Genomic DNA, 1,153,433 nt, shown 5'->3' with positions numbered 1-1,153,433 from the left:
GAAAGAATTAAAAAAGAATTTAAAACATGGAAATATTTCCTTGTTCTTGGATAGGCAGAATTAATATTGTTAAAATGACCATACTTCCATAATCACTATATAGATTTGATGCAATTCCAATCAAAATCCCAAAGACATTCCTCATAGAAATAGAAAAAGCAGTCAGGAAATTCATCGGGAAAAATAAGAGACCCAGAATAGCTAAAGCAATACTTTAGAAGAGTGAAGCAGATGGCATCACTATACCAGACCTTTAACTATGCTACAGAGCAATAGTAACAAAAATGGAATGGTATTGATGCTAAAATAGACTTGTACACCAATGGTACAGAATTTAGGACACAGAAACAAACACACATAAATATAATTATCTCATATTAGACAAAGGCACTTAAAACGTATATGGAGAAAAGATAGCCTCTTCAACAAATGGTGCTGAGAAAACTGGAAATTCATACACAGCAAAATGAAATTAAACCCCTATCTCTCACCATGTGCAAAACTCAACTCAAAGTGGATCAAGGACCTAGGCATTAAACCAGAGACCCTCTGTCTAATAGAAGAAAAAGTAGGCCCAAATTTTCATCATGTGGGATTAGGCCCTGACTTCTTAATAAGACTCCTATAGCACAAGAAAAAAAATCAAGAATCAATAAATGAGATGGATTTAAACTAAAAAGCTTCTTCTCAGCAAAAGAAACAATGTGAGGTGAATAGAGAGCCTACAGAATAGGAGCAAATTTGTATAACATACACATCAGATAGAGCACTAATCTCTAGGATATATAAAGAACTCAAAAATCTTAACACCAAAAAAACAGATAACCCAATCAATAAATGGGCCAAGGAACTGAACAGACACTTCTCAGAAGATGATATACAATCAATCAATAAATATATGAAAAAAATGTTCAACATCTCTAGCAATTAGAGAAATGCAAATCAAAACTACTCTAAGATTTCATCTCACTCCAGTCAGAATGGCAGCTATTAAGAATACAAACAACAATAAGTGTTGGCGAGGCTGTGGGGAAAAAAAATACACTCATACACTGCTGGTGGGACTGCAAATTGGTGCAACCAATATGGAAAGCAGTATGGAGATTCCTTGGAAAACTTGGAATGGAACCACCATTTGACTTAGCTATCCCACTCCTTGGTTTATATCCAAGGAATTTTAAAACAGCATACTACAGTGATGCAGCAACATCAATGTCTATAGCAGCACTTTTCACAATAGCTAAACTGTGAAACCAACCTAGATGCTCTTTAATAGATGAATGGATAAAGAAAATGTGGTATATATACACAATGGAATATTAATCAGCATTAAAAGAGAATAAAATCATGCATTTGCAGGTAAATGGATGGAGTTGGAGAATATCATGTTAAGCGAAGTAAGTCAATCCCTCCAAAAACCAAAGGCCAATTTTTTTCTCTGATATATGGATGCTGATCTATAATGAGGATGCAGGGGATCATGAAAGGAATGGAGAAGCTTTAGATAGGGCAAAGGGGAGTGAGGGGAAGTGAGGGGGCATGGGGATAAAAAATACAGTGGAATGAGATGGACATCATTACCCTAAGTATATGTATAAAGACACGAATGGTGTGACTCTACTTTGTGTACAACCAGAGACGTGAAAAATTGTGCTGTATATGTGTTCTATGAATTGAAATGCATTCTGCTGTCATGTATAACAAATTAGAATAAATAAATAAATTTTAAAAAAAGATGAATGGGCAGTTTTCCAGATCTTTAAGAATAACTGTCTTCCAAAACTGTGAAGTTCTGTCACAGAGAAGATGATCAGACTTGTCCTAATGGGTTTTAGAGGACAGGATGACATAAGAAAGGCCTATGAAATACTGCACGGTTATATCCCAGCATGTTGTTAGCACTAAAATATCTGTGGAATGAGAGAACCAGAACCTGTAAATACAAGTTTGAGAGTAAGACAAATCATTAAGGCAAAATTTAGTATCATCTTCCAAGGCGCCATCAGTGGAGTGGGTTGTTTTGTGAGGAAGTTCAAAGTGACCATTTAAAGGTAGCATATGGAATAAAAAGTGCCTCCCTAAGGAAAGTGCTTGAAACAGTTTAGATTCTTGGCAATCTTTTAGACTCTTGGCAACTGTAAGAGTCCATTATTTCAATAGAACCTCTGTGAGGGGAAACTGTTAATCATAGATGCCAACCTTAATTTATAGAAAAAATGTGGTTCATCCTTATTAAAATTCTATTATTAGTTTTGTGCAGACATTAGTAATAGCTTTCATTATTTGGTGTGATCAAAAAGGACACAGACACCAAATATGACTTTATTGGGTTGTAGTTGGTCCTTAAACTCCACCCTTAGAAAGTCATCCTTTTAAAAATGTTCCTTTTCTAGGCATCAATGTTAGAAATACAAATATATTTGACTATTATTTTCCATAATCTCTATCTTTTGGGTGCTTTTTAAGAACCCATTCTTAAAAGAGTCAATTACAGAGGGAAGAGTGACAGAGTGTTAGTATTCAGAAGGTAAGAGGGTTCTGGGCCTAGACTCAGCTGATTTTTTTTTTTTTTTTTAAATCGGAGACCTTATTTTGATACCCCAATCTAAATGATATATCCCTCCATAAGACTTTCTCTAATGTCAACTTTCATTCATTTGACATATATTTATTGAATGACTATTATGTGCTAAGTACTATTCTAGGTAACTGGGATACATCAGCAATCCAAAGATAAAAATACCTGCCACAGAAGTGTGGTTCATGGACCAAAACTATCAGCATCATTTAGAAGCTTGAGAAAAATACAGAAAAAAGGGTGACAGCCCAGTCCTACTAAATCATGTTCTGCCTTTTAATGAGGCCCTCAGGTTATTCATAGACATGTTTAAGTTTGGAAACATTCTTCTAGTGTACCTGCTCTTTTATTTCATAGGATTTTCACATCTTTAAGTGGTATATGTGTTTATTTGCTTAAAGCCTGTTTGCCTCACTAGACCACAAGCTGTATGTAGTTATGTAGGTACCTATGGGCCAAAGTGCAAGAGATAGGTGGATATCAATACGGAACTTCATTTGCTATTCAACTCTGCCAAGGCACAGCCTTCTGCTGACTTCTCTTTTCAGCCTCACAAGCTGATTACCTCCTGTTCAAGAGTGCCAGTGGAACCTAGCAAGATAACTAACACTTGTCAATTCTTCTCTACCTTTGCTTTAGTTGCATCATCTCTTTTATTTTTTTTAAACTTGCATAAAAAATTTGGACTAAGAATTGATATTATTAATTCCTAAGGATAAAAAATAAATAAAATACATCATTGATATTGTGATATGTGAGAAATCAGTCCTGTTTCCCACTTCTGCTTTTGTTCTAGCAACCCTCAAATGAGGTGGTTTTCTTTTCTGTTCTGATTTTATATCATAGCTTGGCCCTCTTTTGCATGAATAATAGGAATTGGCAGATGATAAGATTGCCTGAACATTGCAATTTTTGTAATTTATAGTTTATAGCAAAAATTGGCAATAAATGTCTCATAAGCCAAATCATCAGCCTAATAATCTTGCCTCCATTGTCTTAGTCCATTTTCTGATGTTATTACTGAATATCATAGGCCAGATAATGCATAAAGAAGAGAGGCCTATTTAGTTTATGGTTTGGGAAGTTCAAGAGCATGGCACTAGCATCTGATTAGTATCTGGTGAGGTCCTTCCTGATGGGTCATGATATAAAGGAAGGCAACACATGGTGAAATAACACATTTAAGAGAAAGCTAAACTGGTTTTTGTTACAGACACACTATCTAGGCAACCCATTAATCCATGAATGGATTAATTGATTTATGAGGGCAGAACCCTTGTGAACTAATCACCTCTTAATGGTCTCACCTCTTGACAACTCAAAATGGAGATTAAATATCAACATCAGTTTGGGTGGGTGTGTACAAACCACAGCACTTATTTTTAATATTTTTAATATTTTAATATTTTTTAAATGGCTGAAAAAATCAAAACAAGAATATTTCATATTACATGAAAATTATGTGAAATTTCAATTTCAGTGTCCATAAATAGTTTCTTTGGAGCATGGCCATGCAAATTCATTATGCTTTGTCTATGCCTGCTTTCATGCTATAATGCAGAGTCAAGCAACTGAAATAGAGACCATATGGCCACAACTCCAAAATATGACTATTTGGTCCTTCACAAGAAGTTTGCCGACTCCTATTCTCCAGTGATATTGCCCATAGAAATACAATGGGAGTCACATAGGTAGATTTAGATTTTCTAATAGTCACATTTAAAAAGTTTAAAAAAAAAATGAAAACAAAAAAGTTAGTTTTGAGAATATATTTTATTGAGCCCAATATATTTTGAGTTTTTATCATTTCTATGTATATTCAATATTAAGAATTATTAATGAGGTATTTTACATTTGTTTTTTATACCCAGCCTTTGAAATCCGATGTCAATTTTACACATCAGTACAACTGAATTTATATTAGCCATGTTTCACAAGCTGGTATCCACAGTGGCTAATAGCCACCACATTAGAACAATTTTAGCATATACGCATGAATGTTGTATTATTTATCTTAATTTTTAGTTTGGAATAAAAAGTTATTAATAAGATTAAATAAGGTCAATGATAGGAATCTAGCAGAAGAAATAATTATATGTCATGACTTAAAGTAACGCTTTTTTAGGGTATCAAGGAGATAAATTATCATCACTAAATGGAAAATAATACCATAAAGCAAAGTATCTAGACTTCTTTATTCTTAAATTTGCATGACCCAAAAGAGAAACAAAACCTTGATAGACTAGAATTTGTTTACCAGGGAAAGTAGACTTTATTTGTAGATTATCTAATCTATAATTTTTTCTATGATTTTTCTATGAAACTGAATGGGAAAAAAATCCAGAGAAATTTCATCAAAAAAGTGTTATTTTAGCCTATTGCTCGGGGTAACCCATTTAAAGTAGATCACTGAGAAGACTATCTGCTGTTAAAAAAGAAAACTTGTTTGAATTGGACCCCCTAAAAATAGGACCCTAGGGATATTTTAAATTTAGGCAACCCTTTCCAAAGAGAATTATTTTTATTTATTTATTTATTTATTTTATTAGTTACACACAACAGTACAGTGATCTTGACATATCATACATTTGAATCAAATGGGGTATAATTACTCCTTTTTCTGAGTGTACAGTTTGCTGAATCACATTGGTCATACAGTCACATTTATACATACAGCAATACTAGTGTCTATTTTATTCTGCTGTCCTTCCTATCCTCCCTCCCCTCACTTCTTTCCACCCAATCTAATGTGCCGTGAGGGGAAAAAAAGAAAAAAAAAAAAAAGAAGTGAGAATTATTTTTAAAAGAATCATATAAGGCAGTATGGCTGGCTTTCAATGCCTGGAATTTCTATCCTATTTAGCATGCAGAATAGCACTCCACAGCTTTCCAAGTTACTAAAGGAAGGCCTCCGTCTTTAGTCCTTGCCTTCACTTACCATCTGTTCTTTTTCAAAACCACAGTGCCTCAGCTGCACTGTGGAAATTGACAAAGTTAATGACTTCTAGCTCTGTCTCCTCTTTTGAGGCACTAGGTAGCTCCAATTATCATCCACCATCTCAATCTCCCTCCCTATTAAATGGGGATAATGATGATCGAATAAGGGGCATAGTGTAAGCAGGGGTTGGAAGTATTCTCTTTTGTCTGTTTACTTAGATGGAAAGAACATGGTGTTGTTTTAGTGCCATAGAAAAACCCATAAAATGTTCTTTGCTATTTAGCAACTCATATGCTTTTCCTTCTCTCAAAGATCCAACTTTCCTTAATTAAGTTTGGCAACAAATGGGCATTTCCTTCAGGTAAAACCTGCTTCATAACAAAAATAAAAGGAGTTGACAAGGCTCTGGGACAGTTCCCAGTTCAGTTCAGGGCATGAGAGGATAATTCAATGAAAGAGATATAAGGCCTGAGACTCTCAATCTTATGCAGCAACAAAGTATGTTTGGAGCAGACAAAAGTGGGCATCAAACAGGATTTTCCAAAGAAAAATGTACTCATATCTAAAGAAAATGCTAAGTTTTTTGTTTGCTTTTTTGAGTTAGCCTTATCTTGTGCTGACAAAATACATTCTTTTGTATATTATTCTTTATGATTCTTCTCTTCCATGGCCTTGAGCTCTGTAATGATGTATTATTTCTAGAGAGGACAGGGTGGCTTTATGATGGATGAAAGATCCCACAGTGAAAGAGATCCATTATCTGTTACAGTTGAGTTGACTGAAGTGACTCTGCCTGTGGCCAGTTGTCTGGAAGGACACTTTTAAAAAGAATCTGAATATGGCATGATAAGCACTTTATTTCTGGAATGTAGCTGACACTACCACAAGAACCTGAGTAAAACCACGGACCTAGTGTTCAACTAAAATGAGAAATAAGTGATGGACAGGAGAACTGTGACAATTTGGACCTCAGGCTGATTTTAGAATAAAAATAAATAAAACAATAAAATGTGAGCCATAAGAAAACCCCTTTTTTTCTATTCCGACTGTAGAGTTGCTGAATATGTCAAAAAAAGTCCCATTTGGAAATACCTGAGGTTTGCAGCATGATCAATGAGTTAGTGTTCATATGTTTGCAGTACTAATAAGAACTAGAGATAGTCTTCAACTTTTCTATTTTGGTATACAAAATTTAAACGTTGAACATTTGAGTTCAACAAACCTTCACTTAGAAGCAATATTATGATCCTGTCTGAGCCTCCCTTTGCTCAACTTTTATGGGAGTGCTTTGATCTTGATGTGTTCCAAAACTGTGTGGTTCCAGCGTGGGGGCCGCTAGGCACAGGTAACTACTGTGTCCTTGAAATTCAGCTACTGCCACTGAGGGATTTTTAAATTATTTATTTAATTTCAATTCACTTAAAGTTCAATGTAAAAACCAATGCAGTGTCCATGTGTTTTAATATTGATTATTAATTGAAATGAAATACTAAAATGGGTTTATCGTGTTTCTTTCTACTTTATTTTAGCATTTCTACTAGAACCTTTTAAATTACCTATGTCATTCCCATTGTATGTTTTTTGGACAGTGCAGGTTCAGAGAAACAATTTCCATTTTAATATCCTTCTATTTACCTGGACATTTATTTAAAAAATGGCTATGTATGTTCAACAGAAATATTAATTGTCATATACACATACATATTGTCTTGTATATTTTTATATATATAAAATTCCTTTCCCCACTTTAAATAGTTCCCTTAGGAGGAACCACATCCTAGATAAACAGAGGCAAAAATCTCACTTTCCTTAGTGATGTGAGCTCTTCACACTTCCCATTAATCAGTGTCTGCTCTGCAACTCCAGAGAAGGCTTCTTATCTCACATTTCACTTTTCTTCCCTTCCAGAAGGAGCTTTAGATACCTATTTTGAAGTTTAAAGGCCACCTTTAAGAAAGTTGCTAAGTCAAATGGCTCTCTCTTTGTTAAAGGACAAAAAGAGAGAAGTGTTTGCCCAGGTTGTTTAATTTGAGGAGGGTAAATTTTTTAGATTTTAAAAGAAATGAAATATTTGCTTTTTCTTCATTGACAGGGAGGCGCTGGGTGCTGCTAGCTCTTTAAGGGCAGGGCCTCGACCTTTCCTGCTCAGCTCCTGACATTTAAAGGCCAGGGCAATCAAGCCCTGCTCAGAGGTGGGAGCTGCCAGTTCAAGCTTTTGTCGGGCAGCCTCTCCTGGATGCCATGTCTCAAGCTGGGGCTTGAGAGCAGCCCGTCACGTCATCTTAAGATAGCACGCAAGGAAATGCATCCAGACATGTGGCTTTCAAGGGTTTTATGTTCTCAGAATAACCAAGATCAATACTTAGCCTGAGATTGAGCTCATGTGTCAAGGGGTGTGCTTATCAATTCACATACTACTGTAAATAACAATGCCATATTAAACTGCATTTGACTACATGTTAGTTTGGTTTAGGGAACAACCCTCCCCCCTGCTAAATTTCATAATCCATCATCCACATAGGAAGTTTTGTCCTCTTTTGACTCAGAACAGCATAGTATATTTTTGAGGGTGAGACAACCTAGTTTTCTTCTGTATCTTCTCCATGCGTACCAAAAATAAAGCTCTATGGACAGACTTAGGTTTCTGTGGGTGCTCCAGAATGAGGTCTCTTCAGCATCTTCTCATTGTTTTGTTTTCTACCTGGTTTTTGAGTGAGAGGTCTTCTCTTCTGCATCCATTTCTCATTTCATGTCATTGTAATTCCAACCAATTCCCTGAAGGAACCAAGAAATTCTCCTTCACCCTAGCTACCTTTGAAGAACTTCTGAAAGCTAATCACTCAACAGTGAAACAGCACTGATGTACCTGGCTGTTTTTGTATCTTTCATTCCTGTATATTTTATTTTTCTGGAAAGAGAAAAAGTAGGAATTGATTCATTGAACTGAGAGTGTTTCTAATGTACCCTTTCCCTCTATCTTAGGGCTATCATCATTAAGAATATATCTTTTTGCTATACCAAGATGTCTGTACATTCTTCTCATTAGATTCTCTTCTGTTTGCTGCCCCTGCCAAGGGCTTATGTCTGAGGGAGATGAGCACTGACTAGAAGAAGCAATTGTTTTTCACAGGTAAGTCAAAATGACAGATCTTGCAAACAAAAATACTAGGTTGCTACAGGCATGAAAAAAAGGCCTTTTCTCAGCCTGGCCTTAGGTAGGTGCCCCGAATCACAGAGCATTCCCTAGGGATCTTGGAGACTGAGCATCCACCACCTCAAGATAGAACATGCATATGGCATATAACTAAGATTTCCAGTGTCACTCAGTTACAGAAAACATCTGGATATTTTTCTTAATCTGATCTAATTTGCTGATTATTGTCTGACATTTTATAAAACCTGTTAAGCTAGAAAATCTGTCCATATTTGAATGTAACAGAAGACTTCTCTAATTCCAAATCATCCCCAGAAAGTATATCCTGAAGTTCTTTGTGCCATTCTTTACAGGAAACGGATCAGATATGTCAGTTTCCTTCTGAGGTTCCTGGGCTGCTTATTGCTATGGCTATTAGGTCTCTCTGCCTCTCCCCCACCTTCCTGCTATATCTCCTTCTCTCTCCCATTTTTGTCTTTCAGGATTACTAATGCAGTATCATTTCTTATTGATACTACATATTTAGACATATGTAAGGGTTAAGAATTTGACATTATTGATGCCATGATACCTAGTTACCTCCTTTTAGTTTAAACATGATCTATCAAACATGTTCTATGTGTGATAGTAACTGAAACAAAAAATTCTCAGAAGTTACAATGGAAGGCCATTAGCAACTGCTAGCAATGAATAGGGACCCTGAGCTGTTTACCCTGTAAAATCACTTCTGAGTACCAGCACTTCAAGAGCAAAATGAGATGTGACATGGGAAAATTTGGGCTGTGATCCAAAGAACATTTTCCCTGCATTTTATCTTTCTCATTAGACTAGGGAACACTGTTTTTTTTGTTGTTGTTAGGGAAAAAATGATAATATACATGTTTTTAAGAGAAGAGGGAACAATTAAATGTGGTTTCACCGATTATGTTCTTCACTCTTGATTGTGGATGTGAAAAATTCTAAAATTGGCAAATCTCACAGTTTTCAAAAAAGGCAAGGATGAAACTTGGGTGTGGTTATTTTATTTAACAGAATTGGATACAACCTACTTAACAAAGAGAATTTTTAAAGCTAAATCATTTCTGTGTTCTGTTACACAATCACAATAACATCCATTTGTTTATCTATTTACAATTAGTTCCATATGCTATATGATCCTACTAAAAATTTCTCTTATTTATTTATTTATTTTTTGAGATACTGAGGGTCAAATTCAGAGCAGTTCCACTCCTGAGCTATATCCCCAGTAATTTTCTTATATTTTTAAATTCTGAGCAGGGCCTTGCTAAGTTGCTGAGGCTGGCCTCAAACTTGCAATACTCTTACCTGATAGAGTAAGATAGGCTGTGATCACAGGCCTATACCACCATACTTAATAATGACTTAAATAAATTATTTTAGAGTTCTTCATGTAAAAACAATGGAGACCACTCACTTTAAACAAAGCATCACTTTTTTGCAAGGCACTTTGTAAAGGGTCTGCCAGACAGGATATGCAGGTAATTCTGTGTAGAGAACAACTACAACCACAGAATTGTAGAAATTTACCCAAGAAATCAAACCAAACAAACAACAAAGGCCAGGTTTCTTTCCTTTTCTGTGATAAGTGAGCTTTTTATTTATTCTAGGCTCCATGACCAAGGAGCCACTCTCTGGGACACTACCTGATGGAATGAGTTGACAAAACCATAGGGGACATGCAAACCATGCCCTCTTGAAACTTTGGCTTGAAAGTGATACACACCCTTTGTTCACTTTTTATTGGCCTACACAACCCACAAGGCCAGATTTATTAAATAAGATGGTGATGTAGCATCTTTCCACAGAAAGATCTCTGAAGGCGAGATACCAAATATGTATTAACTATAATGTAATTTACCCTAGGGAGTATATATCTCTTTCAGAAAGGAAAGAAAGAACTAGACAATCATTGATGTCTTTATATTTTTGCCAAACCAATTCTTTTTCCCACTTTTTAATTTAAAGGTCTAGTTGCCTCAACTACACACACCAAAAGGAAATTAACATGTTTATGTGTCTAAAATCTAAACCAGAATAAAAGAATATATAGTATCCATAGGCACAGACTAGGAAAAAGACAAGTCAAATGTGAAGGGAGAAATAAATCGGATGATCTCTCCAAAGGTATTAAATGTAGGATCTAATATTATTTGCCAATTTTTCCAAATAAAATATTCACACATCTCTGATATATGAGCTAAAAGGCAGGCATGATTTCCATTATAACAGAATTTTACTATTAAATTCAGCACTAGTAATAGCTGCTGTTTCATAATTGCTTGGTAAGAATTAGCTACTGTAAGCACTAGGTTGGAAGGTGAAGGTCAGTCCTTTGATAAATGGAAAGAGCTACTGACAAGGGATTAAAAATGGATTATTAAAAAAATTTATTTTGAAGAAAAATAAACAGGGAGATAATTTTGTGGAGTTTTCTGATCCTTTGCACAAAATACATAGTTTAGCAATTGTGAAAGTTGCAATGAAGAATTTGTGTACCTGTGTGGAAATTTCTAAATCAATATCACTGATATTTCTGTTTATTATGTCCAATGTTGAGAAATTTTAAAGGGACATATTCACATTTGTAGGATCCAGTTCACATAAATCTGTTTCTTTAGGTGGAAATCACTTTATGTACTTTGGCCTTAATATTCCAGTCCAAAGTAATCTACATGAGTGCTTTCATGGAATACTCCCTCTCCAGTCCTGGATTCATAATTCTTCACCCATTTTGTCTTCTTCTTGGAGTTGGGGCAGTTGTTGATTAATTGAGATCCAGTAATAATTTTTACCACTTAATCTTTGCACCTCATAAATTCAGCACTAGTAATAGTTGCTATTTCATAATTGCTTGGTAAGAATTACCCACTAAGAAGTAGGTTTGAAGGTGAAGGTCAATCCTTAGGTATATGGAAAGAGCTACTGATGAGGGAGAAACTCACTGGTGCTGAGGGTTTGAATAAGAGCCAGAGGAAATTGAAGGGCACATGTGAATTGAGAAGCTGACTCTCCGCGGACTTCATTTTCTTGTTGAAATGTTTGTGCTCCTGTTCATCTTATTATATATTTATGGAGCATGGCTTGTGTGCTTGGTAATTTATAACAATGAATAAGAAACACAAATCACTACTTTTAGAAGCTCACAAACCAAAAGAGAAAATGATGATAGACCTGCAAATATATAAAGTAGTATGAGGAAGACAGTTTCCCCTTTTATTTACTTTTAATTTTTCAAATCTATATTAAATCATTTACTTATAAAATACATGTTGTTCTGCTTTCTTTGTGGCATATCTTCACTGCAGAGTTGTGGAGAGGATAGATAATTATTTCTTTCTCCAAAATGTCCAAGGTTATCAAAGCAGGGCCTTGTCTTGTTATCCTCAATTTTATATTTAGACATTGACTCTCATTAGCTATTCCTTATGGTACTATACCTGAAATGAAATTCTGAATTTTTTTAAACCATCAAACCAGTTTATGCATGTCTAGTATGTTTTGGTTAATTTGTCTTTAATATAATAGATGAACATTTTTCTATCTTGAATGTTTTGTTTTGAATTGTGTTATGTTAGCTTATTTATAAACAGAATTAAATGAGATGTTGTTGAAGTTAAGGTTTAGATTTAAACATTCAAAACTGGTTAAGTAAAGAAGGAGACTACACATGTGAGTACAAGATGTGCACTTCTATTTATAAAATCCAACAAGTTTTGTGGGTACTGCCCTAAGTTTTTATGTGAGAGGGACTTGAGAATTTTTGTCTTGTGGCTATTACTGTTTGAATCCAAATACTTAGTATCAAATTCTGGAATTAAAATAAGTCTCACAGACTAAATATATGAAGAATAACATAGTATTAACACAAGTCTGATTTAGGAGGTTCAATCCATCCCTGGCTCATGAGAAGCTAATGCATATTAAATACTCAACACATATTAGCCATATTCCAGTTGTGTAAACTTGGGTAAAATTTTCCACATCTTTGAGTATATTTTTTTTTGTATCTGTTAAGTTGTAATAATTATACCCACCTCTGAAGGTAGAGCAAGATGGCAGCTCAATAAGGTCCTCAGGTGAGTGTTTCCCTACCGATACAAGTTGAACAGCTATTCACATGACAAACTAACTTTGCAAGTGCTAGGGAATTGGGAGAGAGAACATAAAGCTGCTTTTAGTATAATAAAATGAAAAGTCACTTTGAAGAAGGCAAGAAGGAAAGAGGTGCTTGTGTCACCCCCAAGCAGTCCAGCATGGAGAGATGTGCTACCTGCTTGGTGGTGGGAGAGAGAATTAGGGCCAGTCCTAAGACTTGAAACCTATTACTCTGCCTACCTCACTTAAACCCAGGGCTGGGAAAGGTCTGTGGCCTTTACTCCCAGGCTAAATCCCACAGACTGAGCAGCTACAATGGCATTCACCAGGCAAGTGACTGCTTCTACCACTCCTCCTCCAATCTCAGGTGGCAGAGTGAGGAGTATGACTTGTCCTGCTGAAAACAAAGGCTAGTAATGGATTTTAACTTGGAGCTCAGTGCCATACCAGTCACTGGGACAGCCAATACCTGGTAGAATTTGAAGACTCTGTATACAGGTTCGAGCTCACAGACTGTATGTCCAGACTGGCTCCAGCATCAGATATAGTCCTGGGCACCAGTGGGAGAGACTCATACTTCAGCCTACATCATTTTCAACCTGGGAGTGGGCCTGGGCGTATCTACCCTCCTCCTAAGACTGTATAGGCCCTGTGACTGTGAGATTCAGGTGTGAACCAGCTTAGCAGAGCCCTGGTGACCAAGGGGCTGTCTTCAACATCTATCCCCCAGCCTTGGGTAGCAAATCTGTCACAGAAAGGGCTCTAAAGCTGTCCCGGCACTTGCATTGTGGCCTGCACCACCACCCTAAAGCATGGTCCTTGGTATACCCCAGACACTGTGAGACTGAGATTCAACCCAGTTTAGCCTCAATTTAGGTGGCCAAGGGATTTCCTCACCAGTACTACTCCATCTTTAGCATAGAGTGATGCAAGATCTTATTTGCTAAGGATAGGACAACATAGTAACCAATGACTTTGCACTGGAAATTAGTGCTGGTCTGGTGAAACCTAACCTTGAGAAGATCTTAATCATCCCCATCCCCATGCCTGCCTGTGGAAGGAGCATCTGGAACAGCTCCAGTATCAAAGGAAAATATGCAGATTTAGTTCTTTTGGATGTCTACTCCAGCTGGCATCATGTACAGCTGGTTGCAGTGGTTTTCAGCCAAGTGTCCTATTCAGCAACAGGCATGTTATAGCAGGAGTCCTCAGTCCTACTCCAGTGTTATGCTGGTTTTAATGAGCTCTGTGCTCTGGATGTGACACAGATTGTTGGTATTAGTGGCCACAGGCATGACATAGGAGCCTGGGGCAAATTCATGCAAGGTGAGTCTTTCCAGAGCTGGGCAGAATCCTGCAGTGCCTGACCACAGCACAATAACTGCAGATGAGGCATCTGGAACTACCCCAGGAAGAAGCTTGTGGGACAGACTACTCTAGCTAGGTACTCTTCCTGGATTTTTCTGAACAATACACCTCTGTATTTGGACAAACCTTGGCTTAGATTGCCCTCTTGTATTAATATACTGACAACATATCAATAGCAGACTCCAAGAAAATATAGACCTAGATGCTATTCAGTGCTGAAAGAGTCAAGTATCTTCAGCTCAGAGGAAAATAAGCACTCTTCTTACAATTTCTGAAAGGACAAGATGAACAAAGCAGTTTAGGAGGACTGGAATATATATGTACTGTTTTAATTCTTGATGACTTTGTATGTCAATAAGCACCAAAAGCTGTCAGGAAACCATGTCCTTACCTATAAGTCTAAATAAGTTGCCAGATACTGACCAGATAGTAATAAGTATGGGAGAACTGTCACTCAGAGAATTTAAAGCACCTGTTTTAAGAAAATGAGTTGAAATAAAAAAGAGAGAGAGAAATGTCTCAATACTCTAATAGAAACTTCAAGAAATGGAAGCAATTCAAAAAGCAAAATATTCTTTTTTTGGGTGGGTGTGTGTGGCTGGTACTGGGAGTTGAACCCAGGAGCACTTTACCACTGAGCCATATCCTCAGCCCTTTAGTTTTCTTTTTTTCTTATTTTATTTTTTGAGACAGTGTCTCACTAATTTGGTTAGAGCCTAGTTAAGTTGCTGGTTTTAATTTATTACCCTCCTTCCTCAGCTTCCTGAGTGGCTGGGATGACAGGCATGTGTCACTGTGCCCAGCAAAGAATAAATTATTGACAGTCAGTGAAATTAAAAAGGCAACAGAAGGCATCAATAACAAACAAAGAATCAGTGAGCTTGAAGACAGGCTACTTAAAATGCACAGTTGAAGGAGAAAAAAAAGGAAAAAGAATGAAGACTGAAAAAAAGCTTAAGGGAATTTTGAACAGTATTTAAAGAGCAAAATTTGGGTTATTTGGGTTCAAGAAGACCTTGATAATGCCAAAGCAGTGGAAAAATTATATGAACAAATAATAATAGAGAACTCCCCAAATCTAGAAAAAAAGGTTAAAATATCCAGGTACAAGAAGATCAGAGATCAACAGTCCAATACGATTTAACTAAGTCTGCCTCAAAACATCTTATTACTAACTCTAGTAAATGAAAAATAAAAGAAATGTTTTTAAGGCTATAATATAAAATAAAAATAACACATAGGGTTGCCTGAATTTCCTGACAGTAGAACCTCTCAACAGAAATTTTATAGATCAAGAGAGTGGCATGAGTTTCTCAGAATACTGAAGGAAAAAAGTGTCAACTGAATTTACTATACCCAGCAAATCCATCCTTTAGAAAAGAAGGAAAGATCGTGACCTTCCCAAGGAAACAAAAGCTGAAAGAATATATCTCCACCAGACCTATTCTATAAGAAATGCTAAAGTTCTTCAAACAGAAAGATACGTTAACAAGTATGAAGAAAAGATGTTAAAGTATAAAACTCACTAGTTAGAGTAATTATATAGATAATCAGAATGCTCTAATATTATACCATTGTTCATTAAGAATTCATATCTTTAGTTTGAAGAATTGAAAACAACTAAATTATACTAACTACATTGATATATTAAGAGACAGGCAATACAGAAAGATGTAATATGGAATATTACATCAGCAGAATGATGGACAAAAACCATAAGACAATCTTGATAGTTACAGAAAAGGCATTTGATAAAACTCATTATCCCTTCATAGTAAACATGCTGAACAAATTAGATGTTGAAGGAATGTACCTTATCATTTAAAAGTTTATTTATAATAAGTCAACAGCTGACAATAATATATTGAATGTACAAAATCTGAAATCTTTTTAAGATGTACAATAAAGTAAGGGTTCCCACTTCATCACTTTTATATTTCATAGTTCTGGAAGTCCCAGACAGAGCAATCAGGCAAGGTAAAGAAATAAAAGTCATTCAAATTGGAAATAAAGTCAAACTGTCACTGTTTGCAGAAGACATGATCTTACATAGAGAACCCTCCCAATGCCTCCAAAAACCAGTTAAAATAATTGAATTCAGCAAGATTGAAGGATAAAAAAATCAAAATACAAAAATTAGTAGTACTGCTATATGCCAATAGTAAATTATCTAAGTATCAAGAAAATTATACTATTTATCATAACTACAAACAAATAAAAAACAGAAATAAATTTAACTAAAGAGTAAAAACATTTCTATGTTGAAAACTATAAAACACGGATGAAAGAAATTAAAAATGAAAAAAGTGGAAAGATAATCCATATCTGTGGATTGGGATAGTCAATGTTGTTAAAATGTTCATCTTACCCAAAGCACTTTTCTGAGTCAATATAATTTCTGTCAAAATACCAATAACTTTCTTCACAGAACTAGAAAAAAAATCATAATATTTATATAGAACTGCAAAAAACACTTCATAGCTAAAGCCATCGTAATCAAATAGAACAAAGGCGAGGAATGACACTACTTGACATAAAAACATACTATAAAGATGCAGTAATCAAAATAGAAGTTATTAAAAAAACAGGCACACAGACCAATAGAAGAGTATTGAAGAGAGTCTGGAAGTAAATCCATGTATCTATAGATAACTCATCTTTGACAAAAATGGTAAGAATGTACATGGGATCAATCAGAATCTTTTCAATAAATGGTTCTAGTAAAATGGAATAGTTACAACCAGCAAATGTAATTATACCCTTATCTATTACCAGTTACAAAAAACTCAAAATGGATTAAGGACTTCAATGTAAGACATGAAATAATGAAACAACTGGAAGAAAACATGAGTGAAACAGTTCCAGACATTGTAATGGACAAGGATTTTTTTTTTTTTTTTTTTTTGCACAAGGCCCCAGAAGTATAAGAAACAAAAGCAAAACTAGACAAATGTAACCATATAAGACTATGAATCTTCTGCCCAGCAAAGGAAATAATCATCAGAGTGCAGAGACAATCTACAGAATCGAAGAAATTATTTGTAAGCTGTACCTCTAATAAGGTTAATACTCAGAATATATAAGGAACTCCAAAAATTCATAGCAAAATAATAATAATAAAATGGGAAATAGACTTAGACATTTCTCAAAAGAAGACATACAAATGTCAATAGGCACATGGAAGAACTATCCAACATCACTGATCATGAGGGAAATGCAAATCAAAACTACAAAGATGTCACCTCACCCCCAAACAAAAAGGCTATTGTAAAATAACAAAAGATAAATGATAATAAGGATGTAGAGAAAAGGGAAACACTTGCACACGGTTGGTGGGGATGTAAATTAGTACAGCCATTATGGGAAACAGTATGGAGATTCCTGAACAAGTTAGAAATAGAACTGCCTTATGATCCAGCAATCCTATTTTGGGCTATATAGTCAAAGGAAAGGAAATCTATAAGTTGAAAAAACATCTGCATCCGCATGTTTATTGCTGCACTAACTCTTTCAGCAGAAAATAGAGACCACCTAAGTGAGACAACCTAAGTGTCCATCAGCTCGTGAATGGGTAAAGAAAATGTGATGCAAATAGACACAATGGATTACTACTCAGCCATAATAAGAAGGAAATCTTGTCACTTAGAAGATGGATGGAACTGGAGATCATTGTGTTAAGATAAATAAGGCATAGAAAGAGGAGTTCTGCATGGTTATCAATGAAACTGGAATATAAAAAAATCTGATTTCATAGAAGTTAAGATTAGAGAGATGGTTACCAGAACCCAGGGAGAGTTGAGGGAGGGTAGGGAAATGTTGTCAGTGGGCACTACGTTACAGTTAGATAGGAGTAAAAATTGAATTCTGGTATGCTATTGCAAAGTGGGGTGACTATAGATAAGAATAATGTACTGTACAGTTCACAAAGCTAGAAGGATTTTTAATGTTTTCACCCACAAAAGTTTAAAAATTTGAGGAAATTATTATGCTTAAACCAATTTAAAGATTACCTAGTACAGACCTGTATTGAAATATTACATGGTACCCCCTTAATACATACAATTTTTGTGCTTTCTATCAGTTGAAAATTAATTAAAATAAAATAAAATCTGTCTTTCAAGATTGTTGTATTGACAGTGTCTAATGATGTTTTTCATAGTTCGTATGTACTACATGTATGTTAAGTCCTTTGCCTTTTGTTTTGGGTTGTTGGGTCATTGAATTCCATGATGTTATATTGAAAACTAGATTTAGAATTAGAAGCTCTGATTTGAATTTCAACTCACTCACTAACAAGCTGTATCTTCTTGGGGGAAAAAAACTAACTTCACTTAATATATGGAAATAAATGATAGCATATTTTCAGGCCTGTTTTGTAGTCTAAATAATGGGATTATATATAAATTATAGGCCAAAGAATTTTCCACGAGTATTTTCTGAAATACTCAGTATGAAATGCTACTTGGTTGTTTTTTTGGTTGGTTTGTTTTTGGTAAATAAGGCATGCTTTTACTCAGATGCTACACTTGGATAGGATCTCATATGTCTCATATGTCATAAATACTAGATCTGACCTCACTCATTCATTGTTCCTCTCATTAAGCAAATAATGTTTTAATGTCTGTAACTGTGCCAATCCTAGGTTCCAGCTGGAAGACATTTTTGTAGGTCATGCCTAAGTCTGCCTAACAGAAAACTCCTAGTCTAGCAAGACCTCATGTGGGAAAACTATGCTGTTTGCAAACTCTGGGACAGAAAATTCGGCTCTCTGTGACATTGATAGAATGACTCTTATTTCGAAGAGTCATTCGGTTGTATTCAGGTATATGGTAATTAGAACTCATGTTAATTGATTATCATAGTGATGTTGTCACTTCTCAAATGAGTAGAGAATAAACTTTAAGATAGAAGAGACCTGACGCTCCTCTGAACTAGCTGGACCCTCTGCTCCACATTAGTATTCTAAACTTATAAGTAAGCTATAACTTACCATCTTATCCTTGGTTCTAACTAGTAAGGGTGTATTCTTTGGTTTACTATGATAAAAAAATTATTTGCCAGCTTAATGGTATTAAGAATCTCATTTCTGTGGTTTCTGTATTAATACGGGAGGTCTTGGGCTCTAATGGTAATGTAGAGTTTGGATGGGATCTCATATGTCACGTTGTCATCTCATCTTGAGAATTGTTTCCTGTGTGCAAAATTGAGGTGTTATATACTCTAAGTTTGAATTCCAATTCTTTTCTTTAGCCAGGCGTATGATTTTTTGGGAAAATCTCTTAATATCTTTCAACTTTTGGTTTTTCATCTGTAAAGTGGGAAAAAGTATCAGCGAAAATTGGAATTATTCCTTTTATAAAACAAAAAACAATAAATTAGTTTAAATCTGAACCATCTCTAAATCATTTAAATTCCTTTGATGTTTCACTAGCTTTTGTTCAATTTGTGTTCATATGTTTAACCAATTCTCTATTTTTTAAGGACTCCAAATATCATGTTAAGGTTACTCAAATCTTTCAATTCAAATATCAACATTTTGATTAGTTGAGAATTCTTGTATTTCAGTTGCTTAGAGGACATGCATGGCTTTAGGGAGAAAAATGGCTAACTATGTGTTCTAAATAGAACTTACTAGCCTTGACACAGTGTGACTTATTCTAAGACTATAAAAATCTTTAGATTCTTCTTTCACAAAATAGGGAAAATAATAAGTACAATCTTTCCTTAAAAGTTTATTTTATGTAGAAAATTTCCAAATGATACAAATAGTATAATATCCATTATTATTCAATGTGTCAACCATTCTTAAAAATCATCTAATTGGCATAGGGGCATTAAATTTGGGAAATAAAGAAATAATTTTAAGAGGCAAAACTTTAAAAAAAAGAAAAAAAAATCACAATATAATGAAAGAGACACATAAGTGATAAATAGGATAAGTGATGTAATAAAACCCCTTCTATTAGTTACGGCTCAGTTGTTGCCTCTTCATCGTCATTGCTTCTTCATCTGTGTTCACCTGGCTTTTTTGAATGCCTTTATTATTATTACATGGTTTGAAATTATTATTTAATTTACATTTTTCTTCCTTAATGGTATAATGAAAAAAATAATGCCTTTATTGAACATCTTACTTTTTTTAACGTCTTCTAATATATTTCCAACTTGAAATAAGTGCTGGACCAATTTATTTAGCAGGAAATAAATTCCCTCACTGCAAGAATTTTGGGTTGAGCAAGAGTTTTTAACAGAGAATGTAAAAAGACCTTAATGAATACTCTGAAAAATTTTGTGTATATGGGTACATGGCCGTATTCCTGAAAATAAGATTCATCACTTTCATGAAATTTTCAATTATTCTTGACTACAAAGAGTTCATGTAGGGGGAAAAGCTTTGGAATAAGAATTGCTTGAATCACCTTATGAACTCTGTATGTAAATTGCCTTCTTTATGGAGTCAATGAAGAAATTAAATGACATAGCATATGTAAAGAACTGGTTTTACGGGGCTGAGATTGTGGCTCAGTGGTAGCGCACTCGCCTCGCATGGGCGGACCTGGCTCAATTCTCAACACCACATAAAAATAAAGGCATTGTGTTGTGTCCATCTACACCTAAAAAAATAAATATTAAAAAAAAAAGTTGAAAAAAAGAACTGTTTTTAGAAGATGGCTAATACATGCAGTGTATGGTAATTTTCATTCTTCATTGCTTGAAGACTAAAGTCAAACTTCTTTAGCTTGGGACTCATGAACATGGATGACTTATCTTATTGGACTTCCTTTTCTGTCTTCATTTTCTCATATTCCATTATCTGTTTAGGTGGGATTATTCTCTCTCAGGACCACATCCACATTTTTACTCCCGCAGGCTCTTATTAATGCTATTCATTTTTTCCTAACTTCTTAAATTTACTTCATCTAAATTTTGCCCGAATGTTAAGGCCCAAGTGCTACTGCCCCACTGAAAACTTTTATACCATGCAGAATTATTAATTTTTTACAGCCCTTATTTTCATAGCAGTTTGTACTCTGTAAAATTTATGAATACATTTTATTTATTTATACATACAATTTATGAATACATTTATTTACAAATACATATATTTGTCCTCAAGGCTATAAGCTCTTGAGGACAAATATTATATTTTCTTCAACTTTGTACATTTCTAAAACCCAGAAAATATGAACATATATTTGTGGAATCACTGAACAATTCTAGTCAACCCCCTATCTTCAGATCAGAAATAAATATCCAACATGTGCATATCTATATTTTTCTATATTTCAAACTTACAATAAGCTCTTTGCATGAATGATATAGAAATTCAAATTCAAGAAATAGAGTACATTCCTTTCCTTCAGAAAATACAGTGGTCCCCATGTAAGACCTAAGACAGGGTCTGAGCCTACACATACATAAAATGTCCCAAAATAACTCAATTAAAAAGGTGACATGAGAGCATATTTTATAAAGTTAGTTTACCTTGACTTCAAAGTAATAAAATTCCTGTAAAAATTCCCTACAGTTATCTTCCCCTCTTACTTTTGGTTCATTGAAATACTTCTTTGGTGAAATAACTTTTGTTTCAGAACTGGCTATCCTGACTTCCTAATCAAATTACCACCCATACCCCCACCCCCATCCCATCTGCTCCTATCCCCACCTATCTTTGTTTGCAGTAGCTGAATATTTCAAGAGAAGATTTCCTAGGGAATGCCCTATTGTAGAATATTAAGAAGCAGCATCTTGCCAGTGGGAAGTCGTTTTCTATTCTGACCTCTGAAAATACCACACAGAAAGGACAAAAGTTTGAGATTTTTATGTAATTAAAATAGAGGTCGGTGAAAACATAACCAGTTAATCAGTACACACTTAAAACTATTATCTGATGCTCTTATCAATGTCTCAATTTCAGTGTTGACCTTTTACTTCTATAAAAGGTCTCAGCTTTTGTGTAGCTAAAAACCCAACTTTAACTGCATCCCTACTTTCTAGAGGTTAACATTTGACAAAGAATTACCTGTTATAGTTCTTAATCACCATTATTCTACGTTTATTTTTCCCCCCTTTCCCTTAAAATGTTTTGAGGCAAGAGAAAGGAGAAGGGAGATGAAAAAGAGGACCAAAATTTTGGTGGGGATAGCACTCAATGAACTTAAGGTAGAATAAATTTCTTGCCTGTGATGAAACCAATCAATCTCAGGAACATTGAGAAACTTTATTTATCGATCGTAAAGAACATTGTAGGGGAAAAGATATTAGGCAAGATTAAAGTTATCACACGATGATGGTTCTAGAAATTGACTTCCCTCTCCCAGAGAGATGCTGCACATTGTCTTTATCCGTTTATCAAAACACTGCACAATGAAATGAGGTGTCAGGAAATGGGAAAAAAAAAGCAACAAAACCCCAAACCAAACCTTTTTATGGAAAATAAAACATTTTGGTTATTGCTATAACTCTTTATGTTAAAACAGTGGTTTGCTTAAACGAAGATGAGATTTTGATAAACCTTGGTTTCACCTGCATTAATCAAGTAGTCTTTGCCAGAAAATGTAAGGGCTGGGTTATATTTAGAACCATTTTATCATACATTTCATTCCTTTGCAGCATGCAGTTGCTAATTTTCCTAATAAGGTCACCTTTCAGTAAATGGTGTGTGTTTTTAATTTCATGTGGGGTACTTGCCTAAAAATAAGGCCAATTTGCATGAGCTGAGGATCCTTATTTTATCCCGTGTGTCTTTCTCATTACGCCCAAAGCAGAAGAAAAAAATGCCTTTGGCAGCACTTATTCATATTGATCTCTGATTCTTTTGCTGTACAGTCCAATAAGAGAATGAGATGGTGTAGGAATGAACATTTCCCTGAGTTTCTTGTGGATGGAGATCTTCCAAGGGCGAGATACTCCCCTCCAGTCTTTCTGTGCTGATATACAGCAGGGCAGCATAAGCTTTCATAGAAAAGGGGCTCAATAAACCTTGACTGGTGACTGAAGTCACCTAGCCAGATGAGGAAGTAAAGAACTGCTTTTACCTTCTCAAAGGTGGCCAGAGTGACAAAGGAGGTCTTGTAACCTGAGCTGATGAGGTGGCTGGTTTAGGAAGCAAAGGCTCTTTCACTGGAGAGCTGGCCAAGTGTGTTTCTTGCATTTTAACCTCAGCTATGTCCTAATACTTAGGCTTGGTTATTTTGCCAAGCAGCGGGGGGCTCAGTGATCACTTTCTTTAAATGTTTCTGCTGAGGTCTTCCTCCCCTTGTAATTTTCATCCCCATGTGAGTCCCTTAATAAAAATCTTAAGCCTTTTACCTCAGAACAGCTAAAAACACATATTTCCAGCTGAAGGGTGTTACGGTTTCAAAGACAGTTTCCACTGAAGATAATGAGTGTTCCAGAGTGTTAATTGAAACGGCAGGAGAGAATGGTTGCTTTCCAGATGTCCCAGGGGAGTCCAATGTGCCCAGGTGATGGCATAAATAAACCAGAGAAATGGACTTTAGTTTCTTAAGTCAGATCAAATGCAGAAATCTTAAGGAAGAAAGTACTTTTGGTGCCATAGAAATTCGATAAAAACCATTCATAAGTTAATATAAAATATGTATTTAGCACAGATGAAAGGATTTTTAGCACTTCATTTGTTTAAAATCTGAGTTATAAATACCCTTATTTTGATGCGCAAAGTTTCTTTGATATAAAAATAATTACTTAGTGGTTATTCTCATTTAATTCATACTTTTAATAACTGATAAATAGAAAACTTTTATTGTTCATTCACTCAGGAGTTAAGTATTTATTGAGCATCTATTACAAACTAGATAGAGGTTGCAAAGATAAATCATATAAAACTTGATTGCAACAAATTGACAAATAAATAGAAGATAAAACAAGTCTAGTAATCCCTCTTCTCTTTGGGAGACACATTCCAAGATTCCCAGTGGATGCCTGAAACCATGGATAGTACCAAACACACTATGTGCTATATTTTAATATGCCACAGCATTGCTGTAATACCAGAATTAATGTACTCTTCCATGTTGTATGTTGTGGAGCTGCTGGTACATCACTACCCTTATTCTTTGTGGCCATTACAAAGTGAAACAAGGAATACTTGAACACAAACAGCAATGCCACAACAGTCAATCTCATGGCTACTATGTGATCTATGGGTGGGTTGCGGGTGCAGTTTGGATAATCTGGACAAAGGAGAATGATCCATGGCCCAGGTGGAATGAGGCAGGATGGCATGAGATCACACCATATTACTCATAGAGGCACACAATTGAAAACTTATGAGTTATTTATTTATGGGATTTTTCATTTAATATTTTTAGACTCTAATTGACCATGGGTAACCAAAACTGCAAAAAGTGAAATGGCAAGTCAGGGGAGACTACTGTATATGCAACCCTTTAGTGCATGTACAAAGTGATACATGCAATATATTAACACAAAGTTCAATTTATTTCAATATTCTTGGCCTAGAATTTAATAAAAACTTCTATCGACCTTTTCTTGACTTGTAAATAAAGTTTACTAGATATAATTGGCAATCTGCTATTAGAAAATTTATAATTCTCTCATCCTAAACGTCATTTGTCATTGCACAATATAAAAAAATAGCAAAAATTGAAATGAATCTGTTGTGACCTCATCACAGTAAATGCTTCAATAATCATGCTGGGAGTAATTAGGTTTTGCTTAAAAAAATTGAGGTTTTTCTGTATTGTAATCTTGGGTACTCTAAAAGAGCAAATAACATATTTTACCATTTTTAATTTTAAGACAGATTATAAGCCTACGAGCCTGAGTGATTTTAGTGTTTGGAGGAGATAAATTGTCATCATAAGAACAAAATAATTAGGAGTAATTTTAAGTGACTGGAAACTAAGGAAAACCTTATGTACCATCAATTACCAATATTTCTATTGCTTGTAGGTAACATGGTATTTACTTAGATCCAAAAGAAAAAAATGAAAAAAAAAACAATTTCTTCACCAAAGACAATTAGCACACAGACATTAAACTGGAATGAAATCAGGGCACAGAGGTGACATTTTGATAGAACAGGACATAAAATTAGAAAATAGGGGTCCAAATCGTAGCTGTGGGAGTGGGACAAGCCAAAGCAAAGACTGACATCTACTTCAGTAGCTTTTCCATATCACAGGGCTGGTAGCTTAAGTAAAAGGTGGGCAAGATTACTTTGCAAACATTAATTATGTGGTAATCATCACTATTATTTCTCTGAAATTTATTCAAGTTTAGTATCACATTGTTCTTTATCCCTAAATGGAAATTATATTTTTTTTCATTTTTATAGGAGTAGCAATCACCCGCCATGGATCAGTTTGCCAGTTATCCTCACTAATAAAGTTCAGAAGAAACAATTTTTAGATTTTCATATATTCTATTAGTTTGCTAAGGCTACTGTGACAAAGTGCCACAGAGCGGGATGGCTTAAACACAAGAAATTTGTTTTCTCACAGTTCTCGGGGCTGGAAGTTCAAAGTCCAGGTGTCGGCAGTGTTGGTTTCTTCTGGAGTTTGTGAGGGCTGGATGTGTTCCAGGCTTCCCTCTCTTTGGCTTGTAAATGGTCGTCTTTTCTCTGTCTTCATGCATTCTTCACTCTGTAATATGTCCATATTCAAATTTCCTCTTCTTGTAATGACACTGGCGATGTTGGATCTGGGCTCACTGCAATGACCTTATTTTTATTTTTATTACATTGCTCAAGACTCTGTCTTCAAACAGAGTTACATAATAGAACACTGAGGGTCAGTTCTTCAAGGTATGAATTTGTGAGATTGGAGAAGGGTGAGGTGGGACACAATCCAGCCTATGTTGCATACGATGATATATTGAGTGGGATTTATATGATTTCTGTGGTAAAGGCATACAATGATCAGCAAATGGCATTTCTAAGGCCTAGAAATTGTAATAAAATATATACATACATACTGGTTAAAGGCTGTTGAAGATGCTGTATATTGACTAGCGGTCTATTTTCTTCCAACTATATCGTTTTGTACAGATGATTAAGCATGAAAATCATCTTCAGTGGATTGTGGTGCTGTGTGCAGGAAGCTTACCCTTCATCTTTTAACTATGCACAGAGGTGTAACCCACAGGAAAGGTATCTGTCCTCTGGCTATGCTTAAGAAAAAGGAGGTTAAAGATTTGACAACTCATTAAAATGTCACAGAAAATCATTTTCTAAACCCCAATCTACCATTCCTCTATTTTGGAGTTCAAAACATTCTCAATGAGACACAATCTCTCTATAGCTGTGAATTTTTATTTTTATTTTTAATTCAGTACTTTAGTATTTGATTCTGCTGGTCCCTTAAATTAATGTACAATGGCATAGTTACTGCCTTTATTTTCTTATTCTTTTATTTGTTGTTTGATTTAAATCATGGATATGTGTGGGTAATAGATACTGGAAGTTTTTATTCACTATGTTGCAACATGAAAGAATAACTGTAGGGCTACATGATCCTAAAACTGTTTTTGGCTTAATTGCTTAATACCCTTGAGACTGAGAGAGATACTCCAATATCTTTCAAATGGTAGAATTTATCTATATAAGATGAAAGCAGAAAGAGTAAATTATGACATACAGCTAATACAGAGTTTAAATATCAGAGTCAATAGTAAAAATTAAGTTAGTGCCTAGTGGGTTGAATTCTATATGGCAAAACCAAAAAATGATCTTGATTAACATGTGTCATGCTACTCTTCATTCATTCACTCATTCATTTACTGTATTAGTTCATTTTAGATTACTCAATGAAACATCTGAGGCAGTATACTTTATAAAAAAAAAAGCAGGTTTTACTTGGGCTCACAGTTCCAGAGACCCAATGTCTAGGGTCCTTATCTGTGATGGCTTTCTTCCTGGCAAAGTCTCAATGGCACATATCACCACATGGCAAGAGACAGGGAACATACATGTTTGTCAGTGCCTGTATGTCTCTCTCCCTGTGCTTATAAATCCACCAGGGTTAAATTGTGGGTCTTTACCATGAGCACCACAGTCAGATTAGTTTTCCACTCTCTTAATATCATTAACCTATGACTTTGGGGATTAAACTCCTCCCTGAGTTTTGGGGGAGCAAATCCCATTCTAACCATATCATTTACCAAATGTGTTGTGGTAGGTGTTATTCTATGCTTTCAGAATATATCTGTGCATAGAACAAAGACCTTTGTCCTCATGGATTTTGTAATTTACTAGGAAAGAGATCTGTAGCGGATAATAAACATGTTCACAAAAAGTCCATTTTATAATTATTAGAATGAATGAAAAGCAAGTTAAGGCGAAGATGCTGAGTTGGGGTGAGCCACTGAATTTTAGATAAGTGATCAGGAGATGGCCTCAAAGGCTGTTGTAGATCAGATCATTTTTATAATAGAATAAATATGGCTGGAAATCAATCATGTTCTTATCAATTCATCTTCCATAAAAATAAAATCAGATTTCAAGGTAAGGCATGAAAAGTTGAGCAAAGCACATCTGGTATTTAATTCATTTTATTACGAAGTATGTTTTTTATCCTCTGTTTAATGCATGACTTGGTTCTTGTAGATTTCCTTTATCTTATGAGGCTTGATTTTGAACTGATTAGCTGACTAGTTTACCACCTCTTTCTCGTAATTTGAGAACTGGGTCTCACATTTCACCATTTCTTTAGAGAGGAGAACATCACTGGCCATGCAAAATCATAGGGCACTCTCATCTCTTCCTGGCAACTCTCTGTAGCTTTTGTTCATTTTTTTTTTTTTTGGTCTGGATGCCATGTGCCATAAAAGGAAAAGAAGGCCAAACTTTAAAACAAAAATTATCACTGGTAATGTGCCGCAATGGCTGTGGCTCTTAGCAGTAATGTGCTGTTGAATAACCCCAATACACAATTTTTTAATTTTTTTTAGGTTAATTTGCTATTAGCAGTGCCTATGCCACCAATTCAAGGCTTGTGGCCAGGTCTTAAAAGTAAATCCCTAAGCCCAGGAAATGTTAGCAAAAGGGCAAAATTGTATTCTTAACAAGGGAGGCCATCGAAGATAAAGGATCGCAAAGGAATAGAGGGTAGCTTGAAAATATACAATGCTCTATAAAGCTGGCAAAACATTATGAGACATCTAATTTCAGCTGTCAAAGGGGCTCACATTGATTTTTCTGTTCATTGTATGCACTCTTAAGGTCCTCTAAATGGAGTCTTATTTATTTGGCTCTTATATAAAGCTGTCTTTCTCAGGGGAAAGTTAATAGTATTTTCCAGTAGGAAAATAGGAGCTTAGTTTAGATTGGAATAGTTGAGAACCCATTTTGCTTCTGTTTAGATTCAAGAAAATGAAAAGGCTTAAACTTTCTCAAGGTAAAAAGTCAACAGAAATCAGGGAGTCCCGAATCACTGCTCTAAATGCTGTGAGCTATCTGCGTCCCCCTGTTTTGTGCCTTTGTTAGCAGTATCTGATCCATCTATTTTCAGCCTCCCCAGCTCCAATCCCACAAAACTGTTTCAGAGAAGGAAAAGAATATCATGACTCAGTCAAAAATAGTTCTTTTGTAAAAAGCATTTAAAACTTGGCCAAAAATTAAACCCAGACCCTAACCAAAAGAGAGGCTGTTTAGAAAATGCCATCTATATTTATGTATGACTCTTTTCTGTTTTTTTTTTTTTTTTTCAAAGTAAATGCATCAGAGTTTTGGGTGACCTAATAAATATTTTCACAGTATGGTTAATCAATTTAGTGATAAATTTTAGACTTCTGTGACAATTCACATTTTTAACCTGTCTTTATATATTGAAAACTAAACTATTTACCTTTGAAAACATAAGCCCTGGTATTTTCATTCTTTTTGTACTTACTGTGTGCTCCAAGTTTTCTTAACTCCCCTCCCCCCCTGCCCTTTTTTTTTTTTTTTTTTTTTTAACCAGGACTCAGGGGCACTCAACCACTGAGTCACATCTCCTTTTTTTGTGTTTTATTTACAGACAGGATCTCACTGAGTTGCTTAGTGCCTTGCTGTTGCTGAGGCTGGCTTTGAACGTGGGATCCTCCTACCTCACCTTCCCTAGCTGGTGGGATTATAAGCATGTACCACCAGGCCTGACAACTATATCTTCTTAAGGTGTCACTTAAACTTCAAATGCTTCCTTTTCTATTTATTTTTTAATTGACACATAAGTATACAAATATATGGGGTGCCATGTGATGTTTCAATACATACATATATATATATATATATATATATATATATATATATATATAATATATAATTTATATTATATAATGTTTAAATCAGGGAAAAGATATCTACTTTAAACATTTATAATTTCTTTGTAGCAAAATTATTCAAAAATTTTTCTTGTAGTTTTTTTTAAACAAGCAGTACATTATCATTATCTATTGTGCAACAGAACACCAGAAAGTATTTCTCCTTAAAAACTGTAACTTTGTACCTATTGATTGATTTTTTCCCCTATCTTTTTCTCTCCCATACTCTTCCCAGTCTCTGGTAACTATGATTCTACTCTCAACTTGTGTGAGATCAACAAGTTGATTTAAGATTATATATATAAAATAAAATCATGCAGTATTTTTCTTTCTGTGCCTAGATTATTCCACTTTACCCAAATACCTACAGTTCATCAATGTAAATTACAGAATTCATTTTTTATAGTGGCTGAATATTATCTATTTTTTACATATTTTCCTTATCTAATCATTAGATGATGAACAAGTAGTATGTTTGTATTTCTTGCCTATTATGAGTAGTGCTACAGAAAGCACTGAAATACTGATTTTATTTCCTTTAGTATATACCCCATACTAGGATTGCTGAATCATATGGTAGTCTTATTTTCAATTTTTTTAGAAACCTGCATCCTGTTTTCCATAGTGTCTGCTGGAAGAAATCTTCCATGGATGTCTGTTAGGTCCATTTGTTCTAGGGTACAATTTAACTTGCCTCTTTGTTGTTTTTTAATTTTTTTGCCTGCATGTTCTGCTCATTACTAAAAGTGGGATGTTAAAGTTCCCAACTATTAATGTATTAGAATGTAACTTGAGCTATGCATGTAGCTCAGTGGTACAGTCCTTCTCTCGGTTCAGTGCAAAGCAACACACACACACACACACACACACACACACACACAATAGAGGAATCTCTCTCTCTTGTTAGCGCTATTGATATTTGCTTTATATATTTTTATATATACTTATTATATATATATAAATATATATTACAGATATATAATATATATATATGCCTATCAAGTGCTTTATATTGACACATTTATCATTATATAGTAACCTCCCTTGTCTTTTTTTTTAATGTTTTGATCTAAAGTCCATTTTATCTGATATATGTATGGCTGCTCCTACTCCTGCTTTCTTTCTGATTTCATTTACATTGAATATCTTCTTCCTTCCATTCACTTCAGTTTATTTATGTCTTTAGAGGTAGAGTAGGTTTCTTATAAGTAGCATGTAGTTAGCCTCACCCCCTTAAATCTTTTGAATCACTCTTTGTCTTTTATTTGGAGAATTTAATCCATTTTCATTTAAGGTAATTATTGAAAAGTAAGGCCTTAATATTGGCTTTTTGTTACTTATTTTCAAATGTTTCCTAGTTCCTTTCTTTTTTCCTCCCTCTCTTTTAGTCTTTGTGGTTAAGTGATTTATTGTAGTAGTATGTTTTGATTCTTTGATTATTACTTTTGATGTGCTACTATAGATTTTTGTTGTATGGCCAGAATGAAGCTTAAAAACACTTTTTGTTTCCCTCTCTCTCTCTCTTTCTTTCAAGTTGGGGGTCCAACCCATGCCTTCAACATGCCAGGCAAGCACTCCACCACTGAGCTATATTCCTACACCAGAGAACATCTTTTGATTATATGAAATTACTTTGATAGCAATGTGGCATTGGTCATAAAGATAGGAAAGGAAATAGGGAACAAAAAATAATAAAAATTCTACACTTCACTCCATTCCTTCCTATATTTTGATATTTTACATCTTATTTTATGTCTTATTATATTGACTCTTAACATATCAATATAGTTTTTTAGTCTTCATTGTAAAGATATAAATGACTTATGCATCATATTTATAGTATTAGAACATCCTGAATTTAAATAACCTTTCCAGTGAGTTTTATACTTTATAATTTTTTCTTACCTATTAATATCTCTTTCTTTCAGTTCATAGAATTCTCTTTAGTATTTATGGTAGGACCTGATGATGAATTATGGCTTTTATGGATACAGTATTCTTGGTTGGTGGTTATTTTTCCTTTCACCACTGTAAAAATCTCATTCTACTCCCCATTGGCTTATAAAGTTTCTGCCAGAAAGTTAAGTTAACTGAGGTACATTTTTATGTCAATTGTTTCTTTTCTCTTGCTTCCCTGAGAATCTTTAACATCTCTGAGAGTTTGTAAGATGTTTTGTAAGATGTCTTGGGATAGACTTGATTGAGTCTCACTGGTGATCTTTGGTCTTTCTATACATGGATATTTTTATATTTCTTCAGGTTTTGGAGAGTTTTCTATTATTATCACTTTGGATAAGTTTTCTGCCCCTTTGGCAATCTCAAATTCCTCTTAAACCTCAATAACGCAGACATTCTCTTTATTGCTGCCTCAAATTTCCCATAAGTTTTCTTCATTCTTTCTTTGTTTATTTCCACTCCGTATATTTTTAAATAGTCTATCATCAATTTCATGCTTTCTTTTGTTTGATCTATTCTTCTATTGATGAATTCTATTGCATTCTTAATTTCACTTAGTATATTTTCAGCTCATTTCTGTTTGATTTTTAAAAACTACTTCATTTTCTTTGTTAAATTATTGAATTGTTGTTCTGCTTTTTTTACCCTCAAAGTTAATTGAATCTCCTTCATACAGGTATTTTAAATTCTCTGCCCTGTATAATTTATGTGGTCATTTTGATCTTTATATGGCACTTTGTTTTCTTAGGTAAGGTCATGAATCCCTGAGTTGTTAATACCTGTTGGTATACAAAAAATGTCTGTACATTAATGGATTAGTTATTTATTTCAGTCTTTCTTATCTGTCTCTTTTTCTACCTGTGCTTTCAGAAATTCTAGTCAGATTGCTTATTTTCTCTGAGCCTGTGGTCACTGCCACTATTTCAGCACTAGAGGGCATGTTAAGTCCAGTTTTGCCCACAAGTCCCCATTGGTGTGTTGTCATTGTTTCAACACTAAAGGGTGCCCCAGGCTCAAGTTTGTTTTAAATCTGTAGTTGGTAGGCTGTTCAAATGTACTGAGGGAATGCCTAACCAAAGAAGCCCATTCACACAAGCTTTCATCTTGGGCAGGGGCAAGCCCAGATGCCTATTCCATGTTCCATGGTCACCTGATTGTGGTCAGACACCAGAATTCTGCATTTCTTAATGCCCTAATAATCTAGATCATCTGAAAGTGGTAATAATGATAGCAGTAGACCTCACATAGAAGGACTGTTCCTACTCTCTCTCTCCCACCACTTTCTCTAAGATAATAATCTCTTTCCATGTTGTGTTTGAAGGAAGAATGAGGTAGGCAGACTTGTAGTCATTGGGATAGCTCTGTAGGTGCAATGCTGGGTCACACTCAGTACCCATCCTCTGAGACCCATGAATCAAGATCAAGGCTCATTCTTCTATGGCCTGCCTATTGCTGTGGTATACACATGGCCCAAGCATAGTGCATGCAGCTTTAGATGATATTGGCAAGAATACAAGTCAAGTCAACTAAGGCCATGGGTCTGTATGAGGAGGGTCCAGATTGTCAACTATGTGCATTGGCCTATGACAGGGGTCATTGGACTCTGCCCAGTTTTGGGTTACACTGGCCTAGCACTGAATTTTAATGCAAAGTCATAGAATTCTTTGTCCCACTCTAAGTACATGGAATACTTTTCTGTGCTATGTACCAGGGTAGTGGAAGGAGTGGTAGAGGTAATGCCTTGGTCTCCAGGTCAGTATGGGCCCAGAAGCTCTGTTGCAGGCACTAGCATGATTTCCTAGGTTTTGCCATCACAGACTCATTACTGGGTTCCATGTCTGAGGTTTGATATTAACCTCTTCCTTCCCCAATCATAAGTCATCTCTCTGTATATTGTGTTGCTTGAAGTTGGTGGAAGAATGATGCAGGTACTGTTTTTCTTCCTACCTCCTTCAGTGTGTCTATTCCATGGATATCTTCTTTAATTCTTAAACATTTCTTAATGCCCTAATAATCTAGATCATTTGAAAGTGGTAATAATGATAGCAGTCTTCATCATCATTATAACATAGATAACTTATACCATTATACTTGCTATCAGGATATCTCTAATCTTGGTAACATATGTCAGGAATCAACAACTCCTTTTACCTTCTCCCTCCTCAAAAAAAAAAAAAAATCTCCTTCCTGTGGGATATTTGGAGAGAAAGATATTTATTCCATGTCTCTGCTGAGTCACTCTCCATATGGCCCCTGCTTCTCTGTGTCAACTGATCTAACTGTGCAGCTGGTCAGGCAGCTTTGCTCTGAGCTGAACACTGGTTCCTTTTGCATTATGCCCCACTGTGCCTCTAAAATAAGACTATGGATGGGAACTACCTTTTCCAAAAATTTTTGAATTTTAAATATTTTGTGTTAAAAATTTTAGGGTTTAAGATTTAGCAATGGAGGGATTTATAATAGTGGTATAAAAAGAACAACTTATAATTGTTATTGTAATCAGGATTCTTAACAGATTTTTCATTTTCTCTGTATTAGAAGATTATATAATATATATATTTTGATACATACACAGATATATATTATATTTCTCTATATATCTCAATGACCAATATTCTTTTCTGACCTCTGTTTTTTGGCAGGATTGCTGAGCCTTCTCCATTCCCGTGGTCATGCCCATGGTCCTGCCCATTTCCACAGAAACCTCCTCTGGAATCAGCTGTCTGGAGGAGACTCATAGATGCAGTTTTTCATTATTTAGAGCCTTTTACTATCCCTCCAGATTACATACAGAAGGCCTTAGCATCCATAATTTTATTTTTTAAATTAATTTTTAAAAATGAGGTAGAAGTTTACTGGTTTTTATTTTAAAAGCCTGAGAGTAAGCAAGGTGGCTGGCATGGAAGCTCTAGTATGGGGCTCCTGGGACCCTTCTCTTTTGTTACTTCTCTAGGCTCTAGGATGTGGATTCAAAATCAGTGTTTATAATTTTAAAAGCAACTACCTAAATGATTTAAGAGTATTTGTTTTGGGGTGGGGTTGTAACTCAGTGGTAGAGTGCTTGCCTCATATGTGTGAGGCACTGGGTTTGATTCTCAGCACCACATAAATATAAATAAATAAAATAAAGGTATTGTGTCCATCTACAATTAAAAATATTTTTTAAAAGAGAGTTGTTTTGCCTAAAAATAATTCTGATATTTTCTTATGCCACCTAACTTGAAATCTTGGTAAGTTTAAAATAAATTATTTTTCTTTCAGCTTTATAATAATGCCAACTCTGATCATGAGACATAAAACTACCATAATTATTGTTTCTTGAGATCTTTGAACATGGTAAAGGTCATTCCACGTGCTTTACATATATTTTACATGTTTTGAGTTATTTCATATACAAAACAACTCCATTGTTATTTTATTTAAGTCAGAGTGGTTACTAGAAGATTTATGTTCTAACAGCATACATATCCTAACCACCTTTCCAAATAGCATCCCTAATTTCTCCAGATTTCAACATTAGAAAACTCCAATTTGGGGAATTTTGACATTTTTTCCTAGATGATAGGGGAGCCAAGATTTAAACTTAGATTTTTGTGGACACAGAACCCACATGACTTAATCGCAAGACCTCACTGCACACTAACTTGAATTATTCTGGAAGCACACAATCTGACTTTATTTGTTGTAGTAGCTAGAATAATGTGTTCAGCCCCTAATACTAGAAGCCCATGAATGTACTGAGTTATATGGCAAAAAGGAATTAAGATTATAGATTGAATTAAGGTTGCTAGTCAACTGATGTTAAAAGAGCAAGATTTTTATGGATTATTTGGTGTCTGTCTTCTAAGTATGAAAGAGAAAGACAGCAGGTTCTATGTCAGAGTGATTCTATGTGAGAAAGACAGCAGAGTTTTCTTTAGATGTCATGAAGCCCAGAGGAGGCGAAACAAAAACTGAATTGGAGTTTTTAGTTGAAGTTATTCACACAGGCGGAGGGAATAGGTGGGTAGTCAAGGCAGCAGAGGACAGCAGCATGACCTGGTACACAAAGCACTCACCGTGGAAGGTCACTGGAACAGACAATCTAAGAAAACCCATGATTAGCTTGATCATAAGGAAAATGAGCATCCTGCTAGGAAGGTTGGATTTTTATCTGAAAGGTTATGGGGAATGAATCTGTGAAGGACATTTGAACCTAGAGGAATATGGTCATGAATCTAGGAAGCCAATAGGGAGATGATGTGGTAAAGGGGATCATGTGGCAAATGTAGAGGCAGGCACATGAGTTAAGAGGCTGTTTAGGACCCTATTCAAAGGCTAACAGTAGGTGGATCATGTAGTGGTGGTCCTGAGGGAAGAAAGAGTTAGAAAAATTTGAAAGATATCAAGAAAATAGAATTAACATGTTTGACCAATTAAATGTGGACTATAAGAATGCAAAAGAAATCCTATTGCTGTTTTGGACAAAATGCATGGAAAGAATGCTCACCAGTCTAAGGAATATAGCAGATTTGAGACAGATGTGGTACTAGATTTTGGTCCAGTTTTAGTGACTCTGGATCATTCTGTTGGAAATGCAAGCCACTATCACTTCCTCCTGAATTTCTACTCTGTGTTCCTGTTGGACATCTGTCAGTGGTTTTCAGTACCTAATTTTTGCAAGCTGATAAATGATCTAAGCCTTCCTTTGGCTCATGTTGTGCCAGCCTCTGCCAAGTAATCTGTGATCATCTGCAGACGTCCTTCATTAATTTAAGTTCACTTATGTGGTTTGTTAGCAAATTAACAAAATAATTAAACATTAGAACATCATAAAGACGTGGTGGGAAGTGACAAGGAGACCTGATATTTAATAAAGAAGTGGTGGCACAAATGAAAGATTTGGAAATGGCAGAATGATGCAGCTGAAGCTAATATAATAGAGTGACATCAAAAATCCTAGAAGAGGTCAGTACTACCTTTAGGACAATTGGTGAAAAGTTTTCATTAACTGCTTCAATGTGATGGCTGCACTACAACAAATCTGTGAGAGATTTGATAATATTAGATTTGATAACATTAGGACTTTTAAAAAAAATCTCTACTGTTCCATGCATTGCATTCAATGATACTATTATTTACACATAAAAACATTTCTTAGTCAGATGTGGTGGTGCATGCTTGTAATCCCTGTGGCTCGAGAAGCTGAGTCAGGAGGATGGCAAGTTAAAAGCCAGCCTCAGCAACTTAATGAGGCCCTAAGCAACTTAGCAAGACCTTGCCTCAAAATTAAAGAAAAAAATGGGAGCAGGGCAGAGGGGATAATCCTAGCGATGTGGCTTAAAGGTTACGGGGCCCCTGGATTATATCTTTAGTACCAAAAAAAAAAAGATTAAACTTTTAAATTTGATCTTCCATTGTTTATCATTAATATTTATGATTACTTATCAACATCTAGCACTATCCTAATGTAATGGGAAAATTAAACAAAATATTAGATGGTATCTGTACCCCCAATTTATGAATCTATTAGGAAAATCAAAGTTAACATGCACAGGAAACCATTAAAGTTACAAAGAAACTAAATACAATTCATTATGTATGTTGACAAAGGTTATCTTGTGCTGAAGGCACATCTGTAATCCCAGTGGTTGGGGAGGTTAGTCAGGAAGATTACAAGTTCAAAGCCAGTCTCAGCATCTTAGGGAGGTCCTATGCAACTTAGTCAGATGCTATCTCAAAATAAATGAATAAATAGAGAGAGAGAGAGAAGGAAAAGGCTGGGGATGTGGCTCAGTGGTTAGGTGCCCTTAGGCAGTGCCCACCCCGCAAAAAAAGTTTGCTTATATTTGAGGAACTCATTTATGCTAGGTAAATTTATCTGTAATTGTTTGTTTTACTATGACAACTCGAAAAAAACAAAATACTATTTATTTTAGGGAGACACTACAACTACTTTAAAAACATACATATTCTACGTATTACTTTGATGTTTCTAAAAAGTAAAGACCAACTTCTGTTTAGCTAACTAATCAAAGTATAAAAAGCCACATTTACTAATTGATGATTGTTACATTTATAGTGTTTCCTTTTTGTTTTCATGAAGAATACCCTGTAATAAATGGGAGCATGAGCCAACATGATCCTAAATGTGATTTGGGAGCCATTGAAAATCTGCCTGTATAAACGTTCCCTAGAATAATGACTTCTTGGAAGGGGAAAGAAAGATATTTTAAAAGTCTAGGAGAGCTTGTCTGGCACGTTAGTCTCTGCTCTGCAGAGCAAATCCCTTGAATGCTTTAAAAAAGATTGATTTTTGATGTAAAGGCACATTTAATCATAGCTTTGAAAGTTTGAAAAGTGTCTGTAAAGGTTTCCCTCTCAGTGGACTGGAAATCTATTAGTATATAGCCAAGAGGTCACTGAATAGCAGAAATAAGACTTTTCAAGTGGTCTGATGCAAAATTTGATGGGTCATACCAAAGTACTATATTACTTAAAAGCATAGAACTAAAGCCCCTCCAACAGAAATAAGACTCAAAACTACAATCTCATGAGCATATTGCAGCTGTCATGCTTCCTCCGTGTTGTAGTAAAAAGTTAACCAATTTGTAGACCTTTCAAAAAAATCCGTGAACATATGAAAGCATTACCATCTAGAAAAAAATTTAGTAGCATTGGCCATAATATTCAAGAGTTCTGTATTCTTCCAAAACCCATTTTGAAGTCACCTACGTACATGCCAAAAAAAGGTTTCAATTGTGTTTTCTTCACTGATTTCAAATCTGCTTCACGGTTTTCTTTTTTCTCTTTCTCTTTCCTGTAGTTTAAACTTATATTTAAGATTGTGGATTGTTGCCCAATTATTCAGACTCTGGACCTGCAGTCTACATGTCTTCTTTATAATAAAGCTTCCCATTAGATTTATCAGGGAACATCAACCAGCCAGAGACTACTTCAACCTTCCTTGGAAAAAGGAAGAAAAAAAACTCATTCCTTTCTTTCCTCTTCCTGGCTTGTGCAGTGGTACTCAGTTCTGACAGTGTATCATGTGCATGACTGTAAGGACTGTACCACTTCCAGCTCCAGTGCTTGCCTTAAGCTTCTTCTTTGCTGCTTCTTGAGGACTTGGTGATAGAGAGTTGGGACTCTGTATGGAGAATATGCCAGAAAATGGTACAAAGTTTCTGGGTAACACTGTGAAATCAAATTACTCCAACACCTGCCTACAATTGAACTATGAAATTAGGGAGCAATAAATCTGTTCAAATGAGTGTATTTTGCAGTCTCCTTATAAAAGCAGTTCTGCCTGTACCCAACCAATCATAATGACACTTCTAATATATATGGGCACATATTCTTCCATCTAAAGACAATCATTTCTTTTCTTATTTTTGAACAACTCTCAGTCACCGACATGATTTAGTAATCTCAAATATGGAAATACCCTCTCTGGTATGATTTTCTATATATGAGTCATTATATATGTATCTTTGGCTCTTCTCTAGGTACTGTAATTATAGACAAATTTCCTTATTTCTCTACCTGCCAAACAGGGATGGATTTTGTGAGACAGAGAAGGAAGAAAACATCTGTTTAAAATCTGATCTAAAAAGTAAGCATCTTAGGGCTGGGGATATGACTCAGTGGTCTTTGCCTAAAATGCAAAGACCCCAGGTTCAATTTGTAGCATCACAAACAAAGCAAAAACAAAAACAAACATAAACAAAAGAAAACAAACACACACAAAAAATAAGCGTCTGGTTGAAATATGAGGGAGTGGTGTGTACCAGTACCACATGCTATTGAACACTCAAATAAGATGAATGAGCCCATCACAGGAAGACTGCATATGGATGTAGAAAAGTCCAGAACTGTGGCAAATATAGTAGTTGGATTTCTTTAAAGAATAAGCAGACATAAATCATGACATTAATTCCAGAGGGTTGTGAATATGTGAAAAGAAAAAGAGGAAGATAATATTTAAAAATATAAATAAAAAGTGATTTAATATATACGTGGTAGGATTAAATATAACTTCTTTTACATTAAAAACATAATAGTTTTTATAGCCATGGAAATATTTTCAAAGAAATCATGAGAGATTAGAAATAAAACTGAATTCGTTGTAATCTTATCAATGGTTATATTTTATATTTTGTTTCAGTTTAACGTTTTTTAATATATTCCAAAATTTTACTGTTTAATAAATATTATTTCTATCAATGGAGAAATAATGCTTCAATTTTTAAAATTGGAAAAATTATCAAAACAAAATGATCATGGAATGCTTGGCATAGATGAAGCCTATAGAGACCCTAATATTTAGTGAATACAATACCATTTTTGATTTTTGAGAAACGATGTTGAGAAAGGTGCCTGATTATAGAGCACTGTGAAATAGTGAGAGGAAAAGCAACAGCAAGTTGAAACTCTTTGTTTTAGTCAGCTTTTTCGCTGCTGTGACTAAAAGATCTGATCAGAACAATTTTAGGGGAGGAAAAGTTTATTTAGGGGCTCACGGTTTCAGAGGTCTTAGTCCATAGAAGGCTGACCCCATTCTTCAGGTGAGGTACAACATCAAAGCAGAATAGTGTGGCAGAGGGAAGCAGCTCACATGGTGATCAGAAAGCAGAGAGACTCTACTTGCCAGACACAAATATATATACCCCTAAACCATACCTCCCATGTCCCCCCCTCCTCCAGCCACACCCTACCACTTCAGTGACCACTCTGCCAATCCCGGTCAGGGGATTAATTCACGGATTGTGTTAAGGCTCTCACAACCCAATCATTTCTTCTCTGAACCTTCTTGCATTGTCTCACATGTGAGCTTTTGTGGGACACCTCACATCCAAACAGTTACTCTGTTCTTACAAAGTATTTGGAACTGAAGAAAAAAATATAGGGGCTAGGGAAAGCAGTTTGAACCTAATTGAGATTGAGGGAAGAATTTGATTTAGGATGAAGAGGTAGTCATTTATTATCATAGGCAAAGGCAAGGGCTCAACACAGTATGGCTTCTGTGAGAAGAGAGAAATAATTGCTAAGAAGAAATCTAAGAGGAGGTGGATGCTGACAATTTATCATTGCAGATGGTGCACTGTAGCATTAGCATGAGAGATGCTTTAAAAAATACAAACTGAAGAGTGAGATTGTATGAATTTGGAAAAAAAATTAATACCAGGAATTGAACCCAGGGATGCTTAACCACTGAACTGCATCCCCAACTCTTTTCCTATGTTTTAAGATAGGATCTCACTAGGTTGCTTAGGGTCTTGCTAAATTGTTGAGACTGGCTTTGAACTCATGATCCTCCTGACTTGCTTCCTGAGTCACTGGGATTATAGGCATGAGCAACCACGCCCAGTGGAAAATTTCTGAAGAAGGAAAAATAGTAAACAGTCATCAGATTAATCAGATCATTCCTGTCTTTAGAAGGAGCTAGAAGACAAAGGCAGAAGGTGAAATTAAATGGGAGACAAGGAGAAACAAGAGTAGAACTAGAGGGTAAGGGAATTCCAGAATTGAAATGTGACAGAGAATAAGTATTAAATTTGATGACCATGGTAAGGTTTCTAGAATTGGAACCAGAGGAATAATTTGGTGTAGTAAATAAGGAATAGAACAATAAACACTGGGTGGTTCCTGATGATGCTTTTCAACTGTGTTAAGAAAGTTGAGCTTTAATTCTAAGGGCAAAGAGAATGATAAAGGTATTAACCAAAGGATTAAAATGATGAAAATGGCACTTTAGAAAAAGAAATTACTGTGTTTAAGATATGGAGAATGACTTAGGATAGAAGGAAGAGAAATCTTACAGAAGTTATTGTGGTAATCTAGGAGGGAAATAAGTATCATATAAACGAGGTGGCAGTTCTGGGAATGTTGAGAATGGACACAAGTGAGAGATCCAGAAGAAAGAAGTTCATCCAAATGTTGATTCTGACAACAGTTAAATACATGAGTCTGGTGTTCAGGAAAGAAATCTAAGCAAGAGATAAAAATTTGGCAATCATAAGCATGTATGATAGATAATAACTAAAGCTATAGAAATTGGTAGATAAGCTCATCTAAGGAGAGTGTGTCTAGATCCTGGGACAGAATCCCAGGAAGTGACAACATTTAAGGATTGAAACCAGTGATTCTCAAAGCAAAGAGAAGAATGGAGATGGTGAGAGGGTTTGGAGTTCCCACACATAGGAGGTTCTCAGAACATGAGGACAGAATGCATGGTTTAAAACAAACAGCACATTATCCCTTTCCTTTGATTTCAGCTGTATTTATTTTTAAAATTTCAAATGACATTAATCTTTAAAAATACTAACAAGGAGTAACATGTTTAGGTCTACCAAAGGCAGTATATGAGTATTTAAGAGTAAAGCAATTGGGCAAAATTGACCAGAGAAATTTGGAATGGAGAATGTGGGTTGGAATAAACAGTGGATGGCAGATGATAAGGAAATGTTGTGGGTAGAGCTGGATGGTGAAGACATGGACACATGTCTTCAAAACTGAACTGGAATGTAATCAGGGGATGACTGTTCTTAAAATGAGAAATGTTTGAGAATATAGAACTGCTGAAGTGAAGGACCCAGAAGGTGGAAGGAAATAAGGTATAATCTATAAAGCAAGTCACTGAAAAAAAAGAAAAGGGGTGTCAGAGCACATATCACGTTACTCTTAGGCAAAAATTTTAACACCTCTCCTATTGTAAGTGGAGAGAAGAAAAAGATAAACAGGTTATATGTAGGTTTTAAGTTTGATGAAAAAAAGTTTAGACTTAAGTTTTGATCTTTTAAAATTATTTTTTAGAGATTCTGTCTCACTCCAGAAGGATTTAAATGTTTTCAAAATTTTATGTATGTAAGCATGTGTACATATAAGTATATATGTGAATGTATGTGTCTTGATGAATATTTGTATCTATGAATATATGTATATACTCAAGAATATCTGAATAACAGTGTGACTGTGTGTATTTACATATATATGCATATATATGCATATGTGTGTGTGTGTGTGTATGTATGTATTTATTTTCGTGTGAGAATGTGTGTACATTTCAGGTCTGAGAGTAAAGACTCTGACTCAGGCAGTTTCTAATCCTGTCCTTACCATTTGTGTTTAGTTGTGTTTCTCTGGGAAATTTACCTCACCTCCTCAAACTTAACTTTTCTGTCTGTAAAAATGAAATCACAATAAATGTGCTCTGTATGGTATTTTGAGGATTAAATAAGTTCCACACACAGAAGGCTTTTACACATGATGAAACACTCTCAGGGTTATATAAGATGTTTTGATGTTTTAATTTTTACTAATTCTGCCTTCTATATTTTGATGTTTCCATCCATTAATTTTTGCTTCCTTTTATGCATTTTTACTTTTTTTTTTTTGGTGACTGGTTCATTTTTATAGTAGACAAATATTCTGAAATAAGTATCTTACTTTTAATTCAAATTTTTAAAAGTGTTCATTCTATCAATTTATCTGTCATTCTAATTCTTCATGTTGAACAAATGAAGACAGTAGTGCTTTAGGAGCTATGTCATCACTCTCCTTCCCTGCACAATATATCACCCTTGATCTTACTTGTTTAATTCATTAGTTACTCTGATTCTTTTTAGAAAAATTTTCTCAAATAATGGCCTGGTTTATGAGATCTTGTGCAGCTATTTCCTTCACCTTTGAAGCAACTTGGCTGAATGTGGAAATCATGGGTCATGATTTTTTCCCATCTCCCTCTGTGGGTGTGGTTGGTTCCTTGTGTTCTGGCATTTAGCATTTGAAAGAAGGGCTGTGCCATCTTGTATCTTGTTTTTCTGTGTTTGAATCCTTCTTTGTACTTAACCTTTACCATTGTCACTGAGTTTATTTTTTGTTGTGTGGTTTGTGTTATTAATTTGCTTGGGAAATGACTTGTTTTAATTTCAATATATAAATTATTTTTTAAAAAACAATATTTTTCTAGAATTTTTCATTTGATCATGATTTAAATCCCATCTGTTCTTGTTCCTTTTTGGGAATTCATCTTACATAAGCTGGATCTTCATTTTGCTTGCCATTTTTTTCTCATTTTCTCTGTCAGTATATTCTCTGACCTTTTCCTCTGGATCCTTCAGTTTCTTCTCAGTTTTGTCCTGTAAATCACTAATTAAATTTTCTGCAATGTCAAGTCTGCTAATTATCGATTCAGACTGAAGTGTTTGTTTTTAAATTCAATAAGTGTGTTGTTGATCAACAGTTTTTCCTCCTCTTTGTTATTGGTTCCCATTTCATAATGGTAATGGTTCACTGATTTGTTCTTCTTTTATTCCTTGAGGTGAATTGGGAATCTATTGAATCAGACATTGTTTACCTTTTCTTGTATTAAACCACTTTCTCATGTGATTTTATTGTTCTTTGGGTTAATAAGTTAAAAAAAAAAGAAAACCTCAGTGTACACTGTGTTAGCTTTTTGTCACTGTAACCAAAATACCTGACAAGAGCAATTTAGATGAGGAAAAGCTATGTCATTATGTTGGTTCAGAGGTTCAGTCCATGGTTTGCAAACTGTATTGCTTTGGGCATGAGGTAAAGCTGAGCATAATGGTGGAAGGGCATGGTGCAGGAAAGCTGCTTAAATCATAACAGAGGGGAAGCAGAGAGGGCTTGAGGATCCAGGGATAACATATAATATTCAAGGCATGCCCCAGTGATCCACTTCCTCTAGCCACGCCCCATCAACCTTACCACCCAGTAGTCCATTCAAAGTCTTAATCCATCCAATGCAGTAATCCATGGCTTAGGTCACAGCTCTCATAATCTAATCATTTCAGCTCTGAGAATTCCTGTATTGTCTCACACATGAGCTTTTGGAGATACCTCATATCCAAACTATAACATAACATTTTGTAGAGTCTTATAATTATAAATGGCTTTGGCTTTTCACCCCCACAAATTATTGTAATTCTCTACTCAAATCCTTCATAGAGGGCTCTATCAAGTAGCCAGTGCTTCAATTTGCCTCCTGTAAATTCTAAGAGTGTCTCACTTCTCCCATAAAATTAACATGTCCAAACTAGACTAAAAATTATCTTCTTCCCCTTATGAACTCCCACAATTGTACCATCATTCTGCCAATCATCCAGCATCAATCAGAGTATCTTTTACTATTTCTTTTTTTTGATGTTTCATAAAGAGTGTTCCTACTCTACAGTGATTCAAGTGACATTTCCTTTACATTTGTGCTGTTCTTTCTCATGTTACACAGTTATTACTCTAATGACTATTCTCTTGGTATTGTCCTATTTCTGAGGAACATTGTCAGATTGTTCTTCTTAAAGCTCAAGTCCAGTAATGCATTTCTTTAGAAGTTTTTCTTTTTTAATTCTACAGTATATGTTTAATGCTTTTGGAATGCATTGTAAACATTTTCTTATTCCAATATTATAAAATGGCATTTTCTTAGATACTGTTTTCCTCATGATTTTTGATATTCTATAACTTGGGGACAATATGGGAAAAGTAAAAAAAAAGTAAAATAATTTGTATTGTAATGTATTTGGGAAAAGATAAATTCTCCGACATATTCCTCTCTGATATATATACACCAATGTCTAAAACATGGGATGGAATATAGTATGTAGTAGGTATTTCTTGATCAATGAATGAAAGACTATCAGACTTGGAAGTATTAAATGTGTATAATAGAAAACTGGGTTGGAAAAAAATGAATGAAACTGTATTATAAATTTGTGGGTGCAAGCTCAGGAGTTTAGAAGTTGTCTTATGGGTAGCTGAGAATCAGAGAAAATTTTTGCACAAGAAATTGGATGTTAAAATGAAAGAGCCAAAATTTTAAGAAAGTAGATATCTTTCCATATAAGAAGTTAGGAATGAGAAAGATCATCCTATAGGATCTTACAAACAGGACTTCACAGAAATTGGCTATGTACTAGGATTGCAGCTCTTAAACTCATCAAAGATTATCATGAATATATTCAAGTTCATTAAGCAGAGATTGCAAGGGGGTTGAGAACAAAGCTATTATGTGAATCTCATCTCCACCTGTGACAGGTGCATCAGGGATGCTTTTCCTACATTTCAATTATGAAAGGACAATTTTAACACCATTCAAATATTTTAGCAGGCTCTATAATTTGGGGAGGGTATACAAAATGGTATACATATTTTTTACTCCTATTTTAAAAATTCTCAAAGATAAAAACGGTTAGATGGCTATTATAATAGCCAGAGCAAAGGAGAAACTACTTTTGTTGAACTAAAGAATGATTGAGGTATTTTCCACAGTCATACATAGGTTAGGAATTCAGGATATTTTGTTAGGTCCTGTGTAAAGCATTGCCTACAGGAGCAAGCAGACCTTACTTTCTTGGATGGGGGCTGTGTGGGCTGAGAAGGAATAATTGATCACTCATAATAGAGATGCTTTTCTTGGGTTTAGGGAACAAGAGACTGAGATCACCAGTGATTGAGCAATCTCCTGAGAGCCCATAAAAGCACTAATGAGAGGGAGACTGTTTCAGACAGCTGCCAAACCCACAGAATGCCAGCTTAGGGCACTGTGAGTCAATTAAAATCTGTCCTGTTCTCCACTCTCTGGTGCCCTTCCTGGGTTCTAACTCTGGAGAGGTCAGTGTTTGCAGAACTGGTAGTAGAAGAGCAAAGCCTATCCACGCTCCTTCCTTCACCTACCCTAAGCTCTTCCTCCTACCTTATCTGCTTTACCACCTTCCAGTGGATCTGATGGATACGAGGAAAGGATTAAGTTCTCGTGTTAAATACAGTTGGACTTGATATTTTACTTATAGAACTGAGATGTAATGTTTCATTTAAATTGGCCATATTATAAGAATGACCAAGAGAATCATGATATCATCTGAATTTTCATCCAGTAGAATGGATACAACTAAATATATTAAAGGGACAATGGGACTCTAAAATAAATTTGTTCTATGATTACATCCCATGAGTCATACTTATCCAATGTACCAGTTGCGTAAAGAAATTTTATGAATTTATCTGTTTGAGAAATAGCTTGCATATGCTGAAAGTAATAGTCTGAAGTGAGGGAGATGAGTCATGACAGCTTTCCTCTTTAAGTTATTATCTCATACATTAAGCCATTTCTGATAATTTCACTGCTTATACCAATCTATCAAAGCTGATCATTCATTAATTTTTTTTCCCACAGATATCTATTGAGAACCTACTATTGTTTCGGAAATTTTTATGCTGCTTGGGGTACATCAGGGAATGATATATAAAAATTCCTATCCATATGGGTTTTGTGTTCTAGTTGGCAAAGACTGACAATAAATAACATACATAACACCTGATTAATCTTCATAGTACAGGAGAAGATGAACATAAAGTAATTTAAAAACCAATATAGGGTAAGAGGATTATAATAAGCCTACTTTAGAAGGTAAGATTTGAGTAAAGTACAGTCTGGGAAGAAGTGAGAATTAGCCATGTGAAATTTTAAGAGGAAAGAGACAGTTCCAAAGCCTTCATCCTGGATGAAGTTTGTGGCTGTATTAGGGTTATTCATAGGAGCAGAACCAAGAGGAAATTGAAAAAAAAATATATATATATATATATACACACACACACACTATATATATATAAATACATGTATATATATGTATATTCATGTATATATATTCACAGATTCACAGATACATGTATATATCTATACACACACAAACACACAAGAGAGAGAGAGACAGAGAGAGAGAGAGAGACAGAGAGAGAGAGAGAGAGAGAGAGAGAGAGAGAGAGAGAGAATGTGTGTGTGTGTGTGTGATGGTCCAAATATTAGGTGTCCCACAAAAGCTTATATATGAGATTATGCAACAAGGCTTACAGGTGAAATGATTGGGTTATGAGAGCCTTAAACCAATCAATGAATTAATTCTCTGATGGAATTAACCAACTGGTAACTGAAGGTGGGTAGGATATGGCTGGAAGAGGTAGGTCATTGGGGGTGTGACTTTAGGGTATATATTTTGTTTCTGGCAAGTAGAGTCTCTCTTTGCTTCCTGATCATCATGTGAGCTGCTTCCCTCTGCCACAATCTTCTGCCATATTTTTTCTGCCTCACTGGAGCCCTGACATATTTTTCTGCTTCACCTGGAACCTTGAGGAATGGAGCTGGCTGTCTAGGGACTGAGACCTCTGAAACTCTTAAGCCCCCAAATAAACTTTTCCTCCTCTAAAATTGTTTTTGTCAGGGCTTTTAGTCACAACAATGAAAAAGCTGAGTAAAACAGAAAAAGAATGAATGATGGACTTACAAGATCAGAAGCCGAACAGTTCCACAATGGCCATGTGCAGGCTGGAGGACTGGAGGAACCAGTAGGTACTCAACCCAAGAAGGTGGAGTCTCAGAAGAGGAAGAACCAATGATGCAGCCACAGTCTGGGACTCAAAGCCTTGGACCTACCTAGAGAACTGTTAAAAAGAGCCCACTTCTGGAAGAGTGAAGGAGCCCGAGGAGTCCTATGTCCTCAGGTGATCACAGCAGCAATACAAGTGCCTGCCCAAGAGAAATGGGGCTTTCATCTGTATCAGCTTCCTCCTCTTCTACCCACCTCATCTACCCTTTTTCCATTTAAGTTCCCAGCCCATTAGACTGTGCTAAACACATTTAAGATGAGTCTCCCCCTCAATATGCTGTCCCATATACCAAGCACCTCTGTAAACACCCTCATCAACACGTCCAGGAGTCTCTTAATTGAATCAAGTTGAAAATCCAGATTAACACTCACAAGTCAAAAAGCAGAATGAGGATTAGGGGCCACAGGGAGATGGTGACCCACCTCCTCCAGCCATGCCCTGTCCTATCAGTCCATTCAAACTAGAATGGGCTGATTAGATTATAGCTCTCATATTTCATGGCCTCACCTCTGAATATTTTAGTAGATACCTCACATCCAAACTGTAATAGGTGCTTTGTCAAACAGCAAGCGTTTTTGTGTGAATGAACAAAGTGAGCTGCGGAGAAGAACAGTGGGATATGGGGTCAAAGTACAGCCAGGTTGTGCAGGGCCCAGAAGGTCCTGGCCAGGCCTTTGACATTTATATTGAGGGAGGCAGGAAGCCATTAGAAGGTTGGATCAGAGGAGTGCCATAATTCATCTCATGTTGTAAAAGAATCATTCCTGTGACCTTCTGTAGATTTTTAAAAATGTTCAGATGTTATTTTTCACAGCCTTTTTTTTTTTGCAGTGGGGTTATTGGTATATAAATATCCTTTCCTAACTATAAATTCACAAAGGACAAAGTCTAGACCTCCCTCAGCTCTCTGTCACCTATAGTGAATAAGCGGTACTTTGCTTATAAATTATATTCCAAACACATTTGTCAGACTATGATTTTATGTTTTTTAGCAAATGATATTGATATTAGCTGGTAGTCAAAGAATTGTTCCATCAACTAAAACATTCGATTGTCTCAAATTATTTTTACTCCAAATACTATAAAACTGACTATATGATTGTTTTTTTTTCTACATGTGTAACTATAATATAGAAAGTAGATCATTTTTTCCTTACCTTGTTGTTCTCTACAATAAGAAAATTTCAGGCCTCTCTAATCACAACTGGATCTGATTTTTAAAAAAACGTGTTGCTTCCTCCTTTATTTATGAAATCCTCCATATACCCTGAAGTTCCTCACTGTCTTGTTCACCTTCGAATCCCCAGTGCCTAATGTGCTGTGTGACCTATGCTAAGTAATGCTAGACATTCATTGGATTAAAAAATGAAAATAGTCCCCTATTATAATACTCTTCACAACTATGAAGGATCGCCCCATTAAATGTGACTCATCCCGGTTTATTTCTGTTTCATTGCTGAAGTCAGACTGTAGAGTAAATCATGATCTTTTTCATCACCGTGAAAAAAATAAAAAGCATGAGTAAGATGAGGAAGGAAAGACGAGTAAGGAGAGCAAAAGAAAGGGAAAATGATTGAAAATGTAGCAACTAAAGAGAGAATAAATGGAGGGAAATTCATTGTTTTGAGGCTACTTGTCTTCCACACTCTAAGATCCTCACCTCATCCCCTGCATACAGTTTTCTATATTCCTTTACATCTCCCCATTTTTAATGTTTAAGCTTTGAAATGTGCATTATGAGCTAATCTTTTTTGACTTACTTGACATTGAGTGATGAAAAAAAAAATCCATTTCCCAGTGGGATTTTCATTCTGTAGTAAAGAATAAAAAACTATAGCTGCTTGTCAAGGAACTGGTGAGATTTACCTAGCCTCTTTTACATATTAGGCAGCAAGCATGCAGAACATAACAGCTGAGAGCCTGGTGATTAATGTAGCTGACTGTGGAAATCAACTCCAGTGAACTCACTTTATTGTAGAATGATTCTAGACCAAAACTTAATAGGTACTTTCTGCGTTTTCATTCACTCCGCCTGCTGTATGCAAGATGAGTGCAGGGTTAGATAAATGCTTTATACCATTTGAGATATTCTGATCCAGAGAGCCTCAAGATTTGAACAATTCAGATGCATATGATTTTACAGACAGTCACAGATGGTAAGGCTCCATTGCTGAGGAGATAAAAGGCATACTTCACAAAATCAGGGATTCTAGGTTCATGACCATTAAAATTTATTACATAAAACAAGGCACCACAACCATGATAGTAAGGCAAAATAAAAGGTAGGATTTCCAAACACTGAAGAAATGAAATTTTATCCTGACAACATCTCATACATGCTCGTAAGGTGTCAAAAACATGTTATCTGTCATTCTTTTCAGAATCCCACAGGATAAATCTAGCATCAGCTTTGTCCAGGAGGTAAGGAAGGAATCCTGCCACAAACATGAGAGTAAGGTCAATAGACCTGCATTTCCCCAAAGCCAAGATATAATTTAACCTGTGTAGACTAAATAATCCAGATAGATCATTTGCTCTGTCTTGCATACACTAAAAGTAAGTCATGAAAATTAATAAAACGAATTCTATACCAATGCTTTATTAATTCTGTTGTTGAATCATTTTCCTTTTATAGTATTATACAGTTGTTGCAAAAATTGGGCTGAATAACTTTTGTCTGTATGTTTCTCAAACTCTTACTGGCAACAATTTACCTGTCTTGGCTTTATTAAGATACTGGCTTCTTTCTATCTGTCTTGTTGTTGGACTGGGCTCTGAGTGGAGTGGAAAAGTTCTACATTTATAGTCCATTTCCTAGAAACAACCAATCTGGGTTCCAGGACTGTATTCAAATCCAGACATGAAACAGTGTATCTGCATGCATGTGTACATGTACAGCATTTTCTTTATAGTTGTTGAGATCATTGATGCTGGGTTTCCTGTTTCATTCTACATTTCTCATATCAGATCTCAGTTTATCACACAGCCATGTCTCATGACCTACATTGTAATATCTTTCTGACATCATCTCTATAGTTGTCTCAGATCTGTAAATACTTACAAATATTACTACTGATAATACAGTGTTGGAAGAAAGTAAAAAATTAAACTGTAGATCAAATATTCAGCATTGTATTATTATATTTATGAACACTTGGTAGATATAGGCATTTCTTTCTTTTCTTTTTTTTTTTTTTCTAGGACTTGAAGATTGTCTGCTGAAACAGGAAAATTCCATTCTCATGGTAAAACACTTTAGACATAATCCACTAAAAAAGGAGAGGAGAATATCTTAAATTTATTGAAAGAATTTTTTTATTCTCTTCATGATGCTTAGAAGTTTTGAAGTAAAAGTATATAATTTTGATTGAAGGCTTGAATTTAAGACTGAATTTGCTTCTATGGTCTTAGGTAAATCACTTAACCTTTTGGGGTCTCAGCTCACACTGCTACAAAGGAGCATATCAGATGCTCTTTGGGGTTCTTCCATGTCTAAAACACTGTAACACAAAATAGTTTTTTCATAGCCTGTGCTGGACATTTGTATTGTGTCACTTTATTTTATTTTACTTTTTGGTACCAGAGATTGAACCCAGGAATACTTCCCCAATCCTTTTTTGTCTTTTATTTTGAGGCAGGGTCTCACTAAGTTGCTTAGGGCCTTGCTAAGCTGCTGAGGCTGGTTTTGAACTTGCGATCCTCCTGCCACTTGGGGTTATAGGTGTGTGCCATCATGCTTAGCGTATTATGTCACTTTGAATTAGTTCCCTCATTATATTTCTTGCCTATCCTACATTTCTCTTACAAAATATTTCTCCACTTTGCCCCGTTACATAATTTGCTTTTCTTTGAAGGATAATATGCTCTTGTCAAGTATTTCCCAAATATATTTGAATCTGTTGTCATAAAACGCTATAAACTACCACTTTGGGAAACACTGTCCTCAGTCTTGATCTTCTAGAATTAGAATGTTCCCATTTGACTCTGTCCCACTAGGCCTCTTCTTAACAGAAGATATTTAGTTAACCTATTCATTTCATTTTACTATGGTGGTTACTAATGTTTCTGCCAACAGTTAATTGGTTTTATTTTTTAAATATATGTTTTCTAGAGAAGGGAGGACACTTGCTTTCATAGTTGATATTCTATATAATGTAATGTTCAGGATTTTGATTAGATAAGCTTTAACTCCCCTCATCTTATACAAGAGAGCCTGTTTGTAAATCATCTACATTATCCTTTCATTTTAATTGATGAATATTTTTTGCTATGTAGCTATAATCTTAGAAAATATTACAGTCTCATTTTTGACATTTAAAATATGATTCCATTAAAATTTTCGGCTAATAAAAATCTGTTTTCCTGCCTTCGCAGGGACACAAGAAGACAAACTATACTCTTTAAAAATATATTTATGAGGCAAAATGTGTTGTTTCGATTCATGTATACATTGGATAAGGAACAAATCAGAGTAATTAGTATATCTATAATGTTACTCTTTCATTTCTTTAAGTAAGTATATTCAAAACTCTCTTTTCTTACTGTTTTAAGGTGTAAAATACATTATTGTTAACTATATTCACCCAACAATGCCATAAAATGGGAACAATGTTTCAGTGAAATAGCAGGAGTAAGTTCTGGTGTTCAAACATTTTTAAAATGGCAATTTTTATTCTCTTTCTAAGCATTTCCAGTAGCTGGTATTGTCACCTAACATCTGTGACATGCGGGACTTGAGATTGAGTCTCTCCTCCCACATTTTACATACTACTCCCAAGTTTTCCATCTGTTAGATTCATCTGACATCTATCACAGGGTGCTCCTGTCAGCACCTTCACTACATTATCACTGTACAACTCTTACAAATACTTTCTATCCTATCATTCTCACAACTGTAACAATCTTCCACAAATTTGACTTTCCAGCCTCAACGTAGACACTGTGTCTCCTGACAGAAAGGATTATAATCATCGTGACAACGAGCATGTACATAACATCACCATCAACTCTTTAGCTATAAGACAACCCATATTGATCTGACACTCTATCTTTCTTCCATTATCTCCCCAGTTCCTCAAATCATTCTGAGAGCTACACGTGGCAAGTGACACTGTTGTTTACAGCTTCCTGGGGGTGTAGAGGGATTCAAGGACTCACCTCTCATCCTGCAGACCTGGAACTAGTTAGTTCTGGGATCTGAATGAAGAGTTTTAACTGATCTATTGCTATACTACCAAGTCTCTTGGGAGACAAGCATGATTCATGTAAGAGAATAGATTTCAGGTTCTAAACACTCATGCCATCTCAAAGTGATATGCCACACAACTCCAACCTAATAATGTCTTTATGACTCTGCTCCAATCTGCCAATGGGTCCCCATTTATGTTTCAGATTACTACTCTAAGACTTGTCTTAATCTTCTTTAACTTGCTCCTTGTCTATTTTTATCCTCCCCCATCTAATCACACCCCCTAAGTGTCCTTCACATTCTTCAAACATGCCAGACATAGTCCAACCCCAAGGCCATTATACTAGCTCTTTCCCTTGGCTTGAATCATTCTTCTTCTATAGTCACTCTTCAGATATTCAAATGTCACCTTCTCCATGAAGCCCACCTTCACTAACTACTTTTTAAAAAAAATTATAACAACCCCTCCACCCTTCAATCCTCGTTTTCATGCTTTGTTATTTTCCCATAGCATATGTTGTCTTCAATATACTATGCTATTAACTTATTAGATATATTGACTGTCTATTATCTGTTTCCTTGAACTACAAGGTAAGCTTCTAAGTGGTAGAAATTTTTTGTCTATTTTGTTTGCTGATGTATCCACAGCACTTAATGGGGCTCAGTGCAGGTCATCTTGGTCAATGGACACACATTCTTCCAGTCTCTTTATAGATTTGCAGACACCAACTCTTCTTTGGACATGGGCTTTTGGTTGTTTTCCATCTTTGCTAAGCTGCTGTTTTAATAACCCTGGGGCTCCCTCAATGGGGAAAGTGACCAAACAACAAGCTTACTTACTTTTACAGCTAGAGGGAAATCCAATTTAAAACCCCACCATATTCTATAATAGAATATAGGTTGATAAAAGATCTAGGAAATAATTTAAAAGCTTCCTGGTCAGCATTGCTTTTATCAGCTGTTATATCTCTATACTGTAGCTCTTCCTTTCAGCTTTGAAATTGTGAAATACTTTTCTCTGGCTACAAGTCTGAGGAAAAGAGTGTCTAAATGGCATTTCTCTAAAGATAGAGTGAGCAAGTTAGGGAGAAACTCACTTGCACCTTTCTGATTTTTATGTTTCTCACTAAATGGAAATGATTTCCTGAATTCGTAAGTTAGTTTGCAAATGTCCAGCATTAGACATGTATATATCTACATGTGTGTGTGTGTGTGTTTATGGTAAATTTGTCTTTTTGACCTTCAGTATTTGTTTTAGGACCTCAGTGAGAGTTTTAATTATTTTTATCCCAAGAGGATAAAAATTCTGTTCAGAGAGGTGATGCTTCACTTCTTATTCAGAATACAATGTTCAAGGTCTGCTAACTCATAGAGCAGCATTTCCCATCAACCTGCAGAGTGATTACTTCAAAACAAATGGGAAATATGTTAAGGCCTCTTTGCTGCTGCTTTTAGAGTTGAAAAGGAGAAAAAAAAGATGGCCACTTAGATGTGATCCTAACAAGCTCAATCTAAAAGATCCCTCTCCTTTTCATCAGTTTTTATCTCATTTCCTTAAGATGTCACCTAGAGACAAAGGGAAGTTCATTCAGCCTGCATTGCCGGAAGAGATGTTAATTGAGGGCAATGGTGTTGTGTAGCAATTCACTGGCTCTGTCAGCTGTTTGAATTTGTTGATTTACTTGGAAAATGAGAAATAGGAAGGTGTGCTTGCGGATAAGCACTTGTACTTCTTTGGATTTGTGTTGGGCACTGACGATGGATGTGAGAAAGTCAAAGAAAAAGAACACAAAAGACACAGACATATCTCAGGTAGACTATCTGGTACAGTAAGTGACATGCTAGTTTCCTCTGTCAGATTACATTTTGGTTCTTCTTGAATTTTATCATCAAGTAAATGAAGTGGCAACTTACTCATTCCAGTGTTTCATGAAGCCAAGGACAAATCTCTCCCTTCCTTCTTCCCTTCCTCCCTCTCACCCCCATTTCTTTTCAATGCAAAAAGAACAGGGCCTTCATTTCAAGATGTGTCATCAAATGGAGTATCAGCACGCTGTCAACAATATGCATCAGGTTCTCCTTCAGTCTATTTTATAACCCAACCCATTTTCATGAAAAGTCATATTAAATTAGTTCAACAATAATAAGGACAATGTCCTCAATTTTGAAGTCAGTTGAGTGCTATTGAAACATTTTTGTACAGTGGAGTGAATTAGAAGAGGTGCTGGTTTCACTCCTGAAGCACAACATTGTCTTAGAAAACAAGACTGAGCTACCAAATTAACTTTCTTGTGAGTGTCTTGGTGAGCAATCAGAAGTGGAGGCTGGGGCAGGTAGAGAAGCTTGGGGGGGGGCAGCAATTCTTTCCTATGATGCAAGAAAAAATAGACTGTTTTTTGTTTTCAAGTGAAGGTTGGCAACTTTTCTATATAATATTTTGAGCTTTGGTGTCATATAGTCTCTGTCATAATTATTCAACTCTGTTACAACTGTACTGTGTGGTTGTGTTTTTTTATTTTTTTAGCACTGGGGATTGAACTCAGGGGCACTCAACCACTGAGCCACACCCCCAGCCCTAATTTTGTATTTTATTTAGAGACAAATACTGGGTTGCTTAGTTCCTCACCATTGCTGAGGCTGGCTTTGAATTTGTAATCCTTCTGTCTCTGCCTCCTGAGCTGCTGGGATTACAGGCATGCACCTGGCCTGGTTGTGTTTTGTAGGAGGAAATATTTATTTTCCTCATTTACCCTGGGTTCATGGATCAGGCTTCTATAATAAGATAAAAATTATAAGATAAAGTACACAAATTTACTTAATACAAGTTTTACATGACCTAGGAGTCTCCATAAAGAAATCAAGACACTAATAAGAAAGGGTTAAGTTCACATATTTTTATGTTAGGTTTGATGAAACAGGAAGTAGTTGTAGAGCAACAGGTTTGGACAAAGAGAGCATGATCTCATGGTGACAGAGAAGCTTAGAAAGCCCATTTGGTTGGTTGTCCTTGGTGTCTATGTGTCTTCAGAGATAAAGAAGTCCTTGTTCTCCAGACATAGTGTGGGCACCAGTAGAATGTGAGTCTTGTTACCTGTTGCAGAGGATGGTCAGAAAATCCTCCCTAGGTTTTATGTCTTCCTTTAGAGCAGAGGATACCAGAAGGTTACACTGACCCTGCTGGTCCTGCTGTTTTCTAAAATGCCAATATGCCTCTTTGGGGATAACAATATATAGCAAAGTTTCAATAGAACTTTATTATAGCACTGAAATTTGTACTTCATATAATTCTCTCTCTCTCTCCATATATATATATATATATATATATATATATATATATATATATATATATAAAAATATTTCAGTAATGGAAAGAAAAGCCATTCTTAACCTGTGGGTTGTATACAAATGCATTAGGCCATAGATCACAGTTTGCTAACTCTTGTTTTAAAGCTGTAGCTGATGGATGCCAAGACTAGTGATGGATATCAATACATACATAGCCTGGGCCTAAATTGGACTTTTGAGTTTTAAAAACATCAAATTAATTAAGATTTTTGATTACTATTATGTAATAAATACAAGGGCTAGATTGATAAATGAATATGATCCTAGTCAGAAAGGATTTCTTAATCTTGTAGAAGAGACCTGTACATAAATAGTGAAATATGATTTTCTACCCTATCAAAGGAGGTAATAAAATAGATAGTGAAACTTGGATTCAAGAGTGATTAATTTTAGCTGAGAAGAAGGAAGCACTCTGGGGACACTTCACAGAGTTAATGAGATTGAGTAGGACCTTATAGGACAGGAGTATGAATGAATCAGTTCTGCCTAGTAGACTGATTTATTTATAGCTAGCTATAGTTTCTAATATTCTATAGTTAAGGCAGTCCATGTGGCTATAATATTTGTTTCAGTTTATCTTCCACAATCGAATTATTTTTCTTGGTATGAATTTTAGAGAATAAAATCATTTTTTTCTGATGAAATAAAGTGCAAAAAGCTTTCTAACACCAGATCAAATATTAACTCTCTTTGACAGAAATGAATTAGAACATCAGATAGATAATTGCTGATACTCAATAAAGCACCCAAAACTCTAATGAAAAAAAAATAAGAAAGCTAAATAACATTCCAGAGCAGTCTCTTCATTCATTAAATCACTTCTTTAGTTAAATGCTTATAAATATACCTAAAAGGTGTTTTAGGTAGATTCCAGTGACAGGTTTGGATGATGGAGATGTAGTGGTAAATAGAAAAATTTCCAGATTATGTTCTAGGATAAGACCAATGATAACATGTAATTCTAAGTAAGAATAAAAAGTGTTCTTCAAAGAAAAAGAAAAAGAAAAACAACTGAGGAAACGGGATCAAAGATGACTTAGAGGAGAAGGGTGCACCCTCTGATAGGCCAGACAGAGGTTGCTGTCTGAGAAGTATTTCACCTGGGACTTCACTGAGTGTAAGGAGGTCAGCTATGGGCAAACCTATGGCCTGGGGATTCTGGGCCATGCTTATATTAGATGCAAGTAAAGAAGCTTGGTGGTATCTTCCAGAAACAAGAAGATTGCTGGCCTAATGGAATGTATTTTCTGAAAAAGATTATTAAAAACTGAGGTGGAAGATAATACCAATCTCTAACATTAAGTTCTTTTGATATTATTAATTGCATTTGTTATTCTAATTGCATTAGGATGCTATTGAAGGGTTTCTTGCACTAAAGTGATATCTGATTTATAACATAAAAGCTTTGCTGTTGTGTGGAAATGAAATGTCATTAAGCAAAGGTAGCAACCTATTGCAGGTAACTATCAATTCATATGGTCAGTAGATACATTTTATAGCATTTTTTTGAAGTAAGATGGTAATTATTTTATGCTTCTAAATCATTCTAAAAGTTTTCTTGAATTTTTGGATAGAGAGAATTGGCCAACTTACAAATAAATGTGCCTATTGGCAAGTGGACCAATTTGCACATATGGGCTATTAACATTTATAAGGAGATGGGCTTACATCTATCATAAGTGAAACCTCACTGAAATGTTTATTGATGTTTATCACCAAGATGCTAGTCAATATCTTATTTTAACATACTTTTGTGGGTCATTTTTGGACAAACAACTTTGTTATAGGGCAGGAGGAATATGAAACACCATAAGATAGAATCCTTGCCCCTGAAGAGTGTGGTCTACTTTCTAGGGAGCCCATCTTAAAGAATTAAATTTTAACAGATTTTATGTAACCCATCTGAATGTGCTGCTTTTGTCCATGTGGCTGGCAAATGCCCTGATTTCTTTCCTGATAAATGAGTCACTTAGCTGACCAGCTGTAATTAATGGCCCAATTCCAAAGGCATCTTTCACAGTGATGAGTGTTATTTCCATACTCTCTCTTAAGACCTCTCTCTTGCTGTAGTTAAAGTTAGTTCAACGGCCTTCTTTTGTCACAATTCAGTTTTCTGCATAAGTCCTAGACTTAACGAAATTGACCGGCTTAGTGACTACTGCACTCATGCAATGAATGTCCAGTTAGCATTTGAGTCAAAGTCCCCACAGGCTACGGGATCATAGTTCACTTGTATTGTGTGCTTATAAAAAGTCAAACAACACTATGAGGGAATTACTCTGATTTTCCACTTTGTATGGATGAGGAAACCATTACACAGAAAATATGAATTCCCAAAGTCTCAGAACAATTAAACTGTGGAGCAGATATTGAACCCAGGCAACCTGGATCAACAGCCCATACTGAGCTGTATCCTGCATCTGCCCCGCAGTTGTCCTGAATATGAAAGATTTACAACCTTTGAATTACTAGAACAAAGGGAAACGAATCCCTGTCTACCTCTCTTGCGGAACATCAGCTACACTCCCCCTCTTCATGCTGAAGTCTTCTTTGGACTTGGGCCATGCAAAGGTCCTTGGACACACCTCTCATTTTCAGTGTCTTAGAACCAGGGCTCATGTCAAGATCATGCAACCTGTGCAGACGTACAGAATACTATGCACAGAAGAGACCTGTTCTTGATTGAATGCTGTGCTATTATAGTCCAAAAATTCTTAGTAATTTTACCTTTGAACATATATTTTATAAGATAAGTTCGAAGGGACAAAGGAACATGAGCAGAGAAGAGAAATACAATATGAATGTCCAACTTTGCATAACTTCGCTGTGAGTAGCCAACCATATTAGCAGAAACCAATGACCTAGAAGGAAAGGAAAAGATAGGGTACACATGTGGTTCCTTTTTCTTTCAGTTTTTTCTTTCTCTTCAGTAAACCTGAATGTAGAGACCATTGGTAGAAAGTGTGTGTATCAAGAAGTAAAATAAAAATAGTTGATTAGGCTGTTACAGCCATTCCATTATTCTAGTGAGAGCAAATTATATATGTATGTAGGAGCTATGAAATATAAACTGTGTAATTCATTGACTCTGCACAAACACTCTTATATTTGCATTTAAAATTGGTATTACACAAAATAAAGATGAAATGGTGCAAGTCATCCTCATAATTTACAATTTTAATTTTTCTTAGAACAACATCCCTAGCAAATAATAAACACAAAGACAAATTAAGGGAAAGACCATGGAAGAGAGGAAAAGTCTCATGTTTCCCTAAATTTAATAGCACATCCCCCAAGCTTTTTGAACAAGGGACCCAACCCTGTCTTTTCATTTTGTTCTGGGTTCCATAAATTATGTGTCTGGCTACACTTATTATTACTACATTATTAGTAGTAGTCAGCAAGCCATGGCCATTAGCTAAGAAAACCTCAGATCTATCTCATATGGCACCTCAGCATTCCTTCCCTATTTATTCTGGCAAAACTAGGTGCTTCATTTTCTATAAATTTACAATACTTAGCACCTCCTTATTCATTCCTATTCATTCATTCTACAAACATGTGTTGCATATTATATGCCAGGTGATATTCTAGGTGTATTTTATGGCTTCTTTAATGGCAATATCTTTATATTGTAGTTGGCTCACTTTCCTGCTAAATATAATGTCCTTGTAGATATATACTGTATTTATCAGTCATCCAGCCAAGTGTTTATTCATTTAAAGATACCATTGAGTGCTTACTATATGCCAGAACTGGGCTTATTCATCTGTTTTATCCCCATCATCATGACTGTATAAATAGAAACAGTTGATAAATATTTTGTAGGTAACCAAATGAATGAAATAAACAGGTGCATAAAGGTAGCTGAGTAAAGTCTAATCATTATAATAGACTTGAGTTGAAGAATGAGCCATATAGATATATTTTTATCAGTTGTCATTTATCTATACACTTCTTAATTCACTACTAGAGACTTTACATAGGCTCTGGATGAGTTATGTCAAAGTTTCCATGAGTCATCAAATGGCAAGCCTGGAGTAGCAATGGTAGAATCCTGGTTGGCAATGTCCACCAGCAGAGAAGTCAGCCTTGCTGTTCTTCAGCTTCACTCAGCTAGCCATGGGCAAAGAGCTGACAATATCAAGATACCCAAGATGTTCAGTGTCTAAGAAGAAAGAGCAGTTATTTATTTATTTTTAATTAGCCTTAGGAATTTCTGGAGCATAACTTCAGGTGATAAAATTAACTGTGAAGTGTTGTGGGGCGAATAGTAGTGTGTATAATGGGTCAACACACATGATCAGAACAAGGACAAATTTATTTATTTATTTTGTCTTTTGGGGGATCAAAGTGTCTAACAGTGTATAAAAATAGGCAAAAATCAGAAACATTACTATTACTGTCTTGAATTACAACCCAGAAGAGTGTCTGCCAGTCTTCATGGGAAAATGATCACAGGAAATAGAAAAATAAGCTGTGACAAAAGATAGAGCAAAATGGATGGTGAGCTTACAGTTATGTCCATGCAAGAATGTGGAGCCTCTTATAGGCACTGCTAGAATGATTACCTGGATTCTGAAGTCAGAGAAGAAGTCAACAGGTTTTGAATAGTAGAATTGGGTGATTGTGTTAGCACAAGGATAGAGTTATGGGGTACAGTTTCAGAGCTGAATGAATTGAAGTATGGCAAGAATATTTCAAGAGGAGGGAATAGTAAATATAGTTCAGAAATAGCAAGACACACAAAATGGCTGGAACAGAGGGAGTGAAGGAGAGATTTAGATTTGTAGGAGATAAAAATAATGGAGGTGGTCTAGAGGGACCATATCACAGAGGGGCTCAAAAGTTGTGGTGGGAACTTTTTTATTCTAATTGTAACGGGAAATCATTGAAGTGCTCTGAATAAGGGAGTGACATATTGTTTTCTACCAAAAACAGAGCCACTTGGGTTACTCTGTAGACTTGAAAGTAGAAGCAGAGAGGTCAGTGAGATAGTTAGAGACAATACTGGCATACATCAGGATTTTCAGCATGGGAAATGATGCTAACTTGTAAGATTCAAGACACAGTGCTAAAGAAAACCTGGGAGTGTTTTTAGTCAAATGTGAAATGTAAGAGGAAAAAAAAAGATAATTTTAACTTCAAAGCTTTAGTCAGTTTGGAGAATGTTAGGGCTGGGCTGAGAACACAGCAGCATGATGTAGGGGTAACTTGATGGGAATAGACTCATTTAATAGTTCAATCTTTGATATACTGAGTTTGAAACATTTGTAGAACTCCCAGCAGAGTGACTGTGCGGTTTTCTGATTTGCAGTAACGATGAAACTATGGACATAAGGAGATCAACTAGAACATGTTTATGGGAAAAGAGCACACACACACACACACACACACACACACACCCCTACTCCAACGCACATGAAGAAACAAAATTAATTTAAAATCTATAAATTACAAGATTGGATTCAGTAAAATTAATCCCCATCATAACCCTATAGGGATAGGTAGCATCTCTGTGTTACGGACAGGAAAAAAATGAGACACAGGGAGGTTAAAAACTACCTTGTGATTAATTTGTTGTTCTAAAACTTTTGCTTTTATCATAACACCTAAGTACCTCCTCAAAAATAAAAGAAAAAAGTGATTGTGCTGCATCAGCTGGAGATAAAAGTGGCAACCAAGCAGTATGAACAACTTGCAAGTTTTGGGGAATCTTATCCATTCTTACAGGAATGTATTCAGGGTGTAAGTCTATAATTGGGGACAAAAATGGGTTATTACCCGATTTTCCCCCTGAGTGAAGTAAGCACTTTTCAATCTTATTTTTAACAATAGAGCAATTATCAGCACAAACAAGAAATAAAGGGTATAACATAGATCATGTCGCTTAAAATTAATTCCTTTTCACCTGTATGAAGCTGCTCACATTTTAAAATCCGATATTTGTGATATTATTTGACTATTTCTTCCTCTTCCAGCAGAACCTAGAGGCTTTGCCCACAATCACAACCCCAGCCTGAAGCATAGTGTCTAATATATTTTTGATTCTTAAAAGATATTCATAGAATAAATTAGGGAGTGAACAAAAAACTATGGAAAAATTCACTTGTGTTTCATAGGGCAGCCTATTATTATTATTATTATTATTATTATTTGGTATTGTCCTCCCTTATGTGGGGAAGCCACTTCTGGGAACCCAGGTCAAAGACCAGAAAAATAAGAACAATTAATTTTAATTTGAAGGTTGTGAGGGATAATCTTTCTGCAAACAAATTTAATAAATTCTTTATGAATAATACCTTCTTTATTCTTTAAATAAATGTTTGATTAATATTATGAGCTTGACTTCTGCATTTCTGTGTCTCCCTTGCATGAAAGAAGGTCTGGTTCACAGCCTCACAGGAGACTTTTAGTAAATATTTATTAAATGGACAAATAAGTTCTAATAGGATTATGTATTGATTTAAAGCCTTGAAAAGCACAAAAGCTGTAAGGTGATAATAGGTTTAAAAAAATACCATTGCTATCATGGACTATGTGCCAGTTTTTATATTGTTCCTTGCCTTGTAATGAGAGTTGGCACTTAGATATCTATTATGTATTTCTTTTGGCCTGCCTGGAACCTTCTTTGATATGTGAAATTATCCTAGCCATAAGATAAAGCAAAAGTTTGAATATAAGTTTTTTAGAGAAAGACTATAACTGTGATAGAACAGTGTGGATCTTGCAGATTTTTTATTTTTAGTAAAGTATAAAAAAGGTTTTTCAAAGCCCAGCAATTGCTACTATGTATTTGACCCACTGTTTCAGCCTGCAATTTCAGATGTTGTGCAAACTCCAATAGAATAAAATACCACCAAAAGAACAGTGTTCACTTGCTGAACCTTGCCTCTTGCTGATAGAATATAAAGTGTAATAGCAAAGAAAATTTTAGACTGAGACTTTAGCTTCAAAAGACAAAACATGTGGGTTGCTTCTTAGCAGGAGTGAAATATATACATTTCAATGGGAAAATGGGAAGTCAGAGGTCACAGTTGCTGTAGAACAAATCTCAAGGAGGAATCAATATCAAAATGATCATTAAAGGTACCATGGAGTGCAGAGGGACAGAATAATAACATTTCAGAATGCTGAAAAAAGTGTCAGAGAAATCTTCCTTATCTGCCAGGTAAATATGCCCTTGTTCTATTTTCTTAAACCCCAGATATGAAGTACAGTAGTCAAACATTGTAAAAATTTTTTCAAAAATACTTAAAGGGGGCAGTGCTGGGTTTGTGGCTCAGAGATACAATATTTGCCTGGTATGTGTGAGGCACTAGGTTCGATCCTCAGCACCACATAAAAAAGAAAACAAAGGTATTGTGTCCATTTACAACTAAAAATTATATATATACATACATATATATATACATATATTTAAAAATACTCAAAGTGTTACAGAGATATGGATGCTCTTTCTCTTATCAAGTAAGATGGTCCCAATGTATTCATTGAGGAACATTCTACTGTGGAGAATCAACTTTCATGACTAATGTGGTTGATTTTTATCTTGGGAATTAGACAATTAGGGATAGGAATTAAATCAATCAATAGAGACTCTGGCTTGAACCATTGACCGGTTGGTGGAACCATTCACCATAAGGGAATGAGTTGACAGGAAAATGAATTGATTCCAGTAAAGGGTAAGGACTCTGAGACATATTCTTGTTGAGGTATTTGTCATGTTCATTATTGAATAACAAATAACTAATAAAGACCTGGCCTAGCAGTTGCTCAATATGCATTTGTTAAATGAACGAAAGTCTGAACAGTGTACATGGAACTGTAGTTGGAGAGATCTGGCTAGAGATAGATTTAGGAATTATTGGTACTTAGATAGTAATTCATAAGAATTTAAAAAGAGCACATGTAGAGAGAAGTTAGAGTCAATGAGAGATGCTTAAGCTGATCTGTGGGTTCTTATAGGCAGCATCTTTTTAAATTTTTCTGTACTTCTTCATTGTGGGCAGACACATTTTAGCCTCATCCAAGTGTAGAACTTTCTGGAAATGGTGCTCTTAAGAAAAAGAGGATATGCTAGGATCAGGCTTGTGCAGTGAGGAAGGACAAGAAAGAGAACAAGATAAATTATTGAGCCCCTGTTATTATTGTGCTATTACGGTTTTCATGGCTATCTTGTTTAATTGCCATGTTGGTTCTATGAGGAAAGGAAGGTGCACAAGAAGCTGGGCAGATAGGGGTGGATACTTACTTCTACTTTTATTCTAATTAGTCACACTTCTCTCCTGATGAGGAAGCACCTTGGATTGCTAATTGATAAAATTTTGATTATCACCCTTGGAGGCAGGCATTATGGACCATTTTAACAAATCTTGGAAACAAGACTCAGAGATTACAAGTTCAGTGTCACAGTACTTGTAATTATTTTTGCTGAGATATGAGCCCACCAGACATTTCTATCAACCAAGCCAAAAGTTGCCCTCGGCTTTTCTCCCCAAGCTCTCAGCTTTTGGTTTTCTTTTCTTCAATTCCAGAGAAGAAACTGCAGTGGGCCAGGGACCCTATTTATGGTAGATGGGGTGTCCATTGTGTTTACTTTCTGAGTGAGTGTCCCCTGTAAGAGCCTGTGGTTGTTGCTGGTTAAAACTCTCCATAACAATGCCGTAGGAATTGTTTATTTCGATGCAGACTTGTGGAGCCTTCCTGAATCTAGCTGGTTCAATCACTGAGAGTAGCCTCAGAGTCACTGGAGCTAAAGAATTTGATGAAATCTGCCTTCTACCTTGTTCCGTCTCTTTGTTCTTGCTCTCAAAGAGACAAAAAATGCATTTTAAACAGATATGTCTCTTACAAAAAAGTATCTTCTATATATCAAATAGCTACAAGGTTAACTTTTGTTGGATAGTCTCTTTGAATGAAGTCTGGAAGCAATAAGTTTTAAGTGTGTAGATAATCATGAAAGTGGTCTGTCAGTAAAATTCTGAATAGTGTAGTTAAATGGGATCTGGAATGGCTCTGACAGGGAGTATTCAGAGACAGAGATGACAGCTACTCAAAGGGACTCATTTAGGTAATTTAAATTGCTTACATATTGTGTATAAAACATTGTATCTTCTTTAATAATGAGCAACAAGTTGAAAGACGAGTGGAGTAGGCAAGACTGAAAGGATTCTATTTCCAATGCATCCTTTCATAAGTGCACCTAAACTTTAGATTTTTATATTTAGTAATCTTAAGTGTAAATAAGCAGAATTTTTCAATTTCTTTTTGTTGTAATGGTTCCAATTTGATTAAAATTTCCTTTTTTGCAACTTGTCTTAAACAGCAACTAAGAACATTTTTTTGACAGTTCAAATCAGTAAGAGAAACATTCTGGATTTAGAGAGTTATTTCTCTTGCAAGGGCTCACTGGAATGCCTTTTTAAAAATTTCAACTGAAAAATCAGCTGTAATGGCAATAACAGTATCACAAACTCACAATTTTAATTAACATTGCATTAATTAGCAGCACATAGATTAGAAGCCAAGAAAATATATGCCTATGTGTTTGAGGGTGTATTAGTGCAAGTTTCTCAGTGTTTCAGTAGTTTTAATTATTTCAGAGAGATTTAGCATTCACTCATTAGGATCTTATGAGGGCAGAGACTCTCTGGAGAAAGTGTGAATTAGGTCCTGAAAATATCTCTAAATCAGTGCCAGTTGTGCACATAGTTAACACCAACCCCCTCTCTCCTTCCACACCCCATTATTCAGAGGCCCAATAGATTCTACTTCTCTTGAACTCTTATTATTTTAATTTAGGTTTTCATCTTCTAGTTTGATTCTTCCATCAATCTCTCCTTTCCCCAATTATTCCCTCTCTTACCAGAATTACTTCCATTGCCAATATACTATATTTTGTCTCTGACATTCAACATTCACTTCCCCATTTTTTTTTTCCTAATAAGGACATCAAATTCCCCTAACTACAGTGATGTTTTTGAGATGGTCTTTTGTCCATTACTGACCCATGTCCCTCTGCTTCTCGTTCCTACTCTCCAGGCCCAGAACAGTAATTTGATCAGGGATAGGACTGCCACTCAACTTGGTACAATCAGATTGAATCTTGGGATGTGTAGCAGAGCTGCAGAGAAGAAGCACTCATCCTACATGGAATAGAACCTACTGAGATGTGGCCCTGGAGTGGCTACTAGCTGTCTGACTGCTTGAAAGAAATTACTGAAAACTGACGTTGTTTTCTTTTGGATGAGACTTGGGAGGAGAGTGTCATGTGATCTCTTGGGCAGCTTCTTTGCCCTCAGGTGTAGTTTGAGATAACATCAACATGAAGGGAAGCAGAGGCATCAGGTGAGATGAGCTCTGAGATGCAGTGTGAACTTAATGGTTGTTTTATGAAGTTTCTCACATGAGACAAATTCACTTGAGATTTCTATATCCTGCAACAAAGTGGGTCCTAAAAGATCCATCTTTAGAATCAGGGACGAAATTCTTAGTGGGGCATTCAAATCCCCAATCACTGTCTTAGGGATTGTCTCTCTCACTGTTCTGGAGGTGTGCAGTCCACTGCCCGGGCTGGCAGAACTTCATATTATTCATCCATTCTTGCATACTATTTTGCCTTTGTGTACTTGGTAAACTCCTATTTATCTTTTAACCACCTCAAATGTCACCTTTTCCAGTAATATTTCCTCATATTCCCCAAGGAGGATCTACCTCCTGCTTTCTTTTGATTCCCTAAGGGTTTTGCTCCTATTTCTATTATTGTGTAAATGAAGGAAAAATGCTATCTCTGCTATCTTTTCCATAGTCACTCTTCCAACACTTCTGGTACCAAATAAAGTGCTTGTGTATGGTGGGGGCAGGGAAGGGTTCCACACTAAGCAATTGTGTTCTTAGCTAACAACTATAGTGCCCTGTCATTTACCTCAATTCTGACACTAACTGCCTGGAGTTAGCACAGACCAAACAAGTTCCTGCCCACAAGACTGCCCCCTGCTTTAGGCATCAGAGGTTAAGTCCCATCCCTTCTGTATTTCTGATAGGCTATACATCAGGGCTTCCTCCTTGGGTGGGAGAACTTACTAGAATGGTTCATAGAACTCAGGAAAATACTTACGCTTACACTTAATCATGAAGGAAGCAGCCCAATGTGGCACACACAGAGGGTAAGATAAGGCGGCAAGTGTTCAGGAGATTCTGTGCCCTCTCTAGACCTGCCACTCTTGCACTTCTGTCTGCTCACCAATGCAGAAATTCTTTGAACTACACTGTCTAGGAGTTTTGTGGAGATTTCATGACAAAGTTCTGATGGATCAAATTATTCGCCATTGATCCATTGATAATTAAATGAATCTCTAGTCCCTTTTCCCTCCCCAGTGGTCAAAGGGTAGAGCTAAAGGATTTTTTTTTTTTTTTTTGGTACCAGGGATTGAACTCAGGGGGACTAGACCACTGAGCCACATCATCAGCCCTATTTTGTATTTTATTAGTGACAGGGCCTCACTGAGTTGCTTAGTACCTTGACATTGCGAGGTTGACTCCTGATTCTCCTGTCTCAGCCTCCTGAGTCACTGGGATTACAGGTGTATACCACTATGCCAGGCCTAAAGGTTCTAAGTCTCTATTTACATGGTTAATTCTCTGGCAACCAGTCCCCATCCTTAGGGACTTTCCAACAGTTAGGTTTTTTTTTTTTATTTTTTAACATTAACTCAGATGTGGTTAAGATGCTCTTGTAATAAATATTCTTGAAAAATTTCTCTGTTTTTACTGCTCCAGAGCTATTTCAAGAGCCAGAGACAAAAGTTTAACCTTATTTTAAAAGATGGCACTGTAGCTCTTATTACTTGGAATATTACATGTATTTTATGGCCAGAAATTAGGGATGAACACCAAATATATATTTGTCATAATATCACATTACACTTAAAATTTATCTATTTCTTGATATCCTCCCCAAATTAGAACTTCATTATTGCAAGGGCAACATCGTATTCATTTTCATATCTCTATTTCCTAACAGAGTAACTGGGAAAGTTCAATATGACAGTCTGTGGGAATTTGATGGATAAGTAAATGCATGTTAAAAAATATTCAAAATTATCACACTTTGGTCTTTTGACATTGAGTACTCTATTAATATGCAAACAAGGTCCTGAAGAATGAAATTTAGCAATTTATAACCCTTTGGATTTATTTTTAAAACTTGCCAGATACCTCTGCTGGGTGACTAGAGTTGTGCTACCCTTAACATTGATCATCAGAATCACCAGGGAGGTTAATGCCTACACTAATTCCTGGGCCTTACTCCAATCATTTGGATTCAGTACATCTAGAAGGGAGCCAAGGCATGTCTATGTAAAAAGATACCTTGATGATGTATACAACCAGAGAAGAGAAAAAACTGTGCTCCATTTGTGTAAAATGAATCGAAGAAAATTCTGCTGTCATGTATAACTTATTAGGACAAATAAAAATAAATAAACAAACTGAGAGGCTCAAAAAAATGATTCCTAGATGATTCTAAGAAATGTTGAAAAAATACTGGCATTAAGACATGTAGAAAATGGTAACCTGTGTTAAGTAATGGAAAATCAAAAAAATCTTGAGGCATAAATTGATTTGAGGTTGTGGTGGGTTGTAGATAATCAATGCTTGGCACTTGGAAGAAAATGAGGATTAATGAGGAACAAGGGGAGAGAGGATGAAATAGAACTAATGTTAAAGAGCTTACTTCACATTTTCCATGCATTTTTTAAATTTTACTAACAATAGTCTTTTTTCATATATTTCTAAAATATGACTAATATTTTCTAGTTCAATTTAGAGAAAATAATTTATTTATAATTTTGCTTACCTGCATCTTTCATATATTATAAATTGAATTGGTGACTTATTTGATCATTACATAGAAAATATTAAGGTTATTTTAAGGATTTTTTTCAGCATTAAACTAGAATCTGCATGTGATAAAATCTGCATGGAAGCAATGCTATTGGAACAAGAGGAAATTCACTGACTTTCTGGTATAATCTGTTGATAGCTTCAGACTTGAGAATGTTTTGTGAATTAGGTTAAACATCCTAACAGTTTGAAAAAACTGGGGAATTAACTTGTAAGCTCATTAGTTCTGCAAAAGGCTAATACATAGTACCTAGCCCCTAAAAATACAGTAATCTCTCCCTACCCCATAGCATGTTTATAAGTTTAACGTGTTTATCAAATTTGCACTTAGAACTTTTCTTCCTTTGATTTTCATTTGTGGTTTTTTTTTTTTTTTTTTTTTGCCTTTTAAAAAATGTTTCTAAAATTTCCTGAACACAACTCAGAAATGAGCAAAATTTGGCAAAAACAAATATAGCCTTTTACATCTGTGGTTTCTTAATTTTGAAAGAAATACTGAAATGGTATTCATGGTTGATTTGGTTATCTTTGGCAGAGGGAGGGGAATAGCTACTCTCTCAAATTCAAAAAAAATTTTTATGACTCAGAGTTTGAAGGAGTTAAAAGACAGAAATAGAGTCAGTTAAGCTATGCTGTTAAGCATGAATGGGGGTAGACTATAGGCATCTATAGGCATGATAACTTATGGAATTCACAAATGTGAATTGGGCATAATGAACTCATATAGGCTGAGAGAAATATAGGCTGTTCAAGGAAATAGATGCTATACATAAGATAATTTCCATTTGTACTTGCATTTCTATCCATTTAAGTTATATAAGTGAAATTTCTTAATAAAAGTGTTAAGATAATTGAGAGTGATATTTATCTAACAAGCTTGCTAACAGTACTTTCTGAAGCTGGAATTACTGATTTGTGATAAAATGTATAAAAGTAGTAGGAAAAACCTATAAATTGCAAATTAGGGTAGTTTTAATCCAGGATTTCCTCCTCCCAAATTATGCAATTTAGTATAACTTTCAACTATGTTCTCTGTGTTTTCCAGAAAGCAGTACTTCATTGACCTACAGTTAGCATTAATGGAGGAGTACTATTTTGCTCTGATGGTTTTGCTTTTGAGAGCTCAAACCAAATTTGAAAACGTTCTTTCTCTCCATGTTTCTTTCTCTGTCTCTCTCTTACATTCTCTCCTATGCAAGGAGGCCTGGGTAATCCATCTTTATATTCTTTATTTTTACAGACATCTTTATTTTCTAGCCAAGGGGAAAATAAATCAGTGTATAAATTTAGGAATGAAAAGAGGCCATGCAAAGATGAGGATGTTACTGGCTACTCTTTTTTGATAGCCAATAAAAGGACAACCTTGGCAAGGTAAAAATTTAACACTGATTGAATGTGTTTCCCTGGAACTCTACCTTTGACATGAAGCTCACTGGCCTATATGATAAACTTTAAGTAGCTGGCTTGAATTAGTTGAATCTAAGATGTTAAGTGTTAAACAGTGGCTATTCACAGATGATTATAAATAATTCTCAGAATAACATAGAAATCAGATTATGGTGGGGGGTGGGAGGGAAGGAGAGGCTGTTTCAGTTGAGCAAAACTCTTTGAAAAAGGACATTAGGAAAATACATGTTATTAGGCCCCTCCTACCTATATTACTCAGTGGTTTTATCTGGGTAGTGGGATTTTACATGGGTTTATTTTCTTCCTTTTCATCTTCATATTTTTTTTTAGTTTACTGTTTTGCTTTTTCAAACAAGGGAAAATAAAATTGAAATGAAAATATTTTAAATAAAAATATGTGCTATTTGGCAAGTAGTTATGAACAAATTCTTATGATTAACAAGTTCTATTCTGTTTTTAGAACCCTTTCTTAATTGAAACTACAGAAATGACAGTAGACAGAGATAGGAAGAAAAAAAGCATTATGAGCATTTGAATTGAAAAGGGAATACTCTTTATAAAGATTAAATATAAATGACAAAAGTGAACTCTTTCCCATTCAATTATGACACTAGGAAATAAAGGTTTATTACATTATTTCCTAAATTATATTCAGTGGATAATTTATGTCCTGAAGTTTGGTAATAAGTGTTCATTTAAATAAGGATTCTAAAATTATAGGAATTTGGGAAACTTGAATCTAAACAAAATTAAATAGGCTTGATCCATAGTTTCTCAGAATCATATCATGAGGTAAGTGCCTTGTCCTCAGGAAGAATTGTAATGCACAGTGTGGCCTAAAACCTGTCATTAAGAACTTTTCTTACACAGAATTTCTGTTAACTCAGTACATACAGTTTGGAGGAAAAATATAATGCTCCTACATTCAAACAGGACTTCATGGTTGAAGTCATGATTGGTTGTCTCCAATTTTGCATTTATATGGTTTTGATTCATCTTTTAGAGTTTCTCCAGATGCTCAAACATAAAATTATCTTTCATTTTTTTTAATATCTGGGAGGTAGAAAAGATGTTTTTATCCATTGTATTCTCTCATAAAATACACAAAAAGAATTTGTTTTGTTTATTTTTTAAAAAGTTTTTTGTTCTGGTGATTTAACCCAGAGGGGCTTTACCACTGTGCTGCATCTCCAGTTTTTTATTTTGAGACAGACTCTCTCTAAGTTGCTTAGAGATTCATTAGGTTTCTGAGGTTGGCCTTGAACTTGTAATCCTCCTGTCTCAGCCTCCTGAGCCATTGGGATTAGACCCGACCTGGATTAATTTATTCTTTATTACAAAATTTTCAGGTATACAAAATGTATAAAAAAGAATAAAATGAATACTCATGTAAATACAAGCTTTCAGAAATAAAACATTCAAATAGAGCTTGGTTCCTAGTCCCCTTCTACTTCTTACCTACTATCCCTAGAAGATGGTATCTCTCATTTGAAAACTTCAATATATGACTTTATAATTTTCTACTGAATATTTTATATGAATGACACTTCATGTATCTTACCTCTTTCCCTTTTCCCCTTCAAAGACACATTTGTAAATTCTTCTTTGTTGATGTTTTAAGGCCATCATGATTGAAGTAAAACCTGGAGGGTATAGGTGGCAAACTCACAACCTCTTATTGTGGGATTCTTTGTATTAGGGTTTAAGGCTTACTTTATGGACTGATATATGATTACTTATCATTAATGCCCCATTTGTATTTGATAAAAATATCCATAGTTTCCAATTTTAATGCCATTTTATGTTTTTGAAACTTATATATATACTTTTTAGACATTAGCTCCTATGTTTTGAAATTTTCCACATTGAAGTATGTGTACTTTTTATTTTATGACATTTAAGTCATATTACTAAAAGAATAATTATAAACTAATATAGAATAATTGTATTGCTGGTGAATTAAGATGTTTTATTATTATGGTGTGCTTTAGTTTATATTTAGTATTTTGCTTTAAACTTTAAGTCGTTAGATTGGATGATAACATAGCTATACCTGATTGTCACAAAGTTGGATCTTTAATACTTTTGGATCTTATGTTTTTGGTTTACCCCTTATAAACACAGCATAGCTGAAATATTTTAATCCAATCTTAAAATATTCACTTTTAACTGATAAACATAGTTAGTTAATATTTATTGTATGAGTATACTAACTAATACACTCAGTTCTAATATATTCTTCTAGTTTTCAATTTTTTTAATGTTACAATGCCTTCTATTGAAATATTTGCAATGCTTTTATATTGTAAGTTTTCCTTACTGGTTTAGAAGTTATGTCTCAATTTCTAATTCATTTGTTGTCCAGAAACATTTGACATGCCTATTTGACAAGATTTAAAGTAAATCAGTATCTTTAGGCTCTTTCTGAACAATTGTTATGCTTTGACTAACATTACCTTTTCCAATTCACATATTATTGTTTTTTGATCTTTTAATTTGACCATAAAAATCTTGATTTTATTCTCCAAATTATTATTATTGCGATTGCAAGATGTAGTTATCTCTTGCTTGAATTTACTCATGCATTTATGATATCCTTGATCATCATTAACTTTTTTCTTTTTTTTTTTTTTTTGGTACTGGGGTTGAACTCAGGGGTGCTTTACCACTGAGCTATATCCTCAACTCTTTTAATTTTTATTTTCAGATAGGCTCTTGCTAATTTGCTGGTCTGGCCTTAAATTTATGATCCTCCTGCCTCAGTCTTTCGAGGCAGGAGGATCATAAATGGGATTATAAGTGTGTGCCGCTATACCTGGCTGCTCATTGTTTCTTACATATAACTTTTTCTAGTTTAGTTCTGCTTTCTTTCAAAATTTCCTTTATCAAAGTTCAAATAGTGATAAATAGTCAGGTTTTGTTTTCTGAAAAGTCTTGATTTCACCTCCTTACAGGGTAAAATTTACCTTATGTATTATTAATACATAATTATGGATTGACCATTGTTTTCATGCACAGATGTTTAGCACTCACCATTGTCTCCTGGCTTCTGTGCTTACTATTGAAAATCTGCTTGAATCCTCTTATTTCCATGGTGGGTCTATATAATGACAGAGAGAATTAACACCAGGTTCCTGAGTCATCTTGCACTTGAGAGACTGTGTGTGTGAAGAGGTGGGATGAGTGATGTACAGAGGACTTGAGACATATCACAGCTGTTGTTTCCTTTGTAGGCCTGTTTATTATGACCTATCACTCACTCTCAAGTGACTGATAGGACTTCTTCTGCTCATTTTCAATAACGTGTGCCATCCAGGGACTCTGTGTAGTCTCGAGGCAGCCAGATATTGCATGAAATACATAAGTGCTGTTGCTACCATTTCAACTGTACTTAGGCTCAGATGTCACTACCACATGGAGTAGCCTCTCCTTCTTGGGAGGTAGCTGGAGAGAGGAAAGAAGGCTCAGCACACTAGGAACCTCATGTTGCAGTTAGTAACAGTCTGCTTCCTTCTGTTGCCACTATCCTCCTGATAGTGTTAGTTCTGGTCTACTTACTGTCTACCAGTCACCCCCGCCTAACAAGGTCTTTCTTCAGCCATTACCCACCCATGGCCACTCACTGTCTCTTGTCTTTTATTCTCCTCTTACTGTCAGAAGATACCAACTTTGCATTTCTGGATGGGGTCTACACCTTTAGGGGGGATCCCTACGTGTTTCTTCCCCTGTAGTTTTATCCTTTGTTTACAGTGGAAGGCACATCTTTTCCCATTGTCTGCACTAATTTTTTTTTTTAAATCAATAACGGGCAGGTGTCTTTTTTCAGTGACAATTAAGGGAATGATTTCATGATTTCTGTAATCAAAATCTTATTTTCTTTTATGTTCCATGATGTTTACTGGTGGATCATTATCATTTTAACCATGTGAGTCATGGTTCTTCCCTAGCTGAAATAAACAGCACCATCCTCTCAGTGAAAGACTTTTTGAACACCTGACTGCATAAAATGATATTTGAAAATGACTGGTCAGTTCTCTTTGAACAGGGCAGATGCTTGAGAACTTTATCATGGACATCAAGTCAAATCAGTGCCAAAGTCAAGCAGAGCAACTGATTAAATGGAGGCATTTTATAGGACCTGTATCAATGGATAGAGTAGATATTGATGCAGATTTAAAATCTGAAATTGATTGCTCTGAGAATTAAAAATATATCTTTAAACTTATTTTTTTGTAAGATTTTTATCTCTTTTTTCTCACAGGCTGATGAACACCCAACTGGAATGTTGAGACACATTTGCAAAGTAAAATTGGAATTTCCATGAATTATGCAGAAATCTCTTAACCACACATAGTCTCTGTCACTGCAGCCACTGTCACAGGCCCCCACATTTTGTCTCTCCATCTAAAAAGAGGAGATTCGTGCTGGTAGACATACCACGTCAAATTACAGGGAAGAAATATGCAGAATACTCAGTTCCCTTTGTCCAAAATCAAAACAGTAAAATTGTACATTGCATGTGTTGTTCCATTGAAAATGACTAAATTCTCTTTGATTTTTACAGCAGTTTATGCTCTCTGGAAATTATGGGCTGGCATTTCAAAGTAACATTTTAAAGGAGAAAATGGACATTTTAGAATATTTCTTTCTATACGTTCTACCTCAGAATGGATTGTTAATTTTTTTTTAACAAGTGGTAAAAATTCCTGTAAGTTGGATTCTAACTTTTGAAGGTCGAGTGGATGAACAACATCACGTGCCTTAAGCAGACCTTTCTGTATTTTGTCTCCCAATTGTTTCTTCCCATCATGGCCCAAGAAAGATTGATTTCCTGCTACTGAAAACTTTCCGAAGATGAGAAGTGGTTTCAGTAAGAACAACAGAGAGTAAACAAAGCTAATATGCTGAAAGTGAATGCCAGGAATCCTCGGTAGAACATGCCATGGACAAACTGATTTGTTCCACTTCATTAAGTCACATTGAAGTTGGAGAAGTTTCCAGGACTTTGCTGTATTCATAGAGGTCAAAATAGTATATATTTTTATCAAACAGAATTCTAATTGTTAAAAGATATGACAGTGAATAATGGCAGCATAGAGTGTTTATGGGAGCGTAGGCTTTGCAGTCAAACTGAAACCAATTTTAAATCCCAACTCTGTCATTTACTAGTTGAGGAGGCAAGTTACCTAATGAGTCTTAATTTCTCACATCTGTCTACATCTATTTGTCTGTTATTTGAAGAGTAAGAATTAGATGTTATTATCAGAATTAAATATAATGAAAGAAAGAACTCAGCACAGTGCCTGGCATGCATTATAGTAAATTATCAGTACATCTGACTTCTTTCATTTATTATTTTTACAAGGCAAAAAAAAATTTTACTGAAAAAGGACAAATTCTGATTTCAAACTTTTCTAAATATTCCTAGTAAAGTAATACTATTAGGAAATTAATAGGAAAAGGTTATTAGCCATAAACTTTAAAGAGCTATGGAAAATACTTTAAAATATATTTATATTATCACAACTCTTCTTCATCTACTTCCCTGATTAGTCATAAGCTTGGAACAAGTTTCTCAAAAGTAAGTACTTGTCAGATCTCCTAATGGCCTCCAAGGAGAGAGATGTCAAAAATTCATTTGAATCCTATTTTGGTGTTTAATCCTGCTGAGAGAGTGTCTCTACAATTTGACATTCAGTGGAAGCAATAAATGATGATTATATCATCAGGAAATCAGATCCACACCTAAAAATGTTTCTGTGGACCCTTTCTCTCTCTCTTTTCTTTCTTTGGTTTTGGGGGCTGAAACCAGGGTTGCTGTACCTCTGAGCTCCATTCCTTTACCTTTTTTGTTTGTTTGCTTTTTAATTTTGAGACAGGGTCTCGCTAATTAGCTGAGGCAAGGCTTGACCTGCAATCCTCCTGCCCCAGCCTCCAAAGTTTTTGTGATTATAGGCATGTGCCACTACAAGTGGCTCCTTTCTTATTCATATGTGAAAAGATTCATATGTGCATGGACTTTCACAATAATTTGAATCTTTGGTGGTCTGAAATGGAAACTTCTCATTGAGCAACCATATATATAACAAGAGTGCATGTTGACTTTACCTTTTAGATAAAGTACACCATGTTATTAGACTATCTGTGCCATATCCAAAAATTCTAGAACTTTTTCATGTTTGATTACATATGAATATGGAGAGACTTACCTGAGAAGCATATCTTTGCTTGGATAAAATATTCTACTATTCTAGATACTTTGGTTTCCCTACATTAATCAGGACCCTTTGGTTGTATGAGAAACCATCTTCAACAATATTAATAGAGAAAATGTATTATCATAAAGTATATAAGACAGAGATACCTAATGAACTCAAAGGTAGGATATCACTCATGTCTCCAAAAGAGGGACGGCTGGCTAACCTTTGGAAACCCTGTAGCATACTTCAGTGCATCTGTTGTATTCTTCTACCCCTAAAGGTTGACTATGTCTATTTCTTAGGCCATGTGTTTTTGGAATATGGTTGACTTACTTCTGCTGAGTATATATGTCCCATGTTCAAAAAACTTAAAAATGGCTTACTTTAAGTGAGAATTTCTTATTTTTCAATTCCATATTCTCTGTGGGGAAAAAATATCTCAGAATAGAGAAGCTTGTGTCAAGTGCACAAGTTCAATAAATGTGGACATGGAGATTCAGTTATGCAATATAAATATGATGTACTATTTGCTTCCCCTTCATGTTTTTGAGGACTTAAATTAAGGGGTGATAATGAGTGAGGTGATACTAGAAGGATGTTACTACTCACCTCCCAGTGTCCAAAGACAGGCTCCATGTCTCAGAGCATCATAGGGGACCAGTATTTTTGTCATATTCACTTTCACACCCTCCAGTTGTTCTTCACTATATTTGTTCCTTGGTTTTTTGTCACAATTGTTCCTTCTGAAAAATCTTTGGATTTCTTAAAAGAAATGTGCTTCCCTTCAGAATTAAATGTTATTATTTTGAGTCATATTTCTATAATCTGTTAGTAGTTTATTTATATTTTAATATATAGCCATTCAGTAACTGTAGTAAGATATTAGTTCTATTTTTTTTTTTTTTTGCTGTGCTGTGGATGGGGCCTCAAGCACATGCTGGGCAATGTGCTGTACCACTGAGCCACCTTCCAAGGAATATAATAATATTACCATCTATAAAACCCATAAATGCTATCCCTGGATCAGCTATGAGAATGTTATTCAGTATGCTGTGATGAATACACATATGCTTGGCTTTGACTCACCAGGTGGAAACTTTTAAGCTCTTTGGAAAAAAAAAAACATCCAAAATACATTAAAAACATGTATGTGTGTAGACATGAGTTTGGAAAAGATTAATAGAGCACAGTGGTTTGTGAAAGGCATCAAACCTTCAAGAGCATTGTATCTTCTTTCAAATACATACATTTCTTACAGGAATAGAGGAACATAGCCATATACTCATATCTCCTGTGGTTTTGAGGATCCTGAATTGGTTTTTAAAACACATAAGAATCAATTGAATGGAGCATAATCACTGTCTATTTGAGCATAACTTTATAAGTTTGAGATTTTCATTCTTACTATTATCTTGTGGGACACTATTTTCCTAAATCATGCAGAGTTTCCCACTGTCTACTTCATTTGAGTTCCTTATTTCATAGAAGCTGGCTGACAGTATGCAGCATGAGCTAGTACGATCCCCTTGAGGAACCTTAAAATATATGTTGCTGATCTCCATTCTACTCAATTTTTCAAAGATTGACTCCACTTTTCCACCTTTCTTGCTCTTAGTAAGTCATTTACTACACACACACTACTCTTGATTTGTTTTTACTGGGTGACTATCTGGAAATATCTACTCACTCTCATATTTCTCCAGTGCTCAAGACACATATAAAAAGCATATCAATTTCCCATGGACATTGTATTAGAAAAAATAACTAGTTTCCAAGAGGATTTTAAAATGAATAAAATAATTCTATTTATTTAATTACAATATAGTTCAGGGTGAAGTCCTATAAGGAATTAGAATTTCTACCTAAATTATTATATTCTATTAATACAGTCAGCAATTATAAACACAATATATGAAAATGAATATAATGGCACTTATCAGGATTATGTTAATTAAATTGAAAGAGAACTTCAAAGATTAAAACTTCTACACTATATGGAGAAGTTTTTCCATGCCTCTGAACCTGCAGCTATTCTTCCTATCTTCCTCTTTAATCTGACCTTAGTGGTTAACTTTCCCTACTACCCGCTTGATGAACTTAAATCATGAAGCCAATGGCTGTTAAAACACAAGAAAAATTTCTCTTGTGAGAACCAGTTTTGCCAAATACCACTAAAGATTAGCTGAGCTTCAGATGGCTCCTTTGCTGAAGACCTATAAATTCTGTCCTTCTTTCCAAATGCACGCCTTGACCTATTGAATAATAACTGAAACAAAATGATGCTCTGGTTGATTGTCTTTCAACGAATAGGGTCATGGCTGACAGACACAAGAAGGATGCTTATTAGGAACATCCTAATACTGGAAATTTAAGGTAGAGAGGAAGATTCAGAGGAGTGGGAGGGAAACCAATATAAAATGGTATCCCATAATCTTGTAGAGAAAAGAGTGTCAAAAAGGAGTTGACGACTCTTAAATATTGCAGAGAAGCCAAATAAGAGGAGAACAAAGAAGTGCCCTTTTTGATTTTTATTTATTTTTTAATATATAACTTGCATTTATGCATCTTCAATTCACAATAGCATTATGCAGGGCCAAATAAGTGTTTACTTAGTCTTGGAATCATAAAATGCTAAGGCACCATAGAAAATACCTCAACAACCATAATTTCCCACTTGCATTGGGAATGAAAACCAAGTTTCCAAATTTATAAACAACCATCTGTGGCTTTAGACTGACATGAGTAATTCTAGGGGTTCAAGCATCCATCAACTTAAATGTAATTTATATTTTAAATATAATTGTATTCATCAGACCTAGTAATATACATATTATTTTTAAATGTTTGTACATGCCTATGATTAATGAAGCAAAAAGTATACATTCTTAGTGGTTGTATAATATTCTATGTTTTTAATCATAGTAAATTAAAGTACTTTATTATGTGAGGGAGCTTGTATAAGGTTGTGACCTCAAAATAGAGGTTTATATAATTTAAAATCTATTGAGCTTTACTGATTTCTATTTTACTCTAATATTTCTCTTGACTTCCCTTCCTAAGAGCATGAAGTATTCACATCATTTTTCTATGTGAAGGTGGTTGAATGAAATGTATTCTCAAATTATTATTTATTATATAATATTTGATACATGCAAAATAATTATATCCTATACAGACATGATTTACTCATAAATGGAAAAAAATGTATGGGTTCACTTTGATTCCCACTCACGTTACATCATAGAATTTTCTTTATACAGATATGGGATATCTTTACCTTCCAAGAATCAGGCACATTAAAGAATAGATTTTATGAGTTTTGGCCTTCAAAAATAATAATATCACGTCAGTGATGAGCAATTTTATATATAACTATTCATTTGATTTGTTGAATGTTTCAATGTGAACTATCAAACAATACATGATTTTTCTAGCTACTCAGCAGGCTTTTTTTGAATTGCTATTGCTAAAGTACTCAGAAAAAAGAGTCAGTGACCTTGGGGGCTAGTGGCATTAAGTATGTATTAGAATAGGTTTTTTACCAGGACTTGGTTTTAATAAAGTCTTCAAAAAGAATTTCCTTGTACCCCAGAATAACTCAGAAGTATATTTTATTTTTGTGTGTGATGATGAAATTAAATATCGTCTTCTGTACACTGGGAGCAATAACAAGTTGGCCATAGTTTCTCTTTCTTTGTAGAAACATCTTTTATTTAACTTCTTTTGTTGATTTTCATGATACTTATGTGGAATTTGTTGGGGATTTCTGTCTAAGCCTCTTTTTATACAATTAAAGCTTTACAAGAAAATGAATTCTAATACAAGCAACTTTAAAATGCATTTATGTACCTTGTAATATAAGCAACACATTTCTTTTATTACTGAGTTACCCAAATCCAATTCAGTAACATGAATATTTTATCTAGATATCTGAAAATGTCTATATTAATAGGATTGTCAATCTCATACCATGGGGAAATATATTGGTGGTATCTTCGTTCTGCTGTAAGCACTGGTTGTCAATCAGGTAGAGCAATAAGAATCTCTGGGTAAATCCTACAGCCCCTTGTGACAGAAGAAAGTGGGGGGAATAAGTATAAAATACTCAGCTTTCATTTTTTTTTCTCTTCTAACTCTTTAGAATATCTAGTTCTGATTATTATCTCCTTGAACAAAAGAGCAATGAAGATTCAACTTCTCCAATTTTAGGGCGAGAATAAAGAGGACCTGGGTACCAAGTTGATATAACTTTTGACTAATTGTTCTGTTTTGCTTTGTTCTTAGATAGGGCATGCACATGGTAGATGTTACATAATGATGATTTGATTTTGAGAAGGTTGAACTTGTTTACTATATACTCCATTTCTCCTAAGTTTCTGTGAGGAAGGAGTTAATGGTTTCATTCCCTTGCCTCTCAAAGCAGCTTCCTTTCTTCAAACCTTGGCTAGTTGGTGAAGCCCACCTCTAGAAATTTCCTGTTTTATCTAAAAGTTGAGGCAAAAACTTTCCATTTTATCTCTGATTGCTGTCTTGTTTAAATTTTGGGACAATGTGCTTATTCATGACTTTTAAATACTCTCAGTAGAAGCTCTCTTTCCAATATATCTGGATCTTTAATTTTGTTTTAGTCAATTGGATAAAACCAAGGTGAAATTTCCATATGGAACCTCATGGATTATATATGCTAAAATTTACTTTCATGTGTATGAACTATGTGATATGCTTGATAACCCCCGTGTTTTTTTTTTTTTTTTCCAGAGTAGGTGTTTAACCCAGGGGCAATTAATCACTGGGCCATATCCCCAGCCATTTTAATTTAGAGACGGGGTCTCCCTACATTGTTTAGGTCTTTACTAATTTGCTTAGGGCCTCGATAAATTGCTGAGTCTGGCTTTGAACTTGTGATCTTCTTGCTTCAGCCTCCCAAGCCACTGGTATTACAGGCCTGCACAGCCACTGTGCCTGGTTGGGAATAATTTTTTTCATCTGAAATTTTCTGTACTTTTCAGACAGAACATGGAATAGGTTATTGTTCCTAGTATAGAACTTCACAAAGCTTTTTTCCTTTACTTTTTCTCAATGGGAAGGAAGAGGTCATTGAAATTTTCATAACAAATTGGTTCAATTTAATTGATTAATACTGTTTACAACTGAACTTTTATCCTTGTTGTATTAATCATAAAGGTTTTATTAAAATTCCATGAGGGAACAATATGAATTTTAATATTTATATGAAACATGAATTTAATAAACAAGATTTCAGCTTTTCTGTCTGATTCTTAGTGATCATGTTCCTAATGTAAATAAATGATAAGTATTCTTGTGTCTCAAAGTGAGAAAGTCATGATATCATCATCCTTGATAGGAAATTTTCTCAGATGCTTTCTTAAAATATTCCCTCCACAAAGGATCTGTTCTTTGAGATCCTATGTTCTGTTCAAATTAGCATAGTTTCCTTTTAAACTAAGACAAGGATTTCTTTCAAGTTTAGGAAATTATTATTAGGAAAAAAAAGTACTGTTGATATAGAGAAAATTGTAAGGCAATTTGTGCAACAATTTAAGGAAAAATGTTTCATCAGACTTTAACATTTTGCAAAACCTGTGGCTTTTTGGAAAATCTGTAAATAATGGGAATAGTTGAGTGAAAATAGTCAAATTGAGCTTGTGGAGGCAGCTCCAACCCAAGGGGATATTAAAAAGGGCACATGTACCAAGGTATTTTTTTAGGTAAGAGGAGAAGATTCTTTCTTTTCAATGGATAGCATGTTTGGCCCAGGGCAAGGCAAGAATGTTACTCGATAGGTCTTTTTCCTCATAAACAAAGGTCATGTTGTTTCACTTCTCAAGCAATTTTCTAGGCTGTGTTTTTACTATGTTAGAAGTGGGAAAGAAAGATTTCGAGTGTAACCTTGAAAGCAGGAGAATTATTTTTTGACACTGCATAGAATATTATCATTTTGGTGCTAGGCTTTGAGATCACTGAAGTGGTTGCTTCTTGATGCAGGAGGAAGCAAAATCTCCTATTTGCAGAATTAGGTACTGTTTTCATATCATTTATATAGGATAATAAAAATTCATAAATATTCAGGAAAAATTGACTTTAGTCATGGAGGTTTCATCTTTGGTCTATTGTTACTTTAGCAGAGTATTTTCAGAATGACTTGTGTTATTAACTATTAATTAAATTATTATTAACTATTAATTAAATTAGTTTTTCTCCAGTAGAAATCTCATTCTGTTTTTATATTTTTCTATTCTATCAGTGGAACAATTAATTGAGTTAATCAGCAAGCAATGTCGGAGCCTGTTCTGTATCAGATGAGCGGTAGGTGGGATTCCTAAATCACAGAATTTTAATATACATAAGGGGGTAATACAAAAAAGCCTGAAGATATTGGCAAGCATGTATGAGAGTCTATGCAAATTATGCAAATTCCATCTATTTTTAAGTGCTATATTGTGTGATATAAATGTATGACCATATGTTACAAAACCCAAATCAGGATTTATGTTCCAATAATTTTTTTATCCAGTTATTGGGCATGAAAAACAGTCCGGGGAAGGTAGTTTCAGTGGTGTAGCAAGTGAATTTTGAAAACATTTTAATGGTGTACAGGAATAGCCAACAGATATTTGAAATTAGATTTTCTCTCCAGAATCTGAGATATAAACTTTATTTGGACACTCTAATATAACAAAGAATATTAGTAATTAGAGTACTGTTACTCAGGACTTTCATATTCAGGAATGATGATGAGACTTTTTTCTCAATTTTTACTATGTTAGTAAAAAATTGTCCATTTGTTATGTATCAAAATTTGACAAACTAGTGTTGGAAATAACCCAATATAATTCTATGGACACAGTGATTTTTGATTTCTTCAAGCAGACTGGATTTTGGTAAATAGTGAGAGGATCACTGAAAAGAAGACCTTTCAGCTATGGGAATTACATGGTTCAGGAAACAAAATCCAGAAAAATATGACACATTGGTGGGATGATGAAAGAATGACATCATTTAAGCAAAAGGTACACATTATGGATTAGTGGACACGAGGAATTAATGGCAAAAGGAAGCCAGGATTATAGAAGGATTGCAAAACCAGACGGAGTCTGGGCATGGTGGGTTATCTGGATTTTTTGTGTACTCCCATTGTAGTAAGGCAGAGAGTCAAATATAAGATAGTTGTGACGACTTTATATTACTTTAAAAATTATTATTGGTGATGGGGCATACTGAGTGATGACTATACTTTGTACTGCTCTAAACTTTGAATTTCTTCTTTTAACTGACCATTTAACATATAGAAACAACTTTAACAACTTCTTTCTTCACCTCCTCCTTCCCCCATCCCTATTGCTCTCCATTTGACTGTCTGTTTCTTTATACACACACACGTTTGTATATAAACTTACAAATATGATGGTCAATTAAATGTGGCTGAACATAAAGACATTAGTTAATTACTTTTACAGTGTTTCTTTTATTTTTCTATGATACTGTAATTTCATCATTGATCTTAACATCTAAAAATGGTAATGAATAGTAGAACAGAAAAAAATCCCCACTCCAATTATTGGAAGATGGTTAAGGTAACGAATATATGTTAAGCAAAAATAACTGATAATCGCTGCTTTGGATACTTTCATGTATACAAGGATTCAATTTTCTTGTCAACCACAGAAAGGAAGGCCTGTCCCCATTTTACAGATAAGGATAGTGAAAAGCAAAGTTAATCAACTTCACCAAGAATATGCTGTAGGCACAGAAGCGCAGGTCCATCTGGCTCCCACATCCTTTCTTTAATCTCTTTATAATTGTTTGATCAAACAAAGTATTGCCACCATTGGGTCAGTGGCCTAGAAGATTAAAATTGCATTGATCTTTTGAATTACATACCTTTTTGACATAATTGAGTAAAGTATATCTTTTGTATTAGCTTTCCATTATGGACCAAGAAATAGTCACTCATCAATTGTTTTAATGGGAAACAAAACTGATTAAAGTATTTGCTCATAGAAGCCTTAAGATACATCAGGAATCATGGATTTCATGAAGACTGTTCAGAGTTGACAGATTAAATAAAGTTTTCCTGATAAGTAACAGTGGAAGTTTATTAGACAGATAGTACACTTGATCTCAGCCAACAGGCTGAAGAATGGATAAAGAAAATGTGGTACACATACAGAAGGGAATACTATTTAGCCATAAAAGGATGAAATCCTGTCATTATTGACACAGATGGAACTGGAAATCATTATGTTAAGTGAAGTAAGCCAGGCACAGAAAGATAAGTATGGCATGATATCACTCATATGTGGAATCTACAAATGTTGATCTTATAGAAGTTGAGAGTTGAAAGTAGGTTATTGGAGGCTGGGGAGAGTAGGTGGTAGTAGAGGGGGATGGGGAAAAGCTTGTTAGATAGGAATATAAATTTCTGGTGTGCTATTGCACAGTAAGAAGACTATCAATGATGAAAAAAATACTGTATATTTCAAAATAAAAAAAACTTGGGCTGGGGATGTGGCTCAAGCGGTAGCGCGCTCGCCTGGCATGCGTGCGGCCCAGGTTCGATCCTCAGCACCACATACAAACAAAGATGTTGTGTCTGCCAAAAACTAAAAAAAAAAATAAATAAATATCAAAATAAAAAAACTTAAATATTTTCACCATAAAGAAATGATAGGTGTTTGAAAAGATGGATATGCTTATCCCATTTTAATATTATACAATGTATATTCATATTGAAACATCACCTGGGACCCCATAGGTATGTATGATTTTTATGAGCCACTTAAAAATAAAATTTAAAAAAATGAAAGCAGTGGTTTCAAGTTTTTGTTTTTTAAATTAAAATAAAATGGGCCTTCTTCTCTCCAGTATCTCTGCTATCCACATTCTTAATGCTCACCCTCTCTGTCTGCTATCTGAAACCACAAAAGTCAAATCACATTTTTATCACAGCTGATCTTATAACATGGTACCCTAGTGAATTTTTTTTTACATATATACGTCCTTCACCCACTTTGCCTCTGTCTGCATCAGCTACTCCTAACTGCCTGATCGTTTAATAAGAAAGAAAAAAAGTTAAGCTTTTCACAGCTATTTTTTCTATGTGAAAATTTTCATTCTTGCTTCATTTAGTTACCAATTATTTCTATTGGTTTTGTTAGAGAAATAGACTGAGCAAATGCTGGCTTTCCCACACATGGTAGGCCCTGCCTGAAATACAACACTGATGTAATCCTTACTCTTAACCCCTGCATGCAGTTAGTTTTCTTATTATCCCTTTTGTTTTACTGATGCATCTCCCTAGGCATAAATTGGTAATGTAGCAGAAATTTGAACCCTGAATATAGAGTCCAAACACTTAAGCCCTAAATGGTACCACTCAGCACCAATAAGAAATTTATACTGGTCTGCAGAGTGCTTTCAGTATTAGTAAAATCAGATGGTATTTTCTAACTTTCGGAACCATTACAATTAAGTCAGATAACTTAAGGCAATTACTGTGGTATCTGACAAAAGCCATTTTCTCAAAAAATAGTTGTTTGTTATCACATATTTTATTACTATATAAATCTAATCTAATATAAAATGTAATAAAATGTATTAAATGTAAGTAAAGTATACATTTGTATTATATATAAATCATTACAATCATCTCATCAATTGTGACAGCCTGTCTCCTTCTGTTACAGGTATCTTTAGGACAGAATCTGATTTTATTTACTTTTATGCTCCAAGTGCCTAGGACAGTGTCACACTTAGCAGTTAACATGTTTGTTAGAAATGTACAGATTACTTAATTAGTGTCACATGTTTTGGATGTTTATTTTGAAATTACTTTGTGCTGTCCATATTAAGATTAAGCCTTGTGGAATGGAAGAATTTTATGCCCCTTAAAATTCCATAAGACAGGATATAGCATGTGTTCTATAATAAAGGATGAATAATTATAAATTGGGATCATTAAATTAATTGAGAAATGCTAATATAGTGAGTGCATATAAATAAATATAAATATTATAGTGAGTGCATATAAATCTTCCTGTAGACATTTTCTATTATAGATCTACCTATGAGTGCAAACTTCAGAAACTTTACAGATATAAAGGTTGGATATTTATTTCACAGAGGTTGCAAGGGAGTATGTGTTTTCTCCAGCTGAAATATAAATTGCTATAATGTGTTTCTTTGAGAGTGTTTTAATTCAATAATGTTACTATCAGATGATGGAATATGTTTTAATGTTCTAATACACTTGCATCTTAACATTTAGCACATATAAATACACATGCCAAGTAATGACATCATCACAATCTTATAATAAAGAATTACTGATAATTGTTTAAAGAAGCAACAATCTTTTTAGTTTGTAGGATTTACACTGAAGTCAGTGGAAAAGAACCTATGAAAGAGATTGGTATGTGGTATAACATTGCAACTGGAAGATAAATTTAGAAGCACATGACTTATTTTTTCTTTTCCCTTTTCCTGATTATTTGTCATGGTCTCTTGAATTTCTCTTTAATATGTTCTCCTCTTTCTTTGCATCACTCATCCATTTTCTTAATTATTTTTCTCTCTCTGGTGTTCTATAGTAAATATTTATTCATTTTTAAAAACCTTTAACACATTTATTAATTGCTCACTAAGTGGATGAACTTTGCAGTGAGATGTTCATGAGTTCAAATCTTCACATGACACTAGAGCAGCTGTGGGCTTGCAACTGACTTTTTCTAAGACCCTTATTCTTTCTTTTCCCCCCTCATTACCTCTCAAACATTGTCACCTGAAAAACAAATATGTACAAAAAAGACTTTTACAGAGGATAGCTGAATAATTTTAGTAGTCTGAACAAAACAGAATGATGAGTACTTATCTGTCTTATTAAGTGAACTTTAAAGAACCAACTGCAACCCAGGAAACCCACACAGGAGAATCAATTTCACAGCTAGTAAACATATTTATGGTTAATTACATCTTTTAGTGTGAATCTGTCTATTAGCCCTTAGCCATCAGAACCTGTCCCCAAGTGGTCTACTAATAAATCAATTATGTCCTAAAAATCCTTGTTTCTTCCCTCCTTTTATTTTCTTCCTTCCTAGCTATGTTCAGCCAGGTCAGGGAATAGGATTGTGATTGATACAATTTTAGCATCTCCTTCTTGGCATCATGGACAACATCTCTGAGTATGTAGAGAATATATACTTATTAAAGGCACATCATGGAGAAGATACTATAAAATGTAGAGTTGGGTGAAGAAAGGAGCAGATTAAGATTTTATAACTGTGTAACTTGACATGTGTTTCTATAGCCTTTAGTACAAGGGCTAGTTTCTTGCAAAATGTTGTAGGCCATGGAAAGAAAGGAAGTATAAGAATTCTATAATACCTGTACAGAAAAACACTACAGTCAGAGGTGACAGGCTCTTCAGGAAGATAAGAACTGATCTTCATATCAAGAAAGATCTGGTAATACCAAGTGAGAGTACTTTGTACTCTCCACATTAGGAAGCAGTTAGAACATACTGCCACAGTAGTATCCTGTCTATACAAACTGAGGGAAGGGGAAGTGGGTTGAGAGGATCCGTGAAAGGATGAGTTGTATAGCCTGGAAATACTGTTGCTATTGCTCTTCCTGTCTTTTCTTGAATTGTTACCCTATCTTACCTTGTGCCACCTACTGTTCATCCTTTCCTGTACCCTCTGTGGTGAGGGCCACCACAAACACAGTAGTCTGTAATACAAGCTCGAGGGACAGTTTGTGCCTATGACCTAACACACTTCTGCTGGAATTCTTTCTTCAATGTTTGCATTCTTTGAGTTCTTAAACAAATTACTTCAGCATAAATTCTGTTGGGACAGTTAGCATGTAATAATAACACAGACAAACATTTGTGTAACTTTCCAATTTGTATAACGATTTCTCATTTCTCAAATTACTTACTATAATAGTTCTAGATTATTACTTCTACTTTGCAGATGAGGCAAGAATCTGGAATGAAGTAACTGGTTGAAAGTTATGCAAATAAAACATGGTAGAACCAGAGCAAAAGTAAAGGATATATATCTATATCTCTCTATATAAAGAGAGATATCTATATCTATAGATTAGATATATAATGCATATATAACACAAATAAAATATATTTAACAAAAAACAAAAATAATATTTGTGTGTATATATGTTATATATGTATATAATATATACAATATATAATATATACCTATATACATATATATAATATATACCTACATACATATATAATATATATCAAGAAAGATATATATGTGTATATATGTTATATATGTATATAATATATATGATATATAATATATATATTATATATGTATATAAGTATATATTATATATCATATATATTATATACATATATAACATATATACACACATATATTATTTTTGTTTTTTGTTAAATATATTTATGTCTAGTACAAAATTATATATGTATATATATGTATATATAATTTTGTACTAGACATTGAACCCAGGGGTTGCTTAACCACTGAGCTGCATCCCAGTCCTTTTTTTTTTTTTTTCTGGAGACAGAGTCTCGCAAAGTTGCTTAAGGCCTTGCTAAATTTCTGAGGCTGGCTTTGAACTTGCAATCTTCTTGCCTGAGCCTCTTGAGCCACGGGGATTATAGGCATACACTTACAAATATTTATTTAATATCAGCTGCCAGGCCTGGGTCTAGGCACTGGGATATGACAAAAACAGAATATATATAATTTAGTAAAGACTCACATATCACAGAAGGGAAGAATATTTTGATGAGAAAACTTCTGTTTTCCTAGCTTGGGAGGTTGAGACAGGAGGATCTCAAAGTCAAGAACAGCCTCAGCAACTTAGGCCACAAGGAACTTAGTGAGACCTTGTCTCTAAATTAAAAAAAAAAAAAAAAAAAAAAAAAAAAGTACAGCCACATCAATGTTTATAGCAGCACAATTCACAATAGCTAAATTGTGGAACCAACCCAGATACCCTTTAATAGATGAATGGATAAAGAAACTGTGGTATATATACACAATGGAATATTACTCAGAATTAAAAAAGAATAAAATCATGGCATTTGAAGGTAAATGGATGGAGCTGGAGAATATCATGTTAAGTAAAGTAAGCCAATCCCCAAAAGCCAAAGGCTGACTGTTTTCTCTGATATGTGGATCCTGATCCATAATGGGGGTTGGGGGGGAGGATGGGAGGAATGGAGAAACTTTAGATAGAGCAGCGGGGGGGAGAAAAAGGGAGGGGGCATGGGGGTAGAAAAAATGGTAGATCGAGATGGACATACCCTAAGTACCCTAGAGCAGCTGTGGGCTTGCAACTGACTTTTTCACGAAGGTGTGACTGTACATTGCATACAACCAGAGACATGAAAAATTGTGCTCTATATGTGTACTTATGAATTGAAATGCATTCTGCTGTCATGCATAACAAATTAGAATAAATGAACAAATTTTAAAGAAAATAAAATTCTGGGAATGTTGCTAAGTAGTAAAGCATCCCTGGGTTCATTCTCAGTAACTAAAACAAACAAACAAACAAAAATAATTTTTCCCCCATAAAGGAAGAAAAAAAATAAGATGAGGAAGGAAGGGAAGATGGAAGGAAGAAAAAAATGAGTGTGATTAATGTCAAGGGCAGACAATTTGAAGAAGATAAAACTAGATTTTCAGGTGAAAGTGACAGAAATAGTAGGGAAGTTAAGGAAGTTTGAGGGGAAGAATAGCTCCTCCCTGTTGAGTAACTCAGGAGATAGAACACTTTGTAGAGTCAGTTCTAACAGGGGACTGAAGAAAAGTTGCCATGTTAGTGGAAGAGGGACATACTCCCAATTCCACAGTGTGTGGAAGGAAGTCTTTAAACACAGACCAAAACCTAGAAACAGAATGAGGAGGTCATTGTGTCTAGAGGCCATATTGAAGCAATAGAGCCATAAAAGGTGGTGGTTCTCCCAATGATGTGAACAATAAGACGGGAACGTGCCTCACCTCAGTGGAGACCAGGAAATACAGATGCAGGGTTTGGGTCCAATTTCTTCCCACCCACAGCCAACTCTGAGTTGAATGAGTTGCCTTTAATTAGCACAATTAACTTTTCCCTAACAATGTGAAAATGTGCATGTTATATTTAAAAGGAATAAAAATAATGTTTTGCATTTTCTCAACTAATTGAATCACTACCTTTATTTTTAATAATGAGACACCTTCATATTCAATTTTGGAACAACAAAAACATTTTTTCAATCCACTCATCAATAGGACATGCATATCCACTATCACTAATATTATTCAATATGGTTCTGAAAGTTTTATAAAATGTTAGGCAAGAACTCTACCACTGAGCTATATCCCCAATCTCTGAAAGTTCATGAAAATGTAGTAAAAAGAGAAAGACAGTGAAATAGAAATGAGATCACACATTGTCATTGCAGATAAAATGACTGTATTTATAGGAAAACAAAAATCACCAGCCTGAGTGGAGAGTTTTTTACTCAGGCTGGTGAAGAAGTATACATAGAAAAATCAATATATGCCACAGTATCCAAAGGAACATGATTAAAGACATAAATATAAATAACAAAGTTATTAGATGAAAATATAGAAAAAAATTATGACTTTCAGTTAAGAATTCTTCCTAATTTAACACTAGATATGATTATAAATGAGTTTAAACATAAATGAGTTAATTTTGTGTGAAATTAGTTGTCTATAAATGTTTATTTAATCATATATGCCTATTTAAATCATGGTAGCAGTGTGCCATACAGATAGTTTTATTTACTATAGGCAACCACTCACATTCTGTCACCATAGATGAAGTTCTCATTTTCTAGAATTTTATTTGCATAGAATCATACTGCATGCACCCTTTTAATGTTTGGTCTCATTCATCGAGCATAATGTTTTTATTGCTTAACCATTGTATGTACCAGTTGTCTTTCTATTGCTGAGATGTGTTTCATGGGATAAATTGATCACTGGTTTACTTGCTATGCTAAGCAGAATTCTAAGAACCTCCCTCAATGTCCTTCCTCTAATAAAATCCCTCCCTGTTTGAGTGTAGGTGGAACCTGTGGATGTGGTATCAGTTCTGTAATTATGTTCCATTCTATGGCAAAAGGTATTAATCCAGTGAAGCCAACTGAAACATAGAAGAGGATTTTTTAAAATTTTAAAATTTGTTCTAATGAAGAAGAGGATTTTTAATGACTGGTCCACAGAAGAGTAGTCAGAGATTTAAAACATGAAGTGATTCACTTACCATGGATACCTTTAAAGATGAAGTGGGCAAGTGTCATGGAATGAAGGTAGCCTTTAGGACCTAAGAGCCACCCCAAGTTGAATAGCTAGCCAGGAAGAAGAAACTGCAGTCCTGAAACTACAAGAAACTGAATTTGGCCAGCAATGTGAATAATCTTAGATGCATAGAAATAGGATTTCTGATTACCCTGTAGGTATACTTTTTTTAAAATAAAGATTTGCCAGTTGTTATAAATAAGTGGTTTTACTATTTTATATTCCCATCTGCAATGCAGAAGAGTTCCAGTTCCTCATTTTGAAAATATGTGTGTTTCAGTGTTTGTAATGATAGACTCCCCCCCTTTTTTTGTGCATGTGTGTGTGTGCCGCAGTCTGGCTGGGCACAATCAGGAGCCACTTGTCAAAAGAAACTAACTTTATTTTTTGAACCACACACGCCAAACAAAACAGCCTCTCAGGAAAAACCCTCAGAGCCTCAACTGCCACCACCGGCTTTCCACAAGCCTCTCTCTCCCACACAAGCTTCTCTCCACCTCCCACAATCCTCCTGCTCTTGAGGCCGATTGGCTGGGTCACGTGGGCGGAGCCAAAAAAGTCCCCCAATGAGCAGCTCCGTGGTCTGAAAGGGCAGGGAAACAGCCCAATGAGCATCACCGCAGAGGAGCCAATCAGCTAGATGTTGCTGGGGCCCAGGAGCCAATCAGCTAGATGTTGCTGGGGCCGCTGTGAGCCAATCATCAGCCAGCAGCTGGAAGTTTGCTGGCAGCTGGAAGTTTGCTGGGGCCCCTTTGGCTGTGGCTCTCAACATGTGTGTGTGTGTGTGTGTGTGTGTGTGTGTGTGTGTGTGTGAATGAATATATGATAGGATCATGATGAAACTGAAGAAAAGGCAAAACTTTACCTCTATCCACTCAGGATCTACAGTTGGCCTAAGATTTAGGATGACATAGACAGATTAATAGGAGAAAAGCTTTCCAGAGAAAGTCTAAAAATGTAGAGATTTTCCACATTCATGAGAACCGCAATAGAAAATTGGAGACCCAAATAAGTAGGTAGAGCTAAATGCTCATATGTATGTAAAATTGGACAGAGTAGTAAACATGACAAAACAAAGGGACCTGGGCTAGAGCAGTTAATCATGGGGAAGTGAGAATCAAGATCCAGGACTGTTTATCAAGATTTATTGGTATGGATTTTCCTTCACTTTGGTTCCCAGTCTTCAGTGATAAGAATGTCTTTCTTCCTTTTGGTATAAGGAGGATGTCTTTCACATGAGTTGCCTCTCCTGTTTTTAGGAAGAAAAAGGACGGTCAGAGTGCCCTTCCTACATCTGCTATTTTTTAAGTGTCTTTAACTTAAAATTGTCCCTATGCCAAAATGGAATATTTTGGGCTGGCATATTCTGCCACTCTTCAAAATAATTACTAAAAATTGTTACCTTTTATGTGCTTATTGAATAACTGTATGGCATAGCAAGTTTAATTTGTTGATCCTATATCATTAAGTCATAAGGGCTCCCTTATATAATCTGCATACTTTTCTAAGATATATATTGTAAATATAATTTTCTAATCTTCATTTTTAAAATTTTCATAAAACTTTCAAATGACAGAATTTTAAAATTTTAATAAAGTCAAATTTATTGTTTTTAATACTTAAAGTTAGTATTTTAACATATCCTGCTTCAGAAATGTTTGTCTACCCTGATACTGGGAAGATTTTGTCCTGTGTTTTCTTCAAAAAAATTATAGCTTAGATTTTACATAATACATATTTAGTATTACTCTTCAATTTAGTATTACTCTTCAATTGTGGTAGTTAGGATTCTAAGATATTCCTCAAGATTCCCCATCTCTCTGGTGGGCATATATTTTGTTATTCTTGAATATGTGAATATGATGTACTTTTCTCCTCTTATGAAATCATATATATATATTTATGGCACAGTGAACTTGAAAATAGAAAAAGTATTCAGTGGACATAGCCTGATCACATTAATCCTTTAAAGGCAGAGTTTTCTCTGGTGGAAGATGAGGAATTCACAGTGTGGGAAGTTCTCCTTAGTTGAGAAAGGGGGGACCCTAGAATGAGAACTAGAGATTGGCTTCCAAAAGTTTATGGTATAAACTTCTTCCTACTTTTCTAAGACTCCAAGTGATTAATCAATTTCTCCACTGTCACAGAGCTATTAGAATAAATACTAATTCAGAATTCAAAATCATTTCTTACTGATTTTAATAATGTTTCTTCATTCTACTACATTACCTCCCACATGTTTAATCTCCCAACTCTGATGTATAAGTTGGAACCATGAAGATCTAAACATTCTTAAATTCTTTATAAAAGCACACTATCACACAGTACAGTAAGATACTAAACACATTCAACTCCTTGTTGTACTAATATATCCAGATAGGAATAGCTCCAAGAGGTTCAAATAATTTACTCCTACAGTTTTTGAAACCCACCTATAAAAATCAAGTTTCACTTGATTGAAGTTAGTGATGGCCAAAGACCTATTGGTAGTTCACTGGTATAGTTAGGACTTAAGATTGTATGAAATGTAAAATTAACCTTCAGAGAAAGGCACATTTGGTCTAACTCAGTTTCATTGTTATTTTTTTCCTTATAAGTTTGGAAAATAATTATAATTGTTGTTTAATGGCAAAATCAAAATATTGCTAATGTGTGGTACATACAATTAATATCTTCTAATCTTTTGATTAGTCAAAATTAGTTTAGAAGGGATTCATTAAGCTTTGGTAATAAATTCAGTTTCTGGATCATGCTTTCAGTTTTGAAATATAGGGGAAACATTTCCATCTCTCCTTTGGAAGAAAAACTGCTATCACACTTGAAACTTCTTTGAATATCTTTGTGTTTGCTTATTTCTTTTTTTAGACTAAAATGTACTAAGCTGACATATAAAGCATTTTTAAAAACTTACAGATGTGTGCAATGACTCGAGTATAATTATTTTTATGAAGTATTTCTTGGAATATATGGGTTTTATGGAAAATGTTCTATGGGGTGAGAATATTTTTAAATAACATCTTCAACAGCAACATCTTAAAATTTTATTGGAAATGTACTATAATATGTAGTTTTATTGAAATTAATTACATTTGCAAACACAAATTTGTAAATTTTTCCTATGAAAGTCAAATTCATACTATCTCAAATTGATGCAGTTTGATTAGTCTCTTTGGGAGTATTTCATGGGGCTTAGGTCATACTGAGAAAGAGCTTTCTCTAGGGAGAAAATTAGTTTGACTTACATAGGAAATTTCATAAAGAATAACTTGTTATTCAGACGAAGATTTTATTTAGAAGCAATGCCTTAGAAAACCAGAGTGAGGATTATTTACCAGAAAATGAAATTTTAGGAACTAGTTTATGAAGTTTACGAAGTAAATAAAGATATGTCCTTTCATCCCATCACTTCCTTTACTTCTTTGTCATGTTATCTGATCGTATATTTATGTTGTTAAAAGAATGAAGTCCAAGAATGCAAATGAGATTGCCCGGGATGAAAATGTGTTTTTAATTAAATTTAAACTCTTGGCACAGTTTAATCTCCTTGGATTTGAGTAATCAGCATCCCTTTCTGTCACAATTCTCTTGTGCCATGACAACTGACATGTCTAAAGCATCGTGGTAGTTTTCTTCAAGTCCTTTGAGAATTTTCAGACCTACATAAGAGATCATCTCTCCTATCATCAATAAGAGGTAAGAAAAGACCAGATGCTAAATCTCCATTAGCCTTGTCTTTTAGTGTGTCTGTGCAGTGCAATCCAAACAACAGCTTTAAAGTCAGATATTTGTAAATTTCCCGTTTACTAACTTCATGGACTTGGTTCTCAGTGGTTAAGTTTTCTCATCAATAATAATAAACATGATAATAATAGCTATGTTTAAAAGTCATGATGGAGATTATGTCAAATGACATGTGTAAAGGGACATTTATAAAGCACTTAGCACAATTTCTGGCCCACTGTGATGTACAATAAATGTATTTGCATTATCTTTTTGCATTTCCTTTACTTTCCCTCTCTTAACTTGATACTCTTACTAAGATAAATTTTATACACAGACAATAATCTATACTTGGCCAAATACTTTGTAGGTTTTATCCCCAGTCCTTCAGAATCTACTTTCCATTCTACAAAGAGAAAAAAAAAAGTAATCCAATTTTTTTTTTGAGAGAGAGAGAGAGAGAGAGAGAGAATTTTAATATTTATTTTTTAGTTTTCAGCGGACACAACATCTTTGTTTGTATGTGGTGCTGAGGATCCAACCTGGAGCCGCACACATGCCAGGCGAGCACGCTACCACTTGAGCCACATCCCCAGCCCCAAGTAATCCAATTTTAAACCATGTTAGAAGAAAATGATTTGACGTTCATGTGGGGGAGGAGAAATTCATTAACTTTCTTAAAATGCCTTTATTTCTGAACATAATTTTGAAATACTTAATAGTTTCTTTCAATTTTATTGAGCAAATGCTTCCTGTATTTATGTCAACTCTTTCATTTTTTCCTAGGGCCTTATGATATACAGTGAACTTGCATCATAATGCATTAAAAAAAATCATTTACTTGATAATGTTTTAATGCTAATAAGATTTTTAGATGATTCATACTTAGGTATAAGGACATTCAGTGGAACCCCTGTATAAATAATAAAGTATTTTTTAAATATTTTTTTTTTAGTTATAGATGGGCACAATGTCTTTATTTATTTATTTTTATGTGGTGCTGAGGATCAAACCCAGTGCCTCACACGTGAGAGGCAGGTACTCTACACACTGAGCTATAGCTCTAGCCCGGTAATAAAGTATTTTAATAGAACAAAAGCAGTGGATTTTTCTCTTATCAAGGCAAATTAGTGGGAGAAAGGGTAACTCCTTCATTGAGACCCAGGATTCCCTCAATTTAAGTTACTGGGCTCACCTGAATGCCAAAAAAAAAAAAAAAAAAAAAAAAGGAAACTTGCTCTAGCATATTTCTATTCCATTTGTTAGGAGCCATCTCTACATAGATCTTCTAGAAGCACAAAGATAAATCAATATTACGTTTGTAAACATATTCATTCAAAAATTAAGTATTGACCCTTGACTGTGTGCCAGGTACTGAGGATTGGACCACTGAGGATGCACCAATGTCCCAAACAGACTGTCAACTCTTCTACACCCTTTGGAGTTTCTATTTTGCAGCAAGATATTAGTGAAGTAGGCAATAAGTAATAAGCATAATACATAAAATGTACACTTGCTTGAAGGTGATAAATGTTTAAACAAAAAGAAAAGCAGGTAAGTCAGACCAGACCTAGAAGACTGCATTTAAATACAATTAGAGAACTGTTGCTTAGTTTATCAACGTTTTCAATTGAAAACAATGCAGAAAAAAAATTTAAATATATTAATAGTTCAAAGTATCTTCCAGAGAGTAAAAATCCAGCCAGGAGAAGCCCACAATCATGTTATGTAAATTGTTATAGAAAAGAGATCATCATTACACACAACCAGTACTAATAGTCAGTGATCAGAATCAACACAGTTTGCACCAATAAAGCCAATGACCTGACCATAAACTTCTACCACTGCTACCTCCCTCCTCCACGACCATGATCACTGACTGGTGGATCCTGTAGAGGCCTATGTGACTCATCAAGGTTCTTCTTGTTCCTTGTGACTCTCTCATAAGGGTGTGTCAAAATGGCAGATCTGCCATAGGAGCACAATGAGTCTTGGTATCTAACATAGGATGATAAGTCTCATAGGAAATTCCCCAACATGCAAAAGAAATTTGAATGATTTAATGTAAACCAAACATGACAAATATCCACTACAGCTAGCAAACTCTGATTAGCTTCTGAGCTCTATAATTTCATTTTTGTTTTTCTTTGGTTTGGCTGTCTCCCCCACCCCTAACAGATTCACACTAGTGTAGCTCTGTATCTTCCAATAAAAGGGTTTTATATCATTTTAGTGTTTCAGGGAATATGTATTTTTCTTTCATAAAGGATAAAGATGGAAAATAGGTTGGTATTGATGATGGTAATGGCTTTCATGTTGCTTTTGATAGATAATAAAAGGAAAGAGTTTTTGAAAACTACAAACTGGTTGTAATTTAAACACAAAACCCTAAAGTTTAATATGCTGTAGGAAGTCAGTGCTCTAATTATACCATCCATCTCCTTTTAATATAATAATTTTTCATAGGAATAGATTAAAAATATATATTCCTTCTCCTTTACAACTAGTAAGATAAAAGGATAATTGGTTGAAATATTCTCTCAAAAAGTATATGAAATATTGTAAAATCAGTTGTAGAATTACATGTCTTGAATAGCAACATAGATATTTTAGTTATGATTTACGAACTATGAATTTACATTTATAAGTAATATCTTTCTTTTCTCAAAGACCTTAGTTGTTTTTTTTCTGCATTCCTCAACTTTAATAGCTCTCATCTATAAGGTATTTACCACAAATTCTTCAAAACATACATTATTCATTTAAGTACTTTACATGTATTTATAAAAATTTCAAGTACACATAATTTGTTTCTTTTTTTTTTTACCTCATTTAAGTGAAATGGAACTGAGCCAAAAATAGCGATGAAATCTTTGCTGAAAAAAGTAACATAACATAATTTTCAGTCTAGGGATCACATTAAGAAAGACAGGAAATGAAGTAAAAACCCTGAGTCAGAACTAGAAGAATGAATGTTAGGCAGAATAAGATGGCAGCTGAGAAAAATCCTCCAGTGTTTGTCTCTTCACAACCACAACCAACTGGACAGCTCTTCGTGCACCAGACTACTTTCACAAGAGCTAAAGACATCAGGTAGGAGACCGCAGTGCCTGCGTTTACTATAATGAAACAAAAGGCCCTGTTTAAGAAGGTGGGAGGTACAGAGAGACATCTGCCTCTTGTGGGACAGAGAGGGAATTAAGCTGAGGCCTCATCTTAAAACCTAGTACCAGGTCTGCCACTGTGAAACCAAGTGCTGTGTAAAGTCCCATAGCTTCCACCCCCAGGCCATTGATGGTGGACTATGAACTGAGCAACTAGAACTGCATAAGCCAGGTGGGCTGACTGAAAACCCCACTCCTCCTCCAACTTCAGCAGCAGAACTGGGAGAATGACTCCTACTGCTGGAAAGACAGCAGGAAAGCTAGCACAGGGCTGTCTCAGAGTTTGTAACGGAGGCATGCCAGGGTGAGACCCCATATTCCATAGGAACTGAAGGCCCTGTATGCAGGCCAGTGCTCACAGACTGGGCTGTAGAATTACCCCAGAACCAGGCACAGATCAGACTCATGTTTAGCACTGCCAGCCATGGCTTGAACTTTGGCACGCCCCCTGAGACTCTGTAGGTCCTTGTATCTGTGATACACAGATAGAACCTAGCACAGTATCACTATAAGTGGCCAAGGGTCTGCCTTTACAACCTTATCCCAACCAAAGGTAGCATAGCACAGTGCAAGATTCCATTTTCTGGGAGTAGAACAGGATAGTAAGTATGAGACATTGCCCTGGAACTTGATGTTGGGTTGGTGAAATCAAATATCAAGCAGAGAGCCCCCTCCCCCCACGCCTGCAAGGTAGGCGGAACTGTGACCACCGGCAGAACGGGCCCAGCGGCCCGCGGAGGGGCAGAGCCGCCAACCGCGCCTGCAAGGTAGGCGGACCTGCGACCCACCTGCAGAACAGGCCCAGCGGCCTGCTAAAGGGTAGAGCCACCCCCCCCCCCCCGCCTGCAAGGTAGGCGGACCTGCGACCCACCAGTAGAACAGGCCCAGAGGCCTGTGGAAGGGCAGAGCTGCCCCCCCCCCCGCACCTGCAAGGTAGGCGGAACTGGGACCACCAACAGAACAGGCCAGACCTGCAACCAACAGACAGAACAGGCCCAGCGGCCTGCCGGCGTGGTACGCATATTACCCCAATTGGAGGAGGGGCAGAGCCGCCGCCCCTGCCTGCGAGGGAGACTTTGCAACTATACAAGTGCAATATAAATATATAGGGGGAAAATTCAATAACACAACAGTTTCACCAAGCAGAAAGAAACGCGAACAGTATGAAGAGACAAGGAAAGAAAGGACCACAAGCAATGTCAACTCAACATTAGAAGAGGTAATATCTGCAGCAGATGGAATGTCAGATAAAGAATTCAGGATATACATGCTTCAGATGATCTGGAGTCTCAAGGAAGACATCAGACAGCAAAATCAGATAATGAAAGATCACTTCAACAATGAATTACATGAACAAATCCAAGAAGCAAAAGATCAACTATACAGGGAGATAGAGGTTATAAAAAACAAACAAACAGAAATCCTAGAAATGCAGGAAGCAATAAACCAACTTAACTACTCAATTGAGAATACTACCAGCAGAGTAGAACACTTAGAAGACAGAACATCAGACAATGAAGACAAAGTATTTCAACTTGAATAGACATAGACAGCTCAGCAAGACTGTTAAGAAACCATGAGCAGAACATCCAAGAAATATGGGATAACATAAAGAGACCAAACTTAAGAGTCATTGGGATACAGGAAGGTATAGAGGTCCAAACCAAAGGAATGAGCAATCTATTCAATGAAATAATACGAGAAAACTTCCCAGACTTGAAGAATGAGACAGAATCCCAAATCCTAGAAGCCTACAGGACGCCAAATGTGCAAAATCATAAGAGATCCACACCTAGACACATTATAATGAAGATGCCCAACATACAGAATAAGGAGAGAATTTTAAAAGCTACAAGAGAAAGGAAGCAGATTACATTTAGGGGTAAACCAATCAGGATAACAGCTGATCTTTCAACACAGACTCTGAAAGCTAGAAGATCCTGGAATAACATATTTCAAACACTGAAAGAAAATGGGTTCCAAGCAAGAATTGTGTATCCACCGAAATTAAGCTTCAGGATGGAAGATGAAATTAAAACCTTCCACGATAAACAAAAGTTAAAAGAATTTGCAGCTAGAAAACCATCTCTCCAAAAATTCCTCGGCAAAACATTACAGGAAGAGGAAATGGAAAATAACAATGAAAACCAACAGGGGGAGGTAGGACAGTAAAGGGGGGAAAATAATCAAAGAGGAAAACAAACCATGTTTAGTAACATAAATAAACAAATATGGCTGGAAGAACAACCCATATCTCAATAATAATCCTAAATGTTAATGGCTTAAATTCACCAATTAAGAGACACAGGCTAGTAGAATGGATCACAAAACATGACCCAACAATATGATGCCTACAGGAGACGGATTTGATAGGAAAAGACATAAATAGACTGAAGGTGAAAGATTGGGAGAAATCATATCACTCATATGGACTTCGGAAATAAGCAGTAGTGTCCATACTCATATCAAATAAAATAGATTTCAAGCCAAAGTTAATCAAAAGGGATAAAGAGGGACACTACATACTGCTCAAGGGAACCATACACCAACAAGACATAACAATCATAAATATATATGCCCCAAACAATGGTGCAGCTATGTTCATCAAACAAACTCTTCTCAAGTTCAAGAGTATAATAGACCACCATACAATAATCATGGGAGACTTCAATATACCTCTCTCACCACTGGACAGATCCTCCAAACAAAAGTTGAATAAGGAAACTATAGAACTCAATAACAGAATTAATAACCTAGACTTAATTGACATATATAGAATATACCACCCAACATCAAGCAGTTACACTTTTTTCTCAGCAGCACATGGGTCCTTCTCAAAAATAGATCATATATTATGTCACAGGGCAACTCTTAGACAATATAAAGGAGTAGAGATAATACCATGCATCTTATCTGATCATAATGGAATGAAACTGAAAATCAACGATAAAAGAAGGAAGGAAAAATCATGCATCACTTGGAGAATGAACAATGGGTTACTGAATGATCAATGGGTTATAGAAGACATCAAGGAGGAAATTAAAAAATTCTTAGAGATAAATGAAAACACAGACACAACATATCGGAATCTATGGGACACATTGAAAGCAGTTCTAAGAGGAAAATTCATTGCTTGGAGTTCATCCTTAAAAAAAGAAAAAAACAACAAATAAATGATCTCATACTTCATCTCAAAATCCTAGAAAAAGAAGAGCAAAACAACAGCAAAAGAAGTAGAAGGCAAGAAATAATTAAAATCAGAGCTGAAATTAATGAAATCGAAACAAAAGAAACAATTGAAAAAATTGATAAAACTAAAAGTTGGTTCTTTGAAAAAATAAATAAGATCGACAGACCCTTAGCCATGCTAACAAAGAGAAGAAGAGAGAGAACTCAAATTACTAGCATACAGGATGAAAAAGGCAATATCACAACAGACACTTCAGAAATACAGAAGAAAATCAGAAATTATTTTGAATCCTTATACTCCAATAAAATAGAAGATAGTGAAGGCATCGATAAATTTCTTAAGTCATATGATCTGCCCAGATTGAGTCAGGAGGATATAGACAACCTAAACAGACCAATATCAATGGAGGAAATAGAAGAAACCATCAAAAGACTACCAACTAAGAAAAGCCCAGGACCGGATGGGTATACAGCAGAGTTTTACAAAACCTTTAAAGAGGAACTAATACCAATACTTTTCAAGCTATTTCAGGAAATAGAAAAAGAGGGAGAACTTCCAAATTCATTCTACGAGGCCAACATCACCCTGATACCTAAACCAGACAAAGACACTTCAAAGAAAGAAAACTACAGACCAATATCTCTAATGAACCTAGATGCAAAAATCCTCAATAAAATTCTGGCGACTCGGATACAAAAACATATCAAAAAAATTGTGCACCATGATCAAGTAGGATTCATCCCTGGGATGCAAGGCTGGTTCAATATACGGAAATCAAAATGTTATTCACCATATCAATAGACTTAAAAATAAGAACCATATGATCATCTCGATAGATGCAGAAAAAGCATCTGACAAAGTACAGCATCCTTTTATGTTAAAAACTCTAGAAAAACTAGGGATAACAGGAACATACCTCAATATTGTAAAAGCAATCTATGCTAAGCCTCAGGCTAGCATCATTCTGAATGTAGAAAAATTGAAGGCATTCTATCTAAAATCTGGAACAAGACAGGGATGCCCTCTCTCAACACTTCTGTTCAACATAGTTCTCGAAACACTGGCCAGAGCAATTAGACAGACGAAAGAAATTAAAGGCATAAAAATAGGAAAAGAAGAACTTAAATTATCACTATTTGCAGCTGACATGATTCTATACCTAGCAGACCCAAAAGGGTCTACAAACAAACTATTAGAGCTAATAAATGAATTCAGCAAAGTGGCAGGATATAAAATCAACATGCATAAATCAAAGGCATTCCTGTATATCAGCGACAACTCCTCTGAAATGGAAATGAGGACAACCACTCTATTCACAATATCCTCAAAAAAAAATAAAATACTTGGGAATCAAGAGGTGAAAGACTTATACAATGAAAACTACAGAACCCTAAAGAGAGAAATAGAAGAAGATTTTAGAAGATGGAAAAATATACCCTGTTCATGGATAGGCAGAACTAACATCATCAAAATGGCGATATTACCAAAAGTTCTCTATAGGTTTAATGCAATGCCAATCAAAATCCCAACGGCATTTCTTGTAGAAATAGATAAAGCAATTATGAAATTCATATGGAAAAATAAAAGACCCAGAATAGCAAAAACAACTCTAAGCAGGACGTGTGAATCAGGCGGTATAGTGATACCAGATCTCAAACTATACTACAGAGCAATAGTAACAAAAACAGCATGGTACTGGTACCAAAACAGGCGGGTGGACCAATGGTACAGAATAGAGGACACAGAAACCAATCCACAAAACTACAACTATCTTATATTTGATAAAGGGGCTAAAAGCATGCAATGGAGGAAGGATAGCATCTTCAACAAATGGTGCTGGGAAAACTGGAAATCCATATGCAACAAAATGAAACTGAATCCCTTTCTCTCGCCATTCACAAAAGTTAACTCAAAATGGATCAAGGAGCTTGATATCAAATCAGAGACGCAGGGTCTGATAGAAGAAAAAGTTGGCTACGATCTACATACTGTGGGGTCGGGCTCCAAATTCCTCAATAGGACACCCATAGCACAAGAGTTAATAACTAGAATCAACAAATGGGACTTACTCAAACTAAAAAGTTTTTTCTCAGCAAAAGAAACAATAAGAGAGGTAAATAGGGAGCCTACATCCTGGGAACAAATTTTTACTCCTCACACTTCAGATAGAGCCCTAATATCCAGAATATACAAAGAACTCAAAAAATTAAACAATAAGAAAACGAATAACCCAATCAACAAATGGGCCAAGGACCTGAACAGACACTTCTCAGAGGAGGACATACAATCAATCAATAAGTACATGAAAAAATGCTCACCATCTCTAGCAGTCAGAGAAATGCAAATAAAACCACCCTAAGATACCATCTCACTCCAGTAAGATTGGCAGCCATTATGAAGTCAAACAACAACAAGTGCTGGCAAGAATGTGGGGAAAAGGGTACACTTGTGCACTGATGGTGGGACTGCAAATTGGTGCAGCCAATTTGGAAAGCAGTATGGAGATTTCTTGGAAAGCTGGGAATGGAACCACCATTTGACCCAGCTATTCCCCTTCTCGGTCTATTCCCTAAAAACCTAAAAAGAGCATGCTACAGGGACACTGCTACATCGATGTTCATAGCAGCACAATTCACAATAGCAAGACTGGAACCAACCTAGATGCCCTTCAATAGACGAATGGATAAAAAAAAAAAGTGGCAGTTATACACAATGGAGTATTACTCTGCATTAAAAAATGACAAAATCATAGAATTTGCAGGGTAATGGATGGCAATAGAACATATTATGCTAAGTGAAGCTAGCCAATCCCTAAAAAACAAATGCCAAATGTTTTCTTTGATATAAGGAGAGTAACTAAGAAAAGAGTTGGGAGGAAGAGCATGAGAAGAAGATTAACATTAAACAGGGGTGAGAGGTGGGAGGGAAAATGAAAGAGAAGGGAAATTGCATGGAAATGGAAGGAGACCCTCAGGGTTATACAAAATTACATACAAGAGGAAGTGAGGGGAAAGGGGAGAAAAAAAAACAAGGGGGAGAAATGAATGACAGTAGATGGGGTAGAGAGAGAAGATGGGAGGGGAGGGGAGGGGAGGGGGGATAGTAGAGGATAGGAAAGGCAGCAGAATACAACAGACACTAGTATAGCAATATGTAAAACAGTGGATGTGTAACCGATGTGATGCTGCAATCTGTATATGGGGTAAAAATGGGAGTTCATAACCCACTTGAATCAAAGTGTGAAATATGATTTGTCAAGAACTATGTAATGTTTTGAACAACCAACAATAAAATTAAACAAAACAAAACAAAACAAAAAAAAACAAATACCAAGCAGATTCTAAGGATTCCCATCCCCTTGCCTGACTGAAGACAGAGCCTCTAGATGAGCTCCAGTGCCAGGAGAAAACCTGTGGCCACCAGTCTATTGGACTTCCATTTCAGGTAGCCTCACCTGTGGCCAGTTGCAGCCATCTTGAGCCAGAGACCACCTTAGTAATAGGCAGCCATTGCGGTGTGGGCATTGGTCCTACCCCAGTGTTGAGTTGGTCTTGCAGTTCCTATGTTAAGGGTGTAACAGAGCTTGCAGACATGGGTGACCAAGTGCGTAATGTAGGAATCTGGCGCAGAGTGGGCAGAATCCCATAGTGCCTGACCATAGGCATCTTGGCCTACCACAGCCCCAGGGACACAATACCTTTTCAAGGTACTAGTTTGGAATGATCTTACTCATATGTGGGATATAAAAAGGTTAATCTTATAGAAATTGAGAGTAGCATGGTGGTTACCAGAGGCCAGGGGCTACAGGAACCTGGGACAATGTGGTCAATGGGTACTAAATTACAATTAGGAGAAAGATATTCTGGTGTGTTTTTGCACAATAGAGTGACTACAGATAACAGTAATATGTTCTTTTTATTATTATTATTAAGGTTTTTATTTTTTATTTTTTTAAAATTTTTATTGTTGGTTGTTCAAAACATTACATAGTTCTTGATATACCATATTTCACACTTTGATTCAAGTGGGTTATGAACTCCCATTTTTACCCCATATACAGATTGCAGAATCACATCAGTTACACATCCATTGATTTACATATTACCATACTAGTGTCTGTTGTATTCTGCTGCCTTTCCTATCCTCTACTATCCCCCCTCCCTTCCCCTCCCCTCCCCTCTTCTCTCTCTACCCCATCTACTGTCATTCATTTCTCCCCCTTGTATTATTTTTCCCTTTCCCCTCACTTCCTCTTGTATGTAATTTTGTATAACCCTGAGGGTCTCCTTCCATTTCCATGCAATTTCCCTTCTCTCTCCCTTTCCCTCCCACCTCTCATCCCTGTTTAATGTTAATCTTCTTCTCATGCTCTTCGTCCCTACTCTGTTCTTAGTTACTCTCCTTATATCAAAGAAGACATTTGGCATTTGTTTTTTAGGGATTGGCTAGCTTCACTTAGCATAATCTGCTCCCCTCCATTTCCCTGCAAATTCTATGATTTTGTCATTTTTTAATGCAGAGTAATACTCCATTGTGTATAAATGCCACATTTTTATGCCTTTAATTTCTTTCGTCTGTCTAATTGCTGTGGCCAGTGTTTTGAGAACTATGTTGAACAGAAGTGGTGAGAGAGGGCATTCCTGTCTTGTTCCAGATTTTAGAGGGAATGCCTTCAATTTTTCTCCATTCAGAAGGAAATCAATAAATGTTATTCACCACTTAAATATAAGAACCATATGATCATCTCGATGGATGCGGAAAAAGCATTCGACAAAGTACAGCATCCCTTTATGTTCAAAACTCTAGAAACACTAGGGATAACAGGAACAGTAATATGTTCTACATTTCAAAATGCCAGAAAAGATTTTGAAAGATTTCACCATAAAGAATTGATAAATGTTTGAGGAGACAGATGTGTTTAACCTGATTTCAGCATTATACAATGAATCCATGCATGGAAGCATTGCATAGTACAGCATTCATATGTCCATTGATTTTATGTTTTTATATACCAGTTAAAAGAATGTTTTAAAAAATGACTGGAATATGTGACTGGGTTACAGAACTGCACATAAATCACAATGGCACAAAATGATTACCCTGAAGGATGGAGTGCATATTTGCTTATAAGCAAAGTTTTCAAATTTGTTTCCAAGTCCAAGTAACTTGGGGCCTTCTAATATTCCCTGTAAATAGTCACCCCTTTACTCTCCAAGCTATTCTGTTCATAGCACCTGGCTGTGCAGGAGGATTTAATTCTTATTGTGGCCTTTTGTGAGATTGTAAAGCAAATGGTACTCTCTTCCATGGACTGATTACTTTGTGTTTCTATGCAAGACTGGCAGAAAATTGGGCCACGCATGAGTTCCTTTTAAATTAGTCAGCCCAACTACAACTTACCACAGTTGAAAAGACTTTGTAACTGTTGCCAAGGATATTTGGACAAGCCAGATTTCCACAGCTTCCCACAGGGGAATCCTGACACATTTGTCATTTCCTAAATCAATCAGTGGCCTTGTTGTTTTGCTAACTTTACCAGTGGCAGATCTACTCTCCCCAGAGATACTGAGAGTCTGGATGAAAGGACCTGCGGTCTGCAAAGACATGTGCCACAGCCAGAACCGTCAAGCCACATGAGTTTCCCTGGAGCTAGGAACTTCTAGCTCTAGTCTGATGCACAGAATACATCCTTTATTTGGATTGTAAATAAAGGAATTTTCAGAATTAAGCATCCTTATATGTTTGGTAGTGTCATAGATGCAATGTGCAGAAATTAACCTGATCATTGCCTAATGAATAGGACAGAGAAGGGAGAACCTAGGCTGTCACTCCTTCAACTGTGTCAAACACAGCAACAAAACAAAACAGCACCCATTGATTTTCGACACACTTTATCCCTTTTCAACATTTCCTCGCGTGTACTAGCCCATTTCACTAGAACAACCTGTGAGACTTGAGACAAGGTAGTATGTGGTTGAGCACTGGATGGGGAACCATAAAATGTAGGTCTAAGCCACAATTAAATCTGCATGTTATTAGCATCTGAATCACTTTGTGTACAAGATAATGTGAAGATAAATTAGATGATCAATGAGCAAGGGTTTTGTAAAAGGCTCTACACAAATAAAGCAAAGATATTATCAGTGAGCTTGCATAGTACCATAGTAGGTGAGGCAGAGTACTATGATTTATCCAGCCTAAGACTCTGTCAAGATCCTCAGAATTAAATGAAGAAGGAAACCCCAAGGGTAGGAATGGGGGGAAGCCAGACCAGACCTCTGTGGACAAGTAGGGTGAGGATTTGAACTACTCTTATTTGGGCTTCAAAAGAAAAGATGACCCCTGAAGCTTGGAGGAATCTAGGACATCTGAATTACATAAGCAACTCTTTGAAATGCAGCAATTATTTTTGGTCAGACAACACTGGAGCAAAGTTTTTATAATTCTGTTGTATGTGGAACAAACAGTACCTGTCCAGGTACTGGAAACTGAATGATGGGTGCTTTAATTGTAGAAATGGCAGATAGGAGGTGGCAGTTTTGACATGACTATAGAGTGATGGATGTAAGCAGAAAAAAAGGAGACTATGCAATAATTTTATTTTCAGACCTTACAGCAGTTTGGTTTGAATTTTCTATGAAAATATTAAATGTGTATGCATGCACATACACACATCATGAATACAAAAAAATGCTTACTATAGGGCAAGTCTGGAGAATTTGGATGAAATTGTGACAGCACTATTGAAGCTGCTCTAATTTTAAATTTCCTCTTGCAGCTGCAGCATCCTGCCCTAATCTCTATGAATACAACACATCAATTTAAATAAAAATAGTTATCTGCATCATGCTTCCCTTTACCAGCTGCAGAACTATCATAAGCCTTTGATTTACTCTCTATTAGAGGTATAGAAATAAAGTCATTTAAAATTAAAATAGTAATGTCTCCTTTTCCAGTCCCCAGCTTCCATCAGGTTTAACCTAATATCAGTGAAGCAACTAGTCTTATATTTAATAAACATATAAATCTGGTTCTTTCTGTGAACTAGAGAGAAAACCTCTTTTAAGCAGAGGTCTTTCTTTCTGTTGGTTATGTTTTGTCCTGGAGTTGACTGTATAGTTGACATCCTTTATGGTTGTTCTAGAACACACTTCAGTCTTTTCTTTAGTCCTTGTAAAAGTTTCTTTTCTCTCTTTCTTCTATTTGCCTCTGAGAAATCTGTCCTGATAGCACTTTTATCACTTATCCACCCTGTTGCATAAGAACTACACACAGACAGATATAACTTCAGTGCTTCTCCTTTGTGCTCCCAGAGCACAGCGGCTGCTCTCTAGAGCAACTTATGTTTCACTAGAGTGCAATATGAGCAAAGACCCTGTCAGTATTTCCTGTCATTATATTCCTAGTACAGATCACATAGTAGATGCTTAATAAAAAATAATTGCACACATCAGGAGAGCAATGAGGGCGTTGCCTGTGTTCTTGCTTGTTTCTTCTAGTGCCTTAGACTTTGCCTTGCACAGAGTGGATGCTTACTAAGAGCTGTGTGTTGAAGAAGCACATTGAGTGTATTATAATGGTCTTCTCTTGTCTGTGTTGGCCATAGAGGAAAATGATTCTGAGGGCAGAAGAGAAGACATTCCATTCATTATCTTCCTTGTCATTAGAATAAAGTTAGTAGCACCTGTGAGTGTTAAAAGGCCCATCTCAGTGAGAATCTTGCTCACTATTCTTCATCATCTCTTACCTGTTATCAGATCTCTGCTTGCTCCCAACACCATTGCCTCTGGAGAACTAATACATCAAGCTCTCTTTCTGACATATTTTGCATTTTATTCCTTCTACCAAAAATACCTTTAATATATTCCTTATTTTGCTTATTCAGCCTGCAGGTCTTGCCATAGACTTCTTCTCAGAAGACCATTTCCGGACATACCAGGTTGACATTAAGTGAGTTGTTATGTGCTGCTTTTGCACAATGAACTCACCCAGGATTAGTAGCCACGTTGGATTGTAAGTTATGTGATTTCTAGACTTTTAAACCCTTTTATAATGTATGATTATGAGTTAATCATAAGATAAAGCCCAAATTTATTCCCATGGGAGTTGAAGGTCCTTGGGAATGAAACCACTATTTGCCATTCTAGCCTTATCTCAGTCTTAAGATCTTTGGCCATGATGTTCCTGATACATGAAAAATTCTACCTTTCCTAAAAATTCCTTCTCATCTTTTAGTCCTGGGTCAGACCAGAGAGGGGTTGGTGCTCTCTCTTGCTCTCTCTAACTAGCAACTAGTTAATTCCTAGCTTGAAACTTGTTGCACAAGTGAATGAACTAGCACTGTGCAGCTAGCTACAATGACCAACTCCATCAAGGTGTAAGCCTCGTTTTAGTGAAATCTGTATGTGATTTTTACAGAGCCTCGTGCCCTGAAGATGAATCAGATTTGTGTGCATAATGCAGTGCCTCTCTCTGCTCTCATTAGTCTGTAACAAAGACCCAGAGGTTTGTTGTTGCTGTCTCCTCATATCAATTAAACCCTCAAAAAGGATATGAAGACGTGTAAAAGGAAAATTGTTGTTTAGCACCCTAGAATTGAGAGCACATGAGTTCAATGCCCACATCAATAAATAATCACTGCAAGGTTATATTATTCACCTGAACAAATTGTATAAACGAAGGTGTTCATTGCTTTAATGAAGCTCCAGAGCTATTCCAATTAGGATTTCTGTAGATAGATGTGAAAGGAAAGAAGGATAGAAGTTGGGAGTTAGAGTATCTAAGCAAGAAAAAGATGATGGAGAGACTGAATAATCAATTTCATGTTGCATAACAAATCAGGTCGCAGGAACTGACTTTTTTTTAAATTTTCTACACTGAAACAAGCATACTATAGTGCTTAATGAGCTAGGTCCTCCTAGGGTCCAGGGAATGGCATGTAGAACAGATTAAGAGTTGCTTAGTAAGCCTGCTGTGCAGATACAGGAAATATTAGGAAGCGAAATTAAAATGTTACATGGAAAGCACTGGTGAATCAGTGAAGGGATTTACAAGAAGAGATGAATAATGTGTGATTATTTCGTTTGAGATTTAAGCAGATTGAAGTCAGGGGTAATTAATAATGACTTAAAAAAAGATTTAGAAATATCATTGATACTGTCTACAACAAATCTAAGAAAATGATAATCTTAAATATTCAGATCAACTACATATTAGGTTCCTACTGTGTGTTCAACTTTCTATATTTTATCCCAAAGCTTCCCATAGCCCTGTGAGATTCAAGTAAGTTTTATTATTACCATTTCAAAAATGAGGAAAGTAGTAACTACCATAATGTTCCATTGTGATCCAGATGTCAGAATTGGTATTTGAACACAAGACATTGAATCGAAAAGAGGAGGTAATTCCCTTGCCAGTTAGCATGTATTACTGAATTTATTATTCCAGACAATAAGCCTATTGAGCCAGTGCTATGATCTTCATCTTATGGATGAGAGGACTGAAGCCCAGCAGAGTTCAGCACCTAGTATATGTACATACCCTCTGTCAGTGGTACTCTGCAATTTGAAACCTAGTCTTTTGTGATCTCATACAGGCTTTGTTCTACTGGCTTAGATTTCCTGTGGTAATCCAAAGCCATACTCATTGACTTTGTGGGTAAGGAGGCAAAGAATCATTTCACTTTTATATAATTCAGTTATTTTCAATGGGTAAATAATTAATGTACTTGAAAACTGTCTACATATAATAGAAATTTCTTGAAATCAAGCTTGTAATATGACTTTGTTGTTTGCAACTTATTTTTATGTCATGCTCTTGAAATAAGTCGGTGTCAAGAACTACTGGGTCAAATTGCTGCTCTGCATTGATTTATTTGTTGCAACATAATCTAGCCTGACATGGCTAAAAAACTTTCCTTTTTCCCAACTCTACCACTTTCTAGACATGTAACACTGGGTGAATTCCATAAGCCTTCATGCTTTGGAATCCTTATGGGCAAAATGGAAGTAGTAATAATGCCTAGCTTATATGGAATTTGTGAAATTAAACCGGCTTATTTATGATTGTTAGACCAGTGTTGGTACAAAGTAAAGGCTCTTCTTTAGGTTCAAAACCCATCTTCTCAGATGCTTATGTAAAAAAAAAGATGAAACACTTTTTGTGGTCTAAGAAGTTCACCAGGCTCTTCAAAGTGGTCATTTCAAAGCTTTGGCTGAATTTTTGGACAAGTAAAGGGTAGCCCTGACCTGAGTTGACAGCAGGGGCTTTGCAGAAGTAAATTTCTCTGCATTAGGAAATGAAAAGGCTGATGTTAGTATCATTGCTGAGTTTGAACTTATATGGCTTTTGCCTTTAACATGAAAGAGAAGGAAAGGATGAATTAGTAAAATGGAATTATTAAATCTCAAGTGGCCCAAGGATAAGGAATAGCAATACAGTATTAAAATTTAAAGATGTTTTTATCCCTCTGATACAAACCACATTCATCTCTCACAAATTTCCTGTCACATAGAAAACTTGGATAAATATGAGTATAGTAGAGAGAGGGAACAAAGTGTTGTTGGACTTTAGAAAAGAGAGTGATGACTTCTATGTAGGATTTCCATTACTGGTGGATATGATGGGTAGACATTACTGGCACAGGACATGAGGAGGGAGATAAAAGCAGTACATCAAAGGGTGGGTATAGGAAACATACTTTGTTGTTATTAGAAACTGAGGTACCTAAAAAGAATTAATGGGGATTAAAACTGGAAAAAAAATTTGAGAAATATTGAATATTCCTGGCAAAGACATTTAGTTTGTTCAGTATTCAGGAGACAGCTAGTGGAGAGTTTTGGACTGATACGGGCAGAATTGAGCTTCAATGGAACAATTTCTAGAGATGTACTGCGTATCATGGTGTCTATAGTTAACAACACTGCACTGTATGCTAAAAATTTTTGTAAGAGGGTAGGTCTTATGTTAAGTGTTATTATCACTAATCATAATACTAAATAAAGAGGACAGGAAGAAACCTTTTGAAGTGAAGGGTAGGCATAGGGCATAGATTTTGTTGCTGGTTTCTTGGGAATACAGAGATATCCAAAATCAACAAATTGTATACACTAAATATGCTTAGGTTTTTGTACATTAATCATACCATACCATAATAAAGTGTTTTCTCAAAAGTATAATTGAGTTCCAGTAGAATTTTCTGTGAGCTATCTGTGAACTGTGCGAATTAAAAAATGTTATGGAAGCCATTAGGCAGCAAAGTCTGGTATCTGGGAATGCCCAGCAGCAATTCTGCTGGGTTGAGACTGCCCAATACATGTGACTTCCTACCTATCTCTAAGTTCAGCACCAGATATGGGGTGACCCATTGGAGCCACACAGCCACAGAGCCTCTTGGAGATGGGTGTGGCTTGCCAAGATGCCAATCAATCTGTTTGCTGCAAGACCCCTGCCACACCAAGAAGCAAGACTCCTCCCATTGAAACCTTATCTCTGCCTTTGATGTACTCTCCCTTAAATAAAGAACTGAAGCCACTTTTTATTTGTTGAGTTCTAGCTTCGAACAGGATTGGAGGACCTATCAGGTGCTCTGCTTCCTTTAAATCTAATTTCTGGCTCTGGCTCTTATTTTTTACTAATTATTTCAGACTTTCTTTTTCTCAGGTGGCTCATACCTTCTGAGCAGAAAACTACCTTGGTGGGGTGCTGGCCACCCTACAATAAGGGATCACCTGGAAATAAGGTCTAGAGTGGATAGGAAGTGAGAAAATTCTCTCCTATTGGGGGAAATAGGACAACCTACCAGAAGGTAGCAAGAAGAGGAAGATCAGGTAGGATATAGGAAGGAAATGAGAGTCATAGTGAGGATCAGAAGGATCTGTCACCAGCTAGAAACCAAAATCAGAGAGGAAGAAGTCAAAGGGAACTTAATCCTGGTGTTGGTAATGGGATTAAGAAAGACAGAGAAATGAATGGGATCTGGAAAAGAGAACTAATTTTGGTATATTCTAAATCTGAGGCTTAAGGATAATATCCAAGTAAAGAAATCTAAGATAGAAGGACAGTCTGGACTATCAATTTCTTTTGTGAAGAACACAGAATTTTCTCTCAAAGTTTGTTCTTTGCTTATTATTATATAAGCATGCAGTTCAATATATTCTAAGAATAGGTGTGTTCAGGAAGGGGATGGAAAATTATTTAAAAAATTGTGATGTGATGTTAAATAAGACTAGGAAATACTTAAGAGATGCTTAAAATGCATGTTTTTTACTCCTAAATCATAAGATATTTCTCTTAATCTCTTGGAAGGTAATTTTAATTCATGTTTGAAATTGGAATGGTCAAGGAAGGGATGAAAATATAGTTCTCTGGTAAAGCCCTTGCAAAGCATGCATGCATCCTGAAACCAGCAAAAAAAAAAAAAAAAAAAAAATCGTTAATTAGTATTATGACTCTTCTTATTCTCATCCATTGTATTTTAAGACTATTTATACTCATTTGTAGACACATTTTCATTGTTAAATTACACCTTTCCAAATCTTAATCATTCCTATCATCTCTGGATATGCTTTTACCCTAATCACCTTCAAATTTATATTTTACTCTTGAGTTTGAATTTTAGGAGATGTATTGCCAGGAATTTTCCATTTTATCTTGATATGTTTAAAAGATTTTGACTTCTTTTCTATCCTGTTGTATTTATAACATATTTCAGTGGAGCATTAACCTGATATCTGGTTGAAATAACTTGATTAAAATTTTAATGAAGATCTTAATGATAAAGCACAAAAAAATTTCTTTTAAGTTCTTGTGGTCTTAAAAGATTTGGGGGCAGAAGAAGGCTTATTTAGCAGAAAATGTCTCCCACAAATATCACATGGGGGAGATTTCTTTTCTCATGCAGACATGGCTTTAGGCATATGTAGTTAACTACAGAGATAATTTAGGTTTAGTAATCCAGATGTCTTAGTCAGTTTGAGTTGCTATAACAAAATGCCACAGAACAGATGGCTTATTAATAACAGACATTTATTTATTGCAGTTCTGGAGGCTAGCAGTCAGGATGCCAGTATGGTCAGGTTCTGATGAAAACACTCTTTCAGTTTGCAGACTGCCCCTGCTTGTCTCCTCATGTAGTGTAAAGACAACTGGAGGACTTTCTGGGGATTCTTTTCTAAGGGATCTAATCTCTCCCCAAATTCCCACTTCCTAACAACTTTAATTTGGGGTTAGGATTTGAATATATGAATTTTAGGGGAAAACAACATATTCAGACCAGAATACTGCCCCCCTTCAACATGTAGCTTTGCAATATATATTTTTTTTCTGTGTTAGACAAAAACAGTGGCAATTTTATTTGAAAATTAGTTGTTAAAATATTTATCTAGATATAAAGGAGAAATTTTAGTCCCTTCCCAAATCTATCAATAATTTGCTTTCTTTTGGTCAGAATTCTACTGGAATATACTTGTTTTCTCTGCAGTATTTGAGATAAAGCTGTTCATCTTTTCCCTTTTTTAGAATTTTATTCTCACTTAGTTTCAGAGGCATCTAACACTGGTTGCTTTGTTCCTCTCACACTGAACTACCTGAAGAATACTTGATTTACATTACTAAAGTTTTCAGCTCCTGTGGCTTTATATGCTCTTCTCTACTGATGCACCAATTTTCTTCCTTGGGGTATATATTCTGCCCAACCACCTTGGACTCTTTCATATTTAGTTTGTAACTGTATTTTGTCTAGTCTATGTCTTAGATGGTCTCTTTGTGCTTCTCATTCTTCCTATTGTTGCTGCCATAGATTGGAATTATCATCATTCTCTGGATTATTGAAATCAATGGCTAATTCTTCCTCTTGTCTTTCATTACCTCTCTAGCAATGCCAGAAGTAGAGTCTAAGTCACATAGATGGGCATATACCAATTCCACCAGTGCTTTCTTAGCATGCCACCAAGGCTATGCAAAAACTTCATGACTCATTTCAGGGTGAACCCAAATCCTCTTCCCCTAGCAGCATGCACTCCACTGAGGAGCCTGTCCCTTGGGCATCCTGTCTCTGTTCCTTTGCTCATGATCTTTCACTTCCCCAAGGTATCCTACATTCCCTAACCTGCTTTAAAATGTCATGCTCAATTTTAAAAGGGTACATAAATATCGCCTCCTATAACTTTCCTTGATTCCTTTGTCAGAATCAATTTTTGACTTTATTGGAGTATCCACAGAACTGTGTATATACCTCAATTGTAGAGTTTACCACATTGTTTTTAAGGGATTTTCTTTGTACCTGGCCAATTACAGAGGTTTGGGATCTTCTCATAGGTAGAGGGACCTTATTTCCCTATGATCCAGTGCTAGCTCTCATATTAGAAATGAGTAATTGTTTGTTAGGAAAGCAGAGAAAAAAACAACTTTCTAAAAAACAAGAATGGAGAATCCAAGAGGATTAAAAGCTATTGAACTTGAATTTGGTTCACAGAAATATTATTATGATAAAATATGTTATTAAGACATTTGAGGAAAAAAGACATTTGCACTTGAGAAGGTTGTCCTGTTTTGCTGTGGGGAAAATGAGAGTCAGAATAGACAGATGAGAGTAAAAATTAGGGCAGAATATGAATATTGGCCCTGAATTAAAATAGGCCAATAACAAAACTGAGCTCTACTGAGATTCAGGACATATGGATTGCTCCTAGCTACTCATTGGGCAAGTCCAAACTTTTATATACCCACATCTCTCTTCCCTAAAATATCTTTAGTTTTATTTCTTCTTTGTTCTTCCTTTCTTGTTCAAATTCTTCTTCCATATTAAAAACAAATGTGTGTGAGGTGGGGAGGAGTAAGATTAGGGATGGCAACTAATGATTTTATTGAGACATATCCATGCTTTTCTCAGAAGCATGTTTATCTTAGAGAAAATGATGCTAGCTACACCATTAAGTAAATTCCAAAATCTCAATGTCTGGACACAATGGAGGTTACATTGCCCACATGAATTCAAGTTGGCACTGGGGGTTGAGGGGGAGGGTAAAGTAGAACAGCAAATGTGTACTATGTACAGTGGAAGGGATCTGCTCCAGACAGTCATTCAGGAGTCCAAGCTTCTAGAGACTTTACTTTCTTCAACATAGAACTCAATCACCTAGATCGTCCTAAGTTTGATGTCGTCCAGGAAGTCTAGCCACGTGCCTGGGAGAAAAGGGAACTGGGTATTCAATACATGGTTAATCTCTGCCACCCTAAGTACATGTACCTAGAGCTGACGAGAATAAATCTGATCTGTTTTATTTCTATTCATATACACACATGTGTGTCTATGTGTGTATATACATTTAAAGCAACAAAAGAAATTCTGACAGAATTTTTCTTAAAAAGCATACTAATATCTAATCATATACTTTTTGAATGTCTCCATGTGACATGAATAGGCTATACTTCAGTACATTTATTTTATAGTTTGGAGGCAATGACTGTAATATCACATATATATTGTTTTTCTTTTTTTTCTAAAATAAGAACAGTGAGAACTTTAAATCACACTTGCCTAGGGATTCAAAAGTAAAGCGATTTGTGGGTGGAAGTGATTTACGTGTCATATAAATAATCTTATTTTTGTTTTCAGGCAACTGGGAAAAAGCAATACAGGCATTCTATTGAGTTAATGTAGAAATCCTTATTGTTGGTACATGTATTGCTAGAAAATTGAGGAGTAAATAACAAATTTCTTGGCATTTATACTATATGAGCTGCAATTTCAATAATAATGAGACTTGTTTTATAGAAAAATTGAGTTAAATTTCAAATAAAAAAGACAGTTTTGTCTCAGTCTAATGAAGAATACAGTGTCAGATTAACCCACTTCTATATGTCTACACTGCATTCATTCATAAGACATCCTTGCAATCTTCACACCAGCCTCTCAATTCCTGGCAATAAATATACTATAGCAGAAAGACCCATCATCTAATTTTTCAGTTAAGGAAATACAGCCCCCAAATTATTTTCTTAGGATTAAATACTAACAAGTCCTTAGCTGTGTTTTGTTTTTAAGTATAGTCTCAGGGTTCATTCCATTGGAAAATAATTCCTAGCACGTTTCACATACTTAAATATGGTATATGGGACTTCAGGTTTGTTTTTTGCTGCAACAGAGAAGCAATATGACTCAGGCCTTATGTTACTGTGCTGGTATCTGGTTCCAGAACTGAAAGGTACCCTCCAAGTGGACACATTCATGCCTTTACTATTTGCAATCCTCCCTGCATTCAGTAAGCTAACTTGTGGTTCAATTGTATCCGAAGTAGAAAAGTAATTGCATTCCATGACTGCAGAGGTGAACGTCAATTAGTTGCAAGTGTTCAAAGGCCTCCTGACTGACAGGTTACATTATTCTTGTATGAGGATTTTAAATTACTTCGAAGGCATTTTCGATAATGTCAACAGGTGGGAAAACTTTTGAATGATTTTGCTGCTTATCTTTGCCATCGTTCCATTAAAACTCTAGTTTATCTATAATGTCGAACAAAAGAGCTTGATGCTTGCCTCTCTGGAATCAAAATTTTACTTAATTTTTATTTTTGCTAAAAGGAGTTGGGTAACGAGAGAAAAGAACTTTAAACACTAAGCAAGAGTTTAAAAATTCAAATTGAAGTACAGCAGTATCTCAAATTCTCATGGACATACAAATTCACCTGGAATTTTGTGAAAATTCATATTATGATTCAGTAGATCCAGGCACCACTGGTGATTCTACATTTCTAATTACATCCCAAACAATTCTAATGTTGCAGTTCTATGAACCCAAATTCACAGAGGCATAATATTTTGGTGGTCTGCAAAACTAAAGTTTGTCCACATCTTTGCCTCTGACTTTCTGATTTGTAGAATGAATTCTAAATATGTTGTTTATAAATATGTTTAAAAAAGACATTAGAAGTCTTTGGATCTACTAGTAGCTACTCATTATTGCTGAACCTCAGGCCCCTGGCAATTAAGAAATTCAAGAAGGAAGAACCAGCAGTCCTAGGAATCTGGCCTAAAGAGACTTATTCTTAAATTCTGGAGAATAAATGAAGTAAACAAGAAATTTGGCATCACAATTTGTAGTACCACAAAGATGTGAATCTATCTGAGCACCCCTAGTATTTTGCAGAGTTCCTGGCACTTATTTATTTCTTAGTAAAAGTTGAATGATTTTAAAAGTTCAATAATCTCTGATTGTCAAGAAAATTTGATAACTAAAGGAATGCTACAGTGACTTATATAGGTTGGAATATGTTAATACTTCTGCCATTATGCAAGCTTATTAATAAAGGTGTGCTGCCCAGGACCAGATCATGTGAATGGGTTTGTTGAAGGATTTCCATGATTAGAAATTTTACCTACTCCGGAAATATTTCAAGAAAGAGATTACCAAATGGAAGATAGGATAACTCAATTAGTGTTAAATTAATAAATGGAAGAAAGTAGAGGATGAAACAAGAGTAGATTTTGGATAAAGAAATTCCATGTGAAAAGTATTGGTTCTGACATCAATAGTTACGATTCTCAGAAAAATGCTGAATCTTTTAGAGAAGAACTTGTTTGTTCTACACGAGATAAAACTGAGATACCAGATGGCAGGTAGTTATTAGGTCAGATATAGTCATCTATTGATTATTTCAATAGACATTTAATTAATACTTACTGTTTTCTAGGTAGGATTCTATGTTCTTGGCATACAGCAGGGAACAAGAGTGAAAATCTTGCTCTTTCAGAGCTATAATTCATGTGTGTGTGTGTATGTGTGTGTGTGTTAGTAGAAATTTAAAAATATAAATGAACCATTTCGTTTATAAAGTCTGTCACAGTAAATATTCTAGATTGGAAATCAGAAAAGGAAGAGGAGAACTGGTGTGGGGTGGGAAGAACTGCAATTATAAATCAGTAATCACAGAAGGTTTGTCTGAGAAGACAACATTTAAATAAAAACTAAGGAAAATGAGGGAGTGAGCCATTTGAAAATTCAAGGTATGAGTTCTAAAGTAGGTGGAACTGCAGGGTTTTGAGGTGTGAACAAGGTGAGGAGCTGATGTAACCCTAACAGAGGGAGGTGAGGGAACAATAACAGAAGTTGAAATAAGAGAGGTGGTTGGGGATATGAACAGGAATCAGCAATGGAATTTGAAAGGGAGATGATAGTATGCAAGAAGAAAGAATAAATATAGTAATTCCAAGAAATAAACAAGGGAGAATCCTTTGGTGATTGAAAATTGAAAATAAATGAGAAAATGGAAAGCAAATGAGCCACAACCCCAGCCTGCATTTTTCTTTTCTAAGTAATTTTGCCACTCACATATGAATTTCTAAACTATATAATTTTATTGTTATTGAACTTTATGTAAATTTATTGCAACAGACCAAAAGTTTTTGTACACCCCGTTACTGGATAAAAATGAATTTATATGTTAAAACTATAGATACACAAAGGAGATAATCAGATCAATTATTGGAATTAGTGCTGTTACAAGAAGAGTTCAGAGAGCTAGTGGGCCTTCTTTTACCATGAGAGGATACTGTGTTAGTCAGCTTTTTGTCATTGCAACAAATATCTGAGATAGCTTTAAAGAAGATTTATTTTGGCTCATAGTTTTGAAGGTGTCAGTCTGTGGTTGGCCATATTGCTTTGGCCACTTCATGGTTGGAGTGTGTGTGGAGAAAAAACACTCACCTTATGGCCACAGTACAAGAATATGCAGAGGGGCTTAGGTTCCCACAGTCCTTTAAAAAAAAAAGGCAATGACCTAAAGATCTCCTAATTGTGCCACCCTACAGACCAAGCCTTTAATATAGGAACTTTTGGGGGATATTCAAGATCCAAACTATAGCAGATACCAAAAGAAGTCATCTATCTTCAGTTTCATAGAGGGTTCTCACCAAGCCAACCTTACTGGCGCCCTGAGCTAGGACTTTCCATTCTCTGTAACCATAAGCAATAAATTTCTATTCTTTAGAAGCCAACTAATTTGTAGTTCTTTGTATTATAGTAGCCTAAAATGATAAAGACAGATGTATTTCTTCAGCATTTTAGGGTAAGATTTTCAGCCAAATACATCAAAAATGGCTGTAAAACTAAAGACTGAGACTCCATATTGTCAACATGAATTAGTTGCTTTTTACAGAGAAATCGTTGCTCAGAAAAGATAAACTATAAACCAACAAATAACATTGCTACTGCCTACTTCATAAAACTTTGTAAAACAATTACGAGACAACTGTTTAAAACTTATTTCATAGATCTGCACTTTGTTACACCTATCAATCTGGAAGTATGTTGTCTTAGACTTTATATGATTCCAATAAGTACCTAGACTTAAAGTCTCATTTTGAACTACCTGATCAAAGACCCTAAGAACTTACCTTATGAATCATTCATATGATTTTGCAAAGGTGGTGTTTTCCTTTACTGTAGTAGATTACAGTAAATTAAACTTTTCTTTATTGATAGGAAGCTGGTGATAGTTGGGTAGTTTCTCAAGCTTGGGAATCTCACAGATACACATTCAGGACTTCCTTGCTACAATGATTCAGAAACCTTGACTCAAAGTGTCCTCCATGGAAGTCCTTTGAATCTCTCAGAGATCTTCCTAAACATGAAAATAGGATTAATTTTATAATGAGTCTCGGCACTGATTTCTTTGAGCTCTAAGTGTCTTTACTTCAAGTCCCAAGAAGTAGGATCCCACTGAAGAATCATTTTTTTTTTCTTTTTTTGGTACCAGGCATTGAATTCAGGGGCACTCAACCACTGAGCCACATCCCCAGCCCTATTTTGTATTTTATTAAGAGACAGTGTCTCACTGAGTTTCTTAGTGCTTCCCTTTTGCTGAGGCTGACTTTGAACTCCCTATCCTCCTGTCTCAGCCTCCAGAGCCACTGGGATTACAGGTGTGGGCCACCACACCCAGCTATCATTTGGTTTTTTGATCAGATTTGAAATCTTTAATCCCTGGTGGAAATTTACTTTATGACTACAAATATTATTTGCTTCATTATTTGACAATTTACATCATGCATTTATAAGAAAGATTTCATAGAAGAGGATAAACTTAATAACTATCTTTTCAAATCCTTCTAAGGACCATCCTCAATTGTCTTGCTAATAATGTCTAGTTTGAGGAATCTGTTGACCTCTTCATTGGTAATAGACAATCTGTTGGCTGATTTCTGAAGACATGTTTGTTTTTTTATGGGCACCGTTTTTAAAGACTAATGCAGTTCTCCTGGGACATTCAATTTGAGGTTGTTAATCCATATGAAACTGGTTTTCATGCAGAGTGTGAAGTAAATATTTAATTTCATCCTTCTTCCATATGTATACATAATTTCCCATAATGTTTATAGAAAAGTCTGTCTTTGTCACTGATTTGTAATGCCGTTTTTGTCATATATTGTGTCCATAAATGTGTGGGTTAATTTATTGACTTTCTATTATGTTATTTTCATATATTTGTCTAGCTCAAGACTATGACTGTATTATTTCAGTTATATTTTATAATAATCCTTGAAATATGTTGGTACAGTTATTCCCAGTTTGGTTTCTTTATGAACTCCTTGGCTATTAGAATCCTCTCATTATTTGATACATTACAAATAAGCTTATCAAATTTGACTAAAATTATCAGGAGTTTATTGGGATGGCATATAATCCATAAAATAATACTGAGAAAACTTACATTTTCCAATATCAGGTTTTCTTATCATTAATATGGTTTATCTTTCCATTTATTTAAATCTTCTTTAGCATATCTCAATTAAATTTTGTAATTTTTGACAGAAATACTTCATATGTTAGTGGACATATTTATAGTTATTTTATTTTATGCTTCTGGCTATACTATAAAAATTATCTTTAAAATTCATGCATTAAATAGTTGTTGAGAGTATATAGAAAAGCAATATATTTCTATGCTCTTTTTTCTTGGCCAGCTTACTAATCTCTTATTAATTCTACTGATTTACTTGTAAATTGCTTTGATAATATAGATTACAATCACTACATACACATATAGTCTCTAAACAATAAGAGTTTTTGTTCTTTAATTTCTAATCTTATTTATCTTTTCTTTTCCCCTGCTCTGTGGCTAGGGCTTCTTAAGCAAATGCTAAATAAAAATGTTACTGGTGTCATTCATTGACTGAACCTTATATAAAGGGATCACTCTCAATATTTCACTATTAACTAAATATTTGTTGATGATAAAGTGGAGATACCATTCAGCAATTAAGAACATTCCTATGCATGTTTACAAAGTATTAATTTTTAGATCTTGAATGTGAGCCTTTATCAACAACTTCTCTGCTCATGATTCTGCAAAAAAAAAAAAATCTGGATATTATTCTTCCTACTCTTTTGAAAAAATACAACCAGTCTACTTCACGATTTCTGTTTTCAGAATACCAAGAGTTTGACTCTTTCTCATGATTTCCAGTGGTAACAAGGCACCTAGTTGAAGCCATCATCATCTATTGCCTGATTATTAAAAAAATTTCTGTTTCATTTGGATTTTGACATTTTTAATACCTAAATTATGCAGACCATATGGCTTCTCAGCTCAAAACACTTCAGTTTCTACTCATCTCATTCAGGTTACAAGTCAGAGGCCTCACCATGACCCTCTATGCTCTTCAGGATCTCCGTCTTACACCCTTGCACCATATATAATCTCTCTACCGCATTCTCTTTATTCTTCTCTAAACTCTCTAGACTCTAGTGATATTGCTTCTCAGTTATGGTGTCACGTCCATGTGTGCTTGTTTAATTTTGACTGTGAGTTGTACTGATAGTCCTTTGGACTCTTGTGAATCCTTTGAGGCTCAAGATGAAGTGCATTCTCCAAGGGCCATTTGCATTTTCTTCTGACAAGCTTCTGTAGCACTATTTCTGTACACTTCATTAAGCTACATTTATAATTCAAGAGGTGTTTTGGAGTATCACAGATAATATCACAGAGATCTAAAAGGAGTCATCTGAGGCACTCTCTTTCCCCCATTCTGATCTGCTTGGAGACAAGGTGATTTTTCATAAAGTCTCCCAGAGTGGAGGTAGGAGAAGGTTATTTGTGTTTAACCATTTTGCTCTAAGCGCAGACATTTGGACTTCTAGCTTTCCCATCAACTAGACTGCCTGGCATGACTGGTCATTGTGTTTTATTTTGGTCTGCTTTTCCCCACAGACCATCATAACTAAAGCTAAATTTTGCCAGGTTAGAAAAAGGTTTCAAGGCAAACATGGGCTTCTTGCATATGCTTACTTCTCTTAGTTTCTAACTACCCTTGAATTTACTTTGTTTAAAAACAAAGATTTTTAAACAACGTTAAAATCATTTTAGTTGGAAATAGGCTATTACAAGGAATAGTCCAAATGGCTCATCATACTAATAGAAATAGATTCTAAACATCTCTCTTCAATCATAAGCATAACATAAAACTTTATGAAAGATTACAATATTAAGGGAAAATCATCTAACATAATAATATAGCTATTACTAGTATTTTAATTCATTCCATGCAGTTTTTAATTCATGTAATAAATTCTGATTGTTAAATTTTATTCAAAAAGAGGCATTTTTTATATCACATAGTACCTAAACAAAGTAGTGAAATTTGTTGCTGCATTACTAGTTTCCACATTGTGCTGTTGCTTAGTAATCTAAGGTTTAGAGTCAGTTTTTTTTTTTTTCCTAATTTCTACCACGTTTACTGTGTGATCTAGATTAAGCCATTTCAACTTCCTGTTTTTCATTTATCTCATTTTTAAGATTTGGGTTAACTTCCCCGATTTGCTGTGAGAAGGGTATATGAAATGAGTTACCATATAAATCACTTAGAATAGTATTTGTCACATAAGAGAGCCTTAGTAAATATTTATTATTGTAATTACTTATTATATTGAATAGCCATTTTATTTATTTAAAATTAATAATTATACTTAATCTATTATGCATCATGATATCAACTACTTAATTTAAAATTACTGTTAATGCTGATTTATTTTGGATTATCTTAGTTGCTTTAACTAATATAAGTAATACAATGATGGGCACCATTAAATGTCAACTCTTTTCATATTTCTATTATTTACTTGGAAAAAAAGTCTGAAAATAGAGCTGTACCAGTAAATGCATGTAGGTATATAAAAACAAAAATTTTGCATCAATGAATGGTAAATTCTCTGCCTTTAAGCTTAAGTTGTATAATTTTTAATTTTTTTCTAATAGACAAAGATAAATTATGTGGCATTTGGATTTGTGTCTGATTATTGTATGAATGAACACTTTTCCATATGTTTGTTTATTATTTGCATTTTTTGCTTTTGGAAACAATTTATCTGCCCATTTCTTTTTTGAGATAAATTTTTCCTATTTATTTTTGATCTTCCTAATATAATAAAGAGATTGACTTTTGGTCCCTGTCATGCTTGTTGCAACATTTCCCTATTCTGTTTGGCTTTTAATTCTGGATTTTGTTTGCATGTAGAAATTTGCATTCTTTGTGTCTTTGAATCTATAGATGCTTTCTTAGGGGATTTCTTTTCTTGCTTCTAACCTAAGAAATTTCTTACCCTGAAGATATTTGATCAACATTATTTTTTTCTTCTTTTGCTAAAGTTTAATGTTCATATATAGCCATTTAATTCCATTTCAATTTTTTTGGCATATTGTGCTATATAAAGAACAAAACTGAGTCTTTTCTAGATTACTAACTATATATTACAGATCTATTCATTAAGTGGCTGCCCTTCCATTGCTCTCAGATGCCCCTTCTGTTACTCACTAATTTATTCATTGTGAGGATTTAAAATATGATTTTTGTTTTAGGTTTTCAATTACACCAAAATGTTTGATACTTTCTGTCCGCATAGTATATTTAGGGATAGGGAAGGAATCCCTATTAAGAAATAAATTAACAAAACAGATTTTATGGTAATCAATTGTGCACAATTGTGCTGAAGAACAGCTACCCTCTTTCTTTAATAGCTGCTGTGTGGGAAAAGGTTCAACTCATTTAGTTCATCTCTAATGTTACAGTGAATCTGATTGGAGCATAAGAACTTGAGAGCTATTTAAATGCAGAATTGACCATCTTAGGGAGCAATGAGTTCCCCTTCACCAACAGCTTGAAGAAAGTAGTTAAATGAGGGCCAACTGGGGGATTTTCAGGGAGTCTTTGTTTCATATTAGAAAACTCTAAGGTCTATTTCATCTTTAAAATTCCCTTTAAATTTCTTGAGTTTCTGGGGTTCCTCTGTATGTATTTTTCTTTGTAAGATTTAGAGGATAAGCATATTTTGGTTTAACTTCTGAGTAGCTCTTAAACCATGGAGCAAACCATTTGTTTTATTTGATTCTATTTGAATGACTAAATTTGCATTGATTCTCATCCAGTTTAATGTCTGCACTTACTGTACTCTTTCTTAACAGTGTGTAACAAAGTTCTAGAAAATTAAGTCAATGCCTCTGAGAAACAAACTTACTTAGAAGTTCCCAAGATGGTTTTAGAAGTTGAATAAAACCACCAACTGGACTTCTCCATTGGGGATTTGTGCCATTACTGAGAGAATATAAAACTATTACCTATTTTAAGGAGGATAATGATGATGAATTCATAAAACCATACATAAAGCTGCCTTGAAAGCAAAGTTATGTTGTTCATTCAGATATTAAAGAATAAAACCCTACATATGGAATTATAGAATATTTTAAATAAAAATGTATAAGGATAAATTGAAGATCTAACAAAACATAATCTGGTTCATTTATTTTGTAAAATAAATTGCTCAGACAAGCATGCATTATAATGAATATATGCATTACATTTAAGTAAATGCATTTAGGATTAAAAATTTTGGTTTTCCTTCATCATTTGAAAAACATTCATGGAAATATAACCCATTAATATGCTTATTAGCTTGTTTCCTGTGATAGCCTAAACATTAGTCTGAACTTTTAACAATCAAATAATTTAGCTATTAACTAAATGTATACTGTTAACATTCCCTATAGAGCAAAAGAACACTATTTAAACACTTATCACTAAAGAGGTAAAAAAAAAATCTTTGGTTTCTAGGATGTCTCTTAGGATAAGCTCAGCTCTGGAATTCTGACATCTCTGAAACAAACTATGCATACAGGGTACAGCTAATTGCACATTTTGGTACTTCCCATTCTGCTGCACAGTTATAGACATGACCTGAGCTGTTTGCATAGTACAGATGGTTCACAGTTCCTGGAACAAACACAGAGGAATTTGTAATGAATGATCATCGTTTCGAAAATGTTGCATTTATTTTCTTCTTTGGAGGAATCATTTGTATAATGTGTCCACTAAAGATAATTTTCGTTCTAAAACATATGAATACACATATACAAAGCAGTTTCATACTTTAAAATAGCTACTTTTTTCAGAAAACTTGATACCAGAATTAAGCTAAAAATGAAAATAAATGTATGTTTTAACATAATTGAGTATTTTTCAAGGAAGATGAAGACTTTACTGTTTCTCAGTTTATTTGAATATTTGGTGAGAATGATTATGTTACCCATCACATTGGGTATTGAAATAAACAGAAGACATAAATGTCAACATATATTCTTGTTATTATTGCATAGAGTTTAATTAAATGCGATCTTCTTAAGAGAAATTTGATACACACTTAGAAATTTGTCCTAGTGTTGGGGCTCAGAAACTGATATTTTTATGACACCTTAGAATACTGAGTACTTAATTGAAGGAGATTAGGAGGGCTTCAGAAGTAATATCTGTCTATTCTTCTCTATCCTTCTGTCTCCTGTTAACCTGTCTTACTGAAGATGGGTAACAGAAACCAGAATTTCTCTCCCTGAAGATAGGGCATGAAAACTAGAACTCATTTTCTCCAAACAAACCAGAAGACCTAGACAAGTCTCTGACCAACCTCCTTTGAAAGTAAGTTGCAAGAACCTCTGAGATCCTACGTTATAATCCATGTATATATAACATGTCAAAATGTACTCTACTGTCACGTACATCTAAACAGAACACTCATGCACATATGCATACACACACACGAACCTCTTGTGATAGATGTCTAGTCCTATAAATTGAAAGGGGGAAAGAATACTGCACAGAGAGGCCTAGAAGAACTTGAACAAAGAGGTCTTACTGGGTACCCCCAGTTTATTACCATTAGATCATACCCATTTTTTTGTCTAATAAAAAATTAGTCCATAATTATACACTTTTTTCATCAAATTTAGTAGAATAATCCACAGCTTTCCATGGGTTTGGGGGACTTCATTTCTGAAAATGTCCATGTTATATAATATCAATTGGTTAAATAATTTTTTTTTGTTAGCCTGTCTTTCATTATTAGACATGTCAGCCCAGAACCTTGTAATAGGTGAGAAAAAATATATGACTTTTTTTCACCCACACACCAGATGTAGCAGAGAGATCAGGGTAAAAGAGATAGATAGCATATGCCTAAAAGATAGAAATGAATTCAACCAGTTAAAAGGTCGACTGTAATTTGGAATAGGAGGTGGGTGATTGAGGAACACCAGCTGGGGACAGGTTTAAACACTTATCCACATCGCAGGTTCCCCTTGATAAAAATATTTATCATGTATAGTCTCAACTCCCCACATTGTATTCTTCCAATAGCCAGATAACCTACCACTAGAGAGATAATTAGTTGGTTTGGAAGCTTGTGAAACAAAAGTATCCTAGTAAGAGAGTAAACTATGTGGCTTATTTTCCATTCTTCCCACTCCATATTAATCTTCCAACATTCTAAATCTGTTGAGCCCCTTCATAGTTGTAGGCCTTTAAAAATGCAATTATCTTTGCCTGAAATACACATAGTTTGTCCTTTCCTGCCCACTACAGACTTTGTCTGCTAAACTTATACTTACCTTTCAACACAGATTAAAGCCACTTCCTCTGTGGATCCTTTCCCTACTCTCCCAGTATGGTGAGCTGCTTTTTTCTCTGAGGTCCCCCAATGCTTTCCTTTAGTGTCTTTTATTCATTACCATACTGCCTGTCGTAATTTTTCTATGCTAGATGGTAAACTACCTAAAAACAGACAAAGGTTAGCTTCTGAAGAAATCCATAGACAGTGCAAATAAATGTCATCTTTTTCTTTTCGAGTAGGAACCCTCCAGAATTGTGGCATGACCAAATTTTTATTTTAAGAAGAACATTTAGGCATCATATTGTGTGATTGGAGGTATCCAACGTTGGATTTCTTAAAATATACCACATACTATGTTTCTAACAGATGTTTTTGGTTGAGTTGATAGATAAAATCTTTTTTAAAATCATAACCTGCTAAAAATAGCTCTGAGCTGGAAACACAGCTGAGGGATTAAGGGAGGAAAGTCAGAGATAATCAGACATCTTTAGGAATTCCAGTTCTAGGAAGGTACAGGGAAGCAAGACTGGTAACTTTCAAGTGAGGGGAGAAGTTTCCATGTGGTAGAAATGGCTCTAGGCTTTTGGGAAAAATCAAAAGCCAAGCTGCCTACTTTTCAGCTCTGCCCAGGACAGACTCTGAGGAAAGGGTCTTCAAATTTAAATTGCTACTAATTTTAAGTATAACCCCCTCCAAAATAGTCACCAATGCATACTCTAATAGATCTTAGTGAATCTTATCATTTCCTTCTCTCTTGCTTGTTTTATTCTGCAAGGTTTAGTTAATGTGCCAAGTTCAGGTTTGAAGTTTTCATTCTTCTTACATTGCATTTACCCTTCACATATTATATGCAAAAAATAAGCAAATTGCAAAGTAATTAATTTTTCCACTATTAGTTTAAAAGCATGTATTTGTCATATATGAACTTTTGTCCAGGTCAATTCTACTCTACATCTGACTGTGAAGGGAGAAGAATCATACAAAGATGTGTAAGATGTCTGAACATGATATCTGCATCCTCAGAGCTCAGACTCAAGGAATAGCGGTATTTTCTAGTGTTTTATATGTAAAGAAATATTTTCATGTTGTGTTTCATTTCACCTTCTTCCTACCGCTTATTCCTTATCATTTAACAGATTAGAAAACAAAAGGGAAGAGATAAATGACTTAGTTGAGGTTCTAGGTAGTAAGTGAAAAGGAGTTGGAATTTCTGCAAATAATCACATATCTTTGAAGAACACACCATGCTTTAATATTTATCAATAATCAAATTGATAAAGCTTATCCTCAAGGAGCTCAGTTTATCTTTGGAGACAGGCACATTTCCCATGTTTTCTTGGAGCTCAAGCCAGACATATGTATAAAGCATTTAAAACTATGTAGAAGATGAGCTGTGTTATTGGAAAATGTGAAAACATGCTAAAGGAATTGATTCTGAAGCTGAAGAATAAATAAGTGATAGCTAGATAAATGTTGGGGAGATTGCATTCATGCAGAGAGGCATGTGTGCATGCATACAGAAGTAAGAAGTGGCAGGATGTATCTGGGAGAACTGGTACTGCAGACTCAGTGGAGAAGGAAGAAATGCAAAGGATCAGCTTCTGAAGAAAACCATAGACTATAAAATAAAAGTCATCTTTTTTGTTTTAGAATGGTGCCCCTACAAAATTGTGGCATGACCATATTGTTTTGGGAAGATCATTTAGGCATCATATTGGGTGATTGGAGGGAAGACAAGGTGGGAAAGCAACACAATAAGCCATCACAGTCACCCATAGAAGAAAATAAAACTTAAAATACAAAAATAAATGGAAAGGAAAGAAGATACAAAATTAATATGTTAAATATCTATGAAACTTGCTAAGTGATTTTACAGTTGAGGTGAAGTGGAAAGCATGATCCATGATAATTCTCAGATTTATGGCTTGAAAATCATAATAAATTTGGAAGATCTAAGCAGGTCTGAAAAAAGGATACACTGAGTTTAAGGTGGCATATGTTGGCTGTGAGGTATGTTTGGGACACTCAAGGGGAAATATTTTGTAAACATTGTTGTGGAGGAAGCAGTAGATATTTATAATTATTTTCTGTGACGTTAAAGTCATTGCATTTCAAGTCCTGCTTACTACTTACCAATTCCATATCTTAAAAAAATTATTTAATATCTTAAAATCTTAAGTTTATAACTAGCAAAATGGGTTGAAAATAATTAGCCTAAAAGTTCTTTGAATATTAAGTATAGTGATCACACATGCAATTTATTTTCTGTCTTCCCTACTGAATTGTCTGCTCTTTGAGGACAAGGATTCCTTCTGTCTTGTCAAATACTTTCTCTCAGACACACACTAGAATTGTGCCTGGCTCCATCCATGACATTCAAGGTGTCATTGGTCTAAGGATGCATTTACAGCACAAGCGTGAACATCTGCTCCTTTCATACAGTGCTGCATATAGTAAGCTGTAGGTGTTCCCTCTATTTGGATACATCTCACAACTAACTTCAGTGCTGCTGCTATTAAAACACAAGACAGCCGTGACATCTTTAGATGGGAAAATCTCATTTGTTCCATGCTATTCTGGATTAAAGTTTCTAATTAGGCTCAGAAGGTGACAACACTGTGGGTGTTTGAAGTTGCTTTCTTGCAGCTGAGTATGTCTCCTTTTTACTTGTGTGGCAGAGAAAACTGTGCTTTGCTTTGTTATGACTGCAGGATAGATGATTCTCAGGCTTTCTGACAACAGCTGGTCATTTTCTGTATGCTCAAGATTTGGTGTACATTCAAGTGTTCTTCACTCAGGTGACAGAAGTGTCATAGGGTGATTCTCTGATCACAATCCACATGGTTTTTCTATATATCTGTTATCAGGACCTGTTGAGGAGTTACTTTTTTGTTATCCAAGTAAAAGGGGATGGCACAGAGAGATTAGAAGGAAAAATGGAAGCAGAGAGATTAGAGGGAAATTAAGGAATTTAAATATATAAGGAGCTATTAGGGGTGAGAAAGTTAGAGAATCAGTGAGGACCTGCTCCTATCCTCCAATAATGGTAAGAACTCAATTTCGTTTACATACTCTCTGCTTTTCCTTTTGTGTAACAGTCCTAGTATGATAACTTTTTAAAGTTTTATTCTTTACTATTGGGTTGAATTTGCTGAAGGGGAGGGACCATATCTTTCTTTTGTATTGCAGTATCTTTAACATCTGGTGATTAAATACCATTCATTAAGATGTGGATCACAGAAGAAGCAGGTTGAAGTTGAATGAAGAAAATACAATTATCAGCATATGTAAAGCATTCAGATAGATTTATGTGGTAAAATGTCTGAGATAACAGTCTGGACTCAGAAAGGATTTCTGTGCTGGGCAGTTAGATTATGAAGCTCTGAACATGAAGAAATTAAAACTGTTACAGGCTATGCAATCTTCCATAGACTGTTTTTGCCTCCACCCTACAAATTCAGATGTCAAAGACCTAATTCCACATGTGGTAATATTTGAGATATAGGCTTTGGAAGGTTCTTATGCCATTAGGAAGAAGCCCTCATGATTGAGTTAGTACCCTTATAGAAAGAGACACTAGAGAACCTGCTTCATCTCTCTTACCCCACCCACCAAGTTCATTCATTAACCACCTTAAATCAGGAAAAGTTTCTTCACCAAATACTGAATATATACTAGTATTTTGATATTGAATGCAGAATGGTAAGAAATAAATTCCTGTTATTTTAAGCCATTCAGTCTATGGAATTTTTTGTGGCATTTGGTCCAAACTGACTAAAATACAATTTATATAGAATTTTCAGGGTGAGAGAAGACATTTTAGAATTCTGAAGTATGCGAAGACTTAAGAACAAATAGAAGACCATTTCTCTTTAAAGAAGTTAAATAAACTAATAAATTCAAAGTAACCTGTGGGCTTATTACCAGAGATCTCATCTATTCCCTTGCTAATGGCAGACTCCATGTGGTTTTGGCAATGAAAACAAATTTGTAACAGATACTATGGCTTCTGCCACTGCCTATTTTGAAGTAGCTATTTCCTTTTTTGCCAATTGAGAATACTCCTGTTTTTCTCTCCATAATTGCACAAAATTTATACTGTAAGTAAGGGTTTTTATCAACTTTGTTCCTAAAGAGATATGCTTTGCTCCAGGACAATTCTTTTAAAAATATTCACTTTGCCTTTTAGCTTGAAATTTTCTTCTCCTGCTCTGAAAATTCTGTCAGTTCTAGTGGATTTTTTCCAAGGCCTTACAATAATGAGACAGCTTGTCTATCTCTTGCTAGAAAGAGAGCAGTGTGGAAGCTGACTTAGAAGTGCCTTGTTTGTTCATTGTGTAACTGCTGTGGTCTCTGAAACTTCAGGTTGCAATATCATAGATAGCTTGGCCTCTGAAACTCACTGTTTCTCTGTTTAAATTTTCATACTTGCATTTTTCTACATAAATACATCTCAAATTATTTATTCCAGAAATGGAGTAGTGGGTCACAAGTAGTAATCCACTGCCATGCCAGGCACATCTGAACCAGAACAAAATATCTTCAGTAATCCTGACCTTTTAAACATCCATCATATCCACATCCATGCTCAAAACAAACTCATCACCAAATGTCCTGTGTATGCAGCTGGAGAAACTGATGCAGGGAATAATAAGGTCCATGTCAAAGAGCTAACAAAGCATGGCAAAACCATCAAGGCAAAGATTTATTGGCAACGATCTCCAAAGAGCAATAATCTCTGCCCTGATATGCAGCAGGTGTGCACATCAGACAGGAATTAAGTCATTTTCTGATGCCAGCCGAGGGCCTGGTCCCCACACTGCTAAAAGGGAGAGAGAACTTCCCTTAACTCCCTGGAACATTGCTAGGTTGAATCCAGCCTGCCATTGCAGTTGATAGACCCTGCATTATTTGTAGGACTTTCATTATCATAGGCATACTATGGGGCTTGAGGAAGAGATTATTTAGCTCCTAATGCTGTAAATTTAATTTTCTTTCTGAACACCTGCTAAAGGACTAACTAAATCATTTGCCAGTGTGAAATGCATCACACTGAAAGTTTATGCTATATTTATTCTCATAGAGACATACTCCTTAAGAAGCCTGCCTCAGTCTGTACAGCCAGAAATTAATTTCTTAAAGAAGATTTTACAGCAGTTAAATCTTTCTAGGCTAAAGAGAATTATTGGGTATTTGTAGGTTACACATATGAGTCAGAGTACTGATTAAAATGTAGAAAGTCTTTAGATAGTTGTTCTATGGAACATTTGTCTCCCGTTTTAATTCTCTTAGTTGTGAAATTATCATGTGCAATCATCCCTCTTCTACCTAAGAAGCCCTGGTGGCTTCCTCAATGACAGTTCCACAAATGAGGTTGATAATTAATAGGTAAGGAAACCAACTGTCCTCCTACTACAAAAAGTAGGACAGAATTAGGGCAAGTGCACTTTTAGGAGGAACTTAAGAACTTTATCTCATTTTAAATGTACAATAGAAAATTCCATTGTCTGAAGAAATTGTAAAAAAAAAAAAAGTGAAGGTACTGAATGTAAATCTAATTTCATATTGCCTCTAGAGTTCAACTTAATTTCTTTGCAATACCTATAGCAATAAAATTATGTTTGGAGACTGTTATGATTTGGATGTGAGGTGAACCGCAAAAGCTCATGCATGAGACCATGCAAGAAGTTTAGAGAAGAAATGATTGGGTTATGAGAACTAACCCAATTGGTGAATCAATCCCCTGATGGTGATAGACTGAGCGGTAACTGAAGGTAGGTAGAATGTGGCTGGAGGAAGTAGGTCTCAGAGGCATGCTTTAGGGTATATATTTTGTATCTGGTGAGTGGAGTCTCTCTCTCTCTGCTGCCTGATCATCTTGTGAGCCGCACCCCTTTCCACACTCGTCCTCCATGATGTTCTGCCTCACCTTGAGCCTCAATGAATGGCAGCAGACTGCCTGTGGATATAAACCTCTGAAACTGTGAGCCCCCAAATAAACTTTTCTTCCTCTATAGTTGTTCTGGTTGGGTCTTTTAGTCACAGCAGTGAAAAAGCTGACTAAAATAGAGACTAAAACAAGATAATATATTTCTAAGCTATAAGTGATCTTTAAAGTAGTCATTTTGGGAATATAGACAGTTTGGTGACTATCTCTTTGGGAATACTTGCAGAATCAGATTCACATATGAAATTCAGATTTTATATTATTGCAATGTAGCTATTACCAAGATATGTTATATACATTCACGTATTATAAAATTTGGCAAAATACTATGCTTATTGATTAAAAGTAAATTAGTGATTTAAAAATCTATTATACTTTCCTAGTATCATATTCAGAATGGCCTAAGTCTATACTTTAGCATATTTGTACCTCTTCTTCCCGCTTGCTATTCCTTGAAAAACAGGTTCAAATTACAAATTACAATATTGATTTTTGAGTAGTCAAATCTAAAACAGTGGGACATGGGGCAGGGCAGAGCTTCTGTATGGCAGTGTTCTCAAAGTTCAGTAGAGAGCAGCATCAGCTCTCAGAAATCCAGTTTCCATGGTGCCACCATGTATGGGTGCTGTCCTCTCAAGGATCTCTTAATCTTCTTTAAGGACTGCCTTTCATCAAAACATAATCTTTCATATAATCTAGGAGAGTGTTGTGTAATCGATCATTTTTATTTAAAATTTATAGAGTACTTGAGAATCCAATGGATCTAAGAACAAAGAGAAAGAAGAAATGTGGAAGGTTGGTTCACACCCTGTGATTGTACTCAGGTTGTTTTTCCAGGTAACCCAAAGAAGCAACAATTGTTTTTTGGAAAAAGCTTTGCTACTTATAGTTGCTACTGTAAGTTGAGTGGTAAGAGGGACCTCTTAGAAGATGGTCCTAACATTTTTGAGGAAATAGCAGAAAGCAGCCCTTCAGTGTTTGCTGAGGCTGATGGTAAGTAAGACTGGTCATAAATTAACCAGCAAGCAAAATGAATTATTGATAGATTTAAAATCAATAATCAATAGAGCCTCAACTCAGCATCTCCTATCTGGCAAAGGAACCCTTGCTAGCTACCCAGGATCTGCCAATGTCTGCATTACTAGACAAAATCATGAGTTGCTAGAAGCACATGAAGCCACCATCACCTTATTCAGGTTAGAGGGTTTTAATTTTTTTTTTCTGTTGTTGATGGACCTTTATTTTACTCACTTATTTATATGCAGTGCTGAGAATCAAACGTAATGCCTCACATATGCTAGGCAAGCTCTCTACCACTGAGCCACAATCCTAGCCCAGTTTAGAGTTTTTTATACCATGAAAACTGCTCTAAGATGAGGGCTGAATGCATGAATCATTTTTGTTTAAGTAACTTCAAGCAGAAAGCAGACATTGTTTTAAATGCTCACACAGAGGAAGAAATAGAAATGCCTAGCAGTGGGTCAAATGGCACTGATGTTGAAATATAATTGAGCTTTTACTTTTCAACCAAAGAAAGAAAAGTTTGCTACTTTAGGAAAAATGTTTGGAGTTAAAAATAATAGAAGCAAAAAATACAACATTCATTTAGAAATATCTGCTAATGAAGTACTAGAATTTTATCTTTGTTATATGCCATTTAATTCCTTAGTGAATTTAAGAGGGTTTCAACATTTATTTGATATTTAAATTTATATTTTATTTGTGATTCTTTTATTGTTCTTATCTATTAACATCTTATTTTCAAAACCACTAAAAATTGTTTCTTTTTACAGAAAATAGCTGGGCTCATTTTGGCTTTCTTAGCTCTGTGAAAGCAAATTGAAAATGAATTATGAAGTTGTTTATTCATGAACAACAGAATATGAATATCCCATTCTTTGTTGAAATGACAGCTTTGGTTAATTAAGTATATTGCAGGCATTTGCACTTCTGTGGATAAAGCACAATAGTACTCGGTGCTCAGGAGCAACTTCAAGAGCATCCTTTCCTATTTTTATTAATTATTATTTTGATTTTATAAATTTTTGGGTATATGCAGTATGCTAATTTGATACATGTATACTCTTAAAAGACAGTACTTAAGCCATTAAAAATATTCATTTCTTTTTATTAATGCTCATTCCTTCCTTCTTCCATTTGCTTATCTCTGTGAAATTTTTGCTAATATAAAAACCAAATGACCAGCAATTCTTACCACAAATACTGAGTGAAAATAATTCTCTCAGAAAAGTTGATTATTTTTGAGCTTGCAGTTTCTAATGCGTCCCTGATTTCTTCACCCTTTGCCCTTGAAGCATTCTCTCACTTTCAGTTTATGTCAACAATTCACTCTACCAAATCAATCTCTCTTGTCTTTTCTGTAGCAGTGCTTACTATAGCAGGCACAGTGGGCAAGAGCTTCAAGCTTCAATTTTAATTCCATACGCTCTTTGACCATGTCCTAAGGAAGCTGTGAAATTTCAGTTTCCCATTTTTTTAAGCAAGCATTTGTTGTAAATAAGTCTGGCAGATGGCCACAACACCTGGGACAATTAAGCCCCAGGGACGGATGAGTAGTTTCTAAGACAAGCAGAATTTTCCATCTGCTCAAATGGTACTTTAGGGGCTTAAGCAAACCAGTGTTAGCTGCCTGGGGTGTGTGCCTCATACAAACTTGCTTTTCTGTCTCCTGCATACATCTTGGTTATTCCTCTAAAAATTAGAGAAAGAAGGAAAATAAATATTTATTCAATTTTACAGCTGTCTGACTATGGTAAATGGATAACTTATGTCCACCCGGTTTATCTTTAAGAAACAAGATCTAACAATTTTCATGAAAGTGCACTTATAGAACAAAGAGGGAAGATGGCGGCGAGGGGAGTGCATTACCCCCGTGTGCTGCTTCACTGTGTGGGAGTATGACAAGTCAGGACGGCTAAAGGATATCTTGTTAGGAATTTCCAGCAATAGTGGGGTGCGCCGGAACCTGGAGGAAGGATTTCCGTCGCATGAGGATCGGCTACGGGGACTCAAACGCGAGAGGTTTGTCGCACGGAGGGTAATACTGCTTATTCAGCAAATCGCCCCGCGGCTAGAGTCTGCAAGGCGCGCTGGGATAGAGACGCAGGGTTACAGCGCTGCAGTTTCTGCCAGACGCGCAAGCACCGCACTCAGGGCTGAATTCTGGGTTCGAGACGGGGAAGGAAGCGGTCCATCTCGGTTCTCCACACCGGTCAGACCACAGAGGAGGCCAGCAGCCACCATGTTGGTAAACTGACGTCACCACACCTGTTTTTGACTGACCGCAGCTCATTCAGCCATAGAACAGGTAATTTCAGGCTGCAATTCGCCTGCGGCTTGCAGACAGATTGCTAGGGTTCAGCGCCTGGGGGCTTCTTAAAATCTGATCTTATCGGAGTGAACACGGAGCGCGGGGCGGCCAAGTCCCGGCTCCCGGAACCGTCCCGGAACCGCCCTGGCTCCGGACTGCGGAGCCTGCGGAGGCTGCTTCTTGGACCCTGCTAATATCAGAGCAAACACGAAACACCAAGAAGCCGAATTCCAGCTCCCGGAACTGAGCCCGCGGGGACTGCTTCTTGGAGCTTACACTTATAGGAGCTTACACCGAGCACAGAGCGGCCGAGTTCCGGCTCCCGGAACCGTCCCGGAACCGCCCTGGCTCAGGGCTGCGGAGCCCGCGGAGGCTGCTTCTTGGACCCTGCTACTATCAGAGCATACACCAAACACTAAGCGGCCGAATTCCGGCTCCCGGAACTGAGCCCGCGGGGGCTGCTTCTTGGAGCCTACACTTATAGGAGCTTACACCGAGCACGGAGCGGCCGAGTTCCGGCTCCCGGAACTTCCCTAGACCGGGGCTAGGAGCCCGCGGAAACTGTGTCTCGGTCCGGGTCCTGCTGAGGGCAGGTCAGGACTCACCCATTGCTTGGGTTGCCTGGCAAGGGGAACGAAATGCTGCCATTCGCATAGGATACCAACATGGCAGAGATCTGATGTCAGCAGAAAGCGGTGGAGGAGAGATCTTCATCAATACCAGCGGTGACATAAGCAGTTGGTCTTCTGGTAAGGGGGGTGAGGCTCAGTCACCCGAGTCTCCTCAATTTGTCCTCGAGCCGGAGGGAAGGAGCCGGGCCGCCGCCAGCCCCCGGAGCAGGCCCAGCGGCTCGCCAGCGTGGTGACCGCGTGACCCCAATTGGAGAGGGGGCGGAGCGGAGCCGCCACCCACACCCGCCAGGTGGGCAGACCCACGACCCAGTAGTACATGGGCGTGGTAGGAGGGGCAGGGCAGAGCCGCCCTTCGCGCTTGCAAGGTAAACAGACCTGTGACAGCCTGGCGGGTCAGGCCCAGTGGCCTGCCAGTGTGGTACACACGTCACCCCAACTCGAGTAGGGGCAGAGCAGATCCTTATCCCACGCCCGGATCAGGCCCTGCCGGTGTGGTGGTCACGTGACCCCAATTGGAGTGGGGGTGGAGCGGAACCGCCACCCGTGCCCGCAGGGTGAGCAGACCAGTGATCAACCTGCAGATCAGGCCCAGGGGTCCGCAGGCGTGGTAGGAGGGGCAGGGCAGATCCGCCGCCCGCGCCTTCAAGGTAGGCAGACCTACAACAGACCGGCGGATCAGGCCCAGGAGCCTGCCGGCGGGGTACAAACACCACCCTAATTGGAGTAGTGACAGAGCAGAGTCGCCTCCCTTGCCAGGAACAGACCCAGCATCCTGCAGGCGGGGTAGTCACGACACCCCAATTGGAGTAGGGGCAAAGCAGAGCCTCCACTCGTGCCCGAAAGGTGGGCAGACCTGCGACCGACCAGCAGGACAGGCCCAGTGGCCTGCTGGTACGACAGACACGTCACCCCAATTGGAGTAGGGGCAGAACAGAGCCGCCACCAGCTCCCAGAACAGGCCCAGTGACCTGCCGGCGTGGTAGCCACGACACCCCAATTGGAATAAGGAGAGAGCAGAGCCGCCGCCCGCACCTGCAGGAAAGATACGCAAGCAGTATGAAAAGACAAGGAAAGAAAGGACCACAAGCAATGCAGGTCAACGCAACTTTAGAAGAGGTAACAGCTGCAGCAGATGGAATGTCAGATAAAGAATTCAGGATATACATGCTTCAGATGATCTGGAGTATCAAGGAAGACATTAAACAGCAAAATCAGACAATGAAAGATCACTTTGACAACGAATTACGCAAACAAATCCAGGAAGCAAAGGATCAACTATACAGGGAGATAGAGGTTATAGAAAACAAGCAATCAGAAATCCTAGAAATGCAGGAAGCAATAAACCAACTTAAAAACTCAATGGAGAATACTACCAACAGAGTAGAACACTTAGAAGATAGAACATCAGACAATGAAGACAAAGTATTTCAACTGGAAAAGAACATAGACAGCTCAGCAAGGCTGTTAAGAAACCATGAGCAGAACATCCAAGAAATATGGGATAACATTAAGAGACCAAACTTAAGAGTCATTGGGATACAGGAAGGTACAGAGCTCCAAACCAAAGGAATGAGCAGTCTATTCCATGAAATAATACAAGAAAACTTCCCAGACTTGAAGAATGAGACAGAATCCCAAATCCTAGAAGCCTACAGGACGCCGAATGTGCAAAATCATAAGAGATCCACACCTAGACACATTATAATGAAGATGCCCAACATACAGAATAAGGAGAGAATTTTAAAAGCTACAAGAGAAAGGAAGCAGATTACATTTAGGGGCAAGCCAATCAGGATAACAGCTGATCTTTCAACACAGACTCTGAAAGCTAGAAGATCCTGGAATAACATATTTCAAACACTGAAAGATAATGGGTTCCAACCAAGAATTGTGTATCCAGCGAAATTAAGCTTCAGGATGGAGAATGAAATTAAAACCTTCCACGATAAACAAAAGTTTAAAGAATTCGCAGCTAGAAAACCATCTCTTCAAAACATCCTAGCCAAAGTATTACAGGAAGAGGAAATGGAAAATAACAATGAAAACCAACAGTGGGAGGTAGGACAGTAAAGGGGGGGGGGAATAATCAAAGAGGAAAACAAACAATGTTTAGTAACAGAAATAAACAAATATGGCTGGAAGAACAACCCATATCTCAATAATAACCCTAAATGTTAATGGCTTAAACTCACCAATTAAGAGACACAGGCTAGTAGAATGGATCACAAAACAAGACCCAACAATATGCTGCCTACAGGAGACGCATTTGATAGGAAAAGACATACATAGGCTGAAGGTGAAAGGTTGGGAAAAATCATATCACTCATATGGACTTCGGAAACAAGCAGGCGTGTCCATACTCATATCAAATAAAATAGATTTCAAGCCAAAGTTAATCAAAAGAGATAAAGAGGGACACTACATACTGCTTAAGGGAACCATACACCAACAAGACATAACAATCATAAATATTTATGCCCCAAACAATGGTGCAGCTATGTTCGTCAAACAAACTCTTCTCAAGTTCAAGAGTCTAATAGACCACCACACCATAATCATGGGAGACTTCAACACACCTCTCTCGCCACTGGACAGATCTTCCAAACAAAAGTTGAATAAGGAAACTATAGAACTCAATAACACTATTAATAACCTAGACCTAATTGACATATATAGAATATACCACCCAACATCAAGCAGTTACACTTTTTTCTCAGCAGCACATGGATCCTTCTCAAAAATAGATCATATATTATGTCACAGGGCAACTCTTAGACAATATAAAGGAGTAGAGATATTACCATGCATCTTATCTGATCATAATGGAATGAAACTGAAAATCAACGATAAAAGAAGGAAGGAAAAAGCATACATCAATTGGAGAATGAACAATAGGTTACTGAATGATCAATGGGTTATAGAAGACATCAAGGAGGAAATTAAAAAATTCTTAGAGATAAATGAAAACACAGACACAACATATCGGAATCTATGGGACACATTGAAAGCAGTTCTAAGAGGAAAATTCATTGCTTGGAGTTCATTCCTTAAAAAAAGAAAAAACCAACAAATAAATGATCTCATACTTCATCTCAAAATCCTTGAAAAAGAAGAGCAAAACAACAGCAAAAGAAGTAGAAGGCAAGAAATAATTAAAATCAGAGCTGAAATTAATGAAATCGAAACAAAAGAAACAATTGAAAAAATTGACAAAACTAAAAGTTGGTTCTTTGAAAAAATAAACAAAATCGACAGAACCTTAGCGATGCTAGTGAAGAGAAGAAGAGAGAGAACTCAAATTACTAGCATATGGGATGAAAAAGGCAATATCACAACAGACACTTCAGAAATACAGAAGATAATCAAAAACTATTTTGAATCCTTATACTCCAATAAATTAGAAGATAGTGAAGGCATAGATAAATTTCTTAAGTCATATGATCTGCCCAGATTGAGTCAGGAGGATATAGAAAACCTAAACAGACCAATATCAATTGAGGAGATAGAAGAAACCATCAAAAGACTACCAACTAAGAAAAGCCCAGGTCCCGATGGGTATACAGCAGAATTTTACAAAACCTTTAAAGAAGAACTAATACCAATACTTTTCAAGCTACTTCAGGAAATAGAAAAGGAGGGAGAACTTCCAAATTCATTCTATGAGGCCAACATCACCCTGATACCTAAACCAGACAAAGACACTTCAAAGAAAGAAAACTACAGACCAATATCTCTAATGAACCTAGATGCAAAAATCCTCAATAAAATTCTGGCCACTCGGATACAAAAACATATAAAAAAAATTGTACACCATGATCAAGTAGGATTCATCCCTGGGATGCAAGGCTGGTTCAATATACGGAAATCAATAAATGTTATTCACCACATCAATAGACTTAAAAATAAGAACCATATGATCATCTCGATAGATGCGGAAAAAGCATTTGACAAAGTACAGCATCCCTTTATGTTCAAAACTCTAGAAAAACTAGGGATAACAGGAACATACCTCAATATTGTAAAAGCAATCTATGCTAAGCCTCAGGCTAGCATTATTCTGAATGGAGAAAAACTGAAGGCATTCCCTCTAAAATCTGGAACAAGACAGGGATGCCCTCTCTCTCCACTTCTCTTCAACATAGTTCTCGAAACACTGGCCAGAGCAATTAGACAGACGAAAGAAATTAAAGGCATAAAAATAGGAAAAGAAGAAATTAAATTATCACTATTTGCAGATGATATGATTCTATATCTAGCAGACCCAAAAGGCTCTACAAAGAAACTATTAGAGCTAATAAATGAATTCAGCAAAGTGGCAGGATTTAAAATCAACACGCATAAATCAAAGGCATTCCTGTATATCAGCGACAAATCCTCTGAAATGGAAATGAGGACAACCACTCCATTCAAAATATCTTCAAAAAAAATAAAATACTTGGGAATCAACCTAACAAAAGAGGTGAAAGACTTATACAATGAAAACTACAGAACCCTAAAGAGAGAAATAGAAGAAGATCTTAGAAGATGGAAAAATATACCCTGTTCATGGATAGGCAGAACTAACATCATCAAAATGGCGATATTACCAAAAGTTCTCTATAGGTTTAATGCAATGCCAATCAAAATCCCAATGGCATTTCTTGTAGAAATAGAGAAAGCAATCATGAAATTCATATGGAAAAATAAAAGACCCAGAATAGCAAAAACAATGCTAAGCAAGAAGTGTGAATCAGGCGGTATAGCGATACCAGACTTCAAACTATACTACAGAGCAATAGTAACAAAAACAGCATGGTACTGGTACCAAAACAGGCGTGTGGACCAATGGTACAGAATAGAGGACACAGAAACCAATCCACAAAACTACAACTATCTTATATTTGATAAAGGGGCTAAAAGCATGCAATGGAGGAAGGATAGCATCTTCAACAAATGGTGCTGGGAAAACTGGAAATCCATATGCAACAAAATGAAACTGAATCCCTTTCTCTCGCCATGCACAAAAGTGAATTCAAAATGGATCAAGGAACTTGATATCAAATCAGAGACGCGCCGTCTGATAGAAGAAAAAGTTGGCTACGATCTACAGTCGGTGGGGTCGGGCTGCAAATTCCTCAATAGGACACCCATAGCACAAAAGTTAATAACTAGAATCAACAAATGGGACTTACTCAAACTAAGAAGTTTTTTCTCAGCAAAAGAAACAATAAGAGAGGTAAATAGGGAGCCTACATCCTGGGAACAAATCTTTACTCCTCACACTTCAGATAGAGCCCTAATATCCAGAGTATACAAAGAACTCAAAAAATTAGACAATAAGAGAACAAACAACCCAATCAACAAATGGGCCAAGGACCTGAACAGACACTTCACAGAGGAGGACATACAGTCAATCAACAAGTACATGAAAAAATGCTCAACATCTCTAGCTGTCAGAGAAATGCAAATCAAAACCACCCTAAGATACCATCTCACTCCAGTAAGATTGGCAGCCATTAGGAAGTCAAACAACAACAAGTGCTGGCGAGGATGTGGGGAAAAGGGTACACTTGTACATTGCTGGTGGGACTGCAGATTGGTGCAGCCAATTTGGAAAGCAGTATGGAGATTTCTTGGAAAGCTGGGAATGGAGCCACCATTTGACCCAGCTATTCCCCTTCTTGGTCTATTCCCTAAAGACCTAAAAAGAGCATGCTACAGGGACACTGCTACATCGATGTTCATAGCAGCACAGTTCACAATAGCAAGACTGTGGAACCAACCTAGATGCCCTTCAATAGACGAATGGATAAAAAAAATGTGGCATTTATACACAATGGAGTATTACTCTGCATTAAAAAATGACAAAATCATAGAATTTACAGGGAAATGGATGGCATTAGAGCAGATTATGCTAAGTGAAGCTAGCCAATCCCTAAAAAACAAATGCCAAATGTCTTCTTTGATATAAGGAAAGTAACTAAGAACAGAGTAGGGACGAAGAACAGGAGAAGAAGATTAACATTTAACAGGGATGAGAGGTGGGAGGGAAAGGGAGAGAGAAGGTAAATTGCACGGTAATGGAAGGAGACCCTCAGGGTTATACAGTGGAGCGGGTAGAGAGAGAGGAGGGGAGGGGAGGGGAGAGGTGGGGAGGGGGGAGGGTGGATGATGGGAAAGGCAGCGGAGCACAACAGACACTAGTATGGCAATTTGTAAATCAATGGATGTGTAACTGATGTGAATCTGCAATCTGTGTATGGGGTGAAGGTGGGAGTTCATAACCCACTAGAATCAAAGTGTGGAATATGATATGTCAAGAAATTTGTAATGTTTTGAACAACCCACAATAAAAAATTAAAAAAAAAAAAAAAGAAAAAAAAAGAAAGTGCACTTATATTTTAAATGCATAACGTATTTTGGTTTGTTCTGTTGTAGAATATTGCAAGCCATAATTAAATGCAAAAGAATAAATTAGCCCATTTAAGAGATATTGGTACACTGTGTAACAACAGATTGTGGCTACAACATTCAGAGTCAGTCCTTCCCTTCCAAATGCCCTACCTTCCCTACATGCATACAACCCACTAATTAATTTTGTATGATGGAATCTTAACAAAGCCTGAGGAATATGTTATTTGGAACCTAGCTTATTATCTTGAAGGTTTGTTTCTTCTGATAAAACTATAGGAAATCTTTCATAAATTGAACAGATTTTTTTGTTGTTTGTTTGCTTCTGTTTGAGAATTACAGTAAGTTGGCTAGTACAAGGAAGCTTCCTACATCCCTATAAACTTTAGTCACATTGCCATGGACAGTCATTGCCAAGTTTTCAAAAATGAGTCTGGACTGCTATTCCAATTCACCGCTGTTCCGCCTCCATGGCAGATGGTGTTCGATTATGCAGGGGACACAGCTGAAACTGCACAGTGGAAGTGTCATTCCTCTGCTTAGGTTTTGGATTCCCTTGCTCTGAAGAACTTGTGTGCCCAAGAGTAACAGCCTCCATCTTCTTTACTCTCCAGCAGCCACTAGGATTCATCCTTGTCCTTCATTTCCTCTAGAATTCACCCCGTAGCATGGCTTTGGGGCCACAGCTCTTCCCTTTCTAAACTTTATTTCTTGCAAACATAATGACTTCTTACGTTTTACTGAAAATCCCTGAAAATACATTTTCAGTTCTGAAACTCAGTGCCTTTCTGGCTTCAATATGTGGGCAACCTCATGGGCAACCTCCCTAAACTTTAGCTGGGCTTCAACTTGTCAATGAGGTAAAGTAGCATGAAGAACAAAGACTATGGCTCTTTGATTCAGACTGACCAGACTTGACCTTAGCTGGGTGCTTGCTACCAGTGTAACTTTGGGGTGTATATTTGACCTACATGACTTATAAAATAGAAATAGTGATTCTTCAGAAACCTCATAGCGTTGGAGGCTTAAGTGAAACTGAAAATTTTTTGTTTCATATGTGATACATGACTGTGTTCTTCCCACTGCTAATATTGTGATGGTTGTACATTTCCAATTTTGGAATTGTTTTTAATGTCTTCATTATTTTAGCTTCTAAATCAGGCTGATAAACATGCTTGCTTGATTATGTCCCCCCTGCTTTTTCTTTGTCTATGATAAAAGCTTGGTGCAGATTTTTACATTAAACCAGAAATATTGCTATATTGTACATCCACATGTCTTTATATTTTCCATTTCTTTTAAAGTAATTATATTTTCTTTTAAATTTTGCATATATGAGTGCAAACTTACTTTGTTCCATAGATTGTTGGTCATATCATAAATGGGATTGCTGGGTTCTTTGTGAGGCATTATTAGTTAAAACTCAGGCACTGGAGCCAGACCATTCTAGTGAAAATGCCACCTTGACAACTTATTTACTATATAAGTTTGGTAAGTTGTCGGGAGCCATTCATGGGCTGTGTGTATGAGCTATGTGCATTTGAGTACATGAGGGGACTGGCCTGACATTACTATCTGATTGGGCTGTATAATGAAAATGTGCCTTTCCTCTACCTCTGCCTGTGATTTCACATAGTACCTGAGATGTCAGTCAATCTGCTGAACATAAGACATCACCAAGCAAGACTCCACCCTTTGAAACCCAATCCCTTGCCTTATTTGGGTGGAACTTTCTCCAATGTCTTTCCCTCAATAAATAGAAGGTTTCCCATGTGCTAGCTCTCTTGCTCCTTCCAGTGCTGGAACTTACCCTTGGGGTCACCAAGTGGAGCCATCCTGCCTTAGAAACTCATATTTGTGTACCATGTGGTTTCTTCCTCATTTTCTTAGTTATTGATACAGCCAGCTCCTTTGAACCCAGTTTATATTGCCAGCCCAGCCAGCTGGTGATACTAGGTTATTTAATATCTCTTAATCTTAGCCTCCTCATCTCTGCCAAGGATATAATTAAGTATCTAATATCATAATGCTTCTTAAAAGGAACAAAGCATGTATAATGCACATAAACATGTTTCACTTGTAGAAAGCACTTGTAACTATTACTTATTATTATGTTTCAGCATTTTCCTCCCATTTTGAGCAACCACAAGAATAACCTCTTCATTTTATACCAAAATTAACCCTTCACATTCAAGTTAATCAATTCACACCAAGTATTTTGATACCTGCCTAAATTCACAGTTAGCCTGCACAGGTCTTAGCTTCCAATCAGCATGATTTCTCTACAGTATGAATTCTCTGTCTCATTAAACCCTCATGACTATTTATGCTTTTTTAGTTTGAACTGATGTGTCCTTCAGATTCAGTTTTTTTTTTTTTTTTGCCAAAGTCATTCCTCCTTTTTTTTTTTTTTTTAATTTCCAACATCATGCTTAAACTTTTAAAGAACTTTCTCTTTCTAAGCACCCCGCAATATCTATTCTTGTATTTCTTCCATCTTTGGGACAACTATGTTTTCTTTGGCTATATTGAAAATACCGTTCCTTAATCTTTCTTAAATCCTTCAGCTCCAGCTACACTGGTCCCTTGCTGTTTCTGAAGCAGACCAAGTATTCATCCATCTTAAGGCCAATCCATCTACTTTTCCCTTTAGTTAAAAATAATGCTTCTCTCTAGATATCTACATGGTTTGTGTTCTCATTTCATTCAGATCTCTACAAAGATCTCACTACTGCAGAGATTAGCTCTATCTCACCCTCACATGGTTTCATTCTTCTTTGAGGCATTTGACATAGGAGGCTCTTATGCTTATTTGTTTATTGTTTGTCTGTGAAAGGACAGAGCCCAAGCTCCTAGCACAGTACCGCTTACAGAGTAAACCTCAATAAATATTTATCAAATGGATTAATGAATACATTGTAACTTAACATCCCGACTGCAAATAAAAATTCTAAATACTTAAAACCTAGGGACTATGCCTTGGATTTTGTAATATGTATTGCTATAGAGACTAAAACACATTGGCTCAGTATAAAACCAATCCAAATTCTCAATTATTATCTGAGTGAATTTCAGTAAATTACTCTTTGAGCCTCAACCTCCTTATGTGTAAGATAAGGATAGCAGTACACACTATTATTGTGTTAATTTTATGTGAAAATTATGTGCCCAGCTATTTGGTCAAGATGCTGCTAGGAAGGTATTTATTTTAGATGTCATTATCATTTTATTAGGTAAGTTTTAAGTAGATTACTTTCTACAGTATAAGCGGGGCTTGTGCAATCAGTTGAAGTTCTTTCAGAACAAAAACTAAGGTTTCCTGGAAGCAATTCTGCCTCAAAACTGTGACACAGAAGCTCTTCGAGAATTTCTAGACTATAGATTTCAGACTTAAAACTGTAGAGTTGATCTTACCTAAACTTCTAGCCTGCTGGCCTGCTCTATAAATTCTGAATTTTCCAGTCCCAAAATTTGAGTGAGCCAGTTCCTTAATTTTTTTCTCTCTTCTATTTTGCTATTCCTTTTCTTCCTCTTTCTTTTCATATATACATGTGTGTCTGTACCTGTGTATTTATGACAAAAATGCCATATTGAAGAACACAAACAGCAATTATTATTACATCCTCAGGCTATATCTGCTTACTAAGGATTTCATGAACAAACAAATGAATGAACATCAGAAAACCGATAAAAGATTACTGAAAATTCATACAATTTAATGAAAAATGTATTATTTTTGAATATTGTATAGAGCCAAATGTACAGCATGTTCCATTCCATGTAATGATCTGAGAATGCTTTATATCTATGCAATATTATTTGTTCATCATAAGTATTTCCTTTATGATCACAAAAGTACTGCTTGTGAATGAAAGGAAATTTAATGCTAAATTACTCCATAACTCTTTCAAGGGCTTTGAGATAAGCCTCTTTTCATATATCTGAAAAACCTTAAGAGTGTTTCCAATACTAGTTAGCTAATTGGGGCAATGTTCTTTGGGGAAAGAAAAAACATATTATACAAATGTTAAGTATTTTAGTTCAGATGGAAATGGGAGGTGGAAAGGGATTGCAAAAATATTTGAGCATCTGGAAATTAAGTACACAAATTTTAAAAATATATAAATTCAGATGGTGTTCTAGTGAGAACGTATTATGATCCAAAGAACTAAAAAGACTGCAACAGTGCTGAATTTTAGCAGGTTTGCATGGCTTGTAAAAGTGTTTTGCAGCAAATGAACTCAAAGGCTTCCAGATGCCCTCATATTTGGAGTCTTCCCAGAGGTATCCAGCAGAGCATTAAAAGGTAGACCCTCCTAACAGGTAAGGCAGAACAATCACCAGGACAGTGGGGGGAGTCTTTAGTGCCAAACAAGTACATTTAACAAATCCTCTGCCCTACAGAGACATTTAGGGAATGAATAGAAGGAGGGAAAGATTGAAAGGATCAAAACGAGATGCTGGAACCCAAAGAGCTCACCTTCAGTTTTGCCTAGTTTCCCAGCCAGAGTTCTTCTAAAGGAAATTATATCTTTTAACTCCCTTGGAAATTTTAGTGAGGTGGAAATATCCTAAAATTCTATAGCAATTCTGGCCATCTTCCAGCCTATATTTAAAGACAAGTCTCCAATTCTGTTGCCTCTGTCTTTCAAATATCCTGATTTGGTTGTTGGTTACAAACGTCCTAATGAGGATGTTTTTGTTAATTAGGATTTTATCTAGAATAGAAAAAAAAATCTACTTTTAAATATGCCTACATTATCGACCTACTCACTAGAATAACTAGATCTTCAAGTATTTAAAAATACTTATTTAAAAATTCATTCTTAACAATTTTATATTATATTGAGTCATGTTATTTCAACAGATGCTGAAGTAAGCCTTCTAGTTCCAGGGGAATTTTAGCAACAAAATAGGAGATATGATGGGATTTCAGTTCTTTTCCCAGGGTATGAATTCAAGCCAACTACAAGATATTAGCCCCTAGATGTGTTCAAGCTGTCAGATTGGTTCTTTTTATTTTTCATGAAAATTACACATATTGGAACACCAGTTCATTGGAGAGAGTTAAGGAAAAGAGAGAACAGAATTAAAAGAACCAAAGCCAATTCATGGGCTCTTTCTCTAGAATCCTAGTTCCCTACATGGCATAAAATATCTTGTGGGTATGTTTAGGCAAGCAAAATGATATTTTGGTCTTAGGTTAAATTCCCTGTTTTGAGGAAGAAGAGAATTTTTTTTCCCTAGGGCAATAGATCTTGCAAAAATTAAGCACTATAAGATGAACTACATATCTAAAATCCATAGTAAATATCTTTAGCCCCTGTCTTAAGCATTCAGGAATTATCAGTAAATAACTCATTGTCTCATGGCATAACTAATGCTCATTTGACCTGTGATGAGTCCATAGTTTAGAGAAGATTAGTTGAGAGCATACAGGAACCAGCAGAGTGTTTTAGGAAGAGTCACTGAAGAATCGGTTCTAATCCCAGTGATCTTTAATTTGAGGGATCAAATATCTAAATATTTGCCCAACTCTATCATCATTTTTTACTAAGCTAAATGGAATTTGCTACAAATGACCCTTCTGTTGATATGCATAGGTTTAAAGTGCCTTTAAGCTGGTAACACTACTCAATAAGCTGTGAAACAGAACTCAGCGTGTGTAGTTTTTTTAAAAAAATAAAAATGAAAACAGTTGCTCTCAAACTTTAAGCAAAATAGAGGAATCTTCCTGCTACCTGCATCTTCTAGTTTTATAGCTTCAAGTTATATCATTCTGTACATATCTAGCTTTTTAGAAATTCTTGTCTGTAAGGTGTTAAAAATTTGCTAAAATAAAGTTTTCTATGAAAAATACTTTTTCATTTGTTTGCTTATATTTAATTTTGCTAAATTCCAGGTACATTATTCTCTATATAGCTGATTACTGTGCTTTTTCAAATATTTTCCCATCCAGAAATTATATGTGTGTACACACCTACATACATATATGTACATGTAATAAATGTATGTGTGTACATTAGTGTTTGCCAAATTGGCGGTCACTAAGTCACATGCAAGCTATCATTTTTTATGGATTATTTTATGTTTTAAAATGACAGGCCTAACTTCAGAAACCTGTCACTATAGGACTAGATTATCTGGCATTGGTTCAAATGGCAGCCAACATGTTGGCCACAGGCTTTATTTTCCAAATCTGCTCAGTGAAACCTCACAGCAACAGTGGTCATTACCAATAAGGCTACTAGATATTGTCAGAAAATCTGGAGACCATAAAATCTGCATACTATATGCATAAATTTGAATACAGAATTGTAGAAGTCTTATCCCCAAATAAGAAAACTAAGAGACTTTCTGAAAGCAAGTTCTTAGGTTGATCTCCATTCTCATCCCTGGACATCTGAAATTTATGACTCATTGGGCCATGAGGCTTAGGAGCAGTGGGGTAGGAGTGCTGTGTTCTTAGCAGCTAGCAGGGAACCATTTTCAGATGATGCATACACAGTCAGATCTCTGTTCTCTGCAGCTCTGTTCTCCTACAGAATAAACAAAGTTGAAAATTTAATTTTACATGTTTAATTAATCCAGTAGCTAAATTCAGTTCTGGCTAGTGGTAGAAAAAGAAATGGCCAAGTCTTCCTGACTCCTACTATCTTATAATTTATCTTCTGTCATAACATCTCTCTATGATAATCTATAGGAATAAAGGAAAGAGTTTGGAGACAGCCCACATCATATTAGCAGGTCACCTTCTCTCCACCCTCATAAGAATTGTTTGGGACTCATTCATGGAAAATAATCAGTGACTTGTTATTTGTACTATTCTACTTCTGAACAAAATAATTAAGAAAAATCTATTTTAATATACAATATCCAAACCTAATCATTTCAGTTCATGTACAAAAACAATTTAATAAAACTCTTGAAGATTCACTTCCCCTTGGTTTGAAGGTCACATCTATATAGAAATGTTGAAGTTAAAGTTTTTAAATAACAGTTTTTATTTTTCAATCAGACCAAGTAATATTCACACATACAAAATATAACTCCTAGTCAACAGGATGAGCAAAAATAATGAATTAGTAAGGGATATACAGAGACAGAATCTAGATGAGTGATTAGATAGAGAAGGAAAGAGAGGAGAGATAGATAAGAAGGGACTCAGTAGGGGAATTGGTTTATATGATTCTGAACCTGAGAAGTCCCAAAATGTGTCATCTGCAAGCTGGAGAACATGGAAGCTGGTAGCATGGGTCACTCCAAATCCAAAGGTGTCAGTAGTGAGAAAGGCAGTGGTGTCCCTCAGGAAGGCCTGAGAAATCACCTAGGGTCCTGCTAGTGCAAACCAGAGTCCACAGGTTGCAGAACCTGGAGTTCTGTTGTCCTAGAGCAGGTGAAGAAGGTGTGCCAGCTCCAAAAGAGAAAGCAAATGTGTTTTCCTCTGCTTTGTTTTTTATGTGGGCCATTGGCCAATTGAATTGCATCCACTCCTATTAGGTAAGGGTGGGTCTTCCTTTATCATTCACTGATTGGATTGCCACTGTCTTCTGGAGACAACTCACAGACATACCCAGAAATAATAGGATATCCACTATCTGGGTTTCCCTACTTCCAGTCATGGTGACACTAAAGTTAACCATTACTCATTTCAAGAACTTTTCTAAACAGTGCCATATATTCTCTTTTACTTTTCTAATTGTAAACTTCTTATTTCTTCATTTAACACATTCTTATTGAAAATATGCTATGTTCCAGGTATTGTAAAAAAAACTTTGAGAAATAAAAAAAGTTAGCAAAATCTCCTCCCTAGGTAATTAAAAAATCCAAGTGCTTAAAAGGTACTGTAGAGAGCTATCAATCTGATTTGATACCAGCTTCCTCACAGCTGTTACACATAGTTCATGGGCGGACCTGTACACTTGATGTCAAAAGCCAAAGCAGAAGAATCAGAGAACCTGAATTAGAACTGAGCATCTGCAATGAGCTGTTCCTGGTTCCTATGGCTGCTTCTGAGGAGCCTTTGGGAAGATGCTGAAGAGTTCCCTCACTTGTAAAATAGGGACATAATAATATCTATTGCTTGGAGTTATTCTAAGAATCAAATGAACTGGTATCATGTCAAGTGTCTAATAGAGGGACCTGTGTAGAGTCAGCATTATAAACAGTAGCAATTTTCAAGGGATTAACATAACAGCCAAATAAGGCCTCTCAGTCCGTTTTTAAACAGTTCTAATTGTCACAAAGTTCTGAAATCTGCTTCCCTGCAAATTCCAACCATTGAAACTCATTATGCTCACTGGAGCAGATAAGTTTAATTCCTTCTTCCACACGAACAACCTTCAGAGACCAGAACACAGCTTCTAACTCGTCTTCATTTCTTCCCAGTTGAGCATCAGCATGAACTTTCTTAAGTGTAATGAATACATTAGAATCTTCAAAAAAATTCATGCTGGAGTGCATCAGTATAGGATGGAACATTTTGTACCTAATTCAAATCTTTTTAGTAATAGAAACTAGAAAATAACTTTTCCAAGTTTACTTATAAGATAAATCTTAATAAAATTTCATTCAGACAGTGGTCTCCTAGACCATACCTACCCTGCTTGCTGAATCATGTTCTAAGCACAAATCTATATTCTATTTATCACAATGAATAAAACTTCTTAGCTTCATTAGTGCAGTGGTTCACATATTTTTTGGATTATGGACTCCTTTTTCTCTTTAAAAAATTTTGATGATTCTCAAATACTTTTCTCCTATAAGTTAAATCTGTGTTTATTAACTGTGTTAGAAATGGGAACTGAGATAAATATTAATTTATATAAAGTAACAAAAACTCTATTATATGTTAAGACAAATAGTATATTTTTATGAAAAACAATATACTTTTCAAAATAAAAATAGCAGATTGGCATTGTTTAATATTTTTGTAAATCTCAGGAATACTTAGCTGAAATTAAAGTTAACTGAATTCTCTTCTGTGCTTCTGCATTTAATCAGTTGTGATTTTTTTTGTTATTCATAGTATGTGACAAAAATTGTTGCTTCACAGAGATATGTAGTTGGTATATAAAGGACTATATCAGTCATTTTCAGTTAATTTTGGATATTCATGTTGTCTACTCCACCAAAACTCAACAAATGGTAGTTTCTTACACTGTTGTTGCAATCTGTAATCTGAAATATAAGTGGCATTTTTTACTCTCTTAAGTTAAAGTCCACTGGTCTAACTTGCATCTTCAAGGGAACTTTTGCCCATGTATGATTTTTTTAATATCATGCTTTGGTTATATGGATAGTATTGGTTCATGAATTATATAGATATTCAAAATATTGATGTATTTTATTATATAGTATCAATCATAAAAGTCACATTCATTGATATATCCCAATATTGGGATGTCTTCAATATTAGGAAGCTGTTAAGCTCACAGAACAAGACACAAGTTTTCCAAAATTTTCATTTTCCCTTGAAAATTATTTCTATCCTTGGCAATGTATAATAATTGTCAGTTGTTTTCATTAGGGTGAAACTTTATTTTCAAGAAAATGTCTGCTGAATATAACAGCATTATAAAACTAGTTTGGGTATTATGGGCTTGATCAAAGAATTTGAGGACCCTGGGGACCACAGTGTGGACAGACCACACTTTAACAAGCCTTATTTTGTCCTTCAATAAGGACAAATTGCAGCCTACCTTTTTCCTGTGGATCTAATCTGCTCTGGCCTCTGGTACCTGCCATCTACCAATCCCAAAGTCTAACTTTCCTGAATACCCTGGTCCCCTCTCACATGTCTTTAACTTAAATATTCTATTAAAAAGCACCCCCTCTTTGGGGGTTCAAGATTCATGAAATCTTCCTCCAGTCTCTTCAGGTTTTTTAAGACATATTGACCATTTTCACCATGAGTCTTTACTGAATATACACTATGTATAATTTTGGCACAGGCCTTTCAAAATCCCATTTCTTCACATACTCATCTCTTCCTTTTAGATAGTTACTTAAATACCAATACTCTATATTGTTAAAAATCTGCCAGAAGGGAAAATCCTAGTTCTACCAACTATTAGCTTGTATTCGTTTCTTAACTCCTGTCCACTCTTCTGATGTCTCACCTATTATTTACCTCAGAGAAAAAGTTGTGAAGATGAAATGAGAAGACACATGTATCTGTTCAAAGTATTAAGTATAATTATGTACAATCATTTGTATAATCAATAACATAATAGTTTATAATTATCACTAATGTCATAATAACATACTTAATTATAATTTTTCAAATTATATAATTTGATTTTGCTCAAAACCATAGTAAAACCATATAGGAGAATAATCCCACGAGTGAGAAATTTCCTGTTTTAAAATGAAAATAATTAGATTTGAGTCAATGAAATTCTATAAGGATTTATTTCTTCTCTTGCATTTTCTATTTGGGGCCTACATTTTAGGCAATAATTTATTTTGTCAACTATTATCTTTATGAACTCTTGGTAAGTAAGTACATTAAAGCATGCTTACCAAGCTTGCCAATCATAAACTTTCCTTAGGGCAACTGTCTTCCTAAACTCCTGCTCATAATTGATACTGACTTGTTTGCTTGTTGTAGCATCTGGCCAAGAACATTCAGACAACAGGAAGGCAGCTGATCCAAAGGATGCTTAGTCATGAGTTAGGACCAATGTCATGTTGAATATTAACATTTGGGCTGATCAGTTGGCAAAGTGAGCTAGAAAGACTAGAGTTATAACCTGAAGGTGGAATTTCTAGGTCTTTCACACATGCTTATCTCCATGTCTGCTCACCTCTTACATGCGTGCCCACATACCACATACTCTGCCTGCCACCTTCTCCACAGATATGCCCACAAACCATGACTACTTAATGCAAATGCCTCTGCTGCTGTGCCCAATCACATTTACTTAAGAGCATGAATCTACCAATTCTCTGCATTTTCTCCTATGTTATCTCCCCCTCCCCCCAAAATTATTTTCATGTGCATGCAAGTATGTTATAATTTCTTCCATCTAAAGGAAAAGAACACTTCTCTTGACTGTCCATTTCCCCTCTAGCTACTATCTTATTTCTCTTTTTCCTTCCTGAACCCCCTCCATTTGAGCTTTGATTCTACTATTTCAGCAGGTAAAGTTGGGCCTTCCTTTTCCTTGATCAATGAGAAGTTTATCCCGATAGTCAGGTCCTTTCTCAAAATTCATTGTTGAAATCACCTGTTCTTCCCTTTATCTCACCGATCTTTATGAACTTCTCTTTTCCCCCTCCCCCCTTTTTTTGCTTTAATAAAAGTCTTTTTTCTGCCTATTCTGGTCCCATTAATATATCCATTGAGTGAGTGAGCAAATGGATGCCCAGCCTATAAGGCTTTGCTTTTGTAAAATGCAAAAACTTGAGAGGGGAGGAAATAAACATAGACCAGGAGCAGAGGAAGAATGAGAACATATGTGTGGAGGGTAGAGACAGGAAGGAAGGTGGGAGAGAACAAAGACATCTATGGCTGTCTCTATCAATTCCTGTTCTAGCATGTACATTTTTCCCCATAAACCTGCTTTTCCCTAAGTTTAGTTGAGTCAATCTATCAAATCCCTGGTTCTTGCTACTGGATAAACCCAGTTAAACCTCTCCTTAGACTCCTACATGAAACCACATCTTTAATCTGGAATGTTTGGCATTCCAACTACTACAAATAAGGCATCCACTGGCAAATTTTTGAATAAAAGTATTCCTCACTTTTCCACCATCCCCATCAGTGGGTCTTCTAACAGTTTGGAAGAGCTTCGAAGCAAAAAACTATTCTATATTTTCTAGATAGGAAAGAGAGCTATATGATTGTCTTTCCTTGAGAAACAATTACTTTGATTATTTTTTTCCAGAGCTGGGAGTTAAACCCAGGGCTTTGCATATGCTAGGCAAGTGTTCCACCACTTGGGTTACACCCTAACCCTTCAGAAGCAATTATTTTGAATATCAGCAGAATCAAAAATTATTTTGAAATTGATAATTATTAATTGAGTTTATCACCAATTTCCAGTTGTTAGAAATAAGATTTAAATCAGCTTAGAAAACTTTTAGACCTATAAAGAAAAAAAAATACATAGTTCCAACTTTACTAAAACTTTTTGAATCTAATCGAAATTTTGAATGTGCATGCATGGATATGGCATGGTGGGTCCTGGCATCAGATGTAAATGTGATAGACATCATCATCCAAAGTACATGTATGAAGACACAGATTAGTGTCAACATACTTTATATACAACCAGAGATATGAAAAATTGTGCTGTATACATATAATAAGAATTGTAATGCATTCCACTGTCATTTATTTTTTTTAAAAAATCAATAAAAACAAACCAAAAAAAAAGTTAAAAAACATAAAACAAAAAACTGTAAATGGCTTGAAAAGGGATCAGTGGAATGGAAGGAGGAGACATAGGATTTGGGTGATGGGCTGGAGACTGAACCATAGTGAGTTGAGTTCTAAGCTTTTGTGATTTTGTCAAGCCTGTATCCTGGTGTTGTATATTAATTAAAAAGAATTTAAAAGGAAAATAAGTTTTTTAAAAAAATTTACATGTTGCCAATCATTGATGGGCTTTCTTGGCAAATCCAATCAAAGGCCTTAGAGAAAACAGTCAAAACAAGTATAGCATAGAGATAGTTTTTCGTCAGTTTGAATAACCCCTCTACTCTCTGGCTTTTCCCAGTTCTCACCTTACAATTAGCCACTTTATTACTGCTGAGTGAACTGCCTTATTTATTATGGCTTTCATAAGGCAAAAGAACTCCTTGTTCCCATCATAGTGTGTGTGTGTGTGTGTGTGTGTGTGTCTGTCTGTCTTCTCTTGGAGGCAGAAAGTCATTCTGCATAGCTTTGCATTGCAGTCTTTTTCCTAATTTTGTTGGATAGCTAGCTGTTCATTGCTGTGACCAAAAATCTCTGATGAGAACAACTTAGAGGAGGAAAGATTTATTTTGGCTCAGGGTTTTGGTGGATTCAGTCCATGACTGTCAGTCTTCATTGCTTTGGGCCTGAAGTGAGGCAGAATATCATGGTGGAAAATCATGGTTGATAGCAGCTGCTCAGTTCATGGTACTGGGAAAGCAGAGATAACAAGAGAGGAAGAGGCTGGGAGAAGTTCAAACCCTTCCAGGCCAAACCCATTGACCTACTTCCTACAACTGGGTCCTGCCTCCCAATAGTCCTTTCAACTATCAGTGGTGGTCAGAATTCTCATATCCAATCATTGCCTAAATGCCCACTTCTCAGTTTTGCTGCATGGGGGACCATACCTTAAACACAAAAGCTTTTGGGAATGTTCTAGATGCAAACCACAACACTAGTTAACTTTGAAGAACTCTGTCTCAATTCATCACAAAACAGTTTTTTTTTTCCTCCTCCAGAATAAAAAACATCATTTCTATTTCTTTCTTGATCTCTAAAATAACAACAAAAATGTATCTAAAGAATTCATGTCTCTTATGCTAATTATTTTAGCAATTGGTTGAGCAGAAGATAGATTTTATGCTCCTATTTTTGATCTCTTCAACTGAATCACCTTTTGTATAAATGAGATGCAAGAAAAACATCTGTCTTTGATTTTAACTGAGGGTTACTTTAGAACCAGGTCTAAAGGGATGTGTATGGAATGATTCATGATAAGACTAAAGATATGGAATTTGCTTCTTTTTCTGAGGTTCAAATGTCAAAGCTCAATCAAGATTCTTAAAGGAAATCTTCAGTTGCAGGACTCTATAACGCAATTCTCTCCCTCCAATTCTCTGCAGGTCAGACCTGCCCTAGCTAACTGCTAAATACAAGCTCAGCACATACTACATGAAGAAGAGCCAGAGGGGATATGTTGTTCTGTAAGAGGGTCAAATACATGGTTCAAATCAAAATCTCCGAGCATATTGGTTTCTTAGAAGAGGGAAGTATCTGTACTGAGTACTAGGGATTTCCCAGTGGGACTACACTGTGTTTTATTCTACTTCTGTTATGTAAAAGATTCAGGAACATTGAAACACAATACATAAAAACTACCCACATGGATGCTAACACACACACACACACACACACACACACTCACATTCATTTAATCGTGTTACCATCTGCTATTTTGTGAAAAAAAAAAAAACAACCAAAAAACAAAACTCTTCCATGCTAACAATTAAGTGACCTCTCAGGAGATAAGGTTTGGAGCATCATTTATTAATTTTACTATGAGATGCTCAAGAAACTCACATCTTTCTTACTCTATGGGAAATGTGAGCCAATAGTAGCAATAAAAAAGAAAATGAGATGTTTCTGATTCCCCACTCCTACTTCATTTTTTCTTACTTGTTCTACTTTAGCTCTTAATTATATTTAGCATTTATTATTATATATGCACAATGAAGTTAGACCCATAACTTTCTAAGATATATGATCTTAGGATTTCTTCTGATTTTTCAAGTAAACTATGTAGATGATTTTCTATTTTTTAATCCTGGGAAAATAAATATAGAAAGGCTAATTCATTGTGATTTAATTCAATAAAGAAATTCTTTCAGTGTACACAAGGCCTTAAAAACTTTAAAATGCTATGTTAGTTGCAATTAATATTAGGAGGGTTTAAATTGAGATGTGGTAACTGCTATTTAATAAATTTTAATAGCCCAAGCTACTCTGGAAAATACAGTAATTAGGTTTTGATTATTATTAGTGGTCCTGTTCAGCATTATGAAAGCTGATAAGGAGATTGAACAAAGGGAGGTAGGTACTGAGACTGAGATGTAGAAAAGTTTTGGGATCACATGCCTTGGGGGTGAAAAATAAGGTCAGTGATTTACATTATTGTATACCAGATAGTATACATAAAATATTGATATATTTATTCTTTATAGTGATGGAATATAGCATTGGTACAGAAAATAAATGACTTGTTAAATTTCTCACGAAGGTCAAGTTTTTCTTGAGGCAGATTGGTGGAGGTATAACACTTGGCATTGTCTGGTTGTTCATTCAAGCTTCATTAATTCCACCATTATTTAGTAGAGCTCCTACTGTATATGTTAGATAACATATTAGGCCTTGGAATCTAAGGATGAGCAAGACAAAATCCTTACAACTAAAGAGTCTTAGACATGCTGTGACAGGTGGTCAGCATTGCAGAAGCGATACAATATCGGTAGTACCAATATAGGTAATCACACTACTTAGAGAGATTAGAACTCTCACAACCCTTTACAAGATCTTGTTTCACTGAAAGTATTTGAGTCTCCTGAGTATGATTTTTTTCTCACAAATAACTTCTTGTACTCTCCTCGGAGCCACCTTGCTGAAAGTGCATGAGTTTTCTTTCAGGTTCCCAATCATTTTGAGATATATTTTTAATTTTTAAAAAATGTGTTATAATTTTACATGATAGTAATGTATTACAATATATTACACATATATGGAGTATAACTTCTCATTCTTCATGCTTGTACATGAAGTAGAATTACATTGGTCATGTAATCATATATGCACATAGGATAGTAATGCCTGATTCATTCTACTGTCTTTCCTATTCCCATTCTCCCTCCCTTCCCTTTATTCCCCTTTGTCTAATCCAAAGTACTTCTATTCTTCTCTAATCCTCTCCCCATTAATGGTGAATTAGCACACACATATCAGAGAAAACATTCAGCCTTTGATTTTTTGGATTTAGCTTATTTCACTTAGTTTGATATTCTCCAGTTTCATCAAGTTACTGACAAATGCCATAATTCCATTCTTCTTTATGTCTAAATAATATTCCATTGTGTATATATACCACATTTTCTTTATCCATTTATCTGTTGAGTGGCACCTATGTTGGTTCCATTGTTTAGTTGTTGTGAATTGAGCTGCTATTATCATTGATGTGGCTGCATCAGTGTAGTATGATGATTTTAAGTCCTTTGGGTATAAACCCAAGAGTGGGACAGTTGGGTCAAATGGTGGTTCTATTTCAAGTTTTCTGAGGAATCTCCATACTGCTTCCCAGAGTGGTTGCACCAGTTTGCAGTCCCACCAGCAATGGATGAGTGTACCTATTCCCTACATCCTTGCCAACATTTATTATTACTTGTATTCTTGATAATTGCCATTCTAACTGGAGTGAGATGAAATATCAGTATAGTTTAAATTTGCCATTCTCTAATTGCTAGAGCTGTTGAACATTTTTTCATACATTTGTTGGCTGATTTGTATTTCTTCTTCTGTGAAGTGTCTTTTCAGTTCCTTAGCCCATTTATTGATTGGAGATTAATGCTCTATCTGAGGTACAAGTGACAAAGATTTTCTCCAACTCTGTAGGCTCTCTCTTCACATTCTTGATTATTTCCTATGCTGTAAAGAAGCTTTTTAGAGTGATTCCATCCTAATTATTGATTCTTGATTTTACTTCTTGAGCTTCAAGAGTCTTGTTAAGGAAGTCAGTTCCCAACCCACCATGATTAAGATTTAGTCCTACTTTTTCTTCTGCTAGGTACATGGTCTCTGTTATAATACTTAAGTACTTAATCTACTTTGAGTTGATTTTTGTGCAGGGTGAGAAATAGAGGTCTAATTTCATTTTGCTACATATTGATTTCCAGTTTTCCCAGCACCATTTGTTGAAGAGACTGTTTTTTTCTCCAATATATGTTTTTGGCACCTTTGTCTAGTATGAGATAACTGTATTTATATAGGTTTGTCTCTGTGTCTTCTATTCTGTACCATTGGTCTAAATGTCTGTTTTTGTGCCAATACCATGCTATTTTTGTTGCTATGGGTCTATAGTATAATTTAAGGTCTGGTATTGTGATGCCTTCTGCTTCACTTTTCTTTAATAAGGATTGCTTTGGCTATTCTGGGTCTCTTATTTTTCCAAGTGACTTTCATGACTGCTTTTTCTATTTCTATGAAAAATGCCATTGGGATTTTAACAGGACTTGAATTAAGTCTGTATAGTACTTTTGGTAGCATGGCCATTTTGACAATGTTATTTCTGCCCATCCGAGAGCATAGTGGATCTTTCCAGTGAGATGTATTTTTTAACTGAGTTCCCTCCCTCTGCCTGGGTTGTTGCTATACTATTTTCTTTATGGCTCTCACCACTCATCCTTTTTTTTTTTTTTTTTTTTTTTTAATTTTTTTTTTATTGGTTGTTCAAAACATTATAAAGCTCTTCACATATCATATTTCATACATTAGATTCAAGTTGGTTATGAACTCCCAATTTTACCCCAAATACAGATTGCAGAATCACATCGGTTACACATCCACATTTTTACATAATGCCCTATTAGTAACTGTTGTATTCTGCTACCTTTCCTATCCTCTACCATCCCCCCTCCCTCCCCTCCCATCTTCTCTCTCTACCCCATCCACTGTAATTCATATCTCTCCTTGTTTATTTTCCCATTCCCCTCACAACCTCTTATATGTAATTTTGTATAACAATGAGGGTCTCCCTCCATTACCATGCAATTTCCCTTTTCTCTCCCTTTCCATCCCACCTCATGTATCTGTTTAATGTTAATCTTTTCTTCCTGCTCTTCCTCCCTGCTCTGTTCTTAGTTGCTCTCCTTATATCAAAGAAGACATTTGGTATTTGTTTTTTAGGGATTGGCTAGCTTCACTAAGCATAATCTGCTCTAGTGCCATCCATTTCCCTGCAAATTCTATGATTTTGTCATTTTTTAGTGCTGCGTAATACTCCATGGTGTATAAATGCCACATTTTTTTTATCCATTCATCTATTGAAGGGCATCTGGGTTGGTTCCACAGTCTAGCAATTGTGAATTGTGCTGCTATGAACATCGATGTAGCAGTATCCCTGTAGTACGCTCTTTTAAGGTCTTCAGGGAAAAGTCCAAGAAGGGCAATAGCTGGGTCAAATGGTGGTTCCATTCCCAGCTTTCCCAGGAGTCTCCATACTGTTTTCCAGATTGGCCGCACCAGTTTGCAGTCCCACCAGCAATGTACAAGAGTACCCTTTTCCCCACATCCTCTCCAGCACTTGTTGTTGTTTGACTTCATAATGGCTGCCAATCTTACTGGAGTGAGATGGTATCTTAGGGTGGTTTTGATTTGCATTTCTCTGACTGCTAGAGATGGTGAGCATTTTTTCATGTACTTGTTGATTGATTGTATGTCCTCCTCTGAGAAGTGTCTGTTCAGGTCTTTGGCCCATTTGTTGATTGGGTTATTTGTTTTCTTATTGTTTAATTTTTTGAGTTCTTTGTATACTCTGGATATTAGGGCTCTATCTGAAGTGTGAGGAGTAAAAATTTGTTCCCATGATGTAGGCTCCCTATTTACCTCTTTTATTGTTTCTCTTGCTGAGAGAAAACTTTTCAGTTTAAGTAAGTCCCATTTGTTGATTTTTGTTATCAACTTTTGTGCTATGGGTGTCCTATTAAGGAATTTGGAGCCCGACCCTACAATATGTAGATCGGAGCCAACTTTTTCTTCTATCAGACGCAGAGTCTCTGATTTGATATCTAGCTCCTTGATCCACTTTGAGTTAACTTTTGTGCATGGCGAGAGGAGGGGATTCTGTTTCATTTTGTTGCATATGGATTTCCAGTTTTCCCAGCACCATTTGTTGAAGATGCTATCCTCCCTCCATTGCATGCTTTTAGCTCCTTTATCAAATATAAGATAGTTGTAGCTTTGTGGATTAGTCTCTGTGTCCTCTATTCTGTACCATTGGTCCACCCTCCTGTTTTGGTACCAGTACCATGCTGTTTTTGTTACTATTGCTCTGTAATATAGTTTTAAGTCTGGTATCGCTATACCGCCTGATTCACACTTCCTGCTTAGAATTGCTTTTGCTATTCTGGGTCTTTTATTTTTCCATATGAATTTCATGATTGCTTTATCCATTTCAACAAGAAATGCCGTTGGGATTTTGATTGGCATTGCATTAAACCTATAGAGAACTTTTGGTAATATCGCCATTTTGATGATGTTAGTTCTGCCTATCCATGAACAGGGTATATTTTTCCATCTTCTAAGATCTTCTTCTACTTCTCTTTTTAGGGTTTTGTAGTTTTCATTATATAAATCTTTCACCTCTCTTGTTAGGTTGATTCCCAAGTATTTTATTTTTTTTGAGGATATTGTGAATGGAGTGTTTTTCCTCATTTCCGTTTCAGAAGTTTTGTCGCTGATATACAGAAATGCCTTTGATTTATGCGTGTTGATTTTATATCCTGCCACTTTGCTGAATTCATTTATTAGTTCTAGTAGTTTTTTTGTAGACCCTTTTGGGTCTTCTAGGTATAGAATCATGTCATCTGCAAATAGTGATAATTTAAGTTCTTCCTTTCCTATTTTTATGCCTTTAATTTCTTTCGTCTGTCTAATTGCTCTGGCCAGTGTTTCGAGAACTATATTGAATAGAAGTGGTGATAGAGGGCATCCCTGTCTTGTTCCAGATTTTAGGGGGAATGCCTTCAATTTTTCTCCATTGAGAATGATGCTAGCCTGAGGCTTAGCGTAGATAGCTTTTACAATGTCGAGGTAAGTTCCTGTTATCCCTAGTTTTTCTAATGTTTTGAACATAAAGGGATGCTGTACTTTGTCGAATGCTTTTTCTGCGTCTATTGAGATGATCATATGGTTCTTATTTTTAAGTCTATTGATGTGGTGAATAACATTTATTGATTTCCGTATATTGAACCAGCCTTGCATCCCAGGGATGAATCCAACTTGATCATGGTGCACAATTTTTTTGATGTGCCTTTGTATCCGGTTCGCCAGAATTTTATTGAGGATTTTTGCATCTATGTTCATCAGAGATATTGGTCTGTAGTTTTCTTTCTTTGAGGTGTCTTTGTCTGGTTTCGGAATCAGGGTGATGTTGGCCTCATAGAATGAATTTGGCAGAGCTCCTTCTTTTTCTATTTCCTGAAATAACTTGAAAAGTATTGGTATTAATTCTTCCTTAAAGGTTTTGTAAAACTCCGCTGTATACCCATCCGGTCCTGGGCTTTTCTTGGTTGGAAGTCTTTTGATTGCTTCTTCTATTTCATCTATTGTTATTGGTCTGTTTAAGTTGTGAGTATCCTCCTGACTCAGTCTGGGCAAATCATATGACTTAAGGAATTTATCAATGTCTTCACTATCTTCTATTTTATTGGAATATAGGTTTTCAAAATAATTTCTAATTGTCTTCTGTATTTCTGTAGTGTCTGTTGTGATATTGCCTTTTTCATCCCGTATGTTAGTGATTTGAGTTCTCTCTCTTCTTCTCTTCGTTAGCATGGCTAAGGGTCTGTCGATCTTATTTATTTTTTCAAAGAACCAACTTTTAGTTTTGTTAATTTTTTCAATAGTTTCTTTTGTTTCAATTTCATTGATTTCCGCTCTGATTTTAATTATTTCTTGCCTTCTGCTACATTTGCTGTTGTTTTGCTCTTCCTTTTCTAGGGCTTTGAGATGAAGTGTGAGCTCATTTATTTGTTGGTTTTTCCTTTTTTTGAGGAATGACCTCCAAGCGATGAATTTCCCTCTTAAAACTGCTTTCATTGTGTCCCATAGATTCCGATATGTTGTGTCTGTATTTTCATTTATCTCTAAGAATTTTTTGATTTCTTCCTTTATGTCTTCTGTAACCCATTGATCATTCAGTAACATATTGTTCATTTTCCATGTGATGTAGGATTTTTCCTTCCGTCTTTTATCATTGATTTCCAGTTTCATTCCATTATGATCAGATAAAATGCATGGTATTATCTCCACCCCTGTATATTTACTGAGGGTTGCCCTATGGCATAATATATGGTCTATTTTTGAGGAGGATCCATGTGCTGCTGAGAAAAAAGTATATCCACTTGATGATGGTTGATATATTCTATATATGTCAGTTAAGTCTAGGTTGTTGATTGTGATATTGAGTTCTATAGTTTCTTTATTCAGCTTTTGTTTGGAGGATCTGTCCAATTGTGAGAGAGGTGTGTTGAAGTCACCCATAATTATTGTGTTGTGGTCTATTTGATTCTTGAACTTGAGGAGAATTTGTTTTATGAACGTCGCAGCACCATTATTTGGTGCATAAATATTGATAATTGTTATGTCTTGTTGGTAAATGGTTCCTTTTAACAGTATATAATGTCCTTCCTTATCCCTTTTGATTAATTTAGTCTTGAAGTCAATTTTATTCGATATGAGGATGGCCACCCCTGCTTGCTTACGAGGACCGTGTGCATGGTATATTTTTTCCCAACCTTTCACCTTCAGCCTGTGTATGTCTTTTCCAATCAGATGTGTCTCCTGGAGGCAGCATATTGTTGGATTTGTTTTTTTAATCCATGTTACCAGCCTATGTCGCTTTATTGGAGAGTTTAAGCCATTAATGTTTAGAGTTACTATTGATATATGGTTTGTACTTCCAGCCATGTTTGATTATTTATCTTCTTTTTTTTTTTTTTTTAATTTAGTTTGTTTCTCCATGGTTAGCTTTCCCCCCGCCCTCTGTCTTTATAGAGGCACTTCCCACTGATGGTTTTGGTTATTGTTTTTCATTTCTTCCTCGTGTAGTGTTTTGCTCAAGATGCTTTGCAATGCTGGTTTTCTGGCTGCAAATTCTTTTAGCTTTTGTTTATCATGAAAGATTTTTATTTCGTTATCGTACCTGAAGCTTAATTTTGCTGGATACAGAATTCTTGGTTGGCATCCGTTGTCTTTCAGTGTTTGAAATACGTTGTTCCAGGATCTTCTCGCTTTCAGCGTCTGTGATGAAAAATCCGTTGTTAACCTTATTGGTTTACCCCTGAATGTAATCTGCCTCCTTTCTCTTGTAGCTTTTAGTATTTTCTCTTTGTTCTGTATATTGGATATCTTCATAACAATGTGTCTTGGCGTTGGTCTACTGTGATTTTGTGTGCTCGGTGTCCTGTATGCATCTACAATTTGTATATCCGTTTCCTTTTTTATTTCTGGAAAGTTTTCTGTAATTATTTCTTTCAGCAGGTTACTCATTCCCTTGGTTTGAATCTCTGTACCTTCTTCTATCCCGATGACTCGTAGGTTTGGTTTCTTTATGTTATCCCATATCTCTTGGATGTTTTTCTCGTGGTTTTTAACCAGCCTTTCTGAGTTGGCTAGGCTCTTTTCAAGATGATATATTTTGTCTTCATTATCTGATGTTCTGGCTTCTACTTGCTCCACTCTGTTAGTGATACTCTCAATTGAGTTTTTAATTTGGTTTATCGTTTCCTTCATTTCTAGAATTATTGTTTGGTTTTTTTTTATAATCTCAATCTCCTGATAAAGATGCTTAACTTCTTCTTTTATCTGTCTATGTAATTCATTTTCAAAGTGTTCTTTCACTGTTTGGATTTGCTGTCTCGTATCTTCTTTAAGGTTCCATTCCATCTGTCTAAGGTGTTCCTTGAGTTCTTTATATGACCATTTTTCTGCTGACTCTAGGTCCTCCTGAATATTTAGGCTGTCCTTCATTGTTTGTACTCCTTTTCTTCCTTGCTTTTTTATGCTGCTCATGTTACTTCTTGTTCTGTTTGACTGCTGAGTTACTGTTTACTCTTATAGATTTATTTGATGCTTGAGAGGAAAGATATTAGAAGGGAAGGGAAGAAGTCACTAAAGAGAATGAGAGTAGGGAGGTAGAATTCAAGGAAGGGGGAATAAGAAGATTGAAAAGAAATGAAAAGACAAAAGAAACAAGAATAACAAAGATTAGATAATAAAGAAAGAAAGAAAAGACGGAAAAAAAATTTTAACAAAAATAATAGTGATAATAAAAAATGAAAATTAAAATTAAAAAAATAATAATAATAAAATTAAAAGAATTAAAAAAAATAGAAACATTGAAAAAAAATTAAAGAACAACAACAAATAAAAATTGAAAATGAAAGAAAAAGAAGAAAGAAAAAAAAAAGAAAAAGAAAAGAAAAAAAAATGATAATAATAATAATAATAAATGCAGTCCTAGAGTTCTATTAACTTCTCTTCCAGTAGGTGGAGCTGTGCCCACTGGGCCAAGCTTCTCCTGTCAATAGGTGGGAACCATTCACTGTGCAGCAGCTCTTTCTCCTAGACTGGGCGGGTCTCCAATCCTGAGTGTCTAGGGCCTTGTCTTGTGTTTCCTCAAGCCAGGCCGTGCTCACCTGTGGCGCTCACCACAATACTGTCTACACGCCAGGTCTGCTGCTCCTGGGAGCCCTGTTTTCATGAACACCTGGGCTCACTCTCCCTGTTTGCCTCCCTCAGACCCTAAGTTTGTAGAGCTTGGGGCTGAGATCCCCCAGCGAATTTGCTTGCCCTCCTGTAGCCACGCCCCCGGTAGCTGGTGCAAGAGACCTCAGTTGTCAGCACTGGTGGGAGCGGTAGCCGGGAGTTCCGCGCCGCGAGTCCTGCGCCACTCCTGGTTCCCTCGGTCTGGTTATTGCGTTCACAGGAGAGCTGGGAGTGGCCCTTAAGGTTTCCCCCGCTGTGTGGAGAGAGATGGCTAGGGGATTACACACCTGTCGCGCTGGTTTCACTGCAGTTATCTCCTCCGCCCATGACGCCATTTCTCTGCCATGGTGATATCCCATGCAAATGGTGACCGTTTGTTCCCTTTGCCGGATGACCAATGCAACGGGTGGGTCCTGACTGTCTCTCCCAATCCCCGTTTCAGTCCTGTGGCCACTGCCTATGAAGGCTCGGTTGGCTTTTACCTCTGTAAGTTCCTAAGGGCCGGCCAATTATTTCAGCGGGATCGTTAGTGCTGAGTCACATGAAGCAGGCGAACCGGAGCTTAATTGCCTCCGATTCGGGCTCTGTGTGTGTGTTCTGAGGGGCCCAGCCTGTACACCCCAGATCCACGTCAGCTCAGCATTGCCTAGTGATCCTGAGCAAACAGCATTTAGACAGTTTACGGCTCCCTATGCCCTCACAGTTGAAGATGTCAGAGACTTGATCTCTCTGCGCCTGCCACCATGTTACATCTCCTCAGTAATATTCATGTTGCCCTTACAGCTTCCTGATATAAGCAAGTTCTTGGGATTATACAAACTGCTGCTTCTGTTTCCAGTCCAGATTTCTAGAAATGAAACTCTGGGCCGCGCTGACAAGCGTCCGCGCTTGTCTGCGACCGTAGCAGAGCCGCCCTGGCAAGCGTCCGCGCTTGTCTGCGACCGTAGCAGAGCCGCCCTGGCCTCCGCAGCTCTTCAGCCCGGTGCCAGGCCCCAGGGGCCCAAGCGGCTGCCGCCGCGGCTCTCCGTCCCCCTCCTCCGGAGCACGGGTCCCCTGGCAGGGGGGTGCAGAACGACCCCAGAGCAGGCTCTGCCCGAAGGTGCAGCGGCGAACAGGCCACAGAGACGCTCGAGGCTGCAGTCCAGCCTTCGGAGGACAGGGCTCGGCACGCAGCCCAGCTGCCTGCAACCTCTAGGTGCGGCTGCCGGTCAGTGTATACGGAGCCATCAAGACAGCAAGCAGAAAGCAAATGGCGGCTCCCGCGGAGTGGATTTTCGGCACAGAAACCACAGCCCCGCCAGCAATCCCAATCCACAAACTCTCCCTGTATAAAAAATATTCAAAAAAAAAAAAAAAAAGGGCGGGGCGCACTGAGCTTTCTTTGCCTCGGGTACTTACAATCCACTGCTGATTGCACATTCAGCTTCTCCGCCCGGAGCGAAGCGAAAGAGGAAGCAGATGGGAGCAAAGCGCCCGCGGCTCTGAGCAGCCAAGCGTCTCTTTTTCGATTTCTTTGTTCTTCCTGCTCCTTGGCAAAGTGGTCCACTACAGATTAACGGTGAAAGGAGCTTTAACAGACTGTGCGAAATCTCTATTAAAGCCGCTGCTTTGAGCACCACGCTCAGCACTTCAGCAACCCCCGTACGCAGCAGCCATCTTCCCACTCATCCTTTTATCATAGCCACATTTTGGGTTTCTTTCTACCCTATCTAAACATGCTTCCCCTGTCAGTTTCTGTGTGTATGTATGTGCGTGAGTGTGTGTATACTTTAGTAATACTAGTAGTAGTTGTAGTAGTAGTAGTTTTAGTTGTTTCATGGGCACAACTCATAGTCATATGATTATATATTTATTTATTTATATGTATACTCTTATTACTATTCTGACTTATAAACTTGATGAGAACTGTTGTACAGAAAATTCCAGTACATAGTAGGAGCTCAAAAAATGTAAATGAGAAAAGGCAATGGTTGAGGGAAAAATTCCAGATATGATAACATCTTTCTTGTTTGTTGACACCCAGGTTTTTGATAACTTTCATATACTTCTTTGCTTTACTTCTCCTTGAAAGACAACTTAAGGTAATTATTCTATCTAAAGAAAATGGGGCTAAAATTCCAAAGTAGTGAAAATGCAAATCTAACAACAAAAGTAGGGAAGCTCTCAGAAAGATTTTTCTCTGTGTGTGTGCACAAATACACATGCATAAATAATCTCCACTAAGGGTACATTTTTAAGGATATCAAGTCATAATCATCTTTTTCTAAGCCTTAAGGAACAGCAAATATTTCTGAAAAGATTGCCTGCCATACAATAGGACAGAAAGTACCACAAAATAATGAAACTAGTTAGGTTATAACTCGAGTCACTTTGAAATAAGTAAAAAGAAGAGAACATTTCTACCTGACCTATATCTTTTACCTTCTGAAAATTCCAGTCCATCTTGTATGTGGTCTATCTCAATGCAGGAAATGGGATCCTTAGATTTAAATTACTCTTTAAATAAAGTATAGCAAGGCAAGGTAGAGTGGTAAGAATCCATACTGTTATGCCTGGAAACCCACTTGCAGTTGTGGAAATCTGAATGTAAAACTATACTAAACCCTGTATCTAATAGTGCATCTCGTTTTCAAATCCTGTTATTTTTTATCATAACAGAATTTTGTGGGTATTGCTGAGATAAAGCTAGGTCTTGTCCAAAGGTATAAAAAAATTCAGCAAAAATGATTTTAAATAATAAAGGTAAGATTTTTGGTAGGACAAAGATAAAGTGGTTATTGTAAGGATTTTTCTGTGTATATAAGAATGAAGGAAGGTACTAAAATGCACTTAATAGTTCCAGTGTGTACTTGGTGATTAATATTTAAGCATTTGGCAGGCAAGGAAGGTCAGCTTTCAGGGCAGTGGATCTCACATGAATGAGTACTGGGTGTGCCTAATGATCCTGTTTCCTGTTTTAAACCCCTCTATGGGACAGGAATTCTCCACATGTAGATATCCTATACCTGATGATTACTGGAAACCTCTGAGTGCTTGGCATTGTGTAGCAGAACATCTGAAATATTGATTTGAAAATAAAATCAACATATTTAGGCATTATTTAGTCTAAATCTCTATTTAAACTTTGCAAATGGAATGTTTTGATGGACTAAAATCTTATAAATTCAGAATATTTTCCACCTTTAACAATTCTCTAAAATTTCAGAAAGCATTAAGAGTTGTGAAATTCATACATCCTAGTCACATAGGATATGCTTTTTGGCATTTGGGGTGCAAGCTTAGTCTGTCACTTCACTGTCCTTTATTATGTAAGCCTAAATTTCAGTTTCCTCATGCTTCTGCTTTTTTGTCTTTTATAGTAAATGACTTCATAGTTCTTTATAAAATTCCAATCATCTCACTTGTCCATATAAACCATTTGCTCAGACAAAGCTATTTTCTTTGAGAGCTCACTTCATTCCTGAAAAATTTGCTTGTCTCTCCCTCATAGTTAAAAATAAACTATTGTACTTCTTGGAAAACAAAGCCACTGAAATCCTAACTTGTAAGTCAAATAATAGAACAGAATGACTCTACTGGAATACTAATTTCAGCATACCTAATTAGACAGGGTGCATGGCATTTTGGATAATTGAAACAAACTCCAAATGACAAAGTAGTTGAATTATAGCAAAATTTTGGAGAAAATGTCATACATAATCCTATAAAGAACAAAACTGAATTCCTGGTATGCTTTTATATCAACATAGCTAAGGCACAGGACCAGCAAGTGAACTAAAACCAAAAACGAGTCCTGGTGCTAGTTTTAAAAGTCATCACGTCCCATAAAAAGGGGGAAAAAAAAAGTCAGCATGTGATTGAACTATGCATACAATCGTATAATTTTCAGAAACTTCAAACTAATTGTTTTTCTAGAAATAAAAGTGGCCACTGAATCAGCTTTCCTGGAAACAAAAAGTGGAAGTGTTTAGAAATCTGTTTTCTTATGTTTGTTTAAAAACATAATACTATTTTATGAAAAAAATATCATTGCTTAAGAAGCTAAGAAAATGAAAACAAATAGGTTTTGTCTGTTGGAAAAGCATGGGTTAGATTATACTGAGAATTTCTGGCTTCCAATGAAAAAAATACATACAATGCAGATTCTGTACTTAAAATGGGAAACCTGGTATTAAAGATTTTGCTAAAAGCAGTTGGTTGCCATGGTAACAAGCAGTAAATTCAGATACTAATGGGAAAGAATAGATCATGTAGTGGTATCAGATAGGATCAGAGTAGCAAGAGGGAGTTTTGTTTTCCTTTTAATTTGGGGAAAGAAATGAAGAATGAGGGTGACTGGAAGAGATCATAACCCATCTGAATCCAAATGAACAATTCAAAGTAGTCCATCCTCTGAGGGAGCTTTGAGTAAGATTTGTGAGAGAATCCTACCCTATTACGTAGTGATGGGTGACCTCAGAGCTACTGGCTAGAGAGGGGAAAAAGACAAGGGCTCAATAGTTGGATCACATGCACGGTACTGTATGTTTTGTAGCTAGAGGAAACACATATAATATACCTATATGTATGTTTTATGAATTTTTCTAGTTGAGTTTTATATTTTAATTATATCATACCAGTGGATTAAAATCAATGTAAATTTTTTTGAGAAAGAAAGATATCTTTTACTTTTTTTTCATATTTTTTTTTAGTTGCCAATAAACTTTTATTTATTTATATGTAGTGCTGAGAATCGAACCCAGTGCTTCACACATGTTAGGCAAGCCCTTTACCACAGAGCTACAATCCCAGCCCCTACCTTTTACTTTTAAGACATAATGCGTACATCCCACTTAATAAACAACAATATGTGAAAAATATATGCATCTTAAAAGCTAGAATTGATTTTAGGACAGGAGTTCTATACACACATAATATTATCTAGTGTAAAATATAAATTACAATTCTGATAAACATGAGTAAGTTTTATGTATTATGTCTAACCTTTATTTTCTCTTTCAATTTAATGTGTGGAACAAAACAAAAATCCTACCATTTCCTCTAAGATTCATTCCTCCTTTTCTCCTCTACTTACTCATGACTCCCTACAGATAGTCCGAGGAACTTGTGCTCTCAGGAATCACTGCACCTCCCACCTTCTGAAGCCAGAGAATGTGGCTCTTTATGGAGCAGCTTGCACTTTCCAAAGCACCCTTTACCACAAGAAGGGTGTCCTTCTGTTGCTAAAAGTCCTATTTTTGCATGCAATAAAAGAGAGTTGAGGATTTGTATTGGGCCCATTTTTTTCTCATTATATCACCAGAGTCAACATCTAGACATCTGCAGGGTAATGAAATTCTTGCCTTGTGCAAAGACATGTGGCCATATGTTAAGATTTGTTACAAGGTGTCCCCCCAAAACTCCTGTTAATGCAAGATATGAAATGAGTAGATTATGAGAGCCATAGCCTAATTAGTGGATTAATTCATTTGATGGATTAAAATTTGTAAGAAATACTGGGTGGTAAGGCAGGATGTTCTGCCTTACCTCTGGCCCAGCGTGATGGAGTCAACTGATCATGGACAGAACCTCTGAAAGTGAGCTCAAAATACACTTTTTCTCCTTTAAGTTGTTCTTCTTGGGTTTTTTGGTCACAGTGAGAAAAGCTGACAGACATCATAAATGAGCGTTCAGGTAATGAATTTCTAGTTTATGTGCCAAAGCATGAATTATGTCTTAAGGTTTGTCATTTGAGAGGGAATAAGCTTTTTGAAATTAGTGCAAAGTTACCATATAGGCTAACTAGCAGTGGCTCTGTGGGCCAATGGTCAAAAATAGGGTATGCCTCCTCAGTTTTAGTTTGAAACAGGAATAAAAAGATTTGCATATGGGTGATAGTATATCTAAGAAACCCATTGGAACATGAGCACTTTTAGCACAAACAGTAAAAGCAATAAAATAATAATATCTAAAATTTATCGATCATTTACTATACACATTTTCTGTGTTTTATATAAATTTATCTCATTATCTCATTTAATCCTCAAAATAAACTTGTGATATCTGGGTTTGAATCCTCATAATTCAGATGAAGCTTACAAAGAATACCTTATCCAAGGAAGGACAAATTTTGAGTAAGTACAAGAACCAGGATGCCCTTTTAGATCTGAAGGATATCAGTATCAGTGCCCTTAATGCTTTGTTTTCCTGATGCTTCTAAGTGATGGAACACCACACTCTCAGAAGTTTGGCTTTCAGAACTGCCAATGACTAAAGTTCTATAAGAAATTCATAGACCCAGAAATAATACATCAGTGGATATCTGCCTGAAGGAACAGATATATTAAAGATGGAGTTATATAATATTTATAATATTAAAATACCAGAAATCTTCTCACATATGTGTCCCTTTGTACAAAGTTAATAGCAATACATTTTTCTTAACTAGCCTCATTCTGCTATGTGATAAATACCCAAACTTATTCTACTTATGTAACTGTAGCATTGTACATACAGATCAAACCCTCTACATCCCACTATCTCTTGTAGCCATTGTTTTGCATTAAACTCCTAAGAAGGCAACTGATTTTTTATATATTAATCAAGAATAAAGATAAAAATTTTAAATAATATATAGTTAATGGCAAAGGACCATGATATAGTCATAAAAACAAATGCCAAAAGTTAAAAAAAACAATATTAGGTTAATTCAACATGTGTTTACCCAATCACCTCTTCCACCCTCCCCCCACAAACACAATACAAATTAAAACAAAATATTGTTGAACTAGAAATAAAGCAATATATGTATAGGTCAGTTTCTAGACTTGTTTTCTGACCAATGTTCTTTTTCTTCCTCTAATAAAATGCGGTGTGGATTGTTAGATCTTTTAATATAGCTTGAAATCATCTAGTGTAAGTCTTCCAATTTCGTTCTTTTAAAATTGTTTTAGCACTTCTAGGTCATTTACATTTCCAGATAAAATTTAGAATAAGCTTGTCACTTTTTATAAAAAGCCCTGGGAGCTTGTTTTTGGACTGCATTGAGGGTGGGAAAAGAGTACAGTTTTGTGTATGTGTGTGTGTATTTGGGGAGAACTGATATCTTAATAATGATAATTCTAATTCATAAAAATGGTGTGTATCTTCACTTATTTAATTTTTCTGGCAAATCTTTTATAGATTTAAATATATAATCCTGGCATATATTTTACTGACACATGCTAGGTTTCTGCTGTTTATTGGAATTTATTGCTTATTGTTCACAGTATTTTGCTCCTAGTTGGAAATGCAATTGATTTTTGCACATTGACTTTGTGTCCTGTGACCTTATTAATTTGATTTTTTTCTAGTAGCTTTTTAATGGATGTCCTAGGGTTTTCTTCAAACCTGATAATATTATTGGTGAATTGAGACAGTTTTACTTCTTACATACAGTCTAAAGCTTTTCATATCTATCTCTTGCTTTATTGAGATAGACTGAGTCCTAAGAACAATGTTTAATAGAAATAATGAAAATAAAGCTTCTTGTCTGTTTTTATCTTAGGGCAAAAACATTTAGTGTTTTATATTTAAATATGATTTAGCTCCAGTCTTCCATTAACGCCCTTTCTTCAGATTGAAGTAATTTCTTACATTCTTAATTTACTGACATGTGTATCGTAAACAGGTATTGGATTTCATATAATGATTTTTTTTAGTATATGATCCTCTTTAGAGACTTGTACACTTTCTATTTTTTTAGAATGTTTATATAGTAAATCACATTGATTGGTTTTGTATGTTCAACAACCTTACACTCATGAAATAACCCCTATTTGATCATAAGGTATTATTCTATTCATATTTTGTTGACTTTGATTTGTAATCATTTGTTAAGGGCTTATGCATCTATTTTCAGAGGAATACATTGGCGTCTTGTTTGCCTGTAATGTCTGTCAGATTCTATAATCAGAATATACTGGACTCATGAAACACAGTGGAAGACATTCCATTCTCCTCTATTTTTGCTAGAGTTTGTGTATGATTAACATTTTTTTTCTTAATGTTTTGTAGAAAGTGCCAGTAAAATTATCTAAGCCTGAGGATGTTGTATGTGGGAAAATTTTAAACAGTGCATCTAATGTATTTAAAAGATACAGTGTGGAATGGAATATATATTTATTCTTGAATGTATATGGGTCATTTGTGTCTTTCAATGATTATTCTTTTCATCTAAATTGTCATTCTTATTGGTATAAAGGTGATGATAATTTTCCCTATTGTCTTTTTAATATCTATAGTATTTGTAGGAACAGGCCCTTATTCATTTCTAGTATTCTTTTTTAAATTAATGCATTATAATTATATATAATATTAGGCTTCATTTTGACATAATCATACAAGCATGGAATAAAATTTGCTCTAATTGAGTTCCAAGTTCTTCATCTATTCCTCCCCCTATTCCCTTTCCTTTATTCTACTGGTCTTTCTTCTATTTATTTACAGTTTTTAAAAATTAGTACATTATAAATATATATAAGGATGAAATTTACTGTGATTTATTCATATATGTACGCAGGAAAGTTTGGCCAAATTAAGTCTTAAATTCTAATTTTAAATTTTTTTCCTTTTGTTCCTTATAGTTTGGCTAGAAGTATATCAATGTGATGGTTCATTCATACACACACACACACACACACACACATACACACACACAAAACTTTAGGGAGTTTTTAAAAATATTCATTCTCTTTTCTATTTCATTGCTTCTTTATTAAGGTTTAATATATTCTTATTTTAACTTCTAAATATGGATAAATTATCAATCTCAGAAATTTCATATTTTTCTCATACAAATCTTTACTGCTATAAATTTTTCCTTAGCACTATTTTAGCTGTATTAAACACATTTGATATTTATGTTTTAATTAATTTCAGTTCAAAATATTTTCTGATTTACCTTGTGCTTTTTTATTTGACTGATATTATATTTATCATTATTTTGTTTATTACCCAAACACCTGGAAATTTTACAGTTACTGGATAATAAAATAAAATAAATAGTTTTTGATTCCTCTTCTTTAATTCCATCCACATGATGAGAGAATTCAGTGTATCTGATCTAAATTTACTTAGCTTTTTTAAGGTCCAAAACTTGGTCCATAACATTCAGAGGTGAATATTTTATATGCACTTGAAAAGTACAATCTTCTTGTTTTTAGATACAATGTTCTATAAATATCACACAATATTGAACCAGTCTTTTTCAGGACTTCTTTATACTTATTATTTTCTTCATTCATTGCATAAATTAATGGAATTTTAGAAATTTGTGAATCTATTTCTTCCTCTGTTTTTATCAGCTTTTCTCTGAGCTTTTTGTCAGCGTTCTTATTAGGTGCTTTTTGATTGATTAATGCACATCTCATTATGATGGACTCATAATTATGACTAGTAATTTTTTCTTTTAAAAACTACTTACTCTGATTTTAATATAACTACTGAAGTTTGAAGTCCTTTTTTTACTGGAATTTCATCATATTTCTTTTCTCATTATTTTATTTTTGCGTTTTTACTTAGAATATCATTTTTCCATTAGACAGCAGATAGTTGAGTCCTAGCTTGTGACAATCCTTGGTTTATAGGTGAAGTGTCTAGATTACTTATATTCAATTCCATCATCAAGATGGTTGAGTTTAAATCCACTGTCTTATATTTATATCTTATTTATTCCATCTCTTTTCTGTCTTCTTTCTTTCTTTTATGTCTTAAGGTAGTGTTCCCTTTAATGATTCAATTTTTATTCTCACTTTTGTATTATTGGGTATAGCTCTTTGTTCCATTTTAATTTTTATTGGTTCTGAGGTTTACAACGTATGTCTTTTATTAACCACCCTTTACATTTAAATAAATTATATGACTTCATGTATATTATAAAACTCTGAAATAGTATGATAGATTCACCTATCTTTTGTTATTGCGAACACACTTTTTTTTTGTCTATCTGAATTTGCGATTATATTAATCAATATGTTTACTATTTTCAGTTCTCTTCATTCCTTTGTATAGATTTGAGTTCCCATCTGGCATTATTGTCCTTTGGCCTAAATAAATCATTTTCATTATTCTTGTAATAAAAGTCTGTTGACAATAATGTATTCAGAGTTTATTTATGTGAAAAACTTGTGACTTTAAATTTATGAAAGAGATTTTTCTAGGCATAACATTTTATTTTACCAGTTTTTTTTTTTTTTGCCTTTCAGTGTGTTATTAATGTTTTCTGTTCCCTTCTAGTCTGTATAGTTTCTGAATAGAAGATTGTTGTTCTAATTGCTGGACCTCTCTTTGAATCATTTGTTTTTAGATGTTCTCTTTTAATTATGGACCTTGCTATGGTTTAGTTTTTTTTTAATTAAAAAAATTAATTACAAATGGACACAATACCATTTACTTATTTGTTTGTTTGTTTGTTTATTTTTATGTGGTGCTGAGGATTGAACCCAGTGTCTCATACATGCTGGGCAAGTGCTGTACCACTGAGCTATGACCCCAGCCCTGGTTTAGGTTTTATACTAGTCTGTCATTACATAACAAAATATGAGAAAAGCAGAATACTTTTGAAAAAAGAGATTTATTTACCTCAAAGTTTTGGAGATTCAAGGGCATGATGCAGACATTTACCTGGCTCTAGTGAGGACCTTGAGCCAGATCAAAATGGAGGAAGCACCATGCAAGATACAGAGATCATATAGCCATGCAGGAAGAAAACAGGTGGGCCAGGTAAGGCTCAGGTTTTTAGAACAACTCTTTTGTGAGAATTAACCAGGGATCCATGAGAAGTACTTCAATCTCTTCTAAGGATAGCCCTCAGTCTCCCTTACCTGAAGATTGCCCTCAAGGCCTCACATCTTCAACATCCATGGTATCTCCCAACACTGAGACTGTGGGGACCAAACCTCTGATACATGAGCCTTTGTTGGGGCAAGTGACTTCCAAACCACAGTCTTCCACCCATAGACGACCAAGATTCATGTCTTCCTCACAATGCACAGTGCCCTCATTCCATCCCTGATTGTTTCAAAGTCTCTATGTGTTGCTCCAAAGTACTGTTTTATCGGAGAGTAGGCCAAACTCTCAGCTGTGGGTTCCTGTAAAATCAAGAAACAAATTATAAATATCTGAGATAAAATGGTGGGACCTGGACAGTTTAAATATTCGTATTCCAAAGTGAAAAAGTTGGTGAGTAGAAAGGAGGCATCTGCTGACAGAAAGAGGATAACCCAGCAGGGCACATGTTGAATCTTAACTTTCCAAGTCCAGTATCTTCTGCATGTTGCTTCAAGGAATGGCCTCCCTTTCCTTTTGCTTTGCTTTCCATGGATACTTGACACAGAATATTTCATCCCTCTCTTTGAGAGTCAGGTCTGTAAAATGTCTGCTTTAGAAAAGCCAACCTTTAGCTCTCAGGGCTAAAGAGACAGATATTTATGTAGAACAGCTATATCAGTTACAATGTGGTAATGTCTCTTTCCCTAAAATCCTTCCTCTGGGATCCCTCAGAAATCTTTAAATCAAGAAACTAAAGACTTAAAGCTTGACTCTCAAGGGGCCTTCAAACTGTGTTCTCCCTCCAAGGCCATAGTCAACTATTACTAATTACTGTTCTCCTGATACTGATAGTTGAAGTATTCTGAATATCAGCTGTGGTAATAAGATTTATTATGAGCATCCCGCAAAAATTTTCAAGGAGCAGAATTATTCCAAGGATCGGCATACACACACACACACACACACACAAACACACACACAAAAGCAATATACGTATCCATACACATAAGCAACAAGTAGGAAGGGTGAAAGAACAAACTGAATTAAGAGTGAATCATTAGTTGGAGCAGTAGAAATTCATGGTGGTAAGAAAACCTTACAGCATCGAGTGGGAACACTGATATCAGATGCCTGAGCTACAAAGTCAATGTGGGAAGACTACATCTAGCTGATGGGCATATGCTTTACCTCACATATTTATCATTTGTGTGTTGAGAACACTTTACATTTTACTCTCCTAGCATTTTTCAGGAATATGATATATTCTTAACTACAGTCACCATGTTGTAAAATTGATCTCTTGAACTTAATCTTCTGATATATCTGAAATTGTATATTCTTTGACCAACATCTATCTCCCCAACCACCGTCACCTCTAGTAATCCCTGTTCTACTCTATATTTCTATTGTAAGTCTACTTCAAAGCATCACATTGTACATAGTAAATATACACAACTTTATCTGTCAGCTAAAAAACCTGGGCTTTTTAAAATAAAAACTGTATGCATGCTTTTAGAAAAAGAATAAAGAACTTTCCTGAGGTTCAGATTAAATCATTTAGATATTCTAAATCCTAAAAGGAATAGAATGCCCCCACCCAACAAAACTGAACGTGGAAATATGTGTAAGGAAATTCAGCAAAGGTCTGTCTTATTTCCATGCACAAGAAAATATTTTGATTTTTTTTTTAAAATACTCATTTTGAAGAATATTTTGTCTTCACTTGGCTAAGGTAAAAACTGACTGAATTGTCTAGTTAGTATGAGTATTCAGTAATCCAGCACACACTCTCCTCTACACTCTATTCATTTATTGCATGTTGCCCTTTACTGTGCCTTAAAGAGAAATTTAGAAAGGGAAGACTGGCCAAGCATCTATTTTCTATTATTTGGCAGGAGTTAGATGGATCGATAGGAAAAAGAGTGGTTCTTTTAATTTTACTCTCAAAATAAATCTTTAAGAAAGGTATTATTATCCCCATTTTAAGTTTGAAAAAAAGAGATTCAAAGGGCAAGGAAAATTAACCATTGTAAGTATTTGGGGCTTTGATTTCATTGCATCTGACTTAGTGCAGTGCCATTCCTGTGTATTATATAAACACAGAAGACTTTGGGTGTAGCCTCTTTATAATCTCCTCTAACTATAGGACTATGATGACCAAGTTGCACAAAACAAAGTAAAGCTGAATTGACAAATTGAAAAGTTCACATTTAATTTTTATGATGTTTTATATACAAATGTGGCATAAAAGGCTTTTAAAAATCTTATTGGTACTGTATTGCTTATCCACATCCTTTCGTATAAATATACAGCCTTCTGTATATATATTTCTATGAAATAGTGGGATTCATGGTGATATATATACAGCATGTAGCATAATTTGGTCAATTTCATTACTCAGTATTCCCCCTCTCCCTCCTCCTCCCAGATCCTGATCCCTGATCTCTGTCCTCTATTGGTCTCCCTTCTATTTTTATGAGATTCCCTCCCTTTTAACTTTTTTTTTTATCTCTAGTTTCTACATATGAGGGAAAACATGTGACCCTTGAATTTCTCACTTAATATTACATTAGTGAGTAAGTAAGCTTACACTCTCAATGTTATATTCTCCAGTTCCATCTGTTTTAATGCAAATGACATAATTTTGTTCTTCTTTATGACTGTGTATCTATAACACATTTTCTTTCTCCTTTCATCTGTTGATGGACATGTAGGCTGGGTCCATAATTTGGCTATTGTCGATTGTGCTGCTATCACATTGGTATGCATGCATCATTACTGTATGCTGATTTTAATTCTTTTGGATAAATATTGAGGAGTGGGATAGCTGGTTATATGGTAGTTCTTTACCTGGTCTTTGAAGGAAACTCCATATCATTTCTATAGTGATTGTACCACTTTACAACAGTGTATAAGTATTTCTTCTCCACATCCTTGCCAGCAGTTATTATTTGTAATCTTATTAAACAAGATTTTTTTGGAAATGAAGCATTTTACTTCATTCATTATGGGTTGACCAGTCCTGGTCACATTCAGAATGTGAAATGTGAAAATATTCAGAATACAATTGTTAAATGAATGAATGAATGACTAGTAGGTCTTTATATCCTTTGTAAAATGGTTATGATAGACTGTTCTTTTGATCACTTTTTTTGTAGGCCCACGTATATGAACTCATTTTATCTCACAAATGAGTAAATATTTATTCAGTATGGTTGGAATGAAATGCTTTGCTTAAATCTATTTGAATAATTAATTGGGACAGATTTATAAAACCAAATGATTCTGTTGATAATAATTATATATATATATTATATTATATTATATTATATATATTATATATATTATATTATATAATATATTATATATATTACACTATAAACAGTGAAAATTCTTTAAAAATTCTCTTTAATATATACTTTTACATTAAAACTATTAATGTAGTAATTAATAAAGTGACTAGAATCTTATCAACTCTTCACTTTAGTGAATAAAGATACACCTATATGCTCTATTTCCTCAATTAATATTAAAGTAATTTAAATGTTAAGTACAAATGAGCATAGAATACAAAAAGAGGGAAATGTAATTGCAAAGAGGACTTATTGGCACATTCTGAAAAACTGATGAAGAAACTTCAAAATCTAAGTAGCTATTAAAATTGTTTGTATTGGATCTTGATTGATATTTGATTTTTTCCACTTTCCGTTTTTCTTTTTGTATTGGAGCATAAATTTTTGAGACAAAATTCAATTGCAGTTAATCCTAGCTTATCTGAAAATATTTTATTTACATTTAAAAATTGTCAGCAGTATTCTTCCTGTAACCCTCTCAACTGGGTTCCAACTTAGAAGGTTCTTTCCCAAAGATCAAGACAAGGTACAGAAGTGTTCAAGCACGATCGTGTAGGCAAATGTTTACTAAATTAGTATCTAAAAAAATCCTTTAAAATTGAGATGGTACTATTCTATAAAATAGAAGTGTGCCAGTTGGTTTGAATGAATAATTGTACATTCACAACTTTGAATATTATGTGTCCATTTCCAACATCGAATTGAAACTAACTCCGACAAATTAGAGTGATTTGAAATTTCACAGTCTTTTGCTGAGTGAAAATAATACACAAAGATATTTGATCTTTATTTTGAGCATATTTTTATAAATAAAGTAAAATATCTATTTATGGGTATCTGACTATAAGAACATAGAGAATACAGATCTTAACCATCAGATGGTTTAAACAAATTAGCTAGTGCTTTGGGTTAAGATTGTGGTGAGGGGAAAACATGGAGGATGGAATGAAGGGAAGAATAAAGGAAGAGGAGACAACTATGTAAAAGAAGGTAGCACCGAAATTAATTGAATGTATGATCCGGTTCATGTAATCCTGTGTGTGTTTAAAAGTATATATATATATATATATATATATATATATATATATATATATATGTGTGTGTGTGTGTGTGTGTGTGTGTGTGTGTGTGTGTGTGTGTGTATATAAGAAATAGAGGTACAAAAGATATAGTTGAATCTATATTTATTGAGTAGTTAAAAAAGTGTGAGATATTAGACGTTTAACAGTGGTTGTCTCAGTTTTATTGGAATGGAAATGTGAGGTGACATTTTGTATTGTCTTCACATAATTTTATTTGTCCTATTTCAATCAAGAGAATTAAATATATTCTTACATTCATAGACTCATGTGTACATCTTTCTTTCTATTGAAAGAGTAACTGGAAATGATTTTTATGCATTGTTTTCATGAATAGAATATAAAAAATAGAACACATTGCATTCTCAGTTAATGTGATTTTTATGAAATCAAAGGAAATCTTATTTATATCCTAAAGAACACATTATTATATGAATAGTTTCGGTAGAATCACCTGTAATTTTTTCATTTGTTTGATAGTTTTTTTTTTCAGTTAGATGTACTTTTCAAAGAAACTAATTGGTAACATATCCTTTACCAAGCTTTGAAATGTTCATCAAATGGAAGAACATGAAAATGAGTCATAAAATATTAGTTTTATATTATTGAATGCTCTCTAATTATCTCTGTGTTCACTTCTTTGCTGGAAGCATGTTTTTCTCTTTACATAGTCATTAATTTTCACAAGTATGAATTTAAAACATCTCAAAATTATTTTCCTTTTGGTACTCTACACTCCTCACCAGCAGGGTAGCCTAATTTGATGATGCTGGAGAAGAAACTGAATTAATTAGTTTTGGGATAAATACTATAACAATGTAGTTAGTTGTTGAGATATAAATAAAACCTCAGATAACTGCAATGAAAATGAAAATATCTTCTATCTATAATGTCATTCTTTCTATGAATAGTTATTTCAGACCTGTGGATATCACACCAAAATAAATATGCTGTGGCTAATGTCAACCAAAAATAAAAAGCATATAGGGAGTAATTTTCTTACAAATTAGAGCATAAAAAGTCATTTGATATTCATAGCATCCAGTCTTAATAATTTAAAAAATTACTTTACATTTTATAAGAGTTTTCTAGAATATTCTATTTAACATATATGCTAATTTCTAAAAACAATGTAGTGCATTAAAATAAAATCTTTAAACAAAAGAAAATTAAAAATAAAATTATTCAAGAATTCCAGATATGCTATATTAACTTACTTTTCATCTTTACTCTGTGTATGCTATTATAAAACCAGTTTCCACAAGGATATTCTTCATCTATTTTTATCAACTTGCAAGAAATTTTTTTTCAAAATTAATATGATTCTTTTTTCTTTAAATTTTTTATTCTTTTTTATTTATACATGACAGTAGAATGTACTTTGACATATCATACATATATGGAGTATAATTTCCATTTTTGTGTTTGTACATGATGTGGAGCTTACACTGGCCATATATTTATACATAAATGTAGGAGAGTTATCTCTGATTCATTCTATTGTCTTTCCTATTCCCATTCTCTCTCCCTTCCCTTCATTCTCCTTTGTCTAATACAGTGAACTTCTATCCCCCACCCCACCTCCTGCTTCTTGTGTGTTAGCATTCACATATCAGAGATAACATTTGGCCTTTGCTTTTGGGGATTGGTTTATTTCACTTAGCATGATAGTTTCCAGTTCCATCCATTAACTGGCAAGTGCCATAATTTCATTCTTCTTTTGTCTGAGTAATATTCCATGATTTATATGTACTACATTTTCTTTATCTATTCATCTGTTGAAAGGCACTTAAATTAGTTCCATAGCTTACCTATTGTGAGTTGAGTTGCTATAAAAATTGATGTGGCCATATCACTATAGTATACTGATTTTAAATTATTATTATTTTTTAATTTTAGAGTTACCAACAGTAACTTTTCTGAACAATAAAATATATGCAGTGCTTTGTGCATGGTTCTGTATTAGAAGAGAATCATAAGTACAGGTACACAAGGTAGTCCTAGAAAATAAACCTATGCATCAGTAATAAAAGTGAATGTACAACCAGCCTCAATGGCAGGGAGAAGACTCCCTCACTCTTCTCTTCCAGTGCTTGTTGTTGAGGAGGAAAGGCTTCTAGGTGAAGCAGAATGATTAGGAGCACCTTAATCAAAGAATATATTGGTAAAACCTGTTAACATTAACTCAATGGGAAAGCTCTTTGGCAGGCTTATAATCCAATGCCATCTCATTTTTTTTCTCTGATAAATGGGAACAAATAACGTCTACCTAACAGGGTTGTTGAACTTATTAAACAATATTAATGCATCTACACATTAACATATTATTTTTCCCATCTTAACCAAGCCTTTATACTTTACCTCCACTTCTACAAACTTTCCTATTCCTCTGTAACTCTTTATAGCAAAACCCTTTTAAAAAGATTTCTGTATTTGGTATTTTTAATTCTCCTCCTCCTCCTCCTCCTCCTCCTCCTCCTCCTCCTCCTCCTTCTCCTCCGTCTTCTTCTTTTTTGTAAACTCATTCTAATAAGGCTGCACCTCCTCACAGAAACTGCTCTTACCGTATCTGTAATCATGACCCCATTGTTAAATCCAGTAGTCAATTCTTTGGATGAATGCATGGGTAAAATTCTCAGAAATGTTTCTTTCTCTCCTATCTTTTGCTTGTTCCTTTGCATCTCCCCAGTTTCTTAATTTTGGAATGCCTCCAAACTCTGTTCTTATACCTTTACTTACTCAGATACACTGTTGATGGCCATATCCAGTGACATGCTTTTAAATATAGTTTATACTTTGATAATTTCCAAATTTTCTTTCTATCAAATACTCCCTGAACTCTCTAGACTTATATACCCAGAGTTTTATGGATATTTCTAGTTGAGTATCTAACATATACCTTAAACTTAACCAGACCACAATTAAAGTCCCGAGGTCCCTTCCTACACCTTCTGTACCCAGAGTTCTCCCCGTCTCAGTTAATGATTACACCATTCTTCCAACAACTCAGACCCGAAAGCTTGAAGTCAACTTTGATACATCTTATTGGAAGTCATTTTGGCTCCAACTTAAATTAGAGCCAAAATAGACTTATTAGACTTCCATTGCTACTGCTGATACAAACCACCGTCTTTTTCTCCTGGATTATTTCTATAACTTCCTCAATGTTTTTTTTTCTGATCCTATTTTTATCCCCTTATGTTTCTTTTCAATGCATAAGTATGGAAATTTAATAATAACTACATCAGATCATGCCCTTGATCTGCTCTGATTTCTGCAATGATTATATTGTACTCAAAGTAAAATGGAATATCCTTGAAAATAGTAGACTTCAAATGCCATATGAACTGGCATTACTTTTTGCACTTCCTTTCCCAACGCTGTTTCCCTTTCTCATATGTCTCCAGCTGCCCTGGCTTCCCTCCTGTTTATGGAAAATCTCTGGCACATTCCTGCCTTAAGATCTTTGTACTCCTGCTTCCATTCCCTAGAATGATTTTCCTCCACATATCAGCATAACTTGCTCCTTTCTCTTTCACGTCTTTATTTGCTGCATGCACTCTTTAAAACTGCCAGTTTCGCCACTCCTTCTGGTTTGATTTATTTTAACTGCACCCATCACCTTCTTAGATATTGCACCATTTACTTCTCCAACTAGAACTTAAGCTCCTTTATGGTAAAGGATTCTGCTGTGCTCATTCACGGCTGTATTCTCAAAATAGTGTTTAACACTGAATAAGAGATCAATAAATATTTGTCCATGGAATGAATGAATAAATAGGAAAGCAGTTTGTTCAATATAAAGCCCTATAAAAACAGAGGTTATCATGGTTATTTCTGGTATTATAGGAACCATTATTAAAGTAACCAAGCATCCCACTAACTAAAGGAGCAAGACTATAACTGTCCTTACCTATTACCTTTTTAATGTTGCTATTTGAATACAAACATTTTAAGAGCAAAGATTATAAGAATCAGGCCTAGTCTATATCAAATGATAATGTAGTTCAATTTTGTTTTTAACCATATTGTCTCATTGAGAAGGAACACATCAACAAGAAACTCTAGAAGATTAAAACCATGATTATGAATCAAAATGCAGACTTACCTATGGTTTTGAGGAAGATATGGATGAGTTTACTTAAAAATGTGTCTTATATTGCAACTTTTTGAAAACTAAGCTTTCTTGACAAGAAAAAGCACTGGATATGACAGAGAATTTATGTAGTAATAATGGTGAGGGAGGATGGGGATGCTCAGAAACAACATTCTCATACTCATTGACTTGTCTCTCATCCACTGTTTCACGATTCTAAACTCATTTTTATCAGATAATATGTGCAGAATTTTAAATACTTTGGATGAATGCATGGGTAAAATTTGAGAGACAGGCATCCAGTATATCTTATATGTATTTTTGAAAGCCCTAAACAGTCCTGGAAGAAACTAGCCATACCACAATATTCTGAAATACAGTCTGATAAAATCACTGTTTGAAGAATGGAGCTTGGAAAAAAAAATGATCCACGGTATTTTCTTCTTTCCTACTGTAACCACAGCAACCTGGATTGTGACTCCCTATTTGATGCCTTCCATCAACCACTTAAGCTTTTCATGGGGAAATAAGAAAGGGGAAAATAAGACACGATAGCATCCTTCTCTCCCTCTCTGCTGTTAGTGCCTGAGTTCTGCATTCATGTGTTTCCAGAGCTGGGAATATACCAACACCGCCTTCTCACCATTCTCCCTGAGCCTGTTTTTCCTAAAACAAGAGTGTGAGCTTGCTTTTTCTTCCCTTAAGTCTCTCAATAGCTCCTACATGTTCCAGTAGCTCCTACAACACACACACACACACACACACACACACACACACGTCGGAGTGAATCTCTTCCACAATTCTACTTCTGCAACCTGAAGGGGGTGAGGATGAGGATGGTAATGATGACAGTATCTATCATTTACTGAACACCTTCTTTAGACACTACAAAGATATTTTAGATGCCTGTTTCCTTTTAGGTTTCACAGAAACACTACAAGGTAATTATTATTCTCACCCTTTAACAAATGACACTCAGATATGTTAATTAGCATGTTCAAAGTCACCTTGCTACTTAGTGGTAGGTCAGTGCTATAAGACATGGCTTGTCTGACTTCAAAACTCATGTTTTTCCCTCTGTGATTGTAACTTACAGCTTAGCCATATAAGTCTTCTTAAAGTTCCCCAGATGCCTCTCAAGGTATCTACGTCCCGATGCCTTTGTGCGGTTTGCTCCCCCTATCTGAAACACGGTCTCCCCTTGATCGCTTGGAAAGTCATTACTCACCCATCAAACAACTAAAACACACGATTATCTCTGAAGCCCTTGCTGCTTTCCTTCATGCCTGGAGCCATTTAGGTAATCAACTCCCTCTACTGCCTTCAGTGAATCCTGTGTATAACTCTATTACAATACCTAAATTATCACATTAATGATTAAGGTTTGCATATTTGACTCAGTTTTTGGACTCTAATTTCCCTTAGGACAAGTGTCATGAATTATTCCTTTAAACATTTTAGGTACTTCATAAAAGTAATTTTAAGTAATTCCAAAACATTATAATCCAAGTATAAGAAAGATACTTTGGAAACAATTGCAGTTTGCATGTTTTGTACGTTGCACCACCTGCTGTTGAGAGATATTTATATCTTCTTCATCACGAAAACTCTATTTATTTCTTCAATGAAAGAAGAAAGGACATCTCTGAATCTCGGGGCTCTATGGAAATGGTAGCATTACTAAAGCTGATTCTTTTCTTTTAGATTGTCATCTACCTGCTTTTGCTCATGAGGCTAATGAAAGGCCTCACATCTATTGGTCCCCCTTGTGGTACTTGAGACTCACAGGTCAATCTAGTTTCACTGCGGTAAAAAAAAGCAATGGCACCATTTTGGTTAGCATAGAAATTTCTACATAGATTAGGAGAATGAACAACCATTAGTGAAGGCATCGTGTTGTTCAAAGACGTGATATTTTTTGGATGGTGAAAGGAGAAATCCTGTTAAGTACAAATGTCAATTAGCATGTTCAAAGTCACCTTGCTCTTAGTGGTAGGTCAGTGCTATAAGACATGGCTTGTCTGACTTCAAAGCTCATGTTTTTCCCTCTGTGATCATAACTTGCAGCTTAGCCAGATGAATCTTCTTAAAGTTCCCCAGATATCTATGTCCTGATGCCTTTGTTATATTCTACCATCTACTCCTCGACTGAACGGTCTGTGCTCTTAGGAGCACATCGTGCTTCCGTTTTTGCTGACTTCATTGGTCTCACTTGGTCTAGCATACATTAAACATCTATTTCCAATGTCTTTCTTTCTTTTCTTTTCTTTTTTTTTTTTTTTTAGCAAGAGGAACCTCCAGTTTCTCAATGTCTCAAGGCAGAGACACAAGACATTGTCCTGCTTCTGTTATTTGGAATAGGAAAGGAATAGTAAATGTTGCTAAGAAAGCCAATTGTATGTTTAGTAAACTTTAGACCATGATCTATCTCTATTTTTAGCATCCTAGGTTAAAACATTAACTCCACCCAGTAGTGGGATTGCTGAATCAGATAGTAGTTACAGTTACAACAAAACTATCTTACATTGCAGTTTGAGGACTTTCGGTACTGTTTCCTGTACAGTATACTAGTATACTAGTTTATATTCCCACCAATATTGTATAAAGAACTTAGCTCTTGTCTTTTTGATAATAGCCATTCCAGTTGGAGTGAGGTGATATCTCATTGTGGTTTTGACCTATATTTCCCTAAGGATTAATGATGTTAATCTTCATTTCAAAAGGAAATGAAGTCAAGGAGACTTTTATATCCTCAAGTTTACTGTAGCACAATTTATAATAGCTGAGAAAGGAAAACCCTAAACATCCATCATCACATGAATGAATAAAGAAAATGTGGCACATATACCCAATGGATACTATTAAGCCATAAAAGGATAAAGCACTGTCATTTATGATAATATGGGTGAAACAGAAATTCATTATGTTATGTTGAAATTAGAATCAAAGAAAGATAAATACTGCATGATCTTATATATGTAATCCAAAAGATGTTGATTTTATAGAAGTAAAGAGTAGAATAATGGTTACCAGAAGCTGCAGATTTTAGGGAGAGGAAGGGATGGGCAAAGATTGGTCCATGGGTACCAAGTGGTAAATAGAAGAAGTAAATTCTGGTGTTCTGTTGCACAGTAGGATGACAATAGATAATGAGAATGCATTGCATATTTTTAAAAGCTAGAAGAAAGAATTTTGAGTATTTTCACCACAAAAAGGTGATAAATATTTAAGGAGATAAATATAACTACCCTGATTTAACACTGTAAAACTCATACATGTATCAAAACATCACATGATACCCCATAAATATGTATATCTTATGTATCAATTTAAAAGTTGGTTTAAAAAGAGAATAAACAGTAAATTTTACTCTACAGTTGCTGGGCAAAGGATAAAATATTTACTGCAGAAAATGAATATCATGCTCTAATTCCTGCTGTATACAAGAAAAAAAGGAAAACTATTATTTTAAATTTAGTATTTTTCAAACTATTGAGGAATATCTAGACATGTATGAATTTAAGAAAAATATATATTTACACATATATACACATTTGTAAAACATATAAAAGTTTATAAATACCTACTATAAATCTGGTACAATATCAGCCCCTGTAATTACTAAAATAAATGGAATTAATCTTTTCCTAAAAATATTGAATTCTTGTTGATGAAACAGACATTCACGTAGGTAATTATAATACAATGTACAGACTGCTGGAATATAGTATCTCATTACAGGGCAGATCAGTGCTTCTTGAATAGTCTTAAACAACATAAACTATCTTACATTCCAGTTTGAAACCCATGAATCACATACATACCTATTGTCTAATGGAACTGAGGTCTCCTGTGATGGAGACCCTAGATATTCTTAAAAACCTACTTCTTAAGGAATTTGAATATTCCATGCTTTGGTTGTATCAATATATTATTCACAATAATCCTTCCTCGCTCTGAATTAATTACAGACAGTCATTAGATATTATCAGTACATATATATGTGTGTCATGTGTATGTGAATGTGAACGTATGTGATTTTTGATAACTAGATTTTAAAGAATCCAAAAAAATAAAAATCTATGACTTGGGTTTGTTCTAAATTTAGTCTATGTTCTGTCCCACTAGATAACAGGGATAACTATAGATAAAATTGCTCTATAAAGTATTCTGAAAGTGAAAAACAAAAGAAAGTAGAAATGATAAGGGAAGGAAAAGTTAGAAAAGGAAAGGGAAAGAGAGAATGGAACTTGGCTCCAAAGACTGAATGATGTCCATTACAGTTGCCTGTAGTCACATGTGGCTATTTAAGTTTAAATTTAATAAATTCATTAAATAAAAATTGAGTTCCTCAGCCAAAATATCCACATTCTGAGTCCTTACTATCTATATGTCACTCATAGCTATTGTACTGAAAAATGGACAGCATATCCATTGTCGGAGAAAACTCTATTGGCATTGATCCATATTACACAAGCCAATACTTCTCTTCAGTACTGTGTCTGCAAACTTTGTATAGCCTTCAGATATTTTCAAAGCAGAAGATCTTCTAGGCTATTGTTTCAAGTAGTGTTATAAAGGAAATGGATATTGAAGTTGAGCTTGTGTCGAATTAATGGTCTATTTGTTGTAACTTTTCCCATCCACCTTTTTCACAGTGGAGAACCACATTTTAATAAAGTGGACCTGCTACATAGTCGCATACATACCTTTTCAGGCATATGCCTGTTTGGGTTGGAAAAAGAAGACCCAATGGCCACAAGAGAATTGCTTGTCAATATTTATCATTTATAATCACCAATTATTTATGAGGGATTTAATTGTACAGAATTTAATACATCTCAAATCTAAAGTAAGATTGATGGATTTTTTTACATACATACCAAATTTCATATTCATTTGATTAACATGAGTTACTATGAATACTTAACCCATAAAGAATAATCTGTAAACAAATGAGAGGCAGAAAGTTGCCAATATGGTTGTGATTGTATAAAAGAAAGATTAAACCTTATGAGAATCTTGAATAATAATATGCATTTAGATAGAAATTCACTAAATCACTATTTTTATTTTATGATATACTCAAAGCTAATACCATGTCTGATAGACTCTATAGAAATCAAAACAGTTAAAAGAGGTTGTTTTATTGATAAGAATGAGCTCAAATTTGGATGATAGCAAATGTCAAAATACTCCCAAAGCATTCTAATCTTGAGAAAATAAGAAGATTTAGATATATGTTAATGAAGTCTCCTTTTTATCCAGGAAGTTGTTATAGACCAACTTAAAGCAAAGCAAACTTTTATCCTAACTTATTTAGATGAGTGTTATTTCAAGGATCACCAGTAAATAAGTGACAAAAGAGTTGAGTGTCCTTTCATTGTGAAAGAAAGAAAATAAATTAAAATATAGTATTTTGAAACACTGAATCTGAATGTTAAGAATATGATCCTACTTGCAGTGATAGTTCTGAAATGTGAGGTAGTTAATAAGGTCATCCTAAATCAGATACAGCTTTTAATGTTGAATGTAACTCTTGTAACTTATATGTACAATATTATGTGTTAGAAAAACTAAAAGGGTAAGCTTGTATACTTTAAGTGCTCAGGCTGACTATCTGGATGTTTTAAAGCAACTTTTACCTTGTATTACAGTTCAATGATTTTTATTCAAAAATAATACAGTCTACAGTAAATTTTAAGAGTCATAATAGGTATTCTTTGGGGGCATTATGCAATTTTACTCTCAAGTATTCTGAAGTTTCTGAAGTATTCACAATAATCTACTCTTCTAAACTTACTCCCTTTCTCTGAATTAGAAATAATGGTGGACTTATTTTTCTTTCTTCCTCTATCTCCTCTTTCTCTCTGTTTTCTTCCTTTCTTTTCATGAAGAATTAGTGAACACCAACTCTATGCCCAAACTGTGGTAGATGGAAGATCACTGGCTATAAATGAAAAAAAAAAAAAAGGTGCTCTTTACCTTCTTTGAACTTAGAATGCACAAAGAGATAAATTAAACACAGATACAATTCTCATGTTAAAGTGGAAAATTAATATCACACTAATTCAATTTATACCTGCCAGAGTAATCCACTAATATTCTCTAAATTGGTCATTGTTTGCTCCTTTTTTAACTTATGTTTTTCTTTATAGTTCCTAAGCAGCCACTGTAAGTAGAGACACTTAGACATAAAAGATTAGGAGATTTGGACAAATTCAAAATCAGTCAATACTAGTACCTCTGATGATTGAATATGTTGCAATATGTGGTCCAAAATAGCATTGCCATGTCTTGATAAAGAATGGAAATGGGATCTCATTTGCAATCAAGAGAAAATTCAAGCCAATTTACTTTAAAATAAACAAAAGAGTTAAATTACCTCCCAATAAAGAGTCTAGAGGGAGGGTGTACTTCCCCCTTGGCTCTTCTGCTTCTTCTCTTGCTGGCATTCCTCATACAGCTGTTGCTGGTTTCAAAACAGCACATTATAACCAGAGACGACAGAGACATTTTTAGAAAACTCAGACAATCTGGTAATCCTTGGTAGTATGAATTGGATTGCATGTTTATCCAGAGAATGCAGGGCACAATAGCAAAGTAGGGTGGTCCTTAGAAGTAGAAGTACTCTTGACAGAACAAAAAGAAAAAAAAAACAAAAACGGAGGAGATAATAGAAGTGGGGGAGGCAGCCAATATTGATTCCTTTTAGTATACATTGCAGTGCATTGAACATCACACACCAATGCAGTATAGTCTAGCCTTGAAGGTGTGGACATAAAGGGCAGTACTTCTATAAAAAACTTGCTCTTCTGGTCCTTATCCTATAAGAAAAAAAAGAATAGTTCTAAATATTATATTATACATATTCTAGGGATTGTCTGCCATTTGTCTATTTATTTTTTCTTTATGGTTCCTCAGCAGGCATTTTATGCAGAAAAACCCAGTTATAAAATATTAGATTTACCCAAACTGAAAAACAGTTGATATTAGTGCCTGTAATGATTGAATGCTGTTATATGTGATCCAAAATATCACTGCCATACCTAAATAAAGACTGGAAGTGAATATATACATCTGGTGCCTCACTAACAATAAGTAACCATTGTATATCCATTTCCATAGACTCTGATGTTCTTGTTTGGTTATTAAATAACTGTTTGACTTTGATCAATTTTCTGAATCTCTATGTGTTTCAGTTTCTTTTAATCTCAAAAATTTAAGTTTCTGAGAACCTGCTATATAACTAAAAATGTTGTAGAGCAAATAAATCACGTTAACACACATAAAGCCACATGAATAAATAATAGACTAATAGGAAGTAGTAATATTATAAAATGATGAATAATACAGAAGCTATAAAACTTGGTTATTAAATATTGGGAAAATATATTTGGCACAGGTCAAATAAAATTGAAGACTACAAGTAGTCAGCAAATTTCCTCTAATATTACTCTTACCTTGAAAGTATCTGTTTCCCTTAATCTAACTTTAAAAATATTCATTTGGTAGCTGTAGATAAGTAGGGTGGAATTAAATTCAGCACATTTGAAGAGCAAAATATTCTACTCAAGATGCACGAGAGTGATTTTTATCCATGTATCAGCGAGAGAAACAGAGGGTCAGTGTTCAGTGATCGAGTAGGGCAGGGAGAGTTGGCTAGTTGAAAACTTGTTCCTAGGTCAGATGCCAAGCAGGTCTATTGTGATGTTTGAAAATGTAGTAATTTGTTTTTGATACACCCAGCCTTATCTTTTCTGGCATTAAAGTGTTATCTTCATTTCCCTGAAGGAGCAACAGGGAAATGAAATGCAACAAATACTGTTTATTGCTAGAGTCCTAGAGAATGGTTTGGGATTTGAAGAGTCACTGATATTCTTAACAACTCTACTCTCTCCACCGAACAAAGGAGGAGAAAGCACGGTGACGGTTATAAACAACAATTATGATTTTAATATAAAATTGCCTTACTGAAGTGGTTTGAGTTCTTTAAAGAGATAACATACATTTTGACTGAATAAATCCATAGAGATAAACCAGAGTTCTAAAAATTATTAAAGAAAGACCTGCAGAAAGACTAATTTCATGTGCCTCAGATGACAGTCTTGGATTAGATGGTTAATGTTTTTAAATTGATCTTTGACTAGAACCCTGAGGCATAAATCCAATTAAAATTTATATGGATGTATGCATGGAAATCAAATAGATTTTTCTCCTGTATTTTATCAGAATCAGAAACCCTTGTGGAATTTAAATTTTTTAAAAATGTATGGGGATGAATAGTTTTAGAGTTTTCCAATTACGAACTGCTTAAAATAATTTTGTAATAATAGCATTGTTTTTTACATCTGCTGAATGCTAGTACATCTGGTTATAAATAATTCAGTTATATTTAAAAGTATTCTACTAAAAATTCATATAAAGATAATATTATATCCAAATCAGTCCCTTTTAAGTTACTTTCTCTCAGTTTATTGTTTTTTACTGATCAATGACTTACTGTGCTTTTTTACCCCTCTTAAATGTGAATATAACACTATTAATTTGTTGTTAAAGAAATAATTTCTTTAATGGATCAAAATTAAGAAATTACTCAAAAGTGACCTGTCTGGTCTAAATCAATCTGAAAGCAAATCTCATAAATCAGAGCAAGGTATTCAAACCACAGGTTTCTGTTTTACCATGCATATATATTACCATGCATAAACAAACCTGAAAATAATCTAAGTTATCCTCTCCTCAATTTATGATTCCAGATTATATCATCTGAAAAAGAGGCCCTTCCTTCTCTAATTAGATTGGCATATTGCACACTATCTCTCCTTTCACTTTTAGATGGTTCTAAACTTTGAAATTTTTTCCTATAGAAAGCTGACAGTTGCCCACGAATAGTACTCATTCGTTAATTGTGCATTTTCAGTCTGGTACCAAAAGAAGAGCATCCTGCCTCCTTCAAAAGGTAGAAGTTGGCTCTCATAAAGCCCTAACCTCCCCCAACTTGACGCCTGCTTTTTCAAGTCAAGAAGGTTCCATTCATTGTTCTTTTTGTATTTTATGCAGTGGACCCTCTGGGAAAATCTGTTGAAATGAAATTATTTATTTATAGAGTTTTTAGCAGGATTCTTAAATATAATTATTTAATTGCCATCCTGAAATTTTGCAACTGGAACAACAACAAAAATAATAGCAATAAACATGACTTTAACCCAATTTGAAATGTTTCCAACTTTATTTATTTATATTGAGTCTTAGAAAATTTGTAATTTATTTCTTCAAATTTTTTTTTAAATTTGTTTTTTTAACTGATACAAGATAACATGAGAAAAAATATATATATAGACATATTACTATGTTTTGATATATGGTTACATGGTATAACGTTTAAATCACATTAAATGTATTTATCTCCTCAAACATTTATGATTTCTTTGTGGTGAAAGTTTCAAAATCTTTTCTTCTAGCTTTTTTGAAGTGTACAGCATGTTTTTGTTGTCTATAGTCATCCTACCACACAACAACACGTCTGAACTTCTCACTCCCATCTAGCAGGAAGTTAGCACCCACTGATGGGTCTCTCCCAACCCCTCTCCCAGCCCTATTCCCCAGCTTCTGTTAACCATTCTAGTCCCAACTTCTATAAGATCAACTTTTTAGGTTCCATGTATAAGTGAGACCATGTAGTATTTCTCTTTCTGAGCCTGGTTTGTATCATTTAACAAATAATAGATCTCTAGTTCTATCCATGTTGACACAAATGATAGCATTTTGCCCTTCTTTTGGATGAATATTCTGATTGTATGGGCATCACATTTTCATTATCCATTCATCAGTTGATGGATCCATAGCTTTCCATGCCTTGGTTATTGTGAATAGAGCAGTAATGAGCACAAGAGTGCCGGTGTCCCTTCAAGATACTGACTTCATTTCCTCTAGATAAGTATCCAGTTGTGGGAATGCTGGGTGATATGGTAGTTCTATTTTAATTTGTTTAGAAATCTCTATCTGGTTTTCCATATTGGCCATATAAATTTATATTCCTACCAAGAGTGTTCAGAAATTCCCTTTTCTGAACATATTTGCCAGCATTTGTTATCTTTAGTCTTTTCAATAAGTAGCCATTTGTGCTTGAGCGAGGTGATATCACATTGTGATTTTGGTTTGTGTTTTTCTAATGATTAGTGATATTGAATATGTTTTCATGTACCCTTTGGTCATTTGTATGGATTATTTTATTTTCTTGGCTTTTGGGGAATTGTTCAAAATTTCTTGCCCATTTCCAATGTCCTGAAGTATTTCCCCTGTTTTCTTTGACAGTTTTATAGTTTCTGGTCTTATATTTAAGTCTATAATACATTTTCAGTTTTTTTTGAAGGGTCATAAGAGGGTACTGGTGATTGCACCCAGGACCTGATGCATGCTAAGCAAAGGCTATGCCATTGAGTTATATCTCCAGTCTTCATTTTGAATTGAGTCATGCGACTGGATCGATTGGTGAGATACAAGGGTCTAGTTTCATTTTTCTGCTATTGTTATCCAGTTTTCCCAGCCCTATGTATCGAAAGGGCTATCCTTTCTCCAGTACATGTTTTTATATCTTTGTTGAAAACCAATTGGCTGTAGACAAATAGCTTTACTTCTAGACACTCTCTTCTATCCCATTCACTTATGTGTCTGTTTTTATGACAATACCATTCTGTTTTGATTACTTCAACTTTTTTGCCTGTTTTGAAGTCACATTGCACAATGCTTTCTGCTTTGTTCTTTTTTGCCAAAAATGTTTTTGATTGCTCAAGATTCTTTGTGGTTCTATGTGAACTTTGGATTTTTTTTCTAGTTTTATGAAGAATACTGTTTTTATTTTGATAGGTATTCCATGGAATCTGTAAATTGCTTTCAGTAATATGAACCTATTAACAATACTGATTTTAAAATACATGAAAATGGGTTGTCTTTCCACTTTTTTAAATGTCTTCTTAAATTTCTTTCATCAATGTTTCATAATTTTCATTGTTGAAAATTTTCAACCATCTGGTTAAATTTATTCTAATTGTTATGGCCATTATACATGGGATTGTTTTATTTCTATTTTAGACAGTTCACTGGTGGCACATAGCAATACTACCTATTTTATTTGGGCTTGCATCCTTTTACTTTACTGAATTCATTTATTATTTCTACTAGTTTTGGTGAGGATTTTAGAGTTTTATGTACATAGAATCATGTTATGTGCCAAAAGTGGCAATTTAACTACTTAGTATCTAGTTCAAATGCCTTTTATTTCTTTCTTTTGTCTGATATTCCAGCTAGGACTTCTAGAACTATATTGAGTAAAAGTTGTAAAAATGTGCCTCCTTATTTTATTCTAGCTCTTAAAAAGCTTTCATTTTTTCCTCATTTCATATAATGTTAACTGTTGACTTGTTATAAATGACCTTTATTGTGTTGAGGTTCATTTGTTTCAAGAAATGTCTTAATGTCCTTTTAGATTTCTTTCTTGACACATTCATTCTTCAAATATGAATTATTTAATTTTCATTTATTTGTAAAATTTCCAAAGTTGTTCTTGTCCTTGATTTCTAGTTTTATTGTAGTGTGGCTAGAAAAGATACTCAATATGATTTCAATTTTTGTTCAGGCTTGTTTTGTAGCCTGATATATAATCTTTCCTGAAAAATATTCTATGTGCTGGGGAGAAAAATATCGCATATTAGATGGAATGTTCTGGAGATGTTTATCAGGGTTACATGTTCTAGGGTGCAATTTGACTGTCATTTCTTTGTTGATTCTCTGTCTGAATGATCTTTCCATTGCTGAAAGGGCAGAGGTGTTAAAATTCTGAACTATTATTGTATTGGAGTTTCTCTCTCCCTTTTGGTCTATTATTATTTACTTTATATATTTGGATTCTCTGATATTTGGTTGTATATATATTTATAATTGCTACATCCACTTGCTGATTGACCCCTTATTCACTACAGAATTATCAACCTTGTGTCTCTTAAGTGCTTTTGATTTAAAGCCTATTAGATATCTAAGTATGAAAAACTTCTGTTTGCATGGAGTATCTTATTCTCTTCCTTCAATTTCAGTCTACCTGTACCCTTAGAGGTGAAAGAAATTTCTTGTAAATAGCATATTGTTTGGTCTGGGATTTTTTTTTAAAACCATTCAGTCATCCATGTCTTTTTTTAAAATTTGTTTTAATTAGTTACACATGACAGTACAATGATCTTGACATATCATACATTTGAATCAGATGGGGTATAATTTCTCATTTTTCTGAGTGTACAGGTTGCAGAATCACATTGGTCATGCAGTCACGTATATACATACAGCAATAATAATTTAATCCACTTACATTTAAGTAAGTATTGACAGGCAAGTTATTATTACAACCATATTATAACTTGTTTACTAGTTTTGTATAGTTTTCTTTTCTTTTCTCTTACAATATTCCTTTGTGGTTAAGTAATTTATTTTAATTATATATTTTGATTCCTTGCTTTGCATTTTATAGATTTTTGCTTTCTAGTTACCTTGAGGCTTACAAAAACATATTTTTATTATAGCAGCTATTTTGAAATATAGGAACCTATCACAATTGTAAAGGTAAGAACAGAAACAAAGAACAAGAGAAAATAAACTAAAATTTCTCCATTTATACTTCATATCCCCCACATTTTGAACATTATTTAGGGGGTAGGTACTAGGGATTGAACCCAGGAGTACTTAAACACCAAGCTACATCACCAGCCCATTTTATTTGAGACATGATCTCACAAAGTTGCTTGGAACCTTGCTAAGTTGCCTAAGCTGGCTTTGAACTTGAGATCCTCCTGTCTCAGCCTCCTGAGCCATTGGGATTACAGACATATTCCACTGTACCCAGCCTGCATTCAAAATTTTTTATATCCAATTTTTAAATTTTTATATTGCATATCTTTTATCATATCAATGTAGTAATTATTTTTTAGTCTTCCTTCTACAGATATGGTTTATGCACCCTACTTACAGCATTAGAGATTCTAAATTTGTATAATTATTCTCATGAGTGAGTTTTATACCATATGATATTTTCTCCTTATTCATTAATATTTCTTTCTTTCAGTGTGAAGAGCTTCCTTTAAAGCAGTTCTTTTATAATAGGTTTGGTGGAGGTACAGTCTCTCTGCATTTATTTGTCCAGGAAAGATTTTTTAATCCCAGCATCATTTCTAAAGAATAGTGTTTCTGGGTGTAGTATTCTCAATTTACTGTTGTTGTTTTTGCTTCAGCTTTGTGGAAATCTCATGCCCTTCTCTTCTTCTTTCATAGTCTATAAAGTTTCTGTTGAGAAGTTTACCTTAAGGCAAACTGAGATCCTCCTAAGTATTGTTTCTTTTTTGTTGAAGCCTTGAGAATCTTCTCTTTATCTTTCACCTTTGAGAGCTTGATTATAAGACTTCTTGGAGTAGACTTGGTTAACTTAAATATGATTTTCCTGTACCTGAATATTTAAATCCTTCTCCAGGTTTTGGTGGTTTTCTGTTATTAATTTTTTTAAAAAAACACAAGATTTCTATTCTTAGCATTCTTAAGTCTTTTTTGAACCCAAATAACCCAAATATTTGAACTTCTATGCTGGCCCCCAGTAGCTATTACTTTACTTCATTCCTCTTCATTCATTTTTTTCTTTTTCTTTTTCAAATGTGCATTTTCAAATATCCTGTCTTCAAGCTCATGGATTCTTTATTCTGTTGGATCTATCCTTCTTATGATGCCTTCTGTCACGTTCTTGATTTTATTGAGTATATTTTTCAGCCCAAGAATTTCTGTTTGATCTCTTTAATTTTTTGTATCTTTTTGTTAAATTTCTCGGTTAGAGGATTGAATCATTTATTTGTGTATTCTTTAAGCTCATTGAATTTCCTTAAAACTGGTGTTTTGACTTCTCTGAGAGTTCTCCCATTCTTATTGATATCTGTTCAGTTTCTGGCACCTTATTTTGACTATTAGGTGACGTCATGGTTTCCCTAAAGCTCTTAAAGATTGTTGGTATGTGACAACTTCTGGACATTGAGGACTAGGTATTTATTTTTGTCTTCCATATCCAGCTTTGTTTGTGCTGTATTTCTAGAAATTCTAAGCAGACTGCTTAATTTTTCTTATTCTGTGGTTATTTTCACTGTTTTAATATTGGATGGTGCCCATGTTTCCTAGAAGTCTACTATTGGTATATTGTCACTCTTAGAATACTGATGCTGTATTGTTCAGGAAGAACCAGGAAAGTACTTAATAAGAATAGACTGACCTCCAAGCCTTCCCTTGTTTCCAGGGCAGGCCAAGATGCCTTACCCCAGGTGTACTGTAGCTCTCATCCCAGGTTACAGTCTTTCTCCCATCTTTGGAGGTAGAGTGGAGGTGTGTGTAGTGGATGTCGTTACTGCCTGGCCTGTGATCAGGCACTTTAGGATAATCCTGACACTGGGAAAAATCACCAGCAATAGACTAGCATCAAGCTCCCATGTCATACCTATGGTGAATAATGCTGATAAGCTGTGCCATATCAACCCTATAGTCTTCCAAAAACCAGCATAACTATGGGAGAGAAACAAGGTCTTCCTTGTTATAGGCTGTCTACTGCTGAGGTAAACTTATGGACCACCACTGCTATAACAAGCCTCTGGAGATTCTAGCTTCAATAGAAGTCTTATTACTAGGGCAGGATATATTTCTTTAGCATTGGAGTTGTTTCAGATTCTTCATCTACAGGTAGGCCTAATAGTGGGACATTAGAATTTTCCTAGTGTTAGGTTTCACCAGCCCACCATTAAGTTCCCTGATAAAGTCTTATGCATATTATTTTTGTCCTATCCATAGTGAATGGGGTATGCTTCACCATATGCTTCCCCAGGTTCAGGTAGTATTGGTGAAGTCAGACCCTTGGCCACCTAAGCTGACTCTAAGATGGATCATGCCTGAATCTAAAAGCTGAAGGACAGGCATTGTCTCAAGTATGCACTGAGGCTCATGCTACAACTGGTGATAATACAGGCTGAAAAACAAGTCTGTCCCATGGGGCTTTAGGTCTCTGCTTGGTCCTAGGACAGTTTTAGAGTCTATCTGTGAGCACTTGCCTTGTGAGAGCTGTGCTTCCCAACTTTTGGGGAGAGGGAGTAAAGGGAAGTGAAGAGACTCCCTTGGCCACAAAGGCTGATGCTCTATGGAGTTGTCCCTGAGTCTCACAGCTACTAAGGCCCACACAGTCTCAGAAAGAGGTTGGGTATTCCTTTTGCTCATTCCAAGGCTGGAAATAATGCAGATGAAAACTTCTGACTGTCCTATCAGTACACAGGTCTCTGCCCGATGATGTGACCAGTCTAGAAGTTCAGTTTGTGAGCTCTAGCCTGCATTAAGGGTCCTTCACATTAGTATATGGAATGCTGTGTCTCACTGTGGCTGGAAAGGTACTGGGATCCAAGACAAAGCTCTGTGCTAGCTATAGTGCACCACTACTCAGGAGTAGAGTCTTGCTCCCAGGTCTGCAATCTGAGGTTGAGGGAGGGGTAGTGGAGGCAGTTAGTCGTCTGGTCTACAGAAGTTCCAGCAACTTAGTCTGCAGTTATTGGTCCTGTTGTGGGGGTTCCTGGGCCTTTGACCAGCCATGGGTTTCAACTTGGTAAGCCTAGAATTGGGTTGCAAGTCTAAGGCCTGGACTTATTTCTCTCTCCCTTCACAAAGAGGAACATCTTTCTTCACACAGGGCTGCTTGGAGTTTGGTGAGGGGTGATACAGAGAGCTCTTTCCTTCCTGCCTTCTTCAATAAGTCTTTTTTGTTGTTGTTGTTATGGAGAAAGCAGGCCACTATGGTGTCTTATCTGATTCCTTTTGTTCTTGTGACATTAGTTTGGTGTTCAGCTTGTGTCTATGTGTAAAAGATCACCAGAGGACTTTCTCAGCAGTCACCATGCTCTGCCTCTTACACATAAGTAAGGTTGTTAATTTATGTATATTGGTTGTGTTGAAGGTGGATGAAGGTTTTTGCCTAGCATCCTTGTCACCATTAATGTGCATTTGTCATCTGGCTGACTGGGCTTTCAGAGGTCTTTTGTCATTTGAGTGAGAGATTTCAACTATGAAGTAACTATAAGATATGTCTTCTTTAGTTTCATTAGTTATATTATACCTGATGCAACATTTTAATATTTACTACATAAAAACAATCTAAAGATGAACATCAGTTATAAGGGTCATGTGTCATGTGGTTTGTGGGTCCCTGTCTTTCCCTGGTAAACTTCATTTATTAACTCCCAGAGCAATTGATAGTAGAATATAGATTGATTGCTTGTCTCAAGTTTCTTCTTCAACTTATCTTCTACATTGATGACAGGCTTATTATTAAGATATACATCTTCTTATGTTTTGACATAGATAGAACTTGAATTAAATTCAAAAAAGTAGAATTCAGAGAATTGTCCAGATTATATAGGACATTTTGCATCAGGTTAAAAAAATGAGAGATCCCATGTAGATAAGAGAAGGAATTCAAAAATTTTAAAACAGGAAAGAAAAATGAAAAAAAAAATTGAACCATGAAGATCATTCTGAGTGGCTAACAAAAAAGGTAAAAATTCATAAAGTATGAACTGAAAGTAAACTGACTTTGTTCTTTGTTCTATTACTGAAAGGCTGCTACAAAGAGGGTACAAATTTAATTTCCATTTGGTTATCTATAAAACAGTTATGGTCTACTACCTTACAAAAGCAGGTATATGGGTTTAAGCGACATAAAAATAATACCTTCAAAGAAAGGAAAAATAACAAGCCATGGTGAGAGTACAAAGAGCTAGATCTATTAATATTATTATGTAAATATATACACAGGTGGTGGTTTTCAACATTACAGCTTTCAGAAAAAAATTAGAATTAAAAATAATGAAAATAAAAAAAATGTCCATATTTGTATTCTGATTAAGACATGTGATGTTTAACAGGCATAACCTATTGCTTTGTTGATAGTGATGGGCAAAATGAAAGTTATAGAGTTTATATGAGGGTATAATAGAAAATAACCAAGATAATGAAACATCAACAGTACAGCTTTATAATTGCCATTCAATTATCAATCCCATCAGTTTAATTTAAATCGATACACAATACAATCACAAAACCAATTCAGGGTTACCATGGAAAATTCAAACACATGGAGAAAGTCAGCTGCAAGTCACCATTCCAAACATTCAATGATTAACTAAATTTGCTTAAGTTAAAGAACCAACTACTGTATTACACAGACAATTAATAACTACCACAAAATAGCCAAGTGTTTTGACACCATCCTCAATGTCAGTAAATACTTTGATGGCACATCCATATCTATCACAGAGTCACCAGAATAAAAGTGAGTTTTGATATATAGTGTAAATAGAAGTTACAATCAAAAAGTATCAAGTTATTATATTTTAAGGATACTTTATGCATAGGTTTATACACAAATGAAGACGTTTCTAATTCGCTTACTGACAATGAGTACCTTTTTTTTAAAACAAACACATGGCTAAAGCTAAATAACAGCTGTAGTTCAAATTTCATGATCAGGTCAATGTACCAAATTTCTTTTCATCTACATAATTTTTAAAGATTTGTTTTGCTTAAAGGTGCCAACCTAGGTGTGACCCAGAATTCTCTTCTTGCTTTAGACTATGTGGTGTGTATGTATATGTATGTTTGTGCATGTCGACCTCAAGGAGCAGAAGAGCATCATTAGCACAGAAATATCTTGAAGTTGGGGAGTACTATCTGTCTGAATCATTGTTAGTTCCTAAGGCAGACATAGAATAGATTCATACAAGATATTTGTTGAATAAATGAAAATAGAATAACATGTCATATCAAAGAAATATATTTCTGGAGTAAGCAGTTCTGAAGGTTCCTCCTAGGGTTGGACCTTAACCATGCTAAAAATAATGTAAAAAGGAAAATTACATTTTAACTGTTTACTTTGCTTTTTAATTGTCACATAAAATTGTGCCTATATATGTAATACAGTGTGATAATTCAAAACATGTATACAATGACCAAATTAAGGTAGTTAGCATTTCCATTTCCTTGTCATTTCTTTGTTATTTCTCCTAGTTCTTTATAAAATATATGATAGGTTATTGTGTACTCAAGTCATTCTACTTTGGTATCAATGCTAGAGCTTGTTCCTCTTGTCAAACTATATTTTGGTATCTGCTATATAATCCCTTATATCCTCGTTTCTAATACCCTTCTCAAACTCTAGTCATCATTACTCTTTGAGGTCAACTTTTTTTTAGCTTCCACATTTGAGTGAGAACATGTGGTCTTTGTATTTCTGTTTCTGGCTTATTTCACTTAGTATAAAATCCTCCAGTATCATATATGTTGAAGCAAATGACAGGATTTCATTCTTATTTATGGTCAAATTATATTCTATAGTATGTATATTCCACATTTTCTTTATCCATTTATCTACTGGTGGATAATATTTATTTTATAATATTTATTTATTTATATATATTTATATTCTTTATTTGTTCTTTTTAGATATTCCTGACAGTAGAGTGTATTTTGACATACTATACATACGTTGAGTATAACTTATTTTAATTAGAATTCCATTCTTATGGTTGATATGTAGTATTGCTAGTCATGTATTTATATTTGAACATAGGAAAGTTATGTCTAATTCATTCTACTGTTTTTCCTATTCCCATCCCCCCTTGCCTTTAGTTCCCTTTATCTAATCCAATGAATCTCTATTCTTTACTGTCCCCTTTATTTTGTGTTAGCATCCACATATCAGAGAAAACATTTGGCCTTTTGTTTTTTGTGACTGGCTTATGTCACTTATAGTCTCAAGATCCATCCATCTACTGGCAATTGCCATAATTTTATTCTTCTTTATGTCTGAATAATATTCCACTCTGTACCTATAACACATTTTCTTTATCTATTCATCTGTTGAAGGATACCTAGGTTGGTTCTATAACTTAGCTATTGTAAATTGAGCTGCTATAAATATTTATGTGGCTGCATCACTGTGGTATGTTGATTTTTAAGTCCTGTTGGTATATCCAGAGGCATGGGATAACTGAGTCAAATAGTGGTTCTATTCTAAATTTTCTGAGGAATCTCCATACTGCTTTCCAGAGTGGTTACATCAATTTGTACTCTCACAAAAAAATGTATGAGTGTACCTTTTTCCCCACATCCTCACCAACATTTATTGTTATTTATATTCTTGATAATTGCCATTCTGACTGGAGTAAGATGGAATCTTATAGTTTGTAATATTTATTTTTTAGGTGTAGATGGACACAACACAATGCCTTTATTTTCTTTTTTTATATAGTGCTGAGGATCGAACCCGGGTCCTGCCCATGCTAGGCGAACGCTCTGCTGCTGAGCCACAATCCCAGCCCAGAATCTTATAGTTTTAATTTGCATTTCTCTAATTTCTAGAGATGTTGAATTTTTTTTCATATATTTGTTGGCCATTTGTATTTCTTTGGTGAAGTACCTGTTCTGTTTCTTTGCTCATTTAATGATAGGGTCCTTTGGTGGTTTTTTTGTTTTGTTTTGTTTTGTTTGGTATTAAGAGTTTTGAATCCTTCCAAGGTCCTGGAGATTAATGCTCTATCTAAGGTGCAGGTGGCAAAGATTTTCTCTCATTCTGTATACTCTTTCTTCATGTTTGTTTCCTTTGATGTGAAGAAGCTTTTTATTTTGATACTATCCCATTTATTAATTCTTAATTTTACTTCTTGTATTTTAAGAATCTTGTTGAGAAAGTTGATTAACAAACTGACATGATAGAGAGTTGGACCTATTTTCCTTCTAGAAGATATAGGGTTTGGGGTCTAATGTCTAGGTCCTTGATTCACTTTGAGTTGAGTTTTGTATAAGGTGAGAGATAGGGGTTCAATTTCATTCTACTTCATATGGATTTCCAGTTTTCTCAGCACCATTTGTTGAGAGGCTATCTTTTCTGCAATGTATGTTTATGTCACCTTTGTCTAGTATGAGATAATTGTATTTATGTGGGTTTGTCTCTGTGACACTGGTCTTCATGTTGTTTTTGTGCTAATACCATCCTGTTTTTGTTACTATAGGTCTGTAGTATAATTTAAGGTCTGGTATTGTGATGCCTCCTGCCTTACTTTTTTTTCCCTAAGGATTGTTTTGGCTCTTCTGGGCCTCTTATTTTTCCCAAATGAATTTCATGATTTCACTTACTATTTATATAAAGAATGTCATTGAAATTTTAATAGGAATCACATTAAATTTGAATAGCATTTTTGGTAGTATGGCCATTTTGACAATATTAATTCTGCTTATCCAAGAACATGGGAGATTTATCCATCTTCTAAAGTCTTCTTCAATTTCTTTCTTTAGCATTCTGTAGTTTCATTGTAGAGATCTTTCACCTCTTTTGTTAGATTGGTTCCCAAATATTTTTTGAGGCTATTGTGAATGGGATAGTTTTTCTAATTTATCATCCAGTTGATTCATCATTGGCATAAAGGAATGGAATTTATTTAGTTTTATATCCTGCTACTTTGCTAAATTCATTTATGAGTTCAAGAAGCTTTATGCTGGAGTATTTTCTTCTAAATATAGAATCATGTTGTTTGCAATTATAGATAGTTTGACCTCTTTTTTCCTATTTGTAACCCCTTAATTTCTTTCTTTTGTATAATTGCTCTGGCTAGAATTTCCCAGACTATGTTTAATGTAAGTGGTGAAAGAGAGAATCCCTGTCTTGTTCACATTTTTAGAGGAAATGCTTTCAATTTTTCTCCATTTAGAATGATGTTGGCCTTGGGATTAACATACATAGATTTTATAATGTTAATATATGTGCCTATTATCCCTAGTTTTTCTTGTGTTTTGAGCATGAATGAATTCTGAATTTTGTCAAATGCATCTTTTTCTGCATCTGTTAATATAATTATGTGATTTTTGTCTTTAAGTATATTGGTGAGATGAATTATGTTTATTGATTTCCATATGTTGAACCAACCTTGCATCCTTGGGATAAATCCCATTTGATCATGGTGCACTATCTTGTTAATGGTCATCAATAGTGTATTATTCAGTGCCGAGGTATTAATAGTAGCCTCTGTTTTTTATTTTAGCATTGATTTCTAATTTCATTCCATTATGATCTGATAAAATGCAAGGTATTATCTCTATTTTTTGTTCTTACTAAAAGTTGCTTAAGATATAGTTTACTTTAGAGAAGAATCCATGTGCTGCTAAGAAGAAAGTATATTCAGTCATTGAAATATTCCCTATATATCTGTTAGGTCTAAATTATTAATTATATTTTTAATTCTATAGCTTCTTTATTTAGTTTTTGTTTAGAGAATCTATCCAGTGATGAGAGAGGCCTGTTAAAGTTACCTAGTATTATTGTGTTATAATAGATTTGATTCTTGAAATTGTGAAAGTTTTGTCTGATGTATGTAGATGTTCCATTGTTTGGGACATAAATATTTACAATTATTATGTCTTGTTGATGTGTAATTCCCTTAAGCAGCATGAAATGTCCTTCTTTGTCCCTTCTGATTAACTTTGGCTTAAAGTTAACTCTAATATGAGGATAGAAACTCCTGCTTGTTTATAAGATTCATGGGAATGATATGTTTTTTCCCATTCTTTTACCTTCAGGCTATTGATATCTTTGACTATGAAGTAAGTCTTTTATAGACAGCATAATGTTGAATACAATATGCCAGTCTATGTCTTTTGATTGATGAGTTTAGGTCAATGTTCATTCAATGTTATTATTAAGTTCATTTAATGTTATTATTAAGATATGATTTTTATTTGCTGACATTTTTTTCTGGTTTTTAATTTGAATAAATTTCTCCACTGATTGACTATTCTTCTATGGTAGTTCCTTCCACTGGTGATTTTCATTTTTATTTTTCATTTATTCTTCATGAAATTGTTTATTGAGTGTCTTTTTTAATGCAGACATTCTGGTTGTAAATTCTCTTTTGTTTATCATGGGAGGTTTCTATTTCTTCTGAAGCCTAATTCTGCAGTTTATACTATTTTTGTTTGACATCCATTTTCTTTCAAAGCTCCTAGCTTTAAGGATATGTGTTGAAAAATCAACTGAGATCTGGAGTGGTTTACCTCAAAATGTGACAGGCCACTTTTCTCTGGCAGCCTTTAAAATTCTATTCTTATTCTGTATATTAGGCATTTTCATAATAAATAATGTGCTTTGGTGTGGATTTGTTGTAGTTTTGTATATTTGGGGTGCTGTATGCAGCCTGTATTTGATTTTCCACTTAATTCCGAAGTATTGAGAAATTTTCAGATATCGTTTCATTGAAAAGGATGCACATTCCTTTAGTTTGTACCCACAAGCCTTCATCTATCCAGATAAATCTTGTTAAGTTTATCAGGATTGATAAACATGGTCTTTTCATGTTATCACATATTTCTTGAAAGTTCTATTTATGGTCTCTTATCATCTTTTCTCTATGATCAACTTTATTTTCCAGATTATATGTTATTTCTTCATTGTATGAAACTCTGTCTTCCAAGTAGTCTAGTCTACCCATGATGCTAGAAATAAGAAAAAAGAAATAGATATGAATATGTATGTGTCCAGTTAAAGTTAGAGTTTTAATAGGAAATAAGAAGAGATGAGGAATACAAAAGGGTTTGTGGATTCAAGAGATAGATAAGGTAAATGCTTAGGCAATGTAGGATGTGTTTATCAGGGAGGAGAGAAAAAATAGAAGTAAGAGAATTGAAGGAAGAATGAAAGAGAGAACAACAGAGTTTGGCTGTTAACAAGAAAAATGAAAGAAATAGAAAGAAAGGGAAATAGGATTGTGAAAGAGATAATACAAAATCAATCCAAAATATACCAACCAAAAGCCTTACCCTCAAAAAACACAGCACGAGAAATAACTACCTTTAAGAAATAAAAAAGCAGAAACAAGTGTGCATGCAGACAAATGCATAAATGCCCATCATGTATCAATCAGTACACATTCAAAAACAAAACAAAAACAAAATTACAGAACAGTCAATGAGAGTATATGCACAGTGTTGGTACTCAAACCATCTTTCCATTTCTCAGCTTCCCTTCTTGGAGGGGTTGTATGGGGAGCTGTGGAAGATGCTTCTGTCTTCACTTTCAGGGCATAGTTGTAGCTGGATTATATGAGATGAGTTTCTAGAAGTGGTACTCCCAGGGGTAGGGATTAGATCTAGTATTGCCCTAGTTATTTTATTTCATAGGGAGTTATCAGGCATTAATGACTTGATGCACCTCTATGACTACCCCACTACTTTCCCCAGGGCACTACTCATGGGAAAGGGGAAATAGTCCTTTGCCAGTTTTGTTGTTTAGGAATACTGCCCTTTCTTGATTCCTAGGGACTATCTACAAGCACAGAGTTCTGCCACTCCCCCTGTTCAGATTCCCCAGCTGCTGCCTGCTCCTGGGCTGGGCACTGCAGGGTTAAAGGGAATGGGGGAAAGTAGGCTTTCTCTGGCCTCTCAAACCTATATTTCCCCAGGAAAAAAATGGTCTCCATACAAGAAATTCTCCATGCCAGAGATTCTCGTGATTTCCTATGTTCAGTTTAGATCTCGAAGCTGGCACCTGCCAGATTCATGTGTTGGACTCATGGATCAAAGTTCCCGGTCTAAATTGGTGTCACTGCTGTATGGAGGTACCAAAATGTCTCCAGCTTAGGCTCCCCATGCAGAAAAGGCAGACCTGGGTGATTTTGTGCAAGAGTTTAATGAGCTAAATAGCCTCTGGATGGACCCAAAGCAGGCTGCCCCTTTGATCCTGGGATTCCCATGGTAAGACTTTCCCAGCACTTTTTAGTCTTTTCTGACCTGGTGTACTAATTTTCCATGCTTCCACCAACTCCAATTCTTTTTCTAATCTTTCTCAGATCTACCCAAATTTCCCAGTCTTCGAGGCTCTCTGTCCAATATTTAGTATCAGGGGAGTGCTTTTATCACTCACCTAACAGAGAATTAGTTTTCTTGCTATTTGTGTCCCGAGTCACAGAGCTGTGAGAAAAGCCATTACAACTAACATGCCATCTTGTCTCTCCTCCCTAATCTCTTTGATAAGCTGATTTCATTTTCTTTTAATCTATGCCCCGAAGTAAGGTACCTAGATTGTATGGTAGTTCTGTTTTTATATTCTCCAGGTATCTCCACATTATTTTTCATATGGCTGAAATAATTTACATTTCTACTCAGTGTGTAAAAGTTTCTGTTTCTCCACATTCTTTTCAGTATTTGTTACTTTTTCTTTTTTTGTTTGTTTGTTTAATTTTAAAAGCCTTTCTGACAGTGCTGAGATGATGTCTCATTGTGGTTCTAATTTCCATTTCCATGATGACTAGGGATGTTGGACATCTTTTCATGTTGTCCATTTGTATGTCTTCCTTTGAGAAATGTCTATTCAGATCAATTGCCATTTTTAATCATATTATTTATTTTTAATTGTTGAATTTTTTAGTTTATTGTATATTCTGATATTAATCTCTTATCTGATGAAAAGTGTTCAAATATTTTCTCCCATTCTGTAGGTTGTCCCTTGACTGTGTCTCTTTGCCACAAAGACCTTCTTGGTTGATATAATCCCATTATTCTACTTTTTCTTTGATTGCCTATGATTTTGGACTCTTATAAAAAATCATTGCTTGTATTGATGTCTGCCATTGTGTCCCCCTGTTTTCTTCTAGTAGTTTTGTAGTTTGGGGTCTTAGACTTAGATCTATAATCAATTTAAGTAGATTTTTATATGTAGTGAGAAAGGCAGGTCTAATTTAATTTTATTTTTCTACCTATGAATGTCCAGTTTTCCCAGAACCATTTACTGAAGAGTCTGTCCTTCCTCAAATGTATATTTTGAATGCTTTCCATTGATATTTTAAGCAAAATACCCTAGTTTTATGCTTTGACAGTTCAATATAATTTACAAATGTAGGTTTTCAAAAGTATAATTATAAAAATCAAGTCTCACTTATGTTTACACATTCAGTCATAAAAATCCATAGCTTACATATTTTAAACATCTCTTATAAAAGAAAAAGCAATGGTATGGCAAGGAATGGTAAATTGCCTATTTCATGATTCAGATGTTCACCACTAATTCCTTTTAAAAAATTCTTTCTGTAGAAATAAAATTAAGTGGGCTAATATATATTCTTAAAGATAGATATCTGGATGGGTATCAGACAATTCTACTTTACAACACTCTATAAGGCCAAATTTTAGGTTTAGTTTCTCAATTTGTTTCATCAGTGTACAAACACTACCCCAATGTTTCTTACTTTATAGATGATTAGGTATAGATTTTGCTACCATTTCTAACAATTTTGGAAAAGTGTTCATTCATTCACTCACTAATGTAAAGAATAAGTATATACCACCTCTTCTGTACCTTCATTAAGCTAGGTGGTGAATATTTAAGATAAATGAGAAAATCTCAGGGAGAAGGCAGGCAAAGAAATAGTATAGGTAGTGTCATAGAATCCTGATTAGAGAGACTTGTAGCCAACAAAGGATGTTGCAAAACTTGAGTAGTAACCACCTTTAAGAATTGAAGTGGTAAGGCTAACTTGGGACCAATGATTTTTTTAAATGTTCTGTAATAATTTAGATAATTTTCAGTAGGCAAAAGGTTGTAGAAAGTCACCTTACAACTAGTTTGAGAGAAAAAAAAAAGATTGCTTTGGGAACAGTGTAGATAAGTGCAAGGGAAAAGAGACGGGAGGTAATCTGACAAATTAGTAGCCTATTTTGATAGATAAGTCAAAATGATGAAAGCATGACTTAAATAGAAGCAGTGGAAATGCATGAAAGAAGATTAGCATGATAGATGATAAGCTGATATAATCAACAGTACTTGGTCATTACTGGAGGCTGGTGACAAGGAGGAGTCCCAAAGAATATAAAATGACTTGGGAGACTGAATGAAGAACAATAGCATTCACTAAGGATGCTAGAAGAGGGATTAGGCTGTGGAGGATAAAAAAAAAATGATATCCACTTTTTGATGCTGCATTTAAGCTGCCAAATCACAAGTAAAGATATTCGGGAAGGAGCTAAATGTTAGGATTGAAATTTATAAATGGTCTGGTTTAAAGATAATTTGGAAATCATCATCATAAATGATAACCAAAGCTACACAAGGAACATGATTATACTGAAAGACTGATGGAATGTCACCAGTTCTCTGCTTTTAGAGAAAAAGTCAGAAAAATTATGTAAAAATGAAGTTGTAAGAAAGGCAGATGCCACAAATATCAGAACTATGGAAGCAAATGCCTAGGAAATGGACATCAATAGTAAATGGTTAGGGGATGCAGAGAACCGTTAGGGATATTTGTTCCCAAAGAGGCATGCTGCCTTATCCCTTCCTTCAGCTTCTTCCCTTAATACAAGACAATTTTCAAGGTAAACCAAGGATATCTTTCCCTTACCCTGACTTCAAATTGGGAATGGATTTAAAAGGTCAAGATGTTTAAAAATATCATTGAATTAATTTTTTTTTGTATTTGCTTAACAATGGAATTCTCCATGCCCTACATAGAGTATATGAGTTAATATTCATACAGCTAGAGTGAAATAGAGAACTAAAATTAAAATAGCTTAAACAATAAGTAAATGTATTGATTAACATTGCCAAAAGCCCGATTGTAGGAAAGTTTACCAGTGGTTTAGTGATAATATCAAGGACCATGTAATTTCTATCTGTATACTGGCTTTTTCCCAGACTGATTCCCAAAATGATTCTTCACTGTGGCCAAATGGCTGCTAGTAAGTAGCAAACAAGGTCTCATGTTCTATGCTCACATAAAAAGGGGGCTTTCTGAAATTCTCCCTTAAGAAGGGGGAATATCAGAAGCCTCAAGTTAACCTCCTTTCATGTGTCATTAGCCAGCATTGGATTCTGATGGGAATTCTTCTTAGACAAAAGAGATCCACTGTGAGATTCAAAGGGTGAAGTCAGCTTCTCTCGGCCAATTTCTACTGCAGGGTGCTTCAGTTCTTGATTCTAAATCACCATACCACTAACAGTTTCAGAGTGATTTATCAACAAAAGCACTTTATGTCAATTTTCCCATTAATGGTTATAACATCTTTTTGTAGGTGACCTAATTTTATCTCTTTTGCAACTGAAGAAGTGAAAGTTTCTGGAGATTGTGCAATTTACTTTTAGTACAACAAATGCAGGACCTCATTCTGGCTTTGTCTGCCTCCAAAGCTATTAACCATGACATTTCATTCCATCTCAAGGAAAACTCTTTATCTTTCTGCCTCATTTCTCTTTTGGTGATAAAAATATTGTTTCTTTCCAAACAATTGACCAAGGCTTGCTTTGTGACCTCAAATCTTCAGATGTCTGAAAAATCTCCTCTTGCTCATTGTGACCTCCTCCCATCGTAGAGGTCCAGGACCCTGCCAAAAAGTCACCCGCGACAACAAAAGAGTGTGAATTCCTAGAATCTATTGCATAGGAACAGGGTGTATGCAGCAGTTAGGCTGAGAAGCGGTCACAAAAATCATTCTCTTAGCTCCTTTTGTCTAGAAATGTATAGAAAGAGAAAGGCTGAAGCTTTCTACTGGAGATCCCTTTGTTTCATCATTTAGAACTAGCAAGGTGAATCAGAATTTAAATTTAGACTCTTTCATGAAAGGAACTCTTACAGTTTAGCAAAACTTGGGAAGTCCAATCTTTTAAAGGTCATGAGACAGGAGCAAAATATTATGGTTTTCTGCCACTGGTTATTCATTACAAAAAAGAGGGGAGGAAATTTTCTTTTATACCTGACCTGGAAAATGTGGATATAGCATTTCTTTTGTAAAATGTGTCTCTTCTTTTAAAAAATAATTCATACTGGATGAAAGGTACCTAAAAAGAAATTACTGACAATGCTCTCAAAGCCTTCATTTAAAGATGATTATTACATTCTATTGTGGTAAGCAGTTAAGGTCATTCTTTATATTACATGATATAAAGCCCTTGTATCAAATTTTGGATTAAATATTTCTTAGTTTAATTATTGAATAATTTGGAGAGTGATGAGATGAGAATTTAAATTATTATGCATATATATAATTCATAATTAGAAAGGAAGTAAAACACTAAATAAATGAATATTGGGAGGAAGATAGATTAATTGCTTTTCTCTCAAGAAATGTATCTGAAGCGAGACTTGGTGGAGAACACCTGTTATCCCAGCAGTTCAGGAGGCTGAGGCAGGAGGATCAGAGTTCAAAGCCAGCCTCAGCAAAAGCAAGGCACTAAGCGAATCAGTGAGAACCTGTCCCTTAATGAAATACAAAATAGGACTGAGAATGTGTCTCAATGGTTGAGTGTCCCTGTGTTCAATCCCCAATAGCTTCCCCCCCAAAAAAAGAAATGTATTATAATAATATTATATGTAGTATAAAGATAAATATAATTTATTTTCTAAAAACTGTATTTCTTAATTTGCTTTAAAAACATGTGTAGTACATGAAAGGAGCTATCAATAGTGTGAAATATGAATTACCATAAAGTGACTTAGGGTGCATGTGTTAGTCAACTTTTCATCTCTGTGAGAAAAATATCTGACAAGAACAAATTAGTGGAGGAAATGTTTATTAGGGACTCATAGTGTCAGAGATCTCAATCCATTGTTGGCTAGCTCTTGCTCTGGGCCTCAGGTACGACAGAATATCATGGTGGAAGGCCTTTCTAGAAGAAAGAAGTTCAGTTCATGGCACCTTGGAAGCAGACAGGAGGAGGAACCAGAGACAAGATACAGTCCTCAAGATCATGCCCCTGTGACCTACTTGCTCCAGCATTTATGACCTGGTAGTTCATTCAAAATATTAATACATTGAGTGGAATGAATTTATTCACTGATGAAATTACATTTCTCATAAACCAAGATTTTCACCTCTGAATATTTTTACATTGCCTAAGAGTGGAGCTGTTTGGGGAATATTTTTAGATCCAAACCATAAAAATGCAATACAAAAATAAGTTTTGTATTTAAATAATTAAAATACATGTAAAAAAAATGATGACTGCCATATAAAAAGTGCTGTCAAAACCAATGGTATTTTGCTATAGTAATGTATACATACCGATGTTTATAGCAGCACAATTCTCAACAGCCAAATTATAAAACTAGTTTAAGTGTCCAATAAATGCATAGATAAAGAAAATGTGGTATATACACATAATGGAGTTTTATTTAGTTATAAAGAAGAAAGAAATTATGTCATTTGGATTAAAAAATGGATGGAACTAGAGAGCATTATGTTAAGCTCAATAAAATAGACTCAGAACGTCAAAGGTCATATTTTTTTTTCTTGTATGTGGAAGCCAGAGAGAAAAAGAGGGAAATGGTGTGTGTGTGGGTGGAGGGGGCAACATCTCATGAAAATGGAAAGGAGACCAGGAGAAGAGAGTAAAGGGAAAAGGGGTAAGTTCTGGGGAATTAAATTGACCAAATTATGTTATATGCATGTACAAATATGTCAATGAATCTTGTTGTTATGTATAATTATAATGCACCAATAGAAAGGGGGAATCAGTTGTCTTGCTAAAGGCAAAAATATTACATTTAATTGAATAATTACATTGTATTGAATAATTGTGGAAGATTTGATGGAGAGATAGTCCTTGAGCTGAATTCAAGGTTAGATAGAAATTGCACATACAGATTAGAAAATGAGGATTCTTTGTAGAATGATCAGTATAGGAAAGCATGGAGTATGAATAAACCAAGCTTTTCACCAGCTTTTATCAGCAGGTAAAGTGGATAGAAAATAATTTTTCAGGTTAGTGCCCTTGTTCCTTCATGAGGGAGGAATTTCATCTCATCTAACATTAATATTTTTTCATCTATGGTTTAAATGGTGGCAAATCTCAAATGTGACCTTCTCTCAGACATCCACAAAATGAACTTAGATTTCTTGGTCTCCATCATAACATGAGGGGGTGCTTAGAACAACTGTGAAGTGGAGCTGAGACCACCTGATAATGAACCTGGACCCAGAGATCTTTTAGGGGGATGAAATGGAATCATGTTGGGTCAAGGTGAGCAGAGTGGTGGGAAGGTCTGGCTATAGTGTTTCTGAAAGTCTGCTTATCATTCTTGTGGTAGATTCTGTTAGCTCTTGCTACCCAGTGTTTAGTTAGAAACATTAACCATTAAGGAAAAAGAAAATGTAATGCATTAATGTCATAAGAAAAAATTAGCACTAATTTAAATGAAAAAGTAAATCATTAATGCTTTGATGAAGAGAAATAAACATGATCAGATTTCTGAAAGGTAGTGTTTGTGATTCATTTGCCTTTATTGTTTTTTTTGAACTGATGTTCCTGCAAAGAACAGATGCTTGGTAAAGATCTTTATTTTTGTTAGACATATCATTGGACAAGATGAAGTGGATAGAAAAATACTGGTGAGTAGAAGAATGGTTTAGCAGAGGTTGCTTAGACCAGCTGTGAAACTCTAGGACTTGCCTAGCTCAGTAGGGAAAGGATATGACTAATAAGCATTTCAAAGGTAGAGCTGACAGGACTAGAATACCAGTAAGTTTTTAGAGTCAAGGAAGAGATCAAAGATGATTCCCAGTTTGGACCATTGAACTTATGAATTTGATATATAATAAACATACACACATAAGAAAGGCAAGAGGAATATTTTGGAAAAGAATGAAAGGCTCAGTTTTGAACATGTATTTAAGGTGCCATAGATAGATTTAGATATTTATTAATAAATAGGTAGTTCTGGTCTTTGCAGGAGCTAAGTATACAAAATAAATGTTTTGGAGGCATTTGAATCATGGTGATTGAGAAAGGAGAAACTAAATAGAAGATAAGAGAGCCAAAGGCATATATTATGGAAAACATTTAGAAAGCTTTGAAACAAACCTGGAGAGGGAGGTTTTACAAACATTATTTTGATAAGTAATTTCACTTAATGGCAGTTTGGAAAATTATTAAAATCACGGTAAATAGAAGGATTGGAACTATACTAAAAGAATTTCCTTCAGGATGAGGAAGGAGAAATCCAAATCCAAGCACAAAAATACAAGTTTACACACATACACATACACAAAAAGCCTTTTGTTTTGATGTGTTTACCATTTTCTAAACAGTATCTTGAACTTAGAAGTTGCTCAATAAATATATAAAAACACATGGGTTAAATGCTAACAACTTGTGAAATACTTCCTCTACCCGTCTATTCCTTTTTCTTTTTAAAATTATATGTATATTTTGCTTATTAAAAGAATTACAACAAAGTATTTAAAGTAAAAAGGAAGTAGGAGATTACTATGAATGCTTCACATGTATATTTTTATATTCAGTATAAAAACATATAGATATGTTCATATTGGATTTTGTTCTATACACTTCATTATACATTATGGAAAATGTATCATCAGTACATGTACATCTATCTTGTTTTCAGTAGCTTTATATAGCATTTCATAATATGGACGTATAATACCTATTATTGCTGGGCATATAAGTAGTGTTTTATCATATTTGAATATTATATTTCATGTTCTTTTTCAAATATCTTTGTGCACAAATATGAGTAATTGTTTTAAGATACATTCCTTTAGCCAAAAAACATACCAGTTTTAAATTTTGATAATGAGTGTAAATTTATCTTTCAAACAGGCAGTATCAACATACTTTTATTACAAATATACAAGCAAATATATAAAGCAACTCAACTATAATTTCTTTGTTCATTCCTGTTTTGATAATAAAAGATTTACTTATCCACACAGAATTTCTATTTTAAATATTACAAATAACATTTCATAAGTGAAATCTGAAGCAATAAATTAACACTTTCTGCACCAAAAACATTTCTTCTTTCAATATTCATCTCTTGAGTCCACCAAAATACACGTTCTTTAGAAGAGCCAGTGTGATTTCAGTTCAATTGTGCAGTGCAGTTGTGGTAACTCTAACAGAAATATTAAATACATATGTGCCAGGAGACAGACAGACATAAAAAGAATATGTGAAGTGGGCTTCATTTGATACAATTGGGAATCTGAGCAGGAGATTGCATGAACCTGATATATAGGACAGAGCATTCAAATTGAATTTAATATTAATGTAGTGATGTTCATATTAATATCCCAAATTCAATTCTACTTTAGCTACATTTTTAAATATATACATCAAGTACAACACATCTTTGGGCCAGATTCTAGCAGCATGATGATAGCTTTTATATGTCTCCCAATCTTCTTTTTTTTTGGCCTAGTTTAGTTCTGACTGGATGATGTGTGTTGTATTACTCTGATCAGGAATTTCCTTAACCACTAGAAAGAAGGGAGGTTCTAAAGAACTTCTAGGTCTGCAAAAATGAAGAAGGAATATCTCCTAAAAACCTGGCCTTTTTCCTACAAAGCTCATTTATTTATGCATTTATTTATTTAGGTACCTGATTGAACCTAGGGGTGCTTAACCATTGAGTCACATTCCCGGCAGCCCCCCCCCCTTCATGTCATAGTGAAAATTTGGTTTTATATATACAAAATACATATAGATATTTTGGTCATTTAATTCATTAATTATTTATAAAGGCATCCATTATATCACTGCTTAGGATTAAACCAAGCCACATTCCCAGTCCCCTTTTTAATTTTTTTTTCTTTTTAAAATTTGAGACAGAATGTCGATATATTGCTTAGGGCTTTGCTAAAATGTTGAGGCTGGCTTTGAACTTGTAGTCCTCCTGCCTCAGCCTCCCTAGGCCTCTGGGATTACAGGCATGTTCCAACATACCCAGTCCAAAGCTTATTTTTAAAAGTAAGTTTTATTCAGTAAGTTTTTTTCTTCACAGTCTTATAGATTAGAAATGCAGGTAGCCAAGACAAGTAACCTGTCCCAATTTTATATACAAGTAAAATGCAGAGTAACAGGTTTCACTGTGGATCTAGTGGACACATGCATTCATTCTCTCTCTCTCATACCATAGTTCCCCTGAGTGCCTGAAATGATTTCTACAGTGGAACTCTCTGGAGGAATCCCAGAGTGTATCTTAGGCTTCTGTGCATTGCATGTCTGGTCATCAGGAAATTAAAAGGCCTAAGTGGAACAGGGCCTGTCACCATGGGGCATGTATGACTGACAAGTAACCTTTCAGGGCAATGTGTTGCCTTGATTTGGGCACTGTGGTGTTCTGCCACTTATCAGCTAGGAAAAATAAGCTACAAATAGGAAGAATTCAACATTTAAAATGAGTATTCCTGTGGAAAGTGAAAAATAACCAGGCAGTGACTAGGAATGCAACGGTGACAGAATTATATCTGAGAATGTCATAGTCCTTTGAAAGGCCAGTTATGGAACTTTGCAGAAATTATTGGAAATTGGTATTTTTCGTGGGTTACAAAAAGCAAATAAATTCCAGCTTGCTCAAAATAAAGACAAACTAAAGCACTTAAAGTTAAATTGGAAGAAGTAAATATGTAAATAACTCTAAACATATGTCTACTGCTATTCACATACTCTTAACAACTGTGCCACTTCTCTTTGTTCAAGATTTGCAAGTGATTTTAAAACTGTTGATTCCCAACGTCTGTAAAATGAGCATTGTTTTTGATTGAATCTTCTTATAGTGCCGGTATCCTTCTGTCCACCACCCATGTCCCCTTCCTATCTTTCAACATCACTGAAATAAGAGAAATCAGCATATACCTGAAATGAATGAGAAAAGTAAAATCAAAATTAATTTTATTAGTCTTAGACTTGCTGTGTAATTCTCCTTAGACTCAATCTCATCTGTTTTAAATATAATCACACACTCATTCAAAATTTAATACACATGGAAGAATTATATTTATTTAGTTGCCATATGCTATCTGTTATCACAAACCATTCCAAAATTTAATGATTTAATGTAACAGAGTTGTAATTTTTCCCAGTGTTTAGGATGTTTTGGATTAGTGGGAAGTGGGAAGGCTACTCTTCATTTTATTGTTCAGGGACTTAGGCCCTTTGCATGGCTACATCATCTTCTAAGGCCTTGGAATCCTCCAGTAGATACTTTATATAAAAGTGACAGACTGGGAAAAGAAATAGAACATGGAGAATCTCATTGGCAGATGTTTGTGGACCCTGGCTAAACATGGCATATGTTGCTTTTATTATAACCCATGTTGCAGAATTTACATTACAAAATCTAACCAACTGGCTTCATGTAAACCATCACAAATATTGATAAATACAATCTAAAGGTATATCAAGGAGAAGCCTGAATGTAGACCTAAGTTTGTGTTAGAAATGTTCATCACAAATTACTGCTTGAAAGATATTTCTCAAGCATCTGTCTCATTATTACTTTAATTTTACCAAAACTATAAAATAAAATGATAATAAAAATAATAAAAGTTATTAGGAAAGATTAAAGTATCCTAAACAAAAATGTGTAGCTATTTTTCTTTATCAATTGTAAAATAACTGCTGTATTCTCTAAATATCAAAACCAACCTGCTTTACATATTTTTATTTCATTATATTAAAGTATGAAATAAAATGTAGTTAGATAACCACCCATCTGCTTCCTGTGACTATAGTGAGCATTTCTATGGTGTAATGTAAGTATTATTATATAGTTATGCATTGCTTTGTCTACCTTCTTTTACTCAATGTAAGTATCCTAATAAGTAATAAATATTGTATCATAAACCATAGTTCATCCTTTTTTATTGTGGAGGAGTTTATACCCACTTTATGGATATATTACATTTTTAAATCTGTTCTTCTTTGATGGACACATGAATTGTTTCCAAGTTTGGACTCATTACAAATAAAGCAGTTAGGAATGTTCACATACAACGTACAGATCTTTTTATTTCTCTTGATACCTGCAAGTGGTGTAGGGAACAGGAACTATGGTAGAGATTATGTATAACTTTTTATATGAAATTTTGTCAAATTATATTCCAAAGTAGTTATAGCACTTCTCATTTCTACTTGCAGTATAAGAATTTCTAGTTCATCCCTGTCTTAGTTCATTTGGGTTTCTATGAAAAATACAAACAGGGTGGTTTATAAACAACAGAGATTTCTTTCTTATAGTTTTGAAGACTGGAAGTTCACAATCAAGTCATTGATAGATTCGCTCTTGCCCCCTGATTTGTAGACAGCCATCTTTTCACTGTGTCCTCACATGTTGAAAGTGGGAGGAGACCTCTCTATAGTCCTTTTGATAAGGACACAGACTCTGTTCATCAGAACTCCACCTTCATGACTTAATAACCTCCCAAATGCACCAACTTCAAATGTCCTCACATTAGGGATTAGGTTTCAACTTGTGGATTTGAGGGCCTGGGCACAAATTTTCATCCATAGCAGTCTAGATCCTCAACAACTCTTGGTATGGTCAGTTTTTTTAGGTTTATGAATACGAGTAAGTTTGCAAGGATGACTCATTGTGATTTGAATTTGCAATCCTTTAATAACTAAGAGTATTGAACATCTGTCCATGCTTGTATTTGCAGTCTGAATATCTCCTTAAGTGATAGCTCTATTCATATTCCAGGCCTATTTTTCAGTTGAGTGTTGAGACAAGTCCCTTTACTTTGGGTTCCAGGCAGTGGGTCTGTGCTCTAACTGGAGATGTTACCTAGTACCTGTATCTGTGCCATCTGATCCTGCCACATTAGTGGCAGGCCTGCCAGCCTCTGGATCATCCATTTCTGGAAAAATAGCACACGTCATCAACATCTCATATCTCATAGAATCCCAGAAGTCCAAAAGCCTTGTTTCATCCCATTTCTGTTCCCTCAATCCATACTGGCAGGATTTCAGCTTAGGTGGCTGATTGTATCAGTGAGTCACCTACCCAATCTCAATGGCAAATGCTTGTACCACCATGCATAACCCCTATTTCCACAGCACCTTCCATGGGTAGGAATTCCCTGGCAGAGAAGTTCCCAAATCATAAAGCTCTGGTTCCTTTTTACTTAATAGTTCCCTTTACAGTGTACCTATTTTGCTAAAAAGCAAAGAGAAACTAGGCTATACCTTCAGCACTTTGCTAGGAAATCTCCTCTGCTAAACGTCCATATTCACTACTGACAAGTTCCACTTTTTACCCAAGAACAGAAAATAATACAACTAAAATGTTTGTCACTTTATTTCAATAATATATATTTATATTATTGAAATATGTAAGTATAATATGTATCATCCTATGTATAAATTTCTTTTTCTCTTTCCAATAAATTACATATATTTTTCCTTTTTGATATACCCAGACACACTTAAACATGCATACATGTAAATATATATCGATTTTTGTGGTTTACATGTTATTCTTATATTTGATTTTATATTATATCTACATCACTTAATAGCTTTGTGATCTTAATACAAGTTGCTTGATTTCTCTGTACTCCAGTTTCCTTATATGAAACAACTAAAGTTAATAAAATTCTTCACCCATGGTTTGGCTGTGAGAATTGACTTATATTCCATACAAAGCAATTAAGTTAATATTTGATGGGTGGTGAGCACTAAATTAATTGTGACCTATTATTATTGCTTCCTGAATTCCATGCCTGTTCACACTGTTATGGCCAGAACTTGGGTATGAACAACTCTCTGGCACTATTATGGACGAGGTATTCTTTCTATATATAGTCTCCCTGCTCTTGTTAAGGCCTTATTTATCCACCACTTTAGCCAGTCACTCAGATGATCATAATATTTACCTGTGACAATGTGGAAAAGCAATCACATTCTGGATTACACAGTTGTCACTTTTCACTGTCCGACCTACTTCCCTCTTCATCCTCTGCCTGCCTGCCAGGTCCCACTCCACATGGCACCCTCTGAAACTGACAGTGTCTGACACACTGCCCAGAAATGTCTTGCTGTGAAGTAGTTGTGCCACTTCCAGGGGCTCTGATATTCAGCCCTGTAATATGACATCCTAAGATGTTTCCATTTTCAAAGCAGCAGTAATTTTTTTTTAGTTCAAAATAAAATTGTTTAATTTAATATATTTGGTTGAAATGAGATTTTAGAGTATTAGAGTGGCAAAGTCCCCCAAATTGATATAATTTTGCTCTTTGGTGAGCAAAATAGGGTGAAATTAAAGTTAATAATAATAAATTAAAATTCATCAATAAAATGTTGATACATCATTAACTTCACTAAGTTAATTCATGAATTTTCAATCATATAAATTGTCACTGAAGCAGAATTATATACTTTGATTCACAATCTTATAACTTAACCCACCAATTAGGAGATAAATCTTTAAAAATATCTCTAGTTCAAGTTTTCTACTAAGGTTCAATTGGGTAGACATGGGATATAATTTTACATGGGTTAAACTTTCATTTCTAAGTTTATAGTGGTATTTAAATCTGACATAAATTAAAGAGAAAGGAAAATCCAAAGAGTTTTCTCTTCATTGGGTTTGCTGTTCTTATACATTTGGCACATATTTTTTTTAAGAAGAAATTGAGATTTTTCTCTTATTTCTGGAACCACGTACAAGTCAATTTGAGGTTAAAGATGCAGTATGATTCTTGGGTATTGGGAACATTTTTTAGAAAAGTTTGTTTTGGGGAAGGTAGCTACATAAACGTATCTCCTCTTGCCCCACAGCAGCAGTTAAAAATCCATTCAGAGGTTTTAAGCAAAGTTCACTTGATTGTAGGTCAGTACCCGGTGGATAAATCACAAAATTGCTTCAAATAATGTACATGATTTGCTTTCTCCCTGCTGAGGAGAAGCTCTGAACTGAGAGAGCATGAAGTAAGAATTGTTTCCTCACCCTTAAGGTTAATGCCCTGTCACAGCTGAAGTCACTGTCAAACAAACACAGAGAAAGTAGCTTAAAATGCAACTGTTTTCATCCATCTGCCACAGGCAGCGGAAAACAAATGATTGTGGCTTCCATCTTTGCCAGTGGCAGGGCATTTGTTAAAGTACAAAGATAAGAGAAAAGGAAGGGAAAAGAAATCCCTTGGCAAAGAGCTTGAATGAAATATGCCACCAGGGGTTCTGGGCCTTTCAAAAATAGTCTTTTGCAATCACTGAGGCCTTTTAGGGTGGCAAAGTGTAATGTTTTGGTGAATGTGTTAGGGTGTAAATGTTCGCCTTTCTAGCATTAGGCTATTGACCCCCTGCTGCAGGAATAATCTTTCTCAAGTACCATTTTGATCATGTCATTTATACTCAAGGACCCTTAGGGAAGAGTGCCCTGGTGTCTACCATATTAAATCCAAACTCTTCAGCGTGGCATCCCCAGTGGTCCTCCTCCAACTGATCTTTGCCTCGATTGCACCCGCAAACAGGCCCTGTGCAATGCCTTCAAATAGATCAGCTTGCTTTCCTCTGCACATTTTTTCCTTCGAGAAACTGACTTTAAGATTTTGCTATTTCCCAGCCTTGAATGTGCTTCTTGTTCCCAAAACTGCAGACACCCATCCAATTTCCATTCCATGCCTATTGGGAATTCTTTTAAGACTAGCTTTAAAATTGGCTTCACTTACTAACCATAGTCCTACTTTATTAATTCGGAGTCTGGATCCCTTTATTCAAAAAATTCTTAGTATGGTTTTTAAATATATATTCTGCACTCTAAATTTCATTTCTGTAAGTTCAATGCCCCAAACTAAAGTCAAAATATAACACTTGGCAGAATTTTTTATGCTTGATTTCCTAATGAGTTGATGATCACCCCAATCTTTTATTAATTCAGTGTTTATTACTTAATTACTCCCTTGGGAATACTGCTAAATTCCAAATACAAAAATTGACGATAAAACTGTTCCAATTTTGAGGAATACTTAAATTCTACTTGATAGAAATCAAAACCAAAGTACTGTGAGTGACAGGGCAGCCTTTCTGAAAGAAGTAGCCTCATCTTAATCTATGTGTGATTATATTAGGAACGAACTGGAATTTCTTGTAAGGGTGAATCAAGACTGAGAACCTCTATTATAAAGAGAGAGTTGTTTGTGTGAAGATAGATTGTAAATGTGATTCTAATTCTTCGACTCCTCATTCGTACAGTCTTTTCTTTGTCATGGGTACGTTTGCTGAATGAAGGTTTGTTTTAAAAAATTTAAGTCTCTAAATAGATGTCATATTAGGTGTTTCATAGTTATAGGATTATTTAGAATTTACCTGGTGCTCTCAGAATCTAAATAAATGCATGATCTAACACTGGCCCCATTATTCTCAAACTTGCCCTAACATTCTGGTCTGTTAGTCACCTCTTCATGACACTCTCTTGCTCCATGGTTGGATACTGCATGTCATTACTTACTTCATTGTCAATGTCCTTTTTTTCTTCCTTGTTCTTTATGAATATGAGGAATTTCCATGCTTTAATACTTGTTCATTGCTTTTCTCTCTCTGTATTTTCATCTGCATACGGTCTGCCGAGGAGGGCACTTTTCCTTTTCCTAATATATCCTCAGAAAAGGAGAAACTGTTTTAATCTAACTATTGAGAGGCTGAGACACTGGGTTGCATTTACTATGGGTGAGGTCATCTCATTTACCGCTTTCCCCTTTGCCCTGCCCACTACCACCTTCATGGGGTGAACACAAAGCAGGTCCATACCTACAGGGCGATTATCTATCAGTTTTCATCTCTACCTCCAAAGAGAATACAAAGAGTTGGATAAGTTAATACAATATCCATTCTTCAGATCTAGCCATCTTGCTTCCCAATGCTCTTATAACCCTTTTATTTTGGTTTATCCAGGATAATTTTGCAGCTGGAGGGTCAAGTCTAATTCATTTCCAATTAGAAGAGGTCTTCTCTCTCTTTTCTGCTGTTCTGCAGAGCAGACTTTCTAGGCCAGCTCATCACAGTCCATGACTAAGCAATTTGTAATAGTCAAGCTGCTATTGATATTATTTATTGACAAATATATCATTTTACATTAAAAAAAGTCTTGTATTGAAAATTAGAATTTCAATATACCAACTTTTCAGTCTGTTTAGTTAGATAGACTTATTTTTTTTATAAATAGTCTTATTCTATTATTTTTTCTCTTTTGTTTATTTGGTCATCTTCAGACCATAGATATGAGTATCAAATGAGTCAAAGAGCATAAATATGTGAAATGCTTGACTTAATGTTAATACTAAATATTTAAACTGATGACCCTATTTTGGAAGCTGTATTAGGGTTCTCTAAAGAAAAACAACAAATAGGGCACATTATGTGTGTGTGTGTGTGTGTGTGTGTGTGTGTTATCTACCATCAATCTTCTAAATTTGTATCTATCTCTATTTAGAGAGGGAGAAAAAGAGAAAATGATTGATTAAGGTGTTGGTTCATGCAATTACAGAGGTTAGCAAGTCTAAAATCCACAGGGTGGACTGGCCAGGCTGGAAATCCAGGGAACAGCCAGTGTTACAGTTTAGGTTCCAACGTGATCTGCTAGCAGAATTTCTTCTTCTTTGGAGTGAGGGGTGGGTGTCAATTTTTGTTATATTTAGGCTTTCGACTGATTGAATATCATGCATCCAAATTGTGGATGGCAATCTGCTTTATTCAAAATCTGTCAATGTAAATATAAATCTCATCCAAGCACACCCCTTACAGGAAAGCCCAGCATCATGTTTGATCAACTATCTGGGCACAGTGACCCAGCCAAGTTGACACATAAAATTAACTAAAACAGAAACCAAAAGCATCCTTCTTTGCCTCACTTGAAACTTCATTAAAAATTAAGGAGGAAACTATGTTCAAGGCTCATTTTTTTTTGAAATCACATTAATTGAATACATACTCATGAATCACAACCTCAGTTGCAACAGCCTCTAACCTGGGCTCTGTATTATTCACAGCAATGTTCCTAATTCTGGATAATCAACAAATATATACTATATTGAGTACTCATTAGGTGTCATGCCCTGTTCCAGGTGCTGGCTATTTGCTTATATCTTATTAGGTATGATAGATAATAATGAATAAATAAACATAATATAAAGTCAAGTCATAATAACCACTAGGAAGACAAATAAAGCAGGGTATCAGGTAGAGCATAGTGGAGATAATTATGGGTAGTGGATCAGGGAAGCCTCTTGGTGAATGTTGTGCTTCTATTTTAGCAAGAACCTAAAGAAGTGTTGAGTTAAGTAGGCAGATCCCTAGGGGAAATGTGTTAAGAGGGATTAGGACTTGAGAAGTCCTAAAGTAGTGCTGCCTTTGGGTGCTCAAGGTATAGCAGAGGCCAGTGTGGCCCAAGATGAGTGAAAGATAGAGGAGAGGTGAGAAGCAAGAGCAGAAGTAGCAAGAGCAGGGTATGGTTGGAAAATTCAGAGACCTAAAACAATCTACTCAAGTATAATATTATGATGATTTTATTAGTGAATATAGAGGAAGGGAATTTTGGAGTCTTGTAAAAATAACTTGTCAACATGTTGGGATCTCCAGATAAGGAAAAGGTGTGAGGTATATTGGTGGACACTGGTGAGCCCAAAGCATAAAGTTCTTATCCAAGAGAAGGTTTACAACATCATGTAACAGCTAGCTTTCATGATGCAGGGAACTTACTAAGTTATAAATTTGAGACTTGTAATAAAATGATTTAGTGAGATGCATTAGTATCATAGGATAAAATATGCATTTAAAATACCGTCTCCACACCATTTATATGTGAAGTTTTCACATATACTATGCCTGGTAAATACTCACAATAAAATTACATCTTGGGTAGTTTTTCAAAGAAGAACATAGCCAGGTCAGGGGTGGTTCCTACCTCACTCATGTCATCATTGGCAAACATGGCAATGAGTTGGAACTCTCTTTGTCATATGCTTTGCCAACACATAGGGCAGTGAAATGATATATCGTTTAAAAGGAACTCATCTAATTTTGTCTGAGCCACCACAGTGTAATAGTTATTAGGTACCAGACTTACTGAGAGACTTAAATATTATGCACAACTTTCAAAACTGTTTTCCAATTACTAGTTAAATATTCTTAAACTCTTTAATACAGCAGGCTATAACATAATTGAAAGGGAGAGAATTATTTTTGGAAGAGGAGTTTCTTGTAAGCTACTCTGAGTCCCACACTCAGAAGGAAAAGGGATGTTGCTCCATCAGGAAAAGCCTGGGAGAATAGGACGGCTTCTGTAGGATTAACTCAGGAAACTTTTGTGTCTCCTGGATCCCATTTGGAAAATTTCAAAAGGCAGATATGACTTAATTGATGTCGGAAGCTAAGTAAAAGTTACTGCTGCATTATTATGAAGTTGTGGGAAATAATGTACAAAACAATTACAACCATATAAAGAAGCAAATTGAGGTGGTTGTATTTGATCCTGTAAAAAGTGGGTGTTATGGTTGAAATATGAAGTATCCCCCAAAAGCTCATGTGTGACACAACACAAAAGTTAAGAGGTAAAATGATTGGGTTATAAGAGCCTTAACCTAATCTGCTGATAGAGATTACCTGGATGGTAACTACAGGAAGATAGGGTAAGACTGGAGGAGGCGGGTCTTTGGGGACATGCCTCTGAGGTATATATTTTGGTCCTGGTGAGAAATGATGTTTCTGTGTTTCCTTTTTTTCATATTTGGAGCTGTTTTCCTCTATCATGCCCTTCTGTCTTGAAGTTTTGCCTCATCTTGAGCCCAGATCAATGGAGCTGGCCATCTATGGACTGAGACCTCTGAAAGTATGAGCCCCAAAGAAACTTTTCCTTCTTTATATTATTCTTGTCAGGTCTTTTGGTTGCAGTGGTGAAAAAGCTGACTAAAACATGATAAATCCAACTCAATACCACTACATATCCACTGATATAGAGTTACTAAACAAAAGAAGCTGATAATTCCTTATTGGCATCAAAAGAAATGCAGATGATAAGGCCATGGTAATGTGGGGGTTTCTTGAAAAACATACAAAAGTGCTCCATGAGTCAGTTTAAACATTGTCCAGGCTCACCAAAGCCAGTTTATAACCTTAGCCATCTGGTACAAACTTATTACCCCTTACAGCCCCTCGGTCCCTGCCTATGAATTCTCCACTCTGGAAAAGTAGAAACTGCCATCATGACGATGATGTTGATGTGTAGAACATGCAACTGACAGTTTATTATCAAACATAAATTCAATTGTGAGTTGTTATCAAATCATTTTTTTTTTCTCAAACCAGTTTGTTTTAACTCTTATACGTATCTTTACCTGAAATTAAAAACCTCCCAAACTCTTCACAGATATTCCTTAAGCCAGAAGTCGCCAAACTTTTGCTCCGAAGGACTAAATAGCAAGTATTTTTACAATTTTCAGGCCCAGGGGTCTCTGTTAGAACTGTTCAATGCAGCCATTGTAATATGAAAGCCTCCATAGATAATATATAAGTGAATGAGAGGGCTCTGTTTCAGTAAGCCTTTATTAAAAAAAAAAAAAAAAAAAACCGGCAGTACACTAGATTTTCCCCATGGGTCATAGTTTGCCAATGCTTGCCTTAAGTGGTAGAAACAACTGTACTCCTGAGTTTTTATGAATATTCTCATTATATCTTGAAATACTGTAGAATCCAATTGCTAAAGTAGCCAAAAGCCTTAGATGCACAGTTTAGCATTAAATAAACCCATGGTATTACTTAGCTAAATAATGCTTTACTTTCCCTATTTTTCAAGTGTAAGATCCTAAAATTTCTATAATTGTTCCACTTATTTTGTCTTTTCCTATAATATTTTACTGACCTGGTGCTGCTTCCTATAATTTTTATTTACTTGACGTTTTTTCTACTATCTTTAACTTTATATTTCTCCTTCCTCCCATAAAATAGATCTTCATTTGAATCAATAAGCTACTGCCAGATCAATGTTCCTGTAGGTACATTATATAGACCATGCTAGCAGGACAGGTAATAGTCAAATAAAGTATCTCTATGCATCTTTATGATGTGGTAAGTAGGATAATGGCTGGAAAAGGTCATTGTGTCCAGTAAAATCTTGTCATGCCTGAAGATTGGAAGTTTCATTTCAAATCCTTTGTCACTATGGCTAGACTGTCTAATCAAGAAAATAAATAATAGTGCTATGATTCATCTTCAAAAATAAGCATAAGAAATATATTTATTTCTGTCATCTGTAACGTTTCTTGTCTTAGTTTTATTGGTTTATTTGCTATGAGGTGTAAGAAACTAATGAGGCATTTGATTAGTTGATTTTCAGGATGTAACACAAAGTAGAACTGTGTTCACTTGCCTTCTGTATCCACTGGTTCTGCATTCAAGGATTTAACCAGTTGTGTATTGAAAATATTTTTAATGGCATTTGTAATGAATTTGTATATTTTGATTCTTGTCATTGTCTCCTAAACAGTGTAGTATACCAAATATGCACATAGTATTTATATTGTACTTCATATTACAAGGAATCTACTGATTATCTAAAGTATATAGGAGATAATATGCAAATACTATGCCATTTTATATGTAGGATTTGAGCATTGTTGGAGTTTGCTATCTGCTAGGAGTTGTATCCCCCACAGATACTGAGAAATGGCTATATTACCTATCCTGGTAGGTGTAAGAGTAAAATGATCTCAGAAGTACATCAATTAGACTAAGGCAATTAGGAAATCAATCACTGACATAGCATTTAAGCAGATTATTGAAGAGAAAGATTATTTCCTCAGAAAGTAACTTCATAATATGCTAGTCATAACATATCCTTTATTCCAGAGAAAGAGCAATAGATAATAAAATGTGTAATGAATTGGGAAGTTATTTATTAATTTGTTGGTTTATTGGAAGGGGCACAACCTGTCAAATTGGAAGTTTTATGGGTTTGTCATTACTGTTGCTGTACTGTGGCTGCCAACATTGGGGTTAGAATGAAATTGCTTTTATTTGATTCTCATGAATAGACATTATGTCTAAAGCCCACATGGAGAGAATTTCAAAAAGATGTTTTTCTGCCAATATGATGACAGGCTACTATTCCAAATAATGTTTCCCTCCATAAAACATTTAGAAATACATTGTAAAACATATCATACAAACTTTCATGTGCATAGTTAAGTTCAGATGAAGGTAAAAGAAAATACATGGGACTAAAATCAAAGAGTCAGACCACCGGAGGGGTGATTTGTAACTGAGGATGAATCTGCATCAAGGGCCATTACAGATCTCAGAAATCTATAACCAATGTCTCAGTGCATTGTTCACTCAGAGTCTAATACAACTTGGGCTTATGCAAGAAATATAAAAGACTGAGATCTGCACAAAAACTGTGGCCCTTGAAAGACCACAGCCATAGGGAAAAGGAAGACTGGAAAAATATATTTATTACCCTAATGATCTTACTGGAAATTGAGTCTGTGCTGATCTACAAAATAGAGAGCAGGAATTTCTTGAAAATTAAAATCTACTAACTACTTTATTGCAAATTTCAGATTGTCTTTGTATTACCTGCAGAATGCAGAAAGGTAGGTAAAAATGAATAAATTATAGTGGTTGCAAATTGGTAAACTCCAGAGATAATGCAGCAGAAATAAAAGGGAATAATTTCTCAAAATGTACACCTTTATGCCAGGTTTCAAAGCATTTATACAGTTAAAGCCCATGAAATGTGGATTTACTAACCAGAATTGCAGAGAATACAAAGAAACAACCATGGATAAGATTGATCAGAAACAAGAGTGTAATATCAAATAGTTAAGAATGTCAAGTAAAAGAGTATTACACATAATTATATATTCATAAAAAAGAAGAAACTATATATGTAAGCAGGAAAATCTGAAATACCCCAAAGTTTATAGCAATGAAAACTATAACTTTTAAAATTAAAACTCTGTGAATTAATTAAAATGCATGACACATAGTTGAGAATCTTATTAGTGAACTAGAAAAATTAATTCAAGGAAATTATATAGAATGTAATAAAAACAAAGCAAAAAAGTAAATGTACCCAACAATTAAGAATAAACATTATTCTCAACTACTCACAGAACAGTGCAGAATTCAATAATTTAGACACCAAAAACAAAAGAAACTTTTTAAAAAGCAACTGGAAATTTAAAAATATACTATTTATTAAGAAGTAATATGAAAATTGGAAATATTTTGAGATATATAATACTACAGATCAGACCTATGAAAAATACTTGAATTACTATGTAAAATAAAACATACACTTCAAACTTTTTGGAGAAAATGATTAGACTCAGCATGCAATCTAAGAACATAGAAACAAAAGAGCAAAGTAAATCCAAATAAAATGAAGGAACTAGAAAGAAAGATAAAAGCAATTTCAGAGATCAAAGAACCCTAAGTTTGTTTCATAAAAAAGACCGATATAATAAACAATTTTGACAAAAATGACCCAGGGAAAAAATGGTGCTACAAATAAAAAGAGAGAGAATAAACAGATTAAAGCAAATATAAGTAAAAACTCTAGGGCATTACATTTGAAAATATATAATGGTAAATCTCTTTTGTAAAACTTTAACTTATTTAGGAATGACTCTGAAAGAAACTGAGCATTTGGATGTATTTATGATTATAAAGGAAAATCAATCCAAATAATCAGTAGGTATAAATATACCTCCCCAAAAATATGAATACTAAAATTACTAGGACTATGTTGTTTCACAAATGAGTTCTAAACACATCTAAAATACAAGTAAGTCTAATTGTATAGTTAAGATAACAAGAAATAATTTTTCCTAGTTCTTTTTATGAGACTTTTATAAATGTAATGAGTTAAGTCAGCCAAATACATAAGAGAATACATATACAAATACATATCTAATTTGTACAGGCATATAAAAATCCTAAGTATGAGCAAATTGACTCTAAAATATGTAAAAGTTAAATGTGTCAAAGGTGAATTTATTCCAGTAATGCAAATTGGTTCGATATCAAGAAAATCTATGAATGTAATGCTCTACATTAATTGATTAAAGCAAATAGTCATCTCAATAGTGATGAAAAACATTTGATAATTTAACAGGCATTAATAATAATTAACAAACTTTAGTAAAATAGAAAAGAAAATAGGAATTACTTAATCTGAGAAAGGAAAAGGGTGATGAATTCAGTTATCAGCAATTTAATTCTCCCTCGGACTAACAGTTCTGATGAGCACAAAAATAAAGATAGAACAGGGAAGGAGAATAAAGAGGCAAATGAATAAAAATTATAGCCATTCATAGATTATTTGTTGTACATATAGAAGTCACCAAAGAATTTAGAGAGAATATTAGAAAAGTAGGAATATAGCTAGGTGGCTAGATAAAAGAATAATAAATAAGAGTCTGTGGTTTTTCTACATTTGTCAGAAAATATAAATTTTAAACAGTACACTAGAAACAAAAGCATAAAATACCTAAGTAGAAATGTAAATGATGATCAAGATCTGGATGGAAAAATTGCATTATAGGTGAAGTAATTAGTAAAGATACACAACACTGATAAGAAAACTCATTATCTTAGTGCTGACAATTATGTCTTAAGTGCAATACAAATCTAAACTCTTTGTGGGTTTTTCATGGTTTTGACGAACTACATTAAATAAAAAAAGGTATTTGGAAGAGAAGATGGCCAATAATAAACAATTTAATCTTGTAAAATAAAATAAAATAACAAGAGTTTCCAGTTACTGATATTTATTATTACATACTTATTATAAGATACCAAGATTTATTAGTAGTAAATTATACCCATTCATCCATGGAAACCTGATGTATGACAGCAGGGCAATGCAAATTATGAAGAAAGGATGAACTATTTGGTAAATTGTGGAATTAGTCAATTTTTTATCACATAAAAAAATAAAATAAATTTCCTACGTGTACCACACACACTAATTACAGATTCAATAAAATATAAAAAGCAAAATTTATAAAAACATTATAATTGTTCCTTTTAGAAAGGCATGAAGAGAAAAAATAGATATATTTTACTGAATTAGAATTAAAATTCTGTGTTTATAAAATGTGATAAACACTAGGTAGATATATGAAAGATACTGCAGTGCCTTTGGCTAACAAAGAATTTGTGCAGACAGTAAATGAAAATCACCTCCAAATTCATAAGCGAACACAAAATTCAGTTGAAATGAGTATAAGAATCCAATAGACAATTGATGGAGGATAAATCCACAAGTATCACAAAAATGAGAATCTCATAACAACAAATATAAGCCAAGTTAAAATCACAATTATATACAATTTTACCTCAGATTGGCCAAAAATTTTCAAAGATTCAAAATATGGATGAACGATAACTGCTGACACTTAGCATGTCTTAAATAGCTTGCTTAAAGAAAGTTGACTAGGTAATATTTGGCAAATTAAGATAATGCCTAAAATGCATATACCTTATAAAATTTCACTCCTGGATATATAGCTTGAACAAAGTGGCATGCATAATATCCATATTATAATAACCATTAAAAGGTGTACCCACTTTTACATAATATTGTATAGGAATGTAAACAACTGAAAGCCATACAGATGAGCATTGATTAACTTCATAAATGATAGTGGATAAAAACTCCTTAGAGGGGATGTAGCTCAGTTGGTAGAGTACATGGCTACCCTGCACAAAGTCCTGGTTCAATCCCCAGCACCAAACAAACAAACAAAAACACCTCCTTAGAGATTAATGCTTAGGGAAAGTAGTAAGAAGAATTGAGAATTAGAGATTAAAAATTAATTTGGTGTTTCATTCTGAGCAGAATGACAGCATAAAATAAGAGTGCATCATACAGAGACCTTGAACTCTGCAATTAAACTGGCTGGTATATGATGTATATTTTTCTCCTGTCTGAAATTTTTCAGAATAAAATACGCAAAAGAAATAGAAAAGATCTACTAAAATATTTTCATTTTTTTCCACTATCATCAAGTGGCCTACCAGTGTATGCCACCATCTTTTCCTTCTTCAAAAGAATCTCAGTTGAATTCCTTCCATAATAATAATAATAATAATAATAATAATAATAATAATCTGCATGTATGATTCATCTGCACCTCTCTGCTCTTGCTTTATTACTCATACTATTCCAAAGTCACAATGTTTTTTGAGCAAATGGTGTGAAAGAGAAAATGTAATGTTTGTTTTGCAATAAAATCCAAAAGGCACTGTAAATATTTTTCAGGAATAGGTCTGGTCTTACAGCTCTAGAAGCACTTTGGCTTTTTAGAAAGATACTTTAAAACCCAAAAGCTATTCCATGAAAACAGAATCAGTGGAACCCTGTGTAATTACTTGATGTCATTGAGTTACAAAATGTATTCACAGTGCATCCTGCCCTGTTTAAATCAGTAAGTAAAGAAATAACTTGATTGGTGCAGAAATTTAGATGTGATAAAATTTCCTTTTAAAGTATGTATGTAAAAATGCACTAAAATGTGGAAAAAATGGATATGTATGTAAAAAAACAAGCACAAATCATAAAAGTAAGAACGTGACATGTGGACTGAACAGAGGAATTTGTCAGTCATTTTTTATTGGTAATCTGCAGTAGCACTAAATGTTACTGCAGAAAACCACTAATTGATTATTACCAAAAAAATCGAGAAAGAACAAACCTTAAATAACATCTTTGATAGAGTAGTGATTCCACTAAATATGCAGTAAGGAGTTTTTCTGTAGTTTGTTACTCAGAAGATGCTGATATAACTGCTCCTTTGAAACACAACATTCAAAGGAATTATAAGACTAGTGTATGAAAAAGTGTCAATACTTGGTCCAACTTGGGACCATAGAGTACAGTCAGTGGGTAGTCACTGCAGTGGTACTTATGTAATGCCTGTGCAGAGGCTCGATTTCATAGATTATCAAGCAGATGTGATATGTGGGAAAGTGATAGCTCTTCCTGCTTGAGAAGCAAAGGAGAATGAGCATGCATAGCATTGAGCAGCAGATGTGGAATAGCTGTAGGGCAACTAAAGGGAGCAAACCAGTCAGTTTAGCAATCTTCAATAAGATAGATCACACTGTGGGCAAAGAGGCCAAAATCAAGCTGTGTGTGGATTTTAGGAGGTATGATATAACAGCCCTTCACAAATCATAAAAGTAAAGATAGGACATATTCTAGATTCCCATAAACCATATGTAGCTGTGACCCAAAGGCATAATCTTAATGGTAGAATTTTGCAGTATCCTATGCACTTTGACTTGATGACTACAAATCATTTTAACTTCCTTTTTCAACTATTTTTAAATTCACATTTATCTTTTTAAATGAAACATAAGTACGTAATATTTATGGGGCACCATGTGATGTTTCCATACACACACACACACACACACACACACATATATATATATATATATATGTATATATATATATGTATATATATGATATATATATGATATGTATATATATGATATGTATATATATGATATGTATATACATATATATATATATCGTGTAATGTATAAATCAGGGGAAACGTAATCTTTCTCTTCTAACTATTATTTTTTTTGGGGGGGGGCTTTCAAATCCTTTCCTATAGCTTTTGAAGTATACAGGGTGTTATCATTATCTATTGTCACGCTACTATGCAATAACACACCAGAACTTCTTACTCCTAACTGTAACAGTACCCTTTGGTCATTCTCTCCTCAAACCTTTCTCTCTCCATCTCTCCCCAGCCTCTGGTAACATTCTACTCTTGGCTTCTGTGAGATCAAAATTTTATTTTTCACATAGGAATGAGATAATGCTACACACGTCTTTCTCTACTTGATTCTTGTAATATAATGATCTCCATTCCCATCCATGTTTTTATAAATAATAGGAATTCATATGTGTGTGTAAACACACATGCACACATACACACGTATAATTAATGGTGTTCTATTGTGTATATGTACCACATTTTATCTTTTTTATTAATCAAATTTACTTTTTAACTGGTACATAAAGACATAAAATTTATACATATTAATGAAGCATCATGTGATGCTGTGAAATATACTTTGTATAATGTTTATATCAGATTAAACATAACTTTCTTCAAATATTTTTCATTACTATTTATGAAGACTTTCAAAATTCTTTCCTCTAGTTTTTGAAATATACAGTACATTATTATCATCTATAGTCACCCTTTTGAGCTATAGGACACAAGAACTTGTTGCTCTTATCTAACTGCAACTTACTACCCCGCATTGAGCTTTCCTTCTACCTCCCTCCCTGATACTCTTCCACAGCCCATGGTAATCACAATTGTAGTCTAAGGGGTAAGATGCTGCGGTGCATGTCTTTCTGTGCCTGACTGACTTCACTTAACATATGACATGCAGCTCCATCCATGTTATCCAATATGACAGGATTTCATTCTTCTTTATGGCTGAATAGTATATCATTATGTATATGTATTGCATTTTCTTTATCCACTTATCCACTTATCAGTGGGACCTTAGGTTTAAATTTGGGGGGGGGGGCTGGGGTTGTGGCTCAGCAGTAGAGTGCTTGCCTACATTGTGTGGAGCACTGGGTTTGATTCTCTGCAACACATAAAAATAAAATAAGGGTTATTGTGTTCACCTACAACTAAAACAAATATTTTTAAAAAAATTTTTAGCTATTACAGACAATGCTACAATGAATATGAGAGTGCAGATATCTCTTGGAAATACTGATTTCACTTCCTTTAGATGGATACCAGGCAGTGGGATTACTGGATCACGTGGTATTTCTGTTTTAAATTTATTGAGGAACTTCCATCCTGTAGCCCATATAGTGGTACTAATTCACATTTTCAACAGAAAGGTATAAGAACTCCCATTTCTCCATGTCTTGCCAGAATTTGTTATCTTTAGTGTTTTTGATAATCGTCATTCTTAACTTGAGTGAGGTGATATCTCATTATGGCTTTGACTTGTATTTATCTGATGGTTAGTAATATTAAGCACTTTTATTTTGCATATACCTTTTGGTCATTTGTGCATCTTCTTTTGAGAAATGTCTATTTAGGTTTACATCTATTTATTAGTTGAATTGTTTGGCTTTGTTTTTTTTTTTCTACTGAATTGTTTGAATTCCTTATATATTCTAGATATTTGGATATTAACCCCTTGTCAGAAGTATAGATTTCAAAAACATTCTCCTATTTTATAAGATGTCTCTTCGCTGGTTTGTTTCTTTTTTGTGTGTGTGTGCCTTTTAGTTTTATATAATCTCACTTGTCTATTTGTGCTTTTGTTGCCTGTGCTTTGAGAGCTTGTTCAAAAACTCTTTCCTATAGCATTTTGTCTGTGGTTTCACAGTTCGGGTCTTACAATTAAGTTTTCCGTGCATTTTGAGTTGATTTTGCAACCAATGAGAGACTGGGATTTACCTTTGTTCTTCTGCTAGTAGATATCCAATTTTCCCAACACACTTTATAAAAAGACTGTCCTTTCTCCCATGCTTGTTCTTAAAACCTTTGTCAAAAATCAATTGGCTTCAGTTGCAAGGGTTTACTCCTAAGCTCTCTATTCTTTCCTGTTAGTCTATGACTCCTTTTATGCCAATACCATACAGTTTTCATTCCTATAGATTTGTAGTATATTTTGAAGTCAGATAGTGTAATGCCTTCTTCTTTGTTCTATTTGCTCAAAATGGTTTTAGGTATTCAGTGTTTTTATGTGGTTTCATATATATTTTATGATATTCTAGTTCTGTAAATGATGTCATTGATATTTTGATAGAGATTGCCTGAAACCAGTAAATTCTTTGGATAGTATGGACATTTTAACAATATAGATTTTTCAAATCCATGCACATGCATGTTTTTCCATTTGTTTCTGTTCAGTACTATTTTACATCTATGTTTTATAGTTTCCAGTGTAGAGATTGTTTACTGGTTTGATGAAATATTTAATTAAATTTATTTTGTTTTATAGTTATAATAAATGGTATTGCATTCTGGATTTCTATTTCAGAAAATTTTCTATTGACACATAACAACATTACTGGCTTTTATATGTTAATTTTGCAACTTTGGCATATTAATTTTTAGGTAGAGTTTTGGTGTTTTTTTTTTTAATTTTCTCACATTTTATTTATTTATTTATTAGGTGTTTTTTATATATAAGATTTTTTCCTTTGCAAACAGTAAAATCTGACTTATTATTTTACATTTGTATGCCTTTTATTTATTTTTTTCTCTTGCCTGATTGCTCTGGCTAGGACGTTTTGAAATATATTTTGAATAAAAGCAGTGAAAGTGAGCATCTTTTTCCTTAGAAAGTCAACTTCCAGCTTTCCCCACCCAGTATAATGTTAACTGTTGGTTCTTATACATGGTCTTAATTGTGTTGAGATCTGTTGTTTCTTCACCTAATTTCCTTCAGCATTTTTATCATGAGACATTGTTGTATTTTATTAAGTGCTTTTTCTGCAGTTTTTGAGATGGCCATGTGGTTTTTACCCTTCTGTCTTTTGATAGGTTTTATCACATTTATCAATTTGGGTATGTAGAAGCATCCTTTTATCCCAGGCATGAATCATACTTAATCATAATGAGTAGTTTCTTAAATTTGCTAGTATTTTGTTGAAGATTTTTGTTTCTCTGTTCATCAAGAATATTGTCCTATAACTTAATTTGTGGATTAATTTGTGGATTATCCTTGTCTGGTTTTGATATCAGGGTAATACTTGCCTTGTAGAATGAGTTTGGAAGACTTCTCTCCTTCTCATTTTTTTTTTTGATAATTTGAGAAATTTTTTTTAGTTCTTTGAATGTTTTGTAGAATTCAGGAATCAAGCCATCTGGTTCTGATCATTTCTTTAAAGGGAGATGTTATTCTGGTTCAATCTCATTACTCTGTTTCATCTGTTCAATTTTTCTCTTTCTTTATGATTCAGTCTCTCAGAGTCCAGGAATTTTATAGTTTTCCTCTAGGTTATCAAAGTTGTTAGTGCATAGTTGCTCATAATATCATTTAATGACTCTGTGTTTCTGTAGTGTCAGTTGTAATGACTCACTTTTCATCTCTGATTTATTTGAATCTTCTTTTTTCTTTGCCTCATAGAGTGTTAGTCAATTTTGTTTATTTTTTTCTAAGAATGTGCTCTTTGTTTTGTTGATCTTTTGCCTTTTTTTCAGTCTTTCATTTATTTGTGCTGAGATCTTGATTCATACTTTTCTTCTGCTAATTTTTGGCTTGGTTCATTTTAGTTTTTATTCCTTGAGGTGCATGGGTAAACTATTTGATATATTTCAGCTTTTTGACATAGTCATTGATTACTACAGACTTCCCTGTTAGTATATTTTTTTATTATGTCTCAAAAGTTTGGGTATATTTTGTTTCCAATTTCATTTGTTTCAAAAGATTTGCATGAGTGAATCTGAATGAATAGTGTTTTTTTTTCTGTATATTAGAAACAGTCCTTCTAAAATCACAAAGAGAAAATGAAGCCTACAATGTGCAGGCAACTCTAAAGAAAGGAGCCAGACCTAGAAGAGAAAAATGTCTTGAAATGTGAGAAAATGACATTGGATAGTTGTAATGAAGTAAGATTCTTGAGAACTTTGAATTCCTTGATAATGAATCTGGTTTTATCTGACACAAGAAGGAGAGACATTCAAATGTATAAACTGACCTGAGAGAGCAGTATTTTTTAGTAAAATTTATCACTATTTAGTTTGTAATAGTAGTTGGAATTATGAGGTTGGGAAGAAGTAAGGGTGATACTGGTGTTAACCTATTATGAAATGAATAAGATCTATGCTCCTGGTGGTTCCAGTGGTGACGGTAAATGGTTAATTATACTCACATGATTATTTTTATATTTATTCACTCAACTAAAATATATGCTGAATTCTTAGTAAGAATAAGTTTTATTATTTTAGGCATGAGATATATTACAATGATCATGAAGATAGTGTCTCTATTCTCAAAGAATGTATGTCCAAGGACCATGAGAAAAAATAAATTGGGACAATAGGATAATAAGTAATTGGGGAGATTAGCTAACTGAGATTGAGCATGTGGTCAGAGAAGGCTTTAGGATAGGCTATGTTTGACTTGGATCCTGAATGAAATGTGAATGAGGTAGGGGAAATGAGCCCTGAACAAAGAACATCCCAGATAAAGAAAATAATAAAAAGTTGCTGCATTAGAAACACTCTTGGTCTGGGAATTCACTACAAAAAATAGCGTATTAAAGGCTCTTTTAAGTCCATCTTTAAGGAATCATTTAAAAATGTATTTCTTACTGGAGCTGGGATTGTGGCTCAGTGGCAGAGCGCTCACCTTGCACATGTGAGGCACTGGGTTCGATCCTCAGCACTACATTAAATGAATAAATAAAATAAAGGTATTATGCTCATTTACAACTAAAAATTTTTTAAATATATTTTTTATAATTTTGTCAATTTGTTTGATTCCAGGCATTTGTTATTGTTGGAGTTGTTTTTCTTTAATCACCTATTGGTTTTATGGTAGACATTTCAAAGTCTCAATAGTTTTGTAAGTTCTATTTATTTTTTGTAAGATGAAATACAAATGTAAATAAAATACCATAGGATATTCTCTGGGTTATAATAACTTGTGTAATGTAAATGAAATACCAGTTGTTATTATGATAATTCCTTTAGATTGTCTCAGGGATGTGTATTTTTATTCTCACATGTATGAAATTCATACTATTTTAATCTTTCTCTGCCAAATCCCTCCTCGTACCTCCCCAGTCAGTTTCTGTCTTCTGTTCCCTTCTGTGTCTATTACATTTTAAATCTCCTGCTGGAGTAAACACCTTGCAAAGGTTGTATGTAGTTTTTTCTCTGGTCAATAATTGCTTCTACATTAGTTACAGAATAAAGTCGAAATTTTGTTATCTGACATTCATTACTTTTATTAATTGTGCTCCAAACTTCCTTTATAAAAAAAAATATCTTTTACATTAACCACATTTGAAATTCTCTATCATTGATTGTGATTAGTATTTGGATCCATCTAAAGTGGTCCCCCTTCCTCAATATAAATTTAATCTGTGTTATTCATACTTCAAAGCCTATGTTCTTTTAGAATTTTTTTTATTATTATCATAGTTCTTACTAATCTATGTTTCAGTGCCAATAGTTTTTCATACCACTAATGTGAGCTATACATAAAATACATTAAAATTTATATACTTGTATAATATATATTTATATATTTGTATAATAATTTGTATATAGCATAATTTTTCTAGTTATAAGGATGTATTCATGAATGTCAAAAGTACACAACTGTGAGCTTCTGAAGGAAATATTGATTTATTTATTTCTTAGCCCCAAATGAGTTATCAACTCTTAATACTCAACAGATATGTATTTATTTGTTGTTCAAATACCTATAAATTACAATTGATGAATTTCCTGACATAGATGTTTTTATACCATCATTGGTACAGGTTTGTCTTGCTCCATACATTCCCATCCCCACTTATTTCTACACATGTTTATAAAATGTGCTCTGTACGCATTCTTTCTTCACACATATCTGTATATACATATCCATTTGCATGTACATGACAAAATAATACCGCCATGGAGATTGTTTTTCTATATTGAATATTATCAGACATATATGACAGTGTTGCTTTTACAATAAATTTATTACTTCACAAATTGTCATTACTTCTTGTTCCTGAGAATTAAATAAACTAAAAGATGGGAAATATGACCCACCACCTGTTTTTGTAAGTAAGGTTTTATTGGAATACATCCACATTTGCTTGTTTATGTATTCTTTGTGGTTGTTTTGCCACTAAAAGACCAACTTGAGTAATTGCATCATGAAGCATATGGCACACAAAGCCTAAAATACTTACCATGATCCTTTAATCATGTTTGCTCATACCTGATACAAACCAAGAAAATAATGTCATTCTGTTCATTTGCCTTGTTCTTGAGAATCAGGTGTCATAAACTCATTGATATTCTTCTTCTTGATTTCTTCTTTTATTCAGTTGTAATAGGACCCTGACACAATTACCCAATGGGACATTACTTCCAAGTCATTCTTTTGTTGTCAAAGGTTTTCTGTTTGAGATATACTCCTCTTGAAAGTGTAGAAAATGTTTTAAGGTGATCTCAGAAGGTAGAAAAAGCTGAGCATAATCCAGAATTACTTTCTTCCAAAGTTCTTTTGATTATGCAAGGCTTAATTAGCAAGCTAAATCATAACACGAAGAATGTGTTTGCTTTGCAAAATCAAATCAGTTGCACAATTTATGTCCCCTGCAGCTGCTCCTTCCCATTTTTATAGAAGCAGATCCATTCCAGCTGTGGATATGAGCTGCTTTGCCTCCGACTCATTGATAGCTGAGATGTTTCAAGCTCAACAATACAGATGCCAGCCATCAAAGCTTATAAGCATATTTTTTGAATTAATCCAGAATTTCAGAACTGAAAAATAAGTAAAATTAATAGGTGTTTAATAAATGTGATGATATAGAACAATACACACCATTACATATTAACATCAATTTCAAAGTTTATTCTGTTAACTTAGGGCTTGAATTGCATTAATATTTTATGCATCCCAAATCTGACATTTTAAGTTAATGATTTATGACACACTCTAAAAATATAATATTGAACACTATTATATTACTTCATACCACAATTTAAAACAACAAAAGTGAGATCTTAATTTTAGAGGGACAAATAGTTTTTCATTAGTAAAATAAATGGATAAATTCCTTTGATATTCTAATTCTCTTGACTTTATCACATTCAACCATTTATATCTGGGAAATATCTAAAGTGTGGATTGTTGCTCGGTCTTTTTTTATTTATCAACATCTATTTTGCTTAATAAATCTCTGGCAATTAGTTGTATTCTCTTTTTAGTTTTATCAACTGCTTTTAGTATTAATATTGGAGTATAGCACAAACTGATATTAAGCAATCCTGGAAAGGTAGAAATATAAATTCTTACCAAGCAAAAGCATTTTCTTAGAACTGAATGAAATGAACATAAGTGAAATCACACAGTTGCTTTAGATAATAAATGCAATGTATCCCTCTCCACAGAATGGGATTCTGAAACCACTCTCATTAAATTTTTCTATGCCTGGGAACTTGGATAAAAATTGAGATTTTGTCCAAAATTATTGTTTATACTTGAGCATAAGTACATTCTGTATTTTTTATTTGTTGTACATTTACTAATTTTGACCCTATATTTTTTTCAATGAAAACATATTTCTTTTCTTTACTAGTTGTTCATGGATTTTTATTTTATTTATTTATATATGGTGCTGAGAATTGAACCCAGTGTATCACATTTGCTAGGCAAGCACACTACTACTGAGCCACAATCCCAGCCAGTGGTCTTATATTTTTAAATTTCTACTTTTACTCTGGTAAGAGGTATACTTAAGGATAGAAAATTGATTCTGAAAAATACAAAGGAATAACAGAACATATTTTCACTATAATATATGTGTTTATTTGAAAGTCTAATAGATGCAGGGTTTATACATAAGCATAACATTTTTATTTTTGCAAACAGCAAAATATGTTTGAGCCAACGTATCCATTTAAGTCTTAAGAAAAAATATTCATATGACTTGTCTTATAATGTTATCAGCACCAGATGAGGAAAAGTTCTTGAGCCCCTTCTAGCATCTGAACCATGGCAGGGAGAGCTGTATATATGAATATGAATAATTTGATGAGGATAACTAGGAGTAGGAAAAAAAATAATGATACTAATTCATTTTTCCTAAAGTATATTTCTCAAAATACCTGGACCTATAGTTGCATCAAAAAATTTTAAAAATTATAAGGATCCATGATTAAATCATTTTTGGAAAACATTACATATTCTTTCTGCTGGACACTAAGTGCTCATTTGTATATCAAAAGGATCTGAAAAGTCTTATTTAGGACTCATATTTTGTTTTATTTTATTTTGTCTTATTTTTTCTTATTATTCATTCTTCAAACTTATTTGGACATTGAAACAATTTTATTAAGTAACAACTACTGATATCATCTGGGGAAAATGTTCCAGAAAACACATTGTGAAATATGAAAATAAGTCTTTGACAAAAATAGATGAGAACCCATATGGAAGTGTGGTATAGAAATCTCCTGGGGTATCTGGTCAGTCTCTACAGATGCCTTTTTTAGGCAGACACCAATTCTAGGTATATTCAGGTATTCTCTGGTTAATAGGTAACCTGCACATAAGACAAGACCCACAGAAAGAACCTGGAAGTGTGACAGGTGACTCTGACCCTTCTTAGAAGAGCGTTCTGCACTATCATACTCTCTGAGGATTCCTTCCTGCAGAGAATTCTTGTTGCTAAATGTCACAACCCTTGTTAAATCATAGGCAAGACCCTACAATCATGTCTTCTAACAGAGAACCATAAAATATTATCCAGCATGCTGCCCCACTATGGTAATTCAATTAAACAAACATTTATGGAGTCTTTACCATGTGCCCATTCTTGTGTTAAGGCTGAAGATAGAAAATGGTGAAGAAAATGTCAAAGAAAATGTCTCAAAGGAATAACAAGTTGTTATAAGACATTCATATAAACAGTTGGCCACAATAAAGACGATAAATACAGTACAATGAAAAAATGAAAGTGTAATAAGAACCCTGGTTTGTGAAGAAGCGTGCATTCTGCTTATGGAAGACAGAGGTAAAAGATGGACACAATTTCCCAGAGTAGGTGACATTTAAGTTGGAGACAAGACAAAAATCACTCTGTTGAAAAGATGGATGAGGAAAACTGCTACCTACTTCAGAGTCAACCCTTTTAAATTAGGTCACAAACTGCCAGGAATAAATCTATCAGGTTCAGCATCATGTCCCTGTATCCAGCAATGGTCTTGAGTAGTAATGGCTGTTGTGATGGTCATTCAACAAAATATGCTTGAAAATTTACCATATGCAAGTCATATTTGTTAGGTGCTAGGTATACATTTATGAACAAGACACAAAACCTCAGGAATCTAATGATATAAAGTAAAAAATACCATGATATTCAAATGGACAATTATAATAAATACTGAAGATAAATGAATTCAAAAGGCTGCATGACCTAGTGAATCAGTTCATTGTACTTATGGAGAATTTATTACGTACCAGATGTGGCTGGTAGATGTTGAAGTGTGGGAAAAGCAGAATACTCTGGTCATTGCTGTCAGGCATTGGCAGTCATAGATCAACTTTGATAAGGCTCTGATTTTGTGTGTGCATATGTGTGTGTGTGAGCGTGCACACACCTGCACATGCACACATACATATATAGGGGTATTATATGCAACTTATTTTTTATTTTCTTTGTTAGAAATTCAACAGTGGGTCTCAATTACTTGTAGGCAATTGTATAGTTTTGAGATTTCAAAATGAATTATTATAAATATTCATGGTGAAATTATGTATATGAATCCACATTAATACATATTATGTAAATAAATCCACATTAATACTACCTAGTTTATTCCTAGGTACTCCAGTTTGCTCACTATTGGAGTTTTTCTCAAAATGCTTTTCTTGTTTGAGACATTTTCTGCTATTTCTAGATCCCTTTATTAAGAGATATAGAGATGAGTGTAGGTGGAGAAAAATTTCTGTTAGTCTTTTTTCCTTTAAATTTTTGCACATAGGAATTGAGTTGTCAGTTTTCATAACATATCCAATTCTCCACTTCTGTCAGAAGTGAAACATGGATTCATTGTCATGGAATAAATGCAGTCCTACAGATAAGTTGAACATATTTAGTTGTATAAATTAAAAATTGAGCATTTATCTAAACTCAGTTATATTGTGGATACATCTGGAAAAAAAAAGTAAAACATGTACAGATAGACACAACCCTCTTGGGATGAATGTTTTACTTCCCTTAGAAGCAGATGGTTGAAATGAATTTGACAAGTTTAAGTGTATCTTTTTAAAAATTTCCACAATGAACAATAAGTCCCTTAACACTTAATTTTAACATGATAAATTTGCCCCTCTGCCTAATAAAGACATGATATCTGCCTTGTTGGAGATCTTAGTTTTAAAGGTTATAGAACCATGGTGTGGTACAGCACAGTTCATGTTATCAGGTCCAGAAGTATTCTGCGCAGATGTTAACAAGAGCTCAAAATCATAATCATCTGAGACCACATTCCTCACTGTAAATGGGTGGCTGCTTCACACGCACACATGCACACGCACACACACATCTCTGTTCAACCAAAAGTCAGAGGTGATTTCTGAACTTGTTTTACCTTTTCATATTTCTTTAAAGAAAAATGTGACCATTTCTGAATCTGTTAATTAATATAGGAGTCAGATATATCGATGATATTCAAATCTTTTCCACTCTGAGGAGAGAACTTGATACATCTTAATTTGTTTTCTTTATACTGTAAATTTTTAAAAGGCCGAGGAAGCAATGAAGCTAACTTCTACCCTAGATTCAAGGGGGGAGACTAGAGTAAAATAATAATTTATCACTAGATAGATTCATTGAAAATATCAGAAAGGAATTTGTTAAAATTTGCACGACACTGCATACCGATTTAAATATAGATCTCAACATTCTATGTATTCCACATAATACATATTTGTTCATGTTACTGTTTATTACTGGAATGCAAAAATGGTCATATCTGAAAAACTGAAGATCACTTTGTCAGCACCAAAAACAAACTTTCGTCTGCTTCCTCATCCTTATGTTTTCTGACATTAATTTTCTTGTGTTACTTAATTCTCCAGCTCTTTCTCATCCCAGTTTTTTAGACAGTATTCTTATAAGATCTAGGGATTCATCCTGAACACCTGGGAGATGGCTCCAGAGCAGTTACTGCCCCTTACAGCTCCCCTTGTTTTCTGATTGTTACATTTCAAAATTTGAAGTCGCCTTTTGGCTTTCTGAGGAGCATTTGAGTAACCATTCACAAACACACACACACAGAATTATAAAATTTCTCTCTCCTTAAGTCTTCTAACTGGTCCATTCTAGTACTGCTCACCATGATCTCGATCATATTCTTTGAGGAGTGGTCCATAACACCTGTTGAGTACTGGGTCCCTTCAGAGAAAATGGTTTAATAACCATTTAATAACCATGATAGCAAAGAATATGTCAGAAATGTCTCTTAGATTTTAGCAAAATGGTTTGGCAAATTTGTCATAATTCTGCCTCAGGAAAAAAAATCATAAAGTTCAATCTGGGTCAAGAAGTATCAGTTGGTTTTAAAAAGTGGAATTTTGATTCTATAATTACAAATATCCTCACCAAGGAATAATTCAAATTTTATTCAAACAAACCAAGAGGAAATATACAGATAAATTAAGGTTTTAAGATATGTAAGGTAAGTTAGTATATACAGAATAGAATAGTGGTTGAGACCTGTGGTAGCCAAATGTTTAGAATTTGTGTTGAGATTCTCTTTTCACCCCAGCTCTGTGACTTTGAGCAAGTGACTTTAGCAGTCGAAGCATGTGTCTCCTCCTCTGTAAATGGGAAAAATAAAATTATCTATCTCAAAGGTCTTTTGATGATTAAATTATATAACATTTTTAAAGTGATTATCTCAATGTCTGGTTTATAATAAAGCATTCAATGCTGTTAGTTGTAAAAACATAGGAGAAGGGGCACCAAAAGGAAGATAAATATAAAAATGAACAAGAATAAATTCAGGAAAATTGAAGCATCAAAAACAAAGAGACTTTGGAAATATTCTAAAGAAAAGACAAAGCCCACAGCCTCAGGCCCTGCAGGTCATTTATTTTTTATCTCACCTTCCCAGGGAGGCCTGCCCTGACCACTGATTAAAGATTGAAAGTGCCCATCTCCCCTCCCCATATTCCAATTGCTTTCTTAATTTGTTTCTGTCAAGCACCTACAGGAATTCTTGACCTAAAGTAGGTGCTAATATTTGTTAATTAACTGACTGAATGAATTAATGAATGATAAATCAAATAGAATAAAGATGGAATAAACTCAGGCTTATGGAAGGTGCTACCAAATAAACTAAAAACAGAAGAAAAAAAGGTCACCTGATCAGCTTTGCTTTCATCTTCTTTCCATAACAAAGAAAAGTTTCAAAGTGGAAAGTAAAAAACAAATATCAAAAAAAATTTTTTTTGTTGTTTTTTTCTCAAGTAGGAGTTAACCCATTCTATGCTGGAGAAAACAAAGTCTACCATTTTAGAACCCAAAGCAAGTATGGAGCTCTCCTTGACAGAAGTCACAGCTTCCTAGGCTCTTTTCATCATGTGTCACTCCTATTGTAACCAAGTAGTACCCAAGTTCACTATAGAGAGGAAAGTCGGAGATGGTACATAGGATAGGAATAGCACATTTGTCATCAAATTCCTGGCTAAAATGTACTCACATAGATTGACTATATAACTGCAAGGCTAGTGTAAAACTAATCCTCCAGTGTGCTCATGAAGAGGAAATGGTTTGGTAACTACTCTTTTTTTTTTTTTTTTTTTAAATCTGACACAGTGTTCAAAGGGTAGATCTGCTTTACCTGGAGTCAAGTCCTAAACCCTCATGATTTGTCATCACAGTTTAGAAGGAACTTGGGTGTTTAATTGTGTAATTATATAGAGCAGTCATATTTGAATTTTGAAAAATAGAAATCATGCCAAAAAATGTTTCCTCCATTCATTTTTAAACCAGGGTGAAAAAGAGAAGTTTCCAATAAATAAATAAATAAACAACCAATCAAACTGGGAAACATACTAATTATCTGTAAACTCAGGAAAAAAAATAAGTGAAGAATTAGATGGTTTATTAATAGCCCCAAAATGAGTGGTAATAGCTAGGAGCCAATATGGGTTCATTAAGAATTCACCCTAGTTGAAAATATTATCAAATTAGTTCATGGCTTGAGAAGGCTACAAAGTACATGGGTGGAGCTTCAAATTCTTCCAGTGAGGTGAAACAGGGAGATAAAACATTGTCCAGTGTTCACATGAACAGACATCAGGGTGTTGGTAACCTTTAAAATTAATTTAAGTATCAAATGTGAAAAACATGATAAAGTTAATCTATCGTTGGACTAAACAGTGATAATATAATATTTAATTCTACAATAATTACTTGTTTATTTACTAAAACACTGCAGAGCTTGGCAAGTCAAAATATGATTCTACTTAAGTTTTCATACCCAGAGGGCAAAATTCTAACTAAATGAATTTGTTTTAAAACCTATTTCTACTGTGATCTCTGGCCCTCTTAATGACCCTTTGATGGATCTAGCCCACAAATAGAAACATGGGGTTGTTCTTGATTTATTCCCATTTCACCTTACATATTTTATTGGTCACTATGTTCTTTGATCACATTCTCTCTCTCCTTGCATTCCTTGCTTTCTTTTATCTCTAGAATTAAATTGAGTCTTAAGTAGACTTGCTACTTCCAGTGCCAACCCTCTTTATTTAACCTGCACATTGCTAGAAGTGACATTTTTAAATTATATGATCTGCTTAGGTTATTCACTTTCTTAAATTTCTTCATTTGCTCTCCATTCTTTATAGCATAAACTATAAATTCCTTACAGAGATGTGCAAATGATTGCATAGTACAGTATTAGTCAAACTGCAGACTATGATCAGTGAGTGGTTGCAAAATAAATGTACTATTTTGTGACTGGCATCTTGTTTAAAAGAAAGAATTTAAATAGCCTACACTAGAATAGATACATTGCACATGTTAAGAGTAACCATAATTTGGTAGAACTTGAAATATGCATACACATACACACATGTATATGAGACATACACTAATTCATACAAAATTGCTTTGAAAGCTACTTGCATGGTAGTTAAGAGCATAGACTCTGGAGAATGGCGATCAGGACTCCAAATTGTTTGCCATTTTCATAATTCAGGTAAAATTACTTAATGTTTCTGTATTACAGTTTCCTTAATTATAAAGAAACTAAAGATAATAGCTACCTTTAAGATTATTCAGAAGATGAATGAGATAATACATATAAATTGCATAGAAAAGTGCCTGAGTCAATGTGCACATTCAATAGATTTTAACTGCAATTTTTAATAGGTTATTTTATTTTATGGCAAATTCTTTTTCATCTGGATCCTAGTCTAGCACTATAGCCTTAGCTCTTGCTTAGTCTTCCCTAACTCATATGCTTCACTATACCCTTTTTGAACCACTTTGCATTCTTTGCGTGCACCAAGTTTAGCACCTCATAGAGAAATTGAAAAAAAAAAAGAGAAATAACATACTTTTCTCAAATTCACAGACCCGGTTACTCCATGTGCCAAGGGATAATGCTCACAGTCTCCCCCACATGTCATTTGCCTCATTGTCCTTAACTATGACCATCACCTCACCCTTCACAATGCTGTCATTTCCACTCTTCTTTCTTGTGCTTGTATTTATTGAAACTTTCCAGTGTCATTATATACCCATCTTTCATATTGGATTTTCTGCCTTATAGTCAAGATGCCCTTCTCTAAAAAGTTTTCCTAGAAAAGTCCCACACATCCTTCTAGATTCTGATCACAAATGTTCCTCTCTAAGTGCATCTCTTATAAGACACATTAATTCCTATTTCTTTGTATTCCAAAAGTACTTTATGATTTCCTCTCACAGTATGTTATGGGGAACAAACTCATAGAATGCTTTGCACAACAATCTGTCATGGTCGTCGGATTTTGGAAATCCTGTATACTCTTCCTTTGTTTACTTTGAAAAAAAAATCACAAAATATATTATTAATTTAAAGGTTCATAGAATACCTGAAAGAAACAAGGGGATTTTTCTTTTGTTTAATACATTGTTTCCCAGATTTTCAGAATAAATATGGAGCCATATTTTTGCATAATTCTCATTAAGAAAACTCGTTTGAAAATACTGTACTATTAACATTTATTTTCCTAGTTTTTTTACTATATCTTTGCTTTTCACTAGATTAATATAGTGTGGATGTGTGTGTGTGTGTGTGTGTGTATTATATATAACTATATACATAATGTATATATTTTTTGATTATCTAATGCTGATACATGCTTTCCATTCCAGAATAACCATAATCTATTTGGGAACTAGGAATTTACCCAACATCATTAAAGTGGAAGGAACTTTACTACCTTTTGCTACTTCATTCCTTATTACCTTTTTTAATCTGGACATTTAACATGAGGAAAAATCATAACCGTCAAGGAGATTTGTTGCTGTTTATAGCAATACCATGACTGTCAGTATCCAATACTTTTGTAAGCATTGTTTTTCCCTGTTATTCAAGTTTTACTGAGCAATAATCAGTCATAAAAATCTTGCTGGCATACAACAAAAGTGTTTTGTTTTCACTCATGTGCTTCCTGTTCACTGAGGTTTAGTTGGTGTAGTCTGGCTGTAGCTCAACTTGGCTCTAGGCCATTCCTGGTTGAGGGCCTCTCTATTTGTGGAGCCAGCAGGCCCCTGAGGCATCACATTCCAAACATATTCCAAGGCTTTTTAGTATCAACCCCTCTAGAATCCCACTGATCACTGCATGTCATATGGCCAAACCCAAAGTCAAGAGGCTTAGTAATACACCACATTGTATGCATTGCTTTAAATGAAAGCATTATAGTAAGACCATATATAACATGAATACAAGGTAATTGAGAATAAGGAACATGATATAAACTGCCTCTCTCCCAAACATCTTGGTTGAGCCTTATTTCCCTTGGTTACCTCTGGATATGTTTCTCTAACCTTTCTGGTAATGTGGGGAACTGCTTGAAACCCTCCCACAATCAGTGACATGTCAGATAGTATGAAATCACATGAGCATATAGGAGATTCTTTGGCACAAAGATGAGGTCTCAAGTGACATCAGTAGGTAATAACTAACATGCCATCTCAGTATAGCCGAATTCTGTTCATAAGTCTTCTCCATAATGCTTGTGTTCTCTCATGAAATTTCTATTTGTGGGAATCAATAATTGTTGTGTAGAATATGATTTTTTAAAGGAATATAACAAAAATGAATAAATATAAGTTTTGTTAAGACATAACTGTTTCAGAATTATTGGCAGTCTTTTTAAAAAAAAAATCCAAATTGTTGGTTAGTAGTGCATTTTAACCAAGAATTTCACTAAAATATTCGCTTTCAAAAACATGAAGTAGATGGTATATGTAATTTTTAGTTGCGGTTTTTCTCCTGTTTGAAACCAAATTTGAGGATGGGGTTTCCAAATACATTTGAAAATATGATACGATTGAACTCAAACAGAAAATAGTAAGTAATTTTTATAGACATGCAATATTCCTCTGGACTACTAAATAAGTAACTGGTATTCAGCAAGCTTTAATATGGAAAAAATATTTTTTTCATCTGAAGGTTAACAGTGTATATATTATACATCAGTAGAATGCTAGTTGACAATGAAAGACAGAGACCAAAACCTGCATTGAAGGAGATTTGCAATATTATGTGGGAAACACATGCAAGCATGCTGTTAAGTCAGTGTGAATTGTTCTCAGTGTTTTCGCTTATGGTTAGGAAGTTGAGCCTGCACAGTAATGCACCTCACATCTGTGACTGCTGGAGGAAATTAAATGAAAGCACTACTGTCTGTCCAAAAAGAAAACAGCATTTTAAAATACCTTGTAATGCAAGATAATGAGCTGATATGATTACAAACTAACAGACCCCATTAGAGTGCCCAGTGCCACTGGGGTCAGCTACATGCTCCTCTTCTCATGCTCCAGACTTCCCCATCTTGCTAATTTGTCTCCTTCTCTTTACTCTTAGTGTGAACTACTTTGTGTGTTTAATTTTGTTGTTAAAAAGAAAAAACAAAAATAAACACACAAAAAAACCCTCTTTGTGAGTTCTGAATTCTGGTCTAAGTTGATACTGGAAGTCTGAAAAGTTAAAAAAAAAGAATCAACACTTGGTAAGCTGTAGGAAAGAATACTTGCAAACTAATAAGGAGACACATTATTGAGAGAAAAGCATTGTCTGCAACAAAACAATGCTGCTTCTCCAAACTATTTTTATCCCTATTCAGGAATAAGTCTTTGTAGCAGTTATTTTTGCCATGGAAGCTCTATCAGTTCAAGTTTGAGTATAGGTGCATGGAATAGAAAACTCATATACAGCAGTCTAAACAAGGTGTTTATTTTTCTGTCAATAATAATAAGTCTGAGGAGGAGAACCCCTCAGTTCCATTTATATCTAATTATGCAGAACTTAGTCACATGGTTACTGCTGCCTGAAAGGTATTATTTTTCAATGGAAATATTGATACCTTCTAATAAATTAAAAGGTACAAAATATAAATGGATTTACAGTAGGCAACTAGCACATTTAGTCGTTTATATCTAATCCAGCAATAGTGTTGAATACCAAAAGTCCAAGGTAATGGTAAAACAAGCACAAATTCCAACCATACTTCTAATAATTATATCATTTTTCATATATGTCTAGTAAAATGGAAATAATTTTGAAAATATAATTAGCAGTAAAATTAAGAAAATTAGCATTGTTTTATGTAGGTTTTTTAATTCAATAATTAGATGAAACCTATAAAGTAGGTGTTATTATGATTATTCCCAGTTTTTACAATGAGCAGATGGAAAAAGTGAGATTGATTTAAAGATAAATAAATAAAACAGGCTAAGGTGATTCAAAGATTGTGAGGTATTTGGACAAAATCACCAAGAATACAAAGAAGAATAACAATAAACAGCATTTCAGAAAAAAATCTTAATGATGGAAAATAGACTGCAAAACCTCTCCCAGAATCAAAGCAAAAAACAGAGATAAAAATGATCTGAAAGAAGCTAATAAATATGGATAGCAAAAATTTAGATATAGCCAAAGAATATGAGACCTTGCAAAAGAAGAACTTAAAATATAGGAAGAGATGCAACGATTAAGGATGCAATCAAATAATATTTTCATAACTTGAAAAGCTAATTCAACACTCATTAAAAATGGAATGTAAGTACTAACTTACTATGTTGTGATCACCTAAATAGGTTATAATACTAAGGCTTCAGCACATTTTAGAAAAAAAATCAAACCCACATATGTTTAATTTAGTATATAAAACTGTTCTGTAAGTATATGGGAGGAAAGACGGTTAGCTGCAAAAGAACTAAAATTAGATTGGCTGTAGAAAATGCAGTTTAATATACAATTGTAGAAGACAGTGAAGCAGTGGCCATATATTTTGGTGTGGAACAAACTTAAGACAAAGAATAGCTAGCTAGCACCCATAATCCCAGTGGCTCAGGAGGCTGAGACAGAAAGATATGAAGTTCAAACCAGCCTCAGCAAAGGGGGAGGCACTGAGCAACTCAGTGAGACCCTGTCTCTAAATATAATAAAAACTAGGGCTAGGATGTGTCCCTGGGTTCAATCTCTGGTACCAAAAAGAAAAAAAAAAAAAAAAGAAAAGAAAAAGGATAGCCTTGAAACAAACCATTGATAAATTTAAGATGTGCAGTTTTAAGAAAGAAATAAAGCACTGTGAATACTTTAGTGTACCCCAGGCAACTGAGCGGCAAATGAGTTTTAATAAATCAAGAATGTGAAATGCATAGCGTAAAAACCATTCTTTATGAACATAAAAATATCAGTTAATTATAAATAAATATTGGTTTATAATTGGAGATATAAATGACTATAACCCCAATATTATAAGCTTAAGGAAAATCGAAAAAAAAATTATTCATAAAAAAATTTACAAAATTCATGTCTTTAATGATAATTAGGTATGTTATTAAAATTAAATAAAAGATATCCACACAAATTTCAAATCAGAATTATTAATACAGCAAATCTTCCAGCCATGATGGCACATGCCTTTAATCCCAGTGACTCAGGAAGTTGAGTCAGAAGGATGGCAATTTGAAGGCCAGCCCCAACAACTTACTGAGACCCTCAACAATTTAGTGAGACCTTGTTTCAAAATAAATCGTAAAAGGAGTAGGGATGTAGCTCAGTGGTAAAGCATCCGTGTGTGTGTGTGTGTGTGTGTGTGTGTGTGTGTTTATAGGGGGGCAAGTCCATCAAAAGTGTAAATAGGTCTATTGTGACCACAGTGGTGATGACATTTATTCAAGGAAGGCATGGCTGGTTTAATCTCTATAAATCAGTTAATTAAAATTATCATAAAACAGTTGAAGAAGAAAAATACTATAATTTAATAAATATAGGAACATAATTTTTCTAGAACTCATTTCAGTTAATCACATTTTTAGCATAGTAGTAACCAAATGTAACTTCTGTGACTTGATAAAAAATATCTACAAGAACATTTTGGTGAGGTGGTAGAAACATGTCCTTTGTCTTTGAGACCCTATAAAAGGCTACTGCAGTTACCATGTGCTTAACCAGGTGAGAAAAAGAAATAAAGAGTTTAATCTTTGAAAGAAAGAAAAAAATAGAATTGCTTATAGGTTATGTGATGAAGCAAGAAAATTCAAAGATACATTGTTACAATTATTGATATTTTAGAAAGTATGCTAGGTAAACATAATCAGTATTTATATATATTATTATTTCTGTATACTGATGGCAAGTTCTATGATAATTTATTATGAATATAATATTTTAAAAACTAAGAAATAAGGCAACTAGCAAAAATTCTCAAGTAAAATGTATAAAATTTCTACATAGGATATTTTAAAACTTTTTAAAATGTATTGATCTAAATTCTAATTAATTTCAGTAATTTTTTTTTGACAAAGTGATTTTAAAGTAAATTTTGTAATTAAGCTTTGAACATTTTTGCCTCGTCAACATTTTTAAGAAATTTTCTTTCAATCTACTCTATCAGATCATTTGAATTCAAGAGTAGGATAATTGGCAATGTCATCAGTATCACCTGATTATATATGAAGACAAAAATATAAAAAAGAATATTTCCCAGAAAAGAAAGAAACTTTTATATTCACAAAGTATTTAGTCTGTAATAATATTTAGAAAATAAATACTTATATGCTCTCCCCCAAATCATAGTATTAAAAACATGTATGATAAAAATTGTAAAAATAATGAAAATACTAAATATTATGAATAATTTTGACAACAGTCTAATAAAAAACAAACAAAAATACATAGGTGGTATATTATACAGATTAATAAAGGTAATCTACAAATTGAGAATAAAACTTTTCAAAGTACCCATGAAACATTTATAAAAAAATCACTAGGTGTGATACTACATAAAAATATTGATGCATCTCAGAAATTATAATTTTAAAGCATATTTTGTGTACTAAAGGGAAAATACTAGAGATCAATAGCAAACTTTGAAGATGAAATTTTAATCAATTTAAAATACTTCTCTGTTGTTGTCTGAGGCTAGTGGTAATTGTGGAATAATGAGAAGAAAACCACAAAGAAATTTTGGGGGTGAGGATATTCAGGGCTGCATGTATTTAGACAAACTCAGCAAACTAAACACTTAAAATGAACATTTTATTATATATAAATTATAACTCACTCATGTTGACTTTTTAGAAAAGACAAATCTGATGTAACTATTAAGAGAAGGGAAAATGAGAGCAAAATTATCATTGATTTAGAAAATACTTTGCATGGAAACTTTGCATATAATCTTCTTGTATACCCCCATAGTTATTGCCAAAAGTAAATTCCGAATAATCCTGGTCATGGTGGAGGAGATAAACATCTCCAGAAACAGGAAACCCCAAGCAAGGGGTGAAAGCAATGAAAGCCAGTGGGTGGCAGAGCTCTGACTCCACAAGTAGGCAGAAATGTCCAGGAACTCGGGTTTGAGAGAAGTCTGCCCTGGAAGTTCACCATTCTGGAAGTGGACCCTGACTCCATCTCCCTGAATCTAGGGATTACTTCTAGGCCTGAGGATTGGGAAGTTGTTTCTTCTTAATGATTGTGAAAGTTTTAAAATGCACCCCCACACCCCCACACACATTCCCCCACACCACTTCAATCCCCCCTACCACACACACACCCTCTATAGAAATGCAAACACTGCCAGCCATTAGAGTAGCATTTCACTTCTAAGACTTGATCTAGTGGAGCATCCAGGTTACTGTGTCAATAGCACTGTTTGAATGGTCAAGCAATAATTATACCATAAGGAGCTAAAAAGACAAAAAAGAATTTATTCAAGATAATTGCAGTAGGGGAAAGAGTTTGACTCAAATTCCATTGAAACATAACATGAGAAAGTTCTAGAAGACTTTGGTAGAAGCTGGATAGGGCCTGTTCAGGATTTGCTAATCAGTGCTGATGTAAGTTAGACTCCTATGCTCAGAAGCCTGGGGAATAGGGGCCCTAACTTTCTTATGAAAAAGTTTCAAAGAATGCTTCCCTGTCTTTGAGAAAGACATTCAGGGCAAAAAAAGCTGGCAAGAGGTTGGGTGAAGGGGGAATGCACTAAAAAATGGAAGGCAGGGCCCTTCAGTCAGGAAGGAAACTGAAATTTAACCAAGCTCAGGGAATGTTAAGACACTCTTTAGTTGACACCACCAATGTTCAGCATTTCTAGATCATGGAGAGGATAAAAAAGGCAGACCAAATTCAAGTCTGTATTAAAAAATTCTCTCTTTTTTTTTTCCCTTTAAAACAGATTTTAATCTTACTCTGGAGGGGAGGGGGGATAGTAGAGGATAGGAAAGGTAGCAGAACATGACAGTCACTAGTATGGCAATATGTAAATCAATGGATGTGTAATTGATGTGATTCTGCAATCTGTATATGGGCTAAAAATGGGAGTTCATAACCCACTTGAAGCAAAGTGTGAAAGATGATATATCAAGAACTATGTAATGTTTTGAACAACCAACAATAAAAAAAAATTAAAAAATTCTCTTTAAAAGAAAATTTGACAGTCAATATGCCCCTTATTGCCTGTACCTCAGGGCAGACCACTTCCACTGCCCCCCAAGTACTTACCATTCAACTGCAGATGAAACTGATATTATGAGCTGGCCAATAAGAATATTAAATATGCCATTTTAATATTCTCAAATACATATGTGAAGTAATACATTCACTGAAATTATGAAAGTCTGTAGAAATGAAACAAGAATAAGTGCATATGAAAAGAAGCAATTAGATGGATTGCAAAATAAAAGTATATTCCCTGGAATACATATTCCATTGAGTTCAATTTTAGAGGGTTAGTGAATTGGAGAGCAGTACCATGATAATACCAGAAACCGATTTAACAGATTTGAAAAATAGCTTAAGAAACTCCAACAAATATCTAAAAGGAATTCTGAATAAAAGAATGGAGGAAATTAAGAAGAAGCAATATTTAAGGGGCTAAAACTGTAAAGTTTTTCAAATTAAAAACACAAATTTCAGATTAAAAGTTTAAATGTTGAACAGTATTGCTAAAGATACATGCACATCTAATCAGGTTATGCTGAAACCAAGGAACATAGATATATATAAAAAATGTTGAAAAACTATCAGAGTAAATTCAGTGAACTATCAATAAATATTAAATAAGTTTAGTCAAGAGATATCAAAGAAAAAAATATTTTCTTAAAAGCATAAGAGATAATCTAAGACAGCTCGCTAAAAAACAAAAAAGAAAGAAAAGTGTACTAAAGGTTATTTTTTATGAAAAAAAAGTAGAAACAGAATGTAGGAAACAATATTGAGCCTATATGAGTGTATAACTGACAAAATATTTTATAACTTAATTATAAAATAATAATATTTTATTCTTAAAAATTAGCTAACATTTTAAATCACCATTACCTAAATAATCCTGTTCTTACAATTATGAGAATATAAAATAATTCAAAATAGTTTACCATAATTTAAAATTAAACTTGAATATTTCCAAAGAGTAACACAAAAATTAGAAATGCAATCTATAGCTCCATGTCAATAAGGAAAAAGCATGAAGAGAGATGACTAAATTTTATAAGCTACCAGAAAACAGAAAAAGTAAACATATACTTAGTTGTAACATAAATAAGCATTACACTTAGTTATTAAAAGGTTGACATATGAGATTAAAAATCAATTGCATTTTATTTATATTTACCCCAAATCAAAAATTTATGTAAACTATTAAAACTACAGGTAAATTCAATAAAATTGCTAAAGTGAAATGCAAAAATAAATAATTTTTCAACATACCAATAAAAGTCAAATTAGAGGGAGGCACAGTGGCATATGCCTGTAATCCTAGAAGCATGGGAGGCTGAGGCAGGAGGATAGTGAGTTCAAAGCCAGCCTCAGCAAAAGTGAGGCACTAAGCAACTCAGTAAGACCCTGTCTCTAAATAAAATACAAAATTGGGCTGGTAATGTGGCTCAGTGGTTGAGTGCCCCTGAGTTCAATCCCTGGTTATCACACCCTCCCCCCAAAAAAGTCAAATTAGAAAACAAAACTATAAATACTTCTCATGGAATATTAAATTTCTTAGAAATAAATAGGGATTTAAGCAAGATTATGGAATAAATTATAAAACATTAAGAAGCCTGAAAGATTATTCCATTAAATAAAAATTAAAATGTGTTTATGTGTAAAAAAAATTCAATCCCTTGAATATGTCTAATTTTTCCCTATTAATCTATAAGTCCAATACAATTCCAATAAAAGCCCCAGTGACATGTTTCAAAGACTAGGACAAGTTGACTTAAAATGGCACTGATATGTACAAAAGAACAAGAACAGCTAACATAATTTTGAAAATAACAAAATGTGATTTTTTTTCCTGAAAAATATCAAAATATGTTATTATAATGTCATGATAATTAAGACAATTTGTTTCAGATAAATATAGTGCAGAATAGAAAGTGAGCCTGGAGTGGACATACACCTTCACATATATGCAAAGTAAGAACAAGATAGCATCACAAGTAAGTATGGAAAGAACGGACCATTGGAACCAGGCATGGTGGTGCACACCTGTAATCCTAGCTACACAAGAGACTGTGGGGAGGATTGAGAGTTTGAGGCCAGCCTGGGCAATTTAGACCTTGTCTCAAAATAAAATCAGTAATAAAAAGTGTTGGGGATGTAGTTCAGTGTAGAGCACCCCTGGGCTCAGTTCTAATTACCACCAGAAAAAAAAGGGGGGATCACTCAAAAAATAGTGCTGAGGTAATTGGTTAAATGGAAATTTACCAAATTAAAAAAAAAGACATTAAAATAGATTCTAACTTTGTAGTAAATCTCCTCTCTCTCTCTCTCTCTCTCTCTCTCTCTCTCTCTCTCTCTCTCACACACACACACACACACACACACACACACACATATAGCACTTCTAGCTGGATTAAGTTAGATTAGTTAGATTTCACTACTCCACAATGTAGATTTACTTCTAAATATCATGTTTTATAAAATAAATACATACAATTATATGTGTTAATTTAAAAATAAGTAAATTTGAGAATCAGACATGAAAAAATTTTGAGGAACATTGAACATGTTTATGATTATAAGAGAAGATTTTTTTTCTCTTAGAGAATTCTCCAGTAGCACATAATGTTTTCAATACTTTTGTATCACAAAAAATAAATGTGAATGAAAATTTATGAGAAACTAAAAATGGGGAGAAGATATTTAACAATTAAAAAACAGTTTTAAGAATGAATACAGAACACATACAAATTATAAACATATGCACATACCCTGAAATAAAAAATTTGAGAAAATAGACCATAAAATGGGCTGAAAATTAATATAAGCAAAACATCATTGTCCAAAAATATGCAAAAATAAACTATAAAAAAGAAAAATTATTTCACTCATCAAATTGACAAAGTACAAAACGTCAACAAAATAAGTACTGGTAAAAAAAAAAAATAGAGAAATGCCCTCATTGCTGATGGCATCTCCATTGCTAAAGTAATATGGAATAATAAATTGATAAATGGGGAAATTGAAGAAACACCATCCTATCTAGCCATTCCTCTTACAGATGTATTCCTGAGAAATTTTTCAACTTATGAACATGTAGAGAGAATATTCCTTGTTACAACATTAATTATAAGAGCAAAAATGGAAAGCATTCAAAATATCATCATGAGATTGGAGAAGACAATTTTAGTGTATTTATATATAAAATGATATTGGAGCTCACAAAATTATATCTCAGCATGTGGTGTTTTATTGTGCTGATTACTTTCAACTAAGGTAATGGGCTCAGAAATGAGGTCTTTCTGACCTTCTGACCTTTCTCCTACTCTCCTCCCTCCTCTGAGTCAAAATATAAACTCTAAGGCCTGTACCCCAAGGTAGGTCACAGAAACTAGAATTCCTCTCCCCTAAAGATAACTTTAAAATCTAGAAATATTACTCTACCCTTCCCCACCTTTCTGGGTAGGAGCTGACCACAAAGATCTTATCTGGTGGGAGGTCATATAAACCTCATTCCAGAAGATGTCTTGTCCCATATGTGGAAGGAAAGGAATACCATACAGAGAAGCCAAGAAGAATATGAAAAGACAGGACCCAGTGGGGTTTCTCTCCTATCACAGTTGGATGATACACTTTTGTAAGTACATATGGACAAGACTATTGTTTTAGTCAGCTTTTTTTGCTACTGTGACTGAAAGACCTGACAAAGAACAATTTTCAGGGAGGAAAAGTTTATTTGAGCGCTCCCTGTTTCAGAGGTCTCAATCCATGGACAGCAAGCTCCATTCTTCAGGATCCAAGATGAGACAGAACATCATAGTGGAAGAGTGTGGTGGAGGAAAGTAGCTCACATGATGATCAGGAAGCTGATAGACACTCCACTCACCAGATACAAAAGATATACCCCCAAGGCAAACCCACAATGAGCCACCACTTTCAGCCATACCCTACCAGCATTCAGCCACTACTCATTTAATCCCATCAGGAAATTAATTTACTGATTGGGTTAAGGCTCTCATAACCCAATCATTTATTCCCTAAACCTTCTTGCATTTTCTCACACATGAGCATTTGGGGTCACCTCACATCCAAACCATAACTGCTATCCATTCCTAACTGAACTGGAGCACAAAAACAGTTTTCCCTGGTTTTGGGGTCTTCATTCCTGAAGGGCTCCTGTGTCATATAAAATTTTGATTGACTACATTTATTATGCTTTTCTCTCATTAACTTGTCTTTTGTGAGCATTGGTTATGACCTTTATGATGAGGAGGAAAGATTCCATGGTTTCATACCTTTCTGGCCCTGAAATCTCAAACAGCGTTTAATGTGAACAAACTCCTTCATTCATAGTTGTGGCCTCCAGAACCGTGAGGCAGCAGGCTTCTGTTGTTCGATTCACTCATCCTATGGTAACTTTTGAAGAAACCTTAGCACACAGATGGAGTCAGATTCTTTTTCACTTCTTGAAAAATTGTCTATGGCAATAATTACAAAATTTGATAGGTGGATATTTTCAGACTTTGTCATGTTATTCTCTATGCTTTTCACTGAACTTGAAAATTTTATAATTTTGAAAACTAAAATTCTCATATATTTTTTTTAATTTTAAAAGATCCAGAATAGCCAAAGCAATCCTTAGCAAGAAGAGTAAAGCAGGTGGCATCACTATACCAGACCTCAAACTATACTATAGAGCAATAGTAACAAAAACAGAATGGTACTGGCACCAAAGTAAACTTGTAGACCAATGGTACAGAATAGAGGACATAGAGACAAATGCGCATAAATACAATTATCTTATATTAGACAAAGGCACCTAAAACATATATTGGAGAAAAAAGCTAGCCTCTTCAACAAATAGTGCTGGGAAAACTGGAAATCCATATGCAGCAAAATGAAATTCAGCCCCTATCTCTCACCATGCACAAAACTCAAAGTGGATCAAGGACATAGGCATTAGACCAGAGACTCTGTGCTTAACAGAAGAAAAAGTAGGCCCTAATCTCCATCATGTGGGATTAGGCCCCAACTTCCTTAATAAGACTCCTATAGCTCAAGAAATAAAATCAAGAATCAATAAATGGGATGGATTTAAACTAAAAAGCTTCTTCTCAGCAAAAGAAACAACCAGTGATGTGAATAGAGAGCTTACATTTTGGGAGCAAATTTTTACCATATGCACATCAGATAGAGCTCTAGGAGATATATCTCTAGGATACATAAAAAACTCAGAATTCCAATTTTTGAAAGCATCAATAAAATTAAGAAGTTGAATTAAGGTATTCAGGTAAGGACACTAGAATATGAGTATTAAAAATTCAGTTATTAAAAGAGGAAATTTCCAAAAATTAATAAATACTAAACTAGTATTTTGAAAAGCAGTGCAATTAAAGAATTATATTTTAATTTTAAGAAAAAAAAACCTGAAAATCTAAGAGACTTGTAGTCCGAATGTATATAAGGAAAATGTGGATTATGTCAATATATTTCTAAATTATAACGATATAATTAGCAATGATATATACTATTATATTTAAATATCTTGATAAATAAAATGATTTTTTAGAGCTATGAGAGATGTAGAGGATTTTAACATTTGGAAAGTGGCCACATCACTTTGAAAATGTATTCAGTATATTGTTTTATAAAGGTCTCTTATGTCTCACAATAGATTGAGAGCACTTTCAAAACAAGGATTTGGGGTGTTTTCCTTTTATAATCCTGATTGATAGATAAATAAATGGCTGAAATGAATAATGCTGGCCAAGTTGTGGTAAAAATAAGTCTATTACACAGTTGGGGAAAATGTACTTTGGGAAGCTCTTAGGAAAATAATTTTACCATATTTAAAACATTTTCTTTTTTTCAATAAATTCATTTCTTGGAATTCAGTCTAAGGAAATAATCAGAAATCTAAACAAACTTTTTGTTGAATTTGATCACTATCTATAATAGTAGAAACAACCTAAATTATTAACAATTTAAAAAATACTATGTAAGCCGGGTGTGTTAAGCAGGGCCTGGTGGTACACGCCTGTAATCCCAGCAACATGGAAGGCTGAGGTAGGAGAATCTGGAATTCAAAGCCAGCCTCAGCAACAGTGAGGCTTTCAGCAACTCAGTGACAGCCTGTCTCTAAGTAAAATACAAATTAGGGCTGGGGATATGGCTCAGTAGGGAAGTGATCCTGAGTTCATTCCTGGTAACACACACACACACACCAAAAAAAAAAAGATTACTATTCAAATTATAGTATGGACATTATGCAATCTTTTAAATAAATTCAATCAAGAGATTTTAGTTGTATAAAAATTGGTTATGATATAGCATGGCTCAATTTTCCTTAATTAAATCCTGAGAATGATATCTGTTATGTGAATAATAGAGAAAGGAAACATATCAAATATGAAGAGTGCGTATCTTACAAGTGGTAGATGAATAGTCCATTTCATTTTCTTTTTGTTGACATATACTTTCTAAGTGTTCTTGCTAAAGTCATGAGACAGCGTTTTTAAAAGATAACCTTTAGTTTATTTTCATCAGTGTTAACCTTTCTCACTATGAAATGCTTTGATTCAACAAGTCTTATTAAATACCTACACTGCACTAGGCAAAATGTCTTAGGAAAATCAAATAAGAACCCTTCTGACAATTTGTTTGCAATCTAGTGAACATAAGGCACAAAGCCATAAAAAGTAATTTTAAGTAAGTTTAATCTCTTGCCTGGATTTTTTATAGCAAACTCTTAGTGCATCCTGCTTTCTACTATACCATATTTCAGTTTATTCTTTGCACTATTGCCAGAGTGACCTGTCTAAAGCACAAATTTGATCATGTCTTTTGCTTCCTAAATCTTTTGGCTCCCCTCTGCCCGCTACACTAATTCCTAGTCATGACTGCACATTAGAATTGCTGCATGAGTTTTTAAAAAGCTTCACTGCCCAGACGTTCCTTCCCACTATGCTCCCCAGAGCTCCCGATTTAATTAGTCTTGGGTGGCGCCAAGCCATCTATATTTGAAGGCTTCCAGAATTAGGTACCTTAGAAGGACACATAATGATTGTGGCTGCCTTTTCAGTCCCATTTTTTACCATTTCCTCCAAGTGCATGCTGAATTTTAGGCTATTCTTTGAATGTGTCATACTCTTTCACAACTCTGTATTTAATTACGATTTTCCTTCTCCCTAAAGTGTGCTTTCTTCCCTTGTTATCTAAAATTCTGCTAGTCATCCTTCTACACATTACCTTGCTAAGGAAGCCTTCTCTAAGAACACTAAACACAGATATGCATGGAGAGGAGAGACTAGGTTCTGAGGCAGAGTGAACTACTCCAAAGAAACAGGAGGTACAGAGGATTTTACCATCTCAGTGGTAGAATTTTCACCCTGATAGAGCTTTCTGTTCATTCTTTGGTTAGTATCCCTTTACCCTACATTTCTCCCGCACCCATCCTTAAAGGTAAGAATATCTTGCTGATCTTTACATGTTGTAGCTCTTAGTTCAATGACTGGCAGTTTGTAGATACTCCATAAATATTTCAAATAAATGAAAAAAAAATAACCACTATTTGGTGAATTAAAAATGGTGAATATATGACAAAAAACCAAAATAATGGTAGAATTCAAAAGAGAGGAAGATTGCTGGGAAGTTTCCATTTCCTTATAATATAATGAGAACTTTTGGGTTTCCACAGACCAGGGTACCACTTATTAGCTATGTGATCATGAACAAGACCTTTAATCTTTCTAAGCACCCTCTTCCCCAAGTGTTAGCAGGAATACCCTCTTCCTCAAGTGTTGGGAGCATAACCATCTTGATTTCACAGGGATGCCAGGAAATTTTATGATGTGGCTGGGAGATATATATTGTAGACAATGAAAGTTAGGTCTTTTCCTCTTTCTTCACTGTTTACACCACTATAATTGGTACTTTGTCAATAAAGTAAATGCTCACTAGAGATGGAGACACCATGTTGCTCACCTGTGTTATTTCATAACATAAAACAATGCTTAGCATCAACCACATGTTCAATAGATAGTTTTTCAAATAAAGGAGGAATTATATAAGATTGAAGTTTGGATTGTGTTTGTATATACGAAAATCTAGCAAAATGTTTTTGTGAGAGGAAATAATACTGAGAATGAAAAGGGAAAAAGTAGAGTGTGGAGAGGGAAATGATCAAGGAAGAAGACCCAAAAGACAAGTGAACTCTGTGAAATAGATTTCTCAAGGAAGAGTTTAATGGAAGAATCATCAGCAATGGAGGTGAAGTCACAACTGTGAAACAATGAAATCATGAGAACTTGGGATTTTTATCCTTTGTATGATGGAGAACCATAGACATATTTAGAGCAGAAATTAACACATTCTTCAGCTCAAGATTGTTCCAAAACTTATGTAGCATGAAACCAAGGTAAAACAGATTTTAAGCATTTACTTAAGAGAATTATAAATATTATTAATCATTGATTAATGGAATAAAGTAGCATCAAAAGAAATAAACATGAAGCATTGAATGCAACTAATATGACATGACAGATCAGTAGAATGTGTAGGGAAGGACACAGCATGAAAATAAGTAAAATGAAATGAACTTGAGACCTAAGAGGAATTCAGAGGAAAGATAAAATTCAGCATTGGACAAGTGGTAGTGATTGCATGTTCAAATAAACTCTCAGCAGGCATTTGGGAAGATGGACTCTGGCCAGACAATTGTCACAGAGGTAATAAATTACCAAGATTAGAGTAGATGAGGACACTGACTCTGTGGAAAAAGATAGCAGTTGAAGGCCAAAGATTATCTTTTAGGAGAACAAACTAGTAGATATTAGGAACCATTAGTATTTTGTTCAATTCTGATGTTTTATTAGCAAGGTAGATTGCTATAGAGAAAACTCCTGTTTGAATCCTCTTTAGCCAATCATTTTAGAAAAAACTCAATAAATGGATTCTTGTTATCTGTGCTTTCTATTAGAATAGAGGACTTTGCTTTGATTGTCCAAAATTTACTTCCCTAAAACTGTCATGGGAGAAGTGGTGTCTCCTAGGAAAGTTCTCAGGACTTCCCAGAGAGAAGGGGGAACTCAGATCAGGACCAATGATGTCCAGAAAAGAATTTTAGCTCAACCACCTCAAATGCATAGGCAGAGATTTATTTAGGAAAGAAGACATTTTCGAGGAAGAATAATCTCAAAAGACACACTTTTGTGAGTAAAGCAAGGAATATATACTCAAGGGAGAATGTGGCCATCTTAGAGTGAGAGATATTTTCTTTGGGGTCCCTGATCTTCTTTTTAAAGGAAATTTGGTAAGAGGTGGGTGTGGAAAGATGTAGAAATGACATCAGTCTGGTGATCTCAAAATGGGTTCTGTTGGTCTGTCAATCTAAGAATCCTTAGACTGACGTCATCTTCATTATTTATGATGCATAGCACTAGAAAGTGGCCTAAATTATAGGTTTCTCAAGATATTGTGTGTCTTTTTGCTTAATTGTTATTTAGGGAGTTAATTAACAGTGTTTAAGTTGATTTACAGATTTCCCAGGAATTTGGGAATAACAGGTCTGGAAGGGAAAGCTTAGGGGGTGACAGACTTTGAAAAGTTATGTGGAACTTTTGAATTAAAATATATTTTTTCTTGTGCTTCCTTTATGTTTCCTCTCTACCTATGTCTTCTATCCTACTTTGAAACCACTTATTTTATATTCAAGTGGGTAAAAGTTAATGATAATGTTCCTTAAATTTATATTTTGTAAAATGGTTAGCATTTTATAGCATATAAATTTCACTAAATAATTCACAGATAATTCTTGGTAAATTTCATTTGTATATAAATGTAATTGAATGCCAACAATGTTATTATTTTAATATAAAATAATTCCAAATTATTAAAAAATGCTATTTTCAGCATTTCCCATCTGTGTCTTTGATCTGAATGAACTGGTGAGCATTCTATCTTTTACAAATTAATCTTCAATTAAAAGCTCCTCCTGGGAATGTGGGTGCTGATAATTTTAATCAGGAACCATGAAATGGATTATTTCATTTGGTGCTTGAATGTAGTAGAATTTCATGGACACTCAAACATACAGCTTTAAAATTTGAAGTAACCTAAAACAACCAGATACATTACTTTTAGTATCTTTTCTATGCACATTTTTATGCACATTTTCATGTCAGCCCTGAAAATTAAATTCCTAACTCATTCTTAGTAGAATACTCCAGTCTCTTACTTCTTTCTTCTTTTCTCTAGATTGTATGCTTTTAAAACTGAAATACACTGAAAATTATGTGTAATGTCGATTTTTTTAAAAATAATAAAGACAGTGGAAATTTCAAGCTTATAAATATAGACTAAAGAACTCAGAATTAGTTCTGAAATTTTTTAAATAAAATCATGGGAGGAAGAGAGAAATTTTCCTTTGAATTATGCAGTGTGTACATCCCTAGTTGCATGGAAAATTGTCTTAAACTGGAAGCTGCTTTTGAGAAACACAAAGACTCCTGCTTAAATGCCAGGAGACTCTGCCAATCTTTCCACAGCAGTGCTGTTAGTTGACAGACAGATGTTAAACAAAGCTCCTCACTCTGTGATTTCCTGTTGATGTGTTTCATAAACACCTTTCTTCCTAAAACAATAGGCAAAGAAAACCCTGGATACCTTCTTTGCAATTCATTTATGGTAATTCTGCATACTCTAACCCCAGCTCCTTAAAGGTGTTTGTCCTTCAGCTCTTAAACTGTAAGGTGCAGTTTAAATCACAGGACTTTGACTTCCACCGGAGTTACTGGTGAATCAGTCAACCAAAATAATTTCTATCTATGGAGAGAAAGAGTAAAAACATGAATTAAAAACATCAGTACCAATATTCCACTTGAAAAATGTTTGAGAACTAAGATGAAACTAATTTTCATGAATGGTGTCAATTAAGTGTGGTGAGCCGCTTCTGCCGTTTCTGCAGACTATGGTCGCCATTACAAGATGGCGCTGGCTCCGCTGTGGTCTGTGACAAACAACTCCTTATTTGGGAGAGTTGGCGCATGGTTTTTCACCACCCTATGAGAAAGCTCCACGTGGCAGCTTCGCATTGGGGCTTGAGATGCTTTATTAAGGCTGGGAGGGGCATCCGAGAGAGAGAAGAAGAAATATCAAGGGCCTGAATAAACTGCTGAAAGAAGATTCCTGAGTTGCGTCTTCCTTGCGGGCAAGGGGTCGCGACAAGTGGTGCCGAAACCCGGGAACCAGAACTTTCAGCAGTCAGGGGTGGTGCACCGGTTAGTCCCAGGTAAGTGGGATCCGCGACCAAAGCGGGGTTAGTCCCAATAAGTGGGATCCGCGATCAAAGCAGGGTTAGTCCCAGGTGGGTGGGATCCGTGACCAAAGCGGGGCAGCTCCTCTGTGAAGAAAGAGAGAGCATTACATTTTATTGCAGCTGCACTGTGTACTTTCGCTTCTGTTTTCTGTGTTTCTTTTGTTGTGTCATTTCGCTTTTGGAGTCCAAAGCTGGCTGGCTAATGTTTCTGGCACTCTTAGGGAGAGTGAACGAGGTAATAGACTTACATCTGTTTCGTTCAACTCTCTGCTATATAATGCCACATTGCCCCCTGCAATGGTCTGCGTCCAATCCCCGTTCTTGCTCCTTTTGGCTAATGACACCTCGTTGGGGATACTGGATTGTTCTAGTGTTACCTGTCTCTTATCTGAGTGTTGGAATGGTTCTTGGACTGTAGCAGTGGTTATGAAAATTCCAACTTTTGTCCCAATCCCAGTCATTGCGGACCCAGATAAATTCCCCATTGTTGAGCTACTTAGAGTCCGCAGGGATTTTGGAATTACAGCAGCTATAGTGACAGCTGTGGCAGTGTCTGCTGCTGCAGCGGTTACAGCTGGAGTAGCCATGGCCAGTCAAGTACAAACTGCTGCCACCATTAATCAAGTTGTTCAACAAACTTCCACCATACTTGAATCCCAAAATACAATTAATCAACATATTTTGTCAGGGATTTTAGCTGCCAACCAAAGAATAGATTTACTCCAAGCTCAGGTAGAAGAATTGGCTGACTTGGTGCTTTTGGGTTGTGTTGACCAACGTGCACATTTATGCATAACCTCTGTCAGATTTAATGATTCCAGAAATGCCTCCCGCATCATCGGAGAGTATCTATCCGGAACCTGGTCCATGGAAGCAGAAGACTTGATCCAGTCTCAACTAACTCAGATTGCTGTTCTGAATAGCACCCGTGTCGAACCAGTGACTTTGGGTCAATTCACCAGTTGGCTATCCTCTGCCTTTTCCTTTTTTAAAGAGTGGGTGGGGGTAGGCATTTTTGGTGCAATGTGTTGCTTCAGTATGTTCCTCTGTTTGTGGTTTCTCTGTCGCCTTAAGGCCCGCAGTGCTCACGATAAGGCTATGATCATACAAGCTCTTGCAGCTTTAGAAAATGGCAACTCACCTCAAGTCTGGCTTGCGCATCTTAAACAGTAAACCTTTGACATGGTCGTTACACCCCAAGTTATTATAACATTGCACTGGGATCGACATGACTTTCTTTGTTATTCTCTTAGTGTTGGAAAGCCCTTGCACTCTGCCGGTCTTACTGCCATTGCACGCAGATGGGTTTCCACACTAGTGCTTTTCTATCGCCTTAAAGTCCGTGCCTTTCTTTCAGGGTGCTGTCAACTTGTTTGTCGTTATAAACAGCCACAGTTCAGCCTCAGCTATTTCCCTTCGTCCACCATCGTCACGATACAGGATGCGAGGCAAGGCACTGCACTTGAGTGATCCTTGACGTGGACCTCAAGGAGAGCATGTCCTATTGCATGCGGGTTAGACGCGTCCACGCCCCGTCCCACGAAAAAAGGCGTCGGCTGATATGGCCTCAGATCTGGGGAAGGGCCCTCCTTAGGACTGAGCCATACTATGCAGCCACTTCTGCACAGTGGGATAGGACCTCTACTCTCGCCTGTATTGTTTTAAGAAAACAGAAAGGGGGAACTGTGGTGAGCCGCTTCTGCCGTTTCTGCAGACTATGGTCACCATTACAAGATGGCGCTGGCTCCGCTGTGGTCTGTGACAAACAACTCCTTATTTGGGAGAGTTGGCGCATGGTTTTTCACCACCCTATGAGAAAGCTCCACGTGGCAGCTTCGCATTGGGGCTTGAGATGCTTTATTAAGGCTGGGAGGGGCATCCGAGAGAGAGAAGAAGAAATATCAAGGGCCTGAATAAACTGCTGAAAGAAGATTCCTGAGTTGCGTCTTCCTTGCAGGCAAGGGGTCGCAACAATTAAGCCTCTATATATTTTCATTATTGGTAAGTGAACAAATAGATGCCCAGAGTCAGAAGCCATTCTCAAAACAGTGTGGACACGAGGTTCATGAGAGGCCCAGGAAGAATCATGCACTCTTCTTGTATCTTCCACTTCTGCTCACAGATGGTCCCCTCAGGAATGTCCAATTGACTCATATTTAATGAGCCTCTATTTTAAAAGTGATGTAACAGAGGATCGAGGAATCATATCCCTCACACCTTACCTAAAGAGGGTAATGTTCTATAACAAATTCTATTTTTAGCCAAGTACAAAGGAAAAATGATCTCCCATATTTCACAAGGAAGCCATCTGGATGGAGGATGGACAGGATTAAGAAAGATGCACCTTGAAACTCCTATGGAATGGGCCTGGAGCACCCTGCACTGGGGCCTGCAAGACAAGCCCTGATGTTGTATTTCTCTTCTATACACCCCCAAATGGTTTTCTTAAATTTGCAAAGCAGACATCTCTTAGTTTGCTGCCCCAAATTAAATTTTAAAGGTCAATTATATTGCAGAGAATACAATGGGTAGCTGGTTTTTCAATAGAATAAAAAGAGTCAACAAAACCATTTATTTTTATTAAAACTTTTACTTCTACATCTCAGAAATGGTTGACTTCTGGATAAGCCTAGAGCTAGGAGGGGCTGAAGCAGTTAAATATTAGAATATGTAGAAGCCTTTCTGTTTTCTCTATTGCATATTATGGGTTTCTTAACAAATAACCTAGATTTCTAACAGAGAAAAAATAGCAATAGGAGAATGAATCTATAGCAAATCTTCTGTAATTAATTCTATAAAATTCACTGAATGGAGAAGTCTTGGTAGTTTAATTCCATTCCTGGGGGAGAATCAGGATTGGAAAAATAAGACTTCAGCAGAATCAGAGGTAACTATCCTGCATTCCATAATGTGAAGCAAAATTAAAAGAAGAGACTGGAGTTGAGTTTGAAATAATTGATCCATATCCTTCAGATACCACTGTTGAATATTTATCAAATGTCTTATCATCTCAAAAAGTACATGGACATTTTTATCGAAAAATTTGGATAGTCTCATCCCCAAGAGACTCAGACCTAAATAACAGGTATCAATAATAATAATAAGGGCTGGGGTTGTGGCTCAGCAGTAGAGCGCTCACCTCACATGTGCAATACCCTGGGTTCGATCCTCAGCACCACATAAAAATAAATAAGTGAAATAAAGTTATTGTGTCCAACTACAGCTAAAAAATAAATATTTAAAAAATTTTTAAGAAGTAATAATAATAGAAATTCTTTCTCCTTTCATTAACTATCCAAAAATCTTAAACAAATGCCTCCTCTCATTGCAGTCATTTTCTCCTTTGCCTCAAATTGTCCTTAGATCTTTGTAACCTAAACTTTTTTTGAGTCACTGTGAGGAGGGCAAGGACCCTGATTTGCAGGAGTTATCAGGGCTTTTCTAACTGCCAATCCAGAAGCTCACCTTGGAGGAACAGAGCAAGTTTGAAATCCTCCAAAATAGTAAAGATAATCAAGGCAGGTTGGGAAGAACAGCCCTTCCTGCTCAATCCCTTTTTTTTAAAATTTGTATTTGTTTTAATTAGTTATACATGACAGTATAATTACCTTGACATATCATACATTTGAATCAGATGGGATATAATTTCACATTTTTCTGAGCGTACAGCTTGCAGAATCATATTGGTCATGCAGTCACATATATACATTCAGTAATAATAATCTCTATTTCATTCTACTATCCTTCCTATCCCCCCATCCCCTCCCCTCCCCTCCCATCACTTCTCTCTACCTAATCTAAGGTAATGCTATTCTTTTTTTTTCCGCTCACATCTTCATACATGTATTTTGTATAACGATGAGGGTCTCCTTCTACCATCCATGCAATTCCCCTTCTCCCTCCCTTTCCCTCCCACCTCTCTTCCCTATCTAGAGGTAATCTTCTTCCCATGCTCTTCCTCCCTACCCCATTTTGAGTCACCCCCCTTATATCAGAGAAGACTTTCGGCATTTGATTTTTGGGGATTGGCTAACTCAGCATAAACTGCTCTAATGCCATCCATTTCCCTGCAAATGCCATGATCTCAATCCCTTTTATACAGTCTAAGGAAGAATGTCAATACTATGAACCAAAGCCTTCAAAATGTATTGGTCATTATGTTAATAGGGTCATTTGTATGTCAAAAATCCCAGAGTACATGGGAATGACCTCACTTTTCTCTGATGCAATTGCTTTAAAAAAAGAAGAAGATGAATAAGGAGGAGGAGGAGGAGGAGGAGGAGGAGGAGGAGGGAAAATGAATTGAGGATAAAAGAAATTGTTTTCCTTTGAGTAGGTTGGATATTTCATTGTCTATGTTTCCTCTCCTTTCTTCCATGTCTGTCTGTCTGTCTCTCTTTCTCTCCATTTCTCTCTCTGTATCTTTCCCTGTCTCATTTTCTGCCTCCCTCTCTCTTTCTCCTCTTTGACTTCTATACGACCTCCAGAAGAACAGATCTTGGATGTTGTCTCAAGGACTTGGGAAAGAATGCTCTGTCTAGTTTGAAAACCATCCTTATGCAGTTGTTTGTTTGCTTTTCTGAAAAGACAAGTTCACATAAGCAAGGCCATTTCACCAGGGAACTGCTTTAAAAGTTGAAGACAGGCACAACCCAGAATATAAAACATTCTGTGTACACAATTTTCCCCTCAATTATTATTCCTTTGGGAGACTCAGGTACAAGTGTGGTTGACCTAGAACAAGTTTCAGTAGTTTAACTTCTTTATTTTAATTTTAGCTTCTACATGATAATATTTGTACCTGATCCTTGTTTTTAGTTATCTTAAACATTTTTTTTCCTCTTTTTTTTATTGGTTGTTCAAAACATTACAAAGCTCATGATATATCATCTTTCATACATTTGACTCAATTGGGTTATGAACTCCCATTTTTACCCCATATACGAATTGCAGAATCACATCGGTTACACATTCACATTTTTACATAATGGCATATTAGTGACTGTTGTATTCTGCTACCTTTCCTATCCCCTACTATCCCCCCTCCCCTCCCCTCCCATCTTCCCTCTCTACCTCATCTGCTGTTGTTCAATTCTCCCCCTTGTTTCCCCCCCCCTTTCCCCTCACAACCTCTTATATGTAATTTTGTGTAACATTGAGGGTCTCCTACCATTTCCATATGCTTTCCCTTCTCTCTCCCTTTCTCTTCCCCCACTCATCTTTGTTTAATGTTAATCTTTTCCTCATGCTCTTCCTCCCTGTTCTGTTCTTAGTTGCTCTCTTTATATCAAAGAAGACATTTGGCCTTTGTTTTTTAAGGATTGGCTAGCTTCGCTTAGCATAATCTGCTCTAACGCCATCCATTTCCCTGCAAATTCTATGATTTTGTCATTTTTAGTGCTGCATAATACTCCATTGTGTATAGATGCCACATTTTTTTTTATCCATTCTTCTATTGAAGGCATCTAGGTTGGTTCCACAGTCTAGCTATTGTGAATTGTGCCGCTATGATCATTGATGTGGCAGCATCCCTATAGTATGCTCTTTTAAGATCCTCAGGGAATAGTCCGAGAAGGGCAATAGCTGGGTCAAATGGTGGATCCATTCCCATCTTTCCCAGGAATCTCCATACTGCTTTCCAAATTGGCCTCACCAATTTGCAGTCCCACCAGCAATGTACAAGTGTACCCTTTTCCCCACATCCTCGCCAACACTTATTGTTGTTTGACTTCATAATGGCTGCCAATCTTACTGGAGTGATATGGTATCTTAGGGTGGTTTTGATTTGCATTTCTCTGACTGCTAGAGATGGTGAGCATTTTTTCATGTACTTGTTGATTGATTGTATGTCCTCCTCTGTGAAGTGTCTGTTCAGGTCCTTGGCCCATTTGTTGATTGGGTTATTTGTTATCTTATTGTTTAATTTTTTGAGTTCTTTGTATATTCTGGATATTAGGGCTCTATCTGAAGTGTGAGGGGTAAAAATTTGTTCCCAGGATGTAGGTTCCCTATTTACCTCTCTTATTGTTTCTCTTGCTGAGAAAAAACTTTTTAGTTTAAGTAAGTCCCATTTGTTTATTCTTGTTATTAACTCTTGGGCTATGGGCGTCCTATTAAGGAATTTGGAGCCCGACTCCACAGTATGTAGATCATAGCCAACTTTTTCTTCTTTCAGACGCAGTGTCTCTGATTTGATATCTAGCTCCTTGATCCATTTTGAGTTAACTTTTGTGCATGGCAAGAGAAAGGGATTCCGTTTCATTTTGTTGCATATAGATTTCCAATTTTCCCAGCACCATTTTTTGAAGATGCTATCCTTCCTCCATTGCCTGTTTTTAGCCCCTTTATCAAATATAAGAAAGTTGTAATTTTGTGGATTGGTTTCTGTGTCCTCTATTCTGTACCATTGGTCCACCTGCCTGTTTTGGTACCAGTACCATGCTGTTTTTGTTACTATTGCTTTGTAGTATAGTTTGAACTCTGGTATCGCTATACCTCCAGATTCACACTTCCTGCTTAGAGTTGCTTTTGCTATTCTGGGTCTTTTGTTTTTCCATATGAATTTCATGATTGCTTTCTCTATTTCTACAAGAAATGCCGTTGGGATTTTGATTGGCATCGCATTAAACCTGTAGAGAACTTTGGGTAATATCGCCATTTTGATGATGTTAGTTCTGCCTATCCATGAACAGGGTATATTTTTCCATCTTCTAAGATCTTCTTCTATCTCTCTCTTTAGGGTTCTGTAGTTTTCATTATATAAATCCTTCACATCTTTTGTTAGGTTGATTCCCAAGTATCTTATTTTCTTTGAGGATATTGTGAATGGAGTGGTTTTCCTCATTTCCATTTCAGAAGTTTTGTTGCTGATATACAGGAATGCCTTTGATTTATGCGTGTTGATTTTATATCCTGCCACTTTGCTGAATTCATTTATTAACTCTAGCAGTTTCTTTGTAGACCCTTTTGGGTCTGTTAAATATATTATCATGTCATCCGCAAATAGCGATAATTTAAGTTCTTCTTTTCCTATTTTTATGCCTTTAATTTCTTTTGTCTGTCTAATTGCTCTGGCTAGTATTTCAAGAACTAAATTGAATAGAAGTGGTGATAGAGGGCATCCCTGTCTTGTTCCAGATTTTAGAAGGAATGCCTTCAGTTTTTCTCCATTTAGGATGATGCTAGCCTGAGGTTTAGCATATATAGCTTTTACAATGTTGAGGTAATTTCCTGTTATCCCTAGTTTTTCTAGTGTTTTGAACATAAAGGGATGCTGTACTTTGTCAAATGCTTTTTCTGCATCTATCGAGATGATCATATGGTTCTTGTCTTTAAGTCTATTGATGTGGTGAATAGCATTTATTGATTTCCGTATATTGAACCAGCCTTGCATCCCAGGGATGAATCCTACTTGATCATGGTGCACAATTTTTTTTGATATGCTTTTGTATTCGATTCGCCAGGATTTTATTGAGAATTTTTGCATCCAAGTTCATTAGAGATATTGGTCTGTAGTTTTCTTTCTTTGAAGTGTCTTTGTCTGGTTTCGGGATCAGGGTGATGTTGGCCTCATAGAATGAATTTGGAAGAGCTCCTTCTTTTTCTATTTCTTGAAATAGCTTGAAAAGTACTGGTATTAATTCTTCTTTGAAGGTTTTGTAGAACTCCACTGTATACCCATCCGGTCCAGGGCTTTTTTTGGTTGGTAGTCTTTTGATGGCTTCTTCTATTTCTTCCTTTGTTATTGGTCTGTTTAAATTGTGTGTGTCTTCCTGACTCAATCTGGGCAGATCGTATGACTTAAGAAATTCATCAATATCTTCACTATCTTATATTTTATTGGAATATAGGGTTTCAAAATACTTTCTAAGTATCTTCTGTATTTCTGTACTGTCTGTTGTGATATTGTCTGACAGTAGAGAGCTTACTGCTTCTTCCCAGACCAGGTCTGTGCTCTGTCTGTCTTTACTAAGAGTTTGTTGATTTGTCCTCAGATATGTTTTCTTTTTTAAAATTTTTTAAGTTTTAAAAATTATTGTGGTAAATAAATTTTCACTACTACTTCTAGAGTGACCTCAATGTAATACAAAATGGACCCAGCTCTATCCAAACCCTCCAATGGCACCTCAATACTGAGGGGGTCAGAAAAACCATCTCATGTGACTTCCCAGACCTTCCGATACTGGGAGCCTGCCTGTCTGAGTACACTCCTTTTCATCACTCACTGTATAAGGAGTAAACAATATATTTGAAAGAGAATGTAAAGGGGACTTTAAAATGTGAAAACTGATGTAAGTAGATGCAACACAGTTGACTTCATCACAGGTGACTCAGAAAATGGTGGTAATCATTAGAAAGCTAAATCAGAAAGAAGAAAGAGGGATCAGTCAGGAAAGATAAATGATCACTTTGCATTTCTACTTGTTGGGTGTGTGAAACTTGGAAAGCTACCAGGAACTCAGCTGTAAAGAAAAGGAGATCTAGAAATTTGACATTGATAGTCTTCAGCATAATGATGAACGTACAAGCCACACATATTATTATTTTTTTTGGAGTTATTTTTATGAAATGTATTTATTTAATCTAATTTGTTATACATAAAAGCAGAATGCATTTCAGTTCATAGTACACATATAGAGCAAAATTTTTTATGTCTCTGGTTGTTCACAAAGTAGAGTCGCACCCTTTGTGTCTTCATATATGTACTTAGGGTAATGATATCCATCTCATTTTATCAACTTTACTATCCCCATGATCCCTCTGTTCCCCTTCTTCCCATTTGTCCTATCTAAAGTTCTTCCATTCTTCCCATGCCCCCCCATTCCCATTATGGATCAACATCCACATATCAGAGAAAATATTTGGCCTTTGGTTTTTGGAGATTGGCTTACCTCACTTAGCACAATATTCTCCAACTCCAAATATTTATATGAAAATGCCATGATTTTATTCTCCTTTAATGCTGAGTAATATTTCATTGTGTATCTATACCACAGTTTCTTTATCCATACATCCATTGAAGAGCATCTAGGTTGGTTCCACAATTTAGCTATTGTGAATTGTGCTGCTACAAACACTAATGTGGCAATGTCACTGTAGTGTGCTGTTTTAAAGTCCTTTGGGTATAAACTGAGGAGTTGGATAGCTGGGTAAAATGGTGGTTCCATTCCAAGTTTTCCAAGGAATCTACATACTTCTTTCCAGATCTGCTACACCAACTTGCAGTTCCACCAACAATGCATGAGTGTGACTTTTCCCCACATACTTGGTAACACTTATTGTTGTTTACATTATTTTTTTAAATATATGATAGCGAAATGCAATACAATTCTTATTACACAATTTTTATTATACAATTATTATTACACAATTTTTTCATATCTCTGTTGTATACAAAGTATATTCACACTAACTTTTGTCTTCATACATGTCCTTTGGATAATAATGATCATCACATTTCACCATCATTTCTAACCCCATGCCCTCTCCCTTTCCCTGCCACCTCTCTGCCCTATCTAGAGTTCATCTATTCTTCCCAGGCTCCCTCTCCCTACCCCACTATGAATCAGCCTCCTTATATCAGAGAAAACATTCAATATTTGTTTTTTGGGGATTGGCTAACTTCACTTAGCATTATATTCTCTAATTCCATTCATTTACCTGCAAATGCCATGATTTCATTTTCTTTTATTGCTGAGTAATATTCCATTGTGTATATATACCACATTTGTTCTTATCCATTCCACAGTTTAGCTATTGTGAATTTTGCTGCTATAAACATTGATATAGCTGTATCCCTGTAACATGCTGTTTTTAAGTCCTTTGGGTATAGATCCAGGAGAGGGATAGTTGGGTTAAACGGTGGTTCCATTCCCAATTTTCCAAGAAGTCTCCATACTATTTTTCATTTTGACTACACCAATTTGCAGTCCCACCAGCAGTGTAGAGTATACCTTTTTCCCCACATCCTTGCCAATACTTATTGTTGTTTGTCCTCATAATAGCAGCAATTATGACTGAAGAGAGATGAAATCTTACAGTAGTTTTGATTTGCATTTCTCTAATTGCAAGAGATGATGAACATTTTTTCATGTAATTTTTGATTGATTGTATAAAATCTTCTGAGAAGCATCTGTTGGGGTCCTTGGCCCACTTATTGATTGGGTTATTTGTTTTTGTTGTTGTTGGTGGTGTTTGTTTGTTTGTTTGTTTTTGGTGTTTAGCTTTTTGAGTTCTTTATATACCCTAGAGATTAGTGTTCTATCTAATGTATGAGGGGTAAAGATTTGCTCCCAAGATTTGCTCTATTCACCTCACAGATTGTTTCTTTTGCTGAGAAGAAACTTTTTAGTTGGAGTTGATCCCATTTATTGATTCTTGATTTTAATTTTTGCACCACAGGAGTCTTATATGATGAAGATTAGGGTCTACTTTTGATTTCTATTAGATGCAGAGTGTCTGGTTTTATTCCTAAGTCCTTGATCCATTTTATGTTGAGTTTTGTGCATAGTGAGAGTTAGGGGTTTAGTTTCATTTATTCCATATGAATTTCCAGTTTTCCCAGCACCCTTTTTTGAAGTGGCCATCTTTTCTCCAATGCATGTTCTTGGCATCTTTGTCTAATATAAGATAAATGTAATTTTGTGTGTTAGTTTCTGTGTCCTATATTCTGTACCATTGGTCTACCCATCTGTTTTGGTGCCAATACCATGCCATTTTGTTACTATTGCTCTGTAGTATAGTTTAAGTTCTGGTATAGTGATGTCACCTGCTTTACTCTTCCTGCTAAGGATTGCTTTAGCTTATTCTGGCTCTCTTATTTTTCCAGATGAATTTCATAATTGCTTTTTATATTTTTATGAGGAACATCACTGGGATTTTGATCAGAATTGTATTAAATCTGTATACTTTCGGAAGTATGGTCATTTTGATAATATTAATTCTGCCTATCTAAGAGCAAGGTAGATGTTTCAACTTCTTTGTTTAGGTTTCTGTAATTTTCATTATATAGATCTTTCACCTCTTTCATTAAGTTGATTCCCAGGTATTCTATCTATCTATCTATCTATCTATCTATCTATCTATCTATCTATTTATTTTGAGGCTATTGTGAATGGGGTATTTTTCCTCATTTCCCTTTCTGAGGATTTGTCACTGATATACAGAAATGCCTTTGATTAATGGGTGTTGATTTTATATCCTGCTACTTTGCTGAATTCATTTACTTGTTCTAGAGGTTTTCTGGTGGAACTTTTAGGGTCTTCTAGGTATAGAATCATATCATCAGCAAATAGTGCCAATTTGTGTTCTTCTTTTCCTATGTGCATTCCTTTAATTTCTTTCGTCTAATTGCTCTGGTCAGTGTTTCAAGAACTATGTTAAATAGAAGTGGGGAAAGAGGGCATCCCTGTTTTATTCCAGTTTTTAGAGGGAATGCCTTCAGTTTTTCTCCATTTAGAATGATTTTGGCCTTGGGTTTAGCATAAATAGCCTTTACAATGTTGACTTATGTTCCTGTTATCCCTTGTTTTTCTAGTGTTTTGAACATGAAGGGGTGCTGTATTTTGTCAAACGTTTTTTTTCTACGTCTATTGAGATGATCTATTGATGTGATGAATTACATTTATTGATTTCCATATGTTGAACCAACCTTGCATCCCTGGGATGAATCCCACTTGATTGTGGTGCACTATCTTTTGGATATGTCTTTGTATTCAATTTTCCAGAATTTTATTGAGAATTTTTGCATCTATATTCATTAGAGATATTGGTTTGAAGTTTTCTTTCTTTGATGTTTCTTTGTCTGGTTTTGGAATCAGGGTGATATTGGTTTCATAGAATGAGTTTGGAAATGTTTCCTTTTTTATATTTCATGAAATAATTTGAGGAATATTGGTATTAGTTCTTCTTTGAAGGTCTTGTAGAACTGAGGTGTGTATCCATATGGTCCTAGGCTTTTTTGGTTGGTAGTCTTCTGTTAGCATCTTGTGGGAGGCCATCCTTGCACATGATTTGAGTTACCTCCGTGGCTGGGTGAGAGGCGCTTAGACACAGCTGTGTCAGAGCTTTCACCACCCTTTCCCAGGTCCGAGGGTTTGTCCATGCAGAGGTGTGTCTGGCCACTGCCCCAAGACCCAATCGTCGCCCCTGACCTTGGGATGCTGCCTCCCTTAACCTTCATTGGATGGGATTTTCCCTGGAATTTTTTGTTCCCCAATAAAAGCCCACTTCCTGGCATGTTCTCTCTCTCTTGCTAGTCTCTTCTATAAACCTCTCTACCGCATTAGGTGGCTGGAGGTGGGAGCTAGGAGAAGCCATCCCAGAGCTGGTGTTAAAGGTAATAAGAGTCTTGTCTTTTAATTTAAAACTCCCTAGCATTTACTCATGAATCAAAACTTCTTTCATGAAGCCAATGCTGGTCGCATGGCAGAGCATCTTCTATATCATTGTTTGGAATTGATCTGTTTAACTGGTATATGTCATTTTGACTCTAGAAATATGTTGATGCCTTTGATATTTTCTATTTTATTGGAGTACAAGTTTTCAGAATAATTTCTAATCATCTTCTGTATTTCTGTAGTGTCTGTTGTGATATTTCCTTTTTCATCATGGATGTTAGTAATTTGAATTTTCTCTCTCCTTCTTTTCATTAGCATGGCTAAGGATTTATCAATTTTATTTATTTTTCAAAGAGCCAACTTTTTTTCTCAATTGTTTCAACTGTTTTGATTTCATTGATTTCAGCTCTGATTTTAATTATTTCCTGTCTCCTACTGCTTTTGGTGTAGATTTGTTCTTTTTATAGGTCTTTGAGATGTAATGTTAGGTCATTTATTTTTGACTTGTTATTCTTTTAAGAATGAACTCCATGCAATGAAATTTCTTCTTAGGACTACCTTCATAGTGTCCCAGAGATTTTGATATGTTGCATCAATGTTTTATTTACCTCCAAGAATTTTTTAATCTCCTCTTTGATGTGTTTTGCAAGCTATTGTTCATTCAATTGTATATTTTTAGTCTCCAGGTGTGGGAGTAGCTTTTATTTTTTTATTTTATCATTGATTTCTAACTTCATTCCATTATGAGCTGATAGAATGGAGGGTAGTATCACTATTTTACTTAATTTTTTTTGTATTTGCTAAGAGTTGCTTTGTGGCATAATGTATGGTCTATTTTAGAGAAGGATCCATGTGCTCCTGAAAATAAAATGTATTTAGTCATTGATGGGTGAAATATTCTATATATGTCTGTTAAGTCTAAGTTATTGATTATATTATTGAGTTCTGTAGTTTCTTTGTTTAGCTTTTGTTTGGAAGATCTATCCATTGGTGAAAGAGGTGTGTTAAAGTCACCCAGAATTATTGTGTGGTGGTCTATTTGACTTGTGAACTTAAGAAGAGTTTGTTTGATGAACATAAATGCTCCATTGTTTGGGGAATATATATTTATAATTGTTGTGTAGTATTGATGTATGGTTCCTTTAAGCCATATGGAATGTCCTTCTTTAATCTTTTAACTAACTATGGCTTGAAGTCTACTTTATTTGATATGAGGATGGAAACCCTTCTTGTTTTGTCAGTCTATGTGAGTGATGATTTTCCCCAATCTTTCACCTTCAATCTGTGGATGTCTTTTCCTATGAGATGAGTCTCTTGAAGGCAGCATATTGTTGGGTATTCTTTTTAAATCTGATATGCCAGTCTGTGTCTTTTGATTGGTGAGTTTAGGCCATTAACATTCAGGGTTATTATTGAGACATGCTCTATTTCCCAGTCATTTTTGTTTCTTTTTGGTATTTAATTTGACTTGGTTTCTCTTTTGATTGGATTCTCCTTTAGTGTAATACCTCCCTTTGCTGATTTTCATTTCTTCCTCATAGAATATTTTGCTGAGGATGTTCTGTAGTATAAGCTTTCTAGTTGTAAATTCTTTAACTTTTGTTTATCATGGAAGGTTTTTACTTTGCCATCAAATCTAAAACTTAATTTTGCTGGATACATAAGTTTCTTGGTTGGTATCCATTTTCTTTCAGAGCTTGGTATATGTTGTTCCAAGATTTTCTAGCTTTCAGGTCTGGGTTGAAGAATCTGCAGAGATCCTAATTGGCTTCCCCGTGTATGTGATCTGATTTCTTTCTCTTACAGCTCTTAAAATTCTATCCTTATTCTGTATGCTAGGCATTTTCATTCTAATGTGTCTTGGCATAGATCTGTTTTGATTTTGTACATTTAGTGTCCTGTAAAACTCTATTATTTGATTTTCCAATTCATTCTTCATACTTGGGAAATTTTCTGATATTATTTCATTGAAGAGATTGTTTGTCCCTTTGGTTTGAATCTCTATATCTTCCTCTATCCCAATAAATTTTTGATTAGGTCTTTTGATGCTATCCCATAATTCTTGGATGTTCTGTTCATAGTTTCTTAATATCTTCACTGTGTGGTAAACTTTATCTTTAAGATTGTATATTTTGTCTTCATTATCTGATGTTCTGTCTTCCCAGTGGTCTAGTCTGTTGGTAATGCTTTCTATTGAGATTTTTATTTAATTTATTGTTTCATTCATTTCAAGGATTTCTGAGTTTTTTTCCAGAATCTCTCTTTTTGAAGTAGTCTTTTGCTACCTGTATTTGCTACCTTATTTCTTTGTTGGAGTGATCAATTTTTGCCTGTATTTGCTCACATAGTTCATTCTTTACTTCATAGATGATTTTAATTGTGTATGTTCTTAAGTCCTTCTCTGACATTTCATCAAATGTGCTGTCAATGGATTCTATTATTGTAGGTCTTGATTGGTTTGGGGCACTTTCCTTCCTTGTTTTTTCATATTGTCTATGTGTCTTCCTTTCTTGCAGTAAGGATTTGAGGTATTACGGTTTCTACCCTATAATCTTATAGTGTCTCTGCAGATTACCTGTACCTTACCTTGGTGGTGGGCTTCTAGACCCCGACCAATGTCCCACGATAAATGCTATTGAAACTAAAGGTGGTGATGGCAATAGTGGGGATAACTCAAGATAGCAGTAGGGGAGTCCCAAGATGGATGCAACCACTTTCAGAAATGAGTCTGAAAGGGTGGGTTTTACAATGGCTTTGGGCTGCCTGTTCCAAGATACAGCTGCCTCCAGACCTATCTGTTGTACCAAGGTGGAGGTTACTGTGTGGGGAAGGCTACGGTGATGGCTACAGTGTCCGAAGATGGAGTTGGTGTAGGCCTGGGTTCCAGCATGTGCCTTCTGGTGAGCAGGCAGGTCCTGGGCTGGGGCCTGGGTTCTGGCATGGTCTGTAGGTCAGGTGGGCAGTCCTGCGACTAACCTTATCATTGTCTCTCACATGGGTTTGTGGGCAGTCCTAGGATTGGGGCTGGGGTCTGGCATGGGTCTGCCAGATGGCAAGGTGGTCCTGGGCCAAGGCCTGGGCCTAGGCCTTCGAAGCCACACATATTATTAAGCTTGACAAGGAAATTATGTAGAAATAAAGAGTAGCCAAAGATTGACCACTTTATAATGTGGAAGTAAGAGGTTCCAGGAGGAGAAACTCCTGATAGAAGATCTCTTTAATAAACTTCTTTAAACTCAAATACTACCTGTGTGTTCATGCACACAGGCACACACAAGCTTCACCTCCAAGAACACACTCACTAACATACACATACTACTTCATTTTCCACCTCGCTACCCTGCTTATTGTCCTTAAAAATGTTTTCCACCATCACTAACTTATTCTTAATGTGTGTGAGATATGTCTCCCCTCAGGAAAACATGGACTTTGGTTCATCTCCAGTGTACACTTGCTTCTGAAGCCATGTGTGATACAGGAAGGGATTTTAATAGACCACCATGGACATAGCTGAATAAAAAAAATAAGACACAAATGCAAATGATAGTAAGACATTTTCTAGCAATACTGTATATTTTAGCATTTGGAAATGTATAAAATAAGATTGTTGCCCTCTTCTTTCTTTCTGCTCACACACAAGTACTTTCTTGCCAGGGACTCTGTTTCCTCTATATTTCTTTATTACCATCTCAAAAGTAATAATTTTTTGAATGTGTTATTTATTATCCATTTTCTTAATGTCACCAAATATATAATTCTTTCAAATTGTCCAAATTATCTCTAAATAAGCATTTTTTTTTGTTTAAATCAGGATCATAATATTTTACACATTTCATATGTTGATATGCCTTTTAAATAGCTTTTAATTTGTACGTTGTCTCTTATTTCTGTTCCTCCTTACTATTTAGGCATTGAAGGAATTGTACTTTTACATAAGTACATCTCAAATTTTAATGTTTCTATGAATCATTTGTGGTTAGTGTTAAAATGCACATTCTAATTCAGAAAAAGTAGGTTGAGGTCTAAGTCTGTATTTCTGACAACCTCTCATGTAAGACCAGAGCAGCAGGACCCCACTTTGAAAAACAAGGTGTTAGGTGTTTCACATTCCAAAATTTGCTTCTATCTTCTTGATGCCATTTGATTTGTTCCTCTATACTTCATGGGATCCTATAAAATGATGGTTAAATCAAGAGTCGTGGATCTCGGCCATGGCTCCACAATAGAATCATCTGAAGAATATCAATATGTTCTGGTCAAACTCCAGACAGACTATATAAGATAAAATCCTCGATTCTTTGCTTTTACTTGCCAGCTTTTAAAGCAGTGAGTTATTTTACTAGAATTTTAAAAATATTCTATTTAATATACATATTTAAATATATTAAATATTTGTGTCTATTTATATATCTATACACATATAAAATTGCCACAATTCTTAATAGGAAGGGAATTGTATATTTTGAAATATATGTATCAAACCATTTAAAAGCAAGGCATATTGTTGTTGAGGTTGTTTTCTCTTTCTTCCACTGCTCCATCTTTTATTTTAAGCTATTTAGGAGCAATAACAACACAAAAGTCATGGTGAAGATGTGCCAATGTCAGTCATAAGTGTGCCTGACTACTTGGCACTCATATCTCTGTCATTACTTGGCCTGGCTCCCCCTTCCTGGGTTTCTTTCCCCTAATCACAAATGTAGTGGTCTCAGTTCCCTCTTCGATATGCCAGAGCAGTGCTAGAGAGGGTGTGGTTGGTTCTCTGTGCCACTAGTAGGAAAAAGGAAATTCTTTTCCATGTAGCCAGAATTCCCTTCACCTCTCCTTTTTGGATTGAATGCATACGCTTATCATAAAGTAGTTTTTTTTTTTTTTTTGCTTTAAACAACTCTGCATTAACTCTAAAATTGCACTAAACCAGGAAATGGTTGGCTTAACTCTTTGCTCACAATAGAAAGAAGAGGTGACATATGGAGAAAAAATAAACTGTAAAATTAAGAAAATATTCATCTTGCCACATATAGTTGTTATTGATAAAATCCCTTGTCTACTTTCATACTTTCTCAATGTAGCTTTACAGAATACATTTATATTAAAGCCCCCCATTGAAATTTGGCCTTATAAAAGTAAAGCTAGAAATTTTATGGATGTGTATTATTAAACAAATATGTAGGCCACTGAGAATTTACAGCTAATTTGAAAATGTTCAGAAAAAAAAAATATATATATATTTGTCTGTACTTGGATTAAGATTTTGATTTACAGTCTGTGTTATAATCAAAGAGGTGAAATTTAAGCAGAGTATTTCAGATGAAAATAATCCACTTGAATTTAATAATCAATTTTGAGTGGGCTTTTTGTTTTATAATTTACAGTGGGATTTTAGAAACAAAACATATAAGATCAAGGTATTTTGGAACATTTGTGTAAAATAGTACTGAATTTTCAAACCCAGAGGCTTAAAAAATGGTGGAAACTGAAAATATTATCTGAAAATAAATTATATGCTATGATTGGCTGGAGAGTAATTTTTATTCAACTGCTGCTTTTAATTTATATTCATTATTCTTTCACCATTATATCATGGAATATATTAAACCATAGGTGCTTTATTTCAAGTCTATAACTGGTATTATAATTGTTATGATTAATAGCACACTTCATATTATAAAATATATGTGTGCCTATAACCCTACTTGAAGACTCAATCTTTTTTTTTTAAGTTTTAAAATTTGTTCTAATTATTTATACATGACAGCAGAATGCATTTTGACACATTGTACACAAATGGAGCACAGCTTCTCATTCTTCTGGCTATACATGGTGCAGAATCACACCAGTAGTGTAATCAGACATGTATATAGGGTAATAATGTTTGTCTCATTCTACTGTTCTTCCCATTCCCACAGTCCCTCCCCTCCCCCCACTCTGCAGAATCCAAAGTTCCTTTATTCTTCCCTAACCTTCTCCCCCTTATTGTGAATTAGCATCCGCTTATTAGAGAAAACATTTGGCCTTTGAGTTTGGGGAATTGGCTTATTTCACTTAGCATGTAATTCTCTAATTCCATCCATTTACCTGAAAATGCCATAATTTCATTCTTCTTTAAGACTGAGTAATATTCTATTGTATATATTACCACATTTTCTTTATCCATTCATCTGTTGAAGAGCATCTACGTTGTTTCCATAGTTTGGCTATTGTGAATTAAGCTTCTGTAAACATTGATGTGGCTGAGTCATTGTAGTATGCTATTTTTAAGTCCTTTGGGTATAAACTGAGGAGTGGAATAGCTGGGTCAAATGGTGGTTCTATTCCAAGTTTTCTAAGGAATCTTCATACTACCTTCCAGAGTTGTTGCACATATTTGCAGTCCCACCAGCAGTGTATGAGTGTTCCTTCCCCCCCCCCCCATATCCTCGCCAACACTTATTATTGTTTGTATTTTTAGTAGCTGCCATTCTGACTGGAGTGAGATGAAATCTTAGAGTAGTTTTGATTTGCATTTCTCTAATTGCTAGAGATGATGAACATTTTTTTTCATATAATTTTGTTGGTTAATTATATGTCTCCTGAGAAGTGTATGTTCAGTTCCTTAGTCCATTTGTTGATTGGGTTATTTGTTGTTTTGGTATTAAGTTTTTTTAAGTTTTTTTAATATCTCCAAGGTGAGTGCTTTATCTGAGGTGTGTGTGGTAAAAAATTTCTCCCATCCTTTAGACTCTTCATGTTATTGATTGTTGGAAAGTCAATCTTTATACTCTCCTGAAAGACAGGTACTCCTTATTGTGATAATTTTATTGATATAGAAACTGAAGCTAAGAATCTTAGATTTTTTTTTCCCAAAGTGTAGCCTTTGAACATTAGCTTGATATTGAGTGGTATGTGAAAGAACAGTGCTCTGTGATCAACTAATTTTGAGTGACCCTGAGTTAGTAAATTAAACACTTTTCTTTCCTATCAGACTACTCTGAAACTCTTAAGTTATTATTCTCAGGAACTTCTATAGAGATATAATTGTACTATTTCTCAAGTTTATGTGACTGAAGAATTCTTAAAAAGAATTTCATGGATCATTTCACGGGGCTAATATTCTGTGAAAGCACATTGATCCTCTAAGTATAAGCATGCCCATGGCAGGTTTTAAATAAATATAAAGTTGAAACAATAAAACAATAAAACAGCAACAACAACAACAACAAACCCAGTACTATTTGTGATGAGTTTTTTTTTTTTAATTTTTTATTGTTGGCTGTTCAAAACATTACATAGTTCTTGATATATCATATTTCACAATTTGATTCAAGTGGGTTATGAGCTCCCATTTTTACCCCATATACAGATTGCAGAATCACATCAGTTACACATCCATTGATTTACATATTGCCATACTAGTGTCTGTTGTATTCTGCTGCCTTTCCTATCCTCTACTATCCCCCCTCCCCTCCCCTCCCCTCCCCTCCCCTCTTCTCTCTCTGCTCCCTCTACTGACAATCGTTTGTCCCCCTTATATTATTTTTCCCCTTCCCCTCACTTCCTCTTGTATGTACTTTTGTATAACTCTGAGGGTCTCCTTCCAGATAACATTTCAGAAGCATATCTGTTTAGGGCCAATCATATCTACGACTACTTAGTCATAGATTCAAGGAAAATAATTTGTTAAGGATGTGAATAAACTGAATATCTGTGCATTTAGATATGACATTAAAAATTTCAAGTATCCTTACTGATTTGATATCATTTTATCCTTTCAAGAAATCTGTTGGATTGAGCTAAATCTTCAACACCTAGCCAACAAATGAATAAATAGAGGATTGGTGAAATTTCATAATTCATCCCAAATAACTAATTTACATGGCAGCAAAGCCAGAAAAAGATTCTAGTCGTCTGATTCCCCAAAGTAACTCTGTAGTAAAACTGCTTCATTTGTAAATATTTATCTACCTTAAAGTTGAACAACAAAATTGTGTGTGTCCCCTATATCTATTTTAGGACTTTAAAGTTGTTTAAACTACAGTGGGAGAAATATGCATATGAGAAAGTGGATTTTCTTTTATAGAAGAAAAAAAAACAGTACTTTTGCAGTTTGTAATTGCACAAATCTACTAACTTTTTTACATGAATTGCTACTGGCCTTTACCCTACCTCTTGGTTTAATCCTTTAGCTCAATATTAAACCACGAAGCAAATTATAAAATGAACATTTGGTACAAATGAGAATAGACATATTTTGTTTCCAAAGGTAAGGATGTTGACCTTCTTACAAATTGCCCTCTCAGAAACATTCTACATCATTAAGACTTTGACTGTTTTCATTATACTTTCAGAATTTTCTCTCAGATGGATCTTGTACAGAGAAACTGAGCATATTGTGCAGTTGTGTCCCCAGGGGTTGGAGAACCACATAACTGTGGAAAGCTCTTCTCTTGAAGTGAGTTAGGCTAAAGTAGAAAGGTTTCCTCTAGGCCCTTATATGAGATTATCCAGGAGAGAAGTCATTTTCAGCCCAATTACCACCAGCGGAGCTGGGCAATCTGTCTTGGTACATCCATCCAAGCGAAGAGTATTTGTATATCTGATGCCCAATAGAAATTGAGGAAGAGGGCTCTGATATTTAAATAGCAATATATTCAACCGAATCTCACATTAAAATTTAAGGTACTTCTGATAGAAGAAGAAAGTAACTCCTTTGCTTATAGTGACATCAAAGACTCAGTGTGAACCAAATCGGTTTTGATGACTCTGAAAACTTACTGGAAGCTTCAGACAGCCCATCCGCAAGCTAACCATGTGACTAGCCAGAGGTAACTTCAGAACTGCCAGTTTCCCAACTAGGGAAGCCTTCCAAGAAGCCATATGCTGCTAGAAACGTGTCTGTCATAATTTAGCATCTGAATTTAATGCTTGCTTTCCAGCTAAAGGAAATGGTAAAATGCCTCAGCTTCCTACTGAAAGTCTCTCTTGCATTCAATTAAATCATACTGTTTAATGCCCAGAGGGTACAATGACTAGGTACAGATATAAAATATTATAAGTCACTAGGAAACAAGGATCTTAAACTTCAGGAACAAATAATCTTATAGGAACACAGTGGACAATGTTATGATATATACTACTGCCCTAAGCCTTCTGAGTCCCTTCCAAGTTTTAATTCTTAAATAGTGAAATCAGGTGTGAGAAAAGTGCTTGAAAAAATCTTGCAAACAGGTACAATATAAATATGTCTAGCCTGCCAGAGCTGTTTGCATGTTAACAGGGACCAAGAAACCTTAAGTCAAAATAATGACACTCTAGGGAATTACCTTCAGGCACCAGTGAACAGGAGGGAGATGAATATTTCAGGGCACTGCTCCCTGTTCAGCTTCTCAGAAGCCATACAATATGGACAGAAGACTACGTTAGCCACGTGTAAGTGTGATCCTCAAATTAGAACTATATTGGTCCAGTTGCTACCAAGCAATGCTTTTTTCCCCTCCCTCAGTGTAATAAATTAAATGCAACAATAAAAATATGATTAGCACTATATGGTAATTACACAGGTATTATTTTACTCAATTTCCTCAACAACAATGAGTTATTTTAAAAAACACCAATTTTTACCCTTCTTTTATCCAGAAAGAAAAAGGCAGATTCAAGGAGTCTAGGTTACTTGCTAATGCATAAGAATTCTTGTGAATTAGAATTAACTGCTGGGCTACTGAAGCTGAGTGCTCATTGGTTATGGTCCTGTTTTCCAGAGGCAAGCATGCTGGACACAACACGCACATTTCTATTGAATAGAAAGTGAAAATTGTAACTGTTGCTACCCAGGACATTGTTATAAGTATGAGATGCAGAGAAAGGTAAGTACAAAGAATACTGAGATTACAGTGAAATTAAGAAAATTAAAAGAAATTACAAAAACAATAAAAAAATAAATAATAGGAAATAACAAAAACATCTCAATACCCTAGTATAGCATGTTTCTTTTGTTAAAAGGGAGAAAAAAATTGCTTATGATCTTCGTATTTAAAGATGTATCTTTATCTACTCAAAAAAAGAAATTCTTATTCTTGACCAAAATACCTTATAACCTTGTAAGCTGTTCCCAATGACTATAAAGAGACAGAGACTGAGAGTCAGAGAACGCATTTCTAACTATAAAGCAATTTCTCCATGCATATGCAGTTTCTGCCTGAGAGTCAAGCATATGGATTTGATTACATTAACTTCATTAATATTCTCTGATAATGACTTCCAATGAGATAATTTGTATATCCAAATAAGACTGCGAAAAAATGAGGAGAGGAGTTCAGAACAGCTAGACAAAATACGTAAAACAAAGATTAGGAGTAGAATACTTAGCAGGCTAAATTTAGACAGCTCAGACATCTTTCTGTACTTTCTGATATTCCACCTCCCATCTAAGTCTCTACCATATTCTTGAAATGCAAAACAGTATTAGAATTGTGCTATTTTAAACCTCGATATCGATATGGCATCATGGAAGAGGGGTTAAGATAATTGAGGTGCCCATGTCATTTTCCCAGTGTGCTTTTAGGAGAGCTCAAGGATGTAGTGTCATTAGGAATTATGGCAGTATGCCTCATGACATTTATCTAGATATGAGAAAAAGATATGCAAGGATACTGTATCACATTAGCTAAGATGAGATGCTCTAGTTTGCCTTCACACATATCCAAGATTTGGGATAAACTTTAGACCTCCATTAAATGATAGCCTAATTGGTTAACACAATTATTGACATTGCTCATTTTCTGTTGCTCATGCCAGACTCTTAAGGGAATAATAAGATTCTGTTAAGACAGAAGAATAAAAGGATTTCTGAAGGTTAATGAAACCAAGGGTAGCAGGGAAGGAAGATGTTAGTTCTGGCACACCAGCTGCAGATTTCAAGTACAGAAGCATCTGTCTCCTGTCTGTAGGCTTATTACTATTAAATTTGTCAAAGAAACAACACCTAACAGAACTCCCCGCCCCCATGGAAGGACATTTCTTTGACAAAGTTGAAAGAAGGTTCTTGAGTTAATGAAGGACTCATATTTTGAAAGTACAATTTCCTTTATACTTTCTGACCTTAGGCCTGTGTTTCCCACCTTTAAGTCTGGCTAGAATATCCTGAACAAATCTGAGTGCCCAGAGATGTCCAAGACAATCCCATTAATAATATTACCTATGAGAGACTGCCAAACAGAGGAGGGTAAAGAAACTAGCATGAACAGTCTAAGATTACCAATGGCTGATAAAAGACAGCAAGGCCAAAGGAAGAATCTCAACACAATCCATAGAAAGCCAATGATGGCCACAGAAACAGAACTAAGCATTAGACACCAGACATCTGAACATCTGTATGACATAGAAACAAGTCCCCATCAGTACTGGAGCAGATCAGACTCCTTTCAACACTGGAATCAGACTGCGGGGACAAATCAGATGCCTTTGAAAGTATTCACCTCCATTATTGACTTGCTAATAAATATCAAGGAAGCAGTATCTAGGTAACAAATAAATACTGAAATATTGGTGACTTAATATGATAGCTATGGTGGAATTGTTATCTGTCAATCAAAGATGTTAGCTCTACTGTCTCAGAGTAAACCTGTTGCTGGAAAGAGCTGTCCAAGCAAGGGGTTTATTGTATAGTCCCATGGAATGAAGAGTAAGAGGCATCTGACTTAATTTTGATTGATAGTAGAAGTTACCAATTGGTAGAAGTGACTTACATCACTATTCGTCCTAACCTGTAAAAATAGGGACAACCTCACATATGCAGTTCTCTCTATTCTCTCTGCAATAACTTGTGCCTATGGGGAATGGAAACCATTCATGGAAGATGGCAAAGTTCTTTCACTTGGGTCTCTGAAAGGCCAAGTGGATAGAAATCCCCAGGCCCATCACCTGCAACATATATAACTTTATGAAATTTACAAATTGCCAATTCTTGAATAACTAGCTATGTCTTTCACCTAATGATTGTTAGATCCATCCTATAACAACTCTTAAGATTCTATTAAGATCCTCTTTCCCAAAAATTATAAGCGTAGGTTTGTCTGCCTTCCAAATTATCATATGTGACAATTTAACTAAGCATTTTGTCGTTTTATCATGTGGAGCGATATCGTTCTGGAAACCAATACCAGATTTCTGTCACATAGCACTGAACTGATAAGCCTTTGCCACCAATTTTAGGTATTGTTTTGTTTTATAACACACCACTTCTGTCCCCAATTTCTGTATCAGTTCAAGGAGACACAAAAATCTAGCAGATAAGCCCTGAAAAATTAGGCCAAACAGAACTCAATTGCTCACCCAATAAATGCAAAGTGGCAGCAGAGAGGGAGAGAATTCCAGTTTACTTAGTCATTCAGAGACCCAGGATGATCAAGTCTTTACTATCTGATGAGGTTTCCAGGTCACCCTGGAAGTCAGTATTCTAATTCATTAGATAGACGGAGTAGGAAGAGAGCACTCGTGGAGAATGTGTAGAATATTTTAATGGGCCAGACCTGAAAGCCTCACACAACCAGTTCCACAGGGATGCGAGAGACATTTGTATGGAAGGGAAGACTGTCAAACAGTTCCTGGCTGGGCAACTATTGCCCCCAAACAGCAGCATCATCGTCAACACCTAGTCATCTCTGCCATATTTTGTAACTATCAGAATGAAAGGATCTGTTACATGCTAGCCTCTTAAAAAGATCTCTGATAATCCTTGGGTTAATCATTTAATATATCTTATTCCTTCCTTGTTTCATCAGCATGGACCTGAATTCAGTGTTTGGCAATTTGGCCAACCTTCTAGTGCTATTAAGTGTCAGACCTAACTTCTTAACCCAGATTTTTTGAAGGAAAAGCCTATATATGTCTATATCAAATCTGACAATAATTTGAAAGTTCTGATCAATAGGATATCCAAGACTGAAAATAGAAATAAGAAATATAACCCTTACAGATGAAGGAGCAAAAATGCTTTATTTTTCATGCACTTTATATACCTAAAATATGTATGAGAAAAAGGGCATACACAAAATTTAGTAGCTTACTATATACCAGTAGAAAATTAGCTATCTCATTTTTCTGACAGAATATAAATGAAAAATATTTTGGAATGCAATTCCTTTGACCTGATAATTTCTTTCTAGGAAGTTCTCACAAGCAAATCAACAACAACAATAATAATAAACAAGTATATGAAAAGACTTAAGCACTTGATGTTTATCTAGCTTTATTTATACAAGTGAAAGATGAGAGGCAACATAAATATTTGGCAAAACCAAACAGATAAACACCTCTTGATATAATTTCAAATAACTGTAAAAAACTGATGTTCATATTTATTCTAAATAAAACAGTGTAAAAAATGTTTATGTTGCTATGGAAGATTTTATAAAAGTACACAATATTCTCTCTGATTTTTCTTTATATAACAGAAATCAAAAGCAAAACAATGCATCGAAAACTAAGAGGCCCATCAAAGTATCAATTGTGTCTCTTGTTATGAGATAAGAAAATAGTTTCTTTTGTCTTTATTTCTTTAATTGTCTGTGAATTTTTTTTCTTCTAATTTCTTGCATGGATGACTTTTATAATGGAAAATATCTGACCTTTTATTTCAATGAGAGAGGCATTGAATTATATTTGTAAGAATGATTAATGCAATTATTGTCTACAATCTGTACTCTAAGTATAACATCTTCATGACCTACTCAATAAATGCACATTTATAAAAGTTTATGCTATGCTAAATGGCTCCTTAAACCCAATCAAAGTATATACCTCATATATTTCATTTTAAGTGGTTCAGTTACTTTATTCCTGTATATATAATTAAAAGATCTAAGTTTTTAAATTATTATATAATATCACTATTATCATCATCATCCTTACCATTGTCATCAGATCACTTTAGATAATTAACATACCCCAGAAATCTTTATCATATTGTTCCAGACTAGCCCATTGACAAATTTAAAGATTTCTTATGTGCTTTATATTTGGTGAAATAATGTAGATAATTTTTGCTATAGAGTTTCCTCCAAATCCTCATAGGCCAATTCACTGCAGGTAGAGAATAGAATTCCATGTTTCATAAAATACCTATGTAGTTCTAATAATCCATCAACCTCTAGTCATTTGAAAAATCTTTGTCCAAAATTTATTTACTATGATTTTATAATTTTATAATGAGAAATTACCTAGAGAAAGCCTTTATATGAGAAGCTATTTTCAAAATGTCTTCTGTGATCCATTTGACCCAATATTTTCAATTTCTATTTCCACCATCACTTTAAATAAATCATTATAGATCAAGTTCCTTATTCACATCTTCTTTTAGTGGAAGCTTTTTTTTTTTTTCAAACCTGACATTATCAACAGAAGAACAAGTCATTCTATTTAATAATAATGGAATTAGATTATTTGACTTACTAAAAATTGAATTATGGTCCACCCTACTGTCTAATAACATACAATGGTGTAATTCCCTCTTTGACTAAAAGTTCACATTTATTTAGTTTTCTTTTATCCAAACCCAATTCCTTTCAACCTTAGCCCAACTGGCAAATTAGCATAGGATGAAAATCAAGGTCAGCACATATGGCTTCTACCTAAACAATCATTGCCTCAGACATAAAGTCATATACAAAGGAAAATGGCCATTACATTAAATTTAGGAAAATTCCATCATCCAAGGTCATGTCTGTCTATATGGTTCTCTGAAAAATGTTCTGTGACTAAAACCACACAACCTATTTATCATGACTGTTCTCATTGGCAAACCTATAAATCCTGAGGTCTTTGAGTGTTCGATGACTGGTACTCAATAGCATATTCCTACTATTTCCTCATCCACCTTTTAAAATAGAGCAAATCATCTGTGTGCGAACACACACACACACACACACACACACACACGGTATACTCTTGACCTTAGGTAATATACATTAAACACTTAAGATATACAAACTGTATACTTGTGGAATATGAGACAACAGCAGTGTCTGATGGAATAGAAGCATTTAAGGATCTATGATGAGCTTAATTGGTCCTTTAGATCTTTTCTGTGTTTATGGATCTTTAGGTCTCTAGTCTAGACTTTACCTTGTTCAAGGAAAGAGGCCTCAGAGAAGCATAGATGCAAAAAACCTCAAATTAGACTAACTTCTGGTTTCACACCTATGAGAAGAGAAGGCCTCCAGGGGATACTATGGCCAAGGAGAAGAGGTAAATACCACTCGACCAGTCTCTTGCAGTCTCTGAAAATGTTAACAATGCAGTGGCCACAATCAAAGGGTGAATTTTCTGGGCTCATTTAGTTCCATTTTTAATGAAATAACCCTGAAAATAATCTGTTGAAAAACAAACGCTAAGTTTCCTTTAACAAATAATGCACCAGGGAATAAAGGGTCTACAGAGTTATTTTGGTGCTCTGAGGAGAGCTGCAGTGTGCCTAATGCATCTCTCTCAGGGAGGAAGCCAGAGCTGCATTTTCTGTCAGAATTTCTAACCCACTTAGTACTCTGTCTCTGGGCCTGGTCTTTTATTTGTTTGCCTTGAGCCTGTACCTGATTTGGTTAGAAAAGCAGCCTCAGACAGAGTCTTGTCATTCACAATCTCTTCCTGAGTCTTTTTTTTTCTTTTAGTTAATATTATTAGTCTGCTCCTGACAAGCTAGGAAGACTTTGTCAGTTATCATCTTCTTCACATATAAACATTTAAATTCCAAGATAAATACATAAATTTAAATAAGTGACTTTTGGTTGGATTGTATAATATTTAAAACTCGCATGACAAGCTTGCAATTTAAAAGAAATGTTCGGGGAATCCTTTTATAAAGAATCTTGAAATAAAATAAGGAGGAATGTGTGTTGGAATAAGGATGGGACTGTGAGTTAAAAAAGAGTCAGATCTGGGTCCCACTCTCACAAAGACTTGTACAATCTCAGGCAAGTAAATCATTTAATATTTCAACTTTGATTTTATGTTCTTTATACCTGGAGTGTTGAACCAAATATCCCACCACTGTTGAATTTTAATAAATGATGTCCCAAGGTACCACATGAATCATGAACTCCCAGCTTCTACATAGCTTATTAACACAAGTGACCCATTATACCCAGAAGTCTCCATTCCATCTATGAACCACTTTTCTGTCCTCATATGTCACCCACACAAAAGGTGTAGGATCTTCCTCTGAATAGAGACAATTATATTTATATAAAATGTGACATTGGTTGAGTTTTGCAATCTTCTGCTTTTGGTACATTAACCTTTAGAAGGGAGATTTTTTTTCTTTCCCATAGAGTTATTGTAAAGTTTAAATAAGATAATATGCATTCTGGTTCTAGCATATATATATATATATATATAGGGGAGAAAAGGATGAGTTTGATTTTAAATATTTGAATAATTAGAATTGGCTGTAAACCATTGGCTATTCTGGGTCCCAAACCACATGAGACACTGAAGTGATGTGAAATTGTTACTAATCAAATAATTTACTGGTCTACTTGCTTTTCCCCTCTATTCTCCCTCATTCCCAGCAAGACAGTTGTGAATTAAACCACAGCAGAGGTCATTCTCATAATTGAATTCACTGTAGCATATACAGTACTTGACACAGTATTTACTATATTATAGGGTTTCATGTTTGATGGAAGTCATGGGAGTTTTGATGATGCCCAAGAAGGCATAGGTTTAGAAAATTTTTGTGAGGCCAGTTAGAAGGCTATTAAAGTAATACATTATAAATGTTTGCAACTTACAAAGCAGTATTAGCATTGACCTGTGAAGTAGATGGTTTTGAGGACCGCAAGGTAGACTCAGAAGTACTAGGTGATAAAATGGTTATAAGGGGAAGGGAGAGGGGAATCAAGGTTTCTAGCTGTCTTTGAATAAAAGGTGTTATTTACAAAGCAGAGTAGCTATTTTGTAAATATTAAGTCTGAGACGACTGTGAGCCATCCAAATGTCAAACAGCTGGTTAGATTTGAGGATCTTGAAATCAGAAGCAAAGTGGAAGCTCTAGAAATACAGCATTCAGAATGTAAATTACAAGTAGTCATGGAAGTGAATTTCATTCCTGAGATGAAAAGATACAGAATGAGTTGTGAACCCAGAAAAAGATCCTGACACTTTCCAATGTTTGTGGTTCTAGTTAAGAAGTAACAAATAATTAGACCAAGATACAGACTGTAGAGATACAGGAGCCAAGTATGGAGAGATGGTATTATGAAAGCCACAGGAAGAAAGTATTTCTAGTCAAAGAAATTATCAGCTGTATCAAATGCAACTGAATCATGAGAATGATGAGTCCAGAGAAAAATATTCAATATTTATACAATTTTCATGTTACACTATTATAAATAATTTGCAAACTACCGAAAACAAAATGGAAGAAAATAAGAAACTCATAGTTCCAGAGCTCCAAGATAACCCCAAATAACTTGCTGGTGTTTTTGGCAAACAAATCCATGATATTTTAAATAACACATACATAGCAATATGGCTCTTTTTCTTAAAAATAATGTTACTATAGTTGTATTTGGGGTAAAATTAAATCACTTATTGAAAGCCTATTACAGTCTTTTTTAGGCACAGAAGATACTGTAATGTAAAAATTGATAATGTATGAGTGAAAGAAAGAGAGATATAAATAAAATAATGGAAAGACAAGTGATTGACTCAGAGAAATCACCACAGAGGGAAAAGTAGCCCTCTAATCTTTTACCCATTTTTAATTTGAGTTTTCATTTTATTTGTTATTGAGTTATAAGTGAGACAGACAGATATATATATATATATATATATATATATATATATATATATATATACACAAATGCATAGCACTTTTATAAACCAAACATAGAGTACTTGTATAAATATGCATAATTATATATAACATGTCTAATGTATATGAACATTTTTATGAGAATTAACTCCATTTGGCCTTTCAACAATCTTATGAATTAAAACTATTTTTTTTAATTGTATGGATACTATTAACTTATCTGAAGTCACACAGCAAATAAGGAATTTGGCCAGGAATTAAACCCAGATGATTGGATGAAAAGCCCATGTTCCTAGTGACCATGTGATGCTGCTTCCTATCATGAACCGGACTTTATTCAGCAGAAACTATGCACAAAGGCAGGGAGAGGGAGACCATAATCTAGGCAAGGAAGAGCCAGATATTTTCTACACCACTTGTAGGAGTAGGTCTAAGATAAGGGAAGAGATGAGACTGGGAGAGTAGGTTGCAGATAGATTATAAAAGCATTTGTCCCACATTTAGAGATTTGGAATTTGTCCTGGTGCTAATAGGGAGCTATTGAAGAATTTTAAGCATGAGGGAGATATGAATCCTGTGTGGATTTCTAATTCAAAATATCAGTATCATAAATTTTAACTCAGAAACAACTTGTTAAGCTTTCTCTGCAGGCACTGCTGGTGGAGGCAGCAAGGGTGCTACAACTTGTAGAACTGACGCTTGGCAAGTTCATGGACCCATCTGTGTCTGTGCCATGGAAATGCTCCCCAGCAAACACATGTGTCCATCCAAGTAGACATGGCAGACACTGACAAAGTCATGGGCACATTAAACGTCCAGTATAAAACCCATGATGTCTTCTGGGCCAATGATAGTATGTGAGTAGATGACTCCCGTCTCTGACTGAGGTGAACATCGCTGTCTCCAAGAGCTTTTGATCAGAAGGAATTGTGATTGTGGGGTGTTTGTCATACGTAAACAGTGAGAAGTCAAGAATAAAAAAGAAATAGCTTGTTAACTTTCTCTTCACAGAATTCTACTTTGATTTCTTGTTTTTAGAGGGACAGAGGTATCAACAAAATATTAACAGTAATATTTTAGATAGAAGATGAAACACAAGTCTTACCTCAAGGGGAAGTTAAAAGAATGTTAGGACAGGTACTATGGCTTCATGGGGATTTACCTGGTTTCATGTTTTTGTGACTGGTCGTTCAGGCATCTGCTTTTATTTCTTCTGGTCCTCATGTAGGCTTGATCAAAGAGACCTTATCTTTAAAATGTTAAGTGAATACAACTGAGTAAATAGAGGAATGCAAATTTACTATTGGAGAGAATAACTTTGAGTATATACCAAATATATATGTGGGTAATTTGCTACAAAGTCATTGTACTGCTCTATGCCTACAAAAAATATATTTTCTTTCTTTTTACTTTTTATTTATTTTATGCTGGTACATGTTAAGCATACATTCCACCACTGAGCTACCTCCCCAGACTCCGACAGACAATGTATTCTTTAACTTCATTTTCATCCTTGAAGAATACTCAATGCCAATGATTTTACTAGTATGTACTGTGGAATTTCAAAGAAAGGATGTGATTTCAAATGTCAGTTTCCAGACCCACAAAATATTGTTTATTGACTTGGAAATCTTTCAGTTTTCCATGACACAAGATGTCTGATAGAGCAAATGTTTTGGAGACACGAATGCACTCTACTTTGTAAAATCAATATTTTGGTTTCTCCCAGTCCTCTTTAAGGAAACCTTTTTATAGATTGAAAAATGACTGGATAGAGGTGTCAGACCTTGATTTCTTTCCTCTTTCTATGTGGGAGTGTCTGAGAAAACCAATATGACCAAAAGATATGAAAATAGACATTAAGTGTGGAGAAGAATTGTTTTCAGAGCACTGGTAATAAGATTTGTTCATGCTGTATTTTAGCAGATGCACATTCAAGGGACAGACCATGTTTTCTTATTTGGGAAATTAGAACATTTTCTTTCTTAGTTAACTATAAACAACCAGTCAGATTTTATGAGCTTCCTTTTATTTTGCAACTGAAATTTGTAGAGGTATGGACTCTGCTATTTTGCTCCCTAGAGACCAAAGGTAATAAGTCTTCATTTGCTGCAAGCAGAATATTAAATTAAGGTAAAAAAAAAATTATGCCCCCACAGTTAGGAAACTTAAGCAGCAGAACAAATAAAAAGGGAAGGAAGTTTTACTCTACCAGGTAAAGCTAGAACTGAAGCTTGAATTATAGGGCTGAATTCTTCCACTCCCTTCTTATCTGTTTATGAATAACTGTTTAAGATAGAAAAGCCCTAGGCAAAAATATGACCTTCTCTCTTCATTTAGTCATTCCCTTTCATCTTTGTTTGACAGACATACTAGCCCCAAACCCAATATTAGCTGTCTCTTTTTTGGTCCAATTCATAGGATAAAAGTGAGTTCATATTGGTGGAATAAGCCAAGTTTATCACCAAGGAACAATTTTCCATTAATGTAGTGCCTCCATTGGCACAGGAGTCTGGGAAGTTCTTCTAGGTCTTCCTGAATGCCAATCTGCAGCATGACTTTGCCCATCAGAGTAAAGTCCCCAGAGATGGACTTCCTGGACTTGAACCCTTGGTTCATTATCTAATTCATTCTGATGTGGCGGTAAGACGTATTTGGGTGAAGTACTCCATCTTTCTGATTTTAATATTCTATCTCTGAACCTAAAATGACTGTGAAAATAACTACAGTTAGGTTACTGGGAGGATTAAGAGAGCTATTACACGTAAACAATTTACTACTGCCATGGACACAGCAAACATTCAGTGACTGTTAGCTGCCATTTATTTATTTCTGAGTTATCTCAGCTTTCTAAAGGTAAACGAAATTTGGGGCATCAATTTTGGCATGAATCTTCAAGGATCATTGTTATTAGTAAGAAAATACGACAAAGATTATATTTATAATTTACAGGTTGAGATATTTGTACTTCTCTTTGCCAAATTTGTAGTTTTTGTTAAATTCTCCTTACAAAGATAGTGGTAGATGTAGGAGAGACACTGTGCAAAGATGTAAAAAAAATTGATTTTTAAGACTTGGCCTCAAGGGCTGGGGTTGTGGCTCAATGGTAGAGTACTTGCCTAGCATGTGTGAGGCCCTGAGTTTGATTCTAAGCACTGCATATAAATAAAATAAAGGTCCATTGACAACTAGAAAATATTTTTTCCAGTCCTTTCTCTGTTACATAAAATTTAGGAGTTTATTAACTATCTTTATGTCTCACATTAGCTCTATGAATTGGAGGTAGCAATTGCTCATTTTGTTGGGTCATAGTGGAATATGGAAGATAGAACATATGAAGTATATTAAAGGATGGAGAAAGAGGTTTATGGAGATCTATTGGTCCAGATATGGTAAGAGTTAAGTATATCTCCCATTTCGACTTCCTGCCAAATAGAGTTCCTACTAAGTAATTCATTAAGTGTTTATATTGGAAGGCATAAGAAACTTTGAGAGGTGGGACCTAGTAAAAGGAAGTTCGATCATTGAGGGTGTGCCCTGGCAGAGGATATTGGGACTCTGGCCTCTCCTCTTCCTCCCTTTCTTTGCTTCCTAGCTACCATGATTGTGAGCAGCTTTGCACCACCATTTGTTCCCAACCATAATGCAAAAAGACAGGGATAAGTGTCCATGAATTGAAACCTCTGAAACTATGAACCAAAATAAATCCTTCTTCCTTTTAAGTTGTTTTGCTCAAGTATTTTGTCACAGTGATGCAAAGCCTAATACCACAGTTCAAATTTATGAGAAATTACCTCAGTTTTCCAAATTGTTATTGATCTCTATGTATGAAAGATCAAACTGCTCTACATTTTGACACTTAGTATCAATAATTTTTATAATTATAGTCATCCTAATGAGTTTAAATTTGTGATTTTAATTTTACTTCCCCAGTTTACTATTGATAATCAGTATCTTTTCTTGTCTTATAGAGTGCTCAAGTCATCTACCATTTTTTATTGGGTTGTCACTTTATTATTGAGTTATAAGTGAAATCAATGAATATATATATATATATATATATATACACACACACCACATATATATAATATATATAGCAAATATATAGTACATTTATAAGTACACATGATCATATATAATACATATATAAAGATACATAATTTTTGTCTGTGCTTTTATTTATTCAACAATATCTTTTGAAGAAAGTATTTTTTTAATTTTGATGAAGCCCAATTTGTTATTATTTTATTATTTTTATATGTATATAATATATATATATATATATATATATATATATATATAACTTTTTATTTTAAGAAATATTTATCTACTCTGGATTATGAATATATTCTCCCATAAATTTTGAAATAATATTTTTAGATAGATAGATATAGAAATCTATAGGTTAGCATTATATAGGATTTCAGGTTCATTTTTATTCCATATGGATATCCAGTTGTTCCAGATAATTTGTTAAAAAATGTCCTTTCTCCATTTAGTGGCTTTGTCATTTTGTCAAAAATCCACTGACTATATAAGTATTTGTCTATTTCTGGACAAATTTGTTCTGCTGATCTACTTATTGCTTGTTATATCAAACCATATCATTTTTATTGCTTTATGTAAAATAGCTATATTAAATTTGTTCCTCTAAGAGTTATTTTGATATTTGATGTCATCTCTATTTAATAATTTCATATGTGTTTTAGAATGAGCTTGTTTCTATCATAAAAACAAAGGTAGAAGAGAAGGAGGACTGGGGAGGGAGTTGGAGAGAAGAAATGAAAGAAGAAGAAAATAGGCTTGCTGGGATTTTTATTGGGATTGATCAGTTTCAGTGATATTGACATCTTCACATTGAATCATCCAATACATTAGTTCATTTCTCCATTTCTTTAGTTTCTCTCAGCAGTGGCTTTTGTTTTTTTACTGTAGAGATATAAACATTTTATTAAATATATTTTATTTTTTCTTGATACTGTGAATGATAGCACCTTCTAAATTGCATTATTCAACTGTTTCTGGTTTCAAAATTTAGTCAAGTCTTGTACATTGTCCTTGTGAATGATAACCTGAGTAATATGCTGAGGTGTTCCATTATCTCTCTCACACACACACTCTTTCTGTTTTAACCTTCTCTTTTGGTAGATTTTTAAAAAATTCATTATGAATACAGCAATGTTGTGTGTAGAAAATACATTTCACTTTTTCTTCATTATTTACTTCTTATTTTCTCTTTCTTCTTCCCTCCATGCCCCCATATCTCTCTCTCTCTCTCTCTCTCTCTCTCTCTCTCTCTCTCTCTCTCTCTCTCTCTCCCTCCCTCTCTCTCCCTCTCTTTCCCTCTCTCTCTCTCTCTTTGTTTCTTTATTTTTTCCTTCACTCACCTTATTGCATGACTTGGTACCTCTAATACAATGTTATTGGAAATGGAAGTGATGGTAGGGAATAGGTAGCAATGGGAACATGGAGATGAGATGAAGAATTAAACCTGACTGATGATTAACTCTACAGATTGAACCTGCATGTTCACTTTCAACATGTTCTTAAAGAAACAACTTACACTTGGTTATCACAGTCCTGCTCTTACTTTAAATAATAGCCTATAACAAACAGTGCATTGGGTGTTGTCTATACAGCACTTCTCCTTTGATAAGAGAAGGACAGATTTCTCTGACCTAACCCTTCCATAAAATATATAACAAACAAGTTCCAGAAAAAAACTAGTCAGTACAAACCAAGATGACTAAAATTGGCTTTAGGGCCTTGGCATATTATTGTAATTATGAATGAATTTCACTTAGACACTCATGAGTAAGACAAGTGCAATAGGGATTTAGAAATCTGATATAATCCACCTGTCAATCAAGAGCTAGGAGGTAGTAGTTGAGTAGTACTGCCTACTACAGGAAACTGCCTCTCAACCCCAGTGAAAACTGAGTTCACAAAGTGAGTTGCTATTGTCTTCAAGTCAACCCACCCTGTCTCCTTTGAGAGTGTCTTTCCCCTCTTTTTCATGTTATCATAATAAACTTTGCTATATTTTTTATTATACCTCACATCTTTCTCATAATCTTCTCTCACCAGGACACAGTTCTGACAACACAGCACAACTTTCCAGTAATAGTGGGAACAGATCAGCATACCTGGTTGCCGTAGAAAAGAAAGCATTTTGACGATTAAGTGTGATGCTAGTTGTAATTTTTTTTAATGGATGATCTTTATCAGATTGAAGAATTTTCCTTCTACTCCTGTTTTGTTGAAATTTTAGCATGAATTGGTATGAGATTTTATTAAATGCTGTTTTTCCACCTAGTAAAATGAACATAAAATTTCTTAAGTGTTTTATAGAATTCACCAGCAAAATTATTTGGGCCTGAAATTATTGTAGGAAGGTTTTAAATTTTAATTAAATTTGCTTAATTGGAATAGAATTTGTATTTATTCTTAATTTAGGGAACTCATATCTCTCAAGGAGTTTGCCCATTGTGTCTGGGTTTTCAAATTTATTGGCATAAAATGATTAATAAAATCTCTTCATAATCTTTGTGTGTGTTTGGTACTGAGATTGAATTCAAGAGTGCTCTACCACTGAGCTACGTCCCCAGCCCTTTTTATTATTTTATTGTGAGACAGAGTCTCACTAAGTTGTCAACACTAACCTCCAATTTGCAATCCTCTTGCTTCAGGCTTCCAAGTAAAGTAGCTGGGATTACAGGTGTGCACCATCACAACCTATTTTCCCTTTATTAGTCTTTGAGTGCCGATAGAAACTGCAGTAATCCTTTATATTTAGTCCAGACACTGGCAATTTAAATTTTCTATTTGTTTTTGTTGTTGTGCATGGTAACTATAATTGTATTGATTTGGCTTCTCTTTCCCCCAAAACCAGTTTAGTTTCATTGATTTTCTCTCTTTCCTTTTTTTTTGTTTCGTATTTTTCTTTTTCTTTTTATTATTTCCTCTATTCTGCTTATGTTGGATCTAATTTGATCTTTTTCTAGCTTCATTAGGTGGAAATTGGATCAATGACTTTAAAACTGTCTTCTCATTCCTAACTTTTCAATAGGAGCTTTGTAGAAGCTCTCTGTATTCTTTGCTGTTCAAGTATATAACTGCTTTCACCCTGGAATTTAATTCATCAGGGTTTCTTCACAAATATTGCTTTTTAAAATCCCACAGATAAACATGATTTTGATTTTTATATTTTCTTGCTTTTAGAATGGAGCAAACAAGTTTTCTGAAAATTTCTACATCTTACCTGGTAGTGGATGTCTCTTTAGTGAATCTTTAGAGTACATATCCTGAACCTCACTGGAGTTATGTTGATGTCTATTTTATGAAAACAGTTATAGTTTCTTAGCATCTTTCCCCATTTTCCCTAATTTACTCCTGAAATAAATCTTGACATATTAATTCTGAGTGATTTTGGAAAAATCACTCTATAAAATAAGATGGTAACTATTAAAGGTTTTTTTTTTTTATTTCTCTCTCTTTCTTTAGCTTTAATAGAAGGATGATGAATAGGATAGAGTGACTATAATAAGGGAAAGGAAGTACTGGGGAGTGAAATCTACTAAATTATGTTTTTTCATAAATGAATATACCACAATGACTACAGTAATTTTATTTTAATAACACACAAATTTAAAAAAATAATAATAGAAGGGAGATTAGTAGAGTAAAAGAAAAAGATCAGGGGGTGAGAGGAAGTGAAGAAAGGGGAAAGTATTGCAGAACAGTATTGATCAAATAATGCTATGTGCTACACAAATATGGCATAATGAATCTTACTATTATGTATAATTATAATGTACCAATAAAAATATTAAATGCTTATCATTTCCAGGGAAGAAATAAACCAGTTGCCAGTTTAATTCTTTTCTCTAAAAGAGGTCCTAATTTTTTAACTCTCAAGGTTATGCAGAGTATCTCTTTCACATTTTTATTTCTGCCTTTAAAATTTTGTTTTAAGTAATAAAATGTGCTGTAATGTGCTTGGTAAGCATAAAATACTTTAAAAAAGGTGAATGAAGGAACATTTTATTCTATCATAAGACTTGTTTATCAGATATTAAATCTTTTTAGGTAGTTTTTTTCTGGTCTTTTCAAAAAATGATAGCTATTACTTCTATTTTAGAACATGTACACTTCAATACTCAGAGAAATTGCCATGGTCCCCAAAGGACCACCTTTATCATTGTGGATTCATCACGCCAGATCACCATACTGTGAGAAGCTAAAGCCATGCCCACTTGATGATTCCATTTCAATAGATTTCATTTTCTTCTTCTGACTGCCATTTACTCTCTGGTTGCATTAGAAAAAAGCACGGTTAAAGGAGTCCCATTGTGAAGAGAAGCAGGAAAAAGCTCTGCTTCAAGGCAAGAGCTAATTCACTATTCTGTAGGGACTGGTATTCATCTACCCTACAGTGAAAGGTAATCGCTCTATAGGCCCAATGCACTCAGCTAATCTAGGAAGAAGTTAATACCTGGAAACTGGGATTCAACCATGGTTTATGCATAAGTGCAATTACTACATATAAAATATACCTACTTGATATAAAATGTAGCTAATTTTCTAAAATAACCAACTGGGCTCAGTTTTCTCAACATTATATATACATTCAAAACTGTGATAGTTTGTGGGTGAGGTGTTATTGAACATCAATTGGGGTATTATTTACCAAATGTTAATATCTACGAATAAGAAAGTAAATAATTTCTGGCTTGGAAATCAGCCTTGCATTCCTGATGTCCTTTAAGGGACAGAATTATATAAGTGATGCCATTTGAAAATAACTGAATGATTGCTGTTTACTATTTAGTATTCAAACATTCTAATAAAAAGAAATAAGCTTTCCCATGAAAGGTATTCTTGTCAAACATTCCCAAGAGTAAGCACAATTTCTTATTTATATGAGTAGTGCGTGGGTTTAAGGTACAGCCATGCTATGCATATTAAGTTGCACAAACAGGAATTCATGAGCAGGAAAAGAAGCAACTAAGAGACAGCAGGAGCATAAAATTCAGAAACAAAGTCCTGGTATAGGTAAGAAGCAGTATTTTTTACAAGATTAATTGCATCACTTGGGAATGGTATGCCCTCAGAGTTAGTAATGGATAATCATTGCAAAATATAAAAAGTCCTCCAAAATACCCTCTCTTCACTTAATTATGTACTATTTTTTTCAGATGATTGCTTTTAGTTAAAACAAAGAAATCATAATGTTAAATTTTTTCAAGATCATGACGATCTAGAAGTTTGAAAGTATGAGATTTTCATTTACCAAATGTTCATAATATGGAAATCATGCTATTGTTTTTATCATTTCAACCAGAAAAGTATCAGCTTTCAGTTTTACTTGAGATTTTGTGCTGTATCTAAGAGCAAGACAATTTAGTACATAAAAGTGGTACATTTTCTTCATGATGCATTAAATATAACTGTTTTTATTCATAGATATTTTGGGTTTTATGTAAAGCACATTACCTATTTAGTCACTTGGCATGCTGCATACAGGTGTTTGAGTTTTCTTTGGAATCTGGGTAGTGTTGTATTCATTGAATTTTTGGTAGTCTTCTTATGCTGAAATAATTTTATTGTTTGTCCAAGCTAGTAAGAAGTGCACCATTTCGAGTTTTTCTTCTTAATATAATAGAAGTTATATTAAATCCCAAGAGTTGTATTACATATTGAGCAACTGTTATGAAAATTCTTTATGAGAAAAAGGATGAGTGTGACCTACATGAACTCCTGCATCTCTTCAAGTCACAATGCTCTATGATCATGTGATTGTAGAGGTGGTTTGTTACAATGGATAGAAGTAAGCATAGTATCTTTGCACAAGAAAGTCCTATGCAAAAATTCTCATATGGCTAGGTTCTACTTGACACCTGTGACCTTGGCAGATTGAGGAGCATCAGGAAAAATTGACAGTCTTTTATACTGAAGTTGAAACTGAATTGCTTCTTCCCTGTAAAATTTAAAGAATAAACACAATATCAAAAGTATGTACAAGTTTTCTTCATCTGCAAAGGGAGTATAAAACTAGGATAGTTCACTAAATGGTAGCTACTTGACTTATGGGCACATCTTTACTTATTTGTGAGTCCTAGAATGAAACTATGCAACTTCACAACTGATTAGTGATATCTAATACTAGTTGAGTACTAAATATGCATCAATAATTTTTCTAAATGCTATAATATATGAATTTATGTAATATTCACAACATTATTTGAGGTATATATTATTATTGCTATGAACAGTTTATAGAGGACACACAAGCCACCCCTTAACTTGCTCAGGGTACTAGATAGTGATCAAACTGAGGATTTAACCTAGAAATTCTGGGTCTATAGCTCAGACTTATAATGAATATACTATAAACAAATGTTAAATTGAACCCTGTTAATGACAGTCCTAGATAGCTGGTCTTATTTTTTACTACTAAATTGAATAGTATGGAGGAATTTGGTGACCTATGGCAGCTGAATCCTCCAGCCTAGAGAAGAAGATTCCCTATGCCCAAGCTTTTCAGAGCTCTTTTTGTTTTCCAGACCCTGAATTATTTGTCTATGTATCAATTATTGATTGTCTGCCATGTGTCTTGGTTTACTCAAGCTACTATGACAAAATACCATAGACTGGATGGCTTAAACCACAGACATTATATTCTTAACCTGCTGGAAGCTGCATGTCTGAGATCAGGTTGTCAGTATGGTCTGGTTCTGGTGGAGGCTTTCTTCTTGGCTTGCAGAATCTTCCCTCATGCTGTGTCCTTCAGAGACAGAGAGAGAAGGCCCTCTGTCTGTTCCTCTTTTTTGGAGGGCACGAATTCCATCATAGGGACTCCATAACCTCACCTTTTATTACTGAATTTCCAGGGGCCCTGCTTTCTGACACTGTGACATTAGAACCTGGGGCTTCAACATGTGAATTTTAGAGGAACACAAGCATTTAACCCCTTAACAGCCAGACACTGCTGTGGATACTGGGTGTGCAGTTGTAAACAAAGCAGGAAAACAGCCTTATTTGCATGTACCTTATAGTCTCATGGGAAGGCAATAAGCAAGATAATGATTAGAATAAATTTTAGTCTATCGGACAGTAATAAGTGCTAAAAGAGAGAAAAGATAGGAAGGTACTTAGGAAATGAAGGTGGGAGGGTGCTCACATTGGACACAGGGTGGTCAGGAAGGGATTCTGGGACTGAAAGGGCCATGTTCTGAAAAGAGCCAATGCCAAGGACTTGAGGGAGGCATTGCTGGACTGATCAAGACAACAAGAAAGCAGGGTGGCTGGATGGCTATGAATTAGGAAGAGTCAAGAGATTAGGTTAGAGACCTAAAAGAAGGGCACAGACCATGAAGGCCATTACAACTTCTAACATGAACACCAGAATTTATTCTGAGCAATATGAAAGCAATTAAAGGGCTTTGAGCGGAGGACTGACGTGATCTGGCTTTCATTTTAACAGAATAATTGTGGCTCCTCTGCTGAAAATAAACTGAAAAGGGGAAGGAGAGCTGAAGCAGAGAGACCAGTGAGGAGGATAACCTGTCAAATTATAAAAAGAGATTAGGCAAATGGGTGCTAATCATGCCTCATATGAATTGATCAAATGTTTTATTGGTTGCACACACACACACAAAAAAAAAACTTGAATGTGATTTCAATGCTAACTTCAGAAGACTTTCAAGGAAATTAGCATAGTGCACATTGTATTAATCCTCTTTCTCTTTGAAGAAGCAAAGCAACCTCAATTTGGATGTAAAGTATATATAAATTGAAAGTAAACCATGGCAACAAAACCATCCTTGAAATCTTTAAGGTTATCTGCTCCACAGTATAAAATTGAGATTCTAGATAAAATATTCTACAATGCAGTAAACATGACCTATACTTCTAAATATGATTTTTTAAAAAGTTAAAAGATGGATAGGACCATTGTGAGGAGTGCCAAAAAATCCTTAAGCCTGGATATCAACACTGAGAAGCGTTTGTGGACTCATTTTCATTCCATACAACAAGAAGGGGAATGAAGCTGAGGAAGAGATCTGATCATACAAAATAATCATGATTGCAAATATAAAACAGAAGAAGAAGATTGCAGCAACAGATGGATCAGGGAAGAGGCAAGGGAACAATAGGTGGCGGCTTTGGGGTCATGAAACACATTCTGTGTATAAGTTCAATGGCGAAGTCCCATGAGCTACAGATAGTTACATTAAGTGGAACTTTTTCCAAGTTTGAGATTAAATCTTGAAAGACTAGAAAATGGACCTTTCAAACTGACCTCACACCTGTTTGATCAGATGTGCCAAGAGGAGTGGGAATGTAACAAACCTACATGAAAAGTTGGCAAGAAGTTGGCACTTAACTGCCCTATTTCCCTTAGTAACCTCCAAACAACTAATGACCTAACAGTTGGACAAAGGCTACAATCATCCATAACATCAAACAGTCAATTTAAGACACTAAAGCAGCACTATAAAGACAGGAAGGAAAGTCAAAGGGAATTTCTGCACAGTATTTGGGAAAATTATTGGCCAAGACAGTGAGACTGTCTACATTAAAGTCAGATTAAAGATAACTGCAGTATTAAATTGATGCAAAAGTTTTTTTTTTTAAAAAATGAAAAAAAAAATTGTGTGCAAAGTACAGATAAGTATAGCTTTTTTGTGTGTGTTTCGAATTTTAGAAAAAACTTCCTTACTCTTTCATTAAAGGTATAAAAAGAGATAAAATACAAAATATCAAATAGATTTTCAATTGGAAACAGAGCTATCAGAGCAGCTAAAAGAAATTAAAATTGATAATTTCAAAAACATTGAAATGAAGAAAAATAAATTATTAGTGTACCTTCAATGGCATGCTGGACAGATTTGAGGAAGTGCAGAGAAAAGAAACAAAAGTGATCAATGAAGAAATCACCCCAGATAAAGATAAGGAAGGAAAGGTGATAAGGGAGACTATGCAAGGCTATTGCAATAGAGAAGAAAGATGACAGTCTGAAGTGAACTCTGAAAAAGGAGTAGGAGAGTTTTTCAGCGTGGTTGCATGAACCCATAGATTATCTCTCTTTGTGTTAATTTGCCTCACCCAAAGGAAAAGTGAACTTTCTCATGTCCTCAAGACAGGAGATAGTTACACAACTTGGAGAAAGGCAAGCTAGGTTCCTACCCACCCACTGGGACTGGGATAGGGCATCTCCTTTGATGAATACATTTCAAAGGGATGGCTCCCAGCTCCTTCAGAAGGGCACTCCTGGGTAGTAAAACAGGTATGAACATTTTGTTACAGATTTAAATCTCAAAGGAGCAAAGAAAGAATTTATAATGATAAGTGTTTGAAAGCCAATGCTCTCAGAAAAGGAAAGGAGAGACTTGTACAGTTAGGCCATCTGGATTCTGTAATGATTGAGTTGAAAGGGACATCAGGGACAGGAAGGAAGCTGCCTGAAGTTTAGTCAAGCTAAGGGAAGGATTTAGGCCATCTTGGTCAATATAGATGAGAATATATTTGCTATGGAGGCCAGCCAGTGAAGATTCAACCACAGATAAGTGTAGAAAGACATGATAAAAATATTTTCTAAAATAAAAAAAAATATGAGTATGGGGCTAGGGTTGTGGCTCAGGGGTAGAGCGTTCACCTAGCATGTGTGAGGCACTGGGTTCCATCCTTAGCACTACACAAAAATGAAATAAAGGTATTGTGTCCACCTACAGCTAAAAACTAAATATTAAAAAAAATATATATGACTGTTCTAGGAAAACTTAACACTAAGACTTATCTTGAAGAGATAACTAAACTTGGAGGAAAAATAAATCCCACAAGTCAAGGAGGAGAAAAACACATAATACATTTCAAATGGGTAGAAATATTTAGCCAGGTCATTTTTAGACCTCAAAGAACAGAAAGAATGTTTCAATGTCATTATGTGTATTCTTAGAAAAGGGTCAGATTGCAGAGAGCAATTGATGTCAAGTGAAGGAATTCTGTCTCTATGTTATGTCCGTTTTTCTTAAATGGAGATTCTAAAATCAATACATGCTACATCCTCTCCCCAACTTTTAAGATTCATTCACACATTAACAACTCTTCCATACAAACTTTTGTAAGGTTTTTGTTACAAAAACTTTTTGGAAATATGTTTGACTCCAGAAACTTTTTGTGAAGAATAACTTTGAACACTGTCCAAACTATGGTAATGTTTCCTCAAAATGCTGCCTAAGGTCATCAGATCAAAAGATTTATTTAAACAGATGGACATTTGAGAGAAATTAATACGCTGTGATTAGATTGGATTAGAAGCCAAGAGAGCTCAGAAACTGGAAAGCCAGTTGGGATGTTTGGGAATGAGCCAGACAGGAGGATAGTCTTAAAGAAAGAAGTGATAAAACATAGGGAAAGAATGGATAAGAGACCTGACTTCCTCTTGCTCAATTGCCCTGTTCTCTTTTTTCCAACAGGATTTTAAAGAATTGCCATTATTTTAACCGCCCCACTCCGCATACAGCCTTACAGTGCTAGTATTTGCTATTTAACAAATGAAAAAAAAAATTTTTTTTCTTCCTTCTGCAACCTTCTCACCTTCTTTGTTTGACTCCACAGGCAGCTTTTTGACAACAGATAGGCAAGTTAACTCTCACCTCTGAATAATTTTGGCATTTATTTACTCTATTATTATACAAAAAATCTTGCCTTAATTTGTGTTTCTTTACATGTTTATTTTTCTATCTATCTGTATTATAAAAGACTCCATGGAAGGAATCTTTTTTTTTTTTTTTTTTTTGTCTCCCCCAGCACCATAAAAGACCTAAAGTGCTAGGTAAAAAGTAAGCAATAATTGAAAAGATTTGCATATCATACTTTCCTTGACTTCCTATTATTTGATAAAATGACTGTGAATTTTAATAAAATGTTCTCTGGACATTGGAGAGAAATGGAACTGAAAAGAGTTCTTTCTCACAGAAAGAAAAATTCTTGACCTCCAACAATATAAACTTTAAAGGGAAATGTATGACAGTTAATTTAGTGAGAAATTATATTTTTTGAAATTTCTGTTACATTCATTGTTTCTCAATGTCTCACAAGATAATTTAGAATATATAGGCAAAACTGTTTGGCTTTAGATTGTTTAGAGATGAAAGATTTATATTCAGTTTTTTTTTTTTTTCTCAAGGCAGGCACTAGTGAATACAAACCAAGCATTAAAGTTATTTACCTTCCCTTTTTTTAAAAAAAAATATCAATTTCTATAGAAAAAAGTACAGATACCAACAGCATTGAGTGATGGAGTATAAGCCCTGGAGTCAAAACAGTCAAGAAAATTTACTTTGAATCACAGCCTGAGTGATAAAACCAAGAAAGGGGCAGGCTTGCCTGCTGAAACCAATAAGGAAATATCCTTGCACAGGGCTATACACCTGGTCCCCGGCACTCTCATCCATCTCTGCCCCAGTTGTTCTACAAACCAGTTCTGTCTGCTGTTTGCTTGATTGTTTTTATATCTTTATTTTACATTTATGTGGTGTTGAGGATCGAACCCAGTGCCTCATGTATGCTAGATGAGTACTCTACCATTGAGCCACAACCCCAGCCCCTCTGTTGTTGGTTGATCATACAATTAAACATTGTTTCTCCCAACTGTTAGTTAGCCTTTGATTTGGTATGAAATAATTGTTTACACAAATGGTGGGTCTGATTTGTATGGTTAAATAATTATTAAATATGTAACCTCAAGGATTCGATTGGTACATACAATAATGTTAGGGGAAAACAAACCATAATTTGGGAATTGGGAAGCTCTCTGCAATTGATCAAAACAATGAACATGAGCAGAGTTTCTCTCTCTCTCTCTCTCTCTCTCTCTCTCTCTCTCTCTCTCTCTCGGATTGAACCCATAGGTATTTTACTACTGAGGTACATCTCCAGCTCATTTCTTATTTTGAGATAGGATCTCACTAAGTATCTTGGGGCCTTACTAAATTGTTGAGGCTGGCCTCAAACTTGTGATCCTCCTGCCTCAGCCTTCCATGTTGCTAGGATTACAGATGTGAGCCACTATGCCTGGCTAGGGTTTCTTATATATTCACTATTTTTCTTCTGAATAGTCTACTTTTAGGTTCAAGGTATTACTTGTGAACTTGTTAGTATTTAAGTCACCCACTTACCTGGTAGGGATATTAAAGGGTAAAACCATTTTTTATAAACAAAAGGCATCATTCACAAAAAAAGTAAATATGTGAATGAGATATAAGGTATGTTATTAATAAATACAGCACATAAGAATTTTCCTCCTTTTCTTTTGTAGATGCTACCTACTTTGCTTTTTAAATGTCATCCATATTTATCAGACTGCATGGTTCTTGACATTTAGGATTTTTCTTTATCAAATAGTAACTGAAGCTTTGACAACAGGAACTAATTATCAAGGGACTGAAGAATAACTTATTTTTTTTTCCCAAGCAGTAAGCTATATAAAAAGTGTGAATTATAAATCATTTGTGAAACTCTGTAGTTGAGAATTAACATTCATTATCATAATATAGTTAAATCTTTTTTAAAGCACTTATTAGTTCTTGGAAGATACATAGAAAATCTCAAGAATTAAGTTTGATTTATAAGCTAAGTTATTCTTCCTGTCTCCCTAAAACATCTACGTACATCATATTGGGAAACCATTTTAAAAATCTTCCATACAACAAAAAGTCTTACTTGAAAAGAAATATTTAATGGAGATAATTATTTCTTCATAAAAAGTGCATTAAAACAAAAGTTAAAATTTCTATCCTTGATCAAATTAATCTTTCAAAATCTTATTTCCAAGTGTGTTAGCAACAAGTAACAATTTATAAACTTTAATATATCCACTAGATCTGTTTGTAACTTATTTAGCCGCTGTAAAATTTTTTCCTGCTCTCAAACCCATTCATTATAATGCATATAATCCAAAATATGTTTAGAAATCACAATAATTAATGGGAGGAAATATTTACTTGGAAACTTTAAATTAAAATATTTACTTTATAAACTTTAAATTGGACTTGTTAAAAATTTGTGATGATTCGGAGATTTGACCCTATTTCAAGGTGACAAGTTAGCAGACTACAGTTTTATAAGTGCTTAGACAAAACATGAGATTCCTGGATCAGAGATTAAGAACAGTTTATTTCTCACAGTCACAGCAGTAAACAGAGTATTATTTACCTTTTTGCTTTGGCTCTCTGAACTTCAGTTCTCATAGTAACACTTAAAGGGGACCAATTGACACCCATATATGCAGCCAGTTGTATTATAGGAGAGGAGCCCTGAGCTTAGAGAACCTGGATATTTTATAATGGGCAATAAATGTGCCTGATCTTTGATCTTCAAGACAACATTATTTCTATTTATATTTCAAGGTGGCCTGGTTTTACAGCCAATGAGACTGGGAAAACAACAGTCAATGCCTCTTATCTCAAAAGACATTCTATTTCTGAATAGAAACATGGGGGATTATGGAATATTGTCTCTCTGTGGTATTTTCTCATTCATGTATCTCTGTGTACTCTAGTAACACCCTTAATGGATCTTGATCATCTGAATGACACTAAATTTTTCTAAATATCAGTATATCAATGACTATTGTTTTAGTCAACTTTTTTCACTGTTATGACTAAAAGACCTGACAAGAACAATTTTAAAGAAGGAAAAGTTTATTTGGAGGCTTATGAGTTCAGAGATCTCAGTTTGTAGACCAGCTGGCTCCATTCCTTGGAATTCAACATAATGCAAAACATCATGGTGGAAGGGTGTGGTGGAGGGAAGTGGCTCACATGATTATCAAAAAGCAGAGAGAGGCTCCACTTGCCAGATACAAAATATATACCCCAGAAGCACACCCCCTTCAATGACCCACAACCTTCAGCCACACCCTACCTGCCTTCAGTTATCACTCAGTTAGTCCATATTAAAGGATTAATTCACTGGGTTAAGTTTTCATAATCCAATTATTTTACCTCTTAACTTTCTTGCATTATCTTACAAAGAGCTTTTGTGGGACACCTAATATCTAAACCATAATACCTATCAAATTATGCTAATTCATTCATTCATTTACCATAATTTAGGTAAAATGTCCCCAAATCCTCATATTTCTACATCAGTGGAAAGTTTATGGTTCTAAATTATCCATAAATCAGTCATCTTTCTTTGGATTAATAGTTCTGGTTTCTACTACAAGCCATCTTTCTTAAGAAATCCATTTTTCATTGACAATACTATTTTTAATTTATTTTTATTGGTGTATTTTAATTATACATAATAGTGGTATTAACTATGCCATATTGTACATGTACTTAGCATAATTGGCTCAATTTCCTTCCTAAAGATGTTTTTAATACAAATATTTTTGCTGGATGTATTGAGATCCTAAGATTGAAAGTGGTTATCTATAGTTAAAATAATAGAAAAGGAACAATCCAAAATCTACAACCAGTTGTCCTTCTATTAATTGACTACACTTTGTAAAGAGTCTGCTTGAAACTCTGCATAATGGTTAAGCTATCTTAAATGTAAATCTTTAGAAGAATATTTTATTAATTTTAAGATAATGTTGAATCATACTTAGGTGCTAAGAAAATACATAGCCAAAAATAATTGTAGTAAACCTAAGAATAATTAAATATAAATAAACATAAGAAGGTGAGAATAAAAGCTAAATTAGATGAAGGATAAAAATAACAGAGCCCAATATTTTATATTTTGGGGACACCCACAGAAAGTAAGATTTAAAATTGTACTAGGGATGACATTGTTAGAGTTTTGCTTTAGAAATCTTCAGGGTTACCCATTTCTGGTATTATGAATAGATGTGATTCTTACCCTAGGTTTTATGCTCTAATATTCAGTATTTTTCTGCCTCAGTCCTGGCCATGAAAATATGGAATCAACTATTAATCAGTAGAAACCATAAAGCCATCACCAGGGAGTAGTGTTCAAGCCAAGCACACTAAGACTGGATACCAGAGAGGACATCTGGCCATGGGATGCTTGCTCAGAACTTCTGCCCAACAAGTGCAGTACTTATTGGATGGATTTTAAATGACTCAGATGCTTTCTTATGGAGATTTCCAAAATGAGATAAGCACAGATTTAAACAGATGATGTTTCACTCTGAGCGGAATGAAACATGATGAAGTCATTTGAGTTGTTATTTAGTCTGAGTAATGGTAAGACCATTTTTCTCTCTTCTCTTTGCATCTAATATACATTTAAGTCATGAAACTACAAGTGGGATCCAGTGACAATACAGCTGCTGAGATAGATTTCTATCATCACCCACTTCTCTCTGCTTCATCAGAATAAATTCTTATTACCTAAAATGAACTGGTGTGTATCTTCCTTGCAAGGGGAAAAAGTTTCTCTGACACACAAGCATAGGATTAATTATGACAGAGGTGTTATTGTGTATCATGGAGTAATTCAAGATAATTATCTATAAAATTGCTTGTGCTATATAATGTGAATCTATTATAATTTCCAATCCGTCTTTTGTAGGAATTAGTGGAATCATTACTTACACATGACTAAGGTAAATGATGTCTATGCTGGCCAAATATAGTCTAGATTTTATCATCAGTTTTTCTTCTGTAGCTACATCAGCTTCTCTAGAAATACATTTAATATAAGTTACCAAGAATGCTGTCCCTAGATCTGAAGCAGTTGGAAACCTCATATTAAATAACCCTTATGGATTGAATTTATACAGCTCTGGGTAACTCTGTTTTTAGTTTAATCTTAATTGCCCAGAAGGAAAAATAGGCTTTTCTCCCTTCAATATAGTTTTCAAAATATACTGTGGGAGCTGCCTATTTGACCTCCCCACACTAACAGAGAAGGTATTTTGGATACTCCATGGAAAACTATAAATTTCTGTTTCTCTCTCTAGGAATACTTTGCCTATACTTGCAAAAATGCCATAGCAACTCTCCTTCCTTTAAATATATTTATACCACAATTCATTGTGGGGGAAGAGGGGCAGAATTTATCCTTTCTGACTATTTTTGAGAAGGGAGTTCAACTTGGAAATACTCCACATGTGCATAAAAGTTCAATTTTCTATATATCACTTTTGTTAAAATTCTAGTTTGAATGTCTCTTTACTTCCATAGCTTTAGTTTTATTGATTATTTCAAAATCTCTGGTGTATAGGCTGTATGTATATATATTAATCTATATACATATATAGTTATTTATTTTTAAACCCTTCCTATTTTACTTTTTAAAAATTGGTACAATATCATTATTACAAAATAATGGGGTTCGTTATGGTATATTAATTCATATACATAACATAATTTGGTCTATATCATTGCTCAGTACATCTCTTCTCCTCCTTCCTCCTGTTCCTATCCTTATTCTACTGGTCTCCCTTCTATTTTCATAAGATCCCTTTTTCCCCCTTTTGATGAGAGAAAATTTGACCTTTGACCCTTGGAGCCTGGCTTATCTCATTTAATATGATGTTCTTCATTTCCATTTATTTTCCTGTAAATGACATAATTTTATTCTTTCTTTATAGCTGAGTATAACTCCATTTTGCATACAAACCACATTTTCTTTATTTATTTATCTGTTGAGGGACACCTAGGCTGGTTCCATAATTTGACTATTGTGAATTTTGCTGTTATAAACATGGGTATGCATATATCACTGTAGCACATGTATGGTTTAAAGTTAATGCAATAGATAAAATTTTAGTTGTAAAAGTGCTCTGCAGATGTTGATGAAAAAAAGAAAAAAGTTAGAAAAAATCTAAAAATTCTAGAAAATAGTTTGCTATTTAAGATGAAATAAAAATGTGTTTTTAAGGTTAGCCATACACTTTAGCTATAAACTTCTAAACCTAGGTTTAAACTTCTAAACCTAGGATCAGTTCATGAAAATTACTTTCATATTTTCACCCTTCATATAGTTTTTAATATTTTTCTGTTTATCTCTGTCAAAATTAGAAGTGAAGCAAAGCACTTCGGTCGGAAGTGAATGGACTGTGGGATCAAATTTAAACTCACAGTTCAGATCTGTCACTCATTAACTCTGCACATTTGAGGAAGGCCTCTTTGTTTCTGGGACTGCTTCTTCATCATCAAAGTAGGACTAATATATATCTCAATAAATACTTAGTGATGAAAACCAGAAACTACCTTCATATAAGAATGGAACTTGTATCAATCCCACTCATATAATGCAGTGTTTTCCCTTTGATGTCTATTGGTCAGTCACTTAATACCCAAGTGAATTTGACTTTATCAAGGCTTTTTTTCCCTCTAACATGTTTAATATTGTCCATGCTGTAAGTTTTCGGAATAATTTGTTTTTCTTCCTGAGTGAATAATCTTCTGTATTATTGATAGATTTGCTGGAAAGTCTTAGGTATTCCATTTAATTAGCTACTCCAGAAAAAAAGCATTCAGGAAAGAAGAAATCCCCCATTTTCTTCTGTATCACTAATGTTGAAGATGTTAAAAAGTTCTGAGAATTTAAGTTTATGGATATTTTAGATATTCTTATCCCCACTCCCCCATTCTCTCTCAACTTGGAATTGAGCCCAGGGGAGCTTTACAATTGAACTACATCCCCACTCCTTTTTAAATTTTTATTTTGGGATAGGGTCTCTCTAAGTTGCTGAAACTGACCTCTAACTTACAATCCTCCTGCCTCAGCCTCCTGAGTTGCCAAAATTTAAGGTGGACCAGGCATGCACCACCATATCTATCTTCCTTTAAATTTTCAAAGAGAATTATTACTTAATGGGAATGTTTTGTATGACTGTGAGTAAATTTGATAAACTCTCTTTAGTTTACTATCTGTAAATTAAACTAGTAGCTAATCATTAAGATTTCTACTAGTTTTATCATTTTAAATTCACAAAATAAATTTTTAATCATATCCCACTAGCAAGTATAAGAAAACAAGACCCTACCACCAACCAACCCACAACCCCATTTTAGAATTAAAGTCAAACAAAATATATAATCATGCAACCTTTACAATGCATGGCCCTTGTCCATAAATACCTAATGATTGATTGTTTCTGAATAAAATATTTGTTGACAAACCTCTCCCTTGAATCCGTCTTCCTGTGGCTTAAAAACTGTCACTAATCTCTTCAAACTCCACATGATTTGATGACAGAAAAAAGATTATAAGCAAGGGGAGGAAAATGAAAGACAGACACATAGGTCCACATGACACAAATTTTAAAAAAGAAACTATAAGTAAATAGCAGAAAGATCAGTAGAGGGAAGACAACAGGAGAAAGGGAAAGAGAGAGTCCTGGGAACTAAATTAGAATAAATTATATTCCATGCTTTTATAATTATATTAAAATGAATCCTAATACTAAAAATAACTAATAAAAAATTAAATAAAAAAGAAAACCCAAAGGTAAAAGTTTAGCCTTTTGTGCAAGTGTTGAGTATAGGGTGAGAAATTCGGGTGTTTGGAGGGGTAATATATGCTAGAACATCTTTCTTCCTTGACTAAGGAGAAGATGCACAAACCTCCCTTTCCATTTCTCCATGCATATGTTAATAAATGTTGATGACATATTGCAAAGAGAATAATACAGAATTAAATAGTTGATTCCTGGAGATTTCAAGTCTAGTCAGTATAGGCTTTGTTTAGAAACTCTGCATGGTGATAGTGACTAAATGAGTCTTGAGAAAGAGGACTCCAAGAGAAGGAGAGGAATTGAGTTTGTGACTAATATATCAGCCAGTCATATGCCTGAAATGTGGTCCTTCCCTTGTCTCCAAAATTTTTAATAGAGATACAGGCATTGTAAATGCTTAATTATTATTGATATTCTAATCATGGCCAATGATGGGAATCCTTTTGCAACAATGGCCATCACATGGTCTGCTTAAAATTGGGAACAAAGACTGAGGGAAGCTTTCAGGAAATAGGTTTGGATGTAAACAAAAGCAGTAGCAAAGGTTCTTACCAAGATAGGGAAATTCATTGGTTGAGGTACCCTTGCAAATCTCAGAAGGCCTTTGAGAACCTCTCCATATCATGGACATATTCAGTGTGTTTGGTAATTGTAACATTACAATACCATGCCCAGTATTGTAACCCCATAAATATAGTGATGTAATATGTTTTCACAGGGAGATAACACAGAGACTATCCAAAGCTGAGGAGGTACTAGAAGCCACTCACTGTGGATTCCAGATTGTTCCTCTTTCTTTTTTTTAATTATTTTTTAAATTTATATATGACAGTGAAATGCATTGCAATTCATATTACACATTTTTCATATAGAGCATATTTTTTCATATTTCTGGTTGTATACAAAGTATATTCACACCAATTTATGTCTTCGTACATGTACTTTGGATAATAATGTCCATCACATTCCACCATCATTTTTAACCCTAATAGCAAAGGGAACATTTTTGGTGTGATTGAGAGGTCAAACCCAGTGAAAGTACTGAAGTACTTCAAATTGTTCCTACACCAAGTAAGGTGTCAGTGAAGAATAGGCACTGTTAATGTTAGGTAATCTGCGTTCTTTTTAGTGCTCTGATCACCTTACTTTTTGTCAAAGAAAAATCCATGCATCTTACTAAAATATTTTTTTATTATATGAATAAATAAATGACTGAAAATTTAGGAAACCTTTTGATCATAAAAGTTTTGTCATAGATTCTTTCTTTTTTCTGTTAGGATAAAAGAAACATAAATAAAATTAAAAATTAACCAATTCAAAAACTCAAAAGCCTTCTAAAAAGTAGGGGTTATGTTTTAATTCATCCAGTTTAACAATTTCCTTTTCAAATGAAGAAACTGAAGGTTTAAGAGACTCATTCGTGGCAAGAAAATGACATAAATCTTAGAACCAAAGTACACTGACTTCTGGTCCAGTCCTTGTTTACTTTGCCATTTATAAATTGCAGACTCAAAAGGTGTCTGATGACAATTGTCTATTCAGAAGAAAAACAGTGAAACAAATAATGAATGTGCAGGTAGTTTCTGTGTGAGGTTTCAAGTGGAAAGTAGAGGTTCTAGGATAAGAAAATTTAGTAATAGCCTGTTTCGGCTTCCTTGGTCTCCAATTAAGCCTTTTTTTCTTTTTCTGCTTTTCCAAAAAAATATTAATGAAGAATCACAGTACAGTCTATACACTTTGGTTCCATGTATGTATGTGTGTGTGTGGGGGGTGGTATTTGTGTGCTGATACAAATGAAATACCTACATAAAATGCACAGCAAATGGTAAAAGTTGCTTACTCTAGGACATAGCATAGTGATGAAGATAAGAAACATCTTAAGTATATATAACTCTGTGTTCTATGTATTTTTTATGATGGAGAGTATGTCATACTTCATTATTAAAATAATACACTAACATGAATTTTTAGTTCTATCTTTTATTCCTTGGTTTTGAAAACATTACATTTCTTAACTAGCTCAGCCATCCTTAAATTCATACAGATATTTGTCTTTGGTCTGCCCCGAAGTTATCTAGACCATCTATCTTCCCTTAAATCAGGACACAAATTCATGTTATTTTTTATTTTATTATTTTATGCTGCCTTATGTTTCAATTGGAATATTTATTTTAAATCCCTTGCCCGGAAGACTTATTAAAACAGAGAGAAGAACACATGATACTTAGACTATTGTGGATACTGAAGTTTATCATAGTAGTAACAAGCACTACACAGAAATGATTTTCTTTATTTGGATTGCATGTGGTCATAAACAAAGAATTGATCACACAGAAGCCTACTTATATTTCCTATGAGTCCAGAGAGACATTGTAAAGTAGCTACTACAGTAAAAAAGATTTCAGATGCAGTGTATCTTTCATAACATATTGCAGTTTTGTGTTCTCCAAGGAGCCTTTAAATAATAGATTTTCTTTATGGCAGGCTTACCTATGCAATTCTGTTTTGATTACAGTGTTATTTTCCTTCTCTCTTTCAAATCTTTCAAAAGCAGCAACAACTGAGTTCACAAAACAATGTCATTCTTACTCTATTATGTATAGTAGTTTTATAAACAATAAGCTTTTTATCCTCATATTTTATGACTAAGTGATATATATTCCAAGTAGGACTGATATTCAGTTTGTGTGCACAATTGGCAACCACGCCAGATCTTCCAGAGCTTAGCATATCTGAGTATTTCTGAGCTCATAGAAAAATAGCCACAACCCTAATCCACCTCCAAACCTCCCCTAGCATATTGGTTATCCTGTCAAGACTTCAGCAAGAACAGGGACTAATGAGGCACATTTTAAAACTGGGGTTCCCAAGCACACTGCTTTAGCTCCTGCTGATTTAACCTTTGTTAAGTATTTTGAATATCAAAGGATACTGGTTAGAATATAAATGTATATTACATAACATTTTTTTTTTTATAATTGGTGAAAAAGTACAGACAAAAAGCTCATCTACGAAAATCTTTGCATTTAAGTCCAATAACTTAAGCTGTGGCTTTATCACCCTGACTTAACTTTGTTTGATCTAGTTCAGGGATGTTTTCTAGAATAGTTGTTGGAGGTCCCCATTGTCCGTATAATGATTCCTTGGTATGACTCAGTTTATAATCCAAAGCAGGAATTGAAGTTACACTGTCTGGATTCTGATTTTGGTTTTGTCACTCTGCTAGCTGTGAGATTTTAGGTGACTTCTTATCTATTCTATGCCCTGTATAATGACAATTATATAGGATAATTAGTGCATGGCCCACTTTTTCAATATATATTAGTTATCTCTGTTAGGTTGATTGTCAATATTATTGTTAGTGGGTCAAATTGTCACCATTCAATAGACTGATTACTAGTGATGCATAAATTTAGATCTAATTTTCAGAAAAAAATTATTTCTATGCACTCTAGCCTAGCAGAAGTACCCTCAATGTAAAAGCTATGTTGCATTATACCCCCCAAAATTCTGTGAACAGACATTCATTATCAAATCACCTTTAATAAAGTCTACTAATGATATGCAATTGTAATAATTTAGTTAAAATTCCCCATCCTTGCCCCTTCTTCCTGCTCCGTGAAAGAAAAAAAAATATATGTTGTGAAGTTTTGCATTATATATACAGAGGAGATAGTAGCAACCAGAATTAATATTTACTATATGCCATATATTTAAGTATATTATTTTAATTCCCCACAGCATTCCTAAATGTAGCTATCATTATTCCGATTTTATAGATAGAAAAAGGATATTAGAAATATTAAATAACTTCCTAATTTTACAGACTAATAAGTTGCGTAAGTGTATTCCAAAATCCATTAATATAATTAAGACATTTCTAAAAGTATTTATTGAATAACTAACATCAAAGAGATTTGAATGGAAAGGTCTATGACGACTCTACTTAAGTGTAGCTTCAAATCTTCAGCTGCACTAAAACATCTAGAAACTGAAGCTGTCCTTTCCACCCCCAAAGTTAATTATTGTATGAAGACAATATGCATATTAGCTGAAGAAAAGTTTTGTCAATATAAGCATATTTTATATTTTCAAATTTATGTATACTGCTTATAAAAATCAATCAGTGAGGAAAATAAGAAGTTGTTTTGAGTAAAACAAAATTTTCAATGGGGTTCATGGGCCTCAGTATGTTCAACAGCCTTGGCATCAACTTCATTTTCCACCTCTTGTTTTGCATGACCAATAAAATCCTTGTTGAATCCTTATAAGTTTTACCTATACAGAGTTTTTAAAGTAGGTTTTGTAAAGTCAAGTTACTTTTGAATTAAACTGATCCAAGAGCCTGAAAGACGAACAGAATGATATTTTCATATCAAGTTAAAATACTAACATATACAACATTACTGGTATAATTGTTTTTTAAAACCAATATTCATAAGTTACAAAAACTATTTTAGATTAACACCACATAATAGGTCTAATGTTTATGTGATGTGGAATAACTCATTGATTCATCTCATTCTTACCTGGCATACAACTGTCTCTAATACGTACCTGCTATAGGTAAAAAAAAAAAAAAGTTTTATTTCCCACAACTTTTTTTTCCTTACTCTGTTCTCTAATTCTCTTCTGCCTCTATATTTTGGAACATCTAATGGTGCTCTATTCTATCTAGTGCTCTAATCTATCTTTGTAATAACTTTGACAACCCAGGGATTTCTGATGATGCTGAAAACAATTCATCTCTCTGTGATAGATATAAGATTTAATTAGAAGCAAGAAATTAAGTCCAAGGGGAAAAGATTGAACTCTCAAGGTGGAAATGGAGATTTTTTTCTTCTGATTCTGAGGTTATCTTGTGTTTTCCTTTACTTTCTTAAAAAAAATACAGATACAGTATAATGAGAGATTAATTGCATAATATAAATGATTCTACCATTTAATTTGTTTAATTTTTACCTTGCTTCTCAAGAGATGACATCAATTCCTAAATCAATCCAGAATGCAAAGTTTGAGCTGATTTACTGATGTTGCATATCAAAATGATAATTATCTTGTACCTATTCATACCGTGGAAGTATGATTTCTTCTCTAGTTTTGTTTGGATATTTATTATGGACTCTGAATGATCATTACACATGAAAAAAGTCCACCTTCTGAAACTGAGCAGTTTTATAAATCCGTACCATAAATTGATGTTTCAGAACAACCCATCTCAGAAAAAGATTATTAAGGGAGCTGCAACTATATAATTTCCCCAATGAAACTAGATGGTGCAACCTCTAAAATTTCTGGAATCTTTTGCTGTTTGAAGGTAAACATTCTCTTAGCTTCCAAAGTTCAGCTTTATGCCAAGACAGTAAAGTGCTAAAAATTAAATGCCATTCTCATTTTCAACAATTGAAAAGAAAAACCAGCTCTTATTGAGCAAATTAAACAAAAGACTCTGACATCGGAGCATCACTGAGAAAAATCCCCAACAAAAGCATGTGCAATGTTAGCCAGTAAATCCTTGAAAAGCCCTGGCCATAGACAAAAACATACTGTAGTATTTTAATATACTGTGAAAGTTTCTTCAACCTACATAAAATGAATTTAAAAAGGGTTTGAACTGTAGGTATCTTTATTCAATTGCTTGTCTGTGAAAACAACATTCAAATGACTTATGTGTCTAGGTAAAACTTAGCTTTCCATAGACCTTCAAAACTGTACAAATCTAGGCTATTTAAGCAGATTGTAATTGACAAGGACCTTTGATTTGGCTTGACTCTGTAGTACAGAGGAGACACTGCTATAGCATGGCTGTTCATCAAACAGGTCCTTTGCCTCGACTAACAACGGTGTGTCCATGGCAATGCAATTAGCACAGAGCCCTTTGAGATCCAGGAGTGAGGAAATAGGCGATAGTGTTGCTTCAACCTTCTTTGCACTACACAGTCTCTCTCTCTGTAATCTTGTATCTGAGAATCAATAGGTAAAACTAAATTATCAAAACGATAGCCTCAAAAATTTTATAGTTACACTAGAATCACTCATCAATCCTGACAGGAGCTTCATCTCAAACTGTGTGTTACTCAGCTCAGAGAGAAAGAATACAATTTGGAAGAAATTGACTAAGAGGCATGTTATCATCTTACTTCCTAAATTCTCAGTTTGCCCTCATATAAGGTAAATTCATCAGACATTAATTTCTTTTACTCTGATCTTTGCAGAATATAAGAATTGCCCATTATATACATTTTTCATCTTTTGCATCCTTTTAAAATCATCTTTTTCATCTTTTGAGAACATTGTCCATTAATTTGTTCATTGTCCTTAGAGACAGCATTGAATAGAATTTCAGTAAAATATATAATAAGAAAATTTAGATTCCTGTCCTTGCTCTGATACTTACAAGTGCTGTAACCTTTTACAAGGTATTTAATCCCTTTGGACCTTAGTTTTCTCATTTGAAAAATAAGCAGGTTGGACCAGTAATTTTCTAGTTTCAAATCCTCATACGTTTCTGCCTATATTCTCTCTGATACAGTGTGCTTGGGTGCATTTGTCATTCGTCTTTGTCAGCTCCAAAGCTACTAGCCTATACCATTGCTCTGGGATTATTAGGCTGGTACTTTAAAAGCAACTTGTCTCCTTCATCACCTGGTTTCCTTTAGACTGTCAGAGGTGCTAGAGGGAGACTGCAAGCCTGAAGGATGATATAAGACTTGTTCCTTCCTGTTTGTTTTTTGTTCCATGAACAATGTCTAGCAATCATATGTTGCCCCAGAAGTTGGTTTCTGTCTTCAGTTACTTTTAACACTACTTTTTCTTTCAACCCTGCAACATGTTAAATGTTTAACCATTTTCCTGTATTATATTCCTTACTGGATTTACTAATTTTATGTATAGATCTGGTCTGGTACTTGCAGTATGATGCAATAAATACAGCCCAAATGACATGAACCATGTTTATCCTCTTTACCTTCTTCCCTGCTATACCTGTGGCCTGAAACAGACCAACTTCTCAATGCAAACTAAGGGGGGCTTTTAAAGACAGGTGAAATTGACTAAAGTCCTGGCTTTACCACTCAAAAATCCTGTGTTACTGGGAAAATCTCTTAGTGTTTCCAATTTTCATCATCTAACCTCTCTCTCTCTCTCTCTTTCTCTCTCTCTCTCTTTCTCTCTCTCTCTCTCTCTCTCACACACACACAAACACGTGCACTCTCGAGAGCACACACACACACACACAAAGTGTTTTAATAGCTCCTGATTACATACAAAAGGTGTCTTCAAGGATTAAGTTTTTTTTTTTTTCTTGGATACTGTGGTGTAATCAGTATCCAGCAGGTACTCTGACTCACAGTTGATTTTCAAAATTTGTTTTGATGGATGAATGATGAGTAAAGGGTGCATGTAATTTTTTTTAAAAAATCAATTTTTATAATAGCTAGATGTGGTATATCTTTGACAAATTTTGACTATGCCATTAGTATGACTATTTTTCTGAGTCAGATTCCTCCAAAGCCTGGGAAGTATATGGGTAAGGACCACATCTTACATATGTCTCTGATTCAATACCTGGCATAGCATCTGGGTGTTGTCAGTGTTTGTCAAAACTAAATGAAGCATGTTACTGATAGTGTACAACTACAGTGAGTGCCTCCTCTGCTTTTGGTTATAATCATCAACTTTTAAATTCCTTTGTGTATGCACATGCTAAACTTTTGTAATTAAGAACTTTGGATTTTTTGTTTCAAAACCCATTTCTATAAATTACTAGCAGTTGGCTTGCCTTCTCCACTATTCTTTCATATGTAAATAAGCAGTATAATAGTTCCTACTTCTTAGAGTATTTTTGAAGTTTAAATAAGTTATTGTATTGAAAGTTTTTAGAGCAATGCCAAATATGGGGTATCATTAATAATGATGGCTATTATTACAGAAACATTCATTTGGAACAGCTAAAATCTTAATTTTTAAATAAGGAGGCTGAGGTAGGAGGATTCCAAGTTCCAGGCCAACCCTGGCAACTTAATGAGATTCCAAAAGTAAAAGAAGCAGGGGCTGAGAGTGTAGCTCAGTGGTAGAGGATCCTAGAGATCGATTTCCAATACCATATGTATTTTAAAAAAATCATAAATCAATTCTAGAAGAATTATCTTATAATATTAACAATACTTTTTATACCACAAAATGTTCTAATATCTGAAATATTTTATGTCTTGTGAAGATCAAATTTCAAAGTAGTTCTCTAGTATCTGTTGTCTATTTAACACCCAATATTTTAGTCTTCATTACATACTAGGCTCTGTGCTTGGTGCTATTATTTAGAAAGGTAAAATAGATTCCTGACTAAAGAAGTTTGGAATTTTTCCAAAAAAAAAACAAAAACAATTTTATGATAGTTTATACAAGATACAGGTATGTTTTCCATTATGTAAGTGAAGGAAGGCTGGACAGAAGTCTTTGGCCCCATGTGGAACACAGAAGTTCCATCTCTGTTAAAGGTCTTCTCTCTGAAATAAAGTTCTTTAAGGGACAGAGAAGTTAGCTAGAAGATCTCAAAACAAGACTATCCCAAATCAGGACCCTGATTCTTAACCTGAGAGATGGCATAAATATCATTTTGAAGCAATTGCTTGTATGTAATAGCATTCCTCTGGCATGAGCTACCACATGTTAAGTGTATCACTGGAAGTTTGGAGATGTTTAATAATGAGAAAAAATATTACTAGTTCTATCTACTATAAATTTGTCTTTGGGAAAATGTTCTTAATTTATCATTCTACATCGCACAAAATGGCATGTTAAAACTCAGAATTTGCAGTTTAGAGAGGAAAATATATGCTCCTATAGACTAAATTTGAAGGAACAAATTAAATTATCTGATCCTCAGTTTCTTCAAGTAAAAATGGATAAAGAAAATCCATACCATATAGGGTTATGGGAAGGCTTAAATTATCCATGTAAAGTGCTTAGACTAATGTCTGTCATGGAGTAAGTTCTCAGTAAAGATTATCTAATTCTATTATTTGATTACCATCATCATGATCAGTATTTTAACAATATACTAGACACTCATATATTTTTAATGACTCTAAGAAAAAATATGCTGACAATATTTTCCTTGTTAGGTTACTATTGTTATACTGTGTTACTGTTGTTCTTATTTGCTTAACATAAACATTGTAGTTACTCACTGTAGAATATTTACTAAACTGACTTTATTTGTAGCATGCCATTTATGGGTAAGTTTAAGGTGGTCTGAGATGGTTTGTGTCCAATCTGTAATCCTCTGCATGAAGGACCAAAAGATAGCATCAGCATATAAATAAGTCCTCTGGCCTCCAGCCCTGGAAGTGAGTGCAGAGTGGAAGAGAAACATGGCTTGAAGGGTGCAGACCCAGAGGCAAGTTGTGAAAAATCCTTCCCATCTTACACCTCATTCATGAAAGAACTCAACATAGGTTTTCCTAAATTAGGCAGGGATCCTAAAAATATTGTGACATCTATAGTATCTATATAATATAAAATCTGTAATAGCTTGCAAATCTGTTTCTAAAGTACTGATTTTAAAAGTCCAAACTACTATGATAGAGAAAAAAATAAGAGAGCTGGGAATATAGTTTAGTTGGTAGAGTGCTTGCCTTGCATGCACAAGACCCTGGGTTCAATCCCCAGCACTATAGAAAAAAAAAAAAAAACGAGAGAAAGAAAAAAACTTAGACTTTTTAAAACTTATTTTTGTTTTCTAGTGTCTATATGAAAAGTGAGTTACATAATTACTGTCCTAGGAAAAGTCCATCAAGAAGTCAGAAGCCAAATTCTGTTGGAAAATGAATTACAGGGGTAGTTTCAGTTAATAGGTACAAATTATTTTCTCAATTTTGTGAGGTTTGTAATCTCAATAGGATTTTAATAAGTTGTATTTTTTCTTTTTTTGTTTCTCATTCTGTATATATCTTCACTTTGTGCTGTTTTTAAACTTTTGTGTTACCAGTTTTTTAAACCCCTCAAATTCTCTAAGTCCAGTCTTCTTTCCCTAACTTACAATACAGAACCATGTCACACAGCAAGCAAGTGGTAGAGCAAGAGTCCTGCTTCCTTGTGGTGAGTGTGATGAGAAATGCCAAGGAGTTAATTTTGAAAAAGAATCTAGGGCAAACAGTTCAAATATCCAATGTGTTGGCAAATAAGAAAAGAATAAACAGAAGTGTATATATAAATATAAATGTACATATACATACATATATATATATGTATGTATATATGTATGTATGTATATGTATTAGTTGTAGGTGGACACAACACCTTTATTTTATTTTTATGTGGTGCTAAGGATTAAATCCAGTGCCTTGCACATGCCAGGTGAGCACTCTACCACTGAGCCATAACCCCAACCCCAAAATGAAAGTATTTTTGAAGTCAGAGAGGCATGTGTCTGTGTCATGAGCACATTGAGAGGTAGAAAGGAGACCTGCAGAAGTTTTGAGATTGAGTGAGGAGAATCTCTGACAGTTGGAAAGGAAGTAGAGAAGCAAAGCCAGAGAAAGGGTCCAGGGAGGAGAAGGAATAAGAGAAAGAAGGAGTGAAGGGAGAGAAAGAAAAAGTGAGGGAAAATGAAGCTTTCAGTTTGACTGAACAATCTGTTAGGGTTCCGCCTCCAAAGAATACACGCCTACTTAAAGGTTTGTTTTTGAATAACATTGGTAAGGAACATATGTGAAAAATTTTTATTTGGCTCCCTTGATATTAGCTTATGGTTTAAAAAAATAAGGAAGAAGAAACAGAAAGAAATTTGAACTTAAGAAAGATGAAATAAAAGCAGTACTTTTTCCTAAGTCTGTGTAAAATTATATTTACTTATTCACACTTTGTAATATACAAGAAAATAGCAATATTTCAGCCAAATGGAAGTCTTAGGTTAAAGCTCATGACTTTTTGATGAACTTTGTTTACACTGAGGTAAAAAAAAAATAGACTTAAATAAAAAAAATGAACCTAAATATTAATTTTATTGTCAGCACCACCAAAACAAAGGTAATGTGATGACATGAAGTATTTTTATTTAAATTGTTTGGTTATGTGTTAAATGGTTCTATTTTCACCCAAATTAGTGAATAATAAGATATCTATGTTAGCCAATGGTTAAACCATGTATCAGAAAGCTTTTCGTAACGTTGGTAATCATTCCTTCATTTATTTACTCTTCATTTAAAAAAATTTATTGGCATTTGTGGCTCCAAGCACTATGTTTTGTTTTGTTTTCCCTAGGCAGAGAGTGGTAGGAAAATCAAGCACAACTGCTTCACTTGAAGAATTGATAAAGTAATGGGAATATGGACATTAATCAAATAATTACTTAAATATGTGGATAAGATATTTACCATAAGATAAATACTATGAAGGAAAATCATTAAGAAAGCATTTCTGAGCATCTGCCTATTTATCTGAAACAGAAGTTATGGAGAGAAAATGAGGGAATTTGTCACAATAAGTTCATTGTGCCTTAGCCTTCTAACAAAGGAGGTCATTTCAGGGTGTAGAATGGATTAAAGAGGGAGAAAAGTGTGAAAAAAGAACGAGTAGTTATACGTGAAAACTTATGTAGAACGGAAGACAGACTGGTATCTTGGGTTAGTGACAATGGGCCAATTGAACGAAATTTAAAAATTCCAGAATTATTAAGCAGATAAAATGTAAAAGATTTTACAATAAATTGAGAATGGGAGGGGCTCTGAAATGGAGGGCAGTATCATGAATGATTCTGGAATAAATGAATCCATTTACTAGGAATGGAAACTACCATGAAGGATGGAATACGTAGGATGCAAGGAGGATAGGCCCCAGGAAGATCATCTATTGAGATTACACTGGGCCATTCCAAAGACCTATTGTTAACACAGTGTTGTTCCAAGACTCAAAGCTCTCTGCTGAGCTACAATTACCTCTAATGATAAATGGCCATATAGGCATAAATCACTTAGTAGTGAGCAGTATTTCATCATCTTCACAGATAATTGTATAATAGGACCAAGGGAAGTGTAACAGCACAGATTACATTTTGTTCTTTAATTAGATGACTTCTTCTGGCTCATGTAATTGTTAATTTGGTAGGAGAATGGAAACAGAGTATGTAAAAATATACGCCAGTACAAAGTTGGCCTTTGAAAAAAAATCTATGCTAAATGTGTTTTTCTTTATGTTATTCCTAAGAAGCCTTCCTGGAAAATGTAGCCAGTTTACTATAATCAGTTTGTTGATCTCATCTCCTAAAATGATTTACATCAGAGTAAGAAATTTCCATTTTAAAACAAAATAAGCATCTAGTTATTATTCATACTTGGCTGCAAACGTTTTAATTATAAAGACAACCACAGTAAAAGAAACATCCTTGTTTGTCTCAAACTGTATTTTTTACATAATTCTCATTTTTTTCTTTTGATAATTAACACTATATATGAAGTAGATGAGAATAATTTATTTATATTTAATAATCAATGGGTTTCAGCTTCCATGAGAAGACCATACATTCACTAATGTTACCTTGAATATGTTATAGTTCCATAGCTTTCCAAGTTTCCTTTCATTCTTTAAACATGGATTCTAAAATGGGTATTGAACACACATCAGATTTTTATTCAATCACCTTATTTCCCCAGAGTTAAAATCATAGTAATGCATGGAATTTTAAAATATAGGATTATTTCAGATGAGACAATCTGGGATCAGAGAGATGAATCAGGTCTTGTGCAGTCACATAGGAAACTCCTGACCAGATCAGAATTTAAGCTTCAGTCTTGTGGGCCCAGATAGTGTTGCTCCACCTCTAACACCAGCTCCCTGGTTATTTCAGTTAACACTTCCTAGGTGCCATATCGACTACTTGATAAAATCTCCTATGATTTGTCCATTCTTCTCTTCCCATCTTTATGGATGAGAAAGCTGAGACATAAGGAAATTTATTGTTTACCCCAGTGAAAGGTAGAAATGCATTCCATGCCAAGCTGTCTGCATTACATAAGGGTGCAGTCTGACAATACACAGCAGTGCCCTTTAAGGGGGCTCTCAGAAAAAGCCAAATCTGAAAAGGCTGTCCCTTTCTAAAGTTTTGTTTTATGTGAAGATATAAAATGTATGCTTTTGTCCATTAATGCAAATAATTTACTTTAAATATTTTAAGGAAATTGTTCTTGCCAAAATGTAAGAATTATCATGAAACTTTAGTCAATAATATCCCATGAATTTGATTTAACACATTTATCTACTCATAGAACAACACTGTCTATATTCTTTAGAGAAATTCTCATTAATATGGCTATTGAGTCAAGTGTCAGCATAGAATTCCCAAACAGCCTTCAAAATTAGAATAATTCAATTCAATAAAGGTTCCAGTTCAGTTAGTTTCCTTCTTTTTCATAGTGAGGAAGCGGCAAAAAACATCCAAAATGCCTTCACGCTCTCATTTCAAGTTTATCATAATAAACTTATTTGAATAAAACCCCACCTTGCTTTTTTTAAAGCCTTCTATTCAAACACTGTTTTTATTGCTGCTGGTGCAAACAGAAAAAAATATTGAGAGAAGTAAATTAAACACAGATAATGGTTAATGAGATTTGCTACTATGTTACTCTCCACCTACATTACAGTTCTACTGGAGCTGTGGAGGGATGTGCTGAAGGAAGAGTGCTGAACTAGGACCTAGGCATTTTCACATAGGCTATCTTAGATATCTTATTTATTACATCTGTGAGATATGCATATACTTTCTTAATTTTACAAATGGAGAAACTAAAGCCCAAAGATGGATGATGCTGTCCAACAATACAGAAATACCTGTACTACATACCTGTACTAAATACCTGTCAAAGCTTTTCTCAACAATTTTTTACCAAAATGTCTGCAAGGATGTAGGTACCTTCCAAAGTTCTCAATATAAAGAGAAGGTGGACATTTTCATTTAAAAGATCTCAAGCGTTTTGTAATAAGGTATGCAGAAGGGAAAGGTGATTTAGAGAACAGTATGGATGTAAGAGGACAGCTCAGGAAAGAGAAAATGAGAGAGAATGGAAAGCAACACAGTATGGGAGGAGTAAGACTATGGATGGAGAAGAGAAATATATTTTCCAGGAATGACTACAAGGCATGGGAAAGAGTTAGAGAAGATGTCTGATGTAGTCAGTTTTAAGAAAAAAAAAATGCCTTCAAAACTCATCACCTTTTCAGTATCTTTTTAAAGCTGAGGCAAGGAGTCATTTTATTTTTCTGATAAGACATTGTTACTTATTTTATTATTTTGCATAAAATCTGACCCTCATGGGCCCTTAATTTAACTGGTGTTACATATGAATAACTTCTACTGATAATATAAGTGGAAGTTCCATTCATAGCAGTTCCTCCATAGTACTGTATACCTTTTCCCCTCTTTACTATGTGATAAAGGCAGAGGAAAATATCAAAGACTACCCAGACTTAGAAATGTAATTAATATATTCTTTACATTATAGAATTCAATTATATTAGGTTAGCATTTCAGCTAAATGGAAGAAAGTTGAGTTCTACAATATTTTGAGTGGCTTAATTTAGGCACTGATAACTAAAAAGTGAGTTATTATAACTGCTTCTATATTCCCTGATGGAAAATATTCTTTGCTCATACCCTAACTGTTTCAGATATCCATCTCTATACAGCTGAGTCCTTTTCCTCATTTTTTCATTCTTCCAGTGCTCATCACTTGTGTGTCTTCCAATTGTCCAATTTTCCTTGATTTTGTTCTCCTATTCCCTTGACAAAAAGTGAAAAATACTTATGAGGTACCAGATTTACCACGAACAATGCCTCTTACTCTCACCCTGTTCCCATGCTGCTCCTTGAGCTGGTTCTGTCTTGTGTTTATCTGCAGAGTGAATGTAATTACATGGATCTTGTGTCTCTTCCCTACAACATCACCCCAGGGAAGTGATCCAACAGCTTCGGCTGAGGAAGGTATTTTTAAGCAGAAAATATAAAATAGCTATTAGGAACTTACTCCTTTTCAAGTCAAGCTGCCTCCCCAAGGTTTGAAAGAAGTTTCAAAATTTGAAGAGAGATATGCAGTTTAAAAGAAAAATGTAGAAGGTTAAAAATTCCTCCCCAAATTATGAATGATACCAGGGATTAGACATATTTGGGTCATGAGGTCTCTGTAATGCCCATGGCCTGCTCATGGCTACTTCCCACTTGATGAGCCAAGGAGCAAAGTACAAAAACCCTTCTCCTCACCTCTAGAAGGGACCTCAGGGTACTAGTAAGTCAGCTCCTACAGAGAAACACATTTGGAAATTGTTAATAAATGTCATCTGGAAAGTATAAGTTAAGTCAATTGACTTGAAAAGTTTTTAAATATGTTTATCTCAATTTATCATTGAGAAACACCTAAACTATCTATCAAATCAAAATTTTAGAATAGATAATTATTTAAGTATTTGATATGCTCTGGGACAGGAACAAAGATTAAATCCTCACAGAATTATTTTTAAAGCTAAAAATGATTATATATGTAAACTTCAAATATTATGAAATGAAGAATTTACAGTGCAATATAATTCAAAGAAGGGAAATTCATAAAGATATCTATAAGAATTTCATATAGAGGAACAAATGCTGCAAATAAGTTTTATTTATTCCAGAAAGGCAAGGCTATATAAACATTATAAAAATAGTTTTTATTAACTCTATTGCATGAAGAAATCTAAAATAATTTTTAAGTTATAAATCAATTCAATTTATTTGATGAAATCTAATATATTTTCCCTGTTCTCCAAAACACCTATAAACTAGAATTTTCTAAAGCATAATTCTTATAACATGAATAAAATTATCAATGTAGACCATCAGGTTTAATGGTGAAATCTATAGCAGTACTTACAGCAATGGTCACAGAGTTTTCAGTACTATCCAATATGGTGGCACTAGTAAACTGCAGCTATTGATCATTTGAAATCTGACTAATAACACCAAAGAACTGAATTTTTAATTCACTTTAAGTAATTAAAATATAAATGTAATGCCACAGGTAGATAGTGTATATTCTATTATAAAGTGCAGTTCCTTAAACAACTATCTTTTTTTTAACCACAGGGTTTCTTCCATCTATTTTTTTAAAAGAATTTGTTCTAATTAGTTATACATGACAGTCGAATATATTTTGATACATCATACATAAATGGAGTGTAACTTCTCATTCTTCTGCTTGTAAATGATGTAGAATCACACAGGTTGTGTAATCATATATGTACATAGGGTAATAATGTCTGATTCATTCTACTATCCTTTCTCCCCCCATACCCCTCTTCTCTGTCTAATTCAAAGTACCTCTATTTTCCCCTAGCCCCCACCCCCTTATTGTGAATTAGCATCCACATATCAGGGAAAACATTTGGCCTTTGGCTTTGGGGGATTGGCTGATTTCACTTAGCATGATATTCTCTAGCTCCATCTATTTACCTGCAAATGCCATCACATTATTCTTCTTTAAGCCTGAGTAATATTCCATTGTGTATATATACGATATTTTCTTTATCCAATCATCTGTTCAAGGGCATCTAGGTTGGTTCCATAGTTTAGCTATTGTGAATTGAGCTGCTATAAATATTGATGTGGCTGCATCACTGTAGTATGCTGATTTTAAGTCCTTTGGGTATAAAATGAGGAGTGGGATAACTGGGTCAAATTGTAGTTCCATTCCAAGTTTTCTAAGGAATCTCCATACTGCCTTCCAGAGTGATTGTACCAATTTGCAGTCCCATCAGCAATGTGTGATTGTAACTTTTCCCTCACATCCTTGCCAATATTTATTGTTGCTTGTATTCTTTTTTTTTTAAATTGCAAATTTGCAACTCTTTTTTTTTTAAATAAGCACTCTAGTGACTAAGCCATACTCTCAGCCCTGATCTGTAATCTTTTTCTTTTTTTAATATTTTATTTATTTTTTAGTTTTCGGCAGACACAACATCTTTGTTTGTATGTGGTGCTGAGGATTGAACCTGGGCCGCACGCATGCCAGGCGAGCACGCTACCACTTGAGCCACATCCCCAGCCCCTTATATTCTTGATTATTGCCATTCTGACTGGAGTGAGGTGAAATCTTAGAGTAATTTTGATTTGCATTTCTCTAATTGTTAGAGATGTTGAAAAATATTTTAAGTTTATGAGTAAAACAAAGATTCCATTTTTCATTATTTTTCTTATACATTTCAGACAACACAGTAAAACAAGAAAAATGACTTGTAAAATGTAAGAATGAAAGAAGACATGTTTAAGAGTGAGATTCTTGTACAAGAATAAACAAATCAACAAGATGAAATCACAAATTTAGAAAAGGATAGGATTACATAATAGTATAATAATAATAGTGTTTTCAAAATTAGAGAAGCACTAAGTCGCTCAATAAATGGTAGTAGTACAATTGAATATCTATTTGGAAAAAGAATACAAAATGTATTCCTATATCACATTTCCTTATCATGGGTAATAAAAATATCTGTGACTTTGTGATCGAAAACTTAAAGCTTAAAACTGATTTTAAAAATTACCAATTTGAAACAAATTTTTGGGGTACCAACTAAGTATCAGGAGCTATGAAATGTTCAAAGGATACAAGGGCAGTTGAATAGACCTTACTTCTTCCCTCATGACACTAAAGTTTATCTCAAAATCAGCAATATTATTGCCATATTACCCATAGATCTTATTTTAAATATGTAGAATTTTAAAGGAATGCTCTAAATATAAAAATCAACCTTTTTAATATGAATAAAATCCAACTAGAATGAGAGATCCTTATTAAACCAATTTTTCTCATAATTATCTCCTTTCTTAGAACTGGGTTTTATACACAGTGAATGTTCAATAAGTCTGAAAAGAAAGGAAGAAAGGAAGGGTGAAAGGATAATGTTCTGATTTTTCTATCAAACCCTGCAATGTTGGAATATAGCATTGATATTAAATTATCTGATTACAATGATAAAACTGATAATAACATAAGAACAGATTTAATTAAATTTCCTTATCCTTGAGCCATGTATAATGCAAATTATCTTTTGACCCACACAAGATTGCTCCAAACATTCAATGAGGTACGTTGGAGGGGGTGAAGAATCTTTTAACATTATCACAAAAGCAAATACATTTCAGAACTCCCTATCAATTTTAATTACCAACTTTATGTCAATCTAGCAGAAGTGATTTGTAAATCGATGGGAATTATGATGCATTTAATATTATTTTCAATTTGAAAGAGTTTTGTGTTCTGCAAAATTGCTGAATACTGAATATGGAGAAAGAGAGTTTAGAGCAAAATTAAGTCTGTTAAGGGGATTGTTCTGAAAGTGATATGATCAATCCATGGAGACACAGTGATATAGAGAAGATGTAAGTCAAACAGGGTAAGATCAATGTTACCTGAGTCTTAGTGTGTAGGGAAAGAGGGGATGTTCAGTGTCAGAATGCTCTAGATTCCAGTTCTTCCTGTTTCAAGTACTGACTTTGTGAACCTCAGATTCCCTTTGCATAACTGTCTTGATGGTAATATTTCACTAGAACAGTGTAGCTGGATAATGTGGTATTCATATAAAGCACTGGCACTGCCCCTGATGCATACTGATCACTTCAGAAGCACAAATTTCAACATGGGTACCATTTATCCCTGCCCACTCTCACTTTATACTGCTCACAAAATGATTTTTTTCTCCCCATTCTCACTTTATACTACTTACAAAATGATTTTTTCCTACACTCATATCACAATTTTGCATTACCACACGAGAAGAATTTCAATGTGCTCCAAATTTTACCTGTCACACTGAAAACAACAATATCTGTTACCATAGAAATATCATATTTGTCATCATATTAGGCTTTTCATAGATTCTTGTCTCATGGTAATTTCTTCCCGTTCTTGAAATTCTACCCAGTGAAAGTAGGATGATCTTTGAAGTCCAGTTATGGATAAATTATTTAAAAAAATTATACCCAGTTTGATAGAATTTTTTCATTCTAAACAGATACCTATCCATGTATCCTACGTCCTCTGCCTTTCCACAAAATCAGTAAACCCCATCAATTCATAAATGCTATTTCTCCGTAAACGTGTCTATACTGAATTCTTTTAAATAACTTCCGTATTGACTTTGACTGACTCTTGCGCTATTCCTGTCATGGTGCTAGATTGATTACTGGGAAAAGTAGGTTGGGACAGAAAAATGAAAGATGAAGTAGGAGTAGGAGGAAATTTTGACCCAATTTTTACTTACAACTTATGTGCTAAAAATGGAATTAAAAATATAGAATGTCAAGCATTTATTTTTTAAAAAAATATATTATATGGAATAAATAGAACCTGATGTGATAGCTCCTCATTGAAATGTACAGAAAGCAAACTTAACCATTAAGAGTGGTACTGGGTGGTCACTTACAGATCTTGTCTCTCTCTAAGGAGAAAGGAGGACAGATTAGGATATCTCTGTCTTTCATTTTGAGATGTTCTGTTTCATTTTAGTCTAGATTCAGTTTTGTTTTAAGATTAATAATATAGCCTAGCTTCATAGTGCATTTCTTCCAAACCAGTGTACTGAAACAACACTGCAGTATTGATTCATTCTACATGGTTGATAGTGTGATTGTATAATTAGAAGAACTGTGAAGAAAGCTTTCACACTTCTGCCTCGTTGAAGAAATAAACAGCTCCATGGGATGAATCTTTAAAACATTAAAGATTAAAAAAATAAGTGTTATGTTTGTGATTCATGCAGCCCATAATAATGTGGGTTACATTTATCATTTAGTTATGCAGAATGGTACTTGAGTGATCAATGCTTCCTGGAGAAAGGCAGGCTTAGATATCTCTTGGCTTATACAGGTAATTGCAAAAGTTAATGATGAAGGTTTAAGACAGTTGTTTTCAAGATATAGTGTGTTTATGTGAATCACCTAAGTCTCTCTCTATAAAGTTCTCTTTTAATAGTCAGGATTTGAGCCTAGGAATCTGCATTCTGAGCATATCTCCAGATTGTTTTTTTTTTTTTTTTTTTTTTTTTTACTGTTTATCTTAAGAGCACGTTTTAAGAAACACTGGAGCAGAACACAACCTTTCTGTGAACCAAGGCAAAGGAAAGATGTGCATCTACAATTCATTTATTTGAGTGTAAATCTTTGTCTTTACTTTATTGGTTATAGCTTTTAAATCTTCCAAGGAGGAATTTGCAAAAGACAAAAAATAGTAAACTAAACTGCAGATTTTTTTCTTTTTCTTTCATTCTATTATTTTTTTAATTATTATTGAAAAAAATCTTGGGACTGAGTTCACTAGGTACATAGCATTTTTAATCATAGCAAACAGGAGATTGAGATCTTGGTCAGAAATCTAGATAAAAATAATTTGATGAAATAAAATAAAAATATAATGTGTGTGGTCCTGGGTATTCAAATTTCAACATGTGAAGTGTTTCAAAGTCACCACTCTAGTCCTCATAAAAATAGAGGCTGGGCACACAGAAAAGTGGTAACTTCTCTTGGAACCATGAGACAAAGAGGTTGCAGGGTAAACCAACACCCTGAAAGCTGGAGAGACAGAGGCATATGGAGAGTCACATTTGGTTTATTTGGAGCAGAAAACTGGAGCCATAAATAGGTAGAAATACTTAAATAGCAGATGAGATGAACTGCTGGAGGCCGAGTGTAGACCAACATGAGCATGAGAAACCCCTGGGACTACAATCTCTCAGTTCCTCCAATACACTGTAAGAGACTCAGGAGCCTCAGTAGGTTCTCATACAGGAAATCTTAAAAAGATTCCCTTCTGTCTCTGGCAGGGAGAGGGGATAGTGATTGTGAAGTAGAATTATGGAATACAAACTGCCTTCTCCATAAAAAGATCTGTCTTAACAATGATTTGTGAGCTATAGCTCAGCTGAAGAAGGACCTTCCTTTCACTCCAGTCTCCAGTACCCACTTGGTCTCATCTGAGGGGCATGGAGAACAATGGTTAAAAAGAATCAGGGCTTCAAGGAAATAGGATGGAACACTTCAGTAGGGGTGGGATCTGGGGGTGAGAGGTGGAAGCCACCCAATGTGAAAACACTTGTGAAGGTTAGAGACCACTAAAATGTTCATATATATAACAATAAGATTACAGAAATCTCCCTTTCCCCTACAACTCACTACCATATTAATAGGGCTCTAGTATACTGGTAGTAAATCATAGATAATGGCACACTACAAAAATCTCTCTGAAGAGGAGCTATTTCAGGAAGGTCAGAATCAAGAAGGGAGACAAAAACAAGGACCCTAATGGAATTTTAAGACTCTGGCACCTGTACCATAGCAAACATTAAATGTACTCAGCTCCTAACAAGATTACCCCAAATTATTTTAAAGGTCTATTTGCCTCAGTTAGTGCTGCTAATACAGCATGTCCAACTCTCTTTCTTTCTTTCTTTCTTTCTTTCTTGTTTTCTTTTTCTTACTTGTGTGTGTGTTGTGGAGGGGTGGTGTGTGTAGTGCTGGGACTCATGCATGTTCAATTTGCAACAAAAAATAACAAGGCACATCAAAAGGAACAGGAAAAAATATGAACAAAGCAATCATCTGAACAAAGCAATCATCTGAACCAGCAATCAAACATGACACAGACACTAGACTCACCCAAAGGGAATTGAAAATAGCTTTAATTAAAATGTTAAGATTCCAGTGGAAGAAACATGTAACACGCAAAAACACATGGGGAATGAAAACACAGAGATGGGAAACGCTAAGAAAGAATCAAAAGGAAATTTCAGAAATAAAAAGCACAGCAACAGAAATGAAGAATGCCTTCAATGAACACATTTGTAAACTGGATATGGTCAAAGGAAAACCTCAGTGGGCTTAAAGATAAACCAGTAGAAATTTATGAAACTGATATGTAATGAGAAAAAAATGAAAATACAGAATAAGAACATTCAGGAACTATGGGACAGTGTTAAAAAATTAGAATACACATGCTATTAGAGTAAATGGAGTAAAAAGAGATCAAGGAGAAAAGGAAATATTGGATTTATTTTGGCCAGTAACTTTCCCAAACTAGAGAGAAACAAATCACAGATCAAGGAAGCTCAAAGAATAATGAGCAGGATAAAGTTAAAAAACCACCTATCCATATTATTTCAAACTTCAGGAAACTGAGCACAAGGAGAAAGTCTTCAATGAACTCTGGAAGAAAAACACCTTGCCTCTAGAAGAAAAAGATGAGTTACAGTTGATTTCTGTCCAGAGCCATTCCAAATAAAAGAGAGTATAGTGAAATATTTAAAGGACTGAAAGAAGAAATTACACTAAGAAATTGCACTAGTATCTTATATCAAGCAAAACCATCCTTCCAAGGTAAAAGAGAAATACTTTCTCACACAATCAGAGGGAATTTAATGACTTGCACTATAAGAAATATTAAAAGCAGTTCTCCCAGGCAAAATGAAAATGATATAGGTGAGAAACTTGAATCCATATAAGATGGAAGGAGCAACATAGACAACACACCTAAAGAAAAAAGTAAATATTTTTATTCATAATGTAATTCCCTTACTCTTAATGTGTTCTTAATGTTTCCGAAGGGTAGCTATGTAGTTAAACAATTGTAATATTATATTGGATGGGCACATCATATGAATATGTGATTAAAAGCAGTAACCTGGAGGTGGGGAAAGAAGACTTGGGAATACAGTATTCTGAGTGCCAGTACTATATATGAAGTGTACAATGAGAATGAAGGTAGTGTTAGATTAGTTAAAGTATACTTAGAAAATTCTAGGATGCCATTAGAAAAACTTCTAGAGAATCATAGTTAATGTGTAAATATGGAGATGAAATGGATTCATGTAAATGCTTAACTAAAGCCAGACAAAGTAGAATAAAGGAGGATATAAAGAAAAATAAAATCATGGTTAATGTAATTCAACTAAAGCAGTAACCATTTAAAATGTGAATGATCTCAATGCAATAAGCAGGGATTTTGAAAATAGATAAAAATACAAGGCCCAATTATATGCCATCAACCTGAAATCTACATTAAATATAAATATTCAGGTTAAATAAAAGGAAAAAAATTATCTTAATACTAATCAAAATAAAGCTGGAATAATTATTCAAATTTCACAAAGAAGAACAAAAAAAATTATCAGAGATAAAGAGTGGCATTATATAAAGATAAGCCAATTCTCTAAGAAGACTTAAATCTCCTAACCACTTATGCACCTAACCCCAGAACATCAAAATTTGGGAGAAAAAAAAAAACCTGACATAATTGATGTTAGTAAAAAACAGTTGAGTATATATCTCCAAAAATTCTCTCCTTCATAAAAGTAACAACAATCAAAGAAAAAAAAAAAACAACTAAGTTTGTCAAAGTCAACATCTCCAGAACTCTGAAAAAGAAAAAAAAGCCAAATCTTGGTAATAACACTGAGCTTGATTTAATTTTAAATTTATGTGACTTCATCCTTTCTCTCCAGCTATGCAATAGCCTTAAAAATCAACAGCCCAAATTCCCAGTGCAACTTGGAAGGCAGCTAAGGGTGCAGAATTTATCTACAGATTTTTCAAAGTCACATTCCAAAAGAATTGTCATTTTTTAATCCATCTGGTGGCTCCTTGGAAGAACCCAATTGCAAGGCTATTTGTATTTGACCTGACAAAAACCATACTCAGTGCAGAAAGCTTTTTTTCTCCAGAGGTGTTTTGTTAAAAACATTGTAGCAAACATTTTATACTCATAATTGTCTGAAGTAGTCACTAATGTTTAGGGAAAAGAATAGACTAACTGGAAAACTTTCCTTTCAGGAAAATCTGGGGAATGATATGCCCACAGAGGTTTTGAAAATCTCCCACATATTCCCTAGGAATCTAGAAATCCATGTCCATGCTTTTTACAGACTGAGGGTCTTGCTGAAAAGGTCCTAAATATGCATCTTCAGCTGACACTCAGCCCAGCAGTAGAAACAGGAAGTGAAGGTCAAGACAGAAAAGTCAGATGCTTGACTGAAGGTTGAAAACATGCCTCCACATGTGGAGTCCTCAGCAAAGACTGGGATATTTATTGGTTTTAGGCATTTAATAAAATATCTTTCCAGTACTAACTTTCCACTAAGCTAATCAAATAGAGGTTTCCATGACCACTGACAATAAAGAATAGACATTTTATAGGATTAGTTCAGGATATCATTAAAACAAATAACTATAATGAGCAGCAACAACAAACCCTGTGGAGGGAGGAAAAACTGATTTCCAGAGTTTTCAAGTTATTTTTTTTTAGATAAAGCGTTCAACACAAAAATTATGATATCCAAAGTAACAAGAGAAAATGACTCATACACATAAAAATAAACAATAAATAGAAACAGCTTCTGAGAAGCCTAGATATTTGACTGACTAGACAAAAACTTTAAGGTAACTATTTTAATGTTTAAGAGCTAACAGAAGCCATGCCTAATTAAACTGAGGAAAGTGTGTGCTGTGTTATGGTTTGGATCTAGGATGTGTCCAGAGACCATGTATGGAAGGCCCAATGTAGCAATGTGTAGAGGTGGGACTTTGGGGAAGTGATTGTATCATGAGTACTATGACATCCTCAGTGGATTACTCCATTGAGGAATTAATAGTTTGGTGGCATTATTGGGAGGCAGTGAAAACTATAGGACAAGAGGCTAAGTTGGAGGAAGTGGGTCACTGGGGGCGGGGGGGATGTCCTGGAAGGGTATATTTTGTGCTAGGCCCCTTCCCATCTCTCTTCTCCTCTCCTCTCCTCCTCTCTTTTCTCCTCCCCACCCCCTCTCTTTCTCTCCCTCCCTCCCCTTCTTGGATTGCATGAGATAAACAAAAGTTTTCTTCTGCCATGCCTGTCTGCCATGATGTCCTACCTCATCCAAGGCCCAAAGCAATGGAGTCAGTTGTCCATGGACTAAAACCTCTGGAACTGTGAGCCAAAACAATTATTTCCTCCTTTAAGTTGTTCATGCCAGGTATTCTGGTCACATCAAAAAAAGTTGACTAACACAGTGCAGGAATGATGTCTCATCAAATAGAGGGTATGAAAAAAGAGATAAAAATTACAGAGAGAAACCAAAATAAAAATTCTGGAGTTTAAAAGTATCATAGTTAAAATGAAAAAAAAAATATATTAGAGGAGCTTAATATCACATTTGAGCAGAGAGAAGTAAAAACCCACAAGTTGAAAGTTAAGTGACAGTGTCAATTTGAGAAATAAAAACAAAAAAGAATGAAGAAAAATTAAGAAACCCTAAGAGACCTGTGGGACATACCATCAATCATCCCAACATATGTTTGATGGGCATTCTATGAGGATACGAAAGAACTGGGAATAAAGAAGACTTGAATAAATAATGATCAAGGTGAGAAAGATGACAGACGTGAACTAGGAGGCAAGTCCCAATCTCCTCAAAAGACAAAAAGAAGGCAGCAGAGGAAAAGCAGAATTGAGTGGTGGGTGACAAAATAAATGCTCTAAGACTCAATATTGTAAAGTCTGAAACCTGGAGAGACTTGAAGATAGATTACCAGAGTCGAGGATCAGCTCTGAGTTCCTTGATCATGTAAGGGGAAGGTGGAAGAGACAAAAGAGAGAAATAAGAGGGGAGCAGAAAACCTCTGAATCTCACTTACTTAAAAACATTTGGAAGGGCAGAAAAAATGTAAAGCTTGACAGTAACAGCAGGGTCCTTAAAACTGTGCAAATAGCTTAAAACCAAATCATGAAAATAAAACTGAGCCAGGGGACTGCTGGAACCCTCAACCAAAAAGTCACCCCCTTAGATCAACACAGCATCTTCCCACACCCAAACAACTGCAAATTAAGCCTGAAGAAAATCCCCTGCAATGAAGCCCCTTAAGAATTCAGACAGAAAAAAAAAAAAAAAAACTTCTAGAAGGACTACTAGTAACAAAACATCACTGAAAGCTCCTTTCCCTGTCCCTCACTGTGAACAAAGGGAGTGTGATGGCAGTAAGTGGGGTGAGGAACTGAGACTAATCATGCTCAGTGCAACCCAGGCAAGGGCAGAATACTCTGTGCAGGTTTCGCTCACTAGACTCAGAGATAGTAATAAAGCAGCTTTGGCCCCCAAAAGGAAAGTGGATTCACAAGATCTTTACCATTGATACTGTGGGGAGGCATTGTGGGAAGCTGAGATACCATCTCTGGGATCATGGGGCCATCACAGGGGGAAGGTACCTGAATATCCAGGGGCCAAGAACTGGTTCCTGGATTAGCAGCTGCAGACAGAAGGATGCTAGGCTAAGTTCCCTGAATACCCTAGGAAACTTAAGCTAAAGGCACCACAAAGATAGCCAGAGGAAGATCAGTTAAGGTGGAAAATTACCAGAGTCAAGGCATGAAGTGGCTGCTCCTACCCTTAACAGGCACCCAACTTGACCCATAGTCATAACTGGTAAGTAAAAGAGCATGGTGTAGACATTGGTGGGATCTTTCATCAAATATAGAAAACAGAGGGTATCAACACCCATCATTCACAACTCGGGGCAGTGAAAACTAGAGCCCAGCTCAACCAACTGAGTCTCTTCATTATAGTACCCCAGAAACCCACAGAGTGGCATGGCCAGGGGGATACTTCTGCACCACAGATCACCCATGAAAAGCCCACAACCAGAGTTCCTGCACTAACAGACAACCACCAAGATCTTTACTACCATGCAAAGAATCCTATAGAGAGGAACAGTTACATGTTGACCTACAGAAACCACAGGGATACTCCAAAGCCTGCATCATGAACTCCTGTGTTCAATAGAAACAGTCAAGTCACAACACTGCATCCTCTGAGCAGTCAGCTGCAGGCTCTGACAAATCAGAAGTTGCTGGTGGGAGATTCATAACAAGTAGGAAATTGGTTCCTATGCCCCTGCAATTTAGGAGAGATGCACAGCCAATGACTGATGGTCATCAGCTAAATGTTTAAATCCCAGTGAAATCCAAACCAGGATTCAACAAGAATTTTCTTCTCTCTGACATGGTTAACTATAATTCTGATGTCAACTTTGATCATATAAGTAACTCTTTAACATTGATGATAATTTTTGCACCAATAGCCAATATTGTACCTTCAACCTATTTGAATGTATTTCATCTAATGGTTTAAGGCATTAATAGGAATCAATCTTCCTATTTTTTCCTAGTTCTCATTCATACTTGCTTCTCTTAACTCCCTATTCATCCTCTTGCATTATCCACTCTTACCTCAAATACAGAGAAATCATTTATTTCTCCTTTCTATCATGGTGTGAATTATTATTTTATATATTTTCTTTTCTTCTTTCTCATTTTCCCTCTTCTTTTTGCCCAACCTTTTTTCTCCCCTTCTTTTAGCCCTCATTTAAGGTTATAGTAGTTTATTAAATTTAATAACTAATTTTTTTCACCTATTCCAGAATTTTATTATAAGTTTATATGTGGACATGAAGGGGCTATGGAGAAGAGTAGAAACAAGTTTTTGTTTCTTATAAGGCTGAATAGAATGAGGTTTTTAGTACAATCTGAAGTGATTATACTGAATAGGGTTCAATGGCATCTCTCAAAGTGATGCTGACATTGGGATCAGCGGATGTTACACATTGACTTAAAATATCATTGTCTAGATATCCACCCAACCCAGAGCTCTTAAGAGAAATAAGGTCACAAAGTAGTCCTTCACTTAAAAGAAGAAGTAAGATCTATAGCAATAGATGGGTAGACATAAAAACAGTATGAAAAAGCAAGGGAACAAACCATCCCAAATTGCCCATAATGCTTCAACAATTGACTTCAGTGGAGGAAATATTAGAGAAAGAACTTAGGAAGTCCATAGTTAAAATGTTCTATGATATAAAAGAAGATTAAAGAGTAAATTCAGAGAGAAAATACAGGAAGAAAAACATTACTTTGATAATGAGATAGAGATTCTGAATTTTTTTTAATTGGTTGTTCAAAACATTACAAAGCTCTTGACATATCATATTTCATACATTAGATTCAAGTTGGTTATGAACTCCCAATTTTACCCCAAATACAGATTGCAGAATCATATTGGTTACACATCCACATTTTTACATAATGCCCTATTAGTAACTGTTGTATTCTGCTACCTTTCCTATCCTCAACTATCCCCCCTCCCCTCCCCTCCCATCTTCTCTCTCTACCCCATCTACTGTAATTCATTTTTCTCCTTGTTTATTTTCCCATTCCCCTCACAACCTCTTATATGTAATTTTGTACAACAATGAGGGTCTCCCTCCATTACCATACAATTTCCCTTTTCTCTCCCTTTCCCTCCCACCTCATGCCTCTGTTAAATGTTAATCTTTTCCTCCTGCTCTTCCTCCCTGCTCTGTTATTAGTTGCTCTCATTATATCAAAGAAGACATTTGGCATTTGTTTTTTAGGGATTGGCTAGCTTCACTTAGCATAATCTGCTCTAGTGCCATCCATTTCCCTGCAAATTCCATTATTTTGTCATTTTTTAGTGCTGCGTAATACTCCATGGTGTATAAATGCCACATTTTTTTTATCCATTCATCTATTGAAGGGCATCTGGGTTGGTTCCACAGTCTAGCTATTGTGAATTGTGCTGCTATGAACATCGATGTGGCAGTATCCCTGTAGTACGCTCTTTTAAGGTCTTCAGGGAATAGTCCGAGAAGGGCAATAGCTGGGTCAAATGGTGGTTCCATTCCAAGCTTTCCCAGGAATCTCCATACTGCTTTCCAAATTGGCCGCAACAGTTTGCAGTCCCACCAGCAATGTACAAGAGTACCCTTTTCCCCACATCCTCGCCAGCACTTGTTGTTGTTTGACTTCATAATGGCTGCCAATCTTACTGGAGTGAGATGGTATCTTAGGGTGGTTTTGATTTGCATTTCTCTGACTGCTAGAGATGGTGAGCATTTTTTCATGTACTTGTTGATTGATTGTATGTCCTCCTCTGAGAAGTGTCTGTTCAGGTCCTTGGCCCATTTGTTGATTGGGTTATTTGTTTTCTTATTGTCTAATTTTTTTAGTTCTTTGTATACTCTGGATATTAGGGCTCTATCTGAAGTGTGAGGAGTAAAGATTTGTTCCCAGAATGTAGGCTCCCTATTTACCTCTCTTATTGTTTCTTTTGCTGAGAAAAAACTTTTTAGTTTGAGTAAGTCCCATTTGTTGATTCTAGTTATTAACTCTTGTGCTATGGGTGTCCTATTAAGGAATTTGGAGCCCGACCCCACAATATGTAGATCGGAGCCAACTTTTTCTTCTATCAGACGCAGAGTCTCTGATTTGATATCTAGCTCCTTGATCCACTTTGAGTTAACTTTCGTGCATGGCGAGAGGAGGGGATTCAGTTTCATTTTGTTGCATATGGATTTCCAGTTTTCCCAGCACCATTTGTTGAAGATGCTGTCCTTCCTCCATTGCATGCTTTTAGCTCCTTTATCAAATATAAGATAGTTGTAATTTTGTGGATTAGTCTCTGTGTCCTCTATTCTGTACCATTTGTCCACCCGCCTGTTTTGGTACCAGTACCATGCTGTTTTTGTTACTATTGCTCTGTAATATAGTTTGAGGTCTGGTATCGCTATACCGCCTGATTCACACTTCCTGCTTAGCATTGTTTTTGCTATTCTGGGTCTTTTATTTTTCCATATGAATTTCATGATTGCTTTCTCTATTTCTACAAGAAATGCCGTTGGGATTTTGATTGGCATTGCATTAAACCTATAGAGAACTTTTGGTAATATCGCCATTTTGATGATGTTAGTTCTGCCTATCCATGAACAGGGTATATTTTTCCATCTTCTAAGATCTTCTTCTACTTCTCTTTTTAGGGTTCTATAGTTTTCATTGTATAAATCTTTCACCTCTTTTGTTAGGTTGATTCCCAAGTATTTTATTTTTTTTGAAGATGTTGTGAATGGAGTGTTTTTCTTCATTTCTGTTTCAGAAGTTTTGTCGCTGATATACAGAAATGCCTTTGATTTATGCGTGTTGATTTTATATCCTGCCACTTTGCTGAATTCATTTATTAGTTCTAGTAGTTTTTTTGTAGACCCTTTTGGGTCTTCTAGGTATAGAATCATGTCAGCCGCAAATAGTGATAATTTAAGTTCTTCTTTTCCTATTTTTATGCCTTTAATTTCTTTCGTCTGTCTAATTGCTCTGGCCAGTGTTTCGAGAACTATATTGAATAGAAGTGGTGATAGAGGGCATCCCTGTCTTGTTCCAGATTTTAGAGGGAATGCCTTCAATTTTTCTCCATTCAGAATGATGCTAGCCTGAGGCTTAGCATAGATAGCTTTTACTATGTTGAGGTAAATTCCTGTTATCCCTAGTTTTTCTAATGTTTTGAACATAAAGGGATGCTGTACTTTGTCGAATGCTTTTTCTGCGTCTATTGAGATGATCATATGGTTATTATCTTTAAGTCTATTGATGTGGTGAATAACATTTATTGATTTCCGTATATTGAACCATCCTTGCATCCCAGGGATGAATCCTACTTGATCATGGTGCACAATTTTTTTGATGTGCCTTTGTATCTGATTTGCCAGAATTTTATTGAGGATTTTTGCATCTAGGTTCATCAGAGATATTGGTCTGTAGTTTTCTTTCTTTGAGGTGTCTTTGTCTGGTTTCGGAATCAGGGTGATGTTGGCCTCATAGAATGAATTTGGCAGAGCTCCCTCTTTTTCTATTTCCTGAAATAACTTGAAAAGTATTGGTATTAATTCTTCTTTAAAGGTTTTGTAAAACTCTGCTGTATACCCATCCGGTCCTGGGCTTTTCTTGGTTGGTAGTCTTTTGATTGCTTCTTCTATTTAATCCATTGATATAGGACTGTTTAAGTTGTGAGTATCCTCCTGACTCAGTCTGGGCAAATCATATGACTTAAGAAATTTATCGATGTCTTCACTATCTTCTATTTTATTGGAATATAGTTTTTTCAAAATAATTTCTAATTGTCTTCTGTATTTCTGTAGCATCTGTTGTGATATTGCCTTTTTCATCCCGTATGTTAGTAATTTGAGTTCTCTGTCTTCTTCTCTTCGTTAGCGTGGCTAAGGGTCTGTCGATCTTATTTATTTTTTCAAAGAACCAACTTTTAGTTTTGTTAATTTTTTCAATAGTTTCTTTTGTTTCAATTTCGTTGATTTCCGCTCTGATTTTAATTATTTCTTGCCTTCTGCTACATTTGCTGTTGTTTTGCTCTTCCTTTTCTAGGGCTTTGAGATGAAGTGTGAGCTCATTTATTTGTTGGTTTTTCCTTTTTTTGAGGAATGACCTCCAGGCGATGAATTTCCCTCTTAAAACTGCTTTCATTTTGTCCCATAGATTCCGATATGTTGTGTCTGTATTTTCATTTATCTCTAAGAATTTTTTGATTTCCTCCTTTATGTCTTCTGTAACCCATTGATCATTCAGTAACATATTGTTCATTTTCCATGTGATGTAGGATTTTTCCTTCCTTCTTTTATCATTGATTTCCAGTTTCATTCCATTATGATCAGATAAAATGCATGGTATTATCTCCACCCCTTTATATTTACTGCGGGTTGCCCTATGGCATAATATATGGTCTATTTTTGAGAAGGATCCATGTGCTGCTGAGAAAAAAGTATATCCACTTGATGACTCTAGAAATTTGTTGATGCCTTTGATATTATCTATTTTACTGGAGTACAAGTTTTCAAAATAATTTCTAATTTCTTCTGTATTTCTGTAGTGTCTATTGTGATATTTCCTTTTTCATCACATATGTTAGTGATTTGAGTTTTCTCTCTCCTTCTCTTTGTTAGCATGGCTAAGAGTCTGTCAATTTATTTTATTTTTTCAAGAACTAACTTTTTGTTCTGTCAATTTTTCCAATTGTTTTTTTGTTTGTTTGTTTGTTTCAATTTCATTGATTTCAGCTCTGATTTTAATTATTTCCTGTCTTCTGTTGGTTTTAGTGTTGATTTGTTCTTCTTTTTCTAGGGCTTTGAGATATAGTGTTAAGTGATTTATTGTTGACTTTTTCTTCTTTTAAGGAATGAACTCCATGCAATGAACTTTCCTCTTAGAACTGCTTTCATAGTGTCCCAGAGATTTCAATATATTGTATCTGTATTCTCATTCACCTCTAAAACTTTTTAATCTCCTCCTTGATGTCTTCTGTAACCCATTGTTCATTCAGTAGCATATTATTTAGTCTCCAGGTATTGGAGTAGATTTTATTTCTTATTTTATCATTGATTTCTAATTTCATTTCATATGATTTGATAGAATGCAGGGTAGTCTCTCTACTTTTTACATTTGCTAAGAGTTGCTTTGTGGCATAGTATATGGTCTATTTTAGAGGAGGATCCATGTGCTGCTGAGAAAAAAGTATATTCTCACACTGAAGGTTGGAATATTCTATATATGCCAGTTAAATCTAAGTTATTGATTATATTATTGAGTTCTATTGTTTCTTTGTTCAGCTTTTGTTTGGAAGATCTATCTAGTGATGAAAGAGGTGTATTAAAGTCACCCAAAATGATTGTGTTGTGGTTTATTTGACTCTTGAACTTGAGTCAAATAGCTGCTCCATTGTTTGGGATATATATATATATATATATAATTGTTAAGTCTGTTGGTGTCTGGTTCCCTTGAGCAATATGTAGTGTCCTTCTTTATCCTTTTTGATTGACTATTTTATTTGATATGAGAATGTCTACTTTATTTGATATGAGGATGGAAACCCCTGTTTGGTTCCACAGTCCATGTGAGTGGTATAATTTTCCCAAACCCTACACCTTCAGTCTGTGAATGTATTTTTTCTTTGAGATGTGTCTCTGGAGGCAGCATATTTTTCAGTCTTTTTTTTAATCCAATCTGCTAGTCTATGTCTTTTCATTGGTGAATTTAGGCCTTTAACTAATTCAGGGTTATTATTGAGACATAATTTGTATTCCCAGACTTTTTTTAATATTTGATATTTAATGTGACTTGGTTTCTCCTCAAAACCACTCTAAGATTTCATCTCACTTCAGTCAGAATGGCAGCTCTTATGCATACAAACAACAATAAGTGTTGGCGAAGATGTGAGGAAAAAGATACACTTATACACTGCTGGTGGGCTGCAAATTGGTACACACAATATGGAAAGCAGTATGGAGATTTCTTGGAAAATTGGGAATGGAACCACCAGTTGAACCACCTGTCCCTCTCCTTGATCTATACTCAAAGGACTTAAAAATAGCATACTACAGGGACACAGCCACATCAATGTTTATAGCAGCACAATCCACAATAGCTAAACTATGGAACCAACCTAGATGCATTTCAATAGATGAATGGATAAAATAGTGGCATATATACACAATGGAATATTACTCAGCAATAAAAGAGAATAAAGTCATGGCATTTGCAGCTAAATGGATGCATTTAGAGAAGCTATTGCTAAGTGAAGTTAGCCAATCCCAAAAAACCAAATGCTAAATGTTTTCTTTGATATAAGGAGACTGATTCATAGTGGGATAGGGAGCAGTAGCATAGGAGGAATAGACAAACTCTAGATAGGGCAGAGGGGTTGGAGGGGAAGGGAGGGGGCATGGGGTAATTAGTGATGGTGGAATGTGATAATCTTTACTATCCAAAGTACATGTATATAGACACAAGTTGGTGTTAATATACTACCAGAGATATGAAAAATTGTACTCTATATATGTAATAAGAATTGTAATGCATTCTGCTGTTATTATAAATTTTTAAAATTACATAAAAAATAAAGAAAATTGAAAACCCTTAGCAAAACTAATCAAAAGTAAGAGGAATAAACCAAACTAATAAAATTTAAGATGCAAAAGGAAATATTACCACAAACACTGCTGAAAAAATTCAGAGGATCATGAGAAACTATTTTGAAAATTTATGCTCTAATAAATAAGAAAACCTTGAAGATATTGACAAATTCTTAGAGACATGAGAATGTTGAACCATGAGGATATAGAAAACAAACAGAGGAATTTCAAGTAATGAATTTGAAGCAGCTATCAAAATCCTTTCAACAAAGAAGAAATGAGTATTGCATGGATTCTCAACTGAGTTCTACCAGACCTTTAAAGGAGAACTAATATCAATACTCCTGAAGTTATTCCAAGAAATAGAAAAGGAGAATATACTGCCAAATTCATTTGATGAATTATCAGTATTACCCTGATATCAAAATCAGACAAACACACATCAAGAAAAGAAAACTTCCAACCAATACCCTAATGAACATAGATGCAAAAATTCTTAATAAAATATTGACAAGCCACGTACAAAAACACATTAAAAAGAAGGTGCACCATGATTAAGTGGGTTCCATTCAGGTATACAATGTTGGTTCATCATACAGAAATCAATAAATGTAATTCAGCACACAAATATACTTAAGGAGAAGAACTGCATGATTATCTCAATAGATGCAGAAAAAGCATTTGATCACATATAGTATTCACTCATGTTTAAAACACTTGAAACAGTAGTTATAGATGGAATCTACCTCAACATTGTAAAGATATATATGACAAACCCCAGGCCTACATTATAGTGAATGGAGAATAACTGAGAGCATTTCCTCTAAAATCAGAAACAAGACAAGCCTGCCCATTTCACTACTCCTACTCAACATAGTCCTTGAAACTAGCCAGAGCAATCAAGTGAGAAAAGAAAATTAAAGGCCTACAAAGAGGAAACTAAGAGCTCAAATTATCTCTGCTGACAACATGATCCTATATTTAGAAGACCTCCCCTCCCCCCCCAAAAAAAAAACCCTACACTAGGATATGTCTAGATCTCATAAATAAATTCAGCAAAGTAGCAGGATACAGGAGCAACACTTATAAATCAATTATTTTTATATACTGTAATGATTAATCTGCTGGAAAAGATATGACAGCCTAAAAGAAAAAACTTGGGAATCTATCTAACAAAAGAGGTTGTTATGGTTTGGATGTGAGGTGTCTCCTAACAGCTGATGTATAAGACAATGCAGGAAGGTTTGGAGGAAAAATGATTGGGAAATAGCCTTAACCTAATCAGTGAGTTTCTCTCTGATGTGATTAACGGAGTGGTAACTGGAGGCAGGTGGGGTGGGTTTTGCAGAGGAAGTGGTTCATTGAGGGGCGTGGCTATGGGGTATATATTTTGTATCTGGAGCATGGAGTCTTTCTCTCTCTTTATGCTTTCTTGGCCACACACTTCTTCCATGATATCCTGCCTCACCTTTAGCCCCAAGAAATGGAGCCAGCCTCTAAATAAACTTTTCATCCTCTACAAAATTATTCTGGTTGGATTCTTTAATCAGAGCAGTGAAAAAAGCAGACTAAATCACAGGTTAATGACCTCTACAATGAAAACTATAAAACACTAAAGAAAGAAATTGAAGAAGACTTTAGAAGATGGAAATACCTTCCATGTTCTTGGATAGGCAGAATTAGTATTGTCAGAATGGCCATACTATCAAAAGCTCTAAACAAATTCAGTGCAACTTCCATCAAAATTTCAATGATGTTCTTCACAGAACTAGGAAAAGGCAGTTATGTAATTCATTTGAAAAATTAAGAGACCCTAAATAGTCAAAGCAATCCTTAGTGAGAAAAACAAAGCAGGAGGCATCACAATACCAGAACTCAAATTATACTACAGAATTATAGTAACAAAAACAACATGGTATTGGCACCAAAACAGTCATGAAGACCAATGGAATTGAATAGAAGACACAGAGACAAACCCACATAAATGCAATTATCTGATACTCAACAAAGATGCCAAAAACATGCTGGAGGAAAGATAGCCTTTAAACAAGTGGTGATGGGAAACTGAAAATTCATGTGTAGTAAAGTGAAATTAGACCCCTATCTCTCATCCTGCACAAAAGTCAACTCAAAGTGGATCAAACACCTAGGAAACAGACCAGAAACCCTGCAACTTCTAGAAGAAGATGTAGGCTCAACATTCCATCATGTTGACAAAGGAACTGACTTTCTTAGCAAGATTTCTAAAACACAAGAAGTAAAATCAAAAATCAATAACTGGGATGGCATCAAATTAAAAAAGCTTCTCTACAGCAAGGAAAACAATTAAGAATAGGAAGACATTACTGGGTTTGAAGAAAACCAAAAACTATGAGTGAGGAAATTGCTAAATAGACCTGCACGAATGTTCATAGCACCCTTATCATAATAGCTGAAAGGTGGAAATAACTTAAAAATGGAGAAGGAACATGTATAGAACTCACAATGAAGTATCACTTCACTATAAAATGTGCTGATACATGCTACAAAATGAATAAATGTAGAAAAAATTATACTCAGTGAAAAAGCCATATCCAAAAGACCATACATCGTATGATTCCATTTGTGTGAAATGTTCAAAATAGACAAATTCATAGAGAGAGAACATAGATTAGTGGTTTCTAAGATCCAGGGTAAGAGTGAAGTAGAGAATGGCTGCTATTAGGTACAGGGTTTCTTATTGGGGTGGTTTAAATTATTCTAGAATTAGATAGTATCTATTGCACAACTTTATAGTGAAAGTTTCTGAATTGTGTATTTTAAATGGTAGATTTTATGTTAAACAAATTATATCTCAATTTAAATGTTTTGAAAAAAGTAAAAGGAGAAATAGACAAATCCAATGTTATGATTGGAGACTTCCACACCACTTTGAATATAATTGATAGATACAATAGGCAGACTGTCAGTAAGGGTATAGATAATGTGAATAGCTATATCAATCAGTTTGATCTACTTAAAATTTACATAAAATTCCACAAAACATCAGAATGCATATCTTAAATATTTTTTAAAGTAGACTACATTTGAGTCATGAAGTAATCCTTAATATATTTACAATAGTAAAAATTATATAAATATCTTCTCAAACCACACTAGAATTAAACTACAAACCAATAACAAGAAGGTGACCAGAAAATCCCCAAACATTTCAAAATTAAGCAGCATACTTCTTAAGAACCCATTTATCAAAAAGAAGAATCAAGAGAAATTTAAAAGTTTTTCAAACTCAATGAAAAAAATATAATATATAAAATTATGGCAGTGAAAGAGCTTACAGGAAAATTTATAAAACTTTACATATTAGAAACTAAAAAAGATCTAAATTTATCATACTGCATTTCTAGTTTACAATCTAGAGAAAGAATAGTAATTTAAGCTTAAATGAGGCAGAAGAAAAGAAATTTTTGAATTGAAGCCAGCATCCATGAACATATACAGAAAGGGAGAGATTTGATGAAACCAACAGCTAGTTTTTTGAGAGGGTGTATAAAGATATATCTCTGGTCAGACTCAGAAAAACAAAAGACAGAGGACACAAACAGCTGATATCAGAAATAAGTTACTACTACTGAACCCATGAACATTAAAGGGTAAAAAAGTAATACTTCATGAGCACAAACCTAATAAATTAGATGAGATGGATTATTCTCTGAAACTGACAAACTGTGGAAACTCACACAAGGTATATAGGTCACATGAGTAGATATATATCAATTGAAAAAATTGAATCTACAATTAATATCCTTCCAAAAAGTGCCAGGTGCAAATGATTTTACCAATTGATTCCACAAAACTTTTAAAGAAGAAATAATGCTGATATGCCATGAATTTTCTCAGAAAATAGAAGCAGATGAAGCACTTCATCAGGAAACCTATGAGGGCAACTTTACCTCGATCCCAAAATTAGATAAAGACATAGTCAAAAAGAACATTACAACCAATATCACTTATGAACATGGATGTGGAAATCCTTGACATAGTATTAGCAAATCTAATCCAACAGTGCATTCAAAGAAATGTACCCTGTGATGAAATGGCATTAATTCTGTCAAGGTTGGTCCAACATTCAAAAATCAATCTATCATGTCATATGCTAAATAAAAAAGTTACATTATCATATTAATTAATATTGAAGGACATTTGACAAAATCCAACTACTACTGATAATAAAAATTCCGAGCAATCTAGAAATGGAGAACTTTCTCAACTTAATTTTTAATAATGTATTTTAAAAGCCCTACAACTAGTATGATTTTTAATGATAAGAGAATGGATTGTGAGGAAACTTTTGGAACTGGCTACAAGATAGCAATATCACCTCTTAACATTTCTATTCATCCTACTTGAATTCCTACCTAGTGAAACAATGAATGAATAAATGAATGAGCGGCATGAATATTAGATACAAAGGAATAAATGCTGTCTTAGTTCCTTGATTGCACAACGGTAGATATAAAATATCTCAAATGTCACAGAAAAAGGAAATAACTACTTTAATATAAATGGTCGATATGAAAATGTACATGTTCTATTGTACAAAACTTCAAAACACTGATAAAAATTTTTTAAAAAGTAAGTAAATGGAAAAATATTCCTTGCTCATGGATTGGAAGACTTTAATTGTTAAGTTGCTGATTTTTCCCAACTTGATCTGTACATTTAATGCAATCTCAATGAAAATCCTAGTAAGTTTTTTGCAGATGTTGACAAACTGATTCACAAGTTGAATAAAGACATAATGCCTAAACTAGCCAAAACAACACCGAAGAACACCAAAGTAAAAATTTCACCATAAAAATTACTTTGAGCACAGCACTGTGGTAAGGGAGAAAGAATGGGCACATAAATCAGTGAAACAAAATGGAGAGCCCAAAGTTTTGGTCAATTTTTTCATTGCTGTGGACAAAAAAGCTGACAAGAACAGTATAGAGGAGGAAATATTCATTTTGGCTCATAGTTTCAGAGGTTCAGTCCATGGTTCATTGACTCCATAATTTTGAGCCCAAAATGAAGCAGAACATCATGGTACAAGGGTATGGCAGAGGAGAGCAGTTCAGGACATGGCAACCAGGAAACAGAGAATGAGCTCTGCTTATCAGGGACAAAATATAAACCCCAAAGACATACCCCCAGTGATCTTCTTCTTTCAGCCACATACTACCTACTTACAGTTACCACCCAGTAAATCCATATGAGTGGATTAATCCACTGATTAGATTAGGGCTATCATAACCTAATCACCTCTGAAGATTCTTGCATTGTCTCACACATGAGCTTTTGGGTAACAATCCATATATAAACCATAACAGCTGAAGACAAACTCAAAAACAGCAAAATGGTTTCAGAAACATGTACAAAATCATTTGAGTATCGAAAGGATAAAATTTTCAACAAACAATGCTGTAACACTTGGGCCTTCCTACATAAAGAACCTAGATTCTGACCTCATACTTTCCACAAGTATGACTAAAAATGCAACATATGTGTGTGTGTGTGTGTGTGTGTTGCATTTCCTTTTTATCATTATGATCCATGCTCATTGGCTTATCCACAACCAAATTTTAAAAATGGAAAATCTTATACAAACACTCTATTCAGTAACTTTTCTGTTCATCCATCAATAAATATTTACTTTGTGCTCATTGTAAGCCAAGAATATTTCACCTTGGTAGTATAAAATCAATAATGTTATTGACTTCATGGCAAATGAGGAAGACCTTCAATAATTCAAATATATATTACTTCTAAAACAAGTAAAAGGAAAATGTTCTTATGTAGAACCAAAATTTCAGAACAGAAAAAATGTATAGTTCTTTGATTTGGTATTTGACTGCTAGCTGCCTACACATTTTTCCAATGCACCCCATGATTTCAGACTTCATTAATCCAATTTTTCACTTAATTAAATAAATACTTACTGATATCTAATACGCTGTGTGTATCCTATGTAGGATTTAGAGATAGTCATTCTTTTATTCAACGTTTTTTGAGGGGCAACTGAGAGCCTAGCTCTAGAAATTTACAAGACGAATTAGATATATTTCTTATCCTTAAATAGGTCAGTACAGAGAGAGAAAAATGCAATAAAAATCCAATGAAATTCACTGTAGCAAGATGTGCACAAGCATCATGGAACTAACTTAGCCTGAAGGGAAAAGAAGATTTCCGGGAGATACCTTTTCTGAAGTGTGCGAGTATAAGATTGAGAGGGTAGGTAGTTTCCAGAAGCAGGCAGGAAGAATATAAGAAGTAAGGATATAAGAAGAAATATAAGTAATATAAGAATATAAGAAGTAACCTAAGAAGTATGTATGCTGCACTAGAATGAGAGCACCAAGCAAAAAACCAAAATGGAGGCCACCGGGAACCACTGGCCTGTTAGTGTGGCTTTTCAAGGGGAAGGCAGGAATGGAAAGAGTTGCCAGGAGAAACAGGAAGAAAAGATTATGGAGAGACTTAAGCTATGTTATGTGAACTTTATCCTGTGTGATGGGGATAGCACCTGAGTTTTTTAAGGAGGAGAAGGATATGGTCAGATTTAGAAGTGAAACATGATCCCCTGAGAATCTTATGGCCTCAAAATTCAATTTTCTCTTTATAGGAGAACAGTTGCGCTTATTCCTTAAAGAAACCTAGAGTTTAGGGAAAAAGAAACAAAAACAAATTTTTGACAAATAACCAGTGCCAGGGAGACTGAAGGAAAAGTAAATGCAGTGAGAAGTCTTATTTTACTAAAATTCTCTTTTTTTTCCCACAAGAAGATTGGGACTGTGAATTCTGAATTAAGGCTGATCTTTAGAAATATCTATTTCAAGGACTGGAACATTTAAAGAGCAAGATCTCTCTGTGACAGGTTGGAACATGTAGGAGGCGTGTGTTTTGTATACTCTGTTCTGAGCAGGATCACTCAAGTGGTCACAGAGAAAGATGATCAGAGCTGAAATTAACCTTTTGGATTCTTCTGGTTAAGAACATGCCTTTTGGTTGGCATTATAAAATGCTTAACACATGAAAACACCTTCTTTTGAAGTAGCTACGGTGATCAGAGAAAAATATAACTTTCCTCTTGGTGACTAAATGAAGCAAATTATAGTGAGGGCTAGAAAGAAGAAAATTACATGTTGTCATCAATTTGGCAATAGACTAATAATTTTAATAAAAACTTTCCCTATTAATTTTGTCAGTCACTTTTCTACCAGGAATTACTGTTGCATGATTAACTATCCCAATGATCTAGACAGGCTTACATTAAAAGTTTTCTTCTTTAGCAAAGGTTCTCTAAGTGCTCTCATAGCATTTAACATTGTTACTCATTTACCAAAAAGTATAATGAAAAAGTGATAGATCATAAACTCAGAGTTGTGGAGAAGAGAGGTCATCTAAAAGTACAATCTGATGGTGTGCTAGATCTCTGATTTCAAGTACCACAGAATCACCTGTGAAGGCTATTTACTGATGGAGTCATGGTCTCCAAATCTCTTGTTGTCAAGAAGGTAACATGTACATGTTTAGTATACTTTGCTGATACAACCCAAAGTGTAAACCTAGCAATTAATAACAACTTTCATACATCAATTTAGGAAACTGCTTTAAGTATATATAACAAGAATAAGAATAGCTCCTTGGAGCATGCATGAACAGCATTTTTTAAATGCTATTGAATTCTCTGTTAAAAGTATGAATATTACTGAGAAGATCTGAATTCACAAAGATTAACAGACAGTAACTAATATTTTTGAATGACTCAAAACAATAAAAATTAATGAAAAGTTAAAATTACTGTAGTCTCAAAAGACAATGCCATTGCTAATTTAGTTAGGTTGTTAGGGAAATGAGATCATGCCTGTAAAACTGCCTTTGAAGGACTAAGTTTCTATGAAAAAATAAATATGTGCAGAAACAATATCAGTAGGTATCCAGACCAAAAAGTTGTCAAAATCATTTTAAAAGGAAAAATCAAAAATATTACCCCTAAAATTACATCTTGCTTATTTTGAACCATTGGTAGTTTTTAATGTTTTTTCTTTGTTTTAAACTTATATAACAATGGAAAAAAGCACAACTACCTCCAGTATATTCATACTTCAAGTTTCAGAATGTTGGCACAGAGAAAACAGTGTTAAAGTGCAGTACACATTTAACATTGATTATATGTGTAACAAAGTTCATTCTCAAAATGGGTCTTTCAGTGTCTGAGGGCATCCCTCAGGGGTAGAGTACTTCTCAGCAAGCATGAGGCCCTAGGATCCATCCCCAGTATAAAAAGAGAGAGTGTCTTTCTAAATATTTAATTTTTTCTCAGTGATGCTATGAATTTCTACCTGTTTCCCAGAATTAGTACATACAACTAAATAAATGAATTTATTTTAAGGCAAGTGTGCTTTAACCTGTGGCATCTAGGTCACTAATAACTCCACAAAGGCTATGGACCTGTTATTTTAAACTCAAGAAGTTTTTGTAATCCTAGTTTTGCCATTAGGGTATTGCCAAATAGAAGAGACAAGTAAATTCCAGGATTAATTCTTGCTTGGCTTAAAAAAATCACTGGCTCCACAGCCAGAGCTGCTTAGATACGTCCTTCAAGGACTCGTGCAAACTTATTGCCTGAGCTCTTCCAATTCAGTAGTGCAATCCTGAAACAAATAGAGTAGATAACTTACAGAAACAACATATGAAGTATAAAACTCTGCTAAAAATTTTAAATGTCAGGAGGATTTCCACTGAGCCTGCAGATCTTATCACTCTGTGAAATGCAGCCAGCTCTGTGTTTGTATTGGAGTGACCGGTAGAAAAATACCCTGAATGGTATTCTTAATACTGCTTAGACAGGAAGTCAGGCACAGTGAACAGTTTACTGTTAGAAATGGGTTCAAAATCCTATTACACTGTGTATGATTTTATTGACTCAGCCTTTTTCCTCATCTGAAAATGGTGATAATAATATGTATCTTGGTAGAGTCTTGTAATGAGAAAATAGTGTAACTCTTGTGAGGTACTGGGAAAGCTGTCTAGAGTAGTGAATAGTCAATACCAATTTTTTTGGACCAGGGATTAAACCCAGAGGCAATAAACCACTGAGCCACATCCCCAGCCCTTTTTTATGTTTTATTTCTTCATAGTTCAGTTGCTAAGTGCCTCGCTAATCTGCTGAGGCTGGCTTTGAACTAGTGATCCTCCTGCCTCAGCCTCTCTAGTTGCTGGAATTACAGGCATGCACCACCATGCCTAGCTCAATAACATCTATGAGAGTAAAAAAACATAAGCCTGATCCTTTATTTCAATCATCTTCACTGATTATTTTGTTTGTATAACAGGAACAGCAGGTTATATCAGCAATATTTATAAGCACATAGAACACTTTAAAGACCATGTCAGGGGGCCCTCTATGGACATTCTATAATTTTTATTTAGTCAAAATTAAGCATGGGAGAATGGGAAGGGAACCGGACTGTGTCATATGGAAAGATTTTCAAGTAAGCTTGAGAAATTGTGAATTGATTTTTTAAAAATTTGTATTATTTTTTTAGTTATAGGTGGTCGCAATGTCTTTATCTCATTTTTATGTGGTGCTGAGGATCAAACCCAGTGCCTCATGCATGTGAGGAGAGCCATCTACCTTTGAGCCACAACCCCATCCCAGTATTGTGAATTTATAGTGACAAAACTAACACTACTAAGTGACTTTTTCACTTGTACTGAGAACCACAGAAAGAGTAGAGAAGATAGAATGTTATAATTATTCAGGATTTAGGGTACTATTATTTGTATGTGCATGTTTTTCAGGCAGGTATAAATGATTTTTCTTTAAAAAAACAAGGTCATAGGGTAGCAAGAGTATAGTTGAAGTCACAAAAATGATACTAAGAGTACATGGCTCTTGAGAAGATTCAAAAATTCCAAGAGAAAGCCACAACACTAGTTATTCACATGAGCATCAAAGTCACTAGGAATTATGTTGGGATGAAAGATGGAAAGATAATCTGGGTCAGCCACTGAAGGCTTCAGTGACTACAAATTTGACCAGGTTGGCAGATAATAGTATCAAGGAGAGAGAATAATGCTCTATAATTGGATACAGTGAATCTCAGTGGAGAAGCATCCTTGACATCAAAATATAAGTTGTCAATGAGGAACAGGAGCTAAGTGAATGTGAAACTAGTCCTGTCATCGTCACCACCAAAACAAGGCTAATCGTGATGAGGAAGACACATGTATGAAACCAAGAACAAGAAACTGGAGTGAGCATATTGCAAAATAGTTGAGGATATTGGAAAGTTCATTCACCATGAAAAGACCATTCTAGAGGCCAGAGTGGGAAGAGTTGCAAGAAAAAGGAGCAGTGGGGAAGAAATGGACCCAGGAGAACATGCTCAGGAATGTAGAGACAAGGATACAAAAGATGGATGTCAGGAAAGGCAGGCATTTGTGATGATGTTGAAGGGTAAGGTATGTGGTTATCACAGAATGTTTTGGTCTACAAGACCCCAAACAAACTTTGGTTTATTTATTTATATTCAGTGTTTCTCAGGACCAGGCGGTTCTGGTGGGGAGCTTTTTACTACAGAGTACAGTGTATTGGTTAGAAACATGTTTCCTGAAGTCACGGCATCAGTTGCAAATCTTCCTGCAGTGTTTACTAGCTGTGCGATTTTAGCAAGTTACTTAATCTCCCTGAGACCTAGTTTTCTTACCTATAAAATGATCAACGATAGCCCTTATGTCATGGAGTTATAGTAAGGATTGCATTAGATAATGTGTACGATATTGAGCATTGGACATGGTAAATAGTAAGTGCTCACTAACTGGTGTATTATTTTGCTGTTAGTATTTTTGCATGTATAAGAAGTTGATGACTTTTTTGAATGTTAAAATAGACCATTTAAGAGAAAGTTATAATTTCTTCTTCACTAATAGCAATATTTATTTTAATTAGTTCCCAAATTCTTCCATCAGAATACAACAGAAAAAGTTTTTATAAAGAGAGGATTCAAGTCCCTCTGGTTAAAAAACAAACAAACAAATAATCTTTGTGTAAAATGAAACTAGTTTCCAGGATAATTTCCTTTATCACTTGTTGCCTTACAAACCACTCTGAATTTAAAGGCATAAAAAATGACAATTAAAAAAAATTATCTCACATTGTTCTGTTCTGAATTCAGCCATGTTTTGACCCTTTGGGGTTCTGGCATGTGATAGAGATCACACAATTACTTCAACAGGAATTGGCTTTAAATATATATATATATATATATATATATATATATATATATATATATATATAAAATATATATAAAACTATTTATATATAAAACTATATATATATTTTTTTAAATATATATATATATATATATATATATATATATATATATAAAAAACAATTCCAAAGACAATAGGATGTCCTTGGATGCCCCATACTCAGTCTCCACTATTATTTACATATTACATGACTATGGAACTTTTATCATAATCAAAGAACTAATATTGGTTATTAGTCCATAATTTATTCAAATGTCTCAGTTTTACCATTTTTCCAGGATTTCATTCAGGGTAATATGTTATATATTACATATATTAAAATATCTCCTCAAAATCCTTCGGGTTTCTCAGGCTTACTTTGGTTTGTGTGGCCTTAAAAGTTTAAGGATTGCTGGTGAGGTCTTCTGTATAATGTGCCTTAATTGAGATTTTCCTTATGTTTTTTTTTGATGAGTACACTGGCTGCTGTGGTTTGGGGGAAGACTACAGAAGTAAGGTTCCATTCCCATCACACAATGTCTGGGATACATACTATCAGTATGACTTCTCTCTATGGGGGTTACTTGTATTTATTGTGTTTTGCTGCTGTAACAAGTTACCACAAACTTAGCAGCTTAAACAACAAAACCATTATATTACATTTCTTTAGGTTACAAGTCCAACATGGGTACTTCCAGGCAAACGTCAAAATGTCTGCAGAGCTGTGTTCTTTTCTGAGACACTAGAGCAGCATTCCCTGCCTTTCCAGCACCTAGAGGCTGCCCCTACACTTCTTGATTCCTGACCCATTTTCTTTATCATTGAAGTCAGCAGTGTTGTATCTGTCTTTGCCTTTCTTACTTCTCCCTCTAACTTTCTTCATCTGTTTTCTTCTTCCATTTTTAAGGAACCTATTCATTTCATTGATCCCATTTGAATAATACAAAAGAATCATCCCATGTTAAGGCCAACTTGTTAGTGACTTTTATTTTATCTGCACCCTTCATTTGCCTTTTCTAAGAGTTATAACATATTCAGATGCTTAGAAACCAGTACAGGCACATTACTGAGGCCATTAGTCTGTGTACCATATTAACCTTGATCACCTGGCTCAAGGTAGGATTTGTCAGGTTTCTTCACATAAATTTACACCCCCCCCTTTTTTCTCCTTCCCTTTCTCTACTGAATGCTCTGAAAGAAAATAACTATTCACAGTTCATTTTTAAATTAGATGCTATGGTTTGAAGGTGTTTCTTTCCAAAATTCATGTCATAGGTTAAACCACTAGGTGATAGTATTAAGAGGGGGGCTTCTGGGAGGTGAAGCCTCACCTTCAGGAAAGGGATTAGTGCCCTTGGAGAAGGGTTTGAGCGAGAGAGTTCTTCCATTTTTCCCCCTGCACTTTCTACCTCATCCACCCTGGGAGAACACAGAGAAGGTCCCCTCTATGAGACATCTACCTCACTGATGCCCAATCTGCAAGCACCCTGATTTTGGAATTTCCAGACTCCAGACTGTAAGAATAAATTTTTATTGTTTATAAATTACCCATTCTAAGGTGTTTTGTAGCAGCACAAATTAACTAAGACTTAATGGGAAATAAGACTCTATCTGAAGGGCAGAGTAGCTACATAAATTGTTTGAAAGTATGATTTTTAAAAATTTATTATCCAATCATTTATTTAAGGAATTACGAGTATTTATGTTATTGGGTTATAATCTGATACTACTAGTTTATATTGTTTTTCATTTTTTTCTAGCTTGTCTATGGTAAGCTCCTTCAGGTGAATCTTGTATCTCTTTGACTTACCTTCATAATGATGGGGTTTCAGTTATCTTTTGAATACTTCTCCTAATCCAACTCCTACATCTTGAATTCCTGGCAACCTATGATATGTTCACTCTCTTTTTAAAAATTGAGATGAATTACTTTGTCTATTGATTCTTTATTTTTAATTAACACATATAAATTATAGATATTAATAAGGTTCAATGGGATATTTCCGTACATATTAATGGAGTTTGGTGTGATATTCTCACACATGCATAAGCATGCACTGTGCATATCCAGCCTATCCCCTTTTATCCTTCCCAAGAACTATTCATCACAATTCTATATTCAGAGAGGTGTTTTATTAGCTTCTACATATGATAGAGAACATCTGGTATTTGTCTTTAAATGCCTGGCTAATTTTGCTTGACATAATTTCTTCCACTTCAATCTATAATGCTGCAAATGACAATTTCATTCTTCTTTATGGATGAATAATATTCCATTGTGTATATCCAACATGTTTCCTTTATCCATTTACCTTTTGACATGCATCTAGGCTGATTCCATACCTTGGTTATTAAGAATATTGCTATAATAATCAGACCTGCAGGTGTCTCTTTGGTATGCTAATTTCATTTCCTCTGAATATATACTCAGAAGTGAGAAAGTGGATCATATAGTAGACCTATTTTCAGTTTTTTGTGGAATCACCATACTGTTCTCCATGATGACTTGTTGAGAGCCACAGCCGAAGGGGCCCCAGCAAACTTCCAGCTGCCAGCTGATGATTGGCTCACAGCGGCCCCAGCAAACTTCTAGCTGCCAGCTGATTGGCTCCTCTGCGGTGATGCTCATTGGGCTGTTTCCCCGCCCGTTCAGACCACAGAGCTGCTCATTGGGGGACTTTTTTTGGCTCTGCCCACACGACCCAGCAAATCAGCCTCAAGAGCAAGAGGGGTGGGGGAGGTTGAGAGGCTTGTGGGAAGCCGGTGGTGGCAGTTGGGCTCTGAGGGTTTTTCCTGAAGAGCTGTGTGGTTCGGTGTGTGTGTTCTAAAAATAAAGTTCCTTTCTTTTGACAAGTGGCTCCTGAATTGTGCCCAGCCAGACTGCAGCAATGACTACTAATTTTCAGTCCTACCTTTTTCTCCACATCCTCACCAGCATTTCTTATGTTTTCATTTTGTTGATAATATCCATGCTAACTGGGGTGAGATAATATCTCATTGTGGATTTGATTTACATTGGCTTGATGGATAATGACATTGAGCATTTTTTCATGTTTGTGGACCATTTGTACTTCTTTTGAGAAATGTCTACTCAGATCATTGCCCATGTTTTCAATTGGATCTCTTTTGTATTTTGTCATTAGCATTTTGAGTTCTTTACATCTCCTGGATATTAACCCTCTGTCAGATGACTAATTTGTAAATATTTTCTCCTATTCTGTAGGTTTTCACCATACCCCATGGATTGTTTCCTTTGCTGTGTAAAAGGATTTTTTTTTAATTTGATGTAATTCCATGGTAAAGTTTTGCTTTTGTTTCCTGTACTTTTAGGATCCTCTCATTGTTTGTATCAATGTCTCACTGTTGCTCCTATGTTTTCCACTAGTGGTTTTGGAGTGTTAGGTCCTATGTTTAGCTCTGTGATCCATTTTAAACTGATTTTGTACAGAGTGAGAGAACGGGGTCAAGTTTTAATCTTCTGCAAGTGGATATTCAGTTTTTCTAGTAGAAGAGTCTGTCCTTTCTCCAATGTAGGTTTTGGCACTTTTGTCAAGAATAAATTGACTGTAGACTCATAGGCTTTATTTCTATGATGTCTATTCTGTTTAATTTCTGTGTGCATTTGTTTTTATGCCAATACTATGCTGATTTGTTTACTATGGCTCTGTAGTGTGTCTTAAAATCAGGTAATGTGATGCCTCTAGTTTTGTTCTTTTTGTTCAAGATTGCTTTGGATCTTAAATATCTTTTTGTGATTTCATATGAATTTTTAAATTATTTTTTCTAGTTCTGTAAAAAATATTATTGATATTTAATGGGGATTGCCTTGAATCTATAAATCACTTTGTATTTAAACATTTATTCTCCGTAGTTTTGCCAATCCAGAATGTTATAAAATTGGAATTATACTATATCTTTATCTATCAGATAGATAGATAGATAGATATAGATATATCTTTTTCAGACTATTTTCCTAGGACTGCACATTTAAGATTCATCTAAAGCTCTGTGACTTGATAGTGCATTTCTTTTCATTTCTGATTGATGTTTCATCATGTAGATGTACTGCAGTTTATCTAGCCACCTATTTTAGAACATCTAGTTTGCTTCAAGTTTGGAGCACTTATGAATAAATTTACTAAAAATGTTCATGTGCATGTTTTGTATAAATATAAGTTTTCAAAAACAATCACATAAATAAGGAGGAGCACATTTGTGAGATTGCACAGTAAGACTATGTTCAGCTTTGTAACAATCAAACCGTCTTCTAACATCATACCATTTTGCATCCCCACCCACAATAAATAGAAGTCCCTGTTGCTCTGTATTGTAACAAATATTTGTATTGTCAATGATTTTAAATCTTAGCCCTTGTAATACATACCTTATTATCTCAGTGTTGCTTCAATTTTAAGTCCCTTAATGCTAATCTGTGTTGAGCCTCTTTTGTTATACTTAAAATGCCATCCTTACATCTTCTTTGGAGAGGTGTCTGTCCAGATTCTTTGATCATTTCTTAAACTGCATAGATTGCTTTCTTATTTCTGAATGTCATTAGTTCTTTGTGTATACTAGATATAATATACACATTTTAAAAAGTTAGTGTTTTGCAAATGTTCTTCCCCAGTTTGTGTACCTTTCCATTCTCTTAATCAAGTCTTACAAAGAAAAAATTTAAGTTTTGACTTGAACTAAGTACAACTTTTCAGTTTTCTCTTTCATGGATAATACTATAGTTATGTATTTAAAATCTCATTGACAAGGTCCTATATATTACATATTATATTTTCTTCAGGAATTTCATAGTTTTGAACATTACTTTTAAGTCTGTGATCCACTTTGAGTTAATTTCTATGTTTAGGGTTTTTTTTGCATATGGATTTCTAATTGTTCCAATACTACTTGTTGATAATACCATTATTTCTTCTTGAATTACATGTGTACTTTTACCAAAAATTAGGTGCTGTGTCTATTTATGGTCTTTTCCTATTCTGTGTGCCTTCTGCAGCCAAAAGTATGCTGTATTGAATATCACATCATTAAATTGGATCTTGAAAGAGAGTAATATGAGTCCTCTAAATTTTTTTCTTTGGCACTGTGTCAACTATTCTAGATTCTTTTCCTTTCTGTATAAACTTTAGAATCAAATTGCCTCTATCTAAGAAATAGTTTGCTGGGAATTTGACTCTAATTACATTAAATCCACAGATCAAGTTGTTAAAAAAGAAGTGATATTTTAACAATCTATGTTGTCTAGTAATACTGAGAACAGTATTCTTAATTAAATCATCATTAATACAGCTATTCTCCTATAAAGAAATATGGTGTGGAAAGGGAAGATATAATAGGTTGTTCTGAATAGCTTAGAGCTGACTATAAAAGCAGAACATAAATAAAAAGAAACTGAGGACACATGGCTTAACTGTGTAATATGTGAAATGATAAAAAGTAGTATAGGAATTTATAGAAGGAAATAATTTAGGAAGGCTTTGCATCTATGTCATGTAGACACTGGGAATGATTGGCTGTGCTAACAAGTAAATTATCTAATCTCTCTGGACTGCCTATTTTTTAAATTATTAAATAGGCTAATGATAAAAATTGCACCATAATGTTGTGATGATAGTTTGAAGTACCACATGTGCACAGCCTACTTTTGTACTTAGCACATAGTGGGTCTCAATTAATGTGAGTTCCCTGCTTCAAATTTTTCATCTTTATCTTAAAACTGGGGAAGTGAGAAATGTAGTTTTCTGTAATTAAGGAGAGCGTGATGGTCTTGGTCAATAGACTAGTACAAAGATTGATCAACTTTTCTGTAAAGGGGCAAATAATATATATTTCTAGTTTTGTGGGCCAGATGGCCTCTCACAGCTACTAATCTATGCCTTTGTTACTCAAAAACCACAAATAATATATAAACAACTGAGTTCTGAGCAAACTACAAAGTTTGTTTACAAAAACAGGCAGTGGTCCAATTTGGCCTGTGAACCTTGGTTGAGGGCCATAATATTAGCACAGTTGCAGGGGAAGAAACACACAAGTTGTTTCTGACTAACTCAGTAGAATGATGACTTTTGATAGGGGCATATGTGGAGCAAGACTAAAAGGAAAGCTGTGAACAGATCCTCCTAGGAGTTGAGAATTTAAAATTTATTGTGAAAGTGAAGTTACAATACTCAAAAATATTTAATTGGTTATTTATCATTAAATAGTATGATAACAGGGGAAAGAATAATTTAAAAACTAGCCATAATCTCATTCCTTCAGTGACATGACTGTACACTCCTGCGTTATGTTTCCTCTGTGTTCCCACAGTTCTCTGACCTCCTGAGGTTGTCTTACAGCAATCTGTTCATAGGCCACAAGTACCTGGTCCTAGAATGGGTACATTTGGGAAGGAGAAATTTAACTCTATTTTTCTTTTTTTTAAATCCATATGATTGAGTACAGAATCTTCCAGTACATACACACACACACACACACACACACACACGTATATATATATGTGTGTTCTGGGATGTGGCTTAGTGGTACAATGCTTATCTAGAACGTGTGAGGCGCTGAGTTCAACTCCAGCCCCACGATAAATAAATAAACAAACAAAATATACACATATCTGCATGTATACATAAATATACATATATATGTGTTTTTACAGGAGCAATTAGTAATAAAGCAATATAAAAAATTAAAAGTTCTATGTAATCTTGTAGCAAAAAATAGCCTTATTAAGAATGTGGTATCAATCCTTTCGAATACTGTTCTCTGCTCACCCTAAGTCACTTCATGTCCATATAATGTTTTAAAATATGAAAAAAATTTCACATATAATATACATCTTCCTTTAAATTCAGTATAACATAGTAAGCACAATTCATATTATAAAATAGTGAGTTTATTTTTGTCATGTTTGAATCCAAATGCATTGAACTGGTAACTCCTAATTAACTTAATGATCCTTCTATTGTAGGGCATTTAGATTCCTTACAAATTTGCCATTATTAATAAGGCATCAGGAGTCTTTAAGAATACAACTTTAAATAAATTGAATTAGTATTTTAAAATATACTCCAAAGAATTAAGATAAGTTGCTCATAATCAATATCACAAATTGCATTATCACTAGTTAGTTATGGCAGTGTTACACTATTATCATAAGCAGTGCACATATTCACCAATGTTTACAATTTAATTTGTGACTTTATTAGTGTAAAACTGTGCCTAATTATTATGTTATCCTGAGTTATTCAGTTAGTAAAGTATATTCTTTTCTTTATACTGGATTGATTTATTTCTCATTTGTGTTTTTCATATAATTATCCAATTTCTTTATCACTATTATGATATTCATACACATGAAAATCCACTCCTTATATACTATAGGTATTAGTCTTTTTTGTGTATTTGATTAAACTTCTTATCATTTGATAACCTATAAAGTGATTTTTTGTTATTTACCCCTAATAATTTTATATCATGTCCTCATTATCCACATTTTCTGAATACTTACTTTGCATAGGTCTGACCTTCTCTACTTAATTTGATGCTGGGAGGTTATGAATTTATATTCAGTTGGCTGAGTTTTTTCTTTCGTTTTTTTAAAATTTTAGGTTCATTTGTGCTACCATACAAGTTAAGCAATCCTCAACATATTTTGATCTGTATTACTATAGATAATATTGCTTGTGATTTTTTGTGTGATTATTTATTAGAACACATTAAATCATTAAATGCCAGTCAGAGAAACTCATAATATTATAGTGACTTTAGATACAAGAATGTAATTATTCTATCAAATAGTTAAATCAACATATTTTTATTTGCTAACTTACATAATAGTAATACCAAGTAAAAACAGTAGTAATTATAAATAATAATTTTCTATTTTATTATCCTTAACTTCTAGTAAAAGAGATGATAGATTGTATAATTTGAAGCACATCCTTTTACTTTGAGGCTATCCATTACAATTTAAATATTTTTTTCAGAAACATTTTAATTGACATATAACGAGCATATTTATGGGGTATAGTGTATTCAATAAAAGTATACAGTGTATAATGATCAAATCAGGGTAAAGAGTATGTGCCTCTCCTTAAACACTTAGCATTTCTTTGTGTTGGAAAATTTCAAACTCCCATATTCTAGTTCTTTATAAAATGCATTAAAAATTGTGAACTGTAGTTAGCCTACTGCACAGTAGAATACTAACTGTATTTTCATACCCAAGAGCCAGCCTCATCCTCCCTACTCGTTCTACCCCCTTTAAGGATCCCTATTTTACTCTATATTTCTTTTAAATAATTTTTTAAAATATTTTTACTCATATGTGAAAGACATTGCCAGTTCTTGATTTCATATGAATGATATCATATTGTGTATGTGTGTGTGTATTTGTTTTACTTGGTTATTTCATTCAGATATGATTTTTGAGATGCATCCATATTGTTGCATATATCAGTAATTCAATATTATTGTTGAGAACTATCATATTAACATAAACTAGTGTTTATCCACTATCCTGACAAAGAATATTTGTTGTTGCAAAGTTTGGACTATTAAAATTACTAGCAAAAATTAGCTGCCAAGTTGTTTTCCCCTGTAGTTGAACCATCTCCTTGGCAAATTTTGGTATTGGTAGTCATTTTAATTGTAATAAAACATATATAGCACAAAATTTGCCATTAGTGACATTTATTGCATTCACAATGTTATACAATCATCATCATTATCTAGTTACAGAATATTCTCATCACTCCAGAAGGAAACCCCGTGCCCATTACTCAGTAATACATTAAGCAGTAATTGCCTCTTTTTGGTTTCTTTCTGGATCTAAGCAATCATTAATCTGTTTCTGGATTTGAAGCATTCTTTAATTTTAGTTCTTTTAATAATGAGATGACATCTATTTGCCTTAAATATTTACATTTTTTAATTGGTCACTTTATCTACTGATATAAAGTCTGCTGAAGATTTTTGCCTTTTTTTTCTTCTTTGTGTTATAGTAGTGATTTGTTAAGAGTTCATTTAGTTTTGATACAGGCTACAGGTAAGGTAGAATATATGTATTGACCATGTTTTCTTGAAGTGTTGCTTGCACCAATTTTTCAATACTATCTAATGATGAACAAGTTTTTAATTTTGATAGTCCCACTTTTAAGATTAGTGTGTTTTTGATTGTTAGAACTATTTGCTACTCCAAGATTAATGAAGATATTCTACATTTCTTTCTAGAATTAATAATGTAACATTTTGAGTATAAGTTTGAGAATCATACAATAGAATACTTCCAGAAGCTCCTTCCCCTTGGTTGTACCATTATCATACATTTTACAGAATTCTATGTAGGTTATAAATATCACAGGAATGCCATCAATATTTAAAAGTTCAGTTGACTTTTATATTACTTCATAATTACCCAGATATTTACTATTCTGGTACTCTTCATTTCTTATATAAATCTGAATTTCCATCTAGTATTGGTTTCTTTAAATCTAAAATACTTTCTTTAGTACTCCTTGATATATCAATCTATTGGTGATTTATAAGTCATCTTTTGCCTTTGAGGAATGTTTTAATTTCACCTCATTTTTGACATTTAATTTCACCTTCATTAGGCATAGCCCCAAATTGCTTTCTTATTCACATTTTTATTTTGATATATTAAAAGCATTATTCCACAGTGACAGAATCACTCTATTGTCTTCTAGTTTCCCTATTGCCCCCCAATCAAAAGTCTGCTGTCATATTCTTCTATATTTAATGTGTTTGTTTAATGATTGGTCTTCAGAATTTGATTATGATATAATAAGTGTGGTTTTATTTGTATTTATCTTCTTAGAGTTCACAGAGCTTCTTTTAAGTTGATAGTTTTCATTGAATGTAGGGAAATTATACTGTTAGATCTTCAAAAAGGTATGTATTTCTTTCTCACCATGTTTTCTTTCTTGGCTCCAAGTATGCAATGATAAACTAGCTGATCTTGATGGATCAGTCACTGAAGCTGTTTTTTAGTTTTCAGTCTTTATTTTCTTGGATTTTCTCATGAAATAAATTTTACTAACTTAAGTTCATTGACTCTTTAGTCTTCAATATGATGTTCTTCCTACTTAATTTTTTTAAACTGTCAGATATATTAACTTTCAGTACAAGATTTTACATTTGCTTCTTGTTTATATTTCCCATTTCTGTTCTGACATTTTCTATATGTTTATTCATTCTCTCATTCTTCTATGTAAATCCTTTGTAGCTAAAATATTTGCCTGCTAAATTCAACTTCTAGGTTATCATGATGATCTACTCTCTCTGTTTCAGGCATATTTTCCTACTTCCTTAAACTTCTAATAATACCTTGAAACGATATTCTAGACATTGTGGTTAATGTGCTATAGGGAATCTGTATATTTTCTTCCATAAAGAACATCACATTTTGTTTCTTTGGGTAGATCAATCACTGTCAGATAATTAACCTTAATTCATTGAGATGCTGTGTGTCTACAGCTCTAGCCAAGAACCCAAGGGAACCTCTGTGTACAGTTCTATGCTGACCACTTGTGCAGCTCATTGGTGTCCTGCTCAGTAAATTTCAGCTACCTCCGAAACGTCTCTGACACTGTCTCCTCAGTTTAGCAAGTCTTCTGTGCCTGTTCAGGATCCATCTCCTTGTAGCTTGTTATAGAAAGAGACCACAGGCAGAAAGCAGGCTTAAATGTGAATGTGTCTCTCCTTTCCTGAGAATCAGGGTTTTGCAGTATCTCTGCCTAATGCCTGTAAACAGCTTTCTCAAATATTCTGTCCAGGTTTATAGATGCTTGCAACTATAAAAGGAAGGGCAAATGTGTTAGCTATTACATGTGAGAGAAGTTTTCATTAGGGACCTTTTATCATTTTACAATCACAGTGTATTGTAAAATGATAATAATTCATATTTATAACAATATTGCTTTCTCTTTCCTTGCAAAGTTTTCACTCCAGAGTGATCCATATTTACCCCAATTTTTTAGCCTTGTTTTCTTTTTTTTCCTATGAAGAATATTGTTGGTTAAAAATCAATTTAGAAAAGCAATTTAGAAATCCCATAAAGGGCTGTAATTATATGCCATAGTAATAAAATGTTAAAAGAAATATTAAATATTGGAGTGGTAACTTAAAAACAATTACAATGATAACAGGGGAAGTAGTGTTAAGGGGATTAATATAAAGAAAACCTATTGAAGGGACCATTAAGTGTGTAGGTTATTGCAAGGTCTAAATAAGATATTGACATGGGAATAGGGAAAATTAAAGGCTAAGAGATGGGAAGGATCTGCTGGCTCAATATATTTTTTTGTACTGCACTTCATTTCAAAGACCTCTTTTACATATAGGTTGTAGAAATGTGAACACGGGCATAGAATAAAAATAGATTACTGAAATAAAGGGTAAGGAAAAAAAATCGAGGTAAAGAGGTTAAAAATCCTAGATCACATGTGAAAGGAGCCACGGTGTGGCTATGAGATTACTATAGGAAAGAGGAAAAGAGAACACAGTATGCACAAAGGCAAATGTAGATGTTTAGGAGACATTATCAATTAGACACGTCATTAATGTACTTATCCCAACATCTAAGAAAGACATCTCTGTGGATTCTCACAAACATACCACATCTAGGCATATTTCTGATTGTACCTTTATTTTTTAAAGTCAAGAATACACTTTGTTTGAATCACAAAATTGCATCTTCTGATGCTTGAGAGTAATATGCTTTTCTTTATAGTGGTAATCCATTCCAACAGAAATATATTCACAAGAAGTATATTCATTATGAAATGATTGGATGGGATGGTGTATGATTCGCAATATTTTGTCCTCCATACAACTTCTCAGTGCTCTTAAGTGTTTTTTCCTCTTTGCATTTCCAACCACATTCACTCTTTTCCATGTGTGGCAATCTGTAGACCATGTAGACATATGACCTAATGGTTGACTTATTGACTGACTGAAAAAAAAATGAATGAATGGACAAAGAAAAAGATAAATATCCAAATTCTAAACAATACCTTTTCACATTGGAAACAAAAATCCATTCTGTGCAATGACAAGCATTTACTTACTCTTGTGTCACTTGGCCAAATGGGAGATTTGGGAGCATAATCTGTAGAAAAATACTGGATCTAAGCTTATAATTGACCTTTTAAATATGTGTTATAGCTCAAGCTTCTCACTTCCTAGCTTTCTTTAGACTCTGAAATGTTGGGACTATGCTAATCTCAACAAGAACTTTGTAGCTTTAACCTTCCCAGATATAAGAAATATTTGCATAGTGTGAACTTTATATTGATTCTTAAGATTCATCAGATAAATGTCATTGATGTATTTTAAAATGAATAGGATCCATCTCATAAAACTGACAGGGAAATTCAAGAAAAGTTTTGATTTTTTTTATTCTAAACATAAAAGTCACCATTTTTGTTAGAGCAAAAACAATTTCAGAACTTCTGGTTCTCATACCTCTTCAGTCATGATCTCTATGTGAGTCATTTTTACATTGAGAAGTAGTAATGAATATTGATTTTGCTCATTTGTCCATGTACTTCTTCTTTATTTGACTATCTATCACATATGACTATGAGTTATTTTAGTTTATGGAAAGCATTTAAATGGGGACTGAAGTTAAATGCAATAAAAAGATCAGGTGAGGGAGATGAAGGATTTTAGTAACTGAAGAAAGGTTTTCACAATCCTTTTCATTTTTGCCTTTCTATTTACAAATGCGATTCAGATGATCTTCTGTTCATAATTCTAAGAAATAAATGAAACCTTTTTCAAAGTAGATTACAAAACAATTTATGTCATGTTGAAGTGACTAGACAAGAGTTATAATTCAGTACCACAGTTGATATTGTTCCTGATTGGATTAGATAGATGCGATTGCTGAGCCATTTTTCCTTGATTTGATAGGATGAATTATATGAATGCAATTCATAAAATATAAGCAACATTTGAATTCATGATAAATAACCCTACCTTGTCGAGAAATTTTTTAACTCTGGATATTTTATTTGGAATTGGGTATCTCTAAATGAGATTAGTCTGTAAATTTTATTCTCAAGCCCTTTTGTTAGATTATTGTATCAGTGATAAGCAAAATTCATGATGTTAGCTGAGAAGCTATCAATATTTTCTACTTCCTGGAATATCATGTGGACTTTAAAATGATAGAAAAAGCTATTCATCAAAGGATCTAGGGGCATTGACAACCTGGATTGTATTTCCTTAACAAGTTTTTTATTAATCCAATTATTATTGGTTCATTTGTTTTGCTTCTTATGTCAATTTTGGTCAGGCATATTTTCCTAGAAAATTAACAATTTGGTTTTGAGGAGTAAATCTCAGTGGTAGAGTGCATGCTTAGCATGTGAAAGGCCCTGGGTTCAATCCCAGCACCAAACAAACAAATGACAACAACAACAAAAAGAAAAGATAAGAAAAGAACCAAATTAAGACATTTTTTTTTCTGTGCTCTATTTATTCATCCCTCCCTGCCTCGCATCTCCTGGCAACCACTGGTCTGTTTTCTGTCTCTATAGTTGTGCCTTTTCCAGAATGTCTTATAGTTGGAATCATGCAGTATGCAGCATTATAAGGATGACTTCTTTCACTTAGTAATATGCAGGTGAGATCCCCCATGTCTTTTCATGGCTTGAGAGCTCATTTCTTTTTAGCACTGAATGATATTCCATTGTCTGGATGTGCCATAATTTTTTAATCTATCCACTTACTGAAGATATCTTGGCTATTTTCAAGTTCTGGCAATTATCAATAAACATTCATGAGAAGGTTTCTCTTTGGACTAAGTTTTCAACTTCTTTGGATTCAAATCAAGGAATGAGATTGCTGGATCTCATGGTAAGACTACATTTACTTTTATAAGAAACTGTCACACTGCCTTTCAAAGAGGCTGTGCCATTTTGCACTCCCACCAGCAACATCTGAGAGTTCCTGTTTCTCCACACCCTCACCAGCACTGGGTTTGTCAGAGTGCTTGCTTTTGGCCATACTAGTAGTTATAGAAAGGTATCATTGCTATTTTTGTTTTTAGTTTCCTAATTATACATTCTATGGAGCATTTTTTCATATGTTTTACTTGCCATCTGTATCTTCTTTGGTGAATGTCTGTTAAGGTTGTTGACCCATTTTGAAAAAAAATGGCTTGGCTGTTTTCTTCTTGTTGAGTTTCAAGGGTTCTTTGTAAAGTTTAGTCCCCTATCAGATATGACTTTTGCAAATATTTCCTCCCAGTCTGTGGCTTATCTTTTCATTCTCTCTGTCTTTTTGACAGAGTAGAAAAATTTGATTTTAATGAAGCCCAGATTATCAATTCTTTCTTTTATGGATTGTGTTTTTGGTGTTATATCTAAAAAGTCATTGCTAAATTGAAGTCACCTAGGTTTTCTTCTACCTTTTCAGGACTGTTATGGTTCTACATTTTACATTTAAGTCTGATTCATTTTGAGTTGATTTTTTTTTTTTTTTTTTTGTGAAATTCTGTGCTTGGATTCACTTTTTTCCATGTGGGGATCTACTTTCCCCAGCATCATTGGTTAAAAATTGTCTCTTTCCTCAGCCGTACACTGTTCCCTTGTCAAAGACAAGTTGACTGTATTTATGTTTGTCTATTTTGGATTCTCTGTTCTGCTCCACTGATTTATTTGTTCTTTTGCCAATATCATACCATCTTGATTATGGTAGCTTTATAGTAAGACTTAGAGAGTTGCATAATATCAGTCTCCTCTGTATCATGTTTGTTATTCTGGATCTTTTGCCTCTATGTATAAACTTTAAGATCAGTCTATTGATACCAATCAACAAAATAATTTGCTAGGATTTTGACTGGGATTGCCTTGACTCTGTAAATCAAGCAGGAAGAATGGACATCTTGACAGTATTGAGTCCTCCTGTCTTTGAACATGGAATATTTCTCCATGTACTTTAAAAAAAAAAAAGATTTTTTTAGTTAAGACAATTTTTTATATGTCAGAATAAAATAATATCCCTAAAAATTGATTTTTTGTGATATTATATTTAGGAATTATTAACATATATACCCAGAAGTTAAGTATTCCTTACATGCTCTGACAGGCAAATTATAAATCAGCAATGTGCATTAAACTGTTTACTGTAAAATTCTAGCATCAAATACCTCCTAATTTTTGTTTAATGTAGTTATTTCCCTAAAATACTTGAACCTTGGCAAGTATGGTCAAGTATACTAGTCACACAAAATATTCCTGTAAATACACTGTAAAGCAATGATTTGTGGGTCAAATATTTAGAAACATCAGTATACAGATAAAAAAGTGATCTATATTCATCTCTTTATCATATATAATTCTAAAATAACAAAATGTATACAAACATAAATGTGAATGCAGGTAGTGAAATTCTATATATTTTCCCTCAATTTGGGCTTCACTTCCTTTACAAAATTTTGAATAGAATATTTTTCACTTTTTTCTTCTTGATTATTAAGATATCAATTATATTAATTAGTTGCTAGCTACCAATTTTACTATATCATTTATGTTTTTGTCTACAGTTTTTCCAATTTCTTGTTTTGACTGCATTTGAAACAGTAATTATTTGAGACTATTTTTTTCTTATTAAAAATGGATTGATTTGGTTTGGATGTGAAGTGTTCCCTTAAAGCCCACGTGTGAGGCAATGCAAAAAGGTTCAGAGAAGAAATGATTGTGAGAGTCTTAATCCAATCAGTGATTTATCCCCTGATAGGGATTAACTGAGTGGTAACTGAAGTGTAGGTTGTGGCTGGAGGAGGTGGGAATTGGGGGGATGGCTTTGGGTATATATTTTGTATCTGGTGAGCAGAGTCTCTCTCTCTCTGCTTCTTGATCATTATGGGAGCTGCTTCCCTCTGTCACACTCTTCCACCATGATGTTCTGGAATGGAGGAATGGAGCCAGCCTTCTATTGACTAAGACCTCTAAAACCATGAGCCCTCAAACCATTCTTCCCCTAAAATTTTTCTGATCAAGTCCTTTTAGTCACAGCAGTGAAAAAGCTGACTAAACCATGGTAGAAGATTTCTAAACTTTTACCAATAGAATCCAATTTGTAAAAATGAGACATTAAGAGCTTATTTAAGTATTCTATGTGATATAATCAGGTTTTTAAATGTTTGCAAAATATATATATATATATAGTCTTTCCTTATAAAATACAATAATATAAATCAACTTATTAATAATTTATTCACTAAATAATATTCATAAAACTTCATTTAAAAAGACACAATAAAAATGCCAAGGTTGTAGATGTTCTAGGTGAATATATTTTTTAAAAGGCATCAAACAATTTAAGGTTTTCAAGGAAATATTATAATTGGTAATTTTTTTAACAATTTCTATCATCTGATTAATTTTTGCTTAATTGGTCTGTGTAAACTTTGAATGGCATTTTAAACAATTCAACTACAGTCACTTGCTCTTAAATTTTCTTTGACTTTATAATGAATTTTTACTTTAGATTGGTTTAGTCATTAATTCTTTCAACAAATACTCACTGAATATCTATCCTATTTCATGTGCATTTCTTGCTACTGAAAGAATAATTGTTAATTTATAAAAAATCCCCCAAAGTCCGTGCTTTCATGGGGTTCCCTTTCTAGAATCATAGTATTATCCTTGATATGGTGATATTGACACTAAAAGATGATGAAAGATATGTATTAATTCTGGTTTATCCCTTTGTAAAAGATACCTATTCAATGTTAATTTACAACTTTTAATATTTGTACTTGTTCTTCCTTAAGTTTGTATTAACCCAGAATAATTTTACCTGTACTTTGAAGTTTTTTCCTTCTTTCTCCTTTCTCTTTATGGACTGATTCTTTTAAGAGAATATGCCATTTGATATACTGGATTTCATTGTTTGCTCTGCTTTTATCCTTACTTAGTCCATTCAGTCACTATTATTGGTATATAACCTGAGACAGGCAGTTTCCCAATTTCTAGTTACAGAATTTTGTATGACACCATGGACATTCCTGCTTCCCTGGAATATACTTTTAAGGGGGTAGAGAGTGCTGTGAAGACAATAAAGTTAAATAAGATAAAGGAGGTGTGTGATATTCTAGATAAGTGTGCAAGGAAGAATTCTTTCAGTAGGTGACATTTGTTGATTTCCAAATGAAGATCCAATCTTCAAGGATTTGAGAGAATAGTGTTCTAAGGAGAGGAAACAACAGGTGAATAGATTTAGGGAATTTTTAAAAAGCCATCGTAGAGTGGGTTAAGTAGGCAATAGAATACTAACATAAGACCACTACCATAAAGTTTGACCTCACATCTGAGAATAATCAGGGCAAAGTCTCCTGTCAATCTAGGTAATAGAACTTTTATGTAAAACATGCAAAGAAGGTGTCTCAAACTGATTCTGCCAATTGTTAACCCATCTCTTGCCACAATATCACCAGAGCAAAATCTAAGAATTCCTTAATGAGCAATTTCATTTTTTATTCGTTTTTTATTTATATATGATGCAGAATGTATTACAATTCTTATTACAGCACATTTTTCATATCTCTGGTTGTATACAAAGTATATTCACACTAATTCGTGTTTTTATATATGTACTTTGAATAATAATATCCATCACATACCACCATCATTTCTAACCCCATAACCCCTTCTTTCCCCTCTCACCCATCTGCCCTATCTACCTTGCTCTTGGATAGGCAGAATTAATATTATCAAAATGACCATACTACCAAAAGCACTATACAGATTTAATGCAATTACAATCAAAATCCCAGTGACATTCCTCATAGAAATAGAAAAAGCAATCATAAAATTCATCTGAAAAAATAAGAGACCCAGAATAACTAAAGCAATCCTTAACAGGAAGAGTGAAGCAGGTGGCATCACTATATCATAATTTAAACTATACTACAGAGCAATAGTAACAAAAACAGCATGGTATTGGCACCAAAATAGACTGGCAGACCAATGGTACAGAATAGAGGACAGAGAGACTAACCCACAGAATTACAATTATCTTATATTAGACAAAGGCACCAAAAACATGCATTGGAAAAAGATAGCCTATTTAACAAATGGTCCTGGGAAAACTGGAAATCCCTATGTAACAAAACGAATTATTAAACCCCTATCTCTCACCATGCACAAAACTCAACTCAAAATGGATCAAGGACCTAGGAATTAAACCAGAGACTCTCCATCTAATAGAAAAAAAGTAGGCCCTAATCTTCATCATGTGGGATTAGGCCCCAACTTCCTTAATAAGAATCCTTTGTAGCAAGAATTAAATCAAGAATCAAAAAATGGGATGGACTCAAACTAAAGCAATCTGTGAGGTGAATAGAGAGCCTACATCTTGGGAGCAAATCTTTACCCCTCACAAATCAGATAGAGCACTAATCTCTAGGGTATATAAAGAACTCAAAAAGCTAAGTACCAAAAAATAAAAACAACAACAACAACAAAAAACCCCAATCAACAAATGGGCTAAGGACCTGAACAGACACTTCTCAGAAGATGCTATATAATCAATCAACAAATATATGAAAAAGTGCTCATCATTGCTAACAATTAGAGAAATGCAAATCAAAACTACTCTAAGATTTCATCTCACTCCAGTCAGAATGGCAGCTATAATGAGGACAAACAATAATAAGTGTTAGTGAGGATGTGGGGGAAAAGGTCCACTCATACACTGCTGGTAGGACTGAAAATTGGTGAAGCCAATATGGAAAACAGTATGGAGATTTCTTGGAAAATTGGGTATGGAACAACCATTTGACCCAGCTATCCCTTTCCTCGGTCTATACCCAAAGGACTTAAAAACAGCATGCTACAGGGACAGAGCCACATAAATGTTTATAGCAGCACAATTCACAATAGCTAAACTGTGGAGCCAATCTAGATGCCCTTTAATAGATGAATGGATAAAAAATGTGGCATATATACACAATGGAATATTACTCAGCAATAAAAGAGAATAATATCATGACATTTGCAGGTAAATGGATGGAGTCAGAGAAGATAACGCTAAGTGAAGCTGGCCAATCCCCCAAAACCAAATGCCAAATGTTTTCTCTGATATAAGGAAGCTGATTCATTGTGGGGTAGGGAGGGGGAGCATGGGAGGAATAGATGAAACTTAGAGAGCAATTCTTTGAATAGAATAAGGAATTCTATAAAAGAGCTCTAGTTTCCTTGTTCATCTCCATAGACACAAACCTGGCACTACAACCCAGTCAAGAAAGAAATCTTCCAAGAGTACTTTCAGAAAGACTGACAGATGTTCCAGTATTGGGAAGGCACTGTAACTGGTACCTCTGAAGGCCCAAGGCTGGATGGCTGGGTCTGGCAAGGCAGAGGTGAAAGGTATATTGAAACAGACTGAGGTTTGGTAAGGATCCCATGGTTTTCCTGTGGAACACATGTAAGGAGGATAGGTAGGTGGAAGTCAGCCTGGTTAGAAAGACATCCTACGATGGATCAGGGATGAGGACTGTCAGAAGGCTGGGCAGAAGGGGTTAGAATTGGTTCCAGAGGGAGAACTCTCACCCTGGGGTGATACAGGTGAGAGAAGCCAGTGACAAGGACAACCCAACTTGAAGAGAGAGGCAAATTTAGAACTCATCCCCTTTCCCTCTAGCAAGGTAGGCCAGGCATCAGTAAGGGACATAGGGAGCTTTGGAAGAAAAGAGGACATCGACTTTTGTTTCAGATCCCACTGGACTTTGGTAAATTAGAGAAATTAAACTTTTTATCAGTATTTGACAGTGACTAACAATCTGTGAAATCAGCATGGTATTCAGGAACAAGGATATGAAACTAAGACTGCTTTTATCATTTAATTCCCATAAGTTAATTTTGTTCAATAAGTTGACTGCCAGGATTTCAATATATAGATTTATTTATTTTTGTAAATGACAGATTTGGTCTTAGATTCTGCATGTACGTAGTCTCTGCTTTTGTAGGTATAATAAAACAACTATATTCTTAATATTTTAAATTACTTACCTTTCTATCAAGAATAATTTTTATCTTTATACTGTTTCAGCCATAGGAATCAATTTTTAGACAGCGTTCTATTGCTCGACTTGAATTCTTTTGGAATCACAATCTCCTTTTCTGAATCCTTTGTTATATATCTTTCAGTAAATTGGTACATAACCTTGAGTAATTTTTTTGATAAATTATATTGGCCTCTGATGTCTGAGAATCACTCTCTATTGCATTTGCATAGGAATGACAACCTGGTTAGATAAATATGTTCTTAATGTACAGTTTTTACCCTTTAATTGATTTTTCCTTTCTACTCAGTATTTCACAGATTCCTACTGAAACTCTGCTTTGGGTTCAAAGAATATTTGTAGAGTCATTTGTTTTGTTTTGACATCATCCTTTTTATCACCAGCCTTTGTCTTGGTTTAAATCTTTCACCCAAATTTAAGTTCTTTAGAATAAAGTTCAAGATTTCTTCAAAATGTCAAGGACAAAAATGTTTTGTTTTGATATTTATTTGACCACTTCTTCTGATTTATCTATTCTGTTTCTTAGTCTGTATTGTCACAAATTTAAACTCCTTATTCTTTGTACAAGCTGGACCCATGTACAGCCATCCATTGCTTCAACCCTGAAGTGACTATGGGACCACTCCATTCCTCCAGCTTGCTTCTCCTGTATGTGCGCCATCATCTGAGAAGCCCGTTCTGCCTTCACCCCAATGTAAGATTAGTAAGTTCCAAACTATGGTCAACTCTAGCCTTCAGAGCTGATTCTAGTTTTCCTCCATGTTTTTTCTTTTCTTTTAGCCATTCTATAGCAGACATGGGGTTGTATTTACCTGTATTCTAGTAAGAAGTGTATACAGATATCCAAAAGCATTTATTTTAGGTAGTATTATATCTTACACTCTGAGCAGTATTTTTCTTGCAGTCTCATAGAAATGTCTATATTACTGAGTGTGGATGAAAGAATATAAGTAGAGTTATTGAAATTTGCCAATGCATCTTATCAAAATACTTTCCAAGAATGTCAAATTTTAAATCTCCTTTCAGTACATAGTATCTGTCATTTTTGGTTTGGGGGATTTTTGTTTGTTTGTTTTGCTTTGTTTGTTTTAACTTTTTATTTTGATAGGCTAAAATCATGTCTCAGTGTTCAAGTAAATTTGAATTTAGCTCTAGTGAAGTTAAACATGATTTCATAGACTTTAGAGTTTTGTCAATTATTTCTGCAAGACTTTGGTCTTTTTAAAGTGTTTTTTTTTAATAGATCACTTATCAATTTCAAGGAGTTCTTTGTATACCAAAAATGTATTAGGTATAGTTGGATTAATGATATAATGAATAGTCCCTTAAAATAGTCTTTTATTCCTGTGTATATATTTAATTCACATAGTCATGATGATTTACTGTATGATTTTTACAATGGTCAAAGAAAGACTACTGATTGGTTTTAGGAATAAGTTGTGATGTCTACTATATTTATAATACAAATTAGGTTTTGTGGTTCATTATTATTTTCCTATATTTAAAAAGAAATCACTAAATCTAATGATCAGAATATAAGTGCCTAAATTACTTCTCAAGAATTTCCTTTTTGGAGAGAGCAAATTTTTCTTTGTTTCCATAGCTTGGCTAGTGTGAGTTGCGCTGCTATAAACATTGATGTGGCTGTCATCACTCTAGTATGCTGATTTTAAGTCCTTTGGATATATACTGAGGAATGGGATAACAGGATCTAATGGTGGTTCCATTCCTAGTTTTTGTTTGTTTGTTTGTTTGTTTGTTTGTTTTTAAGGAACCTCCATATGCTTTCCAGAGTGGTTGCACCAGTTTGCAGGCCCACCAACAATGTATGAGTGTATTCTTTTCCCCACATCCTTGCCAACATTTTTTGTTACTGGTACTCTTGATAATTGCTATTCTGACTTGAGTGAGATTAAATCTCACATTGTTTAGTGTGCCATTTGATTATATTTACTCATTCTTTTAAGATTTTTTCCCATTACTATTCATACATAAGATGAGGTCCATTTTTAAAAAATTGTACTATTAGTAGCAAGGTTGGATTTTAATGATATCGCTTTTCCTATTCTTTGAAGCAGCAGGTAACATTTGATAAACCCATCATTTAGGGTTTGGAAGTTCTAGAGTAGAGAATTGTATAAGCCAGTCTTCCTTTGCTGTTTGCTTGTTATGGCTGTTTTGTTTGGTTGGTTGTGTAGAGGAGCTTACTTAGACATAGGTGATTTTCACATTTTTATTTTATTTTCCAGTGCAACAATCTTTTGTTGCTGGGACTACATCTTCTTCCTCTTCCAATTGTCATTTTTATTTTTATTTAAAATAAAGATCCAGCAAAACAGAAACAACAAGGAAGAAGAGATAATGAGTATGAAAGGAGAATAGGGAATGGGGGAAGTATAAAAGAGAATAGAAGCAACACTAAGAATTAAAATAAGAAAATAGATACATATAGAAAAAATTGAGAAAATAGTGTAGAGAACTATTTTTTTTAAAGTCGGTGCAAAAACTATTCTAAAAATTTTTTTTGTTGTTAGAACTCTTTCACTACTGGACTAAGCAAAAGATCACTGGAGAAGATGGGGAAAGTCATCTCTGCTTTCTTTAAGATGACATATGCATGCCATTTTTTTGTCCAAGTACAAATTTTTTTATTAATCTCTTATAGATGTAGGTGATGGTGAGATTCACTGTAGTATATTCATATATGTACATAGGAAACAGATTCATTCTACTGTCTTTCCTTTTCCTATCCCCCTTCCCCCTAATCCACTGATTTTTTAATCTTATAATTTGGCATTAATTGAAATGTTATTGACCTTGTGTTGTTGGAATTTCCTCACACATTAACAACAGGTTGAAAGCAAATTGAGAAACTTTGTCATAGATTGCTCACAAAAATTTATATACTAACTATATTATAAAAACTGTGGTATTATATCTTATATTTCTAAGATCTTTCAAGGTAAATACTACTTAGTCTCTTTTGACAAATGACTTTGCTAATCTTGTCTGTCTTATTCAATTGATATTCCAATTCATACCTAAAAAAGAATCACATTTTTAAAATTTGAGATTCTGTTTAAAGTTGCTTAAACTCATAAAGACTTTAAAGATTTAGTTATTCTTACTAGACAAGATCACCATATGCCTCTTTATTTATGATTTCTCTTATAAACTCTAATATGATTCCATAATTTTAATTATTTTATCATATTTTGTAAAAATATTTTACATTTTGTTATATAAGGCAGCTATTTATTTTGGTATATTTATTTTTCACCTAGACACTTTGATTTCCAATTAGTTCTAATACATAGAAGTGCGCATAGTCGGCAAGCATTTATGAGTATGATGCCAAGTTCCCAAAAGTTGTAGCCAATATATGTGATTTGTGGCTTATTGAATTAATAAAACACCAGGCTGATATTTCTGCTTTTCTTAATCCAAATTGTAATGAGAATGTTTTCAGAGTTGCATTTAAATATGATTCTGGCTGTTCTCCATATTACAAGAGAACCTCTCCATTTCTAATTTACTATTGGGAATTTTCTATGATTTCTTATTACTCAGGCCTGCTTTAAAAAGTGGGAGTTCCAACAGATCTCTTTAGGAACACAGTCCAATAATTCATAACTCTAATTTTCAGGAAATATCTTTATTCCTCAGTTAAATCCCTGCTCCTTTAATTTAAACTACCTCTTATACTATCCCTCATGAATTGAGGTAGTTTGTTATTCACATTTTTCTCTCTAATAACCCATCTGATACAATATTGAAAAGGCTTAATTACATCTGACCATACTCTTATCTATGTGGATAAAAAGTAAATAAAAATTCTTTCACATGGTACTTACAGTCTCTGAACCAGATTTTTCTTGGATCATGTTTCATAGCAATGTAATTTGTTATATTCTTTCCAAATGCTTCAATGAATCTATATGTGACATGTTTCAACTGGGATTTTTTAAGTGATAAAAATAATACAGAGCTTGAGTAATCTGAAAAGACAATAAGAAAATTCATTCTGTTTAAATATGTACATGTATGAGTTACATATTAATATAGCTAAAAGAAGACCTAGAGATGCTGAATATGAATGGCCTTTGTAGTGTAAATAAAATAAAATATCTACCAAAAGCAGAACCTGAATCATTTGTTAGTGTCTCTCAATGCAGACACAACTAAATAAAATCAAAAATGGCTATGAACAAATAAATTAATAACAACACACATAACTTTTAATGATTAAAATAATTACATATCAACATTTATATATTTCATACAGTTATATTCTATTATAAACTTCAAATAAATAAGGACAGTTGAGCATTTACCTATATGGAGAAAAGTTTGTTTTGCTTCACTATGGTAAAATCCTAAACCACACTGCTTATTAGGCAGTTGTATTCCTTTAAAATAACTATTTGGATTCCTGTAATTGTCAGGCTTATGAGAGTAGGCAGTTAGTGGAAAGATAAGGATGTCAAGAAACACTGATTTTTATCACTGAGTTACAGTGATAAATTATACTTTCCTGTATTCATTATTTTTTCATTTGGTAATTACTACTCTTTTAAAATTATTTTCCTATATACTTTAAAATATACATGTATGATCATTTGAACAATTACTGTTATTACATTCAATTCCCTTATCACCATACTTCTCACACATGAAAATTTTTTAACTAGACACTTGACCTGATGGCATGAATTATTTAGTAGTAATTTTTAACCTTTCCATACAGAGAAAATATTGATCAAAAGATAATATTCTACTTTAAATAATCATTAAGCAAAAGGAAATTCTTAGGAAATTGGCTTTGCAACTTGAAAGTAAATATGCTTAGAAAATTAATTTAGCAATATAAAATGATTTTTTAAAGCATGCTGCACTGAAGGCTATACTTCCCACTATCGGTTTCCATGGAGTTTAGATGGCTAAAAATAATATTAGGTGATTAGTCAAAGGTAAGTATGAATACTGCAAAGTATATATGAGTTAGAGTGGATATTATTAAGTACTGTCAGGAATTAAATGCACAGCAAGGCAGTAAAAACTCTGGCAATGTGAACGAATTTTAAACTTACTTTTATATGGTTTGAGGTTCTTACCTTAGATAATAAAATGAACCTTTTTGTTTACAAAGAAGATTTTTTTTTTTCCTAGACAAATATTGGGAAGCTCACAAAACATGAAAAACAAGACCAATATTGACATTGTTTAAATATGTAGGTCTATATACATATATAGTAAATTGCATCAGAAATAATTCTTGAGATTTGAGACACGCATGTACTTTGTTTTCTTGTTTTATCACTAATTTTACTAATTGGTATAGTAAATTCTAAATAAAAGTTTATTGAATTAGTGATCTAATGTATATGTTTATTAAAATCAGCTGAAATTATTTGATGGGAGCATATCCTGTAACACATTCTCACAAGGAAAGACTTAGGACTGTATAAATATTTTATTTCTAAATCGGTTAATTGCTCCTTAAAGACCTAGAAACTATGAATGCCTGGATCATATGATTCATAATTTTTAAATAAATTTAATGGAAAAAATACTTTTTCTCTTGATAATCTTGCAAATACATGTATTTTGCTTCAGTGTTTAGACAGCATTTTATAAAGATTCTAGTACCGTCTTCATCAGTCTAAAAAAATGCATTAAATATAAATTGTTATCCTGAGCTCATATAGTGCTCTCTGAGGCCAGTTCTGCAGAGGACAACTATTCCATCTTCACAGATTACCAGTGACCTAAGAAAAGATGAGGAAGTTCCAGCAATCAAGTAGAAGAATTAGGTTTTGAACTCCTAAATACTAAGTCTACTGTGATCACCCGTCATGATTAAAATCGGAAATCCTTCAACTGTCACTAATTTAAATAGGACTTTTGTTGTTTTATAAAATCCAATGAACCATTCAGAGTGAATGAATCAATTTCTTTCCCTTCCCACTGTACCAGTGGTCTAATTCAACCATTATAAAGTAATTCTTTCTATTTTCCTGTGGCCAAAGCAAAACTTAAAATATGGGGGCAAAATGGTTACCATTGACAGAGATGAGAAAAGGATATTTTCCTCTTTTGCTCTTCTTCCTTCTGTTTATCATGGACTTTTCAATGACAATTGAGGAGCAGTTGTTAGTATGTTTATTATTCAGTGGTATAGGGGAAATGCCTATAGACCTGATAACAGACTCTTAAAATTGAAAAGCTTCTTTTGGAAATACTGCACCACTTTCTCAAAGTAAAACCATTTATAGGTAATTAAAGCTGAGCGTCAGAAAAGGCAAGTTTAAAAGTTTTTTTGTCTAATTTCTGAACATTCCCCCATTCCCCAGGCTTTAGCTGCTTCTGTTAATAGAAGAAAAGAAATATGAAAGCAGTTTTCATCTGGGATGTATTTACATGGGATTTGTTTCTCATTCCATCAATACAAATTTATTGAGTTCCTGTTATGTGGCAACAATTGTTAATAGGCACTTTTGATACAATGATGCACAACACAGGTAAATCCCTTGTTTTCATGGAGCTTATAATTTAGAAGACAGAAAATTTTAAAATATAGACATTAGAAAAAGTTCTATGTAGATGGAACTCTAAATTTGACTAAGATTCATAACCTAAAACAGACAAATGCTCTACCATAGAACAAAGAACCCTGATATTCTTTTTACATTACAGTTATTGGAGAATTATTCAAATAAGAACTTGGATAACATAATTCATGAAAAACAAGCAGTTGGAAGTTAAGTGAACCAATAATTTGCAGTTAGTGTTTTTTCATTCAGGATTCTAAATAAACAGAAACACACAGGATTCTTAAAGAGGGAGAGGGAGGGGAGAGAGGAAACGAGGTAAGAGAAGGAAATAACTTCCAACAGCACCCTGGTGACAGACACATATAAAAACTTAAAAGGCCCAGATCTCAGGTGCAGGAAATTGATTCAATACCATTTCTGCTTCACTCTACACATTTGTTGAATTTTAAAACTACATGGGGCACAAGATTTAGAAGTAAAACACGACCATAATGTTGTGATACTATAGCTCTGTAATATAATTTAAGGTCCAATATTGTGATGCCTCCAGCATTGCTCTTCTTGCTCAGGATTGCTTTGGCTATTCACAGTCTCTTATTCTTCCAAATGAACTTTAGAACTTTTTTTTCTAGCTCTATGAAGAATGTCATTGCTGTTTGGATGGGGATTGCTTTGAATCTGAATAACACTTTTGGTAGTATGGCCATTTTGGTAATATTAATCCTGCCTATCCAGGAACATGGGAGGTATTTCTATTTTCCAAGGTTGTCTTCAATTTCTTTCTTTAATGTCCTGTAGTTTTAATTAGAGAGGTCTTTTATCTCCTTGGTTAGATTTATTTCCAAGTTGTTAGGGTTTTTTCAGGTTGTTATAAATGGGTTAGTTTTCCTATTTTTTTCAGCAGATTCACATTGAAGTATAGGAAAGTGATTAACTTATGTTATGTTGATCTTGTATCCTGCTACTATTTTAAATTTCTTTTTAAGAACTTAAAGTCTTTGGCTAGAATCTCTTTTTCTTTTCTTTTTTTTTTTTTTTAAACCGGGTCTTCTAAATATAGGATCATGCCATCACAGAGATAAAATAAATGACTTTTCCTATTTATATCTTTAATTTCCTTCTCTTGCTTGATTGCTCTGGTTAAATTTTCAAGGACTATGTTGAATAAAAGTGCTAAGAGTAGACATCCTTATCTTGTTTCTGTTTTTTTAGAAAATTCAGTTTTTTCTCTGTTCAGTATAATGTTGTCTTTGGGTTTCTCATACATAGCCTTTCCATTGTTGAAGTAAGTTCCTTCTATCCTTAGTTATCCAGTGTTTTAAACATAAATAAGTCCCAAACTTTAGCAAATGCTTTTTCTGTGTCTATTGAGATAATCATGTGATTCTGTCCTTAACTATATCTATGGTAAATTACATTTATTTATTTGTATAGGTTGAACCAACCTTGCATCCCTGGGATGAAACCTACTTGGTCATGATGCACTATCTTCTTGATGTGTTTTTGAATGCAGTTTGCCAATATTTTATTAAGCACTTTTGCATTTAAGTTCTTCAGGAATATTGGTCTAACGTTTTCTTTCCTTGATGTGTCTTTATCTGGTTTTGATATCAGGGTGATACTGGCTTCATAAAATTAATTTGGCAGTGTTCCATCTTTTTCTATTCAGTGGAATAATTTGAGAATTGATTTTAGTTATTTAAAGGTCTAGTAGAACTCAATTGAGAAACCATGTGGTCCTGGGCTTTTCATTGTTGAAAGACTTTTAATATGTGCTTCAGTTTTATTGCTTGATATTGGTTTAAGTTTTCTATATCCTCACAGTTCCACTTGGGTAGATCATATGTCTTTAGGAATTTGTTAATATCTTCAAGATTTAATACTTACCAAAACAGACATAAAGACCAATAGAGAAGAATAGAAGCACAGAAACAAATCTACATGGATACAGTAATCTGATACTGAACAAAGTTACCAAAAACATATCATTTTTAATAAATGGGGCTGGGAAAACTGGATATCCATATGTAGAAGAGTGATACTCTCTTACCCTGCACAGAAATAACTCAAGGTGGATTAAAGGCTTAGGAATTAGACCAGAAACTCTACAATAGCTAGAAGAAAATGGAGGCCCAAGACTCTAACTTGGTGGCACAGGTACTGACATCCTTAATGAGACTTCTAAACTTAGTGGCACAGGTACTGACATCCTTAATGAGACTTCTAAAATGTAAATGATAAAGCCAAGAATCAATAAAAGACCTTCTTCACAGCAAAGGAAACAAAGCATAAAGAGAGAGCCTATAGAACTGGAGAAAATCTTTGCCAACTGCTCTACGTACCGGGCATTAATATCCAGAATATATAAGAACCTCAAAAAAACACCAAAACAAACAGATAGTCAAATTAATAATTGGAGAAAAGAACTAAACAGACACTTTTCAAAAGAAGAAATATAGCCAAAATATATGAAAAAATGCTCAATATCTCTAGAAATCAGGGCAATGAAAATCAAAACTTCATTGAATTTTCATATTACTCCAGTCAGAATGGCAATTATCAAGAACATAAATAATAAATGCTGGTAAGTATATGGGGAAAAAGGTAAAGGCACATATCTATGTTGTTGGTGGGACTGAAACCAGTACAACCAATCTGGAAAGCTGTATGGATATTCTGCAAATAAACACACACACATACACACACACACACACAAAAACCCAACAACAACAACAAAAAAAAATCCTAGGAATGGAACTGTCATATAACCCAGCTATCCCATTCCTGGTTATATATCCAAAAGAACTAAAATCAACATATATAGTGATACATCCAAATCAATATTCATAGCAGCACTAAAGCCAGTTATTGAACCAGCCCAGATGCCCATCAACTGAAGAATGAATAAAGAAAATGTGGTATGAATACACAATAGAATTTTCCCCACCCATAGAAAGGAATGAAATTTTGGCATTTGTTGATCAATGGATGGAGCCAGAAACCATCATCCCAAGTGAAATAAGCCAGATCCAGAAAGTCAATGGTTGAATGTTTTTTCTCATATACAGAAGGTAAACCAAAATAAAAATAGTAGTAGTAATAATAATAAAGCATGGGAGGGAGTTCCATGAAAAGAGAGATCAGTGGAGTAGGAAGGGATTGGAAGGGAGGGAGAGAGGAGGAATGGTAAAAGGAAGGAACAGTGGAATGAAACTGATCAAACTATCCTATGTACCTATATGAATATAGCACAGTGAATTTTACCTTTATATATCTCTATAATGCACTAATAAAAAATAATAAATTAAAAACAAAAGAACTGAAACATGAACTGAAGAATCCAAATTTCTAGTAGTCTTTGTGCATTAAGGAAACCAAGATTAGTGTTTAGAATTTATAAATGAGTGTTCCAGATTTAAATGGAGAGCTACACTCAATATTGTAGATAAGTAAAAAATAGACAAAACCTTAATAATACTGAAATATACATAGCCTTATGCTTGGGTCTGATTGGATTACATTAGCCAACCCACGTTATATAAACTTAGCAAGAGAAAAATTTAAAACTTTTTGGAGAGACTTTGATCTTCAACATTTTTGCATACATGATACTGAAAAACATTTTTTTAAAAAGGCTAATCCCCGTCCAAACATAAGAGAAAAAAATAGCCAGTAAAATAAGACCTACAGATGAAATTGATTTTGATTGGCAGACAGGACTTAAAAATAATTATGATTAATATGCTCAAGAAAATAAAGGAAATGTTAGAAAAACATATTTTCCTGAGATATTAGAAATTTACACAGATAAAGTGCAATTTTAGTGCAAACAGGGTTAGCATTAGGATTAGGATCAAAGGAGACATAAGTTCAATGACCTTTTAAAAAAGGGCCAGTGACCCTAGTGTGGCAGCTATTCAATTCGTTTTTTTTTTTTTTTCCTGCTTCTACTACAGCACATAAGAGATCAGAGGATCAGATTGTATGACTTTTTAGATCAGTTCTGCACCAGTCAGAAATGTTTGCACCACACACAAACCATTTCTCCTGGACCTGTACCCAGGAGAAAAAAAGAGAAAGAAGACAAACCAGCAGAAGATTGGAAGAAAGGAATCCCTCAAAAACTCCTATTAATACAGGGAAGGGGCCAAGAATAAAGGCTACAAGACCCAAGCTTCTGTCTGTATGTTTCAGAGATAGAATGACCTGTGGAAAAATCCTTTTGGTTACTCCTAATAGAATTTCTTTTCTTTTGTTAGTTGTACACTGTAATATGTGAAATAGTTTATGATTTACATACACTGAAAATGATGGTAGTTATGTGTTTATGTTTCTTTGAAGATAAAATAGAGCTCTCAGCTACCTAAGAAACATGAAAGAAAAACAAACCTTTGTTGTCTTATGCTTCTGATGTCATTTACTGTGAGGTACTGATCCTGAATGATCTGTCCAGATGTCCACTCTCCACCTATGCACACCACTTTAAACACACTAGACTTGCTGCTCTGGAAACAAATCAGATCCATTCTCATCTCAAGATTTTTGAACTATATATTCTGGAGATTAGTGTTCTATCTGAAGTATGTGTGACAAAAATTTGCTCCCCAAATGTAGGCTCTCTCTTCACCTCATTGATTGTTTCTTTTGCTGAGAAGAAGCTTTTTAGTTTGAGTCCATCCCATTTATTAATCCTTGATTTTATTTCTTGCACTCTAGGAGTCTTGTTAAGAAGTTTAGGGCCTGATGAAGATTTGGGTCTACTTTTTCCTCTATTAGGTGCAGGGTCTCTGGTCTAATTCCTAGGTCCTTGATCCACATTGAGTTGAGTTTTGTGCATGGTGATAGATAGGGATTTAGTTTTATTTTGCTGCATATGGAAACCAAAAACACCAAAAAAAAAAAAAATCAATAAATAGGCTAAGGAGCTCAACAGACACTTCTCAGAAGAAGATATACATTCAATCAACAAATATAGAAAAAAAAATGTTCAACATGTCTAGTAATTAAAGAAATGCAAATGAAACTACACTAAGATTTCATCTCATACCACTCAGAATGGGAGTTATCAAGAATATAGACAACAATAAATGTTGGAGAGGATGTAGGGAAAAGGTACATTTATACATGGCTGGTGGGACTGCAAATTTGTGCAACCAATCTGGAAAGCAGTATGGAGATTCCTTACAAAACTTGGAATGGAACCACCATTTGACCCAGCTATCCTACTCCTCCATCTATACCCAAAGGATTTAAAATCAGCATACTATAGTAACCCAGTCACATCAATGGTCATAGCAGTTCAATTTATAATCACTAAACTGTGGGACCAACCAAGATGCCCTTCAATAGATGAATGGATAAAGAAACTGTGGTGTATATACACAATGGAATATCACTCAGCATTAAAAGAGAATAAGATTATGGCATTTGAAGGTACATGGATGGAGTTGGAGAATATCATACTAAACGAAGTAAGCCAATCCCAAAAAACCAAAGGCCGAATGTTTTCTGATAAGTGGGATGCTGATCCATTATGGTTAGGGAAGAGGCATGGGGAAAATGGAGGAACTTTGATTGGGCAAAGGGGAGGGAGGGTTCCTTTACCTCCATCTTTCTTGATTATTCAACATATGTTTTGTCACTATCTAATCTAACAAATAATATATTTATTTCATTTATTTATTTTTTTTTCTTCCACTACAACACAACTTCCATCAGGGCACAGCTCTCCCTTTTTAAAAAATTCTTTATTTCTCAGAACGGGTTTAGTTTTGTAGCAAAATTGAGCAGAAGGTACAGAGATAATCCACATACCCTTTAACCCCACAAATGCATAGCCTTTATTATAAACATTCCCCACTAGATTGGTGCATTTGTTAAAATGGATGAATCCACATCTATGCATCATAATCACTCAAGGTCCATTATTAAAATTTGGGTTTTCTCTTAGTGTCACTGCCCTGAAAATGTTCTTTTCATCCTTCCATTATTCCCAACCTTGGAAACTCAGTGCTCTTTTCTATATCTGCACAGTTTTGTCTTGCCAGAATGTTACATACTTGGAATCATACAGTATATAGCCTTTCAATTGATTTCCCTTACTTATTAATATTTAAGTTTCTTTCATGTTGTTACATGGCATACTACCTTCCTTTTTTTTGCTGAATAATATTCCGCTATAAAGATGTACCATAGTTTATTTACCTATTAACCTACTGATTAACAGCTTGGCCACCTGCAAGTTTTGACAATTGTGCATGAAGTTGTAATAGACATTCATGTGCAGGTTTTTCTGTGGATGTAAATTTAAGTTCCTTTGGGTAATTTTTGCTGGATCATCTAATTAAAGCATATTTAGTTTTGTAAGAAACTCTTGAACTCTCTTCCAAGTGTCTGTACCTCCTTACATTCCTGTCATACCAGCAATGAGCACTTCCTGTTGCTCCACTTCCTCACCTTCATTTGGTGGTGTTAGTGTTGATTTTGGCCTTTCTAATAGGTACATAATGGTATCTGATTGATGTGCTAATTTGCATTTTTCTAATGATGGATGTTGTGCAACATCTTTTCATATGCGTATTCACCATCTGTATATCTGTTTTGGTGAGATATCTGCTAATGTCTTTGACCCATTTTTAAATCAGATTCTTGTTTTCTTATTAAGGTTTAAGAGTTTTTGTATATTTTGAACAGCAGCCCTTTATCAAATAATTCCTTTGTAAATATTTTCTCCCAGAATTATTTGTATTCTCATTTTCTTTACAATTGTGTTTTGAAGAACAGAAATTTTTTATTTTAATGAAGCTCAGCTTATGAATTCTTTCTATCATTTAGTACACCTTTGGTATTGTAGCTGAAGTGTCATTATTAAGCTCAAAGTCCTTTAGATTTACTACTGTATTATTTGCTAGAAGTTTTATATTTTTGAATTTTTAATTTAGACCTATGATCAATTTTTAATGTATTTTAAACTGATACATAAAACCATAAAATTTGTATACACCAATGAGGTACTATATAATATGTTTCATACACATACACATGCTATTTTATTTAAATCAAGTTAAACATATTTATCTTTCCAAACAATTAACATTTCTTTAGGATGAAACTAAAAATAATTTATTTTAGCTTCTAATGTACAGTATGGATGAAATGTACAGTACATAATTGTTATTTAGAGTCACCCTACTGCATAATAGCACATTAGAACTTCTGGCCAATCTTTCTCCGTCCCTCTGAACAAACCCCACTCTCCCCAGCCTCTAGTAACCACCATCCTATTTTCAACTGCTATGATTTTTTTTTTTTTAAGATTCTACACAAGTGTAGTATTAGTCATGTGATATTTTTCTTTTTGTGCCTGGCTTATTTCATTGAACATAATGATTTCCACTTCTATCTATAATTGTCTCAAATGACAGGATTTCATTATTTTTATGACTGAAATAGTATCCCATTGTATATGCACACCGTTTTTTCTTTATCTACTCATCACTTGGTAGACACTTAGGTTGTTTCCATTTCTTGGCTATGATGACTGGTGCTGCAATGAACGTGGGGGGTGTCTTTTCTGCATTCTGATTTATTTACTCTGGGAATATATCCAGTAATGGGACTGCTGGATGATATGATAGTTCTCTTTTTAATGTTTGAGTAACTGCCATCCTGTTTTCCATAATGGCAGTACTAACTTGCATTCCCGCCAACAATGCACATCCTTTTCTCCACATCTTTGCCAACATTTGTTATCCTTATTCTACTTGATGGTAGTCATTCTTACTGACTTACTAAGGTGAGGTGGTATCTCATTCTGGTTTTAACTTTTATTTTCCTGATGATTAGTGATGTTGAGCATTTTTTCTTGTACTCTTGTCCATTTATATATATTCTTTGAGAAATGTTTATGTAGATCCATTGCTCATTTCTTAATCAGGCTATTTGCATTTATGCTATTAAGATTTGGAGTTTTTTATACATTGTAGATATCAACCCTTGTCAGACGTATAGTTTGCAAATATTTTCCCTCATTTTGTGTGTTATCCGTGCACTCAGATGATTATTTTCTTTGCTGTGCAGAAGCTTTTTGGTATGATATAATCCCATATGTCATACCAAATATTTGCTTTTGTTTCCTATGCTTCAAGGGGTCTTTTCCTGAAATTTCTTTCCCCATTCCAGTGTCCTAAAGTTTCCCCCCTATGTTTTCTTCCAGGAGTTTCAAGTCCTAAATTTAAGTCTTTTAATTCATTTTGTGTAGATTTTTGTAACTGGTGATAAGAAGGTGTCTAGTTTTATTCTTCTCCATGCAGATATCCAATTGTCTCAGCTCCATTAAATGCAAAGATTATCCTTTCTCCATGCATGTTCTTATACCTTTCTTGAAATTCAGCTGACTGTAGATTCATGGGTTTATTTCTATCTATTCTTTTCCGTTGATTTCTGTGTCTGCTTTTATGTTAATATCATGCCATTTTGATTCCTGCAGTTTTGTAGTATGTTTTTGAAGTGACACTGTGTAATACCTCCTGCTTTGTTCTTTTTGCTCAAAATAACTTTGCTATTCAAGAATTTTTGTGTTTCCATATAAATTTTAGGATTTTATTTTCTAGTTATGTGAAAAATTTAATTGATATTTTGATGGTGATTGCATTGAATATATAGAGAGCACTAGATTATATGGGCATTCTGATTATATTGATTCTTCTGACACATGAACATGGGATATATATCAAACTTTGGGGTCCTCTTCAATTTCCTTTACAAATGTTCTACAGGTTTCACTGTAGAGTTATTTCACTTCTTTGGTTTTGAATTTATTTCAAGGTACTTTTTTAGTAGCTATTGCACATAGTATTGTTTTCTTGATTTCTATTTCAAATAATTCACAATAATATCTCAATGATTCTTTATATTATTGTAATATATACAGAACCCCTAAAATGTATATTCTTTATTTAAAAAATTATTGAGGGATTACATACACAAAATTGTGGCTAGCACTAGTGACTTATGCATGATTTTGTGCCTTGTAACTTTGCTGAATTCATTTATTAGTTCTAATTATGTTTTATGGAGTTTTCTCAGTTTTCTATATATAAAATCATGTTATCTGCAAACAGAAACAACTTGACTCTTTCTTTTTCAGTTTGCATGGCCTTTATTTCTTTCTCTTGTCTCATTCCTCTCGCACAAGTTCAGAACTGTGTTAAATAAAAGTGGTGACCATAGGCATCTTTGTCTTGCTCCTTGTGAAGAACATTTTAAGTTTTTCCCCTTTCATTGCAATGCTGGCTCTTGGTTTATTGTAAATGGCCTTTAAAATGTTGAGATATGTTTCTCCTGAAACCTCTTATTTTTCACTGTTATTAACATAAAGGGATATTGAATTTTATCAAAGGCCATTTCTGCATCTATTAAAATGACTTTTTTTGTCCTTTTTGGGTTAATATTTGTAAAGTCTCTGTCTAGATTCATGATTTTACATATGAATGACCACTTGTTCCAATAGGGCAGAGTTTTGGACTTGTTTGACTATAAAAATGCTTGGTGCGTATTAGTTTCTCAATAATTTTTTTAAATGGAGAATATAAAATTTGGTGTTTTTGTGTATGTCACAATAATATAAACATAAACCAAAAGTTTGTCGAGATTAAGACATGTAATTTTTCAATGTATGAGTGATTAGGAAATTTATTTCATACTAGAAATCTATTTATTAGTATGATTTAATTTCTTAAACTTGTTATTATTCAAGAACTGAAGCCAGGACTTTGGAGGGGCGGGATATTTAGTTAAGTGTTAAGTTTGGGAATGGTTGGAAGAAGGAAAGGAAAAAGAAAGAAAATCTGGCTAGGTAGCCAAGAAATCAATAATTTGAGTCCTGAAAGCATTTATGTGCAAAATATACTGAAGACTCAGCTTTATCTGCTTTCTGGTAAATAAATACTCCTCCAAAAATTTAATCAAACTCTGGTCAGTGAGTTGTATCTCAGAACTATAGTTCATTGATTTTAGACAAACAAAACAAAACACTGATTTCACTCAACTGTTTTTAGAGCAAATTCATATTCATTAGATAAACTTTGTTGAATTCTTATGTTCCAGAAAAACTAGTAAACACTTTAACTTTAATTATGTCATTTAATCTTCATAAAATTCTTATAAGAGACAGAGGCAAGTTGAAATTGATCCCTGCTTCCCCTTAGAGCCAAGTTTTACCAGACCATATTTTGAGGAGTAATACAAGTGGATACCCCAATAAGACATTAAGGGCTTTTTGGGTTACCTAGGAAAAAGATGGAGGAAATGCTCTCAAATGTAAAAATATTAGCCCAGAACAACTAGAAACATTATTTTTTCCTATTTTAAGTGTAAGAAAGATGATATTCCATTGGCCAAGGTCATAAAGTTTTAAAGAAGTGGAACCAGAATTCTTATAAGCTTCTCAAACACTAAGGTGCTTGATATTCACTGAGATATAGTGTTAAAATTCAGATTTTGATTCCTATAAGTCTAAAGCATCTCCAAGAGTCCTCATTTTTAACAAACTCCCGGGTGATATCAGTGCTACTGGCTATGTATCACACTTTGAGTACAAGATCCTACAGAGATGAATGTGGAGATAACTGAAAAGGTGACAAATGCATGGGTATCCTATTGAAAACAATATAAAAAGAGTAATTATGCTCTTGTTTTCCATTTTTTACTACAAGATGGCAAATCTTCATAGGCAGTGAGCACCTTTATTACACCTCCAGTAATACAGCAAAACAGTTATTATGTACAAAGATGAGAGAAAAGGGAAACAGTCAAGCAGATGCTGTAGATCATGCCCATCAGGGGAGCAGAATTTGTGGTGGAAAAGCCCTTGGGTTCACCAGGCTTTTCCATATGGTTTCTCTGTCAGTTTGGGTTGGGTTTAGCCACCATCTTTATAACCGTAGATCAAGATGTTACATTACTTCCTGGGGAGGATGGAAAAATCAAAATTTTTCTTTATTTCTGCAAAAATGGAGCATGTTAGGTGGGACTGCCTAAATCATCATTCTGAATTTAAAAGGTTTTGAATTTAGTTAGGTATTATTCCTTACTCCTCTTCCAACACCCTCAACCCCCACATGTATATCTGCCTAGAAAGTACCTAAATAAGCAGTAAGTAGAGAAAGATAAGGGAAAATATATTATTTGCTTTCTCATACTTATCTGAGATATGCCACAGGTTAAATTTTGTGATCTTAGTGTATAAAATATTTGCAATGAACATATTCATCACCTAATACCTGTGTTTTAGTAGTATCATTAAGTTTTACTGAATTATTTTGCTTAAATGGAATAATATCCATTTGATAATAGCTGATGAAACATAGGTGTGTTAGAGAAAATTTTAAAATAATTTGAAACTGATTTTATGAGAGTTTACATTATATTGGCACTTCATTGATACTTGATTTTCAAAATTGTATTGAATTGTATTCAATGATTGCATAATAATAGACATAATCAAGGTTTTAAGAAGCGTATATAAAATTGAAAAGCAAAAGTAATCTTTAAATGAAAAAGAAACAGTGTCTGAATTATTTGTAAATTAAGGACTATATTTATAGTTTCTTTCTTTGAGATATTCACATGCAACTGAAAAATCAAATTTTACTTTCTTCTCCTGTTTTTTATATGGTCCAAACCACAAAGTCACTGTTTTATTTTTAATTGTGATCTTGTAAATTTCCTGCATTACCTTTCCCTCAAAGCTTATATTGTTCACTCTGTTTTTGCCTCAGGGTGACAGTCTCATTTTCTGAAACTTCTGGAAACTCATGAACTCTACTTCTTCATGAGTTTTTAAAATACCATTTTCTTTTGACCCGCCATGTGACAAATATTGGACCTTGGTAGTAATAATAAGCCCATTTCTATGGAAATGGTGCAGATATTATTTAATCAATCTTGCTGGATACTGAACAATTCATGAACGGCTTGTTGAAATTCAATAAGCCATTCATGAATACTTGAATTGAGAGATTCTGGTTTTTAAGAAAAAAACAGAAGCTGGTAAATATCACTGGGGACAAATACTACTTCGTCAAATTCAAACTGGCTCTGAAACATCTCAGTTTTTAAATTCTTCCTGAATGTGTCTGCAGTAAGGAGAAAGATGAGGTATGATCACAAGGTAAGGAAATACATTTTCTTAGGTGATTTATAAAGCCAGCTCTCCAAGTGCAATTCAAGACAAGGACTTGCAGAAATGTTTGAGGCCTCAGCAGCATCATTGCCACCAACATACAGTCTCCTGGGCACATTCTAAGAAGGTCAACACTCATTGTGGTATTTGTTCATAATCGTCCTTGTTATTTTATTGTCACACTTTGTAAGTTGGTGTCAGGCACTTTGAAACTGAAGGAATGCCTCTCAAAGGCCCTTGGAGATCCTGATGCAAGGAGCTTCGTTCATATCTGAAGAGGGCTGGAAAAAGAAAATAAACTCATATCCCTTCTACTATCAGTGTACATCCTCATCCTGCCACGGATACATTTTTAATTGCTCTCCTTAAAAGCTTGATCCAAAAGCCTTTGAAGTAAACAGCTCTCTACCATTATCCCATTACCAGTGAACAGCCTCTCAATCCTGCCCTGATTTTCAGAGAGAGAGAGAGAGAGAGGAAAAAAAAAAAACATTTAGAAATTGTTCTGAAACATGGTTTCTGCTAACATTTTCCTGTGGGTGATCTTCCTGGCCTATTAGACATTTGTAATCACAAAGAGCTTAAAATATGGGACTGCAAGCATGTTAGCACAGTGTGTAGCCTCTGTGCTCAGAAGGTAGCCAGCAATCACAGTGAGCTTATTCCAGATCTGTAGCTGCACCAGCTCTCCAGGGAGCCAGAGCTGCCAGTCCACCCTCCTATCTCCCTTGGAAGAGAATAGGTGGTAGCAACAATTCATGTGGGCGGTAACTGAAGAAATGGAAGACTCACGTAGAGGAGGAGGGGAAGGTGGCACACGCTCCGCAGTGGTGGAATAAATGACACAGCTTGAATGCAACGCTGCTTCTGTTCTTGTTTTTAGACTGATGATGTGTATAGCTTTTCCCCCTCCTTTTTAAATTAGCAAACCTAATCCTTACTAAGCACCTGGCTGCCTTGCTCCTGGACCGCATCCCTGTCTATCTTCTTTCATATGTCATTTCTATACAAAATATGAATGCAGTTTCACTGTGTTCAGGGATTCACTGGGATCCAACTGCTCCTCCCGCACCCCAGGATAAGAACACTTAAAAATATTTCTTTGATCAGAATTTCAAGCCTTAGAATAATAAAGTGGTGGTGGTGACAATAAATAAGTGGTTTAGGAGAAAATCGTTCTCTACTTTCCCAAAGTAACCATTTTGAGAATTTTGTTGTTGGCATAATCATGATTAAAATGAAAAAAAAGACAGTATTAACTATCAGCTTTTCTTTCTGTTCCTCCAAAGGAAGGAGAAATTCAAGATGTAGCATGATTTCTTTGGGAATTCATGATTGGTCCAATTAAAAATATATTTCTTTAGTTGGTTGGCTGAATTTTAAAAATTGTGTTAAATCAATACATCATTATGTCCATTTTCTTAACAGCACAAATGTTTAAAACCCCTTTGCCTATGTGAATTTAGTCTTACACTAGTTCTATGCCTTATTGGAATTAGCTGTAAAAGCACTAACTCCCAAGGTAGAATGTTAAAGCCTGCATGGAGAAAGTGTCCTTCATATTTCTTAGACAATCAGGTAGGTCTGTGAACTTTCCCACACAGGACTCTGTATAGCAGTGACTGCTTCTGACAATAGCTACATTCTTCGTAGAGATAGTCTGCTATCTGTGCTATCAGCCATTATTTTAGTTCAGTCTGTACACAAAGGAAGTTGTGAAGGCTTTAAATGCTCTAATTCCTTTAGGATCCTGAAGGCAATTATAGAATGGCAGCACAGCCAGGTCTGTGTCACTGACCTATGGATCAGAACCATAGACCCTCTTCTATAGTATATTTTAATGCTTGCATACAAAAAAAGGGGGCAGCAAGGTAGGTGTGGTGGCTCACACCTATGATGCCTTCTCCGGGAGGTCAAGGCAAGACAATTGCAATTTCAAAGATAGCCTGGGCAACTTAGCAAGATCTTATCTCAAAATAAAAAATAAAAAGGATTGGGGATATAGCTTAGAGGTAGAGCACCCACTGGGTTCAATCCCCAAAAACAGGTGAGGAGGGAACAACCACATAGGAAAGATGACAGGTAAATATAAACATAGAAAGGTCGCCAAGTTGCATATATATATATCTTATGCTTCTAGAATACCTTGTAATGGAAAAATTATCAGAATGTGAAATGATGCATGAGAGAAAATATTCAATTATGTGGACATTTTAGGATACTTTTGGAAATTCTCCATCACGAGTGTGGGTGTTGACACCACCTTCTTACACTTTTGATAGCATTTTTTTCAAGTTCCACATTGTAAATGAATTCTAAAGCTGTATTACAGAGCTGATGTGAAAATAGCTTGGTTCTAATCGTGTACTCCTGTTGCCATTATATAGCCACTTTTGAAAATGATTAGATTGCTTAGTATCTTGAAAATTTATGTTGAGAAATCTCATGAATAAAATATTCATCAGGATTGCCATTTGACAATGTGTGAAATAATGGATCCTAGTATGACTTTTATGTTATAAAAATGCAATCTCACATTTGATGAGTAATATTCCAAATACAAACAAAAGATCTGTAGTTTGTCTCATTATTTTAGCTGTATTGAGCACCATCAAGCCAACATACATTCTGGTAAACCTTACTCTGTTACAGGTCTAGCTCTTTATGTAAAAGATTTGAGTTCACTCACCTAAGCTCTTTAAAACTGAATGTTCACAGAAAATATAGTTTTGGTTTACATGAAGTTATCTATTTCAAAGATGATCTAAACACTGTTGTAGCTTTAGACAGTAGGGTGTGTGTGTGTGTGTGTGTGTGTGTGTAAAATATACACTATTAGCCAAAATCATGGAATATGGATTCAGAAGGATTCGAATTTCACTCTATGTTCTACCCTTACTTGCTTTGGGTGCCTGAAAAATCATATAAAGTCACAAAGTCTTGGGTTTTATACTTTCAAAATGAAGATGACAAAATATTTCTCTCACAGAAGTTTTTGTGAGGATTTGAATAATATAAATAAATTACGAAAATATCTGGTACATATGAGATGCTATTATTATAAATTAAAAGTAAAGTTTAAATTAGAGTAATTTGAAATCTCAACAGAAAACATTAGATTGATTGCAAACTCAGTATAGAATAGCATTGTACTATATTGAGAAATCATAATACCTCTTAATAAACAGTGCCCAGATTTTTAGGATGTCCAGGAATTAAACAATACTAATTAAACCTTTAGGGAATGGATTAACTGCCAAATGTCTGAATTGAACTAGCTGGTCTCTGGCCTTAACAGAGAAATTGACCTAAAATCAGGAAGTTTAAACAGTGTAGGCTCAAAAAGAGATTGAGTCACAGGGATGAGAGGTGGGAGGGAAAGGGAGAGAGAAGGGAAATTGCATAGAAATGGAAAGAGACCCTCAGGGTTATACAAAATTACATACAAGAGGAAGTGAGGGGAAAGGGAAAAAATACAAGGGGGAGAAATGAATGACAGTAGAGGGGGTAGAGAGAGAAGAGAGGAGGGGAGGGGAGGGGAAGGGGGATAGTAGAGGATAGGAAAGGCAGCAGAATACAACAGACACTAGTATGGCAATATGTAAATCAATGGATGTGTAACTGATGTGATTCTGCAATCTGTATACGGGGTAAAAATGGGAGTTCATAACCCACTTGAATCAAAGTGTGAAATATGATATATCAAGAACTATGTAATGTTTTGAACAACCAACAACAAAAATTAAAAAATAAATAAATAAATAAATTCATGCTTAACCCTGAAAAAAAATTAAAAAAAATAAATAAATAAACCAAGCTGTTATTTGTCAAAAATAAATAAATAAATAAATAAAATGGGCTGGTTTCACAAGACTTCATTTTTATGATGCTATACTGGTAAAATTTTGAAATTGTATAAACTCATACATGAGAGAAAGCGTGAATGAGACTGACAGAAGAATACATACTGAAATACCAATAATGGTTGAATATAAAAAAATCATTTCCATTTTTTCTGTTTGCTTATCTGTATTTTCTACTATGAGCATGCCTCTTTAAGAAATAAAGGTTTATAAAATCATAAAAATAAAGAATTTATCAGAGGATTTGCATCTGAACATTGATAATCCCAGTGTGCCACCAGACATTGTACCTAAGAAATATCTATATAAGTGAAGGGAGATAAATGGGTGTGCAAGTTGTGTATTCTTTCCTTAGTTTTATTACACTTTCTCTTTGTAAATTAAGTATGCAAAAGTACCCTCATGAAGGATGAATCTGAAAAAATTAGAGCAATATATTCTAATTTAGCAGAAATAAATTTCTTATATATCGAGATTAAAATTTTTTATATCTTTGTATTTTAAAAAAAATGCAAATAAACCAGATGCTGAGTCCTGTGTCAAAAAAAAAAAATGGTGTGACCCTACTTGGTGCACAACCAGAGAAGTGAAAAATTGTGATCCATTTCTATACAACAAATAGAAGAACATTCTGCTATCATGTATAATTGAACAAATAAATAAATTAAGATAGACTATCAATTGAAAAAAAAAGATTTAGTCAATCTAAGATGTAAGAAAAATTCAAGATATTATGAGAAAACAACCTATTTTTATGAAATAAAAATTTCAGATGAGGTCTTACTTATATCCTCCACCATTAGAGAAGGTAAAGAGAAAAGAATTGAGGTATTCCATGATTTAGCAGTTTCTTATTGGAAGTTTTCAGTCTTTGGATTAGTAGATCCAATATGATCTCAGGCAGTACAGAAGACAAATATACCCATTGTTTCTGCTGTGAAAAAGACAGTGTGATTAAGCTCTCATCCCTCCCAGGTGGACACCAGACTCAGCTCACCCAGCAAAGATGAGTCATGGCTCTGATGCTGTGATTGCCCTGGGTCCAGCCAAAGCAGTAATTAAATAGCTCAGAGCTTTGGAGCAGGAGGGAACCTCTGAACTAATTCTCCTTCATGCTTAAATTGAAGCTGATTCTGGAGAATAGCCAGTGATTGCTAGGGATTTAGGAGGATGGTCTTCTGCAAACCATCCATAGGAATCATGCCAACAGACTCTCAACTGAACAGATGAAGTGCAGGCTGGGGAGCTCTTGGGCTAATTTGTTTTTCATATATGGCAAATGTTTTCAAATATAAGTTATTAATTGTGCTTTAAAAGTTGACCATATATAATATAAAGCAGATTGGTTGGTTGTTTATGCACTAATTCATTTGAGAAAGTTATTAAAAATTGTAAAGTTCAGGACACTGCTGTAGTTACTGTTACAGATAAAACATCAAACAATAAATGTATAATAGAAAAAAATTGACAAGAGAGAATGAATTTTTTAACCTATATCCTAAATGTCCTGTGACAAATGAACAATTAAAATACAAAACATTTCTCTATTCAACATATGATTATGTTATTCTTTTGAATAAAGCATTACTTTTTTTCCCCTGGACTCTGCATTGTAATACTTGCCAGTAATTTTGTCACATAGGAAGATATTATTGTAATGTTCCAAATAGATGCTTTCTGAAATACTCAAGATAATGTTTTCCAAATTAATTGGCCCAGTGGGTTATGGTAGATGGTGTTAGTTTCATTGGCTGAGGTTTTGATGGTGCCACCAGGGTGCCTGGCTTAAGTACATTCTATGTATTGAGTTTTTCCAGAGACATCCATATATTTATCTTCAGGTTATCCTGGAGTATCCATGTACTACATACTCAGCTCTACATATAGAAAACTCAGTTTCATAGCCACATTGGTGAAGTTTCACAACTAACATGAATTTTGAAGTGTTTAGCACTGTATATTAAACATATGAGAAGAATTTTATTCAACCCATCACCAACGTGAAACATTGCTCAAAACTAATGTATTTTGGGGAGTTATGAGCACAAAATGCATTCGTGTACAAAGTGGCTCAGATACATAGGTTGGATCCAGGACTTCTATAGGCTTATAATCAAGAATAGATCGAACAAGATAACTTTATATGCCCAGTATATATTATTATCATGATAAATAAAGTTATTAAATGTATTGAAGAAGTAGAATTTCATTTTCAGTTATAAGATTGCTAGAAAACACTTTCCTTCCAGTAGAAAGGGCACTTCAGTAAAAGACATAGATCATCATACTTAAAATCTCCCAGTCTGGTACTATGTGCCTCTGAGATCTTCATGGTTTCTATTTCTCCAATTTGCTTCAGGGGGTTTGCACAGTGAGCTCAAGTGATAGCCGTCGAGTTGAATTCAGATCACAGTTCATGCCTTTGGAATCCACATTTCAGTTATCACTGGACCCACATGTAACTCCCCTGAGCCTTAGTTTTCTCCTTGGGGAAAGCAGTTTGTAAGCTGCAAGGTATTTTTTAAAAGAAAGTAGAAGTGTTCCCCGAGCTCCCTCATGCTTAGCACAATCTCTAACACCACCCAGTGAATGCTGATTACAATCCATGTTTGTGTATGTGTGTGTGTATGTGTGTGTGTGTGTGTGTGTGTATATATATATATATATATATATATATATATATATATACACACACACTGGGGATTGAACCCAGAGCACTCAAACACTGAGCCTCATCACTGGCTCTATTTTGTATTTTATTTAGAGACAGGATCTCACTGAGGTGCTTAGTTCCTTGCTATTGCTGAGGCTCGCTTTGAACTCCCTATCCTCCTGCTTCAGCCTCCCAAACTGCTGTGATTACAGACATGGGCCACCGTGCCTGGCTCATATTATGTATCCTTTTAAGTTGGATATTTAAAATTGTCTGTTATATTCCTTTACCTTAAAAAATCAAAAGTAGATATTATAAACTATCTAAAGTAAATAGTATAAGATAGAGTAAGTAAGAAAGCTTAAAGGAAAATTTATTTCAATGATTAATGAAAATTGAAGTTTTATTTTCTTCATCTGATATATAAATTTTAAAACCCCTTCTAACCACTATTTCACTTTTTGTGATCCAATGTTTTGACAACTATGATAAACTAAGAGAAAAAGTCCAATAAAATTTCCAAAAAAATTCAGGAACAGATTTTCTTCTCTTTTCCTGATATCATTCAGCACCAGATAATTTCATTTCTATCACATTCAGCTGTACTGCAAATCATTTTTATGAGTGAATTTGCATGCTTTAGATCAATTATTCTTTCTGTCCCTGTATGCTGTTCAACAGAAAGGGCAAACTTAGTTGATAGAAATTGATTTATTAAAAGAATGTATCATGTATTTTTCCTAAAATTTTCACTTTATGAGAGCTCCAAAATTGGAAACAACAGATATTTTTTTCCTAATCATCTCTAATCACATAGTATATTGTAAAAGCAATATTAACATGCACTTCACATCTGAAATGCAATCCAAATTGGATAAGCTTATGGAAAATTTATCAAATTAAAATATACTGATAAATTAAAATACAAAAGCTTTGAACATATGACTTAAACTTAATTATTTTGGGATATATAAAGAATGCAAAAAATACACTAACAACTCAGTAAAACAATATAATTGGGGAACATTGATGTCTTTGGAACTTAAAAAAAACTTTTGTAGCCTCCTTTGGTTTGTATTTATATTTTTTGTGTTTTTTTTTCTTTATTCTCTTATATTATTTGCTCAGATGTCTGAGTCTCCAGAAGAAACCCTGTATTCCTCCCTGGTTATTCCCATGTGGTTCACAAGATAGTGGGGGCCAGGGGGGGAAGCTTTTTGTTTTGTTTTTTACAGGATTGATAGAGAACAAGATAAGATAATATTTTTATTTTATCTCTTATACTTAATTTGGGCCTTAAATAAGTTCACAGAACTCTTCCAATTTTTATATATTTTCCTTTGTGAAAGTAATAAATGTTGAAAGTTTCTGTAAAATATAAATACCGCTTGATACATTGATAAAACAAAGCCACAAAGGAGCATACTGCACAGCCAAGACCCAATTGAGCATGAGTTTTAACTGTAATCTCAGTTGACATTTATCTAAAATTGTCTCCTACTTTGTCATTACACTATTACAGGTACAAGTTTGAGTGGCCCATAAATCAGAAGTTCTCTAATTCTGTCTGAAAAATCAAGGCTGATTTATTTAAATTTATCTGAAATCCCAAGGCCCTTAGAGAATGGATTATTAAATGGAGATGTATGGCTCTCTAAGAGGTGGCAGACATTGCCCTGTGATCTATAAAAGCTCTACTTGCTCCAGACTTTCAGCTTATCAAGGTTCTCTATTTCAGAACAGAAGGTGTGTGTGTGTGTGTGTGTGTGTGTGTGTATGTGTGTAAAATCTTCTATGTATATCTATGTATATATATAATATATATTATATAAACTATGTATATATATTATATATAATCTATGTATATAATATTTATAATCATATATATAATCTATAATATATAATATATGGATATATAGATTATATATTATATATATAATCTTCACATTATTGAAAAATTTCAACCCATCCTGTTTCACTCATACAGAATTTCTCTTAAAATGACCTTGAGATGCTAAGAGAATACATTGTCTTTTTCAAATGTGAAATCTTCCATTCAAGAAGTCTACCCCAGAGGTTTACAGATGGGCTTCTCTCTTATGTACATGGAGTTGCTGAATGGTTAGGTAAATTTTCCAGTCATTGTATGGATCTGTGCCAAATCCCTGTCTCTCAATTTGCTACTCTAATAGTATTTTCTCATTCAGCATGCATGGTTGTAAGAGGAAAATGACATATATTCACATTCATTAAATTACTGCCAACCTTTATTATATTTATAGCTCTAAGGGTTTTTATTTTAAAAACAAAGGATGTGTGCCTTTTAAATAGCATCTAAAAATAAAACAAGAATTACAATACTCTAATTTTAACCTAAGCTAGGAAAAAAATCTGAGGTTGTATAATTTTCTTCATGGCTTCTGTTTTGCCTGACATATTCCTATCTGAATTTTTGATCCAAATTTAATATCTTATTACACAAGATTTATATAAAGAGTAATTTCAGTTGAGTTGCTCTGCAGTTCATTTAATATCCCAGTGATAACAAAATTTACCAACTTCAAAGCCTCCAGAAAGCTTTGTACTTTCCTCTGCCCCAATGGTGTCTTTAAACATAACTATTTTATTCATGTGAAAGAAAATATAATTTAAAACTTATTTATCAAGATGAGCTAATAAAGATAATATGTTGATAAAATAAACACATTTTTCTGAATCTAAAATATATTTAAGATGAAATTGCAGAATTTATAAGGATAACCATGAATTATTTTTATTAAAATAACTCCAACGAAATTATTCTCACAAAGGTCTAAAAATTATATTACCTGTAGGAAACCTTTATAAAAGTGAGGTGGACTTAAAGTCTGTACTTTGTAGGAACATAGTTAGGACTCAAAAAATGATAGTCCAAGGTAAAGGCCTCAGAGTATCCTCAAAAGCAAGTGTCTGACCTTCCCATACCCTTCTGACCTACCCTCCTAAGACAAGCCAGAGATACTAGAATTCCTCCTCCTCAAAGGGAGGATCATATTATTACTCAAATCCAGTCATGAAACCTAAAAATATTACTCAAACTTTTCTGTAGGACCTGGTCATAAAGAAATTCTCTGACCTACCATTTTTTATTATAAGTACAAGACACCATTCTAGAAAGGGTCCTGCCCCATAGCAGAAGGGAAGAAATTGCACAGAGACTAGGAAGAATCTGAACAAAAGGTTTTGCTGCATTCTCCACCCCCCCGTGTATTACTATTTGATCATATTCTTTTTTGCCCATGTCTACATGGCTGTCCAAGCTGCTTTCAATCTAAGCAGCCTTCAGATTGAAGACTGAAGACCCAACATCAACAAGTTATGGGAATCCCACAAATTCAAATTGCCCATAGAGTACCAAAGGTGACAAATAAGAAAATATGCAATACTTGGAAACATTTTGGGAAATTTTAAAAATTCAAAATGCAGAGGCAAATTCATAAAGCATACAAATGAATATAAAAATAACAAAATCAATTTACTATATGAATGTTTAGATCCCAGTGTAAGTTAACAATGGAGTTGTATTTTTAATATTCTCAATAATTTTCATTGGGAAAATTATTAGAGTTCAAAATTGAATATCTAGTCATTCTGTCATTCAACTCTGTCATCATGGTAAACTGGAAACAGTTTTGTATGAAATAAAGGAGAAAAAGGATAAATATGGGACATGTTCCAGGACAAAAATAAAGACAAGTGATCAACTCTTGCAAATATTATTGCCTTAAAAATATTAGAAGACTAAATAAATAAAAACTAAATCTAAGAGCAGAGTTGGAGCAAGGAGTCAAATAAATCAGAGTGTGCTAAAATTCCTATGAAGGTTAAAAGTAATAAATAGTATTTTTTAAATGAGAAAATTAAGTTGTAACAGAAAAGGCAGTGCAAACTGAACTACAAAATAAAAAGAGCAATCTCAAATCAATTATAGTAAATCTCAATGGAGTAATTCATGAAGACAAATAACTAATACATATTAAAAAAAGAACAAAATCTAAATGCTAGTTAAATACAAGAGAGAAACCTAATTCCAAAGGAATCACAACTAAAAATAAATGGATGAAAAAAGATATACCAGACAAATGCCAATCAAAGAGGGAATGGATTTGTAGGGATGGATACTTATATAACGATAAAAATTCACCAAATTATTATACCAATTTTAAATATGTAATACACTAATAAAATAGCATCAAAGTAAATACTATTGATATATCATAAGAAGTAATTTTAAAACTTTGTCATCATACCTCAAGATATCAATAACTTCTCTCAATTATTGACAGGCCATAAAAATGAGGGGCTGGGCAGGTAAAATATAGAAGATCTAATAACTAATAAGACAACTCTTAATTCACCTAATAGAGTAATGGAGTAATAGGAAGAGTTAGAGATATATCCTCCAGGTAAATTAGAGGGTTTAAACTTTATTCAAATGTTCAATAAACCTTAAATTTTAATAGTTATTGAATACTGGACTTTAAAAAAGGACAACAGTTTTTAAAATGCAGAATATAAAGATCATGATTCACTTAAATATGTGTTAAAGATAAAAGTTCTAATTAAAATGAAAATTTAAATTCCTACATTTTCAGAGATAGTGAGGAAAGTACATTGATAAGGAACTCTTCAAAGAGCAAGTTAAGAATTATAACACTAAAGCTGATGAATAATCAAAACATTTCTTATCAACCTGCAGATTAGATAAAATGTCATTGTTCAGCACTTTCTAAAACATTAGTGATCATTCATATGAGTCTATATTTGAATTTAAATTAACCAAACTTAAATAGCAGTGTAAAATTCAATTTCCCAGTCTCATTAACCACAATTAAAGTGCTCAATAGCCATATATGAAATGTAAGCTAGGAAATGAGAGAAAATATTGAAAACATATAGGAATAATAAAATATTATAAAACACATAAAGAACTATTAAAACTTGCTAATGAGAGCTCATCTGGTTTAAACAATAGGAACAGTTCTAAATATATATTTCACAAAAATATGTAAATGCCCAATAAATACATGAACTAAAATGATATATCATTATAAATAAACTAGAATGGCTAAATAAGAGAGAATGGCTATATCAAGTGCTTCTAAGAGTGAAGAGCTGAACTTTCATATACTGCTGGTATGAATTCCACATTAGAATATACTTTGGCAATTTCTTATAAAGGTAAACACTCACCACTCACCATATGACGCAGCAATCCCACTCCTAGATATTTACTCAACAAAAATGAAATATATGTCCACTCAAAGGATCATGCATGAACATTCATAAGGTTTTATTCATGGTGGTTCCAAAACCACATGTCCCTCAGTAGGTGATTGTATAATCAATTGTGACATGGTCACACACAATGAAAAAATTGCTTAGAACAATAAGGATGAATACTAAAAACATTGTATGTTAGGTAAAATAAAACTAAAACAATAAAAAATCTTATAATTTCACTTACATGAAATTATATTATAAGCAAATTTAACAGTAATTGTCAGTATTGTAATGAATGTGTGCAACAGGATATTAAGTGACCTTTTGGGGACAATATATCTTTATTGTGATGGTAATTATATGGCTACATTTTATACCTTTATCTCAAAATTCGTCATGAAACTCACTTAAAATTATGATTTTTACTGCTTGTAAAGTGTACCTCAATTAAACTGATTATAAAATTAATGATTGTGAAAACAACTTACAAAAACCTATAGGATGCAGCAAACCAGTATTTTTGGAAAATGTGTAGCCATAAATATTTATATTAGGAAAATAGGAAGCATCATAATTAATGATTTCAACATGTGTCCAAAGTAATGTTTAAAAATAGTTATAGAAGAGACCCAAAAAAGTGGAATGAAAGATATAAAAAATAAATATCATAACATTGGAAACAAGTATAATTATGAAAGCTATAAAACAACTAAAAACAAAATGTAGACATACCTGATAAGATGAATTAGGTTTTCAGAGGTGAGTTTGCTTATTACTCTATTACATTTATTGAGACAAATAACTAAACAAATGTGTTATTGAGTTTAACAATCAAATATTACTTTTAATGTTGCTTATAATGTTAGCAACCAAATATTATTTTTATATTTGTGTGTATTTAAAGGTAACTTTAAACATTTGGATTGCTGTCTTTAAGCTCCCAGCTTTTCAAATTTTCAGGAGAACATTTATTTAAGAAAATATTGAAATAAGTAGGCATATTGCATTTTAACACTATGTCATTAGAATTTTTGAGATGTAAGGGAAAAATTAGAAAGTATGTGTGTATGTGAGCACTGTGAAATATTTCTGCCTTGGGAAGAGTCTTGTACCATGCAAATATGTGAGTACACACAAGTATATTATAGGTATTATAGACAAAAATAAAATACTTATATATAGATATGTATTTAAATATGCCTTCATTGCTCATTATAATAGTAGAAACCAATTTATTTTATTTGATGATATAGCAGTCTCTATGACTATAGAAAAAGTGGCATTTAAAGAATTCATAGCTTATGAAGAAAAATAGGCTAAAGTATTTATAAAATAAAACTCTTAGAGACACCGATGTTACACTATTTACTTTTTCAATGTATGTGATTTCAAAAGTCACAACATACACTTATTGCAACCCTCATTCCTTGAGAAATGTAATTGATTCTTCATTTATCAGCAGTTTCATAGACAGTTGAATAAAAGAGTTTACAGGGGCCAATATGAAAAAAAAATCAGAGCTTTCTACTTCTACACTGGTGCTCTTTATATGAAAATAAGTCTTTAAAACTTCTTATTTATTAGTATAAACTTTAAAACTTCTTATTCATTAGTAACGAATAAATATTCCTTACTAATAATACTAATAAAATAAATATAATTTATTTTAATGACATATATATGACAGCAGAATTCATTTTGATTCATTTTACACAGTTGCAGCACAACTTTTCATTTCTCTGGTTGTACATGATGTAGCATTGCATCATATGTGCAGTCATACATGTACCTAGGGTATAGATGTCCTTCTCATTCCACCATATTTCCTGCCCCTATATACCCTCCCGGACCCTCCCTCCTCTTTACCCAATTAAAGTTCTGCCATTTTTCCCACATTCCCCATTATGTATCAGCATCCACTTATCAGAGAAAACATTCAACCTTTGGTTTTTGGGGATTGGCCTATTTCACTTAGCATGATATTCTCCAACTCCATCCATTTACCTGCAAATGTCATGATTTTATTCTCTTTTAATGCTGAGTAATATTCCACTGTGTAAATATACCACATTTTTTTATCCATTCATCTACTGAGGGGCATCTAGGTTGGTTCCACAATTTAGCTATTGTAAATTGTGCTTCTGTAAGCATTGATGTGGCTGTATCACTGTAGTATGCTGATTTTAAGTACTTTGAGTGTCAACCACAGAGTAGGATAGCTGGGTCAAATGGTGGTTCCATTCCAAGTTTTCTAAGGAATCTCCATACTGCTTTCCAGATTGGTTGCACCAATTTACAGTCCCACCAGTAATTTATGAGTGTGCCTTTATCCCAAATCCTCGCCAACACTTATTGTTGTCTATATTCTTAATAACTGCCATTCTGAGTAGCATGAGATGAAATCTTAGTTTTGATTACTAGAGATGTTGAACATTTTTTCCTATATTTGTTGATTGAATGTATATCTGCTTCTGAGAAGTGTCTGTTCAGCTCATTAACCCATTTATTGATTGGGTTATATACTACAAATCTATAGTAACAAAAACAACATGGTATTGACACCAAAATAGACATGTAGTCCAATGGTATAGATCAGAAGACACAGAAACAAATCCATATAAATACAGTTATCTCATACTAGACAAAGGTGCCAAAAACATACACTGGAGAAAAGAATGCCTCTTCAACAAATGTTGCTGGGAGAACTGGAAATTCACATGCAGCAAAATGAAACTAAACCCCTATCTCTCACCATGCATAAAACTCAACTCAAAGTGGATCAAGGACCTAGAAATTAGACCAGTGACCCTGTGCCTAATAGAGGAAAATGTAGGACCAAATCTTCATCACATTGGACTAGGCCTTGACTTCTTTAACAAGACTCCCAGAGTGCAAGAAATAAAATCAAGAATTAATAAATATGATAGTCTCAAACTAAAAAGCTTCTTCTCAACAAAAGAAACAATCAATGAGATAAAGAGAGAGCCTACATTTTGGGAGCAAATTTTTACCACTTGCACGTCAGAGCACTAATCTAAAGAACTCAAAAAAACTTAATACCAAAAAAATATATCCTCACTTTTGAAATGAAAATTTTGAGAGAGTTTTCTCTCTCCCATAGTCTTTTCTGCAAAACATCTGTATGGATTTTACTGGAACCAGCAATTTGGGCACTGACATATTCTGATTCTGAGGAGTCTTTGAGAATTCCAACTGAGATAAAATGAAAAGCAACAAATTACCAGCAAACTTTTAAAAGTCAAGTTCAACAGTAGTTTATTTGTTGCTCACTTTCCAGTTCAAGAGATTAATTCTGATTTTCAGTCATTTATTCCTTAAATAGTAATTAAGAGACACAAGATTAGACCAGCCAGGGTCCCCACTATACCTCAGAGCCTCATTATCATTTGCATCCATCCAATGGAGGGAGAAAGGGCAGAACTGCCCCATACATCTTTAAACCTGTGTCCCAAATATGGCAGGCATTTAGCACTTCCATTTCATTTTATAGGCTAGATTTCTAAAGACATGTGCATACCTAACTGCAAAGAAGGCTGAGGCTTGTAGTCAAATTGTGTGCCCATGAAGAAAGCAAATAGATTTCAGTAAAAATCAGTTTCTGATAAGGCAGTTAATTAATTCTGTATTGTATTTCTATATATGAATACTGTTAAGTTTAAAAGCTGAGTTCCCCTGGTGGAAATTATATAACTGTTTTGTTGGGTTGATAGTTTGTTGGTACTGGGGATTGAATCCAGGGGTGCTTAACTACTGAGCCACATCCCCAGCCCCCACATTTATTTATTTATTTATTTATTTATTTATTTATTTTTTAGGGACTTGCTAAATAGCTGAGGCTGGTCTCAAACTTGCAATCTTACTGCCTCAGCCTCCTGAGTTGCTGGGATTACAAGCTTGTGCCATAACACCCAGCTATAACTATTTTTATAAGAAGAAGATGAACTAAGCATCATCATACTTGAGCCCCAGCTCTCTATCTCCACCTTTAACAACAAAGTAACCAGGCAAACTGTTCAGCTTCTGTGAAATTACATTATGAGAAGTTTCATAACTGGATTATTTTAAGATTAGTAATAGATTTAAAAGGCTACAATTCCACTTCTAATGAGTTCTGAGGGGTTGATTGAGTCTTAAATGTACAAAACTCCAGCAAATTGAAAAAGGGTGAAAATACCTTCTGAAATGAATATTGAGGTTCATATGGATGATTTTTATTTCATATAAGAGATTATCTATTCCTTTTATAAAAATTAAAGTAAAAGTCAGTAACTATATCATTTACCCATTACGTTAGTCACAGTTTTTTAAATTACAATTTTTAAAGTTAACATACAATTATACATATTTATGGATTACACTGTGATAATTTGATATGTATATACCATCTAAAAGATCAAGTCAGGGTAATTAGCATTTCCAACTCCATAAACATTTAACACTCCTTTGTGTTAGGAAAATTCAAAGTCTTCCAGTTCTTTATAAAATATGTAACAAATTTTTGTAAACTGTAGTCATCCTACTGTGTACAGGACACTAGAACTCATTTCTCCTATCTCAGTATATTTTGGTATCCATTGTCCCTTCTTCCTCTGTTCTCCTTCCGGTCACCCTTTCTTGCCAGTAGTTTTCATTGTCCCACTTTATTCTTTTGAACTCAGCAATTTTTAGCCTACACATGTGGCACTTGTCTTTCTGTGTCTGGTTTATTTTGCTTAATTCAGTGTCCTTCAGTTCCATCTAAAAAATTATATGTTTCTAAATCACTCTATGCTGATACCATTCTTTCTAGTACATATAGGTGCTAGGTAAATATAGGCTGAATGAATAAATGCATAAAAATGGATTAAATTAATTAAAATTAATTTAGCTATTATGGCCTGACATTGTATCAAAAGTACATCTTACCTTAGATTTCATCATCTGATTAAAATGGAAATATATTAAATGAAAATATATATTTAGAGTATATATATATATATACTCTAAATAATTTAATATTTAAACCAATGCTAAGCCTTTTTCTTTTTCAGAGAATATTTTAGAAATTCAGAATGGTCTAATTATTACACTAAATCTAACAAAAATATAAAAAATGTAATTCCACTAGTGGGACCAGTTTAAATACCTAGACATTATGTAGTTCAAATGAAAAAGATTGCATTTTCCATAACATATTTCATACCAGAATTGATATTTTTAGAGGAATTTCCTAAGGGAACAAACCAGAGAAGAAAATGTAGTATGTACATGTCAGACTTATTTTCATTCATTATATCATTTAAACCAAAAAATGTAATAGCAATGGAGTGGTAAATAAGTGAGAAGACCTAGATTCTGAAGCTGGCAGAAAGCTAGTATGGGAATGATTGACACATTTCCTATTCTGAAACATAATTATAATCCTGATCCTCAACCATCATAGAAACTATTTTTTCTTTCTTCCATGCTTATGAGAGAAAAAATCCTTATATAAATGCAGGCAGATTTTCACTATAACTTCGTATAATTAATTCTTACATTTTTTCATTTCTGCACCAAATATCATCAGTATTTACTGTGGGGCATGCACAATTTGAGATATGAGTACATACTGAGATAAAGACACAGTTTTGTTTTCATGCAATTTATATAATTCGCTAATGCTAAAAACCTCATTACAGTATTAGATTGATAAAAGGAAGAAATATCTTGGTATTCACCAATTACAGAAAAGTAAATCATTCAAAAATTAAAATTAATATAAGGAAGAGATTATTTTGTGTAGCAATAAATGAAACAAGGTAATGGAGAATTAAATCCTAATTCCTCTGTTTTTTAGTATTCAGAAGTATGTGAAAATGCTAGAAAATACTTTAGATCTAAAAATGGAAACAAGCTACTTTGGAAGACAGATATTGTACATTAATTTATATATTTACTTTGCAAATACTCAGTTCTTACTCTGAGCCAAATATACAAAAGTTTAAAATACAGGCCAAGTATAGTATTGTTGTGTAATGGCAGTGTTAGAATCACTTATATATTTTTTAAATTAAAGTAAGAATACTCTTGGTTGTTTCAGATAAAGAAAAACACAATGGCAAAACCAAAACAACAATATTTTATCAGATCCTTGGGTAACATCTGAGAACCAGGTAGGAGGTGAACCAAATGAAAAAAAGATTACTAAAGAATCACACCAGGGAGGTAGAATGGTAGAAATTTGATAATTAAGAACGTGTATGATACATAATAAGGAATGATCCCATATTTAGATTTATGTTATAGAAAAGTATTCTGGTGGCATATAAAGGGTGAACTGGAGATGAAGGAATATTTCAGTTAGACTAAATAAAAAATATTCAAAGGCACACACCCACTCAGGTATGACGATAGGTGGTATTGAGACATAAATGAAGAGATTGTGCTTTCAAATCTAGGAGAGAAGTGATGAGGCTTGAAATGAAGTGGAATGAGAGGGATTGAAGAGTGAGCAATAGATTTAGAAGAAGCTGAGAAAGTATAGTCGACAAGAACCTGTGGCCAAGTAGATATGGGGTATGAGGGTTGGGATGACTCTGAGTTTCTGAGAGTTATTTAAAAATTTAGAAATTAATTTTCCTAGAATCAGTAAATCAAATCATTACAAGGGTTGGATGTTGCCCTATACCTACAGGATGTGCTGAATGGTCTCTATGTATGTCATCTTTCCCACATAGCCACAACCCCTGTGCCAGGCTTCCTAGCATGGACTTTAACAGGCTTTCCCATGGGAAACTTAATGGTTCACCTGAATTTTTAAAATGTAACTTAAACAATATGTACAAATTAAAAGCTAATACTGTTGTATGCTTTGGGGCTCCTCCCAAAGAGGTAGGAGGGTTATTTTGGGTGATGGATTTGTTCCGAAGAAAAATGAGTTAAGTGGGCTCACTCCAGGAATTTCCCTTTGTATTCCTTTATAGAGACCTTCATATTTGTTACCTTTCAATATTATATTGAATTTATTTATTCGTGTTTTATGTCTATTATGTTGCTATCCAATACAAGTTGGATCACCAGAGCCTAGCTCCCACAAAGATATGCTGGCCATTCTTCCAAGTTGAAGCAAAACAAGACAAAAATGATATAGGCCAACTTGTGGTTAAAGACATGAAGTAGTTTAATTAATGAATTGAATGAATGCATTAATTAAGTTAGCAAATTGATAATGAAACTAAGAAGTCATAAATATCAACTGTGGCCCCATAACAAAAGAAAATTTGACTACAGAAAGAGAGAACCATTACCTCAGTCTTTGTTTTCTCTTTCTTCTACTTTTCTTCCACTTGTACTTATACAGCATTTTTAGACATTTAAGGAAGCAAAAAATGCCACTTACAATTTTGAGCTTATGGGGCTGGGGTTGTGGCTCAGAGGTAAAGTACATGCCTACCATGTGTGAGGCACTAAGTTCGATCCTCAGCACCACATAAAGTAAAATAAAAATCTGTGTCCACCTATAAATAATGTGTGTGTGTCTGTGTGTGTGTATATATATATATATATATATATATATATATATATATATATATATATTTTAAGATGTTTGAGTTTATGACTGACTGCAGTAGCTGAAGAGATATTTTGGAGTGGCAGCAACATAGAGTTTTCATCCAGCCAGCTCATAATGAACACATACCATGAGCAGGGGATATATCTTTATTTTATTGTTGTTGACATTTGGGCAGTCTTTTCCAATCTATCCAGCCTGACACAAATCTCTGAGGTTGGAACTATTATTATTCCCATTTTACAGATAAGAAAAAGGACCATAGAGGGTTAAGTATCTTAGATAAGGTCTCATAGAACTAAGTTGCATACCCAGGATTCAGATTCAGATGCTGGCTCCAGAACCCATTCTCCTAAGTGCTATACTATGCTGCCTTTTTAGACTACTATCTATAAAGGATGGTTTTGTTGTGTGTGCCTTCAGACTTTCCCTGCTCCTGTACACCTTCTCCATGAGCTCCCCATTATCAGTGTGAGAACTCCCATAAGTTTAATTTTTCTTTCTTAAAATAGAGTTGATTTAGTGCTTATAACCAAGAACTCTAAAAGAAACATGTATATGCACATACGGCTTTCTTTCTAAAGAGCACCTGGGATTCACTGAGCAAATTTAAGAAGAACGACATAATCTAATTGTGTTGAAATAAGTAAGCCAAATTCACTTTATAGTGATATTATATTTCTAATTTTATAAAAGAGAAATGTAATAAAACCAGTGCATTAAAATTAGAATAATCATAAAATATCTTAAAGTTCCTAATGAATTGAGTCAGAATCTCAGAATTTCACATATTAAAGACAATCTAGTGATACTTGTTCTCATTATGATGCTAATCTCAAATAAATCCCGACTCAGATACAATACTCTATCCAGTTCTTAGAAATTGGCTTCCACAATGGTTGATGAAGGAAATATACTCAGAAAGTTCCACACAAAGGCTTTCCTTTTCATTATTGACTTTAAAGTGTTTTCAAAAGTTCTGGTGAAACATGTAGAACTCAATTTCAAAGGTAACAAAAGAAGCTTTGAAAAACTAAGACTGTATTATTTTACATTTGATAAAACTCCAATTACTTTTCATCTTATTAGTTGAAAACTACTTGGACAGTAAATTGAGAATTTTATACCTACCATTAAAAAGTTATGTTTGCCCCCAGAATTTCTGAGATAGAAATATGTAATCATGCAGAGACCTAAGAAAATTTTCATTTATCCTGGCTATTTCCTAGAACTGAAACAGTACACATTGTCAAAATTTATCTTTCACTGTTTCCATAATTTTTATCTTCCTCTTTATATCAGGTTTTTGAAATATGAAAATAATAAAAACAAAATAACGGTTTCACTCATTATGCTTGAAAATCGCTCAGATACTTCCTTATATTTGTACATGATAAACCCTTCCTAGTGACTATAGTACTAGATATTATTGTAGAAAACTGACTATAATTTCCAATTTTGGGGGCTCCCAAGATAATAAAAGACTAATAGAACACAGGAAGGCAATTTCATTTGAGGCCATAGAAAAGACAGAAGGTACACCTATAAAGATTTTCTTCTTCTCCTTTTTTTTCTATTTTAATGGAAGAGTTGGTATATTTGTTATGACATGTGCCCGTTGACTGTGATTTGGTATAATGGTTAGGATATTTTTCCTCTTTTCCCAATTGCTATGATGTCTTACTGCATGCAAAGAAAATATTAAATTTAAGGCCATTTTTTCTAGGTAAGATTTACAAAAAGTCGATATATTCTTTTTGGTAAAAATATATTTGCATACATACTTTCTGGAAAAATGAATTAACATATGCAAATAAAGTGGCATTTTTATTACAGATCTTGCTGCCTGACCCTGTTGTCTCAATCTACTTAATATGAGGTCTTCCCCTTTGTTTAAGGTCTAATTAGATTGCTCAGCAAGACCTTTGCTTAGTAAGTTCTATTGGGAATAAATCTCCAGGATATTGTGAATGAATTTTTTTTGTCATTAACTTTGCCAAATTGTGCTGTAAGTTTTCATCACAACTTTGTCCAGTGATGGAGTAGAATGATATGGAATTTCCTTGCCAAGCTAAAACTATTGGCTAGGAATTATGTAACTTTCTCTTGGTATGTTCCAGCTCTAGGCAGGCCTGCGAGCTTAGAAACCCAGAAACACTAAGATGTTGAAAATATTAACTATCAGCAGAGAGCTGAAAGCTAATCATGATCTGGATATTATGTTTTGCAAAATATATACTGGACATGGCATGACTCAGCAGTATTCCCATATTTAGAGGCCCACCTACTGAAATGGGTTAATGGTGTTTATTTAGAATTTAAAAAGAGACACCTGAAATGTAAGGAATTAATATGATTTTTATATTTGTGTACTATATTTCTCCAATAGCAAATATGAGATAGCAAGGCTTTTATTGCTTGTTCTGGCAATTTTTCTGTTCTCTTACTATCTCATTCTCCATCTAAATGCTTGCTATGAGACCATTATATGGACACGAATGTGAAAATGAAAAGCATAAGCATTAGTTCCAAACTAAGATTATCTTTAAAGTCTATCAACCATATGATTTCTTTGTCCCCAAAGAAAAAAAAAAGAATATGACATAATAATAGTTGTTATTTACTGAAAGAGCAGGAATCTATATTAGTTAAACTTAAGGTTCAAAGTCACAATTAGATCTCTTCTTGCAGTGAGCTCAATAATCCATGACAATTTGATACCAACTGGCATTTGGCTAAAATCTATGATGGCAGGGGAAGCACATTTTCATTGGAAAATAAGTGAATAATCTTTAAAGATCTTGAAACATAGTCTAAAATGTAAGTATTTCTAGATGACAATAAGTTCATCTTGCAGAGCTTTCCTTCCTTTGAATTTTCAGCAAGCCCACAATCTACAATGGTCCCTTGTAGCCCTTTCTTTTTCTCCTATGCACTTGCTTATTTTTTCTTGAAAATTCCCCAGTGACTGCAGACATTTTTCTTAACAGGTGATTTTTCAATGAAATGTCATTTTGGCTTTGTAAGTATCCTTAGTGGCATGTACCAAATGACTCATTTCATTTGTGACCAGAGCCAAATTCAAATTTAATTTTCCAGAGGGGACAAGTTAATGTATAACCTATTGTGCCACCTGGCATCCTAAATTAAATTTCTTGAACTGTTTTCACTGAGAACAGAATCAGGTATATTGTTTTGTAAAGGCATTTCCAAGTGTCAGCTGTGACTTCAATCACTTTTACAGTTACATAATTAAGCCATTGATTTTAACTAACAAAAGATAAACACCAGAATTCTTAATTTTGAAAATGACAATTGGCTTATCTGGTCCTATGGAACAATGATCCTCTACTCTGAACATTTCAGAAATAATAAAACCTCTCATCTGAACTTTCATCATAAATCATATACCTGGATGATATGCCTTATGAATACTATTATCAGCAAAATATTACTTTAAGATAGATGAAAACCAAACAAATTTAATTCCAGTGATTCCAAAACCTCATGTTCTTTCTACCACATAATGGTAGGTATCACGTTAATTTTTTTTGAAAGTGTGAACATCATTAAGTCAATCGAAAAGAAAAGAGTTTTAAAACACATCAAAATGTCTACTGGACACAAAGCCTTAGTTTTATTGTATACATATGTAAAAAAAAAGAAAAGAGACTGAATAAGGCTTCTGTATGGAATTCTGATCTATTAAGGCTGCTGGCTTACTGTCTAGAGGAGCCTGACATGTCACCAGAACACAGTAATTATTTCCAGCATAATGTATAACCTATAACTAACCAATTTACATTCCAATACAGCTTATTTTTGTCCAAATATTCCATTTTTCTGTATACATTTGTCTAAAACCAGAATGAGCCATTTCATATAACTAACAATTCATTTAACCCTACTTTGTTTTAAAAAAATAACTAAATAAGATATGAATTTATAAACAAAATGCCATCTCCTTCATTCTTATTTTGGAAGCCATTATTCCTTTCCTTTTTCTTAAATGCAACTGAGGAATATATACCTGAGTCAGACAATAATTTTAATTCCAGGTCCTTCCACTGAGCTGGGTCACATTGGGAAACAGTGAACTTTTTGGGATATATCCAGAATATGGAGATCACTGTCATCATCATCATCATCATCATCACCATCCCATTTCATTAAGAAATTATGAAAATTAGGTGAATTCATTTGAATTAAGCACTACAAACAATAGCTTCATGGCGTACTTAACATAAAGTACTATTATGAGTTGTTAAAGATTTCATTTTTACCGTGCTTTAGCACAGCAGCTGATCTATTTATAATACTGAGTCACTTCTATACTTTTTTCCTTTTGTCTTTTGCTTCATTTCATCTGATGACAAATGCAAAATAATAATAGGTAAAATTTCAGGAAAGAGAAAACAAAGACACCCAAGATGTACTCATCCAAGCACAGGTACTATTTATATTTTGAGATGTTTCTTCCAAGTCTTTCCCCACCTTGGGTATATAGATACACATTGTTATGACATGTTGCAGTATAAAGCTAAATCTTGCTCTATTCACATAATGTCATAAAAATAATAACAATCCCTGCTTACTAAAAATATGTAGACATCATTCTAAACATCTACATAACTATTCAAGTCATAAATATGTACTAAGTTATTCAACTGTCTTCATAATTGAGGATCATTTATTTCCATCTTTTTGTGTCACCATTTATAGTCAATGTTGTGATTCATTCATTTACCAAATAAGTCTACTCTGGCCAGGAAATACAGTAGGGAAAAAAAAAGGTGGAACACTTGTCTTTGCAAAACTAATGTTCTAGTTGGTGAAGGGGTAACAAATACATAGATAAAATCCTCTATGTAAGGATAACAGAATGGCAGATACTACTTGGAACATGAGGGCAAGCACAGGTTTAGAAGGCAATGAAGAAGTTATCTTTTAAACAAGGTAAATTTGGAAAACCTTTCAGTGGAAGATAATTAAACAGACACCTGAATTAAATGATGTGTGAATTATAAACATTTTGATATATACTATTTTATTATAAGCTGTTAAATGTTTCACTACCTATACTTAGAAAAAAGTCAATAGATGAAAAAATTCCAAATAATTTCATAGTATATGTTAAAGTGATTTCCAGCAAGCATTTAAAATAAAAAAAAAAAAAAACCTAGTAACATGATACCTTCTAACCAATCACAAAGTCAGCATGTTCAAACACTGGTTGATCAATAAGAGGCTCAAAATATGGCTCAGAGAATTACATACTTGCTTAGACCAATTTTCTTGTCTGATAGGTTATAAGTTTTATATATGAAAAGAAACTTTAGTTTTATATTCACCCACAAACTCTTCATCATCAGTTTATAAAAGAAAGTATAATCAACATCCTGGCCATGATTCTAACAGGCCAATTTCTTTAGATCCAAATATTGGCAGTGGAATACCTACATAGTTTTATACTTATAAAACAATTCAGAATCCCCTGTGGAATCCCAGTAGGCAGAAAGCTGTTACATTCAGCAATATGTAACCTGCTAAAGATTCCTGGCAGTCTGGGTGCATAATGGTGGTTGCCTTTGCTCTCATCTGAACAGAAGTTTACATAATCACAGTCAGCCTTCCTGCAAAAGTCCCCACATTCAGCATTACAACGTTTTGATCATAATGCAATAGGACAAGTGTCAGGAAAAATATTCCCATAAAGTGAAATAAATCTTGTTCTTTAACCCAGAAATGACTATAAACATTACTTTCATGGAAATTTCACTCATATGCATATTTTTAGCTACTGTAAGAAGAACACAGAATGAGAATTATAAAATGGTGCTTTTAATTAAGGACAAGATTAAACCTTACTTATCATATTCTCACATAGTACAAGCTGATAATTTTCATCTGTACACTACAGTGAAAACATGACAATTTGACCTCAAAGCATTTGAGCTTTTGCAAATTTTGACTGAAAAAAAAGGAAATGAAAAGACATTGTGTGTAAACTCTTTTGATTAGAAAAATCCATACTACATCTATGTATGTTCTTCAATAGTATATTCATACATTTAGAGATAAACACAGCATTTCCCCTAAGTTTCCCTTCTTTTAATAATCCAGAATCATTGGTGGTCATCTCACATAGATGGGGATTTGCAGACCTCAAAAAACCCTAAACAGAGCTGTAAATACACATAGTCTCAAATTTGAGAAACACTGGATTCAACAGTGGGGAATGATAGGCCCTGGAGGACCGGAATGAATCAAGAGCAGGCATGAAAACACTAGGAGAGAGTGTGGTGAGAATAGGCGGATAAAGGCCAGAAGTGCCCTGAGAAGGAGGAAGTAGAACAAAATAGACATGAAGAATGGACAGAAACGAAGAAGCAAGAGGGAGAGGAAAGAGAAGACAAGTGTGAACAGAGAAGAAGGTTTCAGGCTCTACACAGCATTAACCTAAAGATATTAGAAAGACAAAGGGGAAATAAATAATGACCAAGAGAATGAGGCAAAGGAGAGAGAAATTGCAAGTCAAAATTATTTTTCACAAAAGATACAGAATCTCACCATAACTAGGTTAAAAGAACTAAAGAAGGTAGAAAGTAAATAAATAACCTGTCTCACAAGCATGCACTAATAGAATACAAAATGAGGGAATTGGGGCAGGTTTTTCCAAGGACTAGCACCTGGCTATGGAAGGTTAACAATGTCAGCATCTCTCTTTCTAGACAGACTTACATTTTTGTATTTGCTCCATTCTTCTTTTCTGCATATTGGCTATTGGTTGGAAGTTTGGTTTTCTCACAGTTGTCAGTTTTTTTTATCCATTCACTATAATAAACTTCAGTGACTGGCTAGAATTTCTGCATTTCAGACTCTTAAAGGCAATGAATATGATCCAGTAGGTACCTAGGATCTACCTCAGGTATAATCTATTTAACCACTCTACACCACAAAATGAAAGTTAAGTAGATATAAGTTAGTCTCCCACCTAAAAGTGAAGGACAGTTCTCTGGGAAGGGAGTCATAGAATAGGTAGAAAGGTTTAAATAGACATAAACTTTACTTAGAGGTAAAGATAATTAAAGGAAACATGGGAGAATGCCTATAAGTCTGTAAAAGTGTTGAGAGCAAAAATAGAGGAAAAGAGAACTGTTGTGGGAGGGGTGGAGTATAATATGAAAGAATAATTTTATCAGTTATAACCACGGGGCTTCATACTGATATCTGTATTGTAAAAACTCCAAACACCAAAAAAAAATTAGTTTCTAGCTCTACTGATTTAGGGAGTTCAGAATGTCTGCTCATGAATTCAGGTAATTTATTGTTCTATGAAAAACACCTCCTGCCAGCAATTTGCAGAGTGCCAGGCATTGAATCAACACCTATGGAACAGATGTATCTCATAATCAAGGTGCAGGTAAAAGAAAATTTGGAGGTATGGCTATGTTAGACTTACCCATAAATAAATTAAGAAAGCAGTGTGAGATATTTCTAGAAAACAGGAAGATAATGGAAAATAATTATCGAGAACTTTGTGCTATTCCTTGATTCTTTGAATTATGTCATTAAAAATTGCATGTCTTCCGTTTACTAAGTATCATTTTCCATATATGAAAGACTGGCATTGGGAAAGATGAAGATAGAATTGCCTACTTAATATACCCATGCACAGAAACCCATAGGTTAGGGCCTTGAAGGAGGCAAACAGTATCCTTTCTTGTGTGAATCCTGAACAAAGTGAACATCAAAATAAAAGTCCAGAATAAGAAGAAACAAAATATCTCCTTTATTGCTCATAAAGGTTAAGAGGATGATATGATGGGAAGATTAAAACTACATTGGGAAGTGGATCCATGGAAATAGACCAGTTTCCTAAATGGGAAACTGCATTGGGCCGGCCACTCTTGTGGGAGAGCCTGCAACCACAGGAACAAGGGGAAATATGGTGTCCATGAGAAATCTCAGAAGTGAGGCAACAGGAATGGCTTCCCCCTTGATACTCTGAATTAGCACATTCATGCAATAATAACTGAGTTTCATTCATTAATTCTGAGACCAAATATCAATACATTACAAGAAAATAAAAGTTTTACTAAATTTTCTGTTTTAGTTAAGTTCCTTCATAAATTATGTCATTGATGTCTGTCTGTAATTAATGCATCATTATAGTTTATTTATTTATTGTTTATTTCTTAATGACAGCAGCTAAGGCTTTGATTATAATTCTCCTACATTAATTTAATGGAAGTGATCCAATAGCAATCTATTAGGTTTTCCCTGTTAAATTAGCATGATGGACTTTTAATGAATCTTTTAATAAACACTATGATGATCAAGAATATTGTGCAATCAGAATCACCCTCAATGGCATTTCTGACCTTGTTATTAACAGTCCTCAAAGTAATTGATTCTTGTCCTCTGAGAAATAACTCAAAATGCTTTATTAATTTATTTCTGTACTTTTAGCAAGAAAAATGATGGGATAAAAAGATTAGTTCACATGTAACAAAATTTTTAAAACTAACCTCTTTAATTAGCTAACATAAAGTTTGATTTTTCCAACTCTAAATCTTTCCTCTTTCCATGTGGAAGAGGTGACAGTTGACTTTGAATTGAAAGTGCATAGAGATGGACCATTGATTTCTATTTATAAGCTTCACATGCTGCCATCAATGATTTGAATCAGCCACAAAGGCAAATCTAGAGGTTTTTAACCTAGTTAAAAACCTAGAGGTGTTTAACCTGATTTCAAAATGTCATTTCCTCTGGGATAAGGATTCTTAAGACTTTCATGGACAGCTAGGGGCTGCTTCGCTTCAGTTCTGTGAAAATACATAAGTAGACTCCATGAAGTGCCGAAAGCCGAAGAACCTCAATAATTTAGCCTGGTTTGTGTTGTGAAGGAAAACTGCTAAGCTGCAATCTTGGAATCTCCTAGGACATATTTTAAAGAAATTTCTGCAGGTGGTTGAGAGCTGTCCTTGATGCAGCTGCAGTAATGGAATGAAATTTGCTTACTCTGGGAAAAACGATGATATCATCCTCAAATTATCTATGCACTACTTCAGTAGTTTATATGGCCATAGGTGGAGGAAGGCTTATTGTTGTTTTCCTCCTACCCCCATCATTGCCTATGAGCACTGGGTATTCAATGCAGGAAGAGCAAAATCAATCAGGTTTTTCATTTAAAACTTTCATTGCAATTTTATTACTCATGAAACATATCATTAAAATAAAAATGGAATATATTTATAAAGACAAGAAGGACTTTAGGAAAATTTTTCCTTAATCTGACATTTAAATATGAACATTGATAATGTTTTAGTTTGTGACCATTCAGACATTTATATGAGCATCTGAGTTTTGCCTTCTTTTAGTTTTCCCCCTAAAGTCCCTCAGTTTGCAAATGTGTACAAAGTTTTGTATGCATTACTTTTATACTTCCTAATTAGCTACAAAAATTATAGAAAAATTAGAACAAAAGGAAGAAAAATGTAATAATTTAGATTTACTGTTCACTCTCAATGATTACTACTGGGAACATGTTAAGATGTAGCAGTGTATTTCATTTTCCTAATTTATATCCTAGAAAATTGGGATAAGTAAATAATATATTACTCCAAGGCAATAAATATGGAGGGACATCAACAGCACAGTGGTTGAGAGCATTGTCTCTAGAGCCAGATTTTCTGGCTTTTTCAATCAGGACTGCCACTTAGTTGTGCAGCACAGGTCAAATCGCTTAACTCTATTGAAACTCGTCTTTTCATTGGGGAACAACAGCTTACATGGCTGTTGTAGTTACAGGACATAGTATTTCACATAACTAGTATATAATGTTTTATATAATGCTATGGAATTTCATAAAATAATATATAGCTAGTATATGCTATTTTATGTAATATAAAATCTTATATTTTATCTTTGTTGCTACTGCTATATAGTTTATCAAATTACTAGATACACTATAAATTATATAACCAATTCTATCTTGATGAGCTTCCTTAGAGTTTCCAATTCATTAAAATGAATTCAATGCAGGAATTTTCACTAAAATGAATTCCTGCAATGAAAATCATCCTTGTTCCTTTATCAAATTATTTTCTTAGAACACACTGCTTCAAATGGGAAGCCAAAGAATATGCATTTGAAAGAATTTTAGAAAACACAGACATTTTTCTACTTAACTTTTTGACTGCATGTGAATATTAAAAAAACTATGAACAAGCACAAAATGTATCAGAAATCTTCTTAATAGCAAGAAAGGCCATTACTTATCATTTGCATAGAGGAACAAAAGGACTTATAATCCTTTAGAATTTATCTGCTCACAAACAGAAGATTTATTCTTGTCAAATTGCCTTTTAGAATATTTAAACTATGTATCTTACGTCCCTAACTTTCAGGTTTTTGAAATAATCTAGGTAGAAATATAAACCAAGTAAAAATATATATATATATATATATATATATATATATATATATGAATAAGGCTTCATGTGTGAATATTTGGTGCTCAAGGATTCAATTTTACTAGAGTGATTACTTACGTAGAACAGCTCTGCTCAGCTGAAGTACCAATCCAATGTATAGATTTTCTGACTACCTTCAAAATGCCTTCAAAGTTCATCCATAATATACTGAAATGCATTTTTTGTTTTGTTTTTGATTTTGTTTGCTATTCATTATATTATAATATTGAAACCCAAAAGTCACAATGCAAAGAGAATAAAATTTATAATTCCTGCAATATTTGATACAGACACTATATACTCGTGAAGGATGTTAGGTTTTTTTTTTTTCAGTAAAAGCCTATCAACCTGGTTATTTTGGCTTTTGGAAAGGAATATTAGGAAAAGCTAGAATAATGAAAATAAGAGAAATAAAGAGAGCTTAAGTTGAGAATGCATTGAATTAAAAAAAACTTAAAATTCTGGATACAGATGGTAAGAGAAAAAATCAGTGCCTCAAGATGGTGACTGATTTTTCTTTAGGGGCCCCAGAAGCAAGGCATTCAAAAGAATCTGGGTAGCCCCGAAAAGTAGAACAGAAGCAAGTATTTTGTTATCCTTTACTTTTCCCAGAAATGCACATAGAAAATTAACTAGAGAAGAAAAGAAAAATGTTGGGACAAAGAAAAAGCCAAATGTAAGACATTGGAAGTAAATATGAATGTATCAATAAAAATAATTATTTTATATGAAATTAATTCTTCAGATGAAATATAAATATCAAACTGAGTAAAAGCAACAAAATAAATCTAACTGTACTGTTTATAAGATTCACACCAAAAATAGGAGGGTAAAGTTTAGAATATGAAAAATAATTAACTTGGTCAGTATTATCTAAAGTTTCTACAGATATTATTGTTTTTAAGGTCCTTGCCTCCAAAAAAGAAAAAGAAAAAACATAGTGGAGATAAAAAGGGTCATTACTTGATGGTAATTTTTTTTTAGTTGATGAGAATGTAAATGTAAAATACTAAATTTCCATGCATTTAATAATATATATTATTTTACATGGTTTGTATATCTACCTAGTCTGAAAATGTAAACATGCAAAATCAAACAGAATTACAGTTAAATATAAGTAACCATGTATTCAAAAACTGTGGAAGAAGGTGTGATGCACCATACTCAGAAACAGGCATATCAAAAAATGAGGTGTGTGGCATGGGGAGTGGTACTCAGAGTGGAAAAAATTTGAACAGCAAAATTAGCATGTTTGATCTAATGCAGTTAAGTTAGAAAATAAGTAACAAAATAATTTTACAAAGAACAAACATTTAGGCATTAGAATTGTGCTTCTAAATTATTCTGCATAATTTAATAAAACATAATGGAACTTGAAAATACATATGACTGAATGCTAATGGAAACACCAGCAAAAATTAAAGGATTGATCTAATGTGTTTACTCAGAGGAAAATACACAATTTCAAATGTTTATGTAAGGAAAAAGTAATGACTATAAATTTAGAACGCAAATCTTTAAAAAGTTTGAAAACAGAACTTAAGTGAAAAATGAAAAAAATAAAATAATGAAGGTAAAACTAGAGATTATTGGAGTACAAAAAGAAGATATGGATAAAAGACATCTTTTCTAAAAAGTGAAGATAAAATAAAAAATTTAGGGGGAAATTGATCAAGAAAAATAAGAAACTCCTTATATCAGAGAAAATATTCAGCATTTGGTTTTATCCAAAGTACATGTATAAAGGCACAAATTGGTGTGAATATACTTTGTATACAACCAGAGATATGAAAAAGTGTGCTCTATATGTGTAATAAGAATTGTAATGCATCCTGCTGTCATATATAAATGAAAAATTAATAAGAAAAGAACAATGAACCTCTTCAGGGAAGAATAAAACACTAAATAAAGTAAATAAATAAAAATAAGAAACTCTGTAACCAATGTTAAAAGATAAAGGGGACTGCCTATAACAAGAATTGTACCTGAAGTTAAATGTACATTCATAATGAAAATATATCTATCCTGAAATTTTCTTTTTTTTTTTAAGAGAGAGAGAGAGAGAGAGAGAATTTTTTAATATTTATTTTTTAGTTTTTGGCGGACACAACATCTTTGTTTGTACGTGGTGCTGAGGATCGAACCCGGGCCACACGCATGCCAGGCAAGCGCGCTACCGCTTGAGCCACATCCCCAGTCCCTATCCTGAAATTTTCTATGAACTTATTAATATGCCCTTTAAAGTACCTGTTAGGTAACACTATGTTTATGATAAAATTTTGAAAGCAGTACCAGTAAGATCAAGAATAAGAAGAGTGTCATCCCTTCCAACATTATTTTGAAGTCCCAGGACATGCAAAAAAGGTGGGGATTGGGGGTGCGAAGAGATGAATTAGAGGATGCAAGGACTGAAAAGGTAGAGCAAAAGTCACCATAATTTATATAGGAGATGACTGCATGCATGCAAATCAAAGCAAATGTGGAGATCAGTTTCTGGAATTGATGAGAGTTTGATTCAAAATCAATTCTCCTTCTCTGACAACAAACAGATAAAACAATTTTAAGAAAAAAAAATGTTTACAAGAGCATAAAATGTGTAATATTTGTAATAAATTCAATAGGCAGTTAGTACTTTATGGGAAAATAATGTTTATATTAGCTTACTGAAATACTAATAAATCTTTATTCATCATTTGTTCAGTACTATATCACTTGATCCAGAACATAGTAGAAGCTCAATGAATATTTTTAGTGAATAATAAAAGACATGAAGAGCTTAAGAAAATGGATATGTATACATATATGTAAATATATATAAACACATACACATACAGACAGACACATCACATTCATGGATTCTAGGAAGGACTGCATTTCAAAAGCATTTTAGTTTTTTTCCTGATCTATAAGATCACAGTAGTTATGTTTTAACATGTTTTTTGGAACTTGGCAAATGTATTAGCAAGAGAAAAGGGTAGAATACAAGGGCTACTTTCTATAAATATATGATGAAATATTATAAAGCCTCAGCAACAGAGATAAAACAGTCATAGTAAATGATAGATATATTTAACAATGATTGAACAAGGATCCCTAACCCAGATACATAATTTGTGACAAGTATTGATTTAGGATAGAAATGCACTGGGGAAAAATATTCATAGAAAATTCTGGAAAATTTATCAGCATTTTTACAAATGATATTGGATTTCTACCACATATCTCACAAAGAATACGATAAATGGATTATATATGTAAATAAAAATAGAAAAAATTGTTACACTTTCAGAATACAGTAAAGGAATTTTGTTTTTTTTTTTTACCTCAGAGCAGGGAGACATGTCAGCCATTTGTCAACTGATGCTCAGATCTACAACCGCCCCCCCAATATACACCTCCTGTGCTGTGATATGTGATACTCTCCAGTGACAGCCCATCTTCCATCTAGGACTGACCAATGATAAACAAAAAATAAAGTAAAAGTGGAAGGGAGAGAAGATAAGCAGGTCAGCGAAGAGTTTGCTTTCTCTCTCAATTTCCCTTGCCCATTCCTCCCTTGTCCACCTTCCCATTGGGGTGGCATCTTTGGCCACAGATGCATCTTTCATGGTTCTTCCCTGAGGTCTTAGCTCTGACACCAAGAGGGTCAGAGAGCTTATCTCCTTCTGGGTGATAGCTATTTTCTGATGTTGCTGAACTCTGGGTTTCATCATCTTCCTGTTTGCCCTTCAAGTCTTTCATATATACACAATGGAATATTACTCAGCAATAAAAGAGAATAAAATCAAGGCATTTGCAGATAAGTGGATGGAGTTAGAGAAGATAGTGCTAAGTGAAGTTAGCCAATCCCAAATATCCAAATGCCAAATGTTTTCTTTGATATAAGGAGGCTGATTCATAGTGGGATAGGGAGCAGGAGCATGGGAGGAATCGATGAACTCTAAATAAGGCAGAGGAGTGGGAGGGGAAGGGAGTGGGCATGGGGTAATAAATGATGGTAGAATGTGATGATCATTACTATTCAAAGTACATGTATGAAGACACAAATGGTGTGAATATACTATGTATACAACCAGAGATATGAAAAAAAAAATTGTGCTCTGTATATGTAATAAGAATTGGAATGCAGTCTGCTCTCCTATATAAATAAAAAATTTACATAAAAACAAGGTCTGGGGATGTAGCTCAGTGGCTAAGCAGGCCTGGGTTCAATCCCTGGTACAAAAAAAAAAGAAAAAAAGAAAAGAGAAGAAAGAAAGATATTTGCAAAAATATAAATGATTCATTGATTCATACCCAACACATATCTAAACATTTTATAGTAAGCCAAACTAATAACAGCATAAGCAAATGCCATAGATGGAAGAATCCTAACAGAATATTTTAATGACCCACATTACATATGAACACGTGTTTAATTTATTTGTAATAAGATAAATGCAAATTAAAATAATGATGGATTATTTCCTTCTCACCAGATAGGAAAAAAATGTAAATATAACAATATTAACTCTTGGCAAGAATAAGGAACAAACTGAAATAATTATACAGTCATGAATGGAGAACAAATTACTTAAACCAATTTGGAAAACAATTTAACATTATTTAGTAAACCTGAGATGACATGCACCTTATGCCCAGCATTTTCTTTCTTTTTTTTTTAATTTTTTATTGTTGGTTGTTCAAAACATTACAAATTTCTTGACATATCATATTCCACACTTTGATTCAAGTGGGTTATGAACTCCCACCTTCACCCCATACACAGACTGCAGAATCACATCAGTTACACATCCATTGATTTACATATTGCCATACTAGTGTCTGTTGTGCTCAGCTGCCTTTCCCATCCTCCACCATCCCCCCTCCCCACCTCTCCCCTCCCCTCCCCTCCTCTCTCTCTACCCCCTCCACTGTATAACCCTGAGGGTCTCCTTCCATTTCCATGCAATTTCCCTCCCACCTCTCATCCCTGTTAAATGTTAATCTTCTTCTCATGCTCTTCGTCCCTACTCTGTTCTTAGTTACTCTCCTTATATCAAAGAAGACATTTGGCATTTGTTTTTTAGGGATTGGCTAGCTTCACTTAGCATAATCTGCTCTAATGCCATCCATTTCCCTGCAAATTCTAGGATTTTGTCATTTTTTAATGCAGAGTAATACTCCATTGTGTATAAATGCCACATTTTTTTTTATCCATTTGTCTATTGAAGGGCATCTAGGTTGGTTCCACAGTCTTGCTATTGTGAATTGTGCTGCTATGAACATCGATGTAGCAGTGTCCCTGTAGCATGCTCTTTTTAGGTCTTTAGGGAATAGACCAAGAAGGGGAATAGCTGGGTCAAATGGTGGCTCCATTCCCAGCTTTCCAAGAAATCTCCATACTGCTTTCCAAATTGGCTGCACCAATTTGCAGTCCCACCAGCAATGTACAAGTGTACCCTTTTCCCCACATCCTCGCCAGCACTTGTTGTTGTTTGATTTCATAATGGCTGCCAATCTTACTGGAGTGAGATGGTATCTTAGGGTGGTTTTGATTTGCATTTCTCTGACAGCTAGAGATGGTGAGCATTTTTTCATGTACTTGTTGATTGACTGTATGTCCTCCTCTGAGAAGTGTCTGTTCAGGTCCTTGGCCCATTTGTTGATTGGGTTGTTTGTTCTCTTATTGTCTAATTTTTTGAGTTCTTTGTATACTCTGGATATTAGGGCTCTATCTGAAGTGTGAGGAGTAAAGATTTGTTCCCAGGGTGTAGGCTCCCTATTTACCTCTCTTATTGTTTCTTTTGCTGAGAAAAAACTTTTTAGTTTGAGTAAGTCCCATTTGTTGATTCTAGTTATTAACTTTTGTGCTATGGGTGTCCTATTGAGGAATTTGGAGCCCGACCCCACCGAATGTAGATCGTAGCCAACTTTTTCTTCTATCAGACGGTGTGTCTCTGATTTGATATCAAGCTCCTTGATCCATTTTTAATTCACTTTTGTGCATGGCGAGAGAAAGGGATTCAGTTTCATTTTGTTGCATATGGATTTCCAGTTTTCCCAGCACCATTTGTTGAAGATGCTATCCTTCCTCCATTGCATGCTTTTAGCCCCTTTATCAAATATAAGATAGTTGTAGTTTTGTGGATTGGTTTCTGTGTCCTCTATTCTGTACCATTGGTCCACCCACCTGTTTTGGTACCAGTACCATGCTGTTTTTGTTACTATTGCTCTGTAGTATAGTTTGAAGTCTGGTATTGCTATACCGCCTGATTCACACTTCCTGCTTAGCATTGTTTTTGCTATTCTGGGTCTTTTATTTTTCCATATGAATTTCATGATTGCTTTCTCTATTTCTACAAGAAATGCCGTTGGGATTTTGATTGGCATTGCATTAAACCTATAGAGAACTTTTGGTAATATCGCCATTTTGATGATGTTAGTTCTGCCTATCCATGAACAGGGTATATTTTTCCATCTTCTAAGATCTTCTTCAATTTCTCTCTTTAGGGTTCTGTAGTTTTCATTGTATAAGTCTTTCACCTCTTTTGTTAGGTTGATTCCCAAGTATTTTATTTTTTTTGAAGATATTGTGAATGGAGTGGTTGTCCTCATTTCCATTTCAGAGGATTTGTCGCTGATATACAGGAATGCCTTTGATTTATGCGTGTTGATTTTATATCCTGCCACTTTGCTGAATTCATTTATTAGCTCTAATAGTTTCTTTGTAGAGCCTTTTGGGTCTGCTAGGTATAGAATCATATCATCTGCAAATAGTGATAATTTAAGTTCTTCTTTTCCTATTTTTATGCCTTTAATTTCTTTCGTCTGTCTAATTGCTCTGGCCAATGTTTCGAGAACTATGTTGAACAGAAGTGGAGAGAGAGGGCATCCCTGTCTTGTTCCAGATTTTAGAGGGAATGTCTTCAGTTTTTCTCCATTCAGAATGATGCTAGCCTGAGGCTTAGCATAGATTGCTTTTACAATATTGAGGTATGTTCCTGTTATCCCTAGTTTTTCTAGAGTTTTGAACATAAAGGGATGCTGTACTTTGTCGAATGCTTTTTCCGCATCTATCGAGATGATCATATGGTTCTTATTTTTAAGTCTATTGATGTGGTGAATAACATTTATTGATTTCCGTATATTGAACCAGCCTTGCATCCCAGGGATGAATCCTACTTGATCATGGTGCACAATTTTTTTGATATGTTTTTGTATCCGATTCGCCAGAATTTTATTGAGGATTTTTGCATCTAGGTTCATTAGAGATATTGGTCTGTAGTTTTCTTTCTTTGAAGTGTCTTTGTCTGGTTTCGGGATCAGGGTGATGTTGGCCTCATAGAATGAATTTGGAAGTTCTCCCTCTTTTTCTATTTCCTGAAGTAGCTTGAAAAGTATTGGTATTAGTTCTTCTTTAAAGGTTTTGTAAAACTCTGCTGTATACCCATCTGGTCCTGGGCTTTTCTTAGTTGGTAGTCTTTTGATGGTTTTTTCTATTTCCTCAATTGATATTGGTCTGTTTAGGTTTTCTATATCCTCCTGACTCAATCTGGGCAGATCATATGACTTAAGAAATTTATCTATGCCTTCACTATCTTCTAATTTATTGGAGTATAAGGATTCAAAATAGTTTTTGATTATCTTCTGTATTTCTGAAGTGTCTGTTGTGATATTGCCTTTTTCATCCCGTATGCTAGTAATTTGAGTTCTCTCTGTTCTTCTCTTCACTAGCATGGCTAAGGGTCTGTCGATTTTGTTTATTTTTTCAAAGAACCAACTTTTAGTTTTGTCAATTTTTTCAATTGTTTCTTTTGTTTCGATTTCATTAATTTCAGCTCTGATTTTAATTATTTCTTGCCTTCTACTTCTTTTGCTGTTGTTTTGCTCTTCTTTTTCTAGGATTTTGAGATGGAGTACGAGTTCATTTGTTTGTTGGTTTTTTCTTTTTTTAAGGAATGAACTCCAAGCAATGAATTTTCCTCTTAGAACTGCTTTCAATGTGTCCCATAGATTCCGATATGTTGTGTCTGTGTTTTCATTTATCTCTAAGAATTTTTTAATTTCCTCCTTGATGTCTTCTATAACCCATTGATCATTCAGTAACCTATTGTTCATTCTCCAAGTGATGTATACTTTTTCCTTCCTTCTTTTATCATTGATTTTCAGTTTCATTCCATTATGATCAGATAAGATGCATGGTATTATCTCTACTCCTTTATATTGTCTAAAAGTTGCCCTGTGACATAATATATGATCTATTTTTGAGAAGGATCCATGTGCTGCTGAGAAAAAAGTGTAACTGCTTGATGTTGGGTAGTATATTCTATATATGTCAATTAAGTCTAGGTTATTAATTGTGTTATTGAGTTCTATAGTTTCCTTATTCAACCTTTGTTTGGAAGATCTGTCCAGTGGTTATAGAGGTGTGTTGAAGTCTCCCATGATTATTGTATGGTGGTCTATTAGACTCTTTAACTTGAGAAGAGTTTGTTTGACGAACATAGCTGCACCATTGTTTGGGGCATAAATATTTATGATTGTTATGTCTTGTTGGTGTATGGTTCCCTTAAGCAGTATGTAGTGTCCCTCTTTATCCCTTTTGATTAACTTTGGCTTGAAATCTATTTTATTTGATATGAGTATGGACACTCCTGCTTGTTTCCGAAGTCCATATGAGTGATATGATTTTTCCCAACCTTTCACCTTCAGCCTATGTATGTCTTTTCCTATCAAATGCGTCTCCTGTAGGCAGCATATTGTTGGGTCTTGTTTTGTGATCCATTCTACTAGCCTGTGTCTCTTAATTGGTGAGTTTAAGCCATTAACATTTAGGGTTATTATTGAGATATGGGTTGTTCTTCCAGCCATATTTGTTTATTTATGTTACTAAACATGGTTTGTTTTCCTCTTTGATTATTTCCCCCCCTTTAGTGTCCTACCTCCCACTGTTGGTTTGCATTGTTATTTTCCATTTCCTCTTCCTGTAATGTTTTGCCGAGGATGTTTTGAAGAGATGGTTTTCTAGCTGCGAATTCTTTAACCTTTTGTTTATCGTGGAAGGTTTTAATTTCATCTTCCATCCTGAAGCTTAATTTCGCTGGATACACAATTCTTGGTTGGAACCCATTTTCTTTCAGTGTTTGAAATATGTTATTCCAGGATCTTCTAGCTTTCAGAGTCTGTGTTGAAAGATCAGCTGTTATCCTGATTGGCTTACCCCTAAATGTAATCTGCTTCCTTTCTCTTGTAGCTTTTAAAATTCTCTCCTTATTCTGTATGTTGGGCATCTTCATTATAATGTGTCTAGGTGTGGATCTCTTATGATTTTGCACATTCGGCATCCTGTAGGCTTCTGGGATTTGGGATTCTGTCTCATTCTTCAAGTCTGGGAAGTTTTCTCGTATTATTTCATTGAATAGACTGCTCATTCCTTTGGTTTGGAGCTCTGTATCTTCCTGTATCCCAATGACTCTTAAGTTTGGTCTCTTAATGTTATCCCATATTTCTTGGATGTTCTGCTCATGGTTTCTTAACAGTCTTGCTGAGCTGTCTATGTTCTTTTCCAGTTGAAATACTTTGTCTTCATTGTCTGATGTTGTATCTTCTAAGTGTTCTACTCTGCTGGTAGTATTCTCCATTGAGTTTTTAAGTTGGTTTATTGCTTTCTGCATTTCTAGGATTTCTGTTTGTTTGTTTTTTATAACCTCTATCTCCCTGTATAGTTGATCCTTTGCTTCCTGGATTTGTTTGCGTAATTCATTGTCAAAGTGATCTTTCATTGTCTGATTTTGCTGTCTAATGTCTTCCTTGATACTCCAGATCATCTGAAGCATGTATATCCTGAATTCTTTATCTGACATTCCATCTGCTGCAGCTGTTACCTCTTCTAAAGTTGCGTTGACCTGCATTGCTTGTGGTCCTTTCTTTCCTTGTCTTTTCATACTGCTTGCGTTTCTTTCCTGCAGGCGCGGGTGGCGGCTCTGCTCTCTCCTTATTCCAATTGGGGTGTCGTGACTACCACGCCGGCAGGTCGCTGGGCCTATTCCTGGCACGGGCGTTGACTCTGCTCTGCCCCTACTCCAGTTAGGGTGATGTGTGTACCACACCAGCAGGCTCCTGGGCCTGATCCGCAGGTCTGTCGCAGGTCTGCCTACCTTGCAGGTGCGGGCGGCGGCTCTGCCCTGCCCCTCCTACCACGCCTGCGGCCCGCTGGGCCTGATCTGCAGGTTGGTCACAGGTCTGCTCACCCTGCGGGCACGGGTGGCGGTTTCGCTCCGCCCCCACTCCAATTGGGGTCACATGACCACCACACCGGCAGGGCCTGATCCGGGCGTGGGCGAAGGATCTGCTCTGCCCCTACTTCAGTTGGGGTGACGTGTGTACCACGCTGGCAGGCCGCTGGGCCTGACCCGCCAGTCTGTCACAGGTCTGCTTACCTTGCAAGCGCAGGCGGCGGTTCTGCCCTGCCCTTCCTACCACGCCCGTGTACCACTGGGTCGCGGGTCTGCCCACCTTGCGGGCGCGGGTGGTGGCTCCGCTCCGCCCCCTCTCCAATTGGGGTCACGCAGTCACCACGCCGGCGAGCCGCTGGGCCTTCTCCGGGCGCTGGCGGCGGCCCGGCTCCTCCCCCCTGGCTCAAGGACAAATCGAGAGAGAATCGGGTGTCTGTGCCTCACCCCCCCTACCAGGAGACCAACTGTTTCTGTCGCCGCTGGTATTGATGAAGTTCTCTCCTCCGCCACTTTCTGATGACATCAGATCTCTGCCATGTTGGTATCCTATGCGAATGGCAGCATTTCGTTCCCCTTGTCGGGCAACCAAAGCAACGGGTGAGTCCTGACCGGCCCTCAGCAGGACCCGGACCGAGAAGCAGTTTCCGCGGGCTCCCAGCCCTGGGCCAGGGCAGTTCCGGGACCCCAGCATTTTCTAATTTTTAGAGATACCTATTCAAAAATCCCATATGAATGCCACAGAAAATATGTACAAGATTATTGCAATAACAATACAACAGCAAAAGAAAGGATCATTTTAGAATGGCTCATTAAGTCAGGGCATATTTGTGTGATGAAGTAATACATAGCAGAGAAAATAACTGATTTTCTGACACAACAGCATAAATGGATCTCAGGGAGGTAATGTTAAGAATAAAAATAAATAATAAGAGAAACTTATAGAAGGTTGCATAAAATCTTTAAATGTGCAATTAAATAATATATTGTTTTAGGATTCAAAGATAAAGTAAAAGTATAAAGAAAAGGAAGGGAATATTGGATAGCTACTTGTGGCAGAGGTCATCTCTGAGAGGGGAAGGACATGGCTGAGGCCAAGGAGGGGTAATATCCTGTTTTCTGAGTTACCTCTTTTAAAGAACTATCATACTCAATTGTAAAAGTCACAATAAATGATTCCAGAGCTCCATCCCTGAAATTTATTCACTTGTTTTTGTTGATACATATAGCCTAAAAGCTTTGCTGATATTCAAGAGTCTAACTTTATTTCCTCTAAGAATTGTTCTCATGACCAGAAGGTTTTCATCATGTACAAGTAAATTGTTCTTTTTTTTTTAATCTTTATTTTTATTTATTGATATGTGGTGCTGAGGATGGAACCCAGTGCCTTGCACGTGCGAGGCAAGTGCTCTACCGCTGAGCCACAACCCTAGCCCCTAAATTGTTCTTCTTAACACACAAAGAAAAACAAAAATCACAATTATCATTTTGTTTAAGGATTTAAACAATTTCAGAATAATTTTTTAAAAATAGTGTTTTACTGAAATGTCTGAAGTTCTATATGCCTGAAAATCTTAAAATTATAATATTTATAGTTGACTGCAATGTTTTCTGTCTTACTGTTCTTTCTGAAATGTTTTTCCCCTTTCTTCTCTTTTCCTTTTTTATGGTCCTTTCCCCATCTTGAATGAAACTTTTCCGGTATTTCTTCTTGAATTCAAATAGAATAAAAGTATTTACCATAGGGTTTATATTTTCATATTTTAGATTGTGAGAATTTATATTCATTCCCTAGCTTTATATTTTTCAATTGTAAATGAACACTTTTCTGAGTGAAAGCCACCTTATTCTAAACCTGTGCTTCATTATTCTGTTCTTATCATTCTTCAATTATTTGTGAGTATTGATATTCTTGATATTGTCCACTTTAGGTTATTAAATGAAATTTAAGAAAAAAATATATATGTGTATGTGTGTGTGTGTGTGTGTGTAATATATAATCATCACTTGATGCTGTTGTATAAAGTTGTCATTTTATTCATGTTTCTATATGTTAAAATTTGTTTATTTGAAGAATATATGCAAAAATATAAAGTATATGGTAACAACTATCATTGTCATGCAGAATTTCATATATGAGGGAAAAATATGTTAATTATATCATTTGCATCACTTTTAAAACTCTGAAACACATAGGTAAGACACTTACAGAATGATATGTACAGTGAAGAAATGAAAATTTGATACTGTTTTTAACAAGGCTATTTTCTTATTCATATATATATGAAAAATGTACATTCATATACATGTACATTCATATACATTCATATACATGTATGTATATGAATAGATGTACATACACACACACACATATATATATCCCTGTTTTGTATATGTTTATAGGCCTGTGTGTTTGTGTGTATGGTGTGTGTATGTGTGTGTGTGTGTGTGTGTACACATATCCTTGTAAAAGAATATGGCTGAAGATCTTGCACTTGAAAATTTTTTCATAATCATTTAGAATCATGAAACTTCCCACAGTCTAATGGAATGAAAGCAAAAGAAGTAAACTCCTACAGTGTTGTATGTTTGACAGCAATGAAATCTCTTTAGTAGTATCATTAATATGCATTTTCAAAAAAAATAGGATTGCACCGTATTGGCATGCTTTAAAAATGAGTTTCTGGCTACACGGGAAATTGGCGGTGTATGTTGGTCCATCTTTCCCTGAATTACAGCAAATACAAAATGCCCCATCTGTAAAATCCTCTAAAGCTAAAATTTGTAAATCCAGAAAGTTTGCAATTGTTTGAGTCAAAAATAACTTTAAGATGGTTTGAAAGTGAATGATTTAAACTCTCACTTGGATTTTAGAGCTGCTTAACCAAGAGTCAAGAGTTTTCACAAGTGTTGGACAGCAGTTTTGAAAGCTCATAGAAAATTTAGAGGATTCAAGAATGATCAAGGGATTGAAAAATACTTCTTGTAAGAACAGGCTAAAGGAAAATAATTGTAATGTAAAAAACAGAAGAAAAGTTCTAGTCATTTTCTTCAAATTAAATTTGCCTAATTTTTTAGAGACTGAGGGGTTATACTGATTCTTTATTGAACAGGGGCACCTGTGCTGTGATGTCCAAAGAATGTATCAGATTTAACTAGAAGGTAAGAGGAAAGATGTTTGGTATGAAAACTTTTCTATTTCCTATATAGATGCCAGACTGCAAAAAGCGCCCTCAAAGAAGAACTTTACCCACCACCCTACTAATATTCAATGGTAATATATATTTGAAGAGTTCCTTCAAGTTCTTTTCACTCACACTACAAAAAGACATCAGTAGTGATATTCTGAACACATAAAACATATAAAGTCATTTTGTTGTTCCACACACACTCTCTCTTTCTCTATGGATGGACACTTGTGATCATCTTTTTCTTATTAATTTTATTATTTTGATAAAACACAACATGAAATTCCCCACCTTAATTTAGTGTACATTTCAGTGGTCTTAATCTTTTCAATGTGGTCCAACTATCCTTACTATCTAGTTCCAGGTTTTTATTATCCCAAAAGGAAAAGCTTACATAAGCAATCATTCTCTGTCCATCTTCACCCAACTCCTGAAAACCATTAATATGCATATGTCTCTATGAACTTAACTATTCTGAACATTTCATAATAACAGATGTATAATATAAAATATATAACCATTTTGTCTGGCTTCTTTCACATAGCATAATATTTTTAAGGTTCATCCATGTTGTAATACATACCAGTGCTTCATTACTTTCTATAAATAACAATATTCCATTGTATTTTTGAACCACATCATGTTTATCAGTTCATAAGTCAATGGATATTTTAGTGGTGTTCACATTTTAGCTACTGTGAATTATGCTGCTATAAATATCTATGTACAGGTTTTTGCTTCAAGACTTGTGTTCATTTCTTTTGCATGTGTATCTAGAAGTGGAATTTCTTGGTCATATAATAATTCTACAATTCACTTATGGAGGAACTATTTTCCATAAGTGACCATTTATATTCCCACAGGCATTGCATTAAGGTTACAATTTCTTCACATCCTCACCAACATTTATTTTTAAAAATTATTATAGCCATCCTAGTAGGTATGAAGTGGCATATATCATGGTAGTTTTTATTTTCATTCCCCTAATGGCCAGTGATAGTAAGCATTTTTCATGTGCTTGTTGTTCATTTGCATATCTTTTTTGGAAGAATATTCACTGAGTTCCTTTGTCCAATTATTAACTCAGTGGTTTTTCCTGATTGTTGGTGATTTGTAAACAATCTTTATATTCTGAATGTATGACTCAGATTAGATATATGATCTTCATATATTTTCTACCAATATGTGGGTTTACTTCTTTGATTAGTGTCCTTTGATGCACAAAAGTTTTCAATTTTGATAAAGTTTATAAATCTTCTTTTGTTGTTTATACTTTTATTTTATGTCAAAGAAACCATTAAAAAATACATAGCCATGAAAATTTATTTCATTTCCTTATGAGTTTTGCAGTTTTAGTTTTCATCTTTAGCTATTTGATCCATTTTTAGTTATTTTTTATATTTGGTGTGGGATCAGAGTTCATTAAATTCTTTAGCACATGGAAATCCATTTATCCTAACATCATTTATTGAAAACCTTGTCTCTTCCCCAATTGAATGGCCATGACACCTGTACCAATGTAAGTTGATCATAGATGCTTGGTTTACTTATGTACTCTCAAGTCTGTTTCGTTGCTTTATATATCTACTCTTATTCTTGAGCCACACTGTTTTGGTTATGTAGTTTTGTGGTTAGTTTTGCATTCAGGAAGTGTGATTCTTCCACTTGTTCTTCTTTACAAGACTGTTTGGCTACTCAATGTCCCTTGCAAACTTACATTACTTTTGGGACCAGATTTCCAGTTCTGCATAAAAGGTCATTGACTTTTAATATAGATTTAATTGATTTTATAAATTGTTTGGGAACATATTATCATTTTAACAATATTAAATCTTCCAATTCATAAATATGGAATGCCTTTCTGTTTATATAAATATCTTAAAATTCCTTTTAGTTGTTTTTATACTTTTCAGTGTACAATTTTTATATATCCTTTGTTAAATTTATTACTATTTTATCTTTATAATATTATTGTGAATGGATTTTTTTCTCTATTTCACTTCTGAATTGTTTGTTGATGGTATAAAGACATAACTAATATATGTGAGTATCCTGCACAGTTTTCTGGGTTTATTTACCAAGGAGTTGTATTATGGTTTATTTATTATCTGAGAATAAAGATAGTCTTACTCTTCTGTTCCAATTTGTATGTATTTTATTTATTTTTCTTGTCTAAATACTTGGGCTACAACTTCTAGTACAATGTTGAATACGAGTATAAAAGTGGAATCCTTGTCTTATTCCTGAGTTTAAGGGGAAAGCATTCAGTTGGTTTCCATTGAGAATCATATTTTATATTATTTTTTGTGAATGCTCTTTTTCTTATTAAATAAATTCCTTTTGGGTGTAATATGTTGACATTTTCATGAAATCATGTTGAATTTTTCAAAATGATTTTTCTACATCAATTAAGGTAGTATTATGGGTTTTTATTTTTTATTTGAAAATGCTAATGTGTTATATTGATTTTTGTATATTATTACTCTTGCTTTCCTGGGAATAATATCACATTATCATGGTGTATAATAACTTTAATATGTTTACAGTATATTGTCCACAATTTTTTCATTTTTGGTCATAAGAGATATTAGTCAGTTTTCTTGTGATGTCTTTGGCATTTTATCAGCCTGACCTTGTAGAATAAGCTAGAATGTATTTCCTTTTCTGTGGTGAGCCGTGTTGTAGACCGTTGCCGCCATTAGAAGATGGCGCCGGTCTCCGTTGTGGATCTTGGTAAGCAACTCCTTATTAGGAAGAGTTGGCGCGCAGTCCCTCAATACCCTATGAGAAAACCCCGCGTGGCAGCTTTGGATTGGACTTGAGTAAGCTTTATTAGGCTGTGTGTGGGTGTGGCGAAAGAGAGCGCTTGAGAGAAAACTAGAGTTAAGGCCTGAATAAACCGCTGAAAGAAGAATCCTGTGTCGTGTCTTCCTTGCTGGCGAGGGGGTCGCAACACTTTTCTAATTTTTGGAAGTATATGAGAACAATTGGAATTAATTCTTGTTGAAATTTTGTAGAATTAACAAGTAAAGTGATCTGCTCTTCTAATTTTCTTTGTTGAGTGGTTTTATAGGGTATTTCACATAGTTTTAATTTGTGATTTTCTGAACCCTAGTGATTTAAGTAATTTTTCATTTACTTTTATATGTTGTTTAGTGAAGTGTCTCTTGAAAGCTGTGTCCCATTTCCTGTTTTTTAAGTACTTAGCTGTCCTTGTGTTATTGGCTTGTATGAATTGTTAATATAGTTTAAACACCATTCAGACATATATTTGTAAATAATACTTCCCAATATGCAGATTGCATTTTAAATTTCCAAGGTTTCTTTAACAGAGACTTTATTATATTGATTAAAACCCAATTTGTCAACATTTTCCTTTTATACTTATTATTTTTTGCAGTCTAAGAGCTAGGAACTCTTCAAATGTTTCCAATTTTAGGCCTCTGTCAGATATATGAATTGCAAATGATTTCTCTATTACAAATGATTTCACTACTCTTTTCTCTTTTTTTGAATGATCAGAGGTCTTAATATAATGAAGTCCATTTTGCCAATTATTCCACTAAAGTTTATTTATTTCCATTTAAGAAGTCTTTGCTTATCTCAAGCTGATGATGATTTCTCCCCTACTTTCTTTCAGCAGCTTTGGCATTTGTTTTTCACGTAGGTTTAGTTTCCATGTCCAATTATTCAGTTAATTATATACACCCAATTGTCTTAGCCTCAACTCTTAGAAATAAATTTTTCCCTACTAAACTATAGATGTAAATTATAAATCACCTGACTGTCCACAACTGTGGGGGTTTTCCAGATTCAACGTCCCGTTTCATTGGACTGCTTGCCTATTCTCATGCCAGTAGCCTATAGTTAGGATTAACAAAGCTTTATAATAAATCTTGTAGTATAACACCTACAATTCTACTACCTTTCTTTGAGAATTTCATTGCAACTATAATAACTTTATAATTTAACATAATTTTTTAAATTAACCTGTCTATTACATTAACTTTGGTATTTAATTGAATCTAGACTATATTAACACCAATACTAAATCAATTACATAAAACTTTCAATTGAACCTAATGAAAATTACATACTAGGAATGACAGGAATATTTACTAAAATTTGAAACTCAACTTTGATTTTGCTTCAACTCAATAATAGATTGAGATGAATAAGACTTGATCCATCAGCCTGTCATTTGAATATGTAAATCCATTGTGGATGAATATATTATTTTTTGTTTTTTATTTATTATAATAAATTAAATAGCATTAAAAAGAAAGAAGTACCAAAGTAGGAAAAAACGCAGAGTGACAAAAGTCCAGGGGAAAAGTACAGAAAATGCAGAGACCTACAGACGCAAATACTAGAATTAATATATAAATATTTTGAAGATGATTATGACTGATAATTAAAGTAAGGAAATTAAAAGGGTATATATGAAAGACATGGAAGGTATGATAAAAAGAGAATTAGAGCCTGTAAAAACAAATCCAATGGAATCTGATTTGAATTTCTGAACTTGAAAAATGCAGCATTAAATTAAGTACTAGAAAATGGATTTTACCACACATTAGGTGGAACACATGATTTATTATTACAAATAAATAGATTGAAAGACAAAGCGTAGAGATAAAAAAAAATACAGAAAGCATATAATACACCTGTGGAACACAGTAAAAATGATCTGCAGAGTTTCACTCAGTGGTAGAGCATGCCCTTAGCATAAGAGAAGCCCTGGATTCAATCCCCACAACGATAGACAACGAATAAGCAACATTACCATTTAATGCAGGAATTGGGTGCACCTCAGTGGTAAAGCATATGTTTAGCAGGTACAAGGTCCTGGGTTCTACAGCCATCACCAAAAACATAATAAAGGTCTAACTTACATGTAACTGGAAACCCCAAAGAAGAGAAAGTAAATGAAAAAAAAAAAGCAGTATATGAAGAGAGAGTGAGCACAGTGTCTACACTGTATTAAATAGAATGTGGGCAAAAGACTTGTGGAAAAACATTTTCCAGAAAAGGTAACATGAATGGCCTATAAACATGACATTATCCTCAAATTCCTCAGCAATCAGAACCATACCAATGAATAGTTCAAAAACTTATCACTGATATCCACCAAATAAATAAGAAGTATTAATGTTTGTTGTGATTTCTTTTCTTCAAATATACAAATATCTACTTTACAAATACCTAATTTAGTGCTAATTTGTTTATTCAAAGATTGCTCAATTGTGAAAGCATCAGGTCTACAAAAGGTTAGACCCCAGAGACGCTTGAGCACAGGAAGCAAGTATGAGAATGTTCACAGTTAGCACTGCACATAGTAGAAAATGATCAAAATTAATGATAGAATCTAAAGACTGAATGGTAAAAATAGTGATAGATTTACACAATTCGTGAGAGATAACAAATAAACTTCAGCTACAGTAATAAAGCATAAGCCTTATTCTTTTTTGGGGGGAGTGGGGGTATCAGGGATGGAACTCAGGGGCACTTGACCATGGAGCCACATCCTCAGCCCTTATTTTGTATTTTATTTAGAGACAGGGTCTCACTGAGTTGCTTAGCTTGTCACAGTTGCTGAGGCTGGCTTTGAACTCAAGATCCTCCTGTCTCAAACTCCCGAGCTGCTGGGATTACAGGCGTTCACCAATGCACCTGGTTTAAGCCTCATTTTTCAACTAAGAAATATGTATTACAACATAAATCTATTTACACAGACTTCCAAAATGGATACACCTAAAACTGGAATTCTTACATAAATATGTGTGCATGTCTGTGTGTGCACGCATGTGTGTGCTCAAAGTATAAAGAATAAATAGCAAAAACATGGTAAACAAAAATTATAGGACAGTGATTTACTTGGTGATACAGAGAGAAAGGATATCAGATAAGGAGAGAAGTGGATGATAGCAAAGGTGATTTTTGAAGCTGGAAGGTAGATATGCTGGTGGTTTTATCATTAACTTTTAAACCATTCTTATTATCCCATAAGGAAAATTTCTAAGACTTCTCAGGACCACAGCTTAAACTCAGTAACCTCACTGATTAAGCAGGCAAAATATCCCTGTTTCAGCTTCATGGATTTCCCTTTGTAATGGTAAATAATTGTATTAATAAAGTTGTCCAAACTGTTCCTGCATAGTTCTTTCAAGTTTCTCTGTGTTTCTGGAATCCACTAGACTAAGGTTGGTTTGTCTCTTTGAAATACTCAGTTATTTTTGGTACATCTTAAATTTCTATTAACATTGTCAAGTCTTTGTAGTTTGGATGTGAAAGGTGAACCAGTTACCAGCTGTGTAAACTGTATCTTAGTTTTTGTAGAAGTGTTTGTTATTATTTATAATATTGATCTCCAGATACCCAAATCTGTTCCCCTGGTTTTACTTAGGATAGCTGTGGGAACTCACATACAGGACAATTATACTTCAAGAGATGCGTTATCACTGCATCCACAGTAGGCTACAAGCACTTGGAGGGAAGCATGTCTACAGATGGTGGGGCCATTTACTCAGGGACCCATCACTTCTGTCATGTCTTGGATATCCAAACGGAAGCATGCCCATAGGGATGAGAATCTTTTAAGCTGAGGTTAGGGGTCCTTCTTATCTTTCCTTCTGTTCATTATCGAGTAAATGAACTCCATTCCTTTAAGAGTTTGTGAATTTATGGTCCTTTGTTGAGTATTAAGTGAATTTAAGACAAGTAGATCAGGTTATATAAAAATATTAAAACAAACCTGTATGGTGCGTTCTGCAAAAAAGCTTCCAAAACTGTCCCAGAATGAAAACAGACCTATCTGTGTCTTCCCTGGTCTTATTTGAAAACGAACCATTTCAGAATCAAAGCTTGAAGCAGAGCCCTTGATTGTCTGCTGTCCTTCTCTCCCAAACGCTATTATTTAGACAGTTCTTTGAAGACACAGAATCTGCTTTCTCCCTGTGTGGCCCTCTATAGTTTTGGAAAGGTTAGTTACTCTCTGTGGACATATTTTTCCCCTAAGTTGAATGAAGCTTATCTATATAAAAATATAGAGATTCTTCCTCTGTTTTGATTGGGATTAATATAAACTTTAATGTTGCTCTTGCCTTATTAGCAAACTAGTCTTCACCATAGTATATACTCTTTACATGATGGAGTATTTGAAAAGTGTATCATTTGTTTCCTTTCTAAGCCCTTTGGCTAACACTAGCTCAAACTACTTTTATTTTGCCCTTAAGATAGATTCACCTAAATAATATTTTCCTTGCTAACCTCAACAGCCTGACACCGTGTATTACTTTTTGAGTCACTGTCCTCCTTTTCATTTTCAATATTTTCTTAGCCATATCTTTAAGAAAAGGCTTTTATAAAGCCACATTGAATACTGCTAACTCTTTATTTCCTTTTCTTTGGAAATTGTAAAGTATTGTAGTTGAATTGTGGGATTCTAACTCTCTGCTATAAAGACTCCACTCCCATCTGTATTTATTTTCTTTTTTTCTTCTCTTAATTCTAGATTTTTTTTTTTATTAAACACCATGGGTGATCAGTCTAAAAAGCCATGTGGTTAATTTCTTTTTATCTCATTCTGATACGGAAAGCACTGATGTTTTTTCCTTACCAATTGGCTATAAAATCATTAGCAGTAATGCTAGGCCAAATGATCTTGAGAGAGAGAAGTAGAAGAGAAATCAAAATGGATAGCTACCATTATCTTTAAGGACATTTTCTAGAAAGGAAAGAAAAAAAAAAAACCATCAGTGTTCACCAACTTTTTACAAATGTAATTGGATGTTTCTTAATTTTAAAAAAATAACACAAACTAATTTTTAATGAGAAAATACTTAAGTATATGTTTTCTAACAATTAAATAATTTATCATATTGAACTTTGCAGTCAAAGAATAGTATATGGAAGACAGATGAATACCTGTATTTCATGTATAATTTCTTATGATAAGAATTAAATAAATTCCTTTTATTTAATGCTCATAGGTGAAGAGTCTATTCACACTATTGTGTTAAACGAATGAAATGAGGAAAAACAATCTCCCAGAAATCTGAGAGGAAAAAAAGAAAATAAAAAATAGCAGAATAGTGATAATGCTAAAATAATTTAAATGGTTAGTAGTCTTTATATCCTTACTATATGCTTGAAACTATCATGTTAGTTGCATAGATTTTCTTAATCCTCACAAAACCCTAAAGATATTTGATTTATTCTTATGTTCACTTTAGAAATGAGAAAACTGAGGCCTGAAGGGTTTTTTTTTTTTTTTTACATTTTTCAAGGACACATAGCCAATTAGTGGGGAAGTTCGTATTTTACCTAGATTCTCACACCACAAAACATTTAATCAATCTTCTGTACAGGAAAGAGAAAGAAATACAAAAAGAAAAAAGACAGTATCTTGAAAGGCAATAGCCAAAAAATGCATAGGAGGTCTGAAGTGAAAAGAATTTGCATCTGTACAAACAATGGACAAAAATAGAAAACATTTTAAAGAAGTGGGTTATTTTTCATTTTTTACAACCATGGGTAATTGTACTTATGAATAGCTTTTACCAGATAACTGGTGTGGCTATTAAGGATATAAAGTTTAATGACATATGAAAGCCTTAATTAAATGGAACTCTTTAATACCATTGATCACTTAGAATATTTTATCCTTTCCACCAACATACAGATTTTTCTTGGTATCTATCTTCCCCTCTCCCTGACCCCCACTTCTCATCTAAGTATTCTTTCTGTGGTCCATAGAAAACCTTGACTAAGTTTGTAGTTAATGAATTTCTAGTTTCTAAAGTCCCTAATTCCCACTCTTGCCATAAAACACACTTTTCTCCGCAATGCCCCATCCAATTTAGTTTCTATTCTAATCCTGTAGCCTGAAATAGATGACAAGCATTAAAGTAGTAAATAGATGGATTCAATGAAAAAAAGGAATAAAGAAAATGATGATAATGAAATCTTGACCAGAGCAAAAATAACATGAAAAAAGATAATAAAACAAGGGCTTGTTAGCCAATAGGAAGTAAAATGTTTTAAAAAGTAGAAATAATTCTGAAACCATAAATAATTTTTAAAAAATAGTACAACTAAAGATGATAAGTTAAGGCTCAGTAGCAAAAGATATAAGGCTTCCATGAATAAAAACACCTGAGAAATGGGCTGATTAGAATGAAAGGAGAGAGAAAGGACAAACTGATCTGATCTTTCTTTTAATGAAGAGGCATTTACTTTACAGAGCAAAGAAGTAATGTACACTGTGTGCAAAAGAAAAGTATAGTTGATGGAATGTCAACCCAGTAACAACAGGCAGAATTCTTGGCTCTTTTACAGAAGTTGGAGAGAACATGAAAATAGAAGGAAGAATAAAAACTTAATTCTTAAAAAAAAAATAGTTTATATCCAAAAGCCAATGGATGAAAGCAGTCCATGTTCTTCTGTTAGCCAATGTTCTCCTTGTAGAAACACTGGTATACCAACTTCTAACACTGTTCCTGTTTGGTTAGTGAGAGTGAGATTGTGCAGTAGTACATTATGTAGACAGGAAAAGAAATTGGTTAAAATGTTAATCAAGATCTGGGACAAAGATTAAAAATCTTTATTCATATTCTACTATTTTTTTCTAAAATAAGTGTACTTGTTTCTACCTGTAGTTATTGGTAAACAGAACAAACATGCAGTTTTTAATAATCAGAATCTAGAAAATGTGCTAGGTATATTTTTAGAATAAAGATCTTTATTAGGTGGATATTATAATCCTCTCATGCAAAGAGGTTTATTGGACAACAAAATTAAAGAGGTAATTAGGTAATTGATTCTTTTTCTTCCTCTTTCTTCTCCTTCACCTTTTCCAGCAAATAGTTAAAATCAGTTTTAAAGTAGCTTCTATTATTTTCTTTCTCCAAGTATGAAATTCTTTTAAAATAGGTGTAGGTAATATTTTTTTTCAAAATGAAAGATGAACATGTACATAAAGTTATAATTTAGGGTGCATTCTTTTCAAAGTTCTGCCTCTAAAACTAAACTCCCTTCTATGCAAACAGCCCAAACCACAAGGGTTTGCCACTCAGAAGCCTAAGTTTATATCAAGGTTGTCTTCTTTCCCCCTATATTTAGAATAATGATCTTAAACATTACACAAATAGGAGAGATTTAATTAAAAACTTGGAGAAATGTGTTACTGTTAATTGAATTCTTGCTAGTTACCTTTGCACACCAATGTTAATAAAACTCCAGTTCAAAGTGGATGAGTTTGGGGAATTGAGAGAGCTATTTATTTCCTTACCTGAGATGCCAAGATAATCTCAGTAAAATAAAGAGTCCAATTAGGGGAGCTCTCATTTGTAGCTATTGATCAAGTTTACGCAAACTGCTAGAATTTCTAAGCAAAACAAATAAGAGGTTCAAAGGCCATTAAACAAGGTCAAGTGAGTGAGAAAGGGAAATAACTTCTTTGCCTTTTGAAAGCCTTTCACCTGTGGAGTAGGTAATGGGCTTGCTCCTCTCCTGAGCTGGGTCTGCTCCCGCCCCTTGGCTGCCTCGCCCTCCCTTCCCCCACCCGCTGAACCTCCCTGCTCGGTATCTCACGGTATTACCGAGCTATAAATTGCCTGAGAGCTTAGAGACAATCAGGTCACCACCGCTCTCACAAGGGAAAAGCTTCTTACTTCCGAGCAGAACGGTAGAGCTGGGAAGAGAGGAAGGAGGGAGGAAACCTACGCTTTAGTCATCACTGCGCTGCTGCTGGTAGGGGTGGAGAGAGATGGGGGAGGGGGCTGGTGCGCGCGCGCACACTCACACACACACGCTCACACACACCCAGGCACACAAAAAAGGGGTACGGGGGAAGCGAATCCAACAGTGTCGCACTTGACCCAAGTCTACAAACTTATGGGTCGCCGCAGTGGAAACTCCCAGTGCACTCTCCGCTGCTCCGCAGGCGCAGCTGCTGGGTGGAGTCGCGCTCCTCGGCCCCACCTATGGGACAGAGCTTCCCCTGCATCTCTGGTCCACCGCACCCTTCCCGGGAAGTCTCTGGGCATCTACCAGGGTTTAGGTTATTCTAATCCCGCTTCCGAACCCGAGCTCTAACAGAATCATATGATTAGCCTCCGACAGCCAGCGGGCTACCTTCCCGTGGCTCAGTTTGGAACACTTGTGCGGAATCCTTTCACAGCCTCACCCTGCCCTGCTTTCACAACTCCTCCGGGTCAAACCTCCAAAGACAAACTTCTGCCTCTCCCTTCCCGCTCCCACCTTTTCAAAAACCCACAGCCTGGAAACCCACACACATCGAAACTCCAGGGTGCTGTGGCAGTCTGGGCATGCTCAGTATCAGGGCAGGTTTTGATTGAAAGTACAAAAAAAAAAAAAAAAAAAAAAAAAAAGCTTTGTATTATGCTGTCTTATCCTGTGCATATGGCTTGCTGAACAGGTTGTGGGCATCCCTGAACCAGCCCACGGGGTTTATAAAATGCCCTTGAGTGTGTCTCCTTGGGATCTGTTCCCCTCTTAGTTCATCCCCCTCCCCCCACCCTCCTCAACCCCCCTCCTCGGGTCCCAGTCCGCTGTGGGGATGGAGAGACACTAACAGAACTGGGATGGGCGATGCTGGCTGAGCGGATCCACCTATTATTAGTGCTCCCGGATTGGCTCCTTGGCGCAGCGTACCCGTGGTGGAACCAATCAGGATGCTGGGGCTGGGAGATGATGGGCGGCCGCCTCCTCACTGGAGGGATTCCTGGAGAAGCTGCAGTGTGGGGATGCTCTAGCTCGAGTACTGCCCCCAGTGTCTTTCCACCACCTCCTCCTGCAGCGGCGGCGGCAGCAGCAGTTAGCAGCGGCAACTTGAGGCTGCACCCTGTGCAAACCCCCAGGGTGGTGCTCAGCTGAGAAGGGGGCTCAGCTCCCCGAAGGGGTGTGTGTAGGGTGGGGGCGGCCAGCTGGGACCAGCTGGTGGCCCTGGAAATCCTCCCACACACCCACACCCACACACCCCTTTTGTGTTGCAGGCTGCCCCTCTGAGAGCCAAGGCAGCGAGAGTACGCTTGTGCCTGGCATCAGCGCAGAGAGAGCAGCGGGGACGACCCGGCACCACCTCCTGGTCCTGCCTCCAGGTAAGGCATCGCGACTGGTAGCGCGGCCACCTCGTTGGTGCCTGTGGGTTTGAATCAGTCTGAAAGATTTTCTTCTTGGAGCACTTGGGTTTTGGTGGTGGGAGACCTAGGGAGGGATCCCCCGGTGGCCTATTGTGAGAAATGTGAGACCACATGTACATATCCTGGAAAAGCACTTTGCATAGCGCTGGTGTGTTAGAGCCTGGAGTTGATGTTGGGCATCCCCCATCTTCTTGCTGTCTCTTTCCTTCTCTCGTTCTCTTTCCTCTGTTCTCCACCCCCAATCTCAGTCTTCTCTCCTTTTCTCTCTCTCTCACCCTTACCCTCCTCCCACCTTAAGTAAGCACAGGGTTTCTTTCTCCTCCAAGAGAGGATTGCCTTTTTTAGAGCGAAGAGTGGTAGTGAAGGAAAGAGAAATCTTTCTTTTTGTTCAGGGGGAAAGGGTTATAATGAAACCCGTGTGAAAATTGGAGTACAGAAAGCAATTAAACTGGATAAGGAATTAAACTGAATGAGAGAGTAGACAAACCATCCAGCCAGCTCCTGCTGTCAAGAGAGGAAACATCAAGTTTGACTTGATCTCCTCCTTGCAAGAGGCTATGTCTCTCACTTCATCCGTTCAAATGGAACAAAAATAGACTGACAATTCAACCCACTTTCAACTGTTTAATTGCTGTTGCTTTTAAGTGCCAGCCATCTGACTTTTTCCTGTTTCCATCTGTCCTGTGGGGCTGACAATTTGGTATTGCACATCAGTGTTAATGTCTGAACTTTGAGGGGTTCTTGAGTCCAAAACATATGAGAAAAAGATTACTTTCCTGAGGTTCTTTGATATGGCCATTCTGTTGGGAGGTGAAAAATGTTAAAAACTTCCAAAACATTTGTGACTCTGATATTATCAAGAGACTTGAAATTCTACTTTGAGGAAACTAATCTTCCAGTTAGCTTTGTGTGCAGGTTGATATTCACTTATCGAATATTAACCCCTCAGTGAAATAAAAGCAACTTTAACTTTTGTATCAAAGCTACATTTGTATATGAATGTTCATTGTTTTTACCTTTGTATCTACTTGCATTTTGTTGTTTGAATAGCAAATTCATGGCTTCCCTTATTTTCTTTTAATATGAGAATATTTAATGGATGTAAAATGATGTTTATGCAATTTCAACACTCCATAGAAGGCACATGGAGGCTCAGTTGATCAAGAATCCTCTTCTACTGGAACAAAGTTTGGAGAGTAATGGTAGGAAGATAGTCTGAAATTTTTAAAAAAATTAAGGAGAAAACATTTCAGTTCTCATGTCTTTTTAAAAGAAAGAGAAACACCTCAAAACAACAACATGTCCCTGGGTGCCTGCATAACAGGTCAAGTAAATGGTACTTGTTGGACAGAGCCTTGACAACAGCTTAGCATCTCCAATTCCATCATAAGCTTCCTTTTCCCTATTTTTCATCAGAGACAGCTAAGTGATTACTGTCAGATAGGAGGAGGGGAAGGAGAAGTGTCTAGTTGGATGTAACAGGAAAGCATTCCAAGAGTGTTCTGCGTAAGCACAGAGAAACCAAAGGATGTTAGGATCCAGATAAATCCTTTCCTTTGATTTATCAGGGAAAATGCCAAGTCTTCCTTGCCCTGCCAAGATGTCCACTTGGGATAAGAAAAGGGATTCTTCTTTTACTTTGCTTTTTCTTCCATACTTATCTGTGTGCACCAGAAAGTGTTTTTCCCCACGTATCTTTAAAGTGTGTAAGTTTATATGCAAACTTAGAGGAGAGCTGGCTTCTTGTGCCATCAATGTATTTATATTATATTTAAAACCATATTCCATTTGAGGCAACTGTCTCTCTTACCTAAGCAGAATTACACACACACACACACACACACACACACACACTTTCTACGGCTTTGACATTTAAAAGAGTTTTTTTTTTAAATACAGTGTCCCTTTTTCGAACTAATTTTTAGAGGTGCCACCTTTTGGTTGCAAGGACAAAAGGACGATCAATTAATTACCTCATGTGTATGTACCACTGAATTAACAAGTTTAGACATGAAAAGATATACGAAAAGGAAACCAGCTGCTTTCCATGTGAGCAAAATAAGATTGTTTACTTGTTTTTCCACTGTCTTAAGAAAACATGTAAGTTTGGACTTGCTTTGTGACATTTATTTCCATGACTCTTTACCAATGTTATTAATAACAGCAACATGTAAAAAGGATGCATATGAGTAATTAGTTTTTCACATTAACATTTAGTTTTTCACTTCAAAACAATTAAGTCTTTATATACTGGAAGTCTAAGCTATTTCCAATATATACTGAGTGGATTGAGGAGAAAGAGTAAATGATATAGGAAAATTTTACCCTGTCACCCACAAAATATTTTTAGTGTCATAATTTCATACAGTCGTCATGATTTTATCTTTTAAAGTGATGTTTTAGTAAGTCTTACTAATATTTCAGAATAAATATGACAATTATATTTTAAAGCATTTTTATCAAACTGAATATTGCATCTGTTTAGGGAATATCCTTGAATACTGATTTCATAAACTTCTACATGATAGTTATTAATGAATAGTTTTGAATCTCACTTCATAATGAAGGATATTAGTTATTCTTTCTGGTCAAATTATCAGATTGTTCTCATCAATAAATATGAAAATGGGAAACATGGTACTAGCATTGTGATATTTGCATATTAGACTCGATGCTAACTAAAAATAAAACTGAAAAATGGTAGCTTGTCTTAATTATATTTGCAAAATCAGCTATAAAATTAATAAATAAAATATAAAATGTGTTACAAATCTGAAAGTTAATTTCAACTTCCCATTATCCTAGTAACAAATAGAAATAAAAACAATCTATCTTTTTTGATGTGAGTATATTAAACCAATTTAGAGTGAATTTCCCAAACAGATTTTTAGACCTGTTTTTAGAGCCATCTAATCTTAAAGAATTCACACTTAAGAAGACAGTTATATGATGTTAGAATACTTATAGGTCCTGAGATTTCCAGTTTATGCAACTGTCACAAATATTTATCATCAATTCTAAAATTGGAATATAATATTTATTTACCTAATAGTAATGATTAAATGAATTTTGGGGGGGTATAATAGCAAAAATAAAACAATTGTATTATATAATGGAGAACTTTGGTCTAATATTATAGAAAACCCAGGGCAAAGTTAGACTTTCTTTTATTGTATAATGTAGTTATGGCTCTTGCAAACATTTTGCTAAAAGATAATGGTTTTTAATTAAATATCTGATCCAGTTGTGATTTAAAATTTTTTTAATGATTTTCTAGTCATAAGTGTGTCTGTAATAAAATTTTAATATGTAGGAGATGATTTCTAGCTGAATTTATTTTCATTAAATTTGACCAAGGCCATTTAAACAGGAACAAAGTTTATGGCATTCTAAATAAATAATTTGAATTTGGATTTAAGGATATGTGCACAAATATATGTATACATTTGAATGTGTTTATATGCATATATTCTAAAATTATGTAACTTTAACAAAGGGATTAAATGTTAATATATTGTAGGACGTAATTGGTTAAGACTAGTAGATACTGGTATAAAAAAATTACTAGTTAAAGAAAAGATTTCAATGTCTTGGAGATGAATTTAATGGCTCTTTGGTTGAAAGGCCAATAATACCCAGAGACACTATTCATGAGTACCTAGATCACTGCTTTTACAGAAACCTCTGATTTTATGGAGAACTGATTTTATATGTATTATGTTTGAAATTTTTTCAAGAAAATGTCCATCCTATATACAACTAGCAAATATGTTGAAACTATATTTTTACATGATTTGGACATAAGGTGTGATGAAATCTTAGACATTCTAGGGCTTTGTGTGTTTCTTTCAACATTGGCGTTAAGGTAAACTTGTTTATCTTTTGTGTAATTGAATAATATAAAAATCATTGCCTTTTTGAATGAATTGATATCTTTAATTCATCAAGAATTGATCAGGATTTTTTATAGTATTTTTGTAAATTTGATTCAAACCTCTTCATTAAGTGTGTCCATTTTCTTTAAAAGAAATTGAATCTTTTCAAACTAAAGAAAATAGCCGTTTTCCTTAGAGAGTTCTTGAGGAGCTACTTTCATATTAACTATAAGATTAATAATTATAGCAAGCCATATGAACGTCACTGTACTTTTATGTATTAGCAATAGGAAAATAAACATTTTAAATTATGTAGTAAATTTATAATACCTATTACAAGTAAAAAAGTGTGCCATTCTTTCTCTACTATCAATACAAATAAAACTGTAATTTCTGCTATTTTATTTAAAAATAAAAAACTTTCCCTTTAAAGTATGCAATGAAATGTATTTCTCTATTGTAGATATAGTAGGTTCTAGAAAAGCTATTTCCATAGCTTTATTCTTTTTCACTTTTATTTTTTGTGGTGCCAAGGATTGAACCCAGAACCTTATACATTCTAGGCAAGCTCTCTACCAACGAAGCTATATCCCCAAACCCTTCCATAGTTTTAAATTTAATTTTTAAAGTATGCAATGAAATATATTGCTATGTTATAAAAATGGTAATCACTAGAAAAGCTATTTCTGTAGTTTTAAATGTAATTTTTAAAGTCCTATTATAAAGAATCTCCTTTTCAAATAACATACAGTTTTCATTCATTTGAAAACAATATAGTGAAGAGGATGGGGCTGTGGCTCAGTGGTAGAGCTCTTGCCTAGCATGTGTGAGGCACTGGGTTCGATTCTCAACACTGCATATAAATAAACAAAATAAGGGTCCATCAACAATGAATAAAAATGTTTAAAAAAACAGTGAAGAAAATTCTTAAATAATTAAAACCTAATTTAAAGTAAAAACAGCATGTTTGTGATAGGGTTAGAAATGAATTTTCTGCCCTGTCTTTGAAAATACAAAGAAGAAATTTTGTAGAATTATTTCTCTAATTTCTATAATTTTCATATTTATTCTAACTTCAAGTTCTAATTATTCAGAACAGTTCTAATTCTCTATGAGTTTATTTTGTCTCTACAAATACACTCAATGCTCAGAAGAAATGTTGATGAAATAGTTTCCACTGTTCACTAAAAATGTAAATGAGAGAAATCAAAGTTCATCTGTTGGGGTTACTGTTATTGTGGAAAAACAAAACATTCTGGCCATTTCTATAAATATCTCACATATAGTATAGCTAAATATTAATTATACATGTTCAGAGGCATTTTCTAATGTACATAATTATACATGTTCAGAGCATAAAGCTGATGAAGATAAATAAGTGCCTTCTACTTCTTAGCTGTTTTTACAGAATGAGAGCTGGAGAATTCCCAGGTAGAATGGGAGTGGTCTTTAAATTCAACTACTTAAGGAGTAAAATGCACATATGTACTCAACAACAAATACTATTGAAGAATTTTAAATATAAAACATTCTTACCCTACTGTTGCTTAGTTGACTGTCTCTTGGCCTTCCTTCCTTGCTCTCCCTGACCAAACTCATTGAGGGAAGAGTCAGCTAACCAACCTCAAACCTCTGGTGAAAGTTCTGTAGTGTGGCCTCTAGTTTTGCCTGAGTTTCATTTCCTCTTTGGGCTAGCCTCTTTGCCTGTCATTCCTGGGTAGGAAGTAGGTAATTAGATTTACTAATTGCTACTTTGAGATTCTTCAGCATATTTTTTATCAACATGAAGCAAAAGCACATGGAAATACTCAGTCAAAACATACACAGCTGTACCAAACTTATATTAACACTTTTTATATGCAATGTCATATACATACATTTTAGGGTCATTGATAAAACAGCTTTTCTTTCATGGAATTTCTTGTGATTAGTCACAAGTGATAAAGGATGAAACTATTAAACCATGAGCCAGTGTGGCATTTTTTATTAAAATCGCAGGATAAAACTGAAATAATTGAAAGAAGGAGTTCCAAATTGTGCTCCCAGAATCTATCTGTGTCTTGTGATAAAGATCCTTTTACACACACACACACACACACACACACACACAGAGTATCCTCATGGTCACAGATAATTGATAATTTGTTTTTCTACAGAATCTCTGTATGTTATGGTGAAACATCACATATGGTGTTGCTTTTAGGGTAGATTATTAATAAAGTATTTTCAGACATAATTGTATGTGAGAGTTGCTACAACTATCTAGCATACAGTAGCAGGTGTCCCTCACTAAGATGTCAATTTGGACTTACTTTCTCTCTCCTAGAGAAGGAGAAAGAGCCAACTGAGTGTCATTTCCCCTGAAAATGTACTTGTGTCCAACAATCTACCAACACAATTAGGAGACAAGTCTTTGTTTACCACCTCTAAAACATGGAAATTGCTTATTTGCTTATTTTTGAGGAGAAAGATCTAGAAATGCTCATTAAATGAATGATTTCATGGCCTTTAAAGCAGACACGTGGGATAATGACATGGTTGGGCTCCTCTAGTATTCAGGTTTTGAGTTAGCAAGGTTGCTGAAAAGAAAAGTTGACACAATTTCCAAGGAGAAAGACAAGGTAGCATAGCACTAAAATTTGTTTCTGACTTGGAGTGTCTGCCAGATCTTAGCTTACAAAGCTGGCCTTCTGCCTAATCCCTAGCATTTCTTCAGATTTGAAGAATGAATGAAGTGAAGCTTTGAGCATTATAGCATGTTTCTAGAGCATCAGGACCTCTTTTATAAATAGAATAACATTCTATTTTAACCTATGTCCAGAATTCAAGGCTTTATACAGGTTTTTAATTTAAATATGTATACACATATAAACAAGATCTGTGTGTGGCTGAAATGCTTGGGATTCAAATGCCTTTATACAGGAAATTCTTATGTTAAAAGCTTAGTTAACAACATGACATTACAAGAAATGTACCTAATTTTAGTGGCTTTGTTAAACTTAAAAAGCTGAGCAATCACCTTGAGCTACATCTCAGCCTAATAATTCAAGAAGGCGACATTTTAAAAGGAAGCCAACATACCCTTAAATCAAGAGAGCCTGCTTTTAATTTCTTTCTTTTCTTTTCTTTTCTTTTTTCTTTCTTTTTCTTTCTCTCTTTCTTTCTTTCTTTTTTAAAAAAGCACTTGCTATGCCAGTTTCCAATGACTTTTTTGCAAGGGAATAGGTACTTTCTTAACAACTCCTAGACAACATAAAGATGAATATTGATGATAGGAGAGTGCCGGCTCCTTCAGGAAAAGTGGAGGAGACAAGTTGTTAGGCTTTTGAGAATCCGTTTCATCATTTACATATTGAACACATAGCAACAGTTTTATTTCTCTTGGCTTCTGAACTGTTAGACATGTACTTATGCATTGAAGCATTTTACTACTTGCTGCCTGAGCAGAAGAGATTTGTTCAGTTCTCTGGCTATGAAAATAAGATAGTAATTCCCTTTCTTCTCATTTATTGTCTTCCTTTCCCACCACTTACCTTCCTACTTCCCCTTGTTCTTTCCTTTTTGCATTTTATTCTTCTCTTTTTTCCTTTTGTCCTAATGAACGATCTTTCTACACTTCCTCACTAAATGGAGGCTTGGTAGTCTTGGCTCCATAAACATCTCTACCACCTGGATTCAGTTTTTGTGGGTTTTTGGGGTCAGTAATCAAGAAATTTAATCCTTTTATTTTTAATATTTATTTTTAGGTGTAGATGCACACAACACAATGCCTTTATTTTTATGTGGTGCTGAGGATCGAACCTGTGTCCCACCCGGGCTAGGCGAGCATTCTACCGCTGAGCCACAATCCCAGCCCAAAATTTAATTCTTAATTTGTATACATTTGAGGTTTGCTTCACAAAACATATGTACAGATAAATAAAAGAGCAGCTTCTTAATTGGTTCATGTAATTGACACACTTGAATGAAATGTTCCCTGACTTGAATGTTTTTAAGATCTTGCACAGAAAGGCTTCTTGCTGATAATTTCTAGACCCAAACAGTGCATGGAAACGGAATAATCATGTTTTAAGTTCAAGAAACTAGTATGTACTATTTGTCACTCTTTTTTTCCCCCTCTATCTTGCTTTTGCAATGGTATGAGTGATGGTTTTCATAGTAGGTGTGTATAGCACTGTATTTCTTTAAAAAATTATGTAGCCTTATTTGATCTTGAGAATAGATTCTTCATTTTACAGATGCAATAAGGAAGACTCAGACATTAAGTTAGCTGCCTGAACTTACACACTTAGAAAGCCTTTTATATTTTTGATTATTGAAATATACTGTCTCAGCACTTCATAAGTAAAAAGTATGTCTTGTAATTATTTAAAAATATAAGAACGAGTTAGCTCTTGCTAATCAAAAACAGAAACAAAAACTATCATCACTGAATATTGGATACACGGTCTTTACTTACCTTATTAATATATAAGGAAATATTAATATGCTGTCATTTCTTTCTGTTACTCTGATTTGAAATAAATTGTTTGTATTTAAAAAGTATTCAAAGGAACCTTTTCTTATCTATACAAAAATTCACTAAGCCTAAGTCACTAACTCAGTTGGCTTTTAATCACTGTTATATCACTGTGATGTTACGTAAGTCATTGTTTTCTTATTTCTAAAGTACATTGCTCTAAGCTATCTCCTAAGATGCAAAGAAATGTGACTGGAATAAAGTGCATAGCTTTCCCACTAGTTTTCCAATCCCATCTGTCATTATTCACCTCGTTGGTACTCACAAACACAACTTCTCACTGGTCCTTCACCTAACATTAATGGAAGTTGTCTAGTCTGTTACTGCTTTTTCCTTGTTCCACGGCAGAGACAGTTAAACATTCTGCTATAAGGAAACATATACAGACCCTAACTGTAATACAGCCTAAATGTGAAGTCCATCAATTGGTAACCTGTTAAGAATCAAACATATTTGGGAGAAGTGACCAATAACCATATGTATCACAATGGGTAATGATTAATATTGTTGACTTTATAGTTGATCTTATATAAGAAAACAAGATGTTTAATTAGGAAAGGGCTATAGAAAGAATGTGAGATTATTTGGATCATAGGACAGGAATTTACAAGGACATTTGAATGAAGAGAAGGCAATCATATTCTTATTTCTTCCTACATATGAAACACTTTTTTCTGCTTTTGATTCTCCATCATATTCAATATTCCTAATAATCCTGAGATTAGTGCTAACATCCATAATTTTGTTTTATTTTATATTTTTAAGTTGTCAATGGACCTTTATTTTCTTTCTTTCTTTCTTTCTTTCTTTCTTTCTTTCTTTCTTTCATTATTTTTATGATGCTGAGGATTGAACCCAGTGCCTCACACATGCCAGGCAAGTGCTCTACCACTGACAAGAACCCCAGCCCAAACATCCATCATTTTAAATGAGAAAATTATGGGAAAAGAATATGAAGAAATTTATCCAGGTTTCATTATGTAGCAAGAGGTGTAAACAAACCCAAGCCATCTTTTCACAGAGGCAATACTCAATGGTAAGTAAGCATATTGTCATTCACCATATAAATGACAGAAGAGGAAGGATAGATGATTCTCCTTAGAGGTTAAAAAAAAAACTCAAAGAGTGATAGACTTATTTATCCATTTTATAGTTTGGGCCAATATAACCACCATGGCAATATGATAAAAACATGACATTTGGACTCTTGCTGACTTGTAGTAGTAAACTTCAATAACATATTTCACAACTAAAAGTTTTGTTTATTCAGGAATAGAAATATAATAATGTTCATCCATTGTCTGGTACTCTGTTAATACATAGCAGATCTGACCATCCTTGCCTAGCTACCTATATAAATAGAATTAATTTATACAAAAAAAAAATATATATATATATATGTGTGTGTGTGTAATATGTATGTGTGTGTGTTTGTGTATATATATATGCTATAGCCCAAATTGAAAAGGAAAATTTGAGAATAAAGTATTTCATTAAATACAACCATGTGCCTATTATATGCCAGGAACTGTTTGGATGCTGGGGATATAGAAGTAAACATAGCAAAGTTTTCTACTTTTACGGAGCTTGCATTCTAGGGAGGGGAAAGAACTGACATAGAAGTTTCAAATAGTAGTAAATGAAATAAAATCATAAAATAAGCTAACAAATAAAACAGAGCAAAATGAGGTAATATAGTCAACCAAAAGTATAAAAATTGAGACTTAATAGGAACAGAGGCCTGTCCCATAATCATCAGGAAAGGCCCTGTACTCAAAGGGAAGAAACAGTACAGAATCTCTGCAGTGGGAACTGCTTGGTCTACTTAAGTATCAAGACTGGTTTCATGAGTCCTACACTGCCTTAATATGTTAACTTAAAGCAATACAAATATCATTAAAGAAATTTCAAACCAGTATAGTCACATATAACTTCAACATGCTATAAAAATATGATGTTTATTTCTGTGTAATATTTTTTCATTCTTGGTGTAAGATATACACACACACATTTTTATAGTTATAAACATGCAACATGTATTCTTTCTTATTTTTATACTGACTTTTAAATGCATTCTCAATTGTGTTATAGGTATGAATTTTCATTCTCTATTTTTATATTTAGAAGAGAAACTCCTTTTCTTTTATGGTATATACTCTCTACATACTTTCTACATTATCTATTGTTAAATCTTAATAACCTTTTTCTTTTTTTCCTTATTTCTAAGTTAACCAAATCCATGGCTTAACCCCAATTTTATTATCTCTATGAATTTAAGGTAAAAATCTTGGCTTTTTATCACAGTAATGACTTTTTTCAATGTAATTTCCTTTTGTGTATATTTTTCATCATATCCTTCAAAACTCTAATTTAGATTTTTGAAACAGAAGTAAATAAACACGGAGAACATAATAAAACAAATAATTTTGTGTCGATTATCATTTAGACAGCACAGGTCTTGGAGCATTAACCGGAAATTATTTTTCCTCTGTCTAGTTTCATATCCTGGTTTCAAGAACTTAATAACCCAAGCCTACCTGGGTCACTCTAATAGCAAACCAGGTGCTTATAAAGGCATATAGTCTATGTAAGACCTCAGTACCACTCAATCTGCTGCAGCAGTAATGAAGTGATAATTAAAGTGTCAATCTTAAATGGCCTCTTTTTCTCCCTAGACTCTCAATAAACATGATAATAACATGTTTTTAAAATGGGGTTTTCATTGCTCAACTACTCTGATTCATAAGTGATAATATATATATATATATATATATATATATATATATATTCATATTCCTTATCTATAGAGCCAAGGTTCTTTGTATCCTAAATATTTGATTATAGTATATCTATGCATATAAAAATATGAATAGATAGCATATATTGACTTTTTAAGTGTATCTCATTCCTCCATTAAATGTAAGTTTTTTATAAAAAATCTCTGGCTCTCTAGTCACTGATAGTCAATAGGAACAAAACATTTTATGGGAAATTTATTTAATAAACTAACACTTTGTATTTTCTAACATTTTTGACTGACATCCAAACTCAGTACACAGTTAAATACACATACAAAAAATATGAACAAAAGGGTTTCTTTAATAGCTCTTATAGGTTATACAGTGTACATTCTTATTCTTCCCTCTTTTTTTTCTATTTTATTTAAAAATCCTCATCATGACTAACTAAGTTGATGTTAAAAGTTACCAGTGGATAACAACCTATAGTTTTAAAAATGCTTCTTTAAAAGCATTATCAGTTTTCAAAGAATTTTAATGCATTTCAGACACAATTAACATATGAAATTATAATTTAATAGATATATGGCAACTTGCAGTTGCTGATTTTTAAATATAAGTTACCATCATACTATAAATGCATGAAATATATTAGACTTTCCATACCAAAATTATGATGTTCTTACTATTCTCACATATTATCCATTTTGTGTGAATAGGACTGCTATTTTTTTTTCTGTAAAGTCCTCAATGAATCTGGCACCAAGGCTGTTATTGATCACAAGCAGAGGCATATGGATCTTCTACCTTCTAAGGAATTAGGCTAATAGCTTTTAAGCTTTCTTCTTGTTGGAACAGGCCAATACATTGTACTCCTCTTTTTGATTATGGATATACCTTCTTGTAGAGTAGAGAAATATACACAAAAGTAGTAGATTGTTTTCATCTATGGAATAAACAGTGAAGAGTGAGCATAAATAAGTATTTAGAATTTTGTGTTAAAATACAAATGGAAATGCCTAACAGACCTACAAAGCCCATTAGGACTTACTGTCCTTGACATGTCACATTATTTATCACCCCCAAATTCTTTCCTCTTGTCCCTTCTCTATGAATAATTTCTACCCCAACCATATCCATTTTATATAGCTCCCATCATTCATAATTCAGTTTATATTCTCACTTCTCAAGGAAATTTTCCCTAACCCATCTCTTTAGTTCAAAGCTTAGATAGTATTCATGAATATTTATGGCATTACATTTGACATTTTTTTAGGATTATCAATTTGTGTGGCCACCAACCTGTTGACTATGAGCTCATTAGGTTCAAAGAATGTGTCATATTCTTCTTTGTATTCTCATCATTGAAGGAGAGCTTGGCACCTAATACACACTACCAAACCTTGTTAGAAAGAGAATGAGTATATTTAATCTTGGAGGAGGGTGCATGGGTAGCTTCCAAAATAAACACAACAATCAGGAAATTTCTAATTATGTTTGCAAAGTTAAACTTGATGCTACCATCAGTCTTTGATGCTTCATGAAGTCTAGAACCCCAGAAAATGCCAAGTAGTTTTAATTTGATTTGTCTGCAAAAGGAGAGAAGAGAAGAGGAGGGGAGGAGAGAGGAGGCCAGGGGAAGGAAGCCCATAAAAAAATAGAGGAGACTTACTAAGGAAGTAGATGCCTGAGCTACATTAAGAGAGTTAACCCTGTTTTCTCTAGTAGTTACAAAAATTTCAATCTCATTCTGAGGTCTTTGATCCACTTCGAGTTGAATTTTGTGCAGGGTGAGAGATAGTTTCACTTTTCTACCTATTGATATCCAGTTTTCTCAGCACCATTTGCTATAAGGCTGCCTTTTCTCCAGCACTTTTGTTTTAGCACTTTTGTCAAGTATCAAGTAATTGTATCTATGTAGATTTTTTTGTGTGTTTTCTATTTTCTTGGCCTTAGTATCTTTTTTATGCCAATACCATGCTGTTTTTGTTACTATGGCTCTATAGTATAATTTGAGATCAGGTATTGTGATGCCTCCAGCATTACTCTTATTGTCTGAGAAGAAAGAAAGAAGTAGGAGGAAAGGAGAGAGGGAGAGAGGGAGAAAGAAAAAAAGAAGAAAGAAGAAACAGAAAGGAAGGAACAAACGGAAAGGAGAGTAAACTATTAGCTATCTTTGAAAAGCTTAGTCTAGGGCTTGTCTTTGCCAAAAGACAATTTTAAGATGATTTTTTTTTCTTGTGCTAAACTTGACTCATCTCTCAGACATCAATTTAAGTGAAGAAAACCTTTCCTTGCTTAAATCTCTTCGTGAAAATTTTCTCTCTTATCATATTTTTCATAGCATGTTGCACTTTATAATACTTGCACAAGGTATTTTTTGGGGATGATTAAATGCTATGAGAAGCCATTAAGATCATAAACTGACAGAGGCCAGAGGCCATGTCTACCCTGTGGTGGCATCTGCAGTGCCAGTGGCAACACCTGACACATACTAAAATGGTTAAAAATGGTTTGTTGAATGAACGGGGTGATGCATAGAAGTGCAGGGATTGTGTCTACTTTGAGTGGATGTTTTCTATATCCCTCAATCTTAAGAAAATATTAATTTGTCTATCATGGAGATGAAAAAGAAAACAATATTGTAGTTTGGTATATTTGGGGGAGAAAGGCAGGTGTGGTTAATATAGAGAACTGCACTTCCCATAGGGACTTGCTGATCTGAATACAAGTTTAATAGCTCTATGAATGCCTCTACTATTGGCAAACACTAAATTACTTTGGAAATATAAAATGGCTCTTTAAATTTCTTATTATTTATATCTGAAAGTTATTGTATAATTTTTCCATATTATAAGAACATGAATATTTTACTTTTCAAAATTCCTCTAGAATTGTCGAGAGTTGTCAAATCCCGAGTGGTAAAGATGGTTTTGAATAGTCTTTGAAACGTTTTTGTATATTTTGAAAAACCCTAAATAGAATTTAAATTTAGAGTTGTGGGATACTTACCTTACTTAAAAGAAGTACATTTATAGATTCATATCCATACACGATGGTACTTATAAGATTAAATTCATCTGAGGGAAATTTAAAGTGGGATGTACAGAAGAAGTGCTTTAAATATATGTTGTTAAGATTTTTAAACTTAAGATATTTTCCAGTTATTTTGATAAAAAATGTGTTTTCTCAAATCATAGCATCACCGATTTCTTTTTCTTGTTTGTTTCTTTTCTTTGTAATGAGAGTGTCTGTGATCTTATATCCTCTGGGTGTGAAAACACATTTTCAGAGAATATCTGAAAAAAATGCAGTGAAAAATAAATCTCCTAGCTAAAGATAAAATGAGATGATTATAGAAATACAGATAAGTATTATTTGAGGTATCTCTGATTACTTGATTTCTCATTTAAGAATAGCTGTCAGAACTCCCTGAGATTATGTTTGTATATTTTCATATTTTCTTCAAATAATAATGAATTATATTATAAAATTATAAATCATAGCAAGAAAGAATTAATTTTTCTCAACACCACACAAAAACTTACATTGAATTCAAGTGCAGGAACCCTTTTTATGTCATTTCCAATTTATTCCTGGTGTCATCCCAGCAGTACATAGCACTTATTAAGCAAGCACTTAAAAGTCTTTGGTGGATGTTGCTTACTGAATCATTCTTGGTGATGTTTTCTTCTTTTGTTTCTCACCCATCTCCATTTTCCTTCAAACTCATATAATAACTTCACATGTAGTTTGGGCATTTCTACCCTCATGAACTGGAACTAGTTACAGTCTTATCTTATTTTAATCCAAGGTAAAATATGACTTCTTTTCCTTTATTAGTCTTGGCTTTGTGCCTCTTAGAGGAACAAAAATCAGGATCCATTTTAAATAGAGTAGTCCATGGAATGACATTTGAGTACAGATCTGAAGGAAGGGCAGAATTTAGGTGGGGCCTTGCCTGGTAGTTGGAAGAAAAGAAAAGAGGTCATATGGATCAAAAAAGGTGGGCTGAGGAAGCACCAGTGGCTTTTTAAAAGGTAACATGGGGCCAAATAGTGGAAGACACATAGGCTTTTATCCTGAATGAGTTGGAAAGACCACTAAAGGATTTTTGAGCAGGACAGTGCTTTCAACTTGGGAGTTTTTTGTGATCATTTTGAATAAAATGTTCTGGCTGGAATAGGCTGATTGGGGCAAGAATGGAAATTAGAAGAGAATATGTTCTTTGTATGATTGTGTTTGAAACAAAAGTGCTCCCTAGTTTTTCTTTCTATGTTTCCTACATTCTGTGTCCTCTAAGTACATTAACATAACAGTGAAAAGCACAAAAATGTTACCATAGAATTTTTATGAAAGTGGAGTTAAGAATGCCCTCATATAAGGTAGAATTTTTATAACTGATTTTATCATTTTAGCCTGTTACGTGTGCTTTTTCAAGTTACCTTGCCAGCAAAATTTATAGCCTTTGGGTAATTAGATAAAAGTTGGGCTAACTTCAAGGCATATGAGAGAGTATCATAAAAAATATTTTGTTTTTGTTCTGTGACTGAAAGACTTACTAACGCACTTATAAACAGGTAGAGAAAAACCGTGAATGTCGAGTGGGCACAATTGGCTCTAAAATTTAACTTCCATAAAATGCTTAGATTGGTATTGCTTTTCAACAGAATTATACTTAGGAAAAAAAAAGGTTTTGCTTTTCAATGTTTTACATTTAATTTAATTTTAAACCAAATTTTGTCAATATTGACATTCCAAATGATACCCATTCTACTGAATGAAGGCTGACTTTGAAAATTGAAACATATGTAATGCCATATCTTAAAATGACCTATCATCTAAATGTTGTTTATTATAGACAAAAACCATAGCAAATGACTAGAATTAAAAGATATTTATAATTTTTATACCTGCGAAGGTGTTTTAATCAGTACATGCTCCCAATGTCTTTGCTACAAAGGATTCAGCAAGGATTTCTCTATTGCCTGGTAGGAACTGAATATTTAATCAAATATTTTAGAAATTTCCTTCAAAAGCCTTTATTTGTGAGCTCAGAGAGAATATAATATTGTTAAAGAGTTAAGAAAGACTCAAAAGACACTTTCAGGGGAAAAAAAAGTATTGGGCAGTGTATTATTTGTTGCCACAGTAAGAAAATGGAAACTTAAGAATCATGGTGTCTAAGTAGACACAAGCTATTTGAGGTAAACTCATTCAACAAGTCTTCATGATCTTTATATACTATTAAGTCACCTGATCCAGCGAACTGTATTCAGTGTAATCTAGAATGCCAGTGGGTGTGTGAGGTTTAGGAGAAATTGTTTTCTTTGGAACTGAAGCAATAATGGTTTTCTATGACACATGCCCTTTCTATATCACATCATAGTTGTGTATATTATTTCTCTTCCCTGTTAGAACATGGGCTACTCCACTAGAGGAGGATGTCACAATTATCTTCATATCCCAAACAATGTCTTATCAAGTTTATATTCATTACATATTTATTAATGGAATGAAGTATGGGCTTTCTCCTGAAATGCTAACACATAACTTCAATATCCAGCCCTTTTTTGAAGAAAACTACAACTAATATTTGCTTAAGAAAGTTAGAAAGTTGACTGTGTTTTTCAAATGTGATCTTTGCTTTTTGAAACCAGGCTTAACATTTTAAAGATGAAAATATTTGAATCAAACTAATTGAATTTTATTTCTAAAGAGGATTGCTCAAGTTTTGCACACAAAATCTATTAGTGGAGCTTTGAAACAAAATTATGTTTAGAATCTAGTTAGTAATCAAATTACATTAGAAAAGTAAAATACTAATTTCTGTCATTAGTAGAAGTTAGAAAAGGTGTAGATTTTTAGAACCTTAGACATAAGGGTATTTTAAAATATGTTTTGGGCATAATTTTTTAAATTTCTCTTATTTGGGAGGACTGAATATTGGTCTCATTTGCAGAAGACAGCACATGTGTCTCTGTGATGTTGATGTATTTAGGTTGTTCATGTGTTAACTCATAATTCCTCTCCTGGTTCTCTCTCCTGTATATCTTCTGTAAAGTTAAATGTTCTTGGTGAATGGTGGACCCATCTCCATTTAAAAACTTTAATGTAACTCTTCAAGTTGCTGAGAAACTCAATCTACTGAGAAATGATGTATAAACAATAGTTTGTATATGCTGGACACAGAGAAGTGTTCCATAAATGATAATTATCTTCACAAGAGTTATTCTATTTACTAGTCTTATTGGAGTTCTTTTCTTTTACGGTGTGCTTCAAAGATCACTACTTTCAGTCATCTGCTTATTGCCTAGTTCTCACAATTCAGCAGACCTCTTACTGGTTGGCCATTGGGTCATATCTTTGATGACGGCTGAGTCCTGGCTCATCAGGAAACCAAGGGTGTGATTTGCATTTTAGCATATCATCCTCCTCCCTCCTGCTCACTGTCAATTCCATTTTCACGTTGGAGAGCAAAGTTCTGAAGACATCTTGTATTCTGAAGTTTCCCACATCCTCAGGTTTTACTACCTGCTTCTTCTTAAGGAATGGTAATATTGCCATGTCTTCCTTATGGTAACAAATCTGTACTACAAAAAGACAACTGTAATTAGATTAATACATAAAGTCAAAGATTTTCTTTTCTCCTCGATCCCCTACTTTTTCCTCTCCTGGAACTATTGTCAATTTCCTGTCCCAGTTCTCCCAGAGTGTCTGTTCAAGTTCATTTTGTTAAAATAATAAAAACTTATTTCAATATCTATAGTTAATCCATTGACAAGCATGTGCTGAAGTCCTACTTTGTCCAGGGATTTTTGGTAAGCATAGAGTCAGAATTTCTTATGTTGATGTTCATGTTTCCTAAAGGTTTCACAATATTTTCTTAGAAGTTATATGCCAAACCTCCTGTGTATGTTTGCATAAGCATTTTTTTTTCAGGGAATTTTATCATATTGTCAAAAGATTAAGACTCCAAAGTGGTTAAGATTTGCCTTTACCACTTTGGAGTCTTAATCTTTTGACAGTAACTGGGGAAAATGCATGTAACACATGTCTAGTTGGGGAGCTTGCAAGATAAGTGCAACTGACACTGTAAATGACAGTATGAAAATAAGGGTAAGTGGTATTCATTTGTGAAGAGCAAAGGCATTTAGTAATAATCAAGGAGAGGAAGAATCAAGACCAGGTCTGAAATTAGAAAAGGTATTGATGAATGTTCCATGGCATTCCTATCCTGTGGGAAAAAGACACAAGAAAAACCTTGGAATTAGTATTGATTTGATTGGGAACAGAATGAAGAACCTGGGTCTCAGAGATCATTAAGTTTTTGAGTACAAGAGATATTAATAATTTCTGTGGTTTAAAATATCAAGTAATAAAATGATATATTATATATCATCTTTTAGTTAATCTTCCTGAGGCTTAAAAGCATTCTGATTTTTAAATCTTATTTTCCATAATTTTTTATGAGGTAATTCCTAAATAGCAATGATATCATGATATATAATTAAGAAAGTCACTGTTGTCCAGTTACCAGGGATAAACACTGTTCTCTAATAGCAAATTATATTAATGACAGCAGCTTGCACTGATCTACACTAATGTTTTGTTTAGATTTCAATTTTCTCAAGTATATCCAGTGCATTTTTCTCCCTGATCTTTGGTTTATCTGATTAGAAGGGAGAGATGTTGAAATTTTATGATTTAGGAGAGATATATCCACTTGAATATCTCCGTGTCACCTCAAAAAATAAGATCTTAGACAGCTCATGACCCTCTTCTTCCTTCTACTCACAGCAGTTCCTTTTCTTTTCCTTCCTTTCCAGAATTCACTGCTTCTATCAATTGCAAGGTCTTTCATTCTTCAACTCATTCATCCTTCCCCAAATTGATCCCCTCCTTCCCAGAAAACTTTCTCACCTTTATCTGCCATCTCTCTTTCTCACTTGTTACTTACCTGCATTTCCATGACTTCTGATCTCCTATTCAGAGTCAGATTCTCTTTCCCCTCTCTCATTTTAAATATTTCCCTGTCTTCCAGGCTTGGATGAAAAATAACCATCTGTTAGACTGTTTCTGTTGTACTCCACTATGGTAATCATGTTTCCAAAATGAATCCTTTGCTTGTTTGATACATAGGTATCATAATTCATGTTTTTTTTTTTATAGTTAACCTTATTGATTTTTTTAGAGGTATCTTACTTATCTTCCCACCTGAACTATAATATTGTAAGTAGGATCAATTTATTCTTCTTTTAGGTTTATTTTTTGTTTTACTTTGCTTTGTTTTCATCTACCACATCATTAGGCACAAAAATGGGCTCTTGATATGTGGTTATTTGTTAAGACATTTGCAAGGTTTTAGGAGGAAAATAACTACTATCATACATTGTAATTTACAGTGTAGAAAACACTTCCACATGTTCTTTCTCATTTACTAATTGAAACAACACTATTATGTATCATCTCCATTTTATAGATAACAAATCAGGCTAGAGAGACTCACTGATTTGATCAGGAATAGAAAAGTAGTAAATGCTAAGCCACGAAATAAACTTAACACTTAACTTTATACCCAGCTTACCTTAAATGTCTTCTGAGGTTGCATTTTATATAAGAAAGGCTAAAAACAACTGAAGAGCTTCTAATGTCTACTTATCAAAGATAAATAGATCTGGAACAAATTTGTCAAGATAGCTAACAGAAGTTCTGGATGTTACTCAATTTTGAAGTACCCATAGCGAAATGACCATTCATTGGTATTTATTTACTTATATATAGAAAAAAGTAATTTAGGCAGCTTTCTGAGGTGTTGGATGAAAGGAAACTTTGGCAGAAGTGTCCCTAGAAGTCTGTTTGGGAGAAAGGTCTCAAGTCATGAATTTGGTGACATCTGTTAAGCAGTCTTTCCTCTAGATCTCCTCTTTAAAGGTTAATCAACGACTACAAAAATAAATCAAACACAGGCAGAGATGCCTGCCATCTCAGGCATGTCTTCTTAAATCTGCAAAGCCAGTCCTGGGAAGCTTTATTTAGTGCTGACAAATGTTCAAATAAATTCTTCCATGTGCATAAAGTATTCAGGAGATACTAGAACATCTAAGAAAATTATGTATACGTTAATAGCTACATCATAATTTTACATACTGGTATTTTTTTTATTCTATTGTACACATATATATACATACACACAAACATCATGTTGTATACTATACAATTTTTGTCAGTTTAAAATAAATAAAATTAAAAATTAAAATTATGACTAAGCCAGGAATTTTTATATATTTTCCTCAGCATCCCAAAGAATATCTTGAAATTAAATCTTCATTGAAATGAGTTATTTTATAATAAAATTGATTATTTCAAGACATGAAATCACTTTGAATACAAAATGAGAAAAGATTTTTAAAAGTTTCCTCTTAAAACTAATTTAAGACATTAGGATTATAGGATTAAGTAATCCACATATTAAATAAAACAACCAAAAATTCTTCAAGTATGATGTTTATTCTGTCAATTGCTTAATGTAAAATAATATTTGTTTTAGCAATTACCAAAGAGTTAGCATTTGTGTGCTTCCCACATAATAAACAGAGTCTAAAAAAAAAGTGTTTGGTGGTTTGAAATGTGGCATTTTCATTTGAAAAAAAATATGTTATAATGGAAATATTTTCAGTTTTGATTAAGATACTTTAAAATAGTTTTGAAATCTGTACAAGTATTCCATGTGTTGTTGTTAATCTGTATTTTTTGCTATTTTGCAAAATATTTTAAATAAGACCATATATTTGAAGCTATAGGACCCCGAAATAAAAGATTGTGATATATGCAAAGGATTTGAAAATGAGAACTAATTTCTAGTCTACTAAGAATAATGAAAATTTCAAAAATAGCAAGAACAATCAAAATGTTTTCTCAAGTTTTATTGCATAGTGGGAATTATGGAATAAATTGCAATTTGTAGCCATTGTAATAGGTGAACTTCCAGTCTAGAGAGAGGAGGCTTTCCACCATACTGGGGACTTTTAAAAATGGTAATGGAGTGGTGTAGAAGAAATCAAGCAAATGAAAGAAACACAAGAACAGGAGGCAAGATGGGCCATTTAGATGCCAAGCATGGGTGGTTATTGTACATTTAAACCTTTCCCTCATATAAATGTAAGTGGGAATAATTATTTCTATTTCAAAGATGAGTGGTGCATAAAAGCACCCAGATCAATTTCTGACTGCTAGACACCATAGACTGTGCTATAGAATTAAATGAAAAGTTAGTATTGGGGAGTCTAACTCAATGTATCTCAAAATCCTTTCATCATTCTCTTTCATCCCCACAAATTTGTGTAAATATAGGACTATATAATTCTTTTCTACCAACTTAAATTGTTAGTTGTCCTATTTGGACAACTATTTTCATGATTGATATCTATAAACCATATATCCTTATGTAAATGGAGATTTTTCAGAATTTAGAAGTTAATGATATTTCCATTGGTTATTTATTATGTATATATCATTATAAACTATATAATCAAAGCCTTTGTATTTGATTATATAATTAAAACCATTGAATTCTGTTTTTATTAAAATACTATAAAATTATATACCTTAAGATATTAAAAATTATATATGAAAAAAAGTTATCTTATAATTATCTTTATTCCTCCTTGAGGAATATAAAAAGAAAAAACATAAAATAATTTTAATTAATCATTTCTGTATTTTTAAAAGGATAATAAGGAATTTAAAATTCAATAACATAAAATATCACTTTCTACAGCAAATTTAGTTTCAATCAATAAAAACATATGACTAGAAAAGGTATCTTCCTTAAATCTCAGAACTGCACAATAATGATCTTAAGTCCTTTTGACCAATGTGCAATAAATTTATGACAATGTCATCATTCAAATAAAAGATGGCAATTTTAAGGTAAAATGTATCTTAAATTTTTCTTATTTCTTATACGTGAACTATTCAAATTGTAGACAATGCATTTAAGTATGTAATTCCTTTACCTTAATTAAACTAAAATGTCCATAAAGTAGTTTTTGTACTTTTTCTTCTTTAAAATAGCATTTGAAAAATTTTCAGGCTCACTTATTTTTAACAAATGCCAAATGTCAGAATATCATTAATCATTTTTTAGCTTAAAAGAAAAGTGACTTTCCTTTCTCTATAATTCAAAATAAAGCATAAACACATTGCTTACTAAACTATCATTAGAGTACTTTGGATAAGATTAAATATTCAATAGTTAGAACTTAAACTGTTTTGTCTCATATATATATATATATATATATATATATATGTGTGTGTGTGTGTGTGTGTGTGTGTGTGTGTGTGTATGTGTGTGTATTCCCCACCCCAGGCTTAGATACTGTCCAAATCTGGAAGTAGATCTTTATCATTGTATAATACTCTTCAAGCCTGAAAAATGGCAGTCCAAGACTTGTGTAGACACACTTACACAGTTTATCCTGATCCTTTAAGAGGTGTGTCAGATGATGCCTTAATACTGGTTCAAGTTAGATCCCATGCATTGGTTGGTTCAGTGACACTCCTGATGATCTACATAATTTATTAAGTGCCATGGGCAGCCCCTGTGCTTGGTCTCCACATTTATGATCTCAGACAAAACACAAAAAAATGTTATTGACCTACTTCAGTTTTAAAATTTGGAGATATTCCCTTCCCCAATGGTTTTGAAATATTATGTTGTTTAGGGAAAATAATGCTGAATATAGTGACTTATTTTACAGGGTCCCTGTACACAAGAGTTCTACCTGGGCAGAGCTGAAATTCCGAAAGTAGGAAATGAACCAAATATAAAGGACATTTGGAGCTTGTGCAGAAGCAGCCTGCTTCATGTTTAGGTCTTAAAGAGATGGAATACTTCAAACTGAAAATTCATACTAACTGGAACTTCCCAATGTTATGAAGCAATTTTCTTAAGGTTTCTGAATGCTTGAATGTCAATGGTTATAGTTTATGGATCCTTTCCCCTGTCTAAACGGTTGACAAAGCATCCTCTAGAGTCAGAGTTTTACTTAATCTCACTGTCTCACTTTTCTTATATGTAAGATTGGAATAAGAATAGTATTACCTCATAGATTTATTTTGAGAACTTATGTGATTTAAATAATGCTTGTATTCTTGGTACTATGCCTCGAGAAATCATTATTGGTATTGCCCTTGTTCTCTTCTCAGACATAGGTTATCCCCATACTATACTAAAATGAACCAGTTTAAGAGGGGAAACAACAGTAAAAATGCAGGTTGGAGTCTGAATGTTTACTTTCTTTTTCTTTTTTTTATAGTTGTGTCGAAGAATGACAAACAATATAATCCCTATTCTCAAAACTTCCTCAGCCCTCTGATCTTCCCAGTCACAGAAAGTAGGATTTGAATGGCTTTAATCTAGTTTGTCTTGGTAATAGACCCACAGTCCATCAAGAAACAAATGCCATTCTGTGGCTCTAGTTAAACAGAATTCATGATTGTTTTTTCCCTTAGGACTGCATTGCAACCTCAGACGAGAATGGCAGCCAGCCAGCGGGTCCTGCCAGCTGGCTTTCTGCTATACTCTGGGTTTTGGAGAACAGGAGCACAGATATTTTTGATCCTGCAGGCCAATTTAAGCACAATTGATAATGCAGAGAAAAACCTTTGACAGTGATTTCACATGGAGGGAAGCTATGTCTTTAACGTAAAAGAACACAACAATTTCTTAGTATCCATCTTCAAAATGAATATTGGCAAATTATCACCTAAAACCAGACCTTTCTAATGGAGCATATGTTCCAAGAGTTGATTCCAAATCTAATAAAAGTATAAAATGACATAATTGTTGATGTTGAAATATTTAATTTTTTCTTTCTTTAATTTATCTCGAATACTTCTTTAGTGGGTATTTACTATATGCCTGGAGCTATCATGGCACTTCATTAATTCCTTGGTGTCTTTGGCTTGGCAAATTCTGCTGTAATATTGTTGTTTACATTACACTAACCCTAGAAGACTTGCACATTATACTAACTCTAGAAGACTTGCTCACTGAATATCACTACTTCCAAATAAAATATGTGATTAAAATTTCTCATTTAACACTCTTAATAATTGAGATTATTGATAAATTTCTCGAGTTGTCTCTAGTAAAGGGGATTTTACCTTGTCCTAAATGTACTCCTGAAGCTAGAACAGTGCCTGCAACAAGTTAAAAGTAAAAAGCAGCAAATAATTCAATGACTAAATGTGAAAATTTAAGAATACACAATATTGTTTAGAGAAAGTAAGCAAAAAATGAAAAGCTAGAAGCCCTGGATAAAAATGTTTTCATTTCCAAAATTTATATGATATTGTCCAGATACAATTTTTCATTATGTTTATAAAGATATATAATATATGCTAAATGCACATTAATGTATCATAAGGTAAAATGTCCAGTCTGTATTTAAGCATGGGTGTAGATAGATATAATCTATTCCATCTAAAAGTTTCAAAAATGCTTGTGAAATGTTAATATTTTTCACCTAAAAGAGATTTTTTCTTTTTTCTTATTCAAGAAAATTATTTTTCTCTGAAATTCAGTATAGCTCTTTAAAAAAATTCAGTTCTGTGTTTAATATGCAGACTTAAGTATAATTTGATTTTTCTGAACCTGTCTCATAAAACACTGTGTGGAAACTTCTCTTCTAATATACTTAGTTCAATATGCTTTATATATTTTTTTTAATCTATCAATGTTTTTTAATGAAACTCCAAAATAATTTGATAAGTTATTCTATAGGTAAAATAGAATATTTTCCAACACAAAGGCCCTTTGAAGAGAAGTCATTAATTTTTTTTTTGTAAAATTGAATTTAGCTCAGATTTTTTGAATGTAAGATCCTTTAGAAGCACAAATTAAGAAAATTGTATGAATATCCAGACTTCTTATCTAAATTAAAAATAGCATTGTCTTGCAATCATAGTGTAAGACCAAACACAAATGTGACAAAAATAAGTGGCCATTGAAAGTTGCTAATGCATGCATAGAGTGGATACTAAAAGAGGCTGTGATTTTGGAGAACAGGAGCACAGATATTTTTGATCCTGCAGGCCTATTTAAGCATAATTTAAAATGCAGAGAAAAACCTTTGACAGTGATTTCACATGGAGGGAAGCTATGTGGCCGAAGTTCCATTGTTTCCTGGAAAGAAATATCTTGGTGGAGAAAAAAATACTGAAAGGATATTTATTTGTTTATCGTTTTATTTTTCAATCAGCAAAAATTAATTTAATTTATACATATTGACTAGTACTCATCTATCTCTAAGATTAGATTTGGAAGCAAGCTACATATTGTACCTACTCTCATAAACTGACACTGAGAAGACAGAAGTTAATGTCCAGGTAAATATAGTGAAATCAGGTTGATTTAAGTGTAAGAAGGAAATAAGACTAGAGAAGGACTGGACAGGGGCAAGGTCAATTTAGATTGAATGGTCTAGGGAGTGTCCTTTGAACTGAGAACAATATGACAGGAAGCTCCAGCTAACAGAAGATCTTGTGTCCTGTTCTCTAGGCAAAGAAAGAGCTAGGGCCACAGGGGAGAGAACAGATCTTGGTGTGTTTGGAGAGGTAAAGAAGGCATGTTTGACTGGAACACAAGCTACTAGGGGAAAGGAGTGGAGAGGAGGCTAAAAAATGCCAACTCCTGCTATCATGGAGCACCTGCTCCTACTACCCTGTGGGTCTCAGAGGCTATGAAAAGAGTTGGACTGAACTCCAAGTGCAATGGATAATTACAAACAGCATGGCAGAGAATCTTACTTATAATTTTAGAAAACCGTTTTGTGTGAAAAAAATTGTTCAATAGTCCTTATAGTTATATGACTTTGGATCTCTGTTGGTGATACATTCTTGTTTCTTCATTCAAATATTCAACACTGTCAAATATGCATATGATTTTTAATGTGCTTTTTGTGAGAGCACTAGAAGGCAATTAAAGCATTTGCCACAATATTTTCCTTTTCATTCTTTTTCATGAATACACTTTAAGTTCTTTTATGAGATATTTCAATTAAACAATACCCAATTCATTTATTTCACTATATTCTTCTTACATATAACTTCACACACTATTTTTAAAGGTCTGTGTATATTTTTCTGTATCTGATTGACTTGATATTAATCTATTGCTTATAGAAAGAGCAGTCATGAACAATGTTTTGATAGTTCAGCCATTTAATGTATAATGGATTTTTTTTTCATGATGATAAAATTGCTTGTTTTCTAGAAATATTCATTTTTAATTAAATGTTGACCTTTTAAAAGCATTTTTTCCCCAAAGAAGAGATTTTTTCCATGATTGATGAAGATTTAGTGTTGGTACTTAGTTTAAGATTTTATTTTGGTGTAGTAATTTTCCTTTTCTTTATTTTCCAGACATGAATATCTGCCAAACAAACACTATATTTAAACCCCTGAGAAGTTCAAAAGGGACTGGAGATTAGCAAAGGGAGTTCTTTTATATTTCAGTATCCTCTGTAATTAACATTTCTGTCTCAGTATTAATAAAACTAAGCTTTTGCCTGCTTCTGAATTTCATTTTAGTGGTTGAGGCCATTATTATTTTTGTGAAAAGACAATCTAGCTGTTAAAACTAACACAAGTATAAATTGGTGGGTAATTGGAAGAGATAATTTGCTATTATGAAAACATGTCCAAATATTTGTTCACATAGTTGTTGACAAAATGGTGATTGTAAGATCAACCCAGTTCTCCTCCTCAGACAACAACTGGTTGTTGTGAGGGCTTGGCCTCCACAGTACTCATTTGGTCAGATTCTATCACACGTGCTTTAAACAGCTTCTTTAAAACATGGAGAGTATTCTTAATGGAAGAAATGTGGATGTACCTCTTTATATCCTTGGAGAGTCGCCACATGCTTTAACTAATCTCTATTAATTCTGATCATATAAAGATGCCTCATCTTAACATTGTGTAATCAGTGCCATTGATTCTTGAAAAATAAAAATACATTTGTTTATGTAGATTGTTAAGGATTCCATTGAAAGCAAAGCTCAATATGAAGTAATAGTAAAAACATGACTCATTTCAGGGAGGTGCCCTCCACATCAGGCACACAGTGTATATTTATATATAGCCAACTCTTGGAATATGAGTTCCTTATAAATGATAAAGCAAAATAGTCTTTCAGACAAATGGAAGCTATGGAATAAAAAACTTAATTCACCGATAATGATAGCTTTCACTTATTGAAATATAATAATATTATTAAAGAATACCAATATTGTTTTTCCTCCAGGAAATTTTGTTTCTCTAGAAAGTGGAAGACCATGAGTTGGTTCAGAGCAAATACCCCAAATAGATATACACATAGACAAGAAACTTACGTTCAGCTTTCTGCTTATATGGGAATATGCATATTAATTATAAAACAAACAGGAAGATAAGAGTTGGTTGGTTATTTCACTGGAAACTGTTTTGTCTGATCCTGACCCTATAGAGAGACAATATTCTATTATCTGATAGTCATGGAATGTGTATCTTGGTCTGAAAGATTTATCATCTTGAACTATTAACAATTTGAAGTCTCAAATAAACATTGGATGCACCATTTTCAGAAGGTCATTTTTGGGATTATTTTATAAAGCAGGGACTATTAATTGAAATCTCACTATTCAAACTCTGCTAACATAATTTCTGTAGGGTTTTCCTGGGGTCAAAACATTAAGTCAGCTGGATTTGGGAGCAATTGTACAGAATGAATTCTAAACTCGGGGATTCACAACTGTCATTTATGTCATGTCTGGTTGGAAAGTCGTATATAGTTCAAAACTGTAGTTAAAATTTTAAAATATCAAATGTGAACTCCAACTTTAATGCAAATATGGATTTTTTGTGTTTTATATAAAAAGTAGAGAAAAAATCTCAGAATACTTCATCTTTTCTATGTAATATAATTATTTGAAGAGTGCAGTAGACTTATTCATTCTGCATTTGTTAAAAATGTTTTGTTTATTGCTTAAAGGCATACATATAATATCATGACAATTTCAAAAATTACTGAATGCTTTATAATATTCTGAATGCTTACATGATATATGTATATATTTAATTCTCATAATTTTGAATAACAAATAGATTTTCATTTTATATAAAAAAGTTATCATATTTATGAAATTTTATGTATTTGTAACATTTATAATTAACATACAAATATTTTAAGAATATTTTGAATTCTCACACACATTCTATAACAAGAATTCTTTGTACCCTTTAAGATATGAAGCAATAATGTTACCCCATTCATAGTTTTTACTTCTAAAGAATCATAATAAGGGCAGGGGTGGATGACTGAGTGCTTGCCTACTATGTGTAAGGCCTTGCATTTGACACCCAGCACTGCAAAAATAATCACATAATGTTGTATTTCTTCAATCTAATATTATTAAAAGCCTAGTTGGATTAGTGGAACCAAATAATTAGTATATTCCATTAAAACAAATAATAATTTATATAGCTATATATACTATAAGTGTATCAGAATAACAATTAACCTTTAGCTATAAACCATTTTATTAATCTCTATTTTTATAGCAAAGTGTTAAAATTTGAAAATCAAACTGGAAGTACTAGTGTGCATTAAATTTTTATTAATTCCTTCATAGACAATGTTGACCTGAATATATGTGTGAGATGTTGAGCCAGTCATGATCTGCATATGACTGAGCCCTTATAATAGTTTTGTGGTGCTGGGGATCAAACCCAAGGCTTGTGCATGGAAGGCAAACACTCTACCAGCTGAGCTATATCCTGTTCCCCCTTATAATACTTCTAAATTGCATATGTGATTTATCTATTTGAAAGCTAATGCAAAATTGAGATACACTGAAAAGAGCCATCATTACCCTAAAAAAAATGTTGATGGTTTAGTAAGTATTTAATGGGTGCCTTCTCTAGTAAAATCATTGTGTTGGATCTGTGGATAACAGGATGTACAAAACAACACAGTCCCTATTCTCAAACACTTTGCAATATGTCCACCTAAATAACTGCCCAGGATGAGGCTCATAATTCTAAAGTAGATGATTATAACAAATCAACATCAAACACAGAGAGGCTATGTCAGTGTAGAAAAAGCTGCAAGATAATATTTTTGTTTGACATTTGAAGGGAAAACACCAGTATTCCCTATTAAAAAAAAAATGGTACACATTCGATCTTATTACAGGAGTAGCATTATATGAGCCACAGTCTATGAAACATAAAAGTACATAGATGGACATACTTTGTGTTCTTTCTAATAATGTGTGTGTCATTTTAACCTAACACATCAAATTTACATGTAATTATCTGTGTATTACCTTACCAATTAGGCATAATTGAGCTAAATGTGTTTTAGAAGTAATCTCTTTTAGTAGATGATTTTGAAAGTTTGGACTTGACTTTTTACTTCATGAACTCATTGAATGGTTTTAAACATCTTATAGTTCTTAGTCTCAGTGGAATCCTAGAATCCTAGAATTAGAAGGCCAAAGAAGATTAATTAAGCAATTTACCAATTAAGATGTCTCCTTCAGCCCTAGCAGATGTTTTCTCAGTTCTTTTCCTGAACATATCCAATAGTGGACAATGTCTACTTTAAAGACAGTCTGTTATTTTAGGACTGCTCTAATTTTGAGAAATTATTTCCTGTGGACCAGGAAAGTTAACCCATCATTTCTCAGTAGCACTCCTCCATGATCATAAAGAGGTCCTATTGGGCCAACCCATAGTTCCTCCTCAGGAGAAGTAAAAATTATAAGAAAATAACTGTGACCTAGCTATACAGTTAACACTGGTTAACTTGGTCTTACTATTATTCCCAGATTTAAGAGTAGGCTACTACTGATTTCATGGAGAATTGGAAATGCTCCCCATCAAAATCACTTATTTGTTGAGAAGTTGTGAGTGTGGTGGAAATTAAAGGAAAAGCAGTAGTAGTTAGAATAGCTAAACTGTCTTGAGAACTCATTAATACCAGAATTGCATACAGTTTCTTATTCAAGTAACACCATTTGTGTGCATTAAAAAAGAAGGAATGGTTTGAAGAAAGATAAACTGTCTTAATACCCCTGGCATTTTGTTATATACCATTTCCAATATGCTTTGAATACTATTATTTATTTTAATTTTAATTTCAGTTTCAATAAAATATATATTACTGAACATTGAAATACTATTCTTTTCAAGAGAAATGACCTTAGAAAAGCAAAGGCAGATTACTTGACCTATTTAAACAATTTGAAAAATTATAGCAGATTACTATGCCATTAAAAATGTTGTAAATAATTTAAACCTGCTTATTTCAGTTATGTGATGCAGCATGAAGTTTTTATTTTTTTCATTTCTTTCCCAGGGGGGCTGCTCATATTTCATAAACATGAATAAGTTTTTCCTCCCTGAAGCAAGATAAAAAGATATTTGTAACTTAGGAGTACTCCTTGTCATGTATTTCAAGGAATCTAAAGCAATCAAAGCAATATTTTTAGCATACTCATAATTAAACCAGTGAATAAAGCTACAAGTAAATAATTTGTGCATTTAAATACTATGATTACATATGATGTCTTTTCTAATAGGAGATTTATTTATTTTCAAATATTAAGATAGTCTTAAAATTTACAAAACAGAATACTAGTCATATAAAGTTCTGGTGACTTTTTATTATGGGTATTTGTTTGTATATTCAGAAAAGTAGGAAGATTTAATGTAAAAATGTGGGAGTTCTGGGCTGGGGTTGTGGCTCAGTGGTAGAATACTTGCCTAGCATGCATGAAGTATTGCGTTCGATCCTCAGCATCACATAAAAATAAAATAAAGATATTGTGTCCACCTAAAACTAGGGAATAAACTATTTTTTAAAATGTGGGAGTTCACTCCTTTATTTAACAAATGGCTTGGAGTACCTGCCAGGTGCTTGTAAATGCATCAGTGAACACAACAGAAAAGGAAGTCTACCCACATGGAGTTTATATGCTAATAAGGGGACACAGATAGATATACCAAACAGTAAAATACTTACAAGGTCAGCCAAGGAAGGACTTTGGAGAAAGGAAATGGAAAAAAACAGTACCCGCAGCAGAAGCATGAGCTTTGTGAGGACACCCACCCTAGAACTGTTAGCTTGGAAGGTAAGGGATAACTTGAGAGATCTGGGCTCTTGTGGAAATTAGAAGAACAGAGCATTAGTCCTGTCTTGATTCAAGTCCTGATCAGCCTGGGAGTGTCATGGCATAGGAAATGGCAAGAGTCCTGCCCAAAGAAAGTGACATTTTGCACTCCATCTTTCTTCTGCCAAAATCACAGCTTCCCTAGGTCATATTGATCATTCTGTCATCTCAGTTTAACATCTCATCACTAAAACATTGATTCAGAGCCCATTGTGCCATAATTAAGACATCATAACTACATAAGAAAACCTTGAATCTCGGCACTTTGATAATACCTACTGGCATGATGTTTTGTTGTAAATTATTTAAAGATGACATTTTCTCGTTTTGATTAACTAAACTATATTATGTGTGACAATGTACGGTTACAAAGAGAAATTAACATTTATTGAGGACCTTCTCTTGCTCAGAGGCAGGTGCTTAGTGTACATGACACCATTAAATCAATAAAATATTTCGAATAGGTGGGTGTTATGAAATCCCATTTTAAGATAAGAAGACAAAAGCAATATATCCAACTTTGTGGAGCAAGCAAGTGGTGAGCAGACAACTGAATCCAAAGTCTTCATTCTTTCTATCGAAATGGGATGTGTTTCAAACCACCCTATAAAACATATTTGTTTTGTAGTTGATGATGCTATTACAATTTCATGTACAATGTGGAAAAATCTATGAGATTATATGAAAATACATCAAACCATAAGATTTTATAAGATACATTTGAGTTCTCTGGAACATCACTTCTCTAATGAGTGATCAAGAGATTGAGTTCCTCCAGCAAAACAAAGTGATCAAGTTTAGGTGTGGATGCTGAGAGATTTATGTCCTCAAAGCCATCCTTTTTTTTTTTTTTTTTTTACAAAAGTTGCATACTTATTAGAGCATTAAATACTAAATTGTCCTTTTAGGACTGATGGAAGTCTCAAAAGATGAGCTGTCTGAAGCCAAAATACAAAATGCCATGTGCAGTTAGGTCAAACACTCTAATCAGCCTCCCAGTTATTACTGTCAAAAAGCTACTTTTTATTTTGTCAAATGAAATAAAAAGTGAGCTTTCCTATCCTTATAACCAGAAAAACATCATCAAAACTACAAGTTCCTGGGACTTAGTAGAAGCTAAATGATCAAGACAGCTGCTTATCCAAATCTAATACTCTGCTTTATGCTTTGAAAGGAATGAATTATTTTAATTACCTTTCAGATACAGAAGGGAGAAATGCTTTTCTTTGTCCAGGTCTTAGAGTCTGAAATACCTAAAATTGCTCAATCAGCACCTGTGTTATTGTATTAAAAAATATGTGAATTTTGTTTTCTGTCTTAAAAGTGAAAATAATTGCTTTGGTTATTAAGAGAAACTCTCATACCACACAATAAACCCTATTCTGTATTTTTTAAATTTTATTTTTCTTATCTCCCCATTTACACACACAAAGGCATACATGCTTTTTGTATAAACAACTCTCTTATGTAGATACATAAACGAAATCATTGGTAAATGACATTAAGAGTTTTCAGAAACTTGACCGAAAGAATCTGTCAAGGTTTCTCTGGGTTTAAAATTCGTCCTGAGTTGGCACAGTTTAGCCTGGAAAAAAATAGCTTCACCTTCTTTAATTTCTGTTTATATCCACAATCTATAAAATTCTGTGAAAATTCAATTTACTCAAATAGTGTTTATGGAATTTCTAATTTAAAGGTCTAAAGATCTTTTCTGACTTCATTATTCTCCTTGAAATAACTAGCCTTAAACTTACAGAATCTGAGAATTGATGAATTTTCTTTGAGTATTGATTATGTTTTTTCTAAATATAATGTTACCTTAAAGGTACATAGTACAACTTCAGAGAAACCAGAAGATCAGGCCATGGCCTCTGATAGTTCTGATAATTACATATCTTGACAATATAAAACTGAGCAGAACTCAACACTTCTGTCTTACACCAGAATCTATATGTCAATCATTCTGTTCTACTGATCAGAACACAAAGCCAAATTCTTTTTCCCTCTAATTATGAAAACAGTCATGTCTGCCATATTCTTTGATAATATTTCCAGTTTACCCTGTGCTTCATCTCTTATTGTTTCTATAAACAAAATAGACTTAAGAAAATATTGCAATTAAAATGTGTAGAAAGCACGCATGAAAATGTAGCAAACTGACTCTACTATTTTGACTCTTACAAAAATCACTAAAGTAGGAGGTTGAACTTCTTATCTGTCATTTACAAGAAATCAGTTTTGTTACTTTACTTGGGATTGGCCAGGTCTATCATACTAGTATAGCACTGAATAACTCTCTTTCTCTTTCTCTTTTTTCCTATCCTTCCATTCTCCCATTCATATTTTCAATAACTTATTGTAAATATTTCTAAAGTGAGTGGTCATCTTATATAAATGTATGATTGGTTCAGTGACTTTCAGAGATCAGAGTATGGCATCGTTTCTCATCAGCCATTTATTTACAAAATAGCTCTCACAATGAGTTATTTCTAAGCTGCTTTGCTTCATCTATTTATTTCCTTAAGCTCCAAGCAAAAAATATGTTTTATATTTTTTTATATAGATAAAGATTTGACCTCTATTGTCTCCCACAAAGGGAAAATACAGATAATGACAATAATCAATGTTATATTTATTTGTTTTCATAAACATTGCCATCACCAAACTAGTACTTCAATAACTAATACCTACCTCAATAGAATTCATTTTACTTTTTAATTTTATAATCCATTTACCACAATCTGATAATACATTATTTTAATTAATTGTGCAGAGTCAAATGCCACATACGACAGGTTTAATTTTTAATATATATTCTCTTTCTTCAAACAATAATCATTAATCAAATTATATAACATTACTTCTGATGCCCAGGACCCTCTCTAATGTTGTTTGATTCCCTCCACCTCTGTTCATATATATTCCACCTGGCAATATCAGCCCTCAACACTTGTATTTTCTGCTTTAGTCATTTATATCCCAGAGTCATTATAATCCAGACCCAGAAATAAATTAGAAGCTCTTTCCTCAACATTGGGTAGGACTTGAAACCATTTATTTACTACTTCATAAGCTTCCTAAGGGCAATTGTCACCTTATATTTGTATCCAAACGGCTAGCATAGAACAAGGCACATAGTTGGTGCTTAATTCATGTTTGTTAAGAAAATGCATGAATGACTGGTTGAATAAACAAAGGGATGGACCTAAACCCTGACCCCTGCTACTGCTTGCCAGTTCCTTTATCACATATTCATTGTCCTAGTTCCAAAACATTCAGCTCTGCCTAAAGCCTTACATTGAATCTGGGTTAACTTTCTTAGAATGTAGATGTCAAATAAGAAAATGGTTTAAGGAGTTTTCTCACCCTTCATATTTATTCCTCATCTTGGCATAAATCCCTGGATACTAGTACCCATCCAGTTCAGACTACAAACATGTATTTGTTCATTTATTCAACGGGTGTTTATTGGATACAAAGGGCAGTAAAAAGAAGCAAAATCCTTGCCGTGGTGAAAATTACAGTCTACAAGGAGAAAAAGGAATCGGTCAATGATCACAAGAAATGCAAACTTATAGCTCAGAATAATGTTATAAAAGAGGGTAGAATATAAGTGTCCTGTCCATAGAGCTCATAGTGAGGAAAGGTGACCTTATTGGGGAAATCAGGCTTTCCTCCTCAAGGTGCACATAAGCTGATCCCTGAAGGACAAACTGAAATTTAGCTGGGTGATAAGCACAAGAGAGAGCAAGCAGAGGACTGAAAAGGCCACTTTGTGCCTAAGTTCAGGAAATGTGGAAAGGCTGTAAGAAAAGATCAAAGGAGTAGAAATAGTCATGTAGGGCTTTTCAGGTCATGTTGAAGATTTGTTATGAGTGATGGGAGGCCACTGAAAAGTGTTAAACAAGGGAAAGAAATGACCAGATTTCATTTTTAAATTATCACCCCAGCTGCAGTATTGTGAGTAGACTGAAGGGGCACGAAGGTGGACGTGGAGAGATTAGTTTGTTGTCAAGATGAGTTTTCAGGCTTGTACAACTAGATGGATGTGGGTGTTATTCACTGAGATAGAAAACACACTGAGTGTGTGGGAAGACCGTGAATTTGATTTAGGACATGAATGTGTGTTTGGAAATAAATCCTGGGAGAGATGTCTTATAGGAAATTGAATATATTGGCTCAGAGCTCAGAAGAAATAATTTGCGTTTAGATGGTAACTCATGCTGTAGGAGGGGATGAGAGTAGAGAATAAAACAGCAAAGAGCCTGAGACTGAACCTGGGGCACACCACCATGTTGTAATCTACACTAGAATAAGACCCCAAGTGACAAGAAAGGAGTGAAATGAGGCAAATGTGTAACAAAAGACCCAGGAGACCATATTGGAAGTGGGAGAGAAGATACTGCCTGTGTTGAAAACTCCTGTGAGATCACTTAAAAAATGTCCATTAGATGCATTGACAACCACATCATTGGAGACTTCAGCAAGAGCTGCTTCCAGTGAGCAAAGTGGAGATGAGTAGCGATAACTCTAGCCTCTCTTAGGTTTTTTGATTGTAATGTTGGTGACTCCTTGGGGAAATGAGTTGACTTAATTCCTGGGAAAGCCCTTTTCAGTGGTCTGATTTCTTGTTCGCTCTTCATTCCATAATGAAGTCTTAGAGTCCCCCTACCACAGGATTGGCCACTTGGTTAAATTACTGAACAAGGCACTGGCTGAAAATAGAAAAATGAAGTTAAGGATAATGTCAAATATACTGAAATTGCTGAGATAGACTATGTCAGAATAAATATGATTGAAAAAAACAGGGTTGAGAGAACAGGTGTGATAGATACTTTTAAATGGAAGTTGAAATATGGATTTGAATAGAGAACAATTGAAAATATTTAATTTCACAGCTTATCATTGTAGTTCTGTGAAGCCTACAAATGAACAGACATTGTTTATTATTATATTATTGATATCTATTTTTTTTTTGGTACCAGGTGGTACCAGGGATTGAACCCAGGGGTTCTTAACCACTGAGCCACATCCCCATCACTTTTTAATTTTTATTTTATATTTATTTTTATTTGTTCAATTAAAAAATTTCCTCTGATTATGATAGGTAATGACTTTTATAAAACACATAATTCTTCTTCATTTTTTTTTTCCAAACAAGTCACCAAGATTTTTTCAGTATGAATAACTTGGTTTTTATTGTGTTTTGTTCTGCTTTGCTTGATTGATACTCAAAATCTTCTGCAATATTTATTTGATCTAGTAATATATATTATTTACTTGACTCACAATGATGGACACATGAAATGATTAAGCACAAAGTAATTTAAACCTATTAATTAGTGATATAGATGCTGAACAAATTAACCTTATACATCACTAGTCACATACATGGGGAGATTGAATAGGTGTAATGATTTCTTCCTATCCAAAGTATTGATTGTATCTCTGGAGTCCTGTAAAATGTTAAGTATCTTTGATGAAATGAGGTATATTGGGAAGGACATTCAATTGGATATATTTTGAAAAAATCAGTTTTATTTAGAATTTCTGCAAGTGAAAAATATAAATTTTCACATTGATTTTCAATGAATTCCAAGTTATTTTTTAAAGAAAAACCCTGTGTGATAGTTAAATATTGTCTGTATTTTTCCTGATAATAAAATTTTGAAAAAATACAGGTAATAATATTTAACTATCCCACAAGGTTATACTTTTATATATTATCTGTATTTTTCTGATAATAAAATTTTGAAAAAATATAGGTAATAATATCTAACTATCATAGAAGGCTATTCCATGAAGTAGATCAAATTATATTCCATGTTTGTATGATTATGTCAGAATGAACACCCATATTATTTGTAACAATAATTAATTAATAAAAACATAAAAAGGAAACATAATTTTAAAAGAAACGTATGTGATTTTTTTGAACTACGAAAGTGGAATTTATTTTCAAGTAATTATTATTTCGATCACCTATCAAATCCATCATTTAGCGAAATTCAGATGAAATATAAAAATATAATTAAGCTTAATTCAAAAGGTATATTTGAAGACTATTTTTATGGGTGGGAAAAGGGAGGTTGCATTACTATTGAAGGATGATGCTTAACTGGGGACTAGAATCACAATGAAAAGAAACTTCTGGTTCCTGGTTTGTTCCCGGAATTGATAATGGCAATAATCTGTGACCTCTGCACCTGCTGTTTTCCTATGCCTTAGCCACCAAACAGTTTGGTGAGTTAAGCCTACTTGAACAGCAACAAATTAGACAGTAATTTGTTTTCTTTTATTGATGCACATGTTATATATATGTTTCCACTTTAATGTTCTCATTTACATAAATGCAAATAAGCATATGAATTACAGCTCCAATGCTGGTTTGACATAGTTTATAGGTCCCTACCCCTTTGATGTCTGTTTACAGATACATGCAGCTCAAATGCAGTCCCATTTTTTGGGACTGTGATATAGCTAATGATAGATGGCATTCTTGGCATTTGCAAGATTCAATCCCCAGCCCCCTAAACAACTCAAAATCAAAGAAATTTTTCTTCATTTTCAACTCAATAATTTTGAATTTGATTCTGAGTCATTTGTCTTTTCATGTGTAAACTCATAATTAAATATTTGCTTTTGTGAGATAGGTATGCAGTATACAGAACTTCTGCATATAAGATAATGATAATAGAAAACATGAAGATTATAAGTGCCACGTAAGTAATACAGGATGTAGGGGGCTGAATTATATCAAAGAAAGCAAAATTGGACACCATCGTGGGGAAAGTAGATTTTGAGCTATACTTTAAAAAATGATCCAAAATTTCATTGGAAATCAATTATGAGCTCCTGAAGATTTTACAATGGGAAGGTAATGTCAGAGGTATGTTTTATGAAAGATTGAAAAGGTGACTGGAGCAAGGTAGGTTAGAAGGCAGGAGTTGATTCTGCAGATAAGAAAATGTATTTCTGGCATTGTTTTACTAACAGGTCAATGTTTCCCAAACACTGAGCCCCAGTTACAGAGCATCTGAAGGGATTTTTTTTAATGTGCAAATTTCCAGAACACTCTTCCAAGGCTGATACAGTGGGTGTAAGTTATGGCCCCAGAAACAAAATTAAAATTCTGCAGAGTGATTTTGATGCATAGCTGAGGTTAGGAATCACACGACAAAGCTGTCCTCACAGATAAAGGCTGGAAGCAATACAAGATGAAAAATATGGTCAAAAAGAAAGAAAGGTAGCAATGACACAGAAGTTATTTTAGTTGCTGTTGTTTCCACAACATTCAAGATGACAATTTTTACTATAATTTGAATTTTATAAAATGAACTTGTCAAAAATTTTGTCATCTTTTATTACTATATTTATAGATGTATTTAATGCCTTTTTCCTGACATTTTTTTCTCATATTGATACCACAACAAATTTTGTCTACATAAGCTTAAAATATTTCTTATTTCAATTTACTATGGCTAGAATTTATTTTAAGAGTTTATATTCTTTTACAAGAACACTGATGTTTAAAATGACTCTTCTTCCTACCATAGATAGATATTTTTGAGGAGAAAAATAACAGATGACAAGAAAGATAACAATTGTTTGTGACAGTTTTAAGGGTGTTATTCTCTCCTCTGCATCTCAAATTCTATGTATCTACATTAAGATTTCCAAATGCATAAGAATAGAAGCTGTGTTTTATTTTTTTAAATGTTCATTTAAAATCTTGATGTTTAATTATGCTATGTTAATAGGGATATTTAATTCATCTTTAATCAGATGTTTCTGTACCTCAATGAAATGTAATTTTATGTTAATTAAATGGCAGAACATGCTAAAGATGATGGGGAAAGCTACAAGAAAAGAACCCCACTGGAAGAGTCAGGTTTCAGCTGTTGATTTTGTACATGTAAAGTAGCTCAGCTCTTTAGTTGAGCCTGCCAGACAAATTTTGATATCATGGTATAGGGCTGATCTGTTGAGCTAGGGTTTTCTCTAGTTTAGTTAATTGAAATGTCTGAATAAATTACTCAGCTAAATATATGGTTTTCTGTTAAAAATATTAGTATCATGTCAAAAAACAAAGTTCTGTTATGAGGTAAATAATGACAGTAATTGCAAATAAGTCATTCAAAACATTTTTAATTAAAAAATAACTAAAGCGGGCTCAGATTTGGTTATTGAAACCAACAGTCTTTTGATGACTTATTTTCCACTTTTATCCCATAGATCATTTTAACTAAATCCATTTATTTCTCTTCCTTTCTACCCCTTTGTTTACTGGCAACTAAACATAAGTTTATTACTTATTTTTTTATCTCTTGACTATCTCTTTTGTATTGTGTACTTATAAAACAAATGATGTATTCTTTATTTATAAGGACCTTCACTAGTTTCATGTACCCATTGAAACTATCAAAATCCTGTTTAATTACTTTTAAAACTCCCTTCTCTGTCCCAGGCTCTGTGTTTAATATTTAATATCAAAACCATAGTGTATGATACTTAATTTCTTTCCTTTTAAAAGATTTTATTGTCTTAGCGCAGTTTTAGATTTGCAGCAAAATTGATAGGAAGTTAGAGATTTCCCTGCTCCCACACATGCATTTCTGTTTAAAAATCTTAACTTAAAAACCTTTCTTTTCAGTCTCAGTATAACTTTTCAAAGCTTTCACAACTGACACTGTGCTTTATTAGAAAGTTCTTTCTTATATTGAATTGAAATGTTTTCTTATATTTCCACCTATAGTTCAGTCCCCTGTGGCTGTACAGAACACATTTTATTCCACACAACAGCCTTCAAGTATTTGAAGACAGTTATATTCATCCTCATACTTTGTCCCTGCTTGAGGCGGTTCTTCATGAGTCATGGCTTTGATTTCTTACCATCTTGTCTTCTGAGGGTTTCCCAATTAGTCTATGCACCTAAAGTTAACTCTGGACCCCAGCTTTAGTCTGAATATCACAAGAGAAAGTAGGACCCTCTCTAAACTTGCTCTTGAGAATGTATTTTCATTGAACACCCATTCTACCCACCCACACATACCCAAATGCCTGCCTGATCAGATTAGCTTTTAAAATAATGGTTTCATAATCTTGGCTCACATTAAATTTAAGGTTGATTAAAATTTGGACCTGGGAAAGGACTCAAATATAATTTGTTGCCTAAACAAAAAAATAAAATGGTTAATTCTTAAAAATTTATCTTTTCCATGAAAATATATTTTAGGGATTTTAAAAGCCATACCTTGATAAAGAGGTTTGTAAGCCTTTGATAAGGTTTATGAGTACTCTCACATCAAAAATAATTTAGTTCAGAAATATACAAGTAACATTAACAGAGATCTTCTGCTTATTAGTCTCTAACATAGAGCATCTACACAATGATGTTAGGATTTCTATTTCAGGTGTTTTTACATTTTCTAATTTAAGAAAATAGTAAATGCTTTCAGACTCTGTGTTTTAATGGAAAAAAACAAATGATTGGTTTATTACAAATAAGTGGATAACTTTGTTGTTGAAGTTTGGAGCAAGTTCATGCTATGAGTGGGTTTGATTCCTCTAGGGAAGAAACCAGGAAAGCACTGATGTGAGAATAGCCTTCCCCTTGCTGTTCTCTCCATTCCAGGAAGGTTATCTGCCAAAAGGCTCATCCCTATCTGTAAAACTGCCAGCATCAGTCCAGGCAGTATGCATGTGTAATTTGCTTTTTCTGGAGAGCCATATCAGGGCAGAGTTGGCTGATTGAGGGAATTAAAAGCTACAAGCTCTGGGACAGGAGAGATGCCCAGTGGGCATATGAGCTGGTTACATTTTGGTCTCTTTTCAAGTCAGGGAGATACAAACACAGTATATATGGAAAAGGCTGAATTGCCTAGACTGAGAAAGCTCATTATTAAGTGCATTATTTAAGTAGCACACACACAGAACCACCTAGACAAAAAACAAAGTAATATTTAAAGAGTCCAGCTGGGGCCAAATTTTATATAAAGAATAATCCATGTAGGCTTATTTATCATGGGCAGAAAAAAGAATACAGTCTGAATGGCAAAAAAAAACTAGTATTAATTGTAGATCTTCCATACAAGAAAATATTATGCATTCATACATGATGATACTAACAAAATCCTTTAATATCTTCATGAGAAAGGTTTATGAAAATCAGATTCCAATGCAATGTGCATAACTCATGTTTTTAAATACCTAAAATAATATTTTGGGAGAAAGTAGAGAGTAATTGAGATGGAGATGGAGACGTGGAGACAGTAGAAGAAATGAAAGATTATAAAACAACATTTTTAAAAAATTATTATTATAAAGTTGATGTATTGATTTTTAATTTCTGTCATTGTGACAAATATTCTAAAGGTGATATGTTTACTATTTTATTAATAAATACCCATGTTATTTTTTTTTAAATGGCAGATATGAAAGTAAAGTTTCTAGGTTACAAACAATAGAAACCAGCTGTGAAGAATTTGAGCTAAAAAAGGAAATGTTAGAAGGCTGTCAAAGAACTCTCAGAATCTGCAGGGTGGCTTGATCCAAACTTTGGAGAAATGTCAAAGGAAGGCTGATACCAAGGGAGACCAAGAAGCCATATGCAGAGTTAGACCAGGCTAAGCAAGGGAATAGTCTGCTTAGATCTCTTCCAGTGGTGCTGTGCCAATTGACAGTCGAATTGTGCCACAGACACTTGACTCCTCTGATCCCATTCCGTGAATAACTTCCCTTACATCTTTAGTTCTCTTTGCCAAGATTCAGAAGTTTATGGTGGGGTCATATATATTATTCACCCAAAGCTCATAGCATCTGCCCATGCTCCCCACCCCCAATTGAATTGGATACTGTTGGATATTAGTGGCAAATGTTCTCCACATCAAAGGTCAGAATGGTAGAGTAAAGTTGGTACTCCTCTGGAGATCCTTAAATTCTTAAAAATAGATTTTTATCACTACAAGGAAATCTGAGTTTGTGTGTGTTGCAATTCCTAAGATGCTGGGACATTTCAATAATTTGTATTATGTGGTTCAGGCAAAGTAGAAATGCATTTCCTGGAGACCAATGCATGACTGATTTATGCATGCATGGCCAGCTCAGACACCGTATTTTAGTGTCAATATATTGAAGAGTATCATCAGGGTAATTCTTTTTGTTCAAGAGAGCTATGACATTTAGTCTTTTTGAAATACTAAGGGAGAATGAATTATTAAACTGACTGCCAAAAGCCAAATATAAAAAAATAAATATTTTCATTTTTGAGTGATATGTAGGGATGTGTCTTCTTTTACCAATAGATTTGAAAGAAAAATGTAAACTGAATTTAAATTATGCAAAACCACAATTAGGTTAATAATGTAGTGACAGGTTCTTCCTAAGGAAACAGTAACATTTAAGAAAGGTATTCACTTCATTTTTATGAGATGTTTTACAAGATCATGAAGAAAGTTATAGATCTAGTGTTTGCTTCTTAGTTGTTTTATGAGCTAGTAGATGACATATAACAAATAAAAATGAAAAGACAAAGACAAATATGTGTCATAGACAAATACATGGCTACATCATCTATGAGCTAAGGGATGCTGGCATGCCTTTTACACCTGGAGGTTATTCTAATAATTCAAGAAGCAATTAAAATTTCAATTCATATATTTTAATTTCTTATTTTTACCCATTCAAATGAATTTTTATAAACTTTTATAACCAAAAGATGCCTAAATAGGCACATTTTATTTAAAAATGATTGTAATCACTTTGAGAAAAAGAAATTTAAGAGATTTTTAAATATTGTTATTAATTTGGCATATGTAAATTAAGTCTCTATTGGCAATTCAAAGCCTTCTATGATATGTTCTTTTGAAATTAATTATCTTCCTTTCCCTTCATGTTTCCACTGAACTTTTCTTTTACCTGTATTATCTGATTCAAGTTTGCATTATATGATGCTGGTAGTAATGAATTTTTAATGATTAGGAGATCAAAGCATACACAGGTTAGCTAATTTGTTCAAGGTCTTGCAGTTTATAAAGAAGGAACCAAGAGTCAATCCTGAGCAGTCTGACCATGTTTTCAGTCCCTAACCCATTGGGAGTATGTATTTTCTTCCTTGGATCATCATTTGTTTGTTTATTGTGTGTTTTGTTTGTTTTTGCATTTTGTTTTGTTTTGTTTTTGAAGTTGAGGCATCCAACTTACTTTGTTGTACAACTTCCAAAATACTTAGGACTATAATGAATACCAAACAAGTAAAATCGAAAGGGAATATGTCAAATTTCTCAGTCTAGTATATAGTATGATTGTAAATAATTTGTCTCATCCTTTTACTATTTTAATATATTTTCCTAATGTTCTATAATGAAGAGAAGACAACATATGGGGCTAATAAAGAGTAGAATTCCAGTGAAACATTGTTTTTCACTTATTTCTCCCTCACCTTATGACTGTTACATCTCATCTATTGCTTTAGTTATCTAATCCATGAAATAGGACTAGTTTATGGAAGCTATATCCAAGATTGTTGTTAAACGTGGATTTATTGAAGTACTTAGCAAAAGGAAATCTACATATACTAGCTATTATTTTTAAATCAAAATATTACAGGGGAGAATATTAATCATGTTATTAATAAAAGAATACTGAAGTTGAGATCATTAAAGAGGATCCTACACATCCTTAAAACAGATTTTTATCTATACAGGAAAGTCTGGTTGCATATGTTATATAATTCCTAAAACTCTAAAATACTTTAATAATATTCCTGTGCAGCTCATGTTGAGATTCTAATGCTCAGGGTGGATAGAATAAGCAAAATTTGTACTCAAAGACGTTTCTGACCAGACTTCTCATTGATAAGCTGCCTCAATACAGTCATATTTGATGGTGAGTTTTGTTTTCAGTCAACTTATATGCATGCATGGAAAAGTTCACAGGGCACTTCTGAGATGATTACAGTATTATTTGCTAATTTAATTTAATGTTTCTGCTATGGCTTTAATCACAAAATGTTGCAGGGACATAGGTGGGGGAAAGCAAATATAGTAAGATTATGATAATTTTTTAAATAAGAAAATAGCAACTTTTAGCATATTTTTTAATTCATGGAAAGAGCATAAAACACATTTAGGTATAAAAGAAGGCAATAGAGTATATTTTAAAATCAAATGCCTTTTACTATCAATACAGGAATTTATATATATGCATATATATTATCATATCAAAAGGTTTTATCTAAGTATTTCTTTGAAAAAGTTTTCCTAGTGTTTCACAAACCCAGAGAGATACAAAAGTACTTAATTTTCCACTCTGTAATTCCAAATCAAGTAAGGTTTCATGAACTATGAGATTCTACAAATAATTTGGATAACTGGGACTGCCCTATCCCTTATTCTGAGCACAGGAGACATTTCTCCATATTCAACATTATTTTTCCAGTATATACCAACATACTCAGCATATAGTATATGTGGTCAGCAAATATATGATGAAAATAGTCATGTGACATAAAGGACTTGTAGGTATAAGACCTCACTTCAACCTTAGTCTTTGCCACTTCCTGATTATTTTTCTTTGAGCTAATAACTTATAAAATAAAATGTCACATATTATGTTAAATTATAAATATAAAATAATTAGCTATTGATAAATAAAATTAAAATATTATTAAGCTTCTAAGAAAGTAAATGTATTTATGAAATTTAAATTTTTTTTTCAGATTGTATTAAGGAGATATATGTAAATGATCTTTTCAAACTGTAAATGGTGATTGTTATAAAACCATTTTGAAGGTAGAAATTACAGTGGTATCACAGAGACCTTAAAAGACATCAAATTCAACAACACCTCTAGTGCTTAATTATCTATCTTAATAGTGACTTGATGAAATTGGATATGTATTTAATTTTAAATTTAAGTTATTATTAACTCCATCCCCAGCATGTCTCAGAACATTTCCTTTGAATTATAATGGTATATTCTTTTCAAAATATTTCTCACCCATTTAATCCTCACATAACCCCTTGAGGAAGACACTATGACCATTCCTAATGTACAGATGAGAAAACCTAAACAAAGAATTGTAAAGTTGCTTGCCCAAAGATTTGGGCAGTTGGTAAGTTGTGAAACCAGGACTTGAATACAGACAATGTCTAGAATCCATTCTCATTACCAGCACAGTATACTATCCCCACGATAAATGCAATGTGACAATTCCCTCTGCTTCCTGCACACAGTTGGGAGTGAATTAAAGGAGCATATATTTTCATTTTTATAACAGTCTGGTTTTTAGACCAGCACAAGCCAAGAGAACTTTCTGAAGTGAAAGAAATATTCCATATTTACACTGTCCAATATGAAAGCTGGTCATTACATTTGCCTTTTGAGCCCTTGATATGTGGCTAGTATGATTGAGCAACAACTTTCTTATTTTTAATAATTTAAATTTAAATAAGCTTATGAGGCCACTTCAGAGCACTTACTGAAGGCTTTACATCAAAGAACCTCATTTTTTCCTTGTTAGTATGTCTGACGGCTGATATTTTTATGGGAGATGTTCTCCCACAGATCTAGCCTGGCAAGATCAAGCAAAGTAATGGAGTTTACACATTGAGCAGAATTAAGCTCAAATTTGGCTGTAGTGCTTGTAATGTGTCTCTGAGTCTGGAGTTGATTTACACTTAAATGGGGATAATAATTGGGCTATATCATAAAGCTGTCTTATTAAATTTTTATTTTGACATAGTTTCAGAGTTATAGAAAAGAGACAGGAATTGTACTAAGAATTCCTGTATATACATCACTCAAAATTCCAAAGGTTAATCTGTGTGAATCTGTGTGTGTGTGTGTTTGTGCATTATCTTTATTTTCTGAACCATTTAAGTAAAGGTAGGTAGCAAATATGATCCCCCCTTTCTCTACTAGATACTTAGGTGTACATTTCCTAAAAGTAAAGACATGATCTTACATAAATCAGGCAGTTAACATTTGCTAGTCACAATACTATTATCTAATCTACTGATCCTATTCAGATTTCATCAGTTGTCCCAATAATGTCTTTTATATCCAAAGAAAATATCATGTTATGCTTTGCATTCAATTCCATGTCTTTTAAACTTTTTTTTTCTGTAACAGTTCTTCAATCTTGATTTGTTTCATGACATAGATATTTTAAAAATAAAGTAAGCCCAGTTATTTTGTAGACTGTCCCAATTTAGGTTTGTCTAATTATTCTTCATGATTAGATTTATTTTAAGCATGTTGATGGCCATACCATAGTAGTGATGGTGTATTCTATTTAGTGAATCATGTGAGAAAACATGTGATCCCCAATTGCCCCATTAGAATGAGGTTAACTTTGATTACTTTATCACCTTGTTAAGGTGATGTCTACTGAATGATGTTTTCTAGTTAATATGATACCAGTAACCCCAATGTAGCTATTATTTTCCTCTTCCCATAATATTCTTTGAGAAGATAATTAGAGAATAACTAACTATACTTTTGATTTTCAAATTTTCACCAATTTGTTTTAGCATTTATTGATGATTCTTTTGTGTATTATTCATATAATAGTTGGTAAATAGAGATTTTTTTAAAACTTTCATATTTTCCTTGCATTATTTGGGTTCTACCTAAGAAATATCTTTCCTTTCTCCTTTATTATTTATTTATGTCAGCATATACCATACATTATTCAATGAGTTATAATCCCTTATATCATTTTTGTGTGTGTGTGTGTGCGTGTGTGTGTGTGTGTGTTCAAATATCTGAGATTTGAGCCAGTCGCAGTGGTGCATGCCTGTAATTCCAGGAGCTCAGGAGGCTGAGGCAGGAGGATCTTAAGTTAAAACCAAGCCTTAGTAAAAGTGAGGTACTAAGCAACTCAGTGAGACCCTATCTCTAAATAAAATATAAAATAGGGCTGAGGATGTGGCTCAGTGGTTGAGTTTCCCTGAGTTCAATCCCTGGCACACCCTGCCCCCCACCAAATTCTAAAATATCTGAGATTTGATCTAAGGGAACCCCTTCAAATTGAATCCTATTTTGGTTTGATGTATCTCCTTTATTCCTTGAATACTTTACTAATTTATGGCACAAGAAGTTTTTTTCTTGTACTTTCCCACATTAGCTCTAGAATCAGTAATTTTGCCAAAATGTTTAATTCCTTTAGAGAAGAAAGAAGTTTTTCATTGAACATGTTTCTTGCTTTTCATTGAATATGTTTCTTGCTGCTGCTGGATGTCCTTATCTCTGGGCCCTCTCAGAAGATAAAATACAACTAGGTGTATTTAATTATTTATAAATATACATATGTATGAATATATACACACATATGATTGTATATATCACTACATAATTATTTCTTCTGTTATGCCTATATTATACTAGCTATCCATCTTAAAAGCCATACATTCAAACCAACACCTCCAAAATCAACACTATGGAGTTCATTCTGTCTTCCTCTTTCTTCATAACTCCCTTTTCCAACAGAGAAAAACTTGGCTCCCATTAGCCACAATTTATTTGCTCATCCAACAATGGAACAGTTGTTATTCCATGAATCTGATGGGAGGAAAAAAAGCTACTCACTAGAATTAAAGATTTGTTTAGAGTTATAAGCATCTTCAGACTGAGGATACACAGTACAAATTTTCAAAGTCCAAATGATTCAAAAGTTAACTGAATTTCCCCCACCTGGTAAGCTGTTATTTATTTGAAATATGACTCTGATTATGTTTTTGTTTTAGATTATTAGATTGAGGACTTTTTCCCCTCTCGTGCTTGTTGATTTTATTTTCTTGTTTAAGTATGTGCTTATTTTTATTTTTATTTTTTTAGTTGTAGATGGACACACAATACCTTTATTTTATTTATTTATTTTTATGGGGTGCTAAGGATCGAACTCAGGGCCTCACACATGCTAGGCAAGCTTTCTACCACTGAGCTACAAACCCAGCCCGAAACTCAATTTTTTTTTTAGCCTGAACTATACAAAAAGGAAGGATTAAATATATATTTAAGTAAGTGTTATTTAATCCTTCCTTTCTTTACAGAGCCATTTTAAAGAGCAAATACAGTTATGAATATTTTGATTTGACACGCTAGGCACATGTTTAGCTCTCAAAAAGTCTAATCTATTCTTCCAATAGTATTGATTTATACAATTACACGAGTGCTTTTTACTTTATACATTTTCCTGTCTGTGAAACAAATTCCAATGCAAATGTGTGTATAAAACTCTTCTCAAGCTTTGGTATTTTAACTCTTATTAGTAACAAATATTTTGAACCCTTCTCAAAAGTGTTCACAAAATGTTTTTGTGTTTGATTTTTCAGTTAAGAGCCAATGGCCTATTTTATTCTTAAAAAGCAGAATGTGATTACTGCATGTGGCATAAGCATAGTCTTATTGTAGGAATAAAGTAGAAAACATATCAGGGTCAGAATTCATTTCAGTGGAGCTTTAAATGAGAAGAAAATAGCTGTAATTCTGTCTGAAGGTTATAATTGTTCGACTGGAGTGAAACAAATAAAGAGTCCTGAGGCACGTCTAAAGAAATGAGAGGATTACATGCTTAACTAATTCTGGAAGATAAGGTTTCCAGATTAAGTCATGCTCTGCAAAGGGAACAAAAAAAAAAAAAAAAGCAAGCATTACATCATTAGAATCAATTTTATTTTAATGCATTTCTTTAAAGAAAAAGCTTTATTTCTGGAACTATCTAGTATTGCTGTTTTCCTCATGGAGTATTTTGTGCATACTAGTGAGTCCAATTTGTATATTTTCCTAGTGATAGTCACTAAATAAGTCAGAGAGCAGATTTCTTTTCATGGTTAAATGCTTGTATTAAAACTACAGATCAAATGAAGTACATCTTCCATTAGATGAAATATATATTGTTAATAAAGTATTCTTTTACTTCCTTTTATGATCACTCATAAAAGTTCATGAACTTTGGAAAAAAATTTAAACATTTAATTTTACTATGATTTAATTAATAAGCAATAAGGAAACAGGAAGGAAATATGTATTTATAGCAAACTCTTACATGACAAAAATAACTATGAATTTTACTCATGGGAAGCAAATATATCAAGATCAAAAATATAATAAACAAAGTACTACCAACAGGAAAATATCTGATGGTTACTTTCAGATATACTTTCTATATTCTCAGTAGTCTTTACAAAAGTATATTATTTTCCATATCTTAATAGTTCCGTAAATTTAGATTAGAATTACAAGATGTATACATTTAAAATGTTATTTTAGCTAATTTTTGGTAAATTTCACATTTCAGTTTAAAGGGCACATTTAATTCTCTAGGATAGCTAATATTAGAAAATGTTGATTCATGTATACAGAGCCTTTTATAGATGTCCAGTTATATAAAGAATATTCTTTTTTCCTCGTGATACCACAAATTGAATCCAAGGGTGCTTAACCACTGAGCCACATCCTCAACCCTTTTAAAATGTTTTATATCGAGATAGGGTCTCACTAAGTTGCTTAGGGCCTCAATAAATTGCTGAGGTTGGCCTTGAACTTGTGATCCTCCAGCCTCAACCTCTCTAGTTGCTGGATTACAGGTGTGCAACACCATGACAGACATACACAAAAATATTCTTGAAGCAATATACTGATGCTTACCCATAGGTTAGTACCCAGTTTTCACATTTTTTGAATCTCATCTTCCTAATGAAGCAAATAAAACAGCCCTCTTTCTGTTGATCCCGGAGAAACTAATAAGTCCATTTTCCTTGTTTCCCTACATCACTTCCCCTCCTTAAAATTTCTTTTTTGTTCCTGATTTCTCACACAACCTTTTTATTCCATGCTCTGTTCTTGCTACTGAAGAGGTAAATGAATGTTCCAGCCTTGGCTATAAGGATGAATGTGGAGTCCAACTGTACACTGAACCCCAAGATTTCCTTGGACTGCTTGGGACACCCACCCTTTATGTATGATTATCTGTATGAGAAGATGGATTCCATGTTCTAAACAATTCAACTACAAGTTTTCCTGTGAGATTACTTGGGGTATTGGTTTTGTCTTTCATCCATTATGAGATACATCCCATTTGTAATCTTCAACCATGGATTCCTGCCAAAACTTTCCTGACCCTTTTGAAATTACTTATAATTTACAAATGTCCAGAGTTAGTTTTTTGCCAGCTAATACTTTCCCTCTGAATTAAATCCAGAAAGAAAATTATTCTAATAACTTTGTTTCCTTTCTCCAGATACAATTATTAGCATAGAAAGAAGCAGCATTTACTGTCCTTTCCACTTTTATTTCAGTAAGGTTTTTAACAGATATCAAGATAACTGGGGCTAGAGTTGTGGCTCAGTGGTAGAGTGCTTGCCTAGCATGTGTGGTACTGGGTTCAATTCTCAACACCACACAAATAAATAAATAAAATAAAGGTACTATGTCTAGCTACAACTAAAAATTATTTTTTTTAAAAAAAAGATAACCCAAGGTCCCTTATTTGCTTCCTCTCTTCTGACCTTGAAATTATCATTAGAAATAAAACATTCATATCTTTAGCCCTGCATCTTTAGCTAGGTAAACCCTTAAGCAGATGTTTCTGTGTCTGTTCCACTCAGAGAAATCTATGTACAACTACATGCCTTGCTTTTCAGGATTTGTTCTCATTTTATCGGCTGGGATTTGAAAATATGCACTTGAACATGAAATAAGTAATACTAATTGATACAAAGTCAGAAATATTCTGCTCTTATAAGACTGTGGAGTGATAACTTAGATGTAATTTGCAACAGCAATAAAATAATTTTGGACATTTTTTCTTCTTGGCTCATCTCATTAGTATCTATTATAAAAAATATGATACTCTATTACAAAGCACAAATATTTGATTGATTCAGTTGGGAATAGTTTATATAAGATCTCATATAATATTTTACCTCTGGACATAAATCATTACCCCACATTTAGTTGTTTATAAAAGATGGTACAATTTAAGTGTATAGATAACTTTATGTGTATTTCTAGGCTTACTTTACCTATAGATAAATAATTTAATATGCCCACCATATAAAATTCCATATAGTTCAGAAGCAGAGAAACACTATGACCTCAGAAATCTTTGTGACTTAAATAATTATACAAACCAGAAGTTGGAAATCTATTTTAAAAAAATAGAATTATGGAGATAGAAATTACTTAAAAATTGGGTGACCTTAGGAAATCTGAGAAGTCCTTAAGACAGCCTGTTATTACTGATAGTTGTACTAAAGGAGATGATGAATTCTGACACACTGTGAATCATGAATCCAATTTTGCATTGGGTTAACCAACAGGAATTATCCTAATCTAACACAAATGTCCATTTTGAGGACAAAGAATTTGAAAGTTAGTGACAGTTACTCCTATTATTATCTAGAATTATGATGGATAGATTTAATCTAAAATTTCCTTATAAAAGTAAATAAAATAGAAATAATGATGATGATAATGATGATTAAGCTGAATATTGACTAGTAGTAGCATGAATCAGGAACTGTTGAGTATAACCAAAACATATAACCAAAATTTTCCTCCAGAAACCCTGATCTTAAGAGCTGTTGTTAAATCCCTGCAATTCAGGAAGAATAAACATAAAATGTTAATATTTGAATTCTGTCAAATAATGTGGCATTATTTTACCAGACATTTCTAATTGACCTTTCTATAATCTGAACCTTGTAGCTTGAATATAATACTATCCTCCATGCCCATAGAAGGGACCAGTAAAAAGGGACTATCAAGTACTATATAGAGAAACAACCTCTCTCTAATTCAATCTAGTTTGAGTGTCTACTAGGTACAGAGTAGTTTAAAGATTAGACTTAAAATTATTAACTAAAATAAAGCAAGTTTGCATAAAATTACATATAGTTTTATCTTAGGTCTGAAATAATCATAACGATAATGAAGTCAGAGGAAATCCAGATAAACAGACACAAATTTATTGGCAGAAATTATTTGGAGGAAAAACACATTATTTGGTAATTTTACTTTCTAACTTAACAATTTAAATAATGGTTGAATGATTTATAATTGGAAATTATTTCATATATGATTAAGAAAAGAATTAGTTTTTTAAAAGGCAAACCTTTAGCACAAATAATATACTGCAGAGTTGGAAAGTTAAAGAACATGACAATTGTCAGACCACATGACTTTGTAGATGTCATTTCTACCTTCAGTTTTCTCACCTGCAAAATATGATTAATAATTATTATAATTGCCAGGTTGTTGAAAACGAAACATATGAGAAATATAGACTGCAAATTTCAAAATATATTTGGTAATTCTATATGTACTATTTTATACTGAATTTTAGATACATATATAGAATTGAGAGAGAGAGAGAGAGAGAGAGAGAGAGAGAGAGAGAGATAAATTGGGTAGACCCATTTGTAAGAACAATGAAAGCAAAATCCAATAAAGAAACCTTTTTATTTTCTATGAGATTGACATTTTTAGATTGCATGTCTAAGTGATATACAGAAGCTGTTGGTAGGGAAGAGACCAAAATAGCGGAGATATTGATCAAAGGGTACAAAGTTTCAATTGCACCAAAGAAATAAATTTTAGTGATCTTTTGTGCTCTTCAATTAATAATAATATATTGTCTATTTCAAAATTGCTAAATGCATAGATTTTTAATGGTCTCACCAAAAAACTAAATTATAGTAGTGAGGTGATGGATGTTAATTATTACGACTAACTTTACAATGTATACACAGATCAAACATCATATTTCATAAATATACAGTTATTTTGATTAAAAATAAATTACTAAAAACGCATTTTGAAAAAAGAAGGCAGAGGTTGAAGGAAATATAGAACAGAAATATATTAGAATACATTTTCAAACAAGGTAACATAAATATTTATTGATGGAAATAGGGAGAATTGAAGAAAAATTGACATAGAAAACCATAAAGTCAGAATTTAGGGAAAAAATACAGAAAATTACTTAGAGACTTTTAAAAAACAGCACCTAGCTTGAAGTCTAATAATGGTCTTTAAATTTAATCTGAATGGTTGAGGCATCTGTCACTCCTACATACTGATAATGACTAATGGGTTAAAAACATTTTCTAATACTCTCAGTTTAGTTATACTGTATAACTGGAGGTTGGAGAAAAGTCAAAACTTAAGCATAATTCAATGATGTAAGCAAAAGTCAATCTACTGAATGTAATTCATGATCTGTGGCTTCAGATTATTAACAGCAACAAGCAAAGCTAGGACATAAGCATTAGAACAAGACAGATGGACACTCATATCCCACTTCTATAGTTATTTCATCTTGTGCAAACTACTTTTCTACTTTGAGCCTCATTTCATTTGTTAAATGAGAATAAAAAGAATATCTATTCCATAAGGCTGTTGGAAGCAAAAAGTAATGTGTTGCAATATGTGAGACGGAATAGAGGCTCATTAAATGGTAATATTGTTATAGTTGTTAGTGAATGCCCCAGGCATTGTGCATCACTGATGCAAGGAGTTAAATATTCAGAGAGCTTCCTTCTGCCCATAGAATTCAGGACTTTTACTCCATATTGTGAGAATTCAAATCTGTTACTTAGAAATGAGTGACCAAGTGCATGGGCATGATGTAGATTTATTTATTTTTCTCTTAGGAGTTATTTGAACACTTTGTTTTGAGAAATATAATAGACTTTCTGGAGCTTTCCTAACAGCTTCCAGTGTTCTGTGCCCCTTGCTGGCAAGTACTGTCTTGGAATAGAGAAGGACCAATTTATCTAATGCTGGGTCTGGAGAAAAGACAGGCCCTTGGATGCAAAGTGTGCCTGTCATGCAGATGACTTCCCTAATCTAATGAGGTGGAGAGCTGAGCAGTCAGGAGAGACCTAGCACTAGTAATAGCAGTCAGTTTTCTGTACTCACTTGTGCCATCCATGTATGAGTAGTTAGCTTAAAAGCCACTTTTTACAAGCATTCCTAAAATGTGAAATAGCTTGACAGGGATGAAACTCCTAGGGATGACCATGTGCAAGTCTGTGCATGGCTGGTCTATGAGCACGGTGTGCCTGCAACATCATTTTCTTCTACTATAGGTGTCTTTCCTTTTTCTTCCATGATAATTTGGTTTACAAAATCTTTCTTGTTAATGAAAACATACAAGACTGAATTTTCTTCTTCCTCCAAATCTGTATCTTTAGAATTTAGTCTCCATATCCAAATTTAGGTTCATCTGTATTTATTTAACCATAGCATAGAGCTGGCCTACTGAGAGGCTAACTGTACCCATATATTAACTCACCGGATAGTCAAGGGAATATATGCTACTACCTATATGCTTTCTGTGCCTCAGTTTCCTCAATAATATCAGTAGGAGATATGTCAGTAGTATCTTTTACATGTCTAATAGGAATATATTAACTACTAATTATGCTGGTTTTAAAACATCTTTAAAGCTATTTATGCCTTCAAAATTGTTTGATGTTATATAAAATAAATATTTTTTAAAATCTTACAATAAATTGTCAATTTTAAATGTTTTGATTTGAATTTCATCAGAAAAGCAAAATCCACTTCAAAATAAGTATTCTATATGAAATTTTAGAAATTTGTGTAAATAATAACATCAAATAGAATTCACACGTTGTGCCCTTTTAAAGTCATCACTTACTTTCTGCTTGATTCTCCTGGTGATTTTCCATTGTCTTTAGGGGACAGCTTGCAAACACTCAAGAACTCATTTAGTTCCTATCAACTCTTACATATAAAAATAAAAGATTAAACAAAATTATATAAGCATTTCATTCACTTGAAGAAAAGATAATCAGCAAAACAGACTTGCACATTCTATTTTGCTAAATCAGTTTTTGCTTTAAAATAATTATCATTTTATAACATCACTTCAATTATAGGCCAAGAAATTCTCATAATCTTTCTCAAACACAGAAATTTATTCTTACTCATATAAAACATTTTAAAGTTCCATAGAATAACAAATCTCTGTGACATTAACATTTCCAAAATTATGAAGGTTATCAGGCATAACACACCTGGTATCCTTGGAACTTTATTTGATTTTGAAGTAAGCCGCTAGTGGTCAAGGTTAATTTTTCTCAATATAATTCAATAATTTTTATTAAATAATAACAATGTCTCAAATATTTAGCATGTTTTGTGATAAGATCATAAGAAATTTACTCTCAACATTTAAATATACAGTACTCAATTGTTAGCTATATTGTATGACATTTAATTGACCTAAAAATAATTATACTTTCCATGCAAATGAGACTTTGTCCCTTTGATGATCATTTTCCTATCTTCCTCCACCCCAAATCCTAGTTTCTGGAACCCATTATTCTGCTCTGCTTCTATAATCTCATTTATTTTAGATTCTACATGTAAGTGAGATTATGTGATATTTGTGTATTTGTCTTTCTGTATTTAGTTTATTTCACTTAGTGTAATTTCCAATTTCATTCGTGTTGTTACAAATGACAGAATCTTCCTTTTTAAAGACTGAATAGTATTTGAATGTGTGTGTGTGTGAGAGAGAGAGAGAGTGTGTGTGTGTGTGTGTGTGTGTGTTTTATATTTTCCTATATCCATCCATCCTTTGATGGACACCTAGGCTGATTCCATAACTTGGCTAGAATTTTATTCATATAGTACTAAAGGTCCTAACTAGAGAAATTAGGCAGGATTAAGAAATTGTAGGCATTCAAATTGTATACGAAGAAGTGAAATTATCCTTGGATGCAGATGGAATTAATTTATATATAGACTATCCTAAAGATTCCACCAAAAATCTGAGCAACCATGGAGAACAAGTAGGATTCTCATGGTGGCACTAAAGAATCCCATTCACTGGGTGAAAATAATTGTATTTCTCATGAAGGTTGCTTGAAAGTCCAAAGCTGACACACTACTAAGAAGGTTCTGGGAGAGTAAATTTGGGTCTTATTCATTCACCGAATTATTCATTCAATTAATAAATTTTTGAGCCCCTGCTTTGAATTAGGCAGTTATATTAAGCCCTGAAGTATAATATAGGCATGGTTCATAGTCTGTGCAACCTAAATTTTATTGCCTTGGTAAAAGTGTTACCATCAGGAGGGAGGCTAAATGATAAATTATAGAATAGAACAGAAGTAGGACCCCTCTGAAAAGATAAAGGAACACACGAGAGTGGAAATTAAAATGTAGGTTTAGATTGCGTTACCAAAACAAAATTATACACACACACACACATATATGATTAATTTTTTTTGCCTTTGTGTTGAGAATTAAGGGAGGAAAATCTGTCATATTAATCCTTTCTAAGACTCATGCCCTTTTATGTACTGATGTTAATTTGTTGTTTGCCTGCAGAAGACTCTTAGATAGCAGTTAAGAGAAATCTACATAAATCAAAAAAAGAGGTAATTCTTCCTAGAATTCCAAATTATTAGTACTAAGAACATATATAAGCAAATAAGTTGGTTCACAGTCATTTAAAAGGGGTTCACTCATCTGTAGCCACCTTAGCTCTATGTTAAGGAAGAGTAAGCCCATCTTTATCACATAATGTAAAAACTAGAATTTTGGTAGCCTCATAAAATATTTCAAAATATTAAGAGTCAATTTCCTTGGAAGTAATGAAGGAAATGCAATAATTAGACTCAATATAAACCAAGCAAATTTGGAAAAAATAATTTTCATTATCATCAGAATAAGTTTTCAAGATCTACTATATTTGTTTCTTTTAGAAATACATAGGGAAAGTTTTAAGCTTTGTCTTTAAAGAATGTATGATTTTTTAAAAAAAATCCAATATAAGAGCTTAACTGATAAATAGGTCTCATTATATTTGGGGATGTTGACATAGGTGAGAATATAGACTTTTACCTCCTCATTGTAGCACACAGTCGGGGGATCAGCCTGATCTCTAGGCTTCTTAGTAGTTTGAACACTGTGGTTTCATGAGCCCTAAGGAGTCATAAGTTTAAATGGTGACGTTTATGCTTGCTACTATATTTTTGGAAAATTAGAGCTTGATGATTTTAGATTTCTTAAACCATTGGATATATATTATATCTTTTGAACTGCTTTCAGTATGATTCTTAAAGATTGGCTTTGGAGGCATACTTTCTCTATACTTCTGCTCTGCTTTTATTAAAAGTGTTATTTATAGGTAATACTGGGAGATATATTTAACTATAGTTTTCCTTAATAAAGAAGCCAATGTTCATGGTTACTAAATGATTTAAAATGCATTCTTTGGGCTGCCTCGCTAGCGCTTGCCTAGCATATGTGAAGTATTGAGTTTCATCCTCAGCACCACAAAAAAATAAATAAATTTAAAAAAAGGTATTGTGTCCATCTACAACTAAAAATACATATATATTTTTAAAAGTTTGTTTCAAAATTCACTTTTTTGCTTAATAGAATATGTGAACAATAATTCTCTCCAGATTGAATTTATTTTATTCCTTTATTTGAGAATAGTGCAATAGGAAAGAAAGGCCAGAACTCAGTCTGACTATATTACATGGTTAATATAAGAAGCAGGTGTTAAGAGCTGGAGTGGGGGAATGTTGGGCCATATATGTTTATTAATTGCTTTAACCAAAATTTAAAAAAAAATCCTCATATCTTGAGGACAGGAGATAGCTGTACAACTTGAAACAAGGTCCCCAACCTCCATGGGAAAAAGAAGAGCCATCTTTCTTGATAATTACATTTCAAAGGAATGGCTCCAAGGTCCTTGAAAAAGGCATTTCTGGGTTATAAAACTGGCAAGAAGCTTTTTTAAAGATTTACATTTCAAAGGAGAAAAGATTTTTGCAATTGCAAATTTTCTAGTAAATGCTCTAAGAGAAAGGAGATCAAGGGCCTGAAGTTAGGAAGAAGCCTGTCTGAAGTTTAGTCAAGCTGAGGGGAAAGTTTAGGCCATTTTGGTCAATACATTCTGTTGTAACTTATGTTGCAACTTGGACTTCTTTTTCAGAGTCTTTTCATTGTGTATCTTCTGGATGTGTTTCTGGCACTGTCAAAAATAGAGAGGAAAAATAGAGATAATGTACTTTATACTCTCTTTTCCTCACTGTTACCCATTATTTATTTCTTCAGAAGCTGCCCTTATGGCCTTTAAATTCCATTATGTTGAGTAGAAATTAGATATTTATCCTAGTAACAAACAACAGTGAAAACATATCTTAAATTATTTGAATTGTAAAGAAGATGATCACTTAAACAATTAATGGTAGTATTTTTAGTACTTTCATGGAACATAACCATTCTGATGACTAGAAAAAGGATGTGGTTCTATTACAAAGATAAGTACATTCAAAAGTGAGTCACAATGAACCACTTAAATAGAAAAACCATGTTCTTGCTACCAGCCATCTTACCTTCAACCTGCAATTTAAAAACAAAGGAACTTCCTATATTTGTTAAGGCGACAGTTAAAATTAAAAATTCTTTTTCTCCTTTAGAATCTTCTAAACCAAAAGCTATGATTTCTGGAAAATTCTGTAGCACTACAATGCTGAAAATGATTCAAAATAAAAGTGTTCACCAAAAAAATTTCAGCAAAAAGAATTAACCAGATAACTCTTAGTTCTCTGAAAGCTACAGATTTTAATATCTGTTGTTTGGATGCTGTTTAGGCTAATTGGGTATCATTTTCCAGTCCCTTGGGAGAAAGTAAATGTGACTGGGATTACTGAGGTCATAAATTTTGTGCTGTTAATGTGATGCTGACTGTACTGTACAAAGGGACATGAAGGGAAGATAGTTAAAAATCCATGTAAAGATTGGAAACTAGGAGTCCTTAAACTATATTATAAGAAATTATAGTATAGGGGCCGGGGAGAGTGCGCTCGTCCATTTTTTCGTTTTTTCCATTATTTGCTTTCACCATTGTTGGAATCTCCTCTCTCTCTCTTCCCGATTCTATTTCTCCTTTAGCACTGCTTTTCTCTAAAATACACAGGACACAGAAAGAACTTCACACAGCCATCAGGGAGCAAGTCCTGATCAGGCAGTACTCAGTAAGCCATGTCTGAAGATTCACCTTTTCATCTGGGTTTAATAGGATAAAGCTGGTAGTGGAATAGAAATTGAGAAATGTGTCTCTACTGATAAGGAAACCTCACCATAAAGTCTGAATTAGCAGCAGTTCACCAGATTTACTTCTGGAGTGTTTCATTGCTATTGTACTACCTGTATTATCCTTTGGCTTCTATGGACATATGATCAGAGATAATGACCCTCCATCTATTTGCACAGGTGCAAGGTCCTAAATCATGTATACACACACACACACACACACAAACACACACACACGCATGCATGCAAAGCACAATAAATTCTGGAAATAAAGCAAATGCTATGAAGTCCTATGACCTATCATTCATGATTTACTCATAACACAAATTGAAGAATGATTTTGAAATAAATTGAAAGATTGGACCAGAGGCATAAATCTACACTGTCTGGGAAGTAAAGCTCTGCACAGAAGCACTATGGGAACAGCTGCTGTCTTTGTATAGCTCACACATCGGCTGCTTTTGTAGACTCTAATGAGGACAAAACCGATTAGCAGATTAGAAATTGCCAGAAATCAGAGATACTCTGTTTAAGAATTGTTTTAAAAGATAGTATTTTTAGCTAATGGTATTCTTTGTTTCTCTGAGGATTTATAGAATGAACGTCTTATGTGTTCACACCTGCTACTTCAGGAGAGTATCCACCTCGTAGCTAGCAAACAACACAGGCAGAGGGGCAGTTTGCACATGTGGAAAGCCATAAAATCAGTGCATTGCTGAATTTCCTACCATAGATTAAACCTTTAAATCAAGTTTTTTCCCCCCTAAACTAAAGCTAGTTCATAAAATGAACTGTTGAATAGTTTAAAGTAAAAGAAAGCATTTCAAAGGATATTTCATTTAAATGCAAATGTGGACTATGAGTTATTAAAAGGAAGGCAGCTTTTCATATTCTTGTTTTTCTAGACACCTGGGATCAAAGTCACCTCTTGAACTTGCAAAGTAAGGTTCTAAACTTAAATCTTACTGTTAGGATTTAAGTTCCTTGTTGCCACTGTTAAAAGACAAATGCTACCTAAACCTTTATCTGAAGCATTAATTTTCCGTAAAGACAAGGGAACTGAATTAACAGGGGAAAGGGTAGGACTCGGGAACATTTGGGTCATGGCTTTGGAATCAGAGCTCTCAGCAGTTGCATGCATTGTGGATAATTAAAATCGATACAAAATAATTACACAGTTACAAGGACCAGATACTTAATCCAGTCCTGTCTCCAGAAAAAAACTAACTCTACTCTAAACTCACCTCCCCACAAGCATTTGGGTTCTCTGAGATAAATGGGGCCCTGCATTGGCTTTCTGCACTTGTCAAGAATTTTAGATATAAAGCTAGATAACAAGTGTTCAGAAGGAGGTTACATTTTTATAAGCACAACAACAGCATTATACACTGATCTTCTACATTTGCAAGACCAGCCATGGAAGTTACCAATGGCCAAAATGACACCATTTTTCATCTTACATTCACAGAGATTTTTTATTTCCCTTATGCTAAGTAGTTTCATCAGTTTTGCTTCCTCCATGAACCTTACCAATCTCAATTGGCATCAGTTATTTTATTTTGGTTTCTTTATTTAGTAAGGCTTTGGGACATATCATAACTCTACAGTATAGATATAGATAATCATGTGAAATGGTATTTACTATTTCTCCACCTAAATGAGAAGTCCCTCAATGCTAATCCCCAAAGCCTGGCCCAATATTCTATTCTTAATCATTATCCTGCAAATGCTGGTTGATAACATTTATTTCTAGATCTGATTGAAACTAATTCTGTTCTCAGGGTAGAGGAAAACAACTATGAGAAATGCAGGGTTTCCTCGCTGATTGCAATTTTCTATTCCAACATTATATTTCTTTTTATTCCATTTTTAAAGCTCCCTTTTTATTTTATGAGATCAAACATTGTAAGAGCAAATTCAAACAAGTATTTCCAAGTTCCATTAATGGTCCACTTAAGTAAAATTTAATATGACAAAGCTACTCTTGCAACAATAGATTCTGGATGGTCCCTTGAAGCTCAATTTTATATTTTACATATATATTTCCTAAAGAAAAGTGCAATGGTTATTGGAGTTTTTTGCGGGGGGTATTTTTTAAAATTTGTTTTAATTAGTTATACATGACAGTAGAATGCACTTATATACTTTGATATATCATACATACATGGGATATAATATATAATATATACATATTGTAGAATCATATTGGTCATACAGTCACATATATACATAGAGTAAAAATGTCTGTTTCATTCTACTATCTTTCTTATCCCCACATCCCCTGCCTTCCCCTCCTTTCACTTCCCTCTACCTAATCTAAGGTAATGCTATTCTTTTTTTTTTTTTTTTGCCTTTTCTTTTTTTTTGCATTACAATTCTTAATACACACATACATCACAATTTTTGTTATCTCTGTTTGTATATAAAGTATGTTGACACCCAATTCAAATCTTCATAGATGAACTTTGTATAATGATGTCCACCACATTCCACCATCCTTGCTAATCCCCTGCCCCCTCCCTTTCCCTCCCACCCCTCTGCCCTATCTAGAATTCATCTATTCCTCCCATTCTCCCCCTCCCTACCCCTCTATGAATCAGCCTTCTTATATCAGAGAAAACATTCGGCATTTGTTTTTGGGGGATTGGCTAACTTCACTTAGCATTATCTTCTCTAACTCCATCCACTTACCTGAAAATGCCATGGTTTTGTTCTCTTTTAATGCTGAGTAAAATTCCATTGTGTATATATGCCACATTTTTTTATCCATTCATCCACTGAAGGGCATCTAGGTTGGCCCCACAGTTTAGCTATTGTGAATTGTGCTGCTATAAACATTGATGTGGCTGTTTCCCTGTAGTAAAGCTGTTTTTAAGTCCTTTAGGTGTAGTCCAAGGAGAGGAATAGCTGGGTCAAATGGTGATTTTATACCCAGTTTTCCAAGGAATCTCCATACTGATTTCCAAATTGGCTGCACCATATTGGAGCTTTTTATAAATCTGTAGAATTCAAAATTCCCAAAGTAATGTGTCAAGTTAGATAAGTGGACTGGTCCAATAATACTTTTACTTTCAAAAAAGTCAACATTGGAAAACTTATTTGCATCTGCATTACTAAGTTGAGCTGGCAATGTTGGATATTTAATTGTGTACTCTATGAGAAAATTGCAACCAGAATCATGCCATTTAGAACACTCCCTAATAGAATTGAGAGAGTAGAAAGAGAGAGGGGGTGGGGGGAGAGGGAGAGAAACACTACTTTAGAAGAAAGAGATAGATTATTTTCATTGTTAAAGATAGTCTTGGAAAATTTCTATCTTCCAACCACTACCTGCTTTGAAAAGATAGCAAATTTTCCATCAGTATTCAGCCTCAGGTCACCACATGGAAGTGCACCATTATTTTCCTTTACATTGCCATCCTTGAATATTGTTCAAAATGAAAGATGCCTATTAGAGGAAATATTTCCTATTGATTGTTGGGTCTACAACCAACTGCCTTCACAAGTACTTTTTTTGTATTCTCTGGCCTATATTTCTTTACAAAATGCTGCTTCTTCCTCCTGGAGCTAATAGACACCTGATTAGTTCACCTGTCAAGAGACAGAGGCAACCCAGGTAAAAGTACTTTATTTCATTCACCAAGCTAACGGGGGACAGGGAGCTGAGAGGGGATGGCATCCTTCTCAATTCCCATTGTCACTCAAGGATCATCACTTTTCTTTCATGCATAGCCCTTCCTTGGCACACACTTCTCAGCACCATCTTTCAACCATTGAGAACACTAGCATCTGGCTTACTATTTTCCTTTAGTCCTCTATCCAAATCTCCTTTTGTACAACTCCAATGTCTGTGGAGAACCCAACAATTTACCTCAACACTCTTCACTAACAGTCTTCTCAGCAAATGTTATCAAAGCTAAAATCAAAAGTAAAGAATTAACCTTGAGTCCTTATTAAAATACTTCTCTCCTCCACCCTCCTCCTCTTCCTGTTCTCTCTCATCTCCATTCAGTCTCTATGCTCTTTAACCTTGTAATGACCAATTTAATATTCCAAAAGCACCCCCATAAATCCAGAGAATCACTGCTTCTTATTACCACATTTTCCATGTTCTTATCCTGTCATTCAAGAACGTTCAAACTTGGCCCTCAACCTTTGTGCATTTTATAATTTTTACAAGATCATAATTAATCCAGTGAATCTCCAAATATACCTAGCTTTCCAGACTCCAAGTCTGTCTTGTGACCTCTTGGCACCTTTTTTAGCCTCCTAAACAGGAAAAAAAATAAACAGCTCTCCTTCAAAATGCAAAGTATCAGATATTCTATGTGAATGTCCCCATGTCCTTTATCTGAACTTACATGGAATTGTGTCCCACTTTCTCAAAGAATTCATTTATTTGTTCTGTGGCTAACTGCATTTAGCTAAGTCTGCTTAACTACATAAAAGATGTTACCAAATTATAGTGTTAGTAAAACTGAGGATTAGTTTAAGTGACTGCCTCTAATTATCTTTTTCTGATTTTTCTCTCCATTCCTCCAAACTGTAGTTTTATAATGTGTAATGCAAGAATGTTGGTTAAAACGGGGTTTTAAGTACTGTATGTTTCTATGAAATCATTAGTAAAACTAAACAGTGCTTTTCTGTTTATTTTTCCCATGTCACTCTCTGTATAACAATCTAATAATAATCTAATATTCAATAAACATTCATTGAATATGAAGTAAGTAAATACTTAATATTGTGTTATACAGGCCCTAATAACTTTTAAGAAGTTTTTAATCAATTTGGGGACCTAGTTCTTTAAGTATCTGCCACCTCTTTTATTACATCTCTAAATGGACTTCCCTAGTGAGTCCCATCATACAGGTGACTTCTTTAGCCCATAGTATACTAAAACTAGGATAAAAATAAAAATCATAGAATGAAATCTTTGGAAAAAATAGTCTTTTAAGTCCTAGTGGCAAGTTATGAAATGTTACAAGGCCACAATGGCTTTAAATGACTGCAAAATTTCTCAACTACAGCTCATCATTATGGATGAGCTTGTAAAATTGGCATTAACAAGGTCTAATCACATAGTCCATTGTGGCTGAACCTCATACTAAGTCAGAAGTTATAACTTCTTCCTTTTGAATTGGTTGCCTATTGTCACAATTGTTGCAAAACTACATTGATGTTTCCTTAAATGATATTACCTTGCACACATTACAATTATTATCTACAGAAGCCTGCATTGTTTTACATTTACACACTGATAAATGATATTGAAAATGTTAGTTTATTTTTATGAAGACTTCAGAATTTTAAGAAATTCTAAAAAAGGATATATTCCAACAGATGCTAAGTCTTAGTGTAGCCCAAATATACCCTATGACTAGAGGATAGTTTTTCTTTTTTAAACATTTAAATAACAGTAATATTGGCAAATGTTTTCATTCCCCCTGCTATATGTAATACATGAATGATTTTTCTAGCTATTAAAGAGATTAATTTTATTTGTATTTTTCCTAGAGATGAAGGCTCAGTAAAAGATGAAAATATTTTTGATAAATAAGTTACTACAAACAGTTTCTATGTAAAATGTGACAGTAAGCTTATAACTCAGCCTCAGGACTTTAATTTTATTTGTGGAACCTCTTATATTTCCAAGTAGACTTCATGTTAGGCTTGTTTATCTTGAGAATTCAGAATGCAAATGTAATGACCAAATTCCCGAGGTAAAATGTACCTGATGAAAAGTCCTTTAGAGTATTATTTTAAAGATAGATTATTATAATTATTTACTGAAATAAATATAAAAAATAATATTGTAATCAAATCATGAGGGGAAAAAGTTAATCTGAATTAAATTAAAACAAATAAAATTAAGATGTAATAAATTCAAAACAGAAATGTACCTTATTTATCACCACCTTACCTTATTTATAATAGCATTGGATTTCTTTTTCAATATAATTTTTTGAGAAATGATTATTTATGGCTAAAATCTAATTTTAATAAACACATAAACAAACATTGACAGATAGCCCTCCATCATAATAACCAACATAATATCCAGTATGCAAAAGTACTTCAGATTAATAGAGAATAATTTTGAAGTAAAAATGATCATGTCCCTTTGTTTGGGGACGTGCTTTTAGCATTTAAAGCACATAATTTCCTAAAAGATGTTATAGAGACAAATTGTACTCAGATTCAAGGTGAAATTTTCAGAGGAGTTTAGGTCAAAATCTGAAAACGTGTGAGGATGACAACCTTGATCACCCCTCCACCACATTAGTCTTCTCTCCTGACAGCTTTTTTGTGAATAATATACAGTCAACAGATATGTGTGGGAAAGAATTGAGCTTGCAAATGATTTGACAACTCAGCCATTTGATTTGTTTTAGAAAAAATAAGTAAATATTTCTTTTTTATAATTTATTTCTTTTGTAAATGTAAAAACACCTTGAGTTTTTTTTTTCTTTTCTTACATAAGTATCTGTGGATGGTTAACTGAAAGTTTATAGCCTATATATTCTTTTACATAAATATTTTCTTTTTATGATGTACATACACATACACATATAAATGTTACATGTATGGCATATATGTACACACATACACATATGTGTATACTTTTTTCTATGTAAGGTAGCAAATTTCAGGCTCATGATATCAGGCAAATGTTACCAGGCCAAACATCTTTCCTTTGTTCAGAAAATGAGATTAGTGGTGCTTATGTGACACATTGAATCATCCCTCTTTGGTGCTAATCTAGTGAAATTAGTGCAGTGCTTCACTTATAATGTGGGTTTTGACAGTGTTATCAAAGACATGAATCTAATGACATTAGGAAAATTACTTCCTTTTATATAGAGTGAGTAAAAGATGGATCATTGTGCTCACTTTGCTTTTGTCCTCTGTCTGCCCCCCACAACCAACATGACTCCTGTGTTCTACCTTAAATCTGAGGCCAACCTCTCTTGGCTTTACTCCTTTGGAAAGGAATAGAACAAGTCTAGTTTAAAACATGTGGTTTTCTCTTTAATGTCACCACTGATGTCTGATATTGTTCAAAGAAAAATGTATGTTCCTCTTTTATTTTTAATCAGTAATGCCCATAAGAAAACGTTTAGGCTGTAATAGATGAATAATATTGCAACAAATGAAAAACACAAGAAGGTTTATGGTAGAGAAATCTAAAATAAGTCTCTTTTTGGCTCTTCTTTTAATAAAATGTTCTAAAGTGTTTGAAATCCTAAAGAAAAGTTTCTGAAAGATTATATCTTACAAGAAAACAATTCTTCATTCCATAAGAATGAATTTTGTCTAATGCATGTGAAAGATCTAACTAGAGATATATCAGAAAACAAGAAAGACAAATATCTTGTCCTTGGGAAGTTTATATTCCAGTAATGTTTAGTGAATAAAAGCATATATTTATGAAATCTGGAGCTGTTCTTAAAGCCATTTGACCCAGTGATTCTTTAGTATGCATAACATTAATAAATACTTTTTTGATGATGTTTGTTCATGATACTGATGGCCAACGAAGAAGACTGACTTTTAGCTAAAATATCCTAACATTGAAGTGAACAATAAAGACATTAGATTTGATCAGAATGCAGTTTATAAATATTTATTTTTTATGAGTTTTCCATTAGTACAAAGAGTATTTTGTATTTCTCTTTGAAAAAAAATAAGTTTTATTTCCTAATAATGTTTAAAGGCATTTATTAACTATTAATGATTTTTTTCTACACTCTGGTGGAGATCCATATAAGGTTTTGCTATTGTTACTATTCCTGAAAGATTTGCAGCCTTTACCCAGTTTTTTTTTCTTTATAGAGCTACTTAAGTTATTTTCATTTGTTTAGAAAAGCTGAAAACAATTGCAAGAGAGACTGTTTAAAAACTCATACAATTTAAACAACTTGAGTCTCCATGTGGACAAGAAATTAATGTAAGTTCTTTATATAAACAAATCTCTTCAAAATCTTAATAAACATTTTAATAAATTAAAATGTGTCCATAGTGTAGTAGCATCTTAAAATACCAGCTATAAACTCCCAAGTTTGTTTTTTAAAAGACTTTAAATGATAATAGAAATATTGCATGTGAAAGATGGTAAACTTAACAATAATTATAGAAAAAGATGCAAATATAATACATAAAGGTCCTGCAAATCATTTTAACCTTTTAATTAGGAAAGGAGAAAGGACCATTCCTCAGATAATTTTCTCAGTCAATATTACTATAAGTCATTGTATTAAAGGCTTTCAAAATGAAAGAATTAGTCATAGAATAACATTTTCTTCAATTAATGACATATTTAATTTTCTTATTTAGTCATCTTGCTATCTTTACTCCTAATCAAAATGTCATTTAGTGAATGTATTATTTCATCCAGAAATTAACAGCTGGATTGTAAAAAACACTTAAGTTAGGTTAATTGCTGCCTTTTAAACTTTTATAATAAACTGCCACAGAAAATTAATGATGCTTGCACTATTTAGCATAGTTCATAGCCCATATTTTAATGAAAAATATACTATTACTAATGATATACATTCTGCAGATATAATATATGCCAACGGCTTGTCATTTTGTGTCTATTGTATATAATTCTATAAAATGACAATAGATTCATTCTGTTTATTAATTGAGACTTCACAGAATAAAATTTGCATTCATTATATTCATGTGTATATAGAATTGTATGAATTTAATCAACCTAAGGCATGGCAAGTGGTGTTTGACTGACAGTTTCTCAAGATTGTAATCTGGTCAAGAATTCATTTTCCTTTCATCTTATCAAAGACATATGAGAATCTTAAATTAGACTGAACAAGTTATTCCCTTCATGTGCACTATGCCTGAAGTGAGGTCAGTGTCTGCCTGGTGTCCACGGAGAGGGCCTCCATAAGATGCTCTTATACAAGGTACATGACATCTCCAGTCATGGCAACTCAAATGGAAGCTCCTTAGAGAACCAAAGTTAAAAATCCCTTTTTTACTACAGCAAAATAAGCAGGGTACCTTACATTACATTACATCAACTATCAAATTTAACTACCTCGTATGTGGAAACCTCTTTCTTTTATTAGTCCCACTGAAGTAAGTGGTTATCTTCATACCACTGGCTAGTGATTGGCATTAAGAAGACATGACATATCCCCGGATGAATATGGAAAGTTGATTTTGGAGACATCAAAGTAGTATATACTGTCTTAATAGTTTTACTATAGAAGAAAATTCTGAAACTATAGAATTACTATGGAATACTTGCAGAAAAGTTGATAAGCACTCTATATTAATAGTCAAATTGTCTATCTTAACAATGAGTGTGAAATAAAATTTTATTGTTTTTGCAAAATAATACCAACCAATCTCCATGCAAGGCTACGATAACAAGTAAAATATGTCCACTGATTTCAAGAGAATTTTAAATGAGTTTAGATATGAGTTTTCACAAAATAATATAGCTCAGCTTTTAAAACCTTAAGAAAAATCCAGTTGGACAGACTTCAATTACAGTGCCATTTCATTTGTAGATCACCTTTAAGTATCTGTATTCTAGAGGTTTATGGACAATGGCAAGTGTTTCTGACAAACAGGAAATATGGGAAAATTTAATTATATTGAATTACCTATACTATAAAAACTTTTAGGATATATTTTCCCCCTACTTTTATAGAAAGAATAGGGGTAAGAGTATAGTTCAGTGGTAGAATGCTTGCAGTGGGGTGTGAATCTCTTCAGATTTTGTTAATAGATAATAGGTAATTTTATATTAGCAACATTTTTCTGTAATATTGTGCTGCAGGCCACCTTTTCATTCAATTATATAAGCCATAAATGTACTATATCAATACATATAAACCTACTTAATAATTTTTGGCACTACAGCATTCCATTAAGTTGATGGACCACAATTCATGTAAATACAGTAATGACTTTCTAGAATATATTTTAATAAATTATAAGTAAGGATGTAAAATGAATAAAATAAGCAGATAAATAGTCATGCAGTACACATACTTCCAGAGGAATTTATATTTTGACAGAGTTTCTGATAAGCCCCAATGAAAGAAAGGGATTAATTTCAGTAAAGTACATATGAAGTTCCAGGGGCTTTTTCATTTATTATTTTATGTAATGACAGCAACATTTGTCTGTAGAAATTGCAAGCATCCTTTTACATCAGAGGATAGTATATTTCATAAAGGTTAAAGTTCATTATAAGACACATGACTAATAGACTCAAACCTTATTCCTTGCTCTTGCCAGATCAGAAAACGACGAGAAAGGTAATTCAGATGCATATGTATTTATTTGATTAGATCATGACTATTTAATCAGATGGTTTGAGTCAAATTGTTTTTCTTAACCATAACAACCAAATTGTATTTTTGAAAGGACATAAAAAAATTTGTGCTCTTCTGTTTTCACCTAAAATCCATCTTGGCTGTTCAAGCCAAAATGGATTAGCCATTGCACCAATCATCAAAAAAAAAAAAAAAAAAATCAAGTTACAATACTTTACAGGAAGAATAAAGGATTTCTATGCTTGAAATTTGTAAGTACAGAGTGATATCACCATGGACATCAAAAGGTGAAGTTTTCACATTTAAAGCACTTTTGTACTGTATTGGAGGTGGATAGTGTGAGTGAGAAATGAGGTGATCCCCTATGGAAATGGCCAGATAGATTCCCCCCAGAATTAGTGAAGTCTAGACTCTGAAGAAGATTAACTCATTTACCTACTTCTATAATCCTGTTGTTTTCATAATAAAATCTCACATCTAACATTTTACAAAACAAAGGCTTTTCTTTTGGGTAAAAGTTTCCAACATTTACTATTAGTCTATTATGAGACCAGAGGCTTTATTCTCTTATACATTAAACACAATTTATGAAACAATTATTATTTACTAGATTTGTGTTGAGCTCTAAGATATGAAAGCAAATTAAACATAAAGCTGATCTGTGAGGTACCTACCAAGGTAGTAGTTTGAAAGATACATGAGCAAAGAATTGATACAAAAGAAGATATCAATCAAAATGAGATTCCAGAGACAATTTTGGGTTCTAATACAAAAGACATGAGAACTGGTCTTGCTTAGGTTTTCAGGACAACAATAACACGGTATTTAATATTATAAACATTTTAAGTAATTGGGACACTCCAAGGTGAGAACCATAAGTTTAACCATAAGTTTAAAGTGTATCATTGGATATATGATCTCAGTTTGTAGTTGCATAAAGAAATTAAATGTCTGGTTAACATTAAAATAAGACTTCCAGTCTCTATTATGAGTCAGTGCGTGAACAAGATGTGCAGCCCACATTCTGGCATCATGTTAAAAGACAGATGAATGACCAGATTTTTTTGTTCACCTGAGTGGTTATTTTGCTGTTGTCTAGTTGCAACTGCCAGCAACTCCTAGTGATTTGGCTAGGAGAGGGCTTCCTGGAGCTTAGGTGTCGTTCAGAATGTCTCTAGAGTCTGCACTTCTGCCCATCCTAATGACCACACTCAGCAAGCACCAGCTTTTGAAGGAGACTCCACTAATTAGCTTAGTCGATATAGCATCTGGTAACTGGTTGGTGGGATAAACAGAAAAGACTCCTGAAGTGAAGGATGGAAAAATGAATTCTCCAGTCCACAGAGACCAAAATGAAATTACATACAGCCTAAAGCCATAAGAAGCTCAATCATTTACATTAGGGGCATCTTTAACATTGCCTGACTCTAAATGCTGGGCCCAAAAAGAGGCAGATAATTAGAATTGTGCAATACTCAGGACTTCAGTTTGGCATCAGTTTAATAATATTAAAAAACTTGTTCATGAGTCTGTCTGCTTTTTCAAAAATTAAAAGAAAAAAAAAACTGAGAACAATTTGATCTATCCTACTCCAGCAGACACTGATGCAGGTAGTTTAAAAACAAAGCATTTAATCAGGCAGGATTTTACTTAAACTACTTGATGGTTCATCATCCAGTCTCTGTTCCTTGTCAATTGTGCCTCTCTGAGCTATTATTTACAGAATATTTAAAGAGCCTGGACTGCATGTGCCTCTGTCTTGCTTTCTATTGTACTATAAATTATAGCTCCAATTTGTCTCAAATTCGGCATAGACCGTCAGGATGCTGTGACTCATCCTCTATTCAGATGAATACTGTATGGTAACTATAGTGAAAAGTACTGTTGTCACTTTTAATTTATTTGCAGTTCTGGAATATTCCTAGACTACAGCTTTGTCAGGTTTTAAAATCACTCTGTTTCCTACATCCCCTTATGGTTCTGCTTTGTTTTTCCTCCACACAGGGAAAAAAAATAAATCAATGACTTAATGAACACTGTGGATTTTGGCCTTCTAAAATGTCCATGGCTATACACAGTTGTTAAGCATGACAACCCTTTCTCCATCAAGAAAAGAGCAGTGTTTGTAGTGTTGTTGAACTAGAGACTAGAGAGTTTGCTTGAATCACATTGTACGTCCTGAGGATATTTTATTGTTCTTATTTTCCTTTTTTTTCAAGTTATTAAAAACAAAGCAAATCAGACTTGGATTAAGGAAAGGAAAAAATAATTTTTGAATGACAAAGCCTAGGGGATAGAATTTTCACTTCCATCTTTTAGCACTTGATACTTGCAATTAAATTAATATTTACTTTACTTCATGCCTTTACCCCTGGAAGCAAAACATTCTATTTTCTTCCTCACCATACCTTCAACCTGTGGCCACATAGTAGGGATAAAATAAATATTGGACCTTAGATTTAGTTGGTTCATCATTTAATTTTTCAGCACAGAGTGTGGCACGTTTTATAAGTACAGGGAGTGCTTTCATGGAGACACTGACCCACACTGCATGCATAATATCATCATCAATCCTAAAGCCTGGTCCATATTTGAGAGTTGAGGGAGTTTCTTGAAGTCTTGTCATTGTAATAATCCACCAGAAGCAATGGCTGAAAGAATTTAAGCACCCAGCAAACACGAAATAAAATGAAATTTAAAAATTCAAACATGGTATGAAGTTAAGAAAGCACAAATATTACTCTGCAAGGGGAAAGTTTAATTTTTTTTCACAAAATAGTATGGGAAGGAATGAATGTAGGGCATAGAGAAGGAGACACAAGTAATATGTGGGAGGAGAGGGAAGGGGAGAAGATAGTATGTCAGATTCTTCATTAATGCTAACCTGGTTTACTTTGGGCTCCGTCCTAGTCAAGGCTGATTTTTAAACTCCTCAAGTGTGAAAAACAATCCTCAATGGTATTTCTATGTCCACTCATATTTTAATTAATTACATTTTAGGGTCAGGGATATGTAGGCAGAGTATTCAGATTTACATGGTAAATAGGCATTTAATAGAATTCTTGGACTACTTAGAGAATCAGAGAGGTATTTCTTCTAGCTACTTCATTTGTGGCCTTAGAGAAATAATGCATTAATCTGCAATTAGATCATGTCATCTTGCAGGATGTTTAGCTAAGGTGAAATGTGTAATTAGACATTTTAAATTGCATGTCACCTCCACCCACAGGGTTGACACATGTTGTTTTCTCTGTGGCACAGTTCTGTGTATGGATTCACTCAGTATATTCAGAAGTCACCTTGACCATGAAAATAAGGTTGCTGCAAATTACATCTTCAGAATTAACTCAAACTACCTTCCACTATTTGTGATCTCAAACTTGAAAGAGCATGCATTTCATGAACGAGCTTTTATTTTTATTTTTTACTGGTTCACATAAATATCACATTTTTTTAAAATTTGAAGATGTAACAGTTAGTTAAATTATCAAAATGATAAGCAGATATAAGCTACATATTAAAAATGATCTTACATGGTAACCTTCCCATCTTTCATTATGGTAAGAATACACATGGAAAGTTAGAGAGAGAGAGAACATACATGTAAATCTCTTCTTATTATTGAACCCAGTTAAGTTTTATCAATTTGTTTTGCCAGGGATTACTCTGGAGTATTTTCCTCAATAATGGCATGTTTGTTATTATAAACAGCTTTATTTTTTTTTACATTTATTTTGTTTATTTGTTTTTATGTGGTGCAGAGGATCGAACCCAGGACCTCGCACATGCTAGGCGAGCGCTCTACCGCTGAGCCACAACCCAAGCCCTATAAATAGCTTTAAATATGCATTTTTCACTTGGTACTTTGAGGAAAGATAAAGTACACAACTCATCAATATATATAAAATAATCAATACTAAGTTTTGAAGACCCATTTGCTAAAACATTCTTTTTTTTATTGGTTGTTCAAAACATTACAAAGCTCTTGACATATCATATTTCATACATTAGATTCAAGTGGGTTATGAACTCCCAATTTTACCCGAAATACAGATTGCAGAATCACATCGGTTACACATCCACATTTTTACATAATGCCATATTAGTAACTGTTGTATTCTGCTACCTTTCCTATCCTCTACTATCCCCCCTCCCCTCCCCTCCCATCTTCTCTCTCTACAACATCTACTGTAATTCATTTCTATCCTTGTTTTTTTTTTTCCCATTCCCCTCACAGCCTCTTATATGTAATTTTGTATAACAATGAGGGTCTCCTTCCATTTCCATGCAATTTCCCTTTTCTCTCCCTTTCCCTCCCACCTCATGCCTCTGTTAAATGTTAATCTTTTCCTCCTGCTCTTCTTCCTTGCCCTGTTCTTAGTTGCTCTCATTATATCAAAGAAGACGTTTGGCATTTGTTTTTTAGGGATTGGCTAGCTTCACTTAGCATAATCTGCTCTAGTGCCATCCATTTCCATGCAAATTCCATGATTTTGTCATTTTTTAGTGCTGCATAATACTCCATGGTGTATAAATGCCACATTTTTTTTATCCATTCATCTATTGAAGGGCATCTGGGTTGGTTCCACAGTCTAGCTATTGTGAATTGTGCTGCTATGAACATCGATGTGGCAGTATCCCTGTAGTACGCTCTTTTAAGGTCTTCAGGGAATAGTCTGAGAAGGGCAATAGCTGGATCAAATGGTGGTTCCATTCCCAGCTTTCCCAGGAATCTCCATACTGCTTTCCAAATTGGCCGCACCAATTTGCGGTCCCACCAGCAATGTACAAGGGTACCCTTTTCCCCACATCCTCTCCAGCACTTGTTGTTGTTTGACTTCAGAATGGCTGCCAATCTTACTGGAGTGAGATGGTATCTTAGGGTGGTTTTGATTTGCATTTCTCTGACTGCTAGAGATGGTGAGCATTTTTTCATGTACCTGTTGATTGATTATATTGCTAAAACATTCTTAAACAGATGCAGTATGGCCTGCATTGTATTTCTCTACCCTTTTATTTCAATGCTAATCAGGAATTTGAATTCTATTTTTGGACATGGGATCATCTTGAATACTCTGTGTAAAGGAAGTGATGATAGAAGTTTTATTTTAGTGTTAACAACAGTTTTCAAGGGAGCTAATTAAAATCTTTATCTGAACCTTGAAGATGGAAACCTGTGAATGCAGGCAGTTCATATGTCTTTTGAGATTTTCTTTTCAATTTTATTATTTCACATTTCAAGGGTTTTTTTTTTCATTCTTTCTCACATGCATGCTCTTCATTTTGATGTGAGAGTTAAGCAGCGTCTCTGAGATAGTTTGAAATACTTAAAAGATGAAAACAATTTTTCAAATTTTTAACAAGAGTTTAGGAGTTTTGTGTCATTTTGCCTGACCACTAAATAGCACATCATATTGAGATAGTATCTGGAAGATTCAGCAGGCCAGAATTCAGAAGATTAGAGAAGTCTTTTTTTTTTTTTTTAAGAGAGAGAGAGAGAGAGAGAGAGAATTTTTTAATATTTATTTTTAGTTTTCAATGGATACAACATCTTTTTTTTTATTTTTTTAATGTAGTGCTGAGAATAGAACCCAGCGCCCTGCGCATGCCAGGTTAGTACGTTACCACTTGAGCCACATCCCCAGCCCCAAGAAGTCTTTTTTTTTTTTTTTTTGATGGTTCTTCAAACACACCATTGGAGTTTTGTCAGTCAATCTTCAGTAGTAATCAGTAGAAACTCACAGAGAAGTAACTGCTTATTTATCATATGTGGTTTTAGTCTGTATCTTAGTCCAGTCAAGCTGCTATAACAACATGCTTTGGACTGAGTAATCTTACAGTTCTGGAGATTGAGGAGTTCAAAATCAGGGCACCAGCAATTTGATTTCTAGTGAGGACCTGTTCCTTATAGATGCAGAATTCTATGTGTCTTCCCATCACACAGGTTCAAACAAGCCCCCTTGGGTACCTTATAAGGACACAAATCCCATGCATGAGGGTGGAAACCTTCAGAAACCAATCACCTCCTGGAGGCCACAGCTCCTAATACCATCACTTTGAGGGCTGGGTGTCAACATATGAATTTCAAGGAGCATATACCTTGAAACCATACCAGTGTATGTAACTGATGGCCTTACTGTCATTGAACTGCACCTTTGTAATGTCCAAGAACAAAACAATGTTTTCTTGCCCTCTATTTAACAGTTTTCTGGGACCATGTATTTTATATCTGCAGATATTATGTGTGTGTATAGATAAAATGGGGAGATAAGTAGACAAAGAGAGACAGAGATAGAGAGAGAGGGGGAAGAGAGAGAGAGAGAGATGAACATAAGTACTCAAATATAATATCTATTTGCACTATGGTAACCTAACAAATCAACTGTATTTTCTTGTGTCCTTTGCAATTTCAGGATCAAACTCATAGTTTAAGATTAATATTTTTTCTGTGTCTGAAAATAAATGTGTTGATCTTTATGGCATAACGTGGTATAAGAGGTCAAAGTGAGTGGATAACAATAGATATTTCTGTAATAAGAGAAAATATGTAAAATAAAGGTACTGTACTCTGTGTTGACAATTTTTTTCTGAATGCAGTGTGTAATGATTTAGAAGGTAGTGTCTTAATAAAAATGGAGTGCCAGTATTCAAGAGGCCTGGTATTGTTTGTGTGTGTTTTATAAATAATTCACAAAAATAAAATAACATTCTGAGAGATATCTGGAACCTTTTCACCTAATATATTAATATAAAGCACACAAAGGATTTGGAGGCACACTGCTTCCATTTGAACCTTGGCTTCACCTCCTGTATTTCTATGTCAGGCAATTTATTTAACCTTCTTAAGCCTCAGTTTCCTTATTTATGAATTTGGGAAGATAATAGCATCTATATCAATAAATTGAGTTGAGAATTAAGTGAGTTAATATTCCTCTCCCTTCCCTTACTATAAAGGAGACTTCAGAGAGTTTTCAGGTCTTTCAGGGATACATGGCCTAAGTACCTGAAACAATTATGATTATCATTTTAAGCCATCAAAAATGATAAAGGATTCATTATCAAAATTCATGCTTGGCAAGGACAACATTTATGCAGAGGCTCTGTGTTTCAGTAGCAGATTACTCTCTGCTATTTACTGGTATTTGACCCCCTCTATAGTTGTTTTGATCCATAAGGAGTAATTATGGAACTCTGAAAAATATAGATTAACATGCTACAATATTTTACCATTATGAAGAGTCCCCTTTTGATTTTCATGCAGAAAATAATAATGTGAAAAATAGAGGTAGAACATTATCTTATTATCACAATTTACTAAGAAAGAGTTTTTATTTATTTTGTTTGTTAATGGTAGACACCTTTTAAGACACTGGTGATATTCAGAATCATTAAGTAAAAACCTAATCATTTTTGAGTAATTTTTCAAAGTACTTACATCAGTGTAAGTAAATGTACAAACTTATTTACCACTGAGCTCATAACTTTTGAAGTTATGAAGTCACTGCTCTGATGCTGAAAGTATATTTATTTTTTTAATTTGTAATATCTTACATGGTATTTCTTTAATCAACTGTCACAACTATCTTTTTATGAGTGTCAACTGCCTATAGACTTGGAAGAAATCTCTATTGCTACATCTTCATAATTAGCACAGTGCCTGACACATGGTATATGCTCAATCAATGGTTGTTAAATGTGTCAATAGTATTGATTGAAAATGTGTCAGTTCACTTTAACTTACTTCTTCTTTATTGATATTAGTTAATTTCAAGAAGCAATAAAGTTGTCATTGAGAATTTGTAGTAGAGAGATAGAGGTAGGAAACCTGGTAAATTGAAAGGTAGTTGAAGAGTTACATGATCAGATCAACATCATTGAGCTATGACTCAGATCTATGAAAACCAACAGCTACTACAGATAATTATTAATCTATTGATACTTGCTGTCACACATTTAACACAACTTCAAATTTATCATCAGTTAGGTGTTGATCTTGCTACAACCCTTGCTGATTGACAACTTCATTAATAATTAAAAAACCAAAACAATAAGTGAAATAAAACTCAGTTAAAATGATTCTATTAATAATAATTAAATAGTTTTAAAAATTAAGTTAATTGGATGGTCAAAGATACAAGTGAAACAGAACAAGTGAAAAATATATAAAACAAAACCTCTCACATTTTACAGTGGACTCCTTGTAAAATAATTACTTGCTTATATGTAAAAGTTCTGCTTATGATGATAACACCTTTCATTGATAAAGAAGAGTCTTCCATCAATGACTTTTGATATTCAAACATAAGAACCCTGTAATTATGCAGTTACGAGGAAATTTGTTCTGCATATTAAATGTCACCCTTCATGATTGTCTTCTTTTCCTACCTGTATAGCCTGCCTGAGTCCCCTATGTATTTGATGATTTCTTCTGAAACAATTTAGCCACATATCCTTTTTCTGGAGCACATTTAACCCATTTCTCAAAATCTGTCTGGGCTACCCAGCCTTTCCTGACTTGAAAAAGGAAAACTGAACAGCAGACCCAGATCAGTGATTTTGATGAAAATGTCTAGCAGAATGGCCAATTTACCAAGGATCAAGGAGAAAGTGTAAGAAAAAGATGCTGTTGAAAGTTGTATATCCTGGATTCCACCAGGTATCACCTAATTGGCAGAAACTTATGGACACCTGCTTACTTTTTCTATCCATTTATTGGAGAATATGTGTGTGCATACCTTGATTATTGAGAAGAATACCTAAAAAGTATTTATGGATCTTTCTTTCCTTTCCTGTTTAAATGAAACTTTTTCTAAATATCTTAGAGAAAACGCTCCTACTTTCTCATTCTACTGCTTGCTGAAGCACTTAATCAAGTATTAAGCTTAATACTTAGACTATTTTAACTAATATAAAAAAACCCTTTGGAATTGATTTTATTAATTTTATTGTGCAGTTTATAAACAGGCTCTGAAAGATTTATTAATTTGCCTATAGTAACACAACCAATATTCAGTAGAGCCAGAACTGGATCCTGTTTCTATCAAAAGGAAAAGCCTATGTCCTTTGCATATTTTGGAGGAATTGAAATTCTCTGAAGCAGCCCAAATGCACTAGATGTTTTTTTTTTTTTCCTTGAGCTTCCAAGGTCATATGTACATTAGAAAACAATAACAACCTGTAATCTTGTAAGATATTTTCAAATAGTGCCTACCTAATAAATAAACATTGAAACCCTACAGAATGTAGAAAATCAGTAACATTGTGCCAAATTGTTTGGTTAAAAAGTTATTTAAGATTTTAAGTCAACTTATTCAACCTACATTTTTATTTGTATTCTAACATTCAGGTGATTTTCAAAGGACATTAGAAACAACTAGAAATTTATGTACCTTCAATTTTCTCACTTATTTTCTAAAACATTACACAGCTTCATTTGAGATCATAACCTCTTAGATTTCAGTTTGAACTGCAACTTTAAAGGAAAAGAATGACCAATTTTGAGTACACCTTTGAGGGAAGTGTTCCTTATGAGGGAAGTTATAGTGTGAGATAAAGTTCTATCTCCCTTCTCCAAATACCCGTGAATAAATGAATTATGCTTCTGAGTTCCAGGCAGTTCAAAACAGCAACAAAATCACTGCCCACAAGAGCTGTCACTTAGAAACCAAGGAATCAATAAACACTTTAGATTTCTCTTTTTAATATATTTCTCAAATCAAAACTTGCTGTCACACATTTAACAGAAGAGGTTTGTCTATCATTTCCTTACCATGTTTTGTTTTTTGTTTATATAATGCACACAGAGTCTCAACCAGTTATATTCAAGCATATATGAAATTTCAGTCAAAATCATAGGCATTAATGTTTATGGTGATTAAATTCTATTACCTACAGTTGTAATTGTAAATAAAGGAAAGTGCACCATACTTAATTTCATCTTGTGTCATCTCTACAAGTGTGAAAAACTTTCAAGACCATTGTAATATCAATTCAGAAGAATATTTATAGAGCCTGAGTCTATAATATTTTATAACATGTAAAATTATTTTATATGTATTAATTCTTAAAATATGTTAACTTTAAACTTCTTTTTGTCATTTTTGAGCAAATCATTCAGTCAATTCACTTATATTTTTGCAAACTGATTGATAGAAAGCCATCTCAGACAGTGTTCCTGAGTTTTTGAATCAGCTGGAAAAAAAGATTTTTTTATTAAATACATGTACTTATAAATCTATTGAGTATAAAACTATATGCAGCATCAAATGCAATAATTTAAGATGTTTGCTTAGAGTTGTTGAAATTACAGTATTATTTAAAATATTTATACTCAAATAAGCTACCTTTTATTAAAATACTGTTTTTTTATTATAATTCACATGGTCTTTAATCCTTCCATATAAATTTGATATTACAATGACATTTATGAATTGGAACTACTACTTTAAAATGTAAATAAGCATGTACTCCCCTAAAAAGACTTTTCCACATGAACACAAAAGAGAGAAGTTCATGGATACATATTCTGATGGAGGATACTAGCAGGAGACAGTTAAAAAGAAACAACCAGACATACAGGTTCTAGTTCACATTACAGAGCAATAGAAAGGCTTCTTAAGAACACATGTACCCATCACAGACACGCCATAATGTCTACCCCACTTCAAACTAATAAAAACACAGTTGCAGTGCCAGCCCTGTAAGGAGCTGTGTGGGGAGCAACTCAGTGGAAAAGTGAGATAACAGTTGGAAATGCCTTCATGTCCTTTGGAAGCATAAGTGCATTTGAGTGTTGTGTCATGATCAGAGAGGCCCACAAGAAGCAATTTTGTTTCTGAGAAATGTTATCTGAAGAGCTTGGACTAAAGGATTCAAGAAACAAAGATACAATACAAATTCAGTTAGGAAGAACCATATTCTAGAACTGTTTTAAAATTTCATATTGAGGGGAAAAAATAATAGAATTTACATATTTCTAAAAATATTTTTTATTTTGAAAGTCTGATAGTATGTTAGTAAAGAAATTTAATAAATAGTAACTTTACCACTAATATGCTTTGCTCTTTTGAAAGAAAATAAAGGAGAAAGTAAAAGAGGAAGGTAACTGTTTTGTATTTTAACAGTGTTTAAGTCCATTCTTTTATATATCTTTTAGATGTCCTCAGTTTCTCTAAGAAAATCTACATAAGCATTTTAAGTAAGGGTATGAATTTTAAGATTTTTGTTTTGGTCAGAATTTTTTGTCACAATGTAGATATATATCACACTTTGGCACAACATGCAGAGTTAATGCTCATCTTTTGAATGAATAAATAAATAAGTTTAAAATTTGTAAAATAGAAACACTTTCCTGATTCAGGTAGTCCTACCTAGTTTTCTTTGTCTTAAGAAAAAAAATTTAAAAAGAGGAGTAAAGTCCTTTTTCAACTAATGAAGCTCTTTGGTAAGCTAGATGTACTGAAAAGCTTCCTGCCTCTGGGACATCAGAGCGTACTAAAGATGAATGGCAAGGAAAGAAGCCGGTACAGAGCAAAACCGTTAGCATCATGTTAAAAAAGGGTCTGGGGATGCTTTGGAGTATGTGGGAAGGATTCTCACATGGATTAGGTTAAATATGGCTTCTGAGAGGAGTGAACTCAGTGATAGATTCTTGAAATTTTCAAATAAGAAAAATAGGCTAGCTAAAATTGTAAATAAAGACCTACCATGTTTATCTCTGGAGAACTCAAAATATTAGCTTTTACTTGAACTACAAAAATTTCTATTAGTCCATGGGTCTGTGTCCCCATGTTGGCACTAAGGAATATGTGGGTGAGGCAGAAAGCAATATCAAACTATTAGAATTGTAATTTTTATAACCCAGAATGTTACCAATTTATTATCTAAAATTTTTCTTAATGATACTTAAATCTTCATTTAGCTTCTCTAAAGCAATAAATTTCTGTACTCGAATGTTCATCGTTTGGAATATTTAGTGTTTCATTTTTTGTTGTCTTAAGTTTGCTACTTCGAGCTTTAAGCAGGTCTTATCCTTTTTAAGTTCTAGTGATCTAAGATTTCTTAGATCACTAGATTTCTTAGAGGAAATTTATGCTGACCAAATCAGCTGTCTTTGTGGAAATTGATCACATGCCCTTTGTTTTTCTAACAGCGAAAATGGTGTTTTTGTAATCATGTCTTCTACAGTAGGCTGAATCATAAGTAGTATATAGCATGAGAAGATGATTGCTTAATAATGAGACTCCTTAGGCAATGTGAAAACTAAGCAGAACACTCAGTAGTCATCCTTCCAGACTATATAAGCAGCTTATTGAACTGAAATAATTGAATACTCCATTCTTAACTTTTCTGATTGATAAACTTAAAGTATACTTAAAGTATAAAGTATAATATCAGGTACTTACTAAATAATTATGTTCACTTTTCAGTAACTGAACATAATTATTTAGTAAGTACCTGATATTATACTTTAACAACTTTATAGTAAAATCTGTTTGACTCATGTCACTGAGAACCAAAGACCCAAGGTGATATTATACAATTCCTGTAGTTTTTTTTTTTTTTAATGTCACTGACATCAAAGTGTTTTATAGATTTTTTTCTATTTGTTGTGGTTTGTTGGTTTTAAGGGTTCCTTTGATTTTGGCTTGCTATGGAGAAGTTTAGTTTAATTTTCTAACTTAGACAATTATCTCAAATGAAGCTGGGTATATAATGGATTATACATATACAGGAATTATTGCACATGATTGTTATGAAGATTAAATTACTCAATACAAGATAAAGTGTTTGCAACACTGCCTAGAATGTGGTAATTCACTTGATAGCATTCATTGTGGGACACTTTAATTTTTTTTACATGTACTTTATTTTGTTTTGTTTTTTGCATTACAATCCTTATTTTATATATATATATATATATATATATATATATATATATATATATACACACACACACACACATACCACACTTTTTCATATATTTATATATAAAGTATGTTGACACCCAATTCTTGTCTTCATACATGTACTTTGGATAATGATGTCTATCACATTCCACCATCCTTGCTAATCCCTGCCTCTTCCCTTTCCCTCTCACCCCTCTTCCCTACCTAGAATTTATCTATTACTCCCATGCTTCCCCTCTCTACCCCACTATGAGTCAGCCTCCTTATATCAGAGAAAACATTCAGCATTTGTTTTTTTGGGGGGATTGGCTAACTTCGCTTAGCATTATCTTCTCCAACGCCATCCATTTACCTGCAAATGCCATAATTTTATTCTCTTTTAATGCTGAGTAAAATTCCATTGTGTGGACATTTTAATTTAGACTATAATCACTCCACAGATCAGGTTCTCTTGCTTTTCTCTGTGCAAACTCATTTGGCCTCTGTTCTCATTCTTAATCTCTATAGTCTAAATCTAATCTCTATAAAATAGTCTAAAAACATGGCTTATAAGAACAAGTAATTTGACTACTAATGATTGGAAATATATAATTGTATAACTTAAATTCTGCATTATTATACCCCTAAAGTTTACTCACCATGCCATAACCAAAACAATGCTTTTAAAATTTTACTCTGACCAAGCCAAATACCTTCACCCCACTTAAAAATCTTTGGTGACTTTCTTTTTTACTTTATTGTAGTAAGAATATTGACACATATCTAACCTCTTCACAGTTGAACCCAGGGGTTTGCACATGTAAAAGATGCCTTGACCACTGAGCTGCCCCTAATCCCCTTTTAACAGGTTTGTAAGTGTGCTATAGAGTATTATTATTTATAGGCACTGTGTTGTACAGAAAATCACTAGAAATAATTCATCTTGCATAAGTTGAAGCTTCACATAAATTGAATAACTTCCTATTTCTCTTCCTCCAAAACTCTTGTAACCATTCTATTTTTTATTCCATAAGTTTGAGTATTTTGGATATCTCATTGAATCATGTGAATCATGCAGTGTTTTTCCTTCTGTGGCTGATTTATTTCAATTAGCATATTCTCAAGTGTCATCCATGTTGTTGTATATTGAAGGATTATCTCCTCTTTTAAGGCTGAATAATATTCCATTGCATGTATACATCATGATTTAAAATCTATTTATCTTTACTCCTAGAAGAAACAGAGAAAGACCATATGGCATTGGTCTCTGCAACAATTTAGTGGGTATAAAAAAGCTATAGGAACAAAGATACGGCATTGCATTGAACTGGATTGCTTCTGTATAGCAAAGAAAGCAATAGAGAGAGAAAACAATGTATAGAGTAGGAGAAAATATTTGCAAACTGTATATAACAAGGCTTTAATTTCTGAAAAAACACAAGGAACTCCTATAAGTCAATAGCACAACAACTAATAACCAAATTTTAAAATTTGCTAAAGACTTGAATAGACATTTCTCCAAAGAAAACATAAAAATAGCCAAGAAGTATGTTAAAAAAAATGATGAACATCACTAATCACCAGGGAAATGCAAATCAAAACCACAATGATATATTATCTCACCCCAGAAAGAATGGCTATTATCAAAAAGACAAAAGATAAAAAGTGCTGTAGAGGATGTGGAAAAATTAGAACCCTTGAATGCTCTTGGTTAGCATGGAAAATGGTGCACCTGCCATGTAAAACAATATGGAGGCTCCACAAAATTGAAAAATAGAACTATCATAGGATCCGGAAATACCACTTTTGAGTATTTATCCAGAATAATTGAAATCAGGATCTCAAAAAAAAAAAAAATACTAGTTCTTCCATGTTCCTCACTGCCCTGTTTACCGTAAACATGATGTGGAAACAACCTAAGGGCTCATTGACAGATGAGTGGATGAAAATGTAGTCTACACATACAGTGGAATAGTATTCAGCTTTCAATACCTTCTTCCTAAAGTGTAAGAAAATGAGTGAAATCCTCCTGTGATATGCAGGGCTCTGGGTGATGTCCTCCTTCTCAGCTTTAAGACTGCCCACTCCCACTTGACTTTCTGAGCGTCCATGGTCCTGGTCAAAGTCACTCACTCCCTTTGGAACTTTTGCACATGCTGAACTATCTCCCTGGAGGAATGCTCTTCCTCACCCAAATAATATTATAATTTAGGTCTCAAGACAGTGGCTGGCACATTGTCAGTGCCTCTAAAAATGAATGAATAAATGAATGAATCATCAATTGAATGTGTACTTAGACATCATTATCCTAAGTACCTTTGAAGACACGAATGGTGTGACTCTACTTTGTGTACAACCAGAGACATGAAAAAAATGTGTTCTATATGTGTACTATGAATTGAAATGCATCCTGCTGTCATGTATAACAAATTAGAATAAATAAATACATTTTTTTAAAAAGAAACTCTGTAATGAAATATGACTTAAATTTTTATTAGTAATTTTTCCTCTATATGAACTATTTTTGTATTAAAATAAAATACAAACTCAATTTAAAGCTTCCCTCCATTATATTAATATTCATGTTATCTGAATTTTTTTAAATTCTTAATAGAGAAAAGAAGTCTTTTATCAGCTATTATTTTTTACTTGTTGTGTGTGCAGGTGGGTAGTACATACTCTCTTTAGGATTTTGAAAGATTTTAATGTAAGGTCCAAAAATTAGCTGATGGACATCTGAATGACAACACATGGCAAATCTAAGTGGGGTGAAGGTATTTGGCTTGGTCAAAGTAAAATTTTAAAAGCATTGTTTTGGTTATGGCATGGTGAGTAAACTTTAGGGGTATAATAATGCAGAATTTAAGTTATACAATTATATATTTCCAATCATTAGTAGTCAAATTACTTGTTCTTATAAGCCATGTTTTTAGACTATTTTATAGAGATTAGATTTAGACTATAGAGATTAAGAATGAGAACAGAGGCCAAACTCTACCACTCTCATTCACATAAGATGAGTGGTGTGGTGTGTGTGTGTGTGTGTGTGTGTGTATTCATAACATTTCCCAATTATCTTTACAAAATTGACCCACTTGGTTACTTGGTTGATGTCACAATTGTAATAGTGAGTGTGTTGTATACGGAAGAAAAATAGCTTTCCTGTTTGTACTCTAAAGATCTTATAAAACTGTGGACGAATGGAGATAATAAGGTAAAAAAAAAAAAAAAACCTTCAAGGAGAAAATGTGCCTAAAGATGTGTTACCACATTCATCTCCTGTGGCTGTTTCTTTCCTCTAACGGTAGCCTTGATTAGTTTTCACTGTGAGACAAAAAAGAATTCCTTTAAGGGAAAACACATGTGAGTCCCTGAAGCTGAGGTTTTTGTTGTTGTTGTTGTTGTTGTTGTTGTTTTTTGTTTGTTTGTTTTTTGATTCTTCAACATAGGAAATGAAAGAAAGATATCGTTTCTGAGTTTCATTATATACGCTATCAAGGGGGTTGTGACCATATCAAGATGAAGAATCTAGGATTATGTAAAACTCTAAAATACTGATGAGTAATAACATAACTTTATTATTAGCTACTATTAATGCAAGTAAATCCTGATAAACTACTGAGGAAAATGATACAATTTATATATACTAAATAAAAATAAGTCCTAATCTGACAATTAGAAATTATTCTTAATCTTATTTTAAACCCTAAAGCATCATTTGTAATTTTAATCAAAATTTTACTTTTTAATTTCATCTCCATTTGTTAGCTCCACAACATCTTGATAACAAATAATATTTGTTTTGATTTAATTCTTAGAAAATAAGGCTTAAATTTTGTGTGACTTTTTAAAAAGCCTTTTAGAGATGTCTTTTTTTTAAGCACTAGTTGTCACTTGGTATACACTGCTTAAGCAGATATATGAGCACAGGATAACACTGAGGAAATGATATACAATCCCTGCTCACCCAGAGCATACATTCTCTAATCCTCTATTTTTAGCTTCCTACAAGATATCTGTGCTTGTTTGACCTGATATTTCAAATTTAAAGTATTAAAGTTCAAATCAAATACGTGGTTTCTTTCAAATCTACATTTAGTACTGACATTAGTTAACATCTTTAAAATTATGGCATGGTAAATAAAATATTGCTTTGCTACTCTTTACAGGAAGCATCTTTTTTGAGGGTCTTCACACATGAGAAATGGAAGGTTTAATGGGGCTGAGCCATTTATCAGTGATCCTACAGTTAATAAGGTCTAGAGCTTATACTTGAGCCAAGATTTTTCTCTGGGTCCCACAATTAACATCATGTTATACTCCGTCATCAAAGATACTATATTGCCTGGAACCCAGTAGATAATCAACAAATATTTTTAAATAAATGACTGTAAAGGATTCCTATGGAATCAGATTTTAGTTTTTGAAAGGGTCTGCCATATTTTCTGATGGTTAATCAACAATTTAGTGGGAAAGGATCAAAATTGGCTGAGCACTCTATTTATGTACTTGAATCACTCATTCAGCATACTTCACCTCTCTTTGCCTGGTAAATCTACAACTGGTACCTCATCACCATTTTAAAATTGAGAAACAAGAGTTGAGCAATATTTTCAAGATGTCTTAGCTAGTACCTTTTAAAGTTGCAAGTCAATTCCAAACCTATCTGATTCTAAAGACCCACAAACTTTCTACTTCACCATCTTGACATTTATTTTGCCTAACAATCTTTAAAGAGTAGTTTCCTCCTACTCCACAATTTTTAGCTTTTCACAAGATGTATGTCAAATATTTCTGTCATATCACCTATGTCAGATAAATCAGGAAAAAAAAAAACCTACTGACAAGGTAAGTCACCTGTGTATTTATTTGCAGAGACTTAGCCTGAACCCAGAAGTATGATTCAAAAACTCAGTATGTGAGTTAATCCCCCATTATGTTCTTTAATATGATGCTGCAGAAAGTTGCTTATTTCTCAAACATATTAAACACCAAAAATTAATACTCAAAGCATAATTATCATTGATACTTGAATCACATATAAAGTCAATATATACTTCAAAACACTAAGTTTTCTAGTATGTTACTGAATAATTCCTTACTGAAAAACTAATGACCAAGGATAATGAATAAAATATTAGCTAATAAATGAGTATAAACTACTAAGGGCAATCATGGAGCTTTATTTTCTTGTGTCAGAGTAGAGAATGGCATCTCAGTCAGCCTGGCACAATGATGACATATTTTCTGAGCTGTTTTTTCTCACCTATCTTATGCTCAATTTAACAAATATTTATTGAGAGTGTATGTGGGCAAGGTGACACTAGGGAGGATATGAGAAAAACTAAGACATCATTTGTGCCCTTGAGGGATTAATAATCTGATGTCAAAAGTAGACATGTCTGCAATCAGCTGCAACCATTGGAAGGATAAAGTGAGTCCTTTAATAGGGGTATAAAGTGTCTGGTAGTACAGAGAGAGCAAGGCTAGAGGGCAGAGCAGTGTGGAGTTTGGATTGAAGTGGCAGGATATTAAAGGCAAGACATGAGTTATAAAGCTAAAACACATATGGGCAATAACACGATAAGGTCCTGAATTAGTGAGCTGATAGAATAGAAGAAAAAGAATATCAGGGACATTTCAGGGAAAGAATCAATAATATGTGACACTTAATCAGATGTGAGAGTGGAAATTAGGAGTTGAAGATAAAATCAAGTTTTCTTATCAGATACTGAATTAAGGAACACAAAATAATAAAAAGTTATGGGGGCAGAAGACAACTTTTCATTTGAGATTTGTGGGTTCAATATCCTAGCAAGACATCTGAGTAGATAGCCATCACTTGTAAAGTTAGGTCAATAGTGCAGTGAAAAGTCCAGCCTTAAAGATAGAATATTGGGCTAATTGGCATAGCAGTCATATTTGAAACCATTGGGAAGAACACAGAAATGAGAGCATTAAGGATCAAATTGTGGGGGACTCAAACCAGAAAAAGGGGTAGGTAGAAAATTAAACAAGTAAAACAACACTAGAAAAACCAAATAGAGCACACATTGACACATAACCAAAGATTTGAAACAAAGAATCAGAAGGTACTCAACAATTTCAATGATATAAACAAAAAAGAATTGAGAATTAGGTGTTGGATTTGCAATCAGGATGTCTTCACAGACAATAAATTGGAATAGGGAAGCCTGATCACTCAAAATCAATTGACACACACACAAAAAAAAATCACTGTAAAAAAGAGAAAATGAATATATGGTTGAAAGAAGAGAAAATGTGAAACTAATATTTTGACTTTTGTATGGAAAAAATTAAGCATGTTTGTAAACTGGTAGGGAACAAAAGTAGAGAAGAAACAGAATATAGATTGTTTAACCAGTGCCCATAGACCATGTTTTATGTCCTGAAAGTATAAGGAACGTATTAAGCATGTGATTTTGTGTGGAGGTGGGTAGGGATTGAACCCAGAAGCTTTCTACCATTGAGCCACAATCTCAGTCCTTTTTATTTTGAAACAGGATCTCTCAAAAATGACCTCGAATTTGTGATCCTCCTGTTAGATCTCCTGAGTTGCTGGGATTAGACATGAGCCACCATGCCCAGCTATTAAGCATGTGAATGTTTATTGGAAAAGTCATCATATTATTAAAAGGACACAAACACCCCAACCATAACAGTAACTCCTCAAAAAAATATATAGATTCTTAGAAATCTCTAAAATATATAGACAGAACAAACATTTTATGAGCAATGGCCAAAGAAACATGTGGACATTAATTAATTCATTCATTCTAAGTTCATGTATAAGTCTTGCAGCATTCCATATACATTTATAAAACATTTGAAGGGGGTGACTGATATATCTTAATTTACTCTGAATTTTGAGAAAAAAAATGAGGACTAAAGGAACTGTATTCATTACTTCAATAAATGATTCTTAATCACTTACCCACCCTGTGCCAGGCAGTTCAGGGTATCCTTGAATAGTCAGACAGAATACCTAACCCAGACTTGAGTGAGACCTTGCCAATGTACTAATATCTTACTACATTAAGTAATATTTTTAGCATACATAATATCCAAGCTCAGACATAAAAATCCATTCATTTATTAAATATTTATAAAGTGCCCATATAGGCCAGACACTGTTCAAAGTGTAGTATAATGGTAATATGTATTTTCATAACAATATATTGTTTAAAACCATTTAAAAGTTTAAGTGTATTAAATAGCATGAACATTAACAACTAATGCTGTACAGAAAACTTTTGAGACAAGAGCAACTTTTGAGACAAGAAACCAAAGAAAATTCAAGGACATGTCTGTGTGCTTTTGGTTCTAGTCTTTCATTTCTCTGGATTCTAATCTCAGCTGCAAATTATTGCTATTTCCCTTTCCCCTCTCCCACTCAAACAAGTCACAAAGTCTGCTGCAATTTGAATAATCCATTACTGTGTAAACTTAATTTCTTGGTTTATTCAAATACAAGAATCAATGTGCTGCTGTAAATACTGATAGTCCTGTATCATTATTGTATATTGATTTACGTTCCTTTGGATAAATGCAGAAGAGTGGGATAGCTGGATTATATGGTGGTTCCATTTTTAGTCTTTTGGAGAATTGCAATATTGCTTTTTGAAGCAGTTGTACTAATTTGCAGTCCCTTCAACAACATATGAGTGTACCTTTCCCCGCACATCCTCACCAGCATTTATTATTATTTGTATTCTTGATGATTGAGATTCTATCTGGAATGTGATAAAAATCTAAATGTAGTTTTGATTTGCATTTTCTGATTGCCAGGGATGTTGAACATTTTTTCATACATATATTAGCCATTTGTATTTCTTCTTTTGTTAAATGTCTATTTAGTTCTTTTGCCCATTTATTGATTTGGTTGTTTGGGCTTTTGGGTAGTTTTTTTTATGTATTCTGAATATTAATGCCCTGAGGAGCAGGTGGCAAAGATTTTCTCCCACTTTGTGGGCTCTCTCTTCACACTCTTAATTGTTTCCTTTGCTGGGCAAAAGCTCTTAAAGTTGATTCTATTCCACTTATTGATTCTTTGTCTATTTCTTGAGCTTTAAAAGTCTTGTTAAGGAAGTCAGTGCCTACGTCAATATGTTGGAGTGTTGAACCTGTGTTTTCCTTTAGCAGTTGAAAAGTTTCGAGTCTAATTCTTTGATCCACTTTGAGTTGACTTTGTACAAGGTGAAAAATAGGGATATGGTTTCATCCTTCTACATATGGCTATCTAGTTTTCTCAGCACCATTTGTTTAAAAGGCTATCTTTTCTCCAACATATATTTTTAGTACCTTCATTGAGTATAAGATGACTGTATCTATGTAGACTTGTCTCTGTATCTTCTATTCTATTACATTGGTTTTCATGTCTATTTTAATGCTGGTACCATACTGGTTTTGTTACTATAGTTCTGTAGTATAGTCTGAGGTGAAGTACTATGATGCCTCCAGCATCACTCTTTTTGCTAGGTATTTCTTTGTTTTGTGGGGAGTCTTTCAGTTTTCATGTGAATTTTATGACTGATTTTTTTTTCAGTTCTGTGGAAACTTGTCATTCATTTATTCCAGCACAATTCATAATAGCCAAATTATGGAACAAACGCAGGTACCCATCAATAGATGAATGGATAAAGAAAATGTGGTACATGTAAACAATGGAGAATTAATTACTCAGCCACACAGATACACACACACACACAAATGAAAGTATGACATTTGTTGATAAATGGATGGAACTGAAGGACAACATGAGAAGTGAAATAAGCCAGTCTCAGAAAGTATGTCAGATCTTTTCTCTTATATGCAGAAGTTAGCGAGAAATAAGGAAACCAAAAAAAAGTGGGGGGAATTCCATGAAAATAACAATGAGATCAGTGGAGTAGGGAAGAGGGATTGAGGAGGAAGGACAAAGGATGGGAAAATGGAGAAACTGTGGAGTGAAATTGATCCAATTATGCTATGTACCTATTTGAATATACCATGGCAAATTCTGCCTCTATGTATATGTATAAACCACCAATTATAAAACCAATAAATATCTAAAAGGAAGACCAATAGAGTAGAGGAAGGGGAGCAGGGGAAGGGAGAAGGAGAGGAAAAGGGGAAGCCCTAGGCATTGTTGTGGAGAAAAATACATTCCATGAATGTATGGATATATCAAAACAAACCCCACTGTTGTGTAGAACTGCAGTGCATTTATTTAAAACAAAAATATTGCTAAAATGAGGTTTGTAACTGACTCCTATACTTAATGGCATGAAATTAATTACTGAGACTTCATTCTCCTGAGATATGCACACACACACACATGTATGCCATAAAAAGAACTTCCATGCTGTGTGCTTTTTCCAAATTTATTACCTGCACTGTGAATCACGGTTTACTTAAATTTCCAAAGTGATCAAGTGTTACTACTGCTGCCATTATCAGCTATCTAGTTAACAATATACTAATCTCCATTGTTCAATAGATCATATGCAAACAATGTGCCTCTCTCATGATTACTATCAAATCTCTAGACAATATTCCTTTCCTAACTTATCATATAACAAAGTCTAAACCCCCTTTGAATAATTTAAAATCAAATTTTAAAATAAATTTACAGAAGGAAAAAAAAATATTCATTTGTCCTTGCAAAGGAACAGAGAAGTCAAGGCAATCAGATGAACAAAAAATGGGTTGTTAAAATTCACTGCATAGTCTGTATTAAAAGATTTTGGAAATTAAAAAAAAAAAAGATGAAAGTAGATGCATTGATTCATGGATTAAATCAGACAAGAGAACCAAGCTTTTCAGAGTGTCTTTTTCAGATCAGTTCACAAAGAAAAATTATATAAAGTTCTTTATGTCTTTTATCTCATATTGAAAAATATAATAAAAGTTTTTTTCTGAAAATTTTTACTGTAAATTCTAATATCCTAATTTTAATAATAAAGAAAAACCATTTTTTCTGAGCATTTTAGGTTATTTTAACTGTATTTCTGGAGAAAAGTAGTGTGCTACGTTGGTTTGACTTGAACTACACATAATAGCAGAGTTAATATATAGTCTATAATGAAAGAGTGATTTTTTTACTCATTAGATTAATAATCAAATAATACAAATGATATTTTAGCTTGCTACCAACAAGATGTGAGAGTTTGGCAGGTGAATTTCCATTTTTGAACATTATTTCCAATAATGTTCAAGGAGGAAAATCATTGAGTCAATCTGAGAATCTGGTAAAAATGAACAAATACATAAACAGAAATTCTATATAATATTTCAGGCACTGCAGATTTGAAGTTATAGTCTCCATAAAAAGGCAATGAAATCAAGAAATAGATAATTTCTGAAGTGTTTTTTTTTGTTTTTTGCATTCTACATGTCCATTATCATTTGAAAATATTCAATCCTAAATTATTTCCTTAACTGGAAGAATAGCAATTGAATGGAACAGGTAGAAAAGCCCCACTCGGCTACTTTCTCCCTGACTCTTTGCAGACGAGTCTTCTTAGGTAAATATCTTACAGGACATTGTGACAAAAAGAATACTCATATGTAATTATTCTTCAAATATTCATCTTGGGTGATTTGCTGGTATATTGTCTGTGCTTTCTTATACATAAGATTAAAACCTGAGATAATGCATCATAGACTGATCAAGTATATTTTCTTTGCCAAGTTTCACTGAATCGTTTAAACTACATTGATTATAAAGTTAATTTTCCATATTTAAGTAATACTCTGAATAACCTTTTAAAAAATTAAACTATGGAAAAATGAACACACACTTCAAAATCAGGAGCTTCGTGAGCAAAAAAATTTGGCAGCTTTTTTTTGGAAAAATGCCCATCTTAAGAACATTTCTCTAGATTGTGTTTGGAATAAGAAAACAATTTATATCGAATCCAGTAAAATGTATGCTACATATGATAATTTAGTGGAAATAATTGTTAAAGTAGGAAATCTCACTCAAGATGGTCTATTAATCTTCCTGTTGGGTGTGGGGTGGAGGCAACGATTTCTCTCCTCTACCAGTGTTCTTCAGTACCTTGTACCATTCCAGGCACAGACTAGGCTGTTAGAAGGTGGTTTCTGAGATAATTCAAGAATGCATTTTCATCAAAAGTCTCTTCAGTTTCAACATGTAGTTTCTATACAACACAGGGCAAAGCAGGTTCTGGTGGAAATTGATAATATTCTTTAAGCCACAAGACTGTGCGGATGATTCAGGTTTAATCCATGTTTTTAAATCTGTTACACACTGTTCCTGCCACAGACTCTGCTGAAGTCTACTGCTTGCTTGTAGGCTCCTAGTCCCAATGACAGATGGTTTTTAATCTTTGCTATTTGGCATCCAGAATGGTTGCGTGTTGCTTACTCATATATTTTTCTCTAACATGTAGAATCTGATTCTGGTGGCTATCCTTTCTGAGAAATTAGATATTTTTTTAAAACCTGTAGAAATAAGAGAAAGAATTTAAAGGTTTTCTGATGGGAAAAGTCACTCTATACTTGTGATCACTGTGGGAAATGGGCACACCTGCAAACAAGGACAATTGTGTAAATTATGTGATTTGTAAATCTCAGGTTTGGTACTTCAGGAATTGATTGTTTGATTACCTTATGCCCAGTATTTTCAAGGGGACACACATGTGCCAACACACATTATTTTTTTTTACTTCTTTCAGAGTGATGAATAATTAGAATTCTTTTTGACAATGGAAAGAATCTTTCTTCAGTGCTTAGCTTCTCCTAAATCTCCACTGTGACACTTATCAATTTATAATATTTTGCTTTATTTTTATATATGCCTCCCCAACATTTTCAGAGGAAAGAATCTATCTTTTTTCCCTTTTTAATTCCTGTGACCTGGCTCAAAACATGACAAAAATCCAGGTCCAAAAAAATAGGCATACAATTAATACTCTCTGAATAAATCACAGATTTTAATCACTACTTAGAAACAGTCTGAGCTCGAGTCAACAAACACTTGACTATTTCAGACAGGCAAAATGGATCTCAGAAACCACTCAGAGAATAAAACTCTCTTATGTAGCATTAATTCTTTAAATCAAGGACTAAGATTTTCCCAAGCCCAGTAAACCCTTGAAGTTTTCTATGCAGTATTATGCCAGAATGATCGTGGTCCATTTGTTGGCAAATAGATCTGCTTAATAACTGCAGAGGCATTATGAAATTCTATGCAGAATATAATGAAAGCTGCAGGGGATTGTGTTCACTCTCTTGTAGTAGGAAAACTTGAATCCTCAAATAACAGGGTGTTGCCATGTTAGCTTCCTCCAGAGAATTGAAGAACAAACTATAGAGTAGAATTATGTGATTAGTAGCAGACTCACTAGAATCTGCAAAGTCTTGATTCAATTTTTTAAATGTACTGACTTATTTTGATTGATAAATGATATATTCTATATATTTAGGGTGGGCATACAACACAATGTCCCCTATGCAAAGCCTTAGTTTTTAACTGGTACAAGAATCAGGTGAATTCAGTGAAATTCTCCTTACCTGTGTTTTTACATTTCTGGAAGAATTATATACATTGCTGAGTCAAATTTTGAGAATTTATATTTTTAAATCATTACTTTAAATCCTCAGATATAAGGTAGTAAGTCAATATATAGAAATCTGAGGTAAAATTACTTTTTTAGCTTTAAATCAAAGAATAAATAAATGCAATAAAGAGTATATTAAGGAGAATAGAATAAAAAAACAAAAGGAAAGAATGGTGGAAAGGTAAGTTTTTAAAAGAAAGGAGAGAGGAAGGGATAAAGAAAGCAAGGAAGAAAGGGAATTATGAAAATATTTGGTAGAGCACCTCTGTACAACTCAGATGCTTCTGTATGTGCAGTATTTCAATATCTTTCCTAGGTAAATAGCAATGTCTTTCCTTTTTATTAGCCCTGCTGCAGCTGCTGTTGCTTACAAAGAGATTCACAAATCAAAATAGACTCAGTTAGCTTTTCAATAATTCTAAAAAGGTGGGGGAACATTGCCAGGGAAGGATAGCTCTCCAGTATCCTAACATGGAGTCTTGTTAGCAAAACAAAGTGTGAATTGCTTAGAGATAATTCCCTGCTGTGGGTAATTCCACTGGGTGACTGTGGGGCGGCACATGCTATTTCACCTCTGTAGGCCAATGCCATTGCATGGGAGACGTCAGAAGGGATATGAAAAATTTGCCTTTTTGAAACGCTTATTCTTCTAGAGTTTTTTAAGTGTCAGCATGATTCATACCTATTGGTTCTTAGCCTGAAGCACCCAGCACAACTAGGAATTGAGGAAGCTGGTGCTGGGTGTGAATAATGAATGGACTGCATAAGCAGAAGTCTGTATCCAGTCGGTAGTAAAGGCATGTGCAGAATCGCAAGCCAGCATTTTCATGGATTCTTTCTATCCTTCTTTCTTCCTCAGGGGGAAACAGGAGATCGAGAACCAATAAGAGCTTGAACAACCAACACCGGACTCAGACTGGAAGACTGTTCTTCTGCCTGTTCATTCCTGTAAACATCACTGGAACTGTCTGATTAAGGTATTTGGAAAACCCAGACATTTTCAATAGGTTTCGTTGATGATCTAGCCTGTTTCCCAGCCACATCAAGTGATAGGTGGCAGGGGAGCATTATGCAGAAGATTGAAGAACTGTATTGCTTTACAAAGAAAAATCTGAAATTATAACTCGTCTCAATGTTTTTGAAGGGCTGGTTTAGTTGGTAGGGCACTAGCCACTGGTATAACATTTTTTGTTTTCTCCTACTCTAATCTTGCACTTTATCAAATCCAAAATTGTCATGGTTCATTATCTGTAGATGATCTTGAGCAGCCTTGCATTCTAAAAGAATATGCCGTGGCATCTGCCTCTGTGCTTCTGTGGCCTGCTGTACAGATGATATTTTAGCAAGAGTATTGGGTAGGGGGCAGGAGGGGAGAGCAGACTTTATCTCATACTGATATTCTTTTGTGCCATAGCACATCTCATTCTTTCATATATGTCTCATTCAACAGTGAATTGCATATATCACATTATGACTATTACAGATGTTAGAGCACATAATCAGGGTTGTAAAGTATCTGCTTGGATGTCTTAACTAATGAATTCCATCAAATTCAATTATCATTCTTTGACTCTTCATTAACCAATCAAATTACTCCTTTGATCTAAGTCATTTCTAACATACTTTTACTAGGCATAAACACAATCCTATGAAGTAAACTGGAGGTGATTATCTCACTGACTTTTATTTGGAGTCCCAAGTTCCTGAAGTGTTAGATGTCTAAAAATTGCTTATTACATGTGTCAGACTGTATATAAGAGAAATGCCACAGTGGGAAACTCTGTCTTGAAGACTTTATACCACAACTTACATTTTAGTATGTTTTTTTTTTTCCTTCCTGAAGAAGTTCATTACAATGTGTCATCAATAGTAAAAGTTTATAGGCATAAATCTACTATGCATTCCTATAAATCACCTACTTATTAAATAAATATGCACATAGCTCAGATTATATCACAAGCTGTTCACTTTTGGGGATAGATTATTTCAATGCTAGATGTTTCTTCTGTCTTTTACAGTAAGATGCTACAGTGTAAGATCCCAGTTACTATTGTTGAAACATGTTTCCAACGCTTCATGATTTCCATACAGGCATTATTAAAACAAACAATGTAAGACTGAAAAAAAAAATGCCTATATGTAAAATGTGTATATATTTATACAAATATATATATATATATATATATATATATATATATATATATACACACACACACACACACATACACACACACTGTCAGGTGATCCCAATGCACTCTAGTCTAAGGCTCACTGCTTTAAAAGAGTAAGAAAAACAGCTTATATGAAAATATCATAAAACAACTCTAGACATGTAATTGATATCAAAGTAAAAACATTGAAATGAAATAAAATTTAGATTTCAATTTTACCTATGCATTTACTTTTTCTGAGACTGTACAAAACATTTTAGAGTGTTTATTTCCCTTTTGATATTTGATTGCATTTTAAATATTTTGAAATTAAAATTTCAATATATAGTGTTAATTAAGGAACTCAAGAATTCAGATATCTACCAATTTAAAAGCTTCCCCATGTTGCCAAATAATCAGTGAGTTCTACAAGAGCAAAAGGCATTAAGTTCATAATTTTTTATAATTTTTTAAATTTAAATATTTAGTTTTACAAAGATTGCTAAAATAATAAGTCTTTCCTTCAACGTTTTGTATATCTAATAAAAACCATTCTCTAGGAATTCCAACCTGTCCTTTTGTTACAAATTCCATTGAGGCAACTTCTATGGATGTCTTGCTTTCAAAAGATACTTCATTGGTACAATGAAGCTGAAACTTTGGGGCTCAGTTTCCCTCTTTTTCATAAGTGAACATTTCTGTATTACTATTCTTAAAGAATTTTCTCACCATTTTATTTTTAGTGCAAACAAGTTAAGACATTGTTTGCCAATTTCATATGCCAAACTCTGAAGTAAGTATACACTTAAATGAGAGTTAGGGGACAACGAGCTATCTTCTGAACCATGAAAAGACAGGATGTTGTGATTACCTCAGGCACTGGAAAAGAGCAAAAAGCATCATTAGTCCTAGTAGGAAAACTACTGAGAACATTTGACCCATAAAATTAATTCTTGCTTCCTACATAGCACAGTCCATGGAGATCAGGGTCTAGAAAGGGAAAATGGTCAAAGTCTTAGGTTTGCCCATTACCTCACTTTGTAAAATAAAATTGCATTGAAAAAAATTAGAATAATTTAAATTGTCTTCCATATCCATAAGAATCGTTTTAAAAATAAAGATTCCTTGGTTTTCAGTTAGTGTTAAAGCTTACCTTTAGAGTAATGGTGGGTACTATCTTCAATTGGATTGTGTTTCAAAAGTTTGATTTATAAATTAAATATTTGGGGCTCAACACACATTCTACACAAGAAATAATGTTAAAAATGATGTTTCATACCTAGAATCAATTTTATAAGTCCTCAAAATTATAGCAAATTCATGTGATTTGTAATACTAGAGATTTGAAGTGAAGAATAGAAAACAATACTATATGATTCTTAAAATGAAACCAATTAGACAAATTGTTTTTAAATTACTTATTTACTTTGACTATCAATGTGAAAGGAAAGCAAATTTGATTGTAAGTAAATAAGCAATTAAAGAAGATGGTGGGATTCTTTCCTAAAACACAGAGAATGCAGGGTTATACTAAGAGCAGCATTGTCCCGAGCAGAGGAAAAGGAGATGGAGAAAAGAGATGCTGAGTGGTGCTGAGGAGGAGTGGCAAAATGCTCTCAAAACAGGTATCCAGACAGAATTAAGTTAGTATTATGATCTAGTTATTAGATGCAAAGGATGCTCATCAACAATCACGTTTATAACTCTTTTAATGAGTGTCAATACCTTTAGCAATAGCATATCCATTTAGAAGGCAGATGTGTAGAGGAAACAGGTAGCAGAAGCAGGGAGCATCAGTGCAACTCCAGTGAGAGCCATGAATGCAGGGAAGAGAGAACTTGGTGAGCTCCTGCCTTCCACCAGTATCTTTTCTGTGAATTGCTCGACATAACAGTCAAGGCTTCACCGAACTCCACTAAGGAATTTTACAAACACAAAATAAGGTGTTCACCAAATTTACCAATTGTCTGCTTTTCCTTATGTTCATTGAATTTTCCAAACATGTATTGAAGGCATACTGTGTATTATTATGTACTATGTGAATTTTGTTTCTTTTAGCCAACATGTTAAAACACAAAGAATATTTTGTTCTCTTCTAATTTCGTACTTTTTATTTTAATTATTTCCCTTTATTAAATTTGAATAGCTGGAGACAGCAGGTGGCATTGTGCCTAGAGATGAAGGGCAAGGAGTGTGCATACCTCAAGAAATAAGGCCCGAATAAGGGGCTGTCTTATTAATCTATCCTTTGGACTTCAAGGAGGTTTTAGAAGTCCTAAATACAGTCCCATGCCTTCCATGGAACCTAGTAAACAATTGTGAGAAGTAGAAAGTAAATAGAACTATTTCCTCATGTCTAAAATTATCTGAGGAAAAAGTAATAAATTCAAAATAAAGGCCTATAATATATAGCATCTCTTGATTTGATATCAGTCTCACTACTAGGCTAACCTGGTATGACAAGCAAGAACTTAGAAAGCAAGCTAGATGCTTTGGCACACATCGGTCATCCCAGCAACCTGGGAGGCTAAGGCAGGAGAATCACAAATTCTAGGTCAGCCCCAGCAACTTAGCAAGCAAGATTCTTTCTCAAAATCCAAAAGAAAAAGGACCGGGGTTGCAGCTAGTGGTTAATTCCCCCTGATTTCAACCACCAATTGAAATAACAAAACAAGATCTTAGAAAGCCATCCTGGAAAAACATCCCGTAATTCTTCATCAACCCTAATTTTCAGTAAAACAATAGTCTAAAACAATTTCTATTACTGTTTAGGTTGAGGGACAACAAAGGTCATCATGTAAGTTTCTAAAATTAGTCTTAACTCTAAAAATTGCACTGCAGGAAAAAAAAAAGTGGTTCATCTTCTGGTGAAGAAAGTGGTTAAGAGGTATTTTTTTAAATACAGAGTACCTCTCCTTTCTATTTTATTCTCAAGAAACATGAGCAAAAGATAAGATGGCTCTTAGACAACATTCCAAACAGTCTTCAAACAGGAGTCATTAAGGCCTGTGTTATCTCAACCTCTATTAGGCAGCTTTAGGAACCACTGTGAAAAGCTAGCTTAATGAAAGGATAGGTACCACCTCCCAGTCTTGTATGGATTTCCCATATGATTTTGTTACCTCATTCCTTTGAGTGGATACCTAAAATTGCTTGACTGATGCTGTGCCATCAGGTATGGTAACATCAAGAATTTTGGATTTTGTGCCTTATATTTAGTTATCTAATAAATCTGACTTTGTCTTCTATTCTTCTCTGGTCCAACAAATCTTGTTCATGTTGGAGCCTGAGTTCACACTTGTTCATACAATGATGATTCTTTTAAGCGCTTACAATGCTGGTCACTCTTCTAATCTTCTTATCCAGGTCCTACTTTCCATGGAGATTTCATTCTAATGAAGAAGGAGAAAGAAATTATAAGAATAATCAGACTCATCAAAAGATTGTTAAGTTCAATAAATATAATCATATTTTTTCTAATTTTTATCTAACATTTTTCCTGTCAATCAATGATTCTGCTCTTCATTTAAACCTTATTGATTCTTACTGTTTTCAACTAAAATCATTCTGATCCACTTATTTTAACTCTTCAAGGCTTTCAATCTTCTTAAATGGAAGGGACAAGGAAATTCATAAATTTATATAATAGACAAGCTGAACTGTCTGAGAAATCTAATCCATATAACTAGTAATAACAGGGTAGCTACAGTGTGACTATTTCAGAATCAAATACCCTATAGCCCAGGCATAAAAGGCATCTTTTCTAATCCTTAGCCTTTTCTTAATTACATTTTGCAGTGATTAAGTGTCCTATACTGACACATCAGAATAAATCTCCTCTGTGCTACCTATCTGACCAAGTATTTTTGGTATGGATTAAATTCAACTAGCCACTTATAAATTCAGTGAGGGTTGTATGTATCTACTCAACATAAAAAGAAAGACTTCTGAGAATTCACTGTGGTAATAGGAAGGAAAGTTATTAACTCGAGGATGTTGGATATATAGCAAGGAATAGATAATAAGAAAAGAACACATAGCAACCTTTAAGAAGGTTTACATTCATGAAGAAGAGATTAACTAGTAACTGGAAAGAAGTAAAAAAAAAAAAACAGACATAAATTTCTTAATAATGTCCCTTAAACTCCTTATCACTGAATTATCAGTTGAAAATAAAGTAATTACACTAAAAAGCAACATTTAATCAGAGTAGAAGCTCTAATTTAATAATACAAATTATTTTTTTTCATTTCCTTATGCTGATATTTATTTCCATCATATGAAATATTTTATGAACAAGTTAGATGCCTTCTATTATAATTTAATAAAACTAAAAGTTTTGTTGCCTTTAATAATTCATCCATTTAGTGTGGATTTTTTTTTACTTAAATATATTTATGCAAACTGTTAGCAAGCATGAAAAAGGGCCTTCATTTGTCCTACATTTAATCATCCATAAGAAGTGTGCAGCTAAACATACCTTGAACATATGCTCAGAAGAATAGTAAGGTTCACATGAGCATAGAATAGAACTTGATATAATCCTATAGAAGAGTAGAAACAAAGAAAGAAATATAAAAAAAGTATTTTTAAAAGCAGTAAAAAGGTGAGACAACAAAATATTATCTCAAAAGGTATAAATTTGTTTGAATTGCTATAGCATGAACACTGAAAAGCTATGTTAGCCTCTACTTGATGCTATAACAAAATACCATCAGCTAGGCAACTTATAATAGCAAAAATTTACTTCTCACAGTTCTGGAGGTTGGGGTGTATAAGACCCAGATACTAGCTAATTTAGTATGTTCTGAGGGCCTGTTTCCTAGAGGACTGTCTTTTCACTGAAATTTTACATAAGAGAAAATATAAGGGATGTCTCTTGGGCCCTTTTTATAAGGGTATTAATGCACAAACATGATCATCTTCCAAAAGCTTTACCTCCTAATACCATCACCATGGCATTAGGATTTTAACAGTGGAATTTAGAAGTAGCAGGACAAACATTCAGATTATATCACTGTCCTTTTCCTAATATTGTCCTACTGATTGACAGTTTGTTTCATATCAACAGTCCTTGTGTACTGAAAAGTGATTTTCTGAAAAAGAAAAAGGTACTAAGTAATGGAATAGTAGTACTACCCCACGTAGTTGGACAGGCCTGCCAATCATTGAGTGACTTTTCAAGAGGGTATCTTTACCTAGAACAAAACCTAAGAACTCCTAAACATAAGCCAACTACTATGACAAGTTACTAAGACATTTACTAAGAAAATTTTAAATACCTTTACTACTGCTTAAAGTATATATAAAATTAACAAAACAATTGCAACATTCACAACCTATGATGATTTCTTGCATACTGGACTGAATTTACCAAGATAATTAGAAATTCATAGCACCTTAGCAATATGATGGCATATAAACATTATAGTATTCTAATTTTATATGCTTCTTTAGGCTAATGTATGTATTAAGATGGTCATAAGTTGAGAAAAAATGAAAGGTGGAATTTAAGAGAAAATATGAAAAATTATGTTTAAGGAATAAGCATATTTTGTTAAATTAAAATTTGCTATCAAGTATACTGAAAATGAAGTAGTTTTTGGTTCACCATAGCTGAGAAGTTGGCAGGATGCTACTATATAAAATAAGCATTATTCTGGGGTATTCAAATAAAAATATAGCAAAAATAATTCTGGGTTTAATCACTGTATTAGAGAATTGCATTCAAATTTAAGTCCAACAACTGAAAAAGAACAAAATATAGAAATAGCAACAAAACCATAGTTATTTGTAGCACAATATAGCTTTGTAAGAAAAGAACAAAGTTTCAAGATGCTAAAATTAGAAGAAAACAAAAAGGAACATCAAATGTGGGCTAAAAGTAAATGTCCATCATTACAAGAAATGTTGTACATTGAGGACCAAAAAGAGAGAAAATTGCTTAAATTATAGAAAAGAACAATGAATACATGATATAACTAATGTTCTGCAGAAAAGAATGTTGAAATCTGTTTTTCAAATTTTTTTAAAAAGAAATATTCGTCCTTGTGAAAAATTTTAATACAATTCTGCCTGACAATGGAGAAGTGCATTTTTAATACTTCCTAACTCTAATATATTTATAGATAAGAAACAAAACTATATTTAGTATAGTAACTGAAGATTTTCTGAAATAAGAGTACAATATCACAGTTTTCTAGGCGACGAATTATTTTATGATTTTTTTATTACATTCTGAATGAGCAAGGGAGAGTCCAAAAAAATATCTTTTAGGAAAAAAAATATTCTCTGTCTAAAACTGGTCCCCATCAAGATGGCAGCTGAGACAGTAAATGACCAGATTAATCCTTTGGGGATAGTAATTGTTTTGACATTATATAGGAGGAAAAATGACCCCTCTGCAAAAGATCCAAAAAAGCTTTCCTCAGAAATCATCCTGCTGACCATTTCTCATAAACCTCCTTCATCTTACTGAGCACATTTCAGATAGAAGAAAAGAGAGTAGCTTCTTAATGTTGTCTAAGGACTTTTAATTCTAAAAATATTGGACATGGTTCATCTGCTCATTAACTTTCTATGTATAAATAAAGGAAATTCTGCTTTATAATCTAGTTTAATAATTTAGACTATTGAATAAGACATTACAAACTGATTTATCATCAGTATGATTCAAATCTATTTGAGATGCAGAATATTCTCCTTACAGAATCTACTGAAATCAACAAAATCATTTCAAAAATTTGTTCAACCAATGAAAATATTTGTAGTTGAGAAAATCTATTTTATTTACCAACATCTTTGTTTTTTTATTTTTTTATAAAAGCACTTTAGAGGATAAAAAATGAAAACAAAAGGAATATATATATATATATATATATATATATATATATATATATATATATATATGCTATTTGCCTGCTTTCACGTAGTCTAGTGTCCGCAACTTATCTGGTCTCTCTGATTCAATTATGTATGGGCACACAGGATAATATTTTCTCAATAGGCTCTTCAAACTAAGCAAGAATATTGAAACCAAAATTTTAACAGTTTGCATTTTTCTACTAAAAGAAATATCTTTGGAGAATAGGGAAGATGATTTATGTATATAAACCTGAACTTAGTTTAAATAATCTTTGTGTTTCTCATAAATTTGAATTTATCTTGCCAGCAAACATTTATTCCAGGTTTTCTTTTTGTCTATTATTCCATTTTTTCTTGTGGATCTCTGATGCTTTAGAACATACTGAAATTTAAAGAAATGCACTGTTTTCCCTAAAATCCTTTCCATAGAGTTTTTAAAATTAAACAGTTATTATTTCTTTTATATGTGCCACAAGTTTTACGTTGTTTTTTCTAACACACCGTGGTAACTGAAAATCACCATTGTTTTAATTTACTGTTCAAAAATTTAGGATTAACTAATTAATTAACAGTTATATACATATATAAAGTTTATTTGGTTTCTATACTAATGATTCTTATTTACATATAATGAAATTCAGAAGTCTGTTGATAGGGTAAAAATTACTCTTACTCATTAAGAAAGGTTTTTCATTCATGTCCTGAAACTACATTTTTCAGCTCATGGAATATAAATCATCCAGTTATTTTCTCTGGATGCTGAAATTTAGTTCATGGAACAGAATATATATCTGTTTTTATACGTCTCTCTGTAATAGGATTCTGGACTGTGGTAAGTGGTTTTCCATATATGCATGAAAGATTAGATACATATTTTTCTTCTTTCCAAAAATATCATCAGCATTGTCAGTTTCAGAAAATAGGTGGAAAACTGCCTTAATGTTTCTGATATTTCTTATTGAAAAATGGCGCAATGAAGAATCAAGAAATACTAAAATTTTATGAAGCATGAGCATAAAATAATAAAACGTTTTTAAACTGACATACTGAAATTTATATTCACATAAGTGTGGTTGTCCTTTTACCATGGTCACCTTGGATTTTAGAAATGCTGCCATTGTCCAAAACATTTTGGTATCAGATTTTATTTTATTTTGCTGTCTTTAGAGCCAGTGTATGCACCAGGAAGTGTTCTTGAACATACACCAGGAAGGCACTGCTTTACTACAATCAGCTCAACATGGACAAGTCCTGAGTGCTATGAACATTTCTTTTAATGAGTTTGTGTCCACTTAAAAAGAAATAGGCTCTTGCCAATTATATTTTTATTTAAATAATGCTTTCCCCCACCCAGATAAAAAGACATATCTATGAGATAGAAGGAACGCTCTGAGGTGGATGAGTTCATGAGGTCCCATTTGGGGTAAAGAACCTCATAGACTATGTCTAGATCCTTTGTTAGACATTTTTAAGCTGTGAGAAAAAAAAGAAAGGAAGGAGGAAAGGAAGAAAGGAAGTAAGGGAGGGAGGGAGGGAGGGAGAAAACTTAGGGGAGATTCAGGCTGGATCAATGAGAGTGTAGAACGATTGTTTTATTTGCTTCTTGTTATGTCTTTTAGTTATTTCCTTATCCTAGACAGGATATAAGATCCTTCTTCAACCCCATAGAGCTATATGTGACCTGCACCTGTTATGTCTCTTTATTGGGCTATAGAATTTACTGAAGCTTATAGCACTGTGCATATGAAGTTACTATTTGATATTAGCTCTGTACTAGTAATATATAAAATTGAGACTAAAAAGACAGCATACATCAGGCCCAGATGGGTTCTCTGGTAAATTTTACCAAACATTTATGGGAGAGATTATACCTTAACTGAGTAAACTACAATTCAGTATCTCTCAGAAATAGATGCAAAAAAAAAAAAAAAAAATCAACAAAGGCCAGTCCCAAAGCTATCATGACAGGTAAAAATGGTAATGACACTGTGGGAACACGTTCCACCTTCTATTGGAAACTTCCTTTAGTCAACCAACATTTAATCTTCTGAGAGCTTTTGTTGTTCAACATATATACATCATCTTGGCTTTTAACTCCACCTACGAAGAGGAAGTCAAAAGTAGTTACCTTGATTAAGGTAGTTATCTGAGAGGCATTTGCCAACTAATAGGCACTGAATTCAATATTACAATTTTTCAGATTAATAAAATGTGATCAATACATTTGAAGGTTCCACAGCCTTGTAAAATGCAGATGATATGTGAGGTGAAATGAGGAGAAGCAGGAACAGGAAGCATCCAGGAAAAATAAAACAGAGATAGGAAAGACTGGTTTCTGGGTTTGAGGTCAATTAGTAGAGGGATTATTGGACACCATTGATTGTAATCTTGTGTGTTAGGCAGGCCTGTGAAGGCTGTCATTCACCTGCGACCTCCAAGTGGTGTTAACAGGTATTAACTGCTCATTTGTTTACTGAGAATCTCATTACACCAAGCACTGTGCAAGAAGCAAACAAAACACAGAGGCCTCTGTCCTCAAAAAGGGACAAGGGGAGAAGGAAATAAAGAATGTGAAAATGTTTTTGTCACAACTCTCCTGCTATTGCATTTTCTATTCCTGATTCTAAAAACTGTAGTCCAATCCATCCATTTACATTTAAATCATGATGACCTGGTTTATACTGTCCCATACAGTCACTTGTTCTATTATAGAAAAGACAATGTGCTTTCGTATCTGCATGTGTTTTTAAGTACAAATTCTTATCTGCGTCTGCTATAGCTCTCTATATTGTAAGAAGTCTGAAATTTAGATTCTTTCTTAAATTTAATTATCTGGTACTTTCCTATAACAGTCTGTCTCCTATTGATGTCTTAAATTTCATTTTGTTCACATATCTTTTATGTGTGTCTCCTTGATATTGATAACAATGGCTGGTGTAAGGCCTTATCTCCTTTCCATTCCGAAAATGTAATAATGAAGGGAAATACAAAGCAACAGCCACATCTGCTAGTTATCCAAGCATCCATACTGCTTTTGCATCAAACTAATATTGGGGAACGTGGTATGCATGCTCACATCAAAGAGAACCACCAATGGCAAGGGACCGTGCTTCCTTGACAGTCCGTGAGGGACTGAAGTGCTAGCATAAAGCAAGATAAAGTGGTCTTATGGGAATCTTTGTTTTACTTTCAAGTCACTTTAATTTCTTGAATGTGGCTGTGTTTATTTTATGACTATTTCTAAACCTCAGAAAAAAAGTGCACTTTTATTCTCACCTAACAATTTATGAATAGAAATGACAGAAAAAATAGGATATATTTTACTTTTACTCCATTTATATTTTACTCTACTTCTACTCTTTAGTATATCTTAAGTAATCATCAAAATCAAAGGAACATTTGAGGGAAAGAAAACATCCCTTCTGTGAAGGGACTTTTACATCTTATAGAAACTCTTCCTTACTCCTAACTCATATTCTTAATACTGCAAATTCAACTTGTTTGAGTTTTTTTCCTCACTTTTTTTTTTATTTTTAAAAACTTGAATGGAAAAAAAAATTGTAACGAAGCATCATGTCACTTTGGCCTATAGCCAAAACATTACAGCTCATTAGTACAGATATTTAAAAATTATGGACCCCTTGATAGCTAAGTTTATTTCTTTTGGATTTTACAGATGAAAATAAAATTTAATTTCTGACTAAAAGGAGGAAAGAACTACTCATTTGAAATCATTTTATGTAAACAAGGAATAGATTTGAATATGTAGCACTGTTCATTTAAAAATGGAATAAGGCATTTTATTTACAAAAACATCTAGAGAAACAATTTAGATTTTCAGTTATGATTAAAAAAACTTGGACATGCAGCCTTCCCCTTTCTCTGAAACCTTTCATAGGCTAACAATTTTTGATGTCCTAATTTCGGGTGCTGTTTATAAAATTGATATTTTGTTATTTATAAATTATGCAAAATGTGCTTAGGGTGTGTGTATGTGTGTATGTATGATATATTTAGGCCAAGTTGATTGGGCTATGTATGGATCACTGTTTAATAAAAAGAAATCATTTTGCAATGAAGATTATTATAGGAAGGGCCTTTCTTTCCTATAAACTTCACTGGGTCCTTAAAGGATAGACTTGGGGGCCCTTGGCAAGTTGAAGTCCAAGTGTCATACCAAGGCCCTTTGCCTGTTCATACCTTTGCCCTTTCTCCAGCTCAAAGCCACCTACTTGTCAGGAAGAGCCACTCTTAGAAAAAGAAAAGAAAATGGGTCCTTCTTTACCTATACCCTGGGAGCCACAAACAACAAATATCACCTGGAAGTCATCTGGAGGATTGAGTGTTTCAGAGTTTTTTTCAGACACTATTACACCCATACTTCAATTTTAGCTTTACCAGATACCTGTGTGACCTTGGGCAAGGTGGATAAATGGTCCTACATACTAGTCTCATATACAATAATTTTAAATTGTCCTCAAAACATCATCTCTAAGGCAAGGCATGATATTACCAAGCCTTTTTGACTTCTAGTTTATCAGTGGCCTGAGGTTTTATTAACATACAATGTAAGTTGGGCACAGTGGTACATACCTGAAATCTCAGCAATTTGGGAGGCTAAGGCAGAAGGATTGCAAGTTCAAAGCTAGTCTCAGCAATTTAGCAAGGCCCCAAGCAAATTAGTGAGACTCTGTCTCAGAATAAAAAATAACAAATGGACTGGGGATGCAAGTGACTCAGTGGTAAAGCACCCCTGGATTCAGTCCCCAGTACCAAAAAAAAAAAGTGTAAAATATAATTTATTTATAAGTGCAGAATACTGCACTTATGCTTTGTGAACTTCTGTTTCAGTTATTTATTTGCACTGTGTGTATTGAATTGTGCTATTAAATGTATTTCTTACCAAAGTTTAAAAAAAAAAGATTAAAAAGTCATTGGTACAAGAAAGTGGGCCATCTAGTACAAGTTAAATAGAAAACCCAAAAACCATGCCACAAAGACCTGCACTCAAGAGCAGAGACCAGCACTCCGAAGCACTAGGAGGAAGCAGAATAGTGATTATCTCCAATATCTGTGACTGCCTGGGGAAGTCTTCTCAGCTGTCAGGTTGCTGCATTAAGTAGCTGAGCTGTACGTGTCACATGCATGCAACACATAGAAGCTCACATACTCCCATCTAGTTTTATGCTTGTGGGAGAAAAGCAAATGGATTAGTGCATCCTTATTTAGTTTATGTAAGAATTGCTCTTAGAGAACTATGTGTAAAACTAATGGTAACTGTAATGATTGCAGAGAGAATGTGTTTCTTCCATACACTTCCATGTTTGTTGTCTGACATTTTGTGTGTGTATAACCACAAAAAAATGGCTATTTTATGCTAACATAATCCCCATGCCTCGACCCACAACTCATCCATTCTGAAGGCTCTATATCTAACGATTTAAATAAAGCCTGTAAGATATTTCTGTATGTTCTAAAACAGAATATGAAACTGTCAGGCCTAAATTATCCTGGACCTCAATATGTGAAAGGATGTATAATGATGAGAAAAATATATTCCTTATCAGAACAAGCAGGTGTGCTCCAATATTGACTGAGCTGCATAATAATCTGGGCATAGTATACTTTGCAAGGAAAGACAGAATGTTCAAATACTTGTATTTTCATTTTCTGTGAATTTGGTATTTTTCCATTCAGAATAACCATTTTCCATGTTAATGAAATCAGATAGGTGCATCAAATTAGCCATCTTTGAATATTTGAAGGCTTTGACATGAGGTCACGTAATACCAATTTACATGTTGCTTACTGGTGTGGATCCCCATTTAGAAATAGCTCTTCCTGCTTTTACTTTTTAAGGAGTTGCACAACCCTAACATCTATCTCTGGAAAGAAAAGCAGACACTCTGTGCTTATTTATGTTAATCAGACAGTGGTATGAGCACCAGGTGTTTGGGAAAGACAAAGATAAAACCAAAACAAAGTCTTAAGACTTACATAGCATTTTTTTTTTCCTGATTGATTACAGACTGGCAAAATAAAGAAAGTTATGTTTCTTCTCTCATAAAGTTATAAAACTTCATAACTAATTGAAATGCACGCTTTTCTTAAATAATATTGTCCCTTTATTAATTTATTTCTGAGTAGATATACCTCACACTCAGCCTGCCCATGTAATTTAGTTTTTCCAAGTTTTTGTTTTCCCCAATCATTAATATTAATGATCTACTTTTAAGAACTGAGCCGCCTAATTTCACTTTGTATCTTGAAGCATTAACAAAGCACTAATGCAAGTCTACCATTTTAGTTGTACCAGGTACAATCAATGAAATATTAGATGTTCATATATAGTTCCTTCATTTTTGAAGAGAGAATAACAAATGGGTGTTGTGCACTTTGCCCCTTTATGAGACATGCACTGAGTGGCCTGTTGCTCTGTCTGGCCTTTTCACATTTACTTTAGAAGTTACATCACAGTTGGTTGGTTGGTTTTTTTCCTTTCTTTGTTCTATAGATGTATTTTTAATACTATTGTTCCTGACCCTCACTACCCAATGCTGCAGTGTTTTTGATTTCTTCACGGAGAAGGCCATCTTGCCTGTGTCTGCTGGGCTACAGCTCACCAGCACAGGCTGAGTACTGTAGGGCTGTATATGTATGCAAGCCAGCTCTTCTAAGCCTTCACTGCACATGGGAATTGCCTGGGGAGTTCATAAAATACTGACGACTGGGTTTCACTCCCAAGATTCTGATTAAATGGGTCTGAACTAAGGCCTGGGCCTCAGGATTTTTACTCCTCCCAGGGGGAGCTTAATACTCAGTGAAGTCTGAGAACTACTGATGGAAGTTTTGACAAGAATCTCCAGGCAGAGATATATGTCTTTGGCCTTATTAAAGCCAGACCTCAACTTTGGAATAGATGGAGACTTCAAGTCTGTATAGATTTTTAGTAACCCATTTTGTTAATTTGCTAGCTACCATTTATAAAGTTTTTTTGTTGTTGTTGTTGTTTTGTTTTTTGCCATCTGCCCCAAATTCATCAGAATGGAGTTTAGATGGCAACAGGAGTGAGGAAACAATATCCATAATAGCCTTTAAGTCACTCTTTGGTACCCACTGCAAGATATCAAATGATTTGGGCAGCTTTCTCCTGAGAGTAATTAACATCTGTGTAAAGATGTAATCACCTGAAGCAGCTATGTAAGCAAGAGAAATCTCAAGAGCTTTCCTTTCTAGCAGCAAAGAAATTGTATTACAGCAGCATATCTTAGAACATCAGTGTAATCAGTATTAGAATGAAGCATTGTAAGACCAAATAACAGAAAGAGATTAATTTCTATTAAATATCTACAGCTGTTGGCTCTCCAAAGTAGATTAGGCTGGGAAAGACTAATGGAGGATTTTTACCCAGTCTCCTTTGCAGTTTCCTTTGACTCTGTGCCCAGTTCCTGCAGTTGCTACTGAGATTCATCAGAAGAGGAGAAAAAGGAATAAGAAGTAGCTCCAACATGTAAGCAATCCCCAAGTTAATTAGAGATTTGAATGAACTGTGGTGGTATGTGGAATCTGTCTTAATTTACACTGATAACAAAATACTTTCACTTACAAACAAAGATTTTCTTTCTCTGTGTAACATTATTCACTGTAAAAGAAAAACTTACCTAAAGTTTCTGAACTGAACTTATTGTTGTCTGTAACCTCAGTTTCACAAATGGTCCAGGTCTATCTCCATCTTTGATTATTAAGAAAGACCTAGAGATATCTCTAGACCCATAATTACATGGGTATAATTTTACCTCTTTCTTTCTATCTTCATATCATTTACTTGAAAAGGACTGAAAGATTCTGCAAGCTTTTGCTGTAACTTTTACATTTCAATGCCTCAGTGCATTAGGTAAACATTAAAAATAACTTAAATCATATTTTTCAATGAACACAGTCTTTTTGTTCCATATAGAACTCTAGTTGCTTCCAAGAAAATCCTGTGATCCTCTGTTCAACCATGGTTTTAGCTTAGTCAAATGTTATTAAGAATAGGCTTTCACCTAAGGGGAATTTGGTTTGAGGTTTTATAGTATAAGGGGAATCTTACAAAGATACCTTTTTCTTTTGACACAAGCTAGACTATATGGATATCAATTTAGTGGAAAGCATGAATTGGGAGCTCTGCTCATTTCATTTTTCTCATTTGTTTTGTTGGAATTTTATTAAATCCCTGAGCAAAAACTTTAAATTTCCCTCGATGCTTTATGTTTAATGGTTAATGGTAAATGATGTTCTTGAAGAACCTCAAAGTTCAGAAAGGCCACACTGATTCCCTTTGTTGATCAAAAATTGAGTTTCTAAATAGCACATCAAACAGCCTGTGAGCAATGAGCCTTTTGGAGGCAGTAATCCCATATTACTCCCTAGAACTCCATCTATATACTTTATCTACTTAACTCCAACTTGGCAAAATAAAGAAAATGGGTCAAATACATCAGAAAGATGAAAAGCAAAGATAAATGAAGAAAAGTAGCCTTGGAAATGCAATGCTTTAAAAGAAATTCAGAGGAACAGAGTTTGAATTTTTCACAGGATAAATATAGGCATGGCCACCATATTAACAATGTTTGAATGGCAAGTCACAGAAACCATTTAAACTTGAGTCAATGTCAGTGATTTTATCAAAAGCACACTAGGAGGTCTACATAACCCAAAGAAGCATTAAGCTGTAGTATTTCAGAGAGACTGGAATCCAAAGCATCTGCAGGGATCTCAGCAGCAGGAGCATTCTCCAGGTTGCTGGAAATCCCTTAGAGGCCCATAAACTTAAGCCTCTCCAATTCTCAGCTTAAATTCCAAACTGAGAAGAAAATAATTTGATTTTTTTCATTTGAGTAGGAGAGTCCATCCCATATAAATCAGCAATAATCAGGAAAACTCTTCTTGGAACAAATTTATGCCCCTTGAGAGTCCTGTGTGGGCAGTAATCATTTAAGAGGACCCAGATAGTTAACCCTGTAGGATGCTGTTAGGTAAGATTATCTTCACAGAATCCTTAAAATACAAAAAAGATAACCAAAATGTAGGGAAACATGTATCAGATTATTCCCAATGTCTCAGGCCTTTCTATTTTGCCTAAATTGTCTCATATTATTTACTATTGATTACTCTACATGAAGGGACGGGAGTGATATTTTGCTTTTTTAAAAAATGGCTAACCAGTTCATGAATAATATTGATAATGGGCCACTCTGTCTTTTCTTTTGAGTTGCTCAGTGAATGCTAGGAGTGGCCCTCCCTCCTGGAAGCTGGCTCGTCCCCTAATTATGTCTTCTTCCAGTTGCTTTTGCTCCTTTTCTTTCCCTCTTATTGAAAAGGGGGTGGGGTAACAGAGTGAAGGGTAAATAGGAAGAAGGATAAAGAAAAAGGCAGTAGGGAAGAAGAAGTCCATGGAGAAGACTAGAGAGTCCTTAAAAGGGTTTTGCTCAAACAAGGTGGGCCCTCACTCAAGAGCCTTTGGAAAAATCAGAGGCAGTCATCACCTCCAGGAACAATTCTAGGCAATTGGAAGTGGCCCTTACAGTCACTTCTGTCCCCTCCCCAGTGCCCCTAGGGCTCTGAGACTTCCATCCATATTTAGCAAAGAAGGCCTCAGTTGGTTTAAATTCAAAAGAAGTTATAAATTGACTCATATCTTTGCCCCAGAACAGGTTTTCATAGATTTGAGAAGGAACAGGATCCTCCCAAAGGTGAGAGAGAGATAGCAGAAATGACCCTCTCTCTCTGCATAGTTGTCCTAGTGCTGTCCTTAATTAGAAGAAATTTTATTTCATTTAGTAATGAGAACAAAAAAATATTGAAACTAAGACCAGGCATGGAGATATTTTACAGATACTGATGTTTCAATTAGCTGAAGAACAAGTTGGAAGAGCACAGGAGTCAGAATTTCACTACGAAATAAATTCACCTGTCGTCCTTAGAAGGTAACCCTGCATATGTGAATCCAGTGCAACCCTTATCTGAGATCTCAAAGCAAGTGCCACTTGCTCTGCTCCAGCCACCAAGCTGTAAGCTGTAAGCTGGGCCATGTCTGAGTGCTCAGCTCCTAGCATAGTGCCTGCAAATGGAGTCACCAAGTGGCACTTACCAAAAGGACATTAAGTTATGAAAAGTGTCTAAACAACAATGTGACATATGGAAAATCTTCGGAAACAGTGTAGAGTTAGCAGAGTGTTTAAAAGTGGGGGCCTTTGAGTTAGATGAAATTAATTCAAATCATGATTCTCCCATTTTCTATCTTTGTGATCTCTGCTGATTTGTTTAACCTTCTGAATCTGGTTTCCTTTTCTGTGAAACTGAGATAATGACATGAGTTTCCTTCCTCAGGGGATTGTTCTTAACAATAAATCAGCTATTGGAATAAAACATTTAGCCCATGTCACAGTCAGTCCTCAAAAATACTAAGCATAACAAATTGTCATATAGCACTCTTCACAAAGTCCAATGAAAATTTGGCTAATTCTTTGTGTTGGTAGGAAATTTCAGCCCATTACACTGTATTTATCAAGGACTGGGTGGAGTAACAAGAAGTGATGGAAAGATCTCCAGCTTAGCTGCTACCTTTGAAGCTCCAGGCAGCCACACTCAGTGACTGTGACATAGAATAGCTTTTAGTAGCTCTCTTTTCTATCAACTAACCAACAAATATATCACAAATTATTCAAATAGGAAGCTCTGATCCAGCAAGTATTTTTAGAAATTCATATGTGCTGTTTTTCTTCTATATGGGCATGACTCAAGAGCATTCATATGCTGTTGGCTGTGATCCCCAGTGTTTCTGCATCTTCATTTGTAACACCCTCCATTGAAGGGGGCCACTGATTCAGAGGCAGACTGATATGTGATCTGTTAAGGAGGAGGGGTTCTTTTTTGCTTTTGTTTTGTTTTGTTTTGCAACAATAACAGAGATTGAACCCAGAGTCTCATACAAGCTAGGCAAGCACTCTACCATTGAACAACATCCTCAGTCCAAAAGTGAGATTCTTTTGTGTATCAGTATTTTTTTATTTTCTGGGGGTTATTTTTTTTAAGTACATCTTTTCTTCATGTTTTTATTATTTATTTATTTATTTGTTCATTCATTTTTTATTCTTGCCTAAAAGTAGGAGACTAAAGGTGCTGATTAAAACCAAAATAACTGTGGTGTAAACTGCTTCTGACAGCGCTTCTAATGGCAAGTTCCATTCTGATTTGGATCATCCTTCCTAGTCTAATCCCTCCAGCCTGACAGAAATAGTCTATTTTGGATTAAATTTATGTCTGTCAGAACACGTGATTAGTAGCAACTAGATTTAAATTAATACCACCCCCAATATTTGACATGTGTTACAGATAGGGTAGATACCGTACGTGTAATGCAGGGTCCCATGTAGCACTGTATTAGAGATTATTTGGGAATCAGTCACTACCAGGAGGTAATGTATTCAGTATTGGTGAGGATGGGGGAAGGGATGATCACTAAGCATAGAAGCTGGCTAATATTCCTACAAAGAATTCATTAACTTCAACAAGATGTGATTTGAGAGAAAAATGTTCTAATCACCACACATTTTAAATAAGCACTTGCACTTAATAGGTGCCAGGGTTATGATTATAAAACTGGGTATTTCATACGAGAAATGCTAACAACTTTAAATATATCAGTGAGGTTCATGGAAATATGCAAAATGTTTGAATTGTAAAATAAATACAAGCATTACTGATATTAGATCAGATTATATTAAATTGTATTGGGGGTGTTACAATATGAGACTGTATTTCTAAAGTAATTCAGAACTAATTCACCATTATTAAGCTGATTCGGATGCAAGCAAAATGGAAAGTAGAGTGCTTTTTTTTTCAGGTAAGCAGTGGAAAGATTAAAAATCATAAACTTAACTTTTTGGAAACAAAACATTCCTCTTGTTTCTGAACATAAATGGTGTTTTTAAAAAATCATTTTTTTAAAACTCCATGAACCACATGATTTTGTATACAAAAAGCCCTCTATCCTGAAAGGAAGTCACATTTTGAAGTCACATTTTGTCTCTACAGTTCAAGCTATAATTGCTAATATTAGACTTTATAACAAAGTTCTAAAGACAAAGACAGTATTGTTTTAGACAGAAATTGTTTTGTCATATTTTAATGAATTTAATATTGTTGGACCAAGTGATTTACCCTTTATATTATGTATATTGGGCAAATACCTATATACTCAGATACTCCAGGAGTTGTCATCTAAAATTTCCAAGTTTTTCTTTGCTTAAAAATAGTAAGTAGACAATAAATATCATCTGTGCAATATTTTCAACAGAAATTATTTCAAATTCATTAGATAACTGAACAATGCCTTTCCAAGAAATTTAAATGTTCTGACTGCCAATATGTTTGCCCAGGGGATTGTTTTTTGTAAGCAGAGAACCACCATTATTCATGTATGCATATATATTCTTTTCTAGAGTAAAAATTAACAAGTGTTAGGGGCTCCAGAAGAACTTTAGTTTAACCATTTTAGTAGCTAAAAACTGCCACTCAATAACAAGCTCAGCTATTTCTCATGTTGTTTTTAATGGACTAAAATATTTTATAAATCTTTTATGATAACATTCACTTCAGCTAAAAAAAAATGTACCCAATCCCATCCCTCTAATGAATCCAATGCTAAAGTACAGTAGAACATTCTGGAGTATCATCCTTCACAGATGATATAGAGGATAATTCTAGATCCTATGATTAATTGAATTCAAAAATCAATGTTTAGTTATTATTGTTGCTGTTTTTCTGTTAGAACACAAATTTTGACCCCAAGCTATTTTATAAAAAAGAATATGATTCAAATGTGGTATTTAGGGAGAGAATGTGACGGGACTGAGAAGACTAAAGAGGTTACACTGCTCTCCCCACAATCCAGTCTATTGGTTGGCAAGATGGTGTGCTATTAGTGACTATATAAAGGCTACACAGAGTCAGCACATCACCATTATGTGACTAATTGCTTGGTGAAGTGCTTTTAGAAAAATTGGAACTGAAAGGCACTCTATACTACCAATTTATGGTCTATTCTTAGTGTCAATGATGCCTGAGAGAAAGAGAAAGAGAGAGAAAACAGCACATTGTAGAGGCTGCTTTTTGGATGATAATAGTTTTGTCAAAGTGATGCAGATTTTAAAGTACTCTCTTACGAAAAGGTACAGCGTTATCATCTGGTTTTTCTGATGTAAAGTTCATCATCTGAGTGTTGATTTCCGCTTCAACTTTCTTCAACCAAATAAACTACTTTTTTTTTTTGGCTTTTGCTTTGAATTTAAAAGAAGCTAAACCGAGTACGTGGATTAACTGAGAGGTTTTTGCTTTTGGTAATTTCAAGGTCTTATAGTTCTGTTTTAAGTCTATTCTCTGCTTTCATGATCTGCATAGTAAAACTGAAATATTGAAGGAAAACGGCTTGTTGCAGGGTGAATGTAAATATTTATGGATCTTCTCTAAAAATGGATAAAAATAGACCTTTTGTTTTTGCTCATCCTTTTAAAAAATTAAATCAATTTTACTATAATACTTTGATTAAAAAATCTAAATAAAATAAATTGCATGGGTAAAGTAAGTTTGAGGGATAATGACGCACATCAGTGTATCACGCTTCCTCCCAAGTCAGAACCACTATAAAATCAAAGCCATCAAGGCATTTGCTTAATGCTAATTTGTTACAACCTTCATTTGTGAACTCTCTGTTTGCTCTCAGTTGAAGTTTCTTTGGCAGGAGAAGTGACAGTGCACCTGTGAACTCAAGATGAATTATCCCTTCTTTGGCTTTTTCTCCCATTGTCATGTTCTAATTTTGTTGTTGTTGTTTTGCTTTTTGAGGGGAGAGAGGGGATTTTAGCTTAGAAGGATATTGTCTCATCATTTCGCATTTTTTAGTCTTTTTCTAATGAATGAAATGTGACTTTAGGATGACAATTTCGATTGCTAGGTAGCGAGCTATACAGAAACACATGTCCTCATGCTGTGTCTGTTGAGATGCCCTGAACTCTTCTTCTGGAGCTTATTTCATTTATATCCCATGTCTACTCTAACTGTGAATCTAGTTTAGCATCACTAAATGCATTACATTTGCTTAATGATTGTGTATTCCTTGAATCTCAAATTCACTGAGTCACTCCTTTGGGAACCTTCTATTGTTAAATCTGATAAGGAGATAAAGTGACAAAGACCAAAAAAAAAAAGAGTAGAAGAAAGCTTGAACCCTTATTCATTTTGTTTGGAAAATGATCCCACTAAATGTACAGTATTTAAAAATATATCTGTTATATTAAGATCAGTATAAATACCAGGATCTCATCTCCTAAAGAGCGTGTTATAAACTACAGAGCACAGAAATCACTTTATCCACTACTGTAGTGGAACACAGCAGTTGTTTAACAGACCACAACAATAGTGCAAAATCATTTAAGAAAGGAATTGAATGAGAGGAGAGCATCCAAAAGAAACTACCAGGAAGATTTAAGGAAAAGAGATTGCAATCTCTCAACTTAGAATTTGACTAGGATATCCAGGCTAAACACTCCATTTAATTTTTTCTCCCTTGAAACTCATAGTGCCTTTGACCTAATGACTGGTATCTTGAAATTTTAGTGTTATTATTACATGACCTCTCTTGGATCTAGTCCAAACTGACCCAAATAATAATTCTACTTAAAGACTTTACAACCTTTGCTTTTCTAATGTACCCGAGTTTCACTTTTTATTTATCTTTACCAAATGCCACCAGTACTACTCAATACTGGTTTAAAATACACACACATACATACACACACACACACACACACACACACACTTGGAGATTGAGCCCAGGGATGTTCTATCATAAAGTTATATCTCTAACCCTTTTTCTATTTTATTTTTAGACAGAGTCTCACCAGTTGCTGAGGCTGGCCTCAGCCTCGAGACTCTCTTGCTTCAGCATCTCATTACTGGGATTACCTGCCACCATATCTAGCTCAATATTATTAATATTGCAGTGTGCATTTCATTTAAAATATACTGTTCCAAGTTGTAACTTTAAGATAGATTTTCAGTTTCCTGTAAATATGAGAAATACATGCTTAACCCACCACTGCAAAATTAGAAAACTTTAGATAAATTCAATGGTAGTGTACTAGTAAAATAGATCTAATGTCATTGATAGATTGCTGCTTATCTGTTCCTGACTATAGAAGAGTATTTTAATGTACATTACACTGTAGATTTTTCCAAACTTCAGAGTAAAAGAAATCATATACTAGGTGACTTTACATTAAATAATACCTGTCTCTTGTCCCCTTGTAAACAAACATGCATTTTCATAGTTGTTTGTGACTTGTTCCTTTAGTGATGTATCCTGTTTTCCCAGTTTCTAGGTCAGGGCAGTCCCATTACATTTTCCATAATTCTATAGGAACTACTACAAAGAGGAATGTAGGCTTTGAAGTTAGATTAGAGCTATTATTATTTTTTTCATCTGGCAAGTTTGAATCAACACTCCCTCTAAAAGGATTAATTTCTTTTGTTCCAATTTTAAAGTAACAATGGCTAGCATCTTGAAAAGCATCAATTATGTGGGAAAACTGCCATGAACAGAAACCATAGTAAAAATAGTTAAACTTCATCTTTAGAGTAACTGTATTGCAACCACAGAGTCCATTTTCTATCCTTTCAAGTATCTAATGACCCTGGTTTTTAAAATTTAATAATCCAAGAAAGACAATCACATGTAGTTTATATTTATATAAGAAATGATCATGAAGAAAATTTACATATATAGATCATTTGATTTATAACTATTAGTGATAAAAGTTGCCAGTTGTTTAAAATTCTTGAAGTAATGTATTTGTCCATTTAAAAGTGTATTGAATTTTTTCTGAAAATAAATTAAATCATAAATATAAAGAGGATGACAATCATAATTTCCATGAAAGCTATTATAACATGTAGTTCAGCTAATTCTCACTGACTTTTTTTGTATGCCTGATAAACTCCATTATTTGACTAGAGAGCACTTAAAACAGTAGTGGAAAATATTGAGCTCTATACAAATTTTGCCACTATGATTATATACTATTTTCTTGAATTAGCATAAGTAATTGTATTTGAATAAAATTTCAATAGCATCATATGCTTAAGCTATTTTTTATAGCAGTTAGCTTAGGGCTATAGATAATAGAGATCTGATGTTGCTGTTGGTTTTGAATAGTTCATTAGTATAGTAGCAATTATTAATAAACACAGAGTGAATGATGCAATTTGGATGTAGATATGAGAAAAAATAGAGACCAATATTTTTGAGTATTTAATATATCTCAGCTTCCTTTAAGTACCTTATCTTATTTCATTTCACAGCACTATTATCAGAAAAACACTATTTTAATATGTAGATAACACAGATGGAGCAAATAGAGGTTCAGTAAATGCCCTAAGTTACACAGTTATAAATGATAGATCAATACTGCTGACTCGGATTTTTTTCTGGTAAACAATGGCACTGGTTTTAAAAGCAGAATTTATTCAAAAACATGAAATTTCTAGTTGTATAATATCTCCACTGAACCCTAGAACATAGCATTAAAACTCTGAGAGAGGGCATCTCATGAGGAGCTTCTTATTGTTGTGAACACAATAGAAATTTCTGGCAGTTCTCTAAAGCAAATAACCAGTCTTCTCTGACTATGCTAATTTTACTTGTCTATGAAGAAATCAGCAGAGTACGTGTTTCAAGGGTCACAGCCAAAATCTTGTTTCAGGTAAGCAGTAGACCTTAGAAAGGGAGTATGAGTAAATTCATTATATATCCAAACTGATTTAAAATGAATTTACACGACAAAATTTTACTCGTGTCATGAAAACCAATTAAACGAATGTTTGTTACTCAAAACAATACCCCCTTGGACTTTGTGATATATTCATACATGCACATGGCACAATTTAATCAATTTCATTCCACTGTTCCTCCCCTTCCCACCCCTCCTTCTTCCCCTGTGAGCCCCTCCCTCTGCTCCACTGTTCTATTTTCATGAGATTCCCTCCCTTTTCATCCATATGTTTCTCTAGCTTCTATATATGAAATAAAACATTTGACCTTTGACTTTTTAAGTCTGGTTTATTTCACTTAGTGTGATATTCTCCAGTTCTGTCCATTTAACAGCAAATAACACAATTTTATTCTTTTTATGGTTGAGTAAAACTTCATTGCCTGTATAAACCACATTTTCTTTATTCATTCATTAGGAATCCAACTTTTGTGTATAATTATACTGAATCAATTAAAAATAAAAGTAAATAAACAGAAGGAAGACCAGTAGAGCCAGGGGATGAAGGAGAGGGTAAGAGAAGAAACTGGGGAATGAAATGGAGCAAATTATGTGCATATATGAAGATGTCACAATGAGCCCCACTACTCTATCATGCACTGATTAAAAACATTAAAAAAAAAAAGAGTATGGACTTGAATATCACACAAACTTGGGTTACAATCCAACTTTTCCCTTTATGAGACCCAGATCTAGTGTAAATCATTTCAACTCATTAATATATAGTTTCCTAATAGGAAAGATCGGGCTAATAATAGTGTCTCTCTCAGAACTGTTGCATATTAATCATGCATCGAATTAGTGCATGTAAAATACTTAACGGGATATTTGACCCATAGGAAGCACTCAGAAATGATCATTATTATTTTGTTCATATAGGAGCTTTATGATCAATATGAATCAAATACTATACAAAATCCTTAAGAATACACAGACATGACTCCTTCCTAGACATGGTTGGGGCCCTGTCTGAACAGACAGGCAGTTAAACTAGCATAGGCCTTGCTGGTTTACTAATAGTAATCTCAGGGCGACAATCAGCAGAATTTCAGAAGCTTTCAATCGGTTTAAAAGCTATTACAGGTTGAGAACATCGATGGTATATTCTTCATGAAGACTCCAACCCAAACCCACATTTTCAAATTTTCTACCGCTATGGAAACCCCATCGCACTCACAGATTAGGATAAGATCAGTATAGCAGTATGGATGAGTGCTTGGTTTATCTGTTTCTTGTCTTTAACTGGTTTACATTAAGACTATGGAAAGCCTTTTAGGATGCTAAGAGATTATAAGTGGTAGCTCCTAATAACTAGATGTGAATGTGATTATAAAGACTGTAAAGTTTTCTTTTTCAAGGTCCTCTTCCATGGAGGACCAAAATCTTGAAATGTACTAGAAATTCCAATTTCCATGTTCGCTTGGATAGGATGTAGTGGCATTCATTAATTTCAGGATTTTCTCTCTCAGGCAAGTCAACTGTGACCATGTATGAAGACCACTTATTTAAGGCCTGGAAATTAAAGTATTAGATTCTGTGTCATCTCAGGAAACTTTGGTTGTTAGGACTAGCCAACACAGTAGTTTGCCAACGGTTGGCACTTAGATGACTGAAGTTGCCAAGGCCAAGAGGTGGCTATTATGGCAGGATGGTTTCCATAAGTCGTAATTGGAGTGTACAATGAGGGAAAAGGAGAGGGCAGAAGTGGCAGTAGCCATGAATGAGTTCCAGGCAACAGATGCTCCCCATGAGAAACCAGTCAAGTTGCTAAGGACAATGATAATGCAAGCCTGGAAGGTTGGCTTTTCTTGTCTCTTGGCAGTTAATAGGCGTGGATATTTGGTGCCATCTTCTGAGAGGTCCTGGAATGACATCTGCCCCATCTTTTGTATTTGTGTGTCTGTGTATTACTTTTGTTTTGATCATCTGAAGTGAGTGTGTAGATGATTCGAGATGATTCAGAGAGCTTCAGAGCTTACTTAATAAATTTGATATGGTGGAGGACAGGAGGGAAAACCACGCCACACAGGACTCACTTCCTTCATAACTAGCTGTGTCAAAGTTTACAGAAACAATATTATCGTGATCAATTTCTTAGAAGCACAGTGTACTTGTAAGTCATTAAGATTTAACATTGATTATTGGCTTCAGTTAATATATAGCCACTCATATTTTGTAGCTCTGTAAATTTTTTAAGCCACCAGGAGGGTCTAAAAAGTGAAAAGTAAATTTGCATACACACAAATGTACTCCTAAGCTGCTGTGCTCATTAATATTTCAGTTTGTGGAAGTTTTTAATGTTTTCAACCTGAAATTATTCACAGTTACCTTGTTGGCCATTTTTCAGCAAAAGGGCTGTTGCTGCAGACAGGGGTGGCAGCCTGCCAGGAGAAACTGGGCATAGAAGAGATGCAAAGCTCCCCTCAAAGTTATGTGAGGAGAATGGTGTGACTAAATACAGCAATGATTTAAACCCAACTGTGATTCAAAGACCATCTCGGGTCTCCCCTCCTCCGTGATGCTTTTTTAATTACTCCAGGCAATGCTGACCTCCCTGTTCTCAGGATTTCATGGCTCATAGATTACTCAGGTAGTCTTCAAATTAAAATTAAGATGTGTTCCGTAAGTTCACACACAAGTTATTAATTTAGATCATGGAAATTATTTTCCCAGGAGGGAGAAAATGTTTTACATAGTCATCATATTTTTGGTTGTCAGTTTCATTCCTATTATTAGGGTATTGCTGGGATCAGTCCATAAAACCTTTTACCCATTATGTTGTAGTAACAGTACTGCAGGAACTTTAAGGACCTGTGTGTCTAGACTCAGAAGGTAGTAGAAGGGAAATATTGGGTAATACTTATGCATCTTTTAGTTAACATATATCAACCTTCATCTCCTCTTAGATATCAGGAAAGGCTTTGTGATCAGAAGATGCATAGAAGTCTTGGGGGCTCCATTCTTATTGGGTAATAAAATAATTTCAGATTAAAAGATAGAAAAGGGGCTAGAGGTGTAGTTCAGTGGCAGAGTGCTTGCCTAGCATGCATGAGGCCCTGGGTTCAATCCATAGTACCACCCTACTCCCACTCCCCTCCCCACCCCCCACCCCACCCCGCCCCCCACAAAAAAAAACAGATAAGAGTTTAAGAACACATGACTTTGAACATAAGGAATGTATCTGTATGTGAGATGTGGATAATGGCCCCATCATTCATTCTACTAACAAATGTGACTAGGTGTCAGGCATTAGTTTTAGGAGGTACTTGGGGATATAATAATTAATGTGTTAACCAGGATTGTTGCCCTCAAAGAATTTATATTTAGTAGAGTAAAAGGAGAATAAACCCACACGCATATAAATAGTGGTTACTATGATGGGGAATAATAAGTAGTAAAGTGTTTAAGGTCCATTTTTGTGGAGTCTGGTTACAGAAGGACTCTCAGAGATGGTGACCTCTGAGTTCAACCTAAAGAGTAACAACCATTCTGAAATATCTAGAAGAAGAGGACTGAGGTTTCAGCATATGCTAAAGACCCGAGGCAGAGGAACTGTGGTTCATTCTGAGTGCAGAGAGAAGAGTATGACTGGAGTTTACTAAAAGTAAGAGGAGAGTATTAGATGAAATAGGCGGGGCATAGCCTATAGGATTGGACGAGCCATGATAAATGGTCGGATTGAGTTCTAATTGTGATAGAATGACACCAAAATATTTCAACCAGAGAAATACTATGAGTCTAGTTTATATTTGGAAAGCTTGATCTAGCTATTGGGCAGAATATGATCTCCAGGAGAAAAGAGTTGGAGTTAAGAGAGGGAAGCATTCACGAATGGGAATGAAGAAGACACTGTGGAACAGAATCATGACGGTGGGAATGGTGAGAGGTGGTCATACTTGGACCACTTGGTGGAAGTAGAATAGGTAGGTTTTGATGAAGTACAGAGTGAGGGAAAGACAAGAATCAGATGATTTCCAGTGCCCTGGCCAAGGCAACTGGTTGGATGCTTAAGGTGCTCCCGACATTCCCTTGCTTTATCCATTTGTTCACTCGTAGCTTTTGCTACCTTCTTGTCCCATCAAATGCCCTTGTGGACATGTGCACCAGCATGTCCTGTGCCCCAGTGTCTAAAAGCAGGGATTGTAACAAGAGTTCAGTAAAACCTCCATCAGTTTACTTTCTCTACCACCTAAAAAAGAAAATATTATTTGAGAACAATTTTCTCTTACAGGAAAAACTGTGATGAAATTTTTAGAAACTTGAGCTTTGCTCTTAACATGTTTATGCTTCCAAGATTACTTGGAACATTATTATTCCATTTAGAAACTTTGCATCCAACTTAAAACCCAAGTTGTTCACTTTCATTAAATGTTTGTTCTCTTGTGACAAGTTCTGTTGTGATTGTTGTGAAATAAGAAGCTAGTATTTTTAAAGCTTTCTGTTTTTAGTATGTTCCGTAAGAAAACAAATCTCTCTGAACACTTGTGTGTTATATATTCCTACATTAGTACTTTAAATCTTAGTGACTTTATCTTTACCACCTAGACCTTCAGTTTTCTCTCATTTATTTTGTTTTGGACTTCTAATTATTTATGCACAGTTATAAACCGTAGATTAACTAAAGCAATAGGCGACCCTGTCTTCAGATTCTGACATCCAGAATCATCTACAAGTTGTCTCCATTCTTCTTTACTAATAAATATTAGGAAAAGTCATCAAAGAAAATCATAGCTATTAATACTAAATTACATGTATTGAGTTCTCAGTTGCTCCCTGGTACTGTGATAAACACTTGTATATTTTATTTCATTTAATAAAATTAAATACCCTATGAAGTAAATAGCATAATTATCCCCATTTTACTGATAAAGACTGAGACTTAAAAAGTTAAAGGCTGTTCCTAAGACCACACAGCTGTCAATCAGAAGAACTGAAATAGATTTCCAATCTTGAGTGCTTATTGACTTAAGGTCAATCCATTTGATGCCTTATTAGTTTTAATTGTTTATATTTTCAAAATTTTGAAATTCCATGGGTTTTGAACTTTATTTTTTCTTTGTTTTCCCATTAAAATCAATTCTATTTTTTTATTCTCCTTTATCACATTTTTCTCCGTAATCCACATTTGGTGCTTTTCTTCATAGGTACTTAGAGGCATTCTCTGTTTCATGACACTTTTCCCTAGTGACTGTCACTATCCTTTCTCCTGGATTCACAATGCTGAACTCTGGTAATATTTCCAAGATTTCTTACTTGCTTTTCAGCATCTGTGAATGGAATACTTCTGTGTAGAGTCTGAGGTTTTATGGGTTTCTTTTTATTGCTAGATGAATACTGTGGCATTCCTATTACTGTAGGTTAATGTTTCTTTATCCTGTTCTTTCAATATTTTCCTAGTATGATGGAGAGAGACGTTAAAAAATCAATAGAATTAGAATTGAAAAGAGACCACGACAAGATGAAAATTGGCCAGAAACAAATTGAATGGTTTTTTCCCCCCAGTCTAATTTTCAAGATTAGACCAGGTGTTTTTCTTCTTTCAGAAAATAAAAGATAGGGAGTACCTCACACATAGCCCTCTCATGCCCTTTCCTTAGTCTGTTGCCTTCTGTAGAACTGACATTCATTTTGAACAAACTCTCCTCAAAGCAATGTCTCAGGTGTTGATTGTGGGACCAGGTTGCTGTAATGATATACTTCCTGCTGCCTGCTCTCATGGAGACCCTTTGCTCCTTCCCTTGATCTGATAGTGAGGCAAGGAGACTCCATACATGACCCTTCCATTCCTCATTGTTCAATAAACTACTCTTTACATCAGTCTCCATACTCCATGAATTCAACCAACCATAGCTCAAAATATTGGAAAAATATCATGTTTGTATGTACTGAATATGTACAGATTCTATTTTTCCCCCTCTCAATCTCAAAATAATATAGTATAACAACCATTTACACAACATTTACTTTCTGTTAGGTCTTCTAAGTAATCTAGAGACCGTATAAAGAACTTAGCCATCCTCAGATTTTGATATTTTGGGTCCTAGAACCAAGCCCCTATAGGAAGCAAGGAAGTACCTTACTATTTTTATCAAATCTGTATTCTCGATTAACAGCTCTAAAACATCCAGACCCCCTTGACTATTTTCTTCTCTCTCACTCATTATTTGTTACCACATAATAGAGTCATAGACTTTTGCTATCAGTTTTTAAACTATACCTGTGGTTTCTCAATTTTTTTCTTAACCACACCCTATGCATTTTATCTTTTTACTAGTATTTGTTATTCATTTCAATCATGAAAACATTTTTTTTCTGAAGTGAAATCCTCCAAATGTACCCTGCATTTAATACCCGCCTAATAGTCTTGCTCCCAGGAGGCTCCTTTTATTTTCCAATATGTCTGACTTTCCTTTAAGGAAGGGATGTGGGTGTTTGGGATGAGGGTCATGGCTGCAGAGAAGATGAGAAGGGATAAGAATTGTGTCATCACACTAATCATTTTTGATAAGTTCTACCAAAATTTGATTTCACTTATTATTTTTTACTTATTTTTTGATTGTATATAGTGCTGGGGTAGAGTATGATATTTAACACAAACATACATGTACTGATCAAATCAGGGTAATTAACATTTCCATCTGCATATTTTATTATGTTTAAAGCACAGTGGATAACTATAGGTTAAAATAACCTATTGCATATGAAGATCTGTCTTAGTAGAAACAATGTTACAAAGTTTCATTAGAATCTAATATAAAGCATTAAATGAAATAATATATTTCCATTGGTGAATAGGAGATTAAGGAAAAGATCAGTGTTCTAGTAATAGAACCATTTATTTCACATTTGTTTCATTTTTTTCAGTAAGTATTAAGTGTCAGGTAATCTGATAGATACTAAGTATTCCATTGAGTATACAAGTAAACAAGATGTCTCTGAGTTACAAACTAGCTTAAAGGAAATATTCAGCTCACTAGAAAGAAGTATGGTGGGAGATGTGATTGGTACATAGAGGGAAATATGCAGATTTTATAACATGGGCATTCTATCAACTCAAGAAAAAAATGACATACCATTTGAGACTTGCAGAATGAGTTAGAGTTAGCCCTATCCTAAAGTTAAGGAGATAAAGTTGAAAAAAATGACCCTGACCTCAAAGAATTCACAGTACAAGGACAGATTGCTTCCTGAGAAATATTACTAGGAATAGTTAAACAAGGAAGGAATTTTATACTCATGACTTTCAACTTTGCTTTTAACTTAAAATTTACTTGAATTAAAAAATAAATACATAAACTATTCCTAATTATCATCCAAAACTTCCCAATTAACACTTTTGAATGTGGACCCTGGAGATCTGCATTTATTAGCTCCCCAAGTGACTATTTATAAAACAGGTGTTCTTGAGAACCATGTGTAAATATTTTACATTTTCAGATTTTCAGGGTCACACCTGAGACCTTAAGGGATCTAGGGCTAAGAGACCTAGAATCTTCATTTTTAGGGGTTGGCTTAGTTGCTGCCTTAAGAGCATGTAGACCACACATGGAAAAACAGTACTCTACAGTTTCCCAGCAGTGTGTATTATAGAAGACATCAGTGGACTAGATACTAATAAAATTTTTAGAGGCAGATCGGACCCAATCAGGGGATGGGTCTCCCACCCAAGCATAATTCAGCAGGTACTGCTCTAATACACAAATGGCAAACATATCTGTGAAAATACAAGGACCTGTAGAGGCTTTTCCAATTCTCTTTGTTACTGTGACACTTCAGGGATTGAAGTGGTCATATCATTGTTATATTGCTTTTGTTTACAGAGAACTGGGCAACATTTTTATATAATGTCTCCTGGTTCTTTATGCAGCATGTAGGCAACAGCCGACAGCTTTCTGTAGACATGAGTTCAGGCAACTGGAAAGTATGGCACATCTTGCTCTCTGTGCCTCTTTACAAACTGCTCTGCTCTGCGGACAGAGATCATTTTCTTTCTGTGGTTTCTTACCACTCTGTGGTAGAATCATCTGTACAGCCTACCCTGCTGTACAGGACCTGACTCCATCCCACCTCCTGCTGCAAATCCTTTGTTTTCTCCTCCCTTTGATGTGCCACACCCCTTCCTACTACTGGGCCCTGCCTCCCACGTAGTCCCTTCTACCTGGAGATCTCTGCCACTCTGCTCTTCCACAATGGCCTACCTAACATTCATCTTCCATATGTCGCTCAGGAATCATTTACTAAAGCAGCCTGCCATGATTCCCTGTCAAGGTCAGTTTTGATTTAACACTATATCCATTATATAGAGGGCATTTTTTTCCATTTGTTTCTGTGTATGTTTTATAAGTTTATTTTCCTGGTATCTCTTTAACCAGACTGAAAGTAGAGACTGTGTGTGTGTGTGTGTGTCTTAAAAATTATAGGTGCTCAATAAACATTGAAGTAAATGAAGAGTTTCAAACAGTTTAACAACATTATATTTATGATCTCAAACCATTCAGTGGGTTTATCAAATAATTATTCAGTACTTACACTGGGTCCAGTAATAGGCATTGAGACTGCAGAGAGGGATTAACTGTGTGTGAGCTGTGAACACACATGTCCCTCAGTTGTAGTCAACTCTCTTGCAAGTGGATGTGATTGGATCACCTATTTGTATAAGTGGTGTCTTTCCTCACCGTCTTCCCTTCTCATCCACAAGCAATTTTGGCATACTTCTGCTGTCCCTCCCTATACCTAGAAGATCTAAACATCAATGTCCCATCCAGCCCATTTCTAGAAAACAGTGCATCAGCTCCATTCTTCTCTTAGTCTATTTAAAAAGCCACACAGAATGTAAGGGCTAGACAAAGCTCTTAGAAGGATAAGGTCATAAAAATTTTCTTCATGAGACAGATTTCATCATTGTCAGTGATGTTAAAATATCTAGGGTGTTTGGACAACTGTTAGTGAAAGAAGCAAATTTAAATACTTTGATCAGGAAAAACTCCCATAACAAGTACAATTTACCATTTATTAAATCTGCCCTAAACTGTGCAGAAAATATGATTACATTTTTTTAAAATACTAGACACTGTAAAGGATGGTATAGAATGATTCTTCCCTTCAATCCTTCCATATTATGCCTGTATTTAGTGAAAATATTTTTTCTTTTGAAAATATCCTAAAACTTTCACGTTAAATGTAAGTTAAAAGGTTCAAAACTAAAGATGTACTCTGAGGTAACCTACATAGCATAGGCCCATCCCCATTTTAACTGTTTGTAATATCATCCTTTCACTTTAACTAACCAACCTCTTCTCATTTTATTTGGTCTTTTTAAACTGCACACATTGGTTTATATCATACATTGTCTCTTCAGCAATATTTCTCCTACCTCTGTCATTCATTACTTTGCTAATGGTTTGGACTTGAAAAGTCAGAGTCTAAATAGCCAGAAAAATAAATGTTTGTGCATTAAATGTATTTATTTAAATAAGACTGCATTTATGTTATACCAGTTTTGTGAAGCCAGAATATCTGTGTCTAAGGAACCAAAAAATATATCATGGCATCTGTTTGTTTAAATAGCTTTTAGGTGCCTAGTTGTCATAAACAGTTCTATAGGAAGGCAATTTGTTCAGAGGCTTATATGACTGACACAGTAATATTCTTATGCCATCAGGTTTATCCTTTATATTAATAAATGTCCATTTTCATACCTGTTTACTATATTGTGCCGTTGCTTATTCTGCCATGTTAGGTCTGGTTTACCTACACCTCACAAATGAAAAATCTCGGGTAAGGAGAGGTTAAATGACTTTGCCAAGGTCATGCAGTGAGTCCACTGTAGATCTCAGATGAAAACAAAGAGCAATGAGCCATGGTGCCTTCTTTCCTGGGAGGTAATTTATCAAGCCCTTATCCCAAATCAAGATTAATTGGGTCAGATAATAGCTCTTCTACTTCACTGAAGCATGTTCAACTAATATTATGCCTTAGATCTATTATTTGTATGTTAGCATTTTTATTACAGTATAGTACAACAAAAACCTAGTTAAAATAGAAGCTTCTCTCTGAAATAAATACATCCAGTATATCACGTCCTTTCATGGTCACAACATCTGAGTGAGGTAGAACAAGTGTAGTCAATTTGTTCACACATTTTGTTCAGATAAAAGCTACAAAGAAGAGCAGGTTCATGACTCTTCAAAGCTCTGATCTCATGCTTGTTGTTTCTAGAATTAAGGCTGCATCCAGTGTGTTTCCTTAAGCATTACGTTTTCCTTTGGAGCCACATTGTATTTAGACAGCTGTCCTCACTATGACTGCTGTCAGACTGTTGTAATTATATTTCAACTGAAAACCATTGTTGCGTTTTTATTTATAACTTGGTGAAGGAGGGCAACCTAAACTACATAGAGGTCGGTTTTTCAGAACTGGAATCAATTAAATTATTTACTAAGGGCACTGATGTCAGAAATATTATCCTCTGGTATATTTATACTCTTAAAGGAAAAAAACTCAATTACAAAACCTATGAGTGTTAAATGGACAACAGTGCTTTCTGCAACCTTAATTTGAAATGGATTTTTAAAATGACTGAAAGTTGTTTATAATGATGTCACAGGGAAGGCAGTGCTTTTATTAAGCTCCTGTATATGCTCTGGATTTAAATATCTGCATTGAGTGTCCTATTCAAGTTGGAACAGTTTAATAAATAACTCTTAACTAGGCATACATTTGGAAAAAATGATTTTTATTAGAAAGATTGTGTGGTATGACGAATAAATGGTACTATAAATGAATTTCACCCTACAGTGAGTCATTATAATAACTATAATGTCTTTGGACATTTGAAGAGGTACCACACTGGTCTCTTTAATTATCTACTACCAGGTGTGGTCAAGGGACTTATCATGTTTACATAAATTATCTTAACATCCATCACCCACTTTTCAAGTTACCAGCTGTGAAATTTTGTTGACCTTTTTATAGTCCCTAATGGAGGAAAAATATAGTGGCTCTTATGTTTCACAAGAGTTCCAAAAGAAGACAACTAGCAGGAAGCTAGGAAGTTTTCTGCTTTATCATAGGAAAATTTTCACATTTAAGAAAAATAAAACCTCAGATCAGGAGACAAGAATATTTGAAATAACAGTAGTATGTGCATTTTATATTTACTTGTATTAGGCTCTTACTCTGTGCTAACATCATGCAAAATGTTAAGATCCTAAAATAATCAGGCATGGCCCTCATCTTCAATGAGTTCACAGTGCACTGAAACAATCAAGCATGTAAGCAAATAACCACAATGTACTACTGGAGTCTCTAAGAGAGGTATGTGAAGAAAGAAATATTAACTAGGATGGTTTGAAAAATATAGTTAAATTTCATCAAAAATATAATGGCTTAAGAATTTTTTCAAAGTATTTTCTTTACTGCAGAATTGACAGAAGAGGGTCTTGTGAACAATGGGTGTGATACTTAGCTAGGAAATCTAAAACACTATGACTTGGTGTGGGTAGGGGACTTCACTATGCTCTGAGTGTGTAAGTCAGGAGCCAATGATGGATGAAGAGATTGGAAATATAAATAGAGATTAGGTGAATGAAGGCCCTGTTAAGTTGTTTCGGGAATCAGCTATTGAAGATTTATTTTACCAGAAAATTCACATAGTTAGATTGGACTTTAATAAATTGTCTCTGCCAACAAGGCCACAAACAGGGAAGAGTGACATGATTCATTTGAGTGAGGGACAGAGTCCAGTAAGAAAGGCTGGTGATGACCCAGGCATGAAGATGAGGAGGTCTGTGGGGATGATTAAAAAAGAATTGATTTGAAAGAAAGTTGTTATGTTTTCCTTTTTATTGACACATAATACTTTTACATATTTATGGAATACAGTATAATAATTCAATACCCGTATGTATATACAGTGTGTAATGATCATATCAGAGTAATTAGCACTTTCATCTCTTCAAACATTTATCCTTTCTGTGTGTTGGGAAACTTTGGACTCTTCTAGTTATTTTAAATATACGATAAAATGTTGTAGACTATAGTTACTGTGAGAATCAACTCCTCCTTTATACCATTTTATTGTAAGGAGTAATCTGTCATGGTGTTTGTGGATAATGAGGGCAAGGGAAACCATGGTTTCTTCTACTAAGAGGAGGATATCAAGGTTTAGAACAAAAGATAATGTGTTTTCAGAGTATTTGTAAACAATCATTATAGGTAAGTGTTTCCTCTCGGCACAAATTCTGGGTGAAAACGAAATGCTAGAAAAATAAAGGGGCACTAAAAATGGATTTCAGGTGATTGGATAGACCAAACTTAAGTCATAAAAAGACTTAAAAAGAAAAAAAAAATTGGCCCTTTTGTTGGGGGAGTCGAGAACAAGGAAACTAAGCATTTCTAGAAGAAAGTTGCTCCTTATGGGAAAAGACCCATGAGTGGGTTCTTTGAGAGTGAAATAATTTCTTTAGTTGAATTTGGGAAATACTCTGTCAATCCAATTCTGTGAATTAGTAGGTATTAAACTTTTTGTGTGAGTCACATGGGTTGTCTCTGAGACTCAATTATATTTTGCTTCACAAAATCATTTCTAAGAATAAATGAAATAACATCAGTAAGGTGTTTTATGTTCTGCTCTGTACATAATAAGTACTTTGTAAATGGCAGCTGTTCATCAAGCACCTAGTGAAAGTAAAATGTGTGGCTATTTTATACTCCTTTATATCTCAATTTTATTTGTACGTATGTATGTATGTATGTATGTATTTATATGTCACTCCTTTATTCTTTCAACAAGTAGTCTTTGAGCCCTTTTACTGTGTCAAATTAGAGTTGGGGACTCAGGATTTTTGGTTATGGACTGGCAGTCTAATGGGGAGTCAGAAATGCATTAAATTAGGACAGTACAACACTATATATATATATATATATATATATATATATATATATATATATATTCCATATATATGTATAAATATTTAATTATTGGATATTCTTTTAATGTCCTTAAAATAATTTAATTAAGGATTCTTTTATAAAACAACTGCAGAAATTTGAAGCCAAATTAAGTTACCCAAGAGGGTACCTAGTTTTAATTACCATCAAAAGTTCCAGGGTTATGTTGTAAAACCTACTGAGAGTATAATAGACAAGCTTATACAGTGAATGATTATTGTAATAATTTTAACAAATATGATGAATTTTAAAAGGAATGTAGATATTGTCATTCACACAGTTTCCCTTACTCAGTTGCTGTCTGTACAGATACAATTAAGAGTAACCAGCAAGACATTTTTTCTATATGAGTTTTCTTTCTGATTGGTGCTACAGGTTAGTTGATTTTAAGTTCATTAAGCAAAATAAGATCAGAAGAAGGTAGAAGTGAAAAAACAATGTATAACCTTTTTCCCTTTCCAAAATCATTTCATGTCAGGAGAGACAGAAAATTGCTGGCTTAGAGATACTAGAAGTAGAATTTGTAAGTGAAGTCAAACAAAATGCTAATCATTCTTGTTATATGTATTAAAATGCTTTCCATTCGTAACCCACTTATACAGTTAGGTGCTTCCAGTGATACAAAAATACATTAATTTTTTCTTTCCACACCTCCACAAATTGCTTTTGTGTGATGTACTGCACCATAGGACACTTACTCAGAGAGCTGATGCAAAACCTCATTTTGAGAAACAAAAGCAGTGTCAATTTCTATGGCAGGAGAATGAATACTACATTCCAAATTGATATAGGATCTGACACTTTAAATTTAAAATAAATTATTTGGAAGGCCCACTATCTTTTCCCTTGACCTTTGCATTAACAGTCTTTGTGACCTTGAATGCAAATGAAGTACAATACTATGGGTGTTCTTCATCAGCATGAATTAGCAGTTTTTAATGTATGTTTCTGTAATCATCGGTTTATTTTCCAACGTGTAATTTCTATCTCCCTAAATCAATTTAACCAGCAGCATGTTGTGAATGTGACTCATTTCATCTGTGCCTGTGGTTAGCATTATGTTGCTGCAACAAGACCACCTGACAGATTTCTGAGCCTAGGAAATTGTCCATTTCAATTAGCAGGACATCCAGGATATTTCCCTATCAGGATAATAAAAACATGCACCGATTTACCTCCTCTCTGAAAAGCAAGAAAATACTAGGCACTGTTAATACAAAGTCAACTTCTGTATTTTTCTTTAAAACACAAGAGTCTTAGCAGGAAACCAATATAAATAATGAAAAACAATAATATATATGTGCTTGAACTTAGAGAAGTTTGATTTCATTATTCTCTGCATGATAGAGTATGTGCAAGGTAGTCTTTTCCTACTTCTTTCTCTTCTGTAGAAAAATGTGGACATATCCATGAATTTATATTGCTATTGTTGCCTGCTGTTCCTTGTCCATAGCAATAAATCTAGGTTTTCTGTGTCCTAAAGAAAACACTTTGAAGAAAATGAATTGTTCTAATTTTCAAATATTTTTTTAATTTTATAACCTTTGAAAAAACCTGTGGTGTTTAATTCCTGGGTCAGAGATAAGGAAGGCAACTTAATGGGTGATAAAGTAAAAACAGAGTGTCATGATGACTCCAAATGGCTTCATGAAGAGCTGGTACAGCTTTTCAAAAATATTTTAATGAGATTAGAAACTCTGACATGGTCTCATACTTAGTCAACATGTCATGCTGGACTTCTAATATAATTGCATATGTAACCATAGCTCTTTCAGTCCAGTTCAATTTCTCTATATTGTCTTCTTGATATATCAAATTTTTTGTTAATAGTTTTTATAAGCCCACATCAGAAAGGAATAAAAAAAAAAACACCAAGGAAAACAAACTGAAGCCAAGCTCCTTTTAACTATAAAAATATCCCTGCCAATGAATGCAGGCACTCTTCAGATATACGATTTTGTATGGTTAAGCTTCACAAACTCATCTCTGCAGCAGGCTGCACATTTAGCTGGAAGACAACTGAGTTATAAAATTGGTTTTGGACTATTGAGGAAAGAAATGGAGCTGAAGGGTAGAGATTCAGTCATGAGCTTTGTAAAATAGGAGCTATTTCTTTTTCTGGTGAATTCCTCTCTAATACTGGTTTGTTTTCCTTTCCATGGAGAATGGTCATTATTAAGTTACCTCCGCCTGTTCCTCCATGCACAGTGGTCCCCAGTTAAAGTGTGTACATATATGTAGTTCAAATAAGACTAAAAATACTGTAAATAGCTCCTTTCTTTTAAAAAAAATCAAATTTTTGCTTTACAGAAAAAGATTATACAGCATTATACAATTTGTGAGCTTGAATAATGAGCATCTGACTTCCAAAAAAGTCATGTTAAAGATGAAAACTGCTGATTAAGGGGGCTCCCAAATAAGAATGTCAGCTAGTGATAAACAAATAGAGAGCTATCATATGCACCCTGGAAAAGTATTTTATCTTTCTGTGCACTGAATAATTTGACAATAGAATCAGCATGCCCAAATCTGTGCTTTTTAATTTTAAATTTATAGTGCCCAAACCTATGCTTTTCAATTTATATTTTTATTGTCTTCCCAATGAATTGAATTCTAAGTAGTAAACAACTCATTCATTAACATTTTTATTCTGTTGCCAAAGTAAGTTCATTTGTTATATCTTATGTCTCTAAATTTTTCCAAAAAATCTTCAAATCTGTGACTTCATTTTGTCATCAGAGCTATCCTGTAGGGTAGCAATTCATACCTGTCTTTTTCTTTTCTCTCAATGAGAAAAAAAAAAAGAAGCTAAGTATAGTATCACCAAGTGTGCAAATCAATCCATGATGCTGACCACATTATTGAGTGCAAGTGGGCTTACAGTGGGAAAGAAAGGAAAGCAAACTTATTTTCAGAGTGTGGACTGATGTGGACTAAACTATGCAGAGACAACTTACATATGTTATTTCTGTGCAAAAATATTATCTCACTCTTCTAAGTGATAGATTGTTTCTCAGACTGGGTAAGTAATTCAACTGTGTAGAGACCAACCTTAGATTCAAATTGATGATTGTCACTCCCAAAGGAGTACTTGGTCTGTGCACCAGTGTTTCTCAAAGTGTGATCTGGAGACTCCTGCAGTCCCTGAGAGCTTTTTCAGAAAAATTGTGAAATAAAAGCTATTTTCATAATAATACTTTTTAAAAGAACTCATTCGCTAACAATTATAGGAGAGTTTTCCAGAGATTGAATGCAACAAATTGACTGAAAAAATGGGGTCCCCCTGTCTTCATTAAGTCAGACATTTCAAAAGATTCATAAATGTGCAAACATTGTCACACTTCTCACTATATTTTTTGGAAAGTAATTCATTAATAACATTAATTATGTTAACCTGGCATAGATTTATTTTATGTTATTATTAAAATAATAGTACTTTACATTTCTTTTCATTTATAGTAAGCTGTATATCTAGCTCACATACAAAAGCTCTTGTGGATACTTAATTTAATAATAAAAAGGAGTTCTGAGACCAAAAATATTTTGAGAACTACATGTTACTCCAAGCTTCCTCACTGAGTAAAATGAGGAACTATAATATGCATACAGCAAAATAGCCCAAGACTTAGGTTTCAGAAGAAAAGAAAATGTATATGTTCAACAGTCCAATGCTAGAAATGACCTTTAGATAGAATCTTTCTGCCAAGCTGTTTTTTTATTTAACTTATCCTAGAAAGAAATTGGTAATTATTGTTCTTTGCTTGGAGGTCATGAGTTACGAATTGTCACTGTAACCAGATATTTAAATCTAACACTTTTAACTTAGTTCCAGCAAAAGTTTAAAAGGCCAAGGAAACAATCAATGATAAAAATTCAAATTCCAAAGTGAAGGGCTAGAATCACCAAAAGGATTTCAAATACACTTTCTAAAAGTTGGTCTGACAACATCTCTCCTACCTGAGTGATACGAAAGGGTAAGACGTGAGAGAAACCAGGTATAAGAAATTAAATAATTTCTTTGAATATGGCTGTTAAGTGTTATGAATCTTAGTGGAAGAGAGACAAAGAAAGCTTCATTTTCCCAAGATACCTTGAGAATGGGGCTTTAAAGAAATTATCTGAAGTCCTCTTCTGTGGCCCATAGAGTCTTCAGGGCCCTACAGGCAATACCTGACCCACACCAGGAAAAGTCAAGGGTGGAATACAGTAATTGACTCAAGGATTGGAGGCTTTCTTGAGAGCAGTGTGTAGTACATAGGTTGCTAGAGCCAAGAATAATGAGTGATTCCTCTGGGGCCAAATTGAAGAACAAGCCAGGAATTCTTTTTAATTTTTTATTATTGTATATTTTATATAATACATATTTTGTAATTAATAATATATTAATTGTTACATAACTATGGTGTGTTATTTCATGCCTACATAAAAGTTAATAGAATTGTACAAAAAACAATCCCTTTAACATATACTCTTTAGCAAGATCCATCAATGTTTTCATAATGTCCCATTTGTTTTATTCCTATCTTCATCAATCTCTCCCTGTACCCGACACATACACATGCACACACATTTTTTTCTGAACTATTTGCCTCTACATTGGAGACCTCATGCTTCCTAAATCTTCAATGTATTTTTTTCTAAGAATAAGAACACGGATGTGTGTGCTGAGGACCAAATCCAGGGTCCTACACATGCTAGGCAAGTGCTCTCTCAATGAATATACTTTCTTATATAATGATTGTCAATATGAGGAAATTTCATATTGATGTAATAGAATTACCCAAACTATGGCTCAAAATGCTTCAAATTCTTCCCCAAAGAACTGCCTGGAAACCATCATGACTCTACAGATGGAGAGAACTGCTGTTTTCTCAAAGGAGGAGCTATGAAGGGCAAACAGATGACAATGTATAGGATTCTAACCCATCTCGAGTGTGCAGGGAGGATTCTAGGGCATTGGGCTAAGAATGGAAAGGACACATTCACTGGAGACACTATAAGGACCCATTTGCTGAAAAATACAGTGGAGAAAGGAACTGGCAAGGAAGCAGCAAGGTAAATTCAAGGTTGGTTGGAGAGCGTCTAGCCTGAACTCCTGCTGCGCACAGTACAGAATTGATTGTAGAGCTCCACTGAGCTGCTCAGTGCAATGAGAATATTTATGCTCAGCATCCAAGATCAGTTGCCATATTATAATCCATAGCCAAAATTTTCTTGATAGTATATTAATGTAATGTGTAATATGTCTTTATTATTCTAGAGCTATAGAGGCATTTATTCACTTGAGAATTTAATTTTTGAGAATTTAATTGAAGCTATATTAATTGAATGTCAACATCATAAAGTCCTGAACTAGGAATTGATTCCTGAACATCTCTTTAACATTCATTCACTCAAGAACTATTTACTGATGATGTGTCAGACTTTCACAGTGCTAAGAAAAACATTTTTAATTAAAATGGACAAGATCCCTGCTTTCCCTGGAAGTTACTCTTAAGGGTACATCCTTCTGTCCTTGATGAGCTTGGCAACATCAGCTCTGTGTGATGTATTTTGGGGGGGGAGGGAGTGCCAGGGATTGAACTCAGGGACACTTAACCACTGAGCCACATTCCTAGCCCTACTTTGTATTGTTTTTTTTAGAGATGGAATCTCATTGAGTTGTTTAATGCCTCGCTTTTGCTGAGGCTGGCTTTGAACTCAAGATCCTCCTATCTGAGCCTCCCATGCCTCTGGGATTATAGGCATGTGCCACTGTGCCTGGCTATGTGTAATGTTTTTATGTGTATGAGGTGCTATGCTTTTTTGCTGTAGTGATTAAGAAAGAATTTGAATCAGAGAATTGAAGCTACTAGAAAATTTAGTCCAGCCTCTTTCTCTGAAATGATCTACTGCCCTCCTGAAATTTTGTTTGTTGTTTATATGTTTTGGTTTTGGACATTTGGGTTAATAGTCACCTAGCTCTTCAGTAATTGTGACAATCTGATAGTTAATTGGAAAACAGAACACCTTTGTTTAAACTATGCTTAGTAAATGGATCTTTAGATGGATAGAATTCATCCATTCAGGAGCCACAAAGTGTACCTAAGCTAACTATTGTGAATCCAACATGTGAGTATTGACAGGAGTCACTTGGTTTTTGTTTACTCAGTTTTAGTTTTTAGGATATCCAAAGACCCATGCATTGTTTGCTCATTTAAGAAGTTATGATTTGGGGTTGGGACTGTAGCTCAGTGGTAGAGCACTTGCCTAGCACATCTGAAGCACTGGGTTCAATCCTCAGTACCACATAAAAATAAATAAATAAAATAAAGATATTATCTCCATCTACAACAAAAATATATTTTAAAAAAGAAGTTATGATTTGTATAAAAGTATTGTAACATGATATGTATATTAAAAATTCAGTCCTGAATTTAGAGTAATTTCCCCCCAGATGCCAAAAAATATATATATATATATATATTATATATATATATATATATATATATATATATATATATATATATATATATATATATATATATATATATTATCTCAGCCATCATTACTTTTACTTTAATGGGAATCATGAGCCTCATCAACACAATTCCTTTTCCTCTCAGTCAACTTTAAAGGTATTAAATTCAAAGTCAAAACTATAATGATATTTGCTTCTTTAAATTCTTTGGAAGCTTTGGGGATCCTGGAAATGACGTTTAAATTATATTGAACTTTCATGTTTCTAATAGTCATTTTTAAATCATGAGAAATTAAGTTTAATAGCATGATTTTGGGTTAACATTCTAGACTCAAACATCTAAAGAGAAGAACCAGAAGTATAGCCTATATCAGATTTCTGGCTATAATACATTGAAAATAAAAATATGATTAATTTCAGAGGTATACATATACATAGAACACATATACAGCCTACGTATGTTGTATGTGTACATACATATATATGTATTCTATAATACCTCCCACTGTGCCTGTATAAATGATCTTTAGAGAAGGTTATTAATATTAATACATATGTTTGGGGGAAGTTGATTTTGGTTTTCTAAAGAGAAGTTGCTTCTGTCAATATGTGAGTGCATGATTCCTTCAAAATTGATCTTTCTCTCAGTGCTAGATATAATGCTGAAAATCACTCTTAGAAAAGGACTCTTGAAATGCCTTTGACATAATGCTATAGAAAGAATAAAATTTTAAAGCTTGGCTTGTTGATTTTATTCATCCTTGATTTCTCATTATTTAGGCATTTATAATCACTTCATTTTATAATTTCAGCAGATTAACTATTGCAGTTTATGATTTTGTTTGAATAATCTCAAGAAAGAAGAAAATTAATAACCTATTGAGAATAGGAACTACGTCTGTTCCATAAATATATTCCACATATGCAGATATATTAATGCTTCCAGATCAAGCAAACTTTTGTGTTCTGGTTATTAGAAACACAGAATTTAAGACCCAGAGTGGCTGCATACTCTGGATGTGTAACGCTTTTGTTTAATGATCATTGGAAAAAGTAGTCCATTCTTAACTATTTAACATGTACTTATGTGGTTAAAAAAAAGTTTCCATTTTTGGATAAAGAAACTGTGGTATATATACACAATGGAATATTATTCAGCATTAAAAGAGAATAAAATCATAGCATTTGCTGGTAAATGGATGGAACTGGAGAATATAATGCTAAGTGAAGTTAGCCAATCACCCCAAAAAATGCCAAATGTTTTCTCTGATATGTGGAAGATGATTCATAATGGAGTTGGGGATGGGGGGCATGAGAGGATTAGATGAACTCTAGCAAAGGGGAGGGAGGGGGCAGGGGGTAGGAAAGACAGTGCAATGAGATGGATACCCTAAGTACATGTATGCAGACATGAATGGTGTGACTGTACTTTGTGTACAACTAGAGAAATGAAAAATTGTGCTCTATATGTGTAATATGAATTGTAATGCATTCTGTTGTCATACACAACAAATTAAAATTTAAAAAATAAATTTTAAAAAATCACCATTCTACAGTTAGAATAAGCAAAAAGTCATATTAAATAAAACCATTTGCTTTTATTGTATAGAAATCACTTAGTTTCTTTGTTGATCCTTTTTTACCTTTAGGATATATTTAAAATAATTCAAAAATCTATGCAATATTGTATATGATTTGAGAATTTTATTGATATTTTTGTTTTGAAATTGATAGACAACATTATATGCATTTTGTGGTGGGAGTATTAACATTCACCCTCTTTCCATTTTCAAGAATACAATATAGCATCAATAACTGCAGTCACCTTGCTGTACAGTATTTCTCATATCTAACTATTCTTTTTATACCCTCTTACAGACCCATTGAATTTATTCACACAATAATCTAATCTTGATATTTGGAATATGCTTTCTATATTCTTTAAATGTTTAATTGATAAATAGAGATTGTATATATTCAAGATATAAAACATAATGATTTGATGCATATATGTAATGATTACCACAATCAAATTAATTCACCCATCCTTTACCACCCATGCTGCTCCATAGTTACTCAGAACTTGTTCATCTTATAACTGAATACCTGTACCCTTTAATCAACATTTCCCCTTTCCCTTACCTCCAAGCTCCTATAACTATTGTTCAATTCTCTGCTTCTATTAGTAAAATTATTTTTCTGTTTCATATATAAGTGAGATCATATAATATTTGTCTTTCTATGTCTGCCTTATTTTACACAGAATAATGTTTACCAGCTGAAAATGGAAGAGTTCTCACCTTTTCATGGTTGAGTAATACTCAGGGAACCTGGTACCATATCTGGCATATAGTAGACACTCAGTCAACCTTTCTGGAATAAAAACATTTGAGGCTCTGTCAATGACTACTCTGCCTTAAAATAAAAGGAATTATTCTCAGTATTCACCATTTAGGTGTAACTGATAAATGGTTAAGTAATGTGATCTTATGTTTGGTCTAAAAAAATGTGCCTGTTTTTCTAAAACAAGGTATTAGGAAATAAGAAAGCATAAAACATTCAATAACCAATGAAATAAATAATCATGATTATTGGGTCATTAGGCAAATATTTTATACCTTTTCTTAATTAAAAACTACATTTTACTGATGACCTCATCTCAAGAGCAATAGAGTGGTCAAAATGGGAATAAAAAATAAAAAAAGGTTAGGTAGGGATTCCCGGTATTCAAGATGGCATAATAACAGTAATATATTTTCTAAGAGGATTATTTCAAAGGAGTTCTGATATTTTAAGTGAACAGGAGGCACACAAATATTTCATTCTTATATTCAGTGGTTTGAACATTACTCTCTTATGCAGGAAGCAGTACAAGATGTATTTGCTCCTAAAGTCCTCTATGGTAGGAGGATACTTTTTCATTCCTAGGTAATTTCTACTAATGCAGATACCAATTATGCTTTCAAACTTTTCAATATTTTGCCCTTGTGTGCTATGGGCAGTGCAGATTGTTTTTCTTCCATAATTCTGGTTAATGCATTTGCAGATTGCATTGTAAGAGTCTGAGAAAATTACTCCATACATCAGCATCGACAGTGCAAATTGTTTTCTTCTTTAATCTACACACTGTGCTAGTATGCCACATTTGTAAAATCAGTAAGAAAAAATTCAATGATTGACGTTGTTTTGGAAAGTCGTAATTCTGGAACAAATATATTTTTGAATACTCACCAAAACTGAGCAACAGAAAAGTAACTGAAATTGAATATGAGCCCAAATGTATACTCTGTCCTCTTTTCAACCACAGAGATTCACACATTTGCAATTTTTGACTTGGTAATTCATGTAGCATCACTTTTGAAATCAGTGAAATGAAACTATTTTTTCATGCATGGAAAGCTCTTCTCTAATGAGCCTTGAATGAAATTTTATTTATATGGATGTGCTAAGTCTGAAAATAGCAGGTTATCAGGTAATTGTATGGTAATTAATTGGTTATAGCTATAATCAAAGTTCCTTTAAGAAAGCCTGCAGTAACATTTTGCAAGTAAAGATAATTTTATAACCAACTGTGTTATCAAGATAATGATTTCCTTCATTTATCAATTGTGAAAAGAACAGTGAGTCTTGTTCCTAGCCACACACATAGCATAAATCCTAATATATTGAAGTATTTAGATTTTATGTCAGACATGCTTCACTGTCAATGCTTGCTTTCCTTTTTCTCTCTTGGGTACAGATTGTCAGTACCACATGGAGTAAACTTTAGGAAATTTTGTGATGTTAAGCCAGACCTTGTCTCTCTCTTCAGTGTATCAAGAGTTTCAGTGTTTGTTCATACTTGTTTCTTTCATAAAAGTACACAGGAAGCAGTACAAGATGTATTTGCTCCTAAAATCCTCTATGGTAAGAGGATACTTTTAATTAATGAAATGAAACTATTTTTCATGCATGGCAAGCTATTCTCTAACTAATGAGCCTTGAAAGACATTTATTGGGATGTGCTAAGTCTGAGAATAAGAGGTTATCAGGTAATTGTATGGTAATTAATTAATTATAGCTATAATCAAGGCTTTCCTTTAAGAAAGCCTGCAGTAACATTTTGCAAGCAAACATAATTTTATAGCCAACTGTGTTATCAAGATAATGATTTTCTTCCTTTCTCAATTGTGAAAAGAACAGTAATCCTGAGTATTTACTGAGATAAAATAGAGTTTTCCTAAAAGTTTTCCATAAAAGTACACTTTTATAAAAGGAACAAATGTACTATACATTTTATAATTCACTTTTTTAAGTTCAGTTTTATAGTATTTAACTCAAATCTTGTACCACAAATTTAAGTAAAATTTTGCCTATTCAAAGAAATTCTACTAAATTCTTTTGCTATAGTAATCTTCTCTTGAAAAACCTGCATTTGCTCCTGCTTGAGCTTTGAGACCTCCTTCTTTTTCTACACTGTGTGCCAGCCTCCTTTTCCAACCTTGTTTCTCTTCTGTCTCTTCTCTTCCCATACTGACCTCATTCTGCTCCTATACCAGTGAAGTTTCTAGAATCCACGCTCTTTTTTTGTCCATAATTTTGGTCTAACTGAAACACTTACCTGTCAAATTTCAGGGTAGAAGAAATGATCATCCTCTAAGAACTGTACGACATTAGGGCTTTTGCTCTTGTGCTGAGTTTTAGTTGGTATGAACAGAGAACTTATCATAGTCCGCCTTGAGAAGGGTTGTCAATGGATTTAACTTCATTTACATTTTATCTTCTGGATTAAAATTTCTTGAGAGCAGAAAAATTCCTTGAGACTTCTCATTTTTGTATTTCAAACAGTGCTTGGTAAAGTACCTTGTCCAAAGTGTTCCATCAGCAAAGTATTTTAAATGAATATATATTTTGAATAGATTGAATCAGTTATTTTGGTGAGGCTATCACAGAATAAAAGAAACAAGGTAGTTATTTATGAGATCTTTGTGATCCTTCCCTTAGTCTTAGTTTTTTTAATTTTTAATTTTGTACATGTATAAATATGTCACAGTAAATCCCACTATTATGTATAGTTATTATGAACCAACAGAATACTTTTTAAAGTAGTTTTGTGTTTAAATTAAATGGTAAGGTAGAGTAAGGTAGAGTCAGCTCTAATTTTCCTAGAAGTTAACCTACATTTTCTTTAAATAATGACTAAATTTAGATAAAACAGGTAGAGTTTTCCTTAGTTATATATTGTATTACAGTAGAGTTCAATATACTTCAATTCTTATTTCCGAAAAACACCATCTAAATTCTGATATTATTTCTCATTCATATAAATTTCAGAAAGAATAAAGAATATATGTGTTAAGCACTCACCAAACTTTTAAAGATTGATTCATATAAATAAAATCTATTAAAATCAGCTTCTTTAATAAACCTGAATAAAAAATGAAAAGTTAACAAAACAATATTGCTTATAATGTTAACTATTAATGCCAGTTATCACCTGTATTAAAAGTCTGTTTAAAACATCATAGGAACATTTTCCTGATTTAAGTAAAAGTAGCATATAAATTTTATTCCTCCTGTAAATGCTTCTGGTTTTCAGTTTTAAATAAAAATTTGAAATTTTTAATATTGTTTACTTTGAATTTTTCTATTGTAAAATTTGAGGCTGCAGTAGATTATGCCTACTATGTTCATCAAGTCTTCCATGTTAACATAATTTTTTGGCATTTGTTTCTTTTTAAATAAATTAGTATGAACAACGTAACACAGGTACCATTTCTTGGGATTGTGAGTAATCTGTGATACTTTGCCAGAAAAAAAATTATTTTTGTGGTTTGTATCCCAAACTACCAATATTTGAGCTTTGACTCCCCATTAAGGTGATTTTTCTTGTTGTTATCATATTATGTAACTTTGATATTAAACATGTCACGGAATTAATCCTGAATCTTTTTCATAAAACTTAAAAGAGAAGTGAATAGTAAATGATCAAGATCTAAGATTTGAAGAATAGCAGTTAGACTAGGAAAGAGAAAAAGTGGGAGAGTTTAAGAAAAGATAATATGGCACATATGAGATTCCTACTTAGGGAAAACATCAACTATAAACATACATATGGAAAACTATCTCTCACACCCCTTTTCTTTTCAATTGATGGTCACAAAGCATATTTAATTTTGTAAGCTCTGTGTAAGCCTTTATGAAAATATGCAGATTATAAATATAAATAAATAAATGTCATGGAAGGTAAATAAAAATGATTTCCATGTCCTGCATAATAGCTAAATGTCCTGTAGAAAATCAAATCAAAATCATGTGCACATAAAAATCAGGAGTATCACTAGTGCTCAGTCTAGTTGTATCTCCATGATTCAATAGTATTGCTTAAGGAGAAAAGTTCTTAGTTATAAGATGCTGTGTGGAGAAAGGGGACTGACTGAATCCTTCAACACTTCAGTTCAACACATATTTATTTAGAGCTTCATGTGTACTCAGCAATGTGCTAGGTACTGTGAACTGAAGATTAGGTTCTCTTGGGGAGCTTCCTTTGCCATGGATAAACATCAACAACAAATAAATATCAATATAATGCACTAAGTGATATGATAGAGATTTTAATTTTATGCACAGGGGACTTTGTCTTCTAATTCTTTTTATACCACATAACTCCTAAAATAATACCATTAAAAAAGTGCTGAAATTTGCCTGTTTAGATATAGAACTGTGGCTTCACATGAGGCTGCCTCCAGTCTTAACAATAAGACAGTTATTTGTATTCAACTTGGAAGAAAGTTGGAGCATCCCATCAACCTCTGCCAACCAAGTGTACTATTCTTAACACAGTTAGCATTTCAGTGATTTCATTTTGTTGGCATTTTAATTCATGTGAAAATTGTTAGTAAAATTAAAAATCCACATGTGGTCGATGGTATTATATAGACTTCATTTAAGTTTCTTAAAGTGAATCATTATATGATTATTTTCTGATTATCCCTTATTTCAAGGATATGGAATTGATTATAATAAAACCACTTTCTAATTTAAAAACTGACACAACCTTAAAGTATGTCTAAAAACAAAAGTTGCCTAGGGTATTCTATGGCAAATACCACACTGGAAAACGCAGCACAGATTCCTTGCTATAGTATGTAATTCTAAAAGAAATTTTAATTTCAAATTGAAGGTTGGTCTACCACTGAATTTTATATCAAAGGAATAAAAACTCAAGCCCTTACAGTCCTGCCCAGAGTCTTATCTCTCCGAAAATTTGCCTACTCTGAGGAATTAGTCTAATATTTCTCTGAACATCTTTTGTCAGTGAAAATTTGGTTGCCATTCACATTAGATATCAAGAGAATTAAAGAGTGGAAGCTGAGAAAACAGCTCATCCATGTTATTGCCTCACCTGATCTGCTGTTATTCTTTTCATTATACCATTTCATGGGTGAAATGAGAATCTCTTCTACACTAACTAAAATAGTGTCAGTTTTTAAAGTGAAATTGTATTGAACTCCCACAAATCTCAAATGCTAGAGCACCCAACTGCTCTTTCTAGTGAAAAATTTAGTATGACTTAACGATAGTTTCCTTGTGTGATTTATTAGATGTTCTCCATTTCTCCCAAACACATTTGGGGCTTTTTAAAGTGTATCTTTGAATTCTCCTCTGAATAAGTCATTCACTTAGAACTTCATATTGTTGTATTGATGGCTTCTTCAAGAAAAAGAAAAATTTTTATCAGAAATAAGTGGTTTGTCCTTATTTATGGCAAGCATAATTCTTAGCATGTCCTCCTACCTTGGAGGTACCTTGCTCTGCTTTCTTTCTATCAATTCGTCTTCATCCATTGTTGGGTAATCTAGAGTCCAGTGTTCTGAAACTGTAATTTCATATTTACATCCATTCTTTGACATTCTTATCATTTTCAACTCTTCACATCAAAATCTAGAAACTACTTTTTAAAGCTTTGTTTGATTCAAAGTAAATGTTTAGAAGCTTTATTTCTAGGGCTTTTGGAATTAAAGAAATGCATTCATTATATAGGCAAGTACAAACTTTCCCTCCAAAGGTTTAATATGTGAGTCTACTGAAATAAACTGGCAAAAAGTTAACAGGAAAAAGAAACATAAAAATTAATTTGATCACAGCTTTATATGACAATTCAGATGGAAGACACAAAGACTTGGGAATGTAAAGTCGCCATTTTTATTCTTCAGTTAAATGAAGAAGCATGAATAACTATGTAAAATATGATTGGTAAAAATATAATAACTATGTAAAAATATGATTGGCATATGATCTGATGGTAATTAATCCATCTGATGGTAATTAACCCAACAGGGCTGTCTGCTCAGATTTGGTGTGGCCTCTCTGCACAGGATTCCTTTCAGTTATAGGGCAGAACCCTTACTGGGATGGGTATCTCATGACCTACAATCAAACAAAGTAGATCAGAGAATGTCCTTGTGGCCAAACTTCATACAGAAAAGCAGGGGAAATTTAGGGAAATATTTTTAGATTTTATGGCTGGCTTTCAGAAAAAAGTTAATCTGGTTTTGATGAGCCACCTCAGGGAAGAGGAATTCTAGTTTCCATGATTTGTCTTAGGGGAGAATAAAGGATGAGAAACAGGAAGGTATGAGACAATTAGAGAACAACTTTGCTTCTGAAGACGTCACTTTAGGGTATCATTTCTGATTTCCAACAATTTAAAGGATTGAGAGAGTGGCTCCCTGGGTTAACATGGACGTTTATGATTCCAAGTTATCACATAATGTCGTTCACCCACCTAGTACTTTGCAGCATCCCAAATTTTCACTCATATATTGTAGACTTTAATTAAAAGAAAATGTTATCTCTAGACCTCCATGACCATGGAGTTTTATTTCCTGCCCAGTATCTATGTGAACTGCATAAAAGTAGACATCCTGGAGTTAAGAGTCCTATAATAAAATGTTTTATATATATATTATAATAAACACATACGAAAGGAAATCCTATAATATGAAATCATCATGTATAGAGGAGCCTGTTTTATTGATTTTGTAATTGTTTAATATAGAAATCATGATATTCAGGCAAAGCCCTTAAGGATCTGATCAATGTAAAGAAGTTTACATATTGCACATTCTTTGCAAATTCTTCTTTTTTAAGATTTTTGTTGCTCAAAGATTAGATATTTTCAACTACTTTTAGAAACCACAGTAAATGAGTTAATAAATGAGATAACTCAATAAATGAGTCAGTCTAGACACTTTCCTGCAATAAGTGTTGTTTGATCTCCATTTTGCAGAAGAAGCAATTAAGATAAAGAAAATGTATATGAAATGCTTCAATGTGATATAATAATTAGTAGAGGAAGATCTAGAAAATAGTTTTCCTACCTTCTCAAGGTCTATTCCAGCTCAACTGAGACGAAGTTGTGAGGGGAAAACAGGATTCAGATACAGACAGAATTGAATTTACAACCTGGATCTACCACATAACAATTCAAAGGAAGTTATGAACTATGTTTGCTAATAAGTAAACAGAGATATTTAACTCCTACATCACCATTGTCTTGTGAATATGAATGTGATAAACATGAGCAATCTGCTGAATGTGGCTTATTAAATGCAGTTATAATTTTTAAAACCTATGCTTCTTCTGCAATATATATATATATATATATATATATATGCTTCTTTGGCAGAAAAAAATATATATATGTACACACACACACAAACATACACACATGACCTCCAGCAATGCACCATTGAAGAAGGTTTTATCTGAATATAAGGGTTCTGATACCTGTGAAATAATCTGTATTGTCTTTTATAGTCATATACCCTTTTGAGTTACCTGAAAGCCAGTGTCTTAGAGAAAAACAGATATAATGAAGATGGAGTCTTAAGGACAAGTTTCACTTAAGATACTGGTTATTTCTTTACCGTTGTTCCCCAATGTACATACAACAAAGAAGACCAAAGACCATTTCCTCAAGGCTACTGTTCTATTTGTTGGCCTTTACTTCCAATTTAGCACCTTCCTACAACTGCTATCAGAGTGTACAGTATTGAGCTAAACTCAGAATACAGCAAATCACAAAAGATGAACCCATCAGCACAGTACTATAAAGATCTCATGCCATGACTGAAAACCCTACCTACCCCTGCACTGTCATGTTGCTGGGTTTAAATTTGGAACAAACCAAGTTTAGATAAATCATTTTCTCCCCTTCAGCCTCCATGTATACAGAGAATTGCTGCCCCACCCTCCACACCTATCCTCCAATAAGTTGGGAGAGCTGAACCAACTTATTTTCATTTTTTGTCCTGTCACCAATATCTTCTGCCTGTCCTGCCAGGAAGTGTGCCTAGTTGAAATAACTACCTTGGGGCAGTTTGTGAAGATATTTTGTTTGGTTCCTTCTTTTATAAAGCCAGCAACAAAGTACATATTTCATCTCAATATTCTCCACAGTCTCTTATTGTTGGAGAACTAGAATCCATAGAAAATCAAAACTCTCTGAAAAATGAACCAATTCTTTTGAGTTCCCTGTCCCTTGTGCCTTCCTCTTCTTTTGTAGGCCTTCTGTTCACCCATCACCCACTGCCCAAAGAGACACTGATTCTGCTATCACTGTCCCTCCAGCTTCCTTATGGGGATATTGCTACAGTGATGTTGGTTTGAACATAGAATCATGACATACTCTTCTTACAAAGCTGAGAAAATATTCCCTGCTCATGTCCACAGTGGATCAGACTCAAGTGGCAGGCAGATTTCAAGTCATACCTTCTGATGCTTCTAAGGCCGTTTAGAACTTTTACATTAAAAACCAAAACATCTAGAAGAATATGACACTGAGAAGAAAGGAAAGGCTGAGCCAGGAGCCGTGGCACATGCCTGTAATCCCAGCGGCTCAGGAGGCTGAGGCAGGAGGATCGGAAGTTCAAAGGCAGGCTCAGCAAAAGCGAGGTGCTAAGCAACTCAGGGTGACCCTGTCTCTAAATAAAATACAAAATAGGGCTGGGAATGTCACTCAGGGGTTGTGTGCCCCTGAATTTAATTCCCAATACCCCCCACCCCAAAACAAAGAAGGAGAATCAGGGACATCACAGACTTGATGACTGACCAGTCATTTTAAGCAACTGTCCATCTGTATTACTGTCCATTTTCTGAGACCAGAGGATGTCCCGCCCCTCTCTGTCTATTGCTGAGTGCTTATTGAGCATCTACTCTTTTTAAGTATCACCTTATTTGGAGGAAACACAAATGGATGGCATAGGACCACCTCTCCTTGGAAAGACAAAACCAGCAGAGAGGAAGCAGGAAAACAGAACCATCACCAGTAAGTAGTTGCTGAATCATGTGCCACAGAATGTCAGTGCCTGAGAAGTTTCAGGAAAGAGTGTGTATGAGGAAGCCAGTGTTGACAAGGATGCAGTCAGGGATTGTACCAGATGATGCTGCATCTGACATTTCTTCCTGGAATTACATATAGATCCCGAGTTTCTTCAGTGTTCTGTCCTTGAACGTGGTCATTCCCAGTTCTGTCACCTTGTAGTAAAAGAACATTGACATAAACTCCTGTCATTTCATGGCGTCTTTTGAATGCTCTTCATTTCTGTTCACTTGGGGACTGTAAATGTGAAGCTGGGAATGTGTCCAGTCACTCTGATTATCATAAAAAGAGCCAGATAAAAATGGTCTACATCTGCATATCTGTACCACTCATACATACAAAAGCCACAAATCACCTTTTACATTCTCTCTTCTATTTTAAGGTCTCTTTCCATAGAATTATTTTCCATTACTTGAAACAGAGCATTGTTCCTTTGTTCATCTTTCCTATTTTTCCCCATTTCTTTTTTATAGAATTCATATCAGGATATTCTCTTCTATAGAAATGTTCACAATTGCCCCTTTTAATAAACAGAACTGTACACAAAAATGTTTAGAGCTGGAGGCACCCAAGACAATCAGCTTTTTCCACTCTCATTTCACAGCAGATAAAATAGAGGTCAGGAAAGATGAAGTGATTTGCCTAGGGTCAAACACTGGAGAGAGGCAGAGTCAGAACTACATTATAGGATTCTGAATTTTACTTTGTCAACATACAATATTATTCATCCCACAAACATTTGCTTCTATGACATGCATCATTCTATGTTCTGGGGACCAACGGGGGACCCCAGGGGCACAGTTCTGCCCCAGACATTCACATTTTGCTGTTATTCTCTCCTAAGTGTGTGGTGCCCAGCGACTTTGCTGTATCTTTCTTTAAAATATAGTTTCATTTCTTTATGTGTTAGTGCCCTTATCTTCATTCAGTCCCAATTAACTTCCCCAAGCTCCTCATTTAATTAATTCCCATCCTCCTTTTCAAAGTACACACTGGCTCTCCTGACTTAATACCATGCCACCTCATTATCATCCCCCCCTTCTAAAATAATTATTTTGAGTATAATGAAAATGTTAAACATGGTTGAACCCAGTATGTGATTATTGTAACTCCAACTGCCAACAAATGTTTTATTATTTGTTGACTTGTATAATAAAATGTCACAACAGAAAAATAAGTAGCTCATTTATCTTAACCCTCCCTCCCTTTTTTTTTTAATCCTTGTTGGTAAGCATTTGCTTATATCAGAACAGGACAGGCTGGTAGACATAAGCTTCCTAAATGGCTGTCAATGGTTTAGACACAAAGAGAAAAAAAAGAAATTCCTTTATCCTGAACATAATCTAGCCATCTACCTTTATCTCAAAGAAAGGCTGTATTTTGTATCCTTGCCTTCTACATCTACTGGCAACACCAAAGGTACCTGTAGTGGTCGCATTTATTTATAGAATATTACTTAAAAGAATATTTTCCTTCCACTGCCTAATACTTTCCAATAGTTATCCAGATAAGCATCATTATTTTTATAATTATAGACAGAATAAAACAATCTTGTGCTTAATGAACAAGATTAAAATGGCCACAGTCCAGCGTAATGTAGTATAGATGTTGGAAATGATGTGTTTTTTTAGTTGTAGATAAATATCTTTATTTATTCATTTTTATGTAGTGTTGAGGATTGAACCCAGGGCCTCATGCGTGTGAGGCAAGTGCTCTACCACTGAGCCACAACCCCAGCCCCTGATGTTTTGTTTTAATATAAAATTTTAAACATAGTTTTATAGACTCTCTTTTTGGGAATTTTTGTTTCTCTATAAATTTCAAACTCTAACAAAATTTGTACTAGCAAATACAGTACAAATTTCAACATTTTCTTTACCTGGATTCACCAACTGTTTACATTTTTGTCTGATTTTCTTTTTCTCTCTCTCTTGTCTCTTTTCATAAATCCATAATATATCTATACATACACACACACACACACACACACACACACACACACATATATATATATATATATATGTATAAAATATATAATAATTCATACACAGGTCGTTGCTTTAACAGTGGCTAAAAAAAGATTAGTCTGTAATCCTAATCTTAATTCTGTTTATGGAATTAAAAAAAAAACACTGCATGTTTTAGGTGTTATAAATAATATAAAAATTGGGTGTTTTTTTTGATACACACACATATACATATATACATACATATATACACACACATACATACTGCACATATTAAAACTTGATATAATACACATTGATAATACATTATTCTGCACTATTTTCAAATATATTGGAGGTATGGTATACCCTATCCCAAACACTTTAATTTATAAAATCTATCAATGTATTTCCCAAGGACAGGACATACTCTTACCCTATATAGAATACTTTCAGACACAGGCAATTTACTCCTAATATAATACCATTCTCTAATTTATAGCCCATATTCAACTTTCCTCCAATGTCCCAATGATGTTCTTAAAAGCTAATTGTGTCCCAATCCCCCCTAATCCTGAGTCAGCGATTGCCTTTAGTTGTTGGGCTATGCTTTATTTTTGTGTTTGAAAGCTTACCCTCAATGACCTGGATAATGTCCCTTTTTAAAGTTATCTCTGCTTGCTGACTGTTGTTCCAAGAATAAGAATTTAAGCCAAAAGACATCTAATAAAATCCCCAAGGATTAGTGATAACTGTGCTGAGATAATGCAAGTCAGCTTCCTAACTATGTCCCAACCACAAGTTTCATCATTTCAGAAGGAGGATGTCCAAGAGAAGAAACTCTGACTTTAACAATATATTACTGTTTGACAATTTAAAACTTTGGTACTGGGATCCTGTTAGCATCCCAGTCCACTTAGACTAAGAGATGGTAATTATAAGTGACCATTGTACAAAGTTTTACAGAGCACTCTTTAAAACCAACTCTTAAGTAAATATTTACCTCAGTGCTATGTTAAGGAAGGCTAAATTAAAATCAATATTTTCATCAAATATAATGTTTCAGATATGTAAAAACAAAGCTTGTATGTAAATGTTAAAAACAAAGCTTGGATGTAAATATTAGTAATTTGTCTATAGAAGATAATTGTCTTTTTAATAGAACATTCAATATTAAAATAAATATAAATAGTCCCCTCCAAAAATGACAAGAAAACATGTATTATAGTATTTATAATGTCTAAAGCACACAGTGTTTTTGCTTAACTCTGTAAAAAGCATTATGATTAGGGCTGTCAGGTACAAGTGGTTTGCTTTCTAGTCATTGTGACATTAATCTTCTGGTCACTGATAATTTTCTTTTTTTCTTTTTAAAGTGTACTTCTAATAGTGGATAAAAACACTGAAAACTATCAGCTTCATTCATTATGAATGCATATAATATTTAGTGAAAAACAGACAAACCTACCTACACAGAGTCATGTTATCTCTTTAAGCGTTAACACAAAATCATAAAAGTTACCCAGTCTCAATACCAGGAAACTGTGAGTGAGACCAAGTCATACCAATTATGTCACTGAAAAGCCAGATAGATGCTGGAAGGTGCAAAATAATCCTGTTCCATTTTCACTTTCTCCTCAAAAGTAAAAAGAAGGCATTTATACATGAAAGAGACAGAAATTAGCTACCGGAAAGACTGTACACATTCATATGTGGAGCATAACTAAGAATAAAATAGTTGTTTGTCCCCTACAGTAGAACAGACTTGCCCATTCATCCTTGTGATAGATATGTATGCAAAACCAAAATGAAATCAAATCCCTGCAGATAGCATAAGTCACAAAAACTGTTTAATCCTTTCATAGCATCCCTTTGGGAAGTCGGCTCTGTGGTAAGTAGGAACTTGCAATATATATAATGTCAAGTATTCTCTTTTATTTTTTAATAGAAAGACTTTGTTTTCTCTGACAGATTTTTTCATATTTCTTTAAAGAGCTGTATGCCACTGTATTTATTTGAATGTGTATGCCCGTAGAATCTTGTAGTTTTAGCATACTGACACTTTTTTTATTAAAACAAAAACCGTCTATGGAAATCTTATCTAAAATTGATCATGGCTCAAAATTGTATGTTAAGAGGCACTCGGGCAAATCTAAATGCATTTTAACATTGCTCTTCCTAATGGATTTTATTAGAAAACAGTTGAGTTTCAAGCAAGAATACAATGAAAGCGGACCTTGGAGGCTTAACCATTGAACAGATGCAGTAAATGCAGCTTTGGAAATATAGCTGTCACTTCAGATCTTTTCCACTCATTGCCTATGTAAGCCAGTAATGAGAGCTGCTGGCATTGTAATATTTGTGTAGTTCTGTTGACAACAGATGCTACGAGAACTCTTACAATCAGAGAAGCCAGCCCTCTCATGAACCTATTTTTACAATTTTCATTCTTTCACAGTTTTTATTCTACTTAAACCCTGTATGATGAGAACTTTTATCAAATGGTACTTATCTCTAGAATTGTTAAATTTCTGTTTATAAGTTGCTAATATGTCAAACCAAGTCAGGAATTCTTGACATCTTTATTACATTTAAGTATTTCTGGATATTAATTCTTGGAAAGGATTTCACTTTCTTACTTTCTGAGCTGAATGTTGTACTTTCTGTGCAATGATTTGTATTTTTTTTCTCCTAACTGCTGATGGGTTCATAATATGTGTGTGTGTGTATGTGTGTGTGTGTTTGCCTATGTATCTATTGATATATTCTATGTATTAGATTAGTACTAGTTTATATCTACACATTGATTAGGCTCTGAAAATAAGCAAAAAAATATATGTAGATAGATATAGATATATTGATATTTTCCTAACTCCAGTGAAAAATATAAAATTTAAAAGTAACCTGAGAAGTATAAAGTTGATTTAAAGTAATCATGTTAATGCTCGATACAGCACCAGGCATTTAATTGACTAAGAGTTGTGTAATTCCTTTTATAATGAATACAATAATTTAATATTCTTTAATAACATCTACCCATTCCAGTGTTCAAACTAAAACAGTCTAGTATAGGAAACACAATTTAATGATCTACGTTTTATAAAATCAGTATGTAAAGTATCCACAGAATCTTAACCTATAGCTCTCCAAACCAACTTTAATATTCTGTTATACTGTGTATACTAAATACATGAATGTGAGTTTATTTGGACTCTATGTTGCAGGATTTCTAGGAAGAAATCTTAAATAATAAAGTGAATGCTAAATTTATGAGAATCCGAAATGATTCTGGATTATGTATAGTCAAGTAATCACAGTGCATGCTGCTTTTCTTTTAGACAAAAAAAAAAGAGAGAGAGAACTCTGAAAGAAAGAAAACGAAGAACCAAATACACCAAAATTATTAACAGAACTGTAAGTACTTTAATGACACAATAATTATAACAGAATAGTGGTAGTGAGCAACAAAATCAAAATTAGATTTGGGTATATATTTTATGAAAATACTTGCCTTTCTGTTTTGAAAGATAAATTAGCATAGTAAGCAAGTGAAGCCTTGTGAAACTCAATTTCAATTTACTAGAGTGGAATGGAAATCATTTATCCTATAATCCTCTTAGGTAAGAGGGCAAGGTAATCTTTGTGATACATCTCTGGTCCTGAAAATGTTTATGTTGACTCTATCATTTCTTTTGACTAGCATCATATCATTTTAAATTCTAAAGAGGGAAAAAATGTAATAAGAAGAATTTAAGCAAAGCACCTCACTTTCTTTCACTTCAGAGTATTGACGTATGTCCTTCATTTATAGTCATTAAATTAGAATTATTTAAAATGGCAACCATCTTCAGGCTTAAAACTGGTAGTGTACACTCATTAGTACATTCCTTTCTAACCTATGCCTTAACTATAAAATGTATTTCCTTACTTAACTATCAGTTAATAGTGATAATAGTTTTTCTATATATGTTTTTATTAAGCAAAACAAAGTATATCTTGATGTTATCCTTAGTAGGATTGGTATCATTTTAAAGTTTCCCTGGATGCAAACAACTATAAGTTTTAAAAATGTGAATATCAAAAACAATAAAGTGAAGATGAATAGGCAAGATCCAGGTATATGACTAACACTGTATCACTTTCAATACTATCATTATTTTGAAAGGAGTTTGAAAATGCAGTTCCCTAAAATTTCAAACAGAAGTGTCAAGTGGTAGTGATTCAACAAAACCAAAATCAAAATCTCAGTATATATCAAAATTGAATGAAGTTCAAAGGAAAGGATGTAATTTTGATATGAAAAGAAATATAAAAATAATTTTTCTAGGCTATATAGAAATTACACTTAAAATTTTCTAACCTCAAAGCCCTTATTGTATATGTCATATGTTAATTTTGAGTGATTAGACATAATTGATCATGGTCATATTTACATAAATGAAATTTTTCTGAAATCCATTCCATTCGTTTTTGAAGTATGAGAGGAGAAAGAATAACAAAACCTTTCTTTTACTTACCTGTCCACAGATTACTCGTGGTCAGCTTCACTTTTCACAAAGCATGCTACCTCTTAATGTTTGTTGTGATTAGGAATGATTATACTTTTTAAATTTTTATATCAGAGTTTTTAAAATTCAGATTTTCACTTTTGGTAAAACAGTTTCTTCATTTAAAATATATGTAAAGGCAGCTTGGGGTTGCAAAACAGGCTATAAACTTGTCTGTGTAGATCTGGTTATAAGAATAATTTAACAATCAGATGTTTGTATCATATATATAATTCAAACTCTGCCAATGTGAAGATGTTGCCAGATACATATAAATGAGAATTTACTTTGGCATCTTCTAACCAGAGAAAGTCAACTAAGTCATTGAACCAAAACATAAGCATTATTTTACACTTTAAAAACTAGGCTGTCTTTATATGTTTAGTTTAGGTATATGATTCAATTTTTAATCATCATTTCAATTCTGTGCATTACTTATTAGAAATTGGTTGACTTTTTAAATCATAGAACCAGAGATATTTAAGTTATTTACACAAGAGCTACATTTCTATTTTACCCCCTCATGATTTCTTAGGCTTCTTAGTACAATTTCACTGTGAAAACCCATCAATAATAACTGCTTCTCTGATCATATTTATGTATAAGTGATTTGCCTTGTTGTTCAAGTGTGACTTACCTAAGTTGTTTGAACTTCCATAATTTTGTTGAAGTAGGATCTAGTATGGTGTATTTTGGAAGAGTCCCACTCAAGTCTTAAGCTCTGTTCATTTGGAGCAATCCTGAAGAAAAAGTTACCTGTTTCCAAGGAAGATGTTCTGCATCTTCCTAGTGCATATTATAGTTTGGGATAGTTTTGTTCTCCATTTAAGTATCTGCTGTTTAACAATTTTATGCCAATTCCCTCATAAATAATAGCAGGCAAAGAAAAAAAATGACTTTAATTCAAACCAATAAAATTAAAAATGTAGTTTATCCCTTTAAATTTTCATAAAATATTTATGAAAAAAAATTCTTTGAATTAGAATAAAATTGTTAAATATAAATGTTGATACATGTTTAACCTCTGAAGCATTCATAAGTTAAGAATGGTCAGTACATGGAATAAAGCATGATATAAGATAAATATAATGGATAACACACTACTTTTGTTGTCTTTATGTATAGATTATGTGCTTATGTACTAGTCCATGAATAATGAATAAGTTCTTACAGTTTGTATTTGAATCAAACTTTATAAATGAAAGACTTTTAACATAGGAAAGGCATTAAAAAATACTCCTATAATTTTGCCTTAAAACCAGTTGGCAATTGATTAAAATATTACTAAAAACATTTTATTAGTGTACACTACATTTGTACTTCACAAAAGTTTTCATGTTTAAGATAAGAAATAACAGGAAAAGGGACCATTTAAAACTGTTTCACAATAATGATTTTCCTCTCAATTGCTAAACACTCTGGTACTTGCAGGAACTTCATGGGTCTGCTCTCTGTAGACTATGATTGCACTGAATAATGATAATAACAAAGAGGAAAGATTTTAAAAAATCATTCAAATGCTCAGGCATTCTTCTTGGGAATTATTCATATTATCCTAGATTTGCAAAATCTCTTTAAATACTACTGGGAGTTGATGTTCTCACTCAATGCATGACTATTATTAACAGTCTTGCTTTCCAGGGACACCAAATAAGTTTCAGTTTTAGTATAAAGGTTCTAATGCCTAGCAGTAAAACCTTTTGTGATTCATTGGAGAATAAATATTATTTGCAAATGCCCCTCACTAGTTTAATTTAGTCAAATCTTTCCCTATTAGAAGTAACAAGTCCCTGTAATAACATATATATATATATAAACCCTTGTGGGATGTGTGTGTGTGTGTGTGTGTGTGTGTGTGTGTGTGTGTGTGGTAGTAGCATAGAGCTAGGAGAAAATTTAGAAGTCGTACAGTTGAATATTCTCATTTTATAGAGATTACCTCCTCTAATATTCTCATTTACAGAGGGTCATATAGGTCAAGTCATTTACCCAAGCTCCTCATATCTAGTGGCAGAACTGAAAAATATTCTAGCCTAATTAACCACCATTTTTTTTCTACCTGCCATATTGACAGATATTTGTATAAAAAAGAGGGTCTCAGAACTGCTCAAGAAGCCTCTTCTCCAAATTTAAACTTTATTCCAGCTATACTGTAACTAAATTTTGTATGAATAATTATTCACCCAATTTCTCTACATAGTCTAAAATTCTATTTTGATATAGCTCATTAGAATGATGTTTATAGTAGAAAATTGAAATAGAAGAGAAAGGGAGATAGACAGTTAGTTAACCAGACAGGGAGGAATCTTTGTTTTGGCTCTATTCAATTCCTCCTCTCATAGCACTTCATCCAAAGCATAAAGGAAGGTGATGTCATTCAAGAGCACAGAGCCAAAATAGTACTGGATAACAATGATACATAACAATAATACATTCATTCATAAATACAATCCACCTGTAGCAACAGTTAAGCAAATTATCTTTCTTTTAATTGTCTATTTCTCACCTGGATAGCAAAAAATAAAAATAAAAAAATGTCTTCCCAGACTGCTTCAAGGTTTCTCTATGATCAAATTTGATGTATGGGGATCTCTACAGTGAGATTTAATTGTAAATTTTGAGTATTTCATTATTTATTATATTTTAACCTTATACTGTATTATTGTGAAAAAGAACTTTCTATTGTGAAAATTTAGCTTAATGGTTTATGTGATCTTGCATATCACTCTTATAGTATGTACTTCTTATATTTTTACATTACATTTTGTAGGCAAAGTAGTAGGCATTTTTTATAGTTGTTTATAATGCCCACTACATTAGCTGAACTTTAAGAGCTTCTGTATAATTTTGAAAATTCATTCTTTCATTGTTCATTCTTTTTCTTTTCTTATCTTTTTTTTTTTTTTTTTTTTTTTGCAGGGTTGGTGGGGGATGTAACTAGGGATTGAACTCAAAGGCATTCAACCACTGAGCCACATTCCCCAGCCCTACTTTGTGTTTTATAGAGACAGGGTCTCACTGAGTTGCTTAGTGCCTCACTTTTGCTGAGGCTGGCTTTGAACTTGAGATCCTGTGTCAGTCTCCCAAGCCACTGGGATTACAGGCATGTGCCACAGTGCCTAGCTGCTGTTCATTTTTTATTCAACAATTTCTATTGAGTACCTACTATATACATTGTTCTCTGGAACTGGAGATAAAGCAGTAAACAAAGCATAGTATCTATCACCAGTAGTTTATATTTTTAGTAATTACAAATACTGGAATGTAATGACAATACTATTGATTTATAGTAATTTATACATTATATTTTCAACTATGGGTTAAGCATAGTAAGATTACTTTATGTTTATATTCACCACCTGATTATTTAGTCACTTTTCTTGAGATGTTAGGTAAAATGAATTTCCCAAAATCATTACTATTTTAAATAAAGATAATGTATATTTCAGTAAAATATATTGGGGCATTTTTTAAAAAATATTAAAGAAGTTTTCTTCTGATGTCTTATTGCAGCATAGTACTGGCTTTGAAAATTCTGATTTCACATCCTAGCTATACTGCTTATTAACTATGGGATGTAGGGCAATTTAGTAGACACCTGTGTATGTTTTAAACTCTCCATTTAGAAATTGTATAAATCAATCAAATGAGTTAGATATCTGTTGCCTTTAATACATCTTTGCTTATGTAACAGTTAGTATTAGATTATAGTTACCCATTATAATTTTTTGATACAATTTAATCCATTATTTTCAGAAACTTGCTTCTAGAAAGCCCAAAGTTAAAGACATGGATCCAAATGATTTAGCTATCTGAGTGGCTAGTTTTGACCTGCTAAAGTATTCTATTTACTTACTTATTCCTGCACCAGAGCATTATTTTGGGTTGCATTATTCTCTTTTATAATTGAGAATGTTTGCTCTGAACAAAAATGCTCTATTCAACTCCTGTTTGTTCTACTTACTGGCTATGTATTTCAGGAAGGGAATGTAAACTCTGCCTTCCTGTCCTCATCTCTAAAAATGAGAATAAATCCTATTTTATGGTTTTTATATGAAAATGACAAGACATGTCTATTAACTGCTTATGACAGAAGTCAGTACAATAACATAAGTAAATAGTCATTTTGTTGTTGTAGTTACTGTTGTAAAAATCTCCTTTCAAAGGTGCATTCCTTTAAAAGTAATTTATAGAAGCTTGCATGAACTACAGAGGAAGAGAAAGTGTGAAGAAGAAAAAGACAAGTGGAGGCTGATTGAAAATCTTAAACACAATATGACAGTCTTTTCTCCATCCCATAGAACACAGGCTTGCCTCAAGAGCAGGCTACCCTGGGCTCCTAGGCTTCTTCCTCCTTCAAGCAAGACCAGTATTAGACAGGGATAGTAGCTTGACTCTCTTTCAGAAAGTTCAAATATAAAGCTCCAAGCCTTTGGGCAGCCTTCATGGCTGCAAATTAGTTGAATCAACAGGCATTGTGCCGTGAAGGGTACCAAAATGGCTTTCTCCCTTACCAGGAAATTATTTCCTTGGACTCACATATGAGGTCATTTTCTCCAGAGAAAATAGATTTAACCCAACTGTAGGCTGAGCTGGTTTCCAAAAATTAGTTATGTCCCACACATTAGTACACACGTCATTTCAAAGTGAAGGGCATCTGGATGCCATTGCATGGCAGCTCTACTTTCCAAATAAGTAAATAAAAATTTTATATGTGGTATCCAAAATTAAAATCACAGAATTATTTTTTTTCATTTCTGGCAACATAATTTCTTATGTTATTAAATTTTCCCCTTAGGATATAGACTATTTTGTGAGTTTCTCTCCATTTTAGTACCTCCATTAACTATATTTTGTTGAAATTATATTCACCATTTTAAGTGACTTTATTGCTTCATAATACTGTCATGGGATATCAATACTAACAGGACTCCCCCATTTTAATGTCAAATGTTTTAGGCCTCTAAAGATAAGCGTATACCTGCCTTAAAAATAGCAATTCCTACTTCAGCAAAAACCAATTCGTGGTAAACATCTTATTTCCCCTTTTGCTTTTCCTTTATTTCTTTCTCATGCTAAAATACAAAAAATCTGGTTCAGCATATGTTCCATTGTACATTTGAGCAATTTATGTCCTGTTCTTATGGTTAATATGAATTTCTTAACCCTGCTATTGTTTTTGTTTTCCATTTTCAAAAGAATCTTGGCAAAGTCTATGTTTATGAATTTGTACAAAATGTTTCAGGCTAAGGGAAAAATGTCTCTGAACAAACATTCAAAAAACATTGGTTTGTAATTTATATGACCCCCCAAAGTAATGTTTATGAATTTTCAGTAGTCTGAAATATTATTTTAAGCGGTTTAAGTCTTGGCAGCAGATTTTTAAGTTACTAAGGATTTTAGCTTATCTGTTCTATGCTTGCATGTGATACTGGCAATAATTAGTTATAACATCTCCTAGGAAAATTTTTTATTACATTTGCAATATTTGAACTACGAATGATTAATTTTTCAATTTGCCTTCTTTTGACCTTTAAGATATTTTTTTCTAATTTTAAACAAGGTATTAATGCCCCCAAATTATAATTTTGGTCATTAAGTATTACATAGTATTTGTATTCTACAATACAGATTTTTTGATTTATCTGAATTATGCATATTAATAAAATTTAGGAAAAAATTTATATAATTGCATAATTATGAAAATATTTATTATTTCTACTTATGTTAAGAACTGAGTGATTATCAGTGTGTTTTATAAAAGGCAAAGGCAAATTTGTCATTAAGTGTAATAGCTGAAAAGCATGGAGGAAAACAGGCAGTTAGGGGTTATATAACAAAATCCATTTTAAGTGTTGCCTTTCTATTTTGTAAGATGACTATATATCTCAGAACAGTCACCCAAACAAACCTGTGAAAACTCAGTTTGTACTGAACCACTGTACTTACAGCTTTGGGAATGGAGATGGTTTCAGTGAGAGGGAGACAAAGAGCATAATGTTTCTTCATTTTTCCTGACCCAGCCCCAAATTTGCAAATATCTAAAGCCAGCTTCTCACAAGGCCTTCTCTCTCTACCTCTAACCTTTGCATTTTTCCCTGAGGTCATTCTGCCTCCCATCTAATATTCTCAACCTGCCTTTTCTTTAAAGTGGCTTTGGCTTCAGATTTTCTGGCCATATTTTTCTCTTGGTGAAAATACTTCAGTACAGCCATTATGGAGGAACTGCTAAGAAAAAAAATAACTGCATCCACGTATTCATACCAGCCCTTCCTCCTGCATCTTGCTCTCTCCTCCCTCCCTGACAATTATTAATCCAACAATTATTAATCCAAAGAAACAAGTGACTTGAGGGATTTTAGGCAATTTCAACGATAAACAAAAGCAGTATGGGTAAGAATATTTAGGGAAAAGAGCTAAGATAGGAAGGGCTCTGATCCCAAGAGGGGACGTGGCTCAAGTGGTAGCACACTCACCTGGCATGCAGGCGGCCCAGGTTCGATCCTCAGCACCACATACAAACAAAGATGTTGTGTCTGCCAAAAACCAAAAATAAATATTTATCCCAAGAGGAAGGGCTCTGGCCTCAGATGAAGCATCTCTGCACTGCCCTTGAGATGTTATTATGTTTTCTTTCAGCCCTCTACTTAGAAGCCCTTATTTTAAGACAAATAAATTATTGGTGAGTCTTGCTAAACTTGTGATGGGAGTTGTCAATGAGGTATAGTAGAGGTTATCTGTAATGTGAAAAGACCCAGTGAAGTCCATGATTAAGTCATCTTGTATATCTACATTTTAAAATTCCTTTAAATACCCCAAATATAAAACCATCCATTTGCAAAGTAAAATTTTCAGTGCCACCTCTGTACAAAGAAAATCATTTTCTTTACATTCTGTCTGCACCACTATTTGGATCTGTAAACTCAAGTTAAAAAAAATCTTTAATTTTCATCCTAACTTTGGATGTAAATATAATTAATATGATTTCAATAGCAACTTCACTGGCAATGATCAGAGGAAAAAATTCTGGATTGGTATCAACAGTTATCTAAGTGGCCTGGTATACCCAGCTATGCCAGGCCACTGTCAGCTGACCGGGTCAGGGTGTCCCTCTATTGTGGGGTTTATGGCAATAGCACTAGACCCCCATTGACTGAGCACTGGCCTCCAGTTGAGTAGTTTGCCTGGCATTTCTTTCCTGTGAAGTTCATATTCATATCCATAGTTTACAAATGAGAAAACAGATTCTGAAAGTAAACTAACTTTTTCAAAGTAACATACCTTGTAAATTTACAGCCAGATGCAGACCCAGGTCTATTTAATGATAAAAATCTATGCTCTTGGACATCATGCACACTGATGTGAGGGTTTATCCTGAAATGATAATCTCACAAATTTCTCTTTGCATAAGAGATGGGCATCTCAGACCTGGTCACAGCATAGGTCCCCAGCACTGCTTGAACCAGATATAGTTTTTTAACCCAGAACTGTCATGGCAATGGATTCATAAAGTTTTTTTGTTTGGGGGCTGGGGTGTAACTTAGTGATAGAGAACTTGCCTAGCATGCATAAGTCACCATTTTGATTCCCAGCACTGCAAAACAAACAAGCAAGCAAACAAATTAAAAAAAATTATTTGTTCTCTTGTTGGTTTCTCCACTCTCACTAAAGCATAATCTATGTCCCCAAACACTTTATGAGCCTTCTACAAAAATGTAATTTTTTGACTCTTTTTTATTTTGATAAAATATATGCAACATAAAATTTATTATTTTACCCATTTTTAGTATACAGCTCAGTGGTATTAAATACATTCACACTGTTGTATAATCATCACTAACATCCATCTCAAGAACATTTTCATTTTCTAAAGCAAAACCCCATGCTGACTCCCCATTCTCTGCCCCTCCCTGTCCCCAGCAACAACTGTCCTACTTTTCCGCCTCTTTGAATTTAACTACTCTAGTCACCTTCTATCATTGCTATCATGTAATATCTGTTCTTTTGTGACTAGCTTACTTTGTTTAGCATAATATCAGGGTTCATCCATGGGGTAGCATTTTTGAGAACGTCCTTCCTTTATAAGGCTGAATAATATTCTAATTTTGTGAGGGGGGGTACATGTGCACACGTGCACACTTGCACACTATACTTCGTTTATCCATTCATCCTATAATGTCATTGTGTGAAATGGAATCTTTTTGTCAGTTCCCTAAGGAAAAGACAAGATGCAAATGTTGAAATGCAGTAAAGTAAGTTTATAATTTATAGATCATTTACCTTCTTATATCCTAAACCTTAGGATTAATCATGAAAAACTAGTTTGGGCAGTCAGCAAAAGAAATACATAAGTTTAAGATAATATAGGGTTTCTGAGTCATAAACATGGTGCATTTTAACTCTTTAGACTGGAATTAGCTACTATTCATAGATTATCTTTTTTTTCATAGATTGACTATTCTTTAGAAGATTTGTAAATCCAAATTTATCTTTAATTGTCATTTCTGTATAAATAGTATGTGTAGCAAGTGGATATAGCTTTATACTGACTGGAAAGCTTTACAAAGGAAAGAGCATTTCATCCTGACCTGACATGCCTTACTTGCATGCTGGTTTCTATTTTAACTGGTAAAGCATTTTAGTTAAGCACATACTAGGTATAGATAGGGTTGCATCTGTTAGGGGGTTGTGCAGGTTAATTTAAAGTGCTTGAAGTTTATCTCTATTTTTTCTGCTTAATCTCCCACTCTGTGGAAACCTTAATAATGGAATAATAATAGAAAAAAAAGATCAATTTAAGAAAAAGAATCATGTTGTTAGGGTTTTTAATATTCTTGCGCATTACAAAGATAATCAAAGATTGAGTGTACAACTTTTGTCTTTTTTCAGGATCTTCATGTCTCTCAGATGACTCTCAGTAACACCATCCCTAAAAGTATTTCTTTGTTATTTTGTGACCTGTTGGGTGAGGCACTAGAGCCTGTTTCCCCAAGTCTGTGTTGCTTTAAGTTACTGCAGTAAGGAAATTTCACAGTGCTGTCATGCTTTCGGTTAAAACAGGTTTGTGTTTTGCTTGGGAAAGACAATTCTGATAGTGCCCTATTGATTCAGATGTTTTCTGACAGTAGCTGCCTACCAGGTTTGCCTTCATTGACTTTTCAATGTTCTGTTACAAATAACTTGCATGTACAATTTGATATTGAGGAGCAGAGAAGGTTCCCCACTGTGCATGAAGTTGGAACGGCCCTGAGCCATGGGGTGGTGAGTGCTTATTATCATTCTGAAAATCGCCCACTTGTCCTGGACTGTTGTCATAAAAGAGTTGTGTTTTCTGTTACTCTTTTTTTCTTTTCCTTCTTGTTTTATTCTCACAGACATTCCAGTGCATCTCTGCTTCTTGAAAGGTTTAAACTTCATTGTTAGAATTCACCCATGCTGAGTAAATTTGAAATATGTAATGATAGATATTCTTATATTTTTGAACACCTGGAAGATAAGATAGCATGAATTGCAAGGATTAATACAATTCAAAAGAAATCATTTTTTTTTTTGTGAGACTTTTCTAAAAGTGTGAATGGTTAGAAATTTTCTGGTATAATCAGAACAAAATAACAACCATTTATTGAATGTCAAACATGGCCCAAAATCTGTCCTTTGCAATTTTCATGTTATGTATAATTTGGACAACTCTGCATGATAGATATCATTACCCTATTTTACAGATGAGGAAACTGTGAATAAGTTGCTTGCTCCACATAAGGTCATTATTTTCTACTCATGGTAGTAGCCTGTTTAATTATCTAAAATGACGGTAATATTGTTTGGATTTGCAAACAAATCCTCACAAAACTGGCATTTGGTTTCCTTGTATCTTACTCTCTGCAAGGACATCTTGAGGCCTTTCATTCAATGTGGGTGACGAATTTCCTTGTGCTGAAATATGACCCTTTGTTAAGTTTGATCATGGCTTCATTTCTACCACTACTAGTCTGTCTGTGTTTTATCAGGACGGAAGGCAGCTGGGGAACTTGCCTGTTGATGCCCTTGAAGAGTTTGTGGGACTATGCTTACTCAGATAATTATTGCCTGAAGCAAAAGAATAATAATGTTTTTGAGAGCAAACTGCTCTGCCCCTAAAAACTATGTAGGAAATACTTACATTGCTGCTATTTTCTGTTGTCTCCTACCAGGATCCCAGCCTGAAGCATTTCTGCCCTTTAAAGACATGCCAGCCTGTGCATTCTGTCCCCATATGGCCTTAGAAGCTCAAACATACCATTTGTTCATATACAAAAATAAATGTAGAGAAGAAAGGAAAGGAGGGAGGTGAGAGAAAGGGAGAAAGAGAGAGAACCTTACAACATTACATAAAGATAGGTGACAGGGAAAATGGGGAAGAAGTACACATCTGTCTCATCACCAGTATTTCCAAAACCCAGTGACATCAGATTCTCTGCATTAATTTAGGGGCTGGAAATTGCAATTGGGTTTAAAAAATGAGCAATAAGGTTGCAAGGTTAAATAAAGGAAAACAATAAAACAGACAAAAGAACTCCTATCGACCCTTGACCCCCTATGTGAGAACATAATACCAACCTACTTATTCCAGAAAGTACCATGTTCTTTCAAATATCAGAACTTTGACTTTCAAGTCTGACCCCCACTTGTCCCAGCCTAACCTCCCCGTGAGCAGAGAGAGCTTCTCCTGCTCTTCCGTCTACCCAGCACATATCCATGCATCAGTTCCCATCTCACCCCCTGGGTATGAGTGAAACGAGCCACTCCTCACCCCACAATCCAGAGCGCCCCCAAACCTTGAGCATGAAGCTCAGCCCAGGGCAGAAGGTTGTTTAGTTATCCAACAGTCCAGACCCCATGCCAGTGCCGAGTACTAAGCTCAAAGGGAAAAAGGAGAAAAGGAATGATGAAGGCAGATGATGGAGGAATTAGAGGGAAGGAAGAAAGATTAGGGTAGAAAGGGAAGGAAGGTCAAAGACATAGATTAAAAAGGTAATGATTCGATCTAACACATAGTATTCATGTAAAACCTATTCCTTTATTTCCACAAAATATTTTTTTCAGAGAAGATTTCAGTGGAAATGAAGGAACTAGTTTTTTTAATAAAAGACTAGAAATCAAGTATTAAATGTTTTACTTTTCACTAATTTTCACTAATTTTTCTGATTTCTATAATAATTCCACTTTCAAATTTGAGATGAGACCTTTGCTCACCACTTACATAACAAATTTTTGAAGATTCATATGTCTTCATAATGTAATAGGTAAAGCAAGCAGATAAAAGAATTATATCCCCCAATCTACAAATTACTACATTAAAACATTCCTAAATAAACCAAACTCACTGTAACTGTATACTTAGGGCATTTTTTTTTCTCTATGAGGCTAATTAGGCTAATTTATTCTCCTAATAAGAGTGTTCCTAATAAGAACTAACTATTCCCCCCACACACACCATTTATTGTTCATTCCCCTGCTCGGGTAGCTTTTATTTTTCCCTCTTTTTTCTTTTTTTTCCCCCTCTCTCAGCCTCACCTTCTTTATCCATATGAATCCCCCCCTGATTTTTCCTGCACTTATAGAGCATCAAGGGGTGGCAGGCTGCCATTCTCTTGCCCCTCACAGAAGCCAATTAGAAACTCGAGCATCAGGCAGATCAGAGAGGCTGTCGTCTTGATCCCAATTCTGTTCATACCTTGTGGGCAAAGCATGTATCAAATAAAGCTGATAGACTCTCTTTTTCCCATGTCTCTGCTACCTAAAAACAAATATTTCAGTAACACCAGTCGGCAGTCACAGACGGCAACAAGATAAACAGAAAAATAAAAAAATCTTAAGAAAAAAAAAAGTCAAAGATGATTTTAAATATTTATTGTAGGAGCTTGAAATCTATCATAATCACTTCAAATTTCTGCATCTAATCTGGCCTACACATTTCCAACTATCTGTTGAAATTTATACGATAGTCATAATGATACAGTGAGGAAAGAACATTTATTAGTCTTTGTACATTTATGGATATAAAAGAGGCTGTGTGAATTCATTTGAATTTTCCTTCTTTTCATTATCTTATGGTTTAATTGGTAATGAGCAGAAAATTGAAAAAAATAAAAGCGGGGAGAGGAGAAGTTAGTGCCCTAGATAAAGAATGGCAAAAATTACAAAAGAACAAAGTACTTATTAACAAGATAGAAAAAGAGATATTATACCTAAATGAATTAGGGAAAAACCACACATACCAAGTCATGACACCATACCACCCCGCAATTACACATTCACTCACAAACACCTTCAAACACACCAAAGTTGTACTCCCAATTCCATTATGGAAGGATACACTTTACCAGAAACAAGATGATCACACAAAATACTAGCATATCTCAGTGTAGCTTCGTCTAATCCCCAGAGGCCTTGAGGGGGCTCACAGCTTCTGTGAACTAGATGTGCAGTCAGACCAGCAAAGTTCAATTATTTCTGCAAAACTGCATTTTTATATGCCACATGTACAGAAAACCTTAAATTTACAATCGGATTGCTTCAGATTAACATTAAGCATCCCATCTTTTGATTCTCAAGCCAAACTCAGGAACATTAAGGCAATATTATTGTCTGGGGGAGACAGCACAGTCAATGCCCAATAGTTATACAATACTGCATTTCCTTGCAGTAAAAGCTATAAATTATATCTAGTTGAATCTATAAAATGGTTTTATGATTTGGGTATGGAATGTCTCCCAAAAGCTGATATGTTGAATACTTGATTTGTCATGCCACCATGCCAGAAGGGGGTTCACTTCGAGGAAGTGAATGTTTCATAAGGATTGTAACCTTATTATTGGATTAATCCATTTGATGGATTAATAATTTGAATGCACTACCAGGAGAAGGTGTAAAATGAAGACAGGTGAGGCATGATTGGAGGCAGTCATTCACTGGGGAGTTCCCTTGGAGACTATATCTTGTCCCTGCTCCATTCCTTTCTCCCTCTCTGCTTCCAGACTGCCATACACAGAGCAGTTTCCCCCTGTCACACCCTTCCACCATGATATTCTGCCTCACCTCAGGTCCAGTGCAATGGAGCTCGCTGGCCATGGATTGAAACCTCTGAAACCATGAGCCGAAATAAATCTTTCCTCCTCTAGATTGAATGGAATGTAATGAAATGCTGACTAACAAATGGGACTGAACCATTTTCTAATGAGAAATAAAGTATCTGTAAATATCTAATAAAATGCCTACTTCATAAAAGACGCTAAATTAAAAAATAAAAGGAATGGGGAAAGTGAAATAGATTTTCACTTTTTTTGTTATAAATGATTTCCAGTTGCTGTTGGTCTGCTTGGTTTCCCTTATATAATCCATTTCCTTAGACCCTAAATGGCATTTTCCAATTGGATTGCCTTTTAGCATTCTAAGAAATATTATGTGGGTTGGGGATATAGCTCAGTTGGCAGAGTGCTTGCATTGTATGCACAAGGCCCTGGGTTCAAGCCCCACTACCACAAAAAAAAAGAAGAAAGAAATATTAATATAGGCAACTGAGTCTGTAAAATGCAATTCTGAAGCCTGAATAAAACCAAATACATGTTACTTAAGTGTTGCATACATATTGCTTTAATGCACAAAGTAGAATGTCTTTTGGGATCATTTATCCAAATACTAGGGAAACCTTGTTATGTCATTTTTTTTATAAAAATGGATATACCTTTTCAAAGCAACTCATTTTTTAAAAATTTTTTTAAGTGTTAAGTAGAGCTTAGTGTATTATGTATTGGTTAAAGGTAGCTTTCTATTATCAGAACCATGGATAGCTAGTGACTATCCATTCTTTCAAATCTCCCTCATACTAAAATACAGTCCTTACATGTATTGAACTCTTACAGATGATTTTGTGGACTGCTTCCTATGTCAAGCAGTAATAGTCATGGGGCCGTGGAGTTGGAGTTTGGAGTATCACCTCAATGCCATTTAAATATAACAAATGTTAGGAAATCTTATTTTGACATACAAACATTTTTAAGAATCAGCTCTAGGTCTTCCTTTTTAATAATCTTTGAGATGCTTTACGTGGAATGCCTTGGAGGAAAATTTTGTTATAAAACTAAGATTATATAAAAACCACAGCTTTCCAAACAGATTTATATGAACTTTGAAACAAATAACTAGCAAGTCATGAATGCAAAAAGCGAGGCCAAGGATGATTCTCACTAGCGGCTGGTTTGTAAGGAGACTTTGTTGTGCAAAGTGCTAGTAGGGGTTTCCAGGTAAAAACATTGAGCCACCTGTGCTGTCATGCTTAGTAATGTAGAAAATCAGATGGGGGAAGTCAGGATGTAGATACTACTTTCTGGGTTTTGGGGATTCACTTAAAAATTCCCCAATTCTTTATCCTATGTCCTCTCCTAGAATAAAAGTGATTGAGGCTAGAAGTGATTTAAAATACATAAGGCAAGTGGGAACTTGGTCTTAGGAACTCAGGGTCAGGCACATTCACTTGACAATGTTGCCTCTACACTTTTATTTCCACAAGTACCTACCCAAGCCTGAATGAAAGACATAGAAGATATCCCAAGGGCTTCCACCATGCTTTGCACAACAGTCTTACTAATTTGTGCTGGAGTTGCAAAAATTCAGACCATAAATGACCTGTGATTATTTTATCAAACCCAAACACAGTTGTGAAACCCAACCATGCACAACAGCATAATGAAGTCAACTTTCACTGTTTTTGTGCCAAATGGAATGAAGTCTCTGGTGGGCTGGATGGCTCTATTTCCTGCTTTCAATTTTGGAGAGTCCAATTAGTAAATCAAACTTTAAAAAGCTGTCTAAAATAATTAATTAGGTCATAATTACTCAGAAGCATATTTTATAGTGTACTCTAATCTAGTATCTGGTCTAAAAGCATGAAAAGGGTATCAATTGCTTTATTAAAGAATTAATTATAATTGGACCTAATCCTTTGGTGATGAAGGTTGAAAAAGGTACTCTGGGGATACACTGTTCATATATGCCAAGTGTATAAATTCTTCTAGATTTCAAGAGTACTAGTTGTGTTCTGGATTTATTTTATGTTTATAATATTATTCTTTTTAAAAACTCTATAGACATCAACCCACTTTGGGTTCCTGTGGAAGCCATGCAGGGGACTCAAGACCATGAAACTCCATTCTGCACTGCAATAAAATATTTCTTATGGACTCCTGAACATTTTTAATTGATTTTTTCAAATTCCAGATTTTTTATTCTTGTTTTCACAAGTCACAGGTGATCTTCAAGACCCTACATAGTAAGACATCAATAGGTCTTAAGAGATACCTAGTCATGGACTCTTGAATTTGAGTTATATCCTTGTTCATTATGGACAATATCATTTGACCATCCATCAGCAGCCAACATGATATCTGAAACAACAGCAGTTAGTTGATAAAAATGAATCTTAAAGAAGATAATTCTTCCTTTTTAGGCATTTCACATTATTATTATTATCTCATTTTAACCAGATGCCACTGGATTATCTTTCCATTTTGTTCATTTGCTTGTGGTTTACATACATTTTAATGAGTTCTGTGAATCCTGCTATGATAATATCTTGGTCCCTTTCATGTGCTAGTACAGTAAGCTTTTATTTGACAAGGAGCTCTTTTTCAACTGACATTTTAATGCCATATTCACAAGAAATCAAGCAGAAGTGCTAAATACAATTTGTTTTGCCAGTGATGTAGGGTTTTAAAGAGTTTTCTATCACAAAAGCTATATGAAAGAGATAATATGTGAAAATGGCAAAATATAATTACTTCACATCCCAATATTTCTACAAGACAATATAACGTCTTACCAGTTGCAAGTAGAAAAAAATTATCTCTTTTTTTAAAGATTATTACCTCATTCTCTAAAAACTAATTTTCAATTTCATTAAGACTCAATAACAGAAATCCTCTCCACAAATTAACCTAAAATTTCTGGTTTAAAGCAACAGCATCCTCCACCTCTCTCCCCGTGTGTGTGTGTGTGTGTGTGTGTGTGTAAGAGAGAGATGGAGATTGATTTTATAAAGCTCTTAAGTTACATAAGATTAATTTTTCCCAAGCTTCTCTTTCCTAAGATATGAGGAAGAATGCCAAAGGAGGAAATAATGCTCTTCTTTTAGCTTCCTTCGCATGTATTCCTAAAGGTCCTTTGTGATAGAGCAAACCAAATTTAAAATCTCAACTTACAAATAGTAACAACATCTGAGATCTACAAAACTTACCTCAGCCCCTCTTGTTAAAGAAAAGAAATGCATATGAGCCATTCCAATACTCTTCCTGCATGTTTGGTCCTAAGAAAATTGTAAAACAAAGCTGTAGATTTCAGTGAATGGAAGGCAGTTAATGCAGTTTTATGGGTAAACTGCTAAAATGAATTAATGAGCTGGGGTGGCGGATGTTCATCCATACATAGCAATGAGCAGTGTGAAACCAAGGAAACAGGTAATTTTACTGTAAAACATGCCAGTATAATACATTCCAGCTAAAAAGTCTTGGGTGCATAAGTAGACAAGCTAATCAGAAATATATCCATGCAGTTTCTTCTGCATTTTAAGCTTCACATAATATATCACACACATAGTAAAAACCATAATGCTGACTTAAGTTCTTATTAAAATATTATTTGTTGAAAATAATTCAAAACTTTTCATTTTTCCACATCTTCTCTTAATATTTTTCTATACACATCTCTATTTTTCTATGATTGTGTTTGGGTATCGATACTCTTAGGTGTTTTTTTTTCCTTTCTTAATATTTTTATGGATATTATAATATTATTTTTAATAGTAATTTAAAATTAGCTAGATATGAAAAAGAATCTACAAATGACATATATAAAATGATGGCTACTAAACCCTGCTGCTATGACACTTGACATTGACACAGAAATATACAAGTATATTTGGCAATGAATGCATGATAAATTGAACTATGGGTATTGTCAACTGTTTAAATTTTTTCTGGAATTCAATCTTCTTGGCAAACATTATTAATCTTTATCTTTTAATGAGAATAAAGTACTTAGGTGAAAGAATAATTGTTACTTTTATCTCTCTAAAAAATCATGCTCTGCTTTTGTGAGATGCAAAATGAAAAAACTGAATACAATTGAATTAAATGTCTCATTGTCCCAGACTCAATAAATAATAAATAAGAAAAGTAAATATAAAGATGTTAAATATAACCTTGAGCATAATGCTTTGCAGGGTTCCAAGAATTTTATCCTCTTAAATTTTTCAAAAGCTACTGAAGGTGTCATAGGTAAATACTAATGCTTCCCTTATATCCAAGGCCCCATCTTCTGAAGGCTGTTTACCACAGATTCCTGCTAATTTATATAATTGCAATGAACCTACTGATATACACAATGAGTGGCACACTGACCAGGGAGAACCTAAGAATGCAGATACACGTCAATACAAAAATAGCATTTGTCAAGTATTTTAAGTTTTTTGTCTTCAAAATTCTTTATAGATATCAAAAAAATCTAAAAATATTCCCAAGCAGTATTTGCTCATATTGACAATACATTGTCAGAAACTGATGGCTAACTAATTTGCTCTAGGTCAAAGGAAGTCAGGTTAGGGCTCTCATGCTCAATTTTTTTTGGTCCAACTGATTATTGGCATTGTGTTCACTCATTTTTTTAACCTCTAAGTTTTTTTCTTTCAAGTATGTGACATCATTTGTTACTGTTAATCTTTACTGTGGCTATATTTGTACTTGAGATTACACTTCTATTTTAAATTCCTATTTCCATAACTAACAGTTTTTATAAGCTTTCTCTCCCAACCCCCTCTCTCTCATTTTTTTTTCAAGCTTTATTTTATTCCAGAAAATTGGACTAGAAAGTTGTACTGAAAAGTCTTGGTCATGTGTAAACTAGCCAAAATTTGACATAAATAATAGTCACTAATGCTTTTTCAAGAATAAATATTTTAAGCACTGTCCACATAAGAATATATTACTCAAACCTTCTTTCTCCCCAAAACACGAAGTCTGATTATAGGAAGAAAGCTTTGCTTTTCAAACAGTAAGATGTACAGAAAATTGAAACAAGTGAGTTAAAATCCTGAGCCTCATCCTTTCGAAGAAAATGTATCTGACTTCTCAAAAAACAATAGAAAAAAAATTCAGTCTATATATTCACTTTATGCTGGTGTTAGAGAGCAGTTGACTCTTCTTCAGTGCATTTTTGGGCAGTATGTGGAGAAATCTTCATAAATTTTATTAAAGAATAATGTATTACTAGTCCAACGACATTTTATTTACTACCTTTTGTGCCAGACACTATTATAAGCACTGAAGTTATAGTAATAAAGATATGGACATTTCCCTTAAAAACCTCACAACATGGGAGAGAACAGAAGGGAAGTGAAGGATCCCAAATATAATAAATCTGTGCTAAATATATAATATATATAAATCTGTGCTACTACTTCCAGGGAAGAAATAATTAGTTTTATAGACAAGTAAATATTTTAGATGGGAAAATTGGATACCAAAGATGGGAAATTTGCTAAGGACCTACTGTATCAGATGGCTAGGACTTAACATAGCAAATTTGTTTTAATACAAAAGAATGTATTCTCTCATGGTTCTGGAGACTGAAAGTCTAATATCAAGGTATCTGTCAGGCAGTTTTCCCTAGGAACTCTCTAGACAGAACTTACCTCAGTTTTATCAGCTTCTGGTGGCTCCAGATGTTCTTTGCCTTGTGGTAGCCTCAGGGTAACTGGATGGCTTCTGTGTCTGTGTCTTCTCAGGACACTAGCCATACTGGATTTAGGGCCCACCCAACTCAATCAGGACCTCAACTTAATTATATCTGTACTTTGTTTCCAAGCAAGGCATTCACAAGGACCAAGACTTCAGACTTCAAAATATCTTTCTGAGAGGCCCAATTCAATTTACAACACCTACTATCAGCGAGGTGCTCATTAAAACACTAGATTCCTGGGCCAGGGATGTGGCTCAATGGTAGAGTGCTTGCTTACTGTGCATGATGTCCTGGCTTACACCCCTGTCCTTGGATGATGGTGATATTAGGTTCTTACCTTCCTAGGTTTAAAAGATAATGACTTAATTAAAATATCAGACAATAAAATCATTTTTTTTCAGTTCACAATTTTATATATGGTATTTTGTATATATAATTGTCATTTCATTATTATGTATAACATTATTATTCTGTCTTTAAAGCAAAAAAAGGATTATAATTCTCTGAACAAGAAAGAAAATAAACTATAGTCAATCACCAATTAAAGTTGGGGATTAAAAAAGAACAACAATCCTCTAAAAGAGACTCCATGGATATTTTAGAATGACTCTCTTAGTAAATTGTATAAATAAATAAATTATAAAATTATGCTCAGAGGTAAGAAGGTAGATGTTTATTACTTCCTTGTGTAACTTAAACAATATAAACATAATAAAATTCAAATTTTTTGAAAATAACAAGACAGCAGAAATATTTAGATTGACCAATTTTATCTGTAATAAGTACTTACATTTATATGTACTTTCTACCTAAAAATATGCTATTTTTATCTAAGTTTCCAATATTCTCTGGGAATATATAAATGGCATGCAAAAATACTTTCAACTCTTCTTCATCTACTATAGCTTAATGTTAGAAAATTATTATATTCAGCAAATTCAAAATCATATGCTAGACCCAACAGAGACAAAAAAATGTTTCCCATTGCCTCCAAGAAACTTATTATTACTTCAGTTTTATAATTGTATAAATAGGTGTGAAGAGATGTCACCAAGATGAGATTTGAAGGATGGGACTGATATTTCAAGAATATAAATGATGAAGTAGTCATCCAGCCAATTTATATTGAGAGCCTGCTATACATCAATCCCTGGTCAATACACTGCAAATACAGCAATGAATACAATATTTAAAGTTCCTACCCCCAAGTAGATAAAATTCTGGGTGGAAGGAGGGGGTATAGAAGGAAGGATTGCTAAATAAAATAGAGGAAGCAACATTAAATTTGAATTACACATAATCAAAATTTTAGTACAAGTGTGTTCTGTGCAATATTTGGACACTTGAATAATTGAACAATGAATAAATTTCTGAATAAGTAAGACGAGTAATAATGTTTTCAAGGTAAGTGTGTCTGATGCACTATTTAGGACATATTTACCCAAAAATTTTCCATTGTTTATCTGAAATTCAAATTTAGCTGAGTGCCCTGTATTTTTATTTACTACATATGACAATTTTAGTTGGGGAAGACAGAAAATAAAGGCAACAAAACTTGTATGTCATGTGAAATAAATGTCATGAATAAAAAATAAAGAAAGCAGAATTATAAAAACTGGAAATGCTGGGGTGAGGTCACCATTACATATTTCAGAAGAAGACCCACCAATAAAGAGGCATTTGAATAAGAACTTAAAGGAAGTCAGGGTGTGGCCCAAGCCACCAGAACTTTCCTGGCTAAGTGTACAACACATGAACATCTCTGAGGCAGGAACATGGTAGGCTTCTCAGGAAACAGAGTCCCGGGAGCTGGGGACACATGGGGAATGGCAAATTTTTGTTTGTCCTTTCAGAAAGTTTTGTTGTCCAGAATTAATTTTTTGGCATTAATCAAAACCTGACCATTAGCTGTATGTGCGTGCTTGCCTTTGTCTTTCTGCATCTTTCTGTCATTGTGTTTCTGCCTTTCTGCACACGCATCTATTATATGTTCATATATAGCTTTCTTACAAACTGAATGCAAAATCATGTCTGCTCCAAGAAAAAATAATGAGCAACTTAATTAATCTGGGCCTTATTTACACTCGTGTTGTCAATTTTGATCACTTGTGTATTTAACTAAAATGCTCTGCTTTCATTCCAGTCATTAGTTTCTATCTATAAACAATAACGTATTCACATTCCAAAAGTATTTTAAGGTTCCATGCATTTTGCATTTTGTGGCAGAGACCAAGACACAGGGATAATTTTTATTTAATGAAACCTCTAATCAAATCCTGTGGATTTACTAGCAATTGGTTAACCTTCAAAATAACATCACAGATCAGGACTCTAATGCCCAAATTTGTTAATCTCATGCTTTGTTCTGAAAATCACCCTCCATTTAACATTCTGTCACACTGGGTGCTGACAATCCCTCAGCCCTCATCTGCACACAGCTGCAGTCTACATGGCCCCAACATGTGGATTTAAATAGCTCCAGATTCCAGTGGTGCTTGGGCAGCATTGGTGTTCAGCTTCTGCCTCTGTTCTTTGATTTCTGTCTCTGACTTAGGAGCTCCCCAGGATTGCTGGGTCTTCAGGAGCCTGGAACTCTACCTTTCTCTTGTTTTTAACTCTTCTCAAGCCCCACTTGTTCTTTAATCTCTAGTCTGATTGCTGAGATAATTTTGCCTACTGATAAAACGCCAGAATATTAACCATGCTTCACTCCTGAGTTTTGGTTTCTCATAAGCTGGGATGTCCCAGATGTGACTCTGAGCCTCCTGTTCACTTCTCCTTAGACTTCTGTCCATCTAGTGGCTTGCTTCTTGACTTAGATCAAGGCTTGCCAGATGGACTGAGCTTTCTCTGAGCATCAGTTGATGGATCTGTTCTAGAGTTCACTCAAGACCAATTCAATATGTGATTCTAGATCCTACTATTCCTGTCTGCTTTCATTAGGTTTGGCAGGACCAAGACACATAGGGAGAAGGCCAGCTCTGTCCCACTTCTAAATAATGAGAATGGTTGGGTGTTGCTTTTTGCTTCATGTTTCCCAAGGGGTGGGACTAAAACCGAAAATATTATGTATTTCACCCTGTAGTTCTGAAACAAAAATTCCATCAATAATATTTTGCATCTCAAAGATCTCTAATTAGATATACCATACACCTATTGTTTTATACTTGCAGACACAAGCATTAGACAAGCAAGCTCTGAATTTACAAAAACTAGAAACTTCCCCAACATATTTCTAAATTCTTTATTTTTACAAACTCTGATAAAAGTGATAACATGAATTCCTCCCTCCCCATTCATTTGACCTCTTACTTCCTGGCCATAATCACTGAGGCTTTTGAGCTTCACAGTGAATTTCTCCTTTTGGTCTGTGGGTGCATCTTTCACTTTCATTACATCTTCTTTTGAGTTTTTCCCCTTATCTCTCTTTTGTGTGTGTGTGAGTCCAAATAGGCTTTTCAGTCTGCCCTGGCAGACATTAAGCTTAGTCTTCCCAGCAAGTATCGGTCTCCAAACCCTGACACATAGGTTGCCAAAGAACCCTTTCCTGATGAGAGTAAATAGAGCCATGTTTGATGGGTCTCAAGCTAAAATAGGAAATTGTCCCTTTTGCTGTGCAGAAGCATTTCCGATGCTTTGACATTTATGTTCTATATCTAACATTTCTACTCTCAGTGCGTGACCTTAATCCCCAGGTCTTGGTTTCCTCATTTTCAGAATAAGGACATTGGCTATTTGATATCCAAGGTCACTTACTCCTCTGCAGTCTGTGATGCAACTATTCTCACATTTGGCAGATGCTCTCTGCTTTCTGAAAAGCTCAAGTCCTGTGGAATCAGATAGAGAGAAAGAAAATGATACCAGTCACGATTTTGCCCTATCAGAATCTCTATCTTCAAAGCTGTATACACATTTTCTTAGGAAGAAAAAATAAGAAAAGGAAACTGTGCATATCAGAGGTCATATATTGAGATCAATTTTCTAGGGAAGGAAAAAAAAACTCTTTTTGCACCCATAAGTAGGTTCATGGCTGAAACCTCCTATAACAAAAGACAGGCAGGACAAGAAAAAGGCATATAAATTTATTTAATATACATTTTACATGCAGGGAATCTTAGGAAATGAAGAACCAAAGAAAGAGGAAACCTGTTTACTTTTATGCCATTTAATGAAGAAATGAATAGTTGTATAGATGTACAATAGATGGGGGATTGACCTAATAATAACAAACTGAGGAGAACTTAGAAAGATCTATATGCTCAGATCCTTCTCTGTCCCTAAGTCTTCAGCAATGGGCTGTTTCCATTCCTCTGGATGAGGGAGGGGCCCCCAGGAATAAAGAGTGAGAAAGACTGCCCTTCTACCATTTTTTAAATAACCAAGGTGCTATTTGGGGTATCATGTCCTTCCTGAGCTCTATTAAGTTTAAGAATAGAGAAAATCACTAGGATTTGCTAAACAGAAATAAGGTAACATTTTAGATATTATTACTTTTATACTTTATACTCATTGTTTACTGTTTTATTTAGTGGAGTACATAGTTTCAGAGATTTCAAAATTAAGCCAATTAGATGAAATGTGATTGTTATTCCTGTTCCTCTGTTTTTGCTTTTCATAATAATGTTATAATTTTTCATAATAATGTTATAATTTTTTAGGCTCATAATGCAGTATGAGCCTAAAAATTCTCTAAACTACAACAGAGCAATGAAATTAAGATTGCCCACTTTTACTCACCAGCCATTGTTCAATTCTAATTCAACTTTCTGACCATGATTTGATTAGGAGGTTAATGCAGGAAAAGAGTCTGTCCACTTCAGAGTCAGACACTGGGAGTTAATTGTGGTTTCTCCACTCACTTCTTACTTTGTTCTTGGATCCTACTCTTGCCCTCAATTTCTCTCATCTTTAAATGGTAAGAATATTTGTATCTTCCTTAGTAGAGAGTCATTATGAGAACTTTCAAAATAGACAATATATATAAAATACTTAGTTCATGATCTGACATGTAGTAGGAGCTTAATAAAAGAATTATTTAAAATGTCTTATTAATTATATAGTTCTAGAGGGCTCGAGGCCAATGTGATAATTAAATGTCTAAATCTATTCTAATTATACTCATGTTTTTTTTAAAGCTTTTTGTATTTTCCATTATTTTTTCTAACACTAATAAATTGTCATTTAAAGGTAGAACCCTGGCTGGGTTTTCTTTTTGTTTTGCTTTGTTTTGTTTTTCTTGTACTGGACTTGAACCCAGGGTTGCTTAACCACTAAGCCACATCCCCAGCCCTTTTTTTGATATTTTATTTAGAGAGAGTCTCGCTAAGTTGCTTAGGGCTTGGCTAAATTTGCTGAGGGTGGCTTCGAACTTGCAATCCTCCTTCCTCAGCCTCCCAAGCCACTGGGATTTATAGGTATGACTACTCTTCCTAGCCCTCAAGAGTCTGTTGTTGTTGAGGGAGTTCTTTTAGAATTTACATACATATATGTACATATATGGGGGGGGGTCATTATTTGCTGGTTTAGATTTTCAAACAGGTCTTATATACATTGTTTGCCCCTACCTACTAATGGGGACATAAGTCACTTGTACAACTCCATGGAGAATTAGTTGCAATGATAAGTGAGAAATACACGTGGCTATATTAAGCCCTAAAATTTATGAATTAAATTAAAATAATACACAAAATCCACTTTAAAAGTCTGTACCTGTAGGGCACTGTTTAGGCTATATTCCAGAATCCATAGCATCTTATCCCTTCTAATGTAAGGAAAACTTACAAATGCTTGAAAATAAAAAAAATTGAAATGATTTAATTTGAAACCACAGTAAAATACAAATAAGATGAATATAGAAACTATTGTTACAAGCACTCAAGAGCATGAGAAAGATATACCAACTTATTTTGACCTCTCCTTATAGTAGGAATTAATAATGTCATAATTTTTCCCTTTGATGGATAATCCATATTAAAATACAGAGTGGTTTAAATGGCTTCTCTGCTATCTGGAGCATTAGATATATCAAAGGCCCCAGGATCCAACTATAAAAGCCTCAGAACTTTATGAATTGACTGACGTGTATGTATTTGTAGGATTATTTTTTTAGAATATTATATAGGAAATTTTACCTAAATTCAAGGTCTTGCTAATACAGATTATCATCTCATCTCAATTAAGACCTGTGTATTTTAACTACCTAAATATTTTATGCATAGATATAGCAGATGAAATTAATATATCAGAGTTGATAGCAGAAATGACATTTTCTGATATTTGAATTGCTTTTTCCTTAATTATACCAGTGTTCTCTATCAGCCACAGAAATTATGAAATATGCATATTATGTCTTATTCTTTTAAAAGGTCACAATAATTTCAAAGAACTATTTTCATTTGACATACACTAGAATGAAATACACTGAAGTTATAAAATGGACTTTAGGTCTTAAGTTTGCAGTGGCTGCTCTTAACATTGAACAGATACATAAACATGAAAAATGGGCCATCTATTCTTTTTGCTGAGTCACAGAGAATAACTTAAACAAAATCAGTATTTTCAGATGACTCCCAGTTGTTAACTTGGAAGTACAATATTTTCTATTCCTTATGTGTGAGTCACTTTTACAAAAGACAAACCTTTATGTCTTCAAAAATCTGCTCTTTCAGTGAGATCAAGAACTTAACACTCAAGGGGCTGGGGATATAGCTCAGTTGGTAGAGTGCTTGCCTAACATGCACAAGGTCCTGGGTTCAATCCCTGATCCCACAAAAAAATAAAATATAATAATAATAATAATAAAAGTATCTACTTTAAAAAAAAAGAACTTAACACTCAATATTAAATTGTTGGGTCCTATAGGAAGACAACATGAAGAATTAGTATACAGACATTTACCCATTTGTATAATATTGATATGTTTGTACAAAAAAAGAATTATACAAATGATGGGTTTTTTTCACATTATAGCAAACATCTGCTTTATCTTGGGACATCTGGATATTTGTCAACCACCAACCTCAATATGATTAACCTAGCATTTAATTTTTTATCTAAATGATTTGGCATCAAGACAAAACAGACTTAATGATTATTAATTAGTTTTCAAGTCCAAGGAGATCTAGAGAAATTTCTGTTGTGAAAAGAAAATTCATTCACAAGACTAAAACTACATTGCCAAAATCCAAATCGGAAGAAATCATAATTGATTCTGGGGAATGTACATTTAAATACATGTCTTCAATCTATAAGACAAACACATTTGCGTACACACACACACACACACACACACACAAAAGATGATGGGATTGAATATTTAGGTTTTATTGAATAATTGTCACTAGGGAAACTTTGATGAGAAAGATTGATTGGCACCCATATAAATTAGCAGCAAACACACCCGGCAATGTTTAGACTCTTATCTGCAAGGTATTAGACTCCTAACAATCCCATTCAGTCCATCTGCTTGGTCAGCACAGCTCTGGAGAGGCTGCTTAGCAGCCACAAGGATGCTGTTAGATTGATCAAGATGGTCACTTCCACTATCAATACCTTATCAAAATAGTTTAGAACAGGTAGGGAATATAGGAATCTAGATAATGGAACTGGGTTTGGCTGTATCTACAGCAAAGTTGTGGCTTTATAATAAAAGTTGAGGAGAAAGGAAAACACTGTGATTAGACGGAGGATTTAAAGCATGCTATAAAGCTGTTTAGATAATGAAAAGAACAAGACATTTGGGCAGTGAGGAGGCTGAGGGTGGTAGGAATGAATGTGTAAAATACTGATAAAGTTTGGGACTGAAAATATAAATAACAACAAAAAAAAAGATTGGAAGGGTTGTATATATATCAAAAGCAATCTTATGTGTGCACATGCAAATTTGCCCACACAACCTATTGCTTTCTCCTCAACCACTTTGTTTCTTATCTTGCAGAGCAGATATATACATACTAATGTTCTAAACTTATATATAAAATCTACAAAGAAATGCAAAATGTGTTATTATATGACTACAATTTTGTCTCCACAATGAAATATGGATATTGTGGTATCTCACAAATTCAGTTTTTATACAAGTTAGAATCAAGGCCTCTTCTCCTGTATCTGATAATTTGTTCTCATTTCTTTCTCTATTCCACAATTTTCTCTCCCTTTAATATTATAAATTGCCTTCTCTACTTTCTTTCTCTGATGTAGCATACTCTCTATCAACCCAAGCTTCTTTCCAGAGCTTCTAAAACCACAAGTGACTGTTTCACCATTGAATTCATCCTTTTATGAAAAGCAATGTTTACATTAAAAGCTTTTGAATTTTTTACATGATGCCAACTGATCATGTGACCTTAAAATCTTGGTTTTTTGTATCTCAAATTTCTGTACAAGAAGGAAATAGTATGCACATTAACATTAAAATGTCTCCTACTGACACTGTTGTGGCCAAGATTAATAATGTAGTAAGCTGTGCCTCATATGCTTGTCCATTGGAAAGCTAACACAGATTCAACACAAATTGTTGGTGGAAATTAGAACCCTTTTATAGACACTGTCTCAGAGAGGAAGTCAAGTAGTCTTTTATTCAGTCTTTGTGTCATTTTGAGTTCATCATTTTCCACAAAGATTTATAAACCTATCTACCACTCAACAGTCTGCAAAGCAGTAGCTTCAATTAGTGTCACATAATAGTGACCCTCCAGGTATTGCAAGGAGCTCTAATCATTCAAGTGTTATTTCATTTAACATAATTGTTTGTGCACCTACTCTAGTCCAGGAAATACCCAAACACAGGAATGTTAACTTGAAGCATCTATGGTCACTATCCTCAAGAAACTGGCAGAATAAAGCAGAAGCCAGAAAATAAATGAGTAAAAAAAAATGATACATGCACAAACACTTATAAGTGCTATGAAGAAAATGATTAAACAGTGATGTAGACTAACTATGAGGGAGCCATGGGGAGAGGATGACTTGAATACACCTCTGTGGCCTTTGCTGCTGCTGCTGCTGCTGTGGCTAAATCAAGGGGCTGCTGAGGCTTTGTGACCTGCTGGAGTCTAGCAAGAAAGAGCAAGTGCCGGAATGACTGCTTCAGGAGCCAAGGAAGAGGCAGTTAGGGAGAGGCCTGAGGGGAAGCCACAGAAGTGATGCCTGCCAGCAACAGCCTGGCCTGAGAGATGAATGAGCAGAGTTTGCCCACAGGAGGGTCCTTGCCAGGTGGACCAGTCTCCTCAGGCCCTGGGCAGCTTCCAGGTGAATGAAGGAGTTTTTAATCAAGAACCAAAAGCACAGAAATAATTTTTAAACTTTGTTAAAGATCATTAGAATAAAAAAAAATCAGCCCATATGAGAAATTTTTTAAAATGTGAGAGGACAAGCCAAGACAAAATATATTAAGAAACAAACAATCTAGAAGAAAATGAGCAAAAGAAAGAAGCAGGTATTTAGTTGAGAAAGAAATTTGAATGCAAATAAATTTATATAAAAAAAATGTTTTCAATATAGTTCTCGAAACACTGGCCAGAGCAATTAGACAGACGAAAGAAATTAAAGGCATAAAAATAGGAAAAGAAGAACTTAAATTATCACTATTTGCGGCTGACATGATTCTATACCTAGAAGACCCAAAAGTGTCTACAAAAAAACTACTAGAACTAATAAATGAATTCAGCAAAGTGGCAGGATATAAAATCAACACGCATAAATCAAAGGCATTTCTGTATATCAGCGACAAAACTTCTGAAACGGAAATGAGGAAAAACACTCCATTCACAATATCCTCAAAAAAAATAAAATACTTGGGAATCAACCTAACAAAAGAGGTGAAAGATCTATACAATGAAAACTACAGAACCCTAAAAAGAGAAGTAGAAGAAGATCTTAGAAGATGGAAAAATATACCCTGTTCATGGATAGGCAGAACTAACATCATCAAAATGGCGATATTACCAAAAGTTCTCTATAGGTTTAATGCAATGCCAATCAAAATCCCAACGGCATTTCTTGTAGAAATAGAGAAAGCAATCATGAAATTCATATGGAAAAATAAAAGACCCAGAATAGCAAAAGCAATTCTAAGCAGGAAGTGTGAATCAGGCGGTATAGCGATACCAGATTTAAAACTATATTACAGAGCAATAGTAACAAAAACAGCATGGTACTGGTACCAAAACAGGCGGGTGGACCAATGGTACAGAATAGAGGACACAGAGACTAATCCACAAAGCTACAACTATCTTATATTTGATAAAGGAGCTACAAGCATGCAATGGAGGAAGGATAGCATCTTCAACAAATGGTGCTGGGAAAACTGGAAATTCATATGCAACAAAATGAAACTGAATCCCCTCCTCTCGCCATGCACAAAAGTTAACTCAAAGTGGATCAAGGAGCTAGATATCAAATCAGAGACTCTGCGTCTGATAGAAGAAAAAGTTGGCTCCGATCTACATATTGTGGGGTCGGGCTCCAAATTCCTTAATAGGACACCCATAGCACAAGAGTTGATAACAAGAATCAACAAATGGGACTTACTTAAACTGAAAAGTTTTTTCTCAGCTAGAGAAACAATAAGAGAGGTAAATAGGGAGCCTACATCATGGGAACAAATTTTTACTCCTCACACTTCAGATAGAGCCCTAATATCCAGAGTATACAAAGAACTCAAAAAATTAGACACTAAGATAACAAATAACCCAATCAACAAATGGGCCAAGGACCTGAACAGACACTTCTCAGAGGAGGACATACAATCAATCAACAAGTACATGAAAAAATGCTCACCATCTCTAGCAGTCAGAGAAATGCAAATCAAAACCACCCTAAGATACCATCTCACTCCAGTAAGATTGGCAGCCATTATGAAGTCAAACAACAACAAGTGCTGGCGAGGATGTGGCGAAAAGGGTACTCTTGTACATTGCTGGTGGGACTGCAAATTGGTGCAGCCAATTTGGAAAGCAGTATGGAGATTTCTGGGAAAGCTGGGAATGGAACCAACATTTGACCCAGCTATTGCCCTTCTCAGACTATTCCCTGAAGACCTTAAAAGAGCGTACTACAGGGATACTGCCACATCGATATTCATAGCAGCACAATTCACAATTGCTAGACTGTGGAACCAACCCAGATGCCCTTCAATAGATGAATGGATTAAAAAATGTGGCATTTATACACCGTGGAGCATTACGCAGCACTAAAAAATTTAAAAATCATGGAATTTGCAGGGAAATGGATGGCACTAGAGCCGATTATGCTTAGTGAAGCTAGCCAATCCCTAAAAAACAAATACCAAATGTCTTCTTTGATATAATGAAAGCAACTAAGAACAGAGCAGGGAGGAAGAGCAGGAAGAAAAGATGAACATTAAACAGAGACATGAGGTGGGAGGGAAAGGGAGAGAAAAGGGAAATTGCATGGTAATGGAGGGAGACCCTCATTGTTATACAAAATTACATATAAGAGGTTGTGAGGGGAATGGGAAAATAAACAAGGAGAGAAATGAATTACAGTAGATGGGGTAGAGAGAGAAGATGGGAGGGGAGGGGAGGGGGGATAGTTGAGGATAGGAAAGGTAGCAGAATACAACAGTTACTAATAGGGCATTATGTAAAAATGTGGATGTGTAACCGATGTGATTCTGCAATCTGTATTTGGGGTAAAATTGGGAGTTCATAACCAACTTGAATCTAATGCATGAAATATGATATGTCAAGAGCTTTGTAATGTCTTGAACAACCAATAAAAAAAAAAAATGTTAAAGCTCTCACTAGCAACTTCCGAAACAATAAAAATTAGGTAAAGCAGATTAACCAGAATTAATTTCATAATACCAAGGTGGTAATGAAGATATAAAAAAGAGTTCTACCATACATGTCACCTATGCAAAATATTGTATTTTACAAAATATAGATATCTCTATATGTGTGATATATTTTCTAGTTCCAAGTTTTTCTATAAATGCATTTTCTTAACATTTAGTGTTCTACCACTCATTGAAGTATAAACTAGTACCACCATGAAGGAGAGCTGCTTTGAAGTCCTCAGTCAATTTGAACATGTCATGCGCTGTGACTCAGCGGTTTCACTACTAAAAGAATTCCCTGGTGACACTTTAGCACATTTCCACAGGGAGTTATACGGAAGGATGCTCAGGCCAGTCTCCTCTGTGTTGGTGAAGCATAGCAACAACCTAATTATTCTTCAGTAGGGAAAGAGATAAAGTATGTTCACACAGAAGGATAATGAACTGAAATTCAAACAAATTAACTGCATTTACATATATTGGCCTGAATAAATTACAAAAGCCATGATGGTTTTTTTAAAAGCAAGATGACAAAAAAGAGGTTTTAAATGACTTAAAGTTGTAAAAAACATACACACACACACACAAAAAAAAAAAAAAATATATATATATATATATATATATATATATATAATATATATATATTATATAATATATATATGTATATATATATATATATATATACACTGTTAAGAAAATGCATTTATAGAAAAACTTGGAACTAGAAAATATATCACACATATAGAGATATCTATATTTTGTAAAATACAATATTTTGCATAGGTGACATGTAACTTCAGAAAAGTGATTATATTTAAGAAGGAGGGAAGGAAGGGGCAGAGGATTAGACAGGCTTTATCTGAGGAGCAACACTTGATTCTTAGAGAGTATGGCAACAGGTCTGATTCTGTTCATTCTTGGAATTGGACATCTTTTGCACTACCATTTTGGTATTAGATGAAATCAGACTTATAGTGGGAGATTTAACACCTGGGCATATTTCATGACAAGAGAGTGTTGAAGAGTGAAGTGAGTTGAGGGTGTTCAATGTCACAGAGCTACAGAAGGGGCAGGTGGGCTGCTTTGAAAATAGGTGTGGAAGAATCCAGATGCTGCCACTGACCAGTCCTGAATCTTTGAGTCATTTCACCTCTTAAAGATTCAAATTTTTTCCTCTACAAAATGGAGATAATAATGAAATCTATTTCATAGGATTGTTGTGAAGCATAATGTACTAATATAGCACTCATTAAACAGTTGGCAATGTGCTCAGAATAAATGTTCCATAAATGTTGAAGAACACAGAGCCCATTCACTCATCCTGATATTAAAATTTCCCAGATGATTATATAATTATCATAAAGATATTGTGAGGGCAAATGGAATGATACTGTAATTTAATAGTGAGCATTAGTTGAACACTCACCTGGCTGCAGGTACTTCACATAATTTACCTGTCATCTTCCAAATCACCATGCAGTGGTGACTCTATCTCCCACATAAGGACATTTGGGCTTTAAGAGACTCGGTGTTTTGCTTGTAAAGGTTCTGAGGTCCAAAGTAAAGCTATATCTGACTGCTGAGCTCTTTCAGTTATGGTGATATTCAAGCTGTGTGCACACAGGCTATGTATGGCAGCTTAAAGATATTCAAGAACCATCCCTCAATACCACATTTCCTTTCTGAAGACCAGGAGATGTTTCCTCATGTTCCAAGGAAGGCCCACATACTTAGCTAACACACATCTTTTGTACCAGTATATTTCAATGATAATGTAAGATACAATGCAAGTAAAATTTTAAAAAGAGCAAAATTTTTTACCCTGAACATGTTTTTTTTTTTAACTGTTTTCCAATGTGGATTATAGAATTTATAAGTTAATTAGCAGACAAGATATTGTTATTGGCTTAATGACAAGAGTATAAGAACAGGACATTGTTATTGGTCTAATAACAACAGTATAAGTATTGCATAGAAGAAAATAATACAATAGTTAACCATATGCCTGCAAGTCAGGCCAGTCTCTTCCCGGCTTTGAGTCATCTGGGGAGTATGTAGTTAAAAAAATGTAGCAGACTGTGACCCAGGGGAGCATCTTTCTCTGCTGCTCATAGTGAAGGTTACTGAAGTTTTAAAACCTTGTCTCATCGGTGGTATGTTCCTTTTTTAGTTGTCAGAAAGAGAAAGATCTGACCTAAGTCAGGGGAGTCTTGTTCTAGAGCTGCGGGTAGCCAGGAGTAGGCCCTTAGCAGCTGGGACTATGAGGGTCCCTTCCCTAGGCATCACTATTCCCATCTACATAAATAAAAGTATTGAATAAAATCAGGACAATAATTTTCAAATCCGTTTTCAGTCCTGCAGCTCTTTGTTCAGTTGAAATTGTAAGCCAAAGTTGAATATGTAAATCTGAGCCTTTCTAGAAGGGGACTTGAAGCACTTTCCCCAAGTCCTTGGAGACATCTTGAGGAGCACTTTGGAACTATTCAGAGAAATCTTTGAAAAAAAAATCAGTGGACAAGATGAACTATAAGATTAAATTAATTAAGGAGAAACTTGTGAGCCCCTAAATATGATCACTGAATTTGAATCCCATAACTTCCACGTACTAGTTAGTAAGACATTGACTAAATTACTTAACTATTCTACAACCCCAAGCCCTACATAACCTACATAGGGTATACCTGATAACTCTATATACTTCCTAGGGTTCTTGTGAATATTAAATAAGATAGTGCTTGTGAAATACCCAAAAATATGACTAAAACATAAAAAAGCGGTAAGTTAATCTATGATCAATTTACCACCATCAATTATTGTTATGAAATTAACTAAATTTATGCAAAACCCTAGCAGTTGCCTGGCACCAGAGTGTATGTATTTTTAACCATCATCATTTTTTACTTTCTTACCCAATATGCACTCTTTATCTGGCACTGGAAATATAAAATGCTATTAGATTAGATTAAAAGCTAATGAAGAATGAATTGGCAAACCTCAGAACACAGTGATGGGAAATTGTTTTTTCTTTTTTTTCCTGCAGATTAGAAGAAATATTGAGCTAATGGTATTTTTGTCAGAAACTTTCCTTCATACCCAGCAATTTGGTATCCACTTTTTAGAATATTTCAGTGGTTGAATCATTCCAGGTTACACAGGCATGTGAAATGTTCATTAAAAGAAGCTTCATAGCTCTGCCTCGTGAAGATGATTCTGACAGCTTCGTTCTTTATGAACTACTTGTGTGTTGGCTCACCCTGACTTTGCACGAGTTGGCCACTGAAGCAGAAACATCACCGCCAGGGTTGTCAAAGATCATTGATGCAATGTGCCTTCTATGTGCCTGGCTGAGCAGCTTCCAGTGACATCTGACGTGAGGTTTTCTCCCAAGGCTGGGCATGCTGTGTGCAGCAAATCCAAGCTGAAAGGCAAGCGCATGGCTGGATATTCTTGGTAGGCCTCTAGGCACTTCACGTTCATTTACAAAGTACCTTCTCTCTCCTTCAAATTAATCTTATGTTCTTTCCAATCACCATTGTAATATTCTTTTGACTTTATATTCTGACAAGCTTGAAATAGCCTGATGGGATTGAACTGAAGTATAAAAAGTAGAGTCATAACAGTCAGAAACAAATGAGAAAGCAAAACCAAATCTGCAGAGTTACCTTTCACAGCTGTGTGAGTCCGCAATTCAGGTCTTGCTGGCTTTATGCTTCTGAATTATGTCTTTGTTTTGAATTAAGTTGTGGGCGTATTGTTTGCAGAGTAGTTCATCTGTCTCCAAAATTTGTAACACTCCTGCTAGTTCTCTGACTTGCATTGCAAATGGAACTTGAGTGTCTGGTTTATGGGAAAGCTACTGAAACAATAGGAAGAGAGTTATCACAAACCCCTTATGGATATTGTTAACATGTGGTAATTAATCTGAGTAGGACATTTGTTTTAATTCCATCCAAACAAATCAAATGAAATTTTCTCTTCCTAGTTATATAATTTAATGCCTATTTAGGTTCAAATATTGTATTTTTAAAATTTGTCAGCCGCAGTTGTATTTCTGGATTATCCATTCATTAATAAGCATGGATTTGGCATCTCCTATATACCTGGCTCTCAGAATTCAGGGGTAAATTGGACTATACCCCTGTCCTCACAGAGTCCCCCAGTTGCTGGAGGAGGAAGCAATCAGTGTACACAAGCAATGAATGAAAGGGTGTCAAGCCCTATGGTAGTCAGATACTGGGCACAGGGGGTGACAGAAGAGAATGTCCTTAACTCAGCCTGGAGGTTCAAGAAAAGCTTCCTGCAGAAGGTAATATCTGAGCTGGATTAAAAAAGGGTAAAATCATGACAACCACTGGTGGGAAGTCAGAGTTTAGTCTTTTGATCCAAGTTCAAAGAATTGAAATAGGGCATTTGAACGATTTGTGTGGGGTTTTAGATCTATATAACACTTTCCTATCATACAATTCCTTCCTCTCATTTATAAAAACCCCTTGAGGTAGGTAAACTGATATTCCATTTATTTTTCAGGTTAGAGCAATTGATTCTCGAAGTTTACTCTCAGGAACAGTTAGTTGAATAAGATAATAACAAGTATTTATTAAGGGACTCTGCCTCTCTGTGCCTCCGGTTCTTTATCTACAAAATTAACATAATAATCATACCTCTCTCTTAGAATTATTGAAACAAATGAGTTGAGATGCTATTAATATGTAATGATATTGGGTTCAAAGTCAGTGTTATATAAGTGTTATATAGCTATCATGCCAGACACTGTTTTCAGTTCTGACAGTGAGCAGCACAGAGACTTGCTTTTATGGAGTTCATAGCTGAGCTGGAGTGGAGTAACCCAGGGGGGAAATAAAAAGAAATGAAGTTGAAAGATTTGCTGGAAGGAGGGAAAGGCACAGATTGTGTGGGGATTTATAAGCCATAGCAAGAACCTAGAATTTTTAGCAAAACAGGAAATGATCTAACTTGGGTTTTAAAAAGAATTGCTTACTCTGAACAGGTTGAAGGAGGACAAGAGTGGAGAGAGAAAAACATCAGATTATTCAAATTCTAGAAGCTTTTGATCAGTGGGGGGGGGGAGGGAGAGGGGGAATGGGTCAGAGCAAAGTGGACAAAATCTGGATATATCTTGAGCACTTACCAAGCAGAATTCACTAATGGATTAATCATGCTTTATTTAAGAAAGAGTAGTTCTAAAATTTCAGCCTAAGCACACAGATTGAACCTGCCATTTCTTGATATGGGAAAAGAGATATGAGGAGGAAAATTGGTCATACTAATCAAAATTTCCACTGTAGACATGGTAATAATAAATAAATTAGTGAATATGACACGGTGTTTCCAAAGACCAAGGAAGTAAATAGGATTGAGAAATATTAATCAAGATAAATTTTTTTTTTAAATAAAGGAAGATCAGGAGGCTGAGGCAGGAGGACTACAAGTTCAAAGCCAGACTCAGCAACTTAGTGAGGCCCTAAGCAACTCAGCAAGGCTCTGACTCTAAATAAAATATTTTTATAAAATATTTTTTAAAAGGGCAGGGGATGTGGCTCAGTGGTTAAGCACCCCTGGGTTCAATCCCCAGTTCCAAAAACTAAAATAAAATAAAAAGAAAGGAAGAAAGATATTATTATGAATTAAAGATCCAAGGTGAGAGGCGGAGGATAGTACAACTCACTAAAGAGAAATATTTGCTTCTGACTGAAGCAGAAGGATTATATGAAATAAAAATGAAAATAATGATTAGGCTTTAGAGGACTGAGATGAACAGTTTCAGTTCATTTACTAGTTGATGGGCAACAGTAAAAATTTTAAAACAAGTTGATTTGAACTAATATCTTAGCATTTATCACATTACACAGTATTGAGTCATCATTTTCTATTTTGTACTCTAGCTAGACTATAAGTTCCCTGTATTTTGTCTCTGTACTGCCACCCATTAGCACTATGCCTAGCACACAGTAAGCACTTTAATTGTTTGTGGAAATAAATCATAGGAAAAAAATGGCTTGTGCCCAAACAGGGACACTAATTGAGATGTAGTTTCCTGGGTCCAACCACCCACAGGCACTCACAGCACTGTCTACGACAAGCAGTCACTGCTTATACCCTAGAAACCATGCTTAGTACCCAGATACTGCCTCTTCTTGCCTCACACCAGAGTTGAGAGCAACATTGCAGCATTTTTCTGTCTCTTACATTTAATTTTCTAAACTCCAAGTCACATTGAATCCTCTACTCTATTGGAAAAAAAATAAGATAAAATAAAGAGATGTTTCTCCTTCCCTGTGTGCAGGTTCATTTATCAATACCCTAAATCACACAAAACTCTGAGGAAAAATGCATCTGTATGGAAAAATTTATATGGCTTTGATCACTCCCCATGTGGTTATTCCAAGAACAAGTGTGTAACAGCATTATGGTGAAAATAATATCTGTGGCTTTGTCTTGTGTGTACTAACACCCTAGTGAGATGGACAAATAAACTAAAACGCATCTCTATTTTTCTCTGAGATTGGTCTTTTCAATAGGTTTTTATTTACTATATCTCCTTCTTACTTTTAGTGCATGGCATCTCTTGAAATAGAATGAAATCTGTCTTTTCTAATTGAAAACACTACTTCTTCTTATTTTAGTAAAACTGTACCATTAAAAATTTTTGAAAGATATAACAATAGATCTCGTTGTAAGTTGGTACAATCTGTTCAATTTTTGATAGCAATAAATCCCACTAAAAGTGTAAGATATCAATTTTTTTTTCTCCTTACAGCCAAGTGTGTATTATTCCAAAATATCTGCCTCCATCTTGTTTTTTGTGAGAGATCCATCAGAGATCCCTTAGCACTGTTGGGGCTTGTGAACATCACAGTTTGCTATGGTGAAGAAGTTGGCCAGGTGGACCAGGCATTTCTGCTTGAAAGAATTTTCCAGGGTCTTAAGAGACAGGCCATATAAACAAACTGTATGAAATATGTTTCAAACTTAAATAGCTGTAATCCAGAGGAGTGGGCTCCCAACACTTCCTGGGGCAGCCAAAGAATATTGCAGTAAAAGGTGATGGTTAATTGATCCTAAAAAGTGAGAATGAGTTTGCCAATGAGAGGAGGCATTCTAGTTAAAAAAAATTTTAAAAAGTATGTTAAAAAGGACAGAGGAGTGCAAGGATTCACTCATCTGGACTAAAGGAATTAGGTGTGACTAAAACGAAGAGTAGTGAAAGACAGGGACTAGATGCTGGCTGGGCAGCTAGTGAAAAATTTTGAGCAGAGGCATGCCATCATCACACTGGGAGTATGGAAGATAATTTAACTTAGGTACCAAGTGCACATAAAAATCTATTGCCATATTCACAATGTGGTGGTATAACATGGAGTCAAAGGAATTAAGAAACTGAAAAGATTCAAGAGATTTTTGGAATCTGACTCCGTATCAGTTAATGGGAGGGTAGGATAAAGGGGGAGAGGAAGTAAAGGATCTTTTTAGTGTCGTTAACTAAAGTAAAGAATGAATGAGACAGTATCTAGGTTGGATCAGGACAGGGAAGACCTGCAACTAGAGGTATTGCACTTAAGGAAACCATGATTTGAGCTGACTGACTTACTTGAGACTCTTTACACAGTGGGAAGGTAGATGCCACTGGTGAGGAGGTACAAAAGGTAGAGTAAGTGACTTGTGATAAAACAAAAACATTTAAGGTTGTCCCAGGAACACAAGTTTATTCCTTTTACTGCTAAGACCATGATCAGCTTGGTCCCTCTGAATTAGTCTAAGGGATATCAGCTATACTTCTGGAAGATATCAAGCATATATTTCTTGATTTGCAAAATTAAATGAAAAATTCCCACCCTCTCATGATGCAGGAGACCATGAGAACAGCCCATTAGCTAGAGATCACTGATATCATCTATCCAAAAAAGAGTTTTAACCTCTGAGGGCTTAGAAAGTCGTTTTTATAGGAACTATAGAAGCAAATTTTTCCCTCTTCTTATGACTACCAATAGGAACCGCTATCGCTCTAAAATTCTGTGTAATCTTTGGAAGTCCCTCTGGCAAACCAACTCGCTCCCAACATAAAGCTAAGATCTTGTCAAACAACGCCTTCCCCAGCTGTATTCAAGGAGAAAAGCAGTCCTTTTCACCTCTGAAAAATGATCCATTTGCGTTTTCCTCCAAGGAATACGAACTGTATATTTAATGATAGAAAAATTTAACTTTTAAGCATCCTGCTTAGAGATAGAAAAGCAGGACTCCCGAAGTGACATTGCTGGCTTCAGGCCAGAAAAGACCTTTCCTCAGTACCTTCAGGATGAATTCCCTGGGTTACCCTGTGAATGTACATATGACTCACACAAGGCACATGCTTACCTAAAATCCAGTACATACCCCATGGTCCTTTTAAATTTTGTTTTTGTTTTCCAAAAATGCCCCCCCCCCGCCCATTTTGTTTTCGTTTAACTTCTCTGGGCCTGTATTTCCTCTTAGCTACTACTTAATGACCTTCTGTGCCGTGCCAAACCATAGTTCAAGTTTCACATTCTTTATTTCATTTCAGCTTCCAATACATATGTGAATAAGATGCTTCTTAACATCCATTTTACATTTGACTTTCCATCTGTGAATGTCTCAACAATTTGCACAAAGTCACACATCTACAAAAGAAGCAGAGCAGTTATCTGAAACACAGTCTTTTAAAAAAAAAAAAGTTCCACTTCTTTTATCATATAGTCATCTACAAATTAGTGAGGCAGAAGATAGTCCCTAATAATTCTAAGTTACTTTGAGTCTGTTAATTCCAGAATTCAGCACTTAGTAAGAAACATTTTGGTACTAGGAATTGACCCAGGGGTGCTTAATCACTGAAGCCAATCCTTATCCCTTCTATAATTTTTGTTTTGAGACAGGGTCTCACTAAGAGTCTTGCTAAGTTGCTGAGGCTGGCTTTGAACTTGCTATCCTCCTGCCTCAACCTTCTGATCCACTGGAATTATCGGCATGTGCCACCAAGCCCACATACTAAGAAACAATTTGTGGGCCAGTAATAAAAGTAGAAATGTAAAATCCTATTTGCAATAAGGACACAATAAACATAAACACCCAACAATAGGGACTTCATCAATGTAAGCTGGATCTAACCTTGTCTGTGTTAAATAGTGTTCATCCAAGGGTGTACTAGAATTTCAGGTTGTGAGATGTGATTTCAATTAAATATTATCCATAATCCTCAACAAGAAAGTGTTTTATAAAGTATCCAATGTATCACTAAGTGAAGACTTTCAAGATGCTGGCTAGTGGTGATTTCTGGTTAACATGTCTATCCTTGAATTCCTGACCCCACTGTGGTCTGAACACATTGTACTCTGCAAACATGCAGCAGGAGAGAGCCACACGTTGACAGGGATACCTGTCAAAACCTGTGGAGGGACTCTGTGAATCGTTCAGCAGCTCCTAAGTCAGGTCCAATTTAAGCAGAACATGATCCCCACACCACTGCCTTTCCACATGTTATTTCAGAACCCGTGAACAACACGCCAAACAGTTGGCTGAAGAGCAGCATCAACTAGTCCACTGTATGAGTATTGATTATTTTTGTCCTTCTGAGCCGTAGCATAGCCACTCAAGGACAATCAAGGAAATAATTTCAAAAACTGAAGTCAATGGTAATTTTCTACATCGTGAGCACAAGAAAAAGGGAAATGAAAGAATGGATGCATGGGTTGAGTGCTGTCCTCAGTAGCTCTGTCCAATCTTGACAGTGACAAACCCATAGAAGATTTACCAAATAAAGTCAGCTCAGCCAAGTGGTGAATTTTAACACTTAGCTTACAGTCTATTATTATTGATCCTGAGAAAAATTTTAATTCCTCTGTGATAGCATTTAATCCTTCTCATCAATTGAGAAATAGATTAATTTTAAAAATCTATTTTTCCCATAAAAGAAAAGATTTTGCACAGATGTTATTTTTGACTAATCATTATTTATTTATTATTACTGGGAATCCTAAAACAATGCAATTTGAAATAAACATATGCCTGCTTAATGTTATCCTTTAGAGAGGAATAACAAATTAATAATTTACAAACATGTAATTATAAGGCATCTGGTTTGATAAAAATGTACTCTTGAGATAGAACAGTAAATAATTATTCAAAAATTAGAAATATCAGCAGAGTCACAACTTCTTTAATGATTAATAAAGTGCTGTTAAAAATACAAATTAGAAATTTTAATCCTTATGTGGGTTATTATTCCTAATAATGCAAAGGTATTGATAAATTATCTTTTTAAAAAAAGAGAATTTTTTTTTGCAATTCTGCATCTCTCCTAGTAACAAATACTAGTGCACTATGAAATGCAATATCAGTTATATCCTGTGTGATTTTATGTAAATGTTATAGGCACTAATCTCTGATTACAACAGTGGCTTGCTTACTAGATTCATTTGGAGATGTATCTAGTTCACATTTTTCAAAGAAAATTCTTATGTCTTACTCCAGATTCACCATATCAGACTCTCAAGGAATGAGAATTATCCATGCACATGCTGAAGTTCTAGAATCAGAGTAATTCCCAAGTTTTGTTAAATTATTACATACTTGATTGAATAATTTTATATATAATTGCCCAACATTAAAGTAATAAAATAATATATTATCTGTTATAGATAATAAAATTTAAAAATATATTTAATGTGAAAAATAATGACACTTGGAGTGCTTATTTGGTGCCAAGTACTATTTTAATTGGTAGTCCATTTACATTAATTTGTTGAGTACTCACAGCATCTGTATGAAGTATTATGGTGATCCCAGTTTTAAGATGAGAGAACAAGGCACTGAGAGATTGAATAAATTGCCCAAAGTTACACAGCTAGCAAATAGCAGAGATAACCTGGACTTGATGAAATCTGATTCCCGTAACCTCATCTTAACCATCATGTCATACTATGTTTTTCATTGAAAACTGGTCTGCTTAGAAAGTCATAGTGATAATGGTAGGAAAATGCTCCCACACAATGACAGGTAGAAAAAAAAAAGAAAGAAAAAAGATAAAAGATTTACAAAGCAATACAGATACAAAGCTTTTGCAAATATTTGTGAAAATATGCATAGAAAGAAAGACCGAAAAGGAATAAACCAAAACACTTATTATCTGTTGATGAGTTGGCATTGATTTACTGTGTTTGCCCTATTTTCCTAATTTTCTGTAATAAGGTAATGAGTGATCATGAATTACTCTTGTAATCAGAAAACAAAAAAAATTTATCCAGTTCACAGAATTATTACAATAGTCATAGCTGACCTATTCTATAAAAATATGCATTAATTTAGATTTTTAATTACATTATTTTAGGATGACATAGCCTCTTTTGAAACTATATAAATACATCTCCATATAATAGCTGTGGGGCTTTTTATTCAAAGATTGAGTTAATCCTTACATATAAATCCTATATGTTTTTATATTTTAGTAGCTCTGTGAAGAAACAAATGCAAAACACTCTTGGCACTGAAAGTGAATATGCAGAGCTGGGGATGCAACTCAGTGGTGGAGTGCTTGCCTAGGATGCCTGAGGTCCTGGGTTCAATTCCCATTACCACACATAAACACACAAAAAAAATTGTTTAAAAAATGCAATTTCTACACTACTGCAATGGAACACTTGAGAAGATTGGAGAAGATAAGATTTGAGTATCTACACTAAGAAATAACTAAGGTTCTTTATCAGTAGGTATATCTTGTTATGAGAACCAGAATTTATTTAAATGTTAGAATCCAGAAAAAAATATTATACCTTCAAATTTAAGGAAAGAATAGATATTTATACACTCATGTTTGTAGCAATATTATTCACAAAAACCAAAAGATAGAAATAACTTAAGTAATCATTGACAGATCAACTATCCATACTATAAACTATCTTTCCGTCTTCCAAAAGGAAGAAAATTCAGACACATGCAACAAAGTAGAGGAATCCTGGAGACATCATTCTAAGTGAAATAAGCCAGTCACAAAAGAATGCTTATGGTACAATCCTACTTCTCTGAGGTATCTAGAATAGTCAAATTCATAGAGACAGAATGTAGAGTGGTAGTTGCCTGAGGTTGAAGGAGAACATGGAATCAGGAGAACATGGAGTCAATGTGAAGGAAACAGAGTTTCAGTTGAGGAAGATAAGATCATTCTGGAGACAGTGGTGATGGTTATACAACCATATGAATGTGCTTAATGCCACATAACTATCCATTTAAAAATAGCTAAAAATAGCAAAGTGTGTAATGTATGATTTAGCAAGCAAATATAGAGATACATAAATAAGAAGACATTAATCTAATATTTTTTTCAATTTGCCATTGCCTTCAAGAAAGATCACATTCTGAAAATCTTAAAATGACCCATTCGTAAGGATTATATCCATAAAGAGGCTTGAATAGACATCTTTTAAGAAACAGTTTTCCTGCATTTTTCTTCTCCTAGTTGGTCTTTGTTCACAATGTCCCTTAAACTGTTCCTGTAGCTTTCATTCACATTATGTATAAAATAAAAATTCTATCAAAGACCCGTGGTAATCTTAGTCCCTGTGCATACAAGGGCAGGTGCACACGTCTCCCCAAGGGTCTGTATGTCTTGGTCTCCTCCTGTTGTTTTTTGTATGTGTCAACCTTCTAACATCCTCAATTCATGATTCTGGCTGCTTCCCCACCCAGAGAGCTTCCTGAAGACTTCTGTGTTCCTCTTCAGAAGGCCATTCCTACGGGTCCCAGCCAGAACTGTGCTGCCTCAAAGGCAGCCATTACCCATCTCTGTTTCCCCTCTTACACTTATAAATCATCAAATGCTATATGGTTTTCTCCTGTGTTCTTTCAACCCATCTGGAATGTCCACCCAGGAGAGAAGACGCTTGACCATCACCACTGCATTTCCTGTGTCTCAGCACTTAGCCTGTCTCTGGCTCAATAACTTTTGTATAAATATAGCCAACAGATCTCATCAGCTGTTATTCATATTAGTGGCATTAATAAAATGGGATTAGGGCTTAAAATAGTAAGGATGACCCATTTCTGAGTCAACACAATGTTGAGTAGTGGTCATGTGTTCTCTGGGATAATATCCTGATCATGGATAATGGAATTTCATGAAATGAACCTAGACTGTCTCCACTGAGAAAAAAATCAAATGTGGGCATTTGTCATGTATTTTCTTAAATAATTGACACTCATTGTGTAGCATTACATCCTCACAACACTATGAGGTAATTTTTTTTATCATTCCCATTTTGCTGATGTAGAAACTAAGGTATAGAGAGCAATTTACCTGAGGTGAAATAAATATCCACATTGTTTTGCAGTATTAGCAACCATTCCCAAGCCAATGCTTTTAAGCATTGCCGAACATGGCTTTCCCTAAATATAGACACTGCTTTAATTAATTGTGGCATTTATTTTCCTTGTTACTCATTACATTAAAATGTGTTTATTCAAAAAAGACACAAAATTTTGAATATGAAAATAACATAAAATTTCCCTAATTCTGTAAGTAGATATTACTCCTAAAATTGTTCCTGTTTATGTATTATATAGACAATTTTAAATAAAGTGAAAGAAAGCCATGGAAATAATGAATTTGTAAAATTACAGAGTAAGAAAAGTTTGAAAAGATACTTTATTTTTCTTTTGCAAGTAGATTACTTTTATTGGCTTTATTCATCCATTCTTTTTTAAAATTTATTTATTTATTCATTCATTAATTCATTCATTCTAATCAGTTACACATGACAGTAGAAAGCTCTTCAATTCATTGTACACAAATGGAGCAGAATTTTTCTCTTCTCTGGTTGTATCAAAGTATGGTCACACCATTCATGCAATCATATATTTACCTAGGGACATGATGATCATCTCATTCCACCATCTTTCCTATTCATTCTTTTTCTTACATTGATAATCCATAATTAAGAATGGAAAATTGCTGAAAAAGTTCATTTAAAAACTGATTTGGCAGGGCTTGGTAGTGTATGCCTATAATCCCAGCAACTCTAGGAGACTGAGTCAGGAAAATAGCAAGTTCAAAGCCAGCCACAGAAACTGAGCAAGACTCTAAGCAACTTAGCAAGACCCTGTCTCAAAATAAAAAATAAAAAGGGCTGTGGATGTGTTCAGTGGTTAAGTGCCCCTGAGTTCAATCTCTGATACCAAAATAAATAAATAAATAAATAAATAAATAAATAAATAACAGTAACTAAATATAATGTTATTTAAGAATTAGTTGAAGCTGTATTATTTATATTGAGTATCATCATTTTTATTATAATTACTGACATATTAATTGCACAAATTAATGGCATTCTCTGTGATGTTTCCATATGTGCATGCATCATGCACTGATGGGTCATGTCCATCCTTCTACTACCTTTGCTCCTTCCCCCAACACCCTTCTCAGTCCACAGTCATCTCTCTTTATTTGAAATTTTAATCAAGTAATAGTGCATAACATTGATTTTATAAAATAAAAACATTTTAAGCAGTTATTGATGATGAGTTCAGAGTGGCTTCTAATATCTTTAGGGAAATGAAAATGATGTGGCAGGTCTATTAGTGTCCAAGCAGCTCCCTGCGTTTAAATGTATCTGTGATCACTGATCATATTTAGAAAGTTTTTATTTTCTTTGTCCAAGCCTTATTCTCATGTGTGAAAATGAGCTGTTAAGAGCTTTAACAAATAATATCAAAGGGTGGGGGTCTCTTAAAACATTATACTTATCCATATTAGTAATGCACTTGTCCATGGACCTGTAAATATATCTTACTAGTTATTTTAAATGGCATATTTTAAGAGCCTAGGGCAGAAAACAGAGAAAATATAATGCAAGAATGTTCCCACAGTAGCAAATAATTAAATCATAATGAAACTGTTTCAGAGTACGATTATAGGCTATTGTCAGGGGAAAATAGGCCTCATCTTGTAATATATTGCAATGTCATATGATGGGTTATTATCAAAATCCTTCAATGGGTCAAACTTTTTTGTAAATTGGTCTATTCCTTTATATAATATTCATATACATTAAATGTACTTGAAACTATAAAGAATTCTTTAAGTTTAATAGATATTTAGTAGAAAACTAAGGAAGGAGCTTATAATACTTATGAAACTGAATTGTAGACCAAATCTCTCTTCACATAATATACAATGAGGCAGGGAATTGGATTTACAAAAACATAATACACAATATGTATAATGCAAAAATGGCATATTCCCCAGTAGTTGTAAAATGCTAAGGCAATTCGGAGAACAGAGTGATTATAACCAATAAGTTTGAGGGATAATGGTAAAGAAGCAGAAATCAGACCCTTTATCAAAAGGTTAGCTTTAATTTAGGTCTGGAGTTTTTAGTGGGTCATTATCAGGTAGAAAGCTCCCAATTCATCACATGAGTATTAATTTATCATATAATATGCATTTGTTCAAGGGCTAGACAGAGAGGTTGTACAAGACCAACTAGACCCCATATCTCATGCCTGTTAGAAAAGAAATGGATGTATTAGGCCAATTCAGATATTGACAAGTTCTATTACAATAATAAAATAGAGTAATGTATTGAGTAAGTTGGTTGAAAGAGGGAAGAAAAGAATCTTTTTTTCTGGAAACATAGAATCTTTTTTCTGGAAACATTTAATAAACATTAAAATCTAGTCTCACTAGGTGCAATGGTGCACGCCTGTAATCCCAGAGGCTCAGGAGGATGAGGCAGGAGGATGGAAAGTTCAAAGCCAGCCTTACTAACTTAGAAAGGCCCTAAGCAAATCACCCTTTCTGTAAACAAAATATAAAATAAGGCTGGGGATGTGGCTCAGTGGTTAAGAACCCCTGGATTCAATCTCCAGTACAAAAAAAAAAATTCTAGACTCAAGTATCCAGGAAATATAGCAGTCAAGAAAGAGAAAATTAGAGAAGATAGCAGGTTCAGATATCCTGATTGAAGCAATATTGGTCCTAAGTTCAAGAAATGAAAAGACCACTGTGGCTAGAGCATAACAAGGTTGGTACAGTATGAAGTCAGAGAGAAGCAGATAGAGAGTAAATAGTGAAGAACCAGTAAGAAGAGATATTCTAGATGGAAGAATAGCAGGAGTCAAGAAAGTATGCATAACACACAGAACACATTGGATGAACACAGTGGCAACTGGGACCAAATGGCTTGGTTTCAAGATCTAGTTCTGCTTCCTAGTTTTTTAGCACTGGTCAAGTTATCTATTTCTTTAAGCCTCAATTTCCCATCTTTATACATAAATAATGATGATACCTACCTTGACATTTATGATGAACACTAATTGGTATAATGCATGTAAAATCTTAGTTAAGTGTCTAGCACATAGGATAATGACAATTTTAGAGAATTTTGGGGAATAGAATTCAGTCCAGTTTGACTGTTACATATGGAGAAGACTAATACAAGATGAGTATGCAAATAAAATAAGACCAGAGTAAGCAGAATATGGAACAACAGATGATTCTGTAAGCAGGAAAGAATCATTGAAGTTTTTGAGTAGGGAAGTAATGTATCAGGATAAGCTTTGGGAACGTTAATATACCAATTATTTACACAATATTTTCATATTAGAGATAGGGCAATAAGAAGCAACTTAATTGGTTCTACAACAGAAACCAAATAGAGGAAATGAATTGCAGGCATCATACAGGTCAGATTGGTAGGACTCTGTGACTAAGTAAATGAGTACAAGCTTCAAAGCTATAGCTTAAAAGAATAACTGAAATACAGATGGTAGAGAAGGGACCAGATTGAGTCAGAGGATGATTCAGCTGTAGACATGCTCATCTGAAATTCCAACAGATAGCCAGCAAGCAGTGAAAAATGCAAAACTAGAATAAGAGGGAAAATATCAGTTGGAAATGTAGGTTGAAGTATCATCAACATTCAGGTCTCAGATGAAGCCCTGACTTTTTAGTGAGATTACTAAGAGATAGAGTGGAGATAAAAGAGGAGAAATCCTGAGGTCCATATATATTCCACTAACATGGCCACAAGAATGAGTCCATGAGTGCCATAGGGAATGGTATGAGCCATGTGGTCATAGGAAAACCAGGAGAACACAGAACAGATTAGACAGGTGAATTGTAGAGATAAATGCTACCTAAATAATGAATTGGAACACTTGAACTCATAAATATGGTCACAGGATGCCAAATGATTTAAAAATTGTTGATAGCTTTTCTCTTATAATAGAATGATATAAAAATTCTTGAGCTCTTTTCCAGTATCTTTTTAATTAGAAATTTCTTTTAAAAATGTTCCATTTGTTAAGCTTAGAATAACTTCCTAAGGAAGTTGTGAAATATTCAAACCCAGAATAGCTACCTATAAAATAGGTCCTGTCAACAGTATGAAAAGGAAACTTTGACATAATGGCTAGAGGTGATAAAATTATTTTCTTTTAAATGACTCTGGTCCTGTGGTAGTATTAGGAATACTCAATAAATGAGGTGTTATTACAAAATCTTGTTTTGTCTATTGCTATACTTGATCAAAATTAACTCACTGATCAAAGATGATCAAATTTAACTCAAAATGAATAAAACAGAAATACTATAATAAACCAGAATGCAGTTTTATTCTTTATTGCAGAATTATAGAGCCAGAGAGTACATGAATTTATTATATTAAAATTTGAGTAATAACATGTTATTTTATTTTTAGTATAATATAGAAAATATAAAATTCATTATTCCTGATGATAACAAAATTTGATCAACAGCATGAATTAACATATCCAAGAACATAGAAAATCTCAGCCATTAATGTGAAAGAGTATTAATGTCTTTTAAGAGTGCTAGCAAAATAATTCTCATAATAAATTAAAAGTTTTATAATGTAAGTTTCTTCCATAAATGAAAATATGTTGATTAAATCAATGAATTTGGTAAAAATTTTATATTTACATTAGAAATCTTACTATTACAATCAAAATATTGGCATGCTTATTTTTCTAACTTTCTGAAATCAGGAAAAGTTATTGTTTTCAGAGCATGTTTATTTATATAGCATGCCTCAGTGAGTTTTAAGAAAGTATAGTAGATAGTCTTAAAGACTTTGGCCATAAGAACTTTTTAAAGATTTATTATACAGACTTTTTATATTGGTGCAGCACAGTGATATAGAATGCTACGTTTCACTGTGTCATATTCACACTATATGAAGACACAAATGGATCTATTTCATTCCCCAGTGTCTCCCTTATTTCTCTTCCCTTCCTCACTACCCCCTTCCTCTATGCTGATGGTCGCCTTTCTACTTTGATGGACCCATTTTTTTGCATATATTTTTTCCTCTAGCTTCCACATGAGACAAAACATAGAATAGATTTCTCTTTGAGTCCAACTTATTTCAATCAAAAGCATGGTCTCTGATTCCATCCATTTTCTTGCAAATGACATAATTTTGTTCTGTATGGCTCCATAAAATTTCATTGTATATATACCACATTTTATCCATTAACCTGTTGATGGACAGACACTTAGACTGGTTTCATAACTTAGTTGTTGTGAATTTTGGTGTGATAAACACAGGTATGCATGTATCTCGAAAGTATGCTGACTTTAACACTTTTGGATAAATATCAAGGAGTAATATAGCTGGATAATATAGTTGTTCTGTTGTTTTTTTTAGCTATAAGAACTTATATATACTATAAATGTCTAGAAAACAGTAACTTGATTATGTATCACTGATGACTACTTAGTAAGATGGAGGGAAAAGTATTACTTATTAAGAAAAATATTAAAACATAGTCAGAAACAATCTTAAAAAATTTGTGGAAACTATATCTGGAAAACTGTAAAAAATTTTTTTGAAGCTTAAACAAACAGAAGCACTTAGGTGGGCTAATGGATAGATACAAGTATTATAAAATATGAATTACAAACTTAGAGATTTAATCTGATCTTAAGCAATATATGATTAGAATACTTTTGAGAACTTAGCTTGATTCTAAAGTTCATCTAGAATAATAAAAGTAGAAAGATAGCTGGGCGCTGTGGTGCACACCTATAATCCCAGTGACTTGGGAAGCTGAGGCAGGAGGATCTCAAGTTCAAAGCTAGTCAGCAATTTAGCAAGGTACTGAGCAACTTAGTGAGACCCTGTCTCTAAATAAAAAATAAAACCGACTAGGGATGTGGCTTAGTGGTGAAGTGCCCCTGGGTTCAATCCCTAGTACCAAAATAAAAAAGAAAAAAGGAGAGTTGCAAATAGAAGCCTTTATTTTTTTAATATAAGAAAAAAATAATGATTTCTTAAAAGATCTAAGATAAAGATATGCACCAAGCTGAGAACAGTACTTACCTCTTGAAGGGAACTCAAAAGTTTTGATGAAAAAGGGACACTTTCATTTCTATTTTTTTCTTTTTTTTAATGGCAATCTTTTTCCTAAATGTATCTTTCAAATTTAAAAAAATTTATTAGTTATTCATAACTAATATTATTAACATTATTAGTTAACTAATAATTATTAGTTATTCAGGCAATTAAAAATTAAAATCTGGAAAAAACATTTACAGACAATATTTTAAAAAAACGTTGAACATTGCTAATATATAAAAATATACTTTATACCAATAATAGTGCTAAATATATTCCAATAGAAAATTTCATAAATATTATCAGGTAGTTGACAAAATAAATATGAAACTAAAAATCCAATATCAGTAATAACTATATAAACATAAAACAAAGGAGAGATACCAGTTTTATCTCTGAAATTTTGTGGTTTAAAATGTTAAGAGTACTAAAGACTAATAATGATACAGTGACAGAGGCCCTGCCATCTCCATCTAACAGGAGTATAAGTAGATAAATGGAAATCTATAAATGTGAGATCAGAATGCATGTTTATTTTCCATTTCATAATTTGTGGATTTAAAAAATACAGTATTACATAATATACTTTGATAATCAGAAAAACAAAAGGTCTTTAAATCAAGAAAGGTGTTTTATATAAATTTAACAAGCTAAGTTTCTTTAAATGTAGCATTCCTTAAAAACACCACTTTTCTTAATTTCCTTATGAGTATCAAACATTGTGATGGCTTCAATTCCTTTCCCCAGTAAGTAAATTCATAACATTTAATAGTTGAAATTAAAGTACGGTCTCTTTTCCTGGAGATGCTAGATGGTAGGTTCAACAATAATATTTGAAATAGTTCAGTATTGAACATCACTGTATGCTAAGTACTGCGTTAAGCTCTTCAGAGGCATTACTATATTTAATCATCATCAAACACGATGGGGTTGATATTATTGCTTTTAGCATTTTACGGATAAAAATTGAAGGCCAGTGAAATTGAGTGAATGTTCAGGATGGTGCCGGAACTCAGGCAGGACAGCAAGGTTTATATGACTGATTCCATTCTTGTTTGCCATCTTCCCCCAGAAGTTATACAAACTACCTGAGCTAAAGTTTTCTCAAACTCAGTTGAAAAATTAAAATAATAACAGTTGGCAATGTTGTAAAATCCAAGTACTGTCAGAGGTATAAGTACTCTGAACAGAAAATTCTGTAAATGTAAGATATTACCATAGAAACCTGGAGATTACATATTTAAAATTTTCTCTCTAGAAAGCATATTTTCTAATTTAAGCTCTTATCTTTGCCCTACTTCTTTAAAACCTCTATGATATATTGTAAGATTATTTCTTGATCTTTACCAAGTCCAGTATTGAAGCTTTGTCCACCTGTTGTTTCTAGTTAGTGACCAATTAACAACCTCATTGAAGGTCATTACAACCACAAAGCCTGTTTTTCTGTATAGAGCTTCACCTGACACAAATAATCATTATGAATCTATAGAAAGGTTTACAGTATACATTAATACTCCCAAAGAAAACTAGGTAAGATATGCAAGAAATGAAATCAACCACATATGATTAAAAATGTAGTGAACACTCACACGAACAAGTATATTTTAGTACCTCAGATAAATTTTGGCTGATTTATGCTCCATTGGAAACACTTCCCCCTAATTTCAGTTGGATAAGATATTTTTCCTGTTGACTTCCACTCCATTTTACAAGAGAAATAATACAAAGAAGTAACCAAAATTTTTAAACTCTTTTTTGTTTTCTCATATATGAACAGAGATTAAAAGAAGAGTCTGCCATGATTCCTACACAAGAAGTAGCCAGAGATGTAGGTCAATTTTTCCCAGTAGGAAAAAAAAGAAAAGAAAAAAAGAGCTCACTTCCACTGTTTTCTCTTGAGTTTTCACTGTGAAGAGCCACAGGAAAGAATAAATAAATAAATAAATAAACTTAAGGTGGGGTGGGCAGTTTTTTAAAGTTCCTTAGCAACCAATGAATAGGAACTTGTGAAATATATTTTCCCCAAAAATAAGAATTTTATGAAGTTTAAATCTTCTAGTTTGAGGAAGAATTAGAGAATCTAATCTATTTAAGTCAAGAGAAACAAACAAAATTTAGTAAATGTTTTATTGCAAATTCATGAATGGCCTATTTACACTAGCAGGCTCAAATTAAATTTTGATATCACAAGTTTATATTTTAGCTACATCCTTGGTTAATAAAAAGGAGTTTTACTTTTATAAACCTTAGAAGGTTTACAGTTCAGTTTGACCAATACATTTTGTAAAATTCATCAGCTAGTCAAAGTAACACTTTAGTTAATTACTTATAGGCCTGAAAACACAGCATAAATAGAATTGTCCAGAAAAAAATGTATTTATTATTGATTCTTAGAAAGTTAATAAAAAAGATTAACACTCATTGAACTCATACCAAGTGCTACATGAGATTCTCATTTATGTATTATCTCTTTGAATGTTCACAAAATTTGTAATTTAAGCACCGTTATTTTATAGTCAAATACTTAAATGGGTTGCCCAAGAACGTGCAACATAAATTGACAAAGTTGGACTGTGCACAGGTTGATCTAACTCTTTAAACAGTGTTCCTCCTCTCTCATCTATCCTGTGGATAACTTTAACGTATTTATTTTTCAAAATATTCATGGTAGAAAATGTGGCAATGAAAAATAAAGAACTTTCTGAATCTAAATCCTCTTCACTTACAATATAAAAAAAAAAATACAAGCTGCATTGCATAGAAAATCCTTATGTATCACCCTGATCTAGGATGTTATTTCTAACAAAGCTTGGGGGCAGGAGGTGGTGGAAGGAAGAAGAGAAACCCCTTAGAGGAACATATCAGGATCAAAGAGGATTGTATTACACCATGCTCAACCCTCCTCCCAACACCAGAATATCTCCCCACTTTCTCTTGTTTCTTAGAAACCTTTTCTAATACTCTCTTTCTGAAACACCCTTTCTACCTTCATTCCAGTTGGGTGGCAAGTTTATCCTGTAGGTCTTTGCCTACATGTTACTTCCCCCAGGAAGACTCTCCAGCCCATACATTATTTTATTTATTTATTTTTATGTGGTGCTGAGGATCGAACCCAGGTGCCCTTCTTCATGCTCATAAGCACCCTGCTTTCCTTCCTACCATAGTTCTTAATATACATGCACAGTGTATTACAATTCTCAATTCATATGTTGGTCTCTTCCAGGTTATCAGAACCTTCCAAGCAGGGATAATGAGTTTTTCACTCATCTTAATGTAGTAATAAATTGTAAGAAACATAATAAATTTTAAGTTGTAAAAATAAAAGACTATCCTAATGCTTGCCACAGAAGCAGGACTCAAAGTATTTGTTGAAAGGCAAATATATTTCAACGTATCTCACAGTTTACAATGCATTTGCTCCTGTGTTTTTTAATTTTCATGGTAAGCCTCTATAATCAGTATAATATTCTCATTGTCAAATAAGAAATTCAAGACACAGAAGTGTTAAGAAACTTGACCAAGGTCACAAATGCTGCAACAAAAAGAACTTAGACTCATGTATTTGAACTCTGTGTTCAGTACTGTCTCCCTCACTACTCCCATGAGGAATCTGTTTCCTGGCAAAGCACAAATTTACCAAATTTCATGCTCTAAAAAATTTTACTACACTGAAGTGGTTACATTCCACTAGAATGTTTTAGCTTTGCATTTCAAGTTAACTATTTATTGCAGCGCAGAGTGGTAGTAAATAATAGATATAGTGTTTGCCCTTGAAGTTCAGTAGCAAGGACAAAAATAAAATTAAAAATAAAATAACTTTAACTCAAGGCAGGAAAGACATACTATGAAACCGTTGATAATTAATTGAACGAATATTTACTAAATAACTAATTCTATGTGCCAAACTTGTCACAGTGTGCTAGGTAGATGAGGATTTAAAAACTGGGGATTGTGCCAGGTACAGTGAAGCCATGCCTATAATTCCAGTGATTCAGGAGGCTGAGGCAGAAGGATCCCAAGTCTGAGGCCAGTCTCAGCAACTTAGTGAGACCTTGTCTCAAAATAGAAAGGGCTGGGGATGTAGCTCAGTGGTGGAACACCCCTGTGTTCCATCCTCAAAATATAAAAATTAAAAATAAAAAGTAAGGATTGTGAATTCCTCTGCTCCATTAAGGAGATAGAGATAGAGATAGAGATAGATATATAGAGAGAGAGTGTGTCATCCACGGATTGATGAAGAACAAACTCATGAAAGTGATAGAATCTGAGAGAAGACTTGAAGAGTTGGCTAATTTTTTTTTTTTTTTTTTTTTTGCCAGGATAAATAGCATTTTATTTAATCAGCTTGCAAATCCTGATGAGCTCCAAACTCACAACAGTGTTCTGCGGCTTTTCCCAGGCTTCTTAGCAGAGCATTTTCCTGGGACAAAATTTTATAATGTCTCATTGTCTTTTTTTTTTTTTTTTAGATTATGCTAAGTGAAGCTAGCCAATCCCTAAAAAACAAATGCCAAATGTCTTCTTTGATATAAGGAGAGTAACTAAGAACAGAGTAGGGTCGAAGAGCATGAGAAGAAGATTAACATTAAACAGGGATGAGAGGTGGGAGGGAAAGGGAGAGAGAAGGGAAATTGCATGGAAATGGAAGGAGACCCTCAGGGTTATACAAAAGTACATACAAGAGGAAGTGAGGGGAAGGGGAAAAATAATATAAGGGGGACAAACGAATGTCAGTAGAGGGAGCAGAGAGAGGGGAGGGGAGGGGAGGGGAGGGGGGATAGTAGAGGATAGGAAAGGCAGCAGAATACAACAGACACTAGTATGGCAATATATAAATCAATGGATGTGTAACTGATGTGATTCTGCAATCTGTATATGGGGTAAAAATGGGAGCTCATAACTCACTTGAATCAAATTGTGAAATATGATATATCAAGAACTATGTAATGTTTTGAACAGCCAACAATAAAAAATTAAAAAAAAAGACATTAAAAAAAAAAGAGTTGGCCAATTTTTAAAAGACAAGGATAAGAGTGGTCATTCTGGGGAAATAACGAGACATTTAGCTAAAGCTACAATGCAGTGTGTTTTAGAGAGAGCCAGTTTAATTAGAGTGATAATGGGAGGGGGTGTTAGGGAGAAGGTGAGTAAGAGTAAAATGTTTAAGCCCTAAATGACAGTCTAGGGAATTCATTTATCATCTGATAACCAATGGGGAGCCATTTAGAGTTTTGAGAAGGAAAATGACATTATTACAGCTGAGATTTGAAAAGATTGACCTACCAGGTGAATGAATGTAAGATTGCCTGAGAAACTGAAAGCAGGGATACTATCAGGTTTTCAAAGATAAGTATGATAAAGTAGCATCCTTTAACCACACCAGTATATTACAGAAAATATTTAGGTGATCTAAAATAAACACATTTATTTCATTTACTCCCTAAAATAGAAGAAACAATTTTAAGAGAGTCTTCACTGATGAGTTTTCATATTAAACAAAATGCCTATTAGGATGAGAGATTGCAACTCAGTACAGCTAAATTAGATTTGTGATTCCTTGGAACTAAAGTCCCTTTGGTAGCTGTAGAGAACCTCTGTTGCAGTTTTAAAAAGAAGAAGAACATGAAACACACAGCAATTTTTCATAGTTATTACAGGTGACATCTAAACTGGCAGAGTACAGACAAAGGAAAGGCATATAAATTAGACAAATAAACGCTTTTCTTTAGACTCCTCCACAAACACCAACAGAAGTGTATAAAGAGATAATGAACTTATCCAGGGTCACTGCTGCTGAATGAGCAAGCTCAAGTCAATTCCAAAATGTATACTTAAAAAAGTAATTTTGTAGTGCTGTTCCCAAAGAAGCCATTTTTAGAACATTTATGTTTCTCATATAAGTTAATCAAAATAACTTAGGTTTATTGTGTCCACTTTAATGGTATCAGTACTAAGTATATTCTGTTCATTATAATAATCAACATCCCTAAATACCTAAATCAACTTCAAAATTTTGACTTGATTTTTTTCATCAAGTAGGGAGATTCTTTCCTTTGAGCTGAATCTTGAAGGTGCCATTTATCGACACTGAATAAATTATTTTTCAATTATACATATCTCCTACTGGAGAGAGACAGCTTTAGAACTATATTATATTAGTTGGCCACAAACATTCTCTGGTTTATAAATTCCATGAGATGATGTCTGCAAGAAAAACTCTATTATCATTCATAATGCACATTAGCATAGTTAAGTCTAATATGTCCTGCCTAAAAATAAAAGCTATTTAACTTTATTTAACCAAGTGCTTTCAAAACTTCTTTGGCCATGTAATCCATTTATTTTCTTTTAATATCTATTCATATTCTGTTCTGACTTTAGGAAATACTAAGAACAAGGAGGGAAACCTTACCTACCAAAGAAAGTAAAATTTTAATAAAAGTTCTGCACATCTCTAACCCCAGACCTCAAAAATCTGCCATAGATCCCTGATCCAGGTCAACCTACTGAGTGCTCAAATTTAGTATGGGTGTTCATGAGATTTCCATATTCCTGTCCAGTTCAACCTCAAAAATAGATAATTATCTTTAGTTATTGCATCTCCACTGCCTCCATCTATCATTCAGTCAATGCTTTCTGTCTTCTGAGTCAATGACAAGAAGTATGACATGTGCTAGGGACAAATGGTGAGCAGACCCATGGTCCTTGCTTTCCCTAAACAGGCAATGTGGTAGAAGAAAAAGGATAAGTAAGGAGCCTGAAGTGTCCTCACTCAGGAAAATACGGTGCACTCTTGGCATTGCTTTAGTGGATTAAAGAAGTTCTAGGAATAAACTAAAATCTAAATTATGAGGAGGTGAAAGGTAAGGAAGGGTTTTCAACAAGGCTTTTGTCTTGGAAAGCACAGCTTTTAGCAAAAAGTGTAGTAATTCCCCCCCCCCATGGACCCAAGTAAACATCTTTTCCTTGTTTTTATATTTCCCTTCTCTGGAAGCTTAGAAGAAATACCATGCAAACCTTGGTGCCTATAAGCTAATCTGGAAGTGGGAGAAGGTGGCACCATGCCTCTTAGAAAGTTAACCATTGCTTCTTGATAAGTAGCTACAGGTCCTGGGAGGTGAGAGGGCTGCTCAACCCTCCTCCCACCCCCAGTCTGTCTGATGTAACTCTACTCCCATCACAAGTCATCCTTCAGTGCTTTTCCTCTGAGTATTATACAACCCTAGAGAAGTCCTTTCTTGCAGCATTTGAGTCTGGGTCATAACTGCTGCCAAACTAAGGCCCCAAACACTTCTCAGTTGAGATAGACTATAGCTCTTTGAAGTATGTTCAGAAAATATGGGCTGTGTTAGGATACTGTAGGCCAGACCTATGTGGAGCTGATTTTCTCTCATTGAAACATTATTTGAGGAGAATACCCAACAGACTGTAAAATCAATAGTTATGCCATGTACAGGCAAAATTAAATAGATTCTACTATTGAAAATATCAGCATTATTTGTGCAAACTCAAAAACCTCAAATTGGCAACATTATAGTGAAATGGAAATTAAAATGTTTACAACAGCAAAAGTGGAATGTGTTCTTATATGCAACAATTCTACATTTTTAAAAGGAATAGTTACTAAATGGTGTGGATCATTTATCACCCTGACCAGACTTCTCTCACTCTTTTTAAAGTTGAAAATGGTGCAATTATTCTGTTATGCCTCATAAAATAGTAAGTTATCTCCAATTACTATAAATTCATAGTAGCAGTAAAATGTATATGTAGAACAACATACTCCCCATGGTCATCTTGAAATTTATTACACTATCATAAAACTATAACTCTGAAAGGAGTTTCAAAAGCACATCTAGCTCATTTTCCTTGCCTCTGAGCAGGACCAAATTGCAAATGATTACAGAAAAATAACCAAAGAGAAGTTTCAATAATTATTCTTGTTAGCTACATGTATATAATAACAAATATTTTTCCATATAGTAAATACATTTCTTACATGATTTTGTATGTTCATATTTGGCTAAATTCACAAATATTTAGTCTATCACCTCAACACAAGTCAATGATATCTAGACAATAAATAAATCTTTCATCAGCTTTACCTGATAAACTTTTGAAAACCCTCTTTTTTCTTTGTCTTTATATTTCTTTTTTTATCTTTTATTGATTTTATTTTTTTAAATACACAACAGCAGTGGAATGCATTTCAATTCTTATTACACATATAGAGCACAATTTTTCATGTCTCTGTATATAAAGTATGTTCATGCCAATTCGTGCCTTTATATATATACTTTGGGTTTTTTGCATTACAATTCTTAATACACATATATACCACAATTTTTCATATCTCTGTATATAAAGTATGTTGACACCCAATTCAAGTCTTCATACATGTACTTTGTATAATGATGTCCATCACATTCCACCATCCTTGCCAATCCCCAGCCCCCTACTTTTCCCTCCCACCCCTCTGCCCTATCTAGAATTCATCTAATCCTCCCATGCTCCTGCTCCCTACTCCACTATGAGTCAGTCTCCTTATATCAAAGAAAACATTTGGCATTTGTTTTTTGGGGATTGGCTAACTTCACTTAGCATTATCTTTTCCAGCACTATTGTCTTGATATTTCTATTTTTATCTTAGAGATAGTATTCTGCCTAGACAAATTTTTAATCACCTTAGATGAAATATCAAAAATGTGTTCTAAGAGCCATAGGGGAATCTAGCCTCTGCACAAAAACATTGTTATTCCCACAGAAACCATAAAGCACAGCTTCCTCTACTACTGTGATTGAATATTAGTAATTTTTAAAAATTATAATTATAATTATTTTTCTCAGAAATATAAGAAATGCCAAATATCCTCTGTGAAGTTTTAACACACTCTGTTATTATTTTATTGTGCAGTTCACCAGCTAAGCTCCCTTCCAGAGCATGGCCTTCCATAATTTAAGGCTACCTTAAGTGTTTCTAGAACAATTCTTAGACATCACTCCACTAACCAAATATATATTAAGTTCCTAAAAAAAAAAATTTTCTCTCTCCCCTATAATTTGAAATCTACAAGGGCAAAGGGACTAATTTCTAAAGAAGTGTACAATAGCACATACAGCCTTTGAAATTAGATCTCTGATATATATATATATATATATATATATATATATATATATATATATGTCACTGACTAGTGGATGATGTTGAAAATATCATTAAGCGTCTCTAGATTTCAGGCTCCTGGTCATTAAAATGAGAATAATCATATCTCTTGATAGGTCAGAGTAAGAATCAAGTGAGACAAAGGTTGAAAAACAATATACAATTAAACAAATTGGCCCTCAGTCCATGTTTATAGTCACCATTGCTAATATTCCTGGTGTTCATAGTATTACCAGGTCTACTGGGAGTGCCCAAGGATGGAGACTCAAAGAGCCCAGCAAAAGAGGTCAGGATTGTTATTAGTGTTCACGGGGAGAAATTACCAGGTTTTATACTGGCAGAAATGTGCAGTTTTCAAAAAGACAAAGTATTTCCTGCATGTTTCATGAGGTACTCACGTGGGATTCACACAAAAGCTCTAGTACAGCAAAACACTCTTACTGGTATGCCACAATATAGACAGGAAGCTCATAGCTTACAACATCAATATAACATGCCCAGTATGACTAATCTAGGATTCCAACCAGCATTCTCAAGTCTCAATTAATTACTTAGTCATTGCCTATTGAAATTCCCATTGTCTAGAATTATTTACTATGTTCTATCTCTTTCAACTAAAACATGAACTCAGGAGGTTAAGAATAATTTCTTCTTTGTCATTATTATCATAAGACCTGGCCCTGAATCTGAGTTCCACCTCTGAAGTGCTGATGGAGATGCTGCTCCTCTCCCACTTCAGAGAGCGAGGCAGCCTGAGCTCTACTTAGACCCCTGTGCAAACCACAAGCAGCTCTGCAGATGGAGAAGGGCCCACGTTGGGAGTGGTGGATGATGAAGAGAAAAGAGCCAGCTGGGGTACAAAATGTTAAAGCATCTCTGTTCTGGACTCAGGATAAATCCTTGAGCTTAGGAATTTCTTCTTAAAAGTCCTGTTACTGGAGAGATTAATCTACCAGTAATATAAAGGACAAATTAGAGATGGAGGCCCCAGTAAAATCATTCATAGGCTAATTAAATTCCCTCTTTACTCAATTTTACTACAATTACAATATAAAAGGTCTGTTTACATTGTTGATGCCCTGATATGTGTTGAGAAATGCAATATTCTTGAATTGGGTTTTCCCTTTGCATTTCTCTGCTTTAATATAATGCAGTCATTATCCGTGTGGGCCCACAGTGCTCTGTGCTAAATTCACCAACTGCTGTTCTGCACATTCCCTCAGCCAATTTATTTCAATTTCAGAAGGAGCAACCAACTCCACAGTGGATGACTGCTGACTGCAGTTCCACACCATCACTCTTGGAGAGTAAACTCGAATCAAGCAAAAAGCTTCCACGGGCGAACCTGGAGGTGATCAATCCGCTGTCAGCAGCAGCAGCTTCAGGGCTAGTAGACCCCAGCTTCTGCACACAGGCTACAAAGTTACCAGCTCTCCTGCCTCTATCATAGGCCTGGTTTTACACATGTACCACAGAAGGTTTAAGGGGGAAAAAAAATAGGTTTCACAGAGATTTTCAAACCAGGCATTGTACTTGCCAGAGGTAAGCCATATTTATAGCATAGTTGGTGGTGGCCAATAATCATAAATACTGATATTTACTTTTGGATAAAATTATATTAGACTTAGGGTAACAGTTTAAAACTCATAATTTTCAGAGTTAGGGGGGTAAAGCCTAAATATTCAGAAATTTTCTACAAATGGCTATCATCAACTTAAAATAACTATATTTACCAAATAAATTTTGATGGAGGTGGACATATGAGTTAGAAAATCTATAGCCCAGAGCTAGTAGAGACACCTTTCATTCCACTTGACCTCCCTGTTAATGTCTCTCGTTTTTCTCTATGTACTGATTCCATCAAATCATTTGATCTCTGTAGGCGTGATTCAGCCTGTTATTTGACAGGACGCTTTTATTCTTGAACTACATTATCACTTACCCCCATTACCTTGTTCCTTGTGAATAGCATATGAGAGCAAGTCACTTTGTCATTTAACAAATGTGTTATGAATTATTGTTTATGTATTGTTGTACTCCAGCTAAGACTATGACTTGAATATAGAAGCTAAGGTTTCTAGAAATGTTGTACAACAGTCTATCAAGGTACGTTTTTCAGAATTTGGGGTTGCGCGTGATCATAAATTTAAACATTTTTCAAGTGTAATATTAAAAAAAGTTTTTCATTAATTCAAACAGACAAGTCATTTCACACAAATCTTTGTGCAATTTTCATATATTCGTATTGGTGTAAAAACTAAGGGTACACCATCTTTCTACTCTTGTTTAAAATGATGATAGTCAATTTTCGGTTTCTACCATGTAACAAAGCAAACGTCACTAGTCAGAAAATTAGAAAAGAAAAAGAGCATTTAGTAAACCACAATGTTGAGTCAAACATCATACATGTATTATCTCCTCTGAGTTCCAGAACACAGAAAAGGAAGCAGTATTATCTATGTTCCAGAGGTATTATGTAAATTACTAAATGTTCTTTGCCAGCTCTTTAAATATATATATTTCACTTGGGTAATCTCACTTACTTACTTCTACGTCTACTCAACTGCCTACAGACTTCCTCCTCACATATCCACTTTTGAATTCCCTGTCTCTATTACTTCTCCCATATTCTTCAAATTTCACTGGTTCCATCCAGCTAAGGTAGGAGAAGCCTGGTTATTTTCTTTTTCTCCATTCCCCCTATTATCTTCCAATAATTTTACTTCCTCAACATTGTCCAAGTACAACTAGAAAATCTGTGATGTCCCTCCACCCTCTCTGCCCTCTCCTTCATGTGTCTATTATCACCTCCTGCCTGGGACTTCTAATGGTTTCTCCAAATTTCAGTCTCACTCCCCTCAACTCAGTCCTCCACACATCTGCTAAGAAGTCTGTATAAATCATGTAAATATGCCATTCCCCTTTTTAAAAAGCTTCCATTTTCTGTAGAAACAGAAAACAGGCCCTCTTTGATCTGGTTCATGTCTTGTTCAATAAAACTCCATTCCTCTTTAATCCTTGACCACCACTTTATTCTCCAGAAACACCAATTCCTTCTGTTTTTCTTATGTAACAGGAATTTTTGTTAGTCGCCATATTATTTCAAAATAGAAAAGCCTTCTGACTTATACTCTCCCTTTTTCTAACTGGTTCTTTTTCACCCTTTACGAGTCAGTAAATATCACTACCAGAAATCTTCTCTGACTCAATCTTATTAAGGGTCATTCATATTTATTAGGGGTCATATTTGGGTATAAAATTTATTAAGGATCATATTTGTTAGCTAAGTCTCTGAAGAATTGACTCAACGTCATTGGCATTAGAGCTAGTGAGCAAAAATATACATGTACAAAAAAAAAACTAAGGACTCAACAAACAAAGAGAAACACTTCAAATCATTTTGGAAGATTCCTTTACTTCCTAAATTAATTCATAAGTTTTTTTTTCTTTCCCCTAAGCTAACATACTTAAATAGCTTTATTCTTCCCTTGAGTAAAGACGGAAGCTAATTAGGCATCCTCCAAGTCACAGATGGGAAAAATATCATCTCCCTTCTTTTTTTAATCCCAAATATAGCCAGATGTAGTGAAGGCCCCAGCTGCCTCTTAAAGACTTGCCGTGGAGCAACGGGATCCAAGAGACGAAGCCAGCCAATCGAGCCTAACGTTTGCATCCAAAGGCCTCCCCAGAAGCAATGAATTCAGATCCCCAACTCCCTACCCATTCTACTGTTTATGGGAATAGCTCCACTCAAAGAAATGGGCCTGTGCTTAGGGAATAAAAACATACCCAAGTCATCCTTCTGTGGTGATGGGAACCCAGTCAATTCAGGAGAACAGAGCAATTAATTTATATGTAATTGTAAAAATATGAGTCACAAAATTTAAGAGGAAGAGTATCTTAAAGCACCTTCACCAATCCCAGGTCTTGTGAATTGCTATTTAGCAATCTTTTTTAAAGCAGTATATACATTAACAATAGTAGCACTTGATCAGTAAAATTTCACTTGCATGACTTACACTTATGCACAGTGTCTTCCAAGACATTCTTCTGCTTTGTTTTCCCACACATATATGTGGAGTAAAATATAAGCCTCAAAAAAAGCAATCTATGTGAAAAAAATGTATATTTATCAAAAAAGTATGTGATGTTTTTGTGGTTAAATTCTAAGAGAATTTTCTTAAAATTTAATCTTATGACTGGGAGTTAGTAGAGACATCTGATTCAAATTCTTCACTTTTGCAGCTTAAAATACAATGCAGATAGCAGCTCAGTTGCTCTCAAGCTAGCAGGGCCAAGGTCAGCCTCAAAATCCAAGTTCTCTGACCTTAGAGGAAGTTCCTCTGTACTCTGAAAACTCCTTTCTTCAAATAGTAATGATTCAAGAAAGAAGTGACTCAGTATCTGTGAATGTTTCAAATCATCATAAATCATCTTTGTGTTACCTCAGTCCTTAATAGAATTGTGAGACCTTGGTCCAGAATATCACAATGTTTCATTGTTTCCTAGAAAGAGAGAGATACAGATACACACACACACACACACACACACACACACACACTTATCTACGAGGTTGGGATCTGTTTCTTTTCCTTGAAATTATTCCTAGCTCATCTTCTACTTTCCTCCTCCTCTGGCACACCCATTCCCAGTCATAGACATCCATTGTCCACATCCACACCCCTGATTGCCCTACACAACTCCCAGAATGTGGAGATTAGTTACCAAGACATACATACAAGCCACCTCTTTCCCAGACATTCCTGGACTTGGCCCATGAATATTTTTGTCTGCAGTTGTAGACAGCTTTCTAGGCTAATTGAAGGTGATGGTTTTCATTGTCTTTTGGATTTCTCCAACATCCAATTTAGAATAAAATGTAGGAAAGCTCTCAGTGGCATGAAGCGCAATCAAAAAGAAAGGAAGGCTGCTAATCTACATTGCCAGCCCCTTGCAGATGCCAGTCACATAATGAAGTACGTGACTTTGCACGTTTATCCTTCTCCCACTCAGGGCTTATTAACCACAGACAGTCATCCTCTACCCCACTACCAACAACAACACAAGGCCTCTGACCCTGTCTCTGGCTTCCAAATGCCTTATTGTCAGTAGGCCCACCCTTGACAGGCACTGAGTCTGACAAACTGGTGTGTTCATCACCTGCGGTGTTACTGAAAGGAAGATAAGAGATCTTTAAAAAATAAAATAAAAATAAATTGAAGCCATAGTAATGTTGTTAATGCCCCAAGGACAAATTTCTATGCAGAAGTCATATTCTCACATATGAATAGTATATAACATAAAGGATTTAGTTTAAGTCAACTAGTCTTTATTGAGTTCCTAATACATTATAGCCAGATATATATTAAAAAGGAAAAGCCCTTCTCCCCAGTAAAGGGTAAATAAAAAAAGCTACACTTAACCACACATTCATGGAAATGTTCCCTCTTGTCGTTGCTCTCAGTACTTTCTGAAGTAGATGTCTTCTGTCTGTCATGTTTCCAGGAAAGATTTATGCGATTCTTCAAATTAGAGATCTATCACACTGTCTTGAGTATACTCTCATTTCCGCAACTCATCATCACTCATGAATGTAGATATAAAAGACTGTAAAAAGACATGAAATTCCTTTGAAAGAAGGTCAATAGATTCATGATCCAAATAAATGTATGAATTTTGAGTTATTGAAATTTTCCTGTCAATTGAGCTCTTACAGAACTTGAATATATATAATTCAGATTCCAAATGTGATTAGCAAAACAAATTCTCCTGGTCATGTATAAGATCCATTCATTTTGTTGCCTATAAATTGAGTCTGATAAATTTGAGGGAGAAATATTTAAAGCATTATGTTATTTAAGGTGATGCATTGTGTCCATCAAGTTCTCAGTGAATGGTAAAATCTCTACTTCTTTTTGCAAGATTTTTTTATCTTTCCTGTATTGTCTAAACCTCCAAGTTATAATTCTATTAATCTGACTTGCTCTATTGTTTCGAATAAATTATGTCACCTCCTAAGTAAGATGATTATTAACATCCATCATTTTAAAATATAGTTGCACTGAAAATGAAGAATTATGATGAGAGGAGATTCCAATTTTATAAGTGAGTATTTTACCCTCCCTTATAAAGACAAGTTCTGTAGCCTCCCACAGAAACATGCATGCTGAATTTAGTTATGATAAAAAGAAGGAATATCTTTTAAAATTTTTTCTACTAGCTTGCCTCTCAAAAGCTAGTGGATTCCTAGGCAAAACCTCCTTAAGTTCCCAGCTATCTAATGTGTCACATGTTGGTGACTTTAGCGGTATAGGTCTCATTCATGGATCCAGCCTTCAGGCCACCCCACTGCTTCTAGCACTCTATCTACAAGTACAGTTTGTGCATTTGTGTATGTGCAGGGACTAGTAATAGAAATAAAATAGAAAAGGATAAAGGACTCCTCAAAAAATTAGAATTTCCCGACATGGTGGCATATTTCTGTCATACCAGTAGCTCAGGAGGCTGAGGCAGGAGGATCACAAATTCAAGATCAGCAACATAGTGAGACTCTAAGCAACTTAATGAGATCCTGTCTGAAAAATAAAAAATAAAAAGGTTTGGGGATGTGGCTCAGCTGTTAAGCACCCCTGGGTTCAATCTCTGGTACTCAAAAACAAACAAAACAAAACAAAAACACTAGGAGAACTAATTCTGAGAGATTCTGAGTTTCCTTAGCTATCACTTTAGAATAATCAGGGAAGGGAATTCTAGAGGAAACAAATAGGTAACTATTTTAAAAATAATAACATCTAATATTCCTTTCAGTGGGGTCTATAAACACTGACATCACCTTAATTCTTTGGGTAAGGAAACTGAGACTCAGGAATTCAGTAACTTGTTAAAGTCCTTGCTCTTAACCACAGTGCTACATTATTATATTAAAAACATTTAGTCACTTGTATTTTAGAAATATGTTTACTGGGTAAAACCAGTTCTTTGTGCATATAACCTTACCATATTTTCCCCTCTGGCTTAAATAAAATTGAAGCATTTTACATTTCCTTTATTGCCCAGAAGTATTTAAAGGTTTAGTTTTTCATTTTTGGTTTTGAAACACAATGAGCTCATATTAGTGATTCCTGATACATCTGGAACAAATAAAAAGGAATTCTTTAAAGGTCATTTCCTATTTGATGATCTTATAGTCCTGCACTCTTCCCCATCCTCTTTCCCCTTTATCACTCAAATGTCCACTCTATAAAGCTTTGGGAAATTAAGTGTGGCATAGTCGAATATAAATGAAGGACTTGCTTCATTTCAAATGAAGCCAAAGACAGGAAGGAGAGGTAGTAAGAGTAGAGGTTAAGCCAGGAATGAAAGAAAAGAGAGTAGATATAATTGAGAGATGGGTGGGTGGGGTGGGAATGAACATACATATGTCACTGAATTTTGTGTTGTTTTCTCCATTCTCTGGTTTTCTGTGTTTGTTTGTTTGTTTTAAGGCTAGAACATTAACATATGAATTATTATACCCTTTTATTTCTGGTGAAGAGTAATCCATCTATTCTTTGCTTTGTGTCGTGGCTCAGCAGACTGCTCTATCATAAAAGGTTAAATCACAGAATCCTCAAGAAAGATTGCAGGAAACCATTAAAAACTATGCAAGTAGAAAATAGCAGACCAAAGTCTTTTTCTTCTTCCTAGTTCTGTACTTCTTCTTTGGTAAACATTGTACTGCAACAAAAATGTTCGGAGTTCTCAGCTTATTTATACATAACAAAAGTATAAAAAATTCCTTCAACTTCTCTGATATCAAGAAGTTCTTCAGTAATAGGTATTCAGCACATGTCCCTGAGTCTCCATCAGTCACTCTTTGTATGACAGGCAGCCCTGGGTTCTTTCCTGTCTCCCCACACAGCCTTATCAGAGCCCTTCCTGATTTTCTTTCTTTCCCTCCTTATCCAGATAGTTCCTTGTTCTCTTTAAACCACTTGTCACCAGTGTAATGTCTGTTTGTTTAATGCCATTCTCACCACATTAGGATGTAAGCTCATTTAACAAGGACCTCCTTTTGTTCACCACTATATGGCATGGAGGAGGATTTCAATGACTTTTATTTCAATTAATGCAGTGATTATTAAATGGATGAATATTAAAGGCTGTTAGTTAGAAAAGCAAAGCTCTGATTAGATATTAAAGACTGGAAAAGATAATATAAGCACATTTAAAACAGCATATATCATTATTATACAGTATGTTTCATAAAAATATATGTGTACAATATAAACACTATTAAAAGTGTTTTAATAATATACTAGAATTGTCACTTAGATAATTCCAGTGAAATAGTCACTTTAGGGGATTTACATGCAGCATCAAATGATCTCATTTAAGGTGTCTAGCTAGACACCTCACAATGGTGTTGGTAAGAATTATTTTAGACCTGCAATAAGATAGAGCCCCAGATGTCCTAGACTACTGAGTGAGCAAGCAGAATGGATATTAAAGAGAAAAAACACGCGCAGTGACTTTTGCCATGTCCTGTACTCAAGATTGTCATTAGGGTCAGGTCTACCAATTATGTGACTTCTGCGTTTGTCAACCCCCTGATGTCTGCACTGAATTCAGTCAAATCTGGCTTTCACTTTGAGGATTAGCATGCATACTACCTAAATACAATGTTGTGTCATTCACATTCATGGGCGACCCCTTTCTAGGACCACAGCCCACCAGAATCCTGTTGGGGTTCTGCTAAAAGCTTCTCTCAGCCTTTCGCTTACTGCATTTCCCATTAAAAAGTCTCCCCCCAATTTCATATTTTATTCAACAAAATGAAAGTTGAAAGATTATCTGGACCTACCTTCCACTAAAAAAAAAAAAAACCTTAAATAACTTTGTTATTTAAGTTTTAATTCCTTAGAGCCCCTCTTGCATCACCCAAGCTGTTCACCAGCATATGCCTTCCAGAGCCATAAATGAATTTTGGCAACTTTAGTTTTCTCCATCTTCTTGCGTTCCAAAGATAGAGTGTCATACACCTCCACATTGGTTTTCTGGCAAATGTCTGACTAAGCACCCTTAATCTGACTTTGCACTTAACAGCTATGGTTGTAAGAGATATGAACAGAAGGAGCAATTTTAATTATGAAAAAAATGTGCTTATAACATCTAATAATATATAAGTGCAAGAGCTTTGAAGTCAGTGTGGTTATAGTATACCTGAGTTGGCCATGTAACAGCCATGTGGATGTGGGTACTTAATATTTCTAAAGCTCAAGTGCCTCTACTGTAAATGAGAATAGTGATAACCTAGCTCAGTGAACTGATGTGAGGAACTTAGGAAGCACCAAGCAGAGTTGTCATGAGGAGTGGGTAAATAGTAGACATCAAAATAGTTACCCTATAGCATTTAAACTTGTTTCATTTTCTTTTCCTTTTACTTCAGGAGAACTCAGTGACTGGGGTTTTCATTTGTGGCGAAAATCCTACCTTGTATAGCTGTTTCTGTTTCCAAATATATTTAAGCAGTCACATAGAAGAAAAGCTGATAAGAAACCAAGAAAACAGCAATTGTCCATCTTTATTAAGAGCAATAGAAGAAGCCTTCCTTTGGGAAATAATGCTGAATTATATTGGAGGGATGGTTAATGTTTTTTAAATTCGGCTATTTAAGAAATGAAATGAGAGTTCTAGTGAGATTAAAGACAAATTCAGTGATATGTAAATATAATAGAAAGATGTAAATGGAATGGTAGGTAGTCAGAAAGATATATTCTTGTATAAATGATGGATGGATGGATGGATGGATAGACAAATGGATGGAGGGTCAGATGGAAAGGTAGATGATTAAATGGGTGAATAAATGGAGGATACACAGATACAGTGACAGATGAATGAGACTGGATAGATGGATGGATGGATGGGTGAGTGGACAGATAGATAGATGCTATAGGAGGATAAAGATATGAAAATATTGAAGTAAGGAATATTTTACAACTCTTCCTACTTATCTTGTAAGCCTGTGCTCTTCAGAGTTCAGCATGGTGCTTTCAAGTTGCAAGAAAATCTCTGTATTATTGATATTCTCTAAGAGGCATTATGTCTAAAATTTGCTGCCTCATTTAACATATTTGAGCATTTCAACTCTACTAAGTAGGAATATCAAGAAATATTTAGTATTTGAATGTGTGCTCAGAGTACAAAATGGTTGACATTCACTGGGTTAAGTTTTAGATCAAGAGAATTTTTAGCACCATATCAGAACCAGAAAATGGAGGTGGGGATATAATGACTTTTTATACAGTGAACTTATATGTAAATGTGCAAAATTCCCTTTAAGTTGTGATATTTTGGTTGGAATGTGAAGTTATATGAAACATAATTCAATATGAATGTATTATAAATATTTACAGAGACATATTATCCTGTTAATGGGTAAAGACCTCTGCAAATAGCCAGATGGAGAGAATTACACTTTTACAAGGAAAACTCACATAATATTTTTAGTTTAAGAATTTGTAGCTCTTTATCAGAAACCCTTATAAAGGCAAATAAACTCATTTTTCTCTTTATACATAAAAACATAGAAATTTTTCTAAGATTGAATAGGAATTCCACAGTGTACAGTTATAGCTACAAAAATGAATTTTTATGCTCATCTGAAAAGGATCATATTTCAGAAACAGAATCTTTTTAACAATGAGCTATAACTACGTGTCTATACATATGTATTTATTTGTCACACATTTGATAGTTTGAGGAGATGCTAAAATATTTGAAGGTATTAATTAGTCTGTAGGAGGCATTGTCCAGGTTTTGCTCTGGACAAACTGGAACACACAGAAAATCTAGAAATTATAGCTACTCTAGAAATTACAGCTACTACCTGGATTTAATTTGCTATTCTATGCTTTATATTATACCCACTGAGACACACCAATATATTGTTTATAGGAGACAGTTTTCCATTGTGATATATATATATATATATATATATATATATATATATATATATATACACATATACATACACAGATGAATGAGACTGGATATATATATATTATATGAAAAATGAATATAGATATATATATATTCATTTTAAGTGCATAGGGACTGGATGCCTTAATTCCAGATTACCTTCAAGAATGTAATCAAACAGCTTTGGAAGATAGAGTTCCAGAGCAAAGGTTAGACTCATTTCCATTGTAGAAAATTCAGGTTTTTTAGGCTTAGGATTTCTCAATTGTGACCTAAGCCCACTAAGTGCACGCCATCTGCCTGCCTCATACTATATTGCTCCCACAGAATCTGGAGAGTCAAGGGAAATTTGCACAAATATAAAGATCATTTTTGTTGTATTTCATGCATAATAAAGTCCTTTGTCTTTGACCCACGAGTCCCATGTCTTCTTCTAGCAACCATGAATTATAAGCAAGATAAAAAACTCACTTAAAGACTAGTAGCTTTTGCTTAGGGAAGAATCTCAACTTCTTCATATTTCTTAATATGTGTTTGTAGAGCAAGGTAAAATAAATAATCATTGTAATAATATTTAATTCAGTCAAGTCCTAGAAAGGTCACTGAAAAGGGGTACAGAGGTGCTCTCTAGTGGAGTGGTGCAATCCCAGTGCAGTACAGCCTTCTTGAGTAGTTCTGAAAAAAATTATTTTACTTCTCTCTAGTTCTTAATTTATTCATCTATAAAATGGTGAGGGGAGGGAGATGGTCCTGTGGGGTATTCCTACCTCTAAATTATTTAGAGTTATGATTCTTTCACTGTGTCCCATAACTCTGTCCCCCATTCTTCCATAAGAGTTCACTTTAGCACATCAATGATTAGCACATAGCAAGATTTGATTGTTGCAACAGGGAAGTAGGAAATCAAACTTTCAAAGATATTGTCCATACTAGAGTGCTCCCTTATTTTGCATTCAAAAATCTTTACTATATATCTTCCATATGCATAGCTGTATCTGAAAACTTAAAAATCAGAAAGTATTGGAGTTGAGAAGCTTTTTAGAGGTAATGTGCTCTAGCAGTTTCCATCATTAAGCTCTAACCATCCTAGGGTTCTTTGGAGAAAATTTGGAGACTCCAAAATTCCTGAACTTTCCCCATATAAATGTTAACTAGTTTTTAAATGATAGTAAAACAGCAGAACATTCAAATGTGTTATAAACCAAATGTGAACACATAGACAACAATGAGTTAACCTACATATTCATTGACCTTACAAGATACAAATATCATACCGTTTACTTTCTAAAATAAAGCTAAAATTAGAAAATATTTTTGGACTATTTATAAAATGGAACATTAGAAACAACAAACAGATCACTTTTAAATACCAATTATAGCAATCAAAAATATGAAACACTAATAGATACTAGTAACATTAATATCTGAAACTCTAATGGGAGTATGTGTGTGTGTGTGTGTGTGTGTGTGTGTACACAAAGAGAGACAAAGAGAGCTATAATAATTACATTGAAGTTTTTATTCTTTTTTGCGTTGTGGAGCCAATGTTGCTTCTTTTGAGTTCCTATAGTTTAATGCTACAATAATTTAGAGTGTGGTTAATCAGATTGACTTTTGTTTCTATTAGAAGTTGTTATTAAAGGATTCATTATATATTCTTTATTTGGTATTGCTACCCCTAATAATGAGGTGATGGACCTGAACTTGAGAGGAACTAAGAAGGAAAAGACATAAGTGAAATGCAATATGAAAGAAGAATTACAGAACCAATGGCTAATTCAAGTACAAAAAAAAAAAAAAAAAAAAAAGTTAAACGGCTCTTGCAATTCCAGTGACTGGGAAAAGGATAGCCATTTTCACAGAAATAAAAAAGTCGAACAGGTCTGCAGCTCAGAAGGAAAAATTATGAGCACAATTTTTGAAAGCTGGAGTTTGAAGAAAGAGCAGGACATTCATATAAATCCCCAATGTACAGACCAGAATTCAAGAGAGACGCCTAGCTAGAATTATAGATTTGGTAGTCATCTGTGTCCACACATTGCAACCTTCATATATCAGAAATTATCACTCTGTTGCTCTTTCCAATAAAAAGTCCACCTTCTGATTTCACTGTGACTCGGCAAATTGCTTCAAAATCTTATATACTGTTTTTCTTGTTTAAGGGTGTCGAACCCAAATCTATCTCTACTTTAAGTGTGAAAGTTTTAAACAGCATTGTGCATATGCAAACTGAATAATTATATCTTTCTTTTACCTGAGAAATATGCAAGCACAAAAAAATGATAAACCATTTTCCCCAATCAGTATGAGTAAATTCAGTCTACAAAGGTATATTTGAATTACTATCAAAGAAAAGGAGACCTGACAATTTCTGTTTGATTGTGGGATGTATAGCATCATCAAAATGACAAGGTAAATGCTAGTGAACATTTTTCTGAATGTTGGAAGAATTGACTGGGTATTCAGCAGAAGCTAAATGAAAATGTCAGGGTAACGATGAAGATTTTGCACTTTAGCACCCTCTGATTGGTACATAGCAAGATTTGATTGTGGCTTCAGGAAAGTAGCAAATCAAACTTTCAAAGACATTGCCCATACTAGAGTGTTCCCCTTATTTTGCATTTAAAAAAAATAACATATACATTTTAATAGCATGTTATTGCTTTATGTATATGTCCCATTCATCACAGTTCATTCCTTCAATTTACATTTTATCTCTTCATCTTTAGAAGTATGAAATTATCCCAAGCTTTTCTCAAATACTAATCAGCAAGTAACAAAAATTCGATGACTGTATATCACATATCCAACATAGGCTGGGCATTATAAGAAACTTCCAACATTCTATAAACAGTAGCATGGTGATTGACAGGGGTTGCAAGGGTGAGATAATGGAGAGATGTTGGTGAATAATAAATATTTTCAGTTATAAGATGAATAGTTTCTAAGGATCTAATCTACAATATGGTGACTATAGTTACTAATAATACTGTATTGTATACTTGAAATATGCTGGTAATAGATCTTAAATGGTAAGTAGGTGACCTGATGAGTATATTAACTAACTTGATTATGATAATCATTTCACAATATACATGTACATCAAAACATATACACCTTATATATGTATAATTTTATTTGCCCATTATCCCTCAATAAGGGACAAAATAAACCAGGATTTGTGACATCATGATAATTAAGGCATTTACAAAATATTACTTTTTTCCCATTATTTTATAAATTAATTTATCCTTTATTGGTATACTCATCAAGATAAACATAATATAGCCTTGTACTTAAGGGCAAAAAGAAAACTATTAATAAATTACAAACTACTTGGGAAGAAAGTTTTGACACTTATAAAGTATTTAATTATTCAACATTTCGTTCTGTGATAGGAAGAGTGAGATTTTGGGGGTGGAAATACCCCAGTGATTGATATGAGCATCTTCCTTTTGATGGGAAAGGCACTAAAAAGAACAAATGCTTGTCCAATTCTGTGACTTTACTTTTAGGATCACAGGAGACAGCGGTCAGGGTAGTGAGTAGATGCTTATTCTCTTGACATAAGTAGGACTGCGAAATTCCAATGCCCTTCAAGTGGTTCAGTTTCTGAACAAATGGTATCTAGCAAGAGAAATTTTAAAAATTGGCTAATTAAAAGCTTTTGCTATTTAAACTTGGGGAAGCAAATCAAAGTGGCAAGTTTTCACTTCTAGTCACGTCATTATTCTGAAGTCCAAAAGGACAGCTTGGGACAACATTATCTGAAAATTGCCTGAGTTGCTACCTAAAAGGAAGGTGTTGGGCTGAATTCAGCTTACACTGGAAAAAAATATGTTGATGTTCAGCATAAATAGTGAATTTTCTAGTTTTGCATTTAGACAGAAAATCACTAAATTTTCCATTGTTATAAAAATAAACATGCCATTCCAGTTAATAGAGTACGCATCTTTTCAGGTGCTATTCATCGAGAGCTCTTAATAGCAGCTAGAGGTATGTTAACTGCATTATCTTGGTTAAACTTCATAGCAGTACTATAAGGTAGGTATTTTAATTATCCTGCTTTTACGAAGGTGGGGGAGGCACAAGGAAGTTAATTAACTTGTTCGAGATCCATCACCTCACCAGAGGTGAAGCTGGTGTTGGAACCCAGACAGGCTGACTCCAAAGCCATCTTCTTATCCACAATCCTATGTTCCCAATCTTGACTAACAATAATTTCAGGTGTGCTGAGCAATGTTAAAGTAGTACCAGTCACAAAAAGACCTCTCTTGTCCAATTTTTTGTTGCTACCTATTATTATGGTGCAATTTTCTATAGTTTCCAATAACACTGATACTCGGATTGTAATAATTTAATTGCTAATAATGGCTGTAAGTTTATCTCTATAATTTGCACTTTTAACACATTCCCCAAAGCAGTTTTTTACTTAAATAGTTCTTTTTGGCCAATATTAAATTGCTTTCATTAAACTAAAAGGAAGTCTAGTAAATGTAGTTATTTCATGTAAATGACAAATCATTTATATTTAAAGAAAAATCATATTTCTTATGTTTTTCATTAACAATAATGGCAACTAATCAATTTTAAAATATTTCTTCCCTCTGCATATTAAAATTGATTTCCCCATCCAATTATAAGTCTGCCTGTATTAGTTACCTGGGAAATAAGAAAAATTATAAACTATTTTCACTCTTCTGTATTTGCAAATTGTGAGTAGTCATTTATATAGTTTATGTCAGATATTATTCCAAAATATCACTTCTTCACTTCCACAACCATCAATAATAATAATAATAATAATAGTTAGGTGTAACATTTATCATTCAGTAAACTGATATGTTCCAGGCACTGTACTTGGAACTAATTTGGACTTGGAACTTTATATTCATTATCTCATTAATACAACCATCCCACAAAATAGCTATCATTATGCACAATTATGTAAGAACAGTGTGGCTCAGGGAAGTTAAATAACTCTCCAGAGTCATAAATTAGCAATGACAAAATCTATTTCCAAAATCAGGACTGCCTGCCTCCTAATGCTATTTTTTTTTAACCCTACCCCCATTGCTTCCAAGATACTTGTGAAAATATCGAAAATTAAAGTGTAAGTCTAAAGATAAGGTCTCAGGTCCATATACATTTTAATGAATAGTCTTTAATTTAGGTGAGTAAAATCTCACTAAGCCATAATTCTATAATTGTTTCTTTCCATATTCACCATCCTAATAATGCTTTGCTGATACTATTGACCTTTCCCAGCTATGGTATTTATCCTGCTTTTGTATCAACTATGAATATTTCTTTCTTTCCTGTTCCCCTAAACTAATCTATTTGGTGGTGTATTGTTAGCAGATATTTATTCCACTTCGTCAAAAAGTCATGCATAAAAATATGATCATAGATATTCATGTCCTTTCTCAAGGCCCGACACATATTTACCCATACGTCATTCATAGATATTTATTTCACCGTGACAAGAAGATCAACATTAATTATTAATATTGATTTCCCTGATCTTGCCTCTCACCCACACAGAGTTTGCTAGTACTGATTGATAAATACTTTACCTCTGAAGCTCTCTGACATTTAAATATTTAATCTCCATCACATATCTCACAAAATATTAGTGGGGTACACAAAAAAGAACTGCTAGAAATGCAGTAATTCAAACTAAGAACTTGAGAAACCAATAAAATTTCATGTCAGAACTGAAAAAAATACCAGTAGGAAATTGTATTCTGGGCATCAAATTTATATATCAATTGCAATGAAAGAGGCATGAACCTTATTGCTATTTAATCCAACTTTGAGTTATTTCTCAGTGCATTTCCCAAATGCAATAACTGTAGTCATCTATTGGTGTTTATTACTTACCTTTTAATTTATAAGCAGATCACTCTCTCACTTCCACTCACCTCCTCACTTTTTTTTTTTTGGTACCGGGAATTAAACTCAGGGGTACTCGACCACTGAGCCACATCCCCAGCCCTATTTTGTATTTTATTCAGAGACGAGGTCTCACTGAGTTGCTTAGTGCCTCACTTCTGCTGAGGCTGGCTTTGAACTTAGGATCCCCCTTCCTCGGGCTCCCAAGCTGCTGGGATTACAGGTGTGTGCCACCGCACCCAGCTCACCTCCTCTCTTTGATCCCCAGCTTTCAGCAAATTACCTTACTTTCTAGAGTTTTCCTTCTTTAATCTGTAAAATGTAAAATTAATTCATAGGATTAAATGCATGTGTGTTCTTTATGTGTGTGTGTGTGTGTATACACACACCCCTGCACAGACACTGTAGACCATACGCATAATATGTTCTCAACAAGCTTAAGTAGTCTCATTCTTCTTGTTCTTTTGTATATTCATATCACAAACATATATATACACCTACTTAAATACTCTGCAGTTTGCAAAGTCTTCATCTAGGGTGGGTCCAGGTTAAGACAAGTGAGGCACAAAGTTTGACATGATGTGACAAATCCCTTAATCAAGATAATACATTACTTTAAACGATATTTTTCAATGTCGGAATCCCCACCCCACCCCCATTCCATGTAATGAAATATGTAAAATCTCAAAGTATGACCAGTATGACTAGTTGTCCCTTCATCTGGGGCTCCAGATGGCTCCACTTAACACTACTTTCACCAGCATCGCCTAAGCAGGTTTCATAGCTTTTAGCCCCTGCTCAGAAATAGCATTCAAGATGGCTTATGTGCTTCGTCCTGGCCTCTTGAATGAAGCAGCGCACAACCTCATTCTTTTCTCCCCGTTTCAGGCTGAAAAGTTTAGAGTTTGAACTTGAAGATAGGATGGAAAGTTGAGCTGAAAGCTGAGAACCTGAGAAAGTAAGAATGAGAATCTAGAGAGTCACTAAGACCCAGGGCTCCTGGAACTTGTCCAGGTTGGAAAGGCCACAGATGAACACTGTCTCTTTCCCCACTCTGGTTTAATTTCCTTGTCCAAGAATGAAATAACCATGGCACCTCACAGATATTATGTTTCTATAATGACTTTGGGTGGCACAAAACGAACTGCTGTTTCCTCTTCGGCCTACAAATGTCATGGAATATTCCACAGTTGCTTTGCTTTCTATCAGACTTGAAAAAACACCTTAATAATGAAGAGTATTCTAATCTTTCATCACGTTTTGGTACAGATTTCATTTTCATAGCATTTTTTGATAAATAAAAATGGTTGCGTTCTATTACTATAATTTGATTCTATTGTTTCATGTTGCACGTATTCCAAAATATTCAAATAAGCCTCTACCAATACCAAATTCTGATGCTACTTGGTTTTGATTCCTGAGACAGGACATATTGTCCTCTTTGGTTTACCCCAGGGGAAGACTTGTGTCATCACTGGGAAGGCAGTGAACAGAATATTCAGATCATGGGGCAGAATGAGTAGGTGATAATATCTCTATCCCTCCATGGCCAAATGGTACGTATACACACACAAAATAACTGCAATGAAATGCAGCTTTTCAGATGGGCCATGAATTGACAGGAAAAGAACATGCAAGTCTACATAAAATCCCTGATTTATTTAACAAGTGGGCTGAAGTTAATGGAAACATGGTGGCTCCCCACAGCAGGAGCAGATAGGCAGCATATGGCTTTCTTCTTGGCTCTAGATTTCCTGAGGGGCACACAGCTGCCAGAGACACTTCATCCTGGGAAGGCCCTGCTAGTGTTGAAAATATAGCCAAGTTCTTCTATGTTACAGTCTTTTAAACATGGGGCACATAATACATTTTAGCAGAATTTGAGCTAATAAACTATGCACTTCCATTAAGGGAAAGTTTATAAAATTCATATTCTACAAAATTTGCAAAAACAAGTCCACATCCTCTTCTAGTAGAGAAAGCAGAGTCACATTTCCTTTCAAAGTATATCTGCCTCTGTAATTCTGGTGTTTATAGAAGCTATTTTCTAACGGAACATTCCTTGATGCAGATTTAGTACACCTTTACCAGGGTGCTTTCAATGTACAGTTTGGTCTTAAGATAAAAATGGACCTACTCCTCTGCAATATATTTAGTTCTTGCTGTGTTCATAGTTAAGTGCTTATTGAGATCTTAGAAAAAAATGAATGAGTTTGAACTTCAATCTCCCTGACTTGTAAAAGACTGTGCTTCATTACCACCATGAGGGCACTTGCAATGCTATTGAATGCAGAATTTCAGGGCAATTGCCTAGATTTAGTGCTGAATCATTATGTCTGGGGTTGAGACCCAGGGCTTGCTACGCTTCCAAGCTCCTAGTTGCTCCTGGAGCATGCCGAAGTTTGGACATCCTTGCTATAATGTTACACTGCATCCTGGTAGCACTGACTCCCTCACGATTTGTCTTAGGGGAAAAGGCCTATAGGTCAACATGTTGCCAGTACCACTATGACAGTTTCTCTTTGCTTCCCTCAAAAATAAAAATCAATTGGCATCGTTATACTATGGCCACTACCAGCCTGAGCTGGGCGGCCTGCTTCAGAACGAACTGGCAGTCAGGGCAATAGAGTGCCAAGATATTGATAGAGGTTTATTTGAAACTTACAGTGTTCATCCTGACAAATGTAGGCCAGCTTCTTTCCCTTTTCTTTCTTTCTCTCTTGAGTTTTGTTAAAACAAAAACTCTTTTTAATCTGTGGAAATAAGCATGTATGCCATCTGTTTCCTTGCATATATCAAAGTTCTATGTTGTTTTTCAATCAGCAACAAATATTTATTTCACCCTTCCATATGATGTTTATTCATCTTCTTCTCCCCCTCCGTGGCAGCTTTATCTAATCAGATTCGATGTATACATTAGTACATTACTCTATATTTTATTTTATTCCTAATTTAGGCTTAAGAAGTTTGATATCTTAATATCTTGAGACAGTCTACGGATTCCTTATTTCTTCAAAAATTCACTCCTTTGGAAACATACAAATAATGCACAAATCTATCTTTTCTTTTTCTTAAGTTTATTGTTATTTAAACACACGAGATATTACATTTTACATCAAAAATGCTGGAATAAATTTGTTAAACAAAATTAAGTGGTTTAGTTTGCTTTTTTTCTGTTTATGTTATCATAGTCATATGGGTTAACACATTTAAGAAACATGAAAAATTCATTCTAGTTAAATTGTTTTTGTATTTCATAGCCCCAAACAAGTAAAACTAATGCTATTCTAACATTGTCAATAAGAAAAAAAGACATCATTGAATAATTGAGGCAAAGAATGAAGTTAGCTAACTCAGTAAAGATTACTTGGATATGGAAAAACAGATATTATCTATTTAAAAACAAATAGAAAGTGCTATTCAGAAATATTCTACTTGACATAATTAAGTTGGGCCCAGGATAAAATGATATTCATTGCTTCCAATGCCCTCATAATTTATTTATTTATTTGTTTGTTTATGTAGTTTAGCTTACTGAACCCTTAGTTTCTAAGGAGCATCATGGCACATTACATTAGTATGCATAATTCATTAGGCTAAACAGTCTATGTCATTGCCTTGGGTCTCTGTCTTTAGGGTGCTCCAAAGCACATCAGGACCCAGCTTAGCTAGCAGCAGTTTGAGATGCATAATTAGCATATTGTTTCTCCAGGAATACCCTTGAATGTGCTTGAGTAACTAACTGTCTTATGTGGGGCCTGAGCAGAATTGCTGACAGCCAGAGAAGAAATGGGTCCTAGCACTATGCAGTAATCCAGCATGGCTGTGTCTTTTTTGGAATCTGAGGAAAGCTCCTCAGGAAATGCCAGGGTCATTGTTGAATAACTAAGGAGCAGACAGTGCAGGCCAGTGTCACGCCTGGGGACTCAGAGCTTCGCTTGCCTCACACAACACACCTATGCAGAATCCGAAAGTGGGGGTGGGGACCTGTGGTGCCAGGTAAGCATCTCACCTTAACTGGCAATGCTCTGAAGTTACTGTTGAGAAATCATTGAGAAGTTAAGCTATTACTTTCTTTATTGCAACTCAAAAGTTCACATATTTACTTTTTGGAGAGGCTTAATATATGCATTTTCTGGACTAAAGACAGAAATAAGTACGGGGCTGGCTGATGGGAGTAAATAAAGAGAAAACGTAGCCCCCAAAAAGAAAAACAAACCTCCACATGGACCAACCATGAGGGATGTAACAATATGACTCTGTATTAATCTCATATGCCAGGAAACAGTCCCTTACTAAGATAGATAGGATAGAATATTTCCATTTGGCAAAATGCTTACTGGTAGAGAAAAATTTAATCAATCAAATGCAAACATTGTTGAAATGAGGAGGAATAAGAAACACTAAGAATACCACAATTTCATATGAACTTTCATTTGTCTTTTGGGCAGCAGAATAAAATGGTTGTCACTGTTTTTAATCACTTGAGAACCAGAATTCTTTTTAGACTTCTATCACTTACTGCTGAATATCCTTGTGTCTGAGTCCAAGATCCAGCATTTTGAATTAGAGAGTCATTTATTTATGGGTTGTGCCAGCTGCAGGATGCTTGAAAGACTATCACTTTCGCTTAATGAAAAATTGAAATAGGCATAGTAGGGATTCACTCCTACATCTCAAGTGCAATTTAAGGCAGGAGGTCAAGTGCAAGTTGTCCTTGGATAAGTGAGAAGCAAGCATAATAACAAAGCTTCAAACCTTAGATTGTCTTCATGTGACCTTCAAGGACTATGATTTTGGGGAAACTGTGCCTTTAAAAAGGAAGATGGATGATTAGGTACAGGGAATAATACAGTTTCCTCTGATGATACTCCAAAAATGGATTCTTAAGAGCAGATCCTGTTAAGATCTTTTCATGTTGCTAGGAGCAATTGTTACCATAGGAACAATGGTACTAGTAAGCATCACTTACACACGCATAACACATAACCTGCGAAGTAATCGAATTAAAATGCCTTTAAAAATATAGATTGTCATCTATTGCAGCATTTGAATGTGTGCATCACAACTTACCAAGTCTCTCTTAGGGTAAGCATATATATATTTTCCCACTGGTACTTTTCATAGTTTATATCCTCATCCAGTTTGTTACTTTGAAGTTTGGTCTTCCTTAGCACACAAGAAAAAAAAGCTGTCATTACTTTTCAAGGGAACACTGAGTCACAGAGGTGGTGGGTGCTCAGCTCTGATGAGGCTGCCATAATCAGTTAAGAAAATCAAAGAAAACATTGGCACTGCTGCAGATTTAAATCATGCTTCTCCCACAACCCAGTCATTTTATCCTGAGTATTATTTTGAAAACAAAATCAGGACAAGTGGCCATCCTCAAATTCCTTAAAATATGCCTTTTCACTAAAAATCACATACTCTGACCAAACTGAAAAGAGTTCAGTTCAAGGCACTTTGGGAACACTCCTCCACTTTCCCTCTCAAAAGAATAGTTAATAAGGCTGCATTACACAGGCACTGGGTACAGCCCCACTGGGTTCAAAGAATGTGTTAGCTCAGGTTACAGATCTCTCTAAAACCAAAAAGATAGAAGCTAAATTCTGGATTTAAAGTGTGAACATGTTCAGAAAACAAATCCAGAGAAGTGATTGCAGATTTACATAATGTTTATAGATTTCCCAAAGTACTATAAGTGGAGAGTTTACAGAGGTGCTGGGGAAGATAAAGCACACCACACTTGACCGCAATAGGCTTCTGCTAATGGCACATCCATCATCGCCTCCTTGACTTATCGTTTCCTCCAAAATTAGCTCATTTATTTTACTATAGATCAAATTACTTTTCAATTTCTATCAGTAAAGTGTGCCATCTATTACTGCAGCTATGTAATATATTGGCCGGGTCCCAAGTTTGTTTCTCCTGAATCCCAAAGCAGACAGGAAAAACAGAGTCAATGACATCTGTTAACAGGGATTATGCATCCAGCAGTGTATATAGAAAATATTTTCCTTTTTGAATGGAGAACACAGACTTCAATCCCAGGTGACATTCTTCTGTGAGACATTTGCTACTTTTTCTGTCAGTCAGGAGAGCATGACTTAGTGGTCTCCTCAGTCCATGCTGGGATGAGGGAAAGAGGCTTCCAACTCTGATGTGAGGAGTCTTTCAAGAGCACCCTAACCACAGGCATCCAGACCCAATAACATAATTCCCACTTCCTGACTACCGAGCTCCTTGGTACTAGGAGGTAGGCCTTGTAATAAAACCCTTCATGCAGGGTCCTGGTGACTCAGCACTGGGAAGACCAGAATATCTTACTGTTCAACCATCTTTACAGCCTGGTTCATTTTGTTTAAGAGAATCTTGTTTCTCAAGGAGTTAGCCAGAGGATAAGCTTCCAGGAAGTGAGCTTTAACTTAAACCAGCAATAATTAGTTTTTACCATTTTTAGGACAGAAATAACTTCACATCCATCTATACCACCAAAATCAAAACACTGTCTCATCCCACTGAGTTGTAGCCTAAAGGCACTTTCTAAATTTTGTATCATGCCAAGGTTCTTCAACAAAAAATTCAGGGTTTGGTATCCTCAGTAATCAAGAGCATCAGAGTCTGACCTTGCCCTGGACAATTTGCTCTCCCTATGGGCATCATAGAAAGAACAAGAACCTTGCCACTGACAATTCTCTAAGCCTCCATTTCCATATATAAAAATTAAGAGCATTACTTTACTCCAGAGTGTTGAACTAGTGATAAGGATTAGCTAGATCTGTATATTAGATGCATATACAAGCCCATAGCACAGTATGTGGCATATATTAACTCTTAAATAGATGATAGCTTCTACCACTACATCAGCCACAAAACTGGCTAAGGAGGCAGTTGGGCTAATATCCCTGATTGTAATCAGTTTTACTTGGGTTTGTATTTAAATTTACTTCTCTTTGTGACATCATTCATGGAGCTTTTACTTTGAATTCTAAAATTGATTCAAGTTTCAAATTGGTGTTATCCAAACTCAATAAAAGAGATGGAATAACAAATATACAGATATGAGAATATTGCTATGAGAGGAATTGGGGAGAAAATTTGTTCGTGGTACTTCAAATAGTGCAATACAAATTATAGACATTAAAAAAAAGAAGTGAAGAAACCCAAAAGTCATCAAATTTGCTTGCCTATCCTCCACCCTCTAGGATTTTGTACAATCTTATTTTCTAATGTTCCAAGTAATAAAGCTGTTTCTACTTGTTTTTAAAAGTATCTTAAAATCAATAAATCTGGTCTTCTCCAATACTCAGACCATAATTTATATTTTTCCCTCATTTCATTCTCTTATTTCTAGTTATGACCCATAGCATACCTGAGCTTTATAACTGTGATTACAGCCTTGTATATATTGGATGGCCACTCTCATGACTTCTCAAAGATTGTCTCTTTTATTTATTCTTCTACTTTGATCAAGGTGCCAGTACCTATTTACATTGTATTATAATATAATTTTAATCCCTGCCGTTAATAAAGTGAGACTTTATAATTTCTAGTCATCATTAGATTACTTCAAGAAACAGTTTAACCTTATCCCTTTTGTTGAGTTTGACACCTCCTAATTTTACCTATTTTCTATAATTTTCAATATTATTTAAACCTTTTTTACATTGCTTATAGATGTGTATAAAATAAGGACTCATAGGACATAAATATACATACTCATTGTATACAATGTCAAAGCCCTTTGAAGTATAAATTATTTCTTGTAAGTCTAGATTCTGCCTAAGGTCACATAGCAAGCTGTTTGCCCAGAGTAGTTGCTCAATAAGTGTTTTACAAATTGAATTCCCTTCTCACATGGAAATAAGATAACTTTTATGAGAATTGAAAATAAACTAGAAAGAAGAAAATAATAATGATAAAGACTTATATGGCAATTCTTGAAGCTGAAAATTATGAGACAGCTAACATGTGAGATTCAATTATACTCAACTTTTAGGTTTTGATGTGTGAAAATCTGCCACAAGATTATAAGCAATAAAATCATGTAAGTTTCCACAGAGTAACTGGAGGCTATATATAATTACATCTTAAGGAAATATTTCTATAAACCATGCTACCAAAATTATCTTTTATGAATATTTATTTCTCCTCTCAATTACTCTTTTTTTCTCCTTCTATTTCATTTCTTAGAATTATTTGTCACATCCTCTCTTTCAAGTGCCCTAACATTGAACTTCTCTGCCAATTTCATATTTCCTTAGCAAATTTCCCATGTCAACTTCTAGGTGAATATTGTGAACTTTTAAGTAAGCCTACTTAATAAGTTACTTTGCATGGGTATTGTCCCTTTTTATGCTCTGATAAGATCTTATTCTTTTTGTTCATATAATACATTATGAAGGAGGCAAATATACAATTATTTGTTTGTTTAATGTCTGATCTTCAGCTAAATTGAAGGCTCTATGAATGGAGTAGATATATCTGTTTTATTCACTAATATCTCTCTACTCACTGTGATATATCTAGCATTTACTACTTGTATAATAAATTGTTTATTGAACAAATGAATTGATGGATACAATTTTATTCTGATCATACATTTACTAGTTCAAGTATGTGATAACTTTCTCCACGTACATCTTCATTTTTTAGCAAACTATTTCAATATCCTTGGGTGGTTATGAACTACCTAAGAATATGATGATAAAATTACCTTTGATTCATTTTGTATAAAGAATCACTAGTTGCATTTCCCATACTGCCCTTAGCAGAGGTATTGGCTGGACAGAATCTGCTTGATTGCCTGCTGAGTCATTTCTCACCATTGGAACTCCAAATTCCATTCTTCAAATGGAGAAGGGCACAGTAGGGAAATTAAAGCCACTAGAGTGAGCTAAATTGTATCTCATGATGGGAAAATGTGGGCTTGGGATTAAGAGGAAGTAAATGCCAAGCACTTTTATAACAACAACAACAACAACAACAAATAGTCAATTAACTCCTATATAATCACTGTGGTTAAACATCATTCCAGTTGTTGGTATCTACTGGGTGAAAAAAAAAATGGCTGATGTAATTAATTTCTTACATTTTAATTTCAGTAGTAGATCTTTTATTATAACTAAAAATTCAAGAAGTAAACACATATCGTGTTTGTTACATGACTTATCACAAGTCTGGGTTGGTTTTTTTGATAATATCTGTCTTGTATTGGGCTGGGGTTGTAGCTCAGTGGTTGAACGTTTGCCTTGAATGCATGAGGCACTGGGTTCAATCCTCAGCACCACATAAAAAATAAAATAAAATGAAGATATTGTGTCTATCTACAACTAAAAAAATATTTTTTAAAAAAATCTGTCTTGTATTTAATAAATGAAACCCTAAAAAGAGCTATGATGTTCTTCCTGCATATTTTCCAATACCATGCCTGAGTCACTTTTGGCTAATCCACATTATGGATTTTTAGAAATTCCTTTATCAATTTTTTATCAGTTTACCAATAATTCAGAGTAAACAGAGCAGCGGTTGCTCTAAAAATGTAACCAATCTAAAATATAAGAGCTTATCTTCTCATTTCTAGTCCTCGCTCAAATGCATTAGATGGTAACAAATCTGGCTAGTATTCCAGAGATATGTGCTAATACTTGCCCGATAATACATTTTTTCCAGTTTGTAAAATCTGCATAACTTGAACTCATCTTCCTTAAGACTCTTTTGTTATAATTTCATTCAAAGTATGAAGATTTTTTTCAAGAAATAAGAGTTAGTGAATTTTATTATATAATGATGCTTAAATTTTAAAATTATAACCTCCCTAACCCATCACAACTATTTTAAATATTCATTTTTATCTGATTCTTTAAATGTATTTAAACTCACTTTTTGTATAGCAAAAACTATATAGTCATACTAAACATAAGCCATGCAGTAGTTAGCAGTAGCTAACATAGTACGGGCTTACAATGCACAGGATGCCATACTGTTCTAAAATTTACTCTTCATTGCAACAACCCAATGAAATTGCTGTTATCAACAGCCATGCTTTGAAGGTTAGGAAATAGGGGCACAAAGTCTGTAAATAACTTCCCCAGCATCTCAGGTCCAGCATCAGGACCAGAACTCAAGCTTTACGTCTTTCACTATCTACCCTGACTCTCTTTGTACATGTAGGGTTTATGTTATCAGAAAACAAACAACCACAACAACAAAACAAAAACCACATTAGTCCTCAGGGAATTTGCAATCATGAGAGAAAGCCCAGCCCTCTCAGCTCTAAGCATATTCCCACACACAGGAAGCAAATCACACTCTCTTCCAAAACACTTTAAAACAAAGTTGAAAGCACATTAAAAGAGAAGGTAAATTCACCTTCTGGTAGGGGACAGTCCATTCGGAGGACTACAACTTACATATAGAGATCGTCAACTATATGCCAAGCTCTTTTTCTAAACAGCCTCATGCAGTCCTTATTACTTTATTGAAGAGGAAACTCAGGCCTAAGGAAATTCAATACCTATTTGAAGATCATACAGAGATGATGAAAATGTTGGAATTCAAACCAAGTTCTGTGTCCAAAGCTCATAACACCACCAGACCACAATACAAAGGCAGTAACTCAAGCTCCTGATTTGAAAAGACTTGTCTCAGAGACTGGGGAAATGCTAGTATAGTTTAGAAACTCACCTCAGAAACCAGCAAGAGATACCAGTAATAAAAAATAGCATCTTTTCATCAGCAATTCTGGAAATAAACAAACTTTAAAATATGACCTTATGCCTGGTGAAAGACATCAGAAAATGTTTTCTGGAAGATTTCAGATCTGACTTGGGTTTTGGAAGGAAAAAATTGTGATATGTGTTTAAAAGGAAAGGAGATAGAAAGCCTAAACACCTATCTACTTACAAAAAAAATCTCTAAAATGTAAACTCTGTTTATAAAATACATCCTTGTAATAATCATAAAAAATTACTATTTAAGTTGTCTCTTCTTTATATTTGCCCCCCTCTTCTACCCCTTAACTAATACTTATCCCCAGCTATTATGTTCTTTACTCACAAACTATGTAAAAAGAAAACACAGGCCTTTAGCAAATATAATTTTCATGTTTTCTTAATTATAGATTTCCATGAAAATTAAAAGACAAAGAAAGGACCTGAAGCAAATAGAGTGTTTTACACACACAAACACACACCACACACAGACACACACACACACACACACACGTTAACATATTTTTAAGGCATATTGTCTTTTTTTTCCCCTAGATCTACACTGATTTTTTTAAATACATCTGTGAATTTTGAAAGTGAGTAAAAGGATTTATTATAATATTCATTGCAATGTTTATAGCAACATAGATTTGGACAATTTTAAGTAGGACTTGTGATTTTTAAGCCATATTAACAGATATTCAACTCAAAAATTGGTCAATTAGTAACTATATTTCTTAAAATATATGACTCAAGACCATATACCAGTAGCTACTAACTAACTTAAATAGTCTCCTCACAGTGACTCGAAACATTTCAACTGATGCAAAGGAACAGTTAGACCTATTTAGCTCATAAAAGTCTTTGATATGGTCCACAGGAACAAATATGAAATATCCTTTAAAGGACTTTTTAACGTTTTAGTATTTGTAAGCTAGGAGGAAAGTCAAACTTAAAAATTTTAAGGGGATCCTTATTTGGTGAAGTAGCAATGAGTTCCAGCACTAACATATAATTGGTTTGAAATAGCAACTTTTAATACCACATCTGGAGAATAGAATAACATAAGCCACAACAGGTAGTAATTACTGAAGGTAATTGTAATGCAGCTTGAGTGGTAAACATTAATGAAAAAAAAAAAGATTTCTAAGCAAATAAAATCTCAAACATCAAAAAGACAAAAAGTTTGTGATAAATGGTTCATTTAGGCATGCAGTGCTGTGTGGGCAAAATTGGATTGCAATCATAGCCATTTCAAAAAACGAAAACATTAGGAGAAAAGAAAATTGGACAGAAATGGCATGGAAATTACAGCCTTTGATCCATTCTGAAGAACCTTTTTTTGAAGCATCCTCATGAGTGGGCAGCAAACTCCTTCCAATCTTCTGTTAAAACCTTTATGAAAGCCTGGAGACCATGAGATAGAAATAATCAATTTGGGACAGACAGCGAGAGCATTTCTCAGCGATGATCTTTTTTTCCCATAAATTGCACAAAATTAATTCCACTGTTAAATTGCTGATTTTGAAATTGATACTTTTAATTTTAAGAGCAAGTCCTTCCTGAATCATCCTTGACCTTTCCAACTAAAGATAAATTATTAGACACATGCTTCATGGTAACTAACAGCATAATTTAAGAAAAACCAAGAGTATTTAATGCTTCTGGTTGCACAAATAATTCTAGGAATAATAATGTATACCATGGAACATAAGTGGGCACCATGGTATGGAAGCAGATCTTTGGCTAATATGATTGATGCACTATAGTTTCCAAAGACATGCAGAGCTAGGTCTGTATTTGCAAAACTTAAATTAATTCCCACAGTTTTGAAACAATAAGGAGCCTAGACTTCTTCAATCACTATTAACTATGTCTGTAATTTGATTCTAAACCATTTGTATTTTGAATTACCCAGTTGGCTTTCTTCATTAAATACTGATAATTATTTATTTCATAATGTTTTCTGACCTATTTTTTAAAATCCATGTTTTAAAATTAATTTAAATAATTGTTTTAAATAAAAATAATCTTGTACATAAAGACTACTTTAGGATTTTATCTGACAGAATGATACATCCTGATGTTAAAGGAGAGTTATTAGCGAATAAGTACAAGAACATTTTTTACTTTTTAGCAAACAGCTGCTTTATTCTTCTGAGAGGATTGTTGAAGTATGATTTTCTATGCTTGCAGCAAAATTTAGATTTATTTTCTTATTTGCCTTGACTACATTCTGTTTTCATTAACATTTTCTATTTGACCTTTTGAATTATAGACCCTTTCTAACCTCAAAAGATGTTATTATGAAAGAGAAGTGTGTTCGTTTGTTTTATACCTTTGAAATATTGGTTTTATTGCTATTAGAAAATACTACTCAAAATACAGTGGTGTGAAATTTCAAATGAAATGCCTGAAGTATGGGGTTTTTTTCCCTGCTATCAAAGATTTTTAATTCAACTATGGGTAGAGAAGCTCTCCTTTCTAACATTTGTTAACATGTATTTAATTTACTTAATAAAATAAACTACTTGTATGATACCCTTAAAGTTGATATTTTTTCCTAAATTATCTCTAACAACGTTAAGTAATATAAAATTATTTTCTAAATAGCCTTTCTCTTAGACCCTTGTAACATATAACAGATTTTTTTTAATCTGAAAGGGATGAATGTCCTTACTGTGACCCTTGAAAAATTCATAACAATGAAAAAGATTGACAAGTGGCAAATTTAAAACTAGTATTGTAAGGGAGATGTTAACGGATGGCTTGCTGCCTCAGGGACTGCTAAATGGTGATATCACCCTAGCAAACTGAACTTTCTCTTCAGAATATTCCATACCCTAGAGCCAGTGTGGTGGCACGTGCCTGTAATCCCAGCTGCTCAGGAGGCTGAGACAGAAGGATCCAGAGTTCAAAGCCAGCCTCAGCAACATCTAGATGCTAAGCAATTTAGTTTGACCCTGTCTCTAAATAAAATAGAAAATAGGGCTGAGGATGTTGCTCAGTAGTCAAGTGCCCCTGAGTTTAATACCTAGTACCAAATAATTATTATCATCATCATCATCCATACCCTGTATGGCACTTGCCTTTTTCTTACTTAATGATAGACCATAAACTGCATGAGGGCCCATGTCATTTCTACTGCTCACTAGAGTATTTTCAGTGCCTTATCAGTTCTCACACATAGTAGCTACTTTATACTTACTTGTTGACTACATAAATAAACAGAATGAAGGAATGATATGAAAGAATGTTCTGTTATTTCACCAAGATTGGACCACTTATTTTAATTTTTATTTTTAATCAATGAATATTAATTACATATGTCTATAGGAAACAGAGGGCTATTATGATGTATTTTACTTTGTAAAATAATCAGATCAAGCTGTTTAACCTCTCTGTCATATGTTTTTGTGATCAGAGCATTTAAAAATATACATTTAGAAATTTTGAAGTATAGAATATATTATAATAATAGTCATAAATGGATGAATGATTAAAGAAAATATGGTATGTATACTCAATGGAATATTGTTCAGCCTTTTAAAAAGAAAGGAATTCTGCCATTTGTGAAAACACAGATGAACCTGGAAGACATTTTCCTACGTGAAATAAGCCCGGCACAGAAAAATAAATAACACATGGCATCACTTATATGTGGACTCTAAAAAAGCTAGGTGGTTATCAAAGGCTGGCAGGGAGCAGGGAGGATGGGTCAAGAAGATGTGGGTAAAAGGGCACAAAGTTTCTTGTAGCCAGATGGAATAAGTTTTTGAGAGCTGCATTTATAATTAATTGTAACATATTGGATATTTTATATCAGACCATTTTTTAATGAGAATTAAACCAAGTCATAAAGGAAAGTTCAGATGAACACCATGAGGGAGGGCACCAAAGTCAAGATTCAACACATGCACCATTATAGAGGTGACAAGGAGCACAACACAAGTATAATCAACTGCAAATAATTTGGTATGCCTAGAGATGCCGAGAAGTTGTGAAACAGTAGTGATGCAGAGCGTGTTAAGATTGAAACTGCATTTTGATCTTAACATTCTCCTCTACTTCAAGTAAGTAACCCATTCTTTGCTGAAGGGAATTGTTTTCTCAGAGAAGAAATGATGAATAGTCAGAAGGAAAGGGAAATTGATTTTCATACGTAGCATGCAGTATTTGGGGTCATTTGAATTTGGAACTTCAGATTCATAATATCCCACCAAACCTTGAGAGTTGGGTTGGAGCTACTTCATCAAAAAGAAGTATATGGGCTGAGGTTGTGGCTCAGTGGTAGAGTGCTTGACCAGCATGTATGAGGCACTAGGTCCAATCTTCAGCACCACATATAAGTAAATAAAATAAAAGTATAAAAAATACACCAATATTATTTTTTTATAAAAAGAAGTATATAGCAAGCTAATAAATTTTAAATGGGTTCTTAAGAGAGCCACTAATGATTTCTAATCAGAAGAATTACAGGTTTGGGAAAACATTTTAGAAACATCACCCTAATGGCAACAGAAGGTTGGATTGGACAGCTACAAGACAAACAGGAGGTGACCAAGTATGGGTAATAACGCAGCCAAGAGATGATGTTCTGAACCTAAGATTATGAGAACAGCAAGAAGTTAAGAGTTTAAGAGACACTGAAAATACAGAATCTTCCTCATAGGATATGTGTAGTGAAAGATAACTGGAATATCAGATGACTTCTAGCAGGGGATAGGAGAAAGGGAGATATTATATTATCATTTGTACAAAAAGGGCATAGAAGGCAGTATTGCTGAGAGAAGGGGGAACATGATATGGAGCTCAGGAGAGAAAAATTGGGGGCTTATTAGAAAAGTTAAGTTGAATGTTGAGGCATGTTAAAAAGAGAGAGAGAGACAGACAGACAGACAGACAGACATAGTCCAGAAATTAATAGAGTAAAAGGGCTGAGAAAGGAACTCTGAGCTTGATGAAAGAGTAGCTTCATGGAAGACTCAGAGTGAGCACAAATAAAAGCAATAGAGAATATCATCAAAGGAGAACAGAGGGGAGAAATTTTCTAGAAGGAGAGAGAGGTCAACTGTGTCATAAAACTAGAAAAATAAATCCGCAAAATTGAACAATAAGATCTTACAAATCCAGAGGAAAAGAGTTTTGTAATACAGGAAGAGGAAGGGAAAGGTGGACGTACGAGTCAGGAAGGGAGCTCTGGGTAAGGATGTAAAAATGGTAGAATTTGACGAGGAGAGAGAGATATGCAGGACTCTGAAAGGGTTTTATTTAGAGTCTAAAAAGTTGGCTGCAGAGAAGTATAAAACATAGACAGATTAGTCTCTTCTGTCGGCATGGAAGGGAAGGAAGTTAGAATTCTTACGGAATCAAAATCATTTTGTATATTATAGAGAAGTTAAAAACAAATTTAAAGTACAAAATATCAAGGAAATTATTGCCTGTTTCTATTTTTTGAGAAAAAATATATGAAAGAAGAATTGTCTATTGTATGAGATTATATGAGGAACAGATAATTCCTCACATAATATTCCACCTAAAATGTAAATATTTAGCTACTGTATCTATTTTGTGAAGAATTATATGGAGGAATCTTCTATATGAAAGGAATTATCTGCTGAGAGGACACAATTTGGAAAACTGAGGACTTAGAAGTGAGCATAGTAAATAATTCTAGCCCAGGAACTGATTATTAACAAAGTTACTTAGTTTCACAGATTTCCCAGTTTTTGCTCTCTGGAAAATAAAGACCTTAAACTACATAGTATTCTATTCCCTGTAATCAACAGATTGCCAATCATCCCAAACCCACCTGATTTCAAATTTGACAATGAATCTATATACCTCTAACTATCTTTTATCAAAATTATGGTTTAGAAGCAGATACATTGAACATACTAGAAAAATCTGTTCTGTATCACTGTGTAAAAGAAAAATGGAGCTACAATTTTAATGGTTTATGGACTACCCTAATACAATCTATGTAATAGAATGACTATGATTAAAAACTCAATTGATGAGTAATACACACACATTAATTATGACTACAAAAAATAAACATAAGCAAAGGAGAGATAATGCATTTTATATGCAAATGATCCTGCCTAGGAGAAGGTTGAATCAAACTCTGTAGTAGTGGTCATCCTTCTTTTACTGTAGTGCTGTTATTTTCAAATACTTTTACTCCCTCAAATGAACTTTACACATGGCAATCTCTCTGGCATGAAAAATTCATGCAGTTGTCATCATAATTTCTTAGTAAACATGAAAGTTCAGAGGTCAAATCATTATGGTAGTACTATTTTTCTTTCTGTGGTCTGTCTGCCAATGTATGCAATTAGACTTTTGAGGTTTAGAAGTAAAGTCCTATTGAACATTCATCAATTGGATGTACCATCTGTAAATACCATCTGTAAATCACTGTTGCTAATAAGATTGCCTCCATTTTAGGGTCAGGTAAACAGATGCTCAAGAAGCTTAAAGGACTTAAGAAAACCAAGCAGATTTTAATTGGTAAATCTGAGAATTAATTCATGGTTAAATTAATTCATGGTATAAGTCAGAGTTGAAATATTCATAGGTATGTTAAGGAACCACTGACGAGCCCTGAAGATTTGAGAAATTAAAAAAAAAAAAGTCTTGTTATTTTATTTAGTTAAATGTTACCTTAATATATTGAGTACTGAATCACATTATTCTGAGAACTGAGGTAGGAATTTATTCAATCTTCAAAACAACTTTATGGTATCAGGGTTCTTTTTTTCCTGTTGAGGGACAGAGAGATTAAATACATAGACAAGGTCATACAACTTGGAAGTTCTGGGAGTAGGTTCCAAATCAGTCTGACTCTAGACTCTAGGTTCATACCACCTTCAGGTAAAAATAACGGGGAAAAGGAACAGAACATTTTATCCGATGACTGCTTCTGTAGCAAACTTTAATGGGAAACAGGAAAATCCCTGTTGAGTGAGACAATTAGAAAATATTGCTGTTGGGGCTCTTCATACTAAAACAGGGACCACAGGTGAAACACTTTGAGCAAGGGATATGGAAGACACATTGGCTTCATAGTGTCACCTGGATGTGTGAACATAATTCAGAGGGAAAAGCATATAGACTTAGCTTTTAGAATCCACATGACAAGCATGGTGTGGGCAGAAATATGCTGCTTTTGTGCCACTGAATATATATTATGCTGCTTACTGAATACATTCATCAAGGAACTTTAAAAAGAGCCAGAAAATTCTCTCTACTCTTACTTAAAACAGCCATTCAGGCAAGGCACCACCATTCCACTCCTGTGGCTGTAAAGCTCAGGATCTGATGAGCAAGAAAAAGTAAAGATAAATTTGGGCTAAGTTGAGAAGCCAAGTTTAGAGACTGAAAGTACACCAACATCATGTTAATGGAAAAATGAGATTTCTTCAGTTAAAATATATGATATCTTGCTGAAGGATGTGCTAAAGAACTTTGCCCATTGCCACAAAATTCCAAACAAATGTTAAGACAGAATCCAAAAATTAAGCAAGAGATTGGAAAGTGTGTGACATAAGAGAAATCATTTTATCAATATTAGAATGGGCTGCCAAGAGAGATTTAATAGATAGCCTGTGTCCCTGAATATCAAACATGATGCTGCTCATCCTTATTAATTAAAAATTCAGCAAAGGTAGGGACTCCTTAGAATCCCACTGTTAAATACAGAAATCCACACTCAGCTGTAATCACCAACTCTCATACATCAATAATCCAAACATGCTTGAATTTCTTTGTTGGCATTACATTCTTTTAAAACAGAGTAAAACTTTCTTTTCTTCTAGGCATCAAATCAACCGTGCATATTTTGTTTAAAATCTGTGAATAATTTAGTAGTGTCCTAGATTCACAGGGTGATGTCTCTAAATAACACAAAATATTTTTAAGTGTACTTTATTTATCAGGAAAGACAGCCTATTAGAGTAATGACTCCATTAATGCACAACTAGAAATATCTAGTTTGGCTTTTAAAATGTGCATTAAAATGGAATGAAGTTTTCTCTGGCAAACTTTTAATGGTGATTCCATTTCAGAAGGAAAAGAACCAAATGGAATTCTCCTGTTGACTTCAAATCCCTCTTGAGTAGTCTCTTTACAGAGTGGGACTTGAGTATTTTTAAAATAACTTACTAACATTAGAGGGGAATTTGTTAACAGTAGCATAACTTCAGTGGATGATTTGGTTGCCTGGTCAGCGTTTGTTAAACGTATGGAACAGGTTAGTAAATCATGCAGTCAGTCTCTAGCCAGTCTTTCTGGAGAAACCACATATTAAAATCTATGTAAGTCTAGCATTCAGTCACTGTACACCTCCATTAAGTATCATGTACCAAGTGTATTACATATATCACCTCATGCTAAGAACAACCTTGGACAAGATGGTACTTTAAGTATACCTTTTATAGACAAAACCAAAATGAAATAGAATTGTGAAGTTCACCTAGCTAGGTTTATCTGAATACAAAACCCATGATCAATTCACGAGGTCATATAACCTTCTTTTCCATCAGAGAAGCTCACCGGATGCTGATTTATCCAGTTGGCTTGTATGGGTTAATTATTTATGTGCATGCTTAATGCTTTGAGATGGCTTACCTTCAGATGCTGTGATTATCCTGAACTGCCTGAAAAATGCAGGCTTAATCATTTAATCAAAAACAATCCAAATTTAACCCAACTTAAAGTTATAATTAGATGAACTCAGTGACTTCACTTAGTAAAGGGTCCACTTTGGCAAGCATGGCTTTCCATTGCTATAAGCAAATATATTCAGGTCACCATACCCCTGTATCACCAATACAGGAAGGAGGTGTCCAAAACTTCCCCTCCATGATTGCCTTAGATGGAAAGAGAGAGGTGATGGGAATGAAGGAAAAAGAGCAAGAGGAAATGGTGGTGTGAGGGTAAGGTGCAGAGAAGAGAAAGACAAGGAGTTCAGTATGATCCCTAACCTGATCACGGGTTGGGGCATCCATCCCTTCTGCTGTACCTCTGCACCCTGCTCCGCTTAGGACCCTGTCCTCTCCAATGACAGCAAGCTTGTTCCAAAAGATAAAGTGAGCTGCTCGCAATTTATTGCAAGGGTACATTTTAACAGTGACCTTTGAAAGCACAGAATTCTATAGACATGATTATCACCCCTTGCACAGAAGCGGCTGGCTGAAGTTAAGACTACAGGTTGTGCACATTGGCAAATAAAAACTACAAAAGACAGATGGACATAAAGTTAAAAAAATCAAAATAGCTACCTCAGTCCTGTCACTGTTTTAAGACTTCCTTTTTACAATAGAAAGTGACAAGAAAGCCCTTTAAATGAGACCTACAGGATTAACTCTTTCTATAGACAGAATTTGACCAAAATAATTTACCCCTTTGAGCATATATGATAAATTTGTGCTTCTCTTCAGTGTTGGTTCAATTGCAACATTCATCCAGTAAATAGTTATGGTGTGTTAGGCATGTATCAAGTGCTGGACTGAGGGTTGCACAAAGTAAAACAGAATATTTCTTGGCAGGGAAAGAATTTCTTTTGTAATTGGGGAGACAAATAATTATAGGACATTGTGCTAAGGGCTACATGACCTTATTTGGCACCCGGAACTCTTCTGCATGATTTAAATATATTTACTGACAATTTTACTAACAACCTTTTATGTCATAGCTATTATTATCTGCATTTTATTGGTGGAAAAGTAAAGAGGTAATGTGACTTATTAAAGTGCTGGAGTTGGGACTCAAACTTAAATAGATTGGCTCTAGAGTCTGCTTTTATCCACCAGACTATAGAACACATACAAGAAATAGAAGCTCTCTCAGGGGAAACAGGAAATATTTTTGAGAGATGATGTTTAAACTGAACTCTAAAAGACAGGTTGAATGTAGTCAAGGAAAAATTTTTCAAGGCAAAACACAGCATGAGGAATGAGTTTGTTCAGGAAATCTAGATAATATTTGTAAAAATGTAATTAAAAGTGGGAGATCCGGGAGTGGTAGCACATAACTGTAAACCCAGCAATTTGGGAGGCTGAGGCAGGAGGACCACAAAATCAAGGCCAGCTTTGGCAACTTAAAGAGCCACTGTCTCAAAATGAAAAATAAAAAAGACTACAAATGTAGCTTGGTGGCAGTACACCTGCCTAGCCTGTGTAAGACCCTGGGTTCCATCCCTCGTACTGGGTGGGGAAAAGAGGTATTTGGGAGAAATGAAGAGAGGCAGGGAAATTATATTAGGGCCAGATTGAGAAGGGCCTTTTACAATCTGCTAAAGAGTTTGAATTTTGATCTTATAAATAATAGAGAAAGAAAGTCAGGTAAGCATCAATAAGGTAGAGTATAGGCTAGTAGATTCTGATCAAATCATGGGGAAAGTAAAATGTAGAAATTTGGTAAACTTAGAGACTATGCAAATACACCAAATTCGGCATGATATTTTTTCTGGGTACTGACACAGAAAGAGCTGAGAAGTGAAGATACAGAGAGGAAACACAAGATATGAGGATGGGAAAGTGTTCAGAAAAACATTAATACATTTCATCAAATCTAAGGCACCATTGATTGTAAGGTGCATGATTGAAGAAACACTTAGAAAAATGCTCCCAATTAAACCATCTATCATGAGATGCATTCCATTTTCACAGATGTTAAAAAGCAGGAAATGCACCTCAGAACATATGAATTATAGTTTATAATTACTCAGGTAAAAGTAGATTGAATCACTAGTCCCAATTACTGAGTAAATTATAAAATAAATTAATTGAAAAAAAGACAGTGAATGCTATGTAGAAATATAATGGAGATATTGAGAATAAATGACAGTAGTGATTGAGAGGAATAAAGATAATGGTTATATAATATTTAGAAAATAAAATCACTGGACTTAGATGTCCCAGTGTGTGCAGGTGATAAGGGAGAGAGCTTCCAGGATGACCAGTAATGTCTAAAATGGTTTTCTAGGTAAAGTCTCTAAGACTGAAAACACACACAAAAAAGAGAAAACATCATGATTTGGGCTTTTTAAACATGAGGAGATTAAAATAAAGGTAGGAATTCTGCATGGAGATGCCCAACAGGCAGTGGGAATATAGGCCCTATTTTGAGAAAAAGGAGAGGGTTAAAAATAATGACTTAGTAAGCATCCAAGTGATGTGGTCAATATACATGTATCTAGCTACATAGAAAAGCAAACCAACAAAAAATTCTAGCCAAGAAGTCTGATTGACTTGAATTAGAGGGAAACATAGGAGTAAATGAAAGGGAAAGGATTCAAACCATATTGTAAAGACATAATTTCTAGGTCTTGATAACTGATAATCTTTAGGGTTTGGGATAAAAGTGTTCCAATGAAAGATATAAAGAGGTTAAGAAGTATGGTAGTCTCCACCTTACCTGTGGTTTTGCTTTCCATAATTTTAGTTACCCCTAGTCAACCATGGTTCAAAAATATTAATAAGAAAATTCAGAAGTAAACAATCTATGAGTTTTAAATTGTGTGCCATTCTGAATAACAAGATGAAATTTCATGCCATCTCATTTGTCTTCTCTTTGACCAGCATCTCCACACTGTATGCACTACCTATCTGTTAGTCACTTAGCCATCTCAGTTGTCAGATCAGCTATCATGGTATTCCAGTGCCTGTGTTCAAGTAACTTGTATAGAGTGGCTTCGTGACACACTGCAGTGTCTACCTCATTCACATCACTTCACAGATAATGTGTATCATGTTATCTTACATCATCACAAAAAGGATGAATCTAGTACAATATTTTGAGATAGCATATTCACATTAATTTTGTTACTTTATTTGTTATCATTGTTTTATTTTATTATTGTTAATCTTTTACTGTGCCTAATTTATAAATTAAACTTTACCATAGGCATGTATGTATAGGGAAAAAAAAACTTGTATGTATTGGATTCAACCCAATCCATGGTTTCTGGTATCTATTGGGGGAGTTATACCATATCCCCCATAGATAATGGAGGAACACTGTGTAGAAGTTTGTTGGAAAAGAGTAAAACTTTCAATTATAGATGTGCTCTGTTGAAAGTACTGCCAGAACATCAAGTGAAAATGACCTAAGAGTATTTGAAAATGTGGTCTATATTTCTGGAGACAGGTAAAATCTGGAAATATAAATTTGAAAGTCATCTATTCAAAGTGAGAGTTGAAACTGTGTCATGAAAGATTGCCAAGAGAACAATATAAAAGGATAGTAAAAAAAAAAGTGATTCAAAGGTCAGAACTTAAAGTAAGTTATATTTAACAGGAAGAGGTAGTTCTATCTTATATTAAATAAAACTATTTAATGAAAACAACTATGATATATTGAATGCCAATATGTATGAAACATTTTACATCTGATATTTATAATACTTAAAAGTAACTGCATGTAGATAATTTAAACTCACTTTTACAGATGAAGGAAATCTGAGACTTAGTGACTTTTCCAAGGCTGAGTTGAGGTTTGCACTTAATACCTATTCCTTGGCAGTCCTTGGGGCTATAATGTACCCCCAGCACACAAAGGCTGTCTTCATATAGTTTCCATGCATGGCTTTCACTTCCTCATAGACAACTTGTAACAAACCCATATGATTACAGAGAACACAATGAAGTCATGCATCTGGGAGATTTGCACAGTCTGGTCCTGGATGGCATCTGGAGTGTATGTTTAACACTGACACCTTTGATTTAACCATAAAGATGCCTTCTTCACTTTACAAAAATTTTAAAAAGGTTTTCTTAAAACATATGAACCTGTTCATCTATTCCCATTTCTTATTGAAACATGGAGACAAAGAAATACTTCCCTGCTAAAAGGGATGTAAAACAATGAAAAGATTAGAAGATAATTTAAATTCAGTGGTTTGTACAATAGGAAACAGTGAGGACTGTGGCAAAATGGAGAATAAAGCCTCATCTAAGGAGAAAACAACAACCTTTCAAAGTCCTGTGTTGCCAAATCTTCAACTTTCGTAAAAGGGAAGATGGCACCTTAACACATCAAGTGAAACCTCCCACTTTTAAATTTAACTCCTACTTTAAAGACTGTGCATGCTATGGAAAGACTGCAGTGAGTCAAATGCACACTAAATGGTACCATTTCTCCCCTTAATGTGCTTCCAGATGACAATCTTTAGTATTGAAGATATCATTCTGCATTTTATCCTCCAAATATGTATTTCTAACTTCTTGACTCACAAACTACTCTTTTAAATAGAACCCATTCCATCAGTGTTCTTATGACAACTAGAACTCACACCATTCATATGACTTCTCTCTGACCCTTTCAGAATTCAGTGGTACTGCTACTGACCTTATACCCAGTAATCTGGTATTGTACTAGCTAATTTTTTTTGTCTATGTGTTTAAGTATTTAAATCACGTTATTGGTGCTTAGTAAGTTTCTCTTAATAAAAGTTCTTATTTTTTCACATTAATTGCTATGATAAATCTTACATAGCCAGTATTTATAGAGTTGCAGCCATTTTGTCTTACAATTAAATATAAAATTTTACTTCCCATTTAACTTTATCTGATTTATTTGGGTCCATTATTCTAGATATTAAGCCATGTTTCCAGTCTTCTGTCTCTTTCCTCAGCTCTAAGTATAATTGTGTAATTTTCATATTCCATGTAATATCTCCAGTCTGTGTAATGTTTACAGGCATAGTGAATGTTCATGAAAAATTTTGTCCACTGAGATATATATAATTTTAAAAGGTCCCCAGAAGAATTGATTTATCATTAGAAAATTATATTAGACATGAATCACTATCCCTGCAACACTCTACACATTTCCCCCATGTCATCTGAATTCGCCTGTGTCACTTTTATGCACCCAGAGACTTGACACACCTGCTTACACATGGGGTAAGACTGAAGTGATTTTAGCTACTTGGCTGCTTCTGCCACCATTCAGAACTCTAGCCTTCCAGGCTTCTTCAATAATCTTCTTGATTACAAAATTTCTTTCTGGAAACTATAAATATACCTTTGATCATAAAAAACATTCTCTTCCTGTTCCTATGCGTAAAAGAACTAATCCATGAACATCAATTTATCTGACTCATTGAGGTCTTTCACTCCACATGATTTTCTTTCCGAGAACTAGACATGCTGCAGTGTCAATAATGATGGCAGCTCACGTTTCCTATGGATTCAGTGTGTGCCAGGCACTATGCTATGGCTTTATGTAAGTCCTTTCCTATATTCCTCAACAACAATGCAGATGGAAGGACTCTTACACACTTAGCCTCGAATAGCATAGTAGTCTGACAGTAATTTTCAGGGTCAATTTTCCAATGAGTCTGTCCACACCTAGAACTCTTCTCTTAGTTCTTATTCTCGTTCCTATAGGCAGGTTATCTGGCCCTACATTTGATTTAATCAAATAAATTACCAATTGGACAGCAGTGCCTACAATGACTGAAGAAAAACCTTTGTGTTCCATGGACAGATAACGCTTAATTTGGCAGGCATTTATCAAACCCTAAAATAAAATTTAGATAGTCTATTACTATGCCTGTAATTTTTAACCTTTTCAATTCAAGGGGGAAACGTGTGTGTGTGTGTGTGTGTGTGTGTGTGTGTTGCTGGGGATTGAAACCAGGGCTTATGCACGTGAGGCAAGCACTCTACCAACTAAATTATATCCCCAGCCCACAAGGGGAAAACTTTTATGTCTTCAATTTGTTAGGTATGTGCCTTAGTGCCCCAAACTCACCTTCATTTCTTCATTTAAGTTGTTAGGGTAATATTGGATAAGAAAGAAACCTTGGATGTGCCATTGTGGTATGATTTTCTACCTTTTGTCCACCATAATAAAGAAATGGATAGCATACACTTCTGTACCACTTTTATTATCCCACTAACATTCTTAAATCTATAGCTTCTTTTCCATTAAAAAAAAGTCACAAGCATAAAATAGAGTAAGCATGATGTTATCACAAGGACAACATCAAATCAGTTGTAGTTTTTAAAGGAAAGGTGGGCGCTTTCCTATCAGTGATGAATGTTGGTGTTGCAAGACACTACTGTGGAGGACCACTTAGCTTGAAGCACTCATGGAGAATTTAATCTGTCATCTTTTAAATTCTCTATTGTTCTCCCAACTATTGATTCATCTAAACTATATTAATTTATCTAAATTATGCTCTCAGTTGTAATTTTTCCATTTGTTTAAAAAAAAACACCCACAAGAAGCTACATAGATTTCTCACTAATTAAAGAGGGTGCATGTATGAATACCAATTAATCAACCAAATCAGATTCAGCTGTCTTAAACTAAAAGAGAATAAAAGAAAAGAGCCATGTCTCTTTACCTTCTTTGGAATATGTGCAGATAAACACACTAGAGAGAAATCCTTAGTAATTACTTTTCTCTGAGGCTGCAATCTCTGTGGAGCCCACTGTTTTATCTTTGGGATTTTAATGTTTAACCAATTTTTAATACGTCAAAATATTAGTTTCTCACAAGAGGGAACATGCAGGAGCAGGCATTTGGAAATGGTTGTTTTGCGAAGTGGATGGATTTAACTTAAATTTATTTTTTTAATTGGGTCAAAAAATATACATATTTAATAAATAAGAAACAGTAAATGCACAAAGGGAAATTGCAATGTAGACAGAATCCTGGTGGTCACCTAGATTTCTGTTGAAGGAGATTTGTCCCTCTAGTTGAGACTTTGACATCAAGTGAATGGCAATTACCTAAAGAAGTGACCTTTCAGCAGTCATTATTCTTTTGTAAAGGAGTTGGGCACAAACTTCTCAAAGTTCAGAGGGAAGAGACTTGTACCTGAATACTTGTGGAAATGGGAGAAGAGCAATAATAGGGTGACATTTTTGCTGCATTTATCTTTAGAAACAATTTTTAACTCTGTGTTTCTATTTCACATGTGGCTGAAAGTTGTAATTGAAGAGTTAAAAAAATCTCTGTTTATTCATTATATAGCTTATATGGTATTTAAATAGCCACATTTATTACATATTTGTAGCTTGAGAGTATTCGTCACAAATAAGTTTTTATGTGGGCTGAGCATCATCCCAATTCTTTTTAGTCATCTCTGGAAGATTTCATTTCATAAAATTAATCCAAAATTCTGATGTTATTTAAGGAGGTTATATTTGTTGATTTTATTTGATGGTATGCTGTGAAGACTCTATTAAAATGTGTTTGGCTGAAATTTTATCCTTCCAGCCGACGCCTAGGAAATTTATCTTGATTGCAATGGAAGATGGCAATTTGGAACAATTATTTATCCTTGTAATAACTCAAGAGCTTTTATCATCAAGCACTTGCTATTTGAAGACCTGACTTCCATCCCTAAATAAGTGAATATTAATCTGTTCTTTTTAATTCTTGTAATACAACTTTATCTTTTGCTGTTCTATGAGCTAACGATCGGGAAAATTAAATGGAATCTGAATTATCAACTTTTCCATTGTTTATAGAGATATATATTAAACATTCACCATAGAATGAACAATAAATGACATTTTAATAATATTATAGGAAACTTCCTTTGCTGCTTTAAGCTAAAATGTAATTATTTATCCATGGAATTCATCAAGTTTTCCTTGCCTTTTCTCAGTTTGACCACCTGCCTTTCACACAAAAACATTGCTGTACATAAAAACATCACTCTCTCCATTGTTTGCAAATGGAGAAGGCAAACTAAACATTAATCAAAATTGGATATTATGCCAGATTTGTAAACTTGAGCTTCCAAGATTTAATAATACAAAATGTGAAATAGTGCCCTTCTGTATCACCTGAAACTTAAGAGTCACTAGACCTGCTCTTAAAAATCACCATTTTGATAAAAAATAATTTTTAAGAAGGCAGCTTAGAATTTTGCAATACATATCAGTTGTCAGAATTTATAATAAGTTCTATTGGTCATTAATTCTTAAAATATCGATGCTGGTCAGTTGCACCATAGTAATAGAATATATCAAGGATGAACAAAAAAGTTTAATGCAATGCATAGAATAAAAGTCAATAGCTGATTTTAATGGTGGTCACTTATTATTCTCTGCAGGGAAGACCAATCTCTATACTGACACATACACTGCAGAGACAATCTGAGGAACAACATAAAATTCTGATGAAGGTTATTTTAGGAAGAAAAAACTAGAGTATTAAATAAAATATTATTATTCTATTTTTATGATATGATGTCCTCAAAATGAACCAACACCTTCATAAATAGCCCTAAACCCTACACAATCACATGTTCTTTTATTTTTGGAAATGCATTGACATCGAAATAGATATAAACATACCTACCTCCCTGAGTTTTGTGAGGATCGAATGAGATGATGCCTATGCTTGCATTCTAAATGCTGTGTAAATGATAGTTAGATTCTTAGGTAAGGCACCAGCATGATGAAAGGCCCTGGGAGTTGGTGTTTGAAAATTCTGGGTATTGGTAGCCATGTTCTCAGAGCGAATCATTTAAATTTAATTGCCCTGGGTCTCACTTTTGTATGTAAAATGGAGATACAAATATCTATCACAGTTCTATTTTGTAAATTACTTCAAACACAATAAGATTTAGAATAACATTGCTTTATAAACAGTAAAACACAATATAGCATATTGTTCTTAGAGTATTTTCTTAAAACTCCTGACCCGCTGCTGGTGTCTAACCTCTACCTAGAATTAATTTCTATGGATGAATCACTAAAATAGAATAAGCACATCTCTCTTTTATATTTTAATTTTAAGCTTACACTTAAATTTTTTTCCAATATAGTCACTGGGGAGATAAGAGACAGAATTTCTTATCATTCAGAAATAACACAATTGCATCGAAAGATACATTTAAACCTAAAGTTTTGTCCTCTGAAATATTTGCACTTGGATATAGTTATGTTGTTTGAGGGTACCAAGGATGTGACTTTAAGGTCACAACTAGCTATTTTGTACCAAATGCGTAAAAGATAAATGAGATAAGAGGCTAATTATATATAGGTTTGCCTTAGTTAGCAGATAACATTTTCTAATTTAAGGAGGCTTTAGCAATAATAATCAACAGTCAAGTTTCTAAATAGCTTTTCCATATCCTTTTGGGCCATTAGTTCCCTCATTTCGAAAGTTTTCAATATTCTTTTCAAGGCATCTGGAATACTTGAGCAGCAATTTTCCCTGTTTGCAGCAATCACCAGTTGAATGCTTTTGTGAATGGGAAATTAAACGAGTTTTCAACAATGTAGATACTTTTAAATGAGAGTCCCATTGAAATTATGGATGAATCAAGGGACAGCAGGAAGTCTGTGATTTTTCTTCATTTGCAAATGTCTTTCTAAAAAATGCCCTTAGAACTACAGATATTAACCCACTGATGCCAATGCCATTTTTATTTTTTAGATAATTTCTATTCACCCTCTCTTTTTTTTAAATGGCTCCAAAAATTCACACCAGAACAGTAATAAACCAGCAGTCAACTGAAATTATCAAATTTTATAAAGTACACTAAATGTACTTCTGAGCAGTGGAGGATTCCTACAAAATGTATATGTCACTGACTTCCGTAAATAGAAAGGATAAATGGTATGAAGTATACTTTGAAATCTAAAGAGAATATAAGAACTCATGCAGAAAACAACAGAAACATAGACAATTCTCTTTGCTATTTGCTAATTATCACATGAATCTGTGAGCAGAATGATTTAGAGAAGGTTTAGTGAATGTCATAAGGCAAACAGAATTTTAAAGCCTTCTCAGGAAGAAGATGGAATCAATGAAGATTTCAGATTCACTTGCAAAAGCTGCAAGCAGGTTTGACCTTTGTGACCAATTCTAGCCGCAGCTAGATTTGAAAGGGCACCAATGGCATTTGCCGCATATACTACTAAGAAGGAAAATGGTACAAGCAGAACAATTTTTAGGAAAGACGATTCTTACTGCTACTGAATGAATATACCAGATGAAGAATCATTTGATTTTCATATTAACCACAATACTGGACTTTAAATGGGTTATTTAAATTAATTCCCACTCACTATTTTTCACCTATTCTCTCCCCCACCCCAGAATTGAATTATTCATTTGGAAAAGGTTTTTGTTTTCTTGTTTGTTTTGTTCTATTTTTTCAGGAAATTTAATCAGCCAAAACCATTGCATGATTTTCCAGAGAAGGGGTTGGGTAAGAAAGTTATTAGAACCATGGGTTTTGGAGATGGACCTCCTGGGTTTAGATCTGGGGTATATAACAAAAGAAATATTTAGTCTCTCAAACCCCAGTCTCCTTACTTGTAAGATAGGTATAAAAATAATGTATCCCTCCCTGTTTTAACGGAAAGATTAAATTATAGCATATTGAGAAAGCTCTTAGAGTATCCAATATGTTATAAATGGTAGTTACTGTTAGAGTTACTAAGTATCAGTTAAGGTATCTTGATTTTTACTAGTATAATCATGCAAATATATACCTCTTTTATTACTGATTTCTATACCAATAGAAAACTTTGAAACTGAAAAATTCAAAATGAATTATTCAAGTGCCTCAGAATTTCTAAACAGAGATAAATACTTAAATGTACAATAGTCTTTCAATTCATTCGTTTTAAAATTACTACTCATAGAGGGATTCTAAATGTTTTAAACTAGTTACTTAAAATTCTCATATTTTGAATTTTCTACAGAACATAAAATGTGAACATTTAATAAATTAACTTTAGGTATACTCGGATTTCATTCTATAAAAACTTCAATTTTTAAAAAGTGGCAAAAAATTATTGAGATAAATAATAAAATCATTGTGAAGAAATATGAAGATAATACCTGGGTGATGTTAAGGTAACTTTAATGTCTATTTAAAAACAGACTTGATAATTGAATTGGAAAATATGAGATCTTTTTTGTGAGCTTTTGGGTGTTATTGTTGGATTTGTCATATTATTAGTTTTGTTATCTCTTCTTTGAACTTTTATAGAGAGAGTGGAATAGTTGTGCAGGGATAAGCTAATATGATGGTATTTATAATGTTCTGAATTAAATTTATAAGCTAAAAATATATAACTTAAATTTGTCTATTTTCTAGTGAATTATAGTCCATTTTAAATATTTTGTTATGAAACGTCCATAAACTATCTCATTATTCTGCAATTCTCTTTCCTTATTATTTTTATAGAATAACAAATTTTCTCTTGAAAATAATGTGATTACTTGACAACAATGCAGGGTTTTAAATTCTATATGCCTTTCACATATTAGAATTATACTTCAATCCAGTGAATTTGGTTCATGATGCTACTACATGTCATTCAGATCAATCACAGTCCTACCCTCAGGGAGAAAAAAAAAGGAGGGGGATGATTTTGCATCTAGTATGAAAGATGCCCAAAGAACTTAAGGATAGACCATGAGAGTTGTATAAACCCTTTAGATTTTAGGGGATTGCTTAATAGCATCTCTATCAGTTCTCTCCAGAATCCAGAACCAATTGAAATGTAAACTAAGAAAGCAAACTGCTATAGATCAAATAGTACATTAATTGCACACTAGCTGGAGCAATTTAATTGCATTATAGACTTAAACGGATAGCCCCACTGTGGTTCTTGAAATGGAGGTGACCATTCATATCAGCAGTATTCCCCTACAAGGGCAGAGGGTGCTCTTGTGAGCTTACTGCATATCCAATAGGGGAGCATACAGCCTCTATGCAGGCAAGTGGATAGTAAGAGTCCCAATGCCCTGCACCAAACAAACCCATTGGGTCAGACATTGCTCTGCTGCAGAGGACAGATGGAAGAAGGCAGCCATAGAGATGGAGGTACCACTCCCTTATTTAGGGAGTACAGTGTAAATTTCTCCTTCACTTAGTTGGAATATGATAAGTGAAAATAAGTATTTCCATCCTACATTACACAACAAGCATGCTATTCAAAGAAAGAAGATCCCAGATGGTTGGAAAGATCAGGAGATAACTTCGGAGAGGAGACAGTATCTAAGATAGGTTTAAAGGAGCAATACAAATTAAGAGAGGCAAGATGAAAGAACAGGACTACCATAAGGACCCTGGCAGAAAGTCTAGGAGAAATAACTAGAAGATTTCAAAGCATTAAAGAGGACCCAGTTGACACTGGAGTACATTTTTAATGAACTTATAATGATTTAGAAATTTGGTAATGTTTAGGAGGCAAGAATGAGGTAGACATAAGGTGTTTATGATTAGAAAGCATGTGTCCTGTAGATTTAAGTGGATCTGACATTCTATGAAAATCACGTATCATTACAGTAGATGTTGCAGGGTTCTGGCTCAGTTGCTAGACAAATGAAACCAGTATCTGAGTCAAACTAGGAAGAACAGAGAAAGAGGAAAACAGTAAACAGATTTCTAGAGGAAAGTAGAAAATATAAACCTATAGAGAAGGAAATTTTAGAGGATAACATGGAAAGCAGAGCAAAGCCCAGAGATGAAACCTGAATCATATTATGAAAATCATTAGAATCAAAAAAATAAGTGAATTTTAAGAATCACATGGAGAAGGGCCTTCAGTAGATGGTGAAGGCAGAGAGGATGTGGGCAGAATGCAGCATTAGCCAGTGGAGAAAGATGGGCAACCATCCTAGAAGATGTTGGTGATCAGGCTGAAGAATTTAATAGCATAAGGACAGAAGAAGCAAGTGGTTTAAGTAGGTGTCCATGGTTAGTGATCTAGAATAGTATTGGGTGACAATATGCTGACCTGTTCTCCTGGACTTCAGGGGGAGATCAGGTTCCAGTTAATAAAAGCTGGAAAGAGTTTCCAAGAAAAATTTGAGGATTTATTACTAAGAACAATAAAATGGAAACAACTGATAATATATGATGTATAAGATGCCAGTAATATAATGGTCAGAACATAGGTGGCCTGCGAAACAAGAAAAATCTTGATAGAATAAAGGAGATGAGAGGGATCAAGAACAAGGATGAAGAAAAGAATGGTTTGAGGTAGAAGCCCCAGGGAACCGTTGACAGTGCAGAAGGTTGCATCATTTTATCATTGTCATTCCTTCAGAATGGTATTGCCAAGTCATTTTGGGATGTTGGAAAATTGTATTCCTTCAACACTTTATAATTAGAAACAAGAATTGGCATCCTCCTATCTGAGCTTGCTGCTAACAATGTGGGAGTTTTTAGAGACAGATACAAAGTCTTGCCAACGCACTGTAACACAGTCACGATGCCATCCAGTGGTCAGTTGGGTTACTTGACAGATGCTTTCCATTTCTCTTTTAAGAATATATTTTATAGTGAACAGTCATCCCATTTTGAACAAGCTTCTATGAAAAGTGTTTTATTGTATCTTCAAAAATTACATAGAAGGGATTTGATTTTCTATTCACATCTAAGCTAATGGAGTTACATCCAGCTTGTTTTCTGTATGTGTTATGCTCTGAGAAAACATGATTTAGCCTGTCCTTCTATCGAAATTAATGCAATAAGGAACCATGAAATAATGGGACTTACACTGTATTCAATTTCAGCTCTAATAGAAACACAATGGAAAATAACATCTGCGACACAGGCCCGGTTGATCAGAGGAAAGTAATGGATATTTGTTACTGGAATTTTATTGGTGCTCTGGGTTTTATCCTTCACGGTATGCTCATCAATATAGGAATAATGCAATAAATACTTTTAACTTGACTTATATTTAGTCTCAGTTTTTCTGTAAGGTCATGTGGTCAAACTTAGTTGGGAGACTTTAATTTGGCTTCTGACAAAACAGTATGAATTAAGTTATCATCAGTAGGGACCCTTCTAAAAATTTAATACAAGCATAGTTTGCAAGTTTATTGCACATCCTTTTAAAAATATACTTACAAGTAATTTTAGAGATGTTCTATTTCAGACACTCAAAACTTTAGCAATGAACTTTCCCATTTTTTCCCCAAATCATTATCTGCATCTCCATGGTAAATTAGCCTTTTAGCTACTTAATTATTTTTCTATGAAGCAAAGACAGTTTTACTGTCTTTATCATCATTTGTATGTGAAATTACTGAACATTTTGCCATGTAGAACCCATAAGGAACTTCAGTTTACCCTGTATTAATAGGCATAAATATATGTCAAACCACCATAGAAAACTATACTATAGTATTGCTTCTTAAGATCTAGAGGAGTAATGTCACCACATTCCACAATGTTAAACTGATACAGTATTTAATTTTCATTTGAAAATGACTTAAACCATGTGTCATTCAACTATGTTCAGACTCTTTGTTCTTAGGATATTTAAATTTGCTACAGGAAATGCACAGATGATTTCAAAAGGATGGCATCAATGCCAAGGATGTCATTGTCTGCAGATTTTCAGGGGTACTGGAGCAAGAGATCTAGTGCTACCCAGAAAGAGTGACAAGTCTAAAGATGACGATCATGACAGAAACACTTTATCATTCACATGACTTGCATTTCATCTTAACTCATGTGGTTAAACACTCCAATTGATATTAATTTATCAAGATTAATGCTGAATTTATAATCTGTTTCATGAAATACATTTTCATTGTTTTTATTTTTGCAATTTACATGTTTTTTACATTTGCATTCTGAAAATTTGAGATTTACATAAATAGTTGAAAGAAAGTACAATGAACACATATATAATTCTGCTTATGCCAAATGGTGACTTTGCCACATTTGCTTTGTCTATCTATACACATTTTAAATGAATTACATGAAAATAAGTTGTAGGTCTGGTATAGTGATGCCACCTGCTTCACTCTTCTTGCTAAGGATTGCTTTGGCTATTCTGGGTCTCTTATTTTTCTAGATGAATTTCATGATTGCTTTTTTTATTTCTATGAGGAATGTCATTGGGATTTTGATTGGAATTGCATTAAATCTGTATGGTGCTTTTGGTAGTATGGTCATTTTGACAATATTAATTCTGCCTATCCAACAACAGGGAGATCTTTCCATTTTCTAAGGTCTTCTTTAATTTCTTTTTTTAGTGTTCTGTGGTTTTCATTGTAGAGGTCTTTCACCTCTTTCATTAAGTTGATTTCCAAGTTGTTGTTTTGTTTTGGTTTGGTTTGGTTTTTTTGAAGCTATTATAAATGGGGTAGTTTTCCTAGTTTCTCTTTCAGAGGATTTTTCTGATGTACAGAAATGCATTTGGTTTATTGGTGTTGATTTTATATCCTGCTACTTTGCTGAATTCATTAATTAGTTCTAGAAGTTTTCTTGTGAAATTTTTCAGATCCTCTAAGTATAGATCATGTCATTGGCAAATACTGATAGTTTGAGTACTTCTTTTCTTATTCATATTATTTTAATTTCTTTCATCTAATTGCTGTGCCTAAAGTTTGAAGGACTATGTTGAATAGAAGTGATGAAAGAGAACATCCTGTCTTGTTCCAGTTTTTAGAGGGAATGCTTTCAATTTTTCTCCATTTACAATGAAGTTGGCCTGGGGCTTAGCATAGATAGCTTTTACAATGTTGAAATATTTTCCTGTTTTCCATAGCTTTTCTAGTGTTTTGAATATGAAGGGGTGTTGTATTTTGTCTAATGCTCTTTCTTCATCTATTGAGATGATCATGTCTCTTATCTTTAAGTCTATTGATATGATAAATTACATTTATTAATTTCCATATGTTGAACCAACCTTGCATCCCTGGGATGAACCCCAGTTGATCATGGTGTACTGTCTTTTTAATGTTTTTGTATTTTATCTACCAGAATTTTATTGAGAATTTTTCCATCTATGTTAATTAGAGATATTGGTTTGAAGTTTTCTTTCCTCAGTGTGTCTTTGTCTGGTTTTGGAATCAGGGTGATACTGTCCTCATAGAATGAGTTTAGAAGTATTCTCTCTTTTTCTATTTCATGAAATAATCTGAGAAGTATTGGTATTAGTACTTCTTTTAAGGTCTTATAGAACTCAGCTGTGAATCAGTCTGCATGGTTTGGCAATCAAGACTTGTAGAGAAATGATACAGAATAGAAGACACAGAGACAAACCCACATAAATACAGTTATCTCATACTAAACACAGGTGCAAAAAACATATTGGAGAAAAGATAACCTCTTCAACAAATGGTGCTGGGAAAACTGGAAATCTATATGCAACAAAATGAAATTAAAACCCTATCTCTCACCATGCACAACATTCAACTCAAAGTGGGTCAAGGACCTAGGAATTAGACCAGACACTCTGTGCCTAATAGAAGAAGAAGTAGGCCCAAATCTTCATCAAGTTGGATTAGGCCCTGACTTCCTTAAAAAGACTCCTATAGTGCAAGAAATAAAATCAAGAATCAATAAATGGGATGGATTCAAACTGAAAAGCTTCTTCTCAGCAAAAGAAATCAGTGAGGTGAAGAGAGAGCTTTCAGAATGGGAGCAAACACACGAACTAATCTCCTGGATATAGAAAAAAACTTAATACCAAAAAACAAATAACCCAGTCAACAAATGGGCTAAGAAACTGAACAGACACTCTCAGAAGATAATATACAATTGATCAGCAAATATATAAAAAAACTGTTCAATATCTCTAGCAATTAGAGAAATGTAAGTCAAAACTACTCTAAGATTTCATCTCACTCCAGTCAGAAGGGCAATTATTAAGAATACAAGCAACAGTAAAATGTTGGTGAGGAAGTGGGGAAAAGGGCACACTCATATATTGCTGGTGGGACTGCAAATTGGTACAACCAATCTGTAAAGCATTATGAAGATTCCTTAGAAAACTTGGACTGGAACCACCTTTTGACCCAGCTATCCTACTCCTCAGTTTACACCCAAAGGACTTAAATTTAGTAACAGTAATGCAGCCACATCAATGTTTATAGCAGCACAATGCACAATATCTAAATTGTGGAACCAGCCTAGATGCCCTTCGGTGGCTAAATGGATAAAGACACTGTAGTATATATACACAATGGAATACTACTCAGCATTAGAAAAGAATAAAATCATGGCATTTGCAGGTAAATGGAGGGAGTTGGAGAATATCATGCTAAATGAAGTAAGCCAACCTCAAGAAACCAAAGGTGAAATGTTTTCTCTGATAAGTGGATGATGATACATAATGGGAGTTAGGAAGAAGCATGGGTGAAATGAAGGAACTCTGGATAGGGCAAAGGGGAGGGAGGGTAAGGGAAAGAGGGTAGAAAAAATGGTGGAATGAGATGGAGATCATTACCCTAAGTACATGTATGAAGCCACAAATGGTGTGACTCTATTTTGTGTACAACCAGAGAAATGAAAAATTATGCTCCATATGGGTACTATGAATTGAAATGCACTTTGCTGTCATGTATAACAAATTAGAACAAATAATTAATTAATTTCAGAAAAAGAAAATAAGTTATAGGAACTTCACCTCTACACACTTCAATATGTATCCCCTAAGAATAAGAACTCTTCCTGCATAAGCATAATCCCAGTATCGCACCCAGAAATTGAACATCATAATAGTGTCAAATAAAATGCTTAAATTTATTTATTTTTTTAATTTTTTTAGAAGTAGTTGGACATAATACCTTTATTTTATTTATTTGTTTTTATGTGGTGCTGATGATCAAACACAGGGCCTCACACATGCTAGATGAGCGCTCTACCACCGAGCCACAATTCCAGCCCCAAAATGCTTAAATTTAAATTTCCTCATTGTCAAAAAATTCCCTGACTACTCCAAATACAAGTATACTTCTACTCTTATAATCAATACCTTCCTCCCCAGTTATCTTTTACCCAGTGTTTATAGCATAGACTGACCCTTACCTGAATCAGTATTATAATGGTGATTTCACAATTCTCTTTACTCTTTAACATTTTGAGACTGACTTCTACTGAAAGGAAGAATGATTTCTTCCTTTTATTTACTAATGTCAACATAAGCTTATAGATTCTTTTTTTATTTTTTTATAATGATTATCATTATTTCTCTTTTTCGTGTTCCATTGTCCCAAATTGGGTGAGACCGTGAAAACCAGCCCCTTTGTCTTTCTGACAAGTCCCCAATATATATTGGGCATATCCTTACTTATGCAATAAGGTGCCAGAGGCCCACCTTGCACCGAATGTTATTTGGAAATCAAAATAAGTTTATTTTCTCTGAAATACTATTCTTCTAGGCTCTTTGTGTAGAGAGAGCTAGATGATTTTATGTAATGATTTCTTAGTTAAACCTCCAACTCAAATGCACACCAGAGGATTTCCCCCTCAGCATTCCCCCATTCCACCTGTCTCTCACCTCCTACTGTGAGAACAGTGGTCTCTAACAACATCAGTATATTTTACCATTTATTCTATCCTACAATGCACAAAGTATGTTTTCAGAATGAGTACACCAATAGCAATACTAACAACAAACCTACCTTGTTAAGTTTCAGATTTTTTAACTATTTGCTTTTGTCCTTAGACTATGTACCACCAAGGGTGTTTCATTTAACAACACATCTTGGAAACTCACTCCACATAAGTTCATAGAGAGACCCTTTATTATTTTTCATGTCTGTATAGTGCTCAACCAATCTCTGTACTTTCACATCTGGAGTTTTTGTTCAATCCCTCCCAATATTATGTCATAATAATTTGCTTTGTGCATGTTATTTTATATGATTAAAGGTGTATCTTCAGAGTAAATTTCTAGAGTTGGGATTACAGATATGAGGATTATCAAAGATACATATGATTATCAAATATTGACACATTGTCCTCCATTGACATCATGCCATTACGTTCCCACCATTATACCTCTTAAAATAACCACATCAGTACTGAGCTACAAAAATGTCATAAGATTAATTAATTTCTATTAAGCAACAACAGAGTTTAGTAGAATAAAGGTAGAAATTCCACACACATTCATTTTCTGATTCCAAACTCAGATTTAAATTTGGCAGCATGTGCCATTGTTGAAAGAGAGCAGGACTGTAGGCTAGACACCCAGAGTATGTTGAAGCTTCAGTATTTGTGATTGCATTTTTCCTAGACTAATTAAAAGTATAAATATGAAATAATTACTACCATGGAAATTAGAGTAGCAAGAAATCTCAAAGTTTTATCTTTATGAATCGCATTAGCATAAAGTGTAGTGCTAACAATATTAAAAACAATTGAATGCATGCCTATCCCGTTTTTTTTCTTTTCCAGGACCTGCGGGGTTGAATCCAGGGCTTTGTATACTGAAATCTACCACTGAATTGTATTCCCAGCCCATTTTTCTTAATTTTGAGACAGGGCTTTATACTAAGTTTCCCACGTTGACCTCAAACTTGCAATCCTCCTGCCTCAGCTTCCCAAGTAGCTGGGATTACAAGCATGTACCATGATCCCAGCTCCCCATTTTTACCTCTTAGGTTTCTTAGATTTGACTCTTTATAGTTCATATGCTATTCTCAAGATGCAATCTCCTCTCCCTTTATTTTTCTTCTAGGGCTCTCATAGCTCTTCATATAAACTATCTTTCTAGAATTTGAATGTTTCTGCTTAAACAGTTCCAAGGATCCCACAATCTAACTTCCTTGCTTCCATTGTCAAGTTACTAATGATATTAGAGCTTCATTTGATATATGTCATTTTCTGGTATAACCAGGTCTTGGTAGTATCGTTCAGAATGAGAACAAAATGTATTATGTGCTTTTAGTCGGGAATTTAGGAAATATTTAATGATATATCCATTGCTAAGAGTATTTATTGTTCACCAATTATATGCAAGTCACTCTTCTGGGCCTTAAGGATTTAAGCAGAAAAACCTTTGTCCCCTGGAGCATGCCCATTTCATCTCAATGAATTAAACTTGATAGGATGTTAGAATACGTGTAGCTTACATCTTTCTGTTTCTGCATGGTGTAGTACAGAATAGGATGTGTATTAGCTTTTAGTAAACACATAAATTAGACAGATAGGATGATATCTCTCTTCTATAAAGAGGAACTGACTCATACTGGGCAATATGTCTCAACAAGGGGTAATATTATTCTGGAGAGATGTTTGGAAATATATAAAGATTTTTTATCTGACACAACTCAAGGTGAGTGGTGCTCCTGGCATTTAGCAATGCTGCTAAACATTCTACAATGTACAAGAGCCACCTCTAAAACAAACAAACAAAAAAACTGCTCCAAAATGTCAAAAGACTGCTCTCACTAAAGAGTAGATGTGGCTTAATCCATGGATTCTCTCTTAGCAGAGAAGCATAGACCATAATTCTCCCACAGCATCTCTCCTTTCTCTGACCATCCCTTTTCAAGCCTCAGATCTGTTTAGTTGCGATCTGTACCTTCTATTTTTTTTCCCTAGGCTGTTTTCAAAGGTCAACCAATGCTTACTAAAGTAAGCACTAAGGTAGTACGTTCTGTGCCTGCTGGGCATAATTATAGGAAACAACTTTGTTTTTAAAATCTCATAACAAGAAGTATAAATCCACAAATTACAATTCTTTTCCAGTGTGTTTGTGCCCTCAGTAGTGTCACAGCTCCATCTCCACCAGATACCATACTTCAACCACCTTCCTGAAATTTCAGAAGCAATAAACCTCCCACGGTGAGGAAAGAGTCTGCATTTCCTACCTGGATCAGTTTTTTTTTTCCCATACTATGTTCTCTTGCTATAAAATAGACAATAAACTATTTAAATCATGAGTATGAGGAAATTAGTCATACTAATCATTATTCATATTATATATTTCATATGATAGAAAACTCACAGGGATATTGGTCCAGAATATACTTGTGTATTCTTTTTTCTTTTAAATGACAGGGGAAATGTAAGTTGTAATATCATTGTTATACTTGTAGCACTGTATGTCCACATATGAACTAAGTGGCTTAACAGTGGTAGAACCCCAAATGGGATTTTTATTCTTACCATTATTAGATAAATGATTTGAGATTTCAAAGGCTTAATTTAATGATATATTGAATAAATAAGTTTACCTAGTATCTGTTAGGAGTATCTTGGGGTTGAATTTAGTCTGACCAGTTTCTGGCTGTATGGATATATCAGGAAGTCACCCCACCATTTAGAGAGATTATAATGAGGCAAGATTAATATGGGCATTATATTTGCCATTGATTTTGTCACCGTAAGATGGTTATCTTGAATGTGTCTTCCAAAGATAAAGCTGAAAATAACCCTAAATTTACTAACAAATGATACCCAGTATTCAGGATTTCTTAGTTGGAAAAAATCAGGTGTGTTTTAAAACTCCATTTCAGTTCTTTTTCCAAGTAAAATAATTATATCTAGACATAGAAATATAACAGTTGAAATGTAATTTGTGCCCCAATGGTTCTTGTTATCATCTTTTTTAACATGCACATTCTAAGTATCTTAGATTCACTGGGAAAATACTAATAATTTTTAAAAGACTATTTCTCTTAACTGATAATGGTTAAACATTTTCTCGGAGAATACTCCTGTCTTAAAATTCCTCTTCTTTCCTGACATAAAACTATATGAGCTATTCACTAGCAAATAGAAATGTCATCTACCCAACAGGAAACATCAAGAGCTGTCCTCTCCACTGTGAGCTACCATCTTGGTCTGCAGCTACTATCCTAAAGAGCCATTGATCACAATAAGGAGTGAACTCTGACCTTATCTGAGTCTGTGAATTTCTAAAGCCCTGTGCTTTCAAAAGTCAATCTCCAATACTTATGAAGAGTCAGTCACCCATTGAAATGACAACTAATAGGTGTTGCAGAAATATTAACATGAAAATAAATGCCTCTTCATTTACCCTTCACCTATCCACTTGCATTTCAATTTATCCAGGCCATTTTTCTAGGAAATCCTGTTTGCTTTATGGTAAGGTCTCCACCTTTATCAGGCACCTATAAGGTTAAATATACATGGGAGTAATTCTACTTTAATATTTTACACAAAAATCATCCCACCTTTCCAGCATCCCTTCTGTGTTATATTTCTTCAGAGCACCCAATAATAACAATTTAACTATAACTTGTTATATAGGTTTGCCCTGACATCTTTATAGGAGATAAAAGACAAACACACGTTAAAAAAAAAATAAGTTATAGCAAATCGTCATAGTATCAGCTATCTATGAGTAGCATGGACTTAAAATGTCAAAGTCTAGTATATAGAAAACCTTTCTTAAAATAAACATGAATATTTGCCATTTTCATCTAAACAATTTTTTGCTTAATGATTAGATATTTTAAAGTAAAATTAATGTCCATTAGAAAATCGGAGCCTTGTTCTTATTTTAAAACTCTTCAAAATTTGGTCAAGAAAATTTAAATGAAATCCTGTGGCAGATCAGGGACTGATGTGTTTTATCTTCTGACATTTTAGCTCTCAGAGTTCATTTTGCTCTTACACTATTCCTTTATCTCATCTTTCTTTGTTCAGCAAGTTCCTCCCATCTCACTTTCTCTGCAATCAAAGAATTTTCTAGGGTTCTCTCATAGTCACATCTTCTAAAATTCTCCTCTTGTCTGTCTTCATATGCCGTTTTCCAGCATCCCATGGTTTCTCCTTTTTTTATAAGGATATGATATAAAATTCATTTGTTTTCTTTGTCAATTGTAGACATTCAAACTTTGTCTTACTGATTCCACCTCCTGTGCACCATATCTACAGTTTGCATTCTGTTCATGTTCTTTGTTGCACACAAACCATTCCTCTGTAGAAACATTCTTACAGCCTAGGGGCAGGAATGTAGGAAAGCTGAGTTCTAGTCCTTTCTTTCCTCAGGTGTAGAATGGGAAGACTGGAAGTGATTGTGTTCCTTTGCCTATACATTATTACAAAGTGTTTCTGTGTGTGTTTTTAATTTTTGTACACCTTAATTTATTATCTTTCTCGGATCTAGGGGAAAAAATGGAACTTCTGGAACTAGTCTTTGAAAGAAAGGAAATAATTTTATTCATGATGTCTATTTCAGTAAAATTATTTCTGAGAGGCTAAATGATTGGATTAAATGTCCAATAAGTAGTACTGCTGGAAGCAGACTCCCCCCCTCTGATGTCCCATACCATTTATTAACTGCAGGATCTCCTTCCTCACACTAGATTTCTCCTGAAATTGTAATTTGTCATCTTCGAAAGTAGTAGACAATTAAGGCTTGAGATTCATTTTCCTTGCAAACAAAAATAATTAGCAAATATCAGTTTTATGTATTTTCATTCTGTGCAAAAGACAAAAATAGTCATGTTAAAATACTGAATGGACGCTTCGGTTGTTATAATACACCAATTCCTGGAGACAATGAACGTAAATATTATTACCGTTTGCTTCCTTGAAAGATCACCAATCTGGTATCATTAAAAAGTTTATTCAACATTTATCTTCTCTGTAGATAACTTCAGGAATGTTTTGCTAATTAGATACAAGAAAGATAGTCCCCTTATTGACACATTATTTATACATGCTTTTTTATTATTATTATTATTATTATTATTATTATTATTATTATTTTCTAAAATCCCCTTACAACACAAGGCATCTCAAACCCCAAGCTGCTGCCATCTGGCTCATTTTATGTAACTCTCTAAGCCCATACAAGTGGCAATATACCAGTGAAAATTTTTTAAAAATTTTAAAAATATTTATTGGATGGAACCCAGGAACTGTGCTCAAAATAGCTTTTTAAAAGTCATTGAGCATAACATTGGGAATAACAGGGAGGTCATAGCAGCAGCTGTTCGGGGAGCACTGGCGTAGTCCCCCCCTCGGCGTGCCCCAAGTACAGTCCAGAAAGCCTTGCTTTTAGGGCCTCCACTTTCTCCTGGGGTATTTAGGCCTGTCTATCATTCGCATCTCAACAGCTGAGGAGCATCTGAGACTTGATTCCTGCCGGATTTCGTTAATTTGGGTAATTTCTCAATTGTCACAGTGAGAGCTATCCTCCAAGTTGGGCAAGTATCTTTAAATATTTCATTGCATATTCTTGTTTCATCTCACATTATTTTTAGTTTCTAATGGAGACAGTAGATGAGGCTTCATAACAGATTACTTGAAGCCCTAGACATAGCTTTCTCCCTGTTCTCATATATTGTTGGTGTTTCCCCCCCACCTTTTCCTGAGAGGACTAAAAAGAATTTCCTTCAAGGAAGGTATATTTGATAGTGAGCAAAAGGGAACCTTCATCAAGACCACAAGAATCTCCCTGATACATGAGAATGTCTGATTTATTGGTGGTTATTTCTTATCTTTTGTATTTGTAACTGACACAGAATGATTGTACATATTATGGCATACACTGCGACATTCTGATACATTTATATAATGTATAGTGATTACATCAGGGTAATTGGCATATCCATAACTCACACATTTATCATTTCTTTGTATTGGAGAATTCACGATCCTCTCCACTAGATGTTTTGAAATATACAATCAAATGTTGTCAACCATATTTACCATACTGTGCTGTCAAACTCTTCCTATCTAAGAGTATTTGGTACCTATTAGCCATTCTGTCTCCATCTTCTTTTCCCTCCACCCTTCCTAGCCTCTGGTAACTACTATTCTACTCTATTCTTCTGTAAAATCAACACTTTTTAGCCATGTGGAAGTCAGAACATGCAGTATTTGTCTTTCTGTGCCTGATTTATTTTGCCCAACATAATGTCTCCCCATTCCATCCATATTTCTACAATTAACAGAATGTTCTTTTTAATAACCAAATAATACTCCATTGTGTTACATATGGCAAATTTTCTTTATGCATTCATCCATTGATGGACACCTAGGCTGAATCCATGCCTTTGCTATTGTGAATGGTGCTGCAATTAACAAAAGAGTCCAGATATCTATTTGGCATGCTGATTTCTTTTTCTTTGTATATATATATATATATATATATATATATATATATATATATATATATATATACTCAGGAGTGGGAGTGCTGGATCATGTGGTAGTTCTATTTCTAGTCTTTTTAGGACCCTCCATACTGTTTTCCAAAATGACTATGCTAATATACATTTTCATGAACTTTATAGGAGTTCCCCTTTCTCTACATCCTCTGAAGCATTTTTTAATATTTATTTTTTAGTTATATATGGACACAATATCTGTATTTTTATGTTGTGCTAAGGGTCGAACCCAGTGCCTCACACATGCCAGGCGAGCGCTGTACCTCTGTGCCACAACCCCAGCCCCCTAGCATTTTTTTTCCTCTGTTTGATAGATAATAGCAATTCTAACTGGAGTGAGATAATATATCATTGTGGTTTTAATTTGCATTTCCTTGATGACTAGTGATGCTGGGCATTTTTTATATACTTATTGGCTATTTATATATCTTCTGAAAAGACCATTTGCCCATCTTTTTAATAGAATTATTTGGGTTTTGTTTTTTGTTTTGTTTTGTTTTGCTGTTAAGTCCCTTATGTTTTCTGAGAGTTAATTTTTGTTGATGAATAGTCTGCAAATTTTTTTCTCCCAGGGAATGTCTAATCTTAATAGCTTTCAAGACAACCCCTTATAAGGCACCAGCTAATCTTTACGTTTGTTTCTCCTTCCCCCAATTCTTCTCATTTGTATTTCTAAACAGAGTGTCATGTTTTATTGAGATATAAAGACACCTCAGAAAAGACACACAGACATACACACACATACACACACACACACACACACAGTTTACTCTTTTTCAGTTTTAAGTAATTTATTTACCATCAGTGTCTTGTGACTTTTATACTTTGCTGTTCTTTAAAGAATTTTCTCTTCAGTTTTCCTTATTAATCCAGATATTTTTATAAAATTGTACAGCAGGTAACATAGTGAAAAGCCCAACATACCAGAATATATTTTTAGAATGGAGACATTCTACAAATGACAGATTTTTTTCCATTTTAGGCCTTATGAAAAATGGATTTGGAACTTATAAAAAATGTATCTGGAACATCTGAGTGCAAGATTTTTGATTGGATTTTAGAATTCAGATCTATGATTTAGAAGCAATTTCTTCCTGTCTGAAAGTGGCCATGCAAAATTGATTCAAAGGTTAAAGCAAGGGTGTAATTTGGATTTTGAACCCTTCACTCTAGACTTAGATTGTTTTCCCTTCTGTTGACTTTCTTTATTCCCGTTTGTCCTAATGGAGGGGAAAGCATGTTTTCACAGCTCTTTTTACAAGGGTTGACTGTAGGCAAAGCTGTGAATAAGGCTTCATTTTTCTTTCTGCCATTTATCCTTTTAGCTCCACATCTTCTAATGTGCACCCAATATGGCTTTCTAGCTCACACTCTTTTTCTATCTTTCGCTTTTGATGGAAGGTTCTTAATTCTCATGCTGTAGTATGGCTCCAAAATGGCTCCAAAAAGAGAATTTGCTTTTTTTGCTCCCCACAGGGGAAAAAAAGGTCAGAAAAATAAATAACCAACAGAAATAAATGATTTACTATGGTAAAACTTCAAGTAAAAGTCCAGCAAATATGAAGTGGATATCTAGGAGAAGTGACTAAAACATTTTCAAGTCTATGAAAATGCAGAAAATGCACTGAAGAATATGAGTCCCACATTACTATCCTTATGAAAACCAGAAATTTGAGTTTCAAATCACTAGCCCAAGATATTTATAGAATATTTTGATCCCAGCCTCTAAAAGTCGTTCTCTCTCCGTGGGACTTCTTATATTGTATATCAACTTCCACCTTGTAATTTTTAGCGCTGCTAATGGAATAAAAGCTAATTGAGTAACAAGACACTTGAACACTGTCTAGCTTTCTGATCTAGGGAAGCAACTGTGCCTTTTTTAGTGTGATTTTCATCCTCTAAAATTAGGAAGCTCAAGTCTATTTTTGAAAAATGGCTCTACAATAAGCTTGGGTTTGAATTTGGATGGTACCACTGCACTAGCCCTGAGGTCTTAACATAAGCGATTGAATGTGCCCACACTTCTATTTCCTCTTCTACAAAAGCGAGGTCATTGCAGTACTTGCCGTGGAAGGAATTATATCAAATAGGGTAAGCACATAGTTTGTTTTTTATCATTTTTAACTATTATTTGGTTCTGAGAGGCATGTTTGCATTATCACAGATACATTAAGCAATTGGCATAAATGAAAACTACAATAACTGGCATTTATATCTGTACATAAAGCATTGATTAAGTCCTTTATTTGTGAGTACTGTTTAATCCTTACCATAAGGCTGCTTAGAGAAGATGCACTCATTCTTGGTTTATCCATGAAAAATCACAGTCACACAATTAAAAACAATGCAAGCAGGCACCTGGGGATGTGGCTCAGTGGTACAGCACTTGCCTAGTACACACAAGGACCTGGGTTTCATCCTAGCACCACAGGGCGTCAGGTGGGGAGCTGTCATAAAGGTAAGCAGGCTTTTTCCCCAGAGTTCACTCCTTGATCTCTGTCCTCGGTGGCCCTCCACTCTGTAGCATTTTGCCTTTAATCCAGATAACAAATATATGATGAAGAGCAGCACTAGATCTGAATAAAAATCAACCTAGCCTTCTTTCTTGAATCATTTTTATTCTTCATACCTGATTTAGATGAGTTCCTTTCCAAACTTGCCAGTGAACTTTGAAGCCTCAGTGTGTGGATGTTCTTTTGTGTATGCAAACTCATAAAGTCAAAGATAAAGTTTTCAAACCATATCTTGTTATTTCCTTACCTCTCTTTCCCAATAGGAAGGATCAAATTTCTCCAGATGCTTAAAAACTTGTTTAGGCTTATCCTGGAATTTGCTTTCTACTGGATAAAATTGGTGTGGAAAGGCCTCTAAGAGCACCATGGAAGAAACTACATTAAAACACATACTCACATGTGTCTTCATTTTAAATGCAAGAAGCCAGAGCTTTGACCTCATTGCTTTCCATAGCTGGTGAAAATTAATGACATTTGAAATCGACACATTTCAATCCCTGTGTTATCATCAGAGTGCAGCACTTCACAACATGAGGGGAAAAAATCAGAGTTTCATTCTTCCAGATTAATGCTCTTCTTTCATAGAAATGACTTTCAGCTATTTTAGACTATATGCCCTTCATTTGGAAAGCAATTTATATTCATTCACTTATAGTCATTATTCATTAATATCATGGGTTGATGGACTTTAAAAGCCTAGCTATTCATTAGTTCTGTTTGCAAGGCTAATTTTTATAGCATTTGATCATTTTACTTCCAGTTGCCCCTTTTTTTCCTAGAACTTTGTGTCTCACAGTCTTTCGTTTCATAGACTAATCTATTAAATGTTTCTATGTACTCATTCTACAAAGATGTGTCCATAACCCCTAATGATGAGGGCAGGTGCTTACAAAAGCAAAAAGGTTCGTATTCCTTTTGCTAATTATGCACAGAAAGTCCTACCTTTCACTTACCAATGAGATAATTGAAATGTGAGTCTTGGGGCAGAAATATCAGGAGTTTAAATACTTGTATAACACATATATTATTGGCTAGTAATTTGCACTGTAAATATACATGTAAACTCAGCTCCATTTCTCAAATATCCTATTATTTGTTTGTTCTTGAAGCCATTGTTATCACTAAATTTGAATTAGTCACATTGTCTCTCAACATATATCAATATTCCTTTATCAAAAGCCATTGCTGAAAATAAGAAACATTTTGATCCTAAGTAGATATGGATATAGATATATATATATATATAAATATAGGTATTCCTGATCTAAGTACACAAAAATAATGGTGTTTTTCTTATTGTATTTTACTTATCAAGAACATTTATAAAATCTATTTTCCTCTTCAAGATACACACATGAAATTTTCTCATGAAGTAGCAGATTCCAGTAGTGTATAAGGAGCCTTAGGAATAAAGAGACAATGTCTTATAATGATGATTCTTATTAATAGAAATATTTATAACTATATTATGATATCCTGTATTTTAGCTGCTATGAAATTAGCATTTTCTTTTTTCTTCTATTTCCTGATATGCCTTATACGATAGCATAGATGATACATGGGTTTCAGCATTCAAGATTAGAAAGAGACATTTGTTGAAATTTTAGGAATTTTAGGACATTTTCTAGACTTCAAAAATGAGTGAAAACTGAAGAATAAAATTGAAGTGGACCTCCAAGGATGGAAGGACCTACCATGTCCTTGAATAGGCAGAAATAATATTGTCAAAATGGCCATACTACCAAAAACAATATATGTTCAATGCAACCCCCATCAAAATACCAATACATTTTTTTACAGATCTAGAAAAAAACAGTCCTAAAATTCATTCAGAAGAATAATAGACCCAGAATAGCCAAAGCAATTCTGAAGAAGAAAAGTTATTCAGGAGGAATTATAATACCCAATCTCAAATTATACTACAGAGCTATATTAACAACAACAACAAAAAAAAACAGCATGGTACTGGCATCAAAATAGACATGAAAACCAATGGAATAGAATAGAAGACACAGAAACAAACCCAAATATATACAGTCATCTGATACTTGACAAAGGTGCCAAAAATATATGTCAGAGAAAAGACAGCCTTTTTACTAAATGGTGCTGGGGAATATCCACATGTAGAAGAATGAATTTAGATCCCTATACTTCAATCTGCACAAAAGTGAAGTCAAAAATAGATCAAAGACTTAGAAATTAGACCATAAACCTTGCAACAACTAGAAGAAAACATAGGGTCAACACTCCATCATTTGGGCACTGACTTCCTCAACAAGACCCCTAAAACTCAAGAAATAAAACCAAGAATTAAAAGTGGGACGCCATCAAATTAAAAAGCTTCTGCACAGCAAAGGAAACTATTAAGAGAGTGAAGAGAAAGCCTACAGAATAGGAGAAAAATATTTGCCAGCTACTTCTCTGACAGGGGATTAATATCAATAATACATAACGAACTCAAAAAACTCAATGCCAACAAAAATAGGCCAATCAATAAATTGGCAAAAGAATTAAACATAAGAAGAAACATAAATGGCCAAGAAATATATGAAAAAAAAATGTTTAGCATCTCTAGGAGTTAGGGAAATGAAAATCAAAACTACACTAAGATTTCATCTCAACTCCAGTCAGAATGACCATTATCAAGAACATGATTAATAATAAATGTTTGTGAGGATGTGGGGAGAAAGATATACTCTTACATTGTTGGTGGGACTGCAAATTAGTACAACTCTGGAAAGCAGTGTGGAGATTCAAAAATAAAAAATACCTGGGAATGGAACCACCATATGACTGAGCTATCCTACTCCTTTGTATTTTCCCCAAAGATCTAAAATTGGCATACAGTAATGATACAGACACTTTAACATTTATGGCAACACAATTCACAATAGCCAAATTGTTGAATCAATCTAACTGCCCATCAATAGATGAACAGACCAAAAAAATGTGGTGTACAGATACAATGGAGTTTTACTCAGCCATAAAGAAGAATGAAATAATGGCATCTGTGGGTAAATGGATGGAAATGGAGAAAAGCATATTATATGGAATAAGCCAGACTCAGAAAATCAAAGGTGAAATGTTTCCTCTCATATGTGGAAGCTAGAACAAAATAAGGGAAAGAAGGCAGTGGGAGAGGGGATCAGATATCATAAAGATATAGGGAAGATCAGTGGAATAGATGCAGGAGAATGAGAGGGAGGGAGAAAGGGAAAGGGAAACATAAATGGAATGAATTCAACAAAAATCATGTTATAAAGGTACCACAGGGAATTTCATTTTATGTGCATGCAGAGGAAAGGAAGTTTAATAGAGGAGGGGAGAAAAGGGTGGGTGGGGCTGAAATCAAATTCCTTGCATGTATGATATTTGTCAAAATAAAACCAATGACTATATATAATTATGATGCTCTATTTTTAAAAATGAGTGGTATAGTGATTTTTTTTCTTTCTGTGAACAGAGTTGTTCTGGACATTACTGTGTCCCAGGAACGTCTCACAATCCTCACATCTCCTCCTTTATTCCTCACAGCAGTCAATGAGGTACTTGCCAGTATGGTGTGGAAGACAGGCTGTGTACCTGAACAAGCACACCTTGACACAGAAAATTTGACTGCTGTAGCAGGGTACAGAGATAAATAGCGGTAGCTATACAGAAGAAAATCTTTGTTTCTACCTGAAGAAATAAAAAAAGGCTTTAAGAGGTAAAATTAGAGTCAGTCCTGGGGGGAACACAGTACTTCTAATTTCATTCCAAAACCCACAACTCCTACTTTACTTTAGATGTGTGGCCTTATTCTTGTGTTAGACCAACAAGGTTAGGGCGAGGTGTTGGAAAAACATAAAATGAAGACAGGGGTACCAAGAGAAAAGAAAGATTGAAGGCCAGGGACTACCACCAAGGGTTAAAAAAAAAAAAAGAGCAGGAGTGTGTGTCTCAGTGAAAAAGAAAAGATGGAAAATGAAAGTTCTTCCTCCTGAAGGATCAGATTGAGAGGATGAGGAGTAGGAGAATGTTTCTTTCAATGCTCCTTGATGCAATGCCCAGTCTACCTTGTGAAGACAGTCTAGTTGTTGCCTATATTGACCTCACTAGATGTTGGGTAAGAGAAAAGACAACATTGGAGGTTCAACAGCTTATTTCTCAGAGAATGCCTGGAAGATGAAACAAGAAGCATCATCACCTGAAGGCCTGGAATTTTGCTGTGTTAATACCTCCTGTATGAAGTAAAAGAATGCAAAAGAGGAGAAGACACCATTATGAAGGCGGCAAAGCTGAACTTTGCCCATAGCCTACCTAAGTCATCTCACTCATCCTACCTTGCTTAGGAGCCAGCCTCAGGGACTGTCTCTGTTCCACAATGACAAGGACACATTGACTGCCCTCAAATGGCCCCAGGTTTAAGAGCCGATTCATGTGAATATCACTTATTCAAAGTTTAGACCCAGTGACCCCCAATAGAAACATAGTAATAAGATTTTCCTTCCTTCTTTTCCAATAAGTTTGATATCACTGTCAATATTTGTCACAAATTGATTCTCTAGAAACAAAGGATTCCTTTCAAAACTGCGAACTCCTGAAGTGACAAGTCATATCTGAATTAAGTTCAGCTCTATGCAGGTGATCCTACATTTCAATCTACACAATGCTTTAGTCAATAGACTACCCTCATGATCAAAACAATTTCTTAATGACCTGAAAGAGTTCCTGTAACTCTCAACAAACTTAAAAAAAAATAGTATAATGAGGCAAGTCCAAGGAACAATTTTTTAAATATGCTCTTTATTAGCAGGAGTTGTTATAGGCCTAAGAGAATATGAAGATGCCACTACCCAGTTCTCAAGAGGTTTCCCTTAGTGATCCTCTCTCTTCTAAGAGTGTTACTCTCAGATTCCTGGGAAATCTATAAATCTTCCTATGTAATGTTAATTAACCCCCAATAAATCAATTAAGCAAAGAAAGATGATACCTTGAGGAACCTAGAATTTAGAGAACTTTCCAGCAAAATCTATTGATCTCATAATGATATATCAGGATAATAAATTAATTTTGACTGGGCTGGCTCAGAGGAAGAAGCTCAGCTGACTTAGAACTTGAAACATTAGAAAGATTAGGATAGTGGAGGATTAGTTGAGGTTAGAGTTAGGTAGAAAGTTTGCCAAGACTGGAGAAAATTGGGCTTCTGTCAATATGGTGAATTAATAGGCAAGAAATACAGCAGAATTTTACATCAAAATTTACTTTTAATTTTCTGCTAATTAATTGTTTGTATTTTCATTTTTACTACTATTATGACCTTTTAAAGAGATTATGATCAAAATATGTCTTTGGGGTACTATCTGAAAAATTAATAACTATTTGTTTCCTCATTAAATCTCAGATTTTCTTAAAAAATTTAGTTATAGTTGGAAACAATACCTTTATTTTATTTATTTATTTTTATGTGGTGCTGAGGATCAAACCCAGCACCTCCCACATGTTAGAGCTCTAACACTGAGCCACAACCCCAGCCCTGAGATTTTTTTTTTTTTTGCTTTTGTAAAAAACTCCTTTGTTGTTGTTGTTGTTGTTGTTGTCATTTTATTTTCCTATGTTTTAGGTATTCTTGAATCCCAAAATGCTCAGATAAATAATTGCCATAGACTTTATTGCAATTATCAGATCCTAGATTAGTTTAAAAACTGTAGTTTAAATAAAAGTGTAATTGGCTGTAAAACTCACAGACTCATCATTGTCAGAATCTAACTTTTATTGAACCCCCAAATTTTAAGCCCTCTTGAGGTAGTCCATAACCTACCTAAGTCATCTCACTCATCCTACCTTGCTTAGGAGTCAGCCTCAGGAACTGTCTCTGTTCCACAATGACAAGGACACACCGACTGCCTTCAAATGGCCCCAGGTTTGAGAGTCGATAGAATAGAAAATGGTATAAATAAGATATAAAGAAAGAGCAAGGAAAAAGATTGTAATTCAAAATCTTTACATACTTTCAAAGGCCTGTCACTGCCTAATCCTCTCTCTCTCTTCCAAGACTGTTACTCTCAAATCCCTAGAAAAATCTGTAAATCTTCCTGGGTAATATTAATTAACCCCCAATAAATCAATTAAGCAAAGAAAGATATAATACCTTGAGGAACTTAGAATTTAGAGAACTTTCCAGCATGCTCTATTGATCAGATAATGAAGACCAGGTCATCCTGACAGTCCTGAGACTGACCAGATCATCAGAAACCATCTGGAGATCACCAGACTGATTTTCCTACATACCTTTGAATACCCACCCCTCAACAAGTTTCCCTTAAAAGAAGAATTGGGAACCCCCAAAGCACACCTCTCACTCCCAAGATGGCTCTAATTCTCCCTTGAATGTGTATTTCTTCTTTACCCCAAAAGGCATCTCTCTCTTGAAATTGTTTTCATTATCCTTCGAATTGGTACCTATTTTCCTAAGTAAACCTTGCCATGCCTTTGACTGGTGCATAGTGAACTCCTTTGCCATCATGCATGCCAAGAACCCTGAGTCCAATTCCCCCTTCTTTCTGAGATCTCCCCATACTCTTCTTAGGATTCAACTCTTCTCCTATGCTACCTATCAAGTAAGCATTGACACTTGTTTAAATTTATTCAGAAGAATCATATTTTATACAGGGCAAGTACCTATAGAAAAAATTATCTATAGTCTAAAATTCAGCAGGCTGATTTTTCCTGTTTATCAGTAAATGTAGCACAACATGGAAATAGATCGCAATTCTTAGTTTGAAGTCTAAATAAAATAATGCCCTTGAATTAGAAGCAATATTATATAAAAAAAATTGTTGTTGCTTTTTAATTTTTTTCTGAGCATGGGTGACATCATTTATGTTTAATTACGTTACTACTTTAGTAGTTCCCGAAGATAAGCAGCCTCTGATTTGCCTAGAGGGCTTGTTAAACACATACACCCAAGTATCTTCTTTCTTAAAATTAATTCTCTACTACAAAGGGTATGCTGTTTTTAAAGATATCTGTATGCTTGTGCACCATTGAACCAACTCCAATGTTTAATCCGTCAAGTTTTTTCTTAGTTATGCAATAGTGAATAAAGCCACTTTCTACCCTATAGAGCTGTTTTGATGTACAAGGCTGCCAAAACCAATTTTCAGCTGCTGGGAATGCCTTAAATGCTGAGGTCAATTTGTCAATAGAATCCTGCCTGGGTGGATTTAATGCCAGTCAGATAGATATAAAATTGGCACTTCAATAAACTACTTTGATAAATTTTAATAACAGAAATTCTTTTAACCTTGGAGCCCTGATTAAAACACAAATGAGCAAGGAAATCCTCATTGTTAACAAAGCCCATTTTGCATATTTATTGCTATCCCTTTTAATTCATTAGGGCATGTCAGACTGTGTAATGAAATCTATTCTCTACTTGCAAAATCTTTCATTTTGCCTATTCAGGTTATATTAGATGTTGATGGCCTGATGGGCATTTAGTGGTATCTTACCTACATTAGCAACAAGGATGAAAACATTTGAAAACGTGTTTTCTGTCACTGTCCTTGCTTTCTTAACTCTATATTCCCATATTTAATAATCTGTTTTCAGAATCCAAAAATTTGACCTTTTTTTTCACTCCACAAAATTAAAATCATAGCTGTATTTATTTAGCTACAATTTTTTAAATGTATTTTGTTGGGTTGAGTAGTTATTTCTTTAGTCAAAGTTATCCCTTTTAAGTTATCACCTACCTAAAAAAGGGAGACAATCTTTAAAATTAAGAGAATACAATACAAACTAACTGAGGTTGGCAAGTATGAAAATACAGAGTTCAGAAATGTGACTGTTTAGCACCTAGGAAATAACTACAAGTCATCCTCTGACTTTCAGACTGTTTATAGACAAAGAGGATGACCAAGTCTGGTGGGTTGGTGCACACATGTAATCTCAGCAGCTCAGGAGGCTGAGAGAGGAGGATCACAAGTTCAAAGCCAGTCTCAGCAAAGGCTAGGCTCTAAGCAACTCATTGAGACCCTGTCTCTTAATAAAATACAAAATAGGGCTGGGGATGTGGCTCAGTGATTGAGTGCCCCTGAGTTCAATCCTTGGTACCCACCCCCCCTCAAAAAAAAAAGAGAATGATCAATGTAAGATAGGAAAGTCTTAAGGACTGACATATTAAAATGTGCCACATTCACTGTTCTGTCATTTGACCTGCCTTATTTTACATCCATCTTGGGAGAAACTAAGGTAGAAAATATAAAAATCAAATAACTTACTTTGTTTTTTGGTACTGGGGATTGAGTCCAGGGGCACATGACCACTGAGCTACTTCCCTGGTCCTTTTTTTTCTTTCTTCCTTCCTTCCTTCCTTCCTTCCCTTCTTTCTTTCTTTCTTTCTTTCTTTAATTTTTTGAGATGGGGTCTTGCTAAATTACTGAGGATGATCTCAAACTCACAATCTTTCTACCTTAGGCTCCTGAGTTCTGGGATTACAGGTATGCATCACTGTGCCCATTTTATGTTTCTTACTGTAACTGCTACATCTATGAATTCCTTATAGAGAACCACCTCCAGTGGAATGAATAATTTAAAAACACTTGCATTGTTTGTATCCAAAGACTATAAATTGTATTTATTCCCTTATTCATTCAACTAACATTTATTATGCAACTTCTATATACCACATATTAACTGACGAAAATAGGGCTGTAAACAGACATCTTTTGCTCAGCCTCGTGATTAAGGCATTCTAAGAAACAATTAAGCACATACAGCTAGGATATAGGGTAACAGGGAACCTTAGTCCTAATAATATTGCAGGTGTTTCTCTCAAGCTTAAGGAACTCTAATTTATAATTTAATATAAATTATACGTGTTGGGGGGGTCAATCTAATCTATATATCTTTTCCAATATAACTTCTTTTCCTTGCGGGGGGGAGTGGGGGGAAGAGAGAGGAAAGCTTCAGAACAGAACTAATTGTTCTATGATTGATGGATGGTTTCCCTCCTGTTGCTTTCTACAACCGGATGACATGCATTTATACACACAACAGGAGGTAACAGAGTCAATCAATTAGTGGAACAATTAGTTCCAGTTTTTATAATTTATTTGAGTTTGTAGATAAAATTGTCTGAAAATAATAAGAATGCTGAAGATCAGTGGTGAAACCTAAAGAAATAAATTTACATTCAAATATTAGAGACAGATGAGGAGTAGATGATGCTTTTCTGCAGATAAGTGATGTTAACACAGTAACAAATACAGTTTGGCAGCAATTAATAAATAGACTGTCAAAACTAGTCAAGTTGTGTTCATGGTTTGGAAAGGCTGCAGACTTTTATCTTGGATGTGATGTGGCTGAAGTGTTCCTGGAAAACTCACCGTGATAAATTAATTTCAAGGATACAACACTCTGATCCCCCTTCTTTAGGCTAGAAATTTGAGACCCAAACAGTCAACATGGTGCCTTCTTTGGGGTCCATATTTAACTGGTATATGTATTTAGTAAATGCAATATATATGAATATTCTAAGATTTGTGAGATTGATGGGCCTGTACCAAGAAAATATGAGTCAATTGGAATAACACAATCTGATGAGATCCTGTCATCACAGAAAATTCCAGATGTAGTGTTTGTTGTGACATCAGGTTAGAGAAATTCACTGCTGACCAAGGGTGGATGAATTCAAAGTTATGCCTCATGTAGAATAATTTGTCTGAGTCTGGCAAGAGACTGAGAGCCCTCTGCTCCAGAGAGTGAACAAGCAGAAAGAAAGTAATAGAAATGGTCACTATCATTTCATTTAAGACAATGAAAAAGGGAAAATATTCAAAAATTCTAATACAAATTCTATTTCTTTTAAAGCAAGATACAGGAAGACACTGAAAGCCATATTTATTACTTAATAATGATCAGAGCTGCCTCATCCCAGAATGTAAATCCCTAATCAGTTTCACATTAGCTGTTAGCTTGTCCAGGCTTCAGTAAAAGAATGAGTGGGATACTGATGCTAACGTATATGTGTGCAGCATTTAAACCCCAAGCACATTCTAAAAGAAATGCTCTCAAGTGACTCAAATTCGATCGTTCAAAGAAAGTTAATGCTTTTAAAAGGTAATAACACTGTTACTTTGATGAACAAATAAATTTTTTGCTGAAAAACTATCTGATCAATACAAAAAAGACAGCTAAGAAATGTTAAAAAGGCAAATAAAATATCACTATCACCCAGAAAAACTAGGTAATATTGACAAAGAAATGTGAATTCTATTTCTAGACCAAAATAGGAAAGAATTTATCCCATCTCACGGATGTTTTCCTACCCTTAGAGTAAAAGTCTTGTAAAAATTTGTTAGAAAATTCCATTTTGTAATTTAACTCTAGGAATTAGCTAGGAAGAAAAGCAAATTGATATTCTCAGCTCCTTATCTTTGGTTTTTTAGTGCTTATATCAACTTTAATTCTAATTAATTTTACTAATCCCTTTAGTTAATGAATAAGTAAATCAGGACCACAGGAGGAAAATCCATCAATGGCAAGGAGAATGATTAAAAAAAAAATCTTAATTCAGAAGTGACCCACAGCCACCAAAGTGAATTTGTCAACAAACTTTGCTATTTTGTTAATATTCTAATTTCTGTATTATTGTTCTACTTAGAGCAAAATGTTTCACAGTTAATCTCTGTGGTACTTTTGTTTCTTAGCTCCCTAAAAGACTTTGATTTGGCAGTAGCTAAATATTTGAATATAAATTGATTTTATGCAATACACAGAAAACAAGTATTTTATTGATATAAATGGTTTCTTTATTTGTAGAATTACGCAAAGATTATTTTGAAGCAGCATGAGCCCTCTCTGGACTATATTAAAATTTCATGCCTAAATCAAGTTGAATGTTAATTTTATGAGTTTTGGGGGGTTTTGTTTTTTGTTTTTTGTTTTTTTTTTTTTTTTTTTTTTTTTTTTCTTAGGTAGTAACATAAATGTCTATGTTTGGAAGGAGGAATTTTTGAAACTGTAAACCTTGTTCCCTGACATTCTGGCATCAATTGACTTTCTTGTATTGACTTCCTGGCTCCCTTCATTGAGAAAATGGTTATAATCTTGAACCATCAAGGCCCAGAGAGAAGCCTCAAGGGCAGTAAAGACTGTGATGTTGTCTGAATTCTTTTGATCCACTTAATGCTAACCATGCTTGCCTGTTCCAGCAAGCTGCTTTTCTGACTCACGACTGTATTCAGTCTCTGATGATGGACGTCTATACAGTGCCATCTTAATCAGTTGATTTCCAGAGACTTTTCTTCTCTCTAACACCGTCTGCAAAATGCTGTCTGGATTCTTTGCTTGTAATGAATAACAGCATGATTTTGCAGCTACATGTTCCCTCTTTCAACATTGAATGCTCTATATCCGTTCTCTCTACCAGCTGCCTTCTCTCTCCACTGTCAGCATTTTGTGATGAAAAAGATTCAGCAATTAATGTGTTCCCAATATGGTGCAGGCTGTATATTCACTCAAGTTTGAAGCAGGCCTCCATTCTCTTTGTTGAGATGCCCTCTCACCTCTCTAACTACCAGTTCCCTCCAGAATTGGATTTAATCTGATCTAACTTGCCCAACCCTGAAATGTATCCAGAACGCACATTCACGAGGCCAGAAAAAAAAAAAAGAAGAATCATAGGCAAATTCACCTAAGTTTACCTATGTGGTTCACTCTTTTATTTAAAAAAATGCAATATTTATTTTTACAAATATAAATGTATATTATAAGCATTTTCAAATGCCTATCATGTCATACTAGGGATTTGAATATTGTGCTGAGTATTGCAGATACAAATATGTGTAAGACCCTATCACAACTCAGGTTGCCCAGATGCTGGTAGATGTAATAGATGTATAAACAGAAAATCATAATATGTAGTAATTTCAGAGATGAAATAATGATGCATTTAAGTCCTGATTTTTTTTCCTTTCCAATATAAAGTGGAGGGTGTTTTTCACATATTTAAGAGAGCATGAAATTCATTTATTAGAATTACAAATAGAAGGGTTTTTTTTTCCCAGTGATATGTTAACTACAAGTGATTATTTACACTTGCTTCTAAAAGTTGCAAAACAGAAGAAAAGGTTATGAAGAGGGTGAATAATATAAAACTCTGGGCAACATGAAATGAGCTTAACGGATCAGAAATTCTGAGATGTTTCTAAAACACAGAAAGCATATTATGGTTGGTAAAGATACTACATCTAGGAAAACTACAACATAGAACTGCTTGGGAGAAATGTATTCCCAAGAGAGGAGCCATTTTTTCCAGCTGGCCCTTGATATTCAAGCAAATTGCCTAGGATTCTGCCTGGAGAGTAATTACAATGGAGTAATTTATTAATGGAGAATTTCCTCACAGCTGGACAACTGGCTCCAGTTCACACAGAACTCCTAAGAGTCACCATGAGAGCTCTGAGTGTGATGGGGACAGTTTACGACCAAAAGAGAAACAAATTAGGAAGCTCTTAATCTCAGAAGGGTACGAAGAAGAGTAGGAATAGCCCCACTGCCAAAAAGAAAATAGGATCTACCCCCAGAGAAAGGCATTCTTGCCTTGCAAACCAAGGCAATCCCTGGCTACCTACTACTTCCTGCCCAGGATAGCCTGCTCATTAGCACACTGTAACCAGTGCACCAAATTCCCCACCAATCCTTTAATTCACAGAAGATGCATCTGGGGGAACAGACTTCCATGATTGAGAAAAAATCCATGCCAACGAATAATATTCATCAACCAAAGATTAATGGTTAATATTAATCAATCAAACTTACACTTTCTAGCTTCAGAGCCCATGTTCTTATCTAGTACATAACTGGGCTCTCTTGTATAATCCAGTAGTATAGCCTCCCTGCCAACACTTGTGTCATATTTGCCTTTATTAAGTATTTCTTTTGTAAACAAGAATAAATATCCAGTTGGTGAGCAAACATCCTGCACAAACAGTGAAAAGATAAAAACTTGAGGAAATGTATTTGGGAATCAAAGAGTAATCACATGGGTTAGCTGGTCCATCCATGTTATCAGCCTTAGATTTGTTCCTGGCTCTTTCTGACTCTCAGAACCTGTTCACTCCCATCTCTTTGAAGCCAAGAACCTCTAAGAGACTTGTGGTTTTTCTGGTTAATATTCCTGGCAGCTATTGTAGAATTGCTTGTGCTAGGCAAGGGTGGTTTCCATGTATGCATCATATGGAAATTGGGGCTTGTAAATGGTTGACTGCCTCTGAGTGTCCTGCAAAGCCTTGCCAGCGTCAATGGGCATTAGAGCTTCTAGCCAGTTTCACACAGAATCCTGAAAGATTCCTCTGGCAGTAGTTGCCATTATATTTAAAAATCAATAAATCTGAAAATATATTGAGATCCCATTCCACAAAGAAAGATAAACAGCCTCCATCAAGAAACTGACCAAACTATTTTCATCTCATTTGAAGATCAATTGTCATTGCTATGGGACCAAAAGATAGTGAAGTCGAAAGGTAAACAGAAAAAATCTGGCCATATTCCAGGATCTGGTCTTCAAAGTGAGAGGCTCAGAAAATTATTTTGAAAGCCTTTTGATATGACTCACACTAACCAATTCACAGGGGGCTAATGTATAAAGCAGAATGCCAAGAATTATTTAGGGATTGGACAGGGCATTTTCACACCTGCACATTCTCTCCAGTGGAGAAATCTGCCTGACAAATAACACCGTGTTAACCTTCATGAAATCAGAGCAGGAGGAGTTCATTGCTCTGTAATAGGGATATGTTTGCTATAGGAAGAAGACATTATTATTGATATTACCTTACCACAATTTTTACTAAACTTAAGTGCTTATTTTGTGTTTGTTTATTATCTTATTTAATTCCATAATGAATTTATGAAATGTGTGCTTTTCAGTAAATGAGGACATACTGGTTCAGAATACAAGAGATATGCACTTATTTTCTGGCCAGAAAAATACAAGTTCCCTATCTAACTGGCCTTTCCTGTCACACGAATGTGTCTGGTCGGGGACTCCCTTCACTGTACAGCTTACCTTGTGAAAGGCCACTCTTCCTTTGATAAGTTCTATCACATTTTTCAAATACCCTAATTCCTACATTTCATTATTAATTATTCTTCCTTTAGGTCATTGTTATCCTCACCTTTGTAGTTTTTTAAAGTTTCTAATAGAGCTGTATCTTGTATATTCTTTCTATTTTTAGTATCAAAAATTATCTGATTTTTAAGGAGCCTTTTAAAACCTTTCTCATAAATTTTAGTCTGATTTTATAATTCTACTTCAGTTTTTTAGTGGTGTTTTGCTAACATTCTACTGGTGGCTAGTTTTGTTTTTTTGTTTTTTGTTTTTTTTTAAGAGAGAGAGAGAAGAGAATTTTTTAATATTTATTTTTCAGTTTTCGGTGGACACAACATCTTTGTATTATTTTTATGTGGTGCTGAGGATCGAACCCAGCATATTACCATTTGAGCCACATCCCCAGCCTTTCCTTTGTTTTCTAAGGCACAAAATTTTGATAGAATCTTTTGGGATTTTTTCCTCCTCCTTGATTTTGTGTGTGATTACAAAAGCACCTGAGTGGTTTCAATGAACAAAATCTCCGATAAACAAGTAGACTTATTAATCATATCTCCTATTTTATTCTGTATTTCACCTTCTATAATACAGTGTGAATTTTGGTTGATTAAAGTCAACACTCATATTTTATTCATGCTATCAGCATACTATGTCACAGTAGAATGTTAGTTTATCTGTAATATACTGTTTGGTGGTGAATTTGTAATAGTATGCCCTCACTCAGAAATGTCCCCTTAACCATTTGGATTATTAATTGTGATTCAGCTACTTACAGTACTATTATATAGAAAAGCAGTTGCATATTAATGACATATAAGAAAAAAATCTAACTGAATTTCTTGTTTCTGCCAACAAATACATCATGGTTTATAACCAGACTGATGAAATAACCTTTAGCTTCTAGTCATCAGTAATCTTGAATTACCCAATAGGAAAATGTACAGATCTCCCCTGTATCTTTTGCTTTATGGTAAGGCAGAGATGATTTCTCTGCAAGAATATTTAAAATTGAAATAATATGGCATTTTGAGAATAAGAGTTGTCTAATTTAATTTTCAAAGAGGATGTTTGTCACATTCAGTACAAGGGCTACAGATCATTTTTTAGTGTTAATGTTACAACATCAAATTGTTGATAAATAAGTATGGGAAAATTGCCTAAAGAGAGAAACAAACTACCTATAGAATAACTTCCTACCAATGAAATTACAGCACCTATAATTACTAAATATAAAATGAAAAGGCAATTTAGTTCCATATATTGCTCTTGTCAGTAAGCCAGCATGCCTATTTATGATGCAAATGAGAGAGTATTTACAGAGATTTCTTCAAACTGAAAACTATATTTTTTCTAAATTCTTTCCTGAAGATCTAGGATGCAAACTGTGGTATATTCATTGGTCTGATTATAGAGCAACTTCTATGAAAATTAAGTCCAACCACTAAACAAATGAAAGTAAAATTGAAAAATCATAGATAGTCTTTGATCAGAATTGTATTTTTCACAATGATACTTCAATGGGAGATGGTGACTAGATACTATTATATGAGAAATTTATTCTGAAATCTACCTTCCTGAAGGGATGTAGTTTCAGTATGTAAAGAGGAAAAGAAGAGACATAAAAATTCTTTATACATGTGTCCCTAAATTTATTCAAATGTGACTTGCTTCTTATTAAGAAAAAAAAAAGCAAAGAAAGAGAAAGAGAAAGGGAAAAAGCAAAAGAAAAGGAACTCACTAAGAAACAAAGACAATGCCACATAACAGTCACCATTGGGTTCTTGCCTTCCAAATATTCTCCCTAATTTCCTCACTTCCCTGATCTACTTCTAAAGTACTTCTGGTGGATAAAAGTGTGGTTGTCCCCTTCCTCCACACTTTGATTTATGATGGACACATTAAAAGGTAGGACATTAATTTGGAATACCATGTTCAGGAGCGGAATTTCACCTAAACCTCTACAGATCACTTTTTAGTTTTCATGTTATCACATCGAAGGGTCGATAAATAAGTTATGGGAAAATTAGAGGGGACCAATAACAAAACTAGTTTCCTAATATTTCAAAACAAATCACTTCCTATTTATCTAGCACTAGGCATCACCATGATTTACAGGATGTAGGGAAGATACAGCTCTATTCTGAATGGGAGAAAACAGTGAATAGCTCTTAGATCTATGGAGAATCAAAAACTGGTGGTCAGAGGCATACACAGGTAAAGGGCATTAGAAAGAAGCCACATTAGCAAAGCATAGTAAAAACTAAACCTGTAGATTAAAATTAATTTTGTTTTTATAATTGTGGAAATCAGACTATATTTATATTTGCTTTCTTTGCACTACAGTCAATAGCAAATGCCATACAAAATGGGTTAAACCGTAAGGAAAATGTATTATCTCCCATTACAAGTTCATGGTAAGGTGGTCATAGGGTTCTTCAGGTCAGCCTCTCAATACCATCATGGCAGTTATGGTTACTTCCAGCTGCCAATTCTACCATCCATAAAGCAGCAGCCTTCTCTCATGATCATAACATGGCTACAAATTGTTCCAGGTACTACATGCAAACAAAATCATCTAGCAGAAGAAGCATTGATACCTCTGTGTAACTTTTTTAAAGTTAGAAAAATGTTCCCACAAATTACCCAACAGACTTCCTCTTATATCACAACCTGCCCAAATAGGATCATATGTCCTTGCCTAAACCAGCCGTTGGCAAGAAGAATCAGATTACCATGATTGATACATAGACTAATAAGATTTACCCATGAGATGGGGATGAGGTGATATCCCTACAGCAGTAGTTGTCTGAAAAACATAGGTTTTTCTTAAATTATAAACAATAAATAGCTGTTAGGTAAGCAACTGATATCCAATTTTGTTCATTTTTATTTTATAAATTATGGGTACCATTTATTCATGTCTCATGTTCACAAGTTAATTCACTGGCATGCCATAGAAGGCAAAATTTGAGAAGGAGTAAAAAAAAATCACTCACTTTTTATACTTCATATCTGATATTTTTAGCACATAAACTCGATCTTCACGGCTTCCATACTCAGGTTTTCTGTGTTCTGCATTCAGTGGTGTTCTATGAGGCATGCTATCAGTGCAGTCTCTTATAATCATTTCTACGGCAGCATGTATCACATTGGATTTTAACCGTTCAGTGTTCATGGCTGTATCCCTATGCATTCAGATGCTGAGTGAACTACTTGAATGATTCAGAGAAACTGGTGTCATGTTGGGCATGGTGTAGGCACACAATTTATTCATTCAATCAAACTTTATCTACTCAGTTATTTGTGAGACAGAATTGCATGTGCTCTGGAACTCCCCTGTTTCAATTCAAATCGAGGCTCTACTACTTACTGGCTCTACTACTTACCTTTACAAATGTTTTCATCTATAATAGAGAGATAATAATATTGCCTGACTTGTGGGATTTATTTTGTGAGTATTAAATGAGCTTATATATTTAAAATACTTATAACAATGTCTGGCTGTTAGGGCTTAATAAGTGTTAGATATCTTTATTTATTAATATACTATTTTTTTCAGAAAGACTGCAGCATTTCCCGTCATCATATTTACCACAATCTGAACTGTATATAGACGATTTTAAAGCTTTGCTTCACTGTGTGACAAAACAATGACAGTATGAACACAGTTTGATAAAAAGAGGGCTTGATTTGCAAGCTTAGATTTTTGTTCAAGTGCCTGCAGCTCAGAAACAGCAAGAGCTCAGAGCTGAGTTTCAGAAAAGCATTGGAGAATGGAAATTCCAAATTATTTATCTGTAGCTTCTATTGAACACATTTTGAGAGCCAGTTATCTTGGTCTGACTCAACTATATTTCTTCAGTAATTGCCAAAAGTGTCTTTTCATCTTAGTATACAAAAGTCAAAGAGAAGTAACTTCAACTACTATTACGGACAAATGAGCATAGTTTCTGAATATTATATCCAATTGGTTAAGGAAAGATTTTGATTCCATCTCTAGATTTCATGTCTATGTTTCCTACCAGAGAAAGTAAAAATGAAGAAAGAAGTATTTTGACTCTTCCTATACCATTTTAAGATACAACAGAATATACTTGAAGTCTTTCTACTGCTTTCAAAAAGGCTATTCTGATATTCTTTCTTCATCATGACCCTGCTACCATTCTTAATAAAACCTTGGGAGGCCTTTAAAGACTTCAAAGGTTCTCCATTATTGACTGGCATTTTAAGAACAAATATGGTTTCTTAAATTTCAACATTGCATTAATAGTAGGAAATTTTCAGAGTTATATAAGATCTCTTATATTCTGTGTCATTAATTCAGAGCATGAGTTTTGTCTAGGATGTGTTTTGTTTCTTTCCATCTTTTATCCTCTTTAATAATGGTCTGAGAGGGAAAATAATGTAGCAATGAATAGTTTTCACTTGGCTGATGAATTCATTCTTGCTTTAGCCAGTTCTGAAATTAATGTTGATGATAATTGCTAAATATAATCGTTCTTGATCTTTGGGGAATTACAAACAAGGTTTGTTTGAAATAATACATCATTTGTAAACAAGCATGAATCTTATTTTCATTCTTTGTGAAATACGTATTTCGTATTTCATGGTTACACTCTAAGAAACAATTCATTACAAAATTCAGTATTATTTTATATACCACTAAGAAAAAATGTTGCAAATTAGAATGTCAAAATTGTCTCATATCACTTGCATTTTTATTTTGTTCTTATTGAAAGATCATTCAGATTTATCCACACCAATTTTATTTTGTGCCACCCTTGTGCACACAAAAGAGGAAAATTAAAGCAAAATGGATTGTTTGATGAGTTCCTAAAATTTCTAAATCTGTCCTCAACTCAAAGTTGACAATGCCCATCTTTTTTCACACACCATTATCTCCTGTGTCATTAAGGGTGCTGGGGTAAAGGATTTCTGTAAATATTGCTCTACTATTGCCTCTAAAACTCTTCCAGACTGTTTTACTCTCTTTATTCTGGTTTTGATGGTACATGCTGTCAGAAAAAGGATTCATACAACTAGCAGGATTCAGATCCCTTCCCTGGGTTGCCCTTCAATTATTTGTTGCCTAGGACATCAATGAAAATAACAACCACAATGAACATGCACAGCAAATGGCAGCTTCATCTGGCAGACAGCCATAGTAAGATGCAGCAGATTATAAGAAAAAAAAAATCCCCATTTCAGAGATGTGAAAAAATATATTGTGAAAGAATATATTCTGTCTAATGTTAGATCAATCACTCAGCTATTAGTCACCAATGGTATTTTTCCAAGTCTACAGTGATAGGATCTCCACACCACTCAATATTGTTAGTTCCATTAGTCATCCATGTACATCAGTTAGAAATGCAAAGCAAAGACTTAGTAACAGAATTTACCACTTCTGGATATTACCATTTCTGCACAGTTTCTTCAGAGAATTTCACAACTTAAATTCCAAAAGTAAGATTTTACTGACCTAGCTACCTTTTCCTACCATACAGTGTCTTTGGCCCTAGTCCAGTGGGCCCAAGTGAACTACCCTTAAATCAAGTACTGAAATCCCCGTGACTATAGCCACATGCCATCTACACATAGACTCATTCCCATCTTTATAGATTGGAAAGCACAAGTTTAACTATGCGTGAGCAACCACTGGGATTTATACCTGAAGTACATCTCTCACTCACCACTTACAAGGTCTGTCTCCACTCAGAGAATGCAAAGTTAAAAAAATAAATAAATATAGAGCCTGTGAACAAGTTTGGGAAGCTCAGAAATAAACCTGCAGGTAATGAGGTATGTTGATGTAGGTAGAACTTCATTATGTTTTTTAAACAATGAAAATTAGGATGGATGAAAATAACTAAATTCTTAGTATAACCAGTCTCCTTCCGCCTTTAAAGAAGATGGATTTTGAGAAAGTACTTTTGCGTGACTTGAGGGGACAGGTATGGGAGGGAATGAACTCTGGAGAATCTAGAAAACTAAATAGCTCTACATAAGAAAAAAGAGGAAAGAATTTAAACTAAAAATAGGAAATTGGGAAACTGTTAAGTCAGAGTTTTCCATCCTCTAGTAACAGGAGGAGCTAGTCACAAAAAAGTTTGACCCTGGTTTTTAATACAAACAAAATGCCTTTTACAGCATTGGCCATTTTGAGTATCTCACATCTGCATCTCTCTCTGCTCATCCCATTTGGACCCAAATGTCCTAATTCCAGGTCTTATTCACGCTTTTCCACATGCTTCTTGGAAATCGTTCCTGTTGCCACTTGTCAAACTGTGTTGATAAGGTAACTGTGAGTTTTCCACTGTGGGTGTCAGGAGATGCCGCTGTGGAACATGTCTGAGTTCCCATAATGGGAAGAAGAGGCAGCAATAGAAGCTCATGGGCTCTCCTCAGGTGTAAACTGGAGCCTGCTCTTCTTTTCTCTGACTCCACACAAAGCACAAAGTAGACACAAAGCACATAAGTAAACATGCATGATATAAGTCAAGTGCCTAGTACAGGATACATGAGACCTAACCAAATGTGATGATTGTTCTCCCCCTAAGAAAAACAGGAAGGGAGTGGGGAGGAGAAAAGAAAGAAGGATAGAAGAAGGAAGGGAGGGAGGGATATTGGAAGACTTTGAGAGTTCCTAAGAAAAAACAGAAACTGAAGGATTTTGATGAGAGAGAGGTGGAAAACCCATATGATTGTGAGAGGCTACAGAGAGACAGGTGGGAAGAGGGGAGAAAGAGGATATCTAGAACCTTCCATAACTGGGAACTTGAAAAGAGTCTGATGTTTAAAGGGGATTCTTAGGAAATGCGGCTGCTGAGCACAGAGTATTTCCTTTCCCGTGTTCTTCCAAAGACACCTTCGGCATAACAATCTATACAGCTCTTCAATGTCTGTAGTATGAGATTTGTGGGGATGGGGAAGAACATAGGATTCTGTTCTCAAAGTAATGCTAAGAGGACTCACTTAACATTGCATTTCCAAAAGCACTTTACTCCCTAGAAAACTTACTCTTAAGTGAAATCCTTCCTGAACTCTGAGAAGACTACCATGACTTGATAAATGGGTAAAATCTGGAGCTACCTGGACCTCTTTTGGAAAAAAAGAAAAGAACTCAGGTGCCTGTGTATTTTTAAGCTAGGCTACCTGCCATGCTTTCAGTTGCTCCAAGGTCTGAAAAACAGGCTTTTGTCTCCAGCCTTTTCATGGGACCTACCTCTGGAAGTCAGTCCTACTCCACCATAATGGAGCTATATAATCTCTTGCTTCCCTTAAGAGATTTTATCTGTTTGAACTGAGAGGATACATCTAAAGCCTGACATTCCAACGTCTGCAGACTTGTGGAACATTCTGATGTGCTGCTAGACTTCACTTATGGCCTAAGGATCCCTGGGCATAGATGGAATTTAAACGAATGTGTTCACAGTGCTTCATATATATTTTTTTCCCTCCAAAATTCTTTCAGTTGGGTGATATAGGTCAGATTCCCTGGGAACCTACTTGCAGTCTGAGGTAGTTTACTAGGGAATGTTTTCCATGTGAGAGACTGAAAGAGGCAGGTTTAGGTAAAGGGAGATGCTTATTGAACTGAAATAGGGTTAAGAAGGAGTTTCAGCTAACCCTACAGTGTTTAGTTCAGAGATGACCTAGACTGGGGCAAGGAGCTGAGCCTTCATACCATCACCCACCCCTCATTGCATGAGTGTTATCTTTGGGGAAGGGAGTTGAACTTGAGGCAGGGCAGCTCCTTTTGGTCAAGGGCAGTTCTTTTGGAGAAACTTCTGGGCCCGGAACTGTCAGCAGGCTGCTCTCCCTGAAACTGAGGGCAAAAACTGAGGCCCTCATTCCTGAAAGTGAGGGGTTTGGGATACGGGGACAGCAAGGATGCATGTGGCATCCACTTACAGTTTCCATCGACCACTATGACAAGCTGATGAAAGAAAATCACTACATCCTGCCCTCTACCTTAAAATACAATTGAACACATTCCACAAAATTTCCCAGACTGTTTTTAATAGCTACTCCAAGAGTTACTTTCAGTTTGGAGCTTTTGTGCATAGAATTCTTTTGTTTGAGTAAGAATATTTTTTTCAATATTTCTTTGACCTTCTCCTGATTGCTCTTTAATTTTGCATGCTATTATTATAAAATACAATACTTAAATAGAGGTAGAAACAGTGCTTTTTCTAGAAATCATTATGTTTATACATTAGAGTAGTCTATCTCACTATACAATCTGAGAAATCTATATCAATTTGTAGATCTAGAGATAGACATAATTAAAGTCCTAGTAGGAAGAATAAATATGAGGGGACAGTGGGGAGTTGTCATGGCAACAAAAATCTTGATTTTCCTCATTTTATACCACAAAAGTATTAACCTTTATGATGCCTTAACATTTTTTGTACATTGTATTCTAATCACTGACCGTTTTGTATACAATACTTGTTAAATATGTAGCTGCATTGTTCATACTTGAAATTTAGCTTCTTGATTACATTTTAAAGTATTTTTTTTAAATCTGGCATTGGTAAATTAAACCCATTCTGCAAGATCCAGTTTTCTCAAGATCAGAACAATGAATGCTAAAGACAGGAGTTTGTTTGTTTGTTTGTTTTTTGGCTTTTTGTAATTTAAAATTATTCAGGTTTATAATATATGGAAAATGTAACATGAGGGAAGTGGATATTCTACCATAAGGTTAACATTTTTAAATGTATCTTTCCAGCATCTTTTCTACAAAAGATTTTTTGTTGTTGTTTAGAAAAATGAAATATTCTATAAAGTCTCATAATTTGCACTTTTCATTTAACTCCCATGTGTTTTCAGATTGTAGATATTAATCTTTAGAGTAATTTTAATAGCATCATTTTCTAGATTACCATAATTAAGAAATCTCTCTGTTAGGTAATTTCTGGTACTTCTAATATTATAATTTTACTATAAATATCTCTATACTGAATAATTTGTACATCCAAGATTAACTCTTTATCAAGAATTCCTACAATAAGAATGAGCACTGTTAAAGATTTTGATCTTTTACTTTACTGTCTTTGGAGTTTTTACTAATTTCTCCTCCTCCTCAGTTATCCAGTTCCTTGTACTCTCACCTTCACTTTTGATCTTTCATTAGGCAAAATTTTAAATAAAGATATTAGTTATTTTAATCTTTAGTTTTTTGATAATTTTGTGAAATTAAACACTTTTACTAATTTTTGCTTTTTGTTTTTATAAAAAGAGGGAGGGGAATTTGTATTTCTTTGGAAATTGCTTAATCACATGCTTTCTGCTGAATTTACTTTTAGAAGAGAATGTATGTTTTCATCCAACAGTGGGGTTTTTTTGGTTTTTTTTTTTTTGGCATGTTTGAGAATGCTAAATTCCACTTTAACAAACCAAACATCTATACCTCTAAAATTATGTTATCTGTTTCCTATTAGTAAGGTGAAGTATATTTTCTATTTACTGGTAAATTGATTAAAATGAAAATTATAAATACTTCTTTAGTACCAATTTAATTGTTTGATAATACTTAAGTGGTATTATTAGAGTAGACCAACTGAAAGAACCTGGGATCTGTCAAAAATCTGTGAAGGACAGATCATTTGTCTGGAAAGTCACGTATCAGTCTTTTTCATAAATTAAGAATAAGTGGCTCAGTGGTAGAGCACTTGCCTAGCAAGTGCTAGGTTTGATTCTCAGTACTACATATACATAAATAAAATACAATGTCCATTTACAATTTTAAAACTATTTTTTTAAAAAAGGAATAAGTCACTTTTCAGGGCAATATGGTAATTGAAGTTACTATACTTAAATATTAATGACAGTATTTTGACATCTAGTAGGTACCTAATGACATCTTTAGTTATTAGCCCCATCAGTGCTATTGTAGCTTAAAAATGTTCATTCTGTCATGATTTTTCAAATTGTATGTTTGAAACCATTAGTGAATTATGAAACTAAGGAACACCATTTGGAGGTACAACTAAAATTTTTAGTAAAAAATAAAGTAAAATTGAATGTGTCAGGGTATTTTGCAATAGTGAATTTGTTTACATTAAATTTTTAATGTATTGTTCAGTATATAACATGCAGGCAGAGAGTGTTTACTAGATCACATTATAAAATGTAGTTCTTATTATGAGTTGTATTTAAAAGCTCCTTCAACAAAACTTGATATTATTAGATATTTATCTTATTGAGTACAATTCCCTTAATACTGCAAATCCCAATTCCAGTACTTACTACTATACAACTTCCAACCACATGCATAACCTCCCTATGCCTTAGTTTCCTCACCTATGAAATGGGTGATAATTAATTCTTTCATGGGGGTAGTATAAGGACTATGCTTTAATATTTCCAAGTTGCTCTACAAGTACTCAATGACTATTAGTTTAATTTTATCGAAACTTGAATAAAATATTTTTTCTGAATAATCAGGCAATCCTACATGCACTAACATATATAAAAGAAAATAAAATTGCCACCATAGTCAAAACTAGTTTTTCTATTCATAAAATGATGCTTCTTGATAAACACCTTATTTCCATAATATGAATTTTTAAGAACCACATAACTATTGTTAGCTTTATTATTTATGAGCAGTATTATCTATCTTATATTTCAACATACAAAACAATAAAAATATTGAACAACAATTAGTTTTCCTTTTTCGATATATTTGATCCTTAACTTCTTACCATATTTTTATACTTTATGAAAACATTTTTAATTTCACAGTGGTTTGCACTGGTAAGAGCCTTGTCTATATTTCTTATAATCGTTTCTTAATTTACAACAAATTAGAAATGTTAGGGATAATTGGATGGCAAGAGTTAAAAGTTTACTGCTTTTACTTCTATGTTCAATACCTTCCAAGGACACTTATGTCTACAAAGAATGTATTTGATAATCATAGAAACAATTATTTTGTTCTCTTAAAAAGATGAGTTAACTTCAAGCACATTTTCTAAAAGTTGACTCTACTAAGCAAAAGTGTTATTGTTTCTATAGCTCTATAATATTCCAAATACATGCAGAAATGTCTTATATTCCATAATATGTTGGAGTAATATGCAAAATTGATGTCACTATTGTATTTGGCTATATTTTCTTGACCTTCATTATTTCCTTTAAATTCTATAGGAAACCATAATTCCCCAAAGATCCTCAATAATTGTGTATAGATAAGAAATGAAATGAATCACAACTGGTGATTCTCAAGGCAGAGGAAGAAGTTCATTTTTTAATATATACATACTAATATTTCATACATGTATTTTTAATATATACATGCTAATATTTCATACATATATTTGGAATATTACAATTTTAGTGTGACTCATGAAATATAAAGTCATGACCTCATCAGTATCAATAATTTCATCCAAGTTGTACCAAGAGTACAGATGGGACTTCTAAGTTTTTCAGGGACACAGATTCCTAAGCTAAACAGGATCAGGAAAAGCTTTTGAGAAATGAAAAGTTTCCACACTTTGGGAAATTCTGGGCTGCTAAATGCTATTAAAGATGATTCATGGAGACATGGATGGGTGGATGCATGGATAAATGGATCAATGGAACAAATTTATATGACAAATACCTGCTGAGCTCTTTGCATAGATTATCTCATTTTATACTCAAAATCCTTAAGTAGTTGGCCTGATTATACTCATTTTTCCAAATGAAGAAAATGAAAGAAGAGATCTGGATTTGTATCCTTCTGATTCTATCCTTTAGGAATATATTACTAGCTAACAGTAAAAAACTAAAGGCTTAGAAAAAAGAACTAATCAATTATGGAATAAAAAATTGATTATCTTTGTATACATTAACCTAAGCCATGATCTTCTTCCAGGAGATCTAAAATCTCTGGATTTTAATTAAGACTTTAATAATGCCATCCACCTAAGATTATTCTATTTCAGTTATTCTTTCAGTAAATATGTAAGTATCCATAATTAATTCATAAAAGGTTTGCATTCTACAAAAATCCTTTATGTGTTTGCCTGTTACCTGCACTTCTTTGCAAATCAAAAGGTCTCTACCTGCCCATCACATTTCCTGTTGTGACTGTGAAGTTATTCCTGCCCTGACCTGTTTACATTTATCTATCTCTGCTCAAAGTCACGTCTCCTTTTTCATCAGCATGGCCCAAAATCACACAGTTAAATTTTAAAGCCCCAAATATTTTTGGTTTGCAGAATATGAGTTTATTTCTACTCCTTTAGAATACTTTTCATACATTTATATAACACCTCACATGTGCAATACTAAAAAAAAAGAAATGTGGAAAGGACAGGGTTCAGTTCTTCACATTTCAGAAGGGGGATAAATTAAGAAGTCAGGTCCTTGTCAGAATTAATTTAGCTAGTGAAGAGGACTAGAACTGATGTCTTCAGAATTCAAGACTAAGATATTTTCATTGCCTATCTTAGGATTGTTTTTTTAGTAGTTTGAAGATTAAACAAGCACTTAAAATAATTGAATAAATTAACTTAATAAAATAATTCAATGACATGATCAACCTAAATAAATTAAAATAATTACACAGACAAGTCATGTTTCATCATCAGTGTCTTGATAGTCAATGTAGCCAATCATGTCACATTTGCAGTGACCTAAAGAAATCACCCAGCAAGACAAGTGAATTCTTGATCAGAGTATTGCCTACAGTAAATGTAAAAAAAATGTTTTAAAAGACTGGGAAAAAAATTAATATCAATAAGTGAAATCAAGAACTAATTTCTGCATCATGTTCATGATATCTGAGACTCTCAATGTTATAATAGTGTTATTTATAACCATTTAAAAAGTCACTACCATTTTGAAAGTATGCTATGACTCATCACCCTTTCTAATACAAATATCTCTTTTTTCCTTTGAGAAGATACAATGTGTTTAGAGGGTAGAGTGTGCATATTGTCAACAATTGTTTCATACACATTTCACTAAGATACAGGTTAGAAGTTAAATCTACACATGGGCTGTATAAATAAATTACTAAGAGATTTGACAGTTTGCGTAGTATTGTTGGGAGAGAATGCCATTCACTAGCTGCATCTGGTCTTACCCTCTGGGAAAGAACTCTCCACTCTCTTGTGGTCCCATAAATATTTCATGCACCAACATAAAGTAATATGCTAATGACAGACTATTTAGCCGGTGAGCAGGTGGGACCTGTGATATTTTCATTTCGGATATACCTTTGATGTGGGGTCAGGTGAGCCATTTTGAATTGCTTTTTCTTTGCTTCCCTCCCCTCACAGTTTCTCTGAAACTAAAATGGTGAGCGAGAGTCATCATGAGGCCCTGGCAGCCCCGCCAGTCACTACGGTTGCGACTATTCTACCCAGTAATGCCACTGAGCCCGCCAGTCCTGGAGAGGGAAAAGAAGATGCCTTTTCTAAGCTGAAGGAGAAATTCATGAATGAGCTACATAAAATTCCACGTGAGTATCCCATACTATTATCAGAGTAAAAATAAAGGGTTGAAAATTAAAACCTTACTCATTGGTTAAGAAAGCAGAACTCTTAATATTTGAATGTTTAAGGTAGTATTCCAATCATATAATGGAATAATCTTACTATTCCATCTTTATTGTCTTTAACTATACTGTATCAATGACAATCCAGTGTGTTTTTAAAATCGGTATGTTGTGTTTAATGTCTTTTATGTCTATTTCTCTCAAGAATATGAATGTTGTGCTATAGGTTGTGCTATATATATTTTGGATTTGCATTCATGAAATTATTTCATTATAAAAACAATTCCTAAACTATAGCTAATATTCACTTTCTCAGTATTGCAAGTTTGGGTTTTTTCCCATTCTTTTTCAACATTTTAAAAATCTTTTGTCCAATTCTGAAATTTTTGTCATCATCAGGTAAAAGCAAAAATCTGAACATTAAATTTATCTGTATAAGTTTTACCACTAAATCCAATCAGTGGCATTTAATTTTCCTAATTTTATATTTTGTATTGACAGAGAAAATCTTCTTGTACAACATGTTTTGAAGTATATATATTGTGGATTGACCAAATCTGACTAACTGACCAAGTCTGACAAATGCATCAATTCACATACTTATCATCTTTGTGCAGAGAACACTTTGCATTCACTCAATACTTTTCAAGACAACAATATATTATTAACTACAGTCACCATATTGTAGGATATATCTCTTGAACTCACTCTCCCCATCTAACTGAAATTTTGTATCATTTGAACATCTCCCCAACCTACCTCTCAACATTCCCAGCCACAAGTAACCATGAGATCCAGTTCTTTTCATAGTTAAATTTTAACTGATACATAAAATTGTACATATGAATAGAGTAGTATGGAATGCTTTGATACATTTATACATTGTATAATGTCTAAATTGGGTTAACTTATCTGTCTCTTCAAACATCATTTCTTCATAAAAAAACACTCAAAATTTTTCATTCTAGCTTTTTGAAATGCAAAGTATATTGTCATTAAAAAGTCACTCTACTGTGCAACAGCCAGCCAAAACTTCTTGCTTCTATCTAACCATTGCTCAGTACCCATCAATCAACCTTTCACCATTTCTCCCTACCCCTACTCCACAGCCTCTGTATGAGGCTTCTCATTCAGATGTATAACCCCGCTTCTATGAGAAACTTCTGAGATTTCACATATAAGTGAGACCATTTGATGTTTGTTCTTTCTGTGTCTGACTAATGTCTCTTAACAAAATGTCCTCCAAGTTCATTCTTGTTATTTCAAATGGGAGGATTCTTCTTTTTATAGCTAAATAGTACTCTATTGTGTAAACATACCACATTTTCTTTGACCACTCATCCAATGATACAAAGTAAGGTTGATTCCATATCTTGGCTATGGGGACTAGTGTTGCAGTAAACATGGAAGTCCTGACATCTCCTCAGCATACTAATATAATTTCTTTTAAAAACCTAACTGGAATTTCTTATCTTGTGTCTTTTTGATAATAGGTGATATCTCCTTATGGTTTTATTTTACATTTCTTTGATAATTAGTGATGTTGAACATTTTTTCCATATACCTGTTTTCCATTTGTATGTCTTCTTCTGAGATATATCTATTCAGGTCCTTTGTCCTTTTTTAACTGAGTGGTTTGATTGCTATTCAGTTTGTTTATGTTCCTTGTATATTTTAGATATTAACCACTTATCAGATACATAGTTTGCATATATTTTTATCATTCTATATGTTATTTCCTCACTCTTTGATTTTTTTTCTGTGAAGAAGCTTTTTAGTTTGATAAAATCTCCTCTCTCCATTTTTGGTTTGTGGTGTTTTTTTGGGGGGGAGTGGGGTGCCTTTTTTTTTAAAGTTGCTTAGAGCCTCCCTAAATTGCAGAGGTGACCTTGAGCTTCTAATCCTCCTACCTTATTCTCCAGAGTAGATTGGATTACAGGGATGTGCCATCACACCCAGCTTCATTTTTGTCATGATTACTTGTGCTTTGAGGGTCAAAACCAGAAAGTCATGACCCAAACCAATGTAATGAAACTTTTCCCCTATGTTTTCTCCTAGTCATTTTATAGTTTGGGACCTTATATTTATGTCTTTAGTCCATTTTAGTTGATTTTTATATGGTGCAAGATAAGGGTCTAATTTCATTCTTCTGTATATTGATATTCAGATTTCTCAATACCACTTATTAAAGAGACTGCCTTTTCCCAATTATCAGGACCAATTTCCTTCATAAAAAGACCAAAAGGGAGTAAAGGAGGAAGCTATCAAAAAATCTAGAAAATAAGACAAAAGCACTTAGACAAACTTTTGCTTGGAATTATCAAGAAGTCTGAGGTGTCTTAAGTAGAATGAACAAGGTAGAGTGTGGCAGAAGTTGAATTTGTCTATAGCAAAAGCCATATCATGTGGGGCCTTGTGGAATATTTAAGGAACTTGGATTTTACCAAGTGAAATAAAATGCAGGGTTTTTTGAGCATTTTTGAGCAGAGGTATCCCCTGTTCTAACTTAGGCTTTTTAAAGATCATTCTTGCTCAAGTATTGAAAATGGCTTACATAGGGACAAAAGATAAAGCATGTTGTTGCAATAATTTAGATGAGAGATTTTTTTAAATTTTATAGGAGTATATTATAAGAATACTGAAAGACCAAATAAAAAATAAGAGGAATCAACTTCTTATCCCTCAGTCATTAGAGACATTCATTTCTCCATCCACTTTTAACAAGTTCAGGTTCATCTGAGACACACTCTTGACAGAGTTGTCAATAACTATCATCCTCTGCAGGAAGATCTATAATAGAGAAGGGTTGGAGATGGTCCATTAAATGAGCCCTACGGTGAGAAAAGCAAGATCTCAGTTCCCTTCTTTGCTCTGCTGCTGAGTTAATGGACTGATATATAAACTCTAGGTATTTCGAGGTTACAACAACCAGACGGAAGCCAAATGTATGTGTTATTGGTACAAACTCCCACTTATAGAATATTTTATTAAACTATCAGCTGTGATGGAAATGTGTTTTAGGGAAGCAGAGAAAGTAATGAATAATACCAAATCAAATGCATAACCTATCCTTCTTCAACACACTCTCCTCCTCTGGAAGAGTAAACAGTGAGGCACATGGCAAGACTGATAACCATGTGATGGAAATGTTCCCCATTTATCAGCACAACTTATCTACTCCTCTCCTTTAGGTCTTGCCCAGTGTCGGCTTCTTACTTGAGACTTCCCCAACTACACATTTAAAATTGTATCCCCATCCTTAAGAGCATGTCCTGTCTCTAGTCCTTGGTTTATTTCTTACTACGTTGCTTAGAACCACATTCTATGCTATGTGTTTTATTATTTGATTTAAAATCTTTCCAGATCCCTCCAAAAATAATGTAAATCCTATGATGGTGAGAGGGTGAGTCTGTTTCATACATAGTCCAGTTGCTGGGTGCTGGTGCCAAGTACACACAAGGCACTCAATATGAATTTGATGAATGGATGAATGAGTGAATGTCAATTTAACATATCCCAAACCATCCTTCTTAGACTTTGAGGCTTTAAGATTCTGAAAAATTAAAGCCTATTATTAAAATGTTATATTTCAAGCACTAAGGAAAACATCATTTCAGCACTAAACTATGTTGTCACATTGAAAAAGCAAAATGTTTCCATTTTATGATGGCAGCCCCTGCATCTCTTAGCCTTTTTAAACTTAGATCCAGCTACTATTTTTTTTCCTTCCTGTTTATCAGTACGAAAACCATCAGCTGGAAAAAAAATTGTACATGAAATTCTCTTTTCTTTTGTTACCTTAGCTAATCTTACCTCATTTTTTGCCAAGTCATTGCCCCATTCTTGTGTCCCTTTATTAGGTACTAGAAATCAGACCAGATAATAAGTCTCCCCCTCCGTAGAGATTTGCTTTTGACCAGCTACCTAACATACTAGAATACTAGAGGACCTGAGTAACACCTACAAAAAATATTATGTTGCTACCACTCTCCTTAATAGGATAGAAAAGAACAAGCAAAATACCTAAAATCGTATGGTGGTAGACTAAATAGGTGTTAGAAAACCATATCATAAATACAGTCATGCAGTTTTAATAAAAGATTGTAACAGTACATATTTTACACTTTCATTTTAATCCATCACAATTTTTACTGCCTGTGTAATTGAAATTTCTAATGGGATTTGTATACAAGGAACAACACTAAGCAAAAATAAAGCATATCCCTAAAATCAAATTCCTTTAGGAGCATATGTTATATAAAGGTTATCACTTTTGGCTTGGCATAATATAGTGTGACACTAATGACAGGTAACAAATTAGAATATTAATCGATTTTGGTCTCTGAACTAAATCATGGCTATCTGGCAGATGTGTTTTTTGCAAAATTGATAGCAAACAGCTTTAGTCTGTCACTTGAAATTCCCACTTGTAAGAAGAGAGGTGTCACAATGGCAAGGAGTGTGCATGTCATTAGTTAGGTAATCTGCACAGTCCAGCGTGGAATATATTCAAACCAAATTGCCTGATGATATCATCCATAACACCACAGAGCTTAAAAAAAATTAAAAGGAAAGGAAATGGTAATGCTAAGCATTTTTATCTTTGAATTCATTCTGCACACTGTTATCTAAATGAAGCAGACAAGGTTTGGGAGAATGTTTCTTTATTTTGCAACTTTGATTTTAATATGACTGGGGCCATGGTTGGTTTGTAAAGCATGAACTCATGTCATCCAAATAGCTGTGATTAAGGTTTTGATATTCATGAGCTTCTTGTGCACCTTTCCTTAAGCACAGCAGAAAGCCAAATAGCCAAATCCTGACTCTTGGTCCAGAATAAGAGCAAGTGGACTAGGATCGTTGTGTAATTCATGTAGAAAGTTTTGGGACAGACAGATTGATACAGGAATTAAAAGCACAAGCTCTGAGTGCATTCTGCATGAGTTCAAATCCTAGCTCCCCTTCACAGTAGCTATCTGGCCTTGGGCATATTAATTCATCCTCCGTGTATCCCTTTCCTCCTGTATAAAATGGGGGTGAAAGTCTTGCCCCATCTTAGGATCATTGTATAAAAGTATCAATGTATATGAAGTGCTTAGCAGATGCCTAACAGAGTAAGCATTCTTTAGATGTTAGTGATTATTGAACTCAAGCTATCATTTTAACAAGTCTACTTCTATTTGAGAAAAGCCCTGTCTTCAGGTCAGTCACCCCAACTGAGAAAATTCCAGAAACTTTGCCATCCAGTATGTGTGCCTTGCCTTCTTTAAGCCCACTGCAGTGACACCCGTGCTAGGAAAGGTGACTTTCCTCTTGGTGTTTCCTCACCCTATCATCTCCCATTTTCCTTTTCTTTCCTTCTTTAATTTCTCTATCTTGCTCCCTCACTCCCTTTAGCCCACATGTGTGCTCATGGTTCATGGTTCATAGATCAGAAAGTGCCCAGAAAATTACCTACACAGCAGGTGCTGAAGAAATAAAATTTCCTTCCCTCATGCTCTAAAACTTTCTTCCCTTGACCTCCCTTCACTGATCAAACTATCATTCTATCCTCCTCTTTCACAGCTCCACCAAAACTGATAAAAATATATATCCTGGTCCTGACATCTATTTCTTCATCTCCCATTAGTGATACAATGTCCTCTGCTCTTATTTCCATCCTTCACATTCTAAAATTGTTTTCCCTAATGTCACAGGGAATTTACTGATACATGATTTTGAGGGTTGCTATCATTCTTCATTTGGTTAGATATTTCTGCATCATTATCACTATTAGCCCCCACTATTAGCTTAGTAATGTATGTGAGTTTTCCAAGTAAATTGCATATAGTACAGGTTGTAGGTGCAGAGTGTGGTCAGGAAAATTTTCCAGTTTTATGATTAAGCCATAAGAGAATATTATGCAGGCTACACATCACCACAACCATCACTTCCTACAACCAAGACTGGAAGCCACTGGTCTTCCTTGTGCCCATTTGGAGGTAAAGGTTGACATTTGCTATTCATCTTTTGATAATTGTTTTAAATGACTAAATATATGGAACACAAGTTTAATACAGTTCAGAGTTTGTCATGGCATTATCTGGCTTAAAAAGCAGAAGTTATTTACTTTGTTTCTTATAGTTCTATTAGTGTCCTCATTCAGATAGATTGTCATGTTAATAACTGATTACTCACTGAGCAGTAATAGATTTTTATTTCATTGTGTAAATAAACTATTTGTCTACAACTCAGCATCACCTGTAATCTGTGACTCACTTATCCCACTTCAGAAATAGCTCTTCTTACAATGTGTGAAATTATTCATTGTTAACCTCTACTACATAGAAATGTCTATAAGAAAAAGGTACATTTCTGACAAAGCATTATTCTCAGAGCAAGTGCTTTGCAATATTAAGTGACTTCATCAGCACAACGCTGAAGGAATCTTTTTGGGATGAGACACTTAGAGATAGGAGTTGTAATTCATCACACCTCAATATAGTGATTCATGCTTCCATTCAATAAACATGTATTTTATTTCAACCTAGCTTATTTCATCATCTTATTTAACTCTTTATTTTAGTTTAAATCTCATTAAAATATAGGAAATATACTTATGGATGTGAATATTCTGTGTGTGCATGTGGAATAACCATTAAAAATTTAATCCTGGGGCAGACAGGTCCACTTCCCTTAAAGCAGTGGTTTTTAGCAAAGTTGGCACTGCCCCCTACAGGAGATAGTGGGTATTTATTGGGCCATTTTTAGAACTCTAAAAAGTAAACATGGGGACAGCTCCTGGCATTTAGAGGGCATGTGCCCAGGAGCCGATTCATCTGTAACTTTGAGGACAACCTCATACAGTAAATAATTGTTCTGGATTCTACACAAATTTCAAAATCCCTATAGGACATACATATAAAAGGAAATGTTTTATATGTATCTGAACCTGGAACTATTTTACATACAAATGTTTAGTATTTTTTCATGTCTCTCATATGTACTAAATACTCTACCTTTTATTACAATATCCACATAAGTGCTAATCTTTGATTTGCTTCTGATGTGTAAAAAAAACTTGATTGTCTCATTTCTCTAAATGCAAACATCCTTTTTGAAGTTGCAAGCATTTTATTACTTCATTGTCTGCCAATGAAGTTGTACCTGGAGGATTTTTGTGCTGAAATACAAATGACCTTATTAAAAGTTACTATATTTTTATTTCTCCTTTATATTATATGGAGCAACATATTGATATTAATTATATATGTAGTTATGTGGTATTATGTATTATTTTCCTTCTGAGACAGTAGAAAGAATATTAGGAAATATTTGTTATAAACTGGAACATTGTGTATAACACTGATTTTACACAAGTGTGCAAAGTAACTCTATCGACATCAAGGTAAAAACCTAACAGAAGTACATACTACTGATGGTGCATTTCAGGAAGTTTGTTTATATGTATCCTTGTGGTTTTGCTCTAGGAATCCTATTATGCAAACAATTCCCCTAAGAAATTCATGCCTTTAAAAAGAACTAGTGTTGAGGGATTTTATAAACTTCCAAAGCATAGGTACTATGGAGTGATGGGAAACACATAAAGCCACCAAGTGAATTAAGATCCCAGCTAAGTTGCAAAACCTTATTTAGCTACATTCTATTAGCATTTCAAAGATATTAAGTAAACATGCCCAAGGAAAATAAGGGATGTTAATAATATTTTGTACATATATTTAAAATATCTCAGGAAAAACCTTGCTGAAATTGCTTTAAAAATATACATGTATATTTTAAAATAGCTCCAAAAGTCTTTCCTTATCACATAACAGTTATGTTGAAAGGAAAAAAAAAAATTGTCACTCAACAAAACCCGACCACAAAAGCAAATCTATCAAGAAAACAGCAGAATGAGAAAAACTGGGCAACTGCTGTTTTTTTTCCTCCCTCTAATGACTATGTAGATCTTTTATATTACATTGCTGACCTTTCAGCTTTGTGCCAGTTTCCTCTTAAATTGAATAAAGAATTTAGGAGCAGAAACCAGAGGAAAATTATGTGATGTACCATTCTATTTTTAGCACTAGCCTTTATTTTTCTTCGTTTTGATTTTCATTCATGAGAATCCCATAATAAAAGGATTTAAACTTTCCTATCTTCTGAGTCCATATGCCTCTCTGCCTGTCTTTTGAGTGAACTTGGATAACTTTGAAGTAAAGATTAAGAAAATATTGGCCCATTTAAAGATTTCCCCACCAGGCAACACTTACATTGAAATTGCTGCCCTGGAGAAATTTGAAAAACACTTTCAGCCCTCCTTTTCGCTCTTCATTTTCTACCTGTTTTTCACACGTCCAAGTCGAAGGAAGAAAACAAGGAAAGGGAGCGGGGGAGAGGCAATAATAGATTACAAATAATAGAAATATATTTAATGGCTGATAGACATGTCATTATTTGAACATAGAACTATAGAAAAGAACCGTGACCTCCCGGTAATAAACTGTAGTTGACAGAGCCACACTGGCCAATGCCTTGAAAATAAAATTTTATTAAAATCATTTCATTTCATAAGGATTTGGGTCAACAGTAAATAAACTGTGGAAGTGGATTAAAAACACTGCCGTCATAACCATATTCTCTAAATTCTTTGGTGTGCTTCAGTAGTCCAAGTTCATTAGCACTTGGCCTATAATGCTGTGCTAATCACTCAGAGACTCTGTCCCCATGTGGCTGAGTAGCCCAGGTCAGGTGAGCACTGTTGGCTCCCGTGAGAGCTGTGTAGCAAGGTGGTCTATAGCAAGGTCTGTCTGGGTTCAAAATCCTGGGTTTGCTATTATTAGTGTGTGACCTTGAGCAAATCATTTAATCTCCATGTAAAATAAGAATAATAAGAGTACTATTTTCTGCTGGGAAGGTGTGAGTAATGAAGTATCAATATACATAAAGGGCTGAAACCAATTTCTAGAATATAGTATTGGCCATATTCCAAGTGCCTAAGCCTCTACTGCCTGTTGACATAGCATGTTTATGTGTGCCAGCCTGTGAATGCCAGGCTCCAGAACCAAGTCAGAGAACACCAGCTCTACATGTCCGGGGCCTCAGTGGCATTGCCGACTCCATTTTTTCAGTCGGAAGGACTTCTAAATTAAAACACCTTAGCAAGTCATTGACAGCTTTATAGGATGTATTTGGAGACAGCTCTTGCCTGTGTTTCAGCCTTTTCTCCAGCTCTCTGCCCTTGCAGATTGACTCCAGCAGGACAGAAACCTCATTTCATATGAATTCATATCCATAGAGCTTCCTGATTCCAGACCTTCCTATAGACTGTCTTCTGTGCCTCAAAGTCCCAGCTAGTCACTGCTTGTCTTCCTGGCTACTCCTCCATACCCTTCTAAACTCTACTCCTGGTTCAAGATCTCCCTGTCACCTCTTCCAACCTCCTCATCTACTAGTAATCAGCACCAGCAATTATCCCTATGCACCAAGTTTTTTGGGGTTTTTTTGGGTTTTTTTGCATATACTTGCAAATTTTTACTTTATATTGTACTTACCTGTTTGTGTTTGTGTCTCTTAACCTATGCAATCTACTTGGGGCTGGGGACTCTTGTCATCTCTGTTGTGTCCGGTTTCAGCATAAAATCTGACTCAATAGTAGGCAGAATCATTCTCCTTTACCTCAAAGGAGTCTGATAATCCTATTGAGTTACTGAGAAAAGGACTTCCAACAGGGTGAAACAGGACATGATAATCAAATTCTGGACCCAAGATAAACACCTTTCCACCCTATTTTTCTTTGTCCTTGATCGCACCACACTCTACAGCTCAGCATTTTCTTTTTCTCTCTCTCCTTTTACTTTTATCTTCCTTTCCTGAACCTTTTTATTTTCCTTTAACATTGTCATCTTCTGTCCTGTTTTCTATCCTCTTTGCCTGCACTGATTAAAAACGTTCCTTGTTTGTTTTATTCTCTTGGGCCGGGTGACATCCCTGTTGGATTCAGAAACAAGATGCAAGCAGTCATCAAATTGGTCCTCTGGGTAAATGGTTCTCCTCCCAAGCATTTATATTCAAGTGGAAATCTAGGATACAGTTCTAGTTTCAACTTTTCATTTTAAAAATAATGTTTCGGAATGCCCAGGAAACAAGATAAGCTCCTTTTATATGACAACTGCTATGTAACAGCCTAATTTCCTTTGCTTTCACTAAGAGAATTTGGAAGACGACTGGAAATGTTGTTACAGTGGCTTTTCTTGCCACTGACATCCCTGTTGGATTCAGAAACAAGATGCAAGCAGTCATCAAATTGGTCCTCTGGGTAAATGGTTCTCCTCCCAAGCATTTATATTCAAGTGGAAATCTAGGATACAGTTCTAGTTTCAACTTTTCATTTTAAAAATAATGTTTCGGAATGCCCAGGAAACAAGATAAGCTCCTTTTATATGACAACTGCTATGTAACAGCCTAATTTCCTTTGCTTTCACTAAGAGAATTTGGAAGACGACTGGAAATGTTGTTACAGTGGCTTTTCTTGCAATGGGCACCTTTGTGAGGTTTGCCTTGGTGAGTACCTGTCTATAGGAACTTTGTGAGTTTCCCTGTCTCACCCTATGAGGCACACAAAGCCCAGCCTTTGAGTCTTTCAGCTGCTGTTGTTGATGATAACTCCACAAGAGTAGATGCCATTTGAAGTGGTGCTTCAATGTGGCCTTGCCTGCCATCTTCGGCCCACACTGATTGGAACTATTCCACGTCACCATCACCTAACCTTTCCACGGCTGCTGTCATCCATCCACCTTACTTTCCAGATCTGCTAATGTGGCTCTAATGCAATTTAACTGGCTGCCTTCCAGGTCCTCATCAGTAGCAAATCTGTTTTGCTATTTTGCATTAAGTAGTCTTAAGCTATAATGCCAGTGGTACTGATTGAAAGCCAGGTACTTCCGTAAGGGTTTGAGTTTAATAATCTTTCTCAAATTTGAGCACTTCAGATTTCACTGGGACTTCAGTTATAGGAAAACATATAGGTAGTTCCTCACTGTTCTGCTGCTTCTGTCTCCTTTTGGAGATAGGTGAAGCTTTGTATCTATCTGGATGACTTGATCTGGCCATTCACTCAGACCAGGAGAGAGAGTTGGACACACATGTACAGGCACACGATGCCATGTACCTTACCCTTCTGATGAACTATTCTCTAATTCTCTTTTTTTCTTTCTGAGAACACTCTCTCTTTCTTCCTGCTGCCTCAAAATGCCTCTAGGTAATACACTCCAAAGATCATCCTCCAGCATTCTTCTACCTCTGTGATTTCTTCATCATTTCAGGACTTTCAATGCCATCTTATAGCTTAGATGTCTCTTAAATTCCTCACTTCTCTTAACTTTACTAAAGAACAGTTTACATACAATAAGTTGCACCCATTGCACATACAAAGTTCTGTGCATCTGAAATATATATGCATTGAAATTGTCATACCACAAAATTGCCTCTAGATCCTTTCCAGCAAATTCTGTTCCACCATCTCTAGCTTTAGACAGTAGTTGATCTGTTTGTCTTCTGTCACTGTCAACTAGTTATAATTTTTCAGTGTCTCACTAAAATGAAATCATGTTGTCTTTTGTGTCTGATTTCTTTTACTTAATATGATGTTTTTGAGATTCATCCATGTCCTTGCATAGATAAGTAGTCCTTTTCTTTTTATACTGGAAGTAATATTCCATTGCATGGATTTTCACTGTTTTCTTAACCATGTATGTGTTGACAGACATTTTGAGTGTTTTCAGTTTGGGACTCTGAAGAATAAATGTGCTATACATAGAATTGTGCAAATCTTTGAGTGGAGCATATGTCTGTTTTTGTTTCTCTTAGGAAATACCTAGGTATGGAATTGCTTGGTAGTATACTAACTATTTTACTTGCAATTGTCAGTCTTTTTCATTTTAGTTATTTCACTGGTTGTATAGAGTAGGTTCTTGTGATGAAAATGTACAATTACATGGTAACTCAAAATGGATTGTAGAATGAAATGTAAACATTAAGACTGTAAAACTTCTAGAAGAAAATATAGAAGATAATTTCATGACCTTGATTTGAGCAAAGATTGTCTTAAAAAATAAACCAAAAGTTTTAGCCATAAAAGGAAAACTTCATAAGTCAGACTTTTTCAAAGGTAAAGACTTCTGCTTCCCTAAGTATATCATAAATATGAAAGAAAAAGAAAAGTCAATGCAAAGAAAAGTCATGGACTGGGAGGGAACATCCAAAATACATATATCTGCCAAAGTTGTTTCCAGAATATTTTTTTTCAAAATTTTCTTTTTTCATTTAATTGATTTTATTTTTTTAAATACATGACAGTGGAATGCATTACAATTCTTATTATACATACAGAGCACAATTTTCATATCTTTGTATATAAAGTATGCTCATGCCAATTCATCTTTGGGGATTTTTTTGCATTACTATTTTTATTACACATATATACCACAATTTTTCATATCTCTGGTTGTATACAATGTGTATTCACACCAATTTATGTCTTCATACATGTACTTTGGATAATGATGTCCATCACATTCCACCATCCTTACTAATCCCCTGCCTCCTCCCTTCCCCTCCCACCCCTCTGCCCTATCTAAAGTTCATCTATTCCTCCTATGCTCCCCCTCCCTACCCCACTATGAGTCAGCCTCCTTATATCAGAGAAAACATTCAGCATTTGTTTTTTTTGTTTGTTTGTTTGTTTGTTTGTTTTGTTTGTTTGTTTTTGGATTGGCTAACTTCACTTAGCATTATCTTCTCCAACGCCATCCATTTACCTGCAAATGCCATGATTTTATTCTCTCTTATTGCTGAGTAAAATTCCATTGTGTATATATGCCGCTTTTTTTATCCATTCATCCATTGAAGGGCATCTAGGTTGGCTCCACAGTTTAGCTATTGTGAATTGTGCTGCTATAAACATTGTTGTGGCTGTGTCCCTATAGTATGCTGTTTTTAAATCCTTTGGGTATAGTCTGAGAGAGGGATAGCTGGGTCAAATGGTGGTTCCATTCCCAGATTTCCAAGAAATCTCCATACTGCTTTCCATATTGGCTGCACCAATTTGCAGTCCCACCAGCAATGTATGAGTGTACCTTTTTCCCCACATCCTCACCAACACTTATTGTTGTTTGTCAACATAATAGCTGCTATTCTGACCGGAGTGAGATGATATCTTAGAATAGTTTTGATTTGCATTTCTCTGATTGCTAGAGATGATGAGCATTTTTTCATATATTTGTTGATTGATTCTATATCATCTTCTGAAAAGTGTCTGTACAGGTCCTTGGCCCATTTGTTGATTGGGTTATTTGTTTTTTTCAGTGCTTAGTTTTTTGAATTCTTTATATACCCTAGAGATTAGTGCTCATATATTTTTTTTAAAAAAACTTTTTCTACCCAATACAAAAATGAACAAAAGATTTGAATCGACAATGAATGGATGATAGGTTCATGAAAAATTGCTCAATATTCTTTATTAGTAGAAAAATGCAAAATAAAATAATGAAATGATTTTTTAAAGTTCTCTTTTAGATCCATTCATCTGTATATCCCCTTAGCAATTAGAAGTCAGTATATCCAAAATGAATAACATTTTTCTCCAGAAGAACACACATATTTGTGTACCTTTTACCTTGAAATTCAAAACCTTTGTATCACTGATTCTTGACGCTTTGTGTCTCCATTGTCCTACAGTTAATAATTCATATTTCCTGTTCTCTCTCTTTCTCCTTTTCCACTATTATTACTCTGGTTTGGGCTCTCATGTATACTACAATTGTTAAAGTCTCCTAAGAGGTCTTCCCACAACCATTTTCTACTCATAGCCAGTCCATTTTACATAAATCTTCCAGAACATTCTTCTTCAGGTCCTGCTTAGGACATACAAGTCCTTCACTCAGAAACATTTAATACCTTCCCTTCACTAAATTTTAAATTCCTTTATTTGGCACGCAAGCCTCACTATAGTCTAACCCCAATCTACCTTTCCAACCTTTTTTTGTCTTGTTTGTACCTAATACTATAGGTGACTGAACTAGGCACTATTCCACAGATAGGTGCTTCCATTTCCTGTCTGTGCCTTAGTCTAGGATGTGCTCACATAGGAAATGCCATCACCCAGTCTCTGCATATTCAGATCTCCCTCTCCTAGAAGACAAAGGCTCACTTCAAATCCTAGCTCTTCTACAGAAGCTACTTCTGAATATCAGTATTACTCAATATACTTATGGTCTCTACCAAATAGTTTTATTGTGCTCATAGCTTCCTTATTAGACTTCAAGTTCTGAGAAGATAATTTCAGAGTTCATCCTATTATTTCACACTCCACACTATACTCTATATGCCCTATGAAGAGTTAGCAGTAAATAAACGTGTTTGGGATGGGTGGATATCTTGGTAGTGAGATACAAAATAGACTGTTATCATTCTTGTAATCTAATAGGAGAAGCAGGCCGTGCAGGGAAACAATAATATAACAACACGAGAAACTTACGAGACGCGTAGAAGGTCATCAAAAGTAATTTGGAATTAGGTTAGAGAGGACCATCAATATCCGGTTAAAGAGAAGCCAGAAACCATTCAAGATAGTTAAGCAGGGAAGTAACATAATTATAGTCTTGTTTGGGGAACATCAATCTGGCAGCAGTGCGTGGGGTGGAGAGCTTGCAAGGGAAGAACCCGGAGAGAGGGGCAGACAGGAGCAAGGCAACCGAAGGAACACTAGCATGAGATAATGAAAGCCAGGGAAAAGAAAGTACAGATGTGACAGACTCTGTGAACATGCTGTTGACAGGCACTGAAACCGGGTCTGAGGGTGTGAAGGAGAGAGAAAATGAAAAGTAATTCCAGAGAAGCTGAATAACCAGGCCACATTGTGCCCTGGAAAAAGTGGGCGATACAGGGAGAGAGCCCAGCCCTAGAAAACAGATCTGGGGGTGGATCACATACAAGTTCAAGTTGTAAATGTGGATACTTGTCATTAGAGGGGCTGTGTCGGGGAGCTGAAGAGAGAGCAAGTCAATCATAAATTCTTAAAATACAAAACTCACAGATACGCAGAGAGGTTGATGAAGAGATCAATGAGCTGTGAGAAAGTCGTGAGTAAAGAACGATGAAGTGTCATGGAGGCTATTACAGGGAGAATTTCTGAGAAACAATAGTCAATTCAATTCAAAGGAAATTTTTTAAATGTACTTCTTGCTAGTTTGGGATAAACAGAAAAGGAATGAAGCATGCAATCTGCCTTTGCAGTGGATTTAGTCTAGTGGGGCGGAGAAGCAGCGTCACCTACATTTTCTGAGTGCTTGGTCCAGTCCCTCATGTATATATTTAGTTATAATTTGACCAAGTATTACTCATAACAACCCTGTGAAGTCTACATTTATGATCTCAATTTTATAAGGGAGGAAAAAGTCTCAAAGATGTTAAGTAAAATAAATTTTAATAGTAGGGCAAATAAAATAAGTATTAAAGAGAGGTACACAAGTAAGCTAGCAGCAATGAAGGAGAAATGGTTTGGGAATGAGAAAAAGAGATAATGCTCAAGGTCCTGAGTTTAATCCTGAATGTATGTGCACATGTGCATACACACATACACACACACACACACACACAGAGGGGGGGGGGAGAAAAGAAAACCTTTAGAGAAAAGGAGATGAGAAAGAGGAGAGGCAGCCTTTGAATTTTGCCTTGCAACAAAGAAGGATTTGCATAACCAGAGAACTGATAGAAAGGCATTGCATTCTGAACAGAGCAAGTCCCATGACAGAATTTTGTGGTTACTGGTGAGGTTGGTGTGATTAGACTGTAAGATGCGTTGAGTGGCGTGGGTGGAGGAGAAAGAATGGGACCCCCATTTTTTAAAAAACATTTAGCACTTTGCTAAGCAGGTCAGCTGTATTCTGCAAACCACGAGCATCTGTGGGCTTTCAAGAATAAAGTGTGAACCAATTTAATTTCTCTCTCTTTTTTTTTTTTAACTTTTTGATCATGAGAAGAAAAAAATAATTAAATATATCAGCATCCAGGCATAACAAATGCTGCAAATAGATCATGGGAAAGCTGGAATCAGAAGTTGGCTAGCAGGGTTTGTGTAAGGAATTAAGAAGTGGCCGGAGGGCGAGGGATGACTAAAAGCTTGGAGCATGGGCCCTTTTCACCCATAAGAGCCCTTACAGCAAGAAAGCCCACACACTTAACAGATGAGGGGAAACTGGGTGTTAAGTAAGTAAATACAATCAGATAAAAGAAAATGGATCACATTACCATAGTCAGAGCTGATGTCTCTTGGCTGCTTTCCAAATGCCACCACATATCTGCATCCCTGGTACTAAGCCCTCATATATTTTGGAACAGAAATTGTTTGTGAACATAGGACAGAAAAGTTGGTGATAGTCCACTGATACCTTGAGTGTGATACCTTTCTGATTCATTCACCTGCCTAATTCGCTTGGACTACACAAGAGTTGCTGTGACCATACACCAACACACTTGTACGACTTTTCCTGCTTCCTTTGACCAGATCTTTCTGTCTTGTTTTCTCCTTGGGCCTCATGCTCTTGGCACTTGCCAGTTGTATTCTTGTATTCTGTTTGTCTTATTCTTCAAATTATTCTAAATTATTTGGAGGCGAAGATGGATGTTCTTGTGTATGTTGCTCTTATAGAATAGACACTAAATAATTACTTATTGAATTGAACTAAAGAGATTGTGGTTTACTGTTATACATAAATGCAAAAAAAAATGGTTTATAGAGAAATGTGTTAGTTTTCTATCGCTGCGTGGAAGTTTACCACAAACTTAGTGGCTTAAAACAGCACACATTTCTTAATCTCACAGTTGTTATGGATCAAGAATCCAGGCACAGTTTCACTGGGTCCAGTGCAGAGGGTCTCACAAGGTACTGGGTGTCAACCGGAGTACGGAAGAGGAACTCTGGGTCCTTTTCCAAAGTCTTTCTGATTTGTGGCAAAAATTCAAGTCCTAGTAGCTGTGGGACTTAAATCCTCAGTTCCTAAAGCTACTCCCTTCCATAGGTGGTTTACAGCATTTGCTTCTTCTGGGCCATAAGAAAACATCTCTCTCACCTGAGGAAGTGCCCAGTCCTGCCTTAAGGGGCTTGAATTCAGGAACTCACAGAATAATGTCCCTTTCCATTAATTCAAATGCAACCGACTTGGGATCTTAATTACAACTGCAAGCTCCCTGCCCCTTACCATGGAGTGTACCCTTGTAGTGGAACATGTTCACAGGGGAGCGTGGGGTCTTGAAAGCCACCATAGAGTTCTGTTTACCACAACAGCAGAGCAAGACAGCAGCAAGTGAGAGACAAAGAATTTTACTTTATGAAAAGACAATAGAGACTTTTCTCTAACGTTAATGTGCACCATATACTTTTAATTTCTTATACAATTAAAAGGCTTCGAAATGGAAAGCAGTATTCTCATTCTCATTTTGTTCTTTTGCTCTTTTGGGAGGCATTCAGCTGTAGCCACTAAGGTAGTATATTTCCAGAGTTAGCATCAGCTTATTTACAGAGGTTAAATGTCCCCATGCAGATTCCTGAACAACATTTAAAGGACTGTGAAAGCTGTGTCAGTTTACTATCAATTACTCCCGGTATAGCAAATCCTGTTGAGGTAGTATTTTGGTGATAGTAATTAGTTCACATTGACCATGACTCGTGGGGTCAACTTGATGATTAGAAATTTTAAATTTAGCACTTTAGTGTTTTTATTTATTTTTTAATATTTATTTTTAGTTGTAGTTGGACACAATACCTTTATTTTGTTTATTTTTATGCGATGCTGAGGATCGAACCCAGGCCCTCAGGCCCTCGCACATGCTAGGTGAGCACTCTACCACTGAGCCACATCCCCAGCCCACTTTAATGTTTTTAAATGGTTACATCTTGCAAGGTCCTGACACTCTCCTTTATAAGGAATTTGCATATGAAGAAACAAAAATGTGGAGAGGAATGCTTTATTTAAAAAAGCATGTAAATGGGGCTGGGGTTGTAGCTCAGTGGTGGAGCGCTTGCCTAGCATGTGTGAGGCATTGGTTTCCATTCTCAGCACCGCATACAAATAAATAAAATAAAGGTCCATTGACAACTAAAAAAATATGTTTAAAAAAAGAATGTAAGGAACCTACAAAAAAAAAATATGAAGTTTGGACTCAACAAACCTCATATGATAAAAACCATTTCAAACATGCTGAGTCTCTCTCTTACCATTCCTAAAATTGACATCCCTTTGGCTAACGTGAGTTTTAAAAAATATTCAGAATTTTAGCATAACAAAGTAACATTTTGAAAATTTAATAATGAAAACCATAGCTATACGCCTAGAAAGGGAAACTAGTTGTTTACTTGTTTAAAAAAACATAAACCATAACAACATCCACCAAATCTCTAAGACTTTTACATTGATCTTCAGCTGCCCTATCTGCTACATGCTTCACGTTCCTACTCGGGGCTTCCTATACTGATAATAACAGAATGGTAAGAAAAATCCTATGAGGAAAGATTCTAGGGAAAAAAAAAAAAGATTTGTTTAATGAGGAATTTTTTATACATTGGCAAGTTTTAAATATGTTTCCCAAAACATAAAAAGTCATATTTTTAGTACATAGAAAAATGACTAAATAGAATATAAGTGGTGGTGGTAAAATGGAGAAAAAAACAACTTTCACATTGAGAGGTTAGGAATGTATTACTTAAATTCAAAAGGACATAGTGGGTGTTGTAGTTTGAACTGTGTCCGCCCAAAAGATATGTACAAGTCCTAACCTGTGGAACCTATCTGTGAATTTGTGACCTTATTTGGAAATAGGGCCTTTGAAGCTCTACTTAAGTTGAGTTCATATTGGAATAGGATGGTCCTTAAGCCAGTATGAGTAGCATCCTAAAAGCAGAGACACAGAGACAGACACACACAGGGAGAACACATGTGGCAATGGTGGTAGAGTTTAGAGTGAAGTATGTACTAGCTGAAGAACTCTAGGATCACTGGCAACCCCAGAAGCTAAGAGAAAGGCATAGAGTGGAAGATTCTCCCTTAGAGCCTTCAGAGAACATGGCCCAGCCATTGCCTTGATTTCAGATTTCTGGCCTCCAAAACAATAAAAGAATAAATGTCTATGGTTTTAAGCCACTGAGTTTGTGTTAATTTGTTATAGCAGCCTCAAGGAACTCATGCAATGAACAGTTGCCTGAATCACCTGGATCCTTGTGAACTAATCCTGAGATCACTCTGTCCAGGGTCATTCCCAGTTCCCTCTCCTAGAGGAGAAAAATGCCCTTTGCAGAAAAAAAGGGAAGCCAGAGACTTCATCTGCTCCATGATCTTCTCTCTGGCCACTTAGGTCTACTTCCAAATGTATGAAGACAAAACAATGGTCAGAGGCACTTTTGCCTCAAGGGATTCCTCCCCTGTCCACTTATTAGAGAATCAATTTGGGGATCATGACTTGCTTGTCGTGGAAGACCATTTTCTGAGAATATACCTAGTAATGCATAGTTATATCCTTTATTCCTCACAACAACCCTTTGAGAGAGATGCTATCATTATCCCCAGCTCACAAACAAGGAATTAAAGATTAAGGATATTTATTAACAAATTTCTTTCAATTAATAAGTAACAGAACACAATTCAAAAGTAAGCCTGGTGGTCCCAGATCCAAACAAGCTGTTTGGAGATGTTACCTCCTCCCTCCAGCAGCCTATAGTAAGACTCTGTACTGTACTTCCTTCATATGTAATTTATATTGCATGTAATTTGTATGTCACTTACATGGAAAAAGTAACATATAATTTCCTCCTAAAATGATCTCTAAACTTAAAGAGAATAATTTCCCATGTCTTCAATATTTTCATAATATTTTTTCCTCCACGACTTGTTAGATAAAATTTCTTAAATTACTCAAGTATAACCACATACTTTCGCACATTTCAGTGCCAAGCAAAACATAAGACAGAGGGGCATTTTTTTCTTTCCACAGTGATGCAATTTTGATGGTAAATTAAGAGAAGAATATTTGCTAGATCCCTTTTGTGCTTTTTTTTTTAATCAAGAAACAGAATCAGTGCAGCAACAATAAATTTTAGGGCCTTGCTTCTAAAACCATAGAGGCTCTGCAGAAAACATTCTTTTTCTGTTTCCGAACTCAAGGATCCCGAAGCCTTGTTACTGACCAGCAGGAGGGCTCTGAAGTCAAGCCTCTTGCCCTCCAGTGGCAAACTGGTGGCTTCTAATGACAGACTTTAATTAAAAGTGTTAATTTTAAACTTCTCCATAAATGTGCCAAGTATCCTTATCTCACAAATGGAAAACAAAATTACCAGGGCCATCAAAGGACAAAAAGCAACATTAAGAATGTAGGTAGCATGAAAGAAGGAGGCAGGGAGGAAATGCAAGGCAGAGAGGAGGTAGTAAAATCACACTTTCTAATGCTTAGAATGTGCTATAAAATTTATGACAGAAAAGCATAATCCCCATATGCACCATCATAGGGAAGAAAAAATTGATTATATATTTTACCCAGTTTTGCAATATACTCAGACACCATGTTTTCAAATGCATTAAAACAATTGATCAATTAATCTTGATTCCATTCTACGCATTTTAAAGTACTGCCATGAAGCCCTATGTACTAATAATTACCATGTTCTTTTCTCTGCCCTTTTCCTGGCCTAAAATTAAGGTGACTTAATTAATACCTATGACATGACTGGCTTTGCACATTACTGGAAACGCAATACCTTTACAATTTGCTAAAAATTTTTCTGTTTTGTAATCTTGTTCCTTTACACATGATTTCCCTCATAATATTTTGTGTGTCTACCTGCCCCCCTTCTCTATGTATAAACTCGCCTCTCCATACTCCTGCAGAAAACCATCAATATTGGATCATAAAGCTAAAGGGATGCATACTATATTAACCTTTCCTCCTAAGTTTCCACATTTCAATTTGGTACTTACTGAGCTAGTTTTACTTTTGAGCAGTTTTTTCCCTACAGTGATCTCTTTCCTTAGTTTCTATTCTGACATGGAAAGAATGGAAAGAGCACTTTAAAAGTTATTCTAAAACAGTCTGATGAAGTAGGTGGCAGTTACAGCAAGTAAATGCAATTCCTGGAAATTGTTTCCTCTGGAACAACGACTATTATGGCTGCAAGGTCTAGCATGAGTGATGAGTTTTCTTACAAAAGGAGTGACTCTGAAATTGTCATGACTCTGTGCAGAGGCCGTGCTTTTAAAAATATTGCCTTACTTGTTACTTGAAAACTCAAATGTAAGTAAATAATATCTCACCTTGCTTTGACTTCATAAAGAGAACATCATATTTTTGTGCAGAATTTTATGAGTGGCAGCGTTCATGAGATGAAAAATACAAACAAAGAATTATGACAAAAAGAAGAAAAATAACACGGAAAATAATCTTTTGCAATTTTGCCAATTCTTACTGAATCTACAGCAAGCTTTTCAGAGGAGCAATGCGTGAGAATTCCCTTAGATGAAATTCTATCTCTGTCTAATTAACTTTAGCATGATTTCTTACCAACCACATAGTAGGATAAATACAGGTGAGTTATCAAATAAACACAAAGTGTGGTTCCTTCAGTTCTGGAAGCATTGTGACAGGGCAGTCTAAGGAGATTTCATGAAAAGTAAGGCTATAAACCTACAGACTAACAAAGACTTTTTTTCCTTAAGGAAACCATAGCAGCACATGCAGAGCTATGGCCTTAACATGGCATAATTGAGAAATGTAGAAATTTACTGAAGTTATAGAAAATAATTTCCTGCACCATAGTGTAGAACTTATGTTGAGCCTCCAATCATAAGATATTTTTATCGTCCATTAAAAGCATGCTGTTGCCAGGCACAGTGGCGCATACCTGTAATATCAGAGGCTCGGGAGGCTCTGAGACAAGGGGATCTCGAGTTCAAAGCCAGCCTCAGCAAAAGTGAGGTGCTAAGACACTCTGTGAGACCCTGTCTCTAAATAAAATACAAAAAGGGCTGGGGATGTGGCTCAGTAGTTGAGTGCCTCTGAATTCATCCCTGGTACCAAAAAAAAAGCAAGTTGTTTTTCCCGTTTTAAAAGAAATGGGGAATTGTTGAGGATTGTTACTAGGGTTTTTACAAAAGTATAAAAATGATATTTTATGGCTATTACACAAAAGACAAAGAGAGATTCTAAAAACCAGAAGATACACTAGGATCAATTCCAAGAAATAAGGAAATCTATGTAAGAGACTTTTGTGTGGTGGTGCTGGGAATTAAACCCAGGGCCTTACTTGTGCTAGACAGGTACCCAACCACTGAGCTACATCCCCAACTGGTACTTAATTTTTTAAATACTTATATTGGTGCATTACAATTATACATAATAGTGGGATTGATTGTGCCGTATATGTACATTCACATAATATAATCTGATCCATCTCATCCCCTAGTATCTGTCACTTCCTCCCTATCCTCCCTTCCTGAACCTACTCATTCTACTCTACTGATCTGCCTTCTATTATTATTGTTGTGTTTGTTAGTATTATTATTATTTCAATTAATGCTTTATAATTACATCTATAAGCAGGATTCATGGTGGTCTATTGTTCACGGACATAACATAATCTAGTAGATTTTTTTCTCCCCAGTACTTCTCCAACTCCTCCCTCTCTATCCCTCTATCTGCTCTATTTGTTTACCTTTATTTTTTATAAGACCTTAATCCCATTTATAAGGAAAGGGTACCCATGATCTCAAAGATCTCACTTCTTATTACCATCACCTTGGTGATTAAGTTTCAACATATAAATTTAGGGAGACACATTCACAGCATACACATCTCTGAGGCAGTTATCATTAATTCTGTTTGACATTATAATCCTTTATCTCTTTTGTCAACCACTAGAAGATTTTGAGATAATACCTTAGTGTCTTTTTATCACCCTTATGGAGTCTAGAATATCAGTGTTCTGTATAAGGATGACCAAGAAGGTATTTTGGGGAGCATTACAAGGATAAAGTAACAGAACTAAACATATACTGGGAAGTCACAGAATAAAATAAAAAGTTTCAAAAAAAGAAGGATTATTTTGTTTAAAATGTTTAAATCTTCCTGTAATTCCAAGTGTTATAAGAGGCCAAGGAAAGTGAAGATCATTGAGTTTAGTAGGTAGATTACTTCCTGTGACCTTCCAGTGTATGGTTTTTATAGAATAGATATTGAGACCTCACAAAAGGTGTTCAAAAGTCAGGGGTAATGAGGTATCTTTGTACACCTATATGCAAAATGTATTCTCATTTCTGCCACCTACCAGCACTTCTAATTCACTAATGTCAAAAATTGCAAACTATCTAATAGATACAATAGATAAGATAGGGATGGTTTTTCCCATAATTAGACCTTGTAATACTATTCTTAAACATGGGTTTATAACTAATATACTACCACTGAGATAGATGGGCCATAACACAAAAGATCACAGGCAAAATCAATGATTCATAACTCTATGCTATGAGAGGCACAATTTATGAAGAATTATTGACTACATTAGGCTTATCAACATCCCACTAGCAATTAAAAATAATAAAAACATATTCCTTTCACACACAATAGATCATTTTGCATCCACCCACACAGTGGCAGTAGATTATTCAGCATTTAATGAGTACCTGCTGTGTACTAAACAACCTTCTAGAATACACAGCAATGGATATATGCTTATAGCACCTAGATACTCTAAAGGCTCATGCTTATACAAGAAAAAAGAAACCACATTCAAAGAGTTGAAGAACACTTTCCAGAGTAGGAGATCAAAAAGCACAGAAAACAAGAATAAATATCTAGGGAAATGCACAGGGAACGAGCACACAAAGGATAAATAAAAATAAGAGCTATCTTGGAGCATAAAAGTATTTCTCTCAAGAGAGCATATCTTGAATTGGGTTTTCAGAAAAAGAAGGTTAATAAAACCCAGATTTAAAAAAAAAAAAAGCAAAGAATCGTCAAGGTGGTTAAGTCCACTGAGAGGATTAGGTTCACTGAGACAGAACTAAGACCATTTTACCCTGTTAACATCATAGTCCATTTTAATCCAAATGAGGATGAGCCACACTGACGTTGGTAAACTAGTGACATAAAGACTGATGCATTCCAGTGACATTTCTGAGAAAATACTTAAAGTGAATCCTCCATTAGTGGAAAGCTGAGAACAGTATTTTTATACCCAAAAGACAGGATTTAATAGTAAGTAGAATGAGTCAGGTGGATGGATAACATAACAGGATTAGATTGCTTATAAAAAAGAATGTTATTTTTTAGAAATCAGGAATCAATAAAAGAAAAGATTAGATTGAGCAGTTGATTGAGAACTCCTGTTATTCCTGATATTTTTCAGGGGGGAAAATAAACATATTTGGAAAAAAAATTTTAACATAATGTGAAAGCCAGAGCTTTTCTCTTGCATTCTTGCTTAGAATACATCATAGCAATTCAGGCATAGAAACATCCAAAGCATGGAGAAGTGTGGTGTTTCTAAAAGCAAAGAAGATGAGTCTTGAAATGCCATCAAGTGGGACTTGGCAGTGGATTGGGTATAATGAGGTGAAAAGAATTCAAAGAAGGATAAATTAACCCACAATTAAAACTAGAAGGATATTTGCTAAACAAGTTCATCAAATATAGTTGACAAGGCAGTTTAGTTAAGAAATGGGTAGGCAAGACTGTATTGATTCTGGAGTACACTGGGTTTCAGATGTTGCTGACATTAATAGCTTTTGGCCAGAAATTGGAGTCAACTGGAGACCCTTGGAGAAAGGAAATCACAGCTAACAGTTCCACTGAAAGAAGTAATTGATGAGATCAATTCAAACACATAGATGGCTGTATAGAAAATCTGAGATCATTGACCCATCAAAAATTCATGATATTCATTAAGCCTCTCTCTTTAGAGGTAGGAGACCCTTCACAGGTCAACCAATTTTATTTTTCAGTTATTTTAGCTATTTTTGTTCTCTCAAGCATGTTCCATCTCTCCAGTGTATGGCTATTTGAGAATAGAGATGTTGAAGGACAATCACTGTGTAATTTACTCCCCTTTTCCTCACCTCTGTCCAGTATTAACTCCAAAGAGTTAAAGTGTAAATGGTGAGAAAACAAATCCATCCAGAGGAAATGGATCCTGGAGGACATTTGGAACTATAAAAATGGACTAGTTGTCCAATCAGGGAGATGGAGAAAGGCCACTGTAGTTTTGAGGTTTTATGTTTGTTTGTTTGTTTTTTCTGCCTATTGTTTCTTTGCTTGTTTTGGGGGCAAGTGGCAGCATAACATTTTGAGTCAGAGGTAAATGGTGAGTAGCTCCAGGAAAGAAATAGAAACTAAAGTGGGATAATTTAGAGCTAACCAGTCAGGTCATGGGGGATGCCAATAGCAGGAGCCCAACCATGAAGTTGAGTTTGCTCCTTTATATGGATCAACAAGGGCAGGTTAGGTACCCAGTCCTGGGAAAAGTAGGTGTTTATCCCAACAGCAGTTTAGTAGATTAATGCCCCATTCTAGAAATTAGACTAGCATGTAAAAGATCACGGTTTTTGAATCCCAAATCCTAGAGGTGAATTTGTAAGTCAGAATAAAGAGAATTTAGAAAACTAGAACATTCTTAAAGTACTCATATTTTTTAAAAAAATCAGGTTGAGATCTGAAGCCTGATAATTAATTTAGTAACCAAGTACTTTACCTAAATTATCTTATTTAATCTTCATGCAGTCTTATAAAATGAATATTACCATTATTTCCAGAGATTTTGGAGAAATCTTTGGAGATGTTTTTACTGCAGAAGTATAGATTATAGACTGCAGCAATGATAAAATAAATATTTGTGAATGAAATGTTTAATCCTGTAATTTTAGGATGATAAAATTTCAGTCATTCTATTATAATAACCCAGAGCTAAAAGAGCCTTCAACACAACAAAATGGCGGATTGACATTCTTTTGGTAAAACCTAACTTCCACTTGAATAAGTGATAGTGGAAATTGTTTGGTTCTTAGAACTCAGAAGAATCTCTCTACCCTGGTGTGTTAGCTTTCTGTCACTAGGACAAAACTCCTCAGAAAATCAACTTAAAGGAGAAAATATTTATTTTGGCATATGATTTCAGAGGTTTCAGTCTGTTGTTGGCTGGTTCCATTGCTATGGGCATGTGGTAAGGCAGCACCTCATGGCAGAGAAGCCATGGCAGAACAAAGCTGCTCATCTCATGGCATCCAAGAAGCAGAAAGAGAGGATAGTAAGGGACCAAAGACAGTATAACATTTCAGTGCCTGCTTTCAGTGACTTATCTCTTCCAACTAGGCTTCACCTCCTACAGAAACTACTACTTTCCAATAGTCCCTTCAGCTACAAATCTGTCAATAAACTAATCTATGGAGATCAAAGCTACCATGATCCAAGCACTTCCAAAAGTTCCACCTCTGAACATTGCTGCATTAGGGATCAAGCCTTCCACACATGAGCTTTTGAGGGATGTTGTACATACAAATGAATATAGTTTCCATGTAGTTGGAGCCTAAAGCTCAAATGATGTCATTAGAATTCAGTTTTCTCTCTGTCCACACGTTGGCTTGGATTTCTTCAGTTTTGACTTCTGCTACAGGCAGGAGTTCTCCACATCACGGTTGCCTGGCAGCTCAGGGTTTGCGTGCTGTCAGCATTGCAGTTCAGCATAAAGTGACTTCTTTTGCATTCACTGAGCAAATGTATATTGAGTGCTTACCACCTGCCAGCAGTGTTCTCAGTGTGAAGACAGCTCAGTAAAGACAACAGAAATATCTCTACTCTTCTGTTGACTTTTCCATATCCAACATTTGTCACAATACTCCCAAGCCTGAGTACTATTACACTGAATTGGGTCATGCATCTGTTCATGAACCAATCATTATTCCCAGGGGGAATAGAATGTCCTGATTCACCAGACCTAATATTCACACCCATCCTTAAGGAAGGGAGTACAGAATCAGTACTACCCAAGTTACCTTGATGGAGAACAAGGAAGTAGTTGTTTCCAGAGGTTTTAGAGAACAATGGGTTTGAGCCTGGAAAGAAGAAAATTTATATTAAAAAGAAAAAAGACTCCAAAATCCAAATTCAGAAAGGATAAATGCAGAAATTGTCCCAGAAAACAAATGGAATTTGATCAGACAGTAAAACCATGAAAATTTGAGTCCAGTAATGTCCTAGAATCACCAAATCTGAATGTACACACCTTTAGTCAACAAGCATGGGTAGGAAAATAGTCTTCCAATAAATAGTAAGTTGGATGTAGTCACAGGTGCCTCTGTGGATAACAGCTGTCTGCAGTCATTGTCTGAATGCATTGCCCAGGGTTTATCTGTGTGTAGAATTTGGGCACCCACCAAGTAAATAGCTCGAGGCTACAGATACTTGCTTCTTGCCATGTATGGTGAAAATTGTAAACAGTCTGTGTCATCCTCAAGTGAGTAGAGCTCAAACTATTTGTGATTGAGGCCTCAGGTTTGGTAATTTACAAAAACTACTTTTGCTTCTCGGTATGATAGAAGGAAAATTGCTTCAAAAATGCTTTGGGAAAATTGATTCAAATTTACCAAAAATGCTAACTTCAGCTAAGCAGATAGTAACTGATAAGTATCTTTTAATGAGGCTTTATCTTATTTTTTCTAACAACAGTGTTATGGTATTTGCAGATATTTATTTTTTTCTTAAACATATATGTATTCCATATATCTTTATAAATATAAATTTTAAAAGTAATATTGAAGATTTACAACAGGGTAGTTAAGAATATAAATTTTGCAGTCAAACTGCCTAAGTTAAAATTATGACTCTGACATTAAGCTTCTAAATGATCCTAAGGAGGAAACTTCTCTGAGACAGTTTTTCATCAGCAAAATAAGAATAATAACAGTACTCACATTGTAAGATTAGTGTACATATTAAATGCATTAGCATACATTAAAATGAAACAATAACTGATATATTTGTAACAATAATTTAACCATTATCATCATCATCAAATTATCATCACCATATTCAGAATAGCTTCACTGCAAGTAACAAGATTTTCACCTGAAGTTGTCATAGTGGTCATTAGTACTATTCAACAAGGATATCTGCCTTAGCCCTGCCTAGAGGCACATAGCATAATTGTATTTCTTTACCCTCTTGGGTATACAGCTGCATATTAGTTCTGGGAGGTGGGTTGTGAGTAGACATGATATATGTCACTTCTGGGTTAGAGCATTTGATTGCAGATATGAGAATATCCAGAATTCACTCTTCCTTCAGGAATACAAATGAGCAATTTTTGAAGATGTTCCTGCCCAATCCAGATCCCTAAGTGTTTGCAATAAGCAGAAGCCCTGTGGACCCATGGGGTAGACATAGAGCATGAGTGAAAAATAAGCCTTTGTTGTGTTAAGCTCCTGAAACTTTGGATGCTTGTTACTGCTGTTTCACCTAACTTTTCCTGACTAAAGCAGGCAACTTAGACAATAAAGCATTTAACTATTTTAGATAAAGACTTGGGAAATGCAGTTCCAGAGCTAGTTAGGTCAATCCAGCAATTCTGAGCCTTCTCTGCATAATTAAAAGATAGCCACAATGGCTCCAAACATCATATTCTCACATAGCAATTTAACTAGAAAGCAAGATGGTGGAGAGTAAGGAGGAAAGACATCTTTTCTCCTCAATGCTCTATCTTTTCTCAGGGATTCTCTCCAGAAGTCTCTTGCAGATTTCTTACATCTTATTGACAGCACTGAATCTTATGTCCAATCCTAGACCAATCAGGGCCCCCCTAATAAAAAAAAAAAAAGGAATTCCAAAACTGATTTAATCCTATCATATTTCACTCTATATATCTGGGGAAGAGGCCTACTGTTCTTGAGTACACTAATCCCTGCAAGATGGCTGAATAAAATCAGCATTTCCTTAAGCAAAGAGCAAAGAAGAAGAATGGCTGAGCAACCAGAAGCATCTTTTACAAGAGGAATGGCCTTCTATAGGGAGAATCAAAAGAGGACTTCTTTTATTTATATATATATATATATATATATATATATATATTAGTTGTAGTTGGACACAATATCTTTATTTTATTTATTTATATGTGGTGAACCCAGGGCCCCACATACACTAAGCATACACTCTACTGCTGAGCCACAACCCTAGCCCCAAAAGAGGATTTCTTAAAATAAAGTTCCCCGGTGCTTCTTGTATATGCACTTGGTCTCAGCAGAGAATTTTTAGAACTACTTAGAAGAGACTGAGGTGTGCTGGTAAAATCTCTCTGCATATTACAGTGGATAATGTGGATTTCTAAATAGATTTGCTCAGCTACATTATTAGGCAGACACCTAATAATTTAATGTACACTAAAGTATGTTAATAGGGAGAATGTGTGATCATTAATTAATTACTAAGATTATCATTATCCCAATGTTAAGCAGTTCTTGAATTAAAATACATGATTAGAGTACAAAATGCATAGTGGCTTACCTTGTTCAAAGGTAAGGGCTGTGGAAAGAAAAGATCTTACCAGAGAGTGAAGATGATCTGCTCTGCCATCCTCTTAAGGACACAATTTGCATTAAAGCATGAATTCCAGTATAAAGTTAAAAGCAGGCAACTTCCATGTCTTCCCATAATGTGATCATGCAGATAATGAGAGAAACAGCAAAACAAATTCTACCTTGTAGCACATATTTTCCTTATTAATATTTGCAATTCCATTTTTAATAGCACTGTTATATTTAATTGCCTCTAAATATTGCAATTCAAGCCCCATAAAGTGTTGAAAACAGGAGTCCTAAAATGAATCTCAGGCTTTGTTGTCCTGCAAAATCTTGGAACTACAGACTGATATTCACACATCCATAGAAATATTTTTTTTAAACTCTTTGTTGTTGTGCTTGCTTTAGAATGGCATTTAAATTAGCAAACCATTACCCTCTCAAGCACAAATGTTTTGCCAACCCTTGTGATTTCCAAATTACTTGTGCCAAAATTATAAGTTCTGCTGAATATTTTGATTAATTCCAATGATGAAAACATATTTTTCTAATGCTGTATTTCAAGATTTCTAACACAGGATGGTCAATAACCCTAAACTATTTTTTTGGATCAAGAAAGAAATACTATTAATGGCAGGTATCCTTCCAAAAGTTTACTAACAATACAAATCTTAAAATTTTACTGCAAATTACTCTGCTTAAAACAGGGACAGAGGGGAGAACAGTTTACCTACGTTAATTAGTCCACATTTCTTGTTTGCTTGTTCTACACTTGAATTTTATCTGAGTAATGAACACTAATACACTATTTATTTATACAATATGATGACACTTAATTTTTCCCTGTGTATTCCATGATTCACCTTTAAATAAACTTTGGGAAATCTCAAATCAAACTGTGCTAATATAATCTTTGGCCCCATTTGCAGTAGAGTTCATGTTACTAACAAAATTGCTCCTAGCAACTTGCTAGGAGAATCTGTGGGGTCACACCATGATAAGTGACCTTGAAGATTTAGAGTACCAAAGACAATTTTGTGGAATTTAGCCTTAACAGATTTCTGGCAGCATTTATCAAAACACAATTATATGTGAAACTGAAGAAAACATTCAATGTTATAATAAGACAATAACTCACTTCCAGACTTGTAGATAAAGGTGATACTAATCGACATGTGGAAAATAGTCAACTCATATCCTTCTAATATTATAGATCAGCATGTATGATCACTAGAAGCTGGTTTTGATGATTAGCAGTCAAGAATTGAGGTTAAGTGATGTGTTGCTATCACAGCTAATACTAACTGAATCTATGTATTTTGTTGCCAGTGTTACTTCAATGAGGTCAAACTTTTGGTGCAGAATAAGCAGAAACCAAGAATCTGTCATCATTATTTCACTCTGACATTACTGTTAAGTAAACCAAGAAGGAGAGAAAAAAAAGCATCTAACTGTTAACCTCACATACTTTTAGAAATGGATGTTACTGCCCAGACCCCTCTAATACACTGAGTTATGGCCTTAGAAGTAAAAATTCTCTGCTGGATGTAGTGGGTCAAAAAAAGGATGACAGCTAACTGAAATGTTTTAAGCTGTATCACAGCGACAGCTGAGACTGTCCTTCTGATGGTGGGCATTTTATTTCCCAATGGACAAGGTTACTAAAAGGAGAAAAAGATCAACTCCTTACATAAAGAAACAAAATTATGCAGTTAATGTAAAGAGAGATTCTTTTGTTTTTGCTATGAAAATGAACAAGACATCAAAGAAAACCAGCTTAATGCAGACTTTTATGTTATGTATCCCTATGGATTATATTAAAAAAAATAACAACTGATATGTTTTATTTCAAAATGGTTGCGGCCATTTGAAGGCGGGGTTTTATGTTTCCTTTCTTTGTTTTTCTGACTTAGCATCCTCTCTAACTTTCACATGGCCACAGGAAATGAAAGTACCAATTAGAGAAGGGAAGATGGAAAACCATCTGTATGCAGCACTGTGGTAGACTGTGCTGGGCCTGCCAAGGTGGAGAGTATGAACTTCACAGAGCGCAGGGCGAAAGGATTGCGGGTGTGTGGGATGCCTTTTGGTAATTTGAGAGGCAAATTATGTGCATTGACCACTCTGCTATGGTTTTTGAAGTTAAGTGATTTCAACTCTAACACATGAAAGTTCAGAGAGCTAAGACTTCACTGTAATGTGTGCTAGGTTTACTTAGGAATAGAACAGTAAGTCTAAAAAGTTCCTAAGATGACACCTGTATGCAGTAAAAGCCTAGGGAAAGTATATAGGAATAAAACACTAGTATTTTTATTCTTGTTTTCATTTATTGAGACATAATATTTGTACATCTTTATGGGGTACATTCTGGTAGTTCAGTATGTTTATACAATGTGTAATGATCAAAAGGTAATAACCATTTCCATCTCTTCAAATATTGATCATTTTATATACGGGGAAATTCATATTATTTGAGACATCTTGAAATATGTCATAGATTATTTTAATCAAAGTTACCCTATCATGTTATTTAAAAAAAAAAAACCATAAATAATTCCCCCCTCTATTTTGCTGTCCCTCATTGAAATTTCTCTTCCTCCTACCCTTAGCCCTTCCCAGTCCCTAGTGACCTCTATTGTATTGCATTTTTCTCCAAAGCCACTTATTAGTTTCCACAAATGAGTGAGAACAGGGTATTTTTCCCTTAAAGAAATAACTACTAGTTCCAACCTTGTTGCTGCAAATGACAGGATTTCATTCTTCTTATGGCTAAATAATATTCCATTGTGTATATATGCCACATTTTCTTTATCCATTTTTCCATCAACGGAAGCCTAGGTTGATTTCATATTTTATCTACTGTGAATAATACTGCAATAAACATGGGAAGGCAACTGTTTGTTCAGTATAATTATTTTATCTTCTTTGGAGATATATATACCCAGTAGTGGAATTGAAGGACCACATGATATTCCTGTTTACTTTTTTGTGGGACCTCCTTTTATTGTTTAGATATGAGGTGTCCCCCTAAAGCTCCTGTCTTAATGCAGGAAGGTGAAATGATTGGAATACAAGAGCTGTAACTAACCAGTCCACCCTAGTTTGAAAGGACTGAGTGGTAACTTTAGGCAGGTGGGGCATGGCTAGAAGAGGTGGGTCACTGGGAATGTGTCCTGGAAGGGTGCATCTTCCTTGTAGCCCCTTCCCCTTTCTCTCTCTGCTCCCCAGCTTCCCTGAGCTGAGTAATATTCTTCCACTATGCTTTTCTGCCATGATGTTCTACCTCACCTTGGGCCTAGAGCAATGGAGTTAGCCCACCATAGACTAAAACTCTGAAACCATGAACCAAAATAAACTTTTCTTCCTCTAAGTTGTTCTTGTAGGATATTTTGGTCACAGCAACAAAAAGCTGACTAACACATCTCTATGCTATTTTCCATAACAGCTATACTAATTTAGATTCCCACCAAGAGTGTAAGGGAGTTCCACTTTCTGTGTGTCCTAGATAACTTTTGCTATTTTTCATCTTTTTTTGATGATAGCCATTTAAACCAGGATGATATGCTATCTCATTGTTTTGATTTGTATTTCTCCAATGATTAATGAGATAGAACATTGTTTCATCTACTTTTCGATCATTTTTTGTATGCCTTTTTTTGAAAAGCACTTAGGTTCTGCTAGACCACTTTTAAGTGGATTATTTGGGGGTTTTGTTTGTTTCTTTTTACTTTTAGATTTTGTTTTGGTGTTCAGCTTTTTAAATTCCTTGTATAGTTTATACATTAATCTATTATCAGATGAATAATTTGGAAATATTCTCTCCCATTCTATAGATTGTCTCTTAATTCTGCTGATTATCTCCTCAGCTATGCAAAAGCTTCTGTGTTTCATATAATCCCATTTGTCTATTTTTATTTTTGTTGTCTGTGTGTTTGGGGGTCTTTCCTAAGAAATCATTGCTTATACCAATATCTGGAAGTGAAAAACACTAGTTTCTCTGTTCTCTTGGCAACAGAGAAAGAGATGCAACCCGTTGTGGTAAGACATGGCCTCAGCAGTGCCCATAGTCTTTCAGTTCTTCATCTATGTGTGGGTCAATAGATGTCATACATTTTTCCTTTTTGCTTGATTTGTATTTTAATAATGTTTAACAGAATCAGAGAAGTTCATAAAGTAATATAAAAATTCATAATGAAAAAAGCTGAATACGGGCTGAGTTTATGCTTCAGTGGTAGAGTGCTTGCCTCGCACGTGTGAAGCACTTGGTTCAAATCAGCACCACATAAAAATAAATAATTATTTAAAATAAAGTTATTTTAAAAAGAAAAAAGCTGAATACAAAATTGCTTGCACTATGAAGGCAACTGTCAATGTTTGTGTATAAATGACAAGAAGTGAAAATAAAAAGAAGTGATTTATTGAGGTAGAATTATGAAAATTTTGGACAGTAGTAGACAAGAGAAATGATTTGAAGTTTTGGTGAACAAGAAAAGGAATATATAACCTAAGTTTAAACTGAAGCTTCTTTCATATAAAACTAAGGAAATGTTCAGCATAAAACAATTTTACCAATTTGAACCTGAACTTTCTCTCCATCCTCTCCCTATAGTCACCAAATCATTTTACATTTTTTCTGATTATAGTAAATACTTTCTTTTGTATGCATGTTGGAGTTGATATTCATAATTCTACCAGATAATGGCCTACAGAGATCTAAACTTAGAACAGGGAGGAACTACATTCATAGATTTTAAATGTTACAAACACGATACTTGACATTAAACTGAATTTCCTATTTATTCCATATTCTGAATTTGACCTAATCGAACAGCTTTCATTGTAAAGCTTAAGTTAAGCATATAAAATGAGACAAGAGTAAAATAAAAGAAAGAATTTCTGGCCCTTGACAGTACAGACAGTCATAATATTACAGAACTCTTCTTTCAGAGAAGAAATTTTCATGGGTGGCTAACTGCACATGTACACACTCCCCAAAATGCCTTCAGAAACAGAAGCATAAGATGCTGCCTCAGAGGACCACACTACCTTAAAAGTTCCATGATGACATAATGCTATTTTAACAAGAAGTACAGATTTATGGACTCAAAATGACTGTAATCACAAGCATTTTCAAATGTGCCCTAATGCCTAGAACATGACAGCCACTCCCCATGCTTCAGTAACTCTGGGCCAGTTGACATCTGCTGTAAGATAAAATCATTGTGTTCTAGTAAAACTATCTTTCTGAACCGAGACTATGTCTTGTGCCTTGGGTGGTATGAAGCACTGAAGATCTCACCTTTGCCAGGTTTCAACTTTCTCAGGTAGCTAAAAACCCTTCTTATAGCTCCTAAATCTGATTGTTTTTCTCCACTCCACATCCCTCATTCAATGATCAAAATCTACTCAAAAGCCAGAAATCAGAATCTTTATATGTGTGCTGTTACATTGTTTTCTAAAGAAAAACAGATTTTTGTTTGTATAGAAAAGTCTCATTTTTTAGTAGACTTGGTCTCCAGTCATTCTATGAAAAAGGAAGAGAAGTAATTTTATTATATTAAAATATCTGACCACACCATAAGACCAAAGGGGGAAAGACTTATTTTGAGGATCATCTCATTCGTCCCACTCTTCCTGGAGAAACTGTGCATAACTTAGTCACTGTGAACTGCTGAGTATGGCCAGGATATTCTCACAACTGGAACTTCAGCCATCACACATAGTCCCTAAGTCCACACTGCTTCCCACCAACCTGTCATTGTTCTTTAGAGGTGTAAAGTTCATTAAGTGCTCAGAAGTCTCACTCTAGCCAGGCATGGTGATACACGCCTGTAATCCCAGAGGCTCAGAAGACTGAGGCAGGAGGATCACAAGTTCAAAGCCAGCTTCAGCAATTTAGTGAGGCCCTAAGCAACTTAGAGAAACCCCATCTCCAAATAAAATATAAAAAGGGCTGGGGGTGGGGCTCAGAGGTTAAGTACCTAGGGTTCAATTCCAGGTACAAAAATAAATAAATAAATAAATAAATAAAGGAAAAAAATAAAAGAAGTCTCACTCTAGCATGGAGATGTCTCAAGCAGAAGTAGCAGCTTCAGTTCAGATTCTTCAGAATCATAGGCTTTAAACCCAAGAGTAAAATAAAAGTAGGACTCTGTAAATGATGGCCAGGCAAAACCAGAACAGCCTACTAACTAACCTTATTGCCTACATAATGATCTGTGCCACATCCATTGTTTTCTCAAGTTCTGTCAGAAAGTATCAATTCTTTAGCAATTTCTACCACCCTACTCCCAAAGAGTTTCAATCTCTTTTGTTACACTATGTTTATTTCTTCTCTCCCTCCCTTCTTGAAAAATAGAGAATATGCCTTTAATTCTCAGAAAAATCTAGTAGTTTCTACTGTCTAAAATTTAAGTGTCTTCATTTTATGCTGGATTAATTCCAAATTATTCATACTCCTTTCTAGAAATTACACTGGGCCAATTTTCATTTTCTTTTAACTTTTAAGAGTGGCAAACAGAACCAAGTCTTTAGAGAACACTCCAAAGATCTCAAATAATTTTATTGTTTGGATCAAACCATTTTAAGTGTAACCAAAGAATACTTTTAAGATAAAAATATTAAATTTTAGAACAGAATTTGGTATATATTTCTTATTACTTAAAATGGGAAAAAAAGAACTAGCACTTATTAAATTCGATCTCTGTGCCAGGTATTCACATATGTGATATCATGTAATTCTCACAATTATTCTTATGGTATCATTACTTCTACTTTCCATATAAAGAAATAAAGGCTCAGAGAAGAAAAGGACTCCCTGAGTTTTAAACTCAGGATTCTCTAATTCCAAAGTTTGAGCAACTTCTAGTTTATCATAAAGAATTAAAGTAATATTTAACATTATAATTAATTTTCCTATTTTCCTTATTAAATTTCACACTTATTAAAATTCATCCATAAAACATTTGTTCAGTTTCAAATCAAATTATACTAATACCATTCCAAAATAACTCCTGTATCAGGTCAATCAATCCAAGTCCATTCTAGAAAGGTAAATCCTTGTTGCATTGCTTCATTACACAGCAGTAACAAAGCTCTCAATCATCATGTTTTAAATTGTTTCAGGAGCTTGTTTTCCTGGGCCGTCTATTCATCAAGATTCTGATAATTGTGGTTGACAAGTCTTTATCTCCTTGTACTTTGCTTTTTTCCAAACAGCCTATTTTGTTTCATAGCATAATTGGAATTTTGCCTAGAAAATTACAAAATATCTCAGAATAAATAGTAGTTATCTTAACTTTTTGAAGAAGTGGAAACTTCTCCTATCTATCTCCAACCTCATGACTCCTCTCTGATATTTTTCCAGCCGTAGGTGTTAGCATCTGCTGTTGTAAAATCTTTAGTGCTGCTTGGTGGGGACTGAGGTGAGGAATGGAGCCAAGATCACTTTTTCCAGTAAATATTATACAATCATGCCACATGTCCAACTCCACAGATTACTGGAACTTTCTGAAAGAGTGTACATCTTGATGCTCATCTTAATCATTTTTGCATTTGCATTCTTGATACTATACCTGAGATTCTCACCCTTGCCACCCTTAAATAAAGCAGCCGGCCTCCTTTTCACGATGTGGGATCCTGGGGGTGCCAACACTCTCTGCCACCTCCTGAGCACTGTGGAAGCTCAAATAGCTCTTCATCTCTTCTCTTGGAAATGTACTGCAGCTCTTGATCTACTTACCACCTCCCCTCCCTATTTCACAAGTTGTGCCACTCAGAGACAATCAGAAAAAGTGCCAAAGAGCAAAATAGCTCCAAATATCTTCCCCCGGCTCTGTACTATATTCTCATCTCTCTTGTCTACCTTACATAGGCATAAAGTAGCTCAAAGAAGTAGTTGAATGCATGGAAAGAGAAAACCAAGGCACCATGTGCTTCAAGAAGAATCAGGAGGGAAGTCTGGAACACAAGGTTCAGGAGGGAGCTGACAGGTTGACATAAGCATACAGTCATTCTGTGCCCCCTTTTGCAAATTACATTGAATATATTCCTCAGTTTCATTCTATTTGCCTCAAATGCATGTGAACACTTCACAGAGTACTAATCAAAGAAGTTATTTAGTGCAATCAATTATCACTTGCAGGGCAGTGAGCTACCCTTCTGCATGAGTGGCTAGATTTTTCAATGAGAACTAACACAGACCATTCATTTCTTTGTTCTTGTTGTTGTTTTCTGAAGATCCTACTTTTGGTGATTTTATATCCAGTACTCTGCTCTTTGCTTCTTTTCTGCACAGCAATATTTAATTTGAAATGAATACATCTTTTTCAGAGATGGTAATTTGACCCTTAACCATGTCTGCTCACTGGAATCCCCATGTTGCATAATTTCATTGAAAAGCATTCAGATGAACTTCAGTTACAAAACTTTACATTTCTTGAAAGGCATTTGCCTCAGTATGTTTAATAACATATCTACTATAGCTTTTCAAAGAATTTTAAGTGGCCACAGTATAGTGAGATAATTGGGATGTAATCATCCTATAAGGATATAAACACTATAATATTTGTTTAGTGATGACCTTCTTGACTTTGATGGTTACATATAAATAAGATACTGAAGAAAATTTTTAAAACACAGTTATGCTTTCCAGTAAGTCTTATGGCTTTCAATCCCTTAAGAAAATATGGCTACTTCACTATTTTAGTAAATTATATGAGAATGTAAATTTCAGGTAATGTTACAATTATTAGTCAAAACCACCAAAAGAAAATTATAGGCTTCTAACTTTGTTTTCTGGAAAATTACAAATAGAGATAGAAGGAAATAAGGTTTTCTGTAAATAAATATGGCATTTACATTGAAACAACGTAGATGATGAAGGACGAAAAACTAGTCCTAAATTAAGTTCAAATCTTATCGTCACTGATTGATTCGAAACAGGAATTACTTAAAAAAAAACCATCTATGAAGGGAGATAATATTGACTAAATGAAATAAAAAGCCTAACTATTTTATAAATTACTCAGTGGAAAACATGGTTGAAATCTAAAGTTTGTCTTAATAAAAATGATCCTTATAATTTAAGTGTCTGTAAATAATTATTGAATAATAAATGCTGAATTCAAGGTAGCTTTCTCAAGTCACTTAAAGTACTTAGCCAATTTTGAAGGGGAAAAAGAAAAGAGCAGTACCTAAGAGTATGTTGTTGTTAATGCATATCCACTATACAATTGAGAGTGTGTTCAAGCTAAACCTATCATTTTGCCAACAGAAAGTGAAAAAATCTTACCATTAATATCTTTACTGCTGTGTTAAAACATTTATCTTGGGAATTGTTGGCTGAGTTGACTAATTATCAAAAATACTAAGTAATGCATGTTGTTTATTTCCATTAGTACAAAATTATTATTATTCTAATGCTACTTGCATTATTTGAATAACATAAACTGTTGTTGGCCACTGTGCTTCAAAGGACTATTCTTTATCCTTCCAAAAGTTTGATTTATTATTTCTATTATTTACCAGTGAATAGCTTGAATACTATCAAAATATCTCACTTTTCAGTTTCCTGACAGCAGTCTTTATTTTATAATGTTACCCTGACATTCTGATATATCATTAAGTCAGAACATGTTGAATACATTGGGAGTTGTATAATACATATAAAATTCCTTATATTCCATCTTTTATCTAGGTAAGTTTTAGAGTTCACTTTTTGGGGGCAAGTTTTCAGCATTTTCAAGTTATAAAGCTTAATAGGATTTGCTGGCAAAAGATAGTAGACATTTTTAAAATTCTACTTCATGTTATCCACTATAGTAAGTATTCTACATATGAAATATCTGCATATCACAATCATAGGACTTAATTAACCCCTCTCTCCCAAATGGTGAAACTGGGATTAAAGAAAGTGATCAAATTTATTCAGGAATCTAAGCAGCAGAGTTTGAAGTTAAAATCTATGATTTTTTTATATTTGCCATTTTCCCATTGTTATGATTATTATTGATTATACTTTAAGAGGAACTATTTTCACTGACTTGGAATAAATAATTTTAAATTATTTTAGTTATATAAGTCTGATACAAATACAACATCTAATATATTTTTAAAAGTAAAGTCTTCTTATCAGTAATATAATTAGTATTTGATCAATTTTCAGCACAGACACAAAAAGAGAATATGAAAGGAGCATGAAAGCTGAACTACAAAGACCTAAGTATGATTCCCAACTCTCAGAGTCCCATTATGGAGGCCACATTTCAGATCTTCATAGGGTGCAGATGATGCAATCCACCCTAGCTATGTTACCATTTATATTCTAAGGTCAAACGGGTTAAGATAATTTGAGAGAGTCTTATAAAGTGAAAGAACTATGCAAACAAAAGACAAAATTATAAACACTGCAAGTCCTTCGTGCAAGAAGGGGGAACCATATTAGCATGAGTAATACAATTTAAGAGAATCTTTTTAATAGGTCAGATGACAGAAAAATTATTTAGGAAAAATAGTCAACAGAAGAAAAAAACTGAGCCTATTGCTATTTCCATTGTCCATCTAAAACAAAAAGCAAGGAATACTTGTAAATTTTCTAAATGATGTGGAAAAATTGGTGCATCTCTGAAACTTCATCAGAATTTGATCCAAGTATGTGTATGTATATGTATCTATACATATAGATATTTTTAAGTGTACCATTTAACTTTAATAAGGTGTTCAATGGAGCCACGCATTAGCTGTGTGTATACAATATTTAAAGAAGACTTTCTCTGCCTCTAATTATACTTTAATATCTTCAATTAGTATTTGCTGAAGAATTACCATATGCCCAGCCTAAGTCATGCTTCACATAAGCAGAGAAAAGGGAGATAACCGTACCACTCTGGGGGGTGGCCATCCTGTGTTAGGATGAGTCACAAAGCCACTAGAAAACATGCATTGATATATGATGGTGGCTGGCAAAGGCATGAATAAATGTGGATGAGAAAAGAAATCAAGGCTCATGTGTGTGACGACTCAGGCAGACATTCGGGAGGATCTGTCAGGAGAAGTGTTCTGATTCTGGCCAAGAAGAGAAAGCCAAATGAAATCAACATTCTTAGTGGAGACCTATATGTGCTTCCAAAAATAAGCAGGAGTCATACAGGATCTTGAGGTCATGTTCTCACGGTGACCTTGCTTATCAATACAAACTCTAAACAAAAGGATAATTTTTAAAAAAAAAATCATCAAAAAATTTTTACTGGATATGAGATTGACTGGCATAGAGAAGCTCCCGCAAAACAGGATGAGAAAGGAAACCCAGAATCACGGGCATTGTAGAGTGAAGATGAAAGTTCAAATCCAAGAACCAGGAAACCAAAAGAAGAAATGGTGCTATAAATTGGGAAATGGACAGATGAAATTGCCGTGGAGAAAAATAAATTGAGATAAACATAGAAAACAACAGTTGGAGAGGAAAATTGATGTTTGGTCTATAGCAGTAGGGATCCATTGGATAATCAAGGAAAAATGTCCTGTGGATAGCAAGACAAGCAAGGAGCTTTGTTTTCACTGTTGTCTACCTGTCACTTTGTATAGTAATGAAATTAATGAGCCTGACTCATCCTTTTCATGACTAGAAAGATTCAAACATTCTGTTCTCCACTCATGCACAGCAGCCACACAATTCTCCTGTCAGTGCAATCAAATCTCTCCAACTTATGAGGAATTCTAAAAATGCACCCACTCTTTTCTAGAATAATAAACAGAATGTACTAAGGGGAAAATCCTCCCAAAAAGCAGATAATAAGCCTAAGTGGCACTTTTGTTTGTTTATTGCTTATAACCAGGGCCTTAAATTGTAAAATAGCAGGGAATATATCTACCCTTTTAGCGAATGTGCTTTTATCATAACTGAATTTAATCTTAATAAGATTAAATTGCTTAGAAAAGAAACAAGTAGATACTCAAATATTGAATTACCCAAAAGTTACCAACAGGAGGGCATGTTTTCTCTGAATACACTTTTTTCGTTGGGCATTTTCGCCAAAGATGAAAAAAGATTAAAGAAACTTTTAACCAGTTCAAAGCATCAAAATAAAGCCAATATGAATGGGATCAAAATCTTGAGAGCTGCTTATCTGGAAGATTTCTCATATAAAAGTTGAGAAGAAAGTTAGCTTCCATGATGGGGAAAAAAACCTGAATCATAACTTGTTTTTAGTCTTGAACTTAGAAATCAAAACTCAAGAGAGACATGCTGCAAATTTCATTGGATAAATGGATTTCCCTTTAACCACGAAATTGTGTTGTCCACAGCGTGATTGAAAAACTGTGACAAACCTCCAAAGGCTTGAGAACTGATTAGCTGGTGAATCGCCTTCACCTCTGCCAACCTACCTGGCACCCCTCTATGTTTACCAATGCACTGCTCCCTGGGGAGGGCAGCTAGCATGCTCCTGGGCTGACTGTGAGCCTTATCTAAATCCTCGGGAAGTTGTGCTGGGGTTTATCTCTGCCCAAAGACCAACATCATTTTCCATGTCAAATTCAGACTTTCCAATACTGTGAAGATATGGGTAACTTAGCCTTATCGTTTAAAGCAGTGTATTATTATTATAGACATTCTATAAAATTAATTACTTGATTAATACCTGTGCAGACAAAATGCCCTTCAGTCAACCAACTTTTGTTATCAGTGAGAAACGTCAGTAACTTTAATGTTATTCAGCAGGGGATAGGAATTTGTTCAACAGTACAGGAAATTCTGCAATCAGATTAAGGGACAGATTCTGGTAAAAAATAAAAATTATCAAAGTTTAAGTTATAACTTTGTGCACATAAAGTAATGTTGTATAATTTGCTGAGATATTTGATTATGGACAGATTTTTTAAGAGTTTAGGGAAAAGAAGGGCCAATCTCCCATTTTATTTAATTTTAAGATTTTTTTTAAGTCTAAACAAGCCCTCATTTGACATGCAGAATAAGGTTGCTGTGACTACCCAGAATCAGAATCTAGCAAGAAACCCCATTTAATTTGACATGTAAATACTGTGTAGTATTGTTCGTAATTTGGTTCGTGTACTGGTCAAATCTGCCCAAGTGGACTTTAAACTCTTTTTCTAATTATTATTATTTTTTTAGTTGTAGGTGCACACAATACCTTTATTTTATTTATTTATATGTGGTGCTGAGGATCGAACCCAGGGCCTCCACACATTAAAACAGACACTCACAGGGATGAGTGAATAGGTCTCTCCTTCAAGACAATTAACCAGCCATCTACCCTGGAGTGCCACAGGTCTGTTGCTGAGCCGTGGATGGCTTGAATCACCTTTACAGCCGACTTGCCAAGGCACATCTTCCAGTTTGCTTTCTGTCAGAAACACAAAGTGGAGAGGGAGACAGAAATATGTGAGGGGAGATGTCTCCTTAAAAAAAGGAATTCTGAAGGCTATTTGGAGAAAGCTACATGGGTTTACTACAAGAAAACTTCTTTTCATTTACTACAGTTAAAAAGAAAAAAAAATTAAAAGGAAAAAGGTGGGCATAAGAGAGGCCAAGAGGAAAAGAACTTGGAGTCCCCAAAAGATTGTTTTCATTGCAGGAGGCAGGGCTTCAAAGCACACTCTAACCTCGTCTTGCCTCCCCTGCTACCCATATACCTTTCTTCTCCACCAAACATGAAGTCGGCCTTGCCTCCTGTCTCTTTCTAGTTTCTTCTCAAGAGTTGCTGTTTCTAAGCTCCCAGGAGAAGATCTTTCTTCTCTCTGTTCTCTCTTCTCCCACCTACACCCCTGCACAGTTGAAGGAATGAGACAACCTCATCCCCTTTAGCCAGATGGAGGCCCTAGGAAAGGAGTTTTTATCTTGGAAACGAGTGACCTCCTAGACATGAAGACTTAGATTATGACTGGAGGACCACAAGCTACCAACTTTGCGAAAACTTATACACACAAGCCCATGTATTTTCCCATGAGGATTTCACCGTTTTTATCATATTTTTCAAAGGGCATATGATTCCAGAGATTTAGAACTCCCAATCTGAAGAGTGAGGAGAGGTTAGTTTGTCAAATACTCAAGAGCCAAAAATTGGTAATGTTTGAAGCCACTTTAGCCTATAATGAGAAATTCTTCTCTCTGACTTCTGACTGGTTGGTTTAACCTTAAGCTATATTCTACATGACTTTGTATATTTTTACAAATTTGCATTTAATGTTCTGTCTCCAGAGGTGACTAATGAGTATATTAATCCACATATTTCCAGAGCTTCTTTTTTTATTTGCATTCTATAATTTAGAAAAGGCTTCAAAACACAAGGCTTATTGTATTCTGCCAATATTTAGGAAATTATTATCCTTGTGTGTTTTAGAAAATTATTCATAAACAGCCTCAAAAGTAAGGCTTTGAAACAGAGATTAGTTTTCCTACTACTTAATAGCACAATAATTATTTTCATATTGTATTCTGAATCTTGCAGAACCACTGTTTTATAAAAAGATGATGAATTTGGGGGGTGAAAACTAGAAGTTGGCAAAATGCTTCGGCAAATACAAGAATGAAAACATATGGAGATTATTCATAAAATTCATTCCACAGATGTTTGTGCAGTGATGAGGCATTCATTTGACAAAATAGAGATATGTCAAGGTAGAAAGTGCTTCAAGTCACTGGTTTTTGTAGTGACCATAGCAACGGTATTACCTATGTTGTCTTAAAGTCCTGGGCTGAAATATCTAAGGTGGATGCGAAAGTATAAGCTTATGTTTCTCAGAGAGGAAAATATAGCAGCTGTGAATGAGATGTGAGTTTAAGGTTGTTTTTGAATATGATGAATGAGGATGCATCTAAAATACAATGTAGAGCTGCCCTTAAAAGCCAAATGGAGACCAAAACACTGGTGAGTTATTGCCTGGATCAAACCAAGTCCCCAAGCAGTAGCCCACCAAATGTTTGCTAGCCTAGGAGACAGCAGCAGCTGACTGAATGGGGAAGAGGAAGAGGGAATCAGAGCTAAGGACTAGGACTAACAGACCTAAGGAAAAGCCCCTGGAGAAGGTGTTACTAAGAACTGTCTGCAAGTTCAAGAACTTGGCTGCCTGGCTTTCCCTCAAGCTAATACTCATTGAGCACTGAGTCAGGCATTTTTAGGAAATGCAAACTGGCAATCATTCTGCCTATCCCCTGGTCTAAATTAAAACCCAGAAGCAATTTTGGATTAACTTTCCTTTGACTTAATTCTTAGGCATCAACTTAGCTTTTGGTTCAATAATATATGTGAGATTGATTTATTAATGCAAAAATAAAACCATTTTTAATAAAAAGTTTTTATACCAGTCTGTTATTTTCCACTGTAAAGCCTTAAAGTTAAATCTTAAAATTCCTATTATAAAATTCCATTTAATGATGGTTGGGTAGCAATAACAATCAGATGAAACCTTTCCGCCACTAGCAGTATTTTGATGAAACTATATTTTATATTAAATCACTCTTGCCACCATCATATACTGTTATTTATTTACTTCACTGGATTTAATATAAAATATTCTATTCAGAACTTCAAAACTAGATAAGGACTTTTTCCCTCATGTACATCTATAATACAAAATTTTAACCTGACAACCTAAAGACATATTTGAATTTCTGGAACTATTCAATCTATAGAGGTTTTCCTCTGTAAAACTGAGGTGATAATGAACAAAACTGCTGTAAAGATTAAATGAAATAATGTAGCACAGTGGTTGGTATGTAATAAATAGGCTTCAATAAATTTTTAGCCTAATCCAAAATACATTTTGAGAGATTTGCTCACTAATACATTTCTGCATGTACTACAAATGAATAACACTGTAAATGTTGTTTCATAATACATTTACCAAATTTTAAATATTTTTTATTCTATAAAGTAAATTTTTTAACATGAACATTCAATGCACATCATTCCAATTACTTAAAATAGCTGTGTCTTTACATTATTGTTGATGATTCAGGTTTTCCTATGAGAATACAAAATGGTCACATTAAGGGGTTTTTTTGTTTTTGAGATGATCTCACCAAGTAGCCCAGCTGACCTTGAGATCCTCCCGCCTCAGCCTCCCAAGTAGCTGGGATCACAGGTGTGTGCCACCACACCTGGCAAGGGGTTATTTTATTCTATCTAGAGATGTCAGTAAATTGTGAGGAAAATTCTATTAATTATTCAACATAGCATATTCTAAATTAAAATTAAGCTATTCAGAAGATCCCCTGAACAAATATCTGGAAAGCAAGAGCACTTTAAAAAAAGTAAAAGTAACAAAATAAAAGTTTTCCAGTGGTTTTAAATTGTTTCAGGTTGCACCATTTCAAATTTCTTCCTGTAATTCCATGTTCCTATCTCTTTAACTTCTTTTGATTAAACAATGTTCCTTTGCGTTGACTGCCTATTTTCTTTTTGTGAACCCGTCAGATCTCTTCGTCTTGTCTTGTGTAATTTAAGAGGCTTTTATGTAGTTTTCTGAGAGACTATCACAAAAGTCCAACTGGGAGAAAAACTTACAAGGTTCAAAATGAAGGGTCATTATTAACGCTGTCTTGCCCACAATGAATACATGGACTCCCTCGTTCATGCATGGCAGGATTTTAACTACAGGAGCAGAGGTAGAAGCTTTTAAATGAAGTATTATGAATAATATCATTGAGTTACATGAGCTTACTTTAATTTGCATTTTTTAAAAAACGTGCATTGTTTAATGAGATTGGAGAACTATAAAGAAGCATGTCTTTGGGTATGGACTTATCTATAAGTCTATTCACATAAATGTTTCTGTGGCTGAAAGCACATTGTTAGAAGTTGTAATTTCATATGTCCTTAGGTTAATATCATATATCCAGTCATCAGCAGGATAGTATGCAGAGTGAATATTCAACACTGTAAAGCTAAATGCAGAAGGAGAGCAAGCAAGAGTGGGTTTTCTCAATTTTGAAGAGAGGTTAATTTTAAGTGCTTTTACTTTATCAAAGTACTCCCGACTTGTGTTCAACAATCATTGGCACTAATGATGTTTATGTGGCTTGAAGAAAATTACACTTTTTCTTATCATTTCAGTGCCCAATATCTTTTTTTTTTATTACAGCAGACAAATCTAATTACTTCTTCTGATTAATCTCAATAGCACTGATTGGAATCATGAATAATTCCTTTCTAGTCAAAGCAAAACCCTAAAGACTTCAAAGAAACTTTATTTTTCATAAGCACATTGTGTAGAGATGCCAAATAAGAAAATATATTAATTTTTAGCAGATGGACAACTGAATAGGGAACTAAAGGTTTATTTGAACATATTTATTATATATGCTTTACTATTTTAAACAGAGCCTATAAATCTGATCTCTCTCCTCTTGTCTGATTAACATCTCTTTCAAGTCACTGAATGACTCTCAGTGTATATATATATATATATATATATATATATATATATATATATATATATTTACTAGTATGCATATTTTATATGCCCTCATCATATACCCTTGGCACTCCCCACAGTACTGAGTCCTGTGCCTTGAAGATAAAGAAATAATAGCTAAGTAATATTCCATTGTGTATATATGCCACATTTTTATCCATTGTGAAGGACACAATGGAATATTACTCAGCAATAAAAGAGAATAAAATCATGGCATTTGCAGATAAATGGATGGAGTTGGAGAAGATAAGACTAAGTGAAGTTATCCAACCCCCAAAAAACAAATGCTGAATGTTTTCTCTGATATAAGGAGGCTGACTCATAGTGGGGTAGAGAGGGAGAGTATGGGAGGATTAGACAAACTCTAGATAGGGCAGACGGGTAAGAGGGGAAGGGAGTAGGCAGGGGGTTAGAAATGTTGGTGGAATGTGATGGAAATCATTATCTAAAGTATATGTATGAAGACACGAATTGGTGTGAGTATATATTTTATACAACCAGAGATACAAAAAATTGTGCTCTATATGTGGAATATGAATTGTAATGCATTCCACTGTCATATATAAAAATAAATAAATAAATTTACAAATACCTACAAAAAAATAATATCTAACATTAATTGTGCTCTTGCTATGTGCTGTTTACCATTCTAAATTTTGGGGGGATTATTAGCTCCTTTATAAAGGTGATAAACCTGATAAAAGGGGCACCACTATAATCTTCACTTTATAATGGAGGAAACAGAAACTCAGAACAGTTAAACAATCTACCAGAATCACATAGTGGCTAAGTGGCCACGGCTGAGCCTGGCTTAAGAGCGCTCAACACATTACTACTCCCCTACCTCCAGAGACCCCTGCTGTACATTACCCATGATGGACCTTCAGAGCACAAAGAACTTATACCTCAGCTTCACTACCATTATGATTGTTTTTCTGTTTATATGATTAACATTTGTTCCTCCTATTTGCCAGAACATATTAATATACTACCTAGTATTTCATAGATGAGTAATAGCAGCTAACATTTATCAAGCTTTTGCCAAGCCAGGTACTATGCCTTATTATTTCACCCTCCTAAGGACTCTCTAGGGTTTCCGCTAATTTACCTCCACTAAACAGAAGAGGAAACTGAGGTGGAGAGAGTTGGATGCCTTACCTAAGATAACTCAACTAGTAAATACTAAGGGCAGGATCTAAACTCAATGATCAAGCCACAGAGCTATGCTCTGAGTAAATGAAGGGTTTAATTATTGAAAATCTATCTTGGAGCATCAGGTAAACAATCCAAAGGAAATGACAGTAGAAAATATATAGACAAGCAAAGCAGAAAAGATAGAAGCACTTCAGGCACAGGAAATAATGTGGATAAAATGCCACAGAGATGTACCTGGAGCATAGTAAGTGCTCAATAAATACAAATGAAGGAACGAACATCCTTATAGTTCATGGATTAGAAGGTTTTGTACTTCTAGTGCTATGACTAATGCTTTATGTGCCTGTTGTTCTTTTTCTTTCAGTGCCACCGTGGGCCTTAATTGCCATAGCCATAGTTGCGGTCCTTTTAGTCCTGACCTGCTGCTTTTGTATCTGTAAGAAATGTTTGTTCAAAAAGAAAAACAAGAAGAAGGGAAAGGAAAAGGGAGGAAAGAATGCCATTAACATGAAAGATGTGAAAGACTTAGGGAAGACCATGAAAGACCAGGTAATGTACATATCTGTTGTTTATTCGTGGACACTGTCAGAGATTAATAAATGGTTTACTATTTTTACCAGGTGATTTTAGAAACAACTTATGGCTACATGTCATTGTCATAATGAGGCTTCACAATTCCTTCGGTCTGCTCAACATCTCAACATGGCAAGGAAATATTTGGGAGGTTTTTCTCTTGTCCTTGAGCATAGACAGGAGAGGAGAGCATCTACCACCACAGGACACCTCCCCATGGGTGCAATATATGAAATGATGTCTGGATATTTTATTTCATCTGTTTAGCAATATTAACAGTCTTGCAAAAACAGAATAAAGAGTTCTGCAATGCTTTCCCTCTTGGGCAAGGGATTTTTCCAGCTTTCTCCGAGTTCATAGTGACTGTTAAATAACTAGGTTCCATAGCATTGGTGAAAAGCACCATTCTTACATACCCATCTAGCCCAGTAACTGGTGCTCAAGAGCAATGAGTTATCTGGGGGAAGGGAAATATGAGCCAGTACCAAAGAACAGAACAGAATTTGAAGACAAAATTCTTGTCTCCTCACTTATGACCAGTTAAAACCACAATGCTGATTGATATAAAATCCATCTGGCTGGATTGTCTTCCCAAGTCTAAGGAAGCTGTTTGGATTCCCTTTATGTTGCTATTTTAAACCAAATTAACTGAACAAGTTAGTTCAAGATAAAGTCTTCTATTAATAATGATAATTATTAAATGAGCCTCTTCATTTTGAAAATACTCATACTGAATATTTCTAAAGTATATTTAATTTGTATAAAAATGTAAATGAAGAGGTTTTGTAATAGAAATGACATTTGCAGTTACCAGTGTTTCCCATCAGATAATTCAAAGCAATCGATTCCCATAGCAAACTCTATGGGCAGTTTTATCAATTCATCTTACGGTTTTAATTACTATCAATAGAACTTGTAAATATGTGTATCTCCTTAAGAACAGTCTGATCCAATGTTAGGACGAGCATTTTAAAAACATTTGCATCATTTTCTACTTAGCCGCATACTCAGTTTGAGTTTAAACAATTTTTATTCAAGATACTGTGATATCTCTTAAGAAGGATTTCATGAGGCATGTTTTTCACTCTCTGCATTTCTGCTTGGCTTCAGAGCCATGGGAAGGCTGCAGAGAGCCTTGGCCCAAGCTCAGGATAACAAGAGTTTTTTTTTATCAATTTTTCTCACAGTTTCTAATCATAGTTACAGAAACTCACACACATGTGTTTAAATACAGATGTCTAATAAGGATTTTTCTCATTGGTTAATTTGTTAAATAGAAACTGAAGTTTTGAATCATGCCTTGCTTTACTTCAACAAGCAGAATTAGATACAAATTTCTTTAAACATTTTATTAGGACATTAAGTATAGAAATAATCTCCCAGATGGAAATGGGAGTGAAAAAAATGCATGTACATTATTTTAGCAATATCTGGGAAAACAATAATTTGCATATGCAACACTATCATTTTCATAATTACCATAAAATTTAAATGTGATTTCCTTGTGTCCTGGGATTTTAAAGGAGGAAAAAAAAAGCACTATATAATATTAAATTATAACTATGGCATTTCTTTGTAGGGTAATACATCTCTATTTTTATTTTTGGAATTTGTTCTGTATGACATAAGATTATAATTTATAGCATAGTGGTGGTGTTTATTACCCCTGTTATGACCTGGATAAATGACCAAGACCTCAAATAGGATTTAATGATGCTAAATCTTTCATCAATCACCTATTGCTTTAGAAGGAGGAACAGAGAAAAATTAGTCAAATGAAGAAATGATAGTTTTTAATAACATGTTGTTGCAAAGTAGTTAGAATTTTGAACACTCAAAAAGGTATTTTTATTCATTTTAAGTCCACTTAGGACTGTAGGTATTATTTCTAAGTTAAGAACAATTAAGTACACAAATGAAGCATAATTTGGATAAGTGAGAATAGGTCTCAATGATAAGCAATTATATAACAGTAGCTTATGCTACTATTTGAGTCTGACCAAAATAGTTAATAATGGAGTCTAACATTCTATAAAGAAGAAGGCTAAAGAAGAAAAATAGAATGTACAGATTTTAGGAGGATCATATGTAACATGGTGATCATTGGATGCTCTGAATTCAAAACAGCATAAACACAAATTAAAATTATTTTTTAAAAAAAAATTACGTTTTCAAAATATTTTAAGCAGGATATTGAGTGACCATGGGGGAGACAAATGAAGATAGTTTACACCTTCTTCACTTCAAAGCAGTACAGATCTGAGTGGTTTCTAGTTATTTTTTATGCTAGTTAGGCTTTAAGGCAATAAGTATTTCCCATTTCAATCCATATCAAATTGACAGAAATTTAAACTGCAGTATTCATAGCTACATGTCTCTTAAGTACAGTTTTATAACCATGAAAAATTTTAAAACATTCAGCAATGACTGCAAAATTAACTGCAGATAATACATGTACATGGCGTAAGACACATGCATGTCTTGAATCTTGAGAACACTAAACATGCAGAGGGAAGGACCCTGGTGTAGTGATAGGTCTGGGAAGGTCATTTCTCCATAGTGCTCACTAATGTGTGTGGATATTTTAATTTTTATTTCTTCCTTCTATGTCCTCCTTATCTGTGTTGTGTCTCATGACTGTTCTGGACTGTCCCTTGCGGTAGGTTTCCTCTGCTACTTAGACAACCTTAGTCAATGCTGAGGTACATTTGTGGCCTGGCAGCTGAGGCTCCACAGCTGAGGGCGTACCATTCTGACACACATCAAGAGGCTGAACTAAACTGATTTTTTAGAGATAAAGTGTTTTCATTTTAAACATCTCTGACATAGATTAAATACAACAGTATTAGAAAGCTCAACTTTTAAATTGTTGGCTTAGAATGAAAATTCAGTCGCTTGTACTACCTTCTTAGCGAGCCTTATCAAATCCCAATCAGAATAATGTTAACGTAGAATGAACAAATGCTCCTTCTGATGGTTGTGAACTAAGCACCTTGTAAATGTCAATGCAAACCATAAGCATGTGCAGTAAACCTTTGAAATTTAAAAGTCCTAATGTTCCCAGCACATCTTTTGATATTGCAATTTATCAGACCTCAGAATTGCTGGGTTTACAAGCTTTTTCTTCCAAATTTTGTCCCATGGGGGTGGGGAATATTGCTCTGGAGATATTATAATAGCTGCTGATTTAATAGGTCAGAATTTAATGCAACAGTACAGAAAATGTCTTTCTTAAGCTCAGCTTTTGGGACAGGAATGGACTTAATCACTTCAGTGATGAACAGTAGCACTGAGAAATTATCAAAAATCTAGTCCTATTTCATGGAGAATAATTGCAGAGATGGTTCTGCACCTTCTATTTCAGTAAAAACCACTAGGGAGAAGGAGATTTAATATCTCAACTATTTTCAAATTGTACTGGGCTGAAAGAAGATATATAAATTGTCGATTTTGAAGAGACTTTTGAAAAAGTATTTTAATTCTGAATTTTTTGTTGTGATGATAGAGTAACAGATTTTTCAAACAGAGGTATGCATTTATTATTTTGCTATTATTTTAAAAAATTAAAATCTTCCAGGGAGGCACATTACAATTAACTTCAATTTTCTAAGCACATTTTCTTTGACACTGCTAAAGACATAAACAGCAAGTTTACAAAGGGCTATGGGAATCCACTTCCTAAAGTTCTCTAATTAATTCAGTAGTTTTTTCTTGTCACTTCTCTAGATTCTTTTACTGGCCTCCCATCACCACCTCTCAAGTTTAGAAGTTTAGTATAAAATTCTTAAATTTTAAATTGTTTTCTGCTTTTGGCTATCAGTAAAACAGTATCTTAATATGCAAGGAACTATCCAAGTATAAATTAAACTTACTAAATTAAATGGGGTGTGGCTAGCCCTATTTGAAAAGATTTCTATATAAGTGTGATTATATATTAATGGTAATTTTCAATTTCCACACTCATTGTAGGCCACCGAGAAATTTCAACAAGCACAATAAGGGAGGCATCTCTGACAATAGCTCAATTGTCTGCTTATATGATCTTCTCACCTAAGAGGGGAACTAATGAATTTTATTAATCTAGGAAGCATCCAACTCTTTGCTTTTTAGTTAGGTGGAAGGAAGTAAATGGGGAAATCTGGTAAATTTAGTGACTGCTTCCACGGAGAGTCTCTGTGCAAGTGGGTGAGAGCAGAAAAAAATCTATCTTCTGATAATGATGAGCATAGCAGAGAAAAAGATCATGTAGTCTTGCAGATGGGTGTTGCAAGGTGATGAAGCCAGTCTGACAATTCTGATGGCTATGTGAAGCCTGGTTATACTTTTTGCATTTGAGTTCTGTAAGAATTCTTAGATTCAATTTAAGAGCTGACAATAGTTAAGATTCCTTTGCGTTGTCAGAGATAAAAAGTAATCTATCACTCATCTCTCACCCTGATTTCTTTTGAGATTCTACAGTAATACATATATATCTAATACATACCCATGTGTGCATGCACACAAGCAATGAAAATACCATAACCAAAAACTAGGGACAATATTTGCTACATATAGCAACAACAGTATCAACGCCACTAAACTAAAAAGAACTTCTACAAAGCAATAAGAAAAAAGCAAACAGCCCAATGGAAAAAAATTACCAAAAATTATGTATAGGCAGTCCCATAAAATGCAAATTGCTAATAAAAGAATTTTTAATTTTTTCAACCACACTAGTGATCAGGGAAATATAACTTCATAATTTTTAATTGTAAATAACCATAGATTTCTAATTGTTCTAATTTCTTTATAGCAATGAGTATATATCCCCCAAAACCTTTGAATATTAATAACCAAATAAAAATTTGGGAAAAATTTGGGCAAATTTTAGGAAAATACATTCCACATTTTGATTTTTAAAAAGAAAGGAGCATTTGGACACATTTTATGTGATCATGGGCTTTCTAGTATTTCAATTTATATTGCACTTAAGTTTTGGGTACTAGAGATATTTCATTGGCCTGACTGAATTTTGGGGGTTTACTACCATGATTCTTTCTTAATGCAAAATAAATTTTATACCATTTGAGTTTTTGACAAAATTGCAAATATATTTTTTAACTTTTGATATCAAATAGACTCTTAAATCAATTTAATTCAGCCTAGCTTTCTGTGGAGCTGTTATGAAAATAAAATAGTAAACTTCAACTGGAAGTAAACTTTTCTCTAAACATGCATTTGCTGATGGCATGTTTTTTCCCTCTTTCTCCTTAACAATTACAAATGTATATATGAAACAAAGGGAATGAAAGTTATCTAAAGGTCACCTACTTATCTTTTCCATAGGAAGTAAGGCAAGAAAAGACCATGCATTTCATATCAATTATTCCACTGCATGTAACAATAATGTTTTACATGATGCTGAGCATCTTTTTTAAACCACAAGAATGTGAAAATTGGCCTGGTTAATAGCATGTTTATCATAGTAGAAAGAAAGAAGCAGTTCTATCAGAGCCAAATACAGTACCAAGTTGACATTTTCTTTGCAACAATTTTACATTTTTTGCTTGCAATATTCTGAGGGGCTTCTTCCATTGCTTCCATGTTGCTTGCTGATTGGGGGAAAAAAATTCCGTGCACTAGTGGAATTTAAAAAAATATGTAAGCAGCAAATGTGAATGTGTGTCAGACAAACAGGTTTCTAGCATCTTAGTGCTTGCTTTCTAACAGCTTGGAAGTATGACTATAGGACGAGTTTAATTTGGATTTTGGTGAAAATTCCTTCGAATTCACATATGATCCCTTTTCTGACTCATAGGCCCTTAAGGACGATGATGCTGAAACTGGTTTGACTGATGGGGAAGAAAAAGAAGAACCCAAAGAAGAGGAGAAACTGGGAAAACTTCAATATTCACTGGATTATGATTTCCAGAATAACCAGGTCTGAGGGGAAAAATGTCTTCTAATTCCATTACATTTTCTGAAGTTACCAAGTAGAAATTGAAGCAAGATACTTCTTAAAACATTTCATTTGCTGTGAGGGAAATGCAATTATCAAAGCTATTGATGAAATAATTTCTAAGTACAGGCAGTCCCCTACTTGCTAATTTAACTTCTGGTAATTAGAATTCACAGTATTCAACCGATTACATCTACTTATGACACTTCCAGCAAGCAGGCAGAATACAAATTAACTTGAAGCAGTCAGTCTGCTACGGAGAGCTCCCAGTCACTCTTGTCCTGATGGGTCCCTCAGCCTGAGCTAGAAAAACGTTCCTTAGACGTTGTGGGTCTAGATCCAAACTAGGGGCCTTTGGGTTGGGCTACCATTTGAAATAGTTAAACAGCTTGATAAGGAATCACAGAAGGAAAATTGACAATGGTCCATGAATCGTACAAGTACAAATGCCTTATATAATGTCCAGTGCTAATGGGATTGCAATTCTAGAAAAGAAGAAAGACCCACAACTTTATTTTAGCGCCCTTGAATGTGGCCCAAAAGTGGGAAAAAAAATTATAAAACAGACATTCCTACTTCAATTTCTCGAAAAGTAGGAAAGGGTCATTTAGATGAATGATATCATTTATCCACTGCCTATTATCAAGGTATCTCAAAGATAACAGTTAAAAATATCTCTCTGAAGGATTTCTAGGACCCATGATCTTGACAAAGATAATCCTAAATGTTCTGAATTGTTAAAGAAATTAACAAGCAGTTGGGGATGTTGATCTCTGGCACTGCAAAGAAAAAAGAAAATTAACAAGCTAGATAAGAATTAGTGGAAGAAGCTAAGTTCAAAATCAGGTTGTTAAAAATCTTTATAACATAGCCATTCTCTATCGAGGGGAGTTCAAATCTCTCTGGCACAGTTTGCTTCTTCACCCATTATTTCAGGGGATGAAGAACAAATATCTATAATTACAATTGCTACTAATCCAGCATGTGCTAATGATACCCAGTTTGATGAGCACTAAATGATCAATAAATCAAACACCCATGCTTAGCTTTGATGACCATCATTCAAAATCAAAATTCTGAATAGTTGTAGAAATTCTGCGTTTTATTTAGGAATGGACAGTTTAAATAATGCTTTCAGCCTTTGAGGGTTCCCCCTGAGGGATGTGTGGAATATACTCTCATATGAAAAATATTTTTATTTGATCAGCTCCATTACAGCCCTGGCTAGTTATTTTGTAATATTTTCTAGAAATCTGCATATTGATTATAGGTATGGACTTATAATTATTGATTTATAAAGATTTATAGTTATACCATTTACAGTCAATTAAATATGGCATTCAAGGTCATTTCTATGTCTTCTACCAAAATTTGAGCACTGGACTTGGTTAGGAGCAAAATTTCCTATTATCTATATATTCCAGGAAAGCTAAAGGTCAACTTATGTTACCAAAACTAAAAGATGACCCTAAAATACCCTAATTGTGAAGCTGTCAAGGTGGAAAGAAATGTAATATTTATTTGTTAGGCAGAAGTCAAAGGGAGGCTAGAAGAAGTAACTGCATTTCTTATTAACAAATATCTAAAAATCTAAACTAAAAATGATCTACTTTAAAGGAATTTCAGTTCTATTTCTAACTGAAAATTGAAAAAAAGGAAAACAGGTTATAAAAAGCAACAATGAAGAAATAAATTCTTGCTTATTCACACTGCCACATAAAGGCAAATACTAAATACCAATTTAGCAAAACAAGTCATATTGTTTGCTTCACCAATCATGTCTTTATAATCTAATGCCACTTTAGCTATTCTTGGACCATCTTTCTCTGTTTTGTGTACCCACAATCCAGCAGTCATTGCTGCTGTTGAAAGATGATGCCACAAAACACATACTGAAGCTTAAAATGGAAACAGCATACTCATTCAGGGTATGATCCAGGTTAAAAATTGAGACAGTTAGCCAAAATGCACTTAAGACTATGATTGGTAAGTTTTTTAGAAAATGGATGTAATTTTTAAGGAGGTAAATTTGCTTTTTCATTCTACTAACTAAAAATCCACAGAACCAAATGTTCAGGCTCTTAAGTGAAAGCCTATGGCATGACTGCATTTACTGAATAGTATGTCCCTTGAATCACAAAAGATCTACTTTTGTTTCCCATGTGGATTTAAATCAGTCTGCTGACATAACTCTCCAGTGGCAGAACCACTGGAATAGTCCACATATACCTTTTTTCTTTTTAAAATGGTAACAATGCCATAATTTCTAATATTCATAGGGTTTTAGTCTTATATGAGTAAGAAAACAGTGTTTAACAAATGTAGAGATATCTGTTGTATTTGGAAAAAAATCAGTAACATTGTTATTTAACATGAAAACTATATCTGTCATCTCCCCTCCCTTTCTATGAAGCTTAAATTATAATTCTTTATTTCAATGTCTTATATTTAGATACAAGAATTATTGGATAATAATCATTCTACTATAAGTTAAATAAAAATTAGCTGGCACATAGTGAAGGTCAAGGGTGACAGAAACTTGAATATCTTATTTCTTTAATCTCAAAATATTACCTGATTTCTAAAATATTTCTATTGCTAAACAGAAATAAAAAATTCTGAACTTAGCTGGTCTGAGACTTTGGTAAAGAATAAAAATGTTCTATTTGTAATTACAGACTTGTGATTGTTTAACAATTTATTTCCACTTACAAATCATGCCCGGGAAAGAAAAACAATGCACAAGAGCTTTTAGCAACTGAAAAGTTATTTGATTGCAACCCTTTTGCAAATATGAATTTCATATCTAATATAATCAGCAACCTTTTAAAAGCCTCTTTTGTGCTTAAAAGTTGGCTTCCTAGAGCCTGCATCTGTCATAATTGGGGTTCTGAAGTCTAGAGAGCTCATTTCATTTGCCTTCCGTGTTCAGATTCATATGAGAATAAAAGTTTATTGAAAGCAAAGAGGAATGGGGAGAAATCACAATATGCATCACTGTGAACAAATCAATCTTTTCCAAAGTGTCACCAACTTTTGTGCTTGTTGCTCCCTGTCATTCATTTCAGCTGCTGGTAGGGATCATCCAGGCTGCTGAACTGCCTGCCTTAGACATGGGAGGCACATCTGACCCTTATGTGAAAGTGTTTCTGCTGCCTGATAAAAAGAAGAAATTTGAGACAAAAGTCCACCGAAAAACCCTTAATCCTGTCTTCAATGAGCAATTTACTTTCAAGGTATTTTTTCTTATGTACTTATAACTTTTCTTTTGTTGTTTTAATACTGGTTTTATCCTGACACAGACATACACATGAACACATATTCAAGGACTTAAAATGATTGTATTCAGAATATTTTCAATTTTTCTCTTTGGTCTATATTATGCTTTAAGTGTGGTCAAGGTAGGAGTTGGCCATCACTTTTCATAATGGAGTATAGACTGATAACATGACTATGATGTCATGGTCACATCTGAAAAGTAAGGTCAACTTCAAATGTGCTAATAGGCTCATACACACACACCCAGAATAAAGGCAAAAGAAAGAAATCATTATTTCCCTGAATTCCAAGTCCCAAAAATAGGTAAACCCTGTTGCAAACAGAACAAAGGAAGCTATGTTCCATGCTTAAATAGTACAAATAGATATGACTCTTATTGAAAGCTCTTAATGTACAGGGGCAACTTGAAAACTCTAGATCCATCTTCTTATCAATGAAAAGAATATGAACACATTGTTTTCGGCATTTCTCGTATTTTTTCCTCTACTCTAGGCTCTTCTGATATTCTTCATCTTCTTAAGATACCTCAGTTGACAAACAATAACCAAGAGAGATTTTGATCAAATAATTCATCCAGAAAACCAGCCCTGCAGGCTGCAGGGATCTTTGTAGCTCTTCGCTTGAGGCCATTCACAAAAACAATTATTTTGGTGGATGTGTGAATTTTTTAAAATGCATTACTTAGAACAATACATCTCTGAAAAATGAAATGCTTGTGAATATACCAGCAAGCTGACTCAAAATCACCCCATCCATCAGTCAGGCTTAGTAGTGGCTGCTGTGCCTCTGTTAGCAGACATTCTGTTCTGACATAACTTGATGGAGTTGAGGGCATGAGCCATTTTCTCAAAATGTGTTTACAATATTGTGAAGGAGCAGTGTCTTTCCATTCACCCTAAAATTTTTGAGGTTTAAGACAAAAGTTTTATTGTGATCAATGTTATTTAAAATCCATCATTTTTTTGTATCTAGAGAGTTAAAGTAGCAGTAAAAAAAAAAATCTGAAAATTATCAACCTATGAAGAGCTAATCATGGTGGTCAACACACCACAAAACATAAAATGAATTCTTGAAATACTGCAAGTAGTCATCAAAAGCATTTTATTTGTCTATGTATTCATTTTATTTAGGTCAGATCTTTCTAAATAGAATTTAGTAAGCAGAATCTTAAATTATTTGAAATAATATTGTAGGGCTTTCCTTTGACTTTCCTATATATTATTTCTTTTAAAATAATTTTGTAATTGTTCATAATAAGAATAATACAAGCCAGGCACGTTGGCACACACCTGTAATCCCAGCAACTCGGGAGGCTGAGGCAGGAGGATTTGAGTTCAAAGCCAGCCTCAGAAACTGCAAGCCTCTAAGCAACTCAGTGAGACTCTGTCTCTAATAAAATATGAAAATGGTCTGGGGATGTGGCTCAGTGGTTGAGTGCCCCTTAGTTCAATCCCTGGTATCCCCCCAAAAAAAACATAATGATACAATTTTATGAGTAATATCTATGACTCCAAAAAGTATAATGAACATTTTAATTGTCTATAAACTTTTATAATTTCTATTTTATTACATTTTGGCAAGGTTGAGCAAGCCATAAAGAGATTCAAAGTATATTTTGATACATTTAGTAAATATGCCAATGTAAAAGAGAACCAGCTAAGTTTTCCAGTAGACATTTGTAGACTACATTTCTTGAAATGACAAGGGCAATATGATATAGGAAGGGAAACATAAGAAGTTAGATAGTTGGCTCTAGAATTGAGTCAAAATCTACTGAACATGAACTCGACTTGCCCCAAACTAATGTTATATTTTTTTTCTTCCAAAACAAACTCCCACCTGAAGGAAGTATTAATCAGTAACAACCATTTAAGTGTCTACTGTATGCTAGGTGGTACACATACATTCATTCATCCTTAAAATGGCCCCAAGAAATAGATACTATTATTTTCTCATTTTGATAGATGAAGAAGCCCCAAGTCCTTCAGACAGAAAGTTGGGAAGCCCAGGTCTCTCTGACCCCAAACCCAGGTTTTTGATCATCAAAATTATAGAAAGGTTTTAGATATACAATGACAATTTCAAAGGTTTATCTATAATTATTCTAATTTTTTTTCCTTAAAAATATGGCTCTTTGAGTTTATTTTAGATTCCTTCTAAAATTGAAAAGCATTATGCCTAATTTTTAATCACAGTGTTTTAATAATATAATCAGATTCCAAACATGATAAATAAATGACAGAAAGTACTCCTGGTAAACTAAGATTACTTGTACATTTACGGTCAAGTATTCTTTCCTCTCCTTCCCTTCTTAATGTACAGAGTTAATTGAGAAATGTTTGCTGGAGCACACGACAACCATTTACACTGATAAAATATGAAGTGTATGAAAATTGACCAAACCTTTAATACAAGTCTAAACAATTTCTTCATTAGACATTTCTACCCAGTTACTGAAGTGTAGCTCACTTGAATTGCACGGCTTTTCCCTGAATATTAAAAATGTCACTAATAAACTTCCCAACCCAGAGCATCTGTCCCAGATATATTTGAACAGCTGGAGAATTCATCAGTTCTTGGCCTTTTGCCACTATTCATACTAAAGAGTGTCATACCTATGAGTGAACTTCAAGATCCATATTATATTGAATCTCTGATATTCAAAACATCAATTTTCTAGTCAGTGCATGTCAATCAGTAAATTATTTTAGAGAGTAGGTGAGGCACCTTATGAATTTCATTTAAATTTTTTTGGCTCCTAGCATGCCTTTTAGTATGTCGCTGCTCCATTAAGCTGCAGTATTCAAATGGCTTGAAAGAGTTAATGGAACTTTTAAACACATTTTCTACTTCCGAATAAGTTAGATCCTGATGATATAACTTACAACAATGACAATAAAATATACTGTAGGAGAGGGCTGGGGATATAGTCAGTTGGTAGTGTGCTTCCCTCACATGCAAAAGGCCCTGGATTCCAACCTCAGCACCAAAAATAAATAAATAAATAAATGCACACACACACACACACACACACACACAGGGACATATACATACATACTGCAAGAGAAATGTATACAATAGTCAAATGTAATTGGCTTATTTATTCTTTTTTTTTTTTTGTACTGAGGATTGAACCCAGGGGCACTTTACCACTAGGCCACATCCCCAACCCCTTTTTTATTTTGAGATAGGGTCTCACTAAGTTTCTGAGGCTGACTTTGAACTCATGATCCTCCTGCCTCAGCCTCCTGAGTCACTGGGATTCCGGGCATGCACCACTGTGCCCGGGGCTTATTTATTCTTTTATTAATCTTTGGACCCATTATTAATAATACTAATAGCTTTAGACCTTTAAAATAAGTTGAAAAATCTATGGCAAGTTCCAGTTTTTTCCTCAGGTAGATTCAACTTCAGTTAGTTAAAAGACTCAATTTAAAAAAAAAAAAAATTATCTCCCTGGTCTGTTTGTCCAACATAAGTATTAAATTAATGCCATAAAGTAGTAGCAGATTTTAAGTATTTTTGTGAGCAGATATTTATCCTCATTTCTTTCTGTGTAGGTCCCTTACTCGGAACTAGGCGGCAAAACTCTGGTGATGGCTGTGTATGATTTTGATCGTTTCTCCAAGCATGACATCATTGGAGAATTCAAAGTCCCCATGAACACAGTAGATTTCGGTCACGTAACTGAGGAATGGCGTGATCTGCAAAGTGCTGAGAAGGAAGAGGTAAGAGAATCATTAGCATTTCTGATGTGACAAGCTATAGCTTCAGTTGCTGCTCATACAATAACCTATTGTGAGATGCTTTTTACCAAAGGTGATGTGGGCTTCTAGATGTTGACAGCTGGCAAAACATGGTCAAGGGGTTGTATAACCTGGTTATAAAGTATACAGGTCTTCTGTGTGTTGTTCAGAAGAAAAGGGAGAGATTCATGCACTGGATCTGTAACCAACTCCTCTGGACAAACACAAACACACACATACATACATACACACACACACACACACACACACACACACTTCTTTAAAGGGACAGAGAAAAATCATCTTATTATTCTTTGTATTTTTCCACAATGATTTTTCTGGTTTTCTATGTAGGTTATATAGCTATAAAGAAATAAAATGGCACTTTTTCCTTGATTATTTCTGTATATTGCAGACAGTTCATTGTTTCTCCCAAAGATATCAGAGCCTGATGGGTGAAACATCAAATATAATTCACAAAGGCCAATATTAAATCCATTTTTTAAATGACTCACATTTTTATAGTAGTCTTCACATTGTTTTTTCCCCAGCTTTAATAGTTGAGACCAGTATTTTTCTGTGATTTAAAAAGGGAAGTTCAATATCCTTAGTACATTGAAGCGCCATAATAATCAATTCCATTTGATTATGCTCCTCCTGCCTGGCACTAGCATTTTTTCTGTGTGGATGTCTCAGCAAACCACCACCAGAACAGCAAACAACTCTCAGCTTCTCCAAAGCCCTAAACAACTCCTTTCCAGCCACTTCCCGGAGTCCTGACAATTGACTATAATGCAAAAGCCTATCATTTCGGACTTATATCTCCCTAAAATTTGGTAAGATGTAGTCACATTGGGGCTACCAGAGAAATCAGAGTTGCCCAAGCCTTCAGAGAAAAAACTCAATCAAGCCCTTTACCTGGGAAATTTCTCAGCCTGAGGTTTTCTCTGAGCCATCTCAAGCTGCTAACTTGACACCACTTTAGTGAGGTAAGGTCTCAGAATAGGATTATTGATTGCTATGCTGAAATTGGATTTTGTTTGTGCTCTAAAATTATTATTTGGTTACAAAAAAAAAGAAGCAAAATTGCTTGAGTAACTTGAGTAATCAAAAGAAAACTTTGCTCTCTTTTAGAAAGAAGAGACATACATATTTTCCCAGTAGGTTAGTCAAAATTGACATCCTAAATATTGAAATAGACTTGGCCCTACTTTTCATCCATCAAAAATAACATAGGAAAAATACTGCCTTTCTAAATTTTATGATTTTTTATAAGTAGTTCTTCCATATGAGTTAGGTAATATTGACATTAAGCTTAACATCTGTATAAAAAGAAATATTCAATCCTTTGAACATGATGTTTCTAAATATTTAACAAAATAGTAACATGTTTCATTGAACTTTCATATTTTATTGAAAGGTTTGACTGTGAATTCCTTGAGTTGGAGATAAAGTGGGACCATAATAAATATTTATTAGCTGAGTGGTTTTTAGTTAAGTGGTTGTGGTTGGTTCATTGGCTAATTATCAGAATATGACCATGTGGACTTCACAAGGCTATGTCCAGGGTATATAGTTACTCTTACCACAATTACTATGGGATTTCAAGATCACACCAGTGGGTTTCTGAAAAGGTGAAAAATATTTTTGCCTGAGTTAAGGGTATATAGATGAGCTAGCAATTCTCCTCTTTCAAAAATCCTTTGAGTATGGGGCAGAATTTGACACTTTTGACTCTAGAATCTGAGGTTAGGTAGATACCCCAAAACAATCTTATTTTTGTTCTCTTCACCTTATTTGCCCCCTTTTTTCTCTCTTTGTCTTCTTTCCCTAAGACTTTTATCATCCAAATTATTTGAGCTGAGCATAGAGTCACACACCTGTAATCCCAGCTATTTGGAAGGCTGAGGCAGAAGGATCTCAAGTTCAAGGCCAGCCCCTCAGCAATTTAGAAAGACCCTGTCTCAAAAATGTTTAAAAAATTTAAAAAGGACTGAGGATCTAGCTTAATGGTAAAGCACCCCTGAGTTCAATCCCTAATACCAAATATATATGTATAGATATAGATGATACAGATACAGATAGATATAGATACAGTTTGGGATCTGTATATACATGTATATACATGTTCTTGGTGAAAATTCTTATTATGCATTACTATATTCATGCTTCTGTGCTAAGTGGTTTTATTTTTAGGGGGCAAATAATGGCACTATGTTTTCATGAAATTTGGGGTTGACTCATCATCTTAACTTCAATCTCTACCTTGCTTATTTTCATCTACACAGGTTTCTGGGCAAGATCTGTCCTTAAGATCAAACACTTCTGGGGTTTGGTCCTAACTGATCTACTTACTATCTCTGGGACAAGCCACTTAAGCACTCTAAAATTCAGGATTTTTAATCTAGAAAGTATCCTATTAGAGCTAGGACTGAGGTTCAGTGGCAGAGCGCTTGCCTAGTATGTGCGAGGCACTGGGTTCGATTCTCAGCACTACATATAAATAAATGAATAAAATAAAGGTCCATCAAAATCTAAAAAAAAAAAAAATTAAAGTAAACTACCATCGTCTGTCCTTGCTCTTACATATAGATTAAATCAGGAGGAATCTGCTATACCTAATACCGAGTCTGGTATATCGTTCAATAAATGAGAGATTTCCTATTCTCTTTCTGTAACCTACTGTGTTTTTTGTGTTCTCTTTCTCCTTTTTGTGTTTTAATTTCCCTAATTGTTCTATTCTTTTCCTTCTATCTATGTCTGCTTCTTTATTCTTTCCTCAGCGCTGTTGCACTTATTGAATGGCTCTTGAAGTTTTCAATAAAAAATAGTAACTCTACTATTACATTTTTAAACTCTAGAAACATTCTTCTTTGCTATCTTCTCCAGAATAGTGATTTTTGGTTTTCAGTTGAGGGGCTGTTGCCCTTTGTCATGATACAGGAGGCCTCATACAACAGATGTCTAGCTTGCAAAGTATTCCTGGATGACCAGACCCAGAAAGGTACTTTCTCCTTATAAAAGAAATAAGATTCCAAATACATTTCATATCTGAAGAATTACTTATTCTCACTGATATGTGCTCCATCTTTTCATGCTACTGTCCATTAACCACAGAAAATTATAATTGAATGAATAAATTGAAGGCTTAGCTCTCATGATTTTAAAGAAATTGTTTTTCCATTTTACATGAGCAATTTTGTTCACAATTTTAGTTTTTCTAAAATTTTTCTCTCCACAATGCCATTTGTCTAACAGCATTAACTGTTATTTTTAATGTCATCATGAGTTGAAAGGATACAAAGAAAGTGAGAAAAAAAGAACTCAAGGAACAATTTTGGAATCTGGAAACAGCACTATTAACCACAGTAGGCTATTCAGTTAGTCTTGGATTTAAACAGGGTAAAATTTGGTGGCCAGGAAGATGAGAACTGTAAAAGCCATGAGTTGATGAAGCAATTGTTGAAGTGAAAGAATTATGTGTTATTTCAGTGATCCGTTAATGTGCAAGTTGTTTAGAAAGGAATAGGATAGAGCATGGACAGTGTAAGGATCACATTTGGACTTGACTGAGCACGTTTTAAAAAGGAGGAGATAGAGAAGAAACCTCAATAAGCACAGCTCCTGCTGTTAGATTCTCCATGCAAGGTGAAGCTTCCATTTGGCTTGTTAATGTGTCTTAAATTAACACAATGAAAGCCACCTTACTGGCTTACATTTACTTGCTTTTTTTTGTTTGTTTTATTTTTTTTGTTTTAATGTTACATGAATTGACTACTCCCTCTTGTGACTTCCCCACCTTCTAATAGATGAAGGTGGAATTTGACCATGGACAGCTCAATTATTCTCTTTTGGTTTTGTTCATTCTTTTTTTTTTTAGACAGAAATGTGAATCCTGAGTTTTTTGAGAGGTGATTACATAGAAAACTATTTGTTGTATCAATTTTTCCTTTCTCAGTATAAGACCTCAAAATCATCCTATATAATCAGCATATTCCTTCATTTCCAAAAGATTTTCAATATGTATGTTCTCAAGCTATGTTGACTTTTAGAGATATTTTAAATCATTTAAAAAATAATTATTCATACACTCACAGGTTAAATCTGAATTATTATTATTATTTAGAGTCATTAAATTATTATCTAGAATTATTAAACCTGAATTACTATTCTTTAGAATAATCCATTCTTAATTTTTTACTTATTTTAAATATTGTCATGACTCAATTTTTCTCTTTTTATAAATTTATGGCTACTTTAGAAATTGTCTCAGTTCTGGACCCAGCATCAAGTACATCCTCAAAGAATTTAGATCCTTTTTATTTTAGCATTTTGTTCCTTTTTTTCCCCCTCACATCCCCATGCCTTTTGCAATACTGTCTCTTATCTCTAAAAACAGCACAAGACATAGACACCACCAGAGGACTGAGCCTTTTTATTTGCTTTTGGGGTTTTGGCTTTTTTTTTTTCTTTTTTTTCTTTTTTTCAGTATTCTGCCCTGATAGGCTGCAAACTCTCAAGTCTTGACCAGTACTGTTTTGTTTCCATTTAGAGAATAAGTCTATCACCTCTGCTTTGTGTGGAATTCATTAAACTGTGATTTTTAAATGAGATTCTGTAATCCAGTGCAAATGGAAAAAAAATTGATTGCTGAATTAAAACAAGTTGGGACATAATTTAATTAGTACCCAAGCAGAAGAGAAACTACTTTAGTGCCTTAATGGAAAATCAATTTTGCAAGAAAATTTCACATTTTTAAGCCTAATTAGAAAAACATTTACTTCACAGAGAAGCATTTGGAGAATACATATTCAATCAAAAGACAGAAGTTTTTTAGTTTCCAGTGGTCAGTTACTCGATACTTCTTTGAAATGGGTTAAAGCTATTATTTCTTACGGTGTCGGTGTCTTTACAGCCAAGGATCTTGAAGCAACTGATGCCATTCCTATAGTTAGAAGGCAACTCATGCTCTCAGGGAATCTCCACCCAACAAATCAATGCTCTGATTGGAAATAGTTATAAAAGGTTAATTGTTCTAACTTTAAGCATGATACCAATAAGAACCTTCCTTCCTTCCATGTCACTCACAGTCTATAATACTTGAGAAATGCAACAAACATATCCATAGCATGTCTGGAAGGCACACTTGTTTGCTTTTTTTAAATTTTCATGGTCTGTCTTCCCCCATCACTCTGTAAGCTCCTTCCAGATGGCAGCCATGAATGTTGTTCTCCACTGCAAAACCAAGTCTGATTACAGAAGCAAGCACATAATAGGGGTGCAAAATATTTTTGAATAAATGAATGGAGAGAGGTATTTGTTGTACTGTGAGAAATATTTCCAAACTCCCTTTTTAAAGTATGTTAATAATAATTGCAAGAGCTTGAATTGACATCTTGTGAAATAAGACTGAATCAAGTAATATAATGACAATTTTTTCCTTAAATAGCAGACTGATAAATCTCAACTTGGAACAAAGTAAATATTATAAATCTTGGTTCTTCCCAAGGACTAGAGTTGGAACATGAAAGCCAGGCCCACCATTCTAAGTGCTCTACACATGTCATCTTGTAGAGTTCCTGCAGCAACCATATGGAGTCACTCTTCATATTAGAACATTTTGCTTGTTAGATAACACAATTGCCTGGTGCCACCCACAAGATAAACAACATGACAAGGATTTAGACCCAGGTCCATCTGACTCCCAAATCCTTTTTCTCTCCACAATGCCATTTTGCCAGAGTTGATCAACACTCAGTAAGTGCAAGGAGATTATCTACTTGGTGTTCCTTTTTGTCCCCAGTAGCCCTATGCCTACAACACACAAAGTGCTCAAATATTTTCAAGTAAATCAACTGAACAAATTAAAATGAAATGAGAATTTTCTCTTACAAACACATACCATAAGTCACATCACGTTCAAGGAAATCGTCTGTAAAGGATACCCAACTATTTCAGTCTTACTGCTTATACAAAAGCCCAAAATACTTTCAAATTCCAGCCCTATCTCTAAATAAACTCTCCCAGTGTTCAATACATTCTTTTGTCTGTCCTATTTAATAGTGACTTGTCTTTATCTTTAAATGGTAAATTCCATTGAAATGGTCAGAAACTGCTTAGGGTCAAGCAGAGATGATGAGTTGATGATTAAATTGGGTGAAACCGTTTTAATTAATATGAAAAAGTGAAGAGGTAGGTGAATGTTCTTTTAAGGACTATATTCTGACTCTTAAGGACTATATTCTGACTCTGACTGAAATGTTCCGAGCTTAGCATCATTTCCATGGTGTCGCAAATGGGTTACCATGCAGGAAATTCTCATTGGGAGATTTAAGTTCTAATACATGTAGTGCCAAGGAAATCTAATTTTTTAAATAGAAACCAGTGTAGGTGTTAGTTTTTCTTTTTAATCAAAAGAATAAAAGGAGAGAGTTATCAGCTGAATTTTAAATAAAGCAGAGCAGAACGGCTTGGAAGCCTGGGTTTCATGTATGTAGGCTGGCAGAGAAGAAAGTGAGGAGTGGGAGTTGAAACGGGAACAAATAGAAAATGAAAGAACAAGAAAAGTGATACAAACAAGAGCAATCGCTTCTATATCTGACTTTCCATATTATTGAGACAGTGTGGAGAATTCTGAGTAGGAAGCAATACAGGAGAATGTCTTGTACCATCTTCTACACATCCAACCTTTTAAAATGTAATTTTTTCTGATAAACTCATCATATGTTTTAGAACAGGTTTTTTATTATCTTGTTTGTGAGTCTTCAAATTAAATGTTTTTACCTTCTGTCTTACTCCCACCTATTTTTGAGTGGGCCAAATGTTTGTATTGTGAAATCTTTAATCCATTACAATCTGTTACTCCACAATTAGAGGAAATGTCAGTTATTGAGTGGTGCCAGTTGTAATACAGAATAAAGGAGGAGGATGAGGACTTGATGACAAACAAGAGCTTAAATAATTAAGGGGAGAGAGACGAAGCACATACACACACTCAAACTTACTTTACACATGACTAAATTCTTTCCAGTTATCCACTGAACTCCTCTAAGCTTTAACACCACACACAGGAACTCAAGAGCTCTGAAATACTGCAAATTAATTTTATGCATTCATCCTTTTGTTTATTCAACATATATTTATTAAGCCCCTTTTATACGTCAGGGATTATGCTGATTTCTGGGCTATCATGGTGAATAAGATAGATGCATTAAATTTAGTCAATTATAAATTAATGGTGAGAAGAACAGAAGAATAGCTTAAACCTCTGGGTCTGTACTCAGCCTATGTAATTCCAACATGATTCCACTTGCTAATGGGGTATTGTTGGGTTTGTTATTAATCTTTCCATAAAATGGATTAATATTGGGGCTGGGGATATGGCTCAAGTGATGGCGTGCTCACCTAGCATGCCTGAGGCACTGGGTTCAATCCTCAGCACCACATAAAAATAAAATAAAAATATTGTGTTTACCTAAAGCTAAAAATAAATATTTTTAAAAATGGGTTAATATTACTCATCTCAAAAGATTAAGAAAAAAAAAATATATATATATATATACCATGAGGTTGTACCCAGCCATAAGGAAGAATGAAATTGTGGCATTTGCCAATAAATGATGGAGAACAGCATGCTAAGTAAAATAAAGCAGAATCAAAAATCAAGGGCCAAATGTTTTCTCTCATACATGAAATCTTCAGCAAAATAATGGAGGGAAAAGGAAGTTAGATATCATAAGGAGAGAGGGAAAATCAGCGAGGTAGAAGGAGATTGAGGGGGAAGGAGAGGGAACCGGAAAAGGGAGAGAATGCAGAATGAATTTGACAAAATTTCCCTTTATGCATGTAATTAAAAGCACTGATTATAAATAAATAAATAAATAAATAAATGGAAGACCAGTAGAATAGAGGAAGGGGAATGGGGGAGGGAGGAGGAGAGGGAAAGAAGAGACACAGGAAACTGGAATGGAGCAAATTTAATTCCATGCATGTATGATTATGTCAAAATGAACCCAATTATTATGTATAAATATAATACACTAATGAAAGCATTTAAAAAAATATTACTCCTCTCCTTGAGCTGAATTACATTCTAAATTAGAGAATTCATACAAAGCCCTTAAAACAATTCTTGGCACCAGGTAAACTCAGTAAATATTGGTTGTTTTTGTGATTGCAAACACTAATCAGAGCTGTCATTTTCTGGCCAGCTAAAAAAGCAGGGCTGTGGCCATTGTACCTACTTCCTTCCTTTTATGAGTAGACTCAGACAAGCCCAAGGGTTCAGAAGATTGTCAGACACTGTAGCAAAAGGGGGAACTCCGTTCATGCCTGGTCTCGTGTGCAAGTCTTTGGGTGTGAAAAGTAGTCACAAAGGCCAACCCAAGGCCAGGCTCAGTGGATGTGAGTGGAAGATGGTACTAACATTGTGTTTCCCGGTGAGCTCCTCTAAGCTTTAACACCACACATAAGAACTCAAGCTTTTAGGCTCTGCTAAAAATCAAAAACATGGACAATCATAGGTGTTGGTAAGAGTGTAGAGAAACTAAAACCCCATCCATTGACAGTGGGAATGTAAAATGATGTAGCCACTTTGGGAAACGGTCTTATCTTTCCTCAAAATGTTAAATGGAGTCATCATGTAACCAAGCAATTCCACATCTACGTATATGCCTAAGATAAATAAATGGATGTACATACCTACACAAAAAATGACGCATGAATGTTCATAGCAACATGTTTCATAATAGACCAAAATAGAAGCAAACCAATGTCCATCAGCAAATGAGTAGGTAAAGAAAATAGGGTATCACCCCACAAGATTATTCAGCCATAAAAAGGAATGAAGTGATGATACATGCTACACATTGATTCACCAGAATAAGCACATCCACAGACAAAAGGTTGATCATTGGTTTTGTAAGGCTACAAGAGGAAGGGAGCATGGCAGGGAGATGGAGAACAATAGATAGTTGATAAGGGGCTTCTTTCTCGAGTGACGAAAATATTCTAAAATTAGTGGTAATTATTGTACAACCATGTGAATATACAAAAATCTACTGAATTGTATACTTTAGGCAGGTGAATTTTATGATATGTAAATTATATTTCAATAAAGCGATTTTTTTAAAAAGGGTTTCAGGCATTAAAACTCCAAACATGGAAGCATGATGTTCCATATTGACAAGGGCCCCATTTGAAAAAGTTGTCAGGTAGGTTGGGAATGTCCTTCCTGATACTGTTTCAAAAGTTTAGAAATTTTCCCTGAAATATTCTAGTCTCTATTTCAATTAGGGCACTTTCTTTATTCCTAGGCTCCTGATACAAGGTCATACTAAGACTCTCCTTTTGCAGATAATAAACCCAGGGTTAGATCATAAGGTTAGTCAGTGAGAACTCAAGACTCAAAGCACCAGGTTTTGTGGTCCCAAAGCCATTTTCTACTACCCCAATCTTTTTTAGGGTAAGAAGTTCTAGGCTTCATTCTTCCAATGTAGAAGAATTGTTCTAAATATTAGAAGTCATCCTTTTTTTCAGCCTGTCTTCATCCTTTGTCTTCTCAAATATTTCCCAAGTCACTTAATTGCTATTTTATGGACCTTTGTCTAATAATAAAATGTTGTAAATTGAGAAAAAAATTGACATATAATAAAGTGCCCTGACATTAAGCACATTGAGTCTTGACAATTGTATACACCAATGTAGCCACTACTCCACTCAAGTTATAGAACACTATTTACCATCCAAAAAAGTTCCTCATGGCTCTCTCCAGTCAATCCCTAGTCCAAGCACCTAGAGAAAACCTGTTTCAATTTCATCACCACAAATTAGCTTGCTTCTTCTCAAATGACATTTAAGTGGAATCACACTATTCTGTCTAGCTTCCTTTACTCAATGGGATGACTTTGAGCTCCTTCATATAGTTGCATACAACAGTTTTTCACTCCTTTTTGTTGAGTCATATTCTATCAGATGCATGTATCAAAATTTGTTTAGCCATTTTCCTGTTGACAAACAACTAAATTGTTTCTAGGGATTTTTATTGGGGGGTTGTTTTAAATGTACTTTTACAGCTTCTTGTAGACATGTTTTCATTTCTACAAGAATTTTTGGATCATGGGCAGGTGTATGTATAATGCTTCTCTAAACCTAAAATGATCAGGACACCAGGTAATCATCTATGTAGGGATGTACTGTGTTATTTACTTAGTGGAATTCTATCATGTCTTCTTCTCACCAGCCTCCCTGATGATGCTGAGCATCACCTTGACCTTGACCTTGACAGTATATTGTCTATACTGGACCATACACTTAGCACCTTATTACATACTCTCTTAGTCTCAATATAAGGTACCTAGCCAGCCACATGATGCTATAACACAAAAAAAGATGTGTTCCTTACCAGTTTTATTGTCTCCACAGGTTAAAAAAGATCATCTTATACATCACAATACTTAACTCTTAGGAGACTGTGTGGCACAGATCAAATAAGTATGGTATGAACTATGACTCCAAATTCCATAAATTCTCTGAGCTTCTTTTCCTCATATGTAAAATGCTGTTGAGAAATATAGAATATATTATATAAATATGTGTTTGAAATTTAAAATTATTTTTCAAACACACTTCAAATATGAAATGAATACCTAAAACAAACAATTGGATATATAGAGCAGCTCTTCACTTTCTCTGTTGTATGGTGGGCAGGGACATCTCCCTGTAGAGCCAGTGACAGTCTCCGTATCTTTATTATTACTCCTCTCCACCCTCTCCAGATTTCAGATGCCTGAAAGCAAAGTTGAGTAGCACCTAAGCTTTTCTGGTAGAGCTGATAGAAGAATTCTCCCCAACTCAATTCATTCAAAATAATTTATGACTCTCACCTATCTCCCTGATAGCCATCTCTCCTCTCTCATCTCTTCTCACTTTTGCTCCACTTTAAATGTCCCCCAAAACACTAATTATGTGTAGTTCTTTTCCTCCTGAGGCAGACCACAGAAAGATTGAGAACCAAAATTGTATGGCAGGGTCCTCTCTGGGGTGTCTTGCTCCTGGACTTCAGGAGCTGACAGACTCCTGACTTAGAAAACACAGTGGAGCATGGATGGTGGAGATGTCAGAGATCAGAAAAACCAGCCCAGGCCAAGTCACCTACTTACCACTTGCCATGCATACACGGCAATGTGGACAAGTGGAATTCCTTCCATTCTAGCTTGCTTTCAACATCCTTTCCAAAAGCACTTTCCACATCAGTGCTCTTTAAATGGAAGGGCCCCATATGTACATATGTACATATGCAAAAACAAATTTGAGGACCCAGATAAAACAGGGATATTAGTGAGTGAAGGGAAGACCCTAGGTACAATTCTAGCAGAGACCAGAAAGGAAAATTTGAAAATACCTCTAATCACAGTCCTCTCATTCATTAAATTGCAAACACTATGGAATGTGGCTGGAGACTGCTGTTTACCAATAATTAACAAGCTGCTCTTTAGTTTAAGCTGTTATTTCTACATGAGTAAATCAATATTCTGACAAGGTGCTTCTTGGTATTTTCACTTTCTGCCAATATGTAAAGACAGGAGGGGAAAAAAAATGTCTTTCAGAAACCAGCAGAATGTCAGGAATATCTATTCTTAATTGTGTCTCTGTCAAAAAACAAAAATAGAGTGAGATTAGAATATTAAAATGGGAAAAAATCTAGAGTTTTATGTTTTGATTTTAAAACATATTTGTGGATAGCTTAAGTCACAAATAGGGCGGGCAGAAAGCAGCCTTTGAAGTGCCTTCCTGTTATAAAATCAATATCGATGTTTAACCTAGAATCCAAGAGGAGGAGTGGAGAGATACTTGCTTCTCTTTAACTTTCCAAGCAGTGTCATGCTGATGCTTTATTTACATTGAGTCCATATTTGAAAGTGGCATAAAGACTGTGGAACCTAAGTGTCCTGGTGGGATTGCCTAATTGTGGTTTTAAAAAAAATGTTTCTTTTTAGTAAACAATGCTTCCAAAGGTCTGTTACCTGAAAAATGTAAATTTGCATTATATCTGGTTTAACGGAACTTAAATTTACTGAGTGGCTGTATAAAAATCACAGAGTGGCTTTTTTCATTTAATCCTCATCACAACACTATGGGGTAGGCATCTTTATTCTCCCCAACTTACAGACACTGAAACTCAGAGAAATTGGAATTCTATCAGTCATGAAACTCGAAGAGGGAGAGCTGAGATTCAGACTTTGGTCTGACTCCAAAGGCACTTGTCCATCATGCTCAGTTGCCACTGAGAAAGGGGTTACAGGGCCTGTGCTAGGTATGATGTCTTAGTCTGCAAACATATACACTCTGCTCATGCCTGATGGCTTGTTTTCCTCATTGCCATTCTCCCCACCACAAGGCCATTACCACTCCGTCCAAAGGGAGAACAGCAACAGCCCACCTTCACACTACTCTTGTCCCCAAGTCCCTTAGTTGCTCCCCAGCCTTCTGGTCATCTTTGCATGACAGATCTGTGTGAATCCCACATAGGTAGGATTCAGATGTTTCCTTTTTCAAGTCCCTCTATTCCTCATCTTCTGGTTTATTCCATCCTCTGGTTTATTACTAGACTGCAAATCTCAGGAAAGAGAAAAAAAATCGCACCTATCTCTTTCATCACATTTTCTCATACCAGCCATGATGATGAACACAATGTAGAACATCCTACCTTGTAATAATACCCAAAACATCAAAGGTCAATGAACCAGCCAGGCATGGTGGCACATGCCTGAAATCCCAGAGGCTTGGGAGGCTGAAGTAGGAGGATCTCAAATTAAAAGCCAGCCTCAGCAATGGTGAGTTGCTAAGAAACTCAGTGAGACCCTGTCTCTAAATAAAAACATAAAATAGGGCTGGGGATGTGGCTCAGTGGTTGAGTGCCCCTGAGTTTAATCCCTAGACCCCCCCAAAAAAGATAAATGAGTCATTCTAACATTCTGCAAATAGCATTTAATTAGATATATTTGAATATAATTTTTTTTACAAATCAAAATATTTTTGTAATCTTAAAGTTTACTAAGCCCGTGTTTTATAATGCAATAGAAGCTCCTTATTAACATCGTCTAGCAAAGATAAGACATCAAGCTCAGAAGAATTGTCAAATTCTTGGTGATTATGAAAATAATGAGCAATAAAGTTGCCAAAAAATGAGTAGTTCCCCTCTAAAGTGCTATAATTTGAATTACGGTACTGACCAGTGTCTTAAGATTCCTTTTTCAAAACCCTTCCTCTAATGAGACAGAGGAAAAGTATGCATTACATCTCACAAGACTCAGATGATTGCTAAATGCATGTCATTTGATTCCCAATCTATCCTTTCTTCAAAACCAAATATTTAATAGTTTGAAGAATAAGTTTACCATCACTGCCTTGATGTTTTCATGTCATCTTTGTAGGAATTCATTTGGCCAACTTCACATATAACTTAGCTAATTTTTAAATACTTTTTATGTCAGGTCTGAATTTTAGCAGCATCACTTTTCCTAAATGAGGAGTGGTTGTTATTATTTTCAATTACAGCTTTCAAGATTTTGCATCAGTTGGAGCTAGACCTTGTTTTCTACATCAGCAACTCTTATCAAGGGATGTCTAAAGGACTTGGTTGTCACCAGTACCACATTCCCCAAACCCAGCCTCCTCTACCTGCTGGCTGTTCCCGCTTCAAAGCTTTCCAAATTTTGTGATTCCAATTACTGATCAATTCACTTAGGAGTAAAAACAATTTAATAAATTTAACTTAAATCTGAAATACAAATACTTTAGCTCTATGAAATCTCACAAACCCCATTATAGATATTACTTAGCCAAAGTTGCAAATGAGGAAACATTCATACAAGCTAAAAAAAAAAAAAACTAGTCTGAAATCATGCAAAACCATGGCCATATTTAAATCTAAAGTTTACCTAATTTCAGAGTTCACATTTAATACTGTTTTTTCTATTTCTAAATTCCTCTAGAGCAGGAACTTCATCAAATTCCTAGATTTGGGAATTCAGGAAATGTTCAAGTAAACCTAAGATAGCCTGGTGATTATTAGCTTATCAAAGAAATACAATGTAAAAATGTGGTGGCCTTTTATCCTTTAGTAAATAGATTGAGAGTTTTCCTGAAGAATTAATCAGGATCAAAAAGATGCCTGTTTAAATAACATGCTTCCAGTTTGAATTCTTTCTTCTTGGTGCAATGCAGGAAAGGAAAGTGTTTACCCAGTGACTGCTGCTCTCCATACAGCAGAACTGAACCAAGGATAGAACAGGCATGGGACATAGCTGAATTTTAACAAGGCTGATTTAGGCCAGATCTGCCATTTGGGGCCTTTGGTTTGAGTCTGAAATAAGTATTTACCAGGATGTGTTGTACAAGTCACCAGGGGATGTATTTGTAGAAAAACCTAATACACAATCACAAGGATCAAACCTTCTTTCAAATCCTCATGTTCAGCACATAAGAAATTCAGTGCCCTAGGCTAAAACTTAAGTAAGTGAGAGCAGAAACTGGTTCATCATGTGTCATTTCTACAGGAAGATGATGCCTGAGACATTGCGTGATTTCCTCTAAGTGAGCACATAGCTGCTCACCAGGTCATTGGTGAGTGCCTAGAGGAGAGGAGGGTAGCAGGAGCCGGGGGCCTGACAGGAAGGGTGCTGTCCACTGCTTCTCTCATGACCCTGCTGTGGTGATCTTCCCCCATCCCTCCCACTCTCAGTATACTAGCCCGCCCAATACTCCCTAAGAAAATGTTTCAGCATGCCTCCTTTCAAAAGAAATCACATGCACTTGACTTCAGAAATAAAAACAGAGATGGTCCTTCCTAAATGCAAATTCTGGCATCCCTAAACAAAGACTTTGTAAATAGTAAGTTAAAATCTCCCAAAGATTTCAATTTAAGACATAAATTATTCAAACATTTTCTGAGGCTATGAAAATTAAGGACTCCTCTGGGCCCAAATGGGAAGTGCAACAGCTTCTGTTTCATCCTTTCTATGAAAAATCTTCGATTTCTTACTTTAAAGTCTGTTTCTCAAGTTCCATATATTTCAACTTTTGTTAGTTTACATCTGTCCCGCAAATTGCAGATCATTTTAAAAGTAATAAATTTAAGATCTGCATTATCTTAGTTGGTGTATCAGTATTGGTAATATTGTCTCACATCTGCATGACACTTTCAGGCGCTCCTGAAGCCATAGGGACCTAGTCCTGTGTTTCTGAACCAAATTGTCTACTTCTTCTAATCTCAGCTGTGTCATCTATGATAGTTTCCAATTTGATTTGGACTCATAAAATAGATGAACCAGAATCTTGTTCTTGAAATGAGAGAACTTAGTGATAATCATCCATTAAGTAGGGGTCAAACATCCATTTAAGGCAGTGTGGAATGACTTTCTGAAGACACTTTAGTCCAAATAAAAAGAAAGGCATACAAATGTGATAAGAAAAACTGAACCCAAGAAGACCCTCCTGAAAGTGTCAATTGCTGAAATAGGTATCCAAAAGTACCTAACTCTCTGGAGGGCTTTTAAAAGTAAGAATTGGGGCATGCATTTTTAGTCCCACTTCAAGGTAAGTGAGTAGACAAAGTGATCTCTTGCGGGATCTAGCAGCCCTGTGATTCATCAAAGAAGGTATTTTGAAAGCAAAGCCCTAGGAGAAAGAGCTGTAGCATCAATATAAATCAAGATTTACGTGCAGGTTCTCTTTGTTTTTCATTCCTAATCTCTGCCTGCATTTTCATAAGACCTATCACAGTAAGACATACTCTCTCCAATTACTTTGACAAACAATGATAACAGTGCTTGGGGTTTTAGTCTCTTCCAAAGTAATCCATTTTTGACAGTGAAAAATATCGGAAACTGATTTCTGAAACTATGGTGTACAATGATATATTGGGGAGCTAATCTAGCAGAGTGGGTTTCTATATATCAGCCTCTGGCTAACTTCCTTGAGCAAGTGCCCAGAGGCAGCACACTCTCAGTGGAAGGTTAGATGAATGTAATAAAAACAAAAGTCATATCACAGTGACTTTCCTTCCAGGGAGTACATTGTAAAAAAGGTAGCAAGTTTAAGAAATATAGAATTTTTTTTTATTTTAATGAGGGTTGCTTAATAACATCAAAAAATTCAGTCTAGAGATGTGAAATTTCACATTATAAATAGTTCTTATAAACAAAAGTACCAATGAGTTGAGCCTCTGGCTACCATATCTAAACTACTACAGGTATTTACATTCAGTGATACTTACTCAATTTTATAGTGTTCAGCAATAAGAATACGGTTACCTATACTATGAAAATGAAAGAGTAGGTAGCCATGAGACATAACTGTATGGAAAATGTTTTAGTATGTTAAGTAGAAAACAAATATAAAATTACAGAAACACAGTATTTATGAATATGCTTTTGTAGTAGATTTTTTAAACTATTTGTATATATGTAATGATAACTCAGTGATCTCCAAGATAATAATAACTGCTTTAGGATGCTAAGATTTTTGCATTTGGGGTCCTATTTTTGAAGAACATAAAAAATATAAATGCATGCATACACACAAAGATGTCCATTTGACATAACAAAGGACTGTCCTTTCAAAATTCAACCTAGCATATTCTGGTTCAGAACAGATCTATTTTAAGTTCTTTACCATGAGTTATTAAAAAAAAGAGAGATGAAAATCCACATGATCTTTCCTTTCTTTCCTTCTCTCCTTCCAAGACCCCTTCCAGCAGCAATGCACGTAGGCTGAACAGGTTTCCATTTTAACTGAGATCCAGTTAGTGAGTTTCCTTCTTTTATCCAAATTAATTTGCAGCAGAAACTATCAGATTATCCCAGAAAAGCATTTAGTATTTGCCCTTAGGAAAAAATAGGAAATTCATAAATAAGGTTAAAAGGGACTTTAACACCCTTGTGCTGCTTTCAGGGGGTTTGAGATCTGCAGCATGGAATGACTCTTATCACTGGGAAATGGAGGATTTTAGAAAGAGCTGAGAAATCTGTGTGGCTGAAATAAAATTACATCTTGGTGGGAAAGAAAAGGAATGGGCAGAATAGATAAAGATTCATAGCCTGGGTTAATGCAGCAGGAAATGTATTGTTAAAAGGCTTTCAACAACTTTGAGAAACATCACATAATCATATTGATCCAAAATACTTTCTTGAAGCATACACTTTAAAGCCTTGTGTTTTTAATACCAGCTGAGCTCTATTATAAGTAGCTATCAAATGTTTGTTCCCTTTTCCTGGCCACGGCAGGAAACTCTTTAGTGGTTGCCAAGTTTATTCTATAGCAATAAAATTTAGTAACCTTTGGATGTTCTGCTGTAATATCTGAGTCCCACTTAAGAGAGTGTCTTCCCAGGGAGAGCCTGGGGTTTGGGGAGAGGCCAAATCATCCATTCATTTCCACAAGACCTTTGGCCTGCTTCTGACAACTAAGGAGATTTGACTCCCTGACTGGCCTTCCAGAAGCTCAGAGTGAGACTTCCCAGTATTTACTGTGTCACTTTTTAAATCACAGTTTCACGGGGTGACAAGTATACCTTCCTAGGTTGGAAAAAAGCTGCTTTATGGCTGAAAAGAAGCATATAATCTCATCCCTGGTGGATGTGCAAAATTAAACAACCAGATATTGAACTAGGAAAATAAATACTGCTCCATACTTAATTTCATACAAAAAAAAATTCATAACATTTATTTTTAAGCTTCCTACGCCTTTTAGATGTCAAACTCAAGTCTCCTTATAAATGCCAGGTTTGAGTTAATTTTAAAAATTTATATAAAATAATTTGTATGAATCCTACAGTTTATAGAGGAAAGAGAAAATGTTGCCCATTTCATGTAGGGTCTATGACTTCTTTCTTTTTCTTACACATGGATTTATTGTGACTGGAGAAAGGATTCATGGAATAAGAAGGGTCCTTGTAATCAAACAGACCCGTATTCCGGTCTCTGCCTTTCATGAGCTGTGCAAACGCAAAGAGATCAGCTAACCTCTCTGTGCTTTAATTGCCTTGTTCATCAAATGGCAAATAAGAAACCTCTTCACTGGCTTTTGTAAGGATTAAATGAGACACTGCATGTTAAAACTCCCCAAACCAGCAAGCTTGCAATGAATACTAGCTCCCTTTTCCATCTGTCCTTCTTAAAGGTTTTTGGGATCTTATCAGTTGCTTAATAACAAATAGATTGTGCTACTTAACTTTCCTATTACCTCTTTAAAATACAAAAACTATTTAATTTTTGAGAGAGAAAAAAAATACAGAGAGCCAAAATCATGTGCCATAAAATATTTGTAAAGGCCAGTCCCACAAAATGGAACAGATTTTCCTTCTGCTCAGAGAAAGACAGTTAATTTTCACACAATTATAGAAAAACTCGGCTACTTTGACTTTTTCTAATATCTGATGATCCCAAATATTCTTTCCCTCACATTCCTTTTCCTCTCAACATGATAGTTGGGGCTCTGCACTCTGAGAGGTCTATGACAAGCTATAGTTAATAAGTTTTCCATGGTGTCAAAAGTAATAATATTAACATGCCATTGTGAGTTAAATTAATTTTGTTTTGTGCACCGGCCTGCATAAATGTGAATGACATTTTGAAATATGATCAGGCAGGAGCTGGAAGGAGCCAAGTGGCAAGGCAGAATGAGATGCGACCATCAGAGCAGAGAAGGCGGCTGCGAGTGCTTGTGATCACAGGCGAAGAAATGCAGATGTTGTTACAGCAAACTTAAGGGGTGTTGTTATAGATCATTTTGCCTTTAAAAGAAATTCCTTGACTTTGTCTTTAGGAAAAAAACAAGAAATATTTGACACCCTGGCTCCATGTTTGGAAATGAAAGACCATCTTCCTGCTAATTTCTGATTTCAAGTTCAAGTGTCTTTCAACCCATATAGGTTTTTTGTTTGGTTTGGTTTGTTGTTGTTTTCAGCCTGCAAGAGCCGGCTACAGCTGATTGGTGACAGCTTTTAAGATGATGTCCCAAAAGCAGCATTTGAAAGTCCTAGGGATTGTGTTTTCTTCCGAGATTTTGGATTTCCTACACCCTACCTACCCGTGGATAAATAATGTTGTCCATAATCAGTTAAAAGATACATGATGAGCCTAGAATGAAAATATCTTAGGATGACTCAGAGATCAGATAACCAAAATGGCTGGTGTCTTGTCTTGTCTTTTTCTTGTGAGTGCTAATATTTCAATTGTAGCCAGAAATCAAATTATGAGGGAAATGGAGATTTCCTTATTAAGGGGTCACTGTAGATAAGCACTAGAGGTTCTGTGCCTCTTTATACTATGAGCTTGACAATTTAGTTTAAGCGATATCCCATAGGAAGAAACCTCTACATTTCCTTCATAAATCTAATAGCACAACATTTTATGCCTATCCAGAAGTATTTCTAATATATTGCCCAATTTTTAAATGTGTCTATAAATGCTCTGTTATTTGAATAAATTAAGAACATTATATTCCAGATTATACATATTGTTTAGTATCTACAGCCTTACTACACGATATGGAAGAATTGTTATCCTCATTTTTCGAAGAAAAAGTGAAAGAATTCCTTCAAAGGGGCAGTTAAGCCACAGATATTGTAACTCTCCTCACTCTCACTCCAGAGCCTATGGCCTAGGTGACACATGACCACAAACACCCTGGCCCCTTCCTCTCAAGCAGCCAATCCACTATGCCTCCTTTGGTAGGCAACTATGCTCTGTACCTTCTACAGTGAACTAGCTCAAATGAAAAGACACCAGCCAAGGAAATGGCTCCTCTGTGGAAGATTTTTCATTCATCATCTGATTTAATTCAGCCAACATCCAAGTGCAAATCATATGATGCAGGGCCCTGGTGATCTATAGATGAATCAGACCTTGTTTCTGTACTCACAGAGCTTGTAGCCATTGAGAGAGCAATGATGCAGTCAAGAAGAAAGGAATTCAGATGAGATGATCAGAATGGGACTTTGAAACAAGTTATAAAGGAAGACCAGAAATTCAACAGCTTGAGAATAGGACTTCCAAGGACAGGAAGCCCAGTGAGCATTTGGAATGTTTAGGAAATGATAAAAAAAAAAAATTGAAAACTGATCAGGAGGAGGGCAAAGCCAGGAAAATCAACGTAGGTAACATTTTAGGGTCTTGCAAATGGGAGTTTGCATTTTATTTTCACTGTTAGGAGCTAGGGGGTATATTAAAGTGCCAGTGGTCCTATTAGTTCTGTGATTTAGAAAGCTAATCCTTTGCCAGTGTGATGATGGATGGATTCAAGGCTCTGCCCACATTAGGAGGTTATTGCAGAGCCTATATATGGCTGTGAATATAGAAATAAGAACTCAAAGCTGAAAAAGTGGTTAAGAACTAGAATTTATGGAATTTTGTTATTGGTTAAGGAGTGAAGGGGAGAGAACTATTAAAAATTATTCCAATCCTAGTTTGATTGACAGGAAACTGAGCAAACAGAGCAATTAGTGAAATTACAGAAAGATACACGAATTTTAAAGGAAAAAATAAGTTCTATCTTGGACATGTTGAGAGTTCATTTCCATCTAAGATCATGTTAATACCCCTTCCTCCCTCACAATTTATTTGATTGAAATATAGTATTTAATATGCTTCTAAATAGTATCACAATCCTTTAGTAGAATCTGAGAAACAAATTAATGTCATCACCTAACCAGTCTAGTATTTTTGTAAAATTGCTCATAAGTAAATCCAGAAGCTATGGTCTTCCTTTTTAAAAAGTCTCCAAAAGAAAAATTTCCCTGAAGAACGACAGGCCTGGCTTTCATCCTTGCATCTTAGGCTGGTATACTTTCAAGTTTCCTCATGGACTTTGTGGTTTCCATTTCAACTCATCACAGTCAGCAGCCAAGTGCCATAAAACACTACAGCCACCTGCTCATTCTGTGTTGATCCAAGCTCAGGGCTGCTGAGGGTTCTGGTGAGGGATGAAATCTAAACTATTCCTTATCCAAGGACAGGATTCAGTGGACATCAACTCTGAAAGACCCACCATGTGAGGAGACCCTGAGCATACTACAGGAAGAGGAAAACCCTGGGTAGAGCCCAACCATGGAGAGATACAGGTCTCCTTATAGGTATCAGGCCCCCTCCTAGTAATCCACGTGCTCTTTTTTGTGTCCAAGAACCAACCTAGTAAGAGGGCCAATTTAGGATGACATGTCTGTATAAATTGTATAAATATGTGACATAATCCTTCCATTAATACAACAAAAATACATCTGCTATATGCCCAGCATTGTACTAGCACTAGCTGAGTAGGGAATGCACAAGAACAGATAGAATGTTATTTGTTTTTAATTTAGTCTTAATTGCATATGTATGGAATGCTACTGTACTTGGAGTGATAATGAAATAACTACCATGCAGGTATAGTCTACTATAGTCTAGGAAGTGTTCTAACCACTCTCCATGTCCTCTCTCAGTTAATCCTCCCAACAACCAATTGATATCAGGCTGATTATTATCCCCATTTTATATAGCAGAATACTGAGTAGGGAGAGAAACAATCTTCTCAAGGTCACGTAGCATGTAATTGGCCAACCAGGTTTCTAATTTTCTAATTCACAGCTTAAAATAATCTCTCTTGCATTTATTTTTTTCGGTCTTTTGTGGAAAGCTTATCCTTCTACCTATTTTATCTTATTTGACCTCATTAAATCCCCGTGAGGGAAGAGGAATGGATTTTATTATCCCTTCTGATTTAAGGCAATGTAATCCATCTCCTTTTAGTCAATCAGTTTAAATCAGGCAACTTCAGGAACATAAAGGAAAATCGGGAGACTGTGTTTGGACATGCTTCTGGTCCTCTGAGAAACCCTTTCACCTCAACCGTCTACCGATTTCTGTGGAAGACCTTGAGACAGTCATTTAGGAATTGTAGCCTGCTGAATCCTGTGCATTCAGGAAGACATGAAAGCAATTACAAATTGCTTAACAGATGATGCATAATATTAGAGATGAAGTCACTGGCTGTGAGCAGTTCCACCAGGGAAATCCTGCCATGTGATTTTTTTTTTTTCCAGTTCAGCACTTTGTATTAACAGTACCTTTCTGGTGTAGTGTTGAATGCTACTAAATAATGATCCTATATAAAAAGAAAATTGGAGTTTCAGAAATGTTTACTGTATAGAAAAAAAAATGAGCATGGATTTGGTACTTAACAGAGTTCTAATAATAATGTTTCCTCAGGAAAGTGACTTCATAAGACAGTCTCAATTTCTCCATTCATGGAGATAATAAGTGTGAAAATGTATAGAGCCATTCTATAAGTGACAACCTATTACTAATAATGACTGACATTTATCTAGCGCTCCCTCTGTGCCACATTCTGTTAGCTGTGCTTCATGTGTATTAACTTATTTAATCCTCACAGTGGCTAAATTTAGGTATTATCATTCTCATTTCACTGATGAGGATACAAAGGCTCACGAAGGTTGAAAATATTCTCAGTTCACACAGCTAGTAAATGAAAACACAACATTTGAACTCAGTCATCCAACTGCAGTCTTATGCATGGTGCTGACTGACTTTTAAGAACCTAATCTTAAGAATTTAAAGTTAGCCGGTAGTCCATTTTTCTTTCTTGATGTCCCTCACTTATTGGGAAACTATTTTTTCAAGGGACCCAGGGACAGTTGTCCCAGCTCACCTCTCTAGCCTGCTTAATTTTATTCTCACACACAACTGAGGGGTGTTCTTACTTTACAATGGATGCAATTTCCAGAGAGCTTTCACCACCTAACTGTACCACTCTCTCCTATGAGCACCATTATGTCATTTCTCTACCTTTAATTCATTCTGAGAACATTTAGAAATCACCTTTTACAATATAACAAATTTTATTTGACTTTCTTTGGGTGATTTTTTTCCATAAACTTCAATCTAGAAGAGTCTTACTTGTCTTAGCATCTCCAAAAGTAGTTATATGCATTTGTGATTCATCTCTGTCAACCACATGTTCTCAAATATTCAAGGATTCCAACTGCCTGAAGGCTTTTTTCAGATAACCCAACTGTGTATGTACTCTTTTCAGCTTTAAGTTCAAAATGTTCTGCCTTAGACTTCTCATATTTTTTTCTCTTAGTTGAAAAACTTGAGGTGCCATGTGAAATGTCTGCAGTGATTTTAAAAATGGATGTCATTTTCAGTTCTTTTTACTTCATTTATTTACCAAGAATTTATATGCATATTAAAACACTGGAAATAAAGATTACCTCAAGCTTTTGTCCCTTTGCAGAATATTTTTAATCCTTTTGCTGAATTTGTGAACAATACTGCTTTTATGAGGTACATTTCAATGAAAATCTCCAAATGTCCTTAAGGGGCAGTGTTGATAAACATGCCTTCACTGGATTTTTACTGGATTTACTGTGTGGAAAAATATATATGTATCTTTTTAAAAATTTTAGCATTATTCTCCATTGAGTAGGATAAAAATCATTAAAAAAATGATAATATTCATCTGATAAAATTACCAGAAAATTATGGGTCAGTTTTCTCACTTGCAGATTCTAGAAACTTACTAATTTTCCTTTGTGAAAATATGATATTCATAAGTTTAAAATCAGAATGCCTTTACAAAAAAAGAAAAATTATCATAGTTTAAAATAAGATACAATTACATAACATATTCTGTTTTTTTTAAAAAAATCTTCTAGTATTACTTCTCATAAAAATCTGTGATATACTTTACATAACCCAAAAATCCCCGATATCTCATCAGGGTCATTCCAACTGTCAGTCTGAATACATGCAAAATGAGGCAAAAAAAAAAAAAACAATACTGATGTGCTTTCTTTGTCAAAAGAGAATGTTTTCATTCAAATTCACATCATAGTCATTTGCAGATCAACTATATTTTTGTACCAGGTGGTTTGGTGACATCACGTTTTCATGCAAGAACCCATTGAATTCCCTAATGACGTTGTAATTTTCTTAACAATGAACACCAGTGAACTTTCCCCTAGGCAAACCAGATGGAAACTAAATTGTTTCTGCAAGATGAACAATTTGTGAAATCTTGGCAAAATGAATTCCAAATATACTTAGAGATGAACTTGACTTTCTCTGTAATTCTGCCACAACATGCAGTGCATTTAAGGCCTACATGGGAATGACACTAATTCGCTGCATAACCTTTAAGCAGAAATGAATGAGAACAGAAGATCACCACTGAACAGACAAAAGTCAGAAACTGTGGAAAAAGAAGTAATTTCTGGATGAGATTTCACCAAGAAACATGTGATTAAGGTAGACGTTAGATAAGGTGCTCACTGCAGCCTTTGAACTGGTTCTTTTTAACCTATTTTGTGAAGGAAGTATCTAAAGATTTAGCAAATTTCTTCACATTGCTTCAAGTCAGTTATATACCCAAGATGAAAATCTGAATTCAAATTCCTAATCTATATACCTAAATTGCTGTTCCACATACCCTTATCTATACCTGAAAACTGAATGAAATGAATTGTGTGTTAGAGGGATTTGATTACCCATGATCTGACTGTACTGTTTTCATACTGATACTAGAGAAATATTGAGTTCTATGCAGCAAGGCTGTGGCACCAAAGAAGGGCTGTGCTTTCTTCTTTACTAGCAAGAAAAAAAATCCTTAGTGTTTTATCTAAAAGGCTGTAATTCCCTTAGCTGTGACTAAAATGCCAAGTCATAATTAGGTTTTATACCTTGTCTTAGTCGACTGTCAGGCTACCATAAGAGACTAGCATAACCTGAGTGGCCTACAAACAGCAGAAACCTATTTACTGGTAAATTCAGTATCTAGTGAGGATCTGCTTCCTGGCCCCAGATCTTTTTGCTGGTCCTAACAAGGAAAGAGGAAAAGAAGCTCCCTCAGGCTCATTATTCAGGACACTTAATCTACCCATGAGGGCTTAGCCTTATGACCATCACCTCCCAAGTCCCTGTCACCTAATACCATTACTCAGGAGTTAGGATTTCAACAAAATCATTTGTGGCAACACATTCAGACCAGAGAACACCTACTCAGGTTTCAAATATTCTACCTTCAGCTACATGTCATCAAGTAATGACAGATCTCTACAAGATCCAGCTGTTCAATGTCTAAAACAAAATAATGAAGCAAAAAACTAGGCAAGTTTTTCTTAAAAATGGTTATTCTACTGACATTGAACTAGAAAGAAAAATGCTGAATCCTTTATCACTAGAATAGGTTTAATACTTTCAAGGTGTTTTTTTTATATTTTCGTTTCATTTTACTTCATATTTCATTTATTTACATATCGAGTACAATTTCTCTCCACCGAACCAGCCAAATTTCTGCTATTATTCTTGTACCATTTTTCAAACCTAGTCAGTCTTCCTAAATTGTCTTGGTTTTCTCGTTGACTTTTTTACATTTTTTACTCAGCCTAATTATTCCCTTAATGAGCATTATTCAGTATGGCTGGCATTTCTACTCTCCCAGGAAGCTTAAGCCCCCAAATCATATTGTTCCATGTTTTTAGTTGTTATTCGGTTTGGTTTGATTTTATTTGCTTTAATAAGAAACATAAAGATATTTTAACTCAAAAAAATAAATTATCAGCTATGCACTAGACACCTCCATTTTACTATATGACTGCTACTTAGCTTTTCATTTTTTACCTTGTAGTCCTAACCAACTAATTCCAATTTCTTACTATAGCACAAAAACAAAGAGTTACCATTTTCTCTAGCTTGCCTACAGTAAGACACAGTCTCTCTGGACCTGTGACTTTGTATTGACCTTTAGCCATCAGTTGACACTAAACCAATTAACATGTAGGACTTGTTTGAGGAAAATGGGAGATAAGTGAATAGACAACTGCAGTAAAATATTGCAAGTGCTATGCTGAGAGTTTGGAAAGGTGTTCTAGAAAAGCAGAGAAAGGCCAGACTCTGCTAAACATGATCAGGGAAAGACTTACTAAAAAATTGTCAGTTGAGAAGTAAGTGGGAGTCCAGAAGAAAAACAGAAGGAGGGAAGTTCTACCAGGCAGAGGAAGTGGCGCATTCAGAGGCCTGCAACACAAGAAAACAGGGTGCGACTTGAGAACGTGCAAGTCCTGGTTCTCGTTGTCCTATTTCTTCAACTCCCCCCGCCATGTGAATTTCCTTTCTTGTCATAACGTCTCTGTTGTGTAAGTGTACATCTCCTTTGATACTGCTATGACTTCCTTTTAACATCTATAGCCTTTATCCTGTACTCTGGCATTATCTTCATAGATTGCTCTTTGTGTGTTCAAATATCCTTTCAAAGGAGACCACCCTTTCCTAGATTCTGTTAAAAGGGTGATTGAGTTTAACCTGGACCCTTTCACATCTGCTGTCATGATTCTTCTTGCTCAGAAGATGAGGACAGCAAGGAGTGTTCACAAAGCTGATCTTTTTTCTCTCATCACACATTCACTCTCACACCTCTATCCCACATTTTCCCTTTCCCACAATCCATCCCCTGACTCTAACTGGCATTATCCTCTTATTACCAAGAAACCCCAAACCACTTCCTTGCAGTGGGTAATCTCCCCATTTATTGTAAAACGCTTTGTTGTAAAATGGATTCTGCTACTAAAGTGCCTCAGCACTCTTTGTCTATTGTATCACACAGTTTTACTGCAAGCAGTGCTTTCTCTTTACCTATGTGATGCTATTTAGGCCTCTGAGTCCTTTTGCCTGTTATTTATGTCTTTTTTTTTTCCTTTCCTTGTATTTGTTTTTATTTTCTTGTATGACTTTTCTTGGATTGTCCGAAGCCATTTATTTATTCCTTATTCCTTCTTTATTGCTCTGGGGACTTCAAATGCAGGCCTCCTTTGGGGTAGTGATTTTTCCTCTGTAAGTACCATCTTCTCCAGGCATTTTTATCTTAGTTCTCACCCTGACTAGTTTATCTAAATTCCTGCTGTACCTTCAAATCTATTTTGAAAGACACATAAATAACATGTAACATCATTAATATTTACCTTCATTCAATCAAAAATGGTTTCCTCCCTGCACCTTCACCCCAAAGTACCCAGTAGAAACATTTTTAGGGGATACCTACCCAAAACATTTGCTTTCCTTTCTTAATTACCCCTGTGCTACCTTGTGCTTACCTAAGACTTCTTCCAAGTACTTTCTGCTCATGTGATTTGTCACCAAACATGCAATGGAAATTTCTGGTCATCCCAATTATACCGGGACTTGTCTCTGCTCTGGATAGAGTTCACATGTTTGCATCAGAAGTTTTCAAATTCATACTTATATTTTCCTATTATAGGACCAAATATCTCTGCTGGTGGTAATAGAACTTCACTGTGTCATAGTTTGTGTTGCTTTTATTTTTTGTTGTTGTTTTTTTCAATGAAATTGCCACATGGCCTACACTCTGCCTGGTTACATCTTAAGGAGAACTAAAAGTCTTCAGCTGTAGATTGCCAGGGAAATCACCACAGCACCTCAAACTTCTCCTCCCAATATAGTCTACAAGATATGTCCATATTCTCTGTCATCTAAGGTCCATATCAAACTCATTTCTGTGGATGTGAATGACTGAATACATGTCCTGGATTCTTCCCTACTGAATAATTACAGTCCCACCACAAAGTTTCTGGCCAGATACCAATTCTCATCCCTTATGAAGTGAATCCACATGGACACCTTTGAAAATCTTGTATTGCTTTCCCCATAATTGCCAGCTGTTGATTTTCCTTATCTCCTTGCTTCTTTTTAATGGAAGATAAAATATAGAACCCAGCACTTTTTTTCCTTTACTCTCTTTTCTCAAATTTTTTTCTCCTCTCCATTCCTTTTTTTATTTCTTCCTACCTTCTTGCTTTCCCAGATCAATTCTTGAGCTTCCCCCCCCCCTCCTGTCTTCTTTTAAACTACAAGACTCCCATTTATAATGGATTGGCCCGAAGGCTAGCTGAAGCCAAAGAGGAACCAGGCCTGCTTTTAAATAGCTTTTCTCTCCTTATCATCTCTGTGTGACTTGCCTTCATCTACACCATGTACATTTTGTCCCCTTCTTCTTTGATTTTAGGGTACCATTGAATACAGATGGACCCCACATAATATTCACAGATAAACAAGCATTGCTTATCCATCTTATTTGGCAGGGGAGGCACTTGCTTACTGTGTCCCCATGAGCTGGTTGGTGACAGAACTCTGGTCTGCTAAGGGCTTGCTGCTCATTTACCTCCACCCCCACTGCCCCTGACATGGAGAAGGAACACCTTTGTGCTGGTATCTCTAAACTGTGTGGTCATTTCCATTCCTCTCACATGGTTTCCTCTTGGTTACCAAAGTCCTAAAACTAAAAAGGGAAAAGTGTTCTTTGGAGAGAACAATTCCCTGGCTTCTGAGCCGTCTCTGGGAAGACCCTGTTCTCCCATAATATCTCCTAAGTTCATAAGGGTGCACCATTAAAAGTAGCTACAGAGCAAGAAAACTTGAAATACAAAGCTTACAGTTGTTGAATACAGATAGCAAAAATTCATTGTTGCCCTGACGGTAAGCCTAATGTATAAATTATTCAAATTCATGCCTCTGCCACTAGAAATGACAGTTCAGGGTCAAAGTGCCAAATAATGCCTTTCAAGATTATCTGGTATTGGGTTTTCATGAACGTTCCAGGATTAATGGCTTACGTTCAGGCATATCTCTTTTAAATAATTCCTTTAGAGCTGCATAGGCCAACTCCTCATTGTTATTTACAAGTATATGTTTCTATGTTTCAAAACTACTTGGTATTTATATTTGAATGGTAGATAACCCTGGTTCCCATAATCCAGATTGTTGTTTGGAAGAGGCTACTTCTCCTCAAGCTTTTAAGTCAGATGAGAATAAGAAAATAAAACATTTAAAGTTGAGCTTGACTCAGGAAATCAAGGACACATAGTTGACAGCAGGAAAATGTTAAAGGGACAAAGCAACTTGATTATGGTTTGTCTTTGGTTGCCTTCCACAGGCTGTTCATTATTTTCCCTTCTTTTCACATATTCTTAGACAATTAATCATTTGCTTGGATTCCACTCACCTTTTACCAACTAAAGCAGTATCCCAAGCTCCAGGGCACACCTGACATCTTCCCCATTTTTGCTCCTTTTCACATTTACCTTAGATAAAGGATGATGGCAGGTATCCATTTTGATATTTCCTTTTTCATTACTGTCAACTAAATTTTAATGCCATCATGAATGCTGTGTCACCCACTGGGCAATATGACAGCCTTTCATATAATTTTGAAATTGAATGAGCCAGGTTTGGTGCCATATGGTGAATTGATAGCAACCAAACATAAATTCAGATTTTAGCATATGAGTAAGATGGGTATGAAATATTCAACCACAAGTAGGCTGTTGGATCTATGACTCTGGAGCATAGAAAAAGATCTACACTATAGATATCAACCTGGGAGTTATTTCTGTATTATAACTAAAGTCAAAAGCTGCAATAAGATTTGCTTATAAAGAAAAGAAAGCTAGAACCAAGCCTTGAGAAAGGAGACCAGAATTAAGTGACCAGAGAGGCAGAAAAACTCATCAGAAAAGCTTTGTATTACAGAATCCGAGAAGGAAGTTAATGAATTCTGATGAGAGCTCATGGTAAAGAGACCTGAAAAACATATTTTGGCTCAGTAAAATGAATATCATTTGAAGCCTTAAAAAATCCATTTCAATTGCCATTCTGACTAAAGTGAGATGAAATCTTGGTTTTGATTTGCATTTCTCTAATTGCTAGAGATGTTGAACATTTTTTCATATATTTGTTGATTGGTTGTATTTCTTCTTCTGTGAAGTGTCTATTCAGTTCCTTAGCCCATTTATTGATTGGGTCATTTGGTTTTTTTTGGTGTTAAGTTTTTTGGGTTCTTTATATATCCTGGAGATTAATGCTGTATCTGAGGTGCATGTGGTAAAGATTTTTCTCCCATTCTGTAGGCTCTCTCTTCACAATATTGATTGTTTCCTTTACTGAGAAAAAGCTTTTTAGTTTGAATCCATCCCATTTATTGATTCTTTATTTTACTTCTTGCACTTTAGGAGTCTTGTTAAGGAAGTCTGATCATAGGCAAACATTGTGAAGATTTGGGCCTACTTTTTCCTCCGTTAGGCACAGTGTCTCTGTTCTAGTGCCTAACTCTTTAATCCACTCTTAGTTCAGTTTCGTGCAGGATGAGAGGTGGTAGTTTAATTTCATTTTGATACATGTGGATTTCCAGTTTTCCCAGCACCATTTGTTAAATAGGCTATCTTTCCTCCAATGAATGTTTTTGGTGCCTTTGTTTAGTATAAGGTAACTATATTTATGTGGCTTTGTCTCTGTGTCTTCTATTCTGTACCATTGGTCTACATGTCTGTTTTGGTGCCAATACCATGCTGTTTTTGTTACTATGGCTCTGTAGTATAGTTTCAGATCTGGTATTGTGATGTTTCCTGCTTCAGTCTTCTTATTAAGGATTACTTTGGCTATTATGGGTCTTATTTTTCCAAATGAATTTCATGATTGCTTTTTCTAGTTCTATGAAGAATGTCATTGGGATTTAATAGGAATTGCATTAAATTTGTATAACACTTTTGGTAGCACAGCCATTTTGACAATATTAATTCTTCCTGTCCAGGAGCATGAGGGGCCATTTCATCTTCTAAGGTCTTCTTCAATTTCTTTTAGTGCTCTGTAGTTTTCTTTGTAGATGTCTTTTGCCTCTTTTGTTAGATTCATTCCCACGTATTTTTTTTTTTTTGAGGCTTTTGTGAATGGGGTAGTTTTCCTAATTTCTCTTTCAGTAGATTAATTACTGATGTATAGGAATGTGTTTGATTTATGGGTATTGATTCTATATCCTGCTATTTTGCTGAATTCATTAATTAGTTCTGGAAGTTTTCTGTGGAATTTTTTGGATCTTCTAAGTATAGAATCATGTCATTGCAAATAGTGATAGTTTGAGTTCTTTTTCTATTTATATCCCTTTAATTTTTTTCTCCTCTCTAATTGCTCTGGTTAGAGTTTCAAGGACAATATTGAATGGAAGTGGTGAAATAGGGCATCCTTGTCTTGTTCCAGTTTTTAGAGGGAATGCTTTCAATTTTTCTCCATTTAGAATGATGTTGGCCATGGGCTTAGCATATATGACTTTTACAATGTTGCAGTGTGTTCCTACTATCCCTGGTTTTTCTAGTGTTTTGAACATGATGGGATGCTATATTTTATCAAATGTTTTTTTCTGCATCTATTGAGATGATCATGTGTCTTGTCTTTAAGTGTATTGATGTGATGAATTACACTTATTGATTTCTGAATGTGGAACCATCCTTGCATCTCTGGGATGAACCCCACTTGATCATGGTGCACTATCTTTTTAATATGTTTTTTATACAATTTTCCAGAATTTTATTGAGAATTTTTATATCTATGTTCACTAGGGATATTGGTCTGAAGTTTTCTTTCCTTGATGTGTCCTTGTCTGGTTTGGGTATCAGGGTGACATTAGCCTTAGAATGAGTTTGGAAAGGTTCCCTCCTTTTCTATTTCATGGAATAATATGAGGAGTATTGGTGTTAATTTGTCTTTGAAGGTCTTATAGAACTCAGCTGAGATTCCATCTGGTCCTGAACTTTTTTTTTTTTTTTGATTGGTAGGCTTTTGATCAATTTCATTGCTTGCAGTTGATCTGTTTAAATCATATGTGTCCTCCTGATTCAGTTTGGGTAGTTCATATGTCTCTAGAAATTTGTTGATATTTTCAAAATTTTCTATTTAATTGGAGTATATATTTTTAAAATAGTTTCTAATTATCTTATGTATTTCAGTAGTGTCCATTTGGATATTTCCTTTTCATTACATATTTTAGTAATTTGAGTTTTCTCTCTCTTTCTCTTCATTAGCATGGCTAGGGGTTTATCTATTTTATTTATTTTTGAATTATTTCTTTTATTTCAATTTTATTGATTTCAGTTCTGATTTTAATTATTTCCTGTCTTCTACTGCTTTTGATGTTGATTTGTTCCTCTTTTTCTAGGGCTTTGAGATATAATGTTAAGACATTTATTCATTGACTTATTATTCTTTTAATGAATGAGCTCAATGCAACAAACTTTCCTCTTAGTGCTGCCTTTATAGTGTCCCGAAGAATTTTTTTTTTTTAATACTAGGGATTGAACCAGGGATGCTTAACCACTGAGCCACATTCCCTGCCTTTACAGGGTCTCACTGAGTTGTTAAATACCTTACTAATTGCTGAGGCTGAATTTGTGATCCTCCTGCCTCAGCCTCCCAAGCCACTGAGAATACAAGTGTGCACCACCACATCTTGATATATTGTATCACTATTCTCATATACCTCTAAGTTTTTTTTTATCTCATCCTTGATTTCTTCTGCTATTCATTCATCATTCAATTGTGTATAAGTTAGTCTCCAGGTGTTAAAGTGGCTTTTTTTTTCATTGATTCCTAATTTCATTCCATTAAAACTTGATAGAATGCGGGGTATTATTTCCATTTTTTTGTATTTACTAAGAGTTGCTTTGTGCCATCAGATATGGCCTATTTTAGAGAAGGACCCATGTGCTGCCAAGAAGAAAGTGTATTCGCTCATAGATTGGTAAAATATTCTATATATGTCTGTTAGGTATAAATTATTGATTATTTTATGTAGTTCTATAGATTTTTTATTTAGTTTTTGTTTAGAAGATCTCTCCAGTAGTGAGAGAGGTGTGTTAGAGTCACCCAGTATTATTGTGTTGTGGTCGATTTGATTCTTGAAATTTGGAAGGGTTTGTTTGATGTATATAGATGCTTTATTGTTTGGGGCCTAAATATTTACGATTGTTATGCCTTGCTGATATATAATTCCCTTAGGCAGTATGAAGTGTCCTTCTTTGTCCCTTATGATTAACTTTGGCTTGAAGTCCACTTTATATAATATGAGGATGGAAACCCCTACTTCTTTACCCGATCCATGTGAGTAATATTTTTTCTCATCCTTTCACCTTCAGACTGTGGATGTCTTGCCTATGAGGTGAGTCTCTTGAAGACAGCATAATTTTTTTAAATCCAATCTGCCAGTCTATGTCTTTTGATTGATGAGCTTCAGTCTTTAAAAATTCAAGGTTATTATTGAGATGTGATTTGTATTCCCAGTCATTTTGGTTTATTTCTGGTTTTTAATTTGACTTAGTTTCTCCTTTGATTGGCTATTTCTTTAGTGTAGTTCTTCCCTTAGCCAGTTTTTACTTTTTTTTTTTTCATTTCATCCTCATGGTATATTTTGTTGAGAATGTTCTATAGTTCAGGTTTTCTAGTTGTGAATTCTTTTAACTTTTGTTTATCATTGCAGGTTTTTATTTCATCTTCAAATCTTAAGCTTAATTCTGCTGGATATAAAATTCTTGGTTGGCATCCCTTTTCTTTCAGAGCTACAAATATGTTATTCCAGGACCTCCTAGCTTTGAGGGTTTGGGTTGAGAAATCAGCTGAGATCTGAATTGGTTTTCTCCTGTATGTAATTTGATTTCAAACTATGCTCCTTCTTCCCCTACTGGTTTGTACTTTTCCATAGCACATACTACTAGCAAACATATATTTTACTATGTTTATTTTGTTCATTGATTTTGCATGTTTGATTGACTGCTGGGTCTCAGTGCCTAGAATAGTGTCTGGCACATAGGAAATACCCAATAAATACCTATTGAATAAGTGAATACCAAACTGATGCCCACAGTGGTCGAGTGCTCTTTCTACCATTCTATTCTAATCCTTATTGCTATTACTCTTCATAGGTATTTTGATTTTCTATTTTCACAATCCTTATTTTGATCACATCAGAATATCTTCTTTTCCATTGTTCATTATTATTTCTAATGGAACAAGTCCATCTCTTAATCAAAATCTAAAGAGATCATGATAAAATTTGGGATTTCTAAACTATCAAATAGGAATCCATTTACAATTAAATTTTATGAATTTTGTACTTCTAGAAGAATAGCATATTTTAAGATGCCAAAAGAATCAATGACTTTGTGCATTTATGTTCCTAGAATATTCTTACCCTCTTTTGGAGAAGGTTTGTCCAAACCTTTTTCTGCTAAAACCTCACATCTGAGCCCAAGTACTCTCTCTTTCAGGACACTTGACATGCCACCCACCAACACACACACACACACACACACACACACACACAAAACTAGCTCTAGTTAAAAGGGGAAATATGCCATAAAGCTCCATTTGCATAGAGAGTGCATTTGAGATGGCTTGGAGAAATTTTTATTTATTGAAGAATAAATCTCCTTGGTTCTGTTGCTGGATTCTGGAGTGTTTCCTCCCAAAGCATCTCTGCTACCTCTGAGGTTCAGTCAACATATTATATTATTCCTCAAGAGTATCATAGAGTCAAGACATGAGCTAGGAAGTCTATGGTGGAATTTAATAATTACTTTTTAATTAAAAAATGATTAATAGAATGAATACAAAATAATGGATTATATAATATCCCCACAAAATAAATGTACAAAGACAAAACAAACTGCCTCATTCACCTGGAAATTTTGCTGTACATTTGCACACTAGGCCAGATTCAGTCTTTTTAGCCTGGGTACATTTCAAAGCAACATTTCACACTGTGACCATCTGGTCCATTAGATGTAAATACCGATTTGGCAGATACTTTGGGGGTATAAGCATAGTTATGGGAATAAAATGAAGTTCAAAAATATTACCACCCAAAGGATATATTTAAAGCCACCCATCTCTTATTAAAATTAAAACCATGACATTGTCCTTCTTAAAAGGACGTTTTAGCATTTGTAAAATGGAGAATATGCAAATGATCTGAATTACCATTAGACCTCCATTTATTTGTCACCTCTAAATAGACTCCCAACCTTAGGGAAAAAAAAATCCACTCATCAGAAAATCTATTGCCAATTTAACACATAGGAGAATCTTCTTACAATTAACATAAATAGAATATGTCCTTTTAAAATGTCATGGCACTAAGTCAATTCAGGTACCTTTTTAAAACTCATTCAAAGGTACAGTGTTCCCAACAAATCTATGAACTTAGCCCCATTTTCAAAGGCCACTAAAGTAAACCCTTCTTTTTATACATAAAATGATAGATGGTGCTATAGAAGCCATCAAGTAAATATTCATTTTTAAATCAAGCTTTTTTTTATCCATTAGAGATGACCTTTATTCTAATATCTATAATGCTTTTCAAAAATGAAAGGTATTGCTATAGTTGTCTACAAAATCATTAATTTGCATCTATGCTATTCAGTGAATGTTTTTTAAAAGAAAATAATGGAATTATCAAGCTGCTCAGAACAAAAGTACCTTCTGATTGTCAGTTCCATATTCTAAAAGAGCAGGTTAATTTCTCTGAATCTCACAGTTGGAACTCTCTAACACTAACTGGCAGTTTCCACCTAGTGATCAGGCAATTGACTAAAATAAATTATACATAAAGCTGAAATTCCTAATAGTAATAAGACCCCTTCATGAGATAATCACACCCGCAAAAGCACTCATCTGTTGGCTGCAACTCTACAGGGTCTTGAAATTATCTTATAAAAGCAACACCTCCAGAAATGTTTTTGTTTCTAGTCTCATTTCAGAGCTAATGTGGCAGTGTTCATAGTACTAGGCACAAAGGAGGAGCTTCAAATAAATCCATTAGTTGACTTGTTGATTAAACTGGAGACACTGTTGATAGAACACTAGCATCAGTGCTGTTTGCAAAGCAAAAGACTGGTGAGGTTCTCATTTTAATACAAACAGCCCACAGTTATTTAGAAGCTCTAATTATGTACCTGGAGCTTTGTATAGAGGTAGTATAAAGTGAAATTCCTGCTCCTCTGGAATATGAGTTTGTTACAGAATTATGGCCTTCTGAGAAACTGAGGCAGAGTGAAGACTCCCTTCAAACCCCGATTCTTGTTATCAAGTCAGAAAGATTTCAGACACGTTGCTCAGAGTAATAGGAATGAGTTTATTGAAGGGATAGAAAAGGAAAAAGGAACACTCTCGAGAGAGATTGGGTCCTCTCAGCGAGGAGAGGGACAATGTACCCCTCCTGTACTCCAGTTTTATTGAGGATCCCAGAAAAGTTTCCAGACAGTCCTGCCCAGATCCACCTCTTCACTTTTGACTGACAGCAAGACGACATCAGACTTTCAAGTATGCACTATCAAGCCAGGCTTGGTGGTGCAGACCTGTAATCCCAGTGGCTAGGGGAGAGGGGATGCTAAGGCATGAGGATCTTGAGTTCAAAGCCAGCCTCAGCAAAAGCGCAATGCTAAGCAACTCAGTGAGACCCTGTCTCTAAATAAAACAGAAACTAGGGCTGGGGATGTGGCTCAGTAGCCAAATATCCCTGAGTTCAATCCTTGGCAAACTGCACACCCCACTCCCTACCCCCCCTCTCCCCATCTCCTGCCAAAAAAAAAAAAAAAGATCATTCATGGCAATTCTAGGTCACCTTGGCCCATGTTGACTGGTTCTAATTGGATTCTTAACCATACATTCTTACAGATTTGATAGTTAGGAGAAACTATCCTTATCTCCCAGTGTTTCAGGATCTGGTCACAAAAGCCTCCTGGGTTTCTCCCATGGACATTTATTTTGGACCTACATTTCTCCTGCAGATAACAGGTAGTTTGCTAAGAAATGTGACATATCCTGTCCATTTAGGCCAGGCAGGGCTGCAGATAAATTGCTTCTTGGAAAAGAAAGTATGTAGGGGTCAGCAGAGTGGGTCCATTTTATAGAATTATTTTCTCAATCTTGTGTTCCAACCATTCACATCTGTCTGTCCCATAACAAGTTGAACTCACATAAGCTTTGTTAGTTAGCTTTTCTTCTCTGTGAGCAAAATACAAAATCAGAACAACTTAGAGAAGGGAAAAGTTTATTTTGGGCTCACAGTTTCAGAGGTTTCAGTTTGTGGCCAGCTGATTCCATTGCTCTGGGCCTAAGATGAGGTGGAGCATCATGGTAGAAGGGTATAATGGAGGAAAGCTGTTGCTCTTGGCTGCTGGGAAACAGGAGGAGCCAGGGGAAAAATATATAATCCCCAAGGGCACACCCTCAGTGACCTACTTCCTATAGCCATACCCTGCCTAGTTAACACCCAGTAATCCATCAATCTATTAAAAAGATTAATCCACTGATGAAGTTATAGTTTTCATGATTTAATCATTTCACCTCTGAACATTCTTGCATTATCATATAAGCATCTCATGGAGCACCTCATACCCAAACCATAAAATATGCAAAGTAAATAGGGGGAAAAATCATCTCTGGGCACCATAATATTGGCTACAAATAAATTTCTACCAGAAAGCCATGCATAAGGAGGTGCTTCATTAAAAATACAAAATTGGATTAGGCCTTCATGTGTAGGAGTAATTTAACTAGGCAGAAGGGAATAGAGACATTTCAGGTGGATTTATTAACTAAGCAAAAAAAAAAAAATGGTAGTGGGAAAGTACATAGCTCATGGAGAAGTAGTGATTGCCGTGGTGAACTCCCAATGTTTGCACCATTATGACTAAGGTATTTATTGTCCTGGTTGTCAAGAGTGTTGATGACTGACAGCTCATAACTAAGTTCTTGACATTATCCTAAGCTGAAGAGATCCTGACACTAGATATAAGGGCAGCCCACACTCAGTGTTTAGCTGATTCAGGATTGTAAAGTCTTATCTCTGGTGCCCCAATTCAGAACATCTCTGAAGAGCTATCTGAGCTCCAGAGTACCCCAGAGAACTGGCTGAGGCCTTCGATGTCATTATGTCACAGCCCAAGTTCTTCACTTGTGCAATCCTGCTTCTCTCCCCTCCCACCCGTGCCATAAGTGTTGATCAAATGGTCATACTCCAATAAACCTTGCCTTTATTCTGAGTTTGCTTCTCTAGAGAACCCAAGCTTTGAAAAAGCAGATACTGAGAAGACCATTCTGACTGCATTCAATTGTAGAGAACCTGCATTATTCATTTGACAGGCATATATGGAACTCTATTCTGTACCAGGCACTGTTGTAGCACTAGGAACATGGCAGCGAGAAAAACAAGTCTCTTCTCACATAGGTGTGATGTTTTGGTGGGGTAAACCTAAAGAAACAGAATATCAAGTGATGACAGGTGCTAGGACACCGGTGGAATGTGTGCTTAAGAGTGTATTAGATCACTTAGATAGCTTTCCATAAAAAGGCTCTCTAAAGAGGTGACATGAGTATAAAGCCAAATAACAGAATGATTCATAATGGCATCTGGGGGAGAATATTGCAGACAGAGTAAATAGCAAATACAGAAGACCCTCTTACAGATTTGGACTGGGCATGTTTGGGGAAGAAGAAATGAGATCAGAATAGTGTTAAGAGATAGAAGAGTCAGATCATATTTTAGTGTAAGCAATACATGTTATTCTAAGTGAAATGAGAAAATATTGAAGGGCTTTGAATAGAATGGTCCCATGATCATAATCCCATTTTGGAAGGATCCTTCTGCTTTTTATATAAGGAAAATATTGGAAAGGAGCAAGAGTAGGTGTGGAGAAGCTATTAGAAGACTGTTAAAGGAGTTTAAGCCAAGAATATTGATGACATTGATTTAAGGTTACCACTTGTCTTGGTTTTCCTGGGACTGAGGCCTTTCCCTGCAGTCTTGAGCAAATGGGGACAGTTGGTCACCTAATATCAACTGTGTTATAAATGAGGAGAGAATACATTCAAGATGTATTCTAAAGGTTGAAGAGGCGGAGAAAAAGGTTTGGACAGTTAGGGCAGAGGCAAACACAGAGCTTCTTAAAAGTCAGGACAAGAGGGTTGAACCTTTCAAACATTCATATGGCATTAGTTTGCAGCCTGCATTGAACTTTGGAAACACTGAAACTAAAGAGGTGTTTCATGAGAGTATTTTTTAAAAATATGACAGAAGTGGTTAGGGCTTGATCTCAAACACTATGGAGCTGATGGTGAGAATGGAGGTGGTGGGGATGGTGGTGCTGAGCTCATGGTGTTGGGTAGCAGTGGTGACAGTGGCAAACATCATATGGAGGTGGAAGTCATGCTGGAGGTGGACATAGTTGAGGTGGTTAAGGTAAAGCTTACACTGATGATAAAAGAAAAAGGAAATGAAAGAAAATGAAGTCTATGACACATTTACCAAAAAAAAAAAAAAAAGAAAAAAAACAAGACTTGTGAGTTAAATGAATACAGGAAAACAGAGAAAAGGGGAATTGGCCACTGAAAACAGATTAATTAGTGACCCTGACAGGAAGGGATGTTGGAAAGGAGAACACTCAAGGGGAGGACTTTAGCATAATTAATTTAAAGTGAGAGTGGAATATCCAAGTGGATGATGGGTTGCACTATTAATTTTTATCATTCAACATGGCCACTTAGTAGTAAAGAAAACATGATTTTGTGTCAAAAGACCTTGCTTCAGTTCCTCACTGGGATATTATGAAAACTGTAACTTCTAAGTCACGAAGTTTTCACTTATAAGTGGACATATCAGCACGCTCCACGGTGTTGTGCAGAAAACTAGATGGAATTGTTAGGAAGTAGTAGGATCTGCTATTTAGATTTGGTTATCTTTTTTTCCAAGAAAATCCCCCCCCCATCATCATAAACTGAAAGGAAATTTGTTTTAACAATTTAGAAAATCTTGGTTTCTAAAACTTTGTAGTAATAAAATGTTGTAAACTGATGTTTATATATTGCTACCAATGAGCCAGAGAGAGGGGTATGATATCAGAGAGTGGTCATGTCTGACTTGCCTATTGCAAGGGTTAGAGTAACCCGACCATGCAGCACAGACAGCTCCCCAAGGAGGCTGTCCAGGAGAACAGGCAGATTCCACCACAAAGAACCCTCCACCTAATGAGAATTTTGAACAGCAATTTTGTTCATTTTCATTTCTCTTGTCTCATAAAGTTCAGATGAATTTGCCACACTTTGCGTTAATTTCCATATTAACTCCCTCTCTTATTTTCAGAGATTATAAAAAGTAATATATTCCACTAGACTCTCCTGGTGTGTCAATTAATTCCTAAGGGTGAGTGGGCACATCAGGTGAACTTGGCACATTACAAGAAACTCCCTATTGTTTTATTCTAATGAAAGGGAGTTATGACCTCAGTAATTTCAAACAGGTGTATTATCTAAAGTTTCTACCTATTTACACTTGAAAATGTATGGGAAGTGATATCCAGTCAAGGACCCAGCCTTCAGGGAGGGTACAGTCATGTGGGAGAATTAAGACATGCAAACAACAATAGAAATACAAACTTTTCTGCCAGAATGAGTGGTGTACACCGGTAATCCCAGAGGCTAGCCAGGCTGAGGCAGGAGGATCACAAGTCCAAAGCCAGCCTCAGCAATTTATCAAGGTCCTCAGCAACTTAATGAGACTGTGACTCAAAATAAAAAATAAAAAGGTCTGGGGATAGGCTCAGTGGTTAAGTACCCCTGGTACCAAAAAAAAAAAAAAAAAAAACCCAGCTCTTATTAACATAGAGTGGTAAGATGTAAGATGCTATGGGGACTTGAGAAATTTGAGAAATGAAAGAATAGAGACCATAAACACATGTAGTATTGTTTCCAACAGAGGCATTACTTCAGCAGAAAGTATTACCTTTTCTCCTTCTCTCCCTACATCTTACCTACAGATAAATCATACCTTTTCTTTCTTGAAAGATGGATATAATGAGTATCCCAAAATAAGTAGTTATACTTCCTTACATTGTTAAATTACCTCTAGGCAGTTATTTCTACATTGAAGACTGGCTGGTGTCACATACATGTCAGATTATATATAGATAAGGCCAAATATAATCCTCATCTGAGTATGGCATGAGAAGTTCCTGAGTATATAGGCTTCTGTACCTCATTCCCTCTGTACCTCATTCCTATGTTAAAAGTTTATCTGCAGAAGTCTGACACAACTGTTGCCTTCTTCTGAATCAGAATTCGTATTTTGTAAGGGAAAACACTAAGAAACAACTCTGATTTGACATAAAGCTAATTCCTTGTGTTACAAAGCAGCAGGGAGCCTCCTGGATCTAAGAAGGGCACAGCATACTCCTCTCTCTCTCTCTCTCTCACACACACACACACACACACACACACACACACACGTGAATGCAAATTCTACTCTGTTGAGCAACAGCATGGTTCTTAACCAGTAATCCTACAGAATAATATGTAATCCTACAGAATCCCAGAGTCTCACTTAAGATGGGGGAATTGATAGGAGTCCTTTCGGGGGCAGGGTGGAGGGTAGTTTAATCATTTTACATGCAGCATTAGTTGTTTAAAAATGCCTTAGTACAGCATCGGTGAATTTTTTGTGTGTCTAAAATATGATGTAATGAATAACATGAAGAGCTATGAGATTCTTCACATTGTATAACTACACATATCAATTTTTTTTACAAATTTTAAGATAAGGACAAAGAAAGTCAGACTTCTTCATTTGAAATGAATAAAACTAAAAGTATAAAACATATTTCATTTCAGTTCAGTTATTAGGAATTCAGAATTTTCACCAATAAATAGTAATTTAATAAAACACAAATGGAAGTCTTTATTCCCAAAACTATAAACATAAAATGTTAGACATAATCCTATTTGATATGTAAAAAAAAAAAATCGAGGTAGGTTGAGTCTACTAAACAAGTGTTAAGCCCTTTTCAAAGCTTTTTTATAAAGTTATAAATTTTTGTTGAGCATTTTGCAGTGCTCATTTGGGTATCACTTCCAGTACCACTGAATTATAAATATATTTTGATGGATGTTAAAGTATAAATGTGCTTTTTTAAAAACTGGTATAATTCTTGATGATTCCTTAATGAATAAAAGAACCACTGTGTACCCATGGTCCTAAAAGTTTTCAGATTCTAATTGTCATAACCCTCCTCTCTCAAGGAATTTACAATATGTACATACAAACTATATTCATTCACCTTTATCTGAAAAATTGTTAATACCTCTTTTATTGGTTTTCATAGCAAGAGAAATTGGGTGACATCTGCTTCTCCCTCCGCTATGTACCTACTGCTGGTAAACTGACTGTCGTCATTCTGGAGGCAAAGAATCTGAAGAAGATGGATGTGGGTGGCTTATCTGGTAAGTCCTGGTGATTATTGATTTTTTTAAATGCTGTTTCATCATGGATACCAAATGCATTGCACACCTGCTGTGACTCCCTACTCCTTAATTGATCACAGTCCTCTCTCCTACTAAGCCTGGAAGCAGTCTCAGAATCCATCCTAACGCTGTGCCCCAGGAAGCCACTCTCAATTTATTGGAATTGGCATCAAACATAAAATCTATTTTCCTTCTTCATAGCCAAAGTATCAATTGCCATTTCTATGGCATTGAAAGCTAAAAATTTCTGCTTCCCTTCTGAAAGACCCTACTGTGACAGATTATAGTTTGAGGGGTTTTGTTTTTGTTTTTGTTTTTGTTTTTGGCTCAAATTCACCCAAGATATATATATAAAGTCTTCATCAGAGACTTGTTTATTAGGTATTTGATAGTCTAACATAATTTTTATAATATCATTTTATTAAAGGCTTGGCTATTTTAGATTTTATATATATATATATATATATATATATATATATATATATATATATATATATATCATCTGTTTGAAAGTGAACTCCCATAGTAATGCATTCAGTACTATAGCTTAGAATAAATAGGGGGGCTTTGGGGTTTAAAGTATATACAACCCAAACATAATAATAAAGAGTGGATAAAGTACATTCTTGTTCCAAAGCAAAGTCAAGTCAAGGACTTGTCATTTCCATGGTTGAACATAATTTTTTTCTCCTCTGTATGATTAAATCAATTATATTTTTAATGTTCCAGTAAATCATTAAAGTGTGAAGAATTTTCCTGATACACCACAAGGTCATCATAAGTAGACTACAGTTGACATTGTTTCTGTCCACAGATTTACAATGGATACTACTTGTTACTCAACACTTTCTCTAATAAAAGTATTGCAAACTTCAAAAGGTCACACTAATACAGCATGGTGATATTATATTCTAAAGCACAACAGCTAAAAAATGCTAAAGTTGAATTTCCACTTACTAACCCACTAATTTGTCAACCAATTTCCCCTTGTACCTAAGTTTACTTCTCTTTATAAATAAGCCACCTGGGGAAGATACACTAATTCTTTCCTATCACCAAGACCCTATTAAATAATGTCCTGTTTTCATTGCCTTAACAGCATGACAAAGCAAATTTGGAGCAATGAGCGCAGTTTCCTCTGAAAATATGAAGAATATTTAATATGCCTAGTGAAAAACATGCAGAGAAATTTTTTTACTACAATTACAGTTTGCTCTCAGATTACTACTTAGTATCCTAAGGTCTTCACATACCTTGACCTTTCCATCTCTTCTGGTTCAATAGCCATGTGCCATTAATGGTTCCGGTAATGGTTCCTCATAGGCTCCTTTCCTAACTTCCATGCCAACCATCCTCTCATCACCACATCCAGTACTCCCCTAGTCTTTCTAGTTTACCCTGGGTCCTTCAGCAGAGTTCCACAGCAGTGTTTCCATGAAGGCAGTAAAGATTCAGGGCGCCTTACTTGTACTGGCTTCTCTCAAGTTCGTAAAGTTCCCATGGTCATAGACATTTCAGCTGCCATTTTTAATCACAATTTGCTGTCTCTTTCCACATGACTTTTCCTTCATCATCCATCCCTTCTTATTCCATTATATCAGAGAAGCTACGGGCATTTTCAGGATTTGGCTAAGGAAACCTGGGTCTAGCAGGCTATATGTACGTGGCTTCCATTCATAGCCATATATTACATATATTACTTACTGCTAACAAGCCCAGCAAAGGAAGGAAATCCGGGATGGCTCCTACCACCCACTGTACTAACACACCAGTGTGACAGGAAAGGGGTACACTCAGAGGTCAGATCTAATTTAAGATTCATAATTTTGTATCCTTTTCTCTAAAGAAAATCATCAAAACTTTATTAGTTTCAGAACCCACACAACCTAGCTCCACCCCAACACTTGAATTACCTGGATTGATTTTGTTTAAGTATCTTTATTTAATATCTAATAATTAAAGTACAAATACTCTTAAAGAGGTCAAATTTTAAGGGCTTCCTGCTGCCTGCTGAATTAAATCATAACCACTGTAACCACATAATGTAGGTAATTTCAGACTATGTCATACCATATCTCACTGCAACCAAATGGACAATCACACTCTTCTCCAAATTCACAGTGTGACTTGCTACCTTTCTTTGCTTAGGAGGTTTCCTTTACCTGGAATTCCCTCTCTTCAACCAATGTCTAGCTCAATCCTACCCATTCTGCAGGTCCAGTTGAAGTACTGTTTCCTTCATTGTGCAAGCACTAGATTCACTTTAGTGGACAAAACCAACAAAAGGCTCTGCCCTCCTACAGCTTGTATTTTAACGTGGGGAGACAGATAAGAAGTCAATAAATGAAAAAGCATATAGTGAGGTGACCAGTACTATGGAGAAGTAAAGCAGGTAAGATGGTAAAGAATGTTGGAAGTTATGTAAATGGGGTGGTAAGGGAAGGCCTGATGAGTAGGTGACATTTTGGAAACAACCTGGAAGAGGAGCAGAAGTGAAGCATGGGATTGCGTGGGGAGAGAGAAAGTTTTAGGTGGTGGGACTCTGTGAAGCCTTTTCTGATCTATCCCACTAAAATAAATCTTTGTCTTTTTTAAATGCCACTAGCAGTTTGTTCACACCTCTGTAACATCGCACTTCTCTCTCACTAGGCTGCGTTCTGTATTTATGTCTCTCACAATGCTCTCACTGACTGGTAGCACTGAGCATAGCTGCTGAATGAATAATGAATTATTTACAAAGGAGGTATGGCCTGAAAAAACAAGTCCTGCATTTCAAATTTGTTTAACCTACTTACCATTAAAACAACTTTAAGCATTTGAATGGTCTGTCTCAGAGTAAGCTGACCTACGTACAAGGAGACCAAAATTATATAATAAGATCATTTCAGGTAATCCAAACGCCAAACTGCATTTACTGGAAATGGCTAGTTAATTGGAACCAAAGTGGGATGTTTGGCCAATGTTTACACCCCACTCTGCCACTACTAGCAATTTAACATTGAACAAGTTATGTAGCTCTTCTAAATCTCACTTGCATTATCCATGAAGCAGAGTGATAAGGGGACACTGCAGAAAAGTTTATTTTGAGAACTAAGTGACAGCCCAGAACCTGAAACAACTAAGTGCTCACTAAATATTTCTGTAGTTATTTCTATTACTGACTTTATCAAATCTTGGGATAACTATGCAAAATGTGAAAACAACAGATGGTTTAAAAACTTGCTTGATTCACTGGGGAAAAAACAATTCATCCATTTGATAGAATTGTCCAATCAATTCAGGCAAATCAGTAGCCCTATGTTTTGAATAGACCCAGTAGTGAATTAAGACAAGATAAGGAATTGATCAGCAATACATTGAAGAAAATAAGAAAAATTTATTTATTTATTTATTTAAATTAGGTATATAGCACAGCAGAATGTATTTTGATTCATTGTACACAATTGCAGCACAACTTTTCATTTCTCTGGTTTTACACATGTAGTGTCACACCCTATGTGCAGTCTCACATGTACCTAGGGTAATGATGTCCATCTCTTTCCTGCCTCCATGTACCCTCCTCAACCTCCCTCCCCTTTGCCCAAAGTTCTTCCATTTTCCCATGCCTCCCTCCTCCCCGTTTGGGATCAGCATCCACTTATCAGAGAGAACATTCGGCCTTTGGTATTTTTGGCACTAACTAACTTCACTTAGCATGATATTCTCCAACTCCATCCATTTACCTGCAAATACCATGGTTTTATTGTCTTTTAATGCTGGGGTGTATGTACACCACAGTTTCTTTATCCATTCATCTACTGAAGGATATCTAGGTTGCTTCCACAGTTTAGCTATTGTGAATTGAGTAGCTATGAACATTGATGTGGCTGTGTTACTACAGTATGTTGATTTTAAGTCCTTTGGGTATAGATCGAGGAATGGGATAGCTGGGTCAAATGGCAGTTTTCTAAGGAATCTCCATTCTGCTTTCCAGAGTGGTTGCACCATTTGCAGTCCCACCAGCAATGTATGAGTGTGCCTTTAAGTTTTTTGAGTTTTTACATACCCTGGAGATTAGTGCTCTATATGACATGTGTGTGGCAAAAATTTTCTCCCCAAATGTAGGGTCTCTCTTCACCTCATTGTTTCTGTTGCTGAGAAGAAGCTTTTTAGTTTTAGACCATCCCATTCATTAATTCTTGATTTTATTTCTTGCTCTTTAGAAATCTTGTTAAGGAAGTCAAAGCCTAATATGACATGATGTAGATTTGGGCCTGCTTTTTCCTCTATTAGGCACAGGATCTCTTGTCTAATTTCTAGGTCCTTGCTTGATCCACTTTGAGTTGAGTTTTATACATGGTAAGAGATAGGGGTTTAGTTTCATTTTGCTGCAATAAAGGTTTCCAGTTCTCCCCTCACCATTTGTTGAAGAGGCTATCTTTTCTCCAATGTATGTATTTGGCACCATTGTCTAGTATGAGATAATTGTATTTATGTGGGTTTGTCTCTGTGAATTCTATTCTATACCATTGGTCTACATGTCTATTTTGGTACCAATATCATGCCATTTTTGTTACTATAGCTTTATAATATAGCTTAAGGTCTGGTATTATGATGCCTCCTGCTTCTTTCTTCTTGCTAAAGATTGCTTTGGCTATTCTGGGTCTCTTATTTTTCCAAATGAATTTCATGATTGCTTTTTCTACTTCTATAAGGAATGACATTGGGATTTTAATTTAATTTGCATTGAATCTGTATAGTGCTTTGGGTAGTATGGCCATTTTAAAATTAAAACTTGACAATATTAATTTTGACTATCCAAGAGCATGGGAGATCTTTCCATCTTCTAAGGTCTTCTTTAATTTCTTGCTTTAGTATTCTGTAGTTTTCACTGTAAAGGTCTTTCACCTCTTTTGTTAAGTTAATTCCCAAGTATTTTATGTTTTTTGAGGCTATTGTGAATGGGGAAGTTTTCCTAATTCCTCTTTCAAGGAGTCATCACTGATGTACAGAAATGCATTTGATTTATGGATATTGATTTCATATCCTACTACTTTGCTGACTTCATTAATTAATTCTAAAAGTTTTCTGGTGGAGGTTTTGAATCTTCTAAGTATAGAATTTCAAGCTAGGAAATAGAAGATGCCATCAAAAGCTTACCAAACAAGAAAAGCCCAGGACCAAATGGATTCAGAGCTGAGTTCTAGAAGACCTACAAGGAAGAATTAATACCAATACTCCTCAAATTATTCCATGAAATAGAAAAGGAAGGAATCCTTCCAAACTCATTCTATAAAGCTAGTATCATCCTGATACCAAAACCAGACAGAGACATATCAAGGAAGGAAAATTTCAGACCAATATCCCTGATGAACATTGCTGCAAAAATTCTCAATAAAATTCTGGCAAATCACATACAAAAAAAATTTTAAAAAATAGTGCACCATGATCAAGTGGGGTTCATTCCAAGGAGGCAAGGTTGGTTCAACATAAAGAAATCAATAAATATAATTCATCACATCAGTAGACTTAAAGATAAGAATCCTGTGATTATATCAATTGATACAGAGAAAGCATTTGACAAAATACAGCACCCTTTCAAGTTCAAAACACTAGAAAAACTAGGAAGAGTAGGAACATACCTCAACATTGTAAAAGCTATCTACGTAAAACAACATTGTAAAAGCTAAACCCAAGGCCAACATCATTCTAAATGGCAAAAAAAAAAAAAAAACTGGAACAAGACAAGGATACCCCCTTATACCACTTCTATTCAATATAGTCCTTGAAACTGTAGCCAGAGCAATTAGACAGACAAAAGAAATTAAAGGGATACAAATAGGAAAAGAAGAACTCAAACATCATTAATTGCTGAGGACATGATTCTATACTTGGAGGATCCAAGAAAACTTTTTTTTTTTAGCACCTTGTTTTTTGTTGTTGTTGTTGTTGTTGTTTTTTATTGGTTGTTCAAAACATTACAAAACTCTTGACATATCATATTTCATACATTACATTCAAGTGGGTTATGAACTCCCATTTTTACCCCAAATACAGATTGCAGAAAACTTTTTTAAAACTTTTTTACTACTCTCTGACAGGGTCAGTTTATTTTCCTCCTATATAGTGAATTCAAAATGCACTGCACAAAGATTATACCTCTATCTTATATATCCATGAAGCAAATGATACAAATCTGAGGCCTTCCTACCTCACAGGGACAAGCCTAATCGAACTAGTAGCTTCTCTACTGTAGATCCTTGCTTTGAATCCTTTGCATTCCAATTCCCAAGAACTTATAAGAAAAAAAAAAGAAGGGGATATCTAAATCTAACTATTCATATTAGATCTTATAGACTACAAAGACTGTTTTTCAGGGGAAGTTAGTACAGAAGGATATGAGTAGATTTTGTTTTGTTATTTTGTTTTGTTTATGGCTGGTACTTAGAGGAAAATCAAGTCTTCTGCCTAATAAATATCGAGTCTCTCATGATCTTCACTGCCTTTTATATACCTGTCTGTTAGGAATAAGTCTCTCAGGAAATGATTTTTAAAAATTATAACTCTCTTCTATTAGGGAAAATTGTGAAAGAGACTTAAGAGATCTAAGAAAATGAAGCCTTTAGAAAAGTTGAGAATTCCCAAAGGCTTGAGATTGTATGTCTCATAGTTTCAAGTTTTACTGGTTTTTAAGATTCAATTTGTACCTGTACGGATTCCCACATCAGAAAGTAATCAGACACTTTGCTCCTAATTGAATTTTTTGTTCCTATTGATGTCACAGGAATTATGTTCCTCAAGTTCTGTTTTGATTTGAGGTTTTTCTTTTCTTTTTTCTTTTCTTTTCTTTTTTTTTTTTTTTTTTTTTTTTGGTTATCTCAGAAATTTGGGACTTCTAAATACAGTGTTAATGAGAAATCTGAGGACTATAAGTTAAGTTCCTACTATTAAAATTAAATTCTCCAAATTTTTTATTTAATAAAGAAAAAGGTAAACTTCTGAATCCGCAAAATGGACACAATGAAGTAGAAGTTCTATTTTACAACTGAAATCAGATAATACTTTTAACTATTAAAAATCACATTATTAATTATAGAATGCTTTCTAATGTAGAAATCCTTTTCTTTGTTTCCTTCCTGTGGTTCTCATGATAGACCTGTTAGGTAGTTTATGAAGGTATTATTATCAATTTTACCAGTGAGAAAATTAAAACTTGAAGATTTTAGATGATGTGTATAAACATCTTGCTCCATGTGGCACATAGACTGAAACTAAATACTTGCAATTAGCTAACATTCAAAGTTAAAAGATTTATAGGTACAACTGAAGTTCATGTCCCTTGATACCCAATGCAGAACATTTTCCACTGTACCATCTGACTTTCCCCACAACCCCCTACCCACATCAAGTTAGGACAACAATACTGTTTTTCAGGGGCAAGTTAATACACAGTAATATGAGTAAGCTTTCTTTTTGTTTGGTTTTTGCCTGGTACTTAAAGGAAAATCAAATCTTCTGCCTAATAAAATCAAGTCTCTTGCTACTAAAGGTGCCTCCTCTACCTGGAGCGAAATACCAAGATGAGGTTCTCAAGGTAGGTAAGGCTAGAAATGGAGGCTGCAAAGATTGTTGGAAATTGAGGCATTCTTGGAAACTGGGAAATGTTCCTGCATATAAACCTCTATGAATAATCCTAACAACTCCAGGGCACCCCCTTCCTGGTCTTCTCAGAATCACAAATTGATTTTCTCACCTCTCTTGTGCCTTTGGCATATTGCCCTTCTTGCCTGGGTCAATATGAAGCAGAATGCTGCCTCATAGACCTATTCTACTTCCCCTGTTCCCAGATGCCGGCACACAGTTCTTTACAGATTTTTCCAAGTGTTTACACTACTAAGAACCAAAGCAAATCAACAAGGGCAAAAAGTTTGCACTCCTGTCCACTTGATAAGGTTTGTAATCACCTAAATTGTAAGAAAAATAAAATTAAATAAAAGTATGTCAAGAATGGGGTCAAGAGGGTGCTGAGAAAGCATATGTAATGGACTGAAATCACCATATGCATTTATTCCATCAGCCTCCTGCACATCAAGGAGCTGAAGAGGTGGCTATGAGGAGGAATCAGGTCAGGGACACCCGAGGGCTGGGGAGCAATAGGGGTTGAGAGAGTGTGGCTGGAAGTATTCCCCTTTGTCATCTTTCTTTCCCTATGTCCTGTGCTTAACCCCAGACTTCTTTCTGGCCAAGCTTAGTCCTGCCTTACCACTATGAAATATGTACTGTAAAAAACAAAGGGAGGGAGTATAGGAGAGGTTTCCCAAAGCATCTCCAAATGAAAGGGACAGTGAAATTCAAAAATGACAGCAACTACTTGAAGGAAAGGATGTACGGAGGAAGACCTAGGAGTCAGCATTTGTCAGACTGTCAGTATGCAGAGACAGAGCACCCTGTCTCCCTCCCCCTTTCCCACAATTACTCTCTCCTTTCTCTAAAATAAAACATTTTTTTGTTTTAATAAATTGCTCAAGGATTTGTCTTTCTTCTAGCTACCTTTCTACTGTTGCAGAAAATCTAATTTGGGAAATACAGCCAGATTTAAACATTTGAAGTCATTTAGGAAAGAACTCACCCAAACCCAGGTAACCACTGGATTCCACATAGAAACCATCAATCAGCAGAGGCAGATCATTCCCTTAAGCAATATTTATGAAGATGTGATATTTTTCCTACCTCCATTAAAATCGCCCAGGGGACATGTTAAAATTTAAGATTTCAAAGATTTCAAACAAGCCTCCCCCTCCCAGTTCTGTTATTCTCATGTGCCTTAAATTTAAAACTACACTCTAGAGGCTTGAATGCTATATCATAATTTTAGCAGAGAGCCAGATCAACCAAGTTCTAAGCCAGAATTTTGTTGTCAGTGATATAGAATACATCCTCTGCCTTATATACTGGAATTTTCTCAAATAACAAGTCCTGTTTTCTTTATCAGTTCCAGCATCCTCCTCCCTGAAAAATACTTTGCCTACCTGTCTAAATCATTCTTTTTTCCCCCTTCAGTCTCTTCCTCTGAAAGAGAAGATAAAAGCAGATGTTTCCTCTACACATTCTGAAGTCATTCCCTAATGCCCTTGACCACCACCCTTATCTGTCCTTGCATTGGTGCAGAAAGCATAACAAAGAAAACCACTCCAAATTCAATTGATTTGAACTAAAAGCCACTAGTCTGGGAGCTAGGCCAATAAATAAAATGGCAAAATCTTATTTGAGCCAATTAGATAGGGATATGCAAATTAATTGGCCATGATATCGGGGTCAAGCAATAATATGCAAATAAACTGGAATCTTATTGAGCTAATGGGGCAGGAATATGCATAATAAGTTGGCCATGATGTCAGAAGCTTCACCATGATTTTAGGCTTGAATGTTACATTATAAAATTAATTCTGGGACACTTCAAAGTGCTTAATTATGATATTGATAAAATAATCTGAATCCCTAAAATCTGAACATATTGATCTAAAAAAGAAATGACAGCTCTTGACACTTCATTGTTCTAGACAGTGAGATATTTTAAAGGTTATAATCAGGCCAGACACATATACTGGTGCTACCATACGGAGAGATAGACTGTCTAAAGGAAGTTTAGGCATAGTCATTTTAAGGAAATGAGAAAAGCAGATAAATAAAAGAAACAAGTGACAAGCTGAAATGTATTAGTTGAGAACAGTTTGTGCAAAGCCTCTTCAGTCCTCTGGCCAGCAGATGATTGACATCTATCCTTCACCATACCTGGGGTCAATAAGAGTGATACCTATTCTGTGCCAGGCACCATGCCCATCCTTAGGTGTAGGAATGAAATTCATAGCAGACCCTTACATAGCACAATGTAAGAACAAACTGCTCTAAATTCCCTACAAATCCTAACTGATTTAATCCACATTATAAACCTATGAAGTACAGACTATTTTTTAGGCTACTCTATTGATGGAACTGAAGCACAAAGAAGTAAATAACTTGCCCAAGGTCATAGAATTAGTATTTGGCAAAGCTGAGATGTCAGACCCAATAGTCTGTCTTCAGGCTACATGAATAAAACATGACTTATAAGTCCTTATTCTTTCTCATGGGGGTCAACCTAAAGAGCAGGTGGCTAACTATATGCTATAGTTTGGAAGCTGTCCAAAGAGCCTACCTGACTCCAAATATCCTTTATATCCAAACTAAAATTCCATTGTAAAAGTCACAAATAGTTAGTCACTTAAAATTATTTGGTTAGACAGTAAAAGCAGGATCAATAGGTGCTTAAGACTGGAATATTAATAGATTATTTCCAAGCTGAAAAGGATCTTCTCTCTTTATTCCTTGTGTAGAGACTGATGTGTTGTTTTAGTGACTGGTACTTTGTACACTAAAGAGGATGAGATATAAGACTGTGATGTTCCAGCTGTTTGAGTTAGTGGTAAAGGGGAAGAGATGTTGCTCAACATGAGGCGAAAGGGTTCAAGTCTAAGGAATCTGGATGCCTTTCATGTGAAAGAAAGATACTGATGAAGAACTTGACATCCCACTGTGTGTTATCACGGGCTAATTCCAGAAGGTTGTATGTGATTGCCCTAGGAAGAAGTGACAATATGATATGAGAGTTCAAATGCCTACGACCCCTGTAAATTGCTATAGGATTTTGTGAGTCAAAGCTACATATATAAATGTAAAAATTGAATATGTTGGACTGAAAACAAACAAGAATAAATCAGACTTGCAATAGACAACTTCCTGGGGAAATAGAGCTCAGCTGGAATATATTAACAAGAGAAATCCACAGATGGAGAAGTAGAAATAGCGAATTCCAAAGAGATCTGTACTGGGACATTTTTCAAGTGACCTTGAAACTCCTGATTCTGGAGGTGACATAAATGTTTCAAGGCATTGAAATGCCAAGCTCAGTGGGCAAATGAAAACATCTTACAAGGCAAAGCAAGCTAAAATGTAGTAGATGAGCTTTGCTGCAATTTGGATCTGAAAATGGCTCCCAAAGGTAACCAGCATGTGGTGCTATTGAGAGGTGGGGGAACTTTAGAAGGTAGGGCTGGTGGAAGAAAATTAGCTCACTGAGCTGTGTGAAGGAGATACTGGGACCCGGCCCCTTCCAATCTCTCTCTTTGCTTCCTGCCTGCCATGAGCTGAGTGACTGTGTCCCTGCCATGATGTTCTGCTCACCCCAAGCCCAAAAGCAACAGAGCTAGCTGACGACCCACTCAAACTGTGAGCCAGGATAAGCCTTTCCTCCCTCTAAGTTGTTTGTCTCAGGTATTTTGTCAGTGACAGAAATCTGGCACCAGCTTTATGGTGGGCAAACTTCCAATTAATACATTGAAAGAAAAAGACGATCCAAATTAGAGTGTAGAATAAGAGGGTCCGTTTTCAATGGAAAAAAAGGTCACATAGCACATACATGGGAGACCTTCTCTGTGTGTACTTCCAGCCCCCAAAAAAGGGAGACGTTGTCCTAGAATATTTTATAAATAAGGGCGGGTAGCTGGGGAATATCCTACCCTTGTTGAAGACTTGAGTTTGCCCAGGGATTATGGTTGCTCACCTCAGGAAGGACAGAGATGTTAGAGAACCTGCTGCCAGAGAAGAGCAGAAGGATGAAGGAACTGTTTGTGAGAACAGGCTAAGAAGTTTGGGACTTTGTAGTCTGGAAAAGGAAGGCTGAGCAGAGATATGATTAAAGTCTAAAAATCATGAAAGGTAAAGCTAGAGTAATACCTACCTGTTCATCATCAGCCACAATACCAGGCTTAGGAAGTGACCTTGATGTTTGAAAGGGAACAGATAAAAGGGAGGGCCATTCAGGATGATCTCAAAGGTACTTTTCTACTCAAAAATTCTTTGTCAAATTTTCTTTGCTACTTTGCAGTTGGGTAGTAAAGAGGTGTTGCTCTAGGAGCTGAAAGAGATTGAAATATAAGACAGAAAATAAATGTATGAGTGTGTCCTGTGCTATAAACTTAAAAAGGGACAACTCTGAACCTTTACTTTGTGCTGTACCGAAGGAACCTCCTGTGCTTTCACATGAGACCATCAGAAACAGCCCCACAGCTGTGCATCTCACTAATTCAACCTAGAATGGCTGCATTTGCATCCTGAGCCAAGGGGACGTGCCTGTCCCCTTCTAACCCAGTGCCTCACACATGCTAGGCAAGAGCTCTACCTCTGAGCCACAACCTCAACCCTTCTCCATTCAGTACACAGAAAAGGAACAGAGAGGGTCACAATTCTAGTAGATCACTGGGTGAACAGAAATAGTACCCCAAATACTCTCATTTAAAAAAAAAATTTAAGCAGGTTCTTACAAGATACATTGTCCATGTTTGGCAAAGAGTTTTTCCTTAAAAAAAAACTATTTAAAACATATGAAAGTCTATACCATTTTTCTCTTCCTTTTATGAAGCTATAGGATTTCTGCTAATAAAGCTACAATAGTTACATGATCAAAACAAATGCAGAGTTCTGAGTTGCAAACACTGTCATAATGCTCAGAGAAGAAGAAACATCAAAAACAATCTTTTTAACAATTGTACTTTATTATAGTAATTTCACGTCTGAAAGGTTATACTCTTATATTTGGCCCCTTAATCCTTTATACCTAATCTCAGTTACAAATGCATACTCTCTTCCCCTCTTCTCCATAGTCTGCCACCTGCTGTACTAATAACTACTTTGAGAACAAGGATTGTGTCAATTTGTTTACATTCTCAGAGCCCAGAGCACATATGTGGAGAAATGAATCTCACATACCTTGCCTGAGCATCCAGTTATGAATTTTTAAGCTCTACCAATCTAACTGCTTATTTTGTCTTCATCTTCCAACTGATTTGACTTGTTTCCATTCAATGAAGTTCTTTTGGCATCACACAGTATTAATCTTATTATAATAGAAATAGCAACTGGGAAATAAATAAAACCAGAAAACGTAATTCTTGAAATTTATTGGTCATTTTAGCTAGCATTATCAGGAGATTTTACCTCATTCCTCCTTTTAGGAGCCCCTTCCACCACCTCCTTTAGTGGTTTAAAAAAAATGTAGCAGACTGTCTTCAAAAGATAAAAGGAGAGAGTGACACAGAAATGCACACATTACTGTAGTTATACCTCAATGGCTGTCATAAAGACATTTTCCAGAGAAGAAGTAAAGACAGTGAATGATCCCCTGGTCACATCTTTTGCCCAGAATGAATAGATAAGGCAATGACTCAGAATCTTCCTTGTCCATTGCTTTATAGACTAGCTCTTTATAAAAGGAAGTCAAAAGACCATAGCAGCTGGTTGCCTTTTTGAATTACTAATGGCCTAACTTTTGATGCACATTATTCTCAGTGATTGCTGGAAAACTAGGAAGGCTTCCATCACTTTTTTCTTCCAAAAATAAGTGATTTCAAGTGTTTACTTAGGAAATTGGCTTTTTTAACTTAAAAATATGAAATAAGCACATTTATACCTTCTGAAACATTTTGAAACTACCTTTACCCAAAAGGAAAATAACAGAATTGATTGACTTTAGAGATGTATAGATGACAACAATATGACAGTATAATTAATTAACAAATTATTCCTAGGTAAAATAATTATTCCCAGAAAAAAGAGCTGAATGCATTTTTAGTGATAGTGCACTTGCCGAACTAAGGTACAGATATACAGAACTACAAGATCCCATGGTTATCTACTGACAAAGAAGCTATTTGAAATTTTATCTTCTTGCAGATTTTCTTTTCTATCTATATTGATAAGCCACACATATATACATACAAGTATATGTGCATTTTAAAAATGGGATAATAAAAACATTCTGAAAATTTTTTTCACCTATACCAATACATAATAGAGCTCTTTCAGGCCAACATATATTGATCTTGCACTGTATCTACTAGTTACATAACATCTGTTTGCATATATAATCATATGATTAGTAGTTCCTTATCAATATAACTTAATGAGGAAAACTATTTAATTTCACCAAAGGACTCAAGACCAGAAGATAAGAATATGTGCTCTTGGACAGGGAAATCATATAATGAAGATGTCAGTTTCTCACAAATGTTAAAGCCAAAAATGAAATTAAAATACAAATAACAGATTGAAGCAAGGCTTCCCCTCCATAAATATACGCAATACTAATATTCCTATGATACAAAGAGTTCCTACATATCAATAGGAAAAAGAAAAATAATGGGGGAAGTTTTCGTTATTTTAATGATCCTAAAATTTACTAGCTATTGCTTCTACTACTGGGTTCTGTTGTTGAGAAGTAAATGTTACATTTATCCAGTCTCATCATGCATCTAAATAAGAAAGGATTTTAAAGTAAAATGCAATTACCCTAAGTTCAAAACCTAAAAATGTGTTGCTTAAAAAGACAACCTGGATTGATTGCAAAGAGTACAAAAAAAAAGAAGAAGAAGAAGAAGAAAATCAGGTCATTAGCTTGTAGATTTTCAGACTGTCATCAGCTATATTTGTCAGAGTTTGAATCCATTCAAACATTCAATCCAGCAGCATTGTTACAATAGCAACTTGAAGATACCTATGACAGTCATTAAAACTTGTAAAATTATATGCCCTTACAAAAGTCAAAGCCAGCATTTTTCAAAGAATCTCCCAATTTCTAGACTTTACCAAACCACTTGAACATTTTTAATCTGCTTTTACTAACGCTTGCCAATTCAAGGTGTTTATATAAAAAAAATCTTGAATTTTATAACCCCATCTTTAATGCAGGAAAAATACTGTAAATGAAACTAGCTAAAGAGTTATATGATAGTAAGCTCCAGTTTACTACAACTAGACATCTATTTTACTCTTCACCAAAATACGTGTTCATATTTTATATTAAAATTTCAAAAAAATATTTACTGGCAGAGATTTTAAAAGAGGCAGCAAATGCTTATGAATTATGCAAGTCTGAACTTTCATTTTAATAACTTCATTAAAATATAAAAACCTTAAAAGCCTCCCAACAGGAATTTAACTTTATAGAATGCTTTATATGCGCCCTGACCTTGCCAAGAGCCATATCTAAGGCATGATTTAGCAAGTATTACAGGGCAAAGCCTAATAATAAATACCTATCAGAAAATGCCAGCATTTGTCCTTGCCTCCTTGGTCTCCAGTGGAGTTGTAACTCAGCCATAAACACATCCTCACCTGAGAGACAGCAGGGTGCATGGAAAGGGAACAGCAACTGGAATTGCAAAACCTGGGACTGAAGCTCTTAATCTTTCTGATCCTCAGTCTGTTCATTTATAAAACTGGGGTATGAAAGACAGCCCATGTGGCTGATAAACAAATGAAATAACATTAGGTGGAAGCTGAAAGGAAAGTATCATATACATTTTGGTTAGTTCTAAGCAAAGGACAATTCTTGGTTAATACCTATTTTTTCTCACTGTATCCTGGTTCTTGGATAACCTGTTTTTCTATATGGCTGATATAAATACACTATGTGTGCGTGTCTTTAACGGATTCCTCTTCCCTATTTGAATGGCAGTTATCCACTTACAATAACCTATGAGGACATCCAAATGCTAACCAGAAAATTCTCCTCCCCTCTCCTGTTACTATTTGGCCACAGTTCCCAGGATATATGAAATAAAACCAGTAGTATGTTTCTTTGGAGAATTGATTCCAAGCTCCTCCATCCTCCCCGCCTTGTATGAAATGACATAGTATTTGCATATATAACCTATGCATAGCCTCCTTTATATTTTACATCATCTCTGGATTACTTGTAATTCCTAATTCAGTATAAATGCCATGCAAGTAGTTGTTATACTCTATTGTTTAGGGAATAATGACAAGAAAAGTCTGTACATGTTCAGTACAGATGTAATTTTTTTAAATAGTTTCAATCCACAGCTGGTTGAATCCATGGATATAAAGGGCTGACTAGTTTATTTGGACCTTCGGGTTCTTAAAAAGCTAATAATTTGAATTATTTAAGATAGCAGAGTTTTCTTTCAAGTGCTTTTTTTTTATGATAATGGGCCCAAGACAAACACAGCTAATTAGGCCAACAAGTAGGAACAAAGAGGAAGAATAGAACCTCTGTCATTCTAATTATCAAGTTCGTGCCTGGTTGCTGGACAAACTCCTCTCTAAAATGAAATACCACGAGATGGAACCTGCAGTTGCTATGTTAATTTGACTAGAAGTGGCAGAGCCTAGTCCCAGAGCAATTCCCTGTTGTCTTGCCTAATAATTGTACCCTAACTAATAAGTGCCTAATTGGATACAATATGAATCCACAGTCATTGCTTATTGTCGATGCATAATTGAGTGGTCAAGACTTCAACTCACACTTAATCTCCACAATTCTCAAATCTCCACAAGCAAAATCAACACCAAAAACAAGGAAAATACCCACAAGACCCTTTGACCCTCTTCAGCTTATTTTTCTCTAGCTGAAATTTCATTTTCTATATCAAGTACATTTTCAGTCTGGGCCCATACTGACATCTCAAAAAAAAAAGGAGAAAACTCTGGTTGGACTATGCACCTGCTCTCTAGCCTTCACCTTAAATGATTGCTCAACTTCCCAATAGGAAAAGCAGCTCATTAAACTATTTGCTAAGAATCCAGGTAAGAACCATGAAAACTGGGGCTGGAGTTGTAGCTCAGCGATAGAGCACATGCGAGGCGCTGGGTTCAATCCCCAGCACCACATAAAAATATATAAATAAATTAAAGGTATTGTGTCCAACTACAATTAAGAAAAAAAAATAAAAATAATAATTTTTAAAAACCATGAAATTTTTGTTGTGTATTAGTCTTACAATAGAAATGATTTCCTTGGGCTACTCTGATTTGTATTTTTGAGGGGTGGGTGGTTGTTGGATTTTTGCTTTGTTGTGTTTTGTTTTGGGGGTTGACTAAGTGCTAAATCTGCCCACATCAGTAGTGTTAAACTGTGCCTGTCTCAAACAACTAGCCAGCTGGCCCCAAGGTTAAGCCAATTGCAAAGCCAATATTTTTTGTGAAGCCATGCACCTAAAGACTCTATATTTCAGACTCCAGGGATGAAAGTGTCAAAGCTCCACAGGATGTTAAGATATAAAAATGAAAGTATGAGGCATGAATCAGCCTAAGTGAAAAATTCTTTACAAACACATTACAATCAGGAATGCTTTTTTTTTTATGAAGATGTCTTTAGCATTCATATAAGAGGAATCAATTCAATGATTAAAAACTAAGTAACTTTACCCCAAGCTAAAGAAAAACATACTAACCTCAAGCCAGATTATATATATATAGTGTCCATCTACAATTAAAAAAAAATTTAAAAAGAAAATGGTTAGGGTTAGGGATGGGGTAACTTACCCACCAGCCACAGGTTAGGATGCTAACTTGCTAAATCTCCTAAAATAGTTGCATTCTGCATGAGAAATAAAGCTCTAAAAGACCACATCTGGCCTATATATGAGAGAGAGAGAGAGAGAGAGAGAGATCTTTAAGAACTTGCCCACCTACTATTACAGCATATACAGATTTGATTCTTGCAATTTTGTGGTTTTTGTCAAATCTGAATTAGTCCAGCCATCTTTAATGCTACAGAAGGAACTAGTTATTCAAGTTGCAAGGATTTAATATTTGCTTGCAAGTAAGATTTCAGGAATGGAATTTTTATCTTGGGTGAGTCAGCAAAAAGATCCTTTTTTAAAAAAAAAAAAACAAACTCTTGATATGGGTTGTTCTTGACATTGCCTCTCTAACTTTCCATTTCAATTCCAAAATTATTTCATCTGAAATGTAAAACAAGAGTGAGATCTTATTACCAACTGAGATTATTCATTTCAAAGATGAGACTCCAGCAACAGAGCACCTACACTCTATACTGAAGTCCTGGAACATTATATTCATTTCTGGAAACACACAGAAGAGGAGGGACATTAATTTTCTGAAGCAAATCAAGCAGGAAACCCGGGGTCATGCAGAGGACAGATACAATCATAGTTAAGAAATGATTCAAGGAACTGCAGATGTACAAACTCCAAAAGAAAAGACTTAGAGCAGACACCATACCTGCCTGGAAATATGTCTGAAAAGAACTGAATTTACTCTTGTTAGCTGTAAAGATCTATACTGGATCAATGTGTGTACACAATGGCAATCCATTCTTGGATCTTTCATTATTAGTTGCTAGGCAAAGGGTAGCAGTGAGTGTCACAAATACTAGTTAGGAGGGCTGGGGGTACAGCTCAATGGTAGAGCACTTGCTTAGCATATACAAGGCTCTGGTTTCCATTTCCAGTACCACCAAAAAAGAAATACTGGGGCTGGGGTTGTGGCTCAGTGGTAGAGCGCTTGCCTAGCATACATGAGGCACCGGGTTTGATCCCCGGCACCATATTAAAACAAAAGCAAATAACATAAACATATTGTGTCCATCTACAATTTAAAAAAATTAAAAAGAAAATGGTTAGGGTTAGGGATGGGGTAACCTACCCACCTGCCACAGGTTGGGATGCTACCTTGCTAAATCTCCTAAAACAGTTGTGTTCTGCATGAGAATTAAAGCTCTAAAGACCACACCTGGCCTAAAGCACAAGAAAGAACATGTCTATCAAAAACAATTATCTCTATCAAGAATGAGCTCTATTCTTCTTAAAATAGGAATTAAAGACTAGTACTGTTAATAAAATAATAACTAGAATCCAGATGATGCTAAGTATTTACGAATTTGGTTTATTTAATCCTAATCATAATTCCATGAGCTCGGTCTCAATTATCCCATATATAAATGAGAAAACGAAGGTTTGGATAAGTTTAGTGACTTGCTCAAAGTCACAGAGTGAAGAAATGGCAGGTCCCAGCTCCTGGCACCAGCAGTACCAGCCTGCCCGCTTACCCACAACATCCCACTGTCTAGACTGTGCACATAGTAATTTCAATTGGCTCTAATCCCTAAACCTAGAAACCTCAGCTCTAGAAGATGATAAACGCTTTTGAGCCACAAAGTGATCATCAGTTGACTCACAATTAATACCCTCTATAGATTATTTTGACAAAGTAACACTATCCAACTGTGCCTGCAAATGCCAAAACATGCAAATCCCTGTGACTTCATAGATAAACAGCAAATGCCCTAATGAGGAAAAAAAACAACTGCTCTTTATTCATTTTTTAAGGATGTTTCTTATTTCTTCTGGAAAATAATGTCTAGAAGGAATTTGCATTCTTTTCAATGACAAAAATAATAAAGGAAAGAAAGGAAAAGCTAGGGTTTGCAAGTTTACATAATACAAGAGGAGCAAGCCATGAAACCCCAAGCTGCAGCTTCCTGGTGGGAAGACAATCACATATAGCCAGCGAGTTCCTGGGCAGTTTTAATTTACTTTTAATCATTTCAGAAGTCATGCCTCAGAGGTATGAGCTGAAAGGCACATAGCATTTTTGTCTTTTTTTCTTATTTTGCCCTTCCTTCTTAAATTTGGCATAAAGTAGCAAAAAAAAAGTCTCAACTCAAGTATCTACTTCTCCAGGAAACTTCCATAGATGTCCTAGCCCTGTCCCTATTATCCTTTGGCTTAGTACTATCCATAATGAATGCTGGCTGTTGTCTTTCTCTGATTTCGTCCTATAAAGGCCTTTTCTCACGCATGAGACCAGAGTTCTTTCATCATCAGGGTTGCCAAGCACCTTCATATTCTTTTTTCTGGGCTCCCAGGGCATGCTGGAGTTATTTCTCCCCATGCCTTTTCCCACACTGCAGATCTCAGTGGCTCTTACTCTGTAAACTCCTTTATCCAGAGACTCTATTGAATTCACTTTCACGTGGCCATCGTCTAGCAGTACTAAGCATATACAAGCCCCCACAAGGAAATACAATTAAGATGTCAACAGTTCATTTTATCCCAGTGTAGAGCACATAGTATAAACTGAAGTGAATTGAACTAGAATCAGATCAAAATGAACTGAATTGAATATAGCAAAACATTATGATGTCAGAGTAACATCCAGATTGTATTAATTCATAGACAAATAAATTGACAACCTGGTTACAATGTTGTGTAATTCAGGTGATGGATGCTCTTGCAGTGGAAAGGAGAACAACTTTTAGGTCTAATACTGCAGTGGGATCTTTAAACTGAGACCCCAGTGGTTGACACAGTCAAAATCACTGTATATTAAAAGAGTGGCTGGGAAACTCTAGAAAGTTTACAATATTTCCCAAAAAGTAAATAATGTGTTAAGTAATATGAACTGACACCATTGGTTATACAGAAGGATCCCCCAAACAAATAGATCTGAAGTTTCATTTCCAAGCTAAATCAACTTCTTGGTCCAAGACCTGCCATGATTCAGTGGGAGAAGCCAAATCAGCAGAGCTCCTCACTCATCTCTCCTCATCATCTCTAGCTTCTTAACACCACCCAATCTGTGCACACTGTGCATCCCATCTGGGCAGAGTTTCCTGCAAGGCACTAGAGCATCTATCAGTAAAATGGGCATTTATTTTTGGAGCCTAAAGTCTCAAAAAAGGAAAACAATCATAAACAAGTGCAAAAGAAAACCAATGGCCACAAACTGCATTGAAAACATTAACAGGAGTTGTAAAGGAAAGATGAAGGCCTGGCCCCAAGCATGCAGACTCTGACTTAGGATCACAGACCATTCTTTTCTCATATCCCTTCATCAAAAAAGAAATTATTTATAACCATGTCAAAAGAAACATTTTATTAAAATGAAAATTATTTTGAGAAGGAGAATACCCTTCCCAAAACCTATGCTTGTATTACTAACATAGGTTTGTTTCATAGGATCAGGTATCTTCAAATATTGATGATGTTTACCCATCATTAAAGTCTTTGGAGGACTTCCCCTTTATCTGTCTACTTGTTGGCTTATAAGTGTAGTATATTTACTACTATAGTAGCATCAAGTGAACATTAGTAACTCATAAATGTAAAGGATAAAACAAAAGTAAAATAAATATTGTACAATTATTTTATTTGGCTTATTAGCAACAGAAGTTTCTCTTTCTTTTCTTTTTCTTTTTTTTTTTTTTTTGTACTGGGAATTGAACACAGAGACACTTTACCACCAAGCTATATCCCCAGTCCAGTTCATCTTCTTTTTTTTTTTTTTAATTTTAAGACAGGATCTTGCTAAGTTGCCAAGGCTGGCTTCAGACTTGTGATTCTCCTGCCTCAGCCTCCCTAGTAGGGGGAATACAGGCATGCCCCACCACACCTGACCTAAAACATTACTAGTAATTACTATTATTTTAGTAAATATGCATCATCATTTTAACCTATTTTACTTTGTGACATGGCAATTAGATTTCATTTATTTTGCTTAGTTTTAAAGGTCACGTGAAATACCTCACAAATGAACAATATATCTAATATGGACTTAGTTTGAGATGTCTAGTAAATATAAGCCAGTATACCACATTGACTGAAGTTTGTTTTTTCTTAACCTTAGTCCACTTTTCCAACCTAAAATAGATCCTCATTTCCACATCCAAGTGCGATTGGTACAGCTCAACTGAGGAAGAAGAGTTCCATCTGTGTTCTATCTTTTCAATTGTGTGGTGCATTATCAACTTTTCTTCAAGCATAGTTGTTTTTCAGGAATCATTTTAAGTAACAAACTCATTTTGTGAGGATCAGTTTTGTTATAATTAAATAATAAAATTCATAAATCAATTTAACTGGACTCCCACAAAGTATAGTTCATAGCCAAATGCCAAAAGCAAGTAAATAAAGTAAGGGCCCTCCTCCACACCCCATCCTCTATACCATCCTCAGGAGCCCATGAGTACTGCATGTGAGTCGGGCTCCATCAAATCTTAGTCAATGTCCAATCCTTCCTCATTTTTAGAAGAATAAAGCTGAAATTCTAATATCTTCCTCCTACACCTCAAAGGAGAGCATGTATCCACACTGCAGAACACACTGAAAGTTTTTATCTTATAAACCAAAAATCTATCAGCAGTACCAAATTTTTTTTCTTACTACAGACAGAAAAATATATCATATTGCTTCAATTTTTTTCCTTTAAAAATCAATTACTTATTCAATCAGAAAAAAAAACAAATGCCTGATTTTCTCATTAAAATGTACATAGTCTAACAAAAGGCAAGTCTTTCATAAATTTCAGAAATAATGTTTCAAAATGAAAATCACAGGTAAAAAGGTACTAAACCAGATTACTCTTAGAACTGTCAGTGTCACAAAAGGACTAGAAAGGCTGGATGTTGAACTCACAAAGGAGAAAAATGGGTGGGTAATGGAATGACTGTTCACAGGTATTTGAATTGTCTTAGGGACAATAGAATGGAATCACAATTTCAGCAAATATGTATTAAATACCTCCCTGCTACATGCCACCATGGGCTAGGAGCAGGAGATGCTGAGAGGAGTACAATGTGGGGCCTACCTACAAAGAGCTTGGAGCTAGCTTGGAGAGATACACTTTAAAAAAAAATTGTGCATGGCTTAGACTAGAAGTTGACAAACTTATTCTGCAGAAAACCAGGCCATATGGTCTCTTATAACTCTCCAACTCTATTATTGAAACATAGAAACAGCCACAGACAGTATGTAACAAATAAGATGGCCGTGTTTGAATAAGACTATATTTATGGACACTGTTATGAATTTCATTTTATGAAATATCAATCTTCTTTAGATATTTTTCCAACCTTTCTAAGATAAGAAAACCTTCTTAGCTTATATCCTACATGCAACAGATAGATCGGGTTCCCTGGCAGTCATTTGCTGACTAGCAGCATTTTACTGGAGATCAGAGGAAGGATACTCAACCCCATCCGAGAATGTCATGGTCACTTCCTGAAGAAACAGCTGAGAGGAGGCATTATGTAGGTCAAGGCTTCAAGGACAGCATGAGAGATGCATGGTTGTATGAAACAGACTGGGGAGTACTGAACAACTGAGAAATGAAGATAGAGATACCAGGGCCTCATTAAGGAATTGAAACTTATGCTCTGGTGGCAGATGGGTATAAATGGGAAGTGTGTCTCAGAATGGTCAGCATCTAGGATTCTATGACAGCAATACCAGCTATGGAATCAGCCTTGCTTGAGTTTCCATTTTTGACATTCAACTAGCATATAACCTCAAACCTATTTCTTATCTTCTCCAAATCTCAATTCTTTCATTTGAAAACCAAAGATAATCCCTACTGCATTGTCAGCTATCCTCTGTTGTTGCACCAGATTGATAGATTGCAGGACTGTATCATCATCGATATTTACCAAGTGCCTAGCATGACTCAAAAATAGTACATGAATAAATGGAAAAAAAGCAGATATGAAGCCAACATTCTCCCATCTTATTCTATCACTATCTGTACTTGCTTCCTCTTTACGAGGATAAATATGTTGCATCGTTTTTATTTAAAATATGAAACAAAGGTATTCAGAAAAAAAATGACTCATTCTCTATTCAACTAACTTATCCATAATAAGTTTATATTCTTGAGCAAGTTCTAATTACATTTTAATCAGATACATGGCTTTTGCCCCCTCCCACTGAGATTGCATTTCCTTCAATAAATTTTCTTAATCTAAAAGGGCAGTTTTCTAGTTTATATTGCATTAAACTTGAAGTGAAACAAAATCCTTCCAATACACAATTCATCAGGCTAACTTTTTAATTTAAACTCAGAGATAAGTTGCTCATTTCATAAATGATCTACTATTGTACATATGTCTCCTTATGTAAATTGCCAAAAGACTTCATATTTCACCACCCAACATCACATCGCATCATAAATTATAAATATATGTCAATTTCAGGACTTTTGTTGCAGTGCAAACCAGAAAGCAATAAAATTCCTGTTGAATTTTAACTCAAATTGTTCCTTATTGTTGAAGTACATTCATTTATTCAATAAATATCTATTGAATACCTACTATGTACCAGGCTCTGTTAAACCTTTCCCTTTGGATATATTTATGTTTTATAACATGTTTACCTTCTAAATAGCTTAAATCTTCATCATCAATTAATTTTTCCTATTGTATGTATGGGTAACCATGACCTAGATAGCAAAAGAAAAAGCCGAACTATTCTAGTGATATGGTAAGATCTAAAGTTTGCAGGGCTATTTAAATTGCACACAGATTTTAAGAAGCACCATATTGAGTTTCTGTTAGCCTTCTTTTTTCAAAGGAACATAACTGCATCCCAAAATTAACCTCATTTACGTTTGAGACCTGCTTTTGAAAATTCAGACTTTGTCCATATTGTCTTTTGTATCAACAACTTAGTTTCTCTTCCTTCGTTTTAATTCTAGAATTCTTTAACACTAATTATAAATTGAAAACATCAAGGATACTAAAATGATATACAATTTAGTCAAAATCTGAAATCCATTATTTAGGAAAATCCTGTTTTTTCTAAGAAGTTCTTATACTTACACATTTTGTCATCATGCCAATTTTGATTAAAATTAAACAGAAAAGTCTACAGTCTATATGAGGAAACAGATAGTTTAAACATATATCTGAAAATTTCATTTCTAATAAAACTGTCTAAATGTAACAAGAGCTCTGGAAGTTTTGAATTTTTAATTTTCATTTACTAATTTATTGAACCAAAAATCAGAGATGTATCTATTTATTGAATGCCATGTATACATATTTTATGCTTTTATGTTATATAATATATATTCTAGAATTATTTCATCAAAAATACTAAGAATAATTTAGTCCTTTGGTGAAATGTACGCAGTACATACAAGATTTTAAAAATTAATATTCAAGTAGGTACTTGGTACACTGTTAGCTATTGAATTAATCAATGAAGGGTAAATCCAATTTAGTATTTGTTGTCCCTTCTTTCTCTTCTAACGATTTTATTCACTCAACTCAGAAAGTGTTTTTTGAACACTTACTATGAATGCTAGGCAGTTTGAGAGGCTAAGGATACAGCAGTGCATAAAACAGGCAAAAATCCTCTCTCATAAGGATGACATTCTAGGTGAAAAGAGAATTACAAAGTCAGTTCAATAATAAGTGCTTAAGAGAAGATCAAAGCTGGGAATATTGAGGAAACGTGGTCAGATTCTGGGTATATTTTGAAAGAAGAACCAATAGAATTTGCTTCATGGAAGAGTGAAGAGCCAAGGACAAGTATACTCATTCTGGCCTAAGCAACTGGAGGGACGGAATTGCCAAACTCTGTGGTGCAGAAATCTGCAATAGTCCAGGTTCAGGGAGAGTTGGAAATATGTCTTAGTTAGGAAAGTCAGATAACTAATGGAGATGTCTAGTGTACTTCTTACTTCATTTAAGTTTTTAAACTTTCATGGAAATGTTTCCTTATCTTTTCCATTCCACCACATTTGGAAGTTGTCAGCAAAGGTATCTTTCTTGCTTACTCTTCATATTACATAATTCTTAAGGCTTTTAGTCTTAAAAAACACAGCCTATAAAACATGTCACATTTAATCCTCAACCTTGATTTGCATTCCTTCTTTATGCCACACAACATACTTAAAATGCTTATGTGTCAGATTAGCAAACTCAAATCCCCTTCCCTTTTGATTTCTTTCATGAAATCCTTCCAACCTCATCCCATTTACTGACACATGCCATTACCAGGACAAATCTAGAAACCTTCAGAAATATCACAAGTATGACCTAGTTAGAAAAACTCTTGATGCTTGTTATGTAAGCTGTGATAGAAAGGCAAACTCTTAAAACCTGAAAGAAAGTAGTCCATTAGAAATAACTGTTTTGATATTCTTACTACCAAATAGGCTAGATTACATAGCCTACAGAGCCAGTTTAGAGAAATTAACTGGTAAAGAAAAAATTGTCATGAAGCATCAACCAAATAGAGGTTAGTTTGGTGGCCTCATATGCACTTTCACCAAGAGCAAGCTAAGTCTGGATCCTGATTTGGCTGTGATCTTCCTACTATTCTGATCCAAGAAGCACTTGTAAAGGTCAAAACACAATTTATCAGCCTCATTGGTTATAAAAACAAATAAAACGTGACCCACAGTTGGGCAAATGTTTTTAACGAGACACTAGTGCTAAATCACTAATTCTTGCCAAGAACAAAAATACCAAGATTGAAATCTGGATCAGTAGGGATTAACTCAAGGAACATGCTGGAATGCCCAGATGCAGACTCAACATACAGACAGTACTTGAGGGAGCACTAAACATCATAACTAAAAATGGTCATTAGATGAATTTACAGCCCAAATTGGGAAAGTTCTTTTATCAGTTACTTGCAAAGAGAGCCTAGGAAATTTACAGAAGCCACGATACTTACTTCCAAAATAAATACCAAAATAATGCATGTTCAAAAACTGGGTTTGGGTCCAAGAATTTCTTTTCAAAATAGGGGTGGGAGTTGGGGATCTGCTACCCTCTAAATCCTTCCATAGCAATTTTCTCTTGAGAAATGAAATGCATTTAATTCTAGTGTTCCTGTCATGTTTCTGACAATTTACATCCTAATTTTCAGTTCTGAGACTATGGTTTTGTAAATGGTCCTCAGAACCAATAAGCATATCTGCAGAGAATATTTTAGTGCATTAATCAAAATGCAAGAAAGACAATAGGATATGCTTGAAATAACAAATCACTTGATTACTTAATTAGGTTAGCAAGACTGCCACAAAATGAAACTGTCATTTTTTTAAAAAACTTCAGTTGAAAGTATTTCTGGGTAATGTTTCAAAGAATGCAAAAATTGACCTTTTTGAAGGTTACCAAAAAGTACCAGCTGTGTACCATTCCAAGGAGCCCTCTGGGAACCCTGAAAATACATATGGGCTTTGTTAATCATCTTAACATTTCAAAGAGCAGTCTACACAATAATACACTAAATCCACATAAGGCTTCCTGATGTTTTATGGAAAGTCCTAGTTAGCCCAAGCTTTTGGATTGGTTTAGATCTTTTATTTCCAAGCTCAGTAGCAAACCCCTGGAAAACTGTGATTTCAAATAACCCTCTCTTATGTGTTTTACCTCCTAATATAGTAATCATATCTATGTTTTTCTACAAAATTATCATCTAATAGATTCTAACTTTGATGAATATGTTTACTAAGAGAATACTAGAATCATCCAAAAAGGAATATGGCAATAAAAATAACAAGAGATAGTGCCAAGGATTTATTTACATGTGCTTAATACTTCACAAGCACCATCAAACCTTCTCTTCACAAAAAACCTGAAGTAGGCATAATTTATTCTTTTGAGTAGGTGAGGAAACAGGGCTAAGAAAGCTCAATAACTTGACAAAGGCCATGCCAGAAAGTAAATATGCAATTCATGCTATATATCTCCAGTTTTGAGTACTATTTTCTGATTTGTGAGTCTAAAACCTCCTTTCCAGAAACAATCTGGTGTTTTTTGAAAACTTTTAGAATTGACCAATTATTTTACTTAAAAAGATTCCATTTGCTATGAAGATTGACCCAAAATTTTAACTCTAATCTTGGACTTTTTTTCAAAATTCCTTCCATATACCCACCCACCCTCCAAAAAAGAGGAAATAACAGCACCTGTCATTTAGATCTTTTGAAGAAATATTAACAGCAAGAACTAAATAGCATACACTGAAAGACAAATAAGGCTAACAGTTGAGACTCTTTGACAAAGATGCTATATGAAATGTGGTCCTTCAGCATGTTTGTTCATATTTATGTCTTATTCAGTCAGTCGGTCAGCAAATTTGTATTACACCTCTGCCTGTGCTGAGGGTCAAGCAAGTTCTCTCCTAAAAGTGAAGGTTTGCTAGGCACAGTGGCACACAATTGTAATCCCAGTGACTTAAGAGGCTGAAGCAGGAGGATTGCAAATTTGATTGCAAGTTTGCCAGCCTCAGCAGCTTAGCAAGACCCTATCTCAAAATAAAAAATAAAAAGAACTAAAAATGTAGCTCAGTGGTAAATGCCCCTGGATTCAATCCCCAATACCCACTTACCCCCCAAAACAGAAAGTGAAGATATGTTTAGTAGGACCAGAAGACACTTCCCTTGTGATTCCCAGGTATGTTCTTCCCTTCAATCCCACTACCTCCTAGAAATACCTATAAAATGTTGTCTTACTTCCTGAAACCCCTGGGGATTTCCTGAGGGACTGCTTAAGCTATGGAAGTCCTATATGTAAAATGAATCAGATAGGTGTAGAATGCCAAGCCCACCAAAGAATAAGATTAGCACCACACATGATACTTTGTGGTTTATTAGAGTAGAGGTAACAGCTACCTGAATTCAGAGCTCACTATACACTAGGCACTATGTTAAACATTTGAAAATCCTTGCCTCATTTAATTTTTATGACAACTCTTGGTAATACCATCATTATCAATTATTGTAGCTAAGATATCTATGTTTTAAAGACCTAAGGAATCTCAAGTCCATGCCTTTAGCTATTTTGCTATACTTTCTCCTATCATTTAATCACTTTTATTTCTGGAAACATTGATGATCAATGGCCTTTATTAAGCAAATTCCCTGATTCCTAGTTCAAAACACAACAGTTTCAGTTTTTCTAAGATTTTATATGCATTTCTTTTGCTCACCCCAAAGGAACCTGTATTTTGTTTGAAAGTAAAATTGTATACCTAAATTTTGTAAAACTGTAGCTGATGCTGGTCTCAAGTTCCTATGGGATCAGATAATTCTCATCAGATCTCCTTGAAGATGATCAATGGACCACCATGGTTACAAAGTACAGCACAACAAAAGCCGTGGTCCAGTTAACAGCGTGTCAAGAAATGCAGGAAGCACCCCTGTGTATTTGCTCCCCATCTTAGTACACAACATAGCAAGGGGTTGAAGGATTTGAATTTTGAATTTCTGTTAAAATAACATCTGCCAAGAACAATCCCCAAATGTACTACTCATCCCTACAGAGAAAAATGAGGAGCTTATCTTTCAGGTCTTTGTCAAGGTTATACCTACACCTGTTGTTAGGCTAAAGACTTAGAAACGCCGGGTCTGCTGTGCGAGGGGTAGGAGTGTGGTTGAGCTACAAATTACTTGGAAGCAAGCTGATTTTAAGTTGCCATGGCAAAGAAAATGCAGACAATGAAAAGCTTTTACATTAATACTTTCTACATCTTGTTATGATAGAATTGTCCAGCTGAGGGGCACATTTTTTTGTACTTCAACTGACATGAACAGATAAAATAATAAACACTAATTACAGAGTATTATAATGATTTCTGGGCTTCGCCTCAGAGGGGTGTACCTCTGGGTAGGTAATTACTTCTCTGACAGATAGGTTTTTATGTGAGAATGGAGGGTGATGAGCCTAGTCTATTGCCTGCTGATGAGACCACAGGGGAGGAGGGTCATGGGGCATGCTTATTAAGACCATTTTAGTCAATGTGCATTTCAATCAGTTGTCAAGGTACCCATCCCTAGATAAAGAAGTGCTGAATGTGAAAATGACACAGTGATTCTCTGCCATGGAATCTGTTACTTCAGGGAAGTAACTAAATGGCTTCTCAGGTTGAAGTGGAAGGCATTTGTAAATATATGATGCCTTTGTCTATAATGCTATAATGGCTATTCCTGGTATGAGAGGGTCAGTTTCTTTACTGCACTCAAGTTCCCTGAGAGATTATTTTTCCTACAATTGAGAGTCAAGTTCCTATGTGATTCTGGATAATGTTTAAGAGATATACTGACTTCCCTCAGGGGCTTTATTTACAAAAGGACTAAAATGCATGTATGTGCTTTGCTTCCTTCCCCTAGACCCTAATTGAATTTGCCAGAAAAAAAAGGGGCAGTAATTCTTTCTCATTGTTATTTGCAGAAAAATTTCTTGGGGGAGGACAAAAAAATGGAGAACTCAGAGAAGAAAGGAAGTGAAAGAAAACTAAACAGAGGAATAAAGAAGGCATAGCAAAATGGCAGAACAGGACTCTCTAGTGATAGTCCCCTCATAGAAATCAATTTGAACAACTCTTCATATATGAAAATGCTTTCACAAGAACTAATGAGACTGAGTGTTATTGTTTACGTATAGAATGTCCCCCAGAGACTCCTGTGTTGAGCCTCTAGAGACTCAGTCCCCAATGCAGTAATATTCAATGGTAGGTCTTTGGAGAAGTGATTTGATCATGAGGGCTCTTATTATCAGTGGATTAATCCATTAATAGCTGAATGGACTATAGGAAGTGGTGGAAACTATAAGCAGTGGGCCATGGTTGGAGAAAGTAGGTTACTGGGGCATTCCCTGGAAGGATATTTCTTATCCCACAATGTTCCCTCCCTACCCTGCTTCCTGGCTATCTTGGTAAGCAGCTTACCACCACCACTCCCTTCCACTATGTTGCTCTGCCTCATCTCAGGCCCAAAGCAATGGAGCTGGCCAACCATGAACTGAATCTCTGAAAATATAAACCATAATAAACTCTTCCTAATTTAAATTGTTTATCTCATGCATCTGGATGAAAATCTAACACATTAGGTAAAGATGACAGCACTTGTTTATAACTTAATAATAAAAAAAAAATGTGTTGAAGAGGGTGGGAAAGGCAGTTTTATATTACCAACATCACATTTTTTCCCAACTTTGGGCAGCACAGTATGGAGAGAGACACTGTCTATTTGGGGAAAGAAAAGAGAAATAAACATAGGACTCTGAAGTGTTCCCCAATACCAGGCCCACCTGAGTAAAACCCAATATCTGGCAGATTCATATCACTCCTGGCTCCAGGCTGGTACCAGCAGACTGCCTCTAGACCTGCCCCAGTTACAGACATAAATTCATGGTCTCTGTAAAGTAAATTTGAGTTTCATCCTGTCTTCAGTGGCCTTAGTTTGCAGACAAACCTCAGCAGCCATGATTCAGGTGCCCCCTTATACTGTGCCAGCCTTGGAAGATGCAGGATTCCAGTCCAGAGTTAAGTCAGCCTTAGAGATCAGAGGATTCCAGCCTAAGTTGCATCAACCATCACAGACCTTGGCTTAGAATAACCCTTAGCACTGCAATGGTTATAGATTTTGGGAGCAAGGGCCATCTTCCCAGAATCACTAGACAGGTTTACTGTTGAAGTGCAGACACTGAGAGTTATATTGCAAAGACTGAGATGAGTACTTACTTATTCAGTGCAAAAATATTGATGAATGAACATGAAGATCAAGAATAATCAGGAAAATAGTATATCACCAAGTAGAAACTGTGGTGCCAGTGACTGACCCTGAAGAAATGGGGATGTATAAACTGTCCCACAAAGTATTCATAATAGCTGCTTTAAGGAAGCTCTACAAACTATAAGAAAATACAGAGAAACAACTCAGACACTTATCAGAGAAACTTAACAAAGACTGAAATTGTAATTTTAAGAAATAGAAATAATAATTTTAAATAATCAAACAGAAGTCTTAGAAGTAAAAAATATAATGAATGAATGGAAAATGTAGTGGAGAGCACCAACAACAGAATTTTTAACAAAAGAAAGAATCTATGAACTCAAAAACAGGTTATTTTAAAAAAAAAACATAATCAGAGGAGGAAAAGAATAAAAAGGAATGAAGAAAGCTACAGAATTTATGGGAGAACATCAAAGAGCAAATGTATAAGTCATTGGCATAAAAGAGAGAGTAGAGGAAGACATGGGATAGAGGACTTATTTTAAGAAATAGTAGCAGAAAACTTTCCAAATCTGGAAAATTTTATAAATATCCAGGTACAGAAAAATAAAAGATCTCCATTCAGATTCAATCCAAATAAGATTACACTATGACATACTACAATCATACTGTGGTAGATTATAGACAAAGAGGATCCTGAAAGCTGCAACAACAAAAAAAAGAAGCAAAAAACATAGAAGGGAGTTCCTATATGCCTAACAAAAAATTAAAATATACCACTACAGAAAATCACTTAAACACAAACAAGGGAAGACAGAGGATGAAAGAAAGAAAGAGTTTTAAAAAAACTAGAAAATAATTAACAAAATGGCAATGTAACTCTTTACCTATCAATAATCACCTTGAATGCAAATGGCTTAACTTCTCCGTTAAAAGATACAGGGTGATATAGAGGTCAATTCAGCAAGAGGATATCACAATTATAAATATATGCATCCAACCTTGAAGTGGTTATATAAAGCAAACATAGTAATCTAAACAGACATGGACTGTAATACAATGAGAATAGGGATTTCAATACCACACTTTCAGCAGTGGGCAGATCATCAGGACAGAAATTGACAATAACAAAATAAAAATCAGATTTAAACTACACCCTTGACCAAATAGACATAAGACATTGCAGAACATTCTACTCAACAGTCACAGAATACACATTCTTCTCAACTTCACATGGAACATTCTCAAGGATAGAGCATACGTTAGGCCAAAAACAAGTTTAAACAAATTCAAGAGGATTTAAATTCTCTCAAGTATCTTTTCTGACCACAGTGGTATAAGACCAGCAATTAATAGCAAGAAGAACTTAGGAAAGTTACAAATTTATGGAAATTAAACAATGTGCTTCTAAATAACCAATGTGTTGAAGAAATAAAGAGAAATATTTTCAAATTTCTTGAGATAAATTAAAATGGAAACATCAAAATTTATGGGATATAGCAAAAACAGTCCTAATAACACTAAACACCTACTCAAAAAAAGATCTTTAATAAACAACCTAACTTTGTACCTCAAGGAACAAGAAAAATTAGAACAAACTCAATCCAAAATTAGAAGAAAGGAAATAATAAAGATCAGAGCAGCAATAAGTGAAATATAACTTGAAAAACAATATGAATGATCAAAGAAATGAAAAGGTGTTCTTTTGAGAACAAAATTGACAAACCTTTAGCTGGACTAAGAGAAAAAGAAAAGACTCAAAACTGAGAAATGAAAAAGGAGACATTAAAACTGATGCAAAATTCCAGGCTTGGTGCACACCTATAATCCCAGTGGCTTAGGAGGCTAAGGCAGAAGGATCGTGAATTCAAAGACAGTCTCAGCAACTTAGTGAGGCACTTAGCAATGCAGAGCGACCCTGTTTCGAAGTAAAATATAATAAAAGGGTGGGGAATGTGGCTCAGTGGTTGAGCACCCCCGGGTTCAATACCCAATACACCCAAAAAAAACTTATGCAAAGAAATATAAATGATCATGAGAGACTATTATAAATAATTATATGGAAAGAAATGGATAAACTAGAAGAATAACCTGGAAGAATAGGATGAATTTCTGGACACATATAATCTTCTGAGATTGAATTATGAAGATATAAGAAATCTAAACAAACTGATAATAAGTGAGGAAATTAAATTAGTAATAAAAAGTTTCCAATCAAAGAAAAGCCTGGGAACTGATAGCTCCACTGAAATCTACCAAACACTTAAAGAAGAATTAATATCATTCTCAAAAAAAATTACTCCTGAAAATTTGAAGAGAACATCCAAACTCATGCTATGAGCAAATGTTACCTTGACAAAACCAGATAAGAACACAACTCAAAAGGAAAACTATAGGTCAATATGCCTGCTGAACATAGATGCAAAAATCTTCAGCAAAGTAATAGTTAATCAAATTCAATAGCACATTTAAAAGATCATTCACCATGATCAAATGGGATTTATTCCAAGGATGCAAAGACAGTTGTTCCACATATGCAAATCAATAAATGTGATACATCACATTAAGAGAATTAAGGAAAAAATATGACTATTTCAAAAGATGCAGAAAATGCATTTGGCAAAATTCAACACTGTTGAATGATACAAACTCTTAGTAAATTGTTTAGATAGAATACACTTCAAAATAATAAAGGCCATATGTAACATACCCATACCTAACATCATAGTCAACAGGAGAAAGGTTCTAACTTTTTCTCTAAGATCCAGAACAAGAATACCCACTTTTACCAATTCTATTCAACATAATACTTGAAGTCCTAGCCAGAGCATTTAGGCAAGAGAAAGAAATAAAAGACACTTAAATTGGAAGAAGTTAGATTGTCCCTTTTGCAGAAAACATAATCATATACAAAACTCCGAAGACTCCACCAAAAAATTTGTTAGATTTGATAAACAAATTTAGCACTTTGGGAATTTATTGATATGTAAAAATTAGTAGAATTTCCAAACGAAATAAGCCAGACTCAGAAAGCCAATGGTTTCTCTGATATGCAGAAGGTAGTTCAAAGTTAGTAGTGAAAAAAAAGAAAAAAGACAAGAGGTTAAATATCTGTGCACTGAAAGCTATTAAATATTAATGAAAGAAAGTAATTGGTAAGGTATCCTATGTTCACAGATTGGAAAAATAAGTATTGTTAGATTTCCATATTACCAAAAGCAATGAATGGACTCAATACAACCTTTCTCAAAATCCAGAGGACATTCTTCATACACGGAAAAAATAATCCTAAAATTCTTATATAACCACAAAAGACCCAAACAGCCAAAGAAATCTTGAGAAAAAATACAAAACTGAAGACTTTGCAATACCTGACTTCAGAATATACTACAAATCTATAGTAATCAAAACAGCAAGACACTGTCATTAAAACACACACATACTCCAATAGAACACAATAAAGATCCCAAAAGTAAATCAACACATTTAGAGACAATTATTTTCAACAAAGGTGCTCAAAACAGAAAATGGTGAAAGAACAATCTCTTCAATAAAAGGTATTGAGAAAACTGAATATCCACATGCAAAAGAATGAAAGGAGACTCCTCTCTCTCACCATCTGAAAAATCAACTCAAACTTAAATGTGAGACCCTAAACTATGAAACTACTAGAAGAAAACACAGGGGGAAAGCTCCATGATTTTAATCCAGTAGTGCCATTTTGGACATAACCCCAAAAAGCACAGTCAACAAAAGCAAAAATGGACAAATGGAACTAATTACAACCAAGAGGCTTCTGCACAGGAAACAAACAACAGCAAAGACAGCCTATAGAATAGAAGAAGATATTTTCAAACTATACATCTGATAAGGGACTAACAAAATATGTAAGAAACTCAAATAATTCAGTGGCAAGAAAGCAAACAACCTGATTTAAAAATGGGCAAAAGATGTTTCTGAAAGTGATGTTAAGCATTTTTTCATATACTTATTGGCTGTTTGTACATTTTTTTCAGAAATGTAAATATAAACAATTTTATCTTTCAGTTCAAATAACAATAATTGTTAAAGAAGCTTAAATAAAGCTTTAACAAAAATCTGATACCATAAAACACTGCCCTTCTGAAATGATTCATCTTATTTAAATGATACCATTTAAATGCTTACCTTTTAGTTTCACTACATGTATGGGAGATTCAGAGGGACAATAGTTTTATCACTTTCAAATAATGGCAGGTGAAATGTGCTCCAAGTACTGAGGAGAAATTTTGGATATTTGATGAACTATGAAAACATACTGCAGTTCCCACTCTACCCTGCTAAAAGAAACTTGGATGTCATAAAATTGCAGGTATTTCTCAACTGTTCCTAAATGTAAAATTTTCTCCCAAGTAGGTGGTATGGTATTTGGGATCCTAGATAATAAATCTAAAATTGCTTGCCACATCTTCTACAGATGCTCTAAAGGAAGATTACCTACCTGAACACAGCCGTTGAAATATTTATTCCTGGTATATAATAGAAGCCCTTCCGATGCCTTATAGAGCAGACATATTTCCTTTTCCTCCCTAATAACCATGAAGTTTTTAGTAGAAGCATATCAACAAAGAATGAAAGTTGATTCCATAGTGTTGACAGATGAGAGAAAACAGAGATATGATCACCCTGTTCAATGTGGTGCAAGAGCAAAATAAACTCAGACAGATGGCTATTCAAGATCTATGAGGTTTTTTTTTAAATAAAAAGTGTTTTTCCTAAAAACAAAACAAAAATTCCTTTTGCTTCTCTAACTATACTTTACATATATTTTGACATTGTCCCTTGCAGAATTTAAAATATTAAATGAAGCACATGGTGGAATGATTGGAATTTAATTAGGTTTATTTGTTGTTGCAACAGCTTTCACATCCTTTCATCTTAGAAAGAAGTGAATCCCTAGATTGCTCACAGACACATGACAATAAAAAACAACTACAGAGAGCAATCTGTACATTGCATTTCTCAGTTCTTAATCACATGAAGCACCTGTGCCTAAGAGATGCAAATTCCTCTTTATTATGTTGATGTACTAACAAGATGAATTTATCTCTAAAGACATTATAAACAATAAAATGTGAAAAATGGCCTGCAAGCATATCACCTGTCCTTGATCATACCTATTATCTGGAAGTTCTCTGGAGAAGGTAGGATCTGAAGGAAATATTTGTGCCCTACTTATTATTCAAGTGCAGTGTTCCCCACTCTTCTAGAAAATGTTATATTGAGGGTAGATTGTGGACTGATCCTTTTAATCTGGATAATTTTTCATAAATAAAGGAAATTGAGTTTTAGTAGTTAGAGCAAATTCTCCATGTTTCTGAAAAGTAATGTTAAGCATTTTTGTATGCCCATATGCCCCATGTTTTTGTATTTTACTAACTGCTGAACCATACAATAAACAGCAACTGAAGGAAAGTTCCAGTTTTGAAAATATCCAGCAGATTTAAGTATTATTGTTTGCCCTAACCTCCTCTTAAACATATGCTCTTGGCAATTGCTAATAGGAAGGCTTTTGTGTAAAAGTTTATATAACATTTACACCCAAAACAGAAACCAAATATTATATGACTAGATTTTAATGCCAAAAGAATCTTGAGACAACATACACTTCTCTAATTCTTGGATGTCAAAAAAAAAAAAGACTAATTAAACAATTTAGTATTAATATAAGTAGAAACTTGTAGGGACATGTAACCAGACTGACTAAGTATAAGAATGGTTAAAATTCAGCTTAACTCTGGCATGTAAAATGTATGCAAATTTCACACAAAATAAGTTTTAAACAGTTTTGCGTTTACAGACTGAGTGGGTTAAAGACATGAAGCTATGGCACTGAGATGAACGAGCACAGTTGACAAACATTTTGACGGATGATCTATCCTGGGAGATCCAGAGCATCATACACTAAGAGCCATAGTGATTTTAAGTTATAGAGCCATCATTTCAAGTTTTGAGTAGAATTATATCAACAAACAAGAGTGAAAGTTGATTCTGCAGTGCTGTCAGATAAGAGGAAATATCACTCCTTATTCTCTGGTAGGTTTAATTGGCTTCCTCTGGAATTACATAGACGTTATGTTCCTAATCTGTTTATATACAGGTGTGTAATGCCCAAATCTCTGAATTATTGTTTTGTTGTTTACTCTTGTTTGGCAGTGGTTATTCCCACCAAGCAATTTATAATAAAGAGCTAATTTGGGAAAGGGGGGACAACTGGTTTTTAGTGTAGAACATGCTGCTATTGAAAACAAATTTTTTTTCCCCAAACTCTACAAAGACAAGGAAAACATAATCAGTTACAAGGAATGAATTTTCAGGATTGTTTATACATACAATTTGTTTTCTATTTGTGGAGGCCCAATCAAGGTTTATGTATATTCATTGATTTTTTCAAGTCTGATCATCCTTAAAAACATAACAAATCTTTATGCACATCCCCCCTCAAATATCACCCACAAGTAAAATTACAGTCATGATACTAAAATTACTGGTGACAGTGTTAGGTCGTCCAATTCAAAATGGTGTCTGGGCAAAATTATAAACTAAACCCATTTTGTATATGCAGGCTATTATAGGCTTTAGAATAAATTGGTATATCGAATTGAAGTTACTAACTGGGGGAACATCAGTCAAGTGGTTTTTTTTTTCTTTTTTTCTTTTATGCAAGTTTTTGCCTATGAGCATACCAAACAAAGAAAAGGCCAAGAATAGAATGTGCCACTGGTATCTTAAATGAAAACATACCAAAATTCATAACTCACCAAGATTACTTTTGTCAAACTAGGATAAAGTGGTTTAGCATTATATAAATAAGCTAGAAAATCCTACAGTCAAAAGGAAATCAAACTTTTCCAGGGATATTCAGCCTGGCCCAAAATGGAAGGTGAAGCATGGCAGTGACAGTGAATGTCATTGCCTTGACTCTGTCACTGCTGGCGCTACAGAACTGCTATTTGGAATTAATTCTGGCTCATCCTGGATCTTAGATTGTCTCTTAAAGGTGGGATGTACCACTACCCTGCTATGATTGCTTTCAACCATTCACAAAGAAAGCTACCACATCTCCCTTCAGAGAAGAAGTAATTTATTTCTTAAAGAAATTTATATGAGCAATAAATGTCAACAAAATTCTCCATAGATGTTTTTTGAGGTTCCCATACCTTGCTGTCTATTGCATAAACTGTCCTCCATGCCTATTATACTTTTATTTAAAAAAAAATAATAATAACTCTGGCAGAGTGTTTAGGTCTTTAAATATCTATGTTGACTATAATTTCTGTAACCTAACAATGCTTTGTAGAGGTGCTTGGTGCCCTTTCCTGAAGTGAGTCGTTTCTAAGCATCCTCCACTCAGAGCCTGATGCAGCCCTGGTCTGTGACAACCCTGTAGCATTCTCACAGCTTCTCCAACTCCCCATCACCTCCTACCTCCCTTTTCCAACAATGCTGTACCTGGCCAAAGTTTCTACAGTCCTGCCATCTGTTCATCTTTCTTTTTCCCCAACATGAACCTCACATATGTGAAAGACATTCTGCTAGAATAATAACCTATCCCTGAATTTAATAGTCTTTCTGAGCACACCTGACATAAAGATGTCTGCCCAGTCTCCTGCTTATAGGGGATAAAGGAAATGAGCTTGAGATCATAGACACACATATCATTGCAAACCACAACCATGACTAATATCTTAACCTGTCTTTATCCTAATTTATCTCAGTTTACCTCCATTTCAGCACTTAGCCTCTCCTGCCCACGTTAAATATTTGCATATTGTATCTCTGTCATAAGAGGAACATTTTTGCACATATTATACATTTTTGCATGAAGTGATAGTAATTCTTTGAGACAGCAGTGGCCCAGAAAATAGATGGGAAACCTAGTGATAATTCACAAGTCAAGATAGGTCTCTTTGTTTTCTACCTCAGTTAAATTTAATGGAGAGGGAACCAAACTGTTCTAATCTCAGTTCTAACTTATTTAGAATCATAATCATGGGCAAGTCACCAAACTTGTCTGGGCATCTTGTCTCTCAATGGAAAAAATAAAATATTTGATTCCCAAGGTCCCTTTCATGTTTCAATCAATGATTTTACTTTTTTTAAAATACCAAATCAAATTTAGAATAGAATGCTGACCTATCAAATGAATTTACTCTAAGGAATAAAAATTCTACCTAAAAAACTTTTCAAATATGTCAGCTGTATGGACTTTTTAAAATATTTCTGGCTAATTCATACTCATTGTTTTCTTATTCTTTCTTTCTATAAGCATTTGAGTAAAGATGGTATACAAAATTACCTCTTTTATGCATTCCATTGGGGATAACAAGAACTCTTCACTTACTTTAGAAGTTGTTATAATGTAGATATATTCTTTAAAAATACCCAAACTATAGTTAAAAGGTTAAAATGCCCAGTAAATGGTCTTGAAAATTTCTATGGTATCTAATTACTTATAGATCCAGATTATTCATCTTTGGCAAAAAAAATAATAATAATAATAATTACAATAATTTCTGGGAATTAGAATGGCTTGATCAATACATGCAATTAAGTGGACATATTTTAACTGTTTTCTTAGTAAGCTGGGGATGTTGTTGCATGAATGTTTTTAGAAAACATATTTAATCCAAAAATATTGCTGTCTCACAAAGACTATCAGTGTGTCATAAACACATAAATGTCATTCTTTATAATAAAACAAGGGCCTATACATTCTGTGCACACTTACATTTTCTTCTACTGAACTAAACAAATAGTTTAACATGTGTGCATAGCTGCAGGAGGCTAGAGGTGATGCTAAGCCAGAAAATATCTGCTGTACCCTTGTAATGCTTTTCTAGTTCTCTGTTCACCAGCTGAAACACTAGTGACTTTACCTCTGTCCCTTTTCTCTTCAACATATATACACACCTGTGGTCCTGCTTTTTTCCAAGCTTAAAAAATAAAATCCACTACTAATTCAGGGGAAAGATTATATCTTTGAAAATCTATGAATTTTGTAGTGGTAGAAATTTCTAAGAAGGCATTTCCATGTTCTACTTATAGGAAGACTTATGAAAGAAGCAAATACCTAGGAATCCTAATTCCTAGGCTAAACATGCCATGAAAATTGCACAGGACATGATCCACATTGTGCACATCTTACACAATTCCAGCCTGTAGCATGTGCCTAAACCTTGCTGCTTAACAAACTCCAAAGGAATCTATCTTTGAATACCTTTAAGAGTATGTCAGAAGGAGGATTGCTAGTTCAAAACCAGCCTCAGCAACTTAGCAAGGCCATAAGCAACTGAGCAAGACCCTGACTCTAAATAAAACATTAAAAAGGATGTAACTCAGTGGTTAAGTGCCCCTGGGTTCAATTCCTGGTACAAAAAAAAAGTGCATATCTACACTTTTTTTTGTCACCCCATCATGTTTAGAAAAGTATGCTCAATAAGTCAGCTAGTTTGTCTGTTACTCTCCATAGGTGTTTTCTTTCTCTCCTTACAACAGAATTCTATGTAATCAAGTTGTTCTCATTCATATTTACAAATCCTTATGAGAAATTAAAATGTAGACTATCAATTCAAACTCAAGGGACATTCTCAATGGACTATAGGATATCTTACTAATTGTTTCTTTTGGCAACACATATGTCAACTATTTGTATAAAGACACTGAAACCATATCCCATTGTAAAAATTTTAGCATGAGCTTCTATACTTTTCACAGTATTGTATCCTATTTAATAAGCCCCAAAATAAATAATACAGCCAATGAAACTGAGAACATTCTGTTAAGAAAGAAATTTAAGATACTCCCATTGGTGAAGTACTTCGTATAAATCAAGTGCTGTGCTAAGTATTTTATAGAGAATATATAAAATAGTCCATCTAATCCCCACAGTAATCTTATCACTGGCAACCAAGCCAAGGCACCCTTCACTACCCACCTGCATAAGAAATAGGCGAATGATAGAAAAAGGGAAAATGAATTTTATGCAATTTGATCCAACTGGGGGAAAGCACTAAATTGCTTCTCTATGGGTCCCACAGGAGCTGTTACAATTTCTAGAAACGAAAATCAGCTGATACACACAAGTAGATTCAGCCAGCCAGAGAACATGCCACTTTCAGCCTCCTTGCGGCCCCATGCATAAGGAAATCTAGGTCAGCATAAGGAAATCTAGGAGCTCTCTCTTTTAATCCTATGAAGTAGACACCCTACACAATACATATGAGAATATCAAACCTAGAGAGCTTAAATAATGTGCCCATAATTTTAAGTGGAGTTAGAATTCAAATCCACTTCTCCGGACTCCCAGATCATTATTCTACACTACACCCTAGCTGCATATTTATGTTCAGGTTTCTTTTGCTATCTTCCCATAAAATGCTACCACCTCATCTTAATGGTTGAAGGGATTCAACTCAGTTCAAACACGAGTAATTACATGCATTTTTAAATGAAATTGTAGTGGCATTTAAGATCATTTAGCTTAATTCCAAATTCTTTAAGGTGAATTCTAAGTATTCAATGTGTTTCACTCCAGCTACCCAATGCAAACTGTGTCATCAAGAGCAAAGTAATACATTCCTGCTTTCAAGATCAGTTATAGTCGCTAAACCCAGTAGATAAAGCTGTTGTTTTTAATCAATACAGTGCATTATAATTTCCTGGGATATTTGTTTTAAATGCAGGTGCCCAGGCCCACCAGAGTGATTCTGACCCAGCAGCTCTGAGATAGGGCTTTAGGTATCTGCATATTAATACCTCCTGGTAATTCTATGGAAAGGAGAAACACCAACTTAAAGACCTGTGGGAAGGGGGGGGGGGGCGGAAGACAACAGTGGTTTTCAAAGCCAATAGTTAAAAAAGCTTCAAATCTTCCTTCCCAGTTCCAAAATGTACACATTTGAGATATCAGAATCATAATACTTAAAATTTTTGAAAAGCTCCCTAGAAATGGAAAAACTTAATTTAATAAAGAATGACACATCATCCATAGGTCATTAACTCTAAAGGATGTATCAGGGAGATGGCCAAGAGCTAAAGTGGCCCATTTTCATTATTCTCTGAATTTGGAAAAGATTTTGCCAAGAGCAAAGGGAAAAAAAAGAGAGAGAGACATCATCTTTTGTATTCATTGAAATAGACTCTTTAGTTGATCCTCCAACAGTTAGACAGTAAGAATTACACATGATTATACCTCTTGGGAAAGCCATAGAAAGAAATAAATGGATTTATTTTTATTCACAATGGCTGATTTGTTGTGATTAGAAACCAAAGAATTTTAAAATACCAAGGAATGCAAACCTGCACTCGAGGTTTAGGAGACAATGGGATGAATGCTAGATGTCATAACTAAAAATGAGGCTATCAAGACAGCAGTTTTTCAAGCTACATAGCAAATATTATTCCATTACTGAGAGTTCTCCATGTATATTTTAAACTCTTACCAAAAAATGTGCCACATTCATACCACACAAATAGCACATATCCCCACAAAAAATAATGTTCTTTGAGGATGGGTGGATACCAATAGGCACCTGCTATTAATCATTGTGTCTTCAAAGAACACTTTGGATATTCTTTTGTGAGAGTATCTCAGTGACTGCCACATTTCAGTCTTTTTAAAATATATGTTTGATATATTCTAAATAGACATGTTTCTTGGAAGTATACTGTGGACAACAAATTGAAAATAAAGTAATAATTGCAAACCATTTTCTAAAAAAAATTTTTCTTTTTCTAACAACATCTACAAAAACCACATGAACATTTTGCCATGTTAAAAACTACATGAAGTAAGAAATAAGTAGTGATACATCATAATTTGTATAAGACTATCCACTGAATAAAGATTATATAAGAATATATCCAATACTACAGATTATTGATACTTAAGTAAATATATACACTGATCTTCATAGTAAATGAGACCAGGAAGATGGAAGATACTTTTTTACTCCCCATTTAACCCTGTGTGTGGTATTCAATTTATATGAAGAATAAAAGAGAAAGAAAAGGGGTACATAAAAAAATCAAAATAGATAAATCAATTTAGGCTAATACAAACGTTTTTTTAAAAGAAATATTTATGTCTGGTATACTTATAGTCAAAAATAAATTAATAATTCAGTCAGTTATGATTATTGGGGCCTAGTTAATACAGAAAGCAATTTATCTATTCTGTGTATGGGCAATTCTAAAAGCATTTCTTTAGACTCTCTGTCTGCCTCACTCTACCTTCTCCCACCCCATCCCTCTTTCTGATTTCTTCTGCTCTATGGGAAAGAAATGGATTCTGAGCAACTCCATTTGACATGTTCCCTTGCTCACCCCTTACATCCTCCATACGTTCCATTTCTGGAGAAGAAGGGCCAGAAATGCCACCGTGTCAATGTGTTGTTCCTCGTTTCTGACAAACCTGGAGGCTATGGCAAAGACTGCATTGAAGAGGTAATATATTACCATGTATTTGACTGTAATTTGCTCTAGTAGTTTAACATCTGGCCGTGTGTATTATTTAAAATCAGTCAAATGCATACACTGTTCATGTAGCCCAGAGAACTTGGTGATAAGCACCTGGTAAGTGCTAAAGGTGTGTAGCTAGGTATTACCTTGAATTGCAATAGACCAGCAGATAATGAGCATGGTGTGGGATATACTTGAGTGGAATGGACATAAAAATGGACATACTGCTTTTACTGGGAAGGAAAAATTGACAACAGTGATGAGGCAGCTAGAAAAAAAATACAGGCAGAATCTCAAACAGTGTGACAGGCTTAACCTGTGTGGGCAATTGATAAACACTGATAAAGACAGATTGCTATGACAATACACAAAACAGAGACTGCAAGATGATTCAATATCCAAATATGAACCCATTTAAACTCATAGAGATCAATACCCAAGAAAGTTGATGACACATAGCCCACCCTTTATTCTCATCTTAAAGGTTGGCTCTTCAGAATTCATACATTTGTAGATGCTTGACTGTTGGGATAGGAATTGATCCTCTTGGCTTTTTTTACATTAAATATTTCAACTCACATCAATAAAATGTAATGCCTAATTATGATCCACCACAACAGGTTTCCATCACAACATTTCAAAAAACTAGAAGATGTGTTCATTCTTATTCATCTTTCAAGTGCTAAAACATCTGGTCTATAAACTTAATCCTACTGGTAACATATCTGAACAAGAAAGTTGTTTTGCTCTCAAGGCTATGTGGCCATTAGATGGATTAGCTTGTCCACCTAAAATTACTTCCCTAATTACCATTATGAATGGAATTAAGCTAAGCAGATGACTCTCGTGAGAATCCCAGAATTTGAAACCTTTAAAACACCACACTGTTTTATTATATTTATATTTTTTAATGCCAAGATAATTGTAAAGGATATGAAACATATCAGGCATTAAACATATTTGTGAAATAAATGAGAGGGAGAAAAGAAGAAAGAAAAAGAGGAAGAAAGAAGACTTTATGGAAGAGACATGAACCAACCATGTTTGCAATTCAAACATGTCTCTTATTTATAGATGAATGAAATAAACAACTCAGCACTTACTACAGACTTTGATGTGAGTCTACTTGATCCTATGTGTAGTATATACCTTACTCAAAGAGTATAATGAAAGAGTAATAAGAATTCAGAGATCACATCAAAGAGAAAGATTAATTTAAACTGATATATTTATCAAAAATAACATTAAATTTAAATTGTGATAGCACATTTAGTAAAGCATTACCCAAAATTCACAATTTTCTAAATCAATCTTTAATAAATTTAAAGACACTTAAATTCATGGGGCAGCATTAGACCAAGTGCTCTGTCACCCAGTATCCCAGCCCAACTATTTTCATTATCATATTGTGGTTTCAAAATATCCAGTAATATTCTATATCTTAAATGTTACTATACATAAAAAATCATTTTAGTTGCCTGATAATTAGACATGAAGTTATCTGCAACCATTTACAAACTGAATGCTGTAATATTTTACTACCTAGTGAAATATGTAGTATGTTGACCACTTTGGAGGTCACCACCCTCAAAGCAGGAAGACTGCTTGATGTGATTTCTGCCCTAAATTGAGACTTTCTATTTCACCTGAATACAAATTTAAGAGAATATGTTTGATAATCCTACAGCATATTGAAAGTAAATATTAATTTAAATATGAAATGTTTGCATATTAATTTAAATGTTAGTCTAGTGTTTTTCAATATTCTTAGTACATCAAATCACCTTGGGTGGTTTTTATTCAGATACCAGAGCTCCATCCAAGTTGGTTGAAGTCCACAGGAAGCAACAATTTTTTTTTTTTGCAGTTTCCCCAAGTGATGCTAATCCAGTACAAAATTGTGTTAAATGAAATCATCTTATTCTTTTCTGATTGAAGGTAAATGAATAGACTTTGTTATTCAAAGAATGGAAGTTTTACAAGATGTATGTCCAGACAAAGGGGACATATCATAAGTTAAGTGGAGAAAATTCTGACTCAGATACTTTGTATGGTTAGTTGATGGATATTTTCAGATAGTATATAACAAATATTTATTGAGCATTTATTTAGTGCCAAGCACTATCAACTCTGAGAATAGGGAGGTTTATGTGATAGTATCCTTTAGGGAATTTATATTCCCATAAAGGGAGATAATAAGCATGAAAAAATGATTTTGGATGCTGGGGGTGCTATGAAGAAGATAAGCAGAGTTAACAGGGTGAGTGCAGGGTGTGGACTTAGCTCTGATGAACAGAGAGGTTTCTTCAAAAGGATAACATTTCAAAACCTGGAAGAAGAATTTTTTTTTTATAATCTTTTTTTTTTTTTGGTCTTTTTGGAACTGGGGGTCGATCCCAGGGCTTTGCAAATGCAAGGCAGATGCTTTCCATTAAGCTACATCCCAACCCAAAAAATTTTTTAAACAACAGGAAAAGTTAGTGCGGATGTCCAGAGATGGGAAGAAATGTTGTATGTTTGAGAAAACCCAGAAGGCCAAGTGGCCAGAACAAAGACACCACTAAGAAAGCAGAAGGAATGAGGTCCCAGAGGTGGGAAGGATCCGTGGGAAAGCTGCTTACAGTCCCAGTACATGGGGGAGCTGGCCATCAGAGGTTTATAAATGAAAGGATGACAGGATGTGCCTGCACTGTGCAATGCTCCTCTAGTTGCTGTGGGACAGATGATCCAGGCAAGGAGGTCAAAATTAAGAGTCAGGATCCCTACCGCAGCATGATAATGGTGGCATGGTACTGGGAAAATCCTAATTGATTCTCTAAATAATACAAGTCATGCCATCTTTTTATCATTTTGCGGGGTCAAAACCCCTATACCTCAAGTCTTAAAGGTAGAGGTAGAGGAGACATGATTCATGTAAAAAGATATCTTCCACATATTTGGGGGAGGGTATTGGGGATTGAACCCAGAGGCACTTTACCACTAAGCTACATCAACAGCCCTTTTTATTTTTTATTTTGACACAGGGTCTTGCTAAATTCTTTAGGGCCTTGCTAAGTTGCTAAGCCTGGCCTACAACTTGTAATCCTCCTGCCTCAGCCTCCTAATCACTGGGATTACAGGCATGCACCACTATTCCCTGTCCCAGTATATTTTTCTAAATATATGTGATATTCTAATCCAAGGTTTAAGAAAAGTTTAAGTTGTCCATTGTCAACTGTAAATTCTTTATTACTATGTATAATTAAAATCCCTAAAGATTTCATTTTTCCACAGAAAATTCTGGTGAATATTTCAGTCTTATGAATGAAGTTATGTTCATGCTACAAACATTAGATTCTGAATTAGTGCTTAAAGCTAAAAGTTAACCTTCTCATTGAATTAATTTTTAAGTACAAAATATTTTTTTATATTTCTACCAATTATATAAAATTTGTTACTACTACATTTCAGAAAGGGTCATCAGTATGCAAGGTTGGGTTGATACACAAAATGAGAAGAAAGTGGGGTAGGAAGGGCCTTGCTGTGATAGTCTGAGGTCCTCTGAAATAGTAGGAACACTTGTTCAAATATCATTGAGTGAATTTAATCTTTTAGGTAGACAGAATACTAAGAACTTTGTTCCAGGTTTCTACCAGATGCTATATTGTGTTTAATAATTAATTGAGCTTTTAAACAAATAGTGTTTAACTTTTGAATTATGCTGTTCAATTCTTAACTTATCTTGACTTTGTATTGTCAGCCAACTTGATATTAATTTTCCTGATGACAGGGACTGGATATTAATGTGACAAGGAATCTTTATGCCTATTGTGGTATAAAATATGCAATGGGAAAACAGTAAAGAGCTGTTGGATAAAACATACATTTAGCCGTGCGTGGTGGTGCATGCTTGTAATCCCAGCGGCTCAGGAAGCTGAGGCAGGAGGACTGCGAATTCAAAGCCAGCCTCCGCAAAAGCAAGGTGCTAAGCAACTCAGTGAGACCTTGTCTCTAAATAAAATACAAAAGAGGGCTGAGGATGTGGCTCAGTGATGAAGTGCCCCTGAGTTCAATATCCTTACCGCCCCACAAAAAAATATATATATATTTAATAGATTTTCAATATGATTAATGTTATCTTATATAAATTAACACATAATTTTTTTAGTAATAAACATGTATTAAAACATTTACGAACGTAATTTTTGGATAGGGATGTTTCAGGGAGAACTCATCTAAATTTCTATTTTAAATAGAAAAGTTCTCATATAGAGAGTGGACATGTTTTACAAACAGTGCAATTTGAGTAGGAGAGAGGAGAGAATTGATATTGGGGACCAAAAAACAATTTGTCTGTTCAACAGCAAATCCTTTACAATATTTTTATCATAGTCCTTGTAGCCAATTCTCTCCAGTCCTCTATTCCAAATCACTGTCCAGCTCAACATGATCATACAAATAACCAGTACTGTAGGTTTGAGCAAATCGTGTAATCTTGACTGCCTTCTCTGTGTTTCTGCCTATTTAATTAGTCAGCGATGACATTAATACATGGTCCAGTATTGCACTTGGTCTCCTTTGAAGTTTTGCCATTTCTGTGTCTTGGAGGATTGGAGTAGGGGAGGGTAGAGAAGAGAAAATAGTTATCTTTTTCTTTGATCTTTTGAAGTTTTAAGAGGGTTTTTGATATTGTTATTCTTAAATGCAGATGATGACATGACATTGTGAGAAATTGTGGTATTTTGAATTTCTTTTAAAATTTCAATCCTTGTCTTCAGTAGATACTCTCAAAGAAAGTAATATTATGATAAAAGAGAAAGTAAAATTTCAGATGTAATATTCTTATTATTTAGACATAATATTTTCTTTATAAGTTAAAGTATCCAACTATATTGCCAAAAGGAAAAAAAAATAAAACCTTCATTGGTTTGTTTGTACCAAGAACAGTCTATACTGTTACATTTATTCATATTCCATAGCAAATCAAGAAAGAGGACAGACAAGTCTTTTCATGTACATTTGATAATTGCTAAGGGATTTGTTTTTAAAGTTGCCTTTCCATATATAAGTTAGGAAGATATCACAGAGTAAAGAAGAGGCTCTCAAACTTAGTGTAGCTTCAGAACATCTGGTGGTCTCACTAAAATGCAAATTTATGGTCCTAGTCCCTGAGGTCTGGGGTAGTACCCAGAAATGTGCAAGTCTAAACAAGTCCCCGTGGGAGGCCAATGTGGCGGATATAGTGCCACATTTTGAGAACCACTGGAACAAAGGATACTTTGCACTTATTAGTTGAGAACTAAATTTTTTTTAACTAATCAGTAATTTTCACAAGAATAATGTCACTTAAAAGAAGCCTTTATGGCTGGGGATATAGCTCTGTTGGTAGAGTGCTTGCCTTGCATGTACAAGGCCCTGAGTTCAATCCCCAGCACCACCAAAAAAAAAAAAAAAGAAGAAGAAGCCTTTTTGGAGGGTGGGAGTGTACTGTTTATTGAACCCACAGGCCACATCCCCAGCCATTTATTTTTTATTTTTTAATTTTAAGACAAGTTCTCACTAAGTTGCTTAGGTAATCGCTAAGATGCTGAGGCTGACCTTGAACTTAAATCCTCTTGCTTCAGCCTCCGGTATCACTGGGATTACAGGCTTTATAGACCTTTTATCAAGCTCATGAGTAGCACTGCTGGACACACCAGACTGACTACAGCAAATCTGTAGAGTTTATCTGACTTTTGTCTCTAAAGCCAAGATGACTAGAACATAGCTACCCCCTCCCTTTTTCCTGCTCCTCTTGGCTCTCTATTTTTCCTCCAAGAATACATGAGTCATGCTCTCTCCATAAAATGCAAATGTCCCTCCATATTCTCTCCCTCCTCTATACCTACTTATCCTTTATACTTACAGACATAATATCATATCACAGAAAGAAATAGGTACAAAGACCTATAACACCTACCTTTCATGGGGTTATTGGGTGGTTAGATGAGATGAGGTGTGAATAGACTCAAGCATAATGCCCAGCACATCGGAGGTCTCTTCTCCTATCACCTGCAAAAGGGGAGTTTCCTTTCCATCCTCCTAGAACTTCTGGTCTCTACATGTTGCTTCATGCTTTGGTCTACATGAGGTTCATGCATGAACTCGAGAAAACAAAAAGTAGAATAAGTATCTTATTATCATTCACTCCTTTAAAAAAAATCACAATAATCTACAGATTCAAAATCACAATAATCTACAGATTCAAATAATTCTACAGACCCTATATAGTTAGCCTTCTGTGTCCACAAGTTCCACATCTCCAGATTCAACCAACTGTGGGTCAAAAACTTGGGCCGGGGGCAGAGGGGGATTACATCTGTGCTGAGGATACTCAAAAGTTTTTCCTTCTCATTATTTCTGTAATAATTATTTACATAACATTTACATTGTATTTGGCATTATCAGTAGTGTAGAGATGACTTGAAGTATACAGAAAGAAGTGTATAGGTTATGTGAAAATATTACATCATTTTATATAAGGGATTTGAGCATCTTTAGATTATCTGTGAGGTCTTGGGACAATCTCCCACAGGTACCAAAAGATGATTCTCCTGAAGTTAGGAACAGGTCATCCAGGTGCTGACTCTATCAAATAATGTGACCTTGAAGAAACCTCAATTTCTCCTGTCTGTGACCCCATATGTAAGATGGATACAATGCTACCTGGCTAATCTACCTTTCATTATTGTTATAGTATATGAAAAAATGCTTTGAAAAATAAAAAGTTCTAAAAACGTTGAATAATGATATTAACCAGAAGCAAGTCAATCACATTCACATAAACCAAGGAATGAGAATGTGCCCTAATAGCCCCACAATGCTTTCACCTAACATTCATTAAGTTAGGAATGTGTGCCCCTGGATGATATAGCCTGTGACAAAATCTGGGTTTGCCTCTTGCTACTATTGGGATAAATGTCTTTTCTGAGTGCTTTTCTTGGCCAGTAGATTTCTGTAAACGGAATTTTACTTTTCAACTTCTTTAATTTACCAATAAGAGATTACCACATGAAAGAAAGCTATTAAAAGTAATCATAATAAACTCAAGCTTCTTCCGGAGGAAGTGGTTTACTAGGCAGCCTTTCCCTGGGGCTTACTGGTCACAGGTGCCTCAGCACTGGTAGTCAAATGCTTATTGCAACACTTTCTCAACAGCGGAGCCCTTCAGGAACCTTCTGACACTGGAGTTGATGCTCCAGCTTGAGTCGATCTACATTCCACCACTTACTCAGACGATAGCAATTTCTCCTAAGTTCCATTGACCTACAATGCAAACCCCTCAGGAACAGACTCCCCTCATGCCAGAATGCAGCCACTTTATAGATATGTCATATCCCACTTGGCCAGTAGGTGCTGCCCTGTAAACATGCTCCATTTTCCAGTCTGAGCAGAAATGCAAGGTTTCAAACTTTGGGGGAAATTAATCTGGGTTTCAAGTTTGATGAAATCTTTTTCATAGTAGTTATCTAGGATTGATCAATTCTGAAGGCTCTGATTTCTGTCCTTCAATCTAACTAAACACAAGGCAGCCTGAGAAACACCCTCTTGGATGGGCAGCCTAAGAAACAGATTCTCATAGGTGTTTTCCTCAATGCTGCAAATCTCAGGAGCCCCCTAAGATCAATCGCATCAATGCTGGAGGCGGGGCGGGGGTTGGGGGGAGCCTGCAACAAAAGATGAAGAGAGAAAGCTCAGTAAAGCTCATGACTCCCCAAGAGCTGTTTTGATGTCTAGATCTCTGTGAAAGCTCATTAAATCCTTGGTGTGTGAGACAGCGTTAGGGAAAATCAAAATGAAGATAACAAGACACCATCTCCATCCATACTGCATATTTGTAAAATATTCAGTAATCAAAATACCCCAAGGAAATTCCACATGACTTTCCAGCATATTAAGGGTCTGGTTAAACCTTAGTCTACATTAATACTTCCATAGATGCTTGAAAGACAGAGTTAATTTCGTCCTATTGTTGAGCACAAACCAACCATTAAAACACACACACACACACACAAACACAGAATTCAAAGCCTTGTCCCCAGGCTGGGGTTATAGCTCAGTGGTAGAGCACTTGCCTGGCATGTTTAAAGCCCTGGGTTCAATCCTCAGTACCACATACAAAAAATAAAAAAAGAAAAGAAAAGATCCACTGACAACTAAAAACAATATTAAAAAAAAAGCATGGTCCCCATGATGAAGAGACAGTTGGGGACTGTTCATGAGGAAACAGCAGTGGCACATGCCATGAATAACCAGAGCACCTGAATAGATGATAATCACTAAATGGCAGATGTGTGTGAGAAAACCCACCTTATTGGGATGATTCTCCCAATGCTTTTATTTTCTTGAAAATATTCATAAGAAAACTCATGCTTCAATGAGAACTTGATTGAGAATAAAAATTTGTATTAGGGCTCCCAAGAAAAACATAAGCAATTGAGAGAGAGTGGGGACAGGCAGTTGGAGGGAAATTTACCTTAAGGAACTTGTGCACTCAGTTACTGAGGTTGGCAAGTCCAAAACTTGCAGAGTAAATGAGTAGATTGGAGACCCAGGGAAGAGTTGATGTTCATCCCAAGTCTATCTGCTGCAGAATTTTCTCCTCCTGTGGGTTTAGGGTTGTCTTATTTTCTCGAGGCCTTAAACTGATTGGATGAGCCCCCCCTAATGACATCATTTTAAATTAATTACCTCTTCAGAGACCCCATCTCCAAAGTCCCATTCTGAAATACTCCACATTAGGATTTCAACATATAAATTTGCAAAGAAATAATTCAGCCCCTAAGATACCTGAAAGAGTTTTATTATGATCTAGAAATTAGAAAAAAAAGAGAGAGATGTAAAGATTTTTTTTTTCTCTTCCCTTGGAGCTCTGATTCTCAAAGTGTGTTTCCAGGCCCACATCATCAACATTACCTGGGAAATATTAGAAATGCAAATTCTTGAGATTCACTGAGTCTGTGAGTGGGGTCCAGCTATGTGATTTTAATAGGCCCTCCAGGTGATTCCAAAGAAGGCTAAAGTTTGAGTATAACCATCTTAGAAGTTGCTTAATTACAAGAATTTCTTATTTCTTTGCTTGATTACCTGAGAAAATTTCCAACACACATAGGTGTAAAGATTGTTTAAACTGTGTTTTGGTTTAACTACTATACTGAGTCATATTTTCTAAATGGGCCTTGGATCCACTTTACTCTTGTAAATTGGAAATTAAGCCAGAGCTCCAAGGATAAGTAACATAACAACACTACAAAGGAACTTGGCCTCTGAATACAGATTTCACAGGGTAAAAGCAAAACTGTGGGTACCCAGTAAAGCTAATTTAACAAATACCAGAGCAGTCTAATTGCTGTCTGTCTGGTTGGAAGCCTCAATTACCTTATGCAACTCCCATGAATGGCAGGCTAAATTATAATGGTTGAGCTTTATAAAATGCATTCTACTCGCCTTCTTTAAAAAGGAATACTAGACATAGAACTATTGAGTGGCCACTTTTGAGCAAGAACCAAACTTATCTTATGCCCCCAAACACCCTCACCACATTAGCCTCTGTCAATTCACTGACCAATAAACAAGTCTCTCCCCCCTGTCCTTTGAGAATCCAGCATTGGAGAAGAAAATTTTAATTCACCTGTGAGTCATTCCCAGGCCTCAGTGAGTATTCAGATCTGCAAACAAGGGTACACATGACCAACTAAGCTGGAGAAGTCAGCTTCATTTAAGGCATATGTGCTACCTGGTGACCAGGTACATGCCACTAAGGTAGACCCCTAAAGTTCTTAGCAGAGAACTTTGCATATTACATAATGCAACTGGAGCTAAGACTCATGATTATTTATGTAAATCACATGTCAAGTGTTTCCAAGGTCTTCAGGATAAAAGATTATTATTTGTAGAACCTAATTTTTTTAATATAGTTATCAAGAAAAAGACTGTCAGGGAGCCTTTTCATTTGGTCTTGAATCTAATTGTACCTTCTTTGTGACTTTCTGTCACAGAATGACAACTGTGAAATTAATACATTTGGGCAGGCCCTTTGTGAGTGAAACTTCAGAACTACTTGCCAGTTGCATTATTTAACTGTGTCCAGATGGAACCCAGAGCATTCTCACAGTGAGCAATTATACCATCAGGCCATCGATCGGAAGGTTGATGTCTATTGCCACATGAACAAGAGCAGTCCCACTTGTGGAAGCCAGTGCTCCATCATTTTTAAATAAAGAGAATGTTTGTAACCAGGTTTCTAAGGAATTGGAAATATTTGATCTGAATTTTATTTTACTTCTTCCTGATCAAATGTGGTCTGCAAGAGACTCTACCTATTCTTTTGCAATGTTTGCACTTTTTTAATCATAGAATTTCACAGAAAAAGAAGTATTCTTTAACATGAGAATTCTTAATTCCTAAAATTCCAAACACTCCAGAGTACATATTCCCTAGGATTCTTGGGCTTTTTAGTGAACACCTTCTTAAGCAGAGACTCATCATTTAAGTGTCAATCAATTTAACTAGAATTATATAAATTCCTAATATGGGTCCATCTGTGGGAAATAAAAAAATGGACCCATTAAACAAACATTTATGATCCCTGCTGTGATCTCAGGTGTTACACAGGAATTTGACACATTTGTAGTCATAAGCAGTCACTAACTCTCCTGCCTTCAAGGCAGAGTTGAGGGTAGATTGTATATATTTTAGTTAAGAATGCAGTAAGCTGCAAGTAATAGAAAACCCAACTATAAGCAGTAAGTAGCCAACTTTGGGACATAACAAGTCAGAGTTCAGGCATTTGTCCACCTACTCCATGATACCATCAGGGGCTGGTGCTCTTTCTTTTCAGCATCTCCATCCTCAGTACACCATCTTCTGCTCCCGTGGGTGTCCACTCACTTCAGCAACTGAAGACAATGGAAGTTCCAGCCCTGTCTTCCCCATTTATAGAAAGCAAAATGTTTCCCAGAAATTCCACTCACATCTCCCTTGAATCTAAGCTGGAGAGACACAGGGTCACTTGTATTGGAAAGGCTAAATGAGAAACCAAAACAAGACAATCATGGCTGGCTCTTAAGTACGAGATGGAATAGGAGCGCAAGGGTTTGGAACATTAACGGGGCCCTGAAAGAGGGGAGAATGGGAATCTACAGGACCAAGTGGGTATTGTTAATATAATTCTGGCATTAGAATCATGAAGGTCTAGGTGAAGTGTTGGGGACAGCTTAGTTTATAAAAGTATTCATGAAAGGAAAAACACCAGGGACAGGTGGTCAGACACTACCTGAGCAATAGTGTACATTGTACTCACTCTGATGACTATTGTATCTGCAGCCACCTGTTAAGGACTATCCATGGCACAGAGAAGTCTTTGGGGTAAGACTTTGCCTATGAGCTCTCATTAATTACACAGTACAGACTCTCAACCTACCCAAAAAGAGGTCTGAAAATTAAGACTGGGATAAAAAATTACAGTCCTGACATAGGCACATCTCTGTCTACAGAACACAGTATCAGTTTACATCTATCTTTACTCATGTTCTCTCCCATGCCCTGATTTCTACTTTATTCTGTATACTCTCCAAAATTTCCATGTTACCTAAGTCAATCTCATGGCCAAGTTGGTGGCAGCAGAAATGAACTTAGGCCAAAAGGTTTGAAGAAACTAGGAGATAGAGCTGGGACCAGTTCCAGTGCTATCTTTACTGTCATGCTACTTCTTTATGCCCTGTCCACATTATAGAAGAAACAGAAAACTCATGTTGCAAACGCTAACTGAGCAGCTAAGTGTCACTGACTCTGGTCTCTAATGATGTTCATGAACTAGTGCAGGCTTCAGAATCAGAATCAGGGTTTGAGTCCCAGTTCTGCCGTATACTGGAGGGTAACTTGGGGCAATGTTTACACACTCTGTACTCTTCTGTAAAATGGTTACCCCAACAGTACCCTTAGAATTGTGGTGAGGAAGAAAGTGAGTTAATACTTGAAAGTGCTTGAAAAGTGCCTGGCACATGTCAACACTCATGGAATGTCTGCTATTTTTAGGACGGCTGGCTGCCATTTTGATACTATGCAGAGGCTAATTACACTGCTTTTAAAAGTCATAAAGACCTTGATTCAAATCTCAGCATTATCTCTTACCATCATAAGGACCTTAGACAAACTAATTACTTATCCCCAGCTATAGTTTCTTCATTCATTAAAAGGAGAGGATAAATGCCTCCTTTATGGGGCTACAGCAAATATTAAATAAGATGGCATATGACAGTGCTTAGCACAGATTCTGACAAATAGTCAGGTAATTTGTCTTTTTTTTTTCTTCCTCTTCTATGACTCACTCTTTTTTCTGGATTTATCACTGGAATTCCCCTTGGGGTGATTTGTTACTTGTGACTAATCATACTCTGTATACTTCTCCCATTAATATTATTTGAGTAAAACAAACTTAAATTTAGCATCATGAGCTATCTTGGAAGGAAAATAGGTTCATAAGAGTAGCATCGTATGGTTTTGAGAAGAGGCAATCCAGCAAATGTGGAAGGGACTTGATGGTGAGAGAGGTAGGGTACTGACACCTGCCATGACTCCTTAGCACCAGAAATATACTACCATTTCTCAGACCCACTTACCCCCTCATATCCCAGTGCCCTGAGCAACTGTGACAGCAAAGAACTGCTTTAGTCCTGGAATAGTTACCCCCATCTGCCATACCACTAGGGTGGCTTTGATTGTCATATTCTCAGAAATGCAAATACTAAGCTCAAAGAAGATCCATTTTTTGGTGTATTATTGTCACCCAATTCTTGACCTCACTTTAGGTGGGATGCATCTTTCTACAGCCTAGAGTCTGTGTTTCTGAGGCACATCAATGGCCCTCTCAAAATCAGAAGAGTGTCTAATGTTCTATGATCCTTTCAATTCTCAAGCAAGGAAGGATTTTAGTTGCAGAGTGGAAGTGTTTATCCTTCATTCAGCATATCCAGAGGAGGAACACACTGCTGTCTTGTTCTCCTCAGTCATTAGCCACATCTCTACCCTTATCACAACCTCTTCTTTCCAGGTCCCTCCTCCTACAAACAGTAGTTTCACACCCTCCATCCTGTTCAAACTGATCACCACCAGAAGATGCTGCTTCCAGAAGAGGTTGACTAAGGGACCTCTAATGCATGGGGAATATTCCTTTCACCTGGAATCATTTTGGCCTGGCCCATTACACTGAATTTAAAGCACATGTATGTAAAGACAGTTCTGGGTGAACCACTCTGAACAGGAGATGGCAGTAGCAGCCAAGGATTTGGACGCCTCTTTCCCAGTCCTGACAGAAGGCATTTCCCGTCATTGATTGCCAACTCTGGGCTGCAACTTTGCCTTACCAAAGCCCAAGGTGGCTAAATAACATGCCTGAGGTCCCAGCCTTTCTGATTCTTACAACTGTTGAAGAATCAGAAATTGTAAAAATTGAAGGATGAACAACCAAGTGAACAAGGTGGGGAACTGTAACTAAGTCTCATTACAAGGGAAAGGAAGAGCCTTCCAGAAAGTAAGCAGATGCTATTACTTAGGTCGACATCAGTGGATTTATTGGAAAGAGCAAGGATTTTTTTTTTTTTTTGTCCAAGTTATATGACCAGAAGCTGTTTGACCAGGGATCTATTATTACTCTGATAATTACAATTTCCCAGAGAGTTATGGCACGCAAATTACTTTGTAATAGCTTTAAATTCTTTGCTTCATCCTGAGTCTACAATTATGCACTCACCCATGCTCCTGTCATCTGTTGTCTTGATTTATGAAGCCTTCTGTTCTCTGATCTCATTTCTTACCTCTGCCTCCTTTAAAACTTACAAAATGTGGCTGCAAGGTCAAATTTCTCATCATTACAGCATTACATTCTCAGGTGTAATCATTACTGTCTTAATAAAGCAGGCCATTAGTTCCACAATAGTCTATTTAAGCCACTAGATAATTGCTCAGCCTCCACTATATAACCCCCATTTTGTCCCTTGCTCTGATTCTAAAACCATGAGATTGTGATTTGAAACATCTATTAATTTGGCTCATGTATTAATTAAAAATTTATTTCCAGCCAAGTATGTGATAGATCAAATGCTGTGTATAAAAAAAAAGGAAAATATAATTAATCATAACCAATTTCACTTAAAGGAAAAATAATGTAACCAGAAAGTTTCCTGGTAACTGCCATCTACTCAGCCCCTTTTAAAACATTGGGGAAAATACCTGAAACTTAAGAGTTATTTCAGACTCAATCTGGTATTATGGAAGAAGATTTATGAGCATGAAACCACAAAAAACTGTTGATGTGGTTAATAAGGTAAAGACAGATTATTTCCCTTTGCTCCCTTGTGACCCAGAGTAGGTTTTATACATAGTAAAATTATACTTAACCAGGTTCTTATACCTGAATGGCCAAGAGGCATAGAAATTTCCAGCACATCCTTAATAGAGAGTAGGATAAATAACAAGACCATAATCTAAAGCCAGTCCTCAGTTTTATTATTTATTTTGCTGCCTTGATCATTTTCCTTCACTCATTTCGCTTGAAGGCATAGACATTCCCTGTTGGTTATCTCCACTTGGCAGTGCGTTTCTGCTACACATTTTGATTCCTAATATGGTAGCAGGAGAGGGTTTTGTACGAGTTCCAGCAAGTTTCTTTGGGCTTGTGGAATGCAGTGAGGAAAGAATCCTACAGAGATGAAAACATGAGCCTTTGCATTGATACAGGAAAAAGAAAATGAAGGACAGGAAGAAGCAAATATCTCTCTTAATTTTTCTTTTTCTTTTGTGGCCACTTTCACATATAATACTTCTCATTTTGGGGGGTGAGAGAATTAATGCTGTATTCTTTTATTGCTTTTCTTTTTATAACCACTTCAAGAAACATTTTGAAATATCTGAGTGTTTTTACAGAGGCAATTCTACCAAAACAAAGTTTTTATCATAATCAAGGTTCAATCCTTGAAGAACTCTGCACCCTGGCCGCACAAATGAGTCATGTAATTATGAATCTGGGAGAAAAGTTTCATGTCTCTGAGAAAGAGTGGCAGATCATATTGTCTATTCACCGGGTACAGATTGTACTCTTTGGTCACAATATGAACTAATGTTAAAGAAATTACTTAATTGCCTACCCACGTATCGATTAGACGATCAACACAGTTTTTCTCTCAAGGTCATAAATTATTTTACAGAAATATGTATTTGGTAGAAATTCCTTAAACAATGTATTCCAGATGAAGAACTTTTATTTAGTAATTGGCTCCTTTTCCCTGGGTATATTTACTAGGCACCTCTGTACTTTAATAAGATCCATTTGCATTGCTTTCAAAATGTCACCATTTTCATCATTATTCATATCCCATTTAATATATTATTTTTGTAGAGTTAAGATTTACAGGGCTAAAGATGTAGTTCAGTGGCAGAGCACTGGCCAGCACACTTGAGGCCCTGGGTTTAATCCCCAGCAACACAAAAAAACAAACAAAAGAAATACGTTTGTCAGCTCTGGATTCCAAATTGATTATATCAACATTTGAGGTCAGTATCTACCTGATTATTTGCTCCTGCATCAAAAGAAAATCATTAATTAGAAATCCTTGAAATTCAACACAGATACTTGTAAAAGTATAGTTTTTAATGACACTTCAAATATGTTCTTTTTCTGGACAACTAATTTTGAGAAGCTCTTCAATAAAGGATTCTGATTAGTTAGCAGCAACCACGAACACAATTAGTGTATTAGTTAAGGCCAGGATTGCCTGAAAATAATTGAAAACACAAACATAACAGTGTGGATATTGAAAAAGAAATTTACTTCTCTATAATATGAACTAGTGTGAAGATAAGCAGTCCGAAACTGACAAGAGTTTCCATCTATCAGAAGGATGCTATCTTGCTTCTCTGCCATTCAAAGCATGACTTTCAAGTCATAGACGATGTGGTAGCTGCCCCTCCAGTCAATGTAGCCAAATGAGAAAGAAAAAGGGAAACATAAGGGTTAATCCATGCCCCTTTTTGAAAATTCTCAAAACCCCACATAGTAATTTCACTTACAGTTCTGTGGTGAGAATCAAATCCTGACCACCTACAGGAAAACTGGAATATATAGTCTTTAATTCTGGGTGGACAAAGGACTCAGCTATAAACTGGGGTCCTCAAACTAAGGGCAAGGGATGAGATGGGTACTTTAGTAGGGGACATGTAGTCTCCTTCATAGTTGGGTTCTCTGACTCTTTAATTTGCTCTCATGGTCAGAGTCACAGATTGATTTGGCTACTCCACACATAGTCATGTTTATTCAAATTTGAAATAACTTTTTGCTTCACTAACATAAATCCATATGAACTGTAGAAAATCTGAATATGCAGATAATTAGGAAAACAAATTAAGCCACCATAAAAATTTACCACCTAAAGATAAGAAGGGTTAATTCTTTTTTTGTTGTAAATGGACACAATACCTTTATTTTATTTATTCATATTTATTTAGTGCTGAGGATCAAACCCAGTGCCTAACACATGCTAGGCAAGTGCTCTGTCACTGAGCTACAACCCAGCCCAAGAAGGGTTGATTTCTTATGGTACATATTTCCAGGACTGTTTTCATGCACACATGTATATCTATTTGCTTTCCTGAATAAATCTGGAGCATACAAAACATTCTTTTTAGAAACAAAATATTGAGACCATCTTTCTACATCAGTTGTCTTTTCAACATTATTTTTAAATTGCTATTGATCAAATCATGATATGATCATTCCATAATGTACTTAACCAATGCCCTACTGTTGAACATTTCAGTCAAGTTTTTCTATATTATAATTAATATATTTTTGTCACTAAAACTTTGCTCATATTCTCAATTACCCTTCTTAGTAGGAAGTTCTCTGTTCAAATAATATGTATGTCTTAAGGCTTTTGACATGTCATTTCTTCCCCAGAAAAATTTATATTTTATATAGTCACCCTCCCTTCTGAGAATGTTGACCTGTGACCAACAATGAACATGATGTTTTTTTTTTCAAGTTCTTGGCACTTTGATAGACCAACAGGTCAGTCTTATTTTTAGCATGTCTTTGATTACATTAACATTTCCACGACCACTCCCTTATACTTAGTCTTCATTGTTGTGAAAAGATATGAGAGGAGAGAAAAGGGCTTATGGACTCAAATTTGGAAATACTAACTTCAGCTGTGGAAACCAGTCTTTGGCCCTTAAGTCATTCTTTTGCAAACTACTGAATGGAAATTCAAAAGGAGAGGTTGTTCTTTCATTTCTAGGGGCAGTCAACGAATTTGCCCCTGGCCTCTTCAAGGAAAGTAGCCCAGCTTTTCTCTCCATGGTCTAAGAAAGAAGCCACCCTGGTCTTGTCTCAGGTGTTTTTGAACTTGAAGGACATTGCTTCATATTTGATTTGTGAGTTTTCTCCCAGCACAATTATTCCCTTGAGTTGACTGTCAAGCTCTCACTTCAGCCGAATGGCAAGTCAAGATTCCAAGAGGCTCCAATTTAATCCAAGTAGCAGTAAACCACAAGATGTGTCTGCTCAACTACTTTCATGCCAAATGGGTTATTTCCCATCTAAATTCGTAACAGCTGAAAACAACATTGTGCCTTTAACTAGCTGATGATGTGTTATGTTTCACTACATTTGAAGGCAAGGGGATGTACATTAAGTAGCCAGATCACAACATGCCAGTCAAATAGCTGTTTGGATCATTTCCTGATGTTTGCTAAGTAGAATTTCAAATATCTAGGCACATGCTATGTGTAAATGAGATGGATATATTGTCTTACTTCAATGTTGTATAAATTACTCTGGAATAATTAATTCTTTGCCCAAAAGCTAAGCAGTAAATCGAGAGGCGATATAAGAATAGTGTGAGTACTGTAAGATAATTCCCTATTAGAGTATAAGGACAAAACTTCAAATAATTGCAGGCCTAAATAGTAAGGTACAAATGCCAACAGGAGGAATACAATAAATATTAACCTCTACCTACAAAATAAAAAATGAAATAGTGAACTACAATTTTTTTTTCTCTGTAAGTCAAATAATTCTTTTCTGTAAGCTTAAGAAAAACTGATACACATGTTTTGTTGTTGTTTATACTTTAGGCTGGGCCTTTTACAGTGACTCACTTGGAGCACACCCCAGTGAAAATTTAGTGGACAAGCACACAGTACACTGTAATCCCATAAGACTGTAAAACATTGTAGGATGTGCCCCTCCTCCACGCTGGAGTCTATTTTTCTCCCTGTATGGGAAAAGCTATTTAGAGTCAAGAATCATTAAATCAAAATGCGAAGGAAGGAGAAAATGAATGTGAACTAATTGCATTTTGAGCCACAGTTGGTACAAATTATTGTGGGTAGAAGAATACATTGTGCATACCAGGAAGACAAGCAATTCAGTAAAGCTGGAGTATGGGTGTGCACCAGGAAGTGGCAGCAGATGGGAATTCTGAGTATGCTGGCAGAGCAGGGGCATGTAAAGACCCTTATATGTTCTGCTATCGCAAAATGGAACTTTATCTTGAAGCATGAATCTCCCAGGAGCATTGCAGATACCGTCAAGTAATGTCCCACTCTAACCAATGGGCACAATCTACATGATCTTCTCCCCTCTGATGCACGTAAAAGTCCTCTATCTGCAATCTTGGTAGAGAGGTAAAACCTGTATTTCTTATCAGCAGATTTCCAGGGAAACAAAGGGAACACTAAAAGCAGCTGTAATTAGAGCTGGAGATATAAGGAATCTGATAAATACAAATAAAGGGCAGAAGGCAGCTAATATAAAGCAATGAATCTTTTTTCTAATAAGAGTGGAAGAAGGTAGAGACCTTGAGGAGTTCGAGGATTACAGGAGGCTTCTGGGAGGAGGTGATGTCTGTTGTCCCTGCCATACTTGAAGCATCACCTTCAGAGTCCTCGAGAATTAAGTGGAAGCAAGACTCAGGAAGCCATTTCTAGTCGGGATACAAGAACAGGCAAAACATACAAGGCTCTGGTCTCATGGACCACCACAGGGCCATGTTGTTTCACAGGGCCTTATTAGGAGACATGTACCTGAAAGACTTAGAAAATGCCCCCTTTATCGATTTTCCATTTTGTTTACTCTTTTAGGTAGAATTATTCAATTTTTTATTTAAAATTCATTTTTAAACTATAAAAGTAGTATACATTCATGACAAAAAAGTAAAAATAGACCAAAAGTATGAAGTCTGTCTTTCCACTCCCCCATACTTGAAGGGTCAATCCCTTCCACTCAGAGATAACCACTGTTGAACTGTTTTAGGTTCATTTTCTTTCAGAAATTCTTATCACATATATGCATAATATATATTATGTATAAATTCTATCATACTATTTTACTTTTCCCATGAACTTATATGCTAGAGTGGTAACGCTGTAATATTGATATAGGAGGGACTCATTGAGAGGAATCTAGCTAAAAAGAGGATCTTGAAGCTGTGTTTCAAGAAACATATAAAATGATATCTATCATCTGTATCAAAGAAAAGAGGTTGTTGGAAATTTGGGGACATGAAAATTCCCACCAAGCAATTGTTGTCTTTATCACTTCAACATTTTTGTATAATAACCCACATATAATTTCCTACAGTGCTATTGTGTGAATGGTCTGTATATTTTTGATCATTCCCAATAGTCTACATACAGATTGAATGCAGGGTTTTTGTCTTCATAAACACTACCACTGTAATCTCCTTGTACTTTGGATACTTATGCAAGGGAACCTATTATATAAATTCCTAGGAGTAGAACTGCTGAGAGGAAGGGAATGTGCATTTCCCATGTTGATAGATGTTGCCAAATTGCTCTCCCAAACATCTCCAATTATAGTCAATGCATAAGACAAACTTTAAGATTTCCTTGTAGGAAGTGCTGAGCTATGCTGCCATGGAACTAGTTCTGCTGGCTTCAGTCTCATGCTCTGCCTACCCATTTGCAACCAGGATCCCAATCATGCTTATAAATTCAGCCTTCTCTGAGTATTTGATAGCTCAAAACAAGTTGCATTGGTAATGTGACTTAACTGTGGGTTGGCATGGTTTCATCTACATTGGTCACCATATTTGTTTTTGCTTTCAGAAGTGTTCATTGTTCTTAAAGTGTTCCCATTCCAAAGCCAAAGAAAATTCTAATAAGAAAGCAAATTTATTAATAGAGAAGGGAACTGTGAAGGCCAACTTTGAGCTACTGCTGTCTGGAAGGCAAAAAGAAACAAGACAGAGAGACGAGGTTAGGAAGTTAAGCAAGGACCTTATGTGACACATGACCATTTAGGTCTCAAGAAGCAAAAGGTGTGGTAGATATTTGCCTGAAAACCCCCTCAGGTAGTTCCTTTGCTCTTTTTATCTCATGTTTAAATGTTTCTCGGACACATACAGTTTCACCTTCATTAACATTCACTTCTTGAATGTATGAAACACTCTTCTAAATAGAATTTAGGTTTATATTCAGACTTTTATATTAAAATAACAGATGATCACTATATTTTCAAGGTTGTAAAAAATATGATGGATAAACAAGTGACAGCATTGGTAATTCAATTTCATATTTTGTCAAATAGCTTTTTAAAAACAAGCTAATAATGTACTGTACCTTCTCATACATAATTTATGTTATTGACTAAAATCTAAAAATAGAAAGATAAAGATTCAATCCCATTTTCTTTCTTTTTTTTTGCTAAAAGAGTGAGTAAAAAATAATCAGCCATGTTAATATTTTAAACAGAAATCCATTAGAAATTCGCTTTTGCTTTTAAAGAAAAGTTTGGAACTAATAAAGTCTATTATTAAATGTGTGCTATTGATGAAGAAACAAAATATAAAAGGCAAAATATGCTCTTGGAAATGGTTACACCTTCAAAGAAATACAAAAGAATTAGCTTCTTTGTTGGTCGGTAAGAAACTCATGTTTGAAACCTGGAGTTCATAAAGAACAAAAACGCGACAAAACTCCCAATACGAATGTGTGTATGTGAATTCTTCTATTCTTCAAGTTTCCTACGATACCAACAGTGATGTATTTTTAACAACTTAATCTAAATTTTAAAACATGCATCAATCATCAGTCATCAAAAGTGTCTCTGACAATTTGAAGCAGCACAAAAACAGTAGAATAATGAACATTTTCCTTTAGTCTTCTCTGCTTCTATAATTTGTCATTGAAACTTGTGTCTTTCTCCTAATGTAAGTTTTACTTTTATATAAGACTATGTATTTGAGAGTTTGGGAGGTTTCTTTGTTGACTGGTTGGTTTTTCTTTTTCCAACTACATACAACATTTTTGTCAAAGGATTTTTAAGGCCATGTGAATGGTGATGTAATAATATGCACTGTTGCTCAGGCCTCCCAAATATCTTCCTCAACCTCAGTCTCCTTTCCAGGGCCCTGCCTCAGTGAAAGCCCTCCCCACTTCTCCAGTGATGGCCACAGCCCCCCCCAAAAGCCCAGTCCCCTTGGCCCCTGCCACCTGTCCTCCACACTATTGTCAGTGACATCTTCTTAAACCAAAAATCTCGTGATGTCATTCCAATCTAAAGTGTTTGATTGGTCTTAATGAGCTTCTCACTGCCTTTTTGATGAAATCCAAATTCCTTAGAATGCTCTCCAAGCCCCTTCATGACAAGGCCCAGGCCACCCCTCCAGTGGCCTGTTTGTTCCTCATGTACTTATTCTCAAACTGTAACAACTTTACATATCAAAGCTTTGGGGGTTGTTGGTGCTCTTTTCGTTGTCCCCTCCCAGCTCCCCACCTGCCCCCAGTGCAACCTAGCTCATCCTCTACAGTAGTGCCCCTCTGGCCTCCTGGTACATCTCAGTTTCCCGGGGGTTCTTGTTATAATGACAACTGCTTCTGCAAGTCTAGAAGAGCACCTGAGGGTCTGCATTTCTAACAAGTTTCCAGGTAACTCTGGGAACACACATTGACAACAGGCTCTAAAACATGACTCTGTCATCCTTCCCTCTGTGGAAAACTCCCCTACTACAAAGCTGAACTACACAAAGCCCAAGTGGCCATCTCTTGGTGTTATTAAAGCTGTCTGCTGAATCGAAAGTTAAATTCTTACTCCCAAATTCATGGGGTTTTCTCCCCCAAGTCATTACCAGTATCTTCTATATGATTGTGGGGAATAGAAGAAAAGGAGGCTACTCAATTTGTGATTCTTTTTACCAGGGTGTAAGTTTAGAGCCTAGTTAAAGGAGCCCAGGCTTGTTAGACAGTCCACCCAATTACCTTTGTGGCCATGTGTGTACCTTCATCACCTACCCCTGCACAGCACGGCCCTGCTTGTTTTCAGAACACCTGGCCTTGCCACAAAAGACTAAAGAGCCAAAGCACAAGGAATAGACAGATTGTGCAATACCTGGCACCTCCAAGATGTTAGCAGGTGTGAGCAGAGACAGAATGTGAAGGCAGAGTTGACAGCCACCGATAGAGGTATTAACTTCACTGGATGCTCCAAGTCCCCTATGGGTGCCTCAGAATAAATGGCCCTAGCTCAACCACTCATAGCCAGCCTGAGTCTCATCACTATAGGTCAAATAAAAGTAGTAGCAAGTTTTGCCTTTTCTCCATGCAGCACACACTAATGCTTCTGTTTTGTTTTTTATTGTTTTGTTTTTGCCATGCTAGGAATTGAACCCAGGACCTCGCACTACTAATGATGCATTAGCTAAGAATTTCTTTATTTCCACCCACATCTCCCATCACATAGCTTATGTTGAGAAATTGATAAGTTGAGGGAGAATGTAAGGTGAGGAAAGAAGTTGAATTAACTTAGAAAAGAGAATCCCCAATCAGTTTCATTTCATTTCCTCTAAGTCTTAATAATCTACCTTGCTTTCCTTCTTCCTCCACCTGCTCCTTTCTCCACAAATCCATCAGTCATAGTGGTGAGCTCACAGCAGCTCGGCAACAGCTCAGGTGGAATCATACTGGCAAAAGGATCTGAAGGTTTGATGTGGAAGTTTCCAGATAGTGGGATTCAGTTACATTGCTAGGCACAGACTTCTCCAGTATGACTGCTGCACTGCAGAATGCAGAAGGGCACTGTGCCAACCACATGATAGGCACTAATAAATTTTAGTTGACTCTGACTTAGAGATCCTCAGTGTTTTTAATGAAATAGGTCATGCATACCATAAGTCTAAATAATAAAGTGAACTAAATGAATACTCACCATGCTAAAGAAATCCAACACAACTTATATCCTCAAAATATCCTGCATACCTCACCCTCTCTCCTCGCTCCCATTTGCTCCTCACAGGTAACTGTTAACTTGAATTTGGTATTGGCAATTCTCAGGCCTGTTTTCACATCATGTCAGTCACTTCCATGCCTGTTTTTATTACATACACATTCAGGGATTTTGTTTTGTTTTGTTTTTCACGTTTTTTTGCCTGTATAAATAATATTATACTCTATGGGGTTTTTTGGTGTGTTTCCAGACTTAATCTAAATGGTTTCATTATATTATGCTGCAAATTATATTTTCCAAATTATATTCTCCAGACTATATTCTGGAGCTGTGCCCATGTGCGCTGATATAACTTTGTTACTTCTTATTGCTATGTCGCATTCTATGGCAGGTAAATATCCGTCTGATCTGTCTATGGACATTTGAGCTATTTCCAGTTCCTTGCAGTCACAGAAAAAGTAACAAAGAACATTCCGACCCCTGTCTCCTTATGTAAATGTGGGTGAGCATCTCTAAGACATTTACATGCCAGTGGGATTGCTGGACCGAGGGTATGCACATCGTCAGCTTTTCTAGACCTGAGCAAATAACACTCAGACCAGAAGTGTGTGAGCCTGCCCACTGCTCACAACCTTGCCACCTCGGTGGTCAGACTGCTAAATGTTTTTTTCTTAAAAATCCTGAAGAGGGCAGTATATCTTGGCAATTGCTGCCCTTTCCACTGCATTCCAGCTCCTGGGTCCCTCCTCTCTTTGCTCCTGGAAATCCTGTGACCTTTTCTAAGTCAGTTACTGTTCAACCCACTTGCTCACCTTGGTCTGTTCCTAGCAGTTGAAGGACAGATGAATATAACACTTTCTGAAAATTCCCTCCCACTTTTCTATTCCACATTCCTCACACACTTCTGTCTTCTAACAGGAAGGGAGGGAAATAGAGGCAAGTCAGTCTTGAATTGAAATTCTTTTTCCAGTTCAAAGTAGCATAAAAGAGACATGATGTGAGTCGACAGCCAAGTGTTCCACAATTCTGGGGCAGCGGCACGTAATCTGATTAGAAGGCACCTCACACCCTCATAAACTGCTTATGTAAATCGGAGAAATACAGAGGAGGAGGGAAAGGTATGGCAAAGTTGGGGTGGCTTTGTTTTTCTTCTGGAATAAGAAGTATTTAATCCTTTGCCTTCTCAGTTATATTGTTCCTGGTTCCCTGAGGAAGAGAAAACAAGAGTTTGGTTTCAGTATACCTTCTAGAATTTCTCTCATTTTGCACTAAGCTGAAGTTCTGCCACGCCCAGAGTTCCAGGGTGGCAAAGCAGCTCAAAGGTGCATTTCTTTAAACAAAGTAGGTGTGAGTTTAAGGATTGGAAACAGCTGCTTTAGAAGGCAATGTGCTGCTAATCGTTTTAAAGTGGTCCTACAGCAGCCGCTCTGTCAGGAGTACTTTTCTCTTCCTGAAATCAGATTAAGATTTCATTCCTTTACAACAAATGGATGAATGAATCATAAAATGTCATTGCTGTCCTGCAGCGTGGGACCACTCATCAATATGAATTGCTTTTAGATTGGTTACTGTTTTGAGTTATTAAATCTTTCCCCCTCCATTGTGGTAGATAAAACTTTCTTCAGATGGGGTTTGTAACTTTTTCAACAAGATATGAACAGGTATTCTAGGAATCAAGAGTCACTTCCAGAAAAAGTACCGAGTTTAAGAATGTGTTCCAAGCCTGTAATCCTAGCTACTCTGAAGGCTGGGGCAGAAGGATGGTAAGTTCAAGACCATCCTGAGCAGTTTAGCAAGACCCTGTCTCAAAATAAAAATAAATAAATAACAGGGCTGGGAATGTGGTACAGTGACCTTGGGTTCAAATCCTCAGTACTAAAAAAAAAAATAGTCTAAAAGAAAGGTTTCTGTAATGTCTCAGATTCTTTCTAAAAGTGTTTTTTAAATCTCTAAGGCAGGACTTTTACAGAATCTGTGTTTCTAAACTGTTTGACCACAGTTCCCTGTTTCAAAAAATACCTCATAGGATTAGAGTTCATAGGATGCACTTTGGAAAATGCTAGGATAGGTATTCTGAGGTTGGCTACATCATTATTCCTAACCATTGTGACCAGAAATTCCCAAGACTCAATTATATGTCTTCCGTGGCTGAAATTTGTTTGCACAAAGGAAAGTCTGTGTTGACATGTGGCTTAGCATACATATGGTCCTCATGCTGGATGTTGTAGAGATATTTGAAGCCAGCCAAATTTTTGCTTCCTTATATGTGACTTGTTTTATCTGCCTAAATGCTAGAGGAATATCTTCAATCAGAGATGTTTGTAGTATTAAGCATTGTGTTATTGATATTTCCTAAAATATGGTCAGCCCTTTCAGTCTACAAATGTGGCTGTTCTTCCTCCTTAGTGAAATTTCCTTGCATGAGATTTGTAAAGGCGTCCCCTGTTCCATCCATTTTTTGTTGTTGTTTGTTTGCTTTTCGGTACAGGATTAAACCCTGGGCCCTCTATCACTGAGCCAACCCATTTTTATTTTGAGACAGGGTCTCACCAAATTGCTGAGGGCCTCACCAAGTTGTGAGGCTGGCCTCAAACCTGTAATCCTCCTGCCTCAGCCTCCTGAGCAACTAGGAACACAGGCATGCAGCATTCGCCCATCCTGTTGCAGTTATAAAATCCCCTTCAGGGACAACAATTTTCCTCCTGTTTCAGGCTTTGAACTCGAATCCATTGCCTTCTAATTCCTTTGATCCCTTGTATTTACAAGCCATTCTTCTAGGTCAGTGATTTTATTTGCAGCCCTGTTTATTTTGTTCCTTGCTATATCAACTTTATTAATTCATTCTGCAATGTTGGTTTTATCCCCGACCTCCCTTAGTTCTGCCCCCTTCCTGTTGATCCATTGTCTCACCTTTGAGGTCATATTTTTCTCTGTTTGTGTTCTCATTAACTTGAATCATGGTCCAAAGCACTTCTGAGGAATTTTGTTTTGTTCTTGGGATTATGTTTTCTTTTAAAGTGGGGGTTTTGTCATTCTTTTGAATACCATGTTCCTTCCTTTTAAGGATTGATTGGCTGTGTTAGCTTTTGTTTGGGATTGTTGCCCTGGCATGTTGGATATCTGTCAGGGTTTTCCCCTTGCTGGTTCATACCTGAACAGTTCTTATCCAGGCATCCAACTCTGATGACTTCAGTTGATTCCATTTCCCTTGTTTTCCCTCAAGCTAGAACATGGTTGTGTATACCATCCACTGTGATGTAGCTGAAGGGAATGGAGAAGGGGGTCGAGAGGGAAGGGACGGGACTATGGTGTTCCTGCTCTGGATTGTGTTAGGTATTTTGAACCTTTTTATTTTTTTTAACCCCTCTCTTCAGTCAGGACAGCAACCTACCCTGAAGGAGAACATGCTAGGGTTTGATTTTGTTCAGGTTTTTCCAATCATTCAACAAATTTTTATTGAGTCTCTCTCCTCTACAAGACACGATTCTTATTCTAGGCACCGAGAATAAGCCATGTGAACACACAAGACAAAACCCTCCTTTCCCGTGAGTCTCTATTCAAAGTGTAATCTTTTCTGATATATGTGATGGGTCAGAAAGAAGGAGCCGTTTCTGCCCAGTAGCCAATCTACCTCCCTTCAGATAAGAAGGGGGAAATAAGGAGAGTCATTCGGTTAGCATTTCTCCAGATTTGAGAGCAACAGTGAGATCTTAAGATTTCATAAATTCACCAATGAGGCTCCAAAGAGCAGGGAGAGAGGTCAGAGAGGGAGATCAGGGTTAGGAGATGCAGGGTGTCACTTAGAAACTTAGTTGATTTTTCTTGACTGAAAAACAGCTCAAGGACTTAAACTTTGGAGTACTTCTAAGAACTTGGTAGCCACATCCTATCCCTAAACTTCTACCAAGATTCAGGCCCTGGGTTCACATTGGAAACCCCAAGTACCTAGATCTATTTGCGAAACATGAAAGGAATTAACCACACTTGTGCCCTTTATATCATACAGTAAAAGATTGAGCAGTACCTATCAATGTCCCACCAAGTAAATTATGCTCGCCTCAAATAATGAAGAGAATATTTGATGAATTCTGTGCTTATAAGGGAATTGCTTGACACTAGCTTGCAGCTTCTTGTGCTACTACCATATCTCTAATATAATTCCCCCTTCCAGAAATGCAGTCCTCAGCCAGTTGCTTTGAAAACTGGTTACTGTAGAGATGACTATCAGTATTATGATGACCTATTTAGAGGAATTTCTGCATTGCCAGAAAACAACTAGCCACAGAGAGAGCCTTACAAATGAATCACACTCTTTCCCCGAAAAAGCTTTTACAAACAAATGCCATAGCTGTACTGTAGTTTGTGTGTGTGTGTTGGGGGGGGTGCATGTAGATTTGCTCGTAATTAGGATTTGCAAAGGTTTTTGTGAAATTCTAGCTGTCTCTAAGCACTTCAAGAGAAAAGAAGGCAGTATAAACACCAGGCATAGATACATTGACGTCTTTCCTCTCCTTCAAGTTTAAATGCATGACCATGATTTATATTGATTTTTCAGCAGTGCTAACATTTTTTCCATTTGCACAGTTGTTTTTTGGTGGATTTTTTTTTCCCCTTGCTCAGCATCTGTATTTTGAGCATTTCCTAGGGGTGCTGAAGTGTGACTGACAAGTGGTTGGCCATTAATATTTCATAAAGAAACTATAACTACTCAATAGCTATTTGATTCCCCCCTCAAAATTATTCCACAATGTCTACACTTTAACCTCTATTTGGTCTCCTATTTTTCTGGGAAATGTGTTTTTGTGATTACATGTAGATCTGGCTTTTTGAAATTTTAAGTGTTTTCCATTAATCACTGTTCTGTTCTTCACAGAGATTAATGCTTCAGCTGCTTCCTTTTCTGTTGTTGTTGTTGTTTTTAAGAAATTTTTGATGCTGCTTTAATGTGCACTTTTAAAATTCCATTCTTTGATTATGCTCAAAGAAGCAGTAAGTAACAATATTAGCCAAGTGTTATCCAAAATAGGTCAAGTTGATTGTGTAAAATGTTGACTTCCTTCCATCAATCAGAGTTGAATAGGAACTGTTTTACCTAAAAGGCATTAATAATGCTTATTGCATATGGCCTTTGACTCGTTTGTATTGTTGCCTGAAAGTGGCATTAAAAACATGGAACTTGTAATTCAGAACCCATAAATGGTAGCTTCTGTTAGAACATTATGTCAACCCTATTATTCACTTATTCAATAAAGATTTTAAATTGTCCTTCTAAAGTGGCCTTCAGATTAAGTAACAAGTTGTAAGTTGTTGGAAGTATGAACACATCCAGCACTGCCTAGTGAAAATTAGCCTTTTGAAACCAGACTTGGAATCCCAATCACCCAGAGTAGCTCCAGAGAAGATTCAAAATCAGACCTCTGCCTCTGCCCAACTCCATGAAGTTAATTCACTGCGCTCTCTTAGATGAACTTTCCAGGCTAATCATGAGCTTGCTTTAGATATTTCTTCCTTGTCTAATCTTCACTCCTAGAGATGGCTCTGCTCAGCATTTAGCCCTAGCAACCCTTCCCACCCTGAAGCTAAACTGGGAAGAATGCGAACAGAGTGTTCTAACCTCATCCATACCACAGGCACTTATTCAAGGGGAAAAAACACATTTCACAGCCTTTCATTAGATAAATTTGCTTCACAAATAGGGCATGATCTTCTGAAAATGAGGTAGAACAGCTTTTCTTCTGGAAGATTCCAGTGTTTTATTTCCTGTTTAAACAGCAAATGTCCTTAACTACTAGCTATCTGATTCACGTCATTGATACCCTCTATGATTTATGATGTTGTATGATGGTGGTAATCTAATATTGATAACCTGCAGAACTGCTCACTCCAGGAAGCCATCTGAAAGTGATAAGGCAGGTGAAAAAAATATAGTCACCTCCCAGAACATTAATATTTATGTTTCTAACAAAAAATTTTTTTGAAGATTTCTGGTTAAAAATATTAACTCCCTGCAATTATTTCAGCTGGTCATTTTCATCAAGGTCTATTCAACTGGTAGAATACCTGTTAGAGTATTCCTAATGAGAAGTTCAGGGAGGGGACTGTTAGCTATTTTTATCAAGTCCCATCAGCCATCTTTTCAGTGTCCAGTGAACAAATTATCCCTGTGAGATTTCAAGTTTCCAGGGACAGCATTCAAGAAGTCCCCACAATACTTAGAGCCTTCACTCAAACGAGAAAAGGATAAACCAGAAACCATTTATTCACTCAAGAAGTGTATATCGTAGACCCATCCTATGTGTGCACCATAACAGCTTGTGCCAAGATATGGTGGGGAAAAATATTAAAAGTAGAAATGATCTCTGTCCTTATGAAACCTAGGGCTTATTGCAGAAAAAAAAAATATAAATTACACAGATGCAAGAATGAAGTAAGATTTTTATGAGGACTATCAAAAAGGAGGCTGAATGAGCAGTCAAAAGAATTTCCATGAAGGACAGGTACAGTGGTGCCAGGTGTAATCCCAGTAGCTTGGGAGGCTGAGGCAGAAGGATCACAAATTCAAAGCCAGCCTCAGCAACTTAGTGAGGCCCCAAACAACTTAGCAAGACCCTGTCTCAAAATTAAAAATGAAAAGGGCTGGGGATATGGCTCAGTGGTTAAACACCACTGGGTTCAATCCCCAGTACCAAAAAAAAAAAAAAAAAAATTTCCATGAAGAAGTGATATTAGAACTGAGCTTAATTAAAGAGGTATTGAGTAGAAGCCTAAGGGGGAGCATGAGTGCCTATGAATATGCATACTCCATGTCTAAGGAGATATCTCAGGGGTGGCTAAGGAAGAGGGGAGGACACATGCAGGCTGGCATGTCCACATATATGTATGTGAAACTTCTTATAGGGTACACAGGATCTGACTTTGAGAGAAGAGGGACAGGCAGGGCCAAGAGTGAACTCTGTCCATACATCATGTGCCTTTGTGGCCCAGGCGCCTTAGCATTCCCTATGCACAGCTGCACTCCCTGGTCATTATAAATGTTTATTTGTCAAAATATGAAAATAGAAAATATACATTTTAACAGTTTGCATCTTTAATTTATGACTTTTAACGAGTTAGTCTTGTGGCACACAGGCTTGCCTTTGTACTCTTAGCTTGGGTGAATATTACAGGCAGGTTTGATCCTATAGCTTATAAAATTCCGCATTATCATACAAAATCCCATTTCACTGAAACTATCTTAAGATGTATGGATTTCCTATTCATGAAAATCACATTAGGGTAAATCATAAATTTCTATTACGAATAGGAAGACTGGGAAAAGCCAAGGAGAAAAACAAGTTCAAAGGAAGACACTCCATCTCGTGACCTCTGTTCCTACCTACTTAGGCATAAACACTAGCCAAATGTCACTGAATTTATGTTTCATAAAATTGTACATCCCTATGTGGAGGTGGAAGGAGAAGTAGACATGAAAGTTGATGACTTTTAGAATTATCAAAAGATTACTTCTCTCTTTATGAAATTTTTCTTGGACTCTCAGAGTGGAGCCTCAAATTCAAATTAAGCATTTCCATTGAGTGAAAGGGGTCTGCCTACTCTGAATGCTTCTTGCAGTTATTGCTGTATGAATCATTTAGCAAGGAAATATACAGTGTCCTAGGGTATGGTTCCTACTACATAAATAGGCAGGTCAATTTAAGCTTAGGTTTTCAGGAATTTATGTTTTCTCTTCCCAACTAAATTCCAAGTGTTTGTGTGTGTGTGTGTGTGTGAGTGTGTGTGTGTGTGTGTTTTAAGAACTAACTGAACCCTTGTTTACATCCTGGGGATATGGCTCAGTGGTTAAACACTGGGTACCATTTCAATCCTCAGTACCATTTCTGTCCTATTCACTGGATAAAAAATAAGTACCTGACACATAATGGACCCTAAGTGAGTGAACAAGTGAGTGAGCTAGCTCTGTACCACAGAAATAGGGGAAATATCAAGAAAAATGGAATAACCATTTAATCTATCTTAGCCTGGCAGAATGTCTGTGATAAAGGAAATGGAAAATGTGGGAAAGATACGACCTGTTCTAATATTCATTCCTCTGGGCCATCTCTGTGGCCATTAGTATGTGAGTCTTGCCAAGAATTAAACCATTCGTAGACACCAAATTTTCTATATAAGGAATTTGACTAACACTCCTACCCTTACAACCCAGGGACAAAGTATCTTATATAATGTCAATTCCAGAGAAATAAGTGCATACAATAACATTACTGGAGTTTTTACTGAGATCTGAAATACTGATGTGAGGTGATTGACTTTCATCACAAATTTGCTTCATGAGAAACAGTAAAATCACCACAGAATTGTATTATTCCATGTAATTTTCCTATACACAGTATAATATTGAAGCCATAGTTTATTTTTATTTTCTAGACGTTGATCTCTCCTGCAAAGCTACTTATCTTCTTGATGTGCAGACTGCTAGTTTATTTCAGAGTTTTGTAGTTTCCTATGAAGAGAACCATATTTGGCCATCAATGAACCAAATGAAATATCTCTCTGGAAGGATAAGGGAAATCAGCATTCAAATAAAAAAAACTTAATAACAAGCCAACCAAGGTGTTCAAAATTTGTTTTTTAGCATAGAATATGCATTATTCATACTGCAAAATCCCAAACCAAAGGTAGGATGTGTGCATTATCAATAATCCTATGCATCTTAAAAAAAAATCATCTCTTTTTCTAATGGGGAAATCAAAGGTGCAATTGTTCATCCTCTTTCAGGTCCACAGGCTCAGCAGTGTCACTTTAGGACAGGAAGCAGGGAAGAAAAGGGAAAACAAACAAGTCCCCTGAAAGATAAATATGTTTTCTTTTTTAAGCCAAGAAAGCAGCATTGAGAGATTTCCAATTAAGAAAACTTGGAGGCCATTACCTCCCACCTAGATTGACCCAGAACCTGGACTAGTTCTAGAAACAATTCAAAATGAGGAAGTGAAGAGAGATTCCTGAACTCCTTCTAAAAGTATTGACAGCATTATCCTTAGAGCATTTCTGTTCATAAATTTCCTAATGCTTAGATGGCACAATGTCTACAAGACATGTAGACATTTTGAAGCAAGTACCTGCAAGGAATGGGAAGCTAATGAGAGGCAACTGATTCTGGCTAAAGCAACCTCAGAACTGGGTGAGGCTGGGGTAACTTCCTTGAAGAGCATGGGCCTCAGTTAGGCATGAATGTGTGAGAGCACCTCCGTTCTCAATTGTTTTCATTTCATTTTGAATTCATGTTGAATTTCCCGGAAACTGTGCATCAGGAGTGGTAGCCATTTGTCCTATTACATGTACTTAAAAATCCTAGCAGTATTACCCAGGCTGTTTCATCAAATCGAAATATTTATCTATTTATTTTAAGAACCATCTCACTGGTGACCTTTCCTCTGGCATAAATAAGAGGCTAAACTCAAATCGCCAGAGGGGGAATAAAAATCAAGTCGAATTTGCTGTTTGAAATTTTTCTTGCTTTACTGAATCATTTGACTTTTTTGTTTGGTTTTTATTTTTGTTAATCAGTTCATGCAAACAGTTTATCCTTGGTCGTTCCACCAAACTCTTTGGAGTTATCCAAAAAGCCTTAAACATGATTACTACTGTTCCTACTCTCATATGTTTGCCCTTCTTGAGAGATTTTCCAAAGTACAGGAGAAATAAGCTTGAATTACAGATGAGAAATTTCTCCTTAAAACTGAGACAGAAGAAATTCAAATTATGTAAACATAACACACTGCTTCCTCTACCAAGTGAGGAGCTCAAACCACACACTGCTATCTCGTTTGTCCATCAGCCCACCCTGTCTGTGAAACCTTTCTTTGAGTCTCCTCATTCTCCACTTTTTGTACATCTATTCCCACATTTTTAGCCAAGAGGCTTGCAGTCACATGAAGACCATTTGACAATGTTAGAAATGATGGTTGAAATTTAGTGGTTTCCCCCACCACCATGAGAAATGCTTTCCATTTAGTTCATAATAACAGTATTTTGCATTAATGTCTTTTGTCTCTTCAAAGCCCTCTGCCACCATTAATGAACTAAATCAGCCTTTGCTATTTTATGATCTGTCTCATTAAAATGGGGTTGATTTTCTCTGTGGTAGTCACTTATGTAATGTTGTTTTCTTCTAGGGAGCACTGCACTTAACTAACGTAAATTTAGTTTTAAATTGTTTGCTCATGTAGAAAATTTTCCCAGAATATATTTTTAATGCTGCAACCTTACTATAGCATAACAGGGAGCATTTTAATCTATACAGACATTTTAGACTATAAAGACACATAAACTCTTTAATGTAGTCTTCTCTAAGTACTTGTAAATTATTTATAAAGATCCCCTCAAGTAAATATGTTGAAACTGCCAGAGACAAAAATGGAAATTGTTTGCTCTGTGAATCTTATTGCTATTTAATTATTTGTGTACTGTTCAATGATTGGCTTCCTGATGGAATAAGGGTTAGTGGATAAGAGCGTAAGAAAAAACCACAGTTGGCAAAAGAAACTGAATCCTAAATCTACCATGTTTTAACTCAGCTGTCTCTGCTCCTGCTTGGCCACTTTATATAAGTGTTTGATGGTTCATTTCTAGGAATCTGATTTAAAGTGGAAAAAAAAAGTCTCTTGGCAAATAAATATATGCACATTTTCAAGTTTAGGCAGAGATAGAATCCTGGCAACCGTAGGTTGAGAAACTATGTAAACATTAATTGGTTGACTCCTATCTTTCATTCCTGCTTCATTTGGTAAAAATCTTCCGATTATTGTTCCTTTTCTTCTACTCTTAGCCTTAACCTTCAAATAGAGTTGAGCATACCCCAGACTCAAAGTAGGTCTTCCTGGCTCCCCAAATCTATCTGAGGATGGATACATAACTCAGGTTCAGGCACACCTGGCTCATCACATTCTCTTTGACACAGGGATTAATACAGAGCAAACACTTCATCTTAAACTGGGGACTGTCCTTGGGAACTCTGGGTGTGAACTATCTTTTCCCTTAGATAGTATTGTGTGATGGTGTGAGTCTTGCAGTTGGTGCTGTTATTTGTTATTTGCTTTCCGAAGAGGAAAGACTAGAAAGAAGGCAACCGTGTGGAATTTTAGGAGGACTCTATAGAAAACAGAGCAGAGATACAGGCAAACCTGGAACTTGTTTATTTTATTAAATTTAAATTAGATAGGGAACAGTCTGAACTGGTGTAACAAAGAGACCCCAAAATATAGGAACTCAAAAGGACAATTTTTTTTTTAATTCTCTATCTCCTTCATGCCCACAGGGTGAGTAGCCAAGACTAGTAGGCAGTTTGGAGCCAGGAGGTCATTTAGGGACCCAGGATCTGTTCTGCTATCCCCTAGAGTATTGTCTTGATATTGCTAGGCAAAAACTCATTCACCACCCTACCATCACATCCTTGTTTCAGTTATAAGAAAAAAGAAGAGTGGAGAACAAGAGTTTATTTTAAGGTAGAGTTTGTGGATCTCAGCTCTATTAACAATCTGGGCCTCATCATTCTTTTCTACTGGGGTCTCTTATGTATGTTGTAGGATATTTAGCAAAATTCCTGGCCTCTACCCCTAGATTTCCATAACATCCAGCATCCAAGTTATGAGAATAACTGTTTTAAAGATATGTTACAGAGGTTACACACATCACTTCTGTTCACAGCTAAGAGCCAGAGGAGATCAGTTGGCTATGCTGAGACAGAGAATCTGGGAGAAATTTTGTGAAATGGATAAACTGGCTCCAAGATAAAACACCAGAGGTTCTATTGCAAAATGGGGGGGGGGGGTAGATTTAAGGGGATATTCATTATCTCTTCCACACGGTCCCCCTTCTGAACTTTTCCGTCTTCTAAGCCAATAATTTATACCATTTTGAAATGTACTTTCAGTCCATTGAAGTTTAGAATCCTAATTGATATAATTAGTACTCTCTTTATCTAACACTGTAAGTTGAAATTCAGTGAACATTACCCAAAGTAGAAAGGATGAAAAGAATAATACCTGAAGTTACTTAGAAGCTGCTTCCTGGCCCAGAGGGATTGAAAGACAGTGCTGAAATGAGTCTATTTCTTATCTTTGGCTGGAAAGGAAAGGCCATGAGCACCAGGGCCCAAGGTCACTGTGGTGGTTATGAAAGAAGACACTATCATTATGCAAAATTGTAAAGATAAAAACTGTGGGCATCTTGCATTATTCTGCTTTGAACTGCTGCTTTCTAGCGCTCATTGTAAATACAAAAAGTCTTTAATGGCTCCCTTATATCTCACACAAAAGGATCCTTACTTACAGCCAGCTGTTTGGCAATTATATTTCTGTGGAGTTAGTATAATTTGACATTAGTACTGCCTAAGGGAAGAAGGGGATGACATTGTTCTAGGATCTAAGAGCAGGGAATAGTAATGGAGGACATTCCCATTTTGTAAGTAAATGGGCTTCCAAAGTTTATCTTGAAGCCCATAGTTCTGAATTCAAAATGCATTTTCTCATAGGAATATCATTTTTCAGTTGTTAGAGTACCACAGAAGTTTTCCAATACCAAAAAAGTAATATAGTACAAAAGAAAATGCTTCAGGGCCAAGAAAGATTTGTCTGAAGGTTCTAATTGAGAAAATCATCAGTAAAATCTTCAGGGAAGAGGCAACCTTAAGCAAAGCTTCAAGTGGGGAAGGGAAAAGGAAAGAGGCGTATTTCAGATAGCAATCGAAGACACAGCATTTTAAATTTCCTGTGAGGAAGAATGAGTATCTAGTATGAGTTGAGGAGACACATAACTCAGGATGGGACTGTGAATGCCATCGTGGGGTTTGGATATGCAAGCCACTCAAGATTTTTAATGAAGAGGATGGTGTGATTAAACATAGCTCTAACAGTTATGTGAAGAATGCTTTGAAATTGAGGACATAATTACAACAGAGATTGAATGGCTATTTGGGGAAGATAGAGAAGGAATGAAAGGTAGCCCCATATTTTGTAACTTTGTGGTCCAGGAAGCTGAAATCATAGCACTAGACAAGCTTAAAGGGAAGAGAATAGGCTCAGTGGTTACACTAAAGGATAGAAGATCCGAGACTGTTGTGGCCTTATAGTACAGCACATGGGCTACACTTAGGTTTCAGCAAAACTTGCCCACTGGGTGTCTATAACTGAAGAAAACTAATTATACTGAATTTTTGTACTTAGCTCTGAGTTGACTTTATATGTTTTTGGGAGATGTAGCCCTACATGTTGACACTGGCACCAGTAACACCAGAGTTGGTAAAGACAATGCATTCCAGTGTCAGATTCTGAGGTCAGAAACTTTGTTTAACAGAGGGAGCAATAATAAGGGAAGCATAAGGTTGTATTGTAGAATGTCTGAGAAAAAGAGCAGAGAAAAATTCTATTAAATGTGTTAAAATTATATCAAGTTTGACAAACTCATAAAATATGTCCTTAAGGGTATTGGGAAAGAGGAAAGGAGAAATGAAAGAGTATCCGCTCATGCTCAAAGAGAGAAATCAAGGAACAAGGGTGAGTTAGCAGGAAGAGTAGTATGGCAGCTACCAAGAGAGGTCCTTTGATCCCCAACCCTAAGCTCCTTCCAAGCTCCACCCCTTCCAAAGACAAATTCATCAAACCAACCAAGCCTTTGTACAACCTGGTTGTGTGGCTGAGAAGCACAGTACTCAGGAGTAATTAGAAATAGAGGAATATATGTGCCATGGCCTCTCTTACTCCCTGACCAAGATAGGATAGCAGACATAGTGTATCCAGGACATAACAGGTTTAGGTAGGTGGAATGGACGGCAATGCTTCAAGGATTATGTGGAGGTGATATTTCATTCCACCTAGAGCTAGATATTAGAGCATCAGGGCTAGATCAACCTTCTAGAAATTGGTTATTGGAAACCAGTACATTTAAAACTCCTACATTTAAATGGGGAATAAATGTGAGAAGTCTTTCACTCAAAATTAATGTTTGAATGTATTCACAATAAACAAAAACAATGGCACTAGACCACAGACTGTCCACCCCATAATACATTCAGAATGGGCTGCCCAACAGGCAGAGTCATAAAATTGCCTTTTCATCTTCAGAGTTCCTTATATAGGCTAGAGTTGACAAAGCAATTATAAAACTTGTCAAACAAAGTCTATATTCCAATCCTTGAAAATAGTTAGCAAAACCACAACATTTATCTGGTCACTATCTGGGATTCTCTGCTGCCCTCTTACATGGGTTCAGAGTCAATGTTCTAAGTTTCCATTGTCTCGGTGCTGAAGTACTATAAATGATTTGACCAATGTTCTCACTGTAGCTTTAACCCAGTGATTTCCTGTCCTTCACTCTGGGTAGGAAACAGTGGGAAAAAAAAAAAAGAAAAAGAAAGGGAGGGAAGAAAGCAAGAAGGAAGGGAGGATGAATGGATCAACTCTAAGGCTAAATGGAAACCAGAAAGAAGAAATAAGACTGAAGTTTTTCACAATAGAAACGAGTTAACAAGAAAAGAGAAGAAGTATATGTATATTACTTCTTCCCCAAAAGGGATATTACCTCATCCCTGACAACACAACAAATCTCAAAGCTGAAGAATTTCTTTTCTCCATGTCCTCCTGTTTAGCCACAGAAGGAAAGTAGACAGTTCATACATAATATATCCAAATGTGTCAACGCAAGCTGGACTCAGAATCTTGAAAGAAAGCTTAATAAATCATAATTTTGATTCACACTGTCCAAGAGGCTCAAAAATAAGATTCCATTTATAACTCTAAGCTTAACTTTTCAGCTATGCATAATTTGCCTCTGAGAGTGGGAGGAAACCATGCAGTATGTCGAGTTTGCTTCAGATCTCACCCCTCAGAACTACCTCATATGGCAGTAGTGAAAGACATTCTCTGTCTTTTATCACCTACATGATTAAATTCTTCATCAGTGAGCCAGTTGCTTAGAATGGGTACATTACTTTCCAGAAAAAAAAAAAAAAAAAAAAAAAACTGACACTAGCAGAGCTTGTCTTACTTGTGAAGCAAATGAAAACAGTTCCCACCCCCACCTCCCCACCCCTACCCCGTTCACCAAGGGTGGCCACCAGGTCAGCAGAGTGAGTTGAGGGAGTCAGATTCACACATCTGTCTTAGAGGTTTTCATTTCCACCGCACTATCAGAATAACCAACAGGAATATGTGCCAGATTCGCTCTCAAGCACTTTGCATGAAGTAACTCCATTTCATCTTCACGACTGTCAGCTCAGTATTTTCATGTTCACCACTTTAGATTTGAAGGAATTATGGCCCAAAAAGGTTAAATAACTTGTCCAAGACCACACAGCTAGTAAGTAGCAGAGCCAAGATCTGAGTGACCGTGGCTCTGGAGTCTTTACCTTACACTCTATACTAAAGTGTCTCCCCAACACAGCACAAAGAACACCAGGTTTGGAGACAGAAGACATGGAGTTGAGTTCTTCAAAAAATTCAGCTTTTCTAAGGCTCAGTTGTAGGATTAAAGGAGACGATATCATTTAAATATATACCTACCAATAAAGTGTTCTACAAATATAAAGGAACATTAATATTTATAAGCCTTGTAAAACTCATTCTCAACTTATATGCCATTTGTTTTACTATAATCTTGAAAAGTATATTACTATCATCTTCAGATGGTACATTCTATGTTATTTTCCTTTCTTTCTTTTTTAATTGAAAAGACTGGAACTTTTTGAAGATTTTTCTTTGAAGGACAAAATAATCATTTTTCTAAGAGTGGAAATATTGACAATTTTTCAAAAGATCATTTTCTAGACCTATTAAAAATTGACTCTCTCACACTTAGCTAGATAAACAATAGAATTATTTCTTCAAATTTGGTTGCTGTATCAGTTTTCCATTGTTGCCATAACAAATTATCACAAACTCAGTGGCTTAAAACAACACATATTTATTATCTTTAGTTCTTTAGTTAGATAGGAGGAAAAAGTTCAAGACATCTATTGTATAACATGGTGACCATAGTCACCATATCAACAAAGTGACTAAGCATTAACCAGGCATGTAATCACCTGTAATCACAGGGACTGGGGAAACTGAGGCAGGAGGAGCCAAGTTCAAGGTCAGCCTCAGCCACTTAGCAAGACCCTAAGCAACTTACCAAAACCCTGTTTTAAAATAAAAAATAGAAAGGGCTGGGGATGTATTTCAGTGGTAGAGTACTAGACTCAATCTCCAAAGGAAAAAAGAAGAAAAAAAGTATTGTATTCTTAAAAATTGCTAAGAGAATGGATTTTAAGTATTCACACCACAAAAAAAATAAGCATGTGAGATAATATGCCTATGTTCATTAGTTGAATTTAGCTATTCCATATTGTATATATTTTTCAAAACATAATATTATATACAATAAATATAGACAATCTCTATTTGTCAATTTAAAGATTAAATCATTTTTAAATGATTTTTTAAAAGAAGTCTGACACAAGTCTCATTGCCATAAAATCAAAATGTCAGCAGTGTTGCATTCCTTTCTGGAATTCTCTAAGGCAGAATCTATTTCCTTGTCTTTAGTTTCTAGAGGCCACCTACATTTCTTGGCTAATGGCCCCTTCCTCCATCTTCATAGCTAACAATATAGCATGCCTCTGACACTTTTTTTTTTGAACTGATGCTTTATCAGAAGCATTTTTTATTGGTGCATTATAGTTGTACATAATGGTGGAATTTTTTATATATTAATACATGCACATAATATAACTATATAATTTGACCAATACCACTCTCATTCCACATTCCCCCTCCACTCTTCCTACCTACCCACAGATCTGACCCTTCTGCTATTATCATATCTCTTTCTGAGCATAGCCAGGAAAGGTTCTTTTTCTCAAAGACTCAGGAGATTAGATCAGGCCTTCCTAGATACTCTAGGATGATATCATCCCAAAATCCTTGATCTTGATCATATTTGCAAAGGTTTGGATTTGTTTTTTTCATTTGTTTGTTTTGTTTTTGTTGTTTATCTAGGTTTGGGAGTTTTGTTTTTTGTTGTTTTTGTTTTGGGGCTTTTTGTGGGTTCTTTTTTGTTTTGTGTTGTGTTTGCCATATAACCCATTCCCAGGCTCTGAGGGTTAGAATGTAGCATCTTTGGGAGAACTGCCTTCCATAATTGTGAATGTTAGGGAAAAAAAAAAAAAAACTCAACCTGTGATATTAAAAAGGCTTACCAAAGAACAAAAGTTTAAGAATGATGTCAGTGCTGCCTTCTGAAAACCTCTAAGTCAGAAGAGCTATTAAGACACAGAGGAGATAAAGTCCAGCCAATGTGATTTCAAATAAACAAATAAAAAAAGCCTGACAACAGTGGGCGAGGGATGGGAATGACACATCCATACCAAAACCAAGGGACAGCCTGAAAACAGCCCAGAACAAGGCCAGGAAATATACTCATCACTCTTTTGGGAATGAAGAGCCTCCTTTCTGATCATAGTTTATCATGTTTTTTTGGAAAACTTACAGTCATATGTCATCATCTTAGACATCAAAAAAAAAAAAAAAAGACCTTTTTACCCAAATTTTAAAAAACAACTCTACTATTTTTTAAAGATAAATTAAACAAATGAAAGAAGTCAACTCTCCCAAGCATTGGTTTTGTATCATTTGGGTGGCAACATGGATTATCTAAACGGTGTTGAAAAAGTATTGTCAGGGCACAGGTGGTGAAGGTTTCCATGTGCTCAATATTAGGAGCAGAAGGAATCCACAAGCCACAGAGACTGAGTGCTGAGATCAGGAGCACACTTTAGTAGCTTGCATACTTCCCCATGTTATTACATTTTTCAAAAAGCCCAAGGGTGTTAGGTGCCATGAGGGTTGTCTGGCAGATATACTCAGGAAGAGTAACCACAACATCAGCGAGTCTCATTCCAGCCTATTTTATCATTTCCATAAAATTATGCCATCTTATACAATCATCAGGACTTCTAAGCCACCAAGAAACTGTGAACTGACAAGAACTAGCTTTTCGGAATAGCCCCCAAAACAGAACAAATTTAATTATTCTGAGGCCTGCTTTTTAGGAGAGATTAACTTTGCTTTTAAAAATCTGTGTCCTCAAAGCACATGTATGACTCACAGTTAGATGCGTATATTTCCATTTAGAGGACTTATTAGGTAGGGAGACAGGAACAAGGTCTAAATGTCAGGGAAAAAGTTACCAATGAACTAAGCAAGGGATCAGGGCCACCTGCATGTGTGAGGCCCTTGGTTCAATCCCCAGCACCACCCCTACCGTAACCCTTGCCTTCCCTCCCCGCCACCAAAAAAAAAAAAAACTGCCTTTGTGTGAGTTCCTATTTTTGTAAGTTCAAAGAGCAAATATGGCAAAGTTTCTGTCCTTCAGGAGTTATGTTCTACTGAGGGAACATGAGTAGGGAGGGGGAGATAAAAACAGCCCTTTTTTATCTGCAGTTTTCTCTTCTAAAAATATGTGGGCATTAGACTAGATTGTAATGTTTCTCCTAACTCCTGGTGTTCCAAGAGAGAAGAGAGAAAACTTGGAAGGCTTAGCAGTGGTTATTTTGGTTGATATAAAAGAATTTTTTTTTGGTTGTTTACCATTGCCTTCTGATAGTTTTCTATAATGAACACGCATTACACATGAAATGGAAAAATGTTTAAGAAAAACAGTGGGGAAATTTTCCTTTCCATCCTGGGTGTTGGTTCCTGAAGGTGTCATTCCACCGTCAGTAATGAGAGCTGTCAGTGGAAACTCCCTCATCCCTCCAGGGACTTGCTTATGATTACCTTTGCCTAATAAGGCTTCAGGGAAAATGCTCAGAGAGTCTTTCAGCCCTTTTCTTGTTACCTCTGTGTGGCCTCTTCTCTTTTCTTTGCACACTTGAAGGAAGCCCTTTCCTACCTAGGAATGTTCAGTCATCCCTCTCTGTCTTCCTCTCAGTCTCTATCTCTGTCTCTCTCTCAAACACAAGCACATGTATGATCACAGTTAGGTGCTTATTTTTCCATTTAAAGGACTTAGTAGTTAGGGGACGGGAACGAGGTCTAGATCTTAGCATGCTGACTTCTCCCCCGTCACAACATCTGGACTGAAATGTTACTTGCACAGAGGCCTTACCTGAGCAGTTTCACAACTTCATTCCTATTTATCACTCATTGTATCATTCTCCATATTTGCTATCAGATCTCTGCTCCTTTCTTCCACTTCTAATTCGTATGTATTTAGTTTCTTTACAAGCTTCTTATTCCCCCAACAAGTCTGAAGTCCATCCTGAGGATAGAGAAAGGTTTTTCTGAACACTGCTGCACCTCTGGGACTCAACAATACCTAATGCTTTTTAGGCACTCAATTAATATTGGTTGGTAAGTGGGAAAATGAACGAATAGCATGGCTTCTTTGTCCTCTCCTTGGTCAAGTTCTATTCCCATTCAGTCGTGGGCAGCAGCCAAGCCCTCTGCCAACTCAAAAAGTCAATTGTTAAATTTTCAGGGACTTTACAAGCTGGTTGTTAAGCCATTTGTGGCTTGAAATCAGCTCTGGTGAGCATACTTATACCACAGAAATCTGCAAATTGCTAAGTCAAGACTATTTTTTCCAAAGAGCTGGTTTACCAGCACACCACTTCTCTCATCTTCAAAATTCAACTGTAAATATTCATACAGCATGGTAAAAAGCATACCCCATAGGTTACTTAAAAATCTTTCAATAAAAATTTGCTTGAAGTTTTTAAAAAAATACCAAATACATGCTATACAATTATTTATCTGTTGAAAATACATGGTCCTTTTATAAGTTAAATTACGATCTGTGTCTCTGGTCATTTAAAGTTTTTGTGTCTGTTTTTCAGATCCTTATGTGAAGATTCATCTGATGCAGAATGGCAAGAGGCTGAAGAAGAAAAAGACAACAATTAAAAAGAACACACTTAACCCCTACTACAATGAGTCTTTCAGCTTTGAAGTACCTTTTGAGCAAATCCAGGTAAATGTCAGACATAATTTTGTTCCCCCATTCAATTTCATTTCTTCAGACCACACAAATGATACACACTGTTATCAGTGTCCGTGTCATGCTTTGAACTTCCATTCCTATTGCCCTGCACATCTGATGCTTGAGCCGCAGCAAGAGGCATATGACAAAATACACAGCACAGAACGTCAGCCAAAAACAGCTGTCCTTCTGCTCAACAGAAGCAAGGTTAAAAAAAAAAAAAGAAAAGAAAAGAAAATCAGCAGAACAACTTGGCTAACTCAAAAAGTTCATCCATGAAGTTTAAAAGTCAAGAGAAAATGAGTTTTCAGTCTTTATTCTCCAGCCATAAAAAGAAACTCTTCCTATGACATCTTTAGAACAAAAAAAGCAGAGATAAGAAGAAATTTTGAGTGATGCTAAATATGCAGTAACTTGAATTCTTATTAAAAGATAATTAACAAGAGAAAAAAATAGGCTAAGTTGTATCTTAGCTGTTTAAATTTGGCTTCCTATGACTGATTTGGAATAGATACATATTTTTGTAACAAAGGAGACTTAATTGTTTAAACAATTATGGTAGAAAGTAGCCAAAAGATCTTATAGTTAATGTATACAAATAAGATGCTATTTGTAGCCACAATGATAATATACAATACTTTTATTTAGGTATTTCAAAAAATACTTAAATTTTCTTGCCCCATTTTCACATCTATCAAAGGTCACATTCAATAGTTGTGGCCTATCTTGCTAGTCTTTAATGGGTATCAGGAAGTCAAACTGCATAAAACAACACTATTTTTTACATTTTATTAAATAATTGATGTGGTTCTATGTTTGCAGTGGTATTAACAGTGGTACTAATTGAGGAATGTTATTTAATTTCAACTTATTGAGAAGGAAATTTCAACAGCTACCTGTGATTAGTAGAGCAGTTTTTATTTATTTATCCATAACTTAAAGGAGAAGAACAAACACAAATAAATAGAACATGGAAACTTCTAAATATTCAGAATAACAAAAATCAGCAAATCTTCATTTACTTTTAATCTTTTCCTAAAATATATCATCTTATGAATGAAATACATTTTCATTCAATGAAGAAAGCTACTACAATAGCTCAATTTATTGTATGTTATGTGCCTAGGTCCAAGTTAAGCACTCCATAGATAATCTCATCTTTATGATAACCTTACACATATGAATACTGTCCTAATTGTATCAACAAGCAAACTGAGGCTTAGAATTTCCTCTCATATATAAATATAGGGATAATAACAAAATTTATGTCAAAGCAAGATTATGCATATAAAAGCACTTGGAACAATCTAGCACATAGGAATACTCTCAAGAATTTTCATCATTGTTACTATTCTGCATTAATGTCATCTCTTTTTCAAATTAACATTGTCTTAAAAAAGGGATTTAACAATAAGATTAAGTATATAAATCATCACTGTCCCACAGAACTCTCTGTGATGATGGAAATGTTTTATGACCCATGCTGCCCAATATGGTGGCCAACAACTGTTAACTTAGTCACTAATTGAGGAATGTTATTTAATTTCAACTTATTGAGAAGGAAATTTCAAAAGCTACCTGTGGTTAATAAAGCAGTTTTATTTATTTATTTATTTACTTACTTACTTACTTTAGTATTCATTTTTTAGTTGTAGTTGGACACAATATCTTTATTTATTTATTTATTTATTTAATGTGGTGCTGACGATCAAACCCAGAGCCTTGCACATGCTAGGCAAGTGCTCTACCACTGAGCCACAATCCCAGCCCTATTTTTTTTATTTTTTAAGGAAGGTAAACAATCAGCAAAAGTTTATTGACAATTGACCACAATAGAAGACTCCCAAAAGTTCTTTTTAACTGACATAGTGTTATTATCCAAAGAGAAAGTAGGGCAGTTTTAAATGACCAAAAATAAGAACTAACCCCAGCATCCTCAAATCAGTTCATGTACTTACATAAGCTTTCTCATACACATTTTTCACATGGAGGCAAATTATGCATAATTATTTACTTTCAACAGTTTTCATATAAATAAATGACATCACAAGGGACACTGGTTCTTAGTAGCCTGGACCTGTAAACCCACACTGCTTTGAATCCACTGGCAACCCGCTAAGATATCAATTTTCTTGAGGAATTTATTTTGCAGTATTTGTTCAGTGAATTCTTTTGCATTCCAAGACCTTATTCCTATGGAAACTAACACCTTGTGGCATTTTATTTTTTAATTCCACAAAACAAGACAAAGCAGGTCACTGAGATGAAAACTCCTCTTGTAAACTCTTCTCCTTTATCATTCTGTACTTTAAAAATAAATTTCAACTGCAAATCTCAGCAAATACAAATATATTGAAATTGAAGCATATTAAAAACAAGACATATTTGGGGTTTTTGAGGTAACATTTTAAAGCAAAGAGGGGGAGCCTGAGCCCAATGGAGACTGCATCAGGCATGGAAAGAAGGAAATCTCTTCTGAGGGCATCTCTCCTTTCCTCCTCCTTGGGCCAGTTGCTCTTTCCTCATCTTTGCATTTCCCTAGAGAAAATAATTGAATCTTTCATATGATAAAGAGTGTTTTAGGTTTTCCTGATCCGGGGGGTATAAAATTATCTCTCTGTATCCTGTCTTTCTCAATCCTTCTGAAATATATTATGAGAAAAAGCATAATGTGCTAATTTCCAAAATCATTTAAAATGTTACCCTCACCTTCCACCATAAAAAAGAAAAATAAACTGCATTATTTTATAATTATAATAAATTATAATTCAAGGCTATAATAAACCAAGACCATCAGAAGGATATTTTGTCTTCAGTGCCACTAACCAATTTATTACTCAATGGAATAATCGGGACTTACTGCAAACTCTGAAAACTCTTTGTGCATAACATCCCCCACCACACTCTCTGAAATACGATTACATCCTGATGAACTTTCTTGGGACAAGTTCAGAGAATCGATAGCCAACAAATACCACCTTGTCCTTGGCTTCAGTACCAGCAGTAGATAGTAATTTTCTCAACAATAGAATCACTGCAAGGCAGCACAAGGAACACTGTCTCCTTTATTGCCAGTGGGTTGCATTTTACATTCTGAATTCCACTTTCAGAGTGATTGTTTTCTCTGTTCAGAAGATGTACGACAGTGTCATCTCTCAGTACATTGGGACAATAATTCAGTCTTCACTGTACAAAGTCCACAAAGGGCTATTACTCTGCTGGATCTTCATCTGGGCCTGGTGTTTATAATTACATTTTCTGCTCAGTTAGACTCTGACCACAAAATGTTATATGTTCTATTTTACTTTAAACTCTTCCTTTTTTCTTTACACTCAGTTTTTAGATAGGAGCCGTCACATATTTTGACTAAATAAATTCATTACTTAGAGAGCAGAACTGAAATGTGCTTTTAAAAAGTGTATCTTCTATACCATAATAATATGGGTTTGTTTTCATCAGTTCAGGCAGTCCAAAAAAACTAAATTTATCTTTACAATTTGATTAAATCATTGAGGTAAATCCTGTGTGGCCTGAAAGATAAGATCAATTTGATGTCAGTACACAGTAGTTACTTCATAACTGTTTATTGAGAGAATGTATGATAGAGAAAAAAAAACTTATTTTGTTACCATTTTTTAAAGACATTCACTATATTGTCACATTTTATGTTCATAATCATGATTAACTGATATTCTATATTAGTTTCACATAAAATACTAGCTATTCCTTCCTGAAAAGGGATAATAAACACATGGCTACTTGGAGAATTTTAATCAAATTAATAGCAACAGCAAAAATGTCCTATTGCTAATTCTGGAATTCTCACTGAAGAGATAGGGGATTCAGAGGCTGACGTGACATGGCTCATGTAGTTTACAGCCCAGGATCTGGAAAACAACTTACTCATTCCTTATGCAATCTTAGACAGGTTAGATAGCTTCTCTTGACATCCTTATCTGTATAATAGCAAGTCAACAGGATCTACCATGAGAAATAATTGAGTTCATATATATGAGATTCAAGATAATGCAACGCACATAATAAAAATGAACATTCAAATATTGAGATTATGGCCATGATGATGGTGGTGGTGGTGATGAGGTAGCAGAGGAAAAATAAATATTGGACTCAAGTTTTCATGTGCAGGTAGGTCATTTTCAGTCTCATCCTGGTGGTTGTAGATTGATTCTTCTTATTTTTGTTCCCTTAGATCTCAAAGAAGCATTGTAATAGGGCTGTTTCTCTAGAGCAAGTGATATATATTCATTTTGTGCCCTCTTTCAGAAAGTGCAAGTGGTGGTAACTGTTTTGGACTATGACAAGATTGGCAAGAACGATGCCATCGGCAAAGTCTTTGTGGGCTACAATAGCACTGGCGCGGAGCTGCGACACTGGTCAGACATGCTGGCCAACCCCAGGCGACCTATTGCCCAGTGGCACACCCTACAGGTGGAGGAGGAAGTCGATGCCATGCTGGCTGTCAAGAAGTAAAGGGAAGAAGAAGCCTTTCTGCATTTGCCCACATAGTGCTCTTTAGCCAGTATCTGTAAATACCTCAGTAATATGGGTCCTTTCATCTTTCCAGCCATGCATTCCTAACACAATTCAGTGGTACTTCAAATCCTGTTTTAATTTGCACAAATTTAAGTGTAGAGAGCCCCTGTGCCCTTCATCATACCACTGCCCTCCAAATCTACTCTTCTTTTAAGCAATATGATGTGTAGATAGAGCATGACGGAAATTATTTATTGTATCACACTGTTGTATATACCAGTATGCTAAAGATTTATTTCTAGTTTGTGTATTTGTATGTTGTGTTTCCTAATATGTGTATATCTAGATGTTTTTAATAAGATGTTCTATTTTAAACTATGTAAATTGACTGAGATATAGGAGAGCTGATAATATATTATATGGTAAATATAGTATCGTCTGCATTCCAGCAAAAATATCAACTTGTAAGGCACTAGTACAGTTAAACTGACATCTTAAAGGACAACTTAAACCTGAGCTTTCTATTGAGTCATTTGAGTACCAAGATACACTTCCACCACATATTCGGTGGGTGAATCCAATTTTGTAGAATTCCTTCACAGGCAAAATAGCATGATCTGAGCAGCATCCAGGCCGACCTCAAGGAAGCATAGCCACAAACCAGAATAGCATCTATCTGTACATTCTACAAAGCTAAAATCATGGCTTCACTCTTGTATTTGAGGAAGCAACAGAACAGGAGTCAATGAATTCACATTACTTCATGTAGAGTAATGACAGGATATGGTGTTCAGTGAGTATGCAAGGGCGTATGAGCGTGTGAGTGTATGTGTTTGTGTGCATGCGTGGAGCACACATTTGTTTGGGGATGGGTGGGGGAGGAGAAACTGAGGGGAAAAGTCAGCATTTCTGAAATATTGCCTATTTAAAAAGAAAAAAATAGCTCTCCATTATCACCTTTATACAAAATGTGCATCCTGTGAATTCTGTTCCAGATTTCACACCTATAATGATTCCAAAAGGTTTGCACATTAGACTTTGTAACAAAATATTTTATTATACAAAACCAGATTAGAAGGAATGCAGAATATTTTTAACACAGCAATCTGTGCTTATTACACAAAATTACTTTGTGGTAAACAGACAGTATTGTAATCCCATCAAAAGATAAAAAAAAAAAACTAATTAGCCATAGTTCTGAATGCACTTCAATTAAGCCAAAACAGACAGCTAGTGATCTTTTTATATGCTCTTTTTACTTAAATAAGTTTTAATTTGTCCTTTAAACAAAGGTGAAACAAAACCAAGAACAAGTTCTAGAAAACTGAAGCAACCTCTTATGTACACTAGATGCTTGATTTAGGAGGAGTTTTTAAATGTTTCAATGTTATTATGTAGTAATTGGCACTATTATGAAGCTATTAGTCATTCCATACGAGTCTTAAAGGACTGCTCTGTGTAACACTGTGACTGCCGTGTGTGCTTAGACACGTAGTTTCCTCAGTGGATAGCACTCAATTTATTCCGTAGTGATATTGTAACAATACTGCCATTCCCTTCTACTGCACTGCCCAAGGTGTGTGTAGCACAAACAGTTCTCATTACAAAGGACCAATTCAGAACTGAAAAGCTATGCATAGGACAAGAAGGACACATCAACTGCGGTGGAACACACAGCATTTTGTCAAGCACTGTGCAATATTCCATATTTTCCCCCACTATAGTAGACAGCCACTTGTGGACGGGCAGCCTTTTATCTATCCCATGCTGCTTCTAGTCTTTTCTCTTACTTGCTTCTGTGACCAGTTGAAACTTTGAGGTCATAGAAAACAGTGATGCTCTAAAGCCAGAGTTTATCTTCACACATACCAAAATCAAATGGAGGAGAACCAAGCATTGGTCTCATGTTCAGTCTTCAAGAGTATCACTCCATGTTTTGTAAAAAACTCAAGAGAATTCAAAAAGGGATGATGGTAGACTTTAAACATGGGGTTGGCTGTTTCTCAATAAAATAAGAATCCCTGTCATTTTTCTTTCCTCATCAAAGAAGAGGCAAGCCCTTTCACCTTTTAACCCATCACATCAAACTCTTAACTAATGAAACAGACACAAAGGATAAAAGAAGAATGACATCTCCTTCTGCTGATGGTTCATACTTCTTTAACACACACACACACACACACACACACACAATAGAAAATGCACAAGTCATAATGTAAGATCAAACATCAGTTTGAACACAATTCAAATGAGACTCATTCCAATTTAAAGGACCAAACCCTACCAAAGAGGGGGAGATGACTTTTAAAAATTCCTTAAATACCAGACACTGACATTTAACTTCACCGTCTTCAGCTTTGAGTTGTGCACAATGAAACAACACTTTAAAACAAGCAGGTTCAAGCTGCTGAGCAGACATTACTTCCCGCAAGAAAGTACTGGTAATGCATTCTCTTGCAACACTGCCAACAGGGGATTGTCACCGTAGAATTAGTTGGTACTATGTCATCTCTCATAAGTCGGTGACCAAACCTGCTTTATGACCAGGATTCATCTTTAGATAAGCCACATGTACCTTTCTGACAAAGCTGTGTAAAGTATTAGAATCTGATGCCATAGAAAGATCCTAGTTGCCTTTGTGTATATTTACTGCCTGCTTGAGTGTTTCTATGTGTGGGTTTTCTGTGTCTTGTAGAAATGTTGGGGTGTTTTCTTCTGCCATAAGGCTCGTGGCCCGCGAGCCCACTACTTTAGCTGTATTTTACCTTCATTTTTTGATGAGGTGGTTTAAATTTTGTTTCACTTTGTGTAGTGAATTCCACAGTAGTTTTCTGGTCGTTGTTAAAAATGACTTACCATATGACCTGGATATTCAATAAAAATGTTTTATTTCCTGTTGATGTTGCCGCCTTTCAACTCTTTTTCTTACCTGACTGGTGGTGAGTCAAGAACTGGTTGACTTTTGGGGATACTTGAAATCAGTAACAGCTATGGAAGCTTTCACTAAGTGCCAGCCAAAGTCAGTCACACCTGTGAGCAACTGCAGGGAAACAATGTCTTGGGACATCTGGCCATTACTATCCAGTTCTGTGGGCAGTTGTCCCTCTCAGCCTCTGCTTCTCTGTGCCTGTTTATGATCAAGGCACCTGGTAGGTATTTTTTGAGGTTTTCCACTTTTTCCAAAATGTGTCCTCCACAGATTTTTCCCCAGAGCTTAAGTCACACAGCTTCTCCAGAACGAAACTGAAAACAATTGTTTTGACCCCATTTTTGGAGGATAGTAGGACACATTAAATTCCATGCTTACTGCAATAGTTAGGAGAAACAAATAAACCCCTTTCCTACACAAACTTCAACATTTATCCAGGGCCTATTCTGTACAATGTTTATTCTGGATGCTGGAGCCTGGTCTTAGACTGACATGTGAACATACAATCACAATGCACTCCCATATGTACTTAAAAGGAAGGGCATTGGGCCCCCAAGAACTTTTATTAGACCAATCATAGTGCACACCATGCTATATCACCCTGATCCACTTCCGTGCTCATCCTGCAGATGCTAGAAGCATTACCGCTGACAGTAAGTCCCTCAACTGCTGAACACTGTCTCACCTGAGTGCACACCTCCTCCCTGGAGTAGTCCACATTCCATGACTGATTTGGAACTTCTCTGCAACACCAAAGGGTAGCATCAACTGCTTTTGCAACTGTGCTGCATCTCAATTTCTCCCTCTGCCCAGCTCCCCCATCCCTTTGCCAGTGTGGTTCCCAAGAGCCCTCCCCAATAAAACCCCTTCCTGTACAGCTCCATGCCAGAGTCTGTATCCTGGGGAATCCCACGCTACAACACAGTCTTTGGGGGACGAGATCTCATGAAGAATTTTCTGCAGAAGGTAACACAACAGAGGAAAGTACCAGAGGAACTGGTAGGAGTGGGCAAAACTTCTCTAAAATTTGTCATTTGACAAGTTTGTTTACAATAAGGTCTTTGATGGCTGTCTACATCATATTTCCTTCAATCAACGCTATTAATCACTGCCAAATAAGGAGAGGGACCAAGCCCAAACTGCTTAGATGCCCAGGGGAAACACCATTTAATTACTGACTATGTGAGGATGTAGTAGGCAAACAGTACTAAACTTAAGGGTAGAAAAGAAAAATTTCAGGCATACAAGAGTTAGGAACAGAAAATCATCATCATTGTAAATAGAACTGTTTGGTTGTCAATGGTGAGAATCTGTTTTTTTTTTTTAATTTTTTATTGTGGGTTGTTCAAAACATTACAAATTTCTTGACATATCATATTCCACACTTTGATTCAAGTGGGTTATGAACTCCCACCTTCACCCCATACACAGATTGCAGATTCACATCAGTTACACATCCATTGATTTACAAATTGCCATACTAGTGTCTGTTGTGCTCCGCTGCCTTTCCCATCCTCCACCCTCCCCCCTCCCCACCTCTCCCCTCCCCTCCCCTCCTCTCTCTCTACCCCCTCCACTGTATAACCCTGAGGGTCTCCTTCCATTACCGTGCAATTTCCCTTCTCTCTCCCTTTCCCTCCCACCTCTCATCCCTGTTAAATGTTAATCTTCTTCTCCTGCTCTTCGTCCCTACTCTGTTCTTAGTTACTTTCCTTATATCAAAGAAGACATTTGGCATTTGTTTTTTAGGGATTGGCTAGCTTCACTTAGCATAATCTGCTCTAATGCCATCCATTTCCCTGTAAATTCTATGATTTTGTCATTTTTTAATGCAGAGTAATACTCCATTGTGTATAAATGCCACATTTTTTTTATCCATTCATCTATTGAAGGGCATCTAGGTTGGTTCCACAGTCTTGCTATTGTGAACTGTGCTGCTATGAACATCGATGTAGCAGTGTCCCTGTAGCATGCTCTTTTTAGGTCTTTAGGGAATAGACCAAGAAGGGGAATAGCTGGGTCAAATGGTGGCTCCATTCCCAGCTTTCCAAGAAATCTCCATACTGCATTCCAAATTGGCTGCACCAATCTGTAGTCCCACCAGCAATGTACAAGTGTACCCTTTTCCCCACATCCTCGCCAGCACTTGTTGTTGTTTGACTTCATAATGGCTGCCAATCTTACTGGAGTGAGATGGTATCTTAGGGTGGTTTTGATTTGCATTTCTCTGACAGCTAGAGATGTTGAGCATTTTTTCATGTACTTGTTGATTGACTGTATGTCCTCCTCTGAGAAGTGTCTGTTCAGGTCCTTGGCCCATTTGTTGATTGGGTTGTTTGTTCTCTTATTGTCTAATTTTTTCAGTTCTTTGTATACTCTGGATATTAGGGCTCTATCTGAAGTGTGAGGAGTAAAGATTTGTTCCCAGGATGTAGGCTCCCTATTTACCTCTCTTATTGTTTCTTTTGCTGAGAAAAAACTTTTTAGTTTGAGTAAGTCCCATTTGTTGATTCTAGTTATTAGCTTTTGTGCTATGGGTGTCCTATTGAGGAATTTGGAGCCCGACCCCACCGACTGTAGATCGTAGCCAACTTTTTCTTCTATCAGACGGCGTGTCTCTGATTTGATATCAAGCTCCTTGATCCATTTTGAATTCACTTTTGTGCATGGCGAGAGAAAGGGATTCAGTTTCATTTTGTTGCATATGGATTTCCAGTTTTCCCAGCACCATTGGTTGAAGATGCTATCCTTCCTCCATTGCATGCTTTTAGCCCCTTTATCAAATATAAGATAGTTGTAGTTTTGTGGATTGGTTTCTGTGTCCTCTATTCTGTACCATTGGTCCACCCGCCTGTTTTGGTACCAGTACCATGCTGTTTTTGTTACTATTGCTCTGTAGTATAGTTTGAAGTCTGGTATCGCTATACCGCCTGATTCACACTTCTTGCTTAGCATTGTTTTTGCTATTCTGGGTCTTTTATTTTTCCATATGAATTTCATGATTGCTTTCTCTATTTCTACAAGAAATGCCGTTGGGATTTTGATTGGCATTGCATTAAACCTATAGAGAACTTTTGGTAATATCGCCATTTTGATGATGTTAGTTCTGCCTATCCATGAACAGGGTATATTTTTCCATCTTCTAAGATCTTCTTCTATTTCTCTCTTTAGGGTTCTGTAGTTTTCATTGTATAAGTCTTTCACCTCTTTTGTTAGGTTGATTCCCAAGTATTTTATTTTTTTTGAAGATATTTTGAATGGAGTGGTTGTCCTCATTTCCATTTTAGAGGATTTGTCGCTGATATACAGGAATGCCTTTGATTTATGCGTGTTGATTTTAAATCCTGCCACTTTGCTGAATTCATTTATTAGCTCTAATAGTTTCTTTGTAGAGCCTTTTGGGTCTGCTAGGTATAGAATCATATCATCTGCAAATAGTGATAATTTAAGTTCTTCTTTTCCTATTTTTATGCCTTTAATTTCTTTCGTCCGTCTAATTGCTCTGGCCAGTGTTTCGAGAACTATGTTGAAGAGAAGTGGAGAGAGAGGGCATCCCTGTCTTGTTCCAGATTTTAGAGGGAATGCCTTCAGTTTTTCTCCATTCAGAATGATGCTAGCCTGAGGCTTAGCATAGATTGCTTTTACAATATTGAGGTATGTTCCTGTTATCCCTAGTTTTTCTAGAGTTTTGAACATAAAGGGATGCTGTACTTTGTCGAATGCTTTTTCCGCATCTATCGAGATGATCATATGGTTCTTATTTTTAAGTCTATTGATGTGGTGAATAACATTTATTGATTTCCGTATATTGAACCAGCCTTGCATCCCAGGGATGAATCCTACTTGATCATGGTGCACAATTTTTTTGATATGTTTTTGTATCCGATTCGCCAGAATTTTATTGAGGATTTTTGCATCTAGGTTCATTAGAGATATTGGTCTGTAGTTTTCTTTCTTTGAAGTGTCTTTGTCTGGTTTAGGTATCAGGGTGATGTTGGCCTCATAGAATGAATTTGGAAGTTCTCCCTCCTTTTCTATTTCCTGAAGTAGCTTGAAAAGTATTGGTATTAGTTCTTCTTTAAAGGTTTTGTAAAATTCTGCTGTATACCCATCCGGTCCTGGGCTTTTCTTAGTTGGTAGTCTTTTTATGGTTTCTTCTATTTCCTCAATTGATATTGGTCTGTTTAGGTTGTCTATATTCTCCTGACTCAATCTGGGCAGATCATATGACTTAAGAAATTTATCTATGCCTTCACTATCTTCTAATTTATTGGAGTATAAGGATTCAAAATAGTTTTTGATTATCTTCTGTATTTCTGAAGTGTCTGTTGTGATATTGCCTTTTTCATCCCGTATGCTAGTAATTTGAGTTCTCTCTCTTCTTCTCTTCGCTAGCATCGCTAAGGGTCTGTCGATTTCGTTTATTTTTTCAAAGAACCAACTTTTAGTTTTGTCAATTTTTTCAATTGTTTCTTTTGTTTCGATTTCATTAATTTCAGCTCTGATTTTAATTATTTCTTGCCTTCTACTTCTTTTGCTGTTGTTTTGCTCTTCTTTTTCAAGGATTTTGAGATGAAGTATGAGATCATTTATTTGTTGGTTTTTTCTTTTTTTAAGGAATGAACTCCAAGCAATGAATTTTCCTCTTAGAACTGCTTTAATGTGTCCCATAGATTCCGATATGTTGTGTCTGTGTTTTCATTTATCTCTAAGAATTTTTTAATTTCCTCCTTGATGTCTTCTATAACCCATTGATCATTCAGTAACCTATTGTTCATTCTCCAATTGATGTATGCTTTTTCCTTCCTTCTTTTATCGTTGATTTTCAGTTTCATTCCATTATGATCAGATAAGATGCATGGTATTATCTCTACTCCTTTATATTGTCTAAGAGTTGCCCTGTGACATAATATATGATCTATTTTTGAGAAGGATCCATGTGCTGCTGAGAAAAAAGTGTAACTGCTTGATGTTGGGTGGTATACTCTATATATGTCAATTAGGTCTAGGTTATTAATAGTGTTATTGAGTGAGAATCTGGTTTTTAAAAAATTCCTTAAAATTAGGTCCAGTATCATTTCAAGAATATTTCTTAATGAATTATTTTAAAAAATCAACAATCCTTTTCCCAGTGTCCAAAAAGCTGATATGTCTAATGCACATACATTTAGGATATTTATTAGGTGTACTAGTCAGGAAAAGAAAACCATTTCAGATACTTCAAAGAAGGAATATTGAAAATTGACCACATAGGGAGGACTGAGAAAGTGGTCAATGGAGCAACACAGATATCAGTATATACCAGCCCCAAGGCTACAAGGAAAAAATGGAGATTGCAGCATGAAGGGAGCCCAGAACTGTATAGGAGGGGCTAGAATCTTGGGGAAGGTGGCAAGGAGGCCCCATGGAGACAGCACTACCCTAAGGTATCAGGTGCTAAAGGGGCCAAGGAGGACTCCACTTTGAAGGCTCTAGGAAGGCTAGAAAGAAGATCCCTATCTGTGGTTGCTCACTATGTCTGGTGGAAAGCCAACAGAGCTAGAAGCAGAAAGAAGATCCTTTCTCCTCTCCTCCTTTGACCTCAACTGGTGCCTGTCATTGGCAGAACCTAATCAGCAACTGGTAAGGGATTCTAATAAAACAATATTCAAACACCAAGACTCCACCTCAGGCATATCACAGAACAGAGAGTGGGCTGACAGTAGCAACAGATGACCAACACATTAGGAAACATTTGATCAGCTGCATACACTTTTTAAATGCAGCAGTTTTTTCCTCAGAGGATTAATATGTTCCTGGACCACACAGGTTATCCCCCACCTGATGAAACAGATGCATAGAAATCACCTCATTCTATTTATGCAGAGACTTTATGCTTATGGATTTGAAAATTCCAACCATGATTGCTGTTTCCCCATCTCTGCAAACTATCTTTATTACATATGCACAGGACTCTTTGATGTTTAGCAACTGATTTATGCCACACACAAATCCCTACTGTTAAACAGTCAGATGGTGACTTTGGAATACAAAAGGTAAGAAAACAGGAAAATAACAATGAGAAATATTTTGGTACTAAATGTACAAAGAAATTTTCCAGAGGATATAGAGTAATAATTATGCAGGAGGAGCCATCAAAAGAGTAGCAAAAGCACCATGTAGCCTGCTGATTTGTGTGACTGAAGTTCTGAGGCTGGCCTTGCATTTTATAATCCACATTTCAGCCACCCTGATTTCTTCACCCTCCCCAGCCAAACATGCCTCCTGAGTTCCCACATTCATCCTTCTTCTTTTGACAGTAACTGCATTGCCATTGAAGCCTATCCTCTGTGCAGGGCACAGGCAAGGTTAAAAAACATTTTCTGTGGAAAAAGTTGGAACTCACTTCCTTTTCCACTGTCCACTTTATCTCTGTCACCTTCCCACTTCTCTGTATTGGGAGCTCAGCAAACAGTTGACACCATTCAGGAGAAGATTACTTGAGTTGCAGAAGCCCAACAAAAGCTGCATTAAGGAAAAAAAGAGAGAAAGAGAGGGGCAGGGGAGGGAGCACACCTAATCAGGAAGTATGCAGTATGATCATGTTACCGCTGTTGACCGGTGACGAGTTCTTGCTTCCCCAATGTTGAAGAATAACACCAAAGAAGCACGCCGAGGCAAGGTCAGAGTAGAAATTAGAAGTTTATTAAAGGACAGCAGAAAAGACTTCTCCCGGAGGAAGAAGGGGACCCAAGAGGTGGAATCCATGGAAGGGATGTTGTCTCCCCTTTTTATAGTTCTTTCAGTAATGGAATGTAGGTGGGAAGGACCGAGGGGTGGGACACAGGTGGGCCAAAGAAGTAATCTGGTCAGGAAGGACTGAGTCAGCACCTTTTTGCTGGGGGCTGTTCATTAACATTTCTTTGAGGTGGACTTTGGCCTAGGGCCTTTTCGGACTTCATTAACATTCCTTGAGTTGTCCTGCGTTTCCCGGAATCATTGCCAGCATGGCCTCCATTTTAGATTTCACTCGGTATTAGACCTGATTTACCTAACTACACTGACTACCTAACTTTAAATCTGGCTTCATTCCCCCCTCTAAGTTGGGAACTCCTTACTGCTGTAAGGAAGGGGGGCGAAGAGAATCTCTCTGGCTTCTTCAGGCTGAAAAGGGACGGTGTGGGGCAAGCAGTTTGGAGTCCCCCTTTAAAAATCGGGTCTATCGAGTGGTCCATGATAGACGTCTGATTGAGAAGTAATAGGCTGGAGGGCCATTTGAGTGATGGATGGTCTATAAGAGAAACAAGAATTCATTAGTACTGGAACCATATCGATGCAGCAGCAATAAATGCCATACCACAGGAATATGCCAATGAGTATGATTGCAAAGACAAAGATTAACAATGTTTTCCACCAGGAAGTACCAAGAACTAGGAGCTAAGATATTGTTTCCATGACAAAGTTGCTGAGGACATGGCTTCTATCTGAGCATGTAAATCTTTAAGGATATTTGTCACATTGCGAGAAATGTCAGGGATGTAAACACAACATTTAACTTTTAGGGTTACAGATGTCCTTTTCCTTAAGATACAGTTTAATAATTTAATGTCATCTGGTCTTGTAAAATCCTTTTACTAGTATGACCCCTGTGTCTAATAGAGAAATCTTTAATTCTGTTACTTAGGGCTGGATAACCATACTTGCAAACACTAAGCCTACCTGTGTAAGTTAGAAATAAAGGCCTTAAACTAAAAACTACTTTGGCATTTCCTTTTGATAGTTATCAGGCATTCCTGTCTGAGAATCTCTTTTGTAGCCTCCAGTTTACTTATTTTTGGAAGTTACATTTAACTATTATTATTATTTAAAATGTCCAGGAACAGCTGTGCTTTGGCTTTGACTGTCTTTGCTAAGTGTTTAAGATGAAGCAAGTCAAACTGACTTTTGTTTCTATCTATTGTTAACAGTCAGCTGAGTTTCCCTGGGAGTCCTCGGGAACTTCACAGCAGCTTCTCAGTTCTGCTAGTGCCATTGCACTAGGATGGGTCCAGGCCTTGTTTGACCATGTGGCTTCCCTTGGAAGCATCAGGGATGTCTCCCTTTTCTGATGACCCTCCTCTTCACAGCAAATGCACTGATTGGCTTTCTGTCCTCCACTGGTCTCATTAATCTCCCTGATCAGGAGGTTATGTGGCCTAGAGTTGCAGAGCCCTTTGGAGAAGTCCCCTATTCCCTGATTCAGACTGACTTAGAGGGCAAGAGCCAAATATTGGTTTTCTTGGCCCTTTTAATTTAACTTTAATTTTAAAACTTAATCTTAAACATCCAGCAAATAAGTTAACAGCCTTATATTAAAGAGCACTGGGCTTTAATGTCTATCTCTCTATCCTGTAGGTGATAACTCCTTATCTTATGTTGACCCAGGTTGTGTTCTTAAAGCAGTACCTCTTTAAAACATTAACAGGCAATCCTAAATCATTTAAGAAAACTACAAAATAAAATTATCAAGAGTAAAAACATTTAGCTTATATAATAGCTACCTTGAATTCTGGCAGGGTTATACATCATAATTCCCTGTTTGAGATCCTAATAATCTTGGCAAAAAACTACTTTTGGACACAACTTTAACTGTACTGAAATCTGGCCTACTTCTTCCATAGTCACTTTCACATGTAGTGAGATGGGACAGAGCCTTATCTCAAGTAAGGCAGGGCTTTTCATAAATCTTAAGTACTGTAGTTCTGAAACTGATCACTGATCTTTGCTTTTCAAACATCATTTTACAAAGCCTACATAAATTGTTGTGAACTTGAGCAAACACAACATGAATATCACATCTAAAACATGAATTAAAGAAAGACTGAAAGCTTTTAACCTTTTGTAGAAAAGTAGCAAAGTACTTTTGTGTTTTGCAATAAAACCTTCACAAAGATTAGGCTCTCATTAACTTAAAAATACATTTAAATTGTATCTCAGTGTAAAAAGTAACATAGAACTTTACATATCTTATTGATAACAAGTCCAGTTATAGAACACAAATGATATAAATAAATCTCCAACATGTTTTTCTTTTTTAAGCCTAAAATTACCATACAACTTGAGAACACCAGCTTGATATAATGCTCTTTCTAAAGCTTCTACCTTATAGACTTCTATACCTGGAAGATATGGACACATTAACACCACAATTACATTGATGTTTTTATATTAATCAAGTTTAGCTTTTTAAAGAAATAACATAGCACAATTCTCTAAAACAACAGCACTTGTTTGACCAGCTGTTTAATTTCTTTAAGATTACTTGTTCAAAAACCTACACTTTAAGCAACTTACACAGACCTTTTTTATATCATTTACTTAAACCCTCTTAATTACTTAATCATATACTCTTATCCAGAAACACATTTTCCCTCTATTAAATCCATATCTAGAACCTTCTAGTTTCTTTTATCTGTTAACCTTCTGTTCACATTTTGAATACTTGTAAATTTTTTGAATTTAAGCAGATTTAACATTTTATTAGGGCCTTTTTGAACATCTAGAAAAACTTATAAGCTTAATTTTAAAGACATCTTTACTTTCATCTATTTACCCAATTTAAATTGAACCATTTGAATCACATGAATCAAAAGATATTTGGATCCATTTTTTAAAAATTTTTCATGAGCGCTCCTCATCTGTCAATTGTCATATCCCTGCATGATACAGACATACACAAAGACATACCGACATACAACACGTAACACAAGTGTAACACAACACAATAGTAAAGGCCTTAGCTTTTTCAGGTGAAATCTCATTGCAATGTTTAAAAAAAAACTCCAGTTGATCAAAAATAGAACTTATCAGAAAAACATTAACTTTGTCTGTAGGATCAAAATCATGAGCTCAAAAAAAATACAGAATCTAAGAAAAAAGCAAAAGTCCTAGAAAAAATTGACCGGCCAGTAATTAGTAAATGCCATACAATTTACTCTTTGGTTTAATCTAGTTTGAGTTCCCATAAAAAGACACTTTACTCTTTTTTTTTTCTTGGGCCTCAGATCTGTCTCATACTGAGTGCTCTAGGCTTCTTCTATTTGCATATCAACTTAAGTCCTGGCTGAGGTCTGGAAGGAACTGGGAAAACTGGAATTCTGAGCAGAAACCTCATGCCTAAGGCATTTTAACCATAAGTCACAATTTTCAGGTTTGGATGTTGAAAATTATGATACAAGTTTAAGATACAATTTACAAAATTTCATACCTTTACATTTTCCTACACTAGAAAAACTTGCTCACACAAAACTGAAAATAGGATCTCTACCATCAGAAGAAATTTCTTTAGGATCATTAAGTCACTTCCTTTGTTCTGAAGTTCCTGAAGTAGTATTAAGTTACATTAAATCACCTGAAAAAAAATCTTAAAAGAGAACCACACTACCATGTATATCCAAAATTAAGCTTTAAAAATTTAAGACTGTTGCTATTCAATGTTATTTCAATAAGCCAGACCAACGTTCCAATTCAACGTTTTTCCTAAATCTTACACACTGAGGGGAACAGATACCATATCATAATTTACTATCCTTGCCCAAGTTAATGCACTGGTACACCTAGTGAAATCTTCTCAGGCTACCCAGTTCAAAATAAAACTAAATGATTGGGAGTTACTACTTCCAATTTTCTATCCTAAGTATTTAAGTTCTCTGGCATGAATTATCTGAAATCAAACTAAACAATTACCTAACCCCAACTTTTAACTGCAAGATTATGCAATGCTTCAAACTCATTTAGGTACCAGATGTTACAATGAAACATCATCTTTTAGACACACATTTAGCCTAGATCATCCCCAAGAAACAATCTATAATAACCTTTAAAATAGGCCAGATAAGAGAAAACTCTCCGGGTTTTTAACTTCCATTTAATTATGACTCCTATCAGTGGCACCTTAGATTTCCCATGAGTGGACCAGATGTTTTCACAGAGGGGCAACTATAGGTGTAAAATCAAGGGTCTCAGTGTGACTGACTTTACTGCATTCAGTGTCCCTTCTTTTTAAGTGGACAGAGATGGAGCAATCCTTACAGTGCAGGGAAGAATGAGGAAATTCCCCAAAGCGAAAATGGCTCTGGCAGCTGCTGGGAATCCTCAGTTTCCCTTTTACTTACAGGATTAGCTCCTTTGGATAGATCCAATCCCAGGCAATCTGGCATATCTCCTAACTTTCCAGTAGAGTCAGTTTTTATCTGCCTTAGGTCTTGAAGGGGGAAGGGGGTATGTACTTTGATTGGCCCAAATTTTTCTCTTGATTCTTTTTCCTCAGTGAGTCCAAGATTTTTTCTCTTCATGGCAGATATCATAGCTAAGTCTACTTTACACTGTTGGCATAATTTAGGATTTTCCCTTAGAGCAAAGAAAATCTGAACATACAGCACCTCACACCATTTCCTTTTTTGTAAATTTTATCAAACTGTTAAATTGTATTAAAATTGATATTTCCCTCTGGTGGCCAGGTTTCTTCATCAGAGAGTTTGTATTGAGGCCAGGCCAAGAAAATAAGGTGCTTTTTCTTGAGCGTCTGAGGTTCAAATTTATCCCAATTTTTCAATACGCAGGCTAGTGCTGCACCTGGCATATTGGAGAGAGAGAAGCTCCCGTCTGAGTGAGAAGAACAGGACTGGAGAAAACTGTTCTCATTAGGGACGTCTCCCTAAGTTTGAGCTTCCTAAACGGTCCAGAAAACCCGTCTCTCACCTTGCTTTGCCAAGGGGTTTCTGGTCCCCTTTAGCAAAGTGCTAGGGTCTCAGTTTGCCCTGTGCCAGAGACCCTGGGAGGATTCAGACTTAAGGGCATTACTGCTTATCCTCCCGGCCACTAAAAACCCATTGCAAAAGAGAATCGTGTGCTCTTTTGTTGCCTTTGCTCTGTAGACTGAAGGAGCCGCCTAAGTGTTAAGGGATATCTACTGGTTGTAAGGTAGCAGATTACCGGAGGAGTTGATTCTAAAAATGCCGCTCTAGCAGCTTAAGGAACACAACACATTTTAAACATTGGGGCGGTAAAACAGACTAGTTAAAGTTACCTATGCATCTTAGGGAACCTGGGCAGATTTTGCTAATTATCCCATGCCTTTCTCTCAGTCCTACAACCTGAATTGCTAACATTTCTGACCTGCGAAGGAAGGGGAGCATCCAGGAGGAATGGATGCGGGGTTGGGAGTGTTGCATGGCCCATACGGAGGCAAAAGTGATTGGGGCTTTCCCTCAGTGCCATTCATCTACCGATCACCCTAGATACCCCTGAGGGCTGTCGGGAGGGGGCTCAAGAGAAAGGAACCTTAGGAATCCTCTGAGTGTAGCCCAGACCGGAATTCCGCAGTTGTTCCAAACTCCTTCCTCCACCTCCACGCATCCGAGGCAGATCGGGATTCGGGACACTGTGTACTTACGCCAATTGCTCTCCAGGCCCAGACAGAAAAGTTGGAAGCGGCTTTGGCAGAACCCAACATGCCTGCTCTGTATTGAACAGGTGATTGAGAGCTGCCTAGGCCGGGAAACCTCTCACCCGAGTCTTGAAGAGTGGCGGCTGCACTAATTGCGTTTAAGTAGCCGTCGGGTGCCCACCTTACCCTCCAGAAAGAAAGAGAAAGATGCACCTCAAACAGACATGGGGTGCGTGCACTTACCTCGGTGTAGAATCTCGGTGGGACCTCCAATATGTTACCGCTGTTGACCGGTGACGAGTTCTTGCTTCCCCAATGTTGAAGAATAACACCAAAGAAGCACGCCGAGGCAAGGTCAGAGTAGAAATTAGAAGTTTATTAAAGGACAGCAGAAAAGACTTCTCCCGGAGGAAGAAGGGGACCCAAGAGGTGGAATCCATGGAAGGGATGTTGTCTCCCCTTTTTATAGTTCTTTCAGTAATGGAATGTAGGTGGGAAGGACCGAGGGGTGGGACACAGGTGGGCCAAAGAAGTAATCTGGTCAGGAAGGACTGAGTCAGCACCTTTTTGCTGGGGGCTGTTCATTAACATTTCTTTGAGGTGGACTTTGGCCTAGGGCCTTTTCGGACTTCATTAACATTCCTTGAGTTGTCCTGCGTTTCCCGGAATCATTGCCAGCATGGCCTCCATTTTAGATTTCACTCGGTATTAGACCTGATTTACCTAACTACACTGACTACCTAACTTTAAATCTGGCTTCAATCACATTCAGGAACAGTTGGACCAAGGACTCAGTGTCATCAATCCCCAAACACACCCTCACACTCTGCAATCCTCAGTATTGACTTCATAGCCAAGCTTCTGTGCCTCCATGTGGCAACACCTCATGGCCCTTGGCACCTCCAAATATATATTCTTCCAGTGTAGCATGCTTGCAGAAAGTGCTTCTTTCACAATTAAGACATCAAAATACCCATCTCTTGCTTGTATGCTTGGGTCAGATGTTCTTAAAATAACCACTGTGGCCATATGATACAGTGTTTGCTTTGACAAAATACCATATCCCTAGACCCAGAGCCACATGGATGGGGTTGATACTAGTTACTAAGAACTTTGACTCAATGATAATAGAAATGAAATTGAGTCACATGGTTACAAATACACAGGTCAAGTTTTCACTGGGAAGTCTTGTGAAAGGAGACACAACTTCAATAAGAAAGGTTCAGACTGTCTCCCCAAATGAAAGAAGTGGGCTCATTTTACTGGTTACTTGCAGGGGTGGGAATGTTGTATTTTGTCCTTTGCTGAAGATGAGCTATGCAGTCATTCAGTAAAATACAAGTGGGCAGCCTGACCTCAGTGATGCGAAGCTGACACTGGTTGAGGATGGTACACATCAAGCCTCCTGGGGTCTGCTGTCAGTACACAAGTCAAAGTCCCATGGTGCATTTTCCCTTTGTCCCTGTCTCAAGGAAAGAATAGTTATTCAAAGGAAAACCAGACTGCTAGTAATAAGAAAAGTAGAGGCTGGGAGACAAAAGCAACATACATCTATTCCTTGGCCCCTGTACACCTCATCCCTAAAAGGCAGCAAGTCAGCCACAGAGGCAGTCTGGTGTTCTTCTTGTGAATTGAAGCAGTGCTGTATCTCAGTAGTTAAGTGCCCCTGAGTTCAACCCCTGGTACCAAAAAAAAAAAAAGAAGGAAATTTTAAACAGATGCATCATCAGGATGGGGATGTGGCTCAAGCGGTAGCGCGCTCGCCTGGCATGCGTGCGGCCTGGGTTCGATCCTCAGCACTACATACAAATAAAGATGTTGTGTCCGCCGAAAAACTAAAAAATAAATATTAAAAAATTCTCTCTCTCTCTCTCTAAAAAAAAAAAAAAGATGTATCATCTTTTAATTACCTAAAAACATTCATTAATCTTAGCAAGGAGAAATCAATAATCTGCTATATATTTTAAATATATGCTTTTTTTAAAAAAAAGCATTGAGACACAAGCATAATTTTATTTCAGTTATTTACTTATTTATTTTTGGTACTGGGGATTGAACTCGGGGGCACTCAACCATTGAGCCACACCCCCAGCTCTATTTTGTATTTTCTTTAGAGATAGGGTCTCATTGAGTTGCTTAATGTCTAGCTTTTGCTGAGGCTGGCTTTGAACTCACAATCATCCTGCCTGCCTCAGACCCCCAAGCTGCTGGGATCTCAGGCATGCAACAGCACACCTGGCTATAAGCACAATTTTAGATTCCTGAATTCATAAGAAAATTTTATTAGTATAAAAAACAGGAAGAAAGGGAAATGAGGAAGGAAAAATATCACTCTATATAACAACTAAAATTTTACTTTTACACATGTGTTCGCAATTTTGGTCCACATTTATCCACCTTATAAATAGTTTCAATCATAGTGCTCATAGAATTAATGTCAATTTCTTTCACTCAATGTGGAAAAACAAACTTTTTCTTTGTTGCTACAGAATCGTTATAATTTTAATTTTTATGGCTACCTGACTTTTCTTCAGGTAGAACACTTACTCAACCATTTTTCTAATATCAGTTGTTTAAACTGTTGGTAATTTATTTCTTATAAAAATAACATTGCAATGGATACTTCAATAGATAGATGAATTGATAGGTAGGTAAATGATACAGAGAGATACATAAATATACTTTCTATTCATTTTCTTAGGATGAGTTTCCAGAATTAAGATTGTTGGGGAGAAGACCATTTCACAGTTGCAAATTTGGTCCTTTAGAAGGTTCTACCAAAACACACTGCTGCTGGTACTACGTGTTCTAGTTCCCCACAGGCTTTCCAGCTGTGGCATGGTAATTTTAATGAATGCCACTGTGCCAGGCCATGTGCCTAGGTAATGACAGATATTGAACCTCTGGACTCTGGACCCACAGTCCTCCTCACTACTTTAGGTAGCTTTGTTCAAAAACCAAAGATCAATGATACAAGAAAGGCATTGGTAGAGAGCCTGAGGAGGAGCAGGAAGGAGAGGATCACAAAGATGGGCCAAATGGGACCACCACCCCCCGTGGCCCCTCACCTCATCTTCACATGCAGTCCTGCAGACTTCGCACTGAGAAGGTTCTTGGGTCCTTCCTTCCCTATTCTCTACATCTACCATCACACCCGCATTCAGGCTGGCATGACACCTGCCCAGTGTAAGAGAGGCTTTCCTTTCCCAGCCTCAGGTGGCTCCAGTTTGCCCTGTGGGAGAGACAGCACATAGCTCTAGAGCCAGTGGCCCTGGGCCCAAATCCTGGTTCATTCACTTAGCTGCTTAAACCTGAACAAATCACTAAATTTTGAGAATAAAAGATAATGGACATTAAAACTTAGTATATCTGAATCTAGTCCAGGATTTGACAAATATTGGTAAAATCATACAGTAAATAATTTAGGCTTTTGGGCAATAAATTCTATCACATCTTATCTTCTATTCATCTGTCCTTGCATCTATCTGTCCATCCTTCTGTTGTTCCTTTCTTTCCAGCCATTTAAAAAATATAAAAACTATTAGTACTCACAGGCCATACAAAATAGAGACCATTGTAAGTTTGTAACTAGATTCAAATCATGTCATTGTGTTTTTAAAAAATCCTTCCGTGTTTCTTACAGATTTCCATTTAAATTCTTTAGCCAGATTGATAAAGGGTGGTCAGCACGGTAGTGCACACCTATAATCCCAGAGGCTTGGGAGGCTGAGTCAGGAAGATCGCTAGTTCAAGGGCAGCCTCAGGAATTTAGTGAGGTCTGAAGCAATTTAGTGAGACCCTGTCTCAAAATAAAAAATTGCTGGGGATGTGGCTTAGTGGTAAAATGCCCCGGAGTTAAATCCCAAGGACACACACCAAAAAAAGGAATGTTAAAATCTGGCCCCAAGGGCTGAGGATGTGGCTCAAGCGGTAGCACGCTCGCCTGGCATGCGTGCGGCCAGGGTTCGATCCTTAGCACCACATGCAGAGATGTTGTGTCCGCCAAAAACTAAAAAATGAATATTAAAATTCTCTCTCTCTCTCTCTCTCTCTCTCAAGAAAAAAAAGAAAAAAAAAAATCTGGCCCCAAATACCCTATTCCCCACACTCCCTCAAGCCCTCTCCTGTTTTCTAGCTAAACAATTCTCTGAATATCACATCTCCATGCCTACACTAGTGCCATCCCTTCCACCTGACATTTCCTGATAAAATTCTGCAAGTGAGTGAGTGAGTGAGGTGGGAAGGAAGGGAAGGTGCAGAGGCATACACAGGCAGTTTGGGGGAGGAGAGACATGCTGTTTGTTTCCAAATGCACAGGGTTGTCACTCTCTCTGTGAAGTACAACCTGAGGTCTTAAGGCTAGTTCATTTTTGCTATGTTCTAGCCCACAAATGGCTCATTGTATTCCCAAATGCCACTGTCCCTTAGGCAAACAGCAACATCCTTTAGAACAACAATGCCTGTAAACCTCACCACATCCCTTGAGCATATTAAAGAATATTTTGAATTCAGGAGAAAATGAACACATTTCAGAATGTGTTAGCCCTGCTCCCTCCAGCAAATGTGCAGCAGTAGGATGATTTATAAGCAGAATTGGAAGATAGGTCCCTGATTTCCTGTCACTGTCATAGTTGCCTCATTTTCTCACATTTCCCTAAAACCATGAGTACTTGGCTTTCTGATCCAGGTGACCCAAATTAGGCAGGTCTGGGACAGTAATTTATGGGCAGAGTATCAGTGAACCTTTACTCTGTCCCTCATTGGGACAATCCTTGCTTATGTCCGGTAGCCAGGCAGGGAGCACCACAGGGCCTCCTTTTTTTTTTTAATATTTATTTTTTAGTTGTAGTTAGACGCAATATCTTTATTTTATTTATTTATTTTTATGTGGTGCTGAGGATCAAACCCAGGCTTCGCACATGCTAGGAGAGCGCTCTACTGCTGAGCCACTACCCCAGCCCCCAAGAGGCCCCTTTTGCTTCCCTATGCCCCAGAAAGCCTGTGACTTCAGACTCAGCCAGGCCTCATTTGCATCCTGAGAGTTGGGTAGGAAGAGGTCCACCATCTCCACCTATTTCCTCAATACTCTGAACCAAGTGCCAGTTTCTTGATTGGGGATCTATGAGGCTCTTAAGTTGGGTCATTTGGGGCCTGTTACAGATTGAATTGTGTTCCTCCAAAATTCATATATTGAAGCCCCAATACCTCAAAGTGTGACTGCGTTTGAAATGAGGCCATGAGGGTGGATTCTAATCATTCTGACTCGTATCCACATAAGAAGAAAGAATTTTGACACACAGAGACACCAAGAGCCTGTGTGCACAGAAGGATGACCCTATCCACAAACAACAAAAGGCAACTAACTGTCTTTGCACCAAGGAGAAGACTGCAGGGCAAACAACTCTCCATCAAATTGATGTTGAACTTCTGGCCTCCAGAACTGTAGGGAAGATACATTTCTATTGTTTAAGCTACTCAGGCTGTGGTATTTTGTTAAGGCAAAACAATATAGGACCCATCTCTTTACCCTGACAGAACTCAAAATACTTCTCTCCAAGAGAATGCAGCTTTCCTAGGGCTGCAGATCTCTAGGCCTCTTGAAACAGATGTGCTTTTTTCCAAAGTCAGCCACAAGCAGCAGCAGACCCCTCCCTCACATGCCATGCTCCCCTCCTCCCCTCCTCCACTCCCTGGATTCTGAAGTGCCCCCCTCTCCTGCCCCATTTACACCTCCCAATCCACTGCTTTCTCTCCACTATTGGACAAACTCTAGACTCTGGAGTTGGGGGTTGGGGTGTTAGATATGGCATTTATCTTTCATTTTCTCAGATGAAAGCTGCATTAGTCAGGGTTCTTCAATGAAACAGAACCGACATGGGGTGGGGGTGGAGCAGCTATATATAGAGAGAAAGAAACAGACACAGAAACAAAAATTGAGAGATTTTAAGAAATTGACTCCCATGATTGTGGAGGCTTGCCGAACCCACAATCGATGGGGTAAGCTAGCAAGATGGAGACTCAGGGAAGAGTTACACTTCAAGTCTACAAGCAATCTGCACATAGAATTCCTCTTTTTGGGGAGGTCAGTCTTCCCAGTTAAACAATGGAAGATATAGCCTATTTTACTCAGAGTTCACTGACTTAAATTTTAATCTCATCTCCAAACACGTTCACATACAAGGTTTCAGACAGGAGGAATAAACCTTGAGACCTAATGTATACATCAGGACAACTATAGTCAACAATTATGTATAATATATCTCCATATATACTCAGAGAGCAAATTTCAAATGTCTCACCACAAAAAACAAGCAAGCAAGGTGATGGATGTGCTTATTAGCTTAAAGAATATTCTATATTCTTTATATATTAAAACATCATATTGTATCCCATAAATGTTATGACTCTTCAATTAAAAATATTAATTTAAAATTATTTTTAAAAATTTTCACAAAATCATCCAGAATAATATTTGACCAAATATCTGGGCACTGTGCCCCAGCCAAATTGACAAATAAACTATCTTATTTCTTCCTTATACTAAACTACTTTACCCTTTCTCAACGAGCTAAGTAGAACTTCAATGTCAACTATCCACATGGGTTATTGAACATTTAAAATGGAGCTAGTTCACAATCAGGAAAATGTAAAGCAAATCCATACTGAGATTTCATTCCATTGGAGTTAAAATGGCAATAATCAAAAATACAAATAACAAGCCAGGTAGAGTGGTACACACTTGTAATTCCAGCTATTCAGGAGGCTGAGGCAAGTGGATTGCCAGCTTCACCAATTTAGTGGGGGGAAAAATTGATCTACTATGTAGATCCATAGTAAAGTACCCCTGGGTTTGATCCAGTACTGCCACCCACCCCAAAAGAGAATAGAAATAATAATAATAATAATAATAATAATAATAATAATAATAATAATAATAAAATGCTAGAGAGAATGTGAGTCTTTTTTTGTAATTTTTTTTTTAGTTGTCAATTGACCTTTATTTTATTTATGTATATGCAGTGCTGAGAATTGAACCCAGTGCCTCACATATGCTAGGGAAGTGCTCTACCACTGAGCCACAATCCCAGCCCCAAAAGGAAATCTTAATACACTGTTGGTGGGAACATAGATTAGTGCAGCCACTATGGAAAACAGCATGGAGATTCCTCAAAAGATTAGGAATGGAACCACATATATATATAGCTGTAGCACTTCTTGGTATTTACCTAAAAGAACAGAAGTCAGCATGCTATAGAGATACATACATTCCCATGTTATAATAGCACAATTCACAATAGCCAAGTGATGAAACCAGCCTAATGTCCATCAGCAGATGAATGGATAAAGAAATTATGGTATATATACACAATGAAGTTTTATTCAATCAGTCATAAAGAAGAATGAAATTATGTCATTTGTAGGAAAATGAATAAAACTAGAGAGCATCCTGTTAAGTAAAATAAACAAAACTAAGGAAGTCAATGGTTGTGTGTTTTCTCTTATATGTGGAAGCTAAAGAAAATGAGGGGAAAGAGAACTCATAAAAAATAAGAAAGGAGACAAGCAAGGTGGAGGAAAGGAATCAGGGAGGAGAGGGGCAGGCAAGGGGAGGTACTAGGGAATAAAATTGATCTAATTATGTTATGGGCATTTACAAATATGTTGTAGTGAAACCCACTTCTGTATAATTATGATACACCAATAAAAATTTTTGCAAATAAATAAAATAAAATGGGGCCAGTCCAAGTTGTAAATTTACATACCAGGTTTCAAAAAATATATTTAAAAATATAAAATATCATAATATTTTGTATATTGATTTCTCCTAGAAATGATAATTCTAGGAGCACACTGAAAGTCATATTTTCCTATTGCTGCCATGCAAATTATCACAAACTAAGTAGCTTAAGACAACACAAATTTATCAGTGCTCATTTCTCTAGTTCTTCCTTCCTCTATCCACACATCTCTCTGACCACAACTAAGTCCAGATCCTCCATTTTTAAAGACTCACATGACTAAATTGTTGCACTCTGATAATACCAGATACTCTCATAATCTCAAGGTCTTTACCCTTAATCACATCTGCAAAGTCCCTTTGCCAAGTAAGAAAAACTCATGTTTCAAAGATCTTGGATATCTTTGAGATCATTATTCTTCCTACCACATTGGGTAAAACAAAATATATAGTTAAGTCATGCATGGTGGTACATGCCTGTAGTCTCAATGATTTTGGAATGCTGAGGCAGGAGAATGGCTAGTTCAAGGCCAGCCTCAGTAATTTAATAACGCTGTCTCAAAATGAAAAATAAAAAGGACTGGGAATATGTAGCCCACTGGTAGAGCACCTCTGGGTTCATTTAGTCCCCAATACCACAAATATACATATGTATGTATGTATGTATGTGTGTGTGTGTATAATTAAAATTAATTTCACTTTTTAAAACTTTTAAATGTGGCTACTAAAAAGTTTTAAATTGTGTTTAGGAATGCCATTTGTGGCTCATATTATATTTCTATCAGAAATTAGACAATAAATTGAGAAACAGAGATTAAGAAGTTTGTCAAGAATTATAGATCAAATCAATAATGGTATTAGAACTTCAAAAAGTGCCTCAGACCTCAGACCTCTATCCACAGGCATCCTGGATGATCTCACTCTAATGACTGTAATGCTAGTTAACTGCTAATGGCTCCAAAATGTTTGTCTCTACCCTAGACCTCACCCTTGAACTATAATCTCATACATCCAACAGCCTACTCAATATTTCCACTTTGAAGTCTAATAGGCATCAGAATGGAATTTGTCTCAAACTGAACACTTACCCTTCATCAGTATCCTACCACTCACCTTCCTAACCTGCTACTCATGTGGTTACCCTTTTCAGCCAAAGTGATCATATTAAGACATACAGATCACATCTCATCTTCAAGTTTTCCCATGGTTTTCCATCTCAGAAAGAGAAGTCAGATTCCTACCGTGCTCTACATGGCCTTACACAGTGGGCTTCTAGCCACCACTCTGACCTCATTACCCACCACTTTCTCTGTGGCCCACTCCACTCCAGTCACACTGGCCTCCCTGTGTTCCTCAGGCAGCCACATATGCTCCATCTCAGGGCTTCTGCACCTGTCACACCTACTATTCCTTCTACTCCAACTTTCGTCCTCCAGAGACCCCAGATCTTATTCCTTCACTTGATCCATGTCCTTGATTAAATATCATCACCACCAGGCATACTAAATATTCCCCTGCTTATCTGTTTATTGCCTGTTTTTCTTCTTAAGACATGTATCCATGGAGACCAAGCCTTTCATTTGCTTGTCCACTACTGTATCCTCAGCATCTAGAACACTGCCTGGAACATAGTAGAAACTCCATAAATTCGGAGCAATAAATATACAGTTAAGAAAAAGCCAGATAAACATATGTTCAATATTTTTCCCCCAGCACTGCATTTTTTTTTTTTTTTTTTTTTTTAGTTTTGGCAGGTTTTCAAAAGAATCTTTCAAGACCTATCAACCATGTTAGCCAATTTCCTGATAAGGATCTTATCCTTCATAGAGCTAGTGGTTTCAAATCCTAGTTGCCTTTCTGCCATTCAAAATCCGGTTTTCTTACATGGATAATTATTTAAATCTAGTCTTTAGAACTGGCAGGAGAAAAAAACGCAGATAATTGCTGTTATAATAAATGTGAAAGCAGAAAAAATTACCAATTTTTTTCAGTTCATTTAACCCCTAATCAACTGTCAAGCAAAACATCCTTCCCAACTGACAGCCTCAGTTAGCAAAGTAAAGGGTCTGCTTTGCTCAGGCTGCTGTCACATCTCAAGGCTGTCTCAGAGAGCAAACTAATTGCTTATCATTTATGCAGAATGGGAACAAGGGCATTGTATTTTCTTATTACTGTACAACTCTATTACTCTGTTCACTAATTCTTTTGGAGTTTTGGGTTTCAACTTTCAAAATGTATTTTTTTCCTCAGCCTACACAAATACCAGATGTTTAAGACATTAAAGGGCAATCTTCCATTACTTTATTTTTCTTAAAATTGCAATACACTTGACATTATTTGTTGACATGCAGAACTATCATATTTTTTTAAAAATTTCTAATCAATAGGCTTCATCTTCTGTCTATAAAACTCTTGACCTAATGTCTACATTTTTATCCAACAGTAGTTTTATGATCCTTAAAGAAAGAAAAAAAAAAGTAGAAGAAACTGTCCTACTGAATCACAGGAGGGAAATTAGACCTAAGAAGAGTATTACAAAGTTGAAAATGAATAACACAACTCATAAGTTAAGGCAGTACTAACTCCTGTCCTATCAGATATTAAAACTTAGATGGTGACCATACTGTGCAGATACCCCAGTGGAACAAAAGAGAAAGTCCAGAAAGAAACCAAAATATTTGTGAGAATTCTATATATGAGAAAATAGTCATTTCCATGGAATTTCAGAGTGTTTTTAAAACCATCCAATAACTTGAAAACAAAAAAATACAAATTCTATATTGCTAGGTATTCTCTGGCTGCAAATAACAAAACAACATAAACAGAGGCTTAAAACATAGGATGTTCATTTTTACATAACATGAAGTTCAAAAGTAAGAAGTCCCAGGACCAGCTCAGTACCTAAGGAAGTGTTCAAGTACTAGGCTTCTTTAGCCTCTGCAGGGTAAGGTAGACAGGGAGAAGTGGGCTGCAAACAGATTGTTTTTAAGCGGGGGTGGGGGGGGGTGGGATGGATAGCCAATTAGATGCTCAATTTTGATGTGAATCAAATACATGTTTCTGGACATTGTGAAAGTAAAAAAACCCACCTTCTCTATTATCACTCTATCTATTTAGTAAAAACCTTAAGCTGCCAGACATTTCAGTTTCTCTTATTTGATTTCTAAATTCCTCTCCTAATTGTTTAAAAATCTTTTCTTTCTCTAGAACATTGAGTTGTTTTTACCAATAAATAAAAACAGGTTTCTACGTTTGATTTGAGAGGAAATGTGAACTCGTGGGTATTTTTTTCCATTTTTATTTAGCTTTTTTTTAATGTATAACTGTTTTGAAAATTAAAAATAATAAGATACCTCTATTGGAAAGCAAAAATGGAATTCACTCAGATAAAGTCCCGAACACACTAGTATTTAAATGCTCTTTTTATTTTTTTTTCTCCCTATGTTAAAGTTATTCTTGATATACTACTCATCTCCAACAGACTACATTCCAAATAGAGAAAAAGACATTCTCTAAACTGCCTTGAGAGAAGGACTTTTTCCTTTTCTTTCAGTGTCAAATTTCATGAAAGCAATTACTAAGTGCTTAAAAGTACCAGGCACTAGGTAATGCTCTGAGTTTATAACAAAAGACATATAATTCGTTTCAAAAACTAGTTAAGGGATTGTGTTTTGTTTCTTTGTATAGGGGAATAAAGGAGCCACAGGTTTAACTAATTGCTAAGTGCCTTGGGCACCAGGGTCTTTATTCAGTTCTCCCCAAATCCCCTGAGGCATTACCTATTCATCCATCCTTCCTCTTCCATTCAATGTTTCAGTCTCACCTACACTTTCCCACACCCTCCTCTGCCAGAGAAGAAACACAAGCCTCTTTAAAAACTCCCTGCAAAAAGGATGGGTGGCAGTTCAGGGATCTAGGAGCCTATGTGGCTCTATAAGTCACTGTCTTCACTATGAGTTATTATTGCTCTCTTTATGACCCTTGTAGCTGAAAACATGGAGATCTTTGATGAAAGCCTTAACGAAAAGGCATGCGCTATTAAAAAATAATAATAATATGGGATAAGATAGAAAGGCTAGTTCTTTAAAGAAAAAGAAAAACCTATAGGGCGGAAGGCAGGGAGAGAGAAAGAAAGGAGTCCACTGATTTTGCTGTTACTCAAAACATTTTTGGAATTCCTTTTGGTAATAGTATAATCCCCCCCCCCTTCCTCCTAAGGATATGTTTACATTCTACTCAATATTTCTCAAGCCAGAGGTCTTTTTATACTAGTTTTTGTTTTCACTGGGTTTCTATTTCTCTTTTTTAATTAATTAATTTATTTTGATTAGGTATATATGACAGCAGAATGCATTTTGAGTCATTGTACACAATTGCAGCACAACTTTTCATTTCTCTGGTTGTATACGATGTAGCATTGCACCATATGTGCAGGCATACGTCTACCTAGGGTAATGATGTTCATCTCATTTCACCATCTTTCTAGCCCCTATGCTCCCTCTCCACCCCTCCCTCCCCTTTGCCAAATCAAAGTTCCTCCATTTTTTCCATGCTACCCCCCCATTTATGAATCAGCATCCACTTATCAGACAGAACATTCAGCCAACTCCATCCATTTACCTGCAAATGCCATAATTTTATTCTCTTTTAGTGCTGAGTAATATTCCATTTTGTATATAGACCACAGTTTCTTTATCCATTCATCTGTTGAAGGGCATCTAGGTTGCTTCCACAGTTTAGCTATTGTGAATTGAGCTGCTATAATATTGATGTGGCTGCATTACTATAGTATGCTGATTTTAAATCCTTTGGGTATAGATGGAGGAGTGGGATAGCTGGGTCAAATGGTGGTCCCTTTCCAAGTTTTCTAAGGAATCTCCATACTGCTTTCCAGAGTGGTTGCACCATTTGCAGTCCCACCAGCAATGTATGAGTGTGCCTTTTCCCCTACATCCTTGCCAACATTTATTATTGTCTGTATTCTTGATAACTGCCATTCTGACTGGAGTGAGATGAATTCTGAAGAGTAGTTTTGATTTTCATTTCTCTAATTTACTGGAGATATTGAAGATTTTTTCATATATTTGTTGATTAAATGTATATACTCTTCTGAGAAGTGTCTGAGACCATTTATTTATTGGGTTGTTTGTTCTTTGATGTTAGGTATTCTGAGTTCTTAATATATCCTGGAGATTAGTGCTCTATCTGATGTGCATGTGGCAAAAATTTGCCCCCCAAATGTAGGCTCTTTCTTCACCTCAATGTTTCTTTTGCTGAGAAGAGCTTTTTAGTTTGAGTCCATCCCATTTATTCTTAATTTTATTTCTTGCACTTTAGGAGTCTTAAGGAAATCAGGGCCTAATCCAATGTGATGAAAATTTGTGACTACTTTTTCCTCTATTAGGCACAGGGTCTCTGGTCTAATTCCTAGGTCCTTGATCCACTTTGAGTTGAGTTTTGTACATGGTGAGAGATAGGAGTTTAGTTTCATTTTGCTGCATATGGATTTCCAGTTCTCCCAGCACCATTTGTTGAAGAAACTATCTTTTCTCCAATATTATGTTTTGGGCACCATTGTCTATTATGAGATGACCGTATTTATGTGGATTTGTCTCTATGTCCTATTCTGTACCATTGGTCTACATGTCTATTTTGGTGCCAATACCATGCTGTTTTGTTACTATAGCTTTGTAGTATAGTTTAAGGTCTGGTATTGTGATGCCTCCTGCTTCATGCTTCTTGCTAAGGATTTCTTTGGCTATTCTGGATCTCTTATTTTTTCAAATGAATTTCATGATTGCCTTTTCTATTTCTATGAGGAATAATGTTGGAATTTTAATTGGAATTGCATTGAATCTGTATAGTGCTTTGGGTAGTATGGCCATTTTGACAATATTAATTTTGCCTATCCAAGAGCATGGGAGATCTTTCCATCTTCTAAGGTCTTCTTGAATTTCTTTCTTTAGTGTTTTGTAGTTTTCATCGTAGAGGTCTTTTACCTATTTTGTTAAGTTGATTCCCAAGTATTTTATTTTTTTGAGGCTATTGTGAATGAGACAGTTTTCCTAATTTCTCTTTCAGAGAATTCATCACTGATGTATACAAATGTATTTTAGTTATGGATATTGATTTTATATCCTGTTACTTTACTGAATTAATTAATTCTAGAAGTTTTCTGGTGGTAATAGTTTTTTGGATTATTTAAGTATAGAGTCATGTCATCAGCAAATAAAGATAGTTTGAGTTCTTCTTTTCCTATTGTATATCTTTAATTTCTTTCATCTAATTTCTCTGGCTAGAGTTTCAAGGACTGTGTTGAATAGAAGTGGTGAAAGGGGGCATCCCTATCTTGTTCCAGTTTTCAGAGGGAATGCTTCCAATTTTTCAGCATTTAGAATGATGTTGGGGGCTGGGGATGTGGCTCAAGCCATAGCGCACTCGCCTGGCATGCGTGCGGCCTGGGTTCTATCCTCAGCACCACATACAAAGATGTTGTGTCCGCCGAAAACTGAAAAATAAATATTAAAAAATTCTCTCTCTCTCTCTGTTTTAAAAAAAATAGAATGATGTTGGCCTTGGGTTTAACATAGATAGCTTTTACAATGTTGAGGTATGTTCCTACTATCTCTAGTTTTTCTATTGCTTTGAACATGAAAGGGTGCTATATTTTGTCAAATGCTTCTCTGAATTAATTGATATAATCATAGGATTCTTATTTTTAAATCTATTGATGTGATGAATTATATTTATTGATTTCCGCATGTTGAACCAACCATGCCTCCCTGGAATGAACCCCACTTGATCATGATACACTATTTTTAAAATATATTTTTGTATATGATTTGCCAGAATTTTATTGAGAATTTTTGCATCAATGTTCATCAGGGATATTGGTCTGAAATTTTCTTTCCTTGATGTGTCTCTGCCTGTTTTTAGTATCAGGATGATACTAGCCTCACAGAATGAGCTTAGAAGGATTCCTTCCTTTTCTATTTCATGGAATTAATTCTTCCTTGTAGGTCTTCTAGAACTCAGCTCTGAATCCATCTGGTCCTGGGCTTTTCTTGGTTGGTAGGCTTTTGATGGCATCTTCTATTTCCTTTCTTGAAATTGATCTGTTTAAATTGTGTATGTCCTTTTGACTCAGTTTGGATTGATCATATGCCTCTAGAAATTTGTCGGTGTCTTCAGCTTTTCTACTTGACTGGAGTGTAAATTTCCAAAATAGTTTCTAATTGTCTTCTGTATTTCAATAGTGTCTGTCATAATATTTCCTTTTTCATCACAAATTTTAGTAATGAGTTTACTCCATCCTTCTTTTCGTTAGGGTGGCTAAGGGTTTATCAGTTTTATTTATCTTTTCAAAGAACCAGCTTTTTGTTTTGTCAATTTTTGTATTACCCCCCCAAAAAAATTTCTGTGGCCAAATAAGTTTAGGAACTGTATCATCCTATTTTTCCTCTTTGAAGATTTAAAAAGCATAATCTTATCATACTAATGGCTCTTGCTATTTAATTGATTATGCTTAACCCAGATTCCCAAACTATTTTGACTCATAAATCTTTTTTTAATATCTACTTTTTCCTCATAGAATGCACATTGGAAATATTGTTTTAAAATAATGGCAGGATATTCTTGCGAAATTTAAATTTTCTTCTAAAAAGTGTTTACTTGGACATAAAGGTCTTAGATCAACTTGTTTTTAAAATCAGTTGGTAAATAGCAGACATCGTACATTTAAAAAAAAAATCATCTTTCCTTTCTACCTTAACAAAACAACCACTTTTTGCTAAAGGTGAAAATATGCTTAGCCCACTGAGAACATGCTTAACTTAGATTCCATTGTGGATGGGTGACCAAGTTTTAACAAATTTGTTATAGTGTCCTGAAATGGTACTTCCAAGGCACTAATTCCACCAGTGTGCCCACTCGGCCTTTTGCCTCTCTCCCTTTACCTTATCTGGAACACAATCCTTACTTCTGAGGCACAGCATCTTGAACCCTGAGATGGAAAGCCACACTCCAAGGAGAGGGGAGCAGGAAGATGGAAACAGCCTGGGTCTCTGGAGGCATTACTGGTCTGCCCTGGGCTCTAAAACTTCTTTTGTTTGGAAAAAGTAAGATTCTTTCTTATTTAAGCCACTGTCCATAAAGGTTTCTTTTTAACACATTCCTAACCAAGGGTCACATTTAAGATCAGATTTCATATAATTTTTATCTTGCAATGAGATCTTCATTTTAGGTTTATTATTCTTGTACTTTTATTATAAAATCACCTCCAGCCCTTCTTGAAAGTAGATAGAGTACAAATGATTTTATAAAAACCTATGTATTTTTGCTGGGTGCCATGTCGTACGCTTGTAATCCCAGTGGCTCAGGAGGCTGACACAGGAGGATCACAATTTCAAAGCCAACCTCAGCAACAGCAAGGCACTAAGCAACTCAGTGAAAACCTGTCTCTAAATAAAATACAAATTAGGGCTGGGGATGTGGCTCAGTGTCTCTGAGTTCAATCCCCAGGACCAAAACCAAAACAAACAAACAAACAAACAAACAAAAACCTAGGTATTTTCAATATAAGCTTTACACTGTAAACTTTCTAGTTGTCTACCTAAATATTAACTGAAGAACCTAAATCTGCTCATTTTGCTTAATTTATAGAAGTAACCTCCTATAAATTATGTTTGTAATATATTTCTATACATTAAAATACATTAAATGAAAACTATTTTGTGGTAAGAATTTTACCTTTTGTAAAAACTATAGCCACACTTAAATATCACAGTTTTGGGATGAGATACCATGATCCAGATAAATGTCTTCTTCAACTTCTACTTTGTTCTCTTGGTGCTCAGAAAATTTGGCTTCGCCCCAGTCCTAGCATGATTGGACCTGAGAATGCTGGGAAATAGATAGCTCTAAAATACATGGTAAAATGAAGGAGATATCAATTGCTGAGTATTATCATCATCTTGATGGCATTGTCATCTTTTTTTCTTCTTTAAACACAGATTCGCCAACTGAAAAGAAAGGTACAGCTGAACTCTTTAAGTCTACACAGGAATGGAAGGGCAATAACCCAAACTACTCTTGAGGTGCTGTCAAAGATGGGCTGCATTGCCATTACTACAAATTGCCCTGCAATTTTCAGAGGTAACTATAGAGACTTGAAATTTTTAAGCTGTGGAAAAGCGATGAGATGGAATCCAGGTTTACTTAGGAAGTTTCACCTGATTGAAAAAGGGCCAGAGAAATCAAGCCCAATTCTGGAAATTTTCATGCATATTACTCTTCATAATTATAAACAGAATTCTACAGAATGCTAAGGCTGTCACTTAAGTCTTCTAAATAACCTGCCATAAAGAGAAAGACATCAAAGAGAGGTAACAATCTGTGGCAAGAGTCACTTGAGGCAAATTACAAAGAGGGAGCCTCTCAGTTTTGCATGCAAAAAGAATCTCCTTCAGGGAAGTAATTAATTGGCCTAAAAGATCCTGAGTAATTGATAAATTTACCAAATTGTATTGAGTGCTCTTACTTGTTAGCACTAATACACTGTGAGGATAGAAAAAACATTTATATGGTAAAAGTATGTAACTTTAAAAACTTTACAACAGAATAGAAAATGCAGGGGAAGTATAGGGGAAAAAACAAAGATACATAGATTTTAAATATGTTATAGGCAAGTAACAGCCAAAAGGACTCTAGGAATCCAAAGGAATAAGTGAAGTACTGTGGTTAAGAACCTTGTAAACAGGTAGAAGGGGCTTGAATCCCGGTTCCAATCCGCTCCATCTCTGTGACTTTGGTTATTTTTGTTACCTAATCTGTTTAGGCCTCAGTTTTCACACCTGTAAAATGGATTTAATAATTGTACTTACAACACGAGGTTTAAATATGAAAGGGTTAAATATGATAAGGTATGTGAAAAACTTATTGTGGAATTTGGCAAGAGTTAAGTATGCGTAAATACTATCCAAGATAAATAAGTATTAGAGCAATCATAATTGACAGCATGATATGCAACTACAGAGATGCTGTGAAGGATATGATTTAAGTGAATAGAAGAGAGAGAATAGCTGAAAGAATGGACCACCATGAACAAATACAGAGAAACAGGAATGCACAGGTCATGTTCTGGAATTAATAATAAGTTTGAGTGCAGCCACGCAGTAATTTTTAACTTTAAAAACATAAATATTACAATGAATAAAGAAGCAAAGGACATGAGCAGCAAATTCACAAAGTAGGAAATAATTAGTAAACACACATATGGGAAATTATTCAGTCTTACTAGGAACCAAAAAAAAATTGAAATTGAAATAACAGTGACAGGAAGATTGGTTCAAGATGCTGGATTAAGCACACAAATCTAATTATTCTCTTAACCCTAAATTCCAAAAATGACTCGGATTACATAAAGAAAATAGAACAAAGCAACATCAGCAGACTAGAAATATTATAACATTCTTGAAGTAGAAAAATCATACTACACTGGAATGAAGGAGGAAAATCAAAGGAGTATGCAGAAAAAGGCCATTGCGGTGACTTCGCCAATCCTGAGTATTCAAGTTCATAATGAACTAAAACATGGAGGAAATAGGATGATGAATGGGGGAGATCATTAAGTAGCTGATGTAAGAGACACATTCCCAAATTTGCTGGCTTAACAGGATATATATTTATTTCCTCCACTTGCATCCCATGCAGGCAGTAGTGGGACAAGTGTGGTAGCTGGGAGGAGAAAGGCTGCTGCAAGCTGTCCTTCAGGCCAATGGAACATTTGCCATCTTCATACTGTGACTCTATTTCCCTGCAACACAAAAGAAGTTAGAAGCAGATACAGCTTCAGACCAGCACAAGTGGAACATTGTCCTGAATCATGCCCCTCAGGTATCCGTGTGCTTTGGAGCATCTTCCTTGAAATGTTCTATATTTAGCACCTGGAACCACCTGGACACAGCAAACCTCTGCTCACTTCAAGCCTGGACCTGGTCCACCATGGATCATGAGCACTAGAAACCCCATACTAAGCTCCCTTCAATGACTGTACACAGCCTAAGCTGGAAGTGTCATCTACGTGTGGCACCTCAGGGCAGCTCCTGTCCTTGGTGGGTTTTAGTCTAGTTTTTCCCTTTCAGATTACTCTGTGATTCCCCTCCTTCTTTGTTCTTTCTCTATGCTGCTTCTTTTTTTTTTTCCTGGTTGCTTACAAGAATTTTTTTTCTCATTACCACTACTTTTTTAGCAATTTTATTATGAGTTGGTATGAGTTTATTCATGTTTCCTATGTTTGGGATTTGTCAGGCTTCTTAGATCTGTAGGTTTATAATTTCATCCAATTTGTAAAATTTTGAACCTTCATTTTTTTTTTCAAATATTTTTCTCTCCTTTCTCCCTCTTTTTCTGGAAGTCCAATTGCACACAGTTTAGGCTGCTGTATATAGTCCCCCGGTGCATGAAGCTTGTTTGATATCACTTAGGCTTCTTGCTGCCTGTGCTTTCTTTTGGATAGTTTCTATTACTGTTGGCAATACACTGATTTTTTTTCTCCTCTAGCACCTCATCCTACCCACTGTTAGTCTTATCCAATCTCTGTTCATTTCAGATATAGCATTTTCATCTTTAGAAGTTCCTTTTAGGTCTTAAATGTGAATATATATCTTCCATTTCTCAACGCACTTATTTTCTTCTACCTTCTTGAACATATGGAGTATATTTATAATAGATGCTTTTCTGCTACTTCCTCATCTTTGGAGTTTGTTGTATTCCTTTAAATAAAGTTGAAAACTTTTCTGGCATGCAGATAGTCAGATGCTCTCAGGGTTTACTTTTAAGTTTTGTTCGGTGTATTCAGAGCAGTCATTAGTCAAGGACTAATTCAGTGCCAGGACTAAGGTAATACTCTTTGAAGCTTCCACTCAAATGTGTTCTATATTGGAAGCCTTTCCCAGTGCATCTGGTGGGAACTTGAACTATTATTCCCAGCCTTACTAGAGCTCTAGTCATTGATCCTATTCCATTCTGATGGTTGCTTTTCTGATCTCAGAGAAACAAGTGCACTAATCAATACACAGCCACAGCCCCAAGAGGACCCCTCTGCAAGGTGTGCTAGTTTGCTAAATCTCTCTGGCACCCTCTCTCTCCCCCCATGTTCCCATCCTCTCTTCCTCCATATCTGCAACTCCATTCTTTGTTTTGTTTTTATTGATTTTTTAAAATAAATAACAGAATGCACTACAATTCTTATTACACGTATATAACACAATTTTTCATATCTCTGGTTGTATATAAAGTATGTTGACACCAATTGGTGTCTTCATACATATACTTTGGATAATGATGTATATCACATTCCACCATCCTGCTAATCCCCTGCCCTCTCTCTTTCCTTCCCACCCCTCTGCCCTATCTAGAATTCATCTATTCCTCCCATATTCCCCCTCCCTATCCCACTACGAGTTAGCCTCCTTATATCAGAGAAAACATTTGGCATTTTTGGGGGGTGGATTGGCTAACTTCGCTTAGCATTATCTTCTCCAACGCCATCCATTTACCCGCAAATGCCATGATTTTATTCTCTTTTATTGCTGAGTAAAATTCCATGCCCCTCAGGTATCCGTGTGCTTTGGAGCATCTTCCTTGAAATGTTCTATATTTAGCACCTAAATATATATAAAAATATATATAAAATATATATAAAATATATATAAAAAAAATATATATATATACATATATATATATTTTTTTTGTCCATTCATCCACTGAAGGGCATCTAGGTTGGCTCCACAGTTTAGCTATTGTGAATTGTGCTGCTATAAACATTGATGTGGCTGTGTCCCTGAAGTGATTATTTTATTGTATTTAAGTCTTTTGGGTATAGCTGGGTCAAATGGTGTTCCATTCCCAGATTTCCAAGGAATCTCCATACTGCTTTCCATATTGGCTGCACCAATCTGCAACTCCATTCTTTATGGTTCTCTGGTCCACAAATACTTGCATCTTAGCCTCCCAAACCCCAATCTCTGCCTTCCCACTTGACTGAGTGTGAGGTTCTGCTTGGGTCCCCCACCCTGTACTGTGGCTTAGAAACTGCCTTCAGATACTAAACTGGTATAGTCAGAGAGCTAATCTTGTTTATTTTCCTTCTCTCAGGAAGATTATCCAATGTCTGAAAAATGGTTGTTTCATGTATATTTTATCCAGTTTTTTAAAGTGAGAAGGTAAATCTTGTCCATTTATTCCATCTTGGTCAGAAAACTGTCTGTGATGCTTTAATTTGCATTTCTCTAGTGCTGAATTCTTGATCAAAGGGTATGTACCTTTTGAATTTTGAGAGATACTAACTACTGGTCTGCAACAATAGTGTCATAAATTTGTATTCCAAGAGTTTTGGGGAGTGATTTTTTTCCTGTATTCATGCCAATACTGATTGCCAATTTTAAAACACTAGACAGTGATCAGAATAGGAAATACAAATGCCCTTAAATCTTTGAAAACATGCTCATTGAATATAGAATATAGAGACCCAGAACAGAAAGTAGAAAAACAACTTAGTAAAAAGAAAAATGAAAAAAAAGGGGGGGGGGGTATAAAAAAGTATGCATCAAACAATAGGTTATTAATCAGAGAAAATATTGCATTCATAAAATAAAAACTATTTTTGTTAACTATTTTTAAAGGGAATTTTCAGTGGATAAACAAAATGCTTTCAAATTAAAAATGTGATTTCAAAAGCAAAAAAAAAGGGGGGGGGCAGGGTTTGAAGAAGTTTCCTATAAGTTGTACACAGACACATATACACAGCACAAAGACAGGGAAAACAGGAGAAAGAAGATGAAAACTGGAGAAAGAAGATGAAAACCAATCCAGGAATCTCAATGCTGAAGTAGTAGGAGTTCCAGAAACAGTAAACAAAGAGGACATAATTATGAATGAAATAATTTAGAAAAAAAAATCAAACCAATACTGAAATGATCCAGTAACTACTAGTACAAAGGATGAAAATAAATCCAGAGTGATGCATATTAGGGTGAAATTCAAAATATTAGGGATAAAGAGAAGATTCTCAAGTTTCCAGAGAGAGAAGGAAGAGAAGGAAAAGGCAGTGGTTGTACAAAGAATTTGAATCTGGAAGAATTTTGGACATCTTAAGAGCTACACTGGAAACTAGTTGATAGTGGAAGTGGCTTCATTGATGTCCAGCCTAGAATTCTATATTCAGTCAATCAAACAAGCATGAAGGTGGAATATAGGCATTTTCAGACATTCATAACCTCAAAAAAAAAAAAAAAAAAACTATCTCCACAACCTTTCATTAAGTCAAACTGATGAATATGTTCCACCAAAGTAGGAAGTAAGTTAAGAAAGAGAAGAATGGAATTCCCCAGAGAGAAGTGAAGGAAGATGTGAAGATGACAGCTATATAAGTACAGAAGAGCCTACTCGAAAGACTGTCATTGAGGATATCACTAGGGAGATCCTCCTGCCTTTTTGCCATCATTTTGCCTAAGGACTGAAGGGCCAAGGAGAGCCCAGCCAAATTTCATAGGCACCTAATTTATATGAACCATGTGCAGATGCTTCACTCCACAACCTGACTTGGTTCAGCTGAGAATAGCCCTTTGTCTCCGGTGAAATATTTTGCTTTGACCTATACCTGAAAGTTCAAGGTAGGCCTAGAGAGCTCATAAGCAAAAAATAAAGGGCAGCCTTTCCCTCATTCTTACTGGACAACCAGCACCTGGCTTCTCTGCATGCCTGCCAGACACTCCAGCTGTGGCAACCCCATTTCTTGGCATTTGTGATCATGTCTCTGACTCCCCCAAAATGGATCTTGGAAACTTTGAGGAAAACTGAGGGAAGGCTCTGACCCTGTGATTCAGTACAAGCTAGGTTTTCTTGGAAGTTTCCATCTAATAATGGGAAAATTGCCTCTTCCTCACATGATAAGTTTCTGATTACCATTCAGCTTAAAATTAAACAATATGTTGTTGAAAGATACATGCACAGGCAATACAGCTATACAGAATATACAGCAGAACTGGTAAAGCGTTTGCTCTTGAATTGGAGGGAAAGGGGTGCCATCAGGAAGGGACGCAGAACTGCTTCCAAAGTGTGGTAATATTTTTACCTGATTAGCATACAAATAACTTTTAATTTTCAGATTATTCTTTAAAATGTACATATGTACATTTCATATACTCTTCTATATATGATATACTTAGCAATAAAAAGAAGAAACGTAGATCAATAAGAAACATAGAGCAACATAATATTTTCATAACTGGAAGAGTAGGTCATAAGAAAGTGTTATACATGATTTCTCACAAACCCCACAGTTTCTAAGTGATTACAAATGCATTATTCCATTTAGTCCTCACCTTTTGGTATGGCAAGTATCTTTTCAATCCTCATATGACAAGTAGGGAAGTGGAGACCCAGGCAGTTTAGCAAGGTTTGTCCCTAATCTTAAGAGTGAAGAGCAGCAGGGCAGGAACTCAAGCCTCGGTCATCTGGCTCTGCCTCTCTTTCTGCCATACAATCTCTCTACACTGTGCCACTGCTTACCTTGGTCAAGAGATGACTTCATTAAACCTCAGCTTCCTCATCTGTACAGCAATATGACAAAAGGGATTCACTTACAGTTATCAGGATTAAATGAAACAAAGCATTGTAAAGCACTTAGCATGTACCTAGCACAGAGTAAGCACTCAATAAATATTCAGTATTAGTAATAATGATGCTAAAAATTAAGTGGTTCAAGTACTATTCAACTAAGCATTAGGGTACAAGTATGAATGTGAGCTCACTGTCCAATGGGAACTATTTCAAGAACCTTTAAATAATGGGAACCAAGGAGACAAACAGTTGGATTGGGACTGGCTAGGTGAAGGCAGATGAGGAAGGTTTCCTTGAGATGTTAGATCCTCTGAGGAAAAAAAAAAAATCTGAAATGACTATGCTTGGCCCTTAACCCACATTTAAGAAAAGGAAAAGCAACCACAATGGGAGAAGAGGCAAAGACATTACTATATCTAGAATTTAATATAACTATACTAAAAAGGTCTACAGAGACTGTTAAAACAAATCAAAGGAATAAAGACTAAAGATCATTTTAGACAATCAAAAGATAACTAAAATCTGGAAGTGTATGAAGCTCACTAATACAGTACCTACTTAGTATGCATAAAGCCCTAGGCTCAATCACCAGCACCAAACAAATAAAAAAAATAACCAAGAGAACTAGTATCAGAAAAATTTGAATATGAATTGAGAATTACATGATATCAAGGAACTGTTGTATGTACTGTGGTGACAGATACAGATATGGATATATTTAATGTCTTTCTCTGGTAATGTACAGTTTAATCTCTATACTTACTAGGCATTCGGGCAATTAGTAACTATGAGGGAGTGATGACTATTTTTAAAATATTATAATCACCAGGAATTCATTTGAAGAATACTTTTATCTCTACTTTTATATATTTTTAACATTTCCCATAATAAAGATTTTTAATTAAAAGAGTCAGCAGGGCAGAGTGGTGCACATCTGTAACCCCAGTGACTTGGGAGGCTGAGGCAGGAAGATCACAAATTCAAGACCAGCCTCAGCAGCTTAGTAGGGCCCTGAGCAACTTAGCAAGATCCTGTCTCAAAATAAAAATTAAAAGGTCCTGGGATGTAGCTCAGTGGTAGAGCACCTCTGGATTCAGTCCCCAGTACCAAAGCGGGAAAAAAAGAGTCACTAGTTACTTTGAAGGAAGCCATTTTGGATCAACATGGCTGGTAGAAGACAGACTGCAAAGGGTCAAGGAAGACCTGGATGATGAAATATGAAGGTGATAAATGTAGCTTGACTCCAAAATTCTGGCCATAGTTCAGTGAGACATTAGGTTGAGAAAGGGAGACAGAGATAAAAACATAGATATATACAGAAATAAATATGTTTGGGCTAATTCTAAAGGAAACCTAAACACATTTTTAGGTCTAAAAAAGGAGCCAGCAGAAGGAGAAAGAAAAAGTAGAAGAGAAGGATGATAGATTAAAAATCCTGATGACAGGCATGGATCTTAAGAGGAGAGATGACTCAGCCATCAGTGAAAGAACAAAGGAAATTGCTTTCAAACCCTCATCAGATGGAGCAAAATCTGCAGTCCTCCTGCCAACCAGGGGCCCTACTGGTTTCAGGAAGACATCACCATTATGACTGGGAAGAAGCTATTTTGATGGATGTTTTGATGTTGAAAGGCATAGGAAACCAACAAAAAAGGATGGAAACATGGGCAATGGAACTGGTACAAACAGCAAGCAATGTTAGCTACTCAGGGTGAATACCATGGCATTGGGGTGGATTGTGTCCTTTATCCACAGCCCTGCTTCTCCAATATTATGTCATATCAGAGTGAGTTCCAGCATGTGGCCTACCCACAGAACAGTCTTTGTGTTCAGGAAAGGCAGGAGGTTGATGACCAGGTTGGAAGTAGTAATCTAAAGGGTTAACACGGGTTTCACCTAAGGTAAACCCTTACTTTAGGCTGCAGGGGGACTGGAGTTGTCAGTGTTCTACTCAGACAAGCCCTAAGACCAGATCAAACAAGCCCTGCATCTCTAAGGTCAGTCTAAACTTAGACCAAACATTTTTGGTTTGAAATGGCAGTAGCTTCTTAAATGGCTACTTTCTACAGTAACCATATATTCTTATACTAAATTTATTGATGCAGGAATTTTGGCTCACCACTTCCCTAAATATATATTTTCACAGTTATTCCTAATTTGGGACATGGTGGGAGAAAATTAGTTCAAAATAATTATCATAAGGGGGAGGGAAACAATTTCAAAGAGAGAAGTAAAATTACTCCTCTATGTGAACCATACCAAAAAAAGAAAGAGAACACACACACACACACACACACACACAGACTTCTTACTTTTTCCCTTACTTCCATCCAAAGAGGTATCTGAATCAGTGGACCTTGGAGAACCAACAATAACCCCCAATTGTTAAAGAACTAGAATTCACTAGAACAAATCATTTTCTTAACAATGCCAGCCAAGTAACCGAGAACTATCTGTTGCACTGTTTAGTTGCCTTAATAGGACATCATTAAAATTCCCTTTTCCATTCACTACTTGAGATGCAAAGCTCAGAAATGGTCCACTAGGTGTGAGTACCGACATTCTAATTAGCGTCATCCTAACCAGGGTTTCTGCCTGCTGATAAGCTAAATCATGTGAAATGCATGAATAGCGAAATAGAGTGGCAAGTGTTTCAGATCTGCTTTCTGAGATGAATCCATATTCTGCCTCTAATTAGAGTGACAAAGATTTTCTATATAAATCCCACATTTCTAACTCTCCCTCCATCTGCTATGGACTCTTCCTCACTCACAGTCCCCTCAGTAATACTTACTCCTCCTGTGTGTGTTTTTTAATTTCCTTGAACACTATTCATTTCCCCTCACCAGGAATTCTCACTGACAATACCTGGAGAGCAGTTATTCTCAGAGAACAGCTTGCCCAGTGCCAGGCTTCATTTGTCTTTCCCCATTGTCATTTATCACAGGAAGGTAGCCTACAGAGGAAATCCCCATTGAAAGTCTGTATGATCTCCTGTATGCAATCTGATGTCAGCACTAAGCTTAGGAATGATTTTGCACCCTGCATCAGGACACACCAGTATAGAATTTAAAAAAAAATAAAAAAGAAAGAAAAAAATCACCAGCAGGAAATAACACATGCTCGATCACTTCTTTGAAAGAAAGTCTTCCAATTTTTAGAAGAGTAATCATACGGCATTGCAATTTACATATGCAACTTGAGACCTCCCTTTTGCCAAAGGTTCTTTTTCTGTAGTAGCTTTTTAACTATTTTAATATCAGAACCCAACACGAGAAGGTCAGGTTCCTAAACTGAGGCATATTCTTACATCCGTTCCCTCACCCTTTTCCACCCTCTCTCCACCCTGCTGAACATGACATTATAGTAGAATCCATTTATAAATAACTCAGTCACATTCATTCATTTAGCAAATATGTATAAGCACCTGCTATGTATCAGGCACAATGATTTTAAGCAAATCCCTGGAGAAAAAAGAACTGCTCTCCTCTTTCTCCCTCCCTCCTCCTCCCTCTTCCCCTCTCCCTCTGGGTGCTAGGGTTTGAACTCAGTATCTTACTCATGCAAAGCAGGCACTCTACCACTGAGCTACACGTCTACCCTTAAGGAAAAAGAATGCTGATGTTGAAAAAGAGTTCAACCTAAGCAACTTAGTGAAACCCTGTCACAAAAAAAGGGGGGAGGGGCTGGGGATGTGGCTCAGTGATTGAGCACTACTGGGTTCAATCCCCTTTGCCAAAAACAAAAACAGAAAAAGAGTTATACATCATAGTAATACAAACATTGATTACCAATTTTCAATCTTTAGGATCAATCTATGCACACAGCTTGGATTAGGTTAAAAACAGAATGGGCCCAGTGCAGTTGCATAAGCCTATAATCCCAGCAACTCTGGAGGCTGAGACAGGAGGATAGCAAGTTCAAGGCCAGCCTCAGCAATTTAGTAAGGCCCTAAGCAACTTAAAAGCTAAATAAATAAATAAATAAATAGGGCTAGGGATGTAGCTCAGTGGCCAAGTGCCCTTTAGTTAAATCCCTTGTCCCCCACCCTCACCCCACCCCCCAACAAAGCACAGAGCTGCCTGTGGCTGTTAGTAAAAGTGACAGTGAGAAAGCACAGATGAGGATACTGGGAGTGGAAAGGATAGAGAAACTAACTGCTTAAGGAAAGGGCTGGGGACTCAAGGTACTTAGAGTCAAGAGAAGAATAAATAAAGGTATAAGTGAACTAAAGCTTCAGAGTTAATTATAGTGAACATTATCGACACCTGCCCTATTGCTACCTGTTCTCCACCCTTCCCATTGCTTGCCAGCAAAGCCCAGATTTTATTCATGTGTTCACATTATTCTTTGGGATCAGAATGGTCAGGAATAAATTGTCATTAATCAAATTGTGACAATTCCACACCCTTGTTATAAGTAATTGGGTATTCTGCTGGTTTATGAGAGCCAGGAGGCAGAATCTGCATTGGCTTTCTAGAAGGGATCAAAACAGCCTCCTTTAGACATTATGTGACTTAACTGATTTAATAGCTGACTTGAGACATCATTTCCCCCCCCCCCCCGAGTACTAAGGACTAAATTAAAGGCCTCAAACATGTCAGACAAGCGCTATCTACCAGGGAACTGTATCCCCAGGCCTCCTCCCCACTCTCCTGCTTTTTAAAATTTTTATTTTTGTAACAAGGTCTACACTAAGTTATCCAGGCTGACCTCAAAATTGTAATCCTCCTGCCTTAGCTTCTAAAGTAGCTGGGATGATAGGTGTGCACTACTATGCCTGGCATCTTGGGACATCTATTTCAAGAAAATACATTTTTATTTTACTACTTAAATAATGAAATACAACTGACAGTAAATACAACCTAACATATGATGAAGAGTTAAAAATGGTGATCTAACTATACTGAAAGGAAGGAGATCAAAGTGGGGAGAAAAGATAAGGGAAGCAATTCTCACGTATAAAAGTGAACTGATTTTAAACAGAAAGAAGTGGTAGTCCAAGAATATTATTTAGAGAGATTGAGGTAGTGATCAACAGAAACATGAGTTAAAAATAGGACCAGGGCTGGGTTGTGGCTCAGTGGTAGGGCACTTGCCGGACATGTGTGAGGCATTGGATTTAATTCTCTGCACCATAAATAAATAGATAGATAGATAGATAGATAGATAGATAAGTAAATAAAATAAAGGCTCATTGACATATATGTATGTATGTATGTATGTATATGTAAAAAAAATAATGGATGCTGGGCATGGTGCACACACCTGTAATCCCAGTGGCTCAGGAGGCTGAGGCAGGAAGATTGTGAGATCAAAGCCAGCCTCAGCAAAAGAGAAGTGCTAAGCAACTCAGTAAGACCCTGTCTCTAAGTGGCTCAGAGCCAAGTGCCCCTGAGTTCAATCCCTGGTGCCAAAAATAAATAAATAAATAATGGGACCAGAGTTGAGGAAGGAGAGGTGGGTAAATACTGCTTTTTATTAGGAGTCTGTTTGTACTATTTTGTTTTTAAATTATGTGTATGTATTATTTTGATAAAAGTTTTTAAAATGTGTATTAAAAATGAATTCAAAACTAGATATTAATTTCCTCTTTTGGAGGCAACTGGGGAGAAAATAGGAATTTTTCTCTGAGGCAAATCAGCAAGTTGATACAAGTGCTTTTCACCCAAGAAGATTCCAAGGGCTTCCATGTTTTTCCTTGTAAAATTACTATAGTAGTTTTCTCTTTGTACAGAGGTAGATTAGGCTTTTGGCAGTGAAAGTGTTTAAAACAGGGGGAGATAAGGGAACTTGGAGGACAAAGAAAGAGAAAACCCTCAGCTACAGTTCTCTCTCCAAACAATGTAGATAACACAGACTCTCTGGTTCCCTGTTGTTAAAACAACCAGCAGTTACACAAGATGGATAACTAATCATGCTAAATTTCTCCCACATCAATTTTCTCCAAGCTGATCTCACTCTTAAAAATACAAGAGAAAATCGCCTGCGTTATCCTGACATTCTCCTTAGGGATATGAACCAAGATCACACTTCAAACTGGATCTCCAACTCTCTTTGGCACAGAGGACTAAAAGGCATCAATGGCCTAACTACAGTACCTTTTAGTCCTCCATGTCAAAGAGGACTATATCTCTCTCACACACACACATAAAACACACACACACACACACAACAAGTATACACACATATACAATATGTATGCTTATATGTATAACATATATATGTCTATTTTTAAGGAAGTTAAAATAAATCCTAACCTGAATTAAGTATGTCTTTTAATGTATTATAATATTAAAAATGTATTGACCTAGCCATATGAATTTCATAGACTATATCCTAGAGAAAAACATACAATGTTGTCCATTGCAGTATCTTTTATTATTAGAAAAAAAAAATCCTGGAGACAACCTAAAAGTCAAACAGTAGGAGACTGAAATAAGTCATTATGTAATCATAATATGAAATATCATGCAGCTACCAAAATAAAAATTAAAACTAGATAGAACTCAACAAACTGACAAAGATATATTTTAAAAAGCAAGTTCTAGAAATATGCGCATAATATGATTCCATTTTTAAAAAAACTGTACATTTTCATTTAAGTGGGAAAAGATGAAAGGGTATACATTAGACTGTTAATGGAGATCATATTAGTGAACAGAATTGTACACTAGTGAATGTTTTGAATTATTAAATCAACCATGTATATTTTATATTGAGAAAAAAAATTGTTGGGTGTGGGGGAAGGTTATTAAATCTTTCTAGGACCACCCCTAATATCCAGTTTAATTAATATATGCCCAGTTTTTGTTATCTTTGGCAGATAAAGATTTTATAACCTTTTTCTTTGTCGTAACAGTCTCCTTCCATTTATCCAAAGGATAAGATGAACTTCCTCCAGTAACAGCACAGGTTTTTTAAGTCTGTTTCATAGATACAAAAAACAAAATAACTCAACCATGATCACATAATTTTAGTAAGCAGCTTGGCCATGATTTTAAAAAGAGCTAATGGGAAAGTTTGTGTTTTTCCTAGCCTTATACTGTATCTGTTAGACACATGCATCTAATTTAAATCATTTACTTCATTAAAAATTCAGATAGTTTTTTATGTTTATGTGTGGTACTAGGCAAGTGCTCTACCATTGAGCTACAATCCCAGCCCTTTTTAAAAGGGTTACACTATCTTTTGAGTTAGGGTTACACTATCTTGCCCAGGCTGGCCTCAAACTTGTGATCTTCCTGCCTCAGCCTCCTGAGTAACTGGGATTACGGATGTATACCAACACACCTGGTCCTCAACTACTTTTATAAATGGAAATAGTACATACAATGAGGATCTTAAACAACCTATCTTGTAGAGTTAAAAGAGACAACCCTCTTCTTCAATTCATATGCTAAAAAAAACTGCCATTCATAGCCCCAAGTCCTCTGGTACTCAAAGTCTAATCTTGCAGCCTCATCTTCTACCTTCAATCTATTTTTCAAGAATTCGTGCAGAAAAGGCTGTGCACATTTTCCAGATCTTTCTACACTTGACACCTGAACAGATGTCTTTTATGGTGAACAGTACCTCCCAGCTTCACAATCCTGAAGGTGTGGCACTATTTTGTACATTAACAAAACCAAAATTTTGTTGGATGGATCACAGCCATTTGACACTAACATTTTTTTCATCTTTACTTGCACATGGTTTGTCATTTCAGGCCTTAAATTTGTGATATCTGTCAGCGACTCTGAGAGTGATAGTGATCAAAAATTTTTAGAGGGAAATGTTCATCACAGCCAGGGAGGAAAATTCGGTAGGGTTTAGAAAATGCAAAGCACAGTGTATAAGAAACAGAAAATGCCAGAGACATGCGAGAGGAGGTAGCAGTCTCCTAACAGGTATCCTGAGATGTGACTGGATTTATTACAGCTGCTGGATTCTCACATGGCTTCAGTGACCAGAAACGCTTTTCATCCCATCTTTGGCTGGTCTAAAGATCATACTCCCCAGGGACCTAGCACTTCATAATAATGATTCATTATTTATTCTAGCCCCAGGACATTTCAAATGAATGTTTCAAACTACTGCTGGTTATTATATTGGATTTAACTCTACTGATGCATTTATTGACGCCACAGGAACCATCAAAATGCAGTGGTCTCCATAGTGCTTTGAAAGCTGCATCTTTATTTGATTTTCTTTCATGAAGCATGAAACTTAGCCTAGAGAATCTTTTCTACAATAATTAATCAAAATAAATATATTTGTGAAATTAATAAATATTTTAACAAACTTACACAGTAAACCCTACTGATGAAGTTTAAGGAATTAATTATTTCTTTCTTTTGTTTTTTAAAGAGAGAGAGAATTTTTTAATATTTATTTTTTAGTTTTCAGTGGACACAACATCTTTATTTTTTATTTTTATGTGGTGCTGAGGATCGAACTCAGCGCCCTGCGCATGCCAGGCGAGCGCGTTACGGCTTGAGCCACATCTCTAGCCCTAATTATTTCTTTAAGGAGCTTTCTAAACCATTTCCAAGCCTGTGCCAAATTAGCTATGAGGGTAGGAACTGCATTTGACATTGCCTGGCACACTGAGGCACTTTCTAAATAGCTGATGAGGCCCCATTACTAAAACGTATTGTTCTCATTCTTTTACCTGTTGATAGTATATAAGTATTGTGGAATAGAAATCTGAAACATAACTGTTCCTATTTTTTTTAAATCTTCCTTTAATCTTTCTCTCTGGCTCACTGCTATCTGAGTGATAATGTCCATAAACCCTACCAAAAGGGAAAAAAAAAAAAAGATTCACAATCCATCAGAGAGAAAATTCAGAAGCTATTTCCAAGACATTTCCAGAAAACTATTTAGGATTTAAAAAAAAAAAAAGGAACCAAAACAAAAAAAAAAGAAGAAGAAGAAGAAAGAAAGAAGAAAGACTCTTAGTATAGATGCAGTAAATTGGACAGGGTTCTTTAAACTCTGGGAGGAAATCTCACCTGACCTCGACTGCAAGTCTTTGCAGTTGCATTTGCTTGACCCCATAAGAAAAGGCTTAGAGGAATAAAGGGGCTGGTGATGTACATAGTCAATCATATACTTCAGGTTATATCCATAATTACTCAGGTAATATCATAAAATATAGAAAATTATATCCTATAATATAGCAATTAAATTATGAGATACAAAAAGCTACTAGTACTAACCTACTTGGCAATTTTCTTACTCTGATGTAGAGCATTTCTTAATGGAATTTCAGGAAGGCCCATATTCCAAATCTATCTTTCCTAAAAGGTACTGAAGACACCAATGGTGGCTGAGCCACAAGCTTCTGCACAAAGGGGAGTCCTGGGAGGGAGGGCTCAGATCCAGGAGGGTGAAGGGTACTCCTATTAACTTAATTTTCATTTCCATACATTTACCATAGTGCTCTAAGATGCAAGTCTAGATTGGGTCATTCTCACATAGCTCCCACCATCCTCAAGACTACCCTCAACATGATGTCTAACTCTTTTCAGAATTGGGCACAAAACTTATCTTGATAATTCTAATCAAATTACAATAGTAACTATTACTCATTTTAACTGGCATAAGAGTTAATAATAATTTCTGGAAAATAATACACTATATTAAGTCTTATTCTCCATGGAGGCTGAGAGATGCTTAAAAACAGCTGATGCTTTAAAAAAAATGAAAAAGAAGTTGATATTTACTTACTCACTGAAATCAAACAAAGAAATTAATAAATAAGACATCATTCTTATAAGATTCTGTCCAGTTATGATGGAAAATTTGCTAGTTCATATTCATAGGTGAAAAATTAATATATATGCATCAGTATTGATACTAACAAAGAATCTATCTATCTATCTATCTATCTATCTATCTGAAAGTCCAACACAATCAGGCATTGTATATCTGGTTGCTCTCTTCAGTAGGGGTTATTGAATCCAAAAAAGTGATAGATTTACTTATGTTTACTTTTTTACCCTTAAGGCTAATTTTTATCACTCCAAAAGCTCCTGGAGTCAACTAAACAAACCATTTGATTGAAAATAAAATGGTAATCTGGTCATCTACTGACTAGGGAATTGATGAGTATGTCAATTCACTTCCTAAGTACTGTTTTAGTCTGAAAAAAAATCAACTAAAGAAATCATATATTATTAATATGAATTCATCACACAGGCCACAAATTATAGGCCACTGAAAATTGGGAAACAAACTATCACTTAAAAGTGTCCTGGATAGCTATCATTAGCTAAAAATATTAATTCAGCTTTATAGTTACATCAGTGGAGTAGTTTTGCACAGAATGACTGATTGCTTTACACAAATATGAAAAGAAATATGTAAAGAATCATTTCCTTGTAAAACCTCCTTCTCTCCCCAATATCACCAGAAGCCTTAGTCAATAGTACTACCATCTATTCATTGATCAGATAAAAACTTAGCAGTCATCCTTGAGTCTCTCTTTCATATTCTATATCCAGTTCATTAATAAGTCCTGACAGCTCTGACTACAATAAAATATCTCTGAACTGACTATGTCTCGCCCTCACTGTTATCACCCTAATTTAAGTCAACTAACAAGTCCCCTGCCATCACACTTGCCCCCATTTGTCCATCTTCTTCACAGTGGACAAATTAACTTTCCTAATTACATCAGATCTCATCCCTTCCCTGCATAAAACACTCAATGACATTTACTGCAATATGAAGAAATTCAGACTTCTCCCCATGGACTATCAGTGTCCAAGGCTCTGACTTCCTCTGTAGTCCTTCTCCCTCATCTCCCTTGTCCACAGCACATCCCAATCTTTTGACCTTGTTTCTATCCAACATGTAAGCTTACCCCCTACGCCCTCAAAATTGTCAAATGACTTCTTTTTGCCCCCAGCATTTAGACCTAAACTCAGAGGTCACTCCTCAAGTCAATCTCTATTACATCAGCTTATTTATCATTTTCATGGTTGCAATTTCATTATCTGCCACCTTCCACTAAAGTGGAAGCTCTTTAAGGGCAAGGACTCAGCTGATGGATCCTCAGCTCTTTTCTCAGGACCAGAACAGTTCCTGGCACAACACACACATCAGTAAACATCTGCCAACTCGCTGAATCCTATGCCCACCAAAGAGCCTTCTTTAACAAATACTAGATGTGGATGTTGTGAGAACTGGCACACCTGGAAGGCACTTTTTTGGAAAACAAACAACTTATCTCTTTGAAAGGAATATTTCAAGCCACTGTGTGATGAGATTTGTATCCCAAAGTGAAGAAATGACTTGTCATGGGCGGACACTATAGGTCATCCATCTTTCATTCCCACTGGATTAAGATCTAAAAGTCTGATTTCAACATCCTGAGCTCTTCAAACTAAACAGTATGAGTTATTTCTTCTCTCCAGACAATTGATAAACAGAAACTTCTGGTCAATTCTCACTATCATTTGCTCTATCTTTCATCTTTGGAGACCTGTCTGCTTCACCATAGTGCAGCTACAGCTCCACTCTGTGGAAAAACAAGGAAGGGAGATAATACAAGGTAGGTAATGCTTCCTATGAGACCACCGAGATGATCTGGGAAACTAAATATAAGAAATTATAGTCTGTAAAAAACACATGCATAATATCCAAAAGATAGAGCATTTGGTTCTTATTTAGATTGGATACAATAATCTCTAACTATTAAATACTAATCAGGACCTGTAAGTATTTGATGACTGACTTGCTCTCCTTCCCATCTTCCAACGTCTGATTTCTATAGCAGACTTAAAACTGTTTAGCAATTTTCTCTCTTAGGTATTTTATCTCTGCCAGCAGACACTGTGACACAATATAAAAATCACAAACACAAAACACAAAGTCCATTCTAGTCAGACCCAGAAATGAGACAATTAAAAGTAAACGATTTCCTATATCTAGATGCATAGAGATTCAGCTACTACTAGAGGCAGCAATGCCTTTTTTTAAAAGAAAAAGAATATTTTTCACTAACTAGCATCCTTTGATCCTTGCCTAGGGACAAAAGGTCATTCATGAGGCTGCCAATAGTTACAAGTAACATCAAATCAAGACCTAATCAATGTCCAGCTGGCTCAGTTTCCAGGAGATGGGGTGCAGAAATTAGTTAATGATCTCTCCCAAAAAAGCCCAGAAATATTTTAACATTTTTTAGAACTTAATACATTGCATAGTTTGATTTAACGTCCACCACTTTACCATCTAAGATTTTAAAATCATTTTGGACCTAGTTTTCAACATATGATGGATGAAAATAATGTTATCCTTCCCTTCCCCAGCTTCCATGAGTTGAAGTTGAGCTTCACTATAAACTAGGCTTTTCAGTGCACTAACTCATTAAGAGACTTCAAGTCTTGGTGAAATTAGAAACTAGGCAAAGCTTATCTTTGGTGACCCAAGATAAACCCTTTATCTCCTCTCTCCCCCATGTTTCTGTCCCTCTTTAGCCCTCAAGTTCTTTCCCTATCAAAACAACCTCAAAGCAAGAGATTTGAATTCCTTAGCACTAAAATAAATGTCTGCTAGAAACTTCAAGGATGACCTTTGTCAAGGAGCTAGGAGAACAAACAGGAATCAGAGCTTTGAAACAGTTTGTTTTCAAGAATAAGTGAAGGGGTCGGGGGACTACAGGGGAGTCTCTCTGAGCCTGTGACATTGGGCCACTCAGCAGCTGCCTGCTTCACCTACACTGTGGTGATCAGTTCTGTTACAAACTTCAAAAACAGACTGTTCTTTCATGTAGCTCATAATTTACAGATATGTAAACAATTTTTCATTCATTAAATAATTACAAGGATACTTAAAGGACAGAATTAGAAAAAGGAAAAACTTACAGAGGAGGCAGTAACTGAACTTGGTTTCTGAGAATGAATAAGAATTTATCAGCAGACATAGTTAAAGGCCATTTTAAGCAAATGGGATCAAAATGAACAGGGTAAGGTGGAGTAAAAACCTTATGTTAATAGTATGATTCTAATTCGCCTCTCTTCTCTTTCCAAAAGATTATGACCTTAGGTATTATGAACTCTGCTTACAACTACCAGCACTGTTTTAGAATATAGATATGTGTTTGGTGTGGCACATGCCTGTAATTCCAGCAATTCAGGAGGCTGAGACATGAGGATCACAAGTTTAAGGCCAGCCCCTAAAACTTAGCAGGGCCCTCAGCAATTACATGAGACCCTATCTCAAAATAAAAAATAAAATGGGCTGGAGATGTAGCTCAGTGGTTAAGTAGTACCAGGGTTTAATTCTTTAATTTAAAGAATATAGATATATGGGCTGGGGATGTGGCTCAAGTGGTAGTGCGCTCGTCTGGCATGCGTGTGGCCCGGGTTCGATCCTCAGCACCACATACAAACAAAGATGTTGTGTTCACCGAAAACTAAAAAATAAATATTAAAAAATTCTCTCTCTCTCTCTTTAAAAAAAAAGAATATAGATATGTATGGAGAATATATTGACATGTACTCACAGTGTGGAAGTCAAGAGGAAATAAATTGAATAAAATACAGCCCAACCTCAAAGCAATTTACAATATAATGGGTTTAGATGGAAATTTATGCAAATGATGTAAGATCACTCAAAATGAAATTCAGGAAACAGCTGAGTCTGGACAGAGTCTTCACTGTGGCTGCCAACAACTGTCCTTGCATGGACCAGCCTTCACTCAGCCAACAGTAGATGGGTTGGAGTGAGGAGACTCTGAAGCAAGTGTTCATGGCTTCCCTCCACCTGTGGCTGGACTGGCCTACGTGGGACTCAGGGATTGAGAGTGAGCCCACCAGGAAGCCTGGACCCCTGGGTCAGCCATCTAGCTGAATTGAGTAAATATTTTCTTTAGTCTAAAATTTTCTAACAGTTTGAGTAAATGCTCTCTAAAGTTTCTGGTGCTGGGTCTGGTGCTTTTCCTTAGAGACAATGTCTCATCCCTTCTCTTTTCACCTTTTAAGTAGCAAGGGAAAGATTTGAATAAGTTGCTACATTTTTTCCCCTTGTGTCTAGAAATATGGAAGACCCATGTTAAGTGGGTCTTCTTCCCTCTTAAGAAAGCATCTTGAGTCCAATCACAGGCCTTCAGATTCACACCTAGATGACAGGAGCTCCTTCTGTGAAATGAGATGAAGGTAGTGTCAGTAAACACTAAGCTTTTTACTATATGGGAACCAAATATGAAAAGGATATTATGTTACTTAGAATCTCAGAAATAGACTCAGAAAGATCGCAGAGACCATTTCATCTAATCTCTTTTTTATATGATTTAGGGAATTCATTCTCATTTCATTCATTTGTCCAAAATTAGACAGGATTCATCACAGGCCCACATTAATCCCAGTGACTCGCAAAGTGTGAGTCCCAAGGACCAGCAGCATCAGCATCACCTGAGACTTTCTGTAAATGAAAATTCTTGGGTCCCATCCTAAATGTACTGGATCTGACACAGTGGAGGTGAGGCTCAGCAATCTTCAGTTTAACTAGGCCTTCAGTTTATTCTAAAGCAACAAAAGTTTTTTTAAGAGTACATTATTTAGTTGTAGATGAACACAATACCTTTATTTATTTTTATGTGGTGCTGAGGATCGAACCCAGTGCCTCATACATGCCAGGCAAGCACTGTACCACTGAGCTACAACCCAAGCCCCATGCACCAAAAGTTTAAGAATCAGTTTCCTATATCCTCAGTGGGAAGTGTTAGTGCAATTTAGTTTAACTGGATGAAGCAGAAAAGGGAATCTACTGGCCCATGCAAGTGAAAAATCATGGAATAATGCTCTCTCCAGAATAATCTGTGAAAAACACCATATTTTCGCAACAGTTCCAAATTTCCTTCTCCATCAACTACATACTCCTTTGTTAGAGCTGTCCATACCTTCCTCCTGGATTACCTGTCTTACCTGACTTCCCTCCACTCCAACAGGAACTTTAGCTAGAGTCTTTGTGGTCTTATCCCAGACCTGGACCACACCAAATCCATCTCCCCAATTCTCACTGCATCCACAAAGTTCCCCTTGACTGTACCACTTTCAGTTCCCTCAGCCTACCAAACTTCCTGCCCAGACTTAAAGAGCAAGCTCAAGTTCTACTGCTTCTATGAAAAATACTTTCTTTTTTCCAGTCTTTTCTTGAAAACATTCTCATGAACTTTCTTAAAAACATTCTCATGAACAGCATCTAGTATCTGAACCATTTAATGTAGCCCTTATCTGTTAGGCCAGGCACAGTGGTGTAGGTCTGTAATGACAGCAACTCAGGAGGCTGAGGCAGGAGGATTGCAAGTTCGAGACCAGCCTCAGCAACTTAGCGAGGCCCTAAGCAACTTATTGAGACCCTATCTCAAAATAAAAATAAAGCCGGGCACCGTGGCACATGCCTATAATCCCATCGGTCAGGAGGCTGAAGCCGGAGGATATTGAGTTCAAAGCCAGCTTCAGCAAAAGTGAGGTGCTAAGCAACTCAGTGAGACCCTGTCCCTAAATAAAATACAAAATAGGGCTGGAGATGTGGCTCAGGGTTGAGCACTCCTGGATTAAATCCCTAGTACCCCACCCCCCAAAAAATCTATTAGTTTAAATACAAGGAGGTATGAGGAAGATTCAGATGGGTTTCATGTAAGCCAATGGCAGGATGATTAGCTAAGCTTGCAGTTTTGAAAAGTCATAAGTATTCAGTTAGAGCATTTATTTCTCATGTTCCAATATAGATGGGTATACCTTGACGTCTCTCCCTAACTTTCCATCAATATCCTTCAATACTCTGGTGAGTTTAAAAGAAGAAACTACATATCCTAAGTGCAGCCTCATCTCTCTTCTCTTTGTGCTTTCTGTGGGGCACATTCAAGGGGAGGTGCCCAAAGAAGGAAACAACAGGTACAGGTGAGCAGCCCTGCTGTTTCCAACTCTGACTTTGACTTGGTGGTAAGTTTATTTCTAGCTTGAAGTCTCTAGTTACTGAAAGACTAAAGTTACTCTCCAAAGAGCTTAATCAGGAATAAGATGAAAAATTTTATTTCAATCAGTCTGACTTAATCATCTGTGCCTCAGCTGTTTATTGGATCTTAGGAAAGGAAGAAAGGGGTATTAATAGTCACACTAAAACTTAAATAACCGGCAACTATCCTATCTTTCTTTATTTGGTGCTGAATATTTTACGATCCTTCCTGTAAATCCGCTTAAATTATTTCCACTCTGAAAACGAACTACTTTTTAATTTGAGATTCTAGCTCCTCATTAATTTGAACATTTATATGGAACTGGTGCTACCATTAGTAACAAAAACTGCTCATTTCCCCCCAAATTTATTTCCCTGTTCTTCTTAATTAACAGAACATCCAAATTTAATGTGGATAAATGGCATCCCCAAATAAAGGATACATTTCCGTTTTAGGTATGGTTGTATGTTTAAATTCTGGTCAATGAGATTTAAATGGAAGAACTATGCACAACTTCTAGAAAATATTCTAAAAGAGGAGGAGTTGGCTCTTCTTTTCTACTAGTTGAAATGAAAATTCTACTGTCTGAGCTAGAGCAGCCATTCTGGACTATGAGGGAGAAGTAGAAATGTGCTAAAACTGGCTCACGTGGAATTGAGAGGACAGATTTTTAAACATTCAGAAAAGTTTCAAGTTGGTTGTAAAATCAGAGGAGTTTGAAATTGGCCATCGTGGGAGTATTTTCACCATAGAAATCAGTCAAATGCTGCAAATCAAATCAAGCCTCCCCCCCCCACTTTCTTCAGAGCACCAGTTTATCAGAACACTACTAAATAGCAGTCATATGGTAAAGATGGCAGGGAAATATGACAGAAGGGACTTGTGTCCCCAGTGATCATGAAATGGCTCACCCTACAATTTTTGGACAGTCTATATTTAAATGCAAGAAAAAAAATGACCTTTAATCTTGTTCAGGCATTATAATTTTTTTCTTTCTACCCCTTAAAATCAAACCTAATCCTAACTACTATTTATTTTGGATACTGGGTCTAACTTCACTCTACCTGATAATAGTTTTGGGGTCATTAGGACACTGAGAAAGAAAATTTGATTAGTTAAGCTTGGGTCAGGCACCTCTATCTTGGCATAATCTGTGGCAGCAAGAATTCCATGGTACAAACCTGATCACTTAAAACCATTTCTCTTAACAAGGATTAGTGGTTTACATCTGAAAAAGCAGAAGTGAGTTGAGCAGGCACCCCAAGCTAGTTCCCTATTATACAAGTCATTCCATTAGTATCTATTCCTTTTAAGCCTATTTGTCTGAACTATTTTCCAGAAACATTTTATAAATCATTGTTTATATCTATTTTTCCTATACTTGCTAGATACAGATTTTCTCTTCTGCACTGAGCACAGAAGACTACACTATACTCTCTTAGCCACCAACCACTCTACCATGCCACCCTGAGTTAAGTATCTTGTCTATTCCAATACCATCTCTCCATTTATTCTTTTTGCTCTTGCAAACAATCCTGACCAATAATGCCTGACAAAAACTCTCCAAATTATGGTGCTGTGACTCCTAAAAGGAACCACAAAGAGTATCACAGGAAACCTTCAAGTACCTGTATTATCGCAATTCTAGGCACCTTGAAAGAAACAGAATAATGCTCTTTAGGTCATAAGAAACTTGTAGAAGTCCTGTGACTTTACAAAAGGCCTCCTAAATAGCACTGCACCCAGGGAGGATTGACCAACACAATATAGCTAGAGGCAGATCATGACTTCAGAGGAATTGAAGAGACTGGAAGGCTGTTGCCACTTTTAATAAACGGAAGCACATTTCCAGTCCACTTTGCCATAATAACCATTTATACTGCTGAGTCTGTTAGGGCACTCAAATTCAAGGGCATAACCTTAGCTCTGAAATGTACCCACCTAAAATTCATCTACCAAAAACATATGTGTGTGTACATTTCATGGGGTGATTTACATTCCTAACTAGATTATGCAATTATGGAGAATCTGGAGAGAGAAGATAAATGGGACAAGATCCGTGAACTATTAGACAAACCAGAAAAATAAAGGAATTACTACAAAATGGTATTAAAATGCTACAGGGCAGCAGTGCAGTTCTCATGATGGTTGACTCTCCAGTATCTATTCCACACCTCATGAATAGCTATCCATGAGAATCCCGTTCCCCTCACTCACTGGCCATTGGTTTTAAAATGGACATATGCTTTATCAATCTTGGTCTGTGAGACACAAAAGGGAGTAAGTAGAAAGTTTTCTTAGAAAGTTTTCTCCTAAAAAGAAGACACAAGAAAGAGATGTTCCCCTACTTCCTAGGGACTTGAGGGTCAACACCTCCTCAGTGAGCTAAATGTAAGACAGTGGGCAACATTTTAGCAGATGAGAAAGGAAACCTAGAAAAAAGAAAAAGAAGTCTGGGGGTGCAGGTCAGTGGTGCAGCACTTGCCTAACAGATGAGAGTCCCTGGGTCCATTCCCACAGCCACAAAGAGAGAAAGAAAGAAAGAAAGAAATAGAGAGAGATCTGAGTAGGAGACTTAAGTGCTACAGGAGAAAGCTGCATTGTTCTCATAGTCAGGAGCTAAGCCTCTTAAAGAAACCAGTTGCTCTGTAGGATTACTAATTGCAGAAATTTTATCTTTATCTCTACTTTCTACTATGTTATGAGGCTAGGACACTGGGTACCTTGGGCAGCCCAACTAACAGTATTAAGAAAAAGTTCAAGAGTGAGAATTCCAGCTCTTTGTTTGTCTGTTTACAAAGAATGTGTTTGGGTATTTGATACAGAGAACAACAAAATGATTCTCAGGAAAAATTGGGAAGGGCACAAAACCACTCAAGGATCCCTTCCCCAAATCCTTTATCCCTCAAACCACTCATACAGGAGCCTGCTTTTTAAGTTGTATCTTAAGATCCTACATTACCCTATATCCTGCTTTAGAATGAATTCTGAATTCTGTCTCTCAAGTGACCTATTCTGCTCTCCACTGGTCATGGAAGGTTCATAATCCTCACTGTGATCATTAGGTGATTAAAAAAAGAAAAGCAGAAGAAATAATAGAGTTACCAACACTTGGATCCCTGTTCCAGACCAAATGAATCTAACACAAAGCCAAACCTGAGAACTACCACCTCACTGTATTGGATGATAAACATCAAGAATTGCTGAGGAAAGCCTATAGCTAAGAATAAAACTTTACCTCATGTTTCATGTTAAAAGAATTTACAGATGTAGAGGGCAGACCCCTTCACACAGGGATTGAAGACAGTTAATATTTCAGTAGACCCATTCCTTCTGATGAAAAGGTAATTTTGGGAAAAATGGTTACTGCTTGGGGGAATGCATTTTGTAGAATGGCAACTATCCTTCTCATTGTCCCTCATTGTTTGGAGGAATCTGACCTGTGTTCTCCACACCATGAAATTAAAACGTTACCTCCCACCCTCACCAAATTGAGGACTGGAGATTGGTTCTGGTTTGAAAGGTGCAAAATTACCTAACTGACATAGCACTTCATTCTTGGGAGAGTAGAGGGAGGAGCAGGAGAGAGGTACAAAAGTTGAGAGTAAGTGCTAGAAGGCAGCATTGCTTACTCTTTGGAGTAGCAAGAACACAAGTGTTTCTCACAGTTCTGATAGACTCCACAGGTGGCTGGACTTCAGCCACCTTGCTTTTCTGTTAAGTGGTGTACTGAGAAAAAGAGTGTTGCACCTGAGTAGGCCCTCCACTGGGAGCCTGGGCGGGGTGGCCTGTAGAGCCCACTGAAGAATTGCAGATGTATCTCAGGAGAGACCATGGTCAGACTCCTTCCATCCACATAGACTCAACCACAGGACAGTCAGCATTGGCCAGGTATGCAGCCACACCTACCAAGAGGTGAGGTGAGTGCAAGGCAACCTCTGCCAGCTGGAAAGAGGAGTCAACATGGGCCTCAGTTCTTCCACCAGAGGGAAGCACAGGAAAGGGGGCTGGTCTGTGAGAACAGACCAGACAGACCTCCAAGGATGGAAGAATTTCAGAATTTAGGATTACGAGGCTAATCTTTGGGGTAGCAAGAATACAAGTGTTTCTCACAGTTCTGATGGACTCCAAAGGTGGTTGGACTTCAGCCACCTTGCTTTCCTTTGAACAGAAAATGATCTTTAAACTTTTAAGGATGAACACTGCGAAGGCTGGGATATAGCTCAGTGGTAAAGCACTTGCCAAGCGTGTGTGAGGCCCTGGGTTTGATCCCCATCACCTAAATAAATAAGTTAAATAAATAAATAAATAAATAAATCGAACACTACTTAGCCTTACAATTTCAATGACAATGTTTTAATAAACTGAAAGGGACTCAAGTCATGGAATTGGACTTAGATGACATTAGGGAGCTTACAACCCAGCAGGCAAAGAGAGTCTTGATAGAAAACAGTTTGTAGCGAAATTATGGGAAAAATTAAACACTTTCATGTTTATACCCTATTACAGGCAAATATTCTCACTAAACTGGTTATACATGTTAACATTTGCACTTTATGAATGTGATCTGAAACCTTACCTCTCCTAACACATTTGTTTTCAAGGAAGTTTTCATGGAGACAAAGGTGGAGCAGAAAGATAGTATGAAGTGGCTGCAGTGTTTGAAGATAATACTTATTCTTCATCAAGAGCCAGACATGCCCTAGGATAACAGGTAAGTAAATAATTCAAAACAGGGGCCTTATGTTACCAGACCAAGTCTCAACCAACCAAATCAGACCATTAGAAATCATGTTCTTCCCATGAGATTATTCTAGTTGTCACAGAAGTTGTTGAGTTTATGATGTAGGTTTGAACTTGATGACTGTCCTCATAATTGTGTGAGTTAAATGCAAGTTCAAATATAACCAAATAAGCCAGGGATGGTGGTGCATGCCTGTGATCCCAACAACTTGGGAGGCTGAGGTAGGTAGTTTGAGGCCAGCTTCTGCAACTTAAGGAGAGGCTAAGCAACTTAGCGAGACCATGTCTAAACAAAAAAAGGGTTGGGAATATAGCTTAGTGGTAAGGTGCCCCTGGGTTCAATCCCCAGTACCCTTATATATGTACATATTGTTATATATCAAAATAAAAAAAAAAAAATTATGTGGACTGAGAACCAGAGACTGTGGTGATAGTAGAGAATCAAACCATAGCTTTTCTGTAAACAGAAAATGATTTCAGGAGAAGTTCCAGGATTTATTGAACCAACAATTTATTGAACCAACAATTCAACACTGAAAGATGGATCATAAATAGCTATGTAGTCATCCCACTTTCTTTACCAATACTGATTACAACTAAAACAGTACAAAACTAACTCAGATCTAAGATTCAAAACCAAAGTGATTTTGCATACTATAGCTTGCTACACAACCAACCACCTGTCCCAGAGGTGTCTGTTCCCAGACCTGGGAGGATTCCAAGAGCAGACTGGCTTCCGGCCAGTTGTACAGGTTTCTGTACTTGAGATCTGAGGTGTTTTAAAAGACTCCCTCTTTTCCATCTCTGGGCTGAACATTCTTTCCTGTGGGTCTGAAAAGCAGTGTCTGAAATTCTCAGCATTCCTGTCGTTCCCTAGGGCCTAAGGCAGTGCTCTAAACATTTTTGCCCACAGGCACCTGAAGAATTGGGCCAATAGCTCTTCTGTGGGAAGCCAGCTGGAAGTTAAGTGCAAAGGCTAAAGGAAACACAAAGGAGGGTGGAGAATGCTTGCAGGAGAGGGAGCTTGGTCTAGTAAGCAGTTTGCCAATTTGCACAGAAAGTTCCACCACTGAGCTCAGTGGTGACTCACCCAGGAATGGAATGAGGGTGGGGGAGGGGAGGGCGGGACCAAATTATGGTGGATGGGAAGGAACAAGGGGCCCTAGCACAAATCTTAAACAGTTTTAGCCATAATAATTTGCCAGATGCCTACATGACTGTGTTTTCACTGAATCTCTAAAGTCCTTTCTAGAAAGACCAGCAACTAGAACTTTGGAGTTGCTGAGATAAGCTATACTGGTAAGAATCTCGGCCCTTCTTTCTTTTTTCTCCCTCCTCCCACTCTCCTTCCTATACACAATCTGGGTATTTGAGTAAACTGGAGAACTGGGCGCACCTGCAGTTTGTTCATTTTAAGCCACAGACAAACCACTAGAGGGCAATGTTACGACTGCTCACCTAAACTCTTCTGATTTCTTCTGGCTTCTGAACTCAGGCAGCCAGTCCACACATCCTGTGACAGGAAGTTTCAGAACTCTTCCTCAATTCCCATTGTAAACAAACAGCCATAGGGTGGATATATCCAGATGTGCGTCACAGAAACACACAACATGAGTTTCCCAGGTCAAAGTTACAAGTAAATCTGAATGACTTTACCTAATTTTGCAGCACAACTCAAAATTCAGAATTGAAATTTGTATTTCTCCCTGAATTTTGGAATATCTCATAAATGTTCTCCCTAAAAGCAAAAGGAACCTCTCAAAGAAATGAAGAGATAAATAATTCCACGCAGCCTATTTGAGTAAGATTCTGTTTCGTTTCCATATTCAAGTTATAAGTATTTGATTTGGTCCAAACAGTTCATGTACACAAATATGGGCACTTTAGGCTTGGCAAAAAAAACCCTGAGATCCAGCAAATCTGATCCTAGTTGTTGTAGAAGCCTTGGGCTTTGGGGGCAGAATTTCCCTTCCTTCAAGTTCAAACTAGGGCTCCAAGGCACAGACCTTGCATCTTGTATAAGGGCAAACTATCAACTAACTTCTCTCAGGTTAGTATTTCAATAAGTTATGCAAACTAGCCTACTGACTAAAGACCTAGCTAGAACTATAAATCAGGAAGTATTAAAATATCAGGTAAAAGATAGTAGCTTTTCATGGTCAGGGAATTCTCTCCCAGCACTTGTGTTGTACTTCTTTAAACAACTGATATTTGCTGATGTCAAGCGTATCCTTGGTTTATCAGCAGAGGCAGATAAGGTAAAGGAAATATTTGTAGACAGAAGGATTTCTGGAATTTTTCTACAATGCCGAAATACTATCCAGAGTTCAAGTGGGCCACATTCAGACAATAGCTATGTTATTTTGTCTAGCTTTTGTATTTTCACAGCTATATAGCAACAGTGACACTCTTTACTCAAGGCCAATACTATTTACCTAAGACTTTCTTCTCTTTTCCTGTCTTCTCCCAAAGAGTCACAAGCATGTGCTACGTTTTTGAAAGGAAAAATATAATAGAGAAAATATTTAAAAAAAAATATATATATATATATTCTTAGTTGTATTTGGACACAATATCTTTATTTATTTTTATATGGTGCTGAGGATTGAACCCAATGCCCCACACATGCGAGGCGGGCACTCTACCACTGAGCTACAGTCCCATCCTGAGAAAATGCTTATTGAAACTAAGCAGGTGGAGAATGTAACTCAACAAATTCACATTGTTAGGGGAAAAGTGGAGCAAAAAAACAGTCCTGAGGTTTAAGGATTACAATTTAGCAGCAGAGTCCAGGGTTGAGCCAACACTGTAACAGCAGGCAAAGTGATGTAAAAGTACAGAACAAAGGGTGGAAGTGTGGCACAGAGGGCCTCCAGGGAAGAGAAGAAAATATTAATAGAGAAGATGACTCCTGACCTAGCAAAACCTGACTGGGTGGAATGTTGACTAAGGGTGGAGCTGGACAGAGGAGTTTTTTTGCAGCAGATACCTCAGGCCCTCACTGGCCTGCTCAGCCTCAGGGACGGTATCAGGAGGCATGTTAGCCTTTTCTCTTAGAGGCATTTTGTTTACAGGACTGTGCCCCAGGAAATCTGGAAGCAAGAACCTCATCTCTTCCAGATCACCTTTACAAAACCAAGGTTTGGCACACTGAGACAAATAAAAATAGAGAGCAAGGAAATAAAGAGTAAACAGTAGATGAGATGGCAGTTGTAACTTGGCTAAATAGAGTAGTTTCAGTACATGACAACTTGGCTTCAATCTGTATTATTCTGAATGTATAATTGATATAGACCATCTGTTTCCAGTAAAGGATCTTTTGTTTTGCTTTTTTCTTCTCTACTTTCACCCAGAATGAATGGTTTTCTCATTAGGCAATGTTCACATGCCCTCAGAAAATGTGTTTGGAATAGGAAGACTCCTGAGAATCACAGAATGAGATGCCAGCAGAGTTGAGTATGTTCTTCCCCATTTTGAACTGGTTAAATGAGAACCCATGCCGATCTCCATGCAGGGAACTTCTCAGGTACAACTATTAAAGCCATGGAACCATCAATTTAGGGTGGTATTGAAATCCTATGGCACTCTGGTGACAGTACTGTGGATTGGCAGCCAGAGCATCTTTTCCCATTCCAGTCACTATATTTCTTGGATTTATCAAGCAAGGCAACTAGGAATGCTCTGGGTTTTCTCACCCACCCTACAGATACTAATAAGCACTTTCTCAATGTCTTGGGCACTGAAGTACAAGATTAAGATCTAGTATTGTCCTAGCCGGGCACAGTGGCACATATCTAAAATTCCAGTGGCTCAGGAGGATGAAGCAGGAGGATTATGTGTTCAAAGTCAGCCTCAGAAACTTAGCAAGGCCCTAAGCAACTTAGTGAGGCCTTGTTCCTAAATGAAAAAAAAAAAAAAGAAAACCTTTAGAAAAGGTTGGGGGATGTGGCTTCAACAGGAGCTGATGCTGCTGAGGCTGCAGGCATGCCTCCCTGCAGGCCCCATTCCTGCCTTTAATCCAAACTTTATGTATGGTTCCCTCTAGATTCTAGAGGCAAGTTCCCTTTCCAGACAACTGTGATTATAAAGACCTTTATGATTTGCTGCAGTAAGATAGTCTACTATCTATCTACATCAAGTAGGATGGACTTGAGAATCAGGTGCTTGAATTCAAATTCCTACCTTGCCACTTCTAAGCTTGGACTGTTAGCCACTTAATCTCTGATCTCAGTTTCCTCAAATAAGAAATGAAGAAGACAATATGTATATCTGTTTTGAGCTGAGGATTGTATGTGACCACATGTGTAAAAAGCCTTGTACTAGGCCTACCATGTGGTACATATTGTTTCTTTCCAATTCAAGCCCTCTGGGGTTTTAACTCTATAGTTGAATGAAAGTATGACACCAGAGGGTGAGTAAATATGCATCAGGCTGGTGATCTCAATATCAAGAGGAGGAAAGACCATTTCACTATCATCCTAAAAATAGGTGTTTGCCACTGAAAACATGTTACTTGCATCTATGTTTCTTAAATACCATTCTGAATTCAAATGTATTTAAATTAATGCCCCTTAAAAAAAAAAAGAAGAAGAAGAGGAGGAAGAAGAAGATCTAAGAGCTTCTCAGACAAGTCATCAAACCTAGCTTGTTTACTGTCAAGCAGGGAGGCCAAAGTTCCAGGTAAAGGTCCTCCTTTCTAGAACCCAGCATAACTCCAAGGCAGCAGACCATATAAACAGCTGGAGGCACTGAGCAAATGGAATGTTGTCTGGAATGATAATGTGGAAAGAGAAAAACAATTCACCCAAACACAGCAGGCCCTTTAATTTAAAGGAATGCATTTTAAAAGCTAAGCAGGGCTTTCTAGGCACAACTGTTTTGTTGAGTTTTCTTATACAGAAAGGAATATATTTAAAAGGCAGGCAAGGACAGAAAGTATCAAAATATGTTTTAAATCTTTGCTGTTAGCACTAAAATCCATTTCTTTAACTCTCCTAACAAGGCTGCAGTTCCTAGGATAGAGTATTCTAAAAGTAAATAATTCCCTGGACCTTTGAACAGATCTCTCACACACATTTTTTTTTTCATTCTCTCCCTCTCTCTATATATATATATTCCATGTATTTGAATGTGTTTCCTTTCCCCTTTACCTCACACTATGAAATAACATTTGTCCAAAGAAATGACACCATTGTTGTTTCTTAGCTAATCATTGCAATGGATTTCAGGAAGCACAAGGTGGCAGAAGAACACTAAAAATGTAACTGAAAATAAACCCAGGGCAGCATGAGCATCATGGAAACCTCAACGAGATCTATTTTTTTTTAACAATAAAAGAGGTCTTTTCCATTATAATAATAAACATGCTTAACAAAGTTTGGAAAATATGACAGGAAGATACAGGAGAGAGAATTGTTATAACCCAGAAAAATAGACAACTTTTTAATTCTTCTTCCTATTATTAGTTGTGATTATAACAAACATGCAACTTTTATCCTCCCTTTTAAACTTTTAACAATGAAGTACTTTTCAACCTTACTTGTTCAAACATATTTTTTTTTCCACAAAAGATTTCAAGCATCTGCAGTGTGTCCATATTTTTTATAAACCCTTTTAAAAAGATTACTGGTTAGAATGAGGCTTATTTTATCTAGCCACTTTTCTATTAGCAATGATAGTCAGACATCAGGAGCCAGTAAGTTTATATTTTTAAAATTTGATTTTAAAACAACAAAAGCCAGTTGTCTGAATCAAAACTGAACAAAATGAAATGGCAACTTCTTTTATTCCAAAACAGAAATAATTGTATCCCTTTGTTTGAACCACATTCACGCAGACCTTATTAACATCAATAAAAAAGTACAGAATATATTACATTTGAGCTGTCCTGTAAGCACTTTGATCTTCATTTTCTCATTTTTCAAACCTCTGTCTACACTGTGTGTGTGTGTGTATAATCATTTAACATGCAGAAACTATTGTATAAAATAATATAAAAGTCACCTTTTTGGAAGATTGCCACTAATTAACTAAATTTACTCCTAAAAAATTAACCAAAACCCAAATTCACTTGTTGCTTTGGAATCATTAACCTGAACACTGTAAAAACTGTATGAAATAATTTAATCATCTGCTTTAGACAGATTAAAAAACCATTATTATTCCCCTCTATTAGGGCTTAGGCAAGTGAAGACTTCACTAATATAAGATGACTAAGTGAGAAACTCAGATCCCTGTATCAAGTACTGGAAAAATTCCATATCATATCTTCATATTTTGTGGCCTTAATTCATACCTTTAATCTACTAAAAGTAGTGTAGGGACTCTTCCTCCTTTTAAATGAAAACAGAATTTTCTCTATTAAATGAACAAACCCTGACTTCAAATTCCATATTATATCTTCATATTTTGCAGCCTTAATTCACACCTTTAATCTACTAAAAGTAGTGTAGGGACTCTTCCTTCTTTTAAATGAAAACAGAATGTTCTCTACTAAGTGAACAAAACCCTGCTTCTGGGAAAGGAAATTCAATTGTCAGGAACAAATGTTACTATATCTCAGAGACTTCTGAATGGTTTAATATTGACTCTCTCCTTTGTAAGAATTTACCAGGCAATCACAGGGAATTCCCTCCAAGAACAATGCCACTCATGATTCCCCACTCTGAAATAAAGGGAGCTCACTCTTAGGGCTTCACTTGTTTCTTCCTGGCTTCCTCCTTCCCCAGTAGCTTTGAAAATGTTTCCAATCTTATTATTCAAAGGCTCTCAGCCAGTTCAAAAAGGGGATTTCCTGAACTCTGTTCACCCAGGTTAAATCTTAGTAGTCCAACACACAGCATGTTACAAGTAATTGAAGAGGAGAGAAAGTCAGTTTAATGAAAATCATTAGCATGACATTACTGTACTTTCTCAACATTTCTTCTCCTTAGGACTGCATAAGAAATTCAAGACTAAGTCTCAAAAATTTGACTATAAACTCAGCATCGAACCTTCTTTTGTTTCCCTAGCTGATAGGGTTTCCCAGAAATTAGGCTTATCCATTTCCACAGCCCTGGAAAAGATTTAAAAACATGAACTATATTAAGTAACATGCCGTCTGTGGAACATCCACATTTTAAAAGCCTGGAGATCCTGGCTTGGGAAAACTGGAAAAATAAACACCAATTATGATGACTGGAGAAATTAATTTAAATGCCTTTGCTGAATCTTGTCCTCCAAACTTCAAATAAAAATAATTTTGACCCTCAGAACTGTCCCTTAGAAAAACGACTTATAATACAAGAATAGTTTTCCCTGTTTTTTGTTTGTTTTTCCCCTAGTCCTATTCTTTCCCACACAGATTAAACCAAAATAAGATTAGCCAAACCTAATTTGATTCTAATCCAAGCCACACACCCTATGTATTCTATTCCAAATCAAGTTTAATTTACTGACTTCCTTGGGTCCCAACTGAATGACCTACTGGAATCCATGAAAGAGGTCACAGAATAAGATTGCAGGCCAAAAAAAGAATGTGAAAAATACAAGCAAGCATGGAAATAACTGGCCCAAAAGACATAACTTGGGTAAGATGTTTGTTGTAGAATCTGAATGTAAAACATCAAGTCTTCCAACAGGAAAAGCAGCCAACAAAGAAGCAGATGCATAGCATTTACTCATTCAACGATTATAGAGACCTCAAATCTTAACAGTAGTGATTTCAGGAGGGTATTTCCTTTTTAGTGCCCAGTTCAGCAATGAAGCCACTTTCCATCACCTCTAGCATTCTATCTGTATGTTGCAAAATCTGTGAACATAAACTTTACTTTTAATCTGCTCTTACTTTTTGAGTAAGCTGGGTTAAAAACCTCTCTTTTGATTTTGGTAACCAAAAGCTTTGATTATTTTAATTCAAAGAATTAAAAACCTTCATCTGAAGACTGACTGCCACTTGTAACAACATAAGAGCTAATAATAGCTGTAATATGGTTTTACACTAGTGAAAAGTCACTAATATTATTATAGCTCATTACAAACTTCCACAATATTTTTCGCCTTCAAAATCACTTACATGAAATAGTAGCGCTATTAATATGGCCATTTTGTATATTAAGAAGTACAGGCACAAAAAGGGGAGATGACATGTCCTAGGTCATTTAGGAAGCTGAATTCAAATTGTAAGACTATCAAATCAGTGTTCCACATTTCCCCAATTTAAATTTAGCTTAAGTTTAAGCTTTTGTGCACTTTGCTAGGGATTAGGACTACCAGGCTACAAACATGGAGAATTCCTCCTATGATTCTGAAGATTCCTAATCAGTCCTCAACCTTTCATTTTGCTTTAAAAACAACACTTGGCTGGGCACAGTGGTGCACACTTGTAATCCCAGATACTCAGAAGGTTGTCAGGATGATCATAAATTCAAGGCAAACATGAGCAGTTTGGCAAGACTCTCTCCAGATAAAATAAGGCTGGAGATGTAGCTCAGGAGTTCAGTGAGTACCTGTGGGTCAGTTCCTAGTACTGCAAAAAAATAAGAATATATATTAAAATCATCTGTCCCCTTTGGTTTAAAAACAAAGATTAAACATAATAACATCAGATTACAAATATATCAGATTTCCATAAACAGAACAAAATGTACATTGCTTAGAGCATGTCAGCAGGTAAACAAGAAATTTTAAAAAGCTATTTTCGTTCCCATTTTAGCATTATTTAGCAAGAGAGCTGGGAGTCCCTCAAATTCTGTGCCTCCATTTTACACACTAGTAAATGGGCATAAAAATTATCTTTTAAACTTTATAAAGCAGTACAAAAGTAATGGTCATAAAATATTTTATCTAGTAACTAGTGCTATTAGTATAAAAATTTTAAAAAGGAAGAGATAATTTTGAAAAGGGAGTTTCATCTCATGCAATACCTTAACAGCATTTTGTTTTTAGTTTTCTTGTTTAGTATCTAAAATATTGAGTTCACATTCAGTAAATTCTTTAAATTCCTTTTACTGACATCATTCAGGACCATGAATCCAAAATTATGTAGGCATTTTACCTGTTACACAATAGACTGATTGATTTGCACAAGTTACAAAGTAACTTAGTAGCAGGATCAAAGGTCAAAATCTCTGATTAATATCCTAACCATGCCAGACTGATTAGGTCACACCTCTGCTAACAAAACAGAACTGTGACAGCCTCTTTAATATCAATAGAATTCTCTAAGATGAGCCTTGTTTTCACCTTGTTTCCTTTGGTTCTTTTTCTTCCTCTATTCATGTTTAATAAACAACAAAACAGGTAAAAGGAAAACAGTATGTAAAAATGCAAAAGCAAAGCACCTGGATAATCCTCAAGCCAGAAAAACCTAACTCTGCCTAAATTAGAGTTAACTAAATGGGTATCTTCTCTGTAGTTTAGAAAATGAATTTTCTTCAATTACCATGAATCTCAGGATAGAGCTGCAAGGCACAAAATAAGTTCACAATAAAATTCTGTTTTCATGAATTTTTTTTATAGCCAGTTACAAAATGAAGGTGAAAATGCATAAATTAATTGACAAAAAAGAAAAGAAAAAAATCCGCTTGTGGGAACCCCACCACTGAACAGTAAAATAATCATGAAAATCTTTCAGGAAAGGTAGTCTAGTCACTGCAAGAAATTTATAAATTGACTGGAGGTCTACTAAAAAATATTTGTCCTTTCAGACTAAGAGGAAATGTACGGAATGGATAGACAAAGCATATGTGGAAATAAAACCAGTAATTTTGTATTCGACAAGTGACATGTATTAGTCTAGGCATTGGGGTTGGGGGGAGTACAGGGGACTGAACTCAGGGGCACTCAACCACTGAGCCATATCCTCAATCCTTTTTTGTATTTTATTTAGAAGACAGGACTTCACTGAGTTGCTTAGCATCTCACCATTCCTGTGGCTGGCTTTGAACCTGAGCCACTGGGATTACAGGTGTGCACCACTGCACCCAGCTAGTGTAGGCATTTTAAAAAATCTATTATCTTAATCTTTACAAATGATAGATCCTTAAGATGTTTCCCTGATCCTTTAGGAAATTAACCACTCCTTCCTGTTTATTCATATTATTCACATTATGTATGTCTTTTCTTGTTTTTTATTTTTTATTTTTTTGCAATGCTGGGGATTGAACCCAGGGCCTCACACATACTAGGAAAATTCTCTACCACTGAGCACCCCCAACCCCACGTTATGTCAATCATTTCATAATATTTAAGCTTACTGAAGATAGAGACAAAATTTGTATTAGTACAACCTTAGACATTTAACATAGTGTCCTGCCTCCAAACAGAGTTTAAATGAGTGATTTTCTAACTTAAGGTACATAAAAGTCACCAGATGTTGTTAAGAGAAAATCCTTAGATCTCACACACCTCAAAAAATTTGGGTCAAATCAGTATCTTGATTTGGAAATCAAGGTTAATTTAGATATTTAACAAACACTTATTAAGTAGCTTATGTGATAGGTATTATTAAACTCCTTCTTATAGATAAGGAAGTAGCACCATGGGTATATAAAGTAATTTGCTAAAACAAGAAAACTTAAAGAGTCAGGGTCGTCATGAATAGTATCCAAGGGCTGGGGCTGTAGCTCAGTGGTGGAGCACGTGCCTTGCATATAGAGGCACTGGGTTCAATCCTCAGCACCACATAAAATAAATAAAGGTATTTTTTTTTAAAAAAAAGAAAAAACGAATAGTATCCAAGGTTTGTCATTCATTCATTCTTGTATTCACTTATTCAAAACAGGTATCTGAATACTATGGGCTTTCTGAAGGTCAAGGCATTCATCCAGATGCAATGGTACACACCTAAACCCAGTTACTCAGAAGGCTGAGGATCACAAGTTTTAGGCCAGCCTTAGCAACTTAGTGAGACTCCCTGGGTTCCATTCCCAGTACCAGTATAAAAAAAAAAAGAAAAAAGAAAAAAAGGAAGCCAAATGTATCTAGACACCAAATTTCAATTATTTCTAAACTTTTATCTGACAGTCCTACAATGTTTGTCTCTACCAATGAAGTTCTGCAGTAGACATAGAGAAGGTACAAATCAAGAAGCAAGAGCAAAGCGATATTCTAGTTTTATTTCTAGAGATAGCACTTCACTAAGGAATATGTTTTCCCTTTGGCCATTTTTTTTTTCCCATTCTAAAAGGTGCCCTTTTAATGTCTTTCTTCTTATGTAATGGCTGAGTCAGCCATATTTTAGCTGTTCAGAAAACCTATCTATGTCTTTAAAATTTATTAACTTTGGTGATCCCTATCAGTTTAATTTGAAGTCCCAAATATTTTCAGTTGAAAAGATTCTATTGCCCACTTGAATTTTTCTGTGCAATCTCACTCACTGGAGTCAGGAGGGCAGGGGGTTATCTCTGATTTGAATTTTATTTCTTATTTTCCACAAAAGTCACAATTAACCACACTTCAGACAAACAGAGAAAGTATTATCATCCTCTAGTACATTCATCAGACATGAAGTCTAAGAATGGATAAGAGTAAACATATTTGAAAATACAATACAAAGAAATTAGCCTGGGGTGCAAAATTTCACATTAGTACATATAATTGGACAAATTAACTATCCACACTCCAGTTGGATTCTTTTTCTAGTGCACAAAGCAAGCATTACTTTCAAACTTGCATAATTCAAAAAGAAAAATGTTTTCTACTACTCTTTCAAGTGCCCCAACGATAGACATCATTCCTAACGCCAATGCCTTAGTATGTATACACAAATCAGTAAAACTGCTTCTTGTTAACAGGAGGTCAGTAGACATTCTATTGCTTTGATATGCTTCCTTGTTCTTTGCTATCAGGACATACTATTAATTAGATTCACTGAAAAAAACAACAACAAAAAACCAAGTTGTTAGTTGGTCTGTGGCCAACCCCATGTGAATTCAACCTGAAAAAAGGAAGCCTGTTTGTTTAGTTGCCCTGTTTGTTTAGCTTCCATATAATTTTGTTTAATGATACTGCCCTGGAATATATTTGTTTAGTAGTTCAGGAGAAGACATTTCAGGTAAAGACCTGTTGAGCCTGGGGATCTGAGATGAAGAGATCTAACTGGGAAATACTTGAATTTCTCAAGTAAACGAACTCAAGAAGCTTTTTCTTCCTGAAGGATGTTTTCCCTTACCCAGAACTTTATTCAATGTTTCTTGAATAGCTACAATTTAGCAGGGGCTGCAGAGATTATATTACATCCATGTCAACACATACTGCATTCTTTCTTAAGACCAAGTTATGATTCACTTCTATTCAGTTTCTAAGGACAGAGTCTTCCTAGAAAAGCAGAAATATAAGACCAGATGGTAGTTTTATTACTAATTCAGAAGCTTTTTCATAACTTATTTTTTTTAATTCAGTAAAGACTACCATTATAATCTTTTCAACTTTTTTTTTTTTTACAGTACTGGGGATGAACCCAAAGGCAGGTGCTGTGCGCCTGAGCTACATCTCCAGCCCTGTTTATCTTGATAGTTTGAGACAAGGTCTCACTAAATTGCCAAGGCTACCTTTCAACTTGTGATCCTCCTGCATCAGCCTCTTTTCAATCTTTATTGCTGTAAACCTCGTTATGAGTATACATTATGTCACTTAATTTACACATATCATTTCCTTTTTTCTTCATAATGATGCAACAAAATTAGCCATTATTTTGTCCTTGTTGTAGATGCAAAATTATAAAGCAACTTGTCCAGGGTCACATAGCTAGTGCTAGAATGGGGTTGAATTCTAGTTCTAATTTAGAAGATGGTGTTCAAGAGGCTCTAACTTAGCCACCACTTCATTAAGTGGTATGTGTATAGAAGTGTAATATCATTTTCTAAATGTTCCTATGATTAATACCAACCCTCCCCCTCACAATCTGCTTGCCTCAAATGCTAGATTCTAAAGAAGTATCCCCAGTCCTTTAAGGAACTAATCTCTCCCTCCTCTTTGCTTATGTATATTCTTTTCTTCACACATGTAAGCTTTTATGAGAACAGTCTGATTCATTTAAGTATTTCTATTCATTTCAGGTAATTTGATACAGAGGTAGAAACCATCACATTTAATGAAATATTACTCCCAAATGTTATCTGTAAGAGTACATTAAAATCATGTTCTAAAGAAGCAAGTATAAAATTAGAGCTAATTTCTACTCTTAGCCAGGAAGATGCTATAAACAAATCCATCTGAGATCAAGTAACAGCTCTTTCTCAAGTATCCTGAGGAAGTAAAATACTTAATAATTTGTTTTGAGAGTTTTTTTTAAAATCAAGGTATAAAGTCTTGTAAGTTTCTAAGAGAATCAGGAGTAAATCCTGCAAACTGGCTCTAATTCCCCCAAGTACGTCTTTCCCAAATGAAATAAATCTTTAAACAAGAATCACAACAAAAAAAATAAAGTATCCTGTCCATTACCAGGAAAAAAGTAAAAAGATGATTTCAACCACAGTGGGAGTGTTTCTCATGGAACTAGATACCAAGAACTTATAAATGTATACTGTACTTATTAATTCCACCTCAGTTGCAAAGCTCAGAAGAAAAACACAAGAAAAACCGTTCTACCATGAGTAACCGTAAACCGTTAACCATGAGTAACTTTGGGAATTTTATAAGCTTTATGAATTGTTACTTAGAGACCCATTACAAACCTAAGAACAGAAACTGAACAATTACTAATGTTTCACATAATCAAAGTGTAGTGAAAAATGTGGAGCTCTGACCCTGACTGAGGATTTAATAGCACTGACTATTGAAGACATGACTTGTGGCAAAAATAAAATTTGTGAGCTGGGGTTGTGGCTCAGTGGTACAGCACTTGCCTAGCACGTGTGGGGCACTGGGTTTGATCCTCAACCCCATATAAAATAAATAAATAAAAATAAAGGTATTGTGTCCATCTACATCTAAAATAAATAAATAAATAAATAAATAAATAAATAAATAAAATTTATGTCATAAATTAACAGAAACATGAATTTGCATTCCCAATCCCCAACCACTCCCAATTTCTCAAAATTAGGGATACACACACACAAAAACACACACACACACGTCTTTTATAAACATTAACCTATCAGCATGATTCTTACAACACAAACTATGGCCCATGACAGGTACTAATGCCATCTCATTAAATGAGTTCAATTCTTATGTTGGGACCAAAGAATATTTTTAATTAAGGAACCACCACTTCTCAACACTGTAATAACACTCTTTCATTGGATTACTAAGGAAAAACATGATATGACTTTTGTTGTTGCTGTTATTGTTCACTGCTATGTTCCTATTACTCATAAGAAAGCCTAACAAAAAGTAGGCACCATAGTAAATATTTGTGAACCAAGTTGCAAAATCCAAGAATTCTAGGCTATAGTTTGTTTCCACATTCTGGAAGAAAACAGCGAATTCTTCTTTTTGGATGGAGGTATTGGAGATAGCAGAGAAAGGGTTTTGCCAATATTAATTATCAGGTGGACCCTAGGTGATGGCTGCCAGGAACTGGGCTTCATTCCAAGCACTGCAGAGACTCTTGGTGGCTTGATCAGTCACAAGGCAATTAATCTGTTTTTGGCCATCATTCAACACTCTTTCGTCTCCAGGACTACCTTAAAACCAGCTGTGAAAACCCCAATCACTGGTACTTATCTGTATATTGACCCTCATTCAGATGTATCTAGTCTCTCTGTACTCATACTATGAAACTGGGTCAAATTTTAAGGTGGAGAATAATTTGGACACCACATTTTAAAAATCATGGGTTTAAATTCTACAGCACTGCTCTCTTTTCACAGCTAACTCAATGAATGTCTACACATTTTTATAGTTATGTAACTATGTCCTAATTTGAACACAACTTTAAAGTGGTTTAACTACTCAGAAAATAAAAATATTGACTTTTATAATTAATCTGCTAATGTTACCAATAGGCATAAATAGATGTAAAATTTCAAAGACAAATCAAGATATATCTAAGATCTGCCTCCTATTCAAACAAACAAACAACAACAAAATGAGAAAAACAAAAAAGGGAAAAAAAGCCAACAAAAACAAAAACTAGAGTTCTGTTTCTTACTTAAAAAATTAACAATCATAATTGATTAAAGCACATTAAATATATAAAACAAACTCATGACTTACCTTTGGAGGTTGCCAACATGCTGGCTCACAATTGCAAAACTGGCAAATAAAACAATCAACATGATTTTATCTTTCTTGTATTTTTAAGGAAACCAAGTAGTCGAAGAAGAAAAATTCCTCTTTAAAGAATTCCAACTACTAAAGTAAATGGAATGATAGAATTAGAAAACTATCGCTTTGCAACCTCTAATGATATAATGGATAATATCAGTTTGCCAAAACCATTATATACAAGATTAATGAGAAACTTAACAAACAGCAATCAAGTTAATAGAATCTGAACCTATTAATCAATCTTAACATCATTAAAAAGTGAAACAACTAGACATAATGTGCCTTGAGATGTGATTTCAATAGAAAGTACACACCACTATTGAATTTAATAGATTGTCTACATCTAACAACTTGAAGAAAATAGAGTAAAAGAGGGGCATGATAAATAATACCATAAAGATGCAGTCTGTTGAATTGGGGATGTTGTTCAGTGGTACATCATTGGCCTAGCCTGTACAAGGCCCTGAGATCAATCTCTAATATCACAAAGGATGTAATCAAATCCACAATGAAGGAAATTCTACAAATTATTTAACTTCTTCAACTTAAAAAGTGGTGGCATAAAAAATGAAGGGACCAATTTAATTTATAGGCTAACAAAAAATAGACATAATAACCAAATACAATGGATAAAATTTGGTTGGACCCTTTTTAAATAAACCAATAGAAAAAGGCCTTAAGATTCCAGGGGAAATCTGTACATAATGTATTAGATTATGTGGCAGTCATGAAAATAGACATCTCAGATGTCTAATTTCAGGATGGGTAATTGACAGTACCAGCTGCTGTGGTCTGAATTTACTATGGTCTTCACCTGAGGCCACACTTTGTACTGGCTGCTCCCTGCCAAATGAACATAACAGAAATACAATGGCAGGTCCATTCCTCCAAGATCTGAGACTACTAAGAGGAACATGCACCTTTGGCTTGAGGACTCATCAACCCTGCTAAACTTGTTTTAACAAGGAGGATAATTTGGGCACCACTTTTAAAAAATTATCCCAAGTAACCTCCATCTCTTTGCCTCAGCACTCAGCCCTGTACTGATTTCTGACAGCTCTCTCAACCTCCTCTCAAATTTTCCTCAAGCATGTTCCCCAATAAATCTTTTATATGCCTGCATATCAGAGAACCCTGACTAAACAAATAAAATTCAGGAATTAGTATTAATTTTGTTAGGTATGATCATATTGTGGTTTTCAAATCCTCATTACTAGATTCATACTAAAATATTTATAAGTTGAAGTAATAGGATGAATGGAATTTACATCCTAGTTTAAACAAAATAAAATTGGTGAGATACTGATGATCTCCCCTACTTTTGTGTCTATTTGACATGTCCATAGAAAAACATGAAAAATACTTGACCAGTACTGAAAACTGTAATATCCAAGAGAGACATAATATAGAAGCTTGGACTAGACCCTATAGCATAAACAGGATAGCAAGTTAAACTAAGGAAATCTGAATCAAATGTGAACTTTAATAATCTATCGATACTGGTTCATTAATTGTGAAAAATGTGTAACACTAGTTTAAGATGTTAATATGGGTAATGATACAGTAGCATACAAGTAAACTGTATTATCTTCACTTTTAATAATCTGTAAATCTATAAGTGTTCTAAAGTTTTACAAAAATAAAGTTATTTAAATGTTATATATAAAAAATAATGACCATGAATCAATACATACTTTACTCTCAAGGATACAAATTGTGGATTTATCCCTACTGATCCATTAGCTAGAAAGGGCCACTGATTTTTCTGAGCTCATAAGGGAATAATCTTGAAGATTTACACTCCTCAAGGACCACCCCACAGTGTCTACACATTTTTTTAAAAAACCAAACCTGTAACTTATGAAACATGTTTATTTGTCAAGGTTTAAAGGTAGAAAAAAATGAATTTCAGTTAGCAAAACCTTCAGGCAATAACAGATAAACATTAATACAGAACAACAAAGATATCATTCCACAGTCGCCTGGACATGAAAACTGATTCGAGTTCCAGAGATAATACTAAACTAATGGGGTTATGTCAAGCTGCCAATGTCCACAATGAAGTTTTTACTGATAACAATCTTTTGCAATGAAAACAGCAAAAGACAAGGCCTTTAAAAAAAAAAAAAAAGTTCACATTTTATATATTGATACAATGTCCAAAAAGACAAATGAAGATCTTTGCTTAAAACATAGAAATGCATAATGTAACAGTTTGAAAGCTTTGGCCACTTCAGAAGTACCTATACTTTGTTAAAATGATTGCTAGCTAGGCTTCACACTCAAAAGTTTCTAATTCAAGTGTTGGGTGGGGCCAAAGAATTTAGGATTTTTAACAGATTTCAAAGTGAAGCTGAATGCTAGTGGTGTGGTAAACACACTTTGAGAACCACTGGCAGAATATTTAACAGATAATGATTAGGTCACAAAAGTGAGTGTTACACCATAAAGCATCATTACCCTTCCGATCTGTATATCCTTCAGATTTTAAAGCATCAAATGAAATAATATGTAGCCAGGTGTGGTGGCGCACACCTAAAATCTCAGTGATGGGAGGCTGAGGCAGAAGGATTTAAGTTCAAGGCCAGCTTCAGCAACTCAGGGAGACACTATCTCAAAATGAAAAGTAGAAAGGGGTAAGAATGTAGCTCAGTTGTACAGTACAGTGCCTCTAGATTCAAACTCCAGTACTACAAACAAAACTCATTTAAAACACACACACACACACACACACACACACACACACACACACAGAATGAACCTCACACCACTAACACATATGGTCCCTTAGTAACTACTGAATACAATCATGCTATAATAAAGTAGGGTTAAAGCTATTCTTCGTTGTTACCTGAGTTGTCTAGATGAATGTAAACCACATTAATCTTTTTAAAAAGGATTACAAGAAACAGGAGGCACTTTTAGGCCTCCTATGCTCATTAATTACTATTTTCAAAGTGTCTATTCTCTATTCATTCCATTAAAGTAGCCACTAATTCAGATTTAAATAATAGTTAATATGAACATGACTGGCATCATTTTATTTTCTGTTATTGATTCTTCAGACTGAATTTCCTATTTTTTTTTTTGAGGGAGGGGTCTTGCTAAGTTATTTAGGGCGTACCTAAATTGCTAAAACTAGCCTCCACCTACTGGTCCTTCTGTTTCAAGCTCTCCCAGTTGCTGGGATTACAGGCATGCTCCACCATACCTGGCATCCTATATTTTTGATACTTCTTATTCCAGAACTACAAGAATAATAAAAGAAATCAGACATCTTTCTCTTTATTTCTCTGAATAATTTTTATCTATAAATCTAAAATGTCCACTGATGACATAATATATCTTTGGTTAGCCATAATAAATAGTTCACATTTTAAAGAAATTCAAATATTTCTTTGGATGGAAGTTTACAACATAATTTAAAGATGGTGAATTTCATGTCCCCAGATATGTCTAAAGAATAACAACTGATTACATATGGAATAAGACTATATGATGAACAAGTGAGCAAACTGTAACACAAAAAGCACACATTGTAGCCAAAATTTGTTCTTCACATGTTTAAAGAAGTTCTACTCACCTTCATATATTGGCCTCAAAATTTTTTATTAATCTTTTTTTCCATGTTGCTCAAATACATGACACAAACAGAACTTTTTGCTTTATTTTAAAGCATTATTATGGCTAGGGATATAGTTCAGTGGTGGGCTGCTTACCTAGCATGCATGAGGTCCTACGGGTTCAATCCTTAGCACTACCAAAAAATTTTAAAAAGCACAATTTAGTCATTGGTATTTTTAAAAAGTGAGAACAAATTATGCATTTGTGCCAGGATTAAAAGGGAAGGTTTGCTCTAGATTCTTTTTAAACTTTATCTAGTTCAATACCAAAATTAAATGAAGATCATAAAAGATAATGTAACTAGTCCCAACTCTTTAGCATACAGTTCTGACATTACAGATTTTTTTTCCCCAAGAGTTGACAAAAAAGAAAATGTATCTTCTTGTTGGGATGGAGAAACTAGAGAGATGAGAGTAAGAAAATATGTGGATGTTTTACAGCTGGTGATAAAGTATGTGCACCCATGCATGCACAGAGTTAATCTAGACCGGAAAAAATAGGGATTCAATGAAGTCTAAGATAAAAGGTTCCACTGACAATTAAGATTACTAGATCTTGTAATTTTTGTCAATAGGCTTGCTAGTGGAAAACATCCTTATATAAGGACTTGAGATATTACCTAAAAAGACTGACAAGGATACTTGTTTACTTGTTAGACATGTATGACATCACTGGGAAGACTTAAAGTTCTAGAAGCAGACTGATTAGCTTGTATAGGTGTATGAAGAATGACATGAGACAAAAGGTTATGTAAACCATTTACTAAAGAAACAAAGACTAGATTTGCACATTTCTAGAGTCATACTTATCTTTTTCAAACTATGAGAGGTCTGAAATTCTTTGAACAGCATTAGATTTCATTTACAGTTCCAATTTTGAATTAAAAAACCATGTACTTTAAAAACACAAAGACAGTTAAAACTTCCACATCGAACACATATGTGCATTTCTCAATTCAAGAAGCCCATTATTAATGTATTTAGATCTTAACACTGTATTCTTTTCTTAAAATATTACTTCTTCTAAAATAATACATCAAGTAAATATTCTTATAGTGCTGCATACTGTTTCTGTATGATTTACAAAGCCAATTAGATTATCATTATCCATTAACTTAAAAAATAAGACTTATGGAGAGGAGTTCACTAATAGAACAGGAAGGAGAAAAACAAAAACAGACAAAAAACAACCAGCATTGAAAAAATAAATGAAAACTTACTTTTTTATTGACTATTTATTATTTTTCACATGCAAAGCATATTAAAAGTGAATCTATATTAACCTGACTATTCCACAATGAAAACATATGCAATAGGAATGATCAAAAAAGGTCTAAACAATACTAATATGTTCAATAAATTATCTGGATTTTTCCCACCAATATTTGGGTTATCTGAATTACCTGGTTTTTCAACAAAATATAGTTTTTGTTTTCACATGGTCTTTGCTGGTACCAACAGCTACTTCTTAAATTTAGGAAAAACAACATGAAGGAAGATACCCTGCATAGCACAGCCAAATCTTTTAAAAAACAAGTTCACCAAAAAAGTCATATATCTAATTAGGTGTCCAGAAGAGAAAACAAAAGACAAGTACTTAATGTCCACCAAGTGATCATCACTAACATTTTATTATTATCAAAGTGACTGCCAGTATGTGAACTATAGATTAAAGACAATTTCCATACTTAAAAATATACCATTAATCAATAATATATATGGAAATACTAACTTGAAATCAAATTTGAATATTATCAACAGTTTGGTGTATCTGATATACACTGAATTCTTTTCACTTCGCTACTGCTTTAAATTCCTTAATAATGTTCTTTTCTTAAAGTACAATTATCTTAAAAAAATGCTAAGATACTTCTTATTATGCATCAGTTCTTTCTCTCCACTCTTCAGTAAATGTTGCAGCAAATTAAACAGTACCTACAGTAACTACATCTAAAAGACAATTTCTGGATAATTAATTCAAAATATTTTTGAATGAACTATTCAGATCAGACATGCTAATGTTGCATAAGACTATGTATGTTTTATGCTACTGAAACACACTATATAGATTGTACATTGCTAAACAGAAGAGTTGGTCCATGTCCACTGATTTAAAAATTCTTTAACACCTGTAACAGTACACTCAGGTGACTAATAAATACTTGCTGAAATAGGTATGAAAATGCAATACAACACCCACATACATACTTTTACAAACTCACACATAATTATTGTGTGGGGATAAGGAGAGGATATGATTTCAACTTATATACATCAAGGAAAATCTGAATAGCTTAGAGGAAGGTGCCTCTGTCATTGTGCTTATTTAGCAAATTTGCTATTAATATTATGCTTTCAGTTTAATGAACAAAAGAAAAGTGTCTCACTAGTGTAAGTTAAAATTCTCATTAATGGGATGTCCTTTACTTATGAAAGCATACTTCCAATGCAAAAGGACTCAAGCTTTGCTGTTACATATTAGGACTGGTACAAATACAATGAAAACATTTCACACAAATCTGAACTTCTTATTTTAAAGGTCTGAATCTTGAATGCTGATTCTTTCTCATTTAACATATTCCCTCTAATGAAAAACTGATGTCCTTGGTTTCATATACTGCAAGAATGAAAATATACACCTAAATCTTGGAACAAGTTAACAAAATCATGATTAGTTATTAAGTAAGTACCAACACTACTTGGAACTTACTAGTTACTCAAATTCATAAAACTACAAACCAAAATGTGAAGGTTGTTTAGGACATCAGACCAATATCAAATCCAAGGTCTTCATTGTTTCGTCTTATGGTATTGAGCATATGGATACTTCTACTACATGGACCTGTACTGTTTTCAACAAAGTAAACGTGGACTCAAAAATTTACATTTAATTTCTAATTATAAAAATCCAGATTACTCCAGAAAACATAAACCAAATATAACTGAGGTAGGTTTTTCACCTTAAGAACACATTGCGCTTCTATCACAATTTAACATTTTTTTAATTTATTAAGAAAAAAATAACTACACTGCTTCATGTGCTTGCCCCAATACTTATTTTTCTACATTTTAAACTACTTGAATAAGTGTAACAGTGCTATAATCTATTATTTAGTAAATCTCTCAGATAAAAAAAATCACAAATCCTTCCCCTTCCTTTCTAAAGATAATTGCATTACAATAAAATTATCAATAATTCTAGAAAATGAAATAAAGATTAGTAGTTATTTTTAAAGCAATCCATATATGAATTAGGGAGGCAAGTCATGTTCATCTTAAAGATAATAAACTTTTAGAAAATGATGTCATAAATACATTAGAACTCTGGATGTGCTTTATTTTGCCACAAATTCCCAGGAAATATGAGAAACAATATTTCCTAATAGGACTAAATTTCATAAATTACTTGTACTTTACTAAAAATATGAAATTTTCTAGGGCAGTACACATTACTTAAGTTACCTTTTTAAAGTCTCAACATTTTAAATAAATTTCAAAGAGGAAATGGAGCAGATCCTATTCATTTTTCAATAGGGTAAAAATTTGTATGTGAAATACATACACATTCTAAGGAGGTGGGGGAAGGACTGCATGTGAAATGCTTTGCCTAAATTGTCAGGCAATTATTGTATATGCCCTTGGTATCATTAAGATAAAAAAGCAAAAATTGAAATCTTCCCATTAAAAGAAGGGAAAATTTCAAAATAGCTCAGTCTTTAAAACTTCTGTAACTGATGTAATTTTTAAAAGTAAAATGAATTGTTCCTTTATTTACATAATGAATTAAGTAGAAAATTCAAAGTAATTCTTTTACTGAAAAACCAATATACCAATATATTTTTGAGGTTGAATACTAACAACATCTTCACAACATATAAAAGGTAAAGAAGAATTAGGAAATGGGGACATTTCTGTCATATACCCAAGGATGGCTAAAGAGAGATGAGTACCTCGCAACCAACATGGTAACTAGGCCTAGCACACTACTTTGACATGTGGGCAGCAGATCACTGTTCCTATACTAAGTAAAAATCTAGGAAGGAAGTGCTTAATAGTAATTCTGGAACTATACCAAATTTGGAATCTAATATCGAGCAGTAAACATTTATATGGACATAAAAACTGCTCCCCGAACCAGATTAATCATTAAATAAACAAAAAAGAGGAAAATACAGGTAACTGAAATTGTCAGTTTCAGGATCTTCACTGGGAATTACTGGAGCAAAGACACAAACACAATAGTATCTGATTCCAAAACTAAGTTATAATCAGAATCATCAGATGATAGGCTTTAAAAATTCTTGAATCCAGGATCTCAACTTAAACCTATTCAGGAACTAAACTTGGGAACTCTTTGTAGTTTCTCAAGTGAGTTTGATGATCACCCAATCTTGAAACTTCTCAAGTGGAGAGTGGGAAAAGATAACTTGGGTGAACATAGAAATTTTCAGAATTTAACATTTGCTATTTATAATTACTCCACATTTTCTCCCAACTGTCTTACCTTCCCTATTTTTCTAACAGTGAATAAATGCATGAGCTTGCAAGTAAAGGAAAAAAAGAAAAGGGTAACTAAAATGGATTTTGTTCAAGCCACTTTCATACATTGACAGGATAAAAGGACATCATTACTGCTACTTGAGATTCACTACCAGGCAGACATCCTTAATGTATGTTAAGGAGGGAGGTGAGCTCTTACTCAACATAAAAATGTAATATAAAACAACCCTAAGAATATTTAATAGAAGAGACCATGTTTATAATTCTTAAAAAAAAATAACTTTTTTAAAATTTCAGTGTTAGGAAGAAAAAGCCCTTAAAACTGGTATAGGTGAATGGACTCATGAGAAACACTGTCAAAGGATTTTCCAACTTAGAAATGAGGCAATGTATTTTAGTACTACTTCTGCTTACATATTGTTAAAATATGTATAAATGTCTTAAGTGTGGATAAATATTTTGTTTCTGATTTTCATGCATATGGATAATAAAATGCTGAATTTTCTTCTTAAACATTGAAATTAAACACATTTTTGAGGCCTCATGAATAAGCATCTTTTTAAATATACCATATTCACTAATAAAACTTGGGACAAAAAAAAAGTAGTACTTACACAGGAAATTACAGATTAAAATTACAACTGTGTTTTTAAGAAGCTGAAGTAATTGAAAAATTTTTCAATATTCAAAGACAAAATAGTAAACTCATTTACTATAGCATAATTCAAGCATTCTCTGAATTTTAGCCAACTAGGACATGATATTAAGTGACTTTTTATAACAGCTTTCCTTTAAAAGATTACTGTTACACAAAATACTGCAACTATTACTTGTTACTCTAAATCATTTGGAATAAGTGGAAAGAACAAATGACAGTAGACAAAGACCTTAATGACCAAGTCTTCAACATATAAAAGGCTGCACACAGCAAAATAAGGCATTTGTAGGTAATTCCCCCAAATATTTGAATTCATGTAAACAATGACTATGGATATACCTTTATGAAGAAAATGTACTAACAGATAAAATATATTCAAACGGCTGTGACTTTAAACCATATATTATTTGAATACCACACAAAACCTAAAGAGACATTATCTATCATTTCAATAACTGAAAGATGTTATTTATGAAATAAAAGATTGATGCTTTTTTGAAACTAATAATGAAAAAGAAATATTTTGAAAATAAACATCCATTTTCTAGAAATAAATATACATAGTTACTTTAATGTATTGCAAGCATAGGAATATTGTCCTAGCATTAATCGTAACATTCAATCAGTAGTTATTAAAATATTTTTCCATATTGGGCCTTGAATCTTCTACCTTGTCAACTGCCCAACAACTTTCAAAAGAGTTTTATTTTCCTGCTTTAGTTGTTCATTTTCATCTTCTATGTCATCTAGGTCCTTAAAAAGGGAGGAAAAAAAGAAAAATAATACTTTTAAAATATTTAAAAATATTTGAAAGGAGATTTTAAAACATTTTTAAGTACACAAAGATAATTCATTTAATTGTTAATTTTAAAATGAGGAAAGGTTCTAGAAATAATTTTAGTGGATTATGTCCCACCTAAAATGAGCATCCATTACTTGAGTCTTCATTTTTATCATAAGTATATGGGTCGGTTCTTTCCAGATCACTCAGTTTTTTAAAGGAAGCCAAAGACAGGATTTTAAAATAGTAAAATTTCCAATATTTAATTACAGTAAATAACTTAATTTTTTTGGTTAGAATTAAATTCCATTCACCTCTTCAAAACTGAGGGTTAAACAAAATATATACGTAGGCTACAGGTGGTATAGGGTCCAAGGTTACAATTATGTGTCAAATTGGGCATCAAAGAATACACATTCAAGTTCTAGACATACTCCTACCACTTTTTTTTTTTTTTTTCCTAAAACTGGGGAAGAATGGAACCCAGGGGTGCTAAATTGATGGGATTATGGGTATATGCCACCATGCCTGGCACTAATCTTTAAAGGAGTATATCTGGGAATGACACTAAGAAGATGACAGAACTGAGGCAATCAGAAGAGGGGATCTAGAATACACACAATTGATCTGGTTCAATTTATATGTTGAGCTTCTTCATGGTCATTTTGTTTGAGGGAGAAGTTTTAAAGCTGAAAAAAACTGGAAGCCACTAAAAGCAGGCATTCACTCTCCAGCTTTAAAGTATATGATCCAGCTCTATGTTCTCTATATTAATCCTAGTCTCAAATACACAATCATCTAGTTAATACTAAAACAATCCTCTATAAGGTTTAGTTTACAAACAATATTTCAAGGCAGACTATATATCCATTGTTAGAAAAGAAGACATTTATAGATTTATCCTTACTATTTATAATGCTAAAACTCGACACAATTTGAATCACAAGTATGCTATAGGATAGCAAGCAACATTCTTATAAATTTAGTACACTGTCTTAGATAATTAGGCAAATTATTTAAAAACTTGCAAAAATCAGAATTTGCTTTTGTTTACAAACTGAATGAGGTTAGGAAATAAATCTGTTCAAACAACAACTAAAAATATGGGATTCCTAAAATTACCACAACTGAGATCTAACTAAAATTAAGAAGTAAATCATGAAATATGTTAAAACAAGAGATTTTATTCTTTTTAATGCTCACAATGCCTAAAAGTGCAAATACATCGCGAACATTAAAAATATTTACAGAATTTTTTGAATATAATTCCATCACAAATAGAGGAACACCTGTGTTGAACCAAGATGAAAGGCTATATAAAATCAAATACTGGCTCAGTCAATGACTATATGTGACCTTCAGCAAGTTCAATTGGGAGTATCACTGTCCTTTTCTATAACCTGTACTTATTGCCTTCAAACTCTATAAGAACAATTCTGCACATAATGGAGCTATCTTTTCTTCCTTCATGGCTGTAGTTAAGACTGGATTGGGGGTCTGCTCCTTTTCTCCTTGAAGCAAACATTTCTTTCCTTCATTTTTATCTAAATTCCTGCAGAAAGCAAAATTATGGGATCTTTTCTCATCACTATTACAAAGGTCTGACCTGCCTGCTTCTTAAGGAGCAAGTAAATTTGGGGGCTGGGGTAGGAGGCTAAAAAAAAAAAATAGAGCTATAGAAAGGAATAATACAGAGCTTGGAACCTAAGCCTAAAGTTGAAAATGTATAAAATACAACTAGATACAAAAACTGGTGAAGTTACCTACAAAGATATCTGAAGTTCTACTTAATAATAAAATAGCAATTCTTTATTGATGCAATTCTGTGCCAATATCCATTTTTATATAAGCTGCCTCTCACCTCCAAACTCTTAATGAAACACAAAAGAAACATATTTCATCAGTCCATCCACCAAAAAATAAAATTAAGTGAGGTAAATGATAATTGCCCAGAGAAAATCAGTTTATGAAATGAATACTGGTTCTCACCATAAATTACTATCTTATTAACAAAAGAACAAACTCAGCAATGCAATTAAAGAATTTCTTCATCTTTATGTATTTTCATCCAATTGCCAAAAAAGGGCAATCTGGGAACTGAAGTATGTGAAATACTTACTCTATTTAACAAATCAATTTCTTCTTTGAGTTTTCCAATCATTTCCTCTTTATCTTGCATCAGTCTCACAAGTCTTAGGTTTTCTTGCCTTTCTCTTACTACTTCCTAGTAGATATAATAACATGGCATTAATTGGGAAGTAAATGGTTATTTATAATCTTAAATGGCATACATCTATAGGTAACAGTGAAAGATTCTAAACATAGATAAATTGCCTAATACCATTGGAAAAGATCCTTAGATCCTTTTAGCCAAATTCTGACACTGAGTGCAAGATTGTCAGAATGCCGTTTATTTCTTAAAGAGTAGATTATTTATAATCATGATATTTTAAAAAATTTAAAATATCTATAAATTAACAAGGAAAAGGTAAATTTTAATTTTTTCATGCTCCTCTAAAAAGAGAATTTGTACTAAGCACATGGTCTGTGCCTGTACTCCCAGCTACCTGGAACACTGAGGGAGGAGAATCACTTGAGCCTATGAGTTTGAGGGCAGACTGAGCAACACAAGGACATTCCATCTCAAAAAGAGGCAAAAGGACACACACATTTTCGAAGTTTGGTAAAGTTATCTTAGATATATGAAGATTTCCATTGAACTCCTTAAGACACTCAGTAAGGGAAGGAAGGGCCCACACTAGTAAATAATCAGGGAATGGAGAGAATATAGGAGTTGTCAAATGTTTCTGATAAAACCCATGTTTTACTCAATTCTTTGACAAATAGTGAAAGATTCAATGACTTTATTTAACTTATCACTACTGTTAGTTATGAACTTTTTAAAATGAAAAATTAGTCTTGACTGAGGAGATCAAAAATTTTTTATTAAATGTATAAAGTTTCAAAACTAGGGGTATGACTTAGTGGTTTCAACTGAAAATTCTAAACTGAAAAACAATGGTCCTTAATTTCACTTCTGGTTCTACCAGTTACTGACAATTATTCTGTTTGGATAATATAATATAATATAATAAACACACAGTAGAACATATTGCCAGCTCAGATAAAGACTGCTCAGTATATTAGAGATTTACACACTTAGCAAAATAGGAATGACCATTAAATATTAGGGATACAAGAATTTTCTCCATTCTCAAATGTTTTTTTTTTTTTTTTGGTACTGGGGATTGAACCACTGAGCTTATCTATCCATCTATCTATTTTTGTGGTGCTGGATGTTTAACCCAGTGCCTTGTGCATGCAAGGCAAGCACTCTACCAACTGAATAACTTGTGTTGCTCTTCCCTCAGCCTCCCAAGTCACTGGGATTACAGGAGTGTGCTACCATGCTTGGCCTAAATTTTAAACATCATCAAAATTGGAAAGAAAAGTGTTAAGGGAAGTTCAGAAAATACCCTGTCACTATGTATCTAAGAACTAAAACATAAGACAGTGACTAAAAGCTATTTGACTAGCATGGAAATATGGATCAATATTAGTGTCTCCCATTAGTACCCTCTCCCCGACTCTTTTTTGACACTATCTCTCCCCAGCAAATTTCAATTTATTTCCTCTCTCAGCTGCTCTGAAACTGAAGAAAAAAAAATCCTGGTGATGTATTAATTTTATCAATCTTAAATAATTTATATAGCATACCTTTTCAAGATCTTCAATTTTCTTTTCCAATGTGCTATTTGAGACCAAATTACTCGCAACATTTGCATCTCTGTTATACCTACTGAACCCACTTCTGTCTATTCGGGTATATCTACTTGAGACATCATCTTCAGAGGCAGTAGTTGTGCTATGGAAATATAAAAGCATATATCTGATAAAAGTCCCTAGTACTCCACAAGAAAAATGCTAAGAATATTTTCTATTCAGCTGACGCAATGAACATTCCCCAAGGACAAATAAATGGTTATAATAGATGGCATACTTACAACTACAAAAATTAATCATCATTCTAACACAATAAGAAAAATGTAAAAGGAACATTAATCTTTCAACCAATATTTACCGTGTACTAGACATTGTTCTGGGTATTGACGATGTTAAAAGCAAAAACAGACATGGATTCTAGCTTTCAGTTAACAGGGAATACATTCAATTATAATATAGTAGCAATAAGACCATTTAAAAATAACACCAGCATACAGTACCACAAGAACTATGACCAAATAGATCTTAGAAGATCTAGATAATCTGTGTGAATAACCACTCGCCTTTCCTTTTTTCTTTTAAAAAATCCCAATCGCTCATGGACCAATATTTTCATAAAATAAAATTAAATTAAAATGATATTGGAAAATATAAGTAAAAAAGATCATATAAGAATTTTCATTGACAGTATACATATAGGCATGTAAACCTACTCTCACACTAGTAACTTTTATCATTCCACACCTCTAATTTAACCAAAAGTTATGAGTGAAAAGCAACTCTTCAAATTAAGCACCAATTTATGTACTGAATTAATAGCATATATCAATATTTAAAAATCTGAATGAACTAAATGAATTGTTTCTTGTTTGTTTGCTGTATCTATTACTATATAAAAATTATCCAGAGAGGAAAATGACAAACAACCAAGACAGAAGCTGCAGTGTTATAATCCAACCTCTGAAGTGACACACTAACACATCTGCCACACATATTAATCCTGGTATGAAAGGGGATTAAAGACGTAGGTCATTGGGGGCTACATTGAAGGCTAGCCACAACATTTATTAATTTATCTAATCTAGGTTGGACTAGTGACAGTGTTACTCACAAGAGATAAACGTGTATATAAACTCTATATTTTGTTTTAATAGCACTCAAACAAACTAATACCATGGGAGTATGCTGACAGGAATAGGAGAGATTTTAAAGAGATTTCAGCAAACTCAGGATATTCATTTTTAAGAACTTTTATCCAAAATGCAGAATATTTGCTCTTTAACATTTGTGCTTGATCTGTCATTAGGAGCCAGCTGTAATACTTTATCCAGAAAAATTATAGTGAAATCTAAAATAACTTCTGATGAAAAAGGATTCCTGATTTATGAATTTCCTACTCATATATTTTATTTTTATGGAAAATGAAATTTGTAAAAAATTTTATGGAAAAGAAAATTTATTTAATATTTTATGGAATTTTATTTATCAAATATCAAATTGGTAGTGTATCTGATTATAATATTTTCAAATGTGCAATACCAAGATCACTACCTATTTTACTGATTACTGCTATATTATAGAATCCATCACAGCAAGGCACAGAAACATCCCCCTAAATTTCTAACTTTTTTTTGTCCTTTGATGCTGTCTGCCATTAAAAAGCATTTGACATTTCTGCCTTGCATAGAAGGCTGAGATTTTTGTTTTTTTAAATGAAGCCATCAGTTAAATAAGTCTATTTCACATATATAAAAAGCTGGGGACCAAACTGTTTTTTTTTTTTAATGTTTTTTATTTGTTGACAGACATTTATCTATCTATCTATTTATTTATTTATTTATATGGTACAGAGAATCGAACCCATTGCCTCACACATGCTAGGCAAGTGCGCTACTGCTGAGCCACAGCCCTAGCCCCCACAAACTGGTTTCTTATCTTGCAAAAATACTAAGAGTTCATCTCAAAGTTCAAATACTCAACTGAAATTTTCCCTTTGTAAACCAACGTATATTTCAATTATGTTATTAACATATATATGTTATTAACATCTAACAGTTAATACTGATTTAATTAAAATGTTAACAAGTTAATATTTAATTTTTTAGGAATCTCAAATTTAATGCATTGTGTTTAAATAATTCACAGTAAACTACTGTTAATTCAGCTGATAAGGCAAGCATACATTCAACTGACACAGCAAGACTTTCTCAAGCAAAGAAGCAGGACACTGATTATATTATGGGTCAATCTCCAGCACAATTTTTGTCACTACCTCTGTATAATTAGAATGTATTACTACAAAAGCAAAGCAAAACTTCAAACCACATTCATTAATATTGTAGCCCTTCAAAGTTTTATGTACTTTAGTGCAGATTGTGTTTACCAGTAATGAAGCTGAAAAATAAATTCTTACTTCACATTACTGTCATGTTAACAAAATCAAGGCATTCAAATCTTAACAAAACTCCTTATTTGTCAATGGTAAGACAAATGAATTTTTTGTTAGAACTATCCTCCTAAATGCATCAAGCTATGTTAGCCTTCTCAGCTACAGATTCAATCAACATTTCCACGCAAGCATTTTATTTTATTATTTATATGCAGTTTTTTTTCAGTGTTGGCAATCTAAAGTGAAACTTTATTGAAGCTCACAAAATACCACTTTACATGTGAAATCCTGAACATCTGCTTTCATCAATTTTTAATAATAATAGTTTTTAAAATAATGAATTTGGTTTTAGACATATTTATGTCATATGTATACATGCCACTTAAATTTTGGTGGTTTTACTATCTCAGCAACCAGCATAGCCTCAAATAATCCACTATGGTTAGCACTTCTCCATCAATTACAACTAAAACTTGATCTCAATCATATTAAGAGAGATAATGCTTCTCAAAAAAAAAAAAATCAAGTGCAAACTCCTTTGGTTTATATCTCTAAAATAATTTCTACTGTCACACTGACATCATTTAGTTCATTACTACTGTCACATTCAGAAAACATGTTATCTTTTTTTGGTCCAAAAAGACCAGTAAAGCTTGCTTTGTTATCAGGAAATTAGAATTAAAAATAATGTTTTATTTCTAAGATTTAGATAATACTTATAAAAGCAGAAACTTTAAAAAATGAAAATAATTTTTACTTATTTTTATTATTATATTTTTTAACTATATGTAGACCAAAATATAAATCTGATTAATAGCATGATTTTAAAAATAATAAATGCTTACATTTTCTTCAATTTTTATACGTTTCTGAGTTATAAATGGCTAACATAAAAATGTTGTAGATGGTGAAGATAGTGTTGCTGAGCATGACTAGCACACAACTCACCATGACACTTGAATCAGTCTGTTCTGTACATCCCCAGTCCTTTTTATTTCAAGATAGAATCTTACTAAGTTACTTAGGCTAGCCTCAAACTTGCAATCAGCCTTCTTAGTTACTGGGATTGCAGGTGTGCTCCATTGTGCCTGGCTGCAGTTCAGGTTTCTAAATGCTCATTCTAGTATTCTTTACTTAACTGGTCAAAGATAGGTAAGAGACAGTTCAAGGGCCACAATCTGAGTAGCACTACTCTAGAAAATGTTTAAACTTAAGACTTAAAGGAGGACTAAGAATGCACAAATATCTGAAGCAAAGAGTATGTAGCCCTTTTAAAATATAAAAAAGTCCAATATGACTAAAGCATGAAATGTAATCATAAGAGGTGAGTAAGAGGCTAGAAAAGTAAGCAGAAAACCTGAAAGTTATTTTATATAATAATTTAAAATAATGGTCTCGAAATTTGTTAATTATGTACCCATGTCGATATATATTTACTTGTATGTTGTTTTATAGGATTTATAATATAATCATATAAAATTTATAAATATCTGTATCATGAAAAATAGAACATAAAGGGATGAAAAACTAAAATTAAACTTTTAATTGTTTATGGTACAAACACTTGTTCTCATAAAAAGTGACTACATATTGTCATCATTTCTGTTTTCCCTGAAGTTATGTGATGCTGGACATCAAACCCAGGGCCTCGTGCATGCTAGAGGCCTCAATCATTCCACTATTGAGCCACATCCCCAATCTTATCTTCATCATTTCTGAAAATCTTATTTTAACATTTTGTGATAGTGATTCAAAGAGCTATCAGTTTGCATATCTGAATCTTACTGGCTATCACATTAAAAAGACATGGATTACAAATATGACTGAATTAAAAAGTTTCACTTAAAATCTCAAAATCAGCATATTTTCTTTTTAATTTATGAAAGAGATTTGAGTTTGTGTATCTTTTTTTTTTTTTTTTTTTTTTGAGGTGCTAGGGATTGAACCCAGGGTCTTGTACATGTGAGGCAAGCACTCTACCAACTGAATTATATCCCCAGCCTGATTTTGTGTATCTTGCCAGCTGAATGACCAACATCTTTGCAGTTACATACTTGGTTTGACTTAACCATTTGAGAGTAATAACTAGATAATACATATGTCCATTAAACAGACATTCAAATTACAGTATCATGTAACATGCAGAAAGGGAACAAAGAATACTTCTTTAGGTTACCTTCAGTATTAAGTAGTCATCTAACATGAAAGAAGGGATGACTACTAGTAAACAGTACAAATTATTAAATATAAATGTATTACTGTTTTTCAGGGAAAAAAATGGTAAATACAAATAGACTTTCTAATAATTACCTCCTGCACCCTAGCAGATTATCTTGTGCACAACTCTACTGACTACTGGTTTAGGTTTCATATAAAAGTTATGGGAAGTCATTAAAACAGGGAAAGTTACAGAATCATTTTTACAAAATGAACAGGAGATAAGCTAGAAGTAGAGAGGCCAGTTTGGAGGCTACTGTGATGATGTCCTAGTGTGAAAATGATAATAAGGTAAGAAATGATGATGTTCTAGTATGAATTGTGGCAATGAGCAATTCAGTAAATAAACTCAACAAGCCTTGGTGAATGACTGAATACAGTAAGATAATTGTACAAAGTGTCATAAACAGTGACACCGTTTCTGACTTTGGCAAGAGTAAACGTGGATACACTACTAAAATTCATTACGGTTCACAAATTTATTTTTGAACACACTGAGTTTAGTATACTTCTCATATATCTAAAAGTAGATTGTTCTGTTTTGTTTTGCAGTACTGGTGATTGGACCCAGGGACACTTTACCACTAAGCTACATTCTCAGTTCTTTTTATACTTTATTTTGAGATAAAGTCTCACTAAGTTGCTGAGGCTGACCTCAAACTTGTGACACTCCCGTCTCAGTTTCCCAAGCAGCAGGATTACAGATGTGCACCACCATGCCCAGCTTTCTAAAAGCCGATGATTAATATTTGTTGGTTATACAGTATGAAGCTAATGACAGGGAGTCATCAGAACGTGTATAGGTAGTAACTGAAGTTATTGGAATAAATGAAATTTCTAGTACAGATATAATGAACAAAAAGAAATAGAGAGTTGAATAATGCTAACACATAAAGAATAGATATAGGAAAGGCAAAGAACTACAAAGACTGAGAAATACCAGCAAAATGACAGGAAGAAAAATCAAGAGTAAGATACCAATGAAGCCAAGCTGTGTTACAGAAGAGCATTAGCAACATTTTAAAGGATCCTTTTTTCACTTAAAAAAATATGCCCAATACTCACCTCCTCCATAGAGAAAAACCAGGACAACAAATGAATGACCATACTTTAAGAACAGTGACTGAGGGAGAACAATGAAACTCAAGGGAGTGGCAAAAACACTCTAAGGCATGGAGACCTGGAAAGACAGCACAGAGACAAGAACAAAGCACAAAGAGAGGAACAAAGCTTACAGCAAGTAGGGTCCCTGCCCCCACCCCAGTCAGATATAACTCCACATTGCCAGGAAGGTAAACAGGACAGCCCCACAGGACCCTCTATCATCACACGACCTACAAGTGTTCCACAGTCCTCACTAGCTCTGAAGTCAGTTTGGAGAACTGCTTCAGTTGTGACTGCATCCAGAGATGCTCCAGAGATGAAATTCAAGTTGAGTCCCTCCTCCAACTTGCGGAGTCCAAAATGCTAACAGCATAAGCCATCTGACAACTGAGATACCAAAACAGTTCATTCTGCCCTAGGGATAAGTAGCCACTGCATCTTGCCATCCCTGAAGTCCCAGAAGTGTTCTACCATACTTGCATAAAAGAATGAAACTTCATGAACCCAGCTAAAACCAGCTATGCAATTGTGACTCTAGCACACTAGTCCGTATGGAACCCTGCCCTTCAGGATATAGGTGACCCAGGTCCCAACCAGGGGAACTGACAATCTCAAGCAAGAGGGCCTGAAGATCCATCTCTTCCACACCCTCCTTACCCTTAGTGTCTCAGCTTCAGATGCAGCTACTAACACTCCTCTATGGGGCCCAAGGACATGCCTCACCACTATTATAGCTCACCTCATGGGGCCTGAGAACAAGCTCTTCCATGACCTATAGCCCCAGCATTATGGGTACCACTGCCAAAGGTGCTGGCACCCTAAGTACATGCTGATAATGAACATGGTACTTTGCAGCCAGCTGCCTCAGCATTGTGCTACTGCCACCACCATTAGTGCTTACCTCTTGAGAGTCTGAGGAACCCCATCCTTACAGTCTGCATCCCTAGCTGTGCAGCTAACACTACCACCACCATCAACACTTGCCTCCTCAGGGCCTAGGGTCACACTTCTGGCAGCTCATGTTCAATTGCAAGTTGCACTACTGCCTCCACAGACACTTGAAATCTTGACTGCTGAGGCATTTACAGACACTGATGATGACAACTACAGCTGAACAAATCACACAGACGTTATACACTCAGAACCAAACCCAAAGCCCAAGACCCTAACCAACAAACACCCTTCAGTCTATGTAAAACTAAAGTATTTCCTTGCAAAAGCTAGTACATAGGGCTGGGGATATAGCTCAGTGGTAGAGTGTTTGCCTAGCATATGTGAGGCACTTGGTTCAATCCTTGGCACCACATAAAAAAAAATAAAATAAAGATCCTTTGACAACTAAAAAATATTTTTAAAAAAGCTAGTACATAAAATTAAAAGAAGCAACTGTTAGAACAGATGTATAGATATCTACAAAGGGACATAAGCATAAAAAAACTAGGAGGGGCTGGAGCTGGAGCTCAGTGGCAGAGTGCATACCTAGCATGTGTGAGCACTGGTTCAATCCTCAGCACCACATAAAAAATAAATTAATAAACAAAAATATTGTATGTCCCTTTGTAGCAAAAAAAAAAAAAAACTTTTTTTAAAAAAAGCAAGGAAACATGATTTCTCCAGAGAAACAGTAATTCTCTAAAAACAGATTCCAACAGTCTATTAAATACCTGAAAAGGAATTCAAAATAAGGATCCTAAGGAAATTCAGCAAGATACAAGAGAATACAGATCAACAGTTCGACAAAATGAAGAAAACAATTCATAATCTGGATAAGAAATTCAACAAAGAAATCAATCACACACACAAAAAAAGAGCCAAACAGAAATCCTGTTGTTGAAGAATTCTATCAGTGAAATAAAAAATACAAATGAGAAATTCAACAACAGATTAGACCAAGGTGAAAAAAGAACTTTAGAACCTGAAGATAGGCCATCCCTAACAGGAATGGAAGACATGGAAGAAGGGAAGAAGGAAGGAAAGCTGGAAAGAAGGAAGCCAAAGAAACTTATGGGACAACACTAAGGCAAACAAATATTCTCATTACTGGAGTTCCAAAGGAGAAGGGAAAAGGCATTAAAAATCCATTTAACAGGGACTGGGGTTGTGGCTCAGTGGTAAGCACTTGCCTAGCATGTGTAAGGCACTGGGTTTGATGCTTAGCACCACATTAAAAAAAATTCAATAAAGGTATAAAAAAATCTATTAACAAAATAATAGCTGAAAACTTCCCAAGTCTTGAAAGAGATGACATCCAGATCCAGAAAGCTAAAAGAATGTTAAGCAGACTCAACCAAAAGAGATACCCTGTAAAAGACATACTAGAATCAAATTGTCAAGTCAAAGATAAAGAGAATTCTAAAAACAGCAATAAAAAAGGCATCAAGTCCCATATAAAGGAAAACTCATTAGACTAACAGATTTCTTGCAAACTAGAAGAGAATGGGCTGATATATTCAAAGTCCTGGAAAAAAAAAAGAAAGAAACAAAACAAAAACCTGCCAACCAAAATACTATACCCAGCGCAGTTATCCTTCAGAAATGAAGAAGTAAAGACTTACCTATAGAAGCAAAAAAGATGATAGAGTAGAGGTCACTTGAGACTAAGAAGGGACACAGGAGTGAGGTCTTAGATAATGAACACCAAAACACAGCAGGAATCAGCTATAGTGTTCTATACCACAGTAGGGTAATTATAGTCTACAACAATTTATGATGCATTAAAAATAACTATAGTCAAAAGATTCCCAAAATATAGAAATGATAAATGAGATGGAATGTTAATTACCTGACTTGATCATTATACATTGTATACTGAATTTACTAGACCCTGTAAGTATGAATAAATATGTCAACTAAAAAGTAAAACACTATTTTTTAAAAAGTTTAATCTATTAACAATTTTAAAAAATCTCTTTTCATAGTATGCTTGTTAATACACAAATGGTACCATTATGCAAGTTTAAAAGTAAGAAATAATTATTACTGAAAATAAAATCAGTGTTTTGTATCCCCAGTACATATTAGGTTTGAAAGGAATACTGTCATAATTATGAAGAACTGTGTTACTTGATTTTACTGCCAAATTTAGCTGCTTATCCTAAAAACAGAGCATTTTTAACCTATTTTGTAGGCCAGATATGCACAATGGAAAATACTTACAATAAAAGATTGTTTCATTAACTCCAAAAAGTTTGTAGTGTTCTACTTAGGAATGTTAACACAAATCTCTAACTAATAAGATCCAAAAGGAATCCTCCATTTGCTCTTAGCTACAAAGATATTAACCATAATGTTCAGAAAAGGGAAACGAATATACAGTATCATCAGAGATAAATATCACCCTTTATTGGAAGTTTTTCCCCTTCTAGGAATTTTCTCATCTTTTGTGGAAAGATGAGAGGGTGTCATAGAAATAGCACTGTTATTCTAAAACTATCATGAGAATGAGATTGGCAGCATTAAGAGATTATAGCTAGAGGAATTTTCCACGAATATAGACATTTTAAAGCTTAATGATTATAAGACTCATGGGTAAAAATCTACTTTTAGATTGGATATTAAATATCCAGAAGTATTTGGATATATCACAAAATACCTATATAACCAATAAGTACATGATTGGTTTCTGTATTTTTAGTGTCTTTCACTAACCTGTGCTCTCCTACCACTACTCCCACACCTCAAAACAGCCCTATGCTCTTTATAGGTTTCTCTCCTTTCTTCCTTAAAATACGAACATTCCAACAACTAACAATCAAAATCAACTCTTAGACTCTTTATTAAAATGTTGATATATATTCACTTAAAAAATAAAAATTAATATTTCAGCAATCCCATCAACCCAGAGATAACTACTATTAACATTTTACAACATTAAGTTTTCATTCTGGATCACAGACCCCTTAACAATATGATGAAAAAAAAAAACAGCTTTTTTTTTTTCTCAGAAAAATAAGCAATATATCTTTTTACACACAATTTTAACAGCTCACGACATCAACAGATCTCAGATTAAGAATACTTGATAAATTTTGTTTTGTTGTAGTCTTATGCTCTATCGGTCCTTCCCCATTTAACATAAATTGGTAATAATTTTCCTACGTTTCATTTTTTTTCCTATAGCATCTTTTTATATAGATCTTTATTTTATTTACTCATTTTGATTTTATGTAGTAATGAGGATCGAACCAAATGCCTCACATGTGCCAGGCAGGAGCTCTACCACTGAGCCACAACTTTAGTCCATCTATAGCATCTTGGTTTTTTGGTACTGGGGATTGAACTCAGGAGGCACTCGACCATTAGGCCAGGCCACATCTCCAGCCCTATTTTATATTTTTATTTAGAGACAGGTTCTCACTGAGTTGCTTAGTGCCTTGCTGTTGTTGAGGTTGCCTTTGAGCTCGTGATTCTCCTGTCTCAGCCTCCTGAGCCACTGGGATTACAGGTGTGCACCACCATGCCCGGCTCCATCTATAGTATCTTAATGGCTACATTGTATTGTTTACATGAATGTAATAGCTTATAACCTAAAAATATAAGTTGTTCCAGCTGGGAATGGTGGTGTATGCCTATAATCCCAGTGATTTGGGAGACTAAGGCAGGAGGATCTCAATTTTGAGGCCAGTCCAGGCCAATGTAGTGAGACCCTCTCTCAAAATAAAAATTAAAAAAGGATACGGGTGTAGCTCAGTGGTAAAGCGCCCCTGGGTTTAGTCCTCAGTACACCCCCCCAGTTATAGGATATCATTATACATCCTTATTTCTGGTTTCTAAAAGTAAATACAGTAAATTTACATTATTATATAAAGAATATAGTAGAATATATAGCTATTAAATATATAATATATTCACTATATTTAATTTTTTTTCATTAAATACACCTGAGTATTCAAATATTACCACTTGAGAACTAGACAAAACATATCCAGAAAACATTTTTTTTCAAATGTAGTTCACAATATTCAGTAAGAACAGCTAAAACTGTATACTCCTCATCTTAACATGAGTCTCCCAAACAACTAGCACTGATTCTGAATGAATCAATAATGACATATAATGTTTATTATGTTTTTCTTTTTTTGGCGGGGGGGCTTCAACAAAACAATATAAAAAATTTCTGTTATAAGAATAAAAGATTACACAAAAATTGTACATGAACTTTTATATCAAATTATACAATGTATATAATATTTTGTTATACCAACCATCAACTAATAAATGGCTAAATTAAATGTGGTATATTCACACATGGTGATATGATATAATTATGATATACATCCTAAGAACATACTAACTGAAAAAAGACAGACATAAAAGGCCACCTATTATGTGTTTATATTTATATGAAATCTCTCCTATATACAGAAAACAAATAACTGACTGCTAGGAGATATAGGAAGAGCAAAATGGAGATTGAGTACTTAATGGGTAGGACCTTCCTTTTAGGAAGGGAAACAAACCCTGGAACCAGACAGTAGTGATACCTCTATAAAACTGGGAATATAGGGCTGAGGGTGTGGCTCAAGTGGTAGCGTGCTCGCCTGGAATGTGCAAGGCACGGAGTTCGATCCTCAGCACCACATAAAAATAAAAATAAAGAGATTGTGTCCACCTAAAACTAAAAAATAAATATTTTTTTAAAAACTGGGAATATACTAAAAATTGGTGAATTATACACCTTAAAAGGGCGATTTTTTTATGGTACTTAAATTACATTTTAATGAGACTTTTTAAAAAATAATAAAATGACAACAGTATTTTCAGCTTTAGTGGTTAATTTACCAAGAAATAAAACATATAAAATGCATTTAATAAAATTATGGGGAAGGGGATGGTACAGCTCCTACTAAGCTATGCAAGGGCTGAGTTAAATCCCTAACACAAAAAAGAAAGTAAAATTATGCCAAACATTAGTGCATAGTTTCTCTTTCATAATTATATAGATACTTCAGAACTTCTAAAACCTCAAGATTATAATTAAGAACAAAAGTTATCTTAACAAAGAGAGCTGGGTAGACTGGGAAATCCAGGATCATATATGCAGTAGTCACTGGGGAAAAATTTTTTTTCAAGCTTATATTAAACAAAAAATTCTAGCTATTGGAATCTTCCAAAGACTTAGAGACTAAATAAGCTATATCAAACTTCCACAATGCCCCATTCTTACCCATACTAGGCAAACTGATACTACAATGAGGTAAAGAAATATATGTTGACAAAATCTGCCAATTAATATGTTTAATCTCACACAAATCATTAAACTTCACTGTGCCTCAGTTTCCTTCTTTGTAAAATGGTGATAATATAATCACTTTCCTCATAATACTATTGGGGAATGAATGTATGTAAAAAGGAACAGTAACTGGTAAATAGTAAATATTATAAAAAAATCTTAGCTAAGAATATTTACAACAGATAAATTCACAAATCCACCAGGGAAAAATTCAGTCCATAAACTGCACCAATATGCCAATTCACTTTAAAGTACCACTTTGTGGTTTTCATGTTCTTTTGAAAAATTCATTACCCAAAAGAGCTATAGATATTGGAGGCCTGGAAACATTTGGCAAAATATACAATATATGTAATACAGACACATTTGATACTTCTTAGTCTGGATTTCTCACTTTTTAAAGAATTTGACAAGTTTTTCTAGTTTGATCATTGGCCAAGAAATCAAGGACATTTCTTGCTATTGCATGGTTCTCAAAACACATGTGTAATCAAATAAGAACTACTGGTTTTAAAACAATGGTATAAGAAAGTTCCATTTAGAAAAAAAAGTTAACATAGTTGTATTGCAACACTTTAAATCTTGCATAAAATTTTTTCTAAATAAATAATTCATTTTCCAAAATTAAAAAGGTTCTAATCAATTTCCTATGAAACAAATTTAGAATCAAATGAGAACTGAAAAGCTCTTGACAATAATTGATTCCATTTTAAAATATAAGAACTAGTTTGAATGTTTAACAGACTCAGTGCTTAAAACAAACAAAAAAAGTACATTCTTGACATTTTTGAGACAGGAACTAAATACTTAATTAGTAATTTGTAAGAATATATTTAAAGATGGGTGCAGTGCCTGTTAATTCCAGAAGCTCAGGAGGCTGAGGCAGGAGGATTACAAATTTCAGACCAGCCTCAGCAACTCTGTCAGACCCTGTCTCAAAATAAAAAACAAAAAACGGATGGGGATGTGGCTCAGTGGTTAATTGCCCCTGGGTTCAATCACCAATCCCCAGTGCCAAAAAAAATGCATGCGCGCACACACATATATGCACATAAAACTAGTTCTGTGGTTACTTGACTCCTCTAAAGGCTTCTGAGTTATTTCCACCTGTTAGTGTGTGTACTTACATACATTTACACAATGTATGCTATTTTTTTCTATCATATGATATCAAAGTTTTATCTTTCAACCTATTAACCATCTCCATCTGTCAACAGATACCCTTATTAAGAAACATGCATATTCTAGTCATTGCTACAACTTGCTGATAGGTTGATAAAAGAAATGAATTATTGATATAAGGTATAACACATTCCTATCAGATTTAAGAATGGATAATTTCAGATACTAGATTTTGATACTAATTTCAGATATAAAATCAGATTCTAGATTTTGTGGGTTTTTTCCTTTTTTCTTATGATACTGAGATTGAATCCAGTTAGCACTCTACCACAGAGCTACATACCCAGTCTTTTGATTATTTTACTGGTCTACTTGTAAGCCATTTTAAAGTTATTATTTGCAAAGTTCATTGGACCCATGCAAATTCAGGGGGAGGCAGTTTTCAAAAACTACAAGATACAACAGAATCATGGTAAGACATCAAACTCCTGCCTATAATGTAATTTCTTTCTATGAGCACAATGTTAAAGTTTCTTACTTTTCAAAGAGTTGCCTTGAACAGTTCTACTTGGTTAGGTCACTGTCAGACAGACATCACACTCATTATACAATATAAGTTAAAACATAAAGATTCTTACCTTTTATATCTGCCTGAAACAGTTCTAGATGTTTCCTGTAAAGTAAAAGTAATGACAAATCAGTTTGGACGGTGTGTGTGCGCGCGCGTGCGTGCATGATTATAAAAACAGTTGAAAAACTAAAAAAAAAGTTGAGAATATCAAATTTTGAAAGAAGCAATTTACAACGATTTTATTTTTTTTTAAATTCACACCACTGGTTAAACAAAAAAACTATATCTGATTTTTCAGTCCAAACCAATCACTCTTATAATTAAAAAGTTTAAGTACTTAAAAAGCTCAGAAAATGGTTGGGGTACATAGGACATCATTAGTCAATTTAAATTCTTTTAGAAGGGGTGGGGATGTGGCTCAAGCGGTAGCACGTTCGCCTGGCATGCGTGCGCCCCGGGTTCGATCCCCAGCACCACATACAAAGAAAGATGTTGTGTCCACTGAAAACTAAAAAAAAAATAAATATTAAAATTCTCTCTCTCAAAAAAAATTCTTTTAGAAGTCAATGGACACTTAAAAGTCAACCATTATAATCTTCATATATTTCCCTTTGACTTAATTTTTTTAAATATATATGTTTAGTTGTTGATGGATGAACCTTTATTTATTTATTCATTTATCCATTTGTTTATTTATTTATTATTTGTCTGCTTGTTGTTGTTCATTTATTTAAAAGTGAATCCAGTGCCTCACACATGCTAGGCAAGTGCTCTACCACTGAGCTACAACCATAAACCTCCCTTTAACTTTTTTATGCCTTGTTTTTTAAATAAAAAGCCAAGTTACCACATATAAACAATGATCATTATTTTTAGACTATATACAACTAAAAAATGAAAAGTGAGAAAGTATACTTTACTGTGATGACAGAAAAGGAAGGAAGGAAGGAAGGGAGGGAGGGAGGGAGGGAGGGAGGGAGGGAGGGGAGGGGAGGGAGAGTAAGAGAGAGAAGGCAAGCATGGCAGGCAGAGGGACGGAGGAAGGGAAAAAGGAGAGACTGCTGAAAGTTAACATTAACCACTAGGGTGGAAAAATTACCTTGCAACTAACCAGGCAAGCAGTAATTTTTATAGCCAAGGCTCTCCAAATATTTTTACAGTTTAATTTTAATAAAACAGGTTAAAATTAAATGAGTCTTTAAAAAACTGATTAATAACCTTTAAAAAATGTTTATCATTAAGTCTCCAAGAAAGACTCTATAATTAATTTCTAACCTAGATGAAATCAAAGAATAAGCTCCCTTTATGAAATGACCAAGTTCCAGAGCTAGACAGTAAATACTGACTGCATAACACAATAAAAGATAGCCATTTGGAAAATTAGTACAGCAAACCAGATGGTTAAAAGGAAGAATTAAGCAAAGTTCCAACCAGACAGGCAACCTGGTAGATATAAAACTGTGTATTTAAACTTCTATCAGTCTTGGTCTCCTCATTATATATGGAATAACAATGATGCCAATTGGTTGTTGTAGGGATTAAATGACATGAGTACAATTAACACAACACCTTTTCAACAGGCTTAATTTAAATTTGATTACAATTTTTTAAAAGTTAACTGGGATATGGAAAAATATTTATTTTTTAAATATAAAAATTTAAAAAATATTTTTTAGTTGTAAATGCACCTTTATTTTATGTATTTATATGCAGTGCTGAGGATAGAACCCAGGGCCTCACATGCTAGGCAAGCACTCCACCACTGAGCCACAACCCCAGCCACTCTATATAAAATTTTAATAAATCTGTTTTAATTATTCCAAGTCAATAAATTCCCATTAGAACAGCCTAAATCACTTAAATATAACTTTATCTCAATTTTTCATTTATATATCTTCTTTTCTAAGTAAAATATAAGCTTCTGAAAGATAGGGATACCCCTTTGATTCACCTTTCTCTCTTTAAACCCAATAAATATATATGGACAGCTTAGGGAAATAACTTCCTTTGTAATCCACAGTTGGGAAAGCACCACTTGGGAAATTAAATGTATGAAGTAATCAGGCGATAGTATCCTGGACTGTTGGTGTGGGGAGGGGGGTCCTTATCCCATGAACAGAATTACTTCTAGGGAAGTCATGCTCTGACAGTTGATACAAAGACATTTTACATATCACTGGGAATCAGCTGGTCTTATTACAAAGTCAGCCACAAAAATCTAAAAAAGTAAACTTTAAAGGATTTATTACCTGCCTATCATTAAAACGGATTCCCTAAACCATGCCTCCTAACAATGAGGAGACAAAAGACTCTTCTTCATGTAACAAACAAATCCCCTACTTATAAAAATATGGTATCTCTAGCAAATAACAGCTATATATGTGTGTGTGTGTGTGTGTGTGTGTGTATATATATATATATATGAGACATATGTAGATAGGTCTGTATCTATCTATCTATCTAGATAGATAGATAGATAGATCTAGCTTTAAAATTATTTTTGAGAGCTTAATAGCTAGATTAAAATGTTTATCACTGGCTGCTTAGATAAAGCAGAAGTATTAGGCTCATATGTATCCACTCAAAGTTCATATTACTAAATGTGGATAATGATTTCATATGGAACTTTTCCTCCTAAAATTTCTCAAACAGTATTTCAATTAATATTTTATATATTTTTTTAAAAATCATCATCCTATATGAACTAAAACAAACATACCTTAGTGTTCATAATAAATATACATGAGAAAAAATGTTGATAATGCCAACCTCTCTAAAATAAAGTTCTGAAACATCACATCTCTCATTCCACCTAATCTGAAATGTTTTAGTACATGCCACATTTATGCTTGATTGTGTAAGCTACCTCTTATTGAAATGGAGTAAGCAGAATTGCTAAAAGAAAGCAATCACATACTAGATTTATGTATTTGTAGGTTACTAGTTTACCAATTGAAATGTTAAGAACAAATACTATTTCTGAAGCTTGAGATAGGTATTTTCCGTAAATATTAATACAGACGGAAAGCAGAATTTTAATGAAGAAAAGGAAATGTAGGACATTTTCAGCAACATTAACCTGTAACAGCATAATAATAAATTTTACACTTTGACAAATTTATAAAATAAAGACAATAATAAACTCCAGCTAAGTATACTAACAAATAGTCATATAATAACATCAGATTTCTACATTTATTTACAAAATTTTATATTTTCGAAGCCACTAGTCACTTAAAACACATCTCCTAAGTTTTTTTCTTTTTTAATAAGTTAATCTTATTTATTTTTTTTTTTTAATGTGGTGCTGAGGATGGAACCCAGTACCTCACACATGCTAGGCAAGTACTCTAACACTGAACCACAATCCCAGCCCCCATCTACTAAGTTTAGCACAATATTTTCTATATGACTAACTTGTGCAGCTAATAAAATGAGAACTCTGATATGCCTGATCATTATCATTCTATGTCCAAATCATGTAAACAGTTAGAATTTAAGCTATACATATTTCTAAATAAAGAGTACTTCAATAGTTAAGAAATCCTGATGTAGACAGGTATCACTTAGGCTTACTCTTTATTGGTAAAGTTGAATTATTATCAAACTACACAGCTTGAAGCTAAAAGTTATTTTGCAGTGATTCTAAAAGTGAAATTATAAACTTTAGCGACGGATGTTCACGAAATTGGTCAGACTACATTGTATTAGCATTATTAGAGATTAGAAGTGGTGGCAGCTTGTTTCTTACATGCATAAGAAATTGACAACTACAAATGGATTTTTAAAGTGATCTCTGTACCTTGTCAAAGACGAGAAAATTGGACATAAAATGAATTAGAAATGTTAGATAGAATAAACAAAATCAACCATATAGTACAGCAAGAGTACTTTAAAATTTTAAAGAGAAAAATGTTAAACATTCCTTCACGTTGTAATAAAATTCTACACAAATATAAAATCCACCTTAGATTTGTTAATTAGAAATTTCTGTGGCCACAAAAAATTCTAAACAAAGGAACTTAACTATATGATTACTAAGAACATCCTTAATAATTATCATAATTGTTTAAGTTAACAATTTCATTCTAAATGTAGAAAAAATGGAGAAATACAACTATCACTAAAACTGCTTATAGGAAGTACAACTGGTAAGACTGATATTGGTTTTAAAAGTTTTAGCAACTATACAATTAGATATTCTAAAAACCCCAAAGTCTATTATACAACTGATTTCAAATATCCTTTTCCTTGAATAATCTTCCTTGCAATGAGACAGTTGACATTACTAAAGAAAAGGAAAACAACTATGTAGAGCCGAGAAAATGTTGGCAAAACAGTGTTTTGTGTGAGTTTAATTAAACATTCTGCCTCATTTAAGCTTAGAATGGTCAATAAGGAAATCCCGTGAACATAGTCTTTACAGATAAGAACTTGTAACATATAAACAAATTGGAAGGCATTTTTGAAATAAGATCAGACAAATACAAGTCCAGTGGAATATACCAAAACAACACTGAGGTTTTTCAAGTAAACTAATTAGCAACAAAACCAGAACCCTCAGTAAAACTTTGGTATACCATACTAACTGGCTCTCAATGCTAACTTAAAATATCTACATTGGTTATATAATTTAGTCAGATACACTGCTGAAGATGGCTGCAAATTCCTATAATGCATAAAAAATTAACTAAAGAATTAAAAAAGAACTTTATTAAGAAAGATTTTTAAAGGGAGGGGAACCCTCATACTTTGCCATCCTTTCCTGAATAAGTCAACCCCAAAGCCATTAGATGGGGTAGAACAAGGAAGGGAAGAAACTTCATGATTCAGACCAGGGTACCAAGAGACTAGCATTCTACACAAAGAAGAGCTGCTTGGCATAGAAAGTAAAGAGTTCAAGCAAAATGAGGAGATCACTATATAACAGAAAGACTAGTCTGGCCCAAGAAACCAGAACCTAAGCAAAATGAGAACAGTGTCTACAAAGCAGGGACAGAAGGCCTCAGTTCTAAAGTAAGGTTAGAAAGGGAGTCCCATGAAGGATCAGCTAGAGCCCAAGCAGGGTATGAAGTTAATTTGTTCTGAAAATAAACAGAATAAAGTGTTGTTAGAATGTTAGTTTTAGAAGAGTAAAGAATATGGAACCTCAGAGAGCTCTGGGTATTCTGTACCAGAGCTCAGGAAGGATGAAGAGTATGTCCACATGGAGAAGTCAAAACCTAACCAGGGGCTGGGATTGTAGCTCAGTGGTAGAGCACTTGCCTAACATGTGGGAGGCACTGGGTATGAGTCTCAGCACCACATAAAAATAAAATAAATAAAATAAAGGCCCATCAACAAAAATAAATAAATAAATAATAAACAAATTTTTAAAAAACCTAATCAGGTTGAGGACCAGTCCCCATGGAGGATCAATCCAGCATAAAGGTACAAAGTCTGAGCATAATTGAAGAGAAATCCTGGGGAAGAGCAGCTGGTCAAAGGATAAGGAGGCACCCTGTAGCCTGGCATGAGATGCCTAAGCCTGAAAAAAGTGAGAAGAGTGTCCAGCAAGAGCCAGTATGTGATGGCAGAACTACTTGCAGTATGGACGGCATAAGTATGGAGGAAAGGTGACAATGGAAGATGGATTACATGTGGAGGGTTTGAACAAAAAAGAAAACATGGTAAGGATAGTGGGAAACAGGTTTCTCAATGTCACAAAGGGGAATTACAAATGCTAGAACAACCTGTAGTGTTAGAATTGGAGGTATCAGTATAAATAAATTCAATATCTAGATGGACAGATACAGGTAGGCAGGCAGGCAGAAAACAAACAGGTGTATGTGTGTGTGTGTGTATGGGTATGTATACAAACATACATTTTGTAGGTCTGTGCATAGAGGACTGGGGATGGTGACACCCCAAAAACAATGGACTTAAAATATTTGAAATCTAAAGCACAGATTTGGGGACTTCAAAATATCATTTGAGAAAAAGGAACCAGGGCTCTTTAGGGACACAGCTGTTAAGCTGTGATAGGAAAAGTTCAAGGTCAGTCTGTAATCTTATTATACCAGACAAGAAGGTGCTCCAAGAATGATGGAGACATGACAAAAGATACAAACATGTAAAGGAATTCCTGCTGGCCAAAGCTAGTACAATTTTAATATCAAAACAAATAATGACAATGAGCTAGGCAGAATAATACCCCCCAAAGAATCTGTAAGGTTACATGACTATTAAAGTTTCTAATCAACTGAACTTAAATAAGATTATTCTGGATTATTTAATGGGCCCAATGTAATCACTAAATTTCATTAGAAGTGAAAGGGAGAGGCAGAAAAAGACCAGTGAAAGATGTGACTGATGAACAAAGGCCACAATGATACAATGTGAGAAGGTCTCAACTCACAAGTCCCTGGCTTTGAAGAAGGAAAGGAGTCATGGACTAAAGAATACAGTTAGCCTCTAAGGTGTGGGGGTGGGGGTGGGGATCAAGGAAACAGATTCCTCCTTTGTGTTTCCAGAAAGGAACACAGACCTGATTTTAGCCTATGAGTTCAGCCCAAAAGACCTGTGTCAGATTTCTAATTTACAGAACAAGAAGACAATAAATTTGTATTATTTTAAGACAAAAGGTTTTAAGACAATAAATTTGTGTTCTTTTAAGACAAAAGAAACTAACAGAGTAAGGCATATAATCTATAAAATAAATTAAGTAATAGTGAGTCACTACGGATACAGATAGACGGATGGATAGATATGAAGTTTGATGACTCAAAGTAATTATCCACAAAATTCTTCTTAGAAAAGGAAGAAAGAATAATCTTACAGTGAAACCTAACAAATAATCCTACAGTGAAACCTGACATAATCACATGACCAAAGTGATCATCACCATCAATGGAACAAATCAAAATCATGTACCACCTGATAAGGAGCAACAAAAAGAATTAAGCATCAATTCTATAACATTCCCAACAAAGATGTATAACCTGAATTAATCAGAAGTAAACATCAGATAACTAAAATTGCTGGAAATATCACCAAATAATTCATCTACAATCTTCACAAGTGTTAATATTTAAAAAATTAAGGAAAGACTGTGGAACTCTCAAAGACTGAAGAAAACTAAAGAGTCACAGGCAAGTACATGTAACATATGATTCTGAATTAGATCCTTCTGTTATAAACTAGGAAACAATTGGGACAATTGGTAAAATTTAAATGAGGTTGAATATTAGATGATAATATGTCAAATTAATTTCCTTTCCTTATTTTTTAGTGGTACAGGGGATTGAACTCAAGGGTGCTCTATATTGAGCTATTTCTTCATCTGTTTTTTGAGACAGGCCCTTGGTGAGGCAGACCTTGAACTTGAGATCCTCCTGCTTTAGCCTTCAAGACACTGGAATTATGGGCATGTGCCACTGGACCTGGCTTAACTTTCCATTTTTAAAAACTACATTCTAGTTATATCATAGACTATTTTTTTCTCTCTTTTCTGGAAAACACAGTTAAGTGTTAAGACTAATGGAACATGAGATTAGCAACTTAATATCAAAACAATATGAGGGGAAAAAGTTCCTTTTTAAAAAAATTTTTTAATGTTATAGATGGACACAATATCTTTATTTTGTTTATTTATTTTTATGTGGTGCTGGGGATCAAACCCAGCACTCTGCCACTGAGCCACAACTCCAGCCTGGGGGGAAAAAGTTCTTTATGTGGTACTTGCAAGTTTTCAGTAAACTGAGACTGTTTTAGAATAAAAATTACTAATAAGATACCACTGAGTACACAAACTGATAAGCTTCAAAAGTAACTGAGATGATATGTATTATTCTTTTTAAATACTTAAAATGTTTTACATTTTTCAGCCCAGTAAGTTTCTCTCTGGAAAACTGATCAAAGAAAATAATTCAAAATGCAAAAAGGTTTAAACTATATAGATGTCAATTCTAGAATCACAGTAGTAAAAATGTTAAGCACTGAGGAATTCCAATAATAGGAAAGTTGTAGAAAACATTAAACACATCAAAAAAATAAAATAAAATTCTATGCCACTGAAAATAATATATAGTGTTTTGAATAAAAAAATAAAACTGCTTATGCTGCAACAACAGAAAAGAACATCTTAGAAATAACCCCAAAATTATAAATATATATTCCTTTCACCCAACAATTTCAGGGAAGGATTTTATCCTATAGATTTTATACACAAATATGCAAAATAACACATGTACAAAGTTTTTCATCACTGTATTACTTATAATAGCAAAACATAAACAACCTGAATGGTCCTCAATAGTTAGAAAAATTACAGTGTAGCTATAAAATGGAACATTCACATTTGTAAAAAAAAAAAAAAAACCAATAATAGGGAAGTTCTTTATGTACTATTGCAGAAGTCTGTACACAGTCTTAAGCAAAAAAGACAAGATGCAAAATAGCATGCTTAAATACTGTATGAGTAAAATGTGAAAAATAAACCCATGTGGGTTCGGGGAGACAAGATGGAAGAGATGAGATAGGCTGCAGATCTCAACTCCTCAGGGAATCAGAGCAATAAGAAAACAGCTGATCAGAGGTGGGTGACAGAATGCACTGATTCACAATAACTGGAAGGTTAGAGACTTTAAGGGACCTGAAAAATTTGGTTACTGGAAGAGAAAACAGGGAAGTATTTGTTAACCATGAATAAGCATCTGCACTATCAGGACAGGTCTGGGGGGAGGAATAACAAAGGGAGAAAGAAGAGGCAAAGATGGCAAGCTTACTTTCAAAACAGTGGTAGAGAAGAAAGACTGAATTAAGTTAGGACAGGAGTTCAAAGCTACCTTGTAAACAAGAAATGCTTCATTTTTTCTCAATTCACTGGCAGAGAACTGTGCCAGGCAGCCATTTTGCAGAGACCACATCTAAGATTAGGAAGCAATTAAATCTCTACACCTTCATCCCACCTATAGATACTAGTTAATAATATCATAGGAAATGCCTTTGACACAGGTAGACAGTAACCTGTGCAGAACTGCTGAGACTGGAGGACTGACAAGCATCTGCAATGGGTGTAGGGTGAAGTAGAGAAGGGTACCCCACACTTTCAGAGTGTGTGACAGCTATGAAGCTGTATACTAATGCAGGACTCTGCCAACCACTTTGCTGGTAAGGGCAGTGCCTAGGGAGCAATGCAAGCCTCTGTTGCCAGCCACCCCTGTGCCACCACAGTTGGCACAGTTGTGCCATGACAACACTCCCACACTCCAGCCACAGGCCACCATCCTGCACCCTGAAGCCCCCCAGCAACTTACCCTCTCCTCCATGCCCAGCCACTACCCACTAGCATCAACAAGCTGCTACCCCACACCCCAGCTGCTGTAGAGCCCCATGCCTCTTCTGTGTGCTGCCTCACCCAAAGCATGAAAACTACAAATGGATGAGCTCACATCTGTTTTATAACCAGGACAGCGTGCGAAATAAGTTTCTCCATTTTAAATATCTCAGAAAAAAAATGAATCTTTTCATAATTATTACTGCATTTTTAATAGTTACAATTAATTTTATGTAGTCTTTCCATTGGAATTTTTCTTGATACCACTCTTCTCAGCTCCATTCTCTCCCTTCTCTTTTCCTTCTTTATTTCCTTATTTTTTCTTTTTTTTCCCTCCCCACACTTTTTTCCTTTCTTTTTTTTCTCTTCATCCAATATACATTAGTATAGGTACATTATCACTAATGCTTAGCTTTTCATCCTATTCTGTATTACTTCACACCCACTTTTCTCATTGGTTAGCAGAATTATACAGATCATTAGCAGTAAGTTTTTTTTTTTTTTAAATATGCTGATATATGGTTTGTTCTTAAATTACCATGGTTGCTGGACCCAGTGGCACATACCTGTAATCCCAGTGGCTCAGGAGGCTGAGGCTGGAGGATCATAAGTTCATTGTCAGCCTCAGCAACTTAGTAAGGCCCTAAAGCAACTTAGTGAGATCCTGTCTCATTAAATAAAATATTAAAAAGGTCTGAGGATGTGGCTCAGTGGTTAAACACTCCTGGTTTCTATCCCCAGAACCAAAAAAAAAAAAAAAAAAAAAACCACTGTGTTACTGGCAGTTACTCCTTCCTCTCAAAGCAGTGCTGGTGGTGGATCTTAGCACTTTTATTGATCTGATATGATGTGTTGATACTAAGATATACCAAGTCCAGGGGTTATAATGAGATTCTTGCTCACCAAAAGACCCTCACACAAACGAGGAATAGGAATCCTTGACAGCTGATGCACAAATCTTAGGGTCTGAGAAAACAAACCAACAAGATACCTCCAAAAGTTTACAACCACTGAACAACAAAATCCACAAACATTAACGTAGACAAATGCCCCGAATTTCAAAAGCTGACTGCTAAAATGATCAGTGAGTTAAAAAGATCTAAGAAAGGAACTAAGGGAGAACATATGGGATATGAAAGAGTATTTCAATAGATAAGAGTTTCTGAAGCAGAACCAATCAGAAATCTTGGAAATTAAAGGCACAATGAATCAAATAAAAACTTAGTAAGGTTTCTGCAATTGATTAAGTGGACAGAATTTCAGAAGTTGAAGACAAAGATGAAACATTCAGATGGAAGGGAAGGAAGGAGAGGGAGAGAGAAAGTGAGAAAGGAAAGGAAGAGGAAGAAAGAAACGATGATCAGAATACCTAAGAACTCTTGTACAGACAAGATCGGGCATGTTCAGAATGGTATGGCCATAGACTCTAAAACTCTTACACAACAATAACAGACCTAACTCAAGCCTCATAGGTACCTAGGGAGGAGCAGAGATACAAACCACTGGTTTGGTAACATATTCAGTGAAATAAGAGCAAAAAAAAATGTCCAAACTTTGAGAATGAGATGGACATTCAGATACTGGAAGCATTTAGAACCTCAAATAGACAAGACCAGAAAAGAACCTCTATACAACACATTGTAATTAAAATGCCTAATATACAGAACAAGGATAGAATTTTAAAAGAGCCTTAACATCAAACCACAATTAGAAGCATACCAATCAGAGTAACTTCTGGTTTCTCAGCTGAAGCTACAATCCAGGAGGGCTTAGCAGTAGGTAAAGCCCTGAAAGAAAATAACTGTCAAACAAGATTGCTATATCCAAGCTATCCCTCAGAATCAAAAGAGAAATAAAACCCACTCAAGATAAGCATAAACTAAAGGAATTCATGACTTCTAGACCAGCATTACAAAAGATAGTTATAGAAATCCCTACAGAGAGAAGATTAAAACAACCAAGAGAACCCAGGAAACAATAAATTTCATTGGGAGAGTAGATAAGCTAATGAGAATAAGAATCAAAATCAAATATTGGAAAGGAATCAAATTGGCAGGAGGTAATAATATACCTCCTAAAATAACGCTGACTGTATATGGTCTCAATTCTCCAATTAAGACATAGACTGGAAGACTGAATTAAAAAACAAGACCCTACTATATGATGCCTACAATAAATATCTCTAAGACAAAGACAGACATCCCCAGGCTGAAAGCAAATGGATGGAAAATGATATTCTATGCAAATGAAACCTGAAAATAAGCAAGAATGTTTACTCTAATAAAGCTGACTTCAAGTCAAGATTAATTGAAAGAAACAAGAAGGTCACTATATACTGGTAAAAAAAAACACTCCAACAAGAAGATATAATGACAATAAATATTGATGCCGCAAGTGTTGGCACACCTAATTACATAAAACAAACACTAACTGACATAAAGGTTCAAATAGATCCTAGTACAATAATACTGGGTGATTTCAATATACTTCTCTCACCAATAAATAGGTCATCCAGACATAAAATCAGCAAAGAAAAAACAGGCTTAAATATAATACAGGCCAAATAGACTAAACTGACATCTACAGAATACTGCATCCAAAAATAGTTGAATATGCTTTCTTTTCAGCTGCCCATGGAACTTTCTCCAAAATACATCATAGTTTATGCCACAAAGCAAGTCTTAGCAAACAAACAAACAAACAAAAAGTCCATATAATTCTTCCTTCCATCTTTAAATATTATAATGGAATGAAATTAAAAATTAATGGCAAGAAACCTATAGAAACTACGTAAGTACATGGAAATTGAATAGTGCACTTTTGAATGATGAGTGGATCATAGAAGAAATCAGGGAAGAAATTTTAAAATTCTTACAATCTAATGAGAACAGAAAGACAACATACCAAAATCTCTAGAACACACTAAGGGCAGTTCTAAGAGGAAAGTTTATAGTTATGACCACCTATATAAAAGATAAAAAATTTTTAAAAATCCCAAATTAACAACCTAATGATATATTTGAAGGCTTTAGAAAACCAAGAACAAACCAATTTCAAAACCAACAGAAGGAAACAAATAAATGTCACCAGAGCTGAAGTTAATAAAAGAGAATTTTTTAAAAAAATACAAAGGCTCAATGAAACACAGTTCATTCTTTGAAAAGCTAAATGACACTGATAAAACCCTTAGCCAAAGAAAGAAGACCCAAATTCATAAAATTAGAGATGAAAAAGGAGCTATCACAACAGACCACTGAAATCCAGAGGATCATCAGGGACTATTTTGAAAAGTTATATTCTAAAAAATTGGAATATTTTGAAGAAACTGATAGATTTATAGACACATACAATCTACCAAAATTGAACAAAAAGGAAATAGAAAACCTAACCAGAGCAATAATAAGCAATGGATCGAAGTAGTAATAAAATCCCTCCAATAAAAGCAAAGGACTTGATGAATTCATAGCTGAATTCTACCAGACACTTAAAGATGAATTCATTCCAATGGTCCTCAAATGATTTTATGAAATAGGGAAGATATGTTCTCAAGTTAATCCTACCAAGCAAATTATTACCCTGATACCAAACCAAATAGGATATGTCAAGGAATGAAAACTACAGACCAATATTCCCTGATGAAAACAGATGTAAAATCCTCAATAAAACAAATCAAATTCAACAACATATTGCAAAGATTATACACCATGATGAAGTTGGTTTCATTCTAGGGATGCAAGGATGAGTCAACATACACAAATCAGTAAACACAATATACCACATAAATGGATCGAAGGGGAGAGGAATCACACGATCATTCTAACAGATGCAGAAAAGGCCTTCAACAAAATTCAGCACCCATTCATGAAGAAACAAGGGAAAAAGGAGGACCTTACCTCAACATTATGAATGCTCTAGATGACAAACCCAAAGCCAATTTCATACTGAATGGGGGAAAACTGAAACTATTTCCTCTAAAATTAGGAACAAGACAGTGATGGGCACTCTCATCCTTACTATTCAATATAGCATCCTGACATTTTAACCAGAACCATTAGGCAAGAGATGGAAATAAAGGGGATATAAATAAGAAAGGAAGAAGTCAAATTAACACTGCAAATGATATGATCCTGTATCTAGAATATGCAAAAAGCTCCACCAGAAGCCTGGCAGAAAAGATAAACAAATTAGCAAAGTACCAGAACACAAAACCAACATAAAAATATCAATAGCTTTTATATACACCAATAATAAAGCTGCTGAAAAAGAAATCAGGAAAACAATTTTATTCACAATGGCCTCAAAACAACAACAACAAAAACAAAACAAATAAACAAAATCCAAAAAACAACAAAAAAGCCCACTTAGGAACAAATCTAAACAAAGAGGTGAAAGATCTCTCCGATGAAAATTAAAGAACACTGAAGAGGACATTAGAAGACAAAGATATCTCTCAAGTTTTGGCTATGTGATCTATAATTACCATCAAAATACCAATGACATTTATCAGAAAACTAGGAAAAGAAATCCCAAAATTCATATGAAAGAATAAAAGACCCAGAATAGCCAAAGCAATTCTGAGTAAAAGAGAGCAATACTGAATGCATCACAATATACCATTTCAAATTATACCACAGAGCTATAGTAACAAAAACAGCTTGGTACCAGCATAAAAAGAGACAAGCAGACCAATGGAACATGTAGACTCAGACAAACCCACACAGATATCTGAAAAAGGCACAAACAACATATGCTGGAAAAAAGACAGCATTTTAAACTAATGGTGGGAAAACTGGGTATCCATATGTATGTCCCTCTCACTCTGCATAAATGTCAACTCAAGGTATATCAAAAACCTAGAAATTAGACTAGAAATTTTACAATTGCTGAAAGAAAACATAGGAGAAACACTCTAACAATATACAGGCAGGCAAAAATTTCCTCAGTAGGACTCCTAAAGCTCAGGAAATAATACCAAGAATGAAAAAATGGGGTGGAATCAAATTTAAAAACTTCTGTACAGAAAAGGAAACAAAAGTATAAACAGATGGCCTGCAGAATGGAAACAATTTTTTGCCATTTACTCTTCTAACATTGAGAATCTATGAAAAACTCAAAAAAACATAAATAAAAACCCTGACCAATAAGTGAGAAAATGAATGAAAAAGACATTTCTCAAAAGTAGTAGTACAAATAGCCAACAAATATATGAAAAAATGTTCAATGTCTTTAGCAATTAGGGAAATGCAAATCAAAATTACACGAGTGCCAGGGTTGTGGCTCAGTGGTAAAGTGCTTGCCTAGCATGTCTGAGGCACTGGGTTCAATTCTCAGCACCACATATAAATAAATGAATAAAATAAAGGTCCATAAACATCTAAAAAATTTTTTAAAAAATACTTTTAAAAATTAAACTGAGATTCCATCTTATTCCAGTTAGCATGGCAACCATTAAGAATACAAACAACAATAAATACCATTGAGGGTATGGGGAAAAAGAAACTCTTACATACTGTAGGTAGGAAAGTAAATTTGTATAATCACATAGAAAATAGTATGGAGCTTTCTCAAGAAACTAAAAATGGAACCACATATGGCCCAGCCATATCACTCCTCAGTATTTATCCAAAACAATTAAAGTAACCGTATGTACAATAGTGACACATACACACCCATGTTTACAGCAGCACAATTCACAATAATCAAGTCATAGAACCAGCCTGAGTGACTATCAGTAGATGAATAGATAAAGAAAATGCCATAAATATACACAATGAAGTTTTATTCAGCCATAAACAAGAATGAAATTATGTCATTTGCAAGAAAATGGATGAAACTGAAGAACATCCAGTTCAGAAAAATAAGCAAAGCTCAGCAAATCAGGGGACATTTTTTCTCTCATAGGTGGAGGTTAGAGAGAAGAGGAAAAAAAGATCTCATGAAAATAGAAGGGAGACCAACAGAGCACAAGATGAGGGTCAGGGAGAGGGGAAAGCTAGAGGAAGCCTTGGGAAGTGAAATTGATAAAATTACGTTTTATGTACATGAGCAAATATGTCACAATGAATCACAAGTGTATATAATTATTAGGCATTAATAAAAATTTTTTTAAAGAAATACATATACAGACATATAAGTATGGATATAGAAAAATTTTTGTTTATAGATCAGTCCTAAAAGAATATATAAAAGCATTAGTTATCTCCAGAGAAGGTAACCAAGTAGGTGAAGAAGCATTTTTATCATATATCCTTTTATGCTTCTGTGTTTTCTAGCATAAAACTATATACCACTTTTTAAAAATTAAGTTTAAATAAAAATGATTTTTCTTGTTGTTGTTTGTTTTTGAGAGAGGGTCTTGTGCTATATGCTCAGGCTGGCTTCATATTTACAATCCTTTGCCTCAGCCTCCTGAGCAGCTGGGATTACAGGCACGTGCCACAATGCTTGGCAATAAATTACGTTTAAAGTTTCAAATTTAATAAACTGTTCTTTAAAAAACAGAGCATAAAAGAAAACTGATCAACCAAAATAATTTCCCTTTTCTTCACATGCTTTATTATTTTCCAAATTTCATTGATCATTGAAATTTGCCATTTGATCAGAAATTCTCATTTGAAAAACTAATATCATCTAAAAAGTTTTTAATCTTTTTTTTTTTTTAAGAGAGAGTGAGGGAGGGAGAGGGGGAGGGAGAGGGAGAGAGGGAGGGAGGGAGGGAGGGAGGGAGAGAGAGAGAGAGAGAGAGAGAGAGAGAATTTTAATATTTATTTTTTGGTTTTCGGCGGACACAACATCTTCATTTGTATGTGGTGCTGAGGATCGAACCAGGGCCGCACGCATGCCAGGCGAGCGTGCTACCGCTTGAGCCACATCCCCAGCCCCTAAAAAGTTTTAAATATGTATAAAATCATAGATAAAATATAAAACTTCTGAATTCTCATTATCTGTTAATACCATTTTGCATTTAAAAATTTTTAATTAGAAACTTAAAATATTCTAAAATTTCATAAAGCATACTGTCATGCCATACTCATATTACCATCCTGTTCATTTTTAAAGATTTGTTCCACCTAAGGGCTAAGATTCAGTCACAATACTGGGAATAGTCTTTTTATCTGTCCTATTCCAAAAGCTTTAAAGCAACCAATGACGTCAGTAGTTTTGTTCTCTCTCTCTGTTGTTGTTGTTTGGAGTTGTTTACAAATGTGTATCCTTTATGAGTCACAGAATATGTGAGTATAGATAGTAACTCAGAGAAATCAACTATATGGACAGAGTATTCCCTATTCCCACTCCAACTTTAATGGGGCAACTAGGGAGGCCCACAAGAAAATCTTAGCCTCACTCTCACTCTAAGCAAATAACTGGCAAAACAGACACTTGAAACCAAGGTTACCAATGAGTGATGAATAACTAATCCCAAATAATAATTTAAAGCATGCACAGAGGGTGGGGGGTAGGGAGTGGCGGTGGGGTGGGCCTGGAAAGAGACTAGAAAAGCTACAGCAAAGAAGGAAAATTGAATGAAATGAAAAGCTCTTCAGAGCCCGGGTCAGCTGAGTTAACAGAGTTCCAAATCTGTCCATATATTTGGAAATAATATTAGACTGTGAGTGGATAGAGCCCTATGGCTACAAAAGAAAGCTCACTTTCTTAAGCCACTGCCTGAGGTTGGGTATGCCAGAGTAAGTAAGCATGGGAAAGAACTGAAACCAATTTTAGACTCAATGAATTAAGCTTTCATCTTGCAGGAAGTCTTCACTAAAATTTAATTTCAACTATGCTACACAAATGGAACAATTATTTTAGATAATGAACAGTCACAAAAATGCTGAAAGAAAATTGGCTGATAGATTATACCATGTTAAAATATAGTACTATTTTTCCTAGAATTGTGATGATTACCATCACAATTCAGTAGCAGCAACTTGGGGGGGATACAAAACAGATGAACCTATATCACTCCATGAAACTGCATGTCAATACATTCTGCCTCTGAAAGTAGAGGAGAAAGAAGTTTCACTTCTGTGGTTCCTAATCACTTCAAAATATTGGGCCTTCATTTACCTTCATAATCTTATATAAGTTGATATATTTCATCATTTTAAATCAATAAAATGGGGAGATGTGTATATTCCTCTGAAATTCTTTTTAAAGTGTTATAATAAAGCACATTTAAAAAGTCAAGATAGAACTCTGCAAAGACACACATTAAGCTCAAGATCTCAAAATGCCACAAAAATAATTTAAGACCAGATTATATTAAGAATATTTCCAAATTACAGTTTAGATAAAAAGATTCTAGGGCTAGGAATATAGCTCAGCGGTAAAAAACATGCATATTAGCATGTTTAAGGCCCTGGGTTTGATTCCTCGCAAAACACACACACACACACACTTATAGTGATTTTTCTACATACTAAGACATCCCTTCTTTTTGAGGGGCTAGGGGAGGACACGACCAGGGATTGCACTCAGGGGCACTCAACCACTGAGTCACACCCCGAGCCCTAAGTCCTATTTTGTATTTTATTTAGAGACAGAATCTCACTGAGTTGCTTAGCACCTCACTGTTGCTGAGGCTGGCTTTGAACTCGAGATCCTCCTATCTCAGCCTCCCAAGCCTCTGGGATTACAGACATACAACACTACACCCAGCTACTGAGACATCCCTGTAACCTCTATTGCCAATCAAATTTTCTGTACCACAAAAGTCTAAAATAGCCGCTAATTAGAAAGTGAGTTAAAATTTAGTTTAAAAGTATAATTACATAGAAATATAGATATTCCTGGAAATTCATGATCTTTATATTGTGCTTATGGTGTTTAAACATTTGACTTTGGAGAAAATATTATGTTCAATTATTTGCTATGTGATTCTAACTCAAAAAGCAGCCTAGCATAGAAATGGTCACTCAATCCAATTTACTAATTCATACTTTTTTTTTTTTTACAGCAAGGAGGTAATTGTTTTTCTTTTGTTATTTTTACAGTTGACGCTACTTAAACCTGCTAGTCAGTTGGCAAATACTCACTGATAAGAAACTAAAGCTAAACACTGCTTAAGTCAAAAAGTATTTGAATATAAGGAAATCAATGGTTAAATCTACTAGAAATAACTTTTAAAAGCTGCTGCTACCAAATGAGACTGAAAAAATTATTAACAACAACTTTGAAATTGTTGTTAAAATAGCTAGTGACTTCCTGATACTTTTAAATACTCACCGGTGGCAGACAGGAAGTGCCTGGATCTAATAAACTTACAGCTTCATTCTGCATTGTATTCTGCTGTGTAATTGCATCTTCTCGCTTCCGCTCTTTCTGCCCCGCTTCGTCATCTTCGTATTCATCTAAGCACTGAAAAAAAGAAAAGTTTCCATTTTATTTCCAAGTATAACAGAATTATTAATGTTTTGATGGTATATGAAAATGTATTTGATAGCATCAGAAATCTGTGTTCTTTTCAGCAATATACATACTTAATTCTTGTAAATTAAATCCTTTGCTCATACTTAATTCTTGTAAATTAAATCCTTTGCTTAAAACTGGTATCTTTACATTCATATGCCTGGCAACATATCTTTTCTCTAAGTTCTCATCACCAGAGACAAGGTTTCTTATAGGGATGAAGTTCACTTGTTCTTTATTAATCTTTCAACGAGTAATTTGTGTCTATCCTAAATGGGATAGAGGGTGACAAAAGATACATTAGAAACAAGTAATGTATAATCCAGTAAAGAAGATAAGATACATAAAGATAGCTTAGTAACTAAGGCCATTTTATAGTTTACTATTGCCTATGAGAATATAAAATTGGTGCAACCACTATGGAAAGCAGTATGGAGATTCCTCAGAAAACTTTGAATAGAACGGAACCACCATTTGACCCCATCATCTCATTCCTAGGTTTATACCCAAAGGACTTAAAATCAGCATACTGCAGTGACACAGCCACACCAATGTTCATGGCAGCAAAATTCACAATAGCCAGGCCTGTGGAACCAACCTAGATGCCCTTCAGTAGATGAATGGATAAAGAAACTGTGGTATATATACTCAATGGAGTATTACTCAGCATTAAAAGAGAATAAAATCATGGCATTTTCAGGTAAATGAATGGAGCTAGAGAATGTTATGCTAAGCAAAATAAGCCAATCCCAAAGAACCAAAGGCCAAATGTTTTCTCTGATATGTGGGTGCTAATTTGCAATGGGGTGGGGGTGAGGATAGAGATATTCTGGATTAGAAAGAAGGGAGGAAAGGATGGGAGGGGGTTTAGGAGTAGGAATGATAGCAGAAAAATTATAAATTACTACCTTATGTGCATACGATTACATAACTGTGTAACTCTACATAATGTACAGACAGACAAATGAGAAGTTATACTCCATTTATATATGATGTGTCAAAAATGCATTCTACTGTCATGTATAAGTAATTAGAACAAATTAAAACATATTTTAAAAATTAAGAATTCTATGCACAGCAAAATTTCAAAAATAAATGCAAAATAGACTTTTACAATAACACCTGAGTATTTTTTAAAAGTTAAATGAAGTTCCTTACTAGAACAAAATGATACTACATGGAAATTCAGAACCTTTAAAGAACTTCTGAAGAGCATACGAAATGATAAATACATGAATAAATACAAGAAATTGTATTTTTCTAATTTTTGCCAATCCCCTTATTATACAATAAATTGTTTAAAGCAAAAATAAGAATATTTTGTAAGATTTATAACATCCAGAAAAGTAAAAAAGCATGGTAAAGAAACAAAGGCAGGAGGCAAGATATAGACGTGGCAAGGTTCTTACTCTTCATATGACAAGTTATAATAGTACACAAAAACAGACTGAGATGAGTTAGTTATATGTAGTAAACTCTAGAATGACCACCAAAAAAAGCTTTTCAAATAGGTATGGTAATTAGCCAATACTGAAGAAAATGGAATGATTAAAAAAATACCTGACCCACATGAAGACAAGAAAAAAAGAGGAAGATAGGATAAATAGAAAACAAATACCAAGGTGAAAGATTTAAATCTAACCTCAATAATTATATTAAATGCACATGATCTAGCCATTTCAATTGAAAGGTGGATGTTGGACCTCATTAACCTAGGTACATGTATGACTACACATACGGTGCGACGCTACATGTATAACCAGAGAAAAAAGTTGAGCTGCATGTGTACAATGAATCAAAATGCATTCTGATGTCATATATACCTAACTATAATAAATAAATTTAATTAAAATGAATAAAGGTGATGTTATATTAGATTAAATAAACTCAAGACATACTAAATATTTAGAGATACAAATATTTTAAACCATGTCGACTAACTTGACTGACATTTATAAAATACTCTATAAAAATAAGGGCTCTTATGGTTCAGTGGTAGATCACATGCCTAATATGTATAAAGCCCTGAGTTCAGTCTCTAACACCACATACACACACACACACACACACACACACCACAAAAATAAGAACATATACTTTTGACAAAAGCACACAATATGTTTGCCAAGACAGAAAATTTTCTGAAACATAAACAACATCTGTACAAATGTAAAAATGAGTAAAATCATGCAAAGAATGTTCTCTGACCACTAATGAATTTGAATAAGAAATCAATGACAGAAAGCTGTCTAAAAAATCCTCTAAATATTTAGAAATTAAACAAAGTTCTAAATAACTCTTGAGTCACAGAAATCACAAGAAGAAAATATTTTCAAATGAGCTATTAAAAAAATTAGATTCATGGGCTGGGGATGTGGCTCAAGCGGTAGCACGCTTGCCTGGCATGCGTGCGGCCCGGGTTCGATCCTCAGTACCACATACAAACAAAGATGTTGTGTCCGCTGATAACTAAAAAATAAATATTAAAAAAAAATTGGATTCAGCTAAAGCAGTGCTTAAACATTTAGCAGTGAATAAAAATAAAAACTGAATAAATAAGAACAGACCAATATATCTGGTTAAAAAAACAGACACAAAGTAATAATAAACAATAATAACAAAACAATAATAAACTGAATAAATAAGAACAGACCAATATGTCTGGTAAAAAACAGACACATTCAAGGGCTGGGGCTGTAGCTCAGTGGTAAAGTACTTGCCTAGCATGGTGAGGCATTGGGTTCAATCCTCACCACATAAAAAGTAAAAAATAAATAAAATAAAGTTGTATAAAAATTTTTTTAAAAATAGACACATTCAATATCAGTAAATGTTTGTTAGAAAAAAGAAAAGTCCCAAATCAATGATTTTATCGTAAAAACCTATAAAAGGGCAAATTAAACCAAAATTCTGTAAAGGGAAGGAAAAAATAAGAGTGAAAAAACAATGAAGGAAACTGAAAACAATAGATAAAGTAAAAAGTAAAACCAAAAGCAGTTTTCTGGAAATAATAAAATTAGTAAAACTCTAGCCAAACTGATCAGGAAGAAAAAAGGAAAGAGAAAAAATTATTATAACAAGTGAAAGTGGAAACATCACTAGAAATGATATTTTATGATGGCAAAAGATTAAAAGAATATTATGAAACACTCTGATTCCTTGAAAGCTACCCAAAAAGAGAAAAAAGAAAAGCTACCAAAAAGCAAAATCTTGAATGATCCTCTACGTAATAAAGAAATTAAATTTGTTTAAAAGCCTTCCTACAATGAAAACTTTAAACTATATGGTTGGTAAATTCTATCAAACATTTAAAGAAATACCATTTGTATAAAAATTCTTCCAGAAGGATAAAATACTTCTCAACTTATAAGATGGCATTAATCCAATTACCTCCTCAAAAACAAACAAACAAAACCTTAATATACAAGAACAGACCAATATATCTGGTTAAAAAAAAAAAAATCTTTTACATTAATGGCATTAATCCAATTACCTCCTCAAAAACAAACAAACAAAACCTTAATATACAAGAACAGACCAATATATCTGGTTAAAAAAAAAAAAAATCTTTATATTTGGGAAAAGCAAATGAAAAATATTAGGAAAGTATAATCGTGACCAAAACAGGATCTATCCCAAGAAAGCATGGTTCAAGTATCAGCACAATTTGCCATCTTTACAAAATAAAGGGGAAAAAGCATACATATAAAATTATCATACATTAATAAGAAGCATGACAGAAACATACATCATCTTGATTAGCTGTCTTAACTTGATCAGGAAAATCCATATATAACATCCCACTGGAAAGTAAAATAAACAGATCTTTTCCCTAAAGGCAATCAGGTTGGCTCCGTACACCACTTCTTTTTCACCACTTCTATACAGCATTATTATTGTCAGTTCAAGTCAGTAGGAAAAGGTAAGCATAAGAAATAAAAGGTGCACATATTTTATTATTTATAGATGGCAATATCTTCCTCATAGAATATAAGTAGAGCAAGATGACAAAATATAAAATAAATACAAAAATCAATTACATTTTTATACACTGGCAACAAAAAAATTAAAACTTTAAAGAAATATTATTTAAAATACTTATGGCCAAATTTAACAATAAATGCCACAAACTGACATTAAAAACTACAAAATATTGCTGAGAAATATTAAAAAGACCTAAATAAGTAGAAAAATATATGATATTGGTAACATAATAAAAAGAAATTAACCCAATTTAATAGGACCAAAAATTTGAATTGATACTTCAACAAAGAAAATCTAAGAATGACAAATGAACACATAAAAAGAGGCTCAACCTAATAATCTTTAAGGAAATGTGAATTTTAAATATAATGAGTTATATTATCCACCTACCAAAATGACTAAAAGTAAAGCCTGACAATATCAAGTACTGGTAAAAATTTGGAAAAACCTAAAAATCTCACACATAACTGGTGGGAACTGAAAATGGTACAGCCATGTAGGAAAATAGTTTGGCAGTTTCTTATATACTTAAATATGCTACCACATAACCTAAGAATTAAGACTCTGATTACTTAATCAAAATGAAAGGAAGGAAGGAAGGAAGGAAGGAAGGAAGGAAGGAAGGGAGGGAGGGAGGGAGGGAGGGAGGAAGGTCACCCCAAACTTACACAAAAATCCAGCTTTTAGCACAATGGCTAAAAAGTGGAAACAACACAAAAGTCCATCAAATAGTGAATAGTAAACAAATAGTAGCACATCCAAGTAGTAAAATACTACTCAGCAACAAAATGAATTGAGTCTCAAGCATTTGTTTGAAATTATAGAAAAAGCAAAATTCTAATGATAGAAAACACATCAACAGTTGCTATGAGCGAAGTATGGGGTTTGATGGGGAATGACTGAAAAAGGACAGAAGAAGTAATGAAAATGTTTCATATCATGATTTTCATGGTGCCTTACCAATCTCTGAACATATGTCTAAATTCATCAAAATGCACTCCTAAAGCAGAATATTTGCATGTAAATGACTCCAATGAATGATATTTTAAGAAAGGCATGTGATGAACAAATAAGGTAGGAAATTACACACACACACACACACACACACAAAAAAAAATCTGGTCAAGTCTCTTAGATCAACCTAATAATTATAGGCAATAGAACACAAGAACATATTAGACAACACCATGTAGATGCAATCATGAAAATCTAGATTTTTAGCATGTTCTAAACATTGACCAGAAAACGATAAAAAACCAAAGAGCAAATACTTTAAGGCTTTTGGGCTACATAAGATCTGCTTCCCCAGCCCCAAAAATAACCCTTTAAAAACGTAAAAATCATTCTTAGCTCTCTGTCATACAAAAATAAACCTCTGCTATAAAAAAAAAAATACATGGTCCAGTTTCTCCCATTAATAAATGGCAAGAGGAGGATGTAAAGGGAACAAAGAAAGGACTAGACACCTATACATTAAAAAAAAAAAAAAACAAAGGACATGTGAACCAATAACAATATTCTGACCTCACTATGCGGAAACTGCTCAAGGAAACTATTTTTAAAATTATGGTTTTAGAGTTTGAACAATGAATAGATAAATATGGATAAGATTAAGTAAGAATTTTTTAACTTTTTCAGGTGTGATAATATTGTCATTTGTTTTTAAAAAAGTTCTTGTCTTTCAGAGACACATACTGAAGAATTTAAGAATGAGCGTGCTATTTGAAATTTGTTTCAAAAATAGTGCAAGAGGTAGAGTGTGTAGTGTGTTTTAGTACACATAAAACTGATCATGAGTTGACCACTGTTAAAGCTTAAGGATAGGTATATGGGTTACTTCATTATACTTTTCTCATTTCTGTGCATGTTTGAAATTCCCATTAACATTTTTAACTTTACTTTTTAAAACATTTATTTTAGTTATAGGTGGGTACAATATCTTTATTTCATTTTTATGTGGTGCTGAGGATTGAACCCAGTGCCTCACGTGTGCTAGAGAGCACTCTTCCACTGAGCCACAACCCCAACCCCTTAACTTTATTTTTGTTTAAATTTTGCTTCCTTTAGAATCATCTGAAAAGTATGTGTTAATAAGAATTTAGATTTTTGAAATCACAGAATTTAGATTTTGAAATCAGACCAGGTCTGATATTTAAAATTTAGGGAGGCCCTAACCAACTTAGTAAGACCCTGCCTTGAAATGAAAAATAAAACGGATTGGGAATGTAGCTCAGTAGCAAAGTAACTCTGAGTTCAATCCCTAAATCAAAAAAAAAAGTCTTGAGTCTGAGGATTAAAATTAAGTAACGAGCTTAAGAACACGAAGCTAATGAGTGGTGAAGCTAGAACTACAACCTAAGCAGTTTAACTCCAAACTCTGAACTCAATTTTCCAACAGCCAAGAGTAAGCAAAATGTCAGTTATCAAACTGATGTAGTACAATGCAACAGAGAATTATTATAAAGAAAAAGAAGCAACTGAATAGAAAATATCAGTGACTGCTTTTCAAAACGTTTTGTGTAGGTTACCTTGGGTATATGCTAGGTCATTTTGTAGAATATGGAATTACTAGGAGTTGCTAGTAATTACTACAGAAGCCTGGAATGCTACATATCTTGAAATTTGCAGAGGAAAAAAAGATAGTTAAGAAATTACTAATGGCTAGAGGTGTAACTCAGTGATAAGAGTGCTTGCCTAGCATGCATAAGACCCTGGGTTCAAACCCCAACACAGAAAGAAGAAGAAAAGAAAAAGAAAAACTAACTCATATCCCATCTTACTGTAGAATGTAATAGCAAATAGACATGCAAACAGAAAGTAGTTCATAATTATCTGAGGTCAACCACTTACCTATAAAAACAAAGGAGAGGAGGGAAATGCAGTATTTTAAAATATACAAGATTTTTCCAGGAAGACAGCTATCTTGTAAACCCAGGGAATATTAAATTTTCATTTGTTTGTAATTTTACTTAAAAAGTTGCTTGACATTTAGAAAACATCACTAAAAGCAAAACTATTCATGGTATTTGCATCATTAACAAAGCACATTTAAAAAATTTTTTTTTAGTATTTATTTTTTAGTTGTAGTTGGACACCATACCTTTATTTTAGTTATCTATTTTTATGTGGTACTGAGGATCAAACCCAGGGCCTCACACATGCTAGGCGAGCATTCTACTGCTGAGCCACAATCCTAGCCCCAATGAAGCACATTTTTATCTAAAAAAAACAAAAAAAGTTTGAAAGCCATCATAGTATGTTTTTATAATTCTAAGATCTTGCTTAATGCAACAGACTCCACAATCACAATTTTAGCATCACCACAGTACTTCATGCTCCTATTATAGAACATGAAATATATATATATGTAAACTTTTTTTCAAGAAATGTTTGCTAAAGAGGGGACTGTGTGGTAGAATGACTGGATCAGATTACAAAAAGGCTCTGAGGCTAGGGAGAAAGTGAAACTTGAAGTCTAAAATACAAAGAAATCACAGTAACTTCTTGAGAAAGAGAGAGAGAGAGAGAGAGAGCGCGCGCGAGCGAGCAAGAGAGGGGGTTGGGGGGGAGAGAGAGTGTGTGAGTGTTAAGCACTGAAATAAACTTGACTTGGTGGTCTTAAGGGTAATAGTTTCCTACTACTAAGATTTCTATTATTACACTTCCAAGGTTTTTAATGTATCAAGAAATCTGACAAGTTCATAGACTGAAACAACTTAAATGAACTCTTTCATGGTAATTTTTTCTTAGAAATTTTATAGAACAATTGCACAAATTCAGGGGTTCAGAAAAAGCAATCAACATACCACTTAGTTATTTTATTTTTTAATGAGTATTTTTTATATACATTTTATTTTTTAATTTATTTTTATGTGGTACTGAGGATCAAACAAACCCAGGGCCTCGCACTTGCGAGGTGAACACTCTACGGCTGAGTCACAACCCCAGCCCTGAACACTTACCTATTTTAAACACAATTTGTCGTAACACATTTTAAGATACTTCTAATGTATATTAAATAGTATATTCCAGAGGACCTTTAACTGATTATTTTGACAGCTTAAATTGTTTGGCATACTGGGGCTGGGGTTGTGGCTCAGAGATACAGTGCTCGCCTGGCACATGTGAGGCTCTGAGTTCAATCCTTAGCACCACATAAAAATAACTAAAATAAAGGTATTGTGTCCAACTACAACTAAAAAACATTTATTTAAAAAAATTCTTTGGCACACTATCTAGTTCTTCAAAGAATTCAGCTGGATATGGCTTCACATTCCTTTTTCTTTTCACACTTGTTTCCTTCATAAATGATGAGTCTTAAAAATGAATTCAATGATTCATTCATCTCCAAATAGACAATAAAAACAAGAGTTCATAAAAATTATTTAAATGATACTGATCTTCCATAATGCTTCTTTAATTTTCAAAATGTTAAAAATAATCTTTAAAAAATTAATCTCATTCTTTTCTAAATAAATGTCTCAATCTAAGTAACATATACAAATCCGACCTTAACATAAAGAATCCACATAAGATCCCTTAGGTGTTTTAGGTTTTCAATAAACATCAAATATGCTTTCCTACAAAGCTCTGGGAACTACAGAAAATAGCGCTTTTTTTTTTTTAAGTGAATCAGAATGAGGAACAGAACTACAATAAAACTAAAGTGAAATGAAAATTCCAAATAATGAAGTAAATTCATTGTATTTATGTATAATAAGTCACACAACTGTGTTCTAAAAGCAGGATGACTGTCAATGGCATGGAAGAGACAATTAAGTAAACAATCTTTGCAAAGCTTTTTCAGAAATTAAAAACAAAAAAAAGTTACAGTTCCATGGAGTGGGGGAGTCTATATTTGGGATTATACAAACCATGAAAGTGGATTAAATAGCTCTGCTTTCCAAAATTAAAGTTACCATAGACATGAAAGTAGGGGAGTTAGAATGAATTCCACTTCTTTCTTCAGCAATACCATGTCAATCCTATCAGTATTGCTGCTGATTTATCTGCCTCCTCCTCTGGTAATACCCTTTTCATCCTCCATTTATTTTGCATATAGCACTCTGTCATCACTCAACTTTGACCTAGTTTTTCCTTACCTTCCATCCCTGTTTTCTAAGACAAATTTTATTTTGAAATGATGAAAAAAAAATCTTCTCAACGAAAAGAAAACTAAAATAAGTTCAAATAAATAATTTCTTTGTGAAAAGAACTGGGAAATATAAACAAATGATCAATCCTAATTAGGTAGCTGAAAAAAAGCTACTGCATATCTGTGTTCCTTATTACAAAATGGCTACACACACTCTTGAATTAGAAAATTTGGCTATTAAGCAGAACAAATTAAAATATATGAATTTTCAAGGGTAATGACCAAACACCCAGATTTACTTTGTAAATTTGCAACCAATTTGATTGATAACACCAAATTATCTATTCTTTATAACAACTTGCTAACATGTCTTGGAACATTTGATTGTATGGATTTAAAATAAGAGTATTCTAGAAAAAAAGAAATCTCATTTCCAAACAATCTGAAATTGTAACCCTCCAAAAACAAGAAATAAAAACAGACAAAATTCCATTCTTCTCCAATTTTTAAAGCACCCATGGCTGAAATGCCTTCTAATGCTATCAGATATAATTCAGCAATGGCTGGTACCCATTCATACTATTATTGTATCTCATCACATCTCAGGGCTCAACAGTATCCAGTTCTCTAAACAGCAATATTCATGATTACAAAGGCAGATCTGTCATCTGTTCCAACAAATTTAAATAAACTGTAATAAAGTAGTTTTAAAGAAAAATGACATTTTTTCCTAGTTACAAAATTAATTATGTACCTTATAAAATCACTTTTAAAACTGAATATAAGAAAAACTAAAAATCATTCTTAATCTTTAGCTATTTTGTTGTGGTACAAATCTTTCTCCTAGAAGCATTTCTTAACTCAGAAAATTGTGGACATCACATTTTGAGATGTACTTATATATCACCTCATCATTTACAACAAAAACTTTAGTAGTGGCACAGCACAAATTGTAAATTCAGCATAATTTGTTTAATTTTATCTTTGTTGTGGGACACAAAATCCAAATAGGCTTCCACACAAATTTTTGTGTACATCTCTAATTTTTATGGCTTTTAAAATAGGCTGCCAATTTTCCTCCAGAACAGTTGAAAAAGGTTGTCTTACCCTTATTTCCTTTTTGAAAAATAATGGTTTCATTTGAATTCTAGTCATCAGGATGCTCTTTTGGCACATTTTTACTGGCTTTATGTATCTTCATTTTCTTTGCTGATGCCCTTTCTCTGACAATTTTTATTGGTATTTCCTTGAGATTTTTCTGTCATTTTGCTAAGAAAAGGTTTTCCCTACTTCAAGATCTAAGAAACACATATATCTTTAAATTCTGACTACTTTTAATATAATTCACCTCATATTTAATATGCTGTATACTGAGATTGGAATACATTGTAAGCAATTGTTCTAGTCATATACAGAGAATAATCCAGAGCTGCAAAATTGGCAGTGAGTTATGTGAGTTATGGTTCCTACAGGAGTAAGGGCCCCACCCACCATCCCTCACTTGTCACTCCTCTAAGGTCCATACCCAAGGGCTCTAAATCCATCTATTCACTTTTATGCTTTGAGAAACAAAATCAAATGGCTTCTGTCTCCTTTAGCCAGAATTTTCAAGAAAACAGCACCAGTGGTGAATACTGCTAAAATGAAATTACTAAATAACATAAGGTTATAGGAAAGGGGATCCCAGAGAAGAATGAATTCAGTCATCATTAGATTCCCACATGTAGAGCACAAAGCAGATTCTACCTTTCTGGTTAAAGATCTGTATGGCTCATCTTTGGCTTTTCTTTCCACCCCCACCCTTAGGAATATTCATTCATCACAGGGGAATATGTCCCTATCAAAAAGCTTTACATTCTTGTTTAAATCTCCTTGTACCCTGCACATCCTCTTCACCCATATATTCATGTTAAAAAATTTAAACTTTTCATATACATCATTCATATTAATATATACTTTTCTGGGAGGGAGAGGGGATACTAGGGATTGAACCGAGCACTTAACCACTGAGCCACATCCCCAGTCCTTTTCATTTTTTATTTTGAGACAGGGTCTTGCTAAGTTGCTTCAAACCTCGCTATACTGCTGAGGCTGGCTTTGAACTTATGATCCTCCTGCCTCAACCTCCTAAGTCACTGTTCCTCTTAAAGAAATTTGAAGTTTTTCTTTTTTTAACTAAAACTGGCCTTGAATGTAAACTAGCACTTAGCACTGATGCTGGCACACTACAGGTACTTATGAACTATTAGACAAATGAACAACTTTACAGTACCCCAGCTTGTTCCCGACTCATAAAGGGAAGGACTGCTTGTTCTTTCTACATACAGCACACTCCTAGTCTTAAATCCTCCACTTCTCTCTTATCTCCCTGACCTAAGACTCAAGGGTTCTGCCCTATTTGCTGTATCTTCTCTCTTTCTCTGGCCCGTGACTCAAGTAGACAATTCAGCGTTTAAGACCAACAGAGATTCTGTCTCCTCAAGCTCTGTGATACTCTAGACACACACATCTCTTACATATAGAAGACACAGCAGAAGACTGGGTGGGAGCAAGAGATGCAAAACCAAAGAAATCAGTCCTGGAAGTTGGACAAGTAGAGATCTTAGATGAGAGTATGTATGTGTATATGTACATCTGAAAGTCTGAGAGGGATAACTAAATCATATATTCTATTATTTTGGCAATGACTAGATACTAAAGGAAGTGAAGAAACTAATCCTGATTTTATCTAATTATCATACAACACATCCATCATTAAAACACTGAGTTCATCTAACTTTTAAATTTTTAAATTTTAATAGACCTATTTGTAACCTTATCAGGTTTTGTTGAATATACACAAAAGCAATTCTATAATTATTTTTTAAATTTTTTTTAGATAAAACACTATACACATTAAATTAAATACAACAATAACAGCTGCAGCTAACAATCATTTTGCAGTTCTATGCTCAACACTGCTGTAAGAGATTTTGAGAGCAAAACTTTAACCTTCATGACAACCCTAAAAGACAGATATGATCATTAACCGTACTTTACAGATTTGGAAGTAGCTGAGCAACCTTCGTAAAGTTACAAAGCTAATAAATGATGAAACCATGATTTGAACAAGATAATCTGGCTGAAAAGCCAACACTCTAACCACTAGGTCATGTGTACTATTTAACGATAGTTAAATAGTTTGTTCTCTGTGTATCATGATATAAAACAAGATCCTAAATACAGCAGATAAATTTTATAGAATCCATTATATTAAAAATGAACAAAAGTATAACTAAGTCAATAAAATACAGTCAAATATCAAGGACCCCCTCAATACACAACTATTTAATACATGTGACCATGAACAAGAAAGAAAAGCTTTTTTTTGATATCTGCTGTATCATTCCAGGAATCTATATATTTGGAAGAAATCAAGAATTTAAAAACAGCTTAGGATTGGGGTTTAAATTGTGGCTAAGAGAATTTAAGACAATAAGCAAAATTTGCTTATCAAACACATCCCTACATTGGAATATATGCAACAATCTGTCACTGCTACCATAAAGAAATAATCACAGATTATGAGAGTTAAATGACAGAAATTTATTTCTCATAGTTCTAATGGCCATTAGGTGTGATTCCTCCTGAGGATTCTCTCCTTGGCTTACAGATGGTCACTTTCTTGTAGCAGTCTCACATGAACTTTTCTTTGCATGCATGCATCTGGCGTGCACACGTGTGCGCGTGTGTGTGTGTGTGTGTTTTTCCCCCAACTCTGTCTCTTTCTATATGGACACCAGTCATACTGGATTAGGGTTCCACTCTTATAACTCATCTAACCTTAGTTACCTCTTTAATGGCATTATTTCCAAATCTAGTCAAAACAGTCCGTAACAACTGATTTTATTTGAACCCAGTCCTAGAACATAAAATTTTGTATTTATGATAACAAGTCACTGTTGAGGTAACAGTAATACCTGTAGGATCAACAATTCAGAAGGGGAAAAAAAAGACCAGGTAGTCAATTGATACTAAAATAAATAATTGCATGAATTTTAAAAAATTGTTTAAGGCTAAAGAAAGTATCTTTACTTTTTGTTCTTGCTATATTTGTACACTAGAATCAATTCACATTTTGCATTAAAAAGGTAAATCTTGATTTCAGGTAATTTTCCACATAACACTTTCTACAATACTTACAATAAGAACCTGTTTATCTGACTTGCTAGTAGTTTACAAAATGATCAGCTTAGTACTTGCTCAATAAATACAAGAAGGAGTAACGGGAAGGCAATCAAGGAAAACAAGAGGGAAAGGAGAAGAAAATAAGTTAGATATTTATCAATTTAGGGTAAAACACTCTTAACTCTTACCTGCTTTAGTTTGGCGCACTACAGATTATTTCTGAATCAAAATACTTGAAGGTATGAATATATAGAGAGAAGCTTAAGGTATAACATCAACTTTGGTTGCATCTTGACTTCATGGTCATATCTCATAAAAATAGAAAATCTTCTCAATAAAATAATCCAACTCCCCCTGAATGAACATGTAAATGTTATTTAAAAGGCAAAACAGACATAACGTAAAAAGACCTTTCAAAGCTTATGAGGCCTATAATTGCCAGGGAGTGGGCTGATGCTGAGGACTGAACCCAGGGCCTCAACCATGCTAAGTACTTGCTCTACCATGGAGTTACAACTCCAGCCCTAAGTGTTGTAAAGCCAGCACTTTGTTTCAAAAAAAAAAAAAAAAAAAAAAAATTTCTTTTAATTAATCTACTATACAAAAAGCCTTCACAACACACAGAATTTACATGCAATACCGGCTCTAAAACCTACATATTCATAAATCCTTCACTGAGGAGCCAGCTCAGAGGGGTTTTTTTTTTTATACCTGTGGTTCAAGTCTACAAAGGAATAGTGAAAACAGGATAAACTAAAGAGATATTCATAAATAGTGACTGGCTATTTTTCATCTATCAAGGAATACCAGAATTTTACATAATGAAAGTAAAGCAATATACAAATGTTTTGTTGGTGTCAACCATATGAAAAAAATATTTTATAAAATGTCAGTAGATTGAATATTAGCCTCAGGAACATACAGTTTGACATATTGAGTCTATGCTTCTTTATAAATTCAGCAATTTATCATGGAGCAAATAGTAAGACAACAACACTGCTTTATTGGTTCAGACGTATCAAATCAAACATTAACACTCAACAGTTATTTAGAAGGTAAAACATTCCTTCAGTATAAATGTGCTTATTATGTGGTTTTTCTTCTTTGTAACTGATATTTAATATTTGTTTAAATTGCCCAAATCCAGTAACACAGAGTTTTAGTTTGTTTTTAAAAGATCCAAAGTTCTTGATCTCATCAGGATACAAATGGACTTTTACAATGAGAAAGGGAGAAACAAAATGTCTACAGAAAATAAGTTAATTTTGATGTTTACTGAAAAATGCTCTTGAGCAGTATTCTTTTCAAAGTCTTTTAAAGAATGATAATAATATGCCTTTCCTATTACACAGTTGAGATCAAATTATATGCTTAACAATTATAATCATGAAGCATTCATTTACATACCTTCTTCCTTCAGTGTTCAGAATACATTTATTGTTGACCAAATCACTGAATCACTTAAGTACAAGATATAAAATAGGACACTAAGTAACAAAAAATTCCATTTCTTCATACCTCAGTTATTTTCCTAATTCCCTTTATCAAATAACTGTGATTTACATAGTGTCTTTTTCCAGAAAGACGTTTAAAAAACTGTTTCTTATGTTAATGATTATCTTTAAAAAACTGCAAGCAAAATAGGAAACTTTGTGTGTTAATTTTGTTTGCAATATGATTTCCAATTTAAAGACTAAAAATCCAAGGTAAAGAAAAGACCACCTGAGGTCTTAACTGAAAATAGGATTTAAAATTCCCTTAGATTTCAAATAGAATCCAAATAATAGCCCTAACAATTCCCCAACTCAGTCTCCTCAAAAGACAGTTTAAATTTCTGAGGGAAAACAGTAACTTTATCTATTTGCGGAACACTGCTTAAACCACTTGGTGTACACTTGGTGTACAGAGGTACACTGTTTCAAAATTAGATTCTATTATATTATATTCCTTTCCATGCCATCATATCTTTCCAAAACTGAGTTTCTATAATTAAAAAAAAAAATCAATGTGGTGTAGGAAATGAGGGTAGAGTATCCAATCTGATTCCAAGAAAACTGTACATTGCCCAAGAAACACACATATCCCATTAGAAAGAAATTGTGGCTACGCAAGAATAAAAAAATTGCTTCAAACAAATTCAAAGAATTAATATTTATTATTTATGTAATGACTACTAAGTTATAGGAACATATATACTTGTTTGAACCTAACTAAGTAAATGAAACTATAGCCATGTTTGATAAACAACATTTCAGTCAAGGATCAACTGCATTAACTATAGTCATTAAGATTATAATAGAACTAAAAAATTCTATCACCATGTGACATCATAGCTCTCACAGTAATGTCACAACTATCATAACATCATAGAGCAATGCATTATTCAGGTGATTGTTGTGATGTTGGTGTAAGTAAATCTATTACACTACCAGTAGTATAGTGGTATATAGTATGTGCAATTATGCACAGCAACACAATACTTCATAATGATAAACAACTGTTACTGGTTTATCTTTATACATAGTTTTAATCACAGAATGTATTCCTTCTACTTATAGTTTACTATAAATCAGAGGCATGCATTGTTACACCAGCAGCAACCTCATACATCTCAAGTTTCCTGAGTCATCTGATTTTATCAAGAGGCCATGTCAAGCGATTGACCTATACCATGTAGGTTTGTCAAAGTACATTCTATCACATTCACAAAATGATAAAATCACATAATGATAAATTTTTAAGAATGTATCCCATTGTTTAAGCAGTGCATGGGGCTGGGATTGTAGCTCAGTGGTAGAGTGCTCACCTTGCATGTGGAAGGCACTGGGTTTGATTCTCAGCACCACATAAAAATAAAATAAAGGCACTGTGTCCATCTACAACTAAAAAAATATTTTTAAAAAAGCAATGCATGATTGTATTTGGTGTTCAGAACTAAGGGCAAAAGGGAAAATTACGGTCAACTAAGAGTATAATGAGGACTGGAGTTGTGGCTCAGCAGTAGAGTGCTTGCCTCATGTGAGGCTCTGGGTTCAATCCTCAGTACCACATAAAAATAAATAAACAAAATTAAGTTATTATGTCCATTTACAACTGAAAAAAAATTTTAAAGAGTATAATGAACTGAGAAAGTCTGGGGAACTTTTGGATATGGTATAAACTGAAATGCCACTGGAGCTATAATTAAACTCAGTGAGCCAATAATTAGCTTCTTTAGCATATATTATGATCAAAAGGCCATCAGACTTGTGTGAAGGCTATTATAATCTATATACAAATGTCTGAGTTTCACCTTTTTAAAGAACATTTTCTACCTGCTCCCATCTTGTCTTAACTGTGAAGTCCAGTCCTGGCCTAAAAAAGTCCAGTTTGTCTACAGCTCTCTCCAGAGAAAAATACTCTGTTTGCACTGTATCACCTTCCTCTTTTGGTACATAAAAATACATCTAGTATTTTTATAAAACAGCCCAAAACTCTTCAACAAATTAACACAGGTCTTGGTAACAACAAATATTTTATCAACGATAACATTATTAATAATGCACAAAACTTTTCCAAAATGCTTTCAGAGCTATTAGCTTCCAATTATAGTGTTTCTTTATATAATGTGAAAGTCCAATGAGTCTATTCACTGTGATCCAGTTATAGCAATTCAGAGGTAGCACTCTCAGTAGACAAAGTCTAGCATCTCAATCAAGAACAAGTGGTTTCTTATCTAAGAACTAACCAGGCCCAAGACAGTGGAATGAAACTGACATAGTATTATCATGTACATATATGAAAACAACAGAGTGAATCCCAAAACGATAAAAGAGGAGAAAAAAAAATCTTTGCTAGGAAGGGCAGCAGAATACAACAGACACTAGTATGGCTGTATATATAAATGTGGCTATATAACCAATGTGATCCTGCAATCTGTACACGTGGAAAAATAAGAATTTGTGGGCTGGGGATGTGGCTCAAGCGGTAGCGCGCTCGCCTGGAATGAGTGCTGCCCGGGTTCGATCCTCAGCACCACATACAAACAAAGATGTTGTGTCCGCTGAAAACTAAAAAATGAAATATTAAAATTATCTCTCTCACTTTGATTCAAGTGGGTTATGAACTCAACTATGTAATGTTTTAAAAAAAAGAAAAAGAAAAATAAGAATTTATACCCCATTTGAATCAAATGTATGATATGTCAAGATCATTGTAATGTTTTGAGCAACTAATAAAAAAATAAAAAAATTTAAAAAAATCTTTGATAACCATCACAATTAAATTTCCTATATGATTTTTTCACATCCTAACCTGAAAATTCCTATAAAGTTCATAAGGTAAATAAAATGACTAAAAGACAGGTAGGTAGATAAACAATCGTCAATAAATTAGATTTGCTGCATTTGACATTCCAAAGAGGTATTGTACGGGGGGGGGGACGGACCCTGAATTCATCACATCATTCTTATCCTGGGAACTTAATTACATTATTGGTTCAATTGATAAAGAATCATTTCAAACTGAATGCCCCAAACATCTCAAATGGCCATAGTTCCACTTTTCAATTAAGCAAATTCAGAAATTTTATGCAACCCAACAAAAAAAGACAACATCCATATCCACACCCAAGGGTACTACCATGCTTTACACTTTTATAATTTACGCCCTTAAAAAAAAAATCAAAGAAAACATTTAGCAATTAAACTAATTCCCTAAGTTTTCAGAAATCTTTCCACACTTATATTATCATAAAAAGTAATAATTTTGTGAAACTGAAGGAAGACTCTGCTATTCGTGCTTTTAAAATGTGCTTTTAATTTCTCTGACAACTAAAAGCTATAATAATGTCACTTAGAAAAAGAAGGCTGAGTGAGCATCTGAGGGTAAGAAGGAATGTTTTCACAGGCGCAGTTGGTAAATACCACTGGCTCTAGCTGAACATTCTTCTTTGACTAGAAGCCAATCACAATTTAACTTTAAAAATCTCCTTTTACATACAGCAATGGAAGGTCACATTATCTCCATCATTCTTTCACCCAAAACTCAAGGGTTGAACTAATACTTTAAACACTATCAAGATCCATTCCTTCTTACTGTGTTTCCAACTGAGTCCATACCAAAGGTCATATTTAGTTGAATTAGTTAACAGGTCAGAGATAAGTTCTCTAGTTTGAATAATAGAGAAGGCTAACTTTTAGACTGCATGTTTTCATTTTGATTATGCAAACATTCAATTTGCAAGTTACAATATACACGCTTTAAGGGAAGTTTTGATGTGAAGGCAAATTCAAAAAGTTAATATGAAAGCAACCTTTCATTGTATTATAATGATAGAAAGAAATAATTTTACATAAATACATCCTACTGTAATAAATCTACAATTAGCAAACCTACTTCAGTGCTAGAATGAATACTTCAGTGCTTGATTAGAAATAACAAAAAAAAAAAAGAAATAACAGGTACTTGGAACATACATAAAGGATAATCTCAAGAAACAAACTTAAAATGTTACATTTCTAAAATTTAAAAATTTTTCTTTCTTGACACTTCAAGTGCTTACTCTAAGTGACTGCATACAAAATATACTGTAAACATAAAGAGTTGATTCAGAAACAGAAACACCACCCAATAAATAAGTCTAAATGTGCACAATCTCAAAGAAAAGCAAATTACCAACAAGAGAGAAAAACTGGTTAAAGAAATTATGACAAGGAATTTACATTTGATGTTTTCCTTCGTAAGTCTGAATCCTGGGTCCCAGAGCACAGTCTTCCATATCTCAGCTCAGTCCCTCCAAATACAGCTGCCTCATCAAGCAGTTTTGTTTAAATCAGGTCAGATGATCAGACTATTCTTATATTCAGGCTAGTCCAAAAAACAAAACCTCAATTAACAATGATAAAATCAAAAAATAAAGGAATAATTCCATGGTTAAATTCTTTGGTCCCTTCCATGGTGGATTTCCTAACCATCTGTAAAGCACCAGAAGATACTGACACAATCAGTATTTTACATTTGTGCTATAAAAGAAAAGAAGAGAAAGCAACCAACCCAGTGTCTACCAACCTACTGATGAATACATACTCTTATAAACATATTAAAGAGGAAAATTCTGACATATGCTACAATGTGGACAAACCTTTGAGGACACTATGCTAAAATTAAGTAAAGGACACATATTGTACAGCTTCACTTCTATGAAGTACCTAGGGTAATCAAATTCAAAGAGAAAGAAAGAATGGGGCTGCTGGGGATAGGGGGAGTTAGGAAATTATTGTTCAATGAATGGAGAGTATCGGTTTGAGAAGATGAAGAAGTTTTAGAGAAAGACAGTGATGATGGCTGCACAAGACAAATGTACTTAATGCCACTAAATTGTATACTGTAAAATGGCAAGTTTTATATTATGTATATTTTACATTAATAAAGAAGGAAGAAAAGGTGAAAGCAATTAAGTTTACAAATGCAAAGACTAAAAACCTTTCAACAACATTATTGAAATTTAAACATTTAATGTATTAAGTAATAGAGAGATACTCATTGGCTAACTATACCTTTGTAATACAAATTACACTCTTATGGATATGAGGAGTTTAGCTGATTATAAAGAGTGGCTTTCAATACAAGTCACTTTAAAGCTTTTGTATGAAAACTTTTCTTCCTTGTGATTGTGAAGGAAATGTGTCTTTTCAAAAGATATTTGGAACGGGTTCAATCATAAAATAAGACAAAAATATGGCATATCTCCCACTTACATCATTTTCCAACCTCTATATTAACCTGTTCCTGAAATGTATTTACAAAGAATGCAAATTCTGAAGTAAATCTTTTCATCAATCACCATGTGAAAACCTTTGGCAGAGACACTGTGCATTCCTGGGAGGATTTAAATTAGTTTGTGAAGGACTGAAACCTGGCTTAAAAGCAATGAATTGGATTTAGGATATGATAGAATTTCTGTTCTGAACAACTGTTCTACCATGTGTTTACGTGGTTATGTTTTTCAACACCAGTAACAAAACAAAATGGAAGCTGAATTTAAATTATCTATTGGTTATTTTCCACACTTATGTGTGAGCTTTATTTGTTTACCACAATACAGTATTTGAAATCACCTTTCTCTTTCAGTAAGAAGAGGAAAAGAAGACTATGATGAAGACTATTCCAACTTCAGGAAATCCTACTTCAAATCATTTAAAAACTTAATTGATCTACTTTTCAGGAACAGGAGTTTTCTATTAAAAAGCAGCACTGTATGTGTGTGTGTCTGTGTCTCTGTGTGTGTGTTGATACAATTTTAATTTTCTGAAATATTTTTCACTTGAACATTTTCAGAGCTTATTCTTTAAAAATCCATCCCTTCATTCGGTTTATTCGTCAAATACTTAGTTAAAAAAAGTAAGTTTGAAAAATTATTTTAATTGTATACAACAGGAACTCAGTTAATCCTGCAGCTTTTAGTTTAGGCCTAAAAACTGATTTAAAGTAACCTTATTTGTAGCATGGTAAATCACAGAAAAATCAAATAATACTGAAGTACTAACTAAATTATATGAAATCTTCCTGATAACCAGCAAACTGTCAAGCAACTTAATTTACATAGTGAAGCATGTTAGAACAGCTGCTTCAAACCTGAGAGCGCAAGATGAAAAGATTAAAAATAATGAATTGATAGTCCTTAAAAGGACAGGAAAAAAACCAAGCTTGTTGTGAAGAATATTCCAGTCCTATGACTCAGGGAAACAGCATCTTTACTGGCACAATAACAGTAATTAGAATAATGGATGAAAGTCTTCCCACAATGTTGGCACCCACCATTCAATTTACATAAATGTTTAAATATATTCAGTTAAATATAACTGCATTTAAAATTTATCTTAAGTATAAATGCTCTTCCACCAAAAAACAAGGAGAGGGGAAAAAGGCATGGGCCAGTCAATTCAACGGTTAAAATGTGACCGAAAATAACAATAAGGCAGAACACATGATCAATGTTTTTTTTAAGGGTTATGCTTCCATGTAACAAACTTCTGCATCAATTCAAAGACAACAGATCAAGATAGCTCTTTTGTCCCCTGTGAAAAAGCAATGTGTAACCTGTCCCCATGAATCAACTAAACAAAACAACGGGAGAGGTGGCATCCCTTCTGAACATAGAAAGCTGCTCAAAAAGCCTATTTCTGTGATGGTGGAATGTGATGGGCATCATTAACCAAAGTACATGTACAAAGACACAAATTGGTGTTAATATACTTTGTATACAATCAGAGACATGAAAAATTGTGCTCTATATGTGTAATATGAATTATAATGCGTTCTGTTGTCACATATTAAAAAAAATTTTAAAGCCTATTTATGGTTAATTCTTTATCACTCCACAGGAGGAGTTACCAATTGAGTACTGGGGATGGCCAGCACTTAAATGTCCTTATTCTGTTCAGTAACAATCAAGAAATTCTTTCAACTTGCTAAAGTGGTCTCATTTTGCTGATGTATTCTGATGGAAAAGTTAAGGAAGCAGAAGTGCAAAATTTGTTTTTATTGAAGTCGTGTAGCATATGTATTAGTTTTCCAACGTGTTGCCTGGAAGCTTGTTAAAATGCACAATCTTAGACCTTCAAACAAATTCCAATTTCTTTAAACAAATTCTGCATTTCAAAAAGAGCCTCCTGGTCTAATGTGGTCATACCAGCCAATCTGATATCCCCAATTTGTCCTAGGCAAAATTACTTATCACCAGCTTCCAAATATTTAATCTTTAGAATGGATATATGAAAGCATATCTGAATATGAACTGACACTTTCTCAAATTCCAGACTAAAATGAGAGAGGACTTGAATTAATGCCTAGGTTCTTAATCTTAACTTTCCTGAAAACTCTAAAGGAGCTTTATAAAACATATCAGTGTCCAGGACCTATAGCAAAGGATTAAATTAAATACTGAGCATATATGTTTCCCACATGAGGCAGGAGGATCACAGGTTCAAAGCCAGCCTCAGCAAGAGTGAGGCTGCTAAGCAACTCAGTGAGACACTGCCTCTAAATAAAATACAAAATAGGGCTGGGGATGTGGCTCAGTGGTCAAGTGCCCCTAAATTCAATCCCCAGTACCCAAAAAGAAAAAAGATAATCAGTAGGGCTGGAGTTGTGGCTCAGTGGTAAAGCGCTTGCCTGGCATGTGTGAGGCCCTGGGTTCAATTCTCAGCACCACATATAAATTAATAAAACAAAAAAAGATTCATTAACACAAAAAAAAGGAAAGAAAAGAAAAAAGTATAATCAGTAAACCTGAACATGGCTTATCAAACTTAAAGGCAACCATTAAGTTGATGTATCTGTTGAAAGATTCTGATTCAGTCTGTACTGAGGCCTAAGATACTATATTCTAACAATATTCTGAAAAGAAACTGCTTGGCCTCTGCTCTTGTGATCCAAGAACTCAGGAAAAACTAAATAAAACCACAAGCTTTGCTCTCAATTCCTCTTTTCTCCACAGTCAAGTATGAATTTGGCTTCCAATTTACAACATTCACATACATGTCAGACACTGTTTTAGGCAAAGTCACCTTCATGGAGCACATAATCTAACGTGAAAGAAAAAAATAAGCACTTAAGAGAATGCTGATGGGAAGTATCTAACCTATATGAGGACAGAGGAAGATTTTTAAAGTGACATCTAAGAGAAGCACATATGGGACAGAATTCCTCTAGGAAAAGGATAATACATCTTAAGATCTGAAGGTTAAAAAACAGCATGTCACAGTAAAGTTACCCAGTATTCACTATTTCTACAGTCAAGAAGGTGAAAGAGATTATCTAAGAGACAAGATTGAAAGGAAAGAAGCAGCAAAGGCCAGCACATAAAAAATCTTATAAATCATCTTAAATATTATGGACTTTTCCTAAAGGTAACAGGGAAATTATATGAAAAAATTTAGGCCTTAAAGGCAAGCTTTAATTTGCAAGATGGTGAGGAATGACATAGTAGGGGTCACTTTAGTGATCCAAATGAGTGATATTGGTGGACTGAACTATTAATAAGGATGGGAAAGAAGTGGATTAATCTGACCAACAATTAGAAAGCTAAATATTCATAACATACACTCAATGAATGGAAGTGATATGAGGTGAGGCAAGGAAATAAGGAAAAGACTCACCAATTCAGAATGTTCATGTTGATGACTTAGAACAATTAGGTAATGGTGGTACAACTGACAAGTCAGGAAACACAAAAACCATAAAATTTAGTAGGATAACATTATTGATTTTTAGGGAAAAAAACCGAAATGTGCAATAAGCTGACTGGTGCACCGGTTTCAAATGCAGGAAGACAATATGCACTGGAAATGCAGATTAATAAATTTAGTAATGATGTCTACTTCTGGTCAAGCTGGAATAATAGGGGGCCAAATTTAATAACAAACTATAGATCAAACATTTGATATGACGAATTGCAGATATGCAACATAAGGCAGCCCGTGTAAGGATCCCTGAGAGACAGAAAACAGAGTGAGCTCTTCAATTACTGTAGTTGACAGGCACAAGTAAGTTCCTGGAGAAAGCCTAGCAATCGCCCTGAACTGAAACAATGTAAGTGGGAATCCAGGAAGACTAAGGCTAGCTGAGTTTACAAGTCAGAGTTCTTAAAAGGAGAGATTAGCTCAGAGGCCTCTCTTTAGATTTAATCTAAATACTGACCAGTACATGCACAGTGGACATACTTCAAGGCTGCGAAGAGAACCACCTGAAAGGTTTCAAGGGTGCAAACGAAAACAAAATTGATAAAGGCAACATGGATGAATCTCAAATTAACTGTAAAGAGTAAAACAAGGTTTGAGGGGAATAAAGTACAATTATGAAATATATAATTACAGAAAAATTAAAATAAAAATTCTAGAAAATACAAAGTAATCTATTGTAGCAGCACAATAAAAGTGGTTGATGTGGACTAGAAGAAAGGATTACAAAAAAGCACAAATGAACTTTTGGGGGTGATAGATTTTTCCTTCAGTATCTTGACTGTGGTGATAATTTATACATGTGCCCAAACATGTAAAATTTATAATTCAAGTAAGGGGAAATTATCATATGCCAATTATGCCTCAATAAAAAAAAAATTTAAAACCTACCAGCATAGCACATAGTAACTAAAGTTAAAGAGGTGCTGACATTGCTGTGAAATCCTATACAGATTCAAGGGAGGGACTATAAGAGGACTATAAACAATGCCAACATTTAAGACAGTAGTAAAGCAAAGAGACTGTTCAAAGAATTAGAAATTTGAAGAGTGTGGCTTCCCTGAAGCAAAGAAAAGTTTTCTCTCAACAAGAGAAAAGGAAAGAACAATCTACAATGTTGAACACAGATAAGGACTAAATCCAAAGTACAAAACGGAGAAAGATTATAAAATAGGCATCAGGTGGAGAAGAAAGAACACCAAGACTTACAGTCCTCATCCTTTTGCAATAATTTGCATCATTTACCTAGAAAGACTACGAAATCTAGCCCCTCGCAGTGGCGCATGCCTGCAATCCCAGCAACTCAGGAGGCTGAGACAGGAGAATCGTGAATTCAAAGCCAGGCCCAGCAATGGTGAGGCGCTAAGCAACTCATTGAGACCCTGTCTCTAAATAAAAAACAAAATAAGGCTGAGGTGATGTGGCTCAGTGGTGGAGTGCCCCTGAGATCAATCATCAGTGCCAAGAAAAAAGAAAAGAAAGACTAAGAAATCTAAAGGATTTGGGGAGAAGGAGTTGGGTCTTTTTGCTTTTGTTTTGAATGCTAAGATTAAAACCCAAGGTTCAGAGTGTATGTGATCTTACGAAAGAACTATACCCCTAGGTTTTCTACAGAAATTTTTATTTAGATTTGACAGTTAAGAAAAAATATGACTCCTAGATGCCAACAAATTCTTGCATTTGGCATTAGCAAACCCCCCCTTATATACTATGTTCAACATAAACAGTTTTTAATTGTCGTTAATTGACTCTTCAAAAGAAATTAAATCAGAATTAAGAGTTATTAATGCATACACTAAGAAGAAGGAAAGTTCAACTTGGAGGTCTATCTCCCCATCTAAGTTTAAGAGGAAACAAAATACTTGAAATTCTTCTAATTTTTCTTTTTAATAAGTAATAGGGTTATTTATGTTCCTCCTATCAGACGACCAAGCAGAAAAACAACGACTTATTTTTGCCTCACATTAGAATAAAAACTTATGTTTACACCCAGATGCACATCATCACTACACACAATTCAACAAATTAAATTAAGCAATCAATCTTCAAAACAAATACATAACCCTAAAATTTCAATAGTATAAACCAGTTACCCCTCAAAGTAAACAAACATAATTGCAGAGACATTCAATTCACTAAATATCTCAAAAAGAAAAAAAAAGCTTAAAATAGATTTTATCAAGTGTCTTAACTCACATATTTAAAAAAAATTAAAATCAAGTTTTAAAAAATTATTGTAATATATTTTAACAAAAGCATTTAAACATTAGTTAAAAGAAGAAGCAAAAAGTCAAATATGACCATATACGTTAACAAATACAGATTGGCTTTGTTTGTTCATGTCATTACAAACACTGCCTCTGCATTCTACCTCATTAGCAGCCTAATCTACATTTGTACAGAGTAATACATGACTAGAAAAAGCCTACTAATCCACTATATTATCAAAACTAACCAATCAATCCCTAAATAAGTCTAAATTGTTAGATAAAATTTTTCACAGTAAATCCCATTTTACAACGATGCATATTTTTATCTGCAATCACAAGAGTATTTATTGAATTCTTGTGCAACTCTAGAGAAAAATAAACTATAGTGGCTTGAGAGTTAATTAAAAATTCTATCATTGATAAAACAGAACATTAGGTTTTAAGAAATTATTTTGTGATATTTATAAAAGATTCCGTCTGTGGCCCATCCTGTTTACATTTTTTTTTCTTTTCTGATATTTAACAAAAGAAAATATTTGGGTTTAAAAAACTACATATTCCCCAAAAGTAGTTTTACAAATCTGTGCAAAAGAAGACAGATTAAAGGCAACCGTGTGGAAAAGTGAAGACATGGAAAAAAGATTCATTTTTCATAATCCACTATTTTATTAGACAAAGCTACAAGAAACAATAGTAAAAAGAAAATGCTGAAAACAATATACTTCTCACTGTATTTAGTGCTAGGCCCATGTTAACAATTTGGGAGACATAACTAGCCATTAAATGAACAAAACATAGGTATAAAGATTATAAATGTTAGTACCTGAAAGTCTGCAATCAGCTAGTGAGTTGTCTTAAAATCAAGAACAGAAGGCTGGGGTTGTGGCTCAGTGGTACAGTGTGAGTCACCAGGTTCGATTCTCAGCATAGAAAGAAAGAAAGATATTGTGTACGACTACAACTAATATTTTTTTTAAAGGTCAAAAATAGCAAGGGAAAATGAAATGAGGGAAACAGGAAACAGCACAGATAAAAATGCTTTTACTTGGGGGTAAACTTCCTCATGTAGCAACAGAATCTGGTTCTTTCCTAATCAACTGAAAATATTATGAGGCAGAGAAAGAAATTATTAAGTACTACCTCGTAGCAATTCAAGATGATAGAAATAGAAACAAGCAACAGACAACACTGCTAGCCAGGTTGCATCTAGAGAAAGAGAATAGAGGGAGAGAGGAGAATGAAAGACAGCAAAGCTTGAATCAATGTCTGGTGATAACCACACATAAACCACAAGCCACCACAATAGCAGCATCTCCTTCTCACAGTCAAAATTACTTCCCTCCGTTATATACTTTTATAATAGCTAATACCAAAAGGTTTTAAACTTTAGCATGCATCAACAATACCTGGAGAGTTTGTTACAACAGTAGGATTGGGGGGAGGCAAGGAAATTATTATTTCTAACAAGTTCTTAGGAAATGTTATGGCTAGACCCAGAAGCACAATTATGAACATTACTCTATACTTACCCTTTTGTAACACTCATCCAACTCAGTACCACTTACTTAATATCTGTCTTCTCAGAGGCAAGGGACTCTACTAATCTACCACTGTATGGATTATAGCACACTGGATAATTTATCATAGTATCCAAAAATTATTTACTACCACAGATGGTTGTGAAACACATGGAAGGAAGGACAAAACAGAAGTGAATGAAAGCATGGGGTGGGGGTAGAGGTGGCATAACTAAAAAGAGAAATAGACATATAAAGACAGAGAAAGAACACACATTTGTAAGTGTTGGGGAGTATGAGCATAGATCACTGGTACAGCACCTACCTACTAGCAATGGGTTCTGTCCTCAAGCACCACCACCACCCCCAAAATTAAGTGTTCATAGCAAGAACTGCTCTAGTCTAAATGCAAATTGCAGTAAGTGGACACTAATTTCATAGGGAGGTCACAAATCAGAGGAATCTGAGTGACAATGAGACAGAAAAAAAGTACAAGTTTAGGAATAAAAATGATTTTTATATCATTAAAAAGATATTATACAAAGGACAGTTTAGTGAATTAAAAGCAAGTGAAGAAGAGATTTGTTATGGATGTACTGTTTTTTAGCTAGTTATGATACTAATCATCATCATTGCTAAAATTCATTAAATATCTATGAGTCAGACACTATATTAAGCAGTTACATTTTAACCAATCCTTAACAAAATAATTATTCTATTTTACAGATAAACTAGGCTTTATTAAACCATTTGCCTAGTAAGAAAGACCAAAACTTGAATCTGTTTTTCTACCTCATCTCCTAGACGATTGGCCTTGGACAAATTATCTACCCTTTATATTTCTTATTCAACTATTGTCCCATCCATTAAATAAGTTTTTGCTCTTATGGTTTTCTTTGTTGTTAGTTTTAACCTATCATTTAATGAGTACCTTGGGTGGTAAATGATATGGTGGTCAAGGGTGCTAGGGTATAAAGTCAATAAACACAGGAGAGATGAGTCTGAATCTCAGATACAACAATTACTTCATTTATAAAACAGGAATAATCATGATACCAACGACATGATGTCTAGTAATAAACGTAGCTTTCAATTGCTGTAGTCATTACCGTTCTTAATGCATATATCAACACAGATAAATACTAGCCTCGTTTTATTTTTTTTTTTGTAGGCCTTTTGTTTTTGTTTTTATTTCTTCTTCTTTTTTTTTTTTAATTTAATGTGGGTTGTTCAAAACATTACAAATTTCTTGACATATCATATTCCACACTGTGATTCAAGTGGGTTATGAACTCCCACCTTCACCCCATACACAGATTGCAGAATCACATCAGTTACACATCCATTGATTTACATATTGCCATACTAGTGTCTGTTGTGCTCCGCTGCCTTTCCCATCCTCCACCCTCCCCCCTCACCACCTCTCCCCTCCTCTCTCTCTACCTCCTCCACTGTATAACCCTGAGGGTCTCCTTCCATTACCATGCAATTTCCCTTCTCTCTCCCTTTCCCTCCCACCTCTCATCCCTGTTAAATGTTAATCTTCTTCTCCTGCTCTTCGTCCCTACTCTGTTCTTAGTTACTCTCCTTATATCAAAGAAGACATTTGGCATTTGTTTTTTAGGGATTGGCTAGCTTCACTTAGCATAATCTGCTCTAATGCCATCCATTTCCCTGTAAATTCTATGATTTTGTCATTTTTTAATGCAGAGTAATACTCCATTGTGTATAAATGCCACATTTTTTTTATCCATTCGTCTATTGAAGGGCATCTAGGTTGGTTCCACAGTCTTGCTATTGTGAACTGTGCTGCTATGAACATCGATGTAGCAGTGTCCCTGTAGCATGCTCTTTTTAGGTCTTTAGGGAATAGACCAAGAAGGGGAATAGCTGGGTCAAATGGTGGCTCCATTCCCAGCTTTCCAAGAAATCTCCATACTGCTTTCCAAATTGACTAGCCTCGTTTTAAAAGTGAGGAAGCTGAAGCTTGGAGAGTGTAGGACCCAGGATACAAACTGAATTGAAGTATCTGGCAAATTTGGTTACTATATCTATACACAAAATACTATTAATTAAAATTTTATTTTCAAAAGCTGCAATTAAGAAACCAAAAGTATTGGGTGTTCCCATACATAGGAAGAGTTGAGAGCTGGAGTACAGGTTAGAGGGAGATAATTTGCAACAGAAGTAAGCTCCACGTAACAATAGTCAGAAAGGGAATATAAAAGAGGAAAAAAAAGCATGCAAATAACATTATATTCTCCTATTTATATCCAAAACTCATATAGTCATATAGACCCTTAAGACATACCTGATCTAATAAATTTTTACTATCTCAGAAGCTGGATTTCTCATTTAAGATACACATACTCTTTCTTAAAATATACCATGGCATTCTAGTTTGCAGAGATGCAGTATATATTTGACACAAAAGCACTAAAAGTATTCAATGATTCGGGGGACAGGAGTCTTCAAAGAACTAAGTATCCATAATAGTACAACTTAAGCACCTTACAATATAGAATTATATCTTTTCATGCCCAGAAGTATTGGTGGCAATGTGAAAAGCATCGGCTTGTATAATAAATCTGTAAGTGGCATAACACTGTGTTTTTTCATAATTACCAAAATTGAAGTCCATATTATCAAATTATATCATGTGCATTTCATTTAAGCTGCCAAGCCCTATTTACATGAGTACTAATGACTGCTATGTTTGTTTGTTTTTTTTAATCTATGACCTACCTTGCCTGCTTGAGGAAAGGACGCATGAAACAAATGATTTTCTACTAAAAGTATATATTATAATTAACATTTACAGAAGATTCTCTACTACTCTATCTTTAAACTACCTACGCAAATTGCTTTTGCCAAGTCATTTAAAGATAACAGATTTGTGTTAAACTTTTTAATAATGTTGCAATTCATTATCTAGTTCAACTTTTTTTCCAAAATTTTTTTTAATATTTTTTAGATGTTCATGAACCTTTATTTTATTCATTTATTTATATGTGGTGCTGATAATTGAACCCAGTGCCTTACACATGCTAGGCAAGCGCTCTGCCACTAAGCCACAACCCCAGCCCTCTTCCAAAGGTTTTGTCCACTAATAAAGGCCTGAATATTGGAATTTGAATGTTGCTGTTGTGACTCTTGTCCCCTCTAAATCCATGTTGTCCTACAGAAATAAATTATAAAGTACTGGAGATCTAGCACAATGCTAGAGTACATGAGTAGCATGCATAAGGGTTTGGGCTCAATTCCCAAAAATAGAAGAAAAAGAGAAAAGAAATATACTTATAAAACATACATATAATTTTAAACATTCTAGAGCCACATTAATAAAACAAAAAGAAACAAGTAAAATTAATTTTAATAATGTATTTATTTAATCCAATATATGAAAAATATCATTTCAACATGTAATTTATTTTAAAAATTGAGGTTTAATACTTTAATATTTTAATAATTCAATATTAATATTTTTCATAACTAGTTTTGAAAAGTCCAATGTGTATTTTATACACACAGTACAACTCAATTCAAGATCCTTCACTTTGCAAGTGCTCAAAAGTCAAGATAGGACTAGTGTTAAGGAACCAGGCAAGGAAATACAAAGGTTTCAGTGAACTGAAGACTACAAATTCCTTACATTCATGCCTACCTAATCTGCTAAAGTGATTAAAACTGAAGGCCTTTATTCAGCTCCCCTTTTACTGTGTATCAGAGTAAAACTGTGAAACTGAATGCAAAAAGATATAACTGAAAATAATAAAACACAAAAGGCATAAACCTCTGCACTTGCACAATTAAAATGATTCAGTGGTACATCATCAATCCAGACCCCGAAGAAAATCATCTGGTGAAAGTGAAAATTAACTTACAGCAGAGTACAGACTATGTCTTATATTCACCTATAAAAACTACAGATACCTGTATTAATCAGTGATTCCCAAACACAGCCAAACAGAAAAACTGGCTTGCTTCAGAACTGGGAAATTCTTCTAAAACCTTTTGACTGGTAAAATATTCTTTTGGTAAAAATCCAAATGACTCTGCTTTTGCCCAATAACATCTCCACCTTCTTTGCATGGCCCTAGAAAGAAACAATAAAGTACAACCCCCTCCTTCTGCTCTCAAGGCAGTAACACATAACTTTACTTCAAAACTTTTGCTTTTCCTTCTCAGGAACTTCTCAAATCCTTTGATTATTCTAGTGTGTACTTTGAATTTAAGAGAGCAATATATTATACAGGACTTCCCAATTTCATCTAACTAGCTGAACTCCTCCACATCAGAACATCACCCTACCCCCTACATCCATCCACTGCCTTCATGTGTTAAACATGCTTAGCCTGTAGACCCTGACTCTTTTATATCCAAGCTACCTCCGTAGGTAACCTGTCTATTCTTACATGGTTTAATTAATATAATTAGTTATCAAAGAGCGATCCCCAGAACAGCATCACTTGGAAACATGTTAGAAATGCAAATTCTCAAACACCAACCCAGCTTTAATCAATCAGAAACTGTTTGAATAATGTTATGGTTTAGATCTGGAATGTTCCCCAAAGGATTATGTGTTGAAGGTTTGCTCTCCAATACAGCAATGTTCAGAGACGGGGCTTCTAGAAAATGACTGGATTGGGAAAGAATCTAACCTCATCAGTGAATTAATCCATTGATGGATTCATTTGAATGGACAATTTGGGAGGTAGTAGAAACCATAGGCAGTAGAACCTAGTTGAAGGGAGTGTGTCTTTGGGGGCATACCCTTGGAGACTGTATCTGATCCCCAGCCCTCTTTTCTCTGCTCCTAGATGCCATGAGGTGAGCAGATTTCCAAAGCCACACCCTCTCCACCATGATGGTCAGCATTCAGGCCCAGAGCAATGGAGCTATCCAACCATGGACTAAAACCTCTAGAACAGTGAGACTAATAAATTGTTCTTGAAGTTGATTTTCTCAGGCATTCTGTCACAGTGACAAAAAAACTAACTAACACAGGTATACCTCAGCAACGTAAATTGTAACTGCCCTTCAAGTGAGGTTGATGTACAATAATGTTTGTGAACCACTGCTAGAGACTAGTTACAAATCATTATCTCTAAGTTTGACCTTTTCCCTATAAATTAGACTTGAGATCTAGCAGGATGGCCAAAAAACATTTTATAGTTTTGTTGTTGTGGTTGTTTTTAAATGGAATCAACCAGGTTTGATGGCCCGTGCCTATAATCCCAGCAACTCAGGAGGCTGAGGCAGGAGGATCACAAGTTTGAGTCCAGCCTCAGCAACTTAGCAAGAGCCTGTCTCTAAATAAAAATTTAAAAGGGCTAGGGAAGTAGCTCAGTATATAGTGCCCCTGAGTTCAATCCCCAGTACCAAAATAAAATAAAAGATGGAATCATACAACTACAGAATTAATACCAATAGTAAATATATACTTATAGCTAAGAAAAAAACCTGCCCTTATGTGTCATATGCTTTTCATAGATGCTTATTCAAACACTTATTTGAATAAGCATCTATGAAAAGCTTATGTGTCATCAGTAAATTTAATATGAATTCAAAGACTACAGGGTTCAGAGTAAGGTGGTTATGGGGTGGTTAATCATTCAGAAAGTAAAACTGAAAAGCAGCAAAAAGCAAAAGTAAAAATACCTTTAACAATAATCTAAATAACGACACTCAAAAACGTTAGAAAAGATTCTCAAACTAAAAAATAATCTTTTCAAAGAGTCCTACTCTATGTTGGGACTCAGGACACATTATCTGAATTACAGCAAAAAATCTCATCAGTAAGAACAATAGTGCTTGAAGATTTGAAAAAGGAGAAAAACCATATTGCAACTCATTTGCAGGGATACAACTTTACATTAAACTAAACAGTTCTTACAGAGAGTATCCTGTATTAATCTCCCAACAACCCTGGCAAAAGGCTGTCATGCCATTTTGCTCAGAGTTGTACAGCTAGAAACAAGTCAGAGATCTTTTAGTCCTTGGCCTATGACTTCTTACTGTACCTACTGTATGAGGAAATCTAGATACCTAGCAATTATTAATCTCTTGCTTCTACTAACATTCTAATCCTGAACCCTTGACTAATGATGGAGTTCCAAGCTGAACTCAATGAACAGTTCTGCTTGCCTCCCTCTATCCCCTCTATGAAGCAAAAGTATCATTCATACAGAGATCAAAGTAGAATCCTAGCTCTTCATGGATTCCAGAGTGGGAAATCCATAAAGCTTAAACCAAATCACATAAAGTCTACTTACACATCTGAAAACTTCCAAGTCATAAAATGGCACTCATTTTCCATTATGCCTATTCCTAGAGGGCAGAGAAGATACAGAAATAGTTCTAAAATATATGAATAAAAAACTCTGCAAGAGACAGGAAAAAGGAACAGGACAACATCAAGAATCTCAGAAAATTTCCATACCTCCTGTGGAAAAACTTGATAAACCCAGAAAGTGATTGGGATTCCATAGCCATACCAAAGAAGAAAGCTTCACACTGCTAAATATCTGTCCACTCACTGTATTACACAAAAACTGAAGTTGATGAATTTTAGAGTGAAATAAACATAAAATAAACAGGACCATCAGTTATTTGCTGTGTAAAGTTAGGGAAGGTGGATAGGTTTCTCAGTGAAATAAAGATTCATCTACCTATTTTAGATTAAGGATTAAATAAAAACACTTACCCAAAATATCTGCCACATAAGAGTTCTCAAACAAGGGGGTAGCTATTTTTTTTTTTTAAAGAGAGAGAGAGAAGAGAGAGGGGGAGGAGAGAGAAGAGAGAAACAGAGAGAATTTTTTTTAATATTTATTTTTCAGTTTTTGGTGGCACAACATCTTTATTTTATTTTTATGTGGTGCTGAGAATTGAACCCAGCGCCCCGCGCATGCTAAGCCAGCGCGCAGCCACATCCCCAGCCCCAGGGTAGCTATTTTTAATTTATAATGACAGCATGAAAACATAGCATTTTCTTTATGGCCTTGTAATTAATGATTAGCATTTTAAAACAGAATTTTCTGGATGCTTTCTTTTTCCATCTTCACACTCCAGGTACCTAGAGTTCAGTAATCTTAAGAAATATAAGAATAAGAATTAAGAAATATAAGAAAAGTAGATTTTTAAAATGAAAGTCAAGAAAAATAATCCAAATAGGGGATACTCTTCATGATACCAGAATGCGAAAGAATATTTTGGACAAGACCCAAAAAGCACAAGAAACAAAAACAGAAATAAACAAATGAGATTATATCAAACCAAAAAACTTTTACACAGCAAAAGAAACAACTGAATGAAGAGACAGTGCACAGAACAGGAGAAAATATTTGCAAACTATACCTCTAATCAAGAGTTAATATCCAAAATACATGAGGAACTCAAAACAACTCAATAGCAAAAATAATCTGATTTTAAAGTCACGCCACAGACCTAAACAGACATTTCTCAAAAGAAGATATATAAATGGCCAAAAAGCATATGAAAAAATGTTCAACATCATTGCTCAACATTACTCATCTGAAGAAAATGCAAACCAAAACCACAATGAAATATCACCTAACTCCTTAAAGAATGATTATTATCAAAAAGACAAAATGTAGGGCTGGGGTTATAGCTCAGTGGAAACTTGCCTAGCATGTGTGAGGCACTAGGTTCAATTCTCAGCACCACGTATAAATAAATAAAATAAAGGTCCATTGACAACTAAAAAATATTTTTTAAAAAGGCAAAATGTAAATGCTGGTAAGGATGTGGAAAAAAAGGAGTCCTTACATATGCTCTTCATAGGAACATCAAGTAGGATAGCAATTATGGAAAACAGTATGGATATTCTTCAAAAAATTAAAAATATAACTCCATATGATGCAGCAAACCCACTTCTGGGTTCAATATGTCAAAAAGACATCTACACTCCTATGTTTATTCCAACACTATTCACAATAGCCAAGAAACAATCAAGTGTCTATATAAATGGATAAGGAAAATGTTGTATAAATACAGAATGGAATACTATTCAGTCATAAGAAAAAACAATGAAGTTCTTTTATTTGCAACAACATGGATAGAATTGGAGATCATTATGTTAAATGAGTAAGCCAGGCATAGAAAGACAAGTACTGCATGAACTCACTTATATGTAGAATCTAAAAAACCTGATCTCACATAAGTTGATATAGAGGCTGGGGAGAGAGTAGGTAGAGAGGAAGGAGGGTTAGGGAAAGGGTCAATAAGTACTAAGTAATAGCTAGTAAGAAGAAATAAGTCTGGGTTGTCCTAGTGGACAAGAAAGTGACTATAAAGTTCTGTAGTTTTCCTAAAAGCTAGAAGAAAAGGTTTTCAATGTTTTTACCACAAAGAAATGTTAAGTATTTTAATTAGATATGCTCACCCCAATTTGAACATTATACAATGTATACATGTATCAAAATATTACATGGTACTCCACAAATATATACAATAAAATAAAAGTGCTCATGTTAAAATTGTTTAAATCAGAAATAAAAAGAAAAGAAAGCAAATAAGACTTGAAGTAGGTAATTTGTTTCCATTAACATGAGGCTATTAACAAATTCTGTAAATCAAAGTTTCTCAAAAGCATTGTTAATGATTTACCTTCATGAGAATTAACTGGGGAGATTTTTTTTAAAAGAAGATTAATCAGGCCTATTTAGTAAGGCATACAGCCTTACTAAATTTCCCTTAGTGATTTTCAGGCAAATAAAGTTAATAACATTTGTTTTAAATAGCTCACTATGAACTTCGGATGTGAGAACTTGTAAGAGAAATAAGTTATATTGCTTATAGTGATTTCATAACAATTCAGTTAATGATACATGAGGATAAAGATTGTGGCTCAGTGGTAGAGCACTTGCACTTGCCTAGTATATATGAGGCACTGGGTTCAATCCTCAGCACCACATAATAAAGTAAGTTATAAAAAAATGTTTAAAAAAATAAAATATCAAAAAAAAAGAAAGATATATGAGGACTGGGGATGTAGCTCAGTGATAGAGCATTTGCCTCCCATATACCAAGCCTTGGGTTCTTTCCCCAGCACTACACACACAAAAATGAATGATAGTGTTTATAATGTAATAAACTGACAAAACAAATCCAAATACAAAGCATATACAAATATAAATTCTGGGAAAAGCATTAGTTATTGACAAATATGAAACGGTCAAAGAAAATAGCTTAAAAGTAGTCCATCTTATATATCAAACATAAATTTGCCATTAACAATAACTAGGCCTAGTGAGAAATTTAAGACTATTTACCTTCTTTTCATAAAGGATTATTTTCTTAAGAGCTGTACAAACTGAATCTTCTTAAAATAGTCATAAGAGGCTATAACTTCAAGGGCTGGGGCTACAACTACAGCCCAACTTTTTTAAAAGTGAGTTTACTTTTAAAGGAGGATCCTCTTTTTTCACTCCACCTTTGCAAAACTCTCCTTCAATTAAAAAGTTTGGGTGTGTGTGTCTGTGTGTGTACGCACCGCACATGCACATTAAATTAAACACTCAAAAAGTTTTCTTTATTATTTAGAATCTTCTCTAAATTCTTGGCCAGTTAGAATCATGCTGTACTTTTAAGCCATTAATTACCAAAATTTTTCATCAAAATTTTACACCAAACCTGTATTTACTAGTATGATATTACAAAGGCATTTTTGCCTGTTTCTAAATCCATGCCATTATCTTGTTTGGGGTTATAAACTATTTTTTAGAAAGTCAACATTTTTAAATGCAATATTTAAAATAAAGTCCCAACTATGACAGTAAATTACTTGAAGGTCAGAGTAGACTTCTTTAAAGCTTCAAAGTGTACATTTTTAAAAAACATGTGAAAAGAAAACATACTGATAATTGTGTACGCACAGTTAATATGTATCTACTATTTACATAAAACAAATTTAAAAAAAAATTTTTTTAAATTGACCCCAGACAATAACGCTTCAATTTCCAATTTGGAGGGAATAGCAGTTCAATAAATCTTTCTCCAAATGTCAACAATAGTTATATTTTAGGGTTCAGCTCTGAAGCTTGCTATGTAACCCCAATGAATTAAGAAAAAAGCTAAAACAATAAAAGAAAGATTTAATTTCTTCTCCAATCTGGAATGATGGTATTTCTCATAAAATTCTTTAAAAATGTATATACGGTTTTTTTCAAATAAATTTTATAAATTCAAAAATCATTTATATTTACTTTTTATTTTTCTTATAATCTACAAAAATGTAACTAAAACAGATCTTCAAGCTATAACTGTGCTATTAAGTTCTTATCTCCAAAACAATTTTCATCAGGTCCAAAAATAACAAGAGATTAAGTCTAACTGGAAAAGATTTATTTTGCTGACAGATTATTCTATTTGGTTCAGCTTCCTTCCATCCTTCAACTTACATCCTTCAACTTACATCCTTCCCACTGCTAACCCACATTAATTAAGTACTTAAACTGCCAAATATTTTAAGATCTATAGATAGTTGGCTCAATAAACTCGTCTCGACATATTTCTATTGTATCATAAAAGCTCCAGCAGTCAATTAAAATAAAAATTGTTAAGTACAGGAAATTACAAGTATATACATGGATGGAATTAAAATGACCTTCCCTTTTCATTTGTGTTGAAGAACTGAAATTTTATTATGCCTAATTAATCCACTGCTTACACTTCTCTGACATACATCTCCTTTCTCTAGACTTCGTTCCATTCCAAGTTTTAGTCTCTGGGTTTTATCATTTTTGACAGCTTACAACTCCCTGTCTTGCTTCAAGAGGGTTCAAATTTTAAAAGTAATTCTGGAAGCAGATTAAACAGTTCCGTTTTCCAAAATCAAACTACAGCAAAACTTGACATCCCTTATAGGGCTTATATATTTTCCTCTGATGGAGTTAACAGTAACATAGCTCACAATAAACAAGCATTTTATACTATTCACAGACATTATCTTATTAATCTTTACAACATTTCTATAAGAAAGCAAACAGGTGACATCATTTATAACTTGGAGGATTCCAATTCATTTTAGACTCCTCCAGCAAGTTTCTTAAAGACATTATGATGTTATTTGATACACTAATAAATTAAGCAACCTGTAAGATAAAAACTGCATCTTAATAATTTAAGAAGGCAACTCAAATGTATTAGAGGAGACTTTCTTTCATTTGTAGAACTCTCTAGGTATAAGTGGTTTCAAATAGTACAAACTGGACTTAGTTCTCTCTCATCTCTTTCTTATATAGTTAAATAAATGTAAACCTTCCATCTCCTTAAGAAAGGAAGCAAGCATTTAGCCTACCTTTTTTCTACAAGCTATACAAACCCTGAACTACACTGATGAAAGGAAATTTATAAAATACAAAATGACAAATTTATATATATGATATCTAGACTTGCCTAGAAAAAAACATTTCCATCTTACAACCACTAATAAAAATGAACTTAAACCAGCAGTTCCCAAAGCACAGTACAAGTAACTCTGGTCTACAACATGAAAACTATTTTCACAATAATGCTGTTACCTGATATTTTTATCCCTTCATTCTCTCATGATTTACATTAAGTGTGTGATCTGTGATATCACAACAAATTAAAGAATGAACCAGATGTTAAAACCCACATGTTTTCAGCTGGGCAATAAAGAAATTTACAAAACGTAATGTTTTGTAAATTACATTACAAAACATAACGATGTCAATCTCCTAAGTTTTTGTTTTAAAGAATAGTTTTCCCAAAAATACATTGAGGCAAATATGTAATAAATTTATTACTGTCATTTAAAAATGAATAACATTTCTAAAATTTATCACTTTTAAGTTTCTAATAAGGCAAATACTATTAGATATGATATTTAAACATAAAACACCTTTTGATTACTCAATAATGCTCAGGAATATAAAGGAATCCTGAGACTTCAAAGTTTGATGATAGCTGATCTAGGCAATTAACCAATGCCTGCAAACATTACAGAAAGAGAACTGACCAGACTTACACCACCTATAAACTATTCTTGCTAAAACAAATTGAATGAATCTGATCAAACCTCTAGTTTAATTCACATCTGTTGATTTATAGGAAATAAAGCAATTCAAAGAATTACATTAAGTATCACCAGAGGAATACAATCAGCAAAATCCAGACTATGGGAAAACTCAACGACAACTGACCATTATTCAATAAATGAGTTGCAAAAAGATAAAACAGAATGTGAAGATTAAAAGAATGTTAAGTCACAGCAACCAGCATAGTCCTTATTTGGACAAAATATAAAAAGGTATGACTCAATCATGGAAATTTAAACAATGACTAGGTATTTATTATTAAGGAATTATTTACATATAATAATGGTATTGTGGTTATCCCTAAAATGAATTCATAAATTCATATTATTTGTAAATAAAATTTATATATATGATATCTAGACTTGCCTAGAAATAATAGGGGTTGAGGGAATGGATGAAAGAAAATTGGCCATAAACCGATGATTATTGATACATTTATACCATAGGCTTTATACTATCTTGCTTTTTCCTGCTTGATTTTTCCTACAGTAAACACTAAGTTTTTCATTTACTGTTTCAAGCTAAAAGAAAATTTATTTCCTTAAATAAGTTAATTAATTTACTCTTATGCTACTAGGTCTCCTTGGACACAGGAGGATATTAAAACCAGCATTTCTTCTCTCTAGGTATCTCTGTTTCAAAAGGCAGCCCTTCAGCATGTTACTTCTCAAACAAATGGTAAGAAAGGAAGGTTACGAAGAAGACAAGTACCAGGACAGCAAGTTGGTAAGGTCACACACTATCCCTAAAAGTTGTTGACCTGAAACATGAACAGAAATCCCAATACAATAGAGACAAGATGTAAATCCAATAATCCTAAATTGGAGATTTCCTGTACAATAACATTAATGGAATTTAAAACAACAAAATTTAATCTGCATAATAGTTTATGAGTCAATGAGTCCTCAAACTTTCTTTACATGGCAGGAAAGTTTCATATAACACAAAAGAGCTATGTCTATTCTTCCGGGATCAATCAAATTTCAAATATACTATGTTGTCATCAGATCTTATTCTTGATTACTAGTTTCGGAAATAGGGTCACTGTACCCATGCAACTTAACTAAGAAACATATGTACATAACATCTCTCCTTCTAATAATCATCTCTAACAAATATTTTGATAATCTGTCCTTATGCTGAGTAACTCAAGAGTTCTTTTTTTTTTTAATCAGATACATGGCATAAAGACTGAAGCTGCTAAATAAGTTATTTATATATGGATAAAAATTCCCTTCTTTGTCCTTAGTGGGTTACTTTCCTAAGGAAAAAAAGGTCAACATTCTTAACCTACCAGTATACAAAATGCTATCTATAGGTGTGTATTTGAAATAATGAAACTGTTAAACATACCGTTTCATTCCTTGAACCACAGCAAATTCGGGGGGTTACTCTCCTTTTTTTAATATTTATTTTTTAGTTGTAGTTGGGCACAATACCTTTATTTCACTTATTTATTCTTATGTGGTGCTGAGGATCAAACCCAGGGTCTTGCGTGTTCGAGGTGAACACTCTACCGCTGAGCCACAACCCCAGCCCAACCCTCCTTTTTTAAAATTTAAACAATTCTAACACAAAAGAAAAGCTTTTAAAGAACTATTTAACAGTGTATAAGACAAGATCAAGGGAAAAATGCAGAGAAAGCTACTAAATTATAAAAAAGTTTGCTTATTTATAACTGTTAACATGAAATAAAAAACCCAAACAATCAAATCTGCTCCAGGAACCAAGAGAAAAACAGAGTAGATAAATATATTTTACCATGAAAATCCCCATCTTATATGTGACTAATTTTTTTCATACACAAAAAAACTCCAATTAGTAAGAATAAAAATTCTTTATACAAAAATCAATAGGTTTGAGCCCTGAGTGGTGACACACATCTGTAATAACAACCTACTCAGGAGTCTGAGACAGGAGGATCTCAAGTTTGAGGCCAGCCTCAGCAATCCAGCAAGATCCTGTCTCAAGAAATAAAAAAATAAAAAGAGCTGGTAATGTAGTTCAGAAGTACACTTGCCCAGCAAGTGCATGGCTCTGGACTCAATCCCCAGTAAAAGAAAGAAGAAAAAGCAAAAACAAGGGGAAAGACAGAATGAAAGAATGAAAAGGGAGAAAACTATAGGTTTCAAAATGCTAAGAATATCTTCTCTTCAATTTCATTCTGAAAAATTCCATTGAACAAAAATAATGACAATGATGATGATGATGATGTTTCCTGAGACACCAAATATTACAAAGGGAGTTATTATTAGTAAACTATCAAGGTAAGAACAATTACTGTAACTGGTTTTTCTTAAAGCTCACAGAAAAAATTTGGCAGTTTCTAGTACTGAATATTGAAACTGTACCTCCCAATTCTAAAAGGGGTTATCATGAGTTTTAACTCCAATATTTAAGTATACTTCTCAATATTTTGTGATTTTATAGCAGAATTCTAGGAGTTCTTGGAGAAAACACAATTATAAATGGAATTACTCCATCAGGACATTTGCTCCATTCTTAATAATTATCTTAATCCTACATGCCAAATAAGTACTGAATACTAAGTTACTTTTCAGGAAAAACCTAGCTGAAAAAAGAAAAAAACATTACATTCAAATAGTCAGTCTGACAATTTGATGTTCAATGTTCAATGTTTTAAATTTGAATTCAACAAAATTAAAAATGTTGGGACAATGTGATGAAAATATCTTTGCCCTAATCAATTTATCATTTAAAATACTCCACTAATGTCAAAACTTAATCTCTTCTGTAAGAAAAATCATGTAGACATATTTCATCAATACAACGAAGCCCTTAATCAATATGCTAGAAACATGGGCCTTAACGTTCTGTTTATTTAAGGTGGAAACAGTTTATCTGAATTTAAACATATTGCCATTTAGAAATAAGGCCAGCACTGCTCTGTAGTGAAATCAAGAAGTAGACAGACAGCTTCTCAGCAATGGGGGTGAACAAAAAAAAAAAAAAAAAAAAAGGGAGGGGGGACTTTACTGGAATTAAAACTGGACATTCAAAGCAGATCATGGACTCAGGAGGTGGATATAATAAAATAAGGAAGAAATCCTCAGCACCACAGCCACTGCCAGGGCAGAGATACCAGCCAGAGAGGTCCCTCCAAGAGTAAAGTGGAGGGATAAGGGAATTAAAGGAACCAGCATTTTTAGGAGGCCTGAGGCATGTCTGGGTACAGAGAGTTACAGATCAAGGACACTTCTACCTGACTAAACTATAGGGTGCACTCTGAATATCCTTATGCAGAAACAAGCTGAATCTCTCCCAGGTACAGGTGGATGACAGAGGAAGAAAGGATTCTGTAGCCCTAGTGCAGGGGTCAGTGAAGCCGATTCCTGGATAACCAGGGTTTAGCCTGAAATCCAGGCCTGGCAAACCAATACTGCAAAACACAGAGTGTGCCTAAGAGACTAGGAGAAAATCAAACATGGAGATAAGTTTACACAGAGGAATACTGGTCATGGAAACCCATCCAGCTGCTTGCAGGACCAGCTGGGAGAGAAGGGCCTAACTGGGAATTCCAAAGGGCAGGGGCAGGAGAGATTTGAGTTTGGAGACTAAACCAGAGACCAGAAAACGTGGAGTCTACATGTGATATAGTGGTCAAAGATTTGGCTTCTCCACCACAGAGTGGAACCCCAGGGACATCCCTGGGATACAGTCTTCCAGCATGGATTTTGCCAATTGCTGGGCCTTGGAAATGCGCTGATTTAAATCTCCAGACCAACTGGCATTCCACGAAAAGCCTGGAGCTCACCTAAACCTAAACCCCACATCCAGCAGTTCCAACTACAGGATTACTCCTCCTGCTACAGTAATCCATCCAGCGGGTGGAGCACCACACTCCAGACTACACCACCTAACACTGTTAAGAATCTTTTGAACTCCCAACAGAAAAAATTCTTTAACTTTTCATTGAAATTTTATTTTTTCTTTTTTGTTTAATGGGCATTTATACATATTCATATTTGCTTTTATTCTCATTTATAGCATTCTGAAGCCAGTTATTTTTCATGGATCAGTTTTTTTGAGAACTAAGATGTTTGATTAGTATTTTTCAGTTTTGTTTTCTACTCTTTTTTAAAAAATGCTTTTTTTTTAGTTGTTGATAGACCTTTATTTTATTTATAAACGGTGCTAAGAATTGAAACCAGAGCCTCACAAATGCTGGGCACATGCTGTACCACTGATCTACAACTCCAGCAGCCTGTTTTCTATTCTTTTTTCTTTTTAATTTTTAAACTTTTTATTTTATATTTTTCTCACCTGTTTCCCTTAATTCTCTTTTTCTCTTCTACTAACAGCTAATCTCTATTGTTCTTTAACTCTTCCTTTAACTTTTTTATTTTTAGTTATTGATAGACACAATAATTTTATTTATTTTTTATGGTGCTGAGGACTGAACCCAGTACCTCACACATGCAAGGCAAGTGTTCTACCACTGAGCTACAACTACAGCCCTCTAATTTTTTACTTCTGTCTTCTCTCATCCTCCATCATAATCATCACATCCAATATCACTTCTGTTCTCTCCTTGTACACCATCCAAAACTATAAATCCTTTGGCAAACTTGCTGTTCTTATTATAGGCAATAACAGAACATATCATTTCTGTTTACTGTGACAATTTACTTCGTCAACATCATAGCAGGAATTATTTGGTTTAATGTTATATATTGTTTATATTAGTGGTTGTTGTTGGTACTGGAAATCTTCAGGGACACCGTAAGTCCTTAAGATGGAAACTCTACTGCCTCAGATGCATGTTAGATGGGTAGACACATGAGCAAAATGAAAAAGGAAGGGAACTAATCACCCCAAACAAACCAAGATATTCCAATAACAGAATTCATCAACACCACAGTGGAAGAAATGTCAGAGAAGGAGTTTAGAATGTACATAGTAAAATTGATCTGTGAGGTAAAGAATGATATAAGGAGTGAAATCAGAGAGAAAATACAGGAAATGAAAGATCACTTCAATAAAGAGATAGAGATTCTGAAAAAAAAAAATCAAGCAGAAATCCTCATTATGAAAGAATTAATAAGCCAAACTGAAAATTCAATTGAAAGCATCAGCAACAGACTAGATCATTTGGAAGAGTTTCAGGCAACGAAGACAAAATATAGAACATTGAAAACAAAGTTGATCATGGAGAAAAGATGTTAAAGAACCATGAAAAGAACTTTCAAAAAATATGGGATAACCTTAAAAGACCAAACTTAAGATTTACTGGGATAGGTGAAAGCTTGGAGATACAAACCAAAGGAATATATAATCTTTTCAAAGAAATAATGTGAGAAAATTTCTCAAACCTAAAGAATGAAATGGAAAATCAAATACAGGAGGCTTACAGGATCCCAAAAATACAAAATTACAACAGACCCACACCAAGGCACACTATTATGAAAATGCCTAACATACAAAATAAAGACAGAATTTCAAAGGATTCCAGAGAAAAACAACAGGTCACATTTAGAGGGAAAGAAATCCAGGTCTCCGCTGATTTCTCAACCCAGACCTTCAAAGCTAGGAAGTCTTGAAATAATACATACCAAGCCCTGTAAGAAAATGGATGCCAGCCAAGAATACTATACCCAGTAAAATCAAGCTTCAAAATTGACAATGAAATAAAAACCTTCCATGATAAACAAAAGTTTTTAAAAATTCACAACTAGAAAGCCTATACTACGAAACATACTCAATAAGATATTTCATGAAGAAATGAAAAATAAAAGTGAAAACCAGCAAAAGGAGGAACTACACTAGAAAAACAGTCAAAGGAGAAACTAATTCTAATTAAAAACCTGAAATAAATCAAAATGACAGGGAATAAAAATAATTTCTCAATAACATTACTGTAAATGGCCTCAACTCATCAATCAAAAGATAGAGACTGGTAGACTGGATTAAAAAACAAGACCCAACAATATTCTGTCTCCAGGAGACTCGCCTCACAGACAAAGACATCCACCAACTAAAGTTGAAAGGATGGAAAAAACATATCATTCACAGGGATCTTGTAAACAAGCAAGAGTTTCTATCCTCATATCAGATAAAGTAGACTTCATGCCAAAGTTAATCACAATGACCAAAAAGGACATTTCATGTGCTTAAGGGAATTACACATCAGCAAGACATAACAATTGTAAATATTTATGCCCCAAACAATGGCGCATCTATGTACATCGAACACACCCTTCTCAATTTCAAGAATCAAATAGACCACAACACAATAATACTGGGTGATTTTAACATGTCTCTCTCATCACTGGATACATCCTCCAAACAAAAATTAAATAAAGAAGCTACAAAACTAAAAACTACAATTAATAATTTAGAATTAACAGACATACATAGAATATTTCATCCATCAATAACTGAATGTACTTTCTTCTCAGCAGCACATGGGTCCTTCTCTAAAATAAACCATATCTTAGGCCATAAAGAAAGTCTTAGCAAATACAAATAATAATAACAATCATCATCACCATCATCATAATACAAAGAATACCATGCAGTCTATCAGATCATAATAAAATGAAATTCGAAATCAACTATAAAATGAAAAATAGAAGCTACTCTAACACATGGAGACTAAACAATATGCTACTAAATGACCAATGAATAATAGAATTCAGGGATGAAATTTAAAAAAAAAATACTTAGAGGTAAATGAGAGTAGCAACACAATCAAAATCTCTGGGACAGTATGAAGGCAGTTCTAAGAGGAAAGTTCACTGCACTGAGTTCATTCATTGAAAGAATAGAAAGTCAACAAATAAATAACCTAACATTATATCTCAAAGCCCTAGAAAAGAACAACAAATGAACAAAAGCAGTAAAAGACAGGAAATAATTAAAATAAGAGCTGAAATCAATGAAATTGAAAGAAAAGAAACCATTCAAAAATTTGACAAAACAAAAAGTTGGTTCTTTGGGAAAAAAAATAAAATTGATAAACCCTTAGCCAAGCTAATGAAGAGAAAAAGAAAAACTCAAATTACTTATATAAACACCAATGGTAGAGAACAGAAGACAGAGACAAACCCACATTCATGATAAAAAAGGATACATCACAATGGACACTACTGAAATACAGACAAAAATCAGAAAGTTCTTTGAAAACTTATATTCTAATAAAATAGAAAATCTTGAAGACATTGACAAATTTCTAGAGACATATGACCTACTCAAATTGAATCAGGACATAGAAAATTTAAACAGATCAATTTCAAACAGTAAAATTGAAGATGCCATCAAAAGCCTTCAAAGAAAGAAAAGCCCAGGACTGGATGGATTCTCAACCAAGTTCTATTAGACCCTCAAAGAAGAACTAACACCAATCCTCCTCAAATTATTCCATGAAATTTTTAGAAAAGGAGTAAACACTTCCAAATTCATTCCATGAAACTAGTATCACCCTGATACCAAAACCAGACAAAGACACATCAAGGAAGGAAACTTCAGACCAAAAGCACGCATGACCATAGATGCAAAAATTCTTAATAAAATACTGACAAATCGCATACAAAAACACATTAAAAGACATTGCAGCATGATCAAGTGGGGTTCACTGCAGGGAAACAAGGTTGGTTCAACATACGAAAATCAACAAATTGTAATACATTACATTAATAGAATTAAATACAGAATCACATGATTATCTCAATAGATGCAGAAAAAGCATTTGACAAAATACAGCATCCATTCATGTTCAAAACACTAGGAATAATAGGAACATACCTCAACATTGTAAAAGCTATAGATGCTAAACCCCAGGCCAGCATGATTCTAAATGGAGAAAAATTGAAAGCATTCCCTCTAAAAACTGGAACAAGACAGAGATACCCTCTTTCACCACTTCTATTCAACATAGTCCTGAAAACTCTAGCCAGTGCAATCAGACAGAAGAAAAAAATTAAAGGAATATGAACAGGCAAAGAACTCAAACTATCCCTATTTGCCAATGACATGATTCTATATTTAGAAAACCTGAAAAACTCCACCAGAAAACTTCTAGAACTCATAAATGAATTCAGCAAAGCAGCAAGATACAAAATTAACACCCATAAATTAGCTGTGGTCCTATACATCAGTAGAATCAATTGAAAGAGAAATTAGGAAAACTATCTCATTCACAATAGCCTCAAAAAAACTTAAATATTTGGGAATTAATCTAACAAAAGAGATGAAACACCTCTACAATGAAAATTACAGAACTCTAAAGAAAAAGACACCAAAGAAAACCTTAGAAGATGGAAAGATCTCCCATGTTCTTGGATAGGCAAAATTAATATTGTCAAAATGGCCATTCTACCAAAAGCACTACACAGATTTACTGCAATTCCTATTAAGGTTCTTCATAGACAGAAAAGCAGTCATGAAATTCATTTGGAAAAATAAGAAACTCAGAATAGCCAAAGCAGTCCTCTGCGAGAAAAGTAAAACAGGAGGCCTCACAATACCAGACCTTAAATTATACTACAGACCTATAGTAACAAAAGCAGTATGGTACTGGCACCAAAATAGACATGAAGACCAACAGTACATAATAGAGGACACAGAGACAAAAATCCACATAAATATAGTTACCTCATACTAGACAAAGGTGCCATAAACATACAATGGAAAAAAGATAGCCTCTTCAACAAATGGTGCTAGGAAAACTGGAAATTCATATGTAACAAAATGAAATAGACCCCAATCTTGAACCCCACAAATGATTCTCAAAATCAACTCAAAGTGGATCAAGTACATAGGCATTAGAGACCCTGCACCTACTAGAAGAAAAAGCAGGCCCAAATCTCCATCCTGTCAGCTTAGGAACAGAATTGCTCAACAAGACTCCTAAAGTGCAAGAAATCAAATCAACAATCAATAAATGGGATGGTATCAAATTAAAAAGCTTCTTCATAGCAAAGAAAACAATCAAAAATATAAAGAGAGAGCTTATGAAATGGGAGAAATCTTTGCCATTTGCACCTTAGATAGAGCATTAATCTGTAGGATAAATAAGGAACTCAAAAAACACCACAAAACAAATAACCCAATCAATACATGGGCAAAGGAACTGAACAGGTACTTCACAGAAGAAATATAATTGGTCAACAAATATATTAAAAACCTCATCAACATCACTAGCAATTAGAGAAATGCAAATTAAAACCACACTCATATTTCATCTCACTCCAGTCAGAATGGTAATTATCAAGAATACAAGTAACAACATATGTTGGTGAGGATGTAGGGGGAAAAGGTACACTCATACATTGCTGATAGGACTGCAAATTGGTGCAACCACTATGGAAAGCAGTATAGAGATTCCCTAGAAAACTTCAAATGGAACCACCATTTGTCCCAGTTATCCCACTCCTTGGCTTATACCAAAGGACTTAAAATCAGCATACTATAATGATGTGGCCACATCAATGTTTATAGCAACTCAATTCACAATAGCCAAAGTATGGAACTAACCTAGGTGCCCTACAACCAATTAATGGATGAAAAAACTGTGTTATATATACATAATGGACTAAAACTCAGCCATAAAATAAAAATGAAATTATAGCATTTGCCAGTAAATGGAGATGGAACTGAGAATATCATGCTAAGTGAAATAAGCCAATCTCAAAAATCCAAAAGGTGAATGTTGTCTCTGATATGTGGATGCTGACAATCAGTGGAGGGAGGAAGGAGTGGAGGTTCACCAGATTGGACAGGGAGGAGTGGGGGGAAGAGAAGGGAGTTCAGAATCAGAAAAACAGTAGAATGAATCAGACATAACTTTCCTATGTTCATATATGAGTACATGTGCAGTGTAACTCCACATCATGTACAACAACAAAAATTGGAAGTTATACTCCAGATATGTACGATATGTCAAAATACATTCTACTGTCATGTATAACTAAAAAGAACAAATGTTAAAAAGAAAGAAAGCCAGGCAGAAAGAAAGCACTTGGAGGGCTTGGCTTTCTGACATTTCATCAAATAAATGAAAAATAAATATTTCTTTCTAAGGATCTTTGGAAAGTCACCTGATGAGATATTTAGTGGGAAACCACACAAAACTCATATAGGTCTGGAATTAAAAGTTTGTGATTAATATTTGAACATAAATATGTCCTATTTGACATGATCACATAAATATTATCTTCTCAAAGCTTTATGTACTTTTTATAAGGTTTCTTGTAAGAAAAAAAAAACTATCATTAGCCAAAATATTTTTAGTGGTCCTCTTTTGGAATTTCCCTTAATAATTTAACATGGTCTGTTGAACAAATGATATTAGGTACAGGTTTTTATAGATATTCTTGATCAATCTGAGGAAGTTCCCATCTATTCCCAGTACTAAGAGATCTTGTCATGAATAGGTATTAGATTTTGTCACATGCTTTTTCTGCATCTATTGATATCATTGTTTGATTTTTCTTTAACCTGTTGATAGAATGACATTCACTGACACATTAACTGACTTTCAAATGTTAAGCCAATTTTGCCTGTTTGGGATAAACTGTACATGTCATGGTATATAATTTTCCTCATACTAGACAAGATTTTACTATACTTTTGTTCGGTTTCCTAAATATGAGTAATGAAGATAATAGTAGTACATGGTTCATATAATTGTGAAAAACAATTAAATAAGTTAATATATATAATGGGCTTAGAACAATGCCTAGCATTTAAAAACTCAAAATGTTAGAGACAAATAGAGAAGAGGCTTGATAACTATCTATATTCAAAGGCTGAATTCTATGACATTCTATTACCACACAAATAGAAATGTAAAATATTATTAGTTCATGGCATCAACTTTGACCAAATTATTCTAAACAAAAACTTACTTATCACCTTTGCCTACTTCTCACAGAAATTATTGGCAGTTCTACTTCCAAAATATCAAAATATAGTCCTTGTGTAAGCTTTTCTCTCCATTACCCATAATGCCATCTGTTCTCTCTTCTGTACTGCTGCAATGGTCCTTCTCTCCTCTCCCACATAAAGCCCACTATTTCTCTAGAACTTAGAGAAAACTTTCTGGGCATAAGTTTAAATCAAGTCTGTCTCCTGCTTCAACTACACAGTGGCTCAGAATATTAAGTTCAAACTCTAACATGACCTGGTACCTGCCTGTTCTCTCCTCATCTCTATCACTCTAGCTATGCATACCTTTTCAATATAAGTTGAATACTCCAAGAAACTTCCTACCTTACAGCCTTTGCATTTCTGTAACCTCTATTCTCCTTAGCTCTGACAGATTCCTTTCCAAAATTCAGATCTCAATTCAAAAGTCTAATCACATTTTACTCTGGAAATTTTCAAATATATATACAGCAGTAGAGAAAATCCATTGCCACAATTTCAACAACTGTCAATTTTACCTACACTTACTTCTATTTATTGCCCCTCCCATAAGCAAATCCCAGGCATATTTTACCTCTAAATATACCACTGTACAATCTCTAAAGGGATTCCTTTAAATTATATGATTACAACTAAAATAATAACTCCTCAATATTATCAAATAACCAACCAGATATCAACTTTCTCAATTACTATGACCATTACTAGTAAGTCAACTTAATCATATGTCTGTCAGGCTACATCATATACAAAGAACTAGAGGGAAACTGCAAGGCTAGAGAAGAGGGGATTTGTCCCTTCAAGTTTGCTTCTTAAAACTTTCTTTCTCCCTGTTCTGCTGTTTCACCTTAGCCTCATATCTTCACTGTGACAGCTCTGATTCAAGTGGCAGCAGGTGAAAACAGGCCCCTTCTCAGAGGTCTGAGCTTTGGCTCCTCAGGCCCTCAACATGCTTCTAAAATATTTTTAACACTTTTTGTTCCCAGTTCTAAAAGTGATAATTGTCTCCTGCAGCTGCTAAATCCATGATGTCTTAGTATTCTCTGCTTGCATATTCTGTTACCTAATTCTTTACATTAAATTTTCAATTAATAATTGATGGGGTTTCTATCTCCAAACTGGAGACTGGATGCTGATGACAGAGTACTTTCTTAGCTCATTAATAAAGATAAATATTAATATGAAGCTATTAAGAATGTCATTACTCTGATTTAGAGCAGATTTGTGTGAACTACAAATAAGAGCTAAGATTAAACAGAACACTTTATATTAGCATTTTTGATTCTTCACAAAAACACCTCACAACTGGGGAATTTTCAGAAATTGAGAAATTTTTAAAAAATCAAGCAAGTTTATGGCACTTCTTTTGACTTTAGAATTCTCTTGTATCAGATATTCAGGTCTTTCACATTCAGTTAATTTTAGATTATCAGCATATGAATTAACCATGATAAATTGTACTCTCAGCTCTCCCAGATGTTATAAACTACCTACTCCTTTTTAAGATAATAAGATCTTTCACTCATTCTTCTGTAACATACAACTTTTACATCAGAACAAGCAGGAAAGAAAATAATAAAAACATGAAAGCAGCAAGCTTAATAAGATGTCAACTTCGTTTAGGCTAGTACTAAAATGTGACACTGACCCCAGTATAAAGTAGAAGTGTAGTCAGGGGGAAACAATCAAGAGTAGAAGCAAAGGCAAAGCTGGCAACTAATTTCTCAAATCAAAAATTCAATATGGTTTATCCTCTCTGTGCCTTGCTTTCCTCATCAATAAAATAGGACATATATTGACCTCCCTAGAGCTCTTCTAAAGTGTAAACAAGTTAATATGTATAAATGTCTTAGAATAGTACCAGGCAGGCCCAGTAAGCAAACAGATGTTATCTAATATTAATATGTATTCCTCATTCTAAAATACATTTCTTCATCCATAATCAAAATAATTAAATATTCTAAACTTCAACTTGTAGTATAAGCAATTTGTGGCTTAAGTGTTGTCTTTGTAATTATCAAAGATAAAAACAATCACTCAAGGTAATCATAAGCCCCACTAAGTACTCCAACTGAAAACACTAACATATAGTTAGATATAAAACTAAAAACATGTTTATAAGCTTTTTTTTAAAGATAGACACAAACCTTTATTTATTTCATTTATTTTTATGTGGTGCTGAGGCTCAAACCCAGTGCCTCGCACATGTGAGCTCTACCGCTGAGCTATAACCCTAGCCCCTATAAACTTTTTATATTAACAAAGAAATATGATTATTAACATATCTGCTGTCAAAAATTACTCCGGAAAATTTAAAATAATATTTTAATAATAAATAAAATAATATTCATGATATATCAAAAGGTAGGTTAAAAATGTACACATAATATAACCACAACATATAAAAATAACACAGGGGCTGGAGACATAGCTCAGTTGGTAGAGTGCTTGCCTAGAATGCACAGGTCCTCAGTTTAACCACCAAAAAAAAAAAAAAGGAAAAATGGAAGAAAATATGTCAAACTATAGTTGATCTTGCATAATCTTGGCTTTGCTGTTTTATTTCAAATGTTTATAGTAAGAAGTCATTATTTTTTGTGATAAAAATAAATAAATAAACATTATTCCTAAAGCATAGCTTGGAGAAGCACAGGAGTTCCTCAAAGATATATGAGGGGGGAAAGGCAGGGAGGGAACATTTGCAGAAGGTGAGTAAATACTATGTGGGAAATTATTCAAAGGCAATGCCCATCCTTAAGCATGTGTATTTCAAGAACAGGAAGAACCTGAAAATGGAATAACATCTGCTTTTATAGTTAGTGCAGGGCAAAGTCTAAACTCACAGACAACATAAAGCTATAAACTTCTCCATGGTTAACTACACTCAGATCAGACTATGGCAATTTAATATCACCAGAGCACTTCATCTCCATTCCATTTGGCTTGCCTCCAAAGTCATTTACAAATTTTTTCATTAGAATTATTTTTACAATCAAAAAAGAATCATTTGATAAAACTCTGGATCCTAGCCTTTAGTTTCCTTTTAGCTCATAAGAATTTTGGATTTATTTATTCTACCATATGCCTACTATTTTGTGTTATTTACTTATTTTTATCTTTTGGCAGTACTGGGGATTGAACCTGTAGATGTTCTACCACTGAGAGCAGTATCCCCAACCCTTTTGATTTTAAGATAGGGTCTCATTAAGTTGGTGAGGCTGGTCTCCAATTTCCAATCCTCCTGCCTCAGCTTTCAGAGTAGTTGGTATTACAGGAGTGCACCACCACACACACCTTACAACTCTTGAATAAGTTTGTCCCTGAACAAGAAACCCCTCTTAATGATTTCATATTAAACAGGCAAATTGTTTCCTTTCCAGAAATTGTGAGAGTTACTGTATAAATAGGTATAGATAGAGGAAGCAAGTGCCCAGCCAAAAATACTAACAAAGAACAGGAGAATAAATTCTGAATTTTGGGCATGTCATTCAGAAGATTCCATAACAATTGGTCTTTATCTTTCCTTTTTAAGTGTTCTCCATTCACTCCCCACCATAAATTCTCTGCACATCAAAGTTCCCTGTGTTAGAATATATCCTAGTTATTTCCAATGATGATAATCAATGTGTTGGCACTGGCATCCAAGGAAATACGGAGTCAAAGCCAAGTTCTACCAGTACAGCTTTTGGGCAATTCACAACTTCAAGACTCAACTTCCTCATCTTGTAAAACGATGGGAAAAAATCATGATGTAAAAATATCTAATTTGTGAATTAATGTGAAAATCACATGAAAACCACTCTGCTCAGTGTTGGGCAATAGACATGCTCTGTGCCTCTGTGCATACCATTTGCTCTACCTAGAATGTAGATGCATAGCTTAGAGAAGCACAGGAGTTCCTCAAAGATACACGAGTAGGGGAAAGGCAGGGAGGGAACATTTGTAGGTGAGTAAATACCATGTGAGAAATTATTCAAAGGCAATGCCCATCCTCACCACCACCACTGGGGATTGAGCCCAGAGGCTCCTTCATAAAAGGCAAGGGCTTTACAACCAAGCTACATCCCTTGACTATTACTACTACTTCTTCTTCTTCTTCTTCTTTTTTTTTGGGGGGGGCGGGGAGACAGGGTCTTATTAAGTTGTGCAGGCTGCTGACTTTTATTTTGTAATCCTTCTGCCTAAATCTCCCAAGTAGCTGGAATTACCAAATATGCATCACCATGCTCAGCTATTTCTACTTTTGAAATGCATAATTTTGCCATTTTTAGAAATTAAGTATTCTACAGTTTCATTCACACATGATATTCAGTGTATTTTTAAGTAACCTAAGGAAAAATAACAGTTGAAGCTATAGCTGATTATATACAGTAGATACTATGGATATTCCACAAATACGTAAAATTTAAACTGAAAGTTGCCTCAGTAGTTAACCAAATATGTTAACAATCAATTGCTAGCCAAGTCCAACAATCTCATATGTAAGATTAGAAAACAAAACAATTCTTACACTTGATAGGAGTTTGACAAATGGTCAGAAAACCATTTTAAGAATTTGAATTGCTAATTATTAAACATATTTATAAACGATAATAGATACTTTTCCTTAAAGATACGTAAAAATGAAAAATCAGTGACAGTTAAGTTCTAATTACCCACTAAGTATTATAGGGTTTTTTTTTCTGTAGTACAGACTTCTAACAAATTTTAAACACAAGCAAAATAGGCACCACATTTTGCACTAAATATATGACATTATAGAAATGTTTAAAGTGCTTAGAATTTCAAAGTAACTCATTACCTGTTTAAATATGTATAAACATATATAAATATATATAAGTTTTTCAGCAGATGTGGTAGTGCACACAGAAAACCTCAGTGACTCAAGAGGCTAAGGCAGGATGATTGCAAGTTCAAGGCCAACCTAGAAAACTTGCTGAGAAGGATCTCAAACAATAAAAAGAGCTAGAGATATAGCTCAGTGGTAAAAGCACCACTGTTCAATACCCAGACCCACAAATAATAACTCAAATAAATAAAATATAAAGTAAAAAATAAGATGTTTACCATCCTTATAAGAAGTTTCCATTAGACATCAACAATTATCAATGTAACCTATGCAATAATTTTAATTTACCATTTGAGCATTGTATAACATTTTTATAAACATTTTGTTTGATCCATACAATAATCCTGTTTGATAGTCAGGATCAATTTCATTGGGGAGATATCAATAAACCAGTTTCAAGGCATTTTAAGTCAATTCTTCCAAACTTTTAGCATATACAAGCATCACACAAGAACATGTTAAAATACAGTTTTGGGCTGGGGTTGTGACTCAGTGGTACAGCACTTGCCTAGCATGCATGAGACACTGGGTTCAATCCTCAGCACCACATAAAAAATACTAAATAAAGGTATTGTGTCCATCCACAACTAAAAAAAAAATATTTTAAAAAATGCAGTCTAGTTAACTGCGCCCACCAACATGGATAAGTCTGCATATAAAACAAACACAGGTCATAGTGGCATAGGTAGACTGTCCCTCCCACCCCAGCTACATATTTTAGGACGTTATTTATAGTAAAATGACTAAATCTGTAAGTGGTCTTAAAGTCCTCTTTTTTCCCTCTGAATCAATGTTCCCAAATGTTTACATAGAGTGGTACAGATCTCCACAAGAAAATATCTAAAAATTTAGATAAATTAAATAAAATTTTAAAAATTTAGATAAAATATTATATTTGGTTAAATTAAATAAGTATCTGTTCTACCAAATTCTAATACAAACTAATGTTAGTAAGAATCCAAGTTTTAAAGAACTTAAAATTGGGAAGATTCTACCACAATTTCTCAGTGAACTATAGGAAAAGCTGATATTGAATTGTTTTAAGTGATTATTCGCTTCTCATGGTTCAAATACCATTGCGCTTTAGTTTGACCTAAAACTTAACTACTAAAGGTTCTAGGAGCAGAATGAAAAATTAAGGTGAAAACATAAATACCTACAGTACAACTCTGTGAATACACTAAAACTCACTTAACTGAGCTGGATTTTTGTTTGTACTGTGCTTCAGGATCAAACCCAGGGCCTTATGCATGCTAGGCAATTACTCTGCCACTGAGCTGTACTGTACTCCCATCCCCAACTGTTCACTTATTAAAAGAGAAAATTTTATGACATGTGAATGATCTCAATTTTTAAAAAGAAAAAATAGAAGCACTGAGAAAATTTCTAATCTTAATATTTGCCAATAAATTTAGTTTCTAACACACTGTATCAGCATTACTATTAAATGACAATTATATTCTGGCCTGCATCATAGGTCTAAAAATCAAAAGAGAAACAATAAAGACAATAAATTGGCCACTAGCTTGATAATGATTTTAAGAATTTTAATACCATTAGCTATACATTTACTTGCTCTCGATTTTTTCCAAAGTTCCACTTCATCTTTTTTTTCTTAAATAAAATACAAAGGGCATTTATTGGTTCATGTAATTTAATACACTTCATCTTTTATAAACAAGTTAAATTTCAAATTTTGTATAGTAATCATTTTAGCATCTTTTTTTTTCTTTTTCTTTTCTTTCTTTCTTTTATTTATTTTGTGTGTGTGTGTGTGTGGTGCTGGGGATCGAACACAGGGCCTTGTGCATGCAAGGCAAACACTATACCAACTGAGCTGTATGCCAGCCCTTACAAAAAAAAAAAAATTATGGAGCTGGTTGTGGCTCAGCAGTAGAGCACTCCCCTAGCACGCACAAGGCACTGGGTTCAATCCTCAGCACCACATAAAAATAAATAAATAAAATAAAGGTATTGTGACCAACTACAACTAAAAAATATGTTTAAAAATTATCTTTGTATTTTTAAATTAGATATACAGTATGTAATACATTCAAGAATAGTAAGATGGCTATTAACCACCAGACTGTGAAAGCAAACTTTTTCTACCTCTTTCTACACGTATGATCTCTGGCAGGTAAATAACTTACTCTCTGCCCAGTTTTCCCTTAGTGTCCTTTAGTGTAATGATAATTAAATGCAAAGTGCTTAGAACAGTGCCTGGTACTTAAGAAACACACTACCAATGTCACCTATTTAATTATGCAATTACTATTGTTATAAGAAATAGCATCCCATCTTAGGCAACTCATTACAAATCCTGATAACATTAAGATTTCAATTTACCTTACTACTGAGCTTGAACATTAAGAAAGCTGGGCTCAATATGTTATTAGCCTCAGTGTTTATCCTATATTTATTCCATTCACAATGAGATTTTCTCTACTTGAGTCATTATTAGTTTCTCTCCTGACTCATCACATAGAAAGGTAGACTGTCTGGAACATAATGGCAATACCAAAAAACATTTGTAAAGTATACTAAGTGGAACAAGATCTATGCAATATTTAGTAAATATACTAAATAATTATGACTTAAATTGTGTTCATGTCAAAGTGTTTTCTATATTTTAAATGCTCCTTTTCCCTCCCTTTTACATCCCGAGTTCAAATTATGGAGGAGTAACCCATCCTGACAGAAAAATAATACATCATTAAGTAATATCAAAGTTCCTATTTTTGGACCACTAACCAAAAATAAAATTACATTTTGCTGATAGTCTGATGTGCAAAATTTTGCCAAGTAAACTATAGATAAAATGATCAGAAAGCAATCTCTAAGCCTATAAATTTGATCTTAATTTCTATTCAATTCCATGTTTTCACCAAATGTTTAATTTATATTTAAATAAAAAGTTTTTTTAAAAAAAAGCCTAGGGAGGGCTGGGGTTGTGGCTCAGCAGTAGTGCACTCGCCTAGCATGTACAAGGCGCTGGATTCGATCCTTAGCATCACATAAAAGTAAATGAATAAAGTAAAGGTATTGTGTCCAACTACAATAAATAAATAAACAAACAAACCTAGGAAAATGTTAAATAATGCAAAATAGGTTAATTCTTTAAAATTTCCCTTTTCCCCAATGCATGTGCGTGCACATGCACATACATAAAACCACACAGAACATTTAAAATTGTGCTTTATCGCTTTCTATGCAATCTTTTTAACTGACATATAAGAATTGTATATATTTATGTCTGTGATCTTGAGTCATTTAAGCTCTAAAAGTCTCCATTTTCTCCTCTGAAAATGGGGGGGAAAGAGTGTAATTATCATGTGAGATTGCTCCGAGCATTAAAAAAGTACATAAAGCACTTTAGCCAAGAACTATGCAAAAATGCTTTAATACGTTAACTTTTATACTTCAATGCTACTCCTACCTATGGAAAGATTATATTTTCTATGGCAATCATATCCACTAATTCATTCATGCAAACCTACTACTCAACAGCAGTAACTTCACAAGCACTCTGAGAACCAATTACTGAGGAAGACCTCTTCAACTATCCCTCTTTATTGAGTTAGGTACCCTGATCAGGGACTAGGCTATACTACTCCTTATGGTATTTATCTGTTTCCTTATTTTGCTTGAAAGAACACCTTGTTAAAAATGCCTGTGTTCATTTTGGTATCCCTAATTATAGTCCAATAGTTCTTAACCCTGACTCACTTTAGAATTACATTGAGAGCTTATAAAAGTATCAATGCCTGGGATCCATTCCAGGTGCACTAAATCATAAGGGAGTGGGAATGGGTAGTGGAGAGGGTAAAAAAATCAGCACGGGGGAGATCCACACATGATATCAATGTGTGGATCTGCAATCTGATGCTTACAATACTATATTTATGTATGTGAGGATATACATATAAACATAGATATAGAAATATTCATGATTCAAGTCAAAACTCTCAACCTCAATAGCTTCTCCCACCATCTCTTGCCTTTAAACAAAATATTTGAAATGAATAATCAATTCCATGCTGTACTCCAATGGCTTTTAAACTGTTAACTCACTACTTAAGTTTTTCATATAACTATGTCTTATGTCTTCTTTCTAGATTACAGTCTTGCTTCTTAAGAACATACACTACCTTATTCTTCTTGTTTCTTCCAGTGCTTATTAGGACAGTGCCTTGAACACAGACATGTAATAAACATTTGCCTAATCTGATAAACATACACAAAAATTATTGACAGGAAGTATGTCACATCCAAATTGTTCAATTTAGGCAAGCTGTTACCAAAAAAAAAAAAAAAATCTTTTAGAAAATGAAAATCAAAATTTATCTTATTAAGGAGCAGCTGGATATTTAGACTTTTCTATGGTCGTCACACTCAGTACCTACCCTATATTCAAACCGCATCAGCCAGGGTGTTTTTGGCTTTTTGTTTTGTTTTGTTTTAATATTTATTTTTTAGTTGTACATAATACCTTTATTTTGCTTATTTGTTTTTATGTGGTGCTGAGGATCAAACCCAGGGCCTTGCACATGCTAGGCAAGTGCTCTACCACTGAGCCACAACCCCAACCCCTATTTTGGTTTTTGATGGTACTGGCAGTTTCAGTTTTTAGCCTGCTTCCTTGCTAAACTATCTCCTAGCTGACTTTGTTACCTTTAGGTGCTGTCATACATCTTTACAACAATATTATGAAATACTCTAATGAGTTAATAAAAACCACAAGTGTTTCACACAGATGTTTAATGTGTATTTCCTAAAGGAACTTATCACTCACTAAAATAGGCTCTCTATACACAAACTACATACTATTCTAATACAAACTTGATTGGGAAAATTGAAAGTGGATCTTACTACACATTAGATAAAATGTAAGTGTACTTTTGACTATTGACAGATTGGTGATTTTCATCCATCTGTAGTATTTTCAGTATCTGAAAAGTTTATAAAATGTAATATGTATAAAATGCAATATGCCTTTTTAAAACAGGAGTGCTTAAGAACCTCCACAGCAAGTGGCATTCTCACTTTGGAAACTACTAGAAGAAATGGCATATAATTCTAAAAAATCTAAAGACATGAAAATAATTTACCTTCAAAGTTTCCTGACATATTTCAGTAGTATTGAAACAATATAAAAGACTTTTTTAAAAATATAGGGAGGAGGCTCTCAAGCCTGATAATTAGATACTGTGGTAAAATATTACCATGTTTTGTTGGGTCCCACAGCTTGAAACAGATAGAACCATAGTTACCACTAAAAGAAAGCAGTCCTCAACTCCCTACTCAATTAAAAAAAAATTCCACACACAAAAAAGGGTGCCCAGGGTTGTTTTGTTTTAAGTAAGATTAAATTTAGGAGTTGCCAACACCCAAATGAAAAACATTCCAGAGAATTAGACTCAATTGTAGTGGGGAGTCATCTACATTCTCAGCACTAAGTTCTCTCACTCAAAGCAGGAGTACTAACAAAGGATGTTTCTTAGGATCTCACAAGATACACCCTACTTATTTCCCCTAGTAAACACTGCTCTTGTTTTGAATAAATACTTGAAAAATAATCTTAGCACAAGCAGCCGAACAAAAAGCAAATTTTAACATCTGCCAAGATATTTGCCAAAATAAGACCCCTGTCAGATGAACAATGAGTAAAGATTGAAAATGACAAATTCTCATATTTGGATCACAGCTTTTAAAAATAAAGTTGAGGAATGTAGGTTTTCCAAAGCCTTGTCTTCAATTTCCCCTTAATCTTCATATTTTTAAGTTAAAAAAAAAAACCTGGAAATTTGATTACCACTCTTACGAATTCCTTTTAAAGTAATTTAATGAATAACAGATATTTTGTGCAAGTAGCAAACCACAAAGGACAGTTTGCTGGCTAATACAAATCTCTGAAACATTCATACAAAAATACACCCTACAAAGACATACTCTGATTTTCTGGGAATGGAATCATATTAATATCTAAAACTTTAGGTATACTTGATAATACACCCTAACTTATTACAAATGCTTTTATTTAAACCACAATTAAAGTTGGTAAATTCTTAATAGTTATTTAGTGTGTAGCAAAATTGAGTGAATTAGAAGGCAAGGAGTAAAATGGGGGGGAAAAGTGAAACCTGCAGAGCCAATGAGAAGGTATGCCTATTCTGGGAAAAAAAAAAAAGTAGTTCAATCACTTCCCAAACATGATGAGCTACTGTTAAAATAACCCAAACTTTTTCAGGATTGTTTTGTTTCAGGTAGAGGTGTGATTATACACTCCGTAAAAGTATTTATCAGTCATCTAATGAGATGCTGCTGCTGACTGCAGAAATGTATGGAGACTAGTCAAAAACACCAAAAAAAAAAAAAAAAAAGAAAAGAAAACAAAAAGTACACGCCACCCCTACCACAAATGTTTTCCAGATATTTAAGTACAAAAAGAGAACTCTAAGCAAACAGCACTGTGAATTGCTGCAGCATCCCTATTGCCCTAAATATGACTGGGATGACTGGGGGTGGGAGAACTGTGATGGGGAGCACCACTTAAAAAGAGTGTGTGTGTGTGTGTGTGTGTGTGTGTAATATCATGCATATGTTCATTGGATACACTCATCATCGGCTCATTAAGATAAAGCTATCTTGGATATTGCTAAGGCCACATTTTCTTTACCGGTGCTTGTAAACATCAAGAGAAAGAGGAGACAATCTGATAACTTGAGACCGACACGTGGGAAACTAGAGTACGTCATCGTCACCACTAATCAATCTTCCTAACTGATCAAGCATAAACAGATAGGTCTAGGTAGGCAAGTCTCGGTCCAGAAGTTGTCTTTCTACCGCTCTAAACAAGTATGTATTCAGGATCTGAGACCTCATCCAGGAAGCTTGGAAAAGCACGTGTCCTACACTGTGGGTTTGGGGAACTTCCCAGGAAGTATTTGCTCAAAGCAAAACTCCATCACCCGCTGCCTGCCCAGCTCGGTCAAAGGATCAGCAGGACGAGTCAGGGAGAAACCTGGGCCCCGGGACCCAGGAGCCCTCGGGTGGAGGACGCCAGACGGTGGCGGCCCCAGGAACAGCATGGCCCCCGCCCGCTCACCTCTGCCGCGGGGATATTGACTACGCCGGTGGAGCGCCTCTTCTCCCGCAGCTTTCTCTTCTCAATCTGCCCCTTGCCTTTCCTGGCACTTGGGCCCGAGCTCCTGCCCTTCTCCGGGGCGCTATCCGGTTCCTCCTCGTCACCCCGAGGCGGCGGAGCTCCGGAGGCAGCGGCGGCGGGGGTCTCGTCCTCTGGCCGCCGCGGGCCGGGGGCCGCCCGAGCCAGCGCGGTGGAGCCGACACTGCAGTTCACGCCCCCGGGGCCGGAGACAGCAGGTGCGGCCGAGCCGCCTGGGAGATTGTTGTTGAGCTCGTTGGCCGTGGCAGCCGCCGTCGAAGTGCCCACCGCCCCCGCCGGGGGCTTCCCGGCCGCGTCGCTGCTGCCCCCGCCCGGGGCTGAGGGGCCCGGGGGGTTCTGCTTGGCGCGCATCTTCTCGCGCTTCGCCTTCCACTCTTCCAGGAAGTCTGTGGTGCTGCCGCTGAGGCCGCTGCTGGTCCGGTAGCCACCGGTCGCCATATTCCCAGAGGGGCTGGCTGGGTGCTCACCTCAGACGGCCACCCGGGCTCCCAGCTCCTGGTCCCCGCCGCCGCCTCCTTTCCGCAACCGCGAGGACGCAAGGAATAGGACCCCCGGCGCGGGCGGCGGAAACTCCCCCAGCAGCAAGTGGGTCTGAAGAGAAACACAAAAGGGGGCGGGGAGGGGAGGCGTGAGGTCTTGGTCGGACCCAAAGGTCTGGCTCCCGTTCGCGCCTCTCCGAGTACCCCCAGAGCGCACCCACTCGTCTCCAACGGCGAGTGGACGCCGCCGTCCCCACCCTGCAAAGTTTCTCCGGAGCACCTACACCGCCGGCCCCGACGATCACCGCCCCTCGAGGGGAGGAGAGAGGGCGTGACCCCACCCCCGGCCCGACCGCCCCATCCCACCCGGGTCCGCGCCTGCGGGGGACGTGGGACCATGGCCAGACCCCGCCACCTGTCGGCCCAACTTAGCGCCCGCTCTGGCCACCGCCAGTCCGAGATCCTCGTCACCGACAACCCGACTCCCGGGTAAAGCCTCTAACCGGCTCGCGGAGGAGGCGGGGACGAAGCACGAGTCGAGTGCTGGTGGCCCGAGAGCAGCCCCTTACCTCCGAGGAGTTTGTGGGGGACTAGGCGCGGGACGGGGAGTGAGTACCCCGAGTGAGCCGAAGGTGCGGCGCGACCTCCGGACGCGCGGAAGGAACGCGGCAAACTCGCTGTCCTGCTTTCCCAAGTCCCTGACTAGAAGGGAGGGAAGAAGAAAGGGAGGGAGCGAGGGGCGGGAGGGGAGCCGAGCGGTGCCGAAGCGCGGGCGGAAAAGGCCGAGGGGCGCACGAGGGGCGCGGCTCCCGGTGAGGAGGAGGCAGTGTCCGGCGACGCCCCGCCCCCGGCACTCAGGTGCGCGGCGCCGGGCCAGCGGCAGCCTCGTGCCTTGCGCCAACCCTTCCCCCGGCCAGCCGCTCCCTGCCTGCGGCGGGTCGCACCGCACATTCCTGGGCCGCCAGCCGCGGGGTGTCCGGCCTCCTGGCGCTTGCGACTCTGGGGCGGGAACGGCACTCCAACGCCCCTCTCCCGGCTCCCCTCTCCTCCTCGCTAGTCTCCCGCCACTCTTCCTTTTAAGTACATAATTTTATTTGAACGAAAGTTTCGAATATTGCCAAGGGGGAAAGTGCGATCGACTTGTGAAGATTCAGGAGCTAACTGGCCAGGATGAGAAAATACCCACTCGTTTCTCTTCTTGGTCGCTGACCCCTTTTGAAATGTCTTAGGATGGTGGACCTGAGGAAACCTAAGGAAACGCATCTCCTGGTGAAAAGGAATCGCCTAAAAAGAAAGGCTAAAACTGCCCCGTGAATTATTAAGAGAGTTTACTATTACCTTAGGCTTGCAGAAGTATCAAACCTCCTTTGGACACTTTATTTTATTGGTGATGCTGACCCTATTTGGAATGTTCCTCTTAACCATTCTATAGGCCTTCTCTTTCCAGAATAGTAAATTCAGCAGCAAAACTCCCTGTCAAAGTACGAAAGCTGCATTGATTTTGATTTGAAATGAGCTGGAGCGGTGATAGTCTCTATTTTTCCATCCTTACTTATCCTTACATTTACAAGATTTACAAGTTATTGAAGATTTCTGGATCAGGGCTGGGTGGGCTACCATGGGCAGACACCAGAGTAGACTGACTTCACTATATCCAAATAATATCAAATGTCAGGGCACATCATTGTTGTAAGCCCCAAATGCTAGGTCTCTGTTTTGTAAAAAGTAGGAAGGCCTGAGCCACACTCTTCCCTAACAAAAACTGTTTGTCCTACTTAATATTCCTACTTAATATTTGGACCTGGTAGTATATGGAAGGTGGGTAATCAATGTGTGCCTGCTGTGGGAATGAGAAAATGATCCACATGCCCTGTATTTGTCAAAGACAAAGTCACACAGTTCTGGGCTTTGGTCTGACTGTTGGGGTTCTGGAAAATTCAGTGGAAAATTAAAGGCCTTCCTTGGGAATAGGTTTAAATGGCTGAGTGGCCATTTGCCTACCTGGTATCTACCTAGGTGCACCACCTGAAATTTCTCAATTACAGATTCACTACTTTGTTTTATGAGTTTTAAGATGGGGAAAAGGGGATTTGAGTATTAAATGTATGCAGATTAATGGGCTTTCATAACTTCTCTGAGGATTTTCTCTTTGAGGGGCTGTAGGATATAGTAGAAAGATGATATAGTCAGTATGGGTACAAACATGTTAAATACCTGCAAGATCTTGAGCATATGTTTAAATTCTCTGAAACTCAGCAGCTTTCTTGACTATAAAATCAGCAATAATGACTTATTTTAAAGTGATACTGCAAGTAGAATGTGCTTTGTTCAGGAAGGCACTCAACATAGTACCTC

The 1,153,433-nt window shown here is 34.8% G+C and overlaps 2 protein-coding genes and 1 long non-coding RNA gene across 7 annotated transcripts; 1 reads left to right on the top strand and 2 right to left on the bottom strand.

Moving 5' to 3' along the window:
• Positions 1-463,516: 463,516 nt before the first annotated feature.
• Positions 463,517-971,073, top strand: Syt1 (synaptotagmin 1). 3 transcript variants are annotated; one of them, XM_058585775.1, is made up of 11 exons: positions 463,521-463,877; positions 560,012-560,129; positions 621,095-621,170; positions 772,720-772,901; positions 821,472-821,656; positions 827,478-827,600; positions 830,687-830,854; positions 834,458-834,625; positions 876,690-876,807; positions 963,537-963,670; positions 967,964-971,073. In XM_058585775.1, the coding sequence occupies exons 4-11, from the start codon at positions 772,736-772,738 to the stop codon at positions 968,168-968,170; spliced, it is 1,269 nt and encodes a 422-aa protein (XP_058441758.1). In that variant the 5' UTR covers positions 463,521-463,877; positions 560,012-560,129; positions 621,095-621,170; positions 772,720-772,735; the 3' UTR covers positions 968,171-971,073. The 3 variants fall into 3 exon arrangements, with proteins under 3 accessions (XP_046321059.1, XP_058441758.1, XP_046321058.1); XM_046465103.2 differs by lacking the exon at positions 621,095-621,170 and having other exon boundaries at positions 463,517-463,877; positions 827,487-827,600; XM_046465102.2 differs by lacking the exon at positions 621,095-621,170.
• LOC131424982 (uncharacterized) lies at positions 815,718-964,165 on the bottom strand. The gene is made up of 4 exons (XR_009228706.1): positions 962,807-964,165; positions 943,305-944,872; positions 926,348-926,531; positions 815,718-815,880 (listed from the first exon to the last, which is right to left on the bottom strand). It is a non-coding gene; the product is annotated as an uncharacterized LOC131424982 (long non-coding RNA).
• Positions 971,074-1,047,127: 76,054 nt separating the features above from the next.
• Positions 1,047,128-1,151,809, bottom strand: Pawr (pro-apoptotic WT1 regulator). Of its 3 annotated transcripts, none has more exons than XM_046465087.2 (7): positions 1,151,648-1,151,809; positions 1,150,522-1,151,190; positions 1,088,219-1,088,350; positions 1,069,745-1,069,779; positions 1,056,037-1,056,184; positions 1,054,439-1,054,543; positions 1,047,128-1,052,291 (listed from the first exon to the last, which is right to left on the bottom strand). In XM_046465087.2, the coding sequence occupies exons 2-7, from the start codon at positions 1,151,035-1,151,037 to the stop codon at positions 1,052,205-1,052,207; spliced, it is 1,023 nt and encodes a 340-aa protein (XP_046321043.1). In that variant the 5' UTR covers positions 1,151,038-1,151,190; positions 1,151,648-1,151,809; the 3' UTR covers positions 1,047,128-1,052,204. The 3 variants fall into 3 exon arrangements, with proteins under 3 accessions (XP_046321043.1, XP_058441757.1, XP_058441756.1); XM_058585774.1 differs by lacking the exon at positions 1,151,648-1,151,809 and adding an exon at positions 1,151,296-1,151,369; XM_058585773.1 differs by lacking the exon at positions 1,151,648-1,151,809 and having other exon boundaries at positions 1,150,522-1,151,366.
• Between the last annotated feature and the right edge of the window lie 1,624 nt (positions 1,151,810-1,153,433).

Source organism: Marmota monax, unplaced genomic scaffold, assembly GCF_021218885.2.
Source record: "Marmota monax isolate L192 unplaced genomic scaffold, Marmota_monax_Labrador192_F-V1.1 WCK01_AAM20220418_F8-fsc00146, whole genome shotgun sequence".
NCBI lineage: Eukaryota > Metazoa > Chordata > Mammalia > Rodentia > Sciuridae > Marmota > Marmota monax.
This window is presented reverse-complemented; position numbering and strand designations above follow the sequence as displayed.

Coding starts and splice junctions, on each gene's coding strand:
- Syt1 (XM_046465102.2), top strand. CDS start 772,736: ATGGTGAGCGAGAGTCATCATGAGGCCCTGGCAGCCCCGCCAGTCACT. Junction 830,855..834,457: donor ATGAGCAATTTACTTTCAAG/GTATTTTTTCTT, acceptor CTTTCTGTGTAG/GTCCCTTACTCGGAACTAGG. Junction 876,808..963,536: donor GGATGTGGGTGGCTTATCTG/GTAAGTCCTGGT, acceptor TCTGTTTTTCAG/ATCCTTATGTGAAGATTCAT.
- Pawr (XM_046465087.2), bottom strand. CDS start 1,151,037: ATGGCGACCGGTGGCTACCGGACCAGCAGCGGCCTCAGCGGCAGCACC. Junction 1,054,544..1,056,036: donor AAATTGAAGATCTTGAAAAG/GTATGCTATATA, acceptor TATATCTACTAG/GAAGTAGTAAGAGAAAGGCA. Junction 1,052,292..1,054,438: donor AAATTGATTTGTTAAATAGA/GTAAGTATTTCA, acceptor TCCCTTTTTAAG/GACCTAGATGACATAGAAGA.